The sequence below is a fragment of the Rhodnius prolixus genome, unplaced genomic scaffold, assembly GCF_049639745.1.
Source record: "Rhodnius prolixus isolate KJV_2025 unplaced genomic scaffold, Rpr scaffold_1, whole genome shotgun sequence".
Classification (NCBI taxonomy): Eukaryota; Metazoa; Arthropoda; class Insecta; order Hemiptera; family Reduviidae; genus Rhodnius; species Rhodnius prolixus.
The window spans coordinates 64,594,942-65,699,643 of record NW_027411581.1 but is presented as its reverse complement, the minus strand read 5'-3'; the positions used below and the strand labels follow the sequence as shown (position 1 = coordinate 65,699,643).

General features: G+C 33.5%; 30 protein-coding genes, 11 long non-coding RNA genes and 1 other non-coding gene across 132 annotated transcripts; 19 read left to right on the top strand and 23 right to left on the bottom strand.

Annotated features, from left to right (window-relative positions):
- Positions 1 to 3,774: 3,774 nt before the first annotated feature.
- Positions 3,775 to 241,292, bottom strand: Eip63E (cyclin dependent kinase Eip63E). 6 transcript variants are annotated; one of them, XM_074112580.1, is made up of 13 exons: positions 241,057 to 241,291; positions 236,382 to 236,477; positions 170,571 to 170,666; positions 28,710 to 28,844; positions 25,133 to 25,159; positions 13,732 to 13,958; positions 10,352 to 10,443; positions 9,812 to 9,986; positions 8,860 to 9,046; positions 8,555 to 8,769; positions 8,090 to 8,251; positions 6,494 to 6,584; positions 3,775 to 5,247 (listed from the first exon to the last, which is right to left on the bottom strand). In XM_074112580.1, the coding sequence occupies exons 1-13, from the start codon at positions 241,103 to 241,105 to the stop codon at positions 5,177 to 5,179; spliced, it is 1,623 nt and encodes a 540-aa protein (XP_073968681.1). In that variant the 5' UTR covers positions 241,106 to 241,291; the 3' UTR covers positions 3,775 to 5,176. The 6 variants fall into 6 exon arrangements, with proteins under 6 accessions (XP_073968681.1, XP_073968682.1, XP_073968683.1 ...); XM_074112581.1 differs by lacking the exon at positions 25,133 to 25,159 and having other exon boundaries at positions 241,057 to 241,292; XM_074112582.1 differs by lacking the exon at positions 236,382 to 236,477 and having other exon boundaries at positions 241,057 to 241,290.
- Positions 48,168 to 123,953, bottom strand: LOC141446157 (uncharacterized). Of its 2 annotated transcripts, XR_012453555.1 has the most exons (7): positions 113,491 to 123,944; positions 110,440 to 112,185; positions 105,802 to 105,874; positions 95,414 to 104,509; positions 65,221 to 65,381; positions 56,422 to 56,662; positions 48,174 to 50,285 (listed from the first exon to the last, which is right to left on the bottom strand). It is a non-coding gene; the product is annotated as an uncharacterized lncRNA (long non-coding RNA). The 2 variants fall into 2 exon arrangements; XR_012453556.1 differs by lacking the exon at positions 95,414 to 104,509 and having other exon boundaries at positions 48,168 to 50,285; positions 113,491 to 123,953.
- Positions 231,218 to 236,363, bottom strand: LOC141446159 (uncharacterized). Its single transcript, XR_012453558.1, has 2 exons — positions 231,956 to 236,363; positions 231,218 to 231,862 (listed from the first exon to the last, which is right to left on the bottom strand). It is a non-coding gene; the product is annotated as an uncharacterized lncRNA (long non-coding RNA).
- A 1,194-nt stretch (positions 241,293 to 242,486) lies between the features above and the next one.
- Positions 242,487 to 251,977, bottom strand: ICA69 (islet cell autoantigen 1-like protein). Of its 5 annotated transcripts, none has more exons than XM_074112588.1 (10): positions 251,961 to 251,977; positions 248,898 to 249,160; positions 248,547 to 248,815; positions 248,283 to 248,443; positions 247,495 to 247,656; positions 247,197 to 247,389; positions 246,686 to 246,788; positions 245,246 to 245,463; positions 244,453 to 244,496; positions 242,487 to 243,152 (listed from the first exon to the last, which is right to left on the bottom strand). In XM_074112588.1, coding segments are annotated over exons 2-10 (1,269 nt in total). In that variant the 5' UTR covers positions 248,900 to 249,160; positions 251,961 to 251,977; the 3' UTR covers positions 242,487 to 243,035. The 5 variants fall into 5 exon arrangements, with proteins under 5 accessions (XP_073968689.1, XP_073968688.1, XP_073968692.1 ...); XM_074112587.1 differs by lacking the exon at positions 251,961 to 251,977 and adding an exon at positions 249,549 to 249,707; XM_074112591.1 differs by lacking the exon at positions 251,961 to 251,977 and adding an exon at positions 249,549 to 249,707 and having other exon boundaries at positions 248,898 to 249,032.
- Positions 249,455 to 260,493, top strand: LOC141446133 (triokinase/FMN cyclase-like). 3 transcript variants are annotated; one of them, XR_012453535.1, is made up of 13 exons: positions 249,455 to 249,616; positions 251,318 to 251,539; positions 252,013 to 252,238; positions 252,334 to 252,509; positions 253,720 to 253,879; positions 254,422 to 254,636; positions 254,739 to 254,952; positions 256,189 to 256,497; positions 256,632 to 256,745; positions 257,874 to 258,050; positions 258,347 to 258,610; positions 259,730 to 260,052; positions 260,382 to 260,493. XR_012453535.1 is itself a non-coding variant. In XM_074112574.1 (13 exons), the coding sequence occupies exons 1-12, from the start codon at positions 249,594 to 249,596 to the stop codon at positions 259,991 to 259,993; spliced, it is 2,364 nt and encodes a 787-aa protein (XP_073968675.1). In that variant the 5' UTR covers positions 249,455 to 249,593; the 3' UTR covers positions 259,994 to 260,023; positions 260,382 to 260,493. The 3 variants fall into 3 exon arrangements, 2 of the variants coding, with proteins under 2 accessions (XP_073968675.1, XP_073968676.1); XM_074112574.1 differs by having other exon boundaries at positions 259,730 to 260,023; XM_074112575.1 differs by lacking the exon at positions 249,455 to 249,616 and adding an exon at positions 249,731 to 249,870 and having other exon boundaries at positions 259,730 to 260,023.
- Positions 253,902 to 292,593, bottom strand: LOC141446131 (protein FAM135A). 2 transcript variants are annotated; one of them, XM_074112571.1, is made up of 24 exons: positions 291,721 to 292,593; positions 291,462 to 291,568; positions 285,438 to 285,529; positions 285,205 to 285,344; positions 284,173 to 284,417; positions 283,796 to 283,825; positions 283,625 to 283,718; positions 283,304 to 283,489; positions 283,113 to 283,193; positions 281,889 to 282,044; positions 281,618 to 281,733; positions 281,391 to 281,536; positions 280,568 to 280,723; positions 278,903 to 279,074; positions 278,402 to 278,823; positions 277,481 to 277,765; positions 277,021 to 277,387; positions 276,051 to 276,230; positions 275,497 to 275,698; positions 275,129 to 275,378; positions 274,183 to 274,410; positions 273,898 to 274,106; positions 256,910 to 257,348; positions 253,902 to 254,060 (listed from the first exon to the last, which is right to left on the bottom strand). In XM_074112571.1, exons 2-22 carry the CDS (start codon positions 291,536 to 291,538, stop codon positions 273,901 to 273,903), a joined length of 3,831 nt encoding a protein of 1,276 aa, XP_073968672.1. In that variant the 5' UTR covers positions 291,539 to 291,568; positions 291,721 to 292,593; the 3' UTR covers positions 253,902 to 254,060; positions 256,910 to 257,348; positions 273,898 to 273,900. The 2 variants fall into 2 exon arrangements, with proteins under 2 accessions (XP_073968672.1, XP_073968673.1); XM_074112572.1 differs by lacking the exons at positions 291,462 to 291,568; positions 291,721 to 292,593 and adding an exon at positions 285,776 to 285,933.
- A 1,961-nt stretch (positions 292,594 to 294,554) lies between these two features.
- LOC141446148 (C-type lectin mosGCTL-7-like) lies at positions 294,555 to 377,552 on the bottom strand. 4 transcript variants are annotated; one of them, XM_074112609.1, is made up of 6 exons: positions 377,303 to 377,552; positions 368,447 to 368,485; positions 310,629 to 310,735; positions 303,913 to 304,021; positions 301,493 to 301,619; positions 294,555 to 298,870 (listed from the first exon to the last, which is right to left on the bottom strand). In XM_074112609.1, the coding sequence occupies exons 1-6, from the start codon at positions 377,409 to 377,411 to the stop codon at positions 298,750 to 298,752; spliced, it is 612 nt and encodes a 203-aa protein (XP_073968710.1). In that variant the 5' UTR covers positions 377,412 to 377,552; the 3' UTR covers positions 294,555 to 298,749. The 4 variants fall into 4 exon arrangements, with proteins under 4 accessions (XP_073968710.1, XP_073968711.1, XP_073968712.1 ...); XM_074112610.1 differs by lacking the exon at positions 368,447 to 368,485; XM_074112611.1 differs by lacking the exon at positions 368,447 to 368,485 and having other exon boundaries at positions 310,629 to 310,732.
- LOC141446155 (uncharacterized) lies at positions 343,254 to 377,118 on the top strand. 10 transcript variants are annotated; one of them, XR_012453552.1, is made up of 8 exons: positions 356,393 to 356,769; positions 358,842 to 359,314; positions 362,121 to 362,288; positions 363,705 to 363,897; positions 365,149 to 365,213; positions 366,145 to 368,940; positions 374,678 to 374,815; positions 376,850 to 377,118. It is a non-coding gene; the product is annotated as an uncharacterized lncRNA (long non-coding RNA). The 10 variants fall into 10 exon arrangements; XR_012453547.1 differs by having other exon boundaries at positions 365,149 to 368,940; XR_012453549.1 differs by lacking the exon at positions 374,678 to 374,815 and having other exon boundaries at positions 365,149 to 368,940.
- Positions 348,790 to 355,667, top strand: LOC141446156 (uncharacterized). Of its 2 annotated transcripts, none has more exons than XR_012453554.1 (3): positions 348,790 to 349,163; positions 349,810 to 349,952; positions 353,356 to 355,667. It is a non-coding gene; the product is annotated as an uncharacterized lncRNA (long non-coding RNA). The 2 variants fall into 2 exon arrangements; XR_012453553.1 differs by having other exon boundaries at positions 349,154 to 349,265.
- On the bottom strand, positions 359,858 to 361,433 carry LOC141446154 (uncharacterized). Its single transcript, XR_012453542.1, has 4 exons — positions 361,295 to 361,433; positions 360,953 to 361,223; positions 360,369 to 360,620; positions 359,858 to 360,286 (listed from the first exon to the last, which is right to left on the bottom strand). It is a non-coding gene; the product is annotated as an uncharacterized lncRNA (long non-coding RNA).
- A 16,369-nt stretch (positions 377,553 to 393,921) lies between the features above and the next one.
- On the bottom strand, positions 393,922 to 397,973 carry LOC141446147 (sepiapterin reductase-like). 2 transcript variants are annotated; one of them, XM_074112607.1, is made up of 5 exons: positions 397,834 to 397,973; positions 396,184 to 396,388; positions 395,917 to 396,080; positions 395,608 to 395,828; positions 393,922 to 394,408 (listed from the first exon to the last, which is right to left on the bottom strand). In XM_074112607.1, the coding sequence occupies exons 2-5, from the start codon at positions 396,376 to 396,378 to the stop codon at positions 394,218 to 394,220; spliced, it is 771 nt and encodes a 256-aa protein (XP_073968708.1). In that variant the 5' UTR covers positions 396,379 to 396,388; positions 397,834 to 397,973; the 3' UTR covers positions 393,922 to 394,217. The 2 variants fall into 2 exon arrangements, with proteins under 2 accessions (XP_073968708.1, XP_073968709.1); XM_074112608.1 differs by lacking the exon at positions 397,834 to 397,973 and adding an exon at positions 396,610 to 396,763.
- Positions 397,739 to 398,314, bottom strand: LOC141448784 (uncharacterized). Its single transcript, XM_074117420.1, has 3 exons — positions 398,179 to 398,314; positions 397,834 to 398,109; positions 397,739 to 397,752 (listed from the first exon to the last, which is right to left on the bottom strand). Exons 1-3 carry the CDS (start codon positions 398,312 to 398,314, stop codon positions 397,739 to 397,741), a joined length of 426 nt encoding a protein of 141 aa, XP_073973521.1.
- Alr (Evr1_Alr domain-containing protein Alr) lies at positions 397,775 to 400,469 on the top strand. Of its 2 annotated transcripts, none has more exons than XM_074112613.1 (5): positions 397,775 to 397,910; positions 398,526 to 398,759; positions 398,843 to 398,891; positions 399,928 to 400,075; positions 400,174 to 400,469. In XM_074112613.1, the coding sequence occupies exons 2-5, from the start codon at positions 398,655 to 398,657 to the stop codon at positions 400,334 to 400,336; spliced, it is 465 nt and encodes a 154-aa protein (XP_073968714.1). In that variant the 5' UTR covers positions 397,775 to 397,910; positions 398,526 to 398,654; the 3' UTR covers positions 400,337 to 400,469. The 2 variants fall into 2 exon arrangements, with proteins under 2 accessions (XP_073968714.1, XP_073968715.1); XM_074112614.1 differs by having other exon boundaries at positions 397,792 to 397,910; positions 398,551 to 398,759.
- Positions 400,286 to 403,949, top strand: PMP34 (Peroxisomal Membrane Protein 34). Of its 4 annotated transcripts, none has more exons than XM_074112599.1 (8): positions 400,286 to 400,422; positions 401,788 to 401,848; positions 401,927 to 401,993; positions 402,311 to 402,453; positions 402,612 to 402,710; positions 402,792 to 403,030; positions 403,130 to 403,191; positions 403,709 to 403,949. In XM_074112599.1, exons 2-8 carry the CDS (start codon positions 401,794 to 401,796, stop codon positions 403,833 to 403,835), a joined length of 792 nt encoding a protein of 263 aa, XP_073968700.1. In that variant the 5' UTR covers positions 400,286 to 400,422; positions 401,788 to 401,793; the 3' UTR covers positions 403,836 to 403,949. The 4 variants fall into 4 exon arrangements, with proteins under 4 accessions (XP_073968700.1, XP_073968699.1, XP_073968697.1 ...); XM_074112598.1 differs by lacking the exon at positions 400,286 to 400,422 and adding an exon at positions 401,465 to 401,533; XM_074112596.1 differs by lacking the exon at positions 400,286 to 400,422 and adding an exon at positions 401,567 to 401,705.
- mRpS34 (mitochondrial ribosomal protein S34) lies at positions 400,455 to 401,261 on the bottom strand. Its single transcript, XM_074112617.1, has 3 exons — positions 401,088 to 401,261; positions 400,804 to 401,016; positions 400,455 to 400,720 (listed from the first exon to the last, which is right to left on the bottom strand). The coding sequence occupies exons 1-3, from the start codon at positions 401,259 to 401,261 to the stop codon at positions 400,562 to 400,564; spliced, it is 546 nt and encodes a 181-aa protein (XP_073968718.1). The 3' UTR covers positions 400,455 to 400,561.
- On the bottom strand, positions 403,582 to 408,925 carry LOC141446140 (p21-activated protein kinase-interacting protein 1-like). Its single transcript, XM_074112593.1, has 9 exons — positions 408,669 to 408,925; positions 408,433 to 408,595; positions 407,925 to 408,059; positions 407,681 to 407,801; positions 407,404 to 407,560; positions 406,850 to 407,003; positions 406,659 to 406,767; positions 403,970 to 404,132; positions 403,582 to 403,852 (listed from the first exon to the last, which is right to left on the bottom strand). Exons 1-8 carry the CDS (start codon positions 408,753 to 408,755, stop codon positions 403,970 to 403,972), a joined length of 1,089 nt encoding a protein of 362 aa, XP_073968694.1. The 5' UTR covers positions 408,756 to 408,925; the 3' UTR covers positions 403,582 to 403,852.
- On the top strand, positions 408,921 to 414,094 carry LOC141446146 (THUMP domain-containing protein 1 homolog). Of its 4 annotated transcripts, none has more exons than XM_074112605.1 (7): positions 408,921 to 409,024; positions 409,166 to 409,392; positions 409,456 to 409,602; positions 409,700 to 409,810; positions 409,969 to 410,057; positions 410,952 to 411,085; positions 411,973 to 414,094. In XM_074112605.1, exons 2-7 carry the CDS (start codon positions 409,216 to 409,218, stop codon positions 411,975 to 411,977), a joined length of 663 nt encoding a protein of 220 aa, XP_073968706.1. In that variant the 5' UTR covers positions 408,921 to 409,024; positions 409,166 to 409,215; the 3' UTR covers positions 411,978 to 414,094. The 4 variants fall into 4 exon arrangements, with proteins under 4 accessions (XP_073968706.1, XP_073968705.1, XP_073968703.1 ...); XM_074112604.1 differs by lacking the exon at positions 411,973 to 414,094 and adding an exon at positions 411,182 to 411,783; XM_074112602.1 differs by lacking the exon at positions 411,973 to 414,094 and having other exon boundaries at positions 408,926 to 409,024; positions 409,205 to 409,392; positions 410,952 to 411,783.
- LOC141446153 (thioredoxin, mitochondrial-like) lies at positions 412,727 to 414,187 on the bottom strand. Its single transcript, XM_074112618.1, has 3 exons — positions 413,879 to 414,187; positions 413,551 to 413,674; positions 412,727 to 413,237 (listed from the first exon to the last, which is right to left on the bottom strand). Exons 1-3 carry the CDS (start codon positions 414,037 to 414,039, stop codon positions 413,118 to 413,120), a joined length of 405 nt encoding a protein of 134 aa, XP_073968719.1. The 5' UTR covers positions 414,040 to 414,187; the 3' UTR covers positions 412,727 to 413,117.
- A 198-nt stretch (positions 414,188 to 414,385) lies between these two features.
- On the top strand, positions 414,386 to 425,294 carry Pect (phosphoethanolamine cytidylyltransferase). The gene is made up of 8 exons (XM_074112594.1): positions 414,386 to 414,546; positions 414,633 to 414,770; positions 414,864 to 414,976; positions 415,057 to 415,123; positions 419,805 to 420,030; positions 420,798 to 420,998; positions 421,424 to 421,644; positions 423,485 to 425,294. The coding sequence occupies exons 1-8, from the start codon at positions 414,503 to 414,505 to the stop codon at positions 423,540 to 423,542; spliced, it is 1,068 nt and encodes a 355-aa protein (XP_073968695.1). The 5' UTR covers positions 414,386 to 414,502; the 3' UTR covers positions 423,543 to 425,294.
- Positions 425,295 to 425,755: 461 nt separating this feature from the next.
- On the top strand, positions 425,756 to 431,371 carry LOC141446145 (ankyrin repeat domain-containing protein 54). 2 transcript variants are annotated; one of them, XM_074112601.1, is made up of 7 exons: positions 425,756 to 425,915; positions 427,775 to 427,868; positions 427,949 to 428,050; positions 428,141 to 428,291; positions 429,061 to 429,176; positions 429,276 to 429,397; positions 429,492 to 431,371. In XM_074112601.1, the coding sequence occupies exons 2-7, from the start codon at positions 427,805 to 427,807 to the stop codon at positions 429,672 to 429,674; spliced, it is 738 nt and encodes a 245-aa protein (XP_073968702.1). In that variant the 5' UTR covers positions 425,756 to 425,915; positions 427,775 to 427,804; the 3' UTR covers positions 429,675 to 431,371. The 2 variants fall into 2 exon arrangements, with proteins under 2 accessions (XP_073968702.1, XP_073968701.1); XM_074112600.1 differs by lacking the exon at positions 425,756 to 425,915 and adding an exon at positions 427,412 to 427,570.
- A 556-nt stretch (positions 431,372 to 431,927) lies between these two features.
- Coq6 (ubiquinone biosynthesis protein COQ6, mitochondrial) lies at positions 431,928 to 433,617 on the top strand. The gene has a single exon (XM_074112586.1). It carries the CDS (start codon positions 432,174 to 432,176, stop codon positions 433,512 to 433,514), a length of 1,341 nt encoding a protein of 446 aa, XP_073968687.1. The 5' UTR covers positions 431,928 to 432,173; the 3' UTR covers positions 433,515 to 433,617.
- Positions 433,618 to 435,788: 2,171 nt separating this feature from the next.
- On the bottom strand, positions 435,789 to 458,945 carry LOC141446135 (sphingosine kinase 1-like). The gene is made up of 9 exons (XM_074112579.1): positions 458,197 to 458,945; positions 455,400 to 455,560; positions 451,083 to 451,261; positions 447,223 to 447,322; positions 443,928 to 444,048; positions 442,237 to 442,325; positions 440,801 to 440,990; positions 440,214 to 440,353; positions 435,789 to 437,521 (listed from the first exon to the last, which is right to left on the bottom strand). Exons 1-9 carry the CDS (start codon positions 458,720 to 458,722, stop codon positions 437,327 to 437,329), a joined length of 1,701 nt encoding a protein of 566 aa, XP_073968680.1. The 5' UTR covers positions 458,723 to 458,945; the 3' UTR covers positions 435,789 to 437,326.
- A 241-nt stretch (positions 458,946 to 459,186) lies between these two features.
- On the top strand, positions 459,187 to 478,524 carry LOC141446134 (ecto-NOX disulfide-thiol exchanger 1). 2 transcript variants are annotated; one of them, XM_074112578.1, is made up of 14 exons: positions 459,187 to 459,650; positions 460,396 to 460,608; positions 461,231 to 461,384; positions 461,521 to 461,683; positions 462,403 to 462,601; positions 462,695 to 462,820; positions 464,644 to 464,800; positions 465,226 to 465,302; positions 466,142 to 466,354; positions 469,740 to 469,846; positions 474,157 to 474,285; positions 474,502 to 474,642; positions 475,148 to 475,349; positions 475,534 to 478,524. In XM_074112578.1, the coding sequence occupies exons 1-14, from the start codon at positions 459,611 to 459,613 to the stop codon at positions 475,767 to 475,769; spliced, it is 2,157 nt and encodes a 718-aa protein (XP_073968679.1). In that variant the 5' UTR covers positions 459,187 to 459,610; the 3' UTR covers positions 475,770 to 478,524. The 2 variants fall into 2 exon arrangements, with proteins under 2 accessions (XP_073968679.1, XP_073968678.1); XM_074112577.1 differs by having other exon boundaries at positions 465,220 to 465,302.
- A 2,067-nt stretch (positions 478,525 to 480,591) lies between these two features.
- On the bottom strand, positions 480,592 to 488,344 carry LOC141446132 (G patch domain-containing protein 1 homolog). Its single transcript, XM_074112573.1, has 11 exons — positions 487,689 to 488,344; positions 487,382 to 487,602; positions 487,156 to 487,307; positions 486,711 to 487,080; positions 485,544 to 485,718; positions 484,900 to 485,101; positions 484,402 to 484,553; positions 484,058 to 484,159; positions 482,278 to 482,488; positions 481,882 to 482,095; positions 480,592 to 481,229 (listed from the first exon to the last, which is right to left on the bottom strand). The coding sequence occupies exons 1-11, from the start codon at positions 487,750 to 487,752 to the stop codon at positions 480,705 to 480,707; spliced, it is 2,388 nt and encodes a 795-aa protein (XP_073968674.1). The 5' UTR covers positions 487,753 to 488,344; the 3' UTR covers positions 480,592 to 480,704.
- A 152-nt stretch (positions 488,345 to 488,496) lies between these two features.
- On the top strand, positions 488,497 to 491,703 carry Aos1 (SUMO1 activating enzyme subunit 1). The gene is made up of 6 exons (XM_074112595.1): positions 488,497 to 488,684; positions 488,994 to 489,165; positions 489,550 to 489,806; positions 490,047 to 490,210; positions 490,345 to 490,483; positions 491,293 to 491,703. The coding sequence occupies exons 1-6, from the start codon at positions 488,593 to 488,595 to the stop codon at positions 491,453 to 491,455; spliced, it is 987 nt and encodes a 328-aa protein (XP_073968696.1). The 5' UTR covers positions 488,497 to 488,592; the 3' UTR covers positions 491,456 to 491,703.
- A 3,036-nt stretch (positions 491,704 to 494,739) lies between these two features.
- LOC141446120 (uncharacterized) lies at positions 494,740 to 499,231 on the top strand. The gene is made up of 3 exons (XM_074112560.1): positions 494,740 to 495,466; positions 496,139 to 496,328; positions 498,419 to 499,231. The coding sequence occupies exons 1-3, from the start codon at positions 495,327 to 495,329 to the stop codon at positions 498,647 to 498,649; spliced, it is 561 nt and encodes a 186-aa protein (XP_073968661.1). The 5' UTR covers positions 494,740 to 495,326; the 3' UTR covers positions 498,650 to 499,231.
- A 1,086-nt stretch (positions 499,232 to 500,317) lies between these two features.
- Ac76E (adenylate cyclase type 2 Ac76E) lies at positions 500,318 to 615,166 on the top strand. 7 transcript variants are annotated; one of them, XM_074112541.1, is made up of 22 exons: positions 500,318 to 500,431; positions 539,362 to 539,492; positions 540,003 to 540,323; positions 547,336 to 547,530; positions 565,703 to 565,806; positions 573,633 to 573,744; positions 583,075 to 583,202; positions 586,640 to 586,798; positions 593,133 to 593,259; positions 599,990 to 600,202; positions 600,458 to 600,516; positions 603,166 to 603,333; positions 603,438 to 603,645; positions 605,222 to 605,362; positions 608,560 to 608,726; positions 610,052 to 610,289; positions 610,371 to 610,517; positions 610,811 to 610,915; positions 612,414 to 612,531; positions 613,123 to 613,247; positions 613,698 to 613,832; positions 614,239 to 615,166. In XM_074112541.1, the coding sequence occupies exons 1-21, from the start codon at positions 500,419 to 500,421 to the stop codon at positions 613,824 to 613,826; spliced, it is 3,108 nt and encodes a 1,035-aa protein (XP_073968642.1). In that variant the 5' UTR covers positions 500,318 to 500,418; the 3' UTR covers positions 613,827 to 613,832; positions 614,239 to 615,166. The 7 variants fall into 7 exon arrangements, with proteins under 7 accessions (XP_073968642.1, XP_073968648.1, XP_073968646.1 ...); XM_074112547.1 differs by lacking the exon at positions 500,318 to 500,431 and adding an exon at positions 538,715 to 538,844; XM_074112545.1 differs by lacking the exon at positions 500,318 to 500,431 and adding an exon at positions 538,984 to 539,182.
- On the bottom strand, positions 513,834 to 519,316 carry LOC141446125 (uncharacterized). 2 transcript variants are annotated; one of them, XR_012453529.1, is made up of 5 exons: positions 519,091 to 519,316; positions 518,558 to 518,789; positions 518,354 to 518,460; positions 514,144 to 514,498; positions 513,834 to 513,967 (listed from the first exon to the last, which is right to left on the bottom strand). It is a non-coding gene; the product is annotated as an uncharacterized lncRNA (long non-coding RNA). The 2 variants fall into 2 exon arrangements; XR_012453530.1 differs by having other exon boundaries at positions 518,606 to 518,789; positions 519,091 to 519,315.
- On the bottom strand, positions 520,394 to 523,794 carry LOC141446121 (cytochrome c oxidase subunit 5A, mitochondrial-like). The gene is made up of 2 exons (XM_074112561.1): positions 523,505 to 523,794; positions 520,394 to 521,522 (listed from the first exon to the last, which is right to left on the bottom strand). Exons 1-2 carry the CDS (start codon positions 523,682 to 523,684, stop codon positions 521,250 to 521,252), a joined length of 453 nt encoding a protein of 150 aa, XP_073968662.1. The 5' UTR covers positions 523,685 to 523,794; the 3' UTR covers positions 520,394 to 521,249.
- On the bottom strand, positions 547,954 to 571,157 carry LOC141446128 (uncharacterized). The gene is made up of 3 exons (XR_012453533.1): positions 571,017 to 571,157; positions 552,152 to 552,296; positions 547,954 to 549,489 (listed from the first exon to the last, which is right to left on the bottom strand). It is a non-coding gene; the product is annotated as an uncharacterized lncRNA (long non-coding RNA).
- On the bottom strand, positions 598,868 to 613,550 carry LOC141446126 (uncharacterized). The gene is made up of 3 exons (XR_012453531.1): positions 613,402 to 613,550; positions 599,759 to 599,889; positions 598,868 to 599,657 (listed from the first exon to the last, which is right to left on the bottom strand). It is a non-coding gene; the product is annotated as an uncharacterized lncRNA (long non-coding RNA).
- A 6,895-nt stretch (positions 615,167 to 622,061) lies between the features above and the next one.
- LOC141446123 (uncharacterized) lies at positions 622,062 to 669,433 on the bottom strand. Of its 14 annotated transcripts, XR_012453521.1 has the most exons (10): positions 643,161 to 643,578; positions 640,468 to 640,715; positions 639,256 to 639,335; positions 634,574 to 634,690; positions 633,627 to 633,778; positions 631,983 to 632,058; positions 624,866 to 626,522; positions 624,743 to 624,773; positions 624,539 to 624,607; positions 622,062 to 622,247 (listed from the first exon to the last, which is right to left on the bottom strand). XR_012453521.1 is itself a non-coding variant. In XM_074112565.1 (6 exons), exons 3-5 carry the CDS (start codon positions 639,311 to 639,313, stop codon positions 633,648 to 633,650), a joined length of 306 nt encoding a protein of 101 aa, XP_073968666.1. In that variant the 5' UTR covers positions 639,314 to 639,335; positions 640,468 to 640,715; positions 643,161 to 643,578; the 3' UTR covers positions 632,116 to 632,796; positions 633,627 to 633,647. The 14 variants fall into 14 exon arrangements, 2 of the variants coding, with proteins under 2 accessions (XP_073968666.1, XP_073968667.1); XR_012453519.1 differs by having other exon boundaries at positions 624,743 to 626,522; XR_012453522.1 differs by lacking the exon at positions 622,062 to 622,247 and adding an exon at positions 634,838 to 634,891 and having other exon boundaries at positions 623,552 to 624,607; positions 624,743 to 626,522.
- Positions 625,170 to 731,234, top strand: LOC141446117 (uncharacterized). Of its 26 annotated transcripts, none has more exons than XR_012453509.1 (7): positions 625,170 to 625,306; positions 625,739 to 625,860; positions 626,854 to 627,034; positions 627,317 to 629,514; positions 643,576 to 643,700; positions 643,808 to 643,869; positions 644,038 to 644,126. XR_012453509.1 is itself a non-coding variant. In XM_074112550.1 (5 exons), the coding sequence occupies exons 2-5, from the start codon at positions 719,722 to 719,724 to the stop codon at positions 730,967 to 730,969; spliced, it is 2,610 nt and encodes an 869-aa protein (XP_073968651.1). In that variant the 5' UTR covers positions 717,545 to 717,684; positions 718,470 to 719,721; the 3' UTR covers positions 730,970 to 731,234. The 26 variants fall into 26 exon arrangements, 5 of the variants coding, with proteins under 5 accessions (XP_073968653.1, XP_073968652.1, XP_073968651.1 ...); XR_012453497.1 differs by lacking the exons at positions 625,170 to 625,306; positions 644,038 to 644,126 and adding exons at positions 661,852 to 665,112; positions 720,207 to 720,334; XR_012453494.1 differs by lacking the exons at positions 625,170 to 625,306; positions 644,038 to 644,126 and adding exons at positions 660,107 to 665,112; positions 720,207 to 720,334.
- Positions 666,306 to 666,378, bottom strand: TRNAF-GAA (transfer RNA phenylalanine (anticodon GAA)). The gene has a single exon. It is a non-coding gene; the product is annotated as a tRNA-Phe (tRNA).
- On the bottom strand, positions 704,218 to 712,731 carry LOC141446124 (uncharacterized). Of its 5 annotated transcripts, none has more exons than XR_012453524.1 (4): positions 712,491 to 712,731; positions 708,660 to 711,373; positions 705,911 to 708,199; positions 704,218 to 704,973 (listed from the first exon to the last, which is right to left on the bottom strand). It is a non-coding gene; the product is annotated as an uncharacterized lncRNA (long non-coding RNA). The 5 variants fall into 5 exon arrangements; XR_012453525.1 differs by having other exon boundaries at positions 708,660 to 710,043; positions 712,491 to 712,723; XR_012453526.1 differs by lacking the exon at positions 712,491 to 712,731 and having other exon boundaries at positions 708,660 to 709,103; positions 709,214 to 710,292.
- Positions 731,235 to 736,080: 4,846 nt separating the features above from the next.
- Positions 736,081 to 1,027,075, bottom strand: LOC141446118 (dipeptidase 1-like). 3 transcript variants are annotated; one of them, XM_074112558.1, is made up of 15 exons: positions 847,340 to 847,444; positions 846,869 to 846,962; positions 835,129 to 835,329; positions 832,667 to 834,012; positions 831,507 to 831,633; positions 800,580 to 800,760; positions 773,204 to 773,360; positions 767,901 to 768,033; positions 758,308 to 758,458; positions 758,039 to 758,105; positions 754,894 to 755,070; positions 752,644 to 752,728; positions 751,604 to 751,679; positions 750,903 to 751,041; positions 736,081 to 747,073 (listed from the first exon to the last, which is right to left on the bottom strand). In XM_074112558.1, the coding sequence occupies exons 5-15, from the start codon at positions 831,613 to 831,615 to the stop codon at positions 746,972 to 746,974; spliced, it is 1,377 nt and encodes a 458-aa protein (XP_073968659.1). In that variant the 5' UTR covers positions 831,616 to 831,633; positions 832,667 to 834,012; positions 835,129 to 835,329; positions 846,869 to 846,962; positions 847,340 to 847,444; the 3' UTR covers positions 736,081 to 746,971. The 3 variants fall into 3 exon arrangements, with proteins under 3 accessions (XP_073968659.1, XP_073968658.1, XP_073968656.1); XM_074112557.1 differs by lacking the exons at positions 832,667 to 834,012; positions 835,129 to 835,329; positions 846,869 to 846,962; positions 847,340 to 847,444 and adding exons at positions 946,890 to 946,925; positions 973,346 to 973,554; positions 1,026,190 to 1,027,075 and having other exon boundaries at positions 736,081 to 747,152; XM_074112555.1 differs by lacking the exons at positions 832,667 to 834,012; positions 835,129 to 835,329; positions 846,869 to 846,962; positions 847,340 to 847,444 and adding exons at positions 946,890 to 946,925; positions 973,346 to 973,554; positions 1,026,190 to 1,027,074.
- Positions 751,035 to 758,313, top strand: LOC141446127 (uncharacterized). The gene is made up of 3 exons (XR_012453532.1): positions 751,035 to 751,457; positions 756,742 to 756,826; positions 758,179 to 758,313. It is a non-coding gene; the product is annotated as an uncharacterized lncRNA (long non-coding RNA).
- LOC141446122 (uncharacterized) lies at positions 847,583 to 853,521 on the top strand. 4 transcript variants are annotated; one of them, XM_074112563.1, is made up of 5 exons: positions 847,583 to 847,886; positions 848,622 to 848,923; positions 849,027 to 849,089; positions 851,107 to 851,324; positions 851,961 to 853,521. In XM_074112563.1, the coding sequence occupies exons 2-5, from the start codon at positions 848,867 to 848,869 to the stop codon at positions 852,031 to 852,033; spliced, it is 411 nt and encodes a 136-aa protein (XP_073968664.1). In that variant the 5' UTR covers positions 847,583 to 847,886; positions 848,622 to 848,866; the 3' UTR covers positions 852,034 to 853,521. The 4 variants fall into 4 exon arrangements, 2 of the variants coding, with proteins under 2 accessions (XP_073968664.1, XP_073968663.1); XM_074112562.1 differs by having other exon boundaries at positions 847,583 to 848,753; positions 848,820 to 848,923; XR_012453511.1 differs by lacking the exon at positions 849,027 to 849,089 and having other exon boundaries at positions 847,585 to 848,753; positions 848,820 to 848,923; positions 851,961 to 853,520.
- LOC141446129 (uncharacterized) lies at positions 873,427 to 874,348 on the top strand. Its single transcript, XR_012453534.1, has 2 exons — positions 873,427 to 873,537; positions 873,864 to 874,348. It is a non-coding gene; the product is annotated as an uncharacterized lncRNA (long non-coding RNA).
- A 4,860-nt stretch (positions 1,027,076 to 1,031,935) lies between the features above and the next one.
- LOC141451600 (uncharacterized) lies at positions 1,031,936 to 1,033,372 on the bottom strand. The gene is made up of 2 exons (XM_074123060.1): positions 1,033,254 to 1,033,372; positions 1,031,936 to 1,032,401 (listed from the first exon to the last, which is right to left on the bottom strand). Exons 1-2 carry the CDS (start codon positions 1,033,369 to 1,033,371, stop codon positions 1,032,079 to 1,032,081), a joined length of 441 nt encoding a protein of 146 aa, XP_073979161.1. The 5' UTR covers position 1,033,372; the 3' UTR covers positions 1,031,936 to 1,032,078.
- Positions 1,033,373 to 1,087,902: 54,530 nt separating this feature from the next.
- LOC141446119 (uncharacterized) lies at positions 1,087,903 to 1,090,972 on the top strand. Its single transcript, XM_074112559.1, has 2 exons — positions 1,087,903 to 1,088,053; positions 1,089,995 to 1,090,972. Exons 1-2 carry the CDS (start codon positions 1,088,023 to 1,088,025, stop codon positions 1,090,657 to 1,090,659), a joined length of 696 nt encoding a protein of 231 aa, XP_073968660.1. The 5' UTR covers positions 1,087,903 to 1,088,022; the 3' UTR covers positions 1,090,660 to 1,090,972.
- Positions 1,090,973 to 1,095,147: 4,175 nt separating this feature from the next.
- Positions 1,095,148 to 1,098,709, top strand: LOC141446115 (uncharacterized). Its single transcript, XM_074112540.1, has 2 exons — positions 1,095,148 to 1,095,262; positions 1,098,370 to 1,098,709. Exons 1-2 carry the CDS (start codon positions 1,095,223 to 1,095,225, stop codon positions 1,098,627 to 1,098,629), a joined length of 300 nt encoding a protein of 99 aa, XP_073968641.1. The 5' UTR covers positions 1,095,148 to 1,095,222; the 3' UTR covers positions 1,098,630 to 1,098,709.
- The last annotated feature ends 5,993 nt before the right edge of the window (positions 1,098,710 to 1,104,702 follow it).

Sequence of the window (1,104,702 nt, the reverse complement as noted above, 5' to 3'; positions counted from 1 at the left end):
ACCAACGTTTCGGTAATTTTTACTACCTTCTTCAAGGGTATTATAAAAAGAAGTTTGTTAAGTTTAATGTAGAGCTATATCATCATAACTGTTGAAAAATTACCGAAACGTTGGTATAAAGCAAAAAAAAAAAGTTGTATTTATTGATGACCGCACCTCGATATTCCCACCAAAAATCATCCATCAACAATGGTCGAAAAAAAAACCAAAATCACCAATAACTTATGGGGTTTGTTATGTTGATTATTATGAGTGCAGACGAGTAAAATGGTAGACAGGATACTCTTTCCATATTCCGCACGAAACTACTTTTTATTTGTCGAAAATTAATGCACCATTAATTCTAATAATGATAACTCTGCAAATGGCAGCCCCCCCCCCATTATGGATATAAATTATGAATGGATAAAACTGTACTTGATGAATTGTCTGTGCTAGCATTTTTCACTATTTTATAGTTATTTTTCCCAAAAACTTTATTGTAATGTTTTCTCAGCTGATCCCCAAGGCCACACATTCAATTTGGAATTACTGCGATTTTCTGTTTTTGAGTTGAAAAAATTAGTTATTTATTTAACAAGTGTGGAAAGTAGTACTTTTCCTCACACGAGGCAGGGTTTGCACGCACGAGCGAGCGAAGCGAGGAGAGTGCAAGTGCAAATTGCCGAGTGTGAGGAAAATACTTTACACTCGAGTTAAATATTATATTTTTTCTGCAACCATTAGGGTTATTAACTAAAAAAAAAAAAAAAAAAACTAAACAGGAATCACTGGAATCCATTTTAAATTTCTATAAGGTAACACTATAACCTTTTTAACTGTTATAATTAAAAATATCTAATTATTTATTAAAATATTATTTTTAGTTCTATATTCCTTTCAATTTTTATTTTATTTTTTTAATATTCATTTTTTAATTATTTAGATAAAATAAATTTAAATAAGCTTATTAAAGTTTTACAGAAAATATTTAATAACAAAACTTCTTATATCAAGGAAGCACAATAAAGTTTTTTAACTCACTATTGAGGAAAGTGACACTAATGGGAATTTTTCCCCACTAGTGTGGGAAGTTGGGCAATACACAGCTGATTTTAATTGAGTAATGAGAACATTCCTACATGGTTGCAGAAAAATAACTTTTTTCTGTTCCGGGGGGGGGGGGGGCCTCAAAACTGAAATTTTCTGAAAATGGTAACACTGTATGATTACGATACCTTCTGTTACTGTTATAATGAAAAAGTATACAATATTTTACGGGAACTTAATAAATAAAATGTCGAACATTTTAACAAGAATTTACTTTTTATTAAATTTATTTATATTTATAAATGAATAGATTTCTTTTACATACCTTTGATAGTTTTGGCTTGTCTACAGCAAAGAAGATTCAACAAATTTGACTATTTAGACATCATTTGATTTAATTATTATTTTTTCTCGTTTGCCAATAAGGGTATTTATAAACAAAATGTAACCAAAAAAATAATAATAATAATTGAATAATTTATTTGTTATTTACTTCAGAAATCAATTCTTGGAAATATTACATTATAATTATTTGTGAAAAAGTGAACTGACAATAAGCCGAAGGGGGGAACCAAATGATCAATTTTATTTTGTCAACATATCTACAAACAATTGAGGAAAACTGATAATGGTTAGAATTTATGAACACTATCCAAGAACCAGTACCCAAATTGGTAACTTGTTGAAATGATTGTTGGAGGCACATCGAAAATTTGCATTTCTTCCCACAGGTACGTACAAATTTTCAGGCCAAAATTTTTGGGTTTAATTAAAATTTTTTCAACCTTTCCATATAGGTGTGACAGAAGTAGGTGTAAACTGATAAGATCTTTATCTTTATTTATATAAAGCTTATGCTTGTCCCGTGAGAGTAAAGCAGTTTTAATTGACCGAAGAAAATCAAGAACCTGTACAAATTGCCGTATTCAATTGTATGGGCTCTATTTTAGCTGCAAGTGTTAAACAATCTATCGATATTTAGATCTAATTTTATTACACGTAGAGGAATAACATCGATTACAGTTATGAATATATAGTTTTCGTGACCACAAATTGTTAAACTTAGGATGGAAGATTTGCGTGGAATAGGTAAAAAAAAAAAAAAAACAACTCGTCTCTTTGCCAACGTTTCGACAAATATATATTGCCTTCTTCAGGGCGTGGCTATGCGCGGGTTGGTTGAGTTACAGAAATCAGTTTCTGTACAGGTTTCTGTAACTCAACCAACCCGCGCATAGCCACGCCCTGAAGAAGGCAATATATATATTTGTCCGAAACGTTGGCAAAGAGACGAGTTGTCTTTTTTTTGACCGATCCCACGCAAATCTTCCATCCTAAGTTTATCGATTACAGTAGTTGTTGTTGACTAAGCAGCCATTAATCTCCCCCATCAACCAATCTTAAAGTCGACAAACAAGGACGTGCCTATGATGATGTTATGCCCAGGATATGGATGATTTTACCAGGTTTTTTTTTTTTGGGCCTACCACTAAAAAATAGTTATAGGAATACTTTTAAGCAATCAATCAGCCCAATCTACCAAAAAAAAAAAAAGAAAGTTAATTGCATGTATTTTGTAGTCGAAAGAGATTATCCCGAGAGAGAACCTACTTCTCTCACATTCCCTGTTCATAGATAAAATTGCTGGACAAGGAAGGACCTCTGGGTCCTTCGTAGAGATTAACATCATCTAATTATGAGTAAGACTAAACAAATTTCTATTGAATTCCAGCTATGAATTGAATCAAACTAGAAAGCTAGAATTTGTTCTAGCTGTGTTTTGGAGTATACCAAAATAATCATAATTCTAACTAGGACACAACATCCTCCCTGTATGATGACCAAGTCCACCAAGATAATACGATGAATCATCATTTTTGAATCCCCCTTAGGCAGCTCCAGATCAACTTATAAAAAAAACTGTATACCTTTATTTTCTACTACAGTTCTTTTCATTGCTGTATAATAACTCTTTATTTTTACAGATTTTAGGTTTTATGTTTAAAATAAATAAAAAAAATCATTTATGGCATGTAAAAATTAAAAAATAAATACATATATAAAAAAACACTCAAATATACAAATGCACATTAAACTTCTTTTTTTTCTTTTCTTTATAATTTGTTTAATATCAAATCAGCTGGTGATTTACCCGAACGATATAAACAATTATTTACTAACTATATTTACAAAATGCAATAATATTCTTCAAAAATTATAACATAGTTTTAAATAAAAAATATACACACATATATATATAAATATTTAAATATATATGTAAAAAAAAAAAAAAAAAAAAAGATCGGCGTCTCATTCTTTATTCTAAATTTTTCTTTTAAATATTAAATCAATTTATATCTCATAATTTGCTTCTGTGTTGTTTTCTCTTTCTCTTTTCTTTTAATTATATTCTACAAGATATTTTGCCTGTCTTTAAAAGAAAAAAAAAAATTACCGAATCCTAATTCCGGTATCTTAACGAATTCTTCCCTAAATTTTTTACTTCTTTTATTAATGCTCAACAAAAACAATTTTTTTATGAATATTTTTCTTTTTTTTCGTTTTTTCTTTTTCTAATTACCGAATTATGGAGAAAAAGTTTTTCTCACACTTTTGGACTACACCTAATTGAGAATGTATTTAATTTTTAATTAATAAAGAAATCTTCAGCATCTTTTTCTAAATAGATCTTGCTTTTTTTCTTTTTTTTCCTCACTCTCAAACATTATGATCTAAAAATCTACATTCTGATCAATTCTTTTCTTTTAAAATATAGTTTGTAATTTTTTTTTTTTTTTTAGTACGACTTGTGTTCGGTGACAATTCAACTGAAGAGAATACGTCTTTGAGGCGCTAAAAACTATATTTTAATAAATTTTGTTTTACTTATTAATAATTAAACCATTTTTTCTTCTTTTTTATTTTTTTCAATTTTCTTTTAGAACTGGACGAAAAACATTTCGTTTGTAAAATATTACAGGGGACGGTGCAAATTTTTGTAATAAGATTCACAAAAAAAGAAAAAAAGGAAGCGCGTGCATGGAGGTAATTTTTATAATTTAAAAATGCTAAAATAAATTTTTAATTATTATTATATTTTCTAAATAGCGTCTCTATTTTGAATATTTGGCACAATATTTACTTTTTTTTTTTTTTGTCTTTTAAGGGGGAAAAAAAATAAGCATAAAAAGGGAACCCAGATTTAATTTCACGCCCCCCCCACCCCACCCCTCCCAAACATCTTGCTGGAAGCTGGAAGAAAGCTCACCCCAAAAAATATTTTAAGAATTTTTAAGAAAAAAGTAAAAAAAAGCTAAGATGCCTACAAAAATTAAAAAAAAATATATATATATATATATATATAAATACAATTTACTTTTTTTCTTGCTCATCTATACAAAAAAAAAAAAAAAAAACAAATTATTGGAGCAGATGTTTTTTTTTTTTAGACAAAATTAATATCGATGAACTAATATCGATTGTCCCTTCGAGCTTTACTAGTTACTCCAAGGGATAATCGATACTATTAATTATCGATATTAGTTTTTGTAAACTAAACGTAAATAAAAATAATAAACTATAAATAAACAATTGTTGCTGTTGTATTTTAGACATAATAATATTTAGAATAAAAAGCTTCACGATTTCTGGGCTTCCTTTTTAGAAATTAAAAACAAGGAAGTTGAAGGAAAGTCTAGAGATCAAGATGAATGAATGAATGAATGATGAATGGGGTTTTTTTTTAGAGCTAAAATTTTAGTTAATTTTTTTCGAATTGAGCACCACGTTTTCCTTTCATTTCTTCTTCTTCTTCTTCATCATCATTTTTCTTCTTTTTATTAATGTGAAAATGAATTTTTCTTTTTTTAAATTTCCCGAGGCCACTGATTGTCGTCCCAATAGTGCGCGCGCCGCCAGCCAGCCAGCCAAACCAACCACAACCTAAGTAAACCAAAAAAAATTTTTTGGCCTAACTCTTCTATATTATAAAGGACCGCCCGCCGGGGTGTGTGTAAACTTGCGAAGAAATGAGAGAGACGAGAGAGAGAGAGAGAGAGATTTGAGCCTAAAGAGAGCTGCTAGTCTGCTGTGCCACCACTGCCAAAGTAGTGATGCCAGAGTGATGATGGCAGCCGTATCGCCTCTCTCACGATTTTATGCCAGGCGCTCGATTTTCTGGCATCAGATGTACACCTTCTACACTGAATATAGAAGCTTCTGTAAAAGGAAAAAATAATTTTAGAATTATTGGAAATAGTACATCATAACAAGATTTAAAGCAGCGTTTCCCAACCTGTGGTACGCGATAAATTAATCAATAATGGCGGACATAATAAATATATATACAAAAAAAAAAAAAATTAAAGCATAAAAATATCATAGAAACGTTTTTTCCCCCCCAATAATACATAAAAATCGTTTTAATTAATAATATTATTCAGTAAAGTTGTTAACATGTACAGTAATAAGGTTAGTCTGTCATGGAGTATTTCCCCAAAACCCGAAAACACAAATGATAATTGGATTTCAAACCCCCATTCTATAAAGAAAATTTAATAGAATTATCATGTGACAGAACTTAAATGATAACTTAAATGATAAAGATCTGCTTAAAGAGACTGTAATGAGTAAGCTCTATCCAAGCAACATTAAATTTAATTGGTACTTACAGGTAGTTGAATGCTTAAAAGAAATTAATTTAGAAGATTTGGGCACAAATATAATAATCCTAAAGAAGAACTTTGTAAATTAATTAATAATTTTGAAGAGAAAAATATGTACGCAATTTTGAATTATTTAATTTTTAAAGATCTTACACTTTACAAAGTTTATAAAGTGAACATGAACTTGGAACTCTTTTGTAACAGATACATTGTTATCTCTATACAAATAAAGATGATAATTATAATAGAATAACACACTCGGAGTAACAAAATTTCACGAAATACAATCATTTTTACGAAGTGATATCGAATGGGCAAACGAGCTACTCCGTTGTGCGAAAAGTGTAAGGAGCAGGAAGAAGATTTTTAAACATGTCGTCATGGAATGTCCACTTTATAAGAAAGAAAGAGATGAGCTGTACAAAAATTTGAGTGCGCCGTTTAGATAGACGAAGACGTCATCATCTTTTCTATTAATGGCTATGCCCTGAAACCTGTTGAAGATTTGATTCAACAAATATACTTGTGGATAGAAAGTTACATAGTTAAGATCAAATATTCTGGGAAGGAATGAGCTTTGAAGTTGGCTGTATGGTGAAAAGCCAATGCCAGGTAAAAAAAAAAAGTGGTACAATTTAGCACGGATGTACTACCAAGTGGTCCAAGCGAGCCAAAAAAGGTTGGGAAACGCTGAGACCTAAACCATTCTTAGTAGCAAGATAAGCCACTTTAATCGATTTCTTTTATTTTTGTTTCCACAAACTTAATAAATCGCAGATAATTGTATTTGGTAAACTTACCATCTGGGAGTTCATAGAGCTTTTTCGGCAAGGAACTAAAATACTTGTGCCTGAGTGCTTCTTCAGCATCAATCCTTTTGTCAGGATTCAACTGGAATTGAAACAGGTTTTTTAATAAAATAAATAGAAATGATTTCCTTTAATTGAATTATTCTTAGTATGTGAACACAGAGGCCAAGTTAGTATAAAACAAAATAAACATTATCATAATAATGATACATCGCCATCAGGTATCGAGTTCAAAGCTTAGGAGGACAAGTCGAATCCAATCAAAGGTTTCCTTGGTAACACCATTTTTTCCTCTTTATATCTTTAACAAAAGATTAATTCCTCACATAATACAAAAGGAACCATCAGACTTCTGAGTTAGCATCTGCACTAATTCCAGTCATCACACCTCCATTTTTTTTCCTGGTAGTTCATCGTCTATTTCTGATCTGAGTCAAAAATCAGGCCATAGGCCCTTCATTACTTGGACTTTAAAGCAGAAAAAAAATATGCCTTGTTCATGTAACCTATTCAAGGCTATAATCTTATAACCAATTAATCGCTATTATTTGCACACTTTCCGTCAGAACTCCATCTTCTTAACTCACTGTACAAGCCGGTGGTGTCTACCAGGATTCTTCCCTCATGGTTTTCTGAACAGGTCTTTTCACCTTGGGGACAAATATTTCCACCATTCTGCCCAAATAGTACCACTTTGTGGTTTATTCAATAAAACTTTATTCATGTTAATGGTAACAATTTTTATTTTTCAAGACGCCTTTTTTTTAACCAAATTTGTCGGCACACCAATAACAGTATAGGTAATTAATTACTGTTCATTATTTTTGGTTGTTGACTGATTTATAATTTCAATAGGATGAAAAAAATAACTGCCAATTTCAGTCCATATTTTGTATTTTGTTTTGGTTTATTATGCTGAGCTTTCGATCTAAAAGGGACTAGGTTATGTTCAGGGCTATGGAATATATTTACCAGTGTGGTAACAAATAATTATAATTAAAATGAATATGTATAATGTAACCAAAATTATTTACCTTTTAATATTTTACATCATTAAAGGTGTATTGGTGTATCTTCTGTGTTGTCTGCTCATGGTACTATGTTAAGTGTAAACGGTTTCATGTGTTTGGTTGCTAAGGAGGTCAGTGTTGCCAATTGTCAAGAATTTTTGTAAGTAATTTGTCGTATATGTTGTTTTATAAATTGTTCGTGTCTTGTTTTTGAAAATTTAGACTGTTTTCTGTCTTCGATATGTAATTCGTTTCTAACAAACACATAAAATTAAATAAATTATTAAGTAAATGGAATAATTTCCTAAGTACGGTTTTATGTTTGGTTGTGAAGGAGTCAGTGTTGCCAATTGTCAAGAATTTTTGTAAGTAATTTGTCGTATATGTTTGTTTATAAATTGTTCTTGTCTTGTTTTTGAAATTTAGACTGTTTTCTGTCTTTGCAATGTATATAATTTCTAACCAAAACATAAAATTAAATAAATAATTGAGTAAATGGAATAATTTCCTAAGTAAATATACATTAATTGGTTACGTTTATTTTAAATATGTTAAGAGAGAGAGAAATAAAATTCACCTGAAGCAACGACGAAGCCATATTTTCTCCTTCGAAGATGTCGTAAAGCCTTGGAAACGCAAGACCTAGCTTTTGCGATTGGTAGAAAGACAGCTTATGCAGACTATATCCGGGCAAATGGGTTACACCTTCCCAAGACTCTTCACTGGGTGTGCCCAATATCTAAAGAATTAAAAATTTGAGGTTATATTTACCAAAAAAAATGATAGTAATGGATTTCTACATGAAGATCATGGAGTTCGAAGACGGCTCAGAATTCATGGTGATTAACGGCATAACTTTTTTCTATATAAATAAATAATATTTATTTATTTTAGCACATATAAGTGCGGTTTAAAAGAAAAATAGGATACAGTTTGGAAAAACTGGCGAGGAAATTAGGAGAGATGGGATTTCTCATAAGTCAATGCGAGAAAACTGAAGAAAACTGTAAAAACACGGATAGCAAATCTTGAAAAAACCAACCTTGAATATTTTATCTAATTGATCGTAGACTTCTCGAACGCCTGGAAACGTTGGTACTCCAGTGATCATCTCTAGGAAGATACAGCCAACACCCCACATGTCCAACGAAGTTGAATAATGTGTAGATCCAAGTAGAACGTCCGGCGGCCTATACCATAATGTTACTACTTCGTGGGAATATGTATGACTGGGCACCGATTTGGCACGAGCTAATCCTGTAATAATTTATTTTTAAAAATTTTAAGTAAATATTTTTTTAAAAAATATGAAATTTTAGAAGTAAAAAAATCTAGAAGTTTACTCACCAAAATCAGCGAGTTTAAGCTCTCCAATTTCAGAGATAAGTAAATTCTGTGGTTTAACATCTCTGTGGAGCACTCTTCTACGATGACAGTATGCAAGTCCTCTTAATAGTTGAAATAATAGCAGTCTTACATTTGGATATACTAGGCCCCCAGGGTGACGTTCCATGTACTGCGATAGGTCAGTGTGCTGTGGGAAAACATTTGGATAAATTTAGTAAACTAATTTAGAAAGTAAAAATATCTTTTTGCTAGATTTCAATGAGCTAAACTTCAATGGTGTAATAATTTTTTTTTTTTTTTACTTTATTAGTACATTTACAACTGCAACAAATGTTGCATCAAGTAAATTTGATGAAACTAGTTAAATTTTCATATGAAAGACATGTAAGAGCAACCACCCATTAATGGAACTCTTTCTCAGTGGATATTACAATCACATCAGTAGGTCCCTAGGCCACTTCCGCTTTAAGCGACGAGGAGGATTGTCTGGAAGGTTTAGAGAGGAGAGTTGTTGTACAAGAGAATTAGGATGGAGAGTGCTAGAAGGCTGTGAAAGTTGCGGGTAGCGAGACTTTATTAGATCGGTGACAAAAGGGATGTGAAGGTCAGTGTGTATGGTAAGGTTAGAAATGTAGTATGGAGCATTCAGGATTTTAGACTGTATTGTCTGTAGGCGTTTGGAGTTAGAGGGTTTTTAATTGAGCCCCACACTTCTGCTCCGTATGTTGTCCATATCGGTCTTAACAGTGACTTTGTAGATTGTTAGTTTGTGAGTCAAGTCAAGTTTGTATCTACGGTCAAGTAGTCTAGTAACTAGCTGGTGGCGTCTGTTCACGTCTTGTTGTTTTTCAGTCGAGTATGTGGGTTCCACGTGAGTCTCTCTTGTCAATGTACAGTCCTAAGTATCGTGGAGTAATAATAATAATAATAATAATAAAATAATTCAACTTACGACGTATTCGAAGACAAACGTGAGCGTATGACGAGTGTGTACAATATCATGCAAAGTTACAATGTTACAATGTTTGAGCTCTTTCAGGAGTGAAGCCTCTCTAATCGCCGTGAAAGGCGCTCCTTCCTCTTCCTGTAGACGTATCTCTTTAAGGGCTACCACTTGATTCGTAAGGCTAGAAAAACAAAAAAATTCAGAATATTGTTTTTATACAAAATACATCAGAATTTCAAGAGATTTAGGTCCCCTCCCCCCAAAAAAAATTTGCTGTTGCAGAGAATTTGTACCGACACACAGGGGGCCCACCAATACTGCGGATGTACTTGTTAAAATTTAGAAAGTTCCAACCAAAAAAAAAAAAAAAAAATGTAGAAGAGTAACGGAAGCTGATTCAAAAAGACCAAAGCAAGCAAGATCTGGCGGACACCCTTTCACCACCTAATGGTAATTTCCAAAACCATTACCAACCAGAAGGTTACCAGAAGGTTATCTTTAGTATTTTCACCCACTGTAAGGTTTTATTATTAATAGTATACGTACTTGCTATAGCCTTTGAAGACAGTGGCATACGATCCTTCTCCAAGTGGTTCCAGCTTAATATAAGCCTCAGATTTTCCGAACGGCGAATCCCCCTGAAAATAAATAAATAAATAAACTTAAAAAAAAAAAATGTTCTATACGAGGAGAGGCAAACAAGCAGAATTCATTTGAAATAATATTTCTGACTATTTTAATTTAAAACTTAGGTTATAAGAGTATTCTCTTATTTTGGAAGAAAATAATAACGTTATTGCAGAAAGATAACTTTTTTAATGAAAAATCTATTGGTTTTAGTTTGTAAATAGGTAATTAACAGCTGCTTGCGTCCAGAAAAGCTTAGATTTCCTCCAGGTGGGTCACTAGGCAGTGTTAGGACACTTAGGATAGGATAGGAGAAATTAGAATAGAACTTTGTCACCAGAAAGTGGTTTATCCCAATCTACTTGGCTTCTCAATTCCTGGTTGTATTCCTAGATGATAATCCTGATATCCGTTCACCAGAACATCCCTAAAGTTTTAATTTGGGGTCAAATTTGAGGAATATCTCTAAAGCGGGCTTTGTGTGTGTGTGTGGGGGGGATAGTTGCTTGAGGACTCCAGGGAGATTATACTGTCTTCCCAGAACTTTTCTGGAGATCTTGGGTTCACATTTTGTTCTGTTGTGAGCTACCATTCGAACGACAGGGAGTGTGTCTTGGGGTGGGAGAGCTTCCACACTTTCTGGAGTGTCTGAATATTTAAAGGGTGTTAAACGGGGGAACCCAACCTAGAATCCTCATTGAGAGAGGTTCTTTTTTTTTAGCAGAATATAAAGGGTGGGCTACGTAGGGCAATGCAAGAGAATTTTTTTGGTCCCTAAAACTACCGGTGGGGCTCTCACGTCTCTTCTTCCGTCTCTCCCTTAGAGTAAGGTTGTGTGAGTTGTCTTAGCCCTTAAGGGTGCTGCAGAATTTCCACTGGTACTTTTTTTTTTTTGGCAGGGGCATACAAAAAGGCTCTCTGCAGAGTATCCCAAAACTGGAAAAATGCCTACCAGGAGAAAAAAAAATCTAGATTTTTTTTTACAATTTAAATTTTGAAAATGTCAACTAGAGAGCCGAAAACTGAAATAGAAAAGAACATTTTAATAAACAAACATTCTGAATACGTAACTTTTCATCAACAGAAAAGTTGTTTACCAAATATAACAGCTGTTACTAATTATTGCAGTAACAAACCCGATAACGAGATATGTGTAAACATACACTTGTAGCAAAATTAAAGATAAAAAAAAAAAAAATTAAAGAAAACAAAGAATATACATGTACATAAGGCTGAAAGTATAATCAGCAAGGTTGTTTAACAGAGAGTGGGGCAACAGGCGGTTGTGACCTGTGACCTTTAAACTCCACCAGAACGACCCTCTTACTACCTGTGTGCCCTTTTAGGTTATCAACAAAATTACCTAATCACCAACTACAAGCCCTAAACTAAATGATATTCCATTTACAAGAAGATCTGCTTTAATCCAATCGCTTTTTGAAAAATTTTATTTTAAATTTAACTTTACCAAGGGGGGGAAAAAAATCTCGTTAAGTTTCAACTTTTCACTTTATTAGCCATATTTACAACTACAACAAATGTTGCATCAAGTAAATTTGATCATTACTGGTTCAGTTCACATGATGGAAACCAGTTCACCCATTGATGGAACTCTTTCTCAGTAGATTGCATTCATATCAGCAGGTCCCTAGGCCACTTCCACTTTAAGCGACAAGGAGGATTGTCTAGAAGGTTAGGGGAGAAGAGAGTTGTGGTACAAGAGGATTATGATGAAGAGCTAGGAGGCTGTGAAAGTCGTGGTAGCGAGACTTTATTAGATCAGAGACAAAAGGGATGTGAAGGTCAGTGTGTATGGTAAAGGTTAGAAATGTAATATGGCGCATTCAGGATTTTAGACTGTAGTGTCTGCAGGCGTTTTGGAGTTACGAGGGTTTAATTGAGCCCCCACACTTCTGCTCCGTATTTTCCTCTTAAATTACATCAAAAGTAATTGAAATTAAATTCCAGTTTTAAATTTTGATTAAATGCTTAGGAGTAATTTTTATACGTTTTGTTTGATTGGGCACCCAGTGATAATTGTCACAAGTTGTCAAAAGAGGTCGCTGCTGGGTCACATGTGCTTTAAGCATCATTGGAGGGTTTCTAGGAAGGGCGATGGAGGAGCATTTAATGATGATTGTTTTTTGTTTTTTTATTTCCGCTTTTAACAACCTTGGGGTCATATGCGGAACCCCAACAAAATCTGTTGCCAGTACTCTCTATTCTCCCAATCTTTCTCAGATAGGCCTCTTGCTGCCATTGCCTCTTCCACTCCTTGCAACCAACTCTTTCTTGGACCGGCCTCATCTCCGGGACATAATCGAAAAAAGCTTCTTTCGCCATCTCTCTTGCCCCATTCTTCTGAGATGGCCGTACAACTCACTGCAGCTATTTGGTCTCAACGGTGTGCACTATGCATGTGCCGCCGACCTTAACGATGTGTCTCGTATGGTCGAGTTTGTCACCCGCTGAGTCCTGCAGCCTTTGCCGTTTGTCTGGTCCCGTACCACCCACACTTCCGTGCCATAAAGGGGTTACTCCTTCAAGGAAGAAGTGGAAAATCCCTTTTTTTTTTTTTTTTTTGTTTCCATTGAAACATCTGGACTCCACAGCACGGGCTCCATTATACCCAATAACTTTCTTCCCTTTTTGAACTTTTAAATGATGATATGAATCATTATTGAAACGGTTTAGCTTACAACCCTTAGCCCAAGAACAGTTCCAAGTCCATCAGTCGACAGTAATCTCAGAAAGAAGTGGAAAAAACAGTCTCCAGGCAGTCTAGAGAGAAGATGGAAACGTGCTTTGACACAAATAAGTCCCGGATACGGTGGCGGTTCCACCATCTGAGTCTCTTGTTTAGGTAGTGGTCCAAGGTAAAGTAATACATAATCTCAGCAGGAAGAACGGTGATTTCAACAAGATAATTGGAATAGAAAGTGTTTTCCAAGATTTTAAAGTGAACGTTATAAAATAAGGCATTTATCTAAATGAATTTGTACTTTCTATTTGAATAGCCATGACTCGTAAGGATGTGATGGGATCCAGTAGGGTATGGGAGGGGATTGGTGAGGGGGAATGGCGGTATCGTCAGAGATGGTTGCTAGGAAACAGATCCTCCAATTTGGAGGAGTATTTATGAATGCTTTTTTTTAAAAAGAAAATTGATCGAATTTCAATACAATTTCCAGTCTCTCCTCAAAGTCATCTTTCTGTACCAAAATTTTTCTATCATCTCAATAAAATTTCTGAATTGACACAATTTTCCTGACTAATGTCCCCCCCCAAAAAAAACTTACCCCAAAGGCTGAAAACCTTTTAGTCCGCCTTTTTTGTGTTTGATCAGCCTTGTTATTTAGGAACACCTCAGATTTAGGTCTAGGTGGCTTTTTTGGTCTCAATATCACTCTGGTCTCCTCGTGTATATCTTCATCTAATAATTTAGAATCTGAGGATACAGACAGTTGTCTTTTAACAGTGTCACGTTCCAGGCCGTCTCCCCAGCCTCTGCACACTGCTCGGCAATCTGGGGGAACAAGAAATAAACAATTTATTAACACAGGCTAAAAGTTTACTGTAATTTAAAAACTAAATTTCATTCAATCAATTGAAACAAAGAACAATTCAGCCCAAAAAAAATACTTTTTTCGACAAAAATCTTTAAAAACTAAACAATTTGGTAAAGTGGTCCATTTCTAGTTGATAAATTTGGATCAAAACCTTTGTGAAGTACCTTTCTCCGACGTTCTGACCTCTTTAGAACAATTCTAAATTTCAAATAAATGTCTTTTCAGGCGCCACGATAGCCGAGCGGATATAGGCTAGACCCGCAATGCTAAGATGTATTGTTGGTTTAGTGGGTTCGATTCCCCCGATCTATGCCTTGGATTTTATTTAATGTTTAATATGAGAACTTTATAGTAAAGTATGTCAGGCGGTTATAGGCTAGACCCGCAAATCTAAGATGTATTGTTGGTTTAGTGGGTTCGATTCTCATTCTAGGCCTTGGATTTTATTTAATGATTAATATGAGAACTTTATAGTAAAGTATGTCAGGCGGTTATAGGCTAGACCCGCAATGCTAAGATGTATTGTTGGTTTAGAGGATTCGATTCTCATTCTAGGCCTTGGATTTTATTTAATGATTAATATGAGAACTTTATAGTAAAGTATGTCAGGCGGTTATAGGCTAGACCCGCAATGCTAAGATGTATTGTTGGTTTAGTGGATTCGATTCCCCTGGTCTAGGCCTTGGATTTTATTTAATGGTTAATATGAGAAATTTATAGTGAAGTATGTTAGGCGGTTATAGGCTAGACCCGCAATGCTAAGATGTATTGTTGGTTTAGAGGATTCGATTCTCATTCTAGGCCTTGGATTTTATTTAATGATTAATATGAGAACTTTATAGTAAAGTATGTCAGGCGGTTATAGGCTAGACCCGCAATGCTAAGATGTATTGTTGGTTTAGTGGGTTCGATTCTCATTCTAGGCCTTGGATTTTATTTAATGATTAATATGAGAACTTTATAGTAAAGTATGTTAGGTGGTTATAGGCTAGACCCGCAAATCTAAGATGTATTGTTGGTTTAGTGGGTTCGCGATTCTCGGTATTAGGCCTTGGATTTTATTTAATATGATTAGTATGAGAAATTTATAGTAAAGTATGTTTGCTAATCGCCATAGTCCACGACACCTAATTTGGTAGTTGGACGTAAAGTAAAGCTCGCTTAAATAAATCGGCGTTGCTTTACTTAAATGTCTTCACAGAAGGTACACATTTAGCACCATTGTATGATGCAATATATAAATCTACGGTTTGCGTGCAAAACGTCGTTAAAAAAAACAAAAAAAAACAGCGCAAAACAAAAATTTGTTTTTAATAATGCTTCACCATATATGCATTTCCAAAAATAATGAAATGAATAGCATAAATATTGGCTAAAGTAATGTAAAATGGAATATATCATACCTAACACCATAACTTGGAGAGACTATGTTCTCCTGGGGCACGCTACCGACTGGTGTAAGAATAGTACAACGTTAGAGAAATATGGAGTTACCGCACAGAAAACCAGGTCGATAGGTTTGTACGTACATACTATACTTTTAAACACGCGAACTAGAGTAAATTAGAATCTGCACATTTTTTTTTTAGTAATTCAATACTTTAATATACATGGCTGTATTTAAGGCTACGTTAATTTTTCTATTTCTAATTTTCACCGGAAATATCTGCCTGAAAGTTAGTTCCAACGATTTCCCTCCCCCCCCCTGCAGGAAAATTCTATTTGGGGAAAGATTGGGAGAAATAAACTTCCTCCCAAGTACAATGGTGCCAACTCACTTTTGTGAAAGGAAAACATTTTTTCCCTAAAATTGGTTTAAAGATACTTCCGGGAGAGAGAGGGTTGTGGGGGGGGGTGTAGATTCCTTCTAAAGAATTAAATATGAGTCAAATAGAACGCAGTTCGAAGGAACTTTGTGAATAAAATGAAAGAGCATGTCTGCAAGCGTTTACAACAGCATTTTGAATAACATTGAAAAGTTATTATAACCGTCATTATAGGCGCCACGATAGCCGTTATAGGCTAGACCCGCAACGCTAAGATGTATTGTTGGTTTAGTGGGTTCGATTCCCCCGGTCTAGGTATTGGATTTTATTTATTTTTAATATGAGAAATTTATAGTAAAGTAGTTTGTTAGTTGCCTACGTTCAGGACATCTAATTAGTGGCGGACGTAAAGCCTGCCAGAAAAAATTGTCACTATCTAGAAAGCACACTATATTAGAATTGGATTAAGAAACCAAAAATTTTTTTCTTAATGTATGAAAAAGCTGAACCATATTTTATTGGGTTAATAAATAAAAATAGAAAAAAATAATACGTACATATATTTAAACAAATTCTTTTTAAGATTAAAACAGAACATTACTTCTATTTCTTAAACCAAAACTTATCTTTTTCACCAGTAAACTGAAAGCACAACAAACAATCCAATCTTAAGAAGTGTTCTGGACATAAACCAGGAAAAAACCGATTTTCTCATCTCCAGTTGGAAAAGTTCAAAAATCTTGGATTTAGAATCTAATTAGATCTGACTTCTGCTGTCAACAGTTTGCAAACAAAGCTTTTAAAGCTTTTCTACCTTTACGTCGAGTTCAGTACAGCTTTATCTTTTCTATTTCCTTTTTCTTTATTAATTTTGTTTTTCTTGTTATACGTATTTGTAGTAAACAAAATACTGGAAATGGAGATATAGCATTCGTTCAAAAAGCGATCTTACAGAATGCAGTGAAGGCCCATTTTAGATTTATATTAAAAATGTTTTGAAGTATGTGGGGCGATTCTTAGATTCTTTGCCACTTCAGCTGGCTGCGTGGACGGTTCTTAAAAATAAACAAACTGCTTCCACCAACATGTTCAGGTGTATCAATCAACCACCTGCACAGCACTCTTGCAAATCAGCTGTACTTCTTAAACTGACAACGGTAACAAAATGATTGCTCATATTACAACAGCAAGACATTTCTATGTTATCATACAGGTATCTTTAGAGAAAAGCTTGACCTTCATCATTTCCCCCTAAAGCACCTCCTTAAGAGGAGACCTGCAAAGCTAAGATGTATTGTTGGTTTAGTGGGTTCGATTCCCCCAGTCTAGGCCTTGGATTTTATTTAATGGTTAATATGAGAAATTTATAGTAAAGAATGTTTGGCGATTATAGGCAAGACCCGCAAAGCTAAGATGTATTGTTGGTTTAGTGGGTTCGATTCCCGGTCTCTAGGCTTTGGATTTTATTTAATGGTTAATAAAAGAAATTTACAGTAAAGTATGTTAGGCGGTTATAGGCTAGACCCGCAATGCTAAGATGTATTGTTGGTTTAGTGGGTTCGATTCCCCCGGTCTTAGGTCTTGGATTTTATTTAATGATTAATATGAGAAATTTATAGTAAAGTATGTTAGGCGATTATAGGCTAGACCCGCAATGCTAAGATGTATTGTTGGTTTAGTGGGTTCGATTCCCCCAGTCTAGGCCTTGGATTTTATTTAATGGTTAATATGAGAACTTTATAGTAAAGTATGTTAGGCGGTTATAGGCTAGACCCGCAATGCTAAGATGTATTGTTGGTTTAGTGGGTTCGATTACCCTGGTCTAGGTCTTGGATTTTATTTAATGGTTAATATGAGAAATTTATAGTAAAGTATGTACGGGCTCCGGACAGTGTTCTCTCTCTCTCTCTCTCTCTCGTTACAGATAACACTGCCCATCCAGCTTACAGTAAGGTTACCAGACGTCCCCATTTCCCCCGGGGAGGGGGCAGTCCCCGGAATTCTGTCCCCAATTGAAAAGTATCCCGCCGGAATGTCCCCGCGTTAACTATCATTACTAATGTGCACTACCGGGCTCCGGACAGTGGTTCTCTTTTTACAGATTTAAGCTTACAAGTAAGGTTACCAGACGAGTCCCCGGAATTCTTACTTCTGTCGTCCCCGATTGAAAAGAATTGTCCCCCGGAATGTCTCCCGTTAACTATCATTACTTACTTTCCTAAGACTTGTCGAAGGATTTGCTACAAAAGTTAGTTCAAGAGATGTTATATTACAAAAAATACATTCATCACAGAAATACTTGTGACTTTAATTGTGTTAGAAACAAGAATATTATGTTTCATCAAGTATTAATAATTATATTTATAGTGTATAATAATAGTAATATTGAATTTACTTTGAGAATCTTAACTCCTTATCAGTGGACGACAACAGTAACGAGACGATCATCTATAAATGGAGCTGCCAGGTGTTCCCAGATTTCAGGTAAAAATTTTGGTAACCTTAGCTTACCAGTAAGCAGTAGAGGAGCTCCTAGGAAGAGAAAAATCTAAGGGGCCAGCTGCTGGATTCGCTGGGAATCCACAGTGTACGCTAACAACTTAGCCAATTTCTTCCCCATTAATAATTATAACAAGTTCAAGAAAGCTCGCTCTCTTTCTTGTTTTTATGAAGGCCATTTTAAAAAAAAAATCATGCTAGCTTGATTTTCAAAACCATGCTTGTTAATATTTTATCTCGTATCTCGTAAAAAAGAACCCAATAGTGAGTGATACAGGGGCAATTAAATATAATATATCCGTTAATTTGTTGAAAAATTCTCCAGTTACTAGTTCAATCATCCAAAATTACAGGGTGGCCAACTCAATAGAGTGAAATCGCTAGACTAATTAACTGGTGTCAGTCAATCAGTCACGTATTGTGGTGCGGTGGGGGGATTGCGGTTTCAAATTCTAGTATATTATAAAGGGAGAATGTTGTCCCTCTGTCTATTCGCAGTATATGATGACGTAAAGGTATGACGGTTACATTACCCACTTATGGTTGATATAAAAGGGTTGGTTTATATCATTTATCAATTTTTTTTTTTGATTGGCTGCTTGAACGTTATATAGGAGGCATATGAGATATTAGGGTGGGATTTTTTATAATAATTAATTTTATACATGAGACGACGAACATCATATGGTACACATCAACGTGACGTGTTACAAGTATTATTAAAACTAGTCAAGATTAATAACAAAGTATATGTCAAAACGTTAAATAACAATTAATTAGAAAAATATTATATCGCGCGCAAAAAAAAAAAAAACATTCACGAGACATTATTCTACTCCTTTTCCACAAGGAAGTATTGTAATCGTGAGGTGTTTCAATTTCGCGTTTTTAGAGTTCCGTAAAGTGGGTTGTTTTTTCACGAACCTCTGTTTGTGAGTACGTTCACAGTAACTGCCAGCAGATGGTGCAATAATACAAACCTGTATTTGTGAGTACGTTCATGGTAACCGCCAGCCGATGGCGCGAGAATACGAACCTGTGTTTGTGAGTACGTTCACGGTAACTGCCAGCCGATGACACAATAATACGAACCTGTGTTTGTGAGTACGTACATGGTAACCGCCAGCAGATGGCGCGAGAATACGAACCTGTGTTTGTGAGTACGTACATGGTAACCGCCAGCAGATGGCGCGAGAATACGAACCTGTGCTTGTGAGTACGTTCACAGTAACTGCCAGCAGATGGTGCAATAATACAAACCTGTATTTGTGAGTACGTTCATGGTAACCGCCAGCCGATGGCGCGAGAATACGAACCTGTGTTTGTGAGTACGTTCACGGTAACTGCCAGCCGATGACACAATAATACGAACCTGTGTTTGTGAGTACGTACATGGTAACCGCCAGCAGATGGCGCGAGAATACGAACCTGTGTTTGTGAGTACGTACATGGTAACCGCCAGCAGATGACGTAATAAGATTTTGAACAACATTTTTTGGGAAAAATGATGTGGAGCCAGCTTAGCTCTAAAGTCTACAACATACACAGTTTTTGGTCCAGCATAAGAGGAGGGGTCCAATCCATTGATACCTTGTTTAATGTAAAATCCCGATCAGGCCATTACCACACTACTGGAAAGGAGATTTAATTTAATTTTCTTTTTTCCATTTGCATTGCACTGGAGTGTTGAACTATAACCTTTATTAGAGAAATTTTTCCGAGTTAACTCTGATTAAAAAGAGTTCTTGAGAGAGCGAGTGTATAATGCATTCCCATTAAAGTAACTTTTCAGTGTTACGTCATATTAAAAATAAGTTTTTAGACACGCAAAAAACAAAATCATTTAAGTTGCTACAATAAATTGATTTAAAACTAAAACAATCTAAACTCTTAACACGAACTAAAGAAACATAAAATTTAAATAGAACTCTTATTTTCATATTGAGTTTAACAATAATGTATACATATATATCTATAAAACTAAAGTTTCGTAAGTGCCCCCATCTAAGTTGATCTCCACTTCAAGTAAAATAGCCTACTTGTAAAGTTCTCAATCCCATTTACGGCTTACTTTTTATTGACATTAAATCCAACTTAGTCCTTTATTTAAACTAAAAATATCTTTTTTCCTTGTTCCTCATTTTTTTGCCCCCCCCCCCGTAATAATTTAGAATAGAATATTATTACATTTTTTATTTCATTAAAGTTTTTAATGAATACTTTTTTTTTTGTACAAATATGTTTATATAGGTTTGAGGCGCCACGGTAGCCGAGCGGTTAAGAGACCAGACCCGCACTGCTAAGATGTATTGTTGGTTTAGTGGGTTCGATTCCCGGTCTCAAGGCCTTGAATTTTATTTAATGATTAATATGAGAAATTTGCAGTAAAGTAAGTTAGGCGGTTATAGGCTAGACTCGCAATGCTAAGATGTATTGTTGGTTTAGTGGGTTCGATTCCCCTGGTCTAGGCCTTGGATTTTAATTAATGGTTATTATGAGAAATTTATACTAAAGTATGTTAGGCGGTTATAGGCTAGACCCGCAAAGCTGAGATGTATTGTTGGTTTAGTGGGTTCGATTTCCCTGGTCTAGGTCTTGGATTTTATTTAATGGTTAATATGAGAAATTTATAGTAAAGTATGTTAGGCGGTTATAGGCTAGACCCGCAATGCTAAGATGTATTGTTGGTTTAGTGGGTTCGATTACCCTGGTCTAGGTCTTGGATTTTATTTAATGGTTAATATGAGAAATTTATAGTAAAGTATGTTAGGCGGTTATAGGCTAGACCCGCAATGCTAAGATGTATTGTTGGTCTAGTGGGTTCGATTACCCTGGTCTAGGTCTTGGATTTTATTTAATGGTTAATATAAGAAATTTATAGTAAAGTATGTTAGGCGGTTATAGGCTAGACCCGCAATGCTAAGATGTATTGTTGGTTTAGTGGGTTCGATTACCCTGGTCTAGGTCTTGGATTTTATTTAATGGTTAATATGAGAAATTTATAGTAAAGTATGTTAGGCGGTTATAGGCTAGACCCGCAATGCTAAGATGTATTGTTGGTTTAGTGGGTTCGATTACCCTGGTCTAGGTCTTGGATTTTATTTAATGGTTAATATGAGAAATTTATAGTAAAGTATGTTAGGCGGTTATAGGCTAGACCCGCAATGCTAAGATGTATTGTTGGTTTAGTAAGTTTATTATTATTCATGTAATTTGAATTTATCTCAATTCAAAAAATAAATAAATAAATAAATCCAGGGAAATAATGGTGTTTACGACATCGACTTCATTATTTTTATACAAGAGACATTATTATCATTTTGAATTTTTTTTTGCCCGAAACGTTCTTTTATAATATTTTCTTATTCTTAAATAATAATAAAAAAAAATTATTACTGTACAATATTTTAGTCTCGAATATTATTTATAAAGTTAATCCAGTGATTTCTCTCTCTCTCTAGTCTCTGACCCGCGATTCCATTGAGCCATCATTACGATACTCATCTCGCTGTTGAACGTAACATCGCTTGATACAAATGGTAGCTTGCAGTAATTACACGCTAATAGCTCGTGAGATTGATTAAAATAAAATGTTATCGTGTCGTGTCGAGAAGTTTTTATTTAGTAATAAATCCGGGTCACTTGTTTAATAAAAAATATTGAAATTCAATCCTCCAGTCATTTTTTTAAAAAATAAAATTTTTGGTAGACTCTGTGATTTAAGGGGTAGCACTGCTAGCGATTCTAGCGGTGGTAGCCTGCTTTATCTTGAGAGAGAGTAACGGTATTGGTTTTTGTGGTTGTTCTAGGATGTCCTTGATTTAACACCGAGTTTAAACATCGCAGAGCTAGCAGAGTAAGATAAGATTCTGATAGGGCGGCCCCTAAGGCCTACGCCACTGCGACCTCTTTGGATCTATTGTGGTTCCCCAACTTTAGAGCTCGCCCTCCAGAGTTTAATCAGACTCCTCTTAATTCTCGAGAGCGACTCCTGGGTAAAGCTAACCAGGCCTTGTTTTTTTTTTCTTTCCCGAGAAGTAACATCCTTAGCTAGACAAGCCCCTCACCCTGACACAACCCGTGTAGAGTGTCGTTTCCTCCTCTTTCTCCTGTTAGAGCCTACAGAGGGCCATCATCCGCCAGGCCCATGCGATGCATGTGTTTTCTGCAGCCTGCAGTTGCCAAGTTAATAGGCCCAGAATCATCCTTATAGCCCCACGCAGCCTTAACGGATTAATTTTCGAATCAGCGAATAATGGAGATAAGTTAAGATTCTAATAAGGCGGCCCTTAATAAGGCCTACGCCACTGCGACCCCTTTGGATCTATTGTGTGGCTCCCCGCACTCTAGAAGCTTACCCCACCAGACCTGTCCGTTTAATCAGACTCTTATTTTTGGAGAGCGTCTCTTCTTGGGTAAAGCTCTCACAGGCCTTGGTTTTTTTTTTTCCTACCCCGAGAAGTAACATCCTTAGCCTAGATAAGCCCCTAAACACTGACACAACACGTACAGAGTGCCGTTTCCACCTCCTACTGAAAGAACCTATAAAGGCTAGCCATCCACCAGGGGCCCATGTTTTCTGCTGCCTGCAGTGGCCCAGTTAACAAGCCTACAATCATCCTTATAGCCTTTCGTCGGGCCTTGACGGATTAATTCCGAAGTCAGCCTTGGCGGATAGCAGCCTCTAATGAACTCCTTCGCCTGACTCTGCCCAGTGGTGGGTCCTAGTCTGCACCCATAGTTTATACTCTAAAAGCTATTTCTTTAAAAATAGTAACAGTTTTACCATGTCACGAGTATCGTAACAGTAACAGATGAATGCCGGATTCTCAGATCGTCCTGCATTCTCAGATAAAAACTAACTTAGTAGGTTATAATATCACTTTGAAAATACAATTTCTAATATCATTAAATTTATTTAACTTCTTATCTCCAGAACTTCTGTTTAAGAACACCCACCCACACGTCAGAATACTCAATATGAGAACTTTGAAGCAGAAAGAAGAAGAAGAAGAACAAGAAAAAAGACTCGTCAACTTTCGCTGTTTAACTTCCCCATATCAACAAACTTTTTGTTAAGACGGCGCCTTGAAGGCGTTCTTCTTCTACTCAAGACCATCCGCGTCCCCACCACCAACAGAGCACGCTTGATGAACTTGGCGCTGTGCCAAGAAATAGGGAGGAAATGCTGGCTGGTGGACTGGACTGGAAGTAGAGGAGGAGGAGGAATGGAGAGGAAAAAGTTTTTGCGTTTCTCATCATCAGACTGTAGTAACAAAACTACAGCATCAGATAGCAATGTAGCAGTATATTTTATGGAAGGAAAACATCATCACCAAGTTTAATTCATGTTTTCTAAAAGATATAAAATTAGATTTTTAACTAGGAGTATCAATGAAATTATATTATGAATTAAAAATCAACTAAAATCAACCGGAATTGTGTTCGTGTGAAGAATGAGGAACATTACTTTAGCCCAATCAAAATGGGTGCAAGAGCAGTTCGCCACAGCACTTTAGCCAATCAAGACTGATTACGGTACCATTTCCACAAAATAAAGTTTCAAGAAAACGCCTCCTATTTGCTGTTATTGTCTTAAGTGGGAGATTTGCGCTGTCCGGATATGTTGAAATTCAGAAATATCTATTAAGGGCTCTAAGACCCAGAACTCTTGAGCACAGCAGAAAAAGAAAAAAAAGGTTGCTAGCGTTTAAGTGGTGTCATTCTTTTTTCAGATAGGCTTTACGTCGAACTAACTACCGATTTTGCATCGTGGATGCAGGAGACTAGAACAAATACACTACCATTTATTACCCATTAAATAGAAATCCAAGGCCTAAACCTAGGAAACGTACCCAGTACCATAATATATACTATTACATTTACAGTCCTCGCCTTTGACCGCTCATCTACCGTGGGTGAAGCTCAAGATTTTCTCGGAATGTTTTTTAGTTATCCCATAATCTTACCCAATATAAGTATTCAAATTATCCTAACACTTTTGTTTAATGTAAAAAGTAAAGTAATCGCCTATTTTTTCAGGCGGGCTTTACGTCCAACTACCAAATTAGGTATCGTGGACGGAGGCAACTAGCAAACAAACTTTACTATTTTCTCATATTAAACTTTAAATAAAATCCAAGACCTAGAGATTGGGAATCGAACCCACTAAACCAACAATACATCTTAGCTTTGCGGGTCTAGCCTAACATACTTTAATATAAATTTCTTATATTAACCATTAAATAAAATCCAAGGCCCTAGACCGGGGGAATCGAACCCACTAAACCAACAATACATCTAAGCATTGCGGGTCTAGTCTCTAACTGCCTAACATACTTTACTATAAATTTCTTATATTAACCATTAAATAAAATCCAAGGCCCTAGACCGGGGGAATCGAACCCACTAAACCAACAATACATCTAAGCATTGCGGGTCTAGTCTCTAACTGCCTAACATACTTTACTATAAAGTTCTCATATTAACCAATAAATAAAATCCAAGGCCTAGAGCCCAGGAACCGAACCCACTAAACCAACAATACATCTTAGCATTGCGGGTCTAGTCTCTTAACCGCTCGGCTACCGTGGCGCCTTGGTTATCTATACAAAAAGGGCTTATTAGGGACTGGGAAAGTGGGGATAAATCCCTTTAAAGAGCTATTTCAGTATTTGCTTTTCATGCATCGCTGATGATTAACTAATAATTGAACTATTATTCCAGGCGATATCTATTTGATGAACACTACCAGTGCTTAAATCCCAGATTCTTCTACATGAGAATCCACTCTACGTTTAACCACTTCTTCATCTGATCTTTAATTTATTAGAAAAATGTAAGCTAAATAAACATACTAAACTCACCAATAGTCCCACTTCTTTTTAGCTTATCTGAAAATAAACAATTTAGTAAATTAATTTACAGTATTTATTTTTAGTAATTAAGCTAAATTAATTAAGATTTCAATATTTAATGAAAAGTCATGAAGAAAAAACGAATGAAGATTCAAATCAATTAAACATTCCCTTCGTTGCTGAAAACACGATACAGAAAATTCAATCTTAACCTTCAATCACATCACAATCTACTTGTACAACATCTGTCTTCCAGAATATTTCCAGACAATACTTCTAGGATGGTCTTAAAATAGACAGTGGCCTCACGATCTCCTTTCTGATGACGAGAGTCAGTAGAAAGTAAAATGTTATTGTAGTATAACCGCTGGGTAACCTCTCCACTCTGAGTGTTTTATGTTGTTTATTGTTTATCATTGTTGCTTATAACGGCAATAGTATGCGTTGATTGTTACTAAATAAACGATCAAAAAAAAAAAAAAAAAAAAAAAATTAAATAGCTAAACATCTGTTAATGGAATCCAACAAACTTGAACATCTCCAAGTTGATTTGTACGAGCTCAATTTAACAATGATGTTAAACTTGTAGTTGGGTAGAGGTGTTAAGATTTGGTGCGTTGTTGAGATGTTCATCTAGTGTCTGACGGGTTTCTGTTAGTTGGATCATAAAGAATTTATTTACCACAGGAAAAATCCCACGGGACATCACAACATCTTGCTGCCTCCATATTGGTGGTTGCTTGGTGTCGCTTTTTCTCACTTAGCCAACTACAAAACTTCTTCAAGTAACTACATTCTCTCTTCCTGTAATTTTATTTTATTTACTTTTTTTTGTTGTTGTAAGATTTTGAATTGTTTTTTAATATTTTATTTCCAAATATATTATGATCAAGGGGCGTATGTATCAGGAGGTTTTATTTTGAGAAGTAGATACATTTAGTTTTTCATTTTAAAACTATTCTTTCGTTAAGAAAACAATGCGCTTTAGTAGTAATTGCCTATTTTGTCAGGCAGGCTTTACGTCCAACTACCACAAATAGGTATCGTGGACGGAGGCGATTAACAAACATACTTTACTATAAATTTCTCATATTAACCATTAAATAAAATCCAAGGCCAAGACCCCAGGAATCGAACCCACTAAACCAACAATACATCTTAGCATTGCGGGTCTAGCCTATAACCGCTCGGCTACCGTACAATGAGCTTTATATGAAAATATATATTTTTTTACAAAATAATAGAATTAACCTGAAAGCTAATGCCAGGAATTACAATCGAAAGAACATAGGCCACTGCTGACTGAGTTAGCATATGCATCATCGCAAGGGCTGGTCAGGTCAACGGATGGTCAGGAAGTAGAGAAAATGGCATTGCTGTGCACGTACTTAGTAATTTCCTGTCAAGATAGCAATATGGCTGAGAGTAGGGCATTTTGGAGCAGAAAAACACCTTGGTCTTCAAGAAATATCCAGAAGACACTCTAAATACGACTTTCAAGACCTAATCAGGAAAGGTGACTTCGGATTGGGCGGATTCGGTGGTATAGACTAATAATTGGACCAATACCCCTAAAATCAAAACTATCCTGAAGCTGCGCAAGAACGAATAAAATTTGACTTAAAAGCTACTAAGGTTGTATACATCATCATCCAACGCTAAGTCTTTTGGCCTCCTCAACCAGTTTCCACCAATCAGTCCTGCTCTCCAGTGCAGCCGCTCACCAGTCGGAAATATGCAACATCGACCTTTACATTACCAGCAACAATGTCCGGCCAGCGCAGCTTTGGTCTCCCAACTCTTCTGTCTCCATGGAGATTGCTCTCATTCAACACCTTTTTTTTGGGCATATATCCTCGCGTTCCTCATCCTAACCACACATCATGTCCAGCCCACTTCATAAATTTTACCATATCTATTTCTTTAAATATACACATACAGCTCCTGAGGTGGTATACAGACTTAATTAAATTTTCTGTTAATATCTGTTCATTATTTTTGGTGACTGAATCATCATAGTTTCAATAGGATGAAAAAAATTAATGCCAGTTTCAGTCATTATAAACTTTATTATGACGGAGCTTTCGGACCTATGGTGACTAGGTCATCTTCAGGGCTAATTTACAATGTACTGTTTTTACGTCATTAGAGGGTTAGTGTGTCTTCTGTCTTGTCTCTGTTCATGGACTGTTTATAAATTAGCTGATACTGGCATTTATTTTTCATCCTATTTTCTGTAATATATTATTTGGGAAACATTTTATTTTCTTTTTCCATATATTCCAGAGGGACCCTTGAATCTCCCAGATAGCGCCTAATTTTAGGATAATAAGAACCCAAACCATTTACAAATACATGAAAGAGGCTTGTTGCATTGAGATAAATTTTTAAAAGCAACATTGAGAGTGAATTTTAGAATTATATAAATTACTAAAAAGGGCACTTTGATGGGGGGGGGGAATAAAGGAATCCACAAAAAAATATCCTGGATCTCTGTCTGAATTCCGAACTCTGCGGAGTCTGATCAATAACAAACCTAATTTCGCTCCAAAGAGGTTCCAAACAAATGGAGCAGGGAGCAAAAAGTTGGAGTGCATAATATAAATGTAGCTCTTAATCTAATATCAAAGTTGGTGTCATCCCGAGGGAGACCATGGAAGAAGGATAATGAATGAAAGTTAAATTCATTTAATGACTGCAGCAAATTTCAAACTTTTATTGAGAATACATTTTATTTTAATTAATTTTTTCTTGTAACATGACTTGTGCGACCAATTTCATTTACTGAAATTGCTTATTTTAAAGAGAAAACGGAAAAGGAAATTAAATTACCAACAAACTGTAATGTAATTATGATAGGTTTAATGTAATTACTCGTATAAAACGTAAAAAACTCGTATAAAACGAGGCGGAACGTTAACCATAAACTTGTCCCATTAAAACAATGTTACTAAATAGAGAAGTGGAAACTTCTGGAATGCAGAATATCGTTATGCACTGATCTATGCTTCAGCATTAAATTGGAGGAAAAGATCAATGTTGTACTGTCACATCATTATGGACCACTTTCGCTATTCAAGCATGATCATTGGGGGGGAAAAAAACAGTGAATTCATGTAATAAATTCACTGCAGAATTGTCGCAGTATTAACTGTTACCTGTTAACAGTAAAAGTAAAGTAAAGTAATCGCCTATTTTTTGAGGCAGGGTTTAAAGTCCAACTACCAAATTAGATGTCGTGGACGGAGGCGACTAGCAAACATACTTTACTGTAAATTTCTTTTATTAATCATTAAATAAAATCCAAGGCCTAGAGACCGGGAATCGAACCCACTAAACCAACAATACATCTTAGCTTTGCGGGTCTAGCCTATAACCGCCTAACATACTTTACTGTAAATTTCTTTTATTAACCATTAAATAAAATCCCAAGTCCTAGACCCCGGGAATCGAACCCAGTACCACAATACAAATTAGCTTCGCAGGTCTCGCCTCTAAACCGCTCGGCTACCGTGGCGCCCAAAAATCAGTCACCAAAAATAATAATGAATAGTAAAAATAAATACAATGAATAATTTTAACTAACCATATCTGATATCCTTATCGTTGGGTATATTGCCGTTAGGTTCTAATCGATCCAGAAATTCATCGGAGTAACCATTAAAAGGAAGTTTACCAGACGTTTTGGTCTTACTATCTTCGGCTTCATCCTTTGAGATCGCTGAAACGAAAAAAATAAATAAAATTAATAACTTTAATTTGTAATTAATCATTAGCAAAATGCTGATGAAAAATTTTATATGAATTATACAAATGAAATTTTCGAGTAGTTGGTAATATGTTTTTTACTATATAACATGTTTATTAATATATAAAGTCCTGCGGATTCTTCTGGAACAGCTGCAAACCGTCCTTGCAACACTTCACACGATTTCGTTTTTGGTCAAGCGTGAGCAATCGCGGCACCCATCTTGCGGATAGCTTTGTCATGTCCAAATGTTGATGCAAAATATTATGTTCATTCGAGATGCCCACAGCACTAGCAATCTCACGCACCTTCACTCTTCTGTCTTCCATCACCATATCATGGATTTTATCAATGATTTCTGGAGTAGTAACCTCAACAGGGCGTCCAGAACCGTTCAGCGCCACTTGTGCCCATATGGCCACTCCGAAAATTTTGAAACCACTTATAAACTGTTCTAATCAAAGGTGCAGAGTCACCATAATGTTTATCAAGCTTCTCTTTAGTCTCCTGAGGCGTTTTGCCTTTCATAAAGTAGTGTTTAATCAACACACGAAATTCTTTTTCGTCCATTTTTTGAAAATCACTCGACTTCCTCGATTCAAACGAATGCCAAACACAAAGAAAATAGACCGATCTGGCTGAAACTTGGTGTGTGTTCTTCCAAGAGATGCTACTAACTAAACATAACCTCGATACGCGCCAGTGGTGCTATCTCTCTGACTTTGCACGGACTTTTCAAACGACCCTCGTAAATATCCAGTATAATAAATATACTACGAACACCATTGGATGTTGATACAATAAATGAGATGTTGTCAGAATAGAAAGGACAGCAATAAACTAGAAGATAAGAAAGGAAAGGACAAACTTCTCCAGAGAATATGATGGCTGGAAAAACAGAAGTAGACAAAATTTTACTTCCAGATGAAAGGTCAAATAATAATCTACATTGTGTTCTCTTAGGTCTCAGTAATAACATTAAAAACGATTAAAGATTCAAAATTGGCGATGAATCGGTCCAAATCAAAAAATAACAACTCGTTTTCTGTAACTCAACCAACCAACCCGCATAGCCACGCCCTGAAGAAGACAATATATTTGTCGAAGAAACGTTGGCAAATAAAAGACGAGTTGTTATTTCTTTATTTGGCCGATTCCTCGCCAATCTTGAATCCTTAATTTAATAATTTACGGTCACGAAATCAATATATAAAAAGTAAAGTAATCGCCTACTTTTTTAAGGCGGGGCTTAACGTCCAACTAACAATTAGGTGTCGTGGACAAACATACGAATATATATCGTACTTTACTATAAAGTTTTCATATTAACCATTAAATAAAATACAAGACCAGGGGAATCGAACCCACTAAACCAACAATACATCTTAGCATTGCGGGTCTAGTCTCTTAACCGCTCGGCTACCGTGGCGCCCTATATTCATATTATAAACGATCACATACAAATGAGTTTCTAAAATACCTCACGTTATGCAACTTGTCGTTTTTATTATTTTTTCGGTTTTATGTTAAGTCAATTATTTAAATTTTACTTAAAAAAAAAATTTAGAAACACAATTTGGTTTCTCTTACTGCAATTCATGTCGTCCTGAACCGCAACTTGGTTGAACTTGAAGGTCTGAAGTCTACAGAAACAGAGTAACACTTATAACATTACGAAAAGATCATGAGTAACTATAATAAGTAATAATCAAACGTCGTTTTTCAAATTCAAAATTTTAAAAGTGAAATTAAAATTCCAGTGAAATAACAATTTCTACGAAATTTCAAACGAAATAATTTGAAATTAATTATGAATTTTAAATTAGTTTATCTATTACTAACATATGTATGTATGAAAATATTGCTTAATTTTAATTGTACTAAATATTTATTTAATCCTTCTTACGTTGTCCCAATGTGCTGAACGCGTTGATCTTAACCAATACACTTTTACGTTTGTTTATTAGTCATATGCGTAGAATTTCTCCTTATTTTCGGTTCAGTGTTTTAGTGTTTACTGTTTTTTTAGAATAGTGTAATTTTAATTTTGCCTAGTTTATGAACTACATACATTGTTAGATGAAGTTACTGGCCTGTCACGATTTTCCAGGTTATTCACCCAATTGGAGCACTGAAATATTAAATGTTCATAACCACTATTCCATATACAATACTTAGCTTTAATTGTAGGATGGTAATTTTCTATAAATAATTTATTTTCAAAAATTCAAATCAACTATTTAGTTTAAGTGATATGGATATAGATGGAGAGAGAGAGAGAAAAAGATGCACGTTAATAGTGTAAAGAGAAGGATAGAGCAGGAGACTCTAACTGCACCACACCATGCCGCCGACCCTACTTCATCATAGTCCGATATGTTTTCTGAGCTAGAAGCCTCCTTTTTGCCCTACTAATTTGTATGTAGGCCCCCTTCTTGATCTTGAGGCCCTAGGCTGAAGCCTAGTTAGTAAAATCCGGCCCTGTCAATACTGATTTAAGTCTACCTCTGCTTCCTAGTCCGCCATGTTTTCTGAGCTAGAAGCCTCCTTTTTGCCCTACTAATTTGTATGTAGGCTCCCTCTTTTGATCTTGAGGCCCTAGGCTGAAGCCTAGTTAGTAAAATCCGGCCCTGTCAATACTTCTGGACTTAAGTCTACCTCTGCTTCCTAGTCCGCCATGTTTTCTGAGCTAGAAGCCTCCTTTTTGCCCTACTAATTTGTATGTAGGCTCCCTCTTTTGATCTTGAGGCCCTAGGCTGAAGCCTAGTTAGTAAAATCCGGCCCTGTCAATACTTCTGGACTTAAGTCTACCTCTGCTTCCTAGTCCGCCATGTTTACTGAGCTGGAAGCCTCCTTTTTATCCTACTAATTTGTATGTAGCCCCCCTCTCCTGATCTTGAGGCCCTAGTTAGCCTAGTTAGGAAAATCCGGCCCTGTCAATACTTCTGATTTAAGTCTACCTCTGCCGATGAACGTAAAATCTGAAAATCCCAGGTCAGGGATGTCAAATAAACATGCGATCCATGACGAATAAAATCTAACAATATTCATTAAAAAAAATATAAATAATTTTGAACATGTAGCAGAAAAAGCTGTTAGCGGGGACGGGGGATAAGACTTAAAAGCTCCTTAAAACGCTGCGCCTCACTTTACATTGATTAAATGGAGGGGGGAATTGGTGTTATTTAGGCCACATCTCACAAATTAATTTTCAAGTTTAATTTTACGTACGTAATAGATTTATGATTGGGTTATATAAGTTTGTTGAACGATTTTGGTTCAACTGAGAAAGGGGGGGGAGATTCATCAACAGTTTGGTGTTGGAAGAGATGGGAAGCGCGCCGGGAATGTAAAGTGAAGATTTAACGGGTGGTTGGGGGGCGGTGATGATATGGGGGGGCTTAACTTGTAATCGGGGGGGCATGGAGAGAGAGACTGTGAGGTAATTACCCAGGTAAGAGGCCGTATCTGGATTAATTCTCTTATGGCTTGCGGCGCCTTCTTAGCCAGCAGCAGTCTGCGCAACAAACTAAACTACTTTCTTCAACTTTGCGCACATTTTAATTAATGAAATCACTTTCCCCTTTTTCCAGAAATGTAGTACCAGTTTTCCCTTTTTAAAAATACATAATTCCCACCAATTATCACTTCAAACTTATTTTATCTTCCCTGAATTAGTTACCTTCAGTTTTGTACTTGAAGGGGATTTAAAGTTTAGAAAAACAAAAAAGTGCGAACACAAAATTCATAAAATTATTTCATTAATAAAAATTAATTTAATAAATCTTTTCAGATAATTGATGGCAGATTAAAGTGAAGATACTAATTTCTTATTGAATTATATCTAGGGGGATCAATAAACAATTAAAAAAAAAAAACGTTCATATCATCACACATGCTGTAAATTGTTTGCTACAAGTGGATGGAACCATACAATACTTTAATAAAAATAGGCGCCACGGTAGCCGAGCGGTTAAGAGGCAAGAACCCGCAATGCTAAGATGTATTGTTGGTTTAGTGGGTTCGATTCCCCGGTTTTAATGGTTAATATGAGAAATTTATAGTAAAGTATGTTAGGCGGTTATAGGCTAGACCCGCAATGCTAAGATGTATTGTTGGTTTAGTAGGTTCGATTCCCCTGGTCTTAGGCCTTGGATTTTATTTAATGGTAAATGTGAGAAATTTATAGTAAAGTATGTTTGCTAATCACCTCCGTCCACGACACCTAAATTAGTAGTTGGATGTAAATTAAAGTTGCACCCCTGGGGGGGTCTATATAGACAACTTTGGCGACCTCTACTATTTCATTGAAGCCTAAGATCTGCTGTAAGAGTAAAAAAAAAAGAAGAGATAAATGCGAGGTGATGGTATATCACCAGGTGGCAGAAACCAAATATTTTCTCCAACCACGTTCATCCATTTCTTACCTACCTAGAAGCTCTTCAGTTCCATATTATCGAGAGAAGCGTTACTTACTTTAAAGTTTACGCATCCTTGCTTACTAAAAAACAAAGCGTTTACAACGAACGACTGTTAAGACAACCAATTTAACTAACTTATGCACTAATATTAATGAAGAATAAAATAAAGTAGAAGTAAAGTAATTGCCTATTTTTTTCAGGTTGGCTTTACATCCAATTACCCAATTAGGTGCCGAGGACGGAGGTGACTAGCAAACGTACTTTACTATTAAAGTTCTCATATTAACCATTAAATAAACTGCAAGGCCTAGGCCAGGGGAATCGAACCCACTAAACCAACAATACATCTTAGCATTGCGGGTCTAGACTCTTAACCGCTCGGCTATCGTGGCGCCTTAATGAAGAAAAAGACTGACTCCATTATTAGTATTTTTAAAAATTATAAGAGAATTACAAAAATTTCCTAAACTATTTTTATTTGCAAAAATTGTCTAGGTAAATATTTGTTTATTTAAAATATATTCAACCAATAGGGGAGGAGAAAAATTATGGTAGCCTGCAACAGATGTTATTGACAAGGCCGATATTGCCCAGGTGGGTTACCCGTTAACCGCAATATTCCAAAGAACGCCGCCGTACATTCAGTAACACAAATTGTTCCAGACAGAATAAACAAGTAAACAATCCACAACAAGAGATGAAAATTTTCGAGGCTAAGCCAAATGCTGGTGCTATGAAAAATATCTGTACAAACATTTAACTAAACATAGAAGAAAGAACTGACTGATAAAGGGAATATTAAATAGGAGAACTAGAGAAAATAGATAAATAGATCTAGGTCACGCAAATGTAAGCTGGGGGAAAAAAGTGGATGATAGTTCCAGTCCTAGATTAGAATGAAATATTAAAAAGATATGGATCTTTCTGTCACCGACATGGTGTCCTGTTTTTTAAAAACTAGTCATTTATAACAACTGTAAGAAGTATGTATAAGTACAAAATTTTATCTCTTTCTAAAGACTTTTTTATTGTTTAATAAATAATATCTATTAAAACAATATTTAGTCCTGTAAAATACTGTCAAAGTAAGGCGCCACGGTAGCCGAACGGTTAAGAGACTAGACCCGCAATGCTAAGATGTATTGTTGGTTTTAGTGGGTTCGATTCCCGGTGTCTCTAGGCCTTGGATTTTATTTAATGGTTAATATAAGAAATTTACAGTAAAGTATGTTAGGCGGTTATAGGCTAGACCCGCAATGCTAAGATGTATTGTTGGTTTAGTGGGTACAATTCCCCTGGTCTAGGCCTTGCAGTTTATTTAATGGTTAATATGAGAACTTTAATAGTAAAGTATGTTTGCTAGTCGCCTCCGTCCACGACACCTAATTGGTAGTTGGACGTAAAGCCCGCCTAAAAAAATAGGCAATTTACTTTACTTTACTTTTACTGTCAAAGTAAAATTATGGGGAAAAAACCAATTGGAGAGGGGCCTCCTTATTTTTATTTAGCTACGTCACTTTGTACAAGTGTTAAGAGAGGTAGTACTGAGACCATGTTAATTTGTCGACTTCATCAGGCGCCCCAGACTCTTAGCCCAATCCAAGGAATCGCCTTGTCGAAAGATGGATAGCGCAGGCCGATGGCTGTGCCCGAGTACTTTACGCGTCATCTACAGGGTTGATTTAAAAAAAAAAAAACATTTTATCTATTACATCTATATAAAAAAAGACTCTTATATCTAATGTTACTGTGACCTATTTGGTCATACGGCATCGAAGACTAAGCGTTCTCTAACTCACTACGCCTCCCAGACATTACAGTCCAAAAATACTTCGAAAACTTCTTAGCGCTCCCTTCTATTTATCTAACCTCACACTATCCATAATGACCTCAAAATGCCTTTCTCATTACAGATCTTGCTAACACACGTTTACTTCAAATTTCATTCCACTCTACAGCAGCTCATCCTAACATTCTCATGGAACACCTATCTTCCTCCACATTACCAGGTAATTCTACAAGGACATTGAAGATGGCCTCGCGATCTACTCTTATCGTGAGAGCAGTGTAGCAAAGCAAGTTACTGGAGTGCACACCACTGGGTGCCTTCTCCAATCGTGATTTCCTTTTATTTATTTTTTATATTACATATGTAAGTATGAAGTGTACATTTACAAATTAAAATAATTTCTAAAACTGAAAGTGTTAACAAGTCCTCTGTATCCGAATAGAAGATAAGCTGCTAATAGAAAGGAATGAAGATTCTTTCCAGTTAGTTTAGGTGGGTTAAAACAAATGAAATTTTGCCAAGCCAGCTTACCGAGAAGAACTGATTGCCTATAATCTAATTTATTAAGAAGCAAATGAATGAAGAAGTGCTGATTCAGCCACTTGGAAACAGAGAAAAAGTCTTGCACAAAGAATTACTTACCCAATCAGATTCTTATTTTATCACCAGACTAGACGATGAAAGCCTTCTTTCAAGTATGCAAGTTGGACATCTAAACTAATTTACTGAATAGAATACTCTTTCATCGTTCGTGGAATAAATCTGAAATGGCTTTATTAGTTGATGACATCACACTCGTAAACAGATAAGGAAAATGTCGTTTAACATTGTAGATTGCACGCGAGAGTATTAACAGAATTCCTTAATACATTCTTCAGATGGATGGTTGGTACATGAAGATGGTGGGAACTTCGAACAAACATGAAAGCAGCGATAACTTTCCAACTTACTCCAAAGATCACCTCTCCTATAATCGACTTTCATGTTTCCATACATTCTGAGGAAAGCTCTCCGGCGAAAATCCTAAAAGAGTCAAGTTAACTTTCATTTCCAAGATTTGTGTTCATAAAATTTTTATGATTTACATTGTCCTGTCATCCAAAAGTAATTTAAAACAAATCACTTTCACAGATTTAAGGAACGATAAGATCGATGATTCGCACATTTAAAAAAGAGAGTCTGCATCTCTTTTTGTTTTTTCAAGATGTTGCTAGGGGAAACAAAAATTAAATATGAACAAAGAAAAAACAAAACCAGAACAACTACAGAGATGTATATATATTGAAGGAAAATTATGATTTACCCGAGTGTCCCACATTCAATATTAACAGCTTCTATTCTGCATTCTGCGAACAGGAACCAACATAAAGGAGGAAGAACAAATCTAGAAAAAGAAAAACACTGAAAATTACTGCCCCTGATATCTTATTGGCAGGGGAATGAGGGCCAACAATTCTCTGAATATTGCATGTATATTTTCCTACAGCAATTTTTCTTAGACCTTAAGATTTTCCTTCCTTTCATTTAAACAAAACAAAAAATTTAATATATATATACATTATATACATATTGTATACACTCAGTGACAAAAAAAACCGGACACCTGTAGTTATTTGTTTATCTTCTTTAATAATTAGGTACAAATGTTAGCAATGATCTTTGAGCTCAAACTAACATTGCAGACTAGTTGTTTACCATTTATCAGTGATACTTATTCTTTTAAAGTGTTTAAAACGGGTTAACAGATTTTTCATTTTTCTTGAGTCAGCTTATCAAGTGAGTTTTTTAATTTTTTCAAATTATACGAGGGTCGTTTGAAAAGTCCGTGCAAAAATAAAAACTACTTAATTTCTTGGGGTAAACCTTTTTTATTTTTCAACATGGTCTCCTTTTAGGCTTATACACTTCGTCCAACGCTGCTCTAGTTTGTTGATCCCTTCCGAATAATAGGATTTGTGCAAGTCTGAAAAATAGCCATTCGTTTCTGCAATCACCTCCTCGTTTGAATAAAATCTTTTTCCCGCCAGCCATTTCTTCATATTGGGGAACAAATAGTAGTCCGAGGGAGCCAAGTCTGGAGAATAGGGGGGATGTGAAACGAGTTGGAACCCTATTTCCATTAATTTTGCGACCACAACTACTGAGGTGTGAGCTGGTGCGTTGTCGTGATGGAAAAGGACTTTTTTGTGGGCCAATCATGGGCGTTTTTCTTGCAGCTCGGTTTTCAAACGGTTCAATAACGATGAATAATATGCACCTGTAATAGTTTTACCCTTTTCCAGATAGTCGATGAGGATTATTCCTTGCGAATCCCAAAAGACAGTCGCCATAATCTTTCCGGCCGAAGGAACGGTCTTCGCCTTTTTTGGCGCAGATTCCCCCTTGGTAACCCATTGTTTAGATTGTTCTTTGGTCTCAGGAGTATAGTGATGTATCCATGTTTCATCCACAGTGACGAAACGACGCTTAAAGTCCTGCGGATTCTTCTGGAACAGCTGCAAACCGTCCTTGCAACACTTCACACGATTTCGTTTTTGGTCAAGCGTGAGCAATCGCGGCACCCATCTTGCGGAGAGCTTTGTCATGTCCAAATGTTGATGCAAAATATTATGTACCCGTTCATTCGAGATGCCCACAGCACTAACAATCTCACGCACCTTCACTCTTCTGTCATCCATCACCATATCATGGATTTTATCAATGATTTCTGGAGTAGTAACCTCAACAGGGCGTCCAGAACGTTCAGCGTCACTTGTGCCCATATGGCCACTCCGAAAATTTTGAAACCACTTATAAACTGTTCTAATCGAAGGTGCAGAGTCACCATAATGTTTATCAAGCTTCTCTTTAGTCTCCTGAGGCGTTTTGCCTTTCATAAAGTAGTGTTTAATCAACACTCGAAATTCTTTATCGTCCATTTTTTGAAAATCACTCGTCTTCCTCGATTCAAACGAATGCCAAACACAAAGAAATAGACCGATCTGGCTGAAACTTGGAGTGTGTTCTTCCAAGAGATGCTACTAACTAAACATAACCTCGATACGCGCCAGTGGTGCTATCTCTCTGACTTTGCACAGACTTTTCAAACGACCCTCGTATTCTTTGATTAAACATAAATTTTTGCAAAAATTTAATTAAATTGACTTTTTCCCCTAAAAGGATGGTTTTAAGTCGTGAAGACCTTGCCCGGGCAGATGCTTTGGCCAACGAAGGGCGTAGCGTACGGTACATCGCTCAAGTCATAGGTGAGCCGCGCTCTACCATCCACGATGGTCTTCAACGACTTAGGACCACCGGAAGTCTCGATCGAAGAGAAGGTAGCGGTCGACAGCGATGTACGTCGCCTAGAGACGATCGTTTTATTACTCTTACAGTATGCGCAATCGTAATGTGACCGCTCCCGAGATACGTAGCGAACTACAAACGGTCCGTAATGTCAGGGTGAGCTCTCGGACAGTCATTAGAAGGCTTCAAAAGAATAACTTAGTCTCTAGACGTCTCGCAACAGGTCCTCTTCTACTGGAGAGGCATCGAGTAGAAAGGAGACTTTTTGTAAATCAGTATCTCCATTGGACCCTTGAGCAATGGGGGGAGGGGGCTGTTCTCTTCACAGATGAGTGCCGGTTTGCATTGTGGCAATCAGATGACCGGGACCGTGAGTGGAGAAGACCTGGTGAGCGCTATGCTTCATGTACCATGCGAGAAAACCCAACCTTTTCAAAGGCAGCCAATTACGAGGGTCGTTTGAAAAATCCGTGCAAAGTCAAGAGAGATAGCACTACTGGCGCGTATCGAGGTTATGTTTAGTTAGTAGCATCTCTTGGAAGAACACACACCAAGTTTCAGCCAGATCGGTCTATTTCTTTGTGTTTGGCATTCGTTTGAATCGAGGAAGTCGAGTGTGTTGATTAAACACTACTTTATGAAAGGCAAAACGCCTCAGGAGAGCTAAAGAGAAGCTTGATAAACATTATGGTGACTCTGCACCATCGATTAGAACAGTTTATAAGTGGTTTCAAAATTTTCGGAGTGGCCGCTTTTTTCTCGTGGTTGTTAAATGTAAAGCCCGTATGTAAAACGTAAGCATTACTTTAATTTATTTTACTCGATTGTAAAAATCGATTTAACAAATAATTACACTCTTTTCTAGAAACTATAATTCTTCTCCTCCCAACTACTGGGTTGCGGGAGAATAGCTTATAAAGTAAAACCTTGAAATTACAAAGCTACTGATGCAGTATTAATGGTTAAGTTAAAAAAAAAAAGGTTCTATATGAAATGCGGTTAGAATAAAATTTTCTTATCTTAAAGAAAGATTAAATTGATAATGACTACCAAGCAATAATACCAGGGCAACCTTGGAGGCGGCAAAAGAGAACAGTTGCATTTTCCTTCAGTGAAAACCTTCACTTATCACGCCAAGTTCTCTGTGGCCACGAGGGGGCAATTTCCGATCACGTAAACCAAAAAGAGTGTACTAGGGTCACCGCTGGCTGTAAAAGAATGTAACAAATTTATAAAAATAATTTTCTTGTCCATTCACGTTTTTTCCTGTTCTTCTTCATTTGCACACTTATTCCATCTTGTTTTTCATTCTTTGCCTTCTTCGTAACTCTAGGACACACCATTTCTACTGTATAACGATGGACTATTCCTGAACGTAATAAAAGTGCGCAACAATAGAATATAAATGAGCTAAATTATTATAGAAACACGTTATTGAAGTCTGGATATAGAAATGAATGTGGAAAGAGAGAGAGAAATAAAAAAATGAAAAAAAAAGTACTCCAGAGGAAGATAGGGAGGGCCCTTAAGAGTTACGATATAGGAAACAACACGTGGGCTATACTGCTCCAGATAGGAGCACGACTTCCCTCATATTAGACTTGTATATCACATACTTAAAAAGGGAACAACACTGTAGCTCTAAAAGGGAACAACACTATAGCTCTAATACCACATACCAAGCATATTACTTTATGCTTGTATAAATCTAAAACTAAGAAAAGATTTTTTTCAATAAACTGAAGAATATAAGCGTAAAAAGCTACCGCACATATAATACTAGCGACGTCCTATATAATACAGGAATAATTTAAAGTAAAAATACTATGAACAAACTTGAAACGCATAGTATTAATAATAATAACAGAAGCAATAAAACTCCGCTGTGATTAATAACAGAATTAAAAATTACCCAGAATTTTTTTCTAACTGCAATAACTAAACTATAGACTTTTGTTTCATTTAAATTTAGAGTTTTCAAACATATTTAAGTTTTACCTTACATTATACAGTTTGTTTAAACCGTACATTGTAATGTAAAAGATACTTTAGAGAGAAATCCACCTTCAATCTCTCCCCCCCCATTCTTTAGGGGTATCGCCTGGAATAATCATTCAATTATTAGTTAAAGTTCAGCAATATACGAGGGTCGTTTGAAAAGTCCGTGCAAAGTCAGAGAGATAGCACCACTGGCGCGTATCGAGGTTATGTTTAGTTAGTAGCATCTCTTGGAAGAACACACACCAAGTTTCAGCCAGATCGGTCTATTTCTTTGTGTTTGGCATTCGTTTGAATCGAGGAAGTCGAGTGATTTTCAAAAAATGGACGAAAAAGAATTTCGTGTGTTGATTAAACACTACTTTATGAAAGGCAAAACGCCTCAGGAGACTAAAGAGAAACTTGATAAACATTATGGTGACTCTGCACCTTCGATTAGAACAGTTTATAAGTGGTTTTAAAATTTTCGGAGTGGCCATATGGGCACAAGTGACGCTGAACGTTCTGGACGCCCTGTTGAGGTTACTACTCCAGAAATCATTGATAAAATCCATGATATGGTGATGGATGACAGAAGAGTGAAGGTGCGTGAGATTGCTAGTGCTGTGGGCATCTCGAATGAACGGGTACATAATATTTTGCATCAACATTTGGACATGACAAAGCTATCCGCAAGATGGGTGCCGCGATTGCTCACGCTTGACCAAAAACGAAATCGTGTGAAGTGTTGCAAGGACGGTTTGCAGCTGTTCCAGAAGAATCCGCAGGACTTTAAGCGTCGTTTCGTCACTGTGGATGAAACATGGATACATCACTACACTCCTGAGACCAAAGGACAATCTAAACAATGGGTTACCAAGGAGGAATCTGCGCCAAAAAAGGCGAAGACCGTTCCTTCGGCCGGAAAGATTATGGCGACTGTCTTTTGGGATTCGCAAGGAATAATCCACATCGACTATCTGAAAAAGGGTAAAACTATTACAGGTGCATATTATTCATCGTTATTGGACCGTTTGAAAACCGAGCTGCAAGAAAAACGCCCACGATTGGCCCACAAAAAAGTCCTTTTCCATCACGACCAGCTCACACCTCAGCAGTTGTGGTCGCAAAATTAATGGAAATAGGGTTCCAACTCGTTTCACATCCCCCCTATTCTCCAGACTTGGCTCCCTCGGACTACTATTTGTTCCCCAATATGAAGAAATGGCTGGCGGGAAAAAGATTTTATTCAAACGAGGAGGTGATTGCAGAAACGAATGGCTATTTTTCAGACTTGCACAAATCCTATTATTCGGAAGGGATCAACAAACTAGTGCAGCGTTGGACGAAGTGTATAAGCCTAAAATGAGGAGACTATGTTGAAAAATAAAAAAGGTTTACCCCCAAAAATTAAGTAGTTTTTATTTTTGCACGGACTTTTCAAACGACCCTCGTATGAAAAGTAAATACTGAAATAGCTCTTTAAAGGGATTTCCCAGTCCCTAAAAAGCCCTTATTCTAAATTACCAAGGCGACACGATAGCCGAGCGGTTAAGAGACTTGACCCGCACTGCTAAGATGCATTGTTGGTTTAGTGGGTTCGATTCCCCTGGTCTAGGCCTTGGATTTTATTTAATGTGTTTAATAAAAGAAATTTACAGTAAAGAATGTTAGGCGGCTATAGGCTAGACCCGCAATGCTAAGATGTATTGTTGGTTTAGTGGGTTCGATTCCCCCGGTCTAGGCCTTGGATTTTATTTAATGTTTAATATGAGAAATTTATAGTGAAGTATGTTTGCTAGTCGCCTCCGTCCACGATACCTAATTTGGTAGTTGGACGTAAAAAATATGCATTACTTTAGTTCATACTAATAAATAAATAAAGTAAAAAAAATGTAAAGACCAATTCATATAAACCACTTTTTTGGACTTGGGCTTATATAAATATAAAACCAAACGGATGCCTTCGGCAATTACTTGATTAATCGCGTTACTTCCACTCGCTTAGTATTATACTCATGATTATGTGCAGGTGCTGAAGACAAAAGTGTATTTTTTTTGTACATCTTACCAAAAATTTACTGTTTTGGGTTTGGGTTAGTCTGCTGAAGTAAAAAAATAAAAAAAAAACGAAACTAGAACATGTACAGACAAGTTCCTGACAGGCAATGTTTCAAACATGACACCTCCCTCCCAGCAGTTGGAAGTATTAGCGTGGCGGCTAGATCCTAACAGCCACATCCAACGCAGACATCTCACCAATTATGGATATTGCATTGGAGCCACTCGCATTCCACGGCTCCTACTTCTTCTACTGCCGCCCCCACTGAACAGCTTTCCTCCAGCACATCGATCCATTCCAAACTGCCCCCAAAAGATTACGTCTAAACCCGCTGATAGCTAGCAATATACTTAGCATTCCCCCACTCCACCCCAACTGAAATGAAAATTAATACTTGGACGTTTTAATATTTTGTTTGTTCTTTAAATATTATTTTCTTAACAATTATTAAGGTGACTAGCGAAAATGAATCTTTCCTTATGACTATAGAACAACACCCAATACGATCCAACATTCTAATCTTAAACCCATTCAAAAGTCTTTTACACAATGTAATCAACCTGTGCTTCATTAGCCTTTTCTTTACACTCCCGAAATAACCCAAAGGTGACGTCAAACTGTAATGTATTCCCTGATAATGAATGCCCACTTTAATTGCCTGGATTAAGTCGAAGCTTTCCACAAGTCCAGAATACTACCAATTTATGGCAATCTGAAACAGATATTTGTAGAATGTTAACTAACTCTTAACAATAACACGTAATTTTAATTTTATAGTGCCATTTTTACGACCTTTTTTTTTTTCAACTTTAAACACAATTCTAACTATGAGCTAACCTTCGAAAACTGTAAGATGGTAGATAGAAATCTATTTATACTTTTTTTTTGCAGACATTCTAAAAATGTTTCAGCATTAATATTCAAATTAAGTCTTCTGCATAGAAGGCCTGAGCATTCAAATTGATTGTGCAGGGATCAAAAGAAATTTATTAAATAATTTAGAGAAAAAAAAATCAATAATTCAGTTGATAGCAAGACGAACCTTCGTTACATGACAGAGTACTAAGGAGGTTTGTATTAAAGAAAGGGGTTTGCCAAAGCTATGAAACTCGCCTCGTCTCCACACAACATCTCTACGGCGGAGCAGTAAACAAGGGCACTGACGTTTATTGTGTTTGGATTGGAAAGAAGACGACTAGATATTGTAAACAAATCAGTTTTTATTTCCCCTTTCTAGTAGTTGTGGGGAAAAGCTGTTTACTAACCTGCCTCTAGTAAAACCTTACTCTTGTTATTGTTCTTAGTAAGCGGGAGAACGAGTCAGCGTTCAACAAGAAAGCATCCATTTTCAGCTCCTATGAGTGTCCCAAAGGAAAATGGTTTTTTACAATTTGTCTATTTGTGGAGTGGGCGGTGGTCAGCATAACTGAAAACGAAAGATTGCAGTAGATATCTGGACTACTATTGGTTAAAATCATTCCTGCCAGTTCAATAAATCGATTTTTAAAAGATGTATCGAGCTTTTCTCAATTCAATTTCATCAGCTACTAAAATTTGTTATACTTGTAGTATATCGATAGTATATAAAAAACAAAAACAAACAAATATATGGTTAGATTAGGTTACTAACAACTGGCCCAGCACTAATAAAAATGACCATTTGTTTCAGGTTATTTGCGACTTTTTTTATTACACTTGGATAGTTACTGTAAATAAATAAAAATAGAAAATATATTAAACAATATATAAAATGAAATAAAAATCGCTCGGAGCGAGTAGATATAATATTGATGTGTGTTTTAGGCCACGTTTATTGAGATAGTGGAAAAAGGTAATAACCTATGAATCAGGATGGTTAGTTCAATTTCTCTCCACCATAAATATGGAGCAGCAGCAGTAGCCCACAATAAAACATGTGTTTTTATAACAGCTGTAGGGTGAAACAAAGTTTCTCTAGCTAACTATAATCGACAAGATGTTTAAGCTAAAAATAAAATTAAAAAATATGGTAAGTACACTTAAACAATAACTTCTCTCATAACAATTCTCTACAGGTGCTTAAAGTAATAAGGAAATTTTTAAATTAATACATCTCAAGATGGCCAAAATTAATTTTTCCTTAAAAAAAAAAAAATTACTCAAAGAAAATATTCGAAAAAAACTCTCAGAAAAAAGAAGAAGAAATTAATTACTTTTACAACTAACGCAATGCGAACATTTGAATATAAATTAAAGAAATTATTATAAAAAGAATCAGGATGCCTTTTGGGCACAAAAATAACAAAGTACTTAATTTATACCCAATTTAAAATAAACAAAAAGTTTTAATTGGTAATAAGTAGAACACTCTATTGTAGTTCTAAATTTATGGGTTTTGTTACCAGCTGAAATTGAATGAACCTTTCCATTGCATCGATCAATTTTGTTTATTATTAATAAAGATTTATTACTTTTATTTATGAACGCTGGCTGAAATCATATGTTACGTTATTAGCAATCAGAAATCATGTGCATATAAATCTGTGTAAATTGTGTATTACTTGATCTTCACTAAAAAAAAAAAAAATCAATCTACAGTTATTACTTCAGATATCAAAGTTCATCAAACACGTTGGCGCCACGGTAGCCGAGCGGGTTTAAGAGGCGAGACCTGTAAAGCTAATATGCATTGTGGTACTGGGTTCGATTCCCGGTCTCTAGGCCTTGGATTTTATTTAAAGGTTAATAAAAGAAATTTACAGTAGAGTATGTTTGCTAGTCGCCTCCATCCACGAACCCTAGTTTTTTTTTTTTTAAATGATTTAAGGCGCGTCAACATCTAAGATTATTGGCGCCCGGAGCTTTTTTCAGTGCACTGCCGGCCTCCGGACAGTGTTCTCTCGTTACAGACAACACTGTCCATAGTGAGCTGTAAGAAGCTCCTAGGAAGAGAAAATCTAAGGGTCAGCAGCTGGATTCGAACCCGGGACCTCCGCGTGGGGGTGTCCAGTACGCTAACCGCATAGCTAATCCCTTCCCTACTTAATTGGACGTTAAGCCCCGCCTGAAAAAAATAGGCGATTACTTACTATCACAAACACAGACGCTCCAAAATTATTGTTATTAAAAAGATAATAAAATAATTCAATCTTTGACCTGACCGCTTACGAGTATATAAGTTTTTATTAATTTTTTCTAACAACATGAACGTATACAATTTTTTCCAAACTACGAATTTTAAAATCTACTTACAAGTCTGGAACAAGAATTTTGGTTGATCCACATTGTACATCTGGAATCACTTACCTACTAGGGGGAACTAAAATCCTTCATCCAGGTGTGCTGCCCTTAAAATAAATCTTTGACAATTGTTTCAGTCAATCTATCTTCATTATTCGCTGATTGCAGAATTAATCCGTCAAAGCCGCGTGGGGCTATAAGGATAATTGTAGGGCCTATTAACTTGGCCACTGCAGGCTGCAGAAAACACATGCAATGCATGGGCACCTGGTGGATGATAGCCTTTTGTAGGTTCTGTGAGGAGGAAGAGGAGGAAACGGGGCACTCTGCACGTGTTGTGTCCAGTATGAGGGGGCTTGTCTGTGGCTAAGGATGTTACTTCTTGGGGGAGGAAAAAAAAAAAAAATCAAGGCCTGAGGAGCTTTCCCTAAGAGAAGTCGCTGTCCAGAATTAAGAGTCTGATTAAACGCGAAGGTCTGGTGGGGTAAGCTTCTAGAGTGCGGGGAGTCACAATAGATCCAAAGGGGTCGCAGTGGCGTAGGCCTTAAGGGCTACCCTATTAGAATCTTATCTTCTTTACTATTGTTTCAGCCAATCTATCTCCATTATTCAGAAAATTCATAGGCTGAAAATATTTTACAGAGGTACCTCGGTTCTTGACCACGATTCGTTCCTGAAGTGCGGTCGAGAACCGAGAAACAATTTATCCCATAACAAATAATGTAGTAAACTATGTAGTTTATTTCGTTTCTAAGCTCCAGAAATATGCCGTTTTACTGGCCTAATTTTTATATTTTGTGTAAAAACGTGTATCTAAACAAGAAATAAGATCTAAAAGTGTAAATATAAAAACAACTCGGCTCATCTCGGTGGTGTTCGAGTTCCAAATGTTTGTTCGGATTTTAGGACAATATTTTCTCGAATTTCTTGGTCGAATACCGATTTGTTCGAAAGTCAAGTCGTTCGAAAACTTAGGTACCACTGTATTTCGATGGATGCAAAAATGTGCTTGGCAGATAGAAAATATATATTCTATAATTTAGATTTTTAGGAGATAGCGGCATTGAATGCATTTTGCATTGGAATCAGTTGCATCAATGCAATTTGGCACTTATAAATTTTCATGAAAAAAATGCCACTGGCCATAACATCAAAACGAGATAGTTCCGGGACAAAACGGGATGTTATTAGGTAAGTCTATTCATAATCTTAATAATTAAACCTGTTGTAACAAGAATATTTTTACAATTAATCATTTCATTAAAATTTATGGCCCCTCGCCAATTTAAAATAAAAATTCTATCGTTCCATTTATAATCCTATAAAATAGGATGGAATAAAATATAGTCCACCCGTCAACGATTTTGATACATACTACTCAATTTCTGTTGTTGTAATAAAACTGAATTTATGGATCAACCAGATATAGAACTATGTCTAAATAAAAGATTAAACACATCCCAAAAAAATGACAGGAAAGAAATAATTTGAAAGTTATGGGCTACCAAGAGAAAAGTGGGTTTCTAAAAAAAAGCGTTTTTATTGAAATGGATACATTCCTTCTTTTCTCCCAAGAGTTGAATAAAGATGTGTGTAGTTACGTCTGTAAACAGATATATGTTCCCACAGGTAAGGAGCCGTAAGGAAGATGACAAAAGCTCCTTATATCAAATTCCAAGATGCTATTCCTCTAAGCTCTCTCTATCGTTGACCGTGCGCGCAGCATCTCTTCTCCCAACTCCCATTCTATGCCGTCCTCTAAAACTTTATATATATCAAGTTCTCCTTCTCCTCCTCCTACCGAGTCTAGAACATTCCAACGTTGCAATAGAGAAAACCACTAATATAAACTTGTGCAATAAGCGGAAACGGTCCCGCCGTACCCGGGACCATGGCCCATCCCTCCCTCTAGTCTAGAGCATTGCAGGAATTCCGGCGCCAACAACCAACAGAGGACTCCATAGCCTGTCGTCAGTTCAGTATGACGCGTGTAATAATTGTTCCCATTGTTTACTGGAGATATGGTTTCCCGCCGCCTCTCAACCTTCTTCCTCAGTACCTCTCAAATAACTCTAAGCTAGCAAGTCGGTTCGCTTAAAATAATCACCCGACCTGGAGTCACGAGTGTGTAGTGCCGAAACTGATTAATGGTTTAAAGTTCGAAACCGATGAGTGATACAATAAATGGATAAAATACAAGCATATTACCCAAAATAAAAGATTTTGTGCAGATATCCCAATTATTATCATCATGTCCTCTAAATCAACAAATTGAAACGATTCAAATTGCCTGTGTCGATGTTTTTCTCAATTACGTTGAAAACTTTTATTGTTTTCAAAAGTATTTATTTCAACAAGAAGATAATTTTCTCAATTTAATGTTTGAACATGTCCTTTTTTTTTCATTTATTGCAGGAAAAATTGATCTTTCTTTTCCTTACTCTCTCTCTCTCTCTCTCTCTATATCTCACTCACCTACGTGTAATGTATGTGAAAGCGGAAATTATTGTTATCGTACAGAAAAAGGAAGCGGAGGAAAAATAATTAGATCTAGATGTAGAACAGTTTCTATTATCGTATTGAACATGCGAGAAGTAAAATTAATGTAAATGAAAAAAATTTTTGTTAACAGGTTTCAGATGTGCAATTCCTAACGTTTTATTCCTTCTTTCACATCAATTGTGTTTTCAAAGATATTATCTGATGATTCTCTGTTTATTGTGTCCAAAGAGAAATGGGAAATCGATGCTGAAATGATGGAATTGCGTGTGTAAATAAAGGAATAATCTAGTAAGGTAGATGATTGATTTCATTTTGTTCTTTTTTTTTAAGATTTCAATTTATTTATAAGTATGTTTATAGTCGTACTAGAGGGAGTCCTTCTAGTGTAAATATGGGGTGCTGCCTAAAAGAAACTGGGTTACAAGTCAGGGTTAAGTCCCATAAATATGATCCATGAATTGGGCCAACGCAATCCAAAATGATCTTCAGGATCTGTATACTCTTTTGGGCCAATCCCTTAAATCCAGAAATAAATCGAGAATTAGTTTCACACCAAAATTTCACTCATCATCTTTTGTTTGATCAATAAATCGAATCATCAAGCTTTGAGTTGCCGCCGCCGCCGCGTTCATGGAAAGCAATTTATGAATAGTATATCTCGTCGATAATACAAATTACTCAGGGAAAGAGGCCTTTCACATTACATTTAAATGGCACTTTTAGAGGCATGCCTTAATCCTGTCTCTTCTCCAGAACTATCTTAAGATGCCTCCTGGAGAAAGGTTCCAGATAAACGTACGCTCCCCTACACTTCTCGGGCTCGTGTTGGTCCACACCAGCTAAGAGTACATCAAGATTTCCATCTAAAGGTATTTGTAAAACATTGCTTACTTCTATTTTTTCTAGTACGAGCAAAGCATTGCAGTCGTTACCAATTTTTCCTAAATTAACACCTTTTGAAAGGAAATCTTTCACAAAGAAATTCGTTGACTTCCTTCGATTGTCTCTGCAATCATAATATTCAGTTCAGTTAGTGGTTGGGAAGTCGCTAAATCTTTCATCAAGGGCATCTCTTAAGATTCCTAGTTGGATTCTTTGTTGCTCGCCCTCATAATATTGTGTTCAGTTAGTTAGGAAGTTGTTAAATCTTTCATCAGGGGCATCTCTTAAGATTCTTAGTTGGATTCTTCGTTGCTCGCCCTCATAATATTGTGTTCAGTTAGTTAGGAAGTTGTTAAATCTTTCATCAGGGGCATCTCTTAAGATTCTTAGTTGGATTCTTTGTTGCTCGCCCTCATAATATTGTGTTCAGTTAGTTAGGAAGTTGTTAAATCTTTCATCAGGGGCATCTCTTAAGATTCCTAGTTGGATTCTTTGTTGCTCGCCCTCATAATATTGTGTTCAGTTAGTTAGGAAGTTGTTAAATCTTTCATCAGGGGCATCTATTAAGATTCTTAGTTGGATTCTTTGTTGCTCGCCCTCATAATATTGTGTTCAGTTAGTTAGGAAGTTGTTAAATCTTTCATCAGGGGCATCTCTTAAGATTCTTAGTTGGATTCTTTGTTGCTCGCCCTCATAATATTGTGTTCAGTTAGTTAGGAAGTTGTTAAATCTTTCATCAGGGGCATCTCTTAAGATTCTTAGTTGGATTCTTCGTTGCTCGCCCTCATAATATTGTGTTCAGTTAGTTAGGAAGTTGTTAAATCTTTCATCAGGGGCATCTCTTAAGATTCTTAGTTGGATTCTTTGTTGCTCGCCCTCATAATATTGTGTTCAGTTAGTTAGGAAGTTGTTAAATCTTTCATCAGGGGCATCTCTTAAGATTCCTAGTTGGACTCTTTGCTGCCCGCCCTTTATTTAATACACACCACATAAACCACTTGTAAAATTTTATGCTTACATCTAAAATCGATAATCTGTACAATACCTTTAATAAAATCAATTACGATCAGGTCCATGTATGTAATAAAAAAATAAATACAAATTAATTTTATATTGGTTTTTCCCAAATCAATCCAGTGGGTTAATTGGTTATTTTTATTACTCTTTGTCTCTTATTCGCAGGAAACTGTGCAGGGCAACCGAAACGAATGATGATGTAGACGTTTCGCATCAGACGCGACCACCTCCACTAAAAAATCGGATCACCTCGTAAGGTTCTGTAACAATGGAGACCAGATTAGGTTTACTAGATCTAGAAAATTCCTGTTGCTCCAGGAATCCTTGTCTGTTGAAGAAAAAAAAAGAAAAGAAAACCCGATTTTCTTTGAAACAGAGTAAAGTTTCAGGGAACAATTAGAGGATTAGAGGATCTTCAAATATGTATTTTTTTTGTAGGCAATTTGTCAGTATTTTTTTTGTAGAATAAATAAATAAGGGTGCCCGGAGTAACCTAGGCAACACAGCTCTCTCTCTCTGTGCAGCAGCCAAATGTCAAAGTTCATGCACGCTAGTGATGTTTTTCCTTACATCTAATATTGAACACACCTGTTGCTAGGCGGGCCCTTTATATGGATGGCTATAAGGTCCATCAGATAACCTGAATGTTAAAAACCAACACGCATGCTTGGTAATGAACTGCATTAAGAAAGGCAAAATTTTTATTATTACCATAAAAGAAAGCAACAAAAAAAATTTTCATATTTTTTTTTAATAAATATAATATAATATGGTGGATCCCAATCTGCTACTATCCGGGGGGGGGGCCCTGAGAGTGATTCCTGGTGATTCTTGGCGGTTAACAGGGTTTTTAGAATGCTATTGTTCAAAACAAATGCTAGTTGGGTCATATCCCCGGTGAACACCCATAGACTAGATACATGTAGCACTTGATGTTGCCAGCGTGTCTACATTTATCTACAATGCTACGGAAAACTTTGTAACTTCCTGTATAAACAGTCCCTACCCGCATGTAAGAGGTATTGTAGACTAGGTACAACTTAAGTTCACTCAGTTATAAAATTTACATTTGTACAACTGTTTTTAAAATGTAAATAAACTTATCAATTTCAAGAACGCTAACAACTAGCTAAATTGAGGCCTAATTTTTGGCATTGTAGGGAAGAAGGAGGTTTGCGTGGGATGGTGCATAAGCTCCACCCCTGGAAGATCATTCTTGACCATCCTACCGGTTTCCCCTTTCTTCGTACTCAACTTATCCCTGAAGAGTTTAATCCCCCTTTACAACATCTGGAAGCGCTGGGTTGCGTGGAGTGAGTGGAGAGTGTCCCAATCTTCCAGAAGAGTCTTGTTAGTAAGACAGGAGTTATGAAGTTGTTAAATCTTTCATCAAGGGCATCTCTTAAGATTCCTAGTTGCGATTCTTTGTTGCCCGCCCTCATAATATTGTGTTCAGTTAGTTAGGAAGTTATTACATCTATCCTAGTTAATGAAGTGCAACTCTATCGTATAAATTAAGTTAATGCTAATCATTAAACGCTTATTTTGTTTTTAACGATAAGAATAAAGATAATCCTTGAGGAATCGGAGCTAAATTAAAATCTGGCTCATTTCAGAGAAACATAACTTGAGCACCATCCAACCATTCTAAAAATGGGTTTCCAGCTACTAATCATCAGTAGATTCTGGAATGAGGTCAGGGAGGAATGATAAGTACAAGGGTAAGCGCATACAAAGAACGTGGTGCGCAACTAATAACGCATTGTTTACAAAAGAGTGTACAAGAAAGTTTGTAAAGTCCAGTACCGGCTAGGGCATAGCAACAACGATTAGTGAGGGCACAACTACATACACACTCCGATACTGGGGTAACTAGCTAGACAAAAATAGAACACAAAAAGAAAGAACACACTAACAGACCTCTGGTATTCAATTAAATGGGAAAAAACCCAAGGGTTGTAAAACCAGCTGTGGAATCTGCTACCCAAGTTTCCCGGTACAAAAACCATTAGAATGGGGTACTGCAGCATACCCACCCACTCACCCACCACCACTATCCCTGGGGTTGCATCCCCCTGGGATACATCCCTAGGGAACACTTCCTCTATCTTATTCCATTGTCTACATGAATTTTATATAATATTATTACTGCGGCACCTTCCTAGGTAAGGTTTTTAAGTTTATTCAGGCTTCACTTCACCTGCACATACTTAGGGAGGGGGTGTAGGTGTTTCAATTCAATTTAATATATAGAATAGACTTTAGGGAGGGGGCTAGGGGAATAGGAAAAATTCCTTAAACCTGGTAAAAGGCCAAAAAAGTCAGGCATGTCCCATATCTGTTATAAACTTTCTAAAGACCAACAGGAACATGTTTAAGAATAGTTACGTTCTCCTGTTATAACATTTCACTTTGTCTATCTGCGAACAATATATGAAGTGTGGCCATTAAATAACGAGACTGATGATGGCTACAGAAGAACTATGCATGCGCCAAATCTTAAAGACCGACAGCTGTGCAGCGCGTAAAGCCTTCTCTTTCGATTGCCGGCGTCTCAGCGTGTTTGTAGAGAAATTTGTTTCTGACCAGAACCGTCGTCGTTTGTGTAAGAGGTGTTAGCTTCGTTTTGCCGTGAAAACATGATACTGCACATGTAGTAGAGCAACGAATTGTCGTGAAATTTCATTGACATGAAACTTGGTTGTAACCACTACTGAAACTTATCTGTTATTAAAAGAATTTTATGGTGATGAATGTTTATCACGTGCGCAAGTTTTCAGAGTCGTTCAAGCGTTTCCAAGATGGCCGGAGAAGACGTCTGAGATGATGACCGCCCGGGACGCCCTTCCCGCGTCCAAAAATGGATGAAAATATCGATTATAATTAATCAACTTTACTACCACTGTGGTGCTTGCTCAATTCCATGAAAGAGTAAGGAAAAAACGACCCCGATTTGTGGAAGAACAAGTCATGGGTTCTCTCCATCAAGGACAACGCGCCACCTCACACTGCATTGTCTGTCACAAGACGACGTTTCTAGCCAAGTACAACATCTCAGTTTTAGGCCTTATCCGCCTGACCTGACCCCATATTGGCTGTTCCTCAAAGTCAAATCTGCATTAAAAAGGAACACGATTTCTCGGTCCGTTGAAGCTGTGAAAGAAAAAGCGGCACGCGTCATGCAGAAGAGCTCATAGAAAAAGACTTCCAGCACTGTTTCTGAACAATGGTAAATTCGCATGGAGCGTTGTAGGGATAGGAGAGGGGTGTATATTGAAGGTGATAATAACTAAATATGTATAAATTTGAAAATAAAATGTTTTACAGCAATAGTCTCGTTATTTAATAGCCACACCTCGTATATGTGGGGCATGTGTTGGTTTAGTGGCTTTGCAAGTGGGAATAGCTCTAAGTTCGAATCCCGCGTTTAGCTACATTTTATTTGTTAGCAAAAAACTTGTTTACAGTAAAGGATGTGCTTCCGCCTCCTTTCACATTTACGTTAAGCCCCGCCTGAAAAACAAAAAAAGGCGATTACTTTACTTTTTACAAAACTTTCAATTGTGGAAATCTATAATGTTAATTTTTTGTGCTTTCTTAATAGGACTCTCAAATTAGAATTCTTAATATCTTGCTTTCTAATATGGAAACGACAGTAAGTTTGTAGGCTACGATACCTTAAAATATGGGAACCCATTAAGGAAATAGTATTTACAAATAAACATGTCCGACCACTTTGCTAATTTTTATTAAACAAACTGGGCTGCTAGCTTGTATTGTGCTGTTCAGCTAGGCAATTGGACAATAGGTTGAATTATACAACCAACAGAATAGAACTATTCAATCTTAATAATGGAAAAATTGTTACCCAAGAGATATACCTACATACATTATTTATAATACCCATAATGTTAAAGCTATCAAGTTTTATTTAGTGGATTACTAAACCTTATTTTTATAGGGGATGATATAATTTAAATAGTCTTACAGACCAAATTTCTTAAATCTTTGTACTACTGGCCGAATTGCACAGCTAGCTATATGGTGAGAATGGAGACGGGCAGCATCCAATTGAGATATCTTGTCTTTAGTAGAGCTTTAAACTTCCTAATAAAGATTTTGAATATGCCCAATAATCGCATTCCTAAAGTTTGTTACAACAGGATGTTAACAATGGACGGTTTAGTTGGTAATAATACTAAATTCAACTGGGTTTCGCAAATGAAGGAGTACTTTGCTGACCTCGGATTTAGCTGGCTGTGGATAGAACAGGATGCTGGATTGATTGAAAAAGAAAAAGCCGCCATTCTGAATTGTTTAAGGGATAGGTTGATCCGTCTGGACTTGGAGAGGATTGCCAAGTCTTCCTATAGTACTATGTACTCTATGCTCGTTAACAAGCATGGAAGTCAGGGCTATTTATCATATAGTGTACCACTAGATGTAATTAGGGTTGTGAGTCAAGTACGAATGTCATCTGAAAAAAGGTTAATTGTGTACAGTAAAGGTGTGTTAAGTATGAGGTAAATTTGGAGTCAAATTGTGCTCTCTGTAACTATAGTCAGGAAACCTTGGCTCACATGTTTATTGACTGTCCTGCATTTTCTTTGTATAGAGAGAGATATTTATGTAAATATTACCCATTAACTGCAACAAGTATTTTCTCTATAAAGAATAATTTGATGTTTATAAATTTACAATTAACAGTTTAAAAATGAGAAAGTTTCTTTTAGACTTTTAATGGATACCTTTTAATTTATATTTGTTTTATTTGGCTTTTATCTTTATGGATATTGTCAAATTAGGGTTGTTTATTTTATTAATTTTTATTTTACTGGTTATTTTGTTCATTCATTTTTTTTCTCTTCCATTTGTTCATTCAGTTTATTACTACATGTTAATAGTTTGTATGTCAAACCACTCTCCATCTATCATGTACCAGTGTGTATTGTATAGATGTAAAATAAATAAAATATATATACGAGGTGTGTTCAAAAAGTAACGGGAATTTTTAAATTTCGCGGGTTTGGAGAGTCTGATTGTAAAATTTTTTTTTTTATTATGTTGGTACACATGCCCCTGAAGTACGATAAAATTTTCAGTAATATTCATTGTTTACTTCTTAAGTGGCAGCCGTTAAGGTTAGACGTGTTTTTCGAGCTTGGCGATTTTTGTTTGTTAAAAAAAATGGATCAAAGAATTTGTATTAAATTTTGCGTAAAAAATGAAATAAAGTGTGTGAAATGTTAATAAAGGCGTATATGGTGAGTCTGCTATGAGTAAAACAAGGATTTACGAGTGGTATAAGCGTTTCCAAGATGGCCGCGAAAACGTTGAAGATGACGAACGACCTGGACGTCCAAGCACATCAACAACCGATGAAAACGTGAAAAAAGTGAAAGAAATGGTTATGAACGATCGCCGAATCACAATCAGAGAAGTCGCTGATGATGTTGCCATATCAATTGGCTCATGCCATGAAATTTTTTCGGATGTTTTGGGTATGAAACGTGTGGCAGCAAAATTTATTCCAAAATTGTTGAATTTCGAACAAAAACAGCGGAGAATGGAAGTTGCTCAAGAGTCACTCAATGAAGTCGACAACGATGCGGATCTACTGAAACGTGTTATAATAGGTGACGAAACATGAGTTTACGGATATGATGTCGAAACTAAGGCTCAATCGTCCCAGTGGAGGCATACTGGATCGCCAAGACCGAAAAAGGCTCGACAAGTGCGGTCGAATGTGAAGGTTATGCTCACTGTGTTCTTCGATTTTAATGGCATAGTGCATCATGAATTCTTGCCACAAGGTCAAACAATCAATAAGGAGTACTACCTACAAGTTCAACGCCGTTTGCGTGAAGCAATCCGAAAAAAACGCCCGGATTTGTGGCAAAACAATTCATGGATTTTGCACCACGATAATGCACCTGCTCACACTTCATTGCTTGTTCGTGAATTTTTGGCCAAAAACAAAACTTTAACGATGCCCCAGCCTCCATATTCGCCAGACATGGCTCCATGTGACTTTTTTCTATTTCCAAACATAAAGAGAACATTAAAAGGCCGTCGTTTTACAAGCATAGATGACATTAAAAGCGAATCGCTGAAAGAGCTGAAAGCTATCACAAAGATCGAGTTTCAGAAGTGTTTCGAGGATTGGAAAAAGCGCTGGCACAAGTATATTGTATGCGAAGGGGACTACTTTGAAGGCGACAATATTAATGTAGATGAATAAATAAATATTTTTTTCAAAAAACGAAAATTCCCGTTACTTTTTAAACACACCTCGTAATTTAAATAGAAAGAAAAAAAAAAATCTGAAATGGGATAAGTGGTAAGACAAGGATTCTGTTTCAATAAACCACAAAAGTAAAACGAAAGCGTTCTTACTTTGTAGGACAAAACAAATATCCAATTTACCGATATGGCTCTCTTGAAGACATTATCACCGCTGGAGATTAGGCTATAGAGTAGGAGTTGTCCGGTCTTACGATTCCAAAAGAAATACTGAAAACTATAATCTTAGCTTGTTTTAGACCAGGGGTCGCCAAATGGACTTCAGACAAATGTTCTTATCTATTCCAACCTTGATGAGATAAAATTACGTAGCCTAAGTTCTCCAACTTACTGACTGAAAAAAAAAAACATTCGACCATTTTAATATTCAAAAAACGGAAGTTAGTACGTATCAAAAAGCTTCCTCAAAGAATATAAATAAAGTAGAAAATGACGTAAAGATGAGAAGAAGAAAATTTTAGGTAAAGAAAAACCCTTTTACCTAATTGAAAAGAGATGAATGTCACGATTCGTTACAGTCTTAATTACCCCCCATTGTAGAGTAACGAAGATGGACAAGAAGTAATTTGCTACCTATGGTTTCTTTACTTCTGTCTTCTGTTTACACTAATTATTAAGATCCATTTTTCTTTTTTCTTTTTTGTACGTGATAATGAAGCAATTGTTAATTCTTTTTGTTCATTTTCTTAGCACAGTGAATAAACTTTTATAAAGTTGGAATACTGAAATTGATTCACTGAAAAAAAACATTTGCTCTTATCTAGTAAATAAAATGAAATTACTGCAAAAAAAAATAATGCATTATTAAGTTTTTTGTAAAAAAAACATTAGTTTCAGTATAAGGAGGCACAAAACTTTTACAATCACAATGAGAAGAACAAAAAATAAGTGTAAAGAACAAAGCCAACAAGATTGAGAAGATTCTGAACAATAGAAATTTACGCTGAAACTCAAATCGCCTAGCTCTTAATTTTGCCTTAAAAATAATGATACTGAAGATGAATGAAAAAACTATATTTACACATTATTTTCATGAAACTGTCGAATATTGGGTAAAACTAAACGAAAATTATCTTAACTTAATATAAAAAATTTCTTGAAAAATTGATTGTTAGCATTTTCTTCCTCAATATTTACATAAGATTAATATTATTTCTAAAATAACAAGAAAAAAAAAAAAAAAATGCTACTAAAATATGAGAAAATAATAAAAGATTTAGTATTGGGGAAGCACCATTGTTCATATGCTTTAGACCAGCCCATAATTGGTTTTTCATTGGACGAGGCGTGGTTACTCTAGAGGTGGGCATGACCCCGCCCACTGTCTGCAACCTTACTACGCTGTGATTGGCCAATACTTTCAACCTAATAATTTCAATGAAATAAGTAATTTAAAATTTTTTTTCCAACATTTCTCCCATAGGTATTTGATAAACTTTTGAATTAAGCAAGAAAAAAAAATCCCTTTAAAAACACAATAAATAGTACTTATTTTGCAATAATAGTTCATGTTTTCCAAAATTATCGTTAACAGAAACAAAAAAACTTCATAATTTTTACTGTTTAATCGTGAAATAGACAAAAGAGGTATGGGCATACAAATAGACTTGTAAGCCACCATTAAATAGGCGGTAAGCTTACTTTATACTCCATCCGGTGGAGAACTCTAGTGGCAATTTCTGTAAACATAAATGCACTCACATTTAACTATCATTGCGACTCACTAGACTTATATAGGACCACCCTACGTTCATATTTAACTTATTTTTACTGCATTACATAACCTATTTTTCTGTCAATCTATCTACTGCACATCTCCAGGTTAGTGAAGTATGTAATTAGAGCTACTTCGTTTTGTAGGACATTCCTGGACTTGGAAAGATTCCACGTAAGACTACATTACTCAGTTAATTTGTGAGTAATTGTTTCAGTCTTATGCAAACATTATAATAAAAGGCGCCACGGTAGCCGAGCGGTTAGAGGCGAGACCTGCAAAGCTAATATGTATTGCGGTACTGGGTTCGATTCCCCGGTCTAGAGGCCTTGGATTTTATTTAATGGTTAATATGAGAAATTTACAGTAAAGTACGTTTGCTATTCGCCTCCGTCCACGACACCTAATTGGTAGTTGGACGTTAAGCCCCGCCTGAAAAAATAGGCGATTACTTTACTTACATTATAATAAATCTCACTTTATGTTACATTCAGAGAACCAATGATTGACTTGCCACTTATAAAAATATAGGTGAACTCTATTTTAATGTAACCTTCTTTTTTAACCGACTTAGTCACTTAAGGCGCATAGAGAAGATTTGCATTATTCCTCATTTATCCCTGTGCTTTCCATCAGCTGGTAATACTTTGCAATTTACAAGTATTTACTTGTTACTACTCCAGTAAACTATCCTATTATGGCTACTTGTATAACCAGATTTCAATAACAAATAAATCCTATTGATCTTGGTGTGCTCCCACCAAACAATTGCTCCAGCTATACGTCAATAGAGACGTCATCAAGAACTGATTGATTCCAAAGACCGGATTGCGATCATCCTCAACAATATATTGAGATGTGAAAACAAAGGAAGTCAACCTTACAATTTTTTTTTGGAGATGGTCTTTGGAATTAGAAAGGGAACAATATAGTTAGAGAGAAGATATTTCAAAAGTATTTCTTTCCTAATTTTCCAAAAACTTTCTACAATAATTGTTGGCACTCTTATTGGTAGAATGAAGGTGCAGTGTTTCAGAAAAGTGATAATAATTGATGGTGAATAGGTACCAGCTGGACATAATGAAGGTGCATTGGCCCGATCCTGGTTTAACCATTAGCAATGATGTGGTTATAAAAATTGAATCACTTAAATTTGGGTTTTTTAAAAATTTATTTGTAAAGTTAGACCAGCGCTAGACACGCTATAAGTAACAATGACAATTGCTGACATCGAACTAACTAATTGAAGGGAGAAGCTACCCAGTGGTAACATCTCCCTAAGTCGTCTCCCAGGATTAGCTACTCTCTTCAGAAGAGAGAAAATCGCGAGGCCACTGACGTCTTAATCGTCTGGGAAGATGATCTGGATGGTGATGAGAGGATAAATGGCGAACAAAGAGAATTGGAATGAGAGTGCAAGTTCTGGATGAAAACTTTTATAGCGAGTTCGAGGCAAACTGGACCTACAAACGGAATTTCTAGGTCTGCGGTGGATAGTGGATAGATTTGAGACGTAAAATGGAGCGTTAACGATAGTGGGGAAAATTTTAGACTGAAGAGATTGAATTAGTTGAAGATTGGAGCGTTTCGTTGAATTTAATCATCCAAAATGCTTAAAACTCGATTGTTATAATTCAATTGGAATTTAATCGATTAAATTTTTACGCATCTCTATTCTCGGAGATGAACCTACAAAATTCGCGGCATCCCTAAAAAACATTTCTAAATATAGAATTTTATAAACAAGCACTTTGGTAACGAATGATAAGTTAAAAATAAAATCTTTTGTGGGCAGTTTCCCGGAAGTACTTCTTCTCCCACTCCAAAAAGAAAAATGAAGAAAAACTTATTGCCCATTTGTGGGACGGGGGCAATTTTTCCTCTAAAACGAAAACAAAAGAGTGCAATCGGCTACAATTTTTTTTTGTTTTTTGTTTTTCCTAAGCATTTTACCATCTACGAAGGAAATTTTATCGTAACCTTTACACGGATAAATCAATAAAAAGGAAGAAAAAAATTCAGTAGCACTAATTAAAGCAGGAAACAAAGACAATGTGGTAAACGATGGGAAAGGAAGCGTTAAATAAACGATTAGACTAAAAAGAAGTGTTTTATATAAACCAGCCATTTATTTGTTGAATTACCAAAGTTGGCATTAACTCTAGTGTTTGTTTACACTTTGTAAACTTTGGGCAAAGTGGGGGGGAAAACTTTCACGGCTAATTATGCTTATCAGTACGGTTTTCAATTCTAAAAACATCTTGTTAACAACAATAAATTGTATTTTGTAATATAAACTAAATTTACAAAAACTAACAATCAACTTAATAGACATTTTTTAAAAATAAAAATAAAAAACATTTAAAGTTGTTTTTTTTTGGGGGGGGGCGCATCAACAGCTGAGGTTATTAGCGCCCGGAGCTTTTTCCAGAGCACTGCCGGCCTCCGGACAGTGTTCTCTCGTTACAGACAACGCTGTCCATCACCGGACAGTGAGCTGTTAGAAGCTCCTAGGAAGAGAAAATCTAAGAGGTCAGCTGCTGGATAAAGTTTTTTTTAAAAAAATCTTTTATTGAAATTTGCGACTGCAACGGTTGTTGCAACTAGCAAATGCGATGTAATATAGTGTCTTGAATGAAGATAGGAGAAGGTACCCATTGTCGTCACTCCATTAACGTGAACAGATGCACTATACTGCTCTTACGAGGAGAGTAGATCGCGGAGGCCATCTTCTCTTCAATCTCCTTTCCAGGATTACCTGGTAATGTGGAAGAAGAGAAGTGTTCAATTAAAGGATTAGGATGAGCTGCTGTTTTAAAGGAATGAAATTTTAAGGAAACGAGTTTTAGTAAGGTCCGTTAATGAAAGGGATTTTCAGGTCATTATGAATGGTGAGGTTAGAAATATATTGCGTTAAGTTTTTTGATTTGTAAAGTCTGAATGCGTCTAGAATTGGAACGTTTAGTCGGCATCCCCCATACTTCGGATGCCGTATGACCAAATAGGTCGCAGTAACAACAGCTATAAGAGTCTTTTTTTTTTTTTGTAGGGTTGAGTTTAGATCGTTTGTCAAATAGTCTGGCCGAGAAGTTTTGTAGCGTTGGTTAAGTTTCTTGTCTTTTCCAGTCTAGTATGGGAATTGATTCCATGTCAACCGTTTGTCCTAGGTACAGTCCAAGGTAGCCTACTTTGTCCACAGTTGGTATAAGGAGTTTGTGGTTCAAGATGATGGGAGCTAGGATTTTTCGTCTTACGAGTAAATACTATATATATTTTAATTTCGTAACGTTAGTTTTGATTCACCATTTGTATAAGCCAGTCCTATAAGTGGTTGATTTGTGTTTGTAGAGCTCGTGTAGCGATAAGAGGATCGGAATGAGGAGATAAGATTGCAGTATCGTTCAGCAAAGGTGGAGAGGATAGTATTTGGATGTTGAGGTATATCTGCTGTATATAAGGAGTAAAGAAGAGGACCTAGGACACTGCCCTGTGGAACACCAGCTCTGGCTAGATAGATATCAGAGTCTGCTGCTCCACAGTTAAAGTTTAAATGTAAAATATTTGTAATTTAGAAAAAAAAAGAAAAAAAAGTTAAACAAAATGGATGGTAGAAATGTGTGATACATAAAAAAAAAGTTTATCAAGAATTTTTTGTTATTTTACTTAAATAAACAATTTTCAAATTACTGTGATAAGAACAGAGTAGGAGCTCTGTTTGTTTGGGTGGGGGGTGGGGAATAGAACAGGAGAACAGGCGAGTAATTAAAGAAATTCGTAATCAAGAAGCTGTGTCAGTGAGGGAAGCTGGAAGAAGGGTACGGGGGCAATTTTTTTCCTCCCTCTCAGCCAGCACAGCTTATATGGTGAAAACGGCTGGCAACTGCGGGCCGGGAGGGTCGGGTTTTTGTCAAAAAAAAAAAATAAAAAAATAACAGGATGTCATAGAATTAAGAAGTCGGTGGTGGTACCAGGGCTCAAAACAGTAGCTCTAGAACAAAAAAAAAAAAAGAGGTGGCTCCCCCTCCACCGCTACACAAACCCAGTAGGAGTCACCAACTCACTCTATCGCTACTAGATGTCGCCACGTACCCTACCCGGAGCACAGAACTCCGCAGCACTGCCAACCATACTTCATTTATATTCTCTACTCGCAATATCCCGCCGACTCTCTCTCACCGCAGACGATTCTTTTTTTTTTTCCTGTACCTTCACAATTACACCACGACTACACAGTCATCCTGTTGTTCTTTGGGGAAATAAAATTAAAAAACAAAAAAAAAACAATACATTATTCATCTTCTAAAAACCTTTTATATCAAGTAAACTTTAATCTATATCTTAACCTGGGACCTTCAAAAGTTTTTTTGACAACCGTTTAATTCCGGAAACATCAAAAAGAAAGAAAAAAGACTTCCAATTTGTTTTTATCTTTTATCTAAGGATAAAACCATTTTTTCATTACTTTCTAATTTCAAGAAGATTTCACTGACAATGCCTAGCTGGATGATGAAAACAGCTGTGCGATGAAGAAAAGGATTAGCGACTTAATAATAAAAACAGCTGTGCTCATTTCAAATCAGAATGGTCCTTGTTTTTTGTTTGACATCATTCTTTAGTTTTTTTTTTAGCTCCTATTCAATCATATTATACGCCAGCGAAACATGGGTGCTCAGCAAGGAAGGTGAAAAGATACTCGGGGTTTGGGAAAGAAAAATATTAAGAAAGATATTTGGCCCGAAGTGCGAGAATGGCGACTGGAAAATCAGAAAGAACCACGAATTGATGGAATTGTTTGGAGAACCAAACATAGTCGCCCAAATAAAGAAGGGGAGATTGAGATGGTTGGGACACGTGGAGAGGATGCCTGCGGGAAGGGTGCCCCGAAAACTATTAAATAAAAACCCAGGAGGCAGAAGAATTCGAGGGCGCCCTAGACTTAGATGGCTAGATGACGTGGAGGAAGACCTTCGTCGGGCTGGAGTTAGAAGATGGCGCCTTAAGGCCGCAGACCGGAGCGGATGGGGGCAGCTTGTTGAGGAGGTCCAGGTCCTACTCTAAGGACTGTTGCACCAGATAGTAAGTAAGTAATTCATTCATATTTTTTGTCCCCCATGCACACCTCAGATACCCCAAAACTGGGAAGACTTCTAAGGAAGGAATACTGATTCCACTCAAATACTGGACAGCAGCTCTGTCTCTGTAGACCAGGGATGGCGAACCTTTTTGAGATGTGGGTCAAATTTCGTTCATTTTTTTTTGTTTAGTACTAGCTCTTGGGTCACTAATGCCCACAAGAGTTAAGTTTAAAAATTGTAAACTGAATATTTTCAAGGCTAAACATCTTTAAAATTCAGTTTGCTTAACGGGTAAAACGGGGACGAAACAAGTGGCTATGGAAGTCTCTTTTTTTACAAACATAACCTGAACAAAAGTGTGTTTTATCAGGAGAAAAATCTAAATATGGTTATTTGCTGCTTTGGGTTGTCCATTTTTTTGTAACAAACAAAACATGAGTAAAATTATTACATTTTATTTGATATTTTGTAAACACTTTTGCTTTATTTCAAATTTACTACAAAAGCATTTGTCGTCATTTGCGTTTTTAGAACTGTAACGATCAAACTAAAGAGGTTATAGATAGCATTTAAATTGCTTTTGTGCCAATGAGTGTTTGAAAAAATTACGATAGAATATAAATTATCCAACACAATTAGAAAATCTAAATCAGGCCCGCGTAAACAAACAAATGGTTGCCTAGCAATTGTGGGTTAGTGAAAAAGCTTGCGCGAGTCAGTGTCTGACCCGCGGGTCATAGGTTCGCCATCACTGCTGTACACAAATACCCAGAGATTACCATATCTTTTTTTCGCCCGAAATTCCCTGGAAGGAACAAGACAACCTGAGATGACCACTTCCATAGAAGCCTTAATTAATTATCTTCCCCCACCTAACAAGACGATAAATCCTCCTCGTCCTCCTCCTCCTCTGGATACGATGACCTGGAGAAAAAATCAAATGCATTTCCACAAGCTTGCGTTATAAACTAATTTAACTCCGAGAGGGGGGGCTCTCCCGTTTTCTACTCAGAACCCCCTGTGAGAGTCATCCATTCTTCACCCTTGGGCGGGTCGCAATGACACCATGGGTCATAAGATCGAAATCAGCAACCTGACATTACTGGCTCCCTAGTGACACTGGAATCAATCCATCAAAAACTACATTTAAAATAATTTAAGTGTAATAAACTCGATCAGAGGATGACATCGTTGTTATTCACTGAGTCAAATAAAAAAACCAACAATAGCTGTAATTTCCTGCTCAGGTTAGAAACCTCTACCTTGGTTATAGTATAATTTTTTGTGGGTGTTTATTGTACATACTACAATCAGCGCTATAAGTAACAGGTGATAGCAGTAACAATAAATAACAAGAAGTATAAGAGTGAAGAAGTTACCACAATGGTAACACTCCAAAACATTAGACTATTAGTTCCACTCTCTTCACTTGAGAGGAGATTACGGTGGCCACACTGTCTTTTAAGGCGTCTTATCAAGAAGAGTTCTAGAAGAAAGATTTTTGAGCTACGAGGATTTATATGAGATTGCAGGGTGAAGTGTGGAGTTTTCTGTATCGTGTTTTCAGCGACTTGTGGTGACAGAAAAGGAATGGTTAAGGTCAGTGTGTATAGTCCCGGTTGGAGACGTAAAAATGGAGCGTTTACTATAGTTCAAAGTATTTTAATTTGAAGCGATTGAATCCTTTCGGTGATTGGAGCGATTGGTTGAACCTTACAGATTTCTATTCCATACGCCCAGATGGGTTTTAAAACAGAAGTACAAGTCAGTCTTTTGTTGTCCAGAGAGAGTTTTGATCTATCGTATAAGAGTCTTTTAAGTAGTCAATAGCGTCTGTTTAGTTCTGTTCTTTTTAGTCTAGTGTGGGGATATAGTCTAATTAAATCACTCGATTCTCACAAAACAATCGATTTATTCACTTTTAATGTGAACTTGAATTAAGACTGGAAAGAGAAAATTTTTGTTTTTTCTACAGAGCAGTCAGAAGAAGAAAATGATGATACATTTGGGCACCATTTTTTTCCCAATCTTCCTACCAGATTTAAAAATTGTTCTAATATATTAAACAGCTGATTAAGTCACGTAAAATAAGTTGCCTCTCACGTTTATTGGAGACTGCCAACATATTTCCACAGCATCAATTTGAAAGCTTTGAGCCATCAGGCTGAAGGCTCAGTTCATCTCACCAGCTGGGACGTATGGAATTTAGAAAAAGATATATTTTGGAGACGTTAACGCTTTCTTGAAGGAGGCCAGGCCAAACTCTGTAGAACAGACGAATTTTAAAAAAAAGTACATACAATATGTATCTAGAATGGACTTAAAAATTATTATTTTCTATAGCAAGTTATTGTAGATGTTTAAAACTAATTAAAAAATAATCTAGAAATTAAAGTTAGTTTACGCAACGAACGAAAGATGGGAATTCATCAATACAAGTGTAACTTGATACACAGCATCTCTCCCATTGTAAGTAAGCATTCAAGTAAGAAGATTAGGTAATCATTTATTTACAGAGAAACAGAGAGAAATCTGATAAACCATCAAGAACAGATCCAAAGGACTAAGGTTACCACAACATCCTAAACAAAGCGACCTCATCTAAAGATTCCATTCAGATTCTTGCCAAAAATCAATTTTTAGTGTTGTTCAAAAGTTATTTGAATTTATGATTTTTTAATTTAAAATTCTGAAAAAATTTTATTCCAAAATTAATTGTTGATAAATTATTCCATTCCAAAACTTTGTAATCCTTAAAACCATGTCCAGAAAATAATCATTAAAAACGTTCTTCCAGAGAAAGTGTTCAGGATTAATTTTTTTATCTTACCAAAAATTATTATTTGCCGGCATATCAGCTGGTAACATTATTATCCTTAATCTTAATTGTATTGGTAACTTCCATTGTTGTATAAATCAAATTATTTATACCTCCAAAATTTCACCTTCTATTTCTCTTAAACTATTATCAGTAAAATAATGCGAATTATATCAGTTTTAGAGAATACTATTCTCTACATTTTGATAAAGGAATAATTAAAATCCGTACAATAGGAAGAGAGATATAGATGTTTGAAATTTGAAGTAGTTGCAAAACCTCCAAAATTTAACCTTCTATTTCTCTTAAATTATTATCAGTAAAATAATGCGAATTATATAATGGACCTTATAACTCCCACAGTAAACAACAGATTATTCGCATGAAATTTTGTGCTCTCACACACTCGGTTTTACTGAGTAGTGTGCTATAGTTTTCTTGAGTACAGATCCATTAGTTGAGAAGATATCAAGAGTTGAAATTTTTTTGGGTCATGGTTTTGCTGTGAAATGGGGCCCTTATAACTCCCACAGTAAACAACAGATTATTCGCATGAAATTTTGTGCTCTCACACACTCGGTTTTACTGAGTAGTGTGCTATAGTTTTCTTGAGTACAGATCCATTAGTTGAGAAGATATTAAGAGTTGAAATTTTTATGGGTCATGGTTTAGCTGTGAAATGGGGCCCTTATAACTCCCACAGTAAACAACAGATTATTCGTATGAAATTTTGCGCTCTCACACACTCGGTTTTACTGAGTAGTATGCTATAGTTTTCTTAAGTACAGGCCCATTTGTTGAGAAGATATTGAGAGTTGAAATTTTTTTGGGTCATGGTTTTGCTGTAAAATGAGGCTCTTATAACTCCCACAGTAAACAACAGATTATTCGTATGAAATTTTGGGCTCGCTCACACTCGGTTTTACTGAGTAGTATGCTATAGTTTTCTTGAATACAGATCCATTAGTTGAGAAGATATTGAGAGCTGAAATTTTTTTGGGTCATGGTTTAGCTGTGAAATGGGACCTTATAACTCCCACAGTAAACAACCGATTATTCATATGAAATTTTGCGCTCTCACACACTCGGTTTTACTGAGTAGTATGCTATAGTTTTCTTGAGTACAGGCCCATTTGTTGAGAAGATATTGAGAGTTGAAATTTTTTTGGGTCATGGTTTTGCTGTGAAATGGGTCCCTTATAACCCACACAGTAAACAACAGATTATTCGTATGAAATTTTGGGCTCGCTCACACTCGGTTATACTGAGTAGTACGCTATAGTTTTCTTGAATACAGATCCATTAGTTGAGAAGATATTGAGAGTAGAAATTTTTTTGGGTCATGGTTTAGCTGTGAAATGGGGCCCTTATAACTCCCACAATAAACAACAGATTATTTGCATGAAATTTTGTGCTCTCACACACTCTGTTTTACTGAGTAGTATGCTATAGTTTTCATAAATACAGATCCATTAGTTGAGAAGATATTAAGAGTTGAAATTTTTTTGGGTCATGGTTTTGCTGTAAAATGGGGCTCTTATAACTCCCAAAGTAAACAACAGATTACTCGCATGAAATTTTGTGCTCTTACACACTCTGTTTTACTGAGTAGTATGCTATAGTTTTCATAAATACAGATCCATTAGTTGAGAAGATATTAAGAGTTGAAATTTTTTTGGGTCATGGTTTAGCTGTGAAATGGGACCTTATAACTCCCACAGTAAACAACCGATTATTCGTATGAAATTTTGCGCTCTCACACACTCGGTTTTACTGAGTAGTATGCTATAGTTTTCTTGAGTACAGGCCCATTAGTTGAGAAGATATTGAGAGTTGAAATTTTTTTGGGTCATGGTTTTGCTGTGAAATGGGTCCCTTATAACCCACACAGTAAACAACAGATTATTCGTATGAAATTTTGGGCTCGCTCACACTCGGTTATACTGAGTAGTATGCTATAGTTTTCTTGAATACAGATCCATTAGTTGAGAAGATATTGAGAGTAGAAATTTTTTTGGGTCATGGTTTAGCTGTGAAATGGGGCCCTTATAACTCCCACAATAAACAACAGATTATTTGCATGAAATTTTGTGCTCTCACACACTCGGTTTTACTGAGTAGTATCCTATAGTTTTCATAAATACAGATCCATTAGTTGAGAAGATATTAAGAGTTGAAATTTTTTTGGGTCATGGTTTTGCTGTAAAATGGGGCTCTTATAACTCCCAAAGTAAACAACAGATAACTCGCATGAAATTTTGTACTCTCACACACTCTGTTTTACTGAGTAGTATGCTATAGTTTTCTTCAGTACAGGCCCATTTGTTGAGAAGATATTGAGAGTTGAAATTTTTTTCGGTCATGGTTTTGCTGTGAAATGGGTCCCTTATAACCCACACAGTAAACAACCGATTATTCGTATGAAATTTTGGGCTCGCTCACACTCGGTTTTACTGAGTAGTATGCTATAGTTTTCTTGAATACAGATCCATTAGTTGAGAAGATATTGAGAGTAGAAATTTTTTTGGGTCATGGTTTAGCTGTGAAATGGGGCCCTTATAACTCCCATAGTGAACAACAGATTATTCGTATGAAATTTTGTGCTCTTACACACTCTGTTTTACTGAGTAGTATGCTATAGTTTTCATAAATACAGATCCATTAGTTGAGAAGATATTAAGAGTTGAAATTTTTTTGGGTCATGGTTTTGCTGTACAATGGGGCTCTTATAACTCCCAAAGTAAACAACAGATTACTCGCATGAAATTTTGTGCTCTCACACACTCTGTTTTACTGAGTAGTATGCTATAGTTTTCTTCAGTACAGAACAATTAGTTGAGAAGATATTGATAGTTGAAATTTTTTTGGGTCATGGTTTAGCTGTGAAATGGAGCCCTTATAACACCCACAATAAACAACAGATTATTCGTATGAAATTTTGTGCTCACACACACTCGGTTTTACTGAGTAGTATGCTATAGTTTTCTTGAGTACAGATCCATTAGTTGAGAAGATATTAAGGGTTGAAATTTTTTTGGGTCATAGTTTTGCTGTAAAATGGGGCCCTTATAACTCCCACAGTAAACAACAGATTATTCGTATGAAATTTTGTGCTCTTACACACTCGGTTTTACTGAGTAGTATGCTATAGTTTTCTTGAATACAGATCCATTAGTTGAGATGATATTGAGAGTTGAAATTTTTTTGGGTCATGGTTTAGCTGTGAAATGGGGCCCTTATAACTGCCACAGTAAACAACAGATTAATCGTATGAAATTTTGTGCTCTCACTCACTCTGTTTTACTCAGTAGTATGCTATAGTTTTCTTGAATACAGATCCATTAGTTGAGAAGATATTGAGAGTAGAAATTTTTTTGGGTCATGGTTTAACTGTGAAATGGGACCTTATAACTCCCACAGTAAACAACAGATTATTCGTATGAAATTTTGTGCTCTTACACACTTTGTTTTACTGAGTAGTATGCTATAGTTTTCTTGAATACAGATCCATTAATTGAGAAGATATTGAGAGTTGAAATTTTTTTGGGTCATGGTTTTGCTGTGAAATGGGGCCCTTATAACACCCACAGTAAACAACAGATTATTCGCATGAAATTTTATGCTCACACACACTCGGTTTTACTGAGTAGTATGCTATAGTTTTCTTGAGTACAGATCCATTAGTTGAGAAGATATTAAGAGTTGAAATTTTTTTGGGTCATGGTTTAGCTGTGAAATGGGGCCCTTATAACTGCCACAGTAAACAACAGATTAATCGTATGAAATTTTGTGCTCTCACTCACTCTGTTTTACTCAGTAGTATGCTATAGTTTTCTTGAATACAGATCCATTAGTTGAGAAGATATTGAGAGTAGAAATTTTTTTGGGTCATGGTTTAACTGTGAAATGGGACCTTATAACTCCCACAGTAAACAACAGATTATTCGTATGAAATTTTGTGCTCTTACACACTTTGTTTTACTGAGTAGTATGCTATAGTTTTCTTGAATACAGATCCATTAATTGAGAAGATATTGAGAGTTGAAATTTTTTTGGGTCATGGTTTTGCTGTGAAATGGGGCCCTTATAACACCCACAGTAAACAACAGATTATTCGCATGAAATTTTATGCTCACACACACTCGGTTTTACTGAGTAGTATGCTATAGTTTTCTTGAGTACAGATCCATTAGTTGAGAAGATATTAAGAGTTGAAATTTTTTTGGGTCATGGTTTAGCTGTGAAATGGGGCCCTTATAACTCCCATAGTAAACAACAGATTATTCGTATGAAATTTTGTGCTCTTACACACTCTGTTTTACTGAGTAGTATGCTATAGTTTTCATAAATACTGATCCATTAGTTGAGAAGATATTAAGAGTTGAAATTTTTTTGGGTCATGGTTTTGCTGTAAAATGGGGCTCTTATAACTCCCAAAGTAAACAACAGATTACTCGCATGAAATTTTGTGCTCTCACACACTCTGTTTTACTGAGTAGTATGCTATAGTTTTCTTGAGTACAGATCCATTAGTTGAGAAGATATTAAGAGTTGAAATTTTTTTGGGTCATAGTTTTGCTGTAAAATGGGGCCCTCATAACTCCCACAGTAAACAACAGATTATTCGTATGAAATTTTGTGCTCTTACACACTCGGTTTTACTGAGTAGTATGCTATAGTTTTCTTGAGTACAGATCCATTAGTTGAGAAGATATTAAGAGTTGAAATTTTTTTGGATCATGGTTTTGCTGTGAAATGGGGCCTTATAACTCCCACAGTAAACAACCGATTATTCGCATGAAATTTTGTGCTCTCACACACTCGGTTTTACTGAGTAGTGTGCTATAGTTTTCTTGAGTACAGATCCATTAGTTGAGAAGATATTAAGAGTTGAAATTTTTTTGGGTCATGGTTTAGCTGTGAAATGGGGCCCTTATAACCCACACAGTAAACAACAGATTATTCGTATGAAATTTTGGGCTCGCTCACACTCGGTTTTACTGAGTAGTATGCTATAGTTTTCTTGAATACAGATCTATTAGTTGAGAAGATATTGAGAGTAGAAATTTTTTTGGGTCATGGTTTAGCTGTGAAATGGGACCTTATAACTCCCACAGTAAACAACAGATTATTCGTATGAAATTTTGTGCTCTTACACACTTTGTTTTACTGAGTAGTATGCTATAGTTTTCTTGAATACAGATCCATTAGTTGAGAAGATATTGAGAGTAGAAATTTTTTTGGGTCATGGTTTAGCTGTGAAATGGGACCTTATAACTCCCACAGTAAACAACAGATTATTCGTATGAAATTTTGTGCTCTTACACACTTTGTTTTACTGAGTAGTATGCTATAGTTTTCTTGAATACAGATCCATTAATTGAGAAGATATTGAGAGTTGAAATTTTTTTGGGTCATAGTTTTGCTGTGAAATGGGGCCCTTATAACACCCACAGTAACCAACAGATTATTCGCATGAAATTTTGTGCTCTCACACACTCGGTTTTACTGAGTAGTATGCTATAGTTTTCTCGAGTACAGATGCATTTGTTGAGAAGATATTGAGAGTTAAAATTTTTTTGGGTCATGGTTTTGCTGTGAAATTGGGCCCTTATTACTACCACAGTAAACAACAGATTTGCATGAAATTTTGTGCTCTCACACACTCGGTTTTACTGAGTAGTATGCTATAGTTTTCTTGAGTACAGATCCATTAGTTGTGAAGATATTGAGAGTTGAAATTATTTTGAGTCATGGTTTTGCTGTGAAATGGGGCCCTTATTGTTCAATATGGAAGGGGTAGGGGGCGTGGCCTAAAGTTCTCGTCGAATTCGATGATTAGTGAATAAAGAGGGGGGCGTGGCCTAAACTCCCCTTGAATTCGATGATTATTCAATAAGTATGGTTGGTTTAGGTTGTGGGCGGAATTGGGATGGCGGCCATCTTGCACAAAAAAGGTGCACATTTTAGGTGTGCCAGAATCCCCATTTCCCTACTTCTGGAATACTATTCTCTACATTTTAGTAAAGAGTTCATTAAAATCCGTACAATAGTAAGTGAGATATGAAAGTTTGAAAATTGAAGTAGTTGCAAAACCTCCAAAATTTAACCTTCTATTTCTCTTAAACTATTATCCGTACAATAATGCGAATTATATCAGTTATAAAGAATACTATTCTCTACATTTTGATAAAGAAATCTTTAAAATCCGTACAATAGGAAGAGAGATATAGAGGTTTGAAATTTGAAGTAGTTGCAAAACCTCCAAAATTGAACCTTCTATTTCTATTAAACTATTATCAGTAAAACAATGCGAATTATATCAGTTGTAGAGACTTCTTTTCTCTACATATTGGTAAAGAAATCATTAAAATCCGTACAATAGGAAGACAGATATAGAGGTTTGAAATTTGAAGTAGTTGCAAAACCTCCAAAATTTAACCTTCTATTTCTCTTAAACTATTATCAGTAAAACAATGCGAATTATATCAGTTATAGAGAATACTATTCTCTAGATATTAGTAAAGGAGTCATTAAAATCCGTGCAATAGGAAGAGAGATATAGAGGTTTGATATTTGAACCAGTTGCAAAACCTCCCAAATTTAACCTTCTATTTCTCTTAAACTGTAATCAGTAAGGCAATGCGGATTATATCAGTTATAGAGAATACTATTCTCTACATATTGGTAAAGAAATCATTAAAATCCGTACAATAGGAAGAAAGATATGGATGTTTGAAATTAGAAGTACTTGCAAAACCTCCAGAATTTAACCTTCTATTTCTCTAAACTATAAACAGTAAAATAATGCTAATTATATCAATTATAGAGAATACTATTCTCTAGATATTGGTAAAGGAATCATTAAAATCCGTACAATAGGAAGAATGATATGGATGTTTGAAATTAGTAGTTGCAAAACCTCCAAAATTTAACCTTATGTTTCTCCTAAACTATTAACAGTAAAATAATACTAATTATATCAATTATAGAGAATACTATTCTCTAGATATTGGTAAAGGAATCATTAAAATCCGTACAATAGGAAGAGAGATATAGAGGTTTGAAAATTGAAGTAGTTGCAAAACCTCTACAATTTAACCATCTATTTCTCTTAAACTATTATCAGTAAAACAATGCGAATTATATCAGTTATGGAGAATACTATTCTCTACATATTGGTAAAAGAATCATAAAAATCCGTAGAATAGGAAGTGAGATATAGAGGTTAGAAATTTGTAGTAGGTGCAAAACCTCCAAAATTTAACCTTATATTTCTCTCTCTTAAACAATTATCAGTAAAACAATGCGCATTATATCAGTTATAATGAATACTATTCTCTACTTATTGGTAAAGGATTCATTCAAATCCGTACAATAGGAAGAGAGATATAGACGTTTGAAATTAGAAGTAGTTCCAAAACCTCCAGAATTTAACCTTCTATTTCACTTAAACTATTATCAGTAAAATAATGCGAATTATATCAATTGCAGAGAATACTATTCTCTACATATTAGTAAAGAGTTCATTCAAATCCATACAATAGGAAGAGAGATATAGACGTTTGATATTTGAACCAGTTGCAAAACCTCCCAAATTTAACCTTCTATTTCTCTTAAACTATAATCAGTAAGACAATGCGGATTATATCAGTTATAGAGAATACTATTCTCTACATATTTGTAAAGAGTTCATTAAATTCCGTACAATAGTAAGAGAGATATTCACGTTTCGAATTTGAAGTAGTTGCAAAACCTCCAAAATTAAACCTTCAATTTCTCTTAAACTATTATCAGTAAAACAAAATGCGAATTATATCAGTTATAGAGAATACTATTCTCTACATATTGGTAAAGGAATCATTAAAATCCGTACAATAGGAAGATAGATAAAGAGGTTTGAAATTTGAAGCAGTTGCAAAAGATCCAAAATTTAACCTTCTGTTTCTCTTAAACTATTATCAGTAAAACAATGCGAATTATATCACTTATACAGAATACTATTCTGTACATATTGGTAAAGGAATCATTAAAATCCGTACAATAGGAAGATAGATAAAGAGGTTTGAATTTTGAAGCAGTTTCAAAAGATCCAAAATTTAACCTTATATTTCTCTTAAACTATTATCAGTAAAACAATGCCAATTATATCAGTTATAGAGAATACTATGCTCTACATATTAGTAAAAGAATCATTAAAATCCGTACAATAGGAAGATAGATAAAGAGGTTTGAAATTTGAAGCAGTTGCAAATGATCCAAAATTTAACCTTCTATTTCTCTTAAACTATTATCAGTAAAACAATGCGAATTATATCAGTTATAGAGAATACTATTCTCTACATATTGGTAAAGGAATCATTAAAATCCGTACAATAGGAAGATAGATAAAGAGGTTTGAAATTTGAAGCAGTTGCAAAAGATCCAAAATTTAACCTTATATTTCTCTTAAACTATTATCAGTAAAACAATGCGAATTATATCAGATATAGAGAATACTATTCTCTACATATTGGTAAAGGAATCATTAAAATCCGTACAATAGGAAGATAGATAAAGAGGTTTGAAATTTGAAGCAGTTGCAAATGATCCAAAATTTAACCTTCTATTTCTCTTAAACTATTATCAGTAAAACAATGCGAATTATTTCAGTTATAGAGAATACTATTCTCTACATATTGGTAAAGGAATCATTAAAATCCGTACAATAGGAAGATAGATAAAGAGGTTTGAAATTTGAAGCAGTTGCAAATGATCCAAAATTTAACCTTCTATTTCTCTTAAACTATTATCAGTAAAACAATGCGAATTATATCAATTATAGAGAATACTATGCTCTACATATTGGTAAAGGATTCATTAGAATCCGTATAATAGTAAGAGTGATATAAAGGTTTGAAAATTGAAGTAGTTGCAAAACCTGCAATGTTCCAGAGATGGATCTAACTATTATTATTAAAACTTGTGATGACTAGAATTGAAAGTACAAGAAATAGAAGAAGTATTATAAAAGATTATTATATATATTAGAGGTAGCAAAAATAAAGACTAACTTTACTAAAGTGGATGCACTAAAAGAATGGAAAACAATGAAGATAATAACCAGATCAGGTTTCTCAAGGCGAAGATTGAAGAGGAGTAGTATTCCTCTTATTTGTTATATATTTAAAGTACAAAGAGTTCTTAGTTAAGTATTCCATTAGGTGATATTAAATGTTCACTTTAATAAGACAAATTCGAAATCACAACATAAACGTCGCAGAGCTCTTTTTGATCTTGATGACACTTCTAATGAATTCACACTGGATGACACTTCAACAAATTAACAAAGACTCTCTCTTTCAAATATAAAGTTACAGAAGGAAAATCCAAATAAACATCAGTGGGGAGGCTTGTATCTTGGTCTTTTTCTTTTTTGTTGAATTCTTCTTTGATTTGCTAAGTGATAAGTGCGCCATTTTAGGGCCCATCGTTTAATACACTTTTCAATTTTTTTTAAAAAAAGGCTTTTACAAGAAGTTCAACAGAACTAAAGTGAAAAAAATAATATTTTTTGCACATATCTTCAAACAAGACCTTGCAACTAAAAACTCAAGGCTAACAGACTGCATTCTGGACACAGCCAAATACGGATGAGTGGTGTTTACAGCATTACAGCTGTTGAAAAAGTGCATTTTAAGATACAGAAGAAGAATGTGTCTCAGATTATCATAGATATAGTGAATACCAGGAGTGCAAGGACAGTTTCGACAATTTGCTGATTGGATTACAGTGTCTTGAGGAAGTTAGAAGACATTGTCCAATCTCCGGTCCACTCTTTATTCCAGCACCTCACATGGACCGCCAATCTTTACTCATCCAAAAAAAAGTGCATAACAATTTTTAGTTAAGTCTTACATGTGTATTCACTTAATTTCATTTCCAGATTTCAACATGTTTAATTGTAATTATTTTAAATTTGTAGGCTATAACCCTACTAAAAAATATGAATAAAGAATTAATTCTCTTTTAACATCACAATAAAGTTATAACTTTAAGGGCTAAATTAACGGGCAAGTAAATTTTTCCTGCCCTAAATGTCTTTATTTAGTCCCTACTATTGAAGAACAATGGGTCCCCTCTACATTATTCGAAGGGTTGGTATTCAAACAAACGGTGGCACCCTAACGTAGGACAAATAAATGTATGATGAGGTACCATTATTTAGTATACTATTACTCGGTGGTACCTTCATGTAGTTCATATGCCCTAGAGAGGAAGGGAAGTATAAGAAGTGGTGGACATACTCAATCTAGAAGGAGAGGACCATGAAATCCCGTCCAGAGATCATACCTGGGATTATAGATCACCCTGTACTTTTCTACTCTTAAAAGTTATACAGCCAGTTCTCGGCTGACAGATCGCCACCTATAAGAAGACCATATGTTGTTGGACCCTCCTTCAATTCATTCTACACACTGACGCACACCAAAATACAGCAGCTGGTGCCAGTGAATTCTACTGCAATTCTGCTGCAACAGCTTCCAACTCTTTTCTTAATCCACTTCTAAATGACCTCTCTCAATTGCAATTACACCAATCTGTAACTTTCCACTTCATCCCCCTCTAGCGCCTCTCCCTTTTTTTTTTAACACTAGCCAACCTTTTTGCACCTCCTACCCAGACTCTTTAATCATGCATTAAATTTTCACTAAGACCAAATCAACTTTCATCTACAGTCGTCTATAAATATTAAAGTAACGAAGTCTTCACAAATTAATTTTTAAATTTTTCATTATTACTGTCACTGTTTTACTATTTTTACTTAACTACTTATTAGTTACCTTAACTAGGAGTCAGTCTAAACAAATTAGGCAACAACTATGGTTTTTTTTGAATTCCCAAAAGCCCTGACAAAAATCTTTATTGGTCCATAGAGTTGTTGACTAAAACTTCGTAATGTGTTACCTATTTTTTATTCAGGTGGGTTTAATGCCCCCCAACTATAAAATTAATTTTACAAATATCGATTATTTTTGTTTTTATCAAAATTATGAAATGAAACAGTAACTTTGTTCTGGGACATAGGACCTAAAGATTCTAACTTATATGATAATACATATATCAAAAACTTTTCAAAAAATTAAAAATACAATAAGTAAAGTAAAGTAATCGCCTATCGGGGCTTAACGTCCAACTACCATTTACTAGGTGTCGTGGACGGAGGCGACTAGCAAACGTTGCTTTACTATTTTTCATTTAACCATTAAATAAAATCCAAGGCCAGTACCGGGAATCGAACCCAGTACCACAATGCAATTAAAAATACATATATATAATTTGTAAGAAAAATTTAGGGTGCTGCAGAAATAGCAAGTTGGACTTTGGGAATTGTTGTGAAGGATACGAGGCGAGATGAATGCTTACAGGTAAGAGAAATGGAGTGTGAAGTGGATGAGGAAGGATTTGTTTACGTAGGCTGTTGTCCAGTGTAAAAGGAATGTAAAGGTTAGAAGGATGAGAGAGAGCAGGTATTGTCGGGAATGCACTGGAGAAATTAAAGGATATAGGGAAGTATTTAGGATTATATATTAAAAAAAAACACTTGGAATTGGTAGGATCCAAGACAAATAGGAAAGTATTGTTGGGAAGCGTCAGTTTAAAGATATGAGACTGGGTGATGTTAAGCGTCCCTAGGGATCCTGTACATAAAAAGTAGAAAACAATTCATTTAACTATTGGGTTATTAAATAGGCTGTCATCAAAATAATAATTGATCAGACTATATCACTCACAGAAATTTAGTTAATAAAATACGATATGTATTGTGGTACTGGGTTCGATTCCCCCGGTCTTCAGGCCTTGGATTTTATTTAATGGTTAGTAAAAGAAAGAGATACAGTAAAGTATTGTAACGAAGTGACCTTGTCGCCGACTCTTGGGAGGGGGTGAAGTCTATAGTTCGTTTGGCGGGCCGCTAGGAGGCGCTAGCAAAAGCCTAGACTTTACCAGGGCCAGACAGAAAGGCCTAGATTGTTCTGTAAGTTTCTGGCAAACTCTAGAACGTTCCACTACTGTAAAAAAAAAACCAAATGAGCGGCCCCCCCAGTCAGGAGGAGTGTTCTTCAGAGTTAGCCCCTTGAGGCGGACAGTCAGCTGTGTGGAGTAGTCAGTTGAGTTTTACAGAGTTTTTCCAGTTAGTGAGTAAGCAGTTTAGTAAGGAATTGAGTTGAGTTGAGTTTTGCTAGTGCAGCAGTCGAGTCTAGTGCAATACTGTGCAGTGCGGACCAGTAGTCGGTCGTTGAACAGTTGTTATTGTGTATTAATGTAGTAAGTGTGTAATAGTAAACTGTAGTGACTGTAGGGAAAAGTAATAGTTGCCAGTAAATGTTAATAATGTCAGTAATGTTACAGTGCTAATAAATAAGTTTGGTTACAAGTTTAGCGAGTTCTTTACGAACCCACTTATTTATTATATTAATATCTAGTGCATTCACTAGTTGAAGTTTTTCAGATAGTGAAAGAAAGGAAAAACTTTACAGTATGTTTGCTAGTCGCCTCCGTCAACGTCACACCTAATTGGTAGTTGGACGTAATGCCTGCCTGATAAAATATGCAATTACTTTAATTTGACTTTAACAAATACTGGCATTGAACGTTTCACAGAAATAATAAAATTAACGATAATATGAAGTTTAAGAGATCTTAGTGTACTTGTAAGTATTGGTATTTGTGTAATATTTGTATTTAAGGAACAGTATTTGTTCATTAACATATTAGATATCAAATACAAGAAATAGTTCACCTGAATAGTTCCAAAATTATGCACAACTTTCAAGATATCACGAACTGACTTAGTTAAATCAAACGAGTTATCACTAATTATGCAAGTTTCAAAACTTTGCAAGAATCAACTAACAAAGTTCTACGGTTTAAACCAGCATGCTGGTATTGTGGTTTATACCAGAAGTGGTAGTAAACAAGTTAGGGTAGCCCCTACCCAGTTATAGTTCACCTACGTGATAGCGCTGGCTGGGTGGTTATAGTTATCATCTACTCTAGGAGACTCTTTATCAACTACCTATTATTGCGACAGAATTAACACAACACAAAATTAGTGTAATTGGGGGAAAACATGTCAATGACTTTACCTACTTTCATATAACCAACTAAAACTATATTTTATGGATCATTATGGAAATGGACCAACTAACACATATTGAGGAGATGAACAGGGCTGAAGAACTGATGTAACTCATTAGACCCAATACTAAGTACTCTTAATTACACTGATAAAGTTACAGCGTAAGATAACGGAAATAGCAAATGATCAGCGAAATCGTTGCGTTTAACGAAATGTTGTTTAAACAATAGTAAAAAGATTCTCCAACAAATATTTCTACTACTTCTTGGACTATTATGTGACCTACATCTTCTACCGGACTTTAGCAACTAGGGGAAATTTGACATTTGTGACTGAATTTTTCCTGAAGTTAGAATGCCCGCTTACATATTCCTGTCCCTGTCTTCGAGATCTACTCCTAGTCAAGGTCAAGGAGGTACTAGTGGTAGATGCTGCTTATTCTCTTTAGCAGATTTCATGGGAGTACTGTACACCATTGTCTGTCTACACCTCCAGCTACGTTAAGGGAGACGGCCAGAAACGATAGGGATTTGATTTCTTAATCAAATAGTAACCATTCTTCTACTTCTTGACTACATGCGACCAATATCATCTTCTACTGGATCTGACCAACTAGGAAATTTTACAGTTGTGACTGACTTATTCCTGAAGGTAGAATGCCCGCTTCCATATTCCTGACCCAGTCTTCGAGATCTACTCCTAGTCAAGGTCAAGGTAAAGGAGATACTAGAGGTAGATGTGCTGCTTATTCTCTTTAGGAGAATTCATGGGAGTACTGTACACCATTTTCTGTCTACACCTCCAGCTACATTAAGGGAGATGGCCAGAAACGATGGGGATTTGATTTCCTAATCAAATCGTAACCATTCACAGCTTTACAAATTTCGGGATAACTGCATTGGTAACCTAGGAGCTAAGAAATTACGACATTACTTGGCTCCACGTTCCACCAGGAGCACGCTACAAAATAAATATTTATTTTAGTGCCTGCAGTAGAATAAAAAAAATTTTAACGTGACTTCTTCTTTTGGCTCAACATCCCTTGAAAGAGTAAGGTATACCTTAGCAGGTTTCCTGTTGCTGATCTAAAGTACTCTACTTTAAAATATTGACCCTCATTTAAGGCTGCAAGTTGAAGCTAAGTCAATTAAGCTTGACTCAGTAAATCAACTGAGTATATATTGTATTGCTACAGAAAAAATACGAAATTTACAACTGCAAAACATGTACTTTTGCTTTAAAAAACATACCTGAGAGACAGAGAGGAAAGGGTAAAGTCAAGGGTAAGGGCTCTAGGGGTGGTAAGTCATCGAGGGAGGAGGTTCCAGAAAGATAGTAATAGGGCAACTCTGTAGACAAAGTAAGGGATAAGAGTAAAGAACATTTTATCACTTTATGATGCATGTACATCATATTTCACTGCAGACCAAGTTTTCTCTATTTAAGGGCGGAAGGTATAGGGCTAGAAGAACAGAACATAAGGGCCAAGGGACATATGTGAACAACACTGATGGTTGTTACTACACCCCCTCTTTCAAATTTTTATTACAGAACTTAGAAAACATTTCATGAGCTTGTAAATTTGGAAACACGATAAAAATGAGTCTTAGGTAAAGTTTCGCTTGAGACGAAAAGTTTTTCAAAGCACAGTCCGGCCTTCGGACAGCGTCCTCTCGTTACTCGAGACAACACTGTTAAATTAAATAACGAGACTATTGCTGCAAAACATTTTATTTTAAATTTATACATATTTAGTTATAGTCACCTTCAATATATATCCCTACAACCTCCATGCGAATTAACCATTGTTCAGAATCTGTGCTGGAAGTCTTTTTCTGTGAGCTCCTCTGCATGACGCGTGCCGCTTTTCCTTTAACGGCTTCAACGGACTGAAAATGGTGTTCCTTTTAATGCAGATTTTGGGGAACAGATAACAGTCACGTGGGGCGGCCAGGTCAGGCGAATAAGGTGGATGGCCTAAAGCTAACTAGAAACGTCTTGTGACAGACAATGCAGTGTGAGCCGGCGCGTTGTCCTTGATGGAGAACGAACCCATGACTTGTTCTACCACAAATCGGGATCGTTTTTTCCTAACTCTTTCAACGGAGTTGAGCAAGCACCTCAGTGGTAGTAATGTTGATTAATTATAATCGATATTTTCATCCATTTTTGGACGTGGAATTGCGTCCCGGGTGGTCATCATCTCCCACAGTCTTCTCGGCCATCTTGGAAAGTGAGATACATAATGATGCCAAAAACTCATTTACGTCAAAATTGGACCTAAACCCCTTTTTTTCCGTGTAGTCTTCATTTATAAACTTGAGTTTATATCGTTTAAAGTCTGTAATATTGATGAATAAGTAAACCCATCTTTACTGAATAACTGCTTGAAATAGTTAGAAAATTTTGCGGCTAGATAATAATAGAAGAGAACTATAATAAAGTGTATCATTTTGTGGGAGTAGAAAAGACCTACAGGATTAACCAACTGCACCAGGCAGCAATAATCCTTGCTCCTTTGTTACGCGGTTTCACTCGTTTCACTTTACAACAACACAATAACAATTTAATCTGTACACTCTAATGAAAAATTAATGAGAAGGTACAACAATCCACAAAATTACTCCTCTGCAAGGCATATAAATTTAAAGGTACATGCAATTATAAAATAATTTACTAATTTATGTCCATTACACACTGCCTAAGGTAATGTCGGCCACAAAAACATTAAATTTTCAGTGTTACATCTCAGGAGTAAATAAAACATTTTCTTTAAAAGAGTATAAGTCCACTCCCCAAGTCCCTAATGATCCCTCTGGACATTGTAAGGTTTTTCTAAGGATGGCTAAACCCTAGTTAGGAAGAGAGACGACAGAAGTTGGTGGTTAGGTATAACCTCCACCTCCAACCCCCAAAATCAGGATATTTGACCGAAATTGGTCCCCAAATTGAAAAAGGTGGGAGTCAACTGAGATGGTCCTACTACTGATCTGCAATACCATCCAGGGATCCGTTATACAGAATCCCAGGATTGCCCCACAAAACCTGATGACAGAAACCGAGGCTGGTATTCCCTAAAAAAGTAGTAACACTCCTCCTCCTCTTCAAGAGAAAGAGTATATCCTTCTTCACCAAACGATAATTATGAAACCTATCGAAGGAGGTCCAGTGCTTTCTTTAGCTTCCAGAAACTAACTAGAACAGACTATTAACACCGCGAGACGACGCCCAGTAACTCGTAGGATCTATTTTCAATCCAGATTTCAATGGATCATGGGATCAGATTCCCCTTCGACAGGGAAGCATGTTTAAACTAGATATGTAGTGCGGAGCAGCAATCTGTGATATCTAAACTTACAATTCAATTATCAAAGAAAGTGTAACTGTTAACTATTCAGTTGCGAAAAATTGGAATTATAAAAAAGAAAATCGCTACTTAGCGATGAGTACGTAATATTAAACTGAAGTTAACTTATTTAGTTACGAAAAATTGGAATTACACGACTGAAAATGCTACTTAGCGATGAGTACGTAATATTAAACTGATGTTAACTATTTAGTTGCGAAATATTGGAATTACACAACTGAAAATGCTACTTAGCGATGAGTACGTAATATTAAACTGATGTTAACTTATTTAGTTGTGAAAAATTGGAATTACACGGCTGAAAATGCTACTTAGCGATGAGTACGTAATATTAAACTGATGGTAACTATTTAGTAACGACAAATTGGAATTACAAGACTGAAAATGCTTCTTAGCGATGAGTACGTAATATTAAACTGACGTTAACTATTTAGTTGCGAAATATTGGAATTACACAACTGAAAATGCTACTTAGCGATGAGTACGTAATATTAAACTGATGTTAACTTATTTAGTTGTGAAAAATTGGAATTACACGACTGAAAATGCTACTTAGCGATGAGTACGTAATATTAAACTGATGATAACTATTTAGTTACGACAAATTGGAATTACACAACTGAAAATGCTACTTAGCGATGAGTACGTAAACTGATGTACAAGAAACAATTAACGTTAAATTTTACTTAAAACAATCGTAACTCATCACTGAGATAACAATTCGATATCTTTTTTCCAACTTTTCCCTTCGGGAAAAGGCCTAGAAAAAACAAAAAGTCATAAACGATAGAACATAACGTGAGTGGAATTGAACGATACAATACAGCAAGAAAAGAAACAAAAAAAAAAAAGGAAAAACTTTGAAGGTTTTCCGGTGGAGAAAAGCATTTGTTATCCAACCGCCTATCAACTTTACAAACTTGAGATATTTAGTTTTCTAATTAAATAGTATTTAAGTGGTGTTAAGTTTTAGACAAATCAAACAGTACTTGGAAATTACTTAGTTACTTTTGTTGACTAATTCTGTTAAACTGCTGCAATTATTTAGAGTTCACGTTCTACAATATTTGTGTATTTAGGTACTGTGGCTTATAGTGTATACTTTGAATTTATCAACGGTTCGAAAAGTTTCCAAACCGATTAATTGAAACATAATACTTGAAAATTTGGTTAGAGGTCTGCAATGCAGTGATACGATAATTTCCCCCCTTTCATAGCACGCATGTTTATTGTATTCCCTGACCGCGATTTTGTACTTTCATCCATCGTCAGAGGCAGGCAGGTTGGGCGAAGAGATTTCACGTTTATTCATGTTTCCATTTCACACTTGCTACACTTTTGCTGACTCACGACAAATTTTAGATGTAGGGTAATCCTAAATTTAGATGTTTTTGTTGAAGAAGCGAAACCAACTGGGATTGGGTCTGAATGATGTGGAAAGAGGTTGGCTGGATGGTCTGTGAAAGTGAAAATGGTGGTGTGTGGGTGATTTGGAAGACCTGAAGTGAATAGGGCACAAGAATGCTTCCCTGAGGAATTTCTTTCTCCATGACCATTCCAGAAGAATCGATTAGAAAGGTAAGAAGTGAGGATTAAGGAGTCAGTGTGAGGAAGAATAGTACAAATCAGTAAACCCAGATCCCAAATTTGATCGAATGCTCCTTCGCTAACTTCGTGAAAAAGGTACCCGGAAAAATACGTAATATTTTCGTACAAGTAAGCTTATTGGGCGATTAGACGTTTTAAACGTTAGACTTCTTTTTTTTTAACTCTATTTAATTTGCAACTGCCTATTGGCAACAAGTGAATCAGATTACAATTCTTGAATAAAAATGGCTGGAAAGATTTGAATGAAGGCCATCCAACGATAAATCATCATGAATCGGCAAACACAGAGGATGCCTTTGAAGTAAATTGGAACGATAATGCCCTTTTTTTTATCATGCGATCAGGTAATCGAGAGGCCATCGACGCTTAGTCGAGGAATCGAGGGATCGAGTAGACTAGGGCAAAGGTTGTGCATGAGCGGATTGAAGTGTTGGGAAAGTTTGGGAATGAAATTTGGTGTAACGTGAGATTTGGCTAGGTCAAGGACAAATGGGATTTTTAGGTCAGTGTGAATAATTTGATTGCTTACGTAATGATGTAAGCGTAGGATTTTCGATTGAAGGGATTGGATGCGGTTGAGATTGGAAAGCTTTGCAGTACCGTACAGTTCAAGTCCCCGTATGTCCAGATTGAAGATAGTCGGGCTAAGTAGAGTTTCTTTTTGTACGTAAGAGACAATTAGTGGAGCTTTTGTCGAATATTTTTGGTCATACGGTGTCAGTAAAGTTCCTGGACGCCCCTTAAGTCCGGGTGAGAGGCGTTTGTCGATGTAAAGTCCAACTTATCTGCCGGAGGAATAGGAATATGGTTCAGATAGATTGCTGGGAGTACCTTGTGATTGAGAGTAAAGATAATGTAATGAGATTTAGACTCGTTGACCTTTATTTCCTATTTGGTGAACCGTGGTTCGAGGATATAAAGATGAGACCAATTTAAATAACAGAAAAATTACCACTGGATCAATTAGTTTAAAAACGTATTTTTCAAGTATAAAAAAAAACTCATTGATAATTATTTTGTTTGAAGTGAACAATATTATCAATGAAGATTACTACTATCACGCATTAATTAAAATGAGTAATAACCCCACTACTAGCCTTGTACTATAGTAAGCATGATACCAGTCATAATACTTAACAAGGTGGTTATAACAAGAAAACTAGCAGCGCCTAACCACCCAAGGATTATACTCAGCCCGCAGTTTATTACTACATTGCGGTTAGATGTAGGAATAATGTTCCAGTAAATAATGCTACAATCTATGTCAATTTTCATTTAAACTGTCTTCAATGATTTCAACAAAACTGTTCAATTTTTTTTTTTGTTCATACCAATTTTATGCATTTTATACAATAGTTTTCAAACATCAAGAACAAAACTGTTCAATTTTTTTTGTTCATACCAATTTTATGCATTTTATACAATAGTTTTCAAACATCAAGAACAAAACTGTTCAATTTTTTTTGTTCATACCAATTTTATGCATTTTATACAATAGTTTTCAAACATCAAGAACAAAACTGTTCAATTTTTTTTGTTCATACCAATTTTATGCATTTTATACAATAGTTTTCAAACATCAAGAACAAAACTGTTCAATTTTTTTTGTTCATACCAATTTTATGCATTTTATACAATAGTTTTCAAACATCAAGAACAAAACTGTTCAATTTTTTTTGTTCATACCAATTTTATGCATTTTATACAATAGTTTTCAAACATCAAGAACAAAACTGTTCAATTTTTTTTGTTCATACCAATTTTATGCATTTTATACAATAGTTTTCAAACATCAAGAACAAAACTGTTCAATTTTTTTTGTTGATACCAATTTTATGCATTTTATACAATAGTTTTCAAACATCAAGAACAAAACTGTTCAATTTTTTTTTTTGTTCATACCAATTTTATGCATTTTATACAATAGTTTTCAAACATCAAGAACAAAACTGTTCAATTTTTTTTGTTGATACCAATTTTATGCATTTTATACAATAGTTTTCAAACATCAAGAACAAAACTGTTCAATTTTTTTTTTGTTCATACCAATTTTATGCATTTTATACAATAGTTTTCAAACATCAAGAACAAAACTGTTCAATTTTTTTTTTTGTTCATACCAATTTTATGCATTTTATACAATAGTTTTCAAACATCAAGAACAAAACTGTTCAATTTTTTTTGTTGATACCAATTTTATGCATTTTATACAATAGTTTTCAAACATCAAGAACAAAACTGTTCAATTTTTTTTGTTCATACCAATTTTATGCATTTTATACAATAGTTTTCAAACATCAAGAACAAAACTGTTCAATTTTTTTTGTTCATACCAATTTTATGCATTTTATACAATAGTTTTCAAACATCAAGAACAAAACTGTTCAATTTTTTTTGTTCATACCAATTTTATGCATTTTATACAATAGTTTTCAAACATCAAGAACAAAACTGTTCAATTTTTTTTGTTCATACCAATTTTATGCATTTTATACAATAGTTTTCAAACATCAAGAACAAAACTGTTCAATTTTTTTTGTTCATACCAATTTTATGCATTTTATACAATAGTTTTCAAACATCAAGAACAAAACTGTTCAATTTTTTTTGTTCATACCAATTTTATGCATTTTATACAATAGTTTTCAAACATCAAGAACAAAACTGTTCAATTTTTTTTGTTGATACCAATTTTATGCATTTTATACAATAGTTTTCAAACATCAAGAACAAAACTGTTCAATTTTTTTTTTGTTCATACCAATTTTATGCATTTTATACAATAGTTTTCAAACATCAAGAACAAAACTGTTCAATTTTTTTTTTGTTCATACCAATTTTATGCATTTTATACAATAGTTTTCAAACATCAAGAACAAAACTGTTCAATTTTTTTTGTTCATACCAATTTTATGCATTTTATACAATAGTTTTCAAACATCAAGAACAAAACTGTTCAATTTTTTTTGTTCATACCAATTTTATGCATTTTATACAATAGTTTTCAAACATCAAGAACAAAACTGTTCAATTTTTTTTGTTCATACCAATTTTATGCATTTTATACAATAGTTTTCAAACATCAAGAACAAAACTGTTCAATTTTTTTTGTTCATACCAATTTTATGCATTTTATACAATAGTTTTCAAACATCAAGAACAAAACTGTTCAATTTTTTTTGTTGATACCAATTTTATGCATTTTATACAATAGTTTTCAAACATCAAGAACAAAACTGTTCAATTTTTTTTTTTGTTCATACCAATTTTATGCATTTTATACAATAGTTTTCAAACATCAAGAACAAAACTGTTCAATTTTTTTTGTTGATACCAATTTTATGCATTTTATACAATAGTTTTCAAACATCAAGAACAAAACTGTTCAATTTTTTTTTTTGTTCATACCAATTTTATGCATTTTATACAATAGTTTTCAAACATCAAGAACAAAACTGTTCAATTTTTTTTGTTCATACCAATTTTATGCATTTTATACAATAGTTTTCAAACATCAAGAACAAAACTGTTCAATTTTTTTTGTTGATACCAATTTTATGCATTTTATACAATAGTTTTCAAACATCAAGAACAAAACTGTTCAATTTTTTTTTTTGTTCATACCAATTTTATGCATTTTATACAATAGTTTTCAAACATCAAGAACAAAACTGTTCATTTTTTTTTGTTCATACCAATTTTATGCATTTTATACAATAGTTTTCAAACATCAAGAACAAAACTGTTCATTTTTTTTTGTTCATACCAATTTTATGCATTTTATACAATAGTTTTCAAACATCAAGAACAAAACTGTTCATTTTTTTTTGTTCATACCAATTTTATGCATTTTATACAATAGTTTTCAAACATCAAGAACAAAACTGTTCATTTTTTTTTGTTCATACCAATTTTAAGCATTTTATACAATAGTTTTCAAACATCAATAAAGAAATTATTATTTAAGGCGCGTCAACCATCAGGAGGTCGTTGGCACCCGGAGCTTTTTTTTCAGTTCACTGTCGGCCTCCGGACAGAAAATCTCAGTGCTACAGCAGCTGGATTCAAAAACCCAAATCACCGCGTTGGAACCCAGTACATATTTATTTATTAAATTGAGACTCTTGAAACGATTTTTCCGTTTAATTTCAAAGAATATACTGTTGTTAGATTAATGACAAGAAAATAGTTCTGCATTTGTGTATTGTAAAAAATAGTAGGATTTTGCTAAACACCTGAAATATTACTTGCTATTTTGCAGAAATACGAATAATTTTCTAGTCCAAGACATATTCTAAAACTTTCGACTTGTATTTCGCGGATCAGGTATGTCAGTCCTTATTGTTTCTGATGCCGACATCTGCCTAGACAATATATTTTTATTTAATATTGGATTCAAGCATGTCTACGTATCAAGATGCTGTATCAGAGCAAACCAATATAAGTGAATCAGTAGGGAAGGGAGGGCAGATGTTGGTGTAGTGGTTACGAAGTGTGGATTTATAAGTTACAGATACATAACATTTTGTTATTTGTAAGTTAATGGTAAAGTAAGTGTTTTCGCGATTGTCCACGATACCGAATTGGGTGGTTGAACCGTTTCATAATAGGTGATTGCTTTACCATAGTCCGCCAGTACTATTTATCGTGAAATCGACTGTCTCTCTCTTCTATTCCTAGTAGAATGAAAATTTAAGATTATATACTTGAAATTAATTCCATTTAAAAAAATTCAAGTTCGCTTAAAATTATTGGTCAATAACTTGCTTGAACGATTACCGGAACTCAAAATTTAGTTGATTTCTGGTAATCGATCAAGTGAATTACTTTTAGTCACGCACAGGTGAACGATCTAGAACTTGTATACGCGTAAAAAAATCGATTACAAAAATCAGACAGGAATGCACAACACGAGTACTTCTCCCAAGTATTCTTACAGAATGCAAACAGGATGTAACAATGCTAATAAAGCAATAATAATACAGGGGTTAGTAGCCCCCCCCCGCAAGAAGGATTTTAAATTAATTTAATGTAAATCTTCCGAGAGTAGCAGAGCACAGCAGATGTGAGACGGGAAGAAACAGGAGGAATCATCCACGACGCCCCCTCAAATCCACCTTTTACACTACTACCTGTGTGCACTATGCTCGTACCAGCCACTTCAAGAAAAGGACCCAATATCATGTAAATTTGTTGGCATACTACTGAGAAACGATCGTTTATTACACAGCGGAAGGGGGTGTGAGAGAGATAGAGTGAGGAGAGGGGAAGGGGGTAAACTCAAAATCTTTCCCCCCCTCTTTGCTTCAATATAACTCTAAAACTAACCGCCTTAACATAGCATAAGGTTAAGGCAGCCAAACCCGGGCTGGGAAGTACGAGTACATGGGGAACTGCAGGTACCCGTATTTTGGGGGGTAATAGCGCTAGCTAACCAATAGTATCCCTCTTCCTCTCTTTTCCTGGCTTATAATAACGGGATGTTAGGGAACTTGTAGGAAATTAAATAGAGATTTAGGGAGGTCGCCTTAAACTATATATTTTAGAGAGAGAGAGAAACGGAGAGGATAACAGGACAATATAGGTCCTTTGGTCGGTAGTACAAGACAGGTTAAGGAGATTTCAGGTTTATTGCCGAGAAGGGAAATATCGTAGAGAAGGGAGGAAAGAATTAATTGCTCTCTTTTGCTCTCATTCTATCCCATTGTGAGTGTGTATGGTCCAGACAGAAAGAAGGATGCTGTGAAATAAGTGGTTTTTCTAATATATATAAATATAATAATTCCTTCTCTGTCTTCCTCTAGACTTACTTAATAACAAAACAACATTTTCCAACCATAATTGATTTAAAATATATATTTTCTCCTCCATTTTGGTTCTCACTGAGGTAATAAAAAGTTTGGCTTCTAATGAGTAGAACGTCACAAGTAAGTGTTTGTAGCAAGTAGAGGCTGCAGCTTTTGTTTTTTTGAAAATTTAATAAAACAGAGTTTTTTTAGCAAGATCTTTAACGAAATGGATGGATGATTTTAAGATCATTACGGATGGTGAGATTAGAAATATAGAATGGAGCGTTACAAGTAGTTTTCGTAGTATTTTTTTATATGTAAAGTCTGGATGCTTAGAGAGTTCAAAGTTCGAATAAAATTTTAATTAATTTTGAAATAAAATAAATTAAAAGATTTTCTTTATTTTTATGTAAAAGCCTGTCTATGAAATGATCTAAGACCAATAATAATAATGATATTAACAACCCTCCCAGATTCTAGGAAGTAATCATGAAATGGTACTTCACGGAAGCAGTTATAGTCCATGGAATAAATCTAGCCGTTAATCCGCAATAAATCAAAAAGTAAAAATTTCTTGACTTCAGTAATTATTTCCGTTTTGGGAAAAACGTTAACATGATTAAGCTTAGCAAAAGTGGAGGATGGAGATGGACATGCTGAATCGATATGTCCAACAAGAGTTACAAGTACAAAATCTAGCGATACATCATTCTTAATAAATCTGGCCAGTAACAAGGTCCCCTACCTAACCTAGCACCTGCTCCTTTTAACCAATCCATCTTAAAGGAGCTTAGATTATCTAGACATCTAACTAAGAACTACTGAACTTGCCTCCCTGTTATAGGAGGAGGCCGAAGGGGGTCTTTCTTTAGATGGATTGTGAAAGGAAAATGGAAGGTGGTTAGGTTAGGGGGCTGGCTACCTTTAGTTTCGAGACTTAATTAATTATAAAGAAAAAGAGGGATCTATCAGGTACTTAGAAAAGGAAATGAAGTGAGGCCACGAAGTGGTGTGTATAAAAGTAAAGTAATCGCCTATTTTTTCAGGTGAGCTTAACGTCCAACTACCAAATTAGGTGTCGTGGACGGAGGCGACCAGCAAACATACTTTACTGTAAATTTCTTTTATTAATCATTAAATAAAATCCAAGGCCTAGACCGGGGAATCGATCCTACTAAACCAACAATACATATCAACATTGTGGGTCTAGTCTCTAACCGCCTAACATACTTTACTGTAAATTTCTCATATTAACCATTAAATAAAATCCAAGGCCTAGAGATTGGGAATCGAACCCACTAAACCAACAATAAATCTTAGCATTGCGGGTCTAGCCTATAACCGCTTAACATACTTTACTGTAAATTTCTTTTATTAACCATTAAATAAAATCCAAGGCCTAGACCGGGGAATCGAACCTACTAAACCAACAATACATCTTAGCATTGCGGGTCAAGTCTCTAACCGCCTAACATACTTTACTGTAAATTTCTCATATTAACCATTAAATAAAATCCAAGGCCTAGAGATTGGGAATCGAACCCACTAAACCAACAATACACCTTAGAATTGCGGGTCTAGCCTATAACCGCCTAACTTACTTTACTGTAAATTTCTCATATTAACCATTAAATAAAATCTAAGGCCTAGAGATTGGGAATCGAACCCACTAAACCAACAATACATATCAACATTGCGGGTCTAGTCTCTAACCGCCTAACATACTTTACTGTAAATTTCTTTTATTAACCATTAAATAAAATCCAAGGCCTAGACCAGGGAATCGAACCCTGTACCACAATGCATATTTAGCTTTGCAAGTCTCGCCTCCTAACCTCTCGGCTACCGTGGCGCCTATAGTGGTGAATATATCGATCAACTTTTTAGGAGAGGGGACAAAAAAAGGTGAAAACGCATCTCTTTAATTTTTATTAAAGCACCTTTGAACAGTTTTAATTTCTCGCCGAATATTTTAAAACATTTATGATTGGTAATTTTCTCCATATTTTGTGGTAGACCTGTTGTATAATTGGCAGAGTTTCCCCTTCGTTTTCATTGTTTGGCAAAGTCCAGAATTGAGGAATGTTATATTTTGTAAGGTGGAAGTAAAATTGTTTGTTGCAGCTTTGGAAGTGTATGGTGATAAGATTGTAGTGGACAAGGTGTAAGTATTGTTAGTCCCCATATTACCATTTGGAATTCGTATTTTTAAATCTAGTATTTACAAAAAGTCTATTTGCTTGCAAAAAGTGTTGGATATTATATTTTCTTTTATGGAAGGAGAGGGGGCACATTTCAACATCACCAGTTAAAATGTGCCGCCCTACCGACCTGCAAGTTTGTGACTTTGTTTTGGTTTAATCGCAGAGAAGGGGGAAAGTGGTCCGAACCTACTACATTAAGAAGCGCAACAAATCGAATATTTTGTTCAAACTTCCTAAACCCATCAAACACTTCGGGTGCAACAACATCCCGAACTGGGTCATTCTTGATTTTGGAACTAGATTTCAGAGTGGTTTAAAAAAGAGAAAGTAATGTAGTAGTGAGAGAGAAATAACTGATAGAAGGTAGATTCAGAGTAAAGTAATATCATTTCTTTCTATTTTATATTGTGTTCAAAGCTACCTCACCAGTGGGGCAGATATTAACATTTGACACAACATTTTTAAATTAAAAAAATATAGACATGTATGTAAAGTACCAATGGTTTTGTTGATATAGATCTGTTAAGAAGACTTGAAAGTTGTAGAAAACAAAATAAAAAGGTCCAATAATACGATTCTGTGCGCACTCTGTAACAGAAAATGTAAATTCTGTTCAAATTTGCTCCCCTTTAATGTGAAATTGGAACAAAATTAATTCTTCTAAACGCCCTACCTAACAAAATAATAATTCCTCTCCCCATTAAGACTCATGCAATCAATTTCAAGAAGTAAACCTATAAGCCATTGAGTGGGGGGGGGAGGATTTCCAGGCTGTATAAGCTGGAAACTGGTCCTAATGAGGACCATCTTGTATTTAATCAATAACAACTGTAAGGACTAGAACAAGACAAGACTTCCAGAAGTACAAAAGGATTGGGGATTCTCCTAGATAATTCTGGAGTGTTGGAAGAGACGGGGGGGGTGAGGTGGTAAGAAAGGTTGAAGGGTTGTACTTCATCGGTACTCGACGGAAATGTTTACTGCTCAGTCCAGAAACTCAGAATCTCACCCTTCTTCTCTTGAAGTAGGGTTTTCACTAATACTGAAGACTGATGATACCCGTATTTGGGAAATAATGAAAGCACACACCGACCTTCTCCTTAAACTCAATTAATATAGCACACACTTATCTGTGCACAGAACTTCATACTCTCCTGTACCCTCTAACTCCATCATTTTATCCAGAAGTTTTCGTCGGTTCAATTGAACACATGGAAGGGCTGTCCTATTATACGATCTTGCTCTGTACTTGATTGAACTAAAGGAAGGAAATCACTAAGATTAACTAAGACTAGGAGGAAAATCACTGGCAAAAATAATCAGCTGAGACGTATCCATCGAAATATTTCAATCCAATGTAACTTCTGTTCTCTTTACCAAGAAAAACATAAATCTTACAAGTTTTTTTTTTTTTAAAAACCCAGTAAGAAAATTCTTGTTACTTCTCGGGGGAGGAAAAAACCAAGGCCTGGTGAGCTTTACCCAAGAGTCGCTCTCCAGCATTAAGTCTGATTAAAAGGACAGGTCTGGTGAGGCAAGCTTCTAGAGTGCGGGGAGCCACAATAGATGCAAAGGGGTCGCGCAGTGGCGTAGGCCTTCAAGGCCGCCCTAGTCTAATCTAATCTAAGAAAATTCTAACTGGTCATCATCCATTTTGAAGAACCTGCAAAATACAGCAGTGTACCACCATCATTTCCTACCTTCAACTACATGCTAGCTAGATTTTACCTAAGCGATTGAACTAGTAGTTAAACACCAGTTAAAATTTTATTATGATTCAGTTACAATCAGCGTTTCCCCTTTTTTTTTGGCTCGTTTAGACCACTTGTTGATAGTACATCATGCTAAATTGTAACACTTCGCAAAAAATGATTGTATTTCGTGGAATTTGTTATTCCCGAGTGTGTTATTTCATTATCATTATTTGTATAGAGATCCCCAATGTATCTGTTATAAAGGAGTTCCAAGTTCATGTTCACTTTATTAAACTTTGTAAAGTGTAAGATCTTAGTTTTAATTTAAACAATAAATACCTGTAAGTACCAATTAAATTTAATGTTGCTTGGATAGGAGCTTACTTCATTACAATCAAGTCTCTTTAAGCAGATTTTTTACATAGTTATCATTTAAGTTCTGTCACATGATAATTCTATTAAATTTTCTTTATCTTTTATCCGATAATGATGTAGTTTTTCCTAAATTTTCTTTATAGAAGAAGGGGTTTGAAATCCAATTATCATTTTTGTTTTCGGGTTTTGGGAAAATACTTCATGAAAGACAACTTTAATCCTGCTAAATGTGCTATTATATTTTCTCGTATATCTTGAGACAGACTACTAACCTTATTACTGTACATATTAACAACTTTACTGTATAATATTATTAATTAAAATAATTTTGTATGAATTATAGAAAACAACGTTTCTATGATATTTTTATGATTTAATTTTTTATGTCCGCCATTACTGATTATTTTTCGCGTACCACAGGTTGGGAAACGCTGTGTTAGATGAGAATCTATGAACATCTATGGTTGAGATGCCCAGGATAGACGAGCGTTCAGGGTCCGCTAAGATGCTTTACGATACTAGGTTCGCTATGTGTGGTCTAGGCCTTGAATTTCATTTAATGATCAACTATTAGAAGTTATAAGTAAAGTACGGCTTGATGGTCACCTCTGTCCACGACCACGTAAGTTGATAGTTGAACTTGAAAGCCCAACTGAGAGAGTAGGCATTATTTTTAATAATTCAAAGGAGAAGAAAAATTGTGGCCAATTTCAGTCATAATTTCGGTCATCTTTAGGGTTGAAGAACATATTTTCCAGAAACTGATAACAAATTTTGTTAACCATTTTCATATCACCAAATTAGTGGTTATTTTCAGTTGTATCATCTGAAATGAATTACAAAATACGGAAAGAAAAACCATTTAAAAAAATAGACTACCACTTTAAATGGGTAGTGCAGTAGTAGTAGTAGTCATTGGTATGGGCGTGGCCAGTTTAATGTGGGTGTGGCCAGTTTAAAGTAGGCATGACTTGTTACATGTGGGCGTGGCCAGCTAACAGTAGCGAGGCACCATATTGGCTCTAGAAATCGCCTACATCTCTCACCTTCAATGCTTGATCCTAATTCGTCAATTTTTTAATTTCAATTATTTCTTATTAAAATACATCCAAAAATTTTTTTATCAATTTCTCCCCCATAGGTATTTGATGAATTTTCAGAATATGCAATAAAAAAAAAATCATCAAAATAGACCACAAATCGAGATTTTTACTTAAGTAACGTTTTCAGTTTTCAGCTACTAATGTAAGCGAAACGATAGAGTTGGAGGAATATTGATTATTTTATAGTAAAAATGAAAATCAAAATCTGTGCTCACGTTCGCATATAAATCCGCCATTATCCTAAGTTTCTTTGTAAAATGGTTGCCATTAAACCCAATAGAATTGGGTAGTGTAGCACTGGAATGTTTTCGGGCACCTTCAGAGAGCTGTTTCTCAATCTTGTATGAACACTCACAAGACCATTCTAGAGTTACTAACTCAACTTAAATTGTTTTAAAATCCCAATATTTAAGCCAAACTCCGGAGGACGCCGGAGATCTCATATGCTGATGCTCCTTAAACTTAATAATAATAAAATTAATATACATATATAAAATTAATATAATAATATACATTCATGGTTGTGGTGGATTTTCTAATTTTATCTCCAACACGTATTTTATCTACGTAAAACTGGTTGTACTAAAATCTGACAACAGTTAAGGATTTAATAATAGATCGTTTTGCTTTAAACAAAGAGAAATAGCGTATAAAAGAGAACTGTGAAACTACTCACAGAAGAGTAGGTTATGATTAATTAACTTATGAATCAGTTGGCAAAGAGAAGGGCTACACAAGAAGAGAGAGAGAGAGAGAGAGAGAGAGGGACGACTGTCGCCAACAGATGTTGGTTGGATGCTGTGCTAGGGAGGGGTCATCATCTCTCCAGCTCTGTGTAGATCAGTACATCTCCTGGAATTACACCACTTCATCTTTTACCTAACTACAACAAGTTATTGTCGCCAACATTCTACACAACAGACGACTGTCATTTCGAGCGGATAGGTCTTCCTGTAAAACGGGAGATCTTCCCTATAATCTACCAACTAAATGCGGTGGGTGGGGAAAAAAAGTAATAATATACCTGGAGAAAATATATATAACACCTCTTTTCTTTTTTTTTACCGCATTTTTAGGAAAAACTGGAAATTTGTGTGAAAAATAGAATTCATTCAACAAAGTAAGATCCTTCCGGGCCAACGAAGTGTGACAGTAAGCAAGCTGCTGTAAAGTAGCTCCTCTAGGAAAACCCAAGGATTTTGCTAGAAGGCTAGCAGAAGATGGATTAAAAACTTGAAATCTCCTAGTGGGAAACTAGTACGCTAACAACTGAGATATTACAATATAATATATCGTATATCCATGTAAGACGGATTTCAAAAACAGATTTTATTATTCTGTAAAGAATAATAAAATTACTAGTTATATTTCACCGTCGTTAAACACTATGAAAACTGTAACGTAAACACTCTAAAATGACGGATAAACCTTCCTAGACTATAACCTAACCTTCAGGCTGTGTGGCGTTGTCGGCAGCCCCCTCTGATGGCACTTTTACATATATATAAATCAGGTAAGAAATTAGCTCAGTCGTTAGCGTACTGGATTTCCACGCGAGGATTCTGGACTTGATTCCAGCAGCTGGCCTACAGATTTGCTCTTAATAACAGCTTCTTGGAGTTCGGTTCAAACCAAAGGTTCAGAGCAAATGAGCAAACAAATATTTCCGGTGAAAACTTCCAATAGAAACTCTACAAGAATACATCACTTCCTCTTACTACGTATATAGCCCAATAAGAGAAAGATTATTCAATAAAACAAAGTCTTCTCTAATGGATGAACAGAAATATTCTCTTTAATTAATTTATAATTAAAAAATAAAAAAAAAAATAGTAAAGTTCCTTTGCATTATGCAAAATACGCCCCTTTTTAATTTTTTAATTAAAACACTTCACAAAAAAAGAGAGAGAGAGAAAAAAGTTGACGGCAAAATCAAAAGAAAAAACCCAATTTTATATTAAAAAGAGAAGACCAGGGGCTAGCCAGTGCTTTTAATTTCAGGCTTCAACATGAATGAACATGCACAAACATGCCAAAAAAAAAATGGAAACAAAGAAACACCAATAATAGGCCTTACCCAAAAACTGGGGGAAGACCTTGGATCCCAAGATATATAGATATACTCGTATAATAGCTACATTATCAAGAAGAGTTAGTGACGTAGATGCTGCTGACCGAATCAATAACTCTGTGATCGGCTGTAACTCATATGGGACTACTAAATCGTAGTAGAAAGGGGTTTTCAAGTGAGGGGGTGTGTGGGGGAGAAGTATTATTAGAATGGACATTGGGATAGCATTGTAAATTCCCGGTTGGGCAATTAATATCATCAATTTATGTTCCCTATGATTAAAGAAATAACAAATTATCTCTCAGGTATTTTTTTAATGTTTATTTACTATAACTATTTTTAGTAATGCTATATTTTCACCGGAGACATCCGTTTTGAGGCCTACTGAATCAATTCCAATTTTTTTTTTTGTCTACTAATACACGTCAAACCAAATCTCTATTACGGTGCGATCGACGTGTTTACTCGTGAAAAAATATAAAATTGCCATTAAAACTCGAAATTTTAATAAAATACAGTAAGAATATTATTTGGTGGGATGTTTCCCTTATCTTACCAACAGAACTAGTATTTTATACGGAGGAGGATGTGGGAGTCAGCCAAATGATAAGTGGTTGGTATCTGTTTAGTTTCCATATTAGAGATTGGGGAATTACCTCACACAAATAGAAGCTTCTCAACCCTTGTGCAATGCCCGTTTTTACCTTTTAGATAGAGAGCTCAGACTTCAGTACGAGCATGATTTCATTTTGCACAGAATTCAAAAGCTCTTTTCTTCCTTGTGCAAAGCTCTCTTGCGGCGTCCCTAGTTAACTAGAGCAATGCATACGTGAAAGAAGCGGTGCAAGATTTTGGAATGAGCACAGAATGCTCGTGTCTTTAATCTCAAGCCCCTCAGAGATTGCAGAAAAAGTTGCTTGCAGTGACTATTATGACGATGTAAACGATTTGGTTGTTTTGCCCAGCGTTCGACGTCTTATACACGTCATTGTCTGATTTTAATTGCGCACACTGTGGGGGGGGGGTCCTTTATAACTAAATTCCACGCTTAACTGGATATGTTTTTTAGGGATTCAATGGGCACTGGTTACAAGATTCGCCAAAAGTGATGCAGCAAAACCAATCATTTATTATCAAGGTCTGATTACACAAGTATGTTAATATTTTCAGGTTGGAGGAACAATATTTTTGAACCATATTTTAGAAGCAATAAAAGAACGATTCATTAAGGCCAACACTCTATTTGGAATTAACTAAATTATTGATTTAAAAATTTGTTAAATGATAACACACAAATATATTTCATGAATATGAAAACATTTTGTTTTTTTAAATAAGAAAAACTGTAACCAAATAAGATTTTTTTGATAAGAGACACTATTTCGATGCAACATGTAGTAAAATACTATTAGGTGTTACCCGCCCGATATACGGTGTTGAGGGAGTTTTGAAGCCTGCAGAAATAAAAAGGAGAAGCTAGAGAGGGTGGAGATGATAACAAGTATTCCCAAAGGAGGAAGGGTTCCTGTACAGTGAGATGATGTCATCTACAATCCAAAGAAGATATCAACAGCGGTTGCTTGCCAAAAAAAAAAAAAATGTTAAAATTACTTGCGGGAAAAAATAGCTGCGAATAAAATATGATTCAGAAAAAGTAGGATCTTTGTTGTTTTGGGTTAAATTTTTTGTAATGTATTTCAATTCAAATAGGGCCAATCAACAGACCAAAACGGTCAATCGAACACTATTACCGAGAAGTTCTTGAAAAACTTCGAAAAAGGGTCCATTCGTGTGAGGACCAAACATCAAGAACAAGTGGGTGTTGCATCACGATAATGCTCCTTGTCACACAGCAATTTCAATAAACCAGAGTTTTTGGCCAGTAAAAACATTCCTGTGTGGCTCCTCCAGCCTCCTTATTCGCCTGACTTGGAGTCCTTGGGACTTTTTTTTTCTCTTCCCGAAGTTGAAAAAAAATCACCATTTTGGGACAGTCGAAAACATTCAAAACGGCTGTAACCGAGACCAGCTGAAGGCTATTCCAGTATCCAGGAGTTCTCGAGCACTGCTATGAGGAGTGGAAGAAACGTCTCCAGCGCTGTGTGGTTCAGAAGGAAGTTATTTTGAAGGTGACAATATAGAATTGTAATTCTTTTTGAATAAAATTTTTTTAAAAAATCAGTCTCATTACTTAATTTACACACCTCGTAAGACCTACGTACAACGCCCACAAATTCTGTATTACCCTGAAGAAGACAATAAATTAGGCCGAAAAAAACGTCGGTATAAAGAGAAGAATTTGTCTACAAAATTTTATTGACCATTCCACAAAATTCCTCAAGGATCATCCCTATTAACAACGATGGAAAACCAAACCATCTTCATATAAAGGAATTTTGTTAAGTGTGAAGTTGTGACGCCTATCCTGTAAAAAATGATGTGTGAAGTTTAATGAGGAACACAGGCTACCAACCTCTTTTTTATGGAAAAAAAAATCCCTAGAGAAAATAGTGAGAAGGAAAAAAAAAGGACCTAGAGGGTTTCACTAAGGAGGAGTAAAATAAAAAGATGGTTGATAATGAAGATAGGAGAGTACTAGGGAGAGATACTAGATCAGGTTAAAGAGGCAGTAACCATGCAGAAGTAACAACGACAGTAGAGATGCTCTTATTGAAAATCGTTCGTCAAGAATCTCCAGGCTGTGTGCACAACAGGAGCCCTACTCTTCATCTCTCTCACGCAGCATCACTAGAGGGGTTGCATGTTCTGGCTAGGGGTCCGTTAATGGGCGTTCAGTGTAGGAAGAAGGGCTCTGGCATTTTCCCTATGGGGGTGGCAATCGTCAGTACTTGGTTTAAGGCCACCCTCGTCACATGTTCTTCCTGTTTTATTTTTTCTTTTTCCAGTTTCCAGTTCCCGAACAGAGAATGGGGAAGAAGCATTGGTTTAAATAAAAGTTTTCCAACATTTTGCCATTTTCTGATGGGAGGTAATAAAGTTTTTTTTTTTTTTTTCTCCTGGCAAAACTTCATTTTAATCTGGATAAAAACAAAAGAAAAGTAGGTTATGTCCCTGGAGAAAATATGGAAAGCATTTAGGCAGGAATAATGCGCAAAAAGCAGTTACTTTAGGAGTTGGCAATAATTTATACTTGAATATTAGAGAAATTTAAATAATGGAGGTTATTAAACTATATGGTACCCAATAAAGGTCTAAAGAATGATTAGTTTTTATCAATTTTTACCCAAAATTTACAAATCTTCCACCAGAGCTATTTCATAGACCTCCTCCCCACTTGTACTTTCTCAAAACTCCCTACTGATAATCGAATATTGGTAAAAGTTTTCAACTAGCAATAATCGCACCTCAGGAATAATCGATTGATTGGTTACGATATTCAGAAGCTGCGTAGTTTTCTATTAGACGAATAACTCTTTATTATTTTGTTTAGAGAATCACTAAATTATTTGTAATGGCCAGATTTGTAATATAAATAAAGTAATATCGCCTATTTTTTTCAGACGGAGCTTAACGTCACAACTACCAAATTAGGTGTCGTTGACGGAGGCGAATAGCAAACATAAATTTCTCATATTAAACATTAAATAAAATCCAAGGCCTAGAGACAGAGAATCGAACCCACTAAACCAACAATACATCTTAGCATTGCGGGTCTAGCCTATAACCGCCTAACCTACTTTACTATAAATTTCTCATATTAACCATTAAATAAAATCCAAGGCCTAGAGACAGAGAATCGAACCCACTAAACCAGCAATACATCTTAGCATTGCGGGTCTAGCCTATAACTGCCTAACATACTTTACTATAAATTTCTCATATTAAACATTAAATAAAATCCAAGGCCTAGAGACAGAGAATCGAACCCACTAAACCAACAATACATCTTAGCATTGCGGGTCTAGCCTATAACCGCTTTATGAATAACTGTGATGATTATTATAAAAACTGTTATAAAGATTATTTAAAGTCAATAATATGTAGTTTTTTGATCATTTTTTTTTTTTTTTTTTGATAATTAAGAAAAATTTGATGCATATCATATAGCTGCAATAATTATACAATTATGTACGTTTTTAAATCTATTAATTATAAACAATTTTTAAATAGATGTTTGGAAAAAAAAAACCTATATTTTTTCATTATGAAACTTGACTACCACTCCTTCTAACGACCACCTTCAAATGGCGGCCACTTTGCCCGTTATTGAGAGGTTCGACTGTAGATAGTTTTATTTTTAATTAAGTGAAAATTACTTTTATGGGGGTCTGTTGGAGATTTCTGAAAAATTATAAAGGGGGGGTCCATGTTCAAAAAAAATGTTTGGTGAGCCCTGCTATAGAATCTAAAGTTTTTTTTTTTTTTTAAATCTAAAGATTCTCTAATGTAAGGAGCCAAAGCTTTGTGTAAAAACCAAAAAAATTCTAAAAGTTCATTGAATTTTTTTATTTTTCTTAAATGAATGAAAAAAACTAGAAATGTTACAAATTGCTGCTGGCTACAATTATAATGAACCAAAAAAAAAAAATAACCTAGGAGGAGAATCTAAAGGAGGACATGTTCATTCGGTGAACTAGACTTAGTACACCTTCCAAGGGTATTGCTGTTAAATAAAATATTACTCCCTAGGGTCGCATAGCACGCCTGGGCTGAGGTACATTATGTACATATAAAAACCAGACTTACCAAACTAGGCCAAAGAAAACAACCTTATTCAATTAATTTAAAGCAAAATTAATGCAATACTAAAGAGGTTATAATAATTTCTTTTCTCAAATGCGTGAATCATTTATTAAGATGGTAAAGAATGATTCTGTGGAATTTTTTTTTTTTAGTAGCATGAAGAACTCATTTGATGGTCGATATTAAGAGAAAAGATCAGCTCACTGGTTTTTAGGGCAGTAGAGACTCCAGTGTATGAGTTCGAATCCAGCAGCCTGTCTTTTACATTTTTAAAAATAATTGTCAAGGTAAAAAGGAAATATACGAGGTGTGGCTATTAAATAACGACATATTTAGTTATTATCACCTTCAATATACACCCCTCCCCTATCCCTACAACGCTCCATGCGAATTTACCATTGTTCAGAAACAGTGCTGGAAGTCTTTTTCTATGAGCTCCTGCATGACGCGTGCCGCTTTCTCTTTCACAGCTTCAACGGACTGAAAAATCGTGTTCCTTTTAATGCAGATTTGACCTTGGGGAACAGATAAAAGTCATATGGGGTCAGGTCAGGCGAATAAGGCGGATGGCCTCATAAACTGGGATGTTGTACTTGGCTAGAAACGACGTCTCGTGACAGACAATGCAGTGTGAGCTGGCGCGTTGTTCTTGATGATGAAGAACCCATGACTTGTTCTTCCACAAATCAGTTTTTTTTTCCCTTACTCTTTCAACGGAGTTGAGCAAGCACCTCACGCGGTAGTGATGTTGCTTAATTGTAATCGATATTTTCATCCATTTTTGGACGCGGGAAGGGCGACCCGGGCGGTCCATCTTCTCCGGCCATCTTGGAAACGCTTGAACCACTCAAAAACTCGGGCACGTGATACAACACTCATCGCCATAAACTTCTTTTAATAAAAGATCAAGTTTCAGTAGCGGTTTTACCCAGTTTCATGTGAAATTTCACGACAATTTGTTGCTCTACTATATTTGTAGTATCATGTTATCACGGCAAAACGAAACTAACACCTCTTGCACAAACGACGACGGTTCCGGTCAGACACAGATTTCTTCACAAACACGTGAGACGCTGGCAATCGTAAGAGAAACGCTGCACAGAGTTGTCGGTCGTTAGGATTTGGCGCATGCATAGTTCTTCTGTAGCAGCATCAGTCTCGTTATTTAATAGCCACACTTCGTATGCCAATTCATCGTACAAGTGTTACTTCTTACACCACCATTTACAGGGAACATATGGGCGAAAAAAGTTCCTTTTTCTAGGAGCCTCTTAAAGCCTAGTTTTGCCCCCACAGGATTATTTTGCTCAGGCCACAATCGACCACTCTTGTCGATTTATTATAACTGGGGATCTGACGTCTGTAGCAGCAGGCAAGCTGATGAGAGAATAACACGCAAATAGTCGATATTATCTAGCCTTGACAATGTTTTTAAACATCACTAAAAGTTAATTAATTACATTTAAAATATGTAGAGAGAAAAACTAATAGTTTCAAAGCGAAGTGATAATCCTTATCAGTCTCTCGTCATTAGAAGATATTCCAAGTAAAGAAAGGCGTAATTAATAATTTAACAGGAACCCTGAATGAGAAATTTTTTTTACGTGTTATTTCCGCTTACTCAACTTTTAGGTTACAAAATAGTTTTGTGAACACTCACATGACTTCCTTTTTAAACAATAATAAAAAAAAAAAAAAACTTCAAAATGCCCAAAATAAAGTCGACTACAAAAAATTATTCCTTACGCTAAGTTGAAATAAATAAAAAATCTTGCAAGATCGTGACATTTGAAAGCGAGAGAAAAGTATGCACATTTTCTATTAACTGGAATTAATTTGTAGTCATTGAGAAGAAATACAACGCCAAAAACCAACAATTTCATTCTTTAAAGTTTGGCAAGGTTTCTCTCATTAAATAAGTGTTCAAGAATTCAACGTTCTATGTCTCAGGCGCCACGGTAGCCAAGCGTTTATAGGCTAGACCCGCAATGCTAAGATGTATTGTTGGTTTAGTGGGTTCGATTCCCCCGGTCTTAAGCCTTAGATTTTATTTAATGGTTAATATGAGAACTTTATATTAATGTATGTTAGGCTAGACCCGCAAAGCTAAGATGTATTGTTGGTTTAGAGGGTTCGATACCCCTGGTCTCTAGGTCTTGGATTTTATTTAATGGTTAATATGAGAAATTTATAGTAAAGTATGTTTGCTGGTCGCCTCCGTCTACGATACCTAACTGGTAGTTGGACGTAAAGCCTGCCTGAAAGAAATAGACAATTACTTTACTTTACTTTCCTTCTGTGTATTAAGAGACACTCCGTTACATTTTTACTGGCTTTTATTTAATTTATAAATAAATAAATAAATAAAGAAACTGATCAAATAAAAAAAGAAAACCAAGCGGCTGGAACATCTAACACAAAGTGATAGGCACTTTCACATAAAAATGGGTTCAGATGACACTTTTAGCACTTTAAAAGTCCTGAAGGCTACTCTTTTCCCTTCTTCTTCTTCTCCTCCTCCTCCAGCCCCAGGCTACTACAACAACAACAAAAATCGGCCCTCTTAAAAGACAGGCACAAAAGGAGTGCTGCTGTTATTGGGTTTAATGGTGCCATACTGTCAATTGCCAAAACCTTAAAAGAGACAAAATGCTCCTTTCCTTTTTATTCTTCTTTCCTTTAATTTTATTTACTTTATCTGCTTCTCACTTTCTCTCTTTTATTTATTTTTTTGCATTAATCTTAATAAATTATTCTTGTGTGTGTGTGTTTTGCACAGAGTTTATTTATTACTTTTTTTTCTTTTCTTTTTGCACAATTATTACCGAGAATTTTGAAGAAAGAAAATGAAATAAGAAGGAAAAGGAAACAGCTACGAATAAGACAGAAGCAGTGAGCTGAGGCTCCCGGAGGTAGCGAAAATCAAAGGGCCAACAAAAGCTGGATTCGAACCTCGTTGGGGATCCAGTATTTGCTAACCACTCAGCCTAATCCCTTTCCTTCTAAGTTATTATTATCATTTTGTAAGTTCAATTAATTTCTAAACTTATCTAGATATAAAAGAAAATGAAATTGTTGATAAACTTGCAAAGGAAGCCACCAATAGTGGGGGAAATGGCTAATTATAAATTCCCACACACCGATATCAAGTGTACAATTGCAAAAGCAGAATACAAAAATGGCAGACAGATTACAGTAATGGTAATAAAAGGAGATTCTATAAAACTATGATAACCACATGGTTTAAGGGAACTGTCACTAATAAATGGGTTGTTACGACCCATAAGCAGGCTGAGAGGAGCAAACCACGCGCGGTGTGCGGATCTTATCTTCACACGATCAACAAAAAGGTCCTCTTCTCTCCTCTTTACGTAGAGTGCAATGAGGAGGAGGATGATTTCAAACATATAATAATGGATATGTCCACGTTATGTAGTAGAAAGGAAACACAAATGTTTGACGACATATACAGGTATTTCAGATGCACCATTTCGCTACGAAGACATAATATTCCCCACCAACATCTATGCGCTTAAATCTGTAGCAGAGCTAGCTAAGAAATATGAATGTATTTAAAAGTTATAGCCGAATTAGAATGAATGGAATAAAATGATGAGAGAAGGATTACGCGATTTTAATTTAGGTTAAGCTATAAGGATGGCAGGAATATAGGAGTACAAATTCTTCCATTCATAATAATATACATAGAATATTAGGTACATGAGATACTGAAAGATGATACTTATAACAAATCAAATACTCACTAGCAAAGCCTAAATATCCACACAAAAAATCTTATCCTTATAACAAAATTTTATAAAGGAATACCTTTTATTTTCCAAAGTTATAGGTAAACCAATTATTCAGCAGTTAATCAAATCAGCAGCCGCCAGGTACTTACCTAAAAAAAAAAATTAATTAATAAATAATATTTGTACTTATTTATAGATTTTATAATATAAAGCACACAATTTCTGGGTAAATATTCTAAATTAAATATACAAGAAAATGTAAACAAGTTTCTTAAACTTGATCTTTATCACAGAAAGAGAGGGAGCGAGGTAAGGTGAAACTGTGCCAACGATGGAGGGAATAATAAATCAGAAGAAAAAATGCTAATTACGGATCTGATTAGGAGAGATTTAAAATTCAAAAAAAGGAATGATGGTATTAAAACAGCATGAAGAAGTTGGCAGGTGTAAGGGAAAAACATAAGGGGGAAAAAACGAAATGGAGAAGTGCCACCTGGCGTTCCAGCTAGGCGCTGGAGGCTCTCCAAGAGTTGTTTTTTGCTCCAAAACGTCATCGCTCTTCTCTCTTGGTAACAGGTTTCACATAATGCAGTAAAATGACTTGACAGCGGCAAATAGCGCTTCGTACTAGAAACTTTTATATCCTACTACAAATTTCATTTTATTTAAACTATTTTGTAAATTTATTTAAACTTTTTGACGTTAATTATAATTCAAGGCTACCTTTAAACACATATTTACCGAGAGAAATACTCTTTTGAACAAGCTCTCACAGTTATGTTTGCTTTCTTATTAGGGGTGGGATTTTTTCGAATCTTGAAAGTAAAACACCTTAACGAATCGTTAAACATTAGAAATATCTATGTTAAGGGGTCAATTTAGCAAGAAAATCGGTTAAGAACAAAAAAAAAAAAGTCTTGTGTGCCAACGTTTCGGTAAATTTATTGCCTTCATCAGGGCCTGGATATTACAATTAAAACAGATACAATAATTTAGAATTTATTTGTCGAAATAAAATAAAATTTGCCGAAACGATGGCACCTAAAGACTGGAGTTGTTTTCTTCTTTATTGTTCTGGACCCGTATTCCTCGCTAAATTGAATTGTTTAATTTAAATAGTTGTTCATTGTTTTTGGTTACTGATTTATAGTTTAAATAGGATGAAAAAATAATTGCCATTTCAGTCGAGTAAATTTATTTTGCCGAGCTTTCGACCTAGGGACTAGGTCATCTTCAGGGCTATGGAACATATTTACAGTTTGTTAACAATGTGTCGTAAGAGTGTTGGTACAGTCTTTTTTTTTAAATATTGTGATGTTTCGCCTGTATATTTTTTGTGACAGTCTTTGCATTCAATTTCGTATACAAGATTTGATTGTTTGTCCTTTAAAACTGTACCAACACTCTTACGACACAAAACTAAAAAAGAACACCACAGCACTTTCCTTACATAGCACACAGAAAATCATCACCACTTTCGATTTCCCCAAACACAAAGATACTTAAATGAGAAACCAACACACCAAAAAGGAAAGTGCTAGAAATGATATACATATCTAAAACAGAAAACAGTTTAAATTTCAAAACAGACACGAACAATTTAATTAACATATGCGCAAACTTACTACAAAATACTTGAAAATTGGCAACACTGACTTCCACACAACCTAACACATATTACACATAGACCGATCACACTCAGTCCATGAGCAGACCAAGACAGAAGACACACCAACCCTGAAATGTAAAAGTATTACTTTCTAAACTAGGTAAATAATTTTTGTAAATTTCGTTATATTATACATATTCATTTCAATAGAACCATTGTTAACAATCTGTAAATATGTTCCACAGCCCTGAAGATGACCTAGTCCCTAGGTCGAAAGCTTGGCAAAATAAATTTTACTCGACTGAAATGGCATTTATTTTTTCATCCTATTAATATAAATATTTTACGGTTACTAAAATCTAATACAAATATCATTTTCGTAAACAAAAAAATATCACCAGTAAATTGACACAGTAGTGGTGGTACTGATTTTTGTCGAAAAGCTTTATTATACGGGTCCGATAACCGCACTTGAACTCGATAACTAATTGAAACTTCCGGTTATACTATCCCTTATTAACACATTTCGCTGATTAAAAATTCTTTAAAAAACCAAGTAAAAATATCATTTCCGGCGGCAAGCTAATCTTCTTCATATTTGTGATTTTGTTTGTAAATTTAATCTTAATTTACAAAGCATTCAAATTCAGCATTTTCCTCTCTCCCTTGGAAGAGCCCTTATTTAATCATTCCTGGAAAAATAAAATTTTCAACAGAATACCGAGTGTGAGGAAAACCTTTTTGAAAAAGAAAATCTAAAGAAAAGAAAACTAAATAATCGATTAGCCCACACACAAACGAAACTACGCGCTCTTGAAGAAATTAAGAATTCAAACGTTCACCAACTACTGAAAAATAAATAATCAATCAATGAATTTTGGACCCAGATGTCCCTCTAGTTCTGGACTCAAGTGATATACACCTTTTATTTGAAACATCCTTTTTTTAAAGACTCTTCAAGTCTTCTTAAGGCAGTTCTGAGAGAGAAAGGTGAGGTTTTTCAAATGCTGTTAAGGTGTAATTTTTACAGCTTCATCGGGAATTCACTACTTTAGTGAAAATTGCAAACTTTATAGGAAATCTGTTCAAGGAAAGTGCTATTTTTCGTTTTTAAGATATAATTTTTTTTAGCGTTTTTTACTGACTCATGTGTGCCAGCAACCCCATATTACATATACTGATTATGTTAATTGCGATCAAAGAAAAAGTCGCACGGGTGTTCCTAACAGTTTTCTTTTAAATTACGTCATTTTCAAAGTAATTACCCAAACAATTCTGGAAATAGAAATTTTATTTTATTTAATTGTATCCATTTGTCAGACATAAGAAATTGATTACGTAACAATTGACTGTCCCCCACAGGCTACCCAGATGAACTACCAGAGCTTCACTTAATGCGAATTATGCTCATCCAACCTGTAAGATCTCATACACTATCATTAATAGCAGCAAAAGCAAAGTGTTGATCTCTTAATTCCTATATTCAGTAAATAAACGCATTAATTTCAAGTTCAAACTTCTCTAATTATAACCCTAAGAAGGTAATAAAAAAAAAAAATGAGACAAGAGTTTAAAATAATTTTTTAAGCTGAAAGTAATTCGTTCCAAAATTAGCCAAGTTACGTAAAACTAGAATCATTACCATAATTTGATCATCTACCCGCTTATCAACAATTTGATCGTTTAATATTCCGCAAGAAACTAGCTCATAGTTTTAAACAAGTTTTCTATTTAAAGAAAAAAACTATTTGAGCTATTTTGAGCTCTATGAACCTCAAAGGGTTAACGATCGCTCAAAATAACATCTTACTAAATCAATAAGAACATGTTTATTTTAAATTGTTTTTTAACTAAAAATAGATATTTAAATAAGAAGAACTATTTAATAAAAATCTTTTTTGAAGACTCCAACGACTTAAATCTTATTATAATTTCTTTAAAGTCCCAGCTTTCAAAAAAAAAAAAAAAAAAAAAAAATACATATTTAATAATTACGTGCGTCAGCAGGACCATATGTTATACTAAAACGTCATTTTTCGAGTGATCTCTATCCTTATCACAAAGCTTAAAAAAAAAATCCTTCCTACAAAAAATTAATCAAATAAAAGTTATAAATTATACACATAACTAGTAAGGCACCACGATAGCCGAGTGGTTAAAGGCGAGAACCCGCAAAGCTAATATGTATTGCTGGTTTAGTGGGTTCGATTCCCGTTGTCTAGTATCTATAAATTTTATATTTAATGGTTGTAACATGAGAATTTATTAGTCTCCTCCGTTCGTGACATCTAAATTTAATTAGAATTAAAGTCAGCCAGAAAAAAAAGGGCATTATTTTACAATTATTAATGCACATTGACAATAAGAAAATTTACAGAACATAACCTACTCTGAACCACAAAAGACTTATTTGTGTATTATAATTAAAGCCCATCTTGGTCACGTAATGTGTAGTTCAACCTAAGACGAAAACTTCTAAAGGATTCCCAAGTCTTTGCAGTTCTTCGCTTTTCAGAAGACCGGATCAAACCATTCACACAGATTTAAACATTCCTTTAGTCACACACAAGTGGCTTAAAAACACGTTACAGAAAATCCCATCCATCTTAATATACTGATTCTCATCATAATCCCTTGATATAACAAGTTTCTTCCAGAACACTTCTAGACGTCTTAATAGATAGTGTGGCCTCAAGATCTCCTCTCTGACAATGGCAGACAATAGAAGAGAAAATTTTGTTGCAGGAGTTGTTACCACTGAGTAACTTCTCCTCTCCGAGAGTGTTGTGGACATTATACATTATCTTCGTTGCTTATATATAACGCAATACGTTACATGCATTGATTATAACTAAATAAACGATAAAGAATAAATTAAAGAAACTTTAATTCAAGGACACAGAAAGTAGACAATCATCTTGAAAAAAACAATATTCTTGCATCACAGTCTACCAATACACACACACAGATAGATATACAGGTTCAAATAGAAACAACCTGGAGAAACAAGTACATGTTGAACAAGTGAAGGTAAAGGTGTAGGAGAATATTTAAAACAAAATAGAAGTATGTCTGTCTAATCAGATAATAAACAAAGGTAAGCACCTGAACAAGGACTTCACGTGGGTAACGTTGTAGACTTCACGTGGGTAACGTTAAGAGGAATGCGGGCCTCCACTCGCTCCAGAAAAACTAAACTTCCTACGCTACCTCTCCTTAACATCTGTTTAGTGTTGCCACAGCTGAGCGTATATATATTTGGGAGTGAACATCCAAACATTTTTAAGTAAATTTATCTTGGAATATTACATTTATTCATTTGTGGCAAAGTTACTAATGATCTCTATTAACCTGTTAAGCGTTGGAATTTAGTTTTTTTTAAAAAAACCCACAGTGTGCGGAATTAAAATCAGACAATGACGTGTATATGACGACGAACGCAGGGCAACAAAAAACGTCATAATAGTCACTGCAAGCGACTTTTTCTGCAATCTCTGGGGGGCTTGAGATTACAGATAGAGCATTCTGTGCACATTCAAAATCTTGCACAGCTTCACGTATTCATTGCTCTAGTTAACTAGGGACGCCGCAAGAGCTTTTACAAGGAAGAAAAAAGAGCTTTGAATTCTGTGCAAAATGAAATCCTGCTCGTACTGAGGTCCTGAACCTCTATCTAAAAGGTAAAAAGCAGCATTGCACAAGGGTTGAGAGCTTCTATTTGTATGCCTAATTACCCAAACTCTAAAGCGGAGACCAAACATGTACAAACCACTTATCATTTGGCTGGCTCCCACCGCAGTTCTATTGGGTAAGATAAAGGAGGAAACATCCCACCAAATAATATTTGTATTGAACTTTTATTAAAATTTCGAGTTTTTGTAGTTAAATGGTAATTTTATATTTTTTCACAAGTATATACACGTCGAACGCACCGTAATAGAAATTTGGTTTGACGTGTGTATACACGTGTCAAACACGCTTAACTAGTTAAGAAACCAAGGGAGGGGGGAATAAGAAAATCATCTTGTGATCAAGAACGATGAAAATAAAACTCCCACCTGCTGCTACATTTAACAGATACCCGAGATTTTCCGCGAAGAGTTCAGTTAGGGAAAGTTATGGACGAGAAAAACCGAATATTGTGAGTTGGGGTTTTCTAGCCCAGATTGAAGTTATTAAACAGGGTATTTTTTTTTGCGTGTTATTATTTCCTATAAATCTGGTGGGCACGAGTAGTGATTGTAACCGTATCGATTTCCGTTTCTTAAGTTTTCACAGGAAATGATCGCTTTGAGGTCCCCCAGAGTCCCGAGAAAAGTGTTTTTCACTGATTCCCCCTTTTCCTGTCTCTCCCTGTATGTGTTGTACGTAAGAGAGGAAGCCATAGCCAACTATAAGTAACACTTTACTGAATCAGCTGAACACTTCCTGTCAATAATTAAAAACAAAGAAAAGTAGCTATTCTTTTTCTTGTCCCTTTATCATAACGTTTCAATTCTTTCTCTTTTCTCCATTCCTTACGACACCTCTAAAAATTCTATTTCGTCTTTTATACTCTTTACACCGTCGTTCACCATCTGCTAAAAAAAAGACTCGTTACTCCTCTACAATAAATTCCATTAGATTCTTTGATTCATGGTAGGTAAGTTCTCCTCCCACCACTTTGCGGCAGCCCGAATAAGTAAGCATTCCTTTATACCTTCTTCAACTGTTCAACAAAGTGGAAAATTCTGTCGTTTCCTGGCTGGTATAGGACGTAGTAAGAGGAGAATACCACCACGTCTTGCCACCAACCCTATAAAAGGCATTGCTCTCTTAATTCTGCAGGAAATTGCTTTTTCCCTCCAGGTACTATAAAAAAAAAAAAAATATGAGTTTTATCTTATTTACAACTTCTTTAAAGGTAAAAAAAAAAAAAAAAAAAAAATAGTAAAGGCTGAATATGCTTTTTCACTTGAGAAATTCTTATATTAAATATCTTCTTTTTTGAGAGATTTAAATTTTATATGCAAAATTAAATTAAGCAGTTTAGGCGCCACGATAGCCGAGCGGTTATAGGCTAGACCCGCAATGCTAAGATGTATTATTGGTTTAGTGGGTTCGATTCTCCTGGTCTCTAGGCCTTGGATTTTATTTAATGGTTAATATGAGAAATTTACAGTTAAGTATGTTAAGTATAATTTGGTAGTTGGACGTTAAGCCCCGCCTGAAAAAAATAGGCGAATACTTTACTTTTTTTTTTTTTGAAAAAATTAAGCAATCACAGGCAGCTAGTGAAAAAAATTACTTTATTTTCTTATAACATTAAAATATATTCAGAATAATTAGGGGCAAAAACTTTTAATGAAAACAAAAATTGATAATCGTTATCAAAATATCGTTGACCCGTCAAACGTGGAGTAACAAAAACAACAAGGTCAGACTAATCTGGTGCAATCCCTCACAGCATCATTTTCTCTTAAAGGAAACACCAAGGTTTTAACCTTAACATTTTATTTACAATATAGAATTAATATTCTCGATATTAATTCAAATTAATTATTTAAACAGCTGGTGTATTAATTTAAGGCATGTTAAACATATGAAATCATTGGAGAACGGAGCAGCGCTTTTTTTTTTTTTTTTTTTAGTGCACTGTGGTGGATAGTGTTCTCTCGTTTTGGACCAGGGATCTGCCCGAAGGGAATGTAGCTCGCCAAGCTAAGCAATAAAGATCTAAACCCACTCTGCCCGCTGATTATTATTTTTTCTAGGAAGCTTGCATATCGATAACAACCTTGAACTATCGATTTGTTAAAATAATTATGGATCATTGTAATTATTGCGTAAATAGTAAATAAATTAGATTGATACGATAGCAAACAACTTTTTCTTAATACGATCAATTACTAAGTCGAGAGAAGTAAATACTGTTTAAGCTGGATAAATTCAGTTTGAATGTTTCTAATTATTATTAATTTAATATTCTTTTTGTTTTTTTTCGTTAAAAATACAAGATTTAACGTAACATTTTTTTTTTAGATCAAGATTATAAAGTAATGACGCTAAATCAACTGAAGAATTAATTGACTTCAGTAACTATCCCTCCTTATCAGAACTAAGAATGGACTACTCAGATGATGGTCTACGTATCTATATTAATAATGGTCTACTCACATGTTCGGGGCTTTGTATTCCCATCAAACTGATTTAGTGCAACACGATAAAATCAGCCAAGCGTGCATCCCTATAATTAATTCCAACTCCAGAGTAATTATGCGAATATAATAACGTCATACACTATCTAGGGATTTGCACCTGCACATATACAGAAGCTGTAATTATTGCATTTTATACTCTCTCTCTTGGACATTGGCTGTGTAACATTTCATTCATAGTAGATAAATCATGTTTTTTTTCGTAATTAATTGGAAACAAAATGATAATAAATATTGCACCTATTGTTTTATAATAATATGGACGACGGTGATTCAGGAGATAATTTCTGGCATTTTTTGATGACTAAAAGTATTTCCTTTCCGGAAGAAATGGTGCGACACATTCGAGGAAATTTCTTTGTACAAGATTATTAAACGATTTATATAGCCTTGCTCAGCTCAACTTCCGCTCTATGTTCAATACGTTACGTTTCAATGACCTCACGGGCAGTTTTAAAGGAAAAGCCCCCCAAGAAGTTTCAGGACTTAGGAAGGTTCTAAAAAAGAAAACCATGCATTATTTTTAGTTCGCTAAGTGAAAGTATTGTAATCGTGTCGTATTTTCGACTTCCTTAACGGAAATATCCGCATCTATGTGCCGTACTTTGAGTCCAAAATAATGATTTTTTTTTTTTTTTAATCAATTGGTGAGCATTATTCAAGAAAAATCGATGTAAATTCTAAATCAGTCCTCAATCGATTTTTTAAATCGATTCTTCATTTTTTTTTTTAAAGAGGCTCTTATAACTTCCTTTAAACTTGCGCTAATCTTTCGCGCATATTGTGCATAAACTGCATTGAGTTATTTTCATACAAAAAAAATTGGATTAAGAACATTTCCAGGCGAGAGGAGAAAGGTGTTTTTCTTTTCAGGATCGAGTAAAACTGGTGCTATCGATTGTCTTGAGTAATTTTTTTTTTAAAAAAATCAACTTTTTACACACTCAAAGGGACCTCTTTGAAAATCTGGACGATTACAATAGTGGTCTTTCTTTACCTCGGAGTTAGGGGAAAATTAAAAGAAAACATACACATTGATTACTTAAAGCTGTTTGTAGACAAGACTCAAATACATCTGAGTCAAAAAGTTGATATTGTTTCTGTAAACAAGATTTTGCCAGAGTATAACAAAAACACATAATCCAAAGTTAAAGCCAATAGAAAAATCATTTCCCATTATCGAGAATTATAAAGAAAATGCTTTTCCACTAAATAAAATGGTGGTCCCCCCCCTCTTCCCACCAAACTACAACAGCAACTAAAAACTACATTATCTAGTAGTGTGTGTAAAACAACAAACAACATTTAAGAATAGTTTCAACAAAAATATCTAATGGAACTTATATTAAAACTTTTATAAGAAAAATCCCCCCAACACAATGTAAAGGAAGAACTTTTATATCTTTAAGATAACATGTCTCTTAATTCATAAGATTGTGGAAAATCGAAGCTACATAGTTGGGGGGTTTTCCACCGCCCCCAAATCTTAGAGAAGAAAACTTTCCCAGTAAATTTTCAACTTTACTTAGGCTTTAGATTCTAAACAATGGTTATAACTATAACCTAGCTCTAGCTGTTATAATTAATTCCATAAAGTGGAGAACAATAACTATTCTTATGCAAGAAGAACTAATTAGGAACAAGATTTTGCTTAGAATATTCGAGATAAATTTACATAGTTAAGTTCCAAGTTATTTTGGTATTTATAACCTAATTAAAAATAAAAATGGACGAAATATCTTTGATATTATCCACGTCGTAGCCACGAATGTTTTTAATGTAACCACCGACCGGTTTTCGGACTTATATCCATCGTCAGAGGTAGATTAATGCTGCTGGGCCAGTAAAAGTGTAGCGTGAGAGGGAAACATAAGTGAAATCGAAGTCGAAACTGGACGTAAGATCCTCTAGTTGCCCGTACTACTCAAGAAACTTTTCTTTTACAAGAAGCTTTTCCACACACTTTGGTTTGCTTATCTTCCGTTGTATTTCTTACGCCATTAAGTCTTTACACTTTCTTTGTGGATTTAAGGTGAACAAACAAGCTATAATGTCTGCCAATCCCAAATTGGTACACTACCTATACTCCAGAGCAGCTGCCTTTCTCTGTCGTATGTTCATATTGTGGTGGAAATATATGATGCGCAAAAAACATGTCATCCAGGAAGCTACCTACAACATGGAAGGTGTCCCATTCTCTCAACGGCATTTACAGGTACAAGAGCACAACTCCAGCTTAACCAACTTCCAGAATAACTCGTTAAAATTTAAAGATTTAATTTTTTTACGGCATTAGTCCCCATTTTCGAATCCGGAAACAAAGAGCTTTCCGATTCCTTGCCACTTGCTCTAAGCCGATTAGTTTTCTGAATTTTTTTTTTTTTAACTTTTTTTTTGAAAAAGGCTCTTCCCACAGTTTTTTGATTTGTAAATATCCTCAGCCAATACTATATGCACTATTCTCACATAACCCACAACGCCATAATGACTTTATACTTGGTCTACAAGAGAAATCAAGGCGCCACGATAGCCGAGCGGTTATAGGCTAAACCCGCAAAGCTAAGATGTATTGTTGGTTTAGTGGGTTCGATTCCCCTGGTCTAAGCCTTGGATTTTATTTAATGTTTAATACGAGAACTTTGTAGTAAAGTATGTTAGGCGGTTATAGGCTAGACCCGCAATGCTAAGATGTATTGTTGGTTTAGTGGATTCAATTCCCCTGAGCTAGGCTTTGGATTATATTTAATGGTTAATATGAGAACTTTATAGTAAAGTATGTTAGGCGGATATAGGCTAGACCCGCAATGCTAGGTTGTATTGTTGGTTTAGTGGGTTCGATTCTCGGTTTATGTCTTGGATTTTATTTAATGGTATGAGAATATTTAATATGAGAACTTTATGGTAAACAGATAATACGTAACCAGTAAGCAACCAGTGGTTATTGGAAAAACCATCATCCTCTCAAATAATTTTCCAAAATTTAAGTACTACACTTTTCAAAGTGATTCCCCTGGGACCATGGCTAGGGACAGAGTAATGTCTAGCTAAAAGCTCGCTCGGCTAGTTAACTGAAGAAACTAGCCCAGCCAAGTTGGCTACACTCCAAGTTCATTTAAACGGAAATGTTCCTCTTTCGACATTCAATTAAACATATTTTGGTGGAAAAAGCTACTTCCGTTGCATAAATTGATTTCACTTATAAACCTCATACTGTTTTAAAATATTTTTTTGAGAAGATAATTCTGGTTGTTCTAGTAGGTTTTTTCGATTTATGTTTTTGTATTTTTGGTTAAATTATTACTGATTAATTGGTACTATAAAAAAGAAAAACTAAAGCGTGCGCTTGAATAAGTTTCCGGTAAAAAATCGATACAGGAAATGTGATCGCTTGACTTCCCTTACAAACAGGAAGCGTAATAATAAAAAAAGTATGAACTTTTGTTATCAATACTTTATATAGTAAATAAATCACTTTTCATTATTATTATTGTTATTGCAATGTTTGTTATGAAACCTTTTTATTGTAATTGGTAGGCCGAATATGAGAAAAGGCAAAAACAGCCTCGTAAATTTTCCAAGTTTAACGAGTGGAAAGAGAGAGATATTGGGCTTTTGTCAACAGTAAATTTGGTGTGAAGTGATGCAAAATAGTGGTGATGGACGGGGGATGAGGGAGAGATTGGGGGGGGGGGGGTAAGGTGGTTTCGAGCTGGTTACGGATATAGCATGGAATGGTGGGTCGAGAAGTGTCGGAGAACTGCGAGCGGAAACTAAACTGGCTAACAATTGCCAATGAGACAAATCAAAAGGGAAGTGGATGGGTTTGTAAATGTCACCGCCTCATTTCCTGCCCATATACATGCCTAACAATCCCACCCGAATAGATCCCAAAACTTCTCCCTATACATGAATCTATACACGTGACAATCACCACGTTGTAAGATAATTAGCCAAATTAAGCGAAGTTCTATTCTTTATCTTTCAACATCAAGAAACAGCAATTGATGTTTACATTTTTATTTTTTAGATAACTCCACAAATAATCCGAAAGAATCTACAGTAGAACTCAGCCAATATACATCAACCATAGATAGATTAAACTAGGGCAGCCTCAAGTCCTACGCCACTGCGCGACTCCTTTGGATCTATTGTGGCTCCCCGCACTCTAGAAGCTTACCCCACCAGACCTGCCCGTTTAATCAGACTCTTAATTCTGGAGAGAGTCTCTTATTGGGTAAAGCTCACAGGCCTTGGTTTTTCCTCCCCCAAGAAGTAACATCCTTAGCCATACGAGCCTCTCCTCGCACCGACACAACACGTGCAGTGCCGATTCCTCCTCTTCCTGTTAGAATCTGCAAAGGCTAGCCATCTGCCAAGCGATGCATGTGTGTTTCCTGAGCCTGCAGTGGCCTGGTTAATAGGCCTACAACCATTAACCATAACCATAACTAGGAATGAACCGCGGATTCAAGATGTGACCCTCAACAACAACGAAGGATTGAAGTGAAATAAGTAAAATTAGTATGATGTTGCTTGAACTCGAAACAGCGTTTTGATACAGTATGGCAGCAAGGGATTCTGTATTCTCCGATAATTTATTCTTTTTTTGGTACATTTGGTTAAAATACTGCATCCCTACTTGGTGGAACAGAATTTCCAAGAAAAGATGATGCCAAATCAGTTCTACGAAACATTCGTCTCAGGGTGACGCAAAATGGATTAAAGAAAAGAGAGAACACTGGGTCCTGCAGGAGCTGCTGTCTGGATGGAAAATGATCTGATGATAAAAAGATTACTGTGTTTCAAACAGAAATACTATTCAGCATTGACTTGTAACAAGAGGTTTTGGCATCTTCTCCCAATAGTCTGGCTCCTTTAAAACCCATTGATTTATCCGCAGGGTTTATCAAAGCTTGTAAGCCCATTTTTCCAAAGAAGTGTTCACAAAATAGGAACAATTGGATAACTTTTTGATTCCCTGAACATAAAAAAAGAATCTCGGCTGTTGAAGAGAAGACAGAAGGCTAGCGAAACTGGATTCAACTCTATCCCGTTGTTCATTGTCCTAAATTCGGTGCTAGCCATATTTCGGAGAAATTTCACAACTTCTCCAAATTAAGGAATGGAGATGTAGCTGAGATGAAGCCAGCTTTTGACTAGAGCTCAATCTTAAGAGGTTTATACATAAAGTCAAACTACCGAGTTTAGAGTTTACCAAGTTAGCTTGAGCTCACAAGATTTGAGGAATATGTAGAGATGATGATTTCTGGACACACCATAATGATCATCCATTCACCATGGGAGGGTACTTGGACAAGCACTGAGCCTAGAATACTGAAAGGGTAAGGGAAACAGTAGCGACACAATTTAAGGTTTCTGCTCGAGGTTTAGTACCAACCAAATTCATTCGGAACGTATGTTGTGTGGGAGAGACAGGTTCAGGAATTGGTTCACTGTTGAGTTAACACGAGATTCTTGAGAGGTTTTAGATTAAGAGTAAGAGTTTAGGTTATTCTTTGGATGAGATTGGCGACCATTTTAGGGCAAGTTTCTGTACGGTAAATCTTAAATAATGATTTATTTTTTGTTCCACAAGAAATGATCTTGCTCAACTACGTTTTATAACAATTCTTTAACAAAATAAAACACAAGGAAACCTCTTTTTGCAGATCAAACTGAACTTTAGCTCACCTCGGAGGTGATTAGCTGAATAGTTAGAAGACTATAAATCTAGTATAGGCCTGGAGTTGGAAAACTAAAAGTAAGCCAATCATGTTTACTAAACCAGAAGCCTGGTTTGCTAGTTAATAGAAACATAACGGTTAGTGGACAGATAATTGAGTGGAATCCAACGGTAACTTATTCAGGTGTCAACCTTAGAAAGACGACTGACTCGACTTTTCTCACACATCACTTTAATGATCTACGTCAGAAAAAACAAACCACTGAGAGACAGACAAACTGGCGAGGTAGACAAGACAAATATTTGAGGATTGCAACTAAGATGTTAATATTTTAAGTGCACTACCGGCCACCGGACAGTTTTCTCTCGTTACAGACAATACAGTAAGCTCGAAGAAGCTCCCAGGAAGAGAAAAAAAATCTAAGGGCCAGCAGCTGGATTCGAATCTGTGATCTCCGCGTTGGAATCCAGTATTCGCTAATCACTTAGCTTATACCCTTCCCTAATTTATATTACTTCTTATTACCCTACCCACAAATTGACCACCACTTTTCTAAGATAAAACCTCTCTAATTATCTAAAATTAAATGGAATAATATCATAAAAATAATATCCTTAAGGATAAAATTGAGTTACGAGAAATAAAAAAATTTACAATTTTTTTAAGGGCCCTTAATTTGTCCAATAAATAGCCAATACAGCCCTTCTTAAGACTAAACTACATCCTGATGGGATTCTTTTTTTTTTTCTTTCTTTGGAAACGGGAGAAGCAGGCAGCCAACACCACATATCGGATATTGATTTGCTCTGGAAGGAGGGAGACATAACCACCACACTCGGGGTTAGACCGTCCAAATTGTATTAACTCTCACAGAAAGGGGCATCTTCCTTCTCTGCGACTTACTTTCGTGATGTAAGTCTTTGATCCAAAACTTTTTTTTTTTTATCTGTACATTTGACTTCCGGATTATTAAAAACAATTTCAGAAAATGATTTCTCAATTACATATAATTGCTAAAAGCATGCTTTTTTTATTGTTTTTTTTTGTTTAAATTACGTTCTTGGATATCAGCTGAAATTTACGCTAGTAAAAACGACAAAAAGTAAATGTCGGATGTGACTACCACAGCGACTATGACCAAAAGCCTACAAAAAAGTGATACCCTACGAAAAATATGAATCCACAACTATACCTAACTATAGTTCGGCTGCTGTATCGATCAAAGCCGAAGCTGAGGCGACAGTTTCATCTGTCACCATCAGAGATCTGGCTGGTTTTGGTACAGGTCATAGCCATGGCGAAATTTCAAGCAGTTGAATCACAGCCGCAATCTCTGGACAAAAACAAAGTTCATCAATGCAGCAACCTAACATAAAGAGGCCTGTCTTTCAACGATAGAAAAACCAGTTATGGACCCAGTGATGTTCCTGATTGTATTGCTTTCTGAAATAATCGGAACAAATAAATAAATAAACAAAAAAGAAATCCTACATAATACAGATTCCACATAATTGCCAACATAATCTAATTATTTTTAAATAATGATCGATAATCGAATTAATAATTAATAATCGATTAACAATTAAAAAAAGTTTGAGAGAAGAAGTAAAAGATAAATCTTCTCCCGTACCCAGTTGCAGAGCTCTACCATACGTCAATATCTTAGTTAAAAACCAGGTCAACAAGCTGCTGCCCTCTTAAGATTCTAAAACTGTAATAGGGAACCCATCCAATCAGTGATTCAGATCAATAGATTGTCAGTGTGTTTGTGATTTGTGAAGGCAAATGACATCCATTTTTTTTTATATTAATGAAGTCCATCAAGTTGTTGTCAACAACTAATATTTGCCAACTTTTAACAAGCTGGGCGAGCTTCTGAAAGCCTCTACTGATGATGTTTGTTGAACAACTTTCTAAAGTGAATGATTTTTTTGTGACATGGTTATCAAATCTCTGGAATCATTGATTCCCTGAATCATCATCTTCTGGGACATCCAAGCGGGCCCCACAGTTCTGTTCAAGTCAGTTCAAGGCTAGTTCTGGATAGATTTAAAGAACCCTAACTGGACTAGGTGGCCAGTATAAAGTTTGTCTCGTCTAGATAATGTTTTTCCAGTCATTCGAGATACACAGATCACTTGTTCTGGGAGAAGTGTTCACAGGACTGTAATCAGTGCAATAGCATTGCTCAATGAGTTTGCTATGGTTGCATCGTAGGTCAAAGAAAAGAAAGACTGGAAGCGGTCCGAAAAAGTTCATCAAAAGGTACTCCGCTCAAACTTGAAAACTGGGTGCATTTACTGTAGAACAACGTCGGATGGCTTCAGTGAACAAAACAAATGCATCGCATATGAGCCTGACACGAGATTAGCCATTTTATTAATTCCGTCAGGATAAAGCGGAAATGGTACTTAGCACGTAATGTGTAACAGCTGGTTCACATCCATCCCTTCCATACTCTTACCCTGGAGGGAGTCTTTCGCCAGATTTTTTTTTTTTTCTCAGTGCACTTTGTCTCCGGACAGTGATCTCCTGTGTTATAGACAACACTATCCATCACTGGACGGAGAGCGAGCAGTAGCCGAAAGATCAGAGGCTAGAACTGTAAAGCTAATATGTATTGTGGTACTTGGTTCGATTCCCGGTCTTAGACCTTGGATTTTTTTTTTAATGGTTAATAAAAGAAATTTACAGTAAAGTATGTTTGCTTGTAGCCTCCGTCCACGACACCTAATTTGTAGTTGGACGTAAAGCCCTCCTGAAAAAATAGGCAATTACTTTACTACGACAGCGAGCTGTAAACGAAGCTCCAACCTGAGTGAACATTTGATAAGCTGGATTTGAAAATAATATATCATTCTTCGAAAATCTTGCGTTTTACTGGAACTGGAAACGGAAAAGTCACCCAGGACTGTGAGCAATTAAGACGGGGAATGGATAGTTCCAGCACTACGATGTTTCCCTCTTAGATTTTTCGCTCCCCACGACTAACGCTTAAAAAAAAAAATCATTCGAAGATACGCTTACCTATGAGGACATCGAAAATTGACATGCAAAGAATTTTAGTAAATTCGATTCCGTCTAAAAAATGGATCTAAAGAGAAGTGTTAAGAAAATGGAATCGAGAAAACAAAATTCAATTACCAAAAAAAAATCTGTTTTTCAATTTAGTGATGGGGCTGTGAACCGCCTCTGCAGAGTATAGGGGGCCCAATTAATGGAATTGAATAATTAAAATGGTACAGCACAGGCAGGAGGCTGCCTCCGGGAAGAGAGGGAGGTAATCACGAGTTTGGGAATCGATTTATAGAGGAGCTATGCAAGCGAAACGAAATGGCAATAATCTCCGCATTTCCGGATTATTGTCCACTGCCACCATAAATATGGAAACAAATATTTTTGGGCAATCCTAAATCAGATTGAACACGACAGAAAAAAATCTGATGTGTATATACTCACACGACTGACTCCTAAGCACAGTTAACGTATTTAAAAACTCCTGGAAAGCCCCATAGATTCACGGTAATATGCGTCTTTTGTGGTATGCCCGCCTTAACAACCATGCCTTAGCGTCTAAGTAAGTGCTCTCATTTGATTTTCTTTCCGGGAAAATGTTCCGCATAAAAGTTTCAGCATTACATGTAAATCGTAGGAGCCATTTTTGGGGGAAATCTTGAAAATCTTGGAAAATTGATTTAATTTTTTTTGTTTTGTTTTTTTTGCGCATCAACAGCTCAGGTCATTAGCGCCCGGAGCTTTTTCCAGTGCACTGCCGGCCTCCGGACAGTGTTCTCTCGTTACAGACGACAGTGAGCTGTAAGAAGCTCCTAGGAAGAGAAAATCTAAGGGTCAGCTACTGGATTCGAACCCGGGACCTCCGCGTGGGAGTCCAGTATGCTAACCTCATAGCTAATCCCTTCCCTAATTGATTGATTTAATGAAGTGGCACTTCCTTTTCGGCCGATTTCCTTCAAATTTTTTTTATTGTCGTAACGAACTTAATTCCTTTTAATATTAAACAAGTATCAAAACCATGCTTAAATTAATCCAAATATAAGTCAACTTTTTAAACTAAAATAAAAAAATCTTTTAAATATTTTATAAAAATTTAAATATCAAATGCAGATTTGATCAAATAAGAGTAACTCCGATAAATTACTTAATGCAATCGCCAATAAGTACGCCAAGGGAATTGGAATTAGATTAGCGCTCTACTGGAGAGGAGGAGGAGAGGGCAAAAGTTCGTTAGTTTCAACTAACAACAGCACTTGGATTGGTAACCGGCCGGAAGCGAGAGCGGGGTTACCATGTCGCATCACGAATTTAGAAAACCCTCCAGAGGTTTCCTCTTTTATCGTTTTAATTAAATTTCTATAAACTAATGCCATAAATTTTGTCTAAATTTAAACATCATTTGGTATAAACTTTAAAATTAAAAAATAAAAAATAAACTAGGTAAAGCTTAAAGCTTTTGCGAGTTTTGATGATGATTAATGATTTTTAAAGTTCTAATTACGAGGGTCGTTTGAAAAGTGCGTGCAAAGTGAGAGAGATAGCACCACTGGCGCGTATCGAGGTTATGTTTAGTTAGTAGCATCTCTTGGAAGAACACACACCAAGTTTCAGCCAGATCGGTCTATTTCTTTGTGTTTGGCATTCGTTTGAATCGAGGAAGTCGAGTGATTTTCAAAAAATGGACGAAAAAGAATTTCGTGTGTTGATTAAACACTACTTTATGAAAGGCAAAACGCCTCAGGAGACTAAAGAGAAGCTTGATAAACATTATGGTGACTCTGCACCTTCGATTAGAACATTTTATAAGTGATTTCAAAATTTTCGGAGTGGCCATATGGGCACAAGTGACGCTGAACGTTCTGGACGCCCTGTTGAGGTTACTACTCCAGAAATCATTGATAAAATCCATGATATGGTGATGGATGACAGAAGAGTGAAGGTGCGTGAGATTGCTAGGGCTGTGGGCATCTCGAATGAACGGGTACTTAATATTTTGCATCAACATTTGGACCATGACAAAGCTATCCGCAAGATGGGTGCCGCGATTGCTCACGCTTGACCAAAAAACGAAATCGTGTGAAGTGTTGCAAGGACGGATTGCAGCTGTTCCAGAAGAATCCGCAGGACTTTAAGCGTCGTTTCGTCACTGTGGATGAAACATGGATACATCACTACACTCCTGAGACCAAAGAACAATCTAAACAATGGGTTACCAAGGGGGAATCTGCGCCAAAAAAAGGCGAAGACCGTTCCTTCGGCCGGAAAGATTATGGCAACTGTCTTTTGGGATTCGCAAGGAATAATCCTCATCGACTATCCGGAAAAGGGTTAAACTATTACAGGTGCATATTATTCATCGTTATTGGACCGTTTGAAAAAGTCCTTTTCCATCACGACAAAGAACCAGCTCACACCTCAGCAGTTGTGGTCGCAAAATTAATGGAAATAGGGTTCCAACTCGTTTCACATCCCCCCCTATTCACCAAACTTGGCTCCCTCGGACTACTATTTGTTCCCCAATATGAAGAAATGGCTGGCGGGAAAAAGATTTTATTCAAACGAGGAGGTGATTGCAGAAACGAATGGCTATTTTTCAGACTTGGACAAATCCTATTATTCGGAAGGGATCAACAAACTAGAGCAGCGTTGGACGAAGTGTATAAGCCTAAAAGGAGACTATGTTGAAAAATAAAAAAGGTTTACCCCAAAAAATTAAGTAGTTTTTATTTTTGCACGGACTTTTCAAACGACCCTCGTACTTCCGCAATTCTGCAACTTGCAAAAAAAAAAATCGTGGAATTTATATTATACAAATTAATCCTTACATAAATAATGTCAAAAGAACTTTTTATCTTGAAAACAAAATTTCCCACATTAAAGGGAAATTAACTCGTATTTTCTTGTAGTAACGTTTTTTCAAATTTGAAATAAGAAGCCTATTTCGTACGGTTATTATGTTTCAAATATGTAACCTAACGCAACCTTGTTGTTTCATTTTACAATTTCCGTTTAGATTCTAGTACGCTACCTTGGACTGCACCTTGGACAAACGATTGACATGGAATACCCCAGACTAGACTGGAAAAGACAAGAAACTAACCAACGCTACAAAACTTCTCGCCAGACTACTTGACAAACGTTCGAAACTTAACCCACATAACAAAAGACTCTTTATACCTGCTGTTACTGCGACCTATTTGGTCATACGGCCCACCGAAGTATGGGGATCGACTAAGCGTTCCAAAACTCACTACGGCTCCAGACATTACAGTCAAAAAAATACTTCGAAAACTTCTTACCAGCTCCGTTCTATGTATGTATCTAACCTCACCCTATCCATAATGACCTCAAAATCCCTTTCTCATTACAGATCTTGCTAACACTCGTTTTCTTAAAATTTCATTCCACTCTACAGCAGCTCATCCTAATCCTCTCATAGAACACCTATCTACCTCCACATTACCAGGTAATCCTCTAAAGAGATTGAAGAGAAGATGGCCTCGTGAACTTCTCTTATCGTGAGAGCAAAGCACGTTACTGGAGTGCACACTACTGGGTGCCTTCTCCACTCATGATTTTCTTTTATTTTTTTTATCAGGTACCATGTTTGCTTATTGCAACAACCGTTGCAGTGGTAAATTCCAATTAAAGATTACAAAAAAAAAGATTCTAGATTTTTTTTTTTTTTTCTTAAGCATTGTTCCTCAGAAGTAACCTGTATTGGAGGAATATGAATGCCTTAACAGCAATCTGAACCCTCAATTTGGGGGAAAGGTTGGAAAGATCTGGAATTTCAATGGAGAAATGGAAGTAATTTTTAAAACTAGCGCAGTTATTGAAAATGTGGATTAATGTCCGCAGTGCTGCGTACTAATCAATCGGGGGAAAAAGTGATGAAAAGTCCGGAACCGGAAAGGACGCGCGCCACGACGGATATGATCTAAGACTTCATTCACTTTATAAGAAGCGTCAACATCTGTGAGGTATTGGCGCCTGGAGCTTCTTCTAAGGATCAGTAGCTGAATTCGAACCCGGGATCTCCGCGAGGGAATCCAGTACGCTTAATCCGCTGTCCCCATGTAAGACGTCATTTTGAAATCATTTTGGAATGAAGCATTACAACTATACAAATACGAGCACCAGGCACTAATTCAAGAGGATTTGTTGAACGAAATAAATTTGAATGAAAACAATGAGTACATGGGAATAATCTAGTACAAAGGATTTTTTTTGTGTGTGTGTGTGTGTGTTTTTGTTCACTTTAGTGAAGGGTTGTGAGGAAGGCGAGGGAAGAGAATTCCAGGTCCAAAAGTAGGGGAGTTCGGGGAATGGACGAGAGTCTGGCAGCATCCTGTGCTTTATCACCGCCCTGGCGCTCTCTGACCCTACCTCCTCCAGCCACTAACTCCGGCCAGCTATTGTTCCAACGGTTCCTTTTTTCCAAGGCGATGCTAACTAAATTTATTAGTCTGAGAGCATTTGTTGTCCCATAGCCTAGCTCTCCCTTTTTAGCCTGTGTGCTATTCTGTAGCTCCCCCCATGCCTTCAAGCCTAAAACTTAAAAGTCTCTTAATGCGTAACTGGGTAATCTGGATTGCAATATTTCAAACCCTTCCGTAGATATCTTCAGGGTGTAACAGTTTTTAACCAAGACTAAATGAATCTGATAATTGCTTTCTTTTAATAAATCTCGCGATCGTTTTCTACTTCCCGTTTTCACCGGAGGTCCCCTGAGTCTGGAAAAGTGATTTTCAGAGATGAAAACAAGCTTCGCGCGGGTGTGTGTGTGCGAGTTTCCGTCTCTTGCTGATGAATTATAAATAAATATATAAATAAAAAAGGAAGTGCCATTTGAGTAGACGGAGTAGAGAAAGTGCAATACACTTTGCACTCTGGCAACTAGTTAAACGGAAGCAATGGTGGCGGAAGAGAGGGCAAATGTCACAACAAGTTACCAAGACTACACATCAACGTCAAGAGGTTGAAGGCGGCCGCTTGCCGTCTCTGGAAGTTAGCTTCTACTCCAGGAGATCTTCCATCTGACAGTTCCTAGTCATTCCTTCTCTTCCCCTCTCTTCTAAACTTTCTTCCTTTTTTAAGTTTCCTATGCACTTAAAATTATCAACTTTATTCACTGAATTATGTTACTTTTTAAAAATAAATGCAACAAACCTATAAAGTAATTTGAAAAGGTTATACAAGGTATAAGGTTAGTATTATCGAAGCCATTCACGTAAATTCTTTTTAATTTAATTACTAAGTGATCCGTACTGTTTTTCAGGCGAGCTTTACGACCAAATTATGTTGTGGACGGAAGCAACTAGCAAATATAATTTACTATTAAATTCTCATATTAACCTTGAAATAAAAATCCAAGGCTTAGACCGGGGGAATCGAACCCACTAAACCAACAATACATCTTAGCATTGCGGGTCTAGTATCTTAACCGCTCGGCTACCGTGGCGCTTATGTATTATGTTGCAATTGAAATAATTTAAAATAGTAATTTTTTGAAATAATTTTAAACTAAATCGTAAAAAAAAAACAAAAAAGAAAGCAAACAAATATCTGATGAAAACTAATAATTATGCTTTGGAAAAGCTGTTCAAGAACATCAAGATGAACATCTTGCTAGGGAGATTAGGTTGGTAAATCAGGTCTGCATTAAGCGCCATCCTGGAGTTAAATTGGACCTTCCTCTGCCAGATAGTGACATCGTTACACTTACACACAGACAACCTTGCACATCCCTTAAATACCCTCAACTCAGCCAATGTCAATTTTCATTTCAAAATTCAACATTATCTCACACTGTTAGGATCATGGAACATGCTTAATTTATTTAATAGCAAATCGCTATCAAATTACTGAGTATTTAAATAATCCTCTTCAACTGCGAAGAAATTATTACTGGTGATAATGGATTACTTAAAGAGTACTAAGTACGCGTAGTAATCTTACAGGAGTGACATCAAAACGGAAACTCCTTCTCTTACTTTTAATTTTTGAGTTACTTATAAATGTTTTCAAATTACGAATTTTAAAACAAATTATAGTATTTGTACGTATCTAAATTGTATCGAAAGTATGTGTAGAGTAAGTACCAAAAACAGAATTGCAGGAGAAATATCGATACTGGCATCGATACTGTATTATCGAAAATATTGGAAACAAATAGTCGATAAACCAGTATTTCCCCTCTATTAGGCAATCTTTTACTGTAATAATTTTTTTTTTTTTACCATTCTATCAGTAGGAAACCCGCACAAGGAAGAGAGGCAAAAATGATCTTAAGATATAAATAGTAACGGTAACTGTCCAGTGAAAATAAATTAATCCTATTTTCAGTAATATCCGGTAGTAAAAGCATCACGAACAATGATTCAAGGTATTATTTTACATCGAAAACAGAAAGTAATTTAGTAACTTAATAGTGTTTTCGCAGGATAAGTGAAAGTAATTTCCACAGTATGAGTCACGTAACGTGCGCCATATGAATCGTCATTCTTGAACAAAAAAGAAAATAAAATGCATATTAATACGTAATCATGAAAAACTCGTAACGAACACTCTTTGAATTAATGATTACAGTCATGGGTAAGAAGAATGATGAAATGGATAATGGAAAAAACATTGGGTTCGAGTATCAGTTAGAGTATCAGCTGCGAGCTCACAACGTGCCTTTTTTACTTCCGATTTTCCAATTTCCACCGGAAATGATGTTTTTGAGGTCCCCTGAGTCCGAAAAAAGAAAGAAAAAGGTTTTCAGGAAAGGGTGTGAACAAAATTTATCAGGAAAAATCTGAAAATCGCAGGCAGCTGAAACTTCTGAACCCTAACAGGAAACCAGACTACAACATAGCGATCTCTCATCCCTCCACCGGAAGTTGTTACCTTACAGAGCGAATTTTCAATTTTATTTTCTAGATTTCCCGTAAAAAAATTGCTGCAACTATTTCCTCCTAAACTAATTGCACACACTGTACTGATTGTTGTCCACAACTGTACATTGTATAATATTACAGGACATCGACTGTCAAGGCTTTATTCCTGCCTGAAGGGGGAGCGAAGAAACTGTAACACCTAGGAATCGATCTAGATCAGGGGGTCGCCAAACTTTTTTTCATCATAACTTTTCGAAATCTCCAACAGACCCCCATAAAAGTAATTTTCAGTTAATTAAAATTAAACGGTCTATTAGAAATTAGGTAGTGTGTTTCTATATTTATTTTATGGTTTTAAACATTTATTAAAGTAATTTTACATTGTGTAACCAATAGTTTAATGAAAAATATCTTTTTTTTTTTTATTTAAATCTTTTATTGGAATTTACCACTGCAACGATTGTTGCAACAAGCAAATATGGATCCTGGTACAAAAAAAATAAGAGAAAACCACAATTGGAGAAGGCCACTCCAGTAACGTGCTCTTGCTATACTGCTCTCACCTATAACAGTATATCACGAGGCCATCTTCTCTTCAATCTCCTTAGAGGATTACACCTGGTAATGTGGAGGAAGATAGGTGTAAAAAATATCTTAATGTTGAAATTTAAATACCTTAATATTTATTAAAAGAATAAGTAATTACAAATAGGACCCCCATCAACCCCTACATTTGGTAAATAGACCCCCCAGGGGTCTATTAAGACCACTTTGGCGACCTCTGATCTAGATTCACCTTAATCAAGACAAAAAAGCTGAGTCTTTTTAGTAGTACGCTTACACAATCTACAGCATGCTATCCTACAAACCATCAACAAAATCTCTGCTGTAGCTTAAACAAGAAACCGCTAAACTGTCAAAACGTTTGGACAATCTAAAAACAAAAAACAAAAACATCTGTTTGTACTGATAACTAAGCTTTCGAATGCGAAGAAGATAAACAAAAAGGAATTTCTTGGAAACAATGAAAAACATTGCTGATGCAATATGTGTGAACTTCGAAACCAAAGAGAAATTGATGGGCTTTGTTCTAAAAAGAAATGAAGACTGTTGTAAAGTATACTAATAAGTCAGTGACTAGAAGAAGAAGAGGAGGAAGAGGAGGAGGAGGAACGAAATGTTTTCAAGAGTCAAAAGAGGATAATGGAGGATGACGTTGATGAGGATGTGACGTGTGAACGAATGAATGCAGCCAAAAGATAGAAGTAGTGTGGGAAGGCTAACTAACAGTATTACCGGAAGAGCGCGCTAGATAACATGGGTCATCATCATCATCATCATCATGATGGACGGACACTCTGCCAGTCTGAAAACAGACACACCGGATATAATTAGCAACAAACTATCACTAGGTCTACAAACAAAATACTTCGCAAAAAAAAAAGATAATCACTTCCGCATTAAACATTATATCAAAACTGCAGCAAACCAAACAAAACTAATCCTTTTTCTTCCCCGAATTGATATAAATTCAGATTTCTCCAATTTCTTCCCAATCCAAAACTAAGGCAAGTTCTCTGCCCCAATGACCGTACTATTATTGAGTTCTGGTAATTTTTGACTACGGTACGTCTCTAAACTCTTCAAGGAATTAGGGTTACAGATGGCTAAAAATATAGTTTCCTGTCTATAAAAAAATTATCACTACCGTAGCCAAATGGTTTGCAAAATTATTCGTAAAATATAACAATCAAAATGCAATTTTATTCATATTAACCATTTAGATATAATTAATGGCACTAAATCAATTCAATCAAAGTAAAATGAGAAACCCCTAAGGTAGAAGGGGGAAAATCGACCCGTTCAAAGGAAACATGAAACTTTATGCCCTCCAACGAATTGCATTCGATTAACAAACAATGCAATAAAAAAAAATACCCTATCAATATAAGTTAATAACTAGGTCGAGGTTAATAACAATGAATAAACCTATTTGACCGCAAACTGAAATACTAACTGTATTTATAACAGATATGAAGGAGGTAATTTAACACTAAAAGAAGTACGTATAAAATTTAAAACTCTAAAAACATTAGCTACAATTTTCTCCTAAACTATTTAATTGATAAAGTTAATATTTTACTCGTTCGTGGAGATTAGTATTGTCTATAATTGTGTATGATTTCATTCATTTCTGATGATTGTGAAGCGAGATATTGAGACTTAAAGTTTGTCTGTGTTTAAAACTATGAAAACTTAAGATTCAATTTTCTCCTAAACTATTTCATTGATAAAGTTAATATTTCACTCGTCTGTAGAGATAAGTATTGTCTATAATTGTGTATGATTTCATTCATTTCTGATGATTGTGAAGCGAGATATTGAGACTTAAACTTTTGTCTGTGTTTAAAACTATGAAAACTTAAGATTCAATTTTCTCCTAAACTATTTCATTGATAAAGTTAATATTTTACTCGTTTGTAAAGATTAGTATTCTCTATAATTGTGTACGATTTCATTCATTTCTGATGACTGAGAAGCGAGATATTGAGGCTTAAAGTTTGTCTGTGTTTAAAACTATGAAAACTTAAGATTCAATTTTCTCCTAAACTATTTGATTGATAATGTTAATATTTCACTCGTCTGTAGAGATAAGTATTGCCTATAATTGTGTATGATTTCATTCATTTCTGATGATTGTGAAGCGAGATATTGAGACTTAAACTTTTGTCTGTGTTTAAAACTATGAAAACTTAAGATTCAATTTTCTCCTAAACTATTTGATTGATAAAGTTAATATTTCACTCGTCTGTAGAGATAAGTATTGCCTATAATTGTGTATGATTTCATTCATTTCTGATGATTCTGAAGCGAGATATTGAGACTTAAAGTTTGTCTGTGTTTAAAACTATGAAAACTTAAGATTCAATTTTCTCCTAAACTATTTCATTGATAAAGTTAATATTTCACTCGTCTGTAGAGATAAGTATTGTCTATAATTGTGTATGATTTCATTCATTTCTGATGATTGTGAAGCGAGATATTGAGACTTAAACTTTTGTCTGTGTTTAAAACTATGAAAACTTAAGATTCAATTTTCTCCTAAACTATTTCATTGATAAAGTTAATATTTTACTCGTTTGTAAAGATTAGTATTCTCTATAATTGTGTACGATTTCATTCATTTCTGATGACTGAGAAGCGAGATATTGAGGCTTAAAGTTTGTCTGTGTTTAAAACTATGAAAACTTAAGATTCAATTTTCTCCTAAACTATTTGATTGATAATGTTAATATTTCACTCGTCTGTAGAGATAAGTATTGTCTATAATTGTGTATGATTTCATTCATTTCTGATGATTGTGAAGCGAGATATTGAGACTTAAACTTTTGTCTGTGTTTAAAACTATGAAAACTTAAGATTCAATTTTCTCCTAAACTATTTGATTGATAAAGTTAATATTTCACTCGTCTGTAGAGATAAGTATTGCCTATAATTGTGTATGATTTCATTCATTTCTGATGATTCTGAAGCGAGATATTGAGACTTAAAGTTTGTCTCTGTTTAAAACTATGAAAACTTAAGATTCAATTTTCTCCTAAACTATTTCATTGATAAAGTTAATATTTTACTCGTTTGTAGAGATTAGTATTCTCTATAATTGTGTACGATTTCATTCATTTCTGATGACTGAGAAGCGAGATATTGAGGCTTAAAGTTTGTCTCTGTTTAAAACTATGAAAACTTAAGATTCAATTTTCTCCTAAACTATTTCATTAATAATGTTAATATTTCACTCGTCTGTAGAGATAAGTATTGTCTATAATTGTGTACGATTTCATTCATTTCTGATGACTGAGAAGCGAGATATTGAGGCTTAAAGTTTGTCTGTGTTTAAAACTATGAAAACTTAAGATTCAATTTTCTCCTAAACTATTTCATTGATAAAGTTAATATTTCACTCGTCTGTAGAGATAAGTATTGCCTATAATTGTGTATGATTTCATTCATTTCTGATGATTCTGAAGCGAGATATTGAGACTTAAAGTTTGTCTGTGTTTAAAACTATGAAAACTTAAGATTCAATTTTCTCCTAAACTATTTCATTGATAAAGTTAATATTTCACTCGTCTGTAGAGATAAGTATTGCCTATAATTGTGTATGATTTCATTCATTTCTGATGATTCTGAAGCGAGATATTGAGACTTAAAGTTTGTCTGTGTTTAAAACTATGAAAACTTAAGATTCAATTTTCTCCTAAACTATTTCATTGATAAAGTTAATATTTTACTCGTTTGTAGAGATTAGTATTCTCTATAATTGTGTACGATTTCATTCATTTCTGATGACTGAGAAGCGAGATATTGAGGCTTAAAGTTTGTCTGTGTTTAAAACTATGAAAACTTAAGATTCAATTTTCTCCTAAACTATTTCATTAATAATGTTAATATTTCACTCGTCTGTAGAGATAAGTATTGTCTATAATTGTGTACGATTTCATTCATTTCTGATGACTGAGAAGCGAGATATTGAGGCTTAAAGTTTGCCTGTGTTTAAAACTATGAAAACTTTAGATTCATTTTTCTCCTAAACTATTTCATTGATAAAGTTAATATTTTACTCGTTTGTAGAGATTAGTATTGTCTATAATTGTGTACGATTTCATTCATTTCTGATGACTGAGAAGCGAGATATTGAGGCTTAAAGTTTGTCTGTGTTTTAAACTATGAAAACTTTAGATTCAATTTTCTCCTAAACTATTTCATTGATAAAGTTAATATTTTACTCGTTTGTAGAGATAAGTATTGTCTATAATTGTGTACGATTTCATTCATTTCTGATGACTGAGAAGCGAGATATTGAGGCTTAAAGTTTGTCTGTGTTTTAAACTATGAAAACTTTAGATTCAATTTTCTCCTAAACTATTTCATTGATAAAGTTAATATTTCACTCGTCTGTAGAGATAAGTATTGCCTATAATTGTGTATGATTTCATTCATTTCTGATGATTGTGAAGCGAGATATTGAGACTTAAAGTTTGTCTGTGTTTAAAACTATGAAAACTTAAGATTCAATTTTCTCCTAAACTATTTCATTGATAAAAGTTAATATTTTACTCGTTTGTAAAGATTAGTATTCTCTATAATTGTGTACGATTTCATTCATTTCTGATGACTGAGAAGCGAGATATTGAGGCTTAAACTTTTGTCTGTGTTTAAAACTATGAAAACTTAAGATTCATTTTTCTCCTAAACTATTTCATTGATAAAGTTAATATTTTACTCGTTTGTAAAGATTAGTATTCTCTATAATTGTGTACGATTTCATTCATTTCTGATGACTGAGAAGCGAGATATTGAGGCTTAAAGTTTGTCTGTGTTTAAAACTATGAAAACTTAAGATTCAATTTTCTCCTAAACTATTTGATTGATAATGTTAATATTTCACTCGTCTGTAGAGATAAGTATTGTCTATAATTGTGTATGATTTCATTCATTTCTGATGATTGTGAAGCGAGATATTGAGACTTAAACTTTTGTCTGTGTTTAAAACTATGAAAACTTAAGATTCAATTTTCTCCTAAACTATTTCATTGATAAAGTTAATATTTCACTCGTCTGTAGAGATAAGTATTGCCTATAATTGTGTATGATTTCATTCATTTCTGATGATTCTGAAGCGAGATATTGAGACTTAAAGTTTGTCTGTGTTTAAAACTATGAAAACTTAAGATTCAATTTTCTCCTAAACTATTTCATTAATAATGTTAATATTTCACTCGTCTGTAGAGATAAGTATTGCCTATAATTGTGTATGATTTCATTCATTTCTGATGATTCTGAAGCGAGATATTGAGACTTAAAGTTTGTCTGTGTTTAAAACTATGAAAACTTAAGATTCAATTTTCTCCTAAACTATTTCATTGATAAAGTTAATATTTTACTCGTTTGTAGAGATTAGTATTCTCTATAATTGTGTACGATTTCATTCATTTCTGATGACTGAGAAGCGAGATATTGAGGCTTAAAGTTTGTCTGTGTTTAAAACTATGAAAACTTAAGATTCAATTTTCTCCTAAACTATTTCATTAATAATGTTAATATTTCACTCGTCTGTAGAGATAAGTATTGTCTATAATTGTGTACGATTTCATTCATTTCTGATGACTGAGAAGCGAGATATTGAGGCTTAAAGTTTGTCTGTGTTTAAAACTATGAAAACTTAAGATTCAATTTTCTCCTAAACTATTTCATTGATAAAGTTAATATTTCACTCGTCTGTAGAGATAAGTATTGCCTATAATTGTGTATGATTTCATTCATTTCTGATGATTCTGAAGCGAGATATTGAGACTTAAAGTTTGTCTGTGTTTAAAACTATGAAAACTTAAGATTCAATTTTCTCCTAAACTATTTCATTGATAAAGTTAATATTTCACTCGTCTGTAGAGATAAGTATTGCCTATAATTGTGTATGATTTCATTCATTTCTGATGATTCTGAAGCGAGATATTGAGACTTAAAGTTTGTCTGTGTTTAAAACTATGAAAACTTAAGATTCAATTTTCTCCTAAACTATTTCATTGATAAAGTTAATATTTTACTCGTTTGTAGAGATTAGTATTCTCTATAATTGTGTACGATTTCATTCATTTCTGATGACTGAGAAGCGAGATATTGAGGCTTAAAGTTTGTCTGTGTTTAAAACTATGAAAACTTAAGATTCAATTTTCTCCTAAACTATTTCATTAATAATGTTAATATTCCACTCGTCTGTAGAGATAAGTATTGTCTATAATTGTGTACGATTTCATTCATTTCTGATGACTGAGAAGCGAGATATTGAGACTTAAAGTTTGTCTGTGTTTAAAACTATGAAAACTTTAGATTCAATTTTCTCCTAAACTATTTCATTGATAAAGTTAATATTTTACTCGTTTGTAGAGATTAGTATTCTCTATAATTGTGTACGATTTCATTCATTTCTGATGACTGAGAAGCGAGATATTGAGGCTTAAAGTTTGTCTGTGTTTTAAACTATGAAAACTTTAGATTCAATTTTCTCCTAAACTATTTCATTGATAAAGTTAATATTTCACTCGTCTGTAGAGATAAGTATTGTCTATAATTGTGTACGATTTCATTCATTTCTGATGACTGAGAAGCGAGATATTGAGGCTTAAAGTTTGCCTGTGTTTAAAACTATGAAAACTTTAGATTCATTTTTCTCCTAAACTATTTCATTGATAAAGTTAATATTTTACTCGTTTGTAGAGATTAGTATTGTCTATAATTGTGTACGATTTCATTCATTTCTGATGACTGAGAAGCGAGATATTGAGGCTTAAAGTTTGTCTGTGTTTTAAACTATGAAAACTTTAGATTCAATTTTCTCCTAAACTATTTCATTGATAAAGTTAATATTTTACTCGTTTGTAGAGATAAGTATTGTCTATAATTGTGTACGATTTCATTCATTTCTAATGATTGAGGAGAGAGATATTGAGACTTAAAGTTTGTCTGTGTTTAAAACTATGAAACCTTTAGATTCAATTTTCTCCTAAACTATTTCATTGATAAAGTTAATATTTTACTCGTTTGTAGAGATTAGTATTCTCTATAATTGTGTACGATTTCATTCATTTCTGATGACTGAGAAGCGAGATATTGAGGCTTAAAGTTTGTCTGTGTTTAAAACTATGAAAACTTAAGATTCAATTTTCTCCTAAACTATTTCATTGATAATGTTAATATTTCACTCGTCTGAAGAGATAAGTATTGTCTATAATTGTGTACGATTTCATTCATTTCTGATGACTGAGAAGCGAGATATTGAGGCTTAAAGTTTGTCTGTGTTTAAAACTATGAAAACTTAAGATTCAATTTTCTCCTAAACTATTACATTGATAAAGTTAACATTTTACTCGTTTGTAGAGATTAGTATTGTCTATAATTGTGTACGATTTCATTCATTTCTGATGACTGAGAAGCGAGATATTGAGGCTTAAAGTTTGTCTGTGTTTAAAACTATGAAAACTTTAGATTCAATTTTCTCCTAAACTATTTCATTGATAAAGTTAATATTTTACTCGTTTGTAGAGATTAGTATTGTCTATAATTGTGTACGATTTCATTCATTTCTGATGACTGAGAAGCGAGATATTGAGGCTTAAAGTTTGTCTGTGTTTTAAACTATGAAAACTTTAGATTCAATTTTCTCCTAAACTATTTCATTGACATAGGTAATATTTTACTCGTTTGTAGAGATTAGTATTGTCTATAATTGTGTACGATTTCATTCATTTCTGATGACTGAGAAGCGAGATATTGAGGCTTAAAGTTTGTCTGTGTTTAAAACTATGAAAACTTTAGATTCAATTTTCTCCTAAACTATTTCATTGATAAAGTTAATATTTTACTCGTTTGTAGAGATTAGTATTCTCTATAATTGTGTACGATTTCATTCATTTCTGATGACTGAGAAGCGAGATATTGAGGCTTAAAGTTTGTCTGTGTTTTAAACTATGAAAACTTTAGATTCAATTTTCTCCTAAACTATTTCATTGACATAGGTAATATTTTACTCGTTTGTAGAGATTAGTATTGTCTATAATTGTGTACGATTTCATTCATTTCTGATGACTGAGAAGCGAGATATTGAGGCTTAAAGTTTGCCTGTGTTTATAACTATGAAAACTTTAGATTAAATTTTCTCCTAAACTATTTCATTGATAATGTTAATATTTCACTCGTCTGTAGAGATATTTTCTATAATTGTGTATGATTTCATTCAGTTCTGATGATTGAGTAGCGAGATATTGAGACTTAATGTTTAGCCGTGTTTAAAACTATGAAACCTTTAGATTCAATTTTCTCCTAAACTATTTCATTGATAAAGTTAATTTTTTACTCGTTTGTAGAGATTAGTATTCTCTATAATTGTGTACGATTTCATTCATTTCTGATGACTGAGAAGCGAGATATTGAGGCTTAAAGTTTGTCTGTGTTTAAAACTATGAAAACTTAAGATTCAATTTTCTCCTAAACTATTTCATTGATAATGTTAATATTTCACTCGTCTGAAGAGATAAGTATTGTCTATAATTGTGTACGATTTCATTCATTTCTGATGACTGAGAAGCGAGATATTGAGGCTTAAAGTTTGTCTGTGTTTAAAACTATGAAAACTTAAGATTCAATTTTCTCCTAAACTATTACATTGATAAAGTTAACATTTTACTCGTTTGTAGAGATTAGTATTGTCTATAATTGTGTACGATTTCATTCATTTCTGATGACTGAGAAGCGAGATATTGAGGCTTAAAGTTTGTCTGTGTTTTAAACTATGAAAACTTTAGATTCAATTTTCTCCTAAACTATTTCATTGACATAGGTAATATTTTACTCGTTTGTAGAGATTAGTATTGTCTATAATTGTGTACGATTTCATTCATTTCTGATGACTGAGAAGCGAGATATTGAGGCTTAAAGTTTGTCTGTGTTTAAAACTATGAAAACTTTAGATTCAATTTTCTCCTAAACTATTTCATTGATAAAGTTAATATTTTACTCGTTTGTAGAGATTAGTATTCTCTATAATTGTGTACGATTTCATTCATTTCTGATGACTGAGAAGCGAGATATTGAGGCTTAAAGTTTGTCTGTGTTTTAAACTATGAAAACTTTAGATTCAATTTTCTCCTAAACTATTTCATTGACATAGGTAATATTTTACTCGTTTGTAGAGATTAGTATTGTCTATAATTGTGTACGATTTCATTCATTTCTGATGACTGAGAAGCGAGATATTGAGGCTTAAAGTTTGTCTGTGTTTAAAACTATGAAAACTTTAGATTCAATTTTCTCCTAAACTATTTCATTGATAAAGTTAATATTTTACTCGTTTGTAGAGATTAGTATTGTCTATAATTGTGTACGATTTCATTCATTTCTGATGACTGAGAAGCGAGATATTGAGGCTTAAAGTTTGTCTGTGTTTTAAACTATGAAAACTTTAGATTCAATTTTCTCCTAAACTATTTCATTGACATAGGTAATATTTTACTTGTTCGTAGAGATAAGTATTGTCTATAATTGTGTACGATTTCATTCATTTCTAATGATTGAGGAGGGAGATATTGAGACTTAAAGTTTGTCTGTGTTTAAAACTATGAAAACTTTAGATTCAATTTTCTCCTAAACTATTTCATTGATAAAGTTAATATTTTACTCGTTTGTAGAGATTAGTATTGTCTATAATTGTGTACGATTTCATTCATTTCTGATGACTGAGAAGCGAGATATTGAGGCTTTAAGTTTGTCTGTGTTTTAAACTATGAAAACTTTAGATTCAATTTTCTCCTAAACTATTTCATTGACATAGGTAATATTTTACTTGTTCGTAGAGATAAGTATTGTCTATAATTGTGTACGATTTCATTCATTTCTAATGATTGAGGAGGGAGATATTGAGACTTAAAGTTTGTCTGTGTTTAAAACTATGAAAACTTTAGATTCAATTTTCTCCTAAACTATTTCATTGATAAAGTTAATATTTTACTCGTTTGTAGAGATTAGTATTGTCTTTAATTGTGTACGATTTCATTCATTTCTGATGACTGAGAAGCGAGATATTGAGGCTTAAAGTTTGTCTGTGTTTATAACTATGAAAACTTTAGATTAAATTTTCTCCTAAACTATTTCATTGATAATGTTAATATTTCACTCGTCTGTAGAGATATTTTCTATAATTGTGTATGATTTCATTCAGTTCTGATGATTGAGTAGCGAGATATTGAGACTTAATGTTTAGCCGTGTTTAAAACTATGAAAACTTTAGATTCAATTTTCTCCTAAACTATTTCATTGATATAGTTAATATTTTACTCGATTGTAGAGATAAGTATTGTATATAATTGTGTACGATTTCATTCAGTTCTGATGATTGAGTAGCGAGATATTGAGACTTAATTTTTAGCCGTGTTTAAAACTATGAAAACTTTAGATTCAATTTTCTCCTAAACTATTTCATTGATTTAGTTAATATTTTACTCGATTGTAGAGATATGTATTGTCTATAATTGTGTACGATTTCATTCATTTCTGATGATTGAGAAGCGAGATATTGAGGCTTAAAGTTTGTCTATGTTTATTGCACTGGATTCAAATATAATTCAGTTAGATGTATTCATAAATATGCTAATCATGCTTCAGAAATCTAGAATGTCTAAAACAAAAACAAATCCAGATTTTAGAAAACAGTTATCCACCCAATTTTGGACAAGATATACAATAATTTGTGATTGTGTAACAGAACAAGTTGTTTAGGAATGGTTTTTAAGAGGCGTCTTAGCAACCATTCAACACTTGAATCAAGTATAATAAAATATTCCCTCTTAAGTGCACAGATAATAACAATAAAACTGAATATATTAGGGATTGTTATTTTATGTTTACGGTGTGCAGTTGCTGCAACAGATGCTGACCACATGTGGGCAGCCCGTAGGATGTGTGGGTAGCAAACATTCTGGTCCATGGACTGAAAATTAGCAAATATATTATAACTTATGCATTTGCTATATTTACATAATATAGCTGATATTTACTTTGTTAGAGGTATACCATTTACAAATTAAGTAAAGAAGTCGCCTATTTTTTCATGATGATAGTTACGATTTACCACTCGTATAGCGGAGAGAGTAAATGACAATCTATTCATTATCTTTCAGTCGAAAAAAATTTAGAACTCTGAAATGAAGTGAAAAACTGGAAATCTGCCTTCTTCCAGGGGTGACCTTTATCGATTTTCCAGGAGAAATATTTAATCACCACCATCACAGGATTTAGATATGGACGCGGACAATTGGAATGTAGAATTTTTAGTTTAGAAGGTATTGTTGCCTCACACACATTCAACCTTGAAAAAAGATAAAACTCGGACTCAAAACAACCAGATGAAAACTCGAAACTAGAAAAGTACAAATACTTCCTATCTACCGGAAGTATCGTACAAATATACACACAAAACAATTTTAAACAATCACACTTCCTGCCACCAAAATCATACTGATTGATTATACTAACTAACTCACTATTGTATATTTTTGTCCATTGAGCGTGTGTTTCAGTAAGAAAAATCAGCCCGCAGCAAAAACAGCAGCAGCAGCAGCAGCAGCAGCATGTGCAGTCTCTTATCATTATGGTAACCCAATCATCAATCAACAACTACCACTGACTATAATCAATCATTCAATCAAGAGATAAAACCCAGCCTACATCTATTTCTACCCTCACTTCAGAGAATCGCTCACTTCTCTCTCACTCTCTCTCTCTCTCTAGCTGTAAAAGGGGAGTAAGAGTACGGGAGCAAATTTTGCAGAGGGGAGTGTCCTTGAAAATGGAAATGGATAGAGAGTGGTTCCCCTCTGATCGTTAAAGAGGTACCACAATTTTACGAGTAACAAGTAAAAGTAATGTAAAGTAATCGCCTATTTTTTCAGGCGGGGCTTAACGTCCTACTACCAGTTACTAGGTGTCGTGGACGGAGGCGTCTAGCATAGCTATAAAGTTCTCATAATAAACATTAAATAAAATCCAAAGCCTAGACCAGGGGAATCAAACCCACTAAACCAACAATACATCTTAGCATTGCGGGTCTAGCCTCTAACCGCCAAACATACTTTACAATAAAGTTCTCATATTAACTATTAAATAAAATCCAATGCCTAGAGACCGGGAATCGAACCTACTAAACCAACAATACATCTTAGCATTGCGGGTCTAGCCTCTAACCGCCAAACATACTTTACAATAAAGTTCTCATATTAACTATTAAATAAAATCCAATGCCTAGAGACCGGGAATCGAACCCACTAAACCAACAATACATCTTAGCATTGCGGGTCTAGCCTCTAACCGCCAAACATACTTTACAATAAAGTTCTCATATTAACTATTAAATAAAATCCAATGCCTAGAGACCGGGAATCGAACCCACTAAACCAACAATACATCTTAGCATTGCGGGTCTAGCCTCTAACCGCCAAACATACTTTACAATAAAGTTCTCATATTAACTATTAAATAAAATCCAAGGCTCACACCGGGAATCGAACCCACTAAACCAACAATACATCTTAGCTTTGCGGATCTAGTCTATAACCGCCTAACATACTTTACTATAAATTTCTTTTATTAACCATTAAATAAAATCCAAGGCTCACACCGGGAATCGAACCCACTAAACCAACAATACATCTTAGCATTGCGGGTCTAGCCTCTAACCGCCAAACATACTTTACAATAAAGTTCTCATATTAACTATTAAATAAAATCCAATGCCTAGAGACCGGGAATCGAACCTACTAAACCAACAATACATCTTAGCTTTGCGGGTCTAGCCTATAACCGCCTAACATACTTTACTGTAAATTTCTTTCATTAATCATTAAATAAAATCCAAGGCTCACACCGGGAATCGAACCCACTAAACCAAAAATACATCTTAGCATTGCGGATCTAGCCTATAACCGCCTAACATACTTTACTATAAATTTCTTTTATTAACCATTAAATAAAATCCAAGGCTCACACCGGGAATCGAACCCACTAAACCAACAATACATCTTAGCTTTGCGGATCTAGCCTATAACCGCCTAACATACTTTACTATAAATTTCTTTTATTAACCATTAAATAAAATCCAAGGCTCACACCGGGAATCGAACCCACTAAACCAACAATACATCTTAGCTTTGCGGATCTAGTCTATAACCGCCTAACATACTTTACTATAAATTTCTTTTATTAACCATTAAATAAAATCCAAGGCTCACACCGGGAATCGAACCCACTAAACCAACAATACATCTTAGCATTGCGGGTCTAGCCTCTAACCGCCAAACATACTTTACAATAAAGTTCTCATATTAACTATTAAATAAAATCCAATGCCTAGAGACCGGGAATCGAACCTACTAAACCAACAATACATCTTAGCTTTGCGGGTCTAGCCTATAACCGCCTAACATACTTTACTGTAAATTTCTTTCATTAATCATTAAATAAAATCCAAGGCTCACACCGGGAATCGAACCCACTAAACCAAAAATACATCTTAGCATTGCGGATCTAGCCTATAACCGCCTAACATACTTTACTATAAATTTCTTTTATTAACCATTAAATAAAATCCAAGGCTCACACCGGGAATCGAACCCACTAAACCAACAACACCTTAGCTTTGCGGGTCTAGTCTCTTAACCCCTCGGCTACCGTGGCGCCTTGTGATTTGACGAGTAATAGATAACAATACCAAAGCGAATATAAGTGCAACTCCTCTCAATCATAATACAAAACAAAAACCAAAGGAAATCAAATCCAGAACTTAGACAAAACAAATTAACCCCACTTAATAAGTAGAATTAAGTACCAACTTTTTTTTTTTTTAATAACTTGATTAAACAAGCAAAAATAGAATCAATCTCCATGATGATTAACCTGCACTTTTTTTTGGGAGGAATTATCTCGTATTCCAGGTATTCCAGGTGGTCTGAGGGGTTGAAAATATCCGTTATAAAGTCCTGAATGAGTCGCTTTGGAATGAGTCTGTTTAGTGTACGTTTGTCCCGCCGGCTGTAGTTCTGCAAATCCAAATAGGTTTTAAAATTCTATACGCCATTTGAAAGCGTCGTTCCAGTAGTCATAAAGTACTTTTGGTCCATTTAATCAATGCTTATCATTGAAGTCTGGGAAATTTAAACCTGATAATTAAAAATTATTGACCCGTTAACTTTTCATCAGCTTAAAAGTATTCCTAAAAAAAAGGAGCACAATCCTAAATCAAATTTCGAAAGAACAATTACACTATAACAGGTTACAAAATAACACTAAAAACTGTTCAACAATAAAGCCTTTGGGATCCCCTTACATAGTGGACAAAGCAAGTACTTCTTCCAGTACCACTCTTTGAATTCCCTTTCAAAGTCGTACATTCCCAAACATGGCTTCTCTACTTTCACCTTTGAGCAACAACATCACCTTTACACTACTTCTATTCTGGGGCAAAGCTAGTCCAAAATCTGGCGTAATCAGCAAAAGTGTATGGGGTCCATGTAATCTCTTGTACCGTGCGGAACGTTTTTGTAGGGAGAGCCCTTTTGTGACTAAATCATACTTTGGCAGGTCAAGCGATTAGATGTGTTTTCTGGAAGATGGAACTGGAAAAGAAAAAGAAAAAAGGAATATGTGAATTGTATAAGGGATATCAAAGAAAAGGGATGCCAACATTTTTTCTTATCTCATACAGAAGGGAGCTGGACTGACTCCTTTACAGGGAGACACAAATGCATTTTACCTGAATATGCAAACTGCCTCTTCATAGATTTTTCTTTTGAGTGAAGGAAATAGCCACAACTTATTTAAAAAGTTTTAAGTCCTAATCACAGACGTTTAAAGTATACGTAAAAGCTTGGAGCTTTAGAATTATGGTGACAGAACGTTTAAATGTTAACTTAATGATAACATCATAAGTTACCTAATTTCATACTAAATATTTAGGTTTCAATAAAATAAAAAGTTTTTAACCCACAAGTTTTTCATACAATGTTTGAAACCATTCCTTTTAACCAATTCTCATTGGCAAACAGAGCCTCAAAAAGGTTTCGCTAATATATTATCGCTAAGAATTAACAAAAAACAAAACAAGAAATACGAGCTGTGGCTATTAAATAACGAGACTGATGCTGCCAGAAGAAGAACTATGCATGCGCCAAATCCTAACGACCGACACAGCTGTGCAGCCGCCTTAAAGCCTTCTCTTTCGATTGTGCAGCGTCTCAGCGTGTTTGTATAGAAATTTGTGTCTGACCGGAAACCTTCATCGTTTGTGTAAGAGGTGTTAGTTTCCATGATACTACACATGTAGTAGAGTAACGAATTGTCGTGGAAATTTCACATCAAAAACTTGGGTAAAACCGCTACTGAAACTTGATCTTTTTATTAAAAGAAGTTTATGGCGATGAATGTTGTATCACGTGCACAAGTTTTCTGAGTGGTTCAAGCGTTTCCAAGATGGCCGGAGAAGATGGACCGCCCGGGACGCCCTTCCCGCGTCCAAAAAATGGATGAAAATATCGATTATAATTAATCAACATTACTACCGCGTGAGGTGCTTGCTCAACTCCGTTGAAAGAGTAAGGAAAAAAACGACCCGATCTTGCGGAAGAACAAGTCACGGGGTTCTCCATCAAGAAAACGTGCCGGCTCACACTGCATTGTCTTGTCACAAGACGACGTTTCTAGCCAAGTACAACATCCCAGTTTATAAGGCCCATCCGCCTTATTCTGCCTGACCTGGCCGCCCCCATGTGACTTTTTATCTGTTCCCTCAAAGTCAAATCTGCATTAAAAGGAACACGATTTTTCGGTCCGTAGAAGCTGTGAAAGAAAAAGCGGCACGCGTCATGCAGAGGAGCTCACAGAAAAAGACTTCCAGCACTGTTTCTGAACAATGATCAATTCGCATGGAGCGTTGTAGGGATAGGGGAGGGGTGTATATTGAAGGTGATAATAACTAAATATGTATAAATTTAAAATAAAATGTTTTACAGCAATAGTCTCGTTATTTAATAGCCACATCTCGTAATATAAAACGTGACTATTTATGGAGAAGTTTTGACCGAACAAGATGAAAGTAGATATTTTATATATAACCCATATTTGTTTAAAAATAGATTATTTATGAATGAATTATTGAAAAAAAAAATTTATGAATGAAGGGGAAAGTAACGTAAAAAAAAAGAAATGAATGGACTTTCAAACCAGTTCCATGACCAAATTAAAGATAAAGAAAGAATGCAATGGCAGTTCTGATAAAATTACATCAATGAAATTATTAAAAAAAGTCAATTCATTCATTCTCATGTTACCAATCAGCAAGCTGCCTTTATTTTTAGACCTTACAAACACTTCGAACTCCTTTTTTTTGCAAAAAAAAAAAAAAAAAATTGACCTAAAATTCCCTTTTATTCCCTTTGCCATAGAGCGTTATACCAGATTTCATTCGAAAATGTGCCAACACTTCCCTCGAATGTCCCAAATTACTCTTCCCTCGTCGACGGGCTCGTGATCACCTCTGCATCACTTGATAGAATCCTTCGAATACCACTTCATCGGTAACCAGTGTGTAACCGGACTCATGATGCGAACATCGTTGCATGGCCCTCATTCAATTCAATTACGCGATCATATTTGCGTGTTACCAATAGTAGTAAGTAATCGCCTATTTGCTTTATGTATTTTACGCGATCGTATTTAATTGTTACCAATAGTAGTAAGTAATCGCCTATTTGCTTTATGTATTTTACGCCATCATATTTACTTGTTACCAAAAGTAGTAAGTAATCGCCTATTAGCTTTATGTATTTTACACGATCATATTTGCTTGTTACCAATAGTAGTAAGTAATCGCCTATTCGCGTCTATTTTACGCGATCATATTTGCGTGTTACCAATAGTAGTAAGTAATCGCCTATTTGCTTTATATATTTTAAGCGATCGTATTTAATTGTTACCAATAGTAGTAAGTAATCGCCTATTTGCTTTATGTATTTTACGCCATCATATTTACTTGTTACCAATAGTAGTAAGTAATCGCCTATTTGCTTTATGTATTTTACGCCATCATATTTACTTGTTACCAATAGTAGTAAGTAATCGCCTATTTGCTTTATGTATTTTACGCCATCATATTTGCTTGTTACCAATAGTAGTTATTTTAAAGTAGCCTATTTTTTTTTCAGGCGGGGCTTAACGTCCAATTACCAAATAATGTCGTGGACGGGGGGGCGAAAGCTCATACTTAACTATAAACCATTTTTTTCTAACAAATAAAAAGTAGTCTTAAGGCGGGATTCGAACTAGGGATCTCCCATTTACAAAGCCACACTCTTGACCACTAGACCAACACCCACCCCTGCTTGTTACCAGTATGAAGATAGAAAAATTCAATAAATAATATGAAAATAGAATTTCCAGAATGTTCGGGGGAAAATGGGGGCTAGAGGAGAACCAGCAACAACCCACGGAGGGGGGGGGGTAAAGTTTCCTGAAGAGTCTTCTATAAGGGAATAATTCACGTAACAACAGGAAGATTTGGACCTGGAACCACAATCATTCTAGTCTGGTGACAGGCGAAGTTCTGCCAGGTTAATTGTTACTGTATCCCAGAAACAGAGGCTCCCCTCTTGGCTCGGCTTGATTTTAAAAAGTGAAGAAAATAAATCATTTTTTTTTTTTATCGGATTCAGAGGACCTCAAATGGCTGATTTTGATGAAATCTGGAAATCAAAAAAATAATCAGTACTTATCTTGTAAGAGAATTCAGAAAAAGGGAGTTAAAGAATATGACATGAGGATTTGATAGAACAATTTTGACCCAATTTTAGAAACACTATAAAGTCTGGAAGAATACGATGGCTGGGACATTTGCACCGAATGGAGGAGACTAGAGGTCCCAGGAAAGCTCTATATGGACACCCTGGTGGAAAAAGGCCGAGGGGGTAGGCCTCGACTAGGATGGTTGACCGACGTGCAGAGGAAGATTTGGAAGCCCTTGGTCACCAGAGATGGAGAACGCCGGCAAGAAATAGAGATAGGTGGAGAGCTGTAGTGAGTGGCTGAGGCTCGGACCGTTATAGCCCTTGAGTAAAAGTAAGATCACTTTGCAATCCTGTACAGTTTTGCGTCCTGGTGATCCCCCTCAAAAAAAAAAAAAAACAGTAAAGCATCATTTCGCTAAATAGTGCTAGGCTTAGTGCAAAATTTAGGGATTTCAGCCTAATCTATTCACCAAAGTCTAAATGAAGCAACGTGCATACGTAAATCTTGTACAGGAATATTCAATTTGAAGTTTGTCAACGGTTTATACTCGTACCTTTACTAGTGCTGCTGCTGCTTTGGGCGACAAAGTGATACTTGTTTTTGATCAAAATACTGTTAGTATTCCGTTTACAAACACAAGGCCTAAATACCAACCAATCTAAATTGTCTTAATTAAGAGAACTTTAGAGAGAGAGAGAGAGAGAGAGAGAGAGAGAGAGAGAGAGAGAGAGAGAGAGAGAGAGAGAGAGAGAACGTTACAGCTGAGTTTGTTAAGTTATAAGTGAATAGTTAACTAAAAGCTTAAATTCTACCCGAACAACAACAACCCTTTCGAAACAACACTATCTATCGTTTGATTTGTAACCGTTTTTAACACGCACGCTTCTTTTTTTTTTATCAGCCATTTTAAAGAACTTCAATTGTTTAAAGTAGTGCTAACGCTTATTACGTCATTCTCTTACTGTAATTATCGATTTTATTCAATTAATACAACAAATATGGCGAAAAGCTATTTAAAATTTATTAATTAAAATGAAACTTTTAAGGTAAGTTTATTTATTTATTTTTTTTTTGAACTTTGAAACTTTCATAAACATACTAAACTTCTATTTTAGTATTACAAAGATAATGAGGTAGGTAAATTACATCTTAAATGGTATTTAAAAGAGAAGCTTAAATTCAAGAGTCATTCTTTCCCCCTACATGCGTCATACAAATTAAGAGATGACGAATATATTCGTCAAAACCCAGAGTATTGTATGATATGTGAAATTGGGTTGCTGCAATTATCCCCCGAATAGGTCGCACCATTAGGGCTGGTATTTTGCGCAAATGAATCCCCGGACCAGATGTTAAAAGTAGGGAAAAGCAGGGAAATATCCTTGGCAGGTTAGTGTAGCCCTGCGACTCAGCAATTTGGATGATGAATACCAGGTAAATAGGGAACTAAAGGATCCTCATCCCGTTTTTTCATTACCAGAAGCGCCACTTACTGCATAGTCTAGCCTAACGCAATATAATGTATTCGTTATTGATTCAGTGATTACTAATAAAAGACAAGGATACACATTTACGAAGACTAATTCATACACTATATCTATACTATTAGTAGTTCTTTTTATTTCAACATGGCCACAAAATATTCGAAACTTCTTGCAGTTTACCGAATATATTTTAGTTTCAACTAAAATTGCAAAATTAACTGCCGATGGTCACTAATGAAAAAGCGCATGACGAATATCACTCGTCATAACACAAAATTTTATACTTTTTTCATATACTAATACTATACTGTAATTGAAGCAATTTGGGAGAAATTTAAACGTTTTATTTAATCACGTCTTTATTCAAATTCTTTTTTTTAGAAATGGATAATTTAAAAAAAAAGAGAGTTAATGGAAGTAATGCGTCGAAAGCCGTGATACGAGAAGAAAGTTGACCCCATAAAGAGCGGCGACATGTGAAATGGGGGCTTCAAAACTATTTTAAGAGAAGAATGATTTATGCGGTGAAAGAGAGAGAAAAAAAAAATGGAAGTGAATAATAAGGCAAGAAGACAATAATCTGAAGAGGATTTCCACATTCAGGTGACGGACGGGATGAAGAGACTGAGAGGGTAAAGTAATGGCCCCCATATGAACTCTCCAAGGGAACTAAGGGAGGCCGTTGGTGTGAGGGTAAGGGGGCGGCGGAATACCCGGGACCATTACAACACCTGCACGTTACCCACCTGTCTTATCAGCTGAGTCAGGATAATACGATGCTTGTTACTCTGGGGTCACGTTTATGCATACATAATGTCATATATACCACCTTCTCTCCCAAGGCTCTCTCCTCCTTTCCGCTAACTAGTTCCTCCTCTTCAGAACTTCAGCATGGCTCCCTTGTCATTAGCCTACTTCAATTTGTCTTACTTCAACTTACGTAAATTCTTCTTCACTTTATAAATATTCATAACTTTTCTGCCTTCTTGTTTGCATGATTTCTTTTTTAACAATAATTACTTTAAAAAATTTAGGACTGACCCTGACAAACAAACGAACACTATATACCGCTTCTACTTGCCCCAATATGGACTTACGGAATACAACTCTACGGAAGCGCTAAAAAAATCGAACATCAACCGACTTCAGACCTTACAATCAAAAATTCTAAGAACAATAGTTAACGCTCCCTTCTAGGTCTTCAATCATACTGTACACTCTGATCTAAATATTCCTCTCGTCTCTGGAAATAGCCCCAATCTCTGCTACACAAAACTCCACTCAAATCTAGAACAGTCATTACAACCACCTCTGATCAACACAACATGTCTACTACAAGCACTTCCTTCAAATCCACACAGTGCAGACTGAAGCGGCGCTGGCCACGCGATCATCTCAACATTTAACACCGGATCTCCTAGGATGGTTGCTGTGTAAGCTTGCCAATCTGGGCGAACTAACGGCTTCTATCACTGGATGGTCGTCGTTCACTCCACTCACGCCTCTTGGCGCACATGCATGTGCGCGTGTATGTATGTACACACACATGTATATAATGTATACGTGCATGTGTATTTGCGCCATTCCTTATCTCCCATCACTTTTGCCTATTGCACCAGGATACAGTTGCAAAATAAATAAAAAAAATTTAAAAAAATAAAAAATAAGGACTAAAACACATACTTTCAATCAATCAAGTTCAACTCTTAAGTATAAATCCATTCACCCAAAAAGTTAAGTAATGCCAAAAACATTTTTGCAGGGCCAGCTGATATCCAAACATTGATCAGGTGTCTATGAACGGAGGAAAGACAGCAATGATTTAGATTCTACAAGGGTTTGGCCCGAAAGATAATTCCACCGCAATCCAGAGAGGTCTATTGCCACAAAAATTAGGGCACCACTTCTAAGTACAGCCTCTGTCGTGAGATGGTCCTCGGGCAAAGGTGTCCATTTTTCTTCTTTAAGGAGACGAACCTTAAGCTAAACCAACCTTTTTTACCCACAGCCATGAGATGTACAGTCCAGTTTTTGTCTTCTTTCTGACAGAACAGGAGGAGAACTGAAACTCTTTTTCCAAAATTTCCTCTTTTAATAAAATGCAAGAGCAAGACAGGGAATCTAACAGAATCTACATCGTAGATTTGCTTGTCACGTCTCTAACTTAAAGTTTTTGACAAAGTTCACTAAATACAGAATTTAATTTTTAAAACCTAATGAACTCGGAATCACGAAGATTACGCATCTAATAGCACACATTAGCAAGCCAAACGTTTCGAATGGGTATTCAAGCAGTCAGGGATGACACGGACATGAAGAACGGTAGAGTAGAATGGATAGATCTACTGTATACAGGATAGAAACTACTGGTGGCAGTAGCGGTCCAGGAAAGGAAACGATAGCGTGTTCCTCGACTAGCATTCGCCACACGCACTAATGATGGTCTCAACTAGAAACCAGTAAAGCAATAACAAGGTCCTTGGCCCCCCGCTTCTCTTGAGGCTGGCAAATAATTGAGATAGATCATCTCACACTCTTATTATGGTCACTTCAATACATTACTCTTCAACATTCACCCTAGAGAAGTTACTCTATTTCTCAAACGCAGCATCAAAGAGAACTGATCCCGTCAACTCTAAAATGCTGTCTAAATTGAATTAATCTATAAAAGCTATTTCTTTTATACAAATCTTATTCATCAGCTTTAAACTAATAGTTCTCTGTTTTTAATATTGATTCTAATAATAAGTTTTGATTTTCGACCGTTTGTAGTAATTGATGATTTTTGAGGAATATTGTGGTGCGGTCAATATATTCACAAACAAATTTATTTCTCCATACCAACGTTTCGGTAAATATATATTACCTTCTTCAGGGTATTGTGAAAATTTTGAGGAGTTTAATTTTAAGCTACATCATCGTAACTGTTAAGCTACATCATCGTAACTGTTAAGCTACATCATCGTAACTGTTAAGCTACACCATAAACAAGTTATGATGATGTATTTATTTTTATTTATTTAATTATTAATTTATTTATTTACAGGAGTACCAAATAGTGTATTCTAGCTGCTACACAGTTATAGCATATACGTATACGTATACACACAGGCTAGAAAGGGTGCAAAGATTTAATTTGAGGGAAAAATCTGTATAAAAACCTAGGTAAAATAAAATGCTAAAGCCTAATAATAAACCTAAATTACAGACATAGAGAATATATGCTTAACTCTGTTATATTTATATTTCATGTTAATGTCGTATCTTCCCGTTTGGCTGTAAAGAGTATAGTATGTCACTGTCTTGCAGAATGATGATCGTAGCCTTAACATTAAATTCCCACAAATTTTCACAATACCCTGAAGAAGGTAAATAATATATTTACCAAAACTTTGGTATATAAAAAAAGAAATTTGTTTTTTTGGGAATTTATTGACCGCACCACAAATATTACCCAAATGACTCGATTCAGCATAATTTGAAGCAATTTCTGTTCAGTCCCTAATTTGAAGGAATACAACATCTGGGGGGGACTTTTCAATATTTCTTAATAAATGATTTTGTTGAATTTTGAAAAATTTTAAAAGTTTTTTATATATATAGATAAGAGTTCAGAATGCGATATTCACAATAATTTAATATATTTATTCAAATGGTGATTAAATATCAATTTAACGATACGAGATTGATTATTGATAAAATTCTTCATTGTGTAACATAATTATTTCATTTAATTATTATCGTATTTTTAATATTATATTAACCTGACAGTCTGTGGATATGAGATATAGGTGTTTACTTTGAACACAATACATATTAATTATCTTAATATTATCTTCTTCTTCCAATAAAGCGTTAAAAAACTTTGGATCTTCAAAGAAATAGTTCAAACTTTTATCAGTTGCAATAATAAAACTATACAGGGAAGGGATTAGCTATGAGATTAGCGTATTGGATTCCCACGCGGAGGTCCCGGGTTCGAATCCAGCTGCTGGCCCTTACGATTTTCTCTTTTTAGGAGTTTCTTACAGACAGCGTGAAAAAAGCTGCGGGCGCTAATAACCTTAGATGTTGACGCGCCTTAACCTTAAATCATTAAAAAATATATATATATATATTTCGCTCCTTACTTAATATTGACCCAATAATAAAAATGAAAAATCAATTTCTGAACTTAAATTGCTCTCAAAACTGATACCACAGTTCATAAAAGATTGAGGATCAAAAATAGGTTCAAATTGTTAACCATGTTTTTGTACGACATATTGTGAACCACATTGAATGTCCTGGTCTCAATATTTTGATAGCCTTTACTTTGACTATCTAAGGACCATTTTTTTCCCCAAAAATTCCTGTGGAAAAATTTAATATAGTTGAATACATTCAAGTCTGAAGACCATCAAGTGAGGAATACAAATAAAAATAGCATCAGAGAAAGTTCAGGATACTTCGGCCTACATTTCACTCAATTCTCTAACAGTAATGATGTTTTAATACGAGTACTCTGCAGTGGTAGGTGGACCATTATAGTCGTTACGCTGCTAATCTTCTTCTTGCTTTGTCTACCGATTTATAATAACTACGTGCCAACACAATAATACCCATGGGCTCGACAATGGATACAATAAAACTGTTACTACAATGAACCGTTGTGTTATGACAAAAAGAAGGTTCTTTCCAATTACATTATGTACCATGCTAAATATCTGGCAGTTCATTGGCATACCAATACCTGGTTGCGCACGACTTGAGTTCTTTGTCACAGTTCGTGACCAAGATTGTGTGCTATGCATGGATGCAAGTTTTCTGTTTTGTTTTGTTTTTCTAAATATTATGGAGTACAATAATTTTATTATGATTATTACCACTTTCTTTAAATTATTCTTTTCAGGGAGTCTGTTCTTTTGTTTCTTCTTTTTTGGCACTATCATCTTACTGTTGCATTTTGTATGATCGCATCTTATGCTAATTCCTCCATCAAGCATTAACATCGAAACTACGAGGGTCGTTTGAAAAGTCCGTGCAAAGTCAGAGAGATAGCACCACTGGCGCGTATCGAGGTTATGTTTAGTTAGTAGCATCTCTTGGAAGAACGCACACCAAGTTTCAGCCAGATCGGTCTATTTCTTTGTGTTTGGTATTCGTTTGAATCGAGGAAGTCGAGTGATTTTCAAAAAAATGGACGAAAAAGAATTTCGTGTGTTGATTAAATACTACTTTATGAAAGGCAAAACGCCTCAGGAGACTAAAGAGAAGCTTGATAAACATTATGGTGACTCTGCACCTTCCATTAGAACAGTTTATAAGTGGTTTCAAAATTTTCAGAGTGGCCATATGGGCACAAGTGACGCTGAACGTTCTGGACGCCCTGTTGAGGTTACTACTCCAGAAATCATTGATAAAATCCATGATATGGTGATGGATGACAGAAGAGTGAAGGTGCGTGAGATTGCTAGTGCTGTGGGCATCTCGAATGAACGGGTACATAATATTTTGCATCAACATTTGGACATGACAAAGCTATCCGCAAGATGGGTGCCTCGATTGCTCACGCTTGACCAAAAACGAAATCGTGTAAGGACGGTTTGCAGCTGTTCCAGAAGAATCCGCAGGACTTTAAGCGTCGTTTCGTCACTGTGGATGAAACATGGATACATCACTACACTCCTGAGACCAAAGAACAATCTAAACAACGGGTTACCAAGGGGGGAATCTGCGCCAAAAAAGGCGAAGACCGTTCCTTCGGCCGGAAAGATTATGGCGACTGTCTTTTGGGATTCGCAAGGAATAATCCTCATCGACTATCTGGAAAAGGGTAAAACTATATTATTCATCGTTATTAGACCGTTTGAAAACCGAGCTGCAAGAAAAACGCCCACGATTGGCCCACAAAAAAAGTCCTTTTCCATCACGACAACGCACCAGCTCACACCTCAGCAGTTGTGGTCGCAAAATTAATGGAAATAGGGTTCCAACTCGTTTCACATCCCCCCTATTCACCAGACTTGGCTCCCTCGGACTACTATTTGTTCCCCAATATGAAGAAATGGCTGGCGGGTAAAAGATTTTATTCAAACGAGGAGGTGATTGCAGAAACGAATGGCTATTTTTCAGACTTGAACAAATCCTATTATTCGGAAGGGATCAACAAACTAGAGCAGCGTTGGACGAAGTGTATAAGCCTAAAAGGAGACTATGTTGAAAAATAAAAAAGGTTTACCCCAAAAAATTAAGTAGTTTTTATTTTTGCACGGACTTTTCAAACGACCCTCGTACTTCTGATTTTTCGAAATTTTCAGAGATGAAAAAAAAAGTAAGTTTTCCTTACTTTTATTTATATTATTTTATGTTCTCACTTCTAGGACAGTAAAATTCACTGAAATAGCACATATTCGAATTTAGTATTGCGGGAATGGATCGAGGAATTAAACTTGAAGAGTTGGAAAATATAAGATGGTCACTTTGAGATTGGATAACTTGGAAAAGGAATGAAGCCAAAAAAAGATACTGGCGGCGGTAGACAGGAAAAAAGCCACTTCAAGTAGTAGTTCCCACAATAGGTTCAAAAATTCTACAGCAAAGCAAAGGAGGTACTTCTGGTTTTTGAGGTTATTTTAAGCGATAATTTATGGATAAATGAGTCACTGGGTAGGATAAATAAAAAGAAAATGCTTCACAGATTCTTGCGCTTTTTACTTTTAGAAATAACTTTAAGGTGAGCGTCTTTTTTCCCCCCCAGGCAGCGCTTAACACCCAATTAGGTGTAGCGATGTTTTTTCTAACAAATAGAAAACACGTGTGATTAAAAATGGAGATCTCTTACTTACAAAGCCATGCTTCATAACCACTAAAGAACACACAAACTAATATTACGAGACTTTAAAAACGTGAAATCTTGAAATTGAAAAATTGCAATAATCTTTCTATGTCTAATTATAGAAAGAGAAACATACGTACATAAAAATGAACTACTTTCAAACAACACTTGACACTGTAATCAGTGAGGGTTAAAGTCTAATTAAAGATGAAGTGACAGCAGTGGAAAAGGGTGGACAACATTATTTCCTTCCGCTTCATTAGTCACTTTCCGGTCAGAAGTGAAAAAAAGGGCGTGTGTGTGTTTGTGGCAGAATAAAATGGAAGACCAGAGGACTTACCCAATGGGGGTTTTTGCTGCCTGGCCCAGTATAAAACACTACTTTTGGAAGTAGTAATGGGTAAAGGGAATTGATGTAGGGCTAGAGAAGAGATGAGCTTCAGTTAAGGGATAAACTTTAGTTTAGTTGGTTAGTTACACTCTGGTGACATGGAATCAGTGTTGAGGTGACGAGGGTTCTCCGCCTCTCACACGTTTACTTCCGCCTCTCCATCGTACGTACACTTCGTCTACTGCATTAAATTTTAAATGAAACACAATCCGGTTTTGTAGCTGCGAGATTCAATACTTCTTTGAACAATACTAATTAGTTAAAAGTTTAAAACTAACGTTTAATACGTATATGTTGTCTGTTTACTCTTGCTAAATGGAATTCAACGCCTCTGCAACTTGGAAGAAAGGCTTCATTGCCAAAACACCAGTACCCTAAGCAGCAGCTGGACCATCTTCTCTTCAATCTCAAACCCAAGTTCCAGTCACAGCCACTTCTCCAATTGACATTACATCAACACTCAACTCTTTCATCACTGACTTGGAAAAACCGTGGTAACTCCACTAATTTCGCTTCTCACCTCGCTAGTCAATAAACTAAGACTTCCTTAAACTCCTACTATGGATCACACACTCAACATTCCTTAACTATACTTCTTTGGAACGCTAATGGACTATAACTTCACGAATGGACATGAACTGGACATTCTTCTCCATGAGAAAAGAATTGACATTGCACTGATCACTGAGACCCACTTTACAAGTAGATCCTGATCCTATATCTTCATAAACGACTACATTATTCACAGAACCGACCATCCAGGACGACAAAGCTCACGGAGGGACCGCCATACTAATTAGAAGAACTATACAACACAACTACACTCCTAGCGACTCAACTAAGTTCTTGCAATCTACTACCATCACTCTACCCAGAAATCCTTTCCCGTTCTATATTTCAGCAGTTTTCTGCCCACCCAATCACCAAATACTAATATTTTAATTTAAAAATAACAATTTTTTTAAAAAACAGTTTCTTGAAAAGCTGTCTATGCGTACTATACTACAAAAATAAATAAAAAACGAAATTATGTATCGATTTGGTCCTATTAGAAGACCATCGATAGTTATCGATAGAAGCCTTGAAAAGAAATACCAAAAATTTCAGAACAATAACAACAAAAGTGAACGGGATTTAAAATCAGAATAAACAGGTGGCGCTGGTTACGAGCAGCGGAGTTTCTGCCCTTTGATTCTTCTAAATCTAGGAACCTGTTCAACGGGATGCAGGGGAGTGTGGGGGTGTTCGTGACGGAGTAAAAAATAAACAAATAAATCGCCAAGAATGAGGAAGTAGTTAATACAAACAAGTGATACAAGTGGTATGGGATACAATGATGGTATTGGTCCATTAAAATTGAAGACCTTGAAAAGTGTCGTCGTCCTTGGGTTACTCTGAACACAACAAATGGCCAACACCTTACCTCATTGTAGCTCTCTATGTGAATGTATTTACATATCAATTATTTACGATAATATTTACAATCAGGTATTTACCAGGTTCATAAAACCAGCCTATCGCTAGCTCTTAATTCTGCGCAAGAGTTTGCGCCTGAAAGATGACCCCCAAGGACATTCCACTCTATAATACCAGAAAGATTGGACTTCTGCCCCCCCAAAAAAACTTGTATAAAGCAAGAATGTAGTCAATCAAATATAATAACTTGTACCTACAACGAAACACAAGAATTTTATAAAATAAAACAAAAAAATTGTTACCACAAATAAAGTTATAGCCAAGAAGTTTTGAGTGAAACAAAGGGTTGTTTGTTCTCCTCAAAGGAAGCCATCTTAGGCGAGAGTCAAAGTTGCTTTGCTCCTCCAGGAACATCGCCAGGTGTGCCGCCGCCATTAGAGTTGTGTTGGAATAGGACCAGACCAAACAATAGACGGCAAGAGGAATATATAACCTCAGTTCTGTGTACACTGGTGCCTAACCCAGTGAGTTTGTGGAGAGGAGACTGGTGCCCTGCCGAGTTTGTTTACCGTGTCGGTCTTTTGTACGTACGCCCTGCTCCAGCTGCCTCCAGTCTTTCTACAATATATGTTCATACATAGAAAGCCACAAAAAAAATACGCACGCAAGGATTTGTAACAACCGCTGCATAACAGGGCCTGTAAAACCTAGCAACAAGCAAGCAGTAAGCTCTGCTTGTACAATCAGGATTCTCAGTTAAAGATTACAAAGATGACTTAGTTTGTAAATGGACAAAAAAATAAAGATGGAGATCGATCTTATACCACTCCACCTTGTTGCGAAAGGAACCATCCACATGAATCTCTGAAGAGGGCATGGAAAGCAAGGGGCACCAGAGAATGGGGCAGTGGAATTTCCTAAGAGAAGGCATGACTAAGAAGTAAAAAGCTTTCTAAGGAACTTTTCTTCCAGGCTGAGTTCCAGGGCGAACTGGGGTTTGTCTCCAGCATTCTATTACATACGCATTCTATTACAGATCGTGAACTCTGAAGAAAGCTAGCGTCTTCGGTCCACGGATCAAGCGCTCAAAGCAAATAGACTGAATTCCAGAAAGAAGTGAGGACTGTCGCATGATTATGAAGTACAGCTTTCTAAGGAACGTTTCCTCCGGGCAGAGTTCCAAGGAAGAAGTTAGGATTGTCTCCAGCATTCTATTCAACACGAACAGATCGAGGACCTCTGAAGAAAGCCAGTGTCTTTGGTCCAAGGTTCAGGCACTCAAAGCAAATAGTGTAAATAGGCTGAATTCCAGGACGAACTGGGGGATTGTCTCCAGCATTCTATTCAACGCGAACAGTAAATTTTCCAGCATCATTTAGAGGAAAGAAATTCATTCAATTGGAAAAAGCATCCGATTCAACCTTGAAAGAAGATGTAATACTTTTTTCTGGAGATAGTAATAGTTTCCGTTAGCCTTTAAAGCGCAGAGCTCCAGAACCAAAAGATCACAAATGGTTTAAGGAATGCTTTAGCAAAATCAATGAACACGATAGAGGAACTTAGAGTTCATACTTTAGTGGGGAAGCCAAAACCTAAGTAAGATGTTTAAACTCCCAATTCATGGGACCAGAAGACTACTCCAGGCAAAGAGAAAAATGAAGGAGGAAGCCAGCCTGAACTAAGCTTTGGAAAAGATCTGATGTGTTGCCTCAGATCGCGTATGCTCCACTAGTATCCTCACAGGCATTACCCACTTGGTAGACCTTTGGAAAAGCCAAGCCAGGAACGTGATATTATCCTCAGATTCACGGAAGAGATGAAGAAGATTCCAATTCATCTCTTGAAGGAATCTCGGAAAAACAGCATGAAGTTTAAAACTTAAGTGCGCCCCTTCATCAGGACTCGTCAAGAACCTTTTGGAGCGAATCTCAGCCAACCGGTAATCCCTACTTTACCGAATCGATTTTTCAGGTATTCGAGAATATCTCGAAAATGGTTTCTACAATGTGGTTGACTCTTTGCGCATAAGTAGCACTAATAATTTTATTGGTAACACATTTTCCTGAAGGGGAAATTTGATTAAAACCCTGAGGCGGGAGTATTTCGGCTTTCCTCCAATACGTCATTTTAGTGTATTATATAGACCATAACTTAAAATATTAATAAGGATTAAATATGAAATCAAACTAAAAAAGAAGCAATACTGCGCGGTTCTCAAGATTCAATCAATTCTGAACGAATCAATCAACGAATCAATGCAGTCTCACCTAAAACATATGGTAGTATTTAATTGTGACTGCAATTATTGTAATATGAATCACATTTACAAAAGAATACACACTGGAAAACAGATGTTACTGACGGCAAACATTGATCACACCTAGCTGGATGTGTCATCTTGCTTAGTAATGTACAGTAATCATTTTACTTAGTAAATCATTCTAAAGGATATCCTTTTTTAGACTTTAGTAATTGCATAGTTCTTATTACGCTGATACAATCATAAGTGATTCCTCAATGACTAAGACAAGTGAAAAATCTGATTTATTGAGAAAGATAACTCAGATAATAAACTATATCTAAACCAAAATTAGACTCTGAGCAGATAGCAAAGAAGACAACGACAACAACAACAACAAAACTAGATTTCTGCCAGCAAGTGAAAGGTGGAAGAGAGTAGGGAGATATGTAGGTGAAGAAACAGGTAACAACAACTGGCTTTAACAACAGAGCACAGGTGGGCTTTCTGTGAAAGGTTATGTTGTTGAAGCGCTGCTTCCAAGAGGCCTTGAGCGACGTATGAAGCATGACTAAACGCTGAAAGAATCTCTCTCTTTCTCTCGCACTAAACCGTTATTAATTAGTTCTAACAATGTCGTCAGAATGTGGCCGAAAATTTTGGCGATAACATTCCTCTCTTCTCAGAGAGGGTCAGAAATCTGATTGAAAAAAAAAAAACAGTCGCTCAGTGATTCTAAACAAGCGTCTCCACATAAACAATTCTTTTACAAATAATGAATTTATATTTATAAGCCTTATAATATTTTCTTCCATCTAACTAATAAGTTATTATTAATGCAAGAAAATGCAACTTTAACCAGTTCAAGCGTGTTTGGACGTGTATATACACGTCCAACTAAATCTCTATTACGGTGCGTTCGACGTGTATACTCGTTGTGAAAAATATAAAATTGCCATTAACTATAAAAACTAGAAAATTTTTATAAAATAAAATAAGAATATCATTTCGGTGGGATATTTCCCTTTATCTTACCCAATAGAACTGCGGTGGGAGTCAGCCAAATGATAAGTGGTCTCCGCATTAGAGATTGGGGAATTACGCACACAAATAGAAGCTCTCAACCCGTGTGCAATGCCGTTTTTACCTTTTAGATAGAGGTTCAGGACCTCAGTACGAGCATGATTTCATTTTGCACAGAATTCAAAGCTCTTTTTTCTTCCTTGTAAAAGCTCTTGCGTCCCTAGTAGGCAATGTATAACGTGAAGCGGTGCAAGATTTTGAATGAGCACAGAATGCTCTGGTAATCTCAAGCCCCCAGAGAGAGATTGCAGAAAAAGTCGCTTGCAGTGACTATTATGACATTGTAAAGTTTTGGTTGTTTTGCCCTGCGATCGACGTGTAAAGTAAAGTTAATCGCCTATTTTTTCAGGCGGGGCTTAACGTCCAGCTACCAATCAGGTGTCGTAGACGGAGGCGTCTAGCAAACATACTTTACTGTAAATTTCTTTTATTAACCTTTAAATAAAATCCAAGGCCTAAGACCGGGAATCGAACCCAGTACATCTTAGCTTCGCAGGTCTCTATCGACGTGTATGCACGCCATTGTCTGATTTTAATGCCGCTCACTGTGGGTTTCTTTTTTTAAACTAAATTCCACGGTTAACTGGTTAAGAATAAAGGCTCACCTGCCCAAAATTAGATTTCCCTCATTGTTCAAACAGTTGGAGAAAATAGCCATAGAAAGTAAAGTATCAGGACTAAAGGTAACAGTTGTTTTAAGGTTACATCATAACCTTATAATTTGAGTCTATTTGGTGAAGGAAGGGGAAACCAGATACCAAATAAGAAAAATAGCCACAGAAGTTCAGCAAATGAAAGAAAACTGTAAATAATGGGAAAATAAACAATAAATTGATACAGAACAACTTAAAGGCCATCCAAATCAAAAGTATAAAGAAAATTTAGAGAAATATCTTCTTCTAATTTTTCTTTTCTTGATAGTAGAAGTCTTAAAACATAAAAGAATATTAATAAAACCAAGAATAACAAAATATAACCTTGGTATTTAAGGATACACAAGAAGGAGAACGTACAAAATACATACACACACACAAGGAAAAAGGAACTCGCAGAAGTGTAATAAAAGGTAGGTGTGTAATAATTCCAAATAGATTTGAGATAAAAGTAAAAAAGAAAATGTAAGCGCTAGTCATGAGTAAGAAACATTATTTGTTGTGCGCAGGTCACGGTCTCTGGGCTGGCGTAAATTACTATCTTAATGCGTAATAACTCGTTAAGATCATTTTAATACGCTTGTATTAATGAAAATCTAATCCAAGAAACTATTAGTATTAGGATTTGACGTTGTTTTTAGCAGGACAAGCGTCATAATCAGAGATTCATTGTAAGCCCAGGAGTCTCTGTGAATATAACAAGACGAACTAACGGTCGTAAAACCGTACCGATTTTTTTTTTTGCCTAAACACAAATTAGAATCACTTCCACAAAACAACAAACGAAACTATTGTTAGAAGAATCTAGCACAATGTGTTTGGAATCTAGCACAATGTGTTTGGGGAGATACATTATAAACACATTTGCTCAACACAAAATAGGGCACAGTTCCCCTCTGGATCTGAATCCCCATGAAGAATTAAGCTACAGCTGTTATTGGCACATAGTTTCAATAAAATTCCTTACTTACATGAAAGGATATGATTTAGCAATTACATAATGTTAAAAATAAGTTAAATTGCTAAGGAACTGCACAAATAGTTCGTCCCACACAATTCATGGTATAACTGATAAAATGGCGCCGAACTAGGATAGGGATTAAGCCGATGTTGCTATACGCCTGCTCCGCCTGGAGCCTGGACTTGTAGTAGCAACATCAAGAGAAACTCCAGGACAACACAGAACAAATTTCTCAGACTCTCTCCACGGCGAGGCACTAGAATTGACTCACTCCACGGAGACTGCGTCCATTATCTCTCACGTACACTCCTTTATCCAAAATCGTCTGCTCAAACTCCTTTCTATCCTAGACTGCCGTCCTAATCCACTCTGCCGCGACATAGCCTCCCCCCTACAGATCCTTCTACAACATACAGACACAGAAGACTAAAACATATCCTACTCTCTACACTAGCTGCAGGTTTTTCCTCTCCTCTTTTTCCTGCATTCTAATTCTAATTCCATTCTAGGATAGAAATTAGCCCACTGGTTAGTGCACTGGATTCCAAGAAGGAGATGCCCTGGGTTCGAGAATCCAGCTGCTTGCCTTAGATTTTTCTCTTTCTAGCTACCCCCCTGCGAAAATTACCACTATTAGCCGAGATTAGAGGTAGAGGCAAGGCCTGCAAAACTAAATCTGTTCGAGGTACTGAGTTCGATTCCCCGTCTATACCTAGGATTAATATGAGAATTTATAAAACACGTTTGCTAATCATTTTCCTGCCGATTACTATTTATAAATTGGACGTAAAGCCCTCTTAATTGAAAAAAGAGGCATTACTTTAATTGAAGCAAATCTAACTGCACATTTATTCAATTTTTTTTTGTTTGTATTTACATTTAATTAAAGATTAAAAGTAAGTCATTTTTTGCTTCCGATATTTCTTTTTTTTATTATTCACAATTCAACTTGTTTTAAAAAGCACCTCTAAAAACCCGGAAATAAAATGTAGGCCTATCTGTTTCCGTTGCTTACTTATTTTATGTCGAGATTTAATTAGAAGATTTAAAAATAATTTATGCGTATAAATAACAGAATGGAAGTGGTTAAAAAAATAGATGAGGGTCGAACTTATCAGATCGCAAATTATATTTAGATTGGCGGATGTGTAATGAATGTGTACGTACTCTTTGGGTGGGTGTGTGAGTGTGACAAAGAGAGAGCGGGAGGGGAAGGAAGTGCATGTGAAATAGCAAAGCGAGGCCGACAGGAAGCCGGCAAACTTCCGGTGGGAGAATATTTCCCCACTGCCAGCATGATCGAAATTCTTTCCCTACTCTCGCGTATTACAAACATTTAATTTGTAACTGGTAAACATTTAAACAAGTGTTACCGGTGTAATTACATAAAACACATCACAGTCTCTTTATTTTTTCTGTATTTGCTCTTAAACAAAAAAAATTATTGTTAAAAGGAAGAAATCAGCAGAGAACAATTTAAAGCTGAGGGCAGTCGAAATAAGTACAAAAATACATCAGAATAACAAATGCGGAGGAATCCATGACTCCTAACTCTCAGTTGTTGGGCAAAATAAAACTGTTCAATTCTGTTTACGAAAATATCAATTACCCAGATCGATTTTCAACCAATTGGTAGAGTTAGATAATCGATCAATGAATCGATCGATCACTTCCATCATCGCCTTCTTTATATAAAAAAGATTTTTATTTTTAAAGACCATGTTTTTTAACCTTCATAAATAAATAATTCTTAGACGTCACAGTCCCTTTCATTGACTTCGTTTTTTTTTTCTCAAGTTCAATAAACTCTGCAAAATTATTATAAACTGCTAACAGAGGAAAGGTTTGGGATGAGTCTCAAGAAAACCGGGTAGAATATAGAGGAGTGGGGTAAGACGTTCCTGGAGGGTAGGATACCACTACACATTTCCCTAGGGACCCTTCGCCTACTCTGCAAGACCTTCCTTCTTCCTTCCAACTCTTATTACATGCTAGAATTCCAACTGACTTGTTTACGATTTGCTACAAATCATGGATATAATAATAATAATAATATATACATTCTACGCGAATAAGATGAATACTTAAAATTTAATTAGTAAAATGAAGATGATTAAATTAAAGGATGAGGTAAAGTAAGTATTACAAGTGATGCTGCACTCTGTTCTGCTCGATTCCAGCGCGGAGATCATAGGTTCGAATCCAGCTGCTGGCTCTTTTAGATTTTCTTCTTCCTATCAGCTTCTAACAGCTCACTGAACCGGTAATTTACAGTATTGTGTGTATTGAGAGAACACAGTCCGGATGCCGGAAGTGAACTGGGAAAAACCTCCAGTTGCCATTAACCTCGATGTTGACGCCCTTAATTTAGAATAAATAAATAACAAATTTAAACTTGATTAACCAGAGTTAATACACGTCAAACCAAACCTCTACTACAGTACTCAACTCCACCGCTTAACTGGTTAATGCAATTAATCTTAATTAATTGATAAGGTAAATACTAGATTGTGAACCTAAAATCGGTAGTTAAGACGTAAAGTCCGCCTGAAAAAGTAGGCATGGCATTACATTACTAAATGATGAAATTGAAAATCTTAAGATGTAAAGGACAGCCACCAAGTAAACAATTTTTTTTATATATGTATATAATATACAAAATGCATTTTTTTTTATTATTATTTCTGAACCGGTTTAAGTTATTAGTTTGTAAGTCCAAAGTAGGTGGGAGGGATAACATCTATGTGGAGCAACGCCCTCGGGAGTTTGCATGTTAAATCCCTTGTCTAAAACAAAATAATTGAGTGAGAGAGATGGGATATCGCCTTCAGAACATATTCTAAGTGATTTCCATAGATAATTAATTCTAAGGAGGACCGGTCCATCCAGGTTGTGTGACGTAAGTTGGGATGGGACAGCTGCAGGACTTATCTTGTGTAGCTTTTACAACTTGGAATCTCTAGGAGGTAGAAAAAAAAACCATTACTCTGATCGAAGAAGCCGATGGAACGGGAGGGGGGGAAACAAAAAAACTCCTCAAGTTACAAAGCAGAATTTTTACTGCTGCAGTTTGACGCAACTTAAAAAGGGAGGCTCTGATTGGTTTGTACCTAATGGGGAAGCTGGTTAAGTTGTTGTGGTTCGCGCTTAATAAACTTAATAGAAAACATTGCCATTAACGGTACCAATTAATTAGGATACTTCATAAATTATTATTTACTTTTAACCAATAATAGTCCAAACCTGATGACAGAAACCAATCACAACGCTTACTCCTACAGAAACAAATCACAACGCTTACTCCTACAGAAACAAATCACAACGCTTACTCCTACAGAAACCAATCACAAAGCTTACTCCCACAGAAACCAATCACACAAAGCTTACTCCTACAGAAACCAATCACAAAGCTTACTCCTACAGAAACCAATCACAACGCTTACTCCTACAGAAACCAATAACAACGCTTACTCCTACAGAAACCAATCACAAAGCTTACTTCTACAGAAACCAATCACAAAGCTTACTCCTACAGAAACCAATCACACAAAGCTTACTCCTACAGAAACCAATCACAACGCTTACTCCTACAGAAACCAATCACACAAAGCTTACTCCTACAGAAACCAATCACAACGCTTACTCCTACAGAAACCAATCACACAAAGCTTACTCCTACAGAAACCAATCACAACGCTTACTCCCACAGAAACCAATCACACAAAGCTTACTCCTACAGAAACCAATCACAACGCTTACTCCTACAGAAACCAATCACAACGCTTACTCCTACAGAAACCAATCACAACGCTTACTCCTACAGAAACCAATCACAAAGCTTACTTCTACAGAAACCAATCACAAAGCTTACTCCTACAGAAACCAATCACACAAAGCTTACTCCTACAGAAACCAATCACACAACGCTTACTCCTACTGTTCAAGGTTCTAAGACCCAAATTCTGTACCAACTCCCAACATTTGGGTCACACCTAATTCTTGACAACATTCTACCCAGTTTGTTACCCGTACATTTCACTGGAGATGTTGTAACAATAAGCGGCTCTAATCTATACTAAATGATTATAAGAAAAATTTGTGGCCCACCACAAATTTAAGGTAGGTAGCTGGACATCCGGGGGGCCTGTAAAATTTTTTCTAAGTAAAACATGTTTCTAAATAAAAAGTTTTAGATCTGTGTATCTACCCCGCATTGGAGCGAGAAAGTTATGAGAAAAACGAAGGAGGAGCCGCGTCTTAAATAACTGATAAGTGCTCCTGGTAAAGTGGATTTTTCAGCCTCCAAAAACCTTATTGTGACACCCTCCAGTGCAGGGGCTCCCACAACCTGGAATGCTCCAGGGGAGTGCGAGAAAAGTCCAGGTAAATAATAGGATATTTTTTTTTTTTTTTGGCGCATCAACAGCTGAGGTCATTAGCGCCCGGAGCTTTTTCCAGTGCACTGCCGGCCTCCGGACAGTGTTCTCTCGTTACAGACAACACTGTCCATCACCGGACAGTGAGCTGTAAGAAGCTCCTAGGAAGAGAAAATCTAAGGGTCAGCTGCTGGATTCGAACCCGGGACCTCCGCGTGGGAGTCCAGTATGCTAACCTCATAGCTAATCCCTTCCCTAATAGGATATTATTATTATTATTATTATTATTATTATTTTAATGATTAAGGCGCGTCAACATCTAGGGTTATTGGCGCCCGAAGCTTTTTTCAATGCACTGCCGGCCTCCAGCGGACAGTGTTCTCTCGTTACAGACAATACTATCCATCACCGGACAGTGAGCTGTAAGAAGCTCCTAGGAAGAGAAAATCTAAGGGTCAGCTGCTGGATTCGAACCCGGGACCTCCGCGTGGGAGTCCAGTATGCTAACCTCATAGCTAATCCCTTCCCTAATAGGATATTATTATTATTTTAATGATTAAGGCGCGTCAACATCTAGGGTTATTGTCGCCCGGAGCTTTTTTCAGTGAAGTAATTGCCTATTTTTTTTTTTTTTTTTAATGATTTAAGGCGCGTCAACATCTATGGTTATTGGCGCCCGAAGCTTTTTCCAGTGCACTGCCGGCCTCCAGCGGACAGTGTTCTCTCGTTACAGACAATACTATCCATTACCGGACAGTGAGCTGTAAGAAGCTCCTAGGAAGAGAAAATCTAAGAGTCAGCAGCTGGATTCGAACCCGGGACCTCCGCGTGGGAATCCAATACGCTTACCGCATAGCTAATCCCTTTCCTAACAATAGGATATTATTATTCAAAATATTTTTCATTATTATATTATTATCTTGCACATATTTCAAGGAAATTATTATTATTTGTTGTAAAGTATACTTTCTTTGTAATATACTCCAGGTGTTTTATTTACTCGTATTTATTTTTTTTGGTTATATTTATCCTTGAGCAAAATATAAATTTCAGGGGGGGTGTGAGGTTCGAGTGAGATTTCTTTACGGGCACGGGGCGCAAAAAAGGTTGGGAACCCCTGGTCTAGTGGGGGACCAAAGCTAACCATTAAAGCTGAACTTACTGTGCTTTCCCGTTTTCGAGTCACGGATTCGAACACTTCCTTTTCCGCACTCAAGGGAATTCATACAACTTACTTCAGGTGCAGACTTTTATAATCGAAAATCTGCACTCAGTGCAATACTTTTTATAGTAGAGTTATTAAGTTTTGTTTTAACACGTTTAATCAAAGAATAACCCGCCTCGAATTCTATTTATAATTAATACGAACTAGTAAAAATTAGAATTCTAAAAATATTTGGAAATCTATAGGGTTTTAGATAAGATAAAGGTTTATCTAATCTATGTGGCGGTGCCCAGTTACACAGTTCGGGCAGCTGTTATCAGCTACAACTTACCCATTCATTTAAATCAACAAACCCATTCATCGTCCGCAACACTATCTACACCATTCTTATCAATATGTACGAACGTTTCCCTCTATAAAATATTTCTACACTAAACTGTCATTTTATCACATAATTTTTGTCATTCTATTGTTTTTACAAATAATATTTATTCATTAATTAAAAAAATAACAATCTTAAACCACATAAATTTACCAACTTTAAAGGGGAAAGCTATGATTATTACGGGATAAAATATATTTTACTTATGTATTTATCTGCTCTACTTTATATTTTAGGTCAGAGGTCGCTAAAAGTGGTCTATATTAGACCCCCAGGGGTCTATTTAACAAAAGTAGGGGTCTCGATTTGAGCCAGGGGGTCGAAGGGAAAAAAATTTCGAACCCAATAGAAACACCAGGCACACCACCCATCTCATTAATTAAGAAGCAATACTGTAGAGGTTATAATTACTTATTATTTAATAAATATTAAGGTATTTAAATTTCAACATTAAGATATTTTTCATAAAAATTATTGTTACACAATGTAAATCTTTAGGAGTAAGAAGATTAAATTAGAGAGGGAGAGAGTAAGAGGGAGAGAGAGGAGAGGGAGGGAGAGGGTGAAGGAAAGAGAGGGAGTGAGTAAGGGGAGAGAGAGGGGGAGGGAGGGAGTGAGGAAGAGGGTGAGGGAAAGAGAGAGAGGGAGTGAGAGAGGGTGAGAGAGAGGGGGATAAAACAAAAACAGGATTTGAAGGAGGAGATTTCCACTATCACCTGATGGTGCTCCCAGAAAAACTAGAAAGTATTTTCCTCAGAATATCTTGGATGGGGGAGATATATTGTGGGGAAAGAAGAAAGCCATCATCAGGGGCAAAGATATCCCCAGACGGTTCGTTTCCCTCTCTTTCCCCAGCACTTCTCTGGCATCATCCAAAACTCGTGCCGAACGTTGACTGGGCCAAAAAAAAAGCGAAGCATCCCAAGGCTTTTGGCGAGACTTCATGAGTAAGTAGTTTTTTTCCTAGTTTACATGGGCTTGGAAGGGTGTACTTTAACTAACGTAAATGATATAGGCGATAGAGGGACCGCCCCTTAAAAAAAAAAAAAAAAAAAAAATAGGCGATAGAGGAGGATATTCTCCATTCTTGATGGAGCGTAGAAGTGTTCAAGGCTACCGAGAGAATCCCTCTTTGAAGAACTGCTCAATAATCTTCACCAAACTAAATGATGTCTTTCACTATAATAATTTTCAATAATAATTGAACATTATTTCTTCTTAGAATTCATTAAACGTTCTAAATAATGGCAGGACAAAAATAAAATACAACGAATTAAGCTTAAAAGAGCATTATCATCATAATCAAAGATTACCCAACGAAGTATTCCCCGTATATAAATGATTTAATTTTGATTAGAACTAAAAAATAAATACAAATAAATAAACCTGCTTACTTTCAGATAGAATAATAGTAGCGCATCTAAGCACATAATCAAAAACTTGAGTCAGCAGTTAGATATAGATAAGAAATGAGAAACGGTAACTGTAGTAATTACCCAGAAATAATATCCGAGATATCGATAAGACTGCTGTGAATATAGCCATAAAGAGAGTGGGGAATATATACACTTTATTTCTATTGCTACAAGCACTAAATACTCCCTCCCGGTAAACCCATATCTGTGTAAAGCTTTATCGAAATGTTTTCCTATCGATTACAGCCCTATCTTTAGAAAAAAATACGACGGAATTAAAATAAAATTTCGTAAACTTCACACCTTTTTTTTTTACTTCTTTCCCCCACTCCACATGAAACCATGTGTTTCAATTACCAGATGGAACTGTTCGTTGTTAACTACCGCCCTAAACTTTTTCCATTTCAACCAACATTAACCGTACTTAAAAAAAAGTGCTAATTTCTTTTTCATTGCCTGTAACTTACTATAATTCAATTAATTTAAAGGAGAAAATGTAGGTGATAAATGTTAAAATTAGGGTTGCCAAAAAACCCTTAGCAGGAAAAGCAGGGATAGCCGACGCAAACTCGTATACACATATGGTTCAGAGGATTTCCTTACGTCCCCCTAATTTGCTTACATAAAGTATCAAAATTATCCGATTAGATTTTTAAATCACAGACAAAAATAAAAAAGGTAAACATCACTCACATAATCTGCCAAAACTGTGGCTCAACAGCCTCTTCTTGATCTTCTGAACTCTGCTCAGTGCACCACCTTTCTTTTCACGCATCGTAGTAACTCCTCCTGTTTGGGAAAAAGTGGACAATCCAATATTAGATTAAAGAAATGATTCCAACAGATCTTTTGAGGAAAAGATCAATTAGGGCTCATAAATAGCAATTATTACAATAAAACACTCAGTAGAGAGAAGATAAATGATATCTCTTTCCTGAAATAGATGTAATCATTTTCATTACAAAAATAAATGGAAAACCTCTTCATAGTTTAGGGTACACTTTCCAGTATTTTCATAAAGCCATTTCCTATTGCAATACTTTTTGAAGAAAAATTAATAATTAATTCATGTTTGCCGTAAAAACAAACCATAAAGAACCAGATCATTTTCTTAAATCAATAAAAAAATCAATTTTCTAAGCAAATATAAAATGATGATTGGTGGAGTGGTATGATGTAAAAGAACGCTTGATTCAAATTGTTAGATGAGAGAGATGAAAGTGATGAAACACCCAAGAAGAGCGTAGGAGAGAGGCTGCAGGTCCAGGAAGAACACCAAGGAGGAGTAGAAAAATAATCTGGAGATAATGTAGAACATTTGAGAGAAATAGATATGACCATCAATCACGCCAAGTCAGATTGTCTAGAAAAAGAGGGTGATCATCTAAGTTGTACTCCACAATTAAACGATTTTACAGATCTTTTGCTCCACTCTATTTTGGAATTTCAGAATTCTGAATATTTTTAACAATTTCTAGAATTTATTTAGCTTAATGTAGTTCTAAGACAGATAAAATGTTCTAAAGCAGCGTTTCCCAACCTGTGATACGCGAGTTGATGGTTGTTGGTAGGAGAAAAATAATCAATAATGGTGGACATACAGTAAAGTTGTTAATATGTACAGTAATAAGGTTGGTCTGTCTCAGAATTAAAATTGTCTTTCAAGAAGTATTTTCCCAAAACCCAAAAACACAAATGATAATTGGATTTCAAACCCACCTTCTATAAAGAAAATTTAGGAAAAGCTACATCATTATCGATAAAAGATGCAAGAAAATTTAATAGAATTATCATGTGACAGAACTTAAATGATCAACTAAGTACAAAAATCTGCTTAAAGAGACTGGATTGTAATGATGAGTAAGCTCTTATCCAAGCAACATTAAATTTAATTGGTACTTACAGGTAGTTAGAATGCTTAAAAGAAATTAATTTTAGAAGATTTGGACGCACAAATATAAAATCCTAAAGAAGAATTTTGTAAATTAACAAATAATTTTGAAAAGAAAAAATATGTACTCAATTTTAGAGATTTTTAAAGCTAAGATCTTACACTTTACAAAGTTTTTAAAGTGAACATGAACTTAAACCCCTTTGTAACAGATACATTGTATATCTATACAGATAAAGATAATAATAGCAAAATAACACACTCGGAATAACAAAGTTCACGAAATACGATCATTTTTACGAAGTAGTACAATTTAGCATGATGTACTATCAAGTGGCCTAAGCGAGCCAAAAAAAGGTTGGGAAACGCTGTTCTAAAAGTAAGTACTCGTACATCAATAAGTGAAGCAAAAAATGATAGTAAAAGAAAACAAGAAGTAAACCAACATTAAATAGCTTAAGGTTATGTGTTTTTAAGGAAACAGATGATTGCAGGAGGTTAAATTAGGAGGGAAAAAGGAATGACGCCTCTAAGCAAACGTCATCAAAAAAACTCGTCTTCAAAGCGCGCCAATTGGACGATCGGCCATCTTTGCTTTGTATCATATTCAATACAGAACGGAGTATATACGATGAATCTAATCATTGTTATCATTTTACTATTTTTAAGCAGATGTATAAAAGATAAAAGTGAACAGTACCCAGTTGTCCGACACTAACTTAAAAAAAATCAACAAAGTTTAACCTTAAGTCAAACAGAATTAAGTTTCAAGAATAAATGAATATGAAAGAAACTAAAATCTTTTTAGCATCACATTTCTTGTACCATAGAGGAAAATTTAGAAAGCATGCTAACTTTTTAGAAGAATCCATGCTAAGTCATGCCACAATACGTATTTTAATGATGAATTGTATTTATAATTTGACAAACTCACCGATGATGTTCTTTTTAGGAAAATACCTTCTCGTTTTTTTTGTTCAAATTCCGTTAAGAATGAAATTTTAAGCATCATATTTAACTTCAGCCCAAGTGGATCATCATTAAATGTAAATTTTTTAAATAATTTTTTTCTTAAAAGCTCTCTGAAATAAACCTTGAACTACATTTAAGATTAGTAGCATTTTTATGGAAATAAGACTGACTTGCAGTAAATAAAAATAATTGAAAATGTTAACTCATGAACTTTTGTTCAGAAAAAAAAAGGATTGCAAATTGAAATAACTGATAATTACAGATCAAGATTGTAGGGCATAAATGCTTTGCTTGTAAATTACTTGAAGGCAAGTCGTATATTTGAGTGGTATGAAAATAAAGAAAGATATAATAACAAAAAATCTATTTTACCTTATAAATACCCATTATTTATCATGATGATTTAAAACTAGAAAAATACATTTCTAACCTAGGCTTTGTAAGTTGTTGCAAAAAAAAAAATAAATGTAGATTTTAACTAGCCAAAAACTTAAAGATGGCGAATATCTGGTTCTTTATTCAGCAGACTAAAACGAATTAATGGCCTCACTATTAAGTTCACTACATTATTCCATCCTACAAAAGAAAAAAAGAAGCGACATAATTAAAAAATTCTGGTATTGAGTTGACAATTCATTAAACCTCAACAAAACTATTAATAATTCGAATTCCTTAACACTGCACTGTTATCCTAACTTAACCCAAAAAATACGCAACTAAAGGATGATAGGGAACTAAACCAACATTACGTACTAAATAATTGTAAGAAATGACACCAGAGTACAGCTCGAAATATTACACAGCCATATTGAGTGGCAAGTTTTTAAATGAATTAACATTCCAGCTGTACGAATGCGGCTGCAATTATATATTTTAAATGAGAAAAATAAAACTCACGAGTAACTTAATATAATTTAGTTTTTTTTGTTTTTTTTTTTAAGTTTATTGCTTGAACTGTTCTAGCTTAAAACTGTTTTTAAAGAAACTTGGTGCTGGTTATAAAAGTACATTTACACTTGCGTTTGTACAAAGCTCACATTTTGGACTTCCATCTCATTTCTACTACCTCTAAATCCAGCAGCTAAACAGGAAGACTATTTCCTCCTCTTCCTGCAGAAGAATTATCAAATCGTTAATAAAATCTTTAATCAACAAAAAAAAAAAAGCTTTTCATGACGATACCTTACAAAGTTCGGCGTTTTCCATCAGAGTCACATTTGGTTTATTTTCACCTCTGGTCTCCCAAGTGCCCAGAGAGGTTTCATAATGCAGCAGACCGGAAGGGCTTCTTTGCTGAATTAGTTTTTTTTTTTTTTTTTTTTTTAATTTAGTACCTCACAGGATGATGAATGAAGGCTTTTTGTATCATCCTCCTTGAAAAGGACAAATCTTAACGAGTATATAAAATGCGACATGAACGCTTCTCGGATATCATCAAACAGGATCTTCTTATAATTTAATAAGATCATAAATATATCTAGTGATACGAGAAAGTAAAAGATTTTTGGAAATCTTTGAACCTGAGAATATTGCGTAAGAATGAAATCAATTTGAATTTTATAATTTTCGTAAACAGCTGCGCATATTTATTTTCATTTCTGGTAAAGAATAAAAAAATGAATTACCAGTCTACTTTGGCAACAAATTATGCACTTTCTTCCAAGATCTCCATTTCTAAAATTTAACATATAAACAGGTGAAAGAGAAATTAAATTTTTTGTTAATCATTTAAAAACCGATGAAAAGTGGATTACTGGAATTAATGGTAAACAACAATTTTACATGAGCTTTTGTGAGTAAAATGAAATGAAGCTTTAAAATAGGATTAGGGTTTCAATTTGTCAGGAAGAGCAACCCTGGAGGTAGAGAGGAATGTAAAAAAAAAAAACTGGAGAGCTGATTGACACATTGGTCTAGAGCGGGATTTAAAAAAAGAACACAATTTGATTTTGATGGGTTTATTTTTTGGTGATATGGTAGGGGATCAATTCATGTTTAACTTGTCAACAGTTTCAGGTGAAATTATAGATCTTGTGTAGAGACTCTCATCACTTCCGCTAACCTTCTACAAATTTGGAAATTTACTTACATAATTACTTCTTACTAATATCATCAAAAGCCCTTAGATTACAACTGAATGAAACTTTAAGGGTGTTGGTTTTGGTTTTCGACAGCTGTTATTAGATTAACATAGGGAAATTATTTAGGTGCAGTCAATAAATACTGTAAACAAATTTCTTTTCTCAAACCGACGTTTCAGTAGTACAAAATTACAGATTCCAATGTTAAGAAATTTTATTACTCATTTTTCATTTCATTCTCGCGACATACGAAAATACTAGAAGAACCTATCTTCACGTGACTCCAGTTCGATACATAAGCGGTGGTATTCCTCTAATTGTTCTCTCTTCTTATTGATTTCTGATCACCCAACTTCCTTTTGCTTTGCAAAGCTAATAGCAGAAGGAGTTGTTCTTCGTCCGAGCTCATACTCAATCTATAAAAATTAAAAAAAGAACAAGAAAACGCACTACTGCTTTTCAAGTAGAAAGTTACCAAACTGGTGACCGCTCTAACAAAAGAATCGCGTCCTGTGTGACGTTCCCGTATCGCAGATCGCCGCGTCTGACCGCTTTCTGTGTGCCCCAAGGCCTTAGTATTCGCTTAGTGTTAAGAAGGTTTCAACATTGAAAATAACCTGATTGTAACCTTGAAAAAGTTGATCTTTTTTATAGTTTTATTTTACTAGATGCTAGGATATTAGTGCCCCACTAATAAAACCCTATTGGGACATTAGTGCCCCACAAATAAACCCTAGTGGGGCAAATATGTTCTAAAGTTTTCGACTGTAAATTTTTTCCAAAAGTAGCATTTTTTGTGAATTACTTTTTTCCTAATCCTCTCGCAATGGCCTTAAAATGCATGAAAATAATTTTCATGTATTTATTTTTTAGATTTAATAAATGGCGTAGCGAAAGGGATAAACCCTATCTCTGCCCCAAGTATAACCTTAAGAAGCATTGATTTACCTAGGGAAAAAGGTTCAAATACAACTTATGAACAACCTGAAGAAAACCATAAAAAAAACCTTTGTACAGGTACTTTAGGGTTTATACTTGGCATTGTGAGGAAAATTAAGGAAAATAAATAACTGTCCAATGAGAAACATTCACTCACCAGACTTTTCTCTAACCAATATTTTACGTAATAAACTTTTCTTTGAAAGTATTTTGTGCCGAGGGGGGCGAATAAAAATCATAAATACCTGAAATTTTGGGCAGTAAAATTGATTTCCGATCAAAAAAGAGATTTCCTCCACATTTGTAGCTGCACTTGTAGATTTAACATAATATGTTGTTGTTACTTCTAGTATTGTAGAGAGGTTAAACTGTACTGAAAGGCACTTCGCAGATATGTTTTAAAACAGCTGATCTCGCGGTGAAAATATTCTAAGAATTACTAGGGTGCTGCGTAGTTCACACACACACACAAAAAAAAAAGTCAAAGAAAATACACAAAAGTGGAAAATAGTAAATAAAATAGCAGTAGTGTAAAACATGGAAACTAATGTATTTGCCACAAAAGAGAAATGGTAGAAACAACAAAACAAAATAAATAAAAACATAACCTGAAGAATGACAAACAGTTTAGGAAGCAAGCAGCTCACATTATTATAAATACATCACAGATAAGTTCTAGTTTAACACTCTATTAGTAAAAACATAAACATACATGTGTACTACCAACCTAACCCTCGAAGCCACAAATATTCCCTAAATAGACTCGTACACTGAACAGTAACTATGTTTCCACAATGCTGAGTTTATAAACTCCTACTAACTCTTATTTGACAAGAATTCAGAAAACGCGTAAAAAAAAAAAATTCTTATAGTGGACAAAAAGCTCTGAAATGCTTAGAAATAAGTTACGCATTAGCTTAAAAGTTTTTTTCTCCTTCGCCCGCCCCCTTCAAATCTGTTTCCATCTTTCTTTGCGAGTAAATATTCATACGACTTTTTATCTTAACACAATTTTCTGTAAAAGTAGTTGTTGCAATCGAATTGATTTTCGAATTTTCTCCGAAAATATCCATTTTGAGGTGCGTGTCTGTCAGTGTTAACTTGAAAACCGGAAAATCGCAGTAAGTTAAAACTAGATATTTTGCCTTAAGGGCCAACAGCGGACCCCCCACGATTTGGTCACAATTATTCAACAGTAAGTACTACGTCACTAAATGAATTTTTAAGCTTTTTTTTCCTCCAAAATGGCTGAAATTCGATTAATTCGATTCTCTTTTCTGATAGAAGGCAATTTTTCTGCATAAAACAAAACAATCTTTTGCGCAGTGTTAACGGAAGATTAACAATTGTTTAAAGACAATTCATCCTACCGGAAGTAACTGCTTCAAAAAACGACTAGTTACGTTTAATCTTTCTCGAAAATCGCTCCTAGGCTTAATCGTAAATTTCGTATCGATTTCTCTTGTACTGGTTACTTCTAACTCTTATCAAACCCCTTAAAAAGATCATCAAAGCCTTTAGATTTTATTTTTTTTATCTGAATTGTACCTATAACTGAATATCAACTGCACACGTCATTCTGAACGTAAAAATGATACTTTCTGTTCGGAAAAATTCAACTCCATGACCTAACTTTTTTTCCCTGTAAAAAACATGCTTGGCAATGTGACGCAATATCCTAGTACGTGAATTATCCAATCCTAGCCAATCTTTTTTTTTTTTTTTTTTGACTAACCATTTGAATTCCAGTGGTGCCTTGAATGTATTGTGTGTAGGCTAAAAATTATTAAAATCAATCCTTACAAACAGCACCAATATCTTGGTGGTTCACATCCAACCTTTTTTTGGTAATATCAAGAGAGATAAAAAAATAAATACAACCCAAAAAAAGTGTTAATGCTGCTTAAGTAGTTATTACTTTATTCACTTTCGTCATACCGTCTTGGCAACACTGTTTGCAACGGGGTTAGTACAATAACGAAAACATACGATAATTTAGAGGAGGGAGAGAAAGATTGCATGTGTGCAGGAGAGAGAGTGGGGATGAGAAGTGAGGTGGGTTATTGACCTAATTCAGGATAGACTATCATTCAGGACATCCCTATTATCCATTAGTGATGGGCAGAACGAGTCCGTCTTTGGACTCGTTGGATTTGAATCAGTTCCAGGGTTGGAATCGATTCCAACAACTCGTTCACCGATTCCGGTCTCTGTACTTACCCTATGCATTAGTAAAAATGTCACGCAATTCATTAAAAAATATCATTAAATGTTAGCTTTCCCAGTTAATAACAAAACTATATTTCTTTAACACACATTGAGTACTATCCCTAATTTCCAATTGCACTGATAAATATAAAATTAACAACGTAACACAAAAATTAACATAAAAATAGACTAGTCAATTATAAAAATTAAAGCAATGATGTTTAGTCATTATCTAGCTTGACCACTGGAAGACTGGAGTTAACGTGCTTCAAGAGGATCCAAGGTAGAGAAACGGAAATGGGTAGGAAATTATTCCCATAAAAAAAATTCTAACCCTTCAAGCAAAATGATAATTACTCATAAATAAAGAAATATTTATTTACTAGGACTTGTATATCAAGCTTTAAAAATATTATCTTATTATCTTACGAAAAGAAAAAGCTGTGTGCTTAATCTTTAACATAGCGCTGGACACTCTTATTCTTATCTTCATTGGGTAAGTTTAACCGTGTACATGACCGTGAGACAGTCAAAGTAACACTGAGCCAAAATTTAGTATTACCTAATTGGTTTACTTACTGCAGTATCCCTCCCACTCTATCACCAATTTCACAAACATTCATCGATTGGAAATAATTTTTAGTTAAATATTCGTTTTATTTGAATACAAAAAACATTATAACGCTTTCTTAAGATGATTTTAATTTTTAAAATTTGTTTTTGTCCATTACTCTTATATAATACGAAGAATTTCAAATAAAATATAATATACAAACACAATGATCTAGTATGCAGGTGGAGTCAGTCCTCGTTACCATAGCAATGGAACCGTTAAACAACTCCGGTTCCAGCTCCAGCAATTTCTATTGGCTAGATTCAGTGAACGAAAAAATGGAACGAGTCCGGTTTCAAAAGGATTTAAATCACTCCGGATTCGACTCCACCAACTCCAGTGGATTTAACCAATGAAAATGCTAGAGCTGGGCCGGAGTCGTTTAACGGTTCCGTTGTCATGGTAACTACGACTGACTCCACCTGCACACTAGATCATTCTGTGTTTGTATATTATATTTTATTTGAAATTCTTCGTATTTTATAAGAGTAATGGACAAAAACAAATTTTAAAAATTCAAATCATCTTAAGAAAGCGTTATAATGTTTTTTGTATTCCAATGAAACGAATATTTAACTAAAAAATATTTTCAATCGATGAATGTTTGTGAAATAGGTGATAGAGTGGGAGGGATACTACACTAAGTAAACCAGTTAGGTAATACTAAATTTTGGCCCAGTTTTACTTTGACCGTCTAGCTGACATGTACACGTTCAAGCTTACGCCAATGAAGATGAGAGTAAGAGTGTCCAGCGCTAAGTTTAAGATTAAGCACACAGCTTTTTCTTTTTGTAAAACAATAAGATAATATTTTAAAAGCTTGATATTCAATTCTTAGTTAATAAATATTATGAGTAATTATAATTTTGAAGGGTTAGAATTTTTATGGAATAATTTCCTACCCATTTCCGTTTCTCTACCTTGAATACTCTTGAAGTAAGTTAACTCCAGTCTTCTAGTGGTCAAGCTAGATAATGACAAAACTGCATTGCTTTAATTTATATTTGACTAGCCTATTTTTGTGTTAATATTTGTATTACGTTGTTAATTTTATATTTATCAGAGCAATTGGAAATTAGGGATAGTACTCAATGTGTGTTAAAGAAATATAGTTTTGTTATTAACTGGGAAAGCTAACATTTAATGATATAATAATATAATAAATTGCGTGACATTTGTTCTTATGTTTAATCGTTCCAAACCTTCTGCTGCCTCATTTTCATTTTTATTTGCCTAAATTTTTTGGGGCGGGGCGGAATCACTTTTTTTAAAAATAGGGATTTGAATCAACTCGTTCCACCATCGGACTCGTTCCAATGGAACGAGTCCGCTCAAATAGCCCATCACTATTATCCATGAGCCGTCCCTTGTCTAGCTGGATTCCTTTTATCTAATCTTCTACGTTACAGTTACAGACAACAGTTACAGTACAATCATTGTTCAAAATTGTCTAGTCTATATTTAAATCAATAACTGTTTAACCTTAGTCAAATTTTTAACAAGTTCAGACTTGTTTTATCTTGCGTTCGTCCTTATTAAATGTGAAATTGAAACTTTCTATTATTCTGAGATATTATTACAAAAAGAAGTGTGCAAAAGCTGAAAAAGTATTAGGAAAATTTGTGCTGATGTAAAGGTTTTCAGCATTTTAGAATAAAAAAACCAACTCTAACCGGAAATGCCAATTTATTGAATGATCTGTCTGAGTCAGTAGTGTCCAGCTTCTATAGATTAACTAGAAAAGTGTTTATTTCCTGTCATTGAAGTACTTCCACGTTCTACAAGTGTTCGATCGTTTCATATGAACTGAGGAGCTCTAAAAGGCGATGCTCAGTATTTTTTTTTTTTTTTTTACTGAATTACCAACAACTTTTTACGGACTTTTTAGCTCCACCCCCACATTCCTTGAAGAGAAGCTTTAATTTCTGTGTTGATTCGTGCGAGTGCTGAATATAATCTTGTGTTCAAGTTATAAACTTGTTTTGTCCATTGGACTTTCGTTTTACTTTAAAGTTGCATTCAACGAAAAGTTAAAGAAAAAAAAAAAATGTGGCCTTGAGTTTGGTGTATGTAATTACCATCTGCGAAAGCGATCTTGTTAGTTTCAGAAACTTAACGATATCTTGAAAGAAGAAGGTGCGTAAGTTGAAAGTACAGTGATGGTGAATGTAGACAATAACTAGTGAATAGGACTAAAACTGAGAACTGTGGTGCTGATAACTTTGATAATCTATCGAGTACTGAGCGTTCTCCTGATAGGAGCTATCAGGTATTCCATCGGCCTAGTACTGAGCGTTCTCCTGACGAGTTTTCAGTTATTCAGTTATTCCATCTGTCGAATACTGAGCGTTGTCTCCTGATAGGAGTTTTCAGTTATTACATCAGTCGAGTACTGAGCGTTGTCTCCTGATAGGAGTTTTCCGTTATTACATCAGTCGAGTACTGAGCGTAAACTCCTGATAGTAGTTTTCCGTTATTCCATCTGTTGAGTACTGAGCGTTCTCCTGATAGGAGCTTTCAGTTATTCCAAACTTAAAGAAAACAGATTTAACCAAAAGTTCTGGTCCTAGTTTACTAAAAACTTTTCCAGATTATTAGCGATACTTAGTCGCCCATATTTCGCGTTACCAGAGAATTTTTTCAATCCTTAATAAATTTTCCAATAAATCTAGAGAGAGAGAAAAAAAATCCCCCTTTTCGTAATTAAATCTCTGTGTAATAACTAGAAGTACAGCAGCATTCTGAACACAGCACAGAGTGATGGTCGCCCTTTAATATAACTCTGGAGACGGGGAGGAGAAAAAAAAAGTCCCATCTATTATTGGCTAGTTCATTGCCCCCTTCCTTCTAAGTCAACACGACACGCATGTACGGATAGAATTTCCAATTGGCTACTTTAAACTTGATCGCTCCAATAGAATTGTTCGTTTTTTTTTTTGTTTTTAGAAAAAAAAACATGTTCCTCCGACTAAATTAAATGTCCAGCGTCAATGGATAAAGTTTGGCTTCTTTCCAATACAAACATCTAAAGATTAAATGTGCTCTGATAGCGCATAAAACTATAGAATCGCACGATTTTAAATAATGACTTCTTTTTTTTTCTCAAGCGTTAAACATCTGTGCCAGAAAGATCCCATTGACAGTTTTGTCAAGTCAGTCTAGTTCTACGACATGTTTAATTTTTATTTTTACATCAATTGGGGAACCGAGTGTTGGTCTAGTGGTCAAGAGAGCGGCTTAGTAAGTGGGAGTTCGCCGGTTCGAATCCCGCGTATGACTACTTTTTATTTGCTTGAAAAAAATTGTTTATAGTGAAGTATGAGCTTTTACTGCTCCTGTCCCACGACATCTAATTGAGTAGTTGGGGAAGTTAAGCCCCGCCCGAAAAAATTGGCGATTACTTTACCTATATGAGTTTAATTGTAACTATACTAATTAAAACTGTCCGGTAGGACAGTTGTATAAGGGTTGATCATCAAAAACTGCACGAAAAAGCGTAACGTTGAAAAACACCCAACTTTGACAATTTTTTTCTCTTTTTCTATAAAAGATAAAATTCCCAAATTTTCTTTAAAATATAGGGCAAATCCTCCTTTATAACTGTAATTTTTTTTGCAACAACCTAGATTTGATAGATATTGAGAAAAAAGATGCTCAAAATGAGCAAAAACGGCATTTTCAAAAAATGTTCTTGTTCTTGTTCTTCTTGTTCTTCTTGTTGTTGTTGTTGTTGTTACCTTTTTTGTAAACAACGTAGCGCCTAAACGCGTGAACCGATTTTCATGAATGAGATGTCATTCGATTTGGAATTTTATGTAGATGTGCCTTTTGGGGGTCGCGACGCTGTACATGGAATGGGAGAGGAGTTAGCCCCTTTTATGTAAGGCCCCCTCCAAAATTATTATCATTAATTACTCTGTAAATCTTAGCCCGATTTTGATAAAATTTGGTAGGATGACAGGGTTAGGGCTCCCCTACGTAACATTAAAGCGACGATCTGCTCTTACACTTGTTAAGGGGAAGTATAGCAATCGTTTCAAATTATCGAAAAGTAAACCGATTGTCATGAATAAAGTGTCATTCGAATCGAAATTTTGTACAGATTTGCACTTTAAAAGTCTCGACGCTGTGCCTCATAAGGAGGGGAGTTTGCCCAAGTAAGGCCCTTTCTAAAACTATTATTACCAATATTTCTATAACGGTTAGTCCGATTTTGATAAAATTTAGTAAGAAGAAGTGGTTAAAGCTCCTCTACTTGGCTGTGAAGTGCCATCATGCTCTTACACCTACTAAGAGGAAGTATTGCAATCGTTAAAATTTTCAATGAGTGAACCGATTTTCATCAATGAATTGTAGTTCGATTCAAAATCTTTGCCTCTTTGCCTTTTAGGGAGAAGTACTGTAATCGCAGTTTATTTTTCTTACTCCTCTTAAAGGGAAGTACTGAAATCGCAGTTTAATTTTGCTATTTACGTACAAATTACCTTCCTATTTTATTCAAAACGCTTTCTCAAAAAAATTGTTATTGAGGATGGTTTGGGGACCGCAACTATAATCATTCTTTAAAAAGATCTGTCCAGTGGTAGTAACTCCGACTTAACACCTTTTCAGGTTATAATGATAAAATTAAATTTATTATTCCCAATTTTAATAAAATCTGAAAAGCAGATATGTAACTTTGCAAAACATACAAAAAAGAAAATTTATCCAAAAGGTACAAAAATCTCCTTAACAAAAACTTACAGTTTAAAAAGTTAAGTATAAGGGTTGATTAAACGCCAAAAGGTACACAATACTAAGAGGAAGTATTGCAATCGTTAAAATTTTCAATGAGTGAACCGATTTTCATCAATGAATTGTAGTTCGATTCAAAATCTTTGCCTCTTTGCCTTTTAGGGAGAAGTACTGTAATCGCAGTTTAATTTTGCTATTTACGTACAAATTACCTTCCTATTTTATTCAAAACGCTTTCTCAAAAAAATTGTTATTGAGGATGGTTTGGGGACCGCAACTATAATCATTCTTTAAAAAGATCTGTCCAGTGGTAGTAACTCCGACTTAACACCTTTTCAGGTTATAATGATAAAATTAAATTTATTATTCCCAATTTTAATAAAATCTGAAAAGCAGATATGTAACTTTGCAAAACATACAAATAAGAAAATCTATCCAAAAGGTACAAAAATCTCTTTAACAAAAACTTACAGTTTAAAATGTTAAGTATAAGGGTTGATTAAACGCCAAAAGGTACACAAATCAGCAAGTACCCAACATTTCATTAATACTTCATTGATATTATTTTAAGTAATTTTACTACATTAATTTTCATTAATAATTTTTTAAATCTAAAAATTTTAGATTGTTGGGTCACAAAGAGAAAAGAAAAACAAAACAAAAAATCAATACTTGATAGATAAAAAAAGAGAATAAAGAGGAGAATGCCGGAGAGAGAATAAGAGCACAATATCAGTTTGTGAGCAACCCAGGGGAGCAAGAGACGAACTAACTCGCAAACATGTAGATGCGATGTTTGGCAGCCAACATACATGAGCAGAGATCTCCTCCTCTCTCTTGGTGTGGCAGAGGAGAATGGCAGCTTGGCGTACTAACATTGGCCATTGGTGTGTCTGCCGGCGTGCTATGTGCTGTGGCATTGAGCGTCCTCAATGGAGAATATTACGTCACACACACACACACACACACTGACACCACCACAAAGAGACTTGTTATTGTAATTAGGGAAGTGAGTCATTCAATAAGGAAAGAGTTATACTACTGTTGTTCTCTCTGTTTTGTTATTGTTCTTCATAATAAAATTACTATTACATTATTACTACAATAGATCACTGTAATAGTATCAAATTTGTTCAATGTAAAATAATATTAATTAATTACAAAAGTTTTGTTATTGATTTTATCGTAATTGAAAATGACATTCAGTGAAATCACAGCTTTATTGGACGGATACGATGGTTGGATGTTCCTAAAGTAGATACAAAAATTCGAAATGTCAGTGATTTCTCGTTCAGATCAATTTATAAACACCACTTTTTGATGGACCTTAAATGCGAAAATATCCAAGTAAAATACGAGGTCGTAGCTATTAAATAACGAGACTGATGCTGCTACAGAAGAACTATGCATGTGCCAAATCCTAACGACCGACACAGCTGTGCAGCGTAAAGCCTTCTCTTTCGATTGTGCAGCGTCTCAGCGTGTTTGTAGAGAAATCTGTGTCTGATCGGGAACCATCGTTTGTGTAAGAGGTGTTAGTTTCGTTTTGCCCGAAAACATTTACACTTGTAGTAGAGCAACGAATTGTCGTGAAATTTCACATCAAAACTTGGGTAAAACTGCCTACTGAACTTATCTTTTTATTAAAAGAAGTTTATGGACGATGAATGTTGTATCACGTGCGCAAGTTTTCTTGTATGGTTCAAGCGTTTGCAAGATGGCCGGAGATGATGACCACCCGGGGCTCGCCTTTCCACGTCCAAAAATGGATGAAAATATCTATTTTTTAATTAATCAACATTACTACCGCGTGAGGTGCTTGCTCAACTCTGTTGAAAGAGTAAGGGAATAAACGACCCCGATTTGTGGAAGAACAAGTCATGGGTTTCGTTCTCCATCAAGAACAACGCGCCGTCTCACACTGCATTGTCTGTCAAGACAACGTTTCTAGCCAGCTTTAGACCATCCGCCTTATTCGCCTGACCTGGCCGCCCCATGTGTGACTTTAGATCTGCTCCCCCAAAGTCAAATCGGCAATAAAAGGAACACGATTTTTCGGCCCGTTGAAGCTGTGAAAGAAAAAGCCTGCACGCGTCATGCAAAGGAGCTCAGAGAAAAAGACATACAGCACTGTTTCTGAACAATGGTAAATTAGCATGGAGCGTTGTAGCGATAGGGGAGTGGTGTATATTGAAGTTGATAATAACTAAATGTGCATAAATTAGAAAATAAAATGTTTTACATCAATAGTCTCGTTATTTAATAGCCACACCTCGTACACTGTAAACTGAGCGGAAGTAAAAAAAAGATTTCCCTTTTTTGAAACGTCATAAAGGTTTAACTGAATACTTGGGCACTTCCTGTACAAGATCTTAGATCGTGATAAACCTTGGCACAGTTAAAAGTGAAGGAACACAATCCAGGTTGCACTGGCAATTAATAATAAATAAACGGAACTTCAAGTAATGGACTTCACAAACTGACATACAAAACAACATTTCTTTTGATTTATTCCCCTCTGTCATTCTTATGATCTTGTTCCGCCAATGTCAGTTTTTTTTTATTTTTTCTTCAATGTTAACAACGTAAGTAATAAATAAAGCGGACATGTTTAATTTATATTATTTTTAATTAATGTATAAAAAAAAAAATTAATTTTCTGATGATTCTGAATTCTAGAAAAAATAAATAAAATAAAAAATAGATATTTCTACTCTTTAAACAGCTGTTTCGCCCTCAGGTAACCGGAAAAGGGATATTTCCGGTGGAAATTCGAAATAAAAAATAACGTCACTTCCGCTAGCTAGCATGGGAAAATGAACATACATTTTATAAAATAAAAATAAGTTTATTGATGACAATTCACTCTACAATTAGCTTAGTCAACAATCATGACTCATTGGCCAACTAAAACTACGTACACAACAACAAAACAGTGCCTGTTGCTTGTGCTACTACACATTTACCCAAAACTGGGCACTTCAATGAAATCGTACACTACAGCTTACTACGCCCACGTTGACGTAATGAGTCATAAATGGTATTATAACTTAATTTTTAATCAGAATTACATTCTACGTATTTAACATCATGGATTTTTTTTTTTTTAACATGGTCATCAATCATCGCAGCTTTGATCAATTCCAGGCAACGCTGGAGACAATCGCTTGGCACTGATTCCACCCCCTTTCTTTCCTATGATTTTTATTAATTCCTGGGTCTTGTTTCCATTATACAATCACATTTATGGCAATTCGAGTATTCGTGTGAAACAAGGCAGAGTCAAAATTACCAAAGAATCAAATCAAAACTTTGGTGGTATTACCAAAATTTTTCATGACTTAAACCTGGCAAAAATAATAAAATTATTATGGCATTAATTAGTGCATACAAAGAGTTATGGTTGTCTTGAATCATAAAATATGTGTATAAGAAAAATTATAAACTTTAATTTGAAGTAAATAAAAAATAAATAAATAAAAGAATGGGAATTAAAAACAATAGAGGTCACGTGAATTCCCATGTTACAATTACACGAACTGTTAACACACAACAATGGAACAAACAAAACAAAGATGGAAATAGTGAAAGGGTAATTAACAGTGTGGGGGAGAGGGGCGCCTTATTTAATTAAAACAGTTAGTTTAAATAAGTAAGTACATCATATTGTACTAATGAATGCAGGTGCCACGATAGCCGAGCGGTTATGATACTAGACCCGCAATGCTAAGCTGTATTGTTGGTTTAGTGGGTTCGATTCCCAGTATCTAGGCATTGGATTTTATTTAATGCTTAATATGAGATATTTATAGTAAAGTATGTTTGTTTGCTAGTCGCCTCCCTCCACGACACCCAATTTGGTAGTAGGACGTAAAGCCTGCCTGAAAAAATAGGCAATTAATTTATTTTACTTTAGTTTACTAATGAATGATAGAAACTGCATAATTGTGAAGTAATGTGAATAACAATTGAATTATGTGAATAATAAAAGGAACTAATTTCATTCCATTGAAGATGCTTGGAACAGCAAGACAGCTTTTTAAAGACAAATGTCCACTTCCAATTACAGTTCATTTACCCTTAAGTTAATTGTGATCAACTTTAGGAACGACAAATCTTTCGAACACCAAAAAAAAACCAGCATCTTGCACAAATTTCCAAAGCAAGTAGCAATAATAATTTATGCAAAAGTAAATTAAGTTTTAATGTAAACAAACAATTACGCAGTTGAAATTGAAATAAAAACAAAAACTGCAACGAAATAAACAAGAGAATGAAATTAAAGCGAAAGTTAAACAGCGGGCCGCCGGACATGGGTGAGGTGGGGCAAGAGGAAGTCAATGGGAAAGTTGATGACAAATTAATTGTAAAACTTAACTTCCGTCCGTAAATTAAGGGAGTAGGGAGTTCTACGTAAAGGCCATGTATAGGAGGAAATAATTTAAGGAAGGCGATATCTATGACTTGGGCGTAACTCAACATCATAGCTGTTATGACAGAAAACAAAAATTATACGCAACCTAGGATAAAGTAAAGAGCAAAAGTTTGCTTAGAATAGATCGTTCGGCCAAAAACATAAAAAAAAATTCAAAAATTGGGGCATCCACAGCTTGAAGTACTGAATGTTGGTTACTGTTAAAAAAAAATATATAAAAGTTGCAAGGCACCACGATAGCCGAGCGGTTATGATACTAGACCCGCAACACTAAGATGTATTGTTGGTTTAGTGGGTTCGATTCCCGGTCTTAGGCATTGGATTTTATTTAATGCTTAATATGAGGAATTTATAGTAAAGTATGTATGATAGCCGTCTCCGTCCAATGGCACCTAATTAGGAAGCTTGACTTAAAACCCTGCCTGACAAAATAGACAATTACTTTACTTCATTTTATTTTCTTTAGGTTTTTGACAGAGAGTCAGCTGAATCAGCTGTTTAGATATATTCTACAATTATTCGATAATATTTGTGTTCTGACAGCTTAAAATATGAACTATAGAATGAAAGGTTCATAATTGCAAAAATATATGTTGCATTACATAATAATGCGCAGGGTTATGCCCGCCTATATTATAGAATTGAGAATTCACATTCAAGATTGCACAATCTAGAGTTACCTATTTCATGTGGGCTATTGTATATCACTTATATAGATTTAGTATTACCACACTCGCCACTACTTCAGAATTAATGCTAAGTATTAAGTAAGATTCTCGGGTAGAAGCGAATATTTTACCAATAATATTCCCAACTTGGGACCAATTCGAACAGAGACCATTTTTGTGGGGGGATATAGGCGACCTTAAATCTGATATTTCCGCTCAAAACTCTACACTAAAATAAAAAAAACAAACAATTCTAAATTAATTAAAATACGTGTATCAAACTAAAGTAACTTCCTTTTTACAACTCCATACTTCAAGGTCATCGAGTAACAATTAAATAGTTGTTTATAGTTGAAACGAGTATAAAATTACATCAGATTGTTGCAATCAATATTAATTCACAGTTCTCCGTCGTTACCTTGATGCGGAAACAGGGTGTCTGCCAGTTCTTAATGAAGACAATGCGGCTTCTTTACGTCATTATCACATATCAGATCTTAACATCCTTCTCTACTGAGTCACCATCGGATATCAAATAGCAAACTGAGAGCGATTGAGTGGGAGAATGCAAGGACATAGATGTAGATGCTTACATTGGGAGTGTATTTGTTACACAACTAAAAAAAGAATCGATGTTCTTAACCAGTTTTGCGTGGAATTTTAGTTTTAAAAAGCCCCCCCCCCCATAGTGTGCGAAATTAAAATCAAACAATGACGTGTATACACGTCGAACGCATCGTAATAGCATGAATACACGACGTCAAACACACTTGAACAGGTTAAACAATATTTGAATTCAACATAATTCAGAAAACAGTAAAGGTTAGAATTTGGAAATTTTGCTTAGGAGGCTACCCAAGAAACAACAATTTTTGATCAAAATCGATAAACCAAAAACACCACTTGTCGATATATATAAAAATGAGGGAACTTTATTGCAGTAACTTCCGGTAAAAAAAAAAAAAAAAATAGAAAAATCTGAACGAAACACTTCTCTCCGAAAGAATTAAATAGAAAGTAAAACCCTGTCCTCGATCTATTTGGCACTAATCGATAAAAAGTGAAAACCGATATCGATATCGCTCGATAGAAAGTGACCGAGTTTAGGTTAAGTAATAGTCATACGATAAAGTGGTTTGCGCTTGCGCAGTAGAAAATGCGCAATTAAAAACCTAACCTAGAATTGGCCACATTACCCAAAAAACTATTAGTATCATTACTTTCAGAACTCAAAATGAATTTTTAGAAAATAAATTTTTCAGTGCAGTGTACTCAGAAAAGCAATAAATTGAAAATGAAACAAATCGATTTAATACATCACTGTGTGTGTGCGACTACAATCGAGACTGTTACGTACCTATTCAAAACAAAATTTACATAGAATGGGGCGAGTAAAAAGTAATGGTTTGTACATTTAGTACAACTGCATGACTTTATTTCCCTGATTTAATGCGGGATGGACATCCTTCTCTCATGCAAATAGTTTTTGATTTTGACAGCCATGGGGAATTCTGATCCTAAATATATTCCTTGCAGATAAATTAATCGCGATATACTGAGCACTGGACAGTAAAATTTATGCCAAAAATATGAAATAAAATAATCATTCTTCGCAGATATGTGCTTGCATACATTTTGAAACACAGTGGGGGGTAAAATGTATAAATTTGCATTAAAAAAAAAATGTAGAATTGAAAATGCATTTTTATTGTTGGAATACATAATATCGATAGAGGCCATCGATTTAAAACATATCTCGTCTCTAAACGTCTATTCCCACCAGTGTTCAGGTGGAATACCAAATTTTCTGGTTTCCTTTTAGTTATAATAACGATTGCAAAACTTCCTCTTAGTAGGTGTAAGAGCAAAACGTCGCTTTAATGTGTACGTAGGGGAGCCCTAACCCTTTCATCTTGCTAAATTTTATAAAAAAAAAATCGGGCTAAGATTTACAGAGTTATTAGCAAAAATAATTTTGGAAGGGGGCCTTACATACATGGGGCTAACTCCTCCCACATTTGATATACAGCGTCGAGACCCCCCAGAAAGCACATCTACATAAAATTCCGAATCGAATGACACCTCATTCATGAAAATCGATTCACGCGTGTAGGCGCTACGTTGTTTACAAAAAAGGTAACAACAACAACAAGAAAAATTTCTGGTAATGCCGTTTTTGCCCATTTTCAGCAACTTATTTCTCGAAATCTATTAAATCTATGTTGTTGCAGTAAAATTACAGTTATAAAGAAGGATTTGCCCTATATTTTAAAGAAAATTTGGGAATTTTATCTTTTATTGAAAATGAGAAAAAAAAATTGTCAAAGTTGGGTGTTTTTTCAACGTGACGCTTTTTCGTGCAGTTTTTGACCATCAACCCTTATACAACTGGTCCTACCGGACAGTTTTAATAATAATGATAAAAATAAAAATACGCCAGCATATGATTTATCGAATTCTATCGAGGTTTAGCAAGATCGATAACTCGATCGATTGTGGACGTTACTACGTTCGAAATATAGAAGTTTTTTTTTTTTATATATATCGATGGACTACTTTAGACGAAATAACAAATCGTGGATTTTTGAAAGAGATTTTTTCAGCGGAAATTTCCGGGTGAGACAGAGTGAGATTTACGAAAATATATTATTTATTTATTAAATTAAGAAACAAAACAATTATTAATTAAAAACAAAATTGAATAAAATAAAAACAGACGCAAGTTGCATTTCTGCATTGCTACAACTTGTCGTCCTTGTTTACAACAATTTGAATGCCAAGAACAACATACAGGATGTAACCATGAAAATTTAATGTAAATTAATTGAAATAATAATAATAATAAAAAAATCTAAATATTGAATTATTTCTGTCTTTTATTAAATTAAAACTAAAACGAGTAAAAGAGAACATTAATTAATATTTAATATTTTTTAATTATCTCATTAGCTGAAGAAATATTTGCGTGTGATAGACGGTCTAAATAAATATAAAATAAAAACAAAACAAACAATTAAGACGACCTCAATAATGGAATAAGACAAAAGATAAAAAGATACATTTTTTGTTAAATAATGCGCATAAATTTGAAATTTACTATCTTTTGGCTGAGTTCATTAAACGTTTAAACGGTTTTTTATTTTTTATCGATTATTTTTTTTTTAATAGGAGGCGACTAGCAAACATACTTTACTATAAAGTTCTCATATTAACCATTAAATAAAATACAAGACCTAGACCAGGGGAATCGAACCCACTAAACCAACAATACACCTTAGCATTGCGGGTCTAGCCTATAACCGCCTAACATACTTTACTATAAAGTTCTCATATTAGCCATTAAATAAAATACAAGACCTAGTCTAGGGGAATCGAACCCACTAAACCAACAATACATCTTAGCATTGCGGGTCTAGCCTATAACCGCCTAACATACTTTACTATAAAGTTCTCATATTAGCCATTAAATAAAATACAAGACCTAGTCTAGTGGAATCGAACCCACTAAACCAACAATACATCTTAGCATTGCGGGTCTAGCCTATAACCGCCTAACATACTTTACTATAAAGTTCTCATATTAGCCATTAAATAAAATACAAGACCTAGTCTAGGGGAATCGAACCCACTAAACCAACAATACATCTTAGCATTGCGGGTCTAGCCTATAACCGCCTAACATACTTTACTATAAAGTTCTCATATTAACCATTAAATAAAATACAAGACCTAGTCTAGGGGAATCGAACCCACTAAACCAACAATACATCTTAGCATTGCGGGTCTAGCCTATAACCGCCTAACATACTTTACTATAAAGTTCCCATATTAACCATTAAATAAAATAAAAGACCTAGACCGGGGGAATTGAACCCACTAAACCAACTATACACCTTAGCATTGCGGGTATAGTATCTTAACCGCTCGGCTATCGTGGCGTCTAGTGGCAAAACTAGTCCATCGTAAATGTTAGATAGTTCTTCAGATGTTAGTTTCAGTACCATTGAACGTTTCAAATCCAGCTCGTCATAGCCAATGGCTTAATTCTCTTGCAAAGTTACGAGATACAAGCTTTACATTGGGCCATTAATGGAATTTCTCTAAAACATAAAAGATGTGGGGGTCCCTAAATGAGTATTTAGGAGAATCAGAAATATTTTGAGGTACACTGTAAATCTGTATGCCTGTGAATGGTCAATATTATTAAATAAAAAAAGTTCAAATTGGTCTATTTTTTTTTTTTTGGATCAAAGACTTAGTAATAAGATTTTTTTTTTTTTGCTACAATCGATATATCGGCAGTGCCCTACTTATTGAGTCGATTTATTTTTTTTACTCTTTTAGTTTATTAGCCATTTTTTTTTTGGCACCAATGCATAAATACTAGTATACCGGTTGCCAACTTTGTTTTTAAGGATGATTGGTGGTTTACGCATTCCTTTAATCTGCGGTCTTTGAATAATGTACGGTTCTATTACTTACATAAAATTAGTATAGATTAAATTCGATTTGTATAATTCGATTTGCACGATCGATTTGCGATTTTTTGTTTTGTTTTTTGTTAGTATTCCGTGAATTTCTTGGCAGCCATTACAGCTCATGTTTTTAAACATGGCATAAGTTTGAAGAAAAACAATAAGAGACTTTTAACCAAAATTAAAAATAAATAAATAAATAAATCTACTAATTGTTGTCCATTCTTTTTGGTGACTGATTCATAGTTTCAATGGGATTGAAAAAATAACTGCCGTTTCAGTCTAGAAAACATTTATTTTGCCGAGCTTTTGACCTAGGGACTAGGTCATCTTCAGGGCTAGTTTAGAAAGTAATACTATTACTATTCTAAACTAGAAATGTAATAGTATTAGATTTGTAATAGTATTACTTTCTAAACTAGCCCTGAAGATGACCTAGTCCCTAGGTCGAAAGCTCGGCAAAATAAATTTTTTCTAGACTGAAATGGCAGTTATTTTTTCAATCCCATTAAATCTACTAAGTAAAGCAGTTCTTCCGCTTCAGAGACTTAGACCCAAGAGACTTGAAAACAGACCTTCTCAGTGACAACACCTTCTTAGATAAGACCACAACACTTTCTTTACAAGTAGTAACAGCCGTCTTATGGACTACAGAAATTCGTTGATCACAGCAGTCTATTACGCCAGAACAATGAACAGTTACGTAAACGTATACGGCGACGGAAGGTTTATGTAAATAGAATCAACCGCTTTTTGGCAGTTTCCACTCCCCCCCCCAACTGCAGAAAATCTCGTAATCTTTGCGAGAAATTATCAGAGTTTGAGGAGTCAGTGATCTGCTTGGGCAGATATATTTGAAATCTATCTGCTTGGGCAGATATATTTGTAGTCTATCTGCTTGGGCCAATATATTTGTAGTCGATCTACTTAGGCTGACATATCTGTAGTCTATCTGCCGGGGCAGATATATCAGTAGTCTATCTTCTTTGGCAAATAACACTTAACAGAACTGTGTATTCATGTTCTTTGCCATGATTCTTCAACTACTCATTTCTAATTTACGAAATTTGAAATTTGTTATAACAGTATCATCAGCATGAAGTGCTTTTTTTTCGGTACTTTATCTCTTCCTGTTTTTATTGATTTCCAAATGAATTCTTTTAATTTGAGTTTCTATTATTTTGTAATTAGCACCTGTAAAAAACATTACCCAATTTAAATAAAAGTTACAATAAAATTTTGAAGATTAAAAACCAAAAAATAATAATAATCAGTTCGATAAATCATGAAAAGTGATAAAAAAAACGTTGAACCCTCTAAGAAACGGCTCATTATCAGCTAAAAATCCCAAATATAGATTATAGAAAGCACTCAACAGACAGTTAATCTGTTTTCTTTAACGGCTTTTTATTTGGCGAAGCCTATTGCCTCAAAAAGTCCTTAAAATTCGAAAAATATATTTACACATGAATATGCCCTTTTCTTTAAATTTACTCCGTTCTAATCAATAATTGAAAAATAAAAAAAGATTTATAGCGATTCTATACAAATTAATGACGTAACAAGAAAATTAACTATAAAGTTAAAAAAGATGGGCTTAAAGAAATTGAACATTAAAAAAAAAAATGGTTACGTTTACAAAACTTTAACCTTAAAAAATACCTTCTCATAACCTTCTCAGCCCAACGAACTCGAAACTACAAATTCATAAAGAGAAACAAATCATAACTAAGCGAACCACGACAGCTATTTTTAAGTAAACAATGAAGTTTAAAAAATATTTACCTGAACTAAGTTCCCTTTAAGTTGGTGAAAGAAAAAGAGAAGCAAATCACTTAAATTGAAACACTAAATCACAACAAGGCTTACGTAAAATTGGTATTCGATTATTTCTTTAACGTTATTACGATTAACGAGTAAAAACAACGAAAAACACTGAGAGAATTAACAGATAATGAGGGCTATAAATAAATTAATAACCACAAACAAAAAAAATTGTAAACACGAACGAGCTAACAACCTCCCTAGTAGGCTGCCGACGGTCTACTGACAGAGAGAGAGAGAGGAGTAAACTGGCAGAATTACTGTGGAAAGGTTTTGTTTGTTGTGTGGAATGTCACGTGACTAAAGGCGGGAGCAATGATTGGACAGGCTGATTCCTGCCTCCCACTAACGATTTAAAAAGTGGCGCGGCAGAAGGAGGAGAGGTTTTTTGTTTTTTTTAACGAAATAAATGCGATATGGAGGGCGGTGAAAGCGTTAAAAAGACAAAGGGAGCTAATAGCCTAAGGGTACGTTTACAACGGAGCTGTGAGTGTAGATGATAGCAGAGATGATAACTGATAGAGTAAAACATAATCGCTGATTAGTGTGCACAACGGAGCTGTGATACACACAACATGTCCGAGAAGTGAAGAAGAGTTTTTATGTTCAGCAGCAACAAAAACGTATATTTAAAAAAAAAAAGATGTAGAAAATATCATGTACATCCCATAAATAAAAAACGAAGTACTTTGGGTGAATTTCACTATTTATATAAGGAACTTAGAAATTATCCGGATCGTTTTTTTTTAATATGTGAGGATGGGTCCACCCACATTCGACAATATTTTAGAAAAAATAAGGTCAAAATTAAGAAAACTTTGGAAAAATTGTCATGGAAATCCTATAACCATAGAAGAAAAACTAGTGATTACTCTTAGGTAAGTAATGATTTTATTGAGAAAAAACAAACAAATAAATACACATGAAAATAAATGTAAGCACGATTTAAAAAACAAAATATTGTTTAAAAGTAAATAATAAAATAATAACCAAAAATAATGAGTAAAGACAGCACTAAATAATTTTTCTACGTCCATTTTGAAGCTCCGATACTGGAGTTCAGCAAGCAGAAAAATGAAAAATTCAATTCCATCATCTATGCTCGTTTATAGCAGCGCGTATGAGTCACTAGTCGAAGCTTCGTTGTGCACGCTCACATACGAATGTACTAGGTTATTCTATAAGCGCTGATGCATCACTGCTATCATCTCCTCTATCATCTATGCTCACAGCTCCGTTGTGAACGTACCCTAAGTTCTTGCGCTACATGTTAAGTGGTAGCTCCTAAACTTCCTGGTAAAAACCTTTCCATCAAGGATATCCGTTGCCGCTTCATGCGATACATTTTCACTTAGGCGCCACGGTAGCTGAGCGGTTAAGAGACTAGACCCGCAAAGCTAAGATGTATTGTTGATTTAGTGGGTTCGATTCCCCCGGAATAGGCCTTCACTATATGTTTCTATCTCCACACTTCACCAGCTGACTATATTTTGCATAAATAATTTCAAATCTAACACCTGATAAACCAGGATAAAATAAATAAATAAACTGACAAAATGGCGTATCAACTATTAAAAGATATTCCATCATCTAATGTCAAAGTGACTAATGAAATAGATAGTCTATTTACTGCGTTTGCCTGTCTGTCTATCTAGCGATGAGTTACATTAAAATAACAGGCGCCAAACGCTCACAAGTCATGCATATTGCATGAACAGCGGATCAGTATTGACACAAAGCAGAATATAGAATGTAGATTAATAACTGGCCAAGCATCATGTGCTCCTGTTACCAAACTTCCTTTTCTATAAACATTTCACGACTCCTGTCAAAACCTACCAGGAGAACTAATACTTTAGAACAGTAAGGAGCTCAGCGCTTAGTGTATACCGGGAATTTGAACGCAGAGATCCTAGGTTCGAATCTAAGGCGCTGACACTTTTAGATTTTCTTTTCTTAGGAGCTCCTTTGCACCTCATTATCCGATAATGGCTGTAACAGGATAACAAGAATGTTTGGAGGCCGGCTGTGCACTGAAAAAAAGCTCCTAGGGCCAATGATCTTATTTTATGTATTCTTTTTTTTTTTTTTTGAAGGGGAGGGGGAAACCAATTTTGAGTATTCTCCAAACATTTGATAACAAAATTAAGTCCTAAAACAAATTATTTAGTTTATTACTATTATAAATAATAAAGGAAATGAGGGAAGGGATTAGCTACTATTTGTATTGTATTCCCACGCGGAGGTCCTGGGTTAGAATTCAGCTGCTGACACTTTTAGATTTTCTTTTCCTAGGAGCTCCTTTGCATGTCATTGTCCGGTGATGGCTGTAACAGGATAACAAGACTGTTCGGAGGCCGGCAGTGCTATCAAAAAAACCTCCGGGCGCTAGTAACCTCAGATGCTGATGCGCCTTAAATCAATAAAAAAAATAAAATACAGAAAATAATTTTCACTAGCTCAGGACAGAAAAATTTTCCAGCTGGAAATTTCCCTATTATCTAATTATTTATTTATAATGATTATTAGCAAAAGATAAGATAGAAGTTATTCTTGCATAATTTCAAATTACATAAACCAAAAAAAAAAAATAATAATCTAAACAAAGTGCTATTATAACCACTATCATTGTGAGCATTAAAATAAAATTAAAACGAACATTACAACTATTATCACAAGAGTACTGAGTCTTAGCCAATGAGATTCCTTCTCAAGGGGGCGGAGTTTAGAGGAAGGGAATCTTGCAGAAAATAGAGATAAAACCTAGATATATAGCAATGGTGATTCATTCCATCAATATTTATTTGAATGATGAAAATTCGTCAATATCTTTCAATATTTTTATTATTAGGAACAATGAGCTTATGTCATTGGTTCTAACATGGCTTACAAGTTAAAAATAAAGTAAGTAATTGCCTATTTTTTCAGGCTGGCTTTACGTCCAACATTAAATAAAATCCAAGGCCTAGACCGGAGGGAATCGAACCCAACAATGTTTTTAGGAAATGCTCACGGGTTTGGCCAAAATCAGACCCTAGGGTGATCCAAGAGTCGTCGAGAACTCCAGATGAGAGAACCTGATATCCTGTTTGTAATTTGTAGATTGTCATGTTCCAGGCAAGCTGAGTAGAGAAATATAATTCGAAGAAAAGACCCCATAAACACACGACTCCCATCAAATTGAGTTGACGCTTCGTCGACTATATTTCGTACGTACAAAAAACAAACAAACAAAAATGGAAATCTACCCAAATAAAAAAACACGTTACATTTTTTATTCTATTTTTTTTTTTTTTGCATTGAGTAATAAAATAAATTAAAAATATAGATAATTAAAGTATGTGAAACATGTCAGGGTTGGCACTATTTTATTACAGTTATTACATGTTTATTTTTTGACGGCTCTTATTTAATAATTATACATTGATATTGAAACTGGACCCAGCCTCAATTCCTCAAAACACAGTTTATTTCAATTAAAACTATCAGTTATGATGTATTCCAAACTCTGTAATAAAATAAGTATTAAGTAATTGCCTATTTTTTCAGGCGAGCTTTACGTCCAACTACCAAATTAGGTGCAGTGGACGGAGGCGACTAGCAAACATACTTTACTATAAATTTCTCATATTAACCATTAAATAAAATCCAAAGCCTAGAGCTGGGAATCGAACCCACTAAACCAACAATACATCTTAGCATTGCGGGTCTAGCCTATAACCGCCTTACATACTTAACTATAAATTTCTCATATTAACCATTAAATAAAATCGAAGGTCTAGACACCGAGAATCGAACCCGCTACACCAACAATACATCTCAGCTTTGCGGGTCTAGTATCTTAACCGCTCGGCTAACGAGGCCCCTTCAAGACTCCATAGTATAAATTCATTATAATATTTAGCGTAAAATTTCTCAGATGACATCTTTATTTTAACAATTTTTCAAATCTGATTTGGACCAAATTAATCAACATTTCTAAAAAATCTCATCATCGTTTTCAGAGGACTTCATCTTTTTATAGCAAGAGACAAATCATTTCTGAAAATAAATGTTCCGGACAGCCAAAATGAGTGCCACTAAAATAAATTATTTTTCACTTTGTAAATTTATGTCGAAATTCCTATCTATTTTTATCTTAATCTCAGGCTATAAGAGAAGATTAAGGTGGCCTAAAATATAAAAGAAAAGTGAAAAAATAAAATTTAAAAAAATGTACACATAATTTTCCATTACTTTAGGGCGACATAAATGATTCTGTCAAAATTATCAATTCAAGAGAAAAAGTACCATTTTATCTTTTAAGGATAATTAAATGAGCAAAACAATAAACGGAAGTTCACTAATCAAATATCGCTAACTGGAAACTGTGGTTACCGTCAAGAGAGAGACGTCTGTTTCCTGTTTCCCAACTCACGCAAGATTTCAGATTTATTTCCGCGGAATCCTTTTTGTACTAGATGCTTACAGCAGAATGCAAGACAATGTTTATTGAGCTTTATGATCAAGAGTGCATACCACCAGCTTTTTGTGCGGAGTCCCATTAGAAGAATAAGTTGGCCCACTTGAAATTCTAAAGCAAGTTTTCCGTCTTTCCGTTCCCCTTCCAAACTGGGAAGTTGAAGATGTTGCACACGAACAACTGCAGCGCAAAGCGGAAACAGAAAACAGCGCGTGTTGGTGAAAATGGGGAAGGAAGGGGAAAATTCGGTACATTTCCAAATTAATTCACAAATCCCAGCAAAATTTTTCTCTTGTTTTTTTTTGGTTTTCCTTTTATTTAAAAGAAAATCGTCTTAGGTGAAAAGTAACTCGACTTTCTTTTACCACAGTTTACGTGATTAAATTTTTTTTTTTTTAACTTCAATTTGTACTAAAAATTAGTTTACTTCAATACATCAGCGTTTCTGGTTGGAGGTAGGCGAAAAATAATCAATAATGGCGGACATAAAAAATTTAAAAAAAATCAAAGCATAAAAATCTCCTTTCCTATAATTCATAAAAATTATTTTAATTAATAATATTCAGTAAAGTTGTCATAATTGATTATGATTGATTCGCTCCATGTGTACATTTAAAGCAAGTATTTTAAAACGAGATCAGTCCCGCAATACACCATAGTTTTACGGGTTTTGCCTATGATTCGCTCCCATGTGTACGTTTAAAGCAAGTATTTTAAATGAGACTAGTCCCGCAATACACCATAGTTTTACGGGTTTTGCCTATGATTCGCTCCCATGTGTACATTTAAAGCAAGTATTTTAAAACGAGACCAGTCCCGCAATACACCATAGTTTTACGGGTTTTGCCTATGATTCGCTCCCATGTGTACATTTAAAGCAAGTATTTTAAAACGAGACCAGTCCCGCAATACACCATAGTTTTACGGGTTTTGCCTATGATTCGCTCCCATGTGTACAGCTGATGTACAGATATACTCAATTATCTGGCTAGTATGAGACACACAATGAAATCAGCAAATATTTAATGCTATACACCAAGTTAATTTGAATGTAATTATGCTAATAGAAATTAGCATAATTACATTCATTACTGAATTATCTCATGAACGTTAAATAAATTATTATTTGGACTTCAGTGAGAATGGCATGCTTAGTTATTTCCGCTTTTCTATTGTTAATTCAAAATAAATGAAATGCAAGATTGTTAAACTATAATAATAAAAATGGCTTTTTTATTATTATTTATTTATAAGTTTCCTTTAGGTGAAAATCATAAGAAAATGCTTTTAATAAGTACTGTAAAGAAAGAAAATTGAATGAAAAGAAAAAACAAAAACATTATTTTATTAAATAAAATGGATTTTATTTAGAGTCTACTTTTGTCCTCGAAACTGAATCCAAACTGAGACCGCACTTATAAACAAAACACTCACTGTACCATATAAACAAATTGTCGGCAGAGAGAAAAACAAAGCTTGTGTGACTCATAGATCTAGTTTATCTCAGAGCGGAGTATTTTTATCTCTGTCTCAGTGTGTGTGTGTGTGTGTGGAGGGGGAAAGGGTTAGTGAGAGGAGGAGAAGGAGGAGCGGAACTCCCTTGAGAGAAGCTCCGAGACTTCTTGCCTGTGTCTAACGTACAGAGAGCCGCCACAAACCCCCTCACTCCCGCCCTGCCCACTCCAAATGGTACATGCTCCTCGACATTTGGTACATCCACTTTGTCCTCTCTCTTTCTCCAAACAAACAATGGAAAACTACCACCATAACGACGGCCGCCACGAAGCTTTATTTAATTTCAGCATACTGCTGTGCATGTTTATTTTTCCTCACCAAATGTTCATGCTCTTTGTACGAGGTCTGTAAATTAAGTAATGAGACTGATTTTTTTTTAAAAAAAAATTTTATTAAAAAAGAATCACCAATTCTGTATTGTCACCTTCAAAATAACTTCCTTCTGAAGCCCCATACAGCGCTGGAGAATGTAACGTTCCTTCCACTCCTCATAGCAGTGCTCGAGAAACTCCGATACTGGAATAGCCTTCAGCTGGTCTGTCGGTTACAGCCGTTTGAATGTTTTCGACTGTCCCAAAATGAGTTCCCTTGAGGTGATTTTTCCAACTTCGGGAAGAGAAAAAAAGTCACAAGGCCTCGAAGTCAGGTGAATAAGGAGGCTGGAGGAGCCACAGTTAAAAACTTAAAAGATCCAGCATCTTGAGATTTTTTTTTATTTATCAAAGGGAAAGTCTTGAGTTTGTTTTCCAAGACCAGCTGTTTTCCGTGTTACAGAATCATGATTAATCATTGAAAAATACTGTTTGTTTCAATATATTATGTTTGAGTAGCTAGAACAACTCGAAGTTTAATGGAAATGGCCATTAGTGTATGTTTGTTTTTTGTTTCATAATATTTGGGTTAAAAACATAAAATGTAATTAACCACACGAACGTTACATGTCGAGAATGTACATAAAATTAATGGTTAAATATCGTGCTAAACAATTTTTCAAATGTGGAACACATTTTTTTTAGTTTATAACTATTTGACCTTCGACTTTTTTTTGCACTTTTCATTAATGGGTTGTTATCATAATTAATTCATTCATCTTTTTAGTGTTTTTGTTCTATTTCTTTTTAAAATACTTGTTAAATATTGACGTATTGGGAGCGGAAGCTTTTGCTGTTAGCTTTACGATATATTAAATACATCTTACCCCAAAAGTGTATTATACTCTATAATTAAAACTTACGGATCTCGTTATTTTTCGACGTCGATAAAATGGTACATCACTAGAATCGTGTTTTACTGGACTGACAAGAACTTTATTACTGTTTTATTTTCTTTTTCTTTTTTCTTTTTACAACATCCGGTTTGTCCTTTACCATTTTTGTCCATGTGTTTTGTGGACTAACATATGTTTTTTGAAACATATGGATTGTTCTGATTTTGTCTGTCAAACAAAACATTAAGTTCTAATAATATACGTACGTTGTTTTCCACTTACTTGTTGGTCACCATATGTTTTGAACTTTATGTGTTCAGACTTCAGTTATTTTTTAAATTTATTTTCTTTTAAACTCTCTCCTCGAGTAAACGGAAGTATTGTAATCGCTTTATTTTTTTCCGAGTTTCACCGGATCTTTGTTTTTTTTTTCTTCTTCTTCCTTTTTTTAACCCTAATTTATTCATTCGAAGGAAGTAGTACCATTCATTCTAAAGAAATATTTTAATCAAAACGGAAGCAAGCAGCCACATAGATATAAAAAGAAAAAAGTGCCTTGTAAATATCGTCAACTAAAATCTCCCTATCTCGTGTTATCAAGAAAAAAAATATGTGGGATGATGAGATAACCGCGCGGTTATCTGTCACTGACTTTAGGGACAAAAAAAAAAAGCAAGCTTGTAAAAAAGGGGAAGGAAGCTGGGGAAAAAAACCCTCGTTTTGTTGGGTTCCCCCGAATTCAAAACTGTAGTTTATTTTTTAATGATTAAATGTAAATAAAAAAAAAATGGCTGCGCTATCGGTGACGTCAATAAGTTTATTTCTTCCAATCAAAATCAGCCCACCGGAAGTCAGCTACTAAACGAAATCGATCTTTTCAGTTTCTTTCTTTTTTCCACTAAAGTGCTATTTTGAACACAATGCGCAGAATTATCATGTATTAAATTTTTATTAAGATTGAATTGTGTAACCGACATTTTGTAAAAAAATTGTTAGCTGACCGGATGTACCTTGTTTGTTTTGTGTTTTTTTAAGCGATTTTTGATTTTTGTAACTAAAACTTATAAAGTGATCATCTAAATCAGCGTTTCCCAACCTTTTTTTTGGCTCGCTTAGACCACTTGGTAGTACCAATCATGCTAAATTGTACCACTTCGTAAAAATGTTTGTATTTCGTGCAAATTTCTTATTCCTGAGTGTATTATCCTATTATTATTATCTTTATTTGTATAGAGATACCAATGTATCTGTTACAAAGGAGTTAAAGTTCTTGATCACTTTATAAACTTTGTAAAGTGTAAGATCTTAGTTTTAAAACTTTTTTTTAATAATGCAAAATTGCGCCCATATTTTTCTCTTCAAAATTATTAATTAATTTACAAAGTTCTTCTTTAGGATTATATTTGTGTCCAAATCTTCTAAATTAATTTCTTTTAAGCATTCAACTACCTGTAAGTACCAATTAAATTTAATGTTGCTTGGATAGAGGTTACCCATTACAATCCAGTCTCTTTAAGCTGATCTTTACATAGTTATCATATTTAAGTTCTGTCAATTGATAATTCTATTGAATTTTCTTTTTCTTTTATCGATAATGATGTAGCTTTTCCTAAATTTTCTTTATAGAAGGGGATTGAAATCCAATTATCATTTTGTGTTTTCGGGTTTTGGAAAAACACTCCATGAAAGACAATTTTAATCCTGTTAAATGTATTATATTTTCTCTTATATCTTGAGACAGACCAACCTTATTACTGTAAAATATTAACAACTTTACTGTATAACTATAATGGCAGACATAAAAAATTTAAAAAAAAAATCAAAGCATAAAAATCTCCTAAAAATTGAGCGAATCAATCATAGGCAAAACCCGTAAAACTATGGTGTATTGCGGGACTGGTCTCGTTTTAAAATACTTGCTTTAAATGTACACATGGGGCGAATCATAGGCAAAACCCGTAAAACTATGGTGTATTGCGGGACTAGTCTCATTTAAAATACTTGCTTTAAATGTACACATGGAGCGAATCATAGGCAAAACCCGTAAAACTATGGTGTATTGCGGGACTAGTCTCATTTTAAAATACTTGCTTTAAATGTACACATGGAGCGAATCATAGGCAAAACCCGTAAAACTATGGTGTATTGCGGGACTAGTCTCATTTTAAAATACTTGCTTTAAATGTACACATGGAGCGAATCATAGGCAAAACCCGTAAAACTATGGTGTATTGCGGGACTAGTCTCATTTTAAAATACTTGCTTTAAATGTACACATGGAGCGAATCATAGGCAAAACCCGTAAAACTATGGTGTATTGCGGGACTAGTCTCATTTTAAAATACTTGCTTTAAATGTACACATGGAGCGAATCATAGGCAAAACCCGTAAAACTATGGTGTATTGCGGGACTAGTCTCATTTTAAAATACTTGCTTTAAATGTACACATGGAGCGAATCATAGGCAAAACCCGTAAAACTATGGTGTATTGCGGGACTAGTCTCATTTTAAAATACTTGCTTTAAATGTACACATGGAGCGAATCATAGGCAAAACCCGTAAAACTATGGTGTATTGAGGGACTAGTCTCATTTTAAAATACTTGCTTTAAATGTACACATGGAGCGAATCATAGGCAAAACCCGTAAAACTATGGTGTATTGCGGGACTAGTCTCATTTTAAAATACTTGCTTTAAATGTACACATGGAGCGAATCATAGGCAAAACCCGTAAAACTATGGTGTATTGCGGGACTAGTCTCATTTTAAAATACTTGCTTTAAATGTACACATGGAGCGAATCATAGGCAAAACCCGTAAAACTATGGTGTATTGCGGGACTAGTCTCATTTTAAAATACTTGCTTTAAATGTACAAATAATGTTCTACATTATTGTTTAAAAGAAATCATCTCTTGAGAGAGAGGGAGAGACAGTAAATAATTTTTTCTTATCTCTTTTTTTTAATATTAATTTAGAAGTACACTATCGATGTATTCATTAAGTTCATCACAATCGATCATAGAGACAACTGATTTTCCGGATTAACGATGTTGTGCTCACAGCTTCTTACAGCACACTGTCCGGTTATAATAGTGTTGTCTGTAACGAGAGAGAACACAGTCCGGAGGCTGGAAGTGCACTGAAAAATAGATTCTGTGCATCAATGACCCCCCCTCCAAATGTTGATGCGAATTTAAAAACAAAACAAATAAATACCGTCTTCCACGCAGTAGAAAACCAATCAATAACTAACCGTCAAGAGTCTGCAATAACTGGTAATTAACTCTCTAGATAAAAATATGATATTCTAGAAAGAGCGTAGTGGAATATAAATACATAAAAATGTTAATATATTCACAGCTAATTTAAATTTAGTGAAATTATGCAAAAAAAATAGAAGTACAAATTGTACAGTGATTAAAGACCCAAGATAAATACATAAATATCTTACAAGGAAATTAACTGTATTCCCCAACACTTACACATCCTTCTCGTATTTCTTATCATATATTTACATAAATACATGCAATTCTTAAATAAACAGAAATTCATGTTCTCTACATACAAACTTTTTACTTACATCTTAATACAGCGCATTATTTTCTCCTTTTTAATCAGTATGAATTAACAGAACATAATTAACAGTTTTAAAAGAAATTTTATCAAGAGAACTTGGCAGAATAATAATTTCTGAAATAAAAACCTTAAAACTGTGATCTTTGAAGCAGATTGGCAAGTAGCATGAAAAGAAAAGGCCGAATTAATTTCTTTTTACTTCCACTTAAAGAAAACGCTCAGGTTACTTGGATTACATACGAGTAGTAGTTTTGAAATACTATCTAAATTATTAGGCGCCACGATAGCCGAGCGGTTAAGAGACTAGACCCGCAATGCTAAGATGTATTGTTGGTTTAGTGGGCTCGATTCCCCGGTCTCTAGCCCTTGGATTTTATTTAATGGTTAATATGAGAACTTTATAGTAAAGTATCTTAGGCGTTTATAGGCTAGACCCGCAATGCTAAGATGTATTGTTGGTTTAGTGGGTTCGATTCTCTGGTCTAAGCCGTGGATTTTATTTAATGTTTCCAGCCTTGTGGATGCCAGGACACTACACCGAGGCTGCAGCAGCGACATGGTTATCCCTACTGCGAATCAAAGGAAACTTCAAAATTTGAAAATAAATTTTTCAAATTGTGAACAAAAAAATAAAGAAGGTCACGTTCTATTTAAATTCGTTAAACGACCACAGCTGCAACATTTCGTCAGTTTGAGATCTGTCTTCTGTCAAAATAAATCCGAGGATACCCTGTGCAGATCTTACATAAGTGATGACGTCATTAAGTATTACAAGGATTTATCCTTCCTTAGAAATTAAAAATAAAACTAAATGACATATCCTTCCCCTTCCCAAAGGCACCAATCATAAATTGAACCCCCTATTAAAAAGCAGAATACAAATGCCACCACAATCAGTGTTAGAAGATTAGCCTGTATGTATAAAACTGTAAAAAACATACAAACAAATGAAAACATGTGAAAGCCAACGACTAAGTTATAAATATGTTAAGGATCTATATAAATAAACCGAAACAGCGTCCGTCTGTCTGTCTATTAGAACGCCAAAACTACAGCTTGGCCACTTACTTTTTCTAAGTTATTCTGACACTTAAATCAAATCGTCTTCTTATAGAACATTTTTTTTTTTTATTAGTAAAATCATTTTAGGGGAAAAAAGGTGTTTTACAGGGAAAATTGGTCTAATTGGTTTTGTTAACCTCGGAAAATTCTTGTCATATTTTTTCCAAAAAAAAAAACATCTAAAGACCAGCGTGAAAAACAAACCAATCACTGCATTACTAAACCAGGTAACAGGATGTACTGCATTAATTTTCCAAGTCGATTTTCCACCGGAAGTATTCCGTTTTCCCCGGAAACGAGGTCCCCGTGAGTGAGAAGATCCAGTTTAATTCAACATCTTCTTCCGCTTTTACCAGGGTAATCCTCTCCAAGCAGATTTGGAAGAGAAGATGACCGTTCGCGATCTACTCTTATCGTGGGTGGAGCAGTATACGTAGTTTTAGTGTTAACGATATCAAAGTGACACCACTGGGGTTCGAGTTTCTTCTAGTGTTGTTCAGTTGAGGTTCGAGCTGATGGCTCAACCGAGTCGAGTCGGCTTAGGGTACGTTTACAACGGAGCTGTGAGTATAGATGATAGCAGAGATGATAACTGATAGAGTAAAATATAATCGCTGATTAGTGTGCACAACGGAGCTGTGATACATGCAACATGTCGAGTAGTGAAGAAGAGTTTTTATGTTCACCAGCAACCAAATGGTATATTTAAAAAAAAAAAAGATGTAGAAAATATCATGTACATACCATAAATAAAAAAACGAAGTACTTTGGGCGAATTTCACTATTTATATAAGGAACTTAGAAATTATCCGGATCGTTTTTTTGAATATGTGAGGATGGGTCCAACCACATTTGACTAAATTTTAGAAAAAATAAGGTCAAAATTAAGAAAACGTAGGAAAAATTGTCATGGAAATCCTATAACTATAGAAGAAAAACTAGTGATAACTCTGAGGTAAGGTTATATTGAGGAAAAACAAATAAATACACATAAAAATAAATGTAAGCACGATTTAAAAAACAAAATATTGTTTAAAAGTAAATAATAAAATAATAACCAAAAATAATGAGTAAAGACAGCACTAATTAATTTTTCTACCTCCATTTTGAAGCTCCGATACTGGAGTTCAGCTAGCAGAAAAATGAAAAATTCAATTCTATCATCTATGCTCGTTTATACCAGCGAGTATGAGTCACTAGTCGAAGCTTCGTTGTGCACGCTCACATAAGAATGTACTAGGTTATTCTATAAGCGCTGATGCATCACTGCTATCATCTCCGCTATCATCTATGCTCACAGCTCCGTTGTGAACGTACCCTTAGCCTTCAGTGTTCGAGCCTCGCATCCCTCGAAGCTGGAGCCGTGAAGCTCAAGTTGGAGGCTCACAAACCTGGAGTTTAAGCCTTTTTCTTAATTCTTAAGGAATGACGGAGTAATCAATGAACAATGAACATTTTAAAAATTATTGTATTCATTTATACAAAAAATATGTTTGAAAAAATCATTAGCTGCTGCTATAACTTGATTTTATTTTAAGAAATGAATTTATTAATTAGTTCAGAATAAAATGCTTCGTATGAAAAACAAAAAAAAAGCTCGAGCCTTTTGAGCCGAGCCTTGGAGGCTCATCGAGCTCTCTGTGAGGCTTCAGCTCGAGCTCTCTGACTTGAGCCACCCACTGGAGCCCTGAGAGCTCGAGCGTTCAAGGCTCGAACCTTACAGCCTTATACGTAGCTCACAGCTCTTGAACAACACTAGTACCTTCTCCACTCAATTGACGCAACAACAACAATCGACGCAGTTGTAAATTTCAATAAAAGATTAAAACAATAAAAAATAAATATATCATTTAAAAATTATTACTTTCAATTTTCAATTTTATAGCTAATAATAAATAAAAGACTTCGTCATCAAAGAAGACTACCAACATAATATTGCACAGTATGACACTATCGTTTTCTATAAAAAAAAAAAAAAAGGCAACACTGCAACAATCAAAACAGCTGACTTTGCTGAAATTAAAGTAAGCAATTTTCCCTATCTTCTGATATCACCTATTTCTTCTAATAAGTATATGGCCGTCTAATAAAAAAAACGTGTTCATATTTAGCACTCGGCAATTTCGCACATCATTTCTTTGGTTTCTTTTTTTATGTTTGTAAAAGATATTTAATTTAAAACTTCTCCGTCCATCGTAGAGCGCATGCTCGTGGCTTTGAATGATGAGTTGGGTAGGGAAAAAACGGCCAGGTTAGGTTGTAAAAGTGAAGTGAGTGACGTTTCTCTTTTTTTTTTATGCAGGTAGTGAAGAACCATTAAATAAATATGTATTGTAACAATTAATGTTTATTAGTAACATATTACTGTAAAAATAAAAAAGTAAAAGTAAAGTAATCGCCTATTCTTTTAGGCGGGGCTTAACGTCCAACTACCAAATTAGGTGTAGTGGACGGAGGCGACTAGCAAACATACTCGTACTTTACTGTAAAGTACTCAACATTAAACATTAAATAAAACACCAAGGCCTAGTGACCAGGGAATCGAACCCACTAAACCAACAATACATCTTAGCATTGCGGGTCTAGCCTACAACCGCTCGGCTATCGTGGCGCCCTACTGTCAAAATAAAACTCTTTTTCCTGAGATAAACCACCTAGCTGTTATTTCCAAACTGTAATCCAAGGAAAAAAAACCAAACCCATATTGAACTGCGAGCGATAAATACTATTACAAATGGCCACAATATGATTGCAAAATAGTTTATTTGATTTGATTACCAATCTTTTGTAGCCCTAATGTCAACTAGAGTCCTTGAGAAAAAGGGGTAAACAAAGAAAAGCCCTAGAAAATATTAAGGAAGGAAAGATAAGTTCCAGAAATAATCAAATATTTTATTACACGCGGTAAAGGAAGTGTGGAATGTGGGTTACAAAAAAAACCAGGAACATTTACTAGTGCCCACACAGTCTAGTGGCTGAACTTTTTTGGAATGAGCCCCCCTCTGACGGGGGGAAAAAACAAAATATTATGCAGAAGTAAGTAATAAAGAAGGCGTTGTAAAAACAAGTTGGTGCTGCTATCTAGGGAAATACTGCTCAAATATTTCACATAGTAGTGTTTTATGTACTATGGCTCTTGCAATATTGATAAACACTACTTCGTTGAATAATATCCAGGCTGGCCACTTCTTATATTCATAACTTAACATGGAAGAATCTATATACGTATATAAAAAAATGTACCTAATAAATATTACAACTAATCAAAGAATTGCGAAAACAGGTTAGATTAGATTAGATTGTTTTAGACGGGCGGTACCACCAAAAAGAGGAAGGAACGCAGGCAATCCAAAATGTTCATTGTTGCCCACTCACCCCTCCACTCATCAGAGATACCGGGGCTTTAAAAACAACAAATCCGGCTAAAACCGCCTCCAATGCCTTCAATTGAAACTCCTACGCAACATAGTCAACGCACCTTTCTACGCTACCAATAAGACCACCCACGCTGATCTAAGAATCGCTTTTTTTTTGTTCTTGACCTTGCCAAAATCCTGTCACAAGAAATTTCACTCCAAACTGTTCCAAACAACACTTCTACCGCGCCGCTAATGTAGTATCTATCCTAAACTAGTTTTCCTTCGGAATCCTCCCAGAACGCTAAAGCGACCAAGGGTACGAGATCACCTGATAGTAAAGGGCATCCTTCGTAGTCACTTTATCGGTATCCTGTGCTAGCCGGACTCAGAATGTTCATCGTTGGATAGCCCACATTCATTTCTTTCATTTTAGTTCACATACGTAATCATATTTAGTGGTTGCCAAAAGGCTGTTGTGGAATAAAGAGAGCTAAAAAAAGATGTAAAAAGTAATTGCCTACTTTTTCAGGCGAGCTTTACGTCCAACTACCAATTAGGTGTCGAGGACGGAGGCGACTAGCAAACATACTTTACTATAAATTTCTCATATTAAACATTAAATAAAATCCAAGGCCTAGACCGGGGGAATCGAACCCACTAAACCAACAATACATCTTAGCATTGCGGGTCTAGCCTCTAACCGCCTAACATACTTTACTACAAATTTCTCATATTAACCATTAAATAAAATCCAAGGCATAGAGACCGGGGAATCGAATCCACTAAACCAACAATACATCTTAGCTTTGCGGGTCTAGCCTATCATACTTTACTATAAAGTTCTCATATTAACCATTAAATAAAATCCAAGGCATAGAGACCAGGGAATCGAACCCACTAAACCAACAATACATTGTGGGTCTAGTCTATAACTAAAAAATTCTCATATAATCCATTAAATAAAATGGTTTAATAATTATCAAGATTTTTATGATAGCAGCATTTGGTTCTTAATGGTAATCGGTGCCAAAGCATGAAGATTTGGTGACAGTGAAATCCTCCATACTTGGATGCTGCTTTCAAAAGCATCATGATTAGTTCTGTTAAAGGCAATTTCTCAAAAAAGCTAGTATAGAGAGGTATTAGATATCTTGAAGACTTAATTTAGTTTTTTCGAAAGTCATATTAGAAACTGTGATAATAAGAACTCTGTGAAAAAGCTGTGAACTTCACCATTCCGCCATTATAATTGGTGGGCTTTGTGTTAACGTGCGAATACCTCCAAAAAGAGAAGAAAAAGCTGTAAAAGTCCTAATTTAATTATTTCAAGCTTCCTTTCCACAGGCGGGAGAAAAGCTGGTTAACCAACTTTCCCGGTCACATACTTTGAACACTAAAGTTTTCCATCCTGGGGAAACTTCTTTGCCGATGGACGTTAGGAGTGAGAGAAATAAGAGAGATTTTCTTGTTCAAATTAAGCACCTTGGGGCTTAATTCCTTAAAGGATGCTCTGCTTGGGCAAGTTCCTTAACATTCTAAATATAATTTCCACCGCCGAAAACTACTTTCCAATCTTTTTGGATGAAGTGAATTTTCCCGCGAACTTTTCTCCTGTTTGCTATTTAGATAAGAGCATTGCGATCGAGTCCAAATTTTGGTTTCGAAGGCTCCTGATACTTATTTTTAATATTATTATTCTTTTTTTTTAAAGTAGTTTTCACAAATTGGACTAGGCCATTTTCCAGAAAATTTTCTCTCCTGTCCATCACCGAACCATGAATATAAGAAGCTCCTAGGAAGAAAAAAAAGAAAAGGGCCAGCAGCTGGATTCGAACCCGGGACTTCCAAATTGGAAAACCAAAAATTGTAATAAATAACCTAAAAATACAAATTATTAGACATGCCATTTTTTTTTTTTTTTTTTTTGGCGCATCAACAGCTGAGGTCATTAGCGCCCGGAGCTTTTTCCAGTGCACTGCCGGCCTCCGGACAGTGTTCTCTCGTTACAGACAACACTGTCCATCACCGGACAGTGAGCTGTAAGAAGCTCCTAGGAAGAGAAAATCTAAGGGTCAGCTGCTGGATTCGAACCCGGGACCTCCGCGTGGGAGTCCAGTATGCTAACCTCATAGCTAATCCCTTCCCTGACATGCCCAATATTAATGGCGCGTTTATAAAATAAAAAAATTTAAAAAAAAATCAACAGAAAAAATGTTGATATTGAGTAATGAATTCAGTTAGGATATGGGTTGCTAATAGGGGGTTGGTGGGGGACCCAGCAATTTGAAAATTACTAAAAGTCACGTAAAGCCTAGCGTGACCGTAAACAGTTTCATCTCACAGAATAATTGGTACGATATTTTTTATCATCTATTAGGAATTTAATTTTATGTTGGACAAACTGTCGCAACAGCGTTTAATGGAAATCGACTGACCGGAAACGTGAACATCCAGAACGATAATATTCACTTTATCCTTACGATTAAGTATGTCAAATTTTCTAAATTGAGTTTTCAAAAGGAAATAAGCTGATTTTGAGGTCTCCACAGCTGATTTTAGATGAGACTTTCTGAAAAAAGAAGTTAACCCCATCAAAGAAGCGTAGTAATTGCCTCCTTAGTGCAGGGATCCCCAAAACTGTTTACACAGGGGGCCACAGTTTGCTGTCCCTCAGACCGTTGGGGGGGGGGGCGGAATATAAAAAAGACTATGAACAAAAAAACAAAAGAAAACGGGAACAAATACAATATTTAAAATAAAGAACAAGTAAATTTAAATCACCAAACTGTCCAGTATTTCTGTGGGATCTATGGACCTGCTTTTGGATAATGAGATGGTCGTTTGTCCGGTTCCATATTTGTCTCTGCCAGCCATAAACAACAAGTGACGCAAGTGTGCATCAGTTAATCTCCAGATGTGGTTGGAGATTCCGTATCTGGGAAAAAAGATGCGGATGCATCCTGTGCTCCTCTCACTGACCACCAATGAAAGAGATGCCCCTTCCAGAAGTGCGGCGAAGGCCGCGTTTTTGTGGATCCCTGCCTAAGTGAATGGAAATGGAAATAGAAATAGTTTCGAAATAGGGAGATTTGCATTTTTACCTCTTCCCTGGTCGGGGACTGTAAAAAGGCCCTAAGAACAACTGGGCTCGGCACAATAAAGTCCCGAATGGAGTGGGTGCCGGGCCATGTGGTGATGAAGGGGGAATGAAATAGCTGATCAGTTGGCCAGGAATGGAGCTATTACAAACCTTCACTAGCCTGGAACCAGTCCTGAGGTTCACTAGAGGTGCAGTTCGTGACGCTCTCAGAGATTGGATCTCAGGAGAGAACATAAAAAGTACTGGGTGATAGCTTCCCGGGGTCTCAAACACATCAAGAGGGTCGTGCAAACAAAGAACCAAAGTGACTCCTAGGTTTGGGTAGGAATCAGATCACTCTGATTACAGGCCTACTCACAGGACACGGAAGGTTTAGGAAGCACCTGCACAAGGTAGGGCTTATTAGCTGGGGAACCGTTGTGCAGATTGTGGTCAGGAAGAGGCGGAAACGGCTTTTCACCTGTTATTCGGATTGCATTGCAATTGGGCGGCTGCGCTACTTTTATCTTTGGTACCTCAAGACCAGAGGAGATTATAGCGCGTAAGGAACTGGTAGGTAAAGCCCTCAACCTTCTTAGAAGGGGAGGTTTCACCTACTATGTTAGACTTAAAGGGGAAGGCACAATAAGCCTCTGGTGGCTGCGGTGCCGTGGGGTATGGGTCCCGTCACGCCGTTAAAAATCTAAAATCTAATTCTAAATCTAGTGAATCCTTGGCCTGTCAAAAACGGATATGGTTGGTTTTAGCAGGTCCCGGATCCGCCAGTTGGTTCAGGTGTTGAGTGGACATGCGAATGTAGCGTACCATCTTCTCAAATGCGGCCTTACCCAGTCGCCAATTTGCGCTGGCTGTGGTGAGTCCGATGAGACTGTGCGGCACTTCGTTGAGGTGTGTCCCGTTTATTCTAAAACTAGATTCCACGTCTTCGGTAGGGTAAATGTTTCTCTACCGGAGATTGTAGCATCTGGTAATCTTTACCAGAACTTTCTAGGTTTATTCAGTGCACTGGGGGCGATTGAGTCGTCATGCTCCCTAGTGTCCTGTTACTACTATATTAGTTTATTATATTAGCATCTGGCAACTTTTAGCCGGATTTGTTGTTTTAAAGCCCCGGTATCTCTTATGAGATGAGGGGTGGGCGGGGAACAATAGGAACCATTTTGGATTACCTGCGTTCCTTCCCCTTTTTGGTGGAACCGCCCGTCTAAAGCAATATAATCTAATCTAAATCTAGTGAATGGAAAGATTTCCTAATTGCATGGAAAATGGTTTTCCAAAGGAACTTCTGGATCAACAATGAGTACCATAAGTTATAGGAGTGCAAAGAAAAATCGCTTTGAGAAAATCAAATGAAATGAAGAAAAAAATGAAGAAATTATTCCCGTAAAGGGAACTTTTTTGTGGACCTAGAATTTCCCCTTCCAAAATAGGGAAAATAGAAAATTCATTAATGATACAAAAATAAAAAAAAAGGTTTAATATCGAAAGAAAAACTTGCAAGAGAAAAATGGGGCTATCCCAAGTGTCGATGGATGGGGGTTTGCATGGAAATCAAACTGTGGCAGAATCTATCCTCCCAAAACGTTCGGCTACATTTGCTGATGGTTCCCTGAAGTAAACATATTGATCTTCAGGAGCTGGCTGGTTGCAAGAGAGAGAGAGAGAGCAGGACATAGTACTTCTTTATCAGCCTTGGTGCTCCAAGTCGTGCTGACCCTCCTCTCCTGACCCATTCCAGGGTGGGGAGGAGGCCTAGAGTAACCTTCCTTCCGACCAAGAGACCAACTTCTACCACAGAACGGTAGTACCATCAGTGGCGCCAACATAAAACTTACCACCACCATCAATTTCCGGCCTAATTAATAAACAAACACTTTCTCGTATCATTTTCTTTTTTTCTGCTTACCACCGGATACACTTATCACCAGGCTGACCCATCAGCTGCACCTTCCTTATCTGCTGTACGATGCCGCGTATATAGGTGACTCATTAATCATCGTATCTCCGCTTCCTGTAAACCCCATTTTATTATTGTTACTGTGTCACAAAAAAAAAAAAAATGAACAATTTGTTATTTACTGGGTCACATTTATAAACGACTTTTAAATGATTAGCACAAAGCCTCCTTAAAAAAAAGCTGAAATAATTATAAGCTGAAAGTTGATAATTCGTTTGTTACTGCCAAGAGACCTTCCGCAAAAAGTTAATTATCAAAACCGGAAGTAGCCAAGTCCTTTAAGATTTGCCCGGAAAATGACTTCAATTGTTATCTTAAAATTTGGACCACTAATTGGACTGACGAAGGTCTACTACATTTTACCAGGAAAATGTCCATTAAGAGCACTTCTGGCGGAAGTCTGGAGTGAAGGAAATTATGGACGATCATATGAAACTTTGGCAAAATACGAGGTGTGGCTATTAAATAACGAGACTGATGCTGCTACACAAGAACTATACATGCGCTCAAATCCTAACGACCGACATCTGTGCTGCGCAAAAGCCTTCTCTTTCGATTGTGCAGCGTCTCACACGTGTTTGTAGAAAAATCTGTGTCTGACCGGGACCATCGTTTGTGTAAGAGCTGTTAGTTTCGTTTTGCCCAAAAACATGATACTATGCATGTAGTAGAGCAACGAATTGTCGGTGAAATTTCACATCAAAACTTGGGTAAAATCGCTACTGAAACTTACCTTTTATTAAAAGAAGTTTATGGCGATGACGATGTTTATTACGTGCGCAAGTTTTCTTGAGTGGTTCAAGCGTTTCCAAGATGGCCGGAGATGATGACCGCCCGGGCTCGCCCTTCCCCCGTCCAAAAATGGATGAAAATATCTAATTTTTTTAATTAATGAACATTACTACCGCGTGAGGCACTTGCTCAACTCCGTTGAAAGAGTAAGGAAAATAACGACCCCGATTTGTGGAAGAACAAGTCATGGGTTCGTTCTCCATCAAGGACAACGCGCCAGCTCACACTGCATTCGTCTGTCTTACAAGACGACGTTTCTAGCTAGTTTTAGGCCATCCGCCTTATTCGCCTGACCTGGCCGCCCCATGTGACTTTTATCTGTTCCCCCAAAGTCAAATCTGCCATTAAAAGGAATACGATTTCTCAGGCCATTGAAGCTGTGAAAGAAAAAGCGGCACGCGTCATGCAGAGGAGTTCACAGAAAAAGACTTACAGCACTGTTTCTGAACAATGGTAAATTCGCATGGAGCGTTGTAGGGATAGGGGAGGGGTGTATATTGAAGGTGATAATAACTAAATATGTTTAAATTTAAAATAAAACGTTTTTATAGCAATAGTCTTCTTCTTCTTAGTCAATCCTCGTCTACCTTTCAGTGTCGAGGTGCCTTTACTAAAACCTTCCAGCTATCCCTATCCTCCTTCTTCTCCAATCCAAGTTTTTCATTCCGAAGTCCTCCCTCACTATCCCTTCCCATGTTGTGCGCGGTCTGCCCCTGCCTCTTTGATCCTGCATCTTAGCCTCATAGCAAAGTCTTACTATACGGCTTGTATCCATCCTCATCATGTGTCCAAACCATCTTAGCCTGTGCTCTCTCAGCAGCTCTTCCACCGGCCTGACGTCGAGATTAGACCTTATTGTAGAATTTCGTATTCTATCCCTCCTCGTCTTTCCCTCTATTTTTCGGAGGAAACGCATTTCGGCTGCCTGTACCTGACTGCTGTGTTTGGAAGTTAAGAGCCCACGATTCGCTGCCGTAGGTTAATATTGGGGGATAGGTATTTTTAAAAACCGTTATTTTCGTGCCCTTCGTTACAGCAATGGTCTCGTTATTTAATAGCCACACCTCGTATAATATGGGCATTCCGACAATGGTTATACAGCTAACGTTATCCTTTGCCTACACTTTATTGTATTGACTATTTCAAACCTCCCACACCCCCCACAGGCGATTCTACAATTACAAATTCACCCCATATAGCAGTAGCAGTAGCAGCAACCGACACAAGAGGAGGCGCCGTTGAAGCGCGATTGGCTTAACGATTGCAACGGGTTAATCGGATCTATTGTGACGTCAGCAAGCTTTCTCTAATCTACTGCATCATCTTCTAAATTGGATTCTGTAACATTTTGATTAATGAAAATTTAATTGTAAAGACCAACGCCACGTGGATATTTACGGCATTAAGTTTGCGCTGAAATCTGATTATCTTAATTTAATTTTCAGGAACTCTAGACAATTTTTTTTGGATTTCCCTTCTTTTTTTTTTGAGAATTTGGTACTATATGGATACATTATTTGGATATTAATGGATTAAATTTAGGGAAAATCATTATTTGGACATTGCTATTGAAGGATTTCTAGGGTAGGTTCTATTCCTCGAAGTACTGCAACCAAGAGGCTTAATATATACCATAACCCTCTCTTGATAGATCTTACCTCTCTAGTCTTTGTGGCAATATGATACACTTTAGCTGTAACAATACAAATATCTCATATAACCTCCAAATACAGGGTGTCCCAAACCATATAGATAACGGCTTTTTCTCGGAAACTAAGATAACTAGAAAAAAAAAACTTAAAAAATACGTGTTCCCTTAGTTTTTTGTTAGGAATCCAAATTTAATTTGTAAATTTTTTTCGGTGCTTCCAGAAGCGAGATACAGGCACCAACTTCATTTTTTCAAATGGGAAGGTGCGGGTTTTATTTCAGAAATAGATTCCTCTATTTGCTCTATCCTCTATTTCGATTGGCAGGAAAGAGCATGTCTATGCATCTCTAATGGTGGAGGCCATTTCGAGCATGATCTGTAATATTAATGAGGAGTAAAATTTATAATAAAATAGTACTTTTCTTCATATTCAATCAAAAAACCGTTATAATATTATCATTTTGAAATTTCTTATAAGAATCATGTTTTCATTCATAACTTCTAAAATATCGCTCACAGAAAAAAACCGTTCAAGTAAATTTTTCTTTAAAAAAAACAGAGGAATCTATTTCTGAAATAAAAACCACACCTCCCCATTTGAAAAAATGAAGCTGGTGCCTGTATCTCGCTTCTGGAAGCACCGAAAAAAATTTACAAATTAAATTTGGATTCCTAACAAAAAACTAAGGGAACACGTATTTTTTAGGTTTTTTTTCTAGCTATCTTAGTTTCCGAGAAAAAGTCGTTATCCATATAGCTTGGGACACCCTGTATAAAAAATGTGAAAACAGGATATGAGAACCAATTGGCTCATACTGCGGGCAAAGTCTACTGGCAGACGTTCCGGGTTAAATAACGCCCCCCAATCCGTGTGAAGATGGCTTTTTTGAATCTACAGTAACCAGCAAGGTGGCTAGTCACTAGCACAATCTTAGTTCCTGTCTAACTACCGTATCAGTAAACTGTACGAACAGGATGTGGAAATAGAAATTACGAGGAAAATGTTGTAGCTAAAAAATAATTATTCCACAACTGGAAGTAGGCCTTTTTGATTGAATCGAAATTTTTTTCTCTTTCCTTTGATTAGACAAAAGGGAAGTACGTATTGCGACCAATGTCGAATTCATTACTTCGATTTTTCACAGGAAATATCCCTGAGACTGGAAAAACTATTGCTTTTCTGCAGGTAGAGGGCGCAGGTGTTTGTCTTTGTGAATAAAATTTCTAAAAAAAAAAGAAGAAGAGGAAGTCGAAAATTTTTCGGATTTGAATCCTCGAACTGAGCGTTCATCATCTAACAACCAACCGGAAGTACCAAGGATTATTTATTTTTTCAATCTTTAAATTTAGTCCACAGTGAATTTCAGACAAAGCAACTATCTAGAAGAACTGTACTGCAGCAGTAGTGCCAACCCACATATCCTTATCTATTGTCCTTGGAACTCTGTATGCTCACGACCAACAACTGCCCACTTGATAAAAGTTATCTCACAGGAAACTGACTCCCTCCAGTCTCTATTGAAGAGTGAAAGTGCATTTTTTTTTATATTTTAAACAAAAATATTTATGAATATTAAAAAATGCGTGTGAAGTTAAAATGAATTTAAAAAAACAATTCACTTGAATCGATTTGAAACTTTCTTAAAATTAGAAATGTCTAACAATTTTGATTTTTCTAAATTCTTGAAAGATCTTCCGTTTGTTTATCTATCTTCTGAACACACAAGCAAATTATAACAATTTAAACGTATGTTCTAAATTCAGTATCCATGGTAACCTAGTGTTTATCAAAACATCACTTGAAAAAGATACGTCTCCATTTCCTTCCAAAGAAATTAAAATTCTTTAGAAAATTATGTTTAACAAAACTAGAACTAGTCAAATTTAAAGAAACACTTAAAAATGTGTTATCAAGAAAATTTCCCAAATACTTGTAACGGAGGGGGCCACCTTCTCTGTGAAGTTATCGATACAACTGCTATCGATAGGCTAGGAAGGTTACAAAAGGTTACATGTATCAGAGTGCAGGCCTTGTCCAATGTTTACGTTGCAATACTCTTGACGGATAATAAGTTATAATAATACATCTTAAACTGTTATTATAGGAACTATTTTTATTATATCAATTTCATAAGTGTATCTTTAGAATAGCTCCCCAGAGGCGTGGCCTAATTCGAAGTGATTCTGATTCGCTGTTACTATAGAACCCGCCATATTCAAATATAAATATAAAACTATTTCTTTATTTTATATTTACACTTAAATCTAGCGGGTTATATGGTAACAGCGAATCAGAATAACTTCGAATTCTTTATTTATTTCTTATTGGGGGGCTTCGCCCCCCACACCCCCTGATTTTTTCTTTTTGGGGGGCTTCGCCCCCATACCCCCCTCCTAACCTACCTAATCACCCTCAATTTTTTAATTTGTGTCACACCATTCATTACAATAATTACACAGAACAACAAAAAAGAAACTACCTTATTCTGTGGAGTCCTTTTCCTGAGGAGGGTATACTTGTCGAACTCCATTCTTACTCACACTACAATCATGCTTTAATTTAAAACAACCCGCAAATTTAAAACGCTCATACTCATAAAGTTACAAAAAAACGGCACCTCCGGTCACATACAGAACACTCGCGGGAACTATTAATACATTAAACAGAAAGCAGTTGCTATGCAGTATGTGTACTGCGCATGCGCGCTAAACATAAGCGTTACGAAATTCGCACCATCCGCACATTGGCGGGAGGTAGTTTTAATTTTCCCCGGTAGGTGCGCTGTACTTCCCACCCCCTAAAAATAAACAGGCCACGCCTCTGGGGCGCTATTCTAAAGATTAGCCAAAAATGTGTTATCAAGAAAATTTCCCAAATACTTGTAGCGGAGAGGCCACCTTCTCTGTGAAGTTATCGACACAACTGCTATCGATAGGCTAGGAAGGTTACAAAAGGTTACATGTATCAGAGTGCAGGCCTTGTCCAATGTTTACGTTGCAATACTCTTGACGGATAATAAGTTATAATAACACATCTTAAACTGTTATTATAGGAACTATTTTTATTATATCAATTTCATAAGTGTAACTTCAGTTGAAAAATTTTACTGGATACTGTTGCTTCAAGTAAGTACATAAGTACCAAATTAAGCATGAAATTCCTTGTGATTGTAAGATTTTCAGAATAAAAAAAAGTGTTCGCGCAAAACACTATCTTAGCAACTTATCTTTTTCACTGCTCTCAATTTGAGCTGCCAAATGAGCCCAACCCGTTACACTTGAAAATGTATTGCTGGTTATCTTGGGCTATAAATGTTTTTTAATAACTCACAAGTTGACGCGTCTTAAGTACAAGAAACAAAACAGATTAAGATACTATATAGTTCACAAGAACTTGATACATGGAAAAGGTAGTGGAACTAATAAAAGAATCAGTTTATTACTGGATACAAAAAAACCTGGATTAGTTTCCTCCTTGATCTAGAAGAGAGATTCCTTAAGGGAAACAGCATCCTTTAAATAAAGAATTTACAAAACAAATACTACTAAAAGATGAAACATTGTAACAACAAAGTTAATATTAGCAACAAAATGTCTAGCCTAGTATGAAGTGAGAACAAATTACTGGGACTCTAGTTAGAATGGGGAAAGAACAAGAGTCTTAAGAGAGACAGAAAATCTAGAAAGGAGATTGGAGATGATAAATTTCTATAATTCTCCTTACAGAAGAACAATGCTGTTGAAGGATGGACGAAGAAAGAGCAAACAAGAGAATACTCGCAAAGAGGTATAAAAAAAGGAGAGGAAAAGAAACGGACAATAGAAATGGACCATTCATTCAACGTCATCTTTGTGCACTCAGCTGGAGGATGTGAGGTTACATAGAGTGATCTATTACTAGCGTAAAAAGAAAAATCTCAGGATCTTCTTGGATAGATCACTTTGTTCTAACAATGTTGCATGAAGTCTGGTCCAATTAGGGACAATTAAAGAACTGTAACAGATCAACGAGTTTAAGGCATTTAAATCTCTATTTAAAATGGAAAAACGGAACATAATTATTTGTAAACAAAACGCTGTTCAATGTAGAATAGCAATTTTGTAGTGATAGGCACGCAAGGCTAACAAGAAGTTAACAGTAAGCGACTAACCCTGTTTGAAACGATGGAGGTTTCTGCTGTTCTGTTGGAACGAATCTAACAGTGATAGGGTGGAACTACGAAGAATTTTCTGTCTTTAGAAGAGCAGTGGAACAAAAGATTTCTTATAGAACATTTAGCCATAGTGAACGCAATGGAACAGGAAGACCAAATCTTGAAGTTGAAGATCTTGGTCAATAAGACAATGATAAGATTAATGAACAAAGAAGACCTTATTTATTTGTTATCTTTTTTTTTAATGTATATAACGAAGAATGTGATCAATATTTTTGCAGATAGTTCCAGCCAAATGCTCAGGAAAATTCAGGAACTTCTTGGATAAATCACTTTATCTAACAATGTTGCATGAAGTCAGGTCCAATTAGGAACAATTAAAGAACTGTAACAGATCTACGAGTTTAAGGCATTTAAAATGAAAACCGGAACATAATTATTTGTAAACAACAACGCTGTTGAATGAAGAACAGAAATTTTAAGAACAGGAGAATCAGAAGCATAGGTACCTATGGATCCAAGAGGATGCGAGCAGAATAGTTGCCATTGGGGCTGGATTTGCAGTAGTGTTCCAGACGGAGTTATGGAATAATAGAATGCTGCTAAGGTGAGGGGCTGGATGATCCTGGAGAGAGAATGAGTCTTCTCTGATAGTCAAGCTGCCCTTCTCTGATAGTCAAGCTGGACACCAGCTAACAGGAGAATGCCAAGAAGATACCTTGACCATCTTGGTCAGAGGGAAGAATGAAGACTTTTCTGTATCCTTGGACATTTAGAGAGACTGAGACTACACCTGCAAGAGAACGTCCTGGCATATCATCCTGTGGACCTGAACCTGCTTTGCCAATCTCTCTATTTATCTTCACACATTTATGTATGCAGAACGCTGGACTAGTAATGCTTCCTCAATTTTAACTAAGTTTTGTATAAATTCAAAATGCCTTAGAATAGTCTTTGTGAGATCACCACGAGGAGTCTTTTAAAAGACAGCGTTTAAAAAGTTAAATCTTAAATAATAGCGCAGATAACCCGGAGTTCTACTAGGATGGATAATTTGCAGTTAGATAATACCATAGGATATATCTAAACGTTTAGAAATAAAGGAAACTCAGGATAATGAGTAGATTTATTTAAAGGAAAGCCCCCTCACCATGGACAGTTCCTGGACACATTTATTTACTGTTACATCTTCCTACATCCTAGCTGCACCCGCCTCCACGCTTTCGCTTCCACTAAACCACCGCCTTCTTGGTTGGCCAAGTTAAGCTTAATTAACTAGAAATTTATTTAAATTCTTATATTTTATCTCCTCCCATTATTCTAACAGTTTTAATTACTGCTCCTTAAATTTATCTACACAACCAGGTGGACATTCTAACTGGTTAATTATAAAAACTAATATTACGCAAGAATTTAAAACCAGTTTCAAAATGGTTGCCATTATAAACTACGTAATGCCTTTGAAGTGTTTTATGCGAAGCTAAGATGTATTGTTGGTTTAGTGGGTTCGATTCCCCCATGTCTAGGCCTTGGATTTTATTTAATGGTTAATAAAAGAAATTTATAGTAAATTATGTTAGGCAGTTATAGGCTAGACCCGTAATGCTAAGATGTATTGTTGGTTTAGTGGGTTCGATTCCCCCGGTCTAGGCCTTGGATTTTGTTATTTAATGGTTGATATGAAAAATTAGCAGTAAAGTATGTTAGCCAGTCGCCTCAGGACACAACACCTAATTAGGTAGCTAGGACGTAAAGCTTGCCTTAAAAAATAGGCATTACTTTACTTTTACTTTTTGCTACCAGATGTAGTATATCGATCGTGACAAATTTACGATAATCACATTTTACCGGAAGTACACAGGTTTTTAAAACAAAGTACCCCCTCTCTCTCATTCTCTTTCAAATATTCTCAACCTTCTCCATGTATAACAGTCCTCTACATACGAGTTCCGCCACGGCACACTAGAGTGCTATGTTTGGCGGAAGATTTGCTATGAATCGGTAATAGCACTTAGAAAGAATTATAATTTTGAGCTACTTTGTTCACCATGCTTGCAGATCGTGCAAAAGCATTACTTCTGGCGGAAAGTCATTTCTCGATCGCACTACTTCCTCTTGTAGGAGAGAGTGAATCTATATTATTTTATTTTTTTTTCCAAGACCCATTCTTCTTATTTTGGTGAATTTGATGGTACACTAATCTAATTAAAAATATACAAACTGATCTGCCATTAACAAAAAAAAAAAAACTACTCAACGTCTTTAATATCTTAAGAAAATTAAACTAGATTGGAAATAAGAATCCAAGAAAACAATAGAAATCTGGGGGTATATTGGCTAAAATGAAATCTAAACTACTGAATAGAATTTAACGGGCGAAATGGTACACTCACAAATAGAATCTCAGAATCTAATTTACTCAAGATCTTCTTTTATGTTATCTTTTTGTGGATGCTGTGAGAGATTCAATTGGGAGATGTTCTGGGAAAAAGAAAGAAAGACCGGAAATAAAAAAAAAAACAGTTTGTATTTCTGTGAAACTATTTCTTTATTGGCGAATAAAATCAACGATAGTTTCGAGCACTGTTAACCTTAATTTTATTTTCAACTTCTGAGGCACATTAGTATTTTAATTATAGTAAATAATTAATAGAATAGAATAAAGATTTATTAAAATAAAAATACATACAAATAAATAAATGAAGCGTAATGTACAAAACATTATAACCTTCAAAACCGTGCTAGTAGGAAGGTTATGATGAGCAGGTTAAGAATAAGTCTGCTACAGCCACATTCCATGAAGTAGTTAAAAAGAATAGAGATGTAGAATAAAGTAATTGCTCTTTTTTCCAAAGGATGAAAATGTCTTTTCAGTTTCCGCACAAATCTAAAAAACATTCATGGGCTTCTTTTGAGCTTCTAAGAAAAAAATAAAAAAAAATCTAAGAGGCCAGCAGCTGGATTCGAACCCGGGACCTCCGGGGTTGGAATCCACTTAGCTAATCCATTCCTTCATCTCGTTTACTATTATCCATTTCTCATGGCTTAGTCTAGACCAATGTTTTCAATAACTCACATGTTGACGCGTCTTAAGTACAAGAAACAAAACAGATTAAGATACGATCGTACTGTATAGTTCGCAAGAACCTGATACATGAAAAAGGTAGTGGAACTATTAAAAGAATAAGTTTATGACTGGGTACAAAAAACCTGGATTAGTTTCCTCCTTGATCTAGAAGAGAGATTCCTTAAGGGAAACAGCATCCTTTAAATAGAGAATTTACAAAACAAATACTACTAAAAGATGAAACATTGTAACAACAAAGTTAATATTAGCAACAAACTGTCTAGCCTAGTTTGAAGTGAGAACAAATTACAGGGACTCTAGTTAGAATGGAGAAAGAACTAAGGGAGACAGAAAATCTAGAAAGGAGATTGGAGATGATAAATTTCTATAATTCTCCTTACAGAAGAACAATGCTGTTGAAGGATGGACGAAGAAAGAGCAAACAAGAGAATACTCGCAAAGAGGTATAAAAAAAAAGGAGAGGAAAAGAAACGGACAATAGAAATGGACCATTCATTCAACGTCATCTTTGTGCACTCAGCTGGAGGATGTGAGGTTATGTTAGGTTACATAGAGTGATCTATTACGAGCGTAAAAAGAAAAATTCAGGAACTTCTTGGAAAAATCACTTTTTGTAAAAACTATGTTACATGAAGTCAGGTCCAATTAGGAACAATTAAAGAACTGGACGAGATCTACGAGTTTAAGGTTTTTAAATCTCTATTTAAAATGGAGAACGGAACATAATTATTATGACCAGGGACCATTTTAATATTTTTATTGTTAGCAGGGACCACAAGGTTCAATATACCACAATAAACTACTTTTAAAATTTAAAAATAAACTTCAATTAACATTGTGATTATGTTTTCAGTTTGTTATATTTTGCATTTTCTTTAACAAGATGGATAATCCTGGGATTGATGAGATTGCTCAAAGCACATCATCATTTGCTTTTAGTCGACTCCTGGACTTGTTTTAGGCGCTCGACGTCCCCATTCAACGTGCCGTCACATGTCAAATAAATATATTATTATTTTAAAAATATAAAGTGTTTCCCGGAACCATATTTTAGTTCTTGCGGACCACAGGTTGGGAACCACTGGTCTAGACGATCACAAAAAAAAAGAAAAAAAAAGTCAACTACCGATTACGAGGGGGTACCCAAAAATAACCGGAATTGCGTTGCCGCGCATGGAGCTTATGTAGTACGCATTTCTGCCGCTAGACGTGTATAGCGCAATTCCTTGCCAGTTCAGTCCTGCCTGTGTTGTCTGCCTGGCTTGTTCTGTTCATCTGCAGTGATTGTTTTTACCACCGCTGTTTTGTTCTTTTTTCGTTTTTTATGATGGCAAGTTTAAGTGAACAACGTGCAGCTCTGAAATTTTGTTTTCTACTCGGCAAAAATGCTGCTGAAAGTGTTTTAATGTTGAAAACAGCTTACAAAGATGACGCTATGGGAAAAACTCAAGTATACGAGTGGTTTACTCGGTTTAAAAATGGCGACATGTCGATTGATGACAAACCTCGTTCTGGACGTCCATCAACTGCTCGAATCGACGAAAATGTTGAAAAAATTCGAGAGCTGGTGTTCACAGACCGTCGATAGACAATTGATCAACTGTCAGAGAGTAGTGGGTTATCTTGGAGCTCGGTTCAGCGAATTTTAACGGAAGATTTGGGGATGAAAAGGGTTGCTGCCAAGTTTGTTCCTCGAGTTCTGACTGACAATCAAAAAGAACATCGAGTTGAAACATGTCGTGCTTTGAAACAACAGCTTGAAACTGATCCAGACTTTCTGTCAAAGGTCATTACTGGTGATGAGTCATGGTGCTATGGTTATGACCCAGAAACAAAGCAACAGTCGAGCCAATGGAAGACGTCATCTTCACCCCGACCAAAATAATGTCGTCAAGTCAAGTCAAACATCAAAACAACGCTGATTTGCTTTTTTGATGCCAAAGGCGTAGTCCATTTAGAGTTTGTCCCCCCAGGTCAGACCGTCAATCAAACCTTGTATTTGGAAGTTTTGAAAAGATTGCGCAATAGTGTTCGCCAAAAAAGACCCGATTTGTGGCAAACAGGAGACTGGTTCTCCAACCACGACAATGCACCTGCACACACAGCCATCTCTGTTACACAGTTTTTGGCTAAAAATGGCATGGTTCCGCTGCCCCACGCACCTTACTCGCCTGACCTGGCTCCGTGCGACTTTTTCTTATTTCCACGCATGAAAAAGGGCATGAAAGGTCACCGATTTGACAACATTGAAGAGGTCAAGAAAAAAACGAAGAAGGAGCTGTCAGCCATTTCTAAAGATGACTACAAAAAATGTTTCGAACAGTGGAAGCACCGGTGGGACAAATGTATTAGTTGTAATGGAGAGTATTTTGAAGGGGATAAGGTTGTTCTGTAAAAAATTTGTAAATAAATAGCTTTTAAAAAATAATTCCGGTTTTTTTTGGGTACCCCCTCGTATGTCTCGGTGGACAGGAGTGGAAGCACATATTCTCTTACTCTCTTACTTACAAACCCATGTTCATGACCACAACACCAACAACCACTCCCCCTGATAAGTAAAAATATAACTTGGGATTTAGCAACATTTAATAAAATCGAGTTTTATTTTACAGAAAGGTAATTCAGAATTTCAGCGAATGTAACATATTTCTACTTGAAGCTAAGTGGTGGTAAGTAGTTAAGGTTATATTACGAGAATGTTAACTATTCTCAGCTGTTTGTCTGTACATCTGTTTAAAAAAAAAGGAAGTTACGTTTAAATACTCGTAGAAGGAAACAATGTGAAGAATATCCGCTATGTTAATTATGGTTCGCAATTAAATGTTTACCACAATTAGAATGTTCGGTTGGGGGGCTTAGAAACACCCCCACCCCATGGCCGCTAATTTGTCGCCCATAAATACATGGCCAACTTTAGGCAGAATACTTGAACAGAGTGGTGTGGGCGGAGGCGGTAGTTGAACCCTGTGGCAGCTGAATTGAGTCATTCAACATTTCTGATATTAGATACGACACGTGTCGGAGTTCGCTACCGCCTCCGTGATTGTGTGTGTGCCCTTCCATTCAATATTGGGATTTAGTCAAGAGATCTTTGACCTTCCGCCGCCTCCCCTTCTCTTCCGGCACCGCTCACCTCAGGGCCCCTTAATCTCACGGAGTACTTCTCTTCAGTATTTTCAGCAAGAGATTTTCACTTGATTTTAGCCAATAAAATGAGAAATTGTATTAAACTGAATTCCACGAGCCTTTTATCTTTTGTATAACTTTATATTAAAGAAAATATTTCGCTCGGAGAAATTATTTTATCGAAAAATTTTGGCGTTAGAAAAACTACTGGGAAAACTCAAAACGATTTTTCTCTGACTGCAGTTTACTTCATTAAATTTTCTTGAAACTTCAAGCGAAAAACAAAAATCCATTCACGAAACTGAAAACTTAATAAAGTATAGCCCTAAGAGCCGAATAAGTTAGAGAGTTAAGCACAGTATAAAATGAATCAAACGGACTTCAAGCACAGCCAACTCCTCCCAGCCTGGTGTGAATCAGAAAATCAATATTGTCTAGCTGCAATTGCAGTAATCAATGCAACAACAATACAATGCCTTCAAGCACTTTCAAACACTGCAAAATCGATTGTTAAAACACATCGACTAATGTACTACACACTTGACCAAAAACAAAATATCTACCAATAATTACAATTAAACGTAACTCCTACACAGAGTCATTCATAAGAACTATTGTTCTCTAAAAGTTTTAATGATTCTAACGAAATTGTAAAATTAAACTAAATTCTTTTAATTTCGTTATTTTTATCTTCTCATTTTTAATCAACGTCTAAATAAGTGACTAGAGTGAAGGAACTTGACTTAAGTCAAGAAAGAGAATGCTACGAGAGGCGCTGGTGGGGTTTCTAGAACCATACTCTGGATATAAGGTTATTTCTCCCGATAATCAGGCTGTCCTATAAGCTCTAGCTGAACTACAGCTGGGGGAGTAAGTAAGCAACAAACATGGTGTTGACCATCTAACTCAGGGAAGAATGTTGTAAGACTTCATCTGGATTCCTGGACGTTCGGGAATTGAGGGCGTTGAAGGGTTTTTATCAACAAGAAAGAGACTGTCTAGACTGTGGTAAGACGCGCCCATAGGATTGGCTAAAGAGAAAGCCGTGAGTATTCACATCTGATTGGTTCGTGTTCAGTAAAAAGTTGTACTTTAAAAATCTTCCCTAATTCCAATTGCCCTAAATGTATTATCAGTTCTCCTCAATTTATATAAATGATTTTATATTGAATAGCATTCATTGGTGTGATCATTTTATGTAAAAGCAGATTTCCAGCCAGAAGTGGCCTACAGGAATAGCTCGCGGTAACTGTGACTGTGACATGGTAGTTAGTGGTAGCGGATGGATCTCACGAATTGGAAGCAGTATAGCCAGACCACATCACATGGACTCCACCCAATCCTCGGCTGCTGTTCTAGAGCCATTAAATCACCCGTTTAGGCGCCTCCTATTTGCGACAGTTATCTGCAATTAATTCTATCATTACATCGATAATCACCACGGCCTTCTAGATTACTGCTACCTCCCTCCATACTTCATGTACTACTAAATCCTAACCGCACACATCTATATGCAAAATATTTGTAATCCATAAATTTCAATCAACTTCCTGCTGTAGCTGTTCCTATTTTGGGTTTAGGTCGATCGTAGAGAAATATTAAAGATTAATTAACTTCCGGTTTTGTCAAACATTATGGAGGGAAGCTTTCAAGTAAATCCAAACAAAACGAAATAAATTTACTGTGAACATACATACAAACAACGCTCTCTTACGAGGTGTGGATATTAAATAAAGAGACTATTGCTGTAAAACATTTTATTTTAAATTTAAACATATTTAGTTATTATCACCTTCAATATATACGCCTCCCCTATCCCTACAACGCTCCATGCAGGATTTACCATTGTTCCAAGCAGTGCTGGAAGTCTTATTCTGTGATCTCCTGCATGACGCGTGCCGCTTTTTCTTTCACAGCTTCAATGGCCTGAGAAATCGTATTCCTTTTAATGGCAGATTTGACTTTGGGGGAACAGATAAAAGTCACATGGGGCGGCCAGGTCAGGCGAAGAAAGCGGATGGCCTAAAACTAGCTAGAAACGTCGTCTTGACAGACGAATGCGGTGTGAGCCGGCACGTTGTCTAGATGGAGAGAACCCGTGACTTTTTCTTCCACATGTCGGGTCGTTTTTTCCTTACTCTTTCACGGAGTTAAGCAATCACCACAGTGGTAGTAATGTTGATTAATTATAATCAATATTTTCATCCATTTTTGGACGCGGGAAGGATGACCCGGGCGGTCATCATCTCCGAAGTCTTCTCGGCCATCTTGGAAACGCTTGAACCACTCAGAAAACTTGTGCACGTAATACAACATTCATCGCCATAAACTTCTTTTAATAAAAACATAAGTTCCAGTAGCGGTTTTACCCAAGTTTTGATGTGATAATTCCACGACAATACGTTTGCTCTTCTACATGTTTAGTATCATGTTTCCGGCAAAACGAAACTAACACCTCTAGTACACAAACGACGGTTCCGGTCAGACAGATTTCTCTAAAAAACACGTGAGACGCTGCAATCGAAAGAGAAAAGGCTTTACGCTGCACAGCTGTCGGTCGTTAGGATATGGCGGATGTATAGTTCTTCTGTAGCAGCATCAGTCTCGTTATTTAATAGCCACCCCACCGTATTGTAATTTCCAAAATTCGTATATAAAAAATTAGATTGAAATTTAGAGTTTCAAAACATAATACTAACGCATACTCCCATTATATTGTTTTTAAGGTAGTATACTACAATGAAGTGATACTAGGCGGAAGTCTATCCCAAATCCGCCCCTTCCTTCAAAACTACTCCAAAAATTAGTTCCCCTTGAAAACAAAAAATATTAAAGTAAAATTTCCAAAATCCACGTGCTTGCAGTGAAAATATGCAATTTAGAAATAATTAGAGAAACCAATTACAAGAAAAATCTCTAGAGAAAATTAACGTTAATCAGTAAATGAACATTTCCGGTTGGTTGGTTGATTTCCTTAAAAAAAAAAAAAAAAATGAAAATCGTAAGAGTCATTTCTGGGGGGGGGGAGAGGGAAGTCTACAATCAATCACTTCCGGTTGAAATGATTTCTTTCGCTAAGTTACTATCAGCATCCGTGAGTACATTCAAATAAAATATTATGTCATACGAGTTTCCTGTTTGTTTTCGTTCTTGAGCTAGAGTGTACACGCACTTACAAACATATTTTTTTTTATAGAAAATTTAACATTATTGTCAAATTGTCATATTTTTTTTTTGTTAAGAGAAAATAGAAAAAATTTTCTTTTTAATGAGTAGGGAAATTCAGTTTTGTCCCGATAAAGTACGCTAAGCAAGCTTGGTTTATAAATTTTTATCTCACTACGTCTTTCTATTGGACAATATTTAGTTGTTGACAATTTAATTGAATTCTAGAGGGATGTAGGCAGTGTGTTGCTTCAATGCTTTTTTCTTTTTTTTCTTTTTAAAGTTGATATATTTTATATTTTCCACTTAAATTTTCATTTAGACGTCATTCTCACTCTCTAGTCAGTGAACTTTCGTCATTCAATCACGTTATATTTACTTTCTAGGGATTTTTTTTTTTTTTTCTGTACCGGGGTTGGCAACATTGTAACCAACCTTTACCACCATGCGGCTTGCTTATTAATTTCATGGAGGTTATGTATGTAAAACAAAGCCTTCAGAATTTATTTCTCCAGAATCTAGATGGCACTGCTGTTTGTTCTATCAGCTGGCACTACTAACCATTTCGTTATTATTATGCTGAAATAAAAGGAAACTATGGAGAGCATGAAAGGATGCTGTTTTTTTTTTTTTTTTTAAAAAATCTCTTTAACCAAAAAATAAATAGTTTTTTTACAAGAGTCATTAAAAGACAAAAGTTTAGGCCAATTTAGTACCTAAGTTTAATTTATGAATAATAATTTGGGGGGGGGGGGGGCGTAACGCTTGTGGCTCTTTTTCAGTGTAAAGATTGGTATGTCTTCTGAAAATTACGACTGAAGTTGGTAATAATGTTTTCTTTTATTTTGGTTCATTGAAAACGAAGAACGAATATTCTAGAACAGATTTATTTACTTCATTTCCTCGGGTTCTCCTCTTTTCTAATTGGCTGCAACATAGAAAACGGATCATGTTGTGATTGAAGTTAGTAAGTTAGCCGATCTAAGTAGAAGAGAGAGATGCTGGGGGCAACTTGACTAACCTTGACCAGATTGCTCTAGTTGGTTGTGATCTATTGGCAAAGTTCCTCTCATCTCGTTCTTTGGACCATCACCAAATTTCTTTCTCCGTCCTTCCTCTTCTCTGATGCCAGATGCAGCATCATTTTCTGACTCAGGCCAACACTATCATATCTAGAATCGCACAGCAGGTGAAGTACGCTGCCAACTATTCGCATCTTTGATCTACATAACCATTACACTTTACTCTGGCTATTTACTGTTTGTTTATTTCTTTTTTTTCTAGGTTACAAAAGTAATGCGAGCATTTTAAATTTTCTTAATGGAGTTTTCTTTCACAGGAAATATCAGTTTGAGGCTTCCTGAGTGAAATAGCTAAGATGTATTGTTGGTTTAGTGGGTTCGATTCCCAGTGTGTTTGTCTTGGATTTTATTTAACGGTTAATATGAGAAATTTACAGTAAAGTATGTTTGCTAGTCGCCTCCGTCCACGATACCTAATTGGTAGTTGGACGTTTAGCCCCGCCTGAAAAAATAGGCAATTACTTTACTTTACTTTTACTTTAAATATAAAAGGTTTAATCAAAACGAATAAACAAAAGAAAAAAAAGCATCTAAAAAAAAGCGCAAATGCGGAAGTCAGTACTTCCGGTGGTGAGATTACCGTCACTGAGAGTCGCCCGGTGGATCTTGATCGAAACATAAAGCTTCAGCTTCCTGCGGCCTTGAGATTCATTTTTCACACACACACTCAGATTCAGAGAATCACAAAACGGCCATTTCCGGTGGAAATTCCCAAATCTAAAATATGACGTCATCGCAACAATTCTCTCACCCAGTAAGAGAAAGTAAAAAATAAAATAAAAATATTTCTCCCCAATCCTGCTAGAGACTGGGGTCCCAGAACTAGAAGAAGACCAGTAGCTGTACTCCTGCGGGACTAGCTGTATTAGGGAACACTGCTCCTGAGTTCCAATATGTAGGAGCGAGTATGTGAGGAGCAGGTCGATAAGGCCCACTATTGCTGACCCACTTTAGGCAAAGGCACCATTCTTCCTCCTCATCCCAGCTTCCCTTTACAGCTTCTTTTCCAACCCGACACTCTTCTACTCTTACAATATTTTATTTCTTTTTTTACGTTGGATTTATTTCTTAGTAAGAAATAAGTTTGTCCATCTTGTTGCAAAATAAATTAAATTAAATTATAAATATTTAGAGGAATTTAGATAATAACAATTATGTAAGTAAATAAAAATTAAAGTAATTGCCTATTATTTCAGGCGAGCTTTACGTCCAACTACCCAATTAGGTGTCGTGTACGAAGACAACTGGCAAACATACTTTACTATAAATTTCTCATATTAACCATTAAATAAAATCCAAGGCCTAACCGAGAGAATCGAACCCACTAAACCAACAATACATCTTAGCATTGCGGGTCTAGCCTATAACCGCCTAACATACTTTACTATAAATTTCTCATATTAACCATTAAATAAAATCCAATGCCTATACCAGGGGAATCGAACCCACTAAACCAACAATACATCTTAGCATTGCGGGTCTAGTCTCTTAACCGCTCGGCTATAGTGGCGCCACATTATTAAGTAGAATCACTAGACAAAAATAAAGAAGTTCCATTTCTAAAAATTTAGTTCATCACAGAATTTTCATAATTTTTTCACAATCATGATGTTCGACTACAACAACATTCTCAAGTCCTGTTTGTTAAAAATCATCCTCAAAGTCCATTCAATAAGACTCAAAAACTAAATGACTACTCATCAAAAAAAAAAAAAGATACATGAACAAATAATTCCTGTTAAATTGTAAATCTGAAGTATCTGCAGCATCACTAAAACTTTCTATAAATAGTGATAACAGAAAGAAATGTAAGAAATAACGAAATTATTAATAATTTATTACGTTGCATTAAAATATTCAAAATTGTGTTTTATGTAAACAAAAAATGTTACCAACTAAGTTGTAAGTAGAGAAATAATTTATTACACAGTGCTTAACAAAAACGATCCCTGGACTTAACTGTTGTGCTTCAGAGAGAAGAATTTAATAAATGTAATGGAAGTTCTATTATGGGCCAACTTATTATGTCGCGGGTGCAAAAAAGAACGACGTGTAGCACAAAAATTAATAATAAAATAGAGAACAGAACAGCTGGCCGCAAACGGCTGTGAAAATAAAACTCAAATAACGAGAATTGGAACATTTAGTTTTAAAAAAAATGAGTACAATAGGCAATGCTAGAAAAAATTAAGTTTCGTTTATAGATGGGTTTCGCATCTATTGCATTACTGTTTCCTTTCTCTGAGAAGGAAGTAATTAAAACTCCTTATTTGGGTATCTTTTCTTTACAGGCAACTTTCGGTATCTCCCAGTTTCGCAACAGAGGCCTAAGAAACTTTTCTCATAATATCTCACAATGTTTTTGACATGGCAAAATTCTGTTTTTTACACTAATACCAATCGATGATGTTATTTCATGAGATGGTTAAAGTCATTGAATGAAAATAACTTCAACAAGAAAGACATTCAACAATAGTCCAACATAGTATTGTGCTTCACTCATAGATGGCATTAGACATAGTTAAAGCTGGCTTTAAAATACGGACAAGATATTTATTAGATGATAATCCAACATAGTATTGCGTTTCACTCTTAGATGGCATTAGACATAGTTAAAGCCAGCTAAGGTCATTGAATGAAAATACCTTCAACTAGAAAGTCATACATTCAACAATAGTCCTGCATAGTATTGTGCTTCACTTATAGATGACATTAGACATAGTTAAAGCCGGCTAAAGTCATTAAATGAAAATACCTTCAACAAGAAAGTCATTTGGTTATAGTCCAACTTAGTATTGTGCTTCACTCATAGATGGCATTAGACATAGTTAAAGCTGGCTTTAAAATACGGACAAGATATTTATTAGATGATAATCCAACATAGTATTGCGTTTCACTCTTAGATGGCATTAGACATAGTTAAAGCCAGCTAAGGTCATTGAATGAAAATACCTTCAACTAGAAAGTCATACATTCAACAATAGTCTGCATAGTATTGTGCTTCACTTATAGATGACATTAGACATAGTTAAAGCCGGCTAAAGTCATTAAATGAAAATACCTTCAACAAGAAAGTCATTTGGTTATAGTCCAACTTAGTATTGTGCTTCACTCATAGATGGCATTAGACATAGTTAAAGCCGGCTAAAGTCACTGAATTAAAAAACGCACAACAAGAAAGTCATTCAACAATAGTTCAACATAGTATTGCGTTTCACTCATAGATGGCATTAGACATAATAAAAGCTGGCTTTAAAATACGGACAAAATATTTATTAAATGATAGTCCAACATAGTATTGCGTTTTGTAACAAGTTGACAATTAATTTGTGGATCTTGAAGTATTATTATGAAACATCATTATTTGGTTTTTATTAAACTACTCGTAGTTAAAAAAAAAATCAACGCCATATAAAACTTTTAGTTTTAAAGTTAAAGTTGCATACTCTGTTGATAAAGACAGATATATCAATTGATCTGAAGTGTCCATTAGGTAAATCTAGCGGTAACGAAACAGATCTGCGCTTTTCCTTTCTCAGTTACGTCATCACATAAATAAGTAAGTTGGCATAGTAACCAATCTGGCCACAGAAAGTACATATTAACTTGATTTAAGGTAGATTAAACTACAGAACAACTTCTCTAAAATCATAATTACATTCATCTGTTCAAAATATCCAAACTTATGCTTTTTAAAAAAAAATCACAATGCTTTTAACTACTAAATAGAATACTTCATTTTACTACTCAGAAAATTTGTTAATGTTTATATTAGAAAATGAAATTTTCAATTAAAATAAATATTTCTATACTAATAGACAAGAGAAAAAAAATCGTAGAATCATAAAAGATGTCAACTAAAATGAAAACATATCAGCGACCGAGAATGAAAATGGATTCCATGAGAAAAGTGGGTCCAAAATATGTTGAAGAAAATAGCCAAAACTTGGAAATTGACGTCACATTTTCTTGTTAGCCAAAAAAAATGGGGCGGGGGCTTTATTAAAAAAAATTCAGGCGCATTCAAAAAAAAAAAACAAACAGGAAGTAAAAAAAATAAATGAAGCGTGATATTACGCACATGCGGTGGTGCCCGCGCGTATTTAGAAAAAAAAACTTACGTCCATTAACAATAAAACAAAACACGTGCTTTATAATGGGAGAAGGCGATTGATGTTTCGTGTAATTCATTATAAAAAATAAATAAAAGTAAGTATTTAAAAGCAATTGTCTAAACTCTAAGTTGTGAGTATTTATTTATAGTACGTGCAATCTACAATTTGTATTATTTATTAATTTATTTTTTTTACTTTTTTTTTTAAAAAAATAAAGAGTTTTTATAAAAAAAAAATTATTTCAAGCTACCTGCTACACAGGAAGCTCCTTCTGAGAATGCGTCACGTACTCTGACAGGCGACAGACCGACTACGGGAAACTCCCAATGCTCACTCCACTTGGAGTCTGAAAAATTCATTGAACACGTTTGAGAGAGAGGAAGGAAATGTGTATAGCGGAAGTGGACTATTAGGAAAATTAAGAAGCGTATAAAAAGAAGGTAATTTTTTTTTTTTTTGGTAAAGAATCTAACTACATTAAACAAAAAAAAACTAAAAAAGAAATCAATATACGAGATCTGTAAATTAAGTAATGAGACTGATTTTTTTTATTCAAAAAGAATTACAATATTGTCACCTTCAAAATAACTTCCTTCTGAAGACAAACACAGCGCTGGAGACGTTTCTTCCCATTCCTCATAGCAGTGCTCGAACTCCTGGATACTGGAATAGCCTTCAGCTGGTCTCGTTTACAGCCGTTTGAATGTTTTCCGACTGTCCCGACATGAGTTCCCTTGAGGTGATTTTCCCAACTTCGGGAAGAGAAAAAAGTCAGGCGAATAAGGGAGGCTGGAGGAGCCACAGGAATCTTTTTCTACTGGCCAAAAACTCTGGTTTATTGTGACAAGGAGCATTATCGTGATGCAACCACCCAGTTGTTCTTGGATGTTTGGACTCGTCCACAAAGAGTTTCTACCTTAAGGTCAAACGGTCCTTGAATCAACACTTTTACCCGAGAGGTTCTTGAAAAAAAAAAACTTCGAAAAAGGGTCCATTCGTATGAGACCAAAAACATCAAGAACAAGTGGGTGTTGCATCACGATAAACCAGAGTTTTTGGCCAGTTAGAAAACATACCTATGGCTCCTCCAGCTTCCTTATTCGCCTGACTTCGAGTCCTTGTGACTTTTTTTCTCTTCCCAAAGTTGGAAAAAATCACCTCAAAAGGGGACTCATTTTGGGACAACATTCAAACGGCTGTAACCGAGACCAGCTGAAGGCTTTTCCAGTATCCAGGAGTTCGAGCACTGCTATGAGGAATGGGAAGAAACGTCTCCAGCGCTGTGTTTGTCTTCAGAAGGAAGTTATTTTGAAGGTGACAATAATAGAATTGTAATACTTTTTGAATAAAAAAATTTAAAAAAAAAAATCAGTCTCATTACTTAATTTACAGACCTCGTAAAAAATTGCTGTGATTTCCCGACTTGATCACAAAATTTTTCGCAGATGACGAAAACTAGAAAACCAGCTGACCAACTATTGGTGATTAAGAGCCAATGAGAACTCACCATTATATCAATTTGGTGGAAGAAAAAAAACATAAGTGAAATCAGAAGGGGTTGTGATTTAGTTTCGAAGAATTTTTATCGTTTAGCATTGCAGAAAACTTGAAGTTATCATCAATGTCAATAACATCAAAATTACTTTACGCTGAGTCCACGTGTCAAGGCTATTTACGTGTTTAAGACCTAAAAACAAAAATGATGTTATTTAGCAATAAAAACTGCAAACTATTAATTGGGTTTCTATAGTAACTGAAACACACCACATTCGTGCACTTAGTGCAGTATTAAATACATTTTGTTTTACTTCGGTCCTCAATTTATAATTATAATTATAATAATAAAATACAAGTAAAGAGGATATTATTGTTATAAAATGAGTCTTAACTCACAGGTGAATTGAATTAAACGCAAGACCCATATAAGGGAGCGGAGGCTTACACTTTACATATTCAATAATTCAATAACAATGAAGCTCTAAGTTCACGCTTTGAACATAAACAAATAGCACTTTACAGTATTCACTGTTATTTTCTCTTTATAAAGAGCTTTAACTGACTTAAAAGTAAATAGCTGTCACACAGCTTGTTGCTTTCAATCAAATCAATATTTATTTTTACTATCGATACATCGAGATAATGCAAGAATATACTTTACTTAATTACTTCAAGGAGACATATGTTTTACCCCCTCTACTCACGTACTGCCTCAAAACTTAGAAAATAAGTTTTCTCACACAGAAAAACAATGTTTCAATTAAATCAAATTGATTATAAAAAAAAAAATATACGTATGTGTGACTATTTTATAAAACAAACATTGTAATTATTTTATAAAACATTTTCATAATTGAAGCTACCCTATAAGACGCAAGTATTGTTTTTTTTTCTTGAAACTGTATCAAGTTACACCATGAGAACGGTATTCAACTTGAAAATTTAAGAATTTGAGAAAAAGTTGAACTCTGGGCCTAAAAAAAAACGTAAGCTGTAGAAAATTTTGGGCAAACACTTAGACTTAGATCGGCGATTAACCTTCAACTACTGCATAAAAGAAAAAAAAAAAACTAACAGAAACCCATCTATCAGCCAAAGATACACTTATAAGACTATTTTTAGACAGTTACTTAACCATTAATAGAAGCGAAGTATGGTGAGAATACATCAAATTCCAAACTCTTCAAAGAATTCCAAGTGTTACAAAATAAACTCAGAAGAATTGTATGGGGAAAGCAGTATGATTTTTCTCAGGACTTCAGAGATTATAAATTTCAATGCAAGTCATACATCTGAGGGGTCACTGGCGCTTGAAGTTTTCCTCCTCAGTATAATCTGACAGCCTCCGCGAACACTGTTATGTCCTTCCAAAGACAACTTCGTTCATTACCGGAGCAGTGAGGTGTAAAGAAGCTCCAGAGAAGAGAAAAAATGTAAGGTCAAGCAGCTGGGTTCGAACCAGGGTACCCACTCCTAACCAGGAATTCATGTACACAACCATTTTTTTTAAAAACAAATACTCCGACGAACCATCCCATATTATTGGAATGGTAAAATGGCAACTTTATCTGAAACCAGTCAATAGTTAAACTAAAAATTTTCATGATATAATTTAAAATTATTTATTTTGAATAATTATTCTTGGATGTTGTTAAAAAAATATACAAATCAATTGACTAGAATTAATTAATATAATCTTACAAAAAAATTTAAATTAAAACGCGATAAGTACTCACATAATTAATAAATACATTACTTTAATAATTCTCGACGAAAATGGTTTGTGTCTAATTTAATAATGTCTCATCAAAAATGTAAATCTATCAGCTAGAGACTGTACAATATTTTTATTGTAATTCAATCAACTGAATCGATTAATTATATAAAAAAATATCGTTCGCAATCGATCAAGGATGAATTAATTTTTTCTTTTTTTTTGTACTTCAGTAAAAATACCCAAGAGTTTCAAATAAGCGACATTAAAATGGCTGGGCAGAAAAAGAAAAAAATTTCCCCTAAAAAATCTGAAATTCTCTTTCCAAATAACCTAAATATTAATTTACACGGAAACCAAAATTATTTTTTGGGAGGGGCGGAATATGAAATAATAGCGTGTTGCCTTCAATGTCCTTCATCAATTTATAGTTTAAATTATTTTTATTGCATTTAGTAAATAATTTGTAATTTTCTAATTACATAAATGTAACTCTCCAAAAGCAGAAAGTTTAATGCAATTATAAAATTAAAAATAGCCGATTTTTAAGCAACACTGACTAGTAAAAGAAATTGAAATTGTAAGTTTCGCCAAAAGTGTAAGGGTTTTATTTTACGCGACTACTAATTACCGCTTTGTTTTAGAAAAACTTATTATTTTAAAAAGTATTGTCAACTAGTTTTAACATTAAGAAATACTTGTTTCTAAGGGCAAAAAAACAAAAACAAAATTAAATGATTTAACCATAGTTAATAAGAAAGATAAATAAACTAACATTCTTACTGGAGTTCAAAGTCACAACACTTGTTTTCGTATGACTCATCTTTGATAAAAAAAGAAACACATGGAATGAAGTGGGGGAGGGATCTTAAGAAGAGCAATATCCCATTCATTTTTTTTTTTTTTTTTTAAAAAACATTCTGGCGAAACAACACTGCTTGGTTCTCCATTATTTCAAAGACGAACTTTACAATTGATGTGAATTCACGTAGAATTTTAGTAAGGTCTACATATAATTATTGCAGATATAACAAAAAAGAAATCGCTTTCTGTAAGTTTTATTATTTATTTTTTTATTCAATTAATCAAAGTAACTAGCGAATTTAAAGGAGCAATTCTGAAAACCTTAAGTGTTTCAAAATAGAAATAAACTGAACTTAATATAATCTTTTCTAACAGTTACAATACAGAATAATAATTAAAAACTCCTCCAACCTAGCCCTAATTGAAACTGTTTAATAGATTTTAGAAATAATATGGATTTAAATACAACTTTACAAAATATATATAACACGGCGAGAGATTACTAAGTATTCAGTAGTTTACTGATACCTCAGTAGTGGGATAGATAACAGCATCAATGGATATGTCCTCAGTAATCTTAGAAAATTATTCTAAATAATTTCTGGCGACCGGCTTTTCCATTACGGCAAGCAGACACCAATTGAAAATCGAAACAGCTGGGGCAAACCGGGAATTCGGTCCTGGGAATGTAACCTCCTTTAAAGAAGTTTTCATGAATTATGAAGTAACCGGGAAACGATGGTCATTTTTTTTCTTTACATTGTAACTTTATGATCTAAAACGATCTTCTGTCTTTTAGTAGTCAAGAAATGATTTTTTTTTTTTCCATTTGTTTACACATGCAAATTGGTTCAAGGAAGGTATTATGATAGAATGAACGTAAATAGCAACTTATAAAGTAAACACTTACCCTCCTTGAGTTTAGAAGAACTGGACGATTTATCCACCTGACAGTACATTATCAGAGAGCCTGCAGGGACTTTTTCAATAGTACTCACCTCAGAAAATAGCACATTTTGATTTCTTTAAATAAAAAACGCGTTTGCCGTGGGCACTCGCGTTCAAACGTTCAACCCTTGCACACTGATCAGTACTCTGACTGAATACCACCAGCCATCTTGCTTGGAACTGGTAACAGCCGTGCACAATAGTTCTAGCTAGGTCCGACAGGGTACACCACTAGATTGTAAACAAACTGGCTCCAGAGTGACAGATCAAGATGGCAGCATCCACCCAGTACGTCGTACTTCTTCCAGCTAGCGGGCCGGCCGTCTGGACCAGCCGGCCGCTTAGTTCCAATTTTAACCACAATTGCCAGGGCGCCAGTCTACTGGTGACGACAAATTATTACTAGAATATTGGATTCCGTAAAAAAAATCAAATCAAGATCTAAAGGAAGAAACTAAATAACGAAAAAATTAGGTTCCAAAAAGCTAAGATGTACTGTAATACACAGAGTTCCATATCTGCATCATCATCTTGATGTTTGAATTGAGAAATTTATTGTAAACTGCGTTTACAACTTAACACAATCCACAATACTTCAATGTAGAAGCACCATAATACCACGGAACTATTGAAGGGAAAGACATGAGTTTACAAGAACTCAGCTCTGATGAAAAATATTTTTAGATCTCTGAATATCGCTTCATCTGAATAGATAGTACCGAAGTGGATTAGCTCTGTTGTTAGTGCGATTCGACTAATAAGGGCGCTGGTCTCGGATTGAGTCCCAGATGCGTTATCCTTACAAATCTCTTGTTCAGAAACCTTAGCAACAGCTTCAACAACTCCACTGTCCACGGCGATAGATGTGCGGATGCTGGCCGCAAGGTTTTGGGGCGTTGAATGAAACTGAATGGTTCCAAAAGGTAGCAATAACTCTTTAAAAGAGAGGTATTAATGTTCCTTTATACGTAAGCACACAACGGCCAGCAATAACCAGTCATTGGACAAAAATATATATTCTCTTACGTTTGTGAAAGATCAACCTTCACAAAAATTCAGTATTTCTTGAAAATTATGGAAACGTAGACGTAAGATCATTTAACCTAATAAGAGACTAACTCAAACTGATTGTTTATAACCAAAGCTGAACTAAATTAACCAGTTTAAAAACTTAATTTAGTCACAAGAAATTTTTACAACTCAGTAAAATTATAATTTATTTATAAGCACATATTTTCTCCATTATCAAATGATTTCCAAAGTCTTCAGTTCAGACAAAGTTGATTAACGTTGAATTTTTTCAAGTTTTAACCTAGGATATGAGTAAAGTATGCGATGTTTTTTTTAATGGTTAGGTTATCATCAATTAAAAAAAATAAATCTTTATAACAATAACCTTTTATAATTGATATATATTTTACTTTTAAAAAATAATAAATGAGAAGATAAATTTAAATAAGTACATCACATATTGTATAATAAGAATGACTTCTTTGGAATTGAAGGCTACATATTTAATATATTTAAAAATAAAAGAAGCAAACAGCTGATGCAATCTTAAATTTTTGCAATGGTAACTTAAAAAATAAATAAATAAATAAATAATTTAAATGAATTATCTCTAGTTTAAGTGCAAAATAAAACATAACCTTTATAAGTAAAGACGATAAACATAATTTTTTTGTTTTACAAAAAAAAAATAAAATAAACAGATGCGGATACCTCCCAATAATAATAATAATTCATTTTTATTCTCGGCCAAGTTAAGTTGTTGATTCCTCTTTGGAAATTTAAAAGGGTTTTCATTGTTTTTAAGATGAGAATGCAATTACAGAGTTCTGAAATAAAAGCAGCTTATGCACTTATCTCCAGTGCAGGCACACAACAGATGCTCGTAGATGAGAAAGAAATGTTTTTTCCTTTTCCAACTCATCTCAATGGTTAGCAATTACGAAGTGGTTCTGTGGTTGCTGACGTCTGGCCGACACTATCTGGATTAGATAGTGGATCTAGTTCTGAAAATAGTTCTAGCCATGAAGTTTTTGTTCTGGAATCTTCCTGTAAAGAAAAGAGAAAGTCATTTGATAGAAACTTTAATTAAAATTGGGATGAATTTTTGGTGGGAATATCGAGGTGCGGTCATCAATAAATACAAAGTTTTTTGCTTTATACCAACGTTTCGGTAATTTTTTTACTACCTTCTTCAGGGTATTAAAAAAAAAAAAGTTTGTGAAGTTTAATGTACAGCTATATCATCATAACTGTTGAAAAATTACCGAAACGTTGGTATAAAGCAAAAAAAGTTGTATTTATTGATATTCTCACCAAAAATCATCCATCAACAACGGTCGATAAAAAAACAATACCATCATTAAATTAAAATAATTAATAAATGCATTTAATAACTGCGAAATTAGGTTAGAAGATATTTTTATTCAATCTTTGAGAATTACATAATTTTTAATAAAAGAAATATACGCAAGAATTCCTACGACTAGAGAATTTTCTTCGTTTTTTCTCAAATAAAAGAAGAGTAATTTTTAATCCTTATCTTTGCTCAAAATTGTAAAAATATTTCAAAATATGTGATTCTAAATTTAAAGCAGGTTTAAATAGTCAAAATTGCTTCAAGGATGGAGGGATACTAATGTGGAAGAACGATATTGCTGAGCATGAACATGAAAAACCAGCGTCTCCAATGGTAATTGTTCTGGAGGATACTAATGTGGAAGAACGATATTGCTGAGCATGAACATGAAAAACCAGCGTCACCAATGGTAATTGTTCTGGAGGATACTAATGTGGAAGAACGATATTGCTGAGCATGAACATGAAAAACCAGCGTCACCAATGGTAATTGTTCTGGAGGATACTAATGTGGAAGAACCGTATGAAAAACCAGCGTCACCAAGGTAGCTGTTACAGTTCAGCGTTGAAATAACTTTTACTGACTAAGTAAAGAAGTAGAAATCCAGAAAGCAACAAAGATAAAAAAAAAAAATGTTGGACCTGCAGTGGAGGACAAGATCGTTCCTTTTTTTTCGACGGAGAAGCTGTTCTGGACTGGTCTTGGATTTTACATTCATCACATCTAAGGTAGATTCATAATTTTTTGTGGAAAGAAGTTAAACTTCCATTATGTTTTTTGTTTTTAATACACAACAATAAATTGTAGTGTATTAAATATAAAAGGCTTGAAGTATACCCAAATTTTCCAACAAAAATTGGTCAGAAACAGGAAAAAACATGCTAGACGTGCATGTTCAGACTTGAATCAATTATGATTCTCTGCAGCAGAAAAAAAAAACACTTGTGAAAATGAAGTGAACTTAACTAATAACTGGAAAAAATTACTTACATTCTGCTGAGCTGATATGCCATCACTGTTTTGTCCATCATTATCTGTTTTATGAGGGAAATAGAAAACAGCTTAATTAACCATTATAAGCAGTGAACTAAGTTTGTTCATCATGAAAACTTAAAAACTAATCCTTCAAGAAGAAAACTGTGCATGTCTACTTTCTTTTCTACTTTGCAGAGAAAGTTTTCGCTTTTCACTATTGCGATTTTGTAAAATTGCATTCCACTCTTCATCGGAACTAGATGAAGAACTTTCTAAAGCATTATTAATAAATATCCAACTGTTGCCACAAAAGACATTTTAATTTTATTTAAACGTAAATTTTATAAATACTCCACTAAAATGTAATATAAAAAATTGAATTATATATGTATATATTTTTAATATAAGTCAACTTTACCAATAACTAATAAAGTTTATTATAACTGCTTATAAACGGGGTTAAAATTAAAAAAAAACAACCTCTTCAAGCTTCTGACTTATTTTCGAGGTCGCCATTTGTAATGTTTACATGAACGGTTAAAACGCCCCGTAGTCCCCATTCCACTTGAGTTTTCGATTGTAACAGTCGCAAGCAAGTGGAACGGACAAAACCGCGGTCGTGAGCGTGATCGTTGTGAACGCTTAGTGGAACGCACCCTAAGTGGACTAGTTATTACTTTTCTTCAGGTAACTTGGCATACCTGTGTGAATCAGCGTCTATCTCTTTAAAGGCTGTGTCATAAAACATTTATAATTAAAAAAAAAAAAAAATCAGTAATTAATCTAGAATTGAGTAAATAATAGTAACCTAATTTTCCCGAATCTAATGTAGCATTAACTTGACTAGTTTCAGAGTCTAAAAGAAGAGCCGCTTGATTTGAAAGTAACAGCTGAGATGGAAGAAACTGATTAACAGGTCTGCTGGAAGCTTCATTCATCAATTCCACGCCACCAGATCCACTACTTTGTTCTGTTGTATTCTCTTCTGATGGTTTCTCCATATCCAAATCATCAAAGTTCAGCAATCTGCATTAAGATATAAAATAAAACCTTAATTCAAGCTATTATTATAATTTTAACTGAGTTATTTCAATTTTTCATAAATTTATCCATGAATAAACCAAATTCTCAGGAAATAATAGCTGAGAAATATCCTTCTTTAAAAGGTAAGGCAGCCATTCAAGTGCTATTCCCGCTGTTCTGCAGGGACTCTAAACTGTCCCTAAGAGAATTAACTCCTCTTTTACAAGGTAGTGGTTAGGCCCATGTTATTTTATGCCCCTTGGAGTCTGGACATGTCGATCCAATATCGCCTCGCTGCAGATCATTGCAAAATAAATTCCTCAGACTTGTGACCACTTCCCCCCGCTATACCCGTATTAATAGACTTACACTCTAACACCAACATGGGACTATGGTAGAACACTACAATCAAGTACCTCGCTACTGGTTTTTTCAGTAAGTGGGAATCAAGTCACAATCACCTCTGCAGACTAATAGAGGGGACTATAGTTTGGACACGGTGCACAGGCACACATGAGAGGTAAGGACTCCCTGAAGTGAAACCTTCCTTGGAGGCTGAGGGTTTTTCATTGTTTCTTCCCCCCTCATTACTTACTTTTATACTATAGTAACATTTATGTAATTAGTTGGAGGTTATAGTATTTATACTGGAACTCCTTATGTACAAATGTATATACCTTCAAATGTTAAATAAAATTTATCCATCTATCTATCCTTCTTTAACAAAAAAATAAAATAAAGTCAAACTACACTAAAATAAGAATTAGTTTTTCTTTTTACAGCAATAATAATGGTAAAACATAATGCAGTGTGGACACCGTACAAATACAAAGCCGACTAGTGGCTCGTTGTCAAAGCTAATAAATTACAAACACAAAATATATTTACAGTTCAGATGTTAATTTGATTTCAATAAAAAGTCAATAAATCAAAAGTAAAATGAAATTAGCGTACAACTAAGAAAAAGATTGATCGTCTACAGCAGGCGTAACAATGCCTCCATTGTGTAACAATAAGTGAAACCATGATTAGAAGTAAGTTTAACACCTTGATCTACTACAGTATTGTCTTAAACTCTTTTTGCTTTAAAAGTAAGTATTGTATTATTTTTTCAACCTCCACCTTGCCAAAATTGTCTTTCAGCAAGAGTTACTTTTATTTAAAAAAAAAAGTATCAGAGATGAAAACTGAAATGCTATTTTAATAAATGATTAAATGTACCAACTTGTCTTCATTATCCTTGTCCGATTCAAGAGCTCCAGTTACTTCGTCTTCTGGTTTCATATCAGATAATTCCTTAAGGACACTAAACTCAAATTTATTGTGGTCTGCAATTAAGAAAGAAATAATGTTTCATAATGTTTATTTTTTTAAAAAAAAAAAAATAATAATAATTTGCAAGGGAAGGGATTAGCTATGTGGTTAGCATACTGGACTCCCACGCGGAGGTCCCGGGTTCGAATCCAGCAGCTGACCCTTAGATTTTCTCTTCCTAGGAGCTTCTTACAGCTCACTGTCCGGTGATGGACAGTGTTGTCTGTAACGAGAGAACACTGTCCGGAGGCCGGCAGTGCACTGGAAAAAGCTCCGGGCGCTAATAACCTCAGCTGTTGATGCGCCAAAAAAAAAAAAAAAAAAAAAAAAAAAAAAATAATTTGCAGATCAAAATAGAAATTACACTTTTATGATATGTACAAAAAAAAATTAATATTAATGTGTTCACAAAAATTACAAACCTTGACATGAATTAGCAATCTCGGAGAAGGCTTGGGCTGAAGCAGAAGCAAACTGTAACATGGAATTATGATATAGAATTAGTGCATGTGAAAACATGTTACACCTAGCCGCAGCTAAAAGATCTACTTTCTGTAGACAATCTAATTTATATCTATCAAAAACAGCTTTGGTCTTCTTGACAGTTTCTTGAACCTATAAAAAAAAAAGAAAACAAAATAAACCATCAACTATTTGCTCCATATTAAACAATAAATTTTTAAAACCAAAACCCAAATTTGACAACAAATCTATGATCACCTTTCTGAACTTCTCCATTTGTTTATAAGTGTCAGGATCTAATTCTTGAGAAACATCTTTCATCCAACTAAGAGAAGCTCTATATTCTGTTCTTGCTTTTTCCATTGCTTGAACAGTACGAAGTGTGTCTTGTATAGCACGCTGCCTGAATGTTTCAACCTCCTTAAAGTAATTCACACAATGGTTTATATAAAAGAACATAATGGATAGCAAAAAGGCAAGGAGATAAGAGTATTCTGTAAATATGGGCAACCAAAACAAGCTGCTAATGAGTCAAATAAATAAATCACTCCTTAATAAAGTAGACAACTTAAAATTATTTTTTATTTTCTTAGAGAACTTAAATCAGAATTGAGTTCACTTACGAAGTAGGTCTTCTATGTTAAAACTCAATATTTTAGACTGATTTATTCTAGCTAGTTAATAATAGCTAGCTTCTATCAGAGATTGGCGTTCTTGTAGACATCCTAGCTTACACAAGCAGCCCGAACATTCACAACAGTACACAAAGCGCCTGCATGTTCAGTTAATATGAACAACTTCTTGGATTTGGGAAACGTACAGGCAACTATGAAGATGTTATCTAATAAAACATACTTATCCTTACATAATGTACATTCTACAGATAACTACGCTTATGAACCTACACCGATTTCTCTGGTATCACAGATCATAAGACACAACAGTATTGGCTTTGATGGCCACTTTCTTTTATTCTAACTTAATATTAATACTTAGTATTAATGTATTTTTTAATAAATTCAATTGAAAAACTTTTAATAACTTACTTGAAATAGTCTCAATAAAGGGCTTCTTAAAGAAATTCGTTGTTGACCGGATTGGGACATAGTTTTGCCAAGATTCAGCATAAGGGCTCCAACTGCAGTTTTATCGACACGACTTGATTCTTTCAAAAACCTTCCCATTGAATTTTCTTCTTGGGCAAGTACTAAAATATTTTATTACGCTAAATGTAAATTATTATTGTTCACTTTTATTATTAAATTATTACTTTATCTGTTAATGAAACCTTTAAAAAAAAGTTGGCTTACGGCAAATTCTTTCTTGGTATTTGTCAATTGTACGCTGAAGTTCCAAACAGCTGTCCTGAATTGATCTAAATAATTCTAATTTTGCATCGAGTTCAGCATCAGAAGCAATTATATTGACATCTTGATTTCGACCCAATTTTCTTAGTACAGTTTCTTTAGTAACCCAGTACTGGTGTTGCATCTTTGAAATAGTTGAATTGTTTCTTTGATGATAGTCAGGTGGCCAATGTAAAGATCTATTATAGTGACTGTCGGTTTGATTGTATGCCCTACCCAGGATGAATAAAAAAAAAAAAAAAATCACTTATATTTAACACTCAAACACAATGTTTCCTCAATCTATATACTTACATTTTCCTTTGAATGATATGCAAATATATATTTCTTCTTCTGTTTGATATTAGGGTTAACAAATTCCAAATTTCTTGCAGGCACTGAATCTATAACATTCATAAAGACCTTTCCACTATTTTCATTACTGCTTCCCTAATAAAGCATAATAAATCCAGCTTTTGCATACGGATTAATGTAACCAGTTGAGGTAATAAGTAAAAAAATCAACAGTAACTAGTGTCTTCACACAAACGTAAGATATGTTAAGCCTTCATACATAGCTAAAAATTAAATAAACAAAACATCCTTATAAGTGTAAAAAAAAAGGCAACATACTGAAGTGACGAATAAATATTTAACTAAATTGTTTATTATCAGCCGATAATAACTTGTATGATGTCAAACTTAAACTAACTTAACAAAACAAACTTAAAAGTGTATTCCTTTTAACAATTAAAAACTAACAATCAACCTGAACATTAACCCAGACGCGCTTTAACCAATCATGACAAATAAAAACGGTTAATTTGTAATAAAAATAAATAATATGAATTATTCCACCATAATATCTTATCAGGAACAGAACAGATGGAATATTCAGTATTCAGTGCTACCCAGGCTCGTAAAAAATTAAAATACGTCTTTGAATAATATAATTTGTGTTTTTACTTGCAAATTTTTGTGATATCCAAATTCCAAAAAAAAAAGGAAAAAATGACTTCGACAGGAGATACAATGTAAGTTGATATTTTCGTGGCACACTTCTTTTCAACTTTCAACTTAACCTCTGTTGAAGCGGTTGAGTGTAGTTGTAGAGTAGACGTACCTGCACCATTTCAACCTTCCCCTTTATATTTAAATTCAATAGACATTGTCGGGATCTTTCGTTTAATTTCATTTTGTTCTCTTTTAAGTATGTGTCCAGATAGGTCTGTGGTCTTGGATTATTCCAAGTTTAAAGAATTTAAGGAAGACTAAAAACTCTTTAAGGGTAATTTGATGTGTTTGTTTACAAGTTTATTAAGATAGGAATTTATTCTCTCTATACCTTCATGTCCACTTGTAGTACAAAATGAAAATTAAGAACATGAAGTAACAGAATCATGCTCTTATTTTCTCAAGACTGCCGATTCTAGATAACAATAATTCTAGAATCTCTAGAGTTAAGTACTTATCGTGCATGTTTTTTTTCCTCCTAGGGATCTTATTTTACCATAATTTAACTTCAAATCATAGAAACTCAATCCGTTACATAAATCTTACGACTTTTTAAATTACTGTGAAACAGCGGTAAAAACCTCCAGGAATATCTTGTTCCTCCCTCTCGCTTTCTAGTTGTTACAAGGATGGCTTTACCAAATGAAACAAGCCGGGCTCCTAAAGGAAGTTAAAAAAGTAATTACTAACTAAATGAAGTTAGTACTTCCCCAGGAACTGGTTGCCAGGGCAAACTACTTGCTATATCTCTACTCACCGACTGCTACGCCCTCCTTTGATTTTTCAAAGATATCACCTTGAATTAAGAAGTAGGGAAGATATCCATTAACCATGTTCTAAAAGTGAATCTCCAGGATTAGGGAGCCGGCAGATTAGGTTAACAATACTCTGATGCCTAAACATCATTCCCTTTCCAAGAGTGGTTACTTCCTCCTCCACCTCCAGGTAATACGCTTCTTGGAGAAGTGACAATACTCTATAAAACTCGCGTTAATCTTGGAAAGGCAATTAAACCTACAGGGCGTCTGACACCTTTGGAGCTTTTCCAGAGTGAAGAGTATGACCTTCAGTTGACTTTCGAAATTACCTTGCTAATTTACTTTCATGGCTGGAGATTCGAAAATCACGGAATTATACACTAGTGTCTCTTTCAGCTCGCCCTCTTTTGGCTGATTCATGGAACTAACGAGGCGCTTCCTCAGAGCGGGAAAAGTTCTGGGAGGTTAGTCAAGTCGCAGGGGTTTGAGGACAGAATGAAGAGTTGACATTTTTATTTTCAATGCTTGGATTTCAACCTCCTAAGTTTTTAATAATTAACGTGACTGCTTTAGCCTGTAACAACAAATCATCCGCTTATAGTTTACAGTATTTCTTGGAACAAACTCTTGTGTTTTTGAAACTCATTTAAATCTTAATGTGTAAGATAACTTGGCTTTCACTTTATCGGAAATGAAACTTATGTGTTAAGAAAAGCCATCCCTTTTCCCTCCTGAAGTGCACTTTATCAAATTTTCCATCATCAATAAATAGACTTGTGGCATTAAAGACAAAAGTTTTCATACGAACTATACAATCAAGAGAGAAATAGATAGAAAAAAAACTATTGTAATTTCCATTAATTAGACGTCACAAATGACAGAATTAGTTTACTTTTTGGCTCTAATCCTATTTATTTTCATCTTAGTAGTATGTAACAATAAATTTATTTTTCTTTATTCAAGAAAAATATTTTCTGAAGATAATATCAATGGCAGTCAAGAGAAGATAGATGATTTTGTTTTTAATTTTGGTAGTACAAAAGTCGGTATAAGTAGAAGTGCTTATGAAAGTAAATCAAATTTTTCCAAGTCTGAACTGCCAAGTGAGAGCTATGCTTTCCAGGATGATGACGAAGAAGAAGAAGAAATCTCATCTGTTAATATGAGTGCATCCTTAGGCAAAATGTTAGTACTTAGTAATCAATTATCTGTTAGTATTATTGTTTATTACGGTGAGATTTTTACTTGTTACGATACAGTGAAATATAGGTAAGACGGAGACATTCTAATGTAAAAGTTTGCCCGAAAAATCGGGTGCTGCGTAAATAGCACGGCATACCAGTCTATTGCAATATAGTTTATCTTCTATGAGGCCTATCACCACCTATATTGGGGCATAGAGCTTACCATCCATTGCCCAACTCTCCTGAAAACATGCATCTCAATAGCTAATTGTGTTTCTTTCTTCAGCCGAATCAAATCTTCTAAAAATCCATCTCAGGACCCAGTACATTTTAAAAATTCCTTCGACTGGAATCCTCAGTACCTAAAGTAATGTCTAGAATGTTTAATTAAATTCTTGTTGGAATAAACGCTTTATACTTACCTAGTTACCCTTTTAATTTGTATCTTATCTTTTAAGTACTCTTGGTTTTCAGATCAAACATCATTTTATCAGGTAGAATACTAACAAAACCTGAAGATTTACGAGAAACAATAGAAATTTCAAGAAGTTCATCTGAAACTGACAAAACTTTGAAAATGTATTCTGAATTCAAAGTACTAGAAGGACTTACTGGCCTGACAATGCTTCATCCAGGTTTAGGGATGTATGCACCAGATAAAATTGTTTTCAGAACTGATCACAAAGAAATGAATGATAAGGTAATGATCGTAGGAAAAAAAAAACTTAAAAATGATCTTCAATAAAGAAAAAAATTAGATTAATTAGGTATAAAAGTTAATTTTTCTATATTTAGGTGAAACTGCTCTCAGGTGGTAGCGCTGGACATGATCCTTTATTCACTGGGTTTATTGGTTATGGGATGTTAACTGCAGCTGTTTATGGCGATGAAAAAGGAGGTCCTACAACGAATCAAATATTAATAGCTTTAAGAGAGATGGATTCTGCAAAGGGCATAATTATTATAATAAAGTAAGGCGCATGACCAGAAAAAATATAAAATAAACTTTTTTTTAAAAAAAATAATAATTTGAAAATAATGAAACAGTTGGTTTAGAAATGAATAGTTACTTTACTGAATATTTCATTTTCTTCTTTTACAATTTTCTCAAAATTCCAAGCATCTGGGGCTCTCAGTTTTATTTGAATCCATTTTGATACTAATCGTTTTCACTGAAATTGTGAGATAAAGGAGAAATTGAATTGAGTACTCCATTCAATTTTTCATCCTATTTTTGAGCTTTATATTTCTTATTTTATCCATGGGTAAGCCCCTACCGTACAATTAGGGAATTTTTTGACTTTCAAGTAACCTAACATAATAATCATTTTGCCAGTTTCCAAATTTCTATCTCAAAAAGCTATGTATTTTATTTCCTGATTTGTTCACTAAACGTCAAAGCAGAAAACTCGAAATCTGCATGCCGCATCAAGACAGAATTTCATCTAAGGTGGATAGCCGCTAGAGAGGTCGGACGCGGTAGGTATCTCACGAATTCTATTTAAATTTGACCTGGTTATTCTGAATAAAAAAAAAAATAAGTCTACTCGTATTCGACTTAATAGGCCTCAGGGGCCCGGAAAAGAAAAAGTTAAAAAAGTGAACAGAACTCTGGTACAAAGTGGTTTTAATTCAAACAGCTTTCTACCTTGAAAGTTACATCGTTTGTAGTAGCCTAAAGTTCGACTTTTTTTTTTCTAGTTTTTCGAGGGCTGATTTCGAAACTGTATATGTATCTCACATTTTATCATATGTAAACATCCTTTAAAAAAAACCTCACGTAAGATGGCTTCAGAAACTTAAGATCTGTAGCTCTTAACTATTTTTTTAACCTAAACATTGTTTTTAAGGCTGCTGAAATTAATTTAATCGAACCAAGTATCGAGTAAATATCGATGATAAGAGCTAAATAAGTATCGATTTAATTTTGATCTAGAATAACCAGGGAAAATTTAAACATAAATTAACGTGCCTCATTAGACTAATTGGTAAAATTTACTTTTCTCGAATTCAGACGACATCAAAACGGATATTTCCAATTAAAAAAAAAACTAAAAATCGAAAATTAGTTCGATTACAATATCTTCGCTCAACTTGTAGAGAAAAAAAAGAGTAACTACTTATCTTTTATTGGCAGAGTTAATACTTAAGTGTGTTTAAAAATTTCATTTATTATTGCAGAAACAATTTGGATGAAAGATTAAACTTTGGACTTGCTATGGAACGTGCAAGAGCTGAGGGTATATTGGTTGATATGGTGGTAGTGGCCGATGACTGCTGGGAATCTCAGGAGAACAGCGTTGGTCGACGATGTTTGGGAGGATTAGTGGCTGTGATCAAAGTAAGTAATTAATTGTACAAAGTTGTTTGGTTAAAATATATTTTTAAAAAAATGCATACATGAAAAAATAGTTTTCAAAAAGTTTTTCCACAACCAGAAAAAGGTGGTATTGTTATCAAATTATTATTTCTAAAAGAAGGTATGGTAATCGTGGAAAATTCCAATTTGAGCTCTCCAGAGTCTAAAAAAAAAAAAAAAAGTGGCTTTTACAAAATATGTCCACGATAGTTAAAAAAACAGGGAATCGCTGGAAGTTTAATTTTAATCTTACGCTTAAGTACTAACTCTGAGGATGGATGGAGATATGGGAAGGGTTTTTGGGCCTCTTATTGAATGTCTTGAAAAGCCCCTTGCCCTTGGAATGTCCCGTTGAACAAGGCTCACACTTCTTGAACATGAGTTGTTAGATTTTTTTTTTCAAAGTTAACTGTTTTCTAGTGCGGCAAATTCATGAAGTCATAAATGCAAACAAGCATTACTACATAGTTAAAAAAAAGAATACAAATAGTTGTAGGATTTCACAAATTTTCCTTCTTTATCAGGTTGCTGGTGCTATGAGTGAAATGAAAAAGTCTATGCGAGATATATTTATAATGTGCCGTGCAATGATAATAGCTAGTTTATCTGCTGTATTTTGTAAAGATCATTTTGTAAGATTTGGTACTGATATTAATGGTATTGGTGGCAAAAATAAAGGAAAGATGGATGTTCATGAGCTAATAACGGATATGATGGCTTATATAACTGATGCTAAAAGGTTGGTAACATTGTAAAGTTGTGTTAATAAAAATTCAAATATTTCTGAAATTTATTTATATTCTAGTTTAATTAGATAATTTTTTTTTTCTACATTTTTCAGTTATTTTTCCGAGTCTATCTTCCCACTAAACAAGTTTATCGTTTTAGTGAACAGTTATAGAATAGACAGTTTGCTTCTAGGCTATGTAGCTAAGGAACTATTGAGTTGTTTTAAAAAAGAGAACGTATGTGTTGAAAGAATGTATTGTTCTACATTTATCTCGGGGCCCCGTCCTGGAATTTGCATTACTTTAGTAAAGGATATCGATGAAGAGGTAAGTGAAGTATTTTTTTTTTTTTTATATAAATTATTTTTTGTTATTTATTTATTAAGCATAAAAGTGTGGTCGCTTAAGAAAATTTCATAATACGTACTTACTTAAAACATCTGTTCATTTAGTACCAACTTTCAAGTCAGCTGATTTTATTAAAAGGACAAAATTTAGTTCCACATTTTATTATTTTTTTTATTTTTATTTTTATTTTTTTTGCGCATCAACAGCTGAGGTTATTAGCGCCCGGAGCTTTTTCCAGTGCACTGCCGGCCTCCGGACAGTGTTCTCTCATTACAGACAACACTGTCCATCACCGGACAGTGAGCTGTAAGAAGCTCCTAGGAAGAAAAAATCTAAGGGTCAGCAGCTGGATTCGAACCCGGGACCTCCGCGTGGGAGTCCAGTATGCTAACCTCATAGCTAATCCCTTCCCTCCACATTTTATTATTATTGTTGTAGTAAACATTCTCTCCCAGAAGTGTCAAATAAAATTTTAAAAGTTATTGTGACATCTACACGTAAGCAATATCGATGTGAATGGGTAAACAAACAAAAAAAAATCGAACCTAATTTTTTTTTTTGAAATTTCCAAAAAATGAAAAAATCCGTTTAGTAAATCGCTATTTCATGTGAAGGAAAATTATTTAGAGTAGTTGTCAAATTGTTTAGTTTAACCCGTTGCCGCAAATGACGGCTATAGCCGTCCGATCTTTGTTGATATGTAGGCAAACGACGTCTATAGCCGTCGTGCACATATTAATTAATAAAAAAAAGTACAGCGTTAGTACGTAGTGTACTAACGCATACACTTGTTAATTATTGAATTAATATGTGCACGACGGCTATAGACGTCGTTTGCCTACATATCAACAAAGATCGGACGGCTTCAGCCGTCATTTGCGGCAACGGGTTAAACTAAACAATTTGCCTTAAATTTACTGTTTTTAAGATTACATCGTTTGTGCTACGTAATGTTGATTTGTGAATAATTTTCTCACAAATCGAAACTTGTATTTGAATAATTGTTCTAAGAATGTTTGTTTTTGGCATTTTAGGGATAGGCTGAAATTATCATTTGTGTGTTTTAAAATATTGATAATTGTAAATGTTTTAAAATTTGAGTTTTTGAAATGAAATGTATAAGATAGAAACTTGTGAAGCGTTATGTATATTAATGTTCATTAATGATAAAAACAATACTCATAACTTTTGAACATAATTACTTTTATGTTACAGCTGTTACAATGGTTTGATTATGCAGTGCCAACCAAACTATGGCCAGAGAGTGCTTTACTTCAACCATTAGTTAAGAGGATAAGTTTACATTCCTCACATTCATTAGAAGTTGGCTGCGATATGCCTTATGTAAAAGGTCCAAGTAGTTCAACAATATTTTATGATTATTGTTTGGAGTGTGTCAGTATTGCTTGCAGAGCAATAATTTCTTCAGAATTTATGTTGAATAAAATGGATCCAATGAAAGGTCATGGCTCGTTAGTAGCAAATGGAGCTAAAGAATTATTAAAAGTACTTGAGGATAATCAAGTAAGTTTTTTGTGTTATTCTTAATTACTTAAATTAAACAAAGTTTAATCACTGACTTAACATCCAGAACTTAGAACAAAAAGGAATATTTTAGTGTTTAGTTTCTAAATTTCTAAATAAATTTGTTATTTCAGCTGAATCGGTGTAAACCATATTTTTTTGTGACTAAAATTGGATTAATTTTGGAAGAATCAATATTAGGTGCAACGGGAACTATGTACGGCCTATTTTTCAGTGGAATTGGGCAGGTATAAACTCTAAAAAATTAAACTATATTATTATTATTTTTTGTATTTACATCAGTAAACAGCTAGAAAAGCCAATATAATTTGATAGTCATACAGACAGATAAGTCGTGCCAAATAACAAGTCAAACACAAGGTTTTTTTATGTATAAAAATATTTATCTTACCTGTAAAGTAAACAAGTCCAGTCTTCAGGCACTGAATTTTTACAGCTTCTACATCATCTGTATTGTTTTATACTATTTTTTTTTTTTTTCTGTATGAGTTCTGGAGTGATGAGATTTGAACATTTAAACATTTGCAGCGCGTATGAGAGAGTCATCTTGGGTAGGACATTGGCTTTCAGGTTAGAATAACATTTCGGCACAATCGATATCTTCATTTATCGAATCTTGAAATCAAATCATAATTCTAACCAAAGAAATCCTAATTTACCTTTTCTTTTGTCATTGAATTACCTTGAATATTTAAGGAATCGGATAATTTTTTCTTATTTTGTTTGCAATTTTTCTAACTGTTGTATTTTGACTGCTATGTATATGGATTTCACTCCTTTGAAATCCTTGATATCCCATACGCATCATATGGCTGTATTTCGATAGCTTCCTGGTAAAAATGAATTGGTAAAGTCGTTTTAAGTTACTATTTTTTCTTTATATCACTATTAATAAATCATACCTCCAGTGTTGTTCAATCGCTTGTACTTCACAAAAAAAAAAAAACTTATTTCTAATGTCTCTACGCTGGAATGAGTGGTTCCCACTTCCCAGAAGAAAGGAATTAAATATTCTTTTCTTGGATTGAAAATGTGACTCGTTTACGTCCACGAAACGAAGTTTATTTCACTTAATATTCATCAGCCATGAGGTAATTTTAATTTTTTAAACTGATAAATGAGTTCGATAATTGGCCGTTGTTACAATACTTATTTCTTTTATTAGTTGACTTAGACCAAACAAGAATAAATTTTCTTTAATCATTGCCGTTTCGAGTACTTCCAGTTTCATTTTATTATTATTAGTATTACTCGCCTTAAAGTTTTTTATTCATTTTATTATTTGTTGCTCAAATTTGACTTATGAATTATGATCGAATTAGCCTCATTTTTATTATTATTTGTTTTAATTGCAGTTTTTTTTAAAATTTACTGAGATAATAGAACTGGATTTTGATTTGTGGACAGCTGGTATCAAGAAAGGTATTCATATTTTAGCTGCTATGACAAATATTAAACCTGAGGAATGTACGTTAATAGATGCTTTGTTACCACTTTATAATGGTTTTACTGCGAACAATGGCAAAAATTTTGTAAGTTAAAAAGAGTCTTTTTCGATTATTACTTATAAACTTCAGTGTTTTGTATTTATAATTATTATTTTTTTGAAAGCTTAATAATAATAATCATTACTTTACTCTTTTTTTGAAAAGAAAAGTAGTTACATTTTTTTAATAACAACTTACGAGCCCGTATTGGAGTGTAGCCTTTACCTTTAGGGAGGTTACAAAACGTTTACAGATTAAAAAAAAAAGCGCAATTCTTCTTAAATTTTAATCATAAACTCTTAAAGAAATTTTGTTCATATATACAATATATTATTCTTTAGTTACAACGGTTAAAAAAAGGTGCAGAAGGAGCTGAACTCGGTGCCCAAGCTACATCTTATATGAAATCTTCAAGACATCTTCCTGAATTACCCGAACCTGGAGCGCAAACAGTAGCCACAGTAATGAGAGCTATTTATGAAACTGCCAAGAGATTGCATGAAAACGATGAGAAATTATTAAAAGATTCTAATCGATTCCCATGCTCGGTAGCCACTGTGGAACTACCGTCCAGCGAAGAGTTACTTCTACTGGAGCTTGCTGGAGTTAGTAATTTTTTGTAATTTTCCATTTATAAGTACTACGGTTTTTTTTTTTTTTTTTTATTTGGATGAAGAATAATTCAACGTTTACTTGAAAGCCATGTGGCTAGTATATACTATTGAGGATACTGTTTAGTGGAGTATCCATGGTAACGCTAGCGATATTTATTGCGCCTGCGCTTTATGACAGTTTTGGTAGTACAGTAGACTCTCAGAAATCCGGACTTTTGTGGGCGGACGGCCGGTCCGGATTTCGAAAAATCCGGATTTCCCGGAGGTTGGCATGACTGATGATTTCCGACTTTATGGTGAACAATTATGACAATACTGTATGTGTTAACGTTTATTAACAGTAAGCTGCTGTTCTGTATTATACTGTACACTAGTACTGTAATTAACAGCGAAAGAACATTTTCTTTTTCCACTTTATTCTTCGTTTTTAAACTCTCCTCCATCGATTTCCTTGAACTGCCTCGTCAATTTTACTGAAACACCGAGCGCCCGACGATGCAAACTACTGTACATAACATTTGTATAATGCGGGCTATTTGCGTGCCATGCATATAGTGTGTTACCTTATATCAAATCAACGTTTTGTCGTTTTTAGTTGCAAGAAATTTTATTTTTTTAAATTCAAGATCATCGATCCGGACTACCGAGAGTCAGGACTAGGCCGATCTGGATTTCTGAGAGTCTACTGTATAAATAGTAAACTCGAGGGGTGTGGGCTCCCGAAAAAGTAATCCCCTCAAACCCTCAGATTTTACCTGAATGATTCAATTAATCTAAAAATCAAGGAATAACATCGATTATTGAATTGATTCAACAGATATAACTAACTATAGCTTCGTACCGCAGTAAGATTTAAAGCGCTTGTCGATTAACAAATGTCCAATGTACTCCACTCTTTTAAAATGCCAATATACTTCTCAGTTAAATCAAGTAAACTTCATTGTCAGATAAGTTAAGTAATTCCAGTATCAAGCGAAGACTTCTTGAAAACTAGTTGATTATTTCTTTTAAAACATTAAATAAATAGTGAAAATTTGTTTTAATGACAAGATTTCGACTTAGGAACTAGAACATTTATAAAAAAATGTTTTAAATTATTTTTCTTCACAGGAGGAAGTTGGAGAATTAATAGTATTAGATGAAGAAATAGATGAAGAGTTGAACGGAAATACGTATAAATATAAATCAAAAAAAGAAGAGGGATTGAAAGAAGTAGAAAAGCATGATAATTCAGAAATTGAAATGGTAAAAGAAGAAGAAGAAGAAGTCGTCGTCAAAAAAGAAGAAAAAGCAGCTGAAGAAGTGGATGAAGCTACTACTGAAGTAGAACAAGAACAAGAAGAAGTAGAAGAAATGGAAGATGCTCCAGTTTGACCGAAAAAAAAAACATGGCGATGAAAAAAGGTGAGATGGATATTGAACACTAGATGAAGGTATTGTTATTAATTTTAATTTATTTTTATTTTTCTTGTTTTGATGTCCTAGTCTAAGTAACCTGTAAGACAAAACAGGAATCAGAATTAGAAAGCGGGACGCCTATGCCCCACGGCACCGCAGCCACAAGAGACTTATTGTACCTTCAGCGAGAATTAAATATTCCTGGTGTATGAACAGTAGTAATTGGTTGTAATTGAGCAGTGCTAGGAGCCCTTTATGGGATGTAAACTTCAAAATTATTATAGGATTTAAAATTAAAAATAAAGGATAAATATAAGTACTACGCTTTAAGTTCAACTTTTTAAAGTAAAAAATATTTTCTCAGATAAAGAAGATGCTGAGGAGCAAGGGGAAGCTGTGGATGGATGAGGCGAATCAAGGATGTGATATTCTTGTATTAAACGATCGTATTTGTAAATAAATTTAATATTTCTAAATTTTCTGAAATGTTTTAAGTTACCTGCTTTCTTATAATACTTAATGAAGTAAGAACAGCATTTTATCGTAATTAATAAAAGAAATGTCTTTTATTAATTACGATAAGAAGCTGTTTCTTAATTTTTTTAAAAATAATCTTATTGACATATACAACTACGACAATGGTGTACATCAGGATATTAGGAGAGGGGTAAGGAACCCTGTGGATGAGACATTCCATTATCATGAACATTTATTACAAAAGCTCTCATGATTAGCGTAGATGCTGTCACACACTGTCTTCTCTACCCTATCCTTGGAGAATTACCCAGAAGTGTAATACGGTGGATTTGATGAAAGTATTAGGGTATAAGCTCTGCTGAAAAGGAATGAAATTTTGAGGAAAACAAGTAATTACGTCAGGCAGTGGACAGTGAACAGCTGTTAGAAGATAAGATTCTAGTAGGGCGGCCCTTAAGGCCTACGCCACTGCGACCCCTTTGGATCTATTGTGGCTTCCACTACTCTAGAGTTCGCCCTCCAGACCCGTCCGTTTAATCAGACCCTTAATTCTGGAGAGCGACTCTTGGGTAAAGCTCTCACAGGCCTTGGTTTTTCCTCCCCGAGTAGTAACATCCTTAGCCCAGACAAGCCCCTCAAACTGACACAATTCGTGCTGTGCCCGTTTCCTCCTCCTCCTCCTGACAGAACCTACAAAGGCTAGCCATCCACCAGGGGCCCATGCGATGCATGTGTTTTCTGCAGCCGGCAGTGGCCTGGTTAATAGGCCTACAATTATCCTTATAGCCCCACGCGGCCTTGATGGATTAAATCTGCAGTCAGCTTTGGGCGAATAGCCTCTGATGAACTCCTTCGCTTGTCTCTGTCCAGTGGTGGCAAGCCACCACTCCTGAGACCTAGTCTGCACCCATAGTTTAATGGCCGCAGTCTTAAGACACTTTGACACCCAAAAATAGGGCTCCGGGCCAACGCAGTGTCCCGCAGAGCCTTCCCGGCAGGCTAATAAATCTCCCACTTCGTGTCCTTTATGTCCTGAATGACCAGGTACCCAAACCAGAAAGATTGTGGTCACTGATTTCCTTCAGGACACCCAAACAGTCCCAAACCAGCTTTGAATTGACCTGGTAGGAACTAATAGCTCGTAGAGCAGCCTGACTGTCCGAGAAAATCACGACCTTAGCTCCTAGTAGTAAAAAAAAAATATATATATATATACGAGGGTCGTTTGAAAAGTCCGTGCAAAGTCAGAGAGATAGCACCACTGGCGCGTATCGAGGTTATGTTTAGTTAGTAGCATCTCTTGGAAGAACACACACCAAGTTTCAGCCAGATCGGTCTATTTCTTTGTGTTTGGCATTCGTTTGAATCGAGGAAGTCGAGTGATTTTCAAAAAATGGACGAAAAAGAATTTCGTGTGTTGATTAAACACTACTTTATGAAAGGCAAAACGCCTCAGTAGACTAAAGAGAAGCTTGATAAACATTATGGTGACCCTGCACCTTCGATTAGAACAGTTTATAAGTGGTTTCAAAATTTTCGGAGTGGCCATATGGGCACAAGTGACGCTGAACGTTCTGGACGCCCTGTTGAGGTTACTACTCCAGAAATCATTGATAAAATCCATGATATGGTGATGGATGACAGAAGAGTGAAGGTGCGTGAGATTGCTAGTGCTGTGGGCAACTCGAATGAACGGGTACATAATATTTTGCATCAACATTTGGACATGACAAAGCTATCCGCAAGATGGGTGCCGCGATTGCTCACGCTTGACCAAAAAACGAAATCGTGTGAAGTGTTGCAAGGACGGTTTGCAGCTGTTCCAGAAGAATCCGCAGGACTTTAAGGGTCGTTTCGTCACTGTGGATGAAACATGGATACATCACTACACTCCTGAGACCAAAGAACAATCTAAACAATGGGTTACCAAGGGGGAATCTGCGCCAAAAAAAGGCGAAGACCGATCCTTCGGCCGGAAAGATTATGGGGACTGTCTTTTGGGATTCGCAAGGAATAATCCTCATCGACTATCTGGTGAAGGGTAAAACTATTACAGGTGCATATTATTCATCGTTATTGGACCATTTGAAAAACCGAGCTGCAAGAAAAACGCCCACGATTGGCCCACAAAAAAGTCCTTTTCCATCACGACCAGCTCACACCTCAGCAGTTGTGGTCGCAAAATTAATGGAAATAGGGTTCCAACTCGTTTCACATCCCTCCTATTCTCCAGACTTGGCTCCCTCGGACTAATATTTGTTCCCCAATATGAAGAAATGGCTGGCGGGAAAAAGATTTTATTCAAACGAGGAGGTGATTGCAGAAACGAATGGCTATTTTTCAGACATGGACAAATCCTATTATTTGGAAGGGATCAACAAACTAGAGCAGCGTTGGACGAAGTGTATAAGCCTAAAAGGAGACTATGTTGAAAAATAAAAAAGGTTTACCCCAAAAAATTAAGTAGTTTTTATTTTTGCACGGACTTTTCAAACGACCCTCGTATATAAGGACCAGCAGCTGGATTCGAACCTGAGATCTCCGCGTTGGAATCCAGTTAGAAACACTTAGCTAATCTTTTATGGAATTTTGACCCAACTTGAACTTGCTGAAGGTAGATACGGCTGTATGTAAAGTACTATCCATAAATGTACTACAAAGGGCACTAGGGTTAAAATTAAAAAAAAAACAAAAGACAGAAAGAAATGACTTTTATAAAATAAAGTAATTTCATCTATTTTTTTTTTCTTTTCCTTTCTTGAGACAATTTAAAAGATAAAATTTAAACATACCATTTTAATATTTATGGTTCTTTAGTAAATTCCATGCAATGTTAATGGTGGCAGTGGTACTCTAAATTTACACCATAAACATATAAAAGATATGTGGATCACAATAATTTATGGTACATAAAATTATTTTTCAAGTCTCAAAAGAGAATTTATGTATATAGTATATATATAAAAAAAAATCACATTAGAAGTTATTTTTTATCTTACGGCTATTATCAAGATGGCTGACATTCTAACAGCTGGTATTAAAAAAAAAAAAGAAAAAGATGCATTACATTTTCTTCAAGATGGCTGACATTCTAACAGCTGGTATTAAAAAGAAAAAAAATTATAAATATTCTTTCCGCTTGCAGAGGATTTCCATTTTATTTTACCCAAAAAAGAGGCGGTACATTAAAGATGTACAAATAAATAATGAATTAATCAGATTATTTTGTGATTTTTTTTCTATTATAATAAAAATTAAAAAATTAAATTTAAAAAAAAAATTTTTTTTGAAAACATTTTATCTTTTGAAATTGCTCTATTTAGGCCTTTGAATGCTGGGTGCTACTATTTTATAAAACTATTTTAAAATTTTAAAAATAAGGGAAACAAAAAAAATTAAGAAAACTTTGCATTTTTTTTATATTTAGTTTTATTTAAAATAATAATTAAAAAAAAAAAAAATTAAAATAAAATAAACAAGTTTAGGAACTGGTCTTAACAGAATAATTCAGCGTTTTTATGTTTCATTTTTCTTTATTATTATTACTTTAAATGAGCGGCAACCATTTTGTTTTTTTTGCACATCTTTAGGCCTATTCTTTTTTTTTTTTTGCTTCCTTCCTGTGGTATCTACATATATATTTTATTTATAATATAAAGACGCTTGAAATGTACTGTTTTACAATTGTTATTTCATTTTAAAAAATATAAGATGATTTCACCATAACTTTTCTGTATGTATATATATATTATTTGTTTTCTGTATATATATATTATATAATACACTATAGAAAAGTCTAATTTTTTTTACCTTAATAGTAAAAGGACTTGGTCGAATTTGACTAATTTTTTTTTTTTTTTTGCCTGGTAGCGTTTTACTTTGCTAGTGAATTTAATAAGTTTTTATCTTTTAAGACCGTGAACTGTTTTTGTTTTTTTAAATATAAAATGAAAATATTTCTTATATATTCCAGTAATATAATTATAAAATTTGATTAGGAGTGATTGATAATATCTTTTTTTTTCGTGGCACGCATTACGTTTTATTTGATCGAACTGCTTTCCAAGCTTAAAGGTAGATAAATCACTTTGGTATAGATTTCACTTCAGTATTGTTTCCAAAACACATTACCTCTTGTTGATCCTTTAACCTGACTACTCATTGTCAGCAAATTGTAGTGTGGATTTGGAAACGAACTTTAAGCGAAGTAGAATTCAACTTCACCAAACTGATTTCTATCTACCACTCACTGGTGATGGATAGAGAAAGTACGAAAATGGACAGAAATAGATAAATATTTTGGGTGGGTTACGTGAATAAAATCTACGATAATAATATAGTTAGAATCGGGATGATGCTTGAAAGATCTAAACATTTAAGAGGCAAATCTTGCAACTTCAATGTGTGGAGTGGGCTAAAAGAAAGAGAGCCGTACAAATTCCTGTTCCTCATCCCAAAGGATACTTAAGGATAGAAAAGAATAAGGTTCATTCAGTAAGTTCACTAAAATCTCATTGGAAATATTAACTTTAATTGTTTTTTTTTTTTTTTGATGTCCCCAAAAATCGACCTAAACATTTTCATTGATAGTGTCATCAATCACTTGTATTGTTCACTTTTCTGTGCATTTCCCTCCACCCCCCCACCCCCACAATATCATCAGATCTTGTGAAGAATTATGATTGGATACTCAATATTATCTCGTATTTTCAACAATAATTTTTTTTTATTTTTAGTCATTATTGTTTGATAATTATAATAATTTCGTTTTTCTGAAAATAGTTTTTTGTTTGTTTGTGTAATCACGTGACTTTTTATCATGTGGAATATTTGAATCAGTATCTTTTTTTTTTTGGTGTAAAGTAAAAGTAAAGTAATTGCCTATTTTTTTTTCAGGCGAGGCTTAACGTCCAACTACCTAAATTAGGTGTCGTAGACGGAGGCAAACATACTTTACTGTAAATTTCTTTTATTAACCATTAAATAAAAATCCAAGGCCTAGAGACCGGGAATCGAACTCAGTACCACAATGCATAATAAGCTTTGCAGGTCTCGCCTCTTAACCCGCTCGGCTACCGTGGCGCTTCTTTTTTTTTAAAGCAAACCGTAGGTCTCTTTGCCTGGATAGTTGCAATATGTTTTACTCAATTCAATTCGAAGAACATTTCTAGATAATTTTACTGGATTTTAAATTTCAAAATAAATTTTGAAAATTGTAAATAAATTTGTATACTGTAATTAAATTTAAAGATTTTTCTCTGAAAGTTAACTTTGTGTTCACTAGCAAAGTTTCTTGTATACCAGCCCCAACCTTAATGTATTTTTTTTTTAATTTTGGGATTCCATACATAACACATTTAGTATATTTATTTAAAAAACTTTGAAAAAAAAAAAATTATATGGGTTGTTTAATCGACAGTTATCTAATGGACTAGAATTTTTTTATTTATTTATTTATTTTTACAATTATATAAACTGCATGAAGGAAATTTCTTTCGAGGGAAAGATATTCATAATATTTATTTATTTATTTTTTTTAAATAATTTGAACGATTTCAACGTTCAATATAAATATGAACGTTCTTCATACTAAAAAACGGTGAGCAATCAAATTGACATCGTTGTTTGCACAAAACAAAACAAAAAGTATAATAAAATGGGAACAGTATCCCTTAAATCAGAATATTAGCAAAATTTAATAACATTTAAACATAACTTTATTAACGAAAACTCTATAGATAATGAATTTTTTTTTTTTTTTTCCTTTATTCTGTTTTGAAAATATTTGAACAATTTGAAATGGGGCAAATTAATTAGAAAAAGGAGAAAAAGAGTGTTTTTGAGAGAAAGAGAAAATTTCTCAACATGTACGTTCACCAACAACAACCGACGCAGGGGAGAACATACGTACTATCAAAAAATATTTTTTCGACATATTTTTTTGAAAAACAGTTTTGTTTTTTGATACGGACTAATTTTAGTTTGGTTTTTTTTTTCTAAAAATTAATTAAATTATAAAATAAAAAAAGAAATAACAAAAACATCTGTTCAATCTACTTTTATTTATTTATGTTACCTAGGTAACTTGAAAACAACCCTAGGACGCGTAGTTAAGGGGTACATATAAAATCCCATGGTGTTCATTCATTAATATTATTTACACATTCATTTTCGTTCATTTCTTTTTAATTTTCTCGAAATTATATACATCTCGTTAGTTTTTTTTTTTTTTTTTTTTTTTTTTTTTTAATATTTAAAATTAATATTCTGAGTAAATTTTGCAAATCTGTGTATTTATTTATTTATTTTGTGTTAAAAATCCCATGTCAGGTACATTTTAGGCTTGCCACATTCCTATCGAGCACAAAGATTTGCTTAATTTTTTTTTGTAACAAAAACTTGTTAAATTAGGGTAAAAGTATGCTCTCTTTAATTAAAAATTAAAAAACAAATTGAGATCTTTAAGTTTAATTTTGTAAAACAATGAAAAAGAAATTAAGTTAGACTTAATTTGTTGTTAAACTTAATTCTTCTTAAAAAATTATGTTGGTTAAGGTACTTTTTTTTTTTTTAAAAAAACGATCAACGTCTTCTCATGTTTTTCTCCCTGCGACGTTACGGACAAGCTTTACATGGTCATCTTCAGAACATTCAACAAAACAATACTACAAAGAAAACTGAAAACACAAATTGCGGACGATCTTATTCCCTATCTCCCTCATTATGAAGCAATAATACACTCGAACAAACATCTTTGAAAATAACGTCCGGATTGCCTATCAATTCGAAAAATTTTTGCCTTAAATAATAACGGACATAGGGTGCGTTCCACTAAGCACTCACATACGATCACGCTTACGACCGCGCGGTTTTGCCCCGTTCCACTTGCACTTGCGAGTGTTACAATCGAAAATTCTCAAGTGGAATGGGGACTATGGGGCGTTTTAACCGTTCATGTAAACATTACAAATGGCCACCTCGAAAATAAGTCAAAAGCTTGAAGAGGTTGTTTTTTTAATTTTAACCCCGTTTATGTGCAGTTGTAATAAACTTTATTAATTATTGGTAAAGCTGACTTATATTAAAAATATACATATAATTCAATTTTATATATTACATTTTAGTGGAGCATTTATAAAATTTACGTTTAAATAAAATTAAAATGTCTTTTGTGGCAACAGTAGGATATCTATTAATGCAACGTAATAATGCTTTGGAAAGTTCTTCATCTAGTTCCGATGAAAAGTGGAATGCAATTTTACAAAATCGCAATAGTGAAAAGCGAAAACTTAGGCCACGTATTATTAACTATCAAAGTGTAATTGGTCGTTATTCAGTGATTTAGTATGTAAAGGGATTAAGTAATTTTTCATTTTATTATTTTTTTTTTTAGACTTTCGAGAAACACATTCAATTATTTACATGAGATAATACTTTCATTTACCTGATGTAATTTTTTCGGTCGCCATCTTTGCTTTTAAAAATTGCGCCAAATTTCTGAACGCACCTTAAGGTGTGGGGGAGCGTTGTGAGCTTCGCGTGAGCGAAAATAATGACATCATCAGTGACGTTTTCGCCATGACCACAACGACCGTGGTCGTCAAGTGGAACGGCTGAAGAAGGTACATTTTGATCGTTGTGAGCGCTTAGTGGAACTCACCCATCGTAACCCACAATCAAACATTAAACGAATTCTTTGATGGTGACAAAGAAATGAGAGTTGGTTCTCGGTGTTCTTTCTCTGATGTATATGGATTTTTTTTTTTTTTTTTTGCAACGAATTGAAATGATGCGACTATCATGGAGAATTTCATGAAAAGATTAACTAGGAAGGGAAAAGTTTTGTTCAACATATTTGGATGATATGTGAGCCAGAGTTATCACCATGTAATGGAAGGACACGGACAGTGTCTTAAAGGGTCGTTGGTCGTAAAGGGAGTAAAAGGCAACAACGTCAGCGGCTTAAGCCATCATAATTTTTGTTATTTTTACTTGACTTTTTTTTTTTTTTTAAAAAAAAAAAAACAGCTTGTAATCTACTGAAGAAGACTGACAAAACTTGTCAAAACGTCAGGAAAAAATAAAAAGCTGAAAAGACATTCATGTTTTTTTGGTTATTAATTTTTAAGAAGAAGATTAAAGAAATGAGTTTCCCATTTAGGGTAAAAATGGGATAAATAAGGAACTTCTAATAGAGGAATAGAATAAATAATGAGTTGAAAACAAAATGAAAAAGATAACTCCCTTACATATTGCAAGGGAAAAACAAGAATCTAGAGTTTTAAAGCCGAACTCCGCTTCTCTATCTACAGAAACAACAACAATTATTCACCAATCAAATGTATGGAAAAATTAATAGGTAACAATAATTTAAGCTCATTTTCATTTAAAGGCTCACCATTCTAACTAAAATACAGTTTTTACTTTTTCTACTTATCAGGCGATTTTTTTTTTTAATTTTAAAAAAGGTAGCAAAAGACTTTTCTTTTTTAACTTTTATTATGAAACAGTGCCATTTTAATGGCCCTAATTTTTAAAAATTAGATGCATTTCATTTTTACAGGTAAATCTGCTTCTTCTTTTTTTTGTCTAAGCTCCTAGTTGTTACTTAAAATATATTCCTAATAACTTTGTGTTTTGTTTTTTTCATTTAACAGTCTGTTTTTAAGAATAAGTACATAACCTGAAAGAGGGGAATTTTGGTCTAAGAAGAAGAATATTTGTGCTATTATATAAACTCATTTCTATTATACATAGCTTTTAGTTTGTTATAAACAATAGTTTACCAGGTAGTTTTTTTACATTTTTGCACCACTTTGGATTTTTGTAATAAAGTTTCGGTAGTTTTCGGTGAGTTGAAACAACAACATATGGTTTGTGATTTTGTACAGAGCATGCGAATTTCGAGTATTTGGTATTTCTATCAGAACAAATATCTACTAACCAATTGGGCTGGCATCTATTCTCCAAAATAATAATAATAATGCTTGATGTAACATACCTAATAATAATTTCTATTGAGCACTCTATAATTAGTCCTGTTGATTTGATCAGCGTGAATGGAAATAATATATCCAATATTTTCTCATGGTGTTGTACAGTAGTAAAGATGTGCCTAAACTTGAGATAAGAGAATTGTGCTGACGTAGAATATATACACTGGGCCAAAAAAGTCTGTGAACACTAACCTAAATTTTATTACTTTTATTATTATCTTATTAGAAACTTCTTTTATTTTCAAATGAAATATACTATTCGATAGAGAGAAACCAGAGTTTTTCATTTTATATTCAATCTTTTATTTTTGTTCAGCAGGAATATCACAATTAAATGTTTAACAAAACAACACCCCAAACGAATGCAAAAAAAGTCTGTGAACACTTTGCAGAAATAAATCATTGTTACACATTGTACGTGAATTATAAATTTTAAAAACTTGTAGGACCTCCTATGTTCCTAATCACTTCCAACAAACGAGCTTTCATCGATCCTAATAATTTTGTGGTCGTCAATGTTGGAATTTTATCCCACTCTTCTAAAATAGCGTTTTTTAGTTGTTCACGGTTTCTTATTCCTCGTTTATTTATTTCGCGGCTGATTTCATCCCACAAATGTTCTATTGGGTTAAGGTCTGGCAATTGTGGAGGGGTGTTTAGGCGCCAGAGTGTATTATTTAAAAGCCATTCCCGAGTTTTTAGTGCGGTATGTTTCGGGTCATTGTCTTGTTGGAAGACAAACGTTCCCTCCAACCCTAATTTTTTTGAATTTTCTTTTAAATTGCGTCTTAATATATCCACATACACATATTGGTCCATCATACCATTAATTAGATCTAACTTGCCCACTCCTTTAGCACTCATATACCCCACACCAGAATGTTGCCTCCCCCATGCTTAAAAGTAGGCTTCATATTTTTCATTTTCATAGCTTCATTTCTTTTTTGCCACACTTTTTGTCGTCAATCAGACCCACATACATTGAATTTCGACTCATCTGAAAAGATTACGGTTTCCCAGAAACTAGAAGGCTTAGAAACATATTCTTTCGCGAAATCCAATCGGCGGTTACTATTTATTTTATTGATTAAAGGTTTTTTCCTCGGGACTCGACCGCAATAATCGTATTCATGTAATTTATTTCTAATTGTCTGTGGTGTTACGCTTACACATAACCACTTGATAATTCTTGACTGATTTTTTGAGCGCTTGTCCTGGGTTCTTCCCGAACAGACTTCAGAATTTGCCGTTTATGAAAGGAATTAAGTTTTGGTGGCCGTCCACTGCGTGGCCTACTAATCACATTTCCGTACTTTTTAATTATATTATGCACCGTTGAAGGGTTTTTTTGAACTATCTTCCCTATTTCTCGAATACTTTTTCTTTCATTTCGCAACGTCACAATAAGTTCTCGAATTGGTCTGGGAACTTCCATATTAGTGGTTAAATATGTACTAATTAGATTATTTATTCACAAAACTGACTGTAGTGGTTTCTACATTACAATATAGAACTTTGAAACTTTATTCAATCGTTTTTCTGTTTGTTATCTTAATGTTTTTACATATTTATACAGCTGTTCACAGACTTTTTTTGCATTCGTTTGGGGTGTTGTTTTGTAAAACATTTAATTGTGATATTCCTGCTGAACAAAAATAAAAGATTGAATATAAAATGAAAAACTCTGGTTTCTCTCTATCGAATAGTATATTTCATTTGAAAATAAAAGAAGTTTCTAATAAGATAATAATAAAAGTAATAAAATTTAGGTTAGTGTTCACAGACTTTTTTGGCCCAGTGTATATTTGTTTTAATGTCAGTAACGATTACTTTCTTATGCGTATGTGTGTAAGGTACGTATTCAGTAATGTGTAGTTATGATTAAAACCTGATTCCCTACTAGTTAAAATGTTTGTTAGAACTAAACACTTCACAGATGTACTTTTATTTTGTCTTAAAATTTTGTAACCTTCCCTTAATTTATAGCCTTGGATAAAACATAGATCAAGAGAACTACTGCAAGATTATTTTATTTTATTTAGTTTTACGTCCAAATGACTATTATTGGATTTTAATCTTATTCTGGTGTAGTCCAAAAAATGTTAACGATATTTGGCCAATAATTTATTTGTTTTTTTTTTTTAGGCTTTTGTCTCTATCGAGGTATCACTTGATAAAAATCGATATATACAAATAATGATCGATTTGTTTAGAATGAAATTTAATCTTGCTCCGAGAAAGTGATTTAGTTGTGATCAATTTTTTTTTTTTTTTGCATGTAAATCGATTAACTCGATTATGAAATGATTTCAACAAGTTCTCTTTTGAAACTCATTACAAATCACAATAATATAACACAATATAACCGCTTGTAATCTACAATTTATTTAAATTTTTAACAAGTGTGTTATATTTTTTTTGCAAGATACTGCTACTAAGCAGTGCTATACTTTCTTCATAATCAACATAATAATCAAAACCCTGGAATTTAACTTAAATTATAAAATTAAAAAAAAGTCCAAAAGAACATTTTTTTTATAGTTCATGGTCCCTTATATTGTGTTTTATAACAGAACAACCACTTTTTAGTTTTTTATAAAAATTATTTGAAATGCTTATTTATTTTCTAAGTCACAACGTTCCCACTGATGAGGTTTTTAAATAAATTTGGCACAGTTTATTAAAATTCCAATAATTTTGTCTAGAGAGGTTAATTTTTGGCTGGTAAATCATTGTATTTATATTATATTCAATATTCCAAAAAAAAAGGAAAATTATTTATTGCGTATATGATCAATTCTTTCTAATATAGGATGATTGCACTTATGATTTGCTTAACCGGGATTCAAGTTATTCAGAGGTACCAACCAATGCACGTCTAGGAAAAAGACTTTTCACAACTTCAATTACTTTTTCCAACAATGCACTAAGACCTTTCAAGATAAATTGTGCCCTTACAGTTCCAAGAGTATCTCACACTCTACAACATCTGAAAAGGTTCTAGGGATAGTACAACCATCTTCAGCTTCTGCAGAACTAATCCTACCTTTTCACAGTTCCACGCCTTTTCCAAGAGTATCCCATACTCTATAACATCTGAAAAGATTCTAGGGAGAGTACAACCATCCACAGCTTCTGCAGAACTAATCCTACCTTTTCAATTAATTCTAGAGAAAACAATCTCCAACCTTATAGAAATGTTCAGGTCCCATTAACCCTGAACATGCACAGTTTTTTTGAAAAAACCGCTATATTTTATATTTGATTAAGTAATTGTTAGAACTTACAATCCCATGTAAATGATAAATATCTATAAAACGATTGCTTTTCTTTGCTTTCACATTATTTTCAATTCTCGATTATATTCGAGAGTGAAAAATTATAGTAGCATAAAGTGCAACGCCGCTCGAATTATCTCGAGTGTGCACAGTTTGCCCAGTTTAGCGCGCTCGAGTTAATTCGAGTGTGCACGTTAAGGGGTTAAATTGGTTTTGGCGCATTCCAATTCTCTGGGGCTTCGCCCTTTCAAGCTAACATACTCCGTTATCCAAAGATATTTCCGTGTTATTTCTGTCTATGGCATTTAATTTTGGCCAAGACATCCCCCCCAAACCATTCTGGAGTTGATAATACAGGAGTTCTGCGTTTTGTTGACTGGCTAGCTGCCGGAGAGTTTTCAACAATTTCTTGTTTCAATTGCTTCTAGAGAAAACGATCTCCTCTCTTACAGAAATGTTCAGGTCCCAATAAAGTGGTTTTGCCTCTGTGCATGCATCCTCCTGTAACCAGAATTTCTGTCTGGAACATGCCTGGAAATTTTCCTACGGGTTCCCTGTGCGCCCCGACCCAGAGTACCGTCAGAAGTTCTTGTCTCTTCTGAATACTATATAAACACGTTACTTAATGCCAGAAAAGATAGATGCACAGCACTTTTACCTCTTGGTACTGAAACTTGAGGAAAAAGTTGTGACGAAGTGATAAGTCTTGATCTATTCGTAACTGAGGAAGTTCTAGAGAGGGAAGCGTACACAGTACTGCTTAATGTACACCCCTTTCTCTTCCACTTCCTTTCCCAGTTATTCTGAGAACAACCCGTTTTGCCCACCAGGTGGAGAAATGTCAAATTAAAGAGCAACTCCACAACTGCTAATAAAGTTATTTTGAAAAGTCCTTTTGTTCTCTTCACCAAATAGGAAGGAAAAAAACTAAAAAACTAATAGCATCTAAATTATAAAATCAATTTATAATTAACAAAATATCCAGGGTTCATTTTCAGTATATAAACTATATTTTCAGCTTAGACCAAAATTCACTCTTAATTTAGCACATAATTTTTGGTTCCAACTTGAATGCTTAGATCTTTCTAATAACTATCCATTTTTTTTTTATGATAATTTTCTTTCATACCTGTTATCTGAAGTATTTGAGACCGGCGACAATAAGGAACTTCTCAATAAATAGTTCAGAATCAAGAACAGCTATATGCGCTGCACGTCCTATCAAGGAATTAGCTGTATTTGGTAAAGCATGGTGAACATCGTATCTTACTAAAGTTACTTCCCTTTTCCTAACCAATGGCCACATTATGTTGTGTACCATTTCACGATAAGCGCTTCCTGTAAACAATCAAATTCTATTTATTGCAATTTTTTTTTTATCTAAGAACAAATAAATCTGAACCAAATAAATTACCAATTGGTGAATTGTCCTTGATGGCCGCTTTACAAAGTTCAATTCTGGCTGAGTGCAAAGGTACGTATCTGTCTTGACTTGAACCGCACAATAGAACATTTTTAAAATGTACCAGGTTACATCTTTGACTTAATCTATAGAGGAATGTATCTCTCACGTCTGGAGCATCTCTTAGCGATAATTGTAGTAATGATCCAGACTTTTTCCATTTTTGCATAAACCACATGCCTAAGAAAATGAGATATAACGTAAGTTTTTTGTTTTTTAGACCATGAACTCTTTGTAAATCATTAATCAATATAATATGAGCTTTTAATTTAGCAATATCTAGTAAAATAGGAAGAAAAAATTAATGCCAGTTTCAGTCATGATAAACTTTATTATGCTGAGCTTTTGACCTATGACCCGTGCAAGCTTTTTCACTGACCCACACAGTTGCTAGGCAACCATTTGTTTGTTTACGCGGGTTGATTTAGAATTTTTCTAATTGTGTGGATAATTTATATTCTATCTGTATTTTTTTTTCAATCACGCCAATGCGTGATACGTGTCAATACACAAAAGCAATTTAAATGCTTTCTATAACCTCTAGTTCTAAAAAAAAAAAAATCAATTCTTAGCCGCTCGTCTTAATATTTTAAGAAAGATTCTTTTGACGGCTGTAACTAGAACAAAAACTCTTTGGAAAATATATTGTCGTTGCTCCAAGTATCAGGGACATTGCTGTTCTTCATTCTCTGGCTACCGTCAAGAAAGAAATATCGTTTTCCTGACCATTTAAATACTGTCAATTGCAGACATTTCGAATTTTACAGAAATTTGTAATTAAGGAATGCACCAAAACTTGAACAGTCTTAAAACTAGGGTATATTTTCCATCAGCAATGATATTAAAGAATATTAGACAATTTCTGTTCAACTACTTAGTTCTAAATCTAAGTACTTACCCATATTTACAAGTCCACTATTATTGTACAGTGTACCTAAGTGAGGGCCAGATAAACTAAGAAATGTATACAATCTTGGTAATAAATGTTTAAGCTGAGGTCTTGCTATTGCAGCCCTTATTATTATATTACCCAAAGAATGTCCAACGAAACTAATTCTATTGGGTACAAGTCCTCCAGCTTCAATGTGATACAATATTTCAGCCACCAGTCTATCAGTCATTGTATCAAAATCTGAGAATGTGTCACCCTATAAATGGATATTTAAATATAATTAGGGGAAAAAATAAAATAAATAACAAACATTTATAGCTTAAAACTTAATTTTCATTACAAATCTTATAAAGATACAAAAAAACCAAACAAACCTGATTCCTTTGTGACATCAGAAATTCAAGATGAGCTCCAGGTAGACCTAATTCAAGATACGTTTTAACTAATCTTAAATCGGCTGAATTTCCATCAAGTCCATGTACACATACTATTAGATGCAAACCATCTGGTGATAAAACTCTTTGTTCTTCAGGTATATGGAAATACGGAAGGGAGGATATCAACGTGGGTGCATCACTGTGAAGAACAAGACACTATTAGAAAAAAAAAAATTATTCTCCAAAGAAATGTTTCTAATTATTTAGATAAGCAACAGTTTTTTTTAATAATAGAAGTTTTTTTTTAGGCCAATTTTACGTCCATCTACTAAATTTGGTGTCGTGGACGGAGACGACTAGCAAACTTACTTCACTATAAATTTCTCATATTAACCATTAAATAAAATCCAAGACCTAGACCCAGGAATCGAACCTACTACCATCGAAAACATCTGAGCATTCTGAGCCTCGCCTCTAACCGCTCGGCTACTTTAGCATTTACAGTTCTTAATAGCTTAACTAATGACAACTAAAAATTATGAAATAAATACCTGTATATCATGCCAGTGAAATTGATTTGCTTCTTAAACTCTTCTTTGCATTTATGAAAGGTTGTATCTTCCATGTCGGTACTTAGTATTAACTTTTTCTCTTCATTATAACACTCGCAAAGAGCTTCGTCAGTGGGATGTTGGCCTTCATTTGTCTGCTGACTAACTTTCATTGGAGAACTAGATTAAGAGAATGAAAGAAAAAGAAGGCTGAACATAGCATTCAAGAAGAACAAAGATGTACAAATCAGCAATAGAGTTTAGCGCGGGAAGCTGGAGTAAAATCTGAAATCTACCTTTCGGACAACTGCCCTTGAGAGCTGAATAACAGATGGAATGTGGACTTGTCTCATATTCCAGACTGCTGCTTTCCTCTCTTCCCAGAGCCAAATCCCAAGCCGCAATCTCCCAACCGGGACAAATTTGAAATAACTGGGAAGAACTTTTCAGAGAGAGAGATTATATCTAATTATTGACTCTCTTCTCTTCCTAGAAGAGCCCTTTTAGAAAAGTCACCCTTAGAACTTTTGAGGAACGTTGGGAGCTTGACGTGGATGGAGAGACAGTACGCTACCCAAAGAGCCAGGAATGGTTTATCAGGCATTTTAGGGGCTACATACAACCTTTTTGTGAAAGCTTTCTACTAGAGAGTAGTTATATCCGACTCCTACTTCTTCTCCTCAAAAACCCTAGAGTTTCGGAGGAGATGATTCATCACCTAGGACACCCCGTGAAAATAGAATGATAATAATAATAATAATAAAGATAGACGCGATTACTTTAACAAAAGAAATGTTTTACCCTCAGGAGTTTTCGAATCCCTATAGAGTATGGGAAACAAATTTAATTATCGCATTTCATAAGCTTTTAGTTTGGTTCAAGTATTCCTTGAAATTAAAGTGAAGTAACAAAGTAATGCTTTTTGATTTATGTGGCTAATAAAATCACCCAGGTTAATAAGAGTACCAACATAGTATTCTGAAGAAGCTGCTGTGACTGTTGCGATAGCGGTTGCTGCTGCTGTTGAAGTTGTTGCTGAAAGTGTCTAGTGTGATGACCTTCGGCTAACAGTTCTTGTCTCACTGTTTCATACATGTGATACAATAGATTGTCAATAGGCTGCGGTGGAGATGGTTGATGATGTGGAGCCATCTGAACAACTATTCCATGGGTAGGCGTTTGTTCTGCAGAACCATTCGTCGACTGAGGAGGATCTCTAAACGGTTCTGGAGGTGGCAGATCTCTAAATTCTGATGGTGGTGGCAATCTAACTTCTTCATAAGTGTGCTCTACATTCCAGCCTCCGTCTTCAGAGGATTCTTTACCGGTTTCGCTGCCTACAATAAGTAACCGATATTTACATTTCTGTTGAAATTTTACTGATATTTTTATAAATCGAAAAAAATTCATAACATATTTTAAATTCTTACCTGTGGGCGTAGGCTGATTACTAGAAGAAACCGAATGGCTGGAAACCCAAGCGGATAGTTCAGACGTTATGTCACTCGATGGTGTGGATGGTGAAGACGGTACTGGGGAAGTGGTTAAGTTCGGCATTGATCCCGTAGGTCCGTTATGACGTCCTAGTTCATCTCCTGCAGCACTCAGCAGAGGAATTTCATCTGGATGCTTATCTCCGTCACTGAGCCGATGGGGTACTGAGATGCTGCTCTCTAATCTTGTAGGTTTCTCTACCACAACTGATTTTTTCTCTTCTAAAAATAATGAATAAGATGTAAAAATTTTATATCTTAAGATTTGTTAAGAAATATTAAAATAATCCCCGGCTTCGAACCTACTGTCGGAGTATTCATCTGCCTGACTCCCGCTTGGAATCCTTATCGGGCTTTGCGGTTTACGGTAAACATCCATTATGATGGATTGTTTAGGATAAGAGGAGATTAGGTTCAGGATGGTTATTTACTGTGGGTTTTGGCTCAAATCTAGTAGAATTTTCGTACTAGACTGGGCTTTTTGTTGTTGTTTTTCAGCATAGCTAGATGGGCCCAGAAGGTTTTGGTTAGCGTAAGGTTTTGACATTCACTGTGAGTGTGTGTTTAAGAGAGAGAGAGAGAGTGGGGGGGAGAGAGTACAAACAGACCACTTCCTTACAGACCACTTCTTTACAGACCACTTTTCCTAACCAGAGGACTTCCAAAAATTCTTTCCAGTGAAGCTAAATTTTGAACATTTGGCACGATTACAGGTGCTTTCCTTACCTATAAAGAGAGAGCAAAAAGCGCTCAGACGTCAAAAACACAAACAAAATTCATTCTGCAGATGATCACGATTTTTTGTAAATCTCTTCATTTTAAATAATTTTTAATCAGATTAAAAAAAAAAAATCTTACCAGATTTATGTCGATGTGCGCTAGACAGTCCATTTCTTAAAAATGCAGCCGATGGTTGATGATGTCTTCTTGGATGTCTAACAGGTAACGTGGAAAAGTGATGACTCTGTTGCTGCTGCTGATGTTGCTGTTGTTGATGGTGATGTAGATGCTGTGGATTGCTATTCTCATTATTATGATAGTTATCTCTATTTTTCTTCACGCAAGTCCGACTACCGGTTCCGGCATGGCCATTGCACATAAGATTTGATGTGGCCGATTGACCAGCCATATTGGTATTCTTTTTCTTCATGGTTTCACCCTTAGTATGATGACGATGGTGGTGAGTTCTGTTTAAGGGTAGTGTCCTAAAATCTGTTGTATCTTCCGTGCGTTTTGAACCTCTTGACGGGAGTGTAGAACAATCAATGGTGAGTGGTTCCCTGTATAAACAATGGGCTTGTAGTTTTTATTTTGAAGTTTTTGTAAAAAAGAGGTTAAACAAATATTAGAAAAATATACCTTTTTATTCGTTCATGGTGACTATGATTGTGCCCTATGGGTAATGCCAGAGCCAGCGGTTGATGAGCCCTTAGCAAATGATCCAACGACTTGCTGTGCCGTGCTTGAGGTACAAGACCCCAACTATTTACTCCGTTATTTCTTTGTTCATAATCAGACCATACACCACCTCCTATAGAAAATAATGGCAGACTAGAAACATTGTTACAACTAAATACTTACTAAATATAAAAAGCAACCCTCTTTTACAACATTCTTAAGTTTGTAACCGCTAATAAGGTTTTTCCTAACTTCCTTTTTTCGAATCACAATTCTTATTAATTTTATATAGTTTATAAAAACCGCACCTTGGCGTGAAAGAATTATCTTTACAGCGAAGCCTTGACCCTTTCCTAAGTACTTTAGAAATGTTTCAAATAAAAGTTATATACATCTTCATGTATAATCAATTGGTACAGCACGTTAACTGTTTCGATCTTGCTGGAAAATATGTCCCCTACGTGCGTCATACAAATTAAGCGATGACGAATATATTACGTCAAACTCAGAATACATTAGATATGAAATTGGGTTACAATGAAAACGATTGGCTAATCTCATTGGCGAACGGGATGTGTGAAATAGGCGGACTGTAGCTGATGACGTAGTGACACCGTAAGCCACTCCCTCACCAATAAAAGCACACTTATCCAGTACCTAAAATGGTGCTCTATCACTTTCATACAATGATCTAGATTTTACTTTCTTTTACTTCAGGAAAATATTTCATAAACTTTTTTGATTCTGCATTACATTAGAAGTATGAAACCAAAAATATAATGTTCAAAACATGTTTATTTTGGATACTTTTAGGATATCAATTTTTATTGCATTATTCGATAATTTATCAAATACCTATGGGGGAAAAATTATTTAAAAAAATTTAAATAGTATTTTTCCTAGAAATAATTACCAAAAACGATTGGCTAATCTCATTGGCGAACGAGATGTGTGAAGTGGGCGGAGTGTAGCTGATGACGTATGACACCTTAGGCCACTCCCTCACCAATAAAAGCACACTTATCCAGTATCTAAAATGGTGCTCTTTCACTTTCATTCAATGATCTAGATTTTACTTTCTTTTACTTCAGGAAAATATTTCATTAACTGTTTTGAATCTGCATTACATTAGAAGTATGAAACCGGAAATATAATGTTCAAAACATATTTATTTTGGATATTTTTACGATATCAATTTTTATTGCATTATTCGATAATTTATGAAATACCTATGGGGGAAAAATTAGTAAAAAAAATTAAAATTGTATTTTTCAGTATAGCAGAATCGCCTTCCGAATCGATATAACACCATCAGGCATTTAAGGAAATTTCTCGATAGGCAATTTGATGGGCGTATTGTATCGACTCGGGGGGGGCGATTCAGTGACCATCACGTTCACCGGATTGAACACCTATGGACCATTTTCCTTTGGGGATACCTGAAAAACAAGATTCACAACATTTTTTTTTTTTCTTATTTCTGCTTATCTAAAAGCATTTCTAAATCTAGGTGTGCCATTGAGCGGTTTAGAAAAATCTAAAATCCTTTAAAACGTATATTACCGGGTGAACATTCTAAATTCTTCTTACGTAAAGTAAAAGAACAATGAATGAAATCCCACTTACTCTGTGATGCTGAGTGATGATTTTGCTTAGAACGAGCTTGTAAGATGGCAGCAATACCACAACTACAGTCTTCTTGTGGTTGTTGTACAACAGACACTGTATTGTTCGGACTTCCTTCGCTTTTAGGTTCGACACCACAATTTGTAAGAAATGGGTCTGAAAATGAATTTTTTTTTTTTTGTAATTTTTAAGTTGAATCTAGAAAATAGTGTGTAAAACTTTAAAGTTCAACTTTTTCGCGCGAGGGTAAGACGCTTTAGACGTCATGGAGGATTAGTAGGGGATTGAGAGGGCTTGGATGAAGAATTCGTGCGATTTGGATAGTTGGGAATGGAATTTTAGATAACGGGCTTTGGCGATGACCGAGACAAAGAGAAGGTTATTGTGAATAGTGTGATTGGAGACGAATAAAGGTTCGGGTATTTAGGTGTACTGTACAACTATAAGGGAATAGTACTCTATTCCGAACGTTAACATAGTTGTGACTTTAACATAGGGGCATTGTCCAATAGTTTTTTAAAAAACTTAGTTCGTTTTAATCAAAAATGGGTATTGTATGCTTAACCACGTGAAGTCCGAGATAACGATAGGAAGAGTGTTATGGCTCAAATGTAACGGAATGAAAATATATCAATTATTCTTAAGAAAAGCATATTTTAATTAGACGTAGATTTGTAAATATGTAAACCAAATCCTCAGCGACTCAAAAAATCTTATTAGAATGAATTTTAAAATTTTCCATACTTGCGAGTATACTAGAAAAAGATCAGACTACTGAGATGTGAAGTTCAATTAGCCTTGAAATAATACAAAAATCATTTACCACTTCCAGCTTTTCTAGCTGCAGATCTTCTCCTAGCAAATTCTGCCACATCTTGGTATTGGTCCTCAAAAATAACTGGCAAAGATGCAACATCTCCATCTAATTGTGGACAGTGTACTGGTAATTGCGGTAGTAGGCTTAAATATCTGGCCAAAGTAATTATATTTTATTGAATATTATTGTAGTTTTTAAACAATTTTCTATAATAATAATATTAATGGATTTACCTTCTCTTCGCTAGTTCCGAAACTGCTAAATATGTTTGATAATTTTGATCGTAACAACCGGCTGCCGATTGTCTCGGATTGTCTAAAACGAAGAATCCTTCTGCGAATCTTTTTACCTGAGAAAGAAGAAAAACTTAAAACATACATGACCAGATTTTTTTTGTCCATGAATGTTTTATTACTATTATTATTGTTTTAAGACAATGCAAATAATTGTTGCACAATTACCAATACGACTATTTACAGCAATAGTTGCTTGTAAAAAGCTTACCCTAAGATGATGATGCACCGTTGCTAGGTGTGTACTAATTGGTTGTTGGCAGGAACATAGCTCTAGAAACTGATGCCACAAGACTATGTTCTCAGCACATAATTGAGCTATATCAGAATTGGCTACAGTAGCGAATTCTTCTTCTCCTTCCATTAACTAATAAAAAAAAAATCATGATAAAACTCAAGATTATTTATTCCACCCTCTTTACTCTTAATCGTAAAGCTAATTTGAATGATACGACGACCTCCATCGAGATTAACTCTCCGTGATCACGCCATCGGATGCTTCAATCTACTTCTATCTGTACCTCATACACTATACATTAAGAACCTGCAGAGATAATTGACGAGAACAACTATTCGGATTCGAACCCATAGAAAAACTTGAGTTCATCTCCTCACACTCACATTTACCTATTACCAGGCGCCTCTATTTATCACAATGATACATTAAAGGAGCCACAATTAGTTTTTTTTTTAAGATCGCAATAGATTTAGCTTTGTAAGAATTAGACTACATATACCTAACAACTAACTATAATACCGTCAAATCTGACGGTATTTTCAATAGATATCTATCGCCTCCAAAACAAGCAATAAGAAAAAAAAAGTCTCCAGATAATTGTTAATTAAAGATAGATAACTGTTTATTAAAATTAGATAATTGTTAGTTAAAGTTAGAAGATTGTTAATTAAAGTTAGACAATTAAATAAAGTTAGATAATTGTTAGTTAAAGTTAGATAATTGTTAGTTAAAAATAGATAATTGTTAATTAAAGTTAGATAATTGTTAGTTAAAGTTAGATAATTGTTAATCAAAGTTAGATAATTGTTAATTAAAGTTAGATAATTGTTAGTTAAAAATAGATAATTGTTAGTTAAAAATAGATAATTGTTAGTTAAAGTTAGATAATTGTTAATTAAAGTTATATAATTGTTATTTAAAGTTAGATAATTGTTAGTTAAAAGTAGATAATTGTTAATTAAAGTCTCACGTCGGGTTAAGCGATCTTCTTCAAATTCTAACGCCGATTTAGTATTACTTAAATTCTGAAATAGTTACCTTTACTTTGATAAGTGAAAATATCTGCGTATATTCAAAATGGTTTAAAACATACATGTGTAGATATATTAAAAATGAAATAAACAACCTACAGAAATGCTGATTTCTCAAAAATGTGTATTTATAATAATCACAATAGATTATTGAATTTATATTCACCCTCAGTCTTTCCCAATGAGCTTCGGAATGCAAAAACGCAGTCCTTTGTTGAATAGCTGCTAATAAACTTCTGTGGTTGTCCTAAAATCGTAAATAAATAAATAAATGTTCTTCGGAAGTTTATAGCTAATTGGACAAGAAAATTAATTTATTATAGAATAAAAATAAAGAAATCAATTCATAAAGATTACCTTTGAGACATCATGACTATCATTATGTGTTAGCCTAATGTATTGTTGTAAGGTACTGTAAAGTGAATCGTAAGATGCAACCAGCATCGTGCATACTTCTCTATGAACATGCCTAGCATGTGCCAGTCTACTGCCTCCGGAACCACTACCGCTTCCACCTCCGACACATTTACTTGTGCTACCATTCTGGGAGTAGAAATTTATAGAAAAAAAAAAAAAAATGTAACTTTAAATAAGTACACTCTTAAAGAAATATGGATTCATTCAAATCTGAGACATTCATGGGTAGTGTCCCACCCCTAAGATAAATATATAACTTACAAGATTGCTGAAGAATACAGTTTCTACAGAGTTTTGCGGTCTAAAGTTGTATCTCTGTGAAGTTCCCAACCAGGTTTTTCCACTTCTTGGAGTACTATAATAATAAATTAAATTATTTAAATTGAAAAACAAAAAAATTTATTATTATTAACAAAAAAACTCCAAACATACCAGCTCTGGACAAGATTCAGTATACTCTTCCTGGTAAACAGTTTAAAAAATATAAAATAAGATTAGAATTGAAATAAAAGAGAGATCTATCAATAATTATATTGCCCCATTTTATTACATCAGAAAATGGAATTGATCTGATTGAATACGTAAAATATTTATGTCCATTTTTTTTTGTATTTACAACACTGCATGATATGCATGAAATTTTGATTCAATAAAGATCGATTCTGTTTCAATATTAGTAGTAATTAATTAGCTGTCTATTGCTTCCAATATAAATTAATAATGCATTTAAATCTACAATTTTTTGGAGCCAAAAATAATCATTTACTATCCTATTTAATTTTTTTAAAAAGAAATAAATAATAACATACTTGATATAAGGCTGATGTAATGCTACCAAACTGGCATGAATGGTTAAAGTTATGGCCGATAAATGGAAATAATCAAACAGTACTGGAAGATGATAATGTAGACCTTTAGTGGCTAAAAATGACAGCTGTAATGTTCTCATGGAAACGCAAGATACATTTGTTTGTTGATCGGTTAACAAAGCTTGGTCGGTGAACCAGAGCTCCACAATCAATGTGAAGTCAGCTCTTTCTAAACTTTCTTCTATCTGTTTTGGGACAATAAAAAAAATATATCAATACTTCAGTATTGAAATGGATATTATTAGGGAATTATTAAGGGCGAGGTTATATTTTAATTTTTTTTTTAATCCAAGTTAATATAAATAAAAGTTTTTCTTAACTTATTATAATAAAATATCTCGAAAAATTAATTACTTAATTTTTTAATTTTTATTTTTTTGCGTAACTTAAATACAAGAAAATTAGTAAGATCTAGTAATTTCCGACATGGAAAATCCGTTTGCTGGAGGTTCTGTTTTGGCAATAAAAATATCGATACTTCAATTTAATAACATTAAAATGGATGTTATTAGGGAATTAGTAAGAGTGAGGTTATATTTTAATTTTTTAATCCAAGTAATATAAACAAAAGTTTTTCTTAACTGATTTTTTTTTTTTTTTGGCGCATCAACAGCTGAGGTCATTAGCGCCCGGAGCTTTTTCCAGTGCACTGCCGGCCTCCGGACAGTCTTCTCTGGTTACAGACAACACTGTCCATCACCGGACAGTGAGCTGTAAGAAGCTCCTAGGAAGAGAAAATCTAAGAGGTCAGCAGCTGGATTCGAACCCGGGACCTCCGCGTGGGAGTCCAGTCTTAACTTATTAAAATATCTCGAAAAATTAATTACTTATTTTTTATTTTTTTTTTGCGTAACGTAAATACAAGAAAATTAGTAAGATCTAGTAATTTCTGGCATAGAAAATCCGTTTGCTGGAGATATAAGAATTACTTCGCACAAATATATATATATATAAAAAAATTAAGTACCTTACCTTATGAGAATCTACAAGTATGTGAGCCCTAAACATAATTGTATCGTCTAAAGTAACTTCTTCATTTCTGTACAATATTTGGAATGTTTTACTGACGCCAACTCCATTGAACACACATGCTGGTAAACCCAACTCGTTCTCTGGAATTAGAAAGAAAAAAAAAATTAAAGAAATTAAGATTTCAGCTGAAGAAATTTAACTATTTTTTTTCAAATGTTAAGAAAAAAAAGTACCTGCAACATTTTTTGTCTGAGAGGGTACACTAGCTTCGATCTTCACCTGAAGCTTTGGTGAGACTTTAAGTGTAGTTCTGATCTGGTAGAACCTACGATAAAAACAATTTACAACTCAACAATTAAGTATTTTTTTTTACCTTAATTAGTTTAAAGCTGTCCATAATAGTTTAATCTATTAGTTTCCATAATTGGTAATGTAAGGATCAGTTTAAATTTGTTTTTCGAAAAATAAATTGATAAAGAAATATAAGTTACATCGGGCGGAATAAATGCTCAGGATTAATGTCATCAATGAATTAGTTTACATCTACATTAAATAATGGTCACAATGTTACCTTCTTTACAAAATACAAGTTGTTTTCCACCTTCAAGTGAACTTTACGTAAGTAATAATTCTTTCAGCTTTAAACTTTTAATACTTGCACTTAAAAAAATCTACACTTTACGTAATGTTTTTGAATGTTTATTGATAATGTGAAGGCTGTTGGAAGGTACAGTTAGGTTACATTTTTCAAAAAAATTTTTTGCGGATTTTCATAATGTATACTTTGTATTGTATAATTCAACTGATTTTCGTTCAATTTAACCAGTTAAGCGTGGAATTTAGTTTTTTTTTTTTTTTTTTTTTTTTTAAACCCAGTGTGCGGAATTAAAATCAGACAATGACGCAAAACAACCAAAAGTTTGCAACGTCATTATAGTCACTGCAAGCGATTTTTTCTGCAATCTCTGGGGCTTGAGATTACGTACAGAGCATTCTGTGCTCATTCCAAAATCTGTGCACCACTTCACGTATGCATTGCTATAGTTATTAACTAGGGACACCGCAAGAGCTTTTACAAGGAAGAAAAGAGCTTTTGAATTCTGTGCAAAATGAAATCATGCTCGTACTGAGGTCTGAACCTCTAAAGTAAAAACGGTCATTGCACAAGGGTTGAGAGCTTCTATTTGGGTGCGTAATTCCCCAATCTCTAATGCGGAGACCAAACATGTACCAACCACTTATCCTTTGGCTGACTTCCACCGCAGTTCTATTAGTAAGATAAAGGAAACATCCCACCAAATAATATTCTTATTGTATTTTATTAAAATTTAGAGTTTTTATAGTTAATGGCAATTTTATATTTTTGACAACGTCGAGTATACACGTCGAACGCATCGTAACAGAGATTTGGTTTGACGTGTATACACGTCGAACGCGCTTAACTGGTTAATAGAAATAAGAACCATCTTTGCTAACAAGAAACAAGTGGATTTATCCAAACACTAAAAAATTTGGCTCCTCAGCAGTCAGAGTTCTTGAACAATGTTTTTCTTGCCTAGTCGTTAATGAAAATGTTCTCCAGTATGAAGGACGAGGTAGAACTATTTAGTATTTAAAACTCATTTGATTTTTTTGGGCAACAGTTTGTGAAACGTGTGTGGCGATTGTTGCTGTTCAAATAGGATTCAGATGCTTTTTGTTAACGAATACCAACTGTTGTGGCATAATTTCCGACACAACTAATCGATTCTTGCCTTGATTGATGGTTTCACCAGCTTTTTCAAGAACGTTTAGAGAAACGGTCCTAGTCGGCGACCTCTCCATACTGTATGTTTTTTTGTGGGTAAGGGTTTTGGTCTTTCAGGAAGAGTTTCAAGAACTCACAGCCTTGTCCATCCGTTTTGTATTCTCCAAACGTGATAATTATTGCCATCCTTGGAGCTATACACGTTCCGAGTTTTACACCTACGCAATGGCTGTAGCTCCCCGACCTTCCATTCATTTACGAGGGTCGTTTGAAAAGTCCGTGCAAAAATAAAAACTACTTAATTTTTTGGGGTAAACCTTTTTTATTTTTCAACATAGTCTCCTTTTAGGCTTATACACTTCGTCCAACGCTGCTCTAGTTTGTTGATCCCTTCCGAATAATTGGATTTGTCCAAGTCTGAAAAATAGCCATTCGTTTCTGCAATCACCTCCTCGTTTGAATAAAATCTTTTTCCCGCCAGCCATTTCTTCATATTGGGGAACAAATAGTAGTCCGAGGGAGCCAAGTCTGGAGAATAGGGGGGATGTGAAACGAGTTGGAACCCTATTTCCATTAATTTTGCGACCACAACTGCTGAGGTGTGAGCTGGTCGTGATGGAAAAGGACTTTTTTGTGGGCTAATCGTGGGCGTTTTTTTTGCAGCTCGGTTTTCAAACGGTCCAATTACGATGAATAATATGCACCTGTAATAGTTTTACCCTCTTCCAGATAGTCGACGAGGATTATTCCTTGCGAATCCCAAAAGACAGTCGCCATAATCTTTCCGGCCGAAGGAACGGTCTTCGCCTTTTTTGGCGCAGATTCCCCCTTGGTAACCCATTGTTTAGATTGTTCTTTGGTCTCAGGAGTGTAGTGATGTATCCATGTTTCATCCACAGTGACGAAACGACGCTTAAAGTCCTGCGGATTTTTCTGGAACAGCTGCAAACCGTCCTTGCAACACTTCACACGATTTCGTTTTTTGGTCAAGCGTGAGCAATCGCGGCACCCATCTTGCGGATAGCTTTGTCATGTCCAAATGTTGATGCAAAATATTATGTACCCGTTCATTCGAGTTGCCCACAGCACTAGCAATCTCACGCACCTTCACTCTTCTGTCATCCATCACCATATCATGGATTTTATCAATGATTTCTGGAGTAGTAACCTCAACAGGGCGTCCAGAACGTTCAGCGTCACTTGTACCCATATGGCCACTCCGAAAATTTTGAAACCACTGTTCAAATCGAAGGTGCAGAGTCACCATAATGTTTATCAAGCTTCTCTTTAGTCTCCTGAGGCGTTTTGCCCTTCATAAAGTAGTGTTTAATCAACACACGAAATTCTTTTTCGTCCATTTTTTGAAAATCACTCGACTTTCTCGATTCAAACGAATGCCAAACACAAAGAAATAGACCGATCTGGCTGAAACTTAGTGTGTGTTCTTCCAAGAGATGCTACTAACTAAACATAACCTCGATACGCGCCAGTAGTGCTATCTCTCTGACTTTGCACGGACTTTTCAAACGACCCTCGTAGATATACACGAAATCTCAGTTTAAACTCATATCAAAAAGTTGTTCAAAATTACTTGACATGTAGCAGTGGTTCTAATAAATTGTAAACAATAAAGTAAAAATGAATTTTGCATTCTTAGAAAGCAAAATTTGTCTAAATCTTCTGAAAACAGTGTATAAAGTAAATATTTCCTTCTGAAATATTATTTTGAAAGTAAAATGTCATAACCTATAAAACTTCGCATCTCACCTAATATATTATTAAAACACATTGTGTTGTGTAAGAAAAGAATACACTCTTTGTTATGACGTACAAAATTAAATTCATTTGCTCCACTATTTTTGAACTAAATTAAACCTTCAAATAAACTTTTGCTTTCTTTTGTTATAAAATCTGTATTATGAAGACCCTAGTGTCATATATTATTCAACTAAGCTTCAAAGCTACTATGCACAAATAGAACCCAAGCAACAGCTGTGAACACTGGAATTATATATCAACTAAGCGAGGTCGTGCAAACTGAAAACATCTTTTACAAGAGAAAAACTTGAAAAGAAAAATATTCAATTCAGTTAACTTTAATGCAACGGAGATCAACACTGTTTTCAAATATTTTTTTTTGAAAAATGTAACCTAACTGTACCTTCCAACAGCCTGCACATTATCATTAAACATTCAAAAACATTACTTAAAGTGGATTATTTTAAGTGCAAGTATTGAAAGTTTAAATTGTTAAATTTAAAGTAAATTGTTACTATTATTTTTTTTATATCAATTTTTCTGTTTTAAGGTTATGCAATTGATTTTAATGAAATCCTAGTTTATTTCTGTACTTTTCTAACGTTACGTCTTTTTAATACCATAAAGTACTATTAAGTTTGAATTCCCAAGTTTTTTTTTTTTAAGTTATTTGTTCCTCACCAGCAAAATTTCAGAAAACCTCTTTTCGTCGGCGCCCCCCCCCCCCAAAAAAAGTGTTTGAGTTAAAAAAATGTGATGGGTTCACAATTTTCCGTAGTAAGAGAATGTACAAATTAATTACCCTGTTGGGCAATTTTCTTTAAATATCAGAGGGGCAATGTGAAGACTTATATTGAAGCCGTATTCGAGAATATTCCGGAAACGGGACTGCAGTAGATGCGCATTTTGATCGTGTCGAGGAAAGCATCCTGCTCTAAAGTTTTGTTCTTGCTGTCTCTTTCATAGAAATGCCATTGAAGTTATTGAAATATCACGTCGAGGAGTGCCATCGATGGATAGTTTTTCTCCTCCTGTTACTCTCATGTATAACAGATTCCACAGTTCACGTATTTACTTATTTTTATTATTTTATTATTATTTTTTTAAGGAGCGACAACATCCGAGGTAGTTGGCGCCCGGAGCTTTTTTCAGTGCACTGCCGGTCTCCGGATAATGTTCTCTCGTTACAGAGAACTGTCTGTCACCTTTGTAAGAAGTTCTTTGTAAGAAGCTCCTAGAAAGAGAAAATCAAAAGGCCAGCAAAATTGAATTCGAACCCGTGAAATTTATTCCGTAAAATGGCATTTCCGCTTTATTGATTTTTTTTCAAATTTGGATCTTTAGTTGCGTGTTGAATTGCCATTAACAATACACTGGTAATGGAGGCTGTACACTACAATTAAAAACGCATTTTATTTGATGGAAAGCTTTACCCATAACTCTCCATCAGAATTGCCGCAAGAAGCGGGCAAAGTTTAAATACAATTTAAAAAACAAAAAAACTTGAAAATGTCAGCTTGTTTCATGGCAGAGGATTCAGTAATATGGCGACTTCCGGTTGACTGAAATTTTCGGTGAAAACTAAAAATCTACACGATCGTACTTCCTCTTTCACTACTTCCGCTTCACCTAATATCGTAAGAGAGAGCAAAGAAAACTGACCCTTCATTTGGAGTATGAAGAGTCTTTAAAAAAAATATAAATTCACCCCCAAATAATTGCACACTCGACAAAAAAAAACAAGTCAGTTCAAATTACAATGACCCTGTGGGTAAAAATAATACTAGATTTAATGCAACGGTTCCCTTGTAGCGAACAAAGATGACTAGATATTAATAGATATAGGAAACAAAAGGTAGTTCTCAAACATTTCTAGGAAGGTATTTTTTTCAATTGGGTCATATTAGTTCGTTGACCTAGGGGGTTGATTTGTGTACCACAATACGATAGAACTTTAAAAGCATAATTTAAGAAATAATGGACATAGAACATGACCACAGCATGTCCCAAAGTAAAATTAAAAGTTCAAAAATTAGACAACATAAAGAAAGGTTAACACTCTTTAATTAGTAATGTTAATTATGCCAAAAAAGTGAATAAATACAATTTTAATGTAATTGTTCTCAATTCAAACTTTCATTTGAAGACGTACATAAAAGTAACAATGCTTTTTCTTTCCAATAATAATTTAATTTATACGAAAGTTTTAATTAAATAAAACTTTTTAAAGTTTTATTAACTAAAAATATTTCATTCTCAGACGTAACAATTCCCAAGACTTTACATAAACACTTTAAAAGTGTTACAAAGGGAGAAATTCACCCTTTGAAAGCAGGAAAATGATAGTTCAGTGAGCCGTAAATCTAGAAAGAATTTCATTGGTTTCATGTCAAGAGGACAAAAAATGACGCAACTTCCTATGGAGCTTTTTATTTTGTCTTCCGATCAGTTTAAAATTTTGTTTTTTCCGTTTTAAAAGTAAACATTGCATTGATTACTTTCAATTTTTTACGAATAATATTAAATTGTATCATTATTAATAAACAAGCAAAATGTAAGTAATATTATTCAAATAGAAAAAAGGGGATTTTGTTTTTTTTTAAAGTTCACGTCTACAATAAGAATTGGATATTAAAGTTTGGCTGTGAACCAAATTTTAAAATAAGTTAGAATTACTATATTTACTGAATTAAAGAATGTTTTTCTTTGTTATTAAAATTTAGGATTTATGTATAATTTTTTTTGTACTTACCCCCTTTGAAACAGATCGACGTTGAAAAATTTACAGAGTTCGATGGAGAACTCGACGGTGGCTTGGAGTTCGCTCATTTCCACACCAAATCAAAAAATTTTCCCATCCTAGGTAGTATCAAAACAAAAATAAAGGAAAAGTCAATAGTTGCCAATCAAACAGGAAAAACAAAAGAAATTTTTTTTTTTTTTTCTTTGAAGGGCGGGGGACGACGAAATATTTTGTTATTAAAAAAAAAAAAGATTATTTAAGAATTTACCTAAAGTAGGATGATTCTTCTTCCAAATGTAATTAATTGCACTAAACAAACACTTTAAAATATACAATAAACATATCCTTAAAATTGTATAAAAAAATACCGTTGGTAATGTTACAGGTTTAACTAGTATAAGGTTCCATCGCATAGTAAGGCTTATTGATTTTCTTTCCGTCACTACCGTATTCAATGGGGTACACGTTTGGTTTAGTACCCGATAAAATGAATTTAACACTAGTTAATATAGTTTCACGGCGTTTCTTCATAATAACTAAAAAATTAAGTTCAATTCCAACATCAAACGCCGATATAGCTTTAGATAGGGCTGCCCGTACATTCTCGCTAAGATAAGAACTGCTGCAGAACATTCTGGTGGCTAACTACTAAATCAACTAAAGTCCCTTCCCACTTTCATTCAAAATACAATGGAGCTTATTTCTATAAAAAAAAATGAATGCAATGTTCCATCATTGTATTGTTTGTTTGCCACGTAAATTGTATTTCACTTAAAATCATTATTCATTTCAATTATTAAAACCTTCAGTAATAACAAAATGAATTTATTTACACAAAAAAAAGAATCTTGTAAAAGATGTAATCACTTGCAATACTTTTTCCCGACCACAATTCTCGACGTATTAAGTCAAATTCAAAATTTGAAAACAGATTTTGTTAACATTATTTTAGGTTATAAAACACCAAACCTTAGATGTAACCTCCTTTTCAGGACTCAAAATACTCTAAAAATAATTTAACTGAGACTAGATCTACTTGTTATTTAGTGTACTAAGTTTAAAAACAGTGAACAATTTTTTTTTACACGTTAAGAGAATACGCGAGGCCGAACTACTAAACTGCTTATCACGAACTGAAATAATAATTTAGAAGTTTACCAATCACTTCCAAAAAAAAAAGTGCCTTTTTGATTAATATTACATATAATTGGAAAAATTGATGAAACTTGAAAAAATTTTCAAATAAAAATTGAAGATTTTTTTATTATAATAATTACACAAAATTTAAAGAATTTTTAAAAATGTTTTCGAGAAATGCACAGAAAAAATATCAATAAATGATATTTCCGATTAAGAAATTTTTGACCGCTTAGATACAGTCATGTCTGTTAGTAGGACTAAATCGATATATCATTTTTCGGCTTTCTGTAATTTTTATCGTTTTTAGCCACACAAAAAAATAAAATAAATTCAAAGTTTAAATTAAAATACCTACTTGTAATAATCAACATTTTGAAATAATTTCTAGATAAAGTCTTTATTGAATAAGTTTTATGTACAAATCATGTTATATTTACTAAGACAAGTTGATAAAGACAACTCAATGGCCTGAAGTCGACTGTGGAAACTACGTGTGATACAAATATTTTCAAAATTAACAAACGTTGATTTTATTGCTTTAATTTGTGAAGAAAAAACTTCTTTTAAAACAAAAGATTTTGGGCTCCAATGAGGTTAGATGTTGACGGGCCTTATTTTTTATTTTCACTATATATTTTTTTGTTGTTAAATTTGATTGCAGGTATTCAGATACTCAAGAGTTGGTTTAAATTTTCATTGTCTTTAAACTTATTGCGCAGGTAGTTGTCGGCCAGACAGTTCAGACTGTTTATCTTCTCGTTCAGGGTCAAAAACAATACCAAAATACTAACAACAATATTGAAATGAAAGGTAGGAAATCAGATTTATTGTTTCAAAAAAATTGTGTTTTACTTCAGAGTTTTGAAATCAGAGACTAAGATATCTACAAATTATGCAAGCTCGCTGATGGTTTTCAATTATTGGAAACCTTCAGGTGACCCAGCGTACATTTTTGGGATAGTTTACAGAGTAAACGGCTAGGTTGCTTTAGCAAAAATCAAAGTTATGTTATTTGTGCAATAAGATCGCTATACAATATGCATCAATTTTTTTTATTAAGGGTATCTTACACAAAATATTAGATCAAATCAAGGTTACCTTACAAAACTGTTGATATCAAATTTCTTTACAAAATCCAAAATATAGTTGCTCTGTTAAGGTAAAACATAAAAAAATCTTTGTCTGAGAAAGAGATTTATTCATTGTACATAAGGTACTGCGCGAAATGGAAAACAAATGGACCAAGGTCGACTAAACGTTAAAAATGTTATCAATGTAGAGATAACATTTAATTTCAAAAGACAAATTTAATTTGCTAAATTATAAAAGGTAATAGAGAAGAGAGATTCTTGAGCCAAAAAAGAACATGATGGTTTAAGAATCAGATTACTTACTTATTGGAACTAGAAGTATCGAAGTATCTTTTATAACATTATTTCATTCGTTGTCCAGCTGCTGCTACGTTGTTTATTCAATACTCGACTGTAAAATCGTCTGAACTATCTTCTCTATTTTTTATCTGTTTTGGCTACCTGTACTGTGCAGGTAGGTTTGACATTTTCTAATAAAAACAATGTAATTTAAAATGTTTGCAATGAGCACACAAATTTAAATAGAAATCGTTGGTACCGTTTTCGAGAAAATGATGTAAATGCTAATAAATCGATTAAAAAAAAAACGGGGCACTTTCGACTACAGGCTGAGTTTTTCAAATAGTTTATTACCGAAATCTATTGGGAACTTCAGATTTAACTTTATACGATAAAAAATTATAAAATAATAAATATTTTTCCCAGTATTGAGTGATTTTGCTCACACAGAACAGTTTAAATAAACCATTTTTTTGATGACAGCCTCAAAACAAATATTTTCTGTGAAACATAAAATCGATAAATCTGTGTCGATTGCAATATTTTTGTTTTTTTACTACAATAAAAGTAAGTCAAAGTAGACAAAAGAAAATCACATTTTAAATATTTTTATTAGATATTTCAAATTTTACTTTACAAGTTACTAAAAAAAATCAAACTAAATTAAAAAAAAAAAAATTAATCTAAGAATTATAAACACAATGAAAAATTACATTATTTACAAAATATTTAAAAATATACATTTAAAATTTTGTACATTTTTACATTTCTATCACAATATTGTATCAAAGAATAACAATGAAATTGATCCAAAACATAGATTAGATTAGATTCCAACGGGGGGGGGTTACCCCTGACAGCTTACATGATCCTAACGGCGTATGATAGACGTAAGCGTGCACATAAAACAAATTACTTTTTATTTACCTGAACTTATTCTGAATCCATTTAATGGGAAAAACACTTTATTGTCTATAAACTAATCAAGCTCTAGAACAGGCATGTTCAGTAGTAGTTTGTAAAATCAGAGTCGATGTAAATTGTTATGTTTTAATTTTAAGTTATTTCATAATATAATCAAAATTAACAAATACATTTTATCGGCTATTATATACTTACAATTTTTTAAGGAAATTTTCAATTGAGCAGGCAAATAAACGGATTGCTTCCTGGTCATCAAAAAAACTTAAATAATCAATAAAAAAAACAAAAGGTATGCAACTATTTTAAAGAAATAATTGAGTGCCTAAAACAATAAAATTGCTTATTATTTAATACACTTTACACAAAATTTATTAATTTTCATTTCTTATAAAACTACATACATACGTAATCGTAACATTCTTATAGCAATTTGTTAGAACAGAGTTACCTTCTTGTAGGTTTTATTCTAATAGAGTGCACTTGTAGCAGTACCTTACTAGAAATACTAAAAGTATTTTCCTCTGAAGTTAAACAATTCTTTTTTTTGGGTAGAAAAATGTATTGTCTTATAATACAATCTTTTACAGACTCTTTGGTCTTTTTTTCAACAAAGTAAAAACACGAAAAATTCAGTGTTGGATGTTATTTTTCTCTTAAAAAAAGTTTTTGCTTTTAAATTTCAATAAAAATTTTCTCAAATAATATTTTTTTGTTTGAATTATTTTATAATAATTTCTAATGAGGCATATCTTTGTTATTAAATTATAATAATAAACATCTATTTGAGTATATTTGAGCAAATTTATTCGTACTTGATAAAATATAGATCGATATTTGGACATAGGTATGCTAGAGTCGGGTAAAAAAAATGTGTTATTGATCAATAAATGATATCATCTTTTCTACATAATCAGTAAATGAATGCATTCAAGCATTCATTGGTATCATAATTCAGTTAAAAATGTAAATAAAGTCTTTATAATAAATAAATTAAAAAAGAGTAGATTTTAATAACAATTTTATTATTTGTAAGAGAATGAATGGTGACTTATTTATTTTTATTGTATAAAATAAATCGATGTTTGCATCAAACAAATGTATACGACGCCAAAATCCTACTCAGATAACTAGTTTACAGCTATTTTTCTTATTAAAATGAAAACTTAAAATAAGCAAATGAAACAGTTCTTTGTGATTATCAAGTAAAGATAAAATATTTCTAATAATTTTATTTCCCTTAAGAATTACTTCAATATTTTTAGTTTTGGAAGATGCAAAATGTTGGAATTTGTAAAAAAAAAAAAAGGAGCTAACACTGTAGTAAGAACTTTTAAGTCTAATTCAATCCTTTGGCCTTAATATTCATGTGTTCACGGCGTAAGTACGATAACTTTAACGATGAAGTATTTAATCAAATAAAAGAAAAAACAACTTAAGGTATGGAATGTTTCATTTGATATGGTTAGCTTCAACTGATATGGACATTAGGGCGAACATATTGTAGGGCTTCGTCCCTAAACTTATTCACAGTTCAGGCGTTCTGTTCAAGGCACAGTCCTTGAGGTTAGGTTATGTCGGTGATTATTAACTTTTTTTTCTATTCATGGCCCCTTTTTTAACCAGTTAGGCGTGGAATTTAGTTCTAAAAAAAAAAAAACCCACAGTGTGCGGAATTAAAATCAGACAATGACAGTGTATACCACGTCGAACGCAGGACAACCAAAAGTTTACAATAGTCGTAATAGGTCACGGCAAGCAACTTTTTCTGCAATCTCTCTCTGGGGCTTGCAGATTACAGAGCATTCTGTGCTCATTCCAAAATCTTGCACCGCTTCACGTTATGCATTGCTCCTAGTTAACTAGAGACGCCAAGAGCTTTTTACAAGGAAGAAAAGAGCTTTTGAATTCTGTGCAAAATGAAATCATGCTCGTACTGAGGTCTGAATCTCGTATCTAAGGTAAAAACGGCCATTGCACAAGGGTTGAGAGCTTCCATTTGTGTTCCCCCAATCTCTAATGCGGAGACCAAACATGTACCAACCACTTATCATTTGGCTGGCTCCCACCGCAGTTCTATTGGGGTAAGATAAAGGGAAACATCCCACCAAATAATATTCTTATTGTATTTTATTAAAATTTCGAGTTTTTATAGTTAATGGCAATTTTATATTTTTCACAACGAGTATACACGTCGAATGCACCGTAATAGAGATTTGGTTTGACGGGTATACACTACGTCAAACACGCTCAACTGGTTAACTGGTTTTTTTGGTGCTTTCCATTTTTTTTTTTTTTTTTGAAGCTAAAAGCTTCAAAATTTGCCCTTACGTCTAAACTGATTATTTCATTTTAAACTGTAATTATGGCATTGAATTTTTATTGTTATTATAAAGGTTATAAGTACCTAATTTTATGTTTTAATGGCCCCAAGAAGGGAAGCTTACCTCACTTCTCTGACAGAACTGCCTTAAGAAGCATTTCCTAGTTACAGATCTACAAATTTATTTATCGGAAAAACAATTTTCTTATAAATTCTACTCTCAAAACAGAAACATTATTAAATGAGAAACAGATGTGCAAAATTGCATTAATTTAGGTCAAGTGATAAGTACAAAAAATATAGAAAACATTAGCCTTCGAACATAATAGATAACATTCGATCAGAAATAATTCAGCAGTGGATGAGTTCAAGTAGGCTATTCAAAGCGATGAATAACTGAATTATCTGATGAATAACAGATGTTTACGGATTCATTATCCAAAATTATTATTATGATTATTATTTTTAGAAACCTGAAATTCAGATCTTTTTGCGTGATACTATGAAAAAGATTTTTTTTTCTTTACATTGTACGTAATCAACTTAATTCCAAACAATTGTTGCTTAGTTTTGGGATAAACAAAATACTATTCTAATATTTTATTAAATCCACTTAATTCAGAAGTTTATTTTACCATAATTACTTCCTGCCTACTTCGATAAAGCAGCTTAAACTTAGAAATAAAGTTACTAAGTTTACCTGTTTTACTTTGATCATTTTCGTACTTAAATTCTTATGAGAGAGATAATATACGGCTTTTATTAGACGTATACATCCTTTATTAATGGTAACTTTTAAGTGAATAAAAAAATTGAATCTCGCCAAAGTTGTTTAAATTTCATTTGGTGCCACATTATACTTGGCATTAACAATTATGAAAATACCAGCCTTTGATGAAGGTAATTAATTGCATTAATTTTTAAATTAAATCTAATAATTTCTTTTTAAGATAAGTACAATTAATTTTTTTTTTAAATGAGATTGTTTTATGAAAATTATGTTCACAAAATAATGTAGGGAAACATTATCCCTTTAAGCTGCAACATTCAGAAAAAGAATACATAATTGGTACTGCCTTCTTTATTGCTTAATTTATTTCATTGAAATAAAATATTGGCATATTTTGGCACCTTCAGCGTGTACATTTTTTTTAGCCTTCTTTACACAAAACTTGAAAAAAAAAAAAAAAAATAACCTATTCAAATCTCTTTGTTACAAAAACTTGATTCTCTTTGTTACAAAATGATTCTCTTCGTTACAAAAACTTGATTCTCTTTGTTACAAAATGATTTTCTTTGTTACAAAAAATTGATTCTCTTTGTTACAAAAACTTGATTCTCTTTGTTACAAAAAATTGATTCTCTTTGTTACAAAAACTTGATTCTCTTTGTTACAAAAAATTGATTCTTTTTGTTGAATGTAAAAAAAAAGAAAAAGGAAATTACAGTCGACCCTTTGCAAAGGAGAGGACAAACCAACAGTTTGTTACAAACTAGAACACATTATGAAACAAGGATAGGGTGATTGCTTTGTCTTGTTAGTTTAAGGTACTGCTTCACAAACAAAGTAGGTTTCAAAAGAGCAGGCAGAATCATTCCATTTTAATCCTTTGCCATCTCTGTCCCAAAGTTCTAAACAGTTTTCTTCTTCGCCATTTTCGTATCTGGGAAAATCAAAATAAAAATTAGTAACAATATCTTTTTTTTACAACCCAGGAGTTGTAAGTTTTTAAAGACCGCACGGGTCGCGCCTTTCCACGTCCAAAACGGATGAAAATATCGATTATAATTAATCAACATTACTACCGCGTGAGGTGCTTGCTCAATTCCGTGAAAGAGTAAGGAAAAAACAACCCGATTGGTGGAAGAACCAGTCATGATGGGTTCTCCATCAAGACAACGCGCCGACCCACACCACACTGCATTGTCTGGGCAAAAAGAAATGAAAAAATAAGACTGAAACTGGCAATAATCTCTCTTTTTTGTCCGATAAGTTGCTTACCTACAGTTTTGCAAGTAGATATCCTGGACGTATTTTTAAATTACACAATTTTAAATTAGGAACTCTTCGTGAAAGGGAAAAGGAATATTGCAGCTGTGTAATACGAGGTGTGGCTATTAGATAACGAGGTTGATGCTGCTACAGAAGAACTATGCATGCGCCAAATCCTAACCACCGGCAGCTGTGCAGCGTAAAGCCTTCTCTTTCGATTGTGCAGCGTCTCAGCGTGTTTGTAGAGAAATCTGTCTGACCGGAACCGTCGTTTGTGTAAGAGGTGTTAGTTTCGTTTTGCCGCAAAACATCGATACTACACATGTAGTAAAGCAACGAATTGTCGTGAAATTTCACACATCAAAACTTGGGTAAAACCGCTACTGAAACTTATCTTTTATTAAAAGAAGTTTATGGCGATGAATGTTGTATCACGTGCGCAAGTTTTCTGAGTGGTTCAAGCGTTTCCAAGATGGCCAAGAAGATGGTCGGAGATGATGACCGCACGGGTCGCGCCTTTCCACGTCCAAAACGGATGAAAATATCGATTATAATTAATCAACATTACTACCGCGTGAGGTGCTTGCTCAATTCCGTGAAAGAGTAAGGAAAAAACAACCCGATTGGTGGAAGAACCAGTCATGATGGGTTCTCCATCAAGACAACGCGCCGACCCACACTGCATTGTCTGTCAAGACGTCTGCCTAGCCAAGTACAACATCCCAGTTTTAGGCCACATCCGCCTTATTCGCCTGACACGATTTCTCGGTCCGTTGAAGCTGTGAAAGAAAAAGCGGCACGCGACATGCAGGAGCTCACAGAAAAAGACTTCCAGCACTGTTTCTGGACAATGGTAAATTCGCATGGAGCGTTGTAGGGACAGGGGTGGGGTGTATTAAAACTGTCCGGTAGGACAGTTGTATAAGGGTTGATCATCAAAAACTGCACGAAAAAGCGTAACGTTGAAAAACACCCAACTTTGACAAATTTTTTCTCTTTTTCTATAAAAGATAAAATTCCCAAATTTTCTTTAAATTATAGGGCAAGTCCTCCTTTATAACTGTAATTTTTTTGTCAAAACCCAGATTTAATATATTACGAGAAAAAAGTTATTGAAAATGAGCAAAAACGGCATTTTCAAAAATTGGTCTTGTTCTTGTTGTTGTTGTTGTTCTTCTTGTTGTTACCTTTTTTGTAAACAACGTAGCGCCTAAACGCGTGAACCGATTTTCATGAATGAGGTGTCATTCGTTTCGGAATTTTATGTAGATGTGCCTTTTGGGGGTCTCGACGCTGTACATCAAATGGGGGAGGAGTTAGCCCCATATATGTGAGGCCCCTTCTCAAAATTATTATTACTAATAACTCTGAAAATGTTAACCCGATTTTAATAAAATTTGGCAGGATGAAAGGTTTAGGGCACTCCTACGTAACATTTAAACGACGTTCTGCTCTTACCCTTATTAGGGGGAAGTATGGTAATCGTTTCAAATTATCGAAACGTGAACCGATTTTCATGAATGAAGTGTCATTCGAATCGAAATTTTGTACAGATTTGCACTTTAAAAGTCTCGTCGCTATGACTCATAAGGAGGGGAGTTTGCCCCACCCAAGTAAGGCCTTTTCTAATACTATTATTACCAATATTTCTATTACGCTTAGTTCGATTTGGATAAAATTTACCACGAAGAAGTGGTTAAAGCTCCTCTACGTGGCTGTGAAGTTCCACCATGCTCTTACACCTACTAAGAGGAAGTACTGCAATCGTTAAAATTATCAATGAGTGAACCTATTTACATCAATGAATTCGATTCAAAATATTTGCCTTTTAGGGAGAAGTACTGTAATCGCAGTTTATTTTTCTTACTCCTCTTAAAAGGAAGTACTGAAATCGCTTTTTAATTTTGCTATTTACGTACAAATACCTTCCTATTTTATTCAAAACGCTTTCTCTAAAAAATTGTTATTGAGGATGGTTTGGGGGACCGCAACTATAATCATTCTTTAAAAAGATCGCTCCAGTGGTAGTTACGGTGATAATAACTAAATATGTATAAATTTAAAATAAAATGTTTTATAGCAATTGTCTCGTTATTTAAATAGCCACACCTCGTATTATAGATAACGAAAATGCATACCATTTCCTGGATAGAGTAAAGGTGTTCCTCAGTTCCTGATCTACTACTGGATAAAATGGCGTTTCAAGATGGATTGCTGCCACTCTACCCCCACTTTTGTAATAACCTAAATATAACTTAAATATAAAAATATTTAAAAAATAAATATTACTAACCTAAAGTTATTTGGTTCTCCTACATTCCAGTTGGTGAAAGTGATAGGTCTTCCGGTGGACATCCAGAAAAATTGACCTTCTTCCGCTAAATCCGTTCCAGATACCCAAAAGTGTTCATAACTATAACCTGAAAATTAATCTTATAAGTCGGCTAGAAACTTGAAAACACTAATTGAACAATAATGGGCACTTTAAAGGAATCTATGTGAGCCCACTTCCTCTTCGAAAAAAGGGTTCCTTAATCGAATTTCCTGGGGGGGGGGGAGAGTTATCGAAACAAAAGTTATCGATCTATGAGCAATTCGATTATAAAGATTGAAGGAAATCGTAGAGGTCGTTATTGAAAGAAAGAGGGGACAGGATTCATAAAAACCACTTCCTTCCGAAACAAGGGACCTTATTTACGGCGAAAACTCCAAATTAATTATCAGCACCATTACTTATTATTTATACAATTAGTCAGACAAAGTAAAGACCTTACAAGAAAATATTGCTAGCAATAATTTAAGTACCAGATTTCTGGACATATTCTTTATTTCTGCAAAGAACAAAATAACAAATATGTATGGAAGATTAAATGAAACGATTGGCAAAACAACAAGCAGAAATATGTATACCTATTTCCTAAGTTCTAAACAAAGAACAAAATATAATTACATAAATCTAAGATAATCTACGAACACGTTTGCCTTGGCTAAGAATGCATCCCAAAATAGACAAGAGCCCTTAGGCTTAGAACCATCACCTGCACTCTTATATCAACATCAAAACACATGTTTCAATAAATAAGGAAGTTTGTAAGGAAATAAAAACAGATGATATAAATAAATACAATGAGGTGACCGACAGACCGACCCCCCCTCCACTTCGTCTTTCATCAAAACTGAACAATATTTTTTTCAACTTTTTAAATGAAATTTTGTTAATTGTGAAGCTACAAAAATTTTAATGAAAACTAAAGTATGTCCCCCATCTTTTGTTTCAAGAAATAAGATTTTTAAACTCAAAATATAAAAACCATATTTAAATAAAATTTTATCTAACCTCAAATTGCATATCACACACGAAAATTATATATTATTTATGCAGCCCCAATTCCTTCACAGAATGCCCTAAAACTATTTTGCCCAGAAACATTAATCAAATATAAGTTTTAGATCTGTATCAACTGTAAATGCCTAGTTTAAATGAAAAACAAAACGATCGAAAAGTGAAAAATACTTTCAGTATTGCAATTTCGATTGTAGAATTTACTTGAAAATCGATATGTTAGCAATTAATTAAACCCTCCTTGATCACACAAGGCTTGTTAATTCAAACTGTAATCAAATTTTGTCTTGGGGAGAAGTCTCCATGAACAAAACAAAAAAAATGAGAATTAAACTTAACGTTTAAAAGTGGTGATGCTGTCCACCTGTCTTCTGCAATAACAATCCTCTTCCTGTACATAAATATGGTACGCTTATCTTCGGCTGCTCATTGACAAACAACTAACATGGAACCAGCACACAACAAAACTTAAAAGGCATGCTAATAGTGATACAGTAAACGTGCAAAAACTACTTTACCGACTACCTTGTCAAAAATCAGTAAAAATACGGAACTAAAAAGACTACGTAACTATGTCATTCTCTGAGAGACTAGAACTTCAGTACTCTGCCGAACAGAAATACAAACAGGTAATGAATCTATCTGCTGCTGGCCCATTTATCTTCCTAAAACCTTCTTACAGCTGATGGGACAGTGTTGTTCATGACGTGAGAACAATGTCCGCAGCCCGGGAATACACTGAAAAAAAGGCCAATAACCTCAAATATTGATGTACCAAAAAAACAACAAAAAACATTGGTTAAAAAATTTATCCCATAAATATCATACAAAAATTCACGAACTTAAAAAACAGAGAGACCTCCACAGAATTTGAACACAGTTAATACATTCTATGAATAACTTGAAACTAATGGAAAGTTAATGTATCTATTTATTTTTAAGTTAATTTCGGATAAATTTACATTTACTGTTGTACTGTCACTGGAGTAGTGTACATATAGATAACCTCTTAGAAGCGAAATATGTAAACAAATGCTGTTTATATAAGGAATGGCAGCTGTCTACTGCAGATATTGCTGTTATTATCATATTATTGAATTCAAAATTTAATATTCCATAAATTTAAATTATCTACAAAATTTTATGATAATCTAATTAAATATTTTGGTTAGAATAGTTAAAAGCTTAGAATTTCAATTGAAAATAAAAATATCGATTTTTATCAACTACCAGAATATCGAATTTTATTAAAGAAAATTAAAAATGGATTAAAATGATAATAATAATAATAAAATTAGGACCTTAAACTCTACTGAAACATCCCTTTATTACGGAAAGCTTATCTACATTCATTAAGAATAAAAAATTACCAAAATCTCTAATAGTTTCTTCAAGTTTGTCATTCTCCTCCTGACTTGATATGCTGGCCAAGTGCATACCATGATATCTACAGTACTGGGACGCTCTGAACCAGTTTGCCTGGAAATCACAACACACATGATTACTCGTAATCATCTAAAATGGTTATAACCACAATCTTATATAATATAATTGTATTAAGCCAAGCCTGCACAAAAAAATATTTTTTATAATTATATAAATTATAAAAGTTTCGAAATACTGTAAAAGAGATTATTATTTTATTTTTTTTTTTTTTTATAAACCCAAATTTCTAAAAAGAAGTGGTCGTTAATTAATTAAGATATTTCCTGCTACAACGTGTAAATAGCATTCCCAAAAATAAGGTTATAAATTAGGTTATATAAAAGAAAGATTCTTGCAAAGTAAACAAAAACAGGAGATCTCCTAACCTAACAAAACAAAAGAAACAAAAATCAAAGACATGTTTACTGCATAGAAGTACCGATAGATGATCGATATATTAAGATGGGTATTTGTACAAGACAAAGATGACTTCGTATCCATGATAAAGAAATTAAAAGTTGAAGTAAAATATTAATAAAACCCAATATTTAGTTGTCAGCAGAAAACAAAGAAGTTCCTACAGGTAAAATCTTTAAAAACATAAGCAGGTAGAAACAGCAATGTTCTGCATTCAGTGTTTAGAACTGTACACTGAAGACTGGTTCCTTCACACAAATACAAAACCTGAATTTGAGAACAAAGAGACTGAAAAAGAAAAAAGAAAGAAGAAGCTGAATTGATGGAGATGAATTTCTTGAAAGAAGTGATTGAAAAAAAAAACAAAGATGTTCTGACGAGGAACTTGCTGATGAGGTGAGAAGAATGTTAGAAGTTGAGGAGAGAAGATAACACTAGAAAGTAACTGATGTAGAATAGACCTGAAAGAAGTATGAGTAAAGAAGGAATGTTACAGTCGTATGAGAGGATGAGTACCAAAGAGGTGCAGCGCGATAGATGGACCTTGAATCCAGTTAGAACTTGGTATGAAGGTGGAGATGGCAAGGAGAATTCTGGAGAGAGACTGGAAAGGTGTCCTTGGATCCTGATGTCCACCCTTGAAGAAGGCAAGAGAACGATTTCCTGTTGTATAATCAATTAAAGTTTAAATTAATTGACTCTCCGTAGATATTTCTAAGATGATGTCATCAGCATGATTGCTCTGAACTCTGACCTAGTACTCCTGGGTTCTACATGATCATATCAATCCAAGACTGCCTTGTCAGGTGGAGAGTCAATAAGTCAACCCAACTAAAAGCAAAAACATCTCTGTCACCCATGGCCCTATCATATCGACTGATAACCAGCAAAAATACCTAGGACTTGATTTCGATAAAAGACTCAAACAAGGAATCCTTGATTCAAAGTTTGAAAAAGTCGGACTTAACAGGCAGATTAGAAGTTCTTTCTAGACTTTTTTGACAGAGACGCTCGTAAACGTTCCCCTTGAAAGCAGAAGTCTTCTCCATAATTCTATTATAAAACCCCGTTGGACTTACGGATGCCAGGTTTGGGAGGCCAACTCCTATGCAATCCAGAAAAACAAACTAAGACCTTGCTCTTCGTATTCATAATTCCCCGTCCAATGATCTTAATCCGCTCATTTCCAGTCGCTCCTCACACATAATCCCCCAACAAACCTCCCAGGAGGCTGAAACGCCACTCTGAATGGAGTTCCCCTCCACATTTTCAGGACGCGAACAGTTCACGTACTGACTGCAGATTCACTTATAATGCTTTTTGGTGTAGTTGTGTGTGTCTCAATAAAAATGAAAAAATGTGTTAGAATCTGGAGATTCTCAAGTTGAGAAATGTAGTGAGAAAAACAGTCGTGAAAGCATTCACAGCGGATGTTTTCTCAAAGTATTTCCGGTCTTTCTGTATAATATCGCCTCTCTCACGTGAAAAACCGCTTGAGATTGAACCCCCCACAACTCGCTGGGGGTCTTTGTGATATAAGGTGGCATTAATAGCGGCCCCGCCGATCAATATTTCATGTCGGCTATTAAAACTCGTAACACTACTTAAAGAGAGTCGATATTTTGTTTTTTTGTTTAATGCTTGACGTATTTTAGAAAGGTCTGCCACCTTTTAAAATACTTTCTTCCTGTGTACTTGACCTATCGGACCATTTAATACTTTTTGAATCACTTATCCGGTTAAAACCAAAATATGTATTTTAATTTTTATTGTGTAAGCAATTTATTTTAAACATAATTATCTGTGAGAATATTCTTAAAAATTTGGACAGATTTAAGTAATTACACAACGGAGGAAGAAAAAGTTGAATTTTCATCAATTTTCACCTTTTATATTACGAGTTGTGGCTATTAAATAACGAAACTATTGCTGTAAAGCATTTTATTTTAAGATACATATTTAGTTATTATCACCTTCAATATACACCCCTCCCCTATCCCTACAACGCTCCATGCGAATTTACCATTGTTCGAAACAGTGCTGGAAGTCTTTTTCTGTGAGCTCCTGCATGACACGTGCCGCTTTTTCTTTCACAGGACGAAATCCTGTTCCTTTTTAATGCATATTTGACTTTGGGGGGAACAGATAAAAGTCACATGGGGCGGGCCAGGTCAGGCGAATAAGGCGGATGGCCTAAAACTGGGATGTTGTACTTGGCTAGTAAACGTCTTGTGACAGACAATGCAGTGTGAGCCGGCGCGTTGTCTTGATGACTTGTTCTTTCACAAATCGGGTCGTTTTTTTTTCCTTACTCTTTCACGGAGTTGAGCAAGCACCTAAGTGGTAGTAATGCTGATCAATTATAATCGATATTTTCATCTGTTTTTGACGTTGAAAGGCGACCCGGGCGGTCATCATCTTCGACCATCTTGGAAACTCTTGAACAACTCAGAAAACTTGCGCACGTGATAAACATTCATCGTCCATAAACTTCTTTTAATAAAAGATAAGTTTCAGTAGCGGTTTTACCCAAGTTTTGATGTGAAATTTCGCGACAATTCGTTGCTCTCTACTACATGTGTAGTATCATGTTTTCGGCAAAACGAAACTAACACCTCTTACCAAACGACGGTTCCGTAGCAGCATCAGTCTCGTTATTTAATAGCCATATACTCGTATTTGTCTTTTTTAACTTACGACATTCTTTTGTAAGATTCTAAAAAAATTTAAAAAGCAAAATATAGAAGTAAACAATGTCAACTTTTAGGTTAAATTATCTTGAGATTAATAATGTTCTTTAGTTTGAAATTGCAGCAATAATTGATTCTTCAAAAAACGTAGAACATCATATTCTGAAAAAAGGCTCTCAGAGTGAATAAACAAAAGACTGAAGCTGGAACCAGAGAAACATCTGGTGTCTGCACTCGCATGACTTTTTTCAAAAAATTTAAGGCGTGCCAAAAAAAAAAGATTTTTTTTTTGTTTTTGTTGGCATCTGGAGCTCTTTCCAGTGCACTGCCTGTCTCCTGATAGTCAGCTGTAAGAAGCTCCTACAAAGAGTAAATTTTAAAGTCGAAGCAGATGGATTTTTTTAATACTAACACACACAAATCGTGTTAAACCTCATAATTTCATAACATAATTTTGATGAACATTATTATAGTACAGGACAGGGATGGCGAACCTTTTTGAGACGTGGGTCAAATTTTGTTCATTTTTTTTTTTAGTACAAGCTCTTGGGTCACTAATGCCCACATTTGCACAAGAGTTAAGTTTTTAAAGAATTTTAAACTGAATATTTTCAAAACTAAACATCTTTAAAATTCAGTTGGCTTAACTGGGTAAAACGGGACGAAACATTGTGCTATGGAAGTCTCTTTTTACAAACATAACTGAACAAAACCTGAACAAAAGTGTGTTTTATCTGAAGACAAAAATCTAAATTTGCTTTGGGTTGTCGATTTTTTTAACAAACAAAATATGAGTATAATTATACATTTTATTTGATATTTTGTAAACACTTTTGCTTTATTTCAAATTTACTACAAAAGCATTTGTCGTCATTTACGTTTTAGAACTGTAATGATCAAACTAAAGAGGTTATACGAGATAGCATTTAAATTGCTTTTGTGTCAATGCGTGATTGGGAAAAATACAGATAGAATATAAATTATCCACCACAATTAGAAAATCTAAATCCACCCGCGTAAACAAACAAATGGTTGCCTAGCAATTGTGGGTCAGTGAAAAAGCTAGCTCGGGTCAGTGTCTGACCCGCGGGTCATAGGTTCGCCATCACTGGTACAGTAGAACTACACGTTTCACTGAAATGAAACTTTAGAGTAAAGCCTACAATCAAACTACTTTTAGATCTTCGTTGAAACGAATTATTTAAAAAGAAAATTTCTATTAATTCCTCTGGAAATATCCCGCCATCCCTAAAGCAGGATCCTAGCTTTAGGGAACGTTCCCTCGTTTCAAATAATTCCTAAATGAAAAAGGAAATTACTTTCACTAACACGTAATGGTTTTGGCAGGGGTCAAGTACGATTCCGTCGCCAACCCCCGCACCCAGAACATATCTTGTTCTACTAATATGACCTTGGGTTTGCCTTTAGTAAACAAACTTCCTTCGCATGGTACATTCTATTCAAAATAGAATATTTTTTTTCAATTTTTTACTTAAAGGCGCCTTAACATCTGAGGTTATTGGAGTCCGCATTCTCCAGTTCTGTGCGCTGCCAGGCTTTCCTAAAGTCTTTTCTTGAAGAAAGTACAGTTTGGGATGGAATCCTGTATAAAAGATTTTTGTAGTGTCAGAACAGTTTGGCATTAGTGTATCGGGGGGTTTGGACTATGGACTATAATGGGATTATTTTTAGGTCATTGTGGATAGACTCGATTAGTTAATGGCAGTAAGATGCAAAAAACGATGAACATAAGAATGCAAAAATAACATTTTAAAAGTTCGTTTAGGAGCACTATACACTTTCCTCAAAAAATTAATATTTAGGTACTCACTGTGTTTAATCAATTACTGTTCATTATTTTTGGTGACTGAATCATAGTTTCAATAGAGGATGAAAAAATTAACTGCCAGCTTCAGACATTATAAACTTTATTATGTCGGAGCTTTCGACCTTAGGGACTGGGTCACTAATGCCCATTTGCACAAGAGTTAAGTTTAAAAATTTTAAACTGAATATTTTCAAAACTAAACATCTTTAAAATTCAGTTGGCTTAACGGGGTAAAACGGGGACAAAACATTGTGCTATGGAAGTCTATTTTTACAAACATAACTGAACAAAACCTGAACAAAAGTGTGTTTTAGCTGAAGAAAAATCTAAATATGGTTATTTGCTTTGGGTTGTCGATTTTTTTTTTTAAAAACAAAATATGTATAAAATTATACATTTTATTTGATATTTTGTAAACACTTTTGCTTTATTTCAAATTTACTACAAAAGTATTTGTCGTCTCATTTGCGTTTTAGAACTGTAATGATCAAACTAAAGGTTATAGATAGCATTTAAATTGCTTTTGTGTCAATGCGTGATTGAAAATAATACAGATAGAATATAAATTATGCCCACAATTAGAAAATCTAAATCAACACGCGTAAAAAAAACAAATGGTTGCCTAGCAACTGTGTGGGTCAGTGTCTGGACATCATCACTGGACTATGTCATCTTCAGTCATCTTGTCAGTCCATGAACAGACAAGACAGAAGACACACCAACCCTCTCTAATGATGTAAAAAACAGTATATTGTAAATTAGCCCTGAAGATGACCTAGTCACCATAGGTCCGAAAGCTCCGGCATAATAAAGTTCATTAATTAATTTTTTATCATCCTATTGTGTTTAATCAAGTTAAAAACAGTAATTAACTTGGTTAATTTCCCGTGTGTGCTACGAAGTGAGACTTTACCATCAAAACCATAAAAAAAATAACCCCCAAAAAAATGTTAAAATAAAAACATTGTCCATTTTTTTGAACCCTTTTAATTTCTCAATGATCAGAATTTTGTGATTTATAAAAAGAAATAAATAGCTTAGAAATAAGGAAATCAGGCAATTAAAATTAAAAGACAAATTCATACTTAAATTACTAAGGGACAAAGTTTAATTTTAAATAACAGGCAGAAAAATATTTAATCCGTGCCTTCAGCAGTTAAATGAAAAAATTAAGATGTGAAATTTAGTTACATTTGAAAAATTCAGATTTCGCCTCAGTGCCCACAGTTAACTGCTCATTTTTATTAAAAATAAATTAAAGAAATAAATCTTTTTATTTACTGCATTAAACTTTATTTATTTTTTACCAGAAAAGTTTTAATTTAAAAAAAGTTAATTCACTTGAACTTAAAAAAAACAATTAAATTGACTTCTATCTAGCGGCGATGACAGTAACTAAAGTTGTTTCCCAGGTTCCAGACAAATGGTTGTACATTTTTTATTAGAAAATCAAACTTTAATGTATTTTTAAAAAACAATTTAAAAGTTCAGTGAAACTAACAAATTATTAGTTTTTTTTTTGTTTTTTTTATATAATCGGTAGGCGGACATTAAGCCAAACTTCAAAAAAATAGGCGATTACTTCAATGACAAGTTCTATTTATTTACACAAAAGTATCAAATTTCTAATGACGTTTAATTTTGCATTGTTTCAGCAATTTTCATTTTTTCAAGTTTTAAATATTTTTAAATTTAATAATTCATTTTAAAATACATCAAAACTTACCTTGAAAAATATTCCCAGATAGTATCGTTTCTCTTTAAACTTAAATATTGGCATATTCCACTTGTTCAGTTCAGGTAAAGATTCATCTACGCAGTTTCCACATTCTGCTGTAAATAAAGAGATAAAAAAAAATATTAGAATTTGTGAGAAAATAGATAAAAATTGTTTTTATAGAAAATCAAAAAGAGCTACATTATTCTCCTGATTAAGAGCTCCTTAAATGGACTGTAGTTAGTTGTAGGGCTATGTATCAGGAAGAATATAAAAGTCCTTAAATTATCCCAAAATACATGAAAGATAAAACATATTCGAAAAATTTAATTGTAACAAGAATATTATTCAGATTATAGCACTAAACTAAAATTCAGATTATTATTAAAAAAACATAGCACTAAACCAAAAATAAATAGTGAAAATGTATCTTCTATACCTGCACAGAAACAATATAAGTTAAATAATGTGCTACTTGAACAAATCTTATGTACTTGAAAATAAAAAGCATAAAGGACGCCGAAATCAGAACAATACAAAAAGAGATATAGAGGTTTGAAATTTGGAGTAGTTGTAAAAGGTTCAAACTTTAACCTTCTATATCTCATTAACTGTTAGCATTAAAACATCGCGATTTTATCCAGTTATAGAGTTTACTTTTCTCTACAATTGGGCAAAGAAATCAATAAAATTTGATGAATGGAAAGAGAGATATTGAGGTTTGAAATTTGGAGTAGTTGTAAAAGGTTCAAACTTTAACCTTCTATGTCTCATTAACTGTTAGCATTAAAACATCGTGATTTTATCCAGTTATAGAGTTTACTTTTCTCTACAATTGGGTAAAGAAATCATTAAAATCTAATGAGTAGAAAGAGAGATATAGAGGTTTGAAATTTGGAGTAGTTGTAAAAGGTTCAAAATTTAACCTTATATATCCCATTTCCTATTATCACTAAAACATCGCGATTTTATCCAGTTATAGAGTTTACTTTTCTCTACAATTGGGTAAAGAAATCATTAAAATCTAATGAGTAGAAAGAGAGATATAGAGGTTTGAAATTTGGAGTAGTTGTAAAAGGTTCAAAATTTAACCTTATATATCCCATTTCCTATTATCACTAAAACATCGCGATTTTATCCAGTTATAGAGTTTACTTTTCTCTACAATTGGGTAAAGATATCATTGAAATCTGATGAATAGAAAGAGAGATATTGAGGTTTGAAATTTGGAGTAGTTGTAAATGCTTCAAACTTTAACCTTCTATATCTCATTTCCTATTATCACTAAAACATCGCGATTTTATCCAGTTATAGAGCTTACTTCTCTCTACAATTGGGTAAAGATATCATTGAAATCTGATGAATAGAAAGAGAGATATTGAGGTTTGAAATTTGGAGTAGTTGTAAATGCTTCAAACTTTAACCTTCTATATCTCATTTCCTATTATCACTAAAACATCGCGATTTTATCCAGTTATAGAGATTACTTTTCTCTACAATTGGGTAAAGATATCAATAAAATTTGATGAATGTAAAGAGAGATATTGAGGTTTGAAATTTGGAGTAGTTGTAAATGCTTCAAACTTTAACCTTCTATATCACATTTCCTATTATCACTAAAACATCGCGATTTTATCCAGTTATAGAGTTTACTTTTCTCTACAATTGGGTAAAGAAATCATTAAAATCTAATGAGTAGAAAGAGAGATATAGAGGTTTGAAATTTGGAGTAGTTGTAAAAGGTTCAAACTTTAACCTTATATATCCCATTTCCTATTATCACTAAAACATCGCGATTTTATCCAGTTTACTTCTCTCTACAATTGGGTAAAGATATCATCGAAATCTGATGAATAGAAAGAGAGATATTGAGGTTTGAAATTTGGAGTAGTTGTAAATGCTTCAAACTTTAACCTTCTATATCTCATTTCCTATTATCACTAAAACATCGCGATTTTATCCAGTTATAGAGATTACTTTTCTCTACAATTGGGTAAAGATATCATTGAAATCTGATGAATAGAAAGAGAGATATTGAGGTTTGAAATTTGGAGTAGTTGTAAATGCTTCAAACTTTACCCTTCTATATCTCATTTTCTATTATCACTAAAACATCGCGATTTTATCCAGTTATAGAGATTACTTTTCTCTACAATTGGGTAACGATATCATTGAAATCTGATGAATAGAAAGAGAGATATTGAGGTTTGAAATTTGGAGTAGTTGTAAATGCTTCAAACTTTAACCTTCTATATCTCATTTCCTATTATCACTTAAACATCGCGATTTTATCCAGTTATAGAGTTTACTTTTCTCTACAACAGGGTAAAGATATCATTGAAATCTGATGAATAGAAAGAGAGATATAGAGGTTTGAAATTTGGAGTAGTTGTAAATGCTTCAAACTTTAACCTTCTATATCTCAATAACTATTATCACTAAAACATCGCGATTTTATCCAGTTATAGAGATTACTTTTCTCTACAATTGGGTAAAGATATCATTGAAATCTGATGAATAGAAAGAGAGATATTGAGGTTTGAAATTTGGAGTAGTTGTAAATGCTTCAAACTTTAACCTTCTATATCTCATTTCCTATTATCACTAAAACATCGCGATTTTATCCAGTTATAGAGATTACTTTTCTCTACAATTGGGTAAAGATATCATTGAAATCTGATGAATAGAAAGAGAGATATTGAGGTTTAAAATTTGGAGTAGTTGTAAAAGGTTCAAACTTTAACCTTCTATATCTCATTTCCTATTATCACTAAAACATCGCGATTTTATCCAGTTATAGAGTTTACTTTTCTCTACAATTGGGCAAAGAAATCAATAAAATTTGATGAATGTAAAGAGAGATATTGAGGTTTGAAATTTGGAGTAGTTGTAAATGCTTCAAACTTTAACCTTCTATATCACATTTCCTATTATCACTAAAACATCGCGATTTTATCCAGTTATAGAGTTTACTTTTCTCTACAATTGGGTAAAGAAATCATTAAAATCTAATGAGTAGAAAGAGAGATATAGAGGTTTGAAATTTGGAGTAGTTGTAAAAGGTTCAAACTTTAACCTTATATATCCCATTTCCTATTATCACAAAAACATCGCGATTTTATCCAGTTTACTTTTCTCTACAATTGGGTAAAGATATCATCGAAATCTGATGAATAGAAACAGAGATATTGAGGTTTGAAATTTGGAGTAGTTGTAAATGCTTCAAACTTTAACCTTCTATATCTCATTTCCTATTATCACTAAAACATCGCGATTTTATCCAGTTATAGAGTTTACTTTTCTCTAAAACAGGGTAAAGATATCATTGAAATCTGATGAATAGAAACAGAGATATTGAGGTTTGAAATTTGGAGTAGTTGTAAATGCTTCAAACTTTAACCTTCTATATATCATTAACTCTTATCACTAAAACATCGCGATTTTATCCAGTTATAGAGTTTACTTTTCTCTACAATTGGGTAAAGATATCATTGAAATCTGATGAATAGAAAGAGAGATATTGAGGTTTGAAATTTGGAGTAGTTGTAAATGCTTCAAACTTTAACCTTCTATATCTCATTAACTGTTAGCATTAAAACATCGCGATTTTATCCAGTTATAGAGTTAACTATTCTCTACAATTGGGTAAAGAAATCATTAAAATCTAATGAGTAGAAAGAGAGATATAGAGGTTTGAAATTTGTAATAGTTGTAAATGCTTCAAACTTTAACCTTCTATATCTCATTTCCTATTATCACTTAAACATCGCGATTTTATCCAGTTATAGAGTTTACTTTTCTCTACAACAGGGTAAAGATATCATTGAAATCTGATGAATAGAAAGAGAGATATAGAGGTTTGAAATTTGGAGTAGTTGTAAGTGCTTCAAACTTTAACCTTCTATATCTCAATAACTATTATCACTAAAACATCGCGATTTTATCCAGTTATAGAGATTACTTTTCTCTACAATTGGGTAAAGATATCATTGAAATCTGATGAATAGAAAGAGAGATATTGAGGTTTAAAATTTGGAGTAGTTGTAAAAGGTTCAAACTTTAACCTTCTATATCTCATTTCCTATTATCACTAAAACATCGCGATTTTATCCAGTTATAGAGTTTACTTTTCTCTACAATTGGGCAAAGAAATCAATAAAATTTGATGAATGTAAAGAGAGATATTGAGGTTTGAAATTTGGAGTAGTTGTAAATGCTTCAAACTTTAACCTTCTATATCACATTTCCTATTATCACTAAAACATCGCGATTTTATCCAGTTATAGAGTTTACTTTTCTCTACAATTGGGTAAAGAAATCATTAAAATCTAATGAGTAGAAAGAGAGATATAGAGGTTTGAAATTTGGAGTAGTTGTAAAAGGTTCAAACTTTAACCTTATACTCCTTAACAAAAACTTACAGTTTTAAAAGTTAAGTATAAGGGTTGATTAAACGCCAAAAGGTACACAAATCAGCAGTTTCCAACATTTCATTAATACTTCATTGATATAATTTAAGTAATTTTACTGCATTAACTTTTCCTTCACATTTTTTAGAATTTATTAGATGTCACAGACCCTTATGCTGGCCATTTTCGTCTACAAAATATTTACTCAAGTAGCACACCATTTAACTTAGATTGACTGTAATATCTATTTATCTATAATAATCAAACTATTAATCACAGGTGAAAAAGAAAACGTTATAAAAAATATAAAATATTTCGAATATTTCGGTAAGACGAATTTAAGACTGAAATATTGTTTTGAATCCTCCGTGATTGAAATTTAAAAAGTGGCCGACTCTAACTTTGTTTTTTTCTACTTTAACACGCATGTATATGTGACTACTCAGAATAATTCATCACTCATTTTATCATAATTATAATAAAAAAATATTATGAATGAACTGGCCAGCATAAGGGTCTGTGACATCTAATAAATTCTAAAAAATGTGAAGGAAAAGTTAATGCAGTAAAATTACTTAAATTATATCAATGAAGTATTAATGAAATGTTGGAAACTGCTGATTTGTGTACCTTTTGGCGTTTAATCAACCCTTATACTTAACTTTTAAAACTGTAAGTTTTTGTTAAGGAGATTTTTGTACCTTTTGGATAGATTTTCCTTTTTGTCTATTTGCAAAGTTACGTCTGCTTTACAGATTTTTTAAAATTTGGAATAAGCTATTCTATCATTATAACCTGATAAGGTGTTAAATCGGAACCGTAACTTCCACTGGAGAGATCTTTTTAAAGAATGGTTATAGTTGCGGTCCCCAAACCATCCTCAATAACCATTTTTTTGAGAAAGCGTTTTGAATAAAATAGGAAGGTATTTGTACGTAAATAGCAAAATTAAACTGCGATTTCAGTACTTCCTTTTAAGAGGAGCAAGAAAAATAAACTGCGATTACAGTACTTCTCCCTAAAAGGCAAAGATTTTGAATCGAACGACAATTCATTGATGTAAATCGGTTCACTCATTGATAATTTTAACGATTGCAGTACTTCCTCTTAGTAGGTGTAAGAGCATGATGGCACTTCACAGCCACATAGAGGAGCTTTAATCACTTCTTCGTGCTAAATTTTATCAAAATCGGACTAAGCTTTGTAGAAATATTGGTAATAATAGTTTTAGAAAGGGCCTTATTTGGGTGGGGCGAACTCCCCTCCTTATGAGGCATAGCGTCGAGACTTTTAAAGTACAAATCTGTACAAAATTTCGATTCGAATGACACTTCATTCATGAAAATCGGTTCACGTGTCGATAATTTGAAACGATTGCTATACTTCCCCTTAACAAGTGTAAGAGCAGATCGTCGCTTTATTGTTAGGTAGGGGAGCCCTAACCCTATCATCCTACCAAATTTTATCAAAATCGGGCCAAGATTTACAGAGTAATTAGTAATAATAATTTTGGAGGGGGCCTTACATAAAGGGGGCTAACTCCTCTCCCATTCGATGTACAGGGCCGAGACCCCCAAAAGGCACATCTACATAAAATTCCGAATCGAATGACACCTCATTCATGAAAATCGGTTCACGCGTTTAGGCGCTACGTTGTTTACAAAAAAGGTAACAAGAACAACAACAACAACAACAACAAGAAGAAGAAGAAGAAGAAGAACAAGAACAAGAACATTTTTTGAAAAAGCCGTTTTTGCTCATTTTCGGCAACTATTTTCTCGAAACCTATTAGATCTGGGTGGTTGCAAAAAAATTACAGTTATAAAGGAGGATTTGCCCTATATTATAAAGAAAATTTGGGAATTTTATCTTTTATAGAAAAATAGAAAAAAATTGTCAAAGTTGGGTGTTTTTCAACGTTACGCTTTTTCGTGCAGTTTTTGATGGTCAACCCTTATACAACTGTCCTACCGGACAGTTTTAATATCCCATTTCCTATTATCACAAAAACATCGCGATTTTATCCAGTTTACTTCTCTCTACAATTGGGTAAAGATATCATCGAAATCTGATGAATAGAAACAGAGATATTGAGGTTTGAAATTTGGAGTAGTTGTAAATGCTTCAAACTTTAACCTTCTATATCTCATTTCCTATTATCACTAAAACATCGCGATTTTATCCAGTTATAGAGTTTACTTTTCTCTACAGTTGGGTAAAGATATCATTGAAATCTGATGAATAGAAAGAGAGATATTGACGTTTGAAATTTGGAGTAGTTGTAACTGCTTCAAACTTTAACCTTCTATATCTCATTTCCTATTATCACTAAAACATCGCGATTTTATCCAGTTATAGAGTTTACTTTTCTCTAAAACAGGGTAAAGATATCATTGAAATCTGATGAATAGAAACAGAGATATTGAGGTTTGAAATTTGGAGTAGTTGTAAATGCTTCAAACTTTAACCTTCTATATATCATTAACTCTTATCACTAAAACATCGCGATTTTATCCAGTTATAGAGTTTACTTTTCTCTACAATTGGGTAAAGATATCATTGAAATCTGATGAATAGAAAGAGAGATATTGAGGTTTGAAATTTGGAGTAGTTGTAAATGCTTCAAACTTTAACCTTCTATATCTCATTAACTGTTAGCATTAAAACATCGCGATTTTATCCAGTTATAGAGTTAACTATTCTCTACAATTGGGTAAAGAAATCATTAAAATCTAATGAGTAGAAAGAGAGATATAGAGGTTTGAAATTTGTAATAGTTGTAAAAGCTTCCATCTTTAACCTTCTATATCTCAATAACTATTATCACTAAAACATCGCGATTATATCCAGTAATAGAGTTCACTTTTCTCTACAATTGGGTAAAGATATCATTAAGATCTAATGAGTAGAAAGAGAGATATAGAGGTTTGAAATTTGGAGTAGTTGTAAAAGGTTCAAACTTTAACCTTCTATATCTCATTTCCTATTATCACTAAAACATCGCGATTATATCCAGTTATAGAGTTCACTTTTCTCTACATTTGGGTAAAGATATCATTAAGATCTAATGAGTAGAAAGAGAGATATAGAGGTTTGAAATTTGGAGTAGTTGTAAATGCTTCAAACTTTAACCTTCTATATCTCATTTCCTATTATCACTAAAACATCGCGATTTTATCCAGTTATAGAGTTTACTTTTCTCTACAGTTGGGTATAGAAATCAATAAAATCTGATGAATAAAAAGAGAGATATAGAGGTTTAAAATTTGGAGTAGTTGTAAATGCTTCAAACTTTAACCTTCTATATCTCATTTCCTATTATCACTAAAACATCGCGATTTTATCCAGTTATAGAGTTTACTTTTCTCTACAGTTGGGTATAGAAATCAATAAAATCTGATGAATAGAATGAGAGATATAGAGGTTTGAAATTTGGAGTAGTTGTAAATGCTTCAAACTTTAACCTTCTATATCTCATTTCCTATTATCACTAAAACATCGCGATTTTATCCAGTAATAGAGTTCACTTTTCTCTACAATTGGGTAAAGATATCATTAAGATCTAATGAGTAGAAAGAGAGATATAGAGGTTTGAAATTTGGAGTAGTTGTAAAAGCTTCCATCTTTAACCTTCTATATCTCAATAACTATTATCACTAAAACATCGCGATTATATCCAGTTATAGAGTTCACTTTTCTCTACAATTGGGTAAAGATATCATTAAGATCTAATGAGTAGAAAGAGAGATATAGAGGTTTGAAATTTGGAGTAGTTGTAAAAGGTTCAAACTTTAACCTTCTATATCTCATTTCCTATTATCACTAAAACATCGCGATTATATCCAGTTATAGAGTTCACTTTTCTCTACATTTGGGTAAAGATATCATTAAGATCTAATGAGTAGAAAGAGAGATATAGAGGTTTGAAATTTGGAGTAGTTGTAAATGCTTCAAACTTTAACCTTCTATATCTCATTTCCTATTATCACTAAAACATCGCGATTTTATCCAGTTATAGAGTTTACTTTTCTCTACAGTTGGGTATAGAAATCAATAAAATCTGATGAATAAAAAGAGAGATATAGAGGTTTAAAATTTGGAGTAGTTGTAAATGCTTCAAACTTTAACCTTCTATATCTCATTTCCTATTATCACTAAAACATCGCGATTTTATCCAGTTATAGAGTTTACTTTTCTTTACAATTGGGTAAAGACATCATTGAAATCTGATGAATAGAAAGAGAGATATTGAGGTTTGAAATTTGGAGTAGTTGTAAAAGCTTCAAGCTTTAACCTTCTATATCTCATTAACTATTTTCGCTAAAATATTGTGTTAAAATTTTAAAAGTTATGTGTTTTTTAACATTACGCTTTTTCTGTAACTTTTTGACAATTTTTTCCTAACAGACAGTTTTAAAAATACATTACTTATACTGTATATAATCAGAATATTGCAGTATTTATCTACCCAATTTTTTCTCACGATGCAATAAATAATAGTAATAATAATAAATGAGTCGGTACAATAGAAATTGAATTGCCACAATGCTACGATGTTCTTTGGAAGGATGATGAAATGTCATGGTTAACACGCCATAAATGGGCATGGCAAAAAGTAATATTAATCACAATTTAGATAGACAAATAAATTTGTAAACTAGTAACTAAGTAGTATTATTACTACAATAAATAACATTACAAACTGCTTTCGTAGTTATTCAAAATTACTTCTTCTTTTTTTATATTTATTTTCTACTGTTATTTCTTCTTTTTTTTCCGGGTTAATGATGAAATAGAAAAAAACGAATCTAAAATTAAGTTTAGGTTTTTTAGAATTAAGTTTTTTAGGATTGCGTTTTGTATCATAGTTTTATTGAGTAGTTAAGCTAACCTCTCAAGGACTACTTTGGCCTTCTGACTTTACTATTAAGAAGAATTAAATTTGTAGCAAAAGTACTAAGTTTGACAAAATACGTTCAAAATAATTTAAGAAAACGGAAAAAGTTAGATATCTTTATAAAAATCTTTACGAGTTTATTTTATTTTATTTTTTTAAATTTTTCCATTAAATTGGAATGGAACTTGATTAAAGTAGTACTATTTTAGCAAGAGAACAGTGTTTACCCTTTAGTTAATTATAATACATACTCAGTGTTTTTAACTAATATATTTTCAGGAGTAAAAAAGAATTTGAGAACGCTTTAATTTGATTCTAAGGGATAATTTAACTGTTCATTCTTATCTTTTATTATAAGAATACTTTTTTTTAGGTTTTATGAAGTTGTAAACAATAGAAGATACTAAATTAAAAAGAAAATGGAGGTAATCTTCATTACATAAACAAATCCTAAAATGTTTTTTGGGTTATAACTACCCTAATGAAAACAGTGTCTTTTTATTTTGAACATGAATGCGTAAAAGTATCTTAACACATCAAAATTTTTCTAATAAAATGCTACAAAAAAAAGTATGTATTTTTACGTATACTTATATTTTATTTAGAATATTCCAGCTGTAAGACAATATTAAATTGCTTAACTATTTTACATTCATCTGCGTGTCTGCAATCTGGACATAATTCTTTTAATGTAATCATTGGAAGAAAGGTTAGATTTCGTTGTTGGAAGGAGGGGTAGTTTGGCTAGTTAGTTTATTCCCGGGATTCGAACTGGGAAATCTCCCACTTACTTACACATCCATGCTCCTTAGTAATAGTTACCAAAAATTTAGAATTTCACAAAATGTTTACATTTGAAGAACTACGAATGTAAGAAATACACGAAGAAAAATTCAAGTGAATTTTTGAACACACCAGATGTTTTGTGTTTACTACACATTTTATTAAAAATTTCTAAGATATGAAATGGTGGCTAATAATCACTAATTTAAAAAAAAACAAAACTCTTTTTAAATGATTATGTAACAATTAAATAATAAAATTAGGAGAAATCCAATAGAATGTAATCTTGTTTTTATATCCTGTTGGGTTGGAATTTAATTTCAGTTGCCTAAATTTAAAAAGGAAATTGCCCTCGTTCTAATTTTATGTTTAAAATTCATGTTTATTAGGGGTACTTAATTGCTATTTAGGCAAATTTTATGAGTGCTTTTCAAGTTTATTTTTATAGCATGATTTCTATCGTGGCTGTAGGTATGGTAAACCTGTTTGCGCAATCTACATCCTTTGTAGACCTTCTATATTCATTGGGTAAGGTTCTATCAATGTGAAGGTTTCTTTTTTGCTTCTTCTTCTTTCTGTCATGCCCATGTGTTTTCACAATCTTCAACGGAAAAGACCTACAATTAACTTAAATAGCCTTCCGGTCTTGATGGAGTAATGGCGCATTGTTTTTTTTTTTGGCACTGCTTCTCTCCGGACAGCAAGCTATAAAAAGCTCCCCTAGCAAGAGAAAATCTAAGAGCCAGCAACTGGATTCGAACTTGGGAACGTCTGTTGAAAGTTGTAATTATTTAATATTTTTTACAAATTTGGATAAACATCATTTGATTATCTTTGTCCCATAGATGAAACAGTAGAAATTCCGTAATAAATAGATATATTTATTTATGTATTCATTGAATAAAAATATTAAATATACGGTTAGGTAATTTGTTTTCTATGCAAACATGACACATAATAACATATATTTAAATATGGAAATGATAATCAACTGTACAGTTGCAACACACCTCAACTAACATCATGGTAGTTACATAAATGAAGTTGTCAATACTTGTACATAGAAATGTATGCAAAAACTAAAAATAATAATTCTATTTGAATGGAAAAGTGAAAATTTAAAAATATTGTCCACTATATCTAATTTTAAATAATCTCTCTTCAGAATAAATTAAAACAATATTTACAGGGACTTTTTTTTTTTAAGTAGTAAACCCAAAATGGCAACACTGTTAGTAAGAACATTTTGGGCAGAAGGAAAAAGTAAATAGCTATGTCAGCCCCTAGCGTACTGAACTCCATGCACAGTGTTGTCTGTAGAAGCTGTTAGTTAATGGTTGGATCAGGGGGGGGGGCCGCTGGCCACTTAAAATTGTAGATGCGTGTCTGTGAAGAGGTTATGTGGAAGCGTGCAGCTCCATTTTTGTAAGAAAAAAAATGTTTACTATAAATTTTATGTGTTATTGTCGCACGATATTTAGTCAAAACGTTAATGCAAGCCAGAAAAAGTAAGAACAACAATATATTTTGTTCAATGTTTAATTGGTCTTAGAAATGTTTTAACTCATTGACAAAATATCGATTTATCTAAAATATTAATTCTTTAATGTTAGTCTAATAAAACATCGATGCTATAAATGGAATTCAGATCCGAATCACTGTGCTTTCTTTTTTTAATATGAATACAATTCAATTTGTTTGCTTTCTAGGGAGAAAAAATATTTAAGCCCTAAGCCACAAATTATTATCGATTTTTAATAAAATAAATTGTTTATACATTGACTGCAAAAAAAGAGAGAATAATTTTTAAAAAAACTGCTGAATAATTGAGAAAGTTTTCAGAAGCATAAAATGAAGTGCTCTTTTGGTTATTGAGGCGTATTTTTTGAGCTAAAATTTAGGAACTGCCTTTAAAATTACTTGCATTTTAAATAAATGAGAAGTAATTCAACTGATTATAGTAGTTCTATAATATTAAACAGCTGATGCATGAATAATTGAATAAGGATAATAATAGTAATTTACTTAACTACTCTGTCAGCTGGTTACTTATAGTAATACAATCAACGGTAGGTTAAGTGTAGGTTATAAATATGAAATTATCACAATACTTTGACTCGGCTTGAATCATTACTTAAAAACAGTCACGGTTATTTAGGCTGATGGTAGAATGTCTTCACCTTTTTTTAAAAAAAACATCCCAGCAGGAGAGCACCCGAATTTCTTTTCGGGAATTCTAGTTGGAATAGTAACTAATCGCATTAAACTGAACTAATTTTACCAGTTGCATAATAGAAACGCGCGTCTACATTGTAAAGATGTGACTTTGACAAGATGAGCCAATAAGCTATTTTAAACTAACTTCAAATACTTTAATTTTTTTTAAAAACCAGAATCGCGTGATCATAATAGTTGGTATTGTCCTTGGCAGGAGCCGATCCTCTCGAGAGCTTCCTACGCATGCATCTTTCTTATATAACAGCAGACGTCTCCATTCTTTATGAATGGAGAAAGCGATATCACCTACAGTCTGAGAATGCTCTTGCTCAAGAAACACTACATTCCTTTGATGATTTCACTTCATCTTCTTATCATTCCTGATCTTTTTCGCTCATCTTTCTAGCTATGCTTGTTTTTTGTTTCTATTTCTAATCGGTTTTGGATTTCTATCAGTGATTGATTGATTTATCAGTACTTCGGAGGAAACCCTAAATAGAGCAGGCAGTCGATCTTCAAGGACAACCTCTCCCTAGTCAAGTACTAAGAAGAGAGATGAGTCTAGGACCCAAATATTCCAAAGATGGTCCCCAAATTCAGGAGTTAGGATTACAGGAGGATATAAACCCATCCAGTCCTGGTAACTGTCCAGGATCTTTGGTGACAAATGATTACCATTAATTTACCTTGACCTATTTTGAACTTTTTATTAGCTTCTTATTTGTAAATCCAATTATAACAGTTAATAAGTCATTGTTATCAAAATTTAATTCTTGTTCGAACTTAAATCAAAACAGTTATCCTCATAAAGGAAACATTTAAATTGATGACCATCAATTTCGATGGGATTTTTATCTTGTTCATTGCTAATAGATGGTTACGGTCTGATGCAGAACATAATACTACACCTGGAAACTAGGTGCACCATGTAGAATCAACCCTGACCTCTGACATCAACTTTCTTATGACTCTACTAGCGCCTAGGTCATATCTTCACATTCTTTTCCATTTCAATGCTTACATTTCGCCGCATTCACTGATGGATGGTATAGGTAATAAGAATTTGTTAATTGTTGGAGCAAATATTTTTATGTGTTGGCGATGTCCTTATTGGAAACTGAGTAATGGATATAACAAAATGGAATCATCAGGTTACTAACTTTTATTAAAACATGGGATTTTCTCTAAACGAACAGCTGATTAGACTTATTAGAGAAGGCATAGCACCTGCGCCATGAATTAGCCCTTTCTACCCAATAGAATACCCTAATTCTCACACTGGCTAATCCTGAACTCACCAGCCTCGTCACCTTCTTCAGACCGTCAGAGACAGATTCATAACCTCTCTCTCAATATTACCTCTAGTCCAAATACTATCAATCTTCCTAGCACAAAATGCGGGCATTCCCTAAGGTAGGGCGCCACTTCCTCAGTACACTCTTCAATTCCACACAGCTGACATTGAGCCAGCTGATTTTCCTTCTGCTGAACAAGCCATTTGGAGCTTCTCCAGAAATCAGCACTACAATGTTCCTTAATTATTTCCTGCTCCATTCGAAGATCAAGAAAGAATCCTTAGGCTTACCGTTCTTGATAGGCATTTTTGTGATTTAACTGTGATTTTGGCAACCCAGTAGCCACCAGAAATTGCAAACACGGATTGTGGGCTTTCTAAGAGTTGAGACTAACCCACTCGTCTGCCTTTTCACTAGCCTTTCTTTTGCTTTTCTGGGTTCGGAACCCACGGAAAGGTTCATATTAGTAGGACATTTCCCCACTGGGAAAGAGGGTCTCGAGACCTGTGAACTGATAAAATACTCAATATTGTGCCTTTTTCTTCCTGACTACGCGTTACACAGGCTATCCATCTATCCTGTCTATGCGCAAGTACGTATTTTCTTAATGTACAATGGTCCTTAAAGAGGTACCCAGTCTTTCGCTAGTAAATTTTGTCCAACAATGCAAGATCTCCTTAGGAGAACTATTGTGTTCAAAGAGCACTTTATATGGAAGTTTCTTGGTATTAGAATAGATGAGAGGGTGCTGTCACATCTATTAAATTAATTTACTCCCCCAAAAATTGATTTAATGGTGGGGGAAGGAGAGAAAACGGAATTTGTTCAGCCATGTATCTTCTACCAATGTGTCTCTGAGTTCCAGCAGTTTTGTTTTATAAAAAGTGAAATCATGCTAAAGCTTAATGACCAAATTAAGAAAGTGCGCCCCCTCTCTTTGAAAAATAAAAATACACAGGAACGTGAATCGGAAGTTATAGTTTCTAGTTACAATCTCCAGTTTATTGGTAATGTCCAGTAACGACCACCACCCCTTCACCACCAGATGGAACATAAATAGAGCAGGATATAAATATACGTATTATGTAGATACAAAGTTACATTCACCATGTAGCTCGAAAGTATGACTTCCTGTATGCAACTACAACCGTAATTATGGCCATACAGAGTAGATGAGGGGGAGAGCCTCTATCGATTACACTCCTTGCATAAAACTAACTGTTGTTCTAGATATATGTATTGTTAACTATCAATTGCAAATACTTCGCACAACCAGTCGCTTTATTTGGGGAAGTGTTCACGACAAGAACATGTAGAGAGTATTATCACCTACGATTCTAGAGTAGCCTAGGTAAGGAAGCAATCAAACGTAGCCCAGAGAGAGAAAACGAAAATTGACCCGCCTGAAGGGAATACAAAAGAAAACATTAAATGATATCATTATTTATGTAATCAGTTACGACACACATTTACTAAAATATGTAGCATGATTTAGCAAAATTTTTGGACTTCAAATATAAACTTCGAAAATAATAAGTATATTATTATTATTGATTATAATTAAAATGGCACCACGATCCTTTAAAGACCTAGGCCTCTTCAGCTACTTCCAAACAACCTTGGGTATTTCTTGGGCTATTGTTCTACTATAGTTTCACTTTGCTTACTGATCTCCAGATATTAAAGCCAATGAAGTTTTCTAAAAGTAAAGTCATTTTCATCGGTACCACTGCTTCTTCTTCTTTAAACTTTTCTAGAGAATCCTTAACAAAAACTTACAGTTTAAAAAGTTAAGTATAAAGGTACATAAAAAGTGGCTATCTTTTGGAAAATGGAAGGTTAAATACAAGGGAAAATCACCGAATTAGCTTCCCAGTTCGTCTAGATTTCTACTTTTTTGGTCTCTGTCACTTAATATGTCCAGGGCTAGATTAAACACAAAGGGTAACCTTCTTTTGGAAATTGGAAGGTAAAATACAAAGTAAAACACCGAATTGGCTTCCAGTTCGTCTAGATTTCTACTTGCTTTGTCACTGCTCCATTACGACGGGAAACTCCCCTCTGAAACCACGCTTGAATCTTAAACTTACCTTCAGTTCAGTGCTATTTTCTTAAACTCTACCCGGTTTTTTTGGTAGGGAGGGCCTCTCTAAACGCTATAACAGCTTCTTTAGAGTCCACGCTAGTATAACGATTATCCAATAAGTCACTTGGCAGATCCCTTAAGTTGTTTACGGGAACCAACTAATCTAAGCCCTATTTGGTGTTACATATCTATCAGATACCTATAAAGCTTTGGCGTTCTTTTAGACATTATAGAATTGTTCATCAGTTACGTTGTTCAACCTGTTTTTGTGTATGAGTTATGTTGCTTAATTACATCTTTCAAAAGCTTGATCTTTAATGTAAAAAAGATGGATTTTTTTAAATTCCATATTTTTTGTATGGTGTAATTGATAATGTATTTAGCTGTGGTTATTTATATTATAAAAATACAATAAAACTATTCAAAACTCGATTATCATGTATTATTTAGGTTAAGAAATTTTGTAATTTGCTGAATCATTGTCTACATGATTCTTGATATTTATCACGATCCTCTTATATCCTACACAGATAGACGATGCAGGCTGTGGCATGGGCTACCACACCTTACCAAACCTCAAATGTTTGCTTTCCTCCGCCATCTTTTTTTTTTAATTCATCAAGGTCTTGCTAAGAAGGTGTAGCCTGAATGAACAACAAAGAAGTAGCTTTCAAAAAACCGTACAGCCAAGCAAGTGGGACTGCTCTTAAGCCGGTGTAATGTCCCCTGTGTTGAGTTCTTTTACTGCGTAGTTTATCTTATTCTCTTTGGGTATCCCCCGTCAAGGTCATTCCGGAACAGTAGAGTAGAGCCTCGCCTTGTCTTAGAATAATTATTACTAATATGAAAAATATTATTGTAAAGTTATATAATCTCTGAGAGAAATATCTCTGGCCAGGATTACTATCTAAAAATATTTTAATAAATGATTAATTGATCAGAAGTCTGCAAGGACAGAGTCATTTGTCTCTATTTTGTCAGCTGTTTCATTTTAAGACCAGCGATGGATTCAGGTTTCGGTCATCTTCGGAGCATTCTACAGGACAATGTAAATATTAAATTTCGCTGTGACTATAAAGTTTATCTCTCTTGCAACCTTCTGTTAGATACTGGGGGGAAAAAAAATCAATTGATCTTTTAAAGTAGTAAGGAATTTGCAGGAAGCGTTGGATTTGGAGCAACAGCTGAACGGAAATTAGTGAAATACTTAACCTTAGTTGCTCTTGCCGTCAATATAGACAGATGTCTATCTTCCTATCAGAATCTTTCAGTTTTGTGGACACAATTACAAGATGAATGTGATTATGTCAGCCACTGGTGGATTGATTTTATTCGTAGCTGCAAGCATGTTTATTGTATCCCTGATTGGTTTTTCAACTAGAGAATATGACTTCACTCATTAGAAGTTAAATTCTATGCACCAAACTAATCAATCTACTTCAAAGGATGGATGTAAGTCCAAAACCGGTCAACGATTAGTTGATTGAAAATCAACGACTCAGTTTCAAAAAGTTATGAAAGCACAAATTTTATACCTTTTCTATAATGTACTGAAAAATGCTAATCAATACCCAATAAGATGATCATTTAGGACACAATGGGCCCATAGATTGATGAATCTGATTCATCATGCTCCTACTTTTAAAATGAAGAAAATGCCCGGATTAAAAAGAAACGGGGAAGGCTAAAATACTCGTACAGCTCAACGTACGGCTAAAATGTTTGTTTTGTTTTTTTCCCCTGGCACATTTTTGGGCAGTATACCGAGACTGGAGTCTAATATTAGATTATTAATAATAGAATATAATAAAAGAACAATAGAATTCACAAAATATACTGAAAAACATTTGTCAAAAATGGAGACATAACTGGTAAAGGATTATTTGAATATTTTCAACCAATAAGATAAGATACTACATAATAAAAGAAAGATATACGTACATTATAAGCAAAAATTGATGACATTATGAATTAAAATCATCTATGAGCTCAGGTAATAAAATAAATTCATCCACTGGTAAAATGAAAGTAAAATATTACATACCTTTTACAAAAAATGTTTTTACAAATTTATAGGAAATGATTCTTATTATAAAGAACACGAAATAAATGTAACACAATCTTGTTATAAGCCTATCTTATAAACAATCATAACCTCTATTATTTGGTTGGCTATAAAGTCACGAATGTCAATGCTTCCTAAATCTATTCCACTAGGAAAATTATATCTTAATTTGAAACTCACGTAAACGTGTTTCGTTCAACTTTCTGTCATTTTTTAGTGGAAGCTTAAAAAAAAAGTACTTAAAAAGAAATTTTTGAAGGATTTGTTTGAATAAAATGTACACTTTTTAAGAAAAGTTGTAGAATCTTATAAATTGTACAAGAATGGAAGGTTAGGTTAGGTTATAGAATAAATGCTAATGTTCTTCTTGTTTTTAGTGACTGATTCATTACTCCAAACGGTAAGAACAGTGTTACCAATCTCAGTAATTTTTTTTTTGTTTCTTTTAATGTACATTAATTTTATTGTAAATACACACAATTTACAAATTTTCATAAATATAAATGTACACAATGTATACATTTTCATAAATAATTGTTGTAAACTATTTTTCTTTATTTGTTGCTGGGGCGCCACTGTAGCTGAGTAATTAGAGATGAGTTCTGTAAAAGCTATGATGCATCGTGATAGTCTAGAATTTTATTTAATTATATAATGTAAGAAATTTACAGTAGACTATGTCGCCTTCGTCTAGGACGCACAATTGGGTCGTTGGACGTAAAGCTCGCCGTTGGTGGAGGGGGAAAGACATAACTTGTAATTGGTTTCAGTAAAAAAAAAAACTGTTCAAACGACCTTGCAAGATGACCTAGGCCGTAGAGCTTGAAAGCTTGGCATTTAAAAGAAAAGAAAAAAAACTTTTATGACTGAAGTCATAGCAATAATCTTTTACTACCCTCTTTAAAATTAGTTTACGCAACATTCAGTTCAGAAAGGCAGATTAATTTTCATTCAAACTTTTACAGACCATAACCTTCAACTTAAACTCAAGGACAGTAATTGCATAAAAGTTAGGGGCAGATTTATTTTATTTTGGGGCTCCTAAATTGGAATTTAAAAAAATATATATTGTATTTAGGGTAAAAACTTACTCGTCTTTCTTTTAATTTAAATCTCAAGGTTCAAACTCTGTGATGGGTGAACCTTCTGAGTGCCCAAAAATTGGAAAAAAAATCTAGCTTACCTAGAAATGTCTTTACAAAAAAGTAAAGTAATCGCCAATTCTTTGAGGCGGGCTTAACTTCCAAAGGTGTCGTGAACGGAGGCGACTAGCAAACATACATTACTGTAAATTTCTTTTTATTAACCATTAACCAGTTAAGCGTGGAATTTAGTTTTAAAATAACCCCAGCAGTGTGCGGGATTAAAATCAGACAATGACGTGTATATACGTCGAACGCAAGGCAACAAAACGAACCAAAAGTTTACAACGTCGTAATATAGTCACTGCAAGCACTTTTTCTGTAATCTCCTGGGGCTTGAGATTACAGAGCATTCTGTGCTCATTCAAAATCTTGCACCGCTTCACGTATGAATTGCCTTAGTTTTAACTAGGGACGCAAGAGATTTTACAAGGGAGAAAAAAGAGCTTTGAATTCTGTGCAAAATGAAATCATGCTCGTACTGAGATCTGAACCTCTATCTAAGGTAAAAACGGCATTGCGCAAGGGTTTGTGAGCTTCTATTTGTGTCCGTAATTCCGAATCTCTAATGCGGAGACCAAACATGTACCAACCACTTATCATTTGGCTAGCTCCCTCCACTCCACTCCGTATAAAATACTTGGCAGTTCTATTGGTAAAGGTAAAGGAAACATCCCAGCAAATAATAGTCTTATTGTAATTACTGTTCATTATTTTTTGGTGACTGAATCATAGGTTCCATAGGATGAAAAAATAACTGCCAGTTTCAGTCATGTCTTCTGTCTTGTCTGTTCTGTCAGTCCATGAACAGACACCACAGAAGACACACCAACCCTCTAATGATGTAAAACAGTACATTGTAAATTAGCCCTGAAGAATAATAAAGTTTACCTTGACTGAAAATGACATTAATTTTTCATCCTATTGATTCTTATTGTATTCTATAAAAATTTCTAGTTTTTATAGTTAACGGCAATTTTATATTTTTCACGACGAGTATACAAGTCAAACGCACCGAAATAGAGATTTAGTTTGACGTGTATTCACGTCAAACACGCTTAACTGGTTAAATAAAAATCCAAGGCCTAGTGTCCGGTAATCGAACCCAGTACCACAAAACATATTAGCTTTACAAGTCTCGCCTCTAACCGCTTGGCTATTGTGGCGCCTAAAAATGTCTATAATTTTTTGTGACATTGGCAAAGAGAGAATTTACTGATTGATTTATTTATTTTAATAAAATTCGGTGTGAACAAGCCTCCAGTTTTTCTCGCAACTAGTTTTGCCAAATTAGTGCATTGTCTTTGGTATCTTCTGTGGCCACATGATCTTCAAAATGAAGTAAGTACCAGCGCACAGTAAGGTTATAATAGCTCTACTTAGGGAGGTTTCACCATTTTGGATGAATTCACTTTACTCATCTACCACTGTATAAGTATCGATTTTCTTTCAACAACACTTCTAAAGTAATCTTGAAAACATACCAAGAATTTTCAAGTAACAAGGTCTTATGTTTACATCAGTGGAATGTAAAGTTATTCAATTTAGAATGGCTTGACCTTGGACTTAGAAGACTACAGTTCATATTTGGAGAAAAAGTAGTTTTTTTTTTGTTTTATTTTCTTCTTTCCTACTTTTAAAATAGATCTTCATAATTAATCATCCAATATAACTGTTTGCAACATCGCAAGGCCAACAACAATGTTTGCAACTATTTATTTATAAATCTACTGATGGAAGTCCATCGCTTTGTATTGCAACAACTATTTACCAAATACAAAGATATAAACATAAATTTTATGTTTACTATTAAAATAATAATAATATTTTAAACCTTTACAAGAAAAACGAAAACTATTAAAGCACTTAGATCAAATGTCAATTAGATGTAAGGTTATTTTATGTTATTTTCAATAAATTAATCAAAACATATTAACGCTTTCACTGAAATTGTGGAAAAATAAAGAACTATGTTGCATTTGAAGTAGAAATATTATGAAATTTCATTCTTTAAAAAAAATTCAACTGCATTGTCACGCATTTTTTACAACTATGATGATGTAATATCATACAAGGCAATAAAATATTAGGTCAAGAAAAGTTAATACTTTAAGTGGTGCTTAAAAAAAAGGAAAGTGCTCGCTTAAGCACAGAATAATACGTAAATATTGAATGGAAAAGTAAAACTAACTATTCTACTGTACTGTACTACTCTAATGTAGTCTACTCTCATACATTCTGCTAATAGAATAGATTTTGAAGCTGCGTCTTCAGGTAACGAGAACTGGCCTCCCTATTCTTCGCCAGCTGGTCCACGTGCCTCAACGGACGGAGCAAAATCTTCTATCCTTCCAGCAATATTAGGCCTAACAGCTTTCTGGCAATATTTACTAATCTGTGCGCATCCGAAAAGCAAGAGAATAGCAGATTTGGTTGACTATCAAAGAACACAACTTGTTACTTACAGGAAAGCTCTGCTGCCAAAGCTTTGTTGCAGTCTGCTGTCCATCTGAGATCTTATGATATTTAGAACTATCCAGGGTTGGTATGTGTTCAATTCTGGGTAATTCATCGATTTACAATCTGGTTAAAGTTTGTAAGAACTAGATATATTTTAAAATTCAGATAAAATTTAAAATCTTCTTTTTTTTTTAGCGTTTATTTGTGCTACAATCAGCGCATTGGCGCTATAAGTAACAATGATAACAGAACAATGAGTAACAGACGTATACGAGTGGAGAAGTTACCGCAGTGGTAACACTCCAAAACAATAGACTGTTAAGTCCCACTCTCTTCACTTTAGAGGAGATCACGATGGCCACACTGTCTCTTAAGGCGTCTTGTCCGGGTTATCAGGAAGAGTTCTAGAAGAAAGATTTTTGAGCTAGAGGATTTATATAAGATTGCAGATTTGAAATGAAGTTTTATGTATCGTGTTTTCATCAGTGCTTGACGCTATAAGTAACAATGATAACAGAGTAACAAAATGAAGCAAACGAGTGGAGAAGTTACCGCAGTGGTAACTACTCCAAAAACATTAGACTGTTAAGTCCCACTCTCTTCACCAAGAGAGGAGATCACGGTGGCCACACTGACTCTTAAGATGTCTTGTCCGTGTAATCAGGAAGAGTACTTGAAAAAAAAAAGAAGATTTTGGAGGTAGAGGATTTACGTGAGATCGCAGGCTGGAGTGGAGAAGTTTCTTGTATCGTGTTTTCAGCGATTTGTGTGACAAAAAGGAATGGTTAAGGTCAGTATGTATAGCCCAGGTTGGTAGACATAAAATGGAGCGTTTCGAAGTAATTTTTAGATTGAAGGGAATGAATCCTTTACAGATTTGAGCGATTGATTGAACCTCATAGCTCCATTCCATACGACACGGATGGGTTTTAAAATTAATACGAGAAATCTCCGTGTTCACCACAATATAAAGTTTATTTGTTCACAAATTTGTTAACATTTATAGAAAAAGCTTTTTCAAAAATCAATGACTGCAGTTTTTATTACTAAAATTTGTTAACCAAAGATTAATGAACACAAATCGGCGGGGAGGGGGAAATATCCCATCGAATTAAAAAAAGGAAATAATAAGACCTTCTGCCCTCTATAAATAGTGGCCATTATGTAATGCCAAGAGTAGAAAGTCAGCTGGAAGAAGATCCTTTGACCTGAAGGCCACCACCAATATGGCTTCCAGGCAACAGCTGACTTTTATAACCTACATTCTATTGTCGCAAATAATTACAAATATATATATCTCTCATTAATTTTTCTTCTTTTTTCACCACTCCTTCTAAAACCTTAACCCAGTTTTCCTGGCTCTGCTACACTAAGCACAATGTTTTTGGTAAAGGATTGGAACACATTCCAACATGTAGAAGAAATAGCAGGTTACACAAGTGATGGCCTTGATAAGCGTGTACTTAAGAATTGTGTGGGTGGATTACAATCTTAACAAAAAATAATAATATCTTAGTGGAAATCATAAAATAATTATTTCTCTACCTAAATTAAATCTAGGCAAACATATGATTTATACAGATTTTCTTATTGGTGGTGCTTTAGCAATGTAAACACTATTTTGACGTAATTGTTACTGCATTTTGAAAAAAGGGGCTCAAAGAAGAAAAATGGTGGACCAAATCGAATGTATTTGAGTTCAGGGTATTGACAACCATTTTTTAAGGGACTTTTTTCCCCCCCTTTCTAGTCTACGCACTTAATCTGGCCGGAGGAATAGGCCTGTGATAACAGATTGATTAGCAGGAGTACGATAGTTTTTAGAGTAAAGGTCATGTCATAGGATTTGCTCATGTTAACCTTTATTCTCCGCTGAATAATTTTGCTGAAATTAGGGTTCGGGTATGTGAAGATGAGACTGAACGGAATCTAATGGTAATTAAGGAATAGAAGCACTGAAGGCACTTACTTCCTTCAGAACTACCTCGTCCCTGGTTTGGGAATGTAAAAAAAAGGGTCCTGGAACAACTGGGCTCGGCATAAAGTAAAGTTTGGGCTGGAATGGGTGCCCGGGTCTTGTGGGGATTAAGAGGGAATAGAATAGCTGATCAACTGGCCAGGAATGGAGCTAGTACTCCTTTCATTGGCCCGGAGCCTGTCCTGGGGATTACCAAGGCGACCAGCAGTTCGTGCAGCTCTCAGAGATTGGATCTGGAGAGAACCAGAGGTGACGCTTCCTGGGGTTAAACATAGGCAAGAGTATTATGCCCAAAGGTGTGTATAAACAAAGAACCAAATAGGCACTCTAGGCTTTGGCAGGAATCAGATTACTCTGATTGCAGGCCGATTTACAGGGGCAAGGCAGGTTCAGAAACCTGTACAAAGTAGGGCTTATTAGCTAGGAACCTTAGTGCAGATTGTGTTAGGAAGAGAAGGAAACGGCCTCTTACTGGCTGATCGATTGCGCTCTGAAGCCTTTGGAACTTTGAGACCAAAGGAGATAGTAGCGCAAAAAGGAGCTGGTAGGGAAAGTCCTCAACCTTTTCAGAAGGAGAGGTTTCGTCTATTAGACTGAAAAAGGGGAAGGCACAATAAGTCTTGAGGCTGCGGTGCCGTAGGATGTAGGCCCCGCCCCGTTTTCTATTTCTATTTCTAAGGAACAGAATGACCGTATAATCGGAAGTAAAGTTTTAAATTTTGGACGGAAGCAATTCGGGAAAATCAGAAAAACAACTACATTGCACATCAATACAATTTTTTCTTCCATTAAATAGATCTTGTTCATATAATGCAACATGCTTTCAAGCCTTATAAAAAAAGGTATTGCAACACAAAATAAATTATTGCTACAGCTACAGGAGATGATCTCAAGTTTGTCGTTAAATTTAGTCTTTACACGATAAGACTTGGTTTTGTGCAGGGCAACACTTCTTACATAGTTGGGGGGACATCCAACTTAATCTATCGTGACTCTAAAAAACGTTAAGCAATAAACTTTAACTTTCAACTGAAATCCCGGGCGACATAATTCTATTTGCTTTGAACATTATTTAGTTACATTTTGTTTGGAAACTATAATAATTGCTAAACTATAATAATAGTTTGGTCCCATTTTTGTATTTTATTTTAATTTCACAACTACTTAATTACTTCTACTTCTGCAAACAAATAATTTCGCATACGTGGTAAGTAAAACTATTCAGCGTCTTTATATTACACCTAATGAACTTCTTTTACAGATAAAAATACATTATTTTTTTATTTCTTTAATTAACTTGGTTGTTAGAAGTGTTGAAATAGCACTTAATGACTTAAATCTTGCACTATCCACTCTCATTTAATAATCTTGTATTTATGAACTGTAAATATTTTGTTCTTATCATAGAAGGAAGTCATTTCTCAAAATGGAAACGGGAAGTGAAAGGAAATTATGACAAACGTATTCGACTGCATTCTAAGCGTAAGTATACGATGAATGCGTTTTAACTGACGCAATTCAATCAGAAGTTTAAGCACCCAGTTTACTACCCCTAGCTATTGTTGAGTCACTGCAGGGACTCCGAATGAATAGAAGAAGAAGTTGCCAAGGGGCTTGAAAGGGCTTGCACTAGCCTGGAAATGGTGGACTTAAAAATGACTTGGTCAAGCTGTAAAACTCTGCTCTAAGTACAAGGCTAACTCTTAACGTAACCTACTATTATAACCAGGGCCGGATTTTCCTATAGGCTAACTAGGCTTCAGCGTAGGGCCTTAAGATTAAGAGGGGGCCTACATTCAAATTGTTAGCAAAATTAAAATTACGCTACTCTAAAAAACAGTGTACACTAAAACGTTGTTTTAGTGATGTATCACTGCAGTGATGTATTTTATTATCTCTCATGTAATTTACAAACTTAAAAATGGGAGGTAAAAGGGCCTCATAAGTGGAATAGCCCAGGGCCACTTTTCATCTAAATCCGGCCCTGAGTGAGTTATGGGGCGGGCCAAAATGCAATCACTGTCTCTTCAGGTGCATCTTGAATCACTGTTTCTAAGGAATCAACCGTAGTTGAGACTGAGGTGATCACGGTTAACGAGTCACGAGATGAAGATGTTTGGGAAAAAATGGAAGGAAGCAAGATATCCTAGACAGCTGTTCTCCTCTCAGTCACAGCATCTCCTAAACCAAATCCAAAGAATCAAAGGATGGACAAGATGTCCCCCCCCAAAAAAAAATAATTACAAAGAAAAGCAATGGATTACATGGAATAGAATGAATTAAAAAGAAGATTTCCCCCCAAGATGTCGTAACTTTGGAAAATTTGCATAAACACTGCCATGTTCAGTTTTCACTCACGCGTAACGGACCAATGTTTTCTATGATCAACTATCATCAAAGGAAATACACAATGTTTTTCTCTTTTCTTAAAAAAGAAAAAAGAAAAATAATTATTTTCAAGATTATATCTTCTGTGTTTAATGAGTCTGTGGCAAAGATCACACAAGGCAGAATCAATTCCATTGTTCTGGGTAAAAAAAAAAGTAGCAGGTTAGGTAACCATTTCTGTGATTAACTAGGGAATATCAGTTTTAAGCTTATAATAGGCATTGGCTCGCGCAAGATTGCTTCATCGTCCTTAACTTTAGACAGGATATTGAAACAGTTAAGAGGATATTCATTTTAAGATTAGCCTATACGTAAAAACCAAGGTTGAAGTATTATGTTGCTAGGTCTGTTGTTTGACTTCTAGCTGTGCAGTGTGAAGGGAATAAATAACTAACTGTCTTGAGCTAAAAGCTCTCTTGAGTTAAAGGCTCTCTTGAGTTAAAGGCTCTCTTGAGTTAAAAATTCTCTTGAGCTAAAAGTTCTCTTGAGTTAAAAGCTCTCTTAAGCTAAAAGTTCTCTTGAGTTAAAAGCTCTCTTAACCTAAAAGTTCTCTTAAGTTAAAGGCTCTGTTGAGTTAAAAACTCTCTTGAGTTAAAAACTCTTGGGCTAAAAGTTCTCTTGAGTTAAAAGCTCTCTTGAGCTAAAAACTCTCTTAAACTAAAAGCTCTCTTAAGTTAAAGGCTGTCTTAAGCTAAAAGTTCTCTTGAGTTAAAAGCTCTCTTGAGCTAAAAACTCTCTTAAACTAAAAGCTCTCTTGAGCTAAAAGCTCTCTTGAGCTAAACGCTCTCTTGAGATAAAAGCTCTCTTGAGCTAAAAGCTCTCTTGAGCTAAAAGCTCTCTTGAGCTAAAAGCTCTCTTGAGTTAAAAGCCCTCTTGAGTTAAAAGCTTTCTAGAGCTAAAAAAAAAAACATCGAAGACTGGAGCCTAGAAAGCGTTCATTATGTCCCGATGTTGAGCTACAACTTATCCAATTTACGAGAATCACACCCGAAAATTATCTTTGCAGGGCCCACACATGTGAAGGCGTGCTGGGACTGTGAGTGCCAGAGGGTCTACGCTAAGAAGTACCTTGAAGAACTGATCAGTCCACTTCTTCTTCCAGGTTGTTTTTTAAGACTAACTGTTAAAAAAAAAATATCTTCTATTGTGCAGAGAGAGAACATTATCCCCTAGTCATGCCGGAAACTGTTTTCAAGAAGTTTATCATTGACATTATTTAAAACAAAACTGTAGGAGGCATTGTTCTGAGCATTCCACTTCAGACTAATACCTACAAGAGGAAACTGACAAAATGCAAATGGAGGTTGTTTTAATTTAAGGCGTGTCAACCAACCAATCTGAAGTGATTGGGGGGCACCATGAGCATTTTTTTTTTTTTTTCTAAGTGCAATGCCGGGCAGCGGACAGTGTTCTCTATTGCAGACAACCTGTCCATCCCCTGGAAGCTCCTAGGAAGAGGAAATCTAAGGGCCAAACAGACTGAGGCTAACCTGTCTCTTCAAAATAAATTTATCGTTGCTTCATTCTAAAATTACATTTAAAGAAAGATACGATAGATTTCAAACTTTTATAAGTTCAAGTTTCTTGCTTAGAATTTTGTTTTATCTTAATTGGATCCAGATCAAAAGTCCAAGTACCAAACCTTACTCTCTTCCCTTCAAAGGGCTTCCACTATTTGCTCAGTATTCTCCCTTGAACTTGATAATACTTTAAACAAGAATTTCATACAGTACTGTTTTATTTTCTTCAATGTTACATGAACTTACAAAAAAGAAAAAATACACCGGAAAAGGTTAAATTTCAGAATATTCAAATTTATTTTTTTACTTTCGTCATTAATAATTACCCCAGTTACTCTGTCAAGGATTTTTCATTTTAAATTTAAATGGCATTTTACTTCCGCTCCAGTAACTTATATTTTGAAATGTTTAACAGCTACAAAAAAATCAATAAATTATTTTGCTTTAACTCAACAAGTAAACTTATAATTTAATTTTTATTTTTACTTCACTTGGAAACATAATTTGTTGGTAGTTGCACAGGATGTAAAATAGCGTAAGAGAGAAAATAATTTAGAAATCAATTCATTACACAATCAATGAATGCAGATATATTGGTGGCACTGCAAATAATTTTTGTGACTAAAAGAACGACAGCAAACATGTTTGTTAAAAAGATTCCAACGCGGAGATCACAGGTTCGAATCCAGCTGCTGGCTGTTAAATTTTTTTTTTTCTTTCTTAGAGGTTCCGGTGATGGACAGTGTTGTCTGTAACGAGAAAGTGTAACTGAAAAAAATTATAACCTCAAATATTGACACGCCTTAAATACCAAAATAATAATAATAATAAATATGCTTTAATTTTTTTTTACAAATAGATTTAGTGCATAACAATAAAATATTGTGCAAATAGTTAACGAGATATTTTGCCACTAGATGGCAATACTGGTACCGAAAATAAAGAAAATCGATAATGCTGTATTCCAGAAAATTTCAAACGAGTAAAACAAAATTTAAAAAAAAACAGCGAATTTTATTTCCCGAATGAGGTTTTTAATCGATAATAACTTTCAATCAAATTTTATGGTAGTATCTGGAACGAAAAATAAAATTTGGATTATTTACTCATTTTTGGTTTTTCATAGTTAAAGTTCATAGTTTACACACATTTATGCTTGGTTTTGTAATGAAGACACAATTCAGACTACGGGGGCCTCCGAACAAATGTTCTGGTTAAACTCAAAAAATTGACTAGAACGCAAAACTTTCCTTTACCAGAAACATGTATAATAGACCGTTTTAGCGTTTGGTTAGCAAAGGAAGGTTACGTTAGGTTAGGTTAGTAAATTATTAAAAAATGTTTTAGCTTACACTACTTTGTGATTGATACGAGTATAAGTACAGTTTTTTTGTGTTAAAGGACATTATTAGTAAATTCTTATGATCTAGAAATTTAGCAACCTATTATTGTAGGCTTTTTTTTTGAGGTAGTTGTCCAACAACTAGCGCACACATCACGCCTCATTGACCGTTTGGATGAAGGCATATCTAAGATTATGTTTCGCCATATTTATTTTTCTCTGTCAGCTGTTTTGCCTTTCCCCCTAAATATTTGTGCACATTTAATCGTGAAAAGATAATTGACACGTGGCAGGATAATTTCTACTTCATGTTATCCCTTAAAAATACAGTGTAGTTATGTGGGTAGTCTTACATAGTGTGTAATATGTGACAGAAGCTGGTATAAGTGGATATTTATAGATATAAAAACCTAATCTATAAAGACCGATGGATGTCGGTAATATAGGTCGGAATTGAAGAAAACAAGCGTGTATGATGGATGAAATCATCATATTATCCAGCATTATGGACCAAGTGTTTACTTAAATGATAACAGTTGTTATAAAATTTTCCAAAAGTTAATTTTACGTACTTTTATTTCCATCTGTAGGATTCATGGAAACATTGTTGAAAGCTGAACTTAATAATGAACTTAGAAAGCCCTCTAATACTGTATCAGTTTAGAAATAAATTTTAATTAAAGCACATGCTGAAATTAAGAGATAAATTGTTGAGTACCTTTTGTTGTTTAATCAACCATTATACTTAACTTTTTAAACTGTAAGTTTTTGTTAAGGAGATTTTAAAGATTTTTGAAACGTAATTTGAAATTTTGTTCTCCTTTGTCGATAAATAGTGAAGCTCTCTTAAAATTTATTTTTTTAAAAATAAAATCTGTCTGTGTAGCTAGCTCTTCTGAGTCTGCTAAGACCATTACAGATCCTCTAATTTTTCCATATAAACTCCAATGAAGTCTCCTTGCTCCTATCTTACAAATAACAGATCTCCTAATTCTCAGGCCATCAAAAAAACAATTCTTCCGTTTTCTTGCTTTTTGGGAGGGTGGGTCTAAAAAAAAAATCGTACCACCTGTTTTAGTAACTTCTTTAACCAGTTAAGTGTTGAATTTTAGTTTTAACCCCCCCCCCCCCAGTGGTATACACGTCGAACGCACAGGGCAACACAACCAAAAGTTTACAACGTCTTAATAGTCACTGCAAGCGACTTTTTCTGCAATCTCTGGGGGCTTACAGATTACAGACCTTGCAAGATGACCTAGGCCGTAGAGCTTGAAAGCTTGGCATTTAAAAGAAAAGAAAAAAAACTTTTATGACTGAAGTCATAGCAATAATCTTTTACTACCCTCTTTAAAATTAGTTTACGCAACATTCAGTTCAGAAAGGCAGATTAATTTTCATTTAAACTTTTACAGACCATAACCTTCAACTTAAACTCAAGGACAGTAATTGCATAAAAGTTAGGGGCAATTTATTTTATTTTGGGGCTCCTAAATTGGAATTTAAAAAAATATATATTGTATTTAGGGTAAAAACTTACTCGTCTTTCTTTTAATTTAAATCTCAAGGTTCAAACTCTGTGATGGGTGAACCTTCTGAGTGCCCAAAAATTGGAAAAAAAATCTAGCTTACCTAGAAATGTCTTTACAAAAAAGTAAAGTAATCGACAATTCTTTGAGGCGGGCTTAACTTCCAAAGGTGTCGTGAACGGAGGCGACTAGCACACAGTACTTTACTGTAAATTTCTTTTTATTAACCATTAACCAGTTAAGCGTGGAATTTAGTTTTAAAATAACCCCAGCAGTGTACGGAATTAAAATCAGACAATAAGACGTGTATACACGTCGAATGCGCAGGGCAAAACAACCAAAAGTTTACAACGTCATAATAGTCACTACAAGCGACTTTTTCTGCAATCTCTCTGGGGGCTTCAGATTACCAGAGCATTCTGTACTCATTCAAAATCTTACACCGCTTCACGTATGCATTGCCTATAGTTAACTAGGGGCGCAAGAGCTTTTACAAGGAAGAAAAGAGCTTTGAATTCCGTGCAAAATGAAATCATGCTCTTACTGAGATCTGAATCTCTAACTAAGAGGTAAAAACGGGCATTGCACAAGGGTTTGTGAGCTTCTATTTGTGACCGTAATTCCTCAATCACTAATGCGGAGACTAAATATGTACCAACCACTTATCATTTGGCTGACTTCCACCACCCCAATCCGTATAAAATACTTGGCAGTTCTGTCGGGTAAGATAAAGGAAACATCCCACAAATAATAAAGTAAGTCAGTAAAAGTAAAGTAATCGCCTATTTTTTTAGGCGGGGCTTAACGTCCAACTACCAAATTAGGTGTCGTGGACGGAGGCGATTAGAAAACATACTTTACTGTAAATTTCTTTTATTAATCATTAAATAAAATCTAAGGCCTAAGACCAGGAATCGAACCACAATGCATATTAGCTTCGCAGGTCTCGCCTCTAACCTCGACTACTGCGGCGCCTTCCCACCAAATAATATCCTTATTGTATTTTATTAAAATTTCGAGTTTGTATCGTTAATGGCAATTTTATATTTTTCACGAGTATACACGTCGAACACGCTTAACTGGTTAAAAAGATGGTAGATTACGCACGCTTGTACCAATTTGTAGAAACCATTTTACTGACTCAGGAGACCCCCCAAAAACAGATATTCTCAAAATAAAACTCAAAATCGGAAAGAAAACCTTTGTAAGGAAAACCTTTTTAAATTAAAAAAAGAAAATTTAAAAACTCAGAAAAGGGATGATTACTTTCGTGTTGTAAGTAGTTCGCTCGAGTTCTCCATCATTAAAAAGCGATAATACTTTTATTAAAGAGATCGTCATTTACAAGATCATCGTCTAGAGAATACCTGCTTAGGCAACAAGTAGAAACGATCTCATACCACTTTCGATTCAACTATGTGGCCGGGTAGGAGCGCTTTCACTGCAAGGTGGGAGATTCTAAGGCGAGCTTTTATCTGTACGTACGCAAGATACGTTTATAAAACTGTAGGAGGAAGTTTTTGGACCCAAAGGAGTATTTGGTTAAAAATGAGGAAGAAATGCTCATCATCTTGCAAAGGTCACCTCGGAGGCGGGTCATGTTTAGGGGCAGAAACATTCTTTGATGCACAAGAATTGTGATTATTGCTATCACGTTGGGCTTCCATTAAGTTAAAACGATGGAAATAATGGAAATAAATAAAATTAATGCATCATGATAAAACGTTTTACCTGTAATTTTCCTCTGGAAAGAATTCAAATCAAAGTTGTGGACCATCATTAGTACAACGTTTGTACATAGAAAATCGTTCGGACCATTTTTATGAAAATCTCAAATAATCCAGTTCAGGGATTTCCATCGCTAGGAAGCAGTCAGGTTTCCGGGTAGAGACCAATCTAAAGACAAAGTTTTAGCTTTTCCAGCTTCCTGCAATCTTTAGTTTTCCAGATATTTTGTTCACACTCGGAGACAATTTTTTTTTTTTTTGGTCTTAAGGATTCTCCAAAACTTTTCGGTGAATAAGTCGAAATTGAAAAATTTGACATTGAAATACTTTCCTTAACTAGTCAGAGAAAGTAGACAAACACAAAATAGAAGCCTTTTTCACGGTAGATAATTCAATTGCAGTAGTTGACGGGTCAAACTCTGGTAGGTCTCTACAATTTCATTCGCCAAAACGAGCTAATTTGTTACACTTTCCGAACTCTGTCTTTTTTTTTACAATATTACAATTGTAACTGGAAGAGATAAAGAGTTCACTTTTTTGAACAATTTTTAATGCTTAACCTTAAAATGCACCGGGTAAGGAATCGTAATGTTTAGCACTTTTAAGCTTTCAAAAGATGATTGTAATTTTTCCAAATATCCCCCCAAAAAATACTCGTATCACTTTAAATGTAACAAAATTATCGTATTAACTCCCAAAAAAGCTTCTTAGAATAATTCTTTCTGGACCAAATTTATTGTTAAAACAGTACTACCAGGGGTGACAAAATTATATTTCAAAACTGACACGAACAATTTATAAAACAACATATACGACAAATTACTTACAAAAATTCTTGACAATTGGCAACACTGATCTCCTCACATCAACAAAAACACATAAAACCGTTCACACTCAGTCTATGAGCAGACAAGACAGAAGAAACATTAACCCTTTAATGATGTAAAAATATTACAAGGTAAATAATTTTGGTTCCACTATACAGGTATACGTATTCATTTTAATATAATTATTTGTTACCACACTGGTAAATATGTTGCATAGCCCTGAAGATAACCTAACTAGTCCCTTTTAGTTGAAAGTTTCGTCAATTATTTTTTCATCCCGTTGAAAAATATTCCCTTATTCCCTTATTTCCTGGAATTGCACATATAAGCAAACAATAGAAATCATGGAATTACAATTTAGATATTTTTTTTAAATAATTCTTTATCTATGATGAAAAATTTCAAGCAATATTGTTTGTAACTTTCCCTGATTTTAATACTGGAATAAATTCTGTAAAAGCATTAATACTTTTAGATAAATAACTATATAAGAAGTAGAATTCATTCTAATGGCTTCATCTTTGATAGTAACTAAGGGGAATACCTTATCTCCCCCACTTAGGGACATTCCAGGTCAAGTGTATATATTAGATTCAAGTGTAAGATGTTGTATTACCTGCAGCTGTCAAACATTCATAGAATGACTTTCTACTTTACACTGATTTTGGTATAAATTCTCTTATTTTATTTTAAGAAAATTTGTGAAACTACCTTTTCTAAACTTTCTGTTTGGTTTTAACATTAACTAACACTAGCTGAGGGCCCCAAGCGTATACTGATCAGAATCTTCTGATGCGAAGATTCTGCAACTGGTGGCCCTTAGATTTTCTCTTCCTAGGAGCTTCTTACAGCTCACTGTCTGGAGGCGGTCAGTGCATTGAAAATGAAAACCCTCAGAATTTAAATTTTCAAAAAAAGCACTAACAATTTTGATTTTCATTTCTTCCAAATTGAATTTGAATCTTACGATATCAATATCCCAAACTAGAAAGTATGTCTTCTAATTACTAATGCACATTTAAAGTCCTTTTCATTTTGAAAACCTCTGCCAAAAATAATTATTTAAAAGTAGTTTTATTTTAAGGAAAAAATGTATATTGTGTTTTTTGAAAATGAGGTTATTTTTTTATAAATCTCTTTTTATAAACAAACGTAACCTCCCCTTGCAATTTCAAGCAATGAACCAGTAACATTATCTGTATCTAGAAGGATCTCATCAGTGGATCTTGCAAAACACAAAGAAACTATAAGGCTAGAGAACAGAGAACAAAACACAATTAAATGTTCCTGAGAATTGCCAGAAAATTACTATCATTATAAAATGTAAAATCAGAATGGTAAAATGATCTCTTAAAATGTTACCAAATCTTCTGTTGGAAAAACAAACATACAAAAAAGAATAGTATAAACTACTTGTGAAATATTGCACCTTGATGATAAATATAATGACGGCCATGAAGATTTGGAAATAGAAATTGGCAATTTCAAAACTACTACAAGAAATTTGAATACGAGATATGGCTATTAAATAACGGAGACTATTGCTATGAAAACATTTTATTTTAAATTTAAACATATTTAGTTATTATCACCTTCAATATACACCCCTCCTCTATCCCTACAACACTCCACAGCGAATTTACCATTGTTCAGAAACAGTGCTGGAAGTCTTTTTCTGTGAGCTCCTCTGCATGACGCGTGCCGCTTTTCCTTTCACAGCTTCAACGGACTGAAATCCTGTTCCTTTTTAATGCAGGATTTGACTTTGGGGGAACAGATAAAAGTCAAATGGGGCGGGCCAGGTCAGGCGGATAAGGCCTAAAACTAGCTAGAAACGTCTTGTGACAGACAATGCAGTGTGAGAAATGCGGTTGTCTTGATGGAGAACCCACGTGACTTGTTCTACCTCCAATCGGGTCGTTTTTTCCTTACTCTTTCACGGAGTTGAGCAAGCACCTCACCAGTAGTAATGTTGATTAATTATCAACGATATTTTCATCCGCTTAGGACGTGGAAGGGCGACCCGGGACGGTCATCATCTCCGACGTCTTTTTCGGCCATCTCGGAAACGCTTGAACCACTCAGAAAACTTGCGCACATGATAAACATTCATCGTCATATACTTCTTTTAATAAAAGATAAGTTTCAGTAGCGGTTTTACCCAGTGAAATTTCACGACAATTCGTTGCTTTACTACATGTGTAATATCATGTTATCACGGCAAAACGAAACTAACACCTCTTACAAAAACGACGGTTCCGGTCAGACACAGATTTCTCTACAAACACGTGTGAGATGCTGCACAATCGAAAGAGAAGGCTTTACGCTGCACAGCTGTCGATCGTTAGGATTTGGCGCATGCATAGTTCTTCTTGTAGCAGCTTCAGTCTCGTTATTTAATAGCCACACCTCGTGAGTTTCTTTGAGAATAGAAAGATCTTTCAACTGTCTTAAAATTCTGAAAAATAAAACGCAATAACCTTTGTTTGGAATTTACTTTTAGCAATATTATTAAAATATTATTTAAGAAACGCTTCCTTCGTGTTTTGTGGTATTCAATTTGATTTACTAAAGTTGAACTTGTTATTCCCCAGTTCAACCAAAATGGACCATCTAACCATAATACTAATTACTATTATCGTAGCCAGAGGATTTCATAATATTCAAGTGAATGTAACCAGATGTTAAAACGAGATCAAATTCTTTGAATGTAAAGAAGTAAATTAGATTTTAAAAAACAAGTCGCCAGCAATATGTTTTATTTAAATAGAATTTGATATATTTAATTGTCTCATAAAATATGAAATCTACTTTAAAACAAACCCAAAAAAAACAACAAAGATTAGGACAAATTAAATTAGGAAGGCTATAGAAATAAAAAAGAAATAAAATGGTAAAAGTTCTCCAGGTAAAATCGGCACACCTGAATTTTTCTTAAACCTGTCCGGTTTGTTCGGGCAGGATATGTCCTGCAAAGTAGGTCGCATGTTGCAACATTTTCGCTAGACATACAAATATATGTGTGTGCATTTGCCCCATTGTTTTTCCACAAGAATTTAATTGTAATTCTGGATAGGGAATGAATTATTTTTAAGGTAATTCCAAGTTTTAGGTATCTATTATTATTATTGTTATTGTTGCACGATAATAATCATGTAAAGTTTAATTGTCAAATAAAAAAAATTGGAATCACTTTCAAAATCTGAAGTTCCGATTCCAACGTAACAAAGCAATACAATGAGTGACTTGAATCGGATTTAAAGCAACCCTTTTTAACCTCTAAACAGCTGGGTGAGTGTTGATTCCGGGATTAACAGCCGGAGACTTTGGTGTCACTGCTGAAAATCGCAGCCTTACATTGGGCGCATTCAGCAGACAAGAGCGCTACGGAACTATCCGCTGAATGGCGCACTTTTAGCGTCGCTCTCACATCATGTTGTGGCAGCGGACGCCATCTTATGGAGCGCAAATTTTCTATGCTACTTCGACGGAGCGGTGATCGCTACTAGCAAAGTACGTGTATTTATAAAAACAATTTTGAAATTTTTCCAATTTTTTGGTAATTAAACGCAACTCTCCCAAAATTACCAAATAATTATTAAACCTTCTTATTTGTAAGAGATGTAAAATTAATTTTTAGCCATTTTGTGTATGCTTGAGAACATCTAAAGCTCTTAACATTTGATTTTTCTTAGAAAAATCACTCGGAAAACGACTTATTTCCCGATATTAAGAAAAAATACTAGCTTAACTGCTTTGGCAATATTTTTAGTAGAAAGGGGATGAAAAAATACATAAAAATGACCTATCGCGTGCTCTTCTTTCTCTTTGATAACAAGTTAAAAAATTGAAATATGATTAATAAATACAAGATTTTGAAATGGCCTAGCACCTTTTAATTTAAAAGACGAGTTGTTTTTTATTTGACCGATTCCTCGCCAATATTAATTCGAAAAAAGGTTATGTTTAGGTTATATTAGTAGCAGAGCGATCAGAGAAATAAAGCGCTCCCATTGGGAGCGATCTGGTAGCGCTCTTGTCTGCTGAATGCGCCCATTGTTACCACAACACTCTCACAATAAAGTTCGGCAAGCGTAATATTGTACATCATTAAAAATAATAAATTTACTCCAACTAAATTAACATTAGAACATAATAATTAAGAAATGAAAATTATTAATTCTTTAAAAATTTAATAACCAGTATTATACGTCATACGACGAGTATTTGTTGAGGGGTGCCCCATCAATTGCTTCATCGGAAAAAATTTGTTTTTTTTCTTGAAAATAAAAAAGAGATTTTGTTATGGATTGTTTGTGGATAAAAAAAAACACACAGTAGGTCAGAATAATATTAAAAATTACCATACAGATGAATGATGCTGCGTAGAATAACAGTAACCAGTTTCAAAGGAAAAAAGAAAAATGAAAGTTAAGGACCTTGAAAAATAGTATAATTTTCCAACATACCTTTCAATCAATTCGTTCAATAACACCTGTAAAACCGTTTCTACTACGGTGTAAAAGTAAACAAATGAGTTAACTAAAATCTTTTCATAGATTTTTATTTTTGGAAGCGCCTTTATAGTTGTTCGATTCAAAGCTACTACGATATATTATGGTGCCACAAACGACCACAATGTGATCCTTAGGAAGCCTTGGGTTTCACTTTATACAGGAAAAATACCGTATCACAAACAACATTAACTTTCCATCTTCCGTCACTGATGGCTTTCCTTGCAAACATTAATTAAGATAATAGGGAAAACAAATGGAGCGAGAAAAGAACATTTAAATGTTTAGTGGTATTGATCAATTCTGGTGGAACAGGAATACAAAAATTCCTGAATAAAAGTAAGGAATAAAAAAAACTAACCTTCATTCTGTTAAATCTACCAGGCTTATTCGTGGATGCGATTTCATTCGTGTTTAAACTTCTACAGTAGCACTTCATAAAACCAACGATCGTATGAATTCACTCCCCGGCTTTGTTGCAGCAATTACGTAGTAAACTGAACACGATTTAAATAGATAAAAACAAACTTTAAGTAATTCTATAACCTTACAGTAGTCTGCAATTACGCGGGCATTTGTCTAACACACTCTGTGTATAGCTCAGGGAATGTTCCCCAGGACAGACAGGCTGCCTTCTAAATCTTGAATGATCGGGCAACCAGACAAAAAAATGTTTGAATACACAGTAGAATGTCCATTCTGGCAGTATTTCATTGCCTTAAGTTAACTTAATAAGAGTTGATAGCTTGATAAAATTATTAATTTTTAGAATCGATTTTAACCTCTTGTAACCTCAGCACCGTCAATTAATTGCAATTGGCACTACCAAAAACACAGCTGTCAATTATCCTACGCTTAACCATAAACTAAAGATACCATGGCTTCAATTATTAGCCTTAATTTTATAACTTAAGGAAATAAAGTTGCCTAAATTATTATTTTTTTAAAACATATTCTGAGAAACAAAATCATTAAGAAAGTGATTTTATATCTTCAAGAATAATTTTAAAATGAAAAACAATCGATTTTTAACTCGATCATTTTCAATTCTTTTAGCAAAAAAAAATTGTTGTAGCACCTCTGATTGGCTGGTAGATTATTTTTTTTTTTAATAAAACAAATAAATGACCATAAGTAATGTGAGATTTCTTCAAATATCAAGGACGGATTAATACGTAATGTGCATGAATGTATCCAACTGAAATTCTGGCAATCCAGTTTTGTGGTTATTTTTTTAAAATTTTATTTATAAAATCGATTAGTTTGATAAAATGAAATCGGTTAATCTCATTGAACGTCTCCTAAACTAGTGTTTTTTTTTTCATAAACAGGTGTAAATAAAAATTATCTTTAAAAACAGAATATCAGGTATTTATTGATTTCCATTTTTTACAAAAATAAAAATTCTTGATGTAAAGAAACTATTCAATCATATAGCCAATCCTAGTCGCAGCCAACAAAGACGTTGTGGTGAGACCGGTTCTTCATTAAACACACGGAATGCTGTTATTGCATTTCACCCATTAAGGCTAAAATTTATTCACACTAACATTATGTAACATTTTATCTACTTATACAAGAATCTTGTCTTTTTTTTTTTTTAATAAATATAAATAAACAAGACAATTTAAAGTGACTCAGGTGTTGGAAATCATTTATTTCAAGGAAAACAATTTTTCTTTTTAGTTTATTGAAAAACTTATTTATAAAAAAAATCACTTATCAAATTTATTACTCGCTACAATGCTTCCACACATTTCTTTTTAAAAATCATCATTTATTTATTTGTAACTGTAAAATTTACAGCAAGCAAAAATGATATTAAAACTTGACGGGGTACGACAGTTGTATAAGGATTGATCGTCAAAAAATTGTACGAAAAAGCGGAACGTTGAAAAACACCCAACTTTGACATTTTTTTTCTCTCTTTTTCTATAAAATATGAAATTCCAAAACTTTTTTTTAAAAAAAATATAGGGCAAATCCTCGTTTAAATGTGTTTTTTTTTTTGCAGCTTCTCAGATCTTATAGATTAGAATAAAATGGCACTAGTGACATTTGATGAAGATATTCCCAGTGGTATCAATTCATAGCTTTGGAATTTGTGCTGATGAACACAAGGCCACTGGAGTTTTAATCGTCTAACGGAAGTATTGGGTAAGATTTGGTTTTGAAGTTGTTGAACAGGAGGATTGTGATGATAGGCTAAGGAGCTGTCGAATCTTTGTGGAATTTTATCAGATTGGACAGGAACGGACTTTACCTTATAATAATTCTAAAGAGTTCAACTTGTTTGAAACATATATCATTCTTACTTACATTTTACTGTTTATAAAATCGTATATCAGAAAGATACTTTAATGGGAAGCTAAATCCTACTCCTCCTACGTAAGAATTATAATCAGTTTCTATAAAAAATACAAGCTTCGAAAGTTACATACGACGTTTAAAGAAACAACTTAAAGTTGCTATTTTCAAAACAAATCTTAAGAATGTGTAAAAAATACATTCAATATGCAGAGATACTTACGGCTGAGGAATTTCCATAATTCGTAGAATTTCATCGAAAGTCTGGAAGGCTAGAAGGGATGAACTCCCTGTTCAGGATGCTGCCAACTTTATAATTAGAGCTAATCTTGGGCTAAGTATGGGATACAAGAGAAACTCTCATCCTAGAGAGCTTGGCTCCTCTTTAAAGAACATCTGTGGAGTGTTGAGGCGTCAAGGGGGTTGAAAGCCTCACCCCTCTATTGCAAATTAACCACTTCACAAAGATATTTCAATAAAAAATTTCAGTTTAGGAAACATAATATAAACATTCTCTAGATTCCACCAATACGATCTTTTTAATTATCATACAAATTACGCATTTCAAAACAATTTAGAAAGAAAAACAAAAAATTATGTAAACAAACACGCTTCTTTCGAATGCTACGTAACCATAACCTAGCTATCTTTAGGGTGTAAATATGTAGATAAAAGGAAAAAAAAAATGCTTGTCTAGGTATAGTAAATCCTCATTAGTAGATAAAGATTAAGCAATTAAATGATTTCAAAAGATTGAATTGTTTTGAAAATTAAATCCTTCAATTAAACCTTCCTAATCATTTGCAAAAACGAGTTAATGATGTTTTGATGCAATTGAAATAATTGCACAGAATGATGTAGTTCATGATAAAGGTTATCTACTTTGTTAATCTGTAGATGGCCCCTCACTGCTATATATTTCGTGTAACATTTAAAACTGAATATTTCTTTAAAATAAACAAATTTTAGGATCCATTCTTCTCCAACAAAGAATTTTGATAGAAAAATTAAAACGAATAAAAATTATCGCCAATTTTAGAAATATTTTGTTTTTTTTCTAGCTTTCGAATTGTGGAGTAGGTTATCTGCAGGGCTTGTACTAGTAAACAATTATGAATCTGTTTAACATTGTTAAGATTAAAAGTTGGTGCAACTTGTGTCCTGAATGTTTTGGAACTTCTCTGTGAGTAAAAAAGATAAAATAAAATAAAACATTATGACTGAAAAGTGAAACATGAATTCCGTAATAAAGTGATACATACGAGGGTCGTTTGAAAAGTCCGTGCAAAAATAAAAACTACTTAATTTTTTGGGGTAAAGCTTTTTTATTTTTCAACATAGTCTCCTTTTAGGATTATACACTTCGTCCAACCCTGCTCTAGTTTGTTGATCCCTTCCGAATAATAGGATTTGTCCAAGTTTGAAAAATAGCCATTCGTTTCTGCAATCACCTCCTCGTTTGAATAAAATCTTTTTCCCGCCAGCCATTTCTTCATATTGGGGAACAAATAGTAGCCCGAGGGAGCCAAGTCTGGAGAATAGGGGGGATGTGAAACGAGTTGGAACCCTATTTCCATTAATTTTGCGACCACAACTGCTGAGGTGTGAGCTGGTGCGTTGTCGTGATGGAAAAGAACTTTTTTGTGGGCCAATCGTGGGCGTTTTTCTTGCAGCTCGGTTTTCAAACGGTCCAATAACGATGAATAACATGCACCTTTAATAGTTTTACCCTTCACCAGATAGTCGATGAGGATTATTCCTGGCGAATCCCAAAAGACAGTCGCCATAATCTTTCCGGCCGAAGGAACGGTCTTCGCCTTTTTTGGCGCAGATTCCCTCTTGGTAACCCATTGTTTAGATTGTTCTTTGGTGTCAGGAGTGTAGTGATGTATCCATGTTTCATCCACAGTGACGAAACGACGCTTAAAGTCCTGCGGATTCTTCTGGAACAGCTGCAAACCGTCCTTGCAACACTTCACACGATTTCGTTTTTGGTCAAGCGTGAGCAATCGCGGCACCCATCTTGCGGATAGCTTTGTCATGGTCCAAATGTTGATGCAAAATATTATGTACCCGTTCATTCGAGATGCCCACAGCACTAGCAATCTCACGCACCTTCACTCTTCTGTCATCCATCACCATATCATGGATTTTATCAATGATTTCTGGAGTAGTAACCTCAACAGGGCGTCCAGAACGTTCAGCGTCACTTGTGTCCATATGGCCACTCCGAAAATTTTGAAACCACTTATAAACTGTTCTAATCGAAGGTGCAGAGTCACCATAATGTTTATCAAGCTTCTCTTTAGTCTCCTGAGGCGTTTTGCCTTCCATAAAGTAGTGTTTAATCAACACACGAAATTCTTTTTCGTCCATTTTTTGAAAATCACTCGACTTCCTCGATTCAAACGAATGCCAAACACAAAGAAATAGACCGATCTGGCTGAAACTTGGTGTGTGTCCTTCCAAGAGATGCTACTAACTAAACATAACCTCGATACGCGCCAGTAGTGCTATCTCTCTGACTTTGCACGGACTTTTCAAACGACCCTCGTACAGTTGTTGAATCTGAACGCTAAGGTACGTTCCCATTTATTCATTTTAATGTGTTTTTTTTATTTTTTTGAGAATGTTATTGACATTCAAGTACACGGTACGCTCCCACAAGCCTCTGTTTTCTTATTTAAGGAACCATAAAAGAATTATTTTCATGAGAAATATCCATGAAAATGGATGATTGGAAATTGGGTAATTGAATAAATGGAAATTCTACGAGAAAAGTCTTATTTCCCAAATTTAGCATGATTGCGGTATTTTCTTTGTCTACTAAGAGAAAGTGTTTTAAAAGGCATAGGCAATTGTATTGCAGTTTGCATCAATTCTTCAAATAAAGCTTTAAATGGTTGTAAGGTTTCCTTAACATGAGTTCTAAATCCTAAACTAATCCTTTTCATTATCAAAAAAAAAATAAATTCTAAGATCAATTAAACAAGAACTACTAATTATTCACTTACAAAATCCAGAAGCAGAACAGTAGAGTAAAGCGGTAGCGATGCAAAAATTGTACGCAGCCCTGGCAGTTTCCATGTTAGGTCAAGCAGTAACTCTAGACACAAACTAGCTAGCGGTTACCACAACGTTCGTACTTAACAGACGACAAGGAGAAAGCAAACCACCTCTCTACTAGTTTTTTTTTTTTTTCTAACAGAGAAAGGATTTAATTTTTAGTTTCATCATTTCTTTTAATTTTTAGTGTAATTTTGCTTTGTTTGAACAAAGCTGTGACAATATCTAAGACATGGGTTCCCAAAGTGGGGTTCTATAAACTAAAGGAACTATGAAAGCAAAGGAGAACTCTAAAAAACCTTTGTAGCTGATAACCTTAGGGAACGTCGATCATATCGATGGTGTGCCACTTCAGCTTCATGAAACCGTATTCATTAGTTTGCTTCAAGAGTGAAGTCACTAGCTGTCAAGATATTTCAACTGATGTTACCTTGAGCTTTACCAGCTGTTCGATTACAGCTTATTTAACTGTTATTAAATAAATCAGCAGCTTCAAGACAGAGTTAATTCGGTTGATGTGAGGAGCTTCTTCTTTATGAAGAAGAAAAGGTTTAGGACCATGCGAATTCAGATAGTTTCCAATTTTATTAAACGTAGTAAAACATGATAATGTAATTACCAATTGTCAGCATATTCAAATTTCAGTCAATGATAATAAAAAGATATTTTAAAAATAATACTTATTGCTACTCGGGCTTATCAACCACTCACAGGACTTGCTTACACAAATGGCGAATCAAAACTAAAGTAACGAAATCAAAATTTATAGTATTTACTCTTAGACGGAACATCCTACCTCCCATCTTCATGAACCAAACTCCTATACCAACTGTGGACAAAGTTCGCTACTTTGGACTGCACTAAGGCAAATGGTTGACATGGAATCCCCATACTAGACTCGAAAAGACAAGAAACTAACCAACACTACAAAACTTCTCGCCAGACTACTGGACAAACGTTCGAAACTTAACCTACATAGCAAAAGACTACTGTTACTGCGACCTATCTGGCATCTAAGTATGGGGGATCGACTAAGCGTTCCAACTCACTACGCCTCCAGACATTACAGTCCAAAAATACTTTGAAAACTTCTTAACGCTCCGTTCTGTGTATCTAACCTCACACTATCCATAATGACCTCAAAATCCCTTTCGTTAAAGATCTTGCTAAAACTAGGTTTTCTTAAATTTCACTCCTCTACAGTAGCTCATCCTAACCCTCTAATTGAAAAACTATCTTCTTCCGGCAATACCAGGCGATCCTCCAAGAAGATTGAAGAGAAGATGGCCTCGCGATCTACTGTCGTAAGAACATGCATAGGTCCAAGATAATGGAGCGACACTGCTGGGTGCCTTCTCCAATCGTATATTTTCACGAGTTATTTTTTAATCATGTACCACATTTACTTGTTGCAGTCGGAAATTCAATAAAAGATTTTAAAAAATAATAATAAATCCCTAAGTAAATTTGAATCCTTTTTTGGGAATTAGAAATTTAGTAAAATCTCCAAAATTGCAAGAGGACTTAGTTAGAATTAACCTTAAACTAAAAAAGTTTTTAATTTTAAAAGTTAAGTGCAATGATAATTTGATTTTAATATTACTCAAACTTAAGTTTGTTATTCTATGCAGATGTAAGTAGACCCAATCTAACTTCCCTCTATAGCCATTTCATAAGGGCTCATTTCCTAACATGACCCAAAGCGAACATTTTCGGTTTGTTTGTTTGTTTCACATCTCACAAACATCCTCGACCTGTCCCATATTCTCGTGCGATTAATAATTTCTATTTTTAAAAGTATCCATTAAAAAATGGACAGTTAAATAAAAAATCTTTCCAGAGATATTTTAACATTTTAATTTCGAAAATTAATATAAGTTTACAAAGTTGTAAGTTTACAAGGGTAAAGGTAAAACAAATAAAATAAAAGGTAAACAGAAAATGTATAATTTAAAATTAAATTGTAATTATTAATAACATGGAGTTGATATGCCTTCTAAGGCTTGTTATTGTAAGTTTTATAACATTAATTTAATAGTAATAATGTAAGAAGAGATGCAGGAGATGTTGTTCTTCTACTTTCTTTAGTTATTTTTTATTTATTTAGGGACTTAATTGTTACCCAACTTAAACAGGTTTGAGTAGCATTGAGGCCAAGTTGAAAAGAAGAGTCCAAGGAGAACAACTACTTAGCGAGAGTGTTGAAGAAATGTTGAAGACATGTGCCACTGTAATTGGAAGAATGTACCTTGAAGAAGCAACTATTTTTTATCCCTTTTGTTTTGTGGCGAGAAAATAGATGCCCTTTTGTTACTTGATGTAGGGCTCATTAAAGAATTCTTAGCATTCTGTCTGTGCAGAAACATTTTAAAATTTTCAGTATTTCGCTTTTATGTAATTACAGAGAATACACTTCTTGCTAGAACTTACTTTTCTTAAAAATTTATTGACTGCATAAATAACACCTATTTCTGTCTCCTTCTTTCCTCTCCAGAAATACCCGCGCATCCTGTTCTTCTCCTCTCTCACTTTCCCAAATGCAAATTAGGAGTGCCTGTTTCTTGGAGGGCTCTCTTGAAGGTATACTAAAGCTTTTGATCATTTTCTAAGATTTAACTTCTGAATCCTCCACATCACCCAATAAACAAACCATACCTTTAATTAAACTGGCTCATCCCCACATTGCCGTTGCCAATATGTACTTCCTTGGAACCTTCCTATTCAAAGCTTTTAAATTCCAGAGAACTCCCAACATCCTACAATTTCTTCACTTTAAATCCTTCGTACAATACTTTTAAACAGGATAACAGTCAATAACAAATCTTTTAACATCACTGTTTTTACATTCGTCATTCCACTTCTCTATCAGGTTTCACCTCTAATAAAAACCAGGCTTGCCATTTTTACTTAATCTTGAATCCCTTTTTTAAAATTCATATTATTATTTTTTAATTTATACAAAGTTCATTTTGTTACGATAAATTACTTCTTTTTTTTGTGTGTGTAATTTTTTAGTTGAAATAAATTATTAATTACCTATTTATTTTTGTTAGCCAGGTTAGGCTGTTCTTATTTTATTCTTTGGTGCCCTAAGCAGAAGGTTATAATAAGGTTATATTTTCACTTCATTCCATTTCAATTATTGAAAGACTGTGATAATCATCCAAATGTTTAAATTTTATTTCCCAAACTAAAACTAGTTAGGTAAGTTTATAACTTAATGGTAGTATTTTATCTATCATTTATTTTATTTATAAGAACATATGTTTTAATTTGCGGCGCCGTCAAAATCATTATCTTTTTATAAGTCTTCCTTGTTAGGTTCAGCTTCCTTGTTTAACAGTTAGTCAATGTGTACCATATAATTTATTCTGTTCACCTTTAACCTAAAATAATTATAACTGCTAACAGCTTACACACTACTGAAGTATTAGTCATTTTTGTGGAAACAATCTTACGATTATCCAAATAACAACAAGAGTTTTTTAATAAATTATTTAAAACAAAACAAGTATAACCTGTAAATACTGCATTATTAGGGCATCTTCTAAATACACTCATTTTCTCCAAATGTTATAATAATAAGGATGAGACAATAAAAGTAAGTATAAACTACGAAATCTTTTATTTTAAAAATTTTTAGAACTGATAAGTTTTACTCACGGTCGATTAACCAGTAACGAAACTATGCGATGTTTGTTTCTTTGAGTTTTGAAGACGTAGAAGAATTCTATAAACGTTGCATTTCATTCAATATTATAATTTTATTTTTACTAAGATTGAAGTCTGAATTTTGTTGGATAAAAATCAAATCATTTCCTCGCAAGGAGTTTCTGGACTGAGCTGAAAGGTCATTCCTCATTGTGGTAACATGATCATGTTACCTAACCGTTAACGAGTTCCCAGACTGGTCAATGAAAGAGCTATGGTCAGTGTTTAAGTTAGGCTGGAAACATAGTGGAGCGGCGAGCAAAGCGGCGTTGATAGCGAAGAGCAAAGCGGCGAAATCAAATACAAGTAAACATATGGGACCGCGCATAGTGGCGAGCAAAGCAAAGATAAAGCAACGCTATCTATAGAGAGTAGAGCGAAGCGTTATGACATGTTTGATTTCTTCGCTCTCATCGCGCTCAATTTGTAAAGGTTATTTTTCAAAGGTTATGGATTTTGATACATTATTGGTTGTTTGTTTAAAGAAACCTCTGTGGGGCCATAGTATTTGTGAAGCTACAATAGTTTTTAATAATTAATAGTTTAAATTAATTAACAATTAGTAGTTAATGGAGAATTCAGGTAATTTTTGCTACATTTAATTTGGTTCTCAATCCCTTAATGCTAACTTTCATCTAAATACTAGGCAAAATTAAATTACCTTTTCACGTCCTACTACTTCTGATCAGGACGAATTCTCCAATCCTTCTTCTGTAGCGTCGTACTACTCCAGTTTTTCAGATGAACAACATTAATTTATGACAAATCATGGTGTAGTGATTTAATAAAATTGTGTTTTTTTAATTGACTAATTTCTTTTTATCTGCATATATTTCTATTTTATTTTTATTTATTTTGATTTTCTTATCTTAAAGTAACTGCTAGGATTAATGGGGTTACACAGATTTGTATTTAGTAAATAACCTAAATAGTTAATTTTTCTATATTGTGCCTAACTCAGCTGTATTACTCAAAAACAATAAAATTTGATTTTGATTAATGGGGTTACACTGGGCTAATATATAATCAAATGTTGATATAGACATTCGAAAATACGCATGAAACTTGCCAGGATGCTCCCGAAGTTGTTGGTACAAGTGATGAAATTCACCAAGTTCATTTCTAAACTTATTTATGTCATGTACACTGCAGCTCCTACTACTAAGCTGCTGCAAATACCAAAGTTTCAACGAAGAATTTTCATATAAAAATAGTTCCTCCATCTTGTTTTGTCAAAAGGAGAACGCGACTAAGCTCGTCACTATGTGCATGCGAATCTTTGCTCGCTGCTCGTCGCTCTCTTTGATCTGAAGTAGCTATCATCGCCGCTTTGCCCGCCGCTCCACTATGTTTCCAGCCTTAAGGTGCTAGGTACTCTGTATGAATATCAGCCGCTTGGTTATCAGGCGATTTTGATCTTTGTTTATTAATTAATTTATAATGTTTTCCATTTTTTCGACTGTTTTTACAATACTTTTCCATCGCCGTTTGCTGGGTACATCTCTGCAATGGTTTCAAGAGTCATATTAGACTGCCATCCCAATCCACTCTGCCGCGACATAGCCTCTACGATCCTTCTATATCCTACCAAAAATTAAAACATATCCTACTCTAACTCTCTACACCCAGCTGCAGGTTTTTCCTCTCCGTTTCCCCAGCATTCCTATCCTGCTCATCTTAACCTTTCTCGTTCCTCACTTGATAAGAAGGTTGAAATATTATACAATTATATTTCTGTATTTATTTTATGTTTATAGAAATAAATATTTATTCATTCATTCATTCAAGAGTCATAGCTGGGAACTCGAGGTTAGAATCTTTACTTGTTTTGACTGGTCTTAAAAGCTTTAGATTAGATCATGTCTGTAACGAAGTTGCCCAAACCCATCTTGGGATAAGGTCTTGGTTCTTTAACTAAAGATCTATCCCTGAGCAAGCTATTTTTTTTTTTTTTTTTTGCAGACTCTACTTATGGACTGTTCTGCTTAATGTTAAACCCATCTTTGATCTCACCGGCCAACGCCATAGTTCTTGCTTGAGCTTCTCCACAGCTCAAAGGAAGAAAACCAAAAATCAAAATAAAAGCTCAGTCATAAAGTGGAAAAATAAATTAAAAATGTCCGTAAAACAATGGAAAATGTCAGCTGTTCGAATCAAAATAAACTGGATGGATTGATCCATATTTCATAAGTTTTAAATGCAAACCTTGAACTTTAAAAAAAAAGTGATCAAATAAAGTAATAAAAGTGATAAATGAGACGCCGACTTCTCATTACAACTAAATTTTTGAACGTAACGATTCACCAAAACGATTACCAACTACCAGTGTGCTACAGAGACGTGAAAGGAAGCATATTTATAATAAAGTAGTAATTACAGAATGAGGAGGGAAGGTTACAAGGGTCACCCATGTATAAGTGTACAAGGTTGTTAAGGTAAATATCAAGTAAGTTCGGCTTTTTTTTTTTATTATTATTATTGCTTTGCAGGTGTGTTAGAACCTTAGAAATTAGAAGTTGCAACATTGAAGATTCTTTAAGAATGAGAGTCAAAGATTGGCTAAACATAGATGACCTATAGCATGACAAATGTACAAATCAACGCCCAAAAAACCAATGAGTTAGAAAACGAAGCCAGCATACCAATAGATTGTCGATCTTATCAAACATCTAGATTACTATTTTTTCTTTTTATTTTGTTGCTACAACCTTGAGAGGACCTTGCTTAAGAGAAATAGTTTGAAAAGAGTCTCTCTCACTACGATTTGGAAGTAAGAGAAAGAAATAATACATGTTAACTAAGGCCAACTGAAATATTACAGAGCGTTAAGCTACATTACAAGATTTATGTAAGCTAAATAAAAAAATACAAAAGTAATGGATATAAAAAGTATAATATGGCGTAAAGAGCTTAACAATTTCGAAACACTCTGTAGGTTAAAAAACAAGGGTAAGTAATAGAACGGTGACAAAAAAAAATAATGTATGAAGAAATATATATTTCTGGAGATACAGATGTTTTATGCAAACGTGGAAAGTATTTATCAAAATTACTAACTAACCTATATATATATTTTTATTCTTCTTTGACTTATACTAATATCAAAGAATTTAGTAGAGTATAGATCTCAAAGTCTTCTGTGCAAAGCAAATACTTTTTTTTTTTTTCTTAATTTAAGGTGCGCCAATGTTTTGAAGTTACTGAGGGTCGCATGCAGCTTTTTTCAGTGTACAGCTGGTTTCCAGTTTGTGTTTACTCGTTAAAGGCAACACTGTCTTATCACCGATCAGTGAGCTGTAAGAGAAGCTCCTAGAAAGAGAAAAATCTAAGGGCCAACTGCGGGATTCGAACTCATGATCTCCCGTGTTGGAATCCAGTATTCGCTAACATCTCTACTAATCTTATCCCTTGAAACAAATTTTTTTATTCCAGACATTGCATAAAGTTGAACATTCAGAAAACAATTGCAAAGAGTTTAAATTTTATTACCATTAAATGAAAGGCATTTTTCTTCTTGATTTAGTTTTATAGCTGATCTTATTGGAATATACATGAATCTAGTGGGACACGCCATTATTGAGAAAAATTAAATCTTATTCAATCAAATGGCAAATTTAAACATAATTGGTGACCGCCTTTAGAATATTTTTGGCTTTTACAGTCTATTGTAGTAAGATATTTCAATACGTAATATTTCTGCATCGATTATTGTTTACCAAACGCCCATCATGATAACATTTTCTGTAAAATAAGTTTACTAACATGATATTAAGTAAATGAAAGAAAAGTACAAAACTAGCAAAATCTATCTCTTCAACTTAGTAGTTATTTCAAAAGAAAATTATCAAATATGATTTAATATAACCTTCATGGGCAAACCTACTAACTGCTGAGTATTGTATTCCTTCAAACTAACATGATACCACCCTTACAGAACTACATACTACTACAGGTTTATAACCTGATAGATTTATAATAAATCTATTTAAAATGCAATATCACTTTTTATCAACAAGAAGTAAAGAAAAGTGAACAACCTTAACCATTGTGAAGTATGAAATTCAATAGCTCACCTTGATTAGTTCGCACGATTACTATTTCATTGATTATATCTTCTAGTTCTTGTATTTCAATTCAACATAATGCTTTTACATTTAAAGAGATGGTTTATTATTCCATTATTGTACTTTAAGGTCAGCCAAGTGTTATATGTAAGAAAATCTATTCTGTTTAAGGTCAGAAGACATTTCAAAAGATCTATTGACTAAGGACATAAAGCCGCACTTTTACACTGAAATTACCCTTTTCAGGGTAAACTTCGCTCTCATCCGTTTTCAGTTTGCTCTGAAAAAAATTATACGATTAAAATTTATTGATCTACATTTATGTAATATAATATGATGCAAGATACTTACGAGACAATAGTGAGAGAAATTTTAGGAAAAAAACAGATCAAATGAAAGTGAAAATTGCACTGAGTAATGGTGGCGCTTTTAATTACGGAATTTTCTATAAACTCATAATTTTAACCAAATATCCTTTACAGTAGGTTATATGAATTGTTTGTTTATTCGCACGTCATGTATTCACTTATTGAACGTACTTATATTAAAGATTATTTATCTATCTAATATATAAGACACAATACTTAAGATATTTTAAAAAATCAAGCTGATAAAGAAAGAGAAAGTAAAAAAATTGTTTTGATTAGATGAAAAACTGTGTTGCTGAAGATTTTTAATTTAAAACATAATTTTTAAAGTTTTTTACTTCAAAATATTAGTGCTAGATAATTAGAAATATGTAAAAAAAAGTAATGTATTAACGAAAAAGTTATCATTACTACAACCATGGAAAGGATTGGCTGTGTGGTTAGCGAATACTGGATTCCAAAAAACGGAGATCACAGGTTCGAATCTAGCTGCTGGCCCCCCTTAGATTTTCTCTTACTGGGGATGGACAGTGTTGCTGCAACGCAAGAACTCTATAAGGAGACCGGCAATGCTCTGAAAAAAAAAACTGCAGGTGACAATAACCTCAGATGTTGACGCGCCTCTTAAAAATAAAAAAAAAATTACTTCAACCGATGAAAAATAAAAAAGAAAAGAAAGTTATTATGGGGGGGCTCCACCTTTTTATTATACGCTAAAAAATATTTAAAATTCTAAAAATACACGAATAATGGTCTTTTAATCGATGTATTGTTAATAAACATTTTATGTAATAACATATTGATTACAGGTGAACATTGTAGAAGCTGAATGGTAATTGGTAATAGGTGAGGTTAGCTTTGTAGAATAGAGAAGCTATCATTAACTAACTATAAGGCTCGTGACAAGAGAAATTGTATTTACAAACAGGTGATGATGTGAAAGTGCCGCCAGTTGTTATATATAGATATACAAATATGTAAGTACTAACACTGCCTCAATTATCTTATTATCACTACATACGCTCAGCTAATAATATAATTCTCTGCTTAAAATGGGAAATATAATTTCAACTTTTAGAAGATGAATTTTTATTGGGAAATGAATGTTTTGAATTGGATTGAGCCGGAAAAATTGTTTTCAAAACAAGTCAGTCCTTCGTCTCCTCTCCTTATGAACGTGTCGTGCATGAACGCGTTTACTCAATCATATAAAGAAAATAGCTGAAAACACTTTAACCGTTGGCTTCATCTGGCAGTAATGCCATTCGTCGCCGCTTGGATCATGTATAGCCTTGTTCGATAACCTTCTTGTATGTCTCAGCTCGATACAGTACAATATCTCGAAGATGCTCTACAAAGCTACCATTCAGAGGTCAGATTTCTGTGACGGCTCCAATCTTAAAAAGATATGCCAGTGTATAATAGTGTCCAGTGACAAAATTGGTCTTTGCTTGGTTAAATGATCGGCATTTCCGTTCGTTGGAATGTCCACATGTTCATGTATACCCATTGCCAGGGAAACCTTACAATCTTCTTCCCAAGGTTCCTGGAACTTATTTTATTTTATACTTATTTATTTTCTTGTGACATTTCACAACTGTCGGGTTCAGTAGACTGTGACGCTTTCAGCCCTGTATTTGCTCCTTTTTCAGCAAATAATCTTTCTACTGCCAATGCTATAGCGTCAATTTCTCTTTTAAAATAGTTTCAGTCTCTTTCCTATGTAAATTTATTTCTTGAACAATTCAGGAACTGACACCCACAGGAAAATCGACGAGAAAACTTAGGCCAAAATCGATCGGCCAGTAAACCAACTTCATAATATATATGTTTGTAATTTCTCTGACAAAATTTTTTGATATCAAGTACTCATCGGAAATATCCATTTCCTGAGGTTTTTGAGTCCCCCCTCCAAAATATAAAAATAAATAAATAAACTGGTTTTTAGTGTGTAACTCATAAACAAAACAAATGCAAACTGCAGAAAGCTCTTAAAATTCATGTGTGCTTGTTTTTATTGATTAACGCCCAACTACAAAATTGACGTTGAATTGGTTGAATTAAAAAAAAAAAAAAAAAAATCGCCTCAATATTATTATTTTTAAAAAACAAAGCATTTTGGTCTTCCTTGAACCATAGTTATATACGATGCTGTTAAAGAATACTGTTATATCTACGCGATGAATCTGTTATACAAGTATTAAGAGATGAATGGAAATTTACTACGTGTATTTTAATGCCAACTTTTCCTGGATTGAATAAATATCTGGAAATAAGAGATCCCAGCATGTGGTAACTAAATGTCAAGGATTGATTCAATCCATTTTTAAATTTCTTATCTGATGATGACTAATAATACACTGTTATAAATATTGTTCTTCTTTTTGTTTTAGCTTTGATGCTAACAGAAGATGCCACAATGTGATTTTAGTGAGTTCTGACGGAAATGTGATTTTACTGAATAGATTTTTCAATTTCCGGTAAAATTCTTTTTAAGGGGACTTAAAGGAAGCGTGGAGGTGGTCAGACATTACTCTAATGTGCCATTACTGTTCATTGTACTGGCTGCCTTTCTACATAATATCAGTAAGAATAAAATTTGAAAATTGAATTTCCAAACTTGACAAAAATTGGCCGTACGGAAACTTTACTGAAATTTTTTTTTAAGATTTTTCTCAAAAACGTCTTAAAAGACTTTATTAAAAAACTTTGTATAGTGATTGTAATAACATAATTCCATCACACTTACTGCAAACATTTGTCTTTTGTGTCAAATGTGTAGGGGGCCCCACCCTGCAAGAGTGGAGTAGATAAGTATAATAATCAAATAAATATAATTAATAATAATAATAATAAATGTAATCAATTTAAATCTGATTAAATAAGTAGATTGTTAGAACATTTTATTGTATGTAAAGAATCATTCCAGTATTAAGTTGGTAACTAGATAGATGTACGAGTAATACAGGAGAGACTACAAAGTGTATTAACTAGGCATTATTTTTTTATTAAAACCTAATAAACCAAGACCCTACAACTGCTTGCTGCAAAACCTTGTTTCCTTTAAGAAACAAATAAATAATAATAATAAAGTACTGAAAATATTTTCCTCAGAAATGTTTTTGACCGAACATTTGTGATAGATGGTGAATAGCATTCTTATAAAAGTTAAGAATTAAGAATGAATGAAACTTTTAGAAAATTAGTGATAGGATTTCATAAACAAAAACCTTCCCAGGGATAGTACGAATCGAAGAAACGTTTTTAAGGCGCTTAATAGTTGGCTAAGAGGTTAAGTTATTCAATACGTAATAGTCACGACTTTTATCATTCATAATTACTAGATTAAGAAGGCAGTAATGGTAAATCATAACTTTACTAAAGATCACATGTCACTTGGGTAAGAATTCTAATAGACATGAACTCATACTAGATGGGTTCATTGAGCAGAAAAATCTTCACAAATTTTAGTCGACCTGGAGGGTCCAGACTTTGCATCTGATCAAATTATTAATCATTATTAAAACTATTCGAGGTAAAAAAAGTTACAATGTTCATAAAAGAAGAATTACGTAAAATCCATGAGGCTCCATTATAACGCTAATCGACTTGGCTGTGGTAAAAAATTCACTTGTGGTTGACAAGTTCTATTTAAGAGTATCCAAGTTAGATTCAAATTTTCAAAAAAGATCCACAACTGGCATGTCATTTATTGGTGTTAAAATTACGGTGATCCAGTTAGGGTGATGACAGATGTGATGCAGTAAACAACTATTTTTACTAGCCAGTGGTTATTCTGAAAAAATGAATGCTTATTTTTTTTTTTTTTTTTTTCAGGCAAACGTCTAACTTCCAAATTTAAGTGTTGTGGACGGACATACTAGTCCCGGGGATAGTACACAGTACGTACAATATTTCTTAACTCAGCTTCCACGGTGCCTGATCAACATCAGAGAAAAGTCAAAAGCTGGCTCCATTGTCTATTCACCTACTTCTAATTTCTTAAATTTTGGAGTTCCAAAATTCCTATTAAATGGCTAATGCATCGGTTTTGGGGTCAATTAAAGGTTGCCAACCTTCGCAAACTTGCCGGCCTCTTCACTTTACTCGAAATCCCTTTATGACCACAGTTCCAATGTCTTATTTCGTTAATTCTTCTTCTTACAAGCTTTGATGAACGTTCCAAGCAATCTGACTGTCGTACAAAATTCTGTCCTCCTTATCCGTACATTCCATAATTATCCCTATCGAATGATAGGATAGAATTCTCCCTTCAAGACTCGCCAAGGACTTCTTTTTTAAATACATTAGCCGTGTAAACCTAGAAACTTACCTTCAATATCCACAATTCCTTTCAAAACACCAGCTCCTCCTGTACGCCCATGTAATAAATCAACGAAAGAAGTCGTATTAATTGTAAATTAGACTTTTTTTAAAAAAAAGTCCTTTTTTTTCTTTTAACCTAAGAACGTAACAAATAATTGATAGGATATCTCAATTCGATAACTACGTAAAGAACAGCAGACCTTGTCTTTCTTTCGACCAGTTGCACCAATGGCTTACTTTTCATTGTGGTCAAAAAACTCATTAAAGAATGGTAGAAATAAAAATCTTAGTTTTACTTAAAACGATAAAAATCAGCTGGTTCGCGAAGTAAATAAAACAAAAGAACTGGCTTCTTGAGGCAAAGAAGTTTTTTTAAAAATAAACTATGTTTATGTATAATATTTATAAATACACAGTTGAATGATTGGGTGGGGCAAAATATTTTGATTTTTAATTAATTTATTTATTTTTTAAGAAATTTATTTTAATTATAAACCATTGGTGAAGTGAAACCGGTCCATGGTCAGCGCCCTTGGGTGGGGTCAGCTAGGACGGTTCAAGGAGACCTACATTCTGCAAACAGAGATGGCGTCACTGAACCTGAAAACCTTGCATCTTCGCTGAGTCCTCTCTTAGTTGGGATATAATTAATTTAATTGGTTATAAATTGTAGAGTCAATAAATCTTTCAATTATAGAAGATGAATCGCCAAATAATTCTTGTATAAGGTTGAAGCTTTTAAAGCATACCAATGTCTAGAATATTTAGCTTTAAGGAATACATCGAACAGAAAAATCGTATCTTTTTTTTACTGAGTGACTATTCAGTAACCGCTCCAAGTTGTCGAAACTATAAGTAACAACAACACCGAATCTAAACCCTCCAATCCACAATCCTCCGCTATATCACCGTCTGTCCAGACTAAGTATCCAACTTTACTGACCTCAACATTCCTTTCGTCTTTATACTAGCCAAATCCTTCAACAAAAAAAAAATTCATTCCAGACTCCAAGCTCTCTGTAGCCCGGTCAGTGCTGATACTATCTTCTCATAATCTCTCTTTCTGGAAATCCACAACGATGCATTAATGCATCAATGGCTATACGACGACCTTGTATACTGTCTATTGGTATTCTTCATTAAGAATCGAAAAATTGTAATATTTCAATTTTAAAATGAGATCTCGAGAGTTAAGTGTAAACATATGTCAAGAATAAACGGAGTTTTGAAGAAACGTTATGAGTTTGGAAGTTGAAAACTATAGGAGACAGTCATGCGAGGTTCTATAGAGTTAGTGTCTTGGGTAAGAGAATTCAGGATTCTGAAGGCACCTCGCGCCTTATAAAGAGGAAGCAAGTTGAGTAAGGAAGAAAGGAACCGGTGGCTGTGGAAACCGTCTTGTGTTACGTACATCCCCAATCTTACTAAGCCTAAGACTTTACTGTAATAATTTGGCAGCCAAAGAGTAACATGTAGACATGAATAATGGCTTACTCATCTAAATGATGGGTAAGCTGCATTCGACAAAAAAATGCTAGAACAAAATAAATATCTAAGAGGTGGTATTTCTACCGGCTAAGATTTTGAGGTAAACGATCCTTAATAGCATCTCAACTTCGAGTTACTTCTATCACAGGATGGAGTTTCACGAATTTTTTTTAATTATGGAGATATTTGAAAACTTTTGTTCCCACTCAATGGAAGATTAAAACAGAAATATGCGATAAAAGTTGCGACAAATTTGACGCCTTCTCTGAGTGCAATAAATAAAAGTTTCGCATTTGTGTTGTTCAAAAAAACCAAAAACTAAAAAAAAAATTGGTAGAACTTTCATTAATTTAAAAAAAAAGAAGAAGTTAATTTCCGTTCTAATGAATTAAGTAACTAAATACTGTTTCATGTCTCTAATTAGATTTCATTAAACAAACGCTTATTAAAACAAATTGTCACGCGATAAGCAATTATACAATGGGAAAAAATGCCACGATACTGTTTGCAAACTATTGCCCGTTCACAGAACTTTCATTCATGATAATTGAGGAAGGAAATTCTTCTACTCAATTGTACGGTGTTTGAAACAGGAAATACTAGAATTATATTTACATTAAACAGGGATTTAAAAAAAAATTTGTGTGAACACGAACACGATTTTGTAAAATTACAGTTTCTTGAGTTCTGATTTATTTTCATTTTCTTTAATCTCTGATTTCTATTTTTAACATTTAATTCTTCTCCCCTCCATAATGTTTTAAAACACTTTTCTAAGAAAAATTCCAGTACATACGAAATTGAAGAAAATTCGTAGGAGGCATTTTCAAAGAAATTCAAAACAACAGACAAGTCAATGCAGTTAAACTCTCACTTCTAGTTTGGTTGATTTCGTCCAAATGCTTGTTACCAGCTCTCATTGTAGCACTGATTCGAAATATGTATCAAATTGGTTATTTTTGCTATTTTCCGCTATTGAGGTGTTGCAGATCATAGCCCAATAGACCAATTTGTATGGACTTCGAGCTGAAAATGGATACTCTAAAATTTACTTGCATCACAATAGCTACTTTTTTACTAGTACGGTGAGTGAATATAAAAAAATACCTGCTACCTTTCCATCTACATTGGACAAATGATCACTACAACTGATGGTTAGTTAAGGCAATAAATGAATTCGAAAACTCTATCTAAGGTACCATAAGAAAAAATAACGTCAGAAATCTATGACCCTTTAAAGCAATCTAAAAATTATTTTGATTCCTAGGCGAAGCATATCTTTTCTTTTATTTTTTTTTAAGCATTTTTAAATGAAACTTACTCTCTTTACCAAAGCGGTCCGTCCATGGAGTGGGAATTCCTACAAAAATAAATACAATGCTAAACAAACACGATATTCAACTCAAAAACAAAAAAATTATTATGATGGATGAAGTATGATTGTAAAATGAAAAATTTGAATATTTGGAAATTGTAATAGAATGCTAAAATTGTTTTTAATTTGATACTTATAAATTAAAAAAAAAAATTTATTAAATTCATATGACAAAAGTAACAGAGAGGCAGGTTATGTTCTGCTTATTTTTCGATCCAAATAAATAAATCATGTTATCCATAATATTGTTGAAGTTTGTGATTCAAACAAATTGGTGATTTTTAATGATTATTTTCTAAAATGACATTTATTTCTTTAGAAAACTAAGAGAAAGCAACATGTAATATGATATTAAAATTTGCCTAGGGGACGAAACATTACTACAAAAACAACTTATAAAGAAGAAAGTTTTTTTTTAAATAATTAAGCAAAGATTAAAGGTAATATGTAGTATTATTTTTAGGCTTTCAGTTTGTGAATATTTAATAAAATGTTAAGAATGAGCAACAGTTTTCTGAGCAAATTAAATTTTCTCCTCCCCCCCTTTAAAAAAAAAGTAGCCTTAATCGAATTTTCATGGAGGAAAAACTGCCATTAAAGACAATCAAAGGAGCCGTGTTTTGAGTAAACGTCGAGTTTTTTGCCAGAGTGTTTAGTAAAGACCACATTTTGAGTTCGAGGTCTTCAAAGCTGATGTTTCAGGCTTCAAAATCGATATTTCAGGTGATAATTTGATGTGATTACAATACTTTTCTTACCAGTTACTATGGAAACTAATAATCCAGTTAAATCAAGAGGAGCGTGTGTTGATATAGTAAATATTACCTATGAATAGAATACTCTGTCTATAGTATAATTTATTTTTTACTATTTTTTTTTTTTTCAATTTAAGTTAAAAAATATGATCTAAGCTTTTTGAATGAATATTAAATTGAATATTACTATTTGTTGTATTCAAGCTGGTCACAATATTAATCAATTAAAAAATAATATTATTATAAAACATTAACGTAGAATTTGAAGAGATTTGTTCACTTTGGGGAAAACTTAAAGAGTAAGTACTTAACACAAATAAACTTTTAACAGTCAGTGGCGCAACCTTTGAAATAACCTATACATTCAGTGCAGAAGACAGACCCAAACTTTGAAAGAATCTAAACAGCACAGAAGACCTACCAACCTTAACATTGTAAAACAAAATAAGTACAAGTATTGAAAATTTCCTAGTCCCAAGATCTAAAGCTTGGCAAAAAGAAGAAATAGGCCGATATTCGTAATAATCTTTCTTTTTATAGAACTTGAAAAAAATCTCTTATTATACTGAGAATATATTTGGAAATTGCCCAACTATAATTTTAGGTTATACTATACTAAGGGCAGATTTTGATTCTCTCTAAAGAGTTATTCAATGTAATGCGCAGTTTTATAATCGAAATAATGTTAGTGAGAATAAAATAGTTCTTAATTTTTTTTGGTTTTAGTTTGTAAAAAAAACTAATGGTTAACTTTGAGAAATGTAGTTAATGTGTTCGTACGAAATTTTTTTTCTTTAACATTAAAACTGTCCGGTAGGACAGTTGTATAAGGGTTGACCATCAAAAACTACACGAAAAAGCGTAATGTTGAAAAACACCCAACTTTGACAATTTTTTTCTCTTTTTACTATAAAAGATAAAATCCCCAAATTTTCTTTAAAATAAAGGGCAAACCCTCCTTTATAACTGTAATTTTTTTGCAACAACCCAGATTAAGTAGATTTTGAGAAAAAAGTTGCCGAAAATGACCAAAAACGGCTTTTTCAGAAAATGTTCTTGTTCTTCTTCTTCTTGTTGTTGTTGTTACCTTTTTTGTAAACAACGTAGCGCCTAAACGCGCCGACCGATTTTTGAGAATGAGGAGTCATACGATTCGGAATTTTATGTAGATGTGCCTTTTGGGGGTCTCGACGCTGTACATCGAATGGGGTAGGAGTTAGCCCCATATATGTGAGGTCCCTTCTCAAAATTATTATTACTAATAACTCTGTAAATGTTTACCCGATTTTGATAAAATTTGGCAGGATGAAAGATTTAGAGCACTCCTACGTAACATTTAAACGACGTTCTGCTCTTACCCTTATTAGGGGGAAGTATGTAATCGTTTCAAATGATCGACGCATGAACTAATTTTCATGAATAATAAAGCGTCATTCGAATCTATATCTTGTACAGATTTGCATTTTAGAAGTCTCGACGTTGTGCCACTTCAGTAGGGGAGGAAGGGGTAGAGAGGTTAGACTTTCTTTAATACTATTTTTACTAATATTTCTTTTACGCTTAGTCCGATTTTGATAAAATTAAGCACGAAGAAATTGTTAAAGCTTTCTTATGTGACTTTAAAGCGCCATCATGCTCTTACACCTAATAAGAGGAAGTGCTGCAATCGTTAAAATTATTGACGAGTGAACCGATCAATTTACATGAATGAATTGACATTACGAATGGGAATTTTATGTGGATATAGCTTTTGTGGATCTTAATATTCAATATTGATCAATAATTAATCAATATTCATCGCCCGATTTTGATTAAATTTGGCAAAAAGAAGGTTTCAACTTTTACTGCATTACATTAAAATACTCTTACAGCTACTAAAGAGAAGTATTGCAATTGTGCGTATTTGAAGTATAATTTCTCTTTCTTTTTAGGGAGAAGTAATGCAATCGCCGTGAATTTTTCTTACTCCTTTTAAAAGGAAGTACTGTAATCGCAGTTTAATTTTGTTATTAACGTACAAATACCTTCCTATTTTATTCCAAACGTTTTCCCAATTTTTTTTTTTTCTTTTGCTTCTTTGGGGACCGCAACTCTAAGATTAAATTCTTTTTAAATAATTCTTAATTCTTTTAAAAGAACTCTCCAGTGGTTACTTAACACCGTATCAGGTTATAATGGAAGTATTGCTTATTCCAAATGTTAAGAATATCTGTTAAGCAGATATGTAACTTTGCAGAATAGACAAAATAATTAGAAAATAAACTAAACGGCCCAAATTGTTTTTATAATAAATATCTTTTGTAAAATGTTAATGGTAATAACTTGTAAAGTGTTTCGATTTCATTCATTTAATTGGATATTTACACTAATTCTGTACTTACATAATTAGATACATAGACAATTTTTTTTTTTCTAAATTTTGTAAATACTGAGACATTCCTTGGATATACATAAATTTGTTTATCAAACAAATTACTGCTACAAACTCCAATCGGAATGTATGTCCATATGTTATGTAAATTACAAAATCTAATAACCAATCATTATGTGCTTGAATGTTAATTATATTATCTCCATTTATTATGTAATATTGACTATTTTTACTAAACTCCATTCAAAAAATTCAAGATTTGTGTTTTTTTTAATTATTTTATTTCAAAACTAATTGCTTTTTTCGAATCACTGTTACCTTTAACTTCTTTTTTTTTTAGCAACTTGTATAATTAGATATCATTTAAATCAGAAAATTTTAATCTTCAAACTTCTATTCATTCCCACAATTCCATCAAAAAGTAATAATTATAATATTTTCTAAGTTTCATCGTCTGTGTAAGAATTATTTTTTGAATATTTAAATCTAATACCTTTAGCTATATTCTAAATTATTCTGCAGAAATGACCATACTGTAATTCAGGAACTGATAATTCAAATTTGATACTTCACTTTGAATACCACCTCAATAAAATTTTGATCACAATTTGTCAACTAGTCTAGTATTAACAGGAATTAAATATATAACCACTTTTACACAGAACACAGAATTAAAACTACAAAAAAAAATAAAAGACATCTACAGAAAGTGAAATTCTAGAATGGAACTGTTTTATAATTTTTGAAGGAGTGCAACGTCCCAATTATTCATGGCCAAAACTTTTATATTTACGGCATACTGAAAACAAGATAATTGTAGTGAGAAACAGCTTTTTATTTTAATAAATATATTTTTTACGAATATAAAATAACACTTTCATTCTTTTCTATTTGCGAAATTGAATAAAAAAAAAAATCAAAAACATGCAAATTGTTACGACTGAAATTGTAAGGTTATTAAACATTTCTCAATATATCTATTTGTTTATACCAAGATTTGTTCGATATTACATATAATATAATCGATATTTCAAAATATAAAATTTTGATTGCATTTAAAATTACAAATGTAGCAATACGACTAGAAAGAAAATTAAACAACAAAAAAAAGTCTTAAAATGAACTCTGATTTGAAAATATCCTTAACTGAAGAAAAATAATAATTTATTAAAATCTAAATGTTTACTGGACCTTCATGCACGTATTAATCAACTTCTGAGCAATATGCAAATGTAAAGACTCATTAAGCTTAATATAAAATTATTAAAAAACATAATTTTCCTTTAGAAAAAAGGTGTGAATTTGTTAACTGGCATAAATAGGCGTTGCAAAGGCCGTTGTCATTAGGCTTATGATAGGACAAGCTCCCATTACCGTCAGGCATGGAAGAGCCGTATCAAGAGTTATACGAGGAGCTGGAGGCCGACCCAATTCTGGGCCTGCCTTCGGACTTTATGACTCTCAAATATAACTTCAACAAGCCGTTCAAAGTCTGTATTGGGGACCGGGAGGCTTGGAAAAGTGGACCCCCAGTTGTGGGAGATTCGCTGTGGTACACAGATGGCTCCAAGATGGAGGAGGGTGTAGGAGCGGGAGTGTACGGGGGCGAAACCGAAATGTAGGTTTTCGGTTGGCCTAGGAAAACTAGCTACAGTTTTTCAGGCTGAGCTAGCTGCAATTAGGTTCTGTGCCACCGAAATTAAAGGGCGAGGAATTATTAACACTAAGGTCGTAATTTTCTCGGATAGTCAGGCTGCTCTACGGGCAATTAGTTCCTACCAGGTCAACTCAAGGCTGGTTTGGGACTGTCTGGGTGCCCTGAAGGAAATTAGTGACCTGAATAAGGTCTTTCTAGTTGGGGTACCTGGTCATTCAGGACACAAGGGGAACGAAGTGGCAGATTTATTTGCCCGGTAAGGCTCTGCGGGACACTTCGTTGGCCCGGAGCCCTGCTTTGGGATTTCGAAATGTGTTAAGTCTGCGGCCATCAATGTATGGGTGCAGAGTAGGGCTCAGGAGTGGTGGCTTGCCACCACTGGGCTGAGACAGGCGAAGGAGTTCATCAGAGGCTATTCGCCAAGGCTGACCGCAGAATTAATCCGTCAATGCCGTGGGGCTATAAGGATAATTGTAGGCTTATTAACGGGCCACTGCAGGCTCAGAAAACACATGTATCGCATGGGCCTGGCAGAAGATAGCCTTTGTAGGTTCTGTCAGGAAGAGGAGGAAACGGCACTGCACGTGTTGTGTCAGTGTGAGGGGCTCGTATGGCTAAGGATGTTACTTCTCGGGGAGGAAAAACCAAGGCCTGAGAGCTTTACCCAGAAGCCGCTCTCCAGAATTAAGAGTCTGATTAAACGGACGGGTCTGGAGGGTGAGCTCTAAAGCCGGGGGGCCACAATAGATCCATAGGGGTCGCGGTGGCGCAGGCCTTGAGGCCACCCTAATTTAATCTAATCTAATCTAACTGGCATAAATAGCCTTTTCTATCAATTTTTACAAACCATTGAAATTGTTTCGACCTTACGGTTCTAGGTTTTAACATTTTTCTTTTTTAGCAAAAACATGTAATATTTCTTTTCATTTCTTAGTTTGTTCTTAATATGAGATTTATTAAACTTAATTGTGTGAATGTTAGGATCGCAGTGTTGCCTGCAAGTAGAGAACAATGTCTGAAGACCAGCGTGCACTGAAAAAAAGCTCAGGGTGCCAATAACCTCAGATGTTGGACGCGCTTAAAATTAAAATAAATAAATAAATAAATATAAAGGTGTTCTCTAGGCGTTTGTGAAAATAAATAAAGAAAAATATTAATAATTCTGGCTTTGAATTTATCCCTGATTAATGAATATTTAAAGTAGAAAAAATGAGATTTGAAAACATAAAAACAAATTTTAAAACATTATTAGCTGTACAATGTAAAGATTCAAAAGTAAAAATGGTTTTTACAAGAAAAATATGATATGAAGTAAAACCAATTAAAGTTCATTAAATTAAAATCATAAAGATTATTGCATTAATCATCATTAACATTAAACCTTATTATTTTAGTTAAAACACAACAATAAATAAATTAAATGAAAATCGATTATATATGGCGTGTGCGTGACAAAGAAGTCTATCGATCAATCACCTCTCATTCATTGCCATAAAGTATTATTTTAAAAATTAGCTGCAATTAATTTCAAGGTGAGCGACAAATAAATTATTGCTGGAGCGTATAATTTTAATAAATAATTACACCTCAAATATTTTTCATTAATTTTAAGAAGTAACTCTTCTATTTCTATTAGTCTTCTTTTTATTTATTGGCAATAATTTGTCTTCAAAACTAAAAAACATAAATTTTTATTTTAATTTTCGTTTTAGTTATTAAATCATTAATAGAGTCATCAGCTTCTTTCACTTGGAAATGATATCCTTATTCATGCTAGATGGCTAAAGTAATACCTAAATTACGCTCATGGCAGGACAAAGGATTCGCAATGTTGAGATCTGAGGTTCGAGCTTAGCTGACTGTCCTCACATTGGCTCCTTCTAGAGCTTCTTACTTGTTCATAAAATTTATTTTCAATACGCTCAGAGTGGTCCATTTAAAGGGGGATTTTGTCTGGAGGACAGCCTTTACTATTCATAAAATCGTATTTTAAGATTGTTGAAAATTTGTTTCTGTTACATTCGTTATTCCAAGCAAATCTTTTGTACGTAAACATTCAAAACAGAACTAGATTCCATTTGAACAGATTGGCCTATATTTATAATTCTGATTGAGACAGTAAAAACTAGAACTAGTTCTGTACTAGATTTCAAAATATCTGTTCAATTTAAACTGTATATTGGTAAATTTCATAGACAAATTTTTCCATTAAAGCCATTGCGAAAGTTTTAATCTCCAACAATTAATACTTCAACTAATTGTTTTTGTTTTGTTTTAAGATTACATAAATTTAACATTTCCAAAACGTTTAAATGGTCTGCATTGTGACCTTTAAGAAAAAAAGTGAAGCGAAATGTCACGATATTCTTAGGATTTTATTTTTCGATAAAATTAATTTTCAAATTAGTTTCCACAGCAAAACAATAATATTAATAATTGTTATTAAAGTCCCTTTTTTATTTATTTATCTAATAGAAAAAGTTTTATTATCAAAATCATGAAATGGTATTAAATTCCTGAAGAAGACAAGATTATATTCAAAACCCCAAAAATCGATTAGATTGGAAATACGGTGAATATTACCTTAAGCTTAAAAAGTATAAAGCTTATGTAGGCTTGCTACCATGATAATTTCCAAATAAGCTGTAAACTTCTTGGATGACTGAGTGTGGTTTTCTAAAGGAAGAGATGATCAAATCTTTTTATTAGCCAACTTCGAGTACAGCTACTGCTCTTACATTCTCAACATCTGCAGTCTCTTACAGTTCGCTATCCAGTGATGGACACACGTCTGTAACGTGATAAAACTATCTACAAGAATATAGAGGATTTTAAAGGACCCCGAGCGTCAATGACTGCAGATGTTGATGTTAATTTGGTTTTATGCCTTCTTTTAAGGCAGGTAGGCTCAGAAAACCTCTGTACAAGATGCTAGTGGGCTTATCATCAACAGAGATCATCAGACTATGATAGGAAGAGAAGAAATGTCCCTTAAACCCTTTCAGATTCCTAAGTTTTGCAACATAAGGGGTTCTGACAAGTGGAAACCAGAAAAGACAAAACGCAAAAAAACGAATAGTGAATAAACGTAGAGCTTGTAATATTACAATAAGCCCCGTTTTTTCAAGTAAGAGTAATTAGGAGCCTCTATTGCAGACCGTTGTCAGAAAGCGGTGGAAATGGCCTTCCAGTTTGCCGGCAATGAAGACGGCGTCAGACAGCGGTACGCGTTCTCTGGCATGTTGTGACCAGAACAGATCTTGTCGCAAAAAAAAACGATCAGTAGGTAGAACCCTAGACCTCCTAAAAAGGGACAGCTACATCTTCTAGACTTATCCGGGGTATGGTACAAAAAGCCTTGGAGTACAACTTACGAATCTCATTTATAGTTTAAAGTAGCTTAAAATAAAATTTAGGGCTGAAATTTGCTCAATTTTTAAGGAAAAACGTCTGTTTTGTGTACTGACTTTTACTTAGACTTTTTTAAAACTGTCTTCTAAGCTTTACAATCAAGTTTTATTTTCTGTTCAACTTTAATTTTCTAATGTTAAACTTCTTTTTTATAGATTCGCTGTACCATTATGAAATTATCTTATATTAAAAAAAAAATTATCATCTGGCAATAAAGGATAAAAAAAGAATCACACATTAAAAATTTATCCCAAAATTCACCATCTTCAGAGGAGATGTTTTATTCAATTATTAGTAAGATGAATTTAAATGATGCTGATGAGAGGAAAACTAAAGATGAAGTTTGAGAGATGATGAGAAACGAAATGTAACAAGAGACTAAATAATTATTCTGCTAGTAGAACCTGAGGATCATCTTCTAGAAAGAGAAAAGGTACTTGCTTGATTCTGTAACTGATAAGATCTATTGCAGCAGCCGGCTCATCTTTATTTAAAAAATTAAGTGTCTTTTGAAATGAAAGTTGTTATAGACTGATATAAATTTTTGAACATTCATTTAATTTCAATAATAATTGATGATCCTCTGGTAAATAAAGAAGGTTACTTACTCTGGTCCAATCTTGGCGGTAATAATTTTGGCGGTCTGATTTGAGGTAATGTTGTGTGCAACAATGATATAAATACGACGACACTAAGTCCAGCTAGTTTACACTCCATTTTGTTTTTGGAACAAAATAAAATAATAATAATAAAAATAACCCCGAACCTACGAACTATCCAACTATTTGATCTAAATTGAATTCGAGGAGGGCTTCTCACTAACAAGTTACAAGGGTTACTGGAGAATGTATCTGGAAGAAAACAACAAATGTGGAGGGGCAGATTTCATTGGGAGGGGTTTACTCGTATTAAGAGATTGAGAAGGCAGTATTTCACTTTCTAAAAACCTGTCTGATCTGATGTTACGTGCATAAACATGGGTAATCTGTTCATTTCCAGGACAAAAGGTGCTGGAAACTTTAATGAACAAAAAAATTAAATAAATAAAAGGAAGGTAGCTTGACATAATTTGGTTCAGCCGTCCTTGCTGGAGTCTGCTTTACAATTTTTTTTTTTTTTTTTTTTTGGAAAATATAACTGGAGAAGCTCATTTTTGTATTATTTTTTAATCTTCCAGAGAGTTGCCCTAAAGCACAGGACCTAGTCCAGGAGTGCACCCTAATCCTACCTAGCACATTCAGTCTTCATATTGATAACTCCAAATTCCTCTACTAGCCACAAATTAATACAGAACCTAAGTCCTGGAAACTTACTTACTTTTCAAAACATTACTTTGACCGAATATAGAGCAGAATTATGGTGCTCCTTCAAAACGTCCAGCATTCAAACTATCCTATTCTTTATGGGTCCAAAGTCCTTTGCCGAATTGTAAACGGGTCCTTACCATGATGTCTCCCAATCGTACCCAACGTCCTGACCTTGAGGCCGCCTATATCAATGAAGTAATCCACAACCGACTCCCCACACATTTCCACCCCATTCATGCCGGGTCCTCCCGGTAGTGGCGCTGAGTTAGCAAGGTAATAAAACATGAATTATACACCCTGTATACATACATTTGCTTGATGTATGTAATGCACATTACCAAATAACGAAAAAACAAAAATTATAATAGAGTCTCGAAGAGGAAGTTTTGATTTGGTTAACAACAAATTTATTACAGTTTCGTTTTTTAAGTAGATTTTGACGGCATTACAGTATCTTTATCCTTGACTTTTAGCTGTAAACTTCTAAGAATACTATAAGAAGGTGGTTTGTTAATGGGAATGTAAAGTACAAAGTACACAATATTTATCAAACAATGCCGGAACTACGTCTACAGAATTACTAAATAACATATGTTAAGTGACAGCCATATTGTTTCATAAAAAAAATATCCTCATTTGCCGCTTTAAGTACGAAATACAGGTTATGAAGGTAACGTCTTAGCAGGTGACAATTAAAAATTCAATCAGAGTGATATATTCAACGAACCGTAATTGTTTTACTACTAAATATTGCACGTTTCCCTATGGAAATGCTTCCGTTATGTTTTACTTCACTTTTTGTTCAAGTTTTAACAAGTGAAAAAAATATATTAGAGACAAATAGGACATCTGTAAAAGACAAAAGGTAATACTAGAAATAAGGTAGATGATGTAAGGCTTACATATGAAATTTTTGACTACAGTAAATATATAATTTACAAAAGTAAAGATGTAATCCTTTTTCATTATCGTATTTAGAATTATTTTTTGAAATATAATTCTTTAGAAACTCATAGAAAATCATAATTTCAGTTTACGAATCCACAAATTTTAATAAGTATTTTTGTTATTCATTATTCATTTTTAAAATTTCATTCCCTGGAATAGTTAAGAAAATGATTTAATAATGCAATAACTTTAATACCATTCCTGCAGTACAGATAAATTCTACTCAATAGATTTTGTTTATATTTTACCTGTATACGGAGACAATTATTGTCTATAATTGTATAAAATTTCGTAAAAATCTGTCGAGTGGGAAACGAGATATTTAGAGTTAAATTTTGAATTTGTTTGAAACAGTTAAACTTTTACCTTAAAATATCTCGTTAACTACTCCAGAGATTTTGTTTATATTTTACCTGTATACGGAGACAAGTATTGTCTATAATTGTTTAAAATTTCGTAAAAATCTGTCGAGTGGGAAACGAGATATTTAGTGTTAAATTTTTGTTTTGTTTGAAACAGTTAAATCTTAAACTACAAATATCTCGTAAACTACTCGATAGATTTTGTTTATATTTTACCTGTATACGAAGACAGCTATTGTCTATAATTCTACATAATGTATAAATCTGTCGAGTGGGAAACGAGATATTTAGAGATAAATCTTTAACTTCAAATATCTCGTAAACTGCTCGATAGATTTTGTTTACATTTTACCTGTATACGGAGACAAATATTGTCTATAATTGTATAAAATGTCGTAACAATCTGTCGAGTGGGAAACGAGTTATTTAGAGTTAAATTTTGGTTTCGTTTGAAACAGTTAAATCTTAAACTACAAATATCTCGTAAACTACTCGATAGATTTTGTTTATATTTTACCTGTATACGAAGACAACTATTGTCTATAATTGTATAAAATGTCGTATAAATCTGTCGAGTAGGAAACGAGATATTTAGAGATAAATCTTTAACATCAAATATCTCGTAAACTGCTCGATAGATTTTGTTTATATTTTACCTGTATACGGAGACAATTATTGTCTATAATTGTTTAAAATTTCGTAAAAATCTGTCGAATGGGAAACGAGATATTTAGTGTTAAATTTTTGTTTTGTTTGAAACAGTTAAATCTTAAACTACAAATATCTCGTAAACTACTCGATAGATTTTGTTTATATTTTACCTGTATACGAAGACAGCTATTGTCTATAATTCTACATAATGTATAAATCTGTCGAGTGGGAAACGAGATATTTAGAGATAAATCTTTAACTTCAAATATCTCGTAAACTACTCGATAGATTTTGTGTATATTTTACCTGTATACGGAGACAACTATTGTCTATAATTGTATAAAATGTCGTAAAAATCTGTCGAGTGGGAAACGAGTTATTTAGAGTTAAATTTTGGTTTCGTTTGAAACAGTTAAATCTTAAACTACAAATATCTCGTAAACTACTCGATAGATTTTGTTTATATTTTACCTGTATACGAAGACAACTATTGTCTATAATTGTATAAAATGTCGTATAAATCTGTCGAGTAGGAAACGAGATATTTAGAGATAAATCTTTAACATCAAATATCTCGTAAACTGCTCGATAGATTTTGTTTATATTTTACCTGTATACGGAGACAATTATTGTCTATAATTGTTTAAAATTTCGTAAAAATCTGTCGAATGGGAAACGAGATATTTAGTGTTAAATTTTTGTTTTGTTTGAAACAGTTAAATCTTAAACTACAAATATCTCGTAAACTACTCGATAGATTTTGTTTATATTTTACCTGTATACGAAGACAGCTATTGTCTATAATTCTACATAATGTATAAATCTGTCGAGTGGGAAACGAGATATTTAGAGATAAATCTTTAACTTCAAATATCTCGTAAACTACTCGATAGATTTTGTGTATATTTTACCTGTATACGGAGACAACTATTGTCTATAATTGTATAAAATGTCGTAAAAATCTGTCGAGTGGGAAACGAGTTATTTAGAGTTAAATTTTGGTTTTGTTTGAAACTGTAAAATCTTAAACTTCAAATATCTCGTAAATTGCTCGATAGATTTTGTTTATATTTTACCTGTATACGGAGACGAGTATTGTCTATAATTGTATAATATTTCGTAAAAATCTGTCGAGTGGGAAACGAGATATTTAGAGTTAAATTTTGGTTTTGTTTGAAACAGTTAAATCTTTAACTTCAAATATCTCGTTAATTACTCGATAGATTTTGTTTATATTTTACCTGTATACGGAGACAAGTATTGTCTATAATTGTATAATATTTCGTAAAAATCTGTCGAGTGGGAAACGAGATATTTAGAGTTAAATTTTGGTCTTGTTTGAAACAGTTAAATCATTAACTTCAAATATCTCGTTAACTACTCGATAGATTTTGTTTATATTTTACCTGTATACGGAGACAATTATTGTCTATAATTGTGTAAAATTTCGTAAAAATCTGTCGAGTGGGAAAAGAGATATTTAGAGTTAAATTTTGGTTTTGTTTAAAACAGTTAAATCTTTAACTTCAAATATCTCGTTAATTACTCGATAGATTTTGTTTATATTTTACCTGTATACGGAGACAAGTATTGTCTATAATTGTATAATATTTCGTAAAAATCTGTCGAGTGGGAAACGAGATATTTAGAGTTAAATTTTGGTCTTGTTTGAAACAGTTAAATCATTAACTTCAAATATCTAGTTAACTACTCGATAGATTTTGTTTATATTTTACCTGTATACGGAGACAATTATTGTCTATAATTGTGTAAAATTTCGTAAAAATCTGTCGAGTGGGAAAAGAGATATTTAGAGATAAATCTTTAACTTCAAATATCTCGTAAACTACTCAATAGATTTTGTTTATATTTTACCTGTATACGGAGACAAGTATTGTCTATAATTGTTTAAAATGTCGTAAAAATCTGTCGAGTGGGAAACGAGTTATTTAGAGTTAAATTTTGGTTTCGTTTGAAACTGTGAAATCTTTAACTTCAAATATCTCGTAAATTGCTCGATAGATTTTGTTTATATTTTACCTGTATACGGAGACAACTATTGTCTATAATTGTTTAAAATTTCGTAAAAATCTGTCGAGTGGGAAACGAGATATTTAGAGATACATCTTTAACTTCAAATATCTCGTAAACTGCTCGATAGATTTTGTTTACATTTTACCTGTATACGGAGACAACTATTGTCTATAATTGTATAAAATGTCGTAACAATCTGTCGAGTGGGAAACGAGTTATTTAGAGATAAATTTTGGTTTCGTTTGAAACAGTTAAACCTTAAACTACAAATATCTCGTAAACTACTCGATAGATTTTGTTTATTTTTTACCTGTATACGAAGACAACTATTGTCTATAAATGGATAAAATGTCGTATAAATCTGTCGAGTAGGAAACGAGATATTTAGAGATAAATCTTTAACTTCAAATATCTCGTAAACTGCTCAATAGATTTTGTTTATATTTTACCTGCATACGGAGACAATTATTGTCTATAATTGTTTAAAATTTCGTAAAAATCTGTCGAGTGGGAAACGAGATATTTAGTGTTAAATTTTGGTTTTGTTTGAAACAGTTAAATCTTAAACTACAAATATCTCGTAAACTACTCGATAGATTTTGTTTATATTTTACCTGTATACGAAGACAGCTATTGTCTATAATTCTACATAATGTATAAATCTGTCGAGTGGGAAACGAGATATTTAGAGATAAATCTTTAACTTCAAATATCTCGTAAACTACTCGATAGATTTTGTGTATATTTTACCTGTATACGGAGACAACTATTGTCTATAATTGTATAAAATGTCGTAAAAATCTGTCGAGTGGGAAACGAGTTATTTAGAGTTAAATTTTGGTTTTGTTTGAAACTGTAAAATCTTAAACTTCAAATATCTCGTAAATTGCTCGATAGATTTTGTTTATATTTTACCTGTATACGGAGACGAGTATTGTCTATAATTGTATAATATTTCGTAAAAATCTGTCGAGTGGGAAACGAGATATTTAGAGTTAAATTTTGGTTTTGTTTGAAACAGTTAAATCTTTAACTTCAAATATCTCGTTAATTACTCGATAGATTTTGTTTATATTTTACCTGTATACGGAGACAAGTATTGTCTATAATTGTATAATATTTCGTAAAAATCTGTCGAGTGGGAAACGAGATATTTAGAGTTAAATTTTGGTCTTGTTTGAAACAGTTAAATCATTAACTTCAAATATCTCGTTAACTACTCGATAGATTTTGTTTATATTTTACCTGTATACGGAGACAATTATTGTCTATAATTGTGTAAAATTTCGTAAAAATCTTTCGAGTGGGAAAAGAGATATTTAGAGTTAAATTTTGGTTTTGTTTGAAACAGTTAAATCTTTAACTTCAAATATCTCGTTAATTACTCGATAGATTTTGTTTATATTTTACCTGTATACGGAGACAAGTATTGTCTATAATTGTATAATATTTCGTAAAAATCTGTCGAGTGGGAAACGAGATATTTAGAGTTAAATTTTGGTCTTGTTTGAAACAGTTAAATCATTAACTTCAAATATCTCGTTAACTACTCGATAGATTTTGTTTATATTTTACCTGTATACGGAGACAATTATTGTCTATAATTGTGTAAAATTTCGTAAAAATCTGTCGAGTGGGAAAAGAGATATTTAGAGATAAATCTTTAACTTCAAATATCTCGTAAACTACTCAATAGATTTTGTTTATATTTTACCTGTATACGGAGACAAGTATTGTCTATAATTGTTTAAAATGTCGTAAAAATCTGTCGAGTGGGAAACGAGTTATTTAGAGTTAAATTTTGGTTTCGTTTGAAACTGTGAAATCTTTAACTTCAAATATCTCGTAAATTGCTCGATAGATTTTGTTTATATTTTACCTGTATACGGAGACAACTATTGTCTATAATTGTTTAAAATTTCGTAAAAATCTGTCGAGTGGGAAACGAGATATTTAGAGATACATCTTTAACTTCAAATATCTCGTAAACTGCTCGATAGATTTTGTTTACATTTTACCTGTATACGGAGACAACTATTGTCTATAATTGTATAAAATGTCGTAACAATCTGTCGAGTGGGAAACGAGTTATTTAGAGATAAATTTTGGTTTCGTTTGAAACAGTTAAACCTTAAACTACAAATATCTCGTAAACTACTCGATAGATTTTGTTTATTTTTTACCTGTATACGAAGACAACTATTGTCTATAAATGGATAAAATGTCGTATAAATCTGTCGAGTAGGAAACGAGATATTTAGAGATAAATCTTTAACTTCAAATATCTCGTAAACTGCTCAATAGATTTTGTTTATATTTTACCTGCATACGGAGACAATTATTGTCTATAATTGTTTAAAATTTCGTAAAAATCTGTCGAGTGGGAAACGAGATATTTAGTGTTAAATTTTGGTTTTGTTTGAAACAGTTAAATCTTAAACTGCAAATATCTCGTAAACTACTCGATAGATTTTGTTTATATTTTACCTGTATACGGAGACGAGTATTGTCTATAATTGTATAATATTTCGTAAAAATCTGTCGAGTGAGAAACGAGATATTTAGAGTTAAATTTTGGTTTTGTTTGAAACAGTTAAATCTTTAACTTCAAATATCTCGTTAATTACTCGATAGATTTTGTTTATATTTTACCTGTATACGGAGATAACTATTGTCTATAATTGTTTAAAATTTCGTAAAAATCTGTCGAGTGGGAAACGAGATATTTAGAGATAAATCTTTAACTTCAAATATCTCGTAATCTACTAGATAGATTTTGTTTATATTTTACCTGTATACGGAGGCAAGTATTGTCTATAATTGTATAATATTTCGTAAAAATCTGTCGATTGGGAAACGAGATATTTAGAGTTAAATTTTGGTTTCGTTTGAAACTGTAAAATATTAAACATCAAATATCTCGTAAACTACTCGATAGATTTTGTTTATATTTTACCTGTATACGAAGACAGCTATTGTCTATAATTGTATAAAATGTCGTAAAAATCTGTCGAGTGGGAAACGAGATATTTAGAGATAAATCTTTAACTTCAAATATCTCGTAATCTACTAGATAGATTTTGTTTATATTTTACCTGTATACGGAGGCAAGTATTGTCTATAATTGTATAATATTTCGTAAAAATCTGTCAAGTGAGAAACGAGATATTTAGGGTTAAATTTTGGTTTTGTTTGAAACAGTTAAATCTTTAACTTCAAATATCTCGTAAACTACTCGATAGATTTTGTTTATATTTTACCTGTATACGGAGACAATTATTGTTTATAATTGTGTAAAATTTCGTAAAAATCTGTCGAGTGGGAAACGAGATATTTAGAGATAAATCTTTAACTTCAAATATCTCGTAATCTACTAGATAGATTTTGTTTATATTTTACCGGTATACGGAGGCAAGTATTGTCTATAAATGTATAATATTTCGTAAAAATCTGTCGAGTGAGAAACGAGATATTTAGAGGTAAATTTTGGTTTTGTTTAAAACAGTTAAATCTTTAACTTCAAATATCTCGTTAACTACTCGATAGATTTTGTTTATATTTTACCTGTATACGGAGACAATTATTGTTTATAATTGTGTAAAATTTCGTAAAAATCTGTCGAGTGGGAAACGAGATATTTAGAGATAAATCTTTAACTTCAAATATCTCGTAAACTGCTCAATAGATTTTGTTTATATTTTACCTGCATACGGAGACAATTATTGTCTATAATTGTTTAAAATTTCGTAAAAATCTGTCGAGTGGGAAACGAGATATTTAGAGATAAATCTTTAACTTCAAATATCTCGTAATCTACTAGATAGATTTTGTTTATATTTTACCTGTATACGGAGGCAAGTATTGTCTATAATTGTATAATATTTCGTAAAAATCTGTCGAGTGAGAAACGAGATATTTAGGGTTAAATTTTGGTTTTGTTTGAAACAGTTAAATCTTTAACTTCAAATATCTCGTAAACTACTCGATAGATTTTGTTTATATTTTACCTGTATACGGAGACAATTATTGTTTATAGTTGTGTAAAATTTCGTAAAAATCTGTCGAGTGGGAAACGAGATATTTAGAGATAAATCTTTAACTTCAAATATCTCGTAATCTACTAGATAGATTTTGTTTATATTTTACCGGTATACGGAGGCAGGTATTGTCTATAAATGTATAATATTTCGTAAAAGTCTGTCGAGTGAGAAACGAGATATTTAGAGGTAAATTTTGGTTTTGTTTAAAACAGTTAAATCTTTAACTTCAAATATCTCGTTAACTACTCGATAGATTTTGTTTATATTTTACCTGTATACGGAGACAACTATTGTCTATACTTGTATAAAATGTCGTAAAAATCTGTCGAGTGGGAAACGAGATATTTAGAGATAAATCTTTAACTTCAAATATCTCGTAATCTACTAGATAGATTTTGTTTATATTTTACCGGTATACGGAGGCAGGTATTGTCTATAAATGTATAATATTTCGTAAAAATCTGTCGAGTGGGAAACGAGTTATTTAGAGTTAAATTTTGGTTTCGTTTGAAACAGTGGAATCTTTAACTTCAAATATCTCGAAAACTACTCGATAGATTTTGTTTATATTTTACCTGTATACGGAGACGAGTATTGTCTATAATTGAATAATATTTCGTAAAAAATCTGTCGAGTGGGAAACGAGATATTTAGAGTTAAATTTTGGTTTTGTTTGAAACAGTTAAATCTTTAACTTCAAATATCTCGTTAGTTACTCGATAGATTTTGTTTATTTTTTACCTGTATACGAAGACAACTATTGTCTATAAATGTACATAATGTCGTATAAATCTGTCGAGTGGGAAACGAGATATTTAGAGATAAATCTTTAACTTCAAATATCTCGCAAACTACTCGATAGATTTTGTTTATATTTTACCTGTATACGGAGACAACTATTGTCTATAATTGTATAAAATGTCGTAAAAATCTGTCGAGTGGGAAACGAGTTATTTAGAGTTAAATATTGGTTTCGTTTGAAACAGTGGAATCTTTAACTTCAAATATCTCGTAAACTACTCGATAGATTTTGTTTATATTTTACCTGTATACGGAGACGAGTATTGTCTATAATTGTATAATATTTCGTAAAAACCTGTCGAGTGGGAAACGAGATATTTAGAGTTAAATTTTGGTTTTGCTTGAAACAGTTAAATCTTTAACTTCAAATATCTCGTTAATTACTTGATAGATTTTGTTTATATTTTACCTGTATACGGAGACAAGTATTGTCTATAATTGTATAATATTTCGTAAAAATCTGTCGATTGGGAAACGAGATATTTAGAGTTAAATTTTGGTTTCGTTTGAAACTGTAAAATCTTAAACTTCAAATATCTCGTAAATTACTCGATAGATTTTGTTTATATTTTACCTGTATACGGAGATGACTATTGTCTATAATTGTTTAAAATTCCGTAAAAATCTGTCGAGTGGGAAACGAGATATTTAGAGATAAATCTTTAACTTCAAATATCTCGTAATCTACTAGATAGATTTTGTTTATATTTTACCTGTATACGGAGGCAAGAATTGTCTATAATTGTATAATATTTCGTAAAAATCTGTCAAGTGAGAAACGAGATATTTAGAGTTAAATTTTGGTTTTGTTTGAAACAGTTAAATCTTTAACTTCAAATATCTCGTAAACTACTCGATAGATTTTGTTTATATTTTACCTGTATACGGAGACAATTATTGTTTATAATTGTGTAAAATTACGTAAAAATCTGTCGAGTGGGAAACGAGATATTTAGAGATAAATCTTTAACTTCAAATATCTCGTAATCTACTAGATAGATTTTGTTTATATTTTACCTGTTTACGGAGGCAAGTATTGTCTATAATTGTATAATATTTCCTAAAAATCTGTCGAGTGAGAAACGAGATATTTAGAGTTAAATTTTGGTTTTGTTTGAATCAGTTAAATCTTTAACTTCAAATATCTCGTTAACTACTCGATAGATTTGTTTATATTTTACCTGTATACGGAGACAATTATTGTTTATAATTGTGTAAAATTTCGTAAAAATCTGTCGAGTGGGAAACGAGATATTTAGAGATAAATCTTTAACTTCAAATATCTCGTAATCTACTAGATAGATTTTGTTTATATTTTACCTGTAAACGGAGGCAAGTATTGTCTATAATTGTATAATATTTCGTAAAAATCTGTCGAGTGAGAAACGAGATATTTAGAGTTAAATTTTGGTTTTGTTTGAAACAGTTAAATCTTTAACTTCAAATATCTCGTTAACTACTCGATAGATTTTGTTTATATTTTACCTGTATACGGAGACAACTATTGTCTATAATTGTATAAAATGTCGTAAAAATCTGTCGAGTGGGAAACGAGATATTTAGAGATAAATCTTTAACTTCAAATATCTCGTAATCTCCTAGATAGATTTTGTTTATATTTTACCTGTATACGGAGGCTAGTATTGTCTATAATTGTATAATATTTCGTAAAAATCTGTCGAGTGAGAAACGAGATATTTAGAGTTAAATTTTGGTTTTGTTTGAAACAGTTAAATCTTTAACTTCAAATATCTCGTTAACTACTCGATAGATTTTGTTTATATTTTACCTGTATACGGAGACAATTATTGTTTATAATTGTGTAAAATTTCGTAAAAATCTGTCGAGTGGGAAACGAGATATTTAGAGATAAATTTTTAACTTCAAATATCTCGTAAACTACTCGATAGATTTTGTTTATATTTTACCTGTATACGGAGACAACTATTGTCTATAATTGTATAAAATGTCGTAAAAATCTGTCGCGTGGGAAACGAGTTATTTAGAGTTAAATTTTGGTTTCGTTTGAAACAGTGGAATCTTTAACTTCAAATATCTCGTAAACTACTCGATAGATTTTGTTTATATTTTACCTGTATACGGAGACGAGTATTGTCTATAATTGTATAATATTTCGTAAAAATCTGTCGAGTGAGAAACGAGATATTTAGAGTTAAATTTTGGTTTTGTTTGAAACAGTTAAATCTTAAACTACAAATATCTCGTAAACTACTCAATAGATTTTGTTTATATTTTACCTGTATACGAAGACAGCTATTGTCTATAATTGTATAAAATGTCGTAAAAATCTGTCGAGTGGGAAACGAGTTATTTAGAGTTAAATTTTGGTTTCGTTTGAAACAGTGGAATCATTAACTTCAAATATCTCGTAAACTACTCGATAGATTTTGTTTATATTTTACCTGTATACGGAGACGAGTATTGTCTATAATTGTATAATATTTCGTAAAAATCTGTCGAGTGGGAAACGAGATATTTAGAGTTAAATTTTGGTTTTGTTTGAAACAGTTAAATCTTTAACTTCAAATATCTCGTTAATTACTCTATAGATTTTGTTTATATTCAACCTGTATACGGAGATAACTATTGTCTATAATTGTTTAAAATTTCGTAAAAATCTGTCGAGTGGGAAACGAGATATTTAGAGATAAATTTTTAACTTCCAATATCTCGTAATCTACTAGATAGATTTTGTTTATATTTTACCTGTATACGGAGGCAAGTATTGTCTATAATTGTATAATATTTCGTAAAAATCTGTCCAGTGAGAAACGAGATATTTAGAGTTAAATTTTGGTTTTTTTTGAAACAGTTAAATCTTTAACTTCAAATATCTCGTTAACTACTCGATAGATTTTGTTTATATTTTACCTGTATACGGAGACAATTATTGTTTATAATTGTGTAAAATTTCGTAAAAATCTGTCTTGTAGGAAACGAGATATTTAGAGTTAAATTTTGGTTTCGTTTGAAACAGTGAAATCATTAACTTCATACGAGTATATCTCGTAAACTGCTCGATAGATTTTGTTTATATTTTACCTGTATACGGAGACAACTATTGTCTATAATTGTTTACAATTTCGTAAAAATCTGTCGAGTGGAAAACGAGATATTTAGAGTTAAATTTTGGTTTTGTTTGAAACAGTTGAATCTTCAACATCAAATATCTCGTAAACTACTCGATAGATTTTGTTTATATTTTACCTGTATACGGAGACAACTATTGTCTATAATTGTGTAAAATTTCGTAAAAATCTGTCTTGTAGGAAACGAGATATTTAGAGTTAAATTTTGGTTTCGTTTGAAACAGTGAAATCATTAACTTCATACGAGTATATCTCGTAAACTGCTCGATAGATTTTGTTTATATTTTACCTGTATACGAAGAGAACTATTGTCTATAATCGTATAAAATTTCGTAAAATTCTGTCGAGTGGGAAACGAGTTATTTAGAGTTAAATTTTGGTTTCGTTTGAAACAGTTAAATCTTAAACTACAAATATCTCGTAAACTACTCGATAGATATTGTTTATATTTTACCTGTATACGAAGACAACTATTGTCTATAATTGTATAAAATGTCGTATAAATCTGTCGAGTAGGAAACGAGATATTTAGAGATAAATCTTAAACTTCAAATATCTCGTAAATTGCTCGATAGATTTTGTTTATATTTTTCCTGTATACGGAGACTACTATTGTCCATAATTGTTTAAAATTTCGTAAAAATCTGTCGAGTGGGAAACGAGATATTTAGAGTTAAATTTTGGTTTTGTTTGAAACAGTTAAATCTTTAACTTCAAATATCTCGTAAATTGCTCAATAGATTTTGTTTATATTTTACCTGTATACGGAGACAACTATTGTCTATAATTGTTTACAATTTCGTAAAAATCTGTCGAGTGGGAAACGAGATATTTAGAGTTAAATGTTGGTTTTGTTTGAAACAGTTAAATCTTCAACTTTAAATATCTCGTAAACTACTCGATAGATTATGTTTATATTTTACCTGTATACGGAGGCAAGTATTGTCTATAATTGTATAATATTTCGTAAAAATCTGTCGAGTGAGAAACGAGATATTTAGAGTTAAATTTTGGTTTTGTTTGAAACAGTTAAATCTTTAACTTCAAATATCTCGTAAACTACTCGAAAGATTTTGTTTATATTTTACCTGTATACGGAGACAACTATTGTCTATAATTGTTTACAATTTCGTAAAAATCTGTCGAGTGGGAAACGAGATATTTAGAGTTAAATTTTGGTTTTGTTTGAAACAGTTAAATCTTCAACATCAAATATCTCGTAAACTACTCGATAGATTTTGTTTATATTTTACCTGTATACGGAGACAACTATTGTCTATAATTGTTTACAATTTCGTAAAAATCTGTCGAGTGGGAAACGAGATATTTAGAGTTAAATGTTGGTTTTGTTTGAAACAGTTAAATCTTCAACTTCAAATATCTCGTAAACTACTCGATAGATTATGTTTATATTTTACCTGTATACGGAGGCAAGTATTGTCTATAATTGTATAATATTTCGTAAAAATCTGTCGAGTGAGAAACGAGATATTTAGAGTTAAATTTTGGTTTTGTTTGAAACAGTTAAATCTTTAACTTCAAATATCTCGTTAACTACTCGATAGATTTTGTTTATATTTTACCTGTATACGGAGACAATTATTGTCTATAATTGTGTAAAATTTCGTAAAAATCTGTCGAGTGGTAAAAGTGTTATTTAGAGATAAATCTTTAACTTCAAATATCTCGTAAACTACTCGATAGATTTTGTTTATATTTTACCTGTATACGGAGACAACTTTTGTCTATAATTGTATAATATTTCGTAAAAATCTGTCGAGTGGGAAACGAGATATTTAGAGTTAAATTTTGGTTTTGTTTGAAACAGTTAAATCTTTAACTTCAAATATCTCGTAAACTACTCGAAAGATTTTGTTTATATTTTACCTGTATACGGAGACAACTATTGTCTATAATTGTTTACAATTTCGTAAAAATCTGTCGAGTGGGAAACGAGATATTTAGAGTTAAATTTTGGTTTTGTTTGAAACAGTTAAATCTTCAACATCAAATATCTCGTAAACTACTCGATAGATTTTGTTTATATTTTACCTGTATACGGAGACAACTATTGTCTATAATTGTGTAAAATTTCGTAAAAATCTGTCTTGTAGGAAACGAGATATTTAGAGTTAAATTTTGGTTTCGTTTGAAACAGTGAAATCATTAACTTCATACGAGTATATCTCGTAAACTGCTCGATAGATTTTGTTTATATTTTACCTGTATACGAAGACAACTATTGTCTATAATTGTATAAAATGTCGTATAAATCTGTCGAGTAGGAAACGAGATATTTAGAGATAAATCTTAAACTTCAAATATCTCGTAAATTGCTCGATAGATTTTGTTTATATTTTACCTGTATACGGAGACTACTATTGTCTATAATTGTTTAAAATTTCGTAAAAATCTGTCGAGTGGGAAACGAGATATTTATAGTTAAATTTTGGTTTTGTTTGAAACAGTTAAATCTTAAACTACAAATATCTCGTAAACTACTCGATAGTTTTTGTTTATATTTTACCTGTATACGAAGACAACTATTGTCTATAATTGTATAAAATGTCGTATAAATCTGTCGAGTAGGAAACGAGATATTTAGAGATAAATCTTAAACTTCAAATATCTCGTAAATTGCTCGATAGATTTTGTTTATATTTTACCTGTATACGGAGACTACTATTGTCTATAATTGTTTAAAATTTCGTAAAAATCTGTCGAGTGGGAAACGAGATATTTATAGTTAAATTTTGGTTTTGTTTGAAACAGTTAAATCTTTAACTTCAAATATCTCGTAAATTGCTCGATAGATTTTGTTTATATTTTACCTGTATACGGAGACAACTATTGTCTATAATTGTTTACAATTTCGTAAAAATCTGTCGAGTGGGAAACGAGATATTTAGAGTTAAATTTTGGTTTTGTTTGAAACTGTTAAATCTTCAACTTCAAATATCTCGTAAACTACTCGATAGATTTTGTTTATATTTTACCTGTATACGGAGACAACTATTGTCTATAATTGTATAAAATTTCGTAAAAATCTGTCGAGTGGGAAACGAGTTATTTAGAGTCAAATTTTGGTTTCGTTTGAAACTGTGAAATCTTTAACTTCAAATATCTCGTAAACTGCTCGATAGATTTTGTTTATATTTTACCTGTATACGGAGACAACTATTGTCTATAATCGTATAAAATTTCGTAAAAATCTGTCGAGTGGGAAACGAGATATTTAGTGTTAAATTTTTGTTTCGTTTTTAAAAAGTGAAATCTTTTCAGATACGGCAAAGATAGGTACTATAGTGATACCTCGGATTTCGAACGACTTGACTTTCGAACAATTCGCTATTCGACCAAGAAATTCGAGAAAATATTGTCCTGAAATGCGAACAAACATTTGGAACTCGAACACCACTGAGATGAGCCGAGTTGTTTTATATTTACACTTTTTAATGTTTATTTCTTGTTTAGATACATGTTTTTACATAAAATATAAAAATTAGGCCAGTAAAAACGGCATATTTCTGGGGCTTAGAGCAAAATAAACTATATAGTTTACATTATTTCTTATGGGATAAATTGTTTCGGTTCTCGACCACACTTCCGAAATGAATTATGGTCGAGAACCGAGGTATCACTGTATATTATTCTTACCTTGCACCAGATTTAATACTAGTTCAAAATCCTCTTTTGATAACATGGAAATAAATCTTATACGAAATCTATGTAGACAGCTGTGTTTAGGATAAGATTGTCCCACCATAATTACTCTAATTAGAAGTAGGCGCCCCTGCTATATTCATTGCTCTAAGCTAAGTCCCTATGCTGTATCTTGGCAAAAATAAACAAGAAGAAAATCGGCAATAATTTCTCTTTCTTGGATGAAACAATCTTTCATCTGGAGGAAAAAAAATGGATAGTACTCAATAAAATAAAGATGTGAATTCAATCTGTCAAAAAATTAACTAACATTTTTACAGGGCAATTTTTTTTTATTTATGTATGTCTTTATTACAAGTAATAAATTTGTAATGTTTACATGAATTTAGTTAATGGTGTAATTTAGATAACAAAAATTTTGTAGATAATATAATTAAAATAGGTAAATGCTTCTTAAAACAACTTCAATAAAAATGTAAAAAAAAATGCATGTTATATAATGATCTCCATATAATTGTTGGATTATTGCAGACAATTAAGAGATGTAAATAAGATAGTATCTTTCCAAATAAAGGAGATAAAGATATCCTTATTTAGAAAATATATATTATCGATCGAAGTAATCTACTCTCCCACCAGAAGTATATTTTGAATTTCCCAATACATCTATTAACTTTGCTACAGTATCTTCTACTTTTACAAGAGTTTTACTGTCTCTCATCTCAATGAAAGAATTCTTTACATCTTCATCTTTTATACCTTTGATAATACGATCTACCATATCAGTGCCAACAGGACCTGAAAAAAAAAAAAATTAATAACAATTGTAATATTTATAAAAAAAGGCATCTGACAAAGTTAATATAAAAAGAATGCAAACCGAAATAACAAAAAAAAAATAAGATTCAAAACAATCAGATTATCAAAGCTATTCAATTTAATTTTTTACATGAAATACAACAAATTATTGCTACGATATTCATGTACACTCTACAGTAAATGGATTCAAAGGCATGAGTAAATGACATCTACATCTTCAAATTGGCTTTAAGTCCAATTATTGCAACAATATTCATGTTTTAAGGATAATGAATGGACTTTAAAGGAGTAAATAACTTAAACCTACATCTTCTGCATAACTTTCAAGTCCAATTAGACCAGTAAAGCTAAGATGTATTGTTGGTTTAGTGGGTTCGATTCCCTAGCGCCACGGTAGCCGAGCGGTTAGAGGCGAATTCGCCTCCGTCCAAGTCACCTAATTTGGTAGTTGGGCGTTAAGCCCCGCTTGAAAAAATAGGCAATTACTTTACTTTACTAACTTTAAGTCCAATTAAGGAGCACAAACACAATATCTGAGAAAACCGAAATATTTCTAAAATACAAACTTATATTAGCCGTACAAGCCATCATCTCTCAAGCTGGCTGTAATACATGTTTGTTTTTTTTAAATGAAAAATTGGTAAAAGAATATTTCTTAAATTTAATGGATACATAGCCCGACTGGAAAGTAAGAGAAATTTTGATTAAAAGATGTCTGATTTTAGAAAGGTGCTCCATACAAGGATGTATTACAGCTGACATTGTGTTGATTTCATTCTTATAAGGTGGAATCACTAGTCACAGAATATCTAAAAAGCTTGGTCTGGAGACAATCACTTTTAAGTAATTTACGAAGATTCAGAAGAAATCCTGCCTTGATTCAAGACAATATCACTGACTTTCAACTCTTTGAAAGGATTTCCTAGTATAATCTTTACAAAGAAAATGGAATTAAAGTGATACAAAAGCCGAACTTCCAATTTTACGTTACTTAACTTTTTTAATTACTTATTCATATTAATATATCGAATTAAATTCCAAGACAAAACCGGAATCAGTAAAGTTTTGGGCTTGGCGATCTGAATTGAATGTAAGAAAACCGGAAGAATCTTCAACTCTAGTTTTCAACGTCTGCGCTTATATTAACACGAAATTTCTACTACCATAACATTCATCACCTGGTGAATAATTAAGGATATCTAAGTCTTTATTTTCTTCAGCCAAAGTACGCAGATACATCTCTCGGGCTGTTTTTCCAACACAATAGTACCCAAAAGACTTGAAAGGTTGTACGGCTGCCAGAGAAGTTATATTAACAATCAAACGATGGCCTGCCGTATTAACTTGTAGAAAAGCAGCAGTTAATATACTCATTGAATAAACATTAATTGTCATGTATCTGAAAAGTAAGATAAACACTAATTATAAGCTCAAAACTTTTTGTAGCACACATAAATATCAAGAACAGGAAAAACGAATCCACTTACTGTTGCCATTCTTCTAAATCTGACATTTCATTCGCCCATTTGCTGTTTCCTTCCGTTCCTGCATTATGTACTAAGATGTAAATGTCAAATTGACTTCCCTGTTTCGGAGTGACAAACTCTTTAAATGAATCAAATTTGGGATCACTCAAATCGTATTCAATACACTAAAAAATTTAATATAAATAATTATACAAAATTATATTTGTGATAAAATAAGAATTTACGATCTACTTCATTAAAAAATAATTATATTACAGAAAAGATCACCTGCGTACTAATTTTTTGGTTAATACTGTTGATTGTATTCGATGTTTCTTTCAGATCAATCAAAGAGCGAGCAATTAATCGAATTTCAGACTGTGAATCAAAAAGTTTAGAAAATTCTGTAGCAATTTTCTTGCCAATACCTTTACTTGCACCCGTAATCACACAAAAAGCTTTCTTTCCTGCTAACTTTGTCATATTTTTTAATCTAAAAATTAAAATAATGTATTAAATAAGGTAGTTTATTATTCATTCTGTTATAGACAAGAGACATCGTCGTTAAAATACAATGAATTTTTTAATCGAAAAAGTTGATAAAAGTTTCACACACAAATTCGTTTTAAAAAAATTAATAATAGGAATAAAATAAATATTTTAAAGACCCTACTATTATCTACCAATAAAAATCTATTTTTTAGGCGTACTTACAATCAATTTGGAATAGTTAACTTTTTTTTTTAAAGCATACTGTTATATTTAACAAACTAAATAATCTACTTTTCAGCTACACCGGTAATAATTATATTACGGAAAAGAGAAGACTCCTCTCCCACTTGCCAACGCAATCTAGAGATAATTCTTACCAACTGCAATGTTTCCCTGTGCAAAAGGCTTAAATTTCCCCCATCGACCCTCAACTTCTGTACACTTTAGACTATGGACTCATGTTTTTACTTGTCAACAATAATTTTACTCATCAGAAATGGAAGTTTAATGTCCAGCCTCTTTCAAAGATAGGTAGGTAAGGATAAGTGGCTAAGCTTAATCAAGTCTTAAGATAGGGTCTAGCTTAGAGGTCTATCAAGCCTTAAGTTTCAAGTAAAGGAATGTAATTCCGAGTTTTTTTCTTAGTAGGTGCCTCTTAAGCTCACATTTTAGCTATGGACAACATTCTAATACTTAAATTTTACTTATTCAAACTGATTTTTACATCATTGAAGAACAACTGCTGTTAGGCAAACAGAATTTGGAAGATGAAGGAAAAAATGTTAACTGCTGTAATTTCTTTTTAATATGAACCTATTCAACTGCTTAACATTACCTTTTTTTTTATTATATTTTTGAAATAAAACATTTAGCTAATCAAACAAATAGCTTATATAAGAAAAGAAATCTCCTACCGAAACAGTCCCCGTCCGATACTAACTTTGTTTCATCCAAAATTCGTCAAACTGAATTGCGACGATATAAATGCGATTTTTCACTTTTTCTCGAAAATAGAACCAATATATTTTTTTTTTTTATAAATGTATTATAATATTTACTCATCTAAATGTCTACTATTTTTATAATAAGTTTTTAAACAATATATATATTTTACGAGCTTTTTGGTCCTGCGACAATAAGTATTTAGTGCAACTTCACATCAATAGTCGTTTCTTTTAGCATATAACACTATAAACATTTTTTAAAACTAAGTTAGAATACTAAGTTTAAAAAGTACAGTTAAACGAAAAAACGATTTTACTGAATTGATATTTTTATTGTTTTATGAAAAATTGTTCTACCACCTTTTTGTGAACTTTAGATAATACCTATAGGCCTCTCCACTGACAATCTAATATGATGAATCTTTAAATAATAACCATAGCAACAAATTTAATATTTACAAAAAAAAAGACAAAACACACATACATAATACACAAATAATACCTTTTTCGCAATGAGTGGATACCTCCACGGATTTGGCCAGAAAATCTGCTTTCAATAATTCGACCAGTTCACCGACGGTAAGGGGCTGCTGTGGATTTATATAGCTTTTTAGCCACTTTGTTGGGATATCTTCTTCATTAACAATTTCACTGTCTTCTACACTAAAATCTTCCGTTAACAGTCTCACTATACAATCCTTACGCTTATTTTCAAGAGATTCCAAAAGTGCTTTCTCAGTTCTTGGTTTACCTTGTTTAATTCTAGCTAGTTTCCTCTCTGAAAACACAAACGCATTGCTATTACAAGAAGTTATATAACACTTTAAGCTTGGTTTGAGAAACTAACCTAGACCAGATATGTAGGCTTCTGAATCAGGTAAGGTGTTACTTTTTACAAAATTATCCTCAAAAAACTTTAACGCTTCACCCTCACTCGAAGTTGCATTGTTTTCAGACAACCATGGATCTACGTTTTTAATCATTTCTGAACCATTTAATTACACGTTCGCAGTGAGATTTTTACTAAAACCTAACTTACAATCTGACCAACATTGATTTCACAAAATGCTTATTTTTTTTTGTTCTCATTAACTCCAACCTTGCCATAACCATAATTTTCTAATAATATTTCTGTGATTTTCGTTATTGAGTAACGACTTCTAAAAAAGAACTAACGTAAAACTATCAATAAAGGTGTGTTTTCATGTGATGATGGAAGGTAACTTGTATGAGAAGGTATTAATGTGGTTAATTCAAAACATCACCAGCGAAGTTTCCAGTGAAATAATGCTAAGTTAATGAAGTATTATACTTCAAAATCTCATGGAAGGTGACCTGCGTAAAGGCCATGGAAATGCACCTTGTAAAGCGTGTACTGCATTTAAATCTTGGTCAAAAACTATGAAAGAACAAGGAAAAGATGCCCAGGTATAGTATATTCTAAATGTTTGTATGAATTGAAAGAACAATCTCTGCATCAACGTATGAAAATATTTTTTTTTTTTTTTTAGAAAGATAGCCACACCGGAGCTGAATGCCCACTGGACAAAGATGAATTAGGTCAGTAATTTGCAGTTTTATTACTATTTCTATGTAAAGTTTCATAAGTTATTGCAATATGAATGCTCCCTCACTTAACTGCTCTTTAATTTCAATGTGTCGATTCATTTCCCTCTTTTATACACAGTATTGTCTAAACTGTAGTTATTAATTCAAATCAAGCTGAACGAAAGAGCATATCACCTATTGGTTCTAGTCTTACATTAGTTCAAAATAGTTGCAAGATGACTGATGAAAACATATCCTTAATGATACTTAATTCTAACTCGTAATTTATTAAGTATTTTATCATTTAAAAAGCCGGTAGAGCCCTTTTTCGTGATTATTCTTTTTGTCATCGGCCTTCACTCACCTTCTGAATCTCGTGATAATAATTTATTACAAAGCTGTATGTTAGCACGGACTTTTTCAAGTCCACGGAGTGCTATCTTTACATTTTGTCTTCTTAGGAGCCTCTACAGCTCTCGGGCTCACTCTCACTGTAAGGTGAATGACCATGTTGTCCAGCAACAAGCGAACACACCGTCCGGAGGCGTGCAGTGCAATGAGAAGGCTCCGGGCCCACCATTGACCGCACATTTTGACTTGCTATAATAATATACAGTAGCTGGAGATTTTAAAAACAGGTATTTCCAGTAAGAATCTTATGTGAAATGCGCTTAACGATCGCGTAGTAACCTTTTACTTAAATCTAAACCGTCTAACGAAGCTTGTAAAATAGCTGCTAATGTTTAAGCCATTTCAAGTAAAATTTCTGTTCAAAAAAATGTTTTTATCTTTTGCTAAATATTTAAGGACAAAAATTATTCTGAAAATATTCGTTTATCAAGACAATGATAATGCAATGTTTTATTCAATTTTAATGGTGCAAAATATTCACAACCCAAGGTAAATCAGTGTACAGAAAGTTTTCAGATCCGTATCGATTTCTTAGCAGTATTTTAAATTACATAAATAATTCGGGAAGTAATTTCACCGAGTCTGTATTAAAGAAAATGAAATTCTACACAGTTAAATAAAAAACATTTCTTTGCAGGTAGATCTACTTGGAATTTTCTTCATACGATGGCTGCATATTATCCAACGAAACCTACTATAGAAGACCAAACGAAAATGAAAGAACTAATAAAGAATTTTTCAATTTTTTATCCGTGCAATATTTGCGCAAAACATTTACGAGATGAGTTAGTTGTTGCTATACTATTAAATAAAAATATTAGAATAATCGGATTTAAAAAAAAGAAAAATCGATTGTTTCAACCAAATACTTATAATGTTACAGTATACAGTTGACTCCGCCGGACGTAAGCTCTTCGGACGCATTGTCACAGTGGTTCTGCCAAGTTCACAATAGAGTTAATGTACGGCTAGGAAAACCTGTATTTGACTGTGGAAGAGTAAAAGAGAGATGGAAAGATGGTTGGCTGGATGGTTCCTGTGATTGATGTTTTTTTTCTTTTAAAACAGCTGCATCCCACACATTAACAGATGATTAATAAATAAACTTTTAACCAAGACTTACATTATTAGTGTATGATCATTGTAAAGGAATAAATAAATAGATTTAATAAGTACTTATTTAATGAAGTAGTTAATTTCTAGAACAAGAGTCTTTCCAACAGATTAGCCGTATTACTACTTTGTTTGAATTTCTATTAAATTAAAGAATATTAAGATTCATAAAGTTCAGGGAACTTAGTTTTCTTAATCTCTTCTGTTGGAATTTCTCCTTCCTTGCATATTCTGTAAAAATTGTCAGGTCCTTGTTTAACGATCAACTTCAATCTTAAGGCTTCTCCAGGGCTACTTCTTTCTTGCTCTAGTATATGCTAAAAGATTTTTTTTTTTTATATATTTTAATTTATTAGCATTACATCATTTCTCTCCTTAATTCTTTACTACATAAACTTACACTGAGCAATGGAGGAAACGGTACACTATCTGGCAGGATTCTCTCTGTTAATTTTGTTGAAGCAACTCTTTCCCATAATGAGTTTTCTTCAGATTTTGGAACTAGTCTGTAGTCAGCTTTATAGGTTGTTCCCTCCATTTCTACAACCTGAGGATATCGGCGGCCACGGAAAACTTTTTCTACATATGCTCTTACTTTCCTATCTTTGCCTTCCTGCGATATTATAAAAAAAAAAAACTGTTAAGTTTAGAAGTATGTGGGTAAAAACGAAAATGAACTCTTACCTCATTCTCTAATGTTTCAACTTTGAGTATTCTAATAAAACAAGGTTCCTTATATCTTTCAAACATGTTTCTTTTCACCAATCTTCCTACTCCAAAGTTTTTTAAATTGCCAATTAGTTCCCACAATGTCTTCCCACTAAAATCGGTTGTCCGACCAATATATTTAATAACCATTTTTTTTTGCTTTCTTTAAACGCTTCGGTACATTTTTTTACTTTTATTGTTTTAAAGTCATACAATGAAACGATTACAATATAGAAAATGTACTTTTAACTTCGAAAAATGAATCACTTCATACGAACATTGCACGAATCTCACATTAGCGGAAGGTTACATTACTGGTTTGTTCGAATTGTCACTCATTAAACCCCACCATCATCCCCCACTATTCTTAGGTTGCCTTCTTAAGGAGGTTAATACCCGGTTTTCGATACATTTTTATCAAAGTAAGGGCAGTGAGCATGACTAGCTTAGTTATCACTTAAGCTGATATATTTGTAGTCAATTAATTTCAACTCTAATTCTAGTAAACAAGCAAAAAAAAAAAAAAATATGGCTGTGAATTCTAAGGAATTGTTTTCGTATAACAATCTTATACATGCCATTTCTGGGGCAGTTGTGGGTGCATTTAAAATTAATTTTTATCTATTTAATTTATTAGTTTTACTTTAATATAATATTATTTATTTTTTTTAATTAGGGTAGTATGGTGGGCATGATTGTCTTTTACCCACTGGACACAGTTAGATGCAGATTACAATGTATGTATCTTTAGTTTACTACCTGTTTAGTAATAAAGTCGCTAGAAAATTGTAATAATACAATTGTTAATGTTGTAGTGGAAGATAAAAGAAAAGCGAGAAATACAATAGCGGTTATTTTGGAGCTGATAAAAGAAGAAGGAATGTGAGTTACTCATTAGTTTTGTATAATTTCTGAGCCAAAAGTAACTTTCACCACTAATTATGGTTGGAAGTCCTGGCAAAAAAACTTTACAAATATCTGGGACAAATTTTGTTTATAAGGCCACCAGAGTACATACTTTATCTAATAGTAATTTTAATGGGACATACTCTTATTTTTATCTTCGGTTTTAAAATAACGTTGAAATATCTTTCAACGAATGACTTGAGATTTTGTTGTTTCTTTTTTAATGAAATTTTCAATGTTTTTTTTACCTTTATATTTGAAAAGCTTTGTATTAATACTTTTCAATTTTTTAGTGGTTCCCTTTACAAAGGAATAATCCCAGTTCTGCAAAGTATATGTGCCTCCAATTTTGTTTACTTTTATATTTATAACGGGCTTAAAGCAAGTGTTAAAGGAGGAGAAGGTGGAAAAGATTTGATTCTTGCATCTGTAGCAGGTTTTATTTATTTTCAATCGTTTTTATGGTTGAGATAATTTAATTTATTTAGATTTAGTGCATTGATAATGAGTATTGGCGTTTATTTATTCTGTTTAATTATAAAAATAATTGTTATTGATGAAATCGCGAGACTAAACTTGATTTAAATGCCATAGGAGCAATAAATGTACTTTTAACTACACCTCTTTGGATGGTTAATACAAGGATAAAAATGAGTGGAATTACTGATGTACGAAGATATAACGGACTCGTTGGTAATTTTGCTTAAGTCAAACTTAAAAAAAAACAGACATCCAGGGTTTCTTACTATTATTTCACTTTGTCAATAATTTTAGATGGTCTTGTGAAAGTATCTAGCACGGAAGGTGTACCCGCACTTTGGGCAGGAACAGTACCATCGCTGATTTTAGTTTCAAATCCGGCAATTCATATGGCAGTGTATCAGTCGATAAAAAGAAGACTGTCTTGGAAAAATGAAATATCTGCACTAACATATTTTTTAATGTCCGCTATAGCAAAAATGGTAGCAACCATAATCACCTATCCGTTACAACTGGCTCAAGCTAAACTTAGGGTAAGTTCTTTTCTTCTTTTTTGTTCATACATGGATTAAGGGGGGGGGGGGGGGGGGAATTACCACGCGGAAAATGGAATAATAAATAACATATTTCAGCATGGACCCAGTGATCTGGCTACTAATTCTGGAACCATTCAGCTACTTATTTATATTATAAGGTAAGTTTATTACATATTTAAATAACTGATCTCAGGTTGTCAGAAACCTGACTAGTATTCATACTGGTAATAAGAAGAGGGTTTAGTTCAGTTTTTTAGCGTTTTAAAATCCCACGAGGAATAATTCTGGGTTCAAATCCAGCAGCCGACCCTTAAGATTTCTTTTCCTAGAAGCCTCATTGTCCAGGAATGAACAGTATTGTTTGTGACGAGGAAGCACTGTCTAGAGATCGGCAGTGTGCTGGGAAAGATTAAGGGCAACTAAGGTTGCCTTCCCTTAATAATAATAATAAACACTTGCTAGATATAGGTACGGTGATAGTACTGCACAAAAATATTTCTTGCGCCTCTTTTATTTCTTAAAAAAAAAAAAAAAAAAGTTCACTCAAATTCATTTAAATAATTTTCTGTAAGTATTGTACAATATTTTTAAAAAAGTATCCATAACAATTATAACTTGTTAGCAAATTAACTAAATTCTTGAATTATAAATAAAAATGTTAATAATTTCTTTCAGGAGGCAAGGAGTTAAAGGCCTTTACAAGGGAATGGAAGCCAAACTTCTTCAAACAGTACTAACTACTGCCTTGATGTTTATGACTTATGAAAAAATTGCGGCTTTTGTATTTAGAATTATGGGATAACATTAATTATTTTTATCCTAAAAAAAAAAAAAAAAAAAAATAAGTCAACAAGAATCAAAAATTTCGGACAAATAAGTAATAGGCTTAACATTACAAAAAAAAAAAAAAAGAAAAGATCACAACATCTTATGTACCTAAATAATTTCAACATGCCATTTTTGATCCGCTGGATAACAATGAATATCTTTAACATCATTTTTTTTGGTAGTGATTTTGCGTGTCTTCATTTTATTTTCAATTTTTGTTTCATCAATAATATTTCTGTACTTTTTCTTTTTTACCTTTAATTTGTCATCACTGTAAAAACAAGAATTTTTTAGCTTGTAGTAACTTTTTTTATATACAGGGTGTCCCAAGCTATATGGATAACGACTTTTTCTCGGAAACTAAGATAGCTAGAAAAAAAACTAAAAAATACGTGTTCCCTTAGTTTTTTGTTAGGAATCCAAATTTAATTTGTAAATTTTTTTCGGTGCTTCCAGAAGCGAGATACAGGCACCAACTTCATTTTTTCAAATGGGAAGGTGTGGTTTTTAGTTCAGAAATAGATTCCTCTATTTTTTAAAAGAAAAATTTACTTGAACGGTTTTTTTTTCTGTGAGCGATATTTTAGAAGTTATGAATGAAAACATGATTCTTATAAGAAATGTCAAAATGATAATATTTAACGGTTTTTTGATTGAATAAGAAGAAAAGTACTATTTTATTATAAATTTTACTCCTAATTAATATTACAGATCATGCTCGAACTGGCCTCCACCATTAGAGATGCATAGACGTGCTCTTTCCTGCCAATTGTCCCTTACTGCCAAAGAAATAGCTTCAGCTTTAACCGACTTACAGGTATCTATTATTCTCTGCTTTAGTTCATCTACAGATGCAATTCCGGCTTGATTCTGATGCACCTAGATTTAGAAGTGGCCACTGAATCGCCCCCTGTGTCGATAAACACCACCAGGCATGTAAAGTGACTTTTCGATAGGCAATTTGATGGGCGTATTATATCAACTCGGGGGGCGATTCAGTGATACCTCTCTCACCGGATTTGACACCTATGGACTATTTCCTTTGGGTATCCCTGAAAAACAAGGTGATTATTCATAACTTTTTTCTTTCTTTCCTTATTTCTGCTTGCCTAAAAGCATTTCTAAATCTAGGTGCATCAGAATCAAGCCGGAATTGCATCTGTAGATGAACTAAAGCAGAGAATAACAGCTACGTAAGGGGCAATTGGCAGGAAAGTGCATGTCTATGCATCTCTAATGGTGGAAGCCATTTCGAGCATGATCTGTAATATTAATGAGGAGTAAAATTTATAATAAAATAGTACTTTTCTTCTTATTCAATCAAAAAACCGTTAAATATTATCATTTTGAAATTTCTTATAAGAATCATGTTTTCATTCATAACTTCTAAAATATCGCTCACAGAAAAAAACCGTTCGAGTAAATTTTTCTTTTAAAAAATAGAGGAATGTATTTCTGAAATAAAAACCGCACCTTCCCATTTGAAAAAATGAAGTTGGTGTCTGTATCTCGTTTCTGGAGGCACCGAAAAAAATTTACAAATTAAATTTGGATTCCTAACAAAAACCTAAGGGAACACGTATATTTTAGTTTTTTTCTAGCTATCTTAGTTTCCGAGAAAAAGTCGTTATCCATATAGCTTGGGACACCCTGTATCCATATAGCTTGGGACACCCTGTATATAAAAAAAAGTTTAATTTATTATTGGGCTGTTAGTGGAATATTTTTTGAAGAATTTTTGATTTTTACAGCTTTATTTTCAGCAGTTTATGTTTTAAATCTAAAACAAATATGTGGGGCCCAATGTAAATAAGTAGCAATCAAATTGTAAATAACCAATGACATTTTATCTAAACTGTTTTCATCTATCATTAGAATAGTTTATCCAAATTATAAAATAATATTACGAATATACCGTTGATTTTTTATTTCTTTTTCTTTTTTTGTTTAATTTCAATATGAAATAGATGATAAACATCGATTACGCAGTTTTTAAGGCTATTTTAATTTATTAATGACCGTGATGTCATAAAATTTTAATGATAATTCTAAATTGCGTTGAGTTCAGTTAGAAAATCACTCATATTTGTCTAAAAGAATATTAAAAATGTATTTAATTTGATAAACGACTTCTTTTGTTTTAAGAAGAAGAGTTTAGGTGCTAAAAGAACAATTTTGTTTCATCTTTTAAATTTTGATAAAAGAATATAATTTATTTTATCCGCAAAAGGACTTATTGTTATTCTTCAGAAAAATTACAAAAGAAAAAAAAAACTACTATAACTGTAGGGACTTAAGTGAGGAATTTTCATATGAGAAAATGGAGAAGTTTCGAAAGTTTTGCTTTAAAAAATTAAAAATATTTTTTGAGATATTTTGTTAGAACACACACAGACCATTTTCTAAAAATCACTTTTTCTGACTCAAAGATCTCAAGGAGGAATATTTTAGATGAAAATTTATCATGTTCAGCACAATATTCCTTGATTTCATTTCTTGGTTGTATTCAATTAGTTCCAAATAAATTTGAACAACAAACAAGTATTTAAGATGTGGTTGGGTCCACAGCGATCAATAAAACCAACAATAAAATTAGTTCTAGTCATTTGTTTTCTTGGTTATTGTTATTGTTTTTTGGGTGTTAAACTTAAATGTTTTTACTAAGTGATCTACCTTATATTATAAGACAGTATATTATTACTTTTGTTCTTTTAACTTTTTCATTATACAAAAACATTCCACTAAATGTAATCTAGTAAAGAAAAGAAAAAACAAAAACACTTTTACAACACTGTACCTTGCTTCATGTGATATTGTCAAGCAGGTTATTCTGCAAGATGTTTCTTGGGATGTAATCAGGTGAGGAGTTGTTTCATCCTCAGAAACATTATAAACATTAATAATTCCTGGAAAAGCAAAAATTATGTATAAATAAATAATAATAATAAAGGAAACGAAAAAAGGGGAATTTATTTGATTTTATTATACCATTACTATTTGCCGATATCAGCCAATTTTCATAAAATCCTAAACATTTAATTCTAGTCTCCTGTTTGGATGGGATAATCCAGACTTCTTCTCCCGTTAAAAAATTATAACATGCTATACATCCAGTTGAATCTCCAAGGCATACTTTATTCTCCTGAAATTGTAATACCCAAACTTTGACAATTCTTGAATGTATTTTCTCTATCCTTATTTCCATGTGAAACAAGAAAGAAAGTGAATTTATAGTAATTTCAAACTGGCACTAAATTGCCCAGCATTGGATGCACAAAAAATAAAATTTAAAAAAAGCAAGGTATGTCCTATTTCTTCTTCAGATCGCTTAGTTGAACTGAAGGATGGGAAAACAGCACACCATCTGTATAATGTTTTTTTTTAATTACTCATTATAAATACAACTTAATTCTCAAATAAAATCCCAGTAAAGAAAACAGTGAATTTGAGTACAGTAGTCTACGCCTGCAACCGCTCATAATACCTGGTAAACTAACCTTAGTTTTTTTTTACTGTTATGGTTTTCAGTAGGTTATAATTACCTTTAAAAACTGGATGCTTGAAATTTTATTTTTTATCTGTACATTACAAACAACACTGGCTGATTCCACACCATAAAAGTCAATGTTTGATTCATTTACTAGTCCAAAATATTGTCCACACAGTGACCATTCTAAGATTTCTGGACGTTTACATTTACTGCAAAACAAAACATGAAATGCTTTTTTTTTTTTTTTTTACGTTTTTACTTTAATTTGCATCTCTTAAGATTTTAAGAATAATTGAAATTATCTTAAGAAATGGAATTATTAGAGAAACCTTGATATATTTACGATGTAAGCACAGCGACCCTTTACAAGATTCCACGTGCGTAGAGTACAGTCACTTCCAATAGATAATGCCATTTTTCCACTTGGATGAATCGCCAAATGATTAACGCCTAAAGTTTTTTTGTTTTTTTTCATTTATTTTCTCTCAAAAAGAACCATCATTTACTTTTAAACAAAAATCAGATGAATAAATACTATGAACTACAACTTAACATAATTTATATTTACAACACCTTTTCCTTTATGAGCTTTAGTCCACACTTTATCCAAGACCCAAGATCCTACAGCAAACATCGCAACTGAGCCGTCTTCACTGGCACTTATCAAATAATGGCCATCTGGAGTAAAAGACAGACTTGTCACTGTCCCTGAAATCAATGACAGCAACGATTTTGATAACTTATTTCTGAACAATATCACAAGAGACAATTTGCCAACTTATATGTGACCATATTAACAAAAACTAATTCAGTTTTGTGACACAAGCTTTGCAAGTATAAAAAAACGCAATTGGTAGCTGTAGATAATAATTTTTTCTCTTCATTTTGAAAAGAAGGAGGGTCTAGAGCTGTTCTAATTTTGTTAGCTACTAATTTCCCACAGATTTCAAAAAAAAAAACTGTGGTCACTAAAGCACGCCCACGTTGCAAAAAAAGACGAACGTAATCTGATACTGTTCATGTGCAAAATAGAAATGGGTGATTTCTAAATATTTTTTTACAAGAATTCTCTTGCTCTTACCAGAATGATGCATTAACAGTCCACATTCCTTTCTAGAATGTAAGTCATACAGCTGAATGCATTCATCAGCACCTCCTGATGCTAGAAATTTGTTATGCGAAGAAACACACCTCAAACTAGCTTTATGTGAATGACTTGCTATTGAATGCTTCAGTATATAATTCTACAAACAAATAAACAAAGAATACAATCGTCTAATAGTAAAAAAAATTCTAACATGAATATGTGTTTATTACCTGGTCGGTTTTAATTAATTTGTATCCTAAAAGGTACTCTTCATAAGTTCCTACTATTATTTCAAACAACCCTTCACTGTCAGCCATAATTGTTTTATATCAAAATAATTTCTAACAATTGTACATAATTAATATGAAATTCATCAATATTCTGTACACATTAAAAAGCAAACATCATAAACTTGACAAAAACAAAATTAGAACTTCACATGCTGTTCGGTTGCAAGTTAGGGAGGTAATGAAATTGTTATATATATTTAAAAAAAAACACCGTATAACCTACCTGGGTACTGCGTACTCTTACTGGGTCGGTGGGTTTGGGTTGGGTAGTGGGTATCAGCAACATCAGAAAGGAGGTAATTTAGGAGAGAATAATCTTTTTTCCTTTTCTGTCAACCACTTGTTCTTAAAGCAGTGAATATTAATTGTTTAACATAAAAATTTTGTCTAATTTTGCCTGACTGAAAATTGCAAATTCCATGGACCCTTTTTTTCAGATTGGTTAATTTTCTCAGCCTGTTTTTTTTTTAATGCAGTTTATACCAATATGAGTTCAAAAAAGAGAAAATCCTATTTTTCCAACTCACAATTGCCAAAAAGAAAAAAATTGTTCCTGCAAAGTGGGATGAAAGGCTTTTTTTGCACATCCAACGGTAAAGAGAAAGACTGTATTAGAGAAGCACTTAATTTACTGGATGAACAATATTCTAAAATTTGTCCTAAGGTATTATCGTTTTTATTTAGCTGAAAATTTGTTTTTCATTTAATTATGATATAGCTTTTGTAGACTGAGGAGAATGAATTTCGTAAAGAAGATATCGAACGTGAGCTAGAAAAAGAAGTAGAAGAATTGAAAAATCGTTGCTTTTCTGACAATAAACCTTTCCAGGTTATTGAGACAGATGTAAAAAGCTGTGTATTCATAAAAACTACTGTGAGTTTTTGTTTGAAAGTTCAGTTCTTTTTAACTGTATCTCTTCTAATGAGTTAAACACATATTTTCTAAGCTTATATATAAACTTAATGTTTAGGTGAACGATCATGTAAAGTTAGCCACTTCTATCTTTACAGAAATTAAGGATCAAAAGAAATGCAAAAGTAAATTTCTTATAAGACTTCTACCAATTGAAATTACTTGCAAGGTAATAGCATTAAAATTTTGTAATCAATTCTATTTGAATAATTTATATATATTATAGAGCTTCTGTTACAGAGAGAATTGTAATTTTCTCTAACTTCAATCATGTAATGGGATTACCTGCATTTTCAATCAAACGTTTCATTGATGTTTCTTTTAAAGGCTTACATTGATGATATAAAGAAAGCAGCTGATGAAATATTTGACGTTCATTTTAAGTGTGAACCAACTACATACGCAGTAATGTATAAGTATGTTCTTAAGTAATAATAATAAGCCTTTTTAAGAAAAAAAATAGCAATCGAACTCTTACTGCAGAAATAAGATCCTGTAGAAGGTCTTCTACACTAAATGTTGCATTCCTACTCGTGGTATATCCTGGAGTTGATGGTTAGCGTTCGGAAAGTACATCACTCCTCTTCCGCAAATGTGTCACAGTATGAAACTCAGGCCCAAATTCTTTGACTTCATCCAATGAATATGGTTCTTGTGACGCGTCTTTTTCTCAATTTAAACATATATTAATCAATTTCTTAAGAGAAAAAACTTCTTCGCTAGCCTGGAAGAAGTGATGGCGTGGATATTGGTGGGTATTCAACATATGTGGAAATCGTTGTCTTTTTTTGGAATATAGTATCTCATTGAAGGGAATGAAACTTTACAAGAGAGCGCCAAAGAATTAGAGTCATGATTCCACCTAAAAGTGAGATGCCTGTATGTTCATGGTTTAAAAATTTAATGACTGTAACACTAAATGAACTTACCCTATTCCACAATGTGTGGTTTATGATCTAGAAGCAGAGTTCGTTAGAAGAATTTAACCAGTTAATTTTCAAGTTTATAATTCTACTTCTCGCTTTTTTTCGTTCAACACTCCTTTCGAGAAAGTCTTGGTCATCCTTGAGCTTTTCTGGCCATATTAGTTACACATCTTTGATCTCATTAAAAAGAAAGTCAAGCTTGCCACTATTTACATTCCATTTGCGCATCGTCACCTATTTAAGACTGAGTGGAATCACAGTTCCGCGAGGTTGCCATCTTAGTTCACTTGTAGTTTGACGCACAATTATTACTATTTATCATTTCATAAAATACATTGATCTTAAGAAAATTTGTTGTTGTTAAAACTAATAATTTTTTTCCAGCCACAGATGTAATAACAGTGTACTACGTGCAGAAGTTATAGAAGCTCTTTGTGTCCTAGTTCGAGATCGAAATCTAAATCACAGTGTTGAATTGAAGAATCCAAAAAAAGCAATCCTAGTTGAAATCATTAAAGGTATCTGTTGCTTATCGGTTTTATCTAACTATTATGAATTTAAAAAATATAATCTCGTAGAACTAGCTTGTGACAGAAAGAGTACTGATGTTGTAGACGATAAAAATGAAAATACTGCTAAAAAGGAAGCAAAAGAATGAACTTAGTATAAAGTGACCATTTAAAGTAACGATTGTAAATGTAAATTAAGTCAAAAAAGAACATGGAGTTTATGTATTTTTTCGGTAAAGCTTGTAGAATAGTAAGAAAATGTTTAAGAAGAAGTAAAGTTGAAAACTTTGTAAAGTAGTACTTTTTTTAAGTTTTTGGAACTGACAACAAATGCAGCAGGTATGTAAAACATATTTGTAAAAACGTATGACAGATACATCTGTAAATATTTGTGTTGAAAACTTGATGTCATTTAATATAAATATTATTTACACCAACCATCCGGGCTAGTAAGAGCTTAGGAGGTAGGTGGCTTAATATTATGTTCACAAACTTAAGTGTAATTTTATTCAGATTTATGTTTCATTTTACAAAAGAAAAAAGTTTCTTTAACCTGCCCAAGCTAGTATGTATTACATTTTTTTAAAAATATTAACAAGTAATCTGTAATTTATAAGTAAAACTTACTTTTTGTTTGCATTAACTTTTCAGGTTGAATAATACTTGTAAATAAACTTATTTCAATACATTTTTTTTGACAAATTAAAGTTATCTTTGATTTTATCCAGAACTGTGAACCTAACCACGTTTTGTTCAATATTAAATAGTTACATTTTCAAACACAGAAATACTTTTAAATTAAATAATAAATTAGTTTAACACTTTCTTACTACAGAGACGTTTCTTTAATTTGTAAGTGAAATTTATTTTTAACTTTGTTTGCATTAACTTTTCAGGTTGAATACTACTTTCATTCATAAGATGACGTAAGTTCGGAAAAATGTTGCAAGATTCTTAAAAAGGCTATTTGGACTACGGTATGCGTATGATCACAAACTCATGATTCAACCTACCTGAAATTACCATGTTCAAATGAGTCTGGGCGCTAATAATAGAAAAGACTGGATTGTAGGCCTTAGGTTTTTCTAAATGACCTAAAATGAGACTTACGTGTAGAGATCTTTTAGTAAAAGCTCATAAGAATTACAGGCTAATTGGAATTTTCCCATTGTCAATCACATCGGAAATCAACGACTATAGAGGATGTAGATGTACATCTAACATCAATAATGCAGATGGTTGTTTTAGCCATTTAATTACTAGGATGTAGATGTACATCTAACATCAATAATGCAGATGGTTGTTTTAGCCATTTAATTACTAGGATGTAGATGTACATCTAACATCAATAATGCAGATGGTTGTTTTAGCCATTTAATTACTAACACAATAAAATTTCCTGATCCGCAACAGAGGATACTGAGATACAACGATAACATCTCAAATAAGCTTGCAAGTTACTCGTCGTGCCACGGGATCATTTCTACTTTTCAATCTTTTGTTAAACACTTGCGTAAATACATGGTTTATTAATTGATTTGCTTCCCTTTGTTGTTCTTTTAAAAAATTACATCATATCCTTTATAAACTATAAGGTGACCCACAAAAAGGTGTCATAACCATACATTATAACAAAATATAATAAAGGAATAACTTCTAAATAGGATGTTTATTGACACTGAAAATGAACAGCAGTCAGAAGAGCACACATTTTTTTCGAGAATATAACACTTAGCTTTCAAAAATCATGAAACAAACCACTTCAAAAAAAGAAGCTAAATTAATTGCAGTGCACAAAATTCCGTACATGTTCACTGGTATCTTTCGGAGAATAAATAAATTTGTAAATACAATACTTTTTGGTACATAAAAATGGAAGATGGTGTTAAAAAATTAATTTTGTATGCTGTAATGAGTTTAATCTATCGTAAGAATTTTATTCAAATATTAGACCAAAAATATATAACTTTTCCTATCACAGAAAATGATTTCACTTTTGATAAAGCATATTTCTAATAAATGGTTTAGTAATGTAATACATTTACTTCTTGCTAGCAAACTTATCGACAAATTTTCTCAATTTGTCTGTATCTTGCAGCCCAACCAGACGTTCCTCTACTTTTCCATTGCGAATTCCAACCAAAACCGGCACAGAACCCACCTTGAACAAAAACAAACATAAGTAAAAGTTCTAAACACATTTATATGAAATTCTTTTTTTTCATTCAAAACTATAAGATTTGTAAACATTTTAATAAAAAACAATTGAACAATTTGCCACATTGTTCAATCCACAGTGAAAGACAGGTTAAATATAAATTTAAACAATGCACCAGTTACAAGTTACAAAAGTAAAAACATAAAGGATATAAGCAACAATACATGAAATCTAGTTACTTTACGCAAGATACTTTTTAACAAAATGTAATACATCTCTTCAATTACTTGTAAAAATAAAGAATAGTTTTACGTACATCATAATCTAATGCAAGATCAGTGTGCTCATCTATGTCAACCTTTGCTAAAATCACTTCTCCTTTCTTCTCAGCAATAACATTTTCAATTCGAGGAGTCAGAGCCTTACATGGGTTGCACCATCTAAAAAAAACGACTTACTAAAAATACAAGCAAAAGAGTATACACAGAAATTTTCATTATTAATTTTATACAATTTTATGGGCAGATTAAGCGTAAAATCAAGACCTTTAAAATAAAATTGTTAAAATTAGCTGCCTAGGAGGTCATAGAACGGATACTAACCACGTTACGAATTATATCAAACAATAAATGAATTTAACTTACGTTGCAAAGAAATCAACTATAACTGGTTTCTTACTATTCTTAACTCTTTCATTGAAATCCTTTAGGTCTTGTACTTTAAACGACTCATAATTCTTTGATGTTGTGGATAAGTTTACAATTTGTAGGTTTCTTACAGGAAATTTTTGTATGTTTTTTAACATTATGAATTGTAATTTACTTAATTTGGTCTTTAATAATGACTCTAACAGCTGTACTCCAGTATCTCAAAACAGGTCCAAGAAACAACGCAAATTATTTATACTTCTAGGGTCAATCATACGATTTCTAGTTATTATGTAATGTGGCGAAATAAATGAAGATAAGAAGCAGTGATGTAAATTTAATTTCGTGAAAACCTTTTTGTTTCCTCAAACAAAATAAATTATGTGAAGTATTATTTATGGTAATTTTTAAATTGTATTCCATCACATTAATAAAACTATTGATTTTTTTTTTTTTTTAACATACATTTGTGTAAAAACAAAGTTTAACAGCCTGCTTTTATATCAGCTTATACTATAAAGTGGTTTAAATGAGTTTATAACGTCAGTCAGTCAGTCAATGTTTTTAATGTAGGTAGGTGTGGTGCTACTGTTGTCAATTGAGTACGTAGAAATTATTAGAATGTCAAATGGAAGCAAACCCATTAGGGTTTGGTGTGATGGGTGGTAAGAAAAAAAAAATTTGCAAGTTTTGAATTCTTTATCGCCAAATCAGTGTAATTAGAAAATCTATTATTTTAATTTAATTGCAGCTATGACATGGTGCATTATGGTCATGCCAATTCTTTGAGACAGGCGAAAGCACTTGGTGATGTACTCGTTGTTGGCATACATTCGGATAAGGAGATAGCGAAGCATAAAGGTCCACCAGTTTTCACTGAAGAAGAAAGGTCTTTTCTTGCATTTTTTTATTTTTACTTTTTGTAATTCAGGTGTTAAGTAAGATTCTAATTGACAGTATTTTATTTTATTTTTTTTTTTAGATATAAAATGGTTAGGGGAATAAAATGGGTAGACGAAGTTATCGAAGCAGTTCCTTATGTTACTACATTAGAGACTTTGGATAAATATGATTGTGATTTCTGTGTACATGGAGGTGAAATGCTTGTTTTATTTATAATCAGTAAAAAATTTTGTTGACTTAAGGGTTGTCCTAATTTGTTTAAATATTTGTAGATGACATTACCACCACTGCTGATGGAGTTGATACGTATCATTTAGTTAAAGCTGCTGGAAGATACAGGTAAGCTTGGAGTTAGAGTTATAAAAAAAATGATCTTATAAATAAATTGCTTGGCTGTAGAAAGGGAAGAGTGCGAAAAATGTAACCCAAATATTTAAAATCATTCAATTTAAATCCTCCTCAATTTTTTGGTCAGCGTATTTATAATCTTAAATCTTTATTACGATTTATGGAGGGTGCCATTCATTAATACTTTATCTCACAGTTTCTTATCAATTAGTTGTTATCAACTATGATGTTCCTTTTTCCTGTGATTTTGTTTATTTACGTCCTCCACAAAAATGTTGTATTGCAGCAAATATTATTAATATTCAAAACTTTAAATAACAGCCTCTTGTAGTTAATTAACAAAATTATTAATTGTAGCAATGTCTTCCAAATAATTGTAGAAACTTTTGGCACCAAAAATGAGAATGCATTTTTTTTTTCTATTGTTTTCAAATTTTAATTATCTATTACAAATTTCTAAAATGAGTAATTAGAGATTAAATATTAGTTATTACGTTAGCCTTTTAAACAAATTGCAATTTCATGTTTTTACCCCTGCAAGTAATAATTAGTGGTTATATAACTGTTTGATTTGGCTTATCTTTTATTTTTACTATCGGTTTAAACGTAAATTAATTTTTTTCTTGTAAGTAACGTATTTTTTGAATGCTCACGCATTTTGGCCAATATTTCCCTTTTCTTATGAAATATTTCATGGGCACAATTTAAAAAAAAAAAAATTGTTCTTAAGTAGATTTTATATTTGTAACAACTTTTTAAACATCAGAATTGTAACGAGTATTTTAAAAAAATCCATAACAATATAAAAAAAAAGAAATAAATCATAGCGGAGGCCTAATAATGGGTTATTTCCCCTTTTGGCCTTTAGAACATTGATTATGAATTAATATTTGGTCGGAATTCCCCCCACTTTAGCTTTTATTTTTGTGTTTGTTTTAATAATCAATCATTTAATGTCTAGTAATTGCTTTCAAACAATTTGATATCATTGCCAATAAATGATGAACCGCTGGCCCTTAATTTCTTATCATATACATTTGTCTTATTCTAATATTACGTTTATTTGATTACATTATATTCAGTTTTTAATATAAATTCTCTTATTTTTAATATACCTATTATAATTCTGAAAGGAACGATTAATTTACATTATTGTCCAATAGTATAATTAAAAATTGAAAGACTTTTATTTATTGCCCGTGGAAGTTTGTTTATATATAACTTTAATATTTGCTTATATTATATAATTAATGTGTTTTTTATTTTTTTGTACAATATTAAAACTTCCAAATATGAATATACAGGCTTCTTGACCGTAAATTATTAAACTAAGGATTCAAGATTGGCGAGGAATCGGTCCAAATAAAAAACAACAACTCGGTCTTTTTGCCAACCTTTCCTCTATATATTGTCCTCTTCAGGGCCTGGATATTACAAATACAAAACAATTTAGAGAATCAGTAACATAGAAAATCAGTAAAAAAAAATACAGTAATATAAAAATAATATACAATAAATTCTTTATAATTATTAAAAACTTACGTGGCTATGCGGATTGGTTGAGTTAACAGAAAACGTAAGTTTTCAATAATTATAAAGAATTTATTGTATTTTATTATTATATTACTGTTTTTTTACTGCTCATGTGTTACTGATTCTCTAAATTGTTTGTATTTTTGTATTTGTAATATCCAGGCCCTGAAGAGGACAATATATTTGTCGAAACGTTGTCGAAAAAGACTGAGTGTTGTTTTTTATTTGACCGATTCCTCGCCAATTTTGAATCCTTAGATTAAAACTTACAAAAATTTTTTTTCTTTTAAATTCAATTAAAAAGTTTTCTAGAGTTATAATTAAAATCAATTTTCTCAATTTTTCCACTAATGCTTAATAATAATTCAATCTCACAAGTGAAATCACTGATGTTTTTACAAACCAAGCAGACTTCAAACTTTTTATCATTCTCTCACCATAAAAAATTGGATATCTCACTAAAATATTTAAAAAAAAATATGCTTTAAAAAACGTGCTACATTATTTGAACTAATGATGTTTACTTTATTGTCTAGTTAACACAATTAGAATAATGATTAGTGAGAATCTGTGTCATTAAAAAAACAAAAAAGATTTAAAAAAAAATATTCTCTCTATATTATTTACTAAAAACATCAATAAAATTGATAACTTTTTAGCTATCATTGTACGTAACTCCCCTCAAATAGTTTAGAAGTCCAAATGCTATCTAGCAAATACTTGACATAATAGAAACGTTCACTGTCCTTATTTAGATTATTGATTAGAAATCTTGATTATTAATTCCTTTCGCCTTAAAATTATGAAATATACCATTTATGTTCTATTCATATAATTTTGTATTGTGTTAAGTTAAATGAATTTACAAAATATTTCTGTTAAATTTAGAATTCTTTTCTAATATTACAAGCATCCAGTAAAGCCCCCCCCCTTCCACCACAATTTTTCCATAATTTAAGTATTTGTACGAATTTAAATTCCTTAGATATATTTTATTTTATATTTTCATTGCTTAAGAAGAATTTACGTAACTTGATACTACCCCTATCTCTGTTAACGCTTATTTAGACAATCAGTTCAAAATTATCAGTAAATATAAGAAATTTATTGCTTGAATTTCTGTAAGAAGTAAGAAAATTCAGTGAAAATGTCTAGTTTTTCAACATTAATGTTTAATGAATGAATAAATGCTTTTATTTACAAATTACATAGATACAAATGGCTTTTTACTAAAAAGAAGCGTACAAGACAATGGCTTTTGCCGTCAGTCGAGTTGCCTACTTTAAGTTGTTTAATTTAATTCATTCTTAGCTTTACAATTACAGAATTTATTATTCATACAGCTAATAATTTAATTGTTATATTGGAAATGCTGAACCAAGAACTTCCGATATTTTATAACTGTGTTTCAAGTATTTGGCGAGTGTTGTCCAGTTGGTACCATTCAATAAATTGACCACCTTCTCTTGATTATAATATATTTTTAAAATATGCCTTTCTAAATTAATGTTAAATAGAAAATTCTGAGTTTTAAAGCTAAAAAAAAAATTTCTAAATAATTATAAAAGATAAAAGAGTGCTCACAGCTATTTCTTTGTTCATAATGGTAATAAATTATCTTTGACAAGTAATCGAGTGCAATCTTTTGTTTCTTTTATTCTTGCACAATAAGATTAACACTAATCGCTTATTAGTTGATTAGCACAAATGATGACGGACGTTGAAAGCTATACCACACATTTTATGCATATTTCTACAAAATTATGAAATGAAATAACACTTTAGTGGTGATGCTACATCATCAGTTTCCATTAAATATCTTTAAATGATTTTTTTTTTTTCATTAAAAATATTTCAATTTAAAATTCTAGACAGCTGATCCAAAGATTTCAGTCATCTTGTAAGAAAAAGTTAAAATTAAAGTAGAACACAAATAGATAGGCTATCATAAGTGCAGCTCGTTTCATTTGAGATTATTTATTTTCATTTGAGTCTATATACAGGGTGAACCAGTAAGTATTGTTCATAGGCTTACTGTGTGTAGTACATCTGAAGTGGACTTAAAAGACGAATTGGCCAACTTCATATTTTCCACTGTTCTTTAGTGACGTCTCTTTAAAAATTTTTTTTTTCTAAAGACATTACTTTTTTTTTGCAATAAAAACTTTATTACTCAGAATGTTTTAGTCCGAATTCGTTTCTAATGACAGTTATGAGTGAAATTGTAATTTGGAATAAATACATGAATTTTTCTTTAAGTACTTCTTTTTTTTTTCTAACATTTTCTCAAATATTTCAGTAAGATCAGAAGTAAAATGTTTAAAATGCAATTTGTAACCTTTGACTTCCTTATTTTACGACAAGCCTACTTTAAAAATTGACTACTAGTCCAACTAAAAGAGTTTTCAATGAAGTTAATAACTTGATTAACTTAACACTGTTGTGTGCTCGTGAACACGTTTTCTTGTAAAAAAAAAAAAACGTAATTTCTCGTCCTAAGATAAAAGGAATCCTGGAAAATGATATACCGCGTTAGAAAGCCCCACATTAGACAAGGAAACTTTTACTAAAAAGTGCCTGCACACCTAGGTTGGCTAATGATCACGTAAGGGCCGAATGAGTTTTCTTAATGCAATTTCGATTACTTTTATTTTTACAGTACCCAGGAGGAAGATTGAGGCTGTTTGGGAGAATAAATTATGCTTAGAAATTATGTCAATTTTTAGGAAAATTTATCTATCTTTCTAACCATGTCATCAAGAATCGAATTCGGACTAAAACTTTCTGAGTAATAACATTTTTTTTTTTTTTTTGCAAAAAAAGTAATGATTTTAGAAAAAAAAATTAAAGTGACGTCACTCAAGAACAGTGGAAAATATGAAGTTGGCCAATACGTCATTGAACTCCACTTTAGATGTACTGCACACAGTAGGCCTATGGACTATACTTACTGGTCCATCCTGTATAAACCTAATTGTATGTTTTCGTAAGAATTTTAATTTATTATAACTGCAAGTGCTTGTTTTACCATTACATCTTCTGCAGCTTCAAATTTTGTATTAAAATGAAATTTTCCAGTGTTTTCCTTTTATTTTCTTTAAAAATAAAAAAATGGTTTTTTTTTTTCCATATTTTCCAGAGAAGTAGAAAGAACAAGAGGCGTTTCTACTACTGACATTGTCGGTAGGATGCTATTAATGACTAGAGAACATTTTAAACGTGGCGAACAAGAATATTCAGTAGCTAAAGGACATTCCTCGTGCTTAGGATTAGATCCGTCGGCTACACGTCCTTTTACAGCTTGTTCTAAATTTCTACCAACATCTAGAAAGATTGTGCAGTTTTCTGAAGGCAAGGAACCAAAGGTTGGACTTGATGTTAGAAGATTCTTTTTCAGGTTTTTAATTGATTACATTAAAAAAAAAAAGAAAAACATTCTTGAATAGTATAATTACATACCAAATCTTGATAAGTATTAAAATAATTAAATTTCGTTTTTTATTAGTGCTTAATTTATTTAAAGAAGATGGAGTTCCAAATTATTATAAAGTTTCATCCATTTATGGATTATTTAAGACTCCAGCTTTTTCAACATTCTTTAAAATAATTACTAATACTTGTGTTTAGCAGTTAAGCACTTATTTATCTAGGTAACTCTAAGAACTAAGTCAGTGATTCTCGACCACTGTGCCGCGAAAGATTTGAAGTGTGCCGCCAAATTTTAGAAAGACACAATAAAAATTATATATTAAATTGTAGAAGACGATATGAGAGTAGCATTAACCCATTTATACGACCAAATATAAGTACGAAATTATCAAAAAACATCAAGCTCAAAATTTCTCATTAAAAGTATTCTTATTATTAACTTTGTAACTTAATAACATAGACTGTTGTTTTTGTAGTACATATTTTTTTATTTTATATTGAAAATAAACATAAACTATTTTACACAGTGTATAATAGAATAAGTAAAATACTTTCAAAACTTATCTTATTGTTAGTGTACGAGCCAAATTTTGAAATTGTTAAAAGTGTGCCGCCGCGACAAAAAATGGTTGAGAATCACTGTTTCTAAGTATTTAATTTGATTTTGATTATTATTATTTCCAAACTTTCAATTTTCTTCAAGCCTGGAGACAAAGTGGTTTATGTGGCTGGCGCATTCGATCTATTCCATGTAGGACATCTGGATTTTCTGGAAGCTGCTAAATCAGAAGGAGATTTCCTAATTGTTGGATTACATACAGATCCAACTGTGAATGTCTATAAAGGACATAATTATCCAATTATGAATCTTCATGAGAGAGTTTTATCCGTTCTTGCTTGTAAAGTAAGTAAACATTTTCCTGGTATATATCGAAATTAGTTACTTTATTAAATATTTTAATTGTAAAATGTAAATTTAGTAGTTATTTTGCTTTTAATTGAGTTTACTCTGGAAAATTTTATTTCTATAGTTAATATTGTTTATTAACGAATTTAAAGTTAGTAACTTTGATTTACATCGTAGCACATGTGATTGTTAAATACATTACTTAGTTTCTTATTTTCATCCGAATCAGATTTAGACTTAATCAGTTTGGTGTAGAGATTTCGACTTCACTTACATCACCGTCCTGAACTAAACTTGCTAACAGTCAGGGAGGTTACATGGTGTTATTTGATGTTACCAATTAATACACCCATCTGATGATGGATACAAAAATCTGAAACCAATCAGAGAATAAAATCCATAAACTTTTGATTAATTTTCAGTATGTGAATGAAGTTGTGATCGGAGCTCCTTACTCAGTTACTGAAGAACTTATGTCACATTTTAATGTAGACGTAGTTTGCCATGGACAAACACCTATATCTCCTGATATTGATGGATCAGATCCGTATATTTTGCCTAAGGCAAGAGGAGTTTTCAAATCAATAACTTCAGGAAATAAAATGACTACGGAGAAAATTGTGGAAAGGATTATTCAGCACAGGTATAATCATGTTATCTTTTGATTATAGTTTATAGATTGTAGCATTAACAAGTTTTATTGAATGGTGCTGGCTTTATTCGATTAAAAAAAATCTTCCGAGTTGAAATCAATCAAGTTTAACATTAATTCTGACTTTAAAACGACCACAGTTTTTCCAAATTCTGACTTTTTGAAGCATGATTTAATTTCCATATGTACCTCGTAAATGATTACATTTCTTCCTTACTTTTGGAGAAAAAAAATGAAAGCTAGTCTGAGAGAATTTTCACCGTTTTCTAGTGTGATAAATTCTATAATATTTCTGTCTCTTTAACTCTAATTTTTCCGTCTTTTTTTGCCGTATAAGAGCTGCTGTCATCCTATCAGAAGCGAGTTAATCCCGTTTCTTCCAATCTAGATCTCTTCTGGCTAATGCTTATTAAAGCAGTGATTCTCAACCTTTTTTCTTTGTCGCGGCGGCACACTTTTAACAATTTCAAAATTTGGGGCGGTACACTAACAATAAGATAATATTAAAAGTATTTTACTTATCCCCATAATACACTTTGTAAAATAGTTTATGTTTATTTTTAATGTAAAATCAAATATGTACTACAAAAACAACAGTATATTAAGGGATTAATTACAAGTTAATAATAAGAATACTTTTAATGAGAAATTTGAGCTTGATGTTTTTTGATAATTACAGTTTATATTTGGTGTCGTATAAATGATAATGCTACTCTCATATCGTCTTCTACATTTATTATATTATAATTTTTAATTTATAATTATGCATTTTATTGAATGCATTTCCAAAATTTATTTGGCGGCACATTGATTGAGAATCACTGGCTTAAAGCAAGATCACATTTCGAGTTCACTTTGGCCTCCATCTCAGACTCCTCTTCCCTGTACTTTAGCCTTTACAAGCGATCAGGGTCTCTGTCTTTCTCTATTTCCTATCATTCTGGGGCGATAAGATCGAACCACAATTTTGTGGTACTCCATTATTTTCAGTTCTCTTCTATAATGCTTGCGGCAGGCTCGAATTTCAGGATAGTTCTAATTGTGGTATTCCGTTCTGATCTCGTCTCCTGTTTTTTTTGAGTATATCCTTGGCAGCAGAAATGTATCATATGGAGGAAAAAAACTGCTCTTTTAAATAATCTTTTTAGTGACCTTCAGTACCTATCTGTTCTTAATGAAGCCCTACATCAGTGACGGCGAACTTTTTAAGCTCGGCGTGTCAACATTTTGGAAAACCCTACCTAACCTCTGTTGCCATGGTAATATAGAAATATTCATAATTTTTTGAGGATAGTTGCCAAGATACTTATTCTCAATTATTAACCGTAATTTCTTCAAAGTACTCGCTAAATTATTTAAAATTATATAATTTTTTGTCCCTGTCAATGCGTGTTCACCCAAAATGAGTTCGCGTGCCATAGGTTCGCCATCACTGCCCTACATTTGTAGTTCTTAAGAAATTTGTACAAACGTTTGGAGGAATTCATTCGATCTGTAAAAGTATAATGGTAGACTTAGAAATGCCGCATTTTCTTTGATTATCTGAGTAAAAATAAAAAAAGTATTCGCCTTCTTTTAATAATCTTACACATTTTGATAAACTTACGGTTATTTACATTTATGACGTGCTTTTTAAAAATCTTTCTGCATGCAATTACTTTTTAGTATTTTGACCAAATTCCTTTTACTTTATATCAACTTTTAATTTCCAAAAATAAAGTAAAAAATATAATGAAGATAGAAAACAAGTAGTTATTTGAAGAACTGTTCACTTGAACGTTCTAAAAAACTTGGTGGCGGTTGTGGTTGGTATTAACATCTTTTTTTTCAGGTTGGAATATGAGTCAAGAAATTCAAGAAAGAATGTTATAGATAATCATTTCTCCTAGCCTATCGATCTATCGATATTAATTGAAAGAGCAATTCTAATAACCTAATAATGCAACCAAATCTTTTTCTTTTTTTTTTTACATTCCGCCAACACGAAATTAAATTGGCAGCTTAAATATTTAAATGCTAGTACTTAAATTACAAAAAAAAAAGAAAAGAAAAGCGTTTCTTTTGAAGGAACGTTAAAAAATTTAATCAAGAAGGTTATGAAGCTATATTATGAAAAGATAGAATTTTATTATCAATTTTTTTGTTGGTAATTTTAAAAGTTTTTACATAAATGTTTTTTAAATAATAATAATATGAATGTATTATAATAGCATTACAGTTTTATATTACATGTATAATTTTTTTGTTTTATTAATTTGTGATATTATATGACATACGTAAGAAAATATAAAATGCACTAGTTACCTTGAATTTCCTCTCTCATAACGTTACCTGTTTTTTATTTTATTTTGAATTTGACATTTTTTTTTCCTAATGCATGCCTCATTGTAGTTTGCTGTTGGATTATTTTTTTTTGCACAGATCAATTTGAAAACTTGAGGTGATGGATTAATCATGAAATAATACCATTTCAGTTGTTTTTTTGCAGGATTGAAGTATAATAAATTGCATTATTTTGTAAAAATAGTGACAATCATTAATATTGTTAGCTTCATCTGTCATAGCAACTTTATTTCTTTTCGTATTTTGGTCATTAGTATGAAATCGCTGATGATCGATTAAAAATAAATCGATTAGAAATAAAACAAAACCAGCTTTGACGGATAAAATCAGCTGCATAATTCCCAAAAATTTACCTACAATTTTTGAATAATAATAATGAAGATGAACAGTACTTTACAAAACGAATATCTTAGTTGTAAGTGGATAGATATTAGTTGCCAGATTTAAACTAAGAAATTGTGAACCACCCAGTTTTAGCCGACTTAAATGTCAAATAAATCAATAGTTCACTGCACCTCTCAAACATACATACGTACGCACAGTAAACAGAGAAGTTGAAACTGAAACTACTTGAATTTGAACAAACTTAGGATAAGTTCTGACTAATTTCACACCTCTCACGAAAAAAAAAAATCAGTCTTAGTATGATTGATGTTTCAAAAAATCAAGAAATATTCAATTAATGAATAAGATTAGAAAAAAAAAAGGGTGATATAAAAAAAGATACTCCTCTCTCTTTATGTATTTAATACTAAATAATTAATTTTGACAAAAATATTTTTGCTTAAATTTTGACGGATTTGTGAACCTTGTACTGACCGGCATTAATAAATTTGGTGTGACGCCACACCTGACTCATACGACTAATTCTCAATTGGTTATTTTCTTGAAAAATTGGAAATTTTCAAATATGATTTTTATAATAATATACACTTTTAAAGTTGAACATTTAACTGAAATGGTAATTTCCATGGGTAGCTCATCATCATCATAATCCTTTTCCCATTACATACTCAATTCGTGTTAAAGTGTAAATATATGAGATGTGCAAATGAGGTATAAAAGAAGTTTAAAGATAATAATTGAAGCTACTTTCACGAAAATAATAAAAATCTAGTCAACAAAGTGGCGCTACTTACATTTGTAGAATATTCTTCCAACTTGTTATATTTTAGCAAAGCATTTAACATTCTTTAATTAGATATAAGTGAAAAAGTGTACAATGTAGGCTTATCAGTAAGGAAGCCGATTATTATTTTTTGTTTTAAATAAATTTAATAAAAATGGACTCAGCAAAATTTTCAGTGTTCTTACTTAATAACCTAACTTCCCATATAAAAAAAAAAACCATCGAAATTGAGCGCAATAATTGCTTGCTGTAGCAGATAATGGCTGACTTGATCTGTAATATATGTAGATTCGTACAAATGCCATACAATTTAGAATATTAAAATACTAAAAGTTAGCTTTTAATTTATATTTCTACATAAAAATGCAGAACGATAATTTCTTCTGTAAAAAAAATATGAATCTTAACAATTCAGAAAAAAGAGTACCATCATTTTAGATGGATATCGATACAATTAGCAAAAATAAATAAAACTATCAGTAAATAAAATTTTGTAAATTTGAATTTTTTTCAGTAAATTCTGAATATTGTTCTAATGTAATGGAATCAACAATAAAATTTCACAACACACACTCTAAAATTTAATTAGTACGGAATAATTATTATTATTTGAATAGATATTTTTTATCGAATATTTTAGCGGTACTAGGTAACAATGATGAAGGTCTATTTACACCCAATTTACAAACATTAAATATGGTAAAAGCGGAAAAGTTGTAATGATTATAATATAATTATTTTCACAGGCATTGATCATCACATCCCAAGCTTTTTAGAAACAAGAGACAAGGTCAGTAAATTCTAAACTTAACACATTTACACGTCTTCAATGATGATTACGTATGCAACACGTTAACCTGTATTTTAATGTCCCAACTATGAATTTCAATTACTTAGCTTTTAATAATTGTTTAAAATAAGGTTACTTTTCTAAACTGGAACCTGAAACAAATAATGTAATTGTTATAAAAAAAAAACAGGAAATAGTTTTTGATGTATCACAAATCATTTTAAGGATTTAAACTTCATTGTTATAATTTAACGACCTTAACTGACAATGACCTTGCTATTGAAAAAAATAATTGCGAATCATCTCAACTAAAAACTGAATGCCAATGCTAGTGATGCTTTTGTGAACTAAATTATGTAGTTCCAACTTTTACAGCTAGATGGCATGAAAATGACATTTTTAAAGTTTATTCAAAATTAAATACATTTTAAACTAATTTTTTGTACTGAAATCTCAAAGCGTTATTATAATAATATTCAATGTATATGTACACTCAAAATTAAGCTAAATACAGCAAATATCAACTACTCAAAAATATGGCGGAGTACCTATTTTAGATGTGAAATCAGCAAAATCAAAATAAATAAATTTAAACAAAGTTATGTAATTTCTAACTGTTTACGTTTAACCAACCAAGTATGTGCATATTTCGAATAAACTGATGAGGCAGTAATGTTATTTCTGATTAATACAAAAACACACTTTAAATGATCCTACTAGTTATTTCATTCTAAATTTTTACTTTAAATAGGTATTAAATTATCATTAAACAAGATATTACTTAAAATGTTTATAATTCAGTGTCGTAATAGATTTTTTACTGATATTTTATACGATGATTGGCTGTGATATGATGATTCGTATTGATTGATTTACTTTCATATTACTTAAAATCTTTTATGGTTAATTTCATTTACAGAAGAACTGGAATGACTTTAAAAAAGGTAACCGAGTTCTAATTTCTATTTCCCTAAGATGTCAACATAAATCTTCGTTTCTTCCCTTTAAGTAACTTCGTCATCGTTGTTGGTGCTCTCCAGGGTTGGTGACTGTAATTTGATAAGGAGGTTCGCATAAGATGAATCTGATTTGTACGATCTGATTGATATTGGTATCTGTCCAGAAATTTTCTCCCGCTCTGGTCAAAATAATTTCCATCATATTTATTACCATAATTACTTCATTATTAGAAAAGATAAAATTAGCTGTTCGCAATTGTGTTGTCAGGTCATTTTTTAGGTCTGTGTATTCGTTTTTTTATTGATGAAGTCCAGCGTTTTGTTAACAGTCTGAGTGTTAAAATTACCGTAGAGTAATTTTAGTAAAAATTTGTAGCAAATTGTCTCCTTACTAGGAATAAAAAGTCTTTAAATTGTTAGTTTTTTTTTATAAATAATACAAAAATGTTGCTCTGAAGTATATTGTTATTTATTAATTTGCCTATTTAGTTTCAACTGTTCGTTCAAAATTTCAGGGATATTTTGTATCTTAACGTTGGCAGTCTAATTTCTGTTTATTACCAATAGGCAGTCACCAAGCTGTAGTTGTCAAATTTTTAGCCTTAATAGTGCTAGGTGTACGAAAAAATTTTTGTTTATTTTTTGCTATTTAATATTGCAGTCATGGAAGAGGATTCTTCTGATTCTAATCAAGCGGTATATTAAATTTTTAATGAGAAATTTATTGTTACAAATGTTTTTCCGAACAATTATTTAATCAGATGCTGTTACTGTGAGATTTAAAATATGTTTTTCTGTAGCTAAAATTTCCAAAATAACTTAGTAAAGATTTAATTAAAGTAAAAGGTTTAATGTAGATATTCTGATAAAAATATTGAAGTACATATGTTTAAACTTCAGGAAGAAGAAAGTGCTAGCATTCAACCGTCGATGTCTGTTTTCCATGTTCAACCAGCCAGTCTTAGTCAAGGGTATGAAACAACGCTTCCTCACGGTAAGTTTTTTTTTTTAAAAAATGTTGAAATTATCATTGAAGAAATAATGTGAACGCTACATTCACCTAAAAAATTTTAGCGTACTTGCCTTATCAAAATTCCCAACTCAAGACTAAAATGAAATCAATGTCTAGCCGTTGTAAGGAATTAGCAAATTGGTTTGCTTATAGTAAGACGCGTGGTGGGTAAGCTATGTAATTAAATTTCGTGTAATTATCTTTTTTTTCAGAATTTTCCATTAACTTTTCTTTTCATTTTTTTCTGCTTAAAGATGAAAAAAAATTATATCAGGCTGTTTCTATGAACGATACTGCAACTATAACACGTCTTCTTAATCAAGGGGTCTCAGCTAGTTGCTATGACAGTCAACGTAGATCGCCACTTCATATGGCTTCTTGCAAAGGATATGCCCATATTGTAAAGTAAGTCTTACCGAGTTTGTTGGGTGTAGATTCTTCTTGAGGTTTTCCTGCAAATTACATCCTTGGATAAATTTATTTAAAAACTGATTTTATTTTTTTAATCCGAATGTTCACAAAAAAAATATATCTAAGACAGTATTTTCAATACTTTCCGTTTATTGCAAGGCAAGAAAGGTTATTTTTTTTAAAATTTGAAATTCAGTTTTCAAGCCTTGGGTTGTGTGTTTTTTATTATTGACTTTTAAGAGAAATTTTTATTGTGCTTTGTTTCGGTATAACTTCTTCAGAAAGTTCTGTAAAAGTTTTAACTTTTAATACTAAAATTAGTTACGTATTACGAAAGCAATAGTTCAAGAATGTGATACTACGCATCTAGTTTTATGTATTTGTTACACATTCCACAAACCAGTATGTGATTGATTTTACTTTCCTGATGAATCACATAATGATTCTCAAATAGAGCAACATTAAACACTTTACAAGACTTCCACTCTGCTGAAAAATATTTCAGCAAAAAGCAATATTCATAGGGCATTGTTTCTATTACGTATTACAATGGTTGAAACCAAGAAAATACGGTTCAAACCGAAAACTTCATACAACAAAAATATTCATTATTACATCGTGAATTATTGATTCTAACAGTACCAGCGTTATTAAGATTTTCTAAACCATAACTTTAGAAGCAGTATTGCATTTTTTTTTTTTTTCAATTTTGTTACTGATCTATATTTTATAACGTAAGTTTTTTTTGTGTGTGTGTGTTTAGATTGTTATTAGATCATGGTGCCGATCCAAATGCCAGAGACTCTATTGGCAACACACCATTGCATCTAGCTGCCTGTACCAATCATATAAATGTTGTGTTATTGTTATTAAAAGCAGGTGAATTAAAATTATTTGAAAGTTTTTCTTATTTTAATAGGTTACTTTTGTCAAATAGATTGAATCAAGTTAATAAGTTTTAAATTTACTTTTTTTTAGGGACTATAGCGAATAGCATAGATCACTTAGGACAGAGTCCTTTACAGTTAGCAAGATCAAAACTGAAGATACTGCAACGTTCCAAGATACCAGACGCAGAAATTAAAGCACAAGTTTCACAGGTTTTAATTTCAAAATATCACCCTTCTGTTAAGAATTAACAGCTTATTTGAAAAGGAACCAAAAACAAAACAAAAAAATTGCATTCTGTTACAGGTAATAGAAATGCTGTTATATTTTGAGAAATTAGGTGCATCCAAAAGTATAGAAAGTGTAGACACAGAACTGTTGACAAGGTTTCAAGACCAGCTAAAAACAGTTGATAGCAGAGAACAGGTGGACAATCAACTGAAGGAATTATTAGACAATTTAGGTTCTCTTTCGATAGCTCCCTCTTAATTAATTCCTTTGTTAAAATTCAACAATTTAAAAAAAAATTATATTTTTATTTATAAAAATAACTTTTTTTTTTGTTTTTAAATTTTCTTTTAGTAAAGAAAGTTATTGCAAATTGGTGCCGAATTTCCATTTTGGGTATTCGTAGTTCGAAGTTGTCTTTACAAGTTAGTCTGTGTTTAAAGTGTATTTATGTGGTCAGCATAACTCATAAAAGAGGAAAAAAGTTGTCAATATAGTAACCGGACAACTAATTTTTTTTTGAATATTTTTGTGTATTTTAATCCTAGATAACTACTTTGACGTTTATTTTCACATTCAAAGAATATTCATTTGACTCAAGTAGTCTGTAACTTTAATTTGGAATATTTTTCCCCCGGAAAAAGCTTCTTAAGTACTGGAGGCAGTGTTGGAGTTAAGCTTTCCTCTAATGTGTTATTCGTGTGTAATGTACGCCATATTACCTTTATATATTAATAATATAAATTGTAAGTGTAAATAAAATTCCAAATTTGAAAAAGATCGTAGAGGGGAAAATGTCATTGTACTGAGAATACATATTGTATTTTTTAGCGATTATATCGAACAAATCGATTCAAGAAAATTGCTTTGTGTAAATTGCGATTAAAAAAAAAAAATGCGTGTGTGGTGCACTAAATGTTTTTTATAAAACATTTAATTTTACAAAATATTTTTCATCCAATACATATACAATTTTATAGTTGAATTTCAAAATTGATATTTCATTTGAAGTAGTTAATATTTTGTGGAGAAAATTATTTTAATTTTGTGCAGCATTTTGTGGTCAAAATTTCCGTCTTAGGCTAGCCCTATTTGTTTACAATTTTTTGTTTTTTGTTTTAATGTCTCTTAAGTACAGAGAAAAGTAATTTTGTTTTTTGTAGTTTGTTAAAAAGTGTATGAGAAGTTTCAGAAAACTTTGAAATATGTAATAACAAAGTTCGTTACAATTTTCTACATTTTAAGTCATAATAAAAATTCGAAAATTGCCAAATTAATTTGTAATTCTATGTTTAATTATCTTTATACTACAATTATACATATATTTATGTTAACATGTCATCGATCATTAATGATAGATAAATGAAGTGATATTTAATACAATTTCCTAAAATTACTTAAGAAGTAACATTAGTAATTGGCATTTATTTATAAAAAAAACAGGCCTTGAGTTCATCATTCTGAGCCTTACTATTTTATTTGTGGGTTTAGATCAGTGGTTCCCAACCTTTTTTTTAGCCGCGTTCCCCGTAAACAAAATTCACTCGAACCTCACACCCCTCTGAAATTCAAGGATAAATATAACAAAAAAAAAGTATAATAACAATCCAAGTTGTGAAATATACTAATAAAACGAAAGGAAATGAGATGGTTTTTTAACAAGCTCAATGAATATTTGAATATTAATAATATCATCCTATTATTTACTTGGACTTTTCTCACAACCCAGGGTGGGAACCCTTGATTTAAATTCTAATATTTCACTAATGATCGTACTAAAATGTACTGTTATGAAATATTAAATTTCACTGTCATGTAAATTGTAAAATGTAAGTATTTTATGAATTATTCAAATTTCGTAAACTTCACAACATTAACTCCTTAAAGATGTTCATTAAATTAATGTTAACAACTTTTCTAAACTTTGTAAAAAGAAAGAATAAAATTTTGTCTTTTCATTATTTTAAAAACAAATAACCTTTGGCTGCTCTCAAAACTTTGTACTAGTAATAGTTAAAATTGTCGAAAGAATGGCTCCTAAGTACAGAATTTGGTTTGTAATACCAAATTATTGGGTTATTTAAAAACAACAGTTCTTCGGAATGTCACCACATTTTGTCACAAATCTATTTACAGTAGTTTAATTTGAACTCTTAGCTGTGGTAAGCATTTTCCACAGTAATACCACCCTACATTTTTGAAACTTTTCTATTTGATTGTCAGAATAAGGGTTATTCCCAGGTAGATAAATTAAATTCCTATAAAGTACGTTGATAATAGACGGCCTTTGATGAAATCCTGTAGCTTATTATTATTTGTATTATAAATGTCTTTATCGAAATATATAAAAGACAAATGTCTAATTTTAAAAAAGTAAAGCTTATTTACCATGACACCCAAAATAAATTCATATTTTATTATTAACTAGTGTAGTAAAATAAAGGTGGAAGATTTCGTATCGCCACCCCCCTAGAAAGTTTTGAAGTTATGCGGAGAAAATAGAAATAAAGAGAAAAAAAAAAGTTTATAAGAGGAAAGAGGTGGTATTTGTAACAAAGTAATTTAAATTTCGTAGTAATATAGAAATACATAGGTGAGTAATTGTCTACCTGTTTTTACGAGAAGGTTAACACACATTACTTAACCTTCCCAGTACCTCATTCGGAATTCATTATTTTGTTGTGAGAAAAAGAAGTGTTGGAATGATTAACAATTATACATACGTGCTTTGTCTGAGAGTTTGAACCCATCAAAATAAACATGCTTTTGAATATTATAAATAGGTTTTCTACTTCAACGACTTCCTCATTTTCAGATATAATAATATGTGGAGGAGGTATGGTTGGTACGACCATGGCTTGTGCTTTAGCTAAAATGCCATGTCTTTCAGATAAATCTATTACTTTAATTGAAGCATTTCCTCAACAAAATTTTGTACCAAGTAAGAGCTATTCAAACAGAGTTTCAGCAATAAGTCCTTTTTCTAAAAACTTGTTGGAAAGGTTAGGTATTTGGAAAAATATAAAGCGTTATCAGGAAGTGCATAACATGAAAATATGGGGCCTTTATCCTGAAAGTTTACTTAATATAGATAATAAAGAAAATGGTAAAGTGGCGTACATAGTCGAGAATAGTGACATCATACAAGCTGTTACTAATGAAATACAAACTGTCTCTAATCTGAGAGTATTGTATAAAAAAAATGTATCAACTGTAAATTTACAGAATTCTCCTCTTTCATTGCCGCAAATAATTTTAGATGATGGTTCTGAACACCAGTGCAGTCTACTCATAGGGGCGGATGGTGTGAATTCCAAAGTCAGAAAAGCTATGGACATCAATTATTTAACTTGGGATTATAATCAAATGGGTGTTGTGGCTACGTTGGAAATGTCTGAGAGAGAATCTAATAATACTGCTTGGCAAAGGTTCCTTCCTGAGGGTCCCATTGCTTTGTTACCGTTAAGTAATAACTTCAGTTCATTAGTCTGGTCTACAACTAAAACAAATGCTCGTAATTTATTGAACATGCCAAACGAAAATTTTGTAGAAGCTGTAAACACTTCACTGAGTAAGCAGTATAATACCAGTGATGTAGTTAAAGCGGCAAACGAAACAGTGCACACTATTCTAAATACAATTGGGCTACCAAAGACGAAGAAGACTTTAGAACAACCACCCAACATAATTGACATTGTTAATGGAAGCCGAGCTGCATTTCCCCTAGGTTTTGGACATTCAGTGCAGTATGCAATTTCAAATGTCATACTGATTGGAGATGCTGCACATAGAGTACATCCTCTAGCCGGTCAAGGGGTGAATCTTGGTTTTCAAGATGTTGACAGTTTAGTGCAAGTTTTGAGTGATGCTGTTAGGAATGGAAGAGAGATTGGTGATATTGAAGATTTAACAAAGTATGAATCATTTTGTCAGCAGAATAATGTGCCTGTCATGACGTTTATAGAGTTAATTCATAGAATATACACGTCAGAAAGAGGAGCTATACAAGCATTAGGAGATATCTGTCTACAGATTGCGAATGCTTATGATCCTGTAAAAACGCAAATCAACAAAAGGGCTTTATTTTCTCGAAGTAACTAGATTGAAAATGTCATTTTCTACATCTTTGTAAAATATTTGAAATTAAAACAAACTTTGTTTACTAATTAAATGTAATTGATAAATACATTTAGCCAAACTATAATCCTGAGTCCTCCTTTTGTTTCGACGATCCATATTTTTCTTAGGAAATCTAGTGACTACTAAACATAAAATTATCTTTTCGTCTAGATTAGTTTTTTGTAATCTAATACAATTTTGTTTAATATTTTGCATTTAGATTCGCAATAATACGTCAGTTATCAACAAACTTTAAGAAGATATTAGTTATCAGTTAATCCCAAGTATCAGGTTCTTTACAAAAAGTTTAGCGAGTTTCAAATAGGTTCTTTGGTACAGATGATAGATGAATGCATCGTTACCTGGTTACTGGTTCGATTTCACACAGCTGAGAAGTTCAATAGTAAATTTACTAAAGAATTCAAATTTTAACTGCTGTTGTGAGGTCAATGAATCTTCAGTGTAGTATAAGTACATGATGAAACCCTAAAATATTTTTAGAACAAGGCTCGTGTATTTTTCTTTCCTTCAACCACATCCTTGAAGTTACGAGTCCTTTGCATTGGTAGCCATTCATTTTCTGAGACTTCTGTTGCTACATACACATCCTTTTAACATCTCTGGTGCGTTTCCTCTGACATTCTTTAAATGTAGTCACATGATATGAGCTATGATCTTATTTTCAAAGAATTTTTTTGGATTTTGAACTAGCTGAATCAGGCTTTAACCAAGATGTACATAGATCTGGGAAATGAATAGTTTTTCAAACTGTTATTTCTAGAATGCACGTAGAAGTATTCCCATAAATGGCTTATAGCGTACTTACCTTAGTGGTGTACACTGGGATTTAAATTGTCTGATCTCTCGATCACTGTTAAGGTACAGCACTATTGCATAGTACATACTCTCCTCTCTTTCCATCAGTGCACATCGCAAATAAATTATAAAACAGAAAGAGGTAGAACATCTGTGATCAAGACTGCCACCATAATAGTTTGTTTACAAGGTTTTGACCAATAACGTTTTAAAATTCGTACAGATATTTGACAGATTACAATTCGCTTAATATTATCACCACTTATTAGAATGCATAATAACGAAAAAGCAAATCAGGTGTGACAACGAATGGCGTGAAATTTTCCATCTGGAAATTGGTGATTTTCTTTTTTTTTATTACTACTTTTTCTTTTATTTGGTTTGCAGTAAGTATCACTAAAGTATGTCTTGTAAACTTCTATGAATACTTTGATAAATAACTTGTAAGTGTAAGCTATATTGTAGAGTTATACCTAGTTGTTATGTTATAGAAATTTATTTCAAGATTATAAGAAACATTCACTTGACGTTTTACTTACGGCAAATAATAGTATTAATGGTACGTTTACTGACATAATCCTCCATTACTGAGCTACTTTACCGAAAAATATTTCAAAAAAAGCGTATAACATTTTAATAGTTATAAACTAAAGGAAATACAAAAATTAAATTCCTGTTGCTACGTACAATATTTCGTAGTAAAACATTTCCTTTTAAGGGTTATTAAGCATAGAATCTACAAGATTGCACTTATAATGCATTATAAACTTTAATGCGATCAAGAACGTTCATTGAAGTATAATTTTTTTAATTCAAGACAAAACGTTTTTGCTCCCAAATTTCAGATTAAAAGAATGAGATTATATCGTACGTAATTAATACTGAGTTGAAAATAAAATCATTCATCGTAAATAATTTTTACTTACCAACTTTCTTGTTGGCACTTCGCAGTATTGTTCTTCCCTTCTTATCGATATCTTTGGAGATGAAGATTGAAGCTTTTTGCAAACTCACTTTCGTTATTCTTAAGTTTACAAATCACATACATATTTTTTTTTTGTTTATACAATTTTTTTTTTTTCTTTTTTTTTACACATCTTTCTCCTTCTGAATTAAGAAAAAAAAAAATTATAAAGTAGAAGGAAACGAAAAAAAAGAAAAAGTGATACAATATATTTTAATGACAAAAATTTGGTTTACAATTATAAATTTTTGTACCATCCAGAAAATAATAGGCAAGAAGCCTCTTTTTTTTTTGCTCATCGATTTTTTGGTAATCGATTATACGAATTATTCATTGTTTACAAAAAAAACAGTATACAAATTTTCAAATTCAATTAATACTGTTACTAGTACCAAAAAGACTAGAAAAATTTAAGTTTTTAAATATCTCAAAATTTATGCAAATACCAATTTTAAATTTAATATAAATGAATACTGTTTTTTTTTTTTTTTTTTTTTTTTTTTTAATGTAGCAAATCACAAAAAAAAGTGCAAACTTGGTACACTGATCGCAATAATATTTTAGCAGATAAGGTTAGTGCAAAGTGCTAAATTATTTATTAAAATCAATATAATTTACATATATTCAACATTTATGTATTTACTAAATTATTTTTTATATGTATTTACATATATTGTTTTAAATAAATATATCAATCGACTCGTGTAAACTATGAATTGCGATAAAAATATAAAGTTCATTTTTTTTTTTTTTAAATATTTCTCTAAGAAAATCATTTATCCCATCTAATATATATAATATATATCACAAAGCCATAAAGGCGAACAATTGAAAACCCCTGCGGAATATTTAGACATTTATTTTTATTATTTTTTTCTAACTAAAATTAATATTAAGCAACAAAATTATTTTACAGCGATAATAAGATTTCACAAAAACTCTCTAAAGATCACAGCTAATATATATGTAAAACACAACTCAAATAAGGATTTTCTTAATTTAAATGCGATTAAAAAATATGTATATTTAAAAAATATATTTATATGTTGTACAGGTTTTTTTTAATAAAAAATATGTTGTATGTAGGCGTTAATACTTTTAGGCCTTAAAAGTTGATCATAACTTACAAAAAAACATACAATTTAGTTAAATGTAAAAGGGTAATAATAAAATTTCAATTATTGGAAAAAATTCTAGCAAATATTTATAGAAAACCTTTCAAATTGCTAATTTTATTTTAGAAATATTGTAACTTTATAATATTTGTTAATTTTAGCCAAAAAAATGAAACGAAGAAATGACTTTTTTACTTCTTAATATGAAATGTTTGATTCAGATATTATTAAAGAGTTCTGTAAGTAATAAGTACATTATGAAATTAATCTGTTTTCTTCCAACTTAAGTATTAGGAACTAAGAATATATCAATGATTTGAATAGAATACACAACCAAATAAATTATTTAACTTTTTAAAATAAAATAATTTAAAAAAATAAACTGCTTATTTATTTTAATAGAAACTTTTTTTTTATTATTAAGGCTCCAGATATTTTAAATACATAGAAATTTATTTATCAATACCATGAAAAAGAGAGAAAAGCGTATTTGAAATTTTTTGTTTTTTAATTTGTACAATATAAAAAAGATGGAATGAATAAATGGTGTAATATTTTGTTTTGACCAGTCTTATAAAATCGATAAATTTGCGATCCTAGTATATATTTTAAAATATTTTTTTTTATATCGATTATATTTTATATATTTATATGTAAAAGTTAAAAAAAAAAGATTCTCATTTTAAAACTAACCAGTAGTTTTGGCAATTTTTCTTTTTTCTTTTAAATAAGCTACACTGATTTAAAAATTATCTTTTACTTACAAGTAAAAGTGATTTATAGGACATCAAATTCATTCAATAATTCAAGCCTAAAGTTCCTTGAATGAATTTATACTTAGATAATTTAATTTACTCTTAATTTCGTGAAGAGTTTTTTTTTTTAATATTGCGATCAGACTAGTGAGTTCTAGCAAATACATTGGCTAAAGATGGCAGAATTTCTGCCTGTAGAGAGCCTAATTCAATTAACTCACCATCAACTGTTAAATGTCCTCCTTCGCTAGTTTCTGGCTCTATACGGAACGCTGACACGGGTAGGAAATCAACCTGAGGTACGTTTGTATGGCTTCCGCTGGACATTCCTAAAAGGAACTGTATAGAAAGGAATAAGATTAGTAAACAATAAAAGGAATACCAGGAGCCTTTATGTCTGGTGATGATGCGACAGTGTTGGTCTAGAACGAGAGAACTCTGTCTGTCCACTGGAGGAGACAGGCAGTGCACTGCAAAAAGCTTCGGACGAAAGATATCCTCAGACGTTGTTGAGGACGCCTTTTAACCAGTTAAGCGGTGGAATTTTTAGTTTTAAAAACCCCCCACCCCACAGTGTGCGGAATTAAAATCACGACAATGACGCGTGAATACACGTGTCGAACGCAGGGCAACAAAACAACCAAAAAGTTTACAATAAGTTGTAACAGTCACTGCAAGCAGCACTTTTACCTGCAATCTCTCTCTGGGGGCTTACAGATTACCAGAGCATTCTGTGTTCATTCAAAATCTATGCACCGCTTCTTCACGTTATGCATTGCTCCTAGTTAACTAGGGACACCGCAAGAGCTTTTACAAGGAAGAAAAAGTGCTTTTTGAATTCTGTGCAAAATGAAATCATGCTCGTACTGAGAGAACTGAATCTCTATCTAAGATTAAAACAGCATTGTACAAGGGTTGAGAGCTTCTATTTGTGTGCCTAACTTTAAATCTTTTATGCGGAGAACAAACATGTACCAACCACTTATCATTTGGCTGACTCCCACTGCAGTTCTATTGGTAAGTTAAAGGGAAACATCCCACCAAATAATATTCTTATTGTATTTTATTAAAATTTCGAGTTTTTATAGTTAATGGCGATTTTATACTCGTATTTTTCACAACGAGTATACACATCAAACGCACTGTAATAGAGATTTGGTTTGACGTGTATACACGTTAAACACGCTTAACTGGTTAATGCATGCAGGAAAAGTTATTATTTATTTTCAAAAAAAAAATAATGCAAATTAATCTGAAGGATGAAACCTTTAATGTTCTTGGTAGATTATAAAATTCCAATTTAATTTTTTTTTAAAGTGACGGTGGGAAAACTTCTACATATTTATTTGTTAATCTTTTTCTTTTCCTTTCTTTGTTTCTTTCTTTTCCGGCTTTCTATTCCCGGATTCTTTTTTTTCTTTTTAAAGTATTATTTTAGTCCGTTCGCTTTAGAAAGTAAATAATAAAAAATATTACATTTACAAACAAATATGTATTAATAACTTTTACGAGGGTCGTTTGAAAAGTCCGTGCAAAAATAAAAACTACTTAATTTTTGGGGGTAAACCTTTTTTATTTTTCAACATAGTCTCCTTTTAGGCTTATACACTTCGTCCAACGCTGCTCTAGTTTGTTGATCCCTTCCGAATAATAGGATTTGTCCAAGTCTGAAAAATAGCCATTCGTTTCTGCAATCACCTCCTCGTTTGAATAAAATCTTTTTCCCGCCAGCCATTTCTTCATATTGGGGAACAAATAGTAGTCCGAGGGAGCCAAGTCTGGAGAATAGGGGGGATGTGAAACGAGTTGGAACCATATTTCCATTAATTTTGCGACCACAACTGCTGAGGTGTGAGCTGGTGCGTTGTCGTGATGGAAAAGGACTTTTTTGTGGGCCAATCGTGGGCGTTTTTCTTGCAGCTCGGTTTTCAAACGGTCCAATAACGATGAATAATATGCACCTGTAAAAGTTTTACCCTTTTCCAGATAGTCGATGAGGATTATTCCTTGCGAATCCCAAAAGACAGTCGCCATTATCTTTCCGGCCGAAGGAACGGTCTTCGCCTTTTTTGGCGCAGATTCCCCCTTGGTAACCCATTGTTTAGATTGTTCTTTGGTCTAAGGAGTGTAGTGATGTATCCATGTTTCATCCACAGTGACGAAACGACGCTTAAAATCTTGCGGATTCTTCTGGAACAGCTGCAAACCGTCCTTGCAACACTTCACACGATTTCGTTTTTTGGTCAAGCGTGAGCAATCGCGGCACCCATCTTGCGGATAGCTTTGTCATGTCCAAATGTTGATGCAAAATATTATGTACCCGATCATTCGAGACGCCCACAGCACTAGCAATCTCACGCACCTTCACTCTTCTGTCATCCATCACCATATCATAGATTTTATCAATGATTTCTGGAGTAGTAACCTCAACAGGGCGTCCAGAACGTTCACCGTCACTTGTGCCCATATGGCCACTCTGAAAATTTACTAATAAACTGTTCTAATCGAAGGTGCAGAGTCACCATAATGTTTATCAAGCTTCTCTTTAGTCTCCTGAGGCGTTTTGCCTTTCATAAAGTAGTGTTTAGTCAACACACGAAATTCTTTTTCGTCCATTTTTCGAAAATCACTCGACTTTCTCGATTCAAACGAATGCCAAACACAATGAAATAGACCGATCTGGCTGAAACTTGGTGTGTGTTCTTCCAAGAGATGCTACTAACTAAACATAACCTCGATACGCGCCAGTGGTGCTATCTCTCTGACTTTGCACGGACTTTTCAAACGACCCTCGTATTTTGAAAGTAATTATTATTATTTAGGACTCCCTTTCGTAGAAATTTACAATTTAGAATTGTTTTAATATATTTTGAAATTCAGGATTTGGGATTCAGTTACTAAGTTAAAATCTCAAGAAACCTAGTTAGTGATTATTCGTGCAAGGTTTTTTTTAACATTTAACGTACTAAACTACGTACTATTGTGGTGGTTTATTGGGTTCGTATGAAATTATTAACTTCAAGTCAATTACCTGAACAAGATGAGCTCTGGATATACCACTTTTAATTACACATAACCAAATGCATCCATCATCTAGCTTGGATGATGGAGCAAAAATACAATCCGTCATCAAGTGCGTAGGATATGATGCATGCACTAATACAAATTCACCTGCAAAGAAATATATTTCCAATATAATAAAGCAACAATACCTTTAAGTTTAAATAAAAGTGCAGAATGCATTTTTTTTTCATTTTTTAGGGAGAAGAATGGACTGGGATTGGATTGGATATAAATAAGGGAAGAAAGATTATTGCCAATTGCAGTAATTAGTTTTTGAATTTGTATTAATGCCAATATTTTGTTCTGGAGACTAGGTTTTCTTCAGTTGTAATATGTTCAACATTATCCGTCTTTGCTTTTAAGGTTGGTATGTCCGTATGTCCTTCTGTCGTGACTTTTGAAGGAATACCAAAAACTTGGCATTATTACAAATAAATAAATAAAATTATTGAAATTGGTAATCATCTTTCGTCCCTTTATTTTGGAATTAACGAATCATGTCACAAATAAAAATGATCACAACTCAACAAATTAATCTCTATTAATTTTACTCACCTTTAATTACAACCCAGTCGGCAGGAAGTACCTGGCCTAATGGAGGAAGTTTAGAGGGTGGACCAAACGTGCGTATAACATCTTCACTTAAAGATTCATAACTTGATCCTGCTGCGGATAAGTAAGTGCTTTTACGGGAGCCAACCGAATAGAAACTATCTCTTCTTCCTTCTTCAGACATTACACTTCTCTAAATAAACAGTATTTATGAGTATTTCAAGAAATGATGTCATTAATTTCTTAATAAGTTAATGGAAAAAAGAAAAAAATTATTAGATTCAGAAAACATATTTTAAAAAGTTATGTGTTCTGGGAGTAGTGGAGAAATTTATAATTACGATCAAGAATGACTTCTCGGAAGTTGGCCTGGATATCATCAAAACAGAATGTCGTATTCCTGGAGGATGAAATCAGGTCTCCTCTCATCGTAGTCTTTTGTTGATGAAATACCCCTAGTAGCTGATATAAATGTCAAACTCCAGTACAGGTTTGAACAGTAAAGATGTCTGACGATCAACAAGAGTGTGGTTATTGCAAGAGAGAAAGAAAAAAACAAAAACCTATTTTAGGGCTTTTAGCAGTGGCAGGTAACTGATTAAAAGAACTTCTGTTCTCTAGTCCAGAACAGGCACCAAGGAAGAAGGACAAGATAATTGACAGTATTAGAGCAATCAGCAGGCTGTACTGTTCAGTAAATAGTAAACTCTTCAGCCAGAAGTTTTGCAGAGAATGAATTGGCCGAGTATAAAGCAGACTAAGACCCCACCATGGGCACAGAAATGCCCGCAGTCCATGAAAATGAGAAAGGTATTACAAGAAAAATAGCTGGAAAGGCTTCGGAGTGAAGAAACCCATCGAGCTAGGCAAGAAGTAATTACTGTCCAGGATAATAGTAAAGACCGGTCACTTAACATTAGTGCGGCTATATTCAACAAACTTAACGAGAATTCACACCGTTAAGAGTTTGTTCAAGAACATTTGCCACGGCAACAGTTAGAAGTTCTCCAAGTGACTAGTTTATAGAATTGAGAAAGAGAGCTGGTTCTAGACGTAACATTGTATTGGAATATGCCTACAGCAAAACGGCCTCAAGAAGCCCAGTACTTGTTAGAATACAGTTCTTGGAAAGAAATAGTGAATTTAGAGAACTTTGGATGTTTTGTTAAGAATATTTAGCGTACATTCTTAATTTATAATCAGAATTATCAAAAGTATGGTGTGTTTGATCAAAGTTTTATGGTTTAATATCTCTAAAAATTTACATGCGTACATATAAATGTATGTAACCATATGTTTAAACACTGACGTTTAGTTCAGTAAACAGAACAATATAGTACGTGTTCTCAACGGTAACAGTACGAGTTAACGGTTACAGATTGTGCTTAATAAGTAATAATGTTATAATTTGGTAATATAACAGTTTTTCCTTTACTTACATTCTCGTGATCTTCATCACTAGTTATGGAGCAAGCCTTTTCACTTTTAACTGGTAAATAGGAGACTGTGCCTTTGTAAGTTCGTAAACCTGGATAAAACAATAACAAATGGAAACTTCAAAAACTGGAATAAAATATTTCGAATTAATTAACCAATGTTTATCATTTTTACGTGCCCATATTTTTTGAGCATGCAAGTTGCATTAATGAATGTTAATTAGTAGATTACGGAGATATTTATAGGTCATTAATGCAATAGTTTTCCCATTTACTAGTTTAGTCCATGCTTGCAGAGAATAGAATATTGCTGGGAGAAAAAAAATCCATGATAGGAGATGTACATTGTAAAGGAAATTGTTATAAATCAAAAACCCACTGCGTCCTAAATGGTCAATTACGACTTATTAAAGTTAACAGTGTTTGGCAATACAATTTGAGCGTCTGTATTGTGTTAAATTTGATTGTGTAAGCGATTGTACGAAGTGTGGCTATTAAATAACGAGACTGATGCTGCTACAGAAGAACTATGCATGCGCCAACTCCTAACCAAATCCTAACGACCGACAGCTGTGCAGCGTTAAGCCTTCTCTTTCGACTGTGCAGCGTCTCACGTGTTTGTAGAGAAATCTGTGTCTGACCGGAACCGTCGTTTGTGTAAGAGGTGTTAGTTTCGTTTTGCCGCAACACATGATACTACACATGAAGTAGAGCAACGAATTGTCGTGAAATTTCACATGAAACTTGGTGAAACCGCTACTGAAACTTATCTTTTATTAAAAGAAGTTTATGGCGATGGATGTTAATCACTTGCGCAATTTTTTGAGCGGTTCAAACGTTTCCAAGATGGCCGAGAAGACGTCGGAGATGATGTCCACTCGGGTCGCCCTTTCACGTCCAAAACGGATGAAAATATCGATTATAATTAATCAACATTATTACCACTGAGGTGCTTGCTCAACTCCGTGAAAGAGTAAAGAAAAAACGACCCGATTGGAGGTAGAACAAGTCATGGGTTCTCCATCAAGACAAACGCACCGGCTCACACTGCATTGTCTGTCAAGACGTTTCTTCTAACCAAGTACATCTCTGTTTTAGGCCATCCGCCTTATTCGTCTGAAGTCCATTAGACCTGGCTCCATTTGACTTTTATCTGTTCCCCAAAGTCAAATCTGCATTTCACGATTTCAGTCCGTTGAAGCTGTGAAAGAAAAAGCGGCACGCGTCATGCTAGGAGCTCACAGAAAAACATTTCCAGCACTGTTTCGAACAATGGTAAATTCGCATGGAGCGTTGTAGGGATAGGGGAGGGGTGTATATTGAAGGTGATAATAACTAATTATGTATAAATTTAAAATAAAATGTTTTACAGCAATAGTCTCGTTATTTAATAGCCACACCTCGTACTTCTGTTATGATAATAAAACTGTGAAATGCTAGGCTAAACTCAAGAAATGTTGAGTACCTGCATTTCTGCAGGTATTATTGTGTGAATTTTAGGGTATCTCTGTAAGAGTTAATTAGCTGGAATACTAAGATTACTTTAAATTATGCTAAATAACGATATAAGAAGACAGATCTTCTTATAGTCAGAACTAAAGCAGACAATGTAATTTCAGACTTTATGTGATTTTTCAAAAATAAGACTTCTATTATATATTTACCTTTTTTTTAAGTTAATAGTAAACAATTACCTATAAGTTTTGCTACAGTCCAAACAGTAAACCTTTGACTTCCAATCGCCCTAATTCTTTCACTCTCAATATCTACATCTGACAGCAGACCCCAACCAATAGACAGGAAAGAGAACAGCACCTAAAAATATATGTACAAATATGGTAAGATCGTAACTAATAACGTGCTTAATATAATGTAAAAAACAGGAAACGCCTAAGGTAGTAAAAAATCATTTAAAACAATCATGCAGCGTAATGCAGTTTCTAAATCTATATTTACCGTTTAGTTCAATTTAAAAAAATATTGGGAATGCTGTCTCAAATAGTTATTAATTTTATAATTTCATGCATTCAATATAATCTAATTTTAAACCTTAACATCTTAATTATGGTTATACCAAAATTACTTTTATACCCAGTTTCTCGTACGGAATTTGTAAACACTTCATCAATAACCTACAAAATTTTAATTTTCAAACCAACCACAGAAAATCAGTGTTGTCATATTTACATCTGATTATAAATATGTCATTATTTTATATTTACATTTAAAAAAAAAAAAATTACTGTAGATTCTGTGTATTAAAAAATATTTATATCTACCAATTTTAGTGATGAAGGAAAAATTATTAACTAAATTTTATTAAATAAATTTTAATTTTTTTAAATCCAAGTGTGTTGTACATAATCACACTTGATTGATATCCAAACAAAAAAAAAATGAAATATAATAAAATAAAAATAAAACTATTAAAGCTCTTAATGTTATCGAATAATTAAACAAGATAATCTCAATGACATGATCAAATAATTGTCATGCTCAAGAAGTAAATAGATATTTTAGAAATGAGAAGAACAAATGTTGCAGTCAAATATAGGGTGCGTTCCACTTGGCGACCACAACGACCAAAACATACTTTCAGGCGTTCCACTTGGCGACCGCGGTCGTTGTTGTCGTGGCGAAAACGTCACTAATGACGTCATTATTTTCGCCCACACAACGACCAACCTTAAAAGCTGGGTCGAAGTGGGCGTTCAGAGTTGGCGCAATTTTTAAAACAAAATATGGCGACCGAAAAAATTATCTCATGTAAATGAAAGTATTATTTCATGTAAATAATAGAATGTGTTTCTCGAAAGTCGACAAAAAATAAATAAATAAATAATTACTTATCCCTTTACATACTAAATCACTGAATAACGCAAAATCATTTACCTGAAATAACTTTTAAATTCTTCATTTGAATAAAGATCAATTACTCTGATAGCTAATAATACGTGGCCTAAGTTTTCGCTTTTTATCATTGCGATTTTGTAAAATTGCATTCCACTCTTCATCGGAACTAGATAAAGAACTTTCTAAAGCATTATTAATAAATATCCAACTGTTGCCACAAAAGACACTTTAATTTTATTTAAACGTAAATTTTATAAATACTCCAAAATGCAATATAAAAAATTGAATTATATATATTCTTTTAATATAAGTCAACTTTACCAATAATTAATAAAGTTTATTATAACTGCTTATAAATAGGGTTTAAATTAATAAATAACCTCTTCAAGCTTCTAACTTATTTTCGAAGCCGCCATATGTAATGTTTACATGAACGGTTAAAACGCCCACAGTCCGTTCCACTTGGGTTTTCGATCGCAACGCCCACAAGCAAGTGGAACGGCCAAAATCGCGGTCGTGGTCGTGGTCGTTGTGGTCGCCAAGTGGAACGCACCCATAGAAGTAAACAATATTCCAATCTCTATTCTGCGCATGTCCACGGTTAACCATTTCATTGCGTTCATATTGTTTAAAAAGTGTATCTTTTCTTGATTAGATAATAACTTAAAATTTTCATAACGACATAATTTATGATTTCAGCTCATTAAGCTAAAAAATATTTCGAGTAATGAAAATTTTTTTTCTCATATCTTAAAAAAATATATTCATTTAATTATTTTATATATAAAAAAGAATCTAAGTACATACTTCATTATTATCTTTATTTATCTTAAAAACCTATCTTATTTATCTTGAACACATATTATTTCAATTTTAAATTTAGTTTTTGCAAAAAATTTAACAACTTAGCCTGAAGGTGAAAATTTAGAATGGCATCCAAAGTAATGAAAATTTTATTATTTTTAGCTTTCTAGATTCAGCCACTTTAAGAACGTTTCTGCTTTTAAGCCAGTTTCCTTAGAATTGAATTCTGCCAATAAAACACGGTTAAAATTTCTGAAGATGGTCTGATTTGATAGTCAAAGTTGATGGGCAAAAAATTTAGACGCTTTTTTAAAAAAAAAAAACGGCGTGTTTTACAATGGAAAAATTAGCTTTTTCTTCATTAATTTCTGCAAGTAATCACAATCTATAATTGTTTTTTCTGATTTGTTTTCTTTGATTAAATATTTTGTTTTTACGGTTTATTTTATTTAAATTTTGTCAAAAAATAATATCAGAAAATGTTTCTACAGATTACTTTAACTTAAGAGGATAGCAGTTCCCCATCTTTTTACAGAGTCGCCTATTTTCTTGATTCCTAATAAATTTTTGCGACCATCCACATTCTTTTAAGAGTTTAATTTAATAAATACTATAATTTAGTGTAAAACTATGTTATATATTTTGTAAAGTACTGAAAAGAAAAAAAAGGTGTTTATTTATTATAATATAAATGTTTATTCAGGCATGCAAATTTCTTAGAATATACTACTCTCTATTACCCTTATCTATCAACACCTCTTGCTTATTTTATTAGCCTAATGCTTACTAATGTTTACAATTTTATGGCTTTGTTTATTCTTAGAAAAGATGTTTCTGATAAACAATATCAGATTGTCGGTTGTGGCAAAACCTTAGCTATTTAATAAAATAAGATAATATTTCTATCAACATACGTTATCTGCAATTTCTGGGCTATTGTAAAACATTCCATCTGTACGCTTGAATAAATTTCAATTGTGAAATCATTTAAACCTTTTTTATTCTGCATAAAAGATATGACTGTATAAAAACAAAAATGATGGCAATGTTTTAAATTAATGTTAAATGCACAATCACCATCACCATCAAAGCAGCGCAATTTCTGTAGAATGTATACATAGTATAATGAGATCAGATGTTAGCAAATTAACTTTCGCCTTATCGCGGCTTTTACATGCCTCTACCTCGTACATTACTAACTGCAAAGTTTTATCTTAAAATTGTACGGTTGAATCATTATCTAGCAATTTTATCATGCCGCATGCTAATGAATAGAAATTTCATAATAATAATAACAAAATCAGTATAAATAGCCAATGCAATGAGACTAACCTGGTTTTTTGTTTCCACTCTAACTATATCTAAAGGTGTTGATACTCCCCTGACAACATTTAAGGTAGAAACTAGAATTGGATTCTGGTCGTATGGTTCACTGGAAATCGGAAAAAAAAATCGAGTTATTTAATGTTAATTCAATGATCTGAGAGGATGATGCGCCTAAAATTAAATTTAAAAAAAAATCGAGTTGATTGTTGACAAAATTAATCTTTCCTGGAGAACAATCGGTAACCATGAATTTCGATTAACTTATCGAACGTGTTTTATTGTAAAATATATTTATACAATATTTAGTTACTTTACATAATAAGAATTGTACTTCGTAACTTTATATCTTATTATGTTGTATTAAATAAATAATTATTGATTGATTGAATTATTGCAGAGTAATACTAAAAGTTTATTACTTTAAAAAAAATAATAGTTTAATTAGTATGGCAGTGGACTGCTGCATTATTTTAAAATTTACTAACCTAGCAGTTTCATTTTATCAAAATAATTTAAACAAAAAAATATATACTTATTAGTTAGTAGTTAAATTAATTAGGATTTTTCTTAAAATTTTTTGTTAATATTTAATAACAGTTTTATTCTTATAAAATTTGGAGTAGAAGAGAATATGTAAAATAATCTTAAAGGGCCCCACCCCAAGAATTGAACATACATATTTTAGTTACAATTTAACTTACAATTTGCAAGATTCTAATAAAAATATAAATAACTTCTGCTGGAATGGATCAAAGTTTCAAAGAACAGTAACGCTGAAAAATATTGTTTTTTTATTAATATGATCAAGGATTTTAATTATTTACTGAAATAATACTCCTTGAAAAAAAAGGAAGAAAACAAACCTGGAAATGAAACCAGGAAAAGGAAGAAGTAAAGTAAAAAGATTCACAAATAAATATGTAGAAGTTTCCCACCGTCACTTTAAAAAAAAATTAAATTCGAATTATATATTATAATTAACCAAGAACATTAAAGGTTTCATCCTTCAGATTAATTAGCATTTTATTTCAAATAATTTGTAATTAATATTAGCAGTAGTTTTTTTTTTTTTTTAAATAAATAATAACTTTTCCTGCATGCATTAACCAGTTAAGCGCGTTTGACGTGTATAGACGTCAAACTAAATCTCTATTACGGTGCGTTCGACGTGTATACTCGTTGTGAAAAATATAAAATTGCCATTAACTATAAAAACTCGAAATTTTAATAAAAGTACAATAAGAATATTATTTGATGTAATGTTTCCTCTATCTTACCAATAGAACTGCGGTGGAAGTCAGCCAAATGATAAGTGGTTGGTACATGTTTGGTCTACATATTAGAGATTGGGGAATTACGCACACATAGAAGCTCTCAACCCTTGTGCAATGCACAGAATTCAAAGCTCTTGCTTCCCTAGTTAACTACAGCAATGCATAACGTGAAGCGGTGCGAGATTTTGAATGAACACAGAATGCTCTGGTAATCTCAAGCCCCCAGAGAGATTGCAGAAAAAGTCGCTTGCAGTGACTATTATGACGTTGTAAACTTTTGGTTGTTTTGTTGCCCTGCGTTCGACGTCATATACGACGTCATTGTCGTGACTTTAATTCCGCACTCTGTGGGTTGGTGGGGGGGGGGGGGGGGTTAAAATTAAATTCCACGCTTAACTGGTTAATATGTTTACTTCCCAAAACCAGAATGCACATTTAAATATTTCTTCGGCCCAATTCTTTCAGACGACTATTCATCTAGTGACCTTTTTTTTACGCCCTTTGTATTCCTAACCTAGAAATTCGCACTAACGAAAACTGAACACAGAAAATTTGACTCAAACGCAATACTTTAAAAAAAAAAACTGTAGAAACTGAAGAGAAAGTAAAAGAGAGTGCTCTATCAGCTGTCAAAACACGTTTACGCTTTTCAAAAACTATAATGCAAAAATATTAATGAAAAGATAACCTTCAGATAACAACACCAATGATGTTGACAGTTCAGAAAAAATAATTAGTTTTATCTAACCATTAGTTATTTTTTAACAAAAAAGAAAAAAAAATAGCTTATCAGATGAAAACTATTATACAAAAAAATTACTAGATATGTATAAATAATGGATGTGAGGGAATAAGCGAAGCATTAAAACAGTCATTATACCATTATTGCAAAACATCCGGCGATTAATTTTGTTTGTATTATAATACGTAAGGTGAAACGATAATTGGTTTTCGCTTTGTAATAGAAACAAGTTTATTGAAAAAATGTCAGTTTGTCAGAATATTAGTCTCTTTTTTAAGAATAACTTTTTTTTATAACATATTTTGTAACTAATTATAAAGAAAAACATATTGTTGATTTTATCGGGACAGTAGTAAGATTTTTTTTTTTAATTTGAGCGATTGCGGTTTCGAAACTAACTGATTCTGGAACTGTAGTTTAAGCAAGGGCTTTCAGCGTAGTCAAATAAAACATTAAAACAAAAAATTAAAAATCCTCTTAAGAAGAGATTTTGCTAGTTCCAAGTTAATGTCATTTCCTGTTTTTAGGTCTAGGTTACTCAGATGCAATACACACTTTTGATAATTTTAATATATTTTTTTTAATCTAAAGTTTGCGCACACACTGGGCCAAAAAAGTCTGTGAACACTAACCTAAATTTTATTACTTTTATTATTATCTTAGTTGCTCGGCTGGCACAAGATTGGAGAGCCTGCTGGGCCAATGACCGCCATGGGCGATGGACGGCAGAATTAATTGTTGACCCGGTGATCTGGGCAGAAAGGAAACATGGGGAGGTGGATTATTACCTCACACAATTCCTTACTGGCCACGGGTATTTCGCAGGATTCCTTAAAAAAATAGGGAAAAGGCCGTCTGGGGCGTGTATTTACGGGGACTCGGACTCGGATGACGCCCTGCACACCTTTTTTTGAGTGTACACGATGGGTGCAAGAAAGAAGAAGCTTGCAGGAAGTCACCGGTCCGATAGCTCCGGACAGCATCGTCGGGCGGATGCTGGAAGATGAGGAAGCCTGGGCAAAGCTCGCCTGTTGGAAGTGATTGGGAACAAAGGAGGTCCTACAAGTTTTTAAAATTTATAATACACGTACAATGTGTAAGAATGATTTATTATCTGCAAAGTGTTCACAGACTTTTTTTGCATTCGTTTGGGGTGTTGTTTTGTTAAACATGTAATTGTGATATTCCTGTTGAACAAAAATAAAAGATTGAATATAAAATGAAAACTCTGGTTTCTCTCTATCGAATAGTACAATTCATTTGAAAATAAAAGAAGTTTCTACTAAGATAATAATAAAAGTAATAAAATTTAGGTTAGTGTTCACAGACTTTTTTGGCCCAGTGTATATATTTACGTTTGCAACATAACCTTACAAGCCGAAAAAAGGTAAAGATAATTACAAATTTAAAAAAAAATCTAACATTTTAAAAAAAATAAATTTAGATTAAATAATTAATTATTACTTATAATTTTAAATATTTGAAAATAGAATTTTAATAGGAATTTGCAAATATTTGACCAATATTTGGAGTTAACTATTATTTGAACAATAAAACATTGATTCAATTAGAAATCAAAGTATAAAAAAAACAACACGGTATACGTATTTATCGATGATTATTATTGAAGTAAGTAAAAATAAAAGTCAATTAGCAAAACAATAAAAGTGATTCTACCTCATAAAAGGTAATAAATTCTTTGTATAGTTATCAAGGTTAAAATAATCAGTATAATTATTTTGTTTTCCGAACAGCTGGAGGCCTCTTTAAGGAAAATAATTTACCCCTTTTTTTGTAAAAAGAAAATACTACAAGTAAATAAATAATCAAGATAATAAATAAATACCTACTTAAATGCATAACTAATCGATTTGGCAAGACCATTTCCAGATCCTGAGGGTATGATTCCTAATTTTAACTCTTGAAAAAGTGTTTCCCAATCAGGTCTTTCCATTAGGCCATTAATTACTTCGTAAAGTATTCCATCGCCTCCGATAACAACTATTCCTCCCATGTACTGCCACATATTCTGTTTGAAAATAAAAATTCTGTAAATTATTTGATTATGCATTGTGAAAGATTACAAATTACAGATGGACACCTGTCCCCTTTTAGTGAGGCTACGCATCATGTAGGAAGACGTCAGATGCGAGCTATTGCTACTTATCATTTCTTTTTTTTTTGCATACATAACGGAGTGTTTACATGATGTACTCAATTCTAAGGACCTCCGATGGTTTTTATCACCCTGGGTGCAAAGAAATGTGGAAAAAAAAAAGACGTAGTCTTTCTGAGAAGTTGCACTTTTAACGGCCAAATATTGTTTCAAATCTGAATTTTGGTAATTACACATTATTACTCAATATTTCACAGAGTAAGAACGTACTAAAACGGAACTTTTATAGGAGAGTAACCTCATCTCTTCTCAAAGAACCGAAAGATGTTTCAAATATAATACAAAAAAAAAATTTTTACACTCAAATGTTTAAAGAAAACAATTAGTATCATTTTCGAAAATAATCACAGCTATAAACAGAAAAATTTGCAATCAAGAAATAATGTCTCTGATTTGTTATTTGATTCAAAACTATTAATTTCTAACTATTATTATACAAGTAAAAGAGTCCGAACAATATACTTGTGAAAAATGTAAGATAACCCTAAGCCTTAATACGAGTTTATCGTATTTCTAAATTCCCTCTATTTTTTTTTAAGCCAGGTGATGCAAGTGTTTGAATTGAAAACAATCATATGTGAATTAAAGCAAAAATTTGTCCCTTTAAAAAAGTAGATTAAAACCAAATTAATCGATACTTTATTTTATTAATAAAAAATATACTGTTCGTTTTGAATCAACTAACTTATCAAATTGAAAAGACAAAGAAATATCTAACAACACTGAAATGGCTAAAAAAAAAACTTATCTCCTCTGACGTAAAAATGGCCTTAATCGAATTTCCCTTGGAAAATATTGATAGAATTTTATGTATGCAATTATTCAATATACGAAGACGAAGTTCAAATAAAGACGTTGCAGCCATTATGAAATTCCCCCCCTCAAAATGAAATATCGATTAACTAAAAATTTTCGTTTGATTGATTTATTAAAAAACTTGTAATCCTAATTTATTATAATTATTATTTTAGTAACTCAGCGCTTCAAAAATTAGCACTAAAAACCATTATGAGATCACGCAAAAGATGATTGGTAGCACTGCTTAAAACAATCTCTTTAACAAAAACTTACAGTTTAAAATGTTAAGTATAAGGGTTGATTAAACGCCAAAAGGTACACAAATCAGCAAGTACCCAACATTTCATTAATACTTCATTGATATTATTTAAGTAATTTTACTGCATTAATTTTCATTCATATTTTTTAGAATTTATTAGATGTTTCACAGGCCCTTATGCTGGCCATTTTAATCTACAAAATATTTGTTCAAGTAGAACACCATTTAACTTAGATTGACTTTAATATCTAATCAACAAACTATTTATCACAGGTTAAAAAGAAAAACTTTATTAAAAAAAATCAAAAAAAAAAAAAATGAGGCTGAAAAATTCAAAAACTTTTTGAAAAAATGCTTACACCAACATTCATCAATGATTTCATTTATTTATTTTTATTTTTAAATAAAAATCGTCGGTTTAAGTTCATTCTTCGATTAAAGTAATTGTTACTTTATGTAGTAGTCAAACGTTTATAATAATAGGTAATAATTATCTGGCTTTATCGCAAATAATATAGTTTTCTTCAATTACATTCTCCATCTAGGTATTCTTCCCACAGTATTATATATTTGGAATATAAGATAAATAAGATATGCATATTTTTATGACAGCTAACATAATTATTCCAGTATTTTACTATAAGTAAAATTAGAGGGACTACATTAAATTACAATTGAGAAATGAATAATTATTGTTGAATAATTTACTTGATATTACCTACGCGTTATTTGTGCTCACAAATACTTCAGAAAGACGAATTCTAGACTGAAATATTGTTTTAAATCCGTGATTCAAATTTAAATAGTAGCCGACTCTGCCTTTGTCTTTTTCTACTTTAACATGCATGTATAAGATGTGACAACTTCAGAATAAAGGGCATATTAAAGATAAATCAGAAGAAAAATTTGGAATAAAGCTAAAATAAAGTACCTATTTAATTACGAAGATATAATATACATTTTATCATAATTATAACAAAAAAATAAAATATTATGAATGAACAAAGGGAAGGGATTAGCTATGCGGTTAGCGTATTGGATTCCCATGTGGAGGTTCCGGGTTCGAATCCAGCTGCAGACCCTTAGATTTTCTCTTTCTAAGAGCTTCTAACAGCTCACTGTCCGGGTGATGGACAGTGTTGTCTGTAACGAGAGAACGCTGTACGGAGGCCGGCAGTGCACTGAAAAAAGCTCCGGGCGCCAATAACCTTAGATGTTGACGCGCCTTAAATCATAAAATAAAAGAAAAAGAAAATGAATGAACTGGCCAGCATAAGGGTCTGTGAAACATCTAATAAATTCTAAAAAATATGAATGAAAATTAATGCAGTAAAATTACTTAAATAATATCAATGAAGTATTAATGAAATGTTGGGTACTTGCTGATTTGTGTACCTTTTGGCGTTTAATCAACCCTTATACTTAACATTTTAAACTGTAAGTTTTTGTTAAAGAGATTTTTGTGCCTTTTGGATAGATTTTCCTTTTTGTATGTTTTGCAAAGTTACATATCTGCTTTATATAGATTTTATTAAAATTGGGAATAATAAATTTTAATTTTATCATTATAACCTGATAAGGTGCTAAGTCGGAACCGTAACTACCATTGGAGAGATCTTTAAAAGAATGATTATAGTTGCGGTTTCCAAACTATCCTCAAAAACAATTTTTTTGAGAAAGCGTTTTGAATAAAATAGGAAGGTAATTTGTACGTGAATAGCAAAATTAAAATGCGATTTCAGTACTTCCCTTTAAGAGGAGTAAGAAAAATAAACTGCGATTACAGTACTTCTCCCTAAAAGGCAAAGAGGCAAAGATTTTGAATCGAACGACAATTCATTGATGTAAATCGGTTCACTCATTGATAATTTTAACGATTGCATTACTTCCTCTTAGTAGGTGTAAGAGCATGATGGCACTTCACAGCCACGTAGAGGAGCTTTAACCACTTCTTCGTGCTAAATTTTATCTAAATCGGACTAAGCGTTATAGAAATATTGGTAATAATAGTTTTAGAAAGGGCGTTACTTGGGTAGGGCAAACTCCCCTCCTTATAAGGCACAGTGTCGAAACTTTTAAAGTGCAAATCTGTACAAAATTTCGATTCGAATGACACTTCATTCATGAAAATCGGTTCACGTTTCGATAATTTGAAACGATTGCTATACTTCCCCTTAACAAGTGTAAGAGCAGATCGTCGCTTTAATGTTACGTAGGGGAGCCATAACCCTATCATCCTACCAAATTTTATCGAAATCGGGCTAAGATTTATAGAGTAATTAATGATAATAATTTTGGTGGGGGCCTTACATAAACGGGGCTAACTCCTCTCCCATTTGATGTACAGGGTCGAGACCCCCAAAAGGCACATCTACATAAAATTCCGACTCGAATGATACCTCATTCATGAAAATCGGTTCACGCGTTTAGGCGCTACGTTGTTTACAAAAAAGGTAACAACAACAACAAGAAGAAGAACAAGAACAAGAACAAGAACATTTTTTGAAAATGCCGTTTTTGCTCATTTTCAGCATCTTTTTTCTCAAAATCTATCAGATCTAGGTTGTTGCAAAAAAATTACAGTTATAAAGGAGGATTTGCCCTATATTATAAAGAAAATTTGGGAATTTTATCTTTTATAGAAAAAGAGAAAAAAATTGTCAAAGTTGGGTGTTTTTCAACGTTACGCTTTTTCGTGCAGTTTTTGATGATCAACCCTTATACAACTGTCCTACCGGACAGTTTTAATATTGCATTAAATGTAATTTTGGCAGCAATTCTATTTGTCGAAATTAAAACCCTGAATATGAGATCTGAGATAGTGTGCATTAATCGATAAATCGATGATTCTCTGCACGGTACAGATTAAAAATATAGGAGATAATGATCCAGTTTATCATAATATATTGGAGCAAACAGTAATATATGAATTACCTGAGTTCTCATGAGATTTCTAGCATCTTGAGCATGTCTGGTTACATGTAGATCATAGTTTATATCAGCTTCTGTGAGCAACGGTACAACTTTACTTTGAAAAACTTCTCTTGCTTTGCCAACACCACTTTTTGGATTTAATATCATCAATAGTTTATTATCTAAAGAATAAAAACATCAATTACTCATGGACTGCATTCAATCTTGATAATAAAAAACAAACTAAGTCAACAAGGAATCAGTCAGCGAGTGTCAGCTTCGGGACCGTCCCGGCGAATATTGTGGTAAGTAGGGAACTTAAACATCAACCTCAGCAAGTCAAAGATTGAAGTTTGTTTTTTTTTTGGAACGATGGCAAGCCGCTGGGAGGAGAATCTTGGCATTATCGAAGGGTGATTGCACAAGTTATGAACATTTTACTGAGAGATGTTAGTTCAGAAAGCAATGAAAAATCAAAATTTGCTATAAATGCTTTTAATAACGTGCTGCGTAATAAAAATGTTGCCTTCTCTTTAAAATTAAAATTATTCAACGCGATATCTAGATCGATTGTTAGCTATGGATTTCAGATTTTGGGGGTCAGCTACATATATCCACCATAGAAACTTTACTAAAATACTTCTTGAAAAAAGGTTTTATCCACCGGCCAATACGTCAAACTGTCTGGCCCATATTTCTTCATACACTGAAATTCAACAAACCTCTTTGAAAACCGTTAATCATGGAAATCCTTTTACTGCAGAATTTCAATGCTCTACTTTTTTATCAAATTCTAGACTAGACGATGATTGATTTTTTTTTTTTATTGAGTAAAATTTAATTTGTTTTGCCAATTTCACCTTTGTATCAAAATCGTCTTCTTTAATTGTTAAAATTTTTCCCTAAATTGTAATCATTTACCAGATTACTGAATATAAAAGTATCCAACAATTAAATTTATTTCTTCTGGGTAGTGCCTCTTTTCAGAGGTTGTTAGGTACAGTGCAAAATCCTGGTGTATTGTCGAATGCGTTCTCAGATAAGAATTGAATCGCAGCAGCCCAAAAATATTTACTTCCATCAATTTCAAACCAAACAACACCAAGTTCTTCAAAAAGTAATATTTTTTTCCCTAAGCCCTTTATTTTCCTTTAAATTTTTACATAATTAACTTGTCCGGTCCGTTCCGTTCCGTTCTTTAACATGTTAAGAATGCGACGATATTAATCGTCAAGGCCCGCTCCGGCTTCAAGCTTGTTGCGTCCGTGAGTTGAAGCGTAAGATTTCTTCATCCCTCACAAAAGATAATGACAGAATTGCTATCAGGGCAGAAGGCTCTATACTAATGATAAGTCTTCTTCACTACAGATTTTGAAAACATTGAACTAGCTGGATTTAGAGTCTCTACCAGAGAGTCGATATACTGGACAATGCAGATTTTTGCCTGCACTAAAGAAGTGGTCACTGTTCACGCCCTCTGCCTCTGCGATGACTTTGCAAAGAGGCAAGTTCATCATACAGAACTTGGCATGGCCAGAAAGCTTTGAGGCTCTCTACTAAGGACTGAGATTAAGTGAGCTCAAGTTAACGGTTAACGCTACAATACCGGATACGGTTACAGTAGATCCTAAACGAAACAGTACCTTCCTATTCCTGTATCTGCTCCGGAAATTCTTTTTAGGAATCTAAGCTAAGTTTAACTTTGCACAGCTGTTACACATTTTGCCCGGAGCGGACAATGCGATACATTGAGGTATCATGATACTTTAAAAAGCTTGTATCTAACAACAATCCTACCAACTACATTTTTAAATCAAGTCATCATCAACTAAATCAAGGAAATTTATCAATTACAGTTAATATCAGAGAAAGTCGTAAGTATTCAGGCCAGATTCAAGTAAAAGATACAACATAAAATCTAAAAACTAAAATATTATCATGACAATGATCAGACCCAGGAAAACTATTTAATATCTCTATACATACACAACAAAACCTTAAAATAACCTTGGAAAATCCTGTTTCTTGAAGGACACATACGTACAAAGTTGACTTAGCAACGCAGTATTTTTATTCATTTTATGTTGTGTATATACAAACAAACCCTTATCAACAAAGTATATTTATCAAACTTAATAAATATTTAGTTATTTTAATGACTTTTAACTTATTTTAAACAATTCTACAGGTTTCCTGAAACTATTAATGGCACCCAACAATTTTAAAAAAGTGGATTATTTTGAATTAAAACTCTGTAATGGGGATGATACATTTAACGCGTACTTGAAATCAGCTAAATAAAGTAATTTTAAAACATTTTAAAAGATCGTCGAAAGAATAAATTCATTTTCTTTGATTTAATAGAGGTTTTTCAATACCGATGAAACATTATGTTACATTTAATATTACATTTTAAAAGTAAATATATATATATTTTTTAATAGAAGCATCGACTGCTTTTGGTCATTAGCATAAAAGTTGTGTGTCTAAGGACAAACTCGAAGCCGAATACAAAACTACAACATTTCAATGTAAAACAAAACTAAATGTTCCATTTCTTTCTACGAAAAATCAAATTGTCATTTTACTTTGAGTAAACTACTTTTTCTTTTTGAATGTATAAACAAAGTCGCAATCTTGTAACATATTCTACTTCAGGTCGCCTACTATGAGGATTTAAAGATGTTGAAACAGATTTTAAGAGTACGTCTCGATTTAAACAAAAAAAAAAATATATAAATGAAATAATATTTGTCCTGGATTTGTAGCATTTAATCCTGCAAGTTTTAAAATTATTTAAAATAAAATATAAGCTTACCTATTTTTATATCTGTTGCTGTAAAATAACATGTTGGAAAGGAAGGTTTCAATTGCATATTCATATAATACTTGACAGTTACTTTCCATTTTTGTGCTTCCCTCATATTATCTTCATATTTATCGTAAGATCGGAAACGTAAAGTTATTACCATTCTCTCTCTTTTTTTCGTACTTTTAACTTTCCCTTTTTTTATAATGTACGCATAGATATACAAATACGCGCTGACGTCTGTTTCATCCCATTCCATGGAATTTTCATCAACCACTTTAAGATATTTTTTGGAGGAAGTAGGATGCCACATACATTTCTGAGCGAATCGTTTACTTCTCATACACCGGCAACCAATTATATCTTCAAGAGCTATTGTTTCATTTTTTACATTACCGTTGTACTCTTTTTGCAAGCAAAGCCCTTTTTCAGAAAGTTTTACCCTGTAAACTGAGTTTTTCTTAGAAAGTATATAAAAGGTTTCTTCTAAAGTTGGACTAGGCGAAATGCAATCTTCTTCTATATCCATTTTCATAACATCAGCCAATTCTTAATTAATAAATAAATTATAATAAATACCAACGGCCACTAAACGTACCAGTACAGTACATAAACGGAAACGATTACATGACGATATGTTCATCACTTCACTGTCACACCTTCACGGGGCTTCCCAACCGCTAAGTAACCTGCTATCCAGACAGTATGCGACTGTTATGTTGTATTAATTGCACCTGCGTTTCTACTTTTCTGATAAAAAGGGAAGGGTGAAAAGAGGTTTCCTATCAAGAAAGAATTACCAACATAAATTATAAATAGAAAAAATAAAAATCAGTTTTGAATTATGAGGAAATAGTTTCCCTTTATGATTTAAGGAAAGTTATAATCTTATAACTAATTATAATATGTTATTTTAAGTCAATTCATATTTTAATTGGATGTATACTGGTTATAAATTATTTTTGGTAGGGGATTATTTTTTACGCATTTCATTTATTAGTTTTTCGTCCTGGAACGACTGCACGTAAAGGTTACTAAAAGAATAACCTCTGAATCGAAAAATTCGTGTTAAATAAAGCATTTTATTCAACGTATTTATTAATTAAGAAATGATTAGTTCGGCCAGAAAATATCTAATTTTGCATTCATCGTAGAAACATAAAAAATAAACTAGTCTAAGGTGTATAAGTTTTGACGTTCATCGTGTTTATCTACGGCGGTAGTGTATTGCCGTAAAGTGTGAACTAGTTGAACTGAAATGCTGAATAAGATGTATTATTGTTGATACTGTAATTAGTGCGTAAAGCTAGAGTTATTTTTGCTATACAAAGCACAGCTGCTGAAAATCTAAAGTATCCTTGCCTGTCTGTGGTTATTCTAGCCACTATTTTTGGCATCAGAGTTGTTTATATGTCTCAAGAAAATGGCGTTTAATTTCCAAGGTGGTCCATCCATAGCTGTTGGTAAGTGAAATAATTGAATAATAACTTGGAAAATGTAAATAAACTTCTTACTTAAATGGTAAGACAGTACTTCGACTCTTTAGTTCTTATTTGTGAGAACAAAATAAGAAGTTAGTATGTTTCTAACCAACATCTTTTACGTATGATTATTTAGAAGCCGTACTTTTGTCTTGTAATTTTTTCCATGATTTCGCGATTATTCATTTTTAATGCTTAGCGAGTTAACCACAAGTAACCTCTGATATCTAAATTTTACTCTTTCGGTTTATAACAGCTAAAGGTTGAAATACATATTATCTAATTTACCTCTATTTCCTAAGTTTTCCATAAACCTCAGAATAATCATAAGGTTTCTTAGTTATTTTCTTTATTTTTCTATTTACCATTAGTAAGAGATGAACTATATAAACGATAGTGACCGGTTAAAAGCACCTAAATTACCGTACTTTTTCCAGTATTGTTCAGAATTTTATCTCAGTATGTAAGAAGTTATACCATACTCTTGGTCGGATTTAAATGATCTGGTTCCTGTATTATTATATTATTGAGGGAATATTTTGGTTTAGTCATTAAATGTGTAACAGTATTGGATTCTGAAAATTTCAAATATTGTGTATTTCATCTTAATTAACTTTGTAGCATGTTCCATACTTAATTTTTTAAGTTGAAGTTTTTGTTTTAATCATCTCAGAGTGCGAGACCATAACATTAATCATTTATTTTTAATTTTTAACATAAATTGCAGGAATGCCTGGCCAAAGCCAAAGTGGTATGATCGGGGGACCCTTAGTGCCAGGAAGTATGATGGGTGGCCCTCATATGATGGCTGGAATGATGCCAGGATTTCCCCAAATGCCACTTATGCCTCCAGATCAAGCGCAGTTGGTCAACCCTGGGCTAAATGATGCACCTTTGGAATTTAATACCAACAAGAATAAACCACCCATGCCTATTACAGGTTAGTGCATGATGATTTTATTTTCTTCTTAATTTTATTTATTTATTTATTTTTTTTTTTTATACAAAAAATTGGACTAGAGAGTGTTTAAACTAGGCAAACAAAAAAAAGTCGCACAGGTTCGCTCGATAACAGCTGCCTCTAAACGAAAGAAGACTATGTCTTTCGCAAATCCGGACTAATGTATGACAACTTCCTCATTAAGAAAAGTGAAATGAAGTTTACCTCTTAGAGCAACATCCGTTTACGTTTAAAGAGAGACTACAATAGTAAATCTGAAATTTGTAACCAGGTTGTTCTTACGATTGAAACTAATTAGAATGTGTGGGATATGATAGGTTGAAGTTGATTTCACTCAATTAGCGTACAACTTGGTGGAGTTACACCGACATCTTCAGCCAGCCTAAAATTAGGTACTAAAAGAAGGCATCGAGTACCTCATTCTTGTATTTTTTTTTCTCTTGTATCTTTACTTTTACTCCTTTACTTCACTTTGCAATGGTGAAATTTTTTTAGCACGCACTTTAAAGGATTTTTTTTTTTATCCCGAATTTAAATAATTCCTGTTATAATTAATAAAATATCTGTAATGCCTGTAAAAATGTAAAATATCTGTCTAAAGGTGCTGATATTGACGAGAGAGCTGCTCAGGCAAATGGAGGGACAATGAAGCCTGAGGTGGATATAAAGGAGAGAAATGAAAGAAGAAGGGATAGCAGATCTAGAAATGGATCCAGAAGTAGCAACAGGTCTAAGGAAAGAGGCAAACAGCATAAGTAAACAATTTTTTTTTTTTTAAAAAAAATAATGAATTATTAATGGACATTAGAATTCGTTTCAGTTTGTTTTTGTGATAAATATATGAAAATGTTTTAAATCACTGTAAACTAAACGTATCTGTTTATTTCATAGGGATGACGCCAAGAGTAGCGAAGGTGGAAGTGGAACTAGTCTCAATGAAGATTCTCCAGTTAGTGATATGACTGCTCCGCCTGTATGGCCTGGTATGTTACCAGGAGTTCCTTATCCAATGATGGGAATGCCTTTGATGGATCCGAATATGATGATGCCGCAGGTAATAATTGTATCAAGGAAGTTATGTAAAACTTGATATATAATTATATTATTAATTGTAATACTAGATAAAATAATGGGCATTGTCAGGGCAGTGAATAGTCTTTAAAGAAAGTAAAGTTACTTATTATTTTTACATTCGTTTACGATGCCAAAAAGCAAAAAAATAAATAAATCAATTCAAAATTTAAAATCAAGACCGGGTATTAATCCCAGTATTTACAATACTCTCTAATCCTATGTTTTGAAACCTTCGTAAGTCTTCAAATCTTTTTTAAATTGCTCGTCCAATATATCGCGGTTTTATCTGAAAAATATGCGTGCCAAATCTGATCGAAATTAATGTTGCGGTATAAAGATCATTAAAACTTATATACTGTAAACATACTCTTATTGCACAGTGTATTATTATATTTCTTGTCCAGGCAGTTATGAAGGATAGCTGAGTCATATAATTAAGCGTAGTTGAAAATTCTATCCCTTTCCTATTAGGATTTAAATAAACTATTGCCTTAAAAGAAAATAATATATTTTGTATGTATAAAGTTTGGTTTGTAATTTTGTATGGCAGAAATATTTGCTGGTCAAATAAAGGTGTTTTTCAAACATTATATTGTAGCGTATATATTGTATTTACATATGAAAGTCACAAAGTTCGACCAGGTGTTTATTTAAGTATTTTCCCATATATACATACAATAAATCTAGCTTATCTTTCAGTTTGGCATGATGGGTGGTGTAATGGGTGGAGATGGAATGGTATCACATGATAGCGCCTCGCATATGGTTAAAGAAGTGATACAATTAAAGTCTGTAACACTAGTACCACCACCTCCAGGAACTCCATTACCTACCACACGGGAACGACCTCCAGGATGTAAAACCATCTTTGTGGGTGGACTTGCAGAAAATACTACAGGTAAAAAACATTGCTATCTATGCACTAAATAATGACAAATGAATGTTTTTTAAGGCTTTTTTGATTAATATTATTATTCATTTTTGTTTTCAGAGGAAATTATTCGTGATATTTTCAGTCGTTGTGGAGATATGTTGACTGTAAGATTAAGTAATAAGAAATTCTGTCATATAAGGTTCTGTCATGAACCGTCTGTGGATGCTGCACTTTACTTTTCTGGTTAGTAGGTTCAAATTTCTGGTTGAGGGTGATTTAAAAGAAAATCATGAAAGATTCGTGTAAATCATTAGAAGAAAGTCATAATTAGTCTCAATGTTGGCTCCGTCCATTTTTTTTTTATTTAAGCTTAAAGCAGATAAGGACTAATATCGTCTTTATTTACATCAGGAAAGTTATAATTTATGATCGGTTTATGTGACTTTTCTTTCTAAAGTGTCAGTTTACTTTTTATTTATATTTAATTTTATTTTACTGTATCATCCTTATACGAGGGTCGTTTGAAAAGTCCGTGCAAAAATAAAAACTACTTAATTTTTTGGGGTAAACCTTTTTTATTTTTCAACATAGTCTCCTTTTAGGCTTATACACTTCGTCCAACGCTGCTCTAGTTTGTTGATCCCTTCCGAATAATAGGATTTGTCCAAGTCTGAAAAATAGCCATTCGTTTCTGCAATCACCTCCTCGTTTGAATAAAATATTTTTCCCGCCAGCCATTTCTTCATATTGGGGAACAAATAGTAGTCCGAGGGAGCCAAGTCTGGAGAATAGGGGGGATGTGAAACGAGTTGGAACCCTATTTCCATTAATTTTGCGACCACAACTGCCGAGGTGTGAGCTGGTGCATTGTCGTGATGGAAAAGGACTTTTTTGTGGGCCAATCGTGGGCGTTTTTCTTGCAGCTCGGTTTTCAAACGGTCCAATAACGATGAATAATATGCACCTGTAATAGTTTTAACCTTTTCCAGATAGTCGATGAGGATTATTCCTTGCGAAACCCAAAAGACAGTCGCCATAATCTTTCCGGCCGAAGGAACGGTCTTCGCCTTTTTTGGCGCAGATTCCCCCTTGGTAACCCATTGTTTAGATTGTTCTTTGGTCTCAGGAGTGTAGTGATGTATCCATGTTTCATCCACAGTGACGAAACGACGCTTAAAGTCCTGCGTATTCTTCTGGAACAGCTGCAAACCGTCCTTACAACACTTCACACGATTTCGTTTTTGGTCAAGCGTGAGCAATCACGGCACCCATCTTGCGGATAGCTTTGTCATGTCCAAATGTTGATGCAAAATATTATGTACCCGTTCATTCGAGATGCCCACAGCACTAGCAATCTCACGCACCTTCACTCTTCTGTCATCCATCACCATATCATGGATTTTATCAATGATTACTGGAGTAGTAACCTCAACAGGGCGTCCAGAACGTTCAGCGTCACTTGTGCCCATATGGCCACTCCGAAAATTTTGAAACCACTTATAAACTGTTCTAATCGAAGGTGCAGAGTCACCATAATGTTTATCAAGCTTCTCTTTAGTCTCCTGAGGCGTTTTGCCTTTCATAAAGTAGTGTTTAATCAACACACGAAATTCTTTTTCGTCCATTTTTTTGAAACTCACTCGACTTCCTCGATTCAAACGAATGCCAAACACAAAGAAATAGACCGATCTGGCTGAAACTTGGTGTGGGTTCTTCCAAGAGATGCTACTAACTAAACATAACCTCGATACGCGCCAGTGGTGCTATCTCTCTGACACGGACTTTTCAAACGACCCTCGTACATTAAAGAATAAAATCATTAAAAAGATCGATTGTAGAGAAATGATATTCGATTTTTCGCTATTTTATTGGAGAGAAAATTTAAATGTATAAAAGACAGTCAGTTTAGAATGATTTTATTGAATTTTTTATTTATTTATTTAGGGGGTTCCATTTAGTACATTAGATAATAATCAAAAATGCTAAATTAATTGCGTAATACCGCCATTTTTGTGTTATAGCCTATTACATTATGTTTTTTTTTGTTTTGTTTTTTTTTTCTTTAGGTTACCGTATGAGAATTGACAATAAGACAGATCCTCCCAATACTGGACGACTTCATGTTGATTTCGCTCAAGCCAGAGATGATCAGTATGAATGGGAATGCAAACAAAGACAGTTGCAGAGAGAAGCAAGACATAGAGACAGAGTTGAAAAAGAAAGGTATATATTTATATTAGGATTTTTCTTTTGTCCCTTAATCCATGGGGTCTCTGGGTAATTCCTGTGTTACTGTAATGTAGAGGCCTAAAATTTGCAGACCATAATTCTTAGCCAGCCTCCTTTCTCATTTGATTTAATCTCATGTCCAAAGAAACGATATCGATACCTTCATTCCTCTTTTAGGATTGCTACAATTTCAACAGAAAAGGTGATTGAAGTAGGCAATACCAGCAGGCAGGTGCAATGTAGGCTACCCTGGTTGTCCCTAACAATAATGAATTTGTTTTCCTAGGATGTACGAGTATATTTCATTGCCTTTAACAGCTGTTACATCGTAATGGCGAACAGGCTACTTTTGCTTTGTTTGTTTTTTTTTTTTTCCTTATAATAGACTTACTTTTTTTTAATTGTTTCAACTGTTTCAGATTAAGAGTTCCGTCGCCACCACCAGTTCCTCACTATACGGAACATGAAGCATCTTCGGTCTGTGAAAAAATAAAAGGTAAATAATATTAATATTTTTAGTAAAGAAATTAAATCTATCTCCTATTAATTATATCTACATGTTATGCCACCACTCTATTAATTAACGATTTTCGGTGTTTAGCTCCCTAAAATATGTTTAGAAATCAATTAAATAATCTTGAATTGTAATGCTCTAATCGATCCTGTATACCATGAGTTCCATGGTCATGACCAAACCACCCTACTAGTATCATAAACAGATAACATAGCAGCACTTTCGACTCCCAAAAGCCACACTTACAAGACCATTTCAAACGCTAGAAGATAGAAATTTTTAACTTTTTTTTTTTTACTTCGGCAACGCTTATGATCAAGATATTTGCTTCCTTGGACTCAAGAGAGTTGTCATTATAAGAAACAACGTTTCTCGTTGAAAACGAAATACTTTCTTCTTAAACGTTTATTGACTAATGATCCAAACTAGAAGCATAAAATTTAAACTACATCTTTACAAAAGCAAGTCAATCCAAATTTTGGACTTACTACAACTCACTCTGTAGACCTGTCTAATCGACACAGTACAAAATTTTACGAACTCTCACGCAATGCTCCTGCTGGGTCACAAAAACGACTTTTGCACAAAGACCTTAACATCCTATTTGTAAGAGATCTAACATAACAGCTTTATTAAAGATCAACAATAAACTGGACAATACATCCACATCACCAGCATGAATTATCCCTCATTTTCACTGAAAATTTCCTAAGACATATGAAACTTCATTTGGACTTGAGGACCTCCTGTCAGAGGTCCTTGAATGGTGGCACTGCCAGTTCCGAAGTCAGTTTCAAATCAATTTTATTTTCTGTTTTTAGTGGAAGAAACTTTTGGTAAAGCAGTGCAAGTTGTGATCACCTGGCTTGAACGGGGTGATTGTAGTAAACGCAATGCGAGTGTATTTTATTCAATGATTCAATCAACGAACTCTCACATTCGTCGATTACTTTCTGAGAAGGCTACCCACGAAGAAGAACTCTTGAAGGCTAAAGATCTAATGAAAGCTAGGATGCAGAGTCTACTATTGCAATGTAAGTAGTTTACTTTTTCTTTTCTCTTTTTCTATCTTTTTTTTTTTTTTTTTTTTTTTGTATTGACAAGGGCCATGGTCTTCCCAAATCAGCAGGGGGAAAATTACAACCCAGAGTTTAATGGTCTTTGCAAGGAAATTATTCATAGGTAAAACTATTTTTAAAAAGTAAATAAATAACCAAGTTTACTATGCTAAGTCTGCCTAAATGAATACTTTTACCGAGTCTTTTACGTTAACTGCGTAATTACGTATACTTTACTTATCGTAGTATTAAGAAGAAAAATATTCTGTAACTTACATAATCTTAAGAAAACTTTGATGCGAATATTGGGGCTCACTAAATAAGACTTAATTTACTTTGGGGTGCCTTCATCTTCTTTTATATCATTTCTAATCACTGAGAAATTAATTTGGTATTTACCTTTGGCTCAGCCTTGATCTGGCGAATCCTATCTTGAGACTGTCCAATACTGCTGACTTCCATGTTGTTTTGTTTTTTGCTTTAGTGCTGTTTTTTCTTTTTTGTTGAACCCAAGCCCTAAAATTTTGATATGAAAATATCGATACCTTTAAAAGTCTTTTATAATGGAGTTAGTCGATTGGAAAAACCTGCCTATGCAATATAACATCGAATTTTAGTGAGCAGTAAATCATTTAAGACTCCTAATATAAACAAGAGTTATTTATTTTTATTTTATTTTTTGATGATTTAAGGCGCGTCAACATCTAAGGTTGTTGGCGCCAGGAGCTTTTTTCAGTGCACTGCCTGCCTCCGGACAGTGTTCTCTCGTTACAGACAACACTGTCCATCACCGGGACAGTGAGCTGTAAGAAGCTCCTAAGAAGAGAAAATCCAAGGGTCAGCAGCTGGATTCGAACCTGTGACCTTCGCGTGGGAGTGCAGTACGCTAACCGCATAGCTAATCCTTTCCCTTAGAGTTAATTACTTTTCAACATTTTAATTCGGATAAACTTTATTCCCTTAGTTCGATTCTGCTGTACTTGTTATTTTTTCATCAGTTATCATTATTTTTGTTATTTATTGATTTATTTTAGAGCGTTCAGTTATATTTATAAAATGGATAGGAAAAACATCTTTTAGAATTTATGAGACGAAGTAAATTCGTCTTGGTTGTTGTGTGCAAAGGAAATCAGTCAACGCAGTATTGGCTTTGGCTTGGCATTCAGTTTCCAATGAAATGTTTCAGTTAATAGTATCTTGGGCTCAACTGCGTTACAGAGAGAATGTCTTTTACAGAAGAAGTACCGTTTTGTGGTATCGATTGTGCTCTGTATTCAATAAGGACAGATTTTGTTCAATTATTTGTTGAAACCTGGTCCCACCTTCGGCCAACTTGATAAAAAAATAACTTAATTCCAACGCAGTATTGGCTTTGGCTTGGCATTCAGTTTCCAATGAAATGTTTCAGTTAATAGTATCTTGGGCTCAACTGCGTTACAGAGAAAGGGATACACTTTTACAGAAGAAGTACCGTTTTGTGGTATCGATTGAAAGCAACGACAGATTTATTCAATTATTTATTGAAACCTGGGTCCCTCTTCGGTCAACTTGATTAGAAAACTTAAAATTCCAACATTAATCACCATAAAAGTCCATAATTTCAGCAGTGCAAATCATTTCCCCCAAAGGTCTTTTTAATTTCTTCAAAGTTCTCTTCTTCAGAAAATTTTAGTTTTTTTTTTTTTTTTCTTTCTTGAATTTTGTCAAAGTATTCATTTAGTGAGACTTAACAAATAAGAAAAATGAAAGAAAATTGGGCCAAGCTTGCTTTATCATCAAGTGACAGACACATTTTATCATCGTAGTATGTCACAAGTACTAAGTATACTAAGTACCAATCATTTTTTTGGGGCTGGAAACGCTTCTTGCGGAAAGGAAGAGGATGATCATCATCACAATTCATCGTGCCTATAAGGATTTGTAATTAAAAAAAAAAAAAAAATGAAAATAATAACAAAAAAAGAAAAATTGAAAATGGTAATTTTTTAAAATATTTTTAAGTATAATTAGATGTTTGGTGGTATACAAAGACAAAAAATACATTCCTTAAAATGTACTTAAAAATATTATACTGTTTATATTTTATTTTAGTAGAGCTTAACTCTCATTGCAGCTGTCTTCTTTCATTTTTATGAATTATCTATACATTCCTTTACCAGAACAATCTTGAGGAGTAATTGCGTTTATCTCTCTCTCTCTCTCTCTTTGTGGAAAATTTCCAGCTGGCTGTACTATGTAAGTATTATGAGAAAGAAAGTTGCAATGAAGAATATCGCTTCACCACCAGACTTATTTTGGGCATTTGGAAACACTTTAAATATTTATTTTCTGCAACCATGTAGGAATGTTCTCATTACTCAATTAAAATCAGCTGTGTAATGCCCAACTTTACCTCACTAGTGGGGAAAAATTCCCATTAGTGTCACTTTCCTCACTAGTGAGTGGAAAAACTTTATTGTGCTTCCTTGATATAAGAAGTTTTGTTATTAAAAATTTTCTGTAAAACTTTAATAAGCTTATTTAACGTAACTAAATAATTAAAAAACGAATATTAAAAAAATAAAATAAAAATTGAAAGGAATATAGAAATAAAAATAATACTTTAATAAATAATTAGATATTTTTAATTATAACAGTTAAAAAGGTTATAGTGTTACCTTATAGAAATTTAAAATGGATTCTAGTGATCCCTGTTTAGTTTTTTTTTTTTTTAGTTAATAACCCTAATGGTTGCAGAAAAAATATAATATTTAACTCGAGTGTAAAGTATTTTCCTCACATTCGGCAATTTGCACTTGCACTCGCCTCGCTTCGCTCGCTCGTGCGTGCAAACCCTGCCTCGTGTGAGGAAAAGTACTACTTTCCACACTTGTTAAATAAATAACAAATTATTCCCCAAAGGAATAATAACTACAATTTTTTCTCGCATTAGTTTTGAAAATATTTAATGTGTTTCCATTTTATTTTACCTTATTTTTTTTTAAAAAAACCTTTCTCTGTTCGGTCCTTTCATACACATAATTCCTGGAAGTTGTATTTACTTGAGAAAAAAAAAAAAAAAAAAATTAGTTTTCCTTCCAAAGTTAGGAAAAATCAAAAAAAGTTACTTATTAACTAATTTTTCTTTTTAAAACTAAATTGAAAAAAAAAAAATTAAGTAAATACAATTTGGAATTGTTATATAATCCTTCCTAAAAATATTTTTCCTTCCTTTTCATCTTTTTTTCCTTTGTGTAAATCTTTTAATATTACAATAATACAAACAATAATAAAAAAAATTGAAGAAAAAAATGTCTTGGGATTGTTTGGTCGGAAGATGTTCTGTTGTTGATGTTGTAAGTTGTGTGTTGGGTTCGTTCAGACGCGCAGATAGAACGTGTCTTCATGGCTGCGTCGCACAAGAAGGTCTGGGACCACTTCACCAAGGCTCAAAGGAAGAACATTGAGATGTGGAAAAAGCAAGCTGCGGTAAGTTTTTAAAAATGGACGCACGCAAAAAAAAAATAAAAAATAAAAAAAAAAAAATTAAAAATGGATCTTCAGAGTTTTCTACGCAAATTTATTCTATAGGTAGTGATATTAAAACTTGAAAATCTGTTTTAACTATCATAAAAGTATATCTATAAATAAATAGCCACACCTTAACTATTTCTAAATAGCTCAAATTAAAATAGTAAAATATTAGCTTTTTTTCTTTTATTTATCTGGATGTCTTATCTAATTTCAACAGTTTAGATCGTTCCTTATTGTTCTTCAATTGCCTCGTTCAGAAAACTTGATGCAATTCTAATTACCAAACTTGAATAATGATCCTCACTATAATTAATTCCAGCTGCTATTGCAGTTAGTGGGATCAATTTGCACAGGATATTCTGGATTTTGCGTACTACAAGAAAACTTCAGCTTCACTTATTTTTGATTCCTTAACCAGTTAACGGTTTGTGACGAAGATATTTGTCATGAAAAAAAAAAGTGTAAAATTTTGTGTTATGACGAGTGATATTCGTGTGACCATCGGCAGTTAATTTTGTGATTTTGTAGTTAAAACTAAAATATATTCGTAAACAGCAAGAAGTTTGGAATATCTTTAGGCCATCTCAAAATAAAAAGAACTAATAGATAGATATAGTATGGATTAGTCATCGTAAATGTATCTTTGTCTTTTATTAGTCATCACTGAACCAATAACGAATTCATTATATTGTGTTAGGCTAGACTAGGGGTCGGCATCCCGCGGCTCTTTTATCCAAATTTTGTGGCTCTTCAGTTTGTCCGAAATAAATTGTATATTTTAATTTTATTGGAACGAATTAAAATTTCATTTATTAAATGTTTTTTTTTCCCAAAAATAATCTTAAATGTGATCGGTTCGAAATTGAATAGAATTATACAATATCAAAATAGAGTACTTGATTTATATTGTAAGACTGCCGCCTTTTCATTCGTTCAGCTATTATTTATTTGTTTATTTACTTTGCAATATGTGAAAATAAATGTATAAAACATTTAAATTGTTATTGAATATCATAAAATAATAATTTGCGAATACAAATGATCTACAGAGTTTTTTCTTCATCTCTTAGTAAGATTAATTAAAATTATTTAAGGTAACTTAAAATAGGTTGCCGACCCCTGGGCTAGACTATGCAGTAAGTGGCGCGCTTGGTAATAAAAAAAAACGGGATGAGGATCCTTTTGTTCCCTATTTACCTGTGTATTCAAGAGGCGGAGCTTTTGGCTCATGTGCAGAGGTTCAAGATTTAGCGATCATCCAAATTGCTGAGTCGTGGGCTACACTAACCTGCCCAAGATATTTCCGTTCATAACTGTTTATTCTTTTATCATCTGGTCAGGGATTCATTTGCGTAAAATACCAGCCGTGTAATGATGCGGACCTACTCAGAGGATATTTGCAGCAACCCAATTTCACATATCTGGAATTTGATGAATATATATTAATTTGTATGACGCACGTGGGGGGGGGGTGTCACATTTTCCAACAAAGTCGAAACAGTTAACTAGTAGTTAATTTTGAACAAACACTAATAAGACAGTAAACAATACCTACGATCACGGAAGGGATTTTTAGCTTTCTTACTGTTCTAGATTTGTAAGACTTAAATAAATTGCAGGAGTCCCATCATTAATCCGCAAATCCTCTGGGATCTGGGATAGAAAAGATTAGATGAAGAATAAAACCACCAGCTCCACTTATTGATCGAAATTTTTGCTGATAATTCTTAAAAATTTAAATGTTTAACCATTGATAGTTTTATTCAGATTTTCAAGTTATAACTTTTAAATTATTTTATCTTTCTTATTTATAATAAAAATGACTAAAAAATAATCTCACATGATGGATTCATCTCTTGTCGCTCTAATGAGGATCTACATGTAAATATTTCCAATATTTTGTATTGAGCACAGAACATAAATTAAGCTTTCATGCCTTCTCAAAATCTTTTATGGATATACAAAGCGCCTTCAACAATGAATTCCATTAAATGGTTTTACTTTTCTTTTAATTTGCTGTCATAAAAAAAAATTAGTTTTGTCACAAACTTTGTCGTGATTATTTATTTATTTTTTTGCTAACTTGATAAAAACCTTGATTGTCTTTGTTGTTGGTAAGTTTATAAGCAAAATATTATGAAAGCTTCAGAAACTCTTGCAAGTATTTTAAAAAAAAAAAAGCATGTGTCCGTCTCCATGATGCGCTTCATTAGGAAAGCAAGTAATGAGGGACTGATGAAACCGCGTGATATATTCTGTAAGTAACATTTTTTTTTTCTTTTTCTTAATTTACAAATACTTCAATAAAATTGCATGCTAATTAGACTTTAACCTTGCACAAAGAGAAAAAAGAAAAAAAAAAACACATTCATATTGGATCATAATTAGTTACAACTGTTATGATTTATCCATCAAAACCCTTATAAAGGATTTAGGAGCCTTACTTCTTTGCCATTGCCCAGATATGGTTATAACCGGTTTTTAAGGTTAGTAAAAATTAAAAGTACAAGTATTATTGTTTATCTGAATAACGCCTGCTGGAATTGAACAATATTTTGTGAATAAAGAAGTGATTTATTTACAAAAATTTATGAACTGAATCAAATATTTTTGGCAAATAATTAAAGAGTATGTATTACGTTAATATTTATTGTTTTTACTAATTCAGTATTAACCAATCATAACTGCTCTTATTCTAGGGGGTGTATTGTTTTTTTTTTTGTTTTGTTTTGTTTTGTTTAAATAGGTTTACAATTAATTTGGACCACTTTGCGATAAGATAAAATATATTCATTGAGCCTTTGTATATCCATTTTATGGTAAGTGCATTATTTGATATTAGAAAGAGATCATTTGTATTTAATTTATTTTTTTTTATCTCGTACCATTCATTTGTAAGTATAAATACCAACGAAAGATTTGAAAATAGTGGCCGAGAAACGTTTCATCTACTGCTTTCAAGGTGTGTTCCTCAGTTACATTGATCAGGAAGCTTTTTTATTTCTTTTTTAAGCGCCTAAATTTCAAAAAAAAATAAAATTTGATTTAATGTAATTGAATCTTTAGAGAAGTTTGGTTGCTACTTACTTAATAGCCACTTTCTATTTACATACCAAATTATTTCTTGCCTTCTAGATCATTATCAAAGACGATGACAAGTCCAGCAATCGCGTAAACTATATCCTGCAAAAGTACGAGGCTAAGTATCCGTGACCGTCATAAACTGAAGTAAAGTTGGAACTCGCCTTGCGTTCTTTCAGCCCACTCAGTAGGACTTTATGAGCTTTGCCGTCTGTCTATCTTCCTTTGGGTTTTACCAAGCCATACTGTTCGCTCCAGGATCGCATTATAATAATTAATGTCGCGTCTATTTTATAATAAATATATGTATAACATAAATCCACTAAGCGTAGCTAAATTATTTTCCCCAAATTTTATTATACTGTTTCCTCTATTACCGTTCCATTTCCTGTACGATGTATTGCATTAAAACTTGAATTTTTTTGTAGACCCAAATATGAAAAGTTGATTTTATCTGGGCTTTTCCGTCACACTCATAGAAAACTCGATAAATAGAAAGTTATTCCTTCTAGTTCTTCAGGCTGCTATACTGACTTGAAATTCTGTGGCAAATTAATTAAGTACAAACGTACTTAATTAATACAAATTAGTTTTATTTTTCGTGACTCTAGACCGGTACTGATCACAGCGATCTATAAGCCCTTTGTCCGCTTAGATAAAAGCTACTCCCTCCTCTGCTCGATGTAGTTTTGGAAATGACTTTAAAACTCCACATTCTTAATTAATCAGTAATTTGCAGCAATTGAAAAAAAAAAAAAAAAAATACTCATATTTAGGTACCTTTAGTCGGTTTGTGGTTCTCATTGGTTGGATTCTAGAAATTCAAGGAAATTTGGTTAAGAAAACGATACATATCGTTTAGTTTTCAATAAACGAAATATCTTGCCACCGATAGATATTAAAAAGCAACTAAACATTCAAAATTCGAAGGAAAATTTCGTAGTCTAAAGTTGTGAAAAAAAACTTTGCAGATTAGTAATAATTCTTTTTAAATTCATTTTTATCGTTTTTAAACTTTGTTTAAAAAAAAAAAAAAATCCATTTCAAACATAATGGAGTTAAGCAGCAGCATCAGCATAAAGCATCAGCATCAAACAGCCTTTGATCATAAAAACGATGATCGGTTTAAAATAACCTGGTTAATGATTACCCAGCATGTGTTCATAGTTTGCTTTTCTGTACAGGAAATAAAGGCTATCGAACTAGAAGAGCATCTAACAACTGGTGGTGATGATGAAATGGAATTATCTGATGAAGATGATACTGCGCCTAAAAAAAAGTTGAAAGGGGACGATAGAATGTTGGTATTAAAGGTTAGCTAGGTTTTATATAGGTTATATTTATAGGATATATTAGGTTTTAAAATTTGTTTTAAATTGCGTATATTTTTATTATTATTATTACATTTCGCACGATTAAATATAATTTATTTGTAAGTGCCTTCAACGAATTTTGTTGTTTTCTTTGAACAGTACCAATCTTAATTGCGTAGAAATGTATTATAAAAAAGGTAATGAACTTTCTTATAGGAAGAAAATGACAGTCTAAGATGTCAACTGGAGGCTTATAAGAATGAAGTCGATTTGGTGAGAAGCGAATTGAAGGCTGATCTCGATTCTAGTCAAGCTCAACTTATAGCAACTAAACAAGCTTTACAAACTCTTCAACAGGTAGAAATAATAATCTTTTACTAATTTTTGAAACTTTTTTAGAAAGAAGAAATTCCACAAATTTTACCATTCTTAAAATTCTTTTTAGAGGTTACAAGTTGTTTTGCAATATATTTTATTTTCTCTTACTATACCTAAAAATAATTGTTTTCATGCGGATTTTCCGTTTTAAGTTTACACCATAAATATCCGTTTTGAGGTACCAAGTCTGATAAAATGTTTTTTCAAAGTTCGATTAATAGAAAATCGTTTTAGGGTTTTTAGAATTTTTTAAATCGAACGTAATATCGAAATTTGAGTGTAGGTTATACGCATGTATGAATTGAAATAATCGATTTATAAATAATTCATATAAACTTCGGAAAACAAAAACAAAACTTAATGATTTCATGTTTCACACTGCCCAACTAAGTCCTTTTTTTAGGCTTTGTAATTTACAAAATGTACGTACCGGTCAAAAGTGAACTAACTCTTTATTGACTTTTTTTTTTTTTTTTTCTTATAGCAACTGAATGATGCTAAAAATCGACATTCTGCAGATGAAGCAAAAGTATCACAACTAGAAGCAAAATTAGCCATTTCTGCAAATGAGGCTAGAGATAAGGTACCAACTCCTGTTGCTTTGGGTGAAGTGCAAAAACCCGAACCAACAGCTGCACAACAGACTCCTTTTAGTAAGATAAACGAATCAGAAGCAAGACTTATAGGTTAGTATTTTTTAACATAATCATTTTTTTTTTATTGTTACATATTTCTTTTGAGGAAAATAGATCGACATTTGAAATTTTATAATAGTAAGCTAATTTCTAATGAAATGTCTAGTTTAGTGGTTCATTTTGTCTTAATTATAAGTAAACATGAAATTAATTTTTTTTTTTTTCCAATTTCTAGGACTGGTAACCATGTTCCTTCATGTTCATCCATTTGGCGCTTCAGTTGATTATATTTGGTCTTATGTACAAAAATTAGAACCCGGCATTAGACCATGTGATGTAGAATCATTACTTGTACGCTTTCCAACATTGTTTCAACAGGAACTGAGTGGAATTGGTGCCAACATGGAACGGAAATGGTCAGTTACTGTTTTCGCTCCGAAAGAAGTTTCTTACCAAGCTGCTTCTGTATAAGAAAATATTTCTTTTGTTTTTTTTGTAATATTTAAAAAAAAACAAAAAATATTATTTAACGTTTAGTGTTTGCCTTATTAAAGTATATAATAAAATAAAATTTGAAGATTTTTATAGAGTACCTATATTATTTGTTTGTATAATATTTAATGATTGCTAAAGATTTTACTTGTATTAATTTTAATTTTCTGTCTTGGACAGAAATTATTTTTATTTGTACCTGTTATGTAAAGAAAAAAGAACAAAATCTATAAGTAACATTAATTTCATTTATTGCGACTTTTGATTTCTACATTAAAAAAAAAATTATATATATATTATACAGGGTGATCCATTTAAAACGCACCAATCGCTAATAAATTTTTAAGAAAGCGGAATTTCGAAAAAACTCACGAAGTAAACTATGTTTTTTTTTGGTCTAGTTTTCAAATTTTCCAACCCCGATGCTGTATCTTTATTTTTGGTGGAATTACTGCCAAAATCCGATTGGAGTTTCATAAGGACCACTGGTTTTGTCTAAGATTATGAAAACTATTTAAAAAAACTGAAAAAATGACATTAACCCCGTTTCGATATCCCTAATATTAGTCGAGATATTTTTAAAGATGAAAGTTACAATTTTATCTATTCGTAAACGGTTTTCAATATTAATTTTCCACCAGAAATACACGTTTTTTGGAGGTCCTATGACCTGCAAAAAAATGTTATTTGTGACGCTAAGTGAAAAAGTAATCATACAATAATTTAAGATTTTACAACAAGTTGTGTAATGTAATGGTTGTGGGTGAATCAGGATAAATTTGTTTTTTTTTATCATCAAATAAAAAGCAATCATCGCATCATTTTAATGTAACCCAGTAATGCAAGACTTCTTGACCTATGATTACGGTAAGAATATCTTGCCAGGGATGGGAGGGTGTTGGTCTAGTGTATATAGTTTACTTCGTGAGTTTTTTTTTTCGAAATTCCGCTTTCCTAAAAAGTTATTAGCGATTGGTGCGTTTTAAATGGATCACCCCTGTATATTGTTTAAGTAATGGAAAGCGGAAGCTAGCAGAGCACAAACATTCTATCTTTCCTCTAGCGACATATCACCTTTTAAGGGTCATATTTGTAGTCTGAAGACTAAATTGTACATAATACATTCGAAATGGGGAGGTGGTACAAATAATTACTTATGGTTGTACTTACGCAAACATGTTTTATCACGTTAATTCTTTATGATATGATGTAACATATAATATTACCTTTTTTGTAGTTACTACAATATTAGGATACATAAAAAATAAAAATAGAATAAAATATTGATTAATATTATTGAAAGGTTACGAAAAAAGTTCCTACATCCATCATCACTTTGTAGTTTATTTAAAATTGTAAGTTACGAAATAAATTTTCCTTTATTTTTTTTATCATTTAAATAAATTTTTTTGTTGAAATATTTGTAGAAAATGAAAATAGTATAATATAGTGTAGTGAACAGTAAGAAATTAGGTATTTAGAAATTATTATTTAAAGGAGGTCGGAAAAATTCAGAAATAGAATGTTTCATTTTTATTTTATATTTTCCAGGTAAAATAGAAGGCTTTGTATAGATGCGTCATCAATTAATGTTGACAGGGTTTTCTACAATTATAATTTTTCTTTGCCGCCAAATAAAGCAATGTCTAGGTTAGGTCCTGTTTCCCTGGCATTATTGTCACATAATTGAAGTGGATCTAGTTGGAAAACTTGCTCCTATTTTATACAAAAGATCCAGTGTTTTCCTACCGCTTTTTGTTTTGTTTTTATGTTATTACCTGTTAAGTGCCGGATGTATAAACATGCAAATTGGTGTTTCCAGTGCAATAATAAGCGACCGTTACTCGTGCTTATTTCACAAATCTGCCCAGAGGAAAAAGAAAAACAAAAAACAAATCTGAAGACATGAAGGCAGATTAAATCGGCATGGACGTACTGCTTGGTTAGTTATTGACGTTAAAATTACTGAGTTGGGAGAGAGCTCTGTCATTTTCCTTGCTTAACTAAGGGAATGGAGTTTTATAACTGGCATTTTGGCGCTAAGTAACTATTTCTATAAGTCCAAAACTTCAAAGATCCACAGTTGGAAGAGAAACTCTCCAAACAGTTTCCTGGTATTCATCACAGAGTTAGAGGCATTGCCCAGGGTTAAGTGGGCATCAGCAGCATCGGCCCTAACTTTCAAGTTTACAGACATGCCATGCTAGAAATCTAACTCTTAAAACAAGATATAAAAAACATTTATGTGTATTTTAATTCGAAAATAACGAACAAAACAGTGCTTACTTTACAATTGTCTGTGTAAGAGAAAACAAAAATTTGAATTAATGAATGTGGCTTTGTTTGTTAAATGTTAAAAGTAAAAAAAAGAAACTTTTTTAAAGTAAAATGTTTTTCTATGTGAACAAGATTGTCTTTAAGGGGAATAATAATTATGGTTTATTTTGGGCAACATAAATTCAATGTATTAATGAAGGACCTTTTTAAAATTCAATTTAATAAGTTAGTGATAAAATTGTAACTTTTAAATGTCTTTATTCCCCAGAAAAGAAAAAAATAAATTAGTAGAAGCCACAAGATAATTTCTAGTGAAAGGTTAGTTTTTAGAACATTTGACCAAATTTTGTCAACAGTAAACAAAACAATATATATAAATCCTTATTATTTGTTACATACTTTTTTTTTTAATCAAATGTACATAATTTGTAATAAATATATTATAGTTTTAAAAGTTTATTACATGTTTGTTTGATCACATATTAAGTAACTCATAGACATAGGTTCGAATCCTGCTAGTGCTCTTTTTTATTGCCTTATCAGTCGGTTCCAAAATTGAAATGTTGATACCAGCGACACCATTTTTACCTATAATTGAATGATTGTGGGAATGTGAACGGAAATACTTTGGACCATAAAAGTACGTCTTGAAAGAATGATACACGTCAGCTTTTTCTATAGTATAAGTAATTTTAAATGAGTATTTTTACTGAATGCTTTGTAAGTACAAGATTCTTTTTTTAAGCATCGAAGATTCAGAAATCATACAATCAATCATACCTTCAAAGCCAGAATATAAATGTGTTTTTTAAAACTCTAGAATATAGATTTTTGAAGAATTTGATTTTCAATTTTGAGACTTCTAGGGATATCCTAGCATATTGTTTAAATGTATCAACTTCTTGTAACATGCACTACAATCTGAAATATGTATTGGACCACTTCAAATACTTTTGAATTTGGGTATTGCAATGAAAACAGTAAGTATATCAGAAGTTTTGACTCACTAAACAATATTTTATTATACGAGGGTCGTTTGAAAAGTCCGTGCAAAGTCAGAGAGATAGCACCACTGGCGCGTATCGAGGTTATGTTTAGTTAGTAGCATCTCTTGGAAGAACACACACCAAGTTTCAGCCAGATCGGTCTATTTCTTTGTGTTTGGCATTCGTTTGAATCGAGGAAGTCGAGTGATTTTCAAAAAATGGACGAAAAAGAATTTCGTGTGTTGATTAAACACTACTTTATGAAAGGCAAAACGCCTCAGGAGACTAAAGAGAAGCTTGATAAACATTATGGTGACTCTGCACCTTCGATTAGAACAGTTTATAAGTGGTTTCAAAATTTTCGGAGTGGCCATATGGGCACAAGTGACGCTGAACGTTCTGGACGCCCTGTTGAGGTTACTGCTCCAGAAATCATTGATAAAATCCATGATATGGTGATGGATGACAGAAGAGTGAAGGTGCGTGAGATTGCTAGTGCTGTGGGCATCTCGAATGAACGGGTACATAATATTTTGCATCAACATTTGGACAAGACAAAGCTATCCGCAAGATGGGTGCCGCGATTGCTCACGCTTGACCAAAAACGAAATCGTGTGAAGGGTTTGCAGCTGTTCCAGAAGAATCCGCAGGACTTTAAGCGTCGTTTCGTCACTGTGGATGAAACATGGATACATCACTACACTCCTGCGACCAAAGAACAATCTAAACAATGGGTTACCAAGGGGGAATCTGCGCCAAAAAAAGGCAAAGACCGTTCCTTCGGCCGGACAGATTATGGCGACTGTCTTTTGGGATTAGCAAGGAATAATCCTCATCGACTATCTGGAAAAGGGTAAAACTATTACAGGTGCATATTATTCATCGTTATTGGACCGTTTGAAAACCGAGCTGCAAGAAAAACGCCCACGATTGGCCCACAAAAAAGTCCTTTTCCATCACGACAACGCACCAGCTCACACCTCAGCAGTTGTGGTCGCAAAATTAATGGAAATAGGGTTCCAACTCGTTTCAAATCCCCCCTATTCTCCAGACTTGGCCCCCTCGGACTACTATTTGTTCCCCAATATGAAGAAATGGCTGGCGGGAAAAAGATTTTATTCAAACGAGGAGGTGATTGCAGAAACGAATGGCTATTTTTCAGACTTGGACAAATCCTATTATTCGGAAGGGATCAACAAACTAGAGCAGCGTTGGACGAAGTGTATAAGCCTAAAAGGAGACTATGTTGAAAAATAAAAAAGTTTTACCCCCAAAAATTAAGTAGTTTTTATTTTTGCACGGACTTTTCAAACGACCCTCGTACATTTTGAAGAAATGAAAGCATGGGTGTTACCGTAGAGTTAAGTGTGAGATTCCTCAAATCGAATCACGCGTGTATATTACTCTATATTGCTAAGACAAATTTTCAAGTATGTCCCCTTATTTAGTAGTTGGACGTAAAAACCACGCCTGAAAAACAGGCGATTACTTAACTACATTTTACTCAATATAAGAAAACGAAAATTATTAAGTATCTATCCTCTTCTAAAAATCCAAATTTATTTATAAACTCAACTATTATTGAAAAAATTATATAATGAAATTCACTTAGTATACTACAAGCTTATCTGTAATTTATTTACATTTAGTTTTAACGACTTTTTTGTTTTGTTTTACTCCTATGTTTCTTTTTCTCTTTGTGTTTCTTATGCTTCTTATGTTTCCGCTTTTCCTTTTCTTCCTTTCTCTCTACCCATTCTTCTTCAGAACTAGAATCCGACGGAACTTTAATATTTACTACTTCTTTGTTTCTGTTAGAGAAAATTGGTTTTGCAGGCAAAGATGGGCCATATAAAGACGACTCATCAATCTTATTTTGCTCACTTTCGCTAACTTTTTCAGAGTCTTTTTCCATATCAATCGTTGATTGTGATGCAGAATCCAAAGATACAGTTTTTCTTTTATTTATAGCATCCAAATCAAGATTTGCAAATATCCCCCTTGGAGGCGATGTATTTCTTAATGCGTTCATTTTCGTTAAAGGTGGCATAGTAGGCTGTTTATTTTTCTCACTCACATCTGCTTCCTCCTGATCTTTATCACTTTCCTCTTCATCACTGCAGAATATTGCTTTAAATAAGTCTTTTTTCTCAATAGGTTCTTCGAAGTCGTTTATCTGAAATAAAATTGAAGATCATCATTATCTTGGAATATATTCAACAGTTCTAATACATATTCTTGGGACTTCAAGCATGAACTGCCAATGTGAATCCGATACTACTGAATGCTATATTTATTATTTATTTTTAATCTATTCTACAGTTCTGTATTAACAAAGGAATTCAACTAATAAAAGGTATATTAGAAAATATTTTGACGAGTTGAAACAGAAATTTCAAATTAGACGCGAGTCAAGACAATTGGATTTCCTCAATTTATTTAATGTAGAATGTACAAAAAATTTCTACGACTATTGGAGGACTATAAGCTTAGACCAAGCCTCTCTCAAAGAAGTACCCTTAATTGAATTCATCTAGGAAAATGTTTCAAACAAAAGTTGTTGACTACCATGAGCTCAAAGAAAATGGTAGTTGTTGACTACCATGAGCTCAAAGAAAATGGTAGTTGTTGACTACCATGAGCTCAAAGAAAATGGTAGTTGTTGACTACCATGAGCTCAAAGAAAATGGTAGTTGTTGACTACCATGAGCTCAGTTTAAGAAAAAAAAATATTTAAAATACGGAAACAATTCCATAGAATCAATATTAAGATCAATCACTTTGAATTCAATATAAAAATAAAGATTCAGTCAACTATAAATACTAACAGGTTTGGGGAGAATTAATGAACTTTTCTTGTTATCCTCTTTAGCATCTTCCAGTTGTTCCATTTTCTCTCCAGACGTTTCTTGGTCACCACCACCTTTAATTTCTTCACAAGAATTTGCTTTATCTACATCCAAAAAACTAAATATTGAATATTTACTTCTATTTTGTCGCTTATTACTTGTATTTGCCACTTGACATAAACTAACACCGCTCCTAAAAATAATTGTAATAAAATTAAAAATAATTATAAAAAAGAAGAAACCCTCATAAATAAATCTAAAAATTTATAGCTTAAGTTTTTAACTCTACAATGAATTCATCCTAAATATTATTTAACGTTACGATAGAACGAACAAATGAACAATTAATAAATACAAAAATAATTGAATACAAACCTATCCAGGGGTTCGGCGATATTCATTCTTTTACAGAGTAACGAAGATGGAGACCAGTCAGTTATTCTTCTAGTAAGTTTTCCATACATTTTAGATTTTGCCGCCTCTATCATGTCTGCATCTTCTTCTCGTAATGATCTAGGAACTGGGGCCAAAGGATTAGAAGAATCGTCCGGGAGTTCACCATGAGCAAATCTTTCCTTCATTAGGCCTAAAATAAGTTTACAATTAGTGAAATAACAAAAAGAAAAGAAAAAAAAAAACAATAAATCAAGATTTCCTTCTAAGAATGAAGAGTCCAACTCAAGATTTTCAGATAAGTTGATCCCGACAGGCGGTATGAGCATGTAGCCAGCAAAAGAATTCCTACTTCTTTATTTTTGGTCATTCCTAAAAAAACCGTGATGAGAACGCATTCTGCTACGGTTTAGCGGCTACAGCTCCATAAAATCTGAAATATATCTTGGAAGGATCTATCTATATCTATGTTTCTAGGAAGGATAAAAAGCAAGTTAAGAGTTAAGCCTTTAAATTTTCACTGAAATATTAAATACTGGTAAATTTTCAATTGTATTAATGATTCTTTAGGCCTATCAAATAATGTATAGATATATATATTATTTTTATCACTCATTTTCAAACAATTATCTATTTTATTCCCGATTTTGATTTGATTATAGGAAGTCGGTAGAGTTGTTCAATTTTATGTTAATACTCACAATCAAAACTAACTATACATGGGACTCTTAACACTAAGAACTAGTTCAAGTCTATAATTTTTTTAGAGAATCTTAGATTGCTCTAGACAAACAACAACCTTAATTTAACAACTGTACATTCACACTAGGCAGTAACTGATAGTCACAGCCGATATATGGAACTTCTTAGATAGGCTTACTTTTAGCAATCCAAACCATAACAAAGAGACAATTTTATATTAATATATTAATAATATTAATTTTATATTAATAATAATATATTAGCACATTATAGCCTCATATCCAAACGAGTACCTTTTTAGGCTGAACCTATCCTATATATTTTAAATAATAATAAGAGTAAAAATAAATATGAATATATAGGTATAGTGACCCGTAAATTTTTAAACTTAGGATTCAAGACTGGCGAGGAATCGGTCAAATAAAACAACTCAACAACAGTTTCTGTAACTCAATCAACCCGCATAGCCACGCCCTGAAGAGGACAATATATTTGTGGAAACGTTGGCAAAAAGACCGAATTGTTTTATTTTATTGATTCCTCGCCAATCTTGAATCCTAAGTAAAAATAAACAAAACATTGCTTTTATTAGACTTACATTTCTATCCACATTTCAGCCCACATATTTCAGTAATGCATCTTCTAACGTGTTCTCAAAATCTATACTTTATGATAATGGCACAGATAAATCCTACATTCGGGGAGGTTCTTAAGGAGAAGTTTTTCTGACATAAAATGGAATATTCAACTCGGTTACACGCTTTGCTACTGTTTATACAATTACATTTCAATGCTGCCCACCAATGAATATCTAATTTTTTAACCATAACAATATAAATTACAAATAAATTTCCCAACTGTTCTGATAATTCAAGATGTATGACAATTAGTAACGAGTAGAAGTACAAGAAAATTAAGAAAAAACTATGATGAAATCAATAATATAAACAGATGTTGCGGATCAACAGATCCTTCTACCAGTTAAGGCCGTAAGAAGTGTCTGGTCGGAAAATATTGGCCATTTTTCCATCTACTGACATCAAGTATATAGTATGCCTACCTGACAAAGGTTTGTAAAGATGAGCAGCTTGTTCGAATTCATTTTTCTCTCTTTCCTTCTCCCAGTTGCTCATTGATTTTGGCTGAATGGAAGGAAAAGCATCTGAAAATAAAAATAGGTTATTTGAATTTTTTTAAATGTTTATTTTTTGTACAAATATTTAAGCCAACTACAGAGAAAATGTGCCTTCAGTGCACTGCTGGCTATAGTGGACCGTAAATGAACCCAGAAGAGAACCGCTGGACTCAACTACGACCTCCGGGTGACCAGTGTCAGTGCACTTTCCATTAGGACCTTCGCTTATTGTAATAATAAAAGTAATAATAATAAAACATAAGACAAACCTTTGGCTCCAATCTTGACAAAATGTAAATATTTTTCATATCTTTGCTGCTTCTCTGGATCGGATATAAAAGGGCGAAAAGCTTCTGATAAGCTGCTCGTGTTCTCCGTAATGAAATCAACAGCTTTCGGCTCATTTGTAAGATCCTCAGGCCTTAGTAACATTTTCTGTATCAGTAATGATATGGTAATGAGAAAAGAATAGCTGAGTGGTAATTTAAAACCTATTAGCATTGGGGAAATGGAAAAACTGAAGGTTTCCTACTCTAATATTGCCTACCAGAAATTGGGTTTGCTACTGTTACATTTTCTTACGAAAAAAATAGACAGAAATTAAGAAATGCTACCTCTTTTAATTGGAGAAAGCGTACAATAAATGAATATCATGGATACGATTGGCTTGTTACTGCACCGTAGTTAGATGAGTCTTTTTTTTATGGACATTAAATTACTAGCAAACCAAATAAGCAAAATAAATTAAAAGTGAGCAAAAGAAATACCTCGCATCTTCAAGTATAGCAGCTCTATCTTCGGCCGTAATCAAATGTTTGCCTTTGACCATGTTTTCCTTCTTTAAACTTGTTGACTGCGCCGCGTCAAATCTGGTCTTCCTCTTGGGATGAACGGGTTGATAATCAGGAGGCAATTCAGGCGGAGGAAAGAATTTTTTTATGGGATTCAGATTACGAGCGGGCACAAAACCTAAAGATAAATCATTCTTATTAAATGGAACATTATATTTGACGGAAATAGAGTGGTTACAGCAGTGAAGGAGAATTGCGAGGAAATCAAAGAGTACAAAACCGAATACCTTGCAGTGAAAATAAGAGAATTTGATAAAAACGAGAGTACCGTAGGATACGCTACATCTTACGGTACTCTCGTTAGGATACGCTACATCCTACGGTACTCTCGTTAGGATACGCTACATCCTACGGTACTCTCGTTAGAATACGCTACATCCTACGGTACTCTCGTTAGGATACGCTACATCTTACGGTACTCTCGTTAGGATACGCTACATTTTACGGTACTCTCGTTAGGATACGCTACATCCTACGGTACTCTCGTTGGGATACGCTACATCCTAAAGGTAGGATGTATCGTAATGGTGAAGTAAATGATATTCATGAATTCAACAGACCTTCTAGCGAACCACTATCCGATCCCAAAATTGCTAGCAATTTTTGACTTTCTTTTTCTCTCTTTTTCCTTTCTCTTAACGATCCTGAAGTCTCCAGGGCAAAATCATATTGGGACATATCTTCCTTTGCGTAAATATCATCATCATCTTCTTCAAAAGCACCAACACCAAATGCCTTTAAAATAAATAAATAAATAAATATAAAACTGCTCTCATTGAGATTAAAATTTATTACAATTGAACGTTAAGTAAGCTGCTCTTTCTACGATTAATTTTTTTTTTTTTTTCATTTTGTGACTTAGGTTACTATGGGTCGCAGGGTCTAGCGTAAAAAGTTATGTTTCTCGTTAGAGATGCTTGTTTGCTATTGGGCCAATGTGAATGGAGGCGGCTTTTAAGTGGTCCAGCACGCAGCATGCGGATCAAAAACTGGCGGCTGTCCAGAGGGCCATCCATCCCTCCTTTATGGCCCTTTGAACTTTTGGACGGTAAAGATGTCACTTACTTTTATCTGCTGGTTCAGACAAAGGAGTACCTCTAGCAGTACCAGTTTCACTGGAATTTGATCCAGGATCTTAATGCAGTACAGGACGAGTGTCTACATATAGAAACTATAGACTTTTAAAACGTCACAGGAGGACTGTGGGTAGTGGTCCAGCCCTAGTAGAAACTGTGTCCGGAGAAGGGGAAACGTCTCTTGCATCCTGTCACATCGCGTAGCAATTTTTAGATTGCCTCTGGGAAACTAGACGACTAGGAGAAATTACGCAAAAATAACTAGGGAAAGCACTAAACTATAAGAAAAATACCAGAGGTTGGCATAGTAACTTCTCAGAATAGAGTTGATTAAGCTAGAGTAAAGACAACAAGCAACGGCCTCTCAGATGCTGTTACTATTGCTAGGTAAGTGGAATGAGATCTTAAACACTCGGAAACTACAGAAGATCAAACAGCAAAAAACTATAAGTCACTAGAAATCATAAAGAGGGGAGGCTTTGCATCCTAGATTTTTCAAGATTTTAAGGAATGGAACAATGAGCTCTTTGGCAACTTGGAGGCATAGGGGCCCAAAACCCGATATCAAATCTGATCTATAAAAAGTTTTCTATTAGCTTAAACTCATCAATTTAAAAAATTATATTTCTATGGAAATCAAGTAATACTTACTTGTCCTTTGATTGCCAATTTTTTGTTGTTATCAAACATTCTGAAAGTTTCACTTCTGAGAGTAGAATTCATTGAGAGAACAGATTTTTTATCTAACCCTGCATAGCCCATTCCAAATGTGTCTGTTTTGGGGTGCAAAAAGTGGATTTCATGCTCTTCTGGAGCGAAGAGAATGCTTTTATCAATAAAATTCTCTTCATCGTCTTCATTACTATCAGAGTCAGTTTCCTGGGCAGGCAAAGAACATCCGTATATCTTGACCTTATTTTTAGCCTTTTCTCTTTTCTTTTGAAGCTTTGATAATCTCGGGCCAATGCCTTGGCCTGGTTTCCATCCCATTTTCATTAGTAATAAAACTCCGATAGTTTCTCTAGAGTATTAAAAAAAAAATGTTAACCTTGGATACTAAAATTAAAAAAAAAATCATAATAGATGAAACACGTACCTTGCAGGCTCTAAAATACTTTTTAATACTGGTTCTCCAGGAATAGGACCGTCGGAAAACCGGACTCGCTCTCGCTTTACGCCACCTCTTTCGCCACTATATTCTGGTTTGGCCCTTACCACTGTAGGCGCTATACCAAACTCTTCAAGATCCTGTACAGAATGATCTTTACCTTTAAAACTATACACTTCGGACAAATTAAAACCAGAATGCACAAAAACAATACCTCATCATCCATAAAATCTTCTGGCTTTTGAAATGTAGAAGAAGCTTTTTTATCTCTTGAAGACTTGAAAGAAGTGGGAGTCCAACCTTCAAGGGAGCCAACTGTATTGTAAAAGCCAGCAGAAAATCCTCCTGTGAATGCACCGTGAAATCTGCGTCTCCCATGTTTATCTGTTGCTATCTGATCCTGAACAGTTATGGGTTTCTTTCTAGGCACAAAATCTGCAAAGAATGAATATCAAAAGAAATTTGTACGTCACTAAGAACAAGTGTTTTCTATAGTAATAGTATATAATATAGTACAATACCTTCCTCAAACTGCTCCAGCGGCGTTCCAAAAAAGGCGTAATCATCATCTTCCGATTGTGACATGTTGTGTATTATTTAAGAATCTGATTGAATTTTTAACCACAGAAGATAAGTAAGGAAAGCGCACTAATATTAACAATAGATATGTACATATTACTTTGTTTACAACAGGTCCCTTCAACACTGGTTGTTACAAGGTTAATATTAACAACTGCACCACTAACGCATTGAATTAAAAATAAATTAACATTGCATTAATGACAAAACGTCAATATTAGCTACAAAGTTTTTACAAGAGCAATTACTAAGACTAATAACCCAAACATGTTTTCATTTAATGCATTGTTATGATATTGATACAATTCGGTTTATATGATTTATTTACTGTGAATTTGAACAAATGCTAATACAAATATTATTAATCTAATTTAAAAAAACGTTTTCATTCAGAACTGCGCAAAAAATAAAATTCAGACATCTCACTCTGCGTGGAAGGTAAATATTAGACCACATACATTTATCAGCGCCTTTTATTTCAATTTTAAGTTCTAACCTTAAAGATACACGGTTAATTGAAAAATAGAAAATTTAACTACTATTACTTGTATACAAATGAAGTTTTCTATTGGAGAAAATGTTTATTTCTAAGACAAAAAGCAAAATGGATTTTATTGTTCCTTAAGAAATGATATTCAATCTGAGTTATAATCGTTCAAATCTGATGTTCTCATTGGATATTTATTTAGAAATAAGTTTAAAACGAATAATGTTCAAAACATTACTGTTGGCAACACTGTGTTATCATCTTTGTCTAGTGGTTACACTGGTTACTGGTGTGTACACGCCGACTGAGCAAGCATTTGAATAGTACTTGTGTGTTATATTTTAATTTTTTTCCCCAAAATGAGTGAAGATAGTACAGCACAACTAACAGAAGATGAAGCGAAACTGTATGACAGACAGATTCGACTCTGGGGAGTAGATTCACAAAAAAGGTAACTTCTATAAAGTGGTTTCAAACATATTTGAGTTGTGCACTAGAAGTTGGTAGTTCGTGGTTATGACTGTGATATATTACCTCATTCGTTCGCTAGTTTAATTTAAAGTGTAAAAGTAAAGGAAAACCCCCCTACAAATGAAAAGCAATTCTTGACAAACAAGGATTTAGCCAATGGAGTTAAATTCTTAGACTGTTTTCCTAAATGGAATTTGGATTTCGCTACATTAGCGACGAATATTTTTTTTTTTTTAAAGTTATCCGATGAAGTTGTAAAAGTAATAGTTCTACTATTATTTATTTCCAGTATAAGGAATGCGAAAATATTAATCATTAGCATGAATGGCGTTGGAGCAGAAGTAGCAAAAAATATAATTCTTTCTGGTGTAAAAGCTGTTACATTCATGGATGATGCCGTTGCTTCAGAAGAAGACAGTTTTTCACAGTTTTTGATACCATGTGACAAGATTGGAAGCAATGTAAGTACTATCGACTTTTAATCACCGGTTTTTATTTGATTTGAAACCGCAAATTTACCTATTTAATAAAATATTGCCTTAATACTTTCAAAGTGGAACCACAATCTGATATACAATTTTTTGTTTTTTTTCTTAATAGTTTTTTAACCAACCTTTCCTTGTTTTACCATTTTTCAAAGAACCATTGTTGAATTGTTCTTCTCTTTACATTTAATCTATTTATGTTTGCCTGATTTAAATGAGGAATTTAATTTTCAGATAGTTATTAAATACCCTCATATTGTGTGCTTGTGTTCGTATTTGATTTCCTTATATAGTAGTATAGCAAGAGGTTTGTTCTTATGAGCATTGAATGTAAAATAATACTTATTATAATTATTTCAGAGAGCTGTGGCATCTGTAGAAAGATCAAAAGCTTTAAATCCTCTTGTAACAGTTAGAGCAATTTCAAATTCTGCTACATCTATCAATGAGGATGATCTTCAAATTTATGACGTTGTAATAGCTGTAGAACAGGATACGGAAACGATTACACGATTAGATACAATTTGTCGGAAGAATAACATCAAATTTTTTTCAACAGATGTTTTTGGAATGTTTGGTTACTATTTTTCAGATCTTCAACACCATGAATATATTATGTAAGTTTGATCTATAATTTTTAGATATCCATTGGAACTTTCAATAGCTTGCTAATAAGCATATGCATTTTGATTTGTATACTGGAGACACGGTCCATCCCAGATCCGTAAAAAAAGAGCTTAGTCAGGCAAATACTGTCTTGACGTAAGCAAGCTTGCTTACTTATGTGCTAATCATTTGCATATTAGAAATTTTTATGTAAAATTCAAGTCTGGTTCATTCTACTGGCCTTTTTATAGGGAAGTTCCTAAATTAGGAAAAAATCGTGTAAATGAGACAACCGAAAAGTTAACAAGAGTGGAAAACTTTCCATCATTTAAAGAAGCTTTTGACGTTGATTTTACTACTGAAGAAAATAAACCATTATTACATCGAATGGAACCGTCATACTTACTATTTAGAAGTACGTAAATAAAAGTTATCCAATTTAATATTGCATTATAAAGATAAGTTTCTGAATGTGCCATAAAAATTGTTCTTTATTTTTATTTAAAAAAAGAGCGTTCTACTAATTCATGATTATTTAAATATTTGTAGTTCTTATGAAATTTAGACGTGAATTGAAAAGGTATCCAACAGATAGTGAAGAAGATTTTAAATTTCTGTCAAAATTAAGGGACGAAGAACTTGATGGGTTATCATATTCAACAAACAGATTATCCGATGATTTACTGAGGTAAGGATGGGTTATTTTAGCGTTTTAACTAAACAGCAATTCAGTGAGACTAGAATTATTTACAAGATCTAATAATTTGGATTTGATTAATCCAGGAAGTCTTTTTTTTTATAAACAGTTTAAACACGTAAATATGACATTCTGGGCTAATTCCTCAAATTTACAGATTTGACAATATTTTCCTGATGTGACCAAAAACAAAAAAAAAACAGAGTTCTAGCCTCAAAACAGTGTGTGTGGATAATTTTTTCTTCTTCCAAATGATTGGTAGCCCATGTTTCTGCCGAACTCTAGACTGTAGGATAGATCTTTGAGAACTTGTATAAAATAAGTTTATGCACTTCATTTGGCCTCACAGCAATCATTTCTCCACAAAAAAATGTACATGTTTTTTAGAACTTATTCATCAGTTTTGAAAAATACTTTCTCTTTATTTATAAAACCTTTCTCCCTTTGAGCCTGCACTCATTTACAAATTGATTTGATATCATCAGCTGTCTTGCCGAAAATATTTAATCTCATAAATAATAATGAAATTATATAATAATCGATATCAGTATCAATAATATCGATATACTGATTGACCACTAGCCACATAGAAAAGTAAACAAAAAATTCTTTACCTTAATACTCTTAAAATTTCTTAAAAACAAATTCGCCCCTCTGTTTCTATTTTCTTTTGTTTAGTAGACTCATCTAAGTCCATTCCGTTGAAACGTATTTGCTGTACATATAACATGGAATTTTTCATCAAATCATTGCTCTTATTTCGTACGTTAAATGTTCTTCTCGATGATTACATTTTTCAGATCCTGTTTAGGATTTCCAGTTTCTCCAGTTTGTGCCATCATTGGCGCTATGGTTGCACAGGAAGTGATAAAAGCTGTTTCCCACAAAGATCATCCCAATAAGAATATGTTCTTCTTCAATCCTTTAACCAATGTGGGACACGTACAGTTTCTTTCAGCTTAGTAAATAGGGATCTTATAATTTTTTTTTTTTAAGTCAGTATGTACAATAAATCAATTTAATATTAAACATAACGAATTAAAAGTAAAATAGTTTCTGGACATTGTAAACCATATTTAAAAAAAACAAACATACATAAACATTTTATACTTGTAAAATAATGTATTTAACAATTTATGTGTTTAATAATTTATTTAATAAATTTTATAATGTATTTTTTACTTTTAATAGAAAATGATTTTCCAAATAAAGTGTAGATTTTCATTAGAAAAACAAAAACAGAACATTTGATTTTCACAGAAGTTCAAAACTTTGTTTATGAATCGTCAAATTTTGAAAATAGGTGATTGTTCAAAATGAAAAAAAATGAGTGTTAGATGTTTGACTTAGTATTCGAATACATAATTAGTATTATTTTCAATATAACTTTTTTTTTCTTTTTTTTCTTTTAGAAATAAATGATCATTTATCGATTAAATTTTTTATATTATTATTTTTTATTCGAATGAATTTTCTCTATTGCGAGTTCTTCCATTTTCGAGAAAATGCCATAAAATTGAAAAATGGGTACTTCCAATTGAGGAATTGTACACAAACTAACAATTTATGCAACGAACAAATTATATTATTCAATTGTTCATTCTTTTTGGTGACTGACTGATTCATAGTTTCAATAGGATGAAAAATAATTGCCATTTCAGTCGTGATACATTTATTCTGCCGAGCTTTCGACCTAGGGACTAGGTCATCTTCAGGGCTAGTTTATAAAGTGATATTTTTACATTACAGGGTTGGTGTGTCTTCTGCCTTGTCCGTTCATGGAATGGTCCGTGTCAGTCACACCAACCCTGTAATGTAAAAATATTACTTTGTGAACTAGCCCTGAAGATGACCTAGTCCCTAGGTCGAAAGCTCGGCAGAATAAACGTATCACGACTGAAATGGCAAGTATTTTTTCATCCTATTGATATTATTCAAGTTTTTTTTTACAACTTTTTTATATTTTCATTTTTTTAATTAGTGGTTACTGCTAAATGCAGCCAAATATATTGTAAATTTGTTACATACCTTGTTCACACTTGCCGTAATATGCTAAGAGTTCTTGTCACAGCTTAAGATGGCCGTAGGTTTCCATAGGACGGGCAATCAATTCCATTTTGGAAGAGAAGAGCCGACGAGTAGTCAATGCAAGACGAAAAGCACAAGGCACGGAATCTCTCCTAGTTATTTATAGTGCTAATCAGTTTTCGCCGTACCCCTAAATTCATTTATTATTTATAAAAAAAAATAGAAACTTAAATCTTCAGCCACAGAATCTCGAAGATGAAAACTGTTTCCCATTGATAGGAGACCACAAACAAGAAACAACCTGATTCCGCTTGCAATTTGTTCAAGAGGATCAAAGTAAGAAATAGAAAATGCCTTCTAAATTTCTAAGTAATTAAAATGTTACAATTTAAACACTTACTGCACCAAAAAAATAACTCAATGAATATTTAGTACAGAATTAGGCCAACAGATCGTAACAGCTTGATGTTTTTTAGAGGATATGTTTGGAAAAGAGTTCTATTTTCTTTATTCTATGAAAATAGTGCACTTTTACGGAGGAATAAATAAACTGAGTTTACATTAGTATTTTAGAATTTTGAATATTTAGTAAACCAAGCATAATTAGATTCTTCTTTGCTTGGACCTTGAGCGTTCCACAATTGTTTCTAATTTTTTTTTTTTTTGTAAAATTTGGTGACCAAAAATAACTTTATTTATGAGTCCCGTTGGTTTCCTTAGCAAAATTCGTATTGGTAGGCAGTTAAAGTACATCTGTATCTCAATCTACTAAGTACCTCTTAAAATTGTGTTAAATTACTCACTGGGAAACAGAAGATAAACTTCATGGTGCGAGTCAATCAATAATCAATCATATTTTATTTTACCCAGCTTTGCTGGTTTTAAGCGCAGTGAGCCATTTACATGTACATACAATTTATTATATACGCATCTAGTTTTTTTCAAAACAGTTCGATATTTTTTTTTGAAATCAGAATGTTTAAAGTATTGCAGAAGCAGATAGTAACTAGAAATTTTGTAAGTTACTTCGCTCATCAGGATGGTTGCATTCTATTTGGTTCTTTAAAGAGGAAACGATGGGTCAGCTATTCGACCCAACTTAATTTAAGAATTGACAGGTTTAGTAGGTCATCGTATGGAGTATTGAAGGTGTAGAATCAGCGTTCATTCAGCAACCATACTAAAATCTTTCTAATAGACAGTAGAATCGTCTTCCAAAAAATGGGTCTTGTAAGAAAGAAGTATAAATTTTTTGAATATGGAATGGTTTGCAAAATTCTTGGTGGTGCGCCAAATTAAAACTAAAATCTTATGTCTGTCTTCATTAATCTGATGTCTGCCCAAATAAAGAGAAGCACGCAAATAGAGATACTTTTAGATGTACATATTCGTTTGGCCATTCAATTTACAAACTTTTACTATTTTTACATTAAACCATTTAATCAGTAAAATTCTTCCAGAACTCGAGAAGAGCTCAGCAATTGCCGTAACCACAACATCATTGCATATGCTAGAACTAAAACTCTCACCTTCCTGGCGATCAATTCAATCTTTCATTTCGAGAAAAAAAATCTCTAAGGTGACTAGAAAGAGTGAAAAACAATGTTGAAGTGCCGTTCAATTGTTGAAGGAATTCATTTTATTTTTATTGCTATTGATTTGATTCCATATGGCAAGCGCAAACCTTGAGGTTATTAAAGGAATTATGTGTTTATACTAATGTATTTTAAAAATAATTTAGTAATTCAGAGAAGCTAATTGTCCCGTCGTTCAGAAAGAAAACAGTTAAATAATAATTATAAACAAATATATAATAGTTCTCACTGATATTTAAATTTTTGTTGGTAGAGAGTCACGCAAACTGAAGTGAGTACCGTAAAGGTGATGCGAATGGCGGGAAAATTTACCATATTGGGTTCGGCCTTGAATATTACTTTGTGCTAAAGAGGAGCTTATTAACCTTTGGTCAGGAAGTATTATACGTACTCTTTGTGGAAAAAATTTGGAACTTCATTTGTTGAAGAGGAAAAGAAATCTTGTGACCGTTTTCTGTATGCAAAAAAGACTGTGATCAAGAAAAAAGTCTTGGATAAATGGAGGAATCGTCAAAATAAAGTAGGCTAAGAAGATAATCAAGCGATCTCAGGATGTTCCAGTGAAACTGCTCGGGAATGTCCTTCCAAGTTTTAGTTTTCATGGAGTTCATTCAGGTAATTAGAACTGGTAGTTAATCAAAACTTTCTAATCCCAATATTAAGTACTCAATCAAAGCCATTTGATAAATATTACAGTAAACAAATTGAAACAAATCAATCAAAGCCTTAGAACTTAAGGTGCCCAGAAACTTATACAAGATTTATTACTACCTTTTTCCCTAATCTCAAAAATGTATTTCCATCAACAAATTTTTGTAAACAAGGTAGTATTGAAACAAATATTTTTTTTCTCTTACATTCTTATTACAAAAATCCTTTTCTAAAATTATACCTGCCATTTTTATTTACATGAAAAGGATCGCATAACCTAGTTGAAGGTAAATATAAATATCTTTATGGGATTATCTGTGTAAGGTTTTTTTTTTTTTTAAAGTATATATATTTTTCAATACTTTTATGTCTTGCGCATTTTAATGTATTTATACTAAACTTCTAAAAAGATATGTATTGTCTGTTATAAAAGGAATTCTATTGTAAACACTTCTTTTTATGGACTTAATATCCATGGAGACATGATTCTGATCAGATACGAATGTAGAGTCGTATTATATATATATATCTGACTGATCAGTCAGAAGGCTGTCAGTGATATGAAACTCTCGTTGGTCGCAATTTTACTGCTGACTGCTCTAGAACTGCATTGTCTGGTACCAACATGGTACAGAATAGTTAAGTATAAGAGTAAAAACATAATGAAAAAGTGCAAATATTGTAAACCACATTACATAAGGTAATATATGGTTTGTTATTCAATAAAATTTAGGAAAAATTACGAAGTATTTAGAATTTTGTTTGTTTTGTTAGTTCTTATTCTATAAACATTATTAAAAATCCTTAAACATGGTTTTTAGTTTTATAAAGAAAATCAAATTCATTACAATCTATAAGTTAGTGATAGTGTCTTAAGACTAGTGTGGTGAGATCCACAAGTAGTTCTTGAGTTATGCGATTGTTATTTTATTTTTAATTTAAATGTGCGTCAACATCTGAGGTCATTGGCCACCCGGAGCTTTTTTCAGTGCACTGCTGACCCCCGGGTAGTGTTCTCCCATTACAGACAACACTATCCTTCATCACTGACCAGTGAGCTGTAATAAGCTCCTTGGAAGAGAAACATCTAAGGGACAGCAACTGGATTCGAACCCGGGACCTCCGCGTATTGGAATCCAGAATACGCTAACCATTAAGCTAATCTCTTCCCTGAATGTTATTATTGTTTTTTTTCTTAAATACAATAAATAGAGAACTTTAGATATTTAGCAATATTTGAATTTCATTTATTTGATGAAGCATTCATACTTTTTTATTATTATTATAATAATTTCCTTCTTCTTTTCTGAGTCACTCTTTCTCTCTTGGCTAACTCTTTTTCTCATTCTATTTTATTTTATTTTTTTTGAAGGAATAAAAGGGATAGAGAATTATTTGCGTCAGTTGCATGGACTTCTCCACTGGAAGGCCATGGTATGAAAATTGTATGTCCCATGCAAGATGAACATCTGCTAAGAAGAGATCTTTCATCGCTTTTATGGCCTGAATGGATAACGACTCATCAAGATCCTGTTGGGAGATGTCCAGTTATATATAGGCAGGCAAGATAATTTTCATCTAAGCTAGTATTTTATTGTATTTAGAGACTGGTGTGGACTTGTTGGAGGTGTTTACCCTGAGACTGCATTTCAAATATTGTCTAAAAGTTTTGAATCTACCTGAGTACCGTCTTCCTAGAATACTTGCATTGGAAGTAATTAAACGTAAAGTATTCTGGTTTGAACACTGGATCAATCTTTTTGACAAATATTCTGCTGGTTTCTTCCCCTCAGTTGAGAATATGCATCTATGGAGTGGTCAGTTGCCTGTTCTGTTGGATACTGTTAGGCTGGCGCATCGGGAGGAGTGTGTAGAAAAAGCCAGATCGTCGACAAAGTTTTTGTTCTATAAAAAACTTCTCATAAATCTTTTTTCTTTTGAGCGAGATTCCCAGGCCAACTCTTACCCATTAAAAGACCTTTGCTGGTTTTTTAAATTGAGAGGAGAGTTGTTGTTTTTAAACTGTACTCCTTAGGTCGAAAGGCAAATTGAACTCTGCTCTTTATGTAATTTGAAAGTTAGGGAAGATATGCATTTTTTGGCAGTGTGTCCCATACTGTCAGAATTTCGAACAAGGTACCTGGGTGCGTCTACCTTTTCTGAGGCTGAGATGGTCACTTTACTAAACTCTTTTAATAAAAATTTAATTATATTTGCTAGTCTTGCATGGCAGTACCGATATTTCCTTGTCCAAGAATTTAATTATTAAATTGCTGGAATATTGCATATTTCTGTTTTTTCTTGTTTTATTTTATATCACTTCATTGTAGTTAAATTATTTTATTTTATTTATTTGGCACTTTTTGATTTTAAGTATTCTTATCTTGTTTTATTTGTTAATAAGTATATATATATTTGATATTTTGTGTAACCCCAACCTCCGGCTGACGGAATTTATTCCAAGCCGTACATACTTTGTATTCAAGAAGTTTTGTTCATTTTCTTTTCTATTTCAATAAAAGTATATTATTATTATTAATATAGGCAGGCAAGATAATTTTCATCTAAGCTAGTATTAAAGTGATTTTAATTAGGGATAATTAGGGAAGAGATTAGCAGTGAGGGTTGCGCATTGAACTCCCAAAGCGGAGATCCTAGGTTCTTCGAGTACAGCTGTCGGACTGGAGAGTTTTTTCAGGCTTAGCCTTTTACAGTAAATGATTTGGTGGCGGTGTGTTTGAAACGGGCAATACCGTATTGAGACCAGTTGTGCTCTGAAAAACACTAGCTCCGGGCAATTAAACTTATTATATCCGGATAGTTTTAATTATACAATAATAAAATATATTTTTCATATTTAACAAAGTCTACAGTTTAATAATCTCTTTTCTTGATAACAAAATACAAATGAAACCTTTTTTCGGAATTAGGCCTATTATCTGGACAAAGGCCTCTCCCGATTCTCACCACTTCTTTTATCCCAAGCCCTAGAACTCCAGTTAGATCCAAGGATTATTAATCTCGCCTTTCTATCTTAGATCGTATCCTTTGGACACCATTCAGCGGCACTGATTGTCCATGAATTTCTAGCTCGAGACACGTGCCCTGTCTCCTTCACTTGAACTTATTTACTGTTTGCACCACTTGCAAAATTTAGCCCTTTTTCTGAATCCCTTTGTTCTTTACTCTTTATCTTTTATTTTGACATTCAGAATGCTTTTATCCTTGGCCTCTCTGCGTGCTTCTCAGCTGTTGCTCATTTTTTTTCCAGTCATGGACCAAGTCTGTGCTCAAAAGGTAGGGAATTATGCAGGCATTAAGTTCATACTTCTTGATAACTAAATTCAAATTCGATTTGAATAAGTCCTTCACAGTCCAGTACTTTCTCCAACCTCCTGTTGTTTTTACCTGTTTAAGTTTTTCTTCTAAAAGAGATCATTTGCCCCAAATGCACCTCACTTTCTACCCAATCTACTTGCTCTCCATTTATAGTAATACATTTTTCCGCCCCGCTTTGATATCAGCTTCGTTTTAATGACATTCATTTTCAAACCCGTATTTCCCGTCTGTTTTAGAAGTTCCTTAAAAGTTGACAAATTTATTCTGAAATTATTTATTAATTATATTAACATTGTTATTGATTTTCTTTAAGATAATCGATCCAAATAGGTTATGGCCCAGAGTATTATTAGCTGCTGAATGTGCTTGCGAAAGATCTCGTTGTACTGTCCGCGGTTCTCATCTATGCATAACTGTTTACATGGCCATAACTGTCCACCTCAGAGAAGAAGGGATGAAAAAACAGCTGATTTCTGTGGATTGTGTTTGTGCAGCGCAACGATCCAGATTAGTGACAATTTCTAAGCCAAAAATTGTGATATGAAATTGTATTTTTCTTAAATATAAAAATAACTTTTATTGTTTTTAAAATAAATTATTTTAATATTGCAATTTAGCTGTAATTAGCCTCCATGTTTTGTATTATTTCTGTAAAAAAAACATTTTTTTTTGTATTTATTTATTAAAACTGTAAAGTAACTAATCTCTCGTTCATAAATATATGTTTCTTAATTTTCTGTTAATATGAGTTCAAAATCAATCATAAAATTAGTATTGTTCATTGTTTTTGGCGATTGATTTTTGTTCGTTCTGTCGTAATATTATTGAGAATTGATAACAAATTGTCTAATGTTTAGTTTCCCTTCAAAAATATCAGGCAAACTGCATTTTCCAATTGTGTTCAATAGTTCTTTATCCTGAATACCTTCATCTGTTTTTCATTTACTTAATGTCTGTCCTCCATCAGAAAATCTCAACTTCAAACTTAAGAGTGCCACATATTTGTACGATAGAAAACGAGCTTTTATTAAATCAACTATCATTGTAAACAATTGCATAAAACTATCATTATGGGTGAACGATACCTAGCTGATGTTGGCAATTTTGTCTAAATACAGCTTTATTCTCAGAGGAAGAAACGATTCTTTTCGACCTTTCACTAACCAATGAAGTATACAAAAATTGTGTATTATTCTAATAGGAATTGGAAAATAACTGCTACAGGAAATGATGAGCTAAACAGAAGTTTTAGAATCTCCCATGAGGAGAGCCTAGGTTTCGAATCCAACTACTTCCGAGGACCTTTTTAGAGCTCACACACTGTCCGGGTACCAATGTCCTCAGTTGTTAAAGTCTTCTAACTATTTTCTAATAATTTTATATTGGAAATCAAATACCAAAAAGAAATTAAGAAGAAATTGCCAGAGAACAAACATTTACATGCATAGAAAACAAACTCAGTTCAAAAGAACACTTGTAAAAAAAGAAGTTTCAAAAACTTGTTTAAAATAAGCCCACTTACTTCGTTCCAAAGTTACTATAAGATGTAAAGAATCTTCAAAAAGCTGAAGAAAACAAAATCAATCAGTTATGTCGCACTTACAGTTTTCAGATTTTGCAAAAAAAAAAACCTTTAGCTTAGTATTATTTGCGTTGATTGTAAAAAAAAAACTAGGTTCTGTTCTTTTACATGAAAATCTTGAAGGGTTTAGTAATTTTTGTTTGTTTTTGTTTTGCCATGAAGAAGACCAGAACGGGTTTTTTCGAATGCAGAAAGTTCAAACCAATTGGTTGCGAGAGGAATGTTGAATCGATCCTTCACTCGATCGAAACACTTCGATTTACCAGCAAAAAATCAAGTACAAATGATAACAAGAAAAAATTAATGTTACTATCTTGTTGTTGTTTATTTATAATAATAAATTAATTATTTATTTTTGCCGAACTGCAAGAGTTGATGGTTTTTCTAACCTATTTATCAGGTTCTACATTCCTCGGATTTTATTTTTATTTTTTTACTTCATGCTTATCGCTCTTATGAGGGAGTGGAATAGTCAGTTCATGCGGAAATTATAGCCTATAAGCTAATCCTAAATTAAGCAATTATTTTAATTTATTTACATTTTTTATGTAAAAAATTTTGCTTTTTTGTAAATATCTTCGGTAATGTTCGGCGAATGTCGTAACCATGTTCGCTTGAATGTAGTGGAGAGATCCACCGACCTTGCTGGTTTTCTGCCGAACGTCTGACAACTAGTTGAATGCAAGGTGCTATAGAGTTGTTGCCGCGTTACTCCGTGAACACTTACCACGATGGACAGTCAAAGTGAGTTCGTTTTTTTACTGATGTAATTTTAATTTTTTTTTTTTTTTAAACATTCTAGAATTCTAGAATTAGTCGCCAATAAAAAATAAATTATAAGAATAATCTTAAACTATTTGCATGTTTATTTCAAATATTTTTTACAAAAATTAACTTATTTCAAATCATTTTCTTGAAAGAAAATTAAAAGTTTTTCACTTAAATGCCGGCAAATACCGATTTTCTAAAAATTAGAAATACAAATGATAAAGAAACAACAATAAAAACAACTTGGGAAACAAACAACTAGTTATATAATTGAATATTTTAAAAGAAAAACAAAAAAATAGTATTTCTTTTTTGTTGCATTATTTTTTTTGAGACAAAAGAGCAAATGACTGGTTAATTATTTAAAATGGATTACCATTGGGGATATCTCTTTTGTATTTTGACAGCGTCTATGATTTATTATGTGTAAAATTTTTAGTTTTAAACACGAAGTATAGTTTTTACTTAGGAAGTTTTAATAAGAGATATTACTTACCCAAAACCCGTTTTAGATTTATTTTAATTATTATCAGATTGAAAAGGTTGTTGCAAATTTTTAAATTGAAATCAAACAATGATATTGAAAGCTCATTGTTATTACTCCGTTACGACGCACAAGATCAGAACACCATCTAAATCAGAAATGCTAAAGTAGCCTAAAGCCTTAATTATTACCTTCTCTCACAAGGCAAGGTAAAGGTTGTGATTTTGTCAAATTTTAGTCACCAGTTTTTAGACAGCTTTGTTCTTGGATCAATTGGTGGCTTACTGTATTTCACTCTTCAATTCCATGTCGACGCAGTTTTATGTAACCATTTTTTTTTGTTTTTATATACCAGCCGTTTTTTTTTCTGTTCGATAATCGATCGCTAATCGACAATAAGCCCCGCTAAATATTCTGATTGAATCAATCCAGTATTTACAATGGAGCTTCCATTACGTGTTCTGAACAAATGTTATCAAAGTAAATATTTCTAGTATTCCCAAAGTAGTACAATCAGAATTACCATCAGAAAACGCTGAACTTCTGAAGGATTGAATCCTACTTGAAGTAGCACCTTTCTGCTTGACATAACCCATTTAACGGAAGAAATGCTGTCATCTCTACTTCCCATGCGTTTGAGTATATTTTTCACCTCTGTAACAACATTGTTTTTCTTGAAATGTTTCAACAATATTTTACCAATCACTTCTGTTAAATACATCGGAGATGCCATATGGATTTCTTCTTTAAGATTTTCGTCCAGAACTTAACGCCATGGAGTGCTGTGAATAAAAGTATGAAGCTCAACCGGGCTGTGGAGTAAAGGTTTTGATTGAAATAAATGCCTCTTTTTTTTGGGTGGGAGTAACCTTGTGTCAGGTATATTGTTACTCTTTTTTGCTTGCAGAACGTATCACGATGAACGATACGACTTCCTATGATATCTTGATCTTTAGGACGAGCTGCAATGTTCAATGTTTTCTGATAATCTTCTGGTAATCAATTGTACCACTCTTCTTCACGTTAAATCACTTCATTTTCATTAGAATGCTTCCATTAAATTTTTTGAACATTACCTTAACGTTTTAAGAAACCGTTGCGCCTATTTCAGCACAGAATCCTCTTAAGGATTATCAGGGATTATTCTTATAGCTCTCATCATCCGAACAAGTCTTAGACCTATCAGTGAATGCTATCGAGATTTCATGTTTTCTACTGAACGATAAGTGTTCCTACGCTTCGATTTTTTGTAGATCATCGTTGAACACGTTTCGAATCATCTCTTCCCCTTTGAACTTCACAATATTCTGGATGCTTCAACTAGAAAAAGACAACCTTTCTTTATAATGCCTTAGAATTACAAAATTCTTGATTAACCCTCCATCGGGCGCAATGTGTTTGTTTGTAACACCATAGGGCGCAACTAATCTGTGAGATTAATGACCCAGTAGCTGTTAATTTCATCAAAAATATTTTTGGAAACGAATTGAAAAATTTAATTTCAGTGGAACAGAACATTAATGTGAATAGAAAAAATCACAGTCATCCCTAATTTTGAGGTGCACATTTTTGTGAATGAATGTGTGAGATGGTTTATTAGCATTATCCAAGCAAATTAGTTTTACAGCATTGATGCCCGCCTATGTTCAGAAGAGCGAAAGAATGACCATGAACCATCTCCGAACGTTTCTGTCGACGTTCTGTCACCAACTATATCAGGCAAAATGCCATAAAATATTATGGCTCCCTCGTCTAACACTAGAAGTAGGTTTTTTTTATCCGACAATTTGCTTACTTTAAGGATAAAGTACAGGAGTACATACGCACTCAAAATCATCCGCATCATGATCTTCTAAAAAGAAGCTTGTTTAGTGTCCGAATCCTCTTCTCTTTCTTCTATTCAATATTATTCAACAAAAGACACCCGTTGCAAAAATAGTCAATAAGTAGAAAACTGTCTTTTAAATGATAATAATGTACTTTGTGCCAGTTTTTTTTTTTTTATAAGAAAACTTGAAAAATTTCAATACCCAAAGAATAAGATCATCGGGCGCAACTAATCTGGACAGATTACGCGGACGTTTAGTAAGACCACATAACACCGACAGGCCGTTTGGTTAGAAGAAGGTACTGAGGGGCCATGGCTCATTCAAAGAAATACCTGAGTAGCTATCAATAAGAAAATGCCCTCTTCATCTCACAGATTAAATGCTCCCGATGGAAGGTTGTTAATATTGAACAACAAGTCTTGGGCGATCAGCATTTAAATTATGTTTTAAAGAGAATTTTAACAAAGATGAAGGTAATGTCTAAGATAAGTTTTAGTGTATAAAAGTTCCTGAGATCAAAAAAAAGATAATAAAATATGAAATTTACGTTTCTTTTTTTTTACTTTACACGTCAAATATATAGAAGCCAACAAAATGGAATAGATTTCAGAAGAGCTGAAGTCATCCGCTATAACTTTTAAACTACAGCATTTGGCTCGACTTCCTGCTGACAATATTTTAACAGTAAAACATTACTTTATATTAGCGGAACATTAGTATTTTAGTTTTATTTTCGACTGAACAGTATATTAGAAATGAAATAGAAATTTACGAATTCTTTTAGTTTTCCTTGTGCTTCTTTTTTTACTTAAAATTTATTATCCGTGAAGAAGAAGTGTGTTCAATCAAGTTACAAGTCATGTAATGGTTCAGTAGCTAATAAGAAGATTAAGAACTCAAATTAATAATAATAGTAATAAAATAGAAACTACTCAAATGATTACAAAAGTTTGGCCAAACTAATCGAAAAGTTTTTTGATTGTCTATGAACAAAAAAGTTGAGAACAGTGACCGGAAGACGCAAATAAGCTGGAATATGCGCTAAGAGACGTGCTTTGAAAAACAGATACCTTCATTATTATCCAATATATTATATTGACCATTGAGACAAGCAAAAAAAAAAAATCACGCATCAAGATGGCACTGATTATTATTGAGCTGTCCTTGGCTGGATGTAAAATAACCTGACTAAATGTTACTGTTACTATTTTCATAAATATCGAAAGTATCATATTACAAATCTGAAACCCTTATTGGATTACAACTTTCTTCTTTTTGTTTTGTGACAAAGATTGTCTCAAAGTGGGTGGTCGTCACAAGTGGACGACGTGGTCTGGTGACTTACCTTGGATTTCTCATATTTGTCTGCGGCCATATCCTATGCTTGTCCTCCAGTGGAGATACTTCATACCTCTAAATGCTTTGCATGTTAATGGACATTTATTATAACTCCTGCGCTTACTAGGCAAGGAAATTTTTGGCGAAATTCATGACAAACGAATATCCGTTTTGTGGACCCCCCCCCCCCCGAGTGTGAATAAGTGGTTTTTATCTCTCAAAAGTACCTTGTTATTTTGTTTAGCTTTATTAAATTTATTGAAGAGTTTGAAGAAAATTTCAGAGTTAACCAGCTTGAGAATTTTAGTTAGAGAAAGTCTTTTGAGGTTATTGAAAGGTAGTTATTCTCGAGTAAATTTTGAGCTAATCGATAACTCGCCCTTCACAAAAGCGATTATGGCAATTAACACTGCATTGCCAATCCGAGAATGGCTCTGTTTCTCCACATCTCATTGGCTATCCCCGAAATGCTCTTAGATATGCTATCCCCCCCACTCTCTCACCATTTGATAGTCACCAGCTGAAGACCATGGAATTCACAGTTTCTTTTTTGCAGATTAGTTTACTTGAATCATAAGAGTCATTTTGATTCCAGATTGGCATTACACCGTAAATATACCGGAGTCATTTCGACTCCTGATTGGTAATATAAGTAGATTTTCTGTTATTAACATGACTCCAGATTATTGCCTAAATGCTTATTTGTATAATTTATATAATTTATTTACATAATTTTCTTAGAAAGTATCAAGGCACAAAAAAAAAAGTAAAGTAATCGCCTATTTTTTCAGGCGGCGCTTAACGTCCAACTACCATTTACTATGTGTCGTGGACGGAGGCAATTAGTAAACGTACTAGTTGCCTATTTCTCATATTAACCATTAAATAAAATCCAAGTCAACCGGGAATCGAACCCAGTACTACAATGTATATTAGCTTTGCAGGTCTCGCCTCTTAAGTGCTCGGCTACCATGGCGCCTGTATCAAGACACACACAAAAAAAAACCTCTTTCTAGAATTGATTTTCTGTCCGAATTGCAGCAAAAACTTGTAGCGAATTTAGGTGATTTCCGATCCGTGTCAACAGCACTCAGTAATTTTTTTAAAAAAATGAAAGAGCCCCTGATCAGAAGGCAGCCAATCAGGGTTCTAGAAAATACTGAAATTACTGCGATCCTGAAGTTGAAGTTGAATTCCTTCTGCGTGAAATGTTAAAGCCGATTTGTGGACAAAATTTGTTTTTTCTTTCCTAATTCTTATTCTTTCTCATCCTTTAATGTAAATTAAAACTGTCCGGTAACAATTTTTTTCTCTTTTTCTATAAAAGATAAAATTCCCAAATTTTCTTTATAAAGTAAGGCAAATTCTTCTTTATGCCTGTAATTTTTTTGCAATAACATAGATATAATAGATTTCGAGAAAAAAGTTGCTGAAAATGAGCAAAAACGGCAATTTCAAAAATGGTTGTTGTTCTTGTTGTTGTTACCTTTTTTGTAAACAACGTAGCGCCTAAACGCGAGAACCGATTTTCATGAATGAGGTGTCATTCGATTCGGAATTTTATGTAGATCATTATATATATAACCTGATAATGTGTTAAATCGGAACCGTAACTACCACTGGAGAGATCTTTTTAAAGAATGATTATAGTTGCGGTCCCCAAACCATCCTCAATAACAATTTTTTTGAAAAAGCGTGTTGAATAAAATAGGAAGGTATTTGCACTTAAATAGCAAAATTAAACTGCGATTTCAGTACTACCTTTTAAGAGGAGCAAGAAAAATAAACTGCGATTACAGTACTTCTCCCTAAAAGGCAAAGAGGCAAAGATTTTGAATCGAACGACAATTCATTGATGTAAATCGGTTCACTCATTGATAATTTTAACGATTGCAGTACTTCCTCTTAGTACGTGTAAGAGCATGATGGCACTTCACAGCCACGTAGAGGAGCTTTGATCACTTCTTCATGCTAAATTTTATCAAAATTGGACTAAGCGTTATAGAAATATTGGTAATAATAGTTTTAGAAAGGGCCTTATTTGGGTGGGGCAAACTCCCCTCCTTATGAGGCATAGCGTCGAGACTTTTAAAGTACAAGTCTGAACAAAATTTCGATTCGAATGACACTTCATTCATGAAAATCGGTTCACGTCTCGATAATTTGAAACGATTGCTATACTACCTCATAACAAGGGTAAGAGCAGAATGTCGTTTTAATGTTACGTAGGGAAGCCATAACCCTATGATCCTACCAAATTTTATCAAAATCGGGCCAAGATTTACAGAGAAATTAGAAATAATAATTTTGGAGGGGGCCTTACATAAAGGGGGCTAACTCCTCTCCCATTCGATGTACAGCGTCGAGACCCCCAAAAGCCACATCTACATAAAATTCCGAATCGAATGACACCTCATTCATGAAAATCGGTTCTCGCGTTTAGGCGCTACGTTGTTTACAAAAAAGGTAACAACAACAAGAACAACAACAACAACAACAAGAACAACAACCATTTTTGAAAATGCCGTTTTTGCTCATTTTCAGCAACTTTTTATCTCGAAATCTATTATATCTATGTTGTTGCAAAAAAATTACAGGCATAAAGAAGGATTTGCCTTACTTTATAAAGAAAATTTGGGAATTTTATCTTTTATAGAAAAAGAGAAAAAAATTGTCAAAGTTGGGTGTTTTTCAACGTTACGCTTTTTCGTGCAATTTTGATGATCAACCCTTATACAACTGTCCTACCGGACAGTTTTAATTAATACGACCGGAGATACAGCAATTTTAAATATAAAGAAAATGAACAAAATCTTAAAATTTCCTGCCCTATATCTTTTTCAAAAATTGAGATAGAAAGCTGTAGTTTTGCACAAATGTTAAGGTAAATGAGTACTATAATTCTACAGATTCTCGCAGGTCTATCACTAATAAGACCAGAAATACGGCAATTCTAAATATAAAGAAAACTTAACAAAAACTTACAGTTTAAAAAGTTAAGTATAAGGGTTGATTAAACGCCAAAAGGTACACAAATCAGCAAGTACCCAACATTTCATTAATACTTCATTGATATTATTTAAGTAATTTTACCGCATTAATTTTCATTAATATTTTTTAAGAATTTATTAGATGTCACATACCCTTATGCTGGCCATTTTCATCTACAAAATATTTGTTCAAGTAGCACACCATTTAACTTAGATTGACTGTAATATCTATTTATCTATAATAATCAAACTATTGATTACAGGTGAAAAAGAAAACAAAAAATAAAAAAATATGAGGCTAAAAAATTCATAAACTTTTTTTACATCAATGATTTTATGCATTTATTTTTATTTTTAAATAAAAATCATTGGTTTAAGTTCATTCTTCGATTAAAGTAATTGTTATTTTATGAAGTAGTCAAACGTTTATAATAATAGGTAATAATTATCTGGCTTTATCGCAAATAATATAGTTTTCTTCAATTACATTCTCCATCTAGGTGTTCTTCCCACAATGTTGTGTATATGTAATATAAAATAAATAAGATATGCATATTTTTAGGACAGCTCATTATTCCAGTACTATTTTACTATAAGTAAAATTAGGGGGGACTAAATTAAATTACAATTGAGAAATGAATAAATAATGTTGAATAATCTACTTGTTATTAACTGTGTGTTATTTGTCCTCACGAATATTTCGGTAAGACGAATTCAAGACTGAAATATTGCTTTAAATCCTCCGTGATTCAAATTTAAACAGTAGCCGACTCTAAATTTGTCTTTTTCTAATTTAACATGCATGTATATGTGACAACTTCAGAATCAGAAGAATAATTTGGAATAGAGTTAAAATAAAGTACCTATTTATACGAAGATATAATATACATTTTATCACAATTATAACTATTATGAATGAACTGGCCAGCATAAGGGTATGTGACATCTAATAAATTCTTAAAAAATATTAATGAAAATTAATGCGGTAAAATTACTTAAATAATATCAATGAAGTATTAATGAAATGTTGGGTACTTGCTGATTTGTGTACCTTTTGGCGTTTAATCAACCCTTATACTTAACTTTTTAAACTGTAAGTTTTTGTTAAGGAGATTTTTGTACCTTTTGGACAGATTTTCCTTTTTGTCTATTAGCAAAGTTACATATCTGCTTTACAGATTGGATTTTTTTAAAATTTGGAATAAGCTATTCTATCATTATAACCTGATAAGGTGTTAAATCGGAACCGTAACTACCACTGGAGAGATCTTTTTAAAGAATGGTTATAGTTGCGGTCCCCAAACCATCCTCAATAACAATTTTTTTGAGAAAGCCTTTTTATATAAAATAGGAAGGTATTTGTACGTAAATAGCAAAATTAAACTGCGATTTCAGTACTTCCTTTTAAGAGGAGCAAGAAAAATAAACTGCGATTACAGTACTTCTTTCTAAAAGGCAAAGATTTTGAATCGAACGACAATTCATTGATGTAAATCGGTTCACTCATTGATAATTTTAACGATTGCAGTACTTCCTCTTAGTAGGTGTAAGAGCATGATGGCACTTCACAGCCACGTAGAGGAGCTTTAATCACTTCTTCGTGCTAAATTTTATCAAAATCTGGTTAAGCTTTGTAGAAATATTGGTAATAATAGTTTTAGAAAGGGCCTTATTTGGGTGGGGCAAACTCCCCTCCTTATGAGGCATAGCGTCGAGACTTTTAAAGTACAAATCTGTACAAAATTTCGATTCGATTGACACTCCATTCATGAAAATCGGTTCACGTGTCGATAATTTGAAACGATTGCTATACTTCCCCTTAACAAGTGTAAGAGCAGATCGTCGCTTTATTGTTAGGTAGGGGAGCCCTAACCCTATCATCCTACCAAATTTTATCAAAATAGGGCCAAGATTTACAGAGTAATTAGTAATAATAATTTTGGAGGGGGCCTTACATAAAGGGGGCTAACTCCTCTCCCATTCGATGTACAGGGCCGAGACCCCCAAAAGGCACATCTACATAAAGTTCCGAATCGAATGACACCTCATTCATGAAAATCGGTTCACGCGTTTAGGCGCTACGTTGTTTACAAAAAAGGTAACAACAAGAACAACAAGAAGAAGAAGAACAAGAACAAGAACATTTTTTGAAAAAGCCGTTTTTGCTCATTTTCGGCAACTTTTTTCTCGAAACCTATTAGATCTGGGTGGTTGCAAAAAAAATTATAGTTATAAAGGAGAATTTGGAGTAAGATTTAAAGAAAATTTGGGAATTTTATCTTTTATAGAAAAATAGAAAAAAATTGTCAAAGTTGGGTGTTTTTCAACGTTACACTTTTTCGTGCAGTTTTTGATGGTCAACCCTTATACAACTGTCCTACCGGACAGTTTTAATGAACAAAATCTCAAAATTTCCTGCCCTATATCTTTTTCGAAAATTGAGATAGAAAACTGTAGTTTTGCACAAATGTTAAGGTAAAAGAATACTATAATTCTACTGATTATCGCAGGTCTATCACTAATAAGACAGGAGATACAGCAATTTTAAATATAAAGAAAATGAATAAAATCTCAAAATTTCCTACCCTATATCTTTTTCAAATATTGAGATAGAACGCTGTAGTTTTGCACAAATGTTAAGGTAAAAGAGTATTTTAATTGTACAGATTATCGCAGGTCTATCATTAATAAGACCGGAGATACAGCAATTTTAAATATAAAGAAAATGAACAAAATCTCAAAATTTCCTGCCTTATATTTTTTTTTTAAAAATTGATATAGAAAGCTGTAGTTTTGCACAAATGTTAAGGTAAAAGAGTACTATAATTCTACAGATTCTCGCAGGTCTATCACTAATAAGACCGGAGATACAGCAATTCTAAATATAAAGAACATGAACAAAATCTCGATAATTTCCTACCCTATAACTTTTTCAAAAATTGAGATAGAATGCTGTGGTTTTGCACAAATGTTAAGGTGAAAGTGTACTATAATTCTACAGATTCTCGCAGGTCTATCACTAATAAGACAGGACATACAGCAATTTTAAATATAAAGAAAATAAACAAAATCTCAAAATTTCCTGCCCTATATCCTTTTCAAAAATTGAGATAGAAAGCTGTAGGTCTGCACAAATGTTAAGGTAAACGAGTACTATAATTCTACAGATTCTTGCAGGTCTATCACTAATAAGACCGGAGATACAGCAATTCTAAATATAAAGAAAATGAACAAAATCTCAAAATTTCCTGCCCTATATCTTTTTCATAAATTGAGATAGAAAGCTGTAGTTTTGCACAAATGTTAAGGTAAATGAGTACTATAATTGTACAGAATCTCGCAGGTCTATCACTAATAAGACAGGAGATACAGCAATTTTAAATATAAAGGAAATGAACAAAATCTCAAAATTTCCTACCCTATATCTTTTACGAAAATTGAGATAGAAAGCTGTAGTTTTGCACAATGGTTAAGGTAAATGAGTACTATAATTGTATAGATTCTCACAGGTCTATCACTAATAAGACAGGAGATACAGCAATTTTAAATATAAAGAAAATGAACAAAATCTCAAAATTTCCTGCCCTATATCTTTTTCAAAAATTGAGATAGAAAGCTGTAGTTTTCCACAAATGTTAAGGTAAAAGAGTACTTTAATTGTACAGATTCTTGCAGGTCTATCACTAATCAGACCGGAGATACAGCAATTCTAACTATAAAGAAAATGAACAAAATCTCAAAATTTCCTGCCGTATATCTTTTTCAAAAATTGAGATAGAAAGCTGTAGTTTTCCACAAATGTTAAGGTAAAAGAGTACTATAATTCTACAGATTCTTGCAGGTCTATCACTAATCAGACCGGAGATACAGCAATTCTAACTATAAAGAAAATGAACAAAATCTCAAAATTTTTTGCCCTATATCTTTTTCATAAATTGAGATAGAAAGGTGTAGTTTTGCACAAATGTTAAGGTAAAAGAGTACTATAATTCTACAGATTCTTGCAGGTCTATCACTAATCAGACCGGAGATACAGCAATTCTAACTATAAAGAAAATGAACAAAATCTCAAAATTTTTTGCCCTATATCTTTTTCATAAATTGAGATAGAAAGCTGTAGTTTTGCACAAATGTAACGTAAAAGAGTACTATAATTCTACAGATGCTCGCAGTTTTATCAGTAATAAGACAGGAGATACAGCAATTTTAAATATAATGGAAATTAACAAAATCTCAAAATTTCCTGCCCTATATCTTTTTCAAAAATTGAGATAGAAAGCTGTTTTTTTGCACAAATGTTATGGTAAAGGAGTACTTTAATTGTACAGATTATCGCAGGCTTATCATTGATAAGACCGGAGATACAGCAATTTTTAATATAAAGAAAATGAACAAAATCTCAAAATTTCCTGCCCTATATCTTTTTCAAAAATTGAGATAGAAAGTTGTAGTTTTGCATAAATGTTAAGGTAAAAGAGTATTTTAATTGTATAGATTATCGCAAGTCTATCATTAATAAGACCGGAAATACAGCAATTTTAAATATAAAGAAAATGAACAAATTCTCCAAATTTCCTACCCTATATCTTTTTCAAAAATTGAGATAGAAAGCTGTAGTTTTGCACAAACGTTATGGTAAAGGAGTACTTTAATTGTACAGATTATCGCAGGTTTATCATTGATAAGACCGGAGATACAGCAATTTTAAATATAAAAAAAATAAACAAAATCTCAAAATTTCCTGCCCTATATCTTTTTTAACAATTGAGATAGAAAACTGTAGTATTGCACAAATGTTAAGGTAAAAGAGTACTATAATTCTACAGATTATCGCAGGTCTATCACTAATCAGACCGGAGATTCAGCAATTCTAAATATACAGAAAATGAACAAAATCTCAAAATTTCCTGCCCTATATCTTTTTCAAAAATTGAGATAGAAAGCTGTAGTTTGGGACAAATTTTAAGTTATTAAAATTGAAACAATGTAATTAAAAGATAAAAATAAATTATGGAGTCAATATGATGACTCCACATTGGCAATAACCTGACTAAGTTCGAGCATTGGTAATGCAGTGTTAAATAAGATACACAGTTTTTCAGCTTCTTGCAATGCACTCACTGAATTTAGCCATTGGTATTGTTCACAACTCACTTTTGAAAACTTTGTGGATATTAAATTATAAATCTGGTTTAACATCGCAAATAAATTTCCTAACCTGTCTCTCTGTAAACTCCATTCAAATTGGACGTAGACCCTTTACACATAAATTCGGATACGAAATGGATTTCGTTCTAACTCCGTAACAGTAAAAACAATAAAATTTCTGAGGCATTTGTGATTAAAACAAAGGTGGGTGTAACAAAGCTAAAGAATGGATTTTCATTACAACAAAAGCGAAGCTAAATAAATATTCAGACGTGTTTCAAATACTCTGTGATAATTCCCTACATTGAACATGGAAAGTGGAATTTCATAAGACTCCCAACTAGTCCAAAACATACAATGCTAACTAGTTGGAAATTTAATTAACATTGAAGTAATGATTCAGAAATTGACTACGCAAACAATTGAAAATAGGACTTGGAATGGTGTAAATATTTGGCTTTATAAAACCGGATAGAACGATTTCTTTAGACCAAATGGAAACGAATGAAAATCAGTGATATTAAATTATAAATCTGGTTTAACATCGCAAATAAATTTCCTAACCTGTCTCTCTGTAAACTCCATTCAAATTGGACGTAGACCCTTTACACATAAATTTACCAACTTTGTTAGCCACAATATTCATGAAATGAACACTAAACTAAGTAAATTTAAATTTATTTATTTTCCGGTGTACATTTTAATTTTAACTACGCTCAGTATTAAGTGACAGCGATAAAAGTACAATTAGCACAAACTAATAACTTTAAGACTTCCCCACTTTGTGTTATTAACATAAAACATTGTTTTTCTTTGTTTAAATATTTTTAATACTGATTGCCTTCACTCAACTGTCGTATTACAGAGAGAATTATTAAAATATTTTTGTCTTTAAAATACTGGAACAACATTTTATAAGTTTACATGTATTCTCTTTAATACGTATGTATTTAGTTTATAAGTATGCTTACAACTTTCAGTATCTAATCTTCTTTTTAAAATCTTTCTAAAAATCTTCTTCTTTTTTTTGTGATTGAAAACCTCTGCAAAATTCAACACTACTTGCTATTCTAGTACGAAATAGACCTATATGATATCCTAACCTGTATGATCTTAACTTTACATTCCCGAATAATTAACTCAAAAGTAAATTAATTGTATTTGAACTTCTTCGTCACCTGTTTATAGCCTAGATCTCGCTTCTTTGGACCACTACTTACTTATTCCGATCAAGTGTATTTTTAAGTGGTACAAATTTTACTAGAAAAGAGTTAGTGAAAACAGGTATTAATGAATTCTAGGCTACCAAAGACGAGCTGAATCACTTACGCAACGATGATTATTCTTAGAATTTTTGTAAAAAATTAAGGTTTGGCACCCCGTGGAAAAGACTAAAAGCTGGAATTCATAACTTCAGCTGGAACTTCAGAAGAAATCACTGTTGCCAACTGCTAGGTACCCACAAGTTTTGCACACAATTTTATAAATTCAAATAAAGGCTTTGGAATATTTTTTTCTTGTGTCGTGAGTTTATCTTTTAAATCAATATTCTAATCAAAAAATTGTAAAGGTATAATTAAAAAATATATAAACTGGTAAAAATTTATTCCATTAACATTAAAGGAACAGAAAGTGAGAAAACATATAATAGTGATTCTAAATGTAGTTACTGGAGCGCCGAAGCGGGCCTTTGAAACAATCTGTATTACTGGAAGGACGAAATCTGTGAAATATATATTAGAATATCAAAGAAACTCATAAGCGAGGCGTGCATAATTCAGTTAAATAGATACACTTTGAAATAATAAAGCTTTTAGCAGATTTGCCTCTTTGGGAAGAAACTGAAATTTTATTTTATTAGCTCTCCCATCGGAGAGTAGAAAAGCCTGTACTACTCACATTGACTTTAGGAGTTCTGATGATCTGTCCGTGTTATAATAATTGTCTTCAGGTTACCCTACCTGTCATAAACAGGCCTGGAGAGCGCAAACGTCCAAGCGATACGATTTATTCGGTAGAGTTCTAAGGAAGCCACAGAACAGTGCAGCATTTTCTTGAAGTACTCAGAGCTCTTGCTCACCAGGATGGATACCCGTAAGTTCTTGCGGGCCAAAAACACAGAAGAGGTTTGGCTTTTATGTCCTCCATTATTGTTCGTAGGTAGCTTTGTATTAAAACTACACACATCTGTGACTGCTTATTTGAATCCTACTTAGAATTATATTGCTCTTATGGATGCCCATATCGTTCTAACCTAAAACAATTATGAAAAATTTAAAGGAAAAAGATGCATTCCTTCCATTGAAATACTTGTTCTCTAAATTACTACAATTGATACTTCTTTATAACCTATCTTGGACCTATAACCTACCTATCTTACAACCGATTTGATTTTAGCGTAATAACTGATTACATGTAATTATTTGTTTACATTACAATTTTTGTGTGAGTAATTTATTTGCAAAGAAGGGATAATTGAATTCTGATAATTTTAATGGCATACTGTATTCAAAATCAAATTTGATCATACTGATAAAAAAAAAAATCAAATAAACATTCGTTGTCCATTATATTTACTTCTTAAAAAGGCAATCTATGCAAGGCAAAGGGCAAACGGTTATCATCTATTCGATAAGTTACGATTTATATGAAAATGATAAGCTGGAGGAAGAATTGCGCTAGCAAAAAGGGATTTCTTTTTAAATCCAGTCTGATTGGGCCAAAGTGTTAGGGTTAAATTGAAAAGGCTCTAATCTCATTGGTTAATTGGATGGAAGGCCCTTAGCCTGAGTGCTTTGTTTTGTTTTCTTATCTTCTCTTTTTTGCTTTTTAATTGTACAGCGCCTCTCGTAGGGTCGCCTTTTCAGTTTCGTTTCAAAAACATCTATATCTGAAGACATTCATTATCTCTTTGGATTTCTCTTACAACGACAAGCATTGAGCTTAGTTTCTTTTTTAATATTATAAATTAAAGAAATGAAAAATCAGGAACAGAATTCTACTTTTGGATATCATTTAGAACATACAATTTTTTTTTTAATATTTTAAAAATATTGTTAATTTCACAATATTGGCTTTTTGAAAGAGATCCATTACTATTTTGGGTCAGTAGGGAAGCAAAACCCTACGCTATCCAAAGCCACTTTGGGTTTCAGCTTCAGTATTGTATTAATTTACTTTATTTGAGAATTACTTTTGTTAAAATACATAAAAATTTGCTTTCACCTGTCAATCAATCTGGATCAATCAATCTTACGGGTAACAGTTCACCTTTAGATTGTCAAATTTCCATAAAAGTTGACACGTTTACTGATACCCAGATAAAAAAAAAAAGACACCGAATTGAAGAACAAGACAATCGTAGCTCCAGATCTAAGTCTCATAGGCAGCTTCCACGCGAACTCCCTTTTTTCTTGCCTTTTTTAAAAAGAAAACTTTTTAATTAAGTATTTTGTTTTTATCTTTCGTTTATTTATAATTAATTATGATCTCGCTTTAGAGATTTTTGAAAGAAAAGTCAGGAATACAGGAAAACGAAGCACCACTCCGAACACTCTTCACTTCTAATTAAAATTTTCTTAGTTTCCGGTTAATAATATTTCAATGTTGATATTTTTTTTAACAACCTCTGTTCTGCAAAGATGAATAAGGTTAGAAAAACCTTGATGTTATCTTTTGAAATAGCTTTCTTTTTTCTTGTTTTATATATTTATTTATGTTGTATAACATAACTGCTTAATTTTTAAACTTACAAGAATTCTTGTATTCTTAATTTGTATATTTATATATCGGCGTTGGGCCCCTCCCGAAAAAAAAATTGGCGATTTCTTTACATTGACTTTAAATAAAAGTACGTACATTCACTTTATAACTTTGTTGGTTTCTTAATCAAAAGCCTATTATTTCTTTTAGAGAATCGTGTCAGCATGAAGAATTCTGTATGAAAGAATTCAAGAAGAATGATGGAATTTGCGGAATCTACTGTATCGGGCGTGATATTTATCATTTATCAAGGGATTTTTTTCTTATCATTGGTCACAGCGTTTTACGATATCGGATGGAATGTGGAAATCACTTGAAAGATACGCAGAAACTCCAGCGTTTCTGTTTGTGAGAGAGCTTTTGAAATTATTAAAATTTGTTTGTTACACTGACTCATTCAAATATTTTACTATTATAACACTGCTTTAACCTTCACTGTGTTCTGAAAATTGTCAGGTTTATTTATATAGTTGTAAAATTAAAATATTTATTAGATATAGGAACAGTGGCAGTATTGTGAGCTCTGGTATCTCTTTTTGGAATTTATAAAATGAATTATTAAGACGAAATGGTATGTTTGGTATCCATTCTCCCTCAAGACTCACCTTGTTAGCATAATTCTCTCGAACCCGGCTGTAAAAGTAACTTCCTTTTCAATTTATATGCAATTTATCTTAAGATAACAAAAGTAGAATGCTCATCCTAATAAAATAAAATTCTTTAAGAAAAAGCTTTTACTACTTCTGTATAAAATGGTGAACAATTCCGTTTACTTCTTGACAGTGCTTATCTTACAATGACGCATTCTTCAAAAAATACCCTATAGTCTCTATTTGGCTTTTGGTATTTTAATTACAGTTGAATTTAATTAATATTTGAGATAAAATGAACTATTTTTGACTAGTAATTAGAAAAAAAAAGTCCTTTTTTTCAAAGCTTTCGATTGACCACTTTGGTTGCCAATCGAACTTACAACTTGTCTTTTAAAAGACATATTGACGGTCGTTGAAAAACTCCTTTCATGGAAAAAAAAAAAAAAAATGGGACCATCGATTTAATTGATTAACGAAGAAGTGAGCTCGTTCATAACAGTTCAAGATTTAGGTGAAGCTTTAATAAAAGCGACATCACTCCAGTGGGTTCCAAACTTTTTCTGCACCGACGCCTCTCTTCTTGTTCATAACAAATCTTGGGACGCCCCCTCATATTTTTATTTCAACTTTGTAAGTACCAATCTCTTACGTAGCGTTAACAATGTAGCAGCATTATCCGACTCAAAGGTGGCATTAATTGCGATTACTGGCAATAACAGAATTTTCAGACGGTGCCAGCTGATACCGCTTCCTAACCCCAGTCTGAATCGCCTGTATCCAGTGCTAAAAGCTTGCTCAATGCTGCTAGCTAGGAAAGTTTCCTTAAGGTAATGAGAAAGTAGTACAAGGGTAAGGCTGCCCTTATTAACCCCCAAAAAACGACTTCCATGTTTTAGGTTCATCAGTTTCCATGACCTTCTTCAGCATCATCATAGAAATGTTAAGCCAATTCGCCAAAATGTCCATCGTGTGCTGTGTGGTGTTATAACGACAGAATGTCTCCATAAATAGTTGAATATAATTGGGCTACGCCCTTTAATGGCAGAAATTTGTTCAGCTACACAGGAGGACAAACAATTAGTTTAATGGATCACAGAACAATTCATATTTTGGGAAGTTACTAACAGAACAATATAATATTTACCTACTCTAATATATAATTAAATACAGGCATGCATACACCTTAGAATATTCATTTGATTATTTCACGGCCTAATGAGGCTTCTTTTCAATCTTGTGACTCTAAATGCGTGTTAGAACTTAAAAAAAATATTTTTGATATAAGGTGTCATCACCTACAGTTTAGAAAACGCTAGCTTAGGTCCTAGCACTAGCTGAAAACTTCTAATTGAAATAGTATACATTATCCTTTTCAATCTAATTATATTTAGATCTACATGAAATTGAATTTCTATGTACCAGCCAGTTGAAATATCACAGGCTGAGAGCAAATTTATAAAATTTAATAAGAATTCCTTTATAAAGTAATTTTGGAGTGAACTCACTGAAGTTAAAAAACTCCAAGTCTTTGTCACTTTACTATAAATGTAACTGATACCAATCAATGCTCTCATTAACAATGTCCCCTTGTTTGGGAGCTGTTATGTAAACAATATTTAACAAAAAAAAAAAGAAAAAACTATGTATTAGGTTTCATTAAGAGGTCGGTTGTTCAAGATTTAAGTTTTGAGAACCTGTTTAAGATTACTAAGTTGCCCTAGTTTATGCTTACAGTTTATGTTATTATATCTTACCTTGGTTTATAAATCAATAGAAGATAAAACTGAACCCATTAATGAGATCATTATTCCTTTTATGTAACCTTAATTTTTGGGTTATTAGAGTCTGGTATTGTTTTAACCTAGCACAAACTCCTTGGTAATTAAATATTATTTGAAATTAAATTCAAAGTTTAAAGACAAAAAAAAAAAAAATCTTACTTGAAACAATTACCTTACCTTATCTTACTAACTAAGAAAACCAATTTTGTGGGAGCCGTACATTACCTTAGTAGATTTTATTACATAAAGGAGCGTACAATAAGACGACTACTCAGTAGATAAGCAACAGCGCCCGTATTTACGCAATATTTTCTTCTTTTTTTTGCAAAGTGTGTAATTGCAGTTTAGTACCTTATATTAGATTATTAAACTTAAGGAAGCTTTAATATTGCAGATCCTTTTGATTTCCCTACAAAACAAACTTACTAAAATAACCTTCAAGTAAAAGTAATCAAGCGTTTACGAGTATGCATAGTTAATGGATTTTTGGCCGAAAGATGTATAGATCGATTGCTACTGATTGATTGATTACTGACTACAGATCGATTTAAAGAATATATCGAATTTACAATAAATCTTTGGGGTTTTATACAAAAAAAGTGCAAAACTAGAAAAATCTTGAAACTTTACACAGTAATAATACACCTTAGTGCATTAAATAATGCTTATGAAGGTATCTCAATAATAAGCTTGTTTAGAATATTACTTACTCAAGAGGTATTCTTTTTAAATCAAACCCAGCTGTTTTTTAATTGTACTAATTCCTAATTATTGATCCTGTCCTTTAGAATACATAGCTTTTGAATTAAATATGTAGTTGTACATCACGGATCAATATGACGCAATCTCAGACAATCAATCGGCTAACAAATAATTTTTGTTTCACTTTAAAAAAAAAGAATCGTTTGATTCTATTTTTATAACCTTTTTTTTCTATAAAGAATTTTTGATCAGCTGTATGATTATTTTTTTGTAAATAATTATGGAGCACTACCTCTAATAGTAGTTATTTAAATGTAAGAATTGTGTAATTTGTGTTATTAATGTATTTTCGTTTTTGACGTCTAGTACGTTTAGTTTGGAAGCATTAATAAGTGATTAGTATTCTTTTATAAATGCACGTTGCAAAGATCATAATTATTGACCTTGGTGCATTATTACTTTGTAAGCGGTAGTACAAGTTCATAGTTCAGAGCGAATTATCATTTGTACTTAATAATGATAATAGTTATAAAATCAACTTCAATGTTCAAAATACTAACCATTTTTCTATTACATAGTATGTATATTTAATTTTTTTCACAGATTATTTTCTGTTTTTCAGTTATGCTGGTTTTCACCAAAAGAACACTTTTTTACCACCCTCAGAACCATAAATCTTCTATTTACGGTGAATTGATAAAAAAAGTGAAAACAACAAAGAAATCTAACCTGTAATACATACCTAACTTTTAAACTGTTGGCTGGTGTTCGTAAAAAAAAAAAAATCTAATACAGAAATGTTTCATCCATTATCAATTCTCTTAAATTACATTCTTATTTAGCAAATTGTCATAAGGAAGAAGCAAGGACGTGATTTGTATAAATATTGAGACATAATAACTGGGTTGACAGACAACACTGGGTTCTAGCAGTAATCATTACAATGACTAGGACGCCCCCCTTCTATTAGGTGTTCAAATTAAGAAAACTTCGTGTAGAACATTTTAATGAAGTGGGCATTAAATGTTTCATGCAAAAAACTAACCTTTCATATTTTTCTGCTGCTCTCACAGCACAATCTTTCTTTACTAATGATTGACAATATTAAATACATATTTTCTCTTAATCGAGACTTACATATGAACCTTTCTTAAAATGTAAATTAAAACAAAATGGATTTCATGGTAGTGCTCAAGCCATGTTGAATAATTTTAGTAACTTTTTAAAGCTAAAGTGGTGAATATTAATGTTAAAAAAACCAAGTATTGTCAAAGATCGATCCAGTTATTGATTTTGATCAGAAAATTAGAATTCTAATAATTATCTTGTAATTCTAAATAATACAAATATGAACTTTTTTTTTTTTGTCTTGTAACGCAAGAAAGATAAGCCAGCCACCTTTGACCTTACCAAATTAAAAACAAAACAAAATACTCGTTCTGTGTTCCCTTAAATTATGACATGTATGCGTGACGATTACAAAAAGCTATCAGCTGATCGTTATTAATTATCCGTTTGACCAATGGAGGGGCGATATCCCGTGCACGATACCTGTATGAAAATTATTGTTCTTTATCCGGTGACCGGTTGTATCAATACAGTTAATGGATAATAAATATTGTGCCACTGACTTCCCTTTCTCTTTCTCGCACTTCTAAATACAATCTTCTATTTTTAGGAACGGGAATAAAATAAAGCGTAAGAAGTTTAGCATTGCTTCCTTGAAATTGTATCTACTACTTTTATAATGAATGCCTCGTACTCCTTATTTGTTACAATTAAAAGTAAAGCAAAATTGAATGCTATTTTGAAATTTATACACGAATAAAACACCATTTAATTAGTTACAGACCTGTGCGATAAGGTAAGGCAACCTAATTTTCAGCAGCTGAATTTATCTAGGCTGGCAATAGAAACCATTGACGATTTTTTTTGAGAAACCTGTAAACCTGGTTAATTGTTTTATGCCTAGGCAACTTTATTGCATTTTTTTTCGGCTACATAGTCAATTCCTTCAAAAATTTAAAATTTCTAAGCATAACAATATACGAGTAAGAGTGGCTAGGCTGATGTCAATTGCAAGCTCCACTATTCTCCCGCATTGCTCTAGTCTAATCAAACTTTTAAATGAGAAACAAAAAACAATCTAACAAACAAAACACATGAATCAATAAATGCTAGGCAAATGCAGTTCCGGTTTATCGTAGCCCAACTTTTCCGGCGTCTCAATGCCCAGCTCTTCTAAAGTTGGATTGATCTCTTCCAAAATCCAAGGGTATATCTTATCAAGGTGAGGTCCACATTTGAATTTGACTGCCTCCAAAAAACGGACGGCTAGAGCGTAATCGTTTATACGACGACAAGCCCTCAATGCTGCTATAATTACTTTTGGATCAGGGACCAAGTCCATCCCGTGTAAATCATTCATCCCTTTGCGCACCTGCAAAGAAAATATGCACAAAACTAATTAAATTTTTAATAATTTTACTTTTTTATTTATTTATTTTTATTGCTTAAGTAAAATCGTATAATTAAAGCGTAATTGGAGTAATTTGGTCTTAGATCTAAAGAGGGCTGAAACAAACCAGTTGTCTACACAATACAAACTTAAATTTTGATTGTTTTCAAAAGTTTATCTGCGCTTTTGGAATCACTTCGTTTTTATTAAAACTGTTATTCAAACGATTCAATTTTATTTTCACTTCCTTCTATAAGAATGTTAGATTTAGGTTAAAGTTTACCGAAATTTCATTTACATTAGAATAGATTTTGTAAAATCCCACGGCCACAAAATATGAATGTATAGGCTGCCAATCTCAGTACAGTGTTTTGTGTGGAGCCAGTCCAGACTAGTGGACAATATAAATACATAAAAAAATGTAATAAGTACATTTTTTAAATCACTTCTATGATGAAAGATTCTAACAATGAGCAAGTAAACGCCTTGTCTTTAACTTTCAAGAAGCACAAATTTTTACGCCTAAAAATGTTCAGTAAGTGATCAACTGAAGTTGAAAAAATAAAATTAAATCACATTCAAATTATATTTTTACTTATCTGCCAACATGACCCGACAATAACACTTTGGATATACTAGAGCAGTGATGGCGAACCTAACATATGTACATATTATGATAAGCTTTTTCTCTAACCCACACAATTGCTAGGCAACCATTTGTTTGTTTACGCGGGCCTGATTTAGATTTTCTAATTGTGTGGATAATTTATATTCTATCTGTATTTTTTTCAATCACGCATTGACACAAAAGCAATTTAAATGCTATCTATAACCTTTAGTTTGATCATTACAGTTCTAAAACGCAAATGACCGACAAATGCTTTTGTAGTGTTTGAAATAAAGCAAAAGTGTTTAGAAAATATCAAATAAAATGTATAATTTTACTCATATTTTGTTTGTTACATAAAAATCGACAACCCAAAGCAAATAACCATATTTAGATTTTTCTTCAGATAAAACACTTTTGTTCTGGTTTTGTTCAGTTATGTTTGTAAAAAGAGACTTCCATAGCACTTGTTTCGTCCTGTTTTACCCAGTTAAGCCAACTGAATTTCAAGGATATTTAGTTTTGAAAATATTCAGTTTAAAATTTTTAAACTTAACTCTTGTGCCAAATGGGCATTAGTGACCCAACAGCTAGTACTAAAAAAAAAAAATGAACAAAATTTGACCCCCGTTTCAAAAAGGTTCGCCATCCCTGTTCTAGAGCAACAGGAAATTCTAATCCTGCTGAATAATTAAAAACAATGGAAATCTACTAACTCGCGATATTTTGCGGACAAGCGAAGGTAATAGAAAAGTAAAGTATTCAGAGCCTAAGTGAATCGTCACACTTACATTTATTTGGCTGTTTTGTTGTTAGGTTTAATTCCCTTCCATACGAAAAATTAACCCTAGGAAACACTGACACAAACGCTGTGTTTTACTAAACTGAAAACGTAAATCCTCGTATCAGATCAACTTATCTTTGCCACAGCCGCCTTATCGGTTTGATAAATATTTTTGTGAAGGTAAAGGTGCGCCAGTTAACATATTTTGATTAATTTATTTATTAATAGAGGAATCTATAGTTAAATAGGATCATTTTTTCTGATATATTACTTTACACATCAGATTAAACCGATCTTTTACGGAGTTTAACTGTTTTGAATTCTGAAAAAAAAGTTACAGTGGATGGTAAATGAGAGTTTATGTTTGAGAACAGTAAGATAACCCTAAGAGAGACAGTAAACACGATTCTGTAAATTTGCCGAGATGAATTCACTAGGGTATTAGCAATATTTCAGCATGCATCAAAAAAGCTTGAGTGTAAAAAAAAAAAAAGATCTTGAAAAAACACATTTTAATAAAAGAAAATGTTTAACTCGTTTTCGTAGAAATAATAACAAAACTTCTTAACTTACTTCCCATCCATCAATGTCCGCTCTGTTGAAATATGATTCAAATTTACAATCAAATTCCTCATCGTCTTCTTGAGCTACGAGCCCAGGTAAATAATGTGCCAAGCGTTGCTGTTTTTGCATTATACCACCTAAATAAAATGCCCTTAAACTTTTACCTATGACGAACATAGAACGAGCCATTGTGCACTTAATATATTGTTATAAAATGTCCCACACGTATTTCTTTAGTTATAATGGATTTTCTAGCCTATACTCTTAACACATCAGCGCACGCTTTTTTTTTATCTTCAACAGGTATACCAACAGTATGTACAAATCAAAATTAATTTTAAATATTTATTATAATTGAAGAAAACATTTTGATGCAAAAAATAATAAGCTGTTTAACAAATTATTTATTGAATGAATTATTTATCATACCGTTACACTTAATTTAAACAAAATTTATGATGGGGGCTTCTCAAATTTTATTTGTAAATTTTCGAAGCGCACTGTTTATATTGTGATAAATTTTATTCGAAACAATTTTATGAAAAAAAATGAAATTTTTTTTTGTAAAAGGAAAGACTACGATAATTAAAACAAGGAAATTATACATTTATTGAAACAGCTAGTTAGTTAGGTTAGCTGGCAGCCGCATAAATTTCCACCAAACTTACTAAAGTTATAATTTTGATATGGAAATATATTCTGAGGGGGCGGCAAAGTTTTTTTTCTGTACCTGCACTCGCTCGATCAGAAGTTTTGTCAGAATTTGCATGCCACATCCTCGGTCTACTTTGGAATAGACAGAGTGATTTTCAGCAGAATCATGCGCTTAGAGGATTATTATAAAATGTTTAGTTTAGTACGTTGAACGCTTATTCCCTCCATTTATAAATTGTATCGTTTAGGATCAAACTTATTTCATCGATTACTATCGATTATTATCCAATCGATAAGATTTATAAAACTGCTATCAAATCATCAATACTATGGACTTCACTTCAGTATTGTCAACAGGAAAGGATATTGATATTGACCCGTCTTCTTGAACTCCGACAAAACCTCTGCAACTAGTAGTATACTTGAACTCTGTATCTCGCCTTTGGCACACATTAACTTACATTAAAGAAAATTTATTTTAGAAGTTCCAGAATGCACTCACTTTATTGCAGCGTAGGTTCCCCATGTGGATAATATAGACAGCTAAATATTTATCCATTAAAACATGATAATTTAACTTATCAAACCTCATAACCAATAAAACATTCTTGTAAGGCTGGTTAATTAAGTAGAAAATAGTTTGCCCGAATCAGGATTCATGATTGCAGCCGCTTGGACAACTAGCTGGAGATTTTTTAAAGATATCCAAGACTAAAAGTAGTTCAATTTTTGGTGCAGGGCCAACCACGTACAGACTTGAATGTTGTACTCGAATGGAGGAAGTATAGAAGGTGAAACCTCCTTTAAAGAATAGGAGCTTTTTGGCGCCATCTTACCCCTTAACCTTCTTTGTAGAGAATCTTTCATTTTTTTTTTCGAGCTCCTAACCGTTCAAAACATTCATTTCTGATGGAATTAATTGTGAAAAAGGGATATTCCAAACTGGAAAAAAAAGTAATGAGAAATCGTCTACTCATTTCTCAATCATTTTTTTCATAATTAATAAAAAAAACGGTCAAGAGAATAAAGGTTTAGAAACTAACGATCAAGAGATTGTTAAGCAAAACTTTTATCAATAATCGTCCTTTTTTTCTGGGTAGTTGACTAAGTTAGTGTCGAATTCAAGTGAAATGATACAATCGCAAGTTTTTCACCATCTCCATTCATGCGCTCCTAATTCCCCTTACAAGTCTGTTTATTGGGTGTGAAATACAGGTTTTTTCGATTCTGAAATATAAAGATATCCTATATTTTATTACCTATTTTAGCCATTTTCCCTGAAATCTGTATTGAATTTTCTACACTTTGATTATCCATGTGAGATATTTGGGTTTTTAAAAAAGAAAAATCTATATAATTTTTTTGCATAAAAATATTTAGATTTCTACAAACAAATCTCATGGCATATTTCATTACAGGAAATTTTATAGTTGGATGAACAGTTTTCTTTTTTCTTTTCTCTTTTTTAGTAAAAATTAATATTAGAGAAATATATAAGGGCTGCATATTCTATAGCAGGAGAAACTAATTTTCTCAGATGTTTGAGTAAACATTAATTTCATCAAGCGCCCTTAAAGCAAACGGGCTTTAAATGGGAAATGGGAACTTCAAAAATTCTGTTTCAGCGTCACATTCACTTCATTTTCTTGAATTAATATTATCCTGTGAATTTTCTTCATGAAATGTCGGAAAAACAAAACAAAATGGATTGTCCTCTTCATCAGAATTTTTTAAAAAAGAAAAAAGATGTTAAATTAGATTTCATTTATAAATTTTGAATAATGTAGACATTTTATTGAAACTTAATTCAGATATTTCAATAACTAGAACTATTGACTGTAAACTAGATTCTCGTTATCAACTAGTAACAGCTATGGAAACCTCTACATTCATTGCTACTGATCAATAAATGAACATTTATATGTATTAAGTATCATTAATGCATATTAGGATAAAACATTTGGGATGACTTTGACAATTAAAGTATTTGATATCAACGTTTTATCAATTCTCTTAAAAGAAAAGCAAATTTGAATATGAAAAATTGAATGTTTTTGCGCGACAATATCAGATTCCTGGTATCCCAGGAGCTTCCTTTTTCATGCACTACCTCCTACAAATTCTGTTCTCCTTGCTGACAATACTGTCCATCACCGTGAACTTGATAGGAGCTCTTAGGGAAGAGAAAATCTAAGAGCAGGTGTTACGGTTTACCTGTGCACTCACCGCTAAGAGAATTCTCTATTCAAACATTTCACTGCTATTATTAGATAATAATAATTTAATCCTTTGTTTGGTGAGGAAAACTTAACACAAATCTTGTCTAGTTAGGATTTCTTGGTCTTTTCTCTTAGATTTTGCTGATTTGCTAAATGTGAACAAATCACACAATGCCACATTATAGATGAAATCAAATTTATGTTATTATTAATTATTAATGATTCAATGAGATTGCCCAAAGAAAGGGACAATCCTATCCAAAGTCATAAAAATAAAGATTAAGGAATATTAGAGAAGTAAGGTTGATTTATTTTTTCAGTATTATGATTATTTTTTTTTTAAATCTACTTTGCATAATGCTTCCTCGTAAGGAGCAACAGAGTAAGGCACTTACAAACCATAACGGAGTGCTGCCATCTATTCCACTAAAGGATATACTAACGCACTACATTATAATCTTGTAATAGAATGAATTTAGTTAACAACATTAAATAAATTACTTAGATGAGAAAACGGTAATAATAATTTTTAGATTTTTTTAAGTGCAATAATATTTTATTAATTACTAGCTGTACCCGTTCACACGTTGCTGTGTTTGAACAAAAAGGCAGTTTTGGTACCTCAAACATAATTTATTAATGACCAAATGTATACAATACATCGAAATGAAAACTAACAATAAAATTATCCCTACTTCAGAGTACAGTAGTGTCCTTGCAAAGGTAGCATTTCTACATAATGTGAAAAATTCAGTTAATGTTGTTGGCGGTGGTGACATTGCTCTGATGTAAAATGCACACGCTGTCCATTTTCAAGATGTACAGCTAAATAAACAACCGTTGAATATCGTTCATGAATGGAAAATGATATACAGGTAGCCTCATTGCTACTTATGTAGCGTCCCAGTTGATATTGGGTGACTTCATCGTTAGATGCAGTTGTATTTTCCACTCTAAACACTGCCATATCGCTTCCTTTGTTCACATATTTGCAAATATATTTTTTAGCTTTCACTGAATTGCAGTACCCAACATTTATGTGTGCGTTATACGTTTTTAGTAGTAATGGAGAATATGGTACTAGCCAACGATTATCAACGTCAATAGTATTGTTGAGTTCTTTTAGTTTAATGGATTTTCCACCATCTTCGGTATAATTTATTCTCGTATTAATAATTGCAAAAAACTGTTTTTCATGGTTTTCATGGTTACACTTTCAACAAATATTACTAATTAAATGTTATTTTGATATTTTTGGGATATTTGTTCGGGAGCACCTAGAACCCCAACTCTGATTTAATTTTTTTTTTTCAAAAACCTTCCCGGGGATATACCTAATAATTTCCCAAATTTTCACGGCTATTGGATGTATGGTTTTTGAATCTATCGAGTACAGACAGACACACATTCATTTCTATATATATAGATATAGATGAAAACAACTGTGGAAAGAAATACATACATACATATGTCCACAAGAATAGGCGAATATTACGTGTAACTAACGATAGGTGTTAATAATAATCATAATTTAGGTACATGAGGTACATACATTATTATTTAAGGACAAATACTTTTTGAACGTTTTGAAAAGTACGAGTAATGTTCAGAGTTTAATAATTTTTCAAAATGCAAAAGATTCTTTTGATCTTTTGAGTTGGCGACATCTAAACGTCAGATTTCAATTTTTTTCTTTTCGTTTATTTGTCTAAGCTATTATTCTATAAATTCTTCTTTTTCATATTTTGATGTATTTACATTATATTCTTTTTATTATTCTTCCTCTTCTTTAAAGAAAGGTAAAATATTTTGAATAAAAATATCTTCTAATAATTCCCAGTAACTATTTTGAGTTAGTCTCAACTGAAGTGAGACCTTTTCAAGAATACTATGACATCTTTATTGGTTTACTTTTAGAAACGTCACTTTGAAAATTAATAGCTGAGTCATAACCTAAAAGTATATTCCAGATCGGCTTTGTGGAAGTTAGCAGTGAAGGTTATAGTTACATATAAATATACATACATATGTAACAGATGTGTTTTAAATAATTTCGTTTTCTATTCGAAAGTATATCTATATTCTTTTTTGGTACATTATGTGTACTAAAATTATTTCCCAGTTTTGCTTATACTTTACAATTTCAATTAGGTTATAACCTTTCTGCTACAGATGTTATCAACTTGAAACAACTCTAACCAAACCGCTGTTACTTAATAAAAAGTTAGGTAGTTCTTAATAAAATTTTCTTTTCATAAAGTAAAGACAATGTTTCAAGCATTGGATACATCACAGTTACGTTGTGGTAAATATTAGAATTAATTTGAATTTGTATGATCGCTATGCATTTGCACCATGTGATTTTTTTTTTTTTTTTCTTTTACATATGTGGTGTTAATATCTTTGTATATTTTAGTTACATTAAAGTTTTCTATTCTAGCTGAACCTTTCGTTTTTTTTTTATGAAATCCAACAGGTTATGGGCCCAGGACAGTTAGAATAGAAGAACAATTCGGAGTGTTTGCGTTTAAGTTTTGCTTTGCACTGTGTATTATCGGATCCTTTTTGTTTTGGTATATTGGCAATGGATTCACGAGGAATTATTGTTATTGACAAATTGTTGGGCCAGTCAAATTGGAAAGACTGGAAGTTCCAGGTGAGGATCCAATTACAATGTAACGATGCAATGCAGGCTATAGATGGCACACTTTTAAAGCCGACACAGCTGCCACTTAAAGCTACATCCAAAGATGTGGAAGAATATAATAAAAGTTTGATTGCTTATAACAGAATAGAGTACTATGCTCAAGGCTTGATTGCTTCGAGTGTAACTCCTGAAGTAAGGAAACTTATTAATATGTGTACTACATCAAAACACATGTGGGATAAGCTACGCAGCATTTATGAGCAGCGTACTGAGCAGCGTCAGGATCGGTTGTTTAATGAATTTTTTGGCATAAGAGAAAAGGATACATCTGACAATATTGCGGGGCATATAGCCAGGCTCGAAAAGTTGTGGGAGGAGTTGAAGGACGAGACGTGGAAGGAAGATAAGGTAAAACTTCCAGATTCCCTGTTTTTGAATAGAGTGCTAAACACCTTGCCTGGTCAATATTTTGAATTTATTAATGCCTGGGAGTCCGTGTCCAAGAAGGACCGTACCATTGACCTATTGAGGGAGCGGTTATGCACGGTTGAATTGCGGTTCAATGAGAGGTCCAGTGTGTGCTCGGGTGATGTACAGAAAGACTCCGTGGCATTGGTAGTATCAAAAGAAAAGAATGTCTCCAAAGACTATAGAACGTCCAGAAGGGGGCCTCGCTGTTATTTCTGCAGCGAGTTCGGACATGTCGTCAAATATTGTCCAAATAAACATGGAAAGGACGCCAAATCTGACCAAGGTGCGCGGGATTCTGCTTTTTTTGGAGCCTTTGAGGCCAACACTTCTGGGAGTGATGAATGGTTTGCGGATTCTGGTGCAACTCATCACATGACTATGAATAAAAATTTTTTGTTTAGTTACCAACTTTTTCCAGCTTTGCAACCCGTACTTATTGGGAATGGACAGCACATGATGGCTATTGGTAAAGGAAACGTTAAAGTTGAAATGCAAGTCAATCAAGGTTGGAAGAAGGGTACCTTGTACGATGTTTGGCTGGTTCCTGATTTGAGTAAGAATCTTTTTTCTATTTCCTCTGTTGTTAGTAAAGGATTAAAGGCGGTTTTTGACTCAAGAGGCTGTACTATTATGAGAAAGAACACTGTAGCTGCCACGGCGACAAGAAGCAACGGTATTTTCAAAGTGGATATGAGGGTAGTTCTGCCTGAGACACCACTTGGAACTTCTCCTCAAGCGAATTTGGCTAATAAGCTGGACAGCCTACAAGTATGGCATGAGCGTTTGAGTCATCAAAACAAGAAGTACGTAGGAAAGTTTTTAAATGAAAATGGCGTGAATTTTGTCGATGATGATTTCTTTTGTGAGGCTTGTCTTTACGGCAAACAGAGCCGCATGAGTTATGGGCAACGAACCGTGAAACCCATGAAACCTGGCGAACTTGTGCATGCGGATGTATGTGGCCCTATGCCAGTCGCATCCTTGGGTGGATCACAATATTTTTTAATACTCAAAGATGACTACAGTAAGTATAGGAGTGTCTATTTCCTTAAACGAAAGTCTGAAGTATCAGACAAATTGAAAATATTTTTAGCCGAAGTTCGTACACGCGGTCACACATTGAAGGAGGTGCTGACGGATGGGGGTACTGAATTTAACAATGGTGATGTTAAGGAAATTATTGAGAAGGCGGGCTTGTCTCATCGGGTGACGATGCCCTACTCGCCGGAACAGTGCGGTGGCGCAGAGAGAGAAAATCGCACAATAGTTGAAGCTGCACGGAGTATGATACATGCCAAAGGGTTACCGGAGAGTCTGTGGGCTGAAGCTGTTAATACTGCCACATACGTGATTAACAGGACGGGGCCCACACCAGTGGATAACAAGTCTCCCTACGAATTATGGTTCGGTAGGAAAGCTGCTATTAGTCATCTGAAAGTTTTTGGCACCGAATGTTTTGTGCATGTCCCAAAGCAGCAGAGAAAGAAATGGGATAAAAAAAGTAAAAAGGGATACCTCGTTGGATATTGCCATGACAAAGACGGTTTTAGAGTTTGGATTCCCCAGAGAAATGATGTAATTACCAGTCGCGACGTGGTGTTTAAAAATGAAGAAACAAGTTTATGTTCTGCAGAAAGTAAGATACTAGAAGAACGCCTGGAAGAAGAGACTGGTCCTGATCTTGTGTATATTCCGGTTCCTACGATGGGCAATGTGGAACAAGTTTCCACAGTTGATGATGAGATGGTTGAAGAAATGTCGAGCCCCAAAAGACTGAGAGACAGAACTGCGCTGAGAAAACCCATTCACCTGGAAGATTATGTTAGCTGCGTGTGAGGAGCCGCTAACACTGGAAGAGGCACTGGAATCCGAGGAGGAGCCGAGCTGGAGAGAAGCCATCAAAGAAGAACTTGCATCGCTGGATGAAAATCAAACATGGACTCTTGTTGATCTGCCTGAAGGAAGGAAGGCAATAGACAATCGATGGGTTTTCAAGAGAAAGTACAATTCTGATGGAACTATAAGACATAAAGCCAGATTAGTTGCTCGGGGTTTCACCCAGAAGCCTGGGGTTGATTATAGAGAAACGTTTTCACCAGTAGTAAGATGGGATACTGTTAGGGCGTTTTTAAGCGTAGTTGAATCTAGAAATTTTATTTTGGGTCAATTTGACATTAAAACGGCTTTTCTTAATGCGAATATAGATGAAGAAATTTATATGAGGCAACCGAAAGGTTTTAGTGATGGCTCGGAGCGTGTTTGCCTGTTAGAGAAAAGTTTATACGGCCTTAAGCAGGCATCTAGGAAGTGGCACCAAAGGTTTGTCGATTTTTTGGAGAACTGTGGCCTAGTTTGTAGTGACGAAGATACATGCTTGTTTATTTCCTCAGATCACTCCTTGATCTTGATTTTGTATGTCGATGATGGGCTTGTGGCTGTCAACAAACGAGAAGTTTTGGATGTTTTCTTTTTGAAACTGCAGAAGGAATTTAAAGCAACTGTGAGTTACAGTGTGAACCAATTTCTAGGTATGGAACTAAGTCAGCTACAGGATGGCTCTATCTTCATAAGCCAACAGACGTATGTGAAGAAGGTTATTAGTAAGTTTGGCATGGTTGAGGCGAACCCTGTACTGACACCTGTTGATCCCAGCCATCTCGCCGAAGTTTGCACTGAGAATCTAGATAAGTCCTATCCTTACCGCGAGCTGGTAGGTAGCTTAATATATTTATCCATTGTCACCAGACCCGATATTTCGTATGTTGTAGGTGTGTTGTCACAGGTATTGGACAAACCCAAACTCAAACATTGGAATATGGCTAAACGTTTGCTGCGCTACATTAAGGGGACGCAAGATTTTGGAATACACTACCAGCAGGACTCAAACCGGAAATTGGAAGTATATACCGATGCTGATATGCAGGTGATTCAGGTGATAGAAGATCAACTACAGGATTATTTTTCCGCTATTGTGGAGGGGCTGTTAGCTGGAGGAGTAGCAAGCAGAAGTGTATAGCACTTTCCACCACAGAAGCCGAATTTATTGCTGCCAGTCAAGGAGCGAAGGAAGCTATATGGCTGTCCCGTTTGTATGCCTCTTTGGTTGGCTCAGCTGATGTTCCAGCGCTAATGATTGATAATCAGAGTGCTATTCGACTGATTAAGAACCCGGAGTTCCATAGTCGCACTAAACATATTGATGTACGATACAAGTTCGTCAGAGAAAAGTACCAGGAGGGTGGCCTACAGGTGCAATATGTACCTAGTGAATACCAGATTGCAGATATCTTTACGAAAGGACTTTCAAGACCCCGCTTCGAGAGCATGAGGGAGAGTTTGGGACTAATTTCTAAGGGCGCTCTTTCATCAACCTTTTAAATTGGACTTTAAAGGGGGGGTTCAAATTAAGAGGGAGTATTAGAATTAATTTGAATTTGTATGATCGCTATGCATTTGCACCATGTGATTTTTTTTTTTTTTTTCTTTTACATATGTGGTGTTAATATCTTTGTATATTTTAGTTACATTAAAGTTTTCTATTCTAGCTGAACCTTTCGTTTTTTTTTTATGAAATCCAACAGATTAATTGTCTTTCATATCATACTTGTTCACTTGTTTCACTCACACACGATATCTTATGGTTTTAGTTAAAGATGGAATACGTCATTAAATCCAAGTCACTTCATTGTTTAATTAAGAAAAACTTAAAAAAACCGGAGATGTTGATCTATTACACATTACGCCCAATACAAATAAAACCCTTTGAATTATCCAAGAAAATTTCAGAATACTTGAACAGTCCGCCCGTGTACCCGAGGAAATGATTTTTTTTGTCAAGTTTAAAATGTGTCTCAAGTTCCAGGAATAGATCTAGGGTGTGCCTTGACCTGAGCACGGGTAAATTGCGCTTACTGACTTACAGATTTATACATAGGGCACTCAGAAAGCATCTGAAGAAACTGAGCTTGGAAATGTGATGCTGAAAAATTCCTGATTTTTGTGGGGGGAACTGACTGTGATGTTGAAATTCAAGGAAGATTCAGGCTGTTTCCAGGTACTGAGGGAGAGAAAACTTTTCTCGGTACCCACTAGGATCAAGAGATTTCTGGGGAAATCTGGGAATAGAGGAATAAATCATGGACGCGTTTCCACTAAAACTAGTATCCCTAGTTATATGAATATGGATGAACTTTAAAGTAAATCGTTGAGAACATAAAAATAGTAATCGTTCACACAAATAGAATAACAATATTAATCAATTAACTTCATTTTCACTACCTTGAACATACGACGTTTAAAAGTGACGCAAAAGAAAACTTAAGTTGAACTGTAAGATAAGAGATTGGAGTCACATTTAGTTGGGGGCCACAAACTTCTAGATTACCCCGAGAACTTGGTTGAGAATCCTTGATTACTTCTAATAAACTCAACTAACTTCGGCAAATTATTTGTCTTAGATAACAGTCTTAAGTTAAGTAAAACTTTTCTCTATTGATATATAATAAGTTTAATTGTTTGTTTTGTGAAAAATTCATTCATTCGTTTCTTACCTAGATATTATGATTTCCATGTCCTTTGAGTGGAGTTTATGTAGATTAACTACTAACTTAATCACTTTAAAGTTTTAGCAAACAATAAGAGATCGTAGCTTAATAATTTGGATTTATGAAAAGAAAAGGTTCAAGCACTGAAAATAGTTTCTTTCACAGATAACTTATCAAATAATTTTTTAAAAAGTGACTAGCTAGAAATAGTCTCTTCTATCTTAAATGATTAAATATTTTGCATTATTAACAAATTAAGTGTTAAAAGTTACTGCCAAAGAATTGTCTTGTGCTAAAAAACATTTGTATGTTTATACGAGTAGTTGATCAGCTGTGTCCTTCTCTGCTTGGACAAGCAGCGAACTCTACCGTGTCACTGTTCAACCTAATTTCTTTGTAATTATTGTATTTATTTTATGTTAAACTATAAATATTTTCTTTAAAAATATTCTAGTTTCATATTTCTTTTCATTTGTTTTAAGTGACGAGAACTTCAAATTTATTGACATGAAGATAATAATAAATTGAAGTTACAAAAGCTTAACCAACATTCTAAGATCTCTCTTTACAGAGAGGTGCAGTAGACTTACTAAATGTGCTTTTCTAAAAGAAACTCTCTTTTATATACTTTTTACTTCTCTTTCTTATTTGCAATAGGTTAAGTCTCAGGCTAACTTCTTTAGAAGTGTTAAATGGTATTTTGAATGACAGCTTTGACAGAGTATCGTTTATTGCTTTTTTAGTAGCTGTCTCATCTATTAGTTCAGTTCTTTCCCAAGTTTTTTGTAAAAGTATTTTTCAATATTTTAGTTCTGTTATCTTCATAGGTTTGAAGTTAATTTAAGCCCTGAGTAATAGAATAAATATTTCCGAATCGTTGACACGAATATGAGAAATCATTAAAAATTACTTTCTTTATAATCACTGCAAACTTTGTCACCTTGACCAAACATTCATTAAAATTGCACAGAATCCAATTTTAGAATTGAGGAGAGAATATAATTTTTTTTTGTGTGTTTAAGCTTTTTATGTAATTCAAAAAATCTGTTTCTATGACGTACTAGAGTTGTTTTTTTAAGCCTTAAGGAACTCTAGTTGTGATCTGTCTTATTAGTTAAAGATCAAGTGTACTTATCGATTATAGTAATGTATGATTTTTCGTTAGGCATCCATTAACAGTTCGCTGTTAATCAGTCATTTCAGATGTACAACTTTCTTAAAAACCTGTCTCACAAAATTTTTGTTGTGTTGAAAAGCATTAAAATTTAACCTTCTATACCTCATTAACCAATATCAATAAAACATAGAGATTTTACCCAGTTATAGAGAATACTATTCTCCACAATTTGGTAAAGAATTCAATAAAATGTGATGAATACAAAGGGAGATATAGAGGTTTAAAATTTGGAGTAGTTACAGAACCCTCAAAATTTAACATTCAATATCTCATAATAATAATTGTCAAAATTGGTGGGTTTGCAACGATGCGCTTTTTCATGCTTTTTTTTTGAAGATCAACCCTTAAACATCTGTGTTAGCGGTCAGTTCAAATAATAATTTTGACTTCATAATAAAGGGAATACCATGATTGTGGCTATTACGACAGAATAATTGGTAGGCGATTTACATTAATCATCGATCGCTATAAACTGTATAATTGTGGCAATAAATTTCATGTAGCATGCAGGAGAATGAACATTATTCAAGCAACAAATGGACCTAAACTCATTTAATGGGCTCAGTAGAATACATAGAACATAGAATCGTTCTTGATATCAGCGATTATAAAAACTATCACTATTATTTGAAACTGGTTTTCTCACGGTAAAAGCAATTTTTTGGGGGGGTTTCTTAAGAGAAAATTTGATCACTACAACGGAGTTTGAAATGGGCAAAAATGCTGTAAAAATTTTTCTGTCAACAACAAAAATTTTTGTAGTTTGATTTACGATTAAATTGGAAATTTAGTTTGCTAATTTAATCATCATATGATTAAAAGTTCGATTGATTTCGCCGATTAAAACTAATCGATTAAATTTATGATTAAATTGTATTTTTAATCAGAATTTTACTATTATTTTATTTCCGGAACATTACTACATCTTATTATGAAAATATCAATAGATTGAGATGTGGAGTGGTGAAATGATGTCAGTCGCGATACTTAAGTAAAATATAGAACTCTTGTACTCCCTAAACATTTTAACAGAATTCACGAATAAGATGTGCATGGAAAAAAGAACGCAAAAAGATTGGAAGGTAAGCCAGTGTTGAAGAAAGATGCCTTCGGTTGGAGTAACTGAAGATGACAAGTAGTCATGGCACAAGAATAAGTGGTATGTATTTCAGTGCTTGGCATGCAATCATTTGATTTCTTCCTTGGCGTTTTCATCCGTTAGACGTCTTAAAAGGAACCTATTGGATTGCATGTTTTAAAGAAATTTTGGCTGAGGTACTGAGCTGGCAAAGAAATTATTGGTGGATAAAAAAAAAGTAGCCTAAAATATTTAGACTTAATCGGCTCTCAGTTACTGTGATTGGCGACTGCTAAACTAAAATATGCTTTACGCAAACATAATTTGGGTAATTACTATCAAATTAAGGTTTAAGTAAAAATGGAAAGAAATATTGGCAGCTGCAGATAATTGCTGAGGCTTGCAAATGGCTAACTTTTAATGAAAATGGCCGTTAAATATGACTACGTTCTTAAAACTATAATAGGAACTTGGTACCAATACAAAACCAAATCAAGACAACATGTTGCATTGTTTTTTGAATGATATGCCATGGATAAACAAAGCTCGCATCAATATCTGACTTTGTCTCCAATATAATTGGACAACTGTCTCCCAGGCTAAGTTTTTAGATGGTTATTGCATCGTTTTTGCATTTCGGATTAGCGGAGATTGGAACTAACTGTAAAAGGGATTTTTGTTTTCCAACATCACCATCATTGTCGTTACGGGTTCAAAGAAGGCACTAATATACGTCAAATTGTTGCCAAATTTGTTCCAGAAGTCTGGAAGATTAATCTTAATAATTTAGGTACCTGGTCTTACAGGTCTTGCGCGAACCAGGTGTTGATAAGTGGGCAAAAATGGCCTCTTATCTGATGTTGACGAAGCTCTAGGACACGACTTCATAGCATTCGTCACTAGGGCTAGCTAAACGCCTATGATAGTCTAAGATGCCGATCAGCAGGCAGTTAGAGATCAAAGCGTGCTGCTGCTGTATCTTTAACGAACCCAGTTTACTGGGCAACAGTGATTTATGGAGATCTTTCCTCAAAGTAAAGTTGTTATCGGATCTCTTTTGTAAGCTTCTGAGTCGGAATAAGTTGATAACCATTCATCTTATATTATTGATTTGTCTCGCTGAATCGTCAATCTTATATTTATCATGGATATAGGTCTTGTATCTGTAATATTTTGCCTGCAGATTTATGCATGAAAGATTTTGAATAGCGAGGGCTAGGCGTCTTCAATGATTAATAATGTTATTAGTAATAAAAGAAAGGTATTAACTCAGTGTTTAGCGCAGGACATTTTCTAGTAAAGAGAGAACACTGTCTGCAGTTCGGCAATGCATTGAAAAAGGTTTCGGGCAACAATGACCTCAGATGTTGATGTGCTTTTATTAAATAATTATGTAATAATAATAATAGAACTAGAATACACTCTATTCTAACTCCTGCGGTAAAAACCTGTGTTCCATCAACTATGCTGAAAGATTCTTGTAACTTTGGGCCTTATCTTGAGTTGAGATGTCTCACTTACCTCTCTTTTATCTTGTAACTTTATGTAAGAACAAGTAAAATATAACAAGATGTATCCCTTATATTGTTAAATATTGATATCTTTTGTTAAAAATATACTGCTCATAAAATGATATTAACAGTTGCATGGTGAGTTAATGGAGAATCTTGAACTTTATATCTGCGACACTTTTCTCAACTAACTTCTATCAATGTAGATGTCTGTATCATCGCAGGACTTCAGAACATGTTGGGAGATATCTGACAATGGAGAAACTCCCGATAAAATATACCAGAGAAATGTAAACAATATTTTCTTTTTAAATTACAGCCAATATCTAGTGTCGTACGTAATTAATATAAATTCAGTTAGAACCGATGTTCGTTTTCACCTGTCCGTACCTCGCACATAACCAAAATAAAATGAAATGCATTAGAAAACAAAAAAAATCAATGATTCATTTTTGGAGAATTGAACAAAAATTTTCAGACAGGATGCTGGACAATAGCAGAGCATTTAATTAAGTTCAAATTGAGAGCGTAATACAAAGCGCGTCCCATCTTTCTTGACAGCTTCACAGAGCGTCGACGAAAGACTAGCCTTCAGATCTCAATACTTTCAAGCAGTAATCACAATAACTGCGCAAGTCTGTAAGACGGAGAAAAGGCCATATAATACTTTAATACTTTTGTTGAGCACTTAGTCATTTTTTTTTGTTTTGTTATTCAAACTGCTTTTAAATGATATTGTTTTGAATACTGATTAGTGTTATAAAACTCCAATAAAATTAACGTTTTGTTTTTTAAATACATATGTTTTATGTAGGTTAACCTTGGAAAGTAAAACAGCTGATTTGATTTTGCGTGCAATTCTTAAAAGTATTATATGGGAATATCTTGTTAAGTTAATGTAGTAAAAAAAAAAGAAGTATGATGAGTCATAATTATAAAAATTAAATTCTACAGATTACTCTCACAAAATTGTTTTTATAATTTAACATAATACTCTTAAAAAAAGGGACAGAACTTTAACAACTTTACGTATAATCTCCTAACTCTGGTAAATCTTAAAAGATTACAGACATTGTTGTCAGTACTTCTCCACCACTTCTATAGTATACACCTTAAAGATAAAGTTTAGATAGGCGATAGATTGCTGGTTAGGGACAGATATCCATAAGGCCTAAACAAACATCTCCGGGGGTTCACCTGAAAACCAAACATAACCTATGTACATAGCTAACTAAAATGTATCACAAATGCTGGCGCATAAAGTGTTATTTTATTTTTATCTTTAAATAAGACGAAAATTTAAAAAATAATATAAGCTTTGCTATTTTTGCCCTTTTTTTTGTATATTAATAGACGCACGCGACCAAGAGATTTACGATAATTACTGTGGTAATATTCATAACAGAAAGAAATGCCTCTGCCCTTACCTTTGTTATCTAAAGTTAAATTTAACTGATTTTCAACGGTATTTTTAGAGCTCATGTAGAATTTACAAGTGATTAAACTATTTTTAATCGGAATATAATTATAAATTTCATTCCTATTAAGAGTTTATTTATTTTCAGGGAATATGGAACTAGAGGATCTGTACAGGAGGTACAGAGATCGTTTGAAGAATTCTCTTTTTGTATCTCTACTGTACGTATTTTCAACATGTCTGGCGGTACTTCTAATAGCCATGCTGGTACAACCTCAGGTTAGTTTGAACACTTTCAACTACCATAGCTTTAAAATTCTTTTCAAAATGGTGAGGTTTGGTTAAATAAAAAGAATTCTTCTGGTCCTTTTTATGGGTTTAAAGCACTAAGAGGATTCTGTCGCTAAAGACTTTGTTTGCTTTTATTATTATACCATTTGTCCTCTCCTCAACTCTGCATTTTGTGGAACTCCAATAGAGTTCTATTACCAGATTACATTACATTACAGATTACATTACCAGATTGCAGATCATTGCAGGGAAAACATTACAGAAAAAAAAAACAGCCTTTTTATCTGATCGAATCTTAAGATTTTGAAAATAATCTGAGATTAATAAATGTTTTTTCGTATTTCAAAACAAACGTTTTTTTACCTTTGTCATCATATTTTTAAATTTTAACTTATGGAATGATTCCAGCTGAAGTAAAATACTTCTTATATTACAATGTACTTATGTTGATCTATTGGAGTGCATTATACTAATACTTTTGTATGCTTTCTGTTTTAGGCACCTACCGTCATCTCTTGCAGTTTACTGGCTTGCAGTGTGGTTATATTGCTTTGTATTGCAGCAATATGCTGCCTTTTTGGACCTTTGTCCGGATTACCCTGTATAGGCGTGTCATTGCTGGCAGTCATTCTATTGGCCATTATAGCACTGCTCTCTGGTCAGATGGCCTCTTTAGCATCTTTTTCTTTGCTCTTGGGATGTCTTACTTGTTTACCACTGGGATCGCCTTCATCACTTGCGCTTGCAGTAACTGTGACCACCGCTAGGGTCGCTTTGGCTGTAAAAGATGCTGATCCACAGCAAGGACCTTGGCTCAGGGTGAGTAAACAGCTTTTTTTTCATTTTCTGCATTACTGAGGAGGGAAAGGATGTAAAAGTTATTTTCATTTGTTAAATGATCATGTGCATGTGTGAAATGCAGTTTAGATCGGAAGTATTTTCCCGGTGGCGTCCCCATTCATGCGGCAAAATGGTGAAGTGTGTGTTTGTAAATGTGAAAGAGAGGGAATAGAATAAATGCTGGAAATCGCGTGAGAGATGCCCCACTCAGATAGGAAGGGCAACACCCTGGAAAGGGCAATCTTGACCAGCTCTCTTGTTGCCCCAGAGTGATTGAGCAGTTCCCCCTCTCAAGCATAACCTGCTGGTCAGATCCAAAAAAGCTCATGTTTACAATTCATACTTTTCGTAGACTCACTTTGACTTTTTAAGTACCAATGCCCTCATTAATAATGAGGGTTCTTTATTACTCTATAGTGTTTGTCTTTGGCTGCTAGTATTTCCCCATTAGAACACAGGGCAGTAGGGTGCTCAAGTTAATTATTTAATAACGGCCATAAGGTCATTTACCTCCATTTTGCCTGTGAACTTTGCAAAAATAAACTTACAATATTTGAGACGTTGATTTTGAAAGTGAGACAACTCCATTTTGTAAACAAAATTAATTAAAACTGAATCTTATTAAAAATTAACATAATTTTATATTTTTAATCAATTAACAATCAATAATTATTGTCAATATCAGCATAAATTTGTTATTAGTTTATTTGGTCAACAATATTTCAAATGTGTTGATTTTGAAAGTGAGGTAAGTCCATTTTGAATAGCACTATTTTTTTTTTATAGCAAAATATTAAGAAGCTCTATCAGAATTTAAGTTGGCAACATTGGTGAACGATTTTTTCAGCATAATTCGGGTATTCACCATTATTTTTGATGCACAGTTATTCAAGTTATGAAATTATTCTGATTATTTTTTTTGTGCATCTGTGAAAGTAACGTGAAAAATTGTGGAGAATTTACTGGACTAAAGAAGAATGAAATAAAATAAATAAGTAAATAAACTATTGAATTTTTTATTATTATAATTACATTCCAGTATAAGAAAATCAACGATTTCATCAAATCATTGCTTTTGAAAATGAGACAACTCCATTGGCGCATACCAAAACCTTGATTTTTTTTCCAGCTAACATGGATAACCATTATTGCGTATTAAATTTACATGAAATTAGACCACAAAAAATATAAAATAAGTCTATTACTGCTTGTGAATATTTTTAACGCCCTTATATCTAAATATCTATGTAGCAATAAAACATAAAATGGCGTTGTCATTTAAAACTCGTCAGAGTCGCCTACCTCGGGTGTGTGGCTTCACCCTTGTTTCGATAGACATTGATGGCCTAAATTGCTGCTGCCTAACAACGGATTATATAAAATAATCCTTCCATTCAGAGGAGCTGAACAATAGCTGCTCATCAGTTTTAAGTTTTTCAAACTGAAGTACGCCATTCGGTTTTATTTCATAGTAAAGTTTTCAAGGTCTCAATTTTCACAAAAATATTTAGCTCCCCGTTTATTTAATAGTATTTTATTTTTACAATCTATGGTAACTTTTTAATTGTTTTCTTCATTAATTAAGGAAAAAGTGAAATCGGTGGACCATTGTTAAAAAGTACAGTTTTAGAGTAGTGCCTGTCTTTATCGAGTTTAGAAACTAATACATTTTTCAAATTGGATGGCTATTTTTAAAAACATGAGAAATTCAAGGTAATCATAACTATGAAAATTAAAGAAAAGTCAAGAAATGGAATAATCTCCACTGCTTCCTTAAAAAGAGGATAAGTCAGAATTAATTTTAATCAAAATAAGCTACATTTTTATTGTATCATTATAAACGTTCCACTTACCTTATTTATTATGAAAAGTGAATATCGATAAAATTCTTAATGTATTTACATTATTTAGAGAGAGTTCGGCCTGCAAACGAGGCCACCTAGAGTTTCTACGAGTATAAACTTGCCATCGTTTTATGGTTCACTTATTCACTCCCTTTGGATCATCCAATATCTTGATGTTATTTCAGGGATTATGTACTTCAATCTTCGGGGCTTGCTAATAAAATATTGTATTTAATTTTAAGTAAGAGACGCATTGGGGGGAAAAAAAGTAGTAAAGCAAGACAAATCATGCTGAGAAGAAAACTAGAGCCAGTTTTAAGTAATATGGCTTTGTTGAGGAGATAACCAAAAAAGATGAGACTGTCGCCGAAATAAAAGGGAAACTGACAGAATGCGGTTTGAATACAGAGGGATTTTTGGAAAGTGGTTTCCAAAGAAGTCATATTCTTACTTGCTGGACAAAATATTTTCAAGTGTCTCTTAATGAGACGAATGTTAGCTTGGAGATGGAACCGATGCAGATACTGCAAGAGGACTATGAGTGCCGAGCTGCCTTCTATGGTAGAATAGAATAAATATTTATTACAATAAATATATACATAAAATACATATATTAACCTCTCCAAAACATCGATAACTCAACCTCGATTCCCTTACAATTATGAAAACTTATTAAATTTTACCAAAATCTGGCTAAAATTTGCAGACTTATATTAATAATAGTTATAGTGTCTTTACATACTTTGATCGTCGAAAGATGCTTAAAGACGCTAAAGACGTTAAATTTGAATTCTCATGGCATTTCATTCTCAATTGTGGGTTAACACTTTCTAACCCTATTGAAATTTTATCAATATCTGGCTAAGATTTACAGGGTTATTATTGATAATATATTTAGTGAGGCCTGTAAGGGAGGATGGACAGAGTTATCTGTAACGAGAGAACATTGTGCAGGGACTGGCAGTGCACTGAAAGAAGCACCAAAGAAAAAAAAAAGAATTAGATTTCCATCATGAAACTACCATCAAATCCTTTAAATTCAACATCATGGTAAATTTCAATTAAATTAGGGATAATATTGGGCGAATACATCCCTCCTTGTTTGAAATCCTATTGGTTTGTTGGAAGAACAAGAAACTAATAGACGTTTGTTAGACTTTCAAAGGTAGTAGCATGGTTACTGTCTACATAACCTTACTTCAGTTAAATGTTATTGAGTGCTGTTTAGGACATGATACCTCTACGATATACGAATTAAAGCAGAGGGGTATCCTTTGCGTTTCAGAACTAATGTATTTGTGCTTTGATTGCCTTGTAAGAAATTGTAAGTGCTTCTATTTGTAATATGATTTTGAAACTACCTCGGTTTAACGTGAACAAATTTATCTGGATGTTACTGTTTTCCCAATTATTTCTAAAACTAATTTTCTGATGGATTATTTTTTTCAAGAAGACAGGAGAATTTTATAAATTTATTTTTTGTGTTTTTACGAGTGAATGGGCAAAAGATTTTGAAGGAATAAAACTCTCCGCAGTTACTGGTGATGTTGGCAAAGCATACCGCCACATCATGTTCGTACTGCAGAAGGTTATGTTCTTTCATATGCTCATCTCAAGCCAACATTATACAAAAGACGAGTTCAATCTATCTATCTATCTATCTCCCTGGCTCAACAACCCTTAGTGGGTCCTGGCCTCCTCTATTAATTTATGAAAGTCGTGACGGTTTTGTGCTGCCGCTCTCCAATTAGAAACCCCCAGTAGGCTTCTTGCATCGTTGGCTACTCCATCTTGCCATCTTAATTTGGGTCTACCAACCTTCCTGCTCTGGCCCATCTCTCCGTTCAATATTTTTGGGATGGGGGCTGCCTCTCCCATTCGGGCTACATGCCCCGCCCAGCTAAGCCTACTAAGACGAGTTCAGCTGGATAAATATTCCAGCTATAGAGGATCATCTCTCAGACGTATGTCCTAATAGAAAGACCTTAGAAAGGGATGAGCAGGTTAAAAAGGCCAACGTTCCATCATCCACTGTCAAAGTCCATCATTATCTCACCAAACAGCATTCCCATGTCTACCAGCCAATATCTTTTATGTATATAAAAAAAACAAAAAAACTATAGAATATTATAATACAATATAGACTATAATAAAAACCTACAATTTTCATAGTTTTCCTTCTTCTTCTAATCAGAGTTGACAGCCTGCCACTACAGATATTTTGCAGTTAAATTCTTGAATATTAAATTTTTAAGTTGATAATTGTATATTTATGTTACTTTCTTATCAAGAATTTTATTATTAAAATGAGTTAACTCACTATCTAGAGCTCCTTACAATTTTTCAGCTTTTAGAAATGGTTCTGTTATATTTCTTATGCAATACATTAGGATATTATACTTTCTGACGATAGAGTGCAGACCAGGCTGTTTGGGGGTGCCGCGTATCTTCGTGTAAAAAATTTTAAATTATTTATTTTCTCATGACCCGCTTTAATCTAATAGCGGTTATTTACACTTCCATTTATTTATTTACGTATGAAGCTTAACTATTTCCTCTAAAAATAATAATTATGTTATTATAGTGTTACCAACTGGGTAACTTCTCCAATCTGAGTGTGACATGTTGTTTATTGTTATTGTTATTGTTGTTTATAACGCAATAAAATGCGTTGATTGTAATTAAATAAACGATTAAAAATAATAATAACTATTATAATTATAATAAATAAAGGAATAATAATACAATAATTTATTAATATAAAGTTGGCTTCATGGTGTAGAGGTTATGAAGTGGGAAATTCCCAGTTCGAATCCCGCGTTTGTTAGCGAAACAATTTATTATAACAAAAGTATGTGCTTCGCTCCCATCCACGACACCTAATTGTTAGTTGAACGTTAAACCAGCCTAAAAAATTACGCGATTATTTTGTTTTATTTTATTTCATAAAGCTTAAGTTAAAAAAAAAAACTAAAAAAGAAATATGTATTTTACAATAACAGGTTATTATCAGAGGTCACACAATAATGGATACATAAAAAAAAAAGATTATAGCTTTTCAAGTTTGATTACTTTCACTGATTATTTTTTACTACAACTTAGCTGTGAAAAGTATTATCTTAATTCTTTAAGTGTGATAAAAAGCTCTTTAAATTGATTTTGATTTGGCCTCGTTTGATCTACAATAGGCAAAAAAAGTATTTGCACACCCTGTTATTTTAAGTTTTCATATAAAAAAAAATTCGCTTTTTTACCCAAATTACGTTTATTTAACTTCTTAAATCAAGCACTATAAGATGATAAATATAAATATGCAAAAGAGTCAAATAAATTAAGTATAAAGAACATAATGTTATTTTATACTGCAAAAAAAGTATTTGCACACCTAGTTAAACATTTCAAAAAATAATTTGGTTGACCCATAACCAATCATAACTTTGTCCTTAATATTTAGTGTGCATCCCTTTAGCTTCAATTACGGCTTGTAACGCCTTGGCATTGATTCAACTAAATTTCTTGTCACCTTATCTGATAAATTGTTCCAGGAATCAACTAACCTTACTTGCTCCTTACTTGTAATAGAGGTCTGGCGGATTTTCCTGTCCAGAATATGCCACAGATTTTCAATTGGGTTCAGGTCTGGTGATTGAGGTGGGGTCAGTAATCTTCTTGGGGCATTATAAAGAAGCCATTCTTTTGTAATGTTGGCCGTATGTTCTGGATGGTTATCCTGCTGGAAATGAAAATCGTTCTCCAAACCTAATTTTACAGCACTTGCCTTCGAGTTGCCTCGCAACACCTCCACCTAAGACCGAGCTGTCATTATGCCCTCAATAACTTCTAAATTACCCACCCCAGAATAAGCCATACTGCCCCAAACCAAGATATTTCCTCCTCCATGCTTAACAGTTTTTAATATATTTTTTGTATTCAAACCAGTATTATTTCTTCTCCAGATTGTTATTATATTTTGTGGTTTAAAAACCTCAATCTTGCTTCCATCAGAAAAAAATAATTTTTTCCCGAGATTCTATAGGTTTTTTAACAAATTCTTTGGCGAACTCAAGATGTTTTTTCCTATTAACCTCACTAATATATGGCTTTTTTAAGGGTCGCCTGCCTCGTATACCTTTATTGTGAACGAAGTTTCTTATTGTTTGAGGTGTAACCGTCTTTCCTGAACAAGACGCCAGGTCATGCGCAAGTTTTTGAGCGCTGTGAGTTGGTTTCCTCAGCGCGTCTTTGACGACCTTCCTCCTCTCCCGTTCATTTAAGGCTCTTGGTCGACCTGTTCGCTGCTTATTTTCTGTTGTTCCTCTTTCAATGATATACCTCACTGTTGAAAACGATAAATTTACTTTATTTCCGATTTCTCTATTACTGTTTCCAGCACGATGTAATATAAGCACTTCCTGTCTCACACTCACAGGAATTTTTCTAGATTTTGGAGCCATCTCAATGCACTAGTTGAAAACACAATAAAAACTAATGAATCTAGTAAAGGGAGTATAGACAGTACCAAAGGTGACGTTAATCCTCTTTTGTTAGGGCATTTGTTTTATTTACATGTCAAGAGATCCCAAATTACAGCTGTGCAAATACTTTTTTTGCAGTATAAAATAACATTATGTTGTTTATACTTAATTTATTTGATTCTTTTGCATATTTTTATTTATCATCTTATAGTGCTTGATTTAAGAAGTTAAATAAACGTAATTTGGGTAAAAAAGCGAATTTTTTTTATATGAAACCTTAAAATAACAGGGTGTGCAAATACTTTTTTTGCCTATTGTATCTTTTACTCAATATGACAGTGGAAATGACTTAATAGTGATTCTAAAAAAGAAAAATCGTATTAAAAGAAATATTCTGCAACAAGGAAAATTTGTAAAGTTAAAGGCGAATAGGTGCTCTGATCTCTCATGTGGTTCATATTGCTGTTTATTGTGATAACACAACCTTTAATTAATTGGTAATTCTGTTAGCAAGTTGCAACACTAGTTTTTCAAGATGATTAAGCATGATTCTGCGAAATTGAAAAAAATAATTTGGAATTTGGAATCGATCCTTAGTTTTTTTACAAAATAAAATATTTATTTTAGACCCCCAAAAATTAAAATAACAGATTTTTTTTCTCTCTTCTCTAGCTTGGATCAGAATTAATATTCCTCGGCACTGGCATTTGTGTGGGCATTTACTACAGACGGATGACAGAAAGCGCTCATGAGAGGACATTCGTTGGCACAAGAACGTGCATAGAATCAAGAGTGAAGCTGGAATGTGAAAAAGAACAACAAGAACAGTTATTGCTCAGCGTTATTCCTGCTTACATTGCAGCAGAGGTAAGCTATTTTGTTTTTATTATTATTATTTTTAAATGATAAACATAATGTCGCTGCTCCATTTGCCGGAAGACATCGCAGACTATTCTGTGCCACCAATAGATCTCACTTTGTTGATCACCGACTACTTGTAGGCTCAATTTTCAGATTGATTTGAACAAAAAAAGTGTGATATTATTTTGAGTTTAAACACAGCGACAATGCAGAATGAACTGTAAACATTGAGACAAGATATGACGTCGTATTCTGCAAACAAGAAATCTCATGGACCAATGTTGAAAACCAAAAAAAATCTGCTGTTTTATTCTTAACAACAATATTCGATATTGTAACTCGTACATGTTTTACAGATTCCTATTTTTAAAACATATTTAAATCTCTTTTATGATTTACAGAAATTTTAGTACTGCTCATCATGCCGAATTTATACTAGAAAGGAAACCTTAATTCGTTTTTAGAATTCCATAAAAATATTTCTTGAATATTATGTTTTATATATAATAACATATAGACGAAGTTTAAAGATTATGTAGTATTATAGTAAGATGATTTTGAGAAAATCTACGAAAGTTAAACTGACTCAGTAAGATTGTACTTTAGGTTGCAGAATATCCTTCATACTTACAAATTTAGGAACACGTTTTACTTTATATTATTGAATAAAGAAGACACAGGAGATTTCCACTGCTTGCATATTCTATGAAGGTTTCCACTGCTTGCATTTTCTCTGAAGGATCCACTGCTTGCATATTCTCTGAAGGTTTCCATTGCTTGCATATTCTCTGAAGGCATCCACTGCTGGCATACTCTCTGAAGGTTCCCACTGCTTGCATATTCTCTGAAGGTGTCTTCTGCTTGCATATTTTCTGAAGGTTTCCACTGCTTGTATATTCTCTGCAGGTTTCCACTGCTTGTATATTCTCTGAAGGCTTCCACTGCTTACGTATTTTCTGAAGGCTCTTTCCGATGAACCTTTATCAGAAAGGAAAGGTGAACGCATTGAATTGGGGAGATTAAGAAGGTTTTCTCTTCGACCTTTACACTTTTGTTAGATGTTATCTCTTACTTATGTACATCCGTAAATAATAATTACTGCAGTAATTTTTCTTCTGCGTAATGGTTATCACTCGTTTCAGTTCACAGCATTGCTAATAATAATTGGATTTTCGAATATTAATTAAATGGAATTATAGATTAACTAATGCTAACTTTCTGAATGTATTTCTTTGTTTTTCAGAGAAGAATTACTTTTTCTTTTTGCGTTCAAATTGTCTTTCAAAAAAACAAATTAGGCAATGTGAGAATTTGCCTTAATGTTCAAACAAAACAAATTAAAAACAAAAAACTTTTTAATTATATAGATAGTTAACGGCAAACTTTAGCCTTCCAATTTTTTTTTTTACTTTGCTTAAATTAGAATTTTACAGAAGCCGTAGTAGTTGTACTTCTATCTTTTGGAGTTTCATACTCTCCTTTAGGTTGGCTAAACTGAACTCTACTAATCGACTAGCAAAACCAATTAAAGCTGTTTAGCGCACTCTACTGGAAACAGCGGTTATCCTGTCATTGTAAAAGCCGGCTGGCGGTGGCCGATATGTGCGCCCCCCCATTAAACTTGTACTGTTAGCTGCTATATATTCCAACCAATACCGCTCCCGCCCCCGGCAAATCATTTTCATCACCCACATTATACGTTTTGTATCTTTCGCTTTATTTTAAATATGTTTATTTAATTTTTTTTTTTTTTGTAGGATTACTTGAAATAAACTCCATTACTGATTTTAATGGGTATCTTGTTAGAGTACAAAATTTTGATATTCTATCAAAATAAATTTGATTAAGGAGGATCAGGTGTACCATCAAGATTTTTCAATTTTAAAGAAAATCCTCAGCTGTAAGTTGCACTTAAGTTCCACTCGTTGTTGTCAATTTCGTCGCTTTCAATGTTCTTCTGTAAACCTGGTTTGTACAGAATAAATGATTTTTATTTTAATAATTTTATAGGATTTATTTTTATTTTTTTTTTTTTTTAGGGCAGTTCTAGGGACTGGTTGGGATATCATATCATTTAAAGTACCATTTCCAGGGCTGGATTTAGATGAAAAGAGGCCCTAGGCTATTCATTCCACTTATGAGGCCCTTTCACCACCCATTTTTAAGTTTGTAAATTACGTGAGAGATAATAAAATACATCACTACAGTGATATCGTGTATATCAATATGTTAAATGAAACATGTTGTTATTGGTACTAACCTTTTGCTAACAATTTGAATGTAGGCCCCTCTTAATCTTGAGGCCCTAGTACAGGGGTCGGCAACCTATTTTAGATAGGGAGCCATTTTTACTTAAATAATTTTAATAAATCTTACCAAGAGCCGCAAGGAGTACAGAAGTCTGTAGATCATTTGTATTTTCACAAATTATGATTTCATGATATTCAATAACAATTTAAATGTTATAAATATTTATTTTCACTTATTGCAAAGTAAATAAACAAATAAATAATAACTTAACGAATGAAAAGGCGGCAGTGTTACAATATATAATCATATACTTTATTTTGATATTGTATAATTCTATTCAATTTCGAACCGATCACTTTAAAATCATTTTTGGGAAAAAAAAAACATTTAATAAATGAAATTTTAATTCGTTCCAATAAAATTAAAATATACAATATATTTTGGGCACGCTGAAGAGCCACACAATTTGGATAAAAGAGCCGCATGCAGCTCGCGAGCCACGGGTTACCGACCCCTGCCCTAGGCTGAAGTCTAGTTAGCCTATAAGAAAATTCGGCCTTGACTATTTCAGATATTGAGAGTTGATCAACTTAGTAGAAAGGATGTTTCAAAAATTTTGGAATCTGAAGAAAATGAAATTCTTCTGAAATTAAATCTGTTTGGAAAGTTGTGTGAGTGATACCAGATGTTTAAATTCTTTTAATGTTAAAGGGCAGGGGCCCCCCCAAACAAAAAGTGTTTTAGCGAATATGTTCTAGTCAAGCACATAACATACCTCGGAAATTTGATAGAATTCGTTTTTAGCTTCTATCATCACTTCCCCAGAAAATGCTTCTTTTTTCCTTCAGTTTTTCGTGAAAAATAGCTCCGTTTTCTTTTTCTAGAGATACGATATGCCTTGCTTAGGAAAATCTGCTATTCCCCCCCTTAATCAAATAATCGATTGTCAATACGCGATTGTCGCACACAATTCTCCGCCTTTCTCCTGTCTTTATTCATTTCACTAAATGCTATAGAATAGAATACATTATATTTTGCCTGTACATATGTTTCACATACAATAGGCTCGTCATAATAATCATAATAAACTTTGGACTGATCCGTCGAACAATATCAGTTCACTCAACTTTGAAGTGAGTAACATTTCATCTACTGTTTAAGAAGTCCTCTATTTTATAACAGTTATTTATTTAACAAGTGTGGAAAGTAGTACTTTTCCTCACACGAGGCAGGGTTTGCACGCACGAGCGAGCGAAGCGAGGCAAGTGCAAATTGCCGAGTGTGAGGAAAATACTTTACACTCGAGTTAAATATTATATTTTTTCTGCAACCATTAGGGTTATTAACTAAAAAAAAAAAAAAACTAAACAGGAATCACTAGAATCCATTTTAAATTTCTATAAGGTAATAACCTTTTTAACTGTTATAATTAAAAATATCTAATTATTTATTAAAATATTATTTTTATTTCTATATTCCTTTCAATTTTTATTTTATTTTTTTAATATTCGTTTTTTAATTATTTAGTTACGTTAAATAAGCTTATTAAAGTTTTACAGAACATAGCAAAACTTCTTATTTCAAGGAAGCACAATAAAGTTTTTCCACTCACTATTGAGGGAAGTGACACATGGGAATTTTTCCCCACTAGTGAGGTAAAGTTGGGCATTACATAGCTGATTTTAATTGAGTAATGAGAACATTCCTATACGGTTGCAGAAAAAATGTATTATTCAATAAAAAGTCATTAAATAATCCTCCATTGAGGAATTTTGTTGAACATCCCTGGCCTACCATCATCATGCTCGACGCCTTGTTCGGACCTACACAATCTTCTTCTAGGCAAATGTAAGTCATTATAGTACATCAAGATGGGTGGATGTCCACTTTGGCTTTGGAGGAATTTACTAAATTTACGAGTGATCCCAGCGCCAGCTAGAAAATATCTTCTAGATTTTTTTTGAATGAATTATTAATATTTTTAGAGAGCAGTAAAAAGGGGGTAATCTTTAAAGAGAGAGAATTTTTAGGCTGAAGAGAAACAAAGCAGAATGGCGACCTGCAGAAGATGAAGAAGAAGAATAAGAGGAAGGCTTAAGGTGGTAATCCTTGTATAAAGCCAGGGACAAGTTAAGGGGCTGGCTGGCTTAGATTTAATTTAGATGCACGATAAGGAACATGAGAGAGTTCTCTTCCTATCTCGCCAAAGAGTGATGGTAAAAAATGATGAAAAACTTTAAAACAAAAATAATAAAATTAATAATAAATCTAAAAAAGATGGTTAAAATTTTATATCTTCATTTTCTACTTGATTTGTTTTCTATTCATATTTATAAAAATTACTCGTAGATAAATAAACTGTAAAAAAATGTCTCACATTTTTGGCAGATTGCCTCGGCTTGTAACATTTTATCTTGAATGGAACCTGTACAGTGTGTTTCTTGATTTTATTTTTGGTATAAAAATTACATTATTTCATTATGTTTCGTTGACACATGTTCCTACTTTCTGTACCTTGCAGCCTAAATTGAAAATCAAATTGCTTTAAATAGGATCAGAGCGAATTAGTTGCCTGCCTGCTTTTGTTCAGTGTTTGTACAGCCAATGTTCTATCAGAAATACTCAGCTGGGATAGTGAGATGAACAATGAAAGGTACTATATATATACACCATAATATTGAGTTAGTCCCAAACTCGCCCACCAGTTGGTTGCCACCAAATTGGCCAATCCAATTTGGCCATTTTTTTTTCTTTTATTACGTTTTTTAAAAATTAAATATTGAACATATTGGGCTTTTCCATTTATAAAAGCTCTCTTTTTAAGAGCCTACCAACGGTGATATTTTAAATTATTCTTTACTATTTTATGTATAGAGCCAAAGGCTTCAAGTATTCAAGAAAAATTATTAAATAATTCTTTTCTCTTAGAAAGTTAATTGATTGTCATTAATATTGAAACTGATCACATTTGCTAATTAATGTATCTCTCGTCTGAGAAATTTTCTTTTGGGTCCTCCAACTGACGATGCTCTAAATCAGGCAATAAGTCAAAGGTTACAAAAAAGCTTCATACTCTGTAGCAGAACCATTCTCTCAAATTTGCTTAATCACCGCGTGCTACAAGTAATTCTCTCTATTTCTCTCTCTCTCTCTTTTCCCATAAATCCCATTGATCTGTGACCCTTTAACAGACCACTCCAACCAATCGTCGACTAAATCATAAGAGGCCTCATGATTTAATATACAGGGTGTCCCAAGCTATATGGATAACGACTTTTTCTCGGAAACTAAGATAGCTAGAAAAAAAACTAAAAAATACGTGTTCCCTTAGTTTTTTTTGTTAGGAATCCAAATTTAATTTGTAACTTTTTTTCGGTGCTTCCAGAAGGGCGATACAAGCACCAACTTCATTTTTTCAAATGGGAAGGTGCGGTTTTTATTTCAGAAATGGATTCCTCTATTTTTTTAAAGGAAAATTTACTTGAACGGTTTTTTTCTGTGAGCGATATTTTAGAAGTTATGAATGAAAACATGATTCTTATAAGAAATGTCAAAATGATAATATTATAACGGTTTTTTGATTGAATAAGAAGAAAAGTACTATTTTATTATAAATTTTACTCCTCATCAATATTATAGATCATGCTCGAAATGGCCTCCACCATTAGAGATGCATAGACATGCTCTTTCCTGCCAATTGCCCCTTACTGCCAAAGAAATAGATTCGGTTTTAACCGAGTTACAGTCATCTATTATTCTCTGCTTTAGTTCATTTACAGATGCCATCCCGGCTTGATTCTGATACACCTAGATTTAGAAATGCTTTTAGGTAAGCAGAAATAAGGAATGAAAGAAAAAAAGTTATGAATAATCACCTTGTTTTACAGGTATCCCCAAAGGAAATAGTCCATAGGTGACAAATCCGGTGAGAGAGGTGGCCATTAAATCGCCCCCCGTTTCGATATAACACGCCCATCAAATTGCCTATCGAGATATCTCTTTACATGTTTGATGGCATCTGTAAATGAACTAAAGCAGAGAATAATAGATGCCTGTAACTCGGTTAAATTTGAATCTATTTCTTTAGCAGTAAGAGGCAATTGGCAGGAAAGAGCATGTCTATGCATCTCTAATGGTGGAGGCCATTTCGAGCATGATCTGTAATATTAATGAGGAGTAAAATTTATAATAAAATAGTACTTTTCTTCTTATTTAATCAAAAAATCGTTAAAATATTACCATTTTGATGTTTATTATAAGAATCATGTTTTCATTCATAACTTCTAAAATATCGCTCACAGAAAAAAACCGTTCAAATAAATTTTTCTTTAAAAAAATAGAGGAATCTATTTCTGAAATAAAATCCACACCTTCCCATTTGAAAAAATGAAGTTGGTGCCTGTATCTCGCTTCTGGAAGCACCGAACAAAATTTGCAAAGTAAATTTGGATTTCTAACAAAAAACTAAGGGAACACGTATTTTTTAGTTTTTTTCTAGCTATCTTAGTTTCCGAGAAAAAGTCGTTATCCATATAGCTTGGGACACCCTGTATATATATTTTTACCTCATCTCATGACTTGGTGATGAAAGTCATTGATTATTTGGATAGCCATCAATGGATGGTAACTCCTCACGTGTTATTGTATCAGTTACTAGATTTGCTTGTGGCAGGAGCGATTGTACCTGCAGCTGTAATATTTATGCATTAGTAGAAGTTATAGAAATAATGGATGAAGTCTGGAAGACTGTACAAGCAAAACTGAGCTATGATTTAGGAGAAAATAAGTTTATGAACAATGAGTACTCTCTAGATCAGATCTCCTGGATTATAAAAGCGAGAGGCGAACTTATGTATCTTTAATTATAGATTTCTTTAGAGATGATGAAGATTTCCTCTGTTCTTTGTGCGATATTTCCTTGCCAGAGAATACTTATCATTTTCTCGCTGAGTGTCCGGCATTTAAAGAGTTTCGCATTCGCTTTTTTGAAAAGGAGAGTCTCACAAAAGAGCAGCTAATAAACATATCTAAATGGTTACCGTAAATGGAAACCAATTATAAATTTTTGTAAATATGCATGGAATTTCCGTCATAATTATCTAATTCAATCAAATAAAATAATATATTCTGTAATATTTTTGGGATTTTTAAATTATAATTAAAGTTTAAAGCAATTTTTGTAATGTTTAAGTATGTTAAGTATGTATAGTAGGCAACAATCCCACGGATGGTGTTTTGGACCCAGTGTATTTGTCTATTTTATTTATCATGATCAAGAAAGAAATTTATTTTGTAGTTATAGTTTGTTTCTAAAAATAAAAGGCTTTATTATTATAGACGTAGCGAATGAAGTCGGAGCCGGGTACAGTCTCAAAATTTACCAAATTCAGTCAGTTAACTGTTCCTTCCGGTGGCAGATTTGTTTTCAAACTCGAAATTTTAGCAACTCATTTAAATATATTTTTGTTTATTACTATTTAAGACACATTATGGTACTTACATTGAAATGAATACTTTATGAAAAAAAGAAGAAGATAATTTAGAGAAAAGCGGAACACATCGATAGATATCTCTAAAATGGATACTTAAAATTCAAAATCGATAATTTGACCTGATTGCAGCAACTAATTAAGAGAATATACCAAACAAACAGATTAATCAAATTATCAAGATTCATCATGATGATTAATAATTGAAAGCAATCAACAAAAATTTAAGCAACCATTTTACAAAATTCAGAAAATTCTGGTATATAAAAACAAAAATATGATTACTCATTAATATCGATACATAACACAAGTGTGTCTGTGGTGTCTTCATCATTGGATTTTCCCAACCATTCCTCTGATCGATAAATAAACGCTTTGCTAGATTAGTTTCTGCATAATGTAACTAAACTAGTTGTTTCTCTTGATAAAAACTCGGGGTAATACGAGTTCATATATTTGTTTTTGGATTTCTTTTTATGGAAATAGGAAATTTGGTTATTGGTGACGCAATTGTTTTTGAAGATTTATGCATGTACAATCTTGCATTGTAGTGACCAATTGAATACACTAATAACTTTGTTATTATGTGTGTTATTTTTTTTTTTTTTAATGATTTAAGGCGCGTCAACATCTCAGGTTAATGGCGCCCAGAGCTTTATACAGTGCACTGCCGGCCTCCGGACAGTGTTCTCTCGTTACAGACAACACTGTCCCATCACCGGACAGTGAGCTGTAAGAAGCTGCCTAGGAAGAGAAAATCTAAGGGTCAAGCAGCTGGATTCGAACCCGGGTCCTCCGCGTGGGAGTCCAGTACTATGTTATTATAACTATTTTAATTATAACATAATTAACTTAAGTTATTATAACTATGTTATTGGTTGTCTATCTAATTAGTTGTCTATCTAATTATTAAGTCTATCTAATCTTGCTTTGGTTCGTGTGCAATATTACCAGTTATGTTTACAACTACGAGTCTAGATTCTACAGAAAAATGTTACTAACATTGTTCCTTGTCTAAAAAAAATGGGTATTTAAGCGTAGATATTGTTTCAGAATCCAAATATAGAAATCTGTCTATTGATCCCTAAGTTTATTGGGAATTGTACTTAGAAGCTAACTACTTGGTTAAATGGAAATGAATGAATGTAACCGACCAGGGTTTGGCCATTATTATTATTATTTTTATAAATGGTTACAAAAAGTAAAAATGTGTATATAAAAATTTGAACCCCATTTCATTTTATTTAACATTTCTTGCCGGACGGAATTTTGTATTTAAAGTGGGCCAAAATAAGCCTAGTTTACAGTAATTAAAGTTAAGATCAGTAGCGAATCAAATTATGATTATAACCTGAATCTTATTAATGAATCATCGTTGACGATGGCACTTCCCTAAGTGCTAAATTGTCGTTGCCATGATCTTCTAGCTGGTTACTAGTAATCCTCTAAGGTGATCGCATTAAGTACTAATCTGAGAGAGAGTAATCTCAAGCAGCTTATCAAATTCCCAAGTTCATGGAGCTTCTCCTGTATTGAGGTCAGGATGTAGCAATTTTAGGACCCTTACTAATAGGCACATTTCGTTTGTATTACTAAATTCTATCTTGGATTACATTCGGATCTAAATTTAGTTATTTAAATAATAAAAAGAAAATATATTTAGCTTATTTACTTTTAAAAAATCCACAAACAAATATCTAGTTTTTCCAGACTTCCTGGTTCAAAAAAAGTACGAGGGTCGTTTGAAAAGTCCGTGCAAAAATAAAAACTACTTAATTTTTTGGGGTAAACCTTTTTTATTTTTCAACATAGTCTCCTTTTAGGCTTATACACTTCGTCCAACGCTGCTCTAGTTTGTTGATCCCTTCCGAATAATAGGATTTGTCCAAGTCTGAAAAATAGCCATTCGTTTCTGCAATCACTTCCTCGTTTGAATAAAATCTTTTTCCCGCCAGCCATTTCTTCATATTGGGGAACAAATAGTAGTCCGAGGGAGCCAAGTCTGGAGAATAGGGGGGATGTGAAACGAGTTGGAACCCTATTTCCATTAATTTTGCGACCACAACTGCTGAGGTGTGAGCTGGTGCGTTGTCGTGATGGAAAAGGACTTTTTTGTGGGCCAATCGTGGGCGTTTTTCTTGCAGCTCGGTTTTCAAACGGTCCAATAACGATGAATAATATGCACCTGTAATAGTTTTACCCTTTTCCAGATAGTCGATGAGGATTATTCCTTGCGAATCCCAAAAGACGAGTCGCCATAATCTTTCCGGCCGAAGGAACGGTCTTCGCCTTATTTGGCGCAGATTCCCCCTTGGTAACCCATTGTTTAGATTGTTCTTTGGTCTCAGGAGTATAGTGATGTATCCATGTTTCATCCACAGTGACGAAACGACGCTTAAAGTCCTGCGGATTCTTCTGGAACAGCTGCAAACCGTCCTTGCAACACTTCACACGATTTCGTTTTTTGGTCAAGCGTGAGCAATCGCGGCACCCATCTTGCGGATAGCTTTGTCATGTCCAAATGTTGATGCAAAATATTATTTACCCGTTCATTCGAGATGCCCACAGCACTAGCAATCTCACGCACCTTCACTCTTCTGTCATCCATCACCATATCCATGGATTTTATCAATGATTTCTGGAGTAGTAACCTCAACAGGGCGTCCAGAACGTTCAGCGTCACTTGTGCCCATATGGCCACTCCGAAAATTTTGAAACCACTTATAAACTGTTCTAATCGAAGGTGCCGAGTCACCATATTGTTTATCAAGCTTCTCTTTAGTCTCCTGAGGAGTTTTGCCTTTCATAAAGTAGTGTTTAATCAACACACGAAATTCTTTTTCGTCCATTTTTTGAAAATCACTCGACTTCCTCGATTCAAACGAATGCCAAACACAAAGAAATAGACCGATCTGGCTGAAACTTGGTGTGTGTTCTTCCAAGAGATGCTACTAACTAAACATAACCTCGATACGCGCCAGTGGTGCTATCTCTCTGACTTTGCACGGACTTTTCAAACGACCCTCGTATTTCAATGCTTACGATAAAGTGTGACTTTGGCCGTTGAGTTATGTTACAGATCCCCCTGGTGGGTTCAAAGCGAATTATAAAGTTTCATTTTCCTGCTAAACACCCAATGAGAGCGTTTTTTTTTAGAAAAACACTTTTCCCGACTCAAAAGACCTTAACACATTGCCGACCACTCGGGGAAATCTCTCCGTTTTGTAAAATGTCAGTGCACGACCGATCGGGGGAAATCTCCCCGTTTGACAATGCAATGCAATGGAGTACTGAATACATGGTTTTAAGTATATTAAGTACTTATATATTTTGATGCCCGCTTCTCTTCGTTGATCGCTATATATTAACACTATATTTTTTTAAATAATAGAGAGTAAAAGAATTAGGAGATGAGAAAGAAAGAGATATTGCTAAAAATAATGCTGATGAACAGTTCATGAAATTTTCACAAAAAAATATACGCCATATTGGATTACAGTTTGATAGCATAGTCACATCTACAATTCCAGTCTTACAATTTTTGTATTGAGCATAACAACTCCATATCTATTTTGTAATTTATCTTTATAAATAAGACCTTAATAAAATGTCCCAGGAAATTGAAGATGCTTTTAATGAAATTCATCTTGATACTGCATCAGAATGTTCAGAAGACAATTTTGATATCCATTATCAAACCAGGAAATAGATCTACTCTTAGAATAATTTCAAGCGATTCAGAGAGTAATTTGGATGATTCAGACAGTGATTCAACTATAATATATTCAGTTGCAACTCGTGCGGTCGGCAATGTGTTATAAGACGTATTGCTTCCGGTGAATCCTGAATTTATATAATTTGTCATGATCGTAAAAGTTTTCTTACGATAAAAAATATAGAGTCTTATGTTTAAAGTACAGTCTTGTAAATACAGGCATGCCAGTTTCTCTAGAATACCTAAATCTTTGATTTCTCTCTTATATCTCAACGTCCCTTGATCATTTTATAGCCTAGTGAGGCTTGTAATAGTTCCCTGTTTGCGGTTTTTTAAAAAAAGGATATGGTACAGAGCGGAAGTTTTATTTTATCACGTAAAATTTTTCATTATATTTGGGGCAAAAAATTCATTATGATCAAAGGTGTTTTTGGTTTGTGTTTGTTTTAATCGAATTTTAGCCAATGAAATCTGTTTGTATCTGACGTCTTTAAGGGTTTATTTGTCAGTTTCAAATTTTACGCTGATTAAAGGGAACGTAATCCCTTTATAACTTTCACTTTGCCACTCGTAAATAAGGCATTCAAAAGCGCTTGCCTTCAGTATTTGCTCTAAATTTATTTAATATGAAATTTTAAAATCAAATATAAACTTAATAAATGTCTCAATTCAATACGCAAATTTGAAAATAAAATATTCATGGTTGAGTTGACTAACCTTGCTTTCTACAAGATTGCAATTTCCTTCACCAACTTCGTAAAGTGAGAGAGAGTAAAGATCTGCACAATTGCACATTACCTTGATTATGAAGAGAAAACAAAAATATGTTCTATTAAAAATTTGACCCAACTTTTCTTAACTTTACATTCCGGAAAATGGTAGGAAACGATGGTAAATAAGTAAGCAATGCTAACTTGAGTTCTACGCTTTGCTAATAAGTGTTTCCAATTTAGGGATTCATTGTTAAGAAGCAGTTCAACCAACCGAACAAACTAATTGGTATATTTTGGCAGTCGGGGGCAGTAGCCTTAAACTCTCTAAAGTTGGCCGCTAATTTGTGCTAATATAATTTCAACACAATCATTAATCATGCATCCATTAATATTCATGCAGTGAATTAATATTGGCTGTAGTTAGTTATCAACGGGTTCATAAATGATTTAATCACAAATATCTTCATGTTTATGAAATTTTGTTTGTTTGTTTTCTCTTTTTCTGTATCTGTGGGGATATTTATGGTTTTATACGATAAAAACAATGGTTTATGCTTTTTTGTATTTGTCTCGTTCTCAATGATGCCACGGTAGCCGAGCGGTTAAAGGCCTGAACCTCTAAACTGTGTGTCGTTATTGTAGGTTTGTGGGTTCGAATCCCAGTCTAGATTTTAGTTTTTATTTAATGGTTAATATGAGAAATTAATAGTACTGTAGTGTTAGAGCTCTAGTCCCTAATAGGTTTTTCGTAAAACACGCTAACAAATAGTTATTTATTTAACAAGTGCAAATTGCCGAGTGTGAGGAAAATACTTTACACTCGAGTTAAATATTATATTTTTTCTGCAACCATTAGGGTTATTAACTAAAAAAAAAAAACTAAACAGGAATCACTAGAATCCATTTTAAATTTTTATAAGTTAACACTATAACCTTTTTAACTGTTATAATTAAAAATATCTAATTATTTATTAAAATATTTATTAAAATGCTAGCTATGAGGTTAGCATACTGGACTCCCACGCGGAGGTCCCGGGTTCGAATCCAGCAGCTGACCCGTAGATTTTCTCTTCCTAGGAGCTTCTTACAGCTCACTGTCCGGTGATGGACAGTGTTGTCTGTAACGAGAGAACACTGTCCGGAGGCCGGCAGTGCACTGGAAAAAGCTCCGGGCGCTAATAACCTCAGCTGTTGATGCGCCAAAAAAAAAAAATTATTTTTATTTCTATATTCCTTTCAATTTTTATTTTATTTTTTTAATATTCGTTTTTTAATTATTTAGTTACGTTAAATAAGCTTATTAAAGTTTTACAGAAAATATTTAATAACAAAACTTCTTATATCAAGGAAGCACAATAAAGTTTTTCCACTCACCAGTGAGGAAAGTGACACTAATGGGAATTTTTCCCCACTAGTGAGGGAAGTTGGGCATTACACAGCTGATTTTAATTGAGTAATGAGAACATTCCTACATGGTTACCGACAATAATTATTTTAATTTATTTTGTGAAGTGGATAAGTCATATCATTACACTGAAAACGGCCTTTTGAAAGGAAGACTAGAAGTACTGACTGACTTAAAATAATTAAAGAAACATTTTTTCTAATAAAACTCACAAAACCATCTTAAAGCAATAAATACATATTTAGTTATTATCACCTTCAATATACACCACTCCCCTATCCCTACAACGCTCCATGCGAATTTACCATTGTTCGAAACAGTGCTGGAAGTCTTTTTCTGTGAGCTCTTCTGCATGACGCGTGCCGTTTTTTCTTTCACAGCTTCGACGGACCAAAAAATTGTGTTCCTTTTTAATGCAGATTTGACTTTGGGGGAACAGATAAAAGTCACATGGCGGCGGCCAGGTCAGGCGAATAAGGCGGATGAGGCCTAAAACTGCGCTGATGTTTTACTTGGCTAGAAACGTCTTGTGACAGACAATGCAGTGTGAGCCGGCGCGTTGTCTTGATGGAGAGAGAACCCTGTGACTTGTTCTTCCACAAATCGGGTCGTTTTTTCCTTACTCTTTCACGGAGTTGAGCAAGCACCTCTCGCGGTAGTAATGTTGATTAATTATAATCGATATTTTCATCCGTTTTGGATGTGTGGAAGGGCGACCTGGGCGGTCATCATCTCCGACGTCTTCTCGGCCATCTTGGAAACGCTTGAACCACTCAAAAACCTGTGCGCACGTGATAAACATTCATCGCCATAAACTTCTTTTAATAAAAGATCAAGTTTCAGTAGCGGTTTTACCCAAGTTTTGATGTGAAATTTCACGAAAATTCGTTGCTCTCTACTACATGTGTATTATCATGTTATCTCGGCAAAACGAAACTAACACCTCTTACACAAACGACGACGGTTCCGGTCAGACACAGATTTCTCTATAAACACGCTGAGACGCTGCACAATCGAAAGAGAAGGCTTTTGCGCTGCACAGCTGTCGGTCGTTAGGGATTTGGCGCATGCATAGTTCTTCTGTAGAAGCATCAGTCTCGTTATTTGATAGCTACACCTCGTATACCAGGTTTAAATTAAACATCTGTTTCTTAAGAAAAATTGTGGTAGCATTTCAAATAAAATCTGGAATTTTAGTTCTGAAATTTTTCAATTTTGATTTATGGTTGATATTTTCTTCGAGACAGACCAGCTGACTAATTTTTTTAAAAAAAGAGCTAAAAACGGATGTTTCCGGAAGCTAAAAATCCCCACTTTCCCCTTTCTTCGCTAGAGAAAGATCAAGCTCTGATGAAAAATAAATTTTCCAAAGTGCAATAGCAAGTAAACATGCATAATGCATTGCTTTGGGCTAGTTAAGAATTTTTTTATTCACCATCATTGGAGTAGGTGGGTTAATTAACGGTTATCAAATATACAGAATACATTAATTTGATGAACCTTGGCTTAAATAATAATATCGCAGGCGATATTGTTTCTAAATTAGCATCTTAAACGACTTAACCAGATCGATTATGTGGGAGATAAAAGACAATAAACTGTCCTTGTTTCTTTACTAAACCAATATTTATGGGTAATAACGTTGAATGCATACGTGATTTAGTTCTTCACATTGTCTTCAAACAATGAACATAATTATTTTGTTCTTGGTGAATGAAAATAAATAAATCTAGCTGAGATAAAGGAGAATGGAATTTTTAAAGTGGTTTTAAAGTGCGAGTTTGAGAGGTTATAAGTTGTTTACCAGTTTGGAGGTTATAAGTGGTTTATAATCTGGGCACGCAGAACTCTTGTTTGGATTGTGCTTTTATGGGTAAGGCTGGAAACATAGTGGAGCGGCGAGCAAAGCGGCGATGATAGCTGCTTCAAATCAAAGAGAGCGACGAGCAGCGAGCAAAGATTCGCATGCACATAGTGACGAGTTTAGTCGCGTTCTCCTTTCGACAAAACGAGATGGAGGAACTATTTTTATATGAAAATTCTTCGTTGAAACTTTGGTATTTGCAGCAGCTTAGTAGTAGGAGCTGCAGTGTACATGACATAAATAAGTTTAGAAATGAACTTGGTGAATTTCATCACTTGTACCAACAACTTCGGGAGCATCCTGGCAAGTTTCATGCGTATTTTCGAATGTCTATATCAACATTTGATTACATATTAGCCCAGTGTAACCCATTAATCAAAATCAAATTTTATTGTTTTTGAGTAATACAGCTCATAACATGAGTTAGGCACAATATAGAAAAATTAACTATTTAGGTTATTTACTAAATACAAATCTGTGTAACCCCATTAATCCTAGCAATTACTTTAAGATAAGAAAATCAAAATAAATAAAAATAAAATAGAAATATATGCAGATAAAAAGAAATTAGTCAATTAAAAAAACACAATAATTTTATTAAATCACTACACCATGATTTGTCGTAAATTAATGTTGTTCATCTGAAAAACTGGAGTAGTACGACGCTACAGAAGAAGGATTGGAGAATTCGTCCTGATCAGAAGTAGTAGGACGAGAAAATGTAATTTAATTTTGCCTAGTATTTAGATGAAAGTTAGCATTAAGGGATTGAGAACCAAATTAAATGTAGCAAAAATTACCTGAATTCTCCATTAACTACTAATTGTTAATTAATTTAAACTATTAATTATTAAAAACTATTGTAGCTTCACAAATACTATGGCCCCACAGAGGTTTCTTTAAACAAACTAAACCAATAAATGTATCAATATCCGTAACCTTTGAAAAATAACCTTTACAAATTGAGCGCGATGAGAGCGAAGAAATCAAACATGTCATAACGCTTCGCTCTACTCTCTAGAGATAGCGTTGCTCTATCTTCGCTTTGCTCGCCACTATGCGCGGTCCCATATGTTTACTTGTGTTTGATTTCGCCGCTTTGCTCTTCGCTATCATCGCCGCTTTGCTCGCCGCTCCACTATGTTTCCAGCCTCCGTCTTTGGATTAATGTTAATAAAATCTCAGAAAAACCGCTTGAGAGCGTAAAATGCTTTCCAGGAAGTAGCAATTCAGCTCAACCGATTTTATTTACACGACTGAATCCTTAATTAACATTGTTTACGTAATGTGCTGCCACTTTACAATTAGGTTAACTCTTTGAGGCACCCGATTTTGAAGAAAATAAAAGCCCTAGTTGCACAGAATTTCTTTTATTATAAAAAAATGGAAATAAACATTCATTTCCATTATTTTCCATTTGTAATCATCCCTCTCAAATAATCATCACTCTCGAAATACGAAAAAAAGAAAAGAAAAAATTAATACCATTTCAATAGTCCTTTTTTAGTGTGGGACACTGGTATTGTATAATACCACTATGCAACTAATGCTTTATATGATGTTCATTCAAACACTACTTTTTACCAAAACAAAGCGGAACTTTGCAGACAGTACAGCGTTTGTCCTTCAGCGCACTGTTCCTTGAAATGTTTAAGTTTCAAGTTTTGACCCAATTGTTTGTAAACAATATATGAATTAACAACAGCTGCATCCAAATAATAGAACAGTATGCGGTGCCACCATTTTTTACTAACGGTCAAGTTTATAATTGATATACAATTTGCTTTTCACTTATTTTCGCTTTTACCATTGGTGCACAGCACTGCCAACTGAATGAAAAACTTTAAATAACCTATTAAGCTGTATGTATGAATAACTTCAACGTTTCGAGGTAGGCTAAAATATATCCCACCATGCAGCAAAAGGTGGGACAGTTTTTAACCCACCTAGCCGCAAAGAGTTAAAGGGAGCCAATCGCAGAGCTGCTTGAAGAAGGATTTCATATCGTTCCAGCATTTGTGCAACGAGTGGACGAATTATAAAGGAAATCGCTTAAGCGTTAAAAAAAAAAAAACTCGAAAAGCCCAAATCCTTCCACCGAATTTGGGGTATCCGGTTAGTTGATTTCGGTGAAAGAAAGAAAAAAAGGTGACAGTATTCTAAAAATACATGGTAATTGGTTGAAAGGAAAAGGAAGTGTGGAAATAAGTTTAGAGGAAGCGAGACAGAGGTAAAAATGAATTCTTAGTAGAGAGATATCAGACATTCAGAAATGAAATTATCCAGAAGTGTTCCGGAAATGTGAATGCAAGAAGCTGCTCGCTCGATTGTTGTATTTAAGTATGAGGCGGAAAAGGATATCCTTCATTTGATTTTATTGAAGTTATTCTTCTTTTTTTTCCAATTCAGACTTCATTCATAAATCATAAGTTGTCAATGAAGTGAAATAAACTTCTTTTTTCATCTCATTCTCATGAATTTGTCAGGAAAGAATTTGAATCAAGTTAAATTTTCTATTTGGTTTTTTAACCAGAAATATCCGCTGAGTTCGCTTAAATAGTTTTTTTGGAAAATGATCTGTGCGTATGTGCAAAATATCTTTACAAAAATCAAATTTGTCGATTGGCCCCCTCAGGAGGTTCGACTGATACTTAGCATTGAAATCCTTTAATCGAAAGTACTAACTTTACTAAGTGGATTTTTTGTAATTTAAATGATTTAAGATTGAAATTTGGTTTTCAGGTGAAAAGAAGTATTATGCTGAAAATGGCGGATGCCTGTCAAGAAGTGACAAACAAACAGACCAGGTTTCACGATATGTACGTCCAGAGACATAATAATGTCAGGTAAAAGTGTTATGTGTTCTAATTTCGGGTCAGTTCTTTAAAAAATATTAAAATAATTACTTTTGTTATTCGCGTTACTGAGCATTTCACTAATGGATGGTCTCCTGAGGGTTACATTTCGTGGAAGACAGGTGAAGTAATTAGAAAAGCAAAAATTAACGAATAATCTAAAGCTGGGGTCCCCAAAGTACGGCCCGCGGGCCACATGCGGCCCCCAGAGGACATTTATCCGGCCCCCGCCTCATTTCCTCAGTGAGAGGAGCACTATATGTGGTGGTGCCGCAAAGCGCTGCGTCGCTCGTGTACAGTAACTACTTCCGTTGACGCGTTACGGTCGCGTCACGGCTCCCTAAAGCAGTGTAAAATAACAAGCCAGAAGTAGGAAGAAAGGCAAAGCACTATAACTAAACCGGACATTGACCATCTCATTAGCCAAAAGCAGGTCCATAGGTCCCACTGAAATACTGGGCAGTTTGTTGATTTAAATTTACCTGTTCTTTATTTTAAATATTCTATTTGTTCTAGTTGTACTTCAAAATAGTTTGTTTTATAGTCGCCCCTCCAACGGTCTGAGGAACAGTGAACTGGCCCCCTGGGTAAAACGTTTGGGGGTCCCCTGATCCTGAAGTAACAATTGATACACAATATGGTCATTTTGCTCATAAATAATATTAATCATTATGCTAGCAGGACTTGGTTCATATGACGACACTATTTCATCAAGTTGGTATCAGCAAGTTGGGCTGTTGGTCAATGTGAAGAGTAACTCAGTACTACTTACTTAGAAGCTATTTCACTAACTGAGCATGATTTCATTCCGAACAGCACAGCTCCCGTTGCTGTAGTAACTAACTTTCGACTATCCTCGGGCACATTGTTAACTTTTGATCTCCCTAGCTTTAATTTAGAAAATAAAATAATTATTACTTCAAACACACAATAAAAGAGTTAACTATTCTTTTTCTGATCTTAGTTTTTGGCTGGTGGAATTAGTGAATTTGGTTAGTAATGTTCTGCTTAGTTTATAGTCATTTAGTGTGAAATTAGACCAGCCAAAAATGGTGCCTCATTTTATAATAAAATTGTAATAAATTTTGTTCATGGGAACTTTTATAGAATCCCCAACGGATTTATTAATATTCTCGTAAGATAAATTTTATAGTATTCTCCAACTCTTTGGCTATTCAATGCCTAACTTTTTTTCAAAGTTGGAGCTTTACTAAATACTTTTAAAGCTTAAGTACTGATTGTAAAAAAAAAGTCACATTTATATTCCAGTAACTTATTACTGCTAAATCATCTTGTTCCTAATTTATTATTATTTAAAACTGTTTTGATAGAAATATGTATATGACAGTGGGATTGACCCTTATTTACATTTGCAAACATAATTATTAGAGTTCCAAATAATAGTACAAAATTAAAATTAACTAAAAACAGTTCTCATAATCAAAAATTAATATAACTTTCCAGTTAACAATAGACTTGTAAATAAAATAAAAAGAACTAATAATTGAATCTTAAAAAAACTGTGGCTGTGTGATGGACCCGGCCGTGTGTCGTACGTGAATACGTTTACGTAACGGGTTATATTTTATATATAAAATATTTTTATTTATGTATTTAGGATGAAATCAAGGAAACAAATCGACGATCGAACACAATCTATGGCTATACAGTCCGTTGTCGATGTAGAAGCGATTTCATCATCCACTTCCATAATTTCAACCGCCCCAGCTGCAGATGTACTGGGCACCGTCGTTGATCCGCTCGGCCGCATTCATTCTTTTACGTTCCCGGCACAGCTTGACTCGCTTCATATGGTGTTTTATTATTACCATTCGATTGTTCTTGAAAAGCCCTTTCCAACCGTGTGCGATCTCTGTATTTGGTTTTGGCTTTTCGACGCGTATAGGCCGACATTATATATATTTGATAATATTTTTTTACTCTACACCTTATTATATTTACTGTCACTATTTTACACTAATGTTTCATATACAATCGATAGATTGTGACGACAGCTGACGATTAAAGCTTAAACGAACATCGTAGCTTCTCCGAGTCAAATGTTATACCATTTGCAAATCTCGATACGCAGCAAAATGATCTCAAAATGACGGCGCTTCCCCCTCCACCGCGCGCGGTCTTCGCTTATCATAATGAATTCTTTGATCCTTTAGCTATCCAGTGGTATAAGTAAAGTAAAGTAAAGTAGTAAAGTAATCGTCTATTTTTTTCAGGCGGGGCTTAACGTCCAACTACCAATTAGGTGTCGTGGACGGATGCGACTAGCAAACATACTTTACTGTAAATTTCTTTTATTAACCATTAAATAAAATCCAAGGCCTAAAACCGGGAATCGAACCCAGTACCATAATACATATTAGCTTCGCAGGTCTCGCCTCTAACCGCTCGGCTACCGTGGCGCCCTTATCCAGTGGTATAATTTAATTTTGGATGTAGACGATAGATTCGAAACTGTAGTGCCAAACTGTATCCCCCGATTTTGTTATTAGTTTTTTTGGATTGCCTCCATATGATAGTAAATTTAAAGAAGTATTCACGTCAAAAACTAAATATTATAAATTATATATTTTTAAAAGAAATTTTTATTCATATTAGATCAAGTGATCTGTTTAATTTAATACTGTAGTTAATCATTTAAATAAAATATTCCTAAATTTCAATGAATTAATTGTAAATAAAAACAAATTACCAGGCTTACTGTTTAAGAGTGATTTCATTGTGGTAACAAAATAGTAGTAAGGAATTTACATTTACTAACTCGGGCACAAAAATGTGTTCTTTGTGAGGCAAAAAGGGGACATTACAACTGTGCGGTAGGACCAGTTGTATAAGGGTTGATCATCAAAAAAGTACACGAAAAAGCGTAACGTTGGAAAAACACCCAACTTTGACCATATTTTTTTCTCTTTTTCTATAAAAAGATAAAACTCCCAAATTTTCTTTAAAATTTAAGGCAAATCCTCCTTTATATAACTGTAATTTTGTTGCAACAACATAGATTAAATAGATTTCAAGAAATACGTTGCTGAAAATGAGCAAAAATGGCATTTTCAGAAAATGTTCTTGTTACCTTTTTTTGTAAACAACGTAGCGTCTAAACGCGTGAACCGATTTTCATGAATGATTGTAACATAAAAATGAAAATAGTCCATTAGTTCATTATTCTTTACAATACACACATTCTTCAAAATGTTTTAAAATTAATGAGGTGCTCTGATCAGTAAATTTAGATATACTTATATTTCCCAGATAATCTAAACTGTGCAATAAAGATTGTTCCAAACTTGAACCTAACTGTGAACATTCTGGTAGAATATTAGAGTTGCAATTTTTCCCCCACACATAAGTTCATCGCCAAGATTGTCGAAATATCTTGAGGGAAGACATTTTTTTTAAAAACAATACTAATGTTTTTTACCCAATAACATAACCTATAACAACGGCTAATAAATAGCTTAATCTCCATATAAGCATATTTTGCTCACAAACTTAGTGAGAGTATAAATTTTATCTAGGAAGATATATTATTCATAAGCTTAAATACGTAATTTTCTGTAAAAAAAAAAAAAAATATCACGCTAGCCAGCGTAATTTTGCTGTAATTAGTGATGCAATCATCATTATGACGTGTACGGGTGGAAAGTGCTTAAATACCGAGCCGCACTTTTCTAACTTACTTATAATTGAATACTGTCACGTTAGGTTTTTTATTTTTGTTTTTTAAAAAAGTAATTAACTCTTCATTTAATAAATTAAATATACCTTTATATTTAATTAAATGCAAAAAAAAAAAAAGAAATGACATAATACAAACCATCGATTAGTGGCCCTATAACCAAAGTTAGAAGGTAATCTCAGAGTTGTTGAGGTATGTATAAATATTTAGTTGAATTACATTCTCTTTACCTCTACTTTTCAATTGTATCCAGTTCATTTATTTCATTTGTACATATTTTTTTTTTTTGATAAGTACAAGATAGAGTTATAAGCTAAAATAAATACTTAACCATTAATGTTTATTTTGAAGCTTAAAATTTCTCTTGTTGTCTAAACATTCTCTTAGAAACAATCTCATCCAGGAATAGTGTTGTTCTCTTAAATACAATGAACAGTTTTAAACAATTAAAAGGTAATGCATTTTACTACTTAACCCTCCATCGGGCGCATTTAATCTGTGAGATGAAGAGGGCATTTTCTTGTTGATAGAAACTCAGGTATTTCTTAGAATGAGCCATGGCCTTCAGTAGCTTCCTCTTTTACCTTCTTCTAACCAAACGGCCTGTCGGTGTTATGTGGTCTTACTTAACGTCCGCGTAATCTGACAGATTAGTTGCACCCGATGGTGTTATTTTTTTGGGTATTGAATTTTTTCAAGTTTTCTTATCAAAAACTGGTACAAAGTACATATTATCCTTTAAAAGACAGTTTTCTACTTATTTACTATTTTTGCAACGCGTGTCTTTTGTTGAATAATATTGAATAGAAGAAAGAGAAGAGGATTCGGACACTAAACAAGCTTTTTTTTTTTAATTTTTAGAAGATCAAGATGCGGATGATTTTGAGTGCGTATACACAGATAAAGTAACCAAATTGTCGGATAAAAAAGCCTACTTCTAGTGTTAGACGAGGGAGCCATAATATTTTATGGCGTTTGCCTGGTATAGTTGGTGACAGAACGTCGACAGAAACGTTCGGAGATGATTCATGGTCATTCTTTCGCTCTTCTGAACATAGGCGGGCATCAATGCTGAAAAACTTGTATAATGCTAATAAACCATCTCACACATTCATTCACAAAAATGTGCACCTCAAAATTAGGGATGACTGTGATTTTTTCTATTAACATTAATGTTCTGTTCCACTTTATGAGGTTTTTTTTTTTTAAAAGAAAAACTTAAACTGAAATTTTTCAATACGTTTCCAAAACATTTTTGATGGAATTAACAGCTAATTTCACAGATTAGTTGCGCCCTATGATGTTACAAACATATTGCGCCCGATGGAGGGTTAAACTAAACGCAACCTAACTCCGCCCCCTCCAAAAAAAAAAAAATTCTGGTTCGGCTCCGTGTTCTTTTTTTTACCATTCAAAGTTCAGATTACAATTTTTTTTGGGTTAAAGACAGGCGTATATTGAATTTATTAAAATTAGTTGGGAGTTTTTTTTGTAGATAACTTACCATTTTTGGGATTTTCGTACATTTTGTTTTTCAAAAAAAGTTATATTATTGACTGAAGCATCTGAATTAACATAGTCAACAAAACTTGAAACAGGTTAGGTTTGAAGAACACAATACTAGTTTGAGTTAGTGAAGGTTACGTTCCTAAACATCTGTACGTAACCTATAGATATTAATGTTTGATTAAAACGAAACTTTTACTTCTGTTGGTGTCTCCGATAGCCTGGGAGGAAACAGTTTCCTTTTGTCTGATAAAACTTGAACATGTTTCCAGGTAGTTTTCAATTTTATTTTTTTTAGACGAGAGTGTTTTGGTTGTAGAATTGGTGAGAAGTTACATGGTTTTAAGACAGTTAGTGACGAAGTTTAGAGTTCGGTATTCATACCTTAATGTTTTCTCTTTACTCTTTTAAGAATTAATATTTCATTTAATTTGATTAAAAAATATAATATCAACCTAAATATTAAATTTTTTTAAATAAATAACACAAACACTGCTTCGTTTAATACAAGGCTAAAATATAGAACAATCGGTGAGAGTTACAGTCCCAGAGGAACCTGAATTAATTAATTAAAATTTTACACATACGATCTGTATTAACAATTTCTATTTCAGTAAGTGTTGGCAGGATTCCTGGTGGTAAATTTCTTTCGTAATGCGGTAGATTATGGAATAAAATGCAGCTGTAAATGCAGCGATGTTTGAAATACGTATGAATGCATTAATGCTATAACTTCATTCTTAGAAATTATCTCATTTCCTGCTGTAAAAAAAAAAAAAAACAGAGCATGCATTAAAACCCCATTTAAATTTTAAATTCATGGATGATACGTTCGTACTGTACAATTAGTAAACAGTTTTATTGTAGTTAGTTTTAAATTCTCTGACATCTTTTTGAGAATGATTTTGTTGTATAACCAAAAATTCTTTGGTTGATACCAGAGTTCTGAGTTGAGGCCGTCCCCTAAATATGATAATTTTTTGAATATCACTTTTACTTACTGCATTTATCGATTCGTTCTAATTAACAGCAGAAGCGTCGCGTGGTTATTTAGCCCCGTAGATCAGATGGCTCTTTGATTTTACATAAATAAAACATCTCCTGAAGAACTCCTACTAATAATGGTTACTTATCTACATTACGTTCATAAAATCCAGGACATGAGAACACGTTGAGAGATGTTTTCCTTTAAAGGAACCTTCATAGTTTAGCAGGGAAATCTATAGGGCATTTTCCATTCATCATGAAGGTACTGGAAAAAATTTTGTCATTAGATAAACACTTTACTAATCTGTATCAGGCCCTTTGATCTGAAGAAGTGCTATACTTAGTCCAAGATCGGATCCATTTATATGGACTTATTTAATCACTCCTTAAGCCTCATGCGCCTCCCACGGACATCATGGCAAAAGTCTTTCTTTACAAATTTGTGGGGGTCCGCTTGTCGGTAATTAAGATCTAAACGTGGCTATCGCAAGAAACAGTTTGCTTCACATTCCAAGTCAATCTCATTTCATTATTTAGGAATCTGCTTCATTGCACAAGATAACTTTACGAGTCCTGGTGTGTTTTAACACCAAGAGTAAATCATGTCTGGCTAAGATCTCCCTAAACCTTAGCGTCATCCAGGGAATTGAAGATGTTCAATTGGGGGATTCACAACATCGTGAACAGAGTCAGCCAAATCAAAGCAAGCACTTTTGCTTTCAGATGAACTAAAATATCTGCAATAGGATGAAAAAAAGTAACTGCCAGTTTCAGTCATGATATATTTTTATTATGCTGAGCTTTCGACCTAGGGGGACTAGGTCACATCTTCAGGGCTAATTTACAATGTACTGTTTTACATCGTTAAAGGGTTGTGGTGAGTCTTCTGTCTTATCTTTTCAGAAGACTGAAACTGGCAGTTAATTTCTTCATCCTATTGAAAACTATGAATCAGTCACCAAAAATAATGAACAGTAAATTATCTACCTTTAGATGTAGAGGATCCCTCCACGATATAAGAAGCTTTGACCCCTTTTATAACTGACAAATTGGCAGCTAAACTTCATCGCCTTTGTTTTTACCCAACTAATCATAGGCATGGTTGGCCTTAAATCGTTAATTATGCCGTAAATATTCCCAAAGCTGTAGTATGATTTCTTTATTGGTCAGAGGCATTACTTTATCAAAAAGAAGGCAGAATAAAATTATTTTTTAAAATAATAATAATGAAGTTCACCTTCTAAAAGTCATAAATAATTAATTATTCATGTTTAAACTCAAGAATTTTTCAGCCACTTTAATTTTTTAAACCCAGGATGAATGATTACAGAAAATGTTAATTTCTTGTTTAAAAGAAATGATGGAGATTATCGTAATTGCAGGGATTTGCTTCAAATTTACTTAAAGTAGATATTTTATTAAATATAATATTTAGAAATAATAATTACTTTAATATGGATTAAGGTAAGATGGTTTATTAAAAAGTATGATGCGCAGAATTCTTGAAAGTTCAACTAGTATCAAGTCGAGTGCTTGCTTGCTAGTTTACCTTTATGCAATAATTAAATTACAATTACCACAAATTTTGCTCATTTTTTTTGGTCACATTTAACAAATTTTGTTACAGCATCTTGTACGCTGATATAGTGAACTTCACACCGCTCTCAGAGCAACTGAGTGCTTCAGATCTGGTAAAAACTCTGAACGAACTATTTGGAAGATTTGACCAATTGGCGCAGGTGAGCAATCTGTCTATCTTTCTTTTCTTTTAAATGAACTGAATTCTTTTTATCAACAGCTTTCGTAGATTATCTAGGACCAGGTGAACATTTCTTGGTGTTCATTTTAAGACGGCTCAAATGCATTTCATGCTTAAACGGTTAATCTGAGCAAAAAATGGCAGAGGAAAAATGTGTTGTCCGTCACCTCTAGTTTCAGAATATGTGACTTGATTTTAGATTCCTGCCCGCCTACGCGGCTGACGCGCGACCAGAAGTGTGGGTTTACAGTTGACCCCCATTTTCATATACATCGTTTTAAAGAGTATAAAAAGTTATGAAAGAAACCGGAAACCGCAATGCGATATCTTTAAAAATAAAGGTGCTAGGCCATTTCAAAATCTGGTATTTATTAATCATATTTCAATTTTTTAACTTGTTATCAAAGAGAAAGAAGAGCACGCGATAGGTCATTTTTATGTATTTTTTCATCCCCTTTCTACTAAAAATATTGCCAAGGCAGTAAAGCTAGTATTTTTCTTAATATCGGGAAATAAGTCGTTTACCGAGAGGTTTTTCTAAGAAAAATCAAATGTTAAGAGCTTTAGATGTTCTCAAGCATACACAAAATGGCTAAAAATTAATTTTACATCTGTTACAAACAAGAAGGTTTAATAATTATTTGGTAATTTTGGGAAACTAGAGGTGACGGGCAACAGAATTTTCCCTCTGCCATTTTTTTTTTTTTTTTGCTCAGATCAATCGTTTAAGCATGAAATGCATTTGAGCCGTCTTAAAATGAACACCCTGTTTAAGTATCCTACCACTAAATGGTATATTCTTTTAGAATTGATGGAATACCCCTTGTCACCAGATTAGGTGACCCTCTGACTTTAAATCTATTCCCATATCTCAAAACAGAAGGATGGTAGCAACCTTGGCTATTTGGCACACTTTCCAGAATCATACTTCAGAATCTAAGAAGTTTGGAAAAAGAAAGTACATTGAACTTAACCAAGAGGGACCCGTTAGGACTAAACAAACTTGATATTTCTTTGCCAGGTCTTTCGCAGAACAGTTCCCTTTGCCCCATAACAGAAAGTGAATCGTAGTAAAGTTAAGTAGACACAAAAGAATGAAAAGTACATGATGATAAAGGCATTTCTAAAAGAAGCACCCGCTTATGATGGTGGAAGAAGATTCGCCCTTTTTCATTCTGCCTGTCTGAACAAGACGTCTTTTATCATTATTGTTTTATCCTCTCCAGTTTTCTTTTTTCTTTTCAAGTTTTCCAAAGTTTTTTCTTTTTCTAAATCTTGATATTAAAAGAAAAGCTTGGACTGGTTTAAATATATTTACATATTAATTCTTATCACTTAGTTCATTTTTCTTAACAAAATATGTCATAACTGTTTAGTATGTATTAAGGAATTCTTCGTTTACTATTTTTAGCTTACATTCTCGTTTAATATTCTAAAAGAATGGTTAGTAAGGTTTACATTTGCTAAACACGAAACAACTTGTTTTAATCATGCACGTCTCAAACTAGGACCAATCTCGCGTTTATTGCTTTAACAGCTGGATGAAAATATTCTCTTTAATAAAGATTTTGTTTTGTTCATACAAACCAGAATTTTTACACAATTAAAAACAAAATTTAAATTAATTATTGAATTTTAGTAATTACAGTCGAGCCTCCCCATAAAGGACGCTCTCACTAGCGACCACCTCCATTTACGGACCAGTTTTTGGATTTCCCCGTTTTACCCCCTATATACACTTTCTATATAAAAGAACCTCCGCCGTCTAACGGGAGGTTCTGTATATAGCGACCGCGGACATTGATTTTGGGGAACGGATTAAATGTTTCACCTCCCACCAACGACCACCTTATTATTAAAAGTTCCTTTGACGCGGTGATCAAAAGTAATTATCCCCTCTCAAGTTTTTGTTTCCTTCTGTTTTTTTTCCAACAGTTTGCTATATAAGTAAGGATTCAAGATTGGCGAGGAATCGGTCAAATAAAAAACAAACTCGTCTTCTTGCCAACGTTTCGACAAATATATTGTCTTATTCAGGGCCTGGATATTACAAATACACAAATACAAACAATTCGGTAACGCAGAAAATCAGTAATATATAAAAAAAAATATACAATAAATTCTTTATAATTATTGAAAACTTACGTGGCTATGCGGGTTGGTTACCATCCGATTCCAATTCGTCAATATCCCGCTAGTTCCACTTTACTGAAAAGGTTTTCCCATTTTTTCAGAGAGTTTCTCAATCGTGGCTGCAATGATTTTCTTCAAACTGCATGAACACATGCATAGATCGATCTATCTACTATCGATATATCGATCTATCTATTTGTAGATCGATCTCGGTTCGATACCCAGTCTCTAGGAATTGGATTTTATTTAATGGTTAATATGGGAAAATTATAGTAAAATATATTTGTTAGTCGTCTCCGTTCCATGAGACCTAATTCCAGAAAATTGCTCATAACTTGTAAGAACAGTGATTTCCCAATCTCATACTTTTATTTTTCATTTTATATCTATAGCGCAAGTTAAATGGGCAAGAAGGATGGACTAAAAAAATTAAAAATTCCTCTGCAATATCAAAGATCTATTGTAGCCTCCATCAGGTTACAGTGATGGTATACAGAAGGCAGTGGCCGTTAACTATACAACCGTGCTCTGGAGCGTTAGGTTCTCTCGTCGTAACATTGGTTGCCCTTAATATAAATATTTGCTCGCATCACCTTCTCAGAAGTATTTCCCCATGAATAAATATTGGCACAATGGAAGCTCACTCTGGTGATAGAATGTGTGGGTAACCATTGTGAGACCCTTGAATGCCTAAATAACTTTGGCATTTCAATGCTAGTCACCTTGCCACAAATATTTTTTATAAAAACTTGGAAACTCTCATGAAAAATGATTTATTTTTTTGGCATTAGAGCATTTTTACTAAATTATTATAGTTAATACAATTCTTTTATTTTTTAATGTTTTTTAGTTGCAAGAAACACACTCGTACTTGACTCGCAATTTCTTACTCAATGGGATGTCAACGTCACCTAAGGCCACATATTTTTAAACAATCTGGTACAGAGAGCGAAGAATCAATACAAACGAACGCTACTTGTTTGATATGATATGGTTTGTAGACTTCAGACAGACATATAAGACAGTATGAACTTAAATCAACTTTCGACTACTAGATGCAGTAAAATTCATTGAAGAGAGCAAGATGTCTCGAGTCAGTATTTAAGAGAAAATGTGTGAAGAAACCACGGGCCTCAGACAGGAGAATCCTCTCTCTTCGATTTTGTACAAGTTGAGCCCCCGTTGAAATTGAGACATTCGCACGAATCCCCATGTCACTATTTATCACTGTGCAATTAGATTGAGGTGACGTCATAATAATGTCACGCACGAGGAAGGCCTTAGGTGGAGCTTTTCCGAAGTTTGGAGAAGCGGCGATAAACTAGGATTACAAATACTCGGACAGAGGACTGTGGCGATGACGATGAGGAATTGGCAGGGTGAAGTTCTTTAAATATTTGCGAACCTAATTCCAGGAGTGCATAGCTGTTGGTTTTTGTAAGAATGTATTAGGCCAGCAGCTGCATATGCATATACGATTAAATTTTTGTCACCCTCACCTGGAATAGGTTATTCCTCAAATGGTCGTTGGGAATTCGCCATTCCTCAAATGGACGTTCGGAATTCAGCCATTCCTCAAATGGATGTTGGGAATTCGACATTCCTCAAATGGACGTTCAGAATATGCCAATACAATTGCCTGTTTTCTTTATATCGTACATGTCCAAAAAATTAGATTAGAGAAGGGGCGGGACCAATGCCCCACGGCACCGCAGCCATAAGAGACTTATTGTACCTTCCCCTTTGGATCTAGTAGACGAAACCTCTCCTACTAACGAGGTTGAGGACTTTCCCTACAAGTTCTGTTGGCGCTACAATCTCCTTTGGTCTCAATGTTCCAAAGGTTTCATAGCACAACCGCTCGATTCGAACAACAGGTAGACACAATCTCCACACATCGATCCCCACCTTGTACAAGATGCTTCCTGAACCTACCATGCCCTGTGAATAGGCACTATAATCAGAGTAATCTGATCTCTCTACCCAAGCACATGTCCAAAGATCCACAGAATTGCCATATAAACTTAGAAACCTTTCTCCAAGGTTGTGCACCACAGATTCTGTAGACCCTTCAATCTGTGCTTGCTGAATTACTTTTATGTTGAAAAAAGTTGACATACCACTGATACATATCCGGAAAGCAGAGCCATTACTTGCTTCAATCATTCTTACTCCATTTAAAAAAAATAAATGAACTAATGGTTATTGTGCCAGTTAAATATAACCAAGTGTTGTAACACACACCATCGTTTAATGTGCTTTCAAATTAATTAATGGCCACCGTTTCGGTTCTTCAGAAATTGTTTAAAGAGAAGAATGTGTTCTATTCTATTTTTATTTTTTAAATAACAATTTTCCTAAAGTTAACAAAAAAATCGTAGAAAATCTTTTTTTGGTGAAAGTTTTCCAGAATAATTGCCATAATTCCTAATTCATTCTGACGCTTGCTCCATAACTCATCGCTTTGTTTTTACCAGCATAAATAAATAAACTCCAACTGGCCAACAGCGTGAACTACAGTTTAGCGAAATTTCTATCTACTTTGCTCTAAATGTTTCTTAATGGACACAATTGATCGAGTATGCACGGTGCAAATATGTGGGAAGAAATGAAATCTATTTTTAGAAAAACAAAAAAAAACATGCGAGAAAGCCAATAATATTCGTGTTAATAGTCTACGAATAAATCGTTATAATTCCGCATAGATAGTATATACTTTACAGGGTTCCTAAAGGAGCCAAAAAAAAAGATTATTGGTTTACCATCAGCGATAAATAATCATCTTCGGCTGAAGTGTAGAAAGATGTATGTGATATTTATGAATTTCCGACAGCGTGGCGGCACAGTGATGATCGATTGTGGTCTAAACTTTTTAAATTGGACAAAGGGTTTGGTCGAAAAGCTACCAGTTCTCGTAGAATATCCATTCGATATTTAGCACAGGGCGGTCTGATAAAAGGATAGATGTTACGTCTGATTTACTCTAGGGCAGGGGTCGGCAACCCGCGGCTCGCGAGCCGCATGCGGCTCTTTTATCCAAATTGTGTGGCTCTTCAGCTTGCCCAAATTTTATTGAATCGAATGAAAATTCCATTATTAAAGGTATTTTTTCAAAAATAATTTTAAATGTGATAGGTTCCAAATTGAATAGAATTATACAATCTCAAAATAGAATACTTGATTTATATTGTAAGACTGCCGCCTTTTCATTCGTTATTATTTATTTGTTTATTTACTTTGCAATATATAATAATAAATATATAAAACATTTAAATGATATTGAATATCATAAAATAATAATTTGTGAATACAAATGATCTACCAGAGGTTTTTACATTATCATCCTTGCGGCTCTTGGTAAGATTTATTAAAATTATTTAAGAAGAAATGGCTCTCTACTTGAAATAGGTTGCCGACCCCTGCTCTAGGGCGTTGATTCTAAATCCTTTATTGTTCAGTTTTTATATTTCAGTTTTTTTTTTCAACACATTGAGAAGCAAAAGGTTGAATACTTGAACAAATTCCTTGATTTTCTATTATTAATATTATAAGCCGATGATTTGGCAGTAAAAAAATGTAAAAGTAAATTGTAAATTAGTCGACTAACAAACTTACTTTACTATAACATTCTCCTATATACCTGTAAATACTCGTAAAAACCAAAGCCTGGACTAGGAATCGAACTTAGTATCACAATAAATCTTAGCTTTGCACATCTCGTCGCTAACCGCTCAGCTACTGTGGCGCCTCGATGAGTTGGCATTATGTAGCCATTATACAGGGTGAACCAATGAGTATTGTCCATAGGCCTGCTGTGTGTAGTATTACATCTAAAGTGGAGTTCAATGACGTATTGGCCAACTTAATATTTTCCACTGTTCTTGAGTGACGTCACTTTAATTTTTTTTTTCCTAAAATCATTACTTTTTTCCCAATAAAAATGTTATTACTCAGAAAATTTTAGTCCGAATTTGATTCTTGATGACACGATTAGAAAGACAAGATACATTTTCTAAAAATTGATACCATTTCGAAGCATAAGTTATTCTCCAAACAGCCTCGAATCTTTACCTTTAACTTCCTTATTTTAAGACAATCTACTTTGAAAATTGACTACTGGTGCCATCTAAAAGAGTTTTCAATAAATTAAACAACTTGAATTAAACTAACACTGTTGAGTGCTCGTGAACACGTTTTCTTGCAAAACAAACGTAATTTCTCATACGAAGACGAAAAGGAATCCTGGAAAATGATATAACGCGTTTGAAAGCCTATTAAACAAGGAAACTTTTACTAAAAAGTGCCAGTACCTAGGTCTGATAATGATCACGTAAGGGCCTAATGAGTTTTCTTAATGAAATTTCGATTACTTTTATTTTTCCCATTATCCAGGAGGAAGATTGAGGCTGTTTGGGAGCATAACTTATGCTTCGAAATGGTATCGATTTTTAGGAAAATTTATCTGTCTTTCTAATCGTGTCATCAGAATCGAATTCGGACTAAAATTTTCTGAGTAATAACATTTTTATTGGAAAAAAGTAAGATTTTTAGAGAAAAAAAAAATTTAAAGTGTCGTCACTCAAGGACAGTGGAAAATATGAAGTTGGCCAATACTTCATTGAACTCCACTTTGATGTACTACACACAGTAGGCCTATGGACAATACTTACTGGTTCACCCTGTATAGTCGAAGGGTAAAAGAAACTTAAGGATCTTGAAATTAGTTGTAAAGGAAATGATTCTAGAATACTCCATGAGAGAAATGTTACAGAGGAAAATTTGTTAAAAGTAATATTTGATGATTTACACAATATATTTTCGATTTTTAAAAACAGCTGCTCGAAATACTATAAATTTACACACAATAAAGGCGATTATCATTTCAAAATTTCACAAAAAAAAAATGTTTAATTGCACAATTTTTATTTTACATAAATACTTTTATTTGAAACATTTCATTTAAAGTGATTTCTGGGGAATGTATGACAATTATTTCAGGGGTTATTATTGGAGCGTGATGTTGACAGCTGGAACCAGCATCATTCATGTATTCTGTAGTACCACGCTGTAATACCTTAGAAGAGGAAACCTGCTGTAAAACTCTAACATTGTACTTATTACGAGAGAAATTAATCTTTAGACATAATAAATAGAAATTAATGTAATGTTGGAGTACTTTAAATATAACAAGAACAAGAACAATTTTTGAAAATGCCGTTTTTGCTCATTTTTGGCATCGTCTTTCTCGAAAACTATTAGATCTGGGTGGTTGCAAAAAAATTACAGCTATAAAGGAGGGTTTGGAGTAAGATTTAAAGAAAATTTGGGAATTTTATCTTTTATAGAAAAATAGAAAAAAATTGTCAAAGTTGGGTGTTTTTCAACGTTACGCTTTTTCGTGCTCTTTTTGACGATCAACCCTTATACAACTGTCCTACCGGAACAGTTTTAATTTTGGCCTAAAAATAAAGTAACCACGTAATGTCCAACTATTAAACTCGGTTGAACGGAAGTTCATACTTTATCACCAATAAAATAAACGCTGTGGGGGATCTCCCACATTCTTGTCCTGAACTTAAGGCTTAACACACCATATTTGAGTAAGGCGTGAGAGAAATTAACTCTAATGTTCGAGATTTTGCACGAGGTCCTGGGTTCGAGACCCAGCTTGCTGGCGGCATTTTTCTATCTCAAGATTTATTTTTATAATTTAAGGTCAGTTAACATTTCTGTATGTCACAAAACTTCTGCAACGATGACATGCTAAAATAATATATTCTAAACCAGCGTTTCCCAAAGTGTGGGTCGCGACCCGGCCACCGAGTCGCAGGAAAATACAGCTGGGTCGTGGCAAAAATTGTAAAAACACAAAAAATCTATAACATTTTGCTCTAAATTTAATATTTTTCGAAACTTTTTCAAATACTGCAGGTGGCAACCCTTCACCACCGTTCCCTACCGGACCGTTTAAATTCGGCTGCTCTGATTGACTGATTTCGATTCGTCATTCAGTGCCTTCTGTATATTGAAAAGGAAGAAATGCTTAATCTTAGTGAACAAGAAGTTGATAATTTAATTGAAATTTCATGCGACACCGATCTTAAAAAAGTGTTTGAAACTGTACCACTAATTAATTTTTGGTTGCGCTGACAAAAGGAATATCCAAGCGTAAGCGAAAAAGCGATACAATTTTTAATGCCTTTTGCCACCATTTATACGTGTGAAACTGCGTTCTCAGCCTTGGTGTACTTAAAAAATAAGTATCGAAACAGATTGGATGTCGAACCTAATTTGAGAATAAAATTAACATCATTAAGTCCTAATTTGAAATTACTATGTGATGAAAAACAACATCATCCTTTGCACTAAGGTCAAAATATGTAAAACAAAATGAAGATAATGGATTGTCTTTAATTACTTATGTTTTTGTTACATAATTATTTTGCAATTTTTGTGTAAGAAATAAACAAACAAATAACTTTAATTTTGATTTTTATTAAAAAATAAAATTTGTTTTGTAAATAAATTTTTTTTTTATAAGGTGGGTCGCGAAAAAATTTAAAATCTCGTACCGGGCCGCGGTCAAAAAAGTTTGAGAAACGCTGTTCTAAACAATCTAAATGAATCTGTAAAACATTACTTTATTAAAATATAAGAAGTAAATATTTACTAAGTGTACATAATATACGATATAAAATAAACATTCTCGATCTGGGCATAAACAAGTTTTTTACTTAAATAATCTAGATAGCGTTACTGTTGTGCAACTTTAAAGCACGACACTTGCTTTAAAAGAATATTGACTGATATTGGTGAAAAAAAAAAATCAATGTTTGGCATTAATAATAATGTCCATTAATATTTTCATGTTACGCTAAATAATATCTAGAAGATTATTTATTCTTAAGCTGATAGTGTTAACTAGCTTATCAAGTAGTAAGTCCTATTGCAAAAACTACACGCAAGATCGCCAACCAAGAACTTAGCTCTTCAAAGTAGTACATCATTCACAGAATATCGATTCTATATCGAATTTCCTCCACTCTATGGCGGATTCGCAACAGTGAGAGCGTCCATTTTTTTTTAAAAAAAAAAAACACTGCTTTTCCAATATTTTCTCTTAATTTATTTTTATTTGTCTTGGTTTAATAATTATCATTTTTTTTTTCTGCATCAGGAAAATCAATGTATGCGTATCAAGATATTAGGAGATTGTTACTACTGTGTATCTGGACTTCCAGTTTCAAGGCCGAATCATGCGTACAATTGTGTTAACATGGGGTTACAGATGATTGAAGCGATTAGGTAGTTAAATGTTTTTTCTATAATTTGTGTAAGATTTGGTAGGCAATGGCTTTTTCCACACATTTTGCCATCTGTTATACAAATATTTTTTTAATCAATTTAATTTCTCTTATATATGTTCTGCATGCATTTATATATATATATATATATATATATATATATATATATATATATATATTTGTTTTATTGATATGCACACATTTTTTTTAAAAGCACTTGCTTACGTAAATGTTAATATGTAAGTTAAAACAAAACAAACAGTGTAATTTAAGAACTAAAACTTATCTACTGATTTCTGGATGTACAATATTTGGTCAGCTGACGCCTACAGCTCTTCCTAAATTTGAGGTATACCTAAGCAGTCTGACGAGACGCAGCTTCTTTATGAGATTTACTCTGTTAGCTTCAATCATTAATGATTTCCATTCAATAGGAGTATATGAATATTCACTGATTAACAATCGTCTTTTGTGATGACGTCGTTAAAAGGTTACAATCACCTGGAGACGTATTTCTTGCTATTATAATTACTCCCTTCGCTGGTGAGAGTACTTAATTCCTAGCCCTTATCATTTAAGATTAAGAAGATGAAATTAAAGACATTACTTCTTCTTCTTTTTCCACCATATTTTATGTTACTTCTACAAGTGACGTAAGCTTAACGTGAGTCATAACTTCTGATGATAATAATATAATTCTGCATATAAATATTCGGGTGTGGAGTCCGTAAAAACTGTTATGAATTTGAAATTAGATCGTAAAACGCAGGGGAGGTTGTAGTTTATAGGTTATATTTTACGTATTTACAACTTCTTACACCTTTTGAAGGTGTTATTTATTATTCGAGGTGGGCGGTCCTAACACATAGGGGGGCCTCTATCCTGCTCCACAGAAAACTAATCAATTCAATTCTCACATAAAATATTAACTCAGATTATTCTTAGAACTAATAGTCTGATTTCAGCCTTTTTTACATTCGTCAGAGACTGGCCTCTAATAGATTACATCTAATCCAAAGATATTCCCCTAAGAAAGTGCACCACAAACACTGGAAAGCCATCAGCAGCATGTCGGGTAATCGGCCTCTCTATGTTCCTTGGATCATGTTCCATTTGATAATATCAACGGAGAACTTAGGCTAAACATTCTGATAAAAACCTGGGTGCAGGAGTTTAGTTGGCTCCACAATCTCTTGTAGTTCCAACTCTTAGATTCTACGAGATGTGGCTATTAAATAGCGAGACTAACGCTGCTACAGAAGAACTATGCATGCGCCAAATCTTAAACGACCGACACAGCTGTACAGCGTAAAGCCTTCTCTTTCGATTGCAGCGTCTCACACGCGGTTGTAGAGAAATCTGTCTGACCGGAACCGTCGTCGTTTGTGTATGAGGTGTTAGTTTTGTTTTGCAGTGATAACATGATACTACACATTTAGTAAAGCAACGAATTGTGAAATTTCACATCAAAACTTGGTGAAAACCGCTACTGAAACTTACTTTTATTAAAAGAAGTTTACGGTGATGAATGTTTATCACGTGCGCAAGTTTTTTGAGTGGTTCAAGCGTTTCCTAGATGGCCGGTGAAGACGGCGGAGATGATGACCGCCCGGGTTGCCCTTCCCGCGTCCAAACCGGATGAAAATATCGATTATAATTAATCACCATTACTACCGCGTGAGGTGCTTGCTCAACTCCGTGAAAGAGTAAGGAAAAAAACGACCCGATTTGTGGACAAGAACAAGTCATGGGGTTCTCCATCAAGACAACCGGTGCCGGCTCACACTGTATTGTCTGTAAAGACGACGTTTCTAGCCAAGTACAACATCCCAGTTTATAAGGCCATCCGCCTTATTCGCCTGACCTGGCCGCCCCATGTGACTTTTATCTGTTCCCCCAAAGTCAAATCTGGCCATTAAAAGGAACACGATTTTTCGGTCCGTTGAAGCTGTGATAGAAAAGGCGGCACGCGTCATGCAGCGAAGCTCACAGAAAAAGACTTCCAGCACTGTTTCTGAACAATGATCAATTCGCTGGGAGCGTTGTAGGGATAGAGGAGGGGTGTATATTGAAGGTGATAATAACTAAATATGTATAAATTTAAAATAAAATGTTTTTCAGCAATAGTCTCGTAGTAGCCCAAATGCTGCTAGTGCCCTTTTGTTCTTTTTGGTGTAAAGATCGTGGTTTATTTTAACACTAAAAGTGTATTGAGCAAAATATCAATAGTTACAGTAGATGAAATAAATAAAAAGGAAGCTGAAATGAAAACAGAGCGGAAAGAAAATAGAAGAAAAGTAAGACAGAAAACTAAAATAAAAACAAAGTTGAAGTTGGCACGTACTCAGTAAAGAAAATGAAATAAAAGTAAAATTCCTGTAATAATTATGAAAATGGCCTTGTAAATACAAAACAAGAAGAAAATACATCGAGGCAAAAGTAAAGTTTATACAAAAACAAATAATTAAATGAAAGACATTGCTTGTTGCGAGTGTATGAAGAAGGCAGCTCAAAAATAGATCATTTGTTTTGTTTAAATTGTCACAGAATCCGTTCAAGTAAGTGGATGAAATTCATTCATTTTACTCACAGATGTTTTGTAAGTACTTTATTTATGCAGAATCCCTCCGTGAGTGGCATATACAGGGCACAAGGACTACAACTGCCTTTCTAACAAGTCGCCTGATGTCTTCAACGAACACCAATTTACACCAAGTTTTGTGAATCTAAATGATATTTCTTCCTGTTCAAATGTTATGTGGTATATTTCCTTTTGTCGGCTGAACTAACTTAGCGATTAGATGTTTACATTTATGGCTGTACAATGTGGACTTCACAAAGTACAGTTTTACTGAATAAATTGTTTTGGAACGATTAAAGCGTTATAATTGTTCACACAATTGGAACTGGCGAACAAATTCAACACCAATGCAATCTTCATCTTAGCACCCAACTATATGGCATTGAGATTAGATGATTCAATTAGATCATTAGTTAGATTAATTAGATGATTGATGACCCAATTGCTCTATAACTCTGATCTCATACTGCTCAATCAGATGAACATTACCTCCACCCCCTCAAACATCTGGTACAACGTCTTACACCAACATTGCATTTTGGGTCTCCCTAACTTCTTATATTTCGTGTAGCAGCGCTTCTTCTTCTCCTCTCTTTAAGACATCATCATCCTTCAAACGTACTACCACCAAAGTCCTACTAGTTTAATACATTTTAATTCGTCTTTATCCAATAAATTAGCTTCTTATTTGCTTGGCGGTCTCTATTCCTCTCTGGCACGTAATAGCAGAGCCCTAATTTGCCGCAGGATCTTGAAGAACTCTTTCACTTTACTTTGAAATAGGGCATTCTTTATGAATATGTATAAATTTATAAATAATATGACCCTTGATTTTGATTTTATTTTTTTTAAATTAGGTTCGTAAGAGAAGCGACTGGTTTCAACGTTGATATGAGAATCGGAATCCACACGGGGAACGTTCTGTGCGGAGTGCTCGGCTTGAGGAAATGGCAGTTCGATGTTTGGAGCGACGATGTCACTCTGGCCAACCACATGGAATCAGGAGGCCTGCCTGGGTAACTATCTGCCACTCATAAACTTTTCTTCATTTTCTTAACTTCGGTTTTGTAGATGTTCTTTGTTTTTCATTTTAATTAATAACAGTGTGCTTAATTTAAATTTGAATTTAATTTTGTATTTTCTTATTTTTTATATGAACTTGAAGTTTTTGGGCTGTCAATTATTAGAATAAGTTGAGTTTACAAATAGATCTGGGATTATGGAGGCTGGATTTGCCTCAGTCAGCTTACTTCAAAAACGGCAAATCTCCAGTATCTTCATTTGGTTTAGTCAATCGTCTAGGTTTTAGTCTAAACCTCAGCTATTTCTAGGAAACAGCCCATAAGATTTTCTTTAAGGGGCGGCCGTTGCCGCTTTGTATAAGTGGGAGATCCCTAGTTCGTATCTAGGGGTATGACTACTGTTTATTTGTCAGAAAAAATTGTTTGTAGTGAAGGTATGAGCTTACGCACCCGTCCACGATACCAAATTGACAGTTTGCCCGTGTAACATACGTATAATTCGAAACGTTTTTTAAGAAAAATTAATTAATAAATGCCCATAGAACTCGAAACGTTTAATTTACGAACACTATCCTCAAATCTATGTGGACTTACGGGACTAGAGCTGTGGGGTTCAGCCAAACCTACAAACGTACGGACAGTACAGAAATTACTGCCGACAGATAGCTGACGCTCCTTTCTACGTGACTCTTCACAACGATCTCAACATCACCTTCATCGACCAGCTCGCCAAGACTAGATACCAAAAGTTCCATACTGCTCTCTCTACTTGCTCTAATCTTCTCGTATTTCTCTCGCCTCCAGTGGCCCCGCGTCTTCCTTGCAGCCTGAAGAACTAATCTCTCCTCTCTCCCACTCATATTCTCCTCTTCACATTCCCCTCTCTCATACAGAGAGTGCTACCGCTGGGTAGCTTCTCTCCTCCTGCTCTTCCCGCACCAATTCATCATATTTTCCTCCTGTTTACTCATTGTATATATTTATACAGATTGTAAATTACTAAATAAATAAATAAAAAAAATCGGTAGCTAGAAAACGATTGTTCTTTTAACCTTAGTTATTCGGTTTACAACAGATTGTTTAAATTTGAAACTTACTGCAATAATATTGCTTCCTAAGACTCATTACTGATTTTCCTTATGAATGCTTGAATATTTCTAAAAGCTCCTTTTTAAGTGAAGATTATAAATAAAATAGTCAATACATCTTATTTGAAGATTCCGAACTACCATATTGTTGAAGTGAATTTCTAGTCGTTTGCTTAAAGATCACCCACAACTGTTGAAGATCACTTGGAATAGATAAAACACAGGCAATTTAGTCAACACCTGGAGCGTGAATTTTTTTCTTTTAAAACACACATTTGCTGCGTATATTTTTTCTCAATTCAGCAGCCAACAAATTGTAGAACATGAACACATTGTGGATGAAGAACTAAGCAATGAAATTTGTATGATTTTGCTGGGGATATGGTTTTTGTGTGGACAGAGAGTGAGGGGAGGAATGTGCTCTGGAAATATAAAGAGGATTTGTACTCATAGTCAGAGTAAACCTATTTATAGCTTCCTGCGTATTGAGAATATCCGGCATCCAATAAAATCTGAATGAAATTGTGTACCTGCAATGACGCCATATGTTTATTATATATATTGAGCAGGTATCATCATTTATTACTTCCTTTTATATCAGTGACATATATATATATTTCATAATAAGCGTAAAGTCATGAAGGAATGTTGGGTTTTCTCACACATCGCGTCTATTTTATAAGATATTTGGATTAATAGAAATATTATGTTGGACAATCTGAAATATTTCGAAAAGAGATTTTTATTGACCCAAGAGTGGGTGCTGATCCTGACGAATCTGCAGCGAAAAGGCTTTGTAGGTAAGTCCGCCCTTAATATTGCTAGGCCCAGTAGATTCTGCAAATAATTTCCTCGCTAAGAGCCAACATATATCACTACCTGCAATGGCTACGCCGTCAAACAGGACATGAAAAGCCGTGGTTTTCTTCTTTTTCTAGCTGAGTCTACAGAAAGTACCGGCGCTTAAGATAACCGCCATTTTATGGAAAATGTTTTGGAACCTACCAGGTCCTGTAAGGGAGGCTGGACACTGAAGTCAACTAGTTCCTATCTAACTTCAGGGTTTCCTGAATGTTGTTTTAGCTTTTTTCAATTCCCTAGAACATTCTTCCAGGTTTGCCATTGCTTAAGAAGCCGTCCGCACTGTATCTACGGTAAATACCAGAAAGTGAGGTCCTGCACTAATGAGCGGAGTGGATTCTCCTGGTTCCTGCCCAGCTGGTCAGGAATTAAGGACAACTTTTTTGGCCCCGGGAAGGTCGCCTTAGAGGAAACTCCCTCCTACATTTCTAAACAAGGGATGGGATTGTTTTATACGCTGCTTAATCTTGGCCTGACTGGTCCAAGGAAATGAGCATCTTTTTTTGTCTTTATTGCTTCTTATGAATAAAAACAAAAAAGAAGATTTACCACTCATTTGTGGAAAGTGTAGCCACATACCCAGCAGAAAACTGGACGTTGTCCAGAAGAGCAGAAAGTAGCCTGTTAGCCCTGGAAATGGACTTTTGGAGGAGAAGTTGTGGTATTATCTAGGGCTCCAGCGAATTCCCAATTCCGAAATTAGGAAGAAAGCCAAAGTCAAGAAGACCATTCTCTATAAAATAGAGTCCAAAAGACTGAAATGGTAGGGCCACCTAATGCGGATGGATGAAGATCGCTGGCCCAGGAGAATCCACAGCTTCACTCCACAGGAAAGGAGGAAGAAACGGGGTCGACCTAGGAAGCGGTGGATGGAGGATGTGGAACAGGCGATGGCAGCGAGAGGATTGGGAGAGAGGGAGACAGGGAGGATAGAGAGCGCTGGCTATTGGGTATCGGGGACCGCGTAGGTTGTAAACTACCCGGGAAGAAGATTGCTTCTTCTCATGTTCTCTTCAGTGTAGGTCTTTTTGGTTCTTTATGGTTTATGGTACTTGTAATACTGTTGGATAGCTGCTAAGGGGACATTCAATAAATACATATCTCTGGGTTTATCCCGAATATCTTAGGCAACTTAGCCCCTTTGTCATTTTGAGGCCTTCTCTGAAAGAGATATTTGCAGTCTATGAATGGCCCAATCTATCACCCAGATTACCCAATAACCCAGTAAAGTAAGGAATAATCCAGTTACAAACGTGTGTTAATGTGATATCAGGTATTTTTTTTTTCAACTTATTAGTTATTCTGATGAACGGGTAGCAGAGGAATTTCATAAGAGTGGAAAGGAAGATAATGAAGTAATTTGGATTCAGGATCCAGGATGATCTGATTATAAATGAAATAAATTGCGTGAATCAAGGGAAAAACAAAACAAAAATGTTTAATCTTCTATCAGTTTTCAATTTAGTTCAAATTTTATAATTCAGGCGTCGATATAATTGAATCCAAACTCATAATTAATTTTCCTTACAAATACTTGGTAGCCCTCTGTTTTGTAGTCGCCAATCAATCAGCTTAGGCAAATCCCAGTTGCATCAATACATCAAATATCTGTGCAGGTCTGTCCATAGTGTAGTGAGTTTGGTTATTTGTTAAAACGTAAAACAAATATTTATTTTACCTAACATTAACACAGAAAGCTAAAACGTTCCATCAATTCTGTTTTGCTGCTAAATTTGAACTAACAGGGAAAAGAATTGAAAGATGGTAATTATTTTGAAAATACAAAGTGGGAAAATTATTTAAAAAAAATAAAAAATAAAAAACTATTATAGTCAAATAATTTTGTAAATACGAACGATAATGATAACTTAGATTTAATTGAAAATTGTATACACTTGAAATTAACTACTTACTTACAGTCGTAACTCAAAAGTTATTTTAGAATCTCCTTCAGTTTTTTGTTTATCTAATTTTCAGTGTTGTTTTCTAATGAAGGTTATACTCTGTTTTCTAATGAAGGTTATACTCGATTTCACGACCCTCTCTATCCAAGTACGCCTTGAGATGTTTCGTAATTTTATCCGCAAATGTAAATTACACGTTTGACTAGATGTAGGTAATAAAAAATAAATAAATAAATAAATAGTAATAAAAAAAAAAAGGTGAAGGATTATATTAAAAATCAATCGCTGTAAACGTATCTGTTATCAACACAGTCAAAGCCTTGGAATTTCCAATCCAAGTTTTTCTTGATATATTCATCAGCTGTATTTGAATTAGAAATCTAACAGCTGTGTATTAACATATAGATTTTGTTATTAGTTCGTTTTTATCTAGTTGTCTATCTGCTCTGACAACATACAGAGGTAGTGTATATGTCTAGTTTTATCTTACGTGTTATTAAAAACCATCTTATCAAGTTAGACGACCAATTTTCTGCCATCTATTTCCCCAGGGAGCATTTCCAATATATTTACCAACTCTACTGATAACCACAACTAGACTCTTACCACTAAAATAGAGTTATTAATTTGGATAATTTATTTCTTGAGCATTTTTTTTTTAAATTATATTGAACTCGATGTTGAAAATTGATTGGATCATGATGGATTTAGTATTGATTGGACCATGATGGATAGTTGATGAATAAATTGAGCAAAACGGAAATTTGTATACACTTGAAACAGGGGAAAATTGTACAATTTGTAATCTTCAGAAACCTGAAAATTTAATTCATTTCTTGTTAAATTGTCCAATATATGGTAGCTGCCGTAAAAAATACTTAACTAAATATATTGATAGATCGTTAGATGAGCTGGGTAATTTGGAAAAAATTTTATGTATTTCTGATTTGGAGCACTTGAATAATGTGTATTATTATACAGTCTCAGCACTGAAAGTAAGGGCTTTTATTTTGAATGAATAGTGTTTATAGTTTGGCTTTCGACCACATCATATTGCTTTGTACATTGACCTGTTAAATAGTTCCACCAGAAGTTGGTGATTTTGTTTATTAAATTTATTTTTGTTCCTTTTAATTCAATACAAGTTTGTAATGTTACTATTTTCTTATCTATATAAATATTATTGTATTCACTATCAACTCCTTGTTAGGAGATATTGTAATCTCAAAAAACAATAAAATCTGAATCTGAATCTGAATCTGAATTGAGCAAAACGCAGGTTGAGAGAATGCAAAAATAATTATTAAGTAATAGTTGAAAGAATACAATTAAATATCCTATAAACAAATTGAGTTTACTGAACTATTGTAAACAATGAAAATGTACAAGCTCAGAAAGTTGAAGACAAATTTGGTAATCCTTGGATAATACCGACACACAGTATAATGCTAAACCGACTCAAGACGGAGTTCTAACAAGCACTGACTTACAATAACAGTGCTGAGGTTGAAACTCTCGGATATAGCTCGCAAGCTTGTAAACAAAAACACTGCTATTTTGATTCTTTGTCTTCTGACAATACGTTGGTGAAAAACAAACAAACAAATCCTTATCTACCATGTTCATCCTAGATCTTCACTTATTTGGAAAGGTCAGTATCATCTTCACTTCACCATTATCGCACAATGAGGGCATCTTAAGAGCAGCTTTTGGTGGCTGTTCCATCTCCAATCTCTGAAAGATTAATAATTTTTTTTTCTCCAAGATTTCCCCACTTGGATAATGGCTTCCCCATTACTCCCCTTATCCTAAGCCTCTTGGTTCTGAACTCACCCTTTCCTCGCGGTAGCCTTCTTTCATCATCTGTAACCTCCTCCAGGTCGCTGTAGTCTCTCCACCTCTTCTTTAAGGTTGCAACATTCGGTCAACTTTCGTCTTCTTTACTTCTCAGATGTTGCAGTATTGTTGGATCCCCCCTTTCCTCTACTTCGTTTCTCCTGAATATCTTTGTTTCGGACTGTTTGGGTTCTAAGACTACATCGCTGGTCATTCATTTTCACTGTCCCTTTTGTCTTTTGTGGAAACATCCACGCTCTCCACCGTTTTCACAATTGCTTCCACAATTCTTTTTTGGTTTCTTTCCCAAATTTGCCACTGCTCTACAGCAAATTATTCAACGATCCTTGTGGCTTTGCAAACTGTTTTAAATTTATGCTACCATTAATGCCTTTTAATATGGTGTTCTGGTGAAATCATTGTATTATGCATAATGCATAATGTCTCTAATTTGTTTTTTTCTTTCTTCTTATGCTCGTTACAAACATTTACATAAAACCTTCCTTTAACTTCTGAAGATTGGTTTTTTAAAGTATTTATTAGCCTTAACTTCAAATGGTAATCAACATTAAATATGAATGACTAATCTGAAAATCTTTAAGACGATGTTTAATAGAATAATGCTCTGTTTTCTTTCAGCCGTGTACATATTACAGAAGCCACATTACTTCAGCTAAATGATAGATTTCAAGTTGAACCAGGCAATGGCTCGTCTAGAGACTCTTATCTATCTGATCACAAGATAGAAACTTATCTTATTGTACCGGTAAGACATTTTTATCTTATCTAGGTAGTCTTCAAATATTTATAATAATTTGTATACTTCTCTACACCTGTTTTCAGTTTAAGTTTCTCAATTAATTTAATTTTTTTAATGGTTACTATTCTTTTTAATTTCAGTTAATGTGTTACTCAAGTTGCCCCAAATTGAACTCGTTGCTCTCCTTTTGATCTCTTTGACCCAGCTCTTGAATAATTAATTTGCTTAGCTTAGATTTATTAATATTAAATTTTCTGCTGTAACTTGTTTGGATTCTGTTAATTTGTAATTAATTTAAAAAAATAATAATTTTTTTTTATAGTCTCTCTCTCTCTTTTTCTTTCTTGCAAATACACAAAGAAAATTTAACTCTTAGGGTGGATATGTTTTTAAATATTTTGTAGAGTATTATCTTGGCATCACATGATACGTCTCCTAAGACCCACATAACCTTGGATAGCGCGAAAAGCCAACTCATTGCCAGCTGCTATTCTGGTTTTTATTTCTATTTCTTTAGATTTCGAGCTATTCATGACCTTTCCCAGATATTCGTAACTGCTCCCCGGAATAGCTTCTTCAGATTTCCAGTTGAAGTTGTACCAAACCCACTGGTTGCACGCTCAATAAGTTTTGAACATTGCCTTATATTAAAAACAAAAAAAAAAGTTTTAATGTATTTCCGATTGAGGAAACAATAGCTTCACTTCCTGACTACATGCTCCGGCTTACGGCGTGTTTCCAGCTGCCTTCCACACCAGCTTTTAAAGATTTAAATAAAATTTAAGTCGTTTTTAGTAGCACATCTCTAGGGATAAATGCTCTTGGATTAGATTAGATTAGATAAGATAATAGATGGGACGGGACCTACGCCACAAAAGACTTATTGTGCCAGCTCCTTCTTAGTTCTAGTAAGCGAACCCTCCCCTCCTAAAGAGGTTGAGGACTTTCCCTACTAGTTCTTTTTGCCTTTATCTCCTTCGGCCGCAGCGTTCCAAAGGTTTCATAGCGCAAACGCTCGGTCGCAACGCAATCGAACAGCAGGTGAGAGGCCGCGTCTCCTCCTCTTCCTGACACAATCTGCCGACACCGGTTCCGAGAGCTAATAAGCCCCCACCTTGCGAAGATGCTTCCTGAAACTACGGTTCCCCGTGAATAGGCCTGTAATCAGGAGTAATCTGATTTCTACCCAAACACTCTTTGGTCTCTTTCGTTCTTTGCTTACACAGCCAAGGCATCATAGTCTTTGCTCTTGGATTAAGTACTATCACTTACTATTACTAAGTACTACCAGTAATCGTAGCTGTATTTATTGACATGGTAAACTTAGAAATAATTGATATCAATTTTGACAGTTTTAAATTTTAAACGAATTACGCTTTTGTATGATATATAAATAATTGAAAATTACTGGGCGCTAAGTTCCATAAGAGGGGGGGTAACCAGTTTGTTAGTAATTTGTCTTGCATGTTTCATGTGAGAACGAGGATAACTTTTGTCATACCGATAAGCGTGGCAGAATTATTTAGACGGTGCTCGAATTGCCACACCTGGCAGCAGGATAGTAGATAGAGTGTTGTAGTGGTCGTTTGCGATCCCGAGGCTGTCGTATAGAGAGGCGAGGAGGCGGATGTGCAGAGAGTTTGTTTGAGTTCCATTTCCCCTGGTACCACAGCCATCTCTAGTTATATCGTGCAATTTACCAAGCTAAGTGGCTTCCGCTTTGCACTAAGTTAACACTCAACTTATGACCTTCATAAGTTAGTCCGCCGTATTGTTTACATCTTCACCGCGATCAAACATCAATATTTACTATAATGTCATACATGATCAAATAAATTTCAACAATATTATCTGCTACTACGTATCTAGGGGGCATCTTTCACTGGTTGGATGAAAATCTAAATAAAATAATGCAATGAACAAATTTATGTTACCTTGAAACAAAATTATCTTAAATAATCTTCTTTTTTCATTTACTTAATACAGTAGAACCTGGATTAACCGGGCTGACCTCCGGCTATATCCTCCCCAGAAAACTGAAATCCCGGTTAAACCGAATACATAGTATTACATAGTACATTTGTACTTATGAATGTATATAAGTGTATATGTATTTATTATACTGATGTTATAGGTAGACTCATCAGTAAGATGCCTATGTGAAAAATAAAAATTCGACCGAAAGGGCAAACGAAAGATGTTTTCTTCCCTTAAATGAAGTTATACAGGATGAGATCCTGTAAATGAAAATGATGAAATGTCCACTTCCCTAAAAGCTACTCACTTTACTGAGAAGTTGTTCAATGTTACTTTGGAAATTTTAATAAGAGTTAGTAATGGAATGTTCCCATCAAAAATGTGTTAATATTTTTTTTTTTTCAATTTATCTTTCACATCACGTAGTCCTCGGAATAGAATTTAAAAGTCCAGGACAAGTTTCTGTACGTCGTGTTTCAAAAATCCCCCAACTTATCCTACTCTGAGAGTTAGTTATCGTATCTTTTTTTCTATATGTTTGTTTGTAGGTTCAAGATACGAGGGTCGTTTGAAAAGTCCGTGCAAAAATAAAAACTACTTAATTTTTTGGGGTAAACCTTTTTTATTTTTCAACATAGTCTCCTTTTAGGCTTATACACTTCGTCCAACGCTGCTCTAGTTTGTTGATCCCTTCCGAATAATAGGATTTGTCCAAGTCTGAAAAAATAGCCATTCGTTTCTGCAATCACCTCCTCGTTTGAATAAAATCTTTTTCCCGCCAGCCATTTCTTCATATTGGGGAACAAATAGTAGTCCGAGGGAGCCAAGTCTGGAGAATAGGGGGGATGTGAAACGAGTTGGAACCCTATTTCCATTAATTTTGCGATCACAACTGGTGCGTTGTCGTGATGGAAAAGGACTTTTTTGTGGGCCAATCGTGGGCGTTTTTCTTGCAGCTCGGTTTTCAAACGGTCCAATAACGATGAATAATATGCACCTGTAATAGTTTTACCCTTTTCCAAATAGTCGATGAGGATTATTCCTTGCGAATCCCAAAAGACAGTCGCCATAATCTTTCCGGCCGAAGGAACGGTCTTCGCCTTTTTTGGCGCAGATTCCCCCTTGGTAATCCATTGTTTAGATTGTTCTTTGGTCTCAGGAGTGTAGTGATGTATCCATGTTTCATCCACAGTGACGGAAACGACGCTTAAAGTCCTGCGGATTCTTCTGGAACAGCTGCAAACCGTCCTTACACGATTTCATTTTTGGTCAAGCGTGAGCAATCGCGGCACCCATCTTGCAAATAGCTTTGTCATGGTCCAAATGTTGATGCAAAATATTATGTACCCGTTCATTCGAGATGCCCACAGCACTAGCAATCTCACGCACCTTCACTCTTCTGTCATCCATCACCATATCATGGATTTTATCAATGATTTCTGGAGTAATAACCTCAACAGGGCGTCCAGAACGTTCAGCGTCACTTGTGCCCATTATGGCCACTCTGGAAATTTTGAAACCACTTATAAACTGTTCTAATCGAAGGTGCAGAGTCACCATAATGTTTATCAAGCTTCTCTTTAGCTCTCCTGAGGCGTTTTGCCTTTCATAAAGTAGTGTTTAATCAACACACGAAATTCTTTTTCGTCCATTTTTTTGAAAATCACTCGACTTCCTCGATTCAAACGAATGCCAAACACAAAGAAATAGACCGATCTGGCTGAAACTTGGTGTGTGTTCTTCCAAGAGATGCTACTAACTAAACATAACCTCGATACGCGCCAGTGTGCTATCTCTCTGACTTTGCACGGACTTTTCAAACGACCCTCGTATAGTAAATAAGCGCAAAACAAAACGGTTTATCATTATGAATATTAAAGCTCTATATATACATAATAGGAGATTATTGATTACATTACATAATCTCTTTATTTATAATACATTTTAAGAAAATTACTTGCATGTTATATAAGGTATTATTAGTCTCCTAAAAACGTTCATATACTTACGTTTAAGCTTCGATTGAAAAAAAATGTAATTTTTAAACTTTTCTTTCATCTGGTGTAATAATTTTTAATTTTTCAACAATTGATGTTTTTTTAAACGTCAACGATTGTTTTATTTGTCTAATTTACGATTAGAATCTATTTTTATTTTATAGTTCTATAATAGTGTATAGTTTACTGTTCCTATTTTAGGTTTTTCATAGTCTTAATTTAATGATTTATCTAAAGATGTGGAATGTGAGCGATCTGATCTTTGAATCAAACAAGCGTCTCATCCTTTTTTATATCCTTGGTAATAAATGTTTTTGTTTTTATTTATTCTTTTACAAAATTTATTGCCGAGATTTATCCATAAATGGGTGGAAATGGTGTGACTAAATTACCTGATTTGACAGGTAAACCTATATCTAGGTGATGTTCTGAAAACAGTAATATGCTAACCTCTAAGGTGGAAATTAGAATGCACCAAATGTGTTACCTGTCGGAGTGACAAATAAAGCGCGAATTGATTAATTAAAAAAAAATTAGTATGATCCCAGAGGAGATCTTAAATCTTTAGTTCATTATTGATTGGTTTTGTTGCCAACAAAGTGTGGACTTAGTGAACAATTTATTAATTTTAATTATGAATTTGATGAAAACAATCTTTGCCTTTATTTGTAAATCATTTTTCTCCTGATTCAGTTGTTCATTTCCTTTTTGGTACCTCACTTAGAAGTCATTTTCCTAACTCGTACCATTCTTCAAATGAATCTAAAAATGATCAAGTTTCTCAAGTTGTTAGATATAAATAGTGTGAATCAAATTAAATGAAATTTACAGTTTTATGTGCCAAGCTCCTGAAGTTCAGTTAGCTCTTTGCTTTTAGATATGATAACTGTTCAGTAAATTATGTCTAACTAATTAAGTTATTTTTCATTTATGTTATGTCAATGAGTTATGTTATAGTTTTCCACTATTTTTTATCTCATAAAGTATAATTTCCTTTCCTTTATTTTAATACTGTATTAATTTTATTGTTTGTGCATTGTTGTTACAACTCCCAGCTAAAGGTATTTACCTAGAATCTTGTTAAAAAATTAATAATTTATTAATTTTACGATTGTAATGCTCTTGATACAATTTTCTTTGTTCATGTCTGCCCTTTTGAACTAAAAAATGTAAGAAGACCGAAGGTGAATAATATTAGGGTCAAGAAAATTTGAAGAAGGCTCTTTTACGTCAAAGTTAATTTCTTTTTGATCTTTTAAATGAAGGCTACCTATCTTTTGAAAAGTTTTGAGACAATTCCTAATAAGTTTGGGAGTATAAAACGGAAAATTCGAAATATTGTTTCGAATTTTGATTTATGCCTGTACGCTCCATTACTTTAAGAAAATCTGTACGAAGTTTAATATTAAGTTTTTCTTTAACCCAAGATTAATTACCAACAATTTTCCTTTAGAACAAGATAAACAGTAAAGAAACTATGGCCTTCCCACGAGGAACTACGTATGGAATAATTCGTGTACTAAGTTTGTAAAAAATTATTTAGTATAGCGACATCTCTGATTGGCTGATACAGTCCGAAAGCTTATACCGGATATTAAATGTGAAATCTCTACGCGCTTTTTTTTGAGTTGAGCTGTGCACACACTCTGCAGATAGACACATGTAGTCACTGCACACAACTCTGACATGTATCAGCCGTAATTGCTTCTCTGTTTTACCTTTAGGGACAGAATAATAGAAGAGCTGTAGGATATATACCTTTGTAGTTCTAGTGCATTTCACTAGCTAACAATGCCTTTATATTGTTTTAATTGATTGCAACTAGGAGGTAGTAATTATGTGCATGGCTAACTAGAAGGAATCTATCGCATCGCAAGTGCCGGGTTTTCCATTAGATCAAAGGTTTGCTGAAATACAATTATTTATTAGCAAATGTTTATAGTTTTGTAAAATGGTGTACTTAAGTTATGCAGTTCCTCTTGATAGTGACTCTTGCCTTCATTAAAATGTCGTCTAATCATGTATTAGTGGAGTATTGCCTCCTTCAATTCTCTCCAGGTTAAGTATTCAGAATTTTGTTCAGGTACCTGCATGTAACTTTCTGCATTCTCGGGACATTCCCTGGGAATCACCTAGTCGTACGTTTTTTTTAAAACAAAGGTTCCTAGAACGATTTGCAACGTAGTTCTCTGTTCTATCCATTGTTTTACTCAATATACCCAATGTCGGTTGATAAAATTTTCATCTATTTTAGGTTAATTTTGTTTCAGTCTCAGAAACTCTTTAGGCAAACTATCCATCAGAGAGCCTCTTCAGCTGCACCTTTATTCTTCTTCATTTTTGTCTGGGTTATATTCCGAGACCTCTTCCACAATCGGTGTACCCCTTCTATTAAAGAACGCCATCTCAGAACTCGTTCCGTGGTGCCATCTAAAACCAGTCAATGATCGACCCTCTGAAGATGTTTACAATAAATTCTATGTTTGGTTGGGCATAAGAAACCTTATTAAACTGTCGGCATATATACTAACCGATAATATAGTCCCGTCATTGGATGGAAGCCATTATCTAAATAAAGGACTCAAGCTCGGGTCCTTCAAGGCGCTAGTCCAGCTCATTTCAGCTTGCAATTCTGGTTTAGAGCTGTATGGTACCCTTACACCTGTAAACAGTATCTTGAAGAATGGAATTATGTACAAGTAAAACTAATACTTTTTCAATGTATTAATAATTATTTAAATTAGTGTTTTTTTTTTTTCCAGAGCAACGAAAGTAAACAAAAACTAAACGGCGTGGGTGACCGTAGAAGATCAAGTTTAGGCTTACCGCTGACTGCAGAATGTGGCTTGCATTCCACTGGTTCTGTAAGAAGTAGATCTCCAAGTAAGATGACCAAATACATTGAGTGTTGGGGTGCTGATAAACCATTTGCCAACATTACAGAAAATACTCTGGCTAAAAATATTGGCCTTACGGTTAGTTATTTAGTTTGACTTTGGTTTTTTGTGTGTTAATTTCAATTGTCTTTGTAATACGAGTATATAAATGCAGTAGTTATAAACTTATAATAATTAAAAACTTGTATAGAATTTATAATCATTATCTTCAACGAACTTATTGGTTTTTTTTTTACTTGTACCTTATACAATACAATTTTTGTGATTACAATATTCTTCTTGGAGTGCCGTCATGACGTGATCTAGGATGTTAATTAAAACTAATCTTTACAGAGTTTGGCGATGATAGAATCAAATCTACTTCCAAACAAAGGGACGTGTTCTGAGTGTGGGTTAGTTTTTATTTTTGTTTTATATATCCTTTCTTAGATAAAATATTTTTGCAATTAAAAAATAAAAAATGTGCAATAATAAATAGTACCTTAACAAAAACTTACAGTTTAAAAAGTTAAGTATAAGGGTTGATTAAACGCCAAAAGGTACACAAATCAGCAAGTACCCAACATTTCATTAATACTTCATTGATATTATTTAAGTAATTTTACCGCATTAATTTTCATTAATATTTTTTAAGAATTTATTAGATGTCACATACCCTTATGCTGGCCAGTTCATTCATAATAGTTATAATTGTGATAAAATGTATATTATATCTTCGTATAAATAGGTACTTTATTTTAACTCTATTCCAAATTATTCTTCTGATTTCTCTTTAATGTGCCCTTTATTCTGAAGTTGTCACACATACATGCATGTTAAATTAGAAAAAGACAAATTTAGAGTCGGCTACTGTTTAAATTTGAATCACGGAGGATTTAAAACAATATTTCATTCTTGAATTCGTCTTACCGAAATATTCGTGAGGACAAATAACACACAGTTAATAACAAGTAGATTATTCAACATTATTTATTCATTTCTCAATTGTAATTTAATTTAGTTCCCCTAATTTTACTTATAGTAAAATACTGGAATAATTAGCTGTCCTAAAAATATGCATATCTTATTTATTTTATATTACATATACACAACATTTGGGATGAATACCTAGATTGAGAATGTAATTGAAGAAAACTATATTATTTGCGATAAAGCCAGATAATTATTATCTATTATTATAAACGTTTGACTACTACATGTAATAACAATTACTTTAATCGAAGAATGAACTTAAACCGACGATTTTTATTTAAAAATAAAAATAAATAAATAAAATCATTGATGTATGTTGGTGTAAGCAATTTTTAAAAAACGTTTATGAATTTTTTAGCCTCATATTTTTTTATTTTTTATAACGTTTTTTTTTTCACCTGTAATCAATAGTTTGATTATTATAGATAAATAGATATTACAGTCAATCTAAGTTAAATGGTGTGCTACTTGAACAAATATTTTGTAGATGAAAATGGCCAGCATAAGGGTATGTGACATCTAATAAATTCTTAAAAAATATTAATGAAAATTAATGCGGTAAAATTACTTAAATAATATCAATGAAGTATTAATGAAATGTTGGGTACTTGCTGATTTGTGTACCTTTTGGCGTTTAATCAACCCTTATACTTAACTTTTTAAACTGTAAGTTTTTGTTAAGGAGATTTTTGTACCTTTTGGATAGATTTTCCTTTTTGTCTATTAGCAAAGTTACGTCTGCTTTACAGATTTTTTTAAAATTTGGAATAAGCTATTTTATCATTATAACCTGATAAGGTGTTAAATCGGAACCGTAACTATCACTGGAGAGATCTTTTTAAAGAATGGTTATAGTTGCGGTCCCCAAACCATCCTCAATAACCATTTTTTTGAGAAAGCGTTTTGAATAAAATAGGAAGGTATTTGTAGGTAAATAGCAAAATTAAACTGCGATTTCAGTACTTCCTTTTAAGAGGAGCAAGAAAAATAAACTGCGATTACAGTACTTCTCCCTAAAAGGCAAAGATTTTGAATCGAACGACAATTCATTGATGTAAATCGGTTCACTCATTGATAATTTTAACGATTGCAGTACTTCCTCTTAGTAGGTGTAAGAGCATGATGGCACTTCACAGCCACGTAGAGGAGCTTTAATCACTTCTTCGTGCTAAATTTTATCAAAATCGGACTAAGCTTTGTAGAAATATTGGTAATAATAGTTTTAGAAAGGGCCTTATTTGGGTGGGGCGAACTCCCCTCCTTATGAGGCATAGCGTCGAGACTTTTAAAGTACAAATCTGTACAAAATTTCGATTCGAATGACACTTCATTCATGAAAATCGGTTCACGTGTCGATAATTTGAAACGATTGCTATACTTCCCCTTAACAAGTGTAAGAGCAGATCGACGCTTTATTGTTAGGGAGGGGAGCCCTAACCCTATCATCCTACCAAATTTTATCAAAATCGGGTCAAGATTTACAGAGTAATTAGTAATAATAATTTTGGAGGGGGCCTTACATAAAGGGGGCTAACTCCTCTCCCATTGGATGTACAGGGCCGAGACCCCCAAAAGGCACATCTACATAAAATTACGAATCGAATGACACCTCATTCATGAAAATCGGTTCACGCGTTTAGGCGCTACGTTGTTTACAAAAAAGGTAACAACAAGAACAACAAGAACAACAACAACAACAAGAAGAACAAGAACAAGAACATTTTTTGAAAAAGCGGTTTTTGCTCATTTTCGGCAACTTTTTTCTCGAAACCTATTAGATCTGGGTGGTTGCAAAAAAATTACAGTTATGAAGGAGGGTTTGGAGTAAGATTTAAAGAAAATTTGGGAATTTTATCTTTTATAGAAAAAGAGAAAAAAATTGTCAAAGTTGGGTGTTTTTCAACGTTACGCTTTTTCGTGCAGTTTTTGATGGTCAACCCTTATACAACTGTCCTACCGGACAGTTTTAATTTACGTGTATAATAAGACGCTGATTGTTGAAGAAAATGAAAATTATGGATTATTGTTATTTTTATTGATTTAAAACATCTTTTAATATTAATTATCAGGAACTGTTATAAAAGAGATGGAATGAATCCTGTAACTTTATGGTTCAGTGACGCAAAACAGGAAATAGCCTACAGATCTCAGGTTGACCCACATTTTAGAAATTATATGTCTTCATCTGTTGGTATCTTCTTAGCAATGACGGTTATCCAGTTGTTGACAATACCCAGGTTAGTGTTTTTGTTATAATATTTCGGAAGAAGAAAAAAAGAAGTTTTTAAATTCATATTTTTTTGGTGACTAACTAAAAACTATACTTTATATTTTGTTTCAGGTTAATGTTGATATGTTTAGCCTACATTCCAACTCTTCTAGCTCTTCTAGTATTGTTGTACGCATCTTGGGCGGGACATACAAACCATAATTCTGATATTCCAGATAATAATCATGGTGGAGGTTTAATAGCTCAAACCGTGTGGCTAAGAGTAACTGTTGCAGTCTTTGTGGTTGATCTGGTAGCCACTTGTGCCCTCATTACTTTGGTTAGTGCATTTAAATGTAGATTTATTTATTTAATTGCATCTTATACAAATAAGTTTTACATCAAGAGATTGCGCGATTTAAGAGGCTGGGGCGGGTTGTCGGGTTTGAAAAGTGGAAGAGTGGTATTGAGCCTCAGGAGTAGGGCGTCTAAACGGTCTAGTGTGTAGAAGGTGAGGATATTTAAGGAGGTGGTCTTTATGGAGAGTATCATTGGAAACGCAGTAAGGAGCATTGAGGATTAGAGGAACAATATTGGACGGCTTGGCAGTTCCCCAAGGAAGTGATTGTGCATGAAGTTCGGCCCAAGAGGTAGTCTCAGTTCACCGTACCTTCTGAACTGATTCTTGTCTTCTTAGTCATGCATGTTAAAAAATGCGGGTTTCCACGTTAATCCACTAAAGGCTGAACCCCTCCCAGATAGCGATTGCATTTTGGAAATGTGCTAGTATCTAGTACAACGTGAAGTTTTGTCGTCTCAGTGTTAATGAAACCGTGGAAGTGATCAGATAGATCTGCATATTTGGAAGAGCCACTTTTTGAACAGAATGTTGAGGTAGAATAAAGATAGCGACAGTGTAAGTGGTGATCTTGTACTAGTGTCGGTAGGGCACAGAGAAGGATTGGCGTCGGTAAAGTGTCGTTTCAATGTTTCATTGCTTGCTTGCTTCTTAAAAAAGCAGAATGATTACAGTCATATATACAGGGTGAACCATTAAGTAATGTCCATAGGCCTACTGTGTGTAGTACATCTAAAGTATAGTTCAATTATTGGCCAACTTCACTTACTCTCCAAACAGCCTCAATCTTCCTCCGAATACTGGAAAAATAAAAGTAATCGAAATTTTTAAGAAAACTCATTAGGCCCTTACGTGATCATTATCCAGACCTAGGTGCTAGCACTTTTTATCAAAGTTTCCTTGTCGGATAGGGCTTTCAAACGGTATATCATTTTCCAGGATTCCTTTTATCTTCGTATGAAAAATTACGTTTGTTTTTGCAAAAAAACGTGTACACGAGCACTCAACAGTGTTAGTTTATCAAGATGTTTAATTCATTGAAAACTCTTTTAGAAGGACCAGTAGTCAATTTTTAAAGTAGGCTTGTCGTAAAATAGGGAATATTTTATAGAATTACTTATGCTTCGAAATGGTGTCAATTTTTAGAAAAAATTTACCTGTCTTTCTAATCGTGTCATCAGAATCGAATTCAGACTAAAACTTTCTGAGTAATAACATTTTTATTGGGAAAAAGTAAGGATTTTAGAAAAAAAAATTAAAGTGACGTCACTCAAGAACAGAGGAAAATATGAAGTTGGCCAATACGTCACTGAACTCCACTTTAGATGTAATACTACACACAGTAGGCCTACGGACATTACTTACTGATTCACCCTAAATAGAGGTACTTTTATTGAGGAGATTCAGATGATAAATAAATCAACGATATTTTAGAATTAGCTCAAGAAAACAGATCCTTCAAGTATTCTATATTTATAATCAATCTTCATGGTGGTTCCCTAATTGAAATTCATAATTATGGACAAATAAATAATATTGAATATTATTGTCATTGCAGCTAGACACGGAACCAGATAGGCCTAAAGAAGTGTCAATATTAGATATTTCGACGGATGCTTCGAACGTTCCAGTTAATATAACAGCTTCTGATGACATCCCCATTACCATGATAGATGATCAACTGATGACGTCTGTACCTGTATGTATTCCATTGTAGGTTTTCCATTCTTGGATTTTTTGTTTTTTTTCAATGATTCAAATTATTTTCATTTAAATTAATAACGAAAATTCGGCCATCATTAGAAGGGAACTATGCTTTTAATAAATCAGCTGTAGGATTTGATAGTAATTATATTACAGATGTATTGTACGAATTTGTCCTAGTACCTTGAGCTGTGTTTTTTTTTTATCAATTTGGGTTCAAAATAAGAAAGGTAAGCGGTTAAAGCGGTGTACACATTCATGGAGTAGTCATTCCCATTAAGGACCATGTAGTTTTTCCACCTTATCCCAGAGGTGTTCTGAGTTTTCAGGAATGAAACACCGATAGGATCCCGTGGGATTGACCATTTAAAGGAATGTTATATATCTACCAATTTATTTACACCAGTACCAGTGATGTACATTGAAGATCCCATTCAAAAGGCTAGAATTGGGAATTGACTATTTTTGTCAACAGATACCCATTTCTGTTAAGAAATTTTATTATCCTGTGGATTTATGACATGTCATATTTGTCTAGAGTTTGCAATATATAATTGCTTTTATCAAAAAAAAAAAGAAGAGATGTACTTACTAGATTCTTTTAATTATTTTGGATAAGTTAGATAAATATTGAAAACAGAATGGATTTACAAATTAATATGGCTGATTTGGGCCTCGATTCTTTAGGTGAATGAGGCTACTATATTCTAATTTGTAAATGTTTATATTTGTATTAGATTTTTGCCAAGTACCCAGAGTACCCAGAGTGCTACTTTAAAACCAATTGTTTTGCAAACATTTCTAAAGTGCTTTTTGTTTCTAAAAATACTACTACTTGTATTCTATTTTAATACGTACATTTGAAGGCTGCATAATCCGTGATAGACTTTAAATTATTTTAAAAATACAACCGTGCGTTTATCATTGGAAAAATTAAAATGGTGGATATGCTTCCAATGTTTCTTTAAATTAATTTTATTATTTTGTTAACATTCAATTTTTTTTTTATTTTTAATTGATAATAAATTATTTATAATAGAGATATTTATTTCAAGAAGGCACAGAGAGTTTCAGTATTTATTATTTATTTTTTAATTTTCATAAAGATCTAAGGGTAAATTCCACAAGAAATGCTTCTTTTTTTTAAAAAATATCAATTGAATAAATTGCTTCTGATTTGAGAATCTTCTAGCATTAAGGCTGACATCTTAAAATTGTTAACTAAAGATTCAGAAGGATGAGAGTTACATTTTATAACCTAAAAGGCAAAGATTTTGAATCGAACGACAATTCATTAATGTAAATAGGTTCACCCATTGATAATTTTAACGATTGCAGTACTTCCTCTTAGTAGGTGCAAGAGCTTGATGGCCCTTCACAGCCAAGTAGAGGAGCTTTAACAACTTATTCGAGCTGAATTTTATCAAAATCGGACTAAGCGTTATAGAAATATTGGTAATAATAGTTTTAGAAAGGGCCTTACTTGGGTGGGGCAAACTCCCCTCCTTATGAGGCACAGCGTTCAGACTTTTAAAGTGCAAATCTGTACAAAATTTCGATTCGAATGACACTTCATTCATGACAATCGGTTCTCGTGTCGATAATTTGAAACGATTGCTATACTTTCCCTTAACAAGTGTAAGAGCTGATCGCCGCTTTAATGTTACGTAGAGGAGCCCTAACTCTATCATCCTACCAAATTATTTCAAAATCGGGTTAAGATTTACAGAGTAATTGGTAATAATAATTTTGGAGGGGGCTTTACATAAAGGGGGCTAACTCCTCTCCTATTCGATGTACAGCGTCGAGATCCCCAAAAGGCACATCTACATAAAATTCCGAATCGAATGACACCTCATTCATGAAAATCGGTTCGTGAGTTTAGGCGCTACGCAGTTTACAAAAAAGGTAACAACAACAAGAAGAAGAAGAAGAAGAACAACAACAATTTTTGAAAATGTAGTTTTTGTGCATTTTTCGCATCGTTTTTCTGGAAAACTAATTAATCTATGTTATTACGAAAAAATTACAGTTATAAAGGAGGGTTTGCCCTTTATTATAAAGAAAATTTGGGAATTTTATCTTTTATAGAAAAAGAGAAAAAAATTGTCAAAGTTGGGTGTTTTTCAACGTTACGCTTTTTCGTGCAGTTTTTGACGATCAACCCTTATACAACTGTCCTACCGGACAGTTTTAATACAATTTAAGGGAAATATTTGTCGAATTTAAGTACAACAAATTTAAAGAGAGATTTTCACTCTTCTAGCCAAACAACTTGGGAAGTCCGTACAAAATAATTGTATTTAAAATTTATTTACTACATTTTATCTGTTGGCTTGTTGCAGCAAGTTACTGTAATACATAGATATATAGATACATGGGAAACAAATAATACAAATACATATAATAAAAAATAAATATTTATAACACAATAATAAATGAACTATAATAAATAATGAAACACATTTCTTTCTTAGTTTCAAACTATTAGTTGTAAATAAATTAAGGTGCTTGATTAAAGTGATATTTAACAGATAAGCAACTTTAACTTCAACATTATCTCAATGTAATTTTCTTTTAAAGCATGAGAAAAAATTAAATTTTAACCCAAAATTAATTAAAAAATATCTTTTTCCGCAGATAAATAGTAGAGGTACAGGCTACTATTATTAAAAATATATATTGTGTTACTATAATCTTAAAGTAGTTTTATCTTTTCACTACACATTGTAGGTCTTACTTTTGTAAAAATTTGTTGAATTATAAGTTGTTAGAAAATTAATTCAATTTAAATTTTCTAAAGATTAATTTACATGAAAGTGAATAAGTTATTGTTTCTTTCTATAAAATCGAGTATTATTTTTTTTAATTTACAGAGAACTTTTTTGTCAATATTTTAGTTTTTTGCAGCAAATAAATACTTTTATATCAGTTCTCGAATGAACCCTTGATTTATTTATTTATTTTATTATATCTCATTCAAATTAACTATCCTTATTATATTAATATTCCTGCAACTTAGTGAAAAGAAGAAATTTCTTTAAATTATAGTTCCTCCATGCAATTAGAAATGAAAAGTTTTTAATTAAAATAGAAGGAATAAAATCTATCATATATATTTAAGTATTATGCTGGATATAGTTTTACGTTAAAATAGTAAAGCATAAATAGTAAACTGTCTTTCTGTTTCAGTCGTACCTAATGAGTTCAGTGCTGTCTTTGGCCGTTGTCTCAGTATTCCTTAGACTTGGTTATCTCATAAAATTATTACTAATGCTAACTGTGGCTGGCCTGCACTATGGATTATTTATTTCTCAGCCTCTCTTTAGAGGCTATTTCTTTGGAGTGACAAATGATAGGTATTTTTTTTTTTTTTGTAATCTTTACCTTGAAATAATGATAATATGCTGAAAAAAATATTGAAATATTGTACTCAGTACACCTCTGAGAATAGGTGTAAAATGCTTGAAGCTTAATGGAATGACTACCAGTCACTCTATAAATGTGTAGCATTTTAACGTTTACGCTTCAATGGGATTTTAACCCATTCTTCTCAGTTGGAAAGCTGGCCAGAACAAAAAGATTAAGAAGAATCCATCCTAGCAAGAAGGCCAAGGCCGCCAAGAAAACTTGTAGCTTGAAATTTAGTATGTGGGTATATGTCCAGACCAATTTTCCTTGAACGCTTGAATTTTAGTTCTTTTTCTCGTATATATTAATGCTGGAACTGTTTCATTCCGAATATAACAACTAGGAGCTCTTTTGGTGTTGTTTTTAGTTTTCAGGACTGGATAAGGTCTTCTTAGTTGGCAATGGCTTGGTATTGACTGGGTAACTCTATAGAGGAATTGAACCTATATTAATCTTAACTTCCCGTAAATATTTGTTGCTCTGCAGTGTGGAATTTTGAGAAGCAGTTCTCTTTTATTAAAAAGCTTATTTTAGTAAATTATATTATAATTAGTATTCACCAAAAATCTGTGAAGGAAAAACAAAAAAAGACTTTTTTAAAAAGTAAAATACCAATGGTAAGTATCCTTGGTGCTTGGTCTGGGTAAATATCTTTGTTTCTAGCCATCATACCAACACCATCTTCGAAGAAATTATGTCCAAAAAAAAAAAAAAAGCCAAAATGGCCCCTGGTCAGTTGACTTTAGTCGGTTGTATATTTCATTATATTTATTCTTTTTAATTTAATTTATTTATGAACATATGCATGTAATTGTAACTAATGCATATCTAAAAGATTCTATTGATCTTATTAACCAGTTGAACTGTTTATGACGAAGATATTCGTCAAGAAAAAAAGTGTTAAATTTTGTGTTATGACGAGTACATTCGTCATGCATTTTCAGTAGTGACCATCGGCAGCTGATTTTGCAATTTTAGTTAAAACTAAAATATATTCGTCAATTTATTGTTGATGTTTTTGGTTCCTATTTATGTTAATATAAATAAATGAATAAATGTACATGAAATAAGTAACGAAAAAAATATATAAGTAATTTCATTGCAATCCAATTTCATATCAAACATACTCTGGGTTTGATGAATATATTCGTCATCGCTTAATTTGTACGACGCACCTAGGGGACATATTTTCCAACAAGGTCGAAACAGCTGACTGGTTAATTCATTTATTCTGGTACAAAAAGAAAAGAAAAGTATTTTCTTTGTTTTCCAGCCTATCTCAAGTACCTTGGGAATTGAAATTGGCTGTAGCCATTTCTTGTGTAACTGCACTTCTTCACGTCCTAGACAGACAAGTGGAATTTACCACACGGATCGACCATCAATGGAGGACTAAATTATTAGTGGAACAGGAAGAAGTGGAAACAATGCGAGGAATTAATAAAATTTTATTAGAAAATATCCTACCAGCACATGTTGCACATTTGTTTTTATCTAAAAATACTAGTCAGGTATTATTTTTTCTAATTATTATTTTGTATGCATTCATTTTTATGCTTTTAACTATTAATGAATTTAATTTACCATAAAAGGAACTCTACCATGAGAGATATAACTCAATAGCAGTAATGTTCGCTTCAATACCAAACTATAAGGAATTTTATGATGAAAATGACGTGAATAAACAAGGACTGGAATGCCTTAGATTGTTAAATGAAATAATATGCGACTTTGATAAGGTGAATAATTAATAATTATTTGTGATAGAAAAGTTACTTAATATTTAAGAGTTTATTTTCTATTTCTGGATTACAAAGACGATCTTGATCACTTAAATTTTCTGCTAAGAGCTTAACCACGTGATTTTTCTTCTTTTTTTTTTTTGGCAGTGGCGTTGTATCGTTGCTTTCTTTAAGATGAGCTAGCAAATACTGACATGTTTTCTGTCATCTCCAAATTAAATTAAGCCAATGTCTGAGTATCATAACACCAATTTAAATTGCATATAACTAAAGTTTTCGTTCCGTTTCAGCTATTATTAAAGCCTAAATTCAGCTGTATAGAGAAAATAAAGACAATTGGAAGTACTTACATGTTGGCCTCTGGATTAGAACCTGGGAAAGAGGATGCTAGAGGGGTGAGTAAAGTCATTTAATGGGAACATATCCTGTTTAGTTTTTACCCCATTCCCGAATAATGATTTCATACAGTGAATTTAAAGAATTGTTTTCTTTGTAATAAAAAATTCGAATCCACGTTCATCATAAAGATGGCTAACATTATTGACGAATGTATCATTTGAAATTACTGTTACCATGAAACATTCAGAAAAGCCAGACACTTAATCTCATGATTCCTATTTTTTTTTTTCTTCTAAACTATAAAATGAGAAACTTTTTGGATTAAAACTGTCCGGTTGGATCGTCAAAATGCACGAAAAAGCTGTAACGTTGGAAAACACACAACTTTGACAATTTTTTTCTCTTTTTCTATAAAATACCCAAATTTTCTTTAAAATAAAGGGAAAATCCTCCTTTATAACTGTAATTTTCTTCCAACAACCCCAGATTAGATAGATTTTGAGAAAAAAGTTGCTGAAAATGAGCAAAAACGGCTTTTTCAAAAATAGGTCTTGTTACCTTTTTTGTAAAGTGCGTAGCGCCTAAACGATTCGATTCGGAATTCAATGTAGATGTGCCTCTTGGGGGTCTCAATGTTGTACATCAAATTGGAGAGGAGTTAGCCCCATATATGTAAATCCATTATTAGTCTTGAAAATAGTTTTCAGGTTTTTAGATCTTCAATCTTTCAAATAGGTACCTGGCTCAGCCATCTCTCCTCTCTCTGAACTGTAGAAGCAGGATTGCCGCAGGGAAATATACTTTGGCCCCTGTCCTCTACATCATACATACTTTGCAATCTCTCCATACTATTCTCCTCGCCCTACCGCAGTACAAGTTTCAGTCTCACTTAGGTGAAATAGTATCTTGGGCACAAAGAAGTGGCCAGTTAAAATGATCCCACAGAAACCAAGAAATCACTTTATTCTTTGGCGAAACGTCAACCTACCTTCTTTCCCTGTTCCTTTCACAGACCCTGGTGTGCCTGCCATCTTGGGCTCTTCCTTCAAGAAATGACAAAACGTGCGGACTCGAAACAATTTGTAAACAATAGTATTATCAAAACCTATGTGAACTTACGAGTTGTGAGGTTTCAGCAAAGTGCTACAAAAAAAAATATGGACTGTACAGATAGTTGGTGCTCCTTTCTTAGTGACTAACCTTCCTCAGCATTACGAAATCAACATCCCATTCAGAAAAACAACTCGCCATGACAAAATCTCCATACAAGTTCCATAATTCATTCATTCTTTGCTCCAATCATACTCGTACATTCTTTTGCCTGCACTGCCATTCCTCATAATCGACCAAGCTGGCTGAATCGCCAGTGATGCCGAACACTTCTTATGTTATAGTCTGGCTTTTTTTTTCTGGCATAATTGACAAAATTAATTAATAACTTTTTCTGAACTAAAATACAATAAAATAAAAAAGTAATTTCGTGTTTAATTTTTGTTATTTTTATAATATTTGCTAACCATATATATATATATATATATATATTTTTTTTATTAGAAAGCTACCAGACAGAGAGATCATAGTATTATATCTTTAGTTGAATTCGCAATAGCTCTAATGAACTTATTGGATCAAATTAACAAAGAGTCTTTCCAAAGATTTAAATTGAGAATTGGTAAGGAAATAAAATACCTATTTTTTTTATTACTTAAAGTAGGTGATATTATTCTAATTAGAAATATTTGTATTTGTTATAATTTTCAATTATCTGGAAGGTATTGCCTAATATTTGAAATAAAACAAGCCCTTCACTTATAAAATTTGTTTTTCCTTTAATGTACAGTTTTTTTTAACTTTTCTTCATATATTTTCAACATATTTCTCGTTTTTATTACGTTTCTTATCACATTAACTATTTTAAATAATAATATAAAATTGTTTACCTTGAATTTTTTATTGTTTTGTTAAAATGTATTTTCTACATTTATAGATAAATCACCTAAACATTTTTTTTAAGAATGTATAAAACCATTTTGTGTAGTCTTTTCGTGGAAACCATGTTAAACTAATCTTGTACAGTTACTAAATAACGGACCACATAGGTCTGAAACGTTACTTGTATATTATTTATTACGAAAACTTGGATACAATGAAATAAACAGAAAATTTGAGTTGAAGATAAAAGTACATATAGGACTACGCTATTAAACTTGTTATCACAACTTATTTGAATATCGCTAATTGTTTGTCTGTCATTGATTTTAAGGACTGAATCATGGTCCAGTGATAGCAGGAGTAGTTGGTGCTCAGAAACCACAATATGATATTTGGGGAAATACGGTTAATGTTGCGTCAAGAATGGATTCCTGCGGTGTTATGGGACGAATTCAGGTATCAAATTAGTAACTAGCATGAACGGAAAAGTTTATTATGTTTTCTATTTCTTACTAGGTAATTTTTATTGCTAAAACCAGGATCTTGTTGTTGTTTAATAATACTTAATTTAATAATAGGAATAATATTAATTGTATGTAGAAGTACTTACTTCCTTCTATTCGCCGTGAAAATGCTTTAAATGACATCAAAATTATTCAGACAGTAGTAATAAATGAGGAAGAATACAGTACACAAATCAATCAGTAAATAAATAATACAGAATATGAAGTAAACAATTATCCTACATTTAAGGAAGGTTATTAGAAAGAAAAGCGCTTTAGTATAATTATGCTGGGGAAGGTTATCCACTGTTAACAAATTTTTTTTTATTTATTTTTTTCTAATTACTAGCCAAAATTCATTCTTTTCCTTTTTTTTAAATCCGTAACAATAAAATTTGTTTAGGTTACTGAAGACACAGCGAAAATTTTAATGGGTAATGGATATGAATGTGAAAGTAGAGGGCTGACATATGTTAAAGGCAAGGGCAATCTGATGACTTATTTCGTCAGAACACCTTTTGATGATAAGTAATGAAAGGTATGTATTCTTTTTTTTTAATTAGTTTTTTAAAATTCAAGTTCTTTATTTTTTTAAAAAAATATTACATTCACCAAATACATGTAAAAAAAAAAAAAAAAATTGTACTCTGTATTACAGCGTTTATTTTATGTATGTTACTGTAATCATTATCTTAATCCTAATAAATATTTTTAATTCACCAAATTGGGAATTTTACTTTAGTGGGAAAAATAATCGTCGAAAGTTGGGCGTTTTTCCAACATTACGCTTTTTCGTGCAGTTTTTGACAATCAACCCTTATACAACTATCCTGTAGACTCCACTTTTGTTATTATTTAACTAGGACATACCTGTTTTGTGACTATTATTATATTAATTATTACATCCAATATATTGTAAGATTTCAATAATTCTATAATTGCAGGAACTCACCAACTTGAATACAGTGAAAAGTGCGTTATGTTTATGAAAATGAATTGGGTATGTTTAGGAACAACATAAACAAAAAAAAAACATAAAAATTGTAAGTTATATTTATTTATTAATAGTTATATTTTACTAAATATTATTTTAGTTAAAAATCATCCCTCCCTTGTAAATGATACCACCAAATGAATTGTATAAAAGTACTTTATTTTCCTCTACCAATTGTGATAAATTAAGTATTTACTGAGTTTTATTAGAATTTCTTTTTTGTTTTGTTTAAGTTTTTCAAATCTTTGAGAACCATTTGACATTATATTACAAGTTACGATTTAAAATAAAAAAATTTATAGCATTGTTTACAAACAATTTTAATTATTTTCAAAAAATAGAAACGTGATACGATAAATTTTAGTTACTTTGTTAATAAAAAATTGTGAAATTTTATTTGTAGGATAAATTAAAATTAAGTCTATAGTATTTTTCTTTATTCCAAATAATTATACAATGTACATAGTTTTATACATAAATGAAATCACTTCTAAGAAAGTTTGTCTGGTAAAATAAGTAACATGACATTTAAATTTATATTTTTAACCTTAGCATAATTATTGATTTATTTTATTTTAGAAAGTAATAAGTAACTTTTTGAAACAATAAAAAGAATATTGTGTTTGATTCACCTTTTAAAACCAATTTTAAAAGGTGATGTTCTATATTAATTTATTTTTACAAAAATATAAACAAATATTGGTAATAAAGTATAAAAGGAATTAAATTTCCTCTGATTTTGAAGCTATTGTCAAAATGATAATTTCAATAAGTTTAATGAAGTAAGAGTAACTGAGGATATACTTATGAATGATTTATGGTAGCGCAGTATGATTTTTCATTTAATTATTAAAAAAAAAACTTATTTTATACCTTTACACTCTGTTTGCCCTTTATTTCATAACTACAAAATTTTCCTACAATGACCAATCCGTGTTATAAATTAAATCCTTTACTAGAATGATATAATCCGCCGTATGTTGGTGACCAATCAGTTCAATGAATTTGAAATTAAATGAAATTAGAAGTTTATTTACAATTTAAAAGAGAGATAGATACAAATTGTACAAAAGGAGGTTTCAGGCAGCTATAGTGCCTATGTTCTCTCCATAACCTTAATATTAACATTGGGAAATCTGCCTAAACTTAAGCACTAAGGCAAAAAAAAAAACAACCAACTACATAGAGTTAATTAAAGCAAGATATGCTTTAACCTTTTGTGCTTGTATGTTTTTTTATAACCAAGAGAACTTAAGTTAAAGTCTAACTTGTGGGTAAGGGACTATGTGCACATAAAGTTACAAAATTATTTCAACGAATTTAATTTTACAACAAAACACAGGAAATTATTATTTAATCGAGTAATTTTTATGGATTTATAAAGTACGACTTTGAAAGTAAGGAAAATAAGGATGACACTTGATTCAAAAATCATGCATGATCATACCTGATTCAGAAATCATGCATAATTTTAATCCTAATGCCCCTGTATTACTTTTGATCAAATTTTCAAAGACTGTTTTCAAGTTGGTAGGCTTTATTTCAGCTATTATAACGCTTAGCATTTCTGTTTTGAGTTCATGAATTGTTTGTGGCTTATTAGTACAGATTGTTGACTTTAGAATAGCTTTAGATGGAATTTTATTTACTAAATTTACAATAGTTTACTTTATTACATCGTTTTTTAAGTTAGTAATTGTCTTTCAGGCAAAGCTAGTCGCCAATTATTTTTGTGATACTGAGAACATAAAGCGGAGAATTATAGGCTCCAAGGTCGTCATATTCTTGGCCAGCAAGGCAGTCTTACTGGGCATTAAGTTCTGAACTAAAAGATCAGAAAACCTGACGAGAATAAACAGCAAGAATATGGTGTTTCTTGTTTGGGTGACAGCGCATTTGGGTTCTGCTTAGTTCTCAGCGGCCAGCATCCTTTTGAAAGATCGCAGAATGCCTTATCAGTGTGATCATTAGAGAATGGTTACTCTTCATCTCCCCAGATATGCTGTAGACAGCTTTAAGATGGCGTAGGCTTTCAGGGCCTATCTCGTAGAAACTAATCTAAGAAACTTAAACTACGTATTTAATTTAGCTTTTTTGCTACCCTCACTGTTCAAATCAAAGTCGTAGAATAGCCCTTTCCTGAGTATCCCTACATAGGGCATCTTCCTCACGCATGTCCCGTACTGTTAAGCGATGATTTCGAATAGGCCTCCCTTTTCATCCTGGTTTAACAGCTGATTTCGAAATTCTTCCTTGCATCCATTCTTCTTAAAAAAAACTGCTTGCAATTCCAGCCTTTTCTCTTCTACATTTTTATTTAATTGAATCAATATTTGAACTGATACATCTTAGTCCAACAATCTTAAACTAAATAGCATTCATTTGCAGTACTATCAAACCTCACGTTGTACAATAATTGTATTGCTCACAGCTATGGGAATGATTCTTAATAAGTTTGTACCATTTTATTTGCCTTTCACGAAATTGACGAAAAAAAAGCTGGCTGCCTCGTTACCAACTGGCAAGGATGGTGAACCAAAACGCTTTCAGTTGGTTCCTTACAGAGAGAGAAACGAAGTCCTTAATGAGTGAATAATGAAGGTAGAGCATAGAAATGGCACAATATTAATTAGTAACCAGACTGTTTGATACGATGCCAACTTTCTTCTTCATTCACACAACTGTTGGCACAACTAACACAACCAACTGGACACCACTCCCTTCACCCCTCGCTTCATATTTACATACTATTATTAAAACTTGCTGCAAAATAGGTTTGTGTAAGGCAGGTAATTCATCTGTTTTACAAACCATCCTCTCTTTCATAAGAATAATTTTAAAAATGATAGTTTTACAAAAAAACAAACTAAGTGTGCATAATTTTACAATCACAAGTAAGTTTATACATTCTAAAATATTTCCTTTTTTTTTCTTTTGTGTTTCACCTCTATCTGAGTGGGCTAATATAATGAATGAATTTTTTTATTAGTTCTATCAGTGTTCGAAATATTGTGTCAAACTTAGAAATGGAATTGTTACTTGAAATAGCGTACTCATTTTTTAAGCTCTACTAGATGAGAAAATTTGCTTAACCAGTTAAAGCGCGTTTGACGTGTATACACGTCAAATCAAATCTCGTATTACTGTGCGTTCGACGTGTGTACTCCTAGTGAATAATATAAAATGCTCTATAATCTCAAGCTCCCAAAGAGATTGCAGAAAAAGTGCTTGCAGTGACTATTACAATGTTGTAAACTTTTGGTTGTTTTGCCCTACGTTCGACGTGTATACCACGTCATTGTCTGATTTTAATTCCGCACACTGTGGGTGGATGGGGGGTTAAAATTAAATTCCACGTTTAACTGGTTAAAAGCATAGTTCCTTCTGGAACAGTGGACGTAAGTTAAACATTTTTCGTTGACTATCCCTGAAAAAAAGTTATTTAGAGGAAAAAAAGCTTCTAAATATAACAATAAGTTCATACTTAACCAATGCAAGTTTTGTATTACAAAAATGTTCTATGGAAGAACATTCATTTTTCAGCTAAACTAGTGGGAAAAGTTAGATAAATTCTCAATTTTGTTCATTTTCTTCTTGAAAAGATCATCTTTTAAGCTAACATTATGATTAGAATAGCGAGAAATAGTGACTCTTTCCAAGTACGAGTGTCACAGAGATAAGTATATTGAGATGGGAGTTGTTAGCTGCTACATTTGAGGCCGATGTGAGAGGTCGTCGGAGCGTCCAGCGATGGGCGAAGAATAGCATTCGGCCTTGTGGCGAGAATCTGGCCGTTTTTTTCTGCTCCGATAGATGTATCCTCCTCTTCTACATGCGCTCCTTAGAGCTGTTGAGCTGAAGTTTTTAAGTTACTTGGGCCAGTATGGGTACATCCCACTAGACTCTGTTGGTCAAAGAAAACGGTACACTTCATACCGGTAAGTGGTCTTCAAGAGCCGGATTAGACTGAATGCCTATGTCAACTTAATCTGGCCTTATGCTTCAGAATGTGTAGGAGGGCACAGACCCTGCAGAAATTGTGACAATGGTGGAGAGGAGACGACTCTAAAATCCTGTCAGATATGAGGACAGTGTCAGTTTGGAGGCCAGACGAGATATTCTAAAAAACAAAATACTGAAGGGAAACAATAAGCCATGGAAATATAGTGGTTTTTCATAATAAAAGGGTAAAACTCTAAACTTCTTAAAGAAGGGAGGCATGATCTACTAGACCGCCCAAGAGGATGGTAAATAAGTCTGGCTGCAGTGGCTTGGGCAACTGTTCCGTTTGCCAATAATAATAATGAATGGCATTTACAAAAATTGTGTTAAATAAAGGATATCGTAAATTTCTTTAAAAAAAGTAAGAAAGTAAATTATGGTATAAGTAACATGCGCAGTATTGAGTCGGTCATACGCGCCTGTAAAACTTTTCTTGGACGTCAGTCTTGTCTCTGCCAAGTTTCCAAATTGCTTCTATTTCCTGCGAGAATCTCTCTCTCTGTGTTTAATTTTAACATAAATTAAGTGAAACTATCACTTAGAAGCACTGAAAATGTACGTACCTTTTTTTAACTTTTCTATGAATCAGTGTTATAGGGGATAAAAAAAAAAAAAAAAATTAGAACCGAATTCCACAGATACAAAAAAAAATTGAAGAAGCAATTGCTGTCTGTTCGACGTAGATCAGTCATCGCACATATTAATCATTCCAAGCCTTTATCCATACCCTGCCTCTGTTCTCCTCGGCAGTATCGAGGGTGGGTGGATGTTCTAATTTTGTGTACACGAGTTAGGGGATAGGCACTTAGCCAACTCTAACCATTGCCACACTGTATGGGAAAAGAGTAACAGCAAATTCGGCTACAGTCAATGTACTAAAGCTACTAAGAGAAGGGAGTATGAATCCATTGAAGATTCCATTTATAATTTGTTGAGTTGAATGTTAATAATCAAATCTAATTTAAGTGAACTTTATATTTTCAGAAAAGGTTTTTAAAAATTGGAGTAGTAGATCTTAGATTTTGAGTTATCAGAAGAAATATACTATAAGTTTTGAAATCCCCAGAATCCGATAAAGTGATTTTTACTAAGTAGTCAGTGGATGTAGATCTGTTTGAATGTACATATTAGTGATGGGCTATTTGAGCGGACTCGTTCCATTGGAACGAGTCCGATGGTGGAACGAGTTGATTCAAATCCCTATTTTTAAAAAAAGTGATTCCGCCCCGCCCCAAAAAATTTAGGCAAATAAAAATGAAAATGAGGCAGCAGAAGGTTTGGAACGATTAAACATAAGAACAAATGTCACGCAATTTATTATATTATTATATCATTAAATGTTAGCTTTCCCAGTTAATAACAAAACTATATTTCTTTAACACACATTGAGTACTATCCCTAATTTCCAATTGCTCTGATAAATATAAAATTAACAACGTAATACAAAAATTAACACAAAAATAGGCTAGTCAAATATAAATTAAAGCAATGCAGTTTTGTCATTATCTAGCTTGACCACTAGAAGACTGGAGTTAACTTACTTCAAGAGTATTCAAGGTAGAGAAACGGAAATGGGTAGGAAATTATTCCATAAAAATTCTAACCCTTCAAAATTATAAGTACTCATAATATTTATTTACTAAGAATTGAATATCAAGCTTTTAAAATATTATCTTATTGTTTTACAAAAAGAAAAAGCTGTGTGCTTAATCTTAAACTTAGCGCTGGACACTTACTCTCATCTTCATTGGCGTAAGTTTGAACGTGTACATGTCAGCTAGACGGTCAAAGTAAAACTGGGCCAAAATTTAGTATTACCTAACTGGTTTACTTAGTGTAGTATCCCTCCCACTCTAACACCTATTTCACAAACATTCATCGATTAAAAATATTTTTTAGTTAAATATTCGTTTCATTGGAATACAAAAAACATTATAACGCTTTCTTAAGATGATTTGAATTTTTAAAATTTGTTTTTGTCCATTACTCTTATAAAATACGAAGAATTTCAAATAAAATATAATATATACAAACACAGAATGATCTAGTGTGCAGGTGGAGTCAGTCGTAGTTACCATGACAACGGAACCGTTAAACGACTCCGGCCCAGCTCTAGCATTTTCATTGGTTAAATCCACTGGAGTTGGTGGAGTCGAATCCGGAGTGATTTAAATCCTTTTGAAACCGGACTCGTTCCATTTTTTCGTTCACTGAATCTAGCCAATAGAAATTGCTGGAGCTGGAACCGGAGTTGTTTAACGGTTCCATTGCTATGGTAACGAGGACTGACTCCACCTGCACACTAGATCATTGTGTTTGTATATTATATTTTATTTGAAATTCTTCGTATTTTATAAGAGTAATGGACAAAAACAAATTTTAAAAATTAAAATCATCTTAAGAAAGCGTTATAATGTTTTTTGTATTCAAATAAAACGAATATTTAACTAAAAATTATTTCCAATCGATGAATGTTTGTGAAATTGGTGATAGAGTGGGAGGGATACTGCAGTAAGTAAACCAATTAGGTAATACTAAATTTTGGCTCAGTGTTACTTTCGACTGTCTCACGGTCATGTACACGGTTAAACTTACCCAATGAAGATAAGAATAAGAGTGTCCAGCGCTATGTTAAAGATTAAGCACACAGCTTTTTCTTTTCGTAAGATAATGAGATAATATTTTTAAAGCTTGATATACAAGTCCTAGTAAATAAATATTTCTTTATTTATGAGTAATTATCATTTTGCTTGAAGGGTTAGATTTTTTTTTATGGGAATAATTTCCTACCCATTTCCGTTTCTCTATCTTGGATCCTCTTGAAGCACATTAACTCCAGTCTTCCAGTGGTCAAGCTAGATAATGACTAAACAGCATTGCTTTAATTTTTATAATTGACTAGTCTATTTTTATGTTAATTTTTGTGTTACGTTGTTAATTTTATATTTATCAGTGCAATTGGAAATTAGGGATAGTACTCAATGTGTGTTAAAGAAATATAGTTTTGTTATTAACTGGGAAAGCTAACATTTAATGATATTTTTCAATAAATTGCGTGACAATGTTACTAATGCATAGGGTAAGTACAGAGACCGGAATCGGTGAACGAGTTGTTGGAATCGATTCCAACCCTGGAACTGATTCAAATCCAACGAGTCCAAAGACGGACTCGTTCTGCCCATCACTAGTACATATATCCTATCCGCAGTATCTCCAAACGAGAAATCGTAGAAAGTTGAAATCTTGCTAAGACGATAGAGGACGCCACGAGATTTTAGGTCAAAATAGATCTGACTGAATTACCACTTTATTGAACAAATTTTTTCATTTCCTTAAAAATTATTTAAAAATGACTTCAACAAATTTCTTCACACCAGATTTTCTTGCTGTATTTTCATATAATTTTCTTTTTATTAGTTATTATTTATTTGAAAATAATTTAGCACTCTTTCTTTAATTTGTAATGTTTCATATAATGTAGAGAAAATATAAGAAAAAAATGGGATCGTAATTTGACTTACTCAGAATTAATGAAAGTCGAATATGCAGAAAAGACGCATGGTGATGATGTATTTATAATAAAGAGAACTTTATTGGGTTAGATAAAAATCGAACGGTTCAAATCTAACACTTCTTTGTAAAAAGAAGAAATAACAACTCTGCAAATCAAGTAAACAATAGAAACGTATAAATAAGATAACCACAAAGTAAGGCAGTGTGGCCAACTCAAATTAATAAATTCTAATTAACTTCTTTTAAATAACAAGAAAATATAAATAAATATTTTATTTATATTAACCTATATTTTTCTACTTTTATTTTTTGCTCCAATGATGGAAGTACATCTGCTTTTTCAAATAGCAATGACTAGTAGTCAGTCGTATTACTTGAAAGTTTCACGGTTAAAACCATGCTACGACTGGCTGGAAAATTGCATGAAAAATACCAGCTTGAATGCTAATAAAACAAAAAATAAATAAGTGATTCTACCTGGAGAATTATTCTTTTGAAACTGCAGTTTATTTTTACAATTTTCAACAGTAAATTAGTTGCCTGAAGTAATGCTTGCCTTAAAATAGATTCATTATTATATACGAACAGTTCTTCTCTTACAATCTTATCACTGGCTAGGTACTAGCAGAGAAAAGGACATACTGAAAATTTCAATATCATGTCCGATAGACATTTTGGCAATTTGCCCTTACTATTCATGTGTGTGCGTACCTATTTGGTTTTGTGGATATAATGCAGAGTTCTTTTCAGTTCTATTAAGTCAATAAATCAAAAAGTAAATCACAAAAAAGAAAGTTGAAATTATCTACTGACTTAATGAATGTTTTAAGCTTCAAAATAGAAATGTAAATCTTAAAATACATCTTTTTTTTATCAATTTATATCTTAAAAATTTCTTTTAAAAATATATAAAAAAAAGAAGATAATAATTTTTGAAAAATGATGTAAAAGTGATCTTAAATTCTGAACACAATCTAGAATCTTGATGTTACTAGGAATATATTTTTCAACTATAAGCTGGCATGTTACCACGTTTCGTTCTACTTTCAATGTTATAAATTTCAACCAGAAATAAATTTGGGGTTGGAAAAATATTGCTGTGTTCACACTGATTTGTAAATAAAGCTTAGAAGGGGAGCAATAAATAGAATTAAAAATATGTGGGGGGGCAATCCTTTTTTTAAAAAAATTCTTGACAGATTTCTGATATCAATCTTGAGAACATGATCGTAGAAGATTTTTTTAAAAAATGATTTCGTTGGAATAAATAAATTTTACTTAATTGTCTTCTTTTTAAATTGAAAACACACAAAATAAAAATTGAAATTTGATAAGCAGTAATTGAACTTTAAAAATATTACTGCCGTAATTTCAATTCTGTTTTTAAGAAAGTAAGGTACTTTGCAGTTACTTCGTTCTGAACATTTTTTTTTTTTTTTTTTTTGGCGCATCAACAGCTGAGGTCATTAGCGCCCGGAGCTTTTTCCAGTGCACTGCCGGCCTCCGGACAGTGTTCTCTCGTTACAGACAACACTGTCCATCACCGGACAGTGAGCTGCAAGAAGCTCCTAGGAAGAGAAAATCTAAGGGTCAGCAGCTGGATTCGAACCCGGGACCTCCGCGTGGGAGTCCAGTATGCTAACCTAATAGCTAATCCCTTCCCTCATTTAACTAATTAAAATTAAATTAGTCCAGAAGCCCACGCAATATCAATTTTTATCAGCACCGAGTTAGTAAAATGTACCAAATTTTGGAAATATTAAAGCAAATGTGCACTGCATTTAATTATTAAGAGAAATAGAGGTGATTTGGTTTCTTCTCAGATTTACAGGAGGAGAATTGGGTGAGGTTAAAATAGTTAATTTGTTTTTTCATGCGAGTTAATGTCCCAACTTAAAAAGCAATTCTATTACTTTGATTAACAATACAACAACAGTTTATAGAGAGCCTCAAACTGAGGACTTAATTTGTTTTTTTTTAATCGTATGCCTGCAAGTGGCAAGTTGGGATTCAGCGGCATGCCCTCTAGGATCAGTTCTACTTGAGCTCATAATTCTCCAGAATGTGTTGATATTCTTTTCCCCAGGCCATTTTCAGAGTTCAGTGTTCAAGTTACTATTAGAGGCGGTAGTAATATTCTTGCATACACAGGTCAACCAGTATTTTCTGGAATTCCAACAAAGTTTCGGGGCTTCCTGGAAGAAGAAGCGATGCAAAGCAGATTTTCACAATTCTAGAAGTTCTTTTCCAGATTGATCGGTAGGCCGTTTACTTCAGACCGTCAGAATACAGCATGCTACAGGCCCAAAATAAAAATAAAAACATTTTGCTTACAGCTTCCAAAACTGCAGATATTTCCCATCAAAGTTGAAACACCGAACAAGTGAACCTTCAAAGAATCGTCTTAAAAAAAGCCAGCTCCAATCTAACCACCGTTGGGGTTAGATCACTCCTCTGTATAATAAATACTGAACCGGTCGTTTTCTAGATATCTTCAGCAAATGGTCAGAGTGATGCGCGAAATAATACCTACTTATAAGTGTCGAAGATTAACAAGTTTCTCAGTAGTGCACAAAATTCAAACCTTTTCTATGCTCTCCTTTTTCCATTATCTTATTTATTTTTTAAATTGTGTTTTTCTTTATAACGCATCAGCTGTTAAGGCTATTTATTATTGTATAATTCAGCATTGCGATCAAATCGATTTTATGCAAATAAAATGAAGTTAGCTTTACCGTTATTTACAATGCTTGAAAAAAAAGAAGACCATATTCTTCTTACTTTTGATGATTTTAATAACTTCACTGCGAACAAAAATTAACTAATAGAAAACACAGAAACCAGAGTTAATTCAAAATTAATCACACACTTTGTTAAGGAAAAATAAATTTAAAAGATAAAATAGTACAGAACTATAAATAAAATTAAAATTGACATACCTTAGGCTGATGAAATTACTTTTTTAAAAGACTAAATACAGCACCAATCACGCATAAAAGATTAACATTAATTTATATTTCTTTTAAATGTTTCCAATAAAAATTATTAATGAAAATAATTACATTTTTCCGGCTAATCGGCATGAAAATTGCATCTTAAATTTGGTACAACACATGATTACATTATGATGTTCATAAAGTAAAACATATTTAGTTTAAAACAGGGGCTGGCGCTGACTAATTTTTGTAAATCGATTCATTTTTTATGAAAATATTTTCTTGAATGACATCAGTAAGATAATTTTAAATAAGAACGTAGATAATTGGTAATCAGTGAATATACAGCATTGAAGAAAATATTATTTGTGTGGCCGTGTTTCTCAAACCGATTTCACGAGGTTAACTTAATCATCTCAGCAGCGCTCGCCCCTGGTTTAAAATGGTTTTATGATACATGAAGAAGTTATTTGTGGTTTATAAATTTTAGTCAAAGTTGTGTTAACACAGTAAAGTACTCCTCACTTAATGACCTATCTGTTTGATGACTACTCGGAACTACTTTAGGTGGGAAATGCAGTTCTTTGTTTTTATCACAGCCTAGTTTACGCCTACTGATTTTCGCGCCTATTTACTCAACTTCGCACATAATTTTCTTGAGAAAAGATATTGCAATCTTTACCGTCTCAAACTTTAGCATCTTATTTAGTTTTCTTGTGTGAAAAAAAAGGGTCGATATCTGTACATTCGGGCTGTTCTTCATTAAGTTTGATCTTCTCAAGTATTCATGGCGTGTTTTGGCATTACATGCCTTATACAGCGATTTAGAATTTGTTGTTATTTAATTGTCTGTTTTATTTTAATGAAGATGCCCCTAAAAGGAAGAGGTTAATGCAAATATTGCCAATTAATGTGGTTGTATCAAAAGGTTTATTCCAGGATTCAATGTGCGGAGGTTATTGTTCACATTAATCAATTAAAATTGTACACAATTTTCAGGTAGAAATTTCTTTCTAATATTTTCCGAGTAATTAAGATGAAGCTGAGTAAGTTACTTAAACCTACCGACCAATTGATAAACAGCGAAATGTTGAGTGACGTCTCAGTCTTTAAATGAGGAGGTATGTTCAATACTTTAGACGACTTATAGGTTACATCAATAAATCATTAATACATAATAATAATATAGATTCTAAAACACATTAAATAACTTAACAATAATAAAATTAATTTCTTAAAACATCAACACAATTGAAATTATTAAATTATTTGCCCCTTTTAAATTGAATGGATTTAAAATCAATGTTTAGAAAATAATTTATGGTTAACAAAATAAGTTATCTTCCAAAGATATTTACCCCCTTTTTTTTCAAACTAAACCAACAGAATTAACAATATTTTATAGTTCCGAATACATTCCAGGGATATTCGTAAAATTGTTTGCTACAGACTCCTTTTTGTATTTAGTTAACCACATTTTTTAAATAAATACTTTTTGAAAGTAATTTATTTATAATTAGATAAAGACTTCTGCACATCATATATTGATTCTGTTTCATCTGTTTAATTTTCAAAATTAAAGTTTCCAAAAATAATTTTCGATAATTGCACAGGCGAGAAAGCCGATTATCACTTATTAGACAGACGCAGATGAAAGAAATAAGCTGACTGGATTTCCAGGCAAAGATCTCGGGTTCGAATCCCAACTATTGGCCCTTAGAGCAGGGGGGGTTTCTAGAAGCTTCTTCCAGTTCACCGTCCGGTGATTGGCAGTGCTGTCTGACTGAAAGCCAAAAGTGCATTGAAAAAAGCTCAGATGTTGACGCGTCTTAAAATTGATTAAAAACAGATGGATTCATTAAGTTTACTAAAAAACTTAAGCTAGAATCTAAAATTTGTTCAATCGGTTCTGAGCTTGATATAATATGACTATCGATATATCGCTTGAGGTATTTAATAATACAGTTATTATTAATCAGAATCGTTGATGTACTTAAATATTCTTACATTAAAAAACCATCATGAAATCAGCCTTAAGATGCATCAATCTCTTCGTCTTAATTTATAACTTTGAGATAAACTTCCCTTCAAATTTTAAAAAGAATTTTATCTAGGTATTTACACAATTCTGTTTAAACGAGATCTTTGATTGATGACTAATCATTCCGAATAGAAGTGATCGATTTGGGTGCATCTTAGCAGTCACTCGTGTAAAGTGAAGATATTTTTCGAGTAAGGAATAGAGGCTTGAGTCAAAGTGGAAATGCAGAAATAAGCCGTCAGGTCCAATTCATGGTAAAATTCTTTGCTCTATGTGTTCCTTAATAATATTTATAAGATTACAATTAGCTGTGAAAAACTAGCTAAAAGTCGGAAAAGTTATTTTTTAAGCATCTTCCGCGATAGTAAAACCTGTTTAATGATTTGCATAATGAAATTTAAGAAAATTTCTTGCTTTAAGAGAGATTGTTTTTTTCTTTTTTAAATATTCATATTTATCTACATACTTACAACTTTTATTGCTAAGTCAAAATCTATTTAACCTTATCATTCAAATAAATGATGTTTCTATTTCAGCGATGTAATCAAAGGACATTTCAAGCAAAGGTGACCTTATTGCTTTCCTAATTGGCGCTTGAGATGGTGATGCGAGATGGCGGTATCCAAACCAACTAGTAAAACACCACACCAGTACAAATTCCAACGTTTGCGAACGGAGTGAAAAGTTCCGGAAAGCCTGGGAAGAAGCATTTTCCAAATTAATGACTGCAGCTGAACAAATTGTAAGGTTGGTGGTGAAGAGTTGTTATCGTAAGGGGGAAGATCGAGAGTTTGCATGAAAAGTGGTGAATGGGGAGGCCAAAGGTGGTGAGAGGGCGTAGATAATGTGCTGCAAAAAGAGGAATAAACTTCTAGAAGAGGAGGCTAAGACCTACAATGGACTCTGAAGATATTGAGTTCTGATAATGACCGCGGCCTCTATAAGTAAGGGAATTGCTTTCAGGCTCCGAGTAGAGTCCCACTGTACTTTCCTAATTTTGATGATTTGAAATTTACATACGAAATTGTGTACCCTCATCAGTGGCTAATATTTCACATTAGGTTAAACTCGGTAAAATCCGTTGATCAGTATGTATGTACTTATGAACTTATGAGTACAGCAATGAAGGTAAATAAATTTATCTCAGATGGTTTTTGGAAATTTTAATATTTAAAAGAAATTTCTTTATTTACAAGGGATTGCAAATGTTATCTGATGTAGCCCTCGTTGAAGACATATATGTAGTTCGACAGTGATTAGAATTCCTTTATGTTACAGTGATTTTAGGTTTGCGTTAGAAACTTCTTTTACGAACCCTCTTCTAGATCATGTTAGCTGTGGCAAGTACTTTGAAAGTGGACGAGGATTAGCGAAGAATTGAAAATTAGGAAATGATTCTAACTTGTATGCCTTCTTTTAACCGCAGAAGACTATAATGAATCGATAGAAGGTTTTCAAATTCACAAAAATTGATAAAAAACTTAAATAATACCTGATTTTTTGTCCTATTTAGCCAGCTTATAATCAGGTGAGCACCATTCACAGTAAAATACAATTAATTATCTATTACTGAACCAATTTGAGTAGATTGATTGGCTTAACACTGAAATTTTTATGTTCTATCGTATATTTTTGGTCTTGTGATTGTGTTTCGAGCAACGGATGCTCTAAGCTTTTGAGAACTTAAGAACGTTTGGACATATCAGATCCTTAACACACAGTTAAATAATGGAATAAAATGTTACTATAATGGATGCTGTGGTGCATCAGGTCCGAGTATTACAATTCAAAATAGAATGTTTTTATTCTCTTTTACAATTATGAATGGGGCAATTTTTTCCCTTCATACAAAATTATAGCAATTCTCTAAACGTTTTTTTGTTACTTTGGTAACCTCTATGGAAAATAAGGAAGGTTATTTTACCTAACAATTTTAATAGTTAAATAGTTTGCTCTGTTTGTTTTGAAGCAAGTTTCCTTTTTCGCTTTGGAAATTCTATAATCTAAAAGTGAAACTAGAATCAAAACTTCGGAAGGGCCGTTAAAAAATTTAAGTTTGTTAAAATAATTCCCTAGTATCTAATTATAAAACTTAATTGCCTGCCACTCTTCATGGAGAAGTGAGAATGCACAGTTTGAGCAGATTTTAAAGGTTAGGTTTGCTGAATATCAAAAAAAAAGTGAAACTTGTATGTTTTTCTAGTTATTCAACATGAATCTCAGAACGAAGCATCAGCTGGCATACTCGTATCTGAATCACAAGTCATATGAAACAAAGACTAAGATAAAGGCCAGAATAGCGACTGGCAATCAGCTGCCTGTTGAAAAAAATTGGTTCGGGTTTGTTAGCAATGATTAGCATCAATGATAGCCTCGCATCATCGGTCTAATGGTACATACATAACCCACTAGTATAAATGAATGTGAAAGGATGTTGGAAAGGAAAAATTTGAGAAACATGCAGGTAATGTGAGTGATGATTCAGATGAAACGTTATGATACTGAGAGACCTGTAAATAACTCATGCAAAAACGGTGGTGACATGATTCCTCAAGAGCAAATTTTTGCACATTGCCTAGCTGGATAAATCCAAGTAGGATATTATAGAAGAGGATCTGAGACATGTGTGAGGAGATAAGTGGCGACAATTATTGGTCATAGGACCTATCAGGATCAGAGTCACAATGCAAGAAGTAGAATTATGGTGCTCAACATTGATCTTTGATTAAAAGAAGTAAGTAGTTTTTCACGCAAGAATCTCTTTAATGTTTCAATAGTGCAAGTCAACCAACCGTTTCAAAATTTACTCTCTTTTAAGGATAACCTTACTAATTTTCATAAAGTTGAAATAAAACAATTTTTTAAATAAAGTACTGTGATGCAAAGAAATTAATGGAAAACCAATTAGTCAAATAATCCCCCCCCCTCACTTCTGAAACTAATTTTCCAAGTCTTTTGAATTTTTCCTTAAAATTGAAGAAAGTTAGAAGTTTTAAATTAGTAGAAAAGTTAAAAGCCAAAAAATGGTAAACTTATCTTAATATATTATTCAAATTTAACCTTAGTTTTAATTAACTAGTCAAGTTTTTGATGTATAAAAACCTCTGAATATTTATTATTCAAATATTTCTTTAATTACTTAAATTTATACCATTAAAAATTCCACTAGTAAATATTTGAATCTTTAAAAATCTTTTTGTATTCGTTAACTTGTATTTATTCAAGATAACTGACTTAACAAAGTCAAACAAACCTTATCAAGATATATTGCTCTATTTACCACAGTATAAGCGTTAGAAAAATTAAACATTTTTATTTAGCTGAAAGATGAAAGATATTTTAATGTACTTTAGAAACATTTAGCATTTTTTTCTATTGAATTCTTAATTTAATGGTTTAAATGAATTTAATAGCCATCTTGACTAGATATTGATGCATCTTAAATTGAAATTCCACCGAAGATTTTGAGGTTTGACAGAGTTTGTCTTGCTTTTTTTTATTTGTTTCAAATTTATAGAATTTGAGAAGTGCAAAATATTTTGTAATTAATGATTTTTTTGGGGAATATTGAGGTGTGGTCAATAAATGTTCAAAGTTCTGTGTTCATACCAACGTTTAGGTAAATATTTATTACCTTCTTAAGGATATTGTAAAATTTGTGGAATTTAATGTTAAGCTACATCATCATAATAACAGTAGAAACAGTTATGATGATGTAGCTTAACATTAAATTCCACAAATTTTACAATATCCTGAAGAAGGTAATAAATATTTACCTAAACGTTGGTATAAACACAGAACTTTGAACATTTATTGACCGCACCTCAATATTCCTTATAATCATCAATTAACAACGGTCGAAAACGAAAACTATCTTTGTAATTATCGCACAATTTTTATGGTTTTTAGTGTTGATTTATTTTAGAATTAGCATTCACAAGGTATTTGGTAAGATTTTCAATTTTGGAGTAAGTTAATGGAAGTTAAAAGAAGTAAAGATTAAGAAATCGGCTTTTTTAAAATCACGTAGTTCGTATTCAGAACTAAATAACTATCGATGCTTTATCGAATTATTTGTTATTTATGCACAATTCACTTTTTTAATGCTTTCAGCAAATTTACAAAACTCTTCCTGCTGCATTGATGAAAACACTCTTTATTAAAAAGAAAAACAAGTTGCCGATGAATCACCGGTTCTGGGTGAGTCTTTTTCACTTTGCTGTCATACTTTTTCTTTTGCAGTGGAAAATTCTACTTCCGGCAGGAAAAAAGAAAAGAAAAAATAAAATTATTTCACTCGGCAACAAAGCAGAAAAAGACATACCCCTAACCCGTGTCTTCTTCGTCTTCTTCAAACTCCATATTAACTCCTGGTGTGTCACAACTAGGAAAATTACGTTCTTGATCGGCCCCCTTGTTGATCACGACTTCACCACCTCCACTTACAAAATCTGCTTCGGGACCAGCTAACTACACCACACTTCCTGAAGCAATGGCCAGGGCGGAGGCTAGAGTTGCCCCCACTACTAAATAGTACAAACGTCAAGATGCTGTTACACTGATCTCCCTACTCTCTTTTGCTCCCACTTGGACGCGGATGCAGTCTTCGGAACCGCCCTGTATATGGTGTTGCGAACCTCCAGTTAATCCCTTGTTTAAAGCAATAAACTTTCTCCCACCGCTGATTAAACAAAGTCCATTTCATTATTCATTGTGAGATTTCCATAAAAAAAAAAAATCTACTGCGCAGTGAATTATTGTCCCTGCCAAGATCTATATCCTAGAGATTTTCTAAATGCTTACGTAATGCGCTTAAATTGCTTTTGTTAACTACCAAATTAGCCTGTAATAGAACATAAACCATTTAGTTTGTAATAATGAAGTGAACTAGATTAGAACCTTTTTCTAAAATTTGCAAATGGTCTTCATGAAGCCACCTGAAGAATCAGGAACTATCCTATTTTGCTTTAGACGAATAAAATTTTCTCTCTGATTATATTCTTTACAGCATCCATGTTATTTCTTCCTGTTTTAGTTAAGTTTCTCAATGTTTAAAAATGTAAAACTAACACAATTCATCTCGGAACCGGCTGAACAATTAGAAGAAGCTCCGTTAAGTAGCTTCAGGAAAAAAAAAAATACAAACAATAAAGTATGAGGTAGAGGACTAGCTCATTGATTACCGTATATTGGATGCCAAACCTGAGATCCCGGGTTTGAATCTAGCTGCTTCCAAGGAGCGTCTTACAGCGCACTGTCCGGTGATATGCAGTGTTGTCTGTAGCGAAAGAACAAAGTCAGTGTGTTATCAAATTACCAAGCAGTTCACTCAGTGTTGCCATTTTAGAAGAACAAAAAAAAAGCTTTATTGATCAAAATATTACATGTACATAATGATACAGCTCTAATAATCGAAAGGAACGATAATACATTCAGTATGCAAATTGATGCCTAACTAAAAAAAAGGGAAAATAAAATTACAAACTGTAAATCAGCTGCTGAAGTTTGATCATTACATCATGAAGTATAATTTTTTAAATTAATATTATTTACAAATATTAGCCTTACCTATTTATTATTTTTAATGGTATTCATAAAAAAATATATAATTTATAGAACTACCTACTAATTCTTCAAATATTGCTAACCATCTTATTCTTTCAATTATTACACCGTCTACCGCATAATCTATTGTTAGGGCGTGTGTTCGAATAACACACGAAGAGCAAATTCAAGGGAAACAACAAAAATCTTAAAGTAGAACAAAGAATTGACAAAGATTGTCTTTGTTCGCAGATTCTTTTAGCATCAACCTTGCAGTTAGTGGCCCGTGAGCGTTATCTCGGTTGGCTGTATTAATATTCTCTCTTCTCCTAATATCAGCATAACATTCAACAGTTCGGCTCTGTTGACGCTGTCGAAAGCTTGATTCCAAATCCATGATCAGGGAGGAAGAATTTTCTAAAATTTAAAATATCTAAAGGAGATAATGTGGTCAATGGTGGATCTGCTCTATCTGAAACCATATATACGATCAAGCAACCAAAGTTAGCAGCAAATTAGGAACAAATGTACTAAACAACTATTTCTCCAAATAAGAACACAGCCTCTGGTTCTGTTTTTAGAATTAAAACTTGGAAAGTTTGGAAGAACGGATAATGAAGTCCTTTACCAATTAAGCGCGTTTCACGTGTATGACACGTCACACCAAATCTCTATTATGGTGCGTTCGAGGTGTATACTCGTTGTGAAATATATAAATTTGCCATTTAACTATAAAAACTCGAAATTTTAATAAAATGCAAGAAGTGTATTATTTGATGGGGATGTTTCCTTTATCTTACCCAATAGAACTGCGGTGGGAGCCAGCCAAATGATAAGTGGTTGGTACATGTTTGGTCTCCGCATTAGAGATTGGGGGAATTACGCACACAAATAGAAGCTCTCAACCCTTGTGCAATGGCGTCTTTACCTTAGATAGAGGTTCAGACCTCAGTACGAGCATGATTTCATTTTGCACAGAATTCAAAAGCTCTTTTTCTTCCTTGTAAAAGCTCTTGCGGTGTCCCTAGTTAACAGAGCAATGCATACGTGAAGCGGTGCAAGATTTTGACATGCACACAGAATGCTCTGGTAATCTGTGAGCCCCAGAGAGATTGCAGAAAAAGTCTCTTGCAGTGACTATTGTGACGTTGTAAACTTTTGGTTGTTTTGCCCTGCGTTCGACGTCATATACACGTCATTGTCCTGATTTTAATTCCGCACACTGTGGGGTTTTTTTTTTTTTAAACTAAAATTCCACGCTTAACTGGTTCATGGTATGATTTATTAGAAATAATTACTAACTTCAGATTCCAATAGTTCAGGTTAAACTGGATGCACTTTCCATTTACACGTGTCTCTGCCTGAAGATGCTGGAAAATGTACCTCCTGTATTTCCTCCCAAAAATTGCAGAAAGTCCAAATATTTCCAATTTCGGTGATGTCATAAGAAAAACCTGTAATCATGTTTTAGATAATATCAGCCAATCGGAAGCTTCAGGATTATAGAACAGACTTTATTATTGGGGGATTTTCTTAACAAGAATGGATTAAGGCATTGGTTGAAACATTGGGGAGGGGGAGTTCTGCTTTTTTTTATGGACGAATTTTTTTTTTGTTTTTAAAGAGTTTCATTACGTAACAGTCTAAGGAAGTCATGCGAGTGTTCACAGCAAAGTTCCTTGACCTTCCATTTTGTGGCTTATTTCACGTGAATTATTATTAAACTTTCATTGAGAAAGGAAATGAGGAGGGTGAATGTTTCTGAATTAGACATCTCCTACCGCCAATGGGAACATACTTCCTGTCAGGTGAAGCAACCAACTGAGAGCAAGTTGTATCAATGGAGTGAGAGACAGAGAGAGAGAGAACAGTGTCAAATCCGCACCCGTTCGAGTGTCCAGTTAAGAAAGATATTTCTGTACCCTCAGATCTGTAAATAGAATCACCAGTGACGCGGGGATTCTCATGATTCACCATTCCACTTCCCATCTTTTCTAAATGCGTAAATAAATTCCTTAATATTAATATTTATTGGATAATCATAAATATTATAATTTGCTGTCAACACATTTCTTTTTTGGAAACTAAATAATCTTCTGGGGAAAATGAATTTATTCTCTTATTTGTTTAGTGTAGGCGTAAAGAATTATTTTCTCAAGAAATGAACACAATTTTTGTATTAATTTAGTGAATTTAAATTGATTAAATAATAAAATAACAAATTATATAATTTGCAATCGATCACTTACCGCAGAAATGATCCTGTAGAAATGAGACGTGTTGTCTGTTACGAGTGAACAATGTCCGGAGGTTCACAGTGCACTGAACAAAGCTCCGGGCGTTAATAACCTCAGATGTTGACGTGCCTTAAATCATAAAAATAAAAAACTATAAGTGATCTTAACAATTCTTTCAGAGTAATTAATCAATAATAATAATAATAATATGCTTTATTAATTTCTGTTAATAAATTTACAAAAACATTTAATGTAATTATAATCTGAAGCACCTACTGCATGGATCGAAGTCCATCAGCAGAAGTTGACTCCTACTCAATTATACTGCACCTAATTATTAAAACATATATTTCAAGCATATGTCACTCAATAATAATATAATTTATGTAACTAAATACAAAATGGCCTACAAACGAAATTAAATTCTATCGAACTAAAAATTAAATTCATTAATTAAGAAGTTTCTGTAACATATTTGCCAGCTGTTACATTATTGTACAGTTACTCCCAGTTATGACCGTACATATAGCGAATAAATTCATTTTTATCTAATACGCCTTTTACCAAAACAATCAATAAGGTGAAACCATTAAGCATAATGTACGAGGGTCGTTTGAAAAGTCCGTGCAAAGTCAGAGAGATAGCACCACTGGCGCGTATCGAGGTTATGTTTAGTTAGTAGCATCTCTTGGAAGAACACACTCCAAGTTTCAGCCAGATCGGTCTATTTCTTTGTGTTTGGCATTCGTTTGAATCGAGGAAGTCGAGTGATTTTCAAAAAAATGGACGAAAAAGAATTTCGTGTGTTGATTAAACACTACTTTATGAAAGGCAAAACGCCTCAGGAGACTAAAGAGAAGCTTGATAAACATTATGGTGACTCTGCACCTTCGATTAGAACAGTTTATAAGTGGTTTCAAAATTTTCGGAGTGGCCATATGGGCACAAGTGACGCTGAACGTTCTGGACGCCCTGTTGAGGTTACTACTCCAGAAATCATTGATAAAATCAATGATATGGTGATGGATGACAGAAGAGTGAAGGTGCGTGAGATTGCTAGTGCTGTGGGCATCTCGAATGAACGGGTACATAATATTTTGCATCAACATTTGGACCATGACAAAGCTATTTGCAAGATGGGTGCCGCGATTGCTCACGCTTGACCAAAAATGAAATCGTGTAAGGACGGTTTGCAGCTGTTCCAGAAGAATCCGCAGGACTTTAAGCGTCGTTTCCGTCACTGTGGATGAAACATGGATACATCACTACACTCCTGAGACCAAAGAACAATCTAAACAATGGATTACCAAGGGGGAATCTGCGCCAAAAAAGGCGAAGACCGTTCCTTCGGCCGGAAAGATTATGGCGACTGTCTTTTGGGATTCGCAAGGAATAATCCTCATCGACTATCTGGAAAAGGGTAAAACTATTACAGGTGCATATTATTCATCGTTATTGGACCGTTTGAAAACCGAGCTGCAAGAAAAACGCCCACGATTGGCCCCACAAAAAAGTCCTTTTCCATCACGACAACGCACCAGCTCACACCTCAGCAGTTGTGGTCGCAAAATTAATGGAAATAGGGTTCCAACTCGTTTCACATCCCCCCTATTCTCCAGACTTGGCTCCCTCGGACTACTATTTGGTCCCCAATATGAAGAAATGGCTGGCGGGAAAAAGATTTTATTCAAACGAGGAGGTGATTGCAGAAACGAATGGCTATTTTTCAGACTTGGACAAATCCTATTATTCGGAAGGGATCAACAAACTAGAGCAGCGTTGGACGAAATGTATAAGCCTAAAAGGAGACTATGTTGAAAAATAAAAAAGGTTTACCCCAAGAAATTAAGTAGTTTTTATTTTTGCACGGACTTTTCAAACGACCCTCGTATATGCTGCAGTTAAGTAGATAAGAGCAACATTTAAGCTAAGTTTCCGCGCTAAATATGCATACTGCAGTAATAATTATACTGATTGGCTAATTCATCCAAACTCTCTAAAATACTTTAATTCAACCAGTTTTTGATTTTGAAGAGTTTAATATGTCCAGATATTAGAAAACGAATCGATGGTTGAACTTTTGCATAGCCTAAGAACAGAACCGAGGCTTCCGAAGTGACTTTAAAAAAGATACAAGTATCGTACACATTAACAATCTCTGGAGAAAAGTAAGTTCAGAAAAATGGGTTTTCTTTTTTGATTGGAATTATGAGGAACGCCTGCCTATTAAAGTATCTAATGCACTAAATATAACTGCTCAAAACTCTGTCTTTATAACATTTTGCAGGTTTAAAACTATAAATTACACTTAAAGACACTTTTAACCTAAATCTTAATAAAGGTAAGAGCGAATTTTTTAGTTACTAGAATGTTCTACTCAATTTTGTCTTCGACCCAGAGATGTAGTAGTCTATTTCAGGGCCAGCCCTTTTAATTCTTAATTGTTGGGCTCTCCTAAAAAAATATAACCTAGGGGAGGTTATACTCGTATTATATAAAAATATAGGTAGCTTCAATATTCAGATGTTTTTTTTTCATATATTTTTCTAAAAGAAATATGAAAAAGTAATACATGAGAACCATTTTACAAAGAACATTTCTAATAGAATATATTTTTTTGTCTTTTTAACTTCATTTAGTTTACTTAAAAACCTTAAAAAAAAATCTTTGCGTCAGAAGTTTCTAATTTTAGCCGTAAAAACATGCATGTTTAGGCAATGATGCTTTCAAGTAATTTGCTTAACTCTTTAAGCGTATACTTTCATCTTTTATATTCCATTTCATTTTATCTAAAAGAATAAAAGACACAACCTGCATAAAACTTAAGAAAAAAAAAATCTGATTTTTAATAAATGTATACTTAAAAAAACATCTTATTTATGTTTTCTTTTATAGATTTGTTATCACGTTTTATTGAGGTTCTGGATAGATTCTTAATGTATTTATTGGCAACAAAATAATCAACATCTATTTTAAAACAGTTGTCAGTAAAATAACCTTTTTTGCCTGTAACCAAATTAGTAGTTGAAAACTAGAACAAAACTTTATCGTGATTATTAGCTGTAAACATAAAAGCCAAAGTGATGGAGATTAACTTGAAAATAATTTTAGACTATACTGCCCGTGGATTCCATCACTAGTAAGTCTCACAAAATCTCTTTTTAATGCCATTAAACGTTAGGAGCAGGGGGGGGATTTAGATCCTGGCACATTTACAACTCTTTCAACAATTTTAAAGTTACTTCTTAAATTCTTTTCTTTATCCATCAGGGTAATAATCTAATTCGATATAAAATATATTTTCGATATTTTTCGATTAGAAACATTCCTTTTAACCCTTGAGCCGTTCAGAGTAGATTGGTGAGCGTACGTATGTAGCTTAACCAAATCCTAATTCACTGAAACACAGAGTTGTCTTAAGAGTAAATTGAACGTAAGTTTCACTGCTGAAAAAAGAAATTCTATTGTGACATCCTTAAGCGATCTGTGGTGCAGACGTTTGTAGGTGTACAATTTGATTGCAAGCATCAAAACTGAGAGTTTTTTTTTTTGTTGTTGTTGTTAGGCTGAGATATCCGCAGGGACGTTAAGTTTTCCGGACAGTAGTGTCACCTGGCTGGTCCTACCTTCAGTTCAGAAATACTTAAGAAGAGAATGAGAACAAGAGTACAGCGCCATCTATGGAATAAATGTAGAAATAAAGCCGTTATTGTTTTCATTGTGAGATAGCGTTGTTATGGTGCTATTTACAATCTATTTTATTTTCAGCCCCTAGGTGTTTACAAATTAATAACTTTAAGCTTCACAGTTAACTGAGCTACATTCTACATTAACACTTTTATACTGAATTTGGTCAGTACTTTTTAAATGAAGGCAATAGTATAGTAATGAAGATGTAGTATGTATTATGTCAATGTATTATCACAGTCCTCAACTTTCTTCAAGAAATACAAAAGTTTCTTGAGATATCTTTACTTAAACTTAGATTGTTCTGATCTATCAATGTTTGGTAATTAATAACTATTTATCTGTTCCGTAGAAAACATTAAATCATGTATTAAGTTGTCACAAAGACAAAATATACAAGTAATAAAGCAGAATTATTTAGAAATTTACTATCTGTATTAAGATGGTAGCCTTTCTCTACGTGAGTGAACCAGCGATCCTGGTACTCCCGAAGGAAATATCAGGGTCAGCCAGGAGGACTCTCAGCAATGTTGGGGAGAATAATTAATACAAGTTTATTCATATTGAGATTTAAGTTGTCTAGTATCTTTAAGAAAAAATATAAAAAGCTAAGGTTAAAATTGTCTGTCAAAAGCTAGTAATATAATTCGTTGATTTTTCGGCTATTCCTATAATGACGTAGCTACTTTATTTGCATTTAATTAAGTGTCTAAGGTCTGTTAGCCTGTCCAAGGTACAAGGGCACCTATTACATCACAATGACGTGACGTAGATTCGTGCCTGTAAAATAACCCTTGAATAGAATTTATTAAACCTGCACAAATGTGTTATCATTAAAACGTTTAAATTATTTTTAATTAATTTATAAAAGTGAGAAATAACTTTCAATACATAAAAAGAAAATTTTCTTATGTACATTAATTAATCTAATAATTACTGGTTTTTAGCCTTCACTTACAAACAACCATTTAATTTTAAGCAAATTTTTAGATGTCTCATATCATTACCTGCAACATCCCCATCAATCTGCCGAAAGTGACTATATAGGTCATTAGAACCACGCATCCTTGACTTTCTCACACAATTTCTGCAAGCAAAGAGAATACATTGACCACTTTTAGTTAATTATAAAATTAAAACAATTTGAAACAAGTATCTCATAATCTCTATTGTAAGAGGCAACAATTAAAGACAAAACATTTGTTAAACTGCTTCTTCTTATTCAATTTTCCTTCACATTTGAAATACAAAAAGCTGAAATATTGTCATTATTTCCACATAAAGAAGTAATTTCTAACGGCCTAGAGCCAGCCAGTACTTAAGGGTGTTTCTGGAAATCAGGAGATGGATAAATTGGTCAATTTAGGCGCCTCTCGCCGCTTTATTGGTCCGTAACCTGCTATTGGCGTGTCCCAAATAGACACTTAACTGTTTTCCTTCCAGAAATGCTAGGCTTCACAGCATAAACTCGGTGAGAATTAGGAATCTAAGTATAGATTACGGGTCCAAAAACGATCTAATTCGTCTATCACTGTTATTTCGCAAACTATTTTGTTTCAATAACTTATTAGATATCTTGCTTCATAATGGAGTTCATGTAATTCCATTTTTGTAGAGTTCATGGAATAGAAAAGGATACACCCTTTTATCTGATGTCCATTGCTAGGGCAGTAAGCAGATTGGATCCAAGATCCAAGAGCATGTTGACTATGAAGGCTTGACGCCCTTTATAGTTGAATGGGTTTAGAATCAAATTAAAGAAAAAGGAGTCATAATGGAAAATAAGCTCTATTTAGATAATACTTTACCAAAAATAATTATAATTCGGAACAGTTGCACTAAGATATAAGCTCTAGTCCACGAGTTGGCAGCCTATTCAGTCCGATGGAGAAACTTACCAGTCCCATTTTATTACCTTCTCAAATCCGTTCAGAGGCAGATTTATAGGTTTGTCTAGGGAAAGAATTAGCTATGCGGTTTCGCGTGTTGGACTCCCACGCGGAGGTCCCGGGTTCGAATCCAGCTGCTGACCCTTAGATTTTTCTCTTCCTAGGAGCTTCTTACAGCTCACTGGCCGGTGATGGAGAGGTGTTGTCTGTAACGAGAGAACACTGTCCGGAGGCCGGCAGTGCACTGAAAAAAGCTCTGAGCGCCAATAACTTTAGATGTTGACGCGCCTTAAATCATTAAAAATAAATAAAATTATCGCTCTGAATTACCTCCAGTTGCACTTTCTGGAAATTACCCTTTTTGTAAAGGGGGGTACTGGAAACTAAGAATTTTGCAGCAATTTATTGAGGTTATAATATTCAATAACAATCTGGAGATAGAGTAACCTACTCTATAGTCTTGTTAGTGCGAGACCCTTTAGATGAACATCGCTTGATGGTCTTTCTAATAGTTAACAATTTGTTATGTGCGTCCAGTGTACCCAAATTTGGTTGTGTTCAGACATTAATAGTTCCATCTGAAAGAAAAAAAAGAATTCACTTCTTACTTTAAAAATAATTGAAAATAGTTTTTCTATAACAAAAAAAAAACTTAAAAATATTTAATTTGATATGAAGTTTAATATCCGTCTTGTAACGGATAAAAAAGGAGATTGCGTGAGTATGTTCTCATTCTATTTCCGTCCTAATGATATGCGAATTGTATGCTACCATTTAAGGTAGGTCAGGGTTTTTTTTTTGGTTACTGGAGCAAAAATCAGCTGATTTTCATTAATCAAAGTTTAGCTTTCATTTACCCATTGTTGGCTTGAAGTTGACTATTAATTTTCAAATTGGTTTACATACTTCCATAGAATAAATAAGTTGCTTTGCACACTTGACCGTAATGAATACGAGTATATTAATCATGTTTATAATTTGTATTTACAATTATTTACAGCAAAAAACTTTAGTAAATGTGACAACTGTTTTGTTTTTGTGTTTGAAAACTTTTGAAACACCTTCTCTCCAACTATTCTTCCCTTCCTATTCCCGAAAACCCTCTCCAAAAATTGTGAGGTTCACTCCCTTTTATTCACATCTCAAAATATTCCCCTACTTTATTAGTGGCAAATCAATTCAAAGTTGGTTCAATCTAACATTCCTAAGTGAGAAGTACTGTAATGTATGCATAAGACTAAAAACAATTACTTACAAATTAACTGAGCAATGTAGCCTTACGTCAGATCTTTCTAATCCAGGAACATCCTACAAATGGTGGAATAGCAAAGGAGAAAAAGAAGTTGCTCTAAATTACATTCTTCACTAACATGGATATGTGGAGTAGATAGATTGGCAAAATAATAGCTAATACATAAATAGGTTACATGTAATGCGATAAAAAATAAGTTATATAGAGTGTAGGATGGTCCTATAAAAGTCTAGTGAGTCGTCAACATGGTTTAATATGAGTATAAGATAGTCCTATATAAGTCTAGTGAGTCACCAACATGGTTAAATGCGAATGTAGAAACTGCATTAATGTTTACAGAAATTGCCACTAGAGTTCTCCACCTGATGGAGTATATGGTGGTTTACAAGTCTACAATATGCCCATTGCTCTTTTATCTATTTCACGATTAAACAATAAAAATTCTGAAGTTTTTTTTGTTTCTGTTAACGATAATTTTAGAAAACATGAAGTATTATTCCAAAAGAAACCTCAAATTATCGTATTTTTAAAGGGATTTTTTTTTCTTGCTTAATTCAAAAGTTTATCAAATACCTATGGGAGAAATGTTGGAAAAAAAATTTTAAATTACTTATTTCATTGAAATTATTAGGTTGAAAGTATTGGCCAATCACAATGCAGTATGGTTGCAGACTGTGGGCGGGTCACCCCACCTCTACTGTAGTCACGCCCACCTCTAGTGTAATCACGCCCTGACCAATGGAAATGATTCATGGCTGGTCAAAGCGTATTAAAAATGGTGCTTCAATACCTTTCACTTATTTTTCTAAATATTTCATTCTTTTCTCATATTTTATTAGCTTTTTTTTGGTTATTTTAGAAATAATATTAATCTTACGTAAATATTGAGAAAAAATGCTAACAAATTATTAAAAACAAAAATTATCAATTTTCAAGAAATTTTTGTCAAGTTAAGATCGTTTTCTAATAGTTTTCGCCAATATTCGACAGTTTCACTTTACTTTCTCATGAAAAGAATCGTGTATGAACACGCACATGACTTTTTCTTACCAATTGAATTTTTATTGCAACTTAGAATAGCATAATATAAAAAAAAATGAGATCAAATTAATAATAATGTTGATAGGATGCGACATATTCCTTCGTTACCCAACTATTAATTAAGAAAACATTAAGATAATGACTTTCCTATTATTTTTTTTTTTTAGAAAAAGTAAACAAGCCTTAAGGCTTAAGGAGGAATATGGCCTCCTTTGGGAACTGGAGGAATGATCTGGTGCCAGGAGGTGGTTAAATCTGTCAGCTCCACGATCCCTGCAATTTCACTAGATACTTAGAGAGCATATGCGATTATCAGAATAGGAGGGGAAATATGACTCTGCTAAGTACACTCCCATCTTTTAGATAGGGCCAGATTGGTAAATCTGGGGCTAGAGAGGTTGCGTGGAAGGAGATTATACTTGTCTTTCTGAGACCGCGAGTTGTTTCATAATCGAAGATGCTGCATGGTTTCAGATGGCACCAGTGTGGGGCACATTAGATCTAATTAAAGATCACAGTATTGTACATACCCAAAAATTCTACCAGATCTCTAAATTTGAGTAAATAGTAGCATCTTGCTGTAACCAGCTCTAAAAACGTGCATAGGTTAAACATATAAAAAGAAATTATTTACTTTGTTCATAAAAGTTTATAATTAAATTGAAACATTTATATCTTTAAAAAAACAAAATTAAAGAATTAGAAACCAAAAATTCTAATGAAACAGTACCTCTTTAATTATTAAGTGGATTTGCTAAGACAGCAAGCTTTGACAGGTTTCGTGATTTCCATGCTTCATTAAACTGTTCAATGTTTGAATTGGCTGACTACCTCTAGCTAGTAGCAAACTAATTTTCTTCCCAAGGAAAATCGATTTAAGTCATCAAATAAACATTTTTCTATACACTATAATTTATTTATATCTTTTTTTCACTAAACAGAGGGAATTCACTTTTCTGTTACCGACTATTTCATTTTAAAAAGATTTTAAGCACCAAATATAGTTAGAAAATAAGGCTTTCAAAAATAAATATAAGATAAAATAATAGTACTTTATTCCACGACTTATTCTAACATTAATATCACAGTTTTTCTGAGTATATGGTAAGGTAATGAAGGTTACTCTAGGTTTCTTGGTTTTTCAGGAGAGTTGCAGCGCCTCTTGTACTGATACTGAAACCAAACACTCGCGTATTTACTTGGCTGTGGAGAGGATTGTGTGAAACTATTTGGATTTAGAAAAAATAAAAACAGAAGTTAAAAAAAGCTGGTAGGTACTTATGAATTAAATATTTGTTAAAATTTGACTGAACTCAATGTAATTTAATTTAAATTTATTAATTATTCAACTAATTTTTGTGTGTGTGCTTTTTTAAGGCAACAGTGAGCAGTGACTTGAAAATAGATTATTACTTTGTTTTGAACCTTGGAAGTAAAAGGTTTGTACCAGTAATTCTCGACAAGTATAAAAACCTAGTTATTCATTAATAATTCAGTAGGTTTATTTATAGTTTTGATGCCGTGATATTGCAGCTGGCAGTTAGACTTCAGGGCGTCATCTTATTTTTCTATCTTACTTGACAAATTTTTTTTTTTTATTATTCCAGAATATTTTAAACTTACACTGATTTTACGAGATTTGAAATTTGGGGGACACTTACAATCCAGATACTCGTAAACAGGATAAAATTTTGAAGGGTCCATTAACCTGGCGGCACTTTGGTTGAATTTTGAGACAAAACTTTTGCACCGAGCTCGAAACACATTGCACTCTTATGCACCACCAAAAAAAAATCTAAATTCGCCAAGGAAAAGCCACAATAAGCAATTAAAGTTTTTTTCCCGCCAAAAAAAATTTGGCCGGATTTGATTGAAACTTACTTCATTATGTTAAGTACACTTTGCACTCCATTGCACCACTTAAAAAAATTCATTAACTTTAATAATTACGGAGATATGGCCATTCAAAAGATCAAAGGAATTTGCCGCAAACACTGAATTTCGAACCGCGACTTAGTATACAGGTAGAGGAGAGCTAGCACCAGCTAGAACCACAAAAAAAATCTAATATAATATGCACACATTCAGAAATATAAGGAATTAAAGTGCTAAAAAAAGCATTAACTTGGCGGCACTTTGGTGGAATTTTGGGTAAAAAATTATTGCACCCTGCTCAGAACACTTTGCACTCCTATGCACCACCAATAAAAAAGCTAGCACCACCAAGGAAAAGCCTCAATTTTCCATTTAAAGTTCCGCGCGAAATTTAAATTCAAAAAAAATGAGTCTTATTTGCGGGAAAATTGGAGCGCTTTTTTCCAAAATAGCAAGTACTAGTATTAGAACAACTAGCCCCACACAGGAAATGCCAAAAATTAGCATATTTTCAAAGTAATTTACAAATTATTCAACCGATTTTCCCGCCAACTTACCTTTAACCGGAAGTGCTCTAAATTGAATTGAAACTCATCCTATTTTGTTCATGGTAGCTAGCACCAATATGCACCACAAAAAGAAATTTTGAATTTACACTAAAAGCTGATATATTGATAATAAAAGATGCACTGACAGACGTGACCATTAACTTTGCGGCACTTTGGTGGAATTTTGAGAAAAAAATTATTGCACCCAGCTCGGAACACTTTGCAATGCCAATAATAAGCCAGCAACACAACGGAAACTGTAAAAATTCACCAATTGTACGCCAAATATAACTTTAACCGGAAGTGCCCTAAATTGAATTGAAACTCATTCCATTTTGTTCGTGATAGCTAGCACCAATGTGCACCACAAAAAGAAATTTTGAATTTACACTAAAAGCTGAGATATTGATAATAAAAGATGCACTGACAGACGTGACCATTAACTTAGCGGCACTTTGGTGGAATTTTGGGTAAAAAATTATTGCACCCAGCTCGGAACACTTTGCACTCCTATGCACCATCAATAAAAAAGCTAGCACCACCAAGGAAAAGTCTCAATTTTCCATTTAAACTTACGCGCGAAATTTAAATTCAAAAAAATGGAGTTTTATTTGCGGGAAAATTGGAGCGCTTTTTTCCAAAATAGCAAGTACTAGTATTAGAACCACTAGCCCCACACAGGAAATACCAAAAATTAGCATATTTTCAAAGTATGTTACAAATTACTCAACCGATTTTCCCGCCAACTTACCATTAACTTGGCGGCACTTTGGTGGAATTTTGAGAAAAAAATTATTGCACCCAGCTCGGAACACTTTGCACTCCTATGCACCACCAATAAAAAAGCTAGCACCACCAAGGAAAAGCCTCAATTTTCCATTTAAAGTTACGCGCGAAATTTAAATTAAAAAAAAAATGAGTTTAATTTGTGGGAAAATTGGAGCGCTTTTTTCCAAAATAGCAAGTACTAGTATTAGAACCACTAGCCCCACACAGGAAATGCCAAAAATTAGCATATTTTCAAAGTAATTTACAAATTATTCAACCGATTTTCCCGCCAACTTACCTTTAACCGGATGTGCTCTAAATTGAATTGAAACTCATCCTATTTTGTTCATGGTAGCTAGACCAATATGCACCACAAAAAGAAATTTTGAATTTACACTAAAAGCTGATATATTGATAATAAAAGATGCACTGACAGACGTGACCATTAACTTTGCGGCACTTTGGTGGAATTTTGAGAAAAAAATTATTGCACCCAGCTCGGAACACTTTGCAATGCCAATAATAAGCCAGCAACACAACGGAAACTGTAAAAATTCACCAATTGTACGCCAAATATAACTTTAACCGGAAGTGCCCTAAATTGAATTGAAACTCATTCCATTTTGTTCATGGTAGCTAGCACCAATGTGCACCACAAAAAGAAATTTTGAATTTACACTAAAAGCTGAGATATTGATAATAAAAGATGCACTGATAGACGTGACCATTAACTTGGCGGCACTTTGGTGGAATTTTGAGAAAAAAATTATTGCACCCAGCTCGGAACACTTTGCAATGCCAATAATAAGCCAGCTACACAACGGAAATGGTAAAAATTCACCAATTGTACGCCAAATATAACTTTAACCGGAAGTGCCCTAAATTGAATTGAAACTCATTCCATTTTGTTCGTGGTAGCTAGCACCAATGTGCACCACAAAAAGAAATTTTGAATTTACACTAAAAGCTGAGATATTGATAATAAAAGATGCACTGACAGACGTGACCATTAACTTGGCGGCACTTTGGTGGAATTTTGAGAAAAAAATTATTGCACCCAGCTCGGAACACTTTGCAATGCCAATAATAAGCCAGCAACGCTACGGAAATGGTAAAAATTCACCAATTGTACGCCAAATATAACTTTAACCGGAAGTGCCCTAAATTGAATTGAAACTCATTCCATTTTGTTCATGGTAGCTAGCACCAATGTGCACCACAAAAAGAAATTTTGAATTTACACTAAAAGCTGAGATATTGATAATAAAAGATGCACTGATAGACGTGACCATTAACTTGGCGGCACTTTGGTGGAATTTTGAGAAAAAAATTATTGCACCCAGCTCGGAACACTTTGCAATGCCAATAATAAGCCAGCTACACAACGGAAATGGTAAAAATTCACCAATTGTACGCCAAATATAACTTTAACCGGAAGTGCCCTAAATTGAATTGAAACTCATTCCATTTTGTTCGTGGTAGCTAGCACCAATGTGCACCACAAAAAGAAATTTTGAATTTACACTAAAAGCTGAGATATTGATAATAAAAGATGCACTGACAGACGTGACCATTAACTTGGCGGCACTTTGGTGGAATTTTGAGAAAAAAATTATTGCACCCAGCTCGGAACACTTTGCAATGCCAATAATAAGCCAGCAACGCTACGGAAATGGTAAAAATTCACCAATTGTACGCCAAATATAACTTTAACCGGAAGTGCCCTAAATTGAATTGAAACTCTTTCCATTTTGTTCATGGTAGCTAGCACCAATGTGCACCACAAAAAGAAATTTTGAATTTACACTAAAAGCTGATATATTGATAATAAAAGATGCACTGACAGACGTGACCATTAACTTTGCGGCACTTTGGTGGAATTTTGAGAAAAAAATTATTGCACCCAGCTCGGAACACTTTGCAATGCCAATAATAAGCCAGCAACACAACGGAAACTGTAAAAATTCACCAATTGTACGCCAAATATAACTTTAACCGGAAGTGCCCTAAATTGAATTGAAACTCATTCCATTTTGTTCGTGATAGCTAGCACCAATGTGCACCACAAAAAGAAATTTTGAATTTACACTAAAAGCTGAGATATTTATAATGAAAGATGCACTGACAGACGTGACCATTAACTTGGCGGCACTTTGGTGGAATTTTGAGAAAAAAATTATTGCACCCAGCTCGGAACACTTTGCAATGCCAATAATAAGCCAGCAACACAACGGAAACTGTAAAAATTCACCAATTGTACGCCAAATATAACTTTAACCGGAAGTGCCCTAAATTGAATTGAAACTCATTCCATTTTGTTCGTGATAGCTACCACCAATGTGCACCACAAAAAGAAATTTTGAATTTACACTAAAAGCTGAGATATTGATAATAAAAGATGCACTGACAGACGTGACCATTAACTTGGCGGCACTTTGGTGGAATTTTGAGAAAAAAATTATTGCACCCAGCTCGGAACACTTTGCAATGCCAATAATAAGCCAGCAACGCTACGGAAATGGTAAAAATTCACCAATTGTACGCCAAATATAACTTTAACCGGAAGTGCCCTAAATTGAATTGAAACTCATTCCATTTTGTTCGTGATAGCTACCACCAATGTGCACCACAAAAAGAAATTTTGAATTTACACTAAAAGCTGAGATATTGATAATAAAAGATGCACTGACAGACGTGACCATTAACTTGGCGGCACTTTGGTGGAATTTTGAGAAAAAAATTATTGCACCCAGCTCGGAACACTTTGCAATGCCAATAATAAGCCAGCAACGCTACGGAAATGGTAAAAATTCACCAATTGTACGCCAAATATAACTTTAACCGGAAGTGCCCTAAATTGAATTGAAACTCATTCCATTTTGTTCGTGATAGCTAGCACCAATGTGCACCACAAAAAGAAATTTTGAATTTACACTAAAAGCTGAGATATTTATAATAAAAGATGCACTGACAGACGTGACCATTAACTTGGCGGCACTTTGGTGGAATTTTGAGAAAAAAATTATTGCACCCAGCTCGGAACACTTTGCAATGCCAATAATAAGCCAGCAACACAACGGAAACTGTAAAAATTCACCAATTGTACGCCAAATATAACTTTAACCGGAAGTGCCCTAAATTGAATTGAAACTCATTCCATTTTGTTCGTGATAGCTAGCACCAATGTGCACCACAAAAAGAAATTTTGAATTTACACTAAAATCTGAGATATTGATAATAAAAGATGCACTGACAGACGTGACCATTAACTTGGCGGCACTTTAATGGAATTTTGAGAAAAAAATTATTGCACCCAGCTCGGAACACTTTGCACTCCTATGCACCACCAATAAAAAAGCTAGCACCACCAAGGAAAAACCTCAATTTTCCATTTAAAGTTACGCGCGAAATTTAAATTTAAAAAAAAATGACTTTTATTTGTGGGAAAATTGGAGCGCTTTTTTCCAAAATAGCAAGTACTAGTATTAGAACCACTAGCCCCACACAGGAAATGCCAAAAATTAGCATATTTTCAAAGTAATTTACAAATTATTCAACTGATTTTCCCGCCAACTTACCTTTAACTTGGCGGCACTTTGGTGGAATTTTGGGTAAAAAATTATTGCACCCAGCTCGGAACACTTTGCACTCCTATGCACCATCAATAAGATAGCTAGCACCACCAAGGAAAAGCCTCAATTTTCCATTAAAAATTACGCGCGAAATTTAAATTCAAAAAAATGGAGTTTAATTTGTGGGAAAATTGGAGCGCTTTTTTCCAAAATAGCAAGTACTAGTATTAGAACCACCAGCCCCACACAGGAAATGCCAAAAATTAGCATATTTTCAAAGTAATTTACAAATTATTCAACCGATTTTCCCGCCAACTTACCTTTAACTTGGCGGCACTTTGGTGGAATTTTGAGAAAAAAAATTATTGCACCCAGCTCGGAACACTTTGCACTCCTATGCACCACCAATAAAAAAGCTAGCACCACCAAGGAAAAGCCTCAATTTTCCATTTAAAGTTACGCGCGAAATTTAAATTTAAAAAAAATGAGTTTAATTTGTGGGAAAATTGGAGCGCTTTTTTCCAAAATAGCAAGTACTAGTATTAGAACCACTAGCCCCACACAGGAAATGCCAAAAATTAGCATATTTTCAAAGTAATTTACAAATTATTCAACTGATTTTCCCGCCAACTTACCTTTAACTTGGCGGCACTTTGGTGGAATTTTGAGAAAAAAAATTATTGCACCCAGCTCGGAACACTTTGCACTCCTATGCATCACCAATAAAAAAGCTAGCACCACCAAGGAAAAGCCTCAATTTTCCATTTAAAGTTACGCGCGAAATTTAAATTTAAAAAAAAATCAGTTTTATTTGTGGGACTTTAAATGGAAAATTGAGGCTTTTCCTTGGTGGTGCTAGCTTTTTTATTGGTGGTGCATAGGAGTGCAAAGTGTTCCGAGCTGGGTGCAATAATTTTTTTTCTCAAAATTCCACCAAAGTGCCGCCAAGTTAAAGGTAAGTTGGCGGGAAAATCAGTTGAATAATTTGTAAATTACTTTGAAAATATGCTAATTTTTGGCATTTCCTGTGTGGGGCTAGTGGTTCTAATACTAGTACTTGCTATTGTTAAAGGTAAGTTGGCGGGAAAATCGGTTGAATAATTTGTAAATTACTTTGAAAATATGCTAATTTTTGGCATTTCCTGTGTGGGGCTAGTGGTTCCAATACTAGTACTTGCTATTTTGGAAAAAAGCGCTCCAATTTTCCCACAAATTAAACTCCATTTTTTTGAATTTAAATTTCGCGCGTAATTTTTAATGGAAAATTGAGGCTTTTCCTTGGTGGTGCTAGCTATCTTATTGATGGTGCATAGGAGTGCAAAGTGTTCCGAGCTGGGTGCAATAATTTTTTACCCAAAATTCCACCAAAGTGCCGCCAAGTTAAAGGTAAGTTGGCGGGAAAATCAGTTGAATAATTTGTAAATTACTTTGAAAATATGCTAATTTTTGGCATTTCCTGTGTGGGGCTAGTGGTTCTAATACTAGTACTTGCTATTTTGGAAAAAAGCGCTCCAATTTTCCCACAAATAAAACTCATTTTTTTTTAAATTTAAATTTCGCGCGTAACTTTAAATGGAAAATTGAGGTTTTTCCTTGGTGGTGCTAGCTTTTTTATTGGTGGTGCATAGGAGTGCAAAGTGTTCCGAGCTGGGTGCAATAATTTTTTTCTCAAAATTCCATTAAAGTGCCGCCAAGTTAATGGTCACGTCTGTCAGTGCATCTTTTATTATCAATATCTCAGATTTTAGTGTAAATTCAAAATTTCTTTTTGTGGTGCACATTGGTGCTAGCTATCACGAACAAAATGGAATGAGTTTCAATTCAATTTAGGGCACTTCCGGTTAAAGTTATATTTGGCGTACAATTGGTGAATTTTTACAGTTTCCGTTGTGTTGCTGGCTTATTATTGGCATTGCAAAGTGTTCCGAGCTGGGTGCAATAATTTTTTTCTCAAAATTCCACCAAAGTGCCGCCAAGTTAATGGTCACGTCTGTCAGTGCATCTTTTATTATAAATATCTCAGCTTTTAGTGTAAATTCAAAATTTCTTTTTGTGGTGCACATTGGTGCTAGCTATCACGAACAAAATGGAATGAGTTTCAATTCAATTTAGGGCACTTCCGGTTAAAGTTATATTTGGCGTACAATTGGTGAATTTTTACAGTTTCCGTTGTGTTGCTGGCTTATTATTGGCATTGCAAAGTGTTCCGAGCTGGGTGCAATAATTTTTTTCTCAAAATTCCACCAAAGTGCCGCAAAGTTAATGGTCACGTCTGTCAGTGCATCTTTTATTATCAATATATCAGCTTTTAGTGTAAATTCAAAATTTCTTTTTGTGGTGCACATTGGTGCTAGCTACCATGAACAAAATGGAAAGAGTTTCAATTCAATTTAGGGCACTTCCGGTTAAAGTTATATTTGGCGTACAATTGGTGAATTTTTACCATTTCCGTAGCGTTGCTGGCTTATTATTGGCATTGCAAAGTGTTCCGAGCTGGGTGCAATAATTTTTTTCTCAAAATTCCACCAAAGTGCCGCCAAGTTAATGGTCACGTCTGTCAGTGCATCTTTTATTATCAATATCTCAGCTTTTAGTGTAAATTCAAAATTTCTTTTTGTGGTGCACATTGGTGCTAGCTATCACGAACAAAATGGAATGAGTTTCAATTCAATTTAGGGCACTTCCGGTTAAAGTTATATTTGGCGTACAATTGGTGAATTTTTACAGTTTCCGTTGTGTTGCTGGCTTATTATTGGCATTGCAAAGTGTTCCGAGCTGGGTGCAATAATTTTTTTCTCAAAATTCCACCAAAGTGCCGCAAAGTTAATGGTCACGTCTGTCAGTGCATCTTTTATTATCAATATATCAGCTTTTAGTGTAAGTTCAAAATTTCTTTTTGTGGTGCACATTGGTGCTAGCTACCATGAACAAAATGGAATGAGTTTCAATTCAATTTAGGGCACTTCCGGTTAAAGTTATATTTGGCGTACAATTGGTGAATTTTTACCATTTCCGTAGCGTTGCTGGCTTATTATTGGCATTGCAAAGTGTTCCGAGCTGGGTGCAATAATTTTTTTCTCAAAATTCCACCAAAGTGCCGCCAAGTTAATGGTCACGTCTGTCAGTACATCTTTTATTATCAATATCTCAGCTTTTAGTGTAAATTCAAAATTTCTTTTTGTGGTGCACATTGGTGCTAGCTACCACGAACAAAATGGAATGAGTTTCAATTCAATTTAGGGCACTTCCGGTTAAACTTATATTTGGCGTACAATTGGTGAATTTTTACCATTTCCGTTGTGTAGCTGGCTTATTATTGGCATTGCAAAGTGTTCCGAGCTGGGTGCAATAATTTTTTTCTCAAAATTCCACCAAAGTGCCGCCAAGTTAATGGTCACGTCTATCAGTGCATCTTTCATTATCAATATCTCAGCTTTTAGTGTAAATTCAAAATTTCTTTTTGTGGTGCACATTGGTGCTAGCTACCATGAACAAAATGGAATGAGTTTCAATTCAATTTAGGGCACTTCCGGTTAAAGTTATATTTGGCGTACAATTGGTGAATTTTTACAGTTTCCGTTGTGTTGCTGGCTTATTATTGGCATTGCAAAGTGTTCCGAGCTGGGTGCAATAATTTTTTTCTCAAAATTCCACCAAAGTGCCGCAAAGTTAATGGTCACGTCTGTCAGTGCATCTTTTATTATCAATATATCAGCTTTTAGTGTAAATTCAAAATTTCTTTTTGTGGTGCATATTGGTCTAGCTACCATGAACAAAATAGGATGAGTTTCAATTCAATTTAGAGCACATCCGGTTAAAGGTAAGTTGGCGGGAAAATCGGTTGAATAATTTGTAAATTACTTTGAAAATATGCTAATTTTTGGCATTTCCTGTGTGGGGCTAGTGGTTCTAATACTAGTACTTGCTATTTTGGAAAAAAGCGCTCCAATTTTCCCACAAATTAAACTCATTTTTTTTTAATTTAAATTTCGCGCGTAACTTTAAATGGAAAATTGAGGCTTTTCCTTGGTGGTGCTAGCTTTTTTATTGGTGGTGCATAGGAGTGCAAAGTGTTCCGAGCTGGGTGCAATAATTTTTTTCTCAAAATTCTACCAAAGTGCCGCCAAGTTAATGGTAAGTTGGCGGGAAAATCGGTTGAGTAATTTGTAACATACTTTGAAAATATGCTAATTTTGGGTATTTCCTGTGTGGGGCTAGTGGTTCTAATACTAGTACTTGCTATTTTGGAAAAAAGCGCTCCAATTTTCCCGCAAATAAAACTCCATTTTTTTGAATTTAAATTTCGCGCGTAAGTTTAAATGGAAAATTGAGACTTTTCCTTGGTGGTGCTAGCTTTTTTATTGATGGTGCATAGGAGTGCAAAGTGTTCCGAGCTGGGTGCAATAATTTTTTACCCAAAATTCCACCAAAGTGCCGCCAAGTTAATGGTCACGTCTGTCAGTGCATCTTTTATTATCAATATCTCAGCTTTTAGTGTAAATTCAAAATTTCTTTTTGTGGTGCACATTGGTGCTAGCTATCACGAACAAAATGGAATGAGTTTCAATTCAATTTAGGGCACTTCCGGTTAAAGTTATATTTGGCGTACAATTGGTGAATTTTTACAGTTTCCGTTGTGTTGCTGGCTTATTATTGGCATTGCAAAGTGTTCCGAGCTGGGTGCAATAATTTTTTTCTCAAAATTCCACCAAAGTGCCGCAAAGTTAATGGTCACGTCTGTCAGTGCATCTTTTATTATCAATATATCAGCTTTTAGTGTAAATTCAAAATTTCTTTTTGTGGTGCATATTGGTCTAGCTACCATGAACAAAATAGGATGAGTTTCAATTCAATTTAGAGCACATCCGGTTAAAGGTAAGTTGGCGGGAAAATCGGTTGAATAATTTGTAAATTACTTTGAAAATATGCTAATTTTTGGCATTTCCTGTGTGGGGCTAGTGGTTCTAATACTAGTACTTGCTATTTTGGAAAAAAGCGCTCCAATTTTCCCACAAATTAAACTCATTTTTTTTTAATTTAAATTTCGCGCGTAACTTTAAATGGAAAATTGAGGCTTTTCCTTGGTGGTGCTAGCTTTTTTATTGGTGGTGCATAGGAGTGCAAAGTGTTCCGAGCTGGGTGCAATAATTTTTTTCTCAAAATTCTACCAAAGTGCCGCCAAGTTAATGGTAAGTTGGCGGGAAAATCGGTTGAGTAATTTGTAACATACTTTGAAAATATGCTAATTTTGGGTATTTCCTGTGTGGGGCTAGTGGTTCTAATACTAGTACTTGCTATTTTGGAAAAAAGCGCTCCAATTTTCCCGCAAATAAAACTCCATTTTTTTGAATTTAAATTTCGCGCGTAAGTTTAAATGGAAAATTGAGACTTTTCCTTGGTGGTGCTAGCTTTTTTATTGATGGTGCATAGGAGTGCAAAGTGTTCCGAGCTGGGTGCAATAATTTTTTACCCAAAATTCCACCAAAGTGCCGCCAAGTTAATGGTCACGTCTGTCAGTGCATCTTTTATTATCAATATCTCAGCTTTTAGTGTAAATTCAAAATTTCTTTTTGTGGTGCACATTGGTGCTAGCTATCACGAACAAAATGGAATGAGTTTCAATTCAATTTAGGGCACTTCCGGTTAAAGTTATATTTGGCGTACAATTGGTGAATTTTTACAGTTTCCGTTGTGTTGCTGGCTTATTATTGGCATTGCAAAGTGTTCCGAGCTGGGTGCAATAATTTTTTTCTCAAAATTCCACCAAAGTGCCGCAAAGTTAATGGTCACGTCTGTCAGTGCATCTTTTATTATCAATATATCAGCTTTTAGTGTAAATTCAAAATTTCTTTTTGTGGTGCATATTGGTCTAGCTACCATGAACAAAATAGGATGAGTTTCAATTCAATTTAGAGCACATCCGGTTAAAGGTAAGTTGGCGGGAAAATCGGTTGAATAATTTGTAAATTACTTTGAAAATATGCTAATTTTTGGCATTTCCTGTGTGGGGCTAGTGGTTCTAATACTAGTACTTGCTATTTTGGAAAAAAGCGCTCCAATTTTCCCACAAATTAAACTCATTTTTTTTTAATTTAAATTTCGCGCGTAACTTTAAATGGAAAATTGAGGCTTTTCCTTGGTGGTGCTAGCTTTTTTATTGGTGGTGCATAGGAGTGCAAAGTGTTCCGAGCTGGGTGCAATAATTTTTTTCTCAAAATTCTACCAAAGTGCCGCCAAGTTAATGGTAAGTTGGCGGGAAAATCGGTTGAGTAATTTGTAACATACTTTGAAAATATGCTAATTTTGGGTATTTCCTGTGTGGGGCTAGTGGTTCTAATACTAGTACTTGCTATTTTGGAAAAAAGCGCTCCAATTTTCCCGCAAATAAAACTCCATTTTTTTGAATTTAAATTTCGCGCGTAAGTTTAAATGGAAAATTGAGACTTTTCCTTGGTGGTGCTAGCTTTTTTATTGATGGTGCATAGGAGTGCAAAGTGTTCCGAGCTGGGTGCAATAATTTTTTACCCAAAATTCCACCAAAGTGCCGCCAAGTTAATGGTCACGTCTGTCAGTGCATCTTTTATTATCAATATCTCAGCTTTTAGTGTAAATTCAAAATTTCTTTTTGTGGTGCACATTGGTGCTAGCTATCACGAACAAAATGGAATGAGTTTCAATTCAATTTAGGGCACTTCCGGTTAAAGTTATATTTGGCGTACAATTGGTGAATTTTTACAGTTTCCGTTGTGTTGCTGGCTTATTATTGGCATTGCAAAGTGTTCCGAGCTGGGTGCAATAATTTTTTTCTCAAAATTCCACCAAAGTGCCGCAAAGTTAATGGTCACGTCTGTCAGTGCATCTTTTATTATCAATATATCAGCTTTTAGTGTAAATTCAAAATTTCTTTTTGTGGTGCATATTGGTGCTAGCTACCATGAACAAAATAGGATGAGTTTCAATTCAATTTAGAGCACTTCCGGTTAAAGGTAAGTTGGCGGGAAAATCGGTTGAATAATTTGTAAATTACTTTGAAAATATGCTAATTTTTGGCATTTCCTGTGTGGGGCTAGTTGTTCTAATACTAGTACTTGCTATTTTGGAAAAAAGCGCTCCAATTTTCCCGCAAATAAGACTCATTTTTTTTGAATTTAAATTTCGCGCGGAACTTTAAATGGAAAATTGAGGCTTTTCCTTGGTGGTGCTAGCTTTTTTATTGGTGGTGCATAGGAGTGCAAAGTGTTCTGAGCAGGGTGCAATAATTTTTTACCCAAAATTCCACCAAAGTGCCGCCAAGTTAATGCTTTTTTTAGCACTTTAATTCCTTATATTTCTGAATGTGTGCATATTTTATTAGATTTTTTTTGTGGTTCTAGCTGGTGCTAGCTCTCCTCTACCTGTATACTAAGTCGCGGTTCGAAATTCAGTGTTTGCGGCAAATTCCTTTGATCTTTTGAATGGCCATATCTCCGTAATTATTAAAGTTAATGAATTTTTTTAAGTGGTGCAATGGAGTGCAAAGTGTACTTAACATAATGAAGTAAGTTTCAATCAAATCCGGCCAAATTTTTTTTGGCGGGAAAAAAACTTTAATTGCTTATTGTGGCTTTTCCTTGGCGAATTTAGATTTTTTTTTGGTGGTGCATAAGAGTGCAATGTGTTTCGAGCTCGGTGCAAAAGTTTTGTCTCAAAATTCAACCAAAGTGCCGCCAGGTTAATGGACCCAATTTTGAACAGGTATGTAAAATATCTATATAGGTTAATGTCCTGTTCCAAATTATTAGAATTGGAATTATATTTATTATATGAGATTATGGCATTATCTTTTAGTTTTTTGATTTTACAAACTTAAAATTTACATTCGTAAAATGTATAATAGTTCCTGAGTTAGAGATTCCACAATATGGCTAATAATATTTTACAAAACAACACCTATGTAAGTGTAATCGTATATTATCACATGTAAAGTGCAGAATATAATTTTATTTTTTCCCCTTATATGAAGGACAGATACAAACTTTTTTTATTCAATCTGTTATAATGTTTATCTTGGGCAGTAACTCTTTAACTACCGATTTGCATCTTGGTAAACGCATTAACTTGTTTGGTGGTAGTATGGAGTTCGCGTGACGACCTTGCCCTCATGTTGTGCGCCTGCCTCCATACCATTGCCGCCCCCAAAGTAGAGAGTAGCTGCCTCCTCTTTTTCTATCATAAAACAGTTCTTAACCAACTGCAGGCATGACCGCCAGGCATGGGCTCCGTCCCAGGTCAGTCGTATCTTATATTAGCCAACTTCTAGTATTTCATTATATCTGTATTGTATTTTGTTATTTATTTCTTTCTTCAGCTTTTAAAAGGGATATTATCTATTTCAAATTTAAAAGTTGGTACATTTTTTTAGCAAAGTTATTTTAAACTTTGTTACTTGACCATTAATTGTCCGTATTATATTTTAAGCAATCTCTGCGATTGCTACTTAATGGGTATTGTAATCGCCTCTGTCATCAGTTCTGCTGGTTTTATTATGGTATCTCGAAATTTACATTTTTTCTTTTTATTGTTTTTATCTCCTAGTGTGTAAAGTGATTTATTCCCCCTATCCTCCATACCACTTTTACTATCCTGTCACTCAGCAATCTGATCCTTGGTTCTAGCCTGCTCAGCGTCATTGCCAATTATTTCCGTCTTGAGCTGCCATCTTCCTGTCTCTTTTTACCAAGAGTTTATAGGCATCCTGGGCTCACACCATAGTATTTCATTATATCTATATTGTATTTTGTTATTTATTTCTTTCTTCAGCTTTTAAAAGGGATATTATCTATCCCAAATTTAAAAGTTGGTACATTTTTAGGCTATTAAGAATTGAGCCAACATTTTTGATCTTCCATTCTGGCCACATGATTAAGCAACATTGACCTTGTACGTTCAATAAAACGGACTAAATCTACTTCATCAAATAATTAATTCAACTAGATCTCCTTTTTATCTTCTCCAACGATCTCCATCACGAACTAGCAGAGGAGTAGTATATAACCTAAAAGACTCCCAACTTCTATAATTTGAAGAGTAATTTTTAGACTGCAAAAGGGGAGGAATGGTGCATTGTACCAGAGGCACCACGTGGTTATGTTCCTGACTATCTGCTACCCCCTCTCTTCCTAGAAATTCCCTGGAGAGACTGCTTCCCTTAATTTTGGGGGGGCAGACATAATCAGATGTCTTGTGAGGAGCGTAGGGCAAATAGTTATTCTAAGGATCGGTTATTCTTAACTGCCTTGGAGCTTTTCAGGAGAGCCTAGCAAGTTACCAGTTTTTGGAAGGGGATATAACCTATCTCCTTGGGACGGAATCTTCTTCTGAATATCTGATAATATTCTTCTGCCTTTTGACTAGTTTAGTCAACAATGAATATATAGACTTCTTGACCGTAAATTATTAAACTAAGAATTCAAGATTGGCGAGAAATCGGTCCAAATAAAAAAACAACAATTCGTCTTTTATTAGCCAACGTTTCTTCGACAAATATATTTTGTCTTCTTCAGGGCGTGGCTATGCGGGTTGTGGTTGAGTTACAGGAAAAAAAACGAGTTGTTGTTTTTATTTGACCGATTCCTCGCCAATCTTGAATCCTTAGTTTAGTTTAACAATTTCTTAAATGATGCCACGTAAAGGTGGAAGGAAATCCAGATACTCAAAGCTGGTGCAGACCCTAAGAGGATGCAACCTCTTAAAAATTAACAAGAACAAGGATAAAATTTGAAAAATAGGAATAAGATGGGCCTTAGCCCTATTTTGCCTGTAATTCAATACTGGTTGATTATTTCCTCATGCTGCTTATTAGAATTGGCATGAAACCTTTTTAATGGAATAAGTATAGCAACCATTTTAAGAAATGATACTAACAAATAGATAAGTTAAAAAAAAAAAGTGGAAAGATTATGGATATAGAGGAAGATTAGAGTGAGTGAGATTTAGGAATCAGTTCTCTTAGAGTTTAAGCATGTAAAAATAGATAGGAGGAGTAATGACCTAAAAGTTGTAAAACATATCGAGGGGGAACATCTGGTGTGGAGGTTCTGGCTTATGTAAGGCACGACTTACTCAACCGAGGGTTTTATTTCTTTTGCAGTTCAGTTAATTTCTAATAATTTTTTGATTTATTTGTGGGTTTTTTTACTAAACCAACGAAGTTGTGCATTATTTGGGAATAATAACTAAAGTTGCTCAAGTTTACTAAACAGCTACCTTCTTTTTTCAAAATTTCTCAAATATTATGAGAGTAATGCTCATTTTTGACAATCCCACTTGTTTGAAATACCTTAAATAAATCGGATACTAAAATTAGGACCAAAATTTAAAATTGGAGAAAATCGGAGCTCCAGAAGTACAGTCTCCAGCTGCTGGGATTTCTGAGTTTTCTTTTTCTGTTTAATCCAACTATAATCAGTAAACTGTTAATGTTTTTCGTTTAACGCATAAGCAATAACTTTTTATATGAAACATTAACGAGGAAAACAAAATAGTTCAAGAAGAGTTACAGGGGGAATCTTCTAGGATAGGCAGGTGAAGCTGTGGATAGTTTGATAATTACTAACCAATCTCATCTTTTATTTATTTATTTATTTTTAATTAAAAAACTGATCAATATCCAATTTACAGAAACAACAATATTAATAACAATACAAATTTAGGCATTTATAATTTAGGTTTATAATTAGGCTTTAGCATTTTATTTTACGTTTTAGAGGTTATTATAAAGATTTATGCAACACAAATAGCTCAAAGAAATGGTTGACAACTGGCTTTATTTAGAAAATTTTTGTATATCAGTGCCAAAGAAATCTAAGTTAAAATGATTGGCCATCCGCATCATACGAAAGATAGGGGAGTAAAAAACGTAATTATGCTTGCAGTACGGGACATTGAATGGAGTAGAATGTCGTGTAGTATGGGATGAGATATTAAAAGAAATTAGAGAAAGAAGGTAAGGACAGTCTATTTGAGAATGGAGAAGTTTGCAGAGGAAAGAGAGGTCATAGCAAATACTTCTGGTGGCAAGTGGAGGAATATTGAGAGTGAGCTGTAGATCGGAATAGATAAGGGTTTCTTTAGGGTATTTTCAAACGGCAAGCTAACCACTGGAAGAACTTGTTCTGGAACATCCTCAATAGAAGACATATGTACCTTGCTAAAAGGACTCCAAATTACTGAACCATATTCTAGATGGGGTCTTACTGGGGATTTATATAATGTGATATAAGAACGGCTGTCAGAGAAATTCCCCGTGTTCCTAGATACAAACCCAAGCATTTGTAAGAGATTTGCTTCTGATCCTATTCATGTGCTCCATAAAATCCAATTTGCAGTTGTATGTGATGCCCAAATCCGAAGAGCCGTTCAGCGTATAGTCATAAGACATGGGGTCACCTAGGGAAGGAATACACTAGTTCAGATCTAAACAGTTTTCAAGGCACCAACGAGATAAAGGGAATTCAATGCTTTTTGCCAAAGTTCATACATTCATGCGGCGATGAAATTGACAAAAAGAGTTTAAGGTCATCCGCAAATAGCAAAAAAAAAAGGAGAATCTTGGAAGATTGTGCTTTATGTCATTAATAAATAAGTTAAAACAGAAGTGGCCCCAGATGAGAACCCTGAGGAACTCCAGATAGGACAGGAAAAGATTTTAGTTTCACTATTTGTGTTCTTCCAATCAAATAACTGCAAATCCATGAAGAAGAAGTTTGCCATGAATGCCATAAGCTTCTAACTTTGCGAGTAAAAATACAATGATTAACACCTATCGAAAGCTTTGGCAAAGTCAGTGTAAACGGAATCAACTTGGGCATTATTAACAAAAGAGACAAGAATATATGTTTGATTCGTGAATAGATTGGTAACAGTAGAACGACCTGACAAAAAGCCATGTTGTTCAGATATTAATACAGATTTTACATCAAATAAAAGATAAATATTAATTATACTATATTAATATTAAGATTTTTGGAAAGAATGATTGATTTTACCAGAATATACTTTTCTATGAATTATGTTATAATAATAAATAATAATACTAGCGTGTCTTATATCTGTTATCCGTAGTTCTTTATTTAAGAAAGACTAAACTTCAATTAAATCTAATAACAGTATGATTCAATTAAATTTTAACCCCCCTGAAGTAATCATTTTCTGTAAGTCCAAATTTTTTTAAAATTCGCAATAAGAGTTGAACGAAATTTTTTGTTCCTTTTAAATGCATAAATTTATTTAATATTAGTATACGGCTTGAACATTCTTTTATCTTACAATTTATGTTGAATCTATGAAATAGTGGAACATTATAGCAAGAAGTTTCTTTTAAATTTAGATCTTTCAATCAAGTTTTGTCAGCAACCAAAAGAAAAATAAAATAAATTTATTTCCTTAGATATTTTAGCACACAATACACTTAAAGATCATGTTTACTTTAGGGGTATTTCCACACCCCCCTCCCTTATAAACTGGTATCTATATAAGTTTGGAAACAACGTGGGGTAACTTCCACACTTCGCCTACAGATAGCAGTGTGTAGCAGGCAATAAATTTGCGTTTGAATATGCTGTAAAACTAAACAAATAGTCTAGTCCGCATTTGGCTTAACACCAATAGTTTTGTTTAGGCTCAAATGAATTTATGTGTACCGACGTCTCTCTCTACCAACCAAACATTCATTGTTTTTGAAAGGCGAGAGAGCCAAGACATCCTGCCAGTAGAAACAATAAGGAAGTCCATAGTCTTATTTCAGTCCACACAAAAAATAAAATCTGTGTCGGAATTTAATGCACTTATCAACAACAGCAGCAACAGCAACAGCAACAGTTTCTCACTTCATAAACCATAAAAATTGTTTTGCTTTTAGTTACGTCATGAACAAAAATATAATTTATCTTTGTAAAATATTGAAATTAGTTTTTTCTTTTAAATTTACAGAACTATTCTGGTACGATTATGGTTTATTCAACAAAATTTTATGATAACATGACATTTTCATTTGCTTTTCTACTTTTTCCTAAAAAATAACATGAAAGAAACTAAAAAGTTGATAAATGTACACGTACACAAACTTGCCCCCCACTACTCATACACAACAGAGAAATACCGACCTCCACACAAGTACGCTAACTAGGACTGTATTTAGACAGTCGACTTACAAGGAACCCGCACACTAGACTGAAAAGAAAAGAACTCAATAGACGATACGGACAACTACGAAGACTGCTTAGGGCGGAGATCAGCCATGAACGTACAGAACAAACTGACTCTATAAAAGACACTACTAAGACCCCATCTGGAGCTACGGAGCTGAGCTGTGGGGCTCTGCGAAACCTTCCAACATCCAAAGAGTCTCAATCCTTTCAATCTAAAGTCCTTCGGCATATCGTCAACGCTCCTTATTATGTATCCAATTTAACCCTCCACACAGACCTCAATATCCCTTTTTTCAATGACCTAATCCATTCTCGTTTCCTTAATTTCCATAATAGCCTAACCATACATCCTAATCCCCACAGCACAAGCCTTATCCACAACAACCCATCCCGACAGTCCTCCACAACGCCTAAAACGACGTTGGCCCCGCGACCTTTTACCTATTTCCTAAACTTCCTTCCAACCCCTAGAGAGTTCCAGCATTGGCTGGCCCCTCTCACCATGCCTTCCCGATTGTGGCGCTGGATCCTCGGGTTCAGCCTACAATCTGTGCCTAACAAATTGATGAACACATTTACTTGATGTATGTTATATGTATACAGGATGTAAATAAATAAATATATACAATAAAAAAAAAAAATAGATATTTTTAATTATAACAGTTAAAAAGGTTACAGTGTGACCTTATAGGAATTTAAAATGGATTCTAGTGATTCCTGTTTAGTTTTTTTTTTTAGTTAATAACCCTAATGGTTGCAGAAAATAGTTATTTATTTAACAAGTGTGGAAAGTAGTACTTTTCCTCACACGAGGCAGGGTTTGCACGCACGAGCAAGCGAAGCGAGGCGAGTTAAATATTATATTTTTTCTTCAACCATTAGGGTTATTAACTAAAAAAAAAAACTAAACAGGAATCACTAGAATCCATTTTAAATTTCTATAAGGTAACACTATAACTAGTGAGGAAAGTGACACTAATGGGAATTTTTCCCCACTAGTGAGATAAAGTTGGGCATTACACAGCTGATTTTAATTGAGTAATGAGAACATTCCTACATGGTTGCAGAAAAAAGTAAAGTAATCGCCTATTTTTTTTCAGGCGGGGCTTAACGTCCAACTACCAAATTAGGTGTCGTGGACGGAGGCGACTAGCAAACATACTTTACTGTAAATATCTCATATTAACCATTAAATAAAATCCAAGGCCTAGAGGCTGAAGAATCGAACCCCAGTACCACAATACATATTAGCTTCGCAGTTTTCGTCTCTTAACCTTCACCAGAATCTCACCTAATCAAGCTTCATCTAATTTTTAATAAAAAAATCATGTTATAGAATGCACATAACAAGTGGAGTTACTTTTTTTTAATTTTATTAAACTCGTTGGAGATTTAAGTCTTTTCAATCTTGTCTTAGTACAAATATTGAATACAGTCTACATTTTTTACAAAACACATTTTTGTTGCATATTATTTCAACAGTTTCACTTATATTTCTGAGGATTTCATTCCCTTCTGATCTAATTTTTCCTGCAGAGAAAGAAAAACCACCTACGTAGTTTGGTTGTACTATTTCCAAAGAAAACAGTACTTCCAATTTTCTGAATATTTAAACATCTGTAATCTATCAATATTATAAGTGATATAAAGTATTTATTCATTCTGTAAAGTATTCATAGCATTTGTATTGATGACACCAAGATAATGAAATATTCCAAATAAATTGATAGAAAGACCACGCCCCCCCTCTTTAATAATTTACATAGAAAACTTCATTAATCATTAAATTCAGAGCAAAAAGAAAAAAAAATAGGTAAGGGGGCGAATGTATTGGGGACAAGCGTTGCCTGTCACCTATTGTTATCGGTAAGTTATTTAGTCAGGTATTTGGCGTGGTTTAGGCTAGTTACTTACGGTTAGATAGTGTGCATCATCCAAAGCTTTTACAATTTTGAAACTAGGGTAGGTATTTGAAAATATTTTATTCAATTATTCATTATTTTTGCACCAAAAAATGAAAAACACATGCACCTTCTTGTTTATTGTTGTTTCCATGATCTGTAATGGTTTTTTTTACTGTTATAATAACCTGATCGAGCAATATATTTAGAGGCCCCCCCAAAAAAAGATTTAATTTCGCAATATGGAGTAAATCAAACTAAAATTCCTAGTTTTTCATGGAAACTTATTCCTTTATTGTACACAGCAACTTTTTTTGCTATAAATAATAACTTTTTTGGAGTTTGTGTCTTTATTTTGTGTTTTTTTGTTTAAACTATTTGTTAAAACTGAATGTTCCAGCTTATTTAACAAAACAAAAATTTTTTGTAAATATCCCAGTCATATTTTATGCATAGAATCAATGTGTCCAGAAGTTCAGGGAATTTCCCATATGTAAGATACTTTTGTTTACTTTGTGGTGTAAACTCCAGTTAGACAGTCCGTTCTGTTTAAGAGAGAGGGCTGGCTCGAGGAAGAAAAGCATGTGAATTGTTAATATGAATACAGAAAAAAAAAAAGTTCAAGAGATTGGCTTGTGATGTTTCCAAAATCTAAAAAGTTTATTTATTTCTAAGTAAGAAATGAGGGCAATCGCAGGATGTATATGTTTAGTTAGGTTATTTTTATCTTTAAAGTGAATCGAGGGGAGGCATAAAGAGTGTTTATGTGAAATGGAGCGAGTGAAAAAGATACTGCTGAAAGTAATGAAGTGAGGATGATCTTTACAAACGGTATGTGCAATGAAACCATTATCTTTACTTACTATTTTATCAATCGAAAATTTTAGTGAATTTAATATATATTTGTTTTACCAAAAATTAGAGCGTTTAATTATCTAAAAATAATAAATAATATAAAACTTCTTGCAAACAGTTTTTGATGGGAATTCCTTCTCGAACAGGGAAGATGTGCTCGTTCAACGTAAAATGCAACATCGATTACATCTTAAAACATCATAAATAATAATCGATTGGAAACATCGAATAATAAAAGATCAGCTTTTTCACCAAATTATCAGCATAGATAGACCTCTGTTACCTTTCTCTCTGGATAAGTTAAAAGCATCTGTTTTTTCAAACCAGTTTTTTTTTAAAAAAATCTTTTGATTAAACTTTTTTAAAGATTTTTCTTAAAAACTGTAGCAAAAATAAAGACTAATAAAGCCAAAATAAGACTTAACATAAACAATCTACTTCACTGGACTGTGAGTGAGTAAAAATAAAAAAATATAAACATTTTGTTGAACCAAATCTTGTGGATTGTTAAAACGGAAATAGTATCTATTTTCAGTTCTTACGTCAAACTAGAATCTAAAACCTTGGTTAGTGCACGATCTTGATTTAGTTGTAATTTTAAAGTGTTTGCAATTTTTTACAAGTAGCCGCAGTTGGAGCTATATTAGGGAGGTAATAAAAAGGTATTTGGTATTTTTTTTTGCCGCCCTTTAGTGACCCTTTTAGAATTTAGTTGCCGTTGGACGAATATAACACCTGATCTTTATGACGTCATTATTGAATAGGGTCGATACAGTTCTCACCGAAAAGTGCCCCTCTTTTGTCAACAGAAACACAAAAACAAATCTTCTGCAGCATGATATATTGTAAGACAAATCATTTTACGTCAGTCAGCTTGCCACATAAATTGATGTTTGAATCTTCTTTTTATCCTAATTATTCCCCAACATCAAGAACAAAAATTCTTCGGAGCACTTATAAAATAAAATAAATTATAAAACAATAAAAACTGTGCGTGTTGATAAAATTATAAAATTGTTCAAAAAGAGTTTTAACAAATTACTTGGAATTGAATCTTAAGAATTTAATAAAATGAAAGCAAATCAAATTAGAAACAATAACTTTCATTTAAAAAAAAAAATTAATTAATTAAAAAAACAAAAATGAAAATAACTAGAAAAAAAAATTATTGCCGAAACCCGGGATCGAACCAGGGACCTTTAGATCTTCAGTCTAACGCTCTCCCAACTGAGCTATTTCGGCCGATTGAATGTTAGCGCTCAACGGCCAGTATGTAGTTGTACATGTAGACTTTTTATTGAATAAATTTTTTTTTGTTTAAGTTTTAATTTCATTTCATTTTTAAAATACAATAATATTTGAGTAAAATTTAGATTTATGTATAAGGTCATTAAACTGTTGTATTGGAGGTTACATTTGCAATACTGAGATTATATCAGATCTTTATAACTTTACAGTTTTGGGATTCTACTCCATGTCACAAACTGGTTCATCAAGTATTTATTTACAGATTAACTGCTTTTTTTTAAGTTCGGGCAGCCTTCAATATGTTGCAAAATTTCCTCTTCTTATCAGTTTGTTGGCACCATAGATCAAGCACGGTGATTTTTTTTCTTCATTAAAACCATTACTATTTACCTAAATCACTTTGAAAGAAGACCCTCAAACGTTCACTAGATTTGGTGTTTTGAAATCAGAATAGAATTCTCCTTTGTTTAGAATAGATATCTTTTAGAATTGCTGCTATTAATCAATTGTCGGAGCCAGCCGAAATTCATGTTAGGAAATCTTAAGAAGTGACAAGAAAATCATTATCTTATAAGACGAAAAAATAGGATTAAGCAAATTTTAATAGAAATTAATTAATAATTCATAAAATAAACATTTACCATTAATATCTTTAACCTTAATATACAAATAATGGGTTTCTTGATTCATTCATTACTAAATTAGGTATTGAAATATAAAATTGAGTTCATTCAACAAGTATTGACCAGTAGGGTATTAACCTACGACAGAAGATTCATCGATTAAATTAAATATTGACTTCTGTTTTGTCACTTTATCTAGTTGTTCCCATCATGCTACAGCGTAGCGCAGCCATTCATAAGCTTCAAGAATGTGTAGCTTTCATTCATTAATAATAATAATAATAATAAAACAATATTCGAACAGATCTAACTGAATTTTTTGAAACCTACAGGACTGCTGCCAGGTTATAATTAGAAGGAAATCCCGACGTCCTCTTTGGAGACATCGTACAGTCACGAAAAGGGGGGGGGGAAATTAGGTCATTCAGAGAAATAGCCTACTTCCTGTCCAAGAAATTGCAGCAGACTTCCTTCACACATCATCATGGCACTGTTAAAACTAAAATGTATTTTTGTAAGAGCTCAAGTTATTAGAAAATCAGATAACCTCATGGGCAGCATTATAAAAGAAAGTTTTAAGTTTTCATCTTCAACTTAGATGCACTAGAAAGTTCAAACATAATAAACTATCCCTTTTATTGCAAATATTACTCCAAAAAATTTGACTTAAATGTGCGAATAACCCAAAATATTGGCAGGGCGCAGGATCTATTGTAGAAAAAAAAGAGTATGCCTTGACACGCCTGGTCTAGAACAAGAATCTGACGCCGAGAGAATCCGAAATCGTGCCGCCATAAAATGTAGCAAGCAGTACTTAAAGCAAAACATCGCCGTCTAAAATTATAAGAAAGAAATAGAATGCCACCTTAAACTATTATGTTCAACAAAAGCTTCGCTAAACTCTTAGAATGAAGATAGAATCTATAATGGAAGGGGGAATAAGCTTGGCTAAACATAGGTTAGCGTGGCCGAAGGTCGCGAAGCATGTGCATTGACACTGCTTTCAAACTTATCTTACATTTCGTCACTGATAACCATCCATTGCACCAGTTTCTGCTGAAGCGCCTTGAATCCCTTATCTTCCTTTTTTAAGATGGTTTCTATTTTAGCTTTTAACAATTATTTGCAAAGTCTAATTTAACACCAAGTTAACAACAGCTTTCAGTCCAACATCCATTTGAAAATAAGCACTAAAATTGATAATTAGGGAAACTACAATTACAAGATATATCATAAATCGGGGCAATTTTAACCCTTTTAGGGATACTTTGGTCCAACACACCCAAAAAAATTAATTTATATTTCAACCAAAATAGAAGACAAATTAAAAATTTTGCTCTTAAGTAAAAGTGGGGGCCGCTCAATTTCAGGAAATTGGGTACTTTTATGCTTAATGGGTATTGTTTTAGTAACAATAACAAGTACTTTATAAATAAATTGTGTAAGAACGCAAAATATCGTTATTGTTAGCAAGTTTAAGGAACAAAAAAAAAAATAAAGATAACAGTAAATGTCCTACCTGTGAGTGCCTGCTACAGTATGTGACAATAAACTTCTGCAGAAAGTCAGTTTCAAAAGTACACAGCATTACCAAATCTAAAGAAGACGTTGTGGCCGTTGAAAAAATAAAATAAGTCCTTCCAATTGGTTGGTTAAAAGAGGGCCAAATTGATCAGCTGTCCAATTATAAGTTCTAATTCAAGTTCGTTTACATAATTTTATAAGAAACTAAATGGTCTGAAGTGAAATTAAAACTGTCCGGTAGGACAGTTGTATAAGGGTTGATCATCAAAAACTGCACAAAAAAGCGTAACGTTGAAAAACTCCCAACTTTGACAATTTTTTTCTCTTTTTCTATAAAAGATAAAATTCCCAAATTTTCTTTATAATGTAGGGCAAATCCTCCTTTATAACTGTAATTTTTTTGCAACAACCCAGATCTAATAGATTTTGAGAAAAAAGTTGCCGAAAATGTGCAAAAACGGCATTTTCAAAAATTGTTCTTGTTCTTCTTCTTGTTGTTGTTGTTGTTGTTGTTACCTTTTTTGTAAACAACGTAGCGCCTAAACGCGAGAACCAATTTTCATGAATGAAGTATCATTCGAGTCGGAATGTTATGTAGATGTGCCTTTTGGGGGTCTCGACGCTGTACATGGAAAGGGAGAGGAGTTAGCCCCCTTTATGTAAGGCCCCCTCCAAAATTATTATCATTAATTACTCTGTAAATCTTAGCCCGATTTTGATAAAATTTGGTAGGATGACAGGGTTAGGGCTCCCCTACGTAACATTAAAGCGACGATCTGCTCTTACACTTGTTAAGGGGAAGTATAGCAATCGTTTCAAATTATCGAAACGTGAACCGATTTTCATGAATGAAGTGTCATTCGAATCGAAATTTTGTACAGATTTGCACTTTTAAAGTCTCGACGCTGTGCCTCATAAGGAGGGGAGTTTGCCCCACCCAAGTTAGGCCCTTTCTAAAACTATTATTACCAATATTTCTATAACGCTTAGTCCGATTTTGATAAAATTTAGCAAGAAGAAGTGGTTAAAGCTCCTCTACGTGGCTGTGAAGTGCCATCATGCTCTTACACCTACTAAAAGGAATTACTGCAATCGTTAAAATGATCAATGAGTGAACCGATTTACATCAATGAATTGTCGTTCGATTCAAAATTTTTGCCTCTTCGCCTTTTAGGGAGAAGTACTGTAATCGCAGTTTATTTCTCTTACTCCTCTTAAAGGGAAGTACTGAGGAAGCAGTTTAATTTTGCTATTTACGTACAAATTACCTTTTTATTTTATTCAAAATGCTTTCTCAAAAAAATTGTTATTGAGGATGGTTTGGGGGACCGCAACTGTAATCATTCTTTAAAAAGATCTCTCCAGTGGTAGTAACTCCGACTTAACATCTTTTCAGGTAATAATGATAAAATTAAAATTTATTATTCCCAATTTTAAAAAAATCTGTAAAGCAGATATGTAACTTTGCAAAACATACAAAAGGAAAATCTATCTAAAAGGTACAAAAATCTCTTTAACAAAAACTTACAGTTTAAAATGTTAAGTATAAGGGTTGATTAAACGCCAAAAGGTACACAAAACTTGCTGATTTGTGTACCTTTTGGCGTTTAATCAACCCTTATACTTAACATTTTAAACTGTAAGTTTTTGTTAAAGAGATATTTAATAGGTAAGTGTTTATTTTAGTTTAAGTTAAGTGTAATTTAATGAGAAAAAAAAAATATTAATAAAGTAATTTTTTAAAAATAATTACTCTAATTACTTTTCTCTTAATGTTATAATAAAGCATCGAAAAATGGGATAAAGTAATCTTCAGATTTTGGTTATCGATTGTGATGTAACTTGTGAGGAAATTGAATCAATTTAAACAATGTTACAGTTACAAGAGAAACAAATTAAATTAATTCTAAATTTAATAACACTCAAATTAATTTATCAATCAAGAACACAAACACTATACGTTATTAATAAGACCTTTTATAAAAACACCTTCAAACCCTAAAAAAAAATCAAAATTTTCAAATAAATGTTTTCAGTAAAAGAAATAGTATTAGGTAACAATTTTAAAAGAAATCTCTGATAGATCAGAATTACCATGCGACTGTTGCCACTTCATTCTTTCTTTGATACGTACACAAAAACCTTACCTTCCATAACCTGTCAATATCCTTTGAATCAAAAAGGATAAATAGGCACTTAATTAATCTGAAAATATCTCTTAAAAGCCTCAAGATTGATGATTCTGTAGACAATACACTAAAGCCATCTACAAGCGTACATGACATAGTACATCTTCTGTTTTTGACTTTTTTTTTTTTATAGAAAGCGACTAAGCTCTACGCTAATCATAGCCCTGCTAGCCTACAGAGCTGCCAACATCAAACAAACGGAGTAGCCTTCGTTCTCCAGCTGGTTAAGATTAACAGCACTCTGAAAGAAATTAGAATTTTTGGACGAGTGTTATATAAAACATGTAAACATGTTTATGTGCAGATCATGAATCTAAGGCAAATCCTTAAATTCACTTATGTATTATTTACATATAATAAATATAGTCTTTCCAGGTTACTGGAAATTGGCACAAGTTTGTTAGGAGGAACAATTTTTATGTATATATAAATATTTATTTAGTTACAATCAACGTATTTATTGTTGTGTTACAAGCAACACTGTCCACATCACATTTGGAGGTGGAGAGGTTAACCAAATTGTAACAATTCAACGTTATTTCACAAATTAAAGGTTATTACCAAGAGATAATGTTCATATACAGTTTGGCAAGTAACTGATCCACTGTAAATAGGTTAATTTCTGTTGAAATATTTTAGTCAGTTTTCACTTGATCTTGTGATGCCTTTCGTCAGTAGTGAGGAAGTTTTCTGCCATTTTAACTGAAATTGACAAAAAGAATGTTTAAATGCAGTACAACCATTCTGTTCTAACCTCGAAATGGAATTACCCCTAGAGGTCTGTATTACAATATTTTTTATGTTATTATGAAAAAATTACTGTTATAAAGGAGGATTTGCCCTATATTTTAAAGAACATTTGGGACTTTTATCTTTTATAGAAAAAGAGAAAACAAAAACTGTCCCAAGTTTGATGTTATTCAATGTTACGCTTTTTTGTGCACTTTTTGACGATCAACCCTTTTACAACTGTTCTACCGTTTCAGTTTTAATATAATAACAAAGTTTCGTGTTATGCTTGGAAAAGTTTTCTACATAATATGGGTTAGTTTTTCTAATTATTAGAAAATGTTTTATGAGCAATGATAAAATTAAACTATGAATTGCTATAGATATACAAAGTTCCTAAGCTCCAGCTAAAAAGAAGTATTAATAAGTACCATAATCGGTAAATTTGCAAAAGAAATTGAGAATTTTGCAACATAATTGTACAACATCAAATTATTCACCTAATTGAAATTATTCAGCATGTTCCAATGGACCAAGTCTGTCCCCAGCCGAGTGAAGGTAAATTATCGTGAGATAGAGAACCAGGATAACATTCTATATTTCTACCTGTGCATTCTCTTTTTTCCCACAGACGAACACACTCACCATTAGTATTAATCGAATGGACATGAGCTTTCCAGGGTATTGTGAATGTTGTGCATTTACCACTGTCAACACATCCGCTATTTGTTCTTCCTCGATGTTCAGTATCGTAATAGGTTGTCCAGCAAACACAATATACCGTGCTAAGCACAGAGAACAGTACGAAAACACAGCACAATTTCATGATGAAACGTTTCGGCTAACGCGGCAGACTGTTGATGGATGGTATGATGTTGATTTGTTGTAGATGATTTATAAAAACCATTCCCCCTCCCCCAACTACTAAAGCAAATAAACAAAAATATCCCCACTTGAAAAATCGGGAATTCCTGAAAAATTTGGAATTATTTTGATGTGATATATTCTTAATCCTCTTTTTTATAAATACAGTTTTTTAAGGTCAATTTATTTTATCTGTTCACCACTAGGAATGACCTTATGTTAATCTAAATACTATCCTGATAAGAACTATGTTCTTGAATTTAGTATTTGTAATAAAAAATAATTATAATACTAGTTGTAATATTCTTTTTTTTCAGCGATTAGAGTCACCAATCCGTACCGAAAATGTAGGACAAAATTAACGTTTTCAAAAATTTAGAAGCTTTCTGCTTTTAGATTAATAGATGCATCTATATCTGCGAGTGATAGTGTCTGTATTCTAAACATAATTCTCTGATCAAAACATTGCACTAAATTCTAGGATGGTTTGCCGGACCCCTCCTGTCCACCATGTTTTAGTAGAGCGAAGAATCTAGAGAAGGATCAGTTTAAAGGAACGAGTTTTTCTTCACCAAAGACCGAATCTTCAACTGAAGCAGATGTAGGAAACAGTGAATAAGTTTGGTATTGTTTCAACTTGTTTCTGATGTAATTAAATGAATGCATATTTTAATTTGGTGGATCTATAAGATAATTATTGGATTTACAATGGGGAATGGAGATATTCTAATTATTGTATACCTAAATAATGATTGATTGATAAAATTATTCACCTGACAGAAATTATTCAGCACGTTCCAATGGACCAAGTCTGTCCCCAGCCGAGTGAAGGTAAATTATTGTGAGATGGTGATCCGGGGTAGCAATCCAGATGTTTACCTTTGCATCCTCTATGCTGCCAGAGTCGTACACACCCGCCTTTAGTGTTAATCGAACGAACTTGTGCTTTCCATGGTGTTGTAAATGTTCTACATTTACCGTTGCCAATACATCCGCTATTCTTTCTACCACGATGTTCAGTATTGGTATAAGTTGTCCAGCAAGCACTATACACCATACTGAGCACAGAAAATAATACGAAAACACTAGACAATTTCATGATAAAAAACGTTTCGGCTAACGCTGCAGATGGTCTTCTTCTGTGATGTTGATTTGTTGTGTGACTTATTTGATCAAAATCGTTTGCTTTTCTATTAAAAGGTAAATCCCCACTCGAATGTAAGGGGGAAATACTATCTAGTAGGGAATTCAATTGCGTCTTATTCATAGAAATAAAATCTTCCTAGACAATTTTCCTTACAATATTAGGAATGCGGGTTATATTGTTTTGCCTTTTTGTCTAAAATTCATTATAAAAAAAAAATTAGTAGTTGTAATAAAAACATACATATTTCAGTACAGTAAAAAGGGTATTTCTCCAAGAAACCTTTAAAAAACTGACTGTAAATTTTTAGTGGTATAGATATATTTTAAACATATTTTATCTTTTAGTAATTAATATTATTTTTAACTCTTGTTTTCTTTAAAAGCCATTAGTGTTGTGTACCTCCGAGGTACTGACTTATAATAGTTAAAATCACCTATTACTCTTCAGGTTACCAAAATTGTCGAATATTAAAAATGTTGTTTTTAAACATGGGCAACAGTTTATGGTAGGTAACACATGTTTATAGATCCGTATTTACGCGATTGTGAAATCAAAACTGGCCACCGGGAGAACAGGAATTCCCCAGTAGTTCTAAAAATTAGAACTGCTTTTTCCTTATTACAGTATCAATGAATCACATTGCAGTTCGTTTACATCATATGCGTTGGTTTTTCTATAACCTGATATCGTAGAACTCGCCATCACGAATCTAAGGTACATCATTAAATTTATTACTAAACGTGCTAATCCATTATTCTATTCAAAATAGTTGATGAGATGTAGAATGTTAAATTTTGAAGCTTTTGCAACTACTTCAAATTTCAAATCTCTATATCTTTCTTTGTATTCATCACATTTTGATGGTTCCTTTACCGAATTGAAGAGAAAAGTGAACTCTATAACTGGATAAAATCGCGATGTTTTAGTGACAATAGTTAATGAGATATAGAAGGTTAAATTTTAAAGCTTTGCAACTATTCCAAATTTCACACTTCTATATCCCTCTTTCTATTCATCAGATTTTAATGATATCGGCACCCAATTGTAGAGAAAATTGAACTCTATAACTGGATAAAATCGCGAAGTTGTAGTAATAATAGTTAATGAGATATAGTAGGTTAAATTTTGAAGCTTTTGCAACTATTCCAAATTTCAAACCTCTATATCTCTGTTTCTATTCATCAGATTTTCATGATATCTTTACCCAATTGTAGAGAAAAGTAGCCTCTATAACTGGATAAAATCGCGAAGTTGTAGTAATAATAGTTAATGAGATATAGTAGGTTAAATTTTGAAGCTTTTGCAACTATTCCAAATTTCAAACCTCTATATCTCTGTTTCTATTCATCAGATTTTCAGATATCTTTACCCAATTGTAAAGAAAAGTGAACTCTATAACTGGATAAAATCGCGATGTTGTAGTGATAATAGTTAATGAGATATAAAAAGGTTAAATTTTGAAGCTTTTGCAACTATTCGACATTTAAAACCTCTATATCTCTGTTTCTATTCATCAGATTTTCATGATATCTTTACCCAATTGTAGAGAAAAGTGACCTCTATAACTGGATAAAATCGCGAAGTTGTAGTAATAATAGTTAATGAGATATAGTAGGTTAAATTTTAAAGCTTTTGCAACTATTCGACATTTCAAACCTCTATATCCCTCTTTCTATTCATCAGATTTTAATGATATCGGCACCCAATTGTAGAGAAAAGTGAACTCTATAACTGGATAAAATCGCGAAGTTGTAGTAATAATAGTTAATGAGATATAGTAGGTTAAATTTTGAAGCTTTTGCAACTATTCCATATTTCAAACCTCTATATCTCTGTTTCTATTCATCAGATTTTCATGATATCTTTACCAAATTGTAGAGAAAAGTAGCCTCTATAACTGGATAAAATCGCGAAGTTGTAGTAATAATAGTTAATGAGATATAGTAGGTTAAATTTTGAAGCTTTTGCAACTATTCCAAATTTCAAACCTCTATATCTCTGTTTCTATTCATCAGATTTTCAGATATCTTTACCCAATTGTGAAGAAAAGTGAACTCTATAACTGGATAAAATCGCGATGTTGTAGTGATAATAGTTAATGAGATATAAAAAGGTTAAATTTTAAAGCTTTTGCAACTATTCGACATTTAAAACCTCTATATCTCTGTTTCTATTCATCAGATTTTCATGATATCTTTACCCAATTGTAGAGAAAAGTAGCCTCTATAACTGGATAAAATCGCGAAGTTGTAGTAATAATAGTTGATGAGATATAGTAGGTTAAATTTTGAAGCTTTTGCAACTATTCCAAATTTCAAACCTCTATATCTCTGTTTCTATTCATCAGATTTTCAGATATCTTTACCCAATTGTAAAGAAAAGTGAACTCTATAACTGGATAAAATCGCGAAGTTGTAGTAATAATAGTTAATGAGATATAGTAGGTTAAATTTTGAAGCTTTTGCAACTATTCCAAATTTCAAACCTCTATATCTCTGTTTCTATTCATCAGATTTTCAGATATCTTTACCCAATTGTAAAGAAAAGTGAACTCTATAACTGGATAAAATCGCGATGTTGTAGTGATAATAGTTAATGAGATATAAAAAGGTTAAATTTTGAAGCTTTTGCAACTATTCGACATTTAAAACCTCTATATCTCTGTTTCTATTCATCAGATTTTCATGATATCTTTACCCAATTGTAGAGAAAAGTGACCTCTATAACTGGATAAAATCGCGAAGTTGTAGTAATAATAGTTAATGAGATATAGTAGGTTAAATTTTAAAGCTTTTGCAACTATTCGACATTTCAAACCTCTATATCCCTCTTTCTATTCATCAGATTTTAATGATATCGGCACCCAATTGTAGAGAAAAGTGAACTCTATAACTGGATAAAATCGCGAAGTTGTAGTAATAATAGTTAATGAGATATAGTAGGTTAAATTTTGAAGCTTTTGCAACTATTCCATATTTCAAACCTCTATATCTCTGTTTCTATTCATCAGATTTTCATGATATCTTTACCAAATTGTAGAGAAAAGTAGCCTCTATAACTGGATAAAATCGCGAAGTTGTAGTAATAATAGTTAATGAGATATAGTAGGTTAAATTTTGAAGCTTTTGCAACTATTCCAAATTTCAAACCTCTATATCTCTGTTTCTATTCATCAGATTTTCAGATATCTTTACCCAATTGTGAAGAAAAGTGAACTCTATAACTGGATAAAATCGCGATGTTGTAGTGATAATAGTTAATGAGATATAAAAAGGTTAAATTTTAAAGCTTTTGCAACTATTCGACATTTAAAACCTCTATATCTCTGTTTCTATTCATCAGATTTTCATGATATCTTTACCCAATTGTAGAGAAAAGTAGCCTCTATAACTGGATAAAATCGCGAAGTTGTAGTAATAATAGTTGATGAGATATAGTAGGTTAAATTTTGAAGCTTTTGCAACTATTCCAAATTTCAAACCTCTATATCTCTGTTTCTATTCATCAGATTTTCAGATATCTTTACCCAATTGTAAAGAAAAGTGAACTCTATAACTGGATAAAATCGCGAAGTTGTAGTAATAATAGTTAATGAGATATAGTAGGTTAAATTTTGAAGCTTTTGCAACTATTCCAAATTTCAAACCTCTATATCTCTGTTTCTATTCATCAGATTTTCAGATATCTTTACCCAATTGTAAAGAAAAGTGAACTCTATAACTGGATAAAATCGCGATGTTGTAGTGATAATAGTTAATGAGATATAAAAAGGTTAAATTTTGAAGCTTTTGCAACTATTCGACATTTAAAACCTCTATATCTCTGTTTCTATTCATCAGATTTTCATGATATCTTTACCCAATTGTAGAGAAAAGTGACCTCTATAACTGGATAAAATCGCGAAGTTGTAGTAATAATAGTTAATGAGATATAGTAGGTTAAATTTTAAAGCTTTTGCAACTATTCGACTTTTTAAACCTCTATATCCCTCTTTCTATTCATCAGATTTTAATGATATCGGCACCCAATTGTAGAGAAAAGTGAACTCTATAACTGGATAAAATCGCGAAATTGTAGTAATAATAGTTAATGAGATATAGTAGGTTAAATTTTGAAGCTTTTGCAACTATTCCAAATTTCAAACCTCTATATCTCTGTTTCTATTCATCAGATTTTAATGATATCGGCACCCAATTGTAGAGAAAAGTGACCTCTATAACTGGATAAAATCGCGAAGTTGTAGTGATAATAGTTAATGAGATATAGTAGGTTAAATTTTGAAGCTTTTGCAACTATTCCAAATTTCAAACCTCTATATCTCTGTTTCTATTCATCAGATTTTCAGATATCTTTACCCAATTGTAAAGAAAAGTGAACTCTATAACTGGATAAAATCGCGAAGTTGTAGTGATAGTAGTTAATGAGATATAGAAGGTTAAATTTTGAAGCTTTTGCAACTATTCCAAATTTCAAACCTCTATATCTCTGTTTCTATTCATCAGATTTTCAGATATCTTTACCCAATTGTAAAGAAAAGTGAACTCTATAACTGGATAAAATCGCGATGTTGTAGTGATAATAGTTAATGAGATATAAAAAGGTTAAATTTTGAAGCTTTTGCAACTATTCGACATTTAAAACCTCTATATCTCTCCTTCTATTCATCAGATTTTCATGATATCTTTACCCAATTGTAGAGAAAAGTGACCTCTATAACTGGATAAAATCGCGAAGTTGTAGTAATAATAGTTAATGAGATATAGTAGGTTAAATTTTAAAGCTTTTGGAACTATTCGACATTTCAAACCTCTATATCCCTCTTTCTATTCATCAGATTTTAATGATATCGGCACCCAATTGTAGAGAAGAGTGAACTCTATAACTGGATAAAATCGCGAAGTTGTAGTAATAATAGTTAATGAGATATAGTAGGTTAAATTTTGAAGCTTTTGCAACTATTCCAAATTTCAAACCTCTATATCTCTGTTTCTATTCATCAGATTTTCAGATATCTTTACCCAATTGTAAAGAAAAGTGAACTCTATAACTGGATAAAATCGCGATGTTGTAGTGATAATAGTTAATGAGATATAAAAAGGTTAAATTTTGAAGCTTTTGCAACTATTCGACATTTAAAACCTCTATATCTCTGTTTCTATTCATCAGATTTTCATGATATCTTTACCCAATTGTAGAGAAAAGTGACCTCTATAACTGGATAAAATCGCGAAGTTGTAGTAATAATAGTTAATGAGATATAGTAGGTTAAATTTTAAAGCTTTTGCAACTATTCGACATTTCAAACCTCTATATCCCTCTTTCTATTCATCAGATTTTAATGATATCTTTACCCAATTGTAGAGAAAAGTAGCCTCTATAACTGGATAAAATCGCGAAGTTGTAGTGATAATAGTTAATGAGATATAGTAGGTTAAATTTTGAAGCTTTTGCAACTATTCCAAATTTCAAACCTCTATATCTCTGTTTCTATTCATCAGATTTTCAGATATCTTTACCCAATTGTAAAGAAAAGTGAACTCTATAACTGGATAAAATCGCGAAGTTGTAGTGATAGTAGTTAATGAGATATAGAAGGTTAAATTTTGAAGCTTTTGCAACTATTCCAAATTTCAAACCTCTATATCTCTGTTTCTATTCATCAGATTTTCAGATATCTTTACCCAATTGTAAAGAAAAGTGAACTCTATAACTGGATAAAATCGCGAAGTTGTAGTAATAATAGTTAATGAGATATAGTAGGTTAAATTTTGAAGCTTTTGCAACTATTCGACATTTCAAACCTCTATATCCCTCTTTCTATTCATCAGATTTTAATGATATCGGCACCCAATTGTAAGGAAAAGTGAACTCTATAACTGGATAAAATCGCGAAGTTGTAGTGATAGTAGTTAATGAGATATAGAAGGTTAAATTTTGAAGCTTTTGCAACTATTCCAAATTTCAAACCTCTATATCTCTGTTTCTATTCATCAGATTTTCAGATATCTTTACCCAATTGTAAAGAAAAGTGAACTCTATAACTGGATAAAATCGCGAAGTTGTAGTAATAATAGTTAATGAGATATAGTAGGTTAAATTTTGAAGCTTTTGCAACTATTCCAAATTTCAAATCTCTATATCTCTGTTTCTATTCATCAGATTTACAGATATCTTTACCCAATTGTAAAGAAAAGTGAACTCTATAACTGGATAAAATCGCGAAGTTGTAGTGATAGTAGTTAATGAGATATAGTAGGTTAAATTTTGAAGCTTTTGCAACTATTCGACATTTAAAACCTCTATATCTCTGTTTCTATTCATCAGATTTTCATGATATCTTTACCCAATTGTAGAGAAAAGTGACCTCTATAACTGGATAAAATCGCGAAGTTGTAGTAATAATAGTTAATGAGATATAGTAGGTTAAATTTTAAAGCTTTTGCAACTATTCGACTTTTTAAACCTCTATATCCCTCTTTCTATTCATCAGATTTTAATGATATCGGCACCCAATTGTAGAGAAAAGTGAACTCTATAACTGGATAAAATCGCGAAGTTGTAGTAATAATAGTTAATGAGATATAGAAGGTTAAATTTTGAAGCTTTTGCAACTATTCCAAATTTCAAACCTCTATATCTCTGTTTCTATTCATCAGATTTTCAGATATCTTTACCCAATTGTAAAGAAAAGTGAACTCTATAACTGGATAAAATCGCGAAGTTGTAGTAATAATAGTTAATGAGATATAGTAGGTTAAATTTTGAAGCTTTTGCAACTATTCGACATTTAAAACCTCTATATCTCTCCTTCTATTCATCAGATTTTCAGATATCTTTACCCAATTGTAGAGAAAAGTGACCTCTATAACTGGATAAAATCGCGAAGTTGTAATAATAATAGTTAATGAGATATAGTAGGTTAAATTTTTAAGCTTTTGCAACTATTTGACATTTAAAACCTCTATATCTCTGTTTCTATTCATCAGATTTTCATGATATCTTTACCCAATTGTAGAGAAAAGTGACCTCTATAACTGGATAAAATCGCGAAGTTGTAGTAATAATAGTTAATGAGATGTAGTAGGTTAAATTTTAAAGCTTTTGCAACTATTCGACTTTTTAAACCTCTATATCCCTCTTTCTATTCATCAGATTTTAATGATATCGGCACCCAATTGTAGAGAAAAGTGAACTCTATAACTGGATAAAATCGCGAAGTTGTAGTAATAATAGTTAATGAGATATAGTAGGTTAAATTTTGAAGCTTTTGCAACTATTCCAAATTTCAAACCTCTATATCTCTGTTTCTATTCATCAGATTTTCATGATATCTTTACCCAATTGTAGAGAAAAGTGACCTCTATAACTGGATAAAATCGCGAAGTTGTAGTAATAATAGTTAATGAGATATAGTAGGTTAAATTTTGAAGCTTTTGCAACTATTCCAAATTTCAAACCTCTATATCTCTGTTTCTATTCATCAGATTTTCAGATATCTTTACCCAATTGTAAAGAAAAGTGAACTCTATAACTGGATAAAATCGCGAAGTTGTAGTGATAGTAGTTAATGAGATATAGAAGGTTAAATTTTGAAGCTTTTGCAACTATTCCAAATTTCAAACCTCTATATCACTGTTTCTATTCATCAGATTTTCAGATATCTTTACCGAATTGTAAAGAAAAGTGAACTCTATAACTGGATAAAATCGCGAAGTTGTAGTAATAATAGTTAATGAGATATAGTAGGTTAAATTTTGAAGCTTTTGCAACTATTCGACATTTCAAACCTCTATATCCCTCTTTCTATTCATCAGATTTTAATGATATCGGCACCCAATTGTAAAGAAAAGTGAACTCTATAACTGGATAAAATCGCGAAGTTGTAGTGATAGTAGTTAATGAGATGTAGAAGGTTAAATTTTGAAGCTTTTGCAACTATTCCAAATTTCAAACCTCTATATCTCTGTTTCTATTCATCAGATTTTCAGATATCTTTACCCAATTGTAAAGAAAAGTGAACTCTATAACTGGATAAAATCGCGAAGTTGTAGTGATAATAGTTAATGAGATATAGTAGGTTAAATTTTGAAGCTTTTGCAACTATTCCAAATTTCAAACCTCTATATCTCTGTTTCTATTCATCAGATTTTCAGATATCTTTACCCAATTGTAAAGAAAAGTGAACTCTATAACTGGATAAAATCGCGAAGTTGTAGTGATAGTAGTTAATGAGATATAGAAGGTTAAATTTTGAAGCTTTTGCAACTATTCGACTTTTTAAACCTCTATATCCCTCTTTCTATTCATCAGATTTTAATGATATCGGCACCCAATTGTAGATAAAAGTGAACTCTATAACTGGATAAAATCGCGAAGTTGTAGTAATAATAGTTAATAAGATATAGTAGGTTAAATTTTGAAGCTTTTGCAACTATTCCAAATTTCAAACCTCTATATCTCTGTTTCTATTCATCAGATTTTCGTGATATCTTTACCCAATTGTAGAGAAAAGTAGCCTCTATAACTGGATAAAATCGCGAAGTTGTAGTAATAATAGTTAATGAGATATAGTAGGTTAAATTTTGAAGCTTTTGCAACTATTCCAAATTTCAAACCTCTATATCTCTGTTTCTATTCATCAGATTTTCAGATATCTTTACCCAATTGTAAAGAAAAGTGAACTCTATAACTGGATAAAATCGCGAAGTTGTAGTAATAATAGTTAATGAGATATAGTAGGTTAAATTTTGAAGCTTTTGCAACTATTCCATATTTCAAACCTCTATATCTCTGTTTCTATTCATCAGATTTTCAGATATCTTTACCCAATTGTAAAGAAAAGTGAACTCTATAACTGGATAAAATCGCGAAGTTGTAGTGATAGTAGTTAATGAGATATAGAAGGTTAAATTTTGAAGCTTTTGCAACTATTCCAAATTTCAAACCTCTATATCTCTGTTTCTATTCATCAGATTTTCAGATATCTTTACCCAATTGTAAAGAAAAGTGAACTCAATAACTGGATAAAATCGCGAAGTTGTAGTGATAATAGTTAATGAGATATAGTAGGTTAAATTTTGAAGCTTTTGCAACTATTCCAAATTTCAAACCTCTATATCTCTGTTTCTATTCATCAGATTTTCAGATATCTTTACCCAATTGTAAAGAAAAGTGAACTCTATAACTGGATAAAATCGCGAAGTTGTAGTGATAGTAGTTAATGAGATATAGAAGGTTAAATTTTGAAGCTTTTGCAACTATTCCAAATTTCAAACCTCTATATCTCTGTTTCTATTCATCAGATTTTCAGATATCTTTACCCAATTGTAAAGAAAAGTGAACTCTATAACTGGATAAAATCGCGAAGTTGTAGTGATAATAGTTAATGAGATATAGAAGGTTAAATTTTGAAGCTTTTGCAACTATTCGACATTTAAAACCTCTATATCTTTCCTTCTATTCATCAGATTTTCATGATATTTTTACCCAATTGTAGAGAAAAGTGACCTCTATAACTGGATAAAATCGCGAAGTTGTAGTAATAATAGTTAATGAGATATAGTAGGTTAAATTTTAAAGCTTTTGCAACTATTCGACATTTCAAACCTCTATATCCCTCTTTCTATTCATCAGATTTTAATGATATCGGCACCCAATTGTAAAGAAAAGTGAACTCTATAACTGGATAAAATCGCGAAGTTGTAGTAATAATAGTTAATGAGATATAGTAGGTTAAATTTTGAAGCTTTTGCAACTATTCGACATTTCAAACCTCTATATCCCTCTTTCTATTCATCAGATTTTAATGATATCGGCACCCAATTGTAAGGAAAAGTGAACTCTATAACTGGATAAAATCGCGAAGTTGTAGTGATAGTAGTTAATGAGATATAGAAGGTTAAATTTTGAAGCTTTTGCAACTATTCCAAATTTCAAACCTCTATATCTCTGTTTCTATTCATCAGATTTTCAGATATCTTTACCCAATTGTAAAGAAAAGTGAACTCTATAACTGGATATAATCGCGAAGTTGTAGTGATAGTAGTTAATGTGATATAGAAGGTTAAATTTTGAAGCTTTTGCAACTATTCCAAATTTCAAACCTCTATATCTCTGTTTCTATTCATCAGATTTTCAGATATCTTTACCCAATTGTAAAGAAAAGTGAACTCTATAACTGGATAAAATCGCGAAGTTGTAGTGATAATAGTTAATGAGATATAGTAGGTTAAATTTTGAAGCTTTTGCAACTATTCCAAATTTCAAACCTCTATATCTCTGTTTCTATTCATCAGATTTTCAGATATCTTTACCCAATTGTAAAGAAAAGTGAACTCTATAACTGGATAAAATCGCGAAGTTGTAGTGATAGTAGTTAATGAGATATAGAAGGTTAAATTTTGAAGCTTTTGCAACTATTCCAAATTTCAAACCTCTATATCTCTGTTTCTATTCATCAGATTTTCAGATATCTTTACCCAATCGTAAAGAAAAGTGAACTCTATAACTGGATAAAATCGCGAAGTTGTAGTAATAATAGTTAATGAGATATAGTAGGTTAAATTTTAAAGCTTTTGCAACTATTCGACATTTCAAACCTCTATATCCCTCTTTCTATTCATCAGATTTTAATGATATCGGCACCCAATTGTAGAGAAAAGTGAACTCTATAACTGGATAAAATCGCGAAGTTGTAGTGATAGTAGTTAATGAGATATAGTAGGTTAAATTTTGAAGCTTTTGCAACTATTCCAAATTTCAAACCTCTATATTTCTTTTTCTATTCATCAGATTTTCATGATATCGGCACCCAATTGTAGAGAAAAGTGAACTCTATAACTGAATAAACTCGCAATGCTTTAGTGATAAGAGTTAATGAGATATAGTAGGTTAAATTTTGAAGCCTTTGCAACTATTCCAAATTTCAAACCTCTATATTTCTCTTTCTATTCATCAGATTTTCAGATATCTTTACCCAATTGTAAAGAAAAGTGAACTCTATAACTGGATAAAATCGCGAAGTTGTAGTGATAGTAGTTAATGAGATATAGAAGGTTAAATTTTGAAGCTTTTGCAACTATTCCAAATTTCAAACCTCTATATCACTGTTTCTATTCATCAGATTTTCAGATATCTTTACCGAATTGTAAAGAAAAGTGAACTCTATAACTGGATAAAATCGCGAAGTTGTAGTAATAATAGTTAATGAGATATAGTAGGTTAAATTTTGAAGCTTTTGCAACTATTCGACATTTCAAACCTCTATATCCCTCTTTCTATTCATCAGATTTTAATGATATCGGCACCCAATTGTAGAGAAAAGTGAACTCTATAACTGGATAAAATCGCGAAGTTGTAGTAATAATAGTTAATGAGATATAGTAGGTTAAATTTTGAAGCTTTTGCAACTATTCCAAATTTCAAACCTCTATATCTCTGTTTCTATTCATCAGATTTTCAGATATCTTTACCCAATTGTAAAGAAAAGTGAACTCTATAACTGGATGAAATCGCGATGTTGTAGTGATAATAGTTAATGAGATATAAAAAGGTTAAATTTTGAAGCTTTTGCAACTATTCGACATTTAAAACCTCTATATCTCTGTTTCTATTCATCAGATTTTCATGATATCTTTACCCAATTGTAGAGAAAAGTGACCTCTATAACTGGATAAAATCGCGAAGTTGTAGTAATAATAGTTAATGAGATATAGTAGGTTAAATTTTAAAGCTTTTGCAACTATTCGACATTTCAAACCTCTATATCCCTCTTTCTATTCATCAGATTTTAATGATATCTTTACCCAATTGTAGAGAAAAGTAGCCTCTATAACTGGATAAAATCGCGAAGTTGTAGTGATAATAGTTAATGAGATATAGTAGGTTAAATTTTGAAGCTTTTGCAACTATTCCAAATTTCAAACCTCTATATATCTGTTTCTATTCATCAGATTTTCAGATATCTTTACCCAATTGTAAAGAAAAGTGAACTCTATAACTGGATAAAATCGCGAAGTTGTAGTGATAGTAGTTAATGAGATATAGAAGGTAAAATTTTGAAGCTTTTGCAACTATTCCAAATTTCAAACCTCTATATCTCTGTTTCTATTCATCAGATTTTCAGATATCTTTACCCAATTGTAAAGAAAAGTGAACTCTATAACTGGATAAAATCGCGAAGTTGTAGTAATAATAGTTAATGAGATATAGTAGGTTAAATTTTGAAGCTTTTGCAACTATTCGACATTTCAATCCTCTATATCCCTCTTTCTATTCATCAGATTTTAATGATATCGGCACCCAATTGTAAAGAAAAGTGAACTCTATAACTGGATAAAATCGCGAAGTTGTAGTGATAGTAGTTAATGAGATATAGAAGGTTAAATTTTGAAGCTTTTGCAACTATTCCAAATTTCAAACCTCTATATCTCTGTTTCTATTCATCAGATTTTCAGATATCTTTACCCAATTGTAAAGAAAAGTGAACTCTATAACTGGATAAAATCGCGAAGTTGTAGTGATAATAGTTAATGAGATATAGTAGGTTAAATTTTGAAGCTTTTGCAACTATTCCAAATTTCAAACCTCTATATCTCTGTTTCTATTCATCAGATTTTCAGATATCTTTACCCAATTGTAAAGAAAAGTGAACTCTATAACTGGATAAAATCGCGAAGTTGTAGTGATAGTAGTTAATGAGATATAGAAGGTTAAATTTTGAAGCTTTTGCAACTATTCCAAATTTCAAACCTCTATATCTCTGTTTCTATTCATCAGATTTTCAGATATCTTTACCCAATTGTAAAGAAAAGTGAACTCTATAACTGGATAAAATCGCGAAGTTGTAGTAATAATAGTTAATGAGATATAGTAGGTTAAATTTTAAAGCTTTTGCAACTATTCGACATTTCAAACCTCTATATCCCTCTTTCTATTCATCAGATTTTAATGATATCGGCACCCAATTGTAGAGAAAAGTGAACTCTATAACTGGATAAAATCGCGAAGTTGTAGTGATAGTAGTTAATGAGATATAGTAGGTTAAATTTTGAAGCTTTTGCAACTATTCCAAACTTCAAACCTCTATATTTCTTTTTCTATTCATCAGATTTTCATGATATCGGCACCCAATTGTAGAGAAAAGTGAACTCTATAACTGAATAAACTCGCAATGCTTTAGTGATAAGAGTTAATGAGATATAGTAGGTTAAATTTTGAAGCCTTTGCAACTATTCCAAATTTCAAACCTCTATATTTCTCTTTCTATTCATCAGATTTTCAGATATCTTTACCCAATTGTAAAGAAAAGTGAACTCTATAACTGGATAAAATCGCGAAGTTGTAGTGATAGTAGTTAATGAGATATAGAAGGTTAAATTTTGAAGCTTTTGCAACTATTCCAAATTTCAAACCTCTATATCACTGTTTCTATTCATCAGATTTTCAGATATCTTTACCGAATTGTAAAGAAAAGTGAACTCTATAACTGGATAAAATCGCGAAGTTGTAGTAATAATAGTTAATGAGATATAGTAGGTTAAATTTTGAAGCTTTTGCAACTATTCGACATTTCAAACCTCTATATCCCTCTTTCTATTCATCAGATTTTAATGATATCGGCACCCAATTGTAGAGAAAAGTGAACTCTATAACTGGATAAAATCGCGAAGTTGTAGTAATAATAGTTAATGAGATATAGTAGGTTAAATTTTGAAGCTTTTGCAACTATTCCAAATTTCAAACCTCTATATCTCTGTTTCTATTCATCAGATTTTCAGATATCTTTACCCAATTGTAAAGAAAAGTGAACTCTATAACTGGATAAAATCGCGATGTTGTAGTGATAATAGTTAATGAGATATAAAAAGGTTAAATTTTGAAGCTTTTGCAACTATTCGACATTTAAAACCTCTATATCTCTGTTTCTATTCATCAGATTTTCATGATATCTTTACCCAATTGTAGAGAAAAGTGACCTCTATAACTGGATAAAATCGCGAAGTTGTAGTAATAATAGTTAATGAGATATAGTAGGTTAAATTTTAAAGCTTTTGCAACTATTCGACATTTCAAACCTCTATATCCCTCTTTCTATTCATCAGATTTTAATGATATCTTTACCCAATTGTAGAGAAAAGTAGCCTCTATAACTGGATAAAATCGCGAAGTTGTAGTGATAATAGTTAATGAGATATAGTAGGTTAAATTTTGAAGCTTTTGCAACTATTCCAAATTTCAAACCTCTATATCTCTGTTTCTATTCATCAGATTTTCAGATATCTTTACCCAATTGTAAAGAAAAGTGAACTCTATAACTGGATAAAATCGCGAAGTTGTAGTGATAGTAGTTAATGAGATATAGAAGGTTAAATTTTGAAGCTTTTGCAACTATTCCAAATTTCAAACCTCTATATCTCTGTTTCTATTCATCAGATTTTCAGATATCTTTACCCAATTGTAAAGAAAAGTGAACTCTATAACTGGATAAAATCGCGAAGTTGTAGTAATAATAGTTAATGAGATATAGTAGGTTAAATTTTGAAGCTTTTGCAACTATTCGACATTTCAAACCTCTATATCCCTCTTTCTATTCATCAGATTTTAATGATATCGGCACCCAATTGTAGAGAAAAGTGAACTCTATAACTGGATAAAATCGCGAAGTTGTAGTAATAATAGTTAATGAGATATAGTAGGTTAAATTTTGAAGCTTTTGCAACTATTCCAAATTTCAAACCTCTATATCTCTGTTTCTATTCATCAGATTTTCAGATATCTTTACCCAATTGTAAAGAAAAGTGAACTCTATAACTGGATAAAATCGCGATGTTGTAGTGATAATAGTTAATGAGATATAAAAAGGTTAAATTTTGAAGCTTTTGCAACTATTCCAAATTTCAAACCTCTATATCTCTGTTTCTATTCATCAGATTTTCAGATATCTTTACCCAATTGTAAAGAAAAGTGAACTCTATAACTGGATAAAATCGCGAAGTTGTAGTGATAGTAGTTAATGAGATATAGAAGGTTAAATTTTGAAGCTTTTGCAACTATTCCAAATTTCAAACCTCTATATCTCTGTTTCTATTCATCAGATTTTAATGATATCTTTACCCAATTGTAGAGAAAAGTAGCCTCTATAACTGGATAAAATCGCGAAGTTGTAGTGATAATAGTTAATGAGATATAGTAGGTTAAATTTTGAAGCTTTTGCAACTATTCCAAATTTCAAACCTCTATATCTCTGTTTCTATTCATCAGATTTTCAGATATCTTTACCCAATTGTAAAGAAAAGTGAACTCTATAACTGGATAAAATCGCGAAGTTGTAGTGATAGTAGTTAATGAGATATAGAAGGTTAAATTTTGAAGCTTTTGCAACTATTCCAAATTTCAAACCTCTATATCTCTGTTTCTATTCATCAGATTTTCAGATATCTTTACCCAATTGTAAAGAAAAGTGAACTCTATAACTGGATAAAATCGCGAAGTTGTAGTAATAATAGTTAATGAGATATAGTAGGTTAAATTTTGAAGCTTTTGCAACTATTCGACATTTCAAACCTCTATATCCCTCTTTCTATTCATCAGATTTTAATGAAATCGGCACCCAATTGTAAGGAAAAGTGAACTCTATAACTGGATAAAATCGCGAAGTTGTAGTGATAGTAGTTAATGAGATATAGAAGGTTAAATTTTGAAGCTTTTGCAACTATTCCAAATTTCAAACCTCTATATCTCTGTTTCTATTCATCAGATTTTCAGATATCTTTACCCAATTGTAAAGAAAAGTGAACTCTATAACTGGATAAAATCGCGAAGTTGTAGTAATAATAGTTAATGAGATATAGTAGGTTAAATTTTGAAGCTTTTGCAACTATTCCAAATTTCAAACCTCTATATCTCTGTTTCTATTCATCAGATTTACAGATATCTTTACCCAATTGTAAAGAAAAGTGAACTCTATAACTGGATAAAATAGCGAAGTTGTAGTAATAATAGTTAATGAGATATAGTAGGTTAAATTTTGAAGCTTTTGCAACTATTCGACATTTAAAACCTCTATATCTCTCCTTCTATTCATCAGATTTTCAGATATCTTTACCCAATTGTAGAGAAAAGTGACCTCTATAACTGGATAAAATCGCGAAGTTGTAATAATAATAGTTAATGAGATATAAAAAGGTTAAATTTTTAAGCTTTTGCAACTATTCGACATTTCAAACCTCTATATCCCTCTTTCTATTCATCAGATTTTAATGATATCGGCACCCAATTGTAAAGAAAAGTGAACTCTATAACTGGATAAAATCGCGAAGTTGTAGTAATAATAGTTAATGAGATATAGTAGGTTAAATTTTGAAGCTTTTGCAACTATTCCAAATTTCAAACCTCTATATCTCTGTTTCTATTCATCAGATTTTCAGATATCTTTACCCAATTGTAAAGAAAAGTGAACTCTATAACTGGATAAAATCGCGAAGTTGTAGTAATAATAGTTAATGAGATATAGTAGGTTAAATTTTGAAGCTTTTGCAACTATTCCATATTTTAAACCTCTATATCTCTGTTTCTATTCATCAGATTTTCAGATATCTTTACCCAATTGTAAAGAAAAGTGAACTCTATAACTGGATAAAATCGCGAAGTTGTAGTGATAGTAGTTAATGAGATATAGAAGGTTAAATTTTGAAGCTTTTGCAACTATTCCAAATTTCAAACCTCTATATCTCTGTTTCTATTCATCAGATTTTCAGATATCTTTACCCAATTGTAAAGAAAAGTGAACTCTATAACTGGATAAAATCGCGAAGTTGTAGTGATAGTAGTTAATGTGATATAGAAGGTTAAATTTTGAAGCTTTTGCAACTATTCCAAATTTCAAACCTCTATATCTCTGTTTCTATTCATCAGATTTTCAGATATCTTTACCCAATTGTAAAGAAAAGTGAACTCTATAACTGGATAAAATCGCGAAGTTGTAGTGATAATAGTTAATGAGATATAGTAGGTTAAATTTTGAAGCTTTTGCAACTATTCCAAATTTCAAACCTCTATATCTCTGTTTCTATTCATCAGATTTTCAGATATCTTTACCCAATTGTAAAGAAAAGTGAACTCTATAACTGGATAAAATCGCGAAGTTGTAGTGATAGTAGTTAATGAGATATAGAAGGTTAAATTTTGAAGCTTTTGCAACTATTCCAAATTTCAAACCTCTATATCTCTGTTTCTATTCATCAGATTTTCAGATATCTTTACCCAATTGTAAAGAAAAGTGAACTCTATAACTGGATAAAATCGCGAAGTTGTAGTGATAATAGTTAATGAGATATAGAAGGTTAAATTTTGAAGCTTTTGCAACTATTCGACATTTAAAACCTCTATATCTTTCCTTCTATTCATCAGATTTTCATGATATTTTTACCCAATTGTAGAGAAAAGTGACCTCTATAACTGGATAAAATCGCGAAGTTGTAGTAATAATAGTTAATGAGATATAGTAGGTTAAATTTTAAAGCTTTTGCAACTATTCGACATTTCAAACCTCTATATCCCTCTTTCTATTCATCAGATTTTAATGATATCGGCACCCAATTGTAGAGAAAAGTGAACTCTATAACTTGATAAAATCGCGAAGTTGTAATAATAATAGTTAATGAGATATAGTAGGTTAAATTTTTAAGCTTTTGCAACTATTCGACATTTCAAACCTCTATATCCCTCTTTCTATTCATCAGATTTTAATGATATCGGCACCCAATTGTAGAGAAAAGTGAACTCTATAACTGGATAAAATCGCGAAGTTGTAGTAATAATAGTTAATGAGATATAGTAGGTTAAATTTTGAAGCTTTTGCAACTATTCCAAATTTCAAACCTCTATATCTCTGTTTCTATTCATCAGATTTTCAGATATCTTTACCCAATTGTAAAGAAAAGTGAACTCTATAACTGGATAAAATCGCGATGTTGTAGTGATAATAGTTAATGAGATATAAAAAGGTTAAATTTTGAAGCTTTTGCAACTATTCGACATTTAAAACCTCTATATCTCTGTTTCTATTCATCAGATTTTCATGATATCTTTACCCAATTGTAGAGAAAAGTGACCTCTATAACTGGATAAAATCGCGAAGTTGTAGTAATAATAGTTAATGAGATATAGTAGGTTAAATTTTAAAGCTTTTGCAACTATTCGACATTTCAAACCTCTATATCCCTCTTTCTATTCATCAGATTTTAATGATATTTTTACCCAATTGTAGAGAAAAGTAGCCTCTATAACTGGATAAAATCGCGAAGTTGTAGTGATAATAGTTAATGAGATATAGTAGGTTAAATTTTGAAGCTTTTGCAACTATTCCAAATTTCAAACCTCTATATCTCTGTTTCTATTCATCAGATTTTCAGATATCTTTACCCAATTGTAAAGAAAAGTGAACTCTATAACTGGATAAAATCGCGAAGTTGTAGTGATAGTAGTTAATGAGATATAGAAGGTTAAATTTTGAAGCTTTTGCAACTATTCCAAATTTCAAACCTCTACATCTCTGTTTCTATTCATCAGATTTTCAGATATCTTTACCCAATTGTAAAGAAAAGTGAACTCTATAACTGGATAAAATCGCGAAGTTGTAGTAATAATAGTTAATGAGATATAGTAGGTTAAATTTTGAAGCTTTTGCAACTATTCCATATTTTAAACCTCTATATCTCTGTTTCTATTCATCAGATTTTCAGATATCTTTACCCAATTGTAAAGAAAAGTGAACTCTATAACTGGATAAAATCGCGAAGTTGTAGTGATAGTAGTTAATGAGATATAGAAGGTTAAATTTTGAAGCTTTTGCAACTATTCCAAATTTCAAACCTCTATATCTCTGTTTCTATTCATCAGATTTTCAGATATCTTTACCCAATTGTAAAGAAAAGTGAACTCTATAACTGGATAAAATCGCGAAGTTGTAGTGATAGTAGTTAATGTGATATAGAAGGTTAAATTTTGAAGCTTTTGCAACTATTCCAAATTTCAAACCTCTATATCTCTGTTTCTATTCATCAGATTTTCAGATATCTTTACCCAATTGTAAAGAAAAGTGAACTCTATAACTGGATAAAATCGCGAAGTTGTAGTGATAGTAGTTAATGAGATATAGAAGGTTAAATTTTGAAGCTTTTGCAACTATTCCAAATTTCAAACCTCTATATCTCTGTTTCTATTCATCAGATTTTCAGATATCTTTACCCAATTGTAAAGAAAAGTGAACTCTATAACTGGATAAAATCGCGAAGTTGTAGTGATAATAGTTAATGAGATATAGAAGGTTAAATTTTGAAGCTTTTGCAACTATTCGACATTTAAAACCTCTATATCTTTCCTTCTATTCATCAGATTTTCATGATATTTTTACCCAATTGTAGAGAAAAGTGACCTCTATAACTGGATAAAATCGCGAAGTTGTAGTAATAATAGTTAATGAGATATAGTAGGTTAAATTTTAAAGCTTTTGCAACTATTCGACATTTCAAACCTCTATATCCCTCTTTCTATTCATCAGATTTTAATGATATCGGCACCCAATTGTAGAGAAAAGTGAACTCTATAACTTGATAAAATCGCGAAGTTGTAATAATAATAGTTAATGAGATATAGTAGGTTAAATTTTTAAGCTTTTGCAACTATTCGACATTTCAAACCTCTATATCCCTCTTTCTATTCATCAGATTTTAATGATATCGGCACCCAATTGTAGAGAAAAGTGAACTCTATAACTGGATAAAATCGCGAAGTTGTAGTAATAATAGTTAATGAGATATAGTAGGTTAAATTTTGAAGCTTTTGCAACTATTCCAAATTTCAAACCTCTATATCTCTGTTTCTATTCATCAGATTTTCAGATATCTTTACCCAATTGTAAAGAAAAGTGAACTCTATAACTGGATAAAATCGCGATGTTGTAGTGATAATAGTTAATGAGATATAAAAAGGTTAAATTTTGAAGCTTTTGCAACTATTCGACATTTAAAACCTCTATATCTCTGTTTCTATTCATCAGATTTTCATGATATCTTTACCCAATTGTAGAGAAAAGTGACCTCTATAACTGGATAAAATCGCGAAGTTGTAGTAATAATAGTTAATGAGATATAGTAGGTTAAATTTTAAAGCTTTTGCAACTATTCGACATTTCAAACCTCTATATCCCTCTTTCTATTCATCAGATTTTAATGATATTTTTACCCAATTGTAGAGAAAAGTAGCCTCTATAACTGGATAAAATCGCGAAGTTGTAGTGATAATAGTTAATGAGATATAGTAGGTTAAATTTTGAAGCTTTTGCAACTATTCCAAATTTCAAACCTCTATATCTCTGTTTCTATTCATCAGATTTTCAGATATCTTTACCCAATTGTAAAGAAAAGTGAACTCTATAACTGGATAAAATCGCGAAGTTGTAGTGATAGTAGTTAATGAGATATAGAAGGTTAAATTTTGAAGCTTTTGCAACTATTCCAAATTTCAAACCTCTATATCTCTGTTTCTATTCATCAGATTTTCAGATATCTTTACCCAATTGTAAAGAAAAGTGAACTCTATAACTGGATAAAATCGCGAAGTTGTAGTAATAATAGTTAATGAGATATAGTAGGTTAAATTTTGAAGCTTTTGCAACTATTCGACATTTCAAACCTCTATATCCCTCTTTCTATTCATCAGATTTTAATGATATCGGCACCCAATTGTAGAGAAAAGTGAACTCTATAACTGGATAAAATCGCGAAGTTGTAGTGATAGTAGTTAATGAGATATAGTAGGTTAAATTTTGAAGCTTTTGCAACTATTCCAAATTTCAAACCTCTATATTTCTTTTTCTATTCATCAGATTTTCATGATATCGGCACCCAATTGTAGAGAAAAGTGAACTCTATAACTGAATAAACTCGCAATGCTTTAGTGATAAGAGTTAATGAGATATAGTAGGTTAAATTTTGAAGCCTTTGCAACTATTCCAAATTTCAAACCTCTATATTTCTCTTTCTATTCATCAGATTTTCAGATATCTTTACCCAATTGTAAAGAAAAGTGAACTCTATAACTGGATAAAATCGCGAAGTTGTAGTGATAGTAGTTAATGAGATATAGAAGGTTAAATTTTGAAGCTTTTGCAACTATTCCAAATTTCAAACCTCTATATCACTGTTTCTATTCATCAGATTTTCAGATATCTTTACCGAATTGTAAAGAAAAGTGAACTCTATAACTGGATAAAATCGCGAAGTTGTAGTAATAATAGTTAATGAGATATAGTAGGTTAAATTTTGAAGCTTTTGCAACTATTCGACATTTCAAACCTCTATATCCCTCTTTCTATTCATCAGATTTTAATGATATCGGCACCCAATTGTAGAGAAAAGTGAACTCTATAACTGGATAAAATCGCGAAGTTGTAGTAATAATAGTTAATGAGATATAGTAGGTTAAATTTTGAAGCTTTTGCAACTATTCCAAATTTCAAACCTCTATATCTCTGTTTCTATTCATCAGATTTTCAGATATCTTTACCCAATTGTAAAGAAAAGTGAACTCTATAACTGGATAAAATCGCGATGTTGTAGTGATAATAGTTAATGAGATATAAAAAGGTTAAATTTTGAAGCTTTTGCAACTATTCGACATTTAAAACCTCTATATCTCTGTTTCTATTCATCAGATTTTCATGATATCTTTACCCAATTGTAGAGAAAAGTGACCTCTATAACTGGATAAAATCGCGAAGTTGTAGTAATAATAGTTAATGAGATATAGTAGGTTAAATTTTAAAGCTTTTGCAACTATTCGACATTTCAAACCTCTATATCCCTCTTTCTATTCATCAGATTTTAATGATATCTTTACCCAATTGTAGAGAAAAGTAGCCTCTATAACTGGATAAAATCGCGAAGTTGTAGTGATAATAGTTAATGAGATATAGTAGGTTAAATTTTGAAGCTTTTGCAACTATTCCAAATTTCAAACCTCTATATCTCTGTTTCTATTCATCAGATTTTCAGATATCTTTACCCAATTGTAAAGAAAAGTGAACTCTATAACTGGATAAAATCGCGAAGTTGTAGTGATAGTAGTTAATGAGATATAGAAGGTTAAATTTTGAAGCTTTTGCAACTATTCCAAATTTCAAACCTCTATATCTCTGTTTCTATTCATCAGATTTTCAGATATCTTTACCCAATTGTAAAGAAAAGTGAACTCTATAACTGGATAAAATCGCGAAGTTGTAGTAATAATAGTTAATGAGATATAGTAGGTTAAATTTTGAAGCTTTTGCAACTATTCGACATTTCAAACCTCTATATCCCTCTTTCTATTCATCAGATTTTAATGATATCGGCACCCAATTGTAAGGAAAAGTGAACTCTATAACTGGATAAAATCGCGAAGTTGTAGTGATAGTAGTTAATGAGATATAGAAGGTTAAATTTTGAAGCTTTTGCAACTATTCCAAATTTCAAACCTCTATATCTCTGTTTCTATTCATCAGATTTTCAGATATCTTTACCCAATTGTAAAGAAAAGTGAACTCTATAACTGGATAAAATCGCGAAGTTGTAGTAATAATAGTTAATGAGATATAGTAGGTTAAATTTTGAAGCTTTTGCAACTATTCCAAATTTCAAACCTCTATATCTCTGTTTCTATTCATCAGATTTACAGATATCTTTACCCAATTGTAAAGAAAAGTGAACTCTATAACTGGATAAAATCGCGAAGTTGTAGTGATAGTAGTTAATGAGATATAGAAGGTTAAATTTTGAAGCTTTTGCAACTATTCCAAATTTCAAACCTCTATATCTCTCCTTCTATTCATCAGATTTTCAGATATCTTTACCCAATTGTAAAGAAAAGTGAACTCTATAACTGGATAAAATCGCGAAGTTGTAGTAATAATAGTTAATGAGATATAGTAGGTTAAATTTTGAAGCTTTTGCAACTATTCGACATTTAAAACCTCTATATCTCTCCTTCTATTCATCAGATTTTCAGATATCTTTACCCAATTGTAAAGAAAAGTGACCTCTATAACTGGATAAAATCGCGGTTGTAATAATAATAGTTAATGAGATATAAAAAGGTTAAATTTTTAAGCTTTTGCAACTATTCGACATTTCAAACCTCTATATCCCTCTTTCTATTCATCAGATTTTAATGATATCGGCACCCAATTGTAAAGAAAAGTGAACTCTATAACTGGATAAAATCGCGAAGTTGTAGTAATAATAGTTAATGAGATATAGTAGGTTAAATTTTGAAGCTTTTGCAACTATTCCAAATTTCAAACCTCTATATCTCTGTTTCTATTCATCAGATTTTCAGATATCTTTACCCAATTGTAAAGAAAAGTGAACTCTATAACTGGATAAAATCGCGAAGTTGTAGTAATAATAGTTAATGAGATATAGAAGGTTAAATTTTGAAGCTTTTGCAACTATTCCATATTTCAAACCTCTATATCTCTGTTTCTATTCATCAGATTTTCAGATATCTTTACCCAATTGTAAAGAAAAGTGAACTCTATAACTGGATAAAATCGCGAAGTTGTAGTGATAGTAGTTAATGAGATATAGAAGGTTAAATTTTGAAGCTTTTGCAACTATTCCAAATTTCAAACCTCTATATCTCTGTTTCTATTCATCAGATTTTCAGATATCTTTACCCAATTGTAAAGAAAAGTGAACTCTATAACTGGATAAAATCGCGAAGTTGTAGTGATAGTAGTTAATGTGATATAGAAGGTTAAATTTTGAAGCTTTTGCAACTATTCCAAATTTCAAACCTCTATATCTCTGTTTCTATTCATCAGATTTTCAGATATCTTTACCCAATTGTAAAGAAAAGTGAACTCTATAACTGGATAAAATCGCGAAGTTGTAGTGATAATAGTTAATGAGATATAGTAGGTTAAATTTTGAAGCTTTTGCAACTATTCCAAATTTCAAACCTCTATATCTCTGTTTCTATTCATCAGATTTTCAGATATCTTTACCCAATTGTAAAGAAAAGTGAACTCTATAACTGGATAAAATCGCGAAGTTGTAGTGATAGTAGTTAATGAGATATAGAAGGTTAAATTTTGAAGCTTTTGCAACTATTCCAAATTTCAAACCTCTATATCTCTGTTTCTATTCATCAGATTTTCAGATATCTTTACCCAATTGTAAAGAAAAGTGAACTCTATAACTGGATAAAATCGCGAAGTTGTAGTGATAATAGTTAATGAGATATAGAAGGTTAAATTTTGAAGCTTTTGCAACTATTCTACATTTAAAACCTCTATATCTTTCCTTCTATTCATCAGATTTTCATGATATTTTTACCCAATTGTAGAGAAAAGTGACCTCTATAACTGGATAAAATCGCGAAGTTGTAGTAATAATAGTTAATGAGATATAGTAGGTTAAATTTTAAAGCTTTTGCAACTATTCGACATTTCAAACCTCTATATCCCTCTTTCTATTCATCAGATTTTAATGATATCGGCACCCAATTGTAGAGAAAAGTGAACTCTATAACTTGATAAAATCGCGAAGTTGTAATAATAATAGTTAATGAGATATAGTAGGTTAAATTTTTAAGCTTTTGCAACTATTCGACATTTCAAACCTCTATATCCCTCTTTCTATTCATCAGATTTTAATGATATCGGCACCCAATTGTAAAGAAAAGTGAACTCTATAACTGGATAAAATCGCGAAGTTGTAGTAATAATAGTTAATGAGATATAGTAGGTTAAATTTTGAAGCTTTTGCAACTATTCCAAATTTCAAACCTCTATATCTCTGTTTCTATTCATCAGATTTTAATGATATCGGCACCCAATTGTAGAGAAAAGTGAACTCTATAACTGAATAAACTCGCAATGCTTTAGTGATAATATTTAATGAGATTGAGAAGGTTAAATTTTGAAGCTTTTGCAACTACATCAAATTTTAAACCACTACATCTCTCTTTGTATTCATCACTATTTAATGAATTTTTTATCAAACAATAGAGAAAAGATTTCTCTACAGCTAGTATACATTGCAATGTGCAGAGGGGACCGGTGGAGTATTGTTGGGGAATACAAGGCCCACTGTGAGCTGTAGAGGTTCCTAAGAATTAAGGAAACAATGGAATCTCGATGTCTGGAATTTCTCGGGAGAGCAGATTGTCTTTTAGGATGTTTTGTGGAATGTCCTGGCGGAAAGGTATATCAGAAGATTGTGAAGTGTTTTCATGTGAAGATGGAATTTTCTCAAACTAGTTAGAGCAACTTGGGTTTCAGTCAGAGAGCATGGCTTTATTGGTGATGTAGAAAAGTGAGTTACCTTAGAGCAAAGAATTTTTGACTGCAAGGACTGGGACATTTTGAGGTTATGAATAAAAGTGATCAGACTTCTATTTCTTAAAATCCTATTATGTAATGTAAATATCATACAATCATCGTAAAATATCTACCCAATCGATTATTACTAGAGCACAGATTGTGGACAAAGATTCTAGACGTAAATTTGTCAACCATATTCTTTGTTTAAAAATTATCGCAATTTTATTTTATAAAATTTCCATAGTTTCACCAAAATAACATTTATTTTGTAAACTTACAAGTTACAGTTGGGCTTAACAAGAGACTATTTCGTTAAAAGCACTAACTAAAAGCTTCGGAAAAGTGAAACAACACAGACGGATGTTACATTAATAACACAATCATACAATTTAAATGCTTCCGTCTAAGAACAAAAACCCAAAGGAGTGATTTAGAATAAGGCTTTCTAAAAAATACGGAATGTGATTAATGATGTAAATATAAAATAAGAAATATATTTGAGTACGTAGTTTATCAGTTCTCTATTTACAATTTTGTATTTTAGTTTCTTTAAACTCATTTTATTTTAAAATAGAATATTTTTATATTATACTTTTTAACTTATAATTCTATCTTACATTAATCAATTTTAGGAAAAACACAAATTAACCATTTTTCCTAGATAATATATGCAGTTTGACCAGAATCTAATCCATCTTTTAAATAAGTTAATTTCTCTCGAAATAAAGAAGATATCAGTCAGTTTTCATTTAATAATTTTGATTTGTGATGCCTTTCGATAGGGTCGAAGGTTTCCGCTATTTAATCTGAAATAAATTAAAAAAATTAAACTTTTGAATACTGTATAATAATTCTATTCTTACCTCAAAGTGGAATTACATTGCGTTGTGGAATTACGTAGTTGATATAACAACAATCAATGTCGAGCCACGCTTAGAAAAGTTTTCTTCATTGATGTAGATTTCTTTTTCTAATCATTAGAAAAAGATCAACGAGCAATGATAAAAGTAAACTATGAATTGCTAGAGATATACTAAGTTCCTCCAGCTGCAAAGAAGCAACAATAACCACCAAAATCGGTAAATATGAGTATAGCTAAACAGGGACGGAAATATATGCTTACTTATTTCAAGAATTGGTTAAAGATGGACATTTCTGACTCAGATGCCATTTCAATTGCGTATGTGTAAATATGGCTCAATTTTGATTTGGGATTTGCAATATAATTGTACAACATCAAATTATTCACCTGATAGAAATTATTCAGCACGTTCCAATGGACCAAGTCTCTCCCCAGCCGAGTGAAGGTAAATTATTTTGAGATGGTGATCCAGGATAGCAATCTAGATGTTTACCTGAGCATCCTTCGTATTCCCACAGACTAACACATCCACCTATCATGCTAATCGAATGGGCTTGAGCTTTCACCGATGATGCATATGTTTTGCATTCACCACTGTCCAGACATCCTTGGTCAAGTTTATCTCCTCGATATTCAGTATCGGGATAGGTTGTCCAGCAAACACCACAATATACTGTACTAAGTACAGAGAACAAAAAGAAAACACTGTACAATTTCATGATGGAAGGTTTCGGCTAACGCTGCAGGACTGTTGATGGTCTTGTGATGTTGATTTGTTGTAGACTATTTATAAAAACCATTTCCCCCCCTACAATTAGAGCTAATAAAGGTAAATATCCCCTCCTGAACAATCAGGAATTCCACCAAAGAATATTGATGCGATTTCCTTTTTAGCATTACAATCTTTCGAGGGTCAATTCATTTTATCTGCACACCAATTGAAGAAATACCTTATTAGTTAGGTGATCACGATACTTTCCTCGTGATAAGAACTGTGTTTCTGTTTTTATTATTTGCAATAAAAATTAATTATAATTCTTAAGTGGAAGTATTCTTTTATCTTTAGCGATTTGAGTCTCCAATCCATCGCGAAAAATGTTGGGTAAAATTACCTTTTTCCAAAATTCAGAAGCTTTATGCTTTAAGACCATGATGAATTAAAGCATTGAATAAATCCTTATCTATGAAGAACAATCAATCCATGTGTAAATGGATTCTTGCACATAATTCTCTAAATATTTGTTTAGTTACAACTAACGCATTATTGCATTATAAACAAGAAGAATAATATATAATTTCCACCACACACTGGGAGTGTAAAAGCCACTCAGAGGTGAGAGTTCATCAGCATATCATCTTTTGATTCTCGTTTTCGGAGAGGAGATTGAGAGGCCAGTGCCCTTTAAAGACGTCTAGTAGCATTATCTAGGAATGTCCTGGAGGAAAGGTGTTTCGTTTTTAGTGGTTTTAGATGATATTCCATGTGAAGATGGAATTTTCTTAAAGGAGTTAGAACAACTTGGGTGACGAAAGTAACGTTTCAATCATTGAGCATGGCTTCATTGGTGATGTAGAAAAGTGAGGTAACTTTGAGCAAAGAATTTTAGGCTGCAAGGACGGCTCATTTTGATACAAGTTACAGTTGTGCTTAACAAGAGACTATTTTGTTAAAAGCACTAACTAAAAGCTTCGGAAAAGTGCTAAACAACACAGACGGATGTTACATTAATAACACAAACCTACAATTTAAATGCTTCTGTCTAAGAACAAAAACCCAAAGTAGTGATTTAGAATAAGGCTTTCTAAAAAATACGGAATATGATTAATGATGTAAATATAAAAATTTAAGAAATATATTTTATACGCAGTTTATCAGTTCTCTAATTACAATTTTGTATTTTAGTTACTTTAAACTCATTTTTTTTTAAAATAGAATGTTTTTATTTTATATTTTTTAACTTTTAATTCTATCTTACATTAATTAATTTTAGGTAAAACACAAATTAATCATTTTTCCTAGATAATGTATGTAGTTGACAAGTATTTAATCCACCTATAAAATAAGTTAATTTCTCTCGAAATAAAGAAGATTTCAGTCAGTTTGCATTTAATAATTTTGATCTTGTGATCCCTTTCGTCAGTGTTGAGGAAGTCTTCTGATATTTTTACTGAAATTCACAAAAAATTGAATTTTGGAAATGTAGTACAACCATTCTATTCTTACCTCGAAATGGAGTTACCAATTAGAGGTCTGTTTTACATTATTGTTTATATAACAACAATCAATGTCGAGTCACGCTTAGAAAGGTTTTCTTAAATGATGTGGATTTCTTTTTCTAATCATTGGAAATAGATCTATGAGCAATGATAAAAGCAAACTATGAATCGCTAGAGATACGAGTATACTAAGTTCCTCCAGCTACAAAGGAGCAGCAATAAGTACCAAAGTCGGTACATTTAGCTAACAGGGACTTTGTATATATACTTATTTCGAGAATTGGTTAAAGATGGACATTTCTGTCTCACATGCAATTTCAATAACGTACTCGTATGTATAAATATGGCTGAATAATTTTATTTGGAATATAATTGTACAACATCAAATTATTCACCTGATTGAAATTATTCAGCATGTTCCAATGGACCAAGTCTGTGTCCAGCCCCAGCGTGAAGGTAAATTTGTGTGAGGTTTATTTCCAGAATAGCAATCCAGATGTCTACCTGTGCATCCTGGTTTTTCCCACAGACTAACACATCCACCATGGGTGTTAATCGAATAGACATGAGCTTTCCACGGTGCAGTATATGTTTTGCATTCATCACCGTCCAGACATCCTTCGTCAAGTACTTCTCCACGATCATCAGGATAGTAGTAGGTTGTCCAGCAAACACAATATACTGTACTAAGTACAGAAAACAGTACGAAAACACTGTACAATTTCATGATGGAAGGTTTCGGCTAACGCTGCAGGACTGTTGATGGTTTTGTGATGTTGATTTGTTGTAGACTATTCATAAAAACCATTTCCCCCCTTCAAATTAAAACAAAGGTAAATATCCCCTCCTGAACAATCGAGAATTCCACCAAACATGTGTGATTTGAGGTGGTCAATTCATTTTATCTGCATACCAATAGAAGTACATTATTATTCAAGTCATCAAAATACTTTCCTCATGATAAGAACTGTGTTTTTGTTTTTATTATTTGCAATAAAAATTAATTATAATTCTTAAGTGGAAGTATTCTTTTATTTTTAGCGATTTTAGTCGCCAATCTAGACCGAAAATGAAGGACAAAATTAACGTTTTTCAAAATTTAGAAGCTGTATGCATTAAGACAAAAGCATTGAATAAATCCTTATCAATGAAGAACAATCATCCATGTGTTCATACGATATTGTCTTTATTCCAAACATAATTCTTTAAATATTTGTTTAGTTAGAACTAACGCATTATAAACAAGAAGAATAATATATAATTTCCACCACACACTGGGAGTGTAAAAGCCTCTCAGAGGTGAGACTTCATCAGCATATCATCTATTGACTCTCGTTTTCGGAGAGGAGATTGAGAGGTCATTGTCCTTTAAAGACGTCTAGTAGTTATCTAGAAATGTCCTGGAGGAAAGGTGTTTCCTTTTTAGTGGTTTTAGATGATATTCCATGGGAAGATGGAATTTTCTCAAACGAGTTATGACAACTTGGGTGACGAAAGCAACGTTTCAGTCAGTGAGCATGGCTTCATTGGTGATATAGATTAGATTAGATTCTAATAGGGTGGCCACAAGGCCTACGCCACTGCGACCCCTTTGGATTTATTGTGGCTCCCCGCACTCTAGAAGCTTACCCTCCAGACCTGTCCGTTTAATCAGACTCTTAATTCTGGAGAGTGGCTCCTGGGTAAAGCTCTCTTGGTTTTTCCTCCCCGAGAAGTAACATCCTTAGCCATAAAAGCCCCTCACACTGGCACAACACGTGCAGTGCCGTTTTCTCTTCTTCCTGACAGAGCCTACAAAGGCTATCATCTGCCAGGCCCATGTGTTTTCTGAGCCTGCAGTGGCCAGTTAATAGGCCTATAATTATCCTTATAGCCCCACACGGCCATGACGGATTAATTCTGCGGCCAGCCTCGGCGAATAGCCTCTAATGAACTCCTTCGCCGGTCTCTGCCCAGTGGTGGCAAGCCACCATTCTTGAGCCCTACTCTGCACCCATAGTTTAATGGCCGCAGACATTGGTGATCCCAAAATAGGGCTCCGGGCCAACGAAGTGTTCCGCAGAGCGTTCCCTGGCCAATAAATCTGCTGCTTCGTTTCCCTTGTGTCCTGAATGACCAGGCACCCACACCAGCAAGACCTTATTTTGGTCACTACCTTCAGGGCACCCAGACAGTCCCATAGACTAGCCTTGAATTGCCCTGGTATGAAGCGATAGCTCTTGGTGATGTAGAAAAGTGAGTTAACTTAGAGCATAGAATTTTAGACTGTAAGGACTGGCTCATTTTTAGGTTTTGAATAAAAGTGATTAGACTTCTGTTTCTTAAAATCCTATTATGTAATGTAATCATCATACAATCACCGTAAAATGTGTAACCAATTGATTATAACTAGAGCACAGATTGTGGCCAAAGATTCTAGACGTAAATTTGTCAACCATATTCTTTATTTAACAATTATCGCAATTTTAATTTATACAATTTTCTTAGCCACACTAAAATAACATTTATTTTGTAAACTTACAAGTTACAGTTGTGCTTAACAAAAGACTATTTTGTTTAAAGCACTAACTAAAAGCTTCGGAAAAGTGAAACAACACAGACGGATGTTACATTAATAACTCAAAACCTACAATTTAAATGCTTCCGTCTAAGAGCAAAAACCCAAAGGAGTGATTTAGAATAAGAATTACTAAAAAATACGCAATGGATTAATGATGTAATTATAAAAAATTAAGAAATATATTTTGATACGCAGTTTATCAGTCCTCTATTTACAATTTTGTATTTTAGTTTCTTTAAACAAATTTTATTTTAAAATATAATATTTTTATTTTATACTTTTTAACTTATAATTCCATCTTACATTAATCACTTTTTTGGTGAAACTCGTATCTACAAAATTAAGTTGTTTGCAAGAGGTAATATATGCAGTTTGACAAGAATCTAATTCACCTTTTGAATAAGTTAATTTCTCTCGGAATGAAGAAAGATTTCAGTCGGTTTTCATTTAATAATTTTGATCTTGTGATGCCCTTCGTTAGGGTTGAAGAAGTTTTCCGCTATTTAATCTGAAATTAATAACAAATTGAATTTTTAAATACAGTATAATAATTCTATTCTTACCTCGAAGTGGAATTACCACTTAGAGGTCTGTATTACATTATTGTTGATAAATTAACGCAAGATTTGAATGAAACAGAAAACACAGTTTTTAGTCTTTTGATTGTTAGTTTTTTATTGAATCATAAAGTAAATAGGATAGGGTTATTTATGGAATAACCCTCCACGGCTTTGCGTGCACATGCGCACTCGTTTGTCGAAATTTTCCATGACCCTTAGATCCTTAGAATCCAGCTGCTGACCCTTAGTTTTTCTCTTCCTAGGATCTTCTTACAGCTCACTGTCTGGTGATGGACAGTGTTGTCTGTAACGAGAGAACACTGTCAGGAGGCCGGCAGTGCAGTGAAAAAAGCTCCGGGCGCCAATAACCCTAGATGTTGACGCGCCTTAAATAATTAAAAAACAAATAATGACACGTTCTATCATGTAACGCTCCATTTTTACTAACCCTAAACTGCCAGCTGTCGAATTGTTTTTTTTTTCAGGGTTGCCAACACTTCACAAATGGCACAAATTCAAAGCTTGCGTTAATTTTGGGACACCCTATTATAACAACAATCAATGTCAAGTCACTTTTGGAAAAGTTTTCTTCATTGATGTGGATTTCTTTTTCTAATCATTAGAAAAAGATCTACGAGCAATGATAAAAGTAAACTATGAATTGCTAAGTTCCTCCAGCTACAAAGAAGTAACATAACCGTCATGGTAATAACTACCAAAATCAATAAATATAGCTAACAGGGACTTTGTATGTATAATACATATGTACTTACTTATTTCGAGAATTGATTAAAGATGCTTACTCATATCGCATTTGAGATCTGATTTGATTTTTGAGAAAAATGATAAATTTGCAATATAATTGTAAAACTTCAAATTATTCACCTGACAGAAATTATTCAGCACGTTCCAATGGACCAAGTCTGTCCCCAGCCGAGAGAAGGTAAATTATTGTGAGATGGTGATCCCGGATAGCAATCCAGATGTCTTCCTGAGCATCCTCTATTCTGCCAGAGTCGAGCACACCCGCCTTTAGTGTTAATCGAATTTACATGAGCTTTCCACGGTGTTGTGAATGTTGTGCATTTACCATTGTCAACACATCCGCTATTTGTTCTACCACGATGTTCAGTATCGTAATAGGTTGTCCAGCAAACACAATATACTGTACTAAGTACAGAAAACAATACGAAAACACAGCACAATTTCATGATGGAACGTTTCGGCTAACGCTGCAGGACTGCTGATGGTCTTGTGACGTTGATTTGTTGTAGACTATTTATAAAAACAACTTCCCCCCTACAATTAAAGCTAATAAAGGTAAATATCCCCTCCTGAACAATCGGGAATTCCACCAAACAAGTTTGATTGGTACAGCATTTCCTTTTTAAAATTACGATCTTTATAGGGGTCAATTCATTTTATCTGTAGGTAGGTCAACAAGATACTTTCCTTCTGATAAGAACTGTGTTTTTGTTTTTATTATTTGCAATAAAAAATAATTATAATTCTTGTTAAGCGAAACTATTCTTTTATTTTTAGCGATTTGAATCTCCAATTCAGACAGAAAATGAAAGACAAAATTAACGTTCTCCAAAATTTAGTAGCTTTTTACTTTATTAAGACATAATCAAAAGCATTGAATAAATCCTTATCTGTGAAGAACTATCTATCCATGTCTTCATACGATAATGTCGCTATTCTAAACATAATTCTCTAGAAATTTATTTAGTTACAACCAACGCATTATTGCATTATAGGGAACAAGAATAATATTCTTGTTCCATCACACACCTAGAAGTGACTTCAACAGCATTTCACTATCTATTCTCGTCGACAGAAAGGAGATATTAACAGCACATTTCTTTTTGAATCACCTGGAGGGCTAGAATTTTTGGCAGTCTGTTATCAGGAAGGCTAAGGATTTTGATTTTGTAATTTGATTGCAAATATAAACAATGGTAACAATTTTGTTTCACAGTGAGGAAATAGAGTATTGTTAAAGTACTGAGGCAATCTAAATAATTTCTTTATAAAAAAAAAGCGCAATATCCTTTCTATCTGATGATATTCCTCTCCTTGGGCACCATAGCAAACAATCGATCTACTAATGGTACTGAACATCCCTGACTTTATAGAAAACTGAATGTTACTATATTCCAAAACTTGCTTGCAAAATGGTTACCCATTAACAATTGAGGCATTAGGAGTATTCCTAAATATTTAGACTCATTCAAAACCTCTAAAATAATATGCTTCCCTAAGTACCAATTTTCTTTTAATGCATATCTTCTGCCGTTTCTAAATACCATTTTACCTTGGACTTATTTAGGTTAAAATCAACAGGTCCCACTTTTTACATCTATCAAAAGAATTGAATCATTTCTTGCAACGTGAATGGATCCGGAGTGGGCAAAATTAAGAAATCTGTAAATCTTAACAATTTAATCTTGCCACCGCCTTTCATACAGAGACTCTCACATCCAGCTGACTTTCCAAATCGTTGATATGGAGCACGAACAACAAAGGACTAAGGATGCAGACCAGTCTAACTTCCATCCCAGTCGGAAATCCAAACATTAGCAGAGGTAGAATGTTTTTTTATTTAACTGATTAGAAGAGAGAAAAAACTAATATAATTTATTTATTAGATGACAACGATCAATACTGCAGAAAGCGTGTGAAAGATCCACAAAAAAAAGTGCTTATCCGTTCTGCGTTATTTACTATCAATTTTATTTTGACTAACTTACACTGATTAAAAGTATTTTCACAATAGAGTAGTTACGTTTGCTCCGCAAATAGTTCAAAATGAAGTTTCTTTTTATTGTCACATATATTTTTATATAAAGAGATGATGTTGCCTAAACTATTTTTTATAAATATGCTCAGAAATAATCTCTTTAAGAAATTGATTGAATTGTATGCTAAGTGAAAATAGTTCTAAAATGAAAATTAAAATGCATTTAGTTAACAAAACTTTGATTCCCCTCTAAAACAAAGCCAGTTCTATCACTACATGCCACAGTAAATTTAATCTTGACTTTACTTACAGTTTGAGGTAGTAATCGAGCTATTGATATTCAAAGAATGGCTACAGTAATTATTGATGAAGTTGAACGAACCTGTCTATATCTAACGCGGAACTTGAACTGCTGAACGTTGAACTTCTTCCTAATAATTAAATATTTACAGTGTTAGTATCTTTTTATGAATTGGTTTTATAAAAATAGGAATTCACACAGCTTTAAAAAAAACAAAAACAATATTTTTAAAATAATAAAATTTATATTTTTACTTTATCTTAATCTATACAATTTTGAGATTTCTCCGAAAGTATCCGTTCAGAGCAAAAATAGTCTACGTTTGTACTTGGATATGTATGTGAGTAAACATTATAACCAAAAATAGTTAATACATCGAATCCATACCACCGGGAACCTGATACGGACAAAATCAACTAATCGAAAGTGCTACCTAACTAAATCGATTTATCATTTTTATTGAGATTTTCTCAAAAGCAGCCCCACTATTTTAAGAATTAACCCCGAATATCCAAACAATCTTAAGAAAATTTTATTACGTAAAATTGAGGTAAAAATAAAAATGAAAAAATCATATGAGAATTTCTTACCAAAAATCTTCTTTTTTCATACACTAAACATGACGATCCCTCTGTAAAGCAAATCACTCTGGAGATCGATAGAGGCGAAAACTTCGAAACTTCGATTGTTGGCAACAATTTCTCTCAATAAAAATAACCTTAAATAAAATAGAACTGTAGTAAATACAATGTTTCTAAGTACAAATTTTTGTTTTTAAAAAGTAAAAATGTCTAAATAAAAAGTAAATAATTCCTGTCAATTCATTTTTCCTTATAAAGTTGAATAGCATCCTCTATCCTTGCACAATTAACTAATCCACTTAATTGACTCAGAGTTTTCGGAACAGTTATCTTAAAACTGGGAATTTTTGGCTGTATAAAGATTAATCCAACTTGTGTACTCTTAAGGTTTTCCCCTAGTAATTCTCAGCAATCAATTTGCTAGGTGCTGATCTCTGCTTTGTTAATGTCAGACTGGAAATTATTATAAAAGATATTAATTTTTTTAATCATAAAATAGACAATGATATAATGACCTAGAAAGTTTAATATTAATTACTTTCTCTACTAACCCTAATACCTACCAACTTAAACGTACGATCAACTCTAGGCCCCCTTCCCAGTAGTAGCAATTTTTTTTTTTAAATATCTTTGATTTGACATTTATCTCAGTAATTATTGGATGATAATTGCGTTTTAATTTTTTGTTTTGTTTTTAAGATTATTTCTTGCTCAGTAAAAAACATTTCGATATTTATTTTTCTAACGTTGTTTTTATTTTTTTTGGGGGGGGGCAATGAACCAATGGATTATTATGCCCTCATGTTGTTTTTATTGATATTATTCATTTCATACTACATTTTTAGTCATAAAAACCCCACTAAGTCCTGGGAAATATTAAAATGTAAATTTTATCCTTAGTATCACTGAAAAATGTGAGCAAGTGTAGTGTATGAGTCGTGGGCTATCTGTCCACTACATTGTCCTGGGAGCCTCTCCCAGATCACAGACCGGAAATGGTTTGTCTGTATTGAGTAGTGACCAGAGGCCGGCTGTGCAGTGAAAACGGCTACGGGCACCAGTGACCACATCTTAAAAAATACAAATATGTGTACATATACAGGGTGAACCAGTAAGTATTGTCCATAGGCCTACTGTGTGTAGTACATCTAAAGTGGAGTTAAATGACGTATTGGCCAACTTCATATTTTCCACTGTTCTTGAGTGACGTCACTTTAATTTTTTTTCTAAAATCATTGCTTTTTTCCAAATAAAAATGTTATTACTCAGAAAGTTTTAGTCCGAATTTGATTCTTGATGACACGATTAGAAAGACAAGATAAATTTTCTAAAAACTGATACCATTTCGAAGCATAAATTATTCTCCAAACAGCCTCAATCTTCCTCCTGGATACTGGAAAAATAAAAGTAATTGACATTTTTAAGAAAACTCATTAGGTACTTACGTGATCATTATCAGACCTAGGTGCTGGCACTTTTTATAAAAGTTTCCTTGTTTAATGTGGGCTTTCAAACGGTATATCATTTTCCAGGATTCCTTTTATCTTCGTATGAGAAATAACGTTTGTTTTACAAGAAAACATGTTCACGAGCATTCAACAGTGTGCCTTCAAAGGTGCCTCCTCAGATTCACGAGACCAGTTGAAACCTCCTGGCTAATCTGGCTTGCGTACCAGAGGAGGCACCTTTGAAGGCACAGTACACGTTTCAAAAGTTGAGTAAAGTGCATTATTTGATAAATTAAGGAATAAATTTGATCCTTTGCATGAAAGATATTGATCTCTCAAATATGTGGCAGGAGGTTTCCAATTTCTTTTTGGTAATTAAACGCAACTCTCCCAAAATTACCAAATAATTATTAAACCTTCTTGTTTGTAACAGATGTAAAATTAATTTTTAGCCATTTTGTGTATGCTTGAGAACATCTAAAGCTCTTAACATTTGATTTTTCTTAGAAAAATCACTCGGAAAACAACTTATTTCCTGCTATTTAGAAAAATACTAGCTTCACTGCCTTAGCAATATTTTTAGTAGAAAGAGGATGAAAAAATACATAAAAATGACCTATCGCGAGCTCTTCTTTCTCTTTGTTAACAAGTTAAAAAATTGAAATATGATTAATAAATACCAGATTTTGAAATGGCCTAGCACCTTTAATTTTGAAGATATCGAATTGCGGTTTCCGGTTTCTTTCATAACTTTTTATACTCTTTAAAACTGTGTATATGAAAATGGGGATCAACTGTAAACCCTCACTTTTGGTCGCGCGTCAGCCGCGTATGCGGGCAGGAATCTAAAATCAAGTTACATATTCTGAAACTAGAGGTGACGGGCAACAAATTTTTCCTCTATCATTTTTTGCTCAGATTAACCGTTTAAGCATGAAATGCATTTGAGCCGTCTTAAAATGAACACCCTGTATATTATAATGTAATAAATAAATATGAACAATTTAATTCTCAGACCTAAAACGGAAGCGAGTTAAAATTTATAATTAATCAAGAACACGTTAATAAAAACAAATTAAAAAAATAACTTTACTCTAAAAGTCGTCGGTTATGAACAGAAGTTAGGCACTTCTCCTGGGTGTGTTTACTTAGGCATTCTCTCTTTAACTTAGGCCAATACAAACACTTTCAGTGTTGATAGATTTGGTAAATAGTTTTCATTAGCCACATTTGATATAATCCAACACTTAATCTTCTTCCGGTATGCCACATGAACTAGAAATGCGTTATGATAACATCTGGTAGGAGCAGAATCTCTATTTATAGTATAATTCTCAGTAATCATTACAACCCTGGTTTAGCTTAAGACTATCATCTACTATTTTGAGGGCATATTTGTGATGGAAACTATTTTTGGAAAGTTATGGGCAAACAATCAGAAATAACCTTTACTGTATGTACGTATTAAAATAATGGTGTGACAATACTCGCTTTTGTTTTTTTTTTGCCGACAATATTCTTTTGACAGAAAAATTGTTCATTTACAACTACGACTACTTCTAAAATCTGAAGTTTTCTACTTTTTCTGACTCTGTCATCTACTATAATGGCCAGGGCTAAAATGAACATAAAGGGTCCAAATTTAAAACCTCCAATGACTGCTAAACATGAGTCATAACTGTAGAGATTATTTATTTGAAGTGCAATTTTATTAGATTTAATTAACTGGGGGACCGCGGCCTGCATGCGGCTGCCGAGGTAATTTTTTAGGGCCCCAGTGCATTACCTGGGGATCTGTATGAAGTCCGGCGAAGTTTGGAAGCAATATATCTGCCACTCTCATTGTTTCGTATTGTAAACTGATCCCAATAGCGAAAACGTTAAAAAGAGCATTCTGGGTTGCTATATAATGAATCATATCTTGAAATCTAATTTGTAAATGTGATGTGGCTTGCGTGAGTATTGCCTGTTGCACTAAATGTTTTGAGTTTGAGGGTACCGTTTGTTAGTTCTGAGTTCATTTGCTTCTTTTAAGAAGTTAAAATCTCGTCTATCAGTCAGAATAAGCTACAATGATCACAGAAAGTAATGCAAAACACTTCATCCTGCAGTTTTTTTTTTGGAATCAACAGCCATTGAAATGTAAACATAAACATCGTAAAAATTTCCTTGTCTACTACCATAGCATTCCAATGACTGTTTAAACTGTTTCAACAGTCTTTACTGCGAGGATATTTCAAGGTAACAAAACTTATTCATTTTACACTGTAAAATACTTTCCTGTTGGGATTCTCCCATTGATTTGTTTGCCATAACGACTGGAATTATTACGGGTTTTTATAGTAATCTAGTTCATTCTTATTAAAATAAAATATAAAACAATTATGCTCACCTTGGAAATTTCCAAATGTAAAACTACCAATACTGCTAAACATGAGTCATAACTGCAGAGATTATTTATCTTATGTGCAAATTTATCAAAAAGCTTCTTACTCAATGTTGATCAACCTAATATTGTATTAATTATTTTTAAAGATATTTATTTACGAACAAACAAAATCAACCGAGATAAACATCTATGGGAAATCTAAAACAGTTTTTCTTAGAATGAGTGTTATCTTTCATTGATAACCTAAAATAAAATCTAACTAATGGTTGGCAACCTTGCCTATTTAAGAAATAAGATGATTTGCGAAAAATAGGGGAAAATCCCTCATTACCTCAACTTACTATGTCACCAAGTGAACTAAAGATTTCCGCATTTAGATTTTGTAAATTGTTTTGTAGAACTATTTTTTTTTAAACTACTTTCATACATCTGTTGTGGTTTTAAAACTAGTGGCGCCGACTTCAGGGGGGGGGCAGAGCTTTATTTTGTTCCTAACCTGAGATTTCATAAAGGGTAAAAAGTTATTTTAGTCTCCATCTTTAACAAACGTATGTAAATTACCCAATAATGTTTTAAATGTTCGCTCACAGGCACCAGATTAATCGACTGGTTGTTACGAAAAGCATAAACTATAGGTTATCGGCATTTTTAATACTTCAGTTATTTACTATATGAACTACAGTTTAGATTTAAAAAATCAAGTGAAAGAAATAGCAGAAAAAAGTGCTTGTTGATTGATATTTGTTCGACTGTGCTGGATAATATCATTCATTTTATCCGTTATGGTAAGCGTATTGTTGTTTTTTTGTATCTCTGACGGTTTCAACATTGACGATGTTCTCTTTGTAATTACTATGTTCTTAACGTCATCAAGTATTGTATAAGACGAAGTCAAATAATCGACACCTCGAACCTGATTAATCAACCGTTGATCGACAAAATTTCGAAACCAGTAAAGGTTACAATTAATGACCGATAAAATCAGTTCTATTAAAATGTTAAATACACTTTGTAAATATACTTGAAGGCAAATATCGAAAAAGTTGGAAAAAATGTTAACGAGTGTCTCAAGAAGTTAAAAATGTATCTTAATTTATAAAATTAAAAAAAAAAAGTAGCAAAAAGACTGGCCACCATTAATGCAACGTCAAGACTGAGGCATAAACGAAAAAAAACAGTCCAAGTAGCCTCTTTTTCTTTTTAATTCCTATTAAACAAATAAACAAGACTTATGTTAGTATCAGGTGTGCATATGTTACTCCGTTACCTTCTGTTTTAAAATGTTGCATTAGTACAGGCTAATTCCGCCTACAACGGAGGGCCAGATGTTTCCCCTACTTTTGAACGCTAGCTCTGATGGTGTGTGAGTATGATCGTAGTGAAATGCGCTTTAGTGTGCGAGATCTAATTCATTTCTGGTCTATTTATATACCCACTTCCTCCAATCTTCCATCTTGACCCCCTTTGCGAGCAACGGAATTAAATTCTCATTTATTTTTATTTTTTGTTTCTCCCCAAAACATAAATCGTGCTGTACTTCCGGTCAGAGAACTGACAAAGCGGAAACTGCCCAAAATCGTTAAAAAAAGAAGAAGATTATTGAAGTGAACAAATTCTTCAATTCTAATATATTAACTAAAGAGGAACAATTACGGTGCCATTATTCCTGCGATTATTTCATATCCATTGCATTAATGACGGTTGAATTTAGAGTCGTGAATATCTTAAAACGAAAATGTCCGCAGAACCAGGAGGTCTATTCGTATATCTTTCTTAAGAACGTCAACGATTTCTGTATAGAAAATGGCAGCAGCCAAATATTTTTATAAAATTTGTTGTCTTAATGCAGCGTTTTCCAACCTGTGGTACGCGAGTTGCTGGTTGGTGGTACGTGAAAAATAATCAATAATGGCGGATATTTAAAAAATTATACCATAAAAATATCATAGAAACGTTTTTTCTTGTAATTCTTAAAAAAAAATTAATTAATAATATTATACATTAAAGACGTTAATATGTACAGTAATAAGGTTAGTCTGCCTCAAGATATAGGAGAAAATATAGGGTGCGTTCCACTAAGCGACCACAACAACCACGCTGACGACCGCGATTTTGGCCGTTCCACTTGCTTGCGAGCGTTGCGATCGAAAACCCAAGTGGAATGGACTGTGGGCGTTTTAACCGTTCATGTAAACATTACATATGGCGGCCTCGAAAATAAGTTAGAAGCTTGAAGAGGTTGTTTTTTTAATTTTAACCCCGTTTATAAGCAGTTATGATAAACTTTATTAATTATTGGTAAAGTTGACTTATATTAAAAATATATATATAATTCAATTTTTTATATTACATTTTAGTGGAGTATTTATAAAATTTACGTTTAAATAAAATTAAAATGTCTTTTGTGGCAACAGTTGGATATTTATTAATAATGCTTTAGAAAGTTCTTCATCTAGTTCCGACGAAGAGTGGAATGCAATTTTACAAAATCGCAATGGTGAAAAGCGAAAACTTAGGCCACGTATTATTAGCTATCAGTGTAATTGATCTTTATTCAGATGAAGAATTTAAAAGTTTCAGGTAAATGATTTTGTGTTATTCAGTGATTTAGTATGTAAAGGGATAAGTAATTATTTATTTATTTTTTGTAGACTTTCGAGAAATACAATCTATTATTTGCATGAAATAATACTTTGATTTACATGAGATAATTTTTTCGGTCGCCATATTTTGTTTTAAAAATTGCGCCATATTTCTGAACGCCCACTTCGACCCAGCTCTACAAATAGGGCGTTGTGGGCTTCACGTGAGCGAAAATAGTGACGTCATTAGTGACGTTTTCGCCACGACCACAACGACCGCGGTCGCCAAGTGGAACGCCTGAAGGTATGTTTTGGTCGTTGTGGTCGCTTAGTGGAACGCATCCATAATAGCACATTTAACAGCAATTATCGGAGTATTTTCCGAAAACCGAAAACACAAATGATAATTGGATTTCAAACCTCTTCTATAAAGAAAATTTAGGAAAAGCTACATCGTTATCAATAAAAGATAAAGAAAATTTAATAAAATTATCATGTGACAGGACTTAAATGATCAACTATGTAAAAATCTGTTTAAAAAGACTGTAAGCTCTATTCAAGCAACATTAAATTTAATTAGTACACTTACAGGTAGTTGAATGCTTAAAAGAAATTAGTTTAGAAGATTTGGGTACAAATATAACAATCCTAAAGGAAGAACTGTGTAAATTAATTAATCATTTTGAAGAGAAAATTATGTACGCAATTTTTAATTATTTAAAAAAAGTTTTAAAACTAAGTTCTTACACTTTACAAAGTTTATAAAGTGAACAAGAACTCCTTTGTAACAGATACATTGTATCGCTATACAAATAAAGATAATAATAGTAAAATAACTTATACACATTAACAAATTTCACGAAATACAATCTTTTTTACGATGTGGTACAATTTAGCATGATGTGCTACCAAATGGTCTAAGCGAGCCAAAAAAAGGTTGGGAAGAGCACCCTTAGTGCAAAGTAAACAACTAGCAGGATTTGAAGAAGATTCTATTTTATGAAAGCATTCCATAAAACGATGTAAACTTTTTTCTTTACAATGGTTTAATGGTTCAATTGTATGAATCGGCATGTACAGGAAAAGTTGTTGCATTAAATTGCAGTAATATTTATCTATTTAAAGTTATTGTATTTCGGAAAATCGGTAAAACCTGATCTTCCAGGCATGAGCAGGAAAGAAAAATTCAATTGAGGTCATTTCTGAGCATGGAGATGGGCGAATTTCCTCTAGAATTTCTGTTATGCATGCATTCTTAACCCTCCTATCTTTTAAGGATTATAGTGAACTAATAATATTAACACCATGACCTATTAACCCGTATAATTGGGAGAAAAATGGCGTGGATGCCACAATCAGCTGCAAGTTAGACAGGCCAAGGTTGGAATTCTACTTTACTAAGGTGGTCGATATAACCTTACTGTATGCTAACCTTTAATAACAATTTTTTTTTTTAGTCATTAATTGAGCCGTTCACTGCACAAATCGATTAACTCCACTTTTTGAAATATCTTAAATTTAAGTGTCAAAGCACTTGGTTCAGTCATAGCTTTTTTATATTTATTATAAATTTCCCAAATAATAAAAATTAACACCTTTAAACGCAACATTTTTTTAGCCATTAATAATGAATAATTTCAGAAGCCATTTTGATGAACCCCGTGCACCAATGAAATTTTTTGCAATAATTCAACTCAAATTCAGTAGCTACCGCTGAATGATAATGGTAAATTCATTTGAATTTATATTATAAGCAGAATTTTAAAAAAACATTAAAGCTTTTAGAATTTTAATAAATAATTTTTGTGGAATTTTCTAATTAAAAAAAATAAATAAATAAACTACGTGAATTTGTTGTAGTTCCCAACGCATCTCTTGATACTTGTCAGTATACCACTAAACACACAACTTCTTAAAAATAGAAACTCATAACTTAGCTTAAATTTAAGCTTACTGTTAGGGTTTAAAGAAATAAATACATAAGCATGTTCCTTCACAAAAACATTACTTTATAAATAAGAATAATGTATGAAATGGATAGATTAAATTATGGAATGCGAAACGTTATTTTTATGCATTTTTATTCGCCATTAAATAGAGAATATATTTGAATTATATACTTATTACAAATATTAGTTTATGCTAATAAATTGAATGATTATAATTATTTTTTTAAATTACGCTTCTGTACAAGACATTACCTTATAAATTCGTATTATCTTATTATCCTAAAAAGTACCACATAATTAGAAATTTTCGAGGTTATGAACCCTAAAAAAGAGACTGCCAATAAATTTGCAGTGTAGCACACATACTCCTGTAATGCACTTAATACTTAATGTAAAAAATCATTTGATTGGGGAAATAGTCCATCTTGGATTATACTTCGTAAAAGTCCATAAAAAAAATTAGATAATATAAAAAAAATGTTAAATAAAAATGTTTGGTAGTAAGTAACATAAACATCGTATCTATTATCATATGCTCTTTTTGCCAAATGTTAAAAATTAAAAGTGTCTTTAATTTGAAGCATTATAATAATATTAAAATAATTATATTAAAGCAAAAAATAATTTATTTGAGTGAAGAAAATGTTACTAAAAACTGGGAACGAAGTAAGTACTAGGTTAGCAGACAAGTTAATAAACCTGTTTAGGTATAAATGTTTTTAGAAACTTAACACATTAAAAATAAATAATAATAAAATCAGGTTAACTTTACAAAATGAGTGTAAGTGAAGGTTACAATTTTGTAATCATATGGGTAAAAAGGTTTAGTAATGCCTATTTTTTTCAGGCAGCTTTACGCCCCAACTACCAAATTAGGAGTCCGCGACTAGCAAACTATTGTAAACAAACTATTTGTATTGCCTAAATATATCATTAAATAAAATCCAAGGCGTAAGGAGATCGGTAATCAAACCCAGTGCTGCAAAACTTCGTACGCGGCTACCGTGGCGCCGTCGGATAACAACATAACTATATTTAGGAATTTTAAAAATAATAGAAGTGATGCTTTGTTAACCTCAAGTCCTCCACATTTACCACCAAATAACTGTGATTTAGGTTAGGTTAGTTCACGAACATAGTGCAAACTTTGTGTTTTGTTAACTCTGTTGTAAATTCTATCAGAATGGTTGTTTTTGGTGAATTTAGCTTTTTATTGAGTCTCATTTTTACTGTAGAATCTGCACTAATCATTTATGGACTCTTCTTCTTCTTTGTTATTTATTTATTTTTTTACAATCAGCGCTTCGTTATTTTTTTTTTCATTAAAAAGAATGATTTCAACTTGCTACAAATACTTTTAACCAGGTAATAGATTCAGAATCAGAATTGAGTAATCTATACATACATTCACTGCAATTAACTGCTATTAGCCATATCTTATTTGTTTGCAGGAAGAAGTACCCTTAAAATGAACCAGCTGTGTCAATATTTAAACGGCAATAAAACGAATAATTAGTGTTTTATCTAAATGATACTCTAAATGATAAATTGTTTCTTGTTAATGATTGCAAAAATTTAATATGAATTAATAATCAAATATGATAGCTTTATTAGTCGTAAGTATAGATGGAAATTATGAAGTTATTTATGCATTTAATGAAAAATATTATGAGTTTTCAAAGCAATACTTATCGTATTTTTGGTAATTACATTAAAGCAATTCTATGGGTCAAGAGTTTTTGGTTATTTTAATGATATTTAGAGTGGAAATATCTTTCATAAATAAACACTATTATTATTATTATTATTATTTTGCTATAGCAACAAGTTTATACAAGTTTTTAAAATCATAGAGGTTTCTGTGATCTTGGCTGTATCATCTCCGAAGGTAGAAAGAACATTTTCAGCATAATATGGTTAATCTAAAGAGTATATTATGTAAAGGTTAAAATCATCCCATATTATTATGGGATGTTCACAATACACTGTTACCAGTAGCTGGTTCACTGGTAACAGTCTAAAATCACTACTTTTTATTATCCTTCGTCATCCGAGAAAAGATCTCGAGGAGGAAGTGTAAAGGATATGTATTGAGATTGTGTCAGTTTTATGATCCCTTTTTAAAATCATATTAGAGGTTTCTGTGATCTTGGCTGTATCATCGCCGAAGGTAGAAAGAACATTTTCAGAATAATATGGTTAATCTAAAGAGTATATTATGTAAAGGTTAAAATCTAGAATGCCTCTTTCACTCTATAAAGTCAGGTTAGCCATCAAAATAAGGAGCTAGTTGGTTAGAAGCCCTTCTGCTTCCAATGGAGTCCAGACTACCATATCCAAACAAAAGCCTGCTTCACATAGAGAAACCACCAGAACACCTCCTTTTCAATGAGGAGCTTCAAATGTTATCATCGTTATGGAGAGTGTAGTTATGACGCCTCAATCCACACTTAAAAAAAAAAAAATAAATAAAGAATACATATTGTGAGTGAGTAAGCTACAGTGAAGAAGGGTCGTTACCCTAAAGCAACAGCAAGGAAGCAAGCATACAACTCGATAGACAGTGTTACAGCGTAGAATCGGGTACCAGGTACTGAGTTGACCCAGTTACCTACCCACACACTAACTGTTGGTAATTTCTAGCCGGTCTCACGCACTTTAATTTCTAACTACGTAGCAAACTTATTGAATCTTGCCAGTCAGATGCCAATACTACAGAAAAATCAACCTACTAAAAATGTCAGGTATGAATGTTTGTTTTTATCTAGGAGACAATATTCAAATGAATTTATATTTCAAGAATTTGTTATGTATGATACATATTTAAATCTTAGACTACTTAAGTTGGTTCCCATTTGGCTTGTATGCTGATAAATCTTTATGCAAATGTATTAAAAGAATATATTTATAAATAACCCAGAGTAAATGATCACTTATGTTTGATATTGCCAGCTTGTTCGATGGCATACATTGATTGAATGAAATTTAAAATTAACGTTGATTGATTTTACATGATTGCGTAAAGAAAATTTAATTATTTACGTGCTTGAATTAACAATCCAACCAAATATTTGTTAATTCGAATTTATTCAAAATAATGTTAAAATTTATGTTAAATAACACTCCTTGCAGATTGTATATTGCCTTTTTATATGAATAAAATATTGCTTTCTTTGGTTGTTTAACAGAAGAAGAATACCATCTGGACGACCGAAAGAAGAAAAGCGCCCTCGATTCTGGAGTGGATGGGTACCGCCCGGGTTAACAGTTGATGAACTTGCCAAACATAGGAGGCGACGGCCGACGACTTCAAGTCGTCCTCAGGACAACATCAGACCGTTGGATGGTACATTTGCGCATATAAAAACAGAATACAAACGCCGTTTTAGACGTAATTCAGGATATCTTAAAGCATTAGAAAAGTTACGACCATGTGATTTACTAATTCTTGAAGGAGAGTTACACCATAAACCGGAATATGCAGACGAATTTAAAGAACATCCTTATTCTAAAGTAAGTTTATTAAGAAGACCAACTGCTTTAAAGCCTGAAGGTGAACTTGTTACCGTAACCGAAAACCAGGATCAATTTAAGTTTATCACAGGAGAAAAGTGCCCAAACGCTAGGAGACCAACATTCCTGAAGCCTGAAGGAAATTTTCTGGTCTTACTGTCGGAAGTTCATGAAAATTTCGTCGAATTTACTGGCGTAAAAAGGCCGGAACTCATAAGGACAGCAACATCACTTAAACTTGAAGGTGAACAAGAAATCTTGAGCGAAGTTGCTGAAAAATATATTTGTCACCCTCCACAAGGACCAGTAGAGAAGATTAGGCGCCCTGAAAATTTAGTAATCGATTCATCCGAAGTTATGACTAGCGTAAGCGAAACTACCCAGCAATTTGTTGATTACGGCCATCAAGATAGGCGAGAAAAGAAAATACCACTTTCGGATCTAAATCCAGAAGGACAAAGAGAATTCCATCCAGAATACAAAGAACAATTCAGAGACCATGGATATCAGAATCGTCGAGAGATAACTAGACCAGTGGGTGATCTCATACCAGAAGGTCGGAGAGAATTCCAACCTGAATATAAGGAACGTTTTATTGACCATGGTCGACAGGATCGTAGAGAGGTTACTGTACCACCCACAGAACTAGCACCAGAAGGACAGCGAGAATTCCAACCAGAATATAAAGAACAATTCGTAGCCTTTCCCACACAGCGTCAACCGGTGAAAAAGCCGGAAGGTAATTTGAAACCGGAAGGTAAAATCGAAGCTGTAACAGAAATACGATCCGAGTATAAAGATTTCCCAAGATCACGCCCGGTACTTCAAAGGAAGAATTCTCAGTTAAAGCCAGAAGGGGAAATGGAAAAATCCACGGAAATTAGAAGTGAGTATGTTGACTTCCATCCTCAGAGACCAGTACTTCATCGTAAGAACTCACTTCTTAAGCCAGAAGGTGAAATGGAGAAAGCTACAGAAAAACGGGAAGAATTTCGTGATTTTCATCCATCTCGTCCAGTTCTCTATCGCCCGCCGTCTAATCTTAAACCAAGTGGAGAGATCGCGAAGAGTACAGAAAAACGTGATGAATTTAAAAATTATCATCCAAAAAGGCCAGTCATCCAAAGAGTGAACTCAATGCTAAAACCAGAAGGTGAAATGGAGCAGATTACCGAAAAACGGGCCGAATTTAAAGACTTCCATCCACCTCGGCCGGTTATCTATCGAAAATCTTCAGCATTGAAACCTGAAGGACAAATGTTGCAAGTGACAGAGAAGAGAGCCGAATTTAAAGACTTTCACCCGACACGACCAATATTGTACAGAAAGAATTCCATGCTGAAACCAGAGGGTGAAATGGAACGGACAACTGAAAAAGGAGCAGAATTTAGAGACTTCCATCCAACCAGACCTATCATTCGTAGGGCCAGTGATCATCTAAAACCTGAAGGAGATTTGCTGGAAAAATCGTCTGAATTGCGCGCTGAATATCGGGATTTCCATCCTACGCGGCCAGTTCTATACAGAAAACCATCAAATTTACGTCCAGAAGGATATATGGAGAAATCAACCGAACTCAGATCACAGTATAAGGATTACAATCCTTTGAGACCAGTCATTTATACAGAAGGTACTAATCTGAAGCCAGGCAACAAGATTGAGGAAAGAAAGCGCGCTCTATCGGCTAAAAAGTCCGATTATCTCAGGTAGGTTATACTTAGTCATTTTCGCACTTTACACTTTCTGCATGCTTTATCACTTTCTCTTACTAGGTAAGGGAAGTATGGCAAAAAGTTTCAAAAGAGGTTTTTATTCGAAATATTCTTCTTGAGGTCTTTTGAGTCCAAAAAGAAAATGGTCTGTGTGCGTTTGATCAAAATATCTCAAGAATTAAAAACAGCTGTAAGCTGACACATTTTAGATTGGTCCCTAACTGGGAACCAGATTGCACTCTAGCGATCAAATTCCTCAACATTAAGAACCAGTTTTAATGATTCCATTTGGATTTCTGGACTCAGAGAACAGTAAAATAAAATTATTGGTCAAAGATGTCACTCAAATTTTGTAACTTACTTTGTGATTTTTTTTTTTTCTATTGAGTGCTCTTTTTGATTTAAAGTTTTCGTTGTTCATTGTGTGGCTAATAAAAATATTCAGCTGAATCCTAACCTTATTTGTCTCCTGAAGTGCTATGAACAGTAAAAGTTCATGTTGAAGGATTTAGAGATTAGAGATAAACATCTTGTTGTTCCTAAAAATGGAGGATACATAAATTATAACTATTTTCCAATTATCCTGGACGTTTAAGGAGGAGGACACACTTCTTTTTCTTTCTTTTTTTGTTCTTAATGAAATGTTGAAAATAAAATTTGGGAACCCCTAGGTTAGAGGGAGAAATCGAGATTAGACCGATGCCCAGATACACTGGAACAAGGGAAGATGAAAAAGCTAGGACCGCACCTCCGGGAAGAAGGCCTACTGGACCAGGAACTTCTTTGGATGACTCGGATCTTTGTAGTAGCTCATTTCAAATTTTGGCCGACGGTCGAAGGAGTGTCACTTTTGCTCCTGGCTATAAAAGGTTCCATTAAACCTAAAAAAATTTTACGTTATTTAAAATAGATTAATAAATTACCTTTATGATGATAGAAAAGATACTTTAATCTTTGACTCAAAATATGAAGGAAGAGGATTTTTAGTCTCCCCTCCGGAAAAATAAAATAAAATTCACCACACAATGCAAAATCTAATTCCAGCTCCAGCTCTCATGGAATTTTCTTTTCCAAAAATCTAAAAAAATAATATAATTCTAAGAAAGAGGCTCTATTAAATTTTTGTAATGGCTTTAAATTAATAGGAGTGTAGTAATAATTTTTGTACATTCTCTTTCAACAAATTAAGAAAAGGTATTGTTATCACACATGACTCGGGAATATCTGTACGTAACCTCTACTGAGTCCGAGAGAATAGTTTTTTATGAATTGATCTGTATGATCGTACAGCACAAGCCAAAAACGGTACATCGCTGAAAGTTAAAAAACAGATATTACTAAATGATGTCACCTGTAATTAACTTTGATAAACAAATCAGCTGACCGCTTCACTAAGTCAAGGACAAATCCCACCACAATACCAGGGGGACCATCCAGTCTCTATAGGAAGTTCCTAGAAAGTGATTGGAACAATTGGCAGATTAAGATGATCACTCTTTAAAAAAAACTAACTGCGCTTTTCATTTCAAAATGCTTTCAAGAGAAGACATATAACCTCCAAGCCAGCGTTATTTGGGAAAGACTATAGTATTTACACCAAGGGGGCGTCAGGTACCTTGGAGACTCCGTTTTTTGACACAGTCATAACAGCATAAGAGGTTTCAGTAAAGACTTAGTAATAATAATAATAATAGAAAAAAAAGGTTTTAACCAGCTTAAACCTGTTAAGCACAATGCAGAGACCTATTTAGTTTTTCTGAACTCCCAACACTTTGTGGAAGCTAGCTGCAATTGTAATTACTTTTGTGCTTACCTACGAGCAAATGAAAGAAAGTTTTGAATGAATTTCGCGATAGTTCTGTTCATACTTTGGCCAATAAATCTTCTACCCAATAAGTTTAGGACAGATAGCATGTTTGGCTTTGTTAATCATGAGTCCTTAGGGAGGTGTATTAAAGATATGCAGCATAGACTTTCATCAAACAAAGGGCTAATTGAAGAATGTGTACATTTGTTTCATTAATTCAATTTAATCTTTTATGGTATTTGCAATAGACATTCCTAGTTGGTTTTCGTATTGTATGAATTGTATATATCAAAATAGAGACGATACGATCTGTGGCTATTAAATAACGAGACTATTGCTGTAAAACATTTTATTTTAAATGTATACATATTTTATTTAGTTATTATCACCTTCAATATACACCCCTCCTCTATCCCAACAACGCTTCATGCGAATTTACCATTGTTCAGAAACCGTGCTGGAAGTCTTTTCCTATGAGCTCCTGCATGAGGCGTGCCGCTTTTTCTATCACAGCTTCAACGGACTGAAATCGTGTTTCTTTTAATGCAGATTTGACTTTGGGGGAACAGATAAAAGTCACATGGGGCGGCCAGGTCAGGCGAATAAGGCGGATGGCCTAAAACTGGGCGGATGTTGTACTTGGCTAGAAACGTCTTGTGACAGACAATGCAGTGTGAGCCGGCGCCGGTTGTCTTGATGGAGAACCCCGTGACTTGTTCTTCCACAAATCGGGTCGTTTTTTCCTTACTCTTTCACGGAGTTAAGCAAGTACCTCACAGTAGTAATGTTAATTAATTATAATCGATATTTTCATCCATTTTTGGACGTGGAAGGGCAACCCGGGGAGTCTTCATCTCCGATGGTCTTCTCGGTTTCCTTGGAAACGCTTGAACCACTCAAAAACTCGCGCAAGTGATTAACATTCATCGCCATAAACTTCTTTTAATAAAAAGATAAGTTTCAGTAGCGGTTTTACCAAGTTTCATGTGAAATTTCACGACAATTCGTTGCTCTACTACATGTGTAGTATCATGTTTTTGGCAAAACGAAACTAACACCTCTTACCTCAAACGACGGTTCCGGTCAGACAGATTTCTCTACAAACACGTTGCAATCAAAAGAGAAGGCTTTACGCTGCACAGCTGTCGGTCGTTAAGATTTGGCGCATGCATAGTTCTTCTGTAGCAGCATCAGTCTCGTTATTTAATAGCCACACCTCGTTATTATAAGTATTCTTGTATATTGATACATATTTAAATTTGGAGTGTAAATAGCATATTTATGTGAATTTTAATTCCACTATTATTAAGTCATATCATTCCTTAGGTTGTCGGTGACATCACATGGCGATCGTGCCGTGACCAAACTACCTAAAGTGGAAGGGTGAGAATAGTATGTACAATGTCGAGTAAAACGTAGCGTGCAAAAAAAGAAAGAGCTCACAGGCACATTTTTGTACATAATGTATGATACACTGTGTTTTTTTAAAGAAAAGAATCTGATATTTTAAAAGTATATATTAAAATTCATTGGTCAATAAAAACTTGGTACGTACGATAGCTAGACTACTCTATTCAAGTGTTTAGAAATGTTCTAACTCTTTGAAACTTACCATTCAATTAGCTTTATTATTTATTACTTATTTATTTTTAACTTAATATCAAATAAAAACTGTTCTTTCTTTATTTTCTATAGCAATAAATTAATTATTTAAGGCACTGAGCCAAATAAGTTAATGCAAAAATAATTCGTCTCAAATTTCCGTTGTTAGAGATCTACCGTTAGTTGAAACCTTTTTGAAACCTTCTTTTTGTTGATTTGTGAATTCTCTACGTGGAAAAGGCGTTTAATACGCCTCTATTTTTACAGCTGTTTAATATAAAAGATAATTTGATCAATTGTTTCTATTTTTACTTTTATTATACATGAAAACAAAAATATTACCTTATCTTGGTTCCCAGTTAGCGTGGATTATCAAAATAATAGATTCTTTTAAAAGACCCATGAATTATCCTCATCTTTAAAGCCTCTTCTCAGATTTTTCCTCAGTATTATTTGCAAAAATTCCAGCCGGGAAAACTGGTGGAGTATCTGCATAGAGAATCTACAATTTCACCTCAAAGATTTCATTTTCCAAGTCACAAACTATCTTGGAATCTCTTTAAACCAGATGGTGGACATTTTTGGTCTGTGAATGGACCAGTCTCTAACCCAGTGGGCTCCAGTGCTTGATTTCAAGATCACTTAAATAACTTAGTATTGAACATTATATCTTACGAGAAATGGCTTTCCAAGTCATGCTTTAAAAGTTGTACAGACATTTTAGAACAAGATTGGTGGATAAAAAAAACAGTTTCTATATGCTAGTAGTCATTTTTATGAAATCTTAATTTAATTGAATTAATTCTTAAAATTTAGTTATAATCAAGTAGGTCTCTCCTTTTTTTGTCTTGATTGCGGTGGCGCGCCCCACACCGCAGATATTTTGAGTTACCCGCGCTGGCAACATTGGCAATATAGCTCGATGACTTCCAATTCGAACGTTCCCGGTACTTGTAGCTTGGTGCAATCTCGCCTGTATTTACAATTTACGATGTTAGCTGTTCATAGTTAATATTCATATTTTATTTATCGTCCGCTTAAGCTTACCGATTTCGAACATTATAGTTAGGTTGTTTATATGAAACAAAAGTTTGTTTTTTTCGTTACTTTTAATTCCAACATAATCCCCCCCCCCACAATTGAAATGATTTTTTTTATTTAAAACTTCAGCCAAGGGTAACGAAAAAAGAAGGCGTGGCCAGGTGCCTGTTTGTTTATTATTGGCCGTACAAATGTGCTTCTCAAAGTGGGGAATGTTAAAACTGGTAGGTATACTCTGCTTACAAGACGCAAGTTGTTCTTGGTTGCTTCGCACTAGCAGGACGACCACTCTTTAACCTATTCTTATCCTTAAGGAAAGGATTTATTTACTAATTAAACATGACTGTGAACAAAGTTTGATTCATTTTTAGTGAAGTTATTCATTAGCATTGCGTATACAAAGCTATGACATCAATAATTTCGTATTGTCCATTCTTTTATCTTAAATTATATTTCCAAATTTTGGATGCGAACGACATTTCATTTCAAATCCTTCAATGTTATTCTTGTAATTTAGAAAATCTCTTCTTTCAATACTCCGTATGAAAAAATTTACAAACCACTATCACATTATAAAATTAATTGTTGTTCATTCGTTTTGGTGACTGATTCTTAGTTTCAATAGGATGAAAAAATAATTGCCATTTCAGTCCAGTAAAATTTATTTTGCTGGAGCTTTCGACCTAGAGACTAGGTCATCTTCAGGGCTGTGGAACATCTTCACAGATTGTTAACAATGATTCTATTGAAATGAATATGTATAATACAACGAAATTTACAAAAAAAAATATTTTCCTAGTTTAGAAAGTAATATTTTTACAGTAGAGGGTTGGTGTGTCTACTGTCTTGTCTGTTCATGGACTGAGTGTGATCGGTCTGTGTATAATATATTGTAAAGTTTTTCTTGTCCTTTTACTAAGAAAGAACTTTACTTACACAACTAGTGCCTGCCACTAGTTACTTTAAATAATATGTGGGTTTGATAAATAATAAAACTCGCTAAAGTTGTAAGGAATAACCTGATTTATTCATACATTAACATTAACTAACATGAACATATACTAGCAACTAACGCTATTCATTACAGTAACCATTTACAACAGTCACAACAGTTTACTGTTACTTACTCACTACGTAACGCCACAAAACTGTTCCACGACTGACCCCTGGTCCGCACTGCACCGAATTGCACTAGTCTCAGCTGCACTAACACAGCTCTACTCATCAACTGACTAATTGCCCAACTAGCTACCACTGAAGCACTCCACAACACTGAATCTCTCTAACTATGTCTCAACACTGACTCTCCAAGACTAACTCCAAGACTCACTGACTGACTAGAAACTACAAGACTGTAAAACTCTTAGAACTCGATTAAAAACTTGATTAAAACTGACTTCTCCAGCTGTGTCTGCCTCCTTTTAACTGCGTGCCTCCCTCCAACTGGGGACTGCCCTCCTCCAACTCTCTGAGCATAAGTTTCCACGCCCTCCCGACGTTCATTGGCTGGAGAAAACATACTGCCACCACCTCAGCTGTGAGCCGCCTCCTCCCATTCTCTGTATCTCTCCAACTCCGTCTGTCTCACTCTCACCTGTCAATCACCGGCTGGGAAACACATATGCCACTACCCCAACTGCGGCCTTTCTCTTAGCTGGCTTTTACACAGGTCACTAACTCCTTGAACAATCTAGCCCTCTCCTTTCTAGTTCAGGTAGAGACCGGCCCTTTTGTCTACACTGGTGGCCTGATACCGACTTTGGTTGCTTAACCCCTAGAACAATCTAGGCCTTTCTTCTCTGCCACAGGTAGATATCGCCCTTTTGTTTATGCAGTGGCGGCCTGTTACTGACTTTGTTCGCTCAACCCCTAGAACAATCTAGGCCTTTCTTCTATGCCCAGGTCAACTTCGTTACAATATGTTAGGTTGTGTGGAAGTCAGTGCTGCCAATTGTCAAGTATTTTGTAGTAAGTTTGCGTATATGTTGTTTAGTATTGGCAACAAATATAAATATTTCGTTATATTATACATACAGTGGAACCTCGCATAACGAGCACCTCTCTTAACGAGTAATTCGCATAACGAGTAAAACAAATTGATTCTTATAGCGAGCGATGTTTCGCATAACGATAGTTTTCTAATGACATTTCGCTGACTGCGCAGTTTTCGCTGACTCATCGAAAACTGCGCATTCTTCGATTAGTCATTCCTGTTTACGCATATGCGTTTCATATTCTCCACGTATCTAATGCATTGATACAGTCGAAACCGAACTTCACCGAATGAGTGGTGTATAGGGGAAGTCCATATAGTGACATTTGTGTTTAAATATTATTGTGTATATTTTGTTATCCCTCTAACAAAATGGCTTCGAAAAGAATTAAAATAACGTTAGAATTGAAACGTGAAATCATTGAGAAACGAGAAAATGGTGTAAATGTGGCTGATCTAGCAATTATCCCCTTTTATTTTAATTTATATAAAAAAAATTGTTTCGCTTAACGAGTATTTCGCTTAACGAGTAAGGTTCTGGAACGAATTATGCTCGTTAAGCGAGGTTCGACTGAATTTCATTTCAATAGAATCATTGTTAACAATCTGTAAATATGTTCTACAGCCCTGAAGATGACCTAGTCCCTAGGTCGAAAGCTCGTCAAAATAAATTTTACTCGACTGAAATAGCAATTATTTTGTCATCCTATTAAAATTAACATTTATTAAAACTTTTAACTTTTCTAGCACCAATAAATTTAATCCTCACTGTATATACTTACCAAAAATCCTCTTCAAATTTATTAAAATTCATTAAAAAAAATATGTACATATTTAGATGATTTTAAATAATTCTCTTAAAGGTAAATTTAGATGTAAATTTAATCCAACTTTTTTAGTTAAGAGTTTAATATTGAAACAGAAATTAGGAGCAATGTAATAAAACAGTGAAATTAGATTACTGTTTTATTTTTGTAATCTTGTTTATTATTTTTCATGTTATGTTTCGTCTTTTAGTAGCCATCTATAGAAATCTAAAATAAAATTTATATATATTTTTTATAGGCAATTAATAAAAGTTATATTTGTAAATTTTAATAATTTCACTCCTAATTTTTATTGTAATTCTACTTGATTGATTATTATAAGTTTTAAATAACCAGTAATTATATCTGTTTATTTGAAACCTTTTATTTAGTGATTCAAGATAAACAAAGGGAAGCCCTTCAGTACCTTGGGTCCTTAATTAGAAGGTCCCACTCTTGGCGGTCTACTGCCTTCTTGCTCCATTTCCATGCACTCCTATCTTCCTGCAGATCGTATAACCATCAACGGCGCAGTCCATCTCGGGGTCTCCGCTCCTCTAGGATGGTCCATTCGACCATGATCTCTATCCATACAGTGCCGGTATTCCAACCACCAGAGCCTAGAAAATCTCTGCTCTTCATTATATAGCCTGACTGGAGGGCTTCGCTAATACTTAACTATTTCTGGGGGCTTTAGCCCTGGCCTTCATCCCCTTAACAGCGCTTTGCTCTAAATAGAACTAGCCAAACCTCTATTTCTATTGATCTCGTAAATGCTAGGATTACTAATTCTGTTTGCTAAACACTGATACTCTGCCTGCAGTCATTTGCTTATCACAATAATATAGAACATTGAACTGTGGTTCTGGAAAAAAATAGATTTACAAAACAATGATTGAGCTCCCCACCTGCCTATCTAATTAACAGATCGATTGGCATATGGTTTTTAAATGAAAATAACAAAAATCAAGAATTATTTAACTTCTGGGTTTAAAAATAAACAAAAGATGGCATTAATTTTATCTTTAAAAAAATCCCTTGTTACTAACTGATTCTTTACTTACAGTTTTTTTAATTTTATTTTTTAATAGTAAGTTCTAAGTTCAATCTTATCTAACAAAATATTTATTTGTCCAGCTCATCAGGTTCTGAGACTCTACCAAGATCTCGAGCGAGACGTAATTTGCTAGCAACCCAAAGTGACACAACGTCTACAACCACGTCTACAGAAAGTTCCTTAATTACCGGCAAACAGCAATCTTATCTAAGAGCCGACCATACGGAATCCCGTTCGCATTCTCCTAGCAGCAAGGATAAAGCATTTGTTGTCTTGCAAGATGATAACAACAATGATTACTCAGGACGTGAAGAGCCCACACCCAACAGATGGTTGAGAGGCAGCCTGAGGGATCGTGCAGAGCCTTGGTCACCTTCCTGGGCTCTTAATCCCAACACAAAGGAAGTGCCAACAATCTAAAAAAAAAAAAATGATTCTCTGTTCATTTTATTCAGAATTTTTGGCGTGTGATGTACTAAATAGTTCCTTCCGTTTCTTTTTGGGTCATTTCACACTGCCAACATGTTTGTCGCTCTTCTACGAGAAATGACCAACAATTCTACTATGTCGCCGAAAGGTTTCAATATTCGTAGCAAAAAGCTTTGTAAATAAAGTAGTTTATGTAAATGTAAAGGTCAGCTGATACACAGCGAAGTAATAAATGGGATAAATGTCTATTTTTTAACTGCTGTTCGTAAATAAATCAGCTGTTTATTATTATTATTTTTAATAAAAAAGGTTATGGATGAAATACTTAAAAATAACAATAAAAAATTATTTTAAAGTTCCTAGCAGTTAGAAGAAGCATCACTAATTTAATTCTAAAATTTATTTGAACTATTTTTAGCGATAGATTGCGTGCTTTAATAGATCCTGATTCCAGATGAAGGCAGAAAATCACTATGGAATCCCTTTCATCTGAAGAAACGAAACAAAAGAGACAGGAGTTTGTATTATTTCTTTGACTCGATTTCCTCAATGTTTTTCTTAAATCCTTTTATACACTATACCTGTAATTGTAACATTGGGACTGAGGAGTCAGTAAAATGTTTTCTCAAGTGTTACGCACCATTAATCGTTTACCTTCTATTTGTTGCGTTACAAAATTTATAATATAAATGTATATAATAACTTAATATCGCGCTGCTGAAACCGATTTGATCTTAAAAACTTGAACTGTAGAATTCAGCTAAGCAGTTCAATCAAAAATTCAGTACCGTGTAACAAACAATACATTCAACTATGTTTCTAATAGAATCATTTTATTCACTATTTGTCTAAAAGCTCTTAGTTTTTTAGAGATTTTAATTTTAACCCGATTCTATTAAGAGACACTCAACGTCGGAATTCAATAAGTGATTCAACAGATAGCCATTAGTGGGTAATAAGTCACTGCTATCTTAAATGATGTTTGTAGCATCGCTTTTGCAAGAGTATTATAGCTATTTAAATATTTAATAAAACATTTTGCCTGAAGTGGATGTTGCTCTTTTTATTTTATTATTTTAATTAAAAACAAAAACAAAAAAAACAGATTGCTGTTTTTCTGTTATTTGTTAACCTTCCAGTGGGGGGGCCCAAAAAGTTACAAAAACGGGCGCTCGTATCTTACAGATAAACTTTGGTATTTTTAATTTTTTCAATCAATGAAGAAATGAAATTAATTAAATAACATCTGAAATTATTAATAATGAAATAACAAATAAAAAATGCTCAGCAAATGACAGTACTTTTAATTTTCTTCAAGCAAATAAGTGTAATAGTTACAATCAGCATGTTCAGCCACTAGACTGTCTGAAAGCTTTCGCAGGTATTTCCTCCTCGTATCTGAGATATACAATGTCTTTTTCTGTCAGTAGAAAACAATATTCTTATAAACAATGTTGAATATAATTCAATTTGATAGACATGTATAAAAGAAAAAATATAAATAATTGATAAGTCAGGAAACTTACTCGATTGGTCGCGAGTATATGTCAGGCACGGATCGGCAATTGCAAAGAAATGTACAACCCCAAACAAGATAAGATTTTTACTGAAGGAAACTAGTCATGAGGGTGTAGCATTGCTTAAAGGACAGCACCCTCCACCGCTCTGTCACTAAACTGCGATTGTTTTAGTCTAAAAGTCTGTATCTGTGAGATACGCGCGCCCGCTGGAAGGTTTTAATCTAATGACAACACAATATTTGCTAAAAAAAATTAAACAATTTACAATGGCCACATTATTTTAACTCCATTATCACATATTATTTTAAATGTTTTTAAAAGTAATGGTTTCCTTCTATTTGCACAAAGAATATATTAAAGCGCTATACAAATAATGTAAGGTTATTAAGGTAAGGTAACTTCTAAGGTTAATAGAGGATCAACTACTATTTGTGTAATTCCATTTAGTATTCGTAACTGTTACATCAATACTCGTTAGTTTCACCATAGAGGCCTTAATACATTAAAAGAAATAAATTAATTTCATTTATGTGTAAGTTCACTAAAGAGAATACAACCATGGCTAGAAGATTTATAGATAATTTAGCGTGATAAGTCATTCGACTTAAACTCTTCCATAAATAGTAAGTAGATAAAATATTTAGTTATCTGTTGTATAAATATTAACCATTATTTCGTCTTTTATTATATTTCAATTTATTTGTAAAAAAAATAAGAATAACATTAAGAACAAGCTGTCCACTGGCCGTATCAACGATTTTATTTGTAATTATGTAGTATTATTTTATAATTTAGCTTAGTAAATACTACTGCCATTACTAAACTAGGCAAAAATATTTTTATATTACTTTTTTATAGTGTGGCAAAGACTATATCAACTATCTAAAAATTTAAATCATTGACAAAAAGCAAAAATAAAATGTTTGAAACTTATGTTAAATATGCCTAATTAAATAAATATCTTTATTAAAGATTATAATTATTTATTAAAGAATATGAAACCTGTGTTGAATTTTTCAAATATTCTGTAGTTATGAAGTATTATAATTCAAAATAATCTTAGGACATAAATGAGGAGAGGCAGTCCATTCTCGCATTTTAGACCACCAGCTGTTGATGTCAATTATTTTTCATAGTATCAAATTATTTGCTGAACCAAAATTGAAAGCTGTACCTCCTGATATAAAATTGAAGGTAAGAAACTTTCTTTGTTGGGTTTACTCACAACATATCATTAGGTATGGCTTACATCCATGCGCTGTTCAATCTTTTTTTTCATCTCTGACCGGTATCGGACTTCCATGCAGCATCAGAGGTTGATTTATCAGTTTGGTGTAGAGAGTTCGACTTTAATTACGTTAAATTCTCGCACTATACACTGGCTGACTGAGTGAGCTGAATCCACATTGCGGATTTAACCACATTTTCAATCTTTTTGATTTTGAGATCTTTATTTTGTCTTTAATAGGCATATCTTTCACCGGGCATATCATTCTAGCGTTTTGTACAGTGTAAAACAGTTCTGCGCAATCGCTAATTATTTAAAAACATCATCTTCATCCCTGCCGATGGATCTATGGCCTTTAAAGAACGAAGAAATCTCTCCAGTCTGTTCAAAGAGGCACACCGAGCAAGGCCAGCTTAGTGAGATTGCTCTTGATACCTGTCATTTCAATCTTAGGCACCTCTTAGAGTTTTCCTCTCCATTAATTTTTAAAGGATCGCCTAATGATTCCTAAGAGGTCCTCTTACACAATGTCCTTGGCTGCTGGACTACTGCATCCACCTAATTTTCTAATAATTTAATCCACTTGCTGATTCCTAAATCATCCGTACCTACCTAGCAAAATCATCTAAGATCTTGGAAATATTTTGTTCACCTACTTCGTTGTCATCCAATCTAAGGCATTATTAATTGCCTACTATTTAATAATCTCTTTCAAGCAATTTCAAGGAATATTAGATCTGTTTTTATTCTAGCGAGTTCTTAAAAGAAGAAGAAGTCCTTGCAGTGACATTCAATCATCAATACAAGAAGTAAGTAATTTTACAAAAAAACTTTTTATCTGTGTGAAATTGACCATTTTTTTAATTACAGGGTTTAAGTTGAGGATCTGATTAAGTTTTGTTATTTCATTTGTAGATGCTTCAAAGGGGGCATCCATAAATGACGTAACGCCACTATGGGGGGAGGGGTAGAAAAATGGTGACACTTTGTGACAAGAGGGGGTTAGGGGGATAGAATACCATATCATTTTGGTTTTCATCGACTGGGTTATCGATATGTCGGTATATACAAGAGCGCTACTCAAAGACTGTTGTTTTGCATTGGTTTTTATGGCTGCCCGTAGTGAATTCGTTGCAACTAAAATTATCGCGATTGATTCTACCGTTTGTTGGCAATAAGATCGGAAATTTATATTATCAAATGTCAGAAAATCTTTATCAACGTTTTTACAAAGCTGTAAGGAGTAGCATATCCTTCAAATACAAGGAAAATATCTGCCGAACAAATTAAACGAAAAATGGAATGAATTAAAAAAGAAGTCAAAAATTTCTGTAGATTTGAAGGAAATTACTGAAAAAGAGATTCAAAAATTGTCTGAAATTGCAGCAGGAAGTAAGAAGAAATTAGATTTTCATTTTTTTTTAAAGTAAGTTCTTTGAAGCTTATATATTTTTCGTATATAAAAAAATAAGGTACTTTTCCGTTAGCCGGGCGCAAATGTCGCCAATTGTGAACCAAACGCGAGCCAAGTCAACGGAAAAAAGTAGAAAACGTTCAACTATAAACAAATATTAATTAATAGTAAGCAAAACAAGTTCAACTATAAACAAATATTAATGAATTGTAAAGAAAACAGTTTTACCCAATACTGTTTTTCGCTTGCGCCCGGCTAACGGAAAAGTACCAAAAATAAATATAATTTTTGACAATATAAAACGAAGTTTTTTTAATGCGAATTTATAAGGGGCTCAAACAAAGATGTGACATAATTTTTAGGGAGGGGGAGGACCAAAAATTTGTGACAAAGGGGGGGTGGCAGGGGGTCAAAAAAAGGAGATTTTTAGCGTTACGTCATTTATGGACGTCCCCCTAAGAGCAAAGTTGAAATTTGGATATATATTGTTACAATTATTCATGCTCCCCCAAGATATTACAAGCTTGTGGACGACCATCAGGCGGTTCCCAAACCAGTCAGGGTTTTTAGGGATTTTATGGTTAAGTGTGAATATTGTATAATACCAAGATAAACTCATCTGATTCTGTCCCAAGATAAATTATTTCCAATAAAAAAATAAAGTAATCGCCTATTTTTTCAGGCGGGGCTTCACGTCCAACTACCAATTAGGTGTCGAGAACGGAGCCGACTAGCTAATGTACATTACTATTTCTCATTTAACCATCAAATAAAAATCCAAGGCCTCTAGACCGGGAATCGAACCCATGACCACAATGCATTATTTGCTTTGCAGATCTCACCTCTTAACCCGCTCGGCTATCGTGGCGCCTTGATTCCCAATATAACTAAATTGAACAAACATCAAAGAATCTACGAGGAAACCAAAAAAGAAAAAAGATTATGCATAAAAATTTATTTAACATAAATTATAAATTTTATTTAAATAGACTATGGCGATATTAACTTTGTAATACTAGTTGAATTCCACCAAATAATTATAGAAAAGGCTTAACAGCTGCAGTCCCAAAAATGGATAAAAAAAAAGAACAATCTCATGGTAATATTTAAATTTTTGCTTTTTTTTCTCTCTCAAATTTTTATCTTTTAGGTCCATGACAGCAGCTTTTTAGCCCTTTGTTCAATGTTTTTTTTTTTAATTACAGAAAATTTTTTATTTTATTTTTTTTAAAAGTGTTCATTTAAGAAATTGTCCAATTTTCTTTATAAAAACACTGTCAATCTTAAATTTTTCTTTTCCTCCCATTTCTAATTAATTTGAAATTGAAAAAATTTCAGCTCTGGCCACTAAACCGGCAACTGACTACAAATTTCAAATCTTTAATTTATTTTACATTAGACTTTTTTTTTTTTTAATTTTAAGAGTTTCATTTTCAATTCAATACTTTGTGTTTGTTTACAGCTTTTTAGCTACAATAAAATTTAACAAAAATAAGTGAAAAAAAAAGGAGAAGTTTCCTTCTATACACACGGTTTTCTAAGCAGGAAAACTATTCACTACACTTTTCATAACAGAAAAAAAAGGGGAAATGAATCGTGTTTTTTTTTTGCTTAATTTCCCAGAATAAATTTTTCATGGTGCAAACAATTTTTGCCTCTAAATTGGAAAAATTGGGGGGGGGGGGAAAAAAAGCCAAAAACAATTTACATAAAACTTTTGTTCATTAATTAAAAAAAAAAAAAGGAGATCATTTTGTGTCTCAAATTGAATGAAATTGAAAAATGATTACAATAAACAAGTATTTTGGTGAATTTATTTATTATAATTTTATCTTGATAATGTTTTTGATCCTAAATATCTAATGGATGGATTTCTCAATAGAAAAACTATGCAGTCTACATAATATATAATTTTGCTACTCTTTTTTTAAAATTTGTAGTATTTTTTTTTTGTTTCAAGTAATTGGGCAGTAGATTAAATTTTGTTTGTTTTTAAATAGTAACAACTCTTTTACTCTTTTTTAAAAATTTCAATTTCTAAGATCGTATTATTTGGTTTATTTATTATATTCCAAATAATAAAAAAAAAACTTAATTATTATAATATTATAAGTGCAATTGTACATGTTCCAAAAAAGTAACACATAGTACAATAGTAATTCTTAAATGTATTTGTTTTTTAATTAATAATTTTATAATTCGAGCGTTTTACGGTTCCCACTTCTATTCTTTTGTATTTTATAATAAATTTCGGACAAGCAAGGGTCCATTTTTTTTTTAATTTTAATATTTTTACTTATTTAAAAAATCATGTATACAAAACACATAATATTAAAAATTATTTACTAATATGGTCGTCAAGAGAAATAACATTCGGCGCGCGCTTTTATTTTAAAATACATGTGTATACTGGGTGACCAGAGTTATATGCTCAACCCACTTTTTTTTTTAAACGGCGGGAAATTTCGAAAAAATAAAAAACACGTATTTAATCATTTTTAGTCTAGTTTATTTTCAGTGATTGACCCATTTTTTTTAAACCCTTGTATCTCGAGATACAGCATCCAACTTTTGTTATTCAAACGGAACGTTATATTTTTTGTTGCATATTTTTATAGTATTTGGGCTTCTAAAAACAATAAAAAATTTTTTTTTTTTGAAATCGGTTAGGTTTTTCAAAAGTTATGGTGTGACCGGCTAGGTGCGGTATCCTTGCGGGCGCCAGATAGCCGAAGCTATCAGAGACGATATCCCTAACCAGCCTCAAAAGAAAAATACCCTTAAGGGTGCCTCTGGCGGGATAGCTTACTGGTGAGAGAAGGGAGGGTCCTGGAGACAATCACCCGGGGCGATAGGGAGTAAAATAAAATTTTCTCTTGTGCTTAATGTACCAAACGACAAAATACCTTTAATTAAGGAAAATAATCATACAAAGGGAAAACTAGATACGAAATACTAATAAAAATATAGAACTCACAGACGATAGATAACATAAGTAGGCACTGGCCAGGCCGAACGCACGGTAGAGAATGAATACTTTTTTTCTGGAGTATTAACTGTATATATAGCTCCTGGTCTTGCAGTCCGAAGTTCAAATTTATAGTATGTAGCAGCTCCTGCCAGCTACCAATATTTTTTTCGGTTACAATGGTAATTTAAAATATGAAAAACTAATTTCAGTTTACTGTCAAAATTACGATATTTTTTTTAAAGAGTCTGTTCAAACTGGGCACAATCAACGGATAGGCAAGCCAAAACTCTGGACTACCACGCTTTGCTTTTAGCAGCACTTTTGGGTGGCGAAGTCAAAGATCTAGGTAGGATAGAGTTATTTGACGTTTCAGATCATCGACTGAAGCCACGGGCTTAAGGATACTTTACACTTTATTTTTTTAGGTATCCCCACAAAAAAAATAGTCCGTTTGGGTTAAGTGCGGAGATCGAGGTGGCCATTGGATGGGACAATGAGCCCCTAAGCACTTTTCATGGAAATTTCTGTCCAGGTAATCTCGAACCACTCTCGCCGGGCAACCATCTTGTTGAAAATACATCCCTAACCGACGTTGTAGAATATGAACATCTTCAAGCAGAACTGGCAAAATGGCTCTTAAAAAAAAAAGTTGGATACCTTTCACCAGTTAAGTTCTCTCTGTAGAAGTATGGGGCCAATTAGTTGATTTCCTAAAACTCCACACCAAACGTTCGTAGAAAATACAACCTGAACATCGAATAACTTTAGCCTGCCAAGATATTGACTTTGCCCACCACAAGTGCTGCTAAAAGCAAAGCGTGGGAGTCTAGAGTTTTGGCTTGCCTATCCGTTGTTTGTGCCCAGTTTGAATAGATTCTTTAAAAAAAAAAAAATAATGTAATTTTGACAGTAAACTGAAATTTGTTTTTCATATTTTAAATTACCATAACTTTTGAAAAACCTAACCGATTTCAAAAAAAATTTTTTGTTGTTGTTTTCAGGAGTTCAAATACTATAGAAATATGCAAAAAAAAAAAAAAAAATATAACGTTCCATTTGAAAAACAAAAGTTAGATGCTGTATCTCGAGATACAAGGGTTTAAAAAAATGGGTCAATCACTGAAAATAAACTAGACTAAAAATGATTAAATACGTGTTTTTTATTTTTCCGAAATTTCCCGCCGTTTAAAAAAAAAAGTGGGTGGAGCATATAACTTTGGTCACCCTGTATATATATACTTATTATTATTTTTTAAATTAACAAATTATTTTGTAAATTTAGCAACCACCAAAACAAAAAGAAAACCTCCCACTAAGGTTATCACCAATATATTCGCTTGTATTATGTATTTTTAATTTCCGGATACACAATGTTATTTTTTGTCTATATAATACAAATTTTGGTCACAAGTGAGTGCTCGATATATATATTTTTTATTTAAAAATTAATTCGTTCGCATTCGGTCAAAAAGTTTAAACTACAAAATTAAAAATAATGTAATTTATATTCTTTTCTTCTAAAAACATTAAGCAGCTCTAAATATATATATTTTGAGCTTGCCATTTTTTTCTACCAAATTTATGGTTGCTGAGAAAAGAGAGGCTTAGCAAAACTTACTAATTTATTTATTTATTATTTATTTTAAGTTTTAAATAGGTACATAATAAGTTTTTTGTGCGTTGAACACCAATTTTTTTTTTTGTATAACTTACATATTTTTATTTATTTATTTTATTTTTTTTTTTTTTTGTATTTATTATAAAAACTATACAATACATTTAACAATAAATTACATATATATGGTATGGTATTTTTTTTTACCTGTACGTACAAGTTACAATTACAAATCTGGTCTCTAAAAAACTATATTATTAAAGTCAGTTTTGTTTTGTCAAACCAGTAATTTCATGACATTTCTCTGACACTAATTTATGTTACAAACCTAGTTTCTGAGACTAGTTCAGGCCTTAAATTATCAGAAGATTTCAAATCGCCAAATAAACCGAGATGAACTTCATTGTCGCATACCCCTTGTGTCTTCTGTTTTATTTATTTATTTATTTTTTTAATTAAAAAATAATAATAATGATTATTTTCATCATCCATACCGATTAGAATACAGGATCTAGGGGGATACAAGACTGGATTTTATGGACTGGGAGAGGTCTATACAAACATTAGGCTAACTGAACTCCAAAAAGCCCCAAAGTTTAAAGCGCTCCAAAAAAGCACGTTCCCAAAATTTTGAAGCAAAATATTTTCATCTATAAATGGAAGCAAGCACTAAACTTGAAAGAGCGGGGACCCTTTTTTTGAGCTTTTTTTTTTTTTTTTTTTTTTGAAGGGGGGCGAATAAAAAATATTTGTCATTTTATTCAATTAAATTTTTAAAGTTTATTGATGTCATAAACAATATGAAGTATTTCTAAAAGATTTCGACACATTTAAAATAAAAAAAAAAATGTTGTTAAACTTGGCTTAAAAACTTAAATCTTTTTGTTTATAAAAGATAAATCATTCTTTGTGTTTAAATTTCTAATTTTCTGATACAAAGGCAAGTGCTAATGGTGTACTTTACTGGATTTTTAGAGACATTATATTTTACTCCTTCTTGCCATAGATAAAACTATTTTTACAATTTCGTCCATCAATTTAACCAGTTAAGCGTGGGATTTTAGTTTAAAAAAAAAACCGTCCACAGTGTGCGGAATTAAAATCACGACAATGACGTCGTATATGACGTCGAACGCAGGGCAACAAAACAACCAAAAAGTTTACGTCTTAATATAGGTCACTGCAAGCGACTTTTTCTGCAATCTCTCTGGGGGGGCTTACAGATTACAGACAGAGCATTCTGTGCTCAATCAAAATATCTTGCACCGTCTTCACGTTATATATTGCTTCTAGTTAACTAGGGATGCACAAGAGCTTTTTGAATTCTGTGCAAAATGAAATCTTGCTCGTACTGAGGTCTGAATCTCGTATCTAAAGTAAAAAACGGCATTGTCCAAGGGTTGAGAGCTTCTATTTGTGTGCGTAATTCCTTCAATCTCTAAGGCGGAGACTTATCATTATAGAGCTACTACACATGCTAGTATATCAATTGATGATACACTCGTAGCTCTACATTAAACTTCACAAATTTTCTTTTTTTATAATGTAAGTGTTTCCAAATTATTTATTATATTTATCTATCTATTTAATTTTATGCCTTAGAAATAATTTTTATTCATTTTTTCAATTTTATCTATATTAGTGTAATATTCCTTTTGTACAGACCCTGAAGAAGGTAGTAAACATTACCGAAACGTTGGTATAAAGGAAAAAAGTTGTTTTTATTCAAGACCGCACCTCGGTATTCACCAAAAATCATCTATCAACAACGGGTCGAAAAAAACCAAAACCATCATTCTTAATGTATTTTATTAAAATTGCGAGTTTTTAATAGTTAAATGGCAATTTTATATTTTTCACAACGAGTATTACACGTCAAACGCACCGTAATACCGAGATTTGGTTTTGAACTGTATATATACAGTTTTTGCTAGTAATAACTTTAAAACTTAACCTTAGGATGGAAGATTTGCGTGGAATCGGTCCAAATAAAACAACTCGGTCTTTTTTGCCAACGTTTCGACAAATATATTGTCCTCTTCCAGGGCCTGGATATTACAAATACAAAACAATTTACTGCTAGTTTCTGTAACTCAACCAACCCGCATAGCCACGTAAGTTTTCAATAATTATAAAGAATTTATTGTATTTTACTGTTTATTTTTTATATTACTGATTTTTACTGTTTTTTTTTTTTTTTTTCTATGTTACTGACTCTGTAAATTGTTTTGTATTTGTAATATCCAGGACCTGGAAGAGGACAATATATTTGTCGAAACGTTGGCCAAAAAAGACCGAGTTGTTTTATTTGGACCGATTCCTCGCTAATCTTCCATCCTAAGATTAAGCCCAGATTTTGGTTGTAAGCATTTAATAATTCCTTTCTCAATTTTTCTTCATCACCATTGTATTTTGTAACTCTGTGTAGAAAGATTTAGAAGAAACTAAAAGCTACGGGAAATCTTTTCAATTTTCATTGCTCAAGGGGCCCCCCCCCTACTTGAATCTTCTAAATTTTTTTTTCCCCTAAAGGCATGGGTTTATACTAAGTTTCATTGATAATGGAATGCTTTAGACTTTCCAAATTCTTGAAAACTAAAAAGTAAAAATTTCAATAAATTTATTTTGTTTTAAATCTTGTCAGAGATACGTTTCCGAAATTCACTAGGATATTAAGTTAAATCTTTAAAAATATAGAATTTTTTCTTATTTCTTTGAGAAATTTAGTACAGTTCTCTACAGAATTTTTTTTTTTTAAATTTCCCAATGATTAATAAAAACAAATTTAAAAAAAAAAAAATTGAGCAAATTTGGCACAAACTTTTGGTACCCATTTGTCTCAAAAAATAAAAAGAATATATTTTTTGTAACCAACATTGTGGGGTTTGTATTTTCAGTTTTTATTCAGCAATTGATCACAATTTATTCTAAAAAAATTTTAACCACAATGTTTAGCATATCAAAATTTATTTATTAAAAAATTTACTTGAACTGGAGAATATTTTTTTTTTTTTTGATATGCTACTGAACACTCTTTTTGAAAGTAATTTATAAAAATGATTTTTCCTTTTTTTCTTCTCCCAATTTGTACAATTTTTTAGTTGTTTCTTCAAAGAATATAACAATTTTTAAGAGATATTGTAAACAAAGTAAGTTTACACGTGACAGAATATAAAACACTTACTTCATTTTAAAGTTTTTTTTTTTTGCACTTACTTTATTTGTTTTAATTTTATTTAAAATCATTTAAATAACAAGCAGTATTTCTTTAATAGTTTTGGCGAGTTATTCCTGTTTCTTTTTTTTTTATTATTTATTCTATGAACACCAATAAACCCTTTAAATGTATAAAGTTATTCTCTTGTGTCGTTTTTATCTCAAGAAATAAAAATAACCCATTTCGAGAAAGATTCACAGAATAAAGTAAAATATAAATTTATATAACATAATACTGAATCATTTATGTATTTCTTTATAGTTTTTGAGCAGAATATTTTTAAACGGTTATTCTCTTTTTAACCTGTTTAGAATAAAATTTATTAAATATTAACATAAAATATACATTAAAATATTACAACATTTTGTTTGTTTTTCTTAAAAGGGAATTCTGTCTTCTAAAATAGCAACATTAATATAATTTATTATTTAATTTCACTAATTTTTTTTAAATGGTAATATTGAAGATTGTCCATATTTGTTTTTAGTAAGAATAAAGCATACAAAATTTAGGTTAGGAAAAAAAAAAATATATTTGGAAAAATGAATTATAATGGGTGCGTCCCACTAAACGGCTCACTACGATCAAAATGTACCTTCAACTGTTCCACCGCGGACGACCTCGGTCATTATGGTCGTGGCGAAAACGTCACTAATGACGCCACCTTAAGAGCTGGGTCGAAGAAGTGGGCGTTCAGAAATTTGGCGCCAAATTTTTAAAAACAAAGATGGCGACCGATAAAAAATTACATCATGTAAATGAAAGTATTATCTCATGTAAATAATTGAATGTGTTTCTCGAAAGTCTAAAAAATGAAAAATTACAAAATCCCTTTACATGACTAAATCACTGATTAACGGACCAATTACACTTTGATAGTTAATAATACGTGGCTTTTCATCATTGCGATTTTGTAAAATTGCATTCCACTCTTCGTCGGAACTAGATAAAGAACTTTCTAAAGCATTATTAATAAATATCCAACTGTTGCCACAAAAGACATTTTAATATTATTTAAACGTAAATTTTATAAATACTCCACTAAAATGTAATATATAAAATTGAATTATATATATATTTTTAATATAAGTCAGCTTTACCAATAATCAATAAAGTTTATTATAACTGCTTATAGACGGGGTTAAAATTAAAAAACAACCTCTTCAAGCTTTTGACTTATTTTCGAGGTCGCCATTTGCAATGTTTACATGAACGGTTAAAACGCCCCATAGTCCCCCATTCCACATGGGTTTTCGATTGTAACGCTCGCAAGCAAGTGGAACGGGCAAAACCGCGCGGTCGTGAGCGTGTGATCGTTGTGAACGCTTAGTGGAACGCACCCTATATAAAGCAATACAGCTGAAAATTTCAACGATGATAAATTGGAATATATGATTTTCATAATAGAAATATTTATTAGTTGGATGTCAAATTTTCTAAGCGATATTGATGGATCCACAACTCCTGAAGATGGATGAAAATATTTTAAAAATTGAAGTCAATCAAGGAAGCCGTAGAAAATGAATCGATATTATAACGGAATGAATATAATTTGATAACTACACTTTACAGAAGCTAAAAAAATTATTGTTCTTAATTCCAAAAAAAGAAGTGCAAAATTATCGCGCACAAAAAATTTCAGAATTATGATTATTATTCTGTTCAAAAATTAATGTTTTTACCTAAAAAATTTTCAATTTGAAATCCTTGAAAGTAATCTAAATTTAGATTCAAAAATTTTGAAGATTATGATAAAAAAAAAAAAAAGGAATCATAATTTAAGGTAGATGTAACAAACAAAAAGGTAAAACCTACATAAAATGGGAAATGTTCACAGACAGGTTGATCTGGACGAGGTAAGTAAAACAAGGCTCTGCTCTGGGGCCGGTAAATCAGCATCATCATCACGTCAACAGCCCTGCAGGATTTCTTGTACACCACCCTCCATCCAGTAACCAACTTCTGAAACTCCTCACTTTTCTCATCCTTCCTTCAAACCCAACCTGCCATCTAGAAATATGTCTTATCGTTCTGTGGGATGAATATGTAGGTTTTGTGACCGTAAATTGTTTAACTTAGAATTCTAGGTTAGCGAGGAATCGGTCAAATAAAAACAAACTTCTTGCAAACGTTTCGACAAATTTATTGTCCTCTTCAGGGCGTGGCTACGCGGGTTGGTTGAGTTACAGAAAAATGAGTTTTCAGGGCATAGCCACGCAATGAAGAGGACAATATATTTGTCGAAACGTTGGCAAGAAGACGAGCTTGTTTTTTATTTGACCGATTCCTCGCTAACCTAGAATTCTAAGTTCTGTAGGATCTTAAGCCCGAAACAGCCATAACAATTTTCTTATTTTTTCCTCCCCTTTTAGCTCGCTGCAGCCATCCCAGGCTGGAGTTTGTGGAAGTTTAATTCTGGTATGCTCAGATCAACAATAGATATTCCTAAAAGACTTAGTACCTTGACTTACCGTTCTGGTCAGTGAACTGGAGAGTGAAATAGGGAAAAACCAGCTGACTGGTTAGTTCCGGAGTAGATGAGCCAGAGGATCAAGAAAGGCGGAAGGAAATTGCTGAAAGAAAAGAATATAAGGGAAAAACAAAGTCCAACTAGTGGATCATAGTTTTTTTTCCCCCAAAGCTTTGACATCAGGCAATCGATTCACTATGCACTAGTCACCAACAATACTGACTACATTTTATGAAGAAAGCCTTGAAAGGGGTGAGGAGGAGGGCAAAACCTTAAATACAAAATGGAGGCCCGAAAAAAGGATATCTGGGAGCAGAGAAAACGCCTTTTTTTTAAATGGGAACCGAGCGACCGGAAGCTAGACAAAAAAAGAACCAAATAATAATGCGATAATTTTACATTTGCTCTTGTGTTTGGGGAATACAGTTAAGGAGATTAATTTTTTTTTTTTAATTTCACGTTTTTTGCTTTTTTGTTTTACGAAATTTTCCACTTAGCAATATACATATATATATTTATCTCCGCTTTATCTTCGTTAAACAAATTTTCAAAAAAATATTTGATATTAAAGGCGCGCAGAAGGCAAGGTTTTAAAAAAATGCACGCACAAAAAATGTGTAATATATAATACTCGTTTATAGATGTACAATCAATCATACACAGGAACATTCACCAAATTTGAAGAGACACATCTGTTACCAAACTTAAGCGTAAAATTTAAGTAATGAGCTAACAGAAATAACATTCTAAAATAATATTCATTCACACGTGAAAATTACTAAAAATCGAAAAAAAAAATCGAAAAGAAAAAATCGAAAGAAACAAAAAAAAAAAAAAAAGGTACATTTCTTGCAAACAACTCACATGGCAACACTTTCATTCAGGGGTGCCAACTTAAAGAAAAAACCTAAAACAGCTACAACCATGTCACAGCCATTTGAATTTTTATCTTCTTCCTAAAACTGTAGGAAAATGTTTTTCACCAAAAAAAAGGAAAGAAAAGTAAAGAACAAGAAAAACGGACCTAAGATTAACTAGGCCATGGTTTTTTTTTTTTTAGAAAAAGGAAAACCCTATTTTTTTTAATTAATAATTTTTTTTGGTTAAATATACCATCAACATTTAAGTGACGACAGATAATTTTCTCTAAATATTTTTCTTTTTTGTTTTTAGATTACAATTTCCCAATAATTCAATGTTCTGATTTAGGTGTTCATGTACAGTGATTTCAACATCTCTTACAAATTAAGAGGCTGCGCGTTCATATAACATTATTTATTTACAAAAGTTCAAAGTTATATTACTTTGTCCATTTTTTTTTTTTTTTATTTAAATAAAGTTTACTGTGTTGAGTATTTTCATAAACTTAGTTTTAGGTTATAAAATGTTAACAATGTCTTTTAGTAAAAGTCATTTTTTTTTTAAAATAAAAGAGGCCAACAATGTGAATTATACGTACTGCTGTATGTAGCACATTGATTGGCTGAGAAAAAAAAACAACACAATAATCAATCACAAACAGCTGATTCGCGTAATAAAGAACGCGACGCTTCGTCCATCACGAGTCCATGTAGACACAATCTGATGGCAGCTTGCCTCCAGAGGCGGCAATCAGCTCTTCAACAACTGTAACACCTTCCTCTTGCCAGTTGTCTCTCACCTTCGCCATACACCAAACGCACAATGGGCAGAAGGGAAAATATCATGCGACATCATCAACACCATCATGGAAATCTTCACTTTATTTTTATTTTTTAAAGGAATTTTAGTTTTTCTTAATTTGTTTTGATAAAATTGTTTTCTTTATGATGTAAAGGGATTTAAATAATTTTGATTTATTTAAAATTGTAAAATAGAAATTGTAAGAAGTTAATAAGAAAAATAAAAAATTCTAGGTTAAAACTAGTACAGTACCAGTACAGTTAGTATGCTAATGCTACGACATACACACAAAGCGAATTTTTAAATAATCTAGCATTTGGAGCACCTTCTAATTATTCCTCTAATGCCCTAGCAAAAAAAAAAAGCTTTATTCTAAGAACTTATCCTCCACAAATTCAGACACCAAGCTATGATGGAGATAGTATCTTCTGTTGGCTAGATAGTACATGGAGTACGTACCTCAAGGCACTGTTCTCAAAGGGACTTATGTTATACCATTCCCTTAAAAAATCTAGCAATGAAGGCCCATCACCTATTTACAAGATCCAGGGTTTAACCTCTGATTTCATTATGCCGAAGATTTCGATCTCTATTGCCGGCTAAACAGGTAGGTCATTTCTCATCTCTTCGTGACATAGTCTCAGGATAAATCAACTCTACCCTGTGAAGGAAAGAGGTTTATAGTAAAAAAAATACCCATTTCTATAGAAAAACGATATAGAGAACCCATACAGATGTAATGTTCATGAGTAGGGAATCATCCAGAGGGATTAAGCAGATTTACAAATCGTTAACAAAATCAGAACTACATTCCAACCCAAGGAAGTGGGGCAACCGTGAGGCATGAATGGATGGGCAACATTGGAACAAAATATATCCCGTACTGAGTATAATCTGTAGCAACCCCTGTTTCGTAAAAACAAACAACTAAGAGAGAAGATCAACTAAAACTATTCCAATTAAGATAAAAACTACTGCCACAAAACAAAAATAGCTAAACGTGCCACCCGAGGAAGCTATAAAACAAACACACTGTCCCAAAATCTAACCAAATTCCCTCTAGAGTAACAATAAAACAGGAGGAAAAAAACAACAGTAATCTAGTGAACAGTTCCATTATAGGAACAGTACATAGTAACGCTACCAGTAAATAGAATACTAACACATTTGTCACGACTAAAAACGTTTGACATCACCAACCTATACATCTCCATTCTCATGACAGCAACACTGTACTATAATCTTAACTTACAACTGAAAAAAAGAAAAGGAATTCTAACAGTAAACATTCCAATTCTGGGCGCCACAAAAACGGACTAATGGGGGTAGGATTGAACTTAAGCCTACTGAGAGGGTTATTGGATTTGATTCCCTGCATTTGATGTGTCAACTAAAGGAATTCATATTAATCATCCACAAAAAGCGGTGGGCAGATAAGTGGTAACTGAAGGTGCTAGAATCCTGATAAATGTCAGGAACTGGAAGGTCTGGCGGAAGAGGATCGAGAAGGCCAAAGCCCAGTAGAGGGAATGTAGCGCCAAGCAAGAAGAAGAATAAGAAGTTCGAGCAAAATAAAATAATTATAAATAAAAAAAATTGTTTTGGCAATGTTCAAATCTGAAAACAAAAATAATAGCAAATAACTGAAGAACTATTAATGTGTACCATATTTTTGTATTTATTTATTTATCTTTTTATTGAGATTTACACCTGTACCTAGAGGGGGGTACAGTAGGTACAGGTGATAGTTGGTCACGGGGCCAACGGCGCCTCAGCCGTCTTCCAGCATTGGGAGGGTGAAAATTTGTATATCGGATTTCGGCAAGTTCGGAGATGAGTGGAATTTGGAGATCTGTATGTATTGTGTGGTTGCTAACATAGAATGGAGCGTCTACTATGCGGAGTACGAAATTGAACAAATAATAAGAGCAGTAAAAAAAAAAATATATTAAATTCAAGACATTTTAATTTAATAGACAATCTCTGTAAATGAAATGGTCTTTTTTAATGCACTGTGACGTATATTCTCATCGTCACAATTAACTTCATTATCTTTTACCTAATGATTTCGATTTTTTCGTTTCATAAAAGCTTCATTGATGAATACAGGACATTTAAAACACTTCACTGATGAAGACTGATGAATGAATATTAGGAAAAACCATTTTGCAAAGACTCAAGTCATTACCCAGTTCCACTTTTTTTGGGGTGGACAAAACAAGATCGGACATAAATTTCGAATACGATTCTTGGAAAGATCTAGAAAATGTTTTTACATTTAAAGAAACAAAAAATAAAAAAATTGATTAATAATAAAGCTAACGCAAAATCTTATTCCAATGGCAGAGAAAAGTTTTTTAAAGAAAGTGAATAATTACAGCCATTTATAAGTGTAAAAATTGCTCCAAATGGTTTAAACAACTTCATGCCTAATATTTTCTTTTAATAAAATACTTAGCAATAAATATTGTTTAGGTTTTTTTGTATTATTCACTATTAAAGATTGTAAAGGCTTAACAATTTCTGTTCAAATACATGAGAATCAATTAGGAGGTGCTCCAATACAAATAAAATGCAGAGCTTTGCACAATTTACTTTCATAAAAATTCTACCTTTAATCTTAAAAATAAATAATGAAAGACTTATTAAAACATTATCACTTTTTTTTCACTTTGATACGGAAAAATTAATTAACTAGTGAGAAAAAGAAAAAAAATTGAATGAAATATTAATAAAAAGTGACATTTGAGGTATTACCATTGTGTGTATTACTGCAGTAAGTAAATTTAATAAAGTTGCCTACAACTGTAAAAATAATTTGTTTTTGAAGTAATTTAAGTTACACTATTAATCAAACGCTACTAAGAAACAAGTATTCAATTTTAAGTAACTTAATAAATCAATAATTATTAAGTAAAATAATAGCTCTTGTTTTTAGCTTAATAAATCCAACATGGCTGTCCACGAGATTCCAAGTGCATGCCTCCCTGATCTGTTTACTGGATTGAAAAAAATTACCAAATAGATGAAACTTAAAACTCGAACGAGAAGGTCACACTATTTGAGTTTTATTTCTTTAAACATTTTAACAATCATTTTCTAAAAAAAAAATAAATGTCTTTTTCAGATTCAGGGGACTCCAAAAGTGATATTTTAGTAGAAAAATCGATGATCAAAAATTTGATATGATTGCAAATGCATGAATCGATAATTATATTAAATATAATAATCGATTAGGCGATTTCTATTATATTTTTTTTTCGAATGCAATAACCTTTTTGGAAGGTTATAACTTGGTGCATTGTAATCAGAAAAATGTAATAAATTGAAAATAGTTTTCAAATTAAGTGTATTAAAACTACTTGCTTTTCAAATATCTTTTCATGAGTTTTCCTAGACAATAAAACAATGTGAGCATATCATTTACTTCGACAATAATAAACACAGTGGTATTTACAATAAAATGCATTGTACCTATAATTAAATTTATATATAAATGAGTATTGTACAGTTAATTACACAAAGCAGGAATACATTCATGATATAAGAGACGATGATATTATAACTCTAGCAGTTATTGTCAGGCAATGTGGTTGAATGAAGATGTTGATGATGATCATGATGATGAAGATGATGATGTAATTAATAATACATGTTGTTGTTAAGTATTTGGATTATTATTATTATTAGTAGCAGTATTATTTTATATATATGTGTGATGTAAATAATGATATTGTCGGTGACAATTGTGAACAGTGTGGTCAAAGTTCACGTTGAGTAGAGTCAGTAGGATAGTCAAAATCATCTAGAATCGAGTCTTGTCTCACCTGTTCAGCTGTGGACATTACTCGCAATAGATTCAGGCCAGCTAGCTTCTTTAATTGTAATTCTGTCCATTCACCTGAAGCCAGCAAGGTTGCCAACAATTCAGGATAATGGGATACATCTTCTAATCCAGATGGAGTGCTTAAAAACAAAAAAATAAAAAAAGATATTAAGGTTACATTGTCCAAGTCATTTTTCTATTAATTAAAAATTACACAGTTATTGCAAGTATAAGTTTTTTTTTTTTTCATTTAACAATAACAGTGGCAACACTGAACAGTAATGGAGAGGTTACTCAGTGGTAATACTACGCCAAAGTAATGAACAGCTGACATTTTCTTTACTCTTCATAAGGTCACTGATTTTTTGTTTTTGTTTTTTAAGACATCAAGTCGAATTGTTAGGAGGAGTTCTGGAAGAAATAATTTAAGTTAAGAAAGATTTGCGAGTAATTGCTGGTTGAAGTGAAGTTTCCTGTATTGGCTTTAGCGTCTTGGGTGATAAAAGGAATATAATGATCTGTGCTTTTAGTCAACTTCGAGAAGTAAAAATGAAAGGTAACTATAAATCAAGTGCTTTTTAAAAATTAATGCTGGTGTGTAGAATTTTAAAAATAAATCTGTTTCTATCTGGAGAGAGGTTATTTTTTTTTAAATTATATAAATAAAACTTCGCTGTAAATTTAGAATTGATAAAAACTTACGTATTAATTCCATCATATCCGGCTCCAATTCCAACGTGATCATCTCCAGCAACCTTTCTAATATGGTTAATGTGAGCTGAAATAATAAAATGGAAATAGTTACTCTTTCTTATTTTTTTAAAAATCAGTCTTAGTTTCGCTCGTATTAAAATTTATCTTGTAATTCTCTTGTTGTAAGTTTATTATAAAGAGGAATTAAAAAGAAATATTAGCTTATTACTTTAGAAAGATTGTCCGTTCAGATAAACTTATAAGCGGAATTATTATTCTGATGAAGCAGAATTGAAAATGTAATAGCTACAACAGATTTTAAGGCAACCTGGTAGTGAGCTGTGATACATTGTCGCCAAATGGATAGGATTTCCATTCAAAAATGGTTCTAAAGGAGCATTCTTACTAAAAAACCTTCCAAGATTTAAGGTTTTTTCTAACTTCCAATAAACGATTTGGAATTGCCCACACAATAAATCTGCCAAAAATAAGCGTTCTCTCTCTCTCTCTCTCTCTCTAAAAAACATTTTTTAGAGGATAATCAAGTGGAAATGGCCCAAGATAGCGGCGAATCTAGAGCTTATGAGGCGAAAATTAAAAGATTTTATTCACAGGTCAGGGAATGAAAATAAATTTAAAAACAAATCAGTGACCCAGCTTACAGGTGGAGTAGATAAAGGTGATTTACACGAACCAGAAGAAAAACATGGAAGGGTGGAAGTGGAAATGAAGAAGCTGAGCAGGATGCCCGGAGAGCCGGTTGGGAGTTGGACCTTAACAGCATGGCACTTCTAGGCAGCATCAATTGTAGTTAATTCACTGGGAATAATTAATCATCTGAAGAGAGGATGATCTTTAATCTCTTATCCTTGTTACAACTTCGATAGATCTGTACAGGATACGATCTTATCTATACAGACCCCTTTTTACGCCCTTCAGACTGATCAGAAATAATAAATATTGGTGAATTAAATAAAAATAACTATGAAATATTTAATATCATATGAATTTCAAAATAAAAAAGTGGAAAAATAATAAAATATAATCACCAATAACGTCTTCCATTGTTGCAGTCTGGTTGCAACTTATGAAATAGGTGTAGAAATTTACCATAACTATTCCACCATTTAAGGCCTAAAAACACACAAAATAAAGAGATAATTTTAGAAATATAGTTAATAGTAAATTCAAGAAAAGAAGGAAATTCTCAATAATGAAAGAGTAAAAAATTAATTAGGCTAATTTGAAAATAGCAACCCTATTTGTTTGATATTTAAAGAACTAATTTTATAGAAAAATCAAGAGATAAATTGTTCAACTCATAAATGCCGCTATACTAAGCTAAAATAAAAGTTGAAATTAAAATCAAGCAAATGTATCGCAATACAAAATGTAAGCACTGAACATAAAAGAAAAAGTTTTACTAATAAAAAACTAAAACAATTTGTAATGAAAATATAAAATTATATAAAATAAATTGTACGTTATAAATAATAATAGAAAAGAAGTTTTTTTTTAGAAAAGAGACAAAAAACTGAATATAGTAATTAAAATGGAAAAGCTATAAACAAACTACAGAGAAAAGTTAATGAATGCAAAATGAATTTACCTTGATTATGCCAAAAAAGTCATAGTTATATTTATTTTATTTAAAAACAATCAAATTAGCATGATTATAGGATAAGGTAACAGTATAATCAGATAGGTTATTTGTGATCGATCTTTTATCGAGTTTTAAAATTATTCGATATTTTGTTATAATTTGTATTATTTAAAAGCTGCTCTTTGTTTGTGTCTTATTTTAAAGACTTCTTTTTTTTTGGTTAAACAAATAAAAAATAAAAATTGGGATTACTTATCGCGATATTACAACAAATAATACTAAATTAGTCTTAATATTATTGCATAGTTATTTGAACTATTTACAAAAATATCTGTTGTCAACACTGATACGACTCGAAATTACTCCAGCAGTTAGAAAAATTACAAATGAAAAATTTACATCCAATTTTTTTTTTTGTAATTATTCAAATAAATGCAGGAATTGTGAGGATAATATTATGGGAGGAATATTTTTACTGCTTTGTAGATCAACCAACATATATGGCAATAGATACTTCCAAGAATGTACGGTAAAGTAAGTATGCTAGAGGCCTCCGTCCGCGACACCTAATTTGGTACTTTTGGACGTCTGCTTTTTTTTTTCAGACGGAGCTTAACGTCCAACTACCAGCTGGGAATTATGAACGGAGGGGTAGGAAGCACATACTCACCTATGAACATTAGTAAATTTTGAGAATTATTTAGGAACTACTACCATTGAACCACCTACCATTCTACGCTTCAGTACTACTACGCAACAACCTCCCAAGCATTCTTAGTAAGTGGAAATTAAAAGCGTGATTCGAACTGGGTATTAAACCATCTACCATTCTACGCTTCAGAACTACTACGCAACAACCTCCCAATCATTCTTAGTAAGTGGAAATAAAAAGCGTGATTCGAACCGGGGATTGAACCATCTACCATTCTACGCTTCAGGATACTACGCCACAACTGCCTAAGCAGTCTTAGTCAGAGGAAATTAAAAGCGTGATTCGAACTGGGTATTAAACCATCTACCATTCTACGCTTCAGAACTACTACGCAACAACATCCCAATCATTCTTAGTAAGTGGAAATAAAAAGCGTGATTCGAACTGGGGATTGAACCATCTACCATTCTACGCTTCAGGATATTACGCAACAACTGCCTAAGCAGTCTTAGTCAGAGGAAATTAAAAGCGTGATTCGAACTGGGTATTAAACCATCTACCATTCTACGCTTCAGAACTACTACGCAACAACCTCCCAAGCATTCTTAGTAAGTGGAAATAAAAAGCGTGATTCGAACTGGGGATTGAACCACCTATCATTCTACGCTTCAGTACTACTAAGCAACAACCTCCCCAAGCATTCTTAGTAAGTGGAAATAAAAAGCGTGATTCGAACTGGGGATTGAACCACCTACCATTCTACGCTCCAGAACTACTACGCAACAACCTCTCTAGCACACTCTAGTGAGAGGAAATGAAAAGATATGAACGTTATGAATGACTTTGTATTAAACTTCGTTTAAAATGAACTTTTACTTTTTAGTGTAATTCGCAATCTGTTAAATGAAAAATTCTTCAAGCAGATGTAGAAAAACAGATGGTCAAACGAAAATAGTGACATTACTTTTAAATTCATTTTTGAACTCCGCATAGAAAATAAAGCATGAAAAAAACTACATCAATAAAATCGTTCACCATACTAACCACAAGTTTGAGGATGTAATCGGGTACATTTCTGGTGGAATTACACAGAGCGAAAGCGGACGAATGAGAAAATATAATTGGCGCAGTAGAAACATTTAGGGCGTGTTCCATAGTCTTGAACGAAGTATGACTCAGGTCGACTAGCATTCCCAGTCGATTCAGTTCTCTCACCACTAACTGTTAACAAGAAAGACATTGTTTTATTACGTATTTATGCAAAGTAATCAATTTTATGATCTAACATATCTAGCGGGATGAGTAAAAGCAGTGACGTTCTTTCCAGCTATCTTAAGTACGACTACTGCTTATTCTACTCATACTCTGCGTTTAGATTTTCTCAGTTGCAACGAAAGCATGCCGTCCAGTGATGTCTGTAACGAAAGAACATGCTCCGGAGAAGTCCTGTACGGCAATTAAATTAGTTTTTATTGATGCGCCTTAATATAAATAAAAATAAAAACTTATCTGTCAATGATGATCATCTGAATCCATTATTTTTGATAAAATATATTTGAAATATAACTCAAATTTAGATTTTTCAGCCTTGTTTCGTCTTTTATTTGATCAATATGGCCAAGGAATCCGAAATTTTGATGATTCTAACACTTTATCGAGAAAAGGGCCTTCTGAATTTTTTTTTTTTTTTTTTTTTTAAGGAAACGTCCCAAAATATGGGCGGTAACAATCCTTTTAATGGCTGATTTTTTTAAAAATGATTTAAGGCGCGTCATCATCTAAGGTTATTGGCGCCCGGAGCTTTTTTCAGTGCACTGCTGGCCTCCGGACAATGTTCTCTCGTTTCAGACAACACTGTCTATCACCGGTCAGTGAGCTGTAAGAAGCTCCTAGGAAGAGAAAGTCTAAGAGTAAGCAGCTGGATTCGAACCCGAGACCTCCGCGTGGGAATCAAATACGCTAACCTCATAGCTAATCCCTTCCATTTTAATGGCTGATTATCCTGTAATCGCTTCGAACAGAGGTTAGGCAGCAACAATTCCTACCACGCTGTCCGTTAGTAACGAACAACTAGTGACACGGAACACTCACTACAAGGCCATCCAATCTACCAGTTACAGCGATACCAATAACTTCTTGAAGTTAGTATTGAAGAAAAAAAAAAGAAGAATTTTAAACCCTGCAGGGTTTCAATGTCCGGATCTTTCACTCCGGTTTCTGGGTGTTTTTATTGTCTGAAAAAATGGGAAAGCCCAAAGCCCAGACTCCGGATGAAAGTAGGAAACCAACAAGAAGATACAAATATATTTTTTCAAAAATCAGGATCTGAATTTCTTAAAAATGAAAGTAGAATTAAAGAAGGTGTTTTGTTTTTTTAATAAAGAAGAAGTCTTTTACAATTAAAGTTCATGTACTTTAATAAGGATAAAAAAAAGTTGTAACAAATTTGTAAAAACAATATCGAAGGGGGAAAAAAATCTTTTATTAAATAAAGAAAAATACGAAAGTTCAAATAACCGAAACGAACAAAGCAGTGGAAGTGAGTAAATGCAGAAAAAGGAAAAGTAAATATAAAAAAAGCTAAATGAATAGAGCGAGAGAATAAACATTACTGGAGCAGAGATCTTAGCGTGTACAGAGAAGCTGCTGGCCAAGAATTGGCGAACAAACAAAAGGTTTTGTTTTGTTTTTGTCAGTTTTTCGAATACAGAAAGGAAGTAATGGCGCTAGGTGCCATTTAACCATCAACGTAAACAATACAGAACACTCATTTTTATTAGATTAAATATTCTATAAAAATTAAACTCATTTTTTTTTTTGAGTAGTCGAGTTATTAAATTTAAGCGATTCTAAATGATTTTTGTATAAAATTCTAATTTTGCATTTTTACAGAAAGTATAAAGTTACATTGGCAATATGTAAACAAATAATATCTTTCTAGGAGCTTCTAACAGCTGACAATATACAGGGTGAACCAGTAAGTACTGTCCATAGGCCTACTGTGTGTAGTACATCTAAAGAGGAGTTCAATGACGTATTGGCCAACTTCATAGTTTCCACTGTTCTTGAGTGACGTCACTTTAATTCTTTTTTCCAAAATCATTACTTTTTTTTCCAATAAAAATGTTATTACTCAGAAAGTTTTAGTCCGAATTCGATTCTGATGACACGATTAGAAAGACAGATAAATTTTTCTAAAAATTGACACCATTTCGAAGCGTAAGTTATTCTCCAAACAGCCTCAATCTTCCTCCTGGATACTGGAAAAATAAAAGTAATCGAAATTTTTTCAAGAAAATTCATTAGGCCCTTATGTGGGGATCACTATCCGACCTAGGTGCTGACCACTTTTTAGTAAAAGTTCCCTTGTCTAATGTGGGCTTTCAAACGGTGTTTCATTTTCCAGGATTCCTTTTATCTTCGTATGAGAAATTACGTTTGTTTTTGCAAGAAAACGTGTTCACGAGCACACAACAGTGTTAGCTTAATTCAAGTTGTTTAATTCATTGAAAACTCTTTTAGATGGACCAGTAGTCAATTTTAAAGTAGGATGTCTTAAAATAAGGAAGTCAAAGGTTACAATTACAAAGGTTAGAAAGCAATCAGAGAAATATAATTTCAAATATTTAGAACAGCTGATTTAGCTTATTGCAATGTTGTAATTATAATCTTAGTAAATTTGTACTTTTATTAATCACAATATTTTTTTTGGTAAGAAAAATCTAAAAATAACCAGTTTTGACTATATGTATCTCTACAGATGGCAGCACAATGTAACTGTTCAGATCTAGCTATGACAAGAGTTAGTAAATAGACCGCTAGAGCGCTGCACTTACTGAACTGCGATTAAATACCCAATATAATTTAAGCTTGTTTTAAATGTATTTGATGTATAGTTGATCAAAAATTTATCAATTTCAGTCTGGATACAAGTGATAAATTTAGCTAGTTCGTTACATTCAAAACTTGAGAATATTATTTAACATTTCAGACGAAATAAATTGCTTTTTAACTCACTAGAGTTTACTGATCCTTTCAGGATTCATGTTCCCTAAGGATTTTGGACTACAAAGAATAAAATCACTGCATCAATTGAAATCAACTTTTAACTAAATCTATAAAAGAAAAGATTTAAATTAAGACCTAATAATAATATAAAATTAAAAAAAAATTATAATTCGAAACTTACTCTGCCAAAATGCGATAGCCCTTGATTTTCAGGATCTGTAGAATCATCACCTAGGCAACAACCAGCCCTATGGAAAAGCAATATTTAAAATTAATGTTTAATTAAATTAGAGAGCTAAAAATCTTCCATCAAAATTTCAGAAAGTTCCCTGGTACTTAAGGCAACAAACTAGCGACGAACAAAGTACTTAGAGGAAGAGGAGGAGGAGGAGGAGTGGCTCATTTCATGCATAATTAATGAAGCCATTATTTTTATTTTGTTTTACTCACCACGGAGTGTGGCAGGTGTGCGTTAAAGTGAGATACCTAGCTCCCAGGCCGTAGAACATCCTCAAGACGCCCAAAGAACTGCCAAAAGAGTGGCCACCTTCTACGCCAATAAGGCTGGCTATCCTTCCAGATTTATGAGCTTCTCGGATGCCTGTGAATAATAACATTTTTATGGTACATAACCTTCTAGAATCATTATGAAAACAAACCCTAAATTAGTTGCAAGTACCTACTGTATTATATTTATAACATAACTACATTTCTTTTAATTGTTCACTATAAAATATTAAATCATAATCTATATTATTATACTTTTCTAGCCTTGTAAAAGTCAATGAACGAAAAAATTTAGAATTTTTTTTAATGGAACTCATTTTGGCATTGGCTTTTCACCGTACAGCCAACTTCAAAGCTCATTCCTTCCCAGGATATTTGATCTTAACTATGTAACTTCCTATCCACAGCTGTGTATTTGTTAATCAAATCAATTTGTTAATCAATCTTCAACAGGTTTCAGGGCACAGACATTATTAGAAAAGATGATGTCTTCGTATCTAAACGGAGCACTCAAATTTTTGAACACCGAGATGAACAGCTCACCTCTTTCTTTCTTATAAAGTGGGCACTCCATGACGACATGTTTAAAATCTTCTTCCTCCTTACACTTTTCGCACAACGGAGTAGCTCGTTCACAGATTCGATGTAGGTACGACCCGCAGACTGCATGGTTTCGCTCTCAATCTGCTAATTTTGTAGTAACCAATCACTTTGTTCATGCCAAGACCTTTAAACCAAGGTCTTTTTAGGCAATTGGTTCATCATACGCTTGTAAACATTGTCCCTTCGTACTATTAGAATAGAATAGATTTAATTAGGACGGCCTTTTAATGGCCTACGCCACTGTGACCCCTTTGGATCTATTGTGGCTCCCCGACTTTAGAGCTCACCCTATAAGACCCATCCGTTTAATCAGACTCTTAATGCTGGAGAGTGACTCCTCCTGGGTAAAGCTCTCTGGCCTTGGTTTTTCCTCCCCCGAGGAGTAACATCCTTAGCCCAGATAAGTCCCTCACACTGACACAACACGTGCAGTGCCCGCTTCCTCCTCTTCCTGGCAGAACCTACAGTGGGCTATCATCTGCCAGGCTCATGCAATGCATGTGTTTTCTACAGCCTGCAGTGGCCTGGTTATTAAGCCTACAATTATCCTTATAGCCCCACGGTCTTGACGGATTAATTCTGCGGTCAGCCTCGGCGAATAGCCTCTAACCCTTCCTTACTATTACTGTAGTCTGTTTTTTTCCACATTTGTAATGCGGTGATGGTTATTCTTCCTCTTAAATCCGAAACTGGAACTTTGTACACTTCAAATATTCCATTGTCAGTGGCATCTTTAGCAAGTATATCCACTACTTCATTCTCTATCGATTTTGAACTACAAATTTTTCTCAAAAATGATTTCAGTACAATAGGAACTTTTTATTCTTTTTGGAGTCAGTCCATGAACAGACAAGACAGATGTCACACCAACACTGAAATGTAAAAATATTACTTTCTAAACTAGCCCTGAAGATGACCTAGTCCCTAGGTCGAAAGCTCGGCAAAATAAATTTTACTCGACTGTAATGGCGATTATTTTTTCATCCTATAGGAACTTTTTATTTTATTTAGACAAACAAAACTTTACAAAAAAGTATTATCAATGCAGTTACAGTTCCGTGAATTATGCACATGTTTTTAAAACGTTGGGGAGATGCCCCTCCCCCAATTAGAGAAACTCCATTACACTGGTTCCTGCTGGATTACTGGATGAAGATGTCCACGGGATTGTGTGTGTGTGAGGAAATTTTTTTTTGGGGTTGGGATAGTTGAACTTGGAATTTTTTAGGATTTGTTTTTGCGGTTATTAATAAATTATTGGGCAAAAAGAAAATTTAAGATTAGTATGAAGGGCTTAGACAAGATTTTAACCGTACTGAAATCTTATCCCACAGGAGTGCCTACCGTGAACCGCTCTCCGAAGAAGTTGCAGTGTAGAAAGCAGAATCTTTTTTTGAGAGAGAAAAGATTGATTGAATAAAAGAAAATTGATTTTATTAGAAAAAGGTAGCGGCCAAAATCTATTTACTGATGATTGCTTACTGACTGAAGTCCCTACAGTAGAACCGTCGATTATCTTATCAGCCATTCCTAAATATATTTCAAAAATTCTTTTAATATTTTGGAGGGCATCAAGTCACAGAATATTTTAATCTAATAAATGATTGATTGAATCATTAAGTTATTTTTTATGTGCGCTAAGTACTCGTACACAGAGGATGGAAATACCAATCAGCCTTAAAAAGATAAGTGCTAAAGATTGGATGGTATAAGAGACTTCCGCTTCCGAGTAAATGTCTACTAGCAAGGAAATGGTAGACTGAAATGGAATATAATTCTCATTCCATAACCTAGTTCTCTAATACCTTCATTCCTGTAGGTGAGGAGATAAGGCTCGTGTATAAGGGGGAGTTCCTGTCCTTCGATTTATGGCCTCCCCTTATTAAATTCACTTCTGCCCTTATTAATCTGCAGATATTAGGTTGGCAACAGCCTCTTTTACTGGAGTAACTCAACGCTGGAGCGGAAATGGTAAGGTTAAACAAGAAAAAAAAATAAAGATGGTAATGTTAAGAATTTGCTCTATAGTCAATTAATTTGTTGTAACAATTTGATTATACTCTTAAGTTGGTCAAAAATAACAAATAATAATTACAAAGTTGGTGATTATATCTATCACAAATCGATTTTGGACTTCCAGCCATAATCAGGGGTAAATTAATCCAGTTTAATGTTGAGAATACGACTTTATTTATGTTCCCGTCTCACATTATGCTTGTTGACTACAACAAAGTGATTATTCTACCCCTGATGGTGAACGACAGTTCGAATCCGTTGATGTATGCATCAAAACAGATAAAAAAAATCAACGATATTAACCAGAACTGCGTGATTCTAACCATATAAAGTCTGCAGTTAAGTAAAGAACCACTCCCAAACAGAGACAACTGCGAGTAATAATAATTGGAAGTAAAATGGACAAATTGAAGTGGAGACAAATGTTTTTTTGATTATCCGGTGTAAAGTAGGAAGGAAGTACTCTAAAACCAACAATGCCAACACAACTTTTGCGGCATTGTGGAAACTATAGTGTCTCTGCGGGGAACTTTCTACCAGGCACTTGGTGGCCAACAATAACCTTTTCCGCCCTTCTGGACTGTTAAGTCCATTCCTATTCGCTTTCAACCGCACCATTCCTAGCTACTAAGGGTGCTTAACCCTTAAACAATAACTAAATTTTACTACCCTTAGTTTTTAAAATGCGTTTTTTTTTTTAAAGTTTAGAAGAAGGTTTTTTGGTTCAAAACCCCGTGGGAAAGGCAACGTTAAGTCCCGGTTGCGGAACTCAGCTTTTGTACAAATCTCCTTTAAAAAGGAATTGAACTGTTAGAATTATTACTTAGTATTTACGATACGAATTTTGAGTCCGCAGACTGCATTATTATAGACATTGCAAACACATTTTTTGCTTAGAACCTTTAAGTGAGCACATTTAATGACTTCTACTGCGAACGATTATTAAAAAGAAAAATCGCTTTTCTTCTGAGCGGCATCAAGAAAAAGGATTCTTGACTAACTAAGCAAAAACTTTTATATCTTCTTTTATACTCATCATCATCACCATCAATTCAACAGCTTTGTATTTTATTTTCCGGCAATTTTTTCCCTCACAATTCGCTTATTCACAAGATTTTCTTGCAAAGTAAGAAAAGCAGACTTTCTTTTAGAACATAAAATAAATAAAGAAAAGTGATTTCTATTATGAATATTATATATTATGAATTATATTATAATAAAATTATTATGAATGTGAATTATGATATTATGAATGGTACATTTTGAAAATAATAATTTTTTACACAGAGAACGGACTGGCTCAGTTGTTAGCGTACACTGGTTCCCATCGAGGAGATCATGGGTTCGAACCCAGCAGCTGGCACGTTACATTTTTTTTCTTCCAAGGTACCTCTTACGGCTAACTGTCTAACGAGACTTCACTATCAGGATGTCAGCAGTACACTGAAAAATTTGAATAGAACTTAACTGTTGGAGCCTTTACGTCATCCCCTTGAGTACCCAGTTCCGGATTTATTCTCATCACTCCCCCTCCCCCTACACTTTCAGCATATTTTTCATCAATCGGGGCGCCACAATAACAATTATTTAGGCAATTTTCTTTCCGAAGTTATTTGGCCTTGCCTTATCTGAGCTATGCAGACTTATAATAAGCTGTGAATTCTTGAAGACTGTGATGGTTTCTTGTTGCCAAATGGATGAACTTGGGGAGGCGTTGTCATTCTGGTGAGATGCTTGAATGCTCGGTGTGTGATAAACTTGCAATTTTCCTACAGTGCAACTATTTCCCAGCAGTACTTGTGCATTATATAAGCTCTCGTGGATGTTTAACTGATCTTGGATTGTCATTATGATCTCTTCAGCCATTGCTAAATGGCTGTATAAGAAGCTGTTACCACTTATAGGACTATAAAAGACCGATAATGTCGGAAGTAAGCTAGGCATAAAAAGCAACTATGCCATTTTCGGCCATTTATTTTTCCAATCTATGCCTTAGGCATATTGTGCTATATCCTGTAAATTTGAGACGGTATAATTAGTGTCCAATCGCTAGACCGTTTGTAAATGCGAGTCTCATATTGTTCAAAGAAAACTTTTAAAGATGCTTGGCTTATTATTACATCATAAATTGGGCCGTATAATGAGGTCATCACTCCCTTAGAATTTTTTTAGTTTTGTTGCTTCTCCCACTAGTTAACCAAAACACCAAATGGATGTACGGGAAGGCGCAAAGAGAGATAGAGAGATAGGTGAAACAGTGGCCGTTACAAGAAGCTTGGGACGGTTATTAACGGCCGAGATTTATATCGCAGGAGACTAAACACCAGGAGGTGAGCACTGAGTCGGCACCATATTCCACACAGCACAACCCAGCCAGACACGAGTTATTTTTCCACCCTTAACTTTTGCAGGACAAAGCGGGTTAGTGGGGGTACAAAAGGATGCCCGTGAATTTAATGTCTTTTTAAACACTGTCCCCTCTCTCTCTGACTGCCTCTGCAAACTTTTCTTCCCAACTTCACGGAGGATGCGTCCTGCAAGGGAAGCGGAAAGGGATAGAAACCTAACTGGAAAAAAGGGGAGATGTTCCAGAACATAGAGAAACAGCGAAAGGAGGTTATCGAAAAAATTGAAATATACTTTTATTTATTATTATTTTTCCTCTAAGATTTATTTTCTACAATTTCCCACATCCAAAAAATAAGTAAATTAAAAGAAAGCGAGATTTCACTTAATTTGTCTTTTTAAGACAAGCTATAGTTTAAAAGTAATGCACTCCATTTTAGTGTGTTAGTAGTTTTTTTGTTAGCAGAAGAAATAAAATAGCAATTTTCATTCAACTTGTTGCAAAAGTGCTTTCCTCTGTGATGGTTATTACTATCAGGGCCGGATTTTCCTATAGGCTAACTAGGCTTCAGCCTAGGGCCTCAAGATCAAGAGGGGCCTACATTCCAATTGTTAGCAAAATTAAAATTACACTATTCTAAAAACTGTTTTAGTGATGTATCCACAGTAGTGATGTATTTTATTATCTCTCAAGTAATTTACAAACTTAAAAATGGGAGGTGAAAGGGCCTCATAAGTGGAATAGCCTAGGGCCTCTTTTCATCTAAATCCGGTCCTGATTACTATTACCGTAACTGGGTGCCAGGGCAACATGTTGAGTTTGTGGGCAACTAGAAGGCCTAGGACAGGGATGGCGAACCTTTTTGAGACGTGGATCTCAATTTTGTTCATTTTTTTTTTTTAGTACTAGCTCTTGGGTCCACTAATGCCCACAAGAGTTAAGTTTAACAATTTTAAACTGAATATTTTCAAAACTAAACATCTTTAAAATTCAGTTGGCTTAACTGGGTAAAACGGGACGAAACAAGTGCTATGGAAGTCTCTTTTTTACAAACATAACTGAACAAAACCTGAACAAAAGTGTGTTTTATCTGAAGAAAAATCTAAATATGGTTATTTGCTTTGGGTTGTCGATTTTTTTAACCAACAATATGAGTAGAATTATACATTTTATTTGATATTTTGTAAACACTTTTGCTTTAATTCAAATAATATAAAAACATTTGTCGTCATTTGCGTTTTAGAACTGTAATGATCAAACTAAAGCTTATAGATAGCATTCAAATTGCCTTTGTGTCAATGCGTGATTGAAAAAAAAATACAGATAAAATATCCACAAAATTAGAAAATCTAAAACAACCCGCGTAAACAAACAAATGGTTGCCTAGCAATTGTGGGTCAGTGTCAGTGGGTCATAGGTTCGCCATCACTGGCCTAGGAAATGATCCGGTTAGGTTCTAGTAAACCTTTCTATAACTTCATCAACGTACCTAGGAGATCAGTCTTACAAGTTCTGGGTTCGCAATGAATTTAACAGCTGGTGATGTAACTGTCAAAACACCGGGTTGGTGGTCCTAAGCAAATCAGTCCTGGAAGGCCTGATGGTGAAAGAAGATCGGCCAGTGAGAGTAACGAAAGAGTAAATTGCAGGACGCTCACCTGAGTTAACGGCACTTCAGCTAGTAAGAACAGAGACATTCTTAAGACAGAAGTGGATCTGCTGAGCGGAAACAGGGTAGGGTCTTCCGTAGAACAGGTTTTGCTTGGCTGAGGGTTCACGTCCTTCACCATCTGCAAGAGCCTGGAATTTGCCCTTTACTAGGGCTAACAAACATTGGGCATGATGCTCTAAGTCATTGGTTCTATATCCCTATGAGTTGCGGCAATTCTGGGGCGTTGGGCTCTTTTACATTTACAGAGAATAATTTTAGGTTCTTTTTTTGGGGAGGATGCCTAAGTTTAAATCGATTTTAAGACAAATGGGCGAAAGTACCACCGGTTTTCCGAATTTTCCGTAACTAAAAAATTCTCATTTTTTAGTTACGGAAAATTCGGACACAGAGAGACAAAGAGAGAGAGATTAATTTGTGAAAAACCCCGCTTTCATGCTCCACAGACTTCAAAATCCACTCAATGCCTTGCCTTGAACTAGTGGAGAAAGTTAAAAAATAGAATTTCCCGACTATCAGGAAAAATCTACCGTAAGCCTACCATGAGAAGGTGGTATTTTAAATTATAGATTAAATGTCCACATTATTTTGAATAAACATAACTTAAGCAGACGATTAGTCTACCCCCGCCGGATAATGGGTTAGTTGAACGGAAAGGCTTGGTGCCAAAATTCCTACCCCAATCTACAGAAAGAATCACGACGATAACAAACACCCATGTCTTGCAGAGGAGGGGACCAACACTTGATCCAACTATCTCTTTTTTTTTCTTTCTTTTATTATAGATGGCCGAGCTGATGGCAAAGTTTTTGGTAGACTTCGGGGAAAGCTAATAACGTCAAAGGGAGGATCCGTGGTTAGTTTTCCTGGCATGGGGGGGGGAAGCTTCTGGAATAAATGGTTGTTTTCCACCCATGAAAACTTTATGACAGATTTCCCACAGTTCACGTGGAAGTCATTTGAACATGCGTGCTTCTCCTATTTCCTACAAATTGTCTTGCAACTTCTCTTTTCCAAAAGAATATTGTAAATAATGATCACAATAATTGTTTATTTTGATAAATTATACTTTACTTTTTTCTTTTTTTTAATTATTTATTTATTGAAAAATTTATATTCGCAAAATTAGCATCTAGTAAATATGGTGAGTGCAAAAGATGAGTACCAGGATGGAGCAGCTGTCCACGGCAACCCTGCGAGATAATTACAAGTAGTGAGGAATGTGAAAAATGCCGGCGATAGATACTGAATAAGATGAAGATGTATTTTACTTAAAGAAAATTGAAATACAATTACAGTCCTAATTGGTTTTTTCTTTTTTTTAAATGTAAACAAATGTCATGAAAATGTGGCCCGGTCAGTTAATCAGCCTCCAAAAGAAGACATTGTGAAGCGGTCCGCTGAAATATTATTATTTTATTTAGAAGCCATAAATAAATTGTGCCAAAAAGAAGATTTTAAAAAAAATCTATGGGTTAGATGAATAATAATCAATTATGCCCTTAAATAGATAATTAAGCTCAAGTATGGGGCTACCAGCGGTTCGAGTTGCTGGAAAGATTTCGAAGATATTTTCTGAAAAAATTGTTCGCACTCCCTTCAACAGCACCGGCTTTTATTTTAAACATAGAAAGTGAAATAGATCCAGTTTACATTTACACTCTGCGCCTGCATTTTAAATTTTGTTTCAAAATCTTGTCAGGCAATGATAACCACCTCTCAAAAACTGTTGCCGATGTAATAGTAAATAATAACCTATTTTGGTTCAGAGATTGGTCCAACCTCGCCCAAAAGTACTTACTCAGATTTGATTTTTCGCGTGACATGTCGGGTTGGGAAACTAATTTTTCTGAACTGTTGCGTAGGATGAAAGAGGCTTGCCCGGACGAATCTGTGGGCCGCGCTTTGAAGTCCGAGCGTTTTATTCTTTATAGGACACTTCTTGAGACTAAAGGACGTCTTGGGATCTTTAAAGTTGGCTCTACCACCCAGTTGGGCATGTCAAGTCTGAGGTGGTGGTTTAAAATTAGAGGTGAAATGCTTTATCTGAACTATGTACCATGGATTGATAAAGCTGCCCAAAGAGAGAAATGTGCGTTGTGCAATTTGAATAGCAGGGAGGACTTGCATCACTTCCTCTGCGAGTGCCCAATCCTTTCGGAATTTCGACTGAGGAGCCTCGGTGTGAAATTCTTAGATGCTCAATATGTCATTGGTGCTTTGGGGAATCAGCGTATTTGCAGTGAATTGATTGATTTTGCCAGGCAGGCCTGGAACTATAGATACAGTCTCATTAGAGAATTCAATTATTAATTTTTTGATTTTGAAAATATTACTTTTTTAATTACAATTAATTTGATTTAAAAAAAATTTACTTTAATTTTCACTCACAGAGTTCCATTTTTTTTTATTATTTTATTGTTGTATTATTTTTTTGTGCCATTAAGTTTATTTTCACATAAGTTTTTTCTTTCATTTTATCTTGTAACCAAACTCTGGCAGACGGCGTTAGCCATGCCTTTTTTACATTGTTTAAGGTTTTTTATGTACTACATCTTTTGAAATAAATGTATATTATTATTATTATTATTATAATTAAATAGATAAGTATAAGGGTTGATTTAACGACCAAGGGTACACAAATCAGTAAGTATCCAGCAGTTCACTTATATTTCCTAGAAAACGATAGGGAGGAGGTTATTATACGGGAAGGTTGTATATTCTTTGGAAGGATTTATCCAGAAAGTTTCATTTTGAAAGCATATTGTGGCTGTATTAGCGTCACTGCTAATATCCGGAGAACGAAAATAAAAATCTTAATGAATTAATTGTAGCCCCAACAGTACATCTATTTAAATCTATATTATTGGGGGGGGGGGAATTTATAAAATTCCAATTTACCTTCTACAGTTGTGACAAACTGTAAATCTGTATTATATATCTGTGTCAGCCTCTTGATTACATCGATCTGTTCCATGGTAACCTGAACTGCGTCCAAGTGCTGCGACCCGCACGGCACGTAAGCAGACCAGAACTGTAAACATGTAAGTGTGTATATTAAACACTTGAAATACAAAAAAAAAAAAGTACTGATTGGGAAGGGATTAGCTAAGTGAATTCCCAACGTCGAGATCCTGGGGTTTCAAATCCAGCTGCTGGCCTCTTAAGATTTTTCTCTTCCTAGGAGCTGCTTCTTTGAGTTCACTGTCTGCTGATGGACAATCCACTAGAAAAAGCTCAGGGCGTTCTGACTGTCAGAGAAGATTCTCCTGTATGTAGTGTTACCTTTAATATTCAGAAGATATTGGAACAAAATCAACAAAGTTGCTCGAGAATGAAGTATATTGTGCATTTTTTTGTTCTGTTTGTGCAAGCAATTTTAAGCATTATACTGTATATCTACCTGCATATACTGCAGTATCAGTACTGCTTTTAAAATAAATTTGTTGCTTTTAGAATACTGATGTTACTAAAAGTCCTTTCAGAGAATAGATATTCAAGAAAAAAAAAAAAATGACGCAGGTTTGTTAAAACGTAGATAAATAATTATTTTTATAAAGTAAAACAATGTCGGTGATTGAAAAAGTTTTGTATTTAATGAAGAAGCACCTCATTATTTTTCATTTTCTCGTATTTTCTTTTTTATACAAACATGCACTAACAAGTGTCCATTTCAGCATGAGAAAATATTAAATACAAATATGTGTATGTTTTTATTCATGCTCCCAGATATATTTACATCTCTTTTATTTAATAATTTTGTACCGATGTTTTGCATAGCCCTCGAATTACCAACAAAATTTATCGTATATTTATTTATTTTTCAAATAGATTTAACAGACTTCATTCTGTGATAAGCGAAGGACTTAATCTGTATTAATTAATTTATGAATTTAAAAACACACACAAAAAACCAAAAACAGAAGTCTCCGGGTTTGAAATCTAATTAATTTAATTAGATAGCTACTGCGAGTGCATTGTTAAAGCGAAGTTATCAAAACCAAGGTACTGCAAGGATTCCTGGCAGGTGACAGAGGAACGGCAGTTCACTGCGGTTCTTCCAGAAGTACAGGACCAGGTGTGTGTCTACTCTTGCGGTCAGAGGTTACGACATTCCGCTCTAAAAGTTTCCAATAATTTTACCACAATTTCCTTGAAATAACTTTTTTGAAATTTCAACAGAAAAAAACACCTTAATGAGGTTAAAATTTTATTTTGAACTAGTTAATTAGTGTACCACAAACCTTATCCAGGGCGTAACTAAGTTCTTCCCGAAATTTCATGGTATATTCATAGTATTTGAATAAATTTATCACTTGTTCGTAAAACTGAATGTTTACAATTTCCAAACGTTTCCATATTAAAAATGGCTAAACAAATAAATCATACAATTAACACATATTACGTTTACCTAACCTAAGTTGAGTAATACAACCAGCAGTTTTTGAGAACCACTGTTCATAAAGAGTTTGATTTCATTAATTACGTTGTAGTATTTAAACAAAACTATAAGATTATTACACTGTAAAAGATAGTATTAGTTTTCATTTATTTAAGATACAAGACGAGTCACATGCGCGTTTATCAATGTTACGAACCACCCAGTAAGATTATGCTAAGGAACTTCGCGGCACACATAACATATGGTCCACTAATGTGGCGTGGCACATCAATTGCGAAGGCTGTGGATAGAAGAGAGAATTTTTGGACTTTCTTGCCCCTAACCTAATTTGTTATTAGTTGATCTCATAAGGTTTACTTTACACGAAGCAGTATAATTTGAGCAGTTCATTGCAAAACTTGATCAACTCCATAAAAACAAAAAAATTAAGAAATACGACGAAATAATGTACACTGTATTTTTAAAAAAAATTCCGTTTATAATATAAATTCAAATAAATATACTGTTATCATTCAGCGCCAGCTACTGAATTTAAGTTGAATTACCGCAAAAAAATTTCATTGGAGCACGGGGTTCATCAAAAATGGCTTCTGAAATAAATTATTAATTATCCAGTTGCCAAAACATTTTTTGGCCTTTTAATGGTGTTAATCTTTTTTTATTTGTGAAAATTTATTGTGAATATAAAAAGCTATGACTGAACCAAATGTTTATGATCCTTAAAAATTTAAGATATTTCAACTCGATTGGAGTTAATCGATTTATGGAGTGAACGGCTCATTTAGAGTTTACATGACCTGTGGCCACAAAAATTGTGTATGTATTACTGAAAATTATACTATGTTTGGTTGTTCGCCATTATCTGTGCCCTGTTACTTGCTAAAACCTAATTAAATTGAGGTATGATAGGCATTTTCACAAAGTAATGCTAGCATTAGTAATAAAAAATGGTTTTATAGAGAAAACTGAGGGCCTCTTTTTTAATTTTTATTATTTTTAATTTAAAGTGTATTAACCTCTGAGGTTGATCTCTGGACTGTGTTCTCTCGCTCGTCCTAAAAAGGGATATAATTTGAAATGAAAGAAAAAAAAGGGATATAATTAATTAGAATTGAAATTTATGATTATCTTGGGTAGTAAGGTAATTCTTGTTTAAACATTTATTTTATGTTACACCAGATTCTTGGGTATATAATGAAGTGGCCCAAGTGACGTTTCACTTAATACTGCATTGTGTTGGCTATAAATCTCTGCGCCATCATCACCATTGCCGTCATTATATAACCTTCTAACTCAACTGTATAACCTTCTAACCCAACTGGGTACTTTGTCATCATTACGTTTGACACTGAAGTCCTCATCTTAAGTAAAATACATAGATGGAAATTAATTACGTCACTAGATAAGGTTCTCCTACTGTTTTTTTTTTTTTCAAATAAAGACCGCTGTTCTGTTGCATAAATTGTTCAACAATAAGATTTCTTAATTAGAAAATCAATCAAAGCACCTAAACTCGTAACATTGGACAAACTAATGCAATTTCAACAGTATTTTATCTACTACTATGTCATTATACCGATTTTAATTAGATTTAAATCAAAACTACCTTTAATTAGATTTCCAGGAAATTCGTGAGGTAATATAATGTGAAGCCAACAGGTTGCCAGCTGAACAATTGAAGCGCAAATTCCTGGAATGTTAAACTGCCAAAACTGAGTTATAGAAATTATTGCCCAATAGAAGCAGTTATATTTTTTTTAATTAATAAATTAATTTAGTTTTTTAATTAAAGAAAATGTTCACCAATATACGAATTTGGATGCTACGAGAAGGTTACGGGAATAGTCTTTTAAAGCTTTAAAGAGAAGCGCTCCCCCATACTAGTTTCTCCCAAACTTATCCTTAATCGAACTATCCTGGAAATTTGTGCAGGAAACAAAAGGTTTAGTGTATTTGATTGAGTGCTTTGCATTAAAAAAAGAATCCCTCCAAGTCTAGTGCTACTTTCGAAATATTAAGTTTAACCTTCTTACGTTTCGTAGGTTCGATCCCCGGTCTAGGCCCTGGATTTTATTTATGGTTAATATGAAAAATTTATTGTAAAGTATGTTAGGCCATACGTCTCAGTCAACCACACATAATTTGGTAGTTGGACTTAAAGTACGCTTAAAAAAAAAATAGGCATTACATTACTTTTACTCACAAACTATTTTCGAAACCACTTTTTCAGGTCTAAGGAGACTTTAAAACCGATATTCTGGTACAAACTCGAAACTAGGAGTCTTTTTTCAATATATTTTAAATGTATTTGTACAAAGAACATTCCCGTGAATAGACCTATAGAGGATCTACTCTCAATAGTGTTGTGAACAAGAAATAGACATGGTCTAAGAAGTTCTAGACATTGTATTATTAAACCTAAAGGGAATAGTCAAGATGGCACGTAATCTTTGTGAATTTTAGAGAATAGTGAACAACTTGAGAACAAAGTTTGTTTAGTGATAACCATGAGAGAATAAAAGTTGCAACTTTAAGATAATACAGTAGTTTCAACTTTACGCTACGTTAGACGCCACAATAGCCGAGGCGGTTAAGAGACTAGACCCGCAATGCTAAGATGTATTGTTGGTTTAGTGGGTTCGATTCCCCCTTGTCTAGGCCTTGGATTTTATTTAATGGTTTGTATGAGCAATCTGGCGATAAAAAAAAAAGAATAATACTTCAGCTTGAGTATTTTCACTGAACTCGGAACTTCAGCAACACATTAAAGAATCCCCATAATTAATCGAAATGTGTTTAAGAGTAATACAGCTTCACTATGGAACATCTCTAAGTGGGTAACTAAAAGTCTAATCATATTTAAATTATCACTAACCTCAAACAACGATTTGTATATTAATAGAAATTTTCTACAAAAAGTTAGGCTTAATTTCCATTGCTTTTCATCTAATTTAAAGAACAAATTTCATTGTTCTTCAAGGTTCGGTTGATGACAGATGAAAGAAGTAGGAAATAAACTGAAGAAAAGGTGGAGTGGGCCAGAGAGTGAATTGGTCGTTCCCATTGTTGGACTGTCAGCCAGCCTTGATGAATTAGGCCACAATAAAGAACATTTCCATCGTCAGCGAATCAACCAGATCAACCTTCGCTAGTTTTTGAGGGAAATTGATGGACAAGTAGCAAGAGCAATTTAATGAAACTAATATTTTTGTTTTTATTCGATCAATGAATGCGCATTTATTGATTTCTATTGATTTGCCAAGAGGAGTTTTGATACTGCTACCTAGCGGGGTGCCTTTCTTAGGACCTGAATCTATCCTCTGATAGTGAATACAAAAACTCATTATCTAATATCTACAAGACACTATTTAGACCGATCTGGACATACAAAGCTCACCAAAATTATTTACATTCAATCCTTCCAATGCAAAGACTATCGTTGAATAGTTAATGTACCCCTATTCCTGCCGTCCAGATAATCTACTTATCCCATACTAGGTAGTTCCAGAACAGTGGTATCTCCCATCAGTATCCCATAGACAATGCGCCTAGCTCAATGTCACAGCATGAACAATACGCTCTTGTACAAACTAATTGCTAAGAGTATAAATATTAATGTAACCAGTCCTGCCTACTTTTAGAGCCTTCGTCATCAGATAATGGATAGCTTTGTCTGTAACACTATCCGGAGCACAGGCCTTACCCTGGAAAAAAAAAGCTCCTGAAAGGCAATGCCTTCAGAATGTTGATACGCCTTAAATTGAATACTAGTTAGTGAAACCAAGAAATCAAGTCTACTTACTTGAGCGCCCACCAAGCCTGCCCGCAGGCGTGGCAGGTCCGTATGAGACCAGTTACTTTTGGACCATGGTTCCACCATACGGAGATCATCGGAGAAATTGAATTTGCCCAGCTGATTGTGGACAAATTTTCGAATATTCCAAGGAAGGTCATTGTGTCTGAAACAAAGAAAGCAAACAGGGTGCTTAATATTAATAAAAAAAAGAAGAAAATATTCTATTGTATAAAGGGTTGAGAAAAAAGATAAAAAAGGTAAGTTCAGTGAGTCTGGTCGAAGACCACTGATAACTGCAAGCACCTATATATGGCGGATGATCTTCAGATCAGATAACTTTATGCGCCTGCGTCAATAAATGACGTTTAAATAAGTATTAACAAATAAAGTAATGCACCGTGGACGTAGGCGACTAGCAAACATGCTTTACTATAAATTTCTCATATTAACCATTAAATAAAATCCAAGGCCTAGACCGGGGAATCGAACCCACTAAACCAACAATACATCTTAGCATTGCGGGTCTAGCCTATAACCGCCTAACATACTTTACTATAAATTTCTCATATTAACCATTAAATAAAATCCAAGACCTAAGACCGGAGAATCGAACCCACTAAACCAACAATACATCTTAGCATTGCGGGTCTAGCCTATAATAGCCTAACAAACTTTACTATAAATTTCTCATATTAACCATTAAATAAAATCCAAGACCTAAGACCGGAGAATCGAACCCACTAAACCAACAATACATCTTAGCATTGCGGGTCTAGCCTATAACCGCCTAACATACTTTACTATAAATTTCTCATATTAACCATTAAATAAAATCCAAGACCTAAGACCGGAGAATCGAACCCACTAAACCAACAATACATCTTAGCATTGCGGGTCTAGCCTATAATAGCCTAACATACTTTACTATAAATTTCTCATATTAACCATTAAATAAAATCCAAGGCCTAGCTGGGGGAATCGAACCCACTAAACCAACAATACATCTAAAGCTTTGCGGGCCACGCTTCTAACCACTCAGCTACCGTGGCACCTTAAAGTACTTGCTCTATACTATTTCAGAGCTAAGACGAACTGAGAAAAAAAATTAACACCACAAATACTAAAGTGTTAGTCATAATAAATTTCTGATTTGTTAATTGTATTGACCACCAAGATTTTCACCAATTTAAAAAGCGAATCAAGCATCTTTGAAGAAAATTTATCTTTAGCACTGGTACCAACCGAGGCCTTTTTCGGGAAACACCAGGAATCAAGGAACCAATTAGTTGGGGATAAAACACTACCCGGCGCCCAAAGCTATCTCCTAAAATTTTCTAGCAAGGACATTTATTCGTCATTTATCCGCCTCAAAACTGGAAACCATCCACTGCTATTTAGGGAACTCACGTGGACGAGGGAGCAGAAACGGGATGATCACTCCCTCAAGTTTAATAACCTTTCCTTCTCTCCGCTGCACTATATTCAAGGAAAGATCAAATGCACTCCTAAGACCACGCTATCGATTATAATTATCATATTGAAATGTGTTGCTAAAAATCTAGGGTTTGAAAAATGAATAACTAATAATTACTCATATTTTTTCGGCCATATTCGGTGCGAAAACTTAGCATCATTAATAGTAATCATCCGCTGTACTTTCTCTTACAGGTAGAGGGGGGGTAAAAAAGGCGATAGATCTCTATTTATTATTCATTACAAACCTGGGTTTATGTACGTATTAAACCAAGTTATCTTCTTTTAGCCTTAATTACGTCATCATTATCAGCTGTGAATTATTAAAAATTTGTAATTAATGAAATGAACCAACCCCTTTTGATATACAGTAAATATTAATTCCATGCCTACCACATATTTTGTATTTATTTATCTTTCCCGCCTTTTTTTTTCTACTCACTATGCATTCATATTTTTTTGCCGGGCAAAATTGAGGTGGCGAGGCGGGAAAAAAGAGTCTAACGGAACAAACCAACGGCTTTTATTAATTCACAGAATTTTATTTATGTGCAAACTTTTTTCAACTCACAGTTTTCAACTCGGTTGAAATTTCATTATTTTTCATCATTTCATTTTTCAATTAAATAATAGGTAGTAAACACAGGAAATTAAAAAAAAAAAAAAAAAAAAAAAAGAATACAGCAAATTATTTTAAAAAGAGAGTATAAAAGATTTTTTTACTACCGGATATACGTAGACTAGTCGTGCTCAGAATAGGGTAAATTAATAAAATCTTAGATATGAAGCGTTTTGAATCAAGAAGTTTGGAATTTTAAGCAAAACTCAAATGTGATGTAGTGAATAATAAATAATTTATTTCAGAAGCCATTTTGATTAACTCCGTACTCTAATGTAAATCTTAGCAATAGTTGTTCAACTAAAATTCAATAACAGGCGCTGAATGATAACGGTAAACTTAGGATTCAAGATTGGCGAGGAATCGGTCCAAATAAAAACAACAACTCGTCTTTTTGCCAACGTTTCGACAAATGTATTGTCCTCTTCAGGGCCTGGATATTACAAATACAAAAATACAAACAATTCAGTAATAAAGAAAATCAGTAAAAAAAAAAACAGTAATATAAAAAGTAAAATACAATAAATTATTTATAATTATTGAAAACTTACGTGGCTATGCGGGTTGGTTGAGTTACAGAAACTAAGAGCCAGAACTGGAGAACAGGTATATACTATATACAGATATAGCGGGACTTATACGGGAATTTTGGTAATGACAATGGGACAGATACACTAGAGTAATTACAATGTTCAATTCTATTGTTTCTGTCCCATTGTAATTACCAAAATTCCCGTGGAAGTCCCGCTATATCTGTATACATATATATTATTATATAAACCTGCTTCTGGCTCTTAGTTTCTGTAACTCAACCAACCCGTATAGCCACGTAAGTTTTCAATAATTATAAATAATTTATTGTATTTTACTTTTTATATTACTGTTTTTTTTTTACTGATTTTCTGTGTTACTGAATTGTTTGTATTTTTGTATTTGTAATATCCAGGCCCTGAAGAAGGCAATATATTTGTCGAAACATTGGCAAGAAGACGAGTTTGTTTTTTATTTGACCGATTCCTCGCAAATCTTGAATCCTAAGTTTAACAATTTACGGTCACGAAACCAATATATTCATATTTGATAACGGTAAAATTTGAATTTATATTACAAAAAGGGATTTTAAAAACATCGTTTTTAATTATTATTATTTTTTATTTTTTTTCCTAAGGAGTTAATAGAGTTGGGCTGTGAACGGCTCACGTAAAATTGTGAATTTTACTATCAAAAAGTTCAAGAATAACATGTGTAAGGTTGACTGTAATGGGGATTTGTTAGGATTGGTTGTTGAAATGTTAAATGTTTTAAAAACACACACATTTAAACTGATTGGCTAAAAGTTTAAATTAGCGAAGTGGTTAAACAATTTATTTGTCCAATAAAATGTTAAATTAGAATTCACAAAAGTTTATTTAATATTTTATTAAATTGAAGTTAATGTTTTTATCACTTCAAATCCATTTGCAAATTAACTATAACAAAAAAATAGTTTTGAACAAGAATTTAGATTCAAATAAGCTACACTATTTTATTGTAATGTAGCAACTTAGGCACCATAAATCATTTCCTAGTCCATGGGATACAAATAATTGGTAACGGGAAACTCGCAGAGCCTGTCTGCGTTGAAGGGTACTTCTGGGATTTATATATATAAAAGAAGGAAAATAGATGATAAATATTTTCATCCCAAGTTGAAACTATATATTCCCAATATTCCTGTTTGAAAAATAAAATAATCTATTAGTTCGTAAAAAGTGGGATAACCATTTTTTTTAAAAATCTTTAAAAACAAAACAAAAAATTCTAAATAGATAGATAAATTTGTGTATTTGATGTAAATTTACATATTACAGGAAGTGATATAAAATATTATTTCCTTGGTTTTTAACTTCCTAGTACGAGCACAAACTGGGACTGTTGGAAATTACATCACCTGATATAGCGTGAAAAAAAAACAAAAAAACTATGCAATTTGTGAAAACATTGTGTGTAATCACATAATTCTCACGGGGCCAGATGTTGGTCTAGTGGTCAAGAGAATGGCTTTGTGAGCGGGAGATCGCCAGTTCGAATCCCGTGTATGACTACTTTTTATTTCTTAGAAAAAATTATTTATAGTAAAGTATGAGCCTCCGTCCACGACACCTAATTGGTAGTTGAACGTAAAGCCACGCCTGAAAAAAATAGGCGATTACTTAATCTCATAATTCACAAATTCCGCCAAAATGGATAACTTCTTCTAAGTAAAAAATAAAAAAAGTAAAAAAAAAAAAATTATATGTTTTATCTTTATAATAAAATTCTTAATAGTGGACATTACTGTTGTTACACATTTTCCTAAGGTAAAGAAAAATTCAGTGAAAAAGTGCGTACTATATCTTCTAAAATGTTTCTACCTATGAGATTCTCTAAAAGCACATCGTAGAAATAAAACTTAATGGACTAGAAAGTATTTCTGCATTAGCTGTTCAGATCCGTACACCTACTTGGAAACTTGGAACAGTTTCTCAGGAAAAAGGGGAAGAAAAACTGTTGTGACTAGAACACATACCCACATCGTTCAATATACGGGAAAGTCAGAGAAAGAAAAGCCAGTCATTAATTCCACACATATAAACAATAACTTCAGTAAGACTTTCTTGTATTTGATTTGTTCTACATCAGAAAGCGCCTCCTTACTGCAGTGAACATACTAGATATCGATTTTTGTAACATTATTTAAATAATACTACATAATATCTCAGCTAACTTCTAAAATGTTTATAGGTACTGGATTCGGCTAGGTTTAGCTGGATTTGATTGGATTTAAGCTAGGTTTAATAAGATGGATGATAGTCACAATGTTAATGGGTTCTGAGTTCGGCTAGGTTTAGCTAGGATTTGATTGGATTTAAGCTAGGTTTAATAAGATGGATGACAGCCACAACGTTAATGGGTACTGAGTTCGGCTAGGTTTAGCTAGGATTTGATTGGATTTAAGCTAGGTTTAATAAGATGGATGATAGTCACAATGTTAATGGGTACTGAGTTCGGCTAGGTTTAGCTGGATTTGATTGGATTTAAGCTAGGTTTAATGAAACATGGTAGTCTCAATGTTTATAGGTACTGAGTTCGGCTAGGTTTAGCTAGGATTTGATTGGATTTAAGCTAGGTTTAATAAGATGGTAGTTCCCCGTAGGGGGGAGTGGACTAGCCACTTCTTCAGGGAGCTTGGCGTCCCTGCGGGTATCCCAGTCTAACAACACTTCAACACTCACACTGACACCCCTTAACACTCACATACTACACTTAGGACCTGCAGAGGTAGTTGATGTGTGCAGCTACTTGGGTTTAGCGAACCCACAGGTAAACTCGAGCTCCCCACCACACACACTCATTTACACCTTAACATTCACACTATACAGACGACTACACACACTGCACGAACAAGGATACGCACTCGTCGAGAGTCAGAGTATAAATATCTCTCCCTCGCGTGCCGTGGCGAGGCTTTGGGGCTAGGGTGGAAAAGAGGATCCTGGGCATTGAGGGAGACGTTGACCTGCGGGCAGCTTATCCCAACACATGTCTTTGGCCTCGGCTTCACCCGAGAGCTCCACCTGGAGGATACCCCTACTTCAGGAAATCGGCTAGGGAACACTGTCTCAGACAGGTTCCTAGGGGTAGGAAGGGGGTCGCGGGGGCACGGGTCGGTACCTGGTACCGGAACGTTGTCTTCCGCGGCACCGGTCTATGTCGAAGTGCGATGGTCCACCCGGATAGTAACCGGGTCCATTTGAGCGTCCGAGGAGGCGGGACCACGTACTTCGATGAATTTATATGTCTATCATGGATATACATATTGATTCTACCGGGCCTAGCCCACCATTTAACCCTGCCCACAATCCTAACTACCTTCTCCCTCACCCAAACTCCAATACAACTCCCAATCCTACTCCCCCATCCCACATCAATCCAATCTGTTTTTCAGGATCTCGACACGGCATGGACCAGGACAATTCGATGGACGTTTCAACGACGGGGATGCAGGTTACTTTGCAACCCTTTTGCCCTTCTTCCCCGCCAAGGAAGAAAGCCAAGGGCGGCAACCAGAGAGTGGTGAAGCTACACATTTTAACGCACACTCGGGAGGCTTTAGCGCAATTGACCTGAGTGTTGCTACTCCTACCATTGCAGTTCGCTTAAGATGGACCACACTCGATGAACTATATCACAGTGACCACTTCCCAATCTTACTATCAAGCTTCATCTCCAGGGCGCCCTTTGTGATACCCTGGAGATACGACATCAAAAATGCAAATTGGCCTGCTTATTCCAACAATGTGGTGACTCCACCTCTTACAGGGGATGCCACCCTTGATGCAAAAAGGCTTACAAGATCGTTGGTGCGAGCAGCCGAAGGTACCATTCCTAGGATTGGCGGGAAAGTCGCAAGACTCCCCGTTCCCTGGTGGACCCCGGAATGCAAGGCTGCCAACATAGCAAAAAAGCAGGCCTTTAACAGATTTAAAAGGTATCCGACGGAAGAAAATTTAATTAGCTTTAAAAGACTAAGAGCCAGGGAGAGGCGTTTAATAAGGCATTTAAAAAAGGAAACTCTCACCTCATACGTATCGACGATTTCCACATCGTCGACGCTAAAAGAGGTGTGGGATAAAATAAGAGCCCTTTCTGGTGGTAGCAAATATCCATCGATACCAGTTCTAAAACGTAATGATGTCGTCGTCACCGAGCCAAAAGAAGTAGCAGAAGTATTGGCTGGGCACTTTGCACAAGTGTCCAGCTCACAAAATTACCCTGCAGACTTCCTACGGCGAAAAGGTGACGTGGAGCAGCAGCCACTCGACTTTGAAATCGCCATTGATGAATCCTACAACGCTCCGCTGACCATGCAAGAACTAGAAAACGCTTTAAAGAAATGCAAGAATACAACTCCAGGAGTGGATGGAATCCCATATGCTATGTTAAAAAACTTGAACATAACTGGAAAGGTAAACCTGCTAAAATTATATAACAGCATATGGGAGACCGGACAATACCCTGATGGTTGGCGGGAAGCGATAATTATACCGATCCCTAAAGAAGGAAAAGACCCTAGTGACCCCTCTAGCTATAGGCCCATATCATTGACCACCTGCTTGAGTAAGGTCCTCGAATCTATGGTCAACTATAGATTAGTATATGTGTTAGAAACAAGAGGACTTTACAGCCAGCATCAAGCGGGATTTCGCAGGTATCGTTCCACGTTGGATCAGATGAGCCACCTTGAGGTCTACGTACAAAACGCATTTATGCGTAGGGAGCACGTTCTGGCCGTGTTCTTCGACCTCGAGAAGGCCTATGACACCACGTGGAGACATGCGATCCTGCGGAAGTGTCATGATTGGGGTTTGAGAGGGAACATGCCGAGGTTCCTTCGTGGCTTTTTAGAGTCGCGAAGGTTCCGAGTACGCCTGGGGTCGGTCCTTTCGGACCCACACGTCTTAGAAAATGGAATACCTCAGGGATCGGTATTAAGTGTTACATTGTTTACAATGGCGATAAATAGTCTAGCCGATGTTGTAGCAGATCCGCTTCAAATTTCTTTATATGTTGATGATTTGGCAATTTATTTATCAGGAAGGGATCTTTGCGAAGTTGGAGAATCGCTACAACAGGCAGTTGACAGAGTGGCTGCAGAGGCTTCCAGGAACGGATTTAAATTTTCAAAACTTAAAACGGTGTGCCTACATTTTTGCCGCTTGAGGCATGATCATGCCCCTCCAACACTGATTTTGGATGGCACACCAATTCATTATAAAGATAGCGTTCGTTTCCTGGGCCTCATTTTTGATAGTAAGCTATCCTGGCAGGAGCATATCGAATACACTTCTACAAAAGCAAGGAGAACCCTCGATATCTTGAAATTTCTTGGAAGTTACAAATGGGGAACTGAGCGGGAGATCTTGAAACGTATCTTCATTTGTCTTACCCGCTCCAAACTTGAATATGGAGCCCCCGTTTACAGTTCTGCGCGCAAGTCACGCCTGGCGCTATTAGACAGAGTTTATAATGAAGGTATTAGATTATTTACAGGCGCCTTCCGGACCAGTCCTCTACAGAGTCTTTATGTGGAGTCGGGGATGTTGCCTCCTCAGTTAAGAAGAGAGCAGATTACCCTGACTTACACCGCCGGAATATGGGGGAAGCGGTTTCTTACCTTATTCCCTACCATATTCGAGAGCCTACACGATGAAGAATTTCGTTACCAACGCTCGCGGACGCGACCCCTTAGTATCCGAGCTAAGGAAATCTTAGCTGCAGAGGGTATAGAATTAGGAGAAGTTATGGGTTGGGGCTTTGCACCCCACCCTCCATGGTTACTGCCCTCTGCGCGCGTCCGCATGGACCTGGCAATATTTAAAAAAGATGATACACCGCCCGTTGTCTATAGACAAAGATTATTAGAATTAATGAGTGTTTATTATGATTCTAGACCTGTCTTTACGGACGGGTCCAAAACAGACAACGGTGTTGGTAGCGCTGTGTACACCGATGGAGTTACCCTTAGTTGGACACTCCCTTATTACGCGTCGGTGTACACGGCAGAGGCGTATGCACTTTGCCAGGCCCTAAAGCTAATAAAAGATAAAGATTATAATAAATCGTTGGTACTGACTGATTCGTTAAGTGCGATAATGGCTCTCCGGGATCAATTCTCGACGGACCCAATGGTCGTCACTATTTTAAAATTACTTTTTGATCTTCGTGCACGTGGCCAAGGGGTGACATTCGTCTGGGTGCCAGGACACATAGGTGTGTCCGGCAACGAAAGAGCAGATCAGGCTGCTAAACAAGCTGCCTCTACTACCTCTGAAGATGTCATCCCTGTACGTCCTACTGATTTACAAGCCTATATGAAACTTATTATAAATAGAAAGTGGCAAGTTCAGTGGGACAACACTAATGAAAAACTAAAAGATATAAGGCCACGTGTGCTAAATGCCAAAGTCGAGAATTACCCGCGGCATGAATCAGTGATTCTAACAAGGCTAAGGATTGGTCATACACGTCTGACACATGGGTACCTCCTCATTGCCGAAAGAAGGCCGAGGTGCCCGCGATGCCGAGAAAGGCTGACAGTGTCGCACGTGTTGGAAGGGTGTCAGGCACTGCGAACACAGAGAGAAACAGCAGGCCTGCCACATGACAAGCGCGTTATCCTTCAAGAGGGTTCTCCTTACATCAGGAGGCTATTTACGTATCTAAAACAAATTAATTTATATTTTAAAATTTAGGTTAGTGATTAGGTTAGTTTATAGGTTAGTTCTTTTAAAGGGGAAAGGAATATCGAGTACTTTCCCCTAGTGTGAATGCTTAGGATGAGTGTATTATATTAAGGTGAGAATGTATTTATTGGCATGAATGTATTTATTGGCGTGAATGTATTTATTGGCACGAATGTATTTATTGGCGTGAATGTATTTATTGGCGTAAACGTATTTATTGGCGAGAAAGTCGTATGTATGTTTAGGTTAGGTTTTTTATCTCGGGGTTGAAAGAAATTTTATACGAGTATTTCAACCCCATTAGGTTAATTATATTTAGTTCTAGTTTATTTTGGGATGTGCAGGAATATTAGTTCAAAGTACTGCACATCCAACTGCTAGTAGAGTAAATAGCCTCCTCGGACTTAGTATTAGCAAAGCCCAAGCAAATAGTAAACATAGAAATTATAATACTTTTGGTTTTGCCTACAATAAATATAATAGAAAACATCTAAAATTATTAATTCAGATTTAGTTATGTATTGTAAAATTTAGTTTATTTAAGGGATGGCACAATGATGTTCCACACTCCCCCTCGTCGACAATGTCGATGAAATAAGAGGGGATGTGTGGAGACAATCTTGCGGACCCAGGCTCCACCCGACCTTGCTAAGCAAGGTGTAGTGTTTGGAAGCTATGGGTCTGCACACGTGTCATCCCAGCTCGAGTAGTATTTGGAAAGTGAAAAGAACATTATTAGTGGGCGCTAATGGCCAAGGCAGTCGATGCGCCAAAAAAAAAAAAAAAAAAAAAAAAAAAAAAAAAATAAGATGGTAGTCACAATGTTAATGGGTACTGAGTTCGGCTAGGTTTAGCTAGGATTTGATTGGATTTAAAGCTAGCTTTTTATGAGAAATATAAATATTTTAATATTTCCAACAGAAGTAGGAAATTAATTAATCCATTGATACAAAATAAATAAAAAAGCGTTTAAAACTTGACATAACAAAAGATATCACAGAAGCAACACTTCTTTGAAATCCAAGATAATGGATTCTTTTAAGAAAATTTAGAGAAAAAGCACCTGCAATTCTGGAGTTCTGGATAGAAAATTCGGTCTATAAGGAAAGTATTGATCTTAGATCTTACTACACATTAAAAAATCTATCCATGTTTTACTATTTGTTATTAGCCGAGGGGGGCCTCCTAATATAGCTGTTTCCTCAATGGTATATCTTGGACGACGACGACGACGGCATTGAATTCCCAATGGTTGCGAGGAAAGTTTTGGGGCCAGGATTTTATAATTATCAAAAAAAATAAATAAAATTGATTATACTTGGAAGTCAAATGGATGTCTAAGATGAAAGTTTTTTCCTTAAGATTTTCCCGAGGATTTGTGCATTCTTGAAAGAAAATTTGGCCAGAAAACTTTTTTGTTGGAAAAAAATTAGTTGAAATACTTTTGCACATTATTTCTCGTTTTAAGAGGAGGGGGTATTTTAGAACTGGCTGAATTCTTGGAATATAAATGTTTTTTCTTTTTGAGTGCTTCATGTCAATGATCAAAAGATGATAATAAAAGAAAAGTGGGAGGAAAAAATAGAATTAATTACGCCCTTATTAAAAAGTTGTGTCTAAAGTTAAGAATATTATAAGATGTACATTTAAAAGACGGCGGAAGTTGCCTTCTATATTCTCTTCGTCCAAAAACAGTAAGGGAGAGTACATGGGTTGGGAGAAGTAAGTAAGGGCGAGGGATAACGCAGTTAGGTAGTAAAGTTGGGCCGGCTACCTATGAATGAGAACTTCAGAAAAGGCTCTGACGACTTGCAAGTTCAACTTTTAATAACGAAGATAGTCGCTATAAGTTTTGGGACTTCTTTAAGTAGGACAGAAAATATACTTATATTAAAATGGAAATTCATGGCAGATTTGACTTTTCTGATGTAATTCTACTTTATCTTTATTTATTTAATTAACATAATATCACATCAACAGAGAGATGAAAGCTATCTGAGATTCTTGCACTACAGTAAACTGAATATAGCGGAAGAAGTTGCATAATAGAAAGTGATTAGAAAAAAATGATAACAATCTGAACACTCGCTCGTATTCTTCTTATGGTACTTACTTTAAGATTGCTTTAGACGGGCGATTCCACCAGAAAGAGAAAGGAACGCAGGCAATCCAAAATGGTTCCCATTGTTCCCCGCCCACCCATCATCTCATGAGAGATACCGAGGCTTTAGAACAACAGATCCGGCTAAAGTTTGCCAGATGCCAATATAATAAAAACTAATAAAGTAGCAAAAGAACACTAAGGAGCATGGCGACTCAATCGCCCAGTGCACTGGGAATAAACCTAGAGACTCTCTCTAGTAGAGAGTTCGTTAAGATTACCAGATGCCACAATCTCCGGTAGGGAAACATTTACCGAAGACGAGGAATAAGGTACTTACTTTAAATTGGACCCCAAATTTATTAATTTTTACCCAAAATTCCTAAAACAATTTTTTTCTGAGTTGCACTCGTTAATTTATTTAAGTGGTCCAAGATACTTGGACAGCACAGTGTTCCCGTCTACATCTACACCGAGCAGGTAGTAATTTAGTAAATGATAAATTTAAGAAAGAGTTATGCACATCACAAAACGTGAGAGTACTCAAGTTACTAAAAAAAATTGTCATATCCATATACATTTGCGTATGACAAATTATACTTCTTCATTTTCACTGCGACAAATTTTTTTTTCTGGAATGCCATGTCAAGCGAGTGAAGTATAAGCTAGTGTAAAAGATCATTTTCCCCTAGAAATGGTTACTCCTCCAGGGATTTATCATGAAGATGTAGGAAAAAGAATTTAGTGAAGGAAGGATTTTTTGTAAAGGGTTAATATGCGGATAGAACTAGACTACAACCGAAAGAAGCATGATTTATGTTATCTATTTTGTACAGGTGTCTTCATTGTGTATAGGAAAGATAAATTTGCTTAGACATTGGATATCTGTTATGAATTCTAAAAATATTATAAATAAGTAGGTTAATGAAATTCTATTTCTACAGGTAAACCTAAAACATTTAAATCTAGAAAACAATTTCAGCTATTCGATAAAAATATACGATTCGAAGGTAATAATAATACGTAGTAATAATAATAATAATCACAACAATTAAAATAATAATAATACTAATAGGCGCCACGATAGCCGAGCGGTTAAGAGACTAGACCCGCAATGCTAAGATGTATTGTTGGTTTAGTGGGTTCGATTCCAGGTCTATGCCTTTAGATTTTATTTAATGGTTAATTTGAGAACTTTATAGTAAAGTATGTTAGGCGGTTAGAGGCTAGACCCGCAAAGCTAAGATGTATTGTTGGTTTAGCGGGTTCGATTCACGGTCTAGGACTTGGATTTTATTTAATGGTTAATAAAAGAAATTTACAGTAAAGTATGTTTGCTAGTCGCTTCCGTCCACGACACCTAATTGGTAGTTGGACGTAAAGCCTGCCTGAAAAAATAGGCAATTACTTTATTTGACTTACTAATAATAATAATAATTCTAGGGAAATTGATAATTTTGTTTAAGAAATCTTCTTTAAACCTAATTTTCAGAAATGCATTTAACACTCTGATGGTGCGTAATTGTTAGGACCTTAAAGTCAACAGGAATGGCTCTTAAGTGACAAGACCAGCCACTCCACTCTCCTGAAAATGTCCTTATTTACGATTATCTGTGAAAAAAAAGTTGTAGATTTAAATTATCGTGTTTAAATTAGTTGTAAACAAGTGCAGTACTAAACGGTAACAGAAGTAAAGTCCAAATCTCTTTACACCAAACTTATTATCCACCTCTGAAGATGGATGAAAGTCTGAAACCCGGTCAGAGATACAATACCAGAGGATTCTCAGATTGACTTAGTACCGGCTGTGCCAAAAAAAAATCCTTATACCATTCCTAGTACCTAGCAAAAGTTGCCTGAGGCGTGACGTCACGACAAGGTAGGTTTTGGTCCCGCTAAAAACAAATAAAGAACATCGTTGGAGCCTTTTTACTTTTAAAAAAGAAAATCTCAGAAAAATGAGAAAATTCATCGATTGAAGTTGATTTTTAATAATTCTATCCTTAAACTCACACAATTTCCAATAATCACTTTTTTTTTAGCCTCAATCGACTTCCTCTATTTACGAGAAAGTTCCTCTACACTCAATACCGAAAGAAGCCAAAGAGCAGATTATTATTTAATTTCTTGATTTAATGACATTCCAGTGTACAAATTAAGAGTATATTTTCAATTGTTCTACAGCAAAGTCTTTCCTCATAAATTTTATAGAAATTTGGTACTACATATAATAATAAGTAACCCAGATGCTGTTAGATAAGGCCCACATGAGATTCACAATAGTAAGGGAGGACAATGGATGTGGGTAAGGGATTAGAGGATGAGATAGCAGAAAGTGGGCTCTACCTTAGGGCACGACAAAGGGCCTACACACACACAGACATATACATATATATCTGAAGATAAATAACTAGACCTCTTTTACATAAAAAAAAAAGGTCGATGACGTTGGCCATCTTGAATGTTGACCAAGTAGGTCACTGTCTGGATGAATAAGCGAGGTACTCATGTCAGACCGAATAAGAAAAAAATTTATGATCTGACTAGAAGTACTCTTGTTGGTCTAGTGGTCAAGAGAGTGGCTTTGTAATTCGGAGTTCCCTAGTTCGAATCCCGCGTATGACTACTTTTTATTTGTTAGAAAAAAAAAAATTGTTTATAGTAAAGTATGAGCTTCCGCCTCCCCCCCCCGTCCACGACATCTAATTGGTAGTTTAGACGTTAAGCCTCGCCTGAAAAAATTGGCGATTAAGTGTACTTAACTTGTGCTACGAGGCCTGAACTTTCAGAGTAATCGTACTAAAGACTGGCGATTTTCGTAGCCTCCGGCGCTTGCGCAGTTGCTTGTTCAGCCTATGTCGTACAGATGAGAAGCTTCAATCACACATGGTCATTTAGGGCTAAAAAACAAAAAAACTTTTTACTGTCCAGTAATTATTTCGCTTGAATCCGATTTTATTTATTTCTTTTCTGAGATATGGTCAGTTGGAAAATGAAAAAAATTAATTACTTGAGAAAGGCAAAGATCTTGGCTTAAATTGAAAATGAAAATTTAACGGATACTGTATTAAAAAAAAAAAAGATCTACTCGCAATCTCTATTCAAGGATGCTTAACGGGAAATTTACACGTCATTTCCTGAATTTTAGCCTAGAAATTGAAGAATATGAAAATTATGAAATTCAAGCATCACACATATTGCCAAGATGACGATACAAATAAGTCTGATATTAGTTACTGGTAAGTAGTGCGAGACAGAATCTTAAGTCAAAATTTGGATTCATCAACCACTAATGGTGGATGAAAATTCGAAATCAGCTAGTGATACAATAAACATGTGTGCTACAACAGATTAAAATCAAAAATATTATCTAACGCTGCAAACCTAACTACATTTTCAATTTTAAGAACAGTTTTACAGATAGATACAAATCTATTTCTCACATAACAAATTGTTTTTTCTTTTTGTGTGTAAATAAAATTTCATTAACTAAAATTTTTAATACATTATTTGATTAAAAAAAAGAAGTAAAGTAATTGCTTAACGTCAAACTACCAATTAGATGTCGTGGACGGAGGCGACTAGCAAACATACTTTACTATAAAGTTCTCATATTAACCGCATTAAATAAAATCCAAGACTTAGAGACCGGGAATCGAACCCACTAAACCAACAATACATCTTAGCATTGCGGGTCTAGCCTATAACCGCCTAACATACTTTACTATAAAGTTCTCATATTAACCATTAAATAAAATGCAAGGCTTAGACCAGGGGAATCGAACCTACTAAACCAACAATACATCTTAGCATTGCGGGTCTAGCCTCTTAACCGCTCGGCTACCGTGGCGCCTCACTCAGAACCTAACTATATTTTCAATTTTAAGAACAGTTTTACAGATACAAATCTATTTCTTACATAACAATTTGTATTTTTTTTGTGTGTGTATGTGTGTGTAAACAAAATTTCATTAACAAAAATTTTTTAATACAGTATTTGGTTTTAGCTTGATGATAAAATTGTCTTAATATAATTTATAAGCATGATCTTGAGCTTATTATTTTTAAAAAAGTAAGCCGGGTTAAAGCACCCCATGCTTCTCTAAAAGAGCCCATATAATTAACCCAAAAACCCACTTTAGAAATTTTCAACCCCCTCCCCCCCGCAATGTTAGAACAACTGTTCTAACTTAAAACTTGAAAGTGGCCTAGTTTTTACTTGAATAATAGCCTTTAAAAGGACAATTTAAAGCTCATCCACGGGCATTTTACTTTGCCTAAACTTGCTTAACTTATTGCTTCCGACCACCTACTTAAACTAAGTATCCGTTAAAAGAGAAACTTTCTTCAATAATTCTACAAACTTTATAAAATGGGTCACAATTGTATTAGTTCTAATTCTATAAATCTTTTTTTATAAGTTTTCTTTTAGCTCGCATAATGTCTATTGGAATTTCAGCTGAAGTTTGATTTCAATGTGTCTCAGAACAGAAACGTCTTGCAAATGCTGCTATTGATTTTCTTTTCTTTTTTTTTTTGGTCTTCGGGCCATTTTCTTGGCAATTTAAAAGTGCCTGTTACAAAATTCCAACTGAATTACAAACAAGGCAGGCATAGCCATTTTATGGTCACAATTTGAGGCACCATTATAATATTAAATATTTGCGGTTTAATTTCAGTTCTTAATATACAGATAAGATTGAAAAAGAAAAGATGAAATTTTGACCAAGAGGCTGTAATCAGCAAATACAAAGAAAAAGAAGTTAACCGATATTGAGACTTGGTGAGAAAGCCTGAAATGAAGTTCATTACGAAGGATTAGATTAGAGTCATATCAGGAGGATTATGGATAGGATTATGTATTACGGATAGCATTATGGATTATGGATAGCATTGTGGATTGTGGATAGCATTATGGATTATGGATAGCATTATAGATTATGGATAGCATTGTGGATTATGGATAGCATTGTGGATTGTGGATAGCATTATGGATTATGGATAGCATTATAGATTATGGATAGCATTGTGGATTGTGGATAGCATTATGGATTATGGATAGCATTATAGATTATGGATAGCATTGTGGATTATGGATAGCATTGTAGATAGCATTATGGATTATGAATAGCATTATGGATTATGGATGGTGGTGTGGGATGACTGGATGCGACGGTAAAAAGAAGGCTTGGTTGAACCAAACTTTCAGCTCTCTAAAACGAGATAGGCCATATAATTGTAAAAAATAAACGCCGCCTTTTCTATAAATACAGGAGAGGCTGGAGTGGAAATATTTTAGGGAGATAACCAAATGGGAAGCTGAGGAGATCCCGAGTTGTGATTGGAATCACAACCAGAGAGAGCGTCAGAGGTACGTCGAAGGATTTTGGGTTGGGATGACTGGATGCGACGGGAATCGGAAGGCTTGGTCCAGCAAATCAGAGTCTTTTGTTTTGCAGCGTCTTGTCATGATGACTTGTCTTTGAAGTCTGGTGTGGGAGAGATTCCACGAGAGTCGACGGCCTTAAATAAAAATCATCACCTCTTCTTGAAAATAAATGAGATAAAGTTTGCTTCTGGTTTCATTCACTTTATTTCTCCATTTACAAAACCATTTATCAAGGATCTGTTTCTGCTAGCAACAACCGGATCGGTGATATCAGCAAAGTAAGTAAGGGATTGTGTCAGGACGAATAGGAGTATCAGCTGTGTGCTTGGTGTACTTATCTAAAGGTACTTTCTTCCCTGGGGAATGCCAGTCTGTATTTGAGGAGTGGCTGGGGGTCAGTCAGGTATCTTCTCTCTCCTTTTTTTAGAAGCACCTTAGAAGGATACAGAGCATGTCCTATCTTAATTTGGTCACTATCTCTTTCTACCTTTAACGTTCGCGAAGATTGAGGATGTAACTGTTGAAATAGAACTCTGGGCGAATGAGTTGATAAGGAAAACTAAAATAGAATTGGGAAATGGGCTACCCAATGGATTATTCTAAAAAAAAATTAAATGGGTGACTCATATTCATAGGAAGTCGTGTGAGTGGGCACAACAAATTTTGTTGTGAAAAAATTAACGTTTTTATTCTCAGAGTTTTTATAACTTTAAACTAAATGAGATTTTTTGCATGAATGGACATGCTTATAGCATGAATGGACATGCGTATATAATATAAACAACATTTGTTTTTTTTTTTTTAAGTTGGTTGAAGGAAATCATCACCAGACAGTCTCAGTATTAACGAATAAAGATAGAGGGGGTAAAGAATATATATATGGCGGTTGTTTGTTCTCTAGAGAGAAGTAAAATCAATATGACCTCTTTTGTCCTTTGGTTTGTAAGGCAAGTTCGCTACCTTATAGAGAGGAACGGATCAGTCAGCTTTTAACAACCTCAGAACAGACTCTCCACATTCTATCTATTTGTGTAGAGTGTGCGTGTACGTCTGTATATATGTCAACGTGGGGACGTGTCTACACTTCTTTTTATCTCATCTTACACAAGATGCTGACCACTCAGTACCGCCAGTAGTATTGAGTCGTTCCTCTTTAAGACTGCCATACACGTAACTGAGACCTGTTTTCACTCCAATTTGGTGATAACACTCCCTATATTGCTTCTATTAAGTTTTATTGAACGAAGAAAGAATCTCAACCTGTCCAATTCTTTAAAACTATATGATCAATAAGGCGGTGGGAGTTAAGTAAAGTTAAAACTGATAATGTTGTTTATAATTAGTTTACCTTGATGAATTTATATAATTAGATAATACCTAGGACTTTAAGGAGAGCTTTGACGCTAGGAAGTTGTTCTAATGGAGGAGGCCAAAGAGCCCCTACAGCCTCATGATTATCTTATTCTCACACCTTTCCAGTTTGGTCAGTCGTAGTCATCCACAGAACATCTAGGGAAGATGTTTTATTGGTGAGAAGGGAGCAAGATATCCAAGAATGCAGATTCCTTCTCCTAGCAACATCTCCCTAGCCCAGATCGATGCCGAAGAAGAGATGATCTAGGATTGGCTGGGAATAAAACACGAGCCTACAAGATGCCGCTTCAAAGAAAGAAGCTTTTTGCTAATATCGGATGGCAGAGGAATGTATATACCCTTTCTTCGAGAGAAGAGTGTTCATCCCAATCTGCCAGTTCCTTCAAAGCCTAGGGAGTCTAGAAGGAGGCTAGTCGGTCGCCATGACTGCAGATGTACTGGAGACGGATTGATGGCAAATAATTAGCGGGGAAAGACCCAAACTGCGCGTTCCTTTAATGCCTAGGGATTCTAAAAAGAGGCTAGACGGTTACCATGACTGCAGAGGTATTGGAGCCGGATTGATGGCAAAGGGGAAAAGACCTAAACTCCAAGTTCCTTCAATGCCTAGGGATTCTAAAAGGAGGCTGGATGGTTTCCATGACTGCACAGGTATTGGAGCCGGATTGATGAATATCTAACGAAGGGTTTGCGAGGAAAGACCCAAACTGCCAGTTCCTTCAATGCCTAGGGATTCTGCAAGGAGAATAAACGGTTACCAGGACTGCAGATGTACTGGGAACGGATTGATGGCAAAGGATTTGCGGCGAAAGACATCCAGGTCTCCCTGATTATCGGCTCCTCTCTTCTTCCTTCGAAAGCTTGGTTCCTGTTCAATGTGGGAGAGTTTTGAACCACAGGGGAGCATTGGAAAGCAGTGAAACAGGGGGATTTCCTTAATGGGCAATGAACACAGAGTACTGTCAATAACTAGTAAAAGAATATAATAAATAAGGAATAAAAATCCAAAATCAGATTTCGTGGAGTGCTTCGAAAAGTTTATTGTTTAAAAAGAGAATTTTGGTGAGATCGAAAAAAAAAACTTGAACGGAAGTCGTAAGAGTGTTCAAAACAGATTTTTTTGTTGTTGCTGTTAAGTGCTGATGCGAATAATGCAAGTATACAATTACCATAACCATCTTTGGGAGGGAAGGCTAACTTCCTTCCGCAAAACAATATCCGCTAATCACATTACGTGCCCTAATAAGCAGAAATGACCGGGGGCGGAATATATTCAACGCCTTCTCTCTCGCTTTTTTTTTTTTTTATAGTAACTTCCTTGTAGTAAAGATAAAAATGAAAAGGTAAAAAAGTAAAGCTAAGTATAGAATTGCAGATGGCGGAGGAGTCTACAATTTTTAGAGCGTTAAATTTTTGTGGCCTGTTTCTTCCATCGACGAGAAGAATGGGTGGTAGAAGAAGAAGAGAGGCAGCAGCCTTGTTAGCAATTTCATCATGAAGAGAGGAACAACACCACGACGACGACGAAGGCTTAAGTCGTGTTGAGAATACTTCACGCCGTTCCCCCACCCCAATGGTAACCCGCTAGCCACCACTATCTACGCCCGTGTGTATGTGTGTGTGCAAACTTCACGCCAAGGAGACATTGAAAATGTAATTAAAATACAATTAAGGTCAAACTAAGCTGTAGTGTGGAGTCAGCAGGTTTGTTAGAAAGGTTATAAAAAAAAAAGTGCTGTTATAAAACTGGGCTATAAATATTACTGTTCCCCCCGGTTAGGACTTAGTTTTTACTGAACGGCCCAAATATCAAGTTACCTTTGCTCTCTTATCTCAATTATCTTCCTCTAAATATAAGCACTGTTTATTACCACCATATTCACACATCTCCATAAGAAAAAAAACTCGCTAATTATTACTTACAGGAAGTAACAAAAAAAAAAGCCCAAATTCCTCTCCCCCCCCATCAAACTATTTGTTGTTCAAGTAAGCCCTTTGGATGAGCTAAGTAAGTCCATTGGATGAGCAAAGTAAGCCCTTTAGATAAGCTAAGTAAGTAAGCCAATTGGATGAGCTAAGTAAGTAAGCCCTTTAGATGAGCTAAGTAAGTAAGCCCTTTAGATGAACTAAGTAAGTAAGCGGGCTTCGAGAAACCAATGTGGGTCTCCCTCAAGGAGCAGTGTTAAGCCCAATATTATTTAATCTGTACACAGTTGACCTCGGTGAATCGTTAGGATCTGAAATCCATGTTTTACAATTTGCTGACGATATAACACTGTATTGCAGTAGTAAAGATATTGGGCGGATGCAATTAACAAATTGGATAGAATAATGAACACATTCCATGGATGGTGTACCAATGTTGGTCTTTCACTTTCACAAGAGAAGAGCAGTATCACCATCTTCACACGTAAGGAAGATTCGCTCTCCTGTGAAAATGGGAGGATTTCAATTGCGGGTGGAACCTGTAATGAAGACTCTGGATATGCACATTGATGGAAAACTACTCTGGAAGCAGCACATAACCTACGTTATTAAAAAGTGCGAACAGTATGTAAACATACTGAGATATATTAATCACATGCATTATGACGCATTCAGTCATGATATATTTTTATTATGCCGAGTTTTCGATCCCTAGGGACTAGGTCACATCTTCAGGGCTAATTGACAATGTAATATTTTACATCATTAAAGGGTTGTGCTATGTCTTTTGTCTTGTCTGCTCATGGACTGAGTATGAACAGTTTTTAATGTGTTTGATTGTAAGGGGAAGTCAGTGTTGCCAATTGTCAGTAAGTAAGTTGGCGTATATGTTGTTTAAATTGTTCGCGTCAGTTTTGAAATTTAGACTGTTTTTCTGTCTTAGATATGTAACTATATCTATTTCTAGTACTTTCCCTTTTTTTGGTGTGTTGATTTCTGATTTTGAGTATCTTTGTGTGTTTGGGAAAAATCGAAAGTGTGATGATTTTCTGTGCTATATATTCATTTTAATATAATTATTGTTACCACACTTAAAATATGTTCCACAGCCCTGAAGATGTGACCTAGTCCCTAGGTCGAAAGCTCGGCATAATAAAGTTTATCATGACTGAAACTTGCAGTTATTTTTTTCAACCTATTGAAACTATAAATTAGTCACCAAAAATAATGAATATTATTGTTGAAGTTTTATTACCACTAAAACTTGCAATTAAATATACAGATTCAAGAAAATATGATAGTGATGATGTAATTGGTGCGCGAAGAACAGGAGGGGAGAAATTGACCAATGGTAGCAGCGCTCTCTGCAGGATAAGTATACTACTCAAAAGTTGCTAAGGAATTGCAATAAAAAGATCAAAAAAAGGCAGAAAGAGTTATATTTTTTTTAAAATAAAAAATGCTTCATTTGTCTTTTAATATCACATTATCTTTCACAAATAAAATTTTTAAAAACAAAGATAAAACAGGATTTAACAAAAGCCGTGAGTGTCGCCTAACAAATTGTGGAAAACATCTCCACTGGTTTTTCCACAATTTTTATTTTGTTAATCCAATTAACAGTTTTTCAGTATCTGGTGTAGCCTCCTCTTACTCTCTGAACAGCTGAACAACGGTTTGCCATACTCAAAATAACGGCAGCTATTTCTTCTTGCGGAATTTCTTCCCATAGTAACGTTAAAACGTTAGCAAGCTCTCCGGTGTTCCTGGGTTGGGGCTGATGGTTATTATTCGTCTCTGTAAATTGTCCCAAATGTGCTCTATTGGGTTTAGGTCTGGTGATAGTGCTGGCAGTGGTAAGTGGGTAATGCCGAGACGACGAATTTTTTCAAGAACACATCTGGCGCGGTGAGGGCGGGCATTGTCGTCGAGAAAAACAAATTGTGGCCCAATATTGTCTCGGAAGTCTGAGACAAACCCCCCGAACAATGTCATCTCTGTATCTGATCCCATTTAAAGTGCCCTGAATGATGTGTAAGTTCAGTACGATTGTTGAGAGTAATTCCACCCCACACCATGACACCGCCACCGCGGTGTGCTGTTACCGGTTGGATGAATTGTGGCTCAAAACGAGTGTTTGGCCTTCTCCACACTCGCAAACGTCTGCTATCACTCGATAAACAGAATCTTGACTCGTCACTAAACAATACAAATTCCCAGTTTTGGTTCTCCCTCAACCTAGAGTTTACCCATTCCAATCTTGCTCTTCTGTGTCGATTATCCAAAGAGGGCCGTCTAACTGGGCGATACGAACGCAAACCAACCTCTCTCAATCGATTTCTAATCGTTTGATCAGATACTGGAGTCCCAGAGGATTCAAAAAGACGATTTTGCAACTGTCGGGCGGTCCAAAAAGGGTTTCTACGGGCATTCATCCTCACTAGGCGGTCTTCTCTTTCAGTGGTTCTTCGAAAATTCCCACCGCCATGGCGTCTTTGTGCAGTTCCAAACTCGCGGTATTTTTGCAATGCTCGGCAAACAACACTTGGCGCAATGTTCAAAGCATTAGCAATTTCAAGCTGAGAAAGGCCCTGGGAATGAAACTAGACAATTAAATCTGCCCTTTCATCACTTAGAGGTCTTCTTTCCATGATAAAAAATTAGAGTTGAGAAGAGAAAAAGAGTTCATTCACTTTCAAATGCATTGGAACACTGAATCATTTTAAAGGACAAAATTAGCAATGTTTGTTTTTGTGGTTTATCAAAATGAATTAACCTTTGTACGACTAACAAGTGCATTAATTCCTTAATATAAACAAATATTGAATGCAAAATAACGAGATAAACATCAAAACATTGTGCTAGTTAATTATATTTGATGTTATTTATAAATTCCTTAGCAACTTTTGAGTAGTTTATATTGTTTTATTGAGCGATGAAAACGAATTAATATTTTGCTAGTGATGATTACTCGTAAGCTGCGTCCAGCGTCTGCCGAGCTTACTGAATAGCAAGATATTTGTGGAGTACTACCATGGCTATCTTGGAATTTATGCTAAAGTCTTTCGAAAAATTAGGCCTGATTGCATTACTTTCCTAATTAGGATCTTTTTCTTTTTAATTTAAGGTGCATCAACATCTGAAGACTTTGGTATTCGGAGCTTTTTCCAGTCGAGGACTAACTTTTACTATTGGAATTATAAAATAATTATTTAATAAAAAAAAAAAATTCGAAGAATTTGGGTTTTATTTCGAGTTCGAAAGAAACATCAAAAGCTCTTTGAGAACAAAAAAAAAAAAAGTCTTAAGGCGATTCACGAACTTTCATATCCTCAGATCCAGCAAATAAAACTTAAAGAAAAGAACTGCGATAACAATGACATTGGCATCTCTTCTAGCATCTGTGAGTGAACTATGTGAGGGTGGTCCCGGACCTTCGTTTTGTACCCGGGCTCCTTTAACTCTTTTTCATCTCTCTTCTGCCAGCCAGCCATTCAATTCCTTTTCAAGTCCAAGCCTGCTATTGTGGCTGGAGAGAATTCAAAAGAAATGAGAAAAAAAAAGGAAGGAAGTGACCTCACATATATGTGAATTTAACGATCGTAAAAGAGAAAAAAGAAAAGAAAAAGTATTAACATTAATTTCTAACCAGGGTTACAGCCTAACAAAATGGTTGAAACTAGCACAAAAGATATGAACATACAATAGGCATTAGTTCACATTGCAAGCCGTTCGCACGATATTCTTGGTACAATCAATAACAGATTTTTGGCACAAATTAATGGAATAGACCTTCAACTTTTGGCCAACTGTTCAGCAACTTCGTTACCTTGGATTGTCTTGGATAACATGAGTAAAAAAGCGGTTCGACACTTCCTTATTTACAAACAAGATTTATTTTCAAAACTGCTAGCCGACTTTAGTGCCACCTGGTAGTCGAATAAAAAATAAGAATCTCCTTATATTTTAATACCCACTTCTCAGATTCTGTTCTGTTTTTATAATTATTAATTTATTTTATAAAGGTCTTTAGGCCCTACAAAAATGGGTACAGTGCAGATTGTTACAAAATATTTTTAAAAAAATACAAATAAGAGATAAACTTATCAATAAACAAAATAATAAACGTTTTAATCAACTAATAAATGGTAATAAACTTCTTAAAGAATTAAACGAAATCAAAAACATGAGCATAAGTTTAAACTAATCACAAAGAATAATTTATAGCAGTAGTTTAAGATTTTTTTTTTTCTAAATTATTATTATAATAAGGTCATTAGCATCCATTATTATTAATTATTAAATATATAACATATTTAAATATTTTCCTTATTTATTACTTTATTTATTCCTATTATTTTCTTTTGATACTTTTTCATTTCATTAAAGTAAGAACATGTTCATTGATTATGAATGATCTTACTTTTTTTTGGCATTGGCTTTCGCCATACAGCCAGCATCGTCTAGGTCAGGGGTCGGCAACCCGCGGCTCGCGAGCCGGATGCGTCTCTTTTATCCAAATTTTGTGGCTCTTCAGCCTGTCTAAAATATATTGTATATTTCAATTTTATTGAAACAAATGAAAATTTCATTTATTAAAGTAAAGATATTTTTTTCAAAAAGAATTTTAAATGCGATAGGTTTGAAATTGAATAGAATTGTATTAAAATACGGTAAGTAATACGAGGGTCGTTTGAAAAGTCCGTGCAAAAATAAAAACTACTTAATTTTTTGGGGTAAACCTTTTTTATTTTTCAACATAGTCTCCTTTTAGGCTTATACACTTCGTCCAACGCTGCTCTAGTTTGTTGATCCCTTCCGAATAATAGGATTTGTCCAAGTCTGAAAAATAGCCATTCGTTTCTGCAATCACCTCCTCGTTTGAATAAAATCTTTTTCCCGCCAGCCATTTCTTCATATTGGGGAACAAATAGTAGTCCGAGGGAGCCAAGTCTGGAGAATAGGGGGGATGTGAAACGAGTTGGAACCCTATTTCCATTAATTTTGCGACCACAACTGCTGAGGTGTGAGCTGGTGCGTTGTCGTGATGGAAAAGGACTTTTTTGTGGGCCAATCGTGGGCGTTTTTCTTGCAGCTCGGTTTTTAAACGGTCCAATAACGATGAATAATATGCACCTGTAATAGTTTTACCCTTTTCCAGATAGTCGATGAGGATTATTCCTTGCGAATCCCAAAAGAGAGTCGCCATAATCTTTCCGGCCGAAGGAACGGTCTTCGCCTTTTTTGGCGCAGATTCCCCCTTGGTAACCCATTGTTTAGATTGTTCTTTGGTCTCAGGAGTGTAGTGATGTATCCATGTTTCATCCACAGTGACGAAACGACGCTTAAAGTCCTGCGGATTCTTCTGGAACAGCTGCAAACCGTCCTTGCAACACTTCACACGATTTCGTTTTTGGTCAAGCGTGAGCAATCGCGGCACCCATCTTGCGGATAGCTTGGTCATGTCCAAATGTTGATGCAAAATATTATGTACCCGTTCATTCGAGATGCCCACAGCACTAGCAATCTCACGCACCTTCACTCTTCTGTCATCCATCACCATATCATGGATTTTATCAATGATTTCTGGAGTAGTAACCTCAACAGGGCGTCCAGAACGTTCAGCGTCACTTGTGCCCATATGGCCACTCCGAAAATTTTGAAACCACTTATAAACTGTTCTAATCGAAGGTGCAGAGTCACCATAATGTTTATCAAGCTTCTCTTTAGTCTTCTGAGGCGTTTTGCCTTTCATAAAGTAGTGTTTAATCAACACACGAAATTCTTTTTCGTCCATTTTTTGAAAATCACTCGACTTCCTCGATTCAAACGAATGCCAAACACAAAGAAATAGACCGATCTGGCTGAAACTTGGTGTGTGTTCTTCCAAGAGATGCTACTAACTAAACATAACCTCGATACGCGCCAGTAGTGCTATCTCTCTGACTTTGCACGGACTTTTCAAACGACCCTCGTATTTAGGACTGCCGCCACTTTCATTCAAACACGGGTTTAGTTACTATTTATTTGTTTATTTACTTTGCAATATGTGCAAATAAATATATAAAACATTTAAATGTTATTGGATATCATAGAATAATAATTTATAAATACAAAGGATCTACATAGTTTGTTTACACTATCATCCTTGCGGCTCTTGGTAAGATTTACTAAAATTATTTAAGGAGAAATGGCTCTCTACTTGAAATAGGTTGCCGACCCCTGGTCTAGGTGCTTATCACTAGAATATCACTCACTCTCCATTCTTACTTATAAATACATTCGCTTCACACACATTCATCCCTCTTCTATATACAAACTATTTACATAAACCTTACAACTAATGGATGGATCAGTACTCCCTATATTCCCTGCCATCTTTATAGCTTAACCTAAATTAAAATCACGTAATCCTTCTCTAATCATTTTCTTCAATTCATTCTAATCGGCTATAACTTTTAAATACACTCATATTTCTTTGCTAGCTCTGCTATAGATTTAAGCACATAGATGTTGGTGGAGAATATTATGTCTTCGTAGCGAAATGGTGCATCTAAATACCTGTATATGTCGTCAAACGTTCGTTTCCTTTCTACTACATAACGAGGACAAATCATTATTATATGTTTGAAATGATATGTCCACGTCAAACATCTTTACTTTAAACATGTTTATTACATATAAAAATACATTATTTAATTGTTGCAAATCTCCAACACATAATATCGATTCCAAATCATTTGTGTTCAGCACTAGAGTGAATTTTATTCTGCAAAATTGGAGTACCTGCCAAGAGAACCTAGAGAAATGAATCCAGTTTCACACTAAAGATCTTTTGGCACTTGAGCAACAAAACCGCCATCTTGGAACAGTCTATGAACCAGATGAATCCTTTTGGTCGGCTAATATATTCTTCCTCAGCTTATGTCACACGGAGAATATGTTCAAAAGAGGTTTTTTTGGGGGCAAATTTAGGGCTCCTAGAAATGCTAATTTTGAATCCTTATTCAATATAGGTTCAGCTTCAGCAAAATCTGTACAGTTTCTGTCCAATTTTTTTTCTTTTTCACTTTAAGGTAGAGAGCTCTACAGAAAAATCCACAGAATTAGGTGAGAAGGTAAACCGCATATTTAAATATCAAATATCAAAAATTAGGAGGTGATTCTGGGTTAAAAAAAAATAAGTAAAATATTAATAACAAATTAAATTAAACTTATAGAAAGGAAATAGTTACCCGTCAATAAGAGGCACTTCCTGTAATATCCTGCGAACTTGGTCCATTCGATGTTCAGTACTATCAGCAGAATCTTCATCATCTCCACCACCACTGCTGGAGAGTATAAGAGCCAGGCCTAATCCTATTCCACAGATTACGGTCACCAGAAGACAAGCTACAACCCATGGTCGAAGTTCAACTGTAATATAAGATAGTTTTACCATTAAGATAGTAAGATAGTTATTAATTAAGATAGTTTTTATTATCCAATTTATTTAATTGCTATACAATACAAAATTTACATTCTGAGAACCTCCCTCCAGTCCTATTAACTTAAGAAACTGATGAGGCTGCTGAGCCAATGTATGAAGGCTTTTACCGAAGAGCCAAACAAGCGTACCATACTGACATGGGCAGTGTATCTTTTTCCTGACAGACTGCTCTCTGCCAGACTTCCAAAATCTTCAATGAGCCAAAAGGAGACCTACGATCACAATCTGACAACCCTGAAATGTTGCTGAAAACTTTTTAGCAAGAAACTGCAGATAATAAACTTTTTCACCTGCCTCTGATCAGCAAAACATCTGAGCCAGAAATCAAAATCAATTCCAAGGGGCAAATTGGTCCTTCTGCATTCTCTTACCAGCTTACAAGTCCCAGCTGGATTTAGTTAATGCCTCTGAAGCTGCCTGATAATCAGAGCCAGTACTCCACACGTATAACTCCACTCAGGCAAACTGTAGCAAATCGCCCATATTGTTGCCAAACTTCTGCTTATATTTCCCATGTTACCAAACACCAAATCCCTAATTCCCAGGGGCGAGGCATGTTGCTACAAAAGGGTTTTTGCATCCCGTGAAAAAAACTGCACAGAACCCTTCTCAGGGCTAAACGATCCGCCGCCTTGTTATCCCCTATAACCAATAATGATCAGTATCCAATAATTTTTAGAACTCTTGTTGAAAATCTCTTCTATATCTATAGCAACCTCATTTCACCTTTGTATTCCTATTATCCTGATACTGTTAAATCCTTCCCTTTACATTGTTTCCACCCAGAGTATAAAGTTACCTTACAACAACTCTGGTTATCTCTAAGTCCACACTAGACTTAATCTAAAAAAAACAAGTTACAAAGAAAAAATATTGTTAACATACTAAAGCCGATGTTTTGGGAGTGCTTTAAGCCAGAACTTAGTTTTGCTCAGTGTGTGATGTTAAGTCAGTATTTTTTTTTGAAGTCGTAGTCAAATTAATAAAGTCTATTTTGTAAATCTAAGTAGGACTTAGTTAGATTAGATTGTTATTAGAAGGGCGGTTTCACCAAAAAGGGGAAGGAACGCAGGCAATCCAAAATGCCCATTGTTCCCCGACCACCCCTCATCTATTAAGAGATACCGGCGCTTTAAAACAACAAATCCGGCTAAAGTTTGCCAGATGCCAATACAATAAACTAATAAAGTAGCGACAGGACACTAGGGAGCATGGCGACTCAATCGCCCAGTGCACTGAATAAACCTAGAGAGTTCGTTAAGATTACCAAATGCTACAATCTCCGGTAGGGAAACATTTAACCTTCCGAAGACGAGGAATCTAGTTTTAGAATAAATGGGACACAACTCAACGAAGTGCCGCACAGTCTCATTGGACTCATCACAGCCAGCACAATTTTGGCGACTGGATAAAGTCGCATTTGAAAAGAAAGTAGGACTTAGTTTGCAATCAATTTCATTGGTAACATTCGAACGTTCAACTGTCCGATATAAGATCTTTAAGCTACAAATTAAACGAAGTTTTAAGTAAGTCATGGCGGCAAACATGGCACGATCATCTTCAGAAGCTGCTGATGAAGGACCTTAGTAGCGACCGAAGCGTAGAAGAAAGGACACAGAAATGGTCCTCACAGTAATGTTTCATTGCCAATAAAAACTTAACAATTTAAGGCCAACCAATTGACTGTTCCTATTTTAAATAATAGCTAACCTTTTTTTTCCTTTTACAAAAACATCACTCTCATTGGCTTAACCGGGGTACATCAGCTGGAAACTTAATAAAATCTAGTCCTGGCTAGTTATCAGGAAATAACTATTTTTAAATTAATTAAAACTTCCATTATACAATTTTGTAACAGTAATAAAATAAGCGCTCAATTTCAGCATGAATTAAACTTGATAATAATTTCTATACGCTCTATCAAATAATAATTATTTGCCACAATAAAACGTGGCATATCAAAGCCAGAAACAGCGAGATGGTTAATTCGAGACACACAGCAGTTGGAACAGCAGTTAACTGCGGCGTTTAATGAAGCCGATAACTGGATTAGGCAGCTTTAGTTTCAGCTAGTTATGGATGAAGAGAAATTTCCAGTTGGCTGGTAACATTTCAGCAGCTTAGATTGTTCATCACAACATATATTACTGCAAACAAATAACACGATATCAACGAGTTATTATATAAACTGTTGCGCTTAATTTTATGCTTTAAATTGTTTGTTTGACGGTGATTGGTTAAATATGTAATAAACTACGTAAAATTGAGTTGCTTTCTAGTTTTTGAAGTGTTGCTATTTGAATTTATGAATAAACTTTGCGCTTTTGATGATGAAAAAGTAAGCCATAAAGTTCAATAAAAGCAATTTTATTTTATAGCTTTATAGTCACTGAAATAGTCGCATTGAAGCGGCGTTTTCAAAAGGAAACGATTTCTTTCCCAAAAGTGTTCTATACATCAATATTTTTGTTTTGTTTACTGGAAAAACACTAGACGTTAAAATCGTTTAACCAGTTAACGAAAATCGTGAAAACTCTCCAAAAAGTAAGAAGTACCAACAATAAAATAATCGTGTGGTGTTTTTTTAAATTACCGCCAGATAGAGCGCTAAAACTTGGAATTCTGTCTTAGATGGGATTTATTTTTTTTATTGTTAAAAGGTAACTGGTTTTTATTTATTTTATTATTATTATTAATAAAATAAATAAATTATTATTAATATTCCGGCGTTTTATATACAGTATAAACTACTCTCTTCAGAAGAGACAGGCGTTTTAATCGCCTAGGAGAGACAACATCTAAGGTTATTAGCACCTGGAGGATGATCTGGACTGTGAGGAGATAGTAAATGGAGGACAAGAGAATTGATATCAGACTGTAGTTTTATTTAAGACGCGACAACATCTAAGGTTATTAGCGCCTGGAGGATGATCTGAACTGTGAGGAGATAGTAAATGGAGGACAAGAGAATTGATATCAGACTGTAGTTTTATTTAAGACGCGACAACATCTAAGGTTATTAGCGCCTGGAGCTTTTTTCCAGAGCCCTGTCAGCTACTGAACAACCAGCCAGTTAGCTGTAAGTAGCTCCAAGAATATGTTTTCCTTTATTTTGCTTGTAATAACAACCAGTTAAAAATTTTTAATTCTTCTAAAAGCTTTTAATAAATAATTAAATTAAATTGTTATTTTGTTCTCATAAAAATTTTAAAACATTTTCAACAGATTTTGAACAGAACACAAAACTCTTATTTACACAAACTCATAACAAAAGATTTCATGCATACTTAAAATGTACCTTGTAAAGTTAGAAATAACAGCTTGACAGTTAAGTCAGTTAATTATGTGAACATTAAGCACACTGACAATGAACATTCACACAAACAATTCTGGAACAGCGCTAAACTAGTACGTGATGCTTCTTATACAGCATGTTACAAAATGGAACTAGCTACATACAAAGTGTGGTAGATGAGGATTTTTTTTTTAAACCAAGTTTTTTAATTTGATACCGACATGTATTGAAGACCCAAATTTTGACAGAATTTTAGTAAAGTAATTGCCAATTTTTTCAGGCAGGCTCTACAGACCAACTACCCAATTAGGTGTTGTGGAGGGAGGCGCCTAGCAAACATACTTTCTATTGTAAAGTTCTACGATTAAAATTTCCCCTTACTAGTAACAGAATAAGAGAAAGTAAAAGAAAAACAAAAAAATTGCAAATGTAGGTAAATTTAAATTATTTTAGGGAAATTTTAATTTATTTTTAGTACAGCATTGTGGCAACACTGTTGAGTGGGGATGATAGTTTTTGATTGGGTGAGAGTCTTTAGTGTAACACGTGGTTACTTTATGTTAGTGTTTACGAGGTCTGTAAATTAAGTAATGAGACTGAATTTTTTTTATTCAAAAAGAATTACAATTCTATATTATCACCTTCAAAATAACTTCCTTCTGAAGCCCCACACAGCGCTGGAGACGTTCCTTCCACTCCTCATAGCAGTGCTGGAACTCCGATACTGGCATAGCCTTCAGCTGGTCTCGGTTACAGCCGTTTGAATGTTTCTGACTGTCCCAAAATGAGTTCCCTTGAGGTGATTTTTCCAACTTCGGGAAGAGAAAAAAAAAGTCACAAGGACTCACAAGTCAGGCGAATAAGGAGGCTGGAGGAGCCACAGGTATGTTTTGACTGGCCAAAAACTCTGGTTTATTGAAATTGCTGTGTGTGACAAGGAGCATTATCGTGATGCAACACCCACTTGTTCTTGGATGTTTGGTCTCACACACGAATGACCCTTTTTCGAAGTTTTTCAAAAACCTCTAGGGTAAAAGTGTTGATTCACTGTTTGACCCTTGAGGTAGAAACTCTCTTTGTGGACGATTCCGTGGATAACCAAAAAATCAAATCAGCATGCATTTAATCTTCGACTTCGCCCTTCTTGCTTTTCTGGGCCTTGGAGAGGTTGAAGTGTGGCCACTCCATGCTCTCTGGCGCTTGGTTTCTGAGTCGTACTCTAAACACCCAAGACTCGTCACCAGTAATGTTCCATGTTCCAGAAAATGGGGGTATTTTCAATTGAATCCAAAAAGTCAAGGCAAAAACATTCAAACGGCTGTAATCGACCAGCTGAAGGCTATTCCAGTATCGTACGTATGTGATTTAGACTTCAATCTTTGGTCTTACCCAATATCTTAATTTTAAGAGGCTTCATCTTCTGGACTGGAGATTCATCTTCCTCATTAGACTGGAACACTACTTTTTTTCCAGTCACAATTTCTGTTCTAGATTTGGTGGCCACAAAATCTGGTGGATATCTTTTCCCAATACTGCCCTGAGCAAAGTTGATTTATTTTCTATTTCAATCCCAAATCTTTCAATAAACCAGAGTTTTTTTTTTGGCTAAGTAAAAACATTCCTGTGGCTCCTTAGCCTCGTTTTATTCGCCTGACTTCGAGTCCTTGTGACTTTTTTCTCTTGGAAGAAGTTGGAAAAATCACCTCAAGGGTGACTCATTTTGGGACAGTCGAAAACATTCAAACGACTGTAACCGACTATAGCTGAAGGCTATTCCAGTATCGGAGTTCGAGCACTGCTATGAGGAGTGGAAGAAACGTGTGTGCCTTCAGAAGGAAGTTATTTTTGAAGGTGACAATATAGAATTGTAATTCTTTTTGAATAAAAAAATCAGTCTCATTACTTAATTTACAGACCTCGTGGTTGCATTTATTAAGTGAATAAACCAAACTTATTGGTAAACAACTTTTGTATTTTGATTCAACCATTTAAGAAAAGTAATATAAATTTATATACGAGGTGTGTTCAAAAAGTAACGGGAATTTTTAAATTTCGCGGGTTTGGAGAGTCTGATTGTAAAATTTTTTTTTATTATGTTGGTACACATGCCCCTGAAGTACGATAAAATTTTCAGTAATATTCATTGTTTACTTCTTAAGTGGCAGCCGTTAAGGTTAGACGTGTTTTTCGAGCTTGGCGATTTTTGTTTGTTAAAAAAAATGGATCAAAGAATTTGTATTAAATTTTGCGTAAAAAATGAAATAAAGTGTGTGAAATGTTAATAAAGGCATATGGTGAGTCTGCTATGAGTAAAACAAGGATTTACGAGTGGTATAAGCGTTTCCAAGATGGCCGCGAAAACGTTGAAGATGAACGACCTGGACGTCCAAGCACATCAACAACCGATGAAAACGTGAAAAAAGTGAAAGAAATGGTTATGAACGATCGCCGAATCACAATCAGAGAAGTCGCTGATGATGTTGCCATATCAATTGGCTCATGCCATGAAATTTTTTCGGATGTTTTGGGTATGAAACGTGTGGCAGCAAAATTTGTTCCAAAATTGTTGAATTTCGAACAAAAACAGCGGAGAATGGAAGTTGCTCAAGAGTCACTCAATGAAGTCGACAACGATGCGGATCTACTGAAACGTGTTATAACAGGTGACGAAACATGGGTTTACGGATATGATGTCGAAACTAAGGCTCAATCGTCCCAGTGGAGGCATTCTGGATCGCCAAGACCGAAAAAGGCTCGACAAGTGCGGTCGAATGTGAAGATTATGCTCACTGTGTTCTTCGATTTTAATGGCATAGTGCATCATGAATTCTTGCCACAAGGTCAAACAATCAATAAGGAGTACTACCTACAAGTTCAACGCCGTTTGCGTGAAGCAATCCGAAAAAAACGCCCGGATTTGTGGCAAAACAATTCATGGATTTTGCACCACGATAATGCACCTGCTCACACTTCATTGCTTGTTCGTGAATTTTTGGCCAAAAACAAAACTTTAACGATGCCCCCAGCCTCCATATTCGCCAGACATGGCTCCATGTGACTTTTTTCTATTTCCAAACATAAAGAGAACATTAAAAGGCCGTCGTTTTACAAGCATAGATGACATTAAAAGCGAATCGCTGAAAGAGCTGAAAGCTATCACAAAGATCGAGTTTCAGAAGTGTTTCGAGGATTGGAAAAAGCGCTGGCACAAGTGTATTGTATTCGAAGGGGACTACTTTGAAGGCGACAATATTAATGTAGATGAATAAATAAATATTTTTTTCAAAAAACGAAAATTCCCGTTACTTTTTGAACACACCTCGTATATATTTTCTCTTTACACAAAATTAAATTTAATTATTTTGAGCAAATTATTTGTAGTTAGACCAATAAATTGAGAACATTAAAGGTTGGGGGGGGGGGACTCATGCAACAAGTTGACCGCAACATGTTTGTAGAGGGGAGGGCTAATGACAGCATTCCATCCAAGTATTGCGGTTCGCCGAACTGTTCTCTTTCCATGTGCAACAATGTAAAATGTAAATCTGACTCAATATTATGAGAATGTTAGTTTCATTTAGTACAGAATAGTTTTTTAACTACTTTTTCCTTTTAATTTAGTTTTTATTATTATTATTATTAAATGGACGGGTGTTAATTGAAAACATTGAACAGCTGTTTTATGTTTGACAAGGTTTTCAAAAGATAAGGTTATACAATAAAACCAGTGTTTATTATGCTTTTTCATGGCCTTTTAAATGCGCATGCTTTACAGCTTTAGTGAAACAAAAAAAAAATAATAATAATAAAAAAGAAATAGTCCACTTTAGTTTCATGGGTTTCAATTTAGGTGGCTTTGAGAAAAGTAGAATTCTTTTTCTTTTTTTTTTTACTTTAAGCAAAAGTAAAAACTAGCTACAAAACTTGAGTTTCTCAAACACAATTTAACCACTCTTTCGGTTTACACGTTTTGGCGCTTTGTTTTTTACCAAAAAGAAAAAAAAGAGACAAAGATAACAGCATCAGAAGAAAAACAAAGTTTCTGAACAATTTCTGAAAATAACCATTTTTGGGAACATTTTTCTCAAAATCTATTTAATCTGCTTTGTTACAAAATGAAAAAAAATTCATACTTACTCTTTATTGTAAAGAAAATCTGAAAATTATTTAACTATTTTGGGAGGTGGGTTGGAAGAACAAAGTTGCCAAAGTTGGGTGTTCTTCAATATTAAGCTTAAGCTTTTTCGTACAAGTTTCTTTGTTGATCAACTCTTATATCCTAACCTAATGTTCTAACGGACAGTTTTTTTTATAAAACGCATAGAACCATTAATTATACTGAAGTACCCCAAAAATTTAATGGACTAAAAAAGTTTAAGTAAGATCTTTGAAGGTACGGACAACTAAGATACTAGATTGGACTTCAATCTAAACTAAGAACACCCAACAAACTAACCCTTACTTAAATCCATCTGGGCTTAAGAATCCGTGCTGGGTCCAACTAAACCCTCCAATATCACCAGCAATCCAATCCTTCCAATCAAAAATCCTCGTCCTTGTTAATGCTCCTTATATTAGGTCTCTCACAAATATCTAAATAACCTCTTAGTCGAACGACATCTATCCGTTCACAATTCCTCACAGAAGCCTATTTCTGCCATTCTCCAATTCAACAGTTGGAATTCTCCTTCATCCTGATAATAAAACGTACTTGGGGCTTCATGATCTACTATAGCAGTGATGGCGAACCTATGATCCGCGCAAGCTTTTTCACTAACCCACACAATTGCTAGGCAACCATTTGTTTGTTTACGCGGGTTGATTTAGATTTAGTATGGATAATTTATATTCTATCTGTAGTTTTTTCAATCACGCATTGACACAAAAGCAATTTAAATGCTATCTACAACCTCTTTAGTTTGATCATTACAGTTCTAAAACGCAAATGACGATAAATGCTTTTGTAGTAAATTTGAAATAAAGCAAAAGTGTTTATAAAATATCAAATAAAATTTATAATTTTACTCACATTTTGTTTGTTAAGAAATGGTTAAGCAAATAACCATATTTAGATTTTTCTTCAGATAAAACACACTTTTGTTCAGGTTTTGTTCAGTTAGTTTGTAAAAAAGAGAGACTTCCATAGCCACTTGTTTCGTCCTCGTTTTATCCAGTTAAGCCAACTGAATTTTAAAGATGTTTAGTTTTGAAAATATTCAGTTTAAAACTTTTAAACTTAACTCTTGTGCAAATGTGGGCATTAGTGACCCAAGAGCTAGTAATAAAAAAAAAATGAACAAAATTGAGATCCACGTCTCAAAAAGGTTGTCCTATAGTATCCTGTGTCCATACGATTGCGTTATATATCGGTCACCCCATGCAGTTTTTGAAGGTAGTTTACTCGTTACCATATTTATGATTTATATAAGTTTTAATACAGTTACTTACTTAGTTACTTACATTACAATACACTTGTTGACTGAGTGAGAGTATCATAAGTGAAGCTGAAATCTCTACACCAAACTAATTAATCTATCTCTGATGATAGATGAAAGCACGAAATTGGACAGAGTTACAATAAACACAAGTGCAACAACTGACAGTAATGTTATTTGAGGAGATGTTGGTTGTAGACGTTGATGGATAAATAACACTTTAGTATCGGTATAAGATATTATATATTTATATGACTGACTGCCAAGGACTGTATACTTTACACTACAAGAACAGAACAGACTGACTGACGTGGCTAAAACGATGTGTACAATTAAAGTGTAAGACTTTGAACCGAATTCCTCCTTTGACTTTTCCCTCGTTTTTATATACATTCGCCGAGCCTCCCCTCTCTGTGTGCCAAGGGGGCTCTGTGTGCCAAGGGGACTGTCTCTCTCTCTCTGGCTAGAGTGGATGAGTGGTGGGGGTTCACTACCCCTACACTGACTGATAAAATCAAACCAGCACTACCAACTTCAAAAAACAAACAAACAAACTTTAGGACAAAACTTCAAGTGCAATGAGGATTCAAAGTTTTAAAGCAAATCGTAATGGGGAAATTTTGGGGGGAAAGTGTGTGTGTGTGGGGGGGAGGGGGGGAATTGAATAATCCATTCAGTGATGTAGCACCTGCAAAAGTGGGACTTTTTTTTTTTTTTACTAAACTCTCGTATATAAACAACGAACACATTTAACCCTTCTTTGTTATTAATATGTTGGACACTAAAACCGTACTTTATGTTTTCTACAGTTCTTTAGGGAATACCACAACAGTCCAGGCACTTTTCCAGGCTCAGGATATACTTTGAAACGGCTACTTTCAGCGAAAACTCAAAAATTGGGCCTATCCTCAACACTTTCCTTACATAGTAAGAGAAAGTGAAGAAAAAAAAAAAAACCTTTTTCATTTCATCAAGAAATTTTCTTCTGAGAAAATGTTTCTCCGCACGTACTCATTTATTAAAAGAAGAAGAAGAAGAAGATCACGTTCTCAAAGAAAGAAAAGGTCGGACCCTCTATGTTTAGCAATACACAATGAATAAATCATGAGATATATTTTTTCTCTTAACCTATATTCTCTGAGAGGATGATGGGTTTTCTTTGGGCAGAGAGGACTTTTGCCTCAGAAAGTGGGTATCAATTTACCCCCCCCCCCACACACCAAAGAAGATTGCTAGGAGTGAAATTATATGTTAAATAAAATTTTCTTCAAAATTGCATTCTAATCATTTTCTAATTTGAATATCTAATGTCATCAGTTTGTTTCTAAGGATTTTCTTCTATTTTCTTGATTTTTCCCTTAAAATAATTTTGGACAGCATCGTTAGCTGAGTGTCTTTGAGGAAAGGAGGCGAAAGGTGGGCCAATTTCTAGGTTAAGTATTGGGTCAAGATGTAAACAATACTTTTTAAAAATATATCCTTTTCGTTTCCACTATGCGTCACCCACATTGTTGACTTTCAAAGTTTAGGTGTGTAGTATGGAATTCTGAAAAAGTAATACCCCTTAAGTTACTGCAAGTTTAGGAGTCTGTGTGAGTTACTGGTCCGGGACTACGTCGAAAGAAGCCGATGTCTAGATCAGCCGAGGAATACTGACGACAGTGTCTTCCCAGTTTAATATCTTGGTACTTAAGAGATTTTAAACAAGGAGGATAATCAATTTCAGAAATGAAATTTTTTTAAGACATCTAGGAGGCTCTACTAGCCATCAAAAGCACAAGGAAGTCTGGATATTCCATGAATATACAATCTTTATTACCTGGGCGTCTGGGTGACCCAGGAAGTTGGGGGTGATGTAGGCTGACACTGTCTATCACCTAAACCATACTTTATGCCACAGCAGCCGAGCAGTTATAGGCAAGATCCACAAAAGCTAAGATGTATTGTTGGTTTGGTGGGTTCGATTCTCGGTCTTTAGGCCTTGGATTTTATTTAATGGTTAATATGAGAAATTTGCAGTAAAGTATGTTAGGCGGTTATAGGCTAGACCCGCAATGCTAAGATGTATTTTTTTTTTTTTTTTTTTTTTTTTTTTTTTTTAGCGCATCAACAGCTGAGGTTATTAGCGCTCGGAGCTTATTCCAGTGCACTGCCGGCCTCCGGACAGTGTTCTCTCGTTACAGACAACACTGTCCATCACCGGACAGTGAGCTGTAAGAAGCTCCTAGGAAGAGAAAATCTAAGGGTTAGCAGCTGGATTCGAACCCGGGACCTCCGCGTGGGAATCGAGTACGCTAACCACATAGCTAATCCCTCCCCTTGCTAAGATGTATTGTTGGTTCAGTGGATTCGATTCCCTGGTCTCTAGGCCTTGGATTTTATTTAATGGTTAATGTGAGAAATTTACAGTAAAGTATATTAGGCGGTTATAAGCGAGATCCACAAAAGCTAAGATGTATTGTTGGTTTAGTGGGTTCGATTCTCGGTCTTTAGGCCTTGGATTTTATTTAATGGTTAATATGAGAAATTTGCAGTAAAGTATGTTAGGAGGTTATAGGCTAGACCCGCAATGCTAAGATGTATTGTTGGTTTAGTGGGTTCGATTCTCGGTCTTTAGGCCTTGGATTTTATTTAATGGTTAATATGAGAAATTTGCAGTAAAGTATGTTAGGAGGTTATAGGCTAGACCCGCAAAGCTAAGATGTATTGTTGGTTTAGTGGGTTCGATTCTCGGTCTTAGGCCTTGGTTTTTATTTAATGGTTAATATGAGAAATTTGCAGTAAAGTATGTTTTCTAATCGCCTCCGTCCACGACACCTAATTGGTAGTTGAATGTAAAGCCCGCCTGAAAAAAAATAGGCAATTACTTTACTTTGACTTTTAGTTATGCCTAATAACTACTTTGGAAAATGCCCGCACTTTGTAGCAATGTAGATTTTGGGTCTTTAGAATGGATGGAATTCAAAGGCCAGCCGGATTTGAGAAGATGCAGTAAAGAGACTGGTTGGTTCAAGAGTATCCAGGGTAAATACTGAATTTGATAGGGTTTTCTATCCTGGAGGATAGGGACCCAATCGTGGTCTACATCTCGAATAACAGTAATAATAAGGGAAGAGGTCAGCTAAGTGGTTAGCGATTTCAACGCGCAGAGATCACGGCTTCCAATGCAGCTCTTAGATTTATCGCTTCCTAGGAGCTTCTCTCATATTAACCTTCTCTGTAAAGAGAGAGAGAGAGAATACTTTCCAGAGACTGCCGCTAGAGCTCCAGTCTCTAATACCACAGATGTTGACACAGTTTCAATTTGACACAAACACAGTTTCAATAATCTTTTAATCCAGGAATAGTGGGAAAAGAAAAATTGACAAAATGTAAAAAAAAGGTAAATGAAAATCTTTTGCATTAAACTGAGTTATCATGTTTAAATAATTAAAATTTTAGAGATCTCTAAAGACAGATAATGTATCTGATAAATTTTATCATCAAACGTGTTGAACTAATTTTCAACTAAAGTTGGCTATATAATGAGTTCAAACAACGACAAAGGGCGTGCAGTACACACGTGTAAAGGGACAAGGTTTTTATCAGTATGCTAGGCAACTCTACGAATTCGTACTCGACAAATAGACTGTTGATAAATGTTGAAACTATTCAACCAGTATTTCACTTTTATTAAAATTTTACTATTGTCCAAAAAGTCTATGTAATCAAAATTTTAAATCATCAAACAAATTGCTTTCTCTCGGGATGCGGGGGGATATTCAAATCGCCACACCATAATGTTGATGATTTAATTAAAACTAGCGATCATTTCAACCAAAATTTAATGTGAATACAAATGATTTTTGGTGTTATACAATATCTGCAGTACACAATTGTGAAGTACAACTGCATTTCGCTTGTTTACTAAATCGTTCATTGAAGAGTAAAAACTTGATAACAAACATCAATTTGATGATTATAAGCATCAATATTCGCCCTTTTGTTTACATCAATACATTTTTTTTTTACCTATCTAGTATTGCTTTTTACTTCATTATAAACTTATTAGAACAGTCCAACCAGATAGTTTGGTCGCTTTAAAACAAAATTGCATACTACATCATCGCCATGAAATTTATCTAAATCTGCGTGATCTTTACAGGAAGTTGCAGGGAGACATCTCTGGAAAAGTGAAAAATCCATTTAGTAAAGTGATTTCGAAAGACCGAGAATCGAACCCACTAAACCAACAATACATCTTAGCTTTGCGGGTCTAGCCTATAACCGCCTAACATACTTTACTATAAATTTCTCATATTAACCATTAAATAAAAACCAAGGCCTAAGACCAAGAATCGAACCCACTAAACCAACAATACATCTTAGCTTTGCGGGTCTAGCTATAACCGCCTAACATACTTTACTATAAATTTCTCATATTAACCATTAAATAAAAACCAAGGCCTAAGACCGAGAATCGAACCCACTAAACCAACAATACATCTTAGCTTTGCGGGTCTAGCTATAACCGCCTAACATACTTTAGTATAAATTTCTCTTATTAACCATTAAATAAAATAGAAGGCCTAAGACCGAGAATCGAACCCACTAAACCAACAATACATCTTAGCTTTGCGGGTCTAGCCTATAACCGCCTAACATACTTTACTATAAATTTCTCATATTAACCATTAAATAAAAACCAAGGCCTAAGACCGAGAATCGAACCCACTAAACCAACAATACATCTTAGCATTGCGGGTCTAGCCTATAACCGCCTAACATGCTTTACTATAAATTTCTCTTATTAACCATTAAATAAAATAGAAGGCCTAAGACCGAGAATCGAACCCACTAAACCAACAATACATCTTAGCTTTGCGGGTCTAGCCTATAACCGCCTAACATACTTTAGTATAAATTTCTCTTATTAACCATTAAATAAAATAGAAGGCCTAAGACCGAGAATCGAACCCACTAAACCAACAATACATCTTAGCTTTGCGGGTCTAGCTATAACCGCCTAACATACTTTAGTATAAATTTCTCTTATTAACCATTAAATAAAATAGAAGGCCTAAGACCGAGAATCGAACCCACTAAACCATCAATACATCTTAGCTTTGCGGGTCTAGCTATAACCGCCTAACATACTTTAGTATAAATTTCTCTTATTAACCATTAAATAAAATAGAAGGCCTAAGACCGAGAATCGAACCCACTAAACCAACAATACATCTTAGCATTGCGGGTCTAGCCTATAACCGCCTAACATGCTTTACTGTAAATTTCTCATATTAACCATTAAATAAAAACCAAGGCCTAAGACCGAGAATCGAACCCACTAAACCAACAATACATCTTAGCATTGCGGGTCTAGCCTATAACCGCCTAACATGCTTTACTGTAAATTTCTCATATTAACCATTAAATAAAATAGAAGGCCTAAGACCGAGAATCGAACCCACTAAACCAACAATACATCTTAGCTTTGCGGGTCTAGCTATAACCGCCTAACATGCTTTACTGTAAATTTCTCATATTAACCATTAAATAAAATAGAAGGCCTAAGACCGAGAATCGAACCCACTAAACCAACAATACATCTTAGCTTTGCGGGTCTAGCTATAACCGCCTAACATACTTTAGTATAAATTTCTCTTATTAACCATTAAATAAAATAGAAGGCCTAAGACCGAGAATCGAACCCACTAAACCAACAATACATCTTAGCATTGCGGGTCTAGCCTATAACCGCCTAACATACTTTACTGTAAATTTCTCATATTAACCATTTAATCAGGAAAAGATTTAGCTAGCAATCAATTTATATTGATTGATTGAGGAGTTCAAATCCTAAAATTCTCAGTTCTCAATGCTTCTTTCTACAATATACCCCAAAATTCTTTATTAAATATTTTATTTCAGTTTCCTCAATTTCATCTACTAATCAATTGAACAGTAAACTTAGGAACAACACAATTGCTGTTGTAAACAAGTAGTTGGGTGTAAACAGCGCTAAATAATGTATGTATGTTTGGGGGTAACAAGGTGGTGAAGAAATCAGGCAGTTTGGTTCACTGGGCACCAAGTCTCGAACGTTCCTCTCGCCCCCCACCACCACATTATTGCCAGGTGCTGCAAAATCCCCAGGGGCAAACCAGAAAGGGACGACTCCGATCATCCTGCTAACTTATTGTATCCGCAATGCAGTGCACAGAATCGTCACAGAATCTAAAAATAGGTAACTACAGTGTTATTTTTATATTACTATTCTAGACAATTTACTGTTGATTCTCACAGATCGTTTCACATAATATCTATGACCAAACTAATTTTATCTTATCATCGTTTATTATTATTATTTGAAGTTTAACATAAACTTTCCCATTCTTTACTTTTACAAGAAAATTTAATAATATGAAAAAGATTTAGTTGTCGAATAAAGACATTACTCAACTTTTATTTGAAAAGTTGCCGACAAACAAACGTACTTTACTGTAAATTTCTTGTATTAGCCATTAAATAAAATCCAAAGCCTAGAGACCGGGAATCGAACCCACTAAACCAACAATACATCTTAGCTTTGCGGGTCTAGCCTATAACTGCCTAACATACTTTACTATAAAGTTCTCATATTAACCATTAAATAAAATCCAAGGCCTAGACTAAACCAACAATACATCTTAGCTTTGCGGGTCTAGCCTATAACCGCCTAACATACTTTACTGTAAATTTCTTGTATTAACCATTAAATAAAATCCAAAGCTTAGAGACCGGGAATCGAACCCACTAAACCAACAATACATCTTAGCTTTGCGGGTCTAGCCTATAACCGCCTAACATACTTTACTGTAAATTTCTTGTATTAACCATTAAATAAAATCCAAGGCCTAGACTAAACCAACAATACATCTTAGCTTTGCGGGTCTAGCCTATAACCGCCTAACATACTTTACTATAAAGTTCTCATATTAACCATTAAATAAAATACTATCTGCTAGTGGATAGAAAGCAGACATCAGAGGAAAAGGCGTGCTGCATAGAGAGGTCCAGGATCAGTAGAGGCTGCCATCAGTGAGGTGTTCTATCAAACACTGGTGAGGAGTGAGGATATCAAACAAGGGAGTGGATTAATTGAATGTTTTTTTATTTTTTAAAAAAGACCGCTATTCTTAATTTTCATACGTTCTAACAACTATTTTCCTTATTGTAGGAAATATTTGCTTTTAAAAAAATATGTCATTTAATTTTTTTTTTAAAAGGGAATACAGAATCCCATACAGGGAATGGCCAAATACATGGCCCTCAGGATCTAGTTCATTTTATTTATAATTCTAATGGATAAGGCGGCCAGAGAAGGTAAAATTTAAATAAAGTAAACAATGCTATGTTTGGAGGGGGGCGAAAGTTATTAAACACCAGGAAAAAACAGCTGTTCGTTAACATTTCCGGAGGGGGAAGGATGTTATGTTTGGCTGCGACGTTGTACATTGTTTTTGTTCGCCGCCCCCCGCCCGCCCATAGTAACTTGATTTGTGGACTTGGGGATTATTGTGCTTGCAGACAGATGAATGCAAAACTTTCGCCGAAGATTTATTTATTCAATATTTTTTTTGAATAACAATGGTAACAAGCTATAAAAATAACATTTTTTTATGTCAGACAAAATGTAACTTTTTGTTAGGGGAAGAGATGTGCCAAAAGAGTACAGAAATTCTTGCTAATGGCCCGCCTCCCACCAAAGAAAAGATTACAAAGACTGTATGGGCAGAAAGTAGTACCAAAGTCGAGGACTACCGAAGAAACTAGGTGTTCAGAGCTCATGGGAAGTTATTTCTTGCAGTATCTTCCAGGTGGGAATACACGTTATTTAGGAGGTTCATTTAGTTTAATCTGGGCAGAAACTATCGGGATCAGGAAATCATCATCTCTTTCGCTGATCAACCAGCTGGACAATAGCTTGGGGATACCTCAGGAAACTGTATGATTTGCCAGAAATATACAATTTAGGGTGGCAAAAATTAATAATAATAATAATAATAAAGGGAAGGGATTAGCTGCTGAGAAAAGCAGGGGCGAAAAGATCCGGAAGTACCAGGACCTTAGTTTCCAACTAAGAGAAATGTACAACCTGGACAAAACGACGATTGCGCCTATAATACTTTCCACGAGTGGCCTCGTGCCCAGAACAACGATGACTGCTATCAATGAGTTGGGCCTAACCACTGATCTGGTTGTAGAGGCGCAGAAGGCAGTCCTCCTAGATACGGTCCGTATCGTCCGAAAGTTCCTGAGTGCTGCCCATTAAGCAGATCAATACAGCCAATCGCCGCGTGCAGCCCTTTATTATTTGGATCTAGTTTTTAACTCCGAGAGATAGATAGTAATTTAGATAAGGGGTTGTGGCAAAGTCCACCCCCCTAAGTGATTTCCCTAATAAGGAGTCAGAAATAATAATAAGGGAAGGGATTAGCTATGAGGTTAGCATACTGGACTCCCAGGCGGAGGTCCCCGGATTCGAATCCAGCAGCTGACCCTTAGATTTTCTCTTCTTAGGAGCTTCTTACAGCTCACTGTCCGGTGATGGACGGTGTTGTCCGTAACGAGAGAACACTGTCCGGAGGCCGGCAGTGCACTGAAAAAAGCTCCGGGCGCTAATAACCTCAGATGTTGACGCGCCTTAAATCATTAAAAAATAAATAAATAAATAATAATAATGCAAAATTCGATCCCCCTGGCAAAAAACAAGGTGCTTGAAACTTTTTACAGGATAGGCCACAGACTTTCCCCTGGAGAAGGAAGAGAAGAGTGTAAAAGAGTTACACCATTCTTTGGACTAGGTGAAGATCTGGGCAACCATAAATCGAAACAGATCTACCGAGACTTGTCTCCCGAGACCTATGTAAAGATGAATACCACCAGCTGGCATACCATGGTCGACTTAAAGGACATCTAAAGAGGATGGGTCTGGAACGAGATGAGATCAGCAGATTCTGTGAATTATTCCATCCCTCAGGAAAACATAAAATGGTTTTAACGTGGAAAACGAATAAAATCTGTATTCTTGACTTCTTTGGAACTACCTTTCTTTTTTTTGTATTTCTTCTTCTTCTTGGAGAAAGTACGGCAGAGTCTTCAGCAACGATAAAAATTAATTGTAAAAGAAGAGGTGGTAATAAATGTTTTAAAAAACCCAAAAAAATTGTTGATAAAAAAGACGCTGTCCCTTTTGAGGAGACCCTAAAAAAAAATGACCCAGAACGCCCAAATACATGTTACTACTAAAATAAGGACTTCTGCTGTAAACTCTACTACTCATTACCTAACTATCAGACTTGCAAGTTAAGTTGACTAAACATCAGAAACTTGAGAGGCACTCTGATGACTACAAACTCTAGCCGAAGAAGGGACGCATTAGGACAGCAAAACATTGAACCCACCCTATAACAGCAGCACTTGCCTTTTCAGCAATTTAATTTACTATAGTGAATATATTTATTAAACATTTAAGCCAGTATTTATTTAACAAAGAGATGAAAAAGTACATTTTTTTTTGTATTCCATCTAAATAAAGTTGTTAAAAAGTATTTTTAAAATGGGCTATTTATTCATCAGAATTAGAAAGAAATTAACGAAGTAAATCAGTTTAAGTAATGATCTTCCAAGCTAGATGTGAATACATATTCATTTTCTGACGACATAATCAATAATACTAGAAGCAAGTATTAGCCGCCTCCAGCGGCGGCTAAATAGAATTTCAGAGCCATGTTTAAAGATCAGGTTGAATGACCCAACTGGGACACTCCATTAATCTAAGTCTCCGCCTTCTAAGCCTTTAACTTTAGCACCAGCATCAACGATGATCTGCATGCATATTAACTTGTTAATTGCTTACACAGACATGTTTAGAATGTGCTAGTAGTTGCCTTCTTAATCAAGAAAAGTATTCGCTCATTAGTATTTCAAATATATCATTTAAAAAAGTATAATCATTAATTTTGGGTGAAGAACGATATATTTACTTAATTTAAATGGGTGCCCTGTGGGGTTGGGGGACCCTAGACCCTATTCTACCCTATAGAAAACCCTAAACTCTCATCCATCTCTCATACCTAACACAATCTTCGTACTAATTACCTTTAACCCTAGCCGTCTCATAATTAGTACCTTTTCATGTACGCTCTTAATTAACAGATGCTCTTAAAATTTTCCCAAAACATCGCTTAAGAAATATTTTATTGATATTATATATATAATATTATAAATTGGGGCGCCCCGGTAGCCGAGCGGTTATAGGCTAAACCCACAAAGCTAAGATTGGTTTAGTGGGTTCGATTCCCAGTCTCTAGGCCTTGGATTTTATTTAATGGTTAATATGAGAAATTTATAGTAAAGTATGTTAGGCGGTTATAGGCTAGACCCGCAAAGCTAAGCTTAGTATTGTTTGTTTAGTGGGTTCGATTCCCAGTCTCTAGGCCTTGGATTTTATTTAATGGTTAATATGAGAAAGTAGTAAAGCATGTTTTACTAGTCGCCTCCGTCCACGACACCTAATTTGGTAGTTGGACGTTAAGCGCCGCCTGAAAAAATAGGCGATTACTTTACTTTACTTACTTTTACTTTATATTATAAATTGATTCGTATGTACGCAGCTTTGTACACCAAGTTGGGGGGGGGGGTGGTAAAGAAAAGCTAAATTTTACTCTAATTCGCTTTTCCATGTTTAGTAATTTAGCACCTGTTTTCAATATACTTTTCTATAAGCGCCAAAAAGGGCGAAAGACCTTGCAAGGGGTGCTTAAAAGAAAGCCCAATAAGGCAGTTCCTTAGAGTTTCCCTCAGATTTCCCCAAATGTGCTAAAAAGGTCATGTAAGCAATCAAGTAGGTGTTGGACTTTCTTTAATTATCTAGCTAAGAAAAAGTGTGAAGTCCGAACCGTTACAAAAAGAAGGGGTATCCCACTCCTTCTCGCTACTAAAGAAGCTCCCTGATGAAGGTGCCCGAAACGTAGAACTAAAATAATAAAGAAACTTGCCTTTAAAAACAATATTTGCTGACGTCATTTCCGGTCAAAATTTAAAAAAAAAACCTCCCATCATAATTAAAAGCCTGACGATACCGTAATCAATTTAAAAAAAAAAAAAAAGTCGTAGATCTTCATGTCCGACAAAGTTTATGGCAAAATCGTAATTTGTGTTACCAACAAAATCGAAAAATACAGAAAATAATCGATTTAGACAAGCAGTATTTCCGGTTGCCTAAAACTTAATTGATGTGTTACTATCTTTGACACAGGCACAAATTTGTTAGTAAAATTCTCTTTGTCGTATTAATTAAACCACAAAGCGGTTACTTATAAAAAAAAAAACATACTAAAAACCTGTTCGATTACAGTACTTTCTAATTATGACGAGTAAGAGAAAATAACAAAAAAAAAAATTGCCAACTGAGATCATGCAGCCAGAAAATAATTGGAAATTATCGGCCCCCAGCCCTGAAAAATAAAAATAAAAATGCTTTTTCACAGAGTTCATTTGTGGTTGCAGTGGAACGTACAAACATACAAAAGGCAATAATCGTTTGAAAGTAATACAATTTGGTCCACGGGAGACTGAATGCTATCCAACAGCTGCAGCAGTAAATACATTTTACTCCATTCTCTCTAATCTGTGCAAATATTTTTAGCACAAAAGATAAAAAGATTAAAAACGAGTTTAAAAAAAAAACGATTTATTAAGTTGATATTATTATATTAAAAATGCTTTTATTTTTTATCAAATATTTCTCATGTGTATTTTTTCATTTTGTAAAACATAAATAAAAGTAAAGTAATCGCCTACTTTTCGCGGTGGGCTTTGCGTCCTACTACCAATTAGGTGTCATGGACGGAGGCGGCTAGCAAACATACTTTACTACAAATTTCTCATATTAACCATTAAATAAAATCTAAAGCCAAGACATGGGGAATCGAACTCACTAAACCAACAATACATCTTAGCATTGCGGGTCTAGCCTATAACCGCCTAACATACTTTACTATAAAGTTCTCATATTAACCATTAAATAAAATGCAAGACCTAGACCATGGGAATCGAACCTACTAAACCAACAATACATCTTAGCATTGAGGGCCTAGCCTATAACTGCCTAACATACTTTACTATAAATTTCTCATATTAACCATTAAATAAAATCCAAGGCCTTGGCACCGGGGGATCGAACCCACTAAACCTACAATACATCTTAGCATTGCGGGTCTAGTCTCTAACCGCTTAACATACTTTACTATAAATTTCCCATATTAACCATTAAATAAAATGCAAGGCCTAGACCAGGGGAATCGAACCCACTAAACCAACAATACATCTTAGCATTGCGGTCTAGTCTCTAACCGCCTAACATACTTTACTGTAAATTTCTCATATTAACCATTAAATAAAATCCAAGACCTAGACCATGGGAATCGAACCCATTAAACCAACAATACATCTTAGCATTGCGGGTCTAGTCTCTAACCGCCTAACATACTTTACTGTAAATTTCTCATATTAACCATTAAATAAAATCCAAGGCCTAAGATCGGGAATCGAACCCACTAAACCTACAATACATCTTAGCTTTGCGGATCTAGCCTATAACCGCCTAACATACTTTACTATAAAGTTCTCATATTAACCATTAAATAAAATCCAAGGCCTTGGCACCGGGGGATCGAACCCACTAAACCTACAATACATCTTAGCATTGCGGGTCTAGCCTATAACCGCTTAACATACTTCACTATAAATTTCCCATATTAACCATTAAATAAAATTCAAGGCCCTAGACTTGGGAAATCGAACCACTAAACCAACAATACATCTTTGCTTTGCGGGTCTAGCTTATAACCGCACGGCTATCGTGGCGCCTTACTTATAAGCTTTCATATGTTAAGTTTTCTGTAATTCCATTTCAGGAGAATTCAACAGATTTAGAATACTTTAATAAATTATTGGAACTAAAAGTTAATAAGAACTAATTTCGAACATTCAAAGTAGAAGCCACTACTTATTGTGTTAGGGCTAGGAAGAGGCACTTACTTATTGGTACCATTTCTAGGACAACTGCTCCTAGAAGCAGCAGATCAACAGAGACAAAACGGTACAAGCATTTGTCACAAGCTCGGGATAGAGGACTTAATCTCATTTCACTCAGTCCTGAGGAGAAGCGGACAAGGAAAGTTATCTGCTTACTGCTGCAAAGACCAGAGGGAAGGGTGCACCATTCTGTTCAGGGAGTTGAACAGAGTAAATGGGTTTGGATAGGAATACCCTACTTCTGGAGTTCAGAGAGTCGTGTCATCCAAAACAGGGTGTCAATACTTGGCTATATATTTTTTTTGATAGCATACTTGTAAGAATTGTCTTTGCAATAATTAACTCAGAAAGGTGAAGGAAAGAAAATCACAAAATGAAATTCAAATATAAATTAGAATAGATTTAGCCATTAAAGAAACCAGCCTATCAAGCTTAAGATGCAAAATGGTTTTGAATAGCCAATAGAAAAGAAATAAATTACATTTTGAATAATAATTAAATGCTAAATGGCTTCATAATATAAATAACCTTTTTGCTCATAACATTCAAAGCTACCTGTAACAGGGACCAGGGAACTGGGCTAAGCCTCTGGCTAAGGAATTCATTACAAGGGATGGACATTATAAAGCCAAATTGTTTTGATATTGAATCTACAACTGCCCTAAGGGAGAACTAATAGTACTAATTGGTAACTTATCTTAAACATAAATGTTTAGTTATATTCATCGTTTACCTAACGTATTTACTGGTATTTTTTAGTGTTAGTTTTATTTTTCAGCAACTGCAATTTGTGTTGTGACATACTGCACTCTGAAAATGCCAAAAAAACTTGATAGAAATAAAAATAAATACAGTGCTTTCTTTGACTTTTAAAATGTAAAAATATTATCAAGTACTGTAAACCTAACCTCAGGATTTCTGGTATTAGGTAAAGTTAAGTAAAGTAAAGTTATCGCCTATTTTTTCAGGCGGCGCTTAACGTCCAACTACCAAATTAGGTGTCGTGGACGGAGGCGACTAGCAAAACATACTTTACTACAAATTTCTCATATTAACCATTAAATAAAATCCAAGGCCTGAGACCTGGGGAATCGAACCCACTAAACCAACAAAACATCTTAGCATTGTGGGTCTAGCCTATAACTGCCTAACATACTTTACTATAAAGTTCTCATATTAACCATTAAATAACATCCAAGGCCTGAGACCTGGGGAATCGAACCCACTAAACCAACAATACAACCTAGTATTGCGGGTCTAGCCTATAACCGCTCGGCTACTGTGGCGCCCCCCGTTCCCATTTTTGGTGTATCATTGTAACAGATCTACCAGTTGAATCTGTACCCGAATTGAAGAATGGATAGAATTGATAAAAAATACGAAAGCATTCAATGCCATTTAGTTTTCGACTAAATGTGAAAAAAAGAAAAGATATTTATATTTGAAAAAATAAAATATATGTGAGCACATAAATTTTTAAGCAAAACTTCTACGAGGCACATGTTTAGGTGAAAAAGAGGCATAATGCAGGAAGAAAAGCCCTGAACAGAGCCAAGGAGGTATGGATAACTTAGCCTCTTGGATAAGGAAGTGTCATAAAACTAAGATATATTACATTGGAAGGACGACTAAGAAAGCAGGATAATGGAGAAGAAGGCCCCCCCAAACCCGCTTACAAAGGATCTTTATGGCTGTAATGGTTGCAGGGAGGAAGATGAAGGAAAACACCACAAAGACGACGACAATATACAGTTTCCGTTCTAGGTTTTTTCACCAAGGAAGTAGAGGGTATTAGCGGGCGACCGTTTGTTGTAAGACTCGAACAACATTCTACAACCTGGCTCTGAACAACAGTATGTTTGGGTAGCTGAAACAGTGTGGGCTACCCCCACTACAAAAAATATATTAGATTATTCAATACTTTGCAACGTTTTATTGTAACCAGTTACTAGACCATTGCAGGACACTTGTGGCATCTTTGGAACTGGCGCACTGATTAAGTAGCTGATTTAGAGCTCTTTTCAACCCGTTGGCAATCTTTGGTGATCTTTGAAATATACGAGGTCTGTAAATTAAGTAATGAGACTGATTTTTTAAATTTTTTTATTCAAAAAGAATTAAAATTCTATATTGTCACCTTTCAAAATAACTTCCTTCTGAAGCCACACAGCGCTGGAGACGTTCCTTCCACTCTTCATAGCAGTGCTCGAACTCCGATACTGGAATAGCCTTCAGCTGGTCGGTTACAGGCGTTTGAATGTTTTTGACTGTCCCAAAATGAGTTCTGGAACCCCTATTTTCTGGAACATGGAACATTACTGGTGACGAGTCTTGGGTGTTTAGAATACGACTCAGAAACCAAGCTCCAGAGAGCATGGAGTGGCACACTTCAACCTCTCCAAGGCCCAAAAAAAGGCAAGGATGGCGAAGTCGAAGATCAAATGCATACTGATTTGATTTTTTGGATATCCACGGAATCGTCCACAAAGAGAGTTTCTACCTCAAAGGTCAAACTGTCAATCAACACTTTTACCCTAGAGGTTCTTGAAAAACTTCGAAAAAGGGTCATTCGTGTGTGAGACCAAACATCCAAGAACAAGTGGGTGTTGCATCACGATAATGCTCCTTGTCACATACAGCAATTTCAATAAACCAGAGTTTTGGCCAGTCAAACCATACCTGTGGCTTCTCCAGCCTCCTTATTCGCCTGACTTGTGAGTCCTTGTGACTTTTTTTCTCTTCCCGAAGTTGGAAAAATCACCTGAAGGGAACTCATTTTGGGACAGTCGGAAACATTCAAACGGCTGTAACCGAGACCAGCTGAAGGCTATTCCAGTATCGGAGTTCGAGCACTGCTATGAGGAGTGGAAGAAACGTCTCCAGCGCTATGTGGCTTCAGAAGGAAGTTATTTTGAAGGTGACAATATAGAATTGTAATTCTTTTTGAATAAAAAAAATCAGTCTCATTACTTAATTATCATACTTTCTGGAGGAAGAGATTAGCTAAGAGTGGGGGTAAAAGGAAAACACCTTGTCTTCTGCACTGTTGATGAACATTGACGGCTGCCAATAGTAAGGATTTTAATTTATACAGCGGCAAGATCGCCGCCAACACGATCGATAGAACGACAAAGCCTTTAGGACGGCTTGGCCAAAGTCCATCAACAATCTGGCTGGATAACCGGACAACACAGGATGTGCTCACGGTGATTATCCCCCTCTCCTGCTCACAAAATACCTCGGCTCCTGGTGTGGTCTACATAAATTGACACATCACCATCCTGCTACCATCATTTTTTTACCCACTTCTTTCATTGGCAAAGTAAAGGAAGTGGGGGAGAAAAGCGGTCCAAAAAAAAAAATATGAGATCGTTATTAAATATGGAGAGCTGCGTTGGTCCCAAAAGCGTCTTCGCCTCTCTACCTCTTTAACTGGCGACGAGGGGATCGAATTTATTCGCAGAGGGCGCGCTCGTTGCTGCTACCCCCCAAACCACAGTGCGTTAAGTTTTTGTGCTATTACCAAAGTTTTAGGTGGCCCCCCCAACTCCTGGCGGCTAAGTCCCCGGGACCAAACAGCGTCGTCTTTTGCACTGGGGCCGTGTGGGGAAGCAGCCAGCCGGCTTCGTTGCCAAACGTTTGATTTTTGGTTGGACCGGACGCCTCATTTGTGGCGATTTGAAGGATCAATACTGTGGCAAGTAATAATCTTTTCTTCAACTTTTCTACTAACAGAAATAAATTATTAGCTAAAGTAGATTTTAATCATATTTTTCAAAATACTAGCCAGCATTTGATCACATTTTTTCACAAAACAATAAAATTTGGTTTTCCCAAGCTGTAAGCCCCGAACAACTTTACAACCACATTACGATTTCAATGTAGCGCTTTTATTCGCAATTGTAGTTCCCATCATGAGAGGCGATTTTGTACAGCGCATGAAGTTACGCGTCCCTTTTCCGGGTTAATTCATTCCTCAAAGGAAATGCGCAAAAAAAATAAAATCTCATCGTTTGTGAATCGTGGTCTGGGAATGCAGGAAAGCCCTAGAACTACTGGCGCGGCACAACAAAGTTCGGTTGGAATGGGTGCCGGGTCATGTGGGTATTGAAGGGAATGAAAAAGCTGATTATCTGGCCAGGAATGGGGCTAACACTCCTTTCATCGGTCCAGAGCCTGTCCTGGGGATCACCAGGGTTTCGGTTAGCGCGGCTCTCAGAGATTGGATCTGGAGGGAGCACGAAAAGAACTGGGTGATGTGTCCTGGGGTTAAACACAGCAAGACCTTGATGCCTTGGCTGTGTAAGCAAAGATCCAAAGAGACCCTGTGTTTGGGCAGAAATCAGATTACTCTGATTACAGGCCTATTCACGGGGCACGGTAGGTTCAAGAAGCATCTGCGCAAGGTGGGGCTTATCAGCTCGGAGCCGTTGTGCAGATTATTTCAGGAAGAGGAGGAAACGGCCTCTCACCTGTTGTTCGATTGCGTTGCAATCGAACGTTTGCGCTATGAAACCTTTGGAACGTTGAGGCCGAAGGAGATAGTAGCGCAAAAAGAACTAGTAGGGAAAGTCCTTGACCTCTTTAGGAGGGGAGGGTTCGCCTACTAGAACTAAGAAGGGACTGGCACAATAAGTCTTCTGTGGCTGCGGTGCCTTGGGGCATAGGTCCCGTCCCATCTACTATCTTAATCTTGTGAATCCCAAGGTTTAAAAAAGAACAAGAATATTTTTTTGAAAATGGCGTTTTTTTTCCGTTTTTCCACGAAAACTATTAAATCTAGGTGGTTGCAAAAAATTTACAGTTATAAAGGAGAATCTGCCCTATATTTTAAAGAAAATTTGGGAATTTTATCTTTTATAGAAAAAGAGAAAAAAAATTGTCAAAGTTAGGGTGGTCCTCAACGTTACAGCTTTTTTTTTGTGCACTTTTTGACGATCAACCCTTAATTCAACTGTCCTACCGGACCGCATTAATCACCATTTCCTGAACTTTTCAGCTTCGATTTCCCCATTTAAAAAAAGAGAAAGGGATTAGCTACGAGGTTAGCATTCAGGATTCCCAGAATCATGGAGTTTAGTGAAGAGAGAGAGAGAATACAAGAAACAAAATTATTAAAATCCCACATTAAAAAATATTCTATCTCAACGGCTATTCTCCAAACTTTTTTCCAGTTAATTTCCAAAAAAATCGATTTCCCGGGGGATAATTCCCAAAGAACCATTTTTAACAAAGTAATTTTGAATGAAATCTCTGTGATGGATTCAGCTGAGAACGGAAACAGCTGTCTGTCGATGAATTACTTCCCCATCTAACCATCATAAATAGGATATTATTTTTCGTGCAACCCAGAAATCCCTACACCCTCTGATGATCCTTAAAAAACACGGCCACAGTGACCTAATTTTTATTTTTTATAAACAGAATAGAGTGTCTATTAACTATTACTAGTAAAAAAATTATCTTTAAAAAAAAATAAATAAAAGATATTATAAATATAAAATATTTTTTAAAAGTGTGTTGAGGTACGCAGTGCTGGATGGTATCTTTGATTTTATGCATGTACGCATGTTCATTGGATACCGGAAGTGTTTCGGACTTCCATCCATCATCAGAGGTAAGATAAAATCCATCTGACAATGGAAGAAAGTCCGAAAATCCGGCCATGGATACAATAAACAAGCGCGCTACGGCGGCTAAACTTAAATATTTCATTGAGATGAACTTTCGAGATTTCATTTCCTCTCACATATTTCACAGGAAATGAAAGTTTTAAATTTTGGACCACAAAAAATGAGAGAAGTCTCAGAAAGCTTAAGCTTTAAGTTTCGCTTAAGTGCCCCACCCTAAAGGGATGACAGAATCTTCAGTTTTGAAGAAAATTTCTTTACCTAAAGACTACTTTTTCATGAAGACTTTTCATTTTGTAGAGATTTCCATGAAAATGGGCTTATGCGAGTTTCCTTAAACTTGCTTAAATCTAATTGGACACTTGTAGTTTTATTTTCCGGCCCAAACTAGTTCAAACATTTCAACTTTTCCTTCGTTTTTCTTTAAGGTATGTCAAAAAAAAAAGGATAGTTTATGACAAATTTTCTGAGGAAAATTCCATTTAGAAAATTGATAAACAAAGATCAGAACAATAAGTTTTCCAATCCTTGAAAATTGTCATGTTAAAGTCTCCAGGAAATCCATTGAATTAAAAAAAAAATATATGTAAAGTTAAAATATCTGTAAAACTAAGATGTGTTGTTGGTTTAGTGGGTTCGATTCCCTCGGTCTAAGCCTTGTATTTTATTTAATGGTTAATATGAGAAATTTATAGTAAAGTATGTTAGGCGGTTATAGGCTAGACCCGCAAAGCTAAGATGTATTGTTGGTTTAGTGGGTTCGATTCCCGGAGTCTAGGAATATTGTATTTTATTTAATGGTTAATATGAGAAATTTACAGTAAAGTATGTTAGGCGGTTATAGGCTAGACCCGCAAAGCTAAGATGTATTGTTGGTTTAGTGGGTTCGATTCCCGGAGTCTAGGAATCTTGGATTTTATTTAATGGTTAATAAAAGAAATTTACAGTAAAGTATGTTAGGCGGTTATAGGCTAGACCCGCAAAGCTAAGATGTATTGTTGGTTTAGTGGGTTCGATTCCCGGAGTCTAGGAATCTTGTATTTTATTTAATGGTTAATATGAGAAATTTACAGTAAAGTATGTTAGGCGGTTATAGGCTAGACCCGCAAAGCTAAGATGTAAAGTTGGTTTAGTGGGTTCGATTCCCGGAGTCTAGGAATCTTGGATTTTATTTAATGGTTAATAAAAGAAATTTATAGTAAAGTATGTTTGGCGGTTATAGGCTAGACCCGCAAAGCTAAGATGTGTTGTTGGTTTAGTGGGTTCGATTCCCGGAGTGTAGGAATCTTGGATTTTATTTAATGGTTAATAAAAGAAATTTACAGTAAAGTATGTTAGGCGGTTATAGGCTAGACCCGCAAAGCTAAGATGTAAAGTTGGTTTAGTGGGTTCGATTCCCGGAGTGTAGGAATCTTGGATTTTATTTAATGGTTAATAAAATAAATTTACAGTAAAGTATGTTAGGCGGTTATAGGCTAGACCCGCAAAGCTAAGATGTAAAGTTGGTTTAGTGGGTTCGATTCCCGGAGTCTAGGAATCTTGGATTTTATTTAATGGTTAATAAAAGAAATTTACAGTAAAGTATGTTAGGCGGTTATAGGCTAGACCCGCAAAGCTAAGATGTAAAGTTGGTTTAGTGGGTTCGATTCCCGGAGTGTAGGAATCTTGGATTTTATTTAATGGTTAATAAAATAAATTTACAGTAAAGTATGTTAGGCGGTTATAGGCTAGACCCGCAAAGCTAAGATGTGTTGTTGGTTTAGTGGGTTCGATTCCCGGAGTCTAGGAATCTTGGATTTTATTTAATAGTTAATAAAAGAAATTTACAGTAAAGTATGTTAGGCGGTTATAGGCTAGACCCGCAAAGCTAAGATGTATTGTTGGTTTAGTGGGTTCGATTCCCGGAGTCTAGGAATCTTGGATTTTATTTAATGGCTAATAGGAGGAATTTATAGTAAAATATGTTTGCTAGTCGCCTCCGTCCACGGAACCTAATTGGTATTTGGACGTAAAGCCCGCCTGAAAAAATAGGCAAAAAACATATGATTTACTTACAAAAAAATAATAATAATAAATTTCTATGAGTAACGATAATCATGTACTTCCCATCTAAACGAAACATTCTACAGGAAATGATGTAACAGAATTAACTCTAGAAAGGACGATAATGTAGAAAGTTATAGTGGATAAGGCGTGCAGAGAAAAAAGAGATAGAACTAGATTTGGCGGAGGGTTGTTAATGCATCCACAGTGTTGTGTGTGGCCGCGCCAAATTGAAGGATGATAACAATTGGTTTAGGGAGCTAATTGAAGACAGCGCACTCAGTTCTAATCACCGGTGAAAGGGAGACTTAAAGTACATCATCCCTTCCCAAGAAGGGACCAAGTATTATACTTAATCAGAGACCCTACCTTCTAACAGATCTCTCATCAACTCGCTACTAATTACAGCCATTGATATCTTCAAGAACTAATCAACAATGGGTTAAACATAATTACTAATAATTGTTATAAACTATTATTATTAAAAAATAGTGGATTATTTATTGGCGCTTGAATTTAACTATTTTACACAAAATTTGCTTATTAATTAATTGAAAATCATATTCATTAAAATTCCAATTTCAAATTAGGATAAGAGGACGGCTCCTTTCTACGGTGACTAACCTCACTCTTAACAACGACCTCCAACATCCCATTCATACAAACAACTCGCCGAAATACAAAAGAAATATCCAAAATTCCATACTGCTTTCTCTACTTGCTCAAATCCTCTTTTACAGTCTTTCGCCTCCTCTGACATCCCTGACAATTCTCCTCGCCGATGGCCCCGAGACCTCCTTGAGGTCTGAAGACCATCTTCACCATCATAGAGATCACCTGTAGAGTGTGCTACCGCTGGGTAGTTTCTCTCCTCCTGCTCTTAACGCACCAATATATCTCACCCACCTTCTAATTATTTACTTATTGTATATATTAAAACAGATTGCAAATAACTAAATACATTTAAAAAAATAAATAAATAAGGAACCCCAAACTAGGTTTAAAAGAACAGAACTAAAAAAAAACAGTCGCTTTGCTGTTTTTCGACAACTTAAAAGACTGTTAGTCGATAGATCTAAACTGCCTAGAGACAACATAAGACTAATTAGACAATAGAAGACACAAATAATTTCTTAAAAAAAAAAATCATTTAAAAAACCTCAAACCTTACTCAATTTTGATGACAGGAAATAAATAAAACAACTTACGTCTTTCCTCTTCAGACGAAGAACTGGTGACCGAACCACGTGTTCCAGGAATTAGAGCTCTTGATTGGCAGTTAAATCTGGCTGAACCATTCAACATTCGGCCAGGCATTTCTGTTAGGCACTGGGTCTGAAAAATCAGGATAGGCACAACGCCAGCAATCAATATATTAAGATCAAAGACATGGTTTAGTTATCTATAAAAAGGATTTCACTGCCACCACATCATAATTTATTGGAATTCTTGAGATGTTTTAAGAAAATTTTCGCAATGTTAATTGATGAATTTGTTTTAAAAAGCTTGTCACATGCTTATGTTGAAGCCTCAAAATTATTGCAAAAAATAAGAGTTGAGAAACGAGGCGTAACTTAAAATGATAAAACTCTTACATTTCAAGGCTGATCACTAGGTCATTTACAGATGTTGAATAAGTCACACAAGCGTCATCCCCTAACATCCCTATTTGGGAAGTAAAGATGGGTGGAAGCCTTTTTTAAAAGTACTACCGACTGTTACTTGAACAGATGACTTTAATTCTAATTGACTATAAAATAATTGTTGTTCCTGTTTCTAGGCTGGTATACAAGCAGGGGATTCCCAGAGCATTGAAACTTAAGTATAGCTCCCTGAAAGAAAAATACCCCAAAATACTAAGATGAAATTAAGAGATAAAGTTGTTGAAAGTATTTTTTTAAGATCAAAATATTTTGTATTTAACCAGATTTTTCAAGAAGCTGGAAAAAATTAATTTTACAGAAACTCTACAGTATTTTGGCAGCAGGAGATAAGTGAATGCATTCTGAAGGCGAGGGAAACTTTAAAATACTTAAATGGAGGATTAAGGGATGAAATTGTTGATCTCTATCGCCAGGTATCCCAGGCAACCGCTTCTTGGAGCAGGCCAACAAAGCCGGTGTGAGAACTTGATCCATAGTAACCGGGATTGAGATAATATTCAGTCTTGTTGAACAATGGGCAAAGAGACAAAGCGAGTCATGCTCTGAATATCTGGGAGGAACCGGAATAAGTAGCCTGTTTTGGAATAAGTAACCTCTCCAGTAGTGTCAGAGGATATACTCTATCCTGTCTTCAGTAATAACCTTTTTCCATACAAGCACACCGTTAAAGACTTATGAATAAACATGGAAAAAAAAAGACTTACCTGGAATCTCCAGACCAACAAGAAACAAACAGACGATACAAGACTTCTCTTATGATTACTGGACGGACGATCTATCCATATGTAACAAAATACTGAATACAATCTGTCTGGACTTACGAAATTGAGCTATGGGGGGACTCAACCAAGTGCACCTTGTTCCAAAATAAACCAGTATCCAGTCAAAAATTCTCCTAAAAATTAGCCCAAGCACACTAATCATATTTAGCCCTTTACAATCGTTAAAAGACTTTAGTCCTTCCCCGTTACCAATCATTTCCACACCAAATCCTCTTATCGTCGAGATAAATTCTCCACACATCTCAGGAAATCCTACACGTCAGCTGAATCGTAGTGCTATATCATTGGATGGCTACTCCTTCATATTGTTACACTATTATACCAAAATAATAATACTAAACAAATCTTTATTTAAAAGAAGAAACAAATACACAATACAAATTGGTTACATACAGTTACTAAAACAATAAAATACCCTGCTCTAGCGTTCATAACCTTCCTATTCCTATTGTTCCCGCCATAACAATATGGTACCTGACAGTGATGCACTATCATCGCATTTACTAATTGTTTATATGCATTATACAGATGTATAATTTTAAAAATAAAGGAAGGGTGTGAAAGAAATAAACATTACCAAAATTGCATAAATAACAAAAGTTAGAAAAATAATGTTGCGTTTTACTACCAATCCTGAAGTTGACATTTTAATCAACTTGAAGAAGTCCCCTGTAAACACTTGGAAAATTCATGCATTTTCCTCTACTAAATCGGTTAACATTTTCTTTTTTCTTTTACAATCGAAATTAAACCATGTCAGTTAAGGCGGTACATGTCATTGACGTACTGTTGGTAAAATATAATATAATAATTTTATGTTATCTTCACTCAACCCCTGACTTTTAAAATTCAACAGACTGTTAAATGTTTAATTTGCTTATTCTAGCATTTGACGTTTATAATTAAATTTTATATGTTAATCAAATCAATGTTCACATTATTAATATATTCAAAAATTTAAATTTAAAATGTATTTTTTAATACATGATTAACATGAACAGTTTATTGTATGTAATACCACAACAGTGCATGATAAATAAAAAAAAAAAATTCATATACAAGTATAAATAATAACACTCAGCTACTGGAAACGGATTAGCTGAGTGGTTAACGTATACTGGATTTCAACGCAGAGATCATGGGTTCGAATCCAGCTGCTTAGCCCCATAGATTTTTTTTCTCTTTCTAGGAACTTCTTACAGCTCACTATTCGGCGATGGTTAGGGTTGTCTGAAACGAGAGGACATTGTCTGGAGGTTGGCAGTGTGCTAAAAAAAAAAATACCTTCTCAATAATATTATATTATACAGTAGTCAATATTCTACAGATTAAAGTTATACTTGATAGTTTATAGAAACTTGGTGCTATTTTTTGAGGACTTCCGGTTTTGGGATTTCGAAATCCCAAATATTTTCGAGTTATAGTCGGGTTTTGTCTTGCCCGGGTCTTATCCGTGGTTTTATTTTTTTGAGACAATTTATACACTGACATATCTCTCTCTTGCAACCACAAACCCACTTTTCCAAACTCAGGGGACCTCAAAACATGCATATTTCCGGTGAAAAAAATCAAACTCAAAAATTATTCATAATAGCAACAATATACCAAAACCAAATATAACATAGGAGAGAAATAAATAATTGAAAATATGACAACCCTAAAATTTTATGATTTCATAACAATTTTGTAAGATTCGCTTCCGTTAATTATCTACAACCATCGGAAGGATCAAATCATATCGAGAATTATGTAATAAATATCTCAGATAATAATGTTTCCACAAAATGTAGCCATTTTAATGATTTACCCTATCCAAATGTCAATTAAAGTTAGACCATCAGTGGATGTATGGTATATACGTATGTACATATATACATATGTACTAAATAAACGGGTTCAACCAGAAAATAATTAATTCATTATTCTTGGATTAATTAGATATGGTAGTTAATTAAATTGAAAAATTAATTAAACAATAGGTAATAATATTATGTAGAGTATTCTTAATCTTTTTTTGTTGTTGACTGACGATTTTTTAAAAAAATAAATTTCAATTAATATTTATTATAATCTTTATTAAAATTTATTAAGAGATTATTAATTCATTAAAATGCCACTTTATATGGTGTGCCTAATTATTCCGCTAGCCATAAAAGGCTCTCAGCATAATTTTTCCAAAAAATATTTGTAATAAAATAAATGACGTACATACCAATTGGAATTAAAAAAAAAAAAAAAATGGAATGCATTCATTTTTTTGAAATTAAATCAATTTAGAGGTAATAATTTATAAAATTAAGTGATTATTGGTAGGAGAAAGTTTGGGGGAAAACAATAAGATAGTTAAACTTTTCAGTTGAATGGTAGAAATCGGATTAGCTCACTGGTTAGCGTATGCTTCTTCCAACACCAAGATCCGTGGTTCAAATCCGGCTGTTGATCCATAGTTTTTTTTCTTCATAGAAGTGTTTCATAGCTCACTGTCGGATGACGGAGTGTGCTCGACTGTAACGAGGTAGCACTGTCCGAAATATAGTGTACTCATAAAAGCTTCCAGGTTGCCAATATGATGTCATCTTGTCGTGCTTTTAAATAAATAAATAAAAATAATAATGCCAAGCAAACGATTCCAGAAAAGTAAACAAATCTTTAAAGAAATTAGCATCTTTGATATTTTAACTTTATTTTCTTTCACATAAATTAAAAAAAAAAAAATCATAAGTATTCATTCTAATTCAGTAAGTATTTTATCAAAAGTAACGAACAAATAACAGACATGGAAAACAAAACAAAAGCCTTACAAATTCATACTTTAATACTTACTCTACTTACTTACTAATTAGGGCATTTTTGTTTAGTATTGTTAAGCGTGGGTTTATAAATGAGTTCTTTAGTTCAAATCCAGCAAGTAACTACTTCTTATTTGTTAGAAAAACATATTAATAACAAAGCATGTTCTACCGTCCCCCTAGCCTATAATATTAATTTGGCAGTTGGACGTTAAGCCCCGCCTAAAAAAAAAGTTGTTTACTTAGTTTACTTAATTTTGTTTGTAAAGCAAACACAAGAATTTGTACAATTCTTATTCTTTTTTTTTATTTATCTAATTACAACTTTTTATTAAAATATTTAATATTTCTTTTAAGAAGTACGTATATCTTTAGATGTTTTAAGATCCCCAATTATCTGAATTTTTTTTTTTTACAATTTGGTCTACACGTGTGTCTAAGTAGTGTAACTGAAAAGTTCAACTTTGATCAATTGAAGGAGAAAATCAATCAGCTGAAATATGAAACGTAATGAAGGCAACGAAAAAAAAAAACAAACAATTTTTCAAAGAAATCGATTTAAAAAATAAAAATAAATAAATAAAATTCAACATTACTAATCGATATAGAACAAGATAATCATAATATCATATAACATCGAAAGCGAACGATTATTAGAAATTCGATCACGTACTAAGCTCTAGTTTCCCAAAGCCACTTCCCTCGCCTTCGGGGCAACCTTGATAAATGATTCCCTCCTTACACCTAAAAGGGCCTTGCACCAAAAACATCTACTTTTCTACTCCCTCTGTATAACGTGGTAAATTGGAAGATTTAAAATTCACCCACAAATAGCAAAGAGGAGTTTGTGTGTGTGAGTGTGTACAGGAGAGAAACTCCTTCTGGTCCCATTCAGAACGAGCGATGGCTAGCGTGGAACTCATCTTTTGTGGATAGATAGGACCTCCAAAAAAATATAGCTCTGTCATCTTTAAGTATACCTCTCAAGAGTACGGATCTCCCCAAAGCAATAAATTATCGATAAAAATCGATAAGTTAGCTATTATGGCCTTGTTTGTAATTTAAAATTGTTTTATTTTACCTTATCAAGAGCTACAAAAGGTTATTTCTTGGTTAACCATTCTTTATTTTATTTAAGTTTCATAGCAACAGTCTTCTTTAATTTTGTTTTTTTTCCGCAAGACACATTAATAACCTAAATACTTCCAGATCATCGTAATGCTAATTCATGCTGGATAAATTTACTGAATAGAAATTTTAAACCAAAGAATAAGTTAGATCAGTTGCCTTTCATACCAAAATAACCAAAATTAATGGATGGCAGGGGCTAAAAATAAAACAAAATATTCTTACATTCTATTGATCAGAATTCAATGATTTCTTTACCAAAATGAAGAGAAAAGTTAGCTCTATAACTGGTATAGATTGCAATGTTTGAGTGATAACAGGTAATGAGATACAGAAGGTTAAAATTTGGTGGTTTTCAATTAGATTCTAATTTCAAACCTTTATATCTCTGTTTCTATTGATCAGAATTCAATGATTTCTTTACCAAAATGAAGAGAAAAGTTAGCTCTATAACTGGTATAGATTGCAATGTTTGAGTGATAACAGGTAATGAGATACAGAAGGTTAAAATTTGGTGGTTTTCAATTAGATTCTAATTTCAAACCTTTATATCTCTGTTTCTATTGATCAGAATTCAATGATTTCTTTACCAAAATGAAGAGAAAAGTTAGCTCTATAACTGGTATAGATTGCAATGTTTGAGTGATAACAGGTAATGAGATACAGAAGGTTAAAATTTGGTGGTTTTCAATTAGATTCTAATTTCAAACCTTTATATCTCTGTTTCTATTGATCAGAATTCAATGATTTCTTTACCAAAATGAAGAGAAAAGTTAGCTCTATAACTGGTATAGATTGCAATGTTTGAGTGATAACAGGTAATGAGATATAGAAGGTTAAAATTTGGTGGTTTTCAATTAGATTCTAATTTCAAACCTTTATATCTCTGTTTCTATTGATCAGAATTCAATGATTTCTTTACCAAAATTAAGAGAAAAGTTAGCTCTATAACTGGTATAGATTGCAATGTTTGAGTGATAACAGGTAATGAGATACAGAAGGTTAAAATTTGGTGGTTTTCAATTAGATTCTAATTTCAAACCTTTATATCTCTGTTGCTATTGATCAGAATTCAATGATTTCTTTACCAAAATGAAGAGAAAAGTTAGCTCTATAACTGGTATAGATTGCAATGTTTCAGTGATAACAGGTAATGAGATATAGAAGGTTAAAATTTGGTGGTTTTCAATTAGATTCTAATTTCAAACCTTTATATCTCTGTTTCTATTGATCAGAATTCAATGATTTCTTTACCAAAATGAAGAGAAAAGTTAGCTCTATAACTGGTATAGATTGCAATGTTTCAGTGATAACAGGTAATGAGATATAGAAGGTTAAAATTTGGTGGTTTTCAATTAGATTCTAATTTCAAACCTTTATATCTCTGTTTCTATTGATCAGAATTCAATGATTTCTTTACCAAAATGAAGAGAAAAGTTAGCTCTATAACTGGTATAGATTGCAATGTTTGAGTGATAACAGGTAATGAGATACAGAAGGTTAAAATTTGGTGGTTTTCAATTTGATTCAAATTTCAATCTTCTTACATCCGTGATTGTTGTAATCCTCTATCTAACAGCTTTCAACCTTGCTGATTAGGAAGCAAAGGTAGGCGTTAGGGTTAGGAAAATCTGAGCAAGGTGTTTGTGACGAGATAGAAGGACCATCTTTTTGGTGCTAGGGGGCGAGAAATTCCCGATTGAATGTGCTTTTTTTTTTCCAGCACTTTATGCATTTACTTAGCTTAGTCTAAGACGAAATGCTTTTTACCACCGAAGCATGGGTGGAATAAGGGAATCTTCGAGATGCTGGGGGCCTTTTTCTTTCTTTTTTTTTTTTGAGCAAGTAACTTTGCTAGTTGAAAAAGGGTACAGCAGAGTATTTGTACTCCCATGGAAGCCTTTGTAAATGTCCGGATGGAGGTGGTGAAGAAGGAAATACCCTTCCAAGGAAGGGGGCGTTGTAAGGCTTTAGAGAGAGGTGACCCCAATCTGCCGGAATTCCACTATTTCTTTCACCCAAAAGGAAGTAGAAGAAGGTTGAGTGTTCGGGCCGTAAGAAGTGGTTTATTCAAAGTCTGCCACGGCTTCCCTAATCTCTGAGAAATACCAACGGCTGCCAAACGGTCCCCAAACTGTTCAATAATATGCATAAATCATTTTTCCTCATTAATGCTTCTATACCATCTTCGTATGTTTTAAATGGATTTAAACAAAAAAATCAAACAAAAAACCTGATTTTTTTTGTGTAAAGAGAAAAATTACAGATTATTTATTTTTCTTAAATGGTTGAATCAAACACAATAGTTGTTTACCAAAAATTTTGGTTTATTCACTTAATAAATGCACATAAACAGTAATCACGTGTTTACATAAACACTCTCACCCCATCAAAAACTATCATCCCCACTTAACACACCCTTAACAGTGTTGCCACACTGCTGTATCAAAAATAAATTAAAATTTCCCTACATTAGTAAAAAAAATAAGCTACCGTCCTAATTATTTAATCACATTAGACCTAGTAAGAATTTAATTAGTATAAATTACTAAAATATTAAGGATTATTTAATTAGTTTTTCATGTTAAATTTACCAACAAGATTGAACATGTTACAAAAATGGTGGTATCATTTGTGCTGCTCCCCCACACAAAATAACATAAGTATTTTAAGACTGTGTTTTAAGACTGACTTTGTTAATTCTAATTGCATAGTGAACACGCGAATTTGTTAAAACTAGTTGGTAGAAGATTGAATAAATATTGTAGTTGAAATATGAGTACTTAATTGAGACGTAATAATTTGTTTTTAATAAAGTACCTTATTAGACGTCATACCCTGTTATCAAGTGACATAATAGTCCAATAAAACTTGTCAAACAACTTTTCCACAGAAAAGAATTTAAGAGGGAGAGAGAAATGGAAAACAGGAGACTAGACTGCACAAATTGTTTTAGACGGAAGTGCTAAAATGTTTTGTCATTTATTTGTAGATAATGACATTTCATTTTCGTCATTTTATCGCTGGACCATGAATCACAGGGGGGGACCGCTGAATCGATAGGATATGGCCATTCTTCAGCGCCTTCTTTCACGCCATGCCACTGGATAAATTATTAAATAGTAATCCTCCAGAAGATCTTGGTTTTTGGATTACAAAAAACGATTTTTATTTTTGCACGAAAGAAAGAAACCACTATTTGTAAAGAGGCTTTAAGTTGTCAGAAGACTTTGCTTAACTCCACCATTATTATAGTAGTTGTAAAACCCATAAGATTGATGATGGTAACTATACTGAAAATGAATGGTTCTATGACGTACTACTGAAGCTCTTCTTTAACGGCTAATAGAAAATAAATGTTTTTTTGGAAAATTTATTGAAGGTTATGGCGGGAAAGTCTTCACCAGTAAAAATTTTGGGAAAATTCTTTGTGTGAGGATTCGTAACAATGTGTTTTTCTAATGGAGTAGGGTTGTTAGCCCAACCTGGAGGACCAGAGACCTTGATTTTTGGAGTGTCCTACTCCAAGATAGACTGCCTTCATTATGGGCTAATGAGCACTATCTACCAATTTTATTTCGGAGTTTTCACCCCTAGGTGAGCTGCTTTCACCACCTCAGCTAACGAGGTCTCACCCACCCGTTGTCAGTCGTTCGGCGAAAAGCAGGGGGCACCGCGAGGAGGTGACTGACACCACCCCCCACCCCCCAGGTGGAGGTGGAGGCCCAGGTCCTTGTAGGGCCGTAGCGCCATGGTGTAGGTAGATAGGTATTTCCGGTAAATGCGTTCAGATCTAGGCGCTAGTAAAATCTGACGTATAAACTCTTAGATTAAAACTGTCCGGTAGGACAGTTGTATAAGGGTTGATCGTCAAAAACTGCACGAAAAAAGCGTAACGTTGAAAAAACACCCAACTTTGACAATTTTTTTTTCTCTTTTTCTATAAAAGATAAAATTCCCAAATTGTCTTTATAATGTAGAGCAAATCCTCCATTATAACTGTAATTTTTTCGTAATAAGATAGATTTATTAGTTTTTGAGAAAAGCGATGCGAAAAATGCGCAAAAACAACATTTTCAAAAATTGTTGTTGTTATTACCTTTTTTGTAAACTGCATAGCGCCTAAACGCACAAACCGATTTTCATGAATGAGGTGTCATTTGATTCGGAATTTTATTGTGTACCTTTTGGCGTTTAATCAACCCTTATACTTAACTTTTTAAACTAAAAGTTTTTGTTAAAGTTAAAAAGAAAACTGGTCAATGGTGAAACAGTCAAGCAACAAAAGCTCAGAATAAAAAACAAACTGGACAATCTAAGCGCTAAGTACTTTGTATAGAGACTTAATCCAGAAGGAAGTAATTAATAATGCCAATTTTCAGACTTTACTTTGCCAAGCTTTCGATCTAGGAACTAGAGCTTTGTTCTGTCAGCATATGAACTGATTTGTTTTCGAACTCACCGGAGCTCTACAAGAATAAGTATAAGCAGGAAGTCCTGCAAAAACAAGAAACAGATATTTCCGGTGAAATAGAAAAATCTAAACGGAAACAAAATCTCTTCTTTAACACCAGAGTAGGAGGAAGTGACTTTTGTTTTTGTTAAACTAATTTTATCGTCAATTGAATATTATTTCCTCAGTCGATTACTTAAACTAAGTTGACGTACTTAGAAATATTTTGAAAGGAAGTTGTCGTCTAATAAGGTGACGTCACAGGAAATAGATGAAGCAACATTCCAAAGCTATTTTATTCAAATCTAGCTGATGTTAAAGTACCAAGAAAATACTACGGACAAATTTTCTCACAGAACAAAGAATTTCAAAGAAATTTGTATAAAACTTCTAGGCCTATTGTAAGAGAGCGCTATAAAACTGAGATGGACATCAGTTAGACTAATATTCCCCCTTCCTCGAGCAAATCTAGGCGTGGTTATTTATTGGCGCCTTTGCGGATTATTGGTCACTGCTCTATACATATATATTTTTTTTTTAAAAAAAGAAGCATTTTTTATTGGTTGGCTTCAGAAAACAGCTTTCCAATAGCAAACTGAGATTTAAACTCAATTAATGATCACGGAGAAAAAAATCCTTTAAAATCCCAAAACGAAGTTAAGACTTAGATTTTAATCCGCTTTCATTTTTTTTAATACAAAAATAACGAAGCCATGTGGCTTAATATTAGAATGAGTTCAAAACTGATTGGAAGAAAAGGATCAATACTGAAATATTCTGAAATAAATACTGAAATGAATAAAATAGGAAAAGATTGATTTTTAAAATGATTATTTTAGCTGAAATAAAAACATCTGAGTGTACTGGCGGGCTCCAAACAGTGTTCTCTCGTTATAGACCACAGTGTGTTCATCACCAAGACCGTAAGCTGTAAAAAGCACCCAGGAAGAGGAAATCTAAGGACCCTGAAACAGGTGATTCCCGCATGAACTAGTGCCAGCGTTTCTCAACCTGTGGTACGCGAAAATAATCAATAATGGGCGGACATAAAAAATTTCAGCATAAAAATATCAAAGAAACGCTTTTTTTCCTATATAATACATAAAAATTATTTTAATTAATAATATTATACAGTGAAGTTGTTAATAAGTAGAGAAATAAGGTTGGTCTGTCTCAAGATATACCTACGAGAAAATATTATATAACAGCACATTCAACAGGATTCAAAATTATCTTTCATGGAGTATTTTCCCAAAACCCGAAAACACAAATGATAATTGGATTTCAAACCCCCCCCCTTCTATAAAGAAAATTTAGGAAAAGCTACGTCATTATCGATAAAAGATAAAGAAAATTTAATAGAATTATCATGTGACAGAATTTAAGTGATAACTATGTAAAGATCTGCTTAAAGAGACTGTAATGAGTAAGCTCCTATCCAAGCAACATTAAATTTAATTGGTACTTACAGGTAGTTGAATGCTTAAAAGAAATTAATTTAGAAGATTTGGGCGCACAAATATAATAATCCTAAAGTGGAACTTTGTAAATTAATTAATAATTTTGAAGAGTACGCAATTTTTAATTGTTTAGAAAAATGTTAAAGCAAGATCTTATAGTTTATAAACTCCTTGGTAACAGATACATTGTATCTCTATTCAAATAAAGATAATAATAAAATAACTCACTCGGAATAACAAATTTTATGAAATACAATCATTTTTACGAAGTGGTACAATTTAGCATGAAGTGGTATGCAAACCAAAAAAGGTTGGGAAACGCTGACCTAGTCCATCTCCTTAAATTATTATTGCTTATTAACTTAGGAGTTAGTAGATTTGATCTAGAATCTTTCCAGGGTGTTCCTTTGCAAAGCAACTGCAGCTTTAATGATCTATTTAAGAGCTTCCCTTAAGAGTTCGTAGAGTGAGGGGGCGACTGTAGAAGTTTACAATTTGTGTAAAGTGACCACTGAAGTACACAGAAGTACTCCGGCCAGAAACTGACTGCGGGTAAAGGCGAATTTGATTAAGTTGGAGCTCGCTTACTAGTCGCACCCTTGAGGCTTCAATTTTCAAAAGGTACCTAGGAAATTGTTTCCAAGTACTTAATCCGGATTTTCCCATTATACTTTGCCTCCCCTTTCTCTCATTTTCCACATTAAGATCATCTTCTTCAATTACTTCAATGTTACCATATGTTTCGCCTTGCTGTAGATGTAGATTGTAGTATAAAGGGCGGTTCCGCCAAAAAGCGGAAGTTCCTCGCCTATAAAAATTGTTCACCATTGATCAGTCGTGAAACCGCTTTATATTTCGTAAAGAAGATAAGAGGTTAGAAATGTTTGATTTAACAAAAAAGAATAAACACTCCATATCGATATAGAATCGATCGATCCAATACTCCGTGTTACCTAGTTCTGTAATAGATGGTGAAACGAAAAAAAAAAAAAAAAAAACGAAAATTATTGTTATTAACTTTTCATTGAAATCTATCTACAAAAAATACAAAGAAGATCCTAAAAATAATTTACGATGTGGATGTGAAATAAAAGAGGAAACGTGTTATTAAGTCTCTATAGAAAATGTTAGTAATGTATTGACAACTAGCTCGAGTTATCTGTCCAATTTCCTGTTCTGTAAAGTATGGTTATAGCACCATCATTCCGGTCATACCTTAGTCATACTTCCGGTGTTTAGATAGGTATTATATAGTTTTTTTTTTTGTTATATACAAGACGATTTAAAAATGGCAGTCGAAATCGTCTTAAAATAGTTTTTGGTTATAGAATAAATCACGTGTTCATTGAACTTCCGTTTTAGGAATATAATTAAGCACGCAAAAATAGTTTAGAATTTACCGCAATGTTCAGAATTTGTGGGTTTCTGATACAATAAATAAATAAATAAATAAAAACAAATAAACAAAAGCAATTATAATGAGAAATTCACTGAACAAGGCAGCGGAAGAGGGACCTGAAAAGCAAGGAAGGAAGTCGCTACAGCGACGCACTGAGTCACCAGTTGACACAATCCCCTCGGAAGTAGGAAACTGCCAAGTGGACTTAGCGAACTTAGAAGTATCTAGTTGAATAGAATTGCTGGAAGAGATCGTTAAGCCATTCTTAATTCCGTAATGAGTGTTTCGCTACTGGTAGAGCTTCTCTTTTGGCAATTTCGATCACAATGTGAGACAGAAATCTTGAAAGTTATTAGAGTATTTAGGTACGTAATTAAAATAATTACGTGTTTGGTTTCAATTATTTTTGGAGGAAAAAAAATCCTTACTACAATTCTGATTATTCCAACTCGTATGGATCAAGAATAATTCTTAATTTAAGGAAGTGAAGAGTTCTTCAAAACAGACTTACTTCCGTTAGAGGAGTTTCCTTCAGCAGGTTAATTTATCTCTTTTGAAAATAGAAAGAGGAGGTCGTTCACAGTCAGTTTTTTTAGTTTCAAACTTTGTTTTATAAAATTTTGGGTCCCATAAATCACTATAAAATACGTATTTAATTTTAAATTAAACTAAAAATTTATTAATAAGTTGAGTAACTTGCCTATTTTTTCAGGCGTCAATTACGTGTGTAGACAGAGGTGACTATCAAACACACTTTACTGTAAAACTCTTTTATTAACCATTAAATAAAATCCAAGGCCTCTAGACCGGGAATCGAACCTACTAAACCAACACAATACGAGTACATCTTAGCATTGCGGGTCTAGTCTCTTAACCGCTCGGCTACCGTGGCGCCTCTAAAAATTTATTAAATTACTTTATTTACTTAACACAACAAGATATTTACAAAGTAAAACTGGGAGGATTTCCATCACTCCTCTTTCTACAGGAGAACATTTAAAAGAATGTTGGCGATAAATCCCAGCAAAATTACACTTTTGAGCTTCTGCAAACCACCACCAATGTAGTTATTAACCCTGGAGTTCACCCCTGTCTACTCCAAAAAAAATTGCTTGCAAGTGTTCCATTAACATTGTGCATAAACATCATGGACATTTCCATCTTCAACTTGACCTGGACCTGGTGATGCTTATTCATAAAATACGTATACTTTTATCATGCATACGTATGTATGCTTACTTATTTTAGCGTAGGCAATTTGCAAAATACACCAGAATATTGATCTGCTATGCCTATCAATTACCATATGAACGCAGCAAAATAATTAAAATGAAAATGAATAAAATGCAAATTTGGTTTCTGAATTGTTTTACTGAGTTCTGTATTTAAATTTTCATTTTGAAGTTTCCATTGAATTTGAATTTGCATTCCTTGTGTTTTGTTAGTTGAATATTTTTTTTTTAAAACTTCGAGCTATGAAGAAAATCAATTGACTGACTGCTGGATTCGAGCCCGGCTTCAGTGCAGTGCATTAACTAATCCGTTTTTCACGAGGCCTTTAAGACCTCGCAGCCTGAGGACAATGAAGGTACTGGAACTCTGGTCAGAGAGGTGATTGTGACTGGAGCTACTGCACTATTTTGCTCCAAGACACTAAGCTCGCTAAGTGATGGAGTATGCGAACGCGAGAGGGATGCTGGAAGTCCCATCTTTCCCAGAGAGTGTGGTGTTTCTGCTGTCACAGACAAGAGGGATTACCTCCACTCCTTTAGGCACTCATTTCTGCTGCTAACGATCTTACATACAGACCGATCACATTCAGTCCATGAGCAGACAAGACAGAAGACACACCAACCCTTTAATGATGTAAAAAACAGTACATTGTAAATTAGCCCTGAAGATGACCTAGGTCGAAAGCTCGGCAGAATAAAGTTTACCATGACTGAAACTGGCAGTTACTTTTTCATCCTATTGAAACTATGATTCAGTCACCAAAAATAATGAACAGTAATTACATACAGATGTTTTTTCAACATTATGTCCGAGCTAAGATGGTGGACAACATCCAGGGCGGGGATATCAATAAAACTAAGACGTTATTACCCTTCTCTCAGTCATACCAGACTATTATTTCTATTACCAAGTCATGACCCGATGACCCACCATTAAAGACTGATTATGACTAGTCATAAGAATGACTTTTTTTTGCGTTTATTTATGCTACAATCAGCGCGTTAGCGCTATAAGTAACAGTGATAATCGAGTAACAAATGATAAGTAACGAGTGGAGAAGTTACCCAGTGGTAACAGTCCCAAATATTAGATGGTTCTTCATTGGAGAGGAGATCACGAGGCCACCACTGTCTTTTAATAAGACGTCTTGTCTGGTTACCAGTAAGAGTTCTAGAAGAAAGATTTTGATCTAGAGGATTTATATGAGATTGCAGGCTGAAGTGGAAGTTTTCTGTATCGTGTTTTCAGCGACTTGTGGTGACAAAAAGAATGTTAAGGTCAGTGTGTATACTGTACGTATAGTCCAGGTTGGAGACATGAATGGAGCGTTTACAATAGTTCGAAGTATTTTAGATTGAAGAGATTGAAGTAAGAATGACTACATTTAGCAAAACACCAGGACTACATCCAAATCCAGGTATACTGCCCTTTTTAACAACTCTTCTATAATAGGAACGTTGTTGTAACGAGACAACACTAGCCTATGTTCAAAAATTAGAAATTTTAAGCCAAAAAATAGCTCTATCTTTGGAGCATTCAATCAAACTATACTCAATAACCATAATGGCCATATTAAAACTAATAATCTATTATAGAACATTCATATGGAAGTAGAGATTACAGGATAATGGTTATGAATATACAATTAACAAAATTACATACCTTGAAATGGTAATTATAACAATTTACATAATGTAGTAATCCACATAAATTGTAATTGTAAATTATTACAATCAATCAATAATTCCAATCAACCCTAAAACAACAAAATGATCTTTACAAATTATGTTCGGCGTTAATAACAAAAGATATTAAATCTAATCAACAATATATTGGCCGAAACCAATTATTTTTAATATTGCTAAAAAAGAAATCTAATTAAGGTATTAAGAAAGGAAATAAGGTAAGTTGTTTCTGCTCCAAATTTGTGGTGAAGGAAAATTTGAAAATCTATAGGAGTTCACATCTTCTGTGAAATTTTTTTTGTTTGCAATTACATTCATTCTGGCCTTTCATTCAGAATCAATTATTTGCTCTTGAACCTCTTTACTAGGGCACCTTAACATTCTAGATAAATGGTACAAGAAAAAAGGAAAGAAAACTGTTAACTGAAAACTGTTTTAACAAACTAACCTTACGTAAACACTAGTCCACGTCATTAAAATAAATTATTAACTCTATACAGATCACTGTTTCTCCATTCTTTACTGTTTTTATTGGATAACCTATCACTAATACTATAGTAGTTACCAACGCGGTTTGGTAGTCGAATTATGCAAGTTCGGCCCCCCCCGATGGAAGATCTAAATTTGAAGTTGTTTGCCCCACCTTATCTGTTGGCCATCTTCGCCACAACAGTTGGCAGAACTGTTTTAAAGAAAGAGAGAACTCAACCCTAGCGACGTTAGCGTGGGTCAGTCCGCCATTACCGCTGAGTCCAGTAAGTGATCGAAATGTTGTCCTGTCTAACCCGGTATAAGTCTCCCTGGCCTGTGTCCCCAATGAGACTTCTATAATTAATTATTTAATGACCATACTCCCCTAGTGTCGTCTCGCGAAGACTATATCTAATGTGACAAAGTATGGATCTTTGTTAAAATTGCTAGAGAACAAAAATTGTTAATTTAAAATAAAACACGTGCTAATTTGTAATTATGTGTAATCTTGAAGGAACAAAATTGTAAGTCTTTTTAATTACGAGTACTTCTGTTTTTTCTGGCCTAGATCTCATTGTTATAAGTTCTTGAACTTTTATCTTAATTGTAAATATAGAATAATTTATTTTCTAACCTCTTTTGGTATTCTGATTGTTGGTGGTATCTCCCAACCCTTTAGATTTCCCTTTTTTATTACTTATTATTACTGTAATTCTTATTTTTAATCTGCATTCCCAAAATTTGTGTTATTTCAGACAGTAGAGACAGTAATATTTTCAGTTCAGCTCTTCCAATTCATTTCTTTTTAATATCTTATCAAATTACTGCTCTGAAGGTATTTCATTGGTTTTAAATGCAAATAAAGAAGAAAAATATTCTCATATGAGAAAGTAATTTATAAAATATTTGTAGTACATAAATTGGCACAAATATAGCTAGGCTTCATTATTTTTAAACGATGAATGACAAGAAAAGAAAAATTAAAAAGTTGAACTCGCAAGATACGTAAAAAAAAGTGAATATTTATAAAACATCCTGAATGGGTAATGAAACAGCTGTTAGCATAAACTTGATTTAATAACGCTAAAACGCTTCCAATAGTGAGTATAGTGGCTACTGTGCTAAGAAATGTATGCCAATAGGTTGTCTTTTATGATTAATGTGGGCTATTAGAGTTACACTGTTTTCTGCTGATTAGATCAAACGGAAGATTAATGGAAAAATTATGAATGTGTGTAATACAAAATTCTATTTTTAAGGTTATATAGATGAGCAGGTGATAATTTTATTGTTTTTTTACAATAAAAAAAAAAAGACCTGGTTTTTTATTAAAAAGTATTAAAGGGAAACTTAGACCAAGAGATTCAGGTATTCAAGTCGTAGGAGATAAGGTAAGTAAAATAGTATCTTTTATTTGATTTTTCCATGCCACTGAATACATTTCCGTCATTTTCTAGCCGACAGCTCAATAGTACTCAGAGAATGGATAAGAAGAAGAAAAGGCATGATGAATACATTTTTTTTTCACTATCTAAAGAGAGGTTCAGCCGTTATATCCTCGGTAAGTCGCTCAGCGTTAGTGGAAATGATGAAGTCATGGTCGATGGATCGTTAATGATGTGCCTTGCAGTGTTTTCTCATTTTTTTTTTTTTATTTCCTCAAGAAATCTTTCTTGGTAGCGGTGGTGATATTTCCAAACGGAGATGTAGGGAAATCAGAAACTAAGGTAGGAGAACACCAGTTCTAAACATTACCATATACGAGTATATCTCTTACTTGCCTTAAGAAATAACGAGTTAGTTTTCTAGCAACTTAGTATGATGACTGTGTTGTGGCCCTAAGCCAAGGCGTTTGATCCAGGATAAGTCTTTCCTGAGAGTATAAGTGTCAAGTTAATCCAGTAATAATTTCATATCCATCTTGAAATTAGTACTGGCAACTTCCAGTAGTAAGGAATGTCTGGGTCATTTGGGAATTTCGGGAAAAAATGAGAAGATAAAATAGGTTGGGCCAAGTTAGGCCGTCTTTTCCATGAAGATAAGCTTAATGGATGGTTTGTTAGTCTAAAATTCGAAACTCACACAGAACTGATCTCATAAGGTGATTCTCTGCCAATTGTGGCCAACTCTTAGACCATCCTAAATCGAAAGTCTTCTTCTTCGGATGTCAGGCAGATTTCTACTAAAATAGGCTAGTAAAATATAAAAAATTAAAGCAATGCAGTTTTGTAATTGTCTAGCTTGACCACTGAAAGACTGGAGTTGACTTGCTTCAAGATGGAGAATTAGTAAAATATGTCACAGCTTTCGTTCTTTATTGATTGTTTAGTTTTTGTTCACTTTAATCTCATTTAGAGGTGCTTTTAATCACTATCTTTTAGTTACAGATTTACAAATTTTACATGAATTACAGGCACTTCTTGGCATCATTAAAATAAAGAATTTCTTTGTTATAAGATTCATTGCTACTGTATATATGTAGTTAATTGTATTGACAAAGAACGGTGAATGATTGGGTTTGTTATTAACGTTACAGCCTGCCACGAAATCTTGTATTTTTGTAGGATTGTAATAGGGTTGTTATTACAGCACGAGTTGAGAGCATAATACGTCATTTTCAAAATGAAATGGGAGCATTTCAGTTCCATTGTGCCGTTTACTGTTTGGTATCTGGCTAATGTGCCATGGACCAGAAAAAGGTTGTGAAGCACTGCTCTAAGGTGAAGGCGTTAAATGATAAAATTTAGATGATTTTTGGGGAATATTGAGGTGCGGTCAGCAAATTCATAAACAAATTTCGGTAAATACGAGGGTGGTTTGAAAAGTTCTAGGAATCACCGAGTACGTTCGGCACGTACGAGCACCGAGCACGAGGCAGTACGTTCGGCCAGAAAGGTCATGGCCTCAGTTTTCTGGGATGCAAAAGGCATTCTGCTGATAGATTATCTTCCTACTGGCCAAACAATTACGGGGCAATACTATGCAAAACTCCTAGACCAACTACAGCAAAAGATGCGCGAAAAAAGTCATCTATCATCAGGACAACGCCCGCCCGCACACAAATGTTATTGCCATGGCAAAACTTCATGAACTGAGATACGAATTGTTGCCACATCCACCTTATTCACCTGATTTGGCACCATCAGACTTTCATCTCATCCCCAAGCTGAAAATTTTCCTCGGTGGACGGAGATTTCCTACAACGGAAGATCTGACAGCCGAATTAGAGAGGTATTTTGCAGGCCTGGAGGAATCTCATTTTCGAGATGGGATCAAGGCATTGGAACATCGCTGGACCAAATGCATTAGTCTACATGGAGACTATGTTGAAAAATAAAAGCAGTTTCACCGAGGTAAGACACTTCTTTCTAGTACATTCCGAGAACTTTTCAAACCACCCTCGTGTATTACCTTCTTCAGGGTATTGTGAAAATTTTGTGGAGTTTAACGTTAAACTACATCATCATAACTGTAATGATGTTGGATGAAGAAAGGAATGATGTTGAATTTATTGGTCTCACCTCAATATTCCTCAATCAACAACGGCCTAAAGACCAAAACTATCTCATAAATTTAGATATCAAAAATAACCAAAAAAACAATCAATGAATAATGAAGGTACAATGAAGGTAATGATAAATGGAATGCACACTATAGTGAACAAAATTATTTTTATTCTGTTTGTGATTATTTTGTCAGCATAAATATGTACATAGTTTTTTTTTGACGGGAATAATTTTCTAGCGGTTGAGTGCTGCTATTCACAATTACGATGAACATGGAAGAGGATGCTGCCTTTTTTCCACACACACAGAGATTCATGCAGAAGAGCAAGAAGAGATAGAGAGAGATTGGAGTCACGAGGTCCTGCAGGATGTGTTGCCACCGCGCCGAGAAAGAGAGAGAGAGATTGGAGTCACGAGGTCCTGCAGGATGTGTTACCGCCGCGCTCCCCCAGCTAGGTAACATGACTCCTCCAACATTTGTCATCTGCTTGCTTCTTCCCTAACCTCCCTGCTGTCTACAGTAGGGGACACTGCCAGTGCTTGTCTCACTCTATACACACACGTACTGGTACAGTATATATATATACACACACACATGGTTACCAACACCCAAACCTATGCATTATGTATACTGTGTACACGCAGACACTACAGCAAGCCTCGGTTGTCCTATTTCATCTTCCAACCTCTTCATCTTGTCGCCCCTTCCTCTTTGCATAAACATCACTTCCTGTTTATTTACCCCTTTCACTTTCTCTCCAAGTGCTTCACATACTGAAACTTTTATTTATTTTTTCCCCCCTCCACCTCCCTTTTGAAACGTCCTACTTGGACGCATAAACTGGTTACCGCGAACACGTAAACAGGCAATTTCTGGAACCTTCCAAATCGTATATTAAGCAAATAAAGAGCAATAAAGTACAGTATTTTGTTCGTACGTGGAAAATTACATTGAAACAAAACAAAAAAGCTATTTTGTGACCACTCTCACTACTTCCTGAAACCATAAGCTTTAAAGTTCAACTTTTGCAATTTTTTTTCCAAATTTAAGTAATTTAAGAAACTTTAAAATAGTCTTCTTTTTTTTTTTAGATCTTTTATTGGAATTTACCACTGCAACGGTTGTTGCAACAAGCAAATATGGTACCGGATAAAGAAAAAATAAAAGAAAATCATGAGTGGAGAAGGCACCCAGTGGTGTGCATTCCAGTAACGTGCTTTGCTATACTGCTCTCATGATAAGAGAAGATCATGAGGCCATCTTCTCTTCAATCTCCTTAGAGGATTACCTGGTAATGTGGAGGAAGATAATATGTTCTATGAGAGGGTGCAACTTAAAAACAAATTTTCCTTTAAAAAAAAAGATTCAAATCAAAGTTAATTTAATTACTTAAAGTTGAGGTCGTATTGATGATTTGGTAATGATGCAGAAAATGGTGAATCAAAAATGAACAGTGAGAAATCTGTGTACAACAAATATTCGTTTTATGGAAACATACAATCACGATACTTTACTTCAAGATTGTAAATCACTACTTCTGTTTTAATTTTGTTTGCTGATGCTAACAAAACATCAAGACAACATTATTCATAATCAAATATGTGTGAACAATTTTATCCCAACATAAGTAAGTATGAAAATCAGTTCGCGCGTTTAGGCGCTACGTTGTTTACAAAAAAAGGTAACAAGAAGAACAAGAACATTTTCTGAAAATGCCGTTTTTGCTCATTTTCAGCAACTTTTTTCTTTCTTGAAATCTATTATATCTGGGTTGCTGCAAAAAAACCTATAGTTATAAAGGAGGGAGGATTTGCTCTATATTATACAGAAAATTTGGGAATTTTATCATTGATAGAAATATAGAAAAAAATTGTCATAGTTGAGTGTTTTTCAATGTTCCGCTTTTTCGTGCAGTTTTTGACGATCAACCCTGAAAACTGTTCTACTGGACAGTTTTAATTATAACTTTTCTGAAATTAGGAACACCTCTTATATGGAACAATTTGATTAACTAAAGCAACATGAATACTGGGGGACAGCAATTATTTAGATCAGAGGTCGCCAGGGGTCTATTTAACAAAAGTAGGGGTCTTTTCTGAGCCAGGGGGTCGAAGGAGAAAAACAATTTCGAACCCAATATAGCGGAACCTTGCAAAGAAACACCAGGCACACCCATCTCATTAATTTAGAAGCATAAAGTATAGTTACTCGTACTTTAAAAATAGTAAAGTAAAGTGATCGCCTATTTTTTCAGCTAGGGCTTAACGTCCAGCTACCAATTAGGTGTCATGGACGGAGGCGACTAGCAAACATACTTTACTATAAATTTCTTTTATAAAATCCAAGGCCTAAGACCGGGAATCGAACCCAGTACCACAATACATATTAGCTTCGCAGGTCTCGCCTCTAACCGCTCGGTCTACCGTGGCGCCTTAATACTATAGTTAGTTTACTTATTTATAATTACTTATTATTTAATTATATATTAAGGTATTTAAATTTCAACATTAAGATATTTTTAATAAAACTATTTGTTACAAAATGTAAAATTACTTTAATAAATGTTTAAAATCATAAAATAAATGTACAAACACAGTACCTAATAGAGAGTTTTATTTTTAATTAACTGAAAAGTACTTTTATTGGTGGGTCGATGGAGATTTCTGAAAAATTATATAGGGGGTCCATGATCAAAAAAGTTTGGCGACCCTTGATTTAGATAGACATAAATGCCCCAGAATATTGGGACATAGGAAGTCCATTTAGAACTGATGGCGATGTTTTGTTGCTTTCAGTGTACCTCCTAGTTATTACTGTTGGAGTTACAAGAGGAACGATAAGTAATGCAGTATGCATTACAGTAAATGCATTACTAATCAGCATCTAAATATAAACGATCTTGCACGTAAACTTACACGCATTTCTGATTATACATTAGTTGAGACAACGAAATGAAATTAGGGTAAATTACAACTTGAAAGGGAACAAATGTATGAAACTAACAGCTGTTCCGGCTGGTAATTGCAGCAATTATTTCATTAATAGAGCAGCTAATAAAGGCAATCATCAATCTATGACAACAAAAACTCTGCAACACCAATACCCTTCTTAGAATGGATTGAAATCTATATAGGCAGAGGTGGGCCCACTGCAGGATCAGAGAGCACGTGCATCGCATAGGCCCCTGGCAGATGATTTGAAGATTCGGTCAGGAAGAGGAGGAGGAAACGGTACTGCTCGTGTTGTGTCAGTGTGAGGGCTTGTCTGGGGCTAAAGATGTTACTTCTCGGGGTAGGAAAATAAACCAAGGCCTGTGAGAGCTTTACCGAAGAAGAGACGCTCTCCAGAATTAAGAGTCTGATTAACGGATAGGTCTGGTGGGGTAAGCTTCTAGCGTGCGGGGAGCCACAATAGATCCAAAGGGGTCGCAGTGGGTAACCCTTTAAAGCCGCCCTGCTAGAGTCTATCTATCTATGTCTTAGTACGCATGTTTTTTCCCCCTGACCAGATTTCAACATTCATCTATTATAAGAGGTTGATCAGTTTGACGCGTTAAATCAACGATCTTCACTTTAGTAACGTCATCATTAGAGCTAACAATACAAAGCACGTTAGCTCCCAACAGTTTTGCTTATTTAGTAGCCAGTTTCAGTCATTATAAACTTTATAATGCCGAGCTTTCGACCTAGGGACTAGGTCACCTTCAGGGCTAATTCAGTCCATGAACAGATGTAGGGAATTTGACTTCCAAATTTTTTCATCTCACACTGCACTTGATGACTCCATTCAGTATTAGGAGGCACCACAGTAAACCATGTGGGTAAATGCAGGGAAATCTACAGAACGGTACACAGAGAATCAAGAATAAAGTACAAAAGTTTTGAACTTCTTAAATGTCTCAACGCAAGAAAAATAATGCAAATGAAAAAAAAAAATCTTAAAACGTAACATAAATCTACTGGTGGTGAATTGATGAGCGAATGATGATGCTCAAAGTGAGAGATGATGAGTGACAACCCGTTGAATATAACAGCATCACAATACGCTGTGCCATTGCTGTTGAAGTGGTGGTGTAACAGGTTGTCTTGAGAGTAGTGTACGCTTCCATTATTTCCTGTTGTCAACGTGACTAACTGCGTTTGCGTTGCCATCGCTCTCTGAACAGATACACACACAAAACTCTTCCTTCCTTCCGTCCGATCTACGTTGTCAATTCCGTGTATCTTTTCCCCGACTTCATTTCCAATGACCCCCTAAATATGGACGCGTCTGAATTTAAAATTAATGGATAATACTCTGAGATCCCTTTCAGCGGTGATTTTATCATGAATGTAAACTTCTGGTGACGGTAACTTCCGGGACTAATTCTGGTTAATTAAATGATATTACATTCATTAACGTTGGAGTTAACCGAAGATAATCTCTATTGATTGATTACTAACGAAAGTATGTACAGATGATTTGGATAGAATGTATGCTCTGTTCTCGATGTAGGTTTTTACACTACCTAACCCATCAACCCATCAGGACAGCGAACAACTCCTCACACATCCCTGGATAGCTAACAAAGTTGGCATCCCAATTTTCTCCCTCTAAGGCTGGAAACAGTGGAGCGGCGAGCAAAGCGGCGAAGACAGCGTTGCTCTATCTTCGCTTTGCTCTCTACTATGCGCGGTCCCATATGTTAACTTGCGTTTGATTTCGCCGCTTTGTTCCTCGCTGTCATCGCCGCTTTGCTCGCCGCTCCACTATGTTTCCAGCCTAAGCGTACCGTTTCGTGTAGCAAAGGCTATTTGGTGCCCATCTGAGCATTTCCACGTTCTTAACGCTAAAGAAGTTGCACGTTTTTTAGCTCACAATTAACTGCACCAGTTGATGAGGTTTAATTGTGACGCGTTAAATCAACGATCTTCACTTTAGTAAAGTCATCATTAGAGCTAACAATATAAAGCACGTTAGCTCCCAACAGTTTTGCTTATGTAGTAGCCAGTTTCTGTCATTATAAACTTTATTATGCCGAGCTTTCGACCTCGGGACTAGGTCATCTTCAGGGCTAATTCAGTCCATGAACAGACAAGACAGAAGACACACCAACCCTCTAATGATGTAAAACAGTACATTGTAAATTAGCCCTGAAGATGACCTAGGTCGAAAGCTCGGCATAATAAAGTTTATAATGACTGAAACTGGCAATAATTTTTCATCCTATTGAAACTATGATTCAGTCACCAAAAATAATGAACAGTAATTTGCTTATTTATTTACGACTGGAACACTAGGATCCTGTTCCCCAAGGCATTGCAGCTTTAAAGGCTTATTGTACCATCCCTGTGTGACCTTATTGTACCAGCCCCCTTAAGAAATTCTAGTAGGATAAAACCTCTCCTCTTTTCGAGGTCCTGGAGATTTTCAGCGCTAATCGTTTTTACGACATAATCTCCTTTGCCTCTTAAGATACCAGACATATCATGTGCTGCATGATTCTTTTATTCATGATACTTTTTTAAGAACTGTTATCAATTAGAAGATCAAGTAGATCCTTTCATTATTATGTTACAATTTCCTGTTGGTTCTAATTAGATCCCAAATAATTGATTTATAGCGTTTAATTAATTTCATAAAAAAGGGAAACTAACTGTTAATTGTTAGGGACTTTAGATTGCAATCGGGAAACATTGAGGACAATGATGGATCCAACTAAGGCACTGTTTGTTTATAGGCGACATAATCATCGCCAGTCCGTAATAACTTCAGCTAACAAAGCACGCATGGTTGCACATCTGTTGTGTCAGTTGTATTGCTCACATATGTCGTGTTTTGTCTCCAACAACCGTGCTTACACAGTTCTGCATTCAGATTAGACACAATTATCAAGATTTTGTTCTAATTATAATGTAGTGTCCTGTAAGTTTTACGTATGCAGGAAAGCCAATAAAAATGTGCTTCATATTTATTAAAAGTCCTTAAAGACGACTACTTCAGTCTCACATCTATTAAGTTAGAAAAAAAAGTTATGAAGCTTTTTAAAGGGAAGGGGTATGCTTTAAAGTTGTAAAGCTCAATGGAAATTTACAACATCAGCATCAGCACATCTCCATCAACAAAAAAAAATAAGTTGGCTGTTATCTTGAAAATATTCCGTCCTGGGAGGTTATCCTGTCGTTTGCAAAGGTTACAATTCTTTAGCAAGAGGTCGAAGGAAATACAAATGTTACATAAAGCTGAACTTTAATCTTAAGATTCATTCAATCTTTCGGACAACAATTTGTGAAATGTTTGAGCAATGGGATCGAATCCCTTATCCAACACTTGTCGGCAAAATTTCAGATACAATTTGTCGATTTTATGTAATTTTTTGGAGGACAATACCTCTCTGCATTTATCGATTTTCAAAAATTTATTGTGAATGACATCAGTGGATAAATACCATAATTCAACCATGTTTTTTTTTTTTTTATGTCCAACCACTTTCAATTATCGATTTTTTAGTCGATTTAGTATCACAAATGGGCATGCGTGGGTCCAGGATTAACTCAACATCCTAAAATCTCGGAACTTCTATTTCCCTACATCGACTCAGTGACTTCACCAGATTGAAGAAGGAACCCTGGTTTTTTGAAAGAATGTGTTTCGCTTTAGGAGGCTATAATAGTTTATAGTTCTATGTACAGCTAATTTAATCGTTCAAAACTATTAAAAAATAATAATAAATATATAAAATGAACAAATTATGTTTGCTGGTCGCCTCCGTCCACGACGTCCGACCTAATTGGTAGTTGGACGTTAAGCCACGCCTGAAAAAATAGGCGATTAATTTACTTATATATAAAATAAATAAATTTTAAGTTTTTGCACAACAAATGAAACGTCATTGTGGAAAGGGAATTATTAAAAGGAAATGTTTAAACAATGGAAAGAAAATTCTATTATCATAACCAATGATGGCCATGAAAATAACAAGTTGGCCGTCAATGAAAACGTCCGTGCGCACAATCTATTTTTCTGACGTCAAGAACCTTAAATTAGTTACTTCCAAGATTGTCTCTCTCACTCTCTCTACTTCCTGCTTTACCCCGTTAGGAAAAATTTTCCCCTTTAGATAGTAAGTTTTCCCGAATAGAATTTAAAGCAAACAGAAATGAAAAGAAGAAGGCTGTGAAAATACAAAGGGCCCGTTTTCCCAAGAATGTGTCCAGACATTATAGGATCCGGAGCGTGACAATGAAGAAGTTTTCCAGCTCAATAGAACTGGCGAAGAAGAGGGGAAGACTCAGCCCGCCGATCTGTGGACCTCTATATCTTGTGTTTACTCGAATGGGCTGACGTTTCTTTTATCTGGAATAAACAGAATGTCCACCATTGTTGTTTTTCTAAAAAAAAAAATTCTAACAATAATTACTTTTTGGTTTGGAATAATAATTTCTGTATCCAGGATTAGTGTAAAAAAAGGTCAAATTTGGTTTGGGATTAACAAGGAAGCGGTCATTAAAAATGAAGATAAATCATACTGAGAGTAAAATTTCAAAATAATTCAAGCAACTGTTATTTTAAGCAGTACACAGTCCTTTTACATTTACACGTTAACAGAATCATCATGTCGTAGTCCGAACATGTTCTTAATGAGTTTCGAAACATATTTACTTTATAAAGGTCATGTACAAAATTATTAAACCATACATTACATGTTTAAAAAAACATTTACAGCGTACGTTGTACTAGAGACGGATTAGCCGTGTGGTTAGCGAATACTGGATTCCAACGCAAAGGTCACAGGTTCGAATCCAGCTGCTTGATTCTTAGATTTTTTTTCTTGTTAGGAGCTTCTTTATAGCTTTCTGTTCGGTGATGGACAGTGTTGTCTGTGACGAGAGAATATTGTCCGGAGGCCGGCTGTGCAGATATTGGTTTATATACAACAGAAATTATATTTGCATCAAGGATTACAGGTGAAGTTCCTAAGGTCAGAAAAAATCAATAAATAATAGAAAACTGCTTAAAGTCAAACTGATAACTGAGAGAAAGGAAAATTAGAAATTTATCCTCAAAAAATTTGTATTAATGTTGTCAGATTTCATGTTTTAGGAAGATATAGAAGATTGCACTGGAACGCCAGCTCAGAATCTTAGCTGAGTAAATATTTGCTGTACCAAGTAAACGAACTTAGCGCCCTCAGTGTTGTAGTTGTGACAAAGTTATAAATATTTCAAGCGCAATTTACCCAGCGTAGTAAATGTCAAATTTCCTCCTTTTGGTAACATTTTCATTATTTTAATGTTTTATCTATTCATACACAAAAATCTGTTGTGGACACTCCACACAACTTAAATTCTTAATAAAATTCTCGAGTTTAATTTTACTCAAACAAAATAAAAACTTACGATCTAAATACAAAGTTTAAATAAAAAAATTTTGGAGCTATTTCTCCCCCCCCCAAAAAAAGCTTCAAAAATGTGAAAAAATCCATTGAATAAATGGTTTAATTGACTTCTGGTACTACAGGCAGAGTCGTACATTATATTGAAATTGTCCTTTAGAAGGATATAATAGCCATTTTCATTGTAGACACCCCATAAATAGTCTATAACAAGTAATAGCCATCCCCTATATAGTTGTCTATAACATATAACATTTATCCCATAAATAGTCTATAACAAGTAATAGCCATTTTTTACTTCCGTTTTATTAAATAATAATTGTGAAAAACTAAAATGGTTACTTTTCTTTTTGTTCCTTCTCCAAAAATTGACATTTGAGTAAATTAGTAATGAAAAGTCAGTTTGCAAAATCCCAGTTTTCTGCATTTACACCCCTCTGTTCGGGGTAGGGTTTTTATTAAAAACCAAAAAAATCCATATGATCTTGAAGCTCAATAAATGCGCAACTTTTTCTGAAATTATGTGATTCCTTGATTCATTAACCATTGAGAAAATGCAGTTGAAAATTTTAACAAAAATCATCCAGAACGAAATTTTTAGACATTCAAGTAAAAATGTAATTGTTATAAGAATCGTTTTGAGGCTCTGTACAATTTATAGGAAATTTAATGCTCTTTCGTTTGGAATAAGCAGATTTGTTGTAGGATAAAGGATAGAAAAGTTACGGCCGTTTTTATGGCGAAAAACGCGAATATCGACAGAAAAGTTAAAAATGCAAATATCTTGGACACTTGAGAATCAGGCTAAAGTGAAGAGAATATTTTTTGTTGCATTTGAGTTGCTGAATCACCTCCCGAAGTTTCGACCTCTCCTCCCTATACACCCTGTGTAGTCTATAACATATAACAGTCACCCCATAAATAGTTTATAACATATAACAGTCATCCCATAAATAGTCTATAACAAGTAATAGCCACCCCATATATGAGTATAGTCTACAACAGGGGACCCCAAACTACGGCCCGCGGGCCACATGCGTCCCCCTGAAGCCATTTATCCGGCCCCTGCCGCACTTCCGAAAGGGGCATCTCTTTCATTGGTGGTCAGTGAGAGGAGCACTATATGTGGCGGCCGTCGCAAAGCGCTGCGTTGCTCATGTACAGTACTACTTCCGATGGCGCGGGATGCACGCGTCACGGCTCTGAAAACAGTGTAAAATATCGTAACAGCCAGAAGTAGGAAAAAAGGCGAAGCACTAAGAACTAAACCGGACATTGACCATCTCATTAGCCAAAAGCAGGTCCATAATTCCCACAGAAATACTGGACAGTTTGGTGATTTAAATTTACTTGTTCTTTATTTGAAATATTCTATTTGTTCCCGTTTTGTTTTTGTTTTTTTACTTTAAAATAGTTTTTTTTTTAAGTCTGGCCCTCCAACGGTCTGTCGTACAGTGAACTGGCCCCCTGTGTAAACAGTTTGGGGACCCCTGGTCTACAACATATGGGTACATATAATAGCCACCCCATATATAGTCTACAACATATAATAGCCGAATTTGACTGGCAAAAAAATTATAGAAAAAACCAACATACAAGTTCCAGGAGAATAGTAAGTTTAAAGGAAATAATTGAAACTTCCTTTTAGAAAATCTCAAAAAAGTAAATAATCCACTCAGTGAAATGGCATTTCCGCTTGTGAGATTTGCATTAAAATCGGAAAAAATTAAGCAAAATATTTTCGTATTTAACCCTTCTTTATGATATGTAGGACGCACAACCGTACATTATTGGAAATCTGGTCAATTCCAAGATCCTGGATAATTTCTTCTAACATTCTATCCAACGAAACATCCTGTTCAGTCTTGGACTTACATCCATTGTCAGAGATAGACTAATCGGTTTGGTGTAGAGATTTTGGATTTCATTGTCCTTTACAGTATACATTATGCTTGCTGAATCAGAAATCTTGCTTTTCTAACTAAAGTAGATAAGGAAAATTTTGATAAAAAAATTCTACGTGACGTTACAGTCTCTGTTCGTGAATCTCCAGATTTTAGGATCCCTATTGAAGTGAAAGGAAGTCATGTGAGTGTACGGCAGTAGGTTTTCACAAAGAAATTAATAAAAATAAATCTACTGTGAATTGATAAACATGAACAATGAAAGGGAACTGAAAAATAAGATTTAAAACTGTAGATAGTACCTTTTATTGCGAGAAAGTAAAAAATAAAAGAAATATAACAGCTGATCTAGGCAAAAAATAAAAGAAATATAACAGCTGATCTAGGCAAAAAATAAAAGAAATATAATTGCTGATCTAGGCAAATAATAAAAGAAATATAACAGCTGATCTAGGCAAAAAATAAAAGAAATATAACAGCTGATCTAGGCAAAAAATAAAAGAAATATAATTGCTGATCTAGGCAAATAATAAAAGAAATATAACAGCTGATCTAGGCAAAACAAAGAAAAGAAAATGGTTGAACAAATATAAAACTTAATTTCCAACAGTGGAGGGGAGAGGGGACCAAAAAAAGGAATGGCGTCTGTAAAACAAGTACAATTTAGTGTCATGCCAAGAGATGAAAGGCAGTCGTCCCAAGTTAATCGAGCTGTTGAGGTAGTTGATTCTCCTCCTTTAGTCCCTCGTCCTGTCCCTTTAATTAACCCCTAATCTAGTCCCCTGGGTGTTTCTTCTCCTGCCCCGCACTCTGTACTCAAACACACAGGATGTGCGACAAGCAGGGAACACTGTTTCACTCTAACGGGCCAGCTAGGAAACATTCTATTCGTCTAGACGCAGTGGTTCTCAACCTTACTAATGCCGTGACCCCAAAATACAGTTCCTCATGTTGCGGTGACCCCAAACCAAAAAATAATTTTGGTGGCTACTTCATAACTGTAATGTTGCTACAGTTATGATTCGGAATGTAAATACCTGATATACATTATGTATTCTCATTGCTACAAATCAAACATAATTTAAACATAGTGATTAATCACAAAAACAATATTTAATTTTACATGTATTGAGAAATATTTATTACTAATTCCAATAAATAACATTAACGGCGTGAGTTCCAGCTGAATAGCGCTGCTGCAAACGGTAGCGCGGCTTCTCAGCGCCTAAAGCTATCGGAAATATGAATTTTCTGATGGCTTTAGGCGACCCCTGTGTTTTGGTCGTTCGATCCCCGCCGGGATCGCGACCCACAGGTTGAGAACCGCTGGTCTTGAGTGTCTTAAATTTGGCAATTTTTAACTTAGATCAATAAATTACTTTTCGCAGGGAATATGATCAAAAAATCGATAAAAGAAATATGTATTTAACTGTAATAATAAAAATAAAAAAATTTGAAAATAATTAATAATAATTACTTCAATCAGGGCTAGGCTGAATTACAACCCAGAGATCCTGGGTTCGAATCCAGCTGCCTGACCCTTAGTTTTTTTCTCTCACTCGTACAGCTCATCTACAGCTAAAAAAAAAAAGAAAAAGTGACTTATCCAGTCATATCATTCACACTATAGCAGCTCGATAGTACTTGATTTTGCCGCCAGAGAATCGTACGATACTGCGCTCAAGTAAGGGCTGAGGGTACTATAAGCCTTTAGAAATTAAAGCTAGACGCATGCGCAAAGCCTCTTGAGAGCCTGCCACTCACTGGTACAGCTCAGTTTTTCTGTATAGCGAAGAAAGACATAATTTATTGAATACTTTTCTCACTGTTTTCTACGTTTCGGGAATTAATTTAATATATTGAATTAAAATTGTAGCTGTCCAACACAAGAAAATGGAAGATAAAAAAATATTCAACGAGAAAATTAAATTATTCTTTCTTTGTTTGAAGAACAAAAACAAATATTTCATATACAAATATGGTTTTTCCACCATATTGCAATTCAGTAAATATTGCAAGATATGTTCGTCAGGTTATTTCCTGCAGTTATCAGCAAAAATTGGAAAAAAAAAAAAATAAGCCTAAAATAATCTCCTTGCATTTGGCATTACTAACTTCACAAAATTGTTCTAAATTTTGTTCAATAAGTTACCACAAAACACGAACGTTTTTGCAGTGAAAAGTTACAAAAAAATTTGGTCACGATCACAATACTTCCACTTCCTTTAAGTAGAAAGGGAAAAAATGTTGGAGGAAAATAAAAAAAAATCCAGGTAGACAGACAGTCCTGAGGGAACAAAGAACAAAAGGAAATTCAAAAGATCCAGTCGCAATTAAAAGTGTAGAAGATAATTTAGACCCACTTTGTCTTGAGTAATACTTTGACAAACACTAACGAACCATTTTGTTTGACTTTGGCCTCTCCAAGTTCCTCTCTAATATTTGCAAATTGAAAAAGATAGCAACTTTATTAAATAGTAAACCGGATGTAAACACTCACACGACTTTACTTAATTAACATTATTTCTGATTCAAATTTTTCGAAACACATTCACTTCTAAATAGTAGAAATTTTGGAACCCGAATGAGGTCAGCTTTATTTTTCCTTTTTTTTTTTGTTTTAAATTATCATCCGCTCAGTAAAATGTTACTTCCGACAAAGAAATTTTGAAACTCTGGCTTCCGGCGAGTTCCTTTAATATACATTATGTTCCAAAAGTCCTATTACCCCCCTGCAAACATCCATGCAAAGTGTTCTTTTAACAGTATGTATATGTTGAGAGAAGCTTTTAAGTAGTATAAGCAAATTACAAGTAAACCATCATTTACTCCAGGCGTTAGAGTGTGCACACTCACATTATTCACCTCCAGAAGCGATCTGAAATAGGCCGCAGCATTGCTGGAGTAATGGAAGCAAATGCATTCCGAACAGCGCCTTTGAGGTGTCTGATAACGATTCAGGGTGGCGTTTAGTTTGATGTATCCCCATGTTATCACAGTATGTCAGATCAGGACTTCGTGGTGGCCATTTCTGAGGTGCGCGGTAACGCTGGCGATCCATCTATCTCTGAATACTTCGAATTGTTCACACGTAATTGCGAAATGAGCTAGTGCCCCATCTTGTTGAAATTAGATTCGATCACGAAGCCCCAAAACGTTCCAATGGCGGTACAAACCAGTCGCCTAGCATGGTAAGATAAGTGTGCTGATTCACTGATACGGTCACATGAGTCTCGGGGTCTACGGAATAGTTGATGGTCTTCCAGAACGCGGTCTATCCTTAAAGGAACCCAGTTTCAAATAGCTTCTTCTCCTAACGTAAAATTTTTGGTTTCGGAGGTGCTGCCGCATTAAATCTAACGTTAAAATCCTTTGGGATTACTATCAATGTTAGGTCGTTCATGAGCCCAGGTACTCATGACGATTCGTTCCTCTAGGGCAGCGGTTCTTAACCTTTTCATAGACGCGGAACAGAATTATATGTATATATTTTTCTCGCGGAACACTAACATTAAATAATTTGAAATTCGGTATTTAGCAAGAACTTAAAATTAAATTCAAATTAAAAAAAAAGGAACAATTTTTTGTTTTCGTATCTTTCCTAAGTTTCTAAATTTCAATACATTTAAAATTGAAATTTCGCGGAACACTTGGACCATATTCGCGGAACACCGGTTAAGAACCACTGCTTTATATCTTCTACATTTATAGATCTGTGCACAAAATAACTATAGTTTATAATTCAGAAAAACAAAGTGTACAAGAGAACAAAATTTCATACGAATACGTGGTTCACAGTGGGAGATATAGAACGGTCATAATTTTACAGAATTTCAAGACCCAAAAAATTTTCAACCCTTTATATCTTCTACCTTTTTAGATCTGTGCACAAAATAACTATAGTTTATAATTGAGAAAAACAAAATGTATAAGAGAACAAAATTCCATATCAATACGTGGTTCACAGTGGGAGATATAGAACGGCCATAATTTTACAGAATTTCATGACCCAAAAGATTTTCAACCCTTTATATCTTCCACCTTTTTAGATCTGTGCACAAAATAACTATAGTTTATAATTGAGAAAAAACAAAGTGTACAAGAGAACAAAATTCCATACCAATACGTGATTCACAGTGAGAGATATAGAACGGCCATAATTTTACAGAATTTCATGACCCAAAAAATTTTGAACTCTTTATATCTTCTACATTTATAGATCTGTGCAAAAAATAACTATAGTTTATAATTGAGAAAAACAAAGTGTATAAGAGAAAAAAATCCCATATCAATACGTGGTTCACAGTGAGAGATATAGAACGGCCATAATTTTACAGAATTTCATGACCCAAAAAAATTTCAACCCTTAATATCTTCTACATTTAAAGATCTGTGCACAAAATAACTATAGTTTATAATTGAGAAAAACAAAGTGTACAAGAGAACAAAATTCCATACGAATACGTGGTTCACAGTGGGAGATATAGAAAGGTCATAATTTTACAGAATTTCATGACCCAATAAATTTTCAACCCTTTATATCTTCTACATTTATAGATCTGTGAACAAAATAACTATAGTTTATAATTGAGAAAAACAAAGTGTATAAGAGAACAAAATTCCATACCAATACGTGGTTCACAGTGGGAGATATAGAAAGGTCATAATTTTACAGAATTTCATGACCCAATAAATTTTCAACCCTTTATATCTTCTACATTTATAGATCTGTGAACAAAATAACTATAGTTTATAATTGAGAAAAACAAAGTGTATAAGAGAACAAAATTCCATACCAATACGTGATTCACAGTAAGAGATATAGAACGGCCATAATTTTACAGAATTTCATGACCCAAAAAGTTATCAACCCTTAATATCTTCTACATTTATAGATCTGTGCACAAAATAACTATAGTTTATAATTGAGAAAAACAAAGTGTACAAGAGAACAAAATTCCATATCAATACGTGGTTCACAGTGGGAGATATAGAACTGCCATAATTTTACAGAATTTCATGACCCAAAAGATTTTCAACCCTTTATATCTTCCACCTTTTTAGATCTGTGCACAAAATAACTATAGTTTATAATTGAGAAAAACAAAGTGTACAAGAGAACAAAATTCCATACCAATACGTGATTCACAGTGAGAGATATAGAACGGCCATAATTTTACAGAATTTCATGACCCAAAAAATTTTGAACTCTTTATATCTTCTACATTTATAGATCTGTGCAAAAAATAACTATAGTTTATAATTGAGAAAAACAAAGTGTATAAGAGAAAAAAATCCCATATCAATACGTGGTTCACAGTGAGAGATATAGAACGGCCATAATTTTACAGAATTTCATGACCCAAAAAAATTTCAACCCTTAATATCTTCTACATTTAAAGATCTGTGCACAAAATAACTATAGTTTATAATTGAGAAAAACAAAGTGTACAAGAGAACAAAATTCCATACGAATACGTGGTTCACAGTGGGAGATATAGAAAGGTCATAATTTTACAGAATTTCATGACCCAATAAATTTTCAACCCTTTATATCTTCTACATTTATGGATCTGTGAACAAAATAACTATAGTTTATAATTGAGAAAAACAAAGTGTATAAGAGAACAAAATTCCATACCAATACGTGGTTCACAGTGGGAGATATAGAAAGGTCATAATTTTACAGAATTTCATGACCCAATAAATTTTCAACCCTTTATATCTTCTACATTTATAGATCTGTGAACAAAATAACTATAGTTTATAATTGAGAAAAACAAAGTGTATAAGAGAACAAAATTCCATACCAATACGTGATTCACAGTAAGAGATATAGAACGGCCATAATTTTACAGAATTTCATGACCCAAAAAGTTATCAACCCTTAATATCTTCTACATTTATAGATCTGTGCACAAAATAACTATAGTTTATAATTGAGAAAAACAAAGTGTACAAGAGAACAAAATTCCATATCAATACGTGGTTCACAGTGAGAGATATAGAACGGCCATAATTTTACAGAATTTCATGACCCAAAAATTTTTCAACCCTTTATATCTTCTACATTTATAGATCTGTGCACAAAATAACTATAGTTTATAATTGAGAAAAACAAAGTGTAGAAGAGAACAAAATTCCATATCAATACGTGGTTCACAGTGACTGATATAGAACGGCCATAAGTTTACAGAATTTCATGACCCAAAAGACTTTCAACCCTTTATATCTTCACCTTTTTAGATCTGTGCACAAAATAACTATAGTTTATAATTGAGAAAAACAAAGTGTACAAGAGAACAAAATTCAATACCAATACGTGGTTCACAGTGGGATATATAGAACGGCCATAATTTTACAGAATTTCATGACCCAAAAAATTTTCAACCCTTTATATCTTCTACATTTATAGATCTGTGCACAAAATAACTATAGTTTATAATTGGGAAAAACAAAGTGTACAAGAGAACAAAATTCAATACCAATACGTGGTTCACAGTGGGAGATATAGAACGGCCATAATTTTACAGAATTTCATGACCCAAAAAATTTTCAACCCTTTATATCTTCTACATTTATAAATCTGTGCACAAAATAACTATAGTTTATAATTGAGAAAAACAAAGTGTACAAGAGAACAAAATTCCATGCCAATACGTGGTTCAGAGTGGGAGATTTAGAATGGCCATAATTTTACAGAATATCATGACCCAAATAATTTTCAACCCTTTATATCTTCTACATTTATAGATCTGTGCACAAAATAACTATAGTTTATAATTGAGAAAAACAAAGTGTAGAAGAGAACAAAATTCCATATCAATACGTGGTTCACAGTGAGAGATATAGAACGGCCATAATTTTACAGAATTTCATGACCCAAAAAAATTTCAACCCTTTATATCTTCCACTTTTTTAGATCTGTGCACAAAATAACTATAGTTTATAATTGAGAAAAACAATGTGTATAAGCGAACAAAATTCCATATCAATACGTGGTTCACAGTGAGAGATATAGAACGGCCATAATTTTACAGAATTTCATGACCCAAATAATTTTCAACCCTTTATATCTTCTACATTTATAGATCTGTGCACAAAATAACTATAGTTTATAATTGAGAAAAACAAAGTGTATAAGAGAACAAAATTCCATATCAATACGTGGTTCACAGTGAGAGATATAGAACGGGCACAGTTTTACAGAATTTCATGACCCAAAAAAATTTCAACCCTTTATATCTTCTACCTTTTTTAGATCTGTGCACAAAATAACTATAGTTTATAATTGAGAAAAACAAAGTGTATAAGAGAACAAAATTCCATATCAATACGTGGTTCACAGTGGAAGATATAGAACGGCCATAATTTTACAGAATTTCATGACCCAAAAAATTTTCAACCCTTTATATCTTCAACCTTTTTAGATCTGTGCACAAAATAACTATAGTTTATAATTGAGATAAACAATGTGTATATGAGAAGAAAATTCCATATCAATACGTGGTTCACAGTGAGAGATATTGAACGGCCATAATTTTACAGAATTTCATGACCCAAAAAATTTTCAACCCTTTATATCTTCTACCTTTTTAGATCTGTGCACAAAATAACTATAGTTTATAATTGAGAAAAACAAAGTGTACAAGAGAACAAAATTCAATACCAATACGTGGTTCACAGTGGGATATATAGAACGGCCATAATTTTACAGAATTTCATGACCCAAAAAATTTTCAACCCTTTATATCTTCTACATTTATAGATCTGTGCACAAAATAACTATAGTTTATAATTGGGAAAAACAAAGTGTACAAGAGAACAAAATTCAATACCAATACGTGGTTCACAGTGGGAGATATAGAACGGCCATAATTTTACAGAATTTCATGACCCAAAAAATTTTCAACCCTTTATATCTTCTACATTTATAAATCTGTGCACAAAATAACTATAGTTTATAATTGAGAAAAACAAAGTGTACAAGAGAACAAAATTCCATGCCAATACGTGGTTCAGAGTGGGAGATTTAGAATGGCCATAATTTTACAGAATATCATGACCCAAATAATTTTTAACCCTTTATATCTTCTACATTTATAGATCTGTGCACAAAATAACTATAGTTTATAATTGAGAAAAACAAAGTGTAGAAGAGAACAAAATTCCATATCAATACGTGGTTCACAGAGAGAGATATAGAACGGCCATAATTTTACAGAATTTCATGACCCAAAAAAATTTCAACCCTTTATATCTTCCACTTTTTTAGATCTGTGCACAAAATAACTATAGTTTATAATTGAGAAAAACAATGTGTATAAGCGAACAAAATTCCATATCAATACGTGGTTCACAGTGAGAGATATAGAACGGCCATAATTTTACAGAATTTCATGACCCAAATAATTTTCAACCCTTTATATCTTCTACATTTATAGATCTGTGCACAAAATAACTATAGTTTATAATTGAGAAAAACAAAGTGTATAAGAGAACAAAATTCCATATCAATACGTGGTTCACAGTGAGAGATATAGAACGGCCATAATTTTACAGAATTTCATGACCCAAAAAATTTTCAACCCTTTATATCTTCTACATTTATAAATCTGTGCACAAAATAACTATAGTTTATAATTGAGAAAAACAAAGTGTACAAGAGAACAAAATTCCATGCCAATACGTGGTTCAGAGTGGGAGATTTAGAATGGCCATAATTTTACAGAATATCATGACCCAAATAATTTTCAACCCTTTATATCTTCTACATTTATAGATCTGTGCACAAAATAACTATAGTTTATAATTGAGAAAAACAAAGTGTAGAAGAGAACAAAATTCCATATCAATACGTGGTTCACAGTGAGTGATATAGAACGGCCATAATTTTACAGAATTTCATGACCCAAAAAAATTTCAACCCTTTATATCTTCCACTTTTTTAGATCTGTGCACAAAATAACTATAGTTTATAATTGAGAAAAACAATGTGTATAAGCGAACAAAATTCCATATCAATACGTGGTTCACAGTGAGAGATATAGAACGGCCATAATTTTACAGAATTTCATGACCCAAATAATTTTCAACCCTTTATATCTTCTACATTTATAGATCTGTGCACAAAATAACTATAGTTTATAATTGAGAAAAACAAAGTGTATAAGAGAACAAAATTCCATATCAATACGTGGTTCACAGTGAGAGATATAGAAAGGGCACAGTTTTACAGAATTTCATGACCCAAAAAAATTTCAACCCTTTATATCTTCTACCTTTTTTAGATCTGTGCACAAAATAACTATAGTTTATAATTGAGAAAAACAAAGTGTATAAGAGAACAAAATTCCATATCAATACGTGGTTCACAGTGGAAGATATAGAACGGCCATAATTTTACAGAATTTCATGACCCAAAAAATTTTCAACCCTTTATATCTTCAACCTTTTTAGATCTGTGCACAAAATAACTATAGTTTATAATTGAGATAAACAATGTGTATATGAGAACAAAATTCCATATCAATACGTGGTTCACAGTGAGAGATATTGAACGGCCATAATTTTACAGAATTTCATGACCCAAAAAATTTTCAACCCTTTATATCTTCTACCTTTTTAGATCTGTGCACAAAATAACTATAGTTTATAACTGAGAAAAACAAAGTGTACAAGAGAACAAAATTCCATATCAATACGTGGTTCACAGTGAGAGATATAGAACGGCCATAATTTTACAGAATTTCATGACCCAAAAAATTTTTAACCCTTTATATCTTCTACCTTTTTGGATCTGTGCACAAAATAACTATAGTTTATAATTGAGAAAAACAAAGTGTACAAGAGAACAAAATTCCATACGAATACGTGGTTCACAGTGGGAGATATAGAACGGCCATAATTTTACAGAATTTCATGACCCAAAAAGTTATCAACCTTTAAGAACTTAAAATTAAATTCAAATTAAAAAAAAAGGAACAATTTTTTGTTTTCGCAGCTTTCATAAGTTCCTAAATTTCAGTACATTTAAAATTGAAATTTCGCGGAACACTTCGACCATATTCGCGGAACACCAGTGTTGCGCGGAACACCGGTTAAGAACCACTGCTCTAGGGTACAATTTGATTCGTCGGACATTCTTTTAACGGCTCAATATCTCCGGGAACACAAAACATCATATAGCAAACAGTTCGTAGGGGGGGGGGGTAATGGGTTCTTTAAATTGCGAAAAATACGTTTAACGGAAGTCATGATAGTGTCCACAAAAATTAAAAAAAAAAAAAAAAAATTGTAGGCTTCTAGTTGTCTTATCAGTTACGAGCCAATGAAATAATTTATAAATATTGAAGTAAAAAGTTAGCTGATTATTCAAAAATTTATAATAAATGTATTTATTTTTATTTTTGAAAATAATCGTTAAAATAAATTTGCCATAAAAAATAAAGTCTAGAAAAAAAGATTAGCCTAACTATACTTGAATGGCATATTGAATACTTATAGCCACTTCCGGTATAATGTCCAAACGCTTGTAAACATTTAAGATAATATACTGCATTATGCTGTTACGTGTTGGTAAATTTGTCCTTATAGTCTTATAAGATAAGGCACGTTCTTAAATGCACATATGTCGTCACTCTGAAAAAGGAGATAAGTGGAAAATCATTTCGTAAGAAAATGAGTGAATAATTATGCGAGGAGTGTTTTTTTTAAGTATACTTTTCTTAAAAATTGTATTTTTATGTACATGAAAGCCTGGCACCTGAATCTACTTTTCTACAATAATTGCCACAAATTCGTATCGGACGACCAGCTCTTGAATCCCATCCTGATAGAAGTCTGTCGCCTGATTAGAGAAACCGCTGCAACTCGGTCGTTTTGACCTTGATCAACATCATCATCGTGGAGCTGACCATCCAGATGCATCTTCCAATGCAGAAACTGCTGGGTGGTAGTCACCTGTCTTTCACCAAATCACCTGTACCAAATCTTCAGTAAAGTCTATAGGTCGCCTTAATTCTTTGCACATCGCATGATCATTCGTATAGCTATATTTTTGAAAACTCTTAGCCTATTTACCGTATCATTTCCGGCGCTTCTATTGTTTTCTCCAAAAAAATTCACGGATCTTAAGATGAATTCTAGCCGCTTACACATCTTGTATCACTAAGAAAACGAATTACAACATGTGATTCTCCATCGGCCCGGGCGGACGGAGGCACATTTAAATACAGATAGTCCTTGGGTTGCGACGGTCTCGAGTTAAGACATTTCGTGGTTACGACTCCCATTTACAGTACAGTACTATGAAAAGCCCGCGAACTACTGTACGTGTTTTGGTGTGCAGTACTGTACAGTACTATGAAAAGCCCGCGAACTACTGTACGTGTTTTGGTGTGCAGTACTGTACAGTATTATGAAAAGCCCGCAAACTACTGTACATGTTTTGGTGTGCAGCGGCTCGGGACCGAGGAAGACGGTGTCACCAGCATCCCAGTACGCCATTAACATCGTTGTCACGATCACTTTTTGCCCTTCATTATGGCTTCCAAACGTAAGGCAAACTCTTCTGATGGCGGTGCATCGAAGAAAAGGAAGGCCATCACCATGGAAGTGAAATTAGATATCGTAAAGCGATTTGATAAGGGGGGAAACAGCGACAAACATTGGCCGGTCACTTGGACTTAGTCGTTCGACTGTAGCTTCGGCTGTGTCAAGGATAAAGATCGTATCCTTGAACATGTGAAAGGATCTGCTCCTATGAAAGCGTAAAGGGCTTATTAAAAGGTACAGTTTACGTATGTTCCGACTTACGTCGAAAAAAAAAAACGGTTTACGACGCCGCGTTGGAAAGGATCAACGTCGTAAGTCGAGGACTACTTGTACTCACAAACATGGTCGAATGTTTCCATCATAGCGTCTGATTTCTATCTGACAGATATAGGGTACACAGCACGCATGCGCCAAATGCCGACCGCAGCATTGCGGTGGCCAAATTTCCAAACGGTACTTACTTCGCCTCGTATTATTCGCGAGGTTTTACATTTTGTGATGACATTTTTGCTTGAAAATATGGCTGAATCCGTATCGATAGAGAATATCGATTATTCCATCCATCACATAGAAACATAGTGTGGTAAAACAAAACTTTTAAGTGCGTCCAATATTTTATTTTTTCTGTTTAAGAAGCGTCAAAAATTTGAAGATCATGGGGCAACCCGGAACGTTTTTTAGTGCCCTGCCAGCCTCAAGGACAATGTTCTCTCGTAACAGACAACACTCTCCATCACCGGAGACGGTGAGCTGTAAAAAAGCTACTCGAAAGAAAAAAATCTAAGGTTCTGCCAGCTGGATATCGAACCCAGGGACCTCTGCGTTGAAATCCAGGTACACTAAGCTAATATCCCTTCTTCCCTGATTATGCATATAGTTAAAAATTTCAAGTTTATTATAAAATTTTTAAGATTGCTACGAATAATGGAAGTAAAGGCCATATAATTTAATTTAAACAATATTAAGTTCCAAGAAAATATAATTTCAAGTTGGAATGTCTAATTTTCTGTAACATTTTTTTTTCTTTTGCCCCGCTTTTTGCGAAGGAATCTGGAAATGAATATTTTCTTTGCGTAAAAGTAATACTGAAAATTTCTTATTACTTTTGCTAGAGATGAATAACAAACAAACATTAATCTTTTCTTTTTCTTTTATTACAGGAACATTTACTTTTGTAATAAAACAAAATTACAGAATAAAAGAACTAGGAATATTGTCCATTATTCAACTGTAAATTGGACAATAAACATTCTTCCTAAACGAAGCTGAGACGAAAGTAATTCGTAAATAAATAGTTGACTTGCAAGGTAATATTGAGAAACTTATATTATGTTTTAGTTTCCATTTTATGAGCACCAGCAAAAAAAAAAATAATAATAATTTTATGGGGGAAGGGATTAGCTATGAGGTTAGCATACTGGACTCCCACGCGGAGGTCCCGGGTTCGAATCCAGCAGCTGACCCTTAGATTTTCTCTTCCTAGGAGCTTCTTACAGCTCACTGTCCGGTGATGGACAGTGTTGTCTGTAACGAGAGAACACTGTCCGGAGGCCGGCAGTGCACTGGAAAAAGCTCCGGGCGCTAATGACCTCAGCTGTTGATGCGCCAAAAAAAAAAAAAAAAAAAATAAAAAAAAAAAAAATAATTTTATGGAGGGGGCTACAAAAACAACAGTACAGTGGTACCTCAGTTCTCGACCACAATTCGTTCCGTAAGTGCGATCGAGAACCAATTTGGTCGAGAACCGAAACAATTTATCCCATAAGAAATAATGTAAACTATGTAGTTAGTTTATTTCGTTTCTAAGCCCCAGAAGTATGCCGTTTTTACTGGCCTAATTTTTTTTTTTTTCCCTTTTGACGTGGTGAATACGTCTTTAAATTTGAATCATATGGTGGCAATCCAAAAAATCTAAAGATAACAAAATCGGGGGATACAGTTTGGCATTATAGTTTCGAATCTATCGTCTACATCCAAAATTAAATTAGACCACTGGATAGCTAAAGGATCAAAGAATTCATGACGATAAGCGAGGGCTGTGACGCATCGCGCGCGGTGGTGGGGGAAGCGCCGCAATTTTGAGATCATTTTGCTGCGTATCGAGATTTGCAATTAGTATAACTTTTGACTCGGAGAAGCTACGATGTTGGTTTAAGTTTTAATCGTCAGCTGTCGTCACAATCTATTGATTGTATATAAAATATTAGTGTAAAATAGTGACAGTGAATATAATAAGGTGTTAGAATAAAAAAATATTATCAAAAATATATAATGTCGGCCTATACGTGTCGAAAAGCCAAAACCAAATACTGAGATCGTATACGGTTGGAAAGGGCTTCTCAAGAACAATCTGAATGGTAATAATAAAACACCGAGTCAAGCTGTGCCGGGAACGTAAAAGAATGAATGCGGCCGAGCGGATCAACGACGGTGTCCAGTACATCTGCAGCTGGGGCGGTTGAAATTATGCAAGTGGATGATAAAATCGCTTCTACATCGACAACGGACTGTATAGGCATAAATTGTGTTCGATTGTCGATTTGTTTCCTTGATTTCATCCTAAATACATAAATAAAAATATTTTATATAAAAAATATAGCCCGTTACGCAAACGTATTCACGTACAACACACGGCCGTGGTCCATGACACAGCCACAGTTTTTTTGCCTTTTCTTTTTGGCATTGGCTTCCGCCATACAGCCAGCATCGTCTAGGTGCTTATCACTAGAATATCACTCACTCTCCATTCTTACTTATAAATACATTCGCTTCACACATTCATCCCTCTACTATATACAACTATTTACATACAAACTTACAACTAATGGATGGATCAGTACTCTCTGTGCTCCTGTCATCCTTATAGCTTAACCTAAATTAAAATCACGTAATCCTTCTCTAATCATTTTCTTCCATTCATTCTAATTCGGCTATAACTTTTAAATACACTCATATTTCTTAGCTAGCTCTGCAACAGATTTAAGCACATAGATATTGGTGGAGAATACTATGTCTTCGTAGCGAAATTGGTGCATCTAAATACCCTGTATATGTCGTCAAACATTCGTTTCCTTTTTAGTACATTACGTTTATGTTGTCTATAATTGTGTAAAATCTCATCCATTTCTGATGAATGTGGAGCGAGATATTGAGACTTGAATTTTGGCTAAGTTCACAAACTATAAAAAGTTTAGATTCATTTTTCTACTAAACTATTTCATTGATAAAGTTAATATTTTACTTGTTTGTAGAGATAAGTATTGTCTATAATTGTGTATGATTTCATTCATTTCTGATGATTCAAAAGCAAGATATTGAGGCTTAAAGTTTGGATGAGTTTAAAACTATGAAAAGTTTAGATTCAATTTTCTCCTAAACTATTTCATTGATAAAGATAATACTTTACTCGTTTGTAGAGATAAGTATTGTCTATAATTGTGTATGATTTCATTTATTTCTGATGATTCAAAAGCAAGATATTAAGGCTTAAAGTTTGGATGAGTTTAAAACTATGAAAAGTTTAGATTCAATTTCCTCCTAAACTATTTCATTGATTAAGTTAATATTTTACTCGATTGTAGAGAGAAGTATTGTCTATAATTGTGTATGATTTCATTCATTTCTGATGATTCAAAAGCAAGATATTGAGGCTTAAAGTTTGGATGAGTTTAAAACTATAAAAAGTTTAGATTCAATTTTCTCCTAAACTATTTCATTGATAAAGATAATACTTTACTCGTTTGTAGAGATAAGTATTGTCTATAACTGTGTATGATTTCATTCATTTCTGATGATTCAAAAGCAAGATATTGAGGCTTAAAGTTTGGATGAGTTTAAAACTATGAAAAGTTTAGATTCAATTTTCTCCTAAACTATTTCATTGATAAAGATAATACTTTACTCGTATGTAGAGATATATATTGTCCATAATTGTGTATGATTTCATTTATTTCTGATGATTCAAAAGCAAGATATTGAGGCTTAAAGTTTGGATGAGTTTAAAACTATGAAAAGTTTAGATTCAATTTTCTCCTAAACTATTTCATTGATAAAGATAATACTTTACTCGTTTGTAGAGATAAGTATTGTCTATAACTGTGTATGATTTCATTCATTTCTGATGATTCAAAAGCAAGATATTGAGGCTTAAAGTTTGGATGAGTTTAAAACTATGAAAAGTATAGATTCAATTTTCTCCTAAACTATTTCATTGATAAAGTTAATGCTTCACTCGTTTGTAGAGATATATATTGTCCATAATTGTGTATGATTTCATTTATTTCTGATGATTCAAAAGCAAGATATTGAGGCTTAAAGTTTGGATGAGTTTAAAACTATGAAAAGTTTAGATTCAATTTTCTCCTAAACTATTTCATTGATAAAGTTAATGCTTCACTCGTTTGTAGAGATATATATTGTCCATAATTGTGTATGATTTCATTTATTTCTGATGATTCAAAAGCAAGATATTGAGGCTTAAAGTTTGGATGAGTTTAAAACTATGAAAAGTTTAGATTCAATTTTCTCCTAAACTATTTCATTGATAAAGATAATACTTTACTCGTTTGTAGAGATAAGTATTGTCTATAACTGTGTATGATTTCATTCATTTCTGATGATTCAAAAGCAAGATATTGAGGCTTAAAGTTTGGATGAGTTTAAAACTATGAAAAGTTTAGATTCAATTTTCTCCTAAACTATTTCATTGATTAAGTTAATATTTTACTCGATTGTAGAGATAAGTATTGTCTATAATTGTGTATGATTTCATTCATTTCTGATGATTCAAAAGCAAGATATTGAGGCTTAAAGTTTGGATGAGTTTAAAACTATGAAAAGTTTAGATTCAATTTTCTCCTAAACTATTTCATTGATAAAGATAATACTTTACTCGTTTGTAGAGATAAGTATTGTCTATAACTGTGTATGATTTCATTCATTTCTGATGATTCAAAAGCAAGATATTGAGGCTTAAAGTTTGGATGAGTTTAAAACTATGAAAAGTTTAGATTCAATTTTCTCCTAAACTATTTCACTGATAAAGGTAATATTTCACTCGTTTCTAGAGATAAGTATTGTCTATAATTGTGTATGATTTCATTTATTTCTGATGATTCAAAAGCAAGATATTGAGGCTTAAAGTTTGTCTGTGTTTAAAACTATGAAAAGTTTAGATTCAATTTTCTCCTAAACTATTTCATTGATAAAGATAATACTTTACTCGTTTGTAGAGATAAGTATTGTCTATAATTGTGTATGATTTCATTCATTTCTGATGATTCAAAAGCAAGATATTGAGGCTTAAAGTTTGTCTGTGTTTAAAACTATGAAAAGTTTAGATTCAATTTTCTCCTAAACTATTTCATTGATAAAGATAATACTTTACTCGTTTGTAGAGATAAGTATTGTCTATAACTGTGTATGATTTCATTCATTTCTGATGATTCAAAAGCAAGATATTGAGGCTTAAAGTTTGGATGAGTTTAAAACTATGAAAAGTTTAGATTCAATTTTCTCCTAAACTATTTCATTGATAAAGATAATACTTTACTCGTTTGTAGAGATAAGTATTGTCTATAATTGTGTATGACTTCATTCAATTCTGATGATTCAAAAGCAAGATATTGAGGCTTAAAGTTTGGATGAGTTTAAAACTATGAAAAGTTTAGATTCAATTTTCTCCTAAACTATTTCACTGATAAAGGTAATATTTCACTCGTTTCTAGAGATAAGTATTGTCTATAATTGTGTATGATTTCATTTATTTCTGATGATTCAAAAGCAAGATATTGAGGCTTAAAGTTTGTCTGTGTTTAAAACTATGAAAAGTTTAGATTCAATTTTCTCCTAAACTATTTCATAGATAAAGATAATACTTTACTCGTTTGTAGAGATAAGTATTGTCTATAATTGTGTATGATTTCATTTATTTCTGATGATTCAAAAGCAAGATATTGAGGCTTAAAGTTTGTCTGTGTTTAAAACTATGAAAAGTTTAGATTCAATTTTCTCCTAAACTATTTCATTGATAAAGATAATACTTTACTCGTTTGTAGAGATAAGTATTGTTTATAACTGTGTATGATTTCATTCATTTCTGATGATTCAAAAGCAAGATATTGAGGCTTAAAGTTTGGATGAGTTTAAAACTATGAAAAGTTTAGATTCAATTTTCTCCTAAACTATTTCATTGATAAAGATAATACTTTACTCGTTTGTAGAGATAAGTATTGTCTATAACTGTGTATGATTTCATTCATTTTTGATGATTCAAAAGCAAGATATTGAGGCTTAAAGTTTGTCTGTGTTTAAAACTATGAAAAGTTTAGATTCAATTTTCTCCTAAACTATTTCATTGATAAAGATAATACTTTGCTCGTTTGTAGAGATAAGTATTGTCTATAACTGTGTATGATTTCATTCATTTCTGATGATTCAAAAGCAAGATATTGAGGCTTAAAGTTTGGATGAGTTTAAAACTATGAAAAGTTTAGATTCTCTTTTCTCCTAAACTATTTCATTGATAAAGATAATACTTTACTCGTTTGTAGAGATAAGTATTGTCTATAACTGTGTATGATTTCATTCATTTCTGATGATTCAAAAGCAAGATATTGAGGCTTAAAGTTTGTCTGTGTTTAAAACTATGAAAAGTTTAGATTCAATTTTCTCCTAAACTATTTCATTGATAAAGTTAATGCTTCACTCGTTTGTAGAGATATATATTGTCCATAATTGTGTATGATTTCATTTATTTCTGATGATTCAAAAGCAAGATATTGAGGCTTAAAGTTTGGATGAGTTTAAAACTATGAAAAGTTTAGATTCAATTTTCTCCTAAACTATTTCATTGATAAAGATAATACTTTACTCGTATGTAGAGATATATATTGTCCATAATTGTGCATGATTTCATTTATTTCTGATGATTCAAAAGCAAGATATTGAGGCTTAAAGTTTGGATGAGTTTAAAACTATGAAAAGTTTAGATTCAATTTTCTCCTAAACTATTTCATTGATAAAGATAGTACTTTACTCGTTTGTAGAGATAAGTATTGTCTATAACTGTGTATGATTTCATTCATTTCTGATGATTCAAAAGCAAGATATTGAGGCTTAAAGTTTGGATGAGTTTAAAACTATGAAAAGTTTAGATTCAATTTTCTCCTAAACTATTTCATTGATTAAGTTAATATTTTACTCGATTTTAGAGATAAGTATTGTCTATAATTGTGTATGATTTCATTCATTTCTGATGATTCAAAAGCAAGATATTGAGGCTTAAAGTTTGAATGAGTTTAAAACTATGAAAAGTTTAGATTCAATTTTCTCCTAAACTATTTCATTGATAAAGATAGTACTTTACTCGTTTGTAGAGATAAGTATTGTCTATAACTGTGTATGATTTCATTCATTTCTGATGATTTAAAAGCAAGATATTGAGGCTTAAAGTTTGGATGAGTTTAAAACTATGAAAAGTTTAGATTCAATTTTCTCCTAAACTATTTCACTGATAAAGGTAATATTTCACTCGTTTCTAGAGATAAGTATTGTCTATAATTGTGTATGATTTCATTTATTTCTGATGATTCAAAAGCAAGATATTGAGGCTTAAAGTTTGTCTGTGTTTAAAACTATGAAAAGTTTAGATTCAATTTTCTCCTAAACTATTTCATTGATAAAGATAATACTTTACTCGTTTGTAGAGATAAGTATTGTCTATAAATGTGTATGATTTCATTCATTTCTGATGATTCAAAAGCAAGATATTGAGGCTTAAAGTTTGTCTGTGTTTAAAACTATGAAAAGTTTAGATTCAATTTTCTCCTAAACTATTTCATTGATAAAGATAATACTTTACTCGTTTGTAGAGATAAGTATTGTCTATAACTGTGTATGATTTCATTTATTTCTGATGATTCAAAAGCAAGATATTGAGGCTTAAAGTTTGGATGAGTTTAAAACTATGAAAAGTTTAGATTCAATTTTCTCCTAAACTATTTCACTGATAAAGGTAATATTTCACTCGTTTCTAGAGATAAGTATTGTCTATAATTGTGTATGATTTCATTTATTTCTGATGATTCAAAAGCAAGATATTGAGGCTTAAAGTTTGTCTGTGTTTAAAACTATGAAAAGTTTAGATTCAATTTTCTCCTAAACTATTTCATTGATAAAGATAATACTTTACTCGTTTGTAGAGATAAGTATTGTCTATAATTGTGTATGATTTCATTCATTTCTGATGATTCAAAAGCAAGATATTGAGGCTTAAAGTTTGTCTGTGTTTAAAACTATGAAAAGTTTAGATTCAATTTTCTCCTAAACTATTTCATTGATAAAGATAATACTTTACTCGTTTGTAGAGATAAGTATTGTCTATAACTGTGTATGATTTCATTCATTTCTGATGATTCAAAAGCAAGATATTGAGGCTTAAAGTTTGGATGAGTTTAAAACTATGAAAAGTTTAGATTCAATTTTCTCCTAAACTATTTCATTGATAAAGATAATACTTTACTCGTTTGTAGAGATAAGTATTGTCTATAATTGTGTATGATTTCATTCAATTCTGATGATTCAAAAGCAAGATATTGAGGCTTAAAGTTTGGATGAGTTTAAAACTATGAAAAGTTTAGATTCAATTTTCTCCTAAACTATTTCACTGATAAAGGTAATATTTCACTCGTTTCTAGAGATAAGTATTGTCTATAATTGTGTATGATTTCATTTATTTCTGATGATTCAAAAGCAAGATATTGAGGCTTAAAGTTTGTCTGTGTTTAAAACTATGAAAAGTTTAGATTCAATTTTCTCCTAAACTATTTCACTGATAAAGGTAATATTTCACTCGTTTCTAGAGATAAGTATTGTCTATAATTGTGTATGATTTCATTTATTTCTGATGATTCAAAAGCAAGATATTGAGGCTTAAAGTTTGTCTGTGTTTAAAACTATGAAAAGTTTAGATTCAATTTTCTCCTAAACTATTTCATAGATAAAGATAATACTTTACTCGTTTGTAGAGATAAGTATTGTCTATAATTGTGTATGATTTCATTTATTTCTGATGATTCAAAAGCAAGATATTGAGGCTTAAAGTTTGTCTGTGTTTAAAACTATGAAAAGTTTAGATTCAATTTTCTCCTAAACTATTTCATTGATAAAGATAATACTTTACTCGTTTGTAGAGATAAGTATTGTCTATAATTGTGTATGATTTCATTTATTTCTGATGATTCAAAAGCAAGATATTAATGCTTAAAGTTTGGATGAGTTTAAAACTATGAAAAGTTTAGATTCAATTTCCTCCTAAACTATTTCATTGATTAAGTTAATATTTTACTCGATTGTAGAGAGAAGTATTGTCTATAATTGTGTATGATTTCATTCATTTCTGATGATACAAAAGCAAGATATTGAGGCTTAAAGTTTGGATGAGTTTAAAACTATAAAAAGTTTAGATTCAATTTTCTCCTAAACTATTTCATTGATAAAGATAATGCTTTACTCGTTTGTAGAGATAAGTATTGTCTATAACTGTGTATGATTTCATTCATTTCTGATGATTCAAAAGCAAGATATTGAGGCTTAAAGTTTGGATGAGTTTAAAACTATGAAAAGTTTAGATTCAATTTTCTCCTAAACTATTTCATTGATAAAGATAATACTTTACTCGTTTGTAGAGATAAGTATTGTCTATAACTGTGTATGATTTCATTCATTTCTGATGATTCAAAAGCAAGATATTGAGGCTTAAAGTTTGGATGAGTTTAAAACTATGAAAAGTTTAGATTCAATTTTCTCCTAAACTATTTCACTGATAAAGGTAATATTTCACTCGTTTCTAGAGATAAGTATTGTCTATAATTGTGTATGATTTCATTTATTTCTGATGATTCAAAAGCAAGATATTGAGGCTTAAAGTTTGTCTGTGTTTAAAACTATGAAAAGTTTAGATTCAATTTTCTCCTAAACTATTTCATTGATAAAGATAATACTTTACTCGTTTGTAGAGATAAGTATTGTCTATAATTGTGTATGATTTCATTCATTTCTGATGATTCAAAAGCAAGATATTGAGGCTTAAAGTTTGTCTGTGTTTAAAACTATGAAAAGTTTAGATTCAATTTTCTCCTAAACTATTTCATTGATAAAGATAATACTTTACTCGTTTGTAGAGATAAGTATTGTCTATAACTGTGTATGATTTCATTCATTTCTGATGATTCAAAAGCAAGATATTGAGGCTTAAAGTTTGGATGAGTTTAAAACTATGAAAAGTTTAGATTCAATTTTCTCCTAAACTATTTCATTGATAAAGATAATACTTTACTCGTTTGTAGAAATAAGTATTGTCTATAATTGTGTATGATTTCATTCAATTCTGATGATTCAAAAGCAAGATATTGAGGCTTAAAGTTTGGATGAGTTTAAAACTATGAAAAGTTTAGATTCAATTTTCTCCTAAACTATTTCACTGATAAAGGTAATATTTCACTCGTTTCTAGAGATAGGTATTGTCTATAATTGTGTATGATTTCATTTATTTCTGATGATTCAAAAGCAAGATATTGAGGCTTAAAGTTTGTCTGTGTTTAAAACTATGAAAAGTTTAGATTCAATTTTCTCCTAAACTATTTCACTGATAAAGGTAATATTTCACTCGTTTCTAGAGATAAGTATTGTCTATAATTGTGTATGATTTCATTTATTTCTGATGATTCAAAAGCAAGATATTGAGGCTTAAAGTTTGTCTGTGTTTAAAACTATGAAAAGTTTAGATTCAATTTTCTCCTAAACTATTTCATTGATAAAGATAATACTTTACTCGTTTGTAGAGATAAGTATTGTCTATAACTGTGTATGATTTCATTTATTTCTGATGATTCAAAAGCAAGATATTGAGGCTTAAAGTTTGGATGAGTTTAAAACTATGAAAAGTTTAGATTCAATTTTCTCCTAAACTATTTCACTGATAAAGGTAATATTTCACTCGTTTCTAGAGATAAGTATTGTCTATAATTGTGTATGATTTCATTTATTTCTGATGATTCAAAAGCAAGATATTGAGGCTTAAAGTTTGTCTGTGTTTAAAACTATGAAAAGTTTAGATTCAATTTTCTCCTAAACTATTTCATAGATAAAGATAATACTTTACTCGTTTGTAGAGATAGGTATTGTCTATAATTGTGTATGATTTCATTTATTTCTGATGATTCAAAAGCAAGATATTGAGGCTTAAAGTTTGTCTGTGTTTAAAACTATGAAAAGTTTAGATTCAATTTTCTCCTAAACTATTTCATTGATAAAGATAATACTTTACTCGTTTGTAGAGATAAGTATTGTTTATAACTGTGTATGATTTCATTCATTTCTGATGATTCAAAAGCAAGATATTGAGGCTTAAAGTTTGGATGAGTTTAAAACTATGAAAAGTTTAGATTCAATTTTCTCCTAAACTATTTCATTGATAAAGATAATACTTTACTCGTTTGTAGAGATAAGTATTGTCTATAACTGTGTATGATTTCATCCATTTCTGATGATTCAAAAGCAAGATATTGAGGCTTAAAGTTTGTCTGTGTTTAAAACTATGAAAAGTTTAGATTCAATTTTCTCCTAAACTATTTCATTGATAAAGTTAATGCTTCACTCGTTTGTAGAGATATATATTGTCCATAATTGTGTATGATTTCATTTATTTCTGATGATTCAAAAGCAAGATATTGAGGCTTAAAGTTTGGATGAGTTTAAAACTATGAAAAGTTTAGATTCAATTTTCTCCTAAACTATTTCATTGATAAAGATAATACTTTACTCGTATGTAGAGATATATATTGTCCATAATTGTGCATGATTTCATTTATTTCTGATGATTCAAAAGCAAGATATTGAGGCTTAAAGTTTGGATGAGTTTAAAACTATGAAAAGTTTAGATTCAATTTTCTCCTAAACTATTTCATTGATAAAGATAGTACTTTACTCGTTTGTAGAGATAAGTATTGTCTATAACTGTGTATGATTTCATTCATTTCTGATGATTCAAAAGCAAGATATTGAGGCTTAAAGTTTGGATGAGTTTAAAACTATGAAAAGTTTAGATTCAATTTTCTCCTAAACTATTTCATTGATAAAGTTAATGCTTCACTCGTTTGTAGAGATATATATTGTCCATAATTGTGTATGATTTCATTTATTTCTGATGATTCAAAAGCAAGATATTGAGGCTTAAAGTTTGGATGAGTTTAAAACTATGAAAAGTTTAGATTCAATTTTCTCCTAAACTATTTCATTGATAAAGATAATACTTTACTCGTTTGTAGAGATAAGTATTGTCTATAACTGTGTATGATTTCATTTATTTCTGATGATTCAAAAGCAAGATATTGAGGCTTAAAGTTTGGATGAGTTTAAAACTATGAAAAGTTTAGATTCAATTTTCTCCTAAACTATTTCACTGATAAAGGTAATATTTCACTCGTTTCTAGAGATAAGTATTGTCTATAATTGTGTATGATTTCATTTATTTCTGATGATTCAAAAGCAAGATATTGAGGCTTAAAGTTTGTCTGTGTTTAAAACTATGAAAAGTTTAGATTCAATTTTCTCCTAAACTATTTCATAGATAAAGATAATACTTTACTCGTTTGTAGAGATAAGTATTGTCTATAATTGTGTATGATTTCATTTATTTCTGATGATTCAAAAGCAAGATATTGAGGCTTAAAGTTTGTCTGTGTTTAAAACTATGAAAAGTTTAGATTCAATTTTCTCCTAAACTATTTCATTGATAAAGATAATACTTTACTCGTTTGTAGAGATAAGTATTGTTTATAACTGTGTATGATTTCATTCATTTCTGATGATTCAAAAGCAAGATGTTGAGGCTTAAAGTTTGGATGAGTTTAAAACTATGAAAAGTTTAGATTCAATTTTCTCCTAAACTATTTCATTGATAAAGATAATACTTTACTCGTTTGTAGAGATAAGTATTGTCTATAACTGTGTATGATTTCATTCATTTCTGATGATTCAAAAGCAAGATATTGAGGCTTAAAGTTTGTCTGTGTTTAAAACTATGAAAAGTTTAGATTCAATTTTCTCCTAAACTATTTCATTGATAAAGATAATACTTTGCTCGTTTGTAGAGATAAGTATTGTCTATAACTGTGTATGATTTCATTTATTTCTGATGATTCAAAAGCAAGATATTGAGGCTTAAAGTTTGGATGAGTTTAAAACTATGAAAAGTTTAGATTCTCTTTTCTCCTAAACTATTTCATTGATAAAGATAATACTTTACTCGTTTGTAGAGATAAGTATTGACTATAACTGTGTATGATTTCATCCATTTCTGATGATTCAAAAGCAAGATATTGAGGCTTAAAGTTTGTCTGTGTTTAAAACTATGAAAAGTTTAGATTCAATTTTCTCCTAAACTATTTCATTGATAAAGTTAATGCTTCACTCGTTTGTAGAGATATATATTGTCCATAATTGTGTATGATTTCATTTATTTCTGATGATTCAAAAGCAAGATATTGAGGCTTAAAGTTTGGATGAGTTTAAAACTATGAAAAGTTTAGATTCAATTTTCTCCTAAACTATTTCATTGATAAAGATAATACTTTACTCGTATGTAGAGATATATATTGTCCATAATTGTGCATGATTTCATTTATTTCTGATGATTCAAAAGCAAGATATTGAGGCTTAAAGTTTGGATGAGTTTAAAACTATGAAAAGTTTAGATTCAATTTTCTCCTAAACTATTTCATTGATAAAGATAGTACTTTACTCGTTTGTAGAGATAAGTATTGTCTATAACTGTGTATGATTTCATTCATTTCTGATGATTCAAAAGCAAGATATTGAGGCTTAAAGTTTGGATGAGTTTAAAACTATGAAAAGTTTAGATTCAATTTTCTCCTAAACTATTTCATTGATAAAGTTAATGCTTCACTCGTTTGTAGAGATATATATTGTCCATAATTGTGTATGATTTCATTTATTTCTGATGATTCAAAAGCAAGATATTGAGGCTTAAAGTTTGGATGAGTTTAAAACTATGAAAAGTTTAGATTCAATTTTCTCCTAAACTATTTCATTGATAAAGTTAATGCTTCACTCGTTTGTAGAGATATATATTGTCCATAATTGTGTATGATTTCATTTATTTCTGATGATTCAAAAGCAAGATATTGAGGCTTAAAGTTTGGATGAGTTTAAAACTATGAAAAGTTTAGATTCAATTTTCTCCTAAACTATTTCATTGATAAAGATAATACTTTACTCGTTTGTAGAGATAAGTATTGTCTATAACTGTGTATGATTTCATTCATTTCTGATGATTCAAAAGCAAGATATTGAGGCTTAAAGTTTGGATGAGTTTAAAACTATGAAAAGTTTAGATTCAATTTTCTCCTAAACTATTTCATTGATTAAGTTAATATTTTACTCGATTTTAGAGATAAGTATTGTCTATAATTGTGTATGATTTCATTCATTTCTGATGATTCAAAAGCAAGATATTGAGGCTTAAAGTTTGAATGAGTTTAAAACTATGAAAAGTTTAGATTCAATTTTCTCCTAAACTATTTCATTGATAAAGATAATACTTTACTCGTTTGTAGAGATAAGTATTGTCTATAACTGTGTATGATTTCATTCATTTCTGATGATTCAAAAGCAAGATATTGAGGCTTAAAGTTTGGATGAGTTTAAAACTATGAAAAGTTTAGATTCAATTTTCTCCTAAACTATTTCACTGATAAAGGTAATATTTCACTCGTTTCTAGAGATAAGTATTGTCTATAATTGTGTATGATTTCATTTATTTCTGATGATTCAAAAGCAAGATATTGAGGCTTAAAGTTTGTCTGTGTTTAAAACTATGAAAAGTTTAGATTCAATTTTCTCCTAAACTATTTCATTGATAAAGATAATACTTTACTCGTTTGTAGAGATAAGTATTGTCTATAATTGTGTATGATTTCATTCATTTCTGATGATTCAAAAGCAAGATATTGAGGCTTAAAGTTTGTCTGTGTTTAAAACTATGAAAAGTTTAGATTCAATTTTCTCCTAAACTATTTCATTGATAAAGATAATACTTTACTCGTTTGTAGAGATAAGTATTGTCTATAACTGTGTATGATTTCATTCATTTCTGATGATTCAAAAGCAAGATATTGAGGCTTAAAGTTTGGATGAGTTTAAAACTATGAAAAGTTTAGATTCAATTTTCTCCTAAACTATTTCATTGATAAAGATAATACTTTACTCGTTTGTAGAGATAAGTATTGTCTATAATTGTGTATGATTTCATTCAATTCTGATGATTCAAAAGCAAGATATTGAGGCTTAAAGTTTGGATGAGTTTAAAACTATGAAAAGTTTAGATTCAATTTTCTCCTAAACTATTTCACTGATAAAGGTAATATTTCACTCGTTTCTAGAGATAAGTATTGTCTATAATTGTGTATGATTTCATTTATTTCTGATGATTCAAAAGCAAGATATTGAGGCTTAAAGTTTGTCTGTGTTTAAAACTATGAAAAGTTTAGATTCAATTTTCTCCTAAACTATTTCATTGATAAAGATAATACTTTACTCGTTTGTAGAGATAAGTATTGTCTATAACTGTGTATGATTTCATTTATTTCTGATGATTCAAAAGCAAGATATTGAGGCTTAAAGTTTGGATGAGTTTAAAACTATGAAAAGTTTAGATTCAATTTTCTCCTAAACTATTTCACTGATAAAGGTAATATTTCACTCGTTTCTAGAGATAAGTATTGTCTATAATTGTGTATGATTTCATTTATTTCTGATGATTCAAAAGCAAGATATTGAGGCTTAAAGTTTGGATGAGTTTAAAACTATGAAAAGTTTAGATTCAATTTTCTCCTAAACTATTTCATTGATAAAGATAGTACTTTACTCGTTTGTAGAGATAAGTATTGTCTATAACTGTGTATGATTTCATTCATTTCTGATGATTCAAAAGCAAGATATTGAGGCTTAAAGTTTGGATGAGTTTAAAACTATGAAAAGTTTAGATTCAATTTTCTCCTAAACTATTTCATTGATAAAGTTAATGCTTCACTCGTTTGTAGAGATATATATTGTCCATAATTGTGTATGATTTCATTTATTTCTGATGATTCAAAAGCAAGATATTGAGGCTTAAAGTTTGGATGAGTTTAAAACTATGAAAAGTTTAGATTCAATTTTCTCCTAAACTATTTCATTGATAAAGTTAATGCTTCACTCGTTTGTAGAGATATATATTGTCCATAATTGTGTATGATTTCATTTATTTCTGATGATTCAAAAGCAAGATATTGAGGCTTAAAGTTTGGATGAGTTTAAAACTATGAAAAGTTTAGATTCAATTTTCTCCTAAACTATTTCATTGATAAAGATAATACTTTACTCGTTTGTAGAGATAAGTATTGTCTATAACTGTGTATGATTTCATTCATTTCTGATGATTCAAAAGCAAGATATTGAGGCTTAAAGTTTGGATGAGTTTAAAACTATGAAAAGTTTAGATTCAATTTTCTCCTAAACTATTTCATTGATTAAGTTAATATTTTACTCGATTTTAGAGATAAGTATTGTCTATAATTGTGTATGATTTCATTCATTTCTGATGATTCAAAAGCAAGATATTGAGGCTTAAAGTTTGAATGAGTTTAAAACTATGAAAAGTTTAGATTCAATTTTCTCCTAAACTATTTCATTGATAAAGATAATACTTTACTCGTTTGTAGAGATAAGTATTGTCTATAACTGTGTATGATTTCATTCATTTCTGATGATTCAAAAGCAAGATATTGAGGCTTAAAGTTTGGATGAGTTTAAAACTATGAAAAGTTTAGATTCAATTTTCTCCTAAACTATTTCACTGATAAAGGTAATATTTCACTCGTTTCTAGAGATAAGTATTGTCTATAATTGTGTATGATTTCATTTATTTCTGATGATTCAAAAGCAAGATATTGAGGCTTAAAGTTTGTCTGTGTTTAAAACTATGAAAAGTTTAGATTCAATTTTCTCCTAAACTATTTCATTGATAAAGATAATACTTTACTCGTTTGTAGAGATAAGTATTGTCTATAATTGTGTATGATTTCATTCATTTCTGATGATTCAAAAGCAAGATATTGAGGCTTAAAGTTTGTCTGTGTTTAAAACTATGAAAAGTTTAGATTCAATTTTCTCCTAAACTATTTCATTGATAAAGATAATACTTTACTCGTTTGTAGAGATAAGTATTGTCTATAACTGTGTATGATTTCATTCATTTCTGATGATTCAAAAGCAAGATATTGAGGCTTAAAGTTTGGATGAGTTTAAAACTATGAAAAGTTTAGATTCAATTTTCTCCTAAACTATTTCATTGATAAAGATAATACTTTACTCGTTTGTAGAGATAAGTATTGTCTATAATTGTGTATGATTTCATTCAATTCTGATGATTCAAAAGCAAGATATTGAGGCTTAAAGTTTGGATGAGTTTAAAACTATGAAAAGTTTAGATTCAATTTTCTCCTAAACTATTTCACTGATAAAGGTAATATTTCACTCGTTTCTAGAGATAAGTATTGTCTATAATTGTGTATGATTTCATTTATTTCTGATGATTCAAAAGCAAGATATTGAGGCTTAAAGTTTGTCTGTGTTTAAAACTATGAAAAGTTTAGATTCAATTTTCTCCTAAACTATTTCATTGATAAAGATAATACTTTACTCGTTTGTAGAGATAAGTATTGTCTATAACTGTGTATGATTTCATTTATTTCTGATGATTCAAAAGCAAGATATTGAGGCTTAAAGTTTGGATGAGTTTAAAACTATGAAAAGTTTAGATTCAATTTTCTCCTAAACTATTTCACTGATAAAGGTAATATTTCACTCGTTTCTAGAGATAAGTATTGTCTATAATTGTGTATGATTTCATTTATTTCTGATGATTCAAAAGCAAGATATTGAGGCCTAAAGTTTGTCTGTGTTTAAAACTATGAAAAGTTTAGATTCAATTTTCTCCTAAACTATTTCATAGATAAAGATAATACTTTACTCGTTTGTAGAGATAAGTATTGTCTATAATTGTGTATGATTTCATTTATTTCTGATGATTCAAAAGCAAGATATTGAGGCTTAAAGTTTGTCTGTGTTTAAAACTATGAAAAGTTTAGATTCAATTTTCTCCTAAACTATTTCATTGATAAAGATAATACTTTACTCGTTTGTAGAGATAAGTATTGTCTATAACTGTGTATGATTTCATTCATTTCTGATGATTCAATAGCAAGATATTGAGGCTTAAAGTTTGGATGAGTTTAAAACTATGAAAAGTTTAGATTCAATTTTCTCCTAAACTATTTCATTGATAAAGATAATACTTTACTCGTTTGTAGAGATAAGTATTGTCTATAACTGTGTATGATTTCATTCATTTCTGATGATTCAAAAGCAAGATATTGAGGCTTAAAGTTTGTCTGTGTTTAAAACTATGAAAAGTTTAGATTCAATTTTCTCCTAAACTATTTCATTGATAAAGATAATACTTTGCTCGTTTGTAGAGATAAGTATTGTCTATAACTGTGTATGATTTCATTCATTTCTGATCATTCAAAAGCAAGATATTGAGGCTTAAAGTTTGGATGAGTTTAAAACTATGAAAAGTTTAGATTCAATTTTTTCCTAAACTATTTCATTGATAAAGATAATACTTTACTCGTTTGTAGAGATAAGTATTGTCTATAACTGTGTATGATTTCATTCATTTCTGATGATTCAAAAGCAAGATATTGAGGCTTAAAGTTTGTCTGTGTTTAAAACTATGAAAAGTTTAGATTCAATTTTCTCCTAAACTATTTCATTGATAAAGATAATACTTTGCTCGTTTGTAGAGATAAGTATTGTCTATAATTGTGTATGATTTCATTTATTTCTGATGATTCAAAAGCAAGATATTGAGGCTTAAAGTTTGGATGAGTTTAAAACTATGAAAAGTTTAGATTCAATTTTCTCCTAAACTATTTCATTGATAAAGTTAATATTTTACTCGATTGTAGAGATAAGTATTGTCCATAATTGTGTATGATTTTATTCATTTCTGATGATTGTGAAGCGAGATATTGAGACTTGAATTTTGGGTAAGTTCAAAACTATCAAAACTATTACTTTTAAAAATTAATGTTTTATTTATTTGAAATAACTTAAAAAAAAAGAAAAGATAGTTCTATACGATATTAAAGTTCTAACCCACATGCACAAAAAGTAAATACTAGAATAGAAAACAAAAACAAATCTTTTAACTATGCAATCAAGGTTATAAATACCAATATTTCGGTGGCACTGGATGCAGGTTTATGCATGTTTAGCAATTTCCCCCTCAGCTTTTATCCTCATAGCAATAACTCTGGCCACAATAGATAGATAGATTGCCAATATGTGCTAACTGTAAATCCTCTCTGCTGAATAACCAAATCCCAATGTATCCTCCCCTCAATAAACTATTGAATCCTCCCCAGTGGAAGATTAAATTATATCCATCAGGAAACAATTTGGGGATCAATTTTTATTATTACGTTTTTATTTTCTCACATTTGCTTTTCCGCTTCTAGAGTATTATAGTTCGTAGTTTTTTTTTTTTTTTTTTATAGATAAGTTGTAGTGTAAGTTCTGCTTTGATTTTTCGCTTAGACGTCATAGTTTACGTCATTAAGCTTTTTTTAACAAGAGTCAAATTGGAATAGCTATCATAAAACCAGATGTTCCCCCTCCCACAGAAAAATTCACTTTAGGGCTTATTTCTGAGAAGGGATGAAGTCAAACTTTTCTCCTTGAGCTTTTCAGCAAAGTATTTTTTTTTTTCCACCCAATAATTGGACCAATTAAATGACGTGTTATTGAACCATTAAAATGTATCAACATAGATAGTTTAAATAAGTTAAAATGGAAATGCGATTTTAATTTATCAGTTGGTAAATTTCTTTAACGGAAGTATTAATAAAATAGGAAGGAACGGTTTTCATTTTGGACTCTTGAAAATATAAATATATATATATATATATATATTTTAATATCCTTTTATTGAAATTTACACCTGTACCTACAGGGTACAATAAGTAAATGTGATGAATGTTGTTCAAGCTCATTCCTACTCCTTTTTGTCATCCAATGTATGCTAACCGCATCGCACGCATCGACTTCGGCTGTTGTCGTGTTTACGACAGTTCTCGGCTGCTCATTGCTCTGTGCAGTCACCTCTCAGTATGTGTATGAGTATGTGAGTGAGTCTCTCTTCGTCGTTTACCGCAGTCTGTTCGTAACGTTTGTTCTCTGGCGCTCGTACGGAAGTGTTTTCCGTTTTCCGCTATTCTCGCTACACCGCACGTTCACCGCAACTGTACGAGTGTTCAGTTTACTACTCTTCCTGTTACACCGCAATTTCAAGTGTTATCCCGTGTTCACTTCCATTCGTTACACCGCATGTTCACGGGTACGCAGTTTTCCGCTATTCTCACTACACCGCATGTTCACCGCTATTCTCGCTACACCCCATGTTCACCGCTATTCTCGCTACACCGCATGTTCACCGCTATAAAAGAATATTTACGCCTATTTGGGCCTTCAATCAGCTCGCCTTTAGTCAAGAGGACATAATCTACGCTCATAAAGGTATCTGGGGCCAGGGGGTGGGGGAGTCGACTCTCTTTTCCCTTTGGGGATGCCATTTCCTTAGAGCAGTATCACGCCAGTGTCCACATCTTGCAAGGTAAGCCTTATTATTTCATTCTATGTGTATAATTTCATTTGATTGCTCGCTTAACGAACTACACCCTATTCTATACAGTCCACTTACCGCGTTTGTTTGCAAAGATCAAACAAATGTATATATACAGTAACGTGGCGACGTGAATGACGGTCATCCAGTGATGGCCGCCATTAGTCACCCAGAGTTGGTCACGGGGCCAACGGCGCCTCGAGGCCGTCTTCGAGGAGTCTTGGAGGGTAGCCGTAGTTGAAGATAAGTTTGCAGCTAAAGGGTTGGGGGATGAAATGAGAGTTTTTGATGAAAATTTTTATATCGAATTTTGGCAAGTTCTCGGAGATCGAGTAGAATTTGGAGATCTGTATCGTATTGTGTGTGGTTGCTAACCGTAGAATGGGAGCGTCTACTATGCGGCGGAGTATTTTAGATTGGAGTGTTTTTGCACAGTCTATTGATGTTGGATTTTTTTTTTAGCTGTTCTGTAAAGTTCCGAGTCCGTAAGTACCATATTGGTGGTGTGAAGAGCCTGAATAGAGGGCACGGCAGGTTCAGGAAGCAGTTCTATACAAGGTGGGTGGGGGGGTTTATCAGCTCGGAATCGTTGTGCAGATTGTGTGTCAGGAAGAGGAGGAAACGACCTCTTACCTGTTATTCGGATTGCGTTGCAGTCGAGAGACTGCTGAGAACTTAGAGGCCAAGGGAGATTGGTAGCGCAGAAGGAACTGGTAGGGAAAGTCCTCAAGTCCTTTTAGAAGGGGAGGTTTCACCTATTAGTCTTAAAGGGGAAGGCACAATACACCTCTTTTAACTTCGGTGCTGTGGGGCATGGGTCCTGTCCAGCTGTTAAATCACATCTTAAATGAATCTGCCATCCAACTTTGATTTCTGCAAAACTGTAGGTACTTTTTCTAATGCATCGAATTACAGCTGTGATACAGAGGAAGAAGTCATCACAGTTGTTAGGTGATATGTGAATAGAAAAAGAGAGGGGACGAGGCTGTTCTACTAACCTGTTGACCCAATGATTTTTACCGCTGCTTCCCTTTAGAAAATAAAGTAATGGGAGGAGGCGACCCCCCCAGTGCCTATCGTAAGTCATCTGGAGGGTATGAGAGTGACGCCAAGCTACTGACAGACTCTCGCCTACAGACCCGGCATCACTATGGCAACCGGACGCGACTTGCCGCTCGATAGTATACTCCCTGACCCATCCGCCAATTGCTCGTCGCACCGTAACCCCTCCTCCTCCTCCTCTCCTCACTCATAACCTTCAACATTCTCACCGTTGCCACGTACCGTTCGTTCGTCTGTCCGTCCGTCCGTCCGTTCGTTCTCGCTTCCTCCCTTTTTTTTTTTTTAAGTAAATTTCTGGAGAAAACTTGTTTTGCTCATATTTTCTTGTTGAGATTTTCTTAAACCGATGAATCGACTTTGGCGCTTTTTGGGCGAACGATATTTAGCTGTTCATTTTTCTTTCGGACTGCCGCAGCTTCCTTTAAAAATCTTATAATCTTCAGGTTTACAGCGAGAGATCTCCTAGAATGTCTCTTTTTTTTCCAAATTCCTCTATTTCAAGTTTTTTGCTGATTATTTCTATCACATCTTTTGTGCGGTCACTACGGTTAGGATTGGACTATGCCTCTAAGTTCTAACTAGATTTTTTTTTGCAATAACTTTGACCATCAATATTAAACTAATATCTTACCCCCCCAAAAAAAATCAATAGATTTTTCAAACTAAATCTAATAATATATTGTATTTCAAAAAAAAAAGTTTACAAGTATTATCCTTGTTTACGAACATATCCTGCCTTGATTACCCAATTAGGGCACGTGTACGTAAATCCCACCCACGTTCAAACGATGGTTTAGCAATGAGAACCGCTTTAGTTTTTTCCATTAGTTCCAATCTACACGATGGGAAGCCATTATTTGGATGTTGTAGGCGTGGCCTGGCTGGACACATTTAACCAATAGCGTTTAGATTAATGATCTACCTGCCCTTCACTAATGGTTACGGTTAAATAGCAAAAAATCTAATATTGTAACTTGGTAAAATTATTGAAACTGAAATTGGTTATTGATGAAATAACGTAAGATGGGTTCTATTGATTAACAAAATCTTAATGCTATCTTTTTCTTTTCTTTTTCTTTTCTAAAAATGAAGAAATACATTTAACCCTTTAATTATTTCATCAGTCTCAAATCATACACATTGATTACTTATTTGGGGGCCTTATTTTTCTCCAAGCAAGGAAATATTCTAGGTTCTCGAAGTATTCTACACGACACGACGTGTAAAGAAGTGCTTAAAAAGTGTACAATTAAGATGAACGTACAGAAATACAAACTTTTACACTTAAGACACTCCTGTCCTGGTGTTTAATTGAATAAATAACTTGCTTCCTACTTCTGGAACAGTTACCTGGGACTACACAACTAACTAGTTATCCTGACACCATACTGAAAAGAATAGAAACCAACAGACGATTTCAGAAGCTTTCAAAAACTTCAAGACGAATAATCTAAACTTACATTACGTAACAAACTTACTTTGTACAGAACTTTGTTGCGCTCTATTTGGACTTTAAATAATAGTACGAGGGTTGGCTGAAAAGTAATGCACACATGCTTACAGAGCGCGAACGAAGAGCTTCAATAAGCGCGTGAGGTGGCATTTGGAAGTCACATTTCCCCTAATTATGTATGCGCAGTTTGAACTCGCTGCGTTCAGCCGGTGTATTTTTAGACGCCGAAGTATGGACACGTGTACTGGTGCTGTGTCACTGCGAGATAAACAGCGTGCTGTTATCGGACTTTCTTTTTGAATATTGTGACAGGTGACGAATCATGGGTCCATCATTACGAGACCCAAAAGAGAAAAGGCAGAGCACTGAATATATCGACATGCGTGTCTTCTCCTCGGCCGAAAAAGTAGAAAACACAACCATCCGCAAAAAAAAAAAAAAATTCTGACCGTGTTTTGGGATGCTCACCAAGTTTATGTGACCTATTTTCTGGGATCAGGGACAACGGTAAATTCTTCTCTCGGTACGTACAGACTCGTAAGAAACCTCCGACGTCCGAGTTTGTCATGTTAGAGGCCAGCTTGGCACCAATAATCTTGTAACATGACAACGCTCGTCCTCACACCTCGCGCGGCAAAACTGCCAGAGGGTGAAGGCAGCTGTCAATTCCTGGACTCAAGAAAATTCAGAAGAATTCTTCAGTGACGGAATGGAAAAACTTGTTTCACGTTGGGAGAAATGTATTAGCGTTAATGGTGACTACGTTGAAAAGTAATACATAATTGTGAAGCTTAAGAATTGTACTTTAATATACTTTCTGCCCGAACTTGATAACTCTTTTCTTTCCCCCTCTCCTAGCATGTGTGCATTACTTTTCAGCCAACACCTCGTAATAGTAATCATTTAGCAGGATTAGCTCTGTCAGGAACAGTAAACGTATACTGGATTCCAACGCGGAGACCCCAGGAATTCGTATCCAGCTGCTGGCCCCTTAGATTTTGTTCTTCCTAGGAGCTACTTAGCTCACTGCCCAGTGATGGACAATTTTGTCTGTAACATTGAAGGTAGGCCCCAGGGAATCAATAACCTCAAATGATGTCGCGCCTTAAAATTAGAAAATCTCAAGGCAGTGCTATCTAGTTGTGGGAATTAAAACTAAAAAACAAAACAAAAACAGTGTTGCCAAAAAACAGTGTTGCCAAAATAAATCCATTTTGATCATAATTCAAAGATAAATAAATAAATAAATGTGGTTTTTGTAACGTATTTGCTCCTTACTAGAGACATTAATCATTTTACAAGGAAGAAGGAAGTGACGTTATAAATGTATACTTGTGAAGAAGTGTACGTAACTTTACTTTGTTTTCTTGGTGTTTTTTCCCCTTTGTTATTGTTTGCTTGTATGTGTTTGTATTAGTTAAAGGGCTTTCTTAGACTTCCTTTTTGTGGTGGGGCGAGGGGTGGAAGGATGTGGCTTGCCCTATCTTCCCTACTTCCTGTCACTCAAAAAAAAGGAAATGTGTTTGTCTGTGCGTTCACTTCCCTGTGTTATTAGTTTCATTTTGTTTCCCCCCCTGACACTCCTATACTCCCCTAATTATTGCTTTAAATTAAGTGATCACATCTTGGAACGAATATTGAGTGGGTTTCCCTCTAAAATGGCAGATGTTAAATGAATTGAGTTTGTAGGAAATTTCTCTAAACGGAAATATATCTTTTTCCTCAATGGATTGGTTCACTTATTAGTGTTTTTCTTAGATCTTCTGTAAACTACTTATATACAGGATGTATGCGGAGGAGAGGTCGTGAAACTTCCGGGAGGTGATTCAGCAGCTCAAATGCAACAAAAAATATTCTCTTCACTTTGGCCCGATTCTCAATGGTGTCCAAGATATTTGCATTTTTAACTTTTTTTCCGTTGATATTCGCGTTTTTCCCCGATATAGGTAAACGAGGTGTCGAGCACGCAACCCCCCACGCGCATATAATTACAGCGCTCTCAGCAGGGAATATTTTTAATCATCGACCACCATATAATTTATTTTTGACTGGTTTATTCATAAGTATGCCAGAAAAGTGATACCAGTTAAATTTCTCATATTAACCATTAAATAAAATGCAAGGCTTAGACCAGGGGAATCGAACCCACTAAACCAACAATACATCTTAGCATTGCGGGTCTAGCCTATAACCGCCAAACATACTTTACTATAAATTTCTCATATTAACCATTAAATAAAATCCAAGGCCCAGACCGGGGGAATCGAACCCACTAAACCAACAATACATCTTAGCATTGCGGGTCTAGCCTATAACCGCCAAACATACTTTACTATAAATTTCTCATATTAACCATTAAATAAAATCCAAGGCCTAGAACCAGGAGAATCGAACCCACTAAACCAACAATACATCTTAGCATTGCGGGTCTAGTCTCTTAATCGCTCGGCTATCGTGGCGCCTAAGAGTTACTGAATAGTTGGAATTTATAAGTAGTTTTTGATATATATAGTAGTGCTTTAGTGTGATTATAATTGTCATAAAGAATTTATATTTTCCTTTTCACAAGAGTGCCAGGCCAGAAAAGTGATAACAGTTCCAGGGAAATTCGGACTAAGTTGGGTGCGATGAATTCATTTTAAACATCAAAGTAATTATTTTCACTAATTAGATCATGACAAAACAAAACAAAAAACCCTTTGTAAGCTTTATTTTTGAAAATTACAGGAAGAAGAATAATTTTTCGTATATTTCCACACCGGACATTGTTTCGTGGCAGAACCATGATTGGTGATTTCCAGAAATGGATACCGGTTGAGGAGGATGTAATATTTTTTTAAAAAAACAAAAAAAATCCAATTAGTATTGGATAACAACACAGTGGAAAGGGTCCGAAGTGGGGAAGTACATAAAAGTAACCACCGTCACAAAATAGGATATCACTTGCCTTTCAGCCAGTGACAATTTTAAATGCTGCTTGAATCGCTGGTTTGAAATATAACATTGTATATTCCCCCTACGCTCGCAGCATACAAAAAACTATACAGACTGATTTGTGGGCCGCCTTGGTCCTGAAAACGCCTGCTGCTCATTGGACGGACTACCTCCACCTCATACCCAGACTACCAATACAAAACGTTATGAGAGCGACCGGCGTTTCTGTCCACCCAATCCCCAATCCGGGGAGTGGGCGCACGATGGACGAGGAAATAAAGTGATCGAATCCAAGCAATGGCAATAAATCCAGATATTTAATCGTTTTCTGTATAGTGTGGTGGTTGAAAGTGGCAAAACTGCCCTCAGTATAGAGTTAGGACCTTTTACACGATCCATTTTTTATCGCCAGTTGAATGGGGGCGGCAATATATATATTCGTAATGCAAAAGAAATTCTTTAATAGGCTAGGAGTGATCATTTGGCTTTATTAATTTCTGTTTGGCTTGTTTTTTTGAACATTTACTTGATGCCAAAAGTGATACTAAATACTACTTTACTAAAGTATTCCTACTTTTTCAGGCAGGCTTTACGTCCAACTACCGAATTTGGGGTCGTGGACGGAGGCGAATAGCAAACATACTTTACTATAAATTTCTCATATTACCATTAAATAAAATCCAAAGCGTAGAGATTGTGAATCGAACCTACTAAACCAACAATACACCTTAGCATTGCGGGTCTAGTTTACAACCGCCCAACATACTTTACTGTAAATTTCTCATATTAACCATTAAATAAAATCCAATACCTAGAGACTGGGAATCGAATCTACTAAACCAACAATACACCTTAGCATTGCGGGCCTAGCCTATAACTGCCCAACATACTTTACTATAAATTTCTCATATTAAACATTAAATAAAATGCAAGGCCTAGACCGAGAATCAAAACCCACTAAACCAACAATAGTTCCTAGCATTGCGGGTCTAGTCTCTTAACCGCTCGGCTATCGTGGCGCCTAAGAGTTACTGAATATATAGTTGTAATTTGTAGCTAGGTTTTTTTACTGGCTGACATTGACAGTGCAGGGCTTTTGCTTGCAAAATTTCATTTTGTGTAAATGTAATTGCCATTAATAAAACAATTACACTTATTAGCACCTTATTGTGCTTAATTCCCCTTCTTTGTAGGAAGGCTGGATATGAAGGGATTGCATTAGACGGCAAAGAATTATCATGTTTTTTTTTAACAGGCTTTTTTACTCGTTCTTTCTTTCCATTTTTTTTTTGCTGCGGATAAGAAAAAGTAGCGGGTCTGATAATAATAGTTATAAGACTTGAAGTACCCCCAACAAATCTGAAATAATTGATTAGAGAGTAAAGGACTAATGAACGTCTAAGAAGAAACCAATGTTTTAGAACAAGTTGAATCGGCTCGATAACAATCTGAACAAGAACAGAGTTAACAGAAACTAACCTCATTCTATTGAATCTATAGTGAAGCCTAATAGGAGAATACCAGATATAGAGGAGTTAGCAGGGTGTCAATAAACGAGCACCTGGTTGGTTGGTTTGGGATGCTGGCTTTGCAAATGTATATAAGGCGTTTTAATGGCATGCCATTAGTAAACGCGCAAGCGCTTTTCAACCAGCAGGATGAAGGCATTATAAGAGGCAAGAAGGTGGTGGTGCTAGTGGAGAATACCTGCTAATCACTTTAGTCCTGGTGGGTTTTTGGTGTGGGTAGCGTTCGGGAATGCTGGGCCTATTTCTCCTGGGCGCGGTATGGTGTGGCGGCGGCGAAGGTGGGTTTTCAATAAAGAGCAAATCTAGTGTGAGAAAAGGAGAGATATTAAATGGAGGAACTTGGTGAAACTCGGCCGCAGAAGGACGACGGCCCTTTTAACAATAAAGGAAATAAATCAGAAACTGGTCAAGTGTCTCCCATTAGGGCACCAGGATTTCTGGGTTAATCTAAGAAGGAAAACTTGAAAAAGACCCTTTTTTTTTTCCTACTTCTCCATAACTCAAACCAGATCTCCTAAATTCTAATTTTTAGTTACTTCTTTACCGCTTCTATAACTTACGTTTATGCTTCTTGCGATAATGCTGGTTCACAACCGATTAAATAAAGAAAGAATGGAAAATAAACATTTTAATATAAGTAAAGTAATTGCCTATTTTTTTCAGGCGGGCTTTACGTCCAACTACCCAAATTAGGTGTCGTGGATGGAAGCGACTAGCAAACATACTTTACTATAAATTACTCATATTAACCATTAAATAAAATCCAAGGCCCTAGACCGGGGAATCGAACCCACTAAACCAACAATACATCTTAGCATTGCGGGTCTAGCCTATAACCGCTCAGCTATTATGGCGCCTTATTTTTGTATAATATTTAGCATTTAAAAGAATCGCAAATACAAGAAAGGCTTTAGAAGCGCTGCGCCCGGTGATATGGAATAATAATAATAATAATAATAATAATAATAGAGGGAAGGGATTAGCTATGAGGTTAGCATACTGGACTCCCACGCGGAGGTCCCGGGTTCGAATCCAGCAGCTGACCCTTAGATTTTCTCTTCCTAGGAGCTTCTTACAGCTCACTGTCCGGTGATGGACAGTGTTGTCTGTAACGAGAGAACACTGTCCGGAGGCCGGCAGTGCACTGGAAAAAGCTCCGGGCGCTAATGACCTCAGCTGTTGATGCGCCAAAAAAAAAAAAAAAAAAAAAAAAAAAAAAAAAAAAAAAAAAAAAAAAAAAAATAATAATAATAATAATAATAATAATAATAACAATAATGGATTTCTTACTCTTTCTTACTTAAATTATTGGTAAAGCATACATACGATGGACGTAAACAATATGGAGGTATTATTGGCTCAAAAAAGCACCACGGTAGCCGAGCGGTTATAGGCTAAACCCGCATCGCTAAGATGTATTGTTGGTTTAGTGGGTTCGATTCTCCCAGTCTAGGCCTTGGATTTTTATTTAATGGTTAATATGAGAAATTTATAGCAAAGTATGTTTGCTTGTCGCCTCTGTCCACGACACCTAATTTGTTAATTGGAAGTAAAGTCCACCTAAAAAAAATTGGCATTACTTTACTTTTTGTTTTACTTTTTAATCGCTCAAAATCAATTTTTGATAACCAATATTTGGGGACTTTTTTTTCTGCTTAATTTATAAAAATAAGACCAAGCTAGCATTTTTATGTCTTAATGTTTAGAAAGATGATTACTTGCGATTAATTACGATCTTTTCAATTTATACACAGATATTTGTTTTAAAAATCAATTAGTGCAAAACATTCTAAACAAAAACTCAATTTTAAGGCCCCTAAATTGTTTACTAACTTATCCTAAAATTAAGGATGGGTTCAAGTTAAATTTTATATTAAAATGTAAATTGAAATATTGATTAATAGAATACTGCTATTCAGTCAATCTATATGGCAGATCCGTAAACTTAAATTAGATAATCTCTTTATCTGACATACGCCGTGAGAAACCTTTTTGTAATGAAGATTCAGCCATCCTCTTTGATTTCCCTTTGCCCTTATCCTAAAGATCGAAGGGACCTGTAAAAGCCTCTCTTTGGTCCCTTTTTCACCCTAATTGAGAATTATGTATGCCACCTTCTTCCAGCCTTTATCATCATCTCACCTATGACTAAATCCCTTTACTTAATTATCTAAGCAAAGTAAACTCCCTTCTATATGCGGCCTATATGTATCCAATATCAGTAATACCATTTATTAAGTACTAAAAGTGATTAATTGGATTAAATGATCAGAAAAAATTTAAAAAAAAAAAATTATCTAAACCAAAAAAGTGAGAGCGCATATATTCCGTCAAACCTAAACCTTGGTTGGAACCTGACCCGGGAGATCCCATGAGCATTTATGGTTTTGTCTTTCCCTTAACAGATAAGGGAAGGTAATGGAGGATCTTGACAAATTCGACAACTTATTCCGGCTATTTCCGATCAATCATTCTTCCTCCCAATTCTCGGAAAAATGCTCCACTATTCTTGGCCATCAATTTGGTCATCAGCCTTTGACAGAGTGTGGGACACCAAAAGCTCTTGTTGAAGCTCAAGAATATTGTTCCCAGCACTCTTTATCTTATCCTACAACCCCTTGCTATTTGATCACTTCTTTCAAATTGCCTATGGAACGTCCACTGTTGCTAATTCTCCAATCCTAGTCTGGAGTCCGCCAGGAATTATCCTTGCTCCCTTATTATATATATATATATATATCTCCATGGCTGGCCTTATTCTTCCTCCAGATACATGTATTTACAACTATCCCGATCACGTTATTTAACACCCTTCAACCCTGAATTAGCAAATGGTGAACTAAAAGCAATGGAAATCAATCCCACTGCAGCATATCTTTCAGTCTCAATAGAAAGGCACTCCCTACAGGAACCTTAATCACATTTCTATACCTGCAGCAAAAAAAGGCCGCAAAGGTACCTTGGACTTTTGCTTAAGCGACTCACGTTGGAATTCACCATTACAGGACTTGAACTCAACCACATGAAACTGAATGTCCCGAGAAATCTCTTGGGCAAAACAATAAAAACTGATCAAGTGAATTAGCCAACCCTATTTGCTTCCAGTTCAGCGTAACTGTCTTGGAATTGTAACTGAATAACAAAAGCAAAGGAAGGGATTAGCTATGCGGTTAGCCTATTGGATTCTCACGCGGAGGTCGCAGGTTCGAATCCAGCTGCTGACCCTTAGATTTTCTCTTTCTAGGAGCTTCTTACAGCTTACTGTCCGGTGATGGACAGTGTTGTCTCTGTAACGAGAAAACATTGTCCGGAGACCGGCAGTGCACTGAAAAAAGCTCCGGGCGCCAATAATCTGAGATGTTGACGCGCCTTAAATCTTAAAAAAAAAAAAGCACTACTTAAGTTGTAGATTTATATGTTTTTTAATCATTTTACAAAGTTTAAAAGTTAAAACATCGAATCTGATAACTGGAAAAATCTTAAATAGCAGAAAATTCTATTCGGAAAAGTACCTTTTCCGGTCTAGCTGATTTTTTTCATGCCGAGCCAGTAAAATATTCAGTGATGTCACTTTATAGGGAAACCTAACCACTTTTGCGATTTACCAATGAACAATTAGCGCTGTAGCTTTAAAGAAAATCGTAGGAAAAACGCTTTTGGGAAAACTCTAAGGAAAAAATCCAGAAAATCCACTCAGTAAAGTGAAAAATCCTCTTCCAAAATCTGTAAGATTTCTTCCCTTACAAAGGTAAGTGAAAATGGAAAATCAATTACTCAAAGAAGATACTCTCGGAGATTTCCACGAACATTTATTGTGTATTCATGAAAGATCCATTGTTTCTATTGTGCTCTTCTTCAAAGGTAAAAATTAAATCTAGAAATCTAGACGTGCTAAAATCTAGAAAGATTGTAAAACCCAAAATGTTTTACTTGAAAATAATTTTTTTTTTTTTTAACTATTGTTTAATTAAGTATTTTACCAATCAATTTAGGGTTACTTTTTTCTTTTAAGACGAACAGAATGATTGGCTAAGCTTCGATAAAAAAAAAGGAAGTGCTACAAGCGAGTAAAAAGTCGAAAGTTAATGCAGGGATATAAAAAGGAAATTTAAACAGCTACAGCAGAAGAAGAAGAAGAAGAAGAAGTAGAAGAACAGAAAACTTTTGTCCTTCTAATGGCCAAGTTTGTTGAAGACATAATAGGGGGTGCTACTTTCTCAAGGGATGCTGTGTACTGTTCACGACTCACATAACTAACCATAACGCTAAACCACCTCCATTGCAGTTTATAATGTAACCTAGCAGAAGAAAGAAAAACCCTTTTTTTTTTATAAAGAAAACAATTTATACAATACATTATAGGGATAAAAGAAACTTTTCAATACATTTTCTATGTTCCAGTTTCTGTCACATTCTTTACCTTTTCTTACTCCTCATTAGTGGAACTACTGTTAACTGTTAGGCGCCACGATAGCCGAGCGGTTAAGAGGCTAGACCCGCAATGCTAAGATGTATTGTTGGTTTAGTGGGTTCGATTCCCCCGGTCTCTAGGCCTTGGATTTTATTTAATGGTTAATATGAGAAATTTATATTAAAGTATGTTAGGCGGTTAAGAGACTAGACCCGCAAAGCTAAGATGTATTGTTGGTTTAGTGGGTTCGATTCCCCAGGTCTATGCCTTGGATTTTATTTAATGGTTAATATGAGAAATTTACAGTAAAGTATGTTTGCTAGTCGCCTCCGTTCACGACACCTAATTGGTAGTTGGACGTAAAGCCTGCCTGAAAAAGTAGGCTATTACTTTACTTACTGTTAACTGAATACATTTTTTTTTTTTTTTTTAGTATTTTAGTGATTTCTTTCTTTTTCCAAATGAATAGTTACGAGAAATGTTTAATAAGTAAAATAGCGTTTTAGGTGAATTCTTTTACTAGAACGCTGGTGTGCTTGATTCAGTGCCACAGCCTGTTTCTGGATTATTGCCGGATAATCTGTTAGAGAAGTGAAAGTGGCTCTTACAAAGAGAGAATCTGGAGATTAGAAAGCTAGGTTTCGAACCCGAATTTTTTTTACCTAGCGTGCACTAGCTAATCATTCCTAGCAGATCACTAATTTTTTTTCTCTCCATTATCAGCTACATATTTCTTAAAATCTATTTGTACCGGTGTTGTTGCAAAATAATTTCACTTATAAACGAGGAGGATTTAAACCAGTTAAGCGTGGAATTTAGTTTTGAAAACCTCCCCCACAGTGTGCGGAATTAAAGTCGCGACAATGACGTCGTATATGACGTCGAACGCAGGGCAAAACAACCAAAAGTTTACAACGTCTTAATCATAGTCACTGCAAGCACCTTTTTCTGCAATCTCTCTGGGGGGCTTACAGCTTACAGACAGAGCATTCTGTGCTCATTCAAAAATCTTGCACCGCTTCTTCACGTATACATTGCTCCTAGTTAACTAGGGACGCCAAGAGCTTTTACAAGAAAGAAAAGAGCTTTTTGAATTCTGTGCAAAATGAAATCATGCTCGTACTGAGGTCTGAATCTCTAACTAAAAGGTAAAAACGGCATTGCACAAGGGTTGAGAGCTTCTATTTGTGAGCGTAATGCCCCCAATCTCTAATGCGGAGACCAAACATGTACCAACTTGCTTACCAAATACTTGGCAGTTCTATTGGGTGAGATAGAGGAAACATCCCACCAAATAATATTTTTATTGTACTTTATTAAAATTTCGAGCTTTTATACTTAATGGCGATTTTATATTTTTCACAACGAGTATACACGTCGAACGCACCGTAATAGAGATTTGGTTTGACGTGTATACCCGTTTTGACTATCAATACAATCAAGAGGAATTGGACAAAAAGATTTCTTTCTTGAAGTATGTATTCAGGGTTAATTTTAAGAGATTAGAGTGCTCGGAAACCGCAAAATAAAACTGAAGAATTTTGAAATATTAACCTTTATAAAAGGAAGTGAAATAAATGTGTGTATTAATGATATCTAAAGAAAGAAGGAAGCAGTCTTTAAAGGAGAAATATGATAAGATCTTAAAAGAAAAGAGGGGGAAGCAGATAAGGAGTTCTTTTACTTCCTTCCTGTTTTAAAAAATGGCTTTGCTGTGTCTAAATAGAACTGACATCGTCTTGAAACAGTGACTGGGGTACTTGTTGCCAAAACGATATCCCTGCGTCCTTTTCTAAATCTCACCCTCTCTACCCAGAACTCCAGCACGCTAAGACCCTCTCTCTCTCCAGGGACGAGAAATTATGGTTCTTTCCTTGAAACTGTAAAAGTACAGAAGAAGGCGGCCAACACTAGACGGTCCGTGGTTTCTCTCACATCTACCTTGAGGGAGAGGGTGCTCGGGTCTGAAGAGAAATGGAGGGGAGATCAACAGGTTTCTCTCTCTTTCCCATCAACACTGTTCGCGTCTTCATTTCCAGCAGACAATCCGCAATACAACACTACAATCAGACGTCCCACAATCAATCCTATCTTCGGATAGAAGATATTTTGATAAATCACACCGCCTGTGTGTGTGAGAGAGAGAAAGGAAAAGTTAGAGGTGAAAATGGTGAAAAGTAGTTTCCCACACGTCTTTCTACGATACAACTTCCTTTTCAGCTAGCCATGGCAACACCTTTATATCTTCGTTGCTGACAAGGCTGTTGGTGACATTAATTGGTGTTATGATTGAGTAGGTGAAGCTGTGGAAAAGTATCCAGTTCAGTTAACTTTGAACACATTTTTACAGTTCCACCAATAAAATCTCAGCTCTAGTTAAGACTTATTTTATTGTGAGAGTTTAACTCACAATAATATCTACAATTTGGATTGATGGATCAGTTATTGAACGTAATCGCTAATTGAATGATCATTAGAAGTATTGATTGATTAAACCTCTTCTTCTTTTTTCCCGCCAACCTTTCGGCCTTAATTGATGGCCTTCTTCAGGCTCTGTACAATGTAATTATGTAAATCGAATTTAAATTAACTAATTTAGAAATAAGGACCATGTAAAGAAATACACAATTACTACATAAATATAGGGGACTATACACTATTTTGATCTCAGCGGGATCAAGATTAAGAAAAAAATTACAATTGTTAATAAGTCAAGTATTGCCTATTTTTTCAGGCCGGCTTTACGTCCAGTACCAATTAGATGTCGTGGACGGAGGCGATTAGCAAACATACTTTACTATAAATTTCTCTTATTAACCATTAAATAGAATCCAAGGCCTACACACCGGGAATCGAATCCACTAAACCAACAATACATCTTAGTATTGCGGGTCTAGCCTATAACCGCCTAACATATTTTACTATAAATTTCTCATATTAACCATTAAATAAAATCCAAGGCCTAGACCAGGGGAATCGAACCCACTAAACCAACAATACATCTTAGCAATGCGAGTTTAGCCTATAACCGCTCGGCTATCGTGGCGTCTAGAATTGTTAATATGTATTAAGCCTCTGAAGATGACCTTAATCCATTGGTCAAAGGTTGGCATTAATACAAATAAAAAAATTCTGTCACAAAACAATATAAAAAAACGACATTTATAAAACGACTATTTTTTTACTCACCCTAATTTATGATTACCCTAATTTATGTCAAATTTTTGTTGTTATAAATCAATATTAAATTTTAATGATAATACAGATTTTACTGAACTGGTGAATTTGAAAATATGTAAAAAATCCCCTGTCAACCTCTGCGATTGGGTCAATTAGTGATAAATTCAATCATTAAAATGAAGTCCGGTTTTAATTATATTCAAAAAAAGAAAAAACAAACAAATGAATTGGAAATATTAAGTAAAAAGGTTTTCCACGAAAAAAAATTGTATAATCAAGGGAAAAACCGGAAATAAACACTTCCAATCCTCTACTAACTGAATCCAATTAGATGTTCAGCTAACGGATTTGAATTTTTTTAACAATTTCCACCAAGAATGGGTGGGGTTTTATTTCCGAGGGAGAGATTTGCTTCTTAATTTCCCCTTTTCATGGAAATAAAGGGTGCGGGGGCGGGCGGGGAATGAAAAGCCTAGTCCGCGCACACAACGTTTTTATGAATCTAACCAGAAGAAGTATTATCGGATTTTACTGTAGGGCAACCCCTTAAGGGTACTCTGTCAGGCAAGTGGGATTTAGGAGGTATTGCACATAGAGATAAAATTTGATCAACTAAAAGGGAGAAGGGGAGATGATGGAAAAACTTGCTGGAAGGGATAACCACCGAATTTCCAGATTTGGAATTATTGGAAAGCTGTCATCTTCCATTAAGGGCCGCGCCCGCACTGAACGGCCATTGATTTCATATTTATTTCTTTGGGAAAATATTTACATTTTCAGATCATCAAAAACAATGAACTTTTCTTTTTAATATAATTTAATATAATCAGGCAGACGGCCTGGTGCCTGATGAATCCTTAGGGAATGTAAATTGAAAGAAAAGTAATGCCTATTTTTTAGCCTAGTTTATAATAGTCTAGCCTATAACCGCCTAACATACTTTACTATAAAGTTCTCATATTAACCATTGAATAAAATCCAAGACCTAGAGACTGGGAATCGAATCCACTAGACCAACAATACATCTTAGCTTTGCGGGTCTAGCCTATAACCTCCTAACATACTTTACTATAAAGTTATCATATTAACCATTAAATAAAATCCAAGGCCTAGACCGAGGGAATCGAACCCACTAAACCAACAGTACATCTTAGCATTGCGGGTCTAGCCTATAACCGCTTAACATACTTTACTATAAATTTCTCATATTAACCATTCAATAAAATCCAAGGCCTAGACCGAGGGAATCAAACCCACTAAACTAACAATATAGCTTAGCTTTGCGGGTCTAGCCTATAACCGCCTAACATACTTTAATATAAAGTTCTCATATTAACCATTAAATAAAATCCAAGGCCTAGACCGGGGGAATCGAATCCACTAACCAACAATACATCTTAGCATTGCGGGTCTAGCCTCTTAACCGCTCGGCAACCGTGGCGCCTAAGTCGATATTGCCGCATAAGATAAATGCTAATAGTGTTTTTTGGTTAGGTAATATGGATCCATCGACCTGGGTCTACCTTTTATCCCAATCAATTCACTTTACCGTTGAAAGTAAACAAGGAATATGAGCGTGAGAGAGAGAGAGAGAAAGAACAAAGAATACGGTTGAGTTCAATCGCCCACAAATCCAATCTTCACAAGACGATGGCGTTCTCTCTAACTCAAAAGAATATGGTGGACCGTTGCAGATCCGTAGTTGGGGGGCGCGGGCCATTTGTTTGCCTTCGGTGCTGCACCGGAAATATTACTTGGGAAATATTGCCCAGTGGGATGTAATATATAAAATGAATTTCCTTTTTAATAAAACAAAAAAAAAATTGGAGGGAAAAGGAAAAATCGAACCATCCATAATTCAACAATAACGATATAGTTTGTTCGTGCGTCTGTCTGTATTTCGAGATTGGTTTATTGTAATCTAATATGACCAGTGCGGTTAAAGTTTGTGAGCGGATATGTTGAATTATATATATATAAAAAGAAATGAGAAAATAATAACTTCCTTTTTTAAAAAAAAAATCGAGAAAATTCAGCATACATTTAGCGAGCAACAGGTGCTCTAAAATACGTAACTTTAGAATATCAAAATACCAAATGATTGCGTCATTCTTAGTAACAGGAAATAAATAAATTCTGTACTCTATTTTAGGTTTTCTTTTCTTTCCCCCCCCCCCCCAGTGGTAAAGTTAGGTACTCGTATAGCAAACATTTGGAAAATGAAGTTTATAAACCGGAAATAGTTGCAAGGAAAATTATGATTTAGGGAATTTTCTCTCTCTCTCTCTCTCTCTCTCTCTCTCTCTCTCTCTCTCTGTCACCCCCCAAATTTGTTCTTTCTTCCCCCCTCCCGACGCACTGTTTGTGCGTGTTTGAACAGGATATGGACAAAAAAAAAACGTAAATACGTTTTATGAACAAAACTCTATGCTGTTGTTGTAATTTGTATTATTCAATGTATTATATACTGTAGAGCAATCTAAACTCTAAATATTTCTCACTAAACTCTTGGTAAACTTCTAACTACATCATACGTAACAGCAATAAAGTTCCCATTTTAAATTAACTCTTTTAAGTTTTAAAGTTCTACGTATTTTATTTCATTGTATTTCATCAGAAGTTTTTTGATGGTACTTCTTCAACAATTATGATATATACATTAAATGTGAATGTATAAAATAGTATGTACATTTATTGTGCAAAATGAGCTATTTAAATGCTTGTACAGTATGGGAGAGGGGGCACATTTGAACAGGTTTCACATTTTCTGTTACAGAGTGCGCACAGAATCGTATTATTGGACCTTTTCATTTTGTTTTCTACAACTTTTAAGTCTTCTTAACAGATCTATATCGATAAACAGTTGGTACTTTACATACATATCTATATATTTTTTTAATTTAAAATTTTTTGTGTCAAATGTTAATATCTGCCCCACAGTTGGGGTACCTTTTTGAACACAATATAAAATAGAAAGAATAGTTATTTATTTAACAAGTGTGGAAAGTAGTACTTTTCCTCACGCGAGGCAGGGTTTGCACGCACGAGCGAGCGAAGCGAAATTATACAACAGGTCTACCACAACATATTGGAGAAAATTACCAATCATAAATGTTTTAAATATTTGGCGAGAAATTAAAACTGTTCAAAGGTGCCCTCAAAAGAGAAATTGGCTGGTGCATCTAAAACACCATGAATTTATATTGAACAATGTAGTGCAGTTGTCTTGAATGTGGTCAGCAAAAGATTTTTTTTTAAAGCTTCAAGGATAGAAATTAAAAGATTTAAGAAGGAGCGTTTCAGGGATTTGGTCACATTACCAGGAGAGGGCGTATTGTCCGAGAGGAACAAAGGATTACGTAAAGGGTTTTCTAGGATTTGGAGATCATCTTGATGATGGAACGTTTCTGTAGAAGAAAAAGGGATGCAGTATTTCTGGGAAATCAGCTGACCGGAAATTTTGATGAACAGGTTTTTCCAGTTTTTCCTTCTACTCTTATGATTTTCCTTTAATGCTTGATGTCTATGTTCAGTAACTTTTATTTTCATCATTTTTTTCCCCACGCACCTGGAAAATTCGATTAAGTAAACCGCTGGGAAAAACGAGTATATAGATTTCCTTTTAAATGCCATTTTTCCTTGTATTGAAGATCCTGCCTTTTATATACTGTTCAGCGAGAGTAAATATGTTGCTATGTTTGAAGTGAATTACCTAACAACAGGAAGAAGGTATTCTGACTGAAAGCAATTTTTCACTTTCCATCGCTTTTCCGTGGAAAAATTAAATGCACATATATTTCCGGAAAATAACATGATTTTAGCAGCTTCCGGATACTGAGAAAACTGTTCTGTAATGTTATTTTTTTTTATTTTCTTTCTGTAATTTACGGCTGAAAAACTTTTTTAGCTTTAGTATGAGCTGAATGTGACCTGAAATGTTGGTAGTACGTAAAACTATTGTGTTTTAGAACCATCAGAGTAGTAGTAGTGAGAGAAGATCGTGTGGTTGTTAATGCCAGAGTTTTGTAAATGAAAATTTCGAAAAAAGGTTTGCCATTCACACTAAATTTGATAACAAGAAGTGAGCTCTCAAGACAACTTAATATTTAACCCGGAAAAGTTTATTTGATCTTTTCTTCATCCGTGCTAAATTACAAGGGAAGGAACGCGATAGAATGTCGAAGAAAGGCACTAAGTAGGGCGTCGGCCAAGCTGCCAAGACACGGATCATTAATTAAGGGCAAGGAAGAAAAAAAAAGCAAGAGATACCAAGAAGATGAAGAGCACACTTAAGTTGTGTCCCTTTAGGGCATAGTACTGGAATATATATATATATATTATATAAAGAGATAAATTAGGGATGATTTCCTAATTACCCGGCTATTAATTAGTTTCAATTTAAGAAGAATGTCTATTGGATACACAGTGAACTGTAAACTTTGACCTTTATCTTTGACCTTAAAGGTTCTGAAGAAAAGATAATAAATTTGAAAACTCAATTTGGAAAATCCAACATGAACGCAATTTCCTTCCTCACTTAGCTGAGCATAACTCTGAAAGGACATCAGTGAAATTGAGTATCTTGGCGTTTCCATGGTCGGGAAACTCTCATGGTTAGCTAAATAACATAGATAGCCAAAACAGGCTCTAAATCATGCCTATAACCAAAGTGGTTACCTTTAATCATCTATGGTTCCGTGGAATGATAGGAATGTCAAATGGGAACATAGACAGCTCAAGACATGATTGCAGAGCTTTGGCGTGCCTGATGACTACAGCAATCTCTAAAAAAAGTGCCCTCCAACTGCAGAATAATTTGTGCAAAACATTTTTTCAGGCCCAGAAATTCTCAAAATGGATTACAATAATTCTCTTACCAGGCGCCACGATAGCCGAGCGGTTATAGGCTAGACCCGCAAAGCTAAGATGTATTGTTGGTTTAGTAGGTTCGATTCCCAGTCTCTAGGCCTTGGATTTTATTTAATGGTTAATATGAGAAATTTATGGTAAAGTATAGTTAGCTATTCGCCTCCGTCTAATTTAGGTAGTTGGACGTAAAGCCCGCCTGACCAAAAATAGGCGATTACTTTACTATTACTTCTCTTACTAGTAGAGAAAATTATTAGATTAAAAATTAATCTTTTAAAAACATTATTCAAAAGACAAAAAAAATTCATGGAAGTAGCTTGTTAAAACATGTTTACGACAAATAAACAAGCTTGAATGTAGGGGAATGGAAACAAACTGAAATATTTACCAGTAAACCTCAGACTAGAGTCCTGACCTCAGGCAAACAATGTTCTGGTATGCAACGGTGAATGTTTGAAGACACTTAACTGGCCAAGTGTTTTACAACTACATACTACTAGATCTTCAGCTGAATTGTTATCATTTTTGCATCACTTATTTATTATTATTTTTTTAACCTGGCTCCATAGTTGACTGGATTTTTAGTCTGAATCTTGGGTCAAAAAAGAGTTCGAGAGATGGGCTAAGTATTTTGGAAGTGTCTACTTGTTTTTGATTAGAGAAAGTGATTCTTTAAAGTGTGACGAGAAAATGATCATCATTTTGCGCGAACAGAAGATTAACGATTTAATACGTCACAGGAAAAAGGTTCCTGATTAAATAGAACCAGGATACGTCTGAGTCAATCTTTAATTTCCTCCGTTACTCGAAATAAATTATTTTGAAGATTTATATTACGTCACACCATCAACTACGGTTAATGAATGATTGCAGAATATGTTTTATTTCAATTATGATGTGCCTAATTTTTATTTGATTGAAGAATTTTGTCGGAATAAAACAGTCAAGTAAAAAATTACATTAAATTTGGTGGAAAAATTTTTATTGCATAAATTGATTCTTTATGAAATACCTACGGAGGAAAAAATAGTAAAAAAATTCTAAACTATTGTTTTAATAGTGAAAAAAAGCATTGAAAATCCTAATGGCGGACCGATCAAGCGTCTTGTGGGCGTGTACTCTGGCCAATAGAAGCGTAGGTAGGCAGGGCTAAACCACACTCAATTACACGCCCACATACCAGTTCTACGTTCCACCATTAAAAAACATTTTAAACGAATTTTCTCATTAGAAGTGTACTCTAGCATTTTTTCTCTATTTTTCCCACCATAGGTATTTATTAAAGAATGAAATTATGCAAAAATAAAAATAAATTATTTTGAAGATTTATATTACGTCACACCATCAACTACGGTTTATGAATGATTGCAGAATATGTTTTATTTCAATTATGATGTGCCTAATTTTTATTTGATTGAAGAATTTTGTCGGAATAAAACAGTTAAGTTGAAAATTACATTAATTTTTGTGGTAAAAATTTTTATTGCATAAATTGATTCTTTATGAAATACCTACGGAGGAAAAAATAGTGAAAAAATTCTAAACTATTGTTTTAATAGTGAAAAAAAGCATTGAAAATCCTAATGGCGGACCGATCAAGCGTCTTGTGGGCGTGTTTACTGGCCAATAGAAGCGTAGGTAGGCAGGGCTAAACCACGCTCAATTACACGCCCACATACCAGTTCTACGTTCCACCATTAAAAAACATTTTAAACGAATTTTCTCATTAGAAGTGTACTCTAGCATTTTTTCACTATTTTTCCCACCATAGGTATTTATTAAAGAATGAAATTATGCAAAAAGAAAAATAAATTATTTTTAACATTTATATTACGTCACACCATCAACTACGGTTTATGAATGATTGCAGAATATGTTTTATTTCAATTATGATGTGCCTAAATTTTTATTTGATTGAAGAATTTTGTCGGAATAAAACAGTTAAGTTGAAAATTACATTAATTTGTAATTGTGGCTTGCTACAAGTGATTCGCAGGTCTTGCCGACCTTTACAAATCCCTCTATCAGCACCAAAAGCCCAAAATACAAAGGACTATGCAATAACTAATTGGATTTGGTGTAGTAGCTACAGGCGGACTCTAGCTTACCTAACTGTTCATTCATTCTAGCTATGCACACAAACAGTAGGTACTTTACGCACCACTACACATTACAATCAGTGTCAATTAGTGTCTACAAACAACAGGACTTGGGTCCATACAGCTTCTCTGCTAACTGATAAGGGATGTATTATCCTTTAACTAAGAAAAGACTACATTGTACTTCGATTCCTGGTCAAAGCATTGGATTTTATTGGATGATATAATAAAAAATTTATAGTAAATTGGGGTTGGTGGCCTAATTTGGTACATTAATTAGGTATCCTAGTACCTAATTTGATAGTTGGACGAAAAGCCTACCTGACAAAATGGGCATTACTTTTATATTTAAAACTAATTACACTCTGCTTGGAACTAAAAACTGTTTTTTTGGTTACAAAGGAATCATTTTTCGGATACCGTAAACCTCAAAGTGGGTATTTCCGGTGAAAACTCACCATGAAACATTTGAACAGGACAGGTCTGAACATGTCTGAACGGGTCTAAAATACTATCTCTTTCTTTATAGAGAAAGAGAATGAAAAAAAAGAAGAAGATAAATATACTAGTATATTATAATTTAATTTTCTTTTTTTAAAGTGTAACAGAATAAAACGTTTGATAATGTTTTATTCTAGTGGTTAGATGAGAATTAATTGAAAAGAATAAGTAGAACATTAATCTCAAGGAAGTTATTTATCTCTTTACAATGGGTGAGCACAGCTTGGGCGAGAAAGATATTAAATTGCAATTTCACAACGAATCTCCTCCAATAATTCTCTTTCAAGATTATTAATAGGCCTTTAATTTCCTTTATGTGGCTTCGTGAGAGCCATTACTGATGGCACTTTTAATAATTCATGCAAAAAAAGTGTCTTGACTTTCACTGATACTTCGGTAAAAAGGAAGTATGCCTCAAAGAGAAGTCATGGAGAGATTTTCCGTGGTGAATTGCCACCGGTGGCCATTGAATAAGAAATTATATTATTATTATTATTTTTTTATTTTTAATTTTTTAATGATTCAAGGCGCATCAACAGCTGAGGTTATTAGCGCCCGGAGCTTTTTTCAGTGCACTGCCGGCCTCCGGACAGTGTTCTCTCGTTACAGACAACACTGTCTATCACCGGAAAATGAGCTGTAAGAAGCTCCTAGGAAGAGAAAATCTAAGGGTCAGCAGCTGGATTCGAATCCGGGGACCTCCGCGTGGGAGTCCAGTATGCTAACCTCATAGCTAATCCCTTCCCTTATTATTATTATTATTTCTGACTCCTTATTAGGGAAATCACTTAGGGGGTTGGACTTTGCTACAACCCTTATCTAAATTACTATCTATCTCTCGGAGTTAAAAACTAGATCCAAATAATAAAGGGCTGCACGCGGCGATTGGCTGTATTGATCTGCTTAATGGGCAGCACTCAGGAACTTTCGGACGATACGGACCGTATCTAGGAGGACTGCCTTCTGCGCCTCTACAACCAGATCAGTGGATAGGCCCAACTCATTGATAGCAGTCATCGTTGTTCTGGGCACGAGGCCACTCGTGGAAAGTATTATAGGCGCAATCGTCGTTTTGTCCAGGTTGTACATTTCTCTTAGTTGGAAACTAAGGTCCTGGTACTACCTGCTTTTCTGCATGTTATCATCATTGGGTATGGCGATATCGACGATATGTGCCACTCTACCCTTCCTATCCATAACTAGTATGTCCGGCTTGTTGTTAGCAACACTCCTATCCGTTTCTATCTGTGTGTGCCAATATACTTTTGTGTGCGCATTCTGCAGCAGCGTCGGCGGGTTATATTTATAATATGGCACTTCTGTCTTCAGCAGCCCAAACTTTGAGCAAAGTGCTTTATGGATAATTTTTAGCCACATTATTGTGCCTGAAAAGGCGCAAGTACTGAACATCCTGAAACTACGAGTATGTGCTGTAATGCTTTCCGAAGTGGAGTTGCACATTCTGCATTTATCGTGCACTAGACTTTTCCCTAGAACCCATCTTCGGTACGCCTTCGTAGCTATCACCTGGTCCTGCATCGCCATTACGAACCTTACCGTCTCAGGGAATAGATGGCCTTTTGTGAGCCATTGGCACGAGGCTAAGCTATCAGTTCCTTCTGCAGTAAGAAGGGCATAATACCTGCCATGTGGCTGCTTTTGGCCCCAATCATTCTTCATATCCCTTTCTAATCGCACAACGTTATTTCCTGGCTCACGCAAATTCAAGGCTGTGAAGCCTTTATCTAGAGCCTTCATCTTTGCAAAGAGGGGGACTTCTTGTTGTTGGAAATACGTACTCTTTAAGAGAGTTCTCTGCTCTTTTGCAGTCTTCCTTGGCTGGCGCAGTAAGTAGTGAGTAGAAGGCTCAGTAACTTTTGCACCAGTCTGCAGTTTAAGAGATTACCTTACGCCAGAAGACGAAGGTGGGAGGCTAGCCGGGCCTAAGTCCACAATTTAATGCTTCTCATTAGTGCTACCATTGCTAGAGAGAGTGAGATGCAGTAGTTTTCTCTCTCACTCCGGTACACATGGTCACACCTCGTGGTTAAAAATAATATTAATTTCTCCATTTCTCTGAGAAGCCTTTTCTACACTAGTGTGTTCGCAACGCGTTTTAATAGGATTAAAAGAAGTAATTCCAGGGAAAAAAGTGGGTAAAACGGCCCATCATAAATACGACGATAATTACTTTGAGGAAATGTAATAGTAATAACAGGAATAATGACTAAAACATCATCTCAGAAACAATCAATTCCTGCAACTAAGCAGTCATTCAATCAAATGTAGTGGCTAAAAGTTATGTTTTTAATCACTAGAGAGAGAAAAAAATGATGTCACCCGTTGGGATCTTAAGCAAAAGATTACAGCAGTAAGGGTACGTAACAGCGGAACTGTGAGCATAGATGATAGCAGAGATGATAGGAGTGATGCATCAGCGCTTAAATAAAAACATACGTAATACATTCGAATGTGAGCGTGCACAACGAAGCTGCGACTAGTGACTCATACGCGCTGTTATAAACGAGCATAGATGATAGAATTGAATTTTTCATTTTTCTGCTTGCTGAACTCCAGTATCGGAGCTTCAAAATGGACGTAGAAAAATTAATTAGTGCTGTCTTTACTCATTATTTTTTATTATTTACTTTTAAACAATATTTTGTTTTTTAAATAGTGCTTACATTTATTTTTATGTGTATTTATTTGTTTTTTCTCAATAAAATCATTACTAACCTAAGAGTAATCACTAGTTTTTCTTCTATGGTTATAGGATTTCCATGACAATTCTTCCGTTTTCTTAATTTTGACCTTATTTTTTCTAAAATATAGTCGAATGTGGGTGGACCCATCCTCTCATATTCAAATAAACGATCCGGATAATTTCTAAGTTCCTTATATAAATGGTGAAATTCACCCAAAGTACTTCGTTTTTTATTTATGGGATGTACATGATATTTACTAAAGCGGTTTTTCTTTAAAATATACCATTTTGTTGCTTCTTCACTACTCGACATGTTGCATGTATCACAGCTCCGTTGTGCACACTAATCAGCGATTATTATTTTACTCTTATCAGTTATCATCTCTGCTATCATCTATACTCACAGTTCCGTTGTGAACGTATACTAAAGCGGCAGATTGAGAGGTTTCTCTCTGCATCAGTCTGCATCTTCTACCTTCTGGATGTGTACCTCCCCGCCTGGAATGGCGGCCTACTCCAGGATTCAGCACGTTGTGTTGTTGGAAGTGAGGGATTTCTTTTCATATTAAAATTGGATATTCGATGAGAAGAGGTTTTAGGAAAAAATTTTCCCCCTCCCACACTTAAATTTTCTTTAAAAAAGAAAATCATCATTTGAATAAACTGAAAATGTGTTTTAAGGAAATATTCCAAAATGTTGTCCATCCTCATCCAGATTTACAAGGGACATTTAAAAAAAAAGAAGATGATCTTTATGATAAAGAAATTCTTACTATCGTTGTTTATCTTCATCTTTTTGATATGCAAATGGATATTAAAAAAAGATTCCAAGACTGGGGCTAGAGAGGAAATGGTCCGCTGGAGAGTTTATCCAGCAGCTGATGTCCTGTTCCATTACCAGTTCTCCCTCTCACTCTTCCTCTTTCTCTTTCACCAATTCCGCAATCCGCAAAGAGTAAACAAAAGTGTTTGTACAGGCTGTCAGTGGTTTTGTTCTAGAAGGGATGCTGCATTCACTCTGAAAGAGTAAGCTCCTTGGAGATTCTTCTCAACTAATCTTAGAAATTGGATAGCATTATTTACATTCTGCTGGAAATATATTTACTTAAAAAAAAATAAGTAAAATTCTAATTTGAATTTGAATCTATTTAAAATTAAAATAATGGCGAATGTCTTTGCATTCAGTGGTTAGGGATGCAGTGCTGGATATTATTATTTTTTTCCTATCGTAGCGTGCAAGTTTATAAATCGATATCGCACTTACGTCCATCATCATAGATTGGTCAATTTGTTGAAGAGATTTCGATTTTATTATCATTCAACTTACACATATATGCACCCAAATTGAAATTCCCTTTTACATGTATGGGGTCCAGGATTCCTGGTAGGAGAATTTTCATTTTAGTTTCTTTATCTTCATCTTTGTTTTCCGCCGGAGGGAGAAGCGGATGTGGCAATCTTAGCGGATATTTGGCAGCTAACCCTTTTCCTTCTGCCATACTTATTAAACTACCTTTTCCTCTCTTGATAATAGTAATATCTTGAGAAGAAAATTCTTGTTATATTAAAGTTGTTGCTGGTGGAACATCTGATGTTGAACTTGCATCTATGGCTCCATTGGCACACACATGCCCGGTCTGCTACATATGAGTACATTCAGATGTTATCTAATATTTGTATCTTAAAAATCAGTGCGGCAAATAACACGAACAGAATTACTACGTAGTAAATTTTATGTAAATATCACAATAAAAATTACAAACTATTATAAAAGATCTGGACCATTATTGAAGATAAAATACTAATTATTAAACACAATTGTTTGAAGCTATCTGTCTGTAATCAACAAAATTGGATTGTAGATATCGGCGATCATAGAAATGTGTTGATAACAGTAAAAGTAAAGTAACGCGTAATCTTTCAGGCCGGCTGTACGTCTACCCAATTAGGTGTAGTGGACGGAGGCGACTAACAAGCATACTTTACTATAAATTATTCTATTAACCATTAAATAAAATCCAAAGCCTAAATACCGGGAGTTGAACCCCTAATCGCCTAACATACATTACTGTAAATTCCTCATATTAACCATTAAATAAAATCCAAGGCCTAGCAGACCGGGAATAGAACCCACTAAACCAACAATACATCTTAGCATTGCGGGTCTAGCCTATAACCGCCTAAATTACTTTACTATAAAGTTCTCATATTAACCTTTGAATAAAATTAAAGACAGGCCGGGAATCGAACCCACTAAACCAACAATACATCTTAGCATTGCGGGTGTAGCCTCTTAACCGCTCGGCTATCGTGGCGTTTGTGTTGTGATAGTAAAAGTCAACATTCAATAAAGTTAATCGAAACTAAACTATATTCTATAAGCCGAGCTTAATCAACAAATTAATACTATCTAATCGTGATTTAAGATGAATAAATGGGGTAAATAAAAATTCTAGAGGAAGTATGGAGTCGTCGTGGCTTGACCATATTTGAGCCGAAGTTTAGTAAAATTGAGAAAAGCGAAAGAATTTCTTTTAGAGATGGCTGTTGTTATGTTGGAAGAATTTTATTGGCAGCGGACATGATGGCCTCATTGGCTTAGAGTAAAGGGCGTGTTTATTTCCTTAAACTTTTCTTAGTGTTTCTGTTTTTCCACACCAATTCTATGCCAAGTCTTGTCTTCCTTCAGCCCAAACCACGTCACAGTGGTAAAAATGTAATTCTAAGACGTCACTATTCGACAATACTCTTCACTTAATAAAGAATTTCTTACTACAATGCTCTAGATTCTTACTTATGAGTTATTCTAATTTCTAATTTAGAAATGTATGTAGTTATTACTACCATTTTCTAGATCATTAAACTGCACATTACTCCTAAATTACACTTCTATAATTTCCAATTTCTGTCATACCACAATCTGGACTATACGATACAGCTAAGCGCCCCCAATCTTAACCGTCTCAAATCCTACGCACATGGTGTCAAACGCACCTTTCTACGCTAGCCATCCAACCATCCACGCCGACCTAAAAATCCCTTTTTTTTTTTATCCCTTGACCTAGCCAAAATCCTGTTACACCAAAAGTTCATTCCAAACTGTTTCCAACACTTCTACCGCGCTTCGTTCATGCACAACTAAACTAGTTTTCCTTCGGAATCCTCCTAGAACGCTAAAGCGTCCATGGGTACGTGATCAGCTGATCGTTTAATTGAAAAAAAAGGCATCCTTCGAATTCTCTTCATCGGGTATCCTATGCTAGCCGGACTCATGATGATGGTCATCGTTGGATGGCCCTCCACTCAATTCTTTCAATTTATTTTGCTTATACGTAGGAAACTTTTTAAAAATGAAAGGTACTAAGAAATAAGAAAAATGGTTCTTTTGTGGACTACGACTCCTAACATTTATCTCTGAACTTTGTTTTAGCGTTTTTCAAGGAAATGGCCGCTCCATAGTGTGACGTACAGGGGGCGGGACAGCCAGGAAGTATTCCAATTGTGACTACATGAAAACGAGAATAATTCTTTCAGAATTTACTCTGCCAACTTGATTAGCCCTTTAATCAACTGAAGCGTGGTTTCACAATACCAGATACTAAGTATTCATACACACTAGACACCCTAATGGTGCGCTGGCACCACTTCGCTCAGAGCTTCGTCTCTCGCTCTCTTAATCCACGCCGCCATACAGTATAACATATTTATAATATTAGGTACTTCACTCTGTATGGCTTCATTATCATATGTACTTTACCATATACTAATTACATATGATAATATGTTTGCTAAATTACTAATAAACAAAATCTTCTATTGTGCGCGCCCGTATGCACACGTTTTCATCCACTGGCTAGCTGAAGATCAAATATGTTGTTTAGTGACAGTTTTGCAGCCTCATTTTATGAAAATTAAGTAGATAAGTGATAAGCAGATTAGAAATTACAAGGTCTAGACTAGGGGAATCGAACCCACTAAACCAACAGTACACCTTAGCTTTGCGGGTCTAACTTATAACCGCTCGGTAATCGTGTCGCCTTAAAGTAACCAATAAAAAACCTTCGATTCCGTTTACAGCCCTTAATGCTGCAAAACCAGCTTTTTCCTCCCCCCCAATGCTAAAATATTGCAACTAAGCCTAATTTTCACAGGAAAATCCACTTTAAGGTTCTTATACAGCCAAAAGAATAATTGTTTATACAAACAAAATATTTAAAAAAAAAAAAATATTACAGGAAGCTGAATATTATGGAACTTCCTTCCGGGTCTGTGGCTTGAAACAGATCTGAGTGGAAATAAGCTAGAGTTTCCTACGGGGTCAGTAGCTGGAGAAGGGGTACTCTTTCTGGAACCCAAGCTTTGGATATCTGTGATTGGATAAGCAGTTACCTGCTACAATAGATGTCGCAGAGCATTATTATGGAGGAGCGGAAGGAGTTCGTATCGAAATTTCCTTTTATGTTGATTTTTCCTTCCCAGAATAAAGGATAGTAAATATGAAGTGTTATAATTTAAGGAATCATAGGTTGAAGAGATATAGCAGCACATAGACGTAGAAATACGCGGAAGTAAGAGACAATCTACCTGAAGTTAAGGTGAGAGAAAGAGGGTCTTATCTAGGAAATGGCTTTCCCATTTCCATGCAATACATATGCAAAAATTATCCATAGACTTTTTGTCTAGATAAAGATAGTTTTCCTTTCAGAACGTGACATTAGGGCTTTAGCATTGGCATGGGAAGAACGGGAAAAACCCCATGGTCTGAAAAGCCATGTTCTCTCTCGTTGATCCTAGAAAACATTGATTCACAGCAACTACCCACAGAACATAGCGGCCTGTCCGTTTGGTCCATAGGACCCCGCCTACCATGTTACATCTCTTCACCACGTCCAGTTCCGTTCGTGCCCAGCGCTGTACACTACAAGCACTTGCCCCCCCACTTCCTGTACACTCAGAACAGAGAGAGAGTGTGAGAGAGAGACTTGACCAAGCAGAACCGACCATTTCCAGCCATTTTCCACATGGGTGAAGTTCCTACCCTGAATGTTTGTACCTGGTTTAACGGTGAATTCAGACTAAGTACCTGTAAGTAAAATGGGCAGAAGTACCTTCATTACAGGATACTTTGGTGATATACATTTATTTGCTAAGTTAAATATACAGTATTAATTTTAAGCTTTTTCAATATTAGAAAGTTTTTCCGGGTCTTGTATGCTTTTCCGAGTGTTTTTCTCAATTAAGTACCGGGTTATTGGTAGACAATTTTATAGCGAATTTTCTGCTCTTTAAGATTACGTCACTGTTTTTCACTCTTAGAAAAACTAACGCTCAGGACAATTGGTAGACAGTTTTCATTTACCTATTTTCTGTAACTTCAAATATTTAAATTATTATTATTATTATTTTTTAAAGTATTTTTTTAATTTAACATCTAAGATCAACATGTAAGGTCAACATCTAAGATCAACATCTAAAGTCAACATCTAAGATCAACATCTAAGATCATTATCTAAGGCAACATCTAAAGTCAACATCTAAGATCAACATCTAAGATAAACAACTAAGGTCAACATCTAAAGTCAACATCTAAGGCAACATCTAAGGTCAACATCTAAGGTAACATCTAAAGTCTACATCTAAGATCAACGTCTATGGTCAACATCTAAGATCAACATCTAAAGATTCAATCTTTTGTCACTGGACGCTAATTTCAGTGCTCTGCCGACCTCTGGACAGTGTCCATCTCTTTACAGACATTATTACCCAACATCGAACTGTAAGCTAGTAAGTAACCCCTAGGAAGAGAAAAATCTAAAAGCCAGCAGCTGGATTCGAACCCATGATCTCCGCTTTGGAATCCTGAGTATTTGCTAACCACCAGTTAGCTAATCTCTTTCCTTCTCTTCGTTGGTATTGTTATAATCAAATTGTGTTCCCTAATTGGAACCCGTGCCGTTCCTCGAGCTGAAAATATCCGTCTTGATATTCTTGAATCCAAAATTTTTACGATTTTTCAGAAATTGATCTCCATGCATCTTGTACAGCATGACTGGAAATTGGAAAAATCTTAGATCTGATATTTCGAACCTATACCAGCTTTTTAGATCCAATCGACCAACCATTACTGAATCAATAATTAAGATTTTTATACTTTCAGAAAAATGGCTTCAACGATTTAATTTTTAAAATTTTCAAACTCAGAGCACATGGAAATTTATAACTTTTTAGCTCGGAACATTCTACACCTTTAACTCGAATTTAATTTCTGTTTTCATCAAATACAATTTAAATTTACAGGCAAAATTTAGAGAGCAAAGAAATCATGACAGAACTGCCACAAGTTTTTCAGAAATTGATAATGTTTAATATTTTAAGCTAGATTATTGATTGGATCTAATATAAATCCGTAGGGTGTCGCAGTTTCAATATGTACCCAATATAGGTGCGTATGTATGCTAGCCAATATAGGTGCGTACGTATGCTGGCCAATATATCATCCCGGAGATTCATATTGCACCAGGCAAAGCAGATAAACGATCAGTTTTCTCCTGGCCACCGCCCCCTACCCACCATTTCAAGATAAGATGGCGACATGACCTATTTGCCCTATAATAATAATAACTCTGTAGGTAAGTTTGGTAACTCATAAGTTAGGTATTAATTAGCGCTTAGCGTGTACGTACCTTAAACCCCAAGTACTTCCTTCCTTTCTAAAGCGCCCGAAGCGCAGGTAAGTAGGCGCACAATTAGAACCCGATCTTCCGTCCTGTAGATTATACAACAACGTTCGACGCAAATTAGTAACAAGTAACTACAAGAAAAGTTGATGGCTTAAATCTACACATAACATGACTTTGCAAGTTTGTAAGCATTAATTTATATAAGCATATTATATGTTGTATGAAATATGTTAAGCAGTGCCACTAATTAAATCCTGGAGCAAGGATCATGCTTACAGCGAGTCTAGGGGGAGTTGTTCAAATAATCTGGAATACTTTTTGATAAGAGGTTTTTGTTAATAGCAGACATGTCTAATGTTACAAAAAAGTAATTCTAGACCTAATCTACTGAATCCATAGAAAATTAGGCTCTAAGTCCTACTGAAACCATGTTTAAGGGAGTCTTAGTTGCCAGAAGATCTAAAATCAAGATAACCCCTAATAACAATATATTGATCAGTGAGGGCTGAATATGGTTTCTAAAGTAAAGTAATTGACTGTTTGTCATGCAGGCTTTACGCCCAACTACCAATTAGGTGTCGTAGACGGAGGCGACTAGCAAACATACTTTACTTTAAATTTCTTTTATTAACCATTAAATAAAATACAAAGCCCAGACCTGGGAAATCGAATCTACTAAACCAACAATACATCTTAGCTTTGCGGGTCTAGCCTATAACCGCTCGGCTATCGTGTCGCCTTGTATATGATTTCTATTTCTGGAAATACTCGTTAAAAATTACTCGTTGCATTCGTCTTAGATGTACAGAGTAGGTGTAAAATTCTGTGGGGGAGGGGCCCTGAGCATAGGGGGGCCGCAAATACGTCGAATTGAAACAAAAAATTTAAGAAGCAGTTACTGTAATATTTTCTTAATTTATTTGTTACACCCCCAACTCGTATGTTTTACTCATAAACATCAAAAATAACTGATAACAATTTAAACTTGCTAAATTTATTAAAACCTTAAATAAAAATAACAAATTATTTTTTTTAATTATAAAAACTTAAAATTTTTAATACAAGAAAAATAATAATTTTTCATCTAGCACAATTAACTTTATTGTTGTTATCACAAGATTAATAGCACAGAATAACTGTTTTATTACAGTTTGTATTATTCAGCTAGAATAAATAAATGAAGTTTATTGCCGGGCTATAAAAGTAAAGCAATGTTCATGATTGAAAAGTATCACGGCCGATTCTGGAAGACACTATACCTAAATGCGGGCTATAAACCTGGATGAAACAGGGCAGCCATCTTTAACAATAAGATACGGGATAGTAAAAAAGAAGAAGGAATGTTGGCTTTTAATAACTTAATTAAAATTTATTGCTCTAATTAAATATAATATTCAAAGAAAAATTGAATAAAGACTAATTTAAAGACTTCAATTTAGTATTCTTTTGCAAGATTAATTTTCAAAAACCAGATCAAATGATTGGCTAATCATTAACTACCTTAAAATCTCCCATTGAGCGTTTTATGGTAAGCAGGAATAAGCTACTCGGTAAAGCGTTTAGGACCAAATATGATTCTAGTTACCTAATATTGGAAATATTTTACGCAATTTGTGGCTTCCGTAGGAGCTCATGGTATTCTTCGGAAGGAACCTCAAGTTTAAGAAGCAGATAAAATAATAATTTTTCAAAGCTTTTTTTTTGCTACTCAAATTCGTAAAAAATTATTCTTGTATCTTGTATTCAAATCTTAATACAAACATCTTAATAAGAAAATGAATAGTGGAGGCAGCCAATCAGGTTTTTATTTTCTGGAATACAAGTAAAGTAATTGCCTATTTTTTCAGGCCGGCTTTACGTCCAACTACCAATTAGGTGACGTGGACGGAGGCAACTAGGAAATATAATTCCCTGTAAATTTCTCATATTAACCATTAAATAAAATCCAAGGCCCTAGACCGGGGAGAATCGAACCCATTAAACCAACAATACATCTTAGCATTGCGGGTCTTGCCTATAACCACCTAACATACTTTACTATAAATTTCTCATATTAACCATTAAATAAAATCTAAGGCCAAAGACCGGGAAACGAATCCATTAACCAACAATACATCTTAGCATTGCGGGTCTAGCCTATAACCGTTCGGCTAGCCGTGGCGCCTACTCTAGAATACATTTTATGAATAATTACCTTTTATATTTTATAATAAATTATTAATGCATCTTGATTGGTGTATTTGAAGCACGTGACTTTTACAAAATTCCAAGATTTTATTTTATCCATAAAATATTTATATTTAGTTTTAACAATCAACTGCCTTTTTATAACAAATTGTTTATTAATATTGTAATTTTTTCTTAAATATTAAATTTTAATAAGACAGTCCACTACAACACCACTACTTGAAAAATTCCTTGTATAGATGATTTCCATTTTACGCGCGTTTTGGCTGTGCAAATAGTGATCACTTGCGGGAACCCCTGTCATCGTTCCTGGGGAACCCCAGGTTGAAGACCCCCTGAGTCCCGATAATGGGTACTCTATACTAAATTTCACAGTTGAACTTTCAGCAATAATTTGTTTTATATGAGTTATCCTTTCCACCAGAATAGACTTTGAAAATAAGCTTTAGCCTACGCAACGGTGGATAATCGGTCGTCTTAGCACCCGTGTATCCCCCTGGTTGGCTTAAATCTTTCATTCATCGTCAAAAGATTGGTTAATCCAGTTTTGATTTGTTGTATCTACACAGTAATACGCAGCTCTAAATCTATATTTTACTTGAGCAGGGATCCAGTTTTAAATTTTGTTCCGGAACTGTTATAAGTTTCATAATTTAAAGTTATAATTGTTTTAAAATTACAGGAAGTTGATAAAGTAAGACGGCTCTTTTGTGTACTAAATTAAGCCTAGATTTTTTTTTTTTATTACGCTAATAAAGGAAGTACTAGTATATAATTTATTCAGAAAACTTTTTATTAAAGATATATATATTAAATTTTTTCAAGAAAAAACAAAAAATATGTTTTAAAAGTAGGTCCAAGCAAATCAGAACAAGGGATGTTCAGTTAAGAAAACTAATTCTGGCAAGAAATCAAATCACGTAATAGCAATTAGCTGAACTGTTTTGCCACACCCCCCGCCACCACGAGATTCTCCTTTCTTCGGGGGAGGGGGTGGAAAATTCGTTCGGGAACTGGAAAAAGGAGGGAGGAAGTAAAAAAAAAACGGAAAGAAAAAGTTCTTTTACAGTTAATGAGAAGAGAATCGACTGTGCACTTTGTTTACACAAGTAATTACAAGTTTAATTAACAAGAATTTAAACCGCATAATGATATTTTTGTTACAAATAAAGGGACTGTGAACACTCACAAGACTTCCGGTTACTAAAAAAAGCACGGTTAATATAATTCCTAAAGTTCAAAACCCATTAATATTCCCTCCAACTCGGAATATTTGAGCCCCATATTAATTCTCACTAAAAACCTGTAAATTACACCTGAAATTGTGACCTTACAGAGAAGCCTAATCCTCAACCAATACGTAGTTTTACAGAATAGCCTAGAAGCCATTTTTCTAGAAAGTGAACTCTATCAATTGAAAATAAAGGGAAACTTCCGAGCGGTTAAGAGACTAGACCCGCAAAGCTAAGATGTTGGTTTCGATTTCCCAGGGGTTCGATTCCCCTGGTTTAGGCCTTGGATTTTATTTAATGGTTAATATGAGAAATTTATAGTAAAGTATGTTAGGCTAGACCCGCAATGCTAAAATGTATTGTTGGTTTAGTGGGTTCGATTCCCTGTCTTTAGGCCTTGGATTTTATTTAATGGTTAATATGAGAAATTTATAGTAAAGTATGTTAGGCTAGACCCGCAATGCTAAAATGTATTGTTGGTTTAGTGGGTTCGATTCCCCAGTCTCTAGGCCTTGGATTTTATTTAATGGTTAGTTTGAGAAATTTATAGTAAAGTACGTATGTTTGCTTGTCTCCTCCGTCCAAGTCACCTAATTGGTATAGTCGGACGTAAAGCCCGCCTAAAAAAAATAGGCGATTACTTTACTTTTAAAGGGGAACTTCCGGTACAGAGTTCTCTACTTAGAAACATTAATGCGTTTTTGTTATTTGCGTAAAAAAAAAGTAAATCGAAAAATATAAAATTCAAACGGAAGTCAGTCTACTATGTTAGATGTGCAGGACTGACTATAATTAAATTCAGGTTGTTAAGTGACAATTCCGGGCAAGCTCTACAAGTACACCCTCTTGGTTTTGTAATCATCATCCCATCAATGGTGAGAACACGATGATGAACACGACACTTGAATAGAAGGTGTGCCCAAACTACTAGCCACCATCGTAGGCAAAACACCCTACGTATTATTATGGACCCGGTGATGGCCAGCCTGAACCCAGAGTTCTGGATGGATCCAATAAGCCTTCCCACCTGAAGTGGTGCGAGTAATATCGCCTGTCATTCCCAGACGATGCAGTCTACTCTTCCTTGTCTCTCTCTCTCCCATTCTCCCTCCACTCACTCTCTCTCTCTACCACTCCCCCTCTATAATGTATATTGCCTGGTTGGGGGCAAAGTGAAATTTCTTGGGGCATTGTCAATATGTTTTCAGTTCAAAAATGCACATTTCTACTCAGATTTTTTTATTGTGATTGTTGCACATTGTCCAAAGTTTATCCCCCTACACAGATACCATCCTTAAGTGGATTCTGGAATATGTGAAGGAGATCCTCTGTCTAAAAGGACAGCCAACATTCTACAGCCTTCGAACACATTTTCCAGCTACAAATTCGGGAACCCACAAATTTCACTGAAATAAAGCACTTTTAGAAGGACTCTTTAGAAGGTATTTTAAAGAAATGATTAGATCACAAAGGGTGGATGGCGTGGACACTAGAAAAGATATTTCTGGAGAAAGATCTCCGGAGCCCAAATTAAACAAGGAGAGAAAGAGATAAAGTAGCAAAGAATTGAGAAAGCTGTACCACGACCTGCTAGGATGGATCAAGAAAAAAAAAGAAGGGTTAAAGTAAAGTAAACTAATGCCTATTTTTCAAGGCGATTCTAACTACCAAATTAGGTGTCGTGGACGGAGGCGACTAGCAAACATACTTCTCTGTATAATTTCTCATATTAACCTTTAAATAAAATCCAAAGGCCTATACTGGGAATCGAACCCACTAAACCAACAATACATCTTAGCCTCTAACCGCCTAACATACTTTACTATAAATTCCTCATATTAACCTTTTAATAAAATCCAAGGCCTATAGACTCCGGGAATGGAACCCACTAAACCAACAATACATATTAGCATTGCGGGTCTAGCCTATAACCGCTCAGCCATCGTGGCACCCAAAAAGAAGGATTACGTTTCAGCAGCATAAGGGAAGAATGGAGGAGTCAAGGATTCCCAAGAGAATCTTAAATGGCATCCTGTCACGTGAACCATGTTAACCTACTGCTTATAAGATGCACATTACAATGATGTTAAAGTATGAACCCAATAATGCATAACATAACTGCATTTTCTCTGTGCCCAATTTAAATCATTTATTTCCAATGATTACCATAAATAAGATGGCAAAATATTCTCCACTGGGGTGGGGGCCTTAACTTTTGTTTATGCTACAAGAACAACAGTTAAGTAAATATACAACAGACAGCTTCATGTGCTGATAAGCTTATAGCAAAGATTTAATTATAATTCATTTCCACTGTAAGCTTCAATTATTTTGCTAATAAGCTAGCATGTGGTATATACGAGTATGGTCATTTGAAGCCGAGTGGGGTTAGTATAGCGCCAATGTCACAACAAACATTGTCGCGACAACAAGTGTGTATAAAATAGAACAATAATAAATAGAAGAGACATTATGGAGGTTTATGTATAGTTATACATTGCCACGCCCACACAAGTCTCTTGTTTATTTGTTCTGTAAATATACTCCATTTGCCCTACAAAGTAATGCTAATTTGTTTTTATAATAAAAAAAAAAACTAAATGACATTAACTTTTTCAATTAGCGTAATACCATTTTTTGCAATAATTTTTTTTTATATATTTGGAGTTTTACTTACATAATTACGCTCATAATAATAATAATTACTATGGGAAGTTTACAGTAAAGTATGTTAGGCGGTTAAGAGGCTAGGCCCGCAATGCTAAGATGTATTGTTGGTTTAGTCACTAAATTTTATAATATAAATTGATTGAGGGCACATTAAAAGGTCCTGTAGCCCGCCCATTGTACAAGGAAATGTTGATAAAAACTAGGCACAGTTCTCGGTTTAGTTGGGATATTTTGTATTGATAAGAATTTTATCAATTACTCAAAAGTTCGGATTTTGAAGCAAATCAGTGAGTTAGAAACTTGAGTAGATTGAGGAAGTCGCTACACCAGATTACAATAGCAGAGCGGAAGTGCGTCTACACAGTATTGACCTGTTTGCCACACAAGTTCTCACAAAAAAAATAAAAAGCACTAAATACAAGTTGATGACAAGGAAAAAGGGGGAGGGGGAATATTTAGCCTCATTTTATATGAATTGTCACGTTTTCTACAAGATCACTTCCTAGTGGGGAATGTTATAAATGTGCCACGTGATATTGGCAGGCAATGGTCACGTGTTTTAGTGAACGTGAACTGAGGCATAATGTCTCGTTGACCACGTTCAACAAGCAACGTGACTAGAGGGGGCTTTCTTGAATATCCTGCGCCCCTTTCCAAACTTGGTTCGCCTATTATAAAATAACTCTCTTCTAAATAGAATTTATTTATGTAAAAATTGTTATCCATTATTAAGAAAAAAGGTAATACGTAAAGAAAGAAAATATTTTCATCGATCGTGCCTAATTTTCCAAAGTGAGTTTTCGCCAAAAAACTTTTTATAAACATCATTTTTTTTTGCAGGAAAATTCAATTAAGGACACTTCCGCGAACAGGAAGTGGGTAAACTTCCCTTAAAGGTAGCATTTCATTATAATTTCAAGTCCTTGGTCCTTTATAACTTAACAGAACGTTAAATTTTTTTTTTATTGAAATACAGAATTTGAAGTAATGTAAGTTTTCCACAGCTGAAAGTACATTTTTTACTGAAAGAATTTTCACAATTTTCCCCAAAATACGTAAAAGGGTAAAAATCATAAACATATTTCACTCAAGGTGGTCTATAACGCCTTAATTGACACATTTTCATGGAAAATTGAATAAAAGACTTTCCTTGGAGGAGGAGAAAGATAGGTTTCCCTCTAAATTGCTGAATTTCGGAGTAAGAAAAAAGAAATAGTAAAAAAAAGGAAAATCTCAAGAATTGTCCTATGAGAAAGCTGCATTAACTATTAAAGGCTATTAACAACAGAAAGCGCCACAATAGCCGAGCGGTTATAGGCAAGACCCGCAAAGCTAAGATGTATTGTTGGTTTAGTGGGTTCGATTCCCTGGTCTAGGTCTTGGATTTTATTTAATGATTAATAAGAGAACTTTATAGTAAAGTATGTTAGGCGGTTAAAAGGCTAGACCCGCAAAGCTAAGTTGTATTGTTGGTTCAGTGGGTTCGATTCCCTGGTCTAGGTCTTGGATTTTATTTAATGGTTAATAAAAGAAATTTACAGTAAAGTATGTTTGCTAGTCGCCTCCGTCCACGACACCTAATTTGGGTATTTGGACGTGAAGCCCGCCTGAAAGAGTAGGCAATTACTTTACTATTAACAACAGATTTTTCATACCAACAAAGCAAAGCTTTGCCATAAAAAAAGCTGTATATTTTGTTATTTTTTTAACAATTTCCTTAATGATGTAATCATAAAATAGAAACGTCACTGATTTGTTAAACAATAAAATTGAAAATATGGCCTAGCTCCGTAGTGCTAGATAATTATCTTCTGATTTTAGCATAGCACGCATATTTCTTGGATCCCTGAACGGTTTCACACTTTCAGGCATCATCAGAAGTGCATTAAACAGTTTAGTGTAGAGATTTCTGAATTCACTTACAACACCGTCTCGCAACCACATTTTTGATTCAGCAAGTACAGTGCGAGATGGTGACGTAATTGAAGTTTCGAAATCTACCCCCCTCCCCAAACTGGTTAATCTAACTTTGATTTTGGATAAAATGTTGAGGGATGCAATAAACATTAAGTTGGATAAAATCAAAGAAATCAATAAAAAGCTGTTTCAGTTTTTATTAATGGTCATAAAACTGGCGATAAAAAAGAAAAAAATCGTTATAAAATAACAGTAAAAATTACCTGTTTTTTTTCTCCTTAAGAGGGCGTATTTCAATCAAAATTGAGTTCTTCATTCGGAAATACATCTTTCAAGGAGATACTTTGAGCAGAAATAAAACTCGTAAATTGAGCGTAGTTGTAAAGACAGACGGATTATGTGATACTGAATATGAGGTCACCCATCCAGGTACTAACCACGCTCGTTGACGCTTAACTTCAGTGATCGGACGAGAATCGGTGTATTCAACAAGTACACAAAATATATATAGATTTCAATTTTGTTTTTATTAAGAGGAATAAAATCCTGTCAACATATATCGATTCTATTAATACTGAGTTTGCATTTATTTGTTTTAATATCGATTACAATGATTTGCAATAAACGTTATTAATTTTGTATTTTTCCAATTGTCTAAATATTTCTTTGATAAATAAGGGCAGGAAATTGTGATATGAAATTTTGCATTAAAATATCTTTAACAAATATTATTGTTTGTGGGGAGAATACAGTATCAAAGCAGTTTAAAAAAATGTATTTGGAAAACAAAAAAATTTTTAATTTTTTATACCTGATAATAAATCTTTTTGAATATTCCATTAATTTGGTTGAATTGTTGAATTTCACTATATGACCCATTTAATACAATGTTAAGCTTCAGAATCTGTATTTGTTTTGGGGGCATCATAGGGTCCTAAGTTATGAAGCACGTAATGTAGTTTAGGTAATATATTCTTCTTGTCTAGAATTCTGGAGGATAGAAGCTGCCCAATAATACGACTCGCCCATTTCTTCCAATTCACCCTTAAAATACACCTCTGGATGCAAGTTATTTGTAAAAAAAAACAAAAAAAAACGCCTAATTTAGGGAAGATTAAGAAATTATTGGTGAAATCGAAAAAGAAAATTGAATTTCTCCAAAAAGTAAAAGTAGAAGATGAAGTTGAAGACGAGATTTTTCTTTTTTTTCCCCGAAGAAAAAAGAAAAGCAAACTTTATTTTATTTCCCTACTATTAGCAGAACTGGAAAGCTAGTGTTCATACTTGTCAAGTTGGTTAACTTGAAGCCAACTTGAAATGCTAACTTGGAAGTACTTGCCGGTAGTGTGAACTTTGTTACCACTTCTATTATGTTAACTTCAAAAGAGTGTAAGTGCTGCGACGAGGAAAAGCCAACTTACTTGCTCAGCGCTTTAGCTTTTCCGGTTTTTTTTTCTTTCACGCTTGAAAACTGGTCATAGTCATTTTTTGTTTATTTATTTTTCTTTTTTAATGAAAACATTGTGGAAAACAGAAAAGGAAACCAAAAGAATTGGAGCGGACACGAGCTTTTCTTACGACTATTCTTAAATTTGGAACTCACAAAGTTCCTGTAAAGCTCCCATCGTTTGAGCCAACCTTAATTCTCATCACTTTACAAGATCTCACTCGCTTAGTAGTCCCATAAAACTGAATTTTCCAGTTTCAAATAAGGCCACTAGATTGTAGATTGTTATTAGAAGGGTGGTTCCACCAAAAAGGGGAAGGAACGCAGGCAATCCAAAATGGTTCCCATTGTTCCCCCACCAACCCCTCATCTCAAGAGAGATACCGGGGCTTCATGACCAACAAATTCTGCTAAAGATTGCCAGATAACAGTACAATAAACTAATAAAGTAGTAGCAGGACACTAGGGAGTATGGCGACTCAATCGCCCAGTGCACTGGAATAAATCTAGAAAAGTCGTTAAAATTACTAGATGCCACAATCTCCGGCAAGAAAACATTAAACCTCCCGAAGACAGGAAATCTAGTTTCAAATAAGGCCACAAAGCCACCATGCATGAGTACAACGTGTGTGTGAGCATAATTGAAAGAAAAACTGAAAAAAAGTGGAAAATTAGTTCCGTAACTTCGAACTTCCGGTCTAAAAAAATTTCGATCTGTGTTGTGCCCTGCTATTTTTTTTTTTTTTTTTTTTTTTTTTTTAGTTTTTAAGATATTTTTTACACAAACAAACCTTCGAACTCACGGGACCCCTCATAAACCGGATACTTCCGGTGCAAAGCTCAAAATCGATAAATCTGTTCGATTACAATACCTACTTTCTATTTCTGAAAAAGTAAAAACAAAATTCTCCACCAATAAAAAGTGTATCGTCAAAAATAACATAGTGAACAAAAAAAAACAATAATAATAAAAAATAAATTAAAAAAAACCAAACAAAACGATAATCTACAAAAAAAAATAATAATAATTAAACAGAAGATGGGGGGGGGAAGCTCGCAGCTGCTCAATAACTTGTACTGACGTAACAATACTGATACAAACTTTGTAACCACTACAATGTACCCAATCTTCTGGGTTTTTTTATAACTGTATTGTTTGTACCCAGTTAACTTAACTGGCTGCTTCTCTCTTCATTATTTTTGTTGAGTTCGTAGATTGATTCAGAACTTTAATTAGTGTTTTTTTTTTTTTTTTTTTTTTTTGAAGGAGAATTAAATGAATATGGCAGCGTTTTCATATTTTCACTTCCTCTTTCTCATTATAAAGGGGAAGTAAGCGATCAGAATGTCCCAAAAAGCTTAAACCTAATATTATTTTCGGGTACTAGTTTTTTTACTTCCGCTACTGACATTCACTGCCTGAATAATTTCACTTGTTTTTCGCTTATTTCCTCCACAATTTCATAATATTTTATTACTACGAACAAAAAAAAATTAACAATTATACGTATGTATACAATATTTAGCTGACGAAAATCAATATTACTATATAAGATAAAAAAAAGTAAAGTAATTGCCTATTTTTTCAGGCAGACTTTACGTCCAACTACCAAATTAGGTGTCGTGGACGGAGGCGGCTAGCAAACATACCGTACTATAAAGTTCTCAATATTAAACATTAAATAAAATCCAAGGCCTAGAGACCGGTGGAATCGAACCCACTAAACAAAAAATACATCTTAGCATTGCGGGTCTAGCCTATAACCGCCTAACATACTTTAATGTAAATTTCTCATATTAACCATTAAATAAAATCCAACGCCTAGACACCGGGAATCGAACCCACTAAACCAACAATACATCTTAGCGTTGCGGGTCTCGCCTCTAACCGCCTAACATACTTTACTATAAATTTCTCATATTAGCCATTAAATAAAATCCAAGGCCTATTTCAGGGGAATCGAACCCACTAAACCAACAATACATCTTAGCGTTGCGGGTCTAGCCTATAACCACTCGGCTATCGTGGCGCCTGCTATTTAAGGTATTAGTTGTTGTTATTGTATTTTATTATAATATACACTTTAAAAGTGAGAATTATGTAAAAATTAAATAAATAAGTTATTTTAAAATTTTTTAAAGTCACTGCAATCACTCAATCAACAATTTTTCCCTCACAAAATGTGGGTTCCTTGATTCTTTAATAAAATTACGAAAGGAAAGCCTTTTATATACCTGTACTTACTTATTTATTTATTTATTTTGTGTATCTTATTTATTTAAATATTTTTACGATCTACATGTCAAGGAAAATCTGGACATATAAGTTTTCTTTTATTTACTTTACTCTAGCTGGAATGCTAATTTAGAATCTAAAGGGCGACCAAATATGGGCAACAAGAGGGCAATTCATGTTCGAGCAGGTGGAAGTTGTAAAATTTAGGTTCCCGTTGTGGGGGGGGGGCAATGCAAACGTGCCCAGTACACCCGGGGACTGGAGTGTGCAATATTAAAGATGACATCGCCTGCCCTCTAGGTTGGGGTTGCCGAGTACATGAAGGTCGAACGTGAAAAGGAATGTAGCTAGCAGAGGGCGCTGTAAAAGTGGCGTATCTCCAGGGAATATATAGACCGCCCTAATTTACCCTGTGGTCCTTCTCAAATGGTTTATTTAAAACTTTAAAATATTAATTATTTATTCTTTTTATAAAAAATAAATCCATGCAATATGGGCGGAAGTTTTAAATGGAATAATCCGGATATAGCGGATTTCCTTGTACCGCTAAAACCGTATTGCTTAGCTAAACTGGGGGGCTACGTTGGCTCTTAAGGGGGTTACTTTAGCCCAACGCCAGATAAATCTACTTGTAAGCCAACCGATTTTGGTTTTTTGTACTTATAATAAGTATTTTAAAAGCATTAAGCAAGTACTGAAAGTATTTAAGTCCTTTGATGAAGTTTAATGAAAAGATAAAATAAATTTAAGTATTGCAACTTCCTTCTACATCTCCAATCACACAATACATTCTGATATAAATATTCCTCACGTTTCAATCTCGGTACATAAAACTCCACTCAAATCTAGACAGTCATTACAACCTCTCTGATGTCTACTACATGTCTACTGCAACACTTCCTTCGCGGCGGTGGCCACGCGAACATCTCATAACACATAAAGGCGAGCTCTCCTAGGATGGTTGCTGCGTGAGCTTGCCAACATGGCGAACTAACGGCTTCCTTTCACTGGGATGGTCGTTGTTCACTCCACTCATGCCTCTGGGTGTACATGCAGGGTGTGCGTGTATGGATGTACATATGTATACGGGCATGTGTATTCACGCTGTCCTTATCATCGCTTTTGCTTGTAGTATTGACTACAGTTGCAAAATAAATAAACAAAATAAAAAAGTATTGCATCAGTACTGTTAAGAACTCCTCACTAAGTACTGCCCTAAATGGAATGCTGGAATTTTCCAGCAAAAATGTCCCCCTATGAATGTAGCCCCACAGGGCCATGATTAAAGAAATATCGTTGGAACAGTTTTCAAGAAAATCTCAAAATTGCTAAAAAAAAATTTCGATACAATGTAACTTCCGGTATGACCTATTTTGACCACCAAAACCCAAATACCGTGGTGGTGGCAATAAGAGAAATATCAAATTCCGGTTGCAATGAATCACACACATCTGCAGCACTCGTGAAACACACAAACTCAAGGAACCTTTGACAATGATAGCAAGTGGGGGAAAAATAACCGGAAACAAAAGAAAGAATTCCGCCCCCCCCCCAAAAAAAAGATTGAATTTCTACTGACATTAACAAAATCAGTAACACAACTTGTAACAAACATGTTCCAATTATAATTTTAAATGATATAAACTAAAAGTTAATGGAATAAACAAGAAGAAATAAACATGGAATAATACCTAATCACTGTTATCAAGAACTTGAAACAAAACCTACTTAAAGTTGTAACAAGATCCCTAGGGTTAATCTGATACTACCACCTGGAGAATTTGAAATGCAAATGATATGAAAATAAATGCTTTCAAATGCAAAGGTGTCTTATTTAAATTAGAGTTAAGTGTGTGTGAGAATCTAATTACAAATATCACTGAAACTACTAAACAGGTTATTTTTTCGTTTGTACGTGCGTAAATGATATCAGGTGTGGCAAAAAAAGGATTGTAAGATCGTAAAACTTCTTAGGGAGGAAATTGAAGAGAAAGGGCATAGCTGGAGTTGGTCGGTGAAACTCTCTAGTGAAGGTAAAATAACATGGATTCGAATCTCGCGTAATTGTTCAGGGTTAAAAGGGATTTACAGGGATAGATACTGGAATGTTAGGACGGGAATCATGGAACTCGAAGGAGAGAAAATAGGAATTAAGATCTATTGATTGGAGTCTGTGATCTACAGGTGTCTGACTATACAAAGGAATAGTTTCTAAAGGATTAAATTCCTTTTCGCCAGGAATAGAAGGAAGTTATTCCGAATGTACGAAATTCTTGGTTAAATTCAATGTTTAAAATCGAGTTATAATATCTCCGTTACCTTCTTTAAAAAAGATACATACTGAATCCCCCCGGCTCAACCAAATGCTCACCAGATAGCTGAGATTATTTCCTGTACGGGTCTCACATTGAAGTACAGACAGTGATTGATGGCAGTTCTGTACTAGAGCTCTTTGATAGGACGACGCCTTAGACACTATTTTGCTTTATCCTCAGTGAGATTTTTCCATGTTGAAACAAGAAAACCAATTTGCATCCTTTTTCTTTCATAGTTCTGCTTTCTTAACTATTCGATTCAAAATGGTTCTATTCAAATTTTAAGAATTTAAAAATTATAACATTTTACGAAAATTTTACCTAAATTTTCTGTGGGTCAGTAAAAAAAATAATAAATTTATAATAATATTGTCAAATCGAACTAGTTGAAAGTCACGGCTTCCTTAATTCTGATTCTTAAACAAAATCAATAAAAAAATAACATTAATAAGTACTGGATAGGGTAGGCACTGGCAAAGTGAACGAGTATAAACAATCACATTACAACGATGATTGTAGCTCCTGTGTATTTTGTATAAAACGGTGAAATGAACGAAAGTGTCTTGGATAGCCAGAGAAAAGCCACCACCATACTGGGTAATTGTGTTTTCAAACTAGTAAAAGCACTGGCCGAGTTTTTGCACTCAGTTTTGAACTTCTACTAAACTACTCTGGATTCGTTCAAGAACAAAAGTGGATTAAGTGGCCATTTGGTTTTACCCTAAAAGTAAAGTTGGTATTGTGATAACTTTCAATTTTTTTTTTTCTTTCCAATGTTCTTGATCTATTTACTGATTAAAAATGTCATGTTAATGTTTTAATGGAAGCCATAAAACAAATTTATGAAGTAAATGTAAATTAGGTGAGAGGAACGAATCTTAAGAGTGAGAAATTCGTTTGAGTTAGTCAATTGTTATCAAGTTGTACCAGTTAAAGACATACATTTGTTGTAAGTAGTACATAATAGTTTGTTTTTTTTAAGGTTGCTAGGTAACGGTTTGTTGTTTTTTAAGGTTGCTAGGTTACGGATTGTTGTTATTTAAGGTTGCTAGGTTACGGAAGGTTTCGGGTTGGATTATAACCTCTAAGAGAAGTACATTCCTTTTTAGAGTTCAGTGTTTTTGGTTGTTTTTTTTAAAAAAAGTGTTTATGTATTGTATTTATTGGAATCAGTTTGATTGAGCTGCATTTTTTAAAGTTGAATAAATTATCACTCATTCAGTGCAAAAAAAAATCTTTATTATCAATAAAAATTATAGAAAGTAAGTAGGAAACAAATTAATGAACAATATTAAATCGTTTTCCCGTAAAACAGCCACAGAAGTGTCAAAATTAATTACTATTACAACGTCCATTAATACTATACATAATTGAAAATAAAGGACACCTAACTTCGTCTTTAGAAAGCTTTTAGCGCTCATAAAGCAATCCCATTGAATACTAAAAGCTCAAACTTAACAACAATCCAACCAACAATATCGTAAACCGAGTCTTAGCTTAAAACTGAACTCTTATATACCCTGTTTTATATTACTGACAGCGTTTCATAGCTTTTATTGTTAGTTTCTTTGGAAGCACATAGTTTTTAATTCTGCTTATATAATTGGATTATATTTTTTTAATTTTAAAATTCAATGAATATGTTATTGTGATAAAAACTGATAATATTTTTAAAGGAGATTACTGGTAGTAATCTCTATAACTGATATAAATAGCATTATTCTGGTGAAAGTAGTGAATGAGATATGGAAGGTTAAATTGTGAAGGTTTTGCAACTACTTCAAATTTCAAACCTTTATATCTCTCTTTGTATTCATCACAATTTAATGTAATCTTTACCAAAATGTAGAGAATAGTACTCTCTATAACTGATATAAATAGCATTATTCTGGTGAAAGTAGTGAATGAGATATGGAAGGTTAAATTGTGAAGGTTTTGCAACTACTTCAAATTTCAAACCTTTATATCTCTCTTTGTATTCATCACAATTTAATGTAATCTTTACCAAAATGTCAAGAATAGTATTCTCTATAACTGATATTAATAGCATTATTCTGGTGAAAATAGTAAATGAGATATGGAAGGTTAAATTGTGAAGGTTTTGTAACTACTTCAAAATTCAAACCTCTATATCTCTCTTTGTATTCATCTCAGTTTAATGAAATCTATACCAACTTTTAATCACTTAAATAAATACTAATTTATTCTTGAGTCAATAAGATTGGAAAAAAATTGGAATATGCACGTATAAATGTGTCTGTCAGTGCATAGAAGAGATAGAGGGAGAATATGGGTTGATGAAGGTAGCAGCCAAAGGATAGCCTTTAGCCGGAAGTATAAAGAATTCAACAGCAGGTGAAGGATGGCCAACATATTAAATTGTAATGAAGGCAAAAACACATAAGATGTCAAGAAGGTTATATAGCCTGCTATCCTGTCAATTTATTGTTTCCTTTAAATTTAATAAATAAATTCAATATCTACGGGTGAACCCCTTTTTTTTTATATTATTATTATCTTTGAAGCTCTCATTTTACACCTAAATATTAAAAAAATTCACCTGTACTCAAAAAATGTTCACGGCTAACCAAAATCCAATGTTATCTTTGGTCAGATTCAAATAAAAAGTGGCACATAATTTGAATTTGTAACATAGAAGTGACGATGCAAACACATACTGGACAAAAATGGTTGTGATTGGCCATCAGAATAAAGATGGCTTCTTGTTTAAAAAATTTGGCCATTTTTTGGTGGTATTTTTTTTTTTTTCTTTTTTTTTTTAATGTTTGGTTCAATATATAATTTCTTAACTTATCATTCTTTTAAAAATAAGTCAATAGAGAGGGGCACATGGATATATCGGATCCACTTTTTGTGGCGCCACGATAGCCGAGCAGTTATAGGCAAGGCCCGCAAAGCTAAGATATATTGTTGGTTTAGTGGGTTCGATGCTCACTGGACTACGCCTTGGATTTTGATTAATGGTTAATATGAGAAATTTACAGTAAAGTATGTTAGGCGGTTAGAGGCTAGACCCGCAATGCTAAGATGTATTGTTGGTTTAGTGGGTTCGATTCCCCCGATCTAGGCCTCGGATTTTGATTAATGGTTAATATGAGAAATTTACAGTAAAGTATGTTAGGCGGTTATAGGCTAGACCCGCAAAGCTAAGATATATTGTTGGTTTAGTGGGTTCGATGCTCACTGGTCTAGGCCTTGGATTTTGATTAATGGTTAATATGAGAAATTTACAGTAAAGTATGTTAGGCGGTTATAGGCTAGACCCGCAAAGCTAAGATATATTGTTGGTTTAGTGGGTTCGATGCTCAATGTCTAGGCCTTGGATTTTGATTAATGGTTAATACGAGAAATTTACAGTAAAGTATGTTAGGCGGTTATAGGCTAGACCCGCAATGCTAAGGTGTGTTATTGGTTTGGTGGGTTCGATTCCCAGACAAGGCTTTGGTTTCTATTTAATTGTTAACATCAGAAATTTATAGTAAAGTATGTTAGGCGGTTATAGACTAGACCCGCAAAGCTAAGATCTATCGTTGGTTTAGTGGGTTCAATTCCCAGTTTAGGCCTTGGATTTTATTTAATGTTTAATATGAGAACTTTATAATAAAGTATGTTAGGCGGTTATAGGCTAGACCCGCAATGCTAAGGTGTGTTATTGGTTTGGTGGGTTCGATTCCCCCGGTCTAGGCCTTTGATTTTATTTAATGTTTAATATGAGAACTTTATAGTAAAGTATGTTAGGTGGTTATAAGCTAGACCCGCAATGCTAAGGTGTATTGTTAGTTTAGTAGGTTGGATTCCTCTGGTCTAGGCCTCGGATTTTGATTAATGGTTAATATGAGAAATTTATAGGAAAGTATGTTAGGTGGTTATAGGCTTCTTTTATTATTGATGTAATCATCACGTAAACATGTCATACCTTACGCGATACGTGTTGAGAATATTTTTTAATAAACTCCCTATCATCAGGTTTGCTGTTGAAATAGAATGGCGGCCACACATACAAATTCCCGGCTTTGTCCAGGAAGAGTAAATAAAAAACAGCAAAACAGATAAAATCTTACAGCTCCAAATTAAGATCAAGTTCCCCCCATTCCACGTGAGAAGTTGATTTAATTTCACCTGATAATAGTGTATCAAGTTGTTTATTAAGTATGTATATTCAATTTACAATATATTAAGCCGATTAATATCCGTTATAAATCCTGTACAGTTAAGCCCCTAAAATGGCAAACGATGGAAGTAATTAGGGGATGGACTTAGTTATTATTATCATCGTTGACAATGGCTTAATACTGGAATAACTATGATATTATTTTCTTGAGATACGTTTAACAAAAAATGGTTTCAGATACAAAAAAGAATGTGTGTTGCGTATCCTCCTCAGACGACTAGAACTTAAGTTCAAGTTCAAACTTAAACATTATTATCAAACTTGGAAATTAAAGACGCATTTACTTAAAATTTAAGTTTTGTAGAACAGTGCGTTACCATTTACATGGAACGCTTCCAAAATCCTGTGGCGAATTACTGAAACTCCCTATTATTGTCTCCCATCTTATCCTCTACCGTGACCTCAATATGCCTTTCGTTTCCGATCTCATTTCCTCTCCTTGATATTAGGGAAATTCCATTTCACCTTTTCCTCTTGTGATAATTCCCCTGATATCCACCACCTTTTAGAGATGATCTGAATTGAATTCTTCCTGATAGAAAAAAATAATTTTCCCAACAAACACAGTTTCCTGTGCAAAAACGACATGTGCACAGTTTCCTTTAATCATTCATTATCATGGTGCTTCAGGTACTTTGTTAGGGACTTAGGACTTAATATTCAAGTTAGAGGGTGCCATTCTTCGGCTGTTTGCCTCCCTCCATCATTGGAGAATAGCCCTCGCTGCCTTCCGCAGATCGTTCTCTACAACAGCCTTATACTGGGTCTAGAACAAAAAGACGAGTGGGTTTTTTTTTTTTTGATTTGGACCGATTCTTCGCCAATTTTGAATCCTTAATAAGAATAACATTTTGATATCCTATGTTTGAGAGGATAATGGCTAAATTCTGATAGAATAAGTAATTACTCACAGGTGTGTACTGTCTGGGTAGTTAGAACAGAATAATGGGGGGCTATCCTGGAATAAAGGATCTGTTTATACTAATAGTACAAGAATAAAGGGTCAAAATCCACTTTTCTTTCTAACCTATCAGGATAGAAAATGTGATCAAGCAATATGATCTAGCTTTTCCGGAAGTCTCACCCACATCCCTTAATTTTTCATTTAATCCTCTATTTGTATAATAAAATTCGTTTTCCTTTATTTTTATTTAGTTATTAAATATTTATAGTCTTTGGCTGAGATAAAGTCAATAATTTATTGTTTTTTATCCAAAGCGAATTCTTAGTCATCTGCCTAAATTTATTACTATTCTTACTAAGTAAGGTCCTCTGAGTCCGAAAAATGATTTTTTGTTTTAATGGTGGGTGTGCGAGTGATAAATTGATAACTCAAGAAATAAAAATTGCTTAAAGTTTATTTCATTTTTGATATATTTGATCTTGGAACCCGACCGGAATTTAGTGGTCGATTTTCAAACCGGAATTAGCTATTTACAGTACGAAAAATGTTTTTATTTTTTACAGTTTTTTCTCAAACATGACTCCTACGATATTCCTTAAACTACGTTAACTACTAGAGGGGAGCTTAAGTTGTCCTATAAAGGGCGCTTTGAGTGTTAAGTTTAAGCTGTTGAAGAGGAAAACCAAAAAAAAAAAAAAAAACAAATCTGCTGAAATGAAAATTTTGCTGCCAGTACAATGACGGCATCATTGAGGATGAGCATTTTTGAAGAATTGAAGGCAAAAAAAAAGTCGAGGCAACATAAGACGAAGCTTATAAATATCAAGCACAGCTTTTCTACACATGCGGTAACTTCAAATATATCTTTGCTCTGTACTGACAGCAAAAATAGTGACATCATCTTTGAAATAAAAGAGAGAGTAATTGCAGGATACAGATGTTTATATTCGTAACCAGAAGCTGGGTAAAAAAAAAAAATATTATTAAGGTCTCTATTGGTGTACGGCGGTGGGAACTAGGCAATTACCCAAGAAAGTGAAGAACTGCTTAGAATATGGGAACGAAAAGTTTGTTGCAAAAGATCTACGGCGAATGGAGGATTCCAAAAGAATCTCAAGAGATTATCCAGGGAATCCTGGCATTTCTTCAAAAAAAGAAGATTGAGATGGCTGTGGCCATGTTGAACTGTGTATTGTATGGACACCCATACAGGGCGTGAAGAAGGCAATATATTTGTCGAAGAAACGTTGGCACAAAAAAGACGAGTGGTTGTTTTTTTGATTTGGACCGATTCCTCGCCAATTTTGAATCCTTAATTTAATAATTTACGGTCTCGAAACCAATATTATAATCATGTTATGCTTATTAATAACAAAATTCAATATTTGGGTAGGTTTCAAATTTCATTTTAAAGATGTTTTAATTCGAAGCAATAGAACAATAAGCATGTTTCTGTTCTTAGAAATTGATTTTATAAAGTTGAAACAGCTGTACAATATAACTGAAAACTGTTTATCTTAGACGAGTTGCTAAAGCTCAGAAAGTGCTTTAAACATAATGGATTTATAAATATTACAAGTAAAGTTCAATTCCTTATTAGTTTCTTGATACAGTCTTAGTTATTAGTTTTCTTGAAAAGCTGCTGGGCTCGCCAAGATGTGGATGGCAGTGAGTGGAAGAGGTGGTCCGTTAGTTTGGTCATGCGAGTGTGAATGGCCTTGAATTGGCAAGTTCTCTGGGTGTTTGGGTGCTCCTGGTAAGACCCATGGGAAGCGTCCACTGGCTTTTTTCCGTTGTACTTTATTTTGGAAAAGTCTGCAGGTCTTTTCGGGCCAGTGTGTTGTTGGTAGCTGCTGTAATCCAGTCTGGGCAGGACATTACGTTAAAAGTGGTCTAAGGAGTGTCTTGTAGAACTGTGCAGGAGTGTTTCTGTTAATTAGTGGGTACTAACTGTTTCTGTGGTAGTTTTGTGATGATGGTGCAGTCTCCAGGTGAATTTTAGTATCAAGGATTACGGCCAAAGTAAAGATCAAGGCACTCTCTGATCCTTTTGTTCCCAGGGAATTCCCTGGTTGTTAAATTTTAACAGACATAGGTTTTCATTCCGGGTCCTCCAAAGGGAAAACATTTTTTTCCTTTTTCTATTTTTAGAAGGATTCAGCTTTAAATTGCATCACTGAAATCAGTTTGATTCTACGAATATTTGAAAATCAGAACTGTATTGGTTAATATACTTATTTGTAGGATAAAGCTATGCTGGATCGTCAGCATAAGTAACTGCAGTCTTACTGGAAAGTTCTGGAATTATAACAAAGTGAACTTTTTTGATTTAATCGCCAGAACACTTTATGTGTTCTTTATCTTCTCATTATAATCGTAAATAATGAAGAAACAAGAAAAAACAAAAAACAAACCAACTTTACAAATGCTGTAAAATGCACCGTCTAACCAATCAATAGCAAGAAGATTGTCTGCTTCTTATTGGCCATCCCATTTACCCACCTCGACCCAATTCAAACTATCCCTTAATTTATTTTTCTCATTAACCCAACTTCACAAAAAAAGGAGGTTAAACGGGAAGCCGCTGAAGTGACTGGAAGGGGGAAGGAAGTAAATCGACAATCACAAGAAGTAGTTAAGGAAGTGTTTACTTTTTGTTTTAATATTTAGAAGAATTCATTCAGAGGTGAAAGATAACCCGCTTTTCTTAACACAGCATTAAATTTAATCATCTCCATCATACCAAATTGATGATACTGCTTTTTTTTAAAAAAAATGCGAGTGATGTGGGGCAGCATCCTTTTTATGACATTTTCTCGTAATGAAAATTTAATTAAATAAAGAAAGATTTTACTCACGCAATAGTAATATCCGGCTGCGTTCTGGGCCCATACCTTAAAACAAAACAAAAAAATTAATTAATAAATAATTTATACCAAATGTCTTTATTTTATTAAGTACTTAAATTTTATGTAGAGAACAATAAAAGAGGTATTTTAATTATATATTGAAGAATAAATTTTAGCTAATTCCTTTTTGTTTTAAATAAATTTCTTCAGTTTTTGTAATTTGCTAATATCAACACTTTTACCATACATGCCGTGGACGTAGACGGCAATTAGCAAACGAATTATGTACTATTTAATTCACATATTAACCATTATAAAAACTTTACAGACCCTAGACTGGGAATCGAACCCACTAAACCAACAATACATCTTTGCATTGCGGGTCTAGTCTCTTAACCGCTCGGCTATCCTTGTTGTTTTAATAAAAAGTAATTTTTAATGTACTCGTAGGTGGAGGAGTAACTAACAAAACTCTGTTTACCACTTATGTTGCATTTGTTTTCACATTCAGTCACACATTTGAATTGTTATTAATATTTTAATATGCAATAAGTCTCACATTAGTAAGTAAGTAATTGTTTATTTTCTCAGGCGGGCTTTACGTCCAGCTACCAATTAGGTGTGGACGGAGGCGACTAGCAAACATAGTTTACTGTAAATTTCTTTTTATTAACCTTTAAATAAAATCCAAGGCCTAAGACCGGAAATCGAACCCAGTGCCACAATGCATATTAGCTTTGCAGGTCTCGCCTCTTAACCGCTCGGCTACCGTGGCGCCTAAGTCTCATATTATGTTAGGGCACTTTGCTGGAAAAACTAACCACCCCTCTCCCCCAGAAGTGCTATTAATCTGTTTTTTTTTTTGCTGGAAAAACGTTTTTAGAATAAGAAATTATCGATTTGTGTGTGAACCACTGACACAGGAAGTTTAAAGGAATATCGTAGGAATTGTTTTGGAGAAAATCTTCTTCGTGATGGGACACTTCCGGTGGACCGATTAGGAACAAAATTTGACTGTGACTTCCTGTTTGCATCTAAGCGAAATATCCCAAATTTTGAACTTTCTGTGATACTTCACTTTTGAGTTACAGAGGAACAAACACACACACATACACACACACACACACAGACCAATTTGTGTGAAACCACTTTATCGGATCCACGGGGGTTTTTCGGAACAGATATTTCCTGTGCAAACTCATAACCGGAAATCCGCACGAAAACAATAACTCCTCTTGGCAGCCTTTAAAGAAAGACAGAAAATTGAGTAAGTCTAACGGACTGAGTTTAGCGGACAGACCCAATATAAATTATAAACAGCTTGTCCTAGTTTAACTAAATTAAGGCGAATGCTATATAAGTGGGACATCTGGTAGTGAATTATGGACAGCAAATAAACCAGTAAAACCCTCCTTCGCCCCTGCCCCACAATAGCCCACTCTTTCCTCGGGACGCTCTTCTAGTTTACCAGAGAAGTTGCACTGCAGTAAATATTACTTCTAGGGGGTCACTGTGACATTGAACATATATGAGCAAAAGAACTCTCTGTTGACATCCGACTCGATTTACTGCCACGCTACAGACCATCCCAATTAAGCTAGTAACTGGGATAAATGGTTTGCCATGGCTGTACTCCAGAGTAATTGGAGATGGGTTCAATCTGAAGGAAAGACTACAAGAAAAAAAAAAATTAGAGTAAAGGATATCCGCTGACCTTTTATCCTTGACCAAATTTTGGGAGTTCCATGTGTTCATCCCGTGATTGATGCAGAGAATTTGAGGATCAACCATGTCTCCAGTCTCCAGACTACCGTTAGGTGAGGGTCAAATTGTTTTGTCCCCCCTCCGTTAGGATACAGTTCCAGAGAATGTATAAGGCTGTGACTGTCTTAAGAAAGGATGAGAGGTACCCGAGGTTAGTCAAAGATAACGGGAGCTATGCTGCTCGAAATGAAATCATACTCAGTACTATATGGTATAGTGATGATTCTAAGTGGAGCTGTAATACTTCAGTTACTCTTCACATTGACCAAGACCATAACTTGCTAATACCAACTTGATGAAATAGTGACGTCATATGAAGTCCTCCTAGCATAATGATTTAATAATCACACTTTTACTATACATGTCGTGGAAGGAGGCGACTAGCAAACAAACTGTAAATTTCTCATATTAACCATTAAATAAAATCCAAGGCCTAGACCGGGGGAATCGAACCCACTAACCAACAATACATCTTAGCTTTGCGGGTCTAGCCTATAACCGCCTAATATACTTTACTTTAAAGTTCTCATATTAACCATTAAATAAATTGCAAGGCCTAGAGACCGAGCATCGACCCCACTAAACCAACAATACATCTAAGCATTGCTGGTCTAGCCTATAACCGCCTAACATACTTAACTACAATACAAATTTCTTATATTAACCATTAAATAAAATGAAAGGCCATTGGATCAAGAATCGAACCCACTAAACCAACAATACATCTTAGCATTGCGGGTCTAGCCTATAACCGCTCTCAAGGACTATAGCTAATAATATTTTATTGATGGGAAAAATGACTTTATTGTGGATTAATTATTACTTTAGATTATATGTTTGACCAAATGGAGAAAAATTAATGACATAAAATTAATTATTTTAAATATTTGTAAGGAACTTTAACTACAATACAATATTAATACAATGGCGATAAAGAATCAAACAATAAACAACATGGAGTCTATTAAATAAAATATTCTAAAAACAAAACTCCTATACCACCTAATTCCTGCATATTCATGCGGGACAAAGCACAAAGATATGTTCCCCTGGGCACCTATTACTCTTTCCACAGAATAGAGAGAGAGAGAGAGAGAGTCCTTGAATATCTAAAGATACGACCTCTAAACTGAAAGATACCGGGTCTTGTGCCCAACTGTATTTATTACGCGCCATTATTACTAGGATATTATCAGTGTGATATTATATAAGAGGCAGTGTTATGTCTCCCCTGAATAGTATTAAATAATGATAAAGAATGCAGTTTTCGAATATTCAAAATGGTGGTCTCTATTTTTGTGGTGGGGGGCTGGAAATTCTAAGTTTTCTAGTAACATTTTGAATTACTCTGGTGAGCCAAATGTACGTATGTGATCCTGCCATTTAAGAGGCAGTAAATTTGGACATGCCTAGTAATTTCAGAGCCATATCTTTGTCTTCTAGAAACCACCCTCGCTGGATAAGAATGAAGAACCTAGCCGTGATCCTAGACTTACATGCCGATTTCTATTACGTCTAACCGGAAAACGTCCAGATCCAGGATTTTCGGTAAAAACTTAATTTCAATAAAACCTGGATCAAGCGCCACCAGACTTGGTAAAGTAGTGACGGAAATGGATTTGCAACAATAGTGAATTGTATTGAAAATAACTAGAATGTTGTAGCCAATAGCAGCGTGGGATAATACGGGAACTAGTGAACTAATATTGCAACAGCGAAGTAGTTGTAATTCTGTACACTAATCTAGTCTTTCATTACCTCAACTCTTCTCCAAGCTCCCCTACAACTCGCTGTCGCAACTTCCGCAGGTAATTTTTGAAGGGGAATTTAATAAGTGCCCCAATAAATTTAATATAGATCAACATTTTTAAATTTTAACACACTAGACTCAGGGGTCGGCAACCTATTTTAGATAGGGAGCCATTTCTCCTTAAATAATTTTAATAAATCTTACCAAGAGCCGCAAGGATGATAGTGTAAACAAAACTCTGTAGATCATTTGTATTCACAATTCATTATTTTATGATATTCAATAACATTTAAATGTTTTATATATTTATTTTCACATATTGCAAAGTAAATAAACAAATAAATAATAACTAAACCTGTATTTGAATGAAAATGGCGGCAGTCCTATATATTACGTACTGCATTTTAATATAATTCTATTCAATTTCAAACCAAATCTCATTTAAAATTCTTTTTGAAAAAATATCTTTACTTTAAGAAATGAAATTTTCATTTGTTTCAATAAAATTGAAATACACAATTTATTTTGGACAGGCTGAAATTTGGATAAAAGAGCCGCGGGTTGCCGACCCCTGCGCTAGACTTAAAAGAACAGAACTAAACAGACGCTATCGACTACTTAAAAGACTCTTAGACGATAAGATCAAAAATCTCTCTCTGGACAACAAAAGACTGATTTATACTTCTGGAATAGAGCTGTGGGGTTCAAAACCAAACGCACCAATCTCCTAAGGATTCAATCTCTTCAATCTAAAATACTTCGAACTATTTGTAAACGCTCCATTTTATGTCTCCCAACCTGGACTATATACACACTGACCTTAACATTCCTTTTTGTCACGACAAGTCGCTGAAAACACGATACAGGAAACTCTACTTCAGCCTGCCATCTCATATAAATCCTCTTACTCAAATTCTTTCTTCTAGGACTCTTTCTGATAAAACCCGGACAAGACGTCTTAAGAGATAGTGGCCTCGTGATCTCCTCTCAAGTGAAGAGAGTGGACTAATAGCCTAATGTTTTGTGAGTGTTACCACTGCGGTAACTTCTCCACTCGTTTGTTTCATTTGTTGCTCTGTTACCTTAGTTACTTACAGCACTGATTGTAGCAACAATAAACGCAAAAAAAAAAAAAAAATAAACAACTACAGTGTCTTTTATTTTAATTATTATTATTATTATTTTTTTTTAATTTAAAGCACGGTTGACGTTGAATCTGTGGTCACTGGTTCTCGGAGCTTTTCCAGAGCACTGCCGGTCTCCACACAGTGTACTCTCGTTACATACAGCACTATCACATCACTGGAGAATGAGCTGAAAGAAGAAGCTCCAGGCAAGTTGGAAAACATCTTAGCTTTCCAGACCGTTCGGCTATTCTGGCGCCTGGATATGAATTAGGACCGTACATTCTAATTGCAAAATTACTGAGAGCAAGCCTTAAACCCCCAGCTTCCTTCCTAGCTGTGATCTTAATCAAATTTAGCGGGAAAATGTTTCCAATGAAATTATCTGAGCTTATAAAATATAATCTACATTACCCAATTCAAAAAAAATAAATAGTTATGGTCACGTTTTAGAGAAATATCTGCAAAAGAGAGAGAGAAAGAAAGTGAAAAATCCCTTCAGCAACATCGTATTTCCAGTTCGAAAGATTTAGATCGCTAAGTTATAATCAATTCCCCAGATAAGACCCCCTCTATAGAAATTTAAGGTTTTTAGTTTCCATTTGGTTTCTACAATATAGTTGTTTTCTACATTTTTTTTTTTTTTTGCCCACCCAGGCTTACCAACTAATTTCAAAAAAAAAAAACACTGTCTCAGAAGCCTTACTTCCGGTGATAATTATTTTTTTGGGGGGGAAACGTAATAATACTTGAATTTATTGATCCTTTGCTTTATTAAATTCTTTCATTGGTACAATAATTTAAACAAATTTTTGTATTTATTATTTTATTTTATTTATTTATTTATATTTATTTTTTTCCAATACAAATAAAATTCTGCTCTTTATTTGAGAAGAGAAAAGAAATTTAATAAAGCCACATCAGTGATAATTTTGTTGACTTTGCTAGACTTGTTTATCCAGTTCTGTTTATCCAACAGTTGTGTCCTAGTTTTGTTCTTATATCTTTTTATTCCAGGGAATGCTATGTAATGTCTATTAACCTTTTCAACCGACTTATTGAAAAATTTCAAAATTGTAAAGTAGACAATTACATTACAATAGAAACAAAGTTCAAAAGATTGCGAATAGAAAGAAACAAAGTAAAAAATGAAACTGACTACGTCACAGAGAACAGCTGAAACTATTCAGTTCAACTTTCAGTACTTTTTTTTTTTAAGCAAAATATTTCAATAGTAAAAAAAACCTGGAAAAACTACTAAAATCGAGTTATAAGACCCGTACAACAAGTTTGGTTGTAATTCCAAAAACATTTGAGTCAAATTTATTTCTTACAAATACTGTACAGTTCAAAATGTGATTTTAAGACTGTCTTTGATTTTATCCTTTGTAGCACGCATTTTTATTGTATCCTATGACCGGTAGTATTAACCAGTTTGGTGTTTGGAGATTAAGGATTTCACTTACAACACCATCTCCATCACTACACTTGCTGGACTAAATGTGGGGAGATTGTAGTTGCTAGACAAAAAATCTCTACCACCAAATACATTAAATCTACACCTGATGAAGGTTGGAACTCCGAAACCGGTCAAGGATGCAAAAGAAAAACAAATATAAATATATATATATGCGTACTGCGATGGATAAAATTAGAAGATTATACAATACAGTTTAAGGCGCCACGGTAGCCGAGCGGTTAAGAGGCTAGACCCGCAATGCTAAGATGTATTGTTGGTTTAGTGGGTTCAATTCCCTGTGTCTTGGCTTTAGATTTTATTTAATGGTTAATATGAGAGAATTTATAGTAAAGAATGTTAGGCGGTTATAGGCTACACAATGCTAAGGTGTATTGTTGGTTTAGTGGGTTCGATTCCTGGGTATCTAAGCCTCGGACTTTATTTAATGGTTAATATGAGAAATTTACAGTAAAGTATGTTTGCTAGTCGCCTCCGTCCACGGCACCAAATTTGGTAGTTGGACGTAAAGTCCGCCTGAAAAAAAAGGCAATTACTTTACTTTGCTTTTACAATACAGTTTGTAATTCGGCTTTTAACTGAAATGTAACCATTCACGAAGCCTAGAAAAGTGATAAAAATAATGTTATTAATTCTATGTATATTTATTGTTCGTATGTACATTTCTACATACATACACGAAAATGCGGTAAAATTTGCAATGATAAATAAATACAAAAATAAAAACACAAGGTTTACAGAAAAAAAGTGCAAAATGTTTGTGTAAGAATTAAATAGAATTTTGAAATTAGGAATTAGTAGTAAATTTAAAGTTCAGAACTTTAAAAATGGCAGTAATACCAAAAGTCCTGTAAGTATTAAAAGGGACTTTTATAAATTCTAGGAAACTTTTCCTATACTAATTGTACTCTACTACAACTCTCTATTCGACAGATTTACAATAATTCAACTAAACAGGAAATAAAGAGGGATAAAATTTAATATCCGTAGACTCCATCTGTTTCCGGCCAAAAAAAAAAAAGAATGCCGAGCAGTAAGTATGGGCGGATATTGGAACGGCTTTATTGGTAAGTTAATGCTTTATGAAATCAAAAGGACCAATTCTTATTGGCTCTTTCAGTCCGGATACTCTCTCTTTTCTTTTTACTATTAAGGCTTCCAGATCTTCAACAGCATGATCGAATAAAAGATTTATCCCATTACTAACTAGAGCAACTCCATTAATGGCATAATATTCATAAATTTATTATCTCATAAATAATTTAAAAAAATAAAAAAAAAAAAAAATAAAGAAATGGAATATATTAAAAAAATGACGTAAAAGGAAGTGAGAGGCTTTGTAGGCTAAAAATAGGCTAACTTTGATTTACATGAGACCTGAGTGGACATTATGAATATGTAGAAGTTTCTCTCGACACAGAATTACTAGCTTCAAAGGGATATATTTTTTGTTTTTTTTGAATTAAAGAGTCGCCTATTTTATTTATTTAAATATAAAAAGCTAATTTTTATTTTAAAAACTTTAATATTTTCACAGTCAAACAATATTAAGCGTTATAATAATTATTCTATTAATAGTAAGTAAGTAAAGCAATCGCCTATTTTTTTAGACGGGGCTTTACGTCCAACTATCAATTAGGTGTCGTGGACGGAGGCGACTAGCAAACATACTTTAGTGTAAATTTCTCATATTAACCATTAAATAAAATCCAAGGCCTAGACCGGCGGAATCGAACCCACTAAACCAACAATACATCTTAGCATTGCGGGTCTAGCCTATAACCGCCTTACATACTTTACTATAAATTTTTCATATTAACCATTAAATAAAATCCAAGGCCTAGACCGGCGGAATCGAACCCACTAAACCAACAATACATCTTAGCATTGCGGGTCTCGCCTCTAACCGCTCGGCTACCGTGGCGCCTTAATTATTCTATTAATAAAAAATGCTAATTATGCAATTCAGTAAATGTCCAAAACCAATCTCATAATATGGAAACCATTAATACGCACGAAATGTTTGAACAGACTACTTGGACGACGCTCATGTCTATAGAACTTTAAAGTTTGATACACAATACTAACCACAAAGTATTATTCAATGTTTTTGGTGTCTGATTCATTAATACGTAAGGAAGACTGCTTAACAATTTCAGTCGTGATTTTAGACTAACGTCATCTTCCAGTCTTCGGAATATATTTTTACAGAATAGTTATAACAATTCTATTAATTTTCTTACACTTGGCACCTTCATTCTATCAATACGAGTGTCAACAATTTTAGAAAGGTGCTTGGAAAATTAGGAAAGTAATACTTTTGAAATATTTTCTCTTTCTAATTTCCAAAGACCCTCTCCAAAAATTGTGAGGTTGACTTCCTTTGTTTTCCCATCTCAATATATTTTTGAGGAGAGTGCTTGAGAATGATTGCAATCCGGTCTTTGGAATTAGTTTTGATGACGTCACTTTTGACGTATCGCTGAAACAATTGTTTGATGGGGCACCATGATCAATAGGAGTTTTTGTCATTGAAATCTGTAAAACAAATAGCCATAATAGGATAGTTTACTGGAGTAGTAATAATTAATACTTTTAACTTGCAAAGTATTACCAGCTTACCGGAAACACTGATAAATGAGGAATAAAAACACATACTCTAAAAAATAAGTTAAATATGAACGTAAGGTGTGGTCCTACATGTGTCTCATGAGTCACCAACATGTTTAAATTTGAGTGTAAGATAGTCCTATATGAGTCTAGTGAGTCGTCAACATGGTTAAATATGAGTGTAAGATAGTCCTATATAAGTCTAGTGAGTCGTCATCATGGTTAAATTTGAGTGTAATATAGTCCTATATCAGTCTAGTGAGTCGTCAACATGGTTAAATATTAGTGTAAGATAGTCCTATATAAGTCTAGTGAGTCTCCAACATGGTTAAATGTGAATGTAAAAACCGCATTTATGTTTACAGAAATTGCCACTAGAGTACTCCACCGGATGGAGTATAAAAGTAAGCTTATCGCCTATTTAATGGCGGCTTACAAGTCAATAATGTGCCACTTTCTGCTTTGACTATTTCACGATTAAACAATAAAAATTCTCAACTCTTTTGTTTCTGTTAACGATAATTGTGTAAAACATGAAGTATTATTGCAAAAGAAACTTCATTTATCGTATTTTTAAAGAGAATTTTTTTTTCTTGCTTAATTCGAAAGTTTATCAAATACCTATGGGAGAAATGTTGGAAAAAAAATTTTAAATTAATTATTTCATTGAAATTATTAGGTTTAAAGTATTGGCCAATCACAGTGTAGTATGGTTGCAAACTGTGGGCGGGTCATGCCCACCTCTAGTGTAACCACGCCCCATCCAATGGTAGCTAGTCAGGGCTGATCAAAGCTTACTATAACAATGGTGATTCAATTTCTTTCACTTATTTTTCCAAATCTCTTAATATTTTCTCATATTTTATTAACTTTATTCTGTTATTTTAGAAGTATTTAATATTAATCTTATGTAGATATTGAGAAATAATGCTAGCAAATTATTCGAAATAAAAAAATCTTTCTCAATTTTCAAGAATTTTTTTATAAGTTAAGATCTTTTTCGAATAGTTCTTTACTTTCCGATGAAAAGAATCTCGTTTGAACACTCACATGACTTTTTCTTAACATAATTTACAAATATAACTGAATTTTCTTGTAACTTAGAAAAGCATTAAAAAAAGAAGAAAAAAATAGATCAATATAATAATAATGTTGATAGAATGCGACACATTAATCTCTGAACCAAACTATTAATTGCTAAAAAATTACAAGCCAAACTGACATTTAAGAAGTACTCCATTAGATCAGCTTCACATGAATCCGTTTGGCAAATTCATAGTGAATGAAGAGTGAAGTAACTTCTTGTAAAGAGGGTAAGAATGAATTATTAGTGAGTGAATCCTCAGTCAGTGATTTCGAAGTTAATGAATCTACGGTGAGTGAATCGTAAGTGAGTGAATCTACAATAAGTGAATCGTAAATGAGTGTATCTTCATTAATAAACACTTAGTGAGTAAATCCTAAGTGAGTGAATCTACACTGAGTGAATCCACAGTAAGTGAATCGTAAGTGAGTGAACCCACATTAAGTGAATCCTAAGTGAGTGAACCCACAATATGTGAATTCACAGTGAGTGAATCCACAGTAAGTGAACCGTAAGTGAGTGAATCGTCAGTGTTTGAATCCACAGTAAGTGAATCGTCAGTGAGTGAATCCACATTAAGTGAATCTACAGTGAGTGAATCCACAGTAAGTGAATCGTCAGTCGCTAAGTGACGTCAGTAAGTGAATGAATTTATTTCCTCGTATGCAACTGAATCTCCTTATCTTGGGCAGCTTCTATTTTCTAAGTATTTTAAAGCTATCCCCAGACAACTATTTTTTTTGTTAACTATTAAAATTTCAAATTCAGTGACACTAAAACAACTGAATATAGCAGAATTGGTATTACAGTAAAATTATAGCAGGAAGCAATCTATAGAGCCTCCATTACTCCCTCCAAAATTAATTATCAAAACGTTAAAACTAATCATCCATTTTCAATGGGAATTATCATGATCAAAAAATTCTCCCCCAAATATTTTACAGACTCTAGAAGGCTATTTTGCAAAACACGGTTTGTAAATGAGATTGAATTTACAATTCAAATTTTTGCATAACATCAGCAGCTGCCCCCCCCATCCACCATGAAAATCACGTAGCTTATTTTACAAATGAAAACATAAATGGACATCTGGTGATACTTGTATGTCCATGCAACAACTGTGCTTTGGACCATTTATTAAACAAATACTTGGTCAAAGGAAGCATATAGAGATTAAAATAAACTGAATGCTAGTATTCAGGAAATTCTGCAATCTTCTTCGTTTGACTACGCAATCAACTATTGATTATATCGATTCTTTTCTGTGCATACTTTTTTGTTTATTTTGACGTGAATACGTCTTTAAATTTGCTAAATATCATATGGAGGCAATAAAAAAAAACCTAATGATAACAAAATCGGGGGATACAGTTTGGCATTATAGTTTCGAATCTATCGTCTACATCCAAAATTAAATTAGACCACTCGATAGCTAAAGGATCAAAGAATTCATTACGATAAGCGAGAACTGTGACGCATCGCACGTGGAGGAGGGGGAAGCGCCGCCATTTTGAGATCATTTTGCTGCGTATCGAGATTTTTCAATTAGTATAACTTTTGACTCGAAGAAACTACGATGTTCGTTTAAGTTTTAATCGTCAGCTGTCGTCACAATCTATCGATTGTATATAAAACATTAGTATAGTAAAATAGTGAAAGTGAATATAATAAGGTGTTAGAATACAAAAAAATATTATCAAAAATACATAATGTCGGCCTATACTCGTCGAAAAGCCAAAACCAAATACAGAGATCGTACACGGTTGGAAGGGGGCTTCTCAAGAACAATCGAATGGTAATAATAAAACATCATATGACCGAGTCCAAGCTGTGCCGGGAACGTAAAAGAATGAATGCGGCCGAGCGGATCAACGACGGTGTCAGTACATCTGCAGCTGGGGTGGTTGAAACTATGCAAGTGGATGATGAAATCGCTTCTACATCGACAACGGACTGTATAGGCATAGATTGTGTTCGATTGTCGATTTGTTTCCTTGATTTCATACTAAATACATAAATAAAAATATTTTATATATAAAATATAACCCGTTACGTAAACGTATTCACGTACGACACACGGCCGGGTCCATCACACAGCCACAGTTTTTTTTTAGTAAAGTAAAAAAAAAAAAAGTAATGCCTATTTTTTCAGGCGGGGCTTTACGTCCAACCACCAATTAGGTGTCGTGGACGGTGGCGACTAGCAAACATACTTTACTATAAATTTCTCATATTAACCATTAAATAGAATCCAAGGCCTACACACCGGGAATAGAATCCACTAAACCAACAATACATCTTAGCATTGCGGTCTAGCCTATAACCGCTCGGCTATCGTGGCGCCTAGTTTTTTTATAGTTTTAAATTGCTCACCCTGAACCGAAAGTAATTATAAAATACCTGCATCATTCGAGCGTTTTTGAACTTTAACAGTACAACAACAATCATAATAAATTTTAACAGTTTATACCCATACAAAGTATATCATTAGGTTTATATAAATATATATATATATGATTCGTATATGTAAGAAATTGTTAACTTATAATACTCTTTTAGGCGTACACTTGGTAAAGTTGCTGCATGTTGCTGTGAAAACCCATTTTCTAAAACTCTTCTACTAAACAGAAGAGTGAGGTATGCATGAAGTATGGTTGGAAGCGGGGTGGTTGTATTTACCTACCCGAAGGGTCGAAGGAGGAAGGGTGCATTTACCACTCAAGAATAAGAGGTAAAAGGGCTGACGTGAAGTGTGCAAAGCCCTTTTTAGTCTTAAGTGTGTTTGGAATAACCTATAGAAGAGAAGAGCAGCAGGTTTTTGGCGGCTGAGGGCGCGGAGGGGAGGTTTCGTTCTCTTCACAAACCAGACTTGCTAATAGGTAATAAATATAACAATGTTTCAACCTTTCTTTATAACCTTTCTTTCGCTTTTTTTTTTGTCTTTAAAGTAGAAAGCTTAAGTATATAAACAGCAGTTTTATGTGACTACCATTATGCGAGCTATAAGCTTCATATAAGCTACGCTTATGTTTCAATAAAATATGAAGCGGAAGGATTTGGCCGAATCCCAAGGGTGGATTTTTATTTTCTTCTTCTTCTTTTAACCAATCAGTAAAATTTTACGACCTTCAAGATTACAACAAGCATCCTTAGAAGCTTAAAATCTCAGTAATCCTTGAGCTGCCCCGCAAGGAAACTAATTAAATAGAAGTCCAAATAATCGCAACCAGTTTCGAAGAATTCTTGAAGTTAACTATATACTTCTGGTTGAAAATAAATATTCATAAATTTTTGAAGTCAACTACTGTATTTTTTTCCCCCTCCAAATTTTAGATTTCAAAGAAATTTAATGACGTAAACTGTGGTAAAAGAATGTCGTGTGTAAGTTCAGAATCAGTGGGGGACATTAAAACGGATATTCCGGCGGAAATTCCGTACAAACAGACTGCATGATTCTAGTAATTTCTTTTATTATCTGCAGAAAATGCTGAAGCAAGATGAGATTACCAGATTACCATGCAAAGTAGAACCTCAGGTTTCGAATCCAGCAGTTGAGGAAATTCAAAAAAATAAAAATAAATGCATGATATTTCTAAGTAAATCTGTCGGCAGCAAATTAGTTTATATATTCAAAAAAAAAAAAAAAAAAGGAACTACAGCAACACACATGGGAATATAGTGATACTTGATAGGGCGCCACGGTAGCCGAGCGGTTATAGGCTAGACCCACAATGCTAAGATGTATTGTTGGTTTAGTGGGTTCGATTTCCCTGGTCCTAGGCCTTGGATTTTATTTAATGGTTAATATGAGAAATTTATAGCGAAGTATGTTTGCTAGTCGCCTCCGTCCACGATACCTAATTGGTTAGTTGGACGTAAAGCCCGCCTGAAAAAATAGGCATTTACTTTACTAGTGATACTTCCGGTTGAAGAAATTTGATCGATATGTGACAGTTGGTCCCTATTTTGGGAATAAATCGATATATCAAGTATCTACATCCAGTTTGTTTGTTTTTTTTTAAAGATAGATATTTTCCAGACTCAAATGACGACAAAAACGGATATTTCCGGTAAAAATTTATTTTACGGAAATTCAGCACGATCGCAATGCTTCCCTTACCAGGTAAAAGAAATTTATAAAAAAAAAAAAAAAAAAAATAGGGGAACGCATTAAGTTTTTGAAAGTTAAAATTTTATATTATTTTATAATTTATGCAAATAATATTCATTAAAAACAATTTTGTTAAAAGTTTTATTTAAACAGCTATAGAAATTAATCTATATCTATGTAAATAAGAGGCACTTCATCTAAAGTTTATTATGGTAGATTCATTAAAGATGTAATATGGCGTAGAAAGGACGACCTCTGGAGTGGTTGTACACAAGTAGTGGAACAGGACTTAATCGGTGCCTGCGACACGGCCACTATTATAAAGTGAAGTCAGTGCACTTAAGTCCCAGATGACGTAATTAAGTGCACAGTTAAATCTTTGTCGTACTGGGACTATTAAAAGATGTTTAACTAAATGCCACATTCAAATAACCTTACATCTACTAAGTCAACGTTAGGTTATTACCTTCGTTGTTTATAATAGCACTGTAAACTAAAGTGAAGTAAAAAATTTGCAACAGATTAAAAATTGTTTATAACTCTCATTTAATACTATTTGTTCACTTTTTTTATGTAATTTTTTACTTTGGAATCGATTCATGTAAGTAATAATACACTGCACTCTTGGTATTACAACATATTACAGGAAGTTTAGCACAATTTAAAACATTAATAGACTTCCTGTCTACAAAACAAAAAAAATGCAAATTTTTCAAACTTAAGAACAGATACCAAAATTTAATAAATTGTGTTAATTGTTCAATTTTATCATTATTTGTTTTTCCAAACTATACGATATAAATCGATAAAAATGTTTATCAGTAATTGTTAAATATCACTGGTATCACGTTGAATGAAAATCGATAGCCCCGACTTCATGTTCTGGTGGCACCGTATTGACGTAGTTATTGCTAAACATGGCTGGAAGCAAAACTCGTATGGAACCTGAAAGTCTGCCATTTTTATTGGGCTTACCTTTTTCTATGTAGGCCGTGAAAAATTTTCCCATCATAACAATGAAAGTCTCACCTGTAAGCCAATCATCTACAAGTTTTGATTAAAAGATCCATTAACTGTGTGTGTGTGTGTGTGGGAGGGGGGCAAGAGTTTGGCATCGATATCCGAAGAGCTACAACAATATTTCTCTTCATTATCGACGACTCTCCACCACAAGAAGATCAGCCCCATTGTACGCTCAGATTGAAAGGAGTAAAGCCTGTAAAAAGTCAAGTAAAGTAAGGCCTATTTTGTGTGGCAACTTTGCGTCCAACTACCGAATTAGGTGGACGGAGGCGACTAACAAACATACTTCACTAAAAGTTCTCATATTAAACACATTAAATAAAATCAAAGGACTAGTGACTGGGAATCGAACCCACTAAACCCAACAATACATCTTAGCATTGCGGGCCTAGCTTATAACCGCCTAACATACTTTACTATAAAGTTCTCATATTAACTATTAAATAAAATCCAAGGACTAGAGACCGAGAGAATCGAACCCACTAAACCAACAATACATCTTAGCATTGCGGGTCTAGCCTATAACCGCCTAACATACTTTACTATAAAGTTCTCACATTAAACATTAAATAAAATCCAAGCCCTAGACCGGGGAGAATCAAAACCCCTAAACCAACAATACATCTTTGTTTTGCGGGTCTAGTCTCTTAAACGCTCGGCTATCGTGACGCCTGGGTAAAGCCACATATCCGCTTCACATATTGCACTTCCACTAGGTATAATCAAAACAAGAAGTTCTTAGCCCAAATACCATCCTTTAGGATAGTTTTAAAATGTCTGGAATGACCCGACCTTCTTTAAATCTCGTGGATGGGATATTCTCTAAACTGGAGCATTGGAGAAATAAACCTGAAAGACAATCATCTGAGATCGGACTATTTAAGTAAACTGCTTCTTGGAGGGATGTTTAGCAAATAAGACAAAGATATCAATAATAGGAAGTACCAGCACTTTGTAAAAATTACTGTTAAAAGCAATAGCTCCTAAAAGTTAGATCCCATTGGAGGTAATACTGAGAGATGAAACAAATTGTATTTAAGAATACAATATAAGTTAAAAAGGCTGTGCTTAAAAAAAAAAAAAAGAAATAATATGAAAAAGTTATTTTACTCGAACAAGAGAGGAGTATAAGTGAAAAAGAGAAAGCAAGTGAGAGCGTAAACTGGCTCTAGAGAGTGTATCCTCAGTATAAACACAGCATCATGATTCACGGGGAACAAGGGGCGTGCGGATCGGGGCCAGGCACTGCACAATAGTAAATCTTCCTGATGTGTACGCCCATTAAGGTACCAACCACTTCAGATTGCGGGCTTCTACCCTCCTCATCAGATTAAGACTGATGTGCTTGCCTTTTGTTAGAACAGTTCTACTCAGAATCTTAAGTGTTCGCTGAGAGATTGTGAGGCAAACTTTTAATAATGTTAAAAAATTTATTTACACTATTGTTGCGTTATAAATATATGCATTAATAGGCGCCACGATTGCCGAGCGGTTATAGGCTAGACCCGCAACGCTAAGTTGTATTGTTGGTTTAGTGGGTTCGATTCCCCCAGTCTAGGCCTTGGATTTTATTTAATGGTTAATATGAGAACTTTATAGTAAAGTATATTTGCTAGTCGTCTCCGTCTACGCCTACCTGAAAAAAAAATAGGCACTTGTTGCTTGTTATATGCATTAATATTGCAGCTACTTCTTTTAATGGTTAGCTATTCAATAAACTTAGTAAGCTTTTGACGAAATTGCCAAGAGATTTAGACAGTATGATTTCTATTTTTGCCATACTGCACCAAATCACTTGGTGATGAAACAACTCAGCCAGGTTCCCCAGAGGAAGTCTGAGGAGTAGTTGGAAGAATAACCTGCCCCCCTAGAGCCTGCTCTCCCCAGCTCCATTCTCTTCTTTCCAGATATTCTGTAAACCACTGTAGTTTTTCAAACTACAAAGCGCAAAACCGCTGTTTCAACAAGTTGCACATCATGATTTCTCTCTCATTCTACACATTTAAGATGGGTCTATGTGGCGAACAGGAAGTAAAAACTACGATCACAAAAATCTGTTACCAGTTGTTGGAAAAGAAAATTTATTCTTTTTTAAAAAATATTTACGTGTACAAAAATAAAAATGGAAAAATTATATGATATTCATTTTTCCCGAGAAAAAAAACCATGACGATTCGTATGTTTAACAAAAGCGCAGACATGATTTCGGTGGTAGGTAGTTGACTTAGAACGTGCCTGTTAAAACATGTCCCATACATGGAAACATAACAAGGAAAAATGGGGCTTACCTTTATGACGTACAGATTTATTTTCAACCAACAATATTCAGCCCAATATTTCCCTATAAAAACAAGGTCCTAAGGTTTTTTTTTGGTTGTTTCTCTACCAGGAAACAACCGGTCGATAAAAATGTATCATTTTAGTGTATCAATTTGACGGAAAAGATGCGTCAAAAAAAAATATATCCTTACAATAATTCTATTAAAAGGAAATTACTTTTAAGTATGTTGAAGCTGTAGGGAATTTTGTGGACTTCCGTCACTTTTACCGGTAATATTCGTCAAAATATGGATAATACAAATTTTAAGCAGCATTAAATTCAACATTCTGTTTGTCCGAAAATTTTCCATTACCATAAAACCCAAGACCAGGGATAATATAAACTGACTTAAGGCTGGTTTACAAACGTTATAAATAACGGAGCACGTACAGAACATGTGTGGCCTCTAATGAACCCAAGCAATACTAAGCGAGCGACCGCGACCTAGTAATACCATTAATTAAGGAGAAGAGAACAGAGCTTAGTGGGGCGGGCTCAGTTACTTCCATCCGCTACCTGTACTGTAAGTTACCACGCCCAACAAAAAAAAAATATATATATACGTAAATATATATTGTGAAATAAAAACCACGTGTTCATCTATTTCGCTTTTTCAAATAATTAAATTTTATTACTTCGTTAATTACCAGTAGCATTTTTTTTTTTTATTCTTCCACTTTAATAACCGCAAAACCCTTCAGCAACTTTTTGCAGGAACCGCTAGATACTTTTAACGAATTGGAGGATTCTCGTAACTTTGAATAAATAAAGTAAAGTAATGCATGTATGTTCAGACTAATAAATTAGGTTGTCGTGCACGGAGGCGACTAGCAAACATTCTTTACTATAAAGTTCTCATATTAAACATTAAATAAAATCCAATGTCTAGACGCCAGAAATCGAACCCCCTAAACCAACAATACATCTTAGCATTGCGGGTCTAGCCTATAACCGCCTAACATTCTTTACTATAAATTTCTCATATTAAACATTAAATAAAATCCAAGGCCTAGACACCAGGAATCGAACCCACTAAACCAACAATCCATCTTAGCATTGCGGGTCTAGCCTATATTGTAACCGCCTAACATATTTTACTATAAAGTTCTCATATTAACCTTTAAATAAAATCCAATGTCTAGACACCAGGAATCGAACACACTAAACCAACAATCCATCTTAGCATTGCGGGTCTAGCCTATATTGTAACCGCCTAACATATTTTACTATAAAGTTCTCATATTAACCTTTAAATAAAATCCAATGTCTAGACGCCAGAAATCGAACCCACTAAACCAACAATACATCTTAGCATTGCGGGTCTAGCCTATAACCGCCTAACATTCTTTACTATAAATTTCTCATATTAAACATTAAATAAAATCCAAAGCCTAGACCAGGGGAATAGAACCCACTAAACCAACAACACATCTTAGCATTGCGGGTCTAGCCTATAACCGCCTAACATTCTTTACTATAAATTTCTCATATTAAACATTAAATAAAATCCAAGGCCTAGACACCAGGAATCGAAACCACTAAACCAACAATACATCTTTGCTTTGCGGGTCTAGTATCTTAACCGCTCGACTTCCAAGGCGTCATGTACATTCATCTTTAATCAAATTCTTCACTTTTATTCCCCACATAGTATAGTTAGAACGTTGTGAGTCCACCACTCCATATTTAAATTTGTTATCATTGTACAACAACTTTGATTTAGGCCCTAATTTCAATTATAAATTTGTAGAGCACCATGTTAGAATCAAATCGGGAGAAACGATAAATTTACGAAACGATTTCCAAACGATTAACTACTGTTTACGATTCCCAGAGTAAATCTGGGTTTATCCAGTTTTGTTTGACCCCCAATCAATTGTTATTTACCTTGCTAACTAACTTGCTATTATGTTTGGAATTCAAATCTTTAAATGCTGCAACAAAACATGTACCTGTGTATTGGCTATAATGTAAATAAAAATCATTAGATGAAATTCTAAAAATATTTATCGACAAAAATGTATTAAAATTATTGATAATTACTATTTATTGATCCCCCTAAAATATAAATGTTCACTATAAATTACGAATTATGTAGTTTTTACTTCCATAGAAGCACAAATGAATAACCAGAGTGTCAGTTTTCAGCATGAATGAATTCTCGAGGCGCCACGGTAGCCGAGCGGTTATAGGCTAGACCCGCAAAGCTAAGATGTATTGTTGGTTTAGTGGGTCGATTCCCCCTGGTCTAGGGCCTTAGATTTTATTTAAAGGTTAATGTGAGAACTTTATAGTAAAGTATATTTGCTAGTCGCCTCCGTCCACGACACCTAATTTGGTAGTTGAACGTAAAGCCCGCTTGAAAAAATAGGCAATTACTACTACTAATATAAATGTAAATTTAAATATATTGATAATTACTATTTATTGATCCCTCTAAAATAAATTTCGAATCGAATGACACCTTATTCATGAAAATCGATTCACCCTTTTAGGCGCTACGTTGTTGACAAGAAAAAATAACAAAAACACTTAACTGAAAATTCCGATTTTGGCAATTTTTTTCGATTTAAATCGATTTACTTTTCGTTGTTTGGAAAAATTACATTTATAAACAAGGAATTAGAAGCAATGCCCTTTAATTTAAAAAAAAATTAGGAATTTTATCTCTTAAAAAAAAAAAATAATTGTTTTTTTTTTTTGTTCTTTCAATATAAACATGTTTTTTCATGCAGCCTGATTAAGATAATTCCGGTTCAAATTAGTTTGTTGAATAAGAGGAAATTAATTTGTTTTTTTTTTGCAGTGGACACTCACAAGACTTTATCTTATCAGTTACTTCTGGTCTTAAATCACAAATTTTATTAGAATTCTTTGAATAATTTGTTTCTTTTTTTGTTCATTTTGTTTCTAAATATAACTGCAAAACACTTAAATAAGATACTTTTCAGAAATACTTTACCAACACTTCATTTTGAGTAGAAGTTTTATTCAAAGAATAGTTACTCCATGTACCCCATCCTGATCAAACAAAAGGGTTCTACCATCCCAAAAGTTACGTTGAATACAATTTTATCAATGAACTCAAACAATACGCATTAAACTGATTTACATTGTAAATATTCCAACTCCAAAATTAGCCTCTTTGTTTTACAATCCAGAACAAATTCTAACAATCCATTGTTGGGTCCTTTTGTAAGCCCACAAAATTTACTATGGATTTAGTGTTTTCTAATAAAATTTATGGGATTTTACGACAATGGTGGTATTCTCTAACCAATATTAAAGTAACGACTGTAAATTTTAATTTAATTCATATAATCTAATGAAGAATAATCAAGATTTTAAATAATCAAGTCTTATTTCATGATTCTATACATAAATATGGTTATTATCACCTTCAATATACACCCCTCCCCTATCCCTACATGCGAATTTACCATTGTTCAGAAACAGTGCTGGAAGTCTTTTTCTGTAAGCTCTTCTGCATGACGCGTGCCGCTTTTTTCTTTCACAGCTTCAACGGACCGAGAAATCATGTTCCTTTTTTAATGCAGATTTGACTTTGGGGGGGGGAACAGATAAAAGTCACATGGGGTGGCCAGGTCAGGCGAATAAGGCGGATGGTCTAAAACTGGGCGGATTTTGTACTTGGCTAGAAACTTCGTCTTGGACAGACAATGCAGTGTGAGCCGGCGCCGGTTGTCTTGATGGAGAGAACCCCCATGACTTGTTCTTCCACAAATTAGGTAGGTTTTTTTTCCTTATTCTTTCAACGGAGTTGAGCAAGCACCTCCAGTGGTAGTAATGTTGATTAATTATAATCGATATTTTCATATCCGTTTTGGACGTGGAAGGGCGACCCGGGCAGCTAGTCATCATCTCCGACGTCTTCAATGGATCCTGTAGGTCTTTTTTTTTTGGAGTTGCGGGTTTCGTCGTCTCTAACCAATTCGGCTATCATGACGCCTCCGTTGGGCGTGAAAAAAATAAAAGCATTTGGACAAAATCAGCCAATCAAAAAGTGCCACAAACACTTGAAACCAACAAATAATCAATAAAAATACTGCTCTAAAAATCTACTCTTAAAACTAATTTGAATTTACTGACAATATGGCGTTTCATCTAAGTTTTTTAATATTTACCCCCTCCACAAATTATGATTTTCCTTTTTTTTTATTTTTATTGGCCAAATAAATTAATTGAACAATTTGTAAAAAAAAGAACAAAACCACTTTTTCATTAACTAAATAAACGACCATTGATTTATTTATTTCTACGTAAGAGTAATCAACTTACTTAAATCAACAAAATTTAAATTGAAAATGATTGCTCCTCTGAAGCAATCAATGAAGTTTAATCTATTCATATAAATGTATATGATTGAAAGTACAATCAATTATTTTGTGCTAAATTAAATGAAAACACAATCAATATGAAATAATATAAACCAAATATTTGAAACCAATTTGAAACTAATCACATACAGAGAGAAAGAAAAATACTTATTTTGTCCTAGAACAATATCTCATTATAAACAATAAAAAAAAATTAACATATAAGAAATTTTGTACGAGTATAATATGCTCGCTGAATGGGGAACAGTTTAGCTGAGTGGTTAGCGAATACTGGTTTTCAACACAGAGATCATGGGTTCGAATCCAGCACCTGGCAGTTAGATTTTTCTCTTGCTACGAGCTTCTATTTAGTGATGGGAAATGTTTGCTTATAAGGAGAGAACATCGTTTGGTGCTTTATATATATATATATATATATAAAAAAAGCTCTGGGCACCAGTGACCTCATTAGTAAACCTTTTCAAATTGAATTTAAAATTCCAAATCTTAAACTATAAATAATTATTATGTTATTAAATATAAATAAATAAAACTAAACTTACTGATTGGTCATTTTAGAATAGTTTGTTATCTTTGAAGTTGTATTAAATAATTATATATCTCACTCTTGAATGATGCTTATTGTTGGTTTATTGAATAAAGATGGAGGTAAAGAGTTCCAGAATGTAGAGGATTGAATTAGGAATGAATTTTCGCCACTGCTCTGAATGGAGAAATCTAGAATTGAGTGTTTCTATGATATAGATTGGGCATGTTTACTGAACATACGTATTAAGTACACATTCCTGATGTTGAGTCCTGAAGAGCTTGAACAGGAACTCGCCAAGGAAATATTTCTTTCTGTACCTCACTGACAGTCAATCAAGAAAGATGAAGTGAGGAGTAATACTTTCATCCCTTCTTACCTTCAAAAATAAACTGAACAAAGGAATTTAAAGGGCTTTTACAATTTTAAATTCTGCTCTGCAGTTAAATGATTACGAACAGTAGTCAAGGTGAGGAATTACTAAAGTTGCGAACTGCTGTTTTCTTTACCAAAATGAGCAGTATGGTTTTATTATATTTTAGTTGCTACAACGTTGGTTGAAATTTTTGTAAGGGAAAGAGAGAGGGTAAATAAATTAAGAGAGAGAGAGATTTTTTCGATCTATTTTCTTAAGAACACCAAATCTTAAACAACAGAGAGCGCCATTACTGTAATAGAGAAACTTAGCTGGACAAAGTAAATATACTATACTCATTCAATTTAGTTCTACTTTCTATCAGGATGAAACACTACTAAGACAAGAAGGCTCCAGGACTGCTGGCTCCTTGGAAAAACTAAATGTAAATTCAATAAAGAAAAAAGTTTTAAAAGAAAATACAATTATATTTTATGATGACCATTATTATTGGCCACCATTTTGGATCTTGTCGACCTGGTTTAGTTAAGCTATCGCTGACATAAGTTTTCTAAACGAAAAATAATACACATGTTGCGAATTTTATATTTCCAATTTAACTTGAATAACATGATGATAAAGTAATAAGGACACAGTCATAATTCTTCTCAAAACTGGGCCTAAAACGATTTTTTTTAAAAAGATAATAAAATATTTAAAATTGACTGGAAATCATAAAAGTTATTTTAAAGTAAAGTAATTGCCTAATTTTTCAGGCAGACTTTACGTCCAACTACCAAATTAGGTGTCGTGGACGGAGGCGACAGGCAAACATACTTTAATGTAAATTTCTCAAATAAAACCTTAAATAAAAAATCAAAGGCCTAGACACCGGGGAATCGAACTCACTAAACCAACAATACATCTTAGCTTTGCGGGTCTAGCCTATAACCGCCTAACATACTTTACTATAAATTTCTCATATTAACCATTAAATAAAATCCAAGGCCTAGACCAGGGGAATCGGACCTACTAAACCAACAATACATCTTAGCTTTGCGGGTCTAGCCTATAACCGCCTAACATACTTTACTATAAATTTCTCATATTAACCATTAAATAAAATCCAAGGCCTAGAGACCGAGAATCTGAACCTACTAAACCAACAATACATCTTAGCTTTGCGGGTCTAGCCTATAACCGCTCAGCTATCATGGCGCCTTACCTTGAATAACATCCAAGTTGGGAGTGACTTGTTAAAAAAAACATTCTATTTGTCAACAAGTATAAGCCCTGAAGATAGTCTAGTACCTAGATCGAAACTTTGGCAACAAATAATAACAAATTATGCCTGAAATTGGTAATAAATAATCTTTCTTCCAATTCTGAATTAATAAATCTGTCACCAATGAACAATGAACAATATTATTTAATTATGGCAAACCAATAGAAAAAGCAATTTATAATTTTCTTAGGAATTCAATTATGTTCTGGAAATACTTATTTACATAAAATTAACATATGATTAAAACCGGATGACCAGTTTTCCGAATAATTTCATTTATTATAACGTTTTCACGGAAATGGTGGTGTCCTTGAGGAGACTGATGACCGTTGTTCAGTCCAACAATTATTGAAGTTTGACTCTGATCAATTACTAAGTTTCGGGAAAATTCAATTACGTACATTGTGTTACAAGAAAATCACGTGAATTTTCACACGAGAATTGGTTTTTCTAAGACTAATCTTTCAAAGAGAATAGTTAAAGTAAGAAGTTAGTTCTCAACAACGGTGATTTCTTTAATGGAAGTTATAAAAGTAACTTCTCTGAAAAATCTAGTCCGTAATGCATTAAAACTGTATATGTTACATTTACTGTATGGAGTTCCTGGAGTTTTCAGTAAACTCCAGCAACCAGCAGGTACTTACTACATCTTTTCTGGAAAGAAAGTTGTTGATGGACCAAATATAACACATTGCATGCAGCCTTAGCTGCCATTCCAGTTTCTCTACTCGTGGCTAAACACAAATCTTTTTTTGCAGCAGAAAATCTGTTTGGACATTTCATTGCTACTAACTTTTGGCTGGCTGTGGGGGGCTATTAATCATTCAACTCGGTTGTGGTGGAGGGGTTGAATCGATCCTGGTGGTGCAAGGCTCGGACAGACTGCTCCTAGATGTAGGGTCAGCACTGACGGAATTAGGATTACTTTCTTAGTCGTGATTTAGGTCATCCTGAATGTCAAATTTCTCCATCTAGCTAAGTGGTAGGCAAAGAGAATCATTCTCAGATCTTAGGCGCCACGGTAGCCGAGCGGTTATAGGCTAGACCCGCAAAGCTAAGATGTATTGTTGGTTTAGTGGGATCGATTGGATTTTATTTAATGGTTAATATAAGAACTTAATAGTAATGTATGTTAGGCGGTTATAGGCTAGACCCGCAATGCTAAGATGTATTGTTGGTTTAGTGGGTTCGATTACCGGGTCTAGGGCTTGGATTTTATTTAATGGTTAATAAAAGAGATTTACAGTAAAGTATGTTTGCTAGTCACCTTCGTCCACGACACCTAATTTGGTAGTTGGACGTAAAGCCTGCCAGAAAAAAAAAAGGCATATTACTTTACATCCTCAAAACAGTGAAAAAGCCCCCCAAAAAAGGTGATACTTATATGGAAAACCCTGAACCGTTTAAAAAAAAAACCAAGTTTATCCTACTACAACAAGAAGTGGACTCAGAGTAAGCTGACTACCCCAGGCCTATTGGGCAGTCTACCAGGAGAAGTAGGAGAAAATGGCTTCCCCAATCGTCTAGAACCTATTGCTAGGCTGCAGCATGGAGAGGTCTCTAGTAGGAGACCATAGGAGATCATTTCACCGAAAACGACTAGTGGACCCTGGACCACATAAAGAAGTGAAGCGTGATCTACTAGATCTCTCAAGAGAATGGTAATGTAAGCCTCTATGACTGCATTGCCTTCAGGATACAGAATCCGCCTCGTGTTCCAATAATAATAATATTATGTTGGTTATTGCATTATTGGTGGTTATAATTAAGTTAATTAGGTAAATAATTATTAATTAGACCAGGGCTCTAAACAGTCAAGTTAGCAGTGGTCACAGGACGTAGGGGATAAAATTAGATTTGCTTCCGTTTAGTTTAGTATGGTTAATAATTCATGGCCGGAAACTGAATGAATTACAGTGCCACGGTCAGTTTCATATTACTTGACCAGTGGGGCAATTATTGTGGTACTAGAACAAAGTCAGAGAATGGAGAAGAATCTGGTGTCACACACGACTCACATGACTTCCTGTTACCCTTAAGGTTCGAACTCATTGATTATTAGGCCTCATATTATGGCCTTGGATTTTTATTTAATAGTTAATATGAGAAATTTATAGTAAAGTATGTTAGGCGGTTATAGGCTAGACCCGCAAAGCTAAGATGTATTGTTGGTTTAGTGGGTTCTATTCCCCCGGTGTCTAGGCCTTTGATTTTTTATTTAAGGTTTTATTTGAGAAATTTACATTAAAGTATTTTAGGCGGTTAGAGGCTAGACCCCCAAAGCTAAGATGTATTGTTGGTTTAGTGGGGTCGACTCCCCCGGTCTAGGCCTGGATTTTATTTAATGGTTAATATGAGATATTTACAGTAAAGTATGTTTGTTAGTCGCTTCCATCCATGGCATCTAATAGGTAGTTGGACGTAAAGCCGCCTGAAAAAATAGGCAATTACTACTACTACTTTGTGAGTAGATGGAGGCTTGGTAAAAGTAAAATTTCCGGATTAGTTTGGTGTGGTTAGAGTTCATTTTCGGCAAGGTCCTATGCCTCATAGCGTTGCCCTAAAATAATTCCCCCTCAAAAAATTGTAATTAGCTGTTTAGAGTGGGATTTAAGCTATTTTAAAGTATTTTACCAAATAATTGTGAGTTGAAATTCAATTTAAAATCAAACCCTTACCTGATAGTCCATATAATTTCCATAGCCCATATGGTTGCAGGTACAAGCACAATGTTGTATATGGTGCCTCAGGTCCATGTCGAGGTGCCATTGAGGCGGAGGTGGGGGCGGCATTGGCGGGAGACTGCCGTTCCCGCCGGCGGCAGTCTCTTCCTGCTGCCCCCACTCCACGTTCATAGCCTCGCTCAGCTCTCCTTCGCTCCACCCATCTGTAAAAAAAATGCACAAAGATCTAATTTCACGCAGTGAATAATTCCAAAAGATAAAAATGGATGTACATAAAAAGAGATATCCTACTAGAGTGGGATGGCAAGTACAAAGTAATGCTAGGTTAAATATTCATCATGGGCAGCCCTTAGCGTGCCTTTACGACCAAGAATTAATGTCTTTTTAATGTTTTAACAGCTCCTTAGCCTTGTCACGAGCTCGGATTTCCACAGAGAGATTCATACCGAAATTCTCAACATCCTTACAATGCATGCAGTTTGGGATATTCTTTGTTTTGACTCAGTATACTCAATTGCTCACACATTCACTCGCCCTTGAAGGAGATAAATCCCAGAAGAGCTTTAGACCGCTTATACTGCTAATAGAAATTATTATGAACGGAGGATGATGCGGAAGATACTCCCGGAAATCCGTTAAGTTCTTCCAAAAAATAAAAAAACCCTGAAGGTTTGAACACATAAATTTTCTTCAAACTATGTTTAAAAGTAAAGTAAAATGCCAATTTTTTCAGACGGACTTAAGTTCGTCTAACTACCAATTAGATGTCCTAGACGGAGACGTCTAGCAAAAATACTTTACTAACAAAGTTCTCATATTAAACAATTAAAAATCCAAGGCTTAAACTAGGAATTGAACCCACTAAACCAACAATACATCTTAGCTTTGCGGGTCTAGCCTCTAACCGCCTAACATACTTTGCTATAAAGTTCCCATATTAACCATTAAATAAAATTCAAGGCCTGAGAATCGAACCCACTAAACCAACAATACATCTTAGCTTTGCGGGTCTAGTCTCTTAACCGTTCGGCTATCGTGGCGCCTCCATGTATTTCCAACAAATTTAAATTACTAAGTTTGCAATGTTGTATATATTTACGATAATATGAAACCTTAAAAAGGAAATCTAACCCGGCCAACCCTTCTCCCCGCGAGAAAGTGCCATAAATTGTTTAATGACGTGCAGATTAATGATTTATTATGTTAATTCGTGTATATATAATACAGAAAATTTTCTTTTCTATATTCTAAGTAAACATTTGCGCGAAAAACAATTTCCAACATCTTGGTGAAAAAGCGGAAATGATATGCGCATATTTTATTTCGCTTCTAAAGTAAGTTCTTGGTTTCCTTTTCCTTCTTTTTGCAATCTTAAGAGATTTTATATTCAGTTCTTGTGGGGGTGAGGAGGAAATGTTGTCTGAAACTTCTTATATACAAAAGTTAAGGTGGGAACATCGTGCATCCTGTGTAAATCTATGGTTAGTTTTTTTTTTGGGTGTGTGCGTGGAAGTGCCAGAGAAAAGATGCCAAGTCTAGCTTGGGGGGAAGCCGTACAGAGAGTATGGACCATGGTTAGAGAGGTACGCGAGAGTAAGAGATATGTTACGCCTACGTAAGACACATCCGGCTGGCTGGAGATGGTATTTATGTGTTGAGTGTGTGCACTTGCGGAGGTAAAATACTCTACCGGAGATGGAGATGAAGCAGCAGCCGTGTATCCCAGGGAGGCTGTCTGTGGTGCTTGTAAATATGTTGGTATAACTGGCAAAGCTCCCAAAGAATCTAGTAGACTGAAAGTTGAACTGTCACTAAATCTCTTCTAAAAGGACTTATATCACTTACTGGCGGAGGAAAGAGGGCCAAAAAAAATAAGTAAAAACTATTTCTTTAAATTGGTTAACCTTTTCTAATCCAGTTCCTGATTAATTACGTCACTTCTCGGCACTTTAAAGTCCTCAGTCTACGTTATAGTTAAAAGTGACGTCCTCAAAATTAAAGCGAATTCTATTACGATACTTAACCCGCAGAAACATGCACAGAAATCAGCTGTCTTGCTCCCGAACGATAATCTATCGAACCACTTCCTGTTCTTAATTATTTACTTCTAAAAAAAAATGAAGTAAGTAAAGTAATCGTATGCTTCTTTCTCTGACGGGGCTGAAGGTCTAACTGCTGAACATCCTGTACAAGGGTATGGAAGCTCACATACTTACTGGACTCGAACTAGGGAATCTCCCATTTTCTAGCCCTAACTTACAACCACTACACCCAATCCACTCCCGTTGATTCTACAGCCAAAAAATCTGACTACTGAGTCGGCTAGAAAAATTGTCACAGTCTAAAAATTAAATCGATGTGAACTAAATCAGAGTATTGACAATCGAAGGTCTGCCACAATTAGCGTAGACCCCAAATATTTTAGCTAATGAAGAACTTTAATCTTTTCCAGCATCTGGGATAACTTTCTTGATAGAGTATCAGAGTAAAATGAAATTAATTAATTGAATCATACGCATCTAAAGCCAGCCAAAATTTAGCTTTAATTTAAAAATAAGTTTCAATGAATAATTTATCAGTGAAGTAAAATAATTGTCTATTTTTTCAGGCAGACTTTACGTCCAACTACCAAATTAGGTGTCGTGGACGGAGGCGGCTAGCAAACATACCGTACTATAAAGTTCTCAATATTAAACATTAAATAAAATCCAAGGCCTAGAGACCGGTGGAATCGAACCCACTAAACCAACAATACATCTTAGCATTGCGGGTCTAGCCTGTAACTGCCTAACATACTTTATTGTAAATTTCTGATATTAACCATTAAATAAAATCCACGACCTAGAGACTGGGAATCGAACCCACTAAACCAACAATACATCTTAGCTTTGCGGGTCTAGCCTATAACCGCTCGGCTATCGTGGCGCCTACTTGTAATCAATAATGTATAGGCTATTGTTTAAAAAGGAGGGGTAAAAAACAAACATAAATTTCGACTAAGTTTATTATTAGGCCTGTGGCTATTATTGGCTTGTCAGACTTTAAAACAAAATATAGTCCAATAGAACAAATTTTCAATATTATCTCTATTTCCACACTGGTAAGTCCTATCAGTTTCAGTTGTCGGCTTGTTTCACATTCAAGGTTTCCTCTTTTCAAATGTTAGCACCAAGACTGGAAAGAAATGGATGAATGGGAGTGGAGGAAGAATGATTCAAATATTGTCAGTCAAGATGAAGAAGTTGACAATGAATAGAACAGTTGGCAGGGCTTACGAGTTCAGTTGGATGCTGATTTTACCAATATACATATATATAATGTTCTCACAAGTACAACGGACCTCCACTCAGATATTTCCGGTAAATTTGGCATGAACGCAATTCTTTCTTTACCGGAAATAAAAAAATAGAGATATAAGTTTTGTTTGAATAGAAAGACATCGCTTGACAATGATGAAGTAGTTTTGAATAGCAATTATGACGATAATAAATACATAATATAATGGGTTTACGATGTTTGGAAATTACATTTTCAATATTACGTACAACTGAAAAGTGATAAATTTTGCAGGTTTAGACAGGTTTATTGCAACTGTTACCAGTTTGTAATAGTGTCGGCCGTTCTATTACCAGTTTTGGAGCTTCCATACGTACATACAGACAGACTGACTCCGGGACAAAGTACATGTATATATATATATATATTAGGTGTGAGTATATATGTACATGGTAGCAAATAACTCTGCGTCACTAATATTTATGAATTATTGCGATAAGAACATAGAGATTCCAGCCTTCCTAGCAATGCGTTCTGAATGAGTTTTTAACTTCAGCATTATTATTATATTAATCATCACGACTTCCCAGTAGTGCTTTGGTTTTCGAAACTGTCAGATGTAATTATGTGAGCTGGAATAGTGTCGAGGTCCTCAGTGCTGGATGTCACTGATCTTATTGTTTCCTTAACCTGTATCATACTTTCAACCAAACATCAGTAGGTTAATCAGTTTCATGTAACTCAAGCAATTGATTTAGTAGTCAACAAGTTGTAGTGGAGAAATGTAAACATAATGATTCTGACATCTCGACAGCAAATTGATAAATGATTAATGCAAGTCCAAAATCGATCAGGATTACATTATACATGCGCGTTCTACAGTCGGAGAAAGAAAGTTGAATATCTTGAAAACTTTAGAATGTCTTAAGCCATTTTGAAGCAGCCTTGAAAGACATTTGGAAAGACTGCTGAGACTACGATAGATGGAGGCCCAATTGTGGGGCCTAGGTCTTCTGTTTTAGGGTTCCCGCAAGGAGTCGCAGTATAATATCTCTGATTTTTATCTTTGGAAGCAAGTAAGTTTACTCTGTATCCCTGGTGGACTGGTTTTTCAGGCTTTAATCTAATGTCAGAATTAGAGTAATCAATTTGTTGAAGAGAATTCGACTACTTTAACTTTATTTCCTTCTGTGAAAGGGGATCACCAAGGATGCAGTTCGTGTGGCTCTCAGAGACTGCGATCTGGAGAGAGAGCATGAAAAGAACTGGGTGTCATGGGGGTCAAACACAGTAAGAGTATGTTGTCTTGGATGTGTAAACAAAGAACTGAAGGGACTCTTATGCTTGGTCAGATTATCAGATTACTCCTGATTGCAGGCCTATTCACAGGGGTATGGGCAGGTTCGGGAAGCATCTGTACAAGGTGGGGGCTAATTAGCTCGGGGAACCGTTGTGCAGATTATGGTCAGGAAGAGGAGGAGACGGCCTCTCACTTGTTCCATTGCGCTATGAAACCTTTGGAACTTTCGAGACCAAAGAAGATTGTAGCACAAAAAAAACTAGTAGGGAAAGTCCACCAACCTTTTTAATAGGGGAGGTTTCGCTTACCAGATCCAAAGGGGAGGGCTGGCACAATAAGCCTCTTGTGGCTGCGGTGCCGTAGGGCGTAGGTCCCGTCCTGTTCCTAATCTTCTTGTTTCTGTCTCACCTAAATCGTCGTCGCTGGTTTTGTGAAAGCTCCAAGAGACTTGGATATCCGATTCAGTGAAGTGGTTACTTGCTGTTGTGGCACATTTATTCCAAAATCCTAATTTTTGGATCATAAACGAGGCACTTATCAAGGATTTCTTTAGGAGGAAAAAAACACTTTTTACAACAAAGAGGATCTAATAAATATGGTGGAAAACTAGAAAAACCGCACAACTGTAAGACTTCTTTCCTTTTAGAATAAGAGATACTAAAAAATCTAGTATATCATGTTAGCAGTGGCTCTTTCTAGTCTCTTTCATCTTCATTCGTCACAGGAACATCCTGTTTCATCCACGCTAAATATACAATGCCTTGGAAAAGTGGAGTAGAATCTTTTTCTGTTCAACATGAACAAAAAACAAATATGAATTCCATCTCAGGTACAATTAATAAATAATAAGACATCCGGGAATGATTTATTTGGCCGTGATATAAAGAAAAAAAGTTGGAATCGCAAATGGTGCTCTCAAGCAACAGGTTTCTCTGCAATAGACAGCTGTATAGTCCAGGAAAGAAAAATTACAGATCAATGAAGAAATATCAGTACATCGTTTATTATCAAAACTTTCTGGATACGAATATACGCACGCGGACTTCCTGTTACTATTGTTCCCAAGTTTTGAACTCATTAATATTCCCTCAAACTCGGAATATTGGACCCATATTAATTCTCACCAATTCTTACAGTTTGTAAAAACCGTACATTACACTGAATTAGTAAAGTAAAGTAATCGCCATTTTTTCAGGCGGGGCTTAAAGTCCAACTACCAATTAGGTGCCATCTACGGAGGCGACTAGCAAACAGTAATTTACTATAAATTTCTCATATTAAACAATAAATAAAATCCAAGGCCTAGTCCGGGGGAATCGAACCCACTAAACCAACAATACATCTTAGCGTTGCGGGTCTAGCCTATAACCGCCAAACATACTTTACTGTAAATTTCTTTTATTAACCATTAAATAAAATCCAAGGCCTAAGAAGGGGGACTCCATGAGTACTTGCGAGTTCCTCGAATCTGGTATTAGTTTTGGGACACCATTGTGCTAACTGATTGTAGGTACTGGGACCTACCAATAAAAAGTTTCATTTGAAGGTTCCCACACCAGTCCTTCTACGTCATCTCATTACCCACATATACAACGGAAGTAGACTAAACCACTAATTATCTGCATTAATAAAATTAATTCTTATAATGAAGATGAGATTAAAGTAATTCATTGTACTATTTTCACTTTGTTATCAAAAGAATGGAGAGTTTTTTCCTTTGTTTTAGCCACTTCTTATACAAAAGAAAAACCCCATTTTTACACGACCTGATTAAACATCCTTTTCCGTAAAAGGGTACTTTCGTTTGAAGAATTTCCTTTAAACTCGAATTTAGTAACACCAAAGAATCGTCCTTAACGATAAATAAAGAGACAGTAAATTACAGGAAAAATGTGGTACTTTTAAAGGAAATTTGTTCGACCTCTTTCCGGGGGGAAAACACGTTCCGAAAAGGTTAAAGATTTACGTGCAGGAAGCTGTAAGAAAATTCTAGCAGCTGTTATCATTGAAATCTCTAAGTGGGGACTGAAAATCTAAAAACAAATAAATCGCACTTTTAGTCAGCTGATTTTTCCAGGAATTTCGAAATTTATACCCTCCTTTGATCCCTGTTTTAATAATGCTGGCAAAAATTTAACAATAGACATCAAAAAATGATGCTTTTTCATCCAAAATTTCCGGAACCAACTTTAACGGTGCTTCTTTTTTGGGGGGGCTTCGATTTCCTTGGTAACTAGCGCCATGTTGACAATAGCCTCTGAGAAATTGAGATGGTCACTAAATATCTTGCCAGCATCCATTACGGCTCTTTTTCCTTTTTTTTTTGTGAAGTCGGTAGGAGCTCGAGATTGATGTCTCACCAATCGACAGGTGTGAGAAATAAATGATATACTATCTCTAAGCTTGTTTCTTCATCTTAATCTATAGGTCTTGTAGAGGTGGATAGATTCGCAACATCCGTCCGTTTGTTTGTTTGACAGTGCTCCAAACATGGCTCCAAAAAGCATTAACTTTTGTCTAGCTAACTGAGCAGTTAACCTAGTTTGAACTCATAAAAGAAAATCGTCCGTAAACGCTTTTTTTCAAATGTCACAAGAGTTTTATAAACAAAAAACAAAAAAACAATTTTTAAAAAATTTAAATAAAAAGCAATGTCACATTCTTAACAAGCAATATTTGCTATGCCTGTAAATAATTCATTGCGCAAAAAAAAAAAAAAAAAAATTGATATGAAAGCATGTTAAAACCTGCATACACTCGTCAAACATTAATTGAAATAAAAGCATGTTAAAACCTGCCAAAACTTGTCAAACTTTTTATTTGCCAACAGTAAGTGTAGTAAAAGCGCTAGCAGAAGTACGATTTGTGTGATTAAGTTGGCTCTAAAAGTTTCTATTACAATTATGGGTTGCAATTTAGGGTGCAAAGGAAGTGAATGCGTGAGAATGATAACAAAACGGAAGTGCATCAAGAGCGCAGCATCCTAAATCTGTGTTGTAACAATCAAATTGAGTAGTTAATTTTGTCAACGTGAACATCATTTTGATTGGACAGTGAGCATTGTAAAGGTTGAATTAGTGTTGGCAATATGAATGCCATATGTTCTGCTCAAATTTACTGACAATACGCGCTTGTCAGATGCATGCACGCCTGCACTAGTCATTTAGATGTAGACGGATGGTTTTGCAAGATGATTTAGAGTTAGAGAGATCATTGGTACATCAGCATTCAAATAGATTGTCGTATTAAGGAGTACATTAATTTTAAAAAGGTCAATATTTAAAAAAAAAAGTAAAAGTAAAGTAATGCGTGTTTTTTCAGGTAGGCTTTACGTCCAACTACCAATTAGGTGTCGTGGACGGAGGCGACTAGCAAACATACTTTACTGTAAAGTTCTTATATTAACCATTAAATAAAATCCAAGGCTAAGACACAAGGAATCAAATCCACTAAACCAACAATACATCTTAGCTTTGCGGGTCTAGCCTATAACCGCTCGGCTACCGTGGCGCCTAAAGGTCAATATTTAATTTACAGTTAAATAACCAAAAACAGAGCGTCATTATTTTAATCAGACTTAACAATGTGTTGTCACATTCTGTCAACTGGATGATTTTATGTATGGTTTCTCTAATCTCGCTTCCGCTAATCCCGCAAACTCTCCTAAACCCGCATTTATATGTGTTAAAACAATAAACGCTACGACAAGCGTTATCTATTACGTTTACTGATAACGTTTCTACGTTATCAGTAAACCTCTTTTTGTGATTATTATTTTGCATTGCCGTTTATGTTATTATTATTTATTTATTTTTTTTGATTAATTTTAAGGCGTGTCAATCAAGATCAAAATCAAGAGACTGCACCTTGAGTTGAAGAGGTGTTTTGAAACCACGAGTTCCCAGTAGAACTGCAATGAAGTAATTATCGTTGAGTCACACATTTTTAATGAACTTAAAATTCTGGTTTTCATAACTGATTGCCTTAAAATCTTTTAAATTTCTTAGAAATAAAACAAATTAACGGGAAGTAATGCATTTATCACTCTGTGAAAAGAAGAATATCAAATTTAAGAAAAATAAAAGAATTGTGAATTCAAAGTGGTGTCATTTGTTTGAGCTGGGTAGAGAGAGAGAAGCGAGCACGATAGAGTTGAAGCTCCAGAATAAATAGAGAGTACGTGTTGGTGTCGTGCCCTTAAACAAGATGGAAGGTATAAAGGGCTGGCTGGCGCCGTGGCGTGCGTGTTTGTAGACGTGCCACAGCACGGCGTTTTCATCTCATTTCCAACGAACGCTGCAGACATTAAGGGCGGCCCCAATTCTAACAGCCAACATTCCATCACCAGTCTCTCCCACCCACACTTTGTCACACTTAATAACATATTTAATTCCACACATAACTTTGAGAGGGGGGGAGGCAGGAAGAAGAACCTTGGTAGTTGACCCTTTTTCTCAACTGCGCACATTGCCATTCATTATTGGTACAACAATAACCTGTTCTGTCCTTAATCTCTTTAAAGAGCCAGCTAGCTTTTAATTGTAATGTGTTCCCTTAAAAAAAAATAACCTGACGCGAATTAAACTCTAACATAAACACTTTTTTTCAAAGTAAAGCAAAGCCTATTTGTACAGCCGGGCTTTACGTCCAACTACCAAATTTGGTGTCATGGTCGAAGGCGATTAACAAACATACTTTACTATAAAGTTCTCATACTAAACATTAAATAAAATCCAATGCCTAGAGACCGAGAAACCCACTAAACCAACAATACTTTTTAGCATTGCAGGTCTAGCCTATAACCGCCCAACTTACTTTACTATAAATTTATCATATTAACCATTAAATTAAATCCAAGGCCTAGACAGGGGGAATCGAACCCACTAAACCAACAATACATCTTAGCTTTGCGGGTCTAGCCTATAACCACCCAACTTACTTTACTATAAATTTCTCATATTAACTATTAAATTAAATCCAAGGCCTAGACAGGGGGAATCGAACCCACTAAACCAACAATACATCTTAGCTTTGCGGGTCTAGCCTGTAACCGCTCTGCTACCGTGGCGCCTTAAGCCAAATGACATTTTGTGACTTCTCTGTTCGGAGACAGCATTCTCCAGTAAAAGATTCCTTTACTGGAAAAAATTTATAAACTCCATGATGGATCTGATGGTTTATAGAATTGAGGGGTAGGAGAAAGGCATTTATGCAGTACAAAAATGCGCTTAGGTTCAAACCATAACCTAGTGAATCCACATCTTCATAACATAAAGTTACTAGATAGTTGATCCAAGTGCGAATCAATCACATAACATGGTTAGACGATTGTCCAGCCCAATACGGTCACTTGGCTTCCAGAAGATTACTAGACTAACATTAAGTTACCAAAAGATGACTCAGTCGGGGCAACCTAACACTGATTATACCCGCTCGCTTGCTTACCCAGTCTCTTCCGGAACTATTAATCCTTTTCTTGATAATGTATCTGTGGAGATACATCAGAATTAAAAAGAAAATCTAGTGCCCATTATTTTTTAGCGCAAACCTAATATTTTTATATGAATGTTTACGTAATTTCTTAGTTTTCGAACGCACGTTTAGTTTTCTTTTTTTCTGTTGGCCAGACTGATGAGCTGTCAAACTTCACTTTATGTATGAATATTATTTTGTTATTAAAAAAAAAAAAATTCTGCCAAGTTAAGGGTTAAAGAAAAAGCTTAGGCTAACTCCCCATAAACCGCTCCATAATCGGATTAATGTTTTTTTATGCTGGAATTAGTGGCAGAAAGTGAGCGGTGCAACTGAACATATACTTGAAGTGCAGCGTTTTTTTGCTTTCGAGCATTTTATTGCATTATTATTTTTTTTCTCCGTTTCCATCTCAAATTCATCTTCAGATTCCCATTCTCTTCTATTCGCTCTCCTATGCGAGCAATTATATCCTAATTTTTCTTCTTCTATTTTCCGAAGCTCTCTCATTCTTCCCAATTATTCCAGCTCTAATACTTTGTCTACTTCCTATAGATGCCTAAAACGGGTATGAACGGTTCTCGGTTATTGTATAAACTTTGCGGAAGACGTTGTTTCTTATCAAAGAAAAAGGATTACCGGAAAATCAGAAAAATCTGGAATTCGTAATCATTTTCGCGCATTTGATTCAATAACATTAGCTCTAAGAGCCCACTCCAAGGAATTCTTGTTTTGGACCAAAGAATCCGATGCCTAAATTTATGCAATTTGTTCCGGGGATACCTTATATAATATTTTAAGGCAACTTGGAGCTGATATAGTTTCGTAATATATATATGTATCAAAGATAGAGAAATTTAAATATATATAAACAAAAATAATAATAAAAAATAACAAAAAATAAGTATGTGGCAATATGAAGGCAGCGTGGGAGCAAATCAAAAATTAAAAGCCATGTATATAACTGGGATACAGGAGATTGTATGGGGAGAAGCGGAGTGTAAAAATGAACGGATAAGCTGTTATGAGAAACGGCTTTTGGCTCTAATCCCATCCAGGCAGCGGGACATTCGTCAGGGCGATAGACTGGAGCACGATCCTGTGTGTTTGTGGGACGATTTGTGAAGGAGGGCTGGCGATTAAAACGCCAATAACAGATAAACTGTAGGAGGTAGTTTAATCAGAGCGCCAAGAAGTTGATATAGTAACTAAAAAAAAAAGGGTATATACCCGAATTCTTTTTTGAGGTCTTTTGAGGTTTTTTCTTCGTTGACGCCCAGAGCTTTTTTTCAGTGCACAATTGATACAGAAAACACTGTCCATCACCAGTAATCGGCAAAAAGTTTCTATTAGGAGAAAATTAGGCTAGACCCGCAATGCTAAGATGTATTGCGGTACTAGTATTTCTATTTAATGTTTAATATGAGAACTTTATAGTAAAGTATGTTAGGCGGTTATAGGCAAGACCCGCATAGCTTAGATGTATTGTTGGTTTAGTGGGTTCGATTCTCTGTCTCTAGGCCTTGGATTTTATTTAATGTTTAATATGAGAAAATGTTTGCTATTCGCCTCCGTCAACGACACCTAATTTGGTAGTTGTGACGTTAAGCTCCGCCTGAAAAAATAAGCAAAATAAATATCACATATTTCATGCATTTGTAATAATTAATGGACTTCAGCAACAGTAAAACAAATACCTAAGTAATTTGATCCCAACACAAAAGGGATCTAATTCAAAATAATGTTTACATTAAACATTTAATAAATAGCTGAGTATATATACAGTAAATGAAGGTTTACTGTTTCACCATTGTACAACATGATACCGTGCGTTTCAAATTTTACCGCAGCACCCGCCACAAAGCTGGATAACATGATATCTATCCATTTAATGACTGCTGTGATGATTTTGGTTGTAGATTCTTTTAAATAATCTCTCTCACTAACTAAATTTTACCACGGCGATATGGGAGCTCCGACTGTAACGACCATCTGAAGATTTCAAAGAAACGATACTTCCGTTTTTTTCTCCCCAGGGGTCTTCCGCAATGCGACCTTTACTTAAATCTTTTCTACCATCAAAATAGTGCCGGTTAACACTCTGCAACACCACCGATCAGGAAGCAATCCAAAAAAAGTATACTCTAGGATAGTTTGTGAAGAAGAAATGGTAAAGACAGCAAGGGATAACTATTTCCTCTGGAGCCAAAATCCAACCCCATCTCTCATTGTCACTACTCACAAAAACTCCCAGGAAAATCACTGTTTACCACGTGTTTAAGGAGAAGGTATCCTCTCTCTTGGGAAGGTGTGATGTACCAGTGAGCGTATATTCCAAAACTGCCGACTCCCACGCACGCAGTACTGTGTTTCCCTAGGGAGTACCTGAGTAGTTACCAAAGTTGCCTAAGTACTCTCCAAACTTCTTAGAGTATAGAGTGGCATCTCTGGAGTACTTGGAGAGGGGGTCTTTGCGGAGAGGTTCTTAATACATCAGGGAGCAATCACCTACCATCCCTCTTTTTTTAAAGGTTCTTCCTTGGAAAGCCTAATAAAGCCTACTCATAATTTAGGAGAGCCATTCTTTAAAAGAAAAAACCTCCAGAGAGAGTTGGAGATGTGGAAATGATATCCCCCTGACTGTCGGACTCCTCACTAATCCTGGGTCTTCCCCTAAAGAAGCTGGTTAGTTTCCAGATTTTGGAAAGTAATATACCCTTTTTATGGTACTTGGCCACTCTGATTGGTGGTAGTATTCTACAGAAAGTCTGGAATGGGCATTGGAAGGGATTGATCGGGGGAAGAGAAGTCACTATTCTGTAGTTTAAACCAGTGTTTTCCAACCTGTGGTACGCGAGTTGCTGGTTGGTGGTACGCGAAAAATAATCAATAATGGCGGATATAAAAAATTAAATCATAAAAATATCATAGATTCGTTTTTTCCCTTTAATTCATAAAAATTATTTTAATTAATAAGTTTATACAGTAAAGTTGTTAATATGTACAGGAATAAAATAAGTCTGTCTCCAAGATATACGAGAAAATATAACAGCACATTTAACAGGATTAAAATTGTCTTTCATGGAGTATTTTCCCAAAACCCGAAAACACAAATCATAATTGGATTTCAAACCTCCTATAAAGAAAATTTAGGAAAAGCTGCATCATTATCAATAAAAGATAAAGAAAATTTAATAGAATTATCATCTGACAGAATTTAAGTGATAACTATGTAAAGATCTGCTTAAAGAGACTGATTGTAATGATTAAGCTCTATCCAAGCAACATTAAATTTAATTTAAAAAAAGTTTTAAAACTAAGATCTTACACTTTATAAAGAGAACATGAACTTGGAACTCCTTTTGTAACAGATACATTTTATCTCTATACAAATAAAGATGATAATAATAAAATAACACTCGGAATAACAAATTTCACGAAATACAATCATTTTTAGGCAGTGGTACAATTTAGCATCATGTACTACCAAGTGGTCTAAGCGAGCCAAATAAAAAGGTTGGGAAACGCTGGTTTAAACCAAACGGACTTCCTCCCATTTACGATGCCTACAATTACGTAATAAAAATTTAATTAGACCGGAAACATCTCCAGAGACCATTCATATGTAACCAGCTAGGTCAGCAAGTGTAGTGCGAGAGACAGAAACACAAATGATTTCGAAATTCCCCCCCCCCAACTGATTAATATACCCCCTAATGATGGAAGAAAGTTCGAAACCGGTCAGAGATACCAGCCAGAGAAATGTGCATGTTTTAGACAGGATTAAATCAAAGATATTAAGAAACACTACGGACATAAACATATTTCCACTTTAGACTTTCACTTTGGGATAGACTTCCCATTAAATTTATATTTCAGTGCAATGCACGGTGCTACGTACTAATTGTATAATGTTTGTAGGAATAGCCGGAAATAACCGGAAATTGAAGAATAGTCTTGAGTTAGAATCTTGAAAAAAGTCGTGTGAGTTGTGTGAATGTCTACGAAAGATTTTTTTTTTTATTAAAATAAAGCTATTTCCGGTGTCAGAACAAGAAACTGGTCCATTGTTGCGTATATCCTAATATCTCCTCAGCCTCCTCGTAAGTCAGAGTTAGCATCTCCTAGTTGTTCCATCTCGAATTAGTTTGAGGTATGTTTTAACAACTATCTTTAGTGCAGTTTAAGTTTAAGCAATGTCAGTGAATTTTGGTGAACACAATATTCAAGTTTAATCGAATCATCTTAAAATTAGCCAACAAGAAGTAATCAAACTGGTATACAGAAAGTCTCGAAACTAGGTAGTACTCAAGACCACTACCCACCACCACCACTTAAACAAAGTTAAACCAACTTCTCCAGTACAGGAAGTACACTAACGAGTGTACCAAAGAGGAACAGTTTATTGCCAAAAGTCGACTAAGAGTTCAACAGTTTTCCCCGCCAAGGAGTAACTTCCGCCCGCAGTTTGGGCGACTTTGCTTTCCCTCTCTCTCCCAATCTTAAATCGCTTTCCTAACTAACGTAAAATACCAAATCTGACTAAGAAGACAGTTATTCTCTTTATAAGAGATTTTTTGATTAGATTTAAAGAAAAATTTACGAATTATTTACCTTCAATCATGAAAAAAATTAATGATGAGGAATTGGCTACCTTTTTGGAAACAGTCCTGACTAGAGCTGGAGTAACCAAAAGGTAAAATAAATGACCTACTTAAGATATCAAATGAGATGGAGCACCACAGAAAAAAGAGCCGAATTTATAGCGGTCAATGGGCGAACCATGAGCATCGCACATTATAAATTTGAGAAGGTCGATGAGTTTCTTATCTTGTTTGTTCAGAAAAAAAAAAGAGATCATGGCCGCTAACAAATGTTACTTTGGCCTAGTAAAGCATGTAGACTCATCTCTCGGGACATAAAAGCCCTTCTCTACAAAACCCGCTGAGTTATGGTTCCGAAGCGTGGGCGATGACCAAGGCAGATGAACGGGCCCTTTCACTTTTTGAACGGAAGGTGCTCCGTAGAATCTATGGTCCTACACGCGATGAACCGAATTGGAGAAATAGGAAAAAAAAAATCAGGAATTGTACACTCTCTTCACGGATCCTGATATAGTAAAAGTAATAAAGCTTGGTAGACTGCTGCGATGGGCAGGACACGTAGCTAGGAAACATGCAAGGATCCAGGAGAGTAGGCAGACCTAAGCTGCGCTGGGATGATAGTGTGGCAAAGGATGATGCATCTATGTTAGGATTCCTAAATTGTAGGGCGGCTGCGCAGCAAAGAGACGCCTGGCGGGCACGTCTTGAGGAGGCCAAGACTCTGCATGAGTTGAAGCGCCAGTTAAGAAGAAGAATGAGCGAACCATGCAAATGGGGTATCGGAAATAGTATCCGCAAAAATAGCCCTATATTTCCGCTGCCCCCCAAAAAAGAATCACTTTTACTTACGATAATAGCAGCAGAACTTGAAGAGGTAACTTGCTAAGGGCCCTGAAATATATTAAAAACTCTCGATTAAGATCGATCAATACTCAATTTGAAAGAGATTAAACTTTTTATAAAGAGCTTTTTCCACACATTCCTTTTCCGGTATTAAAGAACATACGGATGGTATACGGATGGATCTAGGATTCCTGAAGAGACTTGTTCGGTCCTAGAGTTAGGCACTCCGGAGCCTCTTCCTAGTATCTTCCAGGATAATTTCAAGCAATAGGAAAGAAACACGGCAACAGAAATAACAGGATCTGGAGATAGTAATCATTTCCCAACAGCCCAGGCAGTCATAGAAAGTATTTTCATCAACTTACAGATAACAGCAAACTCAATAACTTGAAAAATGGATGTGAAGTTATCGTAATTCCGGGGGTTTCTAAGACATGTCGACTTGATGGAAAACAGAAGAGAAAAAGGATTCTCTGGCAGGCATAAGGAAAGGATTCATGTAGTCCTGTTTGAGCTCAAGGTAAAGAAGGAAAGCTAGCTGGGGGGGGTGACTTCCTAGGATTTACCCAGGCAATGTACGCTTTCGAGGGCATTTCCGTAAATGGGAACTTAATAAAAAAAAAAAAAAAGCACCTACAAATCTTCAAGGGGAAATGGAAAAGACGGGTTGGTAGATGCTAGTGGTTAGAGGTGGATACGTCTTTCCTAGAATCCTTCCAGATTCTAGGCTTTCTCAGAGGACTTAACTTGGAGTGTGTGCGTAGTAGCGGGCTAATCTCGCCATTACAGGAGCACAATAGATCTATGAAGATCGCGAAGATGGCCCCCAAAACCCAAAACACACACATATTAATTTTTTAAAAAAAATAGAAAATATGTCGTTAAAAAAAACAAATTGCCTCAACTTGAAATGGAAATATAATAATGAAATTAGGATAACAAAGCCATTAAATTTATTTTCCTCATTTATATTTAAATTTCCGTGGAAAGAAATAAGCTTAATTTCACGAAAAAGAAAAACATAAACTAAAGGACAAGTAAATGGTGGTTGCTCGCATTGTAACAATTATATCATCCAAGTTTTCAAAAACTCTAATTGCCAACATATGCAACGATGTGTTGGAATAACGCCAACCTAACAAAACTCCGACCGCTCGCTATCTGCTTCTTGTTTGCCCACCATTCTTGCTCAGACAATAAGCAAGAGGAATGGGCCCTCATTTTAAGTAAACACTTCATCTTCCTTTAATAGTGTAGACTGGAAAAAAGAAGGTCGTAGGGGGGCGTTAAAGCATTCAATTTACCTTTACATTTTTACCACTCAATCGATCTTTACTTCCTTTTTGAAAGGAGTTTTTTTTGAAACTGAGCAGAAACTTCCATTTTGAGTGCTAATCATTTCAAACTAGACTGTAAAATAATAATTATAGAAGTAATAATTGGCGCCACGATAGCCGAGCGGTTATAGGCTAGACCCGCAATGCTAAGATGTATTGTTGGTTTAGTGGATTCGATTCCCCTGGTCTAGGCCTTGGATTTTATTTGTTAATGTGAGAAATTTATAGTAAAGTAAGTTAAGGGGTTATAGGCTAGACCCGCAATGCTAAGATGTATTGTTGGTTTAGTGGATTCGATTCCCCTGGTCTAGGCCTTGGATTTTATTTGTTAATGTGAGAACTTTATAGTAAAGTATGTTAGGCGGTTATAGGCTAGACCCGCAATGCTAAGATGTATTGTTGGTTTAGTGGATTCGATTCCCCTGGTCTAGGCCTTGGATTTTATTTGTTAATGTGAGAAATTTATAGTAAAGTAAGTTAGGGGGTTATAGGCTAGACCCGCAATGCTAAGATGTATTGTTGGTTTAGTGGATTCGATTCCCCTGGTCTAGGCCTTGGATTTTATTTGTTAATGTGAGAACTTTATAGTAAAGTATGTTAGGCGGTTATAGGCTAGACCCGCAATGCTAAGATGTATTGTTGGTTTAGTGGATTCGATTCCCCTGGTCTAGGCCTTGGATTTTATTTGTTAATGTGAGAAATTTATAGTAAAGTAAGTTAAGGGGTTATAGGCTAGACCCGCAATGCTATGATGTATTGTTGGTTTAGTGGATTCGATTCCCCTGGTCTAGGCCTTGGATTTTATTTGTTAATGTGAGAAATTTATAGTAAAGTAAGTTAGGGGGTTATAGGCTAGACCCGCAATGCTAAGATGTATTGTTGGTTTAGTGGATTCGATTCCCCTGGTCTAGGCCTTGGATTTTATTTGTTAATGTGAGAACTTTATAGTAAAGTATGTTAGGCGGTTATAGGCTAGACCCGCAATGCTAAGATGTATTGTTGGTTTAGTGGATTCGATTCCCCTGGTCTAGGCCTTGGATTTTATTTGTTAATGTGAGAAATTTATAGTAAAGTAAGTTAGGGGGTTATAGACTAGACCCGCAAAGCTAAGGTGTATTGTTGGTTTAGTGGGTTCGACTCCCTGGTCTAGGCCTTGGATTTTATTTGTTAATATGAGAAATTTATAGTAAAGTATGTTAGGCGGTTATAGACTAGACCCGCAAAGCTAAGGTGTATTGTTGGTTTAGTGGGTTCGACTCCCTGGTCTAGGCCTTGGATTTTATTTAATGGTTAATATGAGGAATTTATAATAAAGTAAGTTAGGGGGTTATAGGCTAGACCCGCAAAGCTAAGGTGTATTGTTGGTTTAGTGGGTTCGACTCCCTGGTCTAGGCCTTGGATTTTATTTAATGGTTAATATGAGAAATTTATAGTAAAGTAAGTTAGGGGGTTATAGGCTAGACCCGCAAAGCTAAGGTGTATTGTTGGTTTAGTGGGTTCGACTCCCTGGTCTAGGCCTTGGATTTTATTTAATGGTTAATATGAGGAATTTATAATAAAGTATGTTTGCTAGTCGCCTCCGTTCACTACACCTAATTTAGTAGTTGGACGTTAAGCCAGCCTGAAAAAATAGGCATTACTTTACTTTACTTTTTTTTTAGAAGTAATAATTACTTGTAAATAATTCCTACGATAATTTTACCATGCTTTAGCCGAGATGAGCAAAAAAATTAAACTTCGTTCCCATCTAACTGAGGAAGGAACTATATTCAGTAAAAGTTTACAGCAAACGTTTCGCCGTATAATGGAGCTTTTCACTTCTCCAAGGATCTTGTGGCGTCTCCGGTAAGGCACGAAGTGGATTCAGCTAGGAGAGTTTTTCTACTGAAAAGTGAGAAAAAACTTTCAGCGGATTATCCTCTCTGATGCTGAGAAGATGTTACTGGTCCATTTTATGTACTGAAATACACACTGACCTTAACATTCCTTTTTGTCACGACAAGTCGCTGAAAACACGATACAGGAAAACTCTACTTCAGCCTGCCATCTCATATAAATCCTCTTGCTCAAATTCTTTCTTCTAGGACTCTTTCTGATAAAACCCGGACAAGACGTCTTAAGAGATAGTGGCCTCGTGATCTCCTCTCAAGTGAAGAGAGCGACTAATAGCCTAATGTTTTGGAGTGTTACTACTACGGTAACTTCTCCACTCGTTTGCTTCAATCTGTTACTCTGTTATCACTGTTACAGCGCCAACGCGCTGATTGTACCACAAATAAACGCCAAGAAAAAAAAATATATATATTTTGTTAATAAAGATATCTGACTTAGATATTACACATGTTTACGAAATAATAAAAGATTGAAGTTGAAGGAAAGATGATGATGTCACATCGTGGATGTGCATTAAACAGCTGAATTTCAATGGGAAATTGCATCAGTGCTACCACCGTTCATAAATTACTGTCCTGGTGTGATTGTTGCTACGGTAAAATGAAACTAAGTAGTTATTAAATAATTTCTACACTACGAGCTGCTTCCGTTAATATTTGTATCGTTCTTAAACATTCTTTCTCCATTTTCCAGACCTTGAAATGTATTTAAGTTTATCATCATCATCAACAACAAGAATTAGGCCACTTTATTTCTTCCAAAATAGTTAAGAAAAGTGAATTATTTTAAGTTAGGGATTAAAATCAGAACCACGGGCTAAATTTCATGAAAACTGATAACCTAAATGATCTGCTTTATTGTAACAAATAAATTGAGCACAAATCGATTATCTCCATAAAACAAATTAGAGAACTGCGATGAAATAATGTACATAGTTTTTTTTTTTTCAAAATTCCACTTACAATTACCAATAATAAAGAAGATGATATTAAAGCCAATACATTCAGTAGAGGCAAAATAAAATATCAGTCCAATAGTAAGCAATGTTGAACCGGAAATAAATGATTTATTTTCAGCATCCAGTGAAGATCGTATCAAATAGAACAGCGATAGGACAAATAGGTTTATAGTCTTTATAGTTATAAAGGGCATGCCTTCAACATTGCACTCTAAATGATATTACATTCAACTCAATAAGGTTTCCAATATCTTGAAATATATGAAACAGGAAATCATCTTCAATATTGCTAGTATAGATAGAGAACAATATCAAATCGATTGCTGGATAAGTGCAATGTAATGACCATTTCTTGATATTTTGGTCGAAGCCGGAAGTCTTAAACTTGTACAAGTAAACTTGAATAAGGGAGAATTATCTTGAGATCACTCAGTCGACTTCCTGTTGCTATCATCCATCTTTTTGGATGGCCCACCTCTCTTTTGTTACTGACCAGGATCCACACGATTACTGCGGATGTCCATCTACCATCGCTGCCATAAAGCCTACCCATTTCCAATTTAATTTCTCTCAGAATAATACTGCCTTTCGGTAAACCATGATCTTTTCGTAGCTGACTTTGTTTGTTCTTTCAATGCCCAACAGACTTCGCTAAACCGCTTTGGATTTGTATTGAAGACCATTTTGAGTCTAACTTGAATGCTACTCACAAAGTAATTTCAACTCACATGGTGGTCTTACAGAGACGTCACGTAGCCAAGCTGTTAAGAGGCTCTAGACCTGCAAAGCTAAGATGTATTTTTGGTTTAGTGGGTTCGATTCCCCGGTCTCTAGGCTTTGGATATTATTTAATGGTTAATATGAAAAATTTTTATAGTAAAGTATGTTAGGCGGTTATAGGCTAGACCCGCAAAGCTAAGAAGTATTGTTGGTTTAGTGGATTCGATTCCCCCGGTTTGGGCCTTGGATTTTATTTAATGGTTAATATGAGAAATTTACAGTAAAGTATGTTAGGCGGTTAGAGGCTAGACCCGCAAAGCTAAGATGTATTGTTGGTTTAGTAGATTCGATTCCCCCGGTTTGGGCCTTGGATTTTATTTAATGGTTAATGTGAGGAATTTAATAGTAAAGTATGTTATGCTAGGCGGTTATAGACTAGACCCGCAAAGCTAAGATGTATTGTTGGTTTAGTAGGTTCGATTCCCCTGGTCTAGGCCTTGGATTTTATTTAATGGTTAATAAGAGAAATTTATAGTTAAGTATGTTTGCTAGTCGGCACCGTCCAAGGCACTTACCTACTTACTTACTTTTTGTCCAACTTGTGCCATCACCATTAATTCTTTGTGTCCATCGTTGGGCAAAAGGAAGACTGAAGATTATCTACAGCAGCGTTTTTCCCCCAAAATAGTTCTTCACGATTTCTTTAATCAATTATATCATTTGTCCGGCTAAAATGATATATCCCAGTAGTGTTTAGGGAAGAGTTAAGTAAGGCTCTCTCTCCTCTAAAATGCCAGTTTAGAATTTTGTACCATTTTAACACCATGATTATGTTAGTCAAGAATTGCGAGTACTACAAATAATCAGCTTGTTTCAGCGTTTCATGGAAACCATTGAATTGAGAAATTGATAAAAATTTAGATTGATACTTCATAATGATAAGTGAAAATCCATTACTAGAAAACGTAAAAAGGAAGAAAATCGATCTTTAGATGTTCATCGATTATCGTTAGAGTACGTGACATAGTTAGAGCTATCCGACAGGGACTTTGAAAGTAGGCAAACCAAACTTGCTTAGTAAATAACTATTTGTATGTAGGGCACGAAGCGTTTAAGGGCAGCCATCTGAATATTTCAAACCGTCCTTAGCGGTAAAGGGAATTCTGTTTTCAGTCTGATTAAATCTCAAATATTATCTTTCTAAAATAATAATAATATGTAATAAATAATAATTGTTTTAATCCTCAAGAGATATTAATGTTTTCACTCGTTGTATTTGTGTTTATCAAACACAAAATAGACTTTTAATGACAGTTACAACTTTGGACTTAAATATTTATGGATGTACCTAACCCAGTTAACTGCCCAATATAGAGATCAATACAGTAATTTTTATTGAGAATCAAGTTAATATTAATTTAATATTCAAAACTAACTATAGTGACCACCAGTGAAGTAAAGTAAGTAATTGCCTATTTTTTTCAGGCGTGCTTTACGTCCAACTACCAAATTAAGTGTCGTGGTCGCAGGCGACAAGCAAACATACTTTACTATAAATTTCTTTTATTAACCATTAAATAAATTCCAAGGCCTAGATTAGACTAAACCAACAATACATCTTAGCATTGCGGGTCTAGCCTATAGCCGCCTAACTTACTTAACTATAAAGTTCTCATATTAACCATTAAATAAAATCCGACGCCTAAAACGGGGATCAAACCCACTAAACCAACAATACATCTTAGCATTGCGGGTCTAGCCTATAACCGCCTAACATACTTTACTATAAAGTTCTCATATTAACCATTAAATAAAATCCAAGGCCTAGTAACTGGGAATCGAATCCACTAAACCAACAATACAGCTTAGCATTGCGGGTCCAGCCTCTTAACCGCTCGGCTACCGTGGCGCCTAGTGACCACCATAGCGAACTATAGAGTTTCTAGATCCTTTCCTACACACTTTATGCACAATAGGCATTTGCTTTAAATATAAGTTGATATACTGTAACTACTTCTGGAGTGATTGTTTTAAAAGGATGTTTAGAATTTTATGACCTCAAGGAACTTCTGATAAAGGAAAAAAATCTTGGGAAAATGTATTCTTGGGTGAACAGCCAAACATACGGACGGAAACAAAATCCTCTCCTTAAATATTGAAATATTGACGTAGGTTCACAGTCTTGAATCGACCTCGAATAGTTTCTAAGGAAGACAATCAGAAAATTATAAATTACTTACAGCAAGTTTGTTGGGCAACACTGAGCAGCAAAAACCAAGCCATTTGATTGTCTCGTTTAAATTGTGAGGCAAAACATTTAAGGTAGAGTACATTGTTAGGAAGAATAAAATATATACACGTTTTCCTCTTTGTAAATGTTGTGGAGGTAGTCATTCTAAGGGAAATTGTACCACTAGTGAACTCTGGGAGCGCTTTCTATTACCATAGAGAATCACAATCTTGTTTATTCTAGTAGACGATGAAGGTGGGAAGATAATGAGGTGGCAAACGTTCTAACAATACTTTAAGAGATTTAATAAAGATAGGGCGAAGATATATATATATATATATATATATATTATATAATTTGTGGAAAATTTAACTGCCATTCATGAAAACTCCATTCAAATGCTGAGAGCGAGTGTATTTCCATTTTCCAGAAATAAATTAAAACCTAGAAGGGCGTGCTACGATATTACCTCATACCATTCACTTCCGGCTGTATAATATTAACCTACCTTGTTACTTAGCCGCCTTTTATTCCATTTATTAAAAACTTGGGCTATACATGAAAGGGAATTTGTTGCAAATTTTATACTTTTTTTAATTTTAATTTTAAGTTAGTTAACCCCCCCACACTAGACTTAAAAGAATAGAACTAAACAGACGATATCGACTACTTAAAAAGACTCTTAGACGATAGATCTAGACTCTCTCTCTGGACAACAAAAGACTGATTTATACTTCTGGAATAGAGCTGTGGGGTTCAAAACTAAACGCTCCAATCTCCAAAGGATTCAATCTCTTCAATCTAAAATAATTCAAACTATTGTAAACGCTCCATGTTATGTCTCCAACCTGGACTATACGTACTGACCTTAACATTCCTTTTTGTCGCCCAAGTCGCTGAAAACACGATACAGAAAACTTCACTTCAACCTGCAATCTCATATAAATCCTCTAGCTCAAAATCTTTTCTTCAAGAACTCTTGCTGATAACCTGGGCAAGACTTCTTAAAAGAAATTGTACTCGTGATCTCCTCTCTAGTGAAGAGAGCGACTAACAGTCTAATGTTTTGGAGTGTTACCACTGCAGTAACTTCTCCACTCGTTACTTAGCATTTGTTAATCGTTTATCACTGTTACTTATAGCGCTAACGCGCTGATTGTAGCACAAATAAAGGCAAAAAAAAATAAAAAATTATTAAATAAGTAATAATGATAATCTGGTGTAAGAGTAGGAATTAGCTGAGTAACATTAGCTGCGTAATGGAGCGTTGGATGGATTCCAACGCGAAGATCACAGGTTCGAATCCAGCTGTTGGCCCCTTAGATTTTTTTCCCCCCTAGGAGCTGCTTAAAGCTCACTGTCCAGTGATGGATGGTGTTGTCTGTAACAAGAGAGAGAGATAAAAGCTCCAAGCGCCAATAAGCTCAGGTGATGACGCGCCATAAAAATCTGGTGAGTACCCTCACATGACTAAAAGCTAACCACTGACACACACCTACAGAACTGTAAAAAAAAAAAGTAAAAAAAGTAAAAAAACACTTTTTTGAGGAACCTCCAACGGACCACCAAAATGGATATTTCCGGGGGGAAAAAACTCCGTATCGATAATCGCCACACGATGTATCGCCTCTTTTTACAATCGTAAGGAGAAGCAACAAGTGAATATCCGAATTTCTCTTTCCGCAATTCCACTTTCTCTCACTCTATTTCAGAACACGCCACAAGGAAGTAAGTGATAATTACGCATTTTTTCTTTTCCAAGGGTTTGTACAAAGTACTTCCGTTTAGTACAAAATTAAGACCAAGTCAATACACGTAGTTTCATATTTCCAACTGATTTTAGATTTTCACATATTATTACAAAATAATAATATAATGACTAATAAATGTTGTAATAAAAAGATAATAATGTCAGTGCGCTTGATTACTCACAAGAAAACGGAAGTAATACGTAAAATAGAACCTGAAGCTCAACTTTTCTAGTTTTAAATTCAATTTAATACGTCATATCCTCTTTTGTTTTGAGTTTATTTTACAACTTTACACAACACTTTCTTGAGATATATCTTACAGCTTCCCAAAACTATTCTAACTTACTTGATAACTTGAAAACTTCTTTCTATTCGGTACCTAACTTTGGGACTAACTATAAGTTGGAAACACTGTGATTTGTGTGTGTGTGTGCCTGTATGTAGAGGAATTACTACCAGCTGAGGTCATTAGCGCCCGGAGCTTTTTCCAGTGCACTGCCGGCCTCCGGACAGTGTTCTCTCGTTACAGACAACACTGTCCATCACCGGACAGTGAGCTGTAAGAAGCTCCTAGGAAGAGAAAATCTAAGGAGGTCAGCTGCTGGATTCGAACCCGGGACCTCCGCGTGGGAGTCCAGTATGCTAACCTCATAGCTAATCCCTTCCCTTATTATTATTATTAGTCCGAGTCCTGCAAAGCTAATATACATTGTGGTACTGGGTTCGATTCCCGGTCTTGGCATTGGATTTTACGAGTATTTAATGGTTAAATGAGAAATAGTAAAGTACGTTTGCTAGTCGCCTCCGTCCACGATACCTAGTAAATGGTAGTTTGACGTTAAGCCCCGCCTGAAAAAAATAGGCGATTACTACTACTTTATTATTATTAGTCGATGTGGTGAGAAATCCTAAGCTGTCCAAAGTTGCTTTAGGCTCTCAGGAAATATAAAACAGTAGTAGATCGACTTTAGAACGAGAATAAATCCATATCCAGCTCTGACTTATCTAAGAGATTCATGATCCATAACCTGTGACCTGTGACTAGGACGGCTAAAAATTAAGGGGGAGCCACATTAAATAATTTTCAGGTAAGCCCCCCCCCTCCAAAAAAAAGATGAACAGTCATCGTAAAAGTATCCACTCTAGAACGAGAATCTTACACTTTAAGAATGGGCCCCCCCCCAAAAAAAAATATTTACAAAATTCTATCAGAAGAAATAAATAGCAAAAAAGTGCAAGTCTGATGATAATCTGGAATGTAATCAGAGAAATGTTGGCCAGAGGTTTCACGTCTAGAAATGGGGTAAATAAAAAAAATGTATCAGAGAACCGTATTGTTAGCTAAATTAAAATATTTATTGTGCTAATTAAACTATGAGAAGGAGTTTTAGGGGAATATTGGGAGGAACAGGAAGAAGCTACGAGGAGCTAGAGAGGAGCAGACAGCCCACCGGATGCTGGTTTGCGCCCTAGAAATTACAAACCCACACGTTCGCATCTAACGACATCTCTCATTAAATTAGATCTCCAGGCAATTACCCTGAATATGCACGTACATCGCTTTCCAGCACGCATTCCAGTCGGCCTAATTTCCTTTCCATTACTATTAAAAAAAAAACAAAAAATTATCCTGCTGTGATTTTTTTGCCTGGAATTTTTTTTTGAATGGATGCTTTAATCTAAATAATGTGAATCACTCACACGAATACAAAAAAAAAAAAAAAAAAAACTTCTGTTTTACTATAAAATACTAACAAGATTTTCTTTCTTTACTTTCAACTACAACCAAAAAAGTAGTTGGCATTTCAACCACTTGGTTTAAAAAAAATGGGTTTTTTGGTTAAAATCGCTTAAAAAGTGGTAGCACAATAAGGAGCATATTGTTTGAAGGATTACAAGGACTAGATCCTGTTGAGGTTGCAATGTTTTGTTGAATCCTAAAGCGTTAGGCGCCACGGTAGCTGAGCGGTTAAAGGCGCCAGACCCGCAAAGCTAAGATGTATTGTTGGTTTAGTGGGTTCGATTACCCCGGTCTTAGGCCTTGTATTTTATTTAATGTTTAATATGAGAAATTTATAGTAAAGTATGTTAGGCAGTGATATGCTAAACCCGCAAAGCTAAGATGTATTGTTGGTTTAGTAGGTTTGATTCCCAGTCTAAGCCTTGGATTTTATTTAATGGTTAATATGAGAAATTTCATAGTAAAGTATGTTAGGCGGTTATAGGCTAGACCCGCATAGCCAAGATGGGTTTAGTGGGTTCGATTACCCCGGTCTTAGGCCTTGGATTTTATTTAATGGTTAATATGAGCAATTTATAGTAAAGAATGTTAGGCGGTTATAGGCTAGACCCGCAAAGCTAAGATGTATTGTTGGTTTAGTAGGTTTGATTCCCAGTCTAAGCCTTGGTATTTATTTAATGGTTAATATGAGAACTTTATAGTAAAGTATGTTAGGCGGTTAGAGGCTAGACCCGCAATGCTAAGATGTATTGTTGGTTTAGTGGGTTCGATTCCCCCAGTCTAAGTCTTGGATTTTATTTAATGTTTAATATTGAGAACTTTATAGTACGGTATGTTTGCTAGCCGCCTCCGTCCACGACACCTAATTTGGTAGTTGGACGTAAAGTCTGCCTGAAAAAAAATGCAATTACTTTACTTTTAATTCCTAAAGCTTTTTCCCTTAAGTCCAGGATAGTTCTCATAAGAGTTTCTCTTGTGTTTGATAGTCTAGGATCTAGGAGTCGATTTAGTTGCCTGAAGCGAGAGTGTACATTTCCTGACTTTTAGGTCGAGTAATACTCTTTTCGATGCCTATCTCAAAACAATGGACGATATCAACAGTCCAGAAGATGAATTTTGTTGCAACAAATAGAAGGGAAAGCTGACCAGTACTTCCGTTTAGCTTAATCCCCCCCCTTTTTCCCCTACACATTTTTTTTTTTTTTTGAAAGAGTGAATTGGTTCTGGATATTTCTGAGAGGAATAACTAGATTCGTGGAGGGTCGTTTTGTAAGAGAGTAAAGTTTCCCTAAGATGGTAGGGATGTATCCTGTACAAGGGCCAAAAAAATTTAGCATTGATATTTGAAATTGCTTTTAATACGGGATCCGATATGTTTACGGACCAAACCGGAAGTGCTAACCGGAAATGCTAGTTTACCAAAACTGGTTTTTATGGAAATAAAAAAAAAATGAAAGGAAATACGTTCTAATGAAAATACTACTTAAGACAGATCTGGGAAAAATGAGTGGGGAAGGCTCTCCACTAATGTGCCATTTTAGTGTGATGTACGCACTCACTATCTTTATAATACTAGTAGGAATTTAATATGTAAGAGAAAATTTAAAATTTTGAATCAAATCGGTTAAGCGGGAAATGCTAGTTTATCTTGTGTTATTAATTTTATAGTTTTTGTAGTTTTTTTTTTTATAGTTTCAATAAAATTAAACAGCGGAAGGAAAAGTCGCATGAATGTTGGCATCTGCATCAATTAGATCGTTAATTAAGCAAGTTTAATTACAGCATTTAAAAACAAAAAAAATTATAATTGAAAAGAAGTAATTTCAAAGCAAAAGCACGATGCACTAAATATGCAACTTTGTTTACACCATTTTTTAATTAGCAGAGAAACAGGGACTTAATCATGCTCGCTCATTACGTAGGGTTCTTTGCTCCCAGCACAATATCCAGGACTTAGCAATTTTTTATGTAATTAAAAAGTCAGAAAGAGAAAAAAAGGCTTGAATGCACATCAAGTTTAATACTTTAATGAAGTCCAATAAAGTGCAGCTGAAGTATAAACAGTTTTTCTACCTGTTTTCACCTTAACGTCATAATATATTTTTTTATTATTAAGAAAAGTAGAATATAGTTCTACAAAGTCCCCCAAGGGAAAGTTAGTGGAAATTCACAAGGTAGTTACTTGGAAGTAGTGAGATAGTTTAGCCCCGTTTTCCTTCTTTTTCCATTTTTCCACCGCCTCCCCCTAAGTTTTTCATTAAAGAAAACTTACCATTACATAAATTTACAAGAAATTTATACATATTAGTCAACATATATATTTAAATAGATAGAAGGGAAGATAAAAGGAAATACATGTAACAAATATGGCGTTGTACCTTGGGAATAGACGTTACCCACGGGGTCCGTTCAAAAGGTAACTATCTCTACCATCTCTCCTCGACCAAAATGATGGTGTTATTCTTTATTGCAGGAATATATAATGCATAAAATGTATTCAGATATATATATTGGTTGTGCATGAGGTTGGTATACGTGCTTGTGCTCTTTGGTTGTATTTTATGTGTACATACATGTGTTGGTTAGGGTGGGGGGGTGGGTGAGGGAGAGACAGGAAGAAAGTTAGCATTTGGGATAAAAAGAGGATGGAGGCGAACATTTTTGAATATTGAACCGCGCTGTTTTTTATGGATGTTCAGAACGAGTTGGATGAACGCAGGTGAAGAAGGTGATTGGCGCAAGGAACTTTACCTGGAGTGGTAGCTGTGGTAGAAGATTTAATATTAAGATGGTTTGATCCGAGAATAAATTGAAACAATTACTATAAATGTCTCATATTAACCATTAAATAAAATCCAAGGCCTAGACACTGGGGAATCGAACCCACTAAACCAACAATACATCATAACTTTGCGGGTCTAGCCTATAACCGCCTAACATACTTTACTATAAATTTCTCATATTAACCATTAAATAAAATCCAAGACCTAGACCGGGGGAATCGAACCCACTAAACCAACAATACATCATAGCTTTGCGAGTCTAGCCTATAACCGCCTAACATACTTTACTATACATTTCTCATATTAAACCATTAAATAAAATCCAAGGCCTAGACACCGGGAATCGAACCCACTAAACCAACAATACATCATAACTTTGCGGGTCTAGCCTATAACCGCCTAACATACTTTACTATAAATTTCTCATATTAACCATTAAATAAAATCCAAGACCTAGACCGGGGGAATCGAACCCACTAAACCAACAATACATCATAGCTTTGCGAGTCTAGCCTATAACCGCCTAACATACTTTACTATAAATTTCTCATATTAACCATTAAATAAAATCCAAGACCTAGACCAGGGGAATCGAACCCACTAAACCAACAATACATCTTAGCATTGCGGGTCTAGCCTATACCCTCCTAATATACTTTACTATGAAGTTCTACTTTATAAAGCTAATAACTAACCTTACAAGTGGACAGTTTACTTTCTTTATCCCGCAGCTTTTTTCGCCCTTCTTAAAAAAAGCTCAGAGCTTACTTTACTTCGTGAACAGAAAAAAAAAATGAAGAAAGTTAAGCACACAGATGGTTGTATTCAAATATTTAAAGGGAAAAGTGAAAGGTTTTTCTTTTTTTTTAGGAGATAATCCCCACCGATCCTGCTGCATACAGGAACAACTTGTAAAGTAAAAAGTTATTTACCCGACCAACTTGGCGGCAGAGGGGATGAGGCTTAGTCAGTAGACTTAAATTGAAGTTAAAAGCAGCAAAATATATCCTGCTGAAGTGGCAGGATTCCTCATTTTCCTGGCAGTGTAACATATACTACACAGACACATGTACGCGCTAAGGAGTATTATACACGTTAAAATAGGTGGGGGATGGGAAATTTTCGCGTGAATTTCCACGTTACGTTGTTTGGCTGTTGTTTGTACCAACATAGGCTTATCTCGCACAAGGTTAATTATATGTATGTATATAATTAATCCATTTAATACACTTTAGAAAACTTAAATTTTAAAGTCAATCTTTTAAGCATGATAATACAATTTTAATAATGTCTCAGCGGATAGATGATGGATTAAGGATGTGAGAAATTTTTAGGATTGAATATAACTTCCGGAGTTCATCGTGTATTTATATACATATTGGCATTTAAGGCGCGTCAAGATCTGAGGTTGTTGGCGCTCCTTAGCTTTTTCCAGTACACTGCCGGCCTCCAGACCGTGAGCTTGTAAATAGTAAGAGCCAGCAGCTGGATTCGAATCCAGGATTTTCGCGATGGAATCTAGTGAATTCGCTAACCACTCTGCTGATCCCTTCGCCCTTCAAATATTTACGTAAAAATTCAAATTTTCCTCCAATGTGTCATTTATGGGTTATGTACGCTTCTGTAATAATTATAAGTTTAAAGAAAACTCCCCAACCGAAAATAATATTTGAGTTTTCCCCATTTTCTTCTTAGCTTTACTTTAGAACAGCTTAATTTCTTTTTTTTGCGCCACAAATTCCTATTTTCCAAATTTCTAAAAAAAGTCTACGGTAAATTATTATCTTCATTTATTATATATCGGTTTTAAAAGTGTTCCCTAAATTTGGGACAGTTTTCAGATAGTGTTTGGTTTTCAGCTTTCCTGGAAGATTATCTCATTCAAAGTAGAAAGCGGTTTAAAAAAACTGTAAATTGGTAAAGAATCGAACCCACTAAACCAACAATACATCTTAGCATTGCGGGTCTAGCCTATAACCGCCTAACATACTTCACTATAAATTTCTCATATTAACCATCTGGCTCAAATTTTTCAGAGAATATTAGATGATAAGTTAGAAACTTTAAAGAATGAAAAAATAAGAGATTAGTCATGAGAGTCTGCACTCACAGATATGTTTTTCCCCTACGTTCTGTTCAGCTACTCTAACCAACAGCTTGCACAGCATATCACCTCAAGTTGGTTGGTGGTAAGCCTCGAAAACCATGACGGTGGCGCTGCTTCATACTTTATATATTACTTCATAAATAAATCACTTTTATTCGACTTTTCTTTTATGAATTTAGGGCGCAAATGATATAACATAAACAATTGTAGATACCTTGGTAGAACAAAAATCACTGCATAGAGATAAGAATAACAACTACTTTTGGCTTACAGAGCAACTGCAACTTATGTAGTGCTCGTTGAAATCTACAATTTATCATCTACCTCTATGTTATCATGTAACGGGTATTGAAAAATAACGGGTATTGAAATGAAAAATATTATTTCAATACAGGGCCGGACTGGTCATATGAGAAATTTACTGAATTCAATAATAAAAGTAATTTAATTATGTCAAATTTCCTAAGCAGTCAAAATGACTGCTTTTGGGCAATCTAGGTATAACACCACATATATCAGAAATAAAGAGAGGAGGGAGGTAAATGCAACTTTTAATAAATGCATTTATATCATCTATAAAAAGTCAGAAAATTCTAAGCAATTTTATCATTTCAAATATAATTTTTTTTAAACTGAAATTAAAAAGCAGTCAAAATGACTTCTTTGGGCAATCTAGTGTTATTAAATAAAAGAAATGAAAAAATTGCTTTAGTTATCATATTGGATAATGGATAATATATATGTATGTAGAAATAATAAAACTGTAAGAAGCATAAACTTAAGAGTGAACGTCATTAGAATTCCTGAGCGCAAGTATAAATTAAATTTAAAATATGATGAATCATTTGGTTGGCGCCGGATGTAAGTTATAACCATAAAACGGCTGACATAATCTTGCATTAGCAATAGATCATAGTATTAATTAGGTTAACGTGTTAAATTAAAATTTATTTGATTTACACTATCACTAGTGAATCAAATCATAGGGCGTCTTTATAATTAAATGGAAATACCATTGAAACTAATTACATTTACTGATTTTATTGTGATGCTGTTCAAAAAATAAAATCTAGCGTTAAAATAGTTTACACTGAGTTCGCATTCTGAACTCAACTTACAAATTGAGTTGAACTCATTAACAGACTTTGAACTCATAAATTTCCAACTCTGAATATTTGAACCTAAATAAAAATTAAAGTAAAGTAATTGCCTATTTTTTCAGGCGGGCTTTACGTCTAGCTACCAATTAGGTGTCGTGGACGGAGGCAACTAGCAAACATACTTTACTGTAAATTCCTCATATTAACCATTAAATAAAAATCCAAGGCCTGGAGAGACTGAGAATCGAAACCACTAAACCAACAATACATCTTAGCATTGCGGGTCTAGCCTATAACCGCTCTACTACCGTGGCGCCTAGAATTTGAAATAATAACTAATAATTAATACAGCCATTTTTGTGAATCAATGAATTTTGAACTCAGTTATAGGAGGAATTAATTTCATAGGTGGCTATTTTTGTCAGTCCAAAGATTAACATTTCATATAGACACAGCTTGGTATCTCACTAGCAGCATCACAGCAAAAAAATATGATCTAAAATATGAACTCATTTCAAGCCGGTATAGCTTCCCAATACCGTGCTTAAACATTATCTCATTCTGGGCAGCAAATCTTCTTTACAATAAAATAATATCAAATCAAAATTATGTATCAAAATCTTTAAAAAAAATAAATAAATAAATACATCTAACGTGCCACTTAGTGAATTAGACTTCCTATTACGTAATTTTGTTCCTTAAACTACAGAACGGTTCTCTAGTGAAATTATTCGGAAATTTAAAGTTTCTGCTTCAAGCGATTTTCTTGAAAACTCTATCATTGAATTCGGAGAGCCTCAAAACGGGTACTTCCGGCGGTAACTTCTATTTTCAAATATTAATCAAATTCTAACCATATTTTTATAGCGAGAAATCAGTTGAAAAGTTTACAAATCATTTAGCGAATCATTTAGGCATTATGCTGAAGCCCCTAAGTTCCTTCTCTGGCAAACAGATATAAGGACGGACATCCTCGTATTACTTAGGGGAGGGGAAGGGGAATAATTCATGAACCAATGGAAGGAAAATTAAATTTTAATAGCATAAATAATGTAGAAGTCGGCAGCGACGGTACCAACGTTAACCACGTACAGCAGTGACCGCATCAAGGCAATATAAACAACTGTACGGTCATACATACAAATTGCGGCGAACAAGGGAACGAACGAACACTGCATGGTAGTTAGTGCTCGCTGCATTACACAGAACGCGCACAGCGGAAGTCGTAAATAAAAAAGTTTAAGCATAATATTGTACGATTGTTTTAACTATGTCGTTTTTAAAAAATCATTGTGAAATTTTTCTAATTTTCCTAAATGACATTTTTGAGGAGAAAATAAAAAAAGAAAACGCTGCAGATTAAAATTTTCAGTTAATTTTCCGTTAGCCAGCGGTAGTTGCAAAAAAAAACTGTTAATAGTTTTCTTTTAGTGAGCTAAAGTTCAGATTGAGCGGAACTAGTCAGAGCGGTAGTGATTTTCCATGTAAATCACTACATTTAAAAAGCCTAAGTACGTTAACCACATTGTAGAGGAAGTTGTTCATTGATCAGAACGGAAATGGAACATAAATCTCTTTAAAGAAATAAGCATTTCCTTTTAACTCAGAATTACGATGCTTTCCGCTGAGATTGCAATATCTTGTTATGATATATATCGCCATATTTGAGAGTGGAAAAAAAAATTAATATTTTCTGTCACCACTTCTTCCTACTACTTCCGTCCGCCCCGGAAAGATGAATTTTTTTCTTTTACCTCCAAACATTTCTTATTTCACTGAAACGACAAAAAGTACAGATGAGTTATTTCTAAAAGAGACAAAATGCACGACGACGACGACGACATAAATCAATAAAATCTTTGACAGTCCATTATTCATACGTACTTATCCAAGACGGAAGAACATTTTTTGTATTACTACTAAGAAAGTATTGTGATCGTATTGCAGTTTTTTTTTAGATTGAACTTCCAACGGAAGTCCATATTTTCAGCATCTGCTAATTCTTGTTTTCAAGCACAAGGTCTCTGTAATGTCTGTGGGTGTTAGTCACAATGTCTAAAAAACAACATTAATTCTTAGATAACTTAAACACCACGATAACTGAGCGGTTATAGGCTAGACCCTCAATGCTAAGATGTATTGTTGGTTTAGTGGGTTCGATTCCCCTGAAATAGGCCATGGATTTTATTTATTGGTTAATATGAGAATTTATAGTGAAGTATGTTAGGCGGTTATAGGCTAGACCCTCAATGCTAAGATGTATTGTTGGTTTAGTGGGTTCGATTCCCCTGGTAGGGTTTTGGATTTTATTTATTGGTTAATATGAGAATTTATGGTAAAGTATGTTAGGCGGTTGTAGGCTAGACCCTCAATGCTAAGATGTATTGTTGGTTTAGTGGGTTCGATTCCCCTGGTATAGGCCTTGGATTTTATTTATTGGTTAATATGAGAATTTATAGTAAAGTATGTTAGGCGGTTATAGGCTATACCCTCAATGCTAAGATGTATTGTTGGTTTAGTGGGTTCGATTCCCCTGGTATAGGCCTTGGATTTTATTTATTGGTTAATATGAGAAGTTATAGTAAAGTATGTTAGGCATTAAACATATGATCCCCGTTTTGGTTGTACCCAAACATATGAACACTAAGACGTAAATTCGTCAAACCGGAAATGTGATTTCAATGCTGTTATACAGTTTTTGGTGGCTGAATCATTAAACCAAAACAAAGAAAGGTTATTGCTAATTTCTGTCGTAATTTTTCATTATTTTTTGCCAAGATTTCGACATAAGTACTAGATCACCTTCAGGATTATACATGAAGGCAATTACAATACTTTTTGTACACTTCTAACAAACATCTGAGGTAGGTGTGTCTTCTGCACTGACTGTTTGGTACTTTATCTAAATATATACGATATATGTAATATCAGGTAGGCGCCACGATAACTGAGCGGTTATAGATTAGACCCGCAGTGCTAAGATGTATTGTTGGTTTAGTAGGTTCGATTCCCGGTCTCTAGGCTTTGGATTTTATTTAACGTTTAACATGAGAACTTACAGTAAAGTATGTTAGGCGGTTAAAGGCGGTTATAGAAATTAATAGTAACTAAAGTATGTTTGCTAGTCGCCTCCGTCCACGACACCTAATTTATGGTAGTTGGTCGTAAAGCCCACCTGAAAAAATAGGCAATTACTTTTTACTTTTTGTTTTATATCAGGAACTCAATTTAAATATAGTACTCAATTTAGAAGTTTCAGGAAAATTTAAATAATATTTTTGGCTTTTATACTGCCAGCTAGAAAATGAATTCTGGACTTTTTCTCCAAGTCAGAAAGGTGACTTTATAACTAGTCAGCGGTTAAATTCTACAGATTATCCCTGAATAAAATAGCACAGAGTCTGCGATTTATTCCTTGAAGTGGAGATCCTCTATATTATGCAAATATATTATTTATACAAATGAGTTTTTTTTTCTTTTGAGTGTGTGTGTTAACGAAGGTATAAAATCCAGTCTTTGATGTTGAATGAAACATCGACATAATTCATTCCCTCTCGCTATTCTAATTTCATCTCACCTTTAAAGATCGGCTGCCCACGTACAGATTTACGTTCATAATACGGTTTTTTTTATTTATTTTTGTTTTTCAACAGTACGCCTGCGCAGATTGAAAATCTTTACTTTATTATCAATTACAGTTTTTTAAAAAAAGAAGGTTCTTATTTGAACGTTTAACGTTTTTAACAAGATGTTCCCTTAATTTTTATGTAAATTTTACAATATTCTGAAAATAAAGAAATGTGGCGCCACGGTAGCAGAACGGTTATAGGCTAGACCCGCAATGCTAAGATGTATTGTTGGTTTAGTGGGTTCGATTCCCCCGGTCTAGGCCTTGAATTTTTATTTAATGGTTAATATGAGAAATTTATAGTAAAGCATGTTAGGCGGTTATAGGCTAGACCCGCAATGCTAAGATGTATTGTTGGTTTAGTGGGTTCGATTCCCGGTGTCTAGGTCTTGGATTTTATTTAATGGTTAATATGAGAACTTTATAGTAAAGTATGTTAGGCGGTTATAGGCTAGACTCGCAATGCTAAGATGTATTGTTGGTTTAGTCTAGGCCTTGTATTTTATTTAATGCTTAATATGGGAACTTTATATTAAAGTTTGTTAGGCGGTTATAGGCTAGACCCGCAATGCTAAGATGTATTGTTGGTTTAGTGGGTTCGATTCCCCGGTCTTAGGCCTTGGATTTTATTTAATGGTTAATATAAGAAATTTATAGTAAACTATGTTTGGCTAGTCGCCTCCGTCCATGACACCTAATTAGGTTGTCTTTTAAGGATGCCTGAAAAATTAAGCATTACTTTACTTTTATAATAATAATGAATGGTTTGCAATGAAGTGCTGTATGAATGAATTAGCTTATTAAGTTTATCATAAAATTACATTAAAACCTTAATTTGCATAATCAGCAATATTTTCCCTTATCCAGTAATAAGTAAAACAAGTTTTCCCCAGTAACAGTAAACTTTATTGAAATTAATGCTGGTCCAGGCGAACGAAATAGTAACTCCACCATCTTAATAAATGTACGTTCAATCACTGTCACTTCTTGTAAATTAATTCTACTTGTGTTTCAACTAATCACCACCAGATGGGCAGAGCGGGATTGTACCAGGGTAGATATCTGCTCCCCCCCACCCACCTTCCACCATCTAAAATTCCATTACATATCCATACAGTCCAAGGATGTGGCAATTGGACTGGACAACGGGCCAGACACACTAGGTCATTGTTGTTGTAGACAAAAAGGGGGACGGTCATCACTCCTGGGGAATTAAGCCCTTCTGCTCCCCGGGAATGGCCGTCTAGTCAACAATGTTAATTGGACAATATAAATACTGTTCCGTTCAGCCTCATTCCTACCTCATCTTCATTCTGTATTCCAGACACCATGTTTACTAACAAAACTCCTGGCAACTTCATTCAGTAAATAAGTTACAACTTAGAAATTAAGTTAGAACTTCCTTTTCTCACCCACCCCTCCAGCCAAAACTCCGCAATGTATAACATCCTTCCCTAATGGTAATTTTTAAAAAAGTTAAAAAAGAAAAACAATGTAAATAGAACAAAATAAATAAATAAAATAAAGGAAAAAGGCAAATTTTTCTTTTCATATGAAAAGCCCCATAATAAAGTTTTATCTATTTCCCTGACTGAAAATAGAATAAATAAAGAAAATAGAAAAGTTTTGTAATGGAGTTTAATTTAATAGAACGACAATAGAAGGAAGTAATTCCACTTCTCTTTCACTGAATCTTCTCCAAACAAGAAACAGTAGAAGAGAGACTGGGAACTCAGCAAAAGAATTGAAGTAATTAATTAATTATAACTTGATAACGTTTATACAACCACAACATTAACAAACAATAAGATAAAACTTGTTTACAAACAATCATCATTCATCAATCTTTAATTTAGGCTATTACACATGATTCATCATTGAAGTTCTGGGGGAAAAAAAAAATTTATCATCAAATGTATCACAAATACTTTGTAGGAAATTAATGGTGTTCTGTAAAAACCAGCATTAATTTTTTACGAGTTTTATTGGCCTAATATTTTAAAAATTGCCTTTGTCTAGGGTTTTGTTTTATTGGAAAAATAATAAAATAATGTAAGAACACGGTGAGACCACTTTGTAGCAAAAAAGAAGAATTGTAACGCCTCCTTGAACATTTTAACCAGATAAATGAGGATCTAAAGCGCCACGATAGCCGAGCGTTTAAGGGGCTAGGACCCGCAATGCTAAGATGTATTGTTGGTTTAATGGGTTCGCTTTCCCTGGTCTAGGTCTTAGAATTTATTTAATGGTTAATATGAGAAATTTATAGTAAAGTATGTTAAGCTGTTAAAGGCTAGACCCGCAATGCTAAGATGTATTGCTGGTTTAGTGGGTTCGATTCCCTGGTCTAGGCCTTGGATTTTATTTAATGTTTAATATGAGCACTTCACAGTAAAGTATGTTTGCTAGTCGCCTCTGTCCATGACACCTAGTCGGTAGTTGCACTTTAAGCTAGCCTGAAAAAACAGACAATTACTTTATTTAAAAGGGGATCTGTTCCAGGTTCACGGTTTCTTGACCAGTTCAGTGTTTAGAGTTTTACCAACTAGTCACGTTTTCAGGTCACAACATGTCAATGATTTCATGCTACATTTTAAGGTCTGTAAAACAGTTAAGCAGCTTCTCTTCCTCTTTCTGTTAATCAACCATTTGACGTGAAGAAAAAACCTCCCTTTTTTTCAAAAGGTATTGGTTTTTGCTACCAGTTTTTTAGCATATTTTCTCGTCTGGTCAACTAAAAGAAGTCATAAGCCTCATGACGCTGGGTATAATAGACGTTCCAAATTCGTTTACGGAACTTACCCATTATTTCTATTTTCATTGTCAACATTTTCAAACTTATTATTATTTTCAAATAAGTCCAGAATATTTCTGCACATTTCCAGACAGGTACTTATCAGAATAGAAGTAGCCTTTATCAAGTACTTACTTAACTATGGACAATATCTCACAATAATTGCTTTCATATTTTCAAAAAAGACATGGGAAGCGTTGGAATTTGAGGCAAGCAGTGAAACTAAGTTTAACTGCCAAAGCCCGGGACCTCTCCCCACTTATTCTGCAAAATAAGTTCAGCAGCCAGAGTAGGGATGCTGGGTCAGAAAGAAAAAGAGAAAGAAGATCTTATTGAAATTGCTCTCTAACTGAAAGAAATTCCTTAAAATAAAACAAAATTTTTTTATTCAAATCATTCCAAGCTATTCCAAGCAGTGGCCTTATATTAATTAAATATCTTAGTATTAAAATTAAAAAACTTTAATTAAATGAAATAATTTTTTTGGGGATGGGGGGCCAAGTTTTTTTTCTTTTTATAAATTTGCTTAAATAATTATTTCCTCTTTCCTTTCTGGAAAAACGGAAAAGTTTGTTACGCTTTTTTCCTGTATATTTTTCTTTAGAGAAAAATAAAATATTGAGCATTTTAATTTTTATAACTAAACGTATTTAATTTGTAATTGTTTTCATTGGTTGTGTAATTAAAAGTGAAAAAATAAAAAGTTGCATTTAATTTGAATAGATTTACAATTTATTTTATAAAAGATTAAAACCTTTTTTATTTTTGAAAAAAAAAAACAATATGAGAAATTTATAGTAAAGTATGTTAGGCGGTTATAGGCTAGACCCGCAATGCTAAGATGTATAGTTGGTTTAGTGGGTTCGATTCCCCCGGTCTGGGCCTTGGATTTTATTTAATGGTTAATATGAGAAATTTATAGTAAAGTATGTTTGGCGGTTATAGGCTAGACCCGCAATGCTAAGATGTATTGTTGGTTTAGTGGATAAATTAGGTAACGTTTCACTTAAAAAAGGTACATTTAGCTTTATTTTATTTATTTTTATTTTTTACTTTATTTTCACAACTGAAGTATATTTTGCAATAAGTGAAGCCGATATAAATAAATAAATACATGAGTAACACGAAGGGAGAATTCAGCCAATGGTGAAACTCCCAAAGAAGAGCATCTCACTTTTATGCACTGACATTCACTTCAATAAGAAGATCACGAGGCCACCACCGTGGCGCTTCAACCGTCTGGAAGGATTTCCTGGCCTAAGTTGGGAAACAAAAGGATTTTTGGATGTAAGGTAAAATTTTGATACGTGGATTTTAAAATGGGATCTTCTTGCAGCTTCAAAAACATAGGGACCAAGGAAATGTCGGTTCTAGGTATGAATTAGGATTGAATTTTTGTAAATATTGGAAGCTTTGGCTGTGCCCCAGTTCTTACCTTTTAAGTCTAGTTTGTGGATGCCCCTGGTTGGGTGTTTGTCCATGAAGAGTCTGTTGCGGGAGGAGGAGTGTGATTTAGGTAAACGGATGCAAGGTTAGTACCCCTCAGGGACATTTGCTTTCAATTTATTTTATTTCTCCATTTCTTTAGCCAAGAATCAAGGGGTTCTATATGGGATTGACGGGGTGGCTATAGGCAAGAACCGGGTCTTTATGAGGAGAGAGATAGGATTGCCGTATCATTGGCATAAGTAAAAAAAAAGAAAAGTACGAGGATTGGAAGGAATATCAGCGGTGGCCCAAGGAACACTTCCCTGGGGAACACTCAGCACGAACTGAGCAAGAAGGAGAGTAGGAATTTCCACAGACGACACTCAAAAAAGGTGTCCAGAAAGATAAGATTGGAGGATGAGAAAATAGTAAAGTGGAGGTAGGGTGCTTTTAAGTTTAGCGTGCTATTTCCGGTGCAAGACGCTATCAAAAGCTTGAGCAACTTAAATTTAAATAAAAACTTAACCCAACTCTATCAATGGTGCCTAAAGATAAAGAAGGCTTTTGCCGGAAACGGTCAACCGGAAGTTCAAGTAAAGTTTTTGAGAGACCCGGAAAAATCAATGATTACATAATTGTGACTGTCGAATAAATAAAATCAATAAATAGTTTTTCTTTTTCATTGCTTCGTAAAGTGATAATTCAAAATTATAAACATAGGAGTAATTTCAGCGCTAATAAATGTTAAAATGAAATTGGATTGGTCGAGTATAAAGATGGCCTTAATTTGGACAGATTGTCGCCTCTAATGGCGAACATCCTTTATGTGAGCTGAATGTCTTCCATAATAATAAACTTGAGTTCCTAACAACTTTCGACCTAGATTTCCCATTGTCTATCTCTCTTACACTCCCTCTCTTTCTAAATAATTTAACATCAACCCCTAATGATGTACTAATTACTATCAAATATGGTAACAATTTTACAAGTTTACAAAATTGTTAATTTAATAAAAAAAGATGTTTAAGTTAGTTCTAAAATTTTAAAGGGCACTATTTATTTTTCTAATTTAAGTGGTGCGAATACCCTTTTAAACAATAGCAATACCTTTTAACTTGCAAACAATCGCCTGAGACTTGGATTCACGGCGTCACCTTCAACTCGAAGGCGTCTTCTAAATAATAAGGGTAGGGTTGTGTGGCCCTTTTTAATCTCGACACTACCGGCGTCCTAGTAAACATCATTTCTGGGTGTCTAAAGTGAAGTGGTCTCCAGCAAAGAACCAGCTCTTCTTTTGCAACAGTTCTCTCTTCTGATTACTCTCTGTGCAGCATCCATATTTAAACTAAGGAGCCTTATCATTTTTTTAAAAAGCTGAATTGACATTTCTTTCGTAAGGAAAAATTACCGGAAATACCATACTACACTTTCTCATTGCCCCAATCCTTTCGTAAAGCATCTGTCTCTAGGAAAAATATCGGAAATACCCTACTGCACTTCCTCATTGATCTAATTCTTTCGTAAAGCATCTGTCCCAAGGAACAATACCGGAAATACCATACTACACTTCCTCATTGCTCTGATCCTTTCGTACAGTCTCTAGCCTCATTCCTGACTATCCTCCACGCCGACTGAAGCACCAGTGACTCCGAGATCTCCTTTGAGACGGACCAGCAAAGTGGTCGAGGAGTGCCACCAATTGGTAGTTTGCTTCCCCAGCTTACTTTTATCTTAAAGATTCCACTGTTCTTTTATTTACTTATTGTTCTCTTAACTACACAGATTGTGCATTTATAAATAATTTTTTTAAAAAAATGAAAATAATAATAATCATAACAACATGTTACAACTACTAGAACTGTAGTATATGAGTGCTTACAACAGATATATGTATCTGTTTAGTTGAGAAGCTTGAGAATGTTATATGTGCAGCATCAATCAGTTAGAAGTGCTGGCAAAAAAAAAAAGAAGAGGAAGCCTTGAGAGGACAGGAAACAGATGGCTGAGAGGAAGGAAATCTACCTGGACAACAGATAAACAACTGTGGCTAGCCTGGGATTTATAGGAGCGGCGAGTGTGCGGTGAAACTTCAGGCTAATGTACCAGATAGATATAGTTCGCTGCCAGGGTTTGTGGTTTGGGGGTGAAACCTATAGTGTAAAAAGTTGCATGAAGGCTAAAGTTATTTCACTTTTTTTTTATCAAAATACTTTACAGTCTTGCTATTTTATATTGGGGAGGTGTGCTTTCATACAGGCTTTCAAACAGGTTTTAAAAATTTTTTGAAACGTGCTATTATTTGCTATCGTTAAATCGTGCCACATTTACCACAAGTTCTTTGATCTATCTGAGATAAATGTATCAATGAGATTTTCGCATAAGGGTCCACCATGTTAGGCCATTCACTGCACAAATCGTTTAACTCCACTTTTTTTGAAATAAATCTTAAATTTAAGTGTCAAAACACTGCTACTAGTATTTCAACTCTGGTACTTATGTCTTTGATAGCGCCAATATATGCACTCTATGTAAGAATAACGTTTCAGACTCCTTGCTCCACTTCCTTTTCAGGTCTTCGAGCCTTTCCGGTCACATATGAATTAAACAATTATATTGCAACAGCTTTGCTTGACTCAGAAAACTATGGTGAACCTATTTTCTATTAACTCTGTACAACAAATCAATGCTATATGCGATTATGTCTAATTATCTTTTACAAATAAGAAGTTTTTTGCTCAATGAGTGGGTAATTTTTTCTGAAAAAGCTAAGAAAGCTAAGATCTGATGTAAGACAGAAAGGAAAAGAAAAACTCTTAGGAAGTTGATATAATTTGGTTTTCATGAATTTAAATTTATTATATTGCGTATTTTTATATCTGGCATTTATGAGCTGTTATTTTTGAAAGTGGTATATGCCCATTTTTCCATATATCGAGATATATAAGGTTTTGCATTTGAATTAATTTAAAAATATTTGTAAACCTTAATCTATTCAAGTGATGTTATTAACACTATACACCTTTTAAATTTTATTATTAAATAATAATTATTACAATTCTTAAAAAAATAAACGATTTTTTTTAAGCTCCAAATGGACTTATACCACTTTCAAAAATAACATATTCAAAAGAAATAAAAACAGGAGTAAATTTAAGTCTATATTTTTATAGACATTATAGCTTTACTGAAATGGGTTTCTATGTAAAAAGTAATAATTAAAATGAAGACATTTACGAGGGTCGTTTGAAAAGTGCGTGCAAAAATAAAAACTACTTAATTTTTGGGGGGTAAACCTTTTTTATTTTTCAACATAGTCTCCTTTTAGGCTTATACACTGCGTCCAACGCTGCTCTAGTTTGTTGATCCCTTCCGAATGATAGGGTTTGTCCAAGTCTGAAAAATAGCCATTCGTTTCTGCAATCACCTTCTCGTTTGAATAAAATCTTTTTCCCGCCAGCCATTTCTTCATATTGGGGAACAAATAGTAGTCCGAGGGAGCCAAGTCTGGAGAATAGGGGGGGATGTGAAACGAGTTGGAACCCTATTTCCATTAATTTTGCGACCACAACTGCTGAGGTGTGAGCTGGTGCGTTGTCGTGATGGAAAAGGACTTTTTTGGTGGGCCAATCGTGGGCGTTTTTCTTACAGCTCGGTTTTCAAACGGTCCAATAACGATGAATAATATGCACCTGTAATAGTTTTACCATTTTCCAGATAGTCGATGAGGATTGTTCCTTGCGAATCCCAAAAGACAGTCGCCATAGTCTTTCCGGCCGAAGGAACGGTCTTCGCCTTTTTTTGGCGCAGATTCCCCCCTTGGTAACCCATTGTTTAGATTGTTCTTTGGTCTCAGGAGTGTAGTGATGTATCCACGTTTCATCCACAGTGACGAAACGACGCTTAAAGTCCTGCGGATTCTTCTGGAACAGCTGCAAACCGTCCTTGCAACACTTCACACGATTTCGTTTTTGGTCAAGCGTGATAGCTTTGTCATGTCCAAATGTTGATGCAAAATATTATGTACCCGTTCATTCGAGATGCCCACAGCACTAGCAATCTCACGCACCTTCACTCTTCTGTCATCCATCACCATATCATGGATTTTATCAATGATTTCTGGAGTAGTAACCTCAACAGGGCGTCCAGAACGTTCAGCGTCACTTGTGCCCATATGGCCACTCCGAAAATTTTGAAACCACTTATAAACTGTTCTAATCGAAGGTGCAGAGTCACCATAATGTTTATCAAGCTTCTCTTTAGTCTCCTGAGGCGTTTTGCCTTTCATAAAGTAGTGTTTAATCAACACACGAAATTCTTTTTCGTCCATTTTTTGAAAATCACCCGACTTCCTCGATTCAAACGAATGCCAAACACAAAGAAATAGACCGATCTGGCTGAAACTTGGTGTGTGTTCTTCCAAGAGATGCTACTAACTAAACATAACCTCGATACGCGCCAGTGGTGCTATCTCTCTGACTTTGCACGGACTTTTCAAACGACCCTCGTAAATACACGAATAACCAAGTTTATTTTTTTTAAATTTCATTTAGTATATGAAAAACATAAAAAGAAAATTACTTCGTTAAGATCTTTAAAGCAAAAAAAGATATTTTAAGCTTATTTTTCTTTTACAGTTAGCATAATATCTGCTAACGAGCAGCGCGCACTGAAGTAGCAATAATCAAAAATAATTGCAATAAGAAAGTTGTTTTAATTATAATTATTAGAAATGGACTTATTCCACTTTCAAAAATAACAGCTCATATATATTAATTATTTATCAAATCATTCAATGTCAAACTCCATGCTAAGGGGGATAAGCCCTAAAAGCATTATGTAATAAATAAAATAAAATAAATAAATAAAAAGTGTCAAAGCACTTGTGTTCAGTCATAGCTTTTTTATATTTATAATAAATTTCCATAAAGATAAACCCCATTAAACGTCAAAAAATGTTTCGGCCATTGAATAATAAATAATTTATTTCAGAAGCCATTTTGATTTAACTCAGTGCACTAATCGTTGCGATAATTCAGCTCAAATTCAAGAAGCAGGCGCTGAATGATGACGGTTAAATTTATTTGAATTTATATTATAAATAGGGTTTTTTTAAAAAAAATAATGAACATTATTTAATCGATTTCTCCACTTTTCTGTTTTATGGAGACGATCGATTTGTGCAGTGAACGATTCATACACATATTGTACAAAATTATTTTGAACTCATGTTAAATTCTAAATTCATATTCATTGTCTCGAAATTGAATGAATGAATAAATGCTTTTATTTACAAATTACATAAATACAATTGAGTTTTACAAAAAAGAAGCGTACAAGACAATGGCTTTTGCCGTCTGTAGCGTTGCCTACTTTAAGTTATTTAATTTAATTCATTCTTAGCTTTACAATTACAGAATTTATTATTCATACAGCTATTAATTTAATTGTTATATTGGAAATGCTGAACCAAGAACTTCCGATACTTTATAACTGTGTTTCAAGTATTTGGCGAGTGTTGTCCAGTTGGTACCATTAAATAAGTTGACCATCTCCTCTTGATTTAATTTTATTTTACCAAAATATGCCTTTGTAAATTCCCTTAGAATTGGGCATATTCCTAGGAAGTGAACATTATCTTCAGATTGCACAAGGAACACGTAAACACCCTATTCTTATCCCATAGATAGAATTTATGGTAGAACATTAAATTGTAGGCTCAGGATAATTCTAAGAGTATTTCCAAGTGTAACTGAATTTAGAATTTTTTGAATCGATTTGATACTAAAAAAAAACAAAAAAAAACAATTAATTCCTGAAGCGATCCTTTTATTCCAATAATGGTTGGATTGATTGATGCCCCATAATTATGAATCTTTATTGTTTTCTACAGCCCATTAATTCTGGATTCAAATTGTTCCAAGCTAGGGCCTCTCTTTCACTAGAAAATACGACAACATAAATTTTTTAACACACTGTTAATGATTGATTTACCGTTTTATTTATTGTGAAGTAGTTGAAAAGAATTTTTCATTGAAATTTTTTCTTCAAAATTTTCCTCCTTAACTACTGTGAAAATTCACCTGAGACAGGTGAAAGTTGTAGGGTTTTATATTACAGTAATCAAACTGTGATTGCTTCAAATTGGATACTTTAGGTCAAAATTCTAAATGAAAAATCAGACATCATCAACAAATATTTAGTTTAGAACAGTTTTTCTTTTTTTCTCCACCCCTCCGAGATAGTTTTCCGCTTCAAGTGAGTTAGAAGAAAAATCCAAACTAACAAATGGTAAAATAAATAAGGTTCAAAAAATTAAATTACTAAAGCGTGCCCGTCCTCTCTAGCCAAGGAAAAGTCGGAAAAACTAAATAAAAACAAAAAGGTTTAACCTTTTATTTTTATTTATTTTTTTTTTATCAGAGCACCACAGGCCATTAAGATGGCTGTGATAAATGTGAGGGGTTTTTTTTGTATTAAAAAAATAATTCAACGTTTCTATCTTTTAGTCTTCTAAATTTCTTTTTTACAATTCGCTTTTCATTCTCACAACTAGTAAGGTCAGTATTGCGAACACAAGAAAAAGATACTCCTGAGAAAATGCCTCCAACGATTTTCTTTGTTTAAAATAAGTAGTAGGAAGTTGTACGTTCAGGGTCACTTTTCAAAAACTAAGTCCAAATCATTTAATACACATGTAGAGGAAGGCCTATTATTTCCGGCGTACCTTTACTTCCAACTGCCAAATTAAGTGTAGTGAACGGAAACGACTAGCAAATATTCTATACTCATTAACCATTTGATAAAATCCAAGCCTAAATCGGAAATCGAAGACAGTAAAATTTAGACTAAGCATTCAAGATTGGCGAGGAATCGGTCAAATAAAAAACAACAACTCGTCATTTTACCAACGTTTCGACAAATATATTGTCTTCTTCAGGGCGTGGCTATGGGGGGGGGGGGTTGGTTGAGTTACAGAAACTGAGTTACAGGTTTTTTTTTTTTGTTTTTTCCCAAAGTGCAATTTGTAACCTTTGACTTCCTTATTTTAAGACAATCTACTTTAAAAATTGACTACTGGTTCATCCTAAAAAAGGTTTTCAATGAATTACAACAACTTGATAAACTAACACTGTTGAGTGCTCGTGAACACGTTTTCTTGTAAAAACAAACGGTAATTTCTCATATGAAGATAAAAGGAATCCTGGAAAATGATATACCGTTTGAAAGCCCACATTAAACAAGGAAACTTTTACTAAAAAGTGCCAGCACCTAGGTTGGCTAATGATCACGTAAGGGCCTAATGAGTTTACTTAAAAATTTCAATTACTTTTATTTTACGCAGTATCCAGGAGGAAGATTGAAGCTGTTTGGAGAATAATTTATGCTTCGAAATGGATATCAATTTTTCAGAAAATTTACCTGTCTTTCTAACCGTGTCATCAAGAATCGAATTCGGACTAAAACTTTCTGAGTAATAACATTTTTATTGGGAAAAAAAAGGTAATGATTTTAGGAAAAAACTTAAAAGTGACGTCACTCAAGAACAGTGGAAAATATGAAGTTGGCTAATACGTCATTGAACTCCACTTTAGATGTACTGCACACAGTAGGCCTATGGACAATACTTACTGGTCCACCCTGTATAAGTCCTCGAAGTCCCACTTTTTTTTTTTTCTAATGCTAATTAAGTTTAAGAATGAAAATATTTTCATCCTTTATTTTTGACAGTAATATTTTTAAAGATTAATTTTTTGCTGTTAAATTATTCTCATTACAGAAAACATCTTAGATGATGTTCTACAAAAAAGTAATAAAGTTATTATACTTTTAAAAAGTTTTTTATCTTTTTTATTAGAAACTTTTTTAGAGCCAAAATTAAGTACTACTTATGAAAATTAGTTTTGTAAAAAAAAACAACAAAAAGTTAAGCTTAAAAAAAAGAAAAACCAAAATTTTAGTTTAAATTTTCTCCATTTTAATATTTAAGCTTAAAACTAATTAAATTTTTGGAATTTTCGATTAAAATGCGCTTAAGATTGGATTAATATGGTTTTAATTCTTCATAATTAGATGACGGTAAATTTTTGTAAAGGTATCACAGTAAATTAATGAACAGAGTTTGAAATTCGAAATTCCTTTAAAACATTTATTCAATAAGAAAAAATAATAAACAAGACATTGTCATTAAGGAACAATAATTTAGAATTACTGGAGAATTTAAGAGGAAAATGGAGCGATTCAATGAAGCTGAACAGCTGATATTGTGTTTATTTATGGGGTTTTAAGCAATGGTGATGCTCTACAAGCTGAAAACCAAAATCTTATCCGCTAGATGGCATAGGCTGTAAGTTTCTAGTATATGGTTAGGATTTCTATTACAAATCTTTAAATCGTCTCTTAACTGGACCGGTCAATAATGAATACTGATTATTGGGAAATTGACTCATATAGCTAGCTAGCTCATGGCTGAAATATTTCAGTCTATCGCATATCAGCTGTTTGTGAGTACCTAAATTAATTTTACGCAACTGATTATCAAATATTTCTTAACCGGGTTTATTTTCCATATAGTTTTCCTGTAATTTTTGAGCGGCCATTTTCAGTATCAGTATTTTCTTGTTAAGTTTTCCTGTAATTTTTAAGCGGCCATTTTCAGTATCAGTTAAGATTATTTCTATTTCATTTTTCCTTTTGTATTGGTTTATTTTCTCTTTTCATTAAATTAAAGTGAGTTCATTTTAACCTAAGACTGAGATTTATATTTTAGCTTCCCTTCGCCTACGTTTTTCCTGTTGCAGGACCTTATAATTTTCACCGTGGAGCGATCCTATCTGAGGCACATCCTTAAGGGTATTATTTACCTTCGCCTACCTTTTTCTATTGCAGGTCCCTACTACCATTTTCACCGTGGAGCGAGCCCATCTGAGGCACACCCTTAAGGGTATAATTTCCCTTCGCCTACGTTTTTCCTATTGCAGGACCCTACTATTTGCACCGTGGAGCGATCCCATCTGAGGCACACCCTTAAGGGTATAATTTCCCTTCGCCTACGTTTTTCCCTATTGCAGGACCCTACTATTTGCACCGTGGAGCGATCCCATCTGAGGCACCCTTAAGAGTATAATTTCCCTTCGCCTGCCTTTTTCTATTGCAGGACGATTTTCACCGTGAAGCGATCCTATCTGTGCCACCCTTACAGGTTGTATTATCTGGAGCTGGTTAGGACTACCAACATTTCGGTTTGTTTCGGCTGTAAATTTGGAGCTGGATTAGGACTATCTATATTTCGGATAGCTACCACTGTCTACCACCACGGAAAAACAGATTTCCTTCCTCAAGAGCGTAGCCAAAAGTTTCCCCCATGGCTTCTAGCCCCATGACAAATGAAAATATGACCCCCGATGAACAAAGGAAACCAAAAATTAACACAGAACATTAAGTTATGTGGCCCACTTAACAATGATTTCCCAGACGGTAAAAACTTTCCCGTAGCATATTCAGCTGTACACTCTTAGAGTTCTAGGGTTCAGGAACAATTTTCTGTCAGTAATAATAGTGGCAATCATGGAGGAAGTTAGCTAATTTTTGGGTAACCTTGTTGGTCCTGTCCCTTGAAGCCAATAAATTGTTCTGCCCGAAAAGGAATCGTCTTTATGATCGAATCTGTACATTAAGCTCAGAATGATTCCGGGAATCCCCCCCCCAAATCTGGAGCTGAATAGGATGTCGAAATACTTACGTTTTTGAATGACAAGGGTTGTTTTTTTTTTCTCGTTTATTCCGCAATGAATTAGATTACAATTTTTTATTTTTCATTTATAACCATTTCCGGTGTTACATATTGTCGAAGTAATCTGTTTTATGTTCCATGTCAAAGAGCCATTCCATGTTAAAAAATAATTTATTAAAAACAAAATAATAGAATACTAAAACAGCGTAACTCGGAATGAACATATTACAAATTTAAATCAAACCAGTTTCATGCAAAATGAACATTCGAGTCTCTAAATTACTTATCCATTTATAAATGTAGATTGGTTTAAATGAACAAATAATTTTGAATTAAAATTTATCATTTATTAACATAATTTATAAATATATGTTGAACCAAAAAATAAAATTGAACACAAAAAAGCAAAAAAACAAAATAAAACTTTCAATAATGTTGTTTATATTTTTATCAAGCAATTTTCCGAAACAAAGAGAAAACTCTGGCATGAACACTCTCATGACTGTTTTCGTACCACCGTTTTACGTCATTAGATTTTCTCAAAACTTAATCGCTTTCCGGGATAGTGTTCCAAATAATTCCGGAAAAGTTAATAATAAAATTAAAAACTGTTTTTTTAGTGTGTGTGTGTGTGTGTGAAAAGCTCTAAAACTAGGAGGAGGGGAAAGTCGATGAAAGAGCTTTACTTCCGGTTGGGTCAATTAGCCTAAAAGCTTTATTGCCAGGTAAAATAGATGGCACGCAAACATTTGAACATCTAAATTGGTTTTTAGTTTAAGAGCATTTTGCCAGATATTCTTTCATCTTCAGAGATTAGTTCAATGATTAACGTATACTGGATTTCAACGTGGAGATCATAGGTTCGAATCCAGCCGGCTGGACCTTAGATTTTCTCTTCCTAGGAGCTCCTTTACAGCTCAACTGTCTATCACTGCCTAACATACGAGTACCTTACTGTAAAGTACTCACATTAACCATTAAATAAAAATCCAAAGCCTAGACCTAGAGAATCGAACCCACTAAACCAACAATACATCTTAGCATTGCGGGTCTAGCCTGTAGCCGCCTAACATACTTTACTATAAATTTCTCATATTAACCATTAAATAAAATCCAAGACGCTAGAGATAGGGAATCGAACCCACTAAACCAACAATACATCTTAGCATGGCGGGTTTAGCCTATAACCGCTCGGCTATCGTGGCGCCTTGGCAATAGAATGTATAAATAGTATTTTGTCTGTATTGAGAGAAAGATAGAGCAAACATCGCGTATTTTCACGAGTCAAACAGTCAATTAACTCTCGTATTCAAGAGAGAGCGAGACAAAGATAGAAAACCCAATTCACCGTAAACTACCAAATTATCAGGTGCGAACGTGCAGACGTCAGTAGGTAAGCACTTTTATAGGAAAACTGGACCACGTCTGCCAACAGGATATGGGTCGATCATCACTGGCAGGGCCAAAGGAGTGAAAAATGGCACACAGTTTTATGGCGTAGGTTCCCCCCCCCCCCCAATAGCTCCATTTATTTCTACGAGCTGAATCGTGGCACTCATAAAAACTAGATAACTAATACGCCGCAGGGTAGTTAACGTACCACGTTAACGTTTTTTTTTTTGTCTTTTTAAATTGAACCATCCAGTTTGGAAATACTGCAATTCATGATTTTTTTCCAGTAAAGAGGGTTTCTGTTCCCATCATTTTTACAAATTAAAAATATTTTGTTTTTATATCTGTCCGCTCAAGTAATAAAACCATGTCTTTAATTACAACAGTTAAGCGCCACGGTGGCTGAGCGGTTATAGGCTAGACCCGCAATGCTAAGATGTATTGTTGGTTTAGTGGATTCGATTACCCCAGTCTAGGTCTTGGATTTTATTTAATGGTTAATGAGAACTTTATAGTAAAGTAAGTTAGGCGGTTATAGGCTAGACCCGCAATGCTAAGATGTATTGTTGGTTTAGTGGGTTCAATTCTCTGGTCTATGTCTCGGATTTTATTTAATGGTTAATATGAGAAATTATACAGTAAAGTATGTTAGGCGGTTATAGGCTAGACCCGCAAAGCTATGATGTATTGTTGGTTTAGTGGATTCGATTCCCGGGGTCTAAGCCTTGGATTTTATTTAATGGTTAATATGAGAAATTTTTAGTAAAGTATGTTTGGCGGTTAGAGGCTAGACCCGCAAAGCTATGATGTATTGTTGGTTTAGTGGGTTCGACTCCCGGGGTCTAGGCTTTGGATTTTATTTAATGGTTAATAAAAGAAATTTGCAGTAAAGTATGTTTGCTAGTCACCTCCGTCCAGGTCACCTAATTTGGTAGTTGGATGTAAAGCTGGCCGCGAAAAATAGGCATTACTTTTTTTTAAAAAATTACTACAGCTTTTTATAAATATCATATTTACTATTAAAAACATCATTTTATAAATCGACGGTATATTTTTTTGGGGGGAAGACTAAAACACACGGGAGAGTGTACTGTATTCCCACGTGAAGATCCCGGTTTCAAATTCAGCTTTTCTTTAAAAAATTTTCTATATAATCTATTTTCTATATAAAAAATACTTCGTTAAAACTTTTTTCAAATTAGGTATCACTTACATTTATAACTTTTACTTAAATTACTTTTCGACTTTTGGGGAGTTCTCTAAAGTTTTAATTCAGTGTAAAGTACGGTTTTACAAACTGTGCAAATTTTAGTGAGAAAAAAAAATGGGTAATTTGAAAAAAATATAGTAAATTTGATGATCTACAAAATTATAGCAGCAATTATTTAAACTATATTTTTATTAATAGAAAATTCTTAACTATTTAATGTAGAAAAGAATGTTTTAAGTAAATAAGTTTCAAAGTATTTTAAACTTAAAATTAAACTTAATCGTTTAGTGGAAAAATATAGGAAGAAAATGCTGGAATTTTCCATATTGGGAAAAGCGAGTTGTTTACATCGGCAATCAGTGGTGTCCAGCAATATATAAATGTAGCGATGGATGTTTATCGTGGTTTAAATGGCGTTTTGAATAGAAATCTGTAGATTTGAATTAAAAAAATGTTTAAGTAAATTATTTAACGTTTGTTAAATAATTAATAGAATTAATGATCAATATTTATAGCTAATATAATATAGAGGAAACTGTACCGTGAATCCGTCCTTAAATAGTTAACTCTCCATGAAGTAATTGGCAGTTATATTCTCAGACCTTGGAGTTGTATTCCATAACAACCAGCTAACCCGGTCAAGGGACGGTCATATGGGAGCATTTTTCGGCATGATTATTTTTTAAATTTTTTATTAACGAATATTAAATAAAGACGAAGGAAAAATAAAACTATAAAAACTATCAATAAAAAATCAAATTAAAAACTTTAAAATAAACATTTGAAGAAAAAAACAAAATCAAAAAATAAAAATAAAATGAAAAAAAAATAACCACCCAGTATGTAAGGACCGTACACGATGGACACACTTCCCGCGTAATACCGGGAACCAAACTGGCCGGGTGTGGAAGCCCCGCCTTGCCGAGAACTGGCGAACAATGGCGGTCATGACCGAATATAGCGCCCACACTTGCTAACCCCCCCCTGGAGAGGGTTAGTCTCCGTGTTTTTGTGCGCGGAGGCGGCAAATACTTGGTGTGGGTTGGTTGGGGGGGGGCGGCGCACTCTGCTGATGTAGAAGCAGAGGAGGATGTTGGGGGGGGAAACGGCTTGCAATACTCGGGGCTAGCTGAATTTAATGGATAAGATGTGGAAATTGGAAAAAATGATGTTTGTTACGTCAACTTATCAAGTCTCGGGAAATGAGGAGTGAAAAAAGAAAACTCCTACAAATGTTCTTTTCATGAACCATCCCCCCCCAAAAGTAAATTATATAATGATTATCCTTTAAAAACATTTTACACTTATGTATTAATAATTTTTCCCTCTATGAATATCCCTTCCCACAAAGGGAAGATCATGCACTTAAAAATTCAAAATATGAAAAGTAAAGTATATAGTAGTTCTTAAATTTATTTAATAACTTCATTGAAATTTACTACAGCAGTTGTGATTACAGCTATAAAAAAAAACAAATCGAGTAATAATGTGATATAACATGAGTGGAAAGATTGGATTAGCTGAGTGGTTAGCGAATACTGGATTTCACTGGTAGCCGAGCGGTTATAGGCTAGACCCGCAATGCTAAGATGTATTGCGGCACTAGTCTAGGCTATGGTTTCTATTTAATGGTTAATACGTGAGAAATTCATAGTAAAGTATGTTAGGCGGTTATAGGCTAGACTCGCAAAGCTGAGATGTATGGTTGGTTTAGTGGGTTCGATTCCCCCAGTCTGGGCCTTGGATTTTATTTAAGGGTAAATATGAGAAATTTATAATAAAGTGTAATATGTTAGGCGATTATATGCTAGACCCGCAAAGCTAAGAAGTATTGCGGTACTAGTCTAGGCTTTGGTTTCTATTTAATGGTTAATACGTGAGAAATTCATAGTAAAGTATGTTAGGCGGTTATAGGCTAGACTCGCAAAGCTGAGATGTATTGCTGGTTTAGTAGATTCGCTTCTCAGTCACTAGTACTTGGATTTTATATAAGGGTAAATATGAGAAATTTATAGTAATGTTTGTTTGCTAGTCGTCTCCGTCCACGACACCCAATTTGGGTAGTTGGACTCCTGAAAAAAAATAGTCATTACCCAACCTAACCTACTGTATTCCAATGCGGAGATCACGGGTTCAAATTCAGCTGTAAAGCGATTAGATTTTTTCTTTTTTACTTTCTTGGAGCTTCTTACTAGTGTGCTCTGTGTCGAAAGAACACCGTCTGGACATTGAATCTTGTGTAGGATGCTGATTAAAAATCTTGAATTTAAGATATGTTTTGATGAAAGTGAATGATTATATTACAGATGTAATATAGAGGTGGATTGGTTATTAGGCTTAGAATTTTGAACTGTTGTGTCTGAAGTCGATAGAGATGTTGGGCGAATGCTTGGCTGAAATTCACAGTACTGTGTCACACATGTAAGTCGAAATTAAACGGCATTATATAATATATATATGGTGGTGCGTTATTTATGTAAAAATTTTATTGCTGATAAGAAATCTAGTAAGTCCAAATCTAGCGTTATTACCTAATCACTCTTCTTTCATTTTGCGTTGGTTCCAAATTAAAGGTATGTCCGAGTATAGTACTAGGAAAACACCCACCTCAATTTCCGGTGGACCTCTAGAGACCTCAAAGCGGATATTTCCGGTGAAATCTCAAAATCTGCACGATCACAATGCCTCCTCTTAATTAGAATTAGAGCACGAGAAGGTGAAAATTCATTAAATGATCCTGTGTTCTAAGATCATATTTTCTTTTCTAAATTTTTATATTGACTATCTAATTTTCATGTTCTTTTTTTATTACCCTATAAAAATTATAATTTAAACATATTTTTGACTAATTTACATTAATGTACTTTGTTTTAAGCGTATTTATCTTTAAATCTAATTTCCGTTTTGTTTTGTTTTCGATTTTTTTTAATTAAAGTGCTTTTGGAGATGATGACGTGTTTCTGTTGTAGACAACAATGACGAGAGCCATCATCGTGTGAGGCTCATTAGGAAGGTTTGTTTTACCATTATTACCAATTACCAGGTGACTCATATTTCTATCAGGCTAATTACGAAACCATATTAAGTTAACACATTTTTGGTTTAGCATTCTAAATGTGAAAAAAATATAAACGTAGATTATATCTCCTTAACAAAAACTTACAGTTTTAAAAGTTAAGTATAAGGGTTGATTAAACGCCAAAAGGTACACAAATCAGCTAGTACCCAACATTTCATTCATGCTTAGTTCATATAATTTAAGTAATTTTGCTGCATTAACTTTTCCTTCACATTTTTTAGAATTTATTAGATATCACAGACCCTTATGCTGGCCATATTTATCTACAAAATATTTGTTCAAGTAGCACTGTAGATTGACTTTAATATCTATTAATATTAATCTATAATAATCAAACTATTAATTACAGGTTAAAAAATTCAAAAACTTTTTGAAAAAATGCTTACATCAACATACATCAATGATTTTGTTTATTTTATTTATTTATTTTATTTTATTTATTTTTTTAAATCGTCTGTTTAAGTTCATTCTTCGATTAAAGTAATTGTTATTTTATGTAGTAGCCAAACGTTTATAATTAAAGGTAATAATTATCTGGCTTTATCGCAAATAATATGGTTTTCTTCAATTACATTCTCAATCTAGGTGTTCTTCCCACAATGTTGTATACATGTAATATAAAATAAATGAGATATGCATACGTTTAGGACATCTAATTATTCCAGTATTTTACTATAAGTAAAATTAGGGGGTCTAAATTAAATTACAATTGAGAAATGAATAAATAATGTTGAATAATCTACTTGTTATTAACTGTGTGTTATTTGTGCTCACGAATATTTCGGTAAGACGAATTCAAGACTGAAATATTCTTTTAAATCCGTGATTCAAATTTAAACAGTAGCCGACTCTAACTTTGTCTTTTTCTACTTTTGCATATATCGTATATATGTGACATCTCAGAATAAAGGGCAAATTAAAGCTAAATCCGAAGAATAATTCGGAATAGAGTTAAAATAAAGTACCTATTTAAAAACGGATATAATATACATCTTATCATAATTATAACAAAATAATATTATGAATGAACTGGCCAGCATAAGGGTCTGTGATATCTAATAAATTCTAAAAAATGTGAAGGAAAAGTTAATGCAGCAAAATTACTTAAATTATATGAACTAAGCATGAATGAAATGTTGGGTACTAGCTGATTTGTGTACCTTTTGGCGTTTAATCAACCCTTATACTTAACTTTTAAAACTGTAAGTTTTTGTTAAGGAGATTTTTGTACCTTTTGGATAGATTTTCATTTTTGTCTATTTTGCGAAGTTACATATCTGCTTTACAGATTTGTTTAAAATTTGGAATAAGCAATTCTATCATTATAACATGAAAAGGTGTTAAGTCGGAACTGTAACTACCACTGGAGAGATCTTTATAAAGAATGATTATAGTTGCCATCCTCAATAACAATTTTTTTGAGAAAGCGTTTTGAATAAAATAGGAAGGTATTTGTACGTAACTAGCAAAATTAAACTGCGATTTCAGTACTTCCTTTTAAGAGGAGTAAGAAAAACAAACTGCGAATACAGTACTTCTCCCAAAAAGGCAAAGAGGCAAAGATTTTGAATCGAACGACAATTCATTGATGTAAATCGGTTCACCCATTGATAATTTTAACAGTTGCAAGACTTCCTCTTAGTAGGTGTAAGAGCACGATGGCACTTCACTGCCACGTAGAGGACCTTTAATCACTTCTTCGTGCTAAATTTTATCAAAAACGGACTAAGCGTTATGGAAATATTGGTAATAATAGTTTTAGAAAGGGCTTTACTTGGGTGGGGCAAACTCCCCTCCTTATGAGGCGTAGCGTCGAGACTTTTAAAATGCAAATCTGTACAAAATTTCGATTCGAATGACACTTTATTTATGAAAATCAGTTCACGTGTCGATAATTTGAAACGATTGCTATACTTCCCCTTAACAAGTGTAAGATTAGATCGTCGCTTTAATGTTATGTAGGGGAGCCCTAACCCTATCACCCTACCAAATTTTATCAAAATCGGGCCAAGATTTACAGAGTAATTAGTAATAATAATTTTGGAGGGGGCTTACATAAAGGGGGCTAACTCCTCTCCCATTCGATGTACAGCGACGAGACCCCCAAAAGGCACATCTACATAAAATTCCGAATCGAATGACACCTCATTCATGAAAATCGGTTCACGCGTTTAGGCGCTACGCAGTTTACAAAAAAGGTAACAACAACAACAACAACAACAACAACAACAACAACAAGAAGAACAAGAACAACAACAATTTTTGAAAATGCCGTTTTTGCACATTTTCGGCAACTTTTTTCTCAAAATCTATCAGATCTAGGTTGTTGCAAAAAAATTACAGTTATAAAGGAGGGTTTGCCCTACATTATAAAGAAAATTTGGGAATTTTATCTTTTATAGAAAAAGAGAAAAAAATTGTCAAAGTTGGGTGTTTTTCAACGTTACGCTTTTTCCTGCAGTTTTTGATGATCAACCCTTATACAACTGTCCTACCGGACAGTTTTAATTAAAAATGAATGTCAAAATTGGTAATACCTACTGATAATAACAATAATAATAATATTATTTTTGGAAGAGTTTAAAACTATAAAAAGTTTAGACTTAGTTTTCTCCCAAACTATTTCATTGATAAAGTTAATATTTTACTCGTTTGTAGAGATTAGTATTGTATATAATTGTGTAAGATTTCATTCATTTCGAATGATTGAGAAGAGAGAAATTGAAACTTGAATTTTAGCTGAGTTTAAAACTATAAAAACATTAGACTTAGTTTTCTCCCAAACTATATCGTTGATAAAGTTAATATTTTACTCGTTTTAGAAATAAGAATTGTCTATAATTGTGTGTGATTTGAATGAGAGATACAAAATGAGATGCTATACTATTTTAACTGAGTAGCCCCAGGTAAATTTTCAGTTTTACATTCGATCAAAGACTCCTAATTCATTTTGACTATATAGAAGGATAAAGGTTTTAGGAGCAAAAGATTGCTATAAAGAATTAACATTTTATTTTAATTTTTAACAACACACTGTAAACTTTAGGTTTAAAGTAGGTAGAGATAGAAACTTTATTTGTTACAGAATCGTTTTAATACTCAATCAAATTATTATATAAAAATTAAAGGTCCTGATTTTGTACACAATTTGCTATTGTATCCCATTTTAAAATAGGGGTGGTAGGTATGTGTTACTATCTTAGGGAACTGTTCATTATTATTGTTATTATCTCCTAATTTTCTTCATTCCGTTTGTGGACTTAGATGACTTCTAAATTTGTAAAGTGACTACTCCTCATCATCAATGTTCCCAAGCCACTACTAAGCTGGATCCACTTCATTAACTGGACCTTATAAAACAGGATCTGGATGATGTGGAACATCTTCATGGGCAGGTACTGATGGCCCTACAGGCGGATCATTTTGTTTTACCACTTCAGAATATAGAATTGGTAGGTGTGGTACAGCCGTACAATCCACTTTCCACGCCCAATCGCATTGCAACGTCTTCGGATTAAACTTTCTTAATTTTGTGATACATCTATCTTCAATGGCTCTACCATACGCACAGTGGTAAAATTTTTGACAATCCTCAGGATTTGGCCAATTGTAGGTTAAAGTGGAATAGCATGTAAACGCCGAAGAGATGGTAAAAACACAGGCTAATAATAAACCTAAAAAAAAAAAAAATGAAAAGTATAATTTCACGTCATTGTAATTCATAACTTCATAAAGTAATATACATTTTACACGCCACGATAGCCGAGCGGTTATAGGCTAGACCCGCAAAGCTAAGGTGTATTGTTGGTTTAGTGGGTTCGATTCCCCTGTTCTAGCCCTTGGATTTTATTTAATGGCTAATATGAGAAATTTATAGTAAAGTATTTTTGCTAGTCGTCTCCGTCTACGACACCTAATTGGTAGTGGAATGTAAAGCCCGTCGGAAAAAATTGGGAATCCTTTGAAATGAAAGGAACCAACTATTTTGAGGCCAGTGCGTAACTGTCACCAATTTTGCCTCTACACTAAAGGCTCTAATTCATAACTTTTAATTTTTTAGTCACAATAAATTATTAACAATCTTCGCCTAGTATACGCTAACTACACAGCGTATTCCCCCCAATTCTTCTAATTCCCTAATTGTTGAAATATATATCTATATATTATTGTGGAAAACGTGAAAAAACAACTTGTTATCGGGTGGCACCCACTTATAGAACATATTTTAATATATTAATTTTTTTATTTTATTAAAAAAAATACATTTCCTTCTCAGGAGACTTCAAAAACGGCTACGTCCGGTAAAAAATCATAATCTCAAAATGAGCTTGAGCACAATAGTTTAGAGAAAGCAAAAAAGAGTTCGAGATTAAATTGAAAGCTAAATAGATTTCAACAACAATGACACATTTATCCGCCTCAATAGGCGTACATTACCGAACAAATCGTCGAAAACTATTAACAACATTGGTAACTGAACAAAATCAACCACATTAACTGAATAATTAATCCAAATATTCACTCACCTAATTTAATCATCATGAAATCTTCATTCATAAGTGCTCTCATTGGTTTGCAACAACTTATATATACACACGTACATATGTAAACGACTTTGTACCAAACAGGTAGGTTATCTTGCATAGGTTGACCAATCGACCACTTGTGATTTTATCTTACACTAAAAATAAAAATAAAAATTCTTGACGCAACAGCTTCTTATTTGCTTTAATTTATTTGTACAATTACACTTTTGGAAAATAACTGTAATATTATAATAAATGTATTAGAGTTAATTTCCAATAAAAAGAAATTTTCGTATTACAATGAATAATCCTTTTATTAAAACAATGTCCCATTCTTGTGTTAATTTCCACCACTGAAGCTCCTTATAGCTCAGCATAGCTGTCGGCTAGGTTTATTGTCTGGAATATCTATCTAGAAATAGCGTGTAAAGAAGCCCTTTCGACGAGTACCCATTCATGGTGTCCATGCAAATGAAATCCCCCATTAGCCCTTAAAATTTCCCCATACCAACCAATGTCCAACAAATGCTAAGTGAAATAGAGAGATTTTTTCTCTCCGTTTCTACAAAAACCATTAATTAAATGTGTTTACCACCAAATTAATAAATTGGCTTACTTGTTCAACTTGTAAACGTGCGGTTCAAAAAGAAATTAGTATCCAAATATACTCCTATCTAAACTTTTCATAGTTTTAAACTCTTCCAAACTTCAAACCGCAATAACTCGCTTCTCAATCATCAGGAATGAATGAAATCATACCCAATTACAGACAATACTAATCTCTACAAACGAGTAAAATATTAACTTTATAAATGAAATAGTTTAGGAGAAAACTGAATCTAAATGAAAATAAGTATCACATTTTGTTGTCTTAACATCAGGGCTACAACAAAAACAATAGCAAATTGTGTACAAAATCAGGACCTTTAATTTTTATATAATAATTTGATTGAGTATTAAAACGATTCTGTAACAAATAAAGTTTCTATCTCTACCTTTTTTGTACCTAAAATTTACAGTTTATTGTTAAAAATTAAAATAAAATTATTAATTCTTTATAGCAACCTTTTGCTCCTAAAACCTTTATCCTTTAAAATAGTCAAAATGAATTAGGAGTTTTTCATCGAATGTAAAATTGAAAATTTACTCGGGGCTACACAATTAAAATAATCATGAAACTCAGCTAAGTATCTCATTTTGTTGTCTCTCTCTTACTTCTAGTAAAAGTCTTAGGGATTTGCTATATCCGCTTTGATGCTTGGTGATAATGAAAAAGTTCATTTTACAATTTGGTCTTCAGACAGGAAACAGCAAAGACAAAAAGTCCCGCGCTGAAGTAATAAAAGAGAGAAAGAGAAGTAAAGTATTGTCTATACTTGTGTAAGATTTCATTCATTACTGATAATTGAGAAACTAGATATTGAGGCTTGAATTTTGGCCGAGTTTAAAACTATGAAAACTTTAGGTTTAATTTTTTCCTAAACTATTCCATTGATAAAATTAATATTTTACTCGATTGTAGAGATAAGTATTGTCTATAATTGTATGTGATTTCATTCATTTCTGATGATTGAATGGAATCATACACAATTATGGACAATACATTTCTCTACAAACGAGTGAAACATTGACTTTATCAATGAAATAGTTTAGGAGAAAACAGAATCTAAACTTTTCATTGTTTTAAACTCTGCCAAAATTCAACTCTCAATATCTCGCTTCTCAATCATCAGAAATAAATGAAATCATACAAAATTATGGAGAATACATTTCTCTACAAACGAGTGAAACATTGACTTTATCAATGAAATAGTTTACGAGAAAACAGAATCTAAACTTTTCATTGTTTTAAACTCTGCCAAAATTCAATTCTCAATATCTCAATTCTCAATCATCCGAAATGAATGAAATGACAAACAATTATAGACAATACTTATCTCTACAAACGAGTGAAACATTAACTTTATCAATGAAATAGTTTAGGAGAAAACAGAATATAAACTTTTCATTCTTTGAAACTCTGCCAAAATTCAATTCTCAATATCTCTCTTCTCAATCATCAGAAATGAATGAAATCATACACAATTATGGACAATACACATCTCTACAAACGAGTGAAACATTAACTTTATCAATGAAATAGTTTAGGAGAAAACTGAATCTAAACCTTTCATTGTTTTAAACTCTCCCAAAATTCAATTCTCAATATCTCTCTTCTCAATCATCCGAAATGAATGATATCACACACAATTATAGACAATACTTATCTCTACAAACGAGTGAAACATTAACTTTATCAATGAAATAGTTTAGGAGAAAACAGAATCTAAACTTTTCATTGTTGTAAACTCTGCCAAAATTCCATTCTCAATATCTCTCTTCTCAATCATCAGAAATGAATGAAATCACACACAATTATAGACAATAATTATTTCTACAAACGAGTGAAACAATAACTTTATCAATGAAATAGTTTAGGAGAAAACAGAATTTAAACTTTTCATTGTTTTAAACTCTGCCAAAATTCAATTCTCAATATCTCGCTTCTCAATCATCAGAAATGAATGAAATCATACACAATTATGGACAATACATATCTCTACAAACGAGTGAAGCATTAACTTTATCAATGAAATAGTTTAGGAGAAAACAGAATTTAAACTTTTCATTGTTTTAAACTCTGCCAAAATTCAATTCTCAATATCTCGCTTCTCAATCATCAGAAATGAATGAAATCATACACAATTATGGACAATACATATCTCTACAAACGAGTGAAGCATTAACTTTATCAATGAAATAGTTTAGGAGAAAACAGAATCTAAACTTTTTATTGTTTTAAACTCTGCCAAAATTCAATTCTCAATATCTCAATTCTCAATCATCCGAAATGAATGAAATCATACACAATTATAGACAATACATATCTCTACAAACGAGTGAAACATTAACTTTATCAATGAAATATTTAGGAGAAAACAGAATCTAAACTTTTCATTGTTTTAAACTCCGCCAAAATTCAATTCTCAATATCTCTCTTCTCAATCATCAGAAATGAATGAAATCATACACAATTATAGACAATACATATCTCTACAAACGAGTGAAACATTAACTTTATCAATGAAATAGTTTAGGAGAAAACAGAATCTAAACTTTTCATTGTTTTAAACTCAGCCTAAATTCAATTCTCAATATCTCTCTTTTCAATCATCAGAAATGAATGAAATCATACACAATTAAAGACAATACATATCTCTACAAACGAGTGAAACATTAACTTTATCAATGAAATAGTTTTGGAGAAAACAGAATCTAAACTTTTCATTATTTAAACTCTGCCAAAATTCAATTCTCAATATCTCGCTCCTCAATCATCCGAAATGAATGAAATCATACACAATTATGGACAATACTTGTCTCTACAAACGAGTGAAACATTAACTTCATCAATGAAATAGTTTAGGAGAAAACAGAATCTAAACTTTTCATTGTATTAAACTCTGCCAAAATTCAATTCTCAATATCACAATTCTCAATCATCCGAAATGAATGAAATCGCACACAATTATAGACAATACTGATCCCTACAAACGAGTGAAACATTAACTTTATCAATGAAATAGTTTAGGAGAAAACAGAATTTAAACTTTTCATTGTTTTAAACTCTGCGAAAATTCAATTCTCAATATCTCGCTTCTCAATCATCAGAAATGGATGAAATCATACACAATTATGGACAATATATATCTCTACAAACGAGTGAAGCATTAACTTTATCAATGAAGTAGTTTAGCAGAAAACAGAATCTAAACTTTTCATTGTTTTAAACTCTGCCAAAATTCAATTCTCAATATCTCTCTTCTCAATCATCCGAAATGAATGAAATCACACACAATTATAGACAATACTTATCTCTACAAACGAGTGAAACATTAGCTTTATCAATGAAATAGTTTAGGAGAAAACAGAATCTAAACTTTTCATTGTTTTAAACTCTGCCAAAATACAATTCTCAATATCTCGCTTCACAATCATCAGAAATGAATGAAATCATAAACAATTATGGACTATACATTTCTCTACAAACGAGTGAATCATTGACTTTATCAATAAAATAGTTTAGGAGAAAACAGAATCTAAACTTTTCATTGTTTTAAACTCTGCCAAAATTCAATTCTCAATATCTCAATTCTCAATCTTCCGAATTGAATGAAATCACACACAATTATAGACAATTCTGATCCCTACAAACGAGTGAAACATTAACTTTATCAATGAAATAGTTTAGGAGAAAACAGAATCTAAACTTTTCAATGTTTTAAACTCTGCCAAAATTCAATTCTCAATATCTCTCTTCTCAATCGTCAGAAATGAATGAAATCACACACAACTATAGACAATACTTATCTCTACAAACGAGTGAACCATTAGCTTTATCAATGAAATAGTTTAGGAGAAAACAGAATTTAAACTTTTCATTGTTTTAAACTCTGCCGAAATTCAACTCTCAATATCTCAATTCTCAATCATCCGAAATGAATGAATTCACACACAATTATAGACAATACTTATCTCTACAAACGAGTAAAACATTAGCTTTATCAATGAAGTAGTTTAGCAGAAAACAGAATCTAAACTTTTCATTGTTTTAAACTCTGCCAAAATTCAATTCTCAATATCTCTCTTCTCAACCATCAGAAATGAATGAAATCATACACAATTATGGACAATACTTATCTCTACAAACGAGTGAAATATTAACTTTATCAATGAAATAGTTTAGGAGAAAACAGAATCTAAACTTTTCATTGTTATAAACTCTGCCATAATTCAATTCTCAATATCTCGCTTCTCAATCATCCGAAATGAATGAAATCACACACAATTATAGACAATACTTATCTCTACAAACGAGTGAAACATTAACTTTATCAATGAAATAGTTTAGGAGAAAACAGAATCTAAACTTTTCATTGTTTTAAACTCTGCCAAAATTCAATTCTCAATATCTCTCTTCTCAATCATCAGAAATGAATGAAATCACAAACAATTATAGACAATACTTATCTCTACAAACGAGTAAAACATTAACTTTATCAATGAAATAGTTTAGGAGAAAACAGAAATTAAACTTTTCATTGTTTTAAACTCTGCCAAAATTCAACTCTCAATATCTCAATTCTCAATCATCCGAAATGAATGAAATCACACACAATTATAGACAATACTTATCTCTACAAACGAGTGAAACATTAGCTTTATCAATGAAATAGTTTAGGAGAAAACAGAAATTAAACTTTTCATTGTTTTAAACTCTGCCAAAATTCAACTCTCAATATCTCAATTCTCAATCATCCGAAATGAATGAAATCACACACAATTATAGACAATACTTATCTCTACAAACGAGTGAAACATTAGCTTTATCAATGAAATAGTTTAGGAGAAAACAGAATCTAAACTTTTCATTGTTTTAAACTCTGCCAAAATTCAATTCTCAATATCTCGCTTCTCAATCATCAGAAATGAATGAAATCATACACAATTATGGACTATACATTTCTCTACAAACGAGTGAATCATTGACTTTATCAATAAAATAGTTTAGGAGAAAACAGAATCTAAACTTTTCATTGTTTTAAACTCTGCCAAAATTCAATTCTCAATATCTCAATTCTCAATCATCCGAATTGAATGAAATCACACACAATTATAGACAATTCTGATCCCTACAAACGAGTGAAACATTAACTTTATCAATGAAATAGTTTAGGAGAAAACAGAATTTAAACTTTTCATTGTTTTAAACTCTGCCAAAATTCAACTCTCAATATCTCGCTTCTCAATCATCCGAAATGAATGAAATCACACACAATTATAGACAATACTTATCTCTACAAACGAGTGAAACATTAACTTTATCAATGAAATAGTTTAGGAGAAAACAGAATCTAAACTTTTCATTGTTTTAAACTCTGCCAAAATTCAATTCTCAATATCTCTCTTCTCAATCATCAGAAATGAATGAAATCACACACAATTATAGACAATACTTATCTCTACAAACGAGTAAAACATTAACTTTATCAATGAAATAGTTTAGGAGAAAACAGAAATTAAACTTTTCATTGTTTTAAACTCTGCCAAAATTCAACTCTCAATATCTCAATTCTCAATCATCCGAAATGAATGAAATCACACACAATTATAGACAATACTTATCTCTACAAACGAGTGAAACATTAGCTTTATCAATGAAATAGTTTAGGAGAAAACAGAATCTAAACTTTTCATTGTTTTAAACTCTGCCAAAATTCAATTCTCAATATCTCGCTTCTCAATCATCAGAAATGAATGAAATCATACACAATTATGGACTATACATTTCTCTACAAACGGGTGAATCATTGACTTTATCAATAAAATAGTTTAGGAGAAAACAGAATCTAAACTTTTCATTGTTTTAAACTCTGCCAAAATTCAATTCTCAATATCTCGCTTCTCAATCATCAGAAATGAATGAAATCATACACAATTATAGACAATACTGATCCCTACAAACGAGTGAAACATTAACTTCATCAATGAAATAGTTTAGGAGAAAACAGAATCTAAACTTTTCATTGTATTAAACTCTGCCAAAATTCAATTCTCAATATCTCAATTCTCAATCATCCGAAATGAATGAAATCACACACAATTATAGACAATACTGATCCCTACAAACGAGTGAAACATTAACTTTATCAATGAAATAGTTTAGGAGAAAACAGAATTTAAACTTTTCATTGTTTTAAACTCTGCGAAAATTCAATTCTCAATATCTCGCTTCTCAATCATCAGAAATGGATGAAATCATACACAATTATGGACAATATATATCTCTACAAACGAGTGAAGCATTAACTTTATCAATGAAGTAGTTTAGCAGAAAACAGAATCTAAACTTTTCATTGTTTTAAACTCTGCCAAAATTCAATTCTCAATATCTCTCTTCTCAATCATCCGAAATGAATGAAATCACACACAATTATAGACAATACTTATCTCTACAAACGAGTGAAACATTAGCTTTATCAATGAAATAGTTTAGGAGAAAACAGAATCTAAACTTTTCATTGTTTTAAACTCTGCCAAAATACAATTCTCAATATCTCGCTTCACAATCATCAGAAATGAATGAAATCATACACAATTATGGACTATACATTTCTCTACAAACGAGTGAATCATTGACTTTATCAATAAAATAGTTTAGGAGAAAACAGAATCTAAACTTTTCATTGTTTTAAACTCTGCCAAAATTCAATTCTCAATATCTCAATTCTCAATCATCCGAATTGAATGAAATTACACACAATTATAGACAATTCTGATCCCTACAAACGAGTGAAACATTAACTTTATCAATGAAATAGTTTAGGAGAAAAAAGAATCTAAACTTTTCAATGTTTTAAACTCTGCCAAAATTCAATTCTCAATATCTCTCTTCTCAATCGTCAGAAATGAATGAAATCACACACAACTATAGACAATACTTATCTCTACAAACGAGTGAACCATTAGCTTTATCAATGAAATAGTTTAGGAGAAAACAGAATTTAAACTTTTCATTGTTTTAAACTCTGCCGAAATTCAACTCTCAATATCTCAATTCTCAATCATCCGAAATGAATGAATTCACACACAATTATAGACAATACTTATCTCTACAAACGAGTAAAACATTAGCTTTATCAATGAAGTAGTTTAGGAGAAAACAGAATCTAAACTTTTCAATGTTTTAAACTCTGCCAAAATTCAATTCTCAATATCTCTCTTCTCAATCATCAGAAATGAATGAAATCACAAACAATTATAGACAATACTTATCTCTACAAACGAGTAAAACATTAACTTTATCAATGAAATAGTTTAGGAGAAAACAGAAATTAAACTTTTCATTGTTTTAAACTCTGCCAAAATTCAACTCTCAATATCTCAATTCTCAATCATCCGAAATGAATGAAATCACACACAATTATAGACAATACTTATCTCTACAAACGAGTGAAACATTAGGTTTATCAATGAAATAGTTTAGGAGAAAACAGAAATTAAACTTTTCATTGTTTTAAACTCTGCCAAAATTCAGCTCTCAATATCTCAATTCTCAATCATCCGAAATGAATGAAATCACACACAATTATAGACAATACTTATCTCTACAAACGAGTGAAACATTAGCTTTATCAATGAAATAGTTTAGGAGAAAACAGAATCTAAACTTTTCATTGTTTTAAACTCTGCCAAAATTCAATTCTCAATATCTCGCTTCTCAATCATCAGAAATGAATGAAATCATACACAATTATGGACTATACATTTCTCTACAAACGAGTGAATCATTGACTTTATCAATAAAATAGTTTAGGAGAAAACAGAATCTAAACTTTTCATTGTTTTAAACTCTGCCAAAATTCAATTCTCAATATCTCAATTCTCAATCATCCGAATTGAATGAAATCACACACAATTATAGACAATTCTGATCCCTACAAACGAGTGAAACATTAACTTTATCAATGAAATAGTTTAGGAGAAAACAGAATCTAAACTTTTCAATGTTTTAAACTCTGCCAAAATTCAATTCTCAATATCTCTCTTCTCAATCGTCAGAAATGAATGAAATCACACACAATTATAGACAATACTTATCTCTACAAACGAGGGAACCATTAGCTTTATCAATGAAATAGTTTAGGAGAAAACAGAATTTAAACTTTTCATTGTTTTAAACTCTGCCAAAATTCAACTCTCAATATCTCGCTTCTCAATCATCCGAAATGAATGAAATCACACACAATTATAGACAATACTTATCTCTACTAACGAGTGAAACATTAACTTTATCAATGAAATAGTTTAGGAGAAAACAGAATCTAAACTTTTCATTGTTTTAAACTCTGCCAAAATTCAACTCTCAATATCTCAATTCTCAATCATCCGAAATGAATGAAATCACACACAATTATAGACAATACTTATCTCTACAAACGAGTGAAACATTAGCTTTATCAATGAAATAGTTTAGGAGAAAACAGAATCTAAACTTTTCATTGTTTTAAACTCTGCCAAAATTCAATTCTCAATATCTCGCTTCTCAATCATCAGAAATGAATGAAATCATACACAATTATGGACTATACATTTCTCTACAAACGAGTGAATCATTGACTTTATCAATAAAATAGTTTAGGAGAAAACAGAATCTAAACTTTTCATTGTTTTAAACTCTGCCAAAATTCAATTCTCAATATCTCGCTTCTCAATCATCAGAAATGAATGAAATCATACACAATTATAGACCATACATATCTCTACAAACGAGTGAAAGATTAACTTTATCAATGAAATAGTTTAGGAGAAAACAGAATCTAAACTTTTCATTATTTTAAACACTGCCAAAATTCAATTCTCAATATCTCGCTTCTCAATCATTAGAAATGAATGAAATCATACACAAATATGGAAAATACATATCTCTACAAACGAGTAAAATATTAACGTTATCAATGAAATAGTTTAGGAGAAAACAGAATCTAAACTTTTCATTGTTTTAAACTCTGCCAAAATTCAATTCTCAATATCTCTCTTCTCAATCATCAGAAATGAATGAAATCACACACAATTATAGACAATACTGATCCCTACAAACGAGTGAAACATTAACTTTATCAATGAAATAGTTTAGGAGAAAACAGAATCTAAACTTTTCATTGTTTTAAACTCTGCCAAAATTCAATTCTCAATATCTCGCTTCTCAATCATCAGAAATGAATGAAATCATACACAATTATGGACAATACATTTCTCTACAAACGAGTGAAACATTGACTTTATCAATGAAATAGTTTAGGAGAAAACAGAATCTAAACTTTTCATTGTTTTAAACTCTGCCAAAATTCAATTCTCAATATCTCAATTCTCAATCATCCGAAATGAATGAAATCACACACAATTATAGACAATACTGATCCCTACAAACGAGTGAATCATTAACTTTATCAATGAAATAATTTAGGAGTAAACAGAATCTAAACATTTCATTGTTTTAAACTCTGCCAAAATTCAATTCTCAATATCTCGCTTCTCAATCATCAGAAATGAATGAAATCATACACAATTATGGACTATACATTTCTCTACAAACGAGTGAATCATTGACTTTATCAATAAAATAGTTTAGGAGAAAACAGAATCTAAACTTTTCATTGTTTTAAACTCTGCCAAAATTCAATTCTCAATATCTCGCTTCTCAATCATCAGAAATGAATGAAATCATACACAATTATAGACCATACATATCTCTACAAACGAGTGAAAGATTAACTTTATCAATGAAATAGTTTAGGAGAAAACAGAATCTAAACTTTTCATTATTTTAAACACTGCCAAAATTCAATTCTCAATATCTCGCTTCTCAATCATTAGAAATGAATGAAATCATACACAAATATGGAAAATACATATCTCTACAAACGAGTAAAATATTAACGTTATCAATGAAATAGTTTAGGAGAAAACAGAATCTAAACTTTTCATTGTTTTAAACTCTGCCAAAATTCAATTCTCAATATCTCTCTTCTCAATCATCAGAAATGAATGAAATCACACACAATTATAGACAATACTGATCCCTACAAACCAGTGAAACATTAACTTTATCAATGAAATAGTTTAGGAGAAAACAGAATCTAAACTTTTCATTGTTTTAAACTCTGCCAAAATTCAATTCTCAATATCTCGCTTCTCAATCATCAGAAATGAATGAAATCATACACAATTATGGACTATACATTTCTCTACAAACGAGTGAATCATTGACTTTATCAATGAAATAGTTTAGGAGAAAACAGAATCTAAACTTTTCATTGTTTTAAACTCTGCCAAAATTCAATTCTCAATATCTCAATTCTCAATCGTCAGAAATGAATGAAATCACACACAATTATAGACAATATATATCTCTACAAACGAGTGAACCGTTAGCTTTATCAATGAAATAGTGTAGGAGAAAACAGAATTTAAACTTTTCATTGTTTTAAACTCTGCCAAAATTCAATTCTCAATATCTCGCTTCTCAATCATCAGAAAAGAATGAAATCATACACAATTATGGACAATACATATCTCTACAAACGAGTGAAACATTAACTTTATCAATGAAATATTTAGGAGAAAACAGAATCTAAACTTTTCATTGTTTTAAACTCAGCCTAAATTCAATTCTCAATATCTCTCTTCTCAATCATCAGAAATGAATGAAATCATACACAATTATAGACAATATTTATCTCTACAAACGAGTGAAACATTAACTTTATCAATTAAATAGTTTAGGAGAAAACAGAATCTAAACTTTTCATTGGTTTAAACTCTGCCAAAATTCAATTCTCAATATCTCGCTTCTCTATCATCAGAAATGAATGAAATCATACACAATTATAGACCATACATATCTCTACAAACGAGTGAAACATTAACTTTATCAATGAAATAGTTTAGGAGAAAACAGAATCTAAACTTTTCATTGTTTTAAACTCTGCCAAAATTCAATTCTCAATATCTCTCTTCTCAATCGTCAGAAATGAATGAAATCACACACAATTATAGACAATACTTATCTCTACAAACGAGTGAACCATTAGCTTTATCAATGAAATAGTTTAGGAGAAAACAGAATTTAAACTTTTCATTGTTTTAAACTCTGCCGAAATTCAACTCTCAATATCTCAATTCTCAATCATCCGAAATGAATGAATTCACACACAATTATAGACAATACTTATCTCTACAAACGAGTGAAACATTAGCTTTATCAATGAAGTAGTTTAGCAGAAAACAGAATCTAAACTTTTCATTGTTTTAAACTCTGCCAAAATTCAATTCTCAATATCTCTCTTCTCAACCATCAGAAATGAATGAAATCATACACAATTATGGACAATACTTATCTCTACAAACGAGTGAAATATTAACTTTATCAATGAAATAGTTTAGGAGAAAACAGAATCTAAACTTTTCATTGTTATAAACTCTGCCATAATTCAATTCTCAATATCTCGCTTCTCAATCATCCGAAATGAATGAAATCACACACAATTATAGACAATACTTATCTCTACAAACGAGTGAAACATTAACTTTATCAATGAAATAGTTTAGGAGAAAACAGAATCTAAACTTTTCATTGTTTTAAACTCTGCCAAAATTCAATTCTCAATATCTCTCTTCTCAATCATCAGAAATGAATGAAATCACACACAATTATAGACAATACTTATCTCTACAAACGAGTAAAACATTAACTTTATCAATGAAATAGTTTAGGAGAAAACAGAAATTAAACTTTTCATTGTTTTAAACTCTGCCAAAATTCAACTCTCAATATCTCAATTCTCAATCATCCGAAATGAATGAAATCACACACAATTGTAGACAATACTTATCTCTACAAACGAGTGAAACATTAGCTTTATCAATGAAATAGTTTAGGAGAAAAAAGAAATTAAACTTTTCATTGTTTTAAACTCTGCCAAAATTCAACTTTTAATATCTCAATTCTCAATCATCCGAAATGAATGAAATCACACACAATTATAGACAATACTTATCTCTACAAACGAGTGAAACATTAGCTTTATCAATGAAATAGTTTTGGAGAAAACAGAATCTAAACTTTTCATTGTTTTAAACTCTGCCAAAATTCAATTCTCAATATCTCGCTTCTCAATCATCAGAAATGAATGAAATCATACACAATTATGGACTATACATTTCTCTACAAACGAGTGAATCATTGACTTTATCAATAAAATAGTTTAGGAGAAAACAGAATCTAAACTTTTCATTGTTTTAAACTCTGCCAAAATTCAATTCTCAATATCTCAATTCTCAATCATCCGAATTGAATGAAATCACACACAATTATAGACAATTCTGATCCCTACAAACGAGTGAAACATTAACTTTATCAATGAAATAGTTTAGGAGAAAACAGAATCTAAACTTTTCAATGTTTTAAACTCTGCCAAAATTCAATTCTCAATATCTCTCTTCTCAATCGTCAGAAATGAATGAAATCACACACAATTATAGACAATACTTATCTCTACAAACGAGTGAACCATTAGCTTTATCAATGAAATAGTTTAGGAGAAAACAGAATCTAAACTTTTCATTGTTTTAAACTCTGCCAAAATTCAATTCTCAATATCTCGCTTCTCAATCATCAGAAATGAATGAAATCATACACAATTATGGACAATACATATCTCTACAAACGAGTGAAACATTAACTTTATCAATGAAATATTTAGGAGAAAACAGAATCTAAACTTTTCATTGTTTTAAACTCAGCCTAAATTCAATTCTCAATATCTCTCTTCTCAATCATCAGAAATGAATGAAATCATACACAATTATAGACCATACATATCTCTACAAACGAGTGAAACATTAACTTTATCAATGAAATAGTTTAGGAGAAAACAGAATCTAAACTTTTCATTGTTTTAAACTCTGCCAAAATTCAATTCTCAATATCTCTCTTCTCAATCGTCAGAAATGAATGAAATCACACACAATTATAGACAATACTTATCTCTACAAACGAGTGAACCATTAGCTTTATCAATGAAATAGTTTAGGAGAAAACAGAATTTAAACTTTTCATTGTTTTAAACTCTGCCGAAATTCAACTCTCAATATCTCAATTCTCAATCATCCGAAATGAATGAATTCACACACAATTATAGACAATACTTATCTCTACAAACGAGTGAAACATTAGCTTTATCAATGAAGTAGTTTAGCAGAAAACAGAATCTAAACTTTTCATTGTTTTAAACTCTGCCAAAATTCAATTCTCAATATCTCTCTTCTCAACCATCAGAAATGAATGAAATCATACACAATTATGGACAATACTTATCTCTACAAACGAGTGAAATATTAACTTTATCAATGAAATAGTTTAGGAGAAAACAGAATCTAAACTTTTCATTGTTATAAACTCTGCCATAATTCAATTCTCAATATCTCGCTTCTCAATCATCCGAAATGAATGAAATCACACACAATTATAGACAATACTTATCTCTACAAACGAGTGAAACATTAACTTTATCAATGAAATAGTTTAGGAGAAAACAGAATCTAAACTTTTCATTGTTTTAAACTCTGCCAAAATTCAATTCTCAATATCTCGCTTCTCAATCATCAGAAATGAATGAAATCATACACAATTATGGACTATACATTTCTCTACAAACGAGTGAATCATTGACTTTATCAATAAAATAGTTTAGGAGAAAACAGAATCTAAACTTTTCATTGTTTTAAACTCTGCCAAAATTCAATTCTCAATATCTCAATTCTCAATCATCCGAATTGAATGAAATCACACACAATTATAGACAATTCTGATCCCTACAAACGAGTGAAACATTAACTTTATCAATGAAATAGTTTAGGAGAAAACAGAATCTAAACTTTTCAATGTTTTAAACTCTGCCAAAATTCAATTCTCAATATCTCTCTTCTCAATCGTCAGAAATGAATGAAATCACACACAATTATAGACAATACTTATCTCTACAAACGAGTGAACCATTAGCTTTATCAATGAAATAGTTTAGGAGAAAACAGAATCTAAACTTTTCATTGTTTTAAACTCTGCCAAAATTCAATTTTCAATATCTCGCTTCTCAATCATCAGAAATGAATGAAATCATACACAATTATGGACAATACATATCTCTACAAACGAGTGAAACATTAACTTTATCAATGAAATATTTAGGAGAAAACAGAATCTAAACTTTTCATTGTTTTAAACTCAGCCTAAATTCAATTCTCAATATCTCTCTTCTCAATCATCAGAAATGAATGAAATCATACACAATTATAGACAATATTTATCTCTACAAACGAGTGAAACATTAACTTTATCAATTAAATAGTTTAGGAGAAAACAGAATCTAAACTTTTCATTGGTTTAAACTCTGCCAAAATTCAATTCTCAATATCTCGCTTCTCTATCATCAGAAATGAATGAAATCATACACAATTATAGACCATACATATCTCTACAAACGAGTGAAACATTAACTTTATCAATGAAATAGTTTAGGAGAAAACAGAATCTAAACTTTTCATTGTTTTAAACTCTGCCAAAATTCAATTCTCAATATCTCTCTTCTCAATCGTCAGAAATGAATGAAATCACACACAATTATAGACAATACTTATCTCTACAAACGAGTGAACCATTAGCTTTATCAATGAAATAGTTTAGGAGAAAACAGAATTTAAACTTTTCATTGTTTTAAACTCTGCCGAAATTCAACTCTCAATATCTCAATTCTCAATCATCCGAAATGAATGAATTCACACACAATTATAGACAATACTTATCTCTACAAACGAGTGAAACATTAGCTTTATCAATGAAGTAGTTTAGCAGAAAACAGAATCTAAACTTTTCATTGTTTTAAACTCTGCCAAAATTCAATTCTCAATATCTCTCTTCTCAACCATCAGAAATGAATGAAATCATACACAATTATGGACAATACTTATCTCTACAAACGAGTGAAATATTAACTTTATCAATGAAATAGTTTAGGAGAAAACAGAATCTAAACTTTTCATTGTTATAAACTCTGCCATAATTCAATTCTCAATATCTCGCTTCTCAATCATCCGAAATGAATGAAATCACACACAATTATAGACAATACTTATCTCTACAAACGAGTGAAACATTAACTTTATCAATGAAATAGTTTAGGAGAAAACAGAATCTAAACTTTTCATTGTTTTAAACTCTGCCAAAATTCAATTCTCAATATCTCTCTTCTCAATCATCAGAAATGAATGAAATCACACACAATTATAGACAATACTTATCTCTACAAACGAGTAAAACATTAACTTTATCAATGAAATAGTTTAGGAGAAAACAGAAATTAAACTTTTCATTGTTTTAAACTCTGCCAAAATTCAACTCTCAATATCTCAATTCTCAATCATCCGAAATGAATGAAATCACACACAATTATAGACAATACTTATCTCTACAAACGAGTGAAACATTAGCTTTATCAATGAAATAGTTTAGGAGAAAACAGTAATTAAACTTTTCATTGTTTTAAACTCTGCCAAAATTCAACTCTCAATATCTCAATTCTCAATCATCCGAAATGAATGAAATCACACACAATTATAGACAATACTTATCTCTACAAACGAGTGAAACATTAGCTTTATCAATGAAATAGTTTTGGAGAAAACAGAATCTAAACTTTTCATTGTTTTAAACTCTGCCAAAATTCAATTCTCAATATCTCGCTTCTCAATCATCAGAAATGAATGAAATCATACACAATTATAGACTATACATTTCTCTACAAACGAGTGAATCATTGACTTTATCAATAAAATAGTTTAGGAGAAAACAGAATCTAAACTTTTCATTGTTTTAAACTCTGCCAAAATTCAATTCTCAATATCTCAATTCTCAATCATCCGAATTGAATGAAATCACACACAATTATAGACAATTCTGATCCCTACAAACGAGTGAAACATTAACTTTATCAATGAAATAGTTTAGGAGAAAACAGAATCTAAACTTTTCAATGTTTTAAACTCTGCCAAAATTCAATTCTCAATATCTCTCTTCTCAATCGTCAGAAATGAATGAAATCACACACAATTATAGACAATACTTATCTCTACAAACGAGTGAACCATTAGCTTTATCAATGAAATAGTTTAGGAGAAAACAGAATCTAAACTTTTCATTGTTTTAAACTCTGCCAAAATTCAATTCTCAATATCTCGCTTCTCAATCATCAGAAATGAATGAAATCATACACAATTATGGACAATACATTTCTCTACAAACGAGTGAAACATTGACTTTATCAATGAAATAGTTTAGGAGAAAACAGAATCTAAACTTTTCATTGTTTTAAACTCTGCCAAAATTCAATTCTCAATATCTCAATTCTCAATCATCCGAAATGAATGAAATCACACACAATTATAGACAATACTGATCCCTACAAACGAGTGAATCATTAACTTTATCAATGAAATAGTTTAGGAGTAAACAGAATCTAAACATTTCATTGTTTTAAACTCTGCCAAAATTCAATTCTCAATATCTCGCTTCTCAATCATCAGAAATGAATGAAATCATACACAATTATGGACTATACATTTCTCTACAAACGAGTGAATCATTGACTTTATCAATAAAATAGTTTAGGAGAAAACAGAATCTAAACTTTTCATTGTTTTAAACTCTGCCAAAATTCAATTCTCAATATCTCGCTTCTCAATCATCAGAAATGAATGAAATCATACACAATTATAGACCATACATATCTCTACAAACGAGTGAAAGATTAACTTTATCAATGAAATAGTTTAGGAGAAAACAGAATCTAAACTTTTCATTATTTTAAACACTGCCAAAATTCAATTCTCAATATCTCGCTTCTCAATCATTAGAAATGAATGAAATCATACACAAATATGGAAAATACATATCTCTACAAACGAGTAAAATATTAACGTTATCAATGAAATAGTTTAGGAGAAAACAGAATCTAAACTTTTCATTGTTTTAAACTCTGCCAAAATTCAATTCTCAATATCTCTCTTCTCAATCATCAGAAATGAATGAAATCACACACAATTATAGACAATACTGATCCCTACAAACGAGTGAAACATTAACTTTATCAATGAAATAGTTTAGGAGAAAACAGAATCTAAACTTTTCATTGTTTTAAACTCTGCCAAAATTCAATTCTCAATATCTCGCTTCTCAATCATCAGAAATGAATGAAATCATACACAATTATGGACAATACATTTCTCTACAAACGAGTGAAACATTGACTTTATCAATGAAATAGTTTAGGAGAAAACAGAATCTAAACTTTTCATTGTTTTAAACTCTGCCAAAATTCAATTCTCAATATCTCAATTCTCAATCATCCGAAATGAATGAAATCACACACAATTATAGACAATACTGATCCCTACAAACGAGTGAAACATTAACTTTATCAATGAAATAGTTTAGGAGTAAACAGAATCTAAACATTTCATTGTTTTAAACACTGTCAAAATTCAATTCTCAATATTTCTCTTCTCAATCGTCAGAAATGAATGAAATCACACACAATTATAGACAATATTTATCTCTACAAACGAGTGAACCGTTAGCTTTATCAATGAAATAGTTTAGGAGAAAACAGAATTTAAACTTTTCATTGTTTTAAACTCTGCCAAAATTCAATTCTCAATATCTCGCTTCTCAATCGTCAGAAAAGAATGGAATCATACACAATTATAGACAATATTTATCTCTACAAACGAGTGAAACATTAACTTTATCAATGAAATAGTTTAGGAGAAAACAGAATCTAAACTTTTCATTGTTTTAAACTCTGCCAAAATTCAATTCTCAATATCTCGCTTCTCAATCATCAGAAATGAATGAAATCATACACAATTATGGACAATACATTTCTCTACAAACGAGTGAAACATTGACTTTATCAATGAAATAGTTTAGGAGAAAACAGAATCTAAACTTTTCATTGTTTTAAACTCTGCCAAAATTCAATTCTCAATATCTCAATTCTCAATCATCCGAAAAGAATGAAATCACACACAATTATAGACAATACTGATCCCTACAAACGAGTGAAACATTAACTTTATCAATGAAATAGTTTAGGAGAAAACAGAATCTAAACATTTCATTGTTTTAAACACTGTCAAAATTCAATTCTCAATATCTCTCTTCTCAATCGTCAGAAATGAATGAAATCACACACAATTATAGACAATATATATCTCTACAAACGAGTGAACCGTTAGCTTTATCAATGAAATAGTGTAGGAGAAAACAGAATTTAAACTTTTCATTGTTTTAAACTCTGCCAAAATTCAATTCTCAATATCTCGCTTCTCAATCATCAGAAAAGAATGAAATCATACACAATTATGGACAATACATATCTCTACAAACGAGTGAAACATTAACTTTATCAATGAAATATTTAGGAGAAAACAGAATCTAAACTTTTCATTGTTTTAAACTCAGCCTAAATTCAATTCTCAATATCTCTCTTCTCAATCATCAGAAATGAATGAAATCATACACAATTATAGACAATATTTATCTCTACAAACGAGTGAAACATTAACTTTATCAATTAAATAGTTTAGGAGAAAACAGAATCTAAACTTTTCATTGGTTTAAACTCTGCCAAAATTCAATTCTCAATATCTCGCTTCTCTATCATCAGAAATGAATGAAATCATACACAATTATAGACCATACATATCTCTACAAACGAGTGAAACATTAACTTTATCAATGAAATAGTTTAGGAGAAAACAGAATCTAAACTTTTCATTGTTTTAAACTCTATCAAAATTCAATTCTCAATATCTCTCTTCTCAATCGTCAGAAATGAATGAAATCACACACAATTATAGACAATACTTATCTCTACAAACGAGTGAACCATTAGCTTTATCAATGAAATAGTTTAGGAGAAAACAGAATTTAAACTTTTCATTGTTTTAAACTCTGCCGAAATTCAATTCTCAATATCTCTCTTCTCAATCGTCAGAAATGAATGAAATCACACACAATTATACACAATACTTATCTCTACAAACGAGTGAACCATTAGCTTTATCAATGAAATAGTTTAGGAGAAAACAGAATTTAAACTTTTCATTGTTTTAAACTCTGCCGAAATTCAACTCTCAATATCTCAATTCTCAATCATCCGAAATGAATGAATTCACACACAATTATAGAAAATACTTATCTCTACAAACGAGTGAAACATTAGCTTTATCAATGAAGTAGTTTAGCAGAAAACAGAATCTAAACTTTTCATTGTTTTAAACTCTGCCAAAATTCAATTCTCAATATCTCTCATCTCAACCATCAGAAATGAATGAAATCATACACAATTATGGACAATACTTATCTCTACAAACGAGTGAAATATTAACTTTATCAATGAAATAGTTTAGGAGAAAACAGAATCTAAACTTTTCATTGTTATAAACTCTGCCATAATTCAATTCTCAATATCTCGCTTCTCAATCATCCGAAATGAATGAAATCACACACAACTATAGACAATACTTATCTCTACAAACGAGTGAAACATTAACTTTATCAATGAAATAGTTTAGGAGAAAACAGAATCTAAACTTTTCATTGTTTTAAACTCTGCCAAAATTCAATTCTCAATATCTCTCTTCTCAATCATCAGAAATGAATGAAATCACACACAATTATAGACAATACTTATCTCTACAAACGAGTAAAACATTAACTTTATCAATGAAGTAGTTTAGCAGAAAACAGAATCTAAACTTTTCATTGTTTTAAACTCTGCCAAAATTCAATTCTCAATATCTCTCTTCTCAACCATCAGAAATGAATGAAATCACACACAATTATAGACAATACTTATCTCTACAAACGAGTGAACCATTAGCTTTATCAATGAAATAGTTTAGGAGAAAACAGAATCTAAACTTTTCAATGTTTTAAACTCTGCCAAAATTCAATTCTCAATATCTCTCTTCTCAATCGTCAGAAATGAATGAAATCACACACAATTATAGACAATACTTATCTCTACAAACGAGTGAACCATTAGCTTTATCAATGAAATAGTTTAGGAGAAAACAGAATTTAAACTTTTCATTGTTTTAAACTCTGCCGAAATTCAACTCTCAATATCTCAATTCTCAATCATCCGAAATGAATGAATTCACACACAATTATAGACAATACTTATCTCTACAAACGAGTGAAACATTAGCTTTATCAATGAAGTAGTTTAGCAGAAAACAGAATCTAAACTTTTCATTGTTTTAAACTCTGCCAAAATTCAATTCTCAATATCTCTCTTCTCAACCATCAGAAATGAATGAAATCAAACACAATTATGGACAATACTTATCTCTACAAACGAGTGAAATATTAACTTTATCAATGAAATAGTTTAGGAGAAAACAGAATCTAAACTTTTCATTGTTATAAACTCTGCCATAATTCAATTCTCAATATCTCGCTTCTCAATCATCCGAAATGAATGAAATCACACACAACTATAGACAATACTTATCTCTACAAACGAGTGAAACATTAACTTTATCAATTAAATAGTTTAGGAGAAAACAGAATCTAAACTTTTCATTGTTTTAAACTCTGCCAAAATTCAATTCTCAATATCTCTCTTCTCAATCATCAGAAATGAATGAAATCACACACAATTATAGACAATACTTATCTCTACAAACGAGTAAAACATTAACTTTATCAATGAAATAGTTTAGGAGAAAACAGAAATTAAACTTTTCATTGTTTTAAACTCTGCCAAAATTCAACTCTCAATATCTCAATTCTCAATCATCCGAAATGAATGAAATCACACACAATTATAGACAATACTTATCTCTACAAACGAGTGAAACATTAGCTTTATCAATGAAATAGTTTAGGAGAAAACAGAAATTAAACTTTTCATTGTTTTAAACTCTGCCAAAATTCAACTCTCAATATCTCAATTCTCAATCATCCGAAATGAATGAAATCACACACAATTATAGACAATACTTATCTCTACAAACGAGTGAAACATTAGCTTTATCAATGAAATAGTTTTGGAGAAAACAGAATCTAAACTTTTCATTGTTTTAAACTCAGCCTAAATTCAATTCTCAATATCTCTCTTCTCAATCATCAGAAATGAATGAAATCATACACAATTATAGACAATATTTATCTCTACAAACGAGTGAAACATTAACTTTATCAATTAAATAGTTTAGGAGAAAACAGAATCTTAACTTTTCATTGGTTTAAACTCTGCCAAAATTCAATTCTCAATATCTCGCTTCTCTATCATCAGAAATGAATGAAATCATACACAATTATAGACCATACATATCTCTACAAACGAGTGAAACATTAACTTTATCAATGAAATAGTTTAGGAGAAAACAGAATCTAAACTTTTCATTGTTTTAAACTCTATCAAAATTCAATTCTCAATATCTCTCTTCTCAATCGTCAGAAATGAATGAAATCACACAAAATTATAGACAATACTTATCTCTACAAACGAGTGAACCATTAGCTTTATCAATGAAATAGTTTAGGAGAAAACAGAATTTAAACTTTTCATTGTTTTAAACTCTGCCGAAATTCAATTCTCAATATCTCTCTTCTCAATCGTCAGAAATGAATGAAATCACACACAATTATAGACAATACTTATCTCTACAAACGAGTGAACCATTAGCTTTATCAATAAAATAGTTTAGGAGAAAACAGAATTTAAACTTTTCATTGTTTTAAACTCTGCCGAAATTCAACTCTCAATATCTCAATTCTCAATCATCCGAAATGAATGAATTCACACACAATTATAGACAATACTTATCTCTACAAACGAGTGAAACATTAGCTTTATCAATGAAGTAGTTTAGCAGAAAACAGAATCTAAACTTTTCATTGTTTTAAACTCTGCCAAAATTCAATTCTCAATATCTCTCTTCTCAACCATCAGAAATGAATGAAATCATACACAATTATGGACAATACTTATCTCTACAAACGAGTGAAATATTAACTTTATCAATGAAATAGTTTAGGAGAAAACAGAATCTAAACTTTTCATTGTTATAAACTCTGCCATAATTCAATTCTCAATATCTCGCTTCTCAATCATCCGAAATGAATGAAATCACACACAACTATAGACAATAGTTATCTCTACAAACGAGTGAAACATTAACTTTATCAATGAAATAGTTTAGGAGAAAACAGAATCTAAACTTTTCATTGTTTTAAACTCTGCCAAAATTCAATTCTCAATATCTCTCTTCTCAATCATCAGAAATGAATGAAATCACACACAATTATAGACAATACTTATCTCTACAAACGAGTAAAACATTAACTTTATCAATGAAGTAGTTTAGCAGAAAACAGAATCTAAACTTTTCATTGTTTTAAACTCTGCCAAAATTCAATTCTCAATATCTCTCTTCTCAACCATCAGAAATGAATGAAATCACACACAATTATAGACAATACTTATCTCTACAAACGAGTGAACCATTAGCTTTATCAATGAAATAGTTTAGGAGAAAACAGAATCTAAACTTTTCAATGTTTTAAACTCTGCCAAAATTCAATTCTCAATATCTCTCTTCTCAATCGTCAGAAATGAATGAAATCACACACAATTATAGACAATACTTATCTCTACAAACGAGTGAACCATTAGCTTTATCAATGAAATAGTTTAGGAGAAAACAGAATTTAAACTTTTCATTGTTTTAAACTCTGCCGAAATTCAACTCTCAATATCTCAATTCTCAATCATCCGAAATGAATGAATTCACACACAATTATAGACAATACTTATCTCTACAAACGAGTGAAACATTAGCTTTATCATTGAAGTAGTTTAGCAGAAAACAGAATCTAAACTTTTCATTGTTTTAAACTCTGCCAAAATTCAATTCTCAATATCTCTCTTCTCAACCATCAGAAATGAATGAAATCATACACAATTATGGACAATACTTATCTCTACAAACGAGTGAAATATTAACTTTATCAATGAAATAGTTTAGGAGAAAACAGAATCTAAACTTTTCATTGTTATAAACTCTGCCATAATTCAATTCTCAATATCTCGCTTCTCAATCATCCGAAATGAATGAAATCACACACAACTATAGACAATACTTATCTCTACAAACGAGTGAAACATTAACTTTATCAATGAAATAGTTTAGGAGAAAACAGAATCTAAACTTTTCATTGTTTTAAACTCTGCCAAAATTCAACTCTCAATATCTCAATTCTCAATCATCCGAAATGAATGAAATCACACACAATTATAGACAATACTTATCTCTACAAACGAGTGAAACATTAGCTTTATCAATGAAATAGTTTTGGAGAAAACAGAATCTAAACTTTTCATTGTTTTAAACTCTGCCAAAATTCAATTCTCAATATCTCGCTTCTCAATCATCAGAAATGAATGAAATCATACACAATTATAGACTATACATTTCTCTACAAACGAGTGAATCATTGACTTTATCAATAAAATAGTTTAGGAGAAAACAGAATCTAAACTTTTCATTGTTTTAAACTCTGCCAAAATTCAATTCTCAATATCTCAATTCTCAATCATCCGAATTGAATGAAATCACACACAATTATAGACAATTCTGATCCCTACAAACGAGTGAAACATTAACTTTATCAATGAAATAGTTTAGGAGAAAACAGAATCTAAACTTTTCAATGTTTTAAACTCTGCCAAAATTCAATTCTCAATATCTCTCTTCTCAATCGTCAGAAATGAATGAAATCACACACAATTATAGACAATACTTATCTCTACAAACGAGTGAACCATTAGCTTTATCAATGAAATAGTTTAGGAGAAAACAGAAATTAAACTTTTCATTGTTTTAAACTCTGCCAAAATTCAACTCTCAATATCACAATTCTCAATCATCCGAAATGAATGAATTCACACACAATTATAGACAATACTTATCTCTACAAACGAGTGAAACATTAGCTTTATCAATGAAATAGTTTAGGAGAAAACAGAAATTAAACTTTTCATTGTTTTAAACTCTGCCAAAATTCAACTCTCAATATCTCAATTCTCAATCATCCGAAATGAATGAAATCACACACAATTATAGACAATACTTATCTCTACAAACGAGTGAAACATTAGCTTTATCAATGAAATAGTTTTGGAGAAAACAGAATCTAAACTTTTCATTGTTTTAAACTCTGCCAAAATTCAATTCTCAATATCTCGCTTCTCAATCATCAGAAATGAATGAAATCATACACAATTATAGACTATACATTTCTCTACAAACGAGTGAATCATTGACTTTATCAATAAAATAGTTTAGGAGAAAACAGAATCTAAACTTTTCATTGTTTTAAACTCTGCCAAAATTCAATTCTCAATATCTCAATTCTCAATCATCCGAATTGAATGAAATCACACACAATTATAGACAATTCTGATCCCTACAAACGAGTGAAACATTAACTTTATCAATGAAATAGTTTAGGAGAAAACAGAATCTAAACTTTTCAATGTTTTAAACTCTGCCAAAATTCAATTCTCAATATCTCTCTTCTCAATCGTCAGAAATGAATGAAATCACACACAATTATAGACAATACTTATCTCTACAAACGAGTGAACCATTAGCTTTATCAATGAAATAGTTTAGGAGAAAACAGAATTTAAACTTTTCATTGTTTTAAACTCTGCCAAAATTCAACTCTCAATATCACAATTCTCAATCATCCGAAATGAATGAATTCACACACAATTATAGACAATACTTATCTCTACAAACGAGTGAAACATTAGCTTTATCAATGAAGTAGTTTAGCAGAAAACAGAATCTAAACTTTTCATTGTTTTAAACTCTGCCAAAATTCAATTCTCAATATCTCTCTTCTCAACCATCAGAAATGAATGAAATCATACACAATTATGGACAATACTTATCTCTACAAACGAGTGAAATATTAACTTTATCAATGAAATAGTTTTGGAGAAAACAGAATCTAAACTTTTCATTGTTATAAACTCTGCCATAATTCAATTCTCAATATCTCGCTTCTCAATCATCCGAAATGAATGAAATCACACACAATTATAGACAATACTTATCTCTACAAACGAGTGAAACATTAACTTTATCAATGAAATAGTTTAGGAGAAAACAGAATCTAAACTTTTCATTGTTTTAAACTCTGCCAAAATTCAATTCTCAATATCTCTCTTCTCAATCATCAGAAATGAATGAAATCACATACAATTATAGACAATACTTATCTCTACAAACGAGTAAAACATTAACTTTATCAATGAAATAGTTTAGGAGAAAACAGAAATTAAACTTTTCATTGTTTTAAACTCTGCCAAAATTCAACTCTCAATATCTCAATTCTCAATCATCCGAAATGAATGAAATCACACACAATTATAGACAATACTTATCTCTACAAACGAGTGAAACATTAGCTTTATCAATGAAATAGTTTAGGAGAAAACAGAATCTAAACTTTTCATTGTTTTAAACTCTGCCAAAATTCAATTCTCAATATCTCGCTTCTCAATCATCAGAAATGAATGAAATCATACACAATTATGGACTATACATTTCTCTACAAACGAGTGAATCATTGACTTTATCAATGAAATAGTTTAGGAGAAAACAGAATCTAAACTTTTCATTGTTTTAAACTCTGCCAAAATTCAATTCTCAATATCTCGCTTCTCAATCATCAGAAATGAATGAAATCACACACAATTATAGACAATACTGATCCCTACAAACGAGTGAAACATTAACTTTATCAATGAAATAGTTTAGGAGTAAACAGAATCTAAACATTTCATTGTTTTAAACACTGTCAAAATTCAATTCTCAATATTTCTCTTCTCAATCGTCAGAAATGAATGAAATCACACACAATTATAGACAATATTTATCTCTACAAACGAGTGAACCGTTAGCTTTATCAATGAAATAGTTTAGGAGAAAACAGAATTTAAACTTTTCATTGTTTTAAACTCTGCCAAAATTCAATTCTCAATATCTCGCTTCTCAATCGTCAGAAAAGAATGGAATCATACACAATTATGGACAATACATATCTCTACAAACGAGTGAAACATTAACTTTATCAATGATATATTTAGGAGAAAACAGAATCTAAACTTTTCATTGTTTTAAACTCAGCCTAAATTCAATTCTCAATATCTCTCTTATCAATCATCAGAAATGAATGAAATCATACACAATTATAGACAATATTTATCTCTACAAACGAGTGAAACATTAACTTTATCAATGAAATAGTTTAGGAGAAAACAGAATCTAAACTTTTCATTGTTTTAAACTCTGCCAAAATTCAATTCTCAATATCTCGCTTCTCAATCATCAGAAATGAATGAAATCATACACAATTATGGACAATACATTTCTCTACAAACGAGTGAAACATTGACTTTATCAATGAAATAGTTTAGGAGAAAACAGAATCTAAACTTTTCATTGTTTTAAACTCTGCCAAAATTCAATTCTCAATATCTCAATTCTCAATCATCCGAAATGAATGAAATCACACACAATTATAGACAATACTGATCCCTACAAACGAGTGAAACATTAACTTTATCAATGAAATAGTTTAGGAGAAAACAGAATCTAAACATTTCATTGTTTTAAACACTGTCAAAATTCAATTCTCAATATCTCTCTTCTCAATCGTCAGAAATGAATGAAATCACACACAATTATAGACAATATATATCTCTACAAACGAGTGAACCGTTAGCTTTATCAATGAAATAGTGTAGGAGAAAACAGAATTTAAACTTTTCATTGTTTTAAACTCTGCCAAAATTCAATTCTCAATATCTCGCTTCTCAATCATCAGAAAAGAATGAAATCATACACAATTATGGACAATACATATCTCTACAAACGAGTGAAACATTAACTTTATCAATGAAATATTTAGGAGAAAACAGAATCTAAACTTTTCATTGTTTTAAACTCAGCCTAAATTCAATTCTCAATATCTCTCTTCTCAATCATCAGAAATGAATGAAATCATACACAATTATAGACAATATTTATCTCTACAAACGAGTGAAACATTAACTTTATCAATTAAATAGTTTAGGAGAAAACAGAATCTAAACTTTTCATTGGTTTAAACTCTGCCAAAATTCAATTCTCAATATCTCGCTTCTCTATCATCAGAAATGAATGAAATCATACACAATTATAGACCATACATATCTCTACAAACGAGTGAAACATTAACTTTATCAATGAAATAGTTTAGGAGAAAACAGAATCTAAACTTTTCATTGTTTTAAACTCTATCAAAATTCAATTCTCAATATCTCTCTTCTCAATCGTCAGAAATGAATGAAATCACACAAAATTATAGACAATACTTATCTCTACAAACGAGTGAACCATTAGCTTTATCAATGAAATAGTTTAGGAGAAAACAGAATTTAAACTTTTCATTGTTTTAAACTCTGCCGAAATTCAATTCTCAATATCTCTCTTCTCAATCGTCAGAAATGAATGAAATCACACACAATTATACACAATACTTATCTCTACAAACGAGTGAACCATTAGCTTTATCAATGAAATAGTTTAGGAGAAAACAGAATTTAAACTTTTCATTGTTTTAAACTCTGCCGAAATTCAACTCTCAATATCTCAATTCTCAATCATCCGAAATGAATGAATTCACACACAATTATAGAAAATACTTATCTCTACAAACGAGTGAAACATTAGCTTTATCAATGAAGTAGTTTAGCAGAAAACAGAATCTAAACTTTTCATTGTTTTAAACTCTGCCAAAATTCAATTCTCAATATCTCTCTTCTCAACCATCAGAAATGAATGAAATCATACACAATTATGGACAATACTTATCTCTACAAACGAGTGAAATATTAACTTTATCAATGAAATAGTTTAGGAGAAAACAGAATCTAAACTTTTCATTGTTATAAACTCTGCCATAATTCAATTCTCAATATCTCGCTTCTCAATCATCCGAAATGAATGAAATCACACACAACTATAGACAATACTTATCTCTACAAACGAGTGAAACATTAACTTTATCAATGAAATAGTTTAGGAGAAAACAGAATCTAAACTTTTCATTGTTTTAAACTCTGCCAAAATTCAATTCTCAATATCTCTCTTCTCAATCATCAGAAATGAATGAAATCACACACAATTATAGACAATACTTATCTCTACAAACGAGTAAAACATTAACTTTATCAATGAAGTAGTTTAGCAGAAAACAGAATCTAAACTTTTCATTGTTTTAAACTCTGCCAAAATTCAATTCTCAATATCTCTCTTCTCAACCATCAGAAATGAATGAAATCACACACAATTATAGACAATACTTATCTCTACAAACGAGTGAACCATTAGCTTTATCAATGAAATAGTTTAGGAGAAAACAGAATCTAAACTTTTCAATGTTTTAAACTCTGCCAAAATTCAATTCTCAATATCTCTCTTCTCAATCGTCAGAAATGAATGAAATCACACACAATTATAGACAATACTTATCTCTACAAACGAGTGAACCATTAGCTTTATCAATGAAATAGTTTAGGAGAAAACAGAATTTAAACTTTTCATTGTTTTAAACTCTGCCGAAATTCAACTCTCAATATCTCAATTCTCAATCATCCGAAATGAATGAATTCACACACAATTATAGACAATACTTATCTCTACAAACGAGTGAAACATTAGCTTTATCAATGAAGTAGTTTAGCAGAAAACAGAATCTAAACTTTTCATTGTTTTAAACTCTGCCAAAATTCAATTCTCAATATCTCTCTTCTCAACCATCAGAAATGAATGAAATCAAACACAATTATGGACAATACTTATCTCTACAAACGAGTGAAATATTAACTTTATCAATGAAATAGTTTAGGAGAAAACAGAATCTAAACTTTTCATTGTTATAAACTCTGCCATAATTCAATTCTCAATATCTCGCTTCTCAATCATCCGAAATGAATGAAATCACACACAACTATAGACAATACTTATCTCTACAAACGAGTGAAACATTAACTTTATCAATTAAATAGTTTAGGAGAAAACAGAATCTAAACTTTTCATTGTTTTAAACTCTGCCAAAATTCAATTCTCAATATCTCTCTTCTCAATCATCAGAAATGAATGAAATCACACACAATTATAGACAATACTTATCTCTACAAACGAGTAAAACATTAACTTTATCAATGAAATAGTTTAGGAGAAAACAGAAATTAAACTTTTCATTGTTTTAAACTCTGCCAAAATTCAACTCTCAATATCTCAATTCTCAATCATCCGAAATGAATGAAATCACACACAATTATAGACAATACTTATCTCTACAAACGAGTGAAACATTAGCTTTATCAATGAAATAGTTTAGGAGAAAACAGAAATTAAACTTTTCATTGTTTTAAACTCTGCCAAAATTCAACTCTCAATATCTCAATTCTCAATCATCCGAAATGAATGAAATCACACACAATTATAGACAATACTTATCTCTACAAACGAGTGAAACATTAGCTTTATCAATGAAATAGTTTTGGAGAAAACAGAATCTAAACTTTTCATTGTTTTAAACTCAGCCTAAATTCAATTCTCAATATCTCTCTTCTCAATCATCAGAAATGAATGAAATCATACACAATTATAGACAATATTTATCTCTACAAACGAGTGAAACATTAACTTTATCAATTAAATAGTTTAGGAGAAAACAGAATCTTAACTTTTCATTGGTTTAAACTCTGCCAAAATTCAATTCTAAATATCTCGCTTCTCTATCATCAGAAATGAATGAAATCATACACAATTATAGACCATACATATCTCTACAAACGAGTGAAACATTAACTTTATCAATGAAATAGTTTAGGAGAAAACAGAATCTAAACTTTTCATTGTTTTAAACTCTATCAAAATTCAATTCTCAATATCTCTCTTCTCAATCGTCAGAAATGAATGAAATCACACACAATTATAGACAATACTTATCTCTACAAACGAGTGAACCATTAGCTTTATCAATGAAATAGTTTAGGAGAAAACAGAATTTAAACTTTTCATTGTTTTAAACTCTGCCGAAATTCAATTCTCAATATCTCTCTTCTCAATCGTCAGAAATGAATGAAATCACACACAATTATAGACAATACTTATCTCTACAAACGAGTGAACCATTAGCTTTATCAATAAAATAGTTTAGGAGAAAACAGAATTTAAACTTTTCATTGTTTTAAACTCTGCCGAAATTCAACTCTCAATATCTCAATTCTCAATCATCCGAAATGAATGAATTCACACACAATTATAGACAATACTTATCTCTACAAACGAGTGAAACATTAGCTTTATCAATGAAGTAGTTTAGCAGAAAACAGAATCTAAACTTTTCATTGTTTTAAACTCTGCCAAAATTCAATTCTCAATATCTCTCTTCTCAATCATCAGAAATGAATGAAATCACACACAATTATAGACAATACTTATCTCTACAAACGAGTAAAACATTAACTTTATCAATGAAGTAGTTTAGCAGAAAACAGAATCTAAACTTTTCATTGTTTTAAACTCTGCCAAAATTCAATTCTCAATATCTCTCTTCTCAACCATCAGAAATGAATGAAATCACACACAATTATAGACAATACTTATCTCTACAAACGAGTGAACCATTAGCTTTATCAATGAAATAGTTTAGGAGAAAACAGAATCTAAACTTTTCAATGTTTTAAACTCTGCCAAAATTCAATTCTCAATATCTCTCTTCTCAATCGTCAGAAATGAATGAAATCACACACAATTATAGACAATACTTATCTCTACAAACGAGTGAACCATTAGCTTTATCAATGAAATAGTTTAGGAGAAAACAGAATTTAAACTTTTCATTGTTTTAAACTCTGCCGAAATTCAACTCTCAATATCTCAATTCTCAATCATCCGAAATGAATGAATTCACACACAATTATAGACAATACTTATCTCTACAAACGAGTGAAACATTAGCTTTATCAATGAAGTAGTTTAGCAGAAAACAGAATCTAAACTTTTCATTGTTTTAAACTCTGCCAAAATTCAATTCTCAATATCTCTCTTCTCAACCATCAGAAATGAATGAAATCATACACAATTATGGACAATACTTATCTCTACAAACGAGTGAAATATTAACTTTATCAATGAAATAGTTTAGGAGAAAACAGAATCTAAACTTTTCATTGTTATAAACTCTGCCATAATTCAATTCTCAATATCTCGCTTCTCAATCATCCGAAATGAATGAAATCACACACAACTATAGACAATACTTATCTCTACAAACGAGTGAAACATTAACTTTATCAATGAAATAGTTTAGGAGAAAACAGAATCTAAACTTTTCATTGTTTTAAACTCTGCCAAAATTCAACTCTCAATATCTCAATTCTCAATCATCCGAAATGAATGAAATCACACACAATTATAGACAATACTTATCTCTACAAACGAGTGAAACATTAGCTTTATCAATGAAATAGTTTTGGAGAAAACAGAATCTAAACTTTTCATTGTTTTAAACTCTGCCAAAATTCAATTCTCAATATCTCGCTTCTCAATCATCAGAAATGAATGAAATCATACACAATTATAGACTATACATTTCTCTACAAACGAGTGAATCATTGACTTTATCAATAAAATAGTTTAGGAGAAAACAGAATCTAAACTTTTCATTGTTTTAAACTCTGCCAAAATTCAATTCTCAATATCTCAATTCTCAATCATCCGAATTGAATGAAATCACACACAATTATAGACAATTCTGATCCCTACAAACGAGTGAAACATTAACTTTATCAATGAAATAGTTTAGGAGAAAACAGAATCTAAACTTTTCAATGTTTTAAACTCTGCCAAAATTCAATTCTCAATATCTCTCTTCTCAATCGTCAGAAATGAATGAAATCACACACAATTATAGACAATACTTATCTCTACAAACGAGTGAACCATTAGCTTTATCAATGAAATAGTTTAGGAGAAAACAGAAATTAAACTTTTCATTGTTTTAAACTCTGCCAAAATTCAACTCTCAATATCACAATTCTCAATCATCCGAAATGAATGAATTCACACACAATTATAGACAATACTTATCTCTACAAACGAGTGAAACATTAGCTTTATCAATGAAATAGTTTAGGAGAAAACAGAAATTAAACTTTTCATTGTTTTAAACTCTGCCAAAATTCAACTCTCAATATCTCAATTCTCAATCATCCGAAATGAATGAAATCACACACAATTATAGACAATACTTATCTCTACAAACGAGTGAAACATTAGCTTTATCAATGAAATAGTTTTGGAGAAAACAGAATCTAAACTTTTCATTGTTTTAAACTCTGCCAAAATTCAATTCTCAATATCTCGCTTCTCAATCATCAGAAATGAATGAAATCATACACAATTATAGACTATACATTTCTCTACAAACGAGTGAATCATTGACTTTATCAATAAAATAGTTTAGGAGAAAACAGAATCTAAACTTTTCATTGTTTTAAACTCTGCCAAAATTCAATTCTCAATATCTCAATTCTCAATCATCCGAATTGAATGAAATCACACACAATTATAGACAATTCTGATCCCTACAAACGAGTGAAACATTAACTTTATCAATGAAATAGTTTAGGAGAAAACAGAATCTAAACTTTTCAATGTTTTAAACTCTGCCAAAATTCAATTCTCAATATCTCTCTTCTCAATCGTCAGAAATGAATGAAATCACACAAAATTATAGACAATACTTATCTCTACAAACGAGTGAACCATTAGCTTTATCAATGAAATAGTTTAGGAGAAAACAGAATTTAAACTTTTCATTGTTTTAAACTCTGCCAAAATTCAACTCTCAATATCACAATTCTCAATCATCCGAAATGAATGAATTCACACACAATTATAGACAATACTTATCTCTACAAACGAGTGAAACATTAGCTTTATCAATGAAGTAGTTTAGCAGAAAACAGAATCTAAACTTTTCATTGTTTTAAACTCTGCCAAAATTCAATTCTCAATATCTCTCTTCTCAACCATCAGAAATGAATGAAATCATACACAATTATGGACAATACTTATCTCTACAAACGAGTGAAATATTAACTTTATCAATGAAATAGTTTTGGAGAAAACAGAATCTAAACTTTTCATTGTTATAAACTCTGCCATAATTCAATTCTCAATATCTCGCTTCTCAATCATCCGAAATGAATGAAATCACACACAATTATAGACAATACTTATCTCTACAAACGAGTGAAACATTAACTTTATCAATGAAATAGTTTAGGAGAAAACAGAATCTAAACTTTTCATTGTTTTAAACTCTGCCAAAATTCAATTCTCAATATCTCTCTTCTCAATCATCAGAAATGAATGAAATCACATACAATTATAGACAATACTTATCTCTACAAACGAGTAAAACATTAACTTTATCAATGAAATAGTTTAGGAGAAAACAGAAATTAAACTTTTCATTGTTTTAAACTCTGCCAAAATTCAACTCTCAATATCTCAATTCTCAATCATCCGAAATGAATGAAATCACACACAATTATAGACAATACTTATCTCTACAAACGAGTGAAACATTAGCTTTATCAATGAAATAGTTTAGGAGAAAACAGAATCTAAACTTTTCATTGTTTTAAACTCTGCCAAAATTCAATTCTCAATATCTCGCTTCTCAATCATCAGAAATGAATGAAATCATACACAATTATGGACTATACATTTCTCTACAAACGAGTGAATCATTGACTTTATCAATAAAATAGTTTAGGAGAAAACAGAATCTAAACTTTTCATTGTTTTAAACTCTGCCAAAATTCAATTCTCAATATCTCGCTTCTCAATCATCAGAAATGAATGAAATCATACACAATTATAGACCATACATATCTCTACAAACGAGTGAAAGATTAACTTTATCAATGAAATAGTTTAGGAGAAAACAGAATCTAAACTTTTCATTGTTTTAAACTCTGCCAAAATTCAATTCTCAATATCTCTCTTCTCAATCATCAGAAATGAATGAAATCACACACAATTATAGACAATACTGATCCCTACAAACGAGTGAAACATTAACTTTATCAATGAAATAGTTTAGGAGAAAACAGAATCTAAACTTTTCATTGTTTTAAACTCTGCCAAAATTCAATTCTCAATATCTCGCTTCTCAATCATCAGAAATGAATGAAATCATACACAATTATGGACAATACATTTCTCTACAAACGAGTGAAACATTGACTTTATCAATGAAATAGTTTAGGAGAAAACAGAATCTAAACTTTTCATTGTTTTAAACTCTGCCAAAATTCAATTCTCAATATCTCAATTCTCAATCATCCGAAATGAATGAAATCACACACAATTATAGACAATACTGATCCCTACAAACGAGTGAAACATTAACTTTATCAATGAAATAGTTTAGGAGTAAACAGAATCTAAACATTTCATTGTTTTAAACTCTGCCAAAATTCAATTCTCAATATCTCGCTTCTCAATCATCAGAAATGAATGAAATCATACACAATTATGGACTATACATTTCTCTACAAACGAGTGAAACATTGACTTTATCAATGAAATAGTTTAGGAGAAAACAGAATCTAAACTTTTCATTGTTTTAAACTCTGCCAAAATTCAATTCTCAATATCTCGCTTCTCAATCATCAGAAATGAATGAAATCATACACAATTATGGACAATACATTTCTCTACAAACGAGTGAAACATTGACTTTATCAATGAAATAGTTTAGGAGAAAACAGAATCTAAACTTTTCATTGTTTTAAACTCTGCCAAAATTCAATTCTCAATATCTCAATTCTCAATCATCCGAAATGAATGAAATCACACACAATTATAGACAATACTGATCCCTACAAACGAGTGAAACATTAACTTTATCAATGAAATAGTTTAGGAGAAAACAGAATCTAAACATTTCATTGTTTTAAACACTGTCAAAATTCACTTCTCAATATCTCTCTTCTCAATCGTCAGAAATGAATGAAATCACACACAATTATAGACAATATTTATCTCTACAAACGAGTGAACCGTTAGCTTTATCAATGAAATATTTAGGAGAAAACAGAATCTAAACTTTTCATTGTTTTAAACTCAGCCTAAATTCAATTCTCAATATCTCTCTTCTCAATCATCAGAAATGAATGAAATCATACACAATTATGGACAATACATTTCTCTACAAACGAGTGAAACATTGACTTTATCAATGAAATAGTTTAGGAGAAAACAGAATCTTAACTTTTCATTGTTTTAAACTCTGCCAAAATTCAATTCTCAATATCTCAATTCTCAATCATCCGAAATGAATGAAATCACACACAATTATAGACAATACTGATCCCTACAAACGAATGAAACATTAACTTTATCAATGAAATAGTTTAGGAGAAAACAGAATCTAAACATTTCATTGTTTTAAACACTGTCAAAATTCAATTCTCAATATCTCTCTTCTCAATCGTCAGAAATGAATGAAATTACACACAATTATAGACAATATATATCTCTACAAACGAGTGAACCGTTAGCTTTATCAATGAAATAGTGTAGGAGAAAACAGAATTTAAACTTTTCATTGTTTTAAACTCTGCCAAAATTCAATTCTCAATATCTCGCTTCTCAATCATCAGAAAAGAATGAAATCATACACAATTATGGACAATACATATCTCTACAAACGAGTGAAACATTAACTTTATCAATGAAATATTTAGGAGAAAACAGAATCTAAACTTTTCATTGTTTTAAACTCAGCCTAAATTCAATTCTCAATATCTCTCTTCTCAATCATCAGAAATGAATGAAATCATACACAATTATAGACAATATTTATCTCTACAAACGAGTGAAACATTAACTTTATCAATTAAATAGTTTAGGAGTAAACAGAATCTAAACATTTCATTGTTTTAAACACTGTCAAAATTCAATTCTCAATATCTCTCTTCTCAATCGTCAGAAATGAATGAAATCACACACAATTATAGACAATATTTATCTCTACAAACGAGTGAACCGTTAGCTTTATCAATGAAATAGTTTAGGAGAAAACAGAATTTAAACTTTTCATTGTTTTAAACTCTGCCAAAATTCAATTCTCAATATCTCGCTTCTCAATCATCAGAAAAGAATGAAATCATACACAATTATGGACAATACATATCTCTACAAACGAGTGAAACATTAACTTTATCAATGATATATTTAGGAGAAAAGAGAATCTAAACTTTTCATTGTTTTAAACTCAGCCTAAATTCAATTCTCAATATCTCTCTTCTCAATCATCAGAAATGAATGAAATCATACACAATTATAGACAATATTTATCTCTACAAACGAGTGAAACATTAACTTTATCAATGAAATAGTTTAGGAGAAAACAGAATCTAAACTTTTCATTGTTTTAAACTCTGCCAAAATTCAATTCTCAATATCTCGCTTCTCAATCATCAGAAATGAATGAAATCATACACAATTATGGACAATACATTTCTCTACAAACGAGTGAATCATTGACTTTATCAATGAAATAGTTTAGGAGAAAACAGAATCTAAACTTTTCATTGTTTTAAACTCTGCCAAAATTCAATTCTCAATATCTCAATTCTCAATCATCCGAAATGAATGAAATCACACACAATTATAGACAATACTGATCCCTACAAACGAGTGAAACATTAACTTTATCAATGAAATAGTTTAGGAGAAAACAGAATCTAAACATTTCATTCTTTTAAACACTGTCAAAATTCAATTCTCAATATCTCTCTTCTCAATCGTCAGAAATGAATGAAATCACACACAATTATAGACAATATATATCTCTACAAACGAGTGAACCGTTAGCTTTATCAATGAAATAGTGTAGGAGAAAACAGAATTTAAACTTTTCATTGTTTTAAACTCTGCCAAAATTCAATTCTCAATATCTCGCTTCTCAATCTTCAGAAAAGAATGAAATCATACACAATTATGGACAATACATATCTCTACAAACGAGTGAAACATTAACTTTATCAGTGAAATATTTAGGAGAAAACAGAATCTAAACTTTTCATTGTTTTAAACTCAGCCTAAATTCAATTCTCAATATCTCTCTTCTCAATCATCAGAAATGAATGAAATCATACACAATTATAGACAATATTTATCTCTACAAACGAGTGAAACATTAACTTTATCAATTAAATAGTTTAGGAGAAAACAGAATCTAAACTTTTCATTGGTTTAAACTCTGCCAAAATTCAATTCTCAATATCTCGCTTCTCTATCATCAGAAATGAATGAAATCATACACAATTATAGACCATACATATCTCTACAAACGAGTGAAACATTAACTTTATCAATGAAATAGTTTAGGAGAAAACAGAATCTAAACTTTTCATTGTTTTAAACTCTGCCAAAATTCAATTCTCAATATCTCAATTCTCAATCATCCGAAATGAATGAAATCACAAACAATTATAGACAATACTTATCTCTACAAACGAGTGAAACATTAACTTTATCAATGAAATAGTTTAGGAGAAAACAGAATCTAAACTTTTTATTGTTTTAAACTCTGCCAAAATTCAATTCTCAATATCTCAATTCTCAATCATCCGAAATGAATGAAATCATACACAATTATAGACAATACATATCTCTACAAACGAGTGAAACATTAACTTTATCAATGAAATATTTAGGAGAAAACAGAATCTAAACTTTTCATTGTTTTAAACTCAGCCTAAATTCAATTCTCAATATCTCTCTTCTCAATCATCAGAAATGAATGAAATCATACACAATTATAGACAATATTTATCTCTACAAACGAGTGAAACATTAACTTTATCAATGGAATAGTTTAGGAGAAAACAGAATCTAAACTTTTCATTGTTTTAAACTCGGCCAAAATTCAATTCTCAATATCTCAATTCTCAATCATCCGAAATGACTGAAATCACACACAATTATAGACAATACTTATCTCTAGAAACGATTGGAACATTAACTTTATCAATAAAATAGTTTAGGAGAAAACAGAATCTAAACTTTTCATTGTTTTAAACTCAGCCTAAATTCAATTCTCAATATCTCTCTTCTCAATCATCAGAAATGAATGAAATCATACACAATTATAGACAATACTTATCTCTACAAATGAGTGAAACATTAACTTTATCAATGAAATAGTTTAGGAGAAAACAGAATCTAAACTTTTCATTGTTTTAAACTCTGCCAAAATTCAATTCTCAATATCTCAATTCTCAATCATCCGAAATGAATGAAATCACAAACAATTATAGACAATACTTATCTCTACAAACGAGTGAAACATTAACTTTATCAATGAAATAGTTTAGAAGAAAACAGAATATAAACTTTTCATTCTTTGAAACTCTGCCAAAATTCAATTCTCAATATCTCTCTTCTCAATCATCAGAAATGAATGAAATCATACACAATTATGGACAATACACATCTCTACAAACGAGTGAAACATTAACTTTTTCAATGAAATACTTTAGCAGAAATCAGAATCTAAACTTTTCATTGTCTTAAACTCTGCCAAAATTCAATTCTCAATATCTCGCTTCTCAATCATCAGAAATGGATGAAATCATACACAATTATGGACAATATATATCTCTACAAACGAGTGAAGCATTAACTTTATCAATGAAATAGTTTAGGAGAAAAAATAATCTAAACTTTTCATTGTTTTAAACTCTGCCAAAATTCAATTCTCAATATCTCTCTTCTCAATCGTCAGAAATGAATGAAATCACACACAATTATAGACAATACTTATCTCTACAAACGAGTGAACCATTAGCTTTATCAATGAAATAGTTTAGGAGAAAACAGAATTTAAACTTTTCATTGTTTTAAACTCTGCCAAAATTCAATTCTCAATATCTCGCTTCTCAATCATCAGAAAAGAATGAAATCATACAGAATTATGGACAACACATATCTCTACAAACGAGTGAATCATTAACTTTATCAATGAAATAGTTTAGGAGAAAACAGAATCTAAACTTTTCATTGTTTTAAACTCTGACTAAATTCAATTCTCAATATCTCGCTTCTCAATCATCAGTAATGAATGAAATCACACACAATTATAGACAATACTTATCTCTACAAACGAGTGAAACATTAACTTTATCAATTAAATAGTTTAGGAGAAAACAGAATCTAAACTTTTCATTGGTTTAAACTCTGCCAAAATTCAATTCTCAATATCTCGATTCTCTATCATCAGAAATGAATGAAATCATACACAATTTTAGAACATACATATCTCTACAAACGAGTGAAACATTAACTTTATCAATGAAATAGTTTAGGAGATAACAGAATCTAAACTTTTCATTGTTTTAAACTCTGCCAAAATTCAATTCTCAATATCTCTCTTCTCAATCATCAGAAATGAATGAAATCACACACAATTATAGACAATACTTATCTCTACAAACGAGTGAACCATTAGCTTTATCAATGAAATAGTTTAGGAGAATACAGGATTTAAACTTTTCATTGTTTTAAACTCTGCCAAAAATCAATTCTAAATATCTCGCTTCTCAATCATCAGAAATGAATAAAATCATACACAATTATGGACAATACATATCTCTACAAACGAGTGAAACATTAACTTTATCAATGAAATAGTTTAGGGGAAAACAGAATCTAAACTTTTCATTGTTTTAAACTCTGCCAAAATTCAATTCTCAATATCTCAATTCTCAATCATCCGAAATGAATGAAATCACACACAATTATAGACAATACTTGTCTCTACAAAAGAGTGAAACATTAACTTTGTCAATGTAATAGTTTAGGAGAAAACAGAATCAAAACTTTTCATTGTTTTAAACTCTGCCAAAATTCAACTCTCAATATCTCAATTCTCAATCATCCGAAATGAATGAAATCACACACAACTATAGACAATACTTATCTCTACAAACGAGTGAAACATTAACTTTATCAATGAAATAGTTTAGGAGAAAACAAAATTTAAACTTTTCATTGTTTTAAACTCTGCCAAAATTCAATTCTCAATATCTCGCTTCTCAATCATCAGAAATGAATGAAATCATACACAATTATGGACTATACATTTCTCTACAAACGAGTGAATCATTGACTTTATCAATAAAATAGTTTAGGAGAAAACAGAATCTAAACTTTTCATTGTTTTAAACTCTGCCAAAATTCAATTCTCAATATCTCGCTTCTCAATCATCAGAAATGAATGAAATCATACACAATTATAGACCATACATATCTCTACAAACGAGTGAAACATTAACTTTATCAATGAAATAGTTTAGGAGAAAACAGAATCTAAACTTTTCATTATTTTAAACTCTGCCAAAATTCAATTCTCAATATCTAGCTTCTCAATCATTAGAAATGAATGAAATCATACACAATTATAGACCATACATATCTCTACAAACAAGTGAAACATTAACTTTATCAATGAAATAGTTTAGGAGAAAACAGAATCTAAACTTTTCATTATTTTAAACTCTGCCAAAATTCAATTCTCAATATCTCGCTTCACAATCATTAGAAATGAATGAAATCATACACAAATATGGACAATACATTTCTCTACAAACGAGAGAAACATTGACTTTATCAATGAAATAGTTTAGGAGAAAATAGAATCTAAACTTTTCATTGTTTTAAACTCTGCCAAAATTCAATTCTCAATATCTCAATTCTCAATCATCCGAAATGAATGAAATCACACACAATTATAGACAATACTGATCCCTACAAACGAGTGAAACATTAACTTTATCAATGAAATAGTTTAGGAGAAAACAGAATCTAAACATTTCATTGTTTTAAACCCTGCCAAAATTCAATTCTCAATATCTCTCTTCTCAATCGTCAGAAATGAATGAAATCACACACAATTATAGACAATACTTATCTCTACAAACGAGTGAACCGTTAGCTTTATCAATGAAATAGTTTAGGAGAAAACAGAATTTAAACTTTTCATTGTTTTAAACTCTGCCAAAATTCAATTCTCAATATCTCGCTTCTCAATCATCAGAAAAGAATGAAATCATACACAATTATGTACAATACATATCTCTACAAACGAGTGAATCATTAACTTTATCAATGAAATAGTTTAGGAGAAAACAGAATTTAAACTTTTCATTGTTTTAAACTCTGCCAAATTTCAATTCTCAATATCTCGCTTCTCAATCATCAGAAATGAATGAAATCATACACAATTATGGACAATATATATCTCTACAAACGAGTGAAGCATTAACTTTATTAATGAAATAGTTTAGGAGAAAACAGAATCTAAACTTTTCATTGTTTTAAACTCTGCCAAAATTCAATTCTCAATATCTCGCTTCTCAATCATCAGAAATGAATGAAATCATACACAATTATGGACAATACATTTCTCTACAAACGAGTGAAACATTGACTTTATCAATAAAATAGTTTAGGAGAAAACAGAATCTAAACTTTTCATTGTTTTAAACTCTGCCAAAATTCAATTCTCAATATCTCGCTTCTCAATCATCAGAAATGTATGAAATCATACACAATTATAGACCATACATATCTCTACAAACAAGTGAAACATTAACTTTATCAATGAAATAGTTTAGGAGAAAACAGAATCTAAACTTTTCATTATTTTAAACTCTGCCAAAATTCAATTCTCAATATCTCGCTTCTCAATCATTAGAAATGAATGAAATCATACACAAATATGGAAAATACATATCTCTACAAACGAGTAAAATATTAACGTTATCAATGAAATAGTTTAGGAGAAAACAGAATCTAAACTTTTCATTGTTTTAAACACTGCCAAAATTCAATTCTCAATATTTCGCTACTCAATCATCCGAAATGAATGAAATCATACACAATTATGGTCAATATATATCTCTACAAACGAGTGAAACATTAACTTTGTCAATGAAATAGTTTAGGAGAAAACAGAATCTAAACTTTTCATTGTTTTAAACTCTGCCAAAAATCAATTCTAAATATCTCGCTTCTCAATCATCAGAAATGAATGAAATCATACACAATTATGGACAATACATATCTCTACAAACGAGTGAAACATTAACTTTATCAATGAAATAGTTTAGGGGAAAACAGAATCTAAACATTTCATTGTTTTAAACTCTGCCAAAATTCAATTCTCAATATCTCAATTCTCAATCATCCGAAATGAATGAAATCACACACAATTATAGACAATACTTGTCTCTACAAAAGAGTGAAACATTAACTTTGTCAATGTAATAGTTTAGGAGAAAACAGAATCAAAACTTTTCATTGTTTTAAACTCTGCCAAAATTCTATTCTCAATATCTCAATTCTCAATCATCCGAAATGAATGAAATCACACACAATTATAGACAATACTGATCCCTACAAACGAGTGAAACATTAACTTTATCAATGAAATAGTTTAGGAGATAACAGAATCTAAACTTTTCATTGTTTTAAACTCTGCCAAAATTCAATTCTCAATATCTCGCTTCTCAATCATCAGAAATGAATGAAATCACACACAATTATAGACAATACTAATCTCTACAAACGAGTGAAACATTGACTTTATCAATAAAATAGTTTAGGAGAAAACAGAATCTAAACTTTTCATTGTTTTAAACTCTGCCAAAATTCAATTCTCAATATCTCGCTTCTCAATCATCAGAAATGTATGAAATCATACACAATTATAGACCATACATATCTCTACAAACAAGTGAAACATTAACTTTATCAATGAAATAGTTTAGGAGAAAACAGAATCTAAACTTTTCATTATTTTAAACTCTGCCAAAATTCAATTCTCAATATCTCGCTTCTCAATCATTAGAAATGAATGAAATCATACACAAATATGGAAAATACATATCTCTACAAACGAGTAAAATATTAACGTTATCAATGAAATAGTTTAGGAGAAAACAGAATCTAAACTTTTCATTGTTTTAAACACTGCCAAAATTCAATTCTCAATATTTCGCTACTCAATCATCAGAAATGAATGAAATCATACACAATTATGGTCAATATATATCTCTACAAACGAGTGAAACATTAACTTTTTTAATGAAATAGTTTAGGAGAAAACAGAATCTAAACTTTTCATTGTTTTAAACTCTGCCAAAATTCAATTCTCAATATCTCTCTTCTCAATCATCAGAAATGAATGTAATCATACACAATTATAGACAATACTTGTCTCTACAAACGAGTGAAACATTAACTTTATCAATGAAATAGTTTAGGAGAAAACAGAATCTAAACTTTTCATTGTTTTAAACTCTGCCAAAATTCAATTCTCAATATCTCAATTCTCAATCATCCGAAATGACTGAAATCACACACAATTATAGACAATACTTATCTCTAGAAACGATTGGAACATTAACTTTATCAATAAAATAGTTTAGGAGAAAACAGAATCTAAACTTTTCATTGTTTTAAACTCTGCCAAAATTCAATTCTCAATATCTCGCTTTTCAATCATCAGAAATGAATGTAATCATACACAATTATAGACAATACCTGTCTCTACAAACGAGTGAAACATTAACTTTATCAATGAAATAGTTTAGGAGAAAACAGAATCTAAACTATTCATTGTTTTAAACTCTGCCAAAATTCAATTCTCAATATCTCAATTCTCAATCATCCGAAATGACTGAAATCACACACAATTATAGACAATACTTATCTCTACAAACGAGTGAACCATTAGCTTTATCAATGAAATAGTTTAGGAGAATACAGGATTTAAACTTTTCATTGTTTTAAACTCTGCCAAAAATCAATTCTAAATATCTCGCTTCTCAATCATCAGAAATGAATGAAATCATACCCAATTATGGACAATACATATCTCTACAAACGAGTGAAACATTAACTTTATCAATGAAATAGTTTAGGGGAAAACAGAATCTAAACATTTCATTGTTTTAAACTCTGCCAAAATTCAATTCTCAATATCTCAATTCTCAATCATCCGAAATGAATGAAATCACACACAATTATAGACAATACTTGTCTCTACAAAAGAGTGAAACATTAACTTTGTCAATGTAATAGTTTAGGAGAAAACAGAATCAAAACTTTTCATTGTTTTAAACTCTGCCAAAATTCTATTCTCAATATCTCAATTCTCAATCATCCGAAATGAATGAAATCACACACAATTATAGACAATACTGATCCCTACAAACGAGTGAAACATTAACTTTATCAATGAAATAGTTTAGGAGATAACAGAATCTAAACTTTTCATTGTTTTAAACTCTGCCAAAATTCAATTCTCAATATCTCTCTTCTCAATCATCAGAAGTGAATGAAATCACACACAATTATAGACAATACTTATCTCTACAAACGAGTGAACCATTAGCTTTATCAATGAAATAGTTTAGGAAAAAACAGGATTTAAACTTTTCATTGTTTTAAACTCTGACAAAATTCAATTCTCAATATCTCTCTTCTCAATCATCAGAAATGAATGAAATCACACACAATTATAGACAATACTTATCTGTACAAACGAGTAAAACTTTAACTTTATCAATGAAATAGTTTAGGAGAAAACAGAATTTAAACTTTTCATTGTTTTAAACTCTGCCAAATTTCAATTCTCAATATCTCGCTTCTCAATCATCAGAAATGAATGAAATCATACACAATTATGGACAATATATATCTCTACAAACGAGTGAAGCATTAACTTTATTAATGAAATAGTTTAGGAGAAAACAGAATCTAAACTTTTCATTGTTTTAAACTCTGCCAAAATTCAATTCTCAATATCTCGCTTCTCAATCATCAGAAATGAATGAAATCATACACAATTATGGACAATACATTTCTCTACAAACAAGTGAAACATTAACTTTATCAATAAAATAGTTTAGGAGAAAACAGAATCTAAACTTTTCATTACTTTAAACTCTGCCAAAATTCAATTCTCAATATCTCGCTTCTCAATCATTAGAAATGAATGAAATCATTCACAAATATGGAAAATACATATCTCTACAAACGAGTAAAATATTAACGTTATCAATGAAATAGTTTAGGAGAAAACAGAATCTAAACTTTTCATTGTTTTAAACACTGCCAAAATTCAATTCTCAATATTTCGCTACTCAATCATCAGAAATGGATGTAATCATACACAATTATAGACAATACTTGTCTCTACAAACGAGTGAAACATTAACTTTGTCAATGAAATAGTTTAGGAGAAAACAGAATCTAAACTTTTCATTGTTTTAAACTCTGCCAAAATTCAATTCTCAATATCTCAATTCTCAATCATCCGAAATGACTGAAATCACACACAATTATAGACAATACTTATCTCTACAAACGATTGAAACATTAACTTTATCAATGAAATAGTTTAGGAGAAAACAGAATCTAAACTTTTCATTGTTTTAAACTCTGCCAAAATTCAATTCTCAATATCTCGCTTTTCAATCATCAGAAATGAATGTAATCATACACAATTATAGACAATACCTGTCTCTACAAACGAGTGAAACATTAACTTTATCAATGAAATAGTTTAGGAGAAAACAGAATCTAAACTTTTCATTGTTTTAAACTCTGCCAAAATTCAATTCTCAATATCTCAATTCTCAATCATCCGAAATGACTGAAATCACACACAATTATAGACAATACTGATCCCTACAAAAGAGTGAAACAATAACTTTATCAATGTAATAGTTTAGGAGATAACAGAATCTAAACTTTTCATTGTTTTAAACTCTGCCAAAATTCAATTCTCAATATCTCTCTTCTCAATCATCAGAAATGAATGAAATCACACACAATTATAGACAATACTTATCTCTACAAACGAGTGAACCATTAGCTTTATCAATGAAATAGTTTAGGAGAATACAGGATTTAAACTTTTCATTGTTTTAAACTCTGCCAAAAATCAATTCTAAATATCTCGCTTCTCAATCATCAGAAATGAATAAAATCATACACAATTATGGACAATACATATCTCTACAAACGAGTGAAACATTAACTTTATCAATGAAATAGTTTAGGGGAAAACAGAATCTAAACTTTTCATTGTTTTAAACTCTGCCAAAATTCAATTCTCAATATCTCAATTCTCAATCATCCGAAATGAATGAAATCACACACAATTATAGACAATACTTGTCTCTACAAAAGAGTGAAACATTAACTTTGTCAATGTAATAGTTTAGGAGAAAACAGAATCAAAACTTTTCATTGTTTTAAACTCTGCCAAAATCCTATTCTCAATATCTCAATTCTCAATCATCCGAAATGAATGAAATCACACACAATTATAGACAATACTGATCCCTACAAACGAGTGAAACATTAACTTTATCAATGAAATAGTTTAGGAGAAAACAGAATTTAAACTTTTCATTGTTTTAAACTCTGCCAAAATTCAATTCTCAATATCTCGCTTCTCAATCATCAGAAATGAATGAAATCATACACAATTATGGACAATACTTATCTCTACAAACAAGTGAAATATTAACTTTATCAATGACATAGTTTAGGAGAAAACAGAATCTAAACTTTTCATTGTTTTAAACTCTGCCAAAATTCAATTCTCAATATCTCGCTTCTCAATCATCCGAAATGAATGAAATCAGACACAATTATGGGCAATACTTGTCTCTACAAACGAGTGAATCATTAACTTCATCAATAAAATAGTTTAGGAGAAAACAGAATCTAAACTTTTCATTGTTTTAAACTCTGCCAAAATTCAATTCTCAATATCTCAATTCTCAATCACCCGAAATGAATGAAATCACACAAAATTATAGACAATACTGATCCCTACAAACGAGTGAATCATTAACTTTATCAATGAAATAGTTTAGGAGAAAACAGAATCTAAACTTTTCATTGTTTTAAACTCTGCTAAAATTCAATTCTCAATATCTCTCTTCTCAATCATCAGAAATGAATGAAATCACACACAATTATAGACAATACTCATCCCTACAAAAGAGTGAAACATTAACTTTATCAATGTAATAGTTTAGGAGATAACAGAATCTAAACTTTTCATTGTTTTAAACTCTGCCAAAATTCAATTCTCAATATCTCTCTTCTCAATCATCCGAAATGAATGAAATCACACACAATTATAGACAATACTTATCTCTACAAACGAGTGAACCATTAGCTTTATCAATGAAATAGTTTAGGAGAAAACAGGATTTAAACTTTTCATTGTTTTAAACTCTGCCAAAATTCAATTCTAAATTTTCACTCGTTTGTAGAGATATATATTGTCCATAATTGTGTATGATTTCATCCATTTCTGATGATTAAGAAGCGAGATATTGAGAATTGAATTTTGGCAGAATTTAAAACAATGAAAGGTTTAAATTCTGTTTTCTCCTAAACTATTTCATTGATAAAGTTAATGTTTCACTCGTTTGTAGGGATAAGTATTGTCTATAATTGTGTGTGATTTCATTCATTTCGGATGATTGAGAATTGAGATATTGAGAATTGAATTTTGGCAGAGTTTAATACAATGAAAAGTTTAGATTCTGTTTTCTCCTAAACTATTTCATTGATGAAGTTAATGTTTCACTCGTTTGTAGAGACAAGTATTGTCCATAATTGTGTATGATTTCATTCATTTCGGATGATTGAGAAGCGAGATATTGAGAATTGAATTTTGGCAGAGTTTAAATAATGAAAAGTTTAGATTCTGTTTTCTCCAAAACTATTTCATTGATAAAGTTAATGTTTCACTCGTTTGTAGAGATATGTATTGTCTTTAATTGTGTATGATTTCATTCATTTCTGATGTTTGAAAAGAGAGATATTGAGAATTGAATTTTGGCAGAGTTTAAAACAATGAAAAGTTTAGATTCTGTTTTCTCCTAAACTATTTCATTGATAAAATTAATGTTTCACTCGTTTGTAGAGATAAGCATTGTCTATAATTGTGTATGATTTCATTCATTTCTGATGATTGAGAAGAGAGATATTGAGGATTAAATTTGGCTGAGTTTAAAACAATGAAAAGTTTAGATTCTGTTTTCTCCTAAACTATTTCATTGATAAAGTTAATGTTTCACTCGTTTGTAGAGATATGTATTGTCTATAATTGTGTATGATTTCATTCATTTCTGATGATTGAGAAGAGAGATATTGAGAATTGAATTTTGGCAGAGTTTAAAACAATGAAAAGTTTAGATTCTGTTTTCTCCTAAACTATTTCATTGATAAAGTTAATGCTTCACTCGTTTGTAGAGATATGTATTGTCCATAATTGTGTATGATTTCATTCATTTCTTATGATTGAGAAGCGAGATATTGAGAATTGAATTTTGGCAGAGTTTAAAACAATGAAAAGTTTAAATTCTGTTTTCTCCTAAACTATTTCATTGATAAAGTTAATGTTTCACTCGTTTGTAGAGATAATTATTGTCTATAATTGTGTGTGATTTCATTCACTTCTGATGATTGAAAAGTGAGATATTGAGAATTGAATTTTGGCAGAGTTTAAAACAATGAAAAGTTTAGATTCTGTTTTCTCCTAAACTATTTCATTGATAAAGTTAATGTTTCACTCGTTTGTAGAGATAAGTATTGTCTATAATTGTGTATGATTTCATTCATTTCTGATGATTGAGAAGAGAGATATTGAGAATTGAATTTAGGCTGAGTTTAAAACAATGAAATGTTTAGATTCTGTTTTCTCCTAAACTATTTCATTGATAAAGTTAATGTTTCACTCGTTTGTAGAGATATGTATTGTCTATAATTGTGTATGATTTCATTCATTTCTGATGATTGAGAAGAGAGATATTGAGAATTGAATTTTGGCAGAGTTTAAAACAATGAAAAGTTTAGATTCTGTTTTCTCCTAAACTATTTCATTGATAAAGTTACTGTTTCACTCGTTTGTAGAGATAATTATTGTCTATAATTGTGTATGATTTCATTCATTTCTAATGATTGCGAAGAGAGATATTGAGAATTGAATTTAGGCTGAGTTTAAAACAATGAAAAGTTTAGATTCTGTTTTCTCCTAAACTATTTCATTGATAAAGTTAATGTTTCACTCGTTTGTAGAGATATGTATTGTCTATAATTGTGTATGATTTCATTCATTTCTGATGATTGAGAAGAGAGATATTGAGAATTGAATTTTGGCAGAGTTTAAAACAATGAAAAGTTTAGATTCTGTTTTCTCCTAAACTATTTCATTGATAAAGTTAATGCTTCACTCGTTTGTAGAGATAATTATTGTCTATAATTGTGTGTGATTTCATTCATTTCTGATGATTGAGAAGAGAGATATTGAGAATGGAATTTTGGCAGAGTTTACAACAATGAAAAGTTTAGATTCTGTTTTCTCCTAAACTATTTCATTGATAAAGTTAATGTTTCACTCGTTTGTAGAGATAAGTATTGTCTATAATTGTGTGTGATATCATTCATTTCGGATGATTGAGAAGAGCGATATTGAGAATTCAATTTTGGGAGAAATTAAAACAATGAAAGGTTTAGATTCAGTTTTCTCCTAAACTATTTCATTGATAAAGTTAATGTTTCACTCGTTTGTAGAGATGTGTATTGTCCATAATTGTGTATGATTTCATTCATTTCTGATGATTGAGAAGAGAGATATTGAGAATTGAATTTTGGCAGAGTTTCAAAGAATGAAAAGTTTAGATTCTGTTTTCTCCTAAACTATTTCATTGATAAAGTTAATGCTTCACTCGTTTGTAGAGATAATTATTGTCTATAATTGTGTGTGATTTCATTCATTTCTGATGATTGAGAAGAGAGATATTGAGAATGGAATTTTGGCAGAGTTTACAACAATGAAAAGTTTAGATTCTGTTTTCTCCTAAACTATTTCATTGATAAAGTCAATGTTTCACTCGTTTGTAGAGAAATGTATTCTCCATAATTGTGTATGATTTCATTCATTTCTGATGATTGAGAAGCGAGATATTGAGAATTTAATTTTGGCAGAGTTTAAAACAATGAAATGTTTAGATTCTGTTTTCTCCTAAACTATTTCATTGATAAAGTTAATGTTTCACTCGTTTGTAGAGATAAGTATTGTCTATAATTGTGTGTGATTTCATTCATTTCGGATGATTGAGAAGCGAGATATTGAGAATTGAATTTTGGCAGTGTTTAAAACAATGAAAAGTTTAGATTATGTTTTCTCCTAAACTATTTCATTGATAAAGTTAATATTTTACTCGTTTGTAGAGATATGTATTTTCCATATTTGTGTATGATTTCATTCATTTCTGATGATTGAGAAGCGAGATATTGAGAATTGAATTTTGGCAGAGTTTAAAACAATGAAAAGTTTAGATTCTGTTTTCTCCTAAACTATTTCATTGATAAAGTCAATGTTTCACTCGTTTGTTGAGAAATGTTTTCTCCATAATTGTGTATGATTTCATTCATTTCTGATGATTGAGAAGCGAGATATTGAGAATTGAATTTTGGTAGAGTTTAAAACAATGAAATGTTTAGATTCTGTTTTCTCCTAAACTATGTCATTGATAAAGTTAATGTTTCACTCCTTTGTAGAGATATGTATTGTCCATAATTGTGTATGATTTCATTCATTTCTGATGATTGAGAAGCGAGATATTGAGAATTGAATTTTGGCAGAGTTTAAAACAATGAAAAGTTTAGATTCTGTTTTCTCCTAAACTATTTCATTGATAAAGTTAATGTTTCACTCGTTTGTAGAGATAAGTATTGTCCATAATTGTGTATGATTTCATTCATTTCGGATGATTGCGAAGAGAGATATTGAGAATTGAATATTGGCAAAGTTTAAAACAATGAAAAGTTTAGATTCTGTTTTCTCCTAAAATATTTCATTGATAAAGTTAATATTTCACTCGTTTGTAGAGATAAGTATTGTCCATAATTGTGTATGATTTCATTCATTTCGGATGATTGCGAAGCGAGATATTGAGAATTGAATTTTGGCAGAGTTTAAAACAATGAAAAGTTTAAATTCTGTTTTCTCCTAAACTATTTCATTGATAAAGTTAATGTTTCACTCGTTTGTAGAGATATGTATTGTCCATAATTATGTATGATTTCATTCATTTCTGATGGTTGAGAAGCGAGATATTGAGAATTGAATTTTGGCAGAGTTTAAAACAATGAAAAGTTTAGATTCTGTTTTCTCCTAAAATATTTCCTTGATAAAGTTAATATTTCACTCGTTTGTAGAGATATGTATTGTCCATAATTATGTATGATTTCATTCATTTCTGATGGTTGAGAAGAGAGATATTGAGAATTGAATTTTGGCAGAGTTTAAAACAATGAAAAGTTTAGATTCTGTTTTCTCCTAAAATATTTCATTGATAAAGTTAATATTTCACTCGTTTGTAGAGATAAGTATTGTCCATAATTGTGTATGATTTCATTCATTTCGGATGATTGCGAAGCGAGATATTGAGAATTGAATTTTGGCAGAGTTTAAAACAATGAAAAGTTTAGATTCTGTTTTCTCCTAAACTATTTCATTGATAAAGTTAATGTTTCACTCGTTTGTAGAGATATGTATTGTCCATAATTATGTATGATTTCATTCATTTCTGATAGTTGAGAAGAGAGATATTGAGAATTGAATTTTGGCAGAGTTTAAAACAATGAAAAGTTTAGATTCTGTTTTCTCCTAAACTATTTCATTGATAAAGTTAATGTTTCACTCGTTTGTAGAGATAAGTATTGTCCATAATTGTGTATGATTTCATTCATTTCGGATGATTGCGAAGCGAGATATTGAGAATTGAATTTTGGCAGAGTTTAAAACAATGAAAAGTTTAGATTCTGTTTTCTCCTAAACTATTTCATTGATAAAGTTAATGTTTCACTCGTTTGTAGAGATATGTATTGTCCATAATTATGTATGATTTCATTCATTTCTGATGGTTGAGAAGCGAGATATTGAGAATTGAATTTTGGCAGAGTTTAAAACAATGAAAAGTTTAGATTCTGTTTTCTCCTAAAATATTTCCTTGATAAAGTTAATATTTCACTCGTTTGTAGAGATATGTATTGTCCATAATTATGTATGATTTCATTCATTTCTGATGGTTGAGAAGAGAGTTATTGAGAATTGAATTTTGGCAGAGTTTAAAACAATGAAAAGTTTAGATTCTTTTTTCTCCTAAAATATTTCATTGATAAAGTTAATATTTTACTCGTTTGTAGAGATAAGTATTGTCCATAATTGTATATGATTTCATTCATTTCGGATGATTGCGAAGCGAGATATTGAGAATTGAATTTTGGCAGAGTTTAAAACAATGAAAAGTTTAGATTCTGTTTTCTCCTAAACTATTTCATTGATAATGTTAATGTTTCACTCGTTTGTAGAGATATGTATTGTCCATAATTATGTATGATTTCATTCATTTCTGATGGTTGAGAAGAGAGATATTGAGAATTGAATTTTGGCAGAGTTTAAAACAATGAAAAGTTTAGATTCTGTTTTCTCCTAAAATATTTCATTGATAAAGTTAATATTTTACTCGTTTGTAGAGATAAGTATTGTCTATAATTGTGTATGATTTCATTCATTTCTGATGATTGAGAAGGGAGATATTGAGAATTGAATTTTGGCAGAGTTTAAAACAATGAAAAGTTTAGATTCTGTTTTCTCTTAAACTATTTTATTGATAAAGTTAATGTTTTACTCGTTTGAAGAGATATGTATTGTCTATAATTGTGTATGATTTCATTCATTTCTGATGATTGGGAAGGGAAATATTGAGAATTGAATTTTGGCAGAGTTTAAAACTATGAAAAGTTTAGATTCTGTTTTCTCCTAAACTATTTCATTGATAAAGTTAGTGTTTCACTCGTTTGTAGAGATATGTATTGTGTATAATTGTGTATGATTTCATTCATTTCTGATGATTGAGAAGAGAGATATTGAGAATTGAATTTTGGCAGAGTTTAAAACAATGAAAAGTTTAGATTCTGTTTTCTCTTAAACTATTTCATTGATAAAGTTAATGGTTTACTCGTTTGAAGAGATATGTATTGTCTATAATTGTGTATGATTTCAATAATTTCTGATGATTGGGAAGGGAGATATTGAGAATTGAATTTTGGCAGAGTTTAAAACTATGAAAAGTTTAGATTCTGTTTTCTCCAAAACTATTTCATTGATAAAGTTAGTGTTTCACTCGTTTGTAGAGATATGTATTGTCTATAATTGTGTATGATTTCATTCATTTCTGATGATTGAGAAGCGAGATTTTGAGAATTGATATTTGTCAGAGTTTAAAACAATGAAAAGTTTAGATTCTAGAGGCTAATGGAGAATTCATTTGCATGGACACCATGAAAGGGTCTCGGGCAAAGGGCTACTTTGCACGCTATTTCTGTATAGATGTTCCAGACAATAAACTTAGCCGACATCTTTACTGAGCTGTAGGAGTTTCAGTGCTGAAAATTAACTCAAGAATGGGACATTGTTTAAAAAAAAAGGATGATTTATTATTATACGATAATTACTTTTTAATGGAAATGAATTCTAAAGTATTTACTGAAATACTAGTATTACAGTTATTTAACAAAACTGTAATTGTACAAATAAATTAAAGCAAATAAGAAAATGATGTGGAAGGAATCGATTTTTTTGTGTAAGATAAAATCACAAGTGGTCGATTGGTCACACCGTGAAAGATAAGCTACCTGATTGGTACAAAGTCATTTACATATGTACGTATGTATATATACTCGTATATATATAAGATGTTACAAATTAATTTGAGCACTTATGAATGAAGATTTCATGATGATTAAATTAGGTAAGTGAATATTTGGATTAATTATTTAGTTAATGTGATTAAATTTGTTCAGTTACCAATGTTGTTAATAGTTTTCGATGATTTGTTCGGTAATGTACGCCTATTGAAGCGTGTAAATGTGTGATTGTTGTTGAAATCTATTTAGCTTTCAATTTAATTTCGAGCTTTTTTTTTTGCTTTCTCTAAACTATTGTGGTCAAGCTCATTTTGAGATTATGACTTTTCACCGGAAGTAGTCGTTTTTGAGATTTCTTTAAAAAGGAAGGAAGTGTTTTTTTTTTGTTTTTTTTTAACAGAAAAGTACGTGTTTAAAAGCAGCATAACGTTAAAATAAAATAAAAAAAGTAAAATAAGTTCAAATTTAAAGTTTTAACTGGGTACCACCTGATAAAAAAGTTGCTTTTCCACACTAATATATAGATATAGCTTTCAATAATTAGGGAATTAGAGGAATCAGTGGGAATAAGCTGTGTAGTTAGCGGATACTTTATTCTAACGCGAAGATCTCCCAGCTTCGAATCCAGCTGATGGCCCCTTACATTTTCTCTTACTAGGAGCTTCTTTATAGCTCCCGTTCCGGTGTTAGAAAGTGTTCTGTATAATGAGGAAACACTGGTTACGAGCAGTGAACTGGAAAAAGCGTTGGGTAACATTGACACGTTTAGAAACGAAAACGTTTTGACGAAATATTATTATTATTTTATATATTTATATATTTGTTATTTTAAAAGTAATATTATTTTATATCAATTTTTTTTTAAAGATTAAAGATTGGCGCCTTGAGCTTTTTTACACTGCCGGCCTCTGGACAGTGTTCTCTCGTTACAGACATCACTGTCCATCGCCGGACAGTGAACTAAGAAGTTCATAGGAAGAGAAAATCTAAGGGTCAGCAGCTGGATTTGAACCCGAAAAAGAAATATTATTATTATAATTTTTATTTATATACATAATGCTTTTAGGATAACTCCTTAAATACAGAAAAAATAAATAAATAAATAAAAATGCCAAAATTGAAATAATCATGTCCTATAAATTTTAAATTTTATTAGCACAAAATGTTTAATTATTTTCCGGAGTTTGTATAGTCTCACCGCCTCTTTGCTGAACGGTTTTTTTTTTCCTTTAATATTTTGAGCTTTTCCGAAATACGGCCCTAGAATTTTCTTTAAACTCCATGATTATACTTTTCTTTTTGGCAACATTTTCCACCCGCTATATTCGCTCTGAAGTGCCATCTTTGTTAAGCACAATCTCTCTCTCACTCTCTCTCTCTTTCTCTCTCTCTCTCTTTTGAGTACAGCTTTTCTCGGATTAGATATGTTGCTGGAAATTTAAAGAAAATTTCACAGCATCGGGAAGTACTTCTTTATTCACTAGATTGTTCCTAGTAAATAAGCACTTAGGTTTTTCCCGTAAAGGAAGGTTTTTTCGAACTGCATTATATTGTTAATAATTTACTGTAACACAAAAATTAAAAGTTATGAATTAGAGCCTTTAGTGTAGAGTTAAAATTCGTGACAGTTACGCACTGGCCTCAAAATAGTTGGTTCCTTTCATTTCGAAGGGTTCAGCTGATGTAAATAGTAAATTAAAGCCAATTTTTGCAGGCTTTAAGTTCCAATATTAAACATTAAATAAAATGCAAGGCCTAGACCCAGGAAATCGAACCCACTAAACCTACAATACATCTTAGCTTGGCAGGTTTAGCCGATAACCGCCTAAAAATACTTTACTATAAAGTTCTCATATTAAACATTAAATAAAATCCATGGACTAAGACCGGGAATCGAACCCACTAAACCAACAATACACCTTAGCTTTGCGGGTCTAGCCTATAACCGCTCGGCTATCGTGGCGTGTAAAATGTATATTACTTTATGAAGTTATGAATTACAATGACGTGAAATTATACTTTTCATTTTTTTTCTTTTGTTTTAGGTTTATTATTAGCCTGTGTTTTTACCATCTCTTTGGCGTATAAATGCGATCCCAGAATAAAAGAATATAATTGGCCAAATAGTAAGGATTGTCAGAGTTATTACCACTGTGTTAATGGTACAGCCACTGAAGATAAATGTGTCACTCTATTCAGAAAGTTTAATCGGGAGACGTTGAAATGCGATTGGACGTGGAAAGTGAATTGTTCGGCTGAACCACACCTACCAGTTCCAGATGCTGAAGAGGTAAAACCAAAGGATCCGCCTGCAGAGCCATCAGAACCTGCCCATGAATATGTTCCACATCAACCAGATCCTGTTCCAGAACGTTCAGACTCTAAAGAGGTAAAACCAAAGGATCCACCTGCAGAGCCATCAGAACCTGCCCATGAATATGTTCCACATCAACCAGATCCTGTTCCAGAACGTCCAGACTCTAAAGAGGTAAAACCAAAGGATCCACCTGCAGAGCCATCAGAACCTGCCCATGAATATGTTCCACATCAACCAGATCCTGTTCCAGAACGTCCAGACTCTAAAGAGGTAAAACCAAAGGATCCACCTGCAGAGCCATCAGAACCTGCCCATGAATATGTTCCACATCAACCAGATCCTGTTCCAGAAAGTCCAGTTAATGAAGTGGATGGCTCATTGTATCCAGCTTAGTTAGCTTGGGAACATTGATGATGTCGAAGTTGTCACTCTGCGAACTGAGAAGTCATCTAAGTCCACAAATGGAATGAAGAAATTCAGGGGATAATAACAATAATAACGAACAGTTCCCTAAGAGAGTTTACACATACCTACCTCCCCTATTTTAAAATGGGATACAATAGCAAATTGAGTTCTAAATGAGGACCTTTTAATTTTTATATAATAATTTGATTGAGTATTAAAACGATTCTGTAACAAATAAAGTTTCTATCTCTACCTTTTTTTTGTACCTAAAATTTACAGTGTATTGTTAAAAATTAAAATAAAATGATTAATTCTTTATAGCAATCTTTTGCTCCTAAAACCTTTTGCCTTCTATATAGTCAAAATGAATTAGGAGTCTTTGATCGAATGTAAAATAGAAAATTTACCCGGAACTACTCAGTTAAAATAGTCATGAAACTCAGCTAAGTTTCTCATTTTGTTGTCTCTCTCTCTCTCTTACTTCTAGTAAAAGTCTTACGGATTTGCCATATCCGCTTTGATGCTTGGTGATAATGAAAAAGTTCATTTTACAGTTTGGTCTTCAGAACAGGAAACAGCAGAGAAAAAAGTAATGTGCTTGAAGCACTAAAAGAGAGAGAGAGAAGAGTAAGTAAAGTAATCGCCCACTTTTCGCGGTGGGCTTCACGTCCAACTACAAAATTAGGTATCGTGGACGGAGGTGACTAACAAACATACTTTACTACAAATCTCTCATATTAACCATTAAATAAAATCCAAGGCCTAGACCGGGAATCGAACCCACTAAACCAACAATACATCTTAGCATTGCGGGTCTAGCCTATAACCGCCTAACATACTTTACTACAAATCTCTCATATTAACCATTAAATAAAATCCAAGGCCTAGACCGGTGGGAATCGAACCCACTAAACCAACAATACATCTTAGCGTTGCGGGTCTAGCCTATAACCGCCCGGCTAACGTGGCGCCTGCGAGAAAGAGAGAGAAGATTAACCCAATTAAATTATACGAACAGAAAAAATAATAACTTACAATTGAAAAAAAAAAATTAAGTTGCGCTTTAGAACTATCAAATAGATTAATGGGGGAAAAATCTTTAGGTTTGTTAAAGAAAAGTGGAAACGCGGAAGTGAGGAATGAATTGTAGGAAACTTGTTGCTTCCGCTTCCTTTACATTGTACCTCACCCCCCATCCCAAACTACCTAATTCTCCTCTTTATGTTACACCAGGATGTATGTAGCTGGAAAATGGTCAATTTAAGCATACAGCATCCCGCCTGAGTAGAATAACTTGTTGGTTAGGGCTAGTGGTTTTCTTATGATGATTCTATTTTCTTTTGACACCATTTTGCCTAAACTTTACGCTATAGATTTTTAGCAGCCTTAGAGTTGCTACAATAAAAAATACTTGTAGTATCGATGCACGTAGAGTATTTAGATTTATTTAAAGCACCGCACAGTTTTGAAACTTCAAGGAAATTATCTTTGATTTTATTCATCGTATTTCTGAGTGGAAGTCGAAATTCCTTCACTAAACTGATTAATTTACTGAAGGTGGAGGGAAGTCCGAAACCGGAAACACATTTTCAACGTAAAGAAAATTGATCAAAACTGCAAAATTCTACTTTACAAGAGAAGTTAGTACTGGAGTTTTTTTTTTACTCTGTCTGAGGTTTAATTTGACGCAGAAACATTCAAATTCGATATTTAGAAATCGATGATCGATAGTAGCTAATAACAATACATTCTTGGAGCAGCAAAAATCAGCCAAACAGTTTAATTATACAATTCCCCCCCCCCCAGATATTGGCTATTTCCGTTTTAAAAAAACGCTTCTATTATTTTAACTTTTAACTGCTTATAGTAAACAATTTGTATTTCAAACATTTTTCCAGAAAAAAAAATCGATTGTAATCGATTGTAAGTTAGGCTGTTTTCTAAAGTGCTATGTTTATTGTATTGGTATGTATTCAGCATAACATTCTTCTTCTACTTCTTCTTCATCTTCCCATGATGCTGTAGTAGGACCTGGACTACCATTCAAGAGAGAGTGGCCACACTTCCCTGTCCTCGGCTTTTAGGCACCATCTTCTAACACCCACCCTTTCGCAGATCTCTTTCTACGTCATCCAACCATCTTATCCTAGGACGACCTCTACGTCTAGCGCCACTCCCGGGTGTCCATATAATACTTTTTGGGGAGGGACTCGATGATGGGGCAATCTGTATAACATGGAAATAGTTCTCTCGTGAATTTGACTTACTCTACTTCCGGAAAATATTTCTTCTAAAGTGATAAGAATTAAGTATGACTCAATTTTTTTTTTTTTTTTTTAGAATTAGATGAAACTTTGTGAGTTCGAACTTTGAGAATAGTAGTAGCCGGAAGACGTGGGAGTCTTCACATCCGGAATTTAATGACTTGAAGCGGAAATATGTAAATGGTACTTTTTTTTATTTATTCATTTTGGAAATATAATGTTTTTCTTAGAAATAAAATTACTTAACTACAATCTAAACCACACCCCCAAAAATATTGATGTACATGACGTAAGTCTTCTTGGAAGAAAATCTTACCCTGGAATTTTCCTTAGACCGGTAAATATTGAAAGGGTTACCGGGAAATAGAAAAAAAGGGGGGGACTCTGGCATTTTCCATTAACACAGAGCGGAGATGGGCCTTCCGTTGTCCAGACAAGCGAGCTTTAAAACTTCACAACTTAGTGGCTTCAGATTTTCCAACAGGAAAATTAAAGTTAGGAGCTTATTTTTTTTTTAGTTGAATGACTTAGGAAAATTTAAATCAACTATAAATAATTTTAAACTGGATTTCTTCTTAAAAAGCTATTTTCTTTTTTCCTTTTATATATGCCGTAATTTTCGAGGTCTCCTAAACCAGTAGAAGTGGTATTTAGAAAATAGACGAAAAGTTTTCGTAAAATAATCCCCTCAACTGCAAATTCCTCCTTTTCATCAAAGGGAATTTTCATTTGGTGAAATATGAAAGAAAATTTGGTTATATTAAGGAAAAAAACAAACAGATATTATCAATGGAATTTGTTCTTAATTTTGTTTGAACAATATAAGAGCAATTTAGATAACAATTGGATGATTCAGCTTTATCACATCTTGTAATTGGATGATGTGTCACAGATTCCAATATTATTCAATAACCAATAAGTGCGTAATAAGAATTATTTTTATAAAAATTACTTCCAATTTAGAATCAATGAATTATAAGTTCTAAACCAACGATTGCTCAATATGTGTTCATGTGTTCAATGAAGTAAAAACTCCAAAACATTCACAAAGTGTACAAATATGTTAAAAATATACTAATGTTACGGTCATTTCTCTTGAATGAGTAATGTTTGAATTTAATTGTACGTTAGATCTTTATTATTATGTATGTATTTTTTGTACCAAGTTGTATTCATTGTTGTTAAGGATAAAACCAACTCCTTTTGTTACAGGTTTATAACCTATAAAACAAATAAAAAATATAATAATAATAATAATAAGTAAAAACTCCATTTACAAAAAAAAAAAGTAATATAAAATGGTTTCATTGGGTTCGTAGGAACAAAGAAGAAACTCTGCTATCAAGAAGTGAATGTTCGTTTAAGAGATCGTCTTTGAAAAAAGATAAAGTCAACAAAATTTTCTAAGATCTGACGGGGAACAAGGATTTCTTTTAAGAGAATTTAAAGGAAAAAGGCTTAAGTTAAAAAAATTGACTTTAAATTTTAACTAAGTAATATATAAGTAGGATTTGTTTATATAGTAAAGTAGTAAAAGTAAAGTAATTGCCTATTATTTCAAGCGAGCTTTACTTCCAACTACCAATTAGGTGTCGTGGACGGAGGCGACTAGCAAACATACTTTACTGTACTCGTAAATTTCTTATATTAACCATTAAATAAAATCCAAGGCACAGACCGGGAATCGAACCCACTAAACCAACAATACATCTTAGCATTGCGGGTCAAGCCTATAACCGCCTAACATACTTTACTATAAATTTCTCATATTAACCATTAAATAAAATCCAAGGCTTAGACCAGGGGGAATCGAACCGACTAAACCAACAATACATCTTAGCATTGCGGGTCTAGCCTCTTAACCCGTTCGGCTATCGTGACGCCTGATTTGTTTACATATTTTATTTATAGAATGAATACAATTTTTCGCTCCATCTGCAGTAACTTAATCATCATAGAAATCACTGTAAACTGATCAGAAAATTATGCACTAATATGGGCAACAATAATGATAGTGTGCGAACGTCGAATAGCGTTGATTTCATTTTAGACACAATCAACAAAATTAAACATATTCGTATGTAAATTATGTTGTAAAATTAAAAGATTATTTCAAGCTGAATCAATGAAAATGTTAACTAATAATATATAATAATATACATATAAGTTTTGCGTCAATTCTGCCGCACAGAAATATCGTTCAAATATCTTGTTATCGATATTGCTATCTTATAAGAATGATGTCATACAAGTGAGGTAGGAGAAGTTTGATTAATAGCAGATCACAATGTGCAGGAATATCATCATGTATGCTAATTTTATATTTGGTAAGTTATATAAATATCTTGTTATACAATAGCTCTTCATAAATCTAATTTTCTCATATCTTTTTTAAAAAAAAAATTATCACTAATTAATTATTTTATTACATTTTAATAATCAATTAATTGGTAAATTTATTTGAATTATAATTGATCAAATTTTAAATCAATAAAAAAATCAATAACCAAATTTTTTGCATCATTCAAATCAAAAGTGCCGGAATTGTGAACAGAGAAAAACCTGACAAACATTTTCTTGGAGAATTTTATTTTTTCATTTAATTTTCTTTTTCTGTCGAATTTTTAGATTTTATTGTTTTAGAAATTAGGAAAAATAATGAACAATATGCTCAATTTTCTTTCTTATTTCCCAATTTAAAAAAAAAATCAATATTTTCTTTCAATTTTCCTTTCTCACTTTTATTAATTACATAAAACAGGAAATATTACGTAAGAAAAATGATATATTTTGAATGATAGTTTTATTATTGCATATTCTGATAATTCATTAAATATCTATGAGGAAAAAAAAAAAAATTAGCAAAATATAATTTAGAATGCATTTTTATTAGAAGATAATTGGCAATAATGAATTAACCAATTAGATGTGATGATGTAGGAAATGTAGGCGGTTACGTAGACAATAGGAAACTAGGCTAGGATTATCTGACCACACGCTTATATTAAAACTGGCCACGCCCACAGCAAACAGGCCACGCCCACAGAAAAACAGGCCACGCCTGTACCAATGAAATCTTCACTACATAAAATGAGGGTGGTCAATATTTTATTTTTATTTCTTACAGAATTTCCAGTTTCTATTACTATTTGCATCAGAATGTATCGGGATAATGTAAAGCGTGATAAATTGTTAGATATATTTTTATTAATATATTTCATCGGAGCAATTTCAACTGATAATCAAATTATCATTGTTATATGTATAACACTTCATGAACATGAAATTAAATTTAAAGTGGGTTAAGTTATCTGAAGTATTTGTTTTTACAGATAAATTTTAAAAAAAATCGATAATTTTACATTAGCAATAACGATGAATAATATGCACCTGTAATAGTTTTACCCTTTTCCAGATAGTCGATGAGGATTATTCCTTGCGAATCCCAAAAGACAGTCGCCATAATCTTTCCGGCCGAAGGAACAGTCTTCACCTTTTTTTGGTGCAGATTCCCCCTTGGTAACCCATTGTTTAGATTGTTCTTTGGTCTCAGGAGTGTAGTGATGTATCCATGTTTCATCCACAGTGACGAAACGACGCTTAAAGTCCTGCGGATTCTTCTGGAACAGCTGCAAACCGTCCTTGCAACACTTCACACGATTTCGTTTTTTGGTCAAGCGTGAGCAATCGCGGCTACCCATCTTGCGGATAGCTTTGTTATGGTCCAAATGTTGATGCAAAATATTATGTACCCGTTCATTCGAGATGCCCACAGCACTAGCAATCTCACGCACCTTCATTCTTCTGTCATCCATCACCATATCATGGATTTTATCAATGATTTCTGGAATAGTAACCTCAACAAAGCGTCCAGAACGTTCAGCGTCACTTGTGCCCATTATAGCCACTCTGGAAATTTTGAAACCACTTATAAACTGTTCTAATCGAAGGTGCAGAGTCACCATAATGTTTATCAAGCTTCTCTTTAGCTCTCCTGAGGCGTTTTGCCTTTCATAAAGTAGTGTTTAATCAACACACGAAATTCTTTTTCGTCCATTTTTTTTGAAAATCACTCGACTTCCTCGATTCAAACGAATGCCAAACACAAAGAAATAGACCGGATCTGGCTGAAACTTGGTGTGTGTTCTTCCAAGAGATGCTACTAACTAAACATAACCTCGATACGCGCCAGTGGAGCTATCTCTCTGACTTTGCACGGACTTTTCAAACGACCCTCGTACTTACCTTAACCAGAAAGGGAAAGTAAACAAACTGAAATCGATTTAGTTGAGTTTCTAGTTATTTTTGATCGAAAAAAACCAATGAATTCTTGAACCAGCACTTTGTTAAATATTTTATTAATTTTGGTGGGAAAACTATAATTTTAATAGGAATAAAATAATAATTATTTCATATCCTTTCATTACTAATTAATCAGAATAATTTAATTCAGGATATACTTTTAAGAAAAACTGTTATTGCTTCAATACAATAAGCATAGAAAAGGGTTCTGTCAATGTATCGTTATTTTTAACGGGGGAAAAAAACTAACGCAGATTTGTACGTGGGCGTACCAATGGCTTACTGGCCATAAAAAAGGGATAATAATGTAAGAGTAAAGTTAGAAGAAAGAAATCTTGGAAATTTACGCCAAAGTGACCGAAAGTATTATGTGCAAAATATTTTATTCTATATAAGTTCATGATTATTTATCTCTGGAGGAAATGTGTTGGTAGCACTTGTAATATTGAATTTTTTTTGCGGGAAATTTTATCAAATTGATTTGAAAACTGATTTGATTTTATAAGAAAGAAATTGATCAGTGTCCACGGTAGCCGAGCGGTTATAGGCTAGACCCGCAATGCTAAGATGTATTGTTGGTTTAGTGGGTTCAGCTCCCTCTGGTCTAGGCCTTGGATTTTATTTAATGGTTAATATGAGAAATTTATAGTGAAGTATGTTAGGCGGTTATAGGCTAGACCCGCAATGCTAAGGTGTATTGTTGGTTTAGTGGGTTCGATTTCCTATCACTAGGTCTTGGATTTTATTTAATGGTTCATATGAGAAATTTATAGTGAAGTATGTTAGGAGGTTAAGGGCTAGACCCGCAATGCTAAGATGTATTGTTGGTTTAGTGGGTTCGATTCCCAGTGTCTCTAGGCCTTGGATTTTATTTAATGGTTAATATGAGAAATTTATAGTAAAGTATGTTTGCTAGTCGCCTCCGTCCACGATACCTAATTGCCCGTCTGAAAAAATAGGCAATTATTTTACTTTACTTTGACCAGTATCCAATGAACAGTAATGATTTTATTGATCTGTACAAATATTTGACAATTCTTAGAATTTTTTACAGCTTCATCGTTTTAAAAATGCTTTACAGCCATCAAATAACCAATAAAATCAATTTATTATTACTAATTTTTTTCCGCAGCACTGTTTGCATCAACAGAGTTGTTAATAGTGCACGCCGAAATGATGCCAAGATGCCCGCCAGAAGGTTCTATGCTATTGCCCGTTCCTGGAGACTGTTCTGGCTACATTGTTTGTCAAGACGGATATGGTGTATATGAAAATTGTAACATGTTGAAACTATTTGACAGAGTCATCAACAAGTGCGAGTGGAGGTGGAAGATTGATTGTGGAGCCGTGCCGATACAATTTCCGCCCACTTCCTGGAAATCTGATCCATAATTTTGATTTTATTTTTGTACATTTTTTTTTTTGTTATTTACTTTAAAAATAAATAAATAAAAAAAATGTTTTAAAATGTTTGCAGCGCGGAGTTCTTTCAAAATGTAATTTGTAATTTGTGATCGTGTCTGCAGTGTACATATATGAAACGACCGGATTGGCCATAAGTTGGCAAACGCCATAAGCGGCCATTTGTTGATTGATTGCGCTCAGTATTGCGGTTAGACTTAAAATTTAGAACTAAAGAAGGAAAAGTGTTCTTATTGTAGAAAAAAAAAGGATATCCTCTTACAAAAGATCGATTTATTGACCAACACAAAAAAAAAAGGAATCGATTGTGTATCTGAGAGAACGGATTTTTTTTTTTTTATTAAATACTGCTTCAGTAAAATTTAAAAAAAAAAAAAATTAAGTAGGCTGTGGATAGTCACAGCTGTAAAAGTTGTAGGCATTGAATACGTCTACTTTATAAAAATACAACTTTACATCAAAAATCTAATGATAATAAAGATGCAGCATTCAAAACAAATCTTAACTAGTTGTGTTTTTTTTTGCCTTTTTTTTGGTATTGGCTTCCGCCATACAGCCAGCATCGTCTAGCTGCTTATCACTAGAATATCACTCACTCTCCGTTCTTACCTACAAATACATTCGCTTCACACACATTCATCTCTCTACTATATACAAACTATTTACCTACTTACCAACTAATGGATGGTTCAGTACACTCTATATTCCTGCCATCCTTATAGCTTAACCGAAATTAAAATCACGTTATCCTTCTCTAATCATTTTCTTGCATTCATTTTATAACTTAATACATTCATATTTCATTGCTAGCTCTGCTATAGATTTAAGCACACAGATGTTGGTGGAGAATATTTATGTCTTCGTAGCGAAATGATGCAACTAAATACCCTGTATATGTCGTCAAACATTCGTTTCCTTTCTACCACATAACGTGAACATATCCATTATTACATGTTTGAAATCCTCCTCATTGCAATCTACGCAAAGAGGAGAGAGGACCTTTTGTTGATCCTGTGTAGATACGATCCGGACTTAGCATGTTTCGCTCTCAGCCTGCTTATTGTCGTAACAACCCATTTATTAGTTGTGGTTAAATTAAGTTTATTGGATGTCGAATTAATTTTTATGGTTATATTTTTTTTTTTTTTAAAAATTTAGGTTATAATGCCCATTTTGAATCTATTCAGTAGGTTAATATTTTTAGCCTATAAGATTTCTAACTTCATTATTTTATTTTATTTTTAACAGCTGTTCAGAAAAAAATTTATTGGCCCATTGAACAAGAAAGATGGTGTAATAATGGCGGTACGTGACATTGGTTACTATCGCTACAGTAAATTTTAGTAGACACCATAGCAACTACTGGAATTATTTACAAGAATGTTCAAACTAGAAACTAGTTGTTTTCCTGTTTAATAAAAAGTAATAATACAACTAGAATTTTTGTTCATAGTTTATTTTGGTGACTGGAATAATTGTTCCAAAATAGGAACAAAAAAAATTTAAGGTTTCAAAAATTATTTACCCCGTTTTTGTAGACATATTTTTTTTTCTACATTTTTAATATCAAAGGTTGATGTGCCTTGAGTTCGAACTGTTTACGTATTGATTGGGGAAGGTTTTAATTTTCTTGTGAAAATCACAAAATAAAATATCTCTAGCTCGCAATCCTGATTAGCCAGGAGGTTATCAACTGCTCTTTGTAACTGTGGGGGCACCTTTGAAGGCCACAGTACATGCTGCAAAAGTTAAGTAGAGTGCATTATTTGATAAATTAAGGAATAAGTTTGATCCTTTAAGACTTTGATCACTTAAATATGTGCCAGGAGGTTTCCAATTTTTTTGGGTATTTAAATGCAACTCTCCCAAAATTACCAAATAATTATTAAACCTTCTTGTTTGTAACAGATGTAAAATTAATTTTTAGCCATTTTGTGTTTGCTTGAGAACATCTAAAGCTCTTAACATTTTATTTTTCTCAGCAAAATCACTCGGAAAACGGCTTATTTCCCGATTATTAAGAAAAATACTAACTTTACTGTCTTGGCAATATTTTTAGTAGAAAGGGGATGAAAAAACACATAAAAATGTTCTATCGCGTGCTCTTCTTTCTCTTTGATAACAAGTTAAAATAATTGAAATATGATTAATAAATACCAGATTTTGAAATGGCCTAGCACCTTTAATTTTGAAGATATCGAATTGCGGTTTCCGATTTCTTTCATTACTTTTTATACTCTTTAAAACTGTGTATATGAAAATGGGGGTCAACAGCGAACCCTTACTTTTGGTCGCGCGTCAGCCGCGAATGCGGGCAGAAATCTAAAATCAAGTCACATATTCTGAAACTAGAGGTGACGGGCAACAAATTTTTTCTCTACCATTTTTTTGCTCAGATTAACCGTTTAAGCATGAAATGCATTTGAGCCGTCTTAAAATGAACACCCTTGTATAATTTTTCATCTTCCCGGTAGAGTTTAAAGGGTTAAGAAAAATGAAATTCAATATAAACATGGAAAATAATTAACCACAAGTATAATACAAATACTTGTAAAAAAAAAAATCTGTCTGCTTTTAGGTACACTGACCACGAATTGTGGTCGAGTCCAAAACCTCGTTTTTGAAAGCAATGTACTCGTAAGATAAAAAATAATTTTGAGGCTGAATTTGGGTATATAAATAAACCTTATATTAACCATCGTAGAACGAAATGTAACTACAAACAGAGACCAGCTGACAATAGACCATTTAACCGCATTCTATCGACAGTAATACGAACTAATTAACCTAGAAACAGACAATGTGCGCATTCTATCAGGCTTTATTGTTACTAAACAATATTTTATAATTTCCCCACTTGAAAATGGATTGTATTGTTTACTCTTTTCTTTTTTTTCCCTAAATTGTGACTCAATAATTTTCTCTTTTAATAAAATCTTAACAACTGATAAGTTTTCCTATCATAATTCCAGAAAAATAATCTCCACAAATTGTATTCAATATATTTTGGGCCAATTTGAAAAAATTATTTCCCATTTTAACAGTGCGGCAATTTTGCTGCCTAAATTGGATATTTAATTGTTTTAAAATAGACTCTCACAAGTTATGGGGAAATTTTTTGGGTATTCAAAGAGTAATATTAATAAACATTCTTAATACAAAGATTTTTCTTGTAGAATACAAAAATGAGTTAAAGGAAAAACTAAAGAAAACAAAACACAAATTAATACTTTAAATACTAAGGGTAGAAATAAACACCAATCTATCATAAGTATAGTTTATTCACATAAGACATAAGATTCTAACGCCAACACAAGGCCCAACGCACATCACACACAGTAATGGAATGGAAAAAAGAATGTCCCTTGCTACCTGCAACTTTATTGCCACCCCTAGCGGTCATCCCTTCTCAGATACCCTCAACCAGTGGCCACTCACAGTCCCAACATTCCAATTTCCCTACATTCTCCAAATTATTTTTGTAGTTATCCATCGTAGGAGGCGTTTTTATCGTTTTCCTAGTTAGTTTCGGACTTTTATACATCATCAGAGGTAGATTATTCAGTTTGGTTCAGAGATTTCGGCTTCAATTATGTTTCTGTCTCCCATACGACGATTTGTAGGCAATCAAAGACCAATTGTATACTCACTGTTGTTGCTGAAACACGATAATTTAGAAAATTCTAGGAAGAGACAAATCTAAGGGCCAGCAGCTAGCTGGATTCGAACCCGTGATCTCAGCGTTGGAATCCATTATACGCTAACCACTGAACAACCAAGGCTGACTGCAGAATTAATCCGTCCAAGGCCTATTAACTGGCCACTGCAGGCTCACAAAAACATATGCATCACATGGTCCTGGGAGCCCCTTTATAGGTTCTGTCAGGAAGAAGAGGAAACGGGATCTGCACTTGTTGTGTCAGTGTGAGGGACTTGTCTGGGGGGCTAAGGATGTTACTTCTCAGGGGAGGAAAAAAAAAAAAATACAAGGCCTGATGAGCTTTACCCAAAGAGAATTCGCTCTCCAGAATTAAGAGTCTGATTAAACAGACAGGACTGAAGGGTGAGCTCTAAAGTAGTGGGTGCCACAAATAGATCCAAAGATGTAGCAGTGGCATTGGCCTTAAGGGTCGCCCTATTAGAATCTTAATCTTAAACACTGAACAAGAATAGAAAATTTTAAAAAGAATCTTTGACACCATTTTTGTGAGCATCTCAAAAAAAAACGACCAAAGATTATTCCTCTAACTGATACTTTCGGTAGAAGTTTCTTTCTAATCAATTTATAAAGTTACAAAATTTAAATTTTGAGATTTTTTTGTTCTCAAAACTCAGACCGTTCAATACAATATTTCCTTGGTAAATCGAAATAAAAAATTTGACTAGTTTATAATCTTTCCTTACCTAGTTTATTTTTATTTATTTATTTATTTTCACAACTGCAGTACATTTTTGCAACAAGTGAAGTTGATACAACATGATACATTGTATAAAATACGTGAATAACATGAGCAGAGAATTTACTTAAATTGTAAAACTTCAAAAATTCTGTACCTAAGTAAGAAAATATTAAGTAATTTGTACTTTGACAAATAGTTTCACTCGTGACAGATAGATCGCAGGAGCATGCAGTTAGTTTTCTCCCAGTTATAACGTAGACTTTCTTTGAACGTTGTTGGTTGTGTATTAGATATTTTCATACTTTTATAATATTTCCTATTCCTCTTCTATCTTTACTTCAATAATCTTTTCTTGTTAAGTGATCAAGTAGCGTTACGTGATTTTTTTTTTTTTTATGTAAAGATTTCTGCTTGTAAAATTAGTAGTCATTGCTAATTATTTTGATTTTTTATGCAACTGAACTAATCTCTGTACAACGTACATTATAAATTTATCTTTACTAATTGCAATATCTCTAATTACATTTTCATAAAAGTTAAGTCATTTTTAATAAATTATCTGTAATCTTTTCATTTATTAATTCCCCACCCTTACACTATTTGCAAGTGAAGGTATTTGTAATCGATAGTGATTTTCGATTTTTAAGATTTGTAAGGAAAAATCCGTTTTAAGGTTCGTTCAGTACGAAAGTGGTTTTTACTACTTCATCTGAGTATGTGGGTTCGTTTATTAAGGCCAAGTTGTGTGCAACCAATTTAGGAGCTTTAATTATGTAGCTAAAATTCTATGTTTAAAGCAAAAGTACTTCTTTTCAAATAATTAATTGCTTTTGTTCTATTTGGAGATTTTTCAGCTCCTTGATTTTTGTTAATATAGAATTAGACTTTAACTAAAAATGAATTATCTAGAAAAAAAAAATTGTTTTTAAGCCCAATTGCCCAGATTTGGTGCAGGCTTCGTGTAAAAGTTATGTTTAAAATATAAAATGTAAAGTTTTACAAAAGTTGGACCGGAGGCCAGCAATGCCCTGTGCTGTAAGCTTCGAGTGCGCAATAACCTCGCAGATGATTTGGAAAAAAAACTCATTCAAATTTAAACATAAGTAAAATTAATTGTATCATTTTTTAAAGAAATGTTTAATTAATTAATTTTTTAGATTATCTTCTTAGTTTGTCTAATGAAATATACGAGGTCTGTAAATTAAGTAATGAGACTGATTTTTTTATTCAAAAAGAATTACAATTCGATATTGTCACCTTCAAAATAACTTCCTTCTGAAGCCCCACACAGCGCTGGAGACGTTTCTTCCACTCCTCATAGCAGTGCTCGAACTCCGATACTGGAATAGCCTACAGCTGGTCTCGGTTACAGCCGTTTGAATGTTTTCCGACTGCCCCAAAATGAGTTCCCTTCAGGTGATTTTTCCAACTTCGGGAAGAGAAAAAAAAGTCACAAGGACTCACAAGTCAGGCGAATAAGGAGACTGGAGGAGCCACAGGAATGTTTTCTACTGGCCAAAAACTCTGGTTTATTGAAATTGCTGTGTGTGACAAGGAGCATTATCGTGATGCAACCATCCACTTGTTCTTGGATGTTTTTGGTCTCACACACGAATGGACCCCTTTTTCGAAGTTTTTCTAGA

Excerpts from the sequence above, each read along its gene's own strand:
- Eip63E (XM_074112580.1), bottom strand. The coding sequence starts at position 241,105 with ATGTACTGTCAGGTGGATAAATCGTCCAGTTCTTCTAAACTCAAGGAG. Across the intron at positions 13,959-25,132 it reads AAAAAGAAGTGGGACTATTG|ATTGCCGAGCAGTGTGCAGA; the intron begins GTGAGTTTAGTA and ends TTGTTCCCCCAG. Across the intron at positions 10,444-13,731 it reads AAAGGTTTTCAGCCTTTGGG|GGGGATTCGCCGTTCGGAAA; the intron begins GTAAGTTTTTTT and ends ATTTATTTTCAG.
- ICA69 (XM_074112588.1), bottom strand. Across the intron at positions 244,497-245,245 it reads ATTAGATTCGGGAAAATTAG|ATAATGATGGACAAAACAGT; the intron begins GTTACTATTATT and ends CTCATAAAACAG. Across the intron at positions 243,153-244,452 it reads GCATATCAGCTCAGCAGAAT|GAAGATTCCAGAACAAAAAC; the intron begins GTAAGTAATTTT and ends TTTTCTTTACAG.
- LOC141446133 (XM_074112574.1), top strand. The coding sequence starts at position 249,594 with ATGACTTCGACAGGAGATACAAT. Across the intron at positions 249,617-251,317 it reads ACTTCGACAGGAGATACAAT|AAAAATATTTTCTGAAGATA; the intron begins GTAAGTTGATAT and ends TCTTTATTCAAG. Across the intron at positions 256,498-256,631 it reads AAGTACTTGAGGATAATCAA|CTGAATCGGTGTAAACCATA; the intron begins GTAAGTTTTTTG and ends TTGTTATTTCAG.
- LOC141446131 (XM_074112571.1), bottom strand. The coding sequence starts at position 291,538 with ATGAGCGAACTCCAAGCCACCGTCGAGTTCTCCATCGAACTCTGTAAA. Across the intron at positions 280,724-281,390 it reads AGCTAGAAAAGCTGGAAGTG|ACCCATTTCTTACAAATTGT; the intron begins GTAAATGATTTT and ends ATTCATTTTCAG. Across the intron at positions 278,824-278,902 it reads CACCATGAACGAATAAAAAG|GGAACCACTCACCATTGATT; the intron begins GTATATTTTTCT and ends TTGTTTATACAG.
- LOC141446148 (XM_074112609.1), bottom strand. The coding sequence starts at position 377,411 with ATGGAGTGTAAACTAGCTGGACTTAGTGTCGTCGTATTTATATCATTG. Across the intron at positions 310,736-368,446 it reads GGACCGCTTTGGTAAAGAGA|CAGAATGTGGAAACTGCGTA; the intron begins GTAAGTTTCATT and ends CTTTATTTACAG. Across the intron at positions 304,022-310,628 it reads ATCTGGGAATATTTTTCAAG|GCAAACTGGTTCAGAGCGTC; the intron begins GTAAGTTTTGAT and ends TGTGATTTCCAG.
- LOC141446147 (XM_074112607.1), bottom strand. The coding sequence starts at position 396,378 with ATGACAAAGTTAGCAGGAAAGAAAGCTTTTTGTGTGATTACGGGTGCA. Across the intron at positions 395,829-395,916 it reads GATTTAGAAGAATGGCAACA|ATACATGACAATTAATGTTT; the intron begins GTAAGTGGATTC and ends CTTACTTTTCAG. Across the intron at positions 394,409-395,607 it reads TATCCTTAATTATTCACCAG|GTCCTGTTGGCACTGATATG; the intron begins GTGATGAATGTT and ends TTTTTTTTTCAG.
- LOC141448784 (XM_074117420.1), bottom strand. The coding sequence starts at position 398,314 with ATGATTAAAAACGTAGATCCATGGTTGTCTGAAAACAATGCAACTTCG. Across the intron at positions 398,110-398,178 it reads AGCCTACATATCTGGTCTAG|AGAGGAAACTAGCTAGAATT; the intron begins GTTAGTTTCTCA and ends TTGTGTTTTCAG.
- Alr (XM_074112613.1), top strand. The coding sequence starts at position 398,655 with ATGGAAGGTGACCTGCGTAAAGGCCATGGAAATGCACCTTGTAAAGCG. Across the intron at positions 398,892-399,927 it reads ACTGGACAAAGATGAATTAG|GTAGATCTACTTGGAATTTT; the intron begins GTCAGTAATTTG and ends ATTTCTTTGCAG. Across the intron at positions 400,076-400,173 it reads GCAAAACATTTACGAGATGA|TATACAGTTGACTCCGCCGG; the intron begins GTTAGTTGTTGC and ends ATAATGTTACAG.
- mRpS34 (XM_074112617.1), bottom strand. The coding sequence starts at position 401,261 with ATGGTTATTAAATATATTGGTCGGACAACCGATTTTAGTGGGAAGACA. Across the intron at positions 401,017-401,087 it reads TTGAAACATTAGAGAATGAG|GAAGGCAAAGATAGGAAAGT; the intron begins GTAAGAGTTCAT and ends ATAATATCGCAG. Across the intron at positions 400,721-400,803 it reads CGTTTCCTCCATTGCTCAGT|CATATACTAGAGCAAGAAAG; the intron begins GTAAGTTTATGT and ends AAAATCTTTTAG.
- PMP34 (XM_074112596.1), top strand. The coding sequence starts at position 401,640 with ATGGCTGTGAATTCTAAGGAATTGTTTTCGTATAACAATCTTATACAT. Across the intron at positions 401,706-401,787 it reads ATGCCATTTCTGGGGCAGTT|GGTAGTATGGTGGGCATGAT; the intron begins GTGGGTGCATTT and ends TTTTTTAATTAG. Across the intron at positions 402,711-402,791 it reads AAGATATAACGGACTCGTTG|ATGGTCTTGTGAAAGTATCT; the intron begins GTAATTTTGCTT and ends CAATAATTTTAG.
- LOC141446140 (XM_074112593.1), bottom strand. The coding sequence starts at position 408,755 with ATGGCTGACAGTGAAGGGTTGTTTGAAATAATAGTAGGAACTTATGAA. Across the intron at positions 408,060-408,432 it reads ACTGTTAATGCATCATTCTG|GGACAGTGACAAGTCTGTCT; the intron begins GTAAGAGCAAGA and ends CATTGATTTCAG. Across the intron at positions 407,802-407,924 it reads TAAAGCTCATAAAGGAAAAG|GCGTTAATCATTTGGCGATT; the intron begins GTGTTGTAAATA and ends AAAAAACTTTAG.
- LOC141446146 (XM_074112602.1), top strand. The coding sequence starts at position 409,216 with ATGAGTTCAAAAAAGAGAAAATCCTATTTTTCCAACTCACAATTGCCA. Across the intron at positions 409,811-409,968 it reads CAATTGAAATTACTTGCAAG|GCTTACATTGATGATATAAA; the intron begins GTAATAGCATTA and ends TTTCTTTTAAAG. Across the intron at positions 410,058-410,951 it reads ACATACGCAGTAATGTATAA|CCACAGATGTAATAACAGTG; the intron begins GTATGTTCTTAA and ends ATTTTTTTCCAG.
- LOC141446153 (XM_074112618.1), bottom strand. The coding sequence starts at position 414,039 with ATGTTAAAAAACATACAAAAATTTCCTGTAAGAAACCTACAAATTGTA. Across the intron at positions 413,675-413,878 it reads ATAGTTGATTTCTTTGCAAC|ATGGTGCAACCCATGTAAGG; the intron begins GTAAGTTAAATT and ends CGTTTTTTTTAG. Across the intron at positions 413,238-413,550 it reads ATCTTGCATTAGATTATGAT|GTGGGTTCTGTGCCGGTTTT; the intron begins GTACGTAAAACT and ends TTTTTGTTCAAG.
- Pect (XM_074112594.1), top strand. The coding sequence starts at position 414,503 with ATGTCAAATGGAAGCAAACCCATTAGGGTTTGGTGTGATGGGTG. Across the intron at positions 414,771-414,863 it reads GTTTTCACTGAAGAAGAAAG|ATATAAAATGGTTAGGGGAA; the intron begins GTCTTTTCTTGC and ends TTTTTTTTTTAG. Across the intron at positions 415,124-419,804 it reads AAAGCTGCTGGAAGATACAG|AGAAGTAGAAAGAACAAGAG; the intron begins GTAAGCTTGGAG and ends CATATTTTCCAG.
- LOC141446145 (XM_074112600.1), top strand. The coding sequence starts at position 427,538 with ATGGAAGAGGATTCTTCTGATTCTAATCAAGCG. Across the intron at positions 427,571-427,774 it reads CTTCTGATTCTAATCAAGCG|GAAGAAGAAAGTGCTAGCAT; the intron begins GTATATTAAATT and ends TTTAAACTTCAG. Across the intron at positions 427,869-427,948 it reads TGAAACAACGCTTCCTCACG|CGTACTTGCCTTATCAAAAT; the intron begins GTAAGTTTTTTT and ends AAAAAATTTTAG.
- Coq6 (XM_074112586.1), top strand. The coding sequence starts at position 432,174 with ATGCTTTTGAATATTATAAATAGGTTTTCTACTTCAACGACTTCCTCA.
- LOC141446135 (XM_074112579.1), bottom strand. The coding sequence starts at position 458,722 with ATGAAAATGGATATAGAAGAAGATTGCATTTCGCCTAGTCCAACTTTA. Across the intron at positions 440,354-440,800 it reads CGACTGGGTTGTAATTAAAG|GTGAATTTGTATTAGTGCAT; the intron begins GTGAGTAAAATT and ends ATTTCTTTGCAG. Across the intron at positions 437,522-440,213 it reads CCAGAGCTCATCTTGTTCAG|TTCCTTTTAGGAATGTCCAG; the intron begins GTAATTGACTTG and ends CTTTCTATACAG.
- LOC141446134 (XM_074112577.1), top strand. The coding sequence starts at position 459,611 with ATGGCGTTTAATTTCCAAGGTGGTCCATCCATAGCTGTTG. Across the intron at positions 461,385-461,520 it reads GAAAGAGGCAAACAGCATAA|GGATGACGCCAAGAGTAGCG; the intron begins GTAAACAATTTT and ends TTTATTTCATAG. Across the intron at positions 464,801-465,219 it reads GACAGAGTTGAAAAAGAAAG|TTTCAGATTAAGAGTTCCGT; the intron begins GTATATATTTAT and ends TTGTTTCAACTG.
- LOC141446132 (XM_074112573.1), bottom strand. The coding sequence starts at position 487,752 with ATGTCACAATCGGAAGATGATGATTACGCCTTTTTTGGAACGCCGCTG. Across the intron at positions 485,102-485,543 it reads GGATAGTGGTTCGCTAGAAG|GTTTTGTGCCCGCTCGTAAT; the intron begins GTCTGTTGAATT and ends ATTTATCTTTAG. Across the intron at positions 484,554-484,899 it reads GCTATACTTGAAGATGCGAG|GCCTGAGGATCTTACAAATG; the intron begins GTATTTCTTTTG and ends AATGTTACTAAG.
- Aos1 (XM_074112595.1), top strand. The coding sequence starts at position 488,593 with ATGAGTGAAGATAGTACAGCACAACTAACAGAAGATGAAGCGAAACTG. Across the intron at positions 488,685-488,993 it reads GGAGTAGATTCACAAAAAAG|TATAAGGAATGCGAAAATAT; the intron begins GTAACTTCTATA and ends ATTTATTTCCAG. Across the intron at positions 490,211-490,344 it reads GTCATACTTACTATTTAGAA|TTCTTATGAAATTTAGACGT; the intron begins GTACGTAAATAA and ends AAATATTTGTAG.
- LOC141446120 (XM_074112560.1), top strand. The coding sequence starts at position 495,327 with ATGAAACTCTCGTTGGTCGCAATTTTACTGCTGACTGCTCTAGAACTG. Across the intron at positions 495,467-496,138 it reads TGTAAACCACATTACATAAG|GAATAAAAGGGATAGAGAAT; the intron begins GTAATATATGGT and ends TTTTTTTTGAAG. Across the intron at positions 496,329-498,418 it reads GTCCAGTTATATATAGGCAG|ATAATCGATCCAAATAGGTT; the intron begins GCAAGATAATTT and ends ATTTTCTTTAAG.
- Ac76E (XM_074112541.1), top strand. Across the intron at positions 586,799-593,132 it reads GAATCAGGAGGCCTGCCTGG|CCGTGTACATATTACAGAAG; the intron begins GTAACTATCTGC and ends GTTTTCTTTCAG. Across the intron at positions 605,363-608,559 it reads AACTGATGACGTCTGTACCT|TCGTACCTAATGAGTTCAGT; the intron begins GTATGTATTCCA and ends TTTCTGTTTCAG.
- LOC141446121 (XM_074112561.1), bottom strand. The coding sequence starts at position 523,684 with ATGGCTCGTTCTATGTTCGTCATAGGTAAAAGTTTAAGGGCATTTTAT. Across the intron at positions 521,523-523,504 it reads CGGACATTGATGGATGGGAA|GTGCGCAAAGGGATGAATGA; the intron begins GTAAGTTAAGAA and ends TTTTCTTTGCAG.
- LOC141446123 (XM_074112565.1), bottom strand. The coding sequence starts at position 639,313 with ATGCGTGGTTCTAATGACCTATATAGTCACTTTCGGCAGATTGATGGG. Across the intron at positions 634,691-639,255 it reads GATTGATGGGGATGTTGCAG|GCACGTCAACATCTGAGGTT; the intron begins GTAATGATATGA and ends TTATGATTTAAG. Across the intron at positions 633,779-634,573 it reads TCTACAGGATCATTTCTGCG|GTTTTTCTTATGACATCACC; the intron begins GTAAGTGATCGA and ends ACATGATTACAG.
- LOC141446117 (XM_074112550.1), top strand. The coding sequence starts at position 719,722 with ATGCCAATACTACAGAAAAATCAACCTACTAAAAATGTCAG. Across the intron at positions 719,763-720,206 it reads CAACCTACTAAAAATGTCAG|AAGAAGAATACCATCTGGAC; the intron begins GTATGAATGTTT and ends GTTGTTTAACAG. Across the intron at positions 723,113-730,629 it reads TTTGCTCCTGGCTATAAAAG|CTCATCAGGTTCTGAGACTC; the intron begins GTTCCATTAAAC and ends TTATTTGTCCAG.
- LOC141446122 (XM_074112563.1), top strand. The coding sequence starts at position 848,867 with ATGATGAATACATTTTTTTTTCACTATCTAAAGAGAGGTTCAGCCGTT. Across the intron at positions 848,924-849,026 it reads GTTCAGCCGTTATATCCTCG|AAATCTTTCTTGGTAGCGGT; the intron begins GTAAGTCGCTCA and ends TATTTCCTCAAG. Across the intron at positions 849,090-851,106 it reads TAGGGAAATCAGAAACTAAG|CGGTTGAGTGCTGCTATTCA; the intron begins GTAGGAGAACAC and ends ATAATTTTCTAG.
- LOC141446118 (XM_074112555.1), bottom strand. The coding sequence starts at position 973,522 with ATGAACGTGGAGTGGGGGCAGCAGGAAGAGACTGCCGCCGGCGGGAAC. Across the intron at positions 946,926-973,345 it reads GAAATTATATGGACTATCAG|GTATGGGCCCAGAACGCAGC; the intron begins GTAAGGGTTTGA and ends TTTTGTTTTAAG. Across the intron at positions 831,634-946,889 it reads CAGCCGGATATTACTATTGC|ACCCAGTGCCTAACAGAAAT; the intron begins GTGAGTAAAATC and ends CTGATTTTTCAG.
- LOC141451600 (XM_074123060.1), bottom strand. The coding sequence starts at position 1,033,371 with ATGCAAGATAACCTACCTGTTTGGTACAAAGTCGTTTACATATGTACG. Across the intron at positions 1,032,402-1,033,253 it reads TTTCATGATGATTAAATTAG|GTTTATTATTAGCCTGTGTT; the intron begins GTGAGTGAATAT and ends TTTTTTTTTTAG.
- LOC141446119 (XM_074112559.1), top strand. The coding sequence starts at position 1,088,023 with ATGAATGAAGATTTCATGATGATTAAATTAG. Across the intron at positions 1,088,054-1,089,994 it reads TTTCATGATGATTAAATTAG|GTTTATTATTAGCCTGTGTT; the intron begins GTAAGTGAATAT and ends CTTTTGTTTTAG.
- LOC141446115 (XM_074112540.1), top strand. The coding sequence starts at position 1,095,223 with ATGTGCAGGAATATCATCATGTATGCTAATTTTATATTTG. Across the intron at positions 1,095,263-1,098,369 it reads GTATGCTAATTTTATATTTG|CACTGTTTGCATCAACAGAG; the intron begins GTAAGTTATATA and ends TTTTTTCCGCAG.